Source organism: Triturus cristatus, chromosome 2_1 (assembly GCF_964204655.1).
Source record: "Triturus cristatus chromosome 2_1, aTriCri1.1, whole genome shotgun sequence".
Taxonomy (NCBI): Eukaryota; Metazoa; Chordata; class Amphibia; order Caudata; family Salamandridae; genus Triturus; species Triturus cristatus.
Genome location: NC_140581.1, coordinates 267,020,550 through 268,173,982, shown reverse-complemented (window position 1 = coordinate 268,173,982; position 1,153,433 = coordinate 267,020,550). Strand labels below are relative to the sequence as shown.

At 45.7% G+C, this 1,153,433-nt stretch overlaps 2 protein-coding genes, 1 long non-coding RNA gene and 1 pseudogene across 4 annotated transcripts in view; 1 reads left to right on the top strand and 3 right to left on the bottom strand.

Moving 5' to 3' along the window:
* Positions 1 to 15,047, bottom strand: part of LOC146864079 (uncharacterized) — a 17,393-nt gene extending 2,346 nt beyond the window's left edge. The window contains exons 1-2 of the long non-coding RNA XR_014976607.1: positions 14,968 to 15,047; positions 7,565 to 7,767 (exon numbers count right to left, since the gene is read on the bottom strand). This is a non-coding gene — a long non-coding RNA (uncharacterized LOC146864079). The remainder of the gene's footprint in view (positions 1 to 7,564; positions 7,768 to 14,967) is intronic.
* Positions 15,048 to 214,477: 199,430 nt separating this feature from the next.
* Positions 214,478 to 763,982, bottom strand: LOC146864077 (UDP-glycosyltransferase 3A1-like). The gene is made up of 7 exons (XM_085631020.1): positions 763,839 to 763,982; positions 732,645 to 732,746; positions 669,053 to 669,179; positions 529,368 to 529,902; positions 385,353 to 385,584; positions 252,812 to 253,031; positions 214,478 to 216,884 (listed from the first exon to the last, which is right to left on the bottom strand). The coding sequence occupies exons 1-7, from the start codon at positions 763,930 to 763,932 to the stop codon at positions 216,608 to 216,610; spliced, it is 1,587 nt and encodes a 528-aa protein (XP_085487146.1). The 5' UTR covers positions 763,933 to 763,982; the 3' UTR covers positions 214,478 to 216,607.
* Positions 719,818 to 723,729, bottom strand: LOC146864078 (small ribosomal subunit protein uS11m-like; annotated as a pseudogene).
* Positions 763,983 to 913,428: 149,446 nt separating the features above from the next.
* Positions 913,429 to 1,085,265, top strand: CAPSL (calcyphosine like). 2 transcript variants are annotated; one of them, XM_085631006.1, is made up of 6 exons: positions 913,440 to 913,502; positions 968,555 to 968,691; positions 1,019,724 to 1,019,901; positions 1,030,956 to 1,031,165; positions 1,078,618 to 1,078,721; positions 1,084,347 to 1,085,265. In XM_085631006.1, the coding sequence occupies exons 2-5, from the start codon at positions 968,555 to 968,557 to the stop codon at positions 1,078,717 to 1,078,719; spliced, it is 627 nt and encodes a 208-aa protein (XP_085487132.1). In that variant the 5' UTR covers positions 913,440 to 913,502; the 3' UTR covers positions 1,078,720 to 1,078,721; positions 1,084,347 to 1,085,265. The 2 variants fall into 2 exon arrangements, with proteins under 2 accessions (XP_085487140.1, XP_085487132.1); XM_085631014.1 differs by lacking the exon at positions 1,078,618 to 1,078,721 and having other exon boundaries at positions 913,429 to 913,502.
* The last annotated feature ends 68,168 nt before the right edge of the window (positions 1,085,266 to 1,153,433 follow it).

Genomic DNA, 1,153,433 nt, shown 5'->3' with positions numbered 1-1,153,433 from the left:
ATGCATCAAGCTAGGACTTTGCGAGTCCTTAATTGCGAATATTAAGGATTCGCAATTAAGAACTCGCAAAATCCTATGCATGTAGGAATCGCTATAATAATAGCGATTCCTACACATTCCTTATTTACGACTCGCAAATTGCGAGTCACAAATCAGGAATAGCTTCCAATTCCTTCCTATGGGCCTATAGGCCCATAGGAATGAAGGGGAAATTGCAAGCGCAATTTGCGAGTACCAATAGGTACTCGCAAATTGCACATGCAATTTCAGGGTGCAAGGGTGTCAAAAGGACACCCTGTTGCACCCCTGGAATTCACCTGTGCACCTATGTTGCGCACACACATGCCCTAAGGGCATGTGTGTGCGCAACATGAAACTTAGAAAAAATGCACCAAAGTGCACTTTTCCAAAGGTTTTGCAAATTACCATGAAGTTCAACTTCATGGTAATTTGCGCCCCCTATTAGCGAAATCGCTAATTTTATTACTTTAATGCATTGTATTTAAGGAATCTCAATTTGCGATTCCTTAAATGCAATCGCAATTTAAGTAATCTCAATTTTACTTAAATTGCGATTTTTGCATTTGGGATACATCCCAAATGTAAAAATACCAGTCGCAAAGGGGCAGATTCTGAGAATCTGCCTGTTTGCAACCGGTTTTTCTTTTGATGCATGTGCCTGTATATTATTAAAAAACAACAGATATGCGGGGTAGATAGGGCAGGCGTGTTCCCGTGGACTTTTGCTTGCACGATTAATTTCTCCATCCAAAAACAAAGAAAGCAAGCAATAGATTCCTAGACTTTGTAGTATCATTTGCCAAGAAAGCCATTACATTGACAAAGAAAATGCCAGTGGCACATCCCATGGGAAGATGGTGCAAAACTGTTGAGATGTGGGCTAGGAGTGAGAGTATGGTTCTGCACATGGAAGAGAAACAGGGATTACACAGAAGACCATTAGCCCCTGTGCGAGACAAAGTGTTGTCATTTATTGAGAAAAAAGAACTATCTACAAGCCCGGGTTAACAGGCTCGAGGGAGGGAGAAAGATACAGTAAAGCCCATGTCATTTCCACGGGAGAACCCACGACCCCACACCAGAGTGCAATGTACCAACTCGCAGCAGTGGAATTACCCCTCTCAGCCTCAGTGGTCAATGATCAGGGCTCACCCTGAGACTCGGTTTCACCTGCCAAGAGGATATCAGACAACCACCTGACCCACATTTGTTCCGGTGTTGGGTCATAGGGTTCAGAAAGGAACAAACTGGCTAAATTATTCTCGATTTGTCAAAATACACAACAATATAAATTAGAAATAACCCATGCCATAACTCTGTACTTACCCACTTTGAAAAGTCTGTGCACAAATACCAATGTTTAAATTCAATAACTAATGTTTTTTTTAAAGAAAACAAGCAATTAGGTGGTAGCACCCCGAAATGCATGAAAAATAAAGAAACGGAAGGCAAATCCACATCTTTGATTTATTCCCAACCATATTTGCTCAGTTTTTTCAGGCTGATATACATGAAACACTGACCCATAAGTTGAAGGAGACAGAAAAATAACAAGCATTTGTAATGCAATAGGTCTCGCATTTACACGAGTTTAAGCTATTGACATTGTAAATGACAATGCCTTTTTTGAAGTTTTCAGAACGAAAACAAAATAAAAGGCATTGTTATTTGCAATGTCAATAGCTCAAACTCACGTAAATGCTAGACCTATTGCATTGCAAATGCTTGTTGTTTATGTGTTTTGGAAACCTGCAAACGGTGATAAATACACACTTTCTACTTGTAGTCCTTACTTAGGAGAAGCAAGGCTGGCAGTAAAAGAGGCGCAGCCTTGCTTCAAGTAAGAAACGACTCTTAAGTACAAAGTAAATGTTACCACTTGCAGGTTTTCAAAACACATAAATAAAAGACATTATTATTTACAATGCCAATAGCTCATACTCTTGCAAAAGTGAGACCTATTGCATTGTAAATGCTTTTTATTCTTATGGCCTTGGCAAAGCTTCGCGTAAATTAGAAGGGCAATACAAATACCTTTCTTTTAGCTTGCATGCCATGTTTCCTTTGCTGAAGAAACATTGAATATTCTTCACATTCATAGAGCACTGAAGTTCTGTCTGGAATGAACACCTTTCGGTTTCTGATTTTTTCTTGTGACTTACAGGTTGTTTCAACCCAGGCAATAAAGTGACCAAAGCAATAATTGCCAGGCGGTTATTGACCTGCATTTGAAAACCTTTTGACTGTGCAGGGATTTGATCGCCTCATACAGTTAATGCTTAGTTCATCGGGCTACAGTCAGCATTGATGTCTTTTCGGGGAGACATTCCTTTGACAGATATTTGTAAGTAGCAATTTAGGTGTCCCTGAAAACATTTTACTATCATTACTCTCTGGATGACTCTTCTTTCAAAAATATAGATTTTGGACAGGAAGCTCGTATAATTTATTGTTTAATGCATTATTAGCCATGCTGTTTCCCCCTCTCAGTTGTGTAACAAAAGAGTGCAGGATGACGTAGGGAAAAAAATTCTATATTGAGATTCCCATATTCTGCTCTTTGTTCTCATTCCTTCACAATTATTTCCCAGTCACCCCATTATAGAACCTAGAAAGTCACAAATAACGTGAAGATGCAAGTTGATGTAAGAGTGGGGGTGGGAAGCTAATTAACCCCAAAGGACTTTACTGCAGGAGAGATAAAGTATTTTTGTTGTGATATCGTGGGCGAAATTTCCCAGTTGTTCCTCGCTGCACAGACAATTTACAAAAACTTATTGGGAGGCAGAACAAGGACTAACAGACACAGAATCACGGGGCAGGTATTTTTTCTGTCTTCCACATATATACATAATTCTTGTAACAACAAAGAGAATATTTTCCCTGATGCAGATTGACATCATATTTTATTTAATGAACATTGTCATATTTATTTCATCTAGAGGTGATTAATTCCATAGTCGCTTACTACAGACTCATCTGTACACCAGCACATTATTAACATAACATAACACAACACGCTAGTCCAGTTTCTAAAAAAATGTTAGACTGGAAGCTTTCATCTCAGATCAACCGAGGAATCTGTGATAAGTCAAATCTTTAAGAGTAGAGGCTATTCGCAACAGACACTGGAGAAAGCAGTTCAGAGAGTATAATAATGTAGGAGGAAATTCTGGTTACTTCTCAAAAAAGGCAAAGTGAGTGACGTGGTTAGATTTACATTTTCATTGTAAACAAACTGTAGTGTAGTCCTATTAGTACCCTGTCATGCAGGACCTACGCTGTTTACGGATAACATATACTGTGGGTCTGGTGGCAGACTGACTCCGTGGACTCCCGCCACATATCTAAACATATGGTTTGCATTAGCTAGCCCGCAGTGCCACTAGACTCTCCTGCTATCAGAGAGATTAGTTTTTGGCAACCTCAGAACACAATAACTTCATACTCGTGGAAACAACATACTTCTTTTCACCCAGACACTCGTGCTTGCTTGTTTTGCTCTCAGAGAGATACAGAGAAGAAACAATTGAGCGTTTTTACAATAAAAATGTATTGTACCGTAGTTCTTCTCATGTAGAATAAGTGCGCTCTTACAACTGTAACACAGTAGCAGAGATATTGAACCAGCAGTACACTGAATAAAAAGGAATAGTATTGTTCTACCATTTTGCAAAAGTCACGAACATATACATGAATATGAAATGCATTTATAAAAATAAAGTGCGTACTCCTAAGATGCCTAAGTAGATGTTCCTAAGTGTACCTAGCTAATGAGTAGGTGCTACAAAGCTTAAGCCTAAGAGCCTATGAGCCTACGAGCCAAGAATCCCGCTAGGATTGAGTCGAACCCCCATACCTGAATAGTGAGAGTGTGGGACTTCGTCCTGGACTTGAGCTGGACACCCCGCAAGGGATCGTCAGACCACTGTCACCTGGATCGATGGCATGCTGGAGCTGCAGTGTCTCTGGTCAGTGTGTCCGTCTTGAAGTCTCGGTTCCCTCCTGCCTTCTGATAGCAAGAGGTGCTGTATTTATACAGTCTATGTACGTGTGTTACCCATTGTTCAGTCTGAGGATGACGTTGGGGATTGAACCTTGTGCGTCGATGGGAGAGGTGAGCTATGCCTACTGCAGAGTGTACTCATCAATTATTCATATGTGCTAAGGATGACGTCTTAGCAATATCGATTGTGAAAAACCCACCCTCGGCATGGAACTAGGTGAAAGGTTTAGTCCATAAAGGCTACAGTCCTTACAAGGCGTGATGTTCCTATAAGGCATTCTGTCCTTATTTGGAGTTATGTCCTTATTAGGCCCGTTCATATGAAATAACGGGAGCTGATGTAGGTAAAGTGAACGATGTTCCCTGGACCTATATTAGGGTATCGATATGAAATATAACAAAACCAAAAAATATACTTGAGAAACATTGCAGCTGTTATGGCCTTCAATTACCTCTGCTGGAGCCTGGAGTTTCCAGACTCGAATGACCCCTGGGAGGAGGAATGCTGTCCTGATTTCAACTGATGCTCCAAGGGATGTTTTGCATTCCTCTTTTACGCTGTGTAGACGCTGTGGCTCCCGAAGCAACTCCTTACTGAACCAAGAAACATGGTGGGAGGGGTGAGGGACAAGAGCCCCAGGCAGAAGGAGGAGTGGGAGGGGCTGCAATGCTTGATGCCTGCTTCGGCACTGAAGCTGAATTATCAGGGAGTAATTAATTTGGCAGCTTTAGTGATGCTAAACACTGAGCGCGCTGGTGTGCCTCACTGCTGATCACACAAAGCAGGGGCTGGTATGGTGGTCTCCAGAAGCCCTGTACTCGGCAGAGGAGAGGGCGAGGGGACCTTCAGAATAGCAGGCAGACCACAAGGAAATGACCAAGCCAGAAAGGTGGAGGGCAGAACCCAGCACTGCAGTTTACCTGATGCAGGAATAAAAATAAAACACGTAGGGAAATCAATTCTATATTGAGATTCCCGTATTCTGCTCTTTGTTCTCATTCCTTCACAATTATTTCCCAGTCACCCCATTATAGAACCTAGAAAGTCACAAATAACGTGAAGATGGAAGTTGATGTAAGAGTGGGGGTGGGAAGCTAACGAACCCCAAAGGACTTTACTGCAGGAGAGATAACGCATTTTTGTTGTGATATCTTGGGCGAAATTTTTAAGTTGTTCCTCACTGCACAGACAATTTGCAAAAACTTATTGGGAGGCAGAACAAGGACTAACAGACACAGAATCACGGGGCAGGTATTTTTTCTGTCTTCCACATATATACATAATTCTTGTAACAACAAAGAGAATATTTTCCCTGATGCAGTTTGGCATCATATTTTATTTAATGAACAGTGTCATATTTATTTCATCTAGAGATGATTAATTTCATAGTCGCTTACTACAGACTCATCTGTACACCAGCACATTATTAACATAACACAACACAACACGCTAGTCCAGTTTCTAAAAAAATGTTAGACTGAAAGCTTTCATCTCAGATCAACCGAGGAATCTGTGATAAGTCAAATCTTTAAGAGTAGAGGCTATTCGCAACAGACACTGGAGAAAGCAGTTCAGAGAGTATAATAATGTAGGAGGAAATTCTGGTTACTTCTCAAAAAGTCAAACTGAGTGACATGGTTGGATTTACATTTTCATAGTAAACGAACCAAAACATATACTTTAGAAACATTGCAGCTGTTATGGCCTTCAATTACCTCTGCTGGAGCCTGGAGTTTCCAGACTCTTTTGACCCCTGGGAGGAGAAATGTTGCCCTGATGTCAGCTGATGCTCCAGGGGATGTTTTGCATTCCTCTTTTACACTGTAGAGATGCTGGGGATCCCGAAGCGACTCCTTACTGAACCAAGTCACATGGTGGGAGGGGTGCGGGACAAGAGCCCCAGGCAGAAGGAGGAGTGGGAGGGGCTGTAATGCTTCATGCCTGCTATGGCGCTGAAGCTGAATTTACAGGGAGAAATGAATTTGGCAGCTTTAGTGATGCTAAACACTGAGCACGCTGGTGTGCCTCACTGCTGCTCACAAAGCAGGGGCTGGTATGGTGGTCTCCCGAAGCCTTGTACTCGGAAGAGGAGAGGGTGAGGGGACCTTCAGAATAGCAGGCAGACCACAAGGAAATGACCAAGCCCAGAAAGGGGGAGGGCAGAACCGAACACTGCATTTTACCTGATGCAGGAATAAAAATAAAACACAAGTGGGGCAAGGGTGTTGTAAATGTGAAGGAGATAACAATGTGATTTACAGCCCAATTTACAGGAAGTGTTGTAGGGAAGTCAAACTCAGAGCAACAATGCTCTCCAAATTGCCGGAAACAAGCAGGAAGCCAAGAAAATAAAAGTCCCCTAAAGAACACATGAACATGTCAAAGTATAATGATACAGTAGTTAGTCCCTGCTGTGTGGGAGGAATGAAAGAGAAAAGGAGGGACAAAGAGGCAGGACTGGGCACTAGCAAGCAAGGAATTTTAAAGGACACTGCAACAAACTAATCAGATGGGTTTAAGCCCACAAGAGAAGTATACTAAAGTATACAAGAGGTCGTGCGCGTACAATCAAGCTAAAAATAGATGAGGCCTCTCCTACAGACAGCTTAACTCTCAGTTCCTTGCTCCTTACTCTATGACTTTCTTTTCTATTCTTGCATATGGTCTGCTAAAGGAGCATTTGAGTCTCACTGTGTTTTGACTAGATGAACTGTATCTTTCTGTTGTTGATCTAAGAAACTTGTTTACATTGGAGTGGATGAAGGGGTATCCCGAGATGTACATGAACCTTCCATGCTCCATTTACCATTGAATTGGTGGACAGACATCTTCAAATAGGTTTGATCCTGTGTGAGTATTTGCATGCAAAGGCATGGTGGCCAACTTGAAATACTTCTTTTACTTTATTATTCCAAGATGGTGGCCCCGGGTTTGCACGCATGACAGCTATCTTAGAATGTTTTTTGTCATTAATAAGGGCAAAACAAAAAAGACATTGGCAAAGCTTTTAGGCTTGTACGCTAATGTTAATGGCAAGATCTGCTGGCTAAGTCGGTGCTTGTTACTACTGAATTAGAAGCCAGATTTTGCCTTCCTTAATTTCAGTTCTATGGACTAGGGATGCAGTGGCTTCTCCTGGACAAAGTAAGACAGCAGAATCGCACTACTGCTTATAACATTCAATAGCCCATGCTAGATGACCGTTGCATACAATGCTCTATGTCATGCTACTACCTGCTGTACACTGACAACATAAAGAGATACCTGACACCCGTTTGGATGCAAAAGATAATGGCTGGAAAGGTAGAAGTATTTGATATGCTTTAGTTACTATATGCCTTTTCTAAGAGGAAAGCAGTGCACGAGGAAAGCTTTCTATTTCATGTCAAATGGTGCCAAAAACACTGCATAATTTTTCAAACTGTTCTCCATATTTTCGTCTGAACTCAGCCTTTTGCCTGCTTAGCCTAGTGATGTTAATGAACCACAAAATATAGATATTTCATCTGGTAAGATGTGTTGCGGAAATCACTAACCTGGAACTGTGGCCATTCCACAGGAATGAAAAGAGACTCCCCACACTCCCGAAGACAGCCCCTAATATGGAAATGGGTAAATCTCATACAAGAAGGCTAACTGAAGGAGATGTGGGGAATAAATCCAAAACAAACGGCCACTTCTTAATTCCCCCAGAAGACTAAAGGATTCCGGGTCAAAGGAGAAGATCATGCATAGCAGCCTAAGAGAAAGAAAAGAACAGAAAACAACTCTCATAAATTTCTTCCCCAACTTTACTATAACAGACTTTAGTTTGCAGTAATGTGCTTGTTCTGCAGAGATAAAAAATTCCACTTACCAGCTAGAGTCTCCAGAATTAATAAGAGATAGACTGCGCTTATATAAGGCGAAACAGGCAGTGCCTTCTTTGTTCTTTCACAGTCGGTCGTAAGTGGCCGGTAATTCCAGTGATTGAGAAAAAATCCACTATCCTGGTATACTTTTGTCACACAAAAATAATCCAGTGTGCTGGTATGTTCGTATCACAAAAAGAAAACAAATAGACTGCAGAGGTCGCGCATGAGGAATTCCAGAACAGTGGCAGCAGAATTAACTTCAAAATGGCAATCGCAGAGATAATAAGTAAACGCGGCTGCGTGTATAATTCAAACGCGGCCGCGAATCAAAAAGCAAAGATGTGACCACAAAGAACATTAGACGCGGCTGCAGTCCCAAAAACAAAGATGTGGCTGTGAATATACATCAAACGTGGCTGCTAGTTCGAAAACAAAGATGCGGCCGCCCCAAATGCGGCTGCGAGTCCAAGAGCAAAGACGCAAATATATCTCAAACGTGCTCGCGAGTAAGCTGACATTAAAAAATACAACAAAAAATATATAATAATTAGCGGCCAGTGGAAAGAATAAAATAAATACCGCTAATGAAATCAGGATTTCAGGAACTGTTGAGCAGGAAGTCCACAGGGAGACACAGGAAGGAGGCGTGGTCAAAGGTCCAGAGCCGAAAGCCAAGCAACAGTTCCATCTGCTGACCTGAATTTTAAACTTAAGGGAGCGTGTATTAACACCCTCACCTCCTCAAGTTAGCATGGCAAGGGAATCTCTAAAAACAGCCTTTATTCTCTGCAGGACATGCACGTCTTGGTATTTAGTTAACAGTGAGGCCATTTAATGATACAGGAAGCTTGAGCTCGCACAGTTCTTCCACCCAAAGGTCTTTTCACAGGATGGGGTTTAGTAGAATGAAGGGCATGGAATCGATGCATAAGAGCAGGAGCATGTACATGTTCTGCTGGTTCCCATGATCTATCTTCAGGTGAATAACCCACCCAATCTATTAGGTATTGTAGTTTGCCTCTGAATCTGCGTAAGTCAAGAATACGTTTCATTTCGTATTCCATTTCCCCTTCTACTAAGACAGGGGGGGAGGCACCTCGGGTTCAGAAGAAGTGATATATTTTTTGAGCAATGAAGTGTGGAACACAGGATCGATATGCAGTTCTTCTGGCAATTCTAGTTTTAGAGTGACAGGGGTGATAACCTAAGTAATTGTATAAGGACCTATATATCGGAGTTGTAGTTTTCTGGGACCCTCTAGTCTTAAATTCTTGGTAGACAGCCAAACTTGATCAACTACTTTATATTCTGGATTAGAAGTACGATGATTGTCTGCTTGCTGCTTCATGGCTTCTTTCGCTATTAGTAGCTCATGTTTAGCCTTTCCCCAATTATCTAAAAGAACTGTATGATCGATATTTACTGCAGGGATCTCCACTAATGGGGTAGGTACGAGGAGGGTAAGAATCGAGGGTGATGAGCCTGTAAAAGGAAAAAAGGAGAAAAACCAGTAGAAGAATGTGTGGTATTATTGTATGCAAATTCAGCCAATGGAAGAGCATGAACCCAATCAGAGGTGATAGTGGCGAACAGACATCGCAAATACTGTTCAAGGGTTTGATTGGTTGTTTCAGTTTGACCATCTGTTTATTTATTTATTTTATTTATGGGTCTTATATAGCGCCTGAATCACCCCATACGGGGTATCTCTGCACTCGGACAGCTTGAGGACCTACAAAGAGAATTAGACTTAAAATAGCTCTGTTTTCAACAATTTCCTGAAGACTAAAAAGTTGGTGCATTGACGTAGTTGTATGGGGAGAAGATTCCAGTATCGAGGTGCAAGGTGAGAGAACGCTTTACCTCCCATCCGCGCCAATTTGATGAGAGGGGTACAGAGATATGCTTGATGGCTGGATCTCAACAATCTGGTAGGAGTTTATCTGACTAATTTATGAGCCAGATAGCCAGGACCCAAGTTGTGTAAGGATTTGAAAACCATACAACAGATTTTAAACTTGACTCTCTTTTTTATTGGGAGCCAGTGGAGGTCACGAAGAAGAGGAGCTGAAGGAGTCCTGGGAGGAGCATTATTGACTAAACGGGCCGCGGTGTTCTGGACAACCTGTAATTTATTTAAGGATTTTTCTTTAGCTGCAATCAATAGAGCATTACAGTAGTCCAATCTACTGATAATCAGAGCTTGAACAAGGTTTTTGCGGGTTGTTAGAGGGAGGAAAGGACAGACCCTTCGCAGAATGCGGAGAGCATGGAAGCAGGATCTGGCAGTGGTGTTTACATGTTCTTCTAGAGTTAAACCCTGGTCAATACGCACTCCTAAGTTCTTTACTATATCCTTAGGGGACGGGGCCGCACCTAATTCCTCTGGCCACCAACTGGGGGACCATCTTAGTTTGCGGGTGATAGGCAGTGGAAAGTCTATGGTCTATTCCAAGTGTGGCACAAATTCCCTGCCAAAACCGGGACACAAATTGAGCCTCCCCTATCGGTTATTACTACAGAGGGGAGGCCATGTAACCGAACTATCTGTTCAAGGAACACCTGTACCAACTTTTTCGAGAAGGGTAATTTTTCAAAGGTACAAAGTGGGTCATCTTGGTGAACATGTCGACCACTACAAGGATGGTATTGTAACCTCATGCCTGTGGGAGATCTGTAATGAAGTCCATACTGATGGAGTGCCATGGCACTTCAGAAACTGCTGTGGGTCGTAATAGTCCTGCAGGGGCTGAATGAGATGTTTTCTGTCTAGCGCAAACAGATCAGGATTTAACATAGGTCAGTATGTCCTTAGTTATCCCCTCCCACCAAAACCAACGTTGGCACGTCTGAACTGTTTTCTCCCCACCTGGATGTCCAGCTAGAGAAGTGTTGTGACACCATTTAATAATCTGCCGCTGTAAGTCAACAGAAGGTATGCACAATCTTCCGTCATGATAGTACAGTTTGTCTAGAATTGTATTTTTGGTTTTTTTTACCCAGTCAGAGGTGGAGATGGTAGAATAAGCATGTAATACCTGATTAAAAAATAGTAGAGATACATTCTCCATTCGATCTCCTACCCCTACATCTTATGACATGGTAGAATGAGGGGAAATGTGTTTCTATGGATTTTCTTTTCTTGTCCTATTCCAGATAATGCATCTGCTTTCCCTTGTTGAGCGCCTGGTCGATAAGTGATGATAAAGTCATATTCGCTAAGGAACAAGACCCATCTAATTTGCCGGGGTGTTAAAGCTCTGGCGGATTTAAAAAACTGTCGATTTTTATGATCCGTATAAATAGTGACAGTGTGAGGGGATCCCAGTAAATAATGTCTCCGTTCTTGGAAAGCCAGTTTTATGGCCAACAACTCACATTCTCCGATGGTGTAATTCTGTTCAGCCGGAAGGAGTGTTTTGGAGAAGTAAGCTACCGGATGAAGACAGCCAGTCACCTGATCACGTTGTGACAAAACCCCTCCTACAGCAAATTGGGAGGCATCCACTTCTACATAATAAGGCTAAGTGTTGTCTGCGTGTCTAAGTATGGGGGAAGTAGTCAATTTTTTCTTCAATTGTACAAAGGCCTGCTCTGCATCGTGGGACCACTTAAAGGCAACGCCCTTGTGGAGCAATCGAGTAATAGGTGAAATAAGGTCAGAAAAATGGTCAATAAACCTTCTGTAAAAATTTGCAAATCCTATAAAGGATTGCACTTCCTTTACCGAGGTGGGGCTGGGGCAGTTAATCAAGGCTTCTATTTTCTTGGGGTCCATGTGAATTCCATCTGGAGAGATCACAAAGCCTAGGAACTCTAGTTTAGTAGTGTGAAACATACTCTTGTCTAATTTAGCAAACAAGTGGTTGTCTTTGAGTCGTTGCAAGATTTTCTTCACATGTTCCACATGCTCTTCTTCGTTCTGTGAGTAAATCAAGATGTCATCTATATAGACAATCAAGAATAGGTCCAGATATTCTCGTAAGATCTCATTGATGAAGAACTGAAAAGCAGCAGGGGCATTACAGAGTCCAAAAGGCATGACGCAATATTCGTACAGTCCAAATTTAGTTCCATTCATCTCCTTCCTTGATTCTTATCAGATGGTAGGCCCCTCTGAGATCTAGTTTGGTGAAAATGTTGGCTCCACGTATCTGATCTAACAAGACTGAAATAAGAGGCAGAGGGTATTTATTCTTTATAGTGACATTATTCAACGCGTGGTAGTCCAAACAGGCACGCAGACCTCCTTCTCTTTTAGGAATGAAGAAAATGGGCGAAGATACAGGAGATGTGGAAGGTCGAATGAACCCTTTCTCCAAAATTTCGGTTATATATTTTTGCAGATAGTCTGTTTCAGATTCGGTCAGAGCATAAACTCTGCTAACCGGTAACTGGGATCCCGGAATCGGATCGATTTGACAATCATAACTTTTATGCGGAGGAAGAGTAGAGGCACTGACTTCATCAAAGACTTCCTTTTAGTCTTCATAGATAGAAGGAATTTTAAATGTTTCAAGTGCACACCACACAGGATGTTCTATCCGACTGGCTTCATTGCAACAGTGTAACAAACAATAGGGGGATTTAAGAGTGAGTCCAGTCTATGTGAGGATTATGAGTTTGTAACCAAGGGACTCCTAAAATAGCTCCCAAATTGGGTGTATCTATCAAGTCAAAACAAAGAGATTCTGACTAACCATTACTGCATACTAGGGTTAAGTAAGGAGTATGATAAGTTATTAGAGCAGAGGACAATTCACTCCCATCTACTGCCCTCACCGGTTCAGGCCGAGATTTGGGCAAAAAAGGAATGCCTAATGTATGTGCTAAACGGATATCAAGAAAATTGCCAGTAGCACCAGAATCTAAAAGAATGGAGATTGCTTTTCTGCGCTGGTCCGATATAATTAGTGTAACAGACAGGGTGAAATGTTTTGCAACAGGAGCGACTATCTGAGCTAAATGTTGAGAGACCTCACTGGACCAACAACTTGAAGAACCGGTCTCATGTTTCTTCAAGTTGTTTAGTTTTCCGATGAAGTTGCATGGTTTTGATTTCCAGCTATTGTTTTAGGGAATGAAGGAGGTTTAGCTGGACATTCTCTAGCATAATGTCCTCCCTTGCCACAATACAAACATAGATTGTTCTTTCTGCATTTATCTTTTTCTTCAACGGTCAAAGGGGCTCTTAGCCCACCTATCTGCATAGGTTCACTAGTGTCTTTATTTTCTCTAGTCTCTCTTTTATCACCTCGAGTTAACACAAAACGAGACAGAGCGTTGCAGGATTTTTTACCTTTTCTTTCATTTAACCGATGATCGAGTTTGACTACTAGATCAATAAAAGCATGACAATCTTCGGGAGGATCAACTATTTGAGAGAGAAGGTCTTTTAAATCGTCATTTAACCCACGGTAAAATAAGGAGGTCCTCTTTTCTTCTGGCCATTGAGTTTCGACTACAAATCTGTTGAATTCTGTGAGGTAGGTAAGAAGATCTTTAGACCCCTGTTTTAAGTTCAGTAATTTGTTGTCACTGGCTCAAACAAACATATGTTTTGCAAAGAGACTTCACATCTTTGCTTTAAATTGATGGAAGTCATACAAGAGCGGATCATTATTTTCTACCAAAGGAATGGCCCATTTAGCTGCATTTCCACTTAAATAAGAAATTACGAAAGCCACCTTGGCGGCATCGTCGGGGAAAGACATCGCTTTACACATGAAATGTGGAAGACATTGATTTATGAACACACTATATTTGGAGCTATCTCCATTGAATCTTTCTGGCATGGCCAGAAGGACAGGGTTAGGTGTATGAACTGTTACATGTACAGGTTGAAGATTTTCAGTAGTTGGGGAGAAAGCACCCATAGTGGAAGAAGGAATCGTGAAACTGGCTCGTTGAATATAAATGTCCTTATTCTTTTGAGTCATCCCTGTTGCACTACTGTCTAGAGAAGTCTGAAGTCTAGCTTGAGCTAATTCCGCATGGAGGCGCTGATTCTCTACTCTTGGTCTCCCTACTTCGCTCTGTAAGTCAACTATGGCTGCCGCGAGTTCCTCCAAAGAAGGCCTCTGGAGTCCGGGGTTTAGGGGAGAACATGCCCCTTCCGGGTTCATCTTCGTTCGGGTGGAAAGTAATTCGTAGGCTTGGCTTTCTGTTGCAGAAATCACTAACCTGGAACTGTGTCCAAGCCACAGGAACGAAGAGACACTCCCCACACTCCCGAAGACAGCCCCTAATATGGAAATGGGTTAATCTCATACAAGAAGGCTAACTGAAGGAGATGTGGGGAATACATCCAAAACAAACGGCCACTTCTCAATTCCCCTAGAACGCTCAAGGATTTCGGGTCAAAGGGGAAGATCATGCATAGCAGCCTAAGAGAAAGAAAAGAACAGAAAACAACTCTCATAAATTTCTTCCCCAACTTTACTATAACAGACTTTAGTTTGCAATAACGTGCTTGTTCTGCAGAGATAAAAAATTCCACTTACCAGCTAGAGTCTCCAGAATTAATAAGAGACAGACTGCGCTTATATAAGGCGAAACAGGCAGTGCCTTCTTTGTTCTTTCACAGTCAGTCGTAAGTGGCCGGTAATTCCAGTGATTGAGAAATAATCCACTATCCTGGTATTCTTTTGTCACACAAAAATAATCCAGTGTGCTGGTATGTTCGTATCACAAAAAGAAAACAAATAGACTGCAGAGGTCGCGCATGAGGAATTCCAGAACATTGGCAGCAAAAGAAAGGCAATCACAGATATAATAAGTAAACGCAGCCACAAGTATACTTCAAACACGGCTGCGAATCAAAAAGCAAAAGACGTGACCACAAAGAACATTAGATGCGGCTGCAGTCACGAAAACAAAGATGTGGCCGCGAATATACCCCAAACACTGCCGCGAGTCCAAGAGCAAAGATGCGGCCGCCAATATTCCTCAAATGCGGCCGCAAGTTCGAAAATAAAGACGCGGCCGCGAATATATCTCAAACATGCCCACGAGTCAGCTGATATTAAAAAATACAAATAAAATATTTAATAATTAGCGGCCAGAAGAAAGAATAAAATAAATACCACCAATGAAATCAGGATTCCAGGAACTGTTGAGCAGGAAGTCCACAGGAAAACACAGGAAGGAGTTGTGGTCAAAGGTCCAGAACCGAAAGCCAAGCACCAGTTCCATCTGCTGACCTGAATTTAAAACTTGAGGGAGCGTGTATAAACACCCTCACCTCCTCAAGTTAGTATGACAAGGGAATCTCTAAAAAGAGCCTTTATTCTCTGCAGGACGTGCACGTCTCGGTATTTAGTTAACCGTGAGGCCATTTAATGATACAGGAAGCTTGAGCTCTGACAAGATGCTTCACACTCTAGATACATTACACACTAGGTAACTGTGCTATTGAAAAAACTACCATAAAAGGAAAGTTATGTTATGGGAAAACATGCATGTACTAAATGGGAATGATGTGGACATTGAAGATATGTTTAACTCGTTGTCACTGAGCAACTGGTACCTAGAACATAGTCCTGCACCACCCCCTGGTGGGTTATAAATTTACATACCTATGGAAGTAAGCTAGAGCAGATGACTGGGAGTTAGAGAACAAAGTATTTGGCGCTTCCAAAAGGAACACACTAGCAAGTTCAATAAGGGTTCCAAACAGGGAGATCCAGGCACCACCATGTTCCATACAAAGCCAAGAGTAGATATGTTATGCCCAGGGCAATTATTTCTAGTCACATTGTAGTGATTTGGTTGTATAGGAATGCCCACATTGCACCAGCTTCACATATTCTATGTCGCAAGAAAGCCCCACCCGCCTACACTCCAATTCGCCGCCCCGCTCCCGCCTCCCAACTGCTCCTCCCTCCCACATCCCCTCATATGGAGGCCGCGCAGCGGTGAAAAGAAGGACCCTTGACCCTGTCACCAGGCAGGTCACTCCCCTCACCGCCACACAGCTCTACCTGTGTGCACTGTGCCCACTGCTGCCGCTTGCCTTGGTACGTGCCCCGCATTCTCCCCACTGCCTGCATTCTGCTGTGTCACTGTTTATTTTTGTTACTTTGTTCACTGCTGTATTGTAGAACTGTTGTCTGTAATCTTGCCCGTTTTTCGTTTCTCTTTGCTGCCGTTGACCTTGCCCTCAGTGCCCTCTACTTTTGCCTTCTGTAACCCCCACCCGCTCCCCCTTTGTTTCCCGCCGCTGTGTCCACTGCGGTCCCGCCCCCCTACACTCCCATTTGCCGCCCGCTCCCACCTCCCAACTGCTCCTCCCTCCCACATCCCCTCATATGGAGGCCGCGCAGCGGTGAAGAGAGCGACACTTGACCCTGACACCAGGCAGGTCGCTACCCTCACCGCCACACAGCTCCACCTGTGTGCCCTGAGCCCGCTGCTGGCGCTCGCCTTGGTACGTGCCCCACATTCTCCCCACTGCCTGCATTCTGCTGTGTCACTGTTTATTTTTGTTACTTTGTTCACTGCTGTATTGTAGCACTGTTTTCTGTTATCTTGCCCGTTTTTCGTTTCTCTTTGCTGCCATTGTCCTTGCCCTCTGTACCCTCTACTTTTGCCTTTTGTAACGCCCGCCCGCTCCCCCCTTCGTTTCCTGCCGCTGTGTCCCCTGTGGCCCTGCCCCACTACAATCCCATTCGCCGCCCCGCTCCCGCCTCCCAACTGCTCCTCCCTCCCACATCCCCTCATATGGAGGGCGCGCCGCTAGCATGCCAAAGGCGTGCCTAAGGCAAGCCCATCTGCGCCCGTCCGTGCCTGGACCGTGCCCAGCACCAGGACCCCTGGCCCCCGCGAACGCCACGACGCCCGCCTCTGCTATGGCTCCAGAACCCTCCACGCACTCAACGCCGTACGAACACGCACCTGCTGCCTGGCCGCCCCGAAGCGCACCCAAGGACCCTTCTCCTGCCGGAACTGCGGCTTCACCAGCATCCGGCCCACCAACCCACCCACCAAAGAACCCAACTACCTCAGATGCATCCTTCTCAACACCCGCTCCGCACACAAACACACCGTGGAACTCTGGGACCTACTGGACTCCAACACCCCAGACGGAGACCTGGCACCCGACATCGCCATAGCAATTCCGGGAGGCTATAAGATCACCCGCCGGGACTGCACCAATGGAGTAGGAGGAGGAATCGCCATCGTCCATAGTAACACTCTCAAAGTCTCAATCAACACCAACGACATCCTCAGCACCGCCGAACACCTGCACTTCCAGATTCACACCGATCCCAACACCACCCTCAGAGGAACCCTTGGAACCCTTGTCTACAGACCCCCCGGACCCCGAGCACAGTTCAGCGACTCCATCAGCGACCTCCTCAGCACACACGCCCTTGCCTCCACGGACTACATCCTACTCGGGGACCTGAACTTCCACCTCGAGAACAACAACGACACCAACTCCACCATCTTGATCGACAACCTTGCCAACCTCAGACTCAGACAACTCATCACTACACCCACCCACTCCACCGCCCACACGCTTGACCCCATCTTCTCCGCAAGCTCCCACGTCTCCTTCAACTACACCACCGAGCTCCACTGAACCGATCACCGCTGCATCCACATCACCTTCCGGAAACCCACCATGCACCACCTCACCCAACAGATGCCGCGCCGCTGCTGGAGCAAAGTCACTGAAGAGCAGTTCTCGACCACCCTCACCTGGAGCCCACCTGCAGACCCGACCGACCCTGGCACTGCCACTCGCAACCTCAGACAGTGGATCAACGACTGCGCCAACACCCTCACCCCGCTCAAGAAGCCCTCCAACACCCACACCAGCAAGAAAGCCAGCTGGTTCACCGAAGACCTCCAGGCCTCCAAGCGAACTTGCCGAAAACTCGAAAAAAACTGGATCCGTGAACGAACTCCGGAAAGCTACACAGCCCACAAGAACGCCACCCGCAGACACCACCACCTCATCAGATCTTCCAAAAGGACCTCCTTCAAAGACCGCCTAGACAACAACACAAACAACAGCAAAGAGCTCTTCAACATCGTGAAGGAACTCTCCATCCCCAGCTCCAACACCAACGACATCCCACCCTCTCAAGACCTGTGCGACTCGCTGGCCACCTTCTTCCATCGCAAGATCGCAGACATCCACGACAGCTTCAACGCCGTCACCACCCCGGCAACCACTGAGACCCCCGCTCCCATGACCACCACCCATACCAACCGCCTGCTCGCCTGGACCAACATCAACAACGACGACACCATCAAGATCATGAACACCGTCCACTCCCGATCCCCGGAAGACCCCTGCCCACACCACATCGTCAACAAAGCCAGCAGCACCATCGCACCCCATCTCTGGAAAACCATCAACATCTCCTTCAAGACAGCGACCTTCTCGGAGAGCTGGAAGCACGCAGAGATCAAAGCCTTACTCAAGAAACCCAAGGCAGACCCCAAAGACCTCAAGAACTTGCGACCCATCTCCCTGCCCCCGTTTCCGGCGAAGGTCATCGAAAAGGCTGTCAACAAACAACTGACCAGATTCCTTGAGGAGAACAGCATCCTGGACCCCTCCCAGTCTGGGTTCCGCAGCAACAACAGCACCGAAACTGCCCTCATCGCCGCCACCGATGACATCAGGACCCTGCTAGACAACAGAGAAACCGCGGCCCTCATCCTCCTGGACCTGTCAGCCGCCTTCAACGCGGTCTGCCACTTCACACTACGAACACGCCTCTCCGACGTCGGAATCCAAGAGAAGGCCTTGGACTGGACCTCCTCCTTCCTCTCCGACAGAACAAAGAGCATCCGCCTCCCCCCCCTTCCGCTCTGAAGCTACCGGGATCATCTGCGGCGTACCCCAAGGCTCATCCCCCAGCCCAACGCTGTTCAATGTCTACATGGCACCGCTCGCCCACGTTGCACGATGGCACAACCTCAACATCATCTCCTACGCCGACGACACCCAGCTGATAGTCTCCCTCACCAAGGACCCCCACACTGCCAAAACCAACCTCCACGAAGGAATGAAGGCCGTCGCCGACCAGATGAGGAACAGCCGACTGAAGCTTAACTCAGACAAGAAGGAGGTCCTCATCCTCGGATCCACCCCCTCGGCCTGGGACGACTCCTGGTGGCCGACTGCACTAGTAACACCCCCAACACCCACCGACCATGCACGCAACCTAGGGGTCATCCTCGACTCTACCCTCTCCATGACGAAGCAGGTCAACACTGTCTCCTCCTCCTGCTTCAACACCCTCCGCATGCTTCGCAGGATCTTCAAGTGGATCCCCAACGAAACAAGAAGGACGGTCACCCAGGCCCTCGTCAGCAGTAGACTGGACTACGGAAACGCACTCTATGCAGGAGCCCTGGCCAAACTCCTGAAACGGCTCCAACGGATCCAGAATGTCTCCGCACGCCTTATCCTCGACATCCCTCGCCACAGCCACATCACACCCCACCTGAGAGACCTGCACTGGCTCCCTGTCAACAAGAAGATAACCTTCAAACTCCTCACCCACGCACACAAGGCACTCCACAACACCGGACCAGTGTACCTCAACAGCCGACTCAGCCTCTACACCTCCACCCGCCAGCTCCGCTCCGCAGACCGCGCCCTCGCCACCGTCGCCCGCATCCGAAGAGTGACTGCCGGCAGCAGATCATTCTCCCACCTCGCCGCCAAAACACGGAACACCCTCCCCATCCGCTTACGGCAGACCGAAGACATTCTGACTTTCAGAAGACTTCTCAAGACCTGTCTCTTCGAACAGTAGCAGCTTCCTCCCCCCAGTGCCTTGAGACCCTCACGGGTATGTAGTGTGCTTTACAAATGCTATGATTGATTGACTGATTGATTGTATTCAAGCATTCCAGATTTCAAGAGGTGCTAGGAGAAAATGGAAGTGAGGAGGCTGCTCTAGTCTCACTGGTAGGAATAGAATCTGACCCACAAATGGCAGCAGCTGTCCTTTAACCAATTAGTATTTATAATGGTGACAATAAATGGACAGGTAATTACTCCATTGATAGATAATGGTAGATACACCAGTGGTTTGTGCATCCTAGATTTTACAAGATGTGTATGTCACTTGAAGATTTTAGAGTACCAGAGCATATATTACCAATAAATAAGGTGTGAGTGGAAGTGCATAGAAAGCAAAAAGAGAAGGTTGGTTCCTTGCTCTGAGCTAATCAAATAATGAATCCCAGGGGAGGACATGGAAGATTCAGAGGTGGGAGCAGATACAACTAGGTTTCAGACTGATACAATTTACAGTTAAGAGGACACTGCCCTAAAAATCAAAATGTGTACATCTATGTGCCTGTGAGAAATTGTGTTCCTGGTTGAGGGGGGTGGGAGCCCTTCTCAAGCAACAGCCACAATCTCTGTCAGGGTGAACCACAAAAAATAACTACACTAACTTGTGCTTAAACCTCTGTTAGCTTGGAACAAAAGCAGTCAGGCATAAATTAGAGGCAATGTTTATAGTATTCATGCAGCACACAAATAGTAATAAAGTAAAAACACAACACAAGAAAAAGTCCGACACCACATTAGAAAAATGGAGTACAATTTAACAAATTATTTGACACGAAAATGAAACAAATCCATAGCACCAGAGATATGTGATCCAAAGATGTGAGGTAAGTCCAGCATATAAAAGCACAAAGTGTCACTCATGGTTATTTGATCATGCGAGACGGGGTGAAAGTAATAAGTTCAGACCGACTGTGATGGAGCATGGGCTGGATAAAGGGACTAGGTTAGTCTCACTAAAAAAGTGACCTTTTTAAAGTCCAGCCCAAAGTGTCCAGTTCCCGATGCAGGAGGCCACGAGGAGAAAGGACAGCATCTTGGATGGTTTTCACTGTTGCATGAAGAGCAGGCCAGGTGTCGGTGACTGTTGTCCCTCAAGCGTGAAGATCCTGTCGGACATCATAGACAGTTGTTACTGGAGGCTTGCACTGGCGGTCACTGCGGGCTGTCGATTATGTAGTGCAAAGTGCATATCTGTCGCTGCCGGTCATGGCTGGTGCTAACTCTAGTGCAGAAAGTCGGTTTCATAAAAGCTTCACATTGTTCACCAGCATGGTAGCAAGATCTTGGCTTGAATAGGCTAGTTTGCAGTTGTGAAAAGCCCAAAACTTCAGAATTTATCCTTTTTTTTGAAGGCGCCCAACTGATGCAATACCAAAGGTAAAGGACTAAAGGGACATAGCTTGGGGATCAGAAGCTCATTCCAGCAGAGCCCAGCAGGGCTCAGGCAAGTCCAGTTGTTGGTCCAGTGCATGTGATCAGCTGGGCAGTTGCAGGGAAACCTCTTGAACTTGTTGTTTCCCTGTTGCTCAGAACAGGAGGTCAGTCAGCTGAAACTTGGAGTCATTTTAGCCTGGAATGAAGGGTGCATGTCCAGTTTTCCTTATAAGGAAGCAGGACAGGGCTCAAACAGAATGGTAGTCTCCTGGCAGAAGGGCAGTCCTTCTTCTGTAGTATCAACAGGTCCAGATGTAAACTGCAGAATGGGTCTGAGGGTCCCCTTTTTATACCTTGTTGCACAAGTGGAGGAAACATCTGGAGCATTACCCCCTACAGAAGTGTCTGGAATTTCCTGCCTCCCTTTCCTGGGCCCAGTCTGTCTACAGGCACAATAGGTTTGTGTGAACACCTTTCTGTGAGAGTTGAGGCAGTGTCTTTGAAGTGCAAGTGTGACAAGTGACAGCTCTGCCCCCTCATCAACTCAAGATGGCCCATCCTGTCAACACCTAGTCCTTGTAATGTGTGGCAGTCTGGGAGGAATACACATAGGTCAACTGCCAACTATACCTAGTCATGTGACCCAGGAACAGGCTGCAGGCACCAAATTGTTAGGGCAAGAAGATGCCAACTTTCTAAAAGTGCAAAAGGAACAAATGATGGACGAAATGCTGAACCAAGCAAACATTCACTCCCAGTCACAAAGTTCTGGGTTTAATACATTGTTCTTTTGCTCATCACGCCACTCCAGTTTGGACCCAGACATATGAAAATCAGTCTTGACCCTGTTCGTCTTTGGAACAGTCCAGCCCGAACTGCCAAGCCAAGCCCTCCATGGACTGAAAACAAGCATCCGGGTACTGGTTTCAGGGCATCACCCTTCATAAGCAAGGCTAGCTTGAATCGAGTGGCGCAGTGAGCACGGGACCCATGTGTGGGCACACCCTTCCCACTTAGGGCGACAAATGCAAAAGGAACAAATGATGAGAATGCCGAACAATGCAAACATTCACTTTCAGTCAGAAAGATCTAGGTTTAATCCATCGTTCTTTTGCTCACCACGTCATCTTAGTTTGGACCCAGCCATATGCAAATCAGTATTGACCCTGTTCCTCGTGGGATCCTCTCAAGTCGGCCTACTCGATGAAAATTCTACCCATGCTCATCCCTCCACTGAGCCATGTGATCAACCTATCCCTTTCCTCGGCTGCCGTTCCAAGCACCTGGAAAAATGCGAGGTTGGTCCCCCTGTTAAAAAAATCTAACCTGGACGCCGCTAAACCCGATAATTTCCGTTCCATCTCCCTCCTGCCCTGGGTCTCCAAAATCTCCGAGGTCCATGTCAATACCATCTTGACGGGGTATCTGGAGGAAAACAACATACTGGACCCCTCTCAGAATGGTTTTCGTCCTGGGCACAGCAAGGAATCTGCTCTTCTTGCTGTCACTGAGCATCTGAGATGGGCCCTGGATGAGGGTCGTACGTCGGCACTGATCCTGCTCAATCTAAGTGCCAGATTCTGTTGAGGTGTCTGGAGGAGGTGGGCATAGTGGGTTCCGCCCTGGAGTGGTTTGCCACTTTTCTTGCTAAGAGGTCCTTCCAGGTAGCCGCCCCTCCCTTTGTCTCCAGAGTCTATGCCACCAAGCAGGGGGTGCCGCAGGGCTCCGCTCTGAGCCCTACCCTATTTAACCTGTATGTTCAACCACTGGCGATGGTTGCAAAGAACAGAGGGCTCATGGTAGTATTGTATGCAGACGATACTCAGTTGGTAGTCACACTCACCAACGACATCACTCGGGACCCCTGTCAGTTCTGGAGCGATCTTGAGGCTGTCGCGGGGTGGATGACTGCCAACTGGCTCCAGCTCAATGCCAGCAAGTCTGAGAGACTGCTGTGGAGTGAGCTCTGGTGGCCTCCCTCGCTGGGGCAGGCACCTGTCCCTAAACTGGTGGTAAAAAACCTGGGGGTTTGGATTGACAACGCCCTTAGCTTCTGCACCCAAACCAAGAAGGTGGCTGGGCCTTGTTTTGGGCTTCTGCGGGGCCTCAAACCTCTGTTGGGTTTCTTTGATCCCCCAATCAGGCAGGTTATTGTCCAGGCTTTGAATATGTCAAAACTATACTATGCAAGTTCCCTGTATTTGGGGGCCAACCAGACCGAAATTGTCAGACTACAAAGAGTTCAGAATGGGGCAGACCGAGCTCTCCTTGGCCTGCCTAGGAGGTGTACTACTTCCAATGCCATCCGTCGCCTCCTTTGGCTGCCTGTGGCCAAGCGCATAGAATTCAAGGCCCTCTGCATTACGTTCAAAATCCTGAATTTTTCATCTCCTGGTATCCTGGCTAATCTGAATACCTTCTATACGCCCTCCTGCCTACTTCGTTCTATGGGACAGAATCTTGTGTCTGTCCCTAGGGTGAGGAGGGTCCGTGCCGGAGGGTGCTCCCTCCGTGTGTTGGCCTTGAAACTCTGGAACGCGCTCCCCCTTCCATCCGTAGTATAAAGACCTATCTGCCTTTCCATAAAGCTGTCAAAACATTCCTCTTCCCTCCGCTGTAAGTTGCCTTCTGGCCACTAGTTGTGCAGCTTTCTGCTTTCAGCGCCGGGACGCCCCTTTGCTGGGGCAGCCGTGCGCTCTATAAGCTGCTATAACATATCATAGCCAGGATAGCTTGAATCCAGTTGCGCATTGAGCACGAGACCCAAGTCTGGGCATACCCTTCCCACTTAGGGCGAAAAATGCAAAAGGAACAAATGATGGGCGAAATGCTGAACAATGCAAAACATTCACCTTTTTGCAACTTTCTAAAAGTGACATTTGTAGAATTGGGACTTAAAATCTGACTTTACCTTTAAACAGAGACATTTATAGAATTGGGACTTGAAATCCGACTTTACCTTTAAACAGCGTTTTAAATTACAGCTCCTCTGATACCAAACATGATATTCCTATATGCTCTCAAACAAAAGTTCTCTCTAATTAAATGTAATAAGGTAACCCAATGTTATCCAATTAAAGAGTTAGATCTTGCAATAGTAAAAAATGATTTTTAGTGTTTTTCACTACCAGATCATGTAAAACTTAAAAGTACATGTCCCACATTTTTTAAATACAACACACCGTGCCCAACTGGCTGTGTAGGGCCCACACTAGGGACGACATATATATATTACAAAATTAAGTTTAGGTCTGGCAAAGGATTATCTTGCCAGATTGAAATTGCATTTTAAAACTGCACACACAGGCTCCAATGGCAGGCCTGAGAAGTGTTTTCAAGGGCTACTTAAGTGGGTGGCACAATAAATGCTACAGGCCCACTAGTAGCATTTAATTTACAGGCCAATTTTATCATGTTTAAGGAGAAAGCACAAGCACTTTAGCAGTGGTTAGCAGTGGTTAATTGTGTAGCATCCTAGAGCCAACAAAAATGAGTTCAGTGAAACAGAAGGGTGAAGGCGAAAGGTTTAGGGAACAACCACCCAAGGTTGCCAGGTCTAACTGTGCCCTTAACAGAGTCCTCACACTGAAAAGTTTGGGGGTTAAGCTGCCATATGCACACTGTATACCCTGGGACAAATGCATCTACTAGATCCTGTAGGTAGTTTTGATGTTTTTATGGCTTAGAGACAATGACTTCCCAAGAAGGTCTTCATCAACGGAATGAGGAGCAGCCAGAGTAAGAGCTCTGGTCCCTGGTTTGGCTAAGGCTCATTGAATATATATGGACTCCATCTACAAGCTAAAAATGGGTTATCAGTGACAGGGTGCAATTTATATGGTATAATTAGCATACAAGAGTTGCTTATGATTAGACGGATGCTTATAAGGAATATTGTTGAGAAATTTTAAGGGCAGCAGATGTGGATAAATATAAACAATAATGCTGTAACTGCCAAGATTTCCAGGCTTGTGGTAAGGCAAGAGGAAAGGTAACTACATTCCTGGTGCCACAATGTTTTCGGTGTTCTCTTCCAGATAATGGAGATAAATACTCTCTGTCCCTTGGACTAAAATGCATTCTCGCGAAAGTGGCCTATCTTTTTAGACAACAATAAAGCATACGGTACCAAGAGGTATAATCAGTGAGGTCTCTGAAAGTACTCAAACCCAGATGGAAGCACAAGGAATAAGATTCCTTATGTTTCTGATCAATGATTAGAGTGCAGTCACATGAGTCCAAATGGTTAAGTCGTGGATTATATTTTAGGTTTGAGGAGAAAGAGCATTGAATTTTGGGAAAATATAGAGAAACCTTCTTAGCCATACGAAGCAATGTATGGCCAAAAAGCTTGACAGAATTAGATTACATGCCCTATTTCTTTCATGTTTTTTAATCTTGTGTCTGTCAGCAGCAAATTGCAGATTTAAATATGACACAGGTGTTCCTGACACAATATCAATATAATATTGTTATATTGTGTTAATGTAATTGTAAAGCACATGGTCACCAGAATGATCTCATGGCGCTGAGGCGGAACAGAGGTAATACAAGGGTGCAATACTATTATCCAGGAAATATACAAGGATATCAGTTTAAGAGTAGTCTTGCCTAAATAGCCAGGTTTTCAATGCTTTCCTGAATTTAAGTAGCAAGATACTGATCTTATTTCATTGGAGAAGGTGTTCCAAAGGTTAGGTGCAATGACTGAAAAACTGGTTCTGCCCTGTCTCTTACTGCTGAACTTAGGAATAGACATATAGTTGCAGTGGGCAGGGTGTAATGAGCATGTAGTATATAGTCTGAGGTGATAAAAGAAGGGCTTTTATCAGTGAAGGCTTTGAAAGTGATACATCCTACTTTAGATCGTTCTTTGTTCTACAGTAAGCCAATGGAGATTTTTCATGAGTGGAGTGATATGAAAACTTTTAGGTTGTTTATGGATAAGACGTGCTGCCTGGTTTTGAATGATTTGAAGCCTTTTAACAAGGCATTTAGCGTTCAGAATAGAGGGACTTGGCATAGTCGATCCTTGAGATGACAAGAGCAATATCTGCTTGGATGAGGGCCTCCGAGTTAAAAATGTTGGGGATTTTCTTGATTTTACGCAGCATGATAAAGGCAGAGGAGATCACATGTTAAGAAGGGCTTTTTAAGTAGATGGCACAATCAGTGTTGCAATCTGTCTTGATATCTATCTGACAGTAACCTGAAGTCAGGTCCAATTTACTCAGATATTTAGCTGCCCCCAACCAATCAATGAGCTCATCAGCTATAGGTATTAACTGGGTATAAGTCTTAGTGAATGCACTGAGGGCCCTGTAGTCCATGCGTAACCTCATCTCAGGTTTCCCTTCTTTGGAATTGAGCTTGGGCACCAGTACCACTGGGCTGGCCTATGGACTTCTGGAGGGCTCAATCACCCCAAGCTCCAAGATTTTGGTGACCTCAGCTGTGATATTGGCTTGACCTTGTCAGACAGCGTGTATAATTTGCTTTGGACAGGCAAGCTGTCACTAGTGTCCACATAATGGGCATGCCATGTTGTCAGCACTTGGGTCAGAGAAAACAGTCCACCAAATTGCTTCAGCAATTGATAATAATCCCTGTGCTGCTGCCCTTTGAGGGTGGAGGAGATAACTACTCCTTCCACATTACCATCTTCAGCAGGGAGAATGAGAGGCTGGTAGAGGTTGACTCACCTCTTCCTCTTCCCCAATCACTCACCATCAGCATGATGATGTCTACCCTGTTGTGGTACAACTTGAGCCTGTTCACATGGATGACTATATGAGGGCTCCTGGGGATACCCAAATCTACCAAGTAGGTGACTTCCCCCTTCTTTTCTACGATTGGACACAGCCCAACCCACTTACCTTGCAGTGTTCTGGGTGGCACAGGCTCCAAGACCCACACCAACTGTCATGGCTGGTATTCCAGCATGGAGGACGTTTGGTAATGCCAGTGCTTCACAAGTTCCTGGCTGGCCCGCACATTCCTATTCACCTTCTTCATGTACTTAGCCATCCTGGAGCAATGGCCAAGATATACTCCACTATGTCCTGCTTGGGCTCCTTGAGGAGTCTCTACCAAAACTCTCGTAGCAAGCTGAGTGTGCCTCATACATGGTGTAAAAGTGAAACTCTAAAGCCAACTCCTTCTTGGGGGGCTGCCCTTTAGGAAAATAGCAGTTATGGGAGAAGGAAATTCCACCCCCCTGAGTTTTCCAGGCCTATGGCCATGCTTTTTATGTTTTGTTCAGCCTCTCAACTAAACTATTTTCTTGGGGGCTGGCAGGGTGTGCTGAACTTGTACGTTACACCACACTTATCATACATTACTTTCAGCTAGGCAGACATATAATGTGCTTCTCTGTCTGAGATTACCTCTTTAGGGAACCCAACCCTGATTAAGATTCCAGGAGGGCTCTAGTCACTGCAGAAACATTGACTGTTCTAAGGGGAATAGCTTCAGGGTACTTAGTGGCATGGTCCACTACCACTGAAATGAATCGGTCCCCTGAGGCTGTTGGGAGGTCTAGGGGACTAATAATTTCAATCCCCACCCTCTCAAAGGGATTCTCCAACATTGGGAGTGGTATGAGGGTAGCCTTGCAGGTGACATAGGAACGGCAACACTCATTTACCTTCTCACACATCTGGGGCCAGAAAAAGTGATTGACCAGCTTTTCCAAGGTATTGGTCTGCCCAGGTGTCCAGCTAAGGGGATAAAATGGACCATGTTAAGGTAGAACTCTCTGTACTGCTGGGGGACCACCAACCTTCTGGTTGCTCCTGGTTTGGTATCTCTTGGATCAATGACAGGAGTTCCTCCCCCCTGAAGACCTTATGGGTACCACTGGTACCCCCTGTTCCTGTCTGACAGCTGTGTGCTAAAGAATATAGCATGTCACATCGCATGCTAATACATTGCGTTCTATTACAACGCGGCCATTACAACAACTGCGTTGTTAGAAAGCGTTACATTTACATCGCAAGTCATTAGATCGACTTGCTGTAGGGGCGTGCTGGACTTAGGAATAGTATAATTTACTATTCCAACTCCAGCCTGTGCAACAGTAGGGAAGGTGTTGGAATAGTACACTATACTATTCCTTAGGTTACAGCGACCCTTGCAGCAAGTCGATCAAATTACTTGTGATGTAAATGCATCGCGTTCTAACAACGCGGTTGTTGTAACAACTACATTGTAATAGGAACGCGATGTAATGGCAGCGTTATAAACACTGTTTTCAGTGCCAAAGGTCTTCCAGAGTGTGGCATGCCCCTGTCTATTGCTCAGGTCCTCTCTAGAGGGACCCACTGCTTCTTAGAATTCTGTCACATCAAGCAAGTTTTTAGAAGCAGCCTTGTCTCCAGGCACGAGGCCTTCCTCCAGAGGGTTGGGCTACTTCTGTGCCTGTGGACTTGTGGAAGCTAGGCAGCCAACCTTCCTGTCATTCTTCTTGCATAAGGACCTAGTCCATAGTTGCAGGCTCCAGGATCCCTTGATACTCACTCAGGACCTCTGTGCTCTGGTAGCAACACTCACCAAGTCAGGTGGACCCAGCATTGCTGCATATGTCCTTCTTTCCACTTCAAATCAAGCAGGCGTTTCCAGACCCAGCAGATGCTCTACTGGAATGAAAGGGGGCACAGCTACCTACTTTGGGCCTGGAGCTCGCCCCCACTCAAAGAAAACTATTTGGTGATATCCTAATTTTTATTCTTACCCCCCTGTTTCCCCTCACGGGGACCCGACCACTTTTCTTTTGGTCACTCCCCAGGTACTTTGTGATGAACCTGGTACACATCAACTCATTAGCTGACTGCACAGTTCCCTGGGGCTATTCAACTTAGAATCCAGCAGATGCTGGAGCCCTTGAAATGTGTCTACTTTGTTGCCTTTGATCCAACCATCTAATGCTGTAACTGAAGTGTCAAGAAACAGAACTCAAGCCTGTGTTGTCCCTTTCCGTGTTGACTTATCATTCTGCCTTATCTTTCCAGGGGTCAAAGCAAAGAGCTTTGGTTACACTTCTGCCACCATGTTCTATGGACCCAAGGCCCAGCCTAACCCATCTTTCTTCAAGAGCTAATCTCCTCCAGGTCCAAAGCTGCCATGTCCTCTGAAAGGAAACCTCTGACTAGTGATAGAGCCTGCTCTGGAAGTGACCTTGGCCTTGTGCAGGAGTGCAGGCTTTTTCCTTCCACACTGGCTCCATCCAGAATACTGTTGTCATGCTCCTCCACACCATCCTCTTCCCCACTACCTTGGAGTAATTCCTTTTCTAGAGGGCCCTGATCAGCTCATTTATTCTTGCTTTGACCCCCATGTTGAGCTTTCTGTCTCTACAAATTGCCCTCAGCTCATTTTGTTGATGGAGGAAAGGTTAGCTATGGTGAGCTCCATGCTTCCTGGCTGAAAAAGTGGCTACTTAAACTTTTTCAAAACTTTTCAAAACGTTTGAACCAATCAGGAAATGTTGCCACAACTTTCTTCAACATTTCCCAAACTTCTTGAAATGCTTTAGCAAACCTTTTGGAGCAATCCTTTAGAGTCACCACCACTCGACAATTGCTTGATGAGCACAGGAATTGTTTTTCTAGGTGTCCACTTTGGTGGATTCTCAGTGGTCTCAAACCCGATAACAAATGCAGGGTACTGTTAAACAAAAGTTCTGGATCCCCCTAACAGGCACCAATGGGAGGAAATGGTTTGTATTATATGAAATTGTATGACCTCACAATGTAACATACTTACCAACACCTTTAGAACCAGTAGGTTTCATCTGTTAAACCCTCTAGCTTAACCCTAGCTAGATGGGGCTCTACGGAGCAAGGATTACACAAAGGAACAAGTGTAACACATTTAAACTGCACCAAAACAACTGAAAAAATAAATGAGCCACTGAAGAAATCTGGCGCCAATTTATAAAAGTACATTGTATTTTTCGTCCCCACAACGAAAAAAGCTTCACTATTGGATTTCAGAGATATAGATTTTACAAAGTACAGTAAAGAGGTACTTTTTATTAAACTGCGAACCAGAATTACCAAATTCAATGAATTTGAGAGAAACACTATTTGTACAAAAACTTTGGCTAGTTGTATTGAGGTGGGTTGGAATTACTCTGGGTGACTGACAAGAAGCCAGTCAGGGGGACCAGTAACGTCCTTAGAAACAGTTACCTTGGTATGAAGAGCAGTCTTCGGTCAGTTCCAGACACTTCTATCCCTTTACTGTAGGCTCCCATGGAAGTGGTCCTGGTGCAAGGGATATAGAATGCTCAAGATGCTGAAGGATGCTGTGGATGCGAAGAGGTCAATTGGGGTCCTCCTGCAGCTACACTTTGGTCCACGGAGGATATGACACCTTCCTGACCACAGGGTCGTTGTCCCTCGAAGTCCTATTGGTCCTGGTAGAAGTCCAGTCCCAACTGGGCTACCCGACCCATAGTCACAGCCAAATCCTTCCCTGGCCTGGGCAATAGCGCATCTTCTGGGTGACCAAGCTCCCCTCTGATGACTCTACCTGGTCCAGCAGACTGAGGTGCAACTTTGAGCGCTAGATCGTAGTCACTGGTGCTTGCTGGCAGCCATTGGCAGCGGCCTGAAGATTCTGGGCTACCAACTTTCCCCAGCAGGCTTCTTCAGCTGTTGTGGTCCTGTGCTGAGAATAGGAGGTCAGACAGCTGACGTTTGGAGTCTCTTGCTTCAGCTGGGCTCTGGAGATGGCTTCTCCATGAGCAGGACACAACAGGCAAAGATATGTTTGATACCTTGGTGTATCAACTTTGGTTGCACCATTCTTGAGTTAGCACAGGTGAGGGGTCAGCGTGTAACTGGGTACTTGCCAATGGGGAGACACAGTTTTTACAAAATAAAAGCAACAGTTTTGTGTTTTTACTTTCAGAACACGTAAAACACATGTTCTGCCTGTATGCTGCAACCTGCCTTAGAGCTCAGTAAGCCTGTTATAGGGGTGACTTAACACATATGCCAGGAGGACGTCTGGCTCTGAAATAATTTTAAATGGCATATCCAGGGCTGGCAGTTTCAAATTGCTCTTTCAGTCTGCAGTGGCAGACTAGCAGACTCGTTTTGCCAGTGTCACACAGAGGGTGGCACAACCAGTGCTGCAATCCCTGGTGGTAACCCTCTAACTTACCTGTCCTAGGTACCTTGGGCACCAAATACTACAGACTTATAGATAAGTTAGCTCATGCCAATTGGGTATAAGTCAATTCATTATATGTGTTTTAGAGTCAGGGCACTGGCACAGGGGTCTGGTTGGCAGGCCTCATTGTACTCTTAGAGTCAACAAATCCAGAAGCATCAGTTCAAGATTTGGGAGTGACCATACAAAAAGAACCATTTTGTTACAGTTTCCAATTGAAGATGGTGCCAACTTTTTTCCTGTGAAGTCATGTCCTGTCTAGACCATATACAGACTTTGGGCCATATATAGGTAATTTCCATTTACCGATTCCTAAATACCGAATTTTACCGATTCGGTATTTAAGAATCGGTAAATTGAATGTAGGTAAACAATCGGTAAATTTTACCGATTCGGTAATATTCATTATTACCGATTCGGTATTTACCGAATCTGTAATAAGGAATACCTTCCCATTCATTCCTATGGGCCTGGAGGCCCATAGGTATGAATGGGAAGCCATTCACTATTACCGATTCGGTAAATATCGAATCGGTAATAGGGGGAGCATATTCAAGGGTGGCAGGGTGTCACATTGACACCCTGTTTCACCCCTGAATCGTGCATGTGTGCACATGTGGCGCACATACATGCCCTAAGGGCATGTATGTGCGCCACATGGCACTTTTAACAAAGCACAAAATTGCTTTTGGAAAGGTATTCGGTATTTACCTACAACTTGTAGTTGGTGGTTAATAATGAATCCTTAAACCAAAAATGCACTCACTTGAGTGCTCCCTGCATAGGATTTAAGGATTCGGTAATTTACTGCTTCCTCAAAATAACAAATCCTTAAATCCAGCCTCCTACATCGCAAAGGGCTAAATACCGGTCGGTAACGGGAAATTTACCGATTTTCGGCCGTTACCGACCGGTATTAGCCCACCTACATATGGCCCTTTGTCTTTAGATTCATGTTTCACAGTGCACGTTTTGCTTTCCTTTTTGTCAAAATTCATCCCCTACTTTGAAATCTTTCTGTCTCAGAATTTTTCTCAACTTGCCTGCAGCTGCATTCCTTATTTGGTTTTTCTTGTTCAAAAGATCTTTTGCCTGGCTTTTTCTCCATTCTGGTTCAGAGTAGTTTTGTTGACCCTGTATCTTCCATCTTCCGTAATCAAGATTTTTGCTTTTCAATTGGATCCTGTAAAGGAGACACTTGGCACCTTTCATGTTTATATTAAATGTATGATGGAGATATGACTCTCAGGAAGAGTAACCCTCTCTTTTGGTATCCAAGGCCGAAAATTGAGAGATGTTCACATGGTCTAGTCCTTGACACATATAGGGAGCTTGCTATTTCTACACTGAGGTTGTAGACTGGAAACACATAAGTATAATTTGTCCTTATGAGAGACAGATTGCCTTGTATAGTCATTCAGCTACGCTACAAATGTGATGCACCCCAATGATGACAGACCCTTCAGTGCTAAGGAATATGAGCCAGAACTTCGGAAGAAGGGAATTCAGGTAGCATAATTTGATTTATGGTTTTTTATATTGTATGTTTTGTGTTCACTTATAAACACAATGTTTTTAATATGTGCAATATATTTGTATCCACTATCCACTAGAACAGATTCTAATAAAATGCTTTTTCAGTTTTCATGTGTGTGCTCTCTTTGGAGAATGAGAGAAGTAAAGTTACTTAAACATCTGTGTCTCTGACAGGTAATGTTGCATTCCGAATTTGAATGACCTCTGGGTAAGATCATTGGAGTTTTCATGGGCCACACAAGTCTGTTTTTTACACTCTGAAGGATAAGTTGGAATATCATACTTCCTTAGGGCTAAGGGAAATCTATTAGATGGTCAGGATCAGCAGGGGCTCCTCCGCTAATGCGAAGGAGCGACGCCCCACGGAAAAAATAAAATGATAATAGCACAATGTTATTATCATTTTAGTTTTTCATGTACTGGCCCAGTTGTGTGTTTTTTTAAGGTGCGTGGCAGGGCTTGCTGTCAGCCAGCAGGGGGAGTGGCATGTGCACTTAAAGTGTGCTTGACTGTTTGGCTGGCTGTCATGGGCCAGCCAAACAGTCATGTGCATTTAGCATGTTATACACAGCCTGGGTAGAGAACATGTCCAGGCACCCACTACCTGTTTGAGCGATGTGCCACGGCACTTAGACAAATCACAGCACTGCGATTAGCTAGGGGCTAGGGGATTGGCTAGGTGAGCCTGGAAGCCTGGGTGCTTCCTGTTCCTGCGTTGCCGGCAGAAGAAGAAAGGAGGAGGGGCGGCAGACAGTTAAGTGGAATTTTGTTGCTTTTTAAACCCCCCCACCCACCGAACTACCACTGCCCTGTATCAGCCGCCACTGGTCAGGCTAAACCCTGTGATGTAACATTCAGACAACGCCCACAAAGGCACTTCCAAGCTCCAGCCAGCACTTATGATTATCTCTTTATTTATCCAAGCTAGGTCATGTTCCTTATGATTGGTGTCAATTTGTCAAATATAAAGACTTGCATTGATTCCTGCATCCGTTCTAAGCATCTCTGACTCGAGTAAATATATAGACATATTACTTATAAATTATATTATTTATTTTCTTCTTCTTATTATTATTATTATTATTGTATTAATAATTGCATCATGACTATATTTTGTAGAGAAGAATTGTTGAACGCACACCGAATGATCAAATAGGAGTGTTGGTCTGAGTATAGATCTGTACATCAAATATATGCATATGTTAGAACAATCTGTAACACATTTGATATACCTTGGTTCTTCTATGAGTTGCTTCATTGTCATTGTGAATCTCTGTGCGGTGAGCTACCCAACAGGAATTGTAGTGCTAAAATCTTTTGCCACGACTCGAGCCATATTGTCAAACTGATCTCCATAAAGGGGAATTCCCAAAATAGGAACACTGTTATAAATGGATTCCCACAAACTGTTCATTCCACCATGGGTGACCATAAGCCGGACCTTAGGGTGCCCTATAATCAAGAGATGCCATATTTACCATTTTTACTTCAAATGATCACATGCAAGATAACAGAATTAAGAAACATTAGCTTGTATGCTCATTCTGGTGTCCAGACGAAAGCTTCTTGTTTTCTGTAGTTATTAATGAGTTAGAGTTGCACTATTCTATGTGGGTGGAGAATCCTCCAGTGGGACTATCTCTCCAGTTGGGGTAGTAAAGAAACTTTCAGTTGGCACCCAACTATAAACATTGTCCTGTGTAAGGTCAAACATAAAATTAAGGAGGCACTTCACAAACTGAATTTTTACTACATTTAGTAGTACTAAAATAGTGATACCTACCCCCCTTTGCCACCCCTCCTGCAGAGACCTCCAAACCCATATGTTTTACTAGTAAATGCAGAAGAACAGTGGGGAGTGACTAGAATTTTGTTTACAACTAGAGGCGAGAGGTTTGAAGTGGACTAAGGGGGGTGGTTTAAGAGAGGGGTAGGGAAGGGTTTAAAGAGGGACAAGAACCCATCAAAAAAACAGAGTAAGCACGTTCATATACTCAAACTGAATAGGAAGGTGCTAAAGATACTAAAGAGCAAAAAGAAACCCAAAAGCTCAGAGCTGGAGTAAGCACAGTACAACCCTTGGCCACTCACAGGTACTACAAGACCCTCCTATAGAAAGTAATGGAGGTAGGAACTTCAAATAGAACGCTTTAGGAAATAATATTAAAATTAATTAACTCATTATATTTCTGAAAAATATATATAACATTATTTTAGTGTTAAAAAATAATATACAAATTAGAAACTATTATTTTATTTTAAAATAATGGATTCACTTTTTTCAATTTAAAAACAAATGTAACAATTTTTGTTAAAATGTACGTAAATTAAATTAAATTAAATTAATTTTATAAATAACCTTCAACTTTTAAAACATAATAAAGAAATATAAACACTTTACTTTAGGTGGATTTAAGGGCATGAACAATGAGGCATGTCACAACAAAGCATTAGTAAATCATAACTCAATGGAAAAGTATGTTATTTCCCAGTTTCATAAACAAATTATAAAGGCATTTGATGTGACTAGTGTTACTGAGCTGTAGATACAACTCAAGCTGATTTACTCATTAACTGGTTATCAAAGGCTTCATTAAATAGCATTGATGAAGGGAACTTATTCAGACATATACTATTAGCAATTTGGATGTGCAAGTGGTTAAGTCCAGTCACAACCCGGTTTAGATAAGTGGCGCAACTAAAAAATATCCTCATCAGCAATATTAGCACATTGCTGATGCCCTAGCCAGCCATTGTGGCCAGTAAATAGCAAACCAAAGGCCTCAGTTGATCTCATTCAACTCTGGAAGGGGCCAGAGTGGGAGTAGAACATGACAGTGGCTGAATCAAATGCATTAGTAACCCAACAGGAGGGCTCACTAAATGCATCCCTTCGATCCGCCCAAATAGTATGGATCCCAGCTAGGAAGCATCCGACCTAAGAAACACTAACAAAATTGGACTGGAAAGAAGAAACGTTATGCAGGACGAGCAAGATCCCACACAGGCAGCTAGAAAACAGACTATATAGGAAGAATAAATGAACAAGTAACGCGGAAAAACAATCCCTTTTCTGAAGTGGATAAGAAGGTAATATCTAGTAGACCTCTTTCAGAGTCTTCTGCCATCAAGTCTTCATCAAAGCAACTCACTTGAGACATCCCAGAAGCTCCAATCACGACTGAAAATCATGGAGGGTAGTCAAAGAAAACAGCCTGCTAATTACAGGTACAAGAGCAAATGAGGGAGGATGACTCAAAAGCTCATATAGAAAGGCTGGTGCCTCTGGGACACCACTTCTCAAGTCCCCTCGAAGACAAAAATCTACTCCACAACCCCCATCCAATAGAGAGACTACTTATAAAACAATTTACAGGGGTTGAATATCCCTGATCAGTTTTGTTATGCGCAAAGTATTCTGAAGGCTTCAGGAGTGTATTGTTTTCAATACAAGCAAAGATATACCCTTTCTGAATCCAGTTCTCCAATCTAAATTGCAAGCCTTAGATGGGTAAGTACAGCCTACTAAATCCAGAGCACTGTCAAGGCAGGTTATTTTAACTGCTGAGAGTACGATTGACCCCACTAAGTCCTCATTTAAAAATATGCTGATAGAAATAAAAGGAATTGAAAAGGTGCAAAAAGTGCACAGTCTCAAGATGGAAGCATTGCCAAAAAGTATAGGCCTTAGCTGAGTGGTTGGGGCATACACGGAGATCAACCAGGACATGGTTACTAGAGAATCTTGATTACAAGAGCAACCACATATGACTTACAGATCAATACCTTAAGTTACATGTGTAAGGATAGATCCAGACATTCCAACATAATTATAATTGGAGTACTGGAGGCTACAGAGGCAAGGGTGAGAGATATGATGACCTGGATTGTTGAGCTATTGTTGAAACATATAGGTGATGAATTAGGTGGAGTAGAGTTAAGTGGATCTAGCAGCTGCAAGAGCTCAATGAATGCCTACAGCTATGTCTAAAACAGGAATCAAACCCAGGGCCATCATTGCTTACTTTCAGGTCTAGAAATGTAAGAACTAATCCTCACTACTGCAAGACACAAAAAACCGATTTGTAACCAAGCATGAATTTTCTCTCACAGTATTTCTGTAATCTCACTTAGGAGACTGCAAAGAGACAACGTGAATTGTGTGTCTTATTTCCGGGATTTAGGGCGCTATTGATCACTTTAACAATCAAGGATCAAATATGAGAATTCCTTTGCATGGATCTTTTTAGAATGTCACGTACATGTCCCAGCAATATATGCTAAAGCGAAAAGCCCCATAATATTTATTTCAATAAATGAGGCTCCAGATTAGACCTGATAATAACTTAGAAAGGAACTTATGAGTAAACTCTGTCATGTGCTATGTCAAGGGAGTGGGTGGAGCAAGAGGAGCAATATTTTTGATTTTTTGACACTGCCCTGAGATGGGTACATTATAAACTGCAATCTTGATACAGATCTTATCTACTGAGACAGTGGTACTTTCTTTTAATTAAAAATTCATTGGGCAAGAGCCCCAAATTTGTACTATTTTTTTTAAAAAACGATTAGAATACCGACAAGTATATTACTGCAAGAACTTAAGGCTTATACTTTCAAGATGGAGGATGAAGAAGGACAGGACAGAAAAGACACTGCCCTTATTGCACCAAAGCTCTAAATCCTGATGATAAAAATAAACATGTAGCCGGGCTGGACCTTCTGGCTACTAGAGACCACCAAAACATACGGGCCGCAGTGTACGAGTACCCCATACCTGAATTGAGAATACATAGATAAATAAACAGGCCCGGGGGGGAGGGGTGCCGGACAATGCCGGACAATGCTTATAATAATGTGCATTATTTCCTAATGTAACTAGTGCTTGACTACAGGGATCCGCCATCGCTCCCGTGCCTTTTTGAGCTTTAACTACTGAGAAATTCAGTAAGATTTAGTTAAGATTTAGTCAAAATCGCGATAAATGTATCGCCCAATTCAAAAGCTGATGCAAATAGCCAATATCACCCGTTTTCCTGGCGATAGCATCCCCCCAAAAAATCGCCACAGTTGACCCTGGCAACTATCGCTAATGAGATGCAGAGTAGGCGTTCCCGAGCAAAAAGGCATGGCAACACCACACCTCAACATTCTCATCGACCGGCCAGATCGGCGATAAGATCACGAAACATGCTATAAGGCGCATTAGCTGCAGGAAATTAACACCTGCTCTGACCTGGTGCAAAGCCGGACGACAACCTGCACCATTAAAGGGAGACCATCCCAGAGCCTCACCTGAAGACCAACAGATTCCATGGAGCCACTATTCATGCAGCACGGAGCCCCAACAGGGCTACAACACCCACCACCACCACCCCCAGGACCAACCCCCCCCCCCTGGAACACCACAGAGGCAGCGCAGATCAAGACAGCAGACCTTCAGAAAACGCACCAACCTCACAGACCCAACACCAGAGAAGGTCATCGCCCACTACAGGCTCAAAAGGACAACCATCCTACGCATCCTGACCACCATTGCCCACAGGCTGAGGGTACCAACACAGCGGACAACCAGAATTCCTCCGCAGACAAAGCTGCTGGCTGTGCTGCACATGTTGGCCTCTGGGATCTTCTATCGAACAATCGCCAGAGTCAGAGGAGTCTTACAGCCACCCCTATCAAAGTTCATCACAGCTGTCTTGGATGCCATCATCAGCTTGGTACCCCATTACCTATACTCCCCCCACACTGCGCAGGAACAGCTGGAGACCAAGCAAGGCATCTACGCCATAGCAGGCTTTCCGCACATGTCAGGGGGAATTGACTGCACACATGTCCTACTGGTGCCCCCTGGTGACATTGCACACAATTACCTCAACAGAAAGCACACGCATTCCATCAATGTGCAGGCAGCAGTGGACCACCTGGGAATCACCACCAACGTCGTCGCTAACTACCCAGGCAGTGTGCATGATTCCTACTTCTACCGACAGTCCATCTTCAACCAGCACTAACAGGATGGCACCCATGGAAATGCACTGCTCGTTGGCAAGTACCAAATGAACACACCACACCCCCCCAACTCCACAATCATGCAACTCACAACTGTGGGAATGCACACGCCACAGACTCACATTCAATATGCCAAACAAAATGCCCACCCACCAGACACGACAGCATAACTTACTGTGGCAACCTGGGCTAGCCATGTACATGAGCCATCAACGGCATGGCACCTCAGCCACACAATAGCAGAATGTGGGGAGAGGTGGGAACCAGGCATGTGCGACGGAGGCAAGTGACCCATGAAAGAGAAGGTACACAATGCCAAGTGAGCCGTAGATGTGCTGGACAGACTGCAGTATGCAGACCACAGACATAACCATGTCCACATGCACTGCTGGTGTATGGAGTGTATGGAGTGTAGTGGACAGTGGACACAACCATGTCACCCCAGCCAGTGGGGAAGATCCCAGAAATGTAGCCTGTGACGTGAGCGGAGTGCGTCGGCTCAGCGCACGCCAGGCCAGCATAGGGGTGTGAGTAAAAAGCACATAGCTCTGGGCGTGGTTCATTGCAGGAAATGTGCAAATGCATGTGTATCTGTCAGGGTGTGGGTCTCGTTTGTAGGGTACATATGGTCCCTGATGGGACTTGAACACCCACGTATGTGATCTACTTGGCTTCCATAAGCTCTGACCCCACCGCACCTGTTCGGCCACCTCCTTTTGGCATTCTGACACCTGGCATTGGAATGTGATGTCTGCCTAGGTGAAGTGTTGGGAGACAGCCGTGGTGGCGGGTGCTTCCTGCTGTGTGGTGTGTGCAGGGGCTGGGGTCTCCTCTGTGTAGCTTGGCTGCCCTTCTCCTGGGTGTAAGTTGCCTGAGCTGTTGTAGGGTGTTGGTGTCGAAGTTGTGGTGGTCCTCTCCAGCATCACTGATGAGTAGTCTGGTCTGCTCTGCTGGAGGTGTCGTTTGTCCCTCTGCAATGTGAAGGGGAGATGCATGTTGACATTGTGTTGACATGTATGTTGGCGCATTGTTCTAGTTTACATGCAGATTGTATGACAATGTACATTGTGACTGTTTGGGAGGTGCTTTATATATGATGCGGGACAGTGGACATTTGGACTACATGACGGATGTGTGGTTGTACACGTGCATTTCCATCTCACAATTTTCTGCTATGTTAGATGTGATTGGCCTGTTTCGGCTCATGAGCTGACCCATTTGTGTCCTCTGTTCTGCATTGTCGGTGATGCACTTTGTGCCACATTGTCGTTGGATGTGCTGTTATTGCGATGTGTGTGTGCTGCAGTGTGCCACGGGGATCAGGGACATGATCCAGGGTCATTGTGGGTGTGCAGTGTGCTACACATCGTTGTGCATGTGTGCCATTGTGCCCCTCTCCACCGTCCCTCCAGGCCCTGGTCGTTACTCATCCTCTTGATGTTGTGTCAGGTCCTATCGAGCTGTGTCCAGACTCCCAACTCCCTGCGTCGTCTCCACCCTGATGACTGTGGCCTCCGTTTCCTCCAGCTCATCCTGTGGTGCAGGACTCCCACCTCCTGTCACCGTTGCTGCCTTCCTGTTGGCAGTGGGTTTGTGCTTGGTTTGGCTTTTCACATCATGCCAGTGCCTCTTGTCCTCCTCCATAGACCTCCTCGACACTCTGACTGCATTCACGTTTGTCATATTGACGTTCAGTGGATGGTAGTGTTCTGTCACTTCCGTGACACTGATCTGGTTTTCCTGCGGACTGCACCCCGTCTGCCTCTTCCTCTTCTCCTTGGCCTTCCCCGACCACAAGGTTCCTTGCTGGTGGTCTGTGGGGCTTGTGGGGTTCGCGCTGGCCTCTGCACTCGGTCCAGGTGCATCAATGGTGCTACGCAGTTTCTTTTTTTCTCCCTTTTTTGTTTGTTGCTTTTATAGTGCATTTTCCCGAATGACGCGTGGGAATTGCAGACCAGTCGCTGGTTTTCGCGTTTTTTTATATCACTATTTGCCTCATCGCAGCTTTTTTTCCGTTCGTGTTTCGCATTTTTACAGCGTCGCGTTGACTTTATCGTGGACATTTGACGCGTTATCGTAAGCCTATCACATGGTTAACCGGATTGGGAATACCACGTTACCAAGATGTTATTTTCCCGCGATAGACTGCGATGTGAAGAGTTGTGTTAAGCTAAATTTGCAATGGTTATCACACATTCTTGAGAATATCCCCCATAGTTTTTACCTCACCTACAGTTCAGATTATGCCCTTTAAGCACTAGCATGAGAACTTGTAATTAATCTGCCACATAATTATAAATTTACTTTTCTTAAATGTTGTTGCTGGAAAAGGCCTACTTGCAGGAACTCAGGTTAGAGATGAAGGCATTTATAACTATTACGTGTCTACCACTAACAGCATAGTGTGGTATACAGTAAAGAAAGCTATCTGGCGTTTGTGCAAGAATATGTAGCACAAAGACAAAGTAGAATTCAGGAAAATCAACGGCAGACAAGGAGTAGCCTTGTGGAGAATGTAACAGCTGAACCAAATTAATCAGCAGGAAATTAAGTTACAGCAGATATTGATAATCATAGCACAGATAAAGCATTTCAGGGCCAGATGTACGTACATTTTAAGAGCTCTCAAAGAAAGAATTTCTACATGTACGAAACCCAATGTTTTGATTTCTTAACCAATTACCAAATGATAACATTGTTTTGCAATTTGGTATCAGGAAGGGGCGTGTTTAGGGCGTCCCTTCCTAATAGTGACTAGCAGTGGTATGTGTGTAAGGGGGCCAGGATCAGCAGTCATTACTTGGGCTGCATCCCAGGCTATCGTTATTCTGTACACCGTGCATGCTCAGCTTGAACCAAGCCATATGCAAATCAGTGTTGACCATCCGCTGCCCAACTATCTGACGACTTCCTCCTTGAACTGGAACACAAGCAAGGCAGGACCACTTTCACCCTTATTAGGGCTCATCAACCAGGTATAGCTTGGTTCAAGTGACAAAGTGTACGCTGGACCTACATCTGGGAATACCCATCCCACATAAGGCGACAAACTAAAGTATATAAAAAAGTGATGGATGGAATGCTTGAATTTATCTCAGCCACTGGTAATTACGCGGGCCACTTCCCAGTCCTTTATTCTGCACACCATGCATTCTTAGCTTGGACCAAGCCATATGCAAATCAGTCTTGACCTTGCTCTTGTGGGCACAGTCCAGCTCAAACTGCCAGGCCAGGTACTCCTTGAACCAGAACGAAAGCAACCTAGGACCGGTTTTGCCTTTTTTGGAGCTCATCAGCAAAGTATAGCTTAGTTACCTTGGCACACTGTGCAGGGGACCCAAATCTAGGACACCCATCCCACAAAGGGCACCACACTAAAGTATACAAAAAAGTGATGAACGGAATTCTTGAATTAATCTCAGCCACTAATAGCTACTAGGAACCACATCACAGTGCATTGTTATTCTGCCCACCATGCCACCTCAACTTGTACCCAGCCAAATGCAAATCAATCTTGGCCCTGCTCCAGCCTGAGCTGTCTGGCCAGCTACTCCCTGAACAGGAACACAAGCAGCCCTGGACCTCTTTTGCCCTGATTAGGGCTCATCAGCCAGGTATAGCTTAGTTTCAGTGGCACATTGTACAAAGGACCTACATATGGGCATACTCGTCGCACATAGGGTGACACGATAAAGTATATAAAAAAGTGATGGATAGCATGTTTCAATTAATGTCAGCCAATGGTAACAATTCAGCCCAAACTGGAACCAAGCTATACCTGGCAGATTAGCCCTATTAAGGGTGTAATCAGTCCTGGGCTGCTTGTGCTCCAGTTCAAGTAGGATCAGGTCTGGGAGTACAAGATGGACTGTTCTCACTGCACCAGGGTCAAGACTGATTTGCACATGGCTATGTCCAAACTGAGTTTGCATGGTGGGTGAAAAAAGATGGATTGGAATGTGGCCTGGAGGACTGCCAGTGGTTAAGATTTATTTAGTTTTCCATCCATCACCTTGTTTTTGATGACATAAGTGTGACAGATAGGCCAAGACATGGGTCCCGTGTTTATTGTGCCACTGGAACCAAGCCACACCTGACTAATGAGCCTTAATAAGGGCAAAATTAGCCTTGGTTGCCTGTGGTCAAATTCAGGGAGGACCTGGGCCGGCAGTTCAAGTTGTACTGCTCACATTGGAGCAGGGTCAAGAAAGATTTGTATATGGCTGTGTCCAAACTGAGGTGACATAGTGAGTGATAAATGAGGGATTGAGATGCAGCCCGAATGATTGCCAGTGGCTGAGATTAATTTAAGCATTCCATCCATCACTTTGTTTTTGTTGTCCTTTCAGCTGGCCATTGTCCTGGTCCAGGGCCTTGCTCCCTACCTCTCTCTTGTGCTGGGCTTTTAAGGTTTAGGTAGAATGTTGTGGATGTCAGAAAGCCCTATCCAGTCCTAGCATGCCACTTCATCCCTCCAACCCTGTTCCAACCCCCTTGTATAGCATTATGGGACAACCCAATATGGTGTTGTCAAGTTTTCTCTGTACAAGGCTTCTATGAGGGCCTCAGCTCCACCCCTATCAGACATCACTGTCAGCTACTTTCACACCAAAACTTCAAAGGGGAGTCGCTCCTGTGTTTGGTTCTGAATGCCTGGCTTTCTCCTTTCATCAGTGGACCTGATTCAGGTGCAGGGTGGCAGCTAATTACCAGATGCAGATTTTATTCCCCAACACTTCCATCTAAGTCAAGCACTGATATTTCTGATAATTGCTCCTTTTGTTAGGGAGATCTATTTTAGTAGTAGAGTAATTAACTTGGTTCAGCAGGGGGATATAGCCTGTAGTCCGATTCTGAGCTGAACCAGAGAAATATGACAATCCTAGATGCCCATAAGCTGTACATGTATGTTATTGGAACATGCATATTCAAACTCAGCATGCACCTACCCTGGCAAGGCCACTTCTGCACCAGGCTACCTGTGTGAAAATACTGGGCTGTGAACAAAGGTAATCTCAAATGACACAAACCGCACTACCTAAAATACAGAGTTTCATTCTCCAAGCATTTTTTGCATCTGATGGGCCAGTAGTAAGCAGGGTGGCAGTCTCGACTACACAAAATAAGTGTATCAGGTGATTAGGGACCCCTAAGGAAGGTGGATTATAGTGAGTATATAAATAGAAAATGAATCCCTCCATATAATCATCTTGTATGGCCATATAGAGGGTGGTGTAACCGCTCACGAAGAGTTTTATATTGCTCTTCTTCCACTTGCAGGCTTTTTGGTGATGGGTGGGGGAGTTTAATATCTTACAGGACATAAAGCTGGACTCATCCCACAAGAACAAAGCACAAAACAAACCTAGAGCTTCTACACTCTTAGCTAAATGTGTAGAAATTTGGCCCTGGTTGATCCCTGGAGAGAACATCATCCACAAGCCCAAGAATATACTGGCTTCTCAAAAAGGTTTCATTCTGCCTCAAGGATCTATTTAGTTTTTAAAAATGTCTCCTTAGTGCGCTAGGGGGAAGTCTCACATACCCAAAAATCCCTCTTCAGATCACTCCGTCCTGGTGAATAATGCTAAGGGTGAATAACGAACAGGCTGAGTAAACATGATTGGTGTTAGACAAGGCCTTGCTAATCAATAATGGGTGGGTAGCAGTCATGTCATCCAATCTTGCAGATTAGTTTAGTAGAATATAGGCTCAGTTTCTACATTTTCAATCTGAGAGGCATGCAAGGCTTTCATTAGGGGCAAATCAATTTCGTACAAAGCTAACATATCCAATCTAAGAAGGGGCAAATCCGTGGCACTTCAGCAAGATTTAGACCAAGCAACACAGACACATTTGACATGCTATTTATTCCTTTATGACTGAGTTCAGGCTGAGGAAAGCCAGACAGTGATTACAAGATCATTATGAGTCCCAGGCAATAGTTGACCAGAACACATGCTTTCAGCAATATTATGAACAGAGTCAACATGCTGGGAGGTTTCAGGCTTGGTCAGTAAAGAAAAAGAACAATAAAATATCAATCAAATTGATAAATGACTACGACAGGGGTCAGAGGGTAAATCATGCTGAGGATATAGATAGGGTTTTCCTTACGCACTTTACTAAGCTATATGCCTCCCCAGCCACTGTCCTCCCGAAAAAAACTATCAATCACCTTGGAGCAATCAACCTGCCTACTCTCAGTAGAGAAATGCTGCCTCAGGCAGTGGCTCCTATTATGCTTACTGAAGTCCAGGGATCTATAAAGACCACTGCCAATGGGAAAGCCTGTGGGAGCGATGGATTGCCCACTGAGTTGTAGAACACCTTCATGGCCCAAATTGCGGAAATATTGGTTAAACAAATACTTGAGGGCTGCCAGATACCTAGTTCCTTCAAGGAGACCATAATTGTTAGCTTTTTGATAAAAGACAAATCGCCAAAAGCCCGATTCATTTCGCCCCATTAGCCTGTTGAACAATGACTATGAACTACTTACAGAGATCATTGCTTCAAGAATACCCCCCCCTTAATGCAAGAAGTTGTCCATAGGGAGCAGTGTGGCTTTTTACTGGGGAGAACAATTGCAAATGACACCAACTTCCTGCTACAAGCTATCAATTACTTTGCAAACAACAGTGGTAAAGCGACAATTATCATGATAGATGCTAAGATAGCTTTAGATTTAGTTCAATGGGAGATTTTATTTGCCATTTTACATAGGTTTCATTTCTTCTCAAAACTGGTAAGGCTTTTGTAATTATTACTACGAGGTAGAAGCAAAAACGATTATAAATTTGCATACAGCTGGAGCTTTGAGAATTAGCAGTGGCACCGGCCTGCACTGTCCCATGTCCTGGTGATGTTTGTACTATTTATTGAACATTTATCCAAATTTGGGCACCGTTGCAGGGGACACCTAAACTGAAATTGTTTGCTGATGATCTGATTCTCTATCTGGATGCAGAAAAACAAAATGTTGTGAGAAGATTCGACAAAACTAAAACATTTTTGGATTTAGTGGCTTATAGAATTAACCATGCGAAATGTGAAGCTGCTCTGACCAAGTACTACCCATTGGTATGCGATTCCAAGTTCGGAGGGCAGGTTCCATTAGATATTTGGGTATTCCATGCTTTTTCGCAGCTTTATCAACTAAAATATTTGTCAACTCAAAATCTACCTTGACAATGGCAGTGTTTCCCGCTTTCAATCATTGGACGAATAGCCTTAGTCAAGATGATTCTTCCACTTTTTCTCTTTTTATCCTCCAATGTAATGATTAAGGTTCCCCAAAAATACTGGGGTAATTCAGAGATTCCCCCTACACTATTTTTTCCTGCCTGCCATTTCATCATTTTTTTTTTACAAAAGATTCAACCTTCAGGAGATGCATTAGCCAGGCATATTATGTCTGTGGAGTAATGGGAGTGGGTAACTGGTATTATATATTACAGCAAGAGCTACACGCTAAAATCATAACATTATCTTTAAATAAAATACAGTCATCCACTGGGTTTAAGATCAAAATGAATCACTAGAAATTAATAACACATGGGCCCATAAAGCCATCAGAGGGGCCAATTTTAAACAAAAGGCTTTTTTTAATTGACTTCTTTATTATACACTGTCTTGCCTACACAGAATGTTCCTGTTTGTATCTGAAATATGTTTAAGGTGTAGACAAGATATAGGTGATTGGTTGCATGTATGTTTTACCTGCCCAGCTCGCTCAGATTTATGGAAGAAAGCCTTTCAGTGGCTTAGAACCAAATTCCAGGTCTCCCTAGTTCCAGATCCCCCGGGAGCTCGTTTTGGCATTAACGTCACACTAAATCTAACAGTTCGTCAGAAGCAGTTAATATTCTTTGCATCCCTAGTGGCCAAATCATTGATACTACAAAATGGGAGATTGGTAGAAACTCGTCTTTCCATTCATGGATTTATAAGATGAAGCAGGTGAAATCTAAGGAAGAGCTATATTCCCAGAAAATAGGGGCTTTAGTGAAGATCCCAAAAATGTGTGGAGGGAGAATGTCGCTGTTGTCAAGAAATGGAAGGGTTGCAGTACTGCGGCAGGTTTTCTACAGTTTTTACATTTACTTTAAGAATATGTGTTCTATTTGGGGGATTGTACGAAATGAATCGGTTTATGTGGGCTTGGAAGATCAATTTATTCCTCAATGAATTGTAATGTTTTGCATTTTTTCTACCTGTGCCACTAAATAAACACATTTTAACCCCTTCGACGCGCATGACGGAGCGGTTCCGTCATGCACGTCGGTTGCACTGTGCGCATGATGGAACCGCTCCGTCATGGCCCCGCCCGCGCACAGAATTAAACAATGCAAGGGTGGATACAGAGGAACACCCACGTCTCCTCGATGCAATGTAATACAAGGCAGGGCTATTTACTGCGATATATAATTTTTCTCTTTTGACAAAGGTAAGCAAATTAGGCATCGGGTGTTTTGTATATGTGTTCTGGCCATTTAGTACGCCAGGATTTTTTTGCTTTTTGATCACCTGGTTTTAGACCTTGAGTGTGGGTGAGTCATACTATCTGAGTTTTACCCACAGTAAGGACAAGATAAGGACAAGATAATTAGAATGAGTGTGGTTACCACTTGTGTCCGCATTTTAAGATAAGGCTGCTGCAGGGTAGACAGCGAAATTGGCTCTGGGCTGGTTACATGTGAACAGGTGTATGGCCCAGGACCGTCTCACGCAACCCCGCCTACTCAGGGGCACCACGCGACTCCTCCAATTTACTTCCAATCGTACACGCCTCCTGAGAGCCTCACAGCATTGTCCTAAGTAAGTAGGCCCCGACTCATGCATGTTCATTGGATGTATGTTGTTACAACGCACACTTTTACAACGCATGCACTTACAACGCATTTTTTACAACGCAAAATCCATTACAACGCATTGCATTACAACGCATGACACTACAACGCATTTTTAAAAACTACCTTTACAACGCATTCCATTACAACGCATACTACCTTTACAACGCATACCATTACAACGCATAATATTAAATTGCATTTAAGGTAAGTATTAGATAGTATAGGGGTAAAAATTACTTTTCTAACTCCAGGGGGTGCAACAGTAGGGTAAGTGTTGGATAGTATAGGGGTAAAAATTACTATTCTAACTCCAGGGGGTGCAACAGTAGGGTAAGTGTTGGATAGTATAGGGGTAAAAATTACTATTCTAACTCCAGGGGGTGCAACAGTAGGGTAAGTGTTGGACAGTATAGGGGTAAAAATTACTATTCTAACTCCAGGGGGTGCAACAGTAGGGTAAGTGTTGGATAGTATAGGGGTAAAAATTACTATTCTAACTCCAGGGGGTGCAACAGTAGGGTAAGTGTTGGATAGTATAGGGGTAAAAATTACTTTTCTAACTCCAGGGGGTGCAACAGTAGGGAAAGTGTTGGATAGTATAGGGGTAAAAATTACTATTCTAACTCCAGGGGGTGCAACAGTAGGGTAAGTGTTGGATAGTATAGGGGTAAAAATTACTATTCTAACTCCAGGGGGTGCAACAGTAGGGTAAGTGTTGGATAGTATAGGGATAAAAATTACTATTCTAACTCCAGGGGGTGCAACAGTAGGGTAAGTGTTGGATAGTATAGGGGTAAAAATTACTATTCTAACTCCAGGGGGTGCAACAGTAGGGTAAGTGTTGGATAGTGTAGTGTAATATTATGCGTTGTAATGGTATGCGTTGTAAAGGTAGTATGCGTTGTAATGGAATGCGTTGTAAAGGTAGTTTTTAAAAATGCGTTGTAGTGTCATGCGTTGTAATGGAATGCGTTGTAATGGATTTTGCGTTGTAAAAAATGCGTTGTAAGTGTAGTGCGTTGTAAAAGTTGCGTTGTAAAGGTTGTTCCCCATGTTCATTACCACTAGTATATGGCCCCCCCGGCTCTAATCCACCTTACGCCTTCTTTCACCTGGCCAAGAGATCGCTATGGACCCTCCTATTAACTTGAGCCTTACGCACTTCACTCCGGTCGATTTTTGGACCTCCGCCTATCTGGAAGTAAGCATTAAGTTTGGACCTTGCTCCTCGTTCTGTGTCCGCTTGTGCTCCATCCCAGCGCTGCACCTTCCTTGCAATGTATCTGAGCATGTTTTCACGTATTGAGTTGTCCGACCATTGCATCGAGCTTCCTGTTTTTAATCTCTGCCGAGTCACCACTTTCCTTTTCTGGCTCACCCTCGCTAGCGCCCAATTACTCTACCAGTAAACTAGCATTCTCATGTACGATATCTTCTCCCTTAGTTCCGTTTTGTAAATAATTAAATTTGTGATCGGGTCTATTAAGACTCTTGTTAATGAGGTCCACTGACTCACCCAGTCTTTCCTCATTTGAGTAAACCACGTGCATTAATTAGTTTTTTCTCCATGATTAGCTAAACTAGTGCTTGTATATACTTGGACACAGGTTAAATTTGCTTGTTTCTTTCCCTTGTTTAGATTCTACTTGCTCACACTAACTGTCCTGATGATGATCTTAATGTAATAAGATCGAAACGCCGTCGACCTCACAATCAAAACTCCTTTACTGCATTAATTTACTTAGGAGTTTTGTACATTGTTCTCAATGCGATGTACAGTTTTTTTATTGTCACAAGAGCACCTTGACTTCACACACTTCCACTTGTCTGTGTGTGAGCACCAGAACTAATTGTAAATATCGGAATGATACTCCTTTTAATGATGTTGATAAAATGTGATGTAATTCTAAAAACTTGTGTCCACACATACTTCGCTTACTGAGTCCGGTCTGGATTCAGTTTATACTTAACCTTCTATGAGTCACATGTTTTAAAGAGAATTGTACCTCGACACTCTGATAGTCAAAAAGAATATAATAATTTCAAAGAAAAATAGGTAAGTATGACAGGAATGGCTGATTTAAGTCATTATGTTAATGATTTTCTTATTTTGTCTATTGGACAGGAAAGCAAGGAAAAAGTACAATTTGTTCAGAAATAGAGAACATCACTGGCACATATATTCTTGTACAAAGTATTTAATATTAAACAATCCAAAGAATGATTTTCTTTTTTAGAAACCGCTTATATGTGAATCAGATTACAATATTGATAAATTGGGACATCACAAAGCGTATCATATGTAACTTTTTCCAAACACAACTAGATACATTGTATTTGATTCCAAGTACAAAACAAATTTTCAGTATTAATTTCCAAGTACAAAACAAATTTTCAGTATTGATTTATGGTGTTTTTCACTAAGAACACTGTAAGCCGATGCATAGGTCAAAGAAAAAGTCCCAGTCCTGGAACTTATCAAACGTTGACGATTGAGAACAATCAAGGACAGCCCGGTTGTGAGGTAGCAAAAGACAGCAGACACCTGTTTCGTTACTATAAAGTAACTTTATCAAGGCTGTAGACAAAACATAGCAAAAATACGGGCTTATTAAATGTTCTTTATTGGTATGTGTATCTTAGTTAGAGCATTCAGCTATTTCTGTGTGATTAGTCCGTGTTAAAAAAAAAAAAAAGAAAGATTTCATAAAGTGATGTTCTCATGTTAATTCAGAATGATATAAAAATGTAACAGGGAGAAGACCTAAGAGTTGTTAAGTTGAGTAATGACCCAAGGAAAAACTGCAAAGCGTGTGACCGAGAAGAAATGAGATAAGTTTCGTGACAACAGAATCAGAATCATGGCCAGCTGAAAGGCCAACAAAAACGATGTGATGGATGAAATGCTTAAATTAATCTCAGCCACTGGTATTCATTCAGCCCGCTTCTCAATCTATCATTTTTCACCAGCCTTTTCATGACAGAAGAACTGATGATTTACATTGGAACGTGACTATTAAATGTAACTTCTTCAATGTCCAACACTTTCCCCTAAAATGGTTTATATTGGAGTGGAACATGTAAACATAACCTCTTTAAAGTCCAGCACCATCCCCAAAATTGTTTAGGTTGGAGTGAGAATAGTAAATGTTGAGAATCTTCCCAAAAATGTTTTAGATATTAGTGGGGAAAATATGTGCAATTCCTTAGTGTCCAGTACCTTCCCCAAAATGTTCTAAAGTGGCATGGGAATGATAATTGCAATCCCTTTGGTGTCCAACACCCACCCCAAAATGGTTGATTAGAGTGGGAACAGTTTAATCCCTTAAATATCCAACACCTTATTTAAAATGGTTTAACCCATTATGGGCCAGATATATCAAGGTAAATTGCGATCGCAAACGCTGAAGTTCGCAGAATTTCAGCGTTTGCAATTGCAATTTAGCTGTGTGCAATACAGATAAGTAGAAACCCACTCGCAAAATAAGGAATCACAACATTTGCGATTCCCTATTTTGCGCAAGCATTTAGAGAATCACAATTTGCAGTTCCTTAAATGCTATTCTGGTAGACATCGCTAATTGCGATTTTGCTGTAAGGAATCGCAAATTACCACTAACTTCAGGTTGGTGGCAAATTGCGATTTCCTTGAAAAATGCAATTTCATGCATTTTTCAAAGTGCCATGTGGCACACAAACATGTCCTTAGTGCATGTACATGCACCATATTTGCACACCTGCACATTTCAGGAGTACAACAGGGTGTCCTTTAGGAACCCTTGCAGACTTGAAATTGCGTGCGCAATTTGCGAGTACCTATTGTGTATTCGCAAATTGCGTGGGCAATTCCCATTCATTCCTATGGGCCTCTTGGCTCATAGGAATAAATAGGAAACCATTCCTTAATTGCGACTCGCAATTTGCGAATGGCAAATAAGGAATGCATAGGAATCGCTAAATATTAGCAGATTCCTTCATACATTGCATTTTGCGAGTCAATATTAGCGAATCGGTAAAATTCGGTATTATAGACTCGCAAATTGTAATGTTGATACATCTGGCCCTTAGTGTCCAACACCTCCAAAAATTATTTTAGATTGAGGTGGGACTAGGAAATGTTATAATTTATGTATTGGTACATTCCATCTCCCTTACCGTCCTATCCCAGTTGGTATGTACCATGCCTTGGTTGTGTGAACATTCCACAGCAGACTCGAACCTGTGCTGGTGGAGGGATGAAATAAATATTCATCTTGTACCTACCACTGCCATCTCACTATGTAACACTGGCGATGATTTACTGTGTGGGGACGATACACCACCACCCCAACTTCTTCTGCAGTGGCACATGTACCCTACTTGCACAGTGACACTGTGGTGTTTGCCTTCTATGCCTTCCCCTCTACTGAACAATCTAATCACGGGTGGACAAGCTAAGGGAGTGGTTCAATTTAAACCTACTTACTGACAGTGTGCCTTTCTCGTACCTCAGGCAGTAGCATGTGTCTGCGTTGCCTTGCCCTTGCCCTCCTCCTGTATCTTCTTTCAACCGCTGTTACCCACTTTCCTGGGGGTCCTGCTCCCCTTGTCACAGTGGTTGTGGTGAAGTGATGCGGCCAGCTGTGCCTCCCTGTGTGTGGACGATGCTGTGTCCTGCTCTCCTTTTATATTGCGCACAAAGGTCCTTAAAAACATTTATAACGTAATGATGAATATAGACCAGGATCAGTACTATATTGTAGGATGTCCAGCCGGACAAAAAATTTAATAATTCAAAGAATTGTTAGGCAAATTCAAGAGCACATAAGGAGATACAGTGGAGCACAATCCTGCATCCTACATACAAACAAAGGACAATTACATTTGGACATTTAGGTGCCGATTCCGATCCTGGAGAAACCGGGTACGAACCGTCGGACGGAGCATTTTCTCCGTCCGACTCGTACCCGGCAAAAACAAATTACAAAAATGCAAGTACGATTCACATGGACACACTATTTCCGTGCGAATCGTACAAAACACCAACCGACGAAAATATACATACAAATGTGATCCGGAAAAGCGCCGACGTGACGTCGGGATGCATTCTGGCTGCGTTTCACGAACCAGGAAGTACGATCCGCACCGACGTCATCCCTCACGGATTATATTCTCCGGCTGCCAAAAACTGCCGGGAAACCAGGACGACACGCACAAGGAGCACCTGTACGCGACGGACAGCCATGGACCCCAACCTACGCGTCATCCCGGCCCTCATAGCAGTCCACCTGCTCTACAGGAACCGACGCAGACGCCGCAGAAGGTCAGAACAACACCCAGGGGCAAGGGGGGGGGCATGGGCAGGACACATAACCACCACCCAAGTCTCAAATCAGACATGCCCTGGACATACCTGACCTGCAGGACCTGGTCAACTCGAGGGAGTGGGGGCGTGTCCAGCAACACAAGCGTCCACCACAACGGAATTGGATGTTGACGCGAACCGGCAACACAACAATTCCGGTACGTACCGTACCCACGCCTTAGAAGCGTGGGTATGGGTCATACCATGCCCACCCCTATGTCACCCCAACAATGGCGGTACGGCCCATACCCACGTTCTAAAGGCATGGGTACGGGCCGTACCAGCATCGTTGGGGTGATGTAGGGGTACGCGTGGTACGACCCGTACCAACGCTCTGAAGGCCTAGGTACGGTGCGTACCCCTACGGCACCCCATTGGGGGTCCGCACCCTACCCAGGCCTTAAGAGCGTGGGTACGGGTTGTACCACGCGTACCCCTACGGCACCCCAACAATGCTGGTACGCACCATACCCATGTTCCAAAGGCATGGGTACGGCCCGTACCCAGGCCTGCAGATCGTGGGTATGGGAATGTACGGAGCGTACCCCCACCCGTGTATTAATGGAGCGTACCCACACCCCACCAGTGTATGTACGGAGCGTACCCCCACCCGTGTATGAATGGAGCGCACCAACACCCCACCAGTGTATGTACGGAGCGTACCCACACCCCACCAGTGTATGTACGGAGAGTACCCCCACCCGTGTATGAATGGAGCGTACCCCCACCCGTGTATGAATGGAGCGCACCAACACCCCACCAGTGTATGTACGGAGCGTACCCCCACCAGTGTATGAATGGAGCGTACCCCCACCCCACCAGTGTACGTACGGAGCGTACCCCCACCCGTGTATGAATGGAGCGCACCAACACCCCACCAGTGTATGTACGGAGCGTACCCACACCCCACCAGTGTATGTACGGAGCGTACCCCCACCCGTGTATGAATGGAGCGTACCCCCACCCGTGTATGAATGGAGCGCACCAACACCCCACCAGTGTATGTTCGGAGCGTACCCCCACCAGTGTATGAATGGAGCATACCCCCACCCCACCAGTGTATGTACGGAGCGTACCCCCACCCGTGTATGAATGGAGCGCTCCAACACCCCACCAGTGTATGTACGGAGCGTACCCACACCCCACCAGTGTATGTACGGAGCGTACCTCCATCTGTGTATGTACGGAGCGTACCCCCACCCGTGTATGAATGGAGCACACCAACACCCCACCAGTGTATGTACGGAGCATACCCCCACCAGTGTATGAATGGGGCGTACCCACACCCGTGTCTGAATGGAGCGCACCAACACCCGTGTATGAATGGAGCGTACCAACACCCGTGTATGTCCCGAGCGTACATGCCCAGACACAGGAGGGGTGGGTGCCTATCACTCCCAGCAGTGGCCAGACATAGGAGGGGTGGGTGCAGAGTCCTCCCAGCAGTGCCCAGACACAGGAGGGGTGGGTGCCTATCACTCCCAGCAGTGCCCAGACATAGGAGGGGTGGGTGCCTAACACTCCCAGCAGTGCCCAGACATAGGAGGGGTGGGGGCAGAGTCCTCCCAGCAGTGCCCAGACACAGGAGGGGTGTGTGCAGAGTCCTCCCAAGCGTGCCCAGACACAGGAGGGGTGGGGGCAGAGTCCTCCCAGCAGTGCCCAGACATAGGAGGGGTGGGTGCAGAGTCCTCCCCGCAGTGCCCAGACATAGGAGGGGTGGGTGCAGAGTCCTCCCAGCAGTGCCCAGACATAGGAGGGGTGGGTGCCTATCACTCCCAGCAGTGGCCAGACATAGGAGGGGTGGGTGCAGAGTCCTCCCAGCAGTGCCCAGACACAGGAGGGGTGGGTGCCTATCACTCCCAGCAGTGCCCAGACATAGGAGGGGTGGGTGCCTAACACTCCCAGCAGTGCCCAGACATAGGAGGGGTGGGGGCAGAGTCCTCCCAGCAGTGCCCAGACACAGGAGGGGTGGGTGCAGAGTCCTCCCAGCAGTGCCCAGACACAGGAGGGGTGGGGGCAGAGTCCTCCCAGCAGTGCCCAGACATAGGAGGGGTGGGTGCAGAGTCCTCCCAGCAGTGCCCAGACATAGGAGGGGTGGGTGCGGAGTCCTCCCAGCAGTGCCCAGACATAGATGGGGTGGGTGCCTAACACTCCCAGCAGTGCCCAGACACAGGAGGGGTGGGTGCAGAGTCCTCCCAGCAGTGCCCAGACACAGGAGGGGTGGGTGCCTATCACTCCCAGCATTGCCCAGACACAGGAGGGGTGGGTGCAGAGTCCTCCCAGCAGTGCCCAGACATAGGAGGGGTGGGTGCCTAACACTCCCAGCAGTGCCCAGACATAGGAGGGGTGGGTGCCTAACACTCCCATCAGTGCCCAGACACGGGAGGGGTGGGTGCAGAGTCCTCCCAGCAGTACCCAGACACAGGAGGGGTGGGTGCAGAGTCCTCCCAGCAGTGCCCAGACATAGGAGGGGTGGGTGCAGAGTCCCCTCCCAGCAGTGCCCAGACATAGGAGGGGTGGGTGCAGAGTCCTCCCAGCAGTGCCCAGACATAGGAGGGGTGGGTGCCTAACAGTCCCAGCAGTGCCCAGACACAGGAGGGGTGGGTGCAGAGTCCTCCCAGCAGTGCCCAGACACAGGAGGGGTGGGTGCCTATCACTCCCAGCAGTGCCCAGACATAGGAGGGGTGGGTGCCTAACACTCCCAGCAGTGCCCAGACATAGGAGGGGTAGGGGCAGAGTCCTCCCAGCAGTGCCCAGACACAGGAGGGGTGTGTGCAGAGTCCTCCCAAGCGTGCCCAGACACAGGAGGGGTGGGTGCAGAGTCATCCCAGCAGTGCCCAGACATAGGAGGGGTGGGTGCAGAGTCCTCCCAGCAGTGCCCAGACATAGGAGGGGTGAGTGCAGAGTCCTCCCAGCAGTGCCCAGACATAGGAGGGGTGGGTGCCTAACACTCCCAGCAGGGCCCAGACACAGGAGGGGTGGGTGCAGAGTCCTCCCAGCAGTGCCCAGACACAGGAGGGGTGGGTGCCTATCACTCCCAGCAGTGCCCAGACACAGGAGGGGTGGGTGCAGAGTCCTCCCAGCAGTGCCCAGACATAGGAGGGGTGGGTGCCTAACACTCCCAGCAGTGCCCAGACATAGGAGGGGTGGGTGCCTAACACTCCCAGCAGTGCCCAGACACAGGAGGGGTGGGTGCAGAGTCCTCCCAGCAGTGCCCAGACACAGGAGGGGTGGGTGCCTATCACTCCCAGCAGTGCCCAGACATAGGAGGGGTGGGGGCAGAGTCCTCCCAGCAGTGCCCAGACACAGGAGGGGTGGGTGCAGAGACCTCCCAGCAGTGCCCAGACACAGGAGGGGTGGGTGCAGAGTCCTCCCAGCAGTGCCCAGACATAGGAGGGGTGGGTGCCTATCACTCCCAGCAGTGCCCAGACACAGGAGGGGTGGGTGCAGAGTCCTCCCAGCAGTGCCCAGACATAGGAGGGGTGGGTGCCTATCACTCCCAGCAGTGCCCAGACACAGGAGGGGTGGGTGCAGAGTCCTCCCAGCAGTGCCCATGGAAAGAAAAGGGTGCAGTACCCACAGATACAATGTCAGTCAGGTGCCCAAAGACCCTGCAGAACACGTAACACATGTGTGCGAGGCTGGGAGTACACACATGCATAGTGTGTGAAGTCATGTCAATATACTCCATACACAAGAACAGTGACCACCAAGGATGCCACTAATGATGCAGGTGGAGACATTGCCCAGCATGCATGGCCAAAGTTGAACGGATCCGTCACACACCAAGGATATGTAGACACAGCCCAGCACAACATTTATGAAACACCGTGCAGGGAAGATGTCAGGGGCCACAGAGGAAGGAACACACCTTGGGACAACGTCACCATGCAGTAAGAGCTGACATGAACAAAGACATTTGGCAAATACCTTGTGATGGCACACAGATACCAGGGTCCACCCCATGAGCAGCACACCACTACATTTCCCAGACACCTAACACATTATCACCACCCCAAATCATGGAGCAGCACCAACAACAGCAATACCAGAAAAGCAGTAGTGTTCAAAGGAAAAAAAACATTGCTTTATTCAGCCTGAAAACAAAATGGGTAATAAAAGTTCAAAAGGTACAAGGCACATAGGGCAGTCCATAGTCCAATTCCTGGTGGGGGACACATAGGGACGCGTGTCCCCTAGCTTGCCTGCACAGTTCATACCTCCTTTGCTTCCACAGGGGGGGCATCATGTGGGGGGGAAGGACCAGGCACCGCAGGGACAGGAGGGGCAAGGATAGGTGTTGTGGGTGCAGGGACGGAGGACTCCACCACAGGGGGTGGGGCAGCACCAAAGGTGGTGGTGAGAATGGCGCTGCACACGGTTGCAAGGTCCCCCAGCATCTCCCCTGCACCCGAAGGAACCACAGGCCCCAAGGAGGGGGGGGGGGTCGGCGAGATGGGTCGCAGCGCTGCTGGGGGAGGATGTGGACAGGGGGGGAATCAACTACCCTGACCGGGGACTCCTTTGACCGCTTGCGGGGTGGTGACACACTGGGGCTCAGGGACAGAGCGGCCATGAATGAATCTTTTGTTGAATCTTGGCCAGGAGAGCTGAGGGGAGTGGATTTGGAGGGAGGGGGTTGTGAGGAATGTGGACTCCCACTGTGGCTGCGTGTCTTCCGTTTGCCCCCCGACCCAGTGGGCGTGCCTACTTCACCCTGTGTGTGCATGACAGGAGGTGTGCGCTTGGCCTTCCCTGGTGGTGTGGTGCCTGTGTCTGGTGGGGTGTATGCATGGGGACGTCTGGGTGTGCTTGGGACAGGCATGGGAGTGGGAAGTGTGGATGGTGCAGGGGTAGGGGGGGACGAAGCGCTGCAGGAGACCCACTGCTGCAGTCAGTGTCGAGTCTATGGACCTCAGCAACTGGCGTTGGTAAGACTGCGCAGCTGAGATGCCCTCCATGTATGCCTCCATCTGGGTGAGCACACGGGTGTGGCCATGGAGGACATTAAGCATCGCAGTCTGACCAACCTGCAACTGGCACAGGATGTCCACAGACTCGGCCTTCGCGGCAGCAGTGGAGACAGGGGCAGGGGGTGCGGTGCCTGGCAAGAAGGAGACACGTGGTGACCTAGCACGGCGGGAAGGGACCCGAGCAAGTGGGAGGCCGGTGATGGTAATGGAGGGGGCGGGCAGAGATTGAGTGCTGCTTTCAGCTGTGTGAGCTGCCTCCGCCCCCTCTGGGAGCTCAGCCTCGGACCCGTCAGCGTCATAGTCGGTGGTGGGACTGGACAGGTCCTCCGCCGTACTCCCCTCGGCCTCCGTGCCACTTGATTCGCCGGACAAGACAGCACTGGTGCTCGATCCCTCCTCACGGTCCGTGCCAGTGTCTCCCTCGGAGTCCCCCGACGATGCTGTGGGCAAGGTGAAGAGACAGGAAATAATCAGACACCTGGAAACATATGTCACATGAGTCAAATCTACATAGGTCACAGTGCATAGCCTGAAAAGTAACATGAGTAACATCTACAATACAAGGTACATATGTAGGCCCTGCAACACACGGTTGGTTGACCCACCATGCCACTGAGAAACAATGGAGAGCATGACACAACAGCAAATTACTTGATATCAAATTGGACAGAGGATCCAGGCTCTGGGGACAATCGTGCACAGCATCTGCACCACACAGCGTTGCCAGAAAAAGGGATGAGCAGGAACCATGTCTATCAACTTCATGCACATGCTGCAAAGCTAATACATTAAACCATGCCCAACATGACTGGGTCACTGCACCTTGAGTGTATGTCCAGACAAACATCACACACAGGCCAGACCTACCATGGAGACTTCAGATTTTTACATGTAGGCCTTGCCCGCAAAAACCACCCCCTACCTGAGACAATGTGATTGACAGAGGAAGTACTTACACCTCTTACTCTGGGATTAAAACACATGGCCGGCACTAAATCCTGATTGTACACAAACCACCCCTGGTGCGCCAGTCCACATATATCATTGCCAATTAACCATCATCAGATTGTCATACCAAGACACACAGGCACTGCCCACTGTGAGTATGCACAAGCAAAATTGGGTCACACAGTACAGTGGACACATGTAGCACAGTTTACGTAAATACAGATGAGGCCAGGGTACAATGCCACAGAGCTCAACCTATGCCGAAGACACAGAGAATGTCCACATTGTTGGATGACACACATGATACCTAGGAAAAGGTGCCCCAGGGCACGGTAGTGGCCACACTCCTCCATGGTCCAGGATGGATATGACTGCAACTGAAGCAACCGTCCCTGCACTATGCATTATTCCCACTCATGCACATCATGTCAGAGGGCACAACATTGGACATGCATGCTGTAAGGCAGTACACTTGTAAAGCACACTCCTATGTCGGGACTCACCATCAGTGCCAACTGACATGGACCCCACAATGACTGAACTGGCCAGGGCACAGGCAAGGTCCCAAAACCTGTTACACACCACCCCCACACATGATGTTGCAAGCATTGGGCACTTGGATGAACTGGCAGCCTATATAACCTTGTGCAAGAGTGACTACACACAGACCAGGGAACACATGGCAAGGAGGGGAAGGGAGGAAGAACAGCACCGGTGTACTTTGGGGAACAGGTCATGCACTGCACATTTAACCCCTGGCAGTGTATCCATGCAACAGCGCACTTCCAAAAGCTGGTGACACACAACAAACACACATGCGGGTATGGACCGTATCACCATGACGTACGCCTAGGGCTGCACAACCATGGTGGTACGGACCCTACACACGCGGGTACGGACCGTATCACTATGGCGTACGCATACGCCAGCACTCCCATAGTGATAGGGACCCTACACGCGCGTGTACGGTCCGTATCACTATGGCGTACGCATACGCCAGCACTCCCATAGTGATAGGGACACTACACGCGCGTGTACGGTCCGTTTCTGTGTGTGAATATTGGAACAACAGAGGGGACACATGAGGGACAAGTATAAGGGCCTAAATGCATGCTGGTTGTCATGGAGACCGAGTTTAAAGTTTGAATTTTTTCATCAGGTGGCCAGCAGAAGTCGGTTGGAAACAATATACTTTGTTGCAAAGTGGTTGTTGACTTGACATCATGCTCAATTTTTAAACCATGCAAAGACACTCACTGGGGTAGGTTTAAAGGGATTGGAGGAAACGTAGGATGCTAATATGACTGACCAATCACTCTGTACTCCTGTAAATGAAACAGGCCAGCAATACAGATATAAGGCAGCCAGTGATAGGGACACTGCACGCGCGGTACGGTCCGTATCACTATGGCGTACGCATACGCCAGCACGACCATAGTGATAGGGACACTACACACGCCATCAGTGCGTATGTACGGTGCGTTTCACACCTGACAGTGGTGACAGGCGGCACACAGACAGGAATAGAGCTGTCCTACTTGGCCAAGGCTGGACATCAAGGCATTGTCTGTGCAGTACTACATGTGTCGGGCACAGGTGTGTCAGGCTGTGATGTGGCACATTACTCCTGAGGTGTGAAGCAAATGACTGTATGATGAGCTGTGTACACATGTCATGTGTGATGGTGCACTATGTGCCACACATCCCCTTCACTCCTTTGACATGTGTGCATGTAGTACAGACTTGTTGAGCCATGTGTCACTGGCATGGCACAGTCACCGACACCCGCAACTGTCCCCTGATGCCAGGTACACGGAATATTACACCAGAGATGTGAATGCCCGTGTTGCACGCTGTGACTATGTCATGTGTGTGTCATGTTTTCCCATGGGTTTGCCGTAGGTGTTTGGTCAAATGCATCTGCAGTTGCTGCAACCAACATGTGTCTGTGTGTAGATGAGCATGGCACACTGTTCCACACACCAGCCCACATGTGTAATCCGACGTAAGGTGTGTATGTATGCATCGACACAGAGTTCCAAAACAAGGACATATCTGCATACTCTCAATGTATGTGTGATCAGTCTTGACATGTACCCCTTGATGGCAAGGCGTGTGGTCTGTCCTTTTTACATTACATGTGACCTGTGCCTCTAGTGTTCCGCAACCTGTCTGTATGATTGACATATTTATTCTGCCCATATGCGGATGTCTGGCACTCCTGTGATGCGTCTGCCTGTTCACTCACACTGGCCCACCGCTAGTTTAATGCCATGTCATGTTGAGCCTGAGAATCCAGGTTTGTGGCTGGCTCTTGGTGGGAGTGTCACCTGCCTGGCATACGTGTCCAGGGCATATTGCACAGACCTGACTCTGTATGTAGCATATGTGTATTGCCTGTTGAACATGTGCTCAGTACATTGACATTCGTGGTGTACTGTACTCACTCTTCGTTGTCCCTTCAAATTCACTGCAGGGCTCCGCCTCTCCTTCGACCAATTCCGGACTTGGCTGACCCGAGGGAACATGACTGTATACGCCGCTACCGCTTCCCCCAACGGTTGATTGAGGACTTGACGACACGGCTGGCACCACACCTCCAACCGCTACACCGGTATCCTACTGCACTGACACCCAAGATGAAGGTGATGGCAGCCCTACATTTGTTTGCCACGGGTACCTTTCAAAATACCATTGCTCATGTTGGGGGCATGTCCCAAACCATGTTCAGCCGTGTTCTGCATGATTTGTTAGAGGCCATGTTGGAGCACCTGGATGAGTTCATTAAATTCCCAACTCCTGAGCAGTTGACAGGTGTCAAGCGTGAGTTCTATGCCCTGGGAGGGATGCCCCATCTCATTGGGTCCATAGATGGAACACATGTGGCTTTGGTACCACCACAGGCACAGGAGGTAGCATATAGGAACCGCAAGCATTACCACTCCATTAATGCCCTTGTGGCGTGTCTTGCCAACATGGTGATTTCACATGTCTGTGCTCGTTTTCCAGGATCAGCACACGATGCCTACATCATGAGGCGTAGCAGCGTGCCTGAAATGATGCTGCAGCTGCGCAACGAACGAGCATGTCTTGTTGGTGGGTATACTCTGGCAGTCCTGTAGTTAACGTCATCTTCCTGTCTTACTGCTTCTCCTGACCCACTCTTGTCCATGATGTTTCCATGTAGGGGACGCTGGCTATCCCAACATACCATGGCTGATCACGCCTCTCTGCAACCCCAGCACGGCTGCCCAGCACCGCTACAACAACGCCCATGGGCGGACCAGGCGAGTGATAGAGAGGACGTTTGGCCTCCTAAAGAGCCGATTCCGTTGCCTCCACAAGACCGGTGGCGCACTCCCATATGCACCGGTGAAGGTCTGCAAGATCTTCCTCGTGTGCTGCATGCTGCACAACATGGCAGTGGAGAAAGCTGTGCCACTCATCCTGGATCCAGATGAGCAGGACCATCCACCCGTGGAGGATGAAGGGCTTGGTCACGAGGCAAGTGATGTGGAGGAGGAGGAGGCGGTAGAGGACATCCGGAGTTGGCTCATACGCAATGTTAGAAGGCGACCTCAGAGGGGCCCGGAGGGGGCCCTGACTGTCCTGAGACCCACCCTCAAAGTATCGTAGCCGGGCACTGGCGGGAGACTCCGCAGGGGAGGAATCTGGTATCTAGGATCGTACACTCGGCACCACACGACAAAGAGACACCACACCGAGGGTTCTTAGGATTCAAGCTTTATCAAATCGAAGTGGTAGGATCTTTATGATCAGCAAGGCAGATATTTACAAGCAGAGCGTGGGCTCACAGAGTCTTGGCGGGGGTAAGAGGTAGCGGGACAGTCTTTGGGGGGATATGGATCAAATGCAGGAGCGTACCCGGCGCACAGCTCACAATCCTCGAGCTGGGGGATACGCTTGTCGTCGTGGGGTCCGGCGGGACCAAAGAGAGTCTGGGGGAGCCGCGAGTCACTCAGCAGGCTCAAGCACAAGTTCGGAGGTCTTACGATCTTCAGGGAGCCGCGAGTCACTCAGCAGGGCTCAAGGACAAGTTCGGAGGTCTTACGATCTTCAGGGAGCCGCGAGTCACTCAGCAGGCTCAGGTACAAGTTCGGAGGTCTTATGATCTTCGGGGAGCCGTGAGTCATTCAGCAGGGCTCAAGCACAAGTTCGGAGGTCTTACGATCTTCAGGGAGCCGCGAGTCACTCAGCAGGGCTCAAGCACAAGTTCGGAGGTCTTACGATCTTCAGGGAGCCGCGAGTCACTCAGCAGGGCTCAGATGTTCCAAGGCGAATCTGCCGGACAGTCCCAGAGCACCCCTTGTTATAGGTCGACCCCTCTTTGATGTCCGGAGTCTGTGCAGGCAGGGGTCTTGTCACCTGGGGGTCGCTTGTCGGGGTTTCCTGCCATTGTCTTTTGATCCTTTCAGGGCCGGGTCGGGAGGAGTCCCAGACACCCAGCAGGCGTGGAGCCAGCCCTCAGGGAGGCCGGAGGGCCGATCGAAACCCATCATCCCAGGGGAGTTCAGAGGTGCGATAGAAACTGCTCCTCCCTCTCTCATCCCCTGGAAGCGTGATGTCCTCCAGCCGGAGTGGCGCCTCTAGGCCCGGGTTGTGCTGGGGCCGGGCGGCCATCTTGGTGCATGAAGTGGGCACGCGTGCCCGGGGTGGCCGAAAGGAGAGAGGCCATGGACGGCGATGCCCGGGTCGTGTGTGTGTGTTCTGGTGGGAAGGATCGGCTGGACCGTGTGCTTGGTGTCCCAGGTACCAGGTTAGGTAGTGCGAGGACAGGAAGAGCCATGCTACGAGGCCGGGTCTAACACGCGTCCCCCTCAGCTAAAAGCCGGAGAGAACTACCCATCATCTTGGGGGGTTCTCTTCGCTGAGGCGGGAGAACCGGGAGAGGCCGTCAGCGTTGGCGTGGTCCGTACCAGGGCGATGTTCTACGGTGAAATCCACCCCCTGGAGGGAGATTGACCACCGCAGTAGCTTGGGGTTTTCTCCTCGCATCTGCATGAGCCATCGCAAGGGCCGATGGTCGGTTTGGACTTTGAAATGGGTGCCAAACAGGTAAGGGCGCAGCTTCTTGAGGGCCCAGACTACGGCAAATGCTTCGCGCTCAATGGTGCTCCACCTCTGTTCTCTGGGCAACAGCCGCCGGCTGAAGAAGGCGATGGGCTGGTCTAGGCCTTGGTCATTCACCTGGGACAGGACGGCTCCAATGCCATGCTCGGAGGCATCGGTCTGGACTACAAACTCCTTGGAGTAGTCGGGAGCCTGGAGGACGGGGGCCGTGCACATGGCCTTCTTTAGGGCATCGAACGCTTCCTGGCAGGCAGTAGTCCACTACACCCTCTTGGGCTGTTTCTTGGATGTGAGTTCGGTGAGGGGGCCAACCAGGCTGCCATACCCCCGGATGTAGCCAGTGAGGCCCAGGAAGGCTCGGACCTCCGTTTGGGTGGTGGGTGGTTCCCAGGCGAGGATGGCGTCGATCTTTGGCTGTAGAGGGGCGACCTGACCGCTCCCGACCTGGTGCCCCAGGTAGACTACTGATCCTTGCCCAATCTGGCACTTGCTGGTTTTTACTGTGAGGCCTGCCTGGCGCAGGGCGGTTAGCACTCTCCGGAGGTGCTGGAGGTGCTCACTCCATCCGGAACTGAAAACGGCGATGTCGTCTAGATAGGCCGCACTGAACTGTTCCATTCCGGCCAGGACCCTATTCACCAGTCGCTGGAAGGTGGCCGGGGCATTTTTCATTCCGAAGGGCATTACGCGGAAGCGATAATGTCCATCTGGGGTGGAGAAGGCGGACCGCTCCTTGGCTTCCTCTGTGAGCGCAATCTGCCAGTATCCGCAGGTGACGTCGAATGTGCTGAGGAACCGGGCCGCCCCGAGTCGGTCAATGAGCTCGTCGGCTCGGGGGATGGGGTGGGCATCGGCCGGGGTGACGTCATTGAGCCCCCGGTAGTCCACGCAGAATCGGAGCTCGGGGACGACACCGGGGGCCGCTGCCTTCGGAACTAGGACCACAGGGCTGGCCCAGGGACTATCGGATGGCTTGATCACCCCCAGGGTCAACATCTTCGAGACTTCAGCTTGAATGCAGGACCGGACCCGGTCAGGGACTCGGTAGGCTCGGTGTCTTACTGGCGGGCTGTCCCCGGTGTCCACGTCATGGACACACCAGTCGGTGACTCGGGGGATCAGGGAGAAGAGGTCGGAGAATTGTCCTAGGAGCTGGCGACAGTCCGCTTGTTGCTGGTCAGTGAGGGATGGGGAGAGGTTCACTCCTTCCACGGAGCCATCCTTCTCCTTGACACACAGGAGGTCCGGGAGGGGATCGGACTCATCTTCGGCCCCGTCATCGGTGGCCAGCAGGAGGCTCAGTTCTGTCCGCACGAAGTGAGGCTTGAGGCGGTTCACGTGTAGGACCCGCAGGGGATCCCGGGGCGACTGGACGTCCACCAAGTACGTGACTGGACTCTTCCGCTCAATCACTTTGAAGGGCCCGGTCCACTTGTCCTGGAGGGCGCCAGGCTTCACGGGGGCCATGACCCATACCTGCTGGCCCGGCTGGAACTCGACCAGAGTGGCATTCTGGTCGTACCAGAGCTTCATCTCTTCTTGGCTTGCCTCCAGGTTGGCCTCGGCCAGCTCTCGGAACTTCCTGGTCTGGTTCCGGCGGGCCAGAACGTATTGGAACACATCTCGTGGGGTGGTCTGGGGTGCTGCCTCCCACCCTTCCTTAACCAAGCTGAGGGGACCTCGGACGGGGTGTCCATATAGTAATTCAAACGGGCTGAACCCCAAGGACTTCTGTGGGACTTCCCGGTAAGCGAACAGGAGGCAGGGGAGCAGGACGTCCCACTTACGCCGGAGGGGTTCTTCTAGGCCGTTGATCATCCCTTTCAGGGTCCGGTTAAACCTTTCTACTAGGCCGTTCCCTTGGGGATGGTACGGGGTGGTGAACTTATAGGACACTCCACATTGCTGCCACAGGGACGTCATGTATTTTGAGATAAAATTAGTGTCGCGATCGCTCACGACCTCGCGGGGAAACCCCACCCGGGAAAAGATCCCCATCAGGGCTCGGCCCACCACGAGAGCTGTGACGGTGCGTAGGGGGATCGCCTCAGGGTATCGGGTGGCGTGATCCACTAGGACCAGGATGAAACGGTGACCTTGGGAGGTGGGGGGATCCAGGGGCCCCACGATGTCGATTCCGACTCGTTCGAATGGGGTACTGACGACCGGGAAGGGTTGGAGGGGAGCCTTGCGCTTCCCCCCACTCTTCCCACTAGCCTGGCACGTGGGACAGGACTTGCAGTGGGCTTCTACAGCTGCTTTCATCCTAGGCCAGTAAAAGTGAGTCACGAGATGGCTGTAGGTTTTGTCCTGACCCAGGTGGCCGGCGAGGGGGACGTCGTGGGCCAAGCCCAGGAGGAAGTCTCGGAAGCGTAGGGGTACCACCAGCACCCGGCCGGATCCTAGCTCCACCGGCTTCTGCTCACTGTACAAGAGGTTATTCTCCCAATAAACTCGGTGCATTCCGGTTTGGTCGCCTGCAGCTTGGCCCTCGGCCTGGTGCCGCAGTCCGACCAGGGAAGGACAGGTGGCTTGCTCCCGGTAGAACTCCTCCCGGGTGGGCCCGCCCTCGTGGCGCCACAGGGCCAATTCGGCCAGATCGCCTAACTCGGGGACCGGGGTGGTGTCGGACGGTGAGGGTTCGTCGCTGGCGACTGACCCTCCCGATGGGGGGACGGGAGGACCCTCGGCGGGGACTGTTCTGACTCCCTCGGTCGGGGTGTCCTCGACTTCCCCCAGGGGGGTGAGTCGGGCTGACATAGATCGGGTGGTGGCGCACACCCACTCGGGGAGTCCCATCATTCCTAGGTGGGCCTTGCGCTCGACGTACTTCCAGGGAGAACTCTCCAGGTCGTTCCCTAAGAGGCAGTCGACCGGCTGGGAGGTTCTTACGGCAACCCTCAGTTTACCTATCACCCCTCCCCACTCAAACGGCACCAGGGCAACCTGACACATACTCTCTCTATTATCTGCGGAAATTACGGGGCAAAAGACGTTGGGTAGGATCTGCTCCTCGGGGACTAAGTGCCTGAGGACACCGGTGATGCTGGCCCCGGTGTCTCACAGGGCTTCTATTTGGTGGCCATTGATCTTGACGAGCTGCCCGTACTTCTTCGTATTGGAGGGCAGGAGGCTACCAGGGACCATCTCTCTATCTCCCAGGGATACTAGGGCCATAGCTGCGGGTTCCCACTCCCCGGTGTCCTCAACCTCCTCCCCCAGGGCTACGTTGGCTATCTGTCTAGCAGGGTTTGCAGCAGGGGGGACCTGGGGGGCCATGGGGCACTCCGGGTCATTGGTGTAGTGCCCGGGCCTCTGACAACGGAAACAAGTGATGGTTACCCGGTGCCCCCGTCTCCCGGGGGGTCCGGAGACTGGTGGGGGGGGCGCCGGGAAAGGTGGAGGTTGGGCCTTCGGGGGACTCGACTGGGACTCTCTCTGCCCTCCCTGGTTCCCTCCCCCTCTCTGGCGGGGTGGTCCCTGACTGGCTCGGGGGTATTCTCCTACAATGCTCCGGGGGACCCGGGTGTTGGTCCAGCGGTCTGCTTCCACAGCCAGCTTCCGGGGATCGGTGAGTTTGCTGTCGAGCAGATGCTGGCGTAGTTCCACAAAGCAGTTCGCAGCCAGGTGTTCCCACAACATGAGGTCGGTGAGTTCCTCGAGGGTGGTGACCTTGCTGCCCTTGATCCACCCATCGAAGGCCCGACTGAAAAAGTTTACATACTCCACCCAGGTGGTGCCCGGGATCTTCCTGCAGTCCCGGAATCGCTGACGGTACATCTCTGGGGTGAGGCCGTACCTAGTGAGGAGAGCCTCTTTCATGTGGCTGTAGGAGGTCTGCAGGGAGAGGGGTAGGTCGAGCAGGGTGTCCCTTCCTTCGCTCAGAAACCGTCCCCACAGCCCTGCCCCCCAGTCCTTCTGCGGGACCCGATGAGAGGTCATGGCGACCTCGTAGGCCCTGAACCATTGTTGAATGTCATCATTTTTATAATATTCTTTGACCACGTCCTTGGGGATGTGGACCTTCTGTTCCGCCGGGGAGGCCGCCTCTCGGTTCCCCGGGGGCCTCCCTTCCTCGTTTCTGGCTTTGAGCTCGATCTCCTTCAAGCTGCGTTCGTGCTCTAGTTGGAGCTTCCTTCCTTCGTGCTCCCGTTGGAGCTTCTTCTCTTCCAATTCGCCTTGTACGTGCATTTGTTCTACTGCTAGCTTTTTTTCCGCTAATTTCAATTCGCCTTCGATTTTGAGTTTGGCTAACTCGAGTTCGTGATTACGACTTCTCTCTCTGTCTGCGAATTCTTCAGGGGAAAGGCCCCCGTCTGGCACGAAGCCTCGCACCTGATTGCTGCTGCTTTCGCCTTGGGGGGGTTCTGCTTCGTCGTGTCGCTCCCCCATGCCTTCTGGGCGGGAGGCCCCGGCCTCCACCCAAGCTTTCAGTGCTTTCTGCAAATCTTCTTTGGTGTTGAGACCGGTGGTAGCGATTTTAAGTTCTTTGCAGAATTGCTTCAGTTCTTTGTGCGTGTATTCTTCTAGTTGTTCCACCTGGAACACCCTGTTGGTGTTGGTTTCTGCGGGGCTCATGGCGCTTCCTTCTGCCATCTTTGTCGGTAGTGCGTCAGTTGTTCATGGTACGATCTCTAGGTTATGGGCCCGAATCCCGTCGCTTGCCACCAATGTTAGAAGGCGACCTCAGAGGGGCCCGGAGGGGGCCCTGACTGTCCTGAGACCCACCCTCAAAGTATCGTAGCCGGGCACTGGCGGGAGACTCCGCAGGGGAGGAATCTCGTATCTAGGATCGTACACTCGGCACCACACGACAAAGAGACACCACACCGAGGGTTCTTAGGATTCAAGCTTTATCAAATCGAAGTGGTAGGATCTTTATGATCAGCAAGGCAGATATTTACAAGCAGAGCGTGGGCTCACAGAGTCTTGGCGGGGGTAAGAGGTAGCGGGACAGTCTTTGGGGGGATATGGATCAAATGCAGGAGCGTACCCGGCGCACAGCTCACAATCCTCGAGCTGGGGGATACGCTTGTCGTCGTGGGGTCCGGCGGGACCAAAGAGAGTCTGGGGGAGCCGCGAGTCACTCAGCAGGCTCAAGCACAAGTTCGGAGGTCTTACGATCTTCAGGGAGCCGCGAGTCACTCAGCAGGGCTCAAGGACAAGTTCGGAGGTCTTACGATCTTCAGGGAGCCGCGAGTCACTCAGCAGGCTCAGGTACAAGTTCGGAGGTCTTACGATCTTCGGGGAGCCGCGAGTCACTCAGCAGGGCTCAAGCACAAGTTCGGAGGTCTTACGATCTTCAGGGAGCCGCGAGTCACTCAGCAGGGCTCAAGCACAAGTTCGGAGGTCTTACGATCTTCAGGGAGCCGCGAGTCACTCAGCAGGGCTCAGATGTTCCAAGGCGAATCTGCCGGACAGTCCCAGAGCACCCCTTGTTATAGGTCGACCCCTCTTTGATGTCCGGAGTCTGTGCAGGCAGGGGTCTTGTCACCTGGGGGTTGCTTGTCGGGGTTTCCTGCCACTGTCTTTTGATCCTTTCAGGGCCGGGTCGGGAGGAGTCCCAGACACCCAGCAAGCGTGGAGCCAGCCCTCAGGGAGGCCGGAGGGCCGATCGAAACCCATCATCCCAGGGGAGTTCAGAGGTGCGATAGAAACTGCTCCTCCCTCTCTCATCCCCTGGAAGCGTGATGTCCTCCAGCCGGAGTGGCGCCTCTAGGCCCGGGTTGTGCTGGGGCCGGGCGGCCATCTTGGTGCATGAAGTGGGCACGCGTGCCCGGGGTGGCCGAAAGGAGAGAGGCCATGGACGGGGATGCCCGGGTCACGTGTGTGTGTTCTGGTGGGAAGGATCGGCTGAGCCGTGTGCTTGGGGTCCCAGGTACCAGGTTAGGTAGTGCGAGGACAGGAAGAGCCATGCTACGAGGCCGGGTCTAACACGCAACTTCTTTGCTTAGTGGTGAGTTCCAGTGTCTGAGTGTGCACGCATTTGGCCGTGTGTGGCATGTGTTGCGATGTGTGTGTCCATCTGCATGTCTGCCAAGTGAGTCAGAGGTGTGTTTGGATGTGTCACTCGAGTGATGGTGCAATGGAAGAATGTTTTTCCAGAGACATCATTGTCACCTAGCATGTTGACAACCTTATACGTGTCGAGTACATGCACATGCATGCGGATGTGCTTCTTTTGGCTGCCTTCTGGTGTGTCTCTCATCCACAGGTACTTGCGCTTGCTGTCTGCTGGTGGCATTGTTGTGCTCCTGCTATTCCTCATGAACACAGCAACATGTGCGTTACATGCACGGACAAGTTTGAAAATCTCCTTAGGGTAAGGGATGCAGCACGGCTTTTTGGGTGTGGTATTTGTTTGGAATGTGTATGCACTGCTCCTGTTCATGTTTGGATACTTTACATACATGTAGAATCACCATGGGGCACATGTCATGGAGCTGAATTCACCTGAATTGTTGGTCAGACTTGGTGACAGTCATCTGTAATGGGATTGTGGATTGTGATGAAGCCATCAATGTGTGTAACACTGCTCTCGGAAACATACGGGTTGCACCAGGTTGACATGGTGTGTGAATTCCCCATTAGAGGCTCAATGGTGTATAGCAGCCTCTCCGTGAGCAGCAGGGGGTGTTTAGCTGTAACCCGTCACTTGTGTGCCAGTTCTATGGATTTCCAGCATCTGTGGTGCACAGGGGGGTGCCAGTGTTGGTCCCACGTGTTCATCCACATGACCTGTGTATGTGTTGACAGAGTTGCATTAGCATTCCGACACACATGACTAATAAAGGTCTCCCTCTGCCTCCAAGGTGCCTCATCTCTCTCAATGGTGGTCTGTTGCCACTGTGCATGCGGCATGTCTGGCATAGTTCTCAGAGAGGGTGCATATGAGTCTATGTGTAGAGTAGCAAGATGCAAGCTGTTTGTCAGGGATTAGAATCTGTATTGTGCATGATGTCCATGGCTGTGTAGGTATTGTGGCATGTCAGTCTCCACGACAGCCACTGTGCTGCATGTGCATCCATTGTGTGTGTGTGTGCCATGTTGAACCAGACAGTCCTTCCTTGACATACACCGTTTGCATGGTTCCTTCCTGAGATCCTTGTCTTTGTGTGCTACTTGTGGCATTGTTTTCTTGACATGGCGCATGCTGCTGCAGGCCCTGCAGCAAGGGCACCCAGTGTCCACGCAACCGAGCTGGTGTTCATCATGGATTGCTTGCTGACATGTGCTGTGCAGATCAGCAGCATCTGTGCCTCATGCTGCTGCACACTCTGGATTATGCACAAGATCCCCAGTTCCATCCACCTCAAGGCAAGAGAGACCATCCCCCAGGTCAACTACGACATCCGTGTCTCATCCTACCCTGCACTCTACGGACGTGTGCGTTACAACTCCCATGATACTTGTCCACATCCAGGGTGCATCTGCACAGCTCTGCTTCTACATCCGGCGACCAGGCCACATCAACGTCCAACAGAGATGGGGGGAATGAATCACTGCCAGCTGCAGGATGACCTTCTCAATCCACGCACACACTCAGGATGCAGCCCACAACCACAACACAACCTTGTGGCACTGTGATCCAACACCCCATTGTGCCATCTCCATGCATCCAACGTTGGCCGGCCCACCATTCTCCACATCCACCTGACTCAAGCATGCAGGACATGGTTCTTCCACGTGTCTACACATACCTGGGAGTAGCACCCCAGGACACTCCACATGATCCCTGACCTCTGCGCATGACTGTTGCTCTTCTACATTGGTCTGTAGGCACAGTTGTGCGGGCACCCCCTCAGCTGGTTGGGCCCATCACGGTGAGTATGGTGCTCCATATCTGTATTGGATGGTACATTGTGACCCATGTGTGTCCTGTGCCAGACTCAGACCCCAGGGTATGGATGTTTGGAGTTACTTCTGAAATCAGGCACGGTTTGACTTTACAAAACACACATGTAGTGGAATAATGCAAAATGACGGCATCATCTTGTGATTGTGATGAATTTTATTAGTGCTGGGGTACGTGTTTGGGGGGGTGACAAGAGGTGCTTGGCGGGAGTGTAGAATCCAAAGTTCACAGGGGGAGTTGGTATCCTTGCCATTGAGAGTCATCAGAATCTGTGCCACAGTCTTTGTCAACATTGGTCAGACAGTGACCAGCAAGGCCATGTGGCAGAGAATGTCATTTGCTGCTGTGCTGCTGTTGGGCCAGAGGGCCAGGTGCCAGGCCAGGTGACCTGGGAGATGGTGATGTTCCGCTGACTCTCACGGTCTTTGGCGTGGACGACCCACCTTCCTACGGGGACCCTCAGAAGCAGGCCTTGACGATGCTAGGGACGCTCTGTCAGATGAATCCTCCTCCTCCTCCCTCCCTGTTTCTGGTGCTGGTCTACGCCTGGGGGCACAGGGAGGGTTTGCCAGGCTTTGGGCGATCTGACGGAGGGATTGGCTCACGTCCCTGTGCACCGCCAGGAGCTCTGCCAGTCTTGCCTCCATCCGCCCATGGTGTTGTAGATGACTGGCATGATACTCGACCTGCATGTTCCTATTCTCATTGAGGGTCTCCACTACCTGGTCGATGCCTCTGGAGTCACGCCGGTATGTGTCCAGGATGTTGTGGACGGGTGACATGACCGGGTCCTGAGCTGGCTGGTCAGGCTGGCGCCTCCGCCGTCCTCCACTCCCACCACCCCTGCCCACTTGAGCCCGGCCTGCCGTTGTGGGCACGTCGGGTCTCCGGGACCCCTGAGGGATGGCATTTGCGGTGTCGCCTGCCTCCTCCTGGGTGCCCGGAGAACCTTGTCCCTCCTGGACAGACTGGCTGTGTTGTTGTGTGTGGGCAGGGCTCCTGGATGTCTCCAGGGATGTGGCAGGAATGGGGGTGGGGGTTGGCACAGTTGTACCTGACGCAGGTGCTGCAGGTGGTTGGACACCAGAGGGGCCAGATTGGTCTGGGTCATCCACAGAGTGGTGAGAGTCGTCGCTGCTGGTGGGGTCCTCTTCACGCAGAGCCTGGTCCTGTGAGTCTTCCCCCCCAGTGTTGGGGGGAGATGGATGACGTTGACCTGTGTGTGAGAGAGACAATGTTAATTGTGTTACAAGCATTTTGAGTTGGCACAGTTCCTCTGTGTGGTTGGATTTGGCTTGCATTCCTCTCACAGTGCACTCGTGCATGGGTATGTCCCTTGGCCACAGCTTTCGACACTTGACCTATGTGTGACACAATCTTAGTTGATGCATCTTTTTGAAACGCAGTCAGCAGTGTAGTGAGCGGGCGTAGCAAACCATGCAGAGCCGCCTTACGTGTTGCACTGTACGTGGCCAAATGTTGTTTTTTCCATGCTATTTGGAATGCAGGTAGGTAACTTAAGCATTTGTGACAGGGTTCTAACAAACACAGTTGGTGGGTATACTGGGTGTAAGGTTAGGTTTGTGCCTGCAGCACGTATTTACTCGTGCACAGATTGACACATGGCCCAGTGTTTATCAGAGGTTGAAGGGGGGGTGCACGCACTGCCAAACCTTGTCTGCATGCACACATTCCACCTGCTGATGAGCAGACATGGCCACACCACCCAAGGGTGATTTGGTCTCCCTCTGTCTCCATTTCTCCCTCCCTCTGTCAGCCTCCTCCCTCTGTCCGTCTCCCTCTGTCCGTCTCCCTTTCTCCCTCCCTCTGTCAGCCTCCTCCCTCTGTCCGTCTCCCTCTGTCTCCCTTTCTCCCTCCCTCTGTCAGCCTCCTCCCTCTGTCCGTCTCCCTCTGTCTCCCTTTCTCCCTCCCTCTGTCAGCCTCCTCCCTCTGTCCGTCTCCCTCTGTCAACCTCCTCCCTCTGTCCGTCTCCCTCTGTCTCCCTTTCTCCCTCCCTCTGTCAGTCTCCTCCCTCTGTCCGTCTCCCTCTGTCTCCCTTTCTCCCTCCCTCTGTCAACCTCCTCCCTCTGTCCGTCTCCCTCTTTCTCCCCCTCTCCCTCCCTCTGTGTGTCACCCTCTGTCACATCAGCCCAGCTTCCTGGGCACACACAGTTTGCAGGTCTTTCAAAGGCCATTGGCTTGTTCATGTGGGCTTGTTGCTTATCTCCAGGCACCCATTGGGCGGAGTGTATGAGTCTGCGCTGCTGTTGTGGCGGTGTGTGCTGTCACTCTTTTAGAGTGAAGCGTCTTCATTAGCTGCTGTTATGTGTAAATTGTGCCTTCATACCCATGTCATCCTGCAACGCGGCCACCATTTGCATGCAACACAGTACTGTGTGGGGACACACTGTTTGTATGGCTGTTCCCTAGGCCATATGGGCTGAGGACATTGTTGTGTGCTTCAGAGTTGCTCTATGTTAGTTTTGAGGGCAACCCTCCCGGCATCGGGGACATCCTGTCTTGTGTTGGTGTTTTGTGTGGCCTGTGACTTGGCCTGGCCTTGCTTGGGGCATGGAGGCGCTAGTGGCATTTGTGTGTTTTTGGAGTGTGGTTGTGTCCGGTGCTGGCTTTGGGGGGGTTGCGTGCATGATTGGTATTTTGGTTGTGTATGGCGTTCCCCCCCATGTGAAGTGAGTTGTTTGTGTACTCACCAGGCTCTCGGACTCCTTCTAGTCCGTCTACTCCCACCGGCGGCAGCGTGGCCATCACCTTCTCCTCCCAGGGATGGTAGTGTACGGGTCTGCGGGCCGGCCTTCCTCCAGTGATGTTGGCCTGGTTGTGGTCGTCCGTCATTTTGCGGCGGACCGTCCTCCGCAGATCGTACCACCGGGCTTGGCACTCATGCCTGGTCCTTCTGGTGGACCCAACAGCATTGACGATCCTCTCCCACATGGCAGATTTTTCGGATATGCTGGTCCGTCTTACCAATGTTCCAAAGAGCTGTGGCTCGACTCTGACGATTTCGTCGACAAGGACCTCCAGCTCCTCCTTTGTGATCTTCGGATTCTTGTTAGTGGGCATGGTGTGGGGTGTGGGTGTGGATGTTTGTGGGGGTTTGGGTGTGGATGGTTGTGTGAGTGTGGTTGTGAAGGTGTGTGTATGTGAATGTGATGAGGGGGTGTTTGTGATGGTGGTTGTGTGAAGCAGTGCAAGTGTAAGGTGTATTGAGGGATGTAGTATGGTGCAGTGCGTTGTCTGTGTGGTCTGGCAGTCGTGGATCCGTTGCAAAGGATCATGGTTTGTGTGTGTTGGGCCTTTTTATTGGTCCATTTGTGGGTGTGGCTGTGTTTGAACTTTGGGTGGGTGGGTGTGTTATAAGGAGTGGTTGTGATTTGGGCCTCTGTTTAGCTGTTTGGCAGTTGCAGGTCAGTGTATTGGATGTATTTGGGCTTGTTGGACATGTTTTGTGGTGTTGTGTGCATCAAATTTACTCTCCTTGTGTTGTTTTTGTTTGTCCTGGTTCAGTACGAGTGTTTTTGGCGTCTGTACAGTGCGTACATGGGCCATGTTGTTGTACAGTGCTGTCCTTTGCTATGGCTTGGTACGACTCGTACATGCGCGATGTTGGGTGAGGGTGCTGGTGTAGGGACCTGGGGTAGGGTACGTACAGACACGGGCAGAGTGTTGGTCCGCACCATCCATCGGTGGTGGTGTTTCGCACCATACATACAGGGGGTGCTGGGTGTATGCTCCGTACATACACGGGTGGGGGTACGCTACGTACATACACTGGTGGGGTGTTGGTGTGCTCCATTCATACACGGGTGGGGGTACGCTCCGTATATACACTGGTAGGGTGGGGGTACGCTCCGTACATACATGGGTGGGGGTACGCTCCGTATATACACGGGTGGGGGTACGCTCCGTACATACACTGGTGAGGTGTTGGTACGCTCCATTGATTCACGGGTGGGGGTACGATCCATTCATTCACGGGTGGGTGTACGCTCCTTACATACTCTGGTGAGGTGTTGTAAAGCTCCATTCATTCACGGGTGGGGGTACGATCCATTCATACACGGGTGGGGGTACGCTCCGTACATACACTGGTGGGGTGTGGGTACGCTTCGTACATACACGGGTGGGGGTACGCTCCGTACATACACGGGTGGGGGTACGCTCCGTACATACACTGATGGGGTGTTAGTACGCTCCATTCATTCACGGGTGAGGGTACAATCCATTCGTACACGGGTGGGGGTACGCTCCGTATATACACGGATGGGGGTACGCTCCCTACATACACGGTTGGGGTGTTAGTACGCTCCATTCATTCACGGGTGGGGGTACGATCCATTCATACACGGGTGGGGGTACGCTCCGTACATACACAGATGGGGGTACGCTCCGTACATACACTGGTGGGGTGTGGGTACGCTCCGTACATACACTGGTGGGGGTGTTGGTACGCTCCATTCATACACAGGTGGGGGTACGCTCCGTACATACACTGGTGGGGTGTTGGTACGCTCCATTCATACACGGGTGTTGGTACGCTCCATTCATACACGGGTGGGGGTTCGGCGCGTACATCCACGGCCGGGGGGGCGTTTGGAGCGTACATGCGGGGGCTGGGGGGGTGTTCGGCACGTACATATGAGGGCTGGGGGGTGTTCTGCGCGTACATACGAGGTCTGGGGTGGGGTGTTCTGCGCGTATGCGGGCACATGTCTCCATGGTTGCTATAGGAGTTCGGTCCGTACGGTGTTTTTTCCATACGGTTGTGAAATCTAAAGGACGGGACTGATCGTACTTGCGCGGTCGGACTTCATTTTTCCGATTCGTACGGTAAATCGTCCGGGGATGTGTCGGACACATTTTCCGACCTGAGGACGTGTGGGGAAATTTTCCCACTGCGATTCGTATGGACTTTTTCCCATGCAAATCGTACTTGGCAGTTTGTACGCTACTTGTACGATTCGTACGGTAAAAAATCCGGATACGATTCGTACGCGGGAAATTTTTCCAGGATCGGAATCGGCCCCTTAGTTGTTCAGGCGAAGAAACAAAGGAAGCTCATGGTCAATGGAAATAGAAGACAAGCTTTCCATGAACAATATTCACACTGGGTTTAACACAATGGTTTAACATGTAAATATGTTACATAGGTCAACGACGTTTCGATCCCCTTTAACTCGATATTGGGATCATCATCAGGACGGTATAATTATTTGCCTAAGTATAACATACTGCCTTGAATAAAAGGACAGAATCCTCCATAAGGGTGGAGTGAGGATAATTAGCTCTTGCTGTAGTGGTGCAGTGATCAATTGAGGGCACCTGGGTCTGGGGAGAGAAGAGGAAAGTGTGTGGTAAGAGTGCGGCCGACCCGTGTTCTATTGGAGGCGGAATAATGATTAAAGTGTGGGTATTACCTTTACGCGAAGGCTCGAGAGTGAGCCAGAGTAAATGGATACGATTGGCACTGGATGATAATACGATCCGGTTTGAAGAGGCAGTGGTTGCCGGATAAAGGGACTCTTTGGGCACGATGGCAGTGATCTCCCAGCATGAACGCGGTGTGCGGTGGACTGACACCGCCATTTCTGTGTCTTTCGCTGTCCTGCCCGGCACCAGCTCTTCAGAGACGCTTCCACAGCATTGCCTGCTGGCAACTCTCCCAGCAGGAGCCCGGTGTGCGCTTACCCAGTTTCAACTTGTCAGAGATACATCTGCACCATTCCCTGTCAACTTCGTCCAACCTCCCTGGGCAGGGCCGCTGCATGGGAGGTCATATCTGCTGTTGGGCCACCCTCTCCTCAGCTCTTCATGACGGCAATCAGGTGTGGCCGTTTATTATTATTATTATTATTATTATTATTATTATTATTATTATTATTAATATTATTATTATTATTATTATTACACGCTTCCAGTCACTGTCTTAAGGGAATTCCTGGCAGTGTTAGTGTTCCCTTCCCACCTGCCCTCTTGTCATTATCATGCTGATAGGCACAGCTGATCCTTTGTTGGTACTACGTCTCACATATTTGATTTCCTACGCTAACAGTTGAGTTTTTTTCAGCCTGTCGGCATTTCTCATGCTGATAGGCTCAGCTTCCACATTCAGCGACTGTTAATTGTAGCCACAGCTGTTCATCATTGTGGCTGCTTCCTACTTATTTGTTTTAGCACACCAGCTTAATGTTATTCTCAGCCTGTTGGCATTCTTCACGCTGATAGGCTCAGCTTCAGCATTCAACCTGTGGTTCTGACCTTCTTCTTACATTACTACTTGCATTTTTTTTCTTCTATTGCTGCACCAACTTTTGGCGTTTTCCACGCTGTTAGACTCTGCTTGGTTTACATAATATTTTTTGGGGGGAAGGGGTTATTTTTTTGCATATTTGCCTTTATGAGATCCTCACCTAGTGCACCTTATAAGGATATTTTTATGTTGCTATGATGTTTACTCAAGTGTACAACATTTTATTCCTTAGCAATTGAGTTTTCTAGGGACCTGTTATTATCTGTTCTCTAAAGGGCAACCTTGTTGGAATTCCAGTCCTTCTCCAATTTTGTTGTTACCATCACCACGGCTGCAACTAATATGTCGCACCACCTCCTTTTTTAAATAAGGTGGATGAACCCATTTTACCATGGAAACAATGGATTGGTTTGCTAAAATCTTACCTCATTGCCATCGGTGGGGAAAAATCCTCTCCTTTACGTAAATTGCCTACTTTACTCCACAGTTTAGGTATCGAAGGTCCCAAAACTTATGACAACATTTTTGTGTGTTTGCATGAAGAAGATAGTGATGGCGATGAAAATGTTTATCAAGTGGCGATATGTAAGTTCGAAAATCCTTTTGGAAAATAAACAAATGTTGTGCTGTAAAGGCACAGTTTGTTTTCTAGAGTACAGAGAAAAACTAAAAGTAAAACTGTTAATTGCTATGTTGAAAGGCCTAACCAACACCTGCGAATTTGAGACTTTACTAGATTCCCTCATCATGTATCACTTAGTCAGGTGTACCAACAACCCAAAGATCCAAGAAAGACTCTTAATGGCAAAACCTGATCTTAAAGCCATTGACATTGCTGTCGACATTGAACATGCTACAGATTGCATGGCTGCGATGAAAGAAGGAGGTGACAATCATGCAGAGGTTAATATCATAAGTAAACAAGATGCAGGGAAGGACACCAATAACAAAAATGCTAATCTAGTACCCGTAGGTACTAAGCCCACGTATTTACAGATGTGGTAGTCCTAATCACTTAGTCAATAACATTACTTGTCAAGCTTAAACAGTTGTATGCCACAAATGTAGTAAGAGAGGTCAATTGGGAAGGGTTTGCAAGGAGCAACGTACTAAACCTGTGTCTGCTGTTAAACAAGACAATGCTCCAGATACTATAGAGCGGGGATGAAGTTATGGGTTTCCCATCCTGTAGCATTACATTAGATAACAAACCTGTTAGGTTGTTGGCCGACTCATGCTCTCCATACACTTTGGTGGATGTAAATCTCTTTTCTGAATTCCCTGAATTGCTTAAGGTCTTACAAACACCGGATATTAAACCAGATATTAAACGGGGTGGTTACAATGGGTTGGGTATGACAACCATAGAAACTGGGTTCAAGGGAAGGAGCACCGGGGGTAAAATCTATGTCACGCAGAAGGGATCTAACTTATTGGGTTGGAGACATCAAAAAGAACTTGGAACCAAGTCAGATCATAACAGTCCTGATCAAGTTCTTTTAGTTGATCCTTCTGTAGGGGGTAAGGAAGTCTGCAGCGATTTTCCTAATGTTTTCTCTGACAAGCTTGGGTTGTTGAAAAATTACCAAGATTGCATTAAACTCAAATCTAATGTTAAACTTGTGGCATATAAGGTGAGGCCGATCCCTCACATGATGCATGTACTCTTAAAAGTTAAATTGGACAGATGGTTAGATTCAGCTGTAATTGAACCAATAGAGAGTTCACAGTGATTGGCTCTAAAGCATCCAGCAAGGACGTTAGACTTTGTGTTGATCTAAGGGATCTCTATCAGAACATATGGGTGGACAGACATCCCTTGCCACGTATCTATGAAGGTATTACTTTAATTAAGGGAGCAAGTTGTTTCAATGTTCTAGAGCTCTCCTCCGCATACCACCTGGTTGAGCTACATCCCAATTCACGCCACCTTACTTCCTTTGTGACTCCTCTAGAGGTGTTCCAGTTCTTATGTATGCCTTTAAGGTTGGCCTCTGTTGCAGCCACTTTTCAGAGGATTATGCAACATGTGTTAAGAGACATGCCTGGGACATTATGTTTTCAAGATAATATTCTCATCCATGGCAAGAATCTGGAGGAGCACAATGTCATGCTCAGAAGGGTGTTTATTAATCTAGGGAAGGCAGGGCTCACCTTGAACAAGGAGAAAGGGGTGGGTAGAGAACCTAGGACACACCATTTCATAAGATGGCACAAAAGCTAAGTTAAATTTGGTAGAAGCTATTAAAATACAGCAGCTCCAACCAGTGTCAAAGATCTTAAATCCTTTTTAGGTATATGTCAGGATATTACTCTAACTTTGTACAGAATTATGCCAGCATTGTGGAACAATTACGGATGTTACTTAAATCCAAGGTATCTTTCGTGTGGAGTAAAGAGTGTCATGGTACCTTTATGTCTGTGAAGCCTGGTATCAGAGCAGCCCCTTCCCCGAGTGGATTTGACCCACTAAACCCGCAGTATTGAGCACCGATGCAAGCAACAAGGGTTTGGGGGCAAGTATAACACAGTGGGTCTATGTAAGGAGTAACTTGTTGCATTTGCCTCTCGGCACTAAAAGGGGCTGAAAATAACTATGTGGTTGTGGAGAAAGAGGAGCTTGCTTGCTTTTTGGCGGTCATGGTTTTCCGATTGTTTAAGTGGAGCATACAGTTCACTGTAAAAACTGATCACAAGCCCTTAATGTATGCCTTCACCACAAAAGATTCTGCCAGGACCACTCCCAGGATTGCAAGATGGATTTTGGGAATAGAAGGATACAATTTCAAGGTCAAATACTTACCTGGATCACAGAATGTAATTGTAGAATTTTTGTGCTGTTCTCCTACAAACGTTGATGAAGATACCAACATTGTGGAGTATAAAGATGTAATACTTGGGGGCGCTAGAGGGCGCGCTGTGGAATGGCTGCCGTTTAAGACAGCTCCGCCGGTCGGGAATTCAATTGGCAAAAAAAGAGCGTTATGCGGAGGCTACATTAAGACCAAAGTCAACTAAGAGGCGTTGGAAGTTCCTGGCAGCGAGGGCACTGCACTGGAATAATCGGAAAATGCCCAGATGCTGAGTAAACGGCGATTGAAAATCAGCGCGGGGCGAAGGTCTGGAGTCCACAACATGGCGGCGCCCAGGGAACTAGCGGATCGGAGCTGATAAGTCAGGTGAAGTAGACGGAAGGTGGCACTGGCACCGCTCCCGATGTTGGATCGCACTGCTGGCGCTCATTAAATGATGCAGGAACAGTGGACGGGGCGGCTTCAGCGTCTATGATTGTGCCGCCAGCCTTGATGATTGAATGCTGGAAGGCGTGTAGCGGACGGTACAAAATGGCAGGCGCTTGCATTGACGGGTAAGCTGATGGTCGATTCGTGTGGCTCCGTGATGCAGTTGCGGTGTGACGGGGACAACGAGTGGACACACGGTATGCCTTGCATGCTGATTAATTTATGCCTTTGCTGCTGTGCGTGTTTGTGGACGCATTGCAGGGCTTCTCCCCTGATCGCGCATGCTGTGTAAGAGGAGAAATAACGGGGAAGATGCCGATAATAAGCTGATTGACTGAGGAGCCTCCTGGTGTACAGCCACCCTGCACAGAGGGGCGCAAGTGGCCCACCCACATGGTGAAATCTGACGAAGTGAGCACTGGACTGCCAGAAGCGTACCATAACTAATATTACAAACTAAAGATTGGCGACATGGACGCCCTCTAGGTGCTCTAGCAGGTGGCAAACTGTATAGGGCATTTGAAATGAAACCCTCTGTGAACATATCATAATGGCGGTACAGGGACATTTGATGCTCGTGCCCGCGCTGTTGCGACTGGGGAATAACATGAATGTGAAGCAGTAGATTCTTCCAGCCTACTGAAAGAAACCACACAAAATTCAACAGTGCCAGTAGTACTGAGAGTTGGTGACATTGAAGGAGGCAAAGCTGGATCAGGCCAGTGTCTGACGCTGCGTCATCGTGTTGTGAGGACTGATCCATTGATTGTGAATCATATTAATTGTGCTATATACGTAGTAGAGGGATTCCTCTCACTCATCGCTGCAGAGGGTGGTCAAAAGCATGGCGACTCAGCTGCTGAAACGATAAACTGGATTGCCTTCTGCTGGCAGTAATGTTTGAACTGTGCATGCATTAGAGTATCCCAGGCAGGCAGGATGGACACTAGATATGAAGATAGTTTGTACGGTTTAGTATAACTAACCAAAGACTGCAAAAACTATGACTCAAGTCAACGTTGCGGTATCGCATGTGTTCTGTAATTATGGTTATCGGGAAGGGTCATTGCGGATTGGTGTATCATTACTTGTGATTTCTTAGATACATGATGTGTGTGGATACTTAGGTTATACTGCCCTATGTGTTGTTGAGGTCGGTGTATCAGAAGTACCTACGGCATTAGTTGCCAGGATTACAGAAGGTTTTATATCTGCACTCTTATTGTAACCCCCGACCACATCCACAATGCTGGATGAAGTTGTGTGCACTTGGCGGATCCCCCAAGGCGGGTGCTCCCCACCACATGTTTGGTTTGCTGTTTTTGCAGTTTGGGGTGTGGATTTGGCAAAGTTGGGCTGCCAAAGTGGGAGGGAGTTGGGTGGGGTGGGGTGGGTATTGTTCTGCAGACTGTGGAGCTTGAGACACATCGCTGATATTATTACTGGTACTATGGTTATTGACATCATGATGCTAACACCAACAGTGATTATACACTTGGGAGGCACTCGGCGGCTCCATTTTATAGGATAGCTCCTAATGCCAGATATAGGTTGATTGCAACCAACGCACATAAATATGGTAACATGGAATGTTAGGGGACTTCACAACCCCAAGAAGATACGCCAGATCTTTGCTTATTTTGACAGGCTTCATGTTGACATTGCGCTCCTTCGGAAGACCCACCTCCCTCCCATGCACAAGAGTACTATCAGGAAAAAATGGGCAGAAATGATTCACAGCTCAACCTACTCCACATACTCTAGAGGAGTAATGATTATGGTAAGGAAAGGGACGCAGTTTACTATTGATACCACTCAAATAGATGAACTAGGCCGCTATGTCATTATAACAGGGCGTATAAGGGGGCAGAGACTAGCTTTAATAAACACGTATGGGCCAAATGTGGATGACCCTGAATTTTTTCAATCAATTTGGTGAAAAATTAATGACCTGCCTGAGATGTCACTGCTTTGGGGTGGAGACTTAAATTTAGCTATAAATGACGAATTGGATAGGTCGGATGGATCAAAAGAGCCACATAGAAGAGCTGTTGAAATGATGCAGCATCTTATGTCCGACACGCAATTGATTGATCTCTGGCGAACCCGACACCCTAGAGATAGGGAGGCCACTCACACCTCAGCCATACACAACAGCTGGTCACGCATTGATTACTGACTAGGAACAGAGTAACAAGCGTCATGGACGCAGCGCATACGCCACTTGCCTAAAACATTATCTGATCACAATCCTGTGCTTCTGACTATAGACATACCGCAATACACACCCCCACTGTATATTTGTCGATTTAATGCAAAAGCATTGCTAGATACTGTATACGCTGAGACTATTAGTAAGGCTATCACGGATTATTTCATGTTGAACAAGCCATCCACTGACGACCCTAGTTTGCTGTGGGAAGCCTTTAAAGCCACCATACGAGGTATATGTATTAGCACTAGTGCGGGAAATTTGAAAGATATACGCAATCAACTTAGTAAGCGGGAAGCCACGCTGGAAGCGCTGGAACGGGAATATGCCTGCACGCATAGTGCAAAGATATTGGGGGATATTAGAAATGTCATGACGGAATATCAATCTTTTGCAGATGACGAACTTAAATACCTAACGAAGCGTCAACATGCACGCTTCTTCGGTGAAGAGGGAAGGCCGGCGAGAGTATTAGCGAACAAAATTTGCTCTGGCCACAATCCGCATACGGTCCCAGCTGTTGCCGATAATAAAGGTGAGCACCAATATGATACACAGAATATACTACAGGCGTTCATGGGAGCATATAGTGAGCTATATGCCTCGCAATCCGCGGCTCCGCCATGAGAAATTATGTTCTTTATGGACGATGTGGCAATTGCATGGCTCTCAGACTCACAGAGAGAATACCTTTCTCTGCCAGTAAGAGTAGAGGAAGTAACTGAAGTAATTAAGTCTCTCCCAAATGGCAAAGCGCCAGGCCCGGATGGATTTACCTCCGAATTTTATAAGGCATTTGTGGATCAGTTGGCGACCCACCTTGTAGAAATGTACGGAGACACCCATGACCAACATATCTTACCCCCCACATTAAGAGAAGCCATGATTATTGCCCTCCTGAAACCGAATAAAGATCCGGAACAATGTGATTCCTATAGACCCTTGTCCTTAATAAATGTGGATACTAAAATATTAGCTAAACTCCTTGCAAAACGTCTACAACCCCTCATGTCTAAACTTGTACTCCCGGATCAGTCAGGATTTATACCAAGTAGGTCAACAACTCATAACACAAGAACACTCTTTGTGCTGTCACATTACCTGATCCTGTCCACGAAAGCTGCTGCAATCCTTTTGGATGCAGCAAAAGCCTTTGATTCAATCGAGTGGCCGTATCTGCACGCTGTGTTGCAGCGCATGGGGTTTCCCCCAATATTCCTACGTTGGATTCAAATACTTTACACAGCACCCACAGTGCGAATCAGGGTTAATTAGTATGTATCGGAAGCCATACCAATTGCGCGAGGCACAAGGCAGGGGTGCCCGCTGTCCCCATTGCTTTTTGCACTAGCACTTGAACCGTTGGCGTGTAAAATACGGCAAGGTCATCATTACTCAGCACTTCAATTCCCAGAGAGGCTGTTACATATCTCTTTATACGCAGATGACATGGTGCTGTATGTGCGGGATCCTGATGTGCATTTGGCCCCTTTGCTGAGAGAGTATATCAAATTTGGCCGGCATTCTGGGCTCCAAATTAACTGGAATAAATCTCTCATTATACCCCTAACAGACACTACACAGCCATACTCCACGGAGTTCCCCCTTGAATGGCAAACTGACCATGTTAAATACCTAGGCATCTGGTACCACCGAGACCCAGAAATTGTGATTCGCACTAATTATGGGAGAGTAATAGATGCCCTAGAGGACAGAGTCAGACTCTGGATTCAGCTCCCGTTGACATTGGCGGATCGCATGGCCATTGTTAAGATGGTTGTATTGCCCGAATTACTATACCTTTTTAATACCATCCCCATCACGCCACCGGCTACGGTGTTTAACCCCTTCGGTGCTCATGACGGAACGGTTCCGTCATGAGCCACGGTTGAGCTGTGCTCATGACGGAACCGTTCCGTCATGACCACGCCCGCGCAAGATTCCGTCAGCACAGCGGCGGAATCTGCGCAGCATGGAAGGGGTTAAGCGGTTGAACGCCATGGTAGCGCGACTGATAAGGGCAGGTAAGCAAGCCCGAATTGAGCTGCATTCCCTGGCTCTACCCTATTCCAGAGGGGGATTTCAGGTTCCAGATTTCCTTCTTTATTACCTATGTGCGCAAGCGCAATATGCGCATTATTGGTATCATAGGGTCCCCTATTTAACGCATGTGGCAATAGAGGAGGGTGATGCACATCCAACTTCACTGACAGCTATTTTGCCCTATAAGAGGCCCCCGCTGCACTCCCGGGTCATTAATACAATTGATGCCACTACTGCAGCATGGCGAAAGATGGGTAGGCTGGTCCATAAACTGCCACTATATGCTCCTGTGATGCCCCTGCTTAAACATACGGAAATATCAGTTACACAGGAGGACGTAGGTTTACAACTACTCAAACAAGTGGGTATTGATACATTGGGTGATTTGTATAATGATGGCACCTTTATTGAGCCTAAGGACCTCACATATATTAGCAATCAGACATTACTTTTTAAATTCACGTATTATAGGTTACAGGGAGCCATCAGAAAGCTATATCCATCTTACCTTGATGAACCGCCGCAATTAAAAACATTGCAATTGCTGATAACTGACACACGCTGCGCACATATGGTGTTGAAACTGTACACTAAATTGCAGGAAGACATAGATGGTAACGCGCATAAGGCCTTACTGAGATGGAATGATAGCCTGGAGGACCATATCACGGGGGAGGAGTGGGCAAGGTGTTGCGCGCTCACAAGCATGTTTACACCAAATGGTAATTTAAGCGTTTTGCATTATAAATATTTGCATCAAGCCTATCACACTCCATCCAGACTGTGTAAGTATGGCCTACACTCAGATGCCCGATGTCAAAGGTGTTGTGAGGATGAGGCCAATTTTGTACACCTGGCATGGTTTTGCAGGCCGATCATTGACTACTGGGTACAAGTTGTGTAGATGCTGGGGAGGATGGTGGGTGTCAACATTGAATGTACGATCCGTACTTGTTTGTTGGGGCTAATCCAAGATGTGCACGCTACTAAGCGTAAATTTTGTGTCATAGCCTTGCTGTTAGTCAAGCGTACAATTTCGATATGCTGGGGTAGTAAGAAAGCCCCCACCACCAAATGTTGGCTTGAAGATATGGCCTACTGTAAGGATGCTCTAAAAACGTATGAGGAGGAGCTGCCTACTGGATCCAAGCCTAGAGACTATTGGAAATATCGGGTGGATTATTTACATGGGAATTAAAACTAATTGATTGTGCATCACATTGTAAATTGTAATTGAAAAATAAGATGGAAGATGTCACTACGTATTTGTAAGGTACTGGATGAAGGATGTGGTAGTCCTACAGTCTGTAAATTGTAAACTGTTCTGGACGTGGTAAGTCCTGTTAAATGCTAATAAATAAAAATAAAAAATAAACAAAAGATGTCATACTTAAAATAATGATCTTGAATAAGAAACAGTGGGATGATTGTGTAAATTCTGGCTTCTTTTAAAGAATACTAAAAACAAAGATCCAGCGTTAATGTCTAAATACTGTGTTGTGAGGTTGGAGTTAAACATACAAGATGGTACAGTATGCAGGGGGGAGAAAATTATTCCCCTTGAGAAGTTAAGGGAGAAAACTGTGAAGTTGGCTCATGTGGGTCATTTACGGCGGAATCTCACCAAAAACAAAATACGCCTAGATTACTGGTGGCTAGGCATGAACACCATGGTTGAGACCAAAGTGTGAGATTGCATGTAGTACAGAATGAGTGACAAAACTCACCAAATCAGGAAGCTTCAGTTGCCACCAGTGGAGGTCCCAGATAGCCGTTGGTCCAAATTAGCACTCAATATAATTGGCCCCCTCAATCTCAAAGTGCTGAACAAGCATTTCATTCTGGTGTTGGTGGATATCACACTCGGCTGGTTTTCAAATGTGTACATCAAAAATACCGATACTCTCATCCAGTTCTTGAAAGATTCCTGACGTCTTCGTGACAGACAACGGGGTACAGTTCACGTCAGAATGCGTGCATGAAAGAGTTTTTGTTTGATCTTCATATTGCTCCTCACAAGACCACTTTGTATTGCCCTCGTGCAAATGGACTGGTGGAACGAATTAAATGCATGATCAAAGAGTGTTTACAAAGGTACTCCTGCTGCTTCTGCCTTGCAGGACACCTTATGGGCATAACACTCCACACCCAATTGTGTTTTCGGGGGTTTCTCCCTTCATGTAATTGAAGGGCAGAGCTCCTCTGACCAGGTTGTCTGCTTCATGGTTGATGAAATAGGGTGTGTCTGCGGTGGACCCTAGTGAAATATCTAGGATGGTTTCTGAACACCAGGACAAATACAAAAACAGGTATGCTCAGAATCAGCATGTGAAACCCATGGTGTTTCAATAAGAGGAATGGGTCAGCGTAGATCTTCACAAACCACACAGAAGGGATGCTTGCAGATTTTCCGAACCCATCAGGATAGCCAGGGTGGTCAGAAATGTTGTCCATATTGAAAATAGTCAAACCTAGGGCATGGACAAAATTGGTTCCCACAGGCCCACAGACATCCCCAGGGCGCGTCCCATTCCGGAAAGAGTAGTGGGGGATGCTGTGCCTTGCGTTCCAAGGAGATCTCAGAGAACTCCTGTGTGGTATAATGTTTACAGTGCAAAGTGAGTTTATCTCTTAGTGTTAACTCCTGTGTGTGACTGATTTCTCCAACTTGATATATTCCTTTTGGCTTGAAGTTTCTTCTTCACTTCATTTCCCTCCCCCCTTTTCTTTCCCTTTCCTCCTTGTTTTTCCTCACAGCTTATTGGTCACTCTATGTAAAGGAGGTGTGTTATAATCAATGTAATGGTACATTCTGTCTCCCCTCCCATCCTATCCCAGTTGATATGTACTATATATTTGTTGTGTGAACATTCCACAGCTGACTGGAAGCGGTGGTGTTGGAGTGATGAAATAAAGATTTCTTTTGTACCTTCCAGTGTCATCTCACTTTGTAACAGTAAACCACCTTCTACAAAATGTTTTGTTGTTTTTAGTTCAATGACCGTTCACAACTGTCAGAAGGAAGCAGATTCGATTTATTAGGTATTCCTGAAGGTGACTGCAGAGGGAGCCAGAGAGCCACAATCACCAGAATCACCTGAACGCCGAGCGAGCAAGCCGCGGAGAAACGAGTTGCCGGCTCGCGGTCTCGTAGTCACGCGCGCTAGCGGAGTACGCTGGGGTCCGTGCGTGGATGCCAGCTGGATGCTTGCTGAAATCCCCGCCGAAACCCTCGCTACAAGTGTCCGGCCGCAGTTGCACATCCGCGGTGTGGAGTTTTGAGCAGGGCGTGGAGTGAAGCGGAGGCGGATTGGAGCAAAGAGCAAAGAGGAGGCACGGTCACAGACAGGCAGCCGGAGCCCAAGAGGCTCCCCGTGTCCAGAGGTTCCCCCGGCCGCCCAGTGCTGCATCAGACACCAAGGAGGAAGACAAGAAGCGGTGAGGAGGGTGTCCGGGGTTGTGAGTGGGAACGGGAGTGGGGACAGGTGCGGGTCGGACTTGGGGGGGCAGGCGGTTGGCCCTGAGCCGGAGCCCTGAAAACTAAGAGGTCCCTGAAGCCATACACTACCTGAACAGGGCGCAAAAGGAGCAGTCTGGTCTGCTATGAACCGGATTGGGAGGAGGCATTGGTAGTGGTGAAGGGAGGTGAAAGTTCGGGGGTGAGGTGTGGTGAGGTGTGGTGAGGCGAAATAGGGGTGGAGTAGTGCTGTGCAGAGTACCTCTGCCTGGAGTGATGAGAACACCCCGTAGCAGGGGGGACAGTAGTAACAGTGAAAACAGCACAGGGGCCAAGACTGACACTGGAATTAGACCATTCTCCAATTCGGAGTAAGGAAGTGGGGACATGCGGTCAGGAAAAGTTCGCCAAGCCCCCATCTATAAAAACAAGAAAAGAGCGACAACACAGGATCATATAAAAACGGTTAACAAATCAGGAAATAAGAGTAATAAGAGTAAGCTGAAAGAGGATTTAAACCCACAAGAAGAGATTTTGATCCCCATTACAGCTACAGCTACAGCTACAGCTACAGCTACAGCTACTGAGTCATTTAAACACAGTGGGAAAAATCTAAAGCACAAATACCAGTTTTTAAAAGACCCGATGGCGGCAATTTATGCAAACTCAGAAGAGGCACAAAGCCTACAAACACCCATAAAACCGACACACTTGATAACACCAAAAAGAGCCGGTGATAAATGTCCAGAAGCAACGTTAAGCCAACCAGAAAATTGTCAACAAAAAGAAGGAAGATGCCAGAAGAAAGGGATGAAAGACCGGTTCAAGAAAAATCAGCCTTAAAGAAATGGCTTCTAAAAGCGACAGCCCAAATACACACTCTGGCACCCAAATCCATACATCAACCAACAACTCAACGTACAGCCTCTCACGAAAAAAGTAAGGAAGAAAAAACACTTCAAAGGTACATGTTAAGGGAAGAAAGCGAAAGCGGAGATCAAGTTATACAACGAGGAACAATCCAAAAGATAAACTGGTCAAGATCTTTTTCAACAACAGAGGAAGACGACCTCATAAAGATGCTAGAATTCAAATCCCAACAAGCCGAGGAAATAGGGGCAATATACAGGGATATAGTCCCAACGGAAAAAAAGGAAAGGGGAGTTGAAAGGGGAGCAGTATCAACCCCCATCAAACTCGCCCCCAGCCCCACTCTTTGGAAAGAAGTAAACAAGGGATGAAGTGGCTCACCACATGGAGTCAAAAAAACACAGTCACCAATCACTATTTCATCAATTACCTCGAAACACGTGTCCAGGGATGGCATTTTAATCTTTTTACTCATGGCATAGGTGTACCCGCCGCTGTCACTACATTCTCCACAATCCTATGGGGCTATTTGCTAGTATGACGAGCGGTGTGCGACCCACTTCGCATTTTGTATTTAAAGCTCCCTGAGCTATGGGTTGACGAGCCCGGATCCCGCACCCGCGCGCCGTGAGAGGTACTATACCTGATAATGTTTGGCAGTCTACAGCACCCCGCATACGTACCTGCTCCCTGCTGACGAGAGGCAATTACCTCGAAACACGTGTCCAGGGATGGCATTTTAATCTTTTTACTCGTGGCATAGGTGTACCCGCCGCTGTCACTACATTCTCCACAATCCTATGGGGCTATTTGCTAGTATGACGAGCGGTGTGCGACCCACTTCGCATTTTGTATTTAAAGCTCCCTGAGCTATGGGTTGACGAGCCCGGATCCCGCACCCGCGCGCCGTGAGAGGTACTATACCTGATAATTTTTGGCAGTCTACAGCACCCCGCATACGTACCTGCTCCCTGCTGACGAGAGGCAATTACCTCGAAACACGTGTCCAGGGATGGCATTTTAATCTTTTTACTCGTGGCATAGGTGTACCCGCCGCTGTCACTACATTCTCCACAATCCTATGGGCTATTTGCTAGTATGACGAGCGGTGTGCGACCCACTTCGCATTTTGTATTTAAAGCTCCCTGAGCTATGGGTTGACGAGCCCGTATCCCGCACCCGCGCGCCGTGAGAGGTACTATACCTGATAATTTTTGGCAGTCTACAGCACCCCGCATACGTACCTGCTCCCTGCTGACAAGAGGCAATTACCTCGAAACACGTGTCCAGGGATGGCATTTTAATCTTTTTACTCGTGGCATAGGTGTACCCGCCGCTGTCACTACATTCTCCACAATCCTATGGGGCTATTTGCTAGTATGACGAGCGGTGTGCGACCCACTTCGCATTTTGTCAAAAAAACACAGTCACCAATCACTATTTCATCAGTAAGCGGGTTCGATTCCATATCAGGGATCTTAATCCTACCAACAAACAAAGAAACAATCACTTGGAGCGATCAGTTACTAAAAAGTCTACAGCAAGCAATCACAGTATTAAATTTTCAATCGGACAAATTGGATGTGCAGGTAGACTTAATGAACCTGATCGCAAATCACATTGCCGGAATCAATAATAAATTGGATAAAATTGCAGACCAAATAACAAATGGAACAATCAAAGACCAACAAAACAAGTACGAAGTATTGGACCAAAGCTGCGGGTGCGGCAAAATAATAGAGAAATTGACATGCTTACCAGAAATTTTGACTGAGATTCTATGCGCTGCACAAGCAAGAAAGCAAATAGAAGAAAAATCGTGCTTAGTAAATACAGGTAAAATTACAATGATTGAAAGAAGTAGGAGGCAAAGTATAGAATCTGCAGAAAACTCCACGGAAGACGATGTAAATATAACAAAAGAGCAGGTAAATAGGTACAGCGAAAAAAATACGGCTGCCGCCCCAAGCGTGTTGGAAAATCAAACTAAAAGACAACGCAAACGAGCTCGAAAAGCTAGGAAGAACGTCAATTAAAAAATTAAGCAGGGAAAAAAACAAAATTATGCTATTTTTGCACAAAATACTAACAATAGTGCACAAGAGCAAGCAGTCACAAGTCAAATAACACAGGATAACACTGAAGAATCAATAACATCAGAAAATTTAAGGGATTGCAATATTTCCATGCAAAGAAATCAGTGTGTATTAGTATCTGCTGATAGGAAAACAATAAAAGGAGAGAATACCGTTGAAAAAGTAAAAATAAAAACGAGCGTAGAGGAGGAGGCGGAAAACGTGATAAGAAGGATCAATAACAAACAAACAACTAAAACACAGGCAATAGAAGACATGTCTCAAAAAGGGGCACCTGAAGTAAAAAACGACGATGGCATAAAAACCAAGCATCAGGAACTAATAAACAAACAGACTACAAATGAAGCTAAAATAAATCTGCAAAAAAGGGAAAAAAGTCCTGGACTGTTGTTAGACCTGGCACCTTGGCGTGAGTTTCCCTTCCACTTTTTGCTGGTGTGCCTCAAATGTTTTACTGGTGTTGTCCGCTCAGGGCACTGCGCCCCGGCTAATCCGTGCCGCAGTGCAAGTGCTCCCTAGGTAAAGTGTACCTGTAATTGATATTCATGATTGGTTTATTGGATTTACTGTCAGTCCCCAGTAAAGGGCACCAGGAGTGCCAGGGCTTGTGAATGCCAATGCTGCTAGTGGGCCTGCAGCGCTGGTTGCGCCACCCACAGAAGCGGCCTTGTAAAATGGGTCTAGGGTCTGCCACTGCAGACCCTGCGTGCAGTCTGGTACTGTCGCGCTGACTGCGCAAGTGCCCCCACTTGCCAGTCCCTAAACCCTCCCTTAACTACATATTAGCCACCCCTCTGGTAGGCCCAAGGGCAGGGTGCATTTTAGGCATAAGGTAGGACATGCCCTGATGTGTGTGGCATGTCCTAGTAGTGAATTACAGCCATTTTCGTTTTTCACTATTGAAGGCTACCTGCTCTCCATAGGCCAGTATGGGCTGCTGGAGTCACTACACGCTGTGACCCCAGTGGACTCAGAGAGCATGGTAGAAAGTTAAGTTTAGTATGCCTGAACTCAAGTCAAGTTTATTTTAATATCCTGGCTTTGTAAATACTACTTTTAGAAAGTTAGTATTTACTGACCTGACCATTTCATTCCGCCTCTGCTGTGTGTGTGTGTGTTCTGCCTAGCAACAGTAAGGAGCAGGGTTGGGGAATCCCCAGAGACAGGCTGGCTGCCACCAGGATGGGTGGGAGGAGTACACCTTGACTCTTGAAGAGACCTGGGCTCTGCCACCACAAAGCCGGCTCCGCCCCCTGTGGAGCGGCTGATGTCTCTGCCCTGCTGCTGAAAGGAAAGAGCAGAGTCACCATAACAAAGTGCTCCAGAACTGGACTGAGCCAGGCCCAGGCCCCCTGGCGCTAAAGAACAAAAGAATCACTGTATAAAAGTAGGAGCCTGGCTCCTAAGAAATCAGAATCCTGTTTTACCACAAAGAACCTCTGCCCGACTAGAAGGAGAAGAAGACGCTGGAAGGACTGGCCTGCTGCTTGCCTTGCTTAGAAAGGAGAGGAAGAGACTTGCTGAAAAGACTTTGCCGCTTTGTGCTTGAAACATTCTCCAAGGGCTTGATCTGAGCTTGCCCCCTGAACGGAACCCCAGGACCAGTGGGTTCTTTGTGCCTTTGCTCGTCCTGAAACTCGAGCCGTGTGTGCATCCCGCTTGAGGAAGACTGCGCCCCTCATCGCCCCTCCTAGGGCCGTGACACTCGGGAGCTTGCCTGCCTTTGCCCCCCTTGAGAGCCTCGCTCCGACCAGAGTCGCTCTCTGCCCCCGGGCTAGGCTGCCTGCGCCTCTGCCACCGCCTGCTACTGGAGCGCGCTGAAGCGCTATCGCCCCTCCTGCCGGAATTCCTATCCGACGATCGTGATCCCCGCCGGGTCCCCAGCTGCACGGACCGTGCCCTGTGACCCCGCTTCGCGATCTCGATCTGAGATCAGGCCGCACCGCCCCCGCTGAGGAGACCCCCGCACTGCCGTGCTGAGGGTCGTGGGCCGCGCCTGCCTGAATACACGCACCCGCTCAAGAGGATCCAAAGGTACTCCCCCTCCCATCACCGGAGCCGCACTGACCCGTGCGGTATCCCCCAAGGGACTGCAACGTTCCTCAGCATTCCAGTACCGGGCTCGGGGCCCGCAACGCCTTCTTTCCCCGTCTTCAAGAGCCGCGGCAGGGTCCGGGCTCATCGTTGACAGAGGGGAGAGAGATACGCGAAGAAGCGCACCGAAGGGCTGAGACTGCCCCAAACCCCCCTGTAAGTGACTGGAATCCCGAGTAAGCCTTGCTAAAAAGACTGAAGAGTATAACATTTTAAACGACAAACAAAGAACATTTGCCTGTTTAACAATCTGGTGGCATAGAGAAAACGTTATTGGTCTTGTGATAAGTCTGCTGATATATATACCTATTTTTACATAAAGAGCGTATTTTTACATATCCAAGCCTGGTGCCCATTTCTGGGGGGATTGATGTATTTACTGTGTGTGTGGTTACAAATGCTTAACTGACTATCGCCTGGAGAATAGCCTTGGCTGCTCACGCCATGCACCTAGAGGGTGAGCAAGGGTCATTCAAAAGGGGTCATCCTGCGCCCTGATGTAGAGGAGAGGGTTCCTGCTTGACACAAGGGCAACCTTGCGCCAACCAGAGACCCCCAAGTCTAACAACTGTACATAGAAAGAGCTTCAAGTACAGACATCCAGCTAGCTATTACCATGGATAAAAATGGCCGAACGTGCAAAACATTAGCAGAGAAAAAACAATTGGAGAAGACCAGGACAGATAAAAAGATCAGAATAAATGAAGATAACAGAAGCCAAAGCGATGAGGAAGATAAAACGCAGAAATCAAGTTAAAAAAGACTGCCCACCATTGAGCTCATGACAAACGCAAAGGCGGGGGAAAGGACAAGGGAAAAAAGGGAACAAAATGGAAATCAAGAACTCCACCCAAATACAGTAGAGACAGGCTGTAAACTAATTTTCAAACCGGAATATCAAACAAAGGGAAAAAATGACACACTAAATAGGGGTAACATAATGAGACTATTTAGAGAAATACCGAAATTGAGGGACATTCCATCGTCCGATCTCTTGGCTCTAGAATTTGTTCAAGTTAACACGGAGACGGATCTGGAATTAAGTAGAACAACCTGGGCGTCGATTGAGACAACGGAACGGATCTTCTCCACTAGGGAGATCTTCGAAACATGGGGCATAATAATATCATACCCACTGAAAATAAAATATCCATACCCGCTAATAAACGATGAGGTCTCCGGGCAGCATAAAATAAAGGGAAAGTCTTCCACGGTGCTAAAAGGGGCTAGAAGTACGTCACCAAATCAAGAGACATGCAGGGGAGCCGGCGTGCAAATTATTTTGGACAGACAAACAGATATCCAGTCAGAGGGAAATCATGACTGGTCCTGGTTACCCCATAACTTGAATTTACATCGATCCTGATGATAACATCACAGTAAGGGGGGAACAAAACTATAAGGCAGAAAATCAAAGTGAGAAAAAAACCATGATCTGTTCTTGGAATGTTCATGGTTTTAAAGAAATGCAACAAGACCAAGAAACCATCACCTATTTAAGAAATTTCAAAGTAATACTGCTTCAAGAAACATGGAACACTTCACCAAAGCACTTGGCAGGTTATGAAGAATTCCACATAATGGCGGAAAAAATCTCCAAGTATGGGCATCCAAGAGGGGGGTTGTCCATATATATTGCAATAGAAAATTGTTGGAAAACGGAGGAAATGGATTCCGGAGAAAATTGGATTCAAATAATAAAAGTGGAAGAAAATCTTCCTGTACAAGGAGAAGGAGTGGGGGATAAGCTAATATTCCTTAATATTTATATTCATCCTGCAAAGAACAAAAAAGAGAAAAAATTGTCAACCCTAATAAACTTAATAAAAACATTACAAGTCACACATCAATATCATGAGATGATAATATCAGGGGACTTTAATTATAATCTGACAAGAGGATAGACGAATAAGAATAAGGAAATAAACCAAAATATACGAAACAAGTTGGAAAAACTAGGCATGGTCATCCTAAACGGTTACACGAAGGGAGACCAACCGGCTGGTATCACATTTTCCTGTGGAAAAAAACAATCAATCATTGATTATACGATAATCAGTAAAGAGCTTTCGTCCTGGGTCGACAACTTTTGCATCATAACACGTCCGGAGAGCGACCGTTTCCCTCAGGAGACAGTTCTAGATCTAAGCATTAAGCAAAAGGAGAGTGCAGCATCATTAGTAGTATGGCCTGAAATGTACAACTTACGAAAGCTTAAATGGAGAGGAAACATCATGGAAGAGATAATGGATATGGTGAATGAACACATAAAGAATGATGAGGAGTCAGAAGTTCAATCGCTAAGTAACTGGGAGGAACTATGTGAATTACTCCTGGACAAATTTCCAGCAAAAACAGTAAGAAAGGGAAATCACGGGTTTATCAATGATCCATGGTATACAACGCAGATGAGAAACAAAAAAAGAAACATCGCTAAAGAGGTAAGCCAAAACGTGCAAGCAATTAAAATGGGAAAAAAAATAGACTGTGGAAAGATCCAAAAATTGAGAAAAGAATACAAGGCGGAATGCAGAGTGGAAAAAAGAAAATACAGAGAAAAGTTATGGGAAGATCTGCTGTGGGCAAGCAAACTACAAATTGTAAAGAATTTTGGGGTATAATCAACAAATTAATGAAAGGACACGGAAAGCAAAATACTATTGGAATAAGCGAAAACATCTGGCTAGAGTACATAGATCAATTGTATAACCCCAAATTTTGTTTAGAAAAGGTAGATGCAGTAAGATCACCAAACATAAAGGAAAAAGAACCTTACACCGAGGTAATCAGCACTAATATTGAAAGTGGAAAACATCAATGTAGCTGGGAAGTGGATGTCCACACTCTGACAACTGTTAAATGCATAAAAACACTGATAAAAAACTTGAAAGCTGAAGGAGCAGCAGGCCCAAATGGGCTACCAAATGCTCTGTTCAAACGAGACCCGGAAGTTTGGGCAAAATATCTAACACCTCTTTTCAACCATGTGTTTTGTGACAACAAGATCCCACAATCCTGGAGTGGTAACCTGTTTCACCCAATTTACAAGAGTGGCATCAGAACAGAACCCGGGAATTACAGGTTGATCGCCCTAATCAACGTAGAGGCCAAACTCTATGCTTCATGCATCCTGGAACATTTACAAGAATGGACAGAGGAAAACAGCATTATTCCAAACAGGCTTCAGACGGGGAATGGGTACCATTACAAATCTAACAGCCATGACAATTCTTACGGAAAAAGCTAAAAGGAAAAAGGGAGTATTAGTGGCCTGCTATATAGACCTGAAAGCAGCTTTCGATAGAGTGCCGCGGGATCACTTGTGGAAGAAACTGAAAGCATGGGGACTGCCACAGTCATTGATAAACGCAATACAATTACTATACAGCGAGACATGGGCTACTGTAAAACTAGGGGAGGGCCAAAGAGTTTCTTCAAAAATAAAAATAACAAACGGATTAAAACAGGGCTGCGTCCTTTCGCCAGGTTTATTCAATCTATACCTGGCAGATTTGAACAGTCACCTAGAACAAATAAATGGACACCCACCAAACCTGGCAAATGAGCCGGTTCAATACTTACAGTATGCAGATGACATCGTCCTGGTAAGTCAAACTCCGATAGGACTACAAAGGTCAATAAATAAACTTATAGACTATATGGATGCCCAAGGTTTAGAATTAAATAAATCAAAAACCAAGGTGGTAAGATTAGCAGGCCCAAGACAAGGAAACTACAAATGGTATGCAAAGAACTCTCAAATAGAGGAAATAAGAGTTTATAAATACTTGGGCATCAAAATGGCAAGAAATTTGTCAATGGTGGAGCAGAAAAAGGAGATTACAGCAAAAGCACAATCCCTAATATTTGCCTACAAACAACTATTCAAGAAACTGGAAAGCCCTTCACATGGGCATCTTTTAAAAATCATGGCAGCCCAATTGCTACCAACCTTGTCCTACGGTCTGGAAACCTGGCATGGCCAAGAAAGCAACATCTTAAATAAATTACAAACCAAGGCTTATAAAACGGTATTCAATCTCTTTAAAGGTTCCTCGCCAGCACAAATCCGTTTGGAATTCGGACTACAGAACCAAGCATTCCAAAGGAAGGCAACCTTGGTAAATTTATGCTGGAAACTTAGAGCAGCAGAATCGGGAACCTTGAACAACTTATGCTGGTTGGAAATAAAACAAGAACTTGAGCAAAAAATCCCAAATTCATGGGGGGACCAATTGAGGACAGCCCTAGAAGAATTAGAGCTCAATGGGCTTTGGAACAGCAAGCTGGAAAAGGTCACATTTAAAAAAGCTTGCAATAACAAAGCAAAATCATTATCTTTTGTGGAGGATAAAAGGGGATTGTTAAAACGCCGCCACGCATGGATCATATTAAATTCTTATACACGGCTAAAACCACAACCGTACCTTGCAGCGCACTTCCGATTGTTCCTAAAAAGGAGGTTCATGGCATACAGATTTGGAGATCTTGTTCATTGGACTTGGCGCCCTCTTGGAAAAATAAAGCCCAAACAAAGGCATGTCGCTTATGTGGTTATCACACTGAATCCTTGTGCCATTTACTGTGTGTCTGTGAAACAGTAAAAGCAGAAAGAAGGAAGGAGCTGAGAACAGTTTATAATGACTTAAATATTCGTACCTGCAGACAGGCGGCGACAAGTTGGATGGGCGCCACATCAAACATTTTAATTTGCAGGGGGATAAAATTTACGATAGCGGTAGAAAGCTTACTTACAAAAGTAGGCAAAGATTCAATGCTGGACACCACAAAGAAATTAAGTAGGACTTTATGAACTGTAAATGTTCGTTTTATTTTCCTTCTCTTTTTTTAATAAGAAATGTGTTTTATATGCTTTATGGTTTGTGAAAACCAAATAAAGTTACTTTTGACTGACTACTTCTATGTCTTTTGCATTTGTTTGTATATTATAGTAACAACCCATGTCAAAGCTTGTACACATTCTTTTTTTTAATATAATTTGTATTTAATGTATACATTTGCATTTTATTTCACATATATACTTTACTAAAAATGTTTTTCTTGTTACAGTGGTACAATATATTTTTAACTTTTTTTGTACAGTGTTACAGATAATGTATGGTTTGAAACAGTTTTACCACATGGATATTTTTAAACATTTTCAAAACCAGGCATATGATAATTATTTACACATATATTTCATAAACATAATAGTTTGCATTTTTATATTATTATGATATATTTGTTTGGAAAATATTAATTAGTACTTTATAATACAATGATTTATTTGTTAGCACTATTTCATTTATACTTTACATCTACAGTTAAAGTTTGTTAATTTTTTTTGCATTTTTTATACATTTGGAAAACACTTACATATTCTGTTTCACTAGTTTCAATAACTTTTCGTAACATTTCTATTGTTTTCTGTAGAAAGATAGTCTTTTTTTAAAAATTTCATTTAGTGGCCTTTTTTTACTGCTACCCGTATTTTGTACTCTGTAGGTATATATCCTTTGAATTTTTGTTTTTCAAGGAACACTTTTGTTTTTAATTTATTGGTTTTTTTATGGTTCCTAATTACTGTGGATTACATCGGTAGATTTAGCTTGGATATTTCATTTTTTTGCATTTGTTTTTTAATTTAATTAGTATTTAATTTTGACTTATTTGTAGATTAAATTTTTGGGAGATTGATGTGGTTCGAGAACTTCAGCTACACAAGTGTAAGTATGATTATTTATTAATGGGTGGTAAATATCATATTTTAATATGCATACGTATTATTTTATTGGAATGCAATTGTTTTATTTTTGATGTGTGTGATTTAACTGTGAGCTGCTGTGTTTATTTTTAATATTGTATCAGTTTGATGTTTGTATGAATACTGCTAATTAAGAATTAAAATCATTTATTTGTATCATTCATGTTTTGTACTTTATTAGTATGTTGGAATGATTTATACAAAATATTATTGTAAAATGTATTTAAAAATAGTTATGTTATAGTGGTGTTAGTTTTTGTTGCCCATTACTAGTGAGTATATAAGTAGGTAGGTGGTTTATAATAGTGATTTTGCTATCATTTCTAGGTAGTGTTCTCCTTTGTTATTAACAAAGAGTCAGACTCTGAATTGCAGCATTCACTTATTTTAGGTTTGATTTGGTTTCTTGATTGTTGTATCTTTAGTAGATGGTAGCTTCATTCTTGTTGGACGGCTTCCATGAATCTGTAGGGTGTAGGTTGGCTCCCTCCTAGTGTGACTTGGAAGGAATTCGGCCATCTTTCCATTACATCATTGGTTTTGGCTTGTTGAGCCATGCTGCTGTCATAGACATTCCACCATGGTATTTGTACTTTGTGTTGGGGTCTGTGACCAGAGCAGTGCAGTCTGCCACCATAAGGGTCTTTAAAATAGTCCATTAATGTACTTAATGTTTGTTCATTTTTGGACAAAATATTGCTTGATTTTGGCTTGTTTAGCCATGGTGCTGTCGTAGGCATTCCACCATGCTATTTAGAATTTGTATTGGCGCTTGTGTCAAGAGAGGTACAGTCTACCAACCCATTGGTCTTCAAAATAGACCTTTAGGGGGCTTCATTTTTGTTCATTCTTTTGGTAAAATGGGGATTCTATTAGCATATTGCAGCGGTTAACTACATCTGTTAGAGGTACTCATGCTACAGCTAGTAACATTTTAATCTCAAATGTAAGTTGGCTCTTTGTAGCATATTTTACACTTAATGAAGATTTCCGGTGCTGTCTCCAAATGTTTTGGTTGAAGTAGTTATAGCAACCTTGTACGGCTGTGTGTGGTTGTAGTTTAAATATTGTTTGCATCATTGCCTGTTCAAAGTCTAGTAAAATTATGTATGAAGAATAGTTATTCATTTTTCTTTTGATGTTGTTTAAGAGTTCATAGTAAATTTTAAAAAGTAAAAGTAAAAAAGGGGAGATGATGTGGCCTAAGGGTTAAGATGGTCGGACTCAAATCTGGGGAACCAGGTTCGAGTTTCGGCAACGACGCTCAATATCCTGTGATTCTGGGAAAATCACTTAATCTTCCTGTGCCTAACAAAAATAAATGTATCCTTGTGTAACACAACTGGTGCTAATGTAGAGCACTCTGATACCTGCAAGGCAAGTTTGCACTATATAAAACTCTGAGAACAAAAATTTGCACTGTTTTTGTTTTGCAGCAGTACATACATGAGAGGTATGTATGGTGTATATCTATGTGAATTTTCAGTTTGAAATATAATTATTCTCTCCCATTATTGTCGTTGTCATATAGGAGGAAGAGTTCATCATGATGTGTAGTGGTTAGGTGTCCTAAAATCTGTAAGTCTTGGAATATTTAATGGGCAGCAGGGGTTTGACTTGTGGCTTTTCAGTATGTGATATTAGGTGTTTTAAAGTAGGAATTGCTGATAGGTGACTCAGGTGCTCAGATACTTTAGAGAGTATAGCTTTTAAAATGTTAGTAGTGGGCTCTTGGTAACCTGTGCTTGCCTCTTTGAAATCTTGAAGTTCGTGCCTTCATTCCATCTCTGTTATGTTTAAGTTCTGTCACTTTAATTACAATTTTTTTTGGGTTGTAGCCCTCCCATAATGAATGTACTATTTATCACATTTTAAAACATTTCCAATTCACATTCTCGGTGCTTGCTCTTTCCTGGCTGTGTGTGTACCCCATGTGGGAAAGCAGTTCCTCTTTATGCCATTCTGTCTGATAGTAGTTTAATTATAAAATTAATTATTATGTTACAACAGTAATTTAGTTTGCTAATATAGTGTAAACATGCTTTAAACTATTTGACAATTTTACTTGTGCTGCACATGAGCTGTTGATTTAAGTTGCAGTGTTTTTTTTGTGTTTCTATTTATGTCATCGAGATGTGGGTCAAGTAGGCTTTTCTGATCTCTTCGGAGAAAAGTGTTTTTTTAGTTACATTTCAAGCATGCAGGTTTGTTTGTTTTAGGGGTTGATGGGGTTTTATTTTTATTTTTAACACACAAGAGTTGTTTTATTTTTATGTTTGTTTATTTTACTTACTTTGAATGAGCCATTGTCCATGTGTATGAGTGTGAAACTGGATTTTTCGGTGTGCACTGCTTCATTTTTGTAGAGTTTTTTTTTTAGTACTTATGAAGTGATATACATAACAAAAGAGAGAGTTTTTAAATTATTTATCAATTAGTGTTTTAAAATTATGTTAGGTTACATTGTAGAACTTTTAGGGGATGATAATGAGTTTGGCGGGGACACCGTCAGTCCACCACGTTGGCATTCAGGAGAACACCACCAAGGCGGTGGTATCCAGACCACCTCATTAAAACATTCCCGTGGGTGGTGGTGTTGTGGCGGTGCAGCCAAGTTGCCAGCATGCTTTGGTTCTATGTTAGAACCTGAAGCCAATGCTGACCGCACTGCTGTGCTGCCAGCAAGTCGGGCGCATTGTTGCCATGCACCATATGGTGCATGGCAAACAGTACGCATGGACATGTGTGAAATGGGGGGCCTGTTTGCCCTGGGGCCCTTCTCTGTGGCCCTTTACCTGCCTTTGCACCAACATCTGTGGAAAGGCAAGTCGTAATACCCTTGCAGTGCCAAGACCGGCACCACCACTATTGACTGTTGCTGTCCATACCTCTGCTGCTGTGGTAGCTCAAATGTCAGTGGTGGTGGTCTTGTGGTGGTCCAAGCTCACAACTCGTAAATTGGGCAGGCGAACTGCAGCGGAGTTGGCAGTTGGACCACCATAGACGGCTTGGTGGTACCAAGATCGCCGAAGTCGTAATCAGCCCATTAATATTTTAACTTACTTGTGATGGAGCTTGGTAATTTTTTTCACATCTTCCTTCTGGCTTTTCTTCATGCAGTCTGACGGAATGTTCTTTTCTTGCACTTATTATATTTGTTTTGTGAAAAATCATGAGTTTTATGATTTTTATATACTGTTTGAATAATTATGCTTATTAGTTGTATTAGTTAGTTTGTTTTATGATTATTCTTATTGGTTAGTTCATGTGCAGATTGATTTTTGTTTTTCAATATTACTGTTTGTGGTGGACACTAATTAGTGCATTTGTTTTACTTTGAAATGTGTCTATTTGTTGTATTGTGCTATTATTATGACTATATATTTTTTGATTTATTTTTTGTATTTGTTGGTTTTTTCAATTTTTTAGTTAATGTATGTTGAATATATTACTTCCTACATGTTTAAACATTATTATTTTTTGTGTACTAAATTCATATATTTTATATTTATTACATTTAATATATGAATGTTTATAATTTCAATGATTTTTTCTTATTTTTAACAATATTATTGTAGTTGATATTATGTTTTTTTTATTTCTGTTACTGTCTATATATCTTTGCAGTGCACAATATTTTTTGTTTCTATATTTGTATTTTTAATATTGTTAACAATAGAATATTTTTATTTATGTAAAGGATAGTGATATTTTTTAAAACAATATTATTTTAAACATATTTTGATGTCATTATTGTTTTCCACAATGTTCTGTCATGAAACTTATTCTGATGAAGGGTCCACCACACATCCTGCAGTTCCAGGTCAGCTAAATCCCCTCCCACTTCCACTAAAGCTATTTTCGAGGTCCACGCTCCCACTCATTCATGATCTGTCCAATTTACGATGAGCTACTTTGTTGAAGTTGGCTACCAATAAAACTGTACCTTCCACAAAGCTTTTCCCCTTGTGCAGCACATTTTGCATGAAAATATCTTAACCTGAGGTTGGGGTGTAGATTGTGGCTATAGCCAGTGTTTTGGTACCTCTCCTGCCTTTGGAGAATATGTGGTAATGTAGTCATTATTCTGAATTTAAAATTCTACGTTCCAAGTTCTTTGGAATCCAGAATGTGTGTGGACTGTTGTTTTGTCTGGGTTCTATGAACATCAGTTGATCCTGATGCTGTTGGAGGCTGTGGCCAATAAACATACTCTGTAGTCGAGTTTTGGCATTTTTAAGAGCTATAATGTCCCTTGCCTGTTGGTCAGAGAGGGTTTCCAGAATTGTTAGACCAGCTTAGTTTCTTTTCAGAATTATCATGTTATTGCGTGCTCTGTGACATGTATGTTTGTAGGGTAGTATTCCAAGGAGAAACATGTTGAATCCCCCCTTTTCAATTATGTCTACTGCATATTTTTCAGTCTTCTATGATTCAAACACAGCATTGACTCAGAGCATTTTGTGGGGTGTTCAGCCATGTAAATTAAGTGAAATTACTTTGATAGTGTCAGCTACGTACATTAATTGATAGTACTTTGATTGTGTTGGAAGACAAATGCAGTTGTCCTAATAGACTTACATTTGCTGGTTGGTGTTGTTATCTTCATCTCCAGTTTCTCCTTCTGCACCAAAACTAGACTTTTGACACCCTCCTCACTCCCTCCAGAACTTCAGCAAAAAACATTTCTAAATGGAGTTTCAACCAGAGCACATGTCTATAGCACCTTGTGGTCAAAGAACGTCTTTTCTCAGAACATGGGGCCCCTCTCTTCTTCACCTCACTCACAACATTTCATGTTTACCTTACGGTTGTTTTTAAGCTTTTGAATGATCCGGTGAGTCCGTTTTGTCTAGTCTCCAGGGGCAACGTTTCTTATCATTCTGTGTTTCGCTATGCATTTTTCTCGGTCAACGCTGTATTCTGTTTTCTCGTCAAACATTTCCATTGTCTTTGCCGGTCCGATATGTGTCTTTCATGTTCCTCACCATTTTGTTCCTCTAGTTGACCTTGTCTTCTACCATGATTATACCTAGTATTTCCAAACCTCTCTCCACTTTTGTAATGTCATGAGTTGCTATGTCCTTTTGAAATTGCAGGCCTCCCAGAAAGGTCCAGAAGAATCTGATATTTTGGCCTGTGATTACGCTTACCAGGGGCCTGAAGGCCTTTCTCTTGCTGAGGGTATTTTGTAATAGGTTTTGAAGCAGAATGCTTTTGCAACCATTGTATGTTATAGGCCCTTGGAATTGGACTACTCTTATCAGTAAATCTTTGTGGAGAAAAGAGGACATTTTAGCAAGGTTATCTTGTGGTTGAGCTATAGTATCTGCCATTTTTGTATCTAGTTTACGTATGTGTTTGATACCTACTACTTCTCCCAACTTTAGGTTCCGAATCTGGGCAAATAGGGCTTTGACCTAGAAGATTGTCCCCTTTCGCTTTTTCTTTTATGTTGCGTATCCTTTTATTACAGCACAATTTTGCATATCCTGACACTTGTTAAATAGCATGCCTATTTGTTCTTTTACCATCTTAATTTCATTCAAGTGAGTAGTTTTCTATTCTTCTAATGAGGCCACTTTCAACCCCATTTCTCCATTGTATTACCCGAATGGTCAATGTCTAATCTCAAGGAGATTACTGCTTCTATTAGTCCTTAGCAGATTTCCAGTAACTCACTCTTTAAGTCCTCTTTCCATTGTTTTCAGAACCAGTCCTCTTACATTCTTTTTACTCAGCAGGGTTTCATCTGACTGCCTGACCACTCCAGTGTGGGATGCCATATTCACTTTCTAAGATGATTTCCAGTGATTTTGTGCAGGAGGTGCCAATGTCCTTTTGCCCTCTGGTCATCCACTCAAGTCCACCTATCCATTCACACCTACTGTGAATAACGTTTCCAACTTCTGCCTTACCTGGTGTGTTAAATATTTATGGGCCTTTGCATGGTCTCCTGTTATACCTCTTGTTCATGGCCTGTGCCGTGTGTTCTCAGTAAGAGGTAGAGGGGATCCTCCAGCAGGATCTTGACTTTGCTGCACACTCTAGGGAACAGGTTTGCTTTGTGGCTTGATACGTCCTCCTTAGTACCTTTACAGGGCTACCTCCATCATCTTCTCTTCCCCGCCCGGGCTCTGTGCACACAGAGCACCTCTCCTCCTGTGGCATTCCACTTTCGATTCACGTATCTTTCTAAATAGACACCTTCTCCTCCATGTGTGCACCAGCACAGGCCTGTATTTTTTTCTGCTGTGGATTACTTGTTTGTCCCTGGGTTCCATTTCACATTTTTGGCATTTCTGTCTGTTGATTGGTTATGCCAGTTTGGGTATCTCTCCATACCCAAGAGAACACCCAAAGAGTTTCAGCCGACATCTTCGCCATACAGGCACACCCTATGCAATGGGTTTAAACAAATGTGCAAATTAAGTAAACTTAATCTGGTATGATATTAGAATATCATAACCAAAATAATGTATAGCAAAAATATTGTGTCCTAAATGTCATTTACAAAAATATTGCCCCATTGGAGTTAATGATAAAAAATCTACAGCCAATGAATCATCATTTTTGTAAACAATGTAACATGATATTAGTCAGACAATTATATTTATTCGATATATATTTTGTTAATGATACATAACTAAGTTCTGTAACAGCACAACTAACAGCAAGAAGGCTGGCATAACTTGTTGGCCCACCTGGTATTACCTTTGTGTATAAAAAAGTGCTTCAATTCTGTCTGAAGTAGCACTTTTGTTATGAATTTCCCCAAACAGCATCGGGAAAGTCTTAAAAAGATGGTGAGCTATTGTGGGGCATAACATGACTCCCAAGACTTTGTTCTAAAATCTTCATCATACCTATTTGTGTAAATAAAATCAAGAATGCCTATTAGCACCAAATCAAGACCAAAAGATGTTGATATCATTTGAATATTTACTACTTTTTAGAGGAATTCTGTGCACAGATTTAAATTGTTTCTTTTAATTGCTGAACTTTGTAATGTTGACAATTCCACATTACTATGCATGCTTAGGCTTTGTTTTTGTTTTCTTCTGTTGTACTTAGCCTTAAAAAGCACAACATAGTGCAAGAAATATCCACCACTTGTATTAATTTGGCTATGGAATAAAGGAGTGAATACCTGCTAAATGGCTTCAGACATGCATGTGCTCTTACTCTAAAATGTATGGTTTCATCTCTCTGCGGCATAAGAGTAGTAGGTTTTGAGCAACCTACAGGTAAAGACTTTTTTAAAGTTGAAAAATGCACGCAGGGTCAGCCAAAGAAACAACTGTGACCACTTCTGTGAGTCCACTGTGGCCAGGTGCTCAAAGGCAGATGTAAGCACCAGTTGAGTGCCACAGTCCCCTGTTGAAGCCTATCTTTTTTCTGAATTCTGCACATCAATAGCATGTGACATTATTCCCTATAAGACCGAGTAAACTTTGTTGATGGAAAGAGGTTTAGAGTGTCAGGTACAGGAAGGTTCCATCAGAGACTGGAAGACTTCTAATAATTTTGTTTACTTCTTGCAGGGGTTGAAACCTTTTGAATCAAGTTAAGAATGACACAGCCTTCATGACTTGTGAAAGGTTCTTACCACAGAATTAAAATTGGAATTCCACCTGGCCATTAGTAGAGAAGCATGAGTGCTTTCAAGTTGTTAAGCAAACAGACAGTACATACTTTCAAGTCTAAGGACTATACAAAATGCACTTCTTACAGAAGAGGAGGTAGTTTCTTTTATAATGTCCAGGAGGTGTATTATATATTATTGCAATCAAATGTATATAGTGAATCGAATAGAATACTCTTTATTCGGGTTATGTACCATTAAAGAGATAGACTTTAATAATACAAAAAAGACTGAGCATTAAAATCAACATCAACAGGTTAAAAAAATACAAACAAAACACCAAGACATTAAAGTTCGAGTGTAAGTAGACGTGACCCTTACAAGTTCATATATACAAAATAAATACCTAATTTATAAAATCTAGTAAAAAATAGAAAATAGAAAAAGGCTATTTTAGTTCGAATTGACTTGTTTTCTATTTCTTATCAGCCATAAATGAAACAGCTAACTGGAGACTGCAAAAAACAAATAAGAGGTCGAATCAGCATGAAGGTACCTGTAAGCTTCCTCACTCCTACTTGTACCCAGCCTTCTACACATTGGGATCAGCCATTTAGCATGTGGTTCTTAATATATTGGACCGAAAAATGACAAGTATGGTATATTCTCCTTCTTATGCTACACATGCTACACCTGCTATATGTTATTCAATGGTCCTAACCATTTTAACCTAAAACTTTTGAAGGGCAAGGTTCTATGTCTAAAGTGGATGTATAGTATTTTTGCTATATTTGGTTCTAAATCATCACATAAGTTTTAAAAATGGTAGTTGTCTTTGATCACTAAAAACGAGGTAGTTAAAGTGCCATGTGCCTTCATTAAAAGATGATTTGGATTATAAATGTTGAATTGATTTTACAGCCCCTTAATGGCAATATGTATACAGCAACCTACTAGATTACTCCAAAGATTGTCCTTTGAAGCATGAGTGAGAGCTCAAAGGAATGAGTACAGACGTTGACTCTTTGCCCTGCAAGACTTCAAATTCCCACTGCAGCCCACTGTACCATCCTGTTAGTGATTCAGTGATTTGGACAGTACAGACATGTCCCTTGAGTGCTGGAACTGTGTGTATTCCATCTCCCTGATGTAGCGCTTTTCCTCCAATGTCAAATTAAAGGGCTTTTGACGGATTGTGAGCGGAGTTAACCGTGAGCAGTGCTAATCCTCCTCTCTGGATCTGGTCACTCAAATCAATTTAATATGAAGTAGCATTTTAGAAATAAATGTAGAGCACATTGACAATAAAGAACAACAAGTATTATTATCAAACCATGAAGGTTTATTGAAAGTTCAAGGAACTACTGAAAGCAAATTAAATGACATGGAGTCAGTCAGCAATTGTCAAATGACACATGAAGTTGAGATTAAAATGCAATATATGAATTAGCAGAACAAAGTATAATTCATCCCAAGTAAACGATAAACCATCAAAGTCCTCAGGTGGGGTTGTGGGAACATTCACTTTAAGTAAACAATGTGCTACAGACCTCTAAAGATCATAAATCTCATTCTTTATCTGGGAAAGTGACATTACATCTCAAAAACATTGTTTGCAAAGTTGCTTATGCATACATTGTCTGAGTGCAAGGTAAGAATGAGGCACAAATTACATGCAAAAGGATATTTGCAGACACACCAATCATTTTGAAACAAAGGCCTTCATTACATGATGTTAGCATATGCTCAGTTCCCTAAACATAATCTGTCTTTGTTTCATCTACATGTTATTCACACCGTGTTAATGCTATTGTGCATATAATTATCAAACCCTACATCCTGGGTCAGGTCCTGCTTAGTTCTAAGTTTTGGACCAGTAAACACAGGAATGTCAGAGCTAGAGCGGGTTAACAGAATAAAAACCATAGAGTTCAAAATTGAATTTTTTCACCTCCAAAATAAGCTGCAAATGCATGGTTGGATAACCAGGCTAAATTGGCTGTCAAAGTTTCTTTTAACTAACTCTGGATGACTTAGTCTGTTTACAGGAAACACATATAACCTGGGGGAAGCGTAAGGTATTACCTGAAATGGGATATGTTCTTCTAGCCTTCTCACAGCAAACGGTAATGAATCGTGGGGTTGCGGTGCTGGCTAAATCGAATATACAATCTTCTGGACGCATTCTAATGGATAGTCACGGGCGGTGGGTAATTGTGGAGTGTATGGTGGAGGGTGCTAGGTTCACACTGTGTACAGTTTATGGTTCTAACTTTGATAAAACCACTGTTCTGGAACATTTAAATATTGACCTGGCTTTATGGCCCACTCCACTTGTGTTATGTGGGGATTTCAATATTAATTTAGTGGGGGTGGAAATTACAAGCTGGCATTCAGAGTTATAGCGGTAGGAAACCTAGGGTTTTTAAAGCTCTATATCATTTATTATCAGATCATGGGCTGATAGATGTCTGGGGTACGCTTAAGAAACCAAACTCTGGACACACGTTTTATTCTTACCCACATAACAAGCTAGTAAGGCTTGACAATTTTCTTATTTCACCTTTATTACTTACAGAAACTCAGATACAAGTTTATCCCAGAATCACATCTGATCATGCCCCAGTGGTCTTTGATATTCCTGCTCTGAGTTCGAATATAGTTTCAAGGGGATTCACGTTTGATAGGAATCTCCTGTTGGATAATGGCTTTCTTGAATACATGAGAAATTGTATCAGGGACTTTTTTCAGAACAGACGGTATTCTACTAATTATGGGATTGTCTGGGATACCTTTAAAGCTGGTTTTAGAGGGGAAGTGATAGGTTTTGGATTATATAAACATAAACAAGCTAAACTCAGAGTTCAGGAGCTGTATAATAAAGTTAAGGCTGCTGAAGAAAATCTTGCATGTGAGATCATGCAAGAAAACAACATTATTGAACTCCAAACACGGGTTGCTAGATGTAAAGCTAATATCAAACTATTATGGAGCAAAGAAATTGCTACAAGGTATCATCTTTTAAAAAAGAATGTTATGAATATGGGGAGGCAACAGGACGTTGTTTAGCCCAGATACTCCGTACTAAAGAGGCAAGACAAACAATAGGTGGTATGAAGAACTTGGCCGGTAGTGTGGCACACGATCCACATCAGATTTTGGAGATCTTTCATAAATTTTATCAAGAGCTCTGTACCGAGCAAGAGACAGATTGGGATGCTAGGGATTTGGGGCTTTTCTACACGCAACTCCAGCGTTTACCCCAGGCAGAACAAGATAAACTGGATAGCCCGATTACGCTAGATGAACTAGAGCAAGCTACAAATAGCATGACGAGGGGTAAAGCAGCAGGCCCAGATAAGCTTCCATCCGAAGTATATCGGACCTTTTTTCAAGATTTTAAAATGGACCTTCTCTCTGTTTTTCAAGCTGCTCAAGCTGGTTTGGCTCCACAGTCGTGGGATGAGGCCAATATTGTTGTGTTTAAAAAGAAAGACAATCCAGGTGATCTCCCCGGGTCCTATGGCCCTATCTCACTTACCAATTGTGATGGAAAGATCTATGCTAAAATATTGGCTAATCGATTGACCAAGGTCATATCACCATTGGTTTCGTTAAAACAGCATGGATTCATTCCAGCAAGGGGGACTGTGAACCATATTGCAAAGTTATCACTATACTCGACATCACTCAGGTGGAGTCTAGAGATCTAGAAATAGTGCTTCTCGATGCCGAGAAGGCATTTGACTGCATGTCGTGGAAGTTTCTCTGTGGAATTTTGCACTTGATGGAGTTTGGTCAAAGGTATATTCAATATTTGCAGGTTTGATATCGCTCCCCCCTAGCTAGGATTTTACTATGGGGTTGACATTCGAATTAGTTCAAATTTCTAGAAGCACACAACAGGGGTGCCCTTGCTCCCCGCTCCTGTTTGCGCTGTATATGAATCCCTTCTTGGATATGCTAGAGAGGAGTTGCAAGATATGACCTTTTGTGGTAGGGCAGGATCAGTTCTGTGTCTTCGCATATATGGATGATGTAGCTATTGCAACATCTGATCCAATGATCGCCTTACCCAAAATTGAACATCTAGCACACGAATGTGGCCGTTTGTCTGGCTATAAGCTTAATTCATCTAAAACTCAGATTCTATGTACTAAACATATTATGGATAGTGATCCGAGAGTTGTGAAGGCGGTCATGTATTTGGGTGTTGAGATACGGGTATGCCTGAAAGAGCTTGTTGAGGAAAATTGGCAGGCTATATTTGGAAAGATTAAAAAGGCTCTTGGGGCATGGGAATGTCTCCACTTATCTCTGGTTGGTAGAGCTAATGTGCTTAAGATGAACATGCTGCCTAAAGTGTTACACTTTTTTAGATCTGTACCATTGGAGATATCTCACCTGCAATTACAACCGCTTCAACAACTTTGTTCCAGATTCTTGTGGGCCCCTGGGAAATCACGGAGAGCTGTACGGTATATGACCTTGCCACGGGACAAAGGAGGGTGGTCAGTTCCTGATTTTGCATTATACTATTATGCATGCATCTTAGCAAATATACGGATATTATTGACTGGAGAAGGAGTTGATAACCGTGCTGAGGCGCCATCAATTTATGAGATGGTGTTGGGGACGGATGTTCAAAATTGCCTGTTTAAAAAAATTGATGGTAGTTATTATTAAAAAACTTGTTTTGAAATACTGGGCGTAGCCTATAAGGTCTGGAAGATTGTGAGTAAAAAGCTTAAGATTGAAGGGTTATCATTTTATACACCGATGTCAGCCGTAGGGATTCTTCCATCAATATTTCATGACTATGTGGCAACAAAATGGAGACAATCTGGTATTAAGCAATTGGGGCACCTCATGGAAACTGGGGGCTCCCTTTCCTCCTTTTCTAATCTGGCTGATCGTTATCAGCTACCCCCTAGCCAATTTTTTACGTTTCTGCAGATCCGGGATTGCCTAAGTAAACATACAATAACGTTAAAGCAATATAAGATAGTTGAAATTATTAGACGGCAGGAGAAAATTGGGGTTCTTTATAAAGAGTTGCAAACTTTTCAAGCTGATGATCTTGAGAAATATAACCTTAAACGGGGAAACATCTAAGGGAAGCAATGTGTATCCTTAGAAAAGTCGATTGATGTAGCAGGGAAGATTCTTATGGCGGCGAATTTAAAAACACAACACTATAAGACTATATTTAATCTGTACCACACTCATGCAAAGATGAAGAAATGGGGGGATATGATGGGAAATGTTTTCAATGTGTTGCAGATGATTCCGATATATTTCATATTTTTTATTCCGATACCAAATTGACGGTGCTTATTCAGCATATTGAGAGGCTGTTGTCAGAGATTACAGGTGTAGCTATAAAAATATCGGCCTCTGTTATGCTATTTGGGATCGGGGAAGAGGTACAGTTAGGAAGACCAATGTATAAGTTTAGGTATCTTGTGTTTATTGTTGCTGCGGTTACACAATTGTGTATAGCATCCGTATGGCTTCATACTGAGGTCCCATCATTTGAAATGTGGAGCGCAAGGTTTTACAATACATTCAACATTGAGTTTAGTTTATATTCTGTTAAGGGGCCAAGAAAGTGAAAGCTGGGGATGCACATACGGGGGGAATGCTTGAACATTTGACTGCTTGAAGGGAATCATTTTAGGGGCGGGTATGAATTGATTTCTTTCCACCATATATTTTGTGATCAGTTTCTAGTGACTCTTTTTTGATACTGTGGATTTCAATTTACAAAAAGTTTATTTTGAAAAAAAAATCAAACTGCTAGGGCCATGTGAATGCGCTGTCTGACGCAATGGGGACCAGAACACAAATGGCAAGTGTAAAGTATGTTTTTCTTGAGCCAAAAAAACTTCAATAAAGATGCAATATTTTGAGATCCCTGTACCTATTTCTTGAATGTTGATCTGAATAAAAATTCCTGGATCCATGTGGGTCAAATACATTGCACAGAGAGAAGGACAAGACACTTTTACACAGAAAAGGTAAAATAAGGGTGAAACCATTGAGAACTCCGCCAGCATTCAAGAACTTGCTGATTGAACAACCTGGGTGGCAGGAAGATCAGATGGAAGGTGTGAATGAAGGTAATATCGCCTGCTCAGAACCCACTGGGAAAGGTGGTATTGTGTGGTCTGCTGGTTCCAAAGCAGGGGGCACTGAGATGAGCACAGGGCCTACCCAATGCCCACAGATCAATAGGCATGGCTGAAGGTCGTTCCTGGAATGACCAGTGCCTAATATGTGCCATAGATAGGAGGCAAGGTATGTCATAACAAAACAAAAGGAAATGACTGAAAAATCTTTGTTAACCCCTTCGCTCCTAGGCCTTCTCCCCCCCCCCCTCCCCCTTTGCTAAGCCTTTTTCTTGCTACTTGGGGTAGTTCGTGCTTAGGCTCCTGTAACTTTTTGAACACATCAGGTATCCACGCCAAATTTGTGCGCTTTCCTCCAACACCATGGGCATTTTAAAGGTAGCCAGGGTTTGTTGATTCCCCTGGAGGGGACCCATAAATTAGCCAAAATACAGCAACATTTTGTTTTGTTTGGGAAAAATGGGAAAAAGGGCTGCAGATGAAAGGGTCTGTTTTTTCCCTGCAAATAGTCTCAACAAAGGGTTTGTGGTGCTGAAATCACCATCTTCCCAGATTTTGGGGACTGACAGACTTTTGTCAGAAAACCACAATTTTTTCTTAGTTTTGGCATTTTACTGGGACATTGCCTATTTTTGCGATTTTTTTGTACTTTCTACCTTCTTCCAGTTAATGGTAAAAATGGGTATAAAAGCAATGATGGATCCTGCAAACACGGCTTCTGGTGCACTGCTGGTGGGGCGAAGATGTCCTCTTGTGTCCTGATGACCTCAGGGCACAAATGGACTACATCCTCCAAGCTGTTTTCAGCGTGATGTAAAAAGGGGCATGGCTTCAGAACACCTCTGTGCAACGCAGCTCTGTGGCGCCTACTGGAGGTACCTGGTGGGCTAGTTGGCCCCCAGGGACCCTCAGAATTCAAAGGGACTTAATCCCGCAATTTACAGCGGTCCAGAGGGCGCGTTTGCACAGTGGTGCAAGGAGGGGGCAGGCCTGATATAACAAGTGTACCTTTTTCTGTACCTTTCCTGCCTGTTTTTACATCTCACTTATCTTTTTTTGCACTTGTCTTCCCTCTTTCTCTACCTTTCCTGCCTGTTTTTGTATCCCACTTGCCTCTTTCTGCAATTTTCTTGCGTCTTTCTACACCTCTGTTGCTTCTTTCAGCAATACTCTTGCCTCTTTGTGCACTTGTCTTGCCTGTTTCTACACCTCTCGTGCCTCTTTTTACACCTCTGTTGGCACTTTATGCACTTCACTTGCCTCTTTCTGTAACTCTCTTGCCTCTTTGTGCACCTCTCTTGCCTCTTTCTGCATCCCTGTTGCTTCATTCTGCACTTTCCATGCTTCTTTCTGCACCAATTTTGCTTCTTTCTGCACCCCTGTTGTCTCTTTATGTACCTCTTTTGCCTCTTTCTGCACTTTTCTTGCCTTTTTCTGCACCTCTCTTCCCTCTTTCTGCACGTCTGTTGCCTCTTTCTGCACCTCATTGCTTCTTTCTGCACCCCTGTTGTCTCTTTCGTCACTAGTCTTCCTTCTTTCTGTACCTTTACTGCCTGTTTTTGCATCTCTCTTGCCTCTTTCTGCACTGTTCTTGCTTCTTTCTACACCTCTGTTGCTTCTTTCAGCAATTCTCTTGCCTCTTTGTACACTTCTCTTGCCTGTTTATGCACCTCTCTTGCCTCTTGTTGCACATCTGTTGGCTCTTTCTGCACCTCACCTGCTCCTTTCTACACTTCTCTTGCCTCTTCCTGCACCCCTGTTGCTTCATTCTGCACTTTCCATGCTTCTTTCTGTACCTGTCTTGCTTCTTTCTGCACCCCTGTTGTCTCTTTATGAACCTCTTTTCCCGCACTTCACTTGCTTTTTTGTGCATCTCTCTTGCCTCTTTCGGCACCTCTGTTGCTTCTTTCTGCACTTCTCTTGCCTCCTTCTGCACCTCTTAGTTAGAGGTAGTTTTAATCCCCCTGCCCTATTATGTACTAGGGCCTTACAGAGGAGGGCATACCAATCACAGGGGTACCCCCAACCCATAGTGTACCCTAGTGTATGTAGGTGTTTTCACTGTATTCTAAGTGTCTTTCAGCATAGCACTGGCTCCGGGCCTGGTTAGTCAGAGTCAGTTAGCACCAGTACCCATCAGCAAAACGTTTGGAGCACAGGATGACTTTGCAACAGAGCCTCTTTCTGCTTCTCTGTTGGTTCTTTGTGCACACCTCTTGCTTCTTTCTGCACCTTTCTTCGTCTATCTGGACTTCTGTTGCCTCTTTCTGAATTTCTCTTGCTTCTTTCTGCGCCTCTCTTCCTCTTTCTGCACATGTCCTACCTCTGTATACATAGTTAGAAATTAGCATTTAAAAAACCTTTAAAATTCACTGAAAAAACCATAGGTTTCAGGGACGTTATAGTTAGAAATTAGCATTTATAAAAACCTTAGAAATTCACTAAAAAACAATAGGTTTCAGGGACATTATAGTTCGAAATTAGCATTTAAAAAACCATAGAAATTCACGCATAACACCACAGGTTTCAGGGACATTATAGTAAGTTGGACATTTCACTTGTACAAAACCAAAGAAATTTGGCCGTTATAGTTAGTTTAGCTAACTATAACTCGCGCCCCCACAATGCACTTCTAATGACGTCACATATTACATCATTCATGACGTGGTCAGTGACATCACTGATGAGATCTCAAATGACATCACTGATGACATCATCCACGTGATAATCTGATGCATCTCATCACACCCTAATTTAACCTTTGATACACCCACTCTAAAATACCGACTAACATTTTCGAAACCATAGACACACCAATACCAGTTACTACATACCCACTCACTGATTCCTAGGTCTACACACACATCCACTCATTCACCCATACAGTCACTCATACACGCAGTCACTCATCAATACAGCACTATCATATGCACTCATAGACCTATACAGACACTTACACACCGCCACTCACCCATAGAGTTAGTAACACAGGCAGTCAGTCATGCAAAGAATCAATCACACCCCCATTTACTCACCAGTTTTCAACACAACCTCACTTATTCATACAGATACTAAAACATACTTACTCTCTTGTAAAGTCACTGATACAAGCACACACTCATCCATACAGCTACTCTCACAATCACTCACTATCACATATAGTTATTTATATACTCCAATACTCACATATACTGCCTTTCACATATGTAGTTATTCACACATATACCACTGAGACATCCTTTCGCTTAGCAACACACCCATACACACACTCACTCACCTATACAGCCCTTCACAGATGCACTCTTGAACCCCTACACCCAGTGAATCACCCACTCACACATCTATGCACTGAGTCACACACACCCCACTCCCCTACACAGATACTCAGGCACCCATAGAGATGTTTAGACAACCAATCAATAACCCATATAGACACTCATGTAGCTACTCCCAACCCATGCAGCCACTTACACACCAACTGACAGACTGATAGAGACATTCACACTGTTTAGTCACTAACCAATGCATTCAGTAAGACAAGTTTAATCACTCACCTATACAGACAGTCACGCACCTACTAAATCATCCATTCAGACACTTATACACCCACTCATTCTTCAATACACCTTGGCGCGCATATATATATATATATATATTCACTGAAAAAACCATAGGTTTCACACACGTTATAGTTAGGAATAAGCATTTAAAAAACCTTGCAAATTCACTTAAAAAACCATAGGTTTCACACATGTTATAGTTAGCTGGACATTTCACTGGTGAAAAACCATTGAAATTCCTCCGTTATAGTTAGTGCAGGCAACTATAACTCACGCGACCGCAATCCTCTGCTGATGACGTCAGATATTACATCACTGTATTTAGACACTTATATACCCATGTCTTCTTCCATTAATTTTTAGCTATACATATATTACAAATATTTTTTTTTCAGAAAGACATATATGTCATCATGTAATATCTGATGTCATCAGCAGAGGATTGCGGTCGCGTGAGTTATAGTTGCCTGGACTAACTATAACGGGGGAATTTCAATGGTTTTTCACGAGTGAAATGTCCAGCTAACTATAACATGTGTGAAACCTATGGTTTTTTAATGGAATTTGCAAGGTTTTTTAAATGCTTATTCCTAACTATAACGCGTGAAACCTATGGTTTTTTCAGTGAATTTATACGTTTTTTTAAATGCTAAGTTAGGTATTCATTTATTTATTTTTAAGGTTTTTCACTGTGCGCTTCACGTACGTGCACAGTGCGCTTCGTGCACCGTGCGAGCGCTGTGGGCGCGCAGTGCGCTTCGCGCACCGCACGCACACGTTACGCAGTTCGCGGAATTTTTCCATTTCTACCGTACGCGCACACTACGCGCACTTCGTGATTTTTCGAAACAAAATTAAAAGAAATTTTGGCCCTTGGGGGTCCTTCTGGGACCCCCTGACAAAGGCTAGGGGGTCAGGAATTGTCCACCCTGCCCCCTTTTCACGTTCTCCACCTTTGTTTTTCACCCCCTCAGACTGCAAGAGACAAAATGGCGGCTGACACTTCCTGGTTTCGACCGATTCGAATGTTTACTAAGATCTAACAACCAATCAGAATCGCGCTTACACCAGACCTGCAAAAGGCACATCCCTGACCTGAGGACTACCTCTCTGCCAAATTTCAAGTAATTCTGTTCAGCCGTTCGGGCTGTAGCTTGGACTAAAGGTCCTATGGAAAAATGCATGGGGAAAACGCGTTTTGGGACCCCCCCTTTTTCTCAGCCCCCGCTTGACGAATCCCCCTGAGACTTTCAGGGAAGGAGCGGAGCGCCCCACCTATTTTGAAAATTTCGCGAGGATTCGTCAATCGGCGCCAAAGTTATTCCAAATAGAATGTTGCGGATTTCCTGTGGAAACACGATCCTAACTATAACTATCTACTGGTGACCGCCAGTAGATAATATATATATATATATATATACATATATATATATATATATCCAAAACATTACTTCAGCAGAATGAAGCCGCACTCCGTTGCAGGTAAGGAACCCCTTTATTTACACAAAGACAGGCAGCTTCAAATCCCGTTTTTCAGTCCTCTTGGCTTACGCGTTTCAAAGACATTCCTTCTTCTTCTTCAGAGCCAAAGTGAGCAGTTGGGAATTCTGTGCGTGACCCCAGGACCCTGCGTGCTAATTAAATTACAATTAGGCCTCCGGTGTGCCCCTTAATTTAAATACCTTTCGCTTTGCACGCTGGTACCTGAAGTCATTAATTATGCATGATTTTTACCCTCCGGTGGGTTCCAATGTTCACTGTAATACAAGGACAGTTTAAGCAGCCCACATTGAGCCTCTGGATCGGACTCTGCCTGGCTGATTAGAAAGCACCTGCAGCGCCGCATTCAAAGTGAATTTTCACCTCGAGTGGTCCCATATCATGATGTTCGAGGGGGGTGCGTCGCTTCCACGGCCTGAAGACGCAGTGTGACATATCCAAAACATTACTTCAGCAGAATGAAGCCGCACTCCGTTGCAGGTAAGGAACCCCTTTATTTACACAAAGACAGGCAGCTTCAAATCCCGTTTTTCAGTCCTCTTGGCTTACGCGTTTCAAAGACATTCCTTCTTCTTCTTCAGAGCCAAAGTGAGCAGTTGGGAATTCTGTGCGTGACCCCAGGACCCTGCGTGCTAATTAAATTACAATTAGGCCTCCGGTGTGCCCCTTAATTCAAATACCTTTCGCTTTGCACGCTGGTACCTGAAGTCATTAATTATGCATGATTTTTACCCTCCGGTGGGTTCCAATGTTCACTGTAATACAAGGACAGTTTAAGCAGCCCACATTGAGCCTCTGGATCGGACTCTGCCTGGCTGATTAGAAAGCACCTGCAGCGCCGCAATCAAAGTGAATTTTCACCTCCAGTGGCCCCATATCATGATGTTCGAGGGGGGTGCGTCGCTTCCACGGCCTGAAGACGCCGTGTGACATATCCAAAACATTACTTCAGCAGAATGAAGCCGCAATTTAATTAGCACGCAGGGTCCTGGGGTCACGCACAGAATTCCCAACTGCTCACTTTGGCTCTGAAGAAGAAGAAGGAATGTCTTTGAAACGCGTAAGCCAAGAGGACTGAAAAACGGGATTTGAAGCTGCCTGTCTTTGTGTAAATAAAGGGGTTCCTTACCTGCAACGGAGTGCGGCTTCATTCTGCTGAAGTAATGTTTTGGATATGTCACACGGCGTCTTCAGGCCGTGGAAGCGACGCACCCCCCTCGAACATCATGATATGGGGCCACTCGAGGTGAAAATTCACTTTGAATGCGGCGCTGCAGGTGCTTTCTAATCAGCCAGGCAGAGTCCGATCCAGAGGCTCAATGTGGGCTGCTTAAACTGTCCTTGTATTACAGTGAACATTGGAACCCACCGGAGGGTAAAAATCATGCATAATTAATGATTTCAGGTACCAGCGTGCAAAGCGAAAGGTATTTAAATTAAGGGGCACACCGGAGGCCTAATTGTAATTTAATTAGCACGCAGGGTCCTGGGGTCACGCACAGAATTCCCAACTGCTCACTTTGGCTCTGAAGAAGAAGAAGGAATGTCTTTGAAACGCGTAAGCCAAGAGGACTGAAAAACGGGATTTGAAGCTGCCTGTCTTTGTGTAAATAAAGGGGTTCCTTACCTGCAACGGAGTGGGGCTTCATTCTGCTGAAGTAATGTTTTGGATATGTCACACGGCGTCTTCAGGCCGTGGAAGCGACGCACCCCCCTCGAACATCATGATATGGGGCCACTCGAGGTGAAAATTCACTTTGAATGCGGCGCTGCAGGTGCTTTCTAATCAGCCAGGCAGAGTCCGATCCAGAGGCTCAATGTGGGCTGCTTAAACTGTCCTTGTATTACAGTGAACATTGGAACCCACCGGAGGGTAAAAATCATGCATAATTAATGATTTCAGGTACCAGCGTGCAAAGCGAAAGGTATTTAAATTAAGAGGCACACCGGAGGCCTAATTGTAATTTAATTAGCACGCAGGGTCCTGGGGTCACGCACAGAATTCCCAACTGCTCACTTTGGCTCTGAAGAAGAAGAAGGAATGTCTTTGAAACGCGTAAGCCAAGAGGACTGAAAAACGGGATTTGAAGCTGCCTGTCTTTGTGTAAATAAAGGGGTTCCTTACCTGCAACGGAGTGCGGCTTCATTCTGCTGAAGTAATGTTTTGGATATGTCACACGGCGTCTTCAGGCCGTGGAAGCGACGCACCCCCCTCGGACATCATGATATGGGGCCACTCGAGGTGAAAATTCACTTTGAATGCGGCGCTGCAGGTGCTTTCTAATCAGCCAGGCAGAGTCCGATCCAGAGGCTCAATGTGGGCTGCTTAAACTGTCCTTGTATTACAGTGAACATTGGAACCCACCGGAGGGTAAAAATCATGCATAATTAATGATTTCAGGTACCAGCGTGCAAAGCGAAAGGTATTTAAATTAAGGGGCACACCGGAGGCCTAATTGTAATTTAATTAGCACGCAGGGTCCTGGGGTCACGCACAGAATTACCAACTGCTCACTTTGGCTCTGAAGAAGAAGAAGGAATGTCTTTGAAACGCGTAAGCCAAGAGGACTGAAAAACGGGATTTGAAGCTGCCTGTCTTTGTGTAAATAAAGGGGTTCCTTACCTGCAACGGAGTGCGGCTTCATTCTGCTGAAGTAATGTTTTGGATATGTCACACGGCGTCTTCAGGCCGTGGAAGCGACGCACCCCCCTCGAACATCATGATATGGGGCCACTCGAGGTGAAAATTCACTTTGAATGCGGCGCTGCAGGTGCTTTCTAATCAGCCAGGCAGAGTCCGATCCAGAGGCTCAATGTGGGCTGCTTAAACTGTCCTTGTATTACAGTGAACATTACAACCCACTGGAGGGTAAAAATCATGCATAATTAATGATTTCAGGTACCAGCGTGCTAAGCGAAAGGTATTTGAATTAAGGGGCACACCGGAGGCCTAATTGTAATTTAATTAGCACGCAGGGTCCTGGGGTCACGCACAGAATTCCCAACTGCTCACTTTGGCTCTGAAGAAGAAGAAGGAATGTCTTTGAAACGCGTAAGCCAAGAGGACTGAAAAACGGGATTTGAAGCTGCCTGTCTTTGTGTAAATAAAGGGGTTCCTTACCTGCAACGGAGTGCGGCTTCATTCTGCTGAAGTAATGTTTTGGATATATATATATATATATATAACTAATACATATTTAAACTTTACAGAAACACAGTCACTGGATGATGTAATCAGTGATGTCATTTGAGATGTCATCAGTGATGTCACTGACCATGTCATGAATGATGTAATATGTGACATCATCAGCAGTGCATTGCGGGGGCGCCAGTTATAGTTAGCTGAACTAACTATAATGGCCGAATTTCTTTGGTTTTGTATGAGTGAAATGTCCAACTAACTATAACATCCCTGAAACCTGTTTTTTTCAGTGAATATATATATATATATATATATATATATATATATATTATCTACTGGCGGTCGCCAGTAGATAGTTATAGTTAGGACCTATTTTCCAGAGAAATCCGCAACATTCTATTCCCAATAAGTCTGGCGCCGATTGATGAATCTTCGCGAAATTTTCCAAACTTTTGGCCAGCTCCGCTCCGCTCCTACCCTGAATGTTTTGTGGTGTTTCGTCAAGTGGGGGCTGAGAAAAAAGAGGGCCCCAAAACGCGTTTTCCCCATGCAATTTCCCATAGGATCTGTTGTCGCAGCTACAGCCTGAACCGCTGAACGGAATGACACCAAATTTGGCAAAGAGGTAGTCCTCAGTTCAGACTCGTGCCTTTTGCATAAATGGTGTGAATCTGTTCAGTAGTTCCTGAGAAAATTAGGGTAAAAAAGTTAGTGAGGATCCGTGGACCCTACCCGCACCGTAAGCGCACCCTCCCCGAACCAAGCGCGCACCCTCCCGATCGCGCGCTGAATGCTAATTGGCTGTCGAGTGTCTCTCTACATTCGAAAACCAGGAACTGTTGGTGGCCATTTTCTGCCTCGGTAGAAGCGATGCTGAAGAAGCAAGGGGAATAAGTGTGTAAAATATATAAAGGGGGCAGAGTGGAAATACTCTGACCCTCTAGAGGTGCTTAGGGGTTCCCAGAAGGACCCCCTGGGGCCCCCTTTTTTTTTTATAAACGGCAAAATACGTGCACGGTGCGCACATCCTAGCGCGTTGGGTGCACTTATTCTCACGCGTTGGGTGCGCGGATCCACGGCAATGTTTTTTGAAAAAAGAGAAGAAATCATTGGTCGTATGACTACTTTCTACACTGAAAGGTAGGGTGTATATTTCTGTTTTTTAAAGGTATGATTCTTATTGGTTAACAAAAACAGATTGTAAGGAACATTATATATGATAAGCTGATATGTTGAAAAGTCAAGCACACTTCCTGTCTTGTTTAGTAACATTGTGTGCTGAACTTGTGACCTGTGAGCTCAGTGCAGTGTTCCATGAGCTGTTTCTATGGTAACAGGCAGAAGGCAGATTGGGGGAAGGGTTGAAATGTATTTCAGTTGGAAAGGGTTGAAATGTTTAACCAATAGAAATGTGTGTTTGCTTTTGAGTTTATGTGTGAAGGATTGTGATTTGATGTTTACATGTATATGTGTGGAAAATGAAAGGGAAACTTTTCCATTCTTTGTTTTTGCTGAGAGGTGAACAGTGCAGAGATTCTGTAAAACAAAATAAGGTGAGTGATTGATATACTTCTTGATCTACAAAAGAACTTGAAAGATGAGTTATTTAATTGTGAGGGGATGTATGTAGACTATTTTGATTTTAATCAGACTAATGAATTTCTCCTGCTAAAGTGTAGGGAGTACTTTTTTTCTCTACAATGTGTGTGCATGTAGAAACCATTCTGTGATAAGCATTTGTGTTTTTCATGTGTTTGTAGACAGATAACTGTGCTGTTTTTATATTTTGGTAGAATTAGAAACCAGTCATTGTTTATGAATTTGTGAAATGAGTTATGTTATGTTTCTATACTAAAATGTAGTACTACTTCTAGATGGAGAAATGTGTTTTTTGTCTAGAATCACACAGTGAGTCTGTTTGCATTTGGGAACCACTGTGAGAGAAGCATTTGGTAACATCGTGTTTTTGCTGACAGATAACTGTTTTAACTTGTCATGTTGTGAAGTTTTAGTAGCATTAGAAGACAGTTATGGCTTATGATTTGATTAAATGAGTCACACTTTGACAGAAAAGTGCAGTCCTGAAATATGTAGATTGTGTGCAATTCCCTTACCACTTGCACTGTAGTGAATGAGTTTTGGTAAACTCCTAGGGATAGTGGTGCTTGTCTAGAATCACACTGTGAGTCTGTGTGCATTTGGGAACCACTGTGAGAGAAGCATTTGGTAACATCGTGTATTTGCTGACAGATAACTAATTTAAAACCTCTCATGTTATCAAGTTTTAGTAGCATTAGAATCCAGTCTTTGCTTATGCGTTGATTAAATGAGTCATGCTTTGACACTGATGTGCTGTACTTAAATATGTAGATTGTGTTCAGTACCATTAACTCTTCTAGACTAGTGAATGAGTTTTCGTAAACTCCTAGGATAGTGTTGCTTGTCTAAAATCACACTGTGAGTCTGTGTGCATTTGGGTAAGGATTGTGAGAGAAGCATTTGGTAACATCGTGTATTTGCTGACAGATAACTGTTTTAAAACCGGTCATGTTGTCAAGTTTTAGTAGCATTAGAAGCCATTCTTTGCTTATGCTTTGATTATATGAGTCAGGCTTTGACATAAAAGTGCAGTCCTGAAATATGAAGATTGTGTGCAGTAAACTCCTAGGTATAGTGGTTGTTGTCTAGAATCACACTGTGAGTCTGTGTGCATTTGAGAACCACTGTGAGAGAAGCATTTGGTAACATCGTGTATTTGCTGACAGATACCTAATTAAAAACCTCTCATATTGTCAAGTTTTAGTAGCATTAGAAGCTAGTCTTTGCTTATGCATTGATAAAATGAGTCAAGGTTTGACACTAAGGTGCAGTACCATGTACTATTCTGTTCACTGTGGCAGAATTGAAAATTTAAAAGTTTTACCTAAGCACTGTCCTAGAAGTAGTCTGATTATTTAGTCAGTTTCTAAGTACCAAATAGATTGCTTCAAATGTCTATGCAGTATGCATGTAGTGTTCTAACATACTATACACTTGTCTTTTACACCTTCAATTCCCTAGTCAGTATCCATACACTTCCAGGAAACATCCTGTCACTTCCTTTGCAGTCCTCTAGAGACCCATTCAACAGCATGTACTAATCCATTCACTGTGCCAAAACCCAAACACTTATAAATTCACCAAGACACTCTCTTTCCAGTACTCTAATGATTCAGTCACTGCCTAAGTATTCATGCACTGAGCCAGGTCTTAGCACATGGACTTCTTCAAACCCCTATCCACTATGCATGCAGTCCTCTAACCACCTACACACTTGTCTTTCACACCTTCAATTCCCCAGTCAGTATCCGTTCACTTCCAGCAAACACCCTGTCACTGCCGTTGCACTCCTCTAGTGACCCATTCAGCATCATGTACTAATCGATTCACTGCGCCAAACCCTAATAAATACACCCAGGCACTCTCCTTGCAGTACTCTAATCATTCAGTCAGACCCCAAGTACTCATCCAGTGACCCAGGCCTTAGTATATGGACTGCTTCAAACCCTTATCCACTATGCATGCAGTCCTTTAACCACCTACACAATTGTCTTTCACACCTTCAATTCCCTAGTCAGTATCCATACACTTCCAGGAAACATCCTGTCACTTCCTTTGCAGTCCTCTAGTGACCCATTCAGCACCATGTACTAATCCATTCACTGTGCTAAAACCCAAACACTTATAAATTCACCAAGATACTATCTTTGCAGTACTCTAATCATTCAGTCAGTGCCTAAGTATTCATACACTGAGCCAGGCCTTAGCACATGGACTGCTTGAAACCCCTATGCACTATGCGTGCAGTCTTCTAACCACCTAGACACTTGTCTTTCACATTTTCAATTTCCTAGTCAGTATCCATACAGTCCAGCACTTGTCACTGCCTTTGCACTTCTCTAGTGACCCATTCAGTGCCAAGTACTAATCCATTCCCTGTGCGAAAAGCCTAGCACTTATAAATTCACCTAGGCACTCTCCTTGCTGTACTCTAATCATTCAGTCAGTACCCAAGTAGTGATGCAGTGAGCCAGGCCTTAGCACATGGACTGCTTTAAATGCCTGTGCAGTATGGATGCAGTCCTCTAATCACCTACACAGTTGTGTTTCACACCTTCTATGCGCCTTCTATTCATACTCTTCTAGCAAACACCCTGTCACTCACCCAGTGTGTCTCCTTATAGTACTGTAATCATTTAGTCAGTTAGCATGTAGTCTTTTAGTGAGGTAGGCTTTAGGGCATGAACTGCTTCAAAGTAGTATGCACTATGCATGTAGTGTTTTAACGATCGTCACACTTGTGGTTCAGGGCTATAGTTTCTTAGTCAGTTTTTATATAAAATGTGTTTGTACAGTAATGGAATAGTATAAATTTGAAAGTTATTAATATACATTTATTTGTGATTCTTTTTTACAGATACAGAACAGGAGTGTTTCTCATCCGTTTGCACTCTTCTCGTGCAAGATTGTTTGTATGAAGGGTCGTTAGGTGTTTCATCATACTTGCTGTGCCGCACGAGTATTTTTTGTTAGGACCCCCTCGTAACACAACTCTTTCGCAAATCTTGCGAGTGACGAAGGTGGCATTGGTCTTTGTTTGCCCCTTGGGAAAAGTAAAAAATGTCCTCACCACTGAAGAAAAACGTTGTGGGCGTGGTCCCCACAGGAGTGTTCCGCCTTGTTGTTTTGTATTATTGTTGTTACATTTTGTTTATTAGTTTATTGTTCACATATATATGTTAATAAAAAAATAAAGTTTGAAAATAGTTTATCGTTTATATATTTCTTATTATAAAAGATAAAGTTTGAAAAAAAAATTAATAACGTTTTTGGTTGTTCTCTTAACTGCTGGGTGACTCTTTCTTGTTCTTATTACTGTTATTTGATGGAGTCCACCATGGTGTTAAATTTTGGGTCACTTATCGCTGGAATACTGGTGATATCTGCAGTTTGCACCAACTTCTGAATAGTGTGTTAGATTTATCTCAACTTTACTTCCGTTAAAGTGCTGATAATGAAATGGAGAGTAGCCGTTCCCGTTCAAAAAGACACGAGGTGCACCTTTCCGATTTATTCTAAATACTAAAATCCTATATTGAATTGCACTGAGGTATTGGCTGCACTTACAGTGTACACACAAAATCTATTAAGAAATCTCATTGTATTTATATTGATTGGGAATAGTGCGTCAGGTGCTGGATCTTGACAAGATACACTGCTCAGTCCGTATATTGGTCTGCACACGAAAAAAATCACATCACAACTTTCACACCAATTGCAATGCAAAACAAATTCCGGCGATAAGACACGTTAGCACCAGGGATTTTACACCTGCTTTCTGCTGGTGTTAAGCAGGATAACTACCTGCACCATGAAAGGGAACACAGCCAAGAGCCACACCAGAACACCCACAGGTGCCATTGAGTCAATGAGCATGATACAGGGATACCCATGAGGGCCAGAAGACTCATCTCAACAACTCCAGGACCGCCAAAGCCCCCCAAACCCACATCTTATTAAGTGTGTCCCTGTGGTCATTGTCTTAGCATGATAGGCACGAGCCCTGCAACATCACAGTGTGCTGTCAACTCAGCGTTGGCAGTGAGCCTCGATGTGCAGCTACGTACGCATCCTCCTGCATGCACAACTGGCGTGTGCTGGTCTGGGGTTCACAGGTCAGTGCAGGGGTGTGCCTATCCGGCAAGGGGAACGGGGTGTCTCGGACATGTCCGTGTACAGGAAGTGCGGTAAGTGTGTCTCTGTGTTCTGGTGTGGCCTGCTACACGAGCCGCAGGAGTCAATGTTGTAAAGAGGCATGCACCACCTCCAAACGGCACTGTGATGTTGTAGTTGGAATGTAGCAGGACATGCGCAAATAGGCATTACAATGGTGTGCCGTACGAGTGCACGAGATACAACAGCGCACCGTACAAAAGTGTGGGGGCTCGTGGGAGGGAGGAGCAGCCGTTTGGCAACATAACACACAGTGAACTCGACCATGTGCCACATGCTGGGCATCTCATCCATGATGACCACGGTCGCAGACATCCCACAACACCAACGACTGGCCTTTGTACACATCCTGTATGAATGCAGCGTGGTTTTCACTTCTATGCACGTTCAGTGGTGTGATGTTGGCGGGTTGTGTGACTTGTGCTCCTTGTTGGTGTGTTTCATTTTGGCCATTGTTAGTCTATATGTGTGTTGTACTTAATTGTGCATGTGTGCCATTCTGCCCATCTCCCCCCTCCCCCCACTCCCTGCTTCTTCCTCTTCCTAGTGCTGTTGTGTCTATAATTTTGTTGCTGCACACATAAATACATGTAAAGAATAAATTAGAATAGTTCCTTGATTCTTTTAGGCTTCAAAACTTCTCTATTGGTTTCTTTTTAATTTTCCATATGAACCGTTTTTTTAATATTCAACAACACATAGAAGTCAGAAGTGCAACGTATTCTATCAACACACTTTCTAGAACATTCTACAACACGTGTAGATTCAAAGTCCATCAATTTTTTAAAACTTAACGATATTTTTTTGTAACATTTTCTTGAACATTTAACGACACGTGCAGGTTAAAAGTTCACGATTGTTATAAGTTCGAACAGTGCCTTCGAAATGCAAGTAACAGGTGTGGTTGAGCTGAGCAAATTTTATCCAATGATATGTACTCCACGTTGAAACTGCTTTTTCTTAACCAATCACAAAGATGCTTTTCCACAAAAATAATGTGCACCCTACTTTTAAAAAAGAATGCTTTTCATGATATCTTTAGAGATAAGTTATAGATAGGAATTAGCATTTAAAAAACCTTTGAAATTCACTGAAAAAAACCATAGGTCTCATACACGTTATAGTTAGGAATTGGCATTTAAAAAACCTTTGAAATTCACTGAAAAAACCATAGGTTTCAGGCCCGTTAGAGTTAGGAATTAGCATTTAAAAAACCTTAGAAATTCACTGAAAAAACCATAGGTTTCAGGGGCGTTATAGTTAGCTGGACATTTCCCTCGTACAAAACCCTAGAAATTCCCCTGTTATAGTTAGTTCAGCTAACTATAACTCGCGCCCCCGCAATGCACTGCTGATGATGTCACATATTACATCACTCATGGCATGGTCAGTGACATCACTGATGACATCACTGATGACATCTCAAATGACATCACTGATGACATCACTGATGACATCATCCATTGAGTATGTGTTTCTGAACAGTTTTATTATGTTTAATATATATAGGGAAAGGCCTGTTGAAGAATAAGTGGGTGTACAAGTGTGTGAATGGATGATTTTCTAGGTGCGTAACTGACTCTATAAGTGAGTCATTAAATGTATCTTACTGCAGACTAGTGACTAAACTGTGTGAATGTCTGTATGTGTCTGTGTGTTGGTGTATAAGTGGCTGCATGGTTTTGTGAATAGCTATATTAGTGTCTATATGGGTTATTGATTGGTTGTCTGAGTATCTGTATGGGTGCCTGAGTGTTTGTGTGGGTAGGGTGTGTGTGACTCTGTGACTAGATGTGTGGGTGGGTGATTCAGTGGGTGCATGGTTTTAAGAGTGCATCTGTGATGGACTGTATGGTTGGGTGAGTGTACCTATGGGTGTGTTAGTAATTGAATGTATATCTCAGTTGTACATGTGTCAGTAACTACATATGTGAAACGCATTGTATATGTGTGTAAGAGTATATAACTATCTATATGTGAGAGTGTGTGATTTTGGGAGTGGCTGTATGCGCCATAGTGCAATGATATCTGTGTCATGTGCTGTTTATTTTTCTGCAGGAAGACACATAATTTGTTAGTATTTTTATGAGTAAGTGAACTTGAGTGTGTTTAACTGTATAGGTGAGTAAATTGGACTGTGATTAATTATTTGCATGACTGATTAGATGTGTCAGTACGTCAATGGATGATTGGCGGTGTGTGAGTGTCTATATAGGTATATAAATGCACAGAGTGACTGTAAGTATGAGTGACTGTACAGGTGAGTGAGTGGACATGTATGTAGACCTAAAAGTCAATGAGTGGGTGTGTAGTTATTGGTATTGGAGTATCTATGGTTGTCAAAATGGCCTTTTGAAATTTTGAGTCGGTGTATCAAAGGTTATATTAGGGTGTGAGAAGATGTACTAATTTATCACATGGATGATGTCATCAATGATGTCATCAGTGATGTCATTTGAGATGTCATCAGTGATGTCATCAGTAATGTCACTGACCATGTCATGAGTGATGTAATATGTGACGTCATCAGCAGTGCATTGCGGGGGCGCGAGTTATAGTTAGCGGAACTAACTATAACAGGGGAATCTCTAGGGTTTTGTACGAGGGAAATGTCCAGCTAACTATAACGCCCCTGAAACCTATGGTTTTTCAGTGAATATATATATATATCTACGCACGACTTGCCTATAACTTTGACGTAGTTTGGCGCATTTTTACAACATTTTCTCAAAAGGTGCCCCAGTGAATCTTGTTCTGCTTGGGAAGTTTCAGGGTGATCTGTCAAGCGGGCTGGAGAAAAAGGGGGGGTCAAAAAGTGTTTCCAATGTTATTTCCCATAGAATCTTTAGACACACCTGCAGCCCGAACCACTGGAAGGAATTACACCGAATTTGGTAGAAAGGTAGATGTTGGTTTGCAGATCACTCTTTCAGTTATTTGGTGTAAATCAGTATGGTAGTTGTTGAGAAATGTAGGGAAATCTGAATTTCTTTATGTGGGATCGCGGATAATTTGTGAACAATCACGAATGGCCAAACTAACAGGAATGCCATGATTGGCTGACAAAACATGAGCAGAGACTGGAGGTCACCATTTTACCTCATCGAAACACTCTCCCGGGTCTCAAACCAAATGACAGAAAGTGCCATAACGGGGCAGGTTGGATATGCACTGGCCCATGAGTGGAATATAGGGGTCTTTAAGGACCCCTTATGAGTAAAATATGTTGAAAAACAGTGTTTTCTTTTCCACTTGCAATATTCACGAATTCTATGCGACCATGAGTGCGACCCCACTGTGTAAAGTTGCAACAAATTCACAGATATACGTCACAACAACTTACTGAATATCAATGAAAAAATAAAAAAATACATATATTTTCAGACACCTACCCTCAGTCTCAATTAGATACACACCCACTCACATATTCACTGACACACTCACTCACCAACTCATGGGCCCACTTAAATGCTTACGCACTCAATGAGGGATCTACTGGGACACTCACGCACCCACTCTCAAACCCACTCAGACACTGTTGCACTCATTCACAGTCCACTGTGGCAGAAACCCACTCAGACACTCATGCACCCACTCTCAGATCAACAGAGAGACTCACACATTCGCTCACAGACCCACTCAGATACTCAAACACCCACTCAAAGACCCACTACGAGACTTGTGCATCCACACAGAACTACTCAGAAAGTCACACACCCACTCATAGACCCACTTAGACACTAACACATGCACTCACGGACCAACTGAGAGACTCACGCTACCAGTCACACACCCACTCAGGGACTCACACTCACTCATAGACCCACCCAGAGACTCAGGCACCCAGTCACAGACCCATTCAGATAGTCATGCAACCACTCACAGACCCACTTAGTCACGCAGCCACTTGCAGACCCACACAGACACCCACGAACCCGCTCACAGTCCCACTCAGAAACTCATGCACCCACTCAAAAACCAATGCGAAACTTGTGCACCCATTCGCAAACCCATTGAATTACTCATGCACCCACTCAGAGACTCATGCACTCACTCACAGACGTACTCACTCATACACCACTCACACACACATTCAGACATTAGTACACTCACTCACACATCCACTGAGACGCTCATACACTCTATTTCCCACAGTCTTTGCTCTGTCCTGACACCAACATAGATATTTTATCACTTGAGGGCTTTGGACCACATATAGGTGGCCTAGTAACTGTTGTGCATGGTCTTCACCTTAGGTGCCACCCATCACAGAGAGCATTCTCCCTCTAGACATCCATGTCCCCTTAGGTTGTAATGCCCATACTATGCAAAGCCTATGCCCTGTACACAACTCTTCACGGAGAGCCCATATGCCACCCAAGCCCCATTAGGTGGCTTTGTCCCTACTATGCATAGTATTGACCCTCTAGGGAAACCTTTGTGGATGGCTGACCTCTTGTGTTTGAAACAATACCAGAAGGTTGGGCAAGTTCATGCTGAGTGCAGGCTACGCCGTGTGCACAACATTTCAAGGCGAGCAGACTCCCTCTAGACATATACCTTCATGTTGGACACTATCAGAGCTCTTTGTGTGAGTATGTGTGGTAGTAATTAGCCCAAACAATTAGCAAAATATTCAAAAGGCACTCAAACTTCACAGGAGCACGGGCTGTAAAGCTTCAGTATATTCCTTAGACCTGCTTTGTTCGCTATTAGAACAATTCACACTTAAAGAGTGGAATTCTGTAATTGTTGTCAATGCTATCATAGTAGTGTCTACTAGCCATTAAAAGCCTGCTCTCTTGTTTTAAGCCCTAGTGTGCCTTATATGATTAGTATCTTCTACTACATTAGACTATAAGGATATATTAGTGCATTCTGTTATCATGTAGCATAAATTAATAGTTTGCTATAGCATGCTATTGTAATTATTTAAGAGAAAATAAATTATGTGTTTTCTTTTTGCTTACATTTACAACCATAGACTTACCTTTTATTGTTATGTACAGGCTGCTATACAGGACTATTATTATACAGTAACATAAACAGTGAGACATGACAAATACCACCACATTTATCTATTTTTAAACCAATAAAGGTGGCTCTATAAAAAACCTTATTTTGTGTTTTTGAAACTATTTTATATTTGTATTGTTTTTTTACATTTTTTATGGGATTTAACATAAATTATAAGGGCATTTTAACTTGGAGTTTAAAAACAATTCTTTAGGTGGTGTTGATGGGCAACTTGTCCCTAATAGACACACTTTGCTTCCTCAAAACAACCACCTTGGAGCATTTGCTGCAGTAGAGAACCAGATTCTGGTAAACCGGGTTCACATCAATCTGCCTCGGCTGCACATGAGGTGAAACAGTGTCTTTAGGTCTAAGGGAGGGTCCAGCAGCATATGTAGGCACTTCCTCCTCCGCGCACCTTTGCTCGGCATGAGATAGGTGTCTGGGATGCAATCCCTTCATCTGTTTTATTCATCCCAGAAGTACTGAAGGAGTACTTGTTGCCAGTATCCATGCTGAATACCTTGTGGCAGAGACTGTATGTCACAATCTTTGCTGACACTTTCTTCTATTCCATAGAAATTGAGAAAAACATCCACACAACAGACTCTATTGGTCTTGGGGTCTCCTTCTGCTCATCTTTCAGGTCCTTGGGTCCCTCCCCTCCAGATGCAATTTTTTTTAAGGATCAACGCACCCAAAAAAATTGGACCCCCCTCCGCCCCCCCAAAACAAAAGAGCAGCACAAGATTTGGACACACCCAAGTACTAATCCCAAATGAGATTGAAAGGATGTGAACTTCTGTTAAATAGAGTGAGAAAGTGATTTCACCCAATCAGCTGTCATGACTCTTTGTGTCATGGGTCTGCATTACCATATTCAGGTCTGTGGTACCGTAACACCCTTAAACATGAAAACTTCAGAAAACAACACAAAACATCCTAACTTATTGTGTCTATGACAAAAGCTCAAATGGAAGTAAAATCCACCTGTGATTCTCCTGGGACCCTTTCATTGATTTTCTGAGTCCAAGGAGAGTATCACAATATCTGTGCAAAGTAAAAAAAAAAAATACAATGACAGTCATTTAGCAGAGAAATTAAAAGACACTATTGAAAATGTACAGGAATCCTAAAGATAAGAGTGACTTTATATTTAAGATTGCTAATATGCTTTAGCTTTATGTAAAAAACCTAGAAATTTACTAAAAAAGTTAAATTGACATTTTAGTTAGGTATGGTAACTACATCTGTATGTTAGAAAATAACTGAAAAATGAACTGAAAAGAACAAAGGGTAAAGTGACATTATAACTAAGTGTTCATAACTTTGTTTTAAAAAAAGACGAGATTCACTGAAAAATACAAAGGTAAGGTAATGTTATAATTAGGTATGAGAAAAAGACCTTAACAAATGTTTTAAAAAATCCTAGAAATTCACTGATAAATAAAAAGGTTAAAGGGACATTATAGTTAGGTGACCATATCAATCGTAATGTAATTTTTTTAAAACCATAATTTGCCAGTTATAGTTAGGCGGCCTAACTATATCTTGCTCCCCCGCCATGCACTGCTTATGACCTCATATATTGCACCACGTGTTCAATTACATCATTGATGACATCACCAATGATGTCTCAAATGACATTATTGATGACATCATCCAACTTACTAGTGATCAAATTACTTTATAAACCAGTACAACATTTCACATATGAATGTAACTAATAAATGGTACTGTTAGAACTGGGGGTCTCTAGTTGGCAGAGGTATGTACCTTTGACCAAATAGAGACCCTTGCTTCTAGTCAGGGTAAAGGGGTACACTCCTAAAATAACCCCTGCTCACCCCCTTGGTAGCTTGGCACGAGCAGACAGGCTTATCTCTGAGGCAGTGTGTAAAGCATTTGTGAACACATACAGTAGCCCAGTGACAACACTACAGATGGACACCACACAAGTTGTAGTATAAAAATAAGTATTTTTATATAGATTTAATACAAGACCACAAACAACAAAAATCCACAATACTGTATTTTAAAAATGGTAGAAATAGCTTAGTTCTCTTAAGATGGTAAATGCAACACTTTAAGTTCAATGTACCTTTGGAGGCGTAACGCTATACAACGAAAGTGTTGCAGGGAAGGTGATGCGTCGGTTCCTTAAACGCAAGAACGGTGATGCGTCGGGTCTACTGATGCGTAGGGGATGCGTTGGTTCTTCTCGGCGTGGGGAGGTGATGCGTCGGTTTCTTACTGCGCTTCAGTGGCGATGCGGCCCGCAACGCCGTGATACGATGAAGATTCGGTGCAATGAAACAAAAATGGCATTTTCTCCTTCATGCGACACGATGTGTGCCCACCCGACGGCCGTGCGGCGACTCAACAATTCTTCTGAGCCGCGACAGGCCCTGAGACACACTTCCAGGTGATGCGGTGGCGTCTGATGCAACGTCGATCACCTTCTCCGGCGATCCGAGGCGCTTCGGCAATGATGTGACAACTGCAGTGGCTACATGCTTTCCCAGCGTTGCAACGATAGCGGCTGCGGCAGCGACACGCTTCTCCGATGATGCAACGGTGTCTGGTGCGACATCGATCCTCTTCTCCGACGATGCGAGGCGCTTTCGTGTTGTGAAGCGACAGCGCAGTTTGGCTACACGCTTCTTCTTCGTACATCGCGCTTCCAGCTCCTTGCGACACGCAGTCCCTCAGAAAGCCCAACACAACTGCAGGCACTTCCAAAGAACTCTTGGGGAGCTGGTGGGTGAAGTCTGTTGTCCCTGAGACTTCAGCAGGAGCAAGCTCAATCTCAAGCCCTTGGAGATACTTCACAAGTTGAATGAAAGTATCACAAAGTCCTTTCTCCTCTCTTTGGCAGTCAGGCAACCACTGCAGGCCAATCCCTCACGCTTAGGGATAGTCTCTCCTCAGTCTATCTGGTTCCTCTCCTCAGCAAAGGTTTCTTCTTGTTTCCCAAAAGTGATCTAAAGTTCTGGGGTCTGGGTCCCCCTTTTTATACACAGTTTCCCTTTGTTCTCTGAAGGCAGAGAGGCCTTTGCCTAGTCCAAACCAGTTCTGGTCAGTCCTGGAGCACTCTGTTTACATGACTCCTTCTTTCCTTTCACAGTGCAGGGCAGGGACATCAGACGCACCACATGAGGTGGAGCCAGCATTGTGGAGGGAAGGCACAGCCCTATTCAGGTCCCAGGTGCAACTCCTCCCACCCATCTACATGCAGATCTCTCTTTTCAGCCCAGTGCTGACACACCCTGTCTCCTGGAATCCCCCAGCCCCTTTCACTCAAACTCTAGACAAGGAATACACAACCTAGCAGAGGCAGGCTTGGATGGTTGGACAAGGAAATATCTGCTTTCTAAAAGTGGTATTTTCAAACACAGAGGGGCCGATTCCAATCCTGGAAAAACCGGGTCCGAATCGTCGGACGGAGCGTTTTCTCCGTCCGACTCGTACCCGGGAAAAATACCTTACAAACATGCAAGTACGATTCGTACGGAAACACCATTTCCGTATGATTCGTAAAAAACACCGACTGGCTAAAATATACCCGCAATTCCGATCCGGGACACCGCGTACGCGACATTCGCACGGAGTCAGGCAGCGTTTTACGGACCAGCAAGTACGATTCGTACCCACAGCACTTCGCACGGCAATAATTTTATGGGACCCAAAAAGTGCCGGAAAAGCTAAGTACGCCACGATGCACGGCGAAAAGGGTGCCCGGTATGTACCGTACCCCCATCCCTACACATCCGCACCGTACCCCCAGCCCCCCATGTCCGTTCCGTACCCCAGCACCCCCCCATGTCCGTGCCGTACCCCCACCCCCGAATGTACGGAGCGTACCCCCACCCCACCCCCGTAGGTCCAGAGCGTACCCCCACCCCGTAGGTACGGAGCATACCCCCATCCCGTAGGTACGGAGCGTACCTTCACCCCGTAGGTACGGAGCATACCCCCACCCCATGTAGGTACGGAGCGTACCCCCACCGCTCCGTACCTACGGGGTGGGGGTACGCTCTGTACCTACGGGGTGGGGGTACGCTCTGTACCTACACGGGGTGGGGGTACGCTTCATACCTACGGGGTGGGGGTATGCTCCGTACCTACGGGGTGGGGGTACGCTCCGTACCTACACAGGTTGGGGGTACACTCCGTACCTACGGGGTGGGGGTACACTCTGTACCTACACGAGGTGGGGGTATGCTCCATACCTACGGGGTGGGGGTATGCTCTGTACCTACGGGGTAGGGGTACGCTCCGTACCTACGGGGTGGGGATACGCTCCGTACCTACATGGGGTGGGGTGGGGGTACGGCGCGTACTTGGGGGGGTGGGCTGGGGGGGTGTTCGGCATCTATGCGGGCACATGTTTGGCCGTCTCCATGGTTGCTATGGGAGTTCGCTCCGTACGGTGTTTTTTCCATACGGTTGTGCATTCGGACGGGCGGGACGGATTGTATTTGCGCGCTCGGACTTCATTTTCCCGATTCGTACGTAAAACTGTCCGGGGACATGTCGGACACTTTTTCCGACCCGAGGACGTGTCGGGGAATTTTCCCAATGCGATTCGTATGGATTTTTTAACATACGAATCGTACTTGCCAGTTTGTACGGGACTTGTACGATTCGTACGTAAAAAAATCCGGATACGATTCGTACGGGGAATATTTTTAACGGATCGGAATCGGCACCAGAATGTTAAAACCAACTTCGCTAAAAGATGCATTTTATCATTCTGAGTTCAGGCATACTAAACTCGAATTTCTACCTAGTTCCCTGAGTCAGTTAGGATTATAAGATGTAATAATCAAACTGCCCATTCTGGCCTATGGGGAACAGATAGCCTTGCACTAGTGAAAAACGAAAATGGCTGTAATTCACTATTAGGACATGCCACACACACCAGGGCATGTCCTACCTTATACCTACAATGCACCCTGCCCTTGGGCCTACCATAGGGGTGACTAATATGCAGAAAAGGGAAAGTTTAGGGACTGGCAAGTGGGTGCACTTGCCCAGTCAACATGGCAGTACCAGACTGCATACAGGCTCTGCAATGGCAGACCTGAGACACACTTTTACAGGCTGCTCCTGTAGGTGGCACAACCAGTGCTGCAAGCCCACCAGCAGCATTCGGTTTACAAGCCCTGGGCACACTCAGTGCACTGTACTAGGGTCTGATAAGTAAACCAAAGCAATCAATCATGGAAACACTCATACATCAATTTACCATAGGCAGAGCATATGCACTTTAGCACTGATCAGCAGTGGTAAAGTGCCCAGAGTCATAAAACCAAAGGGCCAAGTCCAACAGGTACAGAATCATGTCAAGCATAAATTACCAGAAAGCGTGCGCATGTACAAAGTAGTGATAGTATTGGCTTGAAGGTAAGAATTTTTCACTGTGATAAAATTTAAATTCCACACAATATAATTACCATTAACGTTTTTAATCCTAACAATACTTCAGAAGAACATGGTAAACACTGTACACATATACTAAAAGTTACATTTTAGATTATATATTACATCAGTGGGTTATTCTCAAACAATTAAGGGAAAAAGAAAAGTTGCTCTTTTCCATAAATTGCTTATCTATACATCTCTGTAAACAAGGTAACATGATAGAGTAGTGATGTAAGGTCAGATCTACTAAGGCTATTTTGTATTCGCTCTGGGTCCTATTTACTAATTTGGCCCATTTGTGATGGCAAATAGGCCTTTTAGTATGTAGCTAACGCAAATTGTGATTTGGGAACATGTTACCAAATCACAATTTTGGTTGGTGACTACATACCGAATCGTATTTTGGCAGGGACCTGTTTAGGGTGTTCCTTCTGAATGCCGTTTCAGAATGGGATGTAATAATGCTTTGCTACCGAAATCAATCAGAAAAACATTAATACTTTACCGAGTACATCATATAATGGCATCCCAATCGCCAACCAGAAGGTTTCCCTAAGGGACCTCATCTTGTTTGTGAATGTTGACAAAACCTTTTTAACAGTAGGCAATGGTGTGGTGGAAAAGACGTTGCAAAAGAGTACACCCATTTGAAGTGTAAACAGGACTTCAGTAAAGCACAGTAGAGACTGAGCACATCGTGTGTGAGTTGCAGGTGTACTTTTTAAACAGATTGTGCATTCATTCAAAGGCCTATTACCAATAAATATATCAAAACAACTAAAGCTTCTCCTTACAATGTATTATTGTATGCTTAAGTAAAACAGTTGTCATGTAGTGCTACAGAAAATGTCTATAAAAATAGAGACTTATAAAGTAGAGCTATGTATTTCCAAATGATCACTGAAAATTGGAAACATGAGGCTAGCAAGATACCTAAAGCTGTATTTAGGCCAGAATTGCTAGTTCATTATGAAAAGGAGGGTAGCCAATCATAGGGAGGAAACATCAGTATGCTTACAGGAGTTGCTGGGCACCTGTTTCGGCCTTTAGTAAAGCAGCATGGTGCACTCTTTCCGTTAAGACGAAAACTGTGATGCATCACATACCAACATTGCAGAGTCCTTCGTTTTTGCTCAGTCATATAAAACAGGACTTGTTAACAGCACAGCACTTTGCACTAAGTTGTGTTAATCCCTAAGCACGGTGGCCCAAAACAAATAAAGAAAAGATATGCAAGACAATGTTCAAAGTCAAAACCATGAAGGTGTATTTAAAATTGAGAATCGTTACTGACTTCCTTCATAGAAGTAAGCAAAAATTCTGGCAAGGGTCTGAGAACAGAATAATATAGATGAAAGGTTCCTGTCCCCCACATGTAACTTACCTGCACCTGATATTTATGACCTGAAAGGCCCTTTTGGACCCTGCACCAGAACCTGTGAAACTGCCAACCTCTCTCTCCAGTTGCTCTCCGCTATCGCTCTCTTCACTTTCCCCCCTCTCTTCTGGTGTCTTTTATTGCTACTTGAATTCTATCTCTGTTTGTCTTGTTTAGTGCCTCTGTCTTTGCCCTGTCTCTGTTCTTGTTGGTCTGCCTCACTTATTGTCTCTGTTTTTGCCTGTTTTCCGCAATCTCACTGCTTTTTGTGCCTTCCTCACTAGGCTATTTACTCTCACTGTGCAATTTCACTCCTCATCATTCTTTCTCTCTGCCTACTCATCCTTCTGACTCTTGTTTCTCGCTTTTGGCTCTTGATTTTCTTGCTTTTTCTTGGTTCTCTTCTTGCTTGTTTTGATCATATTTCCCTTCCTGCCTGGTTTTCCTTTATTTCTCATCTTGCTTGTTTAGTTACACACTTTCCATTTTCACCCCCTTACATGCTTTTTTGGCTATTTTCTCCCCTCTTTTTGGCCTCCCTGCACACTACTTACCTTTCTCACCTATGCCTTTCTGCAATCTCCCACTTCCAATGCCTCCTCACAGCTCCACCCACCACCTCCTGCTCTCCTGGACCTACTTAATGATGGTAGTGTTGCAGCGCGGAAACCTGGGTAACGGGAATCAGACAAAACCCCGCACCTAATATCCTCCCTTCGTCACAGACCAAATATCAGATTAACACATTCACTCGTACAATCATTGGTGGGGCCCATATCACCAACATTCACACTTCGCTTCTCACTGGTCTGCACTTACAGGAGAGATGAATGTTCCAAGCGCTGACATGAAAGGAATACCTTATAACCTATATAGAGAAAATTATTTACACTTCCATGCACTAATATCCTTATCACTACACATCATAAACCTAAACATTAAGATACTCCTCCCACGTGATCAATGGATCAATTAGTTTGATATTGATGATTTAGTCCAGCTAAAACATACTCAAAGATCCTGACCTATCCTCTTTCAATAAACGACCAAACACATTTTCTTGTTAATCAATATTTTTGTTTATCTAAATAATGCAAGAATTTTAGTTCCATCTAGTAAATTTATTTATCATTACGCAAATCACAGAACACCATATTTACCTATTCTGGCTATCGGTCGTCCTCTAAGTCATCAAATTTAGTCGTCAGCACGCTACAGTCCCAAAGATTGGGTCAAGGACCAGAAATGTGTAAGTATCGATCAGTGCCCATAGATTTTTGGAAGTCCTTAGTTCATTAAGAAATTGGGCAGCAATTTATTCTGTCAAAGATTCAGGTACGCAGCCGTCATGTAGCGTCACCGTCGTCTCCGTCAGCAAAAGATAGTACGAAAGCAGTAGAGATAGTGTTAGCCTCTCTATTCTAGCGTCACTTATATAATAGAAATAAGGTCTAAAAGAAACATGTTGCAAAATTTGGACTCATCCCATTGGTTAGTCTAGATCGTCCGGTGAGGTTTCGCACGGTTCATGAGGTTATGTCATTCTACATGCTGGTTCCGGTTTTTATAAAAGTCTATTGTCGAGATACTTGGCAAGCTTCCAGTCATGACCTTGCTTAGGACCAGCAAGTCTAGGGTCATGTCGAGGCCACTGGTACATGATGTAACGCAGGCGCACTTCATCTGAAACGTCGTGGAATGGTGGCCATCGCGTCGAGTTAGTCAGGCTGCCATCTTGATTTTAGGCCTAAAGGACAACTTAAGTGAAACAAACACAGAAAGTAATTAAAACATAGAAATAACGAATACAATGTTAAACCCTCACTAATTCCCCTATGTGCTTGTAATTATCTAGCCTATGGTGACATTTAAAGCGTTCATATTCACCCATTGATGTCATCTGGTGCAACATTACGATAACGTCACAAAAGCAACATATATCATGCGATATTCTATTTTCCTAGTATTAGTATGCGTACATATGTTAATTACAAATTATTTTAGCCATGCAAAATGCAAATCCCACGTATGTTTCGTACATTAGTAATGTTGGTTAAACTTCACACAAACACATTAATAGTATTATAATTAATAGATGATTCTAATTAGTATAAACATGCTGAATAGGGGGGGGTATACAAAATTGTGCACTACCCGCTTCATCAAATCCCCCTTTGGTGATTTTATCACCACACCATTAAAATTTGGCATTACTTTTCATGGAGTCGAAGTGAGTTCTTGCTTTTATTCACAACTCAGTCTCCCCAGTCTCTTCTCTTTTTGCTGTCTTATACATACTTCCTTAACTTCTTCTAATTCTATTTCTTCAAATTCCCTCTCTTGTTTCTTATCTTTTCTCCTTAAATTTTCTCTTTTTAACTTTTTCTGAATTTTCTTCTTTTTATGACAAAGACACCCTAATCTTAATATCAATATTAGGAAAATCACACATGTTAATGGAAATAAGATTTTACCTAAAAAGGTACTACCTAGGTTTACTAAGAAATTCTTAATAGCAGATATTTTCTTTCCAATCTTTTCCCAAACACCTTCAACCTCAGTGGTGCAATTTCGTAATGCAGATCAGTTATATTTTTAATATAAGTTTTCAAATCTTTACTTTCAACTGGAACGTAAGTACAACAATGTTGAACCTTCAGCATTCCACAGACTCCACCCTCTTTTGCCAATAATATATCAAGGGCAAGTCGATTTTGCCAATAAAAATCCTCCATCGGTGCTTGTTGACAAGCGATCCACTACTGTTGATAGTCTTCTAATTTTGTTTGCATTCAGAGATATTCCCACTGCTGGTATCAATGCTCCAAAGATATCACCCACAATTTCTGAACAAGATTCTCTCTTCCTACTTGCTAAATATCTACCTAAGTTATGTACACCATCTTCTCCTCCTCCCATATGAAAAATCTTGAAGTACTGGGTTTTTAGGACCCAGCGGTGCAGGGGAACACACCCGAAGACTTCGAGTTCTTCCTGTTTCAGAACCACAGAAACACAGAGTCTTCTAGGTGAAGTCAAAGATCGTATTTATTGGCTGCAGACCAATAACAGGTATCCGAGAAGTACAACACAATGTATGTTCTCAGGAGACTGCTCCTGAACCAAAACCCAGTCTTTACTTATATACAAAATATTACGCTTCTGGGCAACACCGCCCCTATTTTACAAGTGGTCATTCACATATTTTCGTTTCAAAGGAACAGCAGAGCCATAATGACAATCCCACATTTCAATTCGTTAAGCACACAATCATTTCACCCCGCAAGGCTCAGAAACCTTATCAGATAGCAGCGGACCCCAATAAAACGGGCACCTCCTGCTCGTAAAACAAGCCACAAAGTAGGAACAGAAACAGGTGTGAAAATAGCTAAGTCAGAGATCGTGTGTGAACAAGGATTTTATGATGGGTCGAGCCCTGATGCTAATCACATTAGGCTGCGAGGAAAGGAACTGGCCGGACAGGATTGACCTCGGGCAGCGGAGTCGGTTTGCACAGGTCACGGAGAAGTCACAGAAGGTGTACGTGTCCTTTAGGCCTAAGCATGATCTTAGAGCGTAGCCTATGTGAGGGCAATCACAAAATGGCTACTGTTCTAAAATGGAAGCCGAGGGTCCAATATGTAGTATCGCATACACTGTGAATCCGCCGATGAAACATGACGAAAACACTTATACATACTGCTTTAGTCATTTGCGGTTTGCTGATACCAAAATCGGCATGGTGGGGCCATGCCTCCAATGTGGTTCCGAATTTTACAGTACCACAGACCCTCCTTTTGCCCTTACATAGGCAAGAACTATACTAATCTGAATCCAGATCTATATTCATGAAGTCATGGAGATGTTGCTGTAGCATCATCCTGTTGCTTAGCTCGTCCCTTGATACAGGCCTCCTTACGCATGATGTAGCACAGAGGCTACACATTACAGGAGCGCACTGTATACATAGACAAAACGTGAAAAGAATGGCCAAGATCATCCCAACGACTATCAGAATCTTCCATCCCCAGGCTGATATCAGTCCCCAGAACCACCCCATCATTGACCAATCTCCTTTATCCACGTGAATGGATTCAGAAATCTTATGTAGTTTGGAAATGGCCTGGTAGACTGTCGGAGCGTTATCTGGTATGAAAATACAACAGCTCGATTGGATGACCTTGCATACCCCACCACGGTCTGCCAGTATTACATCTAGAACCATGCGGTTCTGCAACGTCATGAGGCGAACGCTTGGAGCTCAGCTGTCAAGTTACCAAGGGCACCAGCCGTTACATTAACAGTGGTTTCCACCTCACGGGTCAGTTGTCTCAGGTTCCTACTATTGACCATTGGTCCCCAAAACGGCAGGAAACCCAAGAAAAAGTCTCCTGCTTCCTGACCGGCAGTATCCTCCTCACTAACAACGCCTCTCACAACTCTGGTCTTGTGATAATCAGAGGCGGCAGTAAATGTCGGCGGTAGCAAATTTGCAATATAACACGTGCCCGAGAAATCAGGGGGCAACCATGTATATGCTCGATCACTACAAACAAAGTATGTTCCCTTGGCAGCCAAAAACGCAGGGGAAAACTGTGATGGAAAAGTGTATGTTTCCGTACAGTCACTCTTCCCTAGTTGAGCTCTTGGATTCTGACCATTGCCTTGTAGACAGAACCGACCTATGTGGGGTACGACCCAAATCGGGAATGAACTTTTACCCTGTTTCTCACCCAAACTAATGCTATACCCTGTCGCGTTCCATCCTACATAAGCTCGCAACTCATCCTTGGGAATAGATGTATATGCATTGATATCTCTACTCATATCTGCAACTCCTCTCATCAAGGCTTTATTGTTCGAGTTAGGTCTAGTGGAACGCCGGAATCGCGGGGAGTAGGTTTCAAGCGCAAAAAGAGACATAGTCTGGAATGCCCATGATGACCCATTATAACTAAACGGCAGTACTAGATATTGGATACCCTTATTAATGGTATGCGGCATCAAACCACACACCCAGCAATTTGTTGTATCCATAACTAGTTGGTGCTGGTGCAGGAGTTGGATGAACGAATTGTTCACGAACTCAGAACGTCTAGCTTGTTCGTGTTCCGGCAGAGGGTGAAAAGAGTGTGGGAAAACAGTAGGAGGAGGTGTGGGCTGTACAGTTGGTGCAAATGACACTTGGAAAGATAATAATACACAACCTACAGAAAACATCATTATGCTAAATAGTACAAACAGACACAATATTACAAAACGTTTTCTATTCATTATTTCACATATTCTGCCTTTGAGATTTATTTCCTTGGTGGGCCTCTCCATCTTGAAAAACTCCATCCTCTAATCGTGCTGCTCGCGGCGGATGAGTATCTTCTGCTAAGGAGTACACCTGTCAGTTCAGGGAACGCCCTAGACCAACCAGAACCGTTGACCTAACGTCTTCGGCTTGTACCCCAAAGTCTTGGCACCGCGACCCTGCAGCTGAACCCGGATGGTGGTTCGAAAAACAAAAATCAAAAAGTCCTTCAGATGGGAGAGCTGTAATATCAAAAAGAAAATAGCAAGGGAAGGGAATTTTTATTTGTCCATAGGCCTTGGTCTCAAGTTATAGCGGTTTCTGCCAGGTACTGTCTGGTCTTGAAACAAGAGTTCAGGCTCTGTGGTGTCCAATCGAATTGACGGTGGCACAGCTTCCTGCAAAATATCGTCGTTTTCTCGTTCTGAAGTTGTGCCTTTTACGTGTGCATCACTAAATAGCACAAAACGAGGGACAGTGTCAGTTTCAGAATCAGCGATACCCTCCTGGACCCACCGGTCATATGGTAGACGCAAAGGGATCCGTTTGCAGTGGGCGCCGTGTATCCAATTCTTTTTCCCTTTCACTCGAACTGCTGATCTTGTTGATAGAAGTACGAGGTGAGGGCCGATCCAACGGGGCTCATCGTTGTTTTTTCATTGAAAATTTTGTATAAGCACCCATGAGCCAGGGTCGATAGGGTGTCCTGGAGCTTAGAGGCCTGGGGCAGAGTATCGTGCACCTGTTGGTGTAAAACACGCAATTTAGCCGTCAATTGATACAGATAGTCAAGCAGTACTGGATGTTCGATTTCACTGAATTTTGTCGGTCTTGGCACACCCCATATATTGGCCGGGCGGCCAAATATGATCTCATATGGGCTAAGTCCCACTCGTGAATGCACAGTCATTCTTGTTGATAGGAGTGCTAAGGGCAGAGCATCAGGCCATTTAAGACCAGAACTCGCCTGAATCTTGGCCAACTTAAGTTTCAGAGTGCCATTGTAGCACTCTACTAATCCAGCTGATTGGGGGTGATTTGCAGCGTGGAACTTCTGCTTAATGCCTAGTCCCTCACACACATTCTTCATCACTCGACCTACAAATTCACTCCCATTATCACTCCACACCATTCTTGGCATTCCAAACCTAGGGAAAAATTCTTTCACAAGGGCATTGGCTGTTGATAAAGCAGTGTTGTCTTTTAGGGGATATGCTTCTATCCATCTTGAAAAAGCGCAAACAACAACCAGTACATATTTCAAATTGTTGCACCTTTCCATGTGGATAAAATCAAGCTGCAAAACCTCAAATGGATATGATGGAGGCGCAAAATGACCAGCTGGAGTCGGGGTTCCCCTACCAGGATTGTATTTCAAACATACCATACAATTCTTGACCACATTCTCTGCACACTTGGGAATTCCAGCATTCTGCCATACTGGAGCCAACAACTTACAAATTCCTTTCACACTGATATGTGCCATTCCATGTTCCATCGTAACCAATGGAAACACATATGCATCAGGTAACAACCATTGCCGATGTTCTGACAAATCAACCCAACAACCATTCTCATCCAATTTACCCTTACTTTCTCTCCACATACTCAATTCTTTCTCTGTGGCTTCAGCTTGAAGGGACTTCACACTCTCTATCGTGTCTTCACACATTCCAACATCACCAACCCATCTTGCAGGGCCTGCAACATACATTCGAGTCTTCACATCTTTTGCTGTCTCTTTCGGGATTTCCTCAGCAAATGCATTACCACGGCCAACATCATCGGTGACCTTCTTGTGCGCACTGCATTTCATAATTGCAACTTGTAACGGTAAGGTCAGTGATTCAAGGAGATCATTCACCAACTGACCATTCTGAATTTTAGCTCCATACAAAGTCAGGAACCCACGTTCTTTCCACAAGCGCCCAAAACTATGGGCCACGCCAAAGGCGTACTGACTGTCAGTATATATGTTCACTTTCATTCCTTCAGACAACACGCATGCTCTTGTAAGGGCAATTAATTCTGCTGCTTGAGCCGAATTATGTGGTATGCGTGCAGTCTCAACAATCGTGTGCAAAGTCGTGATAGCATACGCAGCAGTCGTATCACCATTCGGAAGCTTGAAGCACGAACCATCCACCCATAAGGTACCATCACACTCAGTTAGGGGAGTATCTTTAAGATCCACTCTCCCTTTCGTCTCTTCATCTGTTCTGAACAGACAATCATGCTGCTCAATCTCATCTATGTCTGCTGGAATCGGCAATAATGTAGCTGGATTCAACGTGTTGCATCTCTTTATGTGTATATGGTTTGCCAACAGTGTCAATTCATACCCTGACAATCGAGCACTAGTTAAGTGATGTGTCTTGGTCCGGTTTAACAATGTGTCCACAGCATGTGGAACCATTACAATCAATGTGTTATTCATCACTAGTCCAGCAGACTGTCGAATAGACACAGCTGCTGCGGCTGTAGCTCTCAAACAACTTGGCAATGCCCTCGCTACAGGGTCCAAAGTTGACGAAAAATATGCGCATGGACGCGGTCTGTCGCCAAAAGGCTGTGTTAACACTGATAATGCGCAACCTTCCTTTTCATGAACATACAATGTAAAAGGCTTGCTGTAGTCAGGGGTACCCAACACAGGAGCTGAACATAATGCATTACGCAATTTCCAAAAACTTTTCTGACACTCTTCAGACCATGGGACAGGATTCGGTGTATTTTTACAGGTTAATGCTAACAAAGGTTTTGCCAGCAAAGAAAAACTCGGGATCCAGTGCCTACAGTATGAAGTAATGCCCAAGAAAGCATGCACTTCTCTCTGTGTTCTTGGCACGCTCAATTGTGCAATGGCTTGAATTCTTATTGGGGTCAGTTTCCTTCCCTCCTTCGATAAGAGATGACCTAAGTAGGTCACTTCTTGTCGACAATATTGCAGTTTTGAGAGAGACACTTTGTGATGAAAGGCAGACAAATGACGCAACAATGACAATGTAGCTTCTTTACAAATCTTTTCAGTATCCGCGGCGATTAGCAAATCGTCAACGTACTGAATAAGGGTAGCACCACTAGGTAAAACAAGTGCATCAAGCTGCGCCTTTAAAGCCTGACTGTATATTGATGGACTTTCACAGTAGCCCTGTGGAGCGCGTTTAAAGCGGAAGCTTCGACCTCCTAAACTGAAGCCAAAAATGTCCCTGCTCTCCTCTGCAATTGGGATGCTAAAAAAAGCATTCTTTAAATCGATCACTGAGAACCATGCAGCGGAGGCTGGAATCATAGTTAACAAGGCAGATATATCAGGGACAACTGGAAACTGTGGCACAACTATTTTATTGACCTCTCTAAGATCAATCACAAACCTGTAAACAGGTGGCTGAGAAGGGTCCATACGTTTTAAAACAGGTAAAACAGGACTGTTGCAAACGTTGCCTCTTGTCTCTTTAATTACACCCTTTTTAATCAAATCACTGATAATTGCTAACAACGCTTTCTGACCATCATTGGAGATCTTGTACTGGGGAATGCGTGGCAATCTGACATTGGCTTTTAAAGTGACCACATATGGCGGTATTTCCAAGAGACCCACATCATTGGGACCAGTAGCCCAAAGGACATCCGGAAGGGATGACAATTCAGCCGGCAATTTATTCTTCGACAAATACATTGGGGAAATCCCTTCCTTACCCAATGTAAGTTGTACTCCTGAGGGAGAACAATATAGTGTCGCATGCAATCTTTTTAACAAATCCAACCCTAACAGATTTTCACCACAACCTGTCGTTAGGATGAGGGGTGCTTTTAGCTCACAAGGTCCAACAGAAAGGGGCATAGGACTAGAAATCGGGTTCCTAACCGGGGCGCCAGAAAAACCTACTGAAACATTCATTTCGCCAGACAAAGGCGCGCCAGGGAGTTTTGAATGCATAATTGAACTCTTTGCAGCACCAGTATCCAGCAGAAAGGGCTCTGACACACCCGCTGTAGTCACCTTAACATACGGTCCACTCTGATCCACTGGCACTGAAACAACTCCCTCTCTCTGTCTATGGCTGTCCTAGTAATCATTACCTTCCACATTGTCGTCTTCTGCATAATAGTCATTGTTATAGTACTGAGCTGTATTACCAGTTGCATTGGCTTGCTGATCAAAGCTATTTATTGTATTTTGAGGCGGAAGAGGACGCGCGTTCTGGGGAACATTTCCACGCCCTCTGCCTCTAGGAGCTTGCTGACCACCTCTACCTCTTGTGCCATACGCATTATTAGTACGCTGCAACAATTTAGGACAACTATACTTAAAATGACCTTCCTCTTTACAATACGAACATTGATTGGGACCTACAGGAACACGCGGTTGGGAATACTCGAACCTTTGCATGTTTCTCTGAAACTGTTGAGGTTGCTGATAGTTACTCTGACTACCACGCGGTGGGTAGGCCTGTTGTAACAGAACCTTCGTCTTTAATTCCTTCGTTTTGTTGTCTGCTCTATCCTTCTCATCTTTATCTCTATTTTCGTAATACTGTGCAGTGGCCAGTATTTGCGCTGAAGAGGAAACAGCCCAAGAACTCTCTGAATCTTTTAATTTCTTACACAACTCGGGAAGCAAATTATGCACAAATTTATCAACAAATAACCGTTGGCCACCTTCAGTACTCATGTCTTGACCACTGTGGTCGATAAATGTTTCTTCAAACCTGGTGAAGAAATCAGACACCGTTTCATCTTTCTTCTGTTTGCATGCCGATAGTTTATCCCAATTCACACGCATCGCGGTCATTAAAGGTTTCATGTAGGTAATAATTCTACCAGGGAGTTCTGCTACTAGGGGCTCAGGTTTTGCACCACCAACTTGTCTAGTGTCTGCGGCAATGATATTAGCCCATGTGTTACCTAATTCTGCAACGTGATCTACATTACGAATGGATCCCCATAAAGGCTGTGAAACAACATTCCCGAACAACATATCTATGTCAGCTAGATTCATGACACACGATTCTGCAGTCTGTGATAACTCCTTATAATATCCTGCAGGGTTTTTACGGGGGTCAGGCAATGTCTGCTTAAGCGCTAACACCTCAGAACGCTTCCATGGGACATGTACCCAAACACGCTGAAAATGTGGCGGAACAGGTGGAACAGCAGTAGCATCACCAGGCCTCCAAACTGGAGGAACCTCACGCATCGGATATTGGCGCGCTTTTACCTTTTTCCCCACAGGGAATTCCTGTTCGAACAATGATTGTTGACAATCATCATTCCTGAAGGACAGTAAAGTCGCAACTGCTTTATCTACGTTGGGACCCACAATTGTACCTTTTCCAAAATCAAATCGCACTCAACACAACTCCTGCGGGTTTGAGTTTGAACCATGATCTTCCAATTCCTCACAGAGGAATTCACACATTTTCTCAAACACATACCTCTGTTTTGGGGCTTCCCATTGGTGAAAAACATTAACAGCTGACTCCACATCATAGAGTGAAGAAAAAACAATCCACCTACGTGCCATATGGTCTAATACCTCTTTCTCTCCAGAATCAGGCAGTTGACTACGCAACTGCTTACGTTGTGAACCAGGGGTCATACTAGATGACCCAAAGACAGGCGACATTAAACTAGTAACTACCCTAGCAATTCGTTGTCGTGCAGAAGGAGAAGTTGAGGCGAAAACGGGGGGAAAGACAGAGGGAAGAAAAACGGGTGCAGATACAGGTACAGGGGCAGTGTCAGGAAGAGCGCCAAGGGAGGCAGCTGATGTACTAGGAAAAGTCGCAGGAAGCGCAGAGGAGACAGGTAACGAAATTGGCGGCCCTTGAGAGGGCTGCGCTGTAGGGAGAGGAGCCAGCTGAGGGGGAGCTGGCGGCTGTGGGAAAGCTTGCGGCAAATTAACTGCAGGCTGTGCATTTAGAGGTTGTGGAGGTGCTGTAGCATTTTGCGCATACGGGGGTGGCAAACTTAACAAATGTGCCATCAGGGGATCTTTCTCCTTTTCTTTTGATGCGCCTTGCTGAAGGGGCGGCAAAACTGGGTAACATTTATCAATAACTAGTTTGCGTTGCCTGTGCAACTGCTCATTCATTTGGTCCTCTTCATTATCTTTAAACTGCACAGCTGCTTGCATTATCGACATACCTCTCTCTCTCTTTTATTTTTCTTTGCCAATTTAATTTCTTTCTGTTTGGCTTCCTTTCGCCATAGGCGAAAATAATCAAACATCGCCGGCCGGGCTTTCTTCTTAAATAATTTAACTTCTAAGTTATCTAGGATTTCTGTGTCGAAACTACCATTTTGGGGCCATTTTAAAACACCATCCTTCCTGGTGTATTGGACCCACGCCATGTTTCACATAAAGTTCATAAGTTGGAGTTCCAATTGGAGGAACCGGACACGAATCCTCCAATCGGGAGTCCTTTCTACAACCCAAACAAAACAAATTTCCAAATATACTAGAACCAGGCATCTTCGCTCACTAGTCTAGTTTCAAACTTCAAAGGATTATCGAATAAGATAGTCTCGTGAATACACGAGTCCCCTGGCTTTGGCACTTGCAAGTTCCAAATCAAAGCAATCCCGAAGGATACCAAATTCCCGAAGGATACCAAACAAACTGGGAGACGCTCCACTTATACTTAACTGAGGTATCGATGATCGATGGCGTCACCAGAAGACTCTCTCAATTGTTTCGCTCTACCAAATCGTCAAGGGTCCAAAACATTGCGATTAATCAGGGCAGCAGTCCTTCGTAGCCGTCGGGACGCGGAGAACCTCGTAGAAAAGACTTTCGGACCACGTCGACATGCAGGGGTCGATGAAGTGGCGGCCTTCCTCCGGAATTTCCACACGAAGCTCCTCACGAACCTCTGGCTTGGACCGGTACCGCTGAAATCGCCCAACGTTGGGCGCCAACTGTAGTACTGGGTTTTTAGAACCCAGCGGTGCAGGAGAACACACCCGAAGACTTCAAGTTCTTCCTGTTTCAGACCCACAGAAACACAGAGTCTTCTAGGTGAAGTCAAAGATCGTATTTATTGGCTGCAGACCAATTACAGGTATCCGAGAAGTACAACACAATGTATGTTCTCAGGAGACTGCTCCTGAACCAAAACCCAGTCTTTACTTATATACAAAATATTACGCTTCTGGGCAACACGCCCCTATTTTACAAGTGGTCATTCACATATTTTCCTTTCAAAGGAACAGCAGAGCCATAATGACAATCCCACATTTCAATTCGTTAAGCACACAATCATTTCACCCCGCAAGGCTCAGAAACCTTATCAGATAGCAGCGGACCCCAATAAAACGGGCACCTCCTGCTCGTAAAACAAGCCACAAAGTAGGAACAGAAACAGGTGTGAAAATAGCTAGGTCAGAGATCGTGTGTGAACAAGGATTTTATGATGGGTCGAGCCCTGATGCTAATCACATTAGGCTGCGAGGAAAGGAACTGGCCGGACAGGATTGACCTCGGGCAGCGGAGTCGGTTTGCACAGGTCACGGAGAAGTCACAGAAGGTGTACGTGTCCTTTAGGCCTAAGCATGATCTTAGAGCGTAGCCTATGTGAGGGCAATCACAAAATGGCTACTGTTCTAAAATGGAAGCCGAGGGTCCAATATGTAGTATCGCATACACTGTGAATCTGCCGATGAAACATGACGAAAACACTTATACATACCGCTTTAGTCATTTGCGGTTTGCTGATACCAAAATTGGCATGGTGGGGCCATGCCTCCAATGTGGTTCCGAATTTTACAGTACCACAATCTTCGGGAAAACCAGGCCTACATAACATGTGCCATACCAATGGTCTGGCAAACGATAATACGCCTTGTTCCCGCAAATAAAGTATAACCCAGGAAAAACTGGATCATTTCCTACTTTAAATCCCCATCCACCCATGATTTGGTATGTATCATGGCACTCACTATTACCTACAAAGTAATTATCATAGGCAGTTTGATTCCTTCTAATACACAATTTCCCTTTCTGAGGCCAATCTAAAGCCATAGTTGGACTAGCTTCTCCTTTTAAGTGTTTTTCCATTTCTACATCCCAGACTGTCTTTTCCATCTTTCCTTCAGATGCCTTCCTTTGCATTTTCAATCTCCTTTCTTCAACCATATCCAAAAATGTATTTACTTCTTTCTTTAAACTGCAAGTCAAATTGTTTCTAAAGATATATTCTAATGTTAGTTCTTTAGTCTCTAAGAAAAATTCACGTAATACCTTTGCAGGTTTTACCTTGTTTAGCTTGTTAATTGATGGTACTTGTGAAAATATGTTATCTACATCTGAAAAATAATATTCTAACTTCCCTGTTTGGTAAAATAAACTAGCTATTACACTACAGGTTATTCCATAAGTTACTGGAAGGTGGTGATAAGTCACTCCCTCCGATACAGATGCAGATAACTGCATACAAATGTAGCAGTCCCTTACGTCCATTGTCTTTACATATTCATACAATAATTTCAAAAATACATCATTAGAAAAATCAGTTATAGACCTGTCTTTATGCAAATAGTTTCTATCTATTCTTGTTGGAACCACCTTTTGAATCTTTTCTACATTAGTTTTGTTTTCACTATGTCCTTCTATTGTATCTATTGTAACCTTAAATGAGATCATTAGAGCAAATATACTCCACAGAAGCATTAGTAATCCTGTACAACAACAACACATTTTACACCATCTTTTCAAAAATATACATCTACCTTTTCTACTATCTGTGTTTGCCATTTTTGTTAAAATGAACAGTGTCTTTTGACTTAGCCTCTTCTACTTCACAACTAGTTTGTCTAACCCAAGGCTCTAAGCACCTACTTAGTTCTACCAGTTTTTGTCTTTTTTCCCATATTTTATTGTCTTTCCATTAGCAGCTTTCTTGTCTCATTCAGTTTGGCATCTCATCATCTTTCACCTTTCCTTCGTGATCTGAATACAGAATGTCCTGAACATCCGCTTCTTCTCCAATATCAGACAAGATAACTCTCAGGATTCTTCGTCCTCCTCAACCACTTCTGGTACAGTCACCTCTGGATTTCCTTGGCTATCCGCCTCTTCTTTTACTTCAGGCAGGGCCACATATGTCCATTCCGGCGACTTATACTTCTGGTTAGGTTTCCTCGTTCTTTTGCTTTCTTTAATTACAACTATTTCTTCATCTTTTGATTTCTCTTGACTCGCTACCTCATTCACTTGTTCAGCTCTTGGTGAATTTACTCGTGTCAGTCGATATCTCAGTCTTTTTATTTTATTTGGCCAAACTTCGTCTTTTGCTGCTCTTTTCAGTTTACTTCCTTTATCATTCTTTTCAGTTCTCCAAGCTCTCTTTCTTAGAACTCGACCTTCAGGTACTTCGTCTTCGCTTTCCTCTGACTCTGTCTCAACTTGCATTTTACTTTCAACAGCTTCTTTTTCCACCACTTCTTTCGTTTTCCCTACTTCTGTCCCTCCTCGAATCTCCAGCACTCAATCTTCCTGCTGACTACTTGTCCCTACCTCTAACTGGATGTTAGAGTTCCCTACACCTCCTCGGTGGTCTTCCGCAGAAATCTTTCCCTCTCTCTCTGTATCTGGCACCTGCCTATCTAAATTGTTTATTTCAGGTGGAATTTCTCTCAATCTTTCATCCGGAACTTCTCACTCAGTAATTTCTTTAATTGCCTTTTCACTGTCTTTTTCTTTCCTCGAACGTTGAGTTCCTTGTTCAGTCTCTGAGTCTGAGCTGGTATCAGAAATCTGTAGCCTTCTCCTCAAGGAAATACTTCTGGGGACGAAAGTTAGATTTGACTCTAATTCCCCCCTTTCAGGGTTTTCTTTTGTTCTTGTTTCTTCGTCATCTGATTCAGTACTAGATTCTGATTCGTCAAAATATTATTTTTCTGTGCTATCCACTGGATTTGGAATTCTCAATGTGTTACTTGCATGAATCCAGTTTTTCAGTCCAGCACACTTCACAGCTGTTGTTGTGGTCAAAATTACTTGTCGTGGTTTTCCCCACCTTGGAACCAAACAGTTTCTTCTTCTGTGTACTTTGATTCTTACCCAGTCCCCTGGGCTCAGATCATGGGCTTGCTTCTTTTCAAGGGTGGTGGCATCCGCTCTAACCTGATGAAACACAGAATGAACTGCGTCAGCCAGGCTTTTACAGTAATCCAACACCATGTCATCAGTTATAGGCATCAGCTTGTTGACTGGTATTAACACATGACGCATTGCTCTACCCATGATGATTTCATGGGGGCTCAACCCTGTAGTTCTGTTTGGAATTGATCTAATAGTCATGAGTACTAGAGGCAAGACATCAGGCCATTTCATACCTGTGGCTAAACACATTTTCCCTATCCTGTTTTGGATAGTACCATTCATCTGTTCCACCACACCAGAAGCCTCTGGGTGATAGGCACAATATAGTTTTTGTCGTACATTCAATGCTTCACAAATCAATTTTATGATCTCATTATGGAAATGTCTTCCTCGGTCTGATTCAATTGTTACTGGGAACCCGAATCTAGGGATAAATTCCCTCAAAAGTAATTTTGCCACCGTGATTCCATCATTTCTTCTTGTTGGGAATGCTTCCACCCATCTAGAAAACAAACAGACCATAACTAGAACATACCTCAACCTGTTACAGGGAGGCATCTCAATGAAATCCACTTGCATTCTGGTAAAAGTCCCTCCTTCTCGACCTATGGTTCCCAGACTCACTACTGTCTTTCTTCCAGGGTTGTATTGCTGACATATAAGGCATCTTTGACAAAGACTCTCTGCTACAAGTCTAAATTTTGCATTGTATCAGGTCTGCTTGAACGACAAGATCATAGCATCTCTCCCTATGTGTCCCTGGCCATGATACATCTGTGCCATGGCAGACATCATGCTAACAGGCATAACTGGTCAACTGGTCTTCCATCCCGATAGACCCACACATGATCCCTTTCCCTTGGTGCACATCCTGCTTTTACCCACTGCTTCATTTCCTCATCTCCTGCTTCTTCCTGCAATTGCCTTACTTCTTCCCAGGTGCCTACAGTGTTAGTAAACATTAAGATGCAAGAAGTCACTTCTTTCTCCTTCGCCCTGTTTATCGAATTCTGGTTACGTGCACAGTATTGAGCCATATCATTGGCGTACTTGTTGCCGATGGCGATGTAATCGCCAGACTGACTATGTGCAGCACACTTCACAACAGCCAATTGCCTAGACAGCTGTATCGCCTCAAGCAATTTTTCAACCACCTCAGCATTCGTAATGGGAGTTCCACTTGATGTCAAAAATCCTCTCTGTAGCCATATTTGGCCGAAATCATGCACCACACCAAATCCGTACTGGCTGTCAGTTATCACGGTCACTCTCACACTCTTCCCAATCGTACATGCTCTAGTAAAAGCAACAAGTTCAGCTACTTGGGCCGATTTTACTCCTTTCAGGTAGGATGCTTCCATTACTGCTGCAACTGTGCTTACTGCATATGCTGCCCTCAACATTCCATCATCTGTTCTCAAGCAAGACCCATCTACAAACATCACGAAATCACTTTCTGGTACATCTTTTATGTCAGGACGTGGTTTGGTACAGAAATTGAGTGCATCCAGACAATCATGATCCGCTTCGTCTCTGACTTCCACATTTTCAGCATCCAGTAATAAAGTTGAAGGATTCACGTTCAAGCATCTCACAATACTCACATTTGTTGCACCTAATTTGACTTTCTCATACTTAGTCAGCCGACTATGTGTCATGCACTGAGTGCGACTCCTTGTTAAAAGGATTGCCTCATCATGAGGTACAAACACTTTCACAGGATATCCCATCACAATTCCTTCACTTTGTTCCAAACTCCGACAGGTAGCAGCCACTGCTTTCAAGCACCCAGGTAAGGCTACAGCTACTGGGTCTAGCATTGATGAAAAGTATGCAATTGGTCTCCTCAGTTTTCCATGCTTCTGTATTAACACTGAAAGTGCACATCCATTCCTCTCACTGCAATACAACTCAAACTCCTTCTCGTAATCGGGCATTCCCAATGCTGGAGCTTCACACAGACCATCTCTCAATCGCTTAAAAGCTGCCAATTCCTCTTTGTTTAAATCAATGGGATCTCTCACATCACTTCTTGTCAAGCGTACCAAAGGCTTTGCAATCAGGGAGAAATTGCTTATCCACTGGCGACAGTATCCAACCATTCCAAGAAACATTCTCACCTCTCTTTGCGTCATAGGGGCTCTCATTCCTTTTATGATCCTGATTCTGTCTATTGTTATCTTTCTCAGTCCTTTTTCAATATTAGGGCCAAAATATTGTACTTCTTTCTTGCAAAATTGTAATTTTGATGGTGACACTTTAAGTCTTTCATCAGCCAGATGATTCAGCAAGGCTGTAGTGTCTATTTCACAAGCTTTGCGGGTTTTTGATGCCACAAGAAGGTCGTCGATATATTGGACTAACACTGAATTTTCGGGCATTTCTAGACTCTCTAAGGATTTCTTCAATATCTGATTAAATATTGAGGGGCTTTCTGTATACCGCTGTGGAATTCGGCACCAAGCCAAAATACGTTCGCCAAAACGAAACGCAAAAATCTGCTGGCTGTCATGGTGCAATGGAATGGAAAAGAAAGCAAGGCATAGATCAATCACTGTATACCATTCTGCATCATGGGGAATCTGATACAAAACCACAGATGGATTTGGTACAATGGGACAACATGATACAACAATTTTGTTTATCTTTCTCAAATCTTGCAATATCCTGAACTTTCCATTAGGCTTTCTCAGTCCCATAATCAGGGAATTACATGGGCTACTCATTATTTCTCTCAAAAGGCCTTGTTTTATCAGCTTTTCAATCACAGGAGTAACTCCTTCAATTATCTCAGGTGTCAATTTATATTGAGGGACATTTGGATAGCTTATTCCTTCCTTCACTGGTATTTTTACTGGGTCTACATTTCTCATTAGTCGCACATCTTCTCCTGTGAAATCCCAGACTCCTGCTTTTACGGTCTGTTTCAATTCTTTAGGTAATTCATCAGGGTTAAACACAGCATAGGCTTCAGTAATCAAATTTTCCCTGTTTGCCATAGTCATTTTATACAGCACATCTTCATCAGGGGTTTCAAATGCTATCCCTTCAGGGGTACAGAAAATAGTGCAATTCATTTTGCACAACAAATCCCTACCTAACAAATTCACAGGACTTGAATCGCACACGACGAAGCGGTGCATTTCTGAGAATTTCCCTATGCTAACTTTCATTGGTTCTGTAAGATAAGTTTTAATCTGTCTGTTGGATACACCAACTACTTGGATCGTTTCATCCAAGAGAGGAAGATTCTTAACATCAGCTGACCTAACAGTTGATCGAGCAGCACCAGTATCGACTAGGAAAGTAATATTTTCATTATTTATCTTCCCATCCACAAATGGGCCTGTCTGGTCTACTTCTAGAGTTGCGCCAAGTACGCACTCTTCTTCCTCCCTTCGCACCGTCAATAACCCTCTTCCGAATCACTCTCATCGCGTTGTAGCCAATACTGCGAAACAGCGCTAGCGCGCGGCAGCTTAGTTTCCTGTTCTTCGTTGTAGAATCCTGTCTCATTACTGTATTTCTGTGAGTTTTTGCTTTGTGGAAAAGGCGGTTTTGGCACCTGATTCTGTTGGGTAACAACCTGCTGCTGTCGCTGCGGTTGACCACTCACCTCATTCTGCACCTGTGGATTCAATGATGCATTTTCATTGTTAGTACTCGGATTTCCAATGCCCTACTTTACTGCAATTATGACATGGGAATTTCTTTTTAGCTTCTTCTATATAAAAATTTCCCTTACCTTTCCCAGGAATTAATTTTGGTCTGGGGCCTGTATTATTCGCTTGTTCCGCTAACTGAGCTTCCTGCCTCTCTGCCACTTTTACTTATGCCCACATAGCTTTCTCTTTTAATTTACGCTGTTTTGCTTCAATCTCATCACTGAAATATTTTGCATGTCTCAATACTTCATCTATTTTCTTATTTTGCCAATCTACAGTATGTTGTTTGATCATCTCACTAATCTCTGGACGTAGACCATATACAAATCTGTATACAAAATGACTTAAATCCTTTTCACTCAAATTTTCATCACCACTGAACTGTTTAAAGGCCAAAATCAGCCTTTCGTTATAGGCATGTACCGACTCCTTACTTTCCTGATGAGTTCTGTCAATTTTCACCCAATCTGTTTCTTTGGGAGGTACTTTATTTTTAAGAAAGGCAATAACCTGTTCATATTTCTTCATAACTTCTGGGTCAGGGGCTCATGTCTTTGGATCCCTAGGGTATTCCTGTGTTGGGAAGCTGTATGGGTGGAAAGTTCTGGACTTACGGCGCTACAGTTGTTAGGGCCCAATTTTATATGTGGCACAATCCTCGTAAATGGCTACACCCAAGAGCCATTGAAAAGGTAAGGTTAGGAAACGGTGGAGGGTGATGCCTTCTTAATTGGTCCACGTCAGTGGATAATCAACATCAAGAGCATTGCTCAGAATGAAATTACTTGTGTTGTTTTTATTTCTGACAGACAAAACAGGTATAAATTGTGAGAGGAAAAGCAACAAGCCGACACGTGTTTCGCCCTAGTGGCCCATTGGCCTTGGGCTTTTTCAAGGCGGTTTTCAGTAAATAACAAGGTCTTCCTGCGGATGAAATAGATGAGTCTCTGCGGTCTCAGGGAAATCGGAGGAATGAGCTGTCAGAAAGGTTCCTTTCTGACAGCTCATTCCTCCGATTTCCCTGAGACCGCAGAGACTCATCTATTTCATCCGCAGGAAGACCTTGTTATTTACTGAAAACCGCCTTGAAAAAGCCCAAGGCCAATGGGCCACTAGGGCGAAACACGTGTCGGCTTGTTGCTTTTCCTCTCACAATTTATACCTGTTTTGTCTGTCAGAAATAAAAACAACACAAGTAATTTCATTCTGAGCAATGCTCTTGATGTTGATTATCCACTGACGTGGACCAATTAAGAAGGCATCACCCTCCACCGTTTCCTATTCCTGTGTTGGCCAATTTATCATAAGTTTGCACTCTGTCCATAAATCTGCTGGTACTATTATGTCAAATAGGCTATTCAGATCAATCCATAATACTTAAGATGACTTCACAAATCTGTCCACTTGCCTATACCACTCAACAGGCTTTTCGCGAAGTTGAGGGAAATCATTTGTAAATGACAAAATGTCATGTCTAGTCCATGGAACATGTACATACCCTCCTCCTGGAATTTCTCTCATGGGGCATTCTGTTACTACCTTTTCCTTTTCTCTCACCGGGAATGCTGCAAATGTTTTATCTGAAGCATCATCTCGTTTTTGGTACCACCTGCTTCTCCATTTATCTACATCTCCCCATTTTCTCAACAAAATAATTATCTCCTTAATCTGACTTATCCATCCTGTGGTATTCAAATGTTCAATATCTTTTTCAGTAAAATCTTTTCGATATGTTTTTTGTAAAGCCTTCACCTTTTCAATATCTAAACACATTTCATTAGCTACTTCTTCTAGTCTTTCATGCAGATTTTTTGCTCTCCATGTTACACTTTTGCACAAAAACAGTAACTCCTCATCCTGATAAGTTTTTAATTTCTCTGTGGGGATAGTTCCTACTATTAACTCTTCCAGTACCATTCGTAATTTGTAATTTGGCCACATCTATTGATTGGGATTCTTTGTCTTTTCTCTGCAAGCTTCTCAACCATTCACTCAATTCTTCTGAAGATGGACCTACTGGTTTCTCTACATTACTTCGTTCGGAGTCCCTTTGTGTCTCTAATACTGATTCCATTATCATTGTATGTCTTTCTGCTACATTTGGACCTATAAATGGGTTACTCGAAACATTTGGTTCGATCATACTCATTGTCTGTCTCCATGGATTTTCATTTAGGCTCTGCTTTGGCTTCTCAGTCTGTTTATTGATATTATAAGGAACTGTTAAACAATGTTCACTATCTTTCTTTTTATCAAAAATAGGCATCACAGGGCCTATAGTCACTGGAACAGTTACAGCTTCTAAATTTTTAGTCAATTCTCTTATCTTTTCAGTTAATTCTAAAGTTGTTTTTGCTAATTCTGCCGAATTTTCACCACTCATTTTATCATCTGATTTTCTCTCTATCTCTCTGATGGCATTATTTTTCCCTAATTCTTGGGGAACTAGTTCAGTCTTAATGATTCGCAAAGTTTCTCTCATTGGGGCTCTTGGTGTCAACATTTCAGAATCTGGTTGATACGGAGGTGGATTTTTATAAAACATGTCATCAAAAACATCATCCTCCGATTCATTCACTCCATACCCTCTTGATTCTATATTATGTCTCTTTTCCGTACATTTTCTACCTCCAACTTCTTCAGCAGTTCCCATAGGAAACAGACCGTCAGTCATACTTGCATTCCGCCACCTTCTCATTCTCTCATCATGAGTGTCATGCCCATATCTACCAAACATGTACTTATACCTTCCGCCAATCCTCTGTCTCTCTCTGTCATGCATTTCATCTTCCCATTCGGTCAATGCTTCAAACTGTGTCGGCCTAGGCCTCGGTTCTAGGTTCATCATTCTTTCTCTCAAATTTCTCAAAACCGCTAAATTAAACAAACCATGCTCTGGAAATGCCAAAACTCCGTTGTTCTTAGTGTATTTTACCCAATTGTCTAACCAAATACAAGTATGATATCCGTATTTCGCAACCATAAAGGATGCGGGCGATTTCGGCGGGGGAAGCAACTAGCCTACCCTAGTCACAATCGGTTTGTCCTTTTTAAAACCATTTCTTGATTTTTCCAAACCGGCACTTTTCCTCCCTTTCAGGTGGATCGTAATACAATATTTTGTCTTTCGTGTATCGCTAGTCTTTTCTTTACGACTGTTCTACGTCACTTCTGCAATTCTCCAATCCCAGCGCGACTCACACTAACGCACCAATCTGGAGCGTCTACGTCACCCTGTAATTCTCCACTCCTAGCGAGGCGTACACTAACGCACCAATCAGGGGCGTCAACGTTTCTCAATGACTAGCCAATCCCAGCGCGGCTTTTCTGATGTCAGCTTATCTCGCTGTCGCAGCTCCTGCTCCTGTTGACCCCTCCTTTACAAAATTCTCTCAGTAAGCTTTTTACGTTTTTCCAATTCACAAATCTGTTAAACGCCACCATTGTAAGCTTCGCTAACCAAAGAACAGTCAATTACCTTTTTCACAAGAATTCCGTCTTTCCCGAGAGCAGCGCTTACCTCTGCCCTACTACGGAATCGTTACTTTCGTTGATAAAGTAGCACATCCCTCTACTTCACCCTTCTGACAAGCATCAGCTAACCGTTTCTCTAGAATTAATACACCTAGTTGGAGACCCATTGCTCCTGAGAAATAAAACCAGAGTTTCACAATTAACCCGAATGCTTTTTCATTCACGCACTTTTACACGGAAAAATGTAGTTCATTTACGCAGAATTCTGTCTTTCCCGAGAAGAGCGAACAGTCTGTCCTACTACAGAATTATGACACTCGTTAACAAAGTAGCACTTCCCTCTACTTTATCCTTCTAACAAGCTTAGGGAACACCTATTACCTTTCCAGTGATAAGCGTAATGAGCGCTCCTTTTGGACTCCTGGTACCTAAGACCAAAATTTCACAGGTGACCTTCGCTACCATACACTTCTTTCATACAGGAGATATTTCTAATGGCAACACACGACGATGTCACCAAACTGAACCCAGACAATGCGTCGTGCAACTTCACTCGTTACACGTTTCCCCTGTGTACCTACAGTGCAACAACAATTCCGTCTTTCCCGAGGGCAGCGCTTACCTCTGCTCTACTACGGAACTGTCACAAACTTCTGACTTCCTACATCCCAGAAGTCGTGCAAACAACATAAAATCTGACGCAACTCCACATAGAGTGTTAATACATAAACCAATACCAATCAATATTCAATAATCAATAAGCAATGTACAAGCAATAATCACCAAACCAAAACAATAATAACCATCATCCTGCTACCAGAAAAACTGTTGCAGTGCAGAAACCTGGGTAACGGGAATCAGACAAAACCCCGCACCTAATATCCTCCCTTTGTCACAGACCAAATATCACATTAACACATTCACTCGTACAATCATTGGTGGGGCCCATATCACCAACATTCACACTTCGCTTCTCACTGGTCTGCACTTACAGGAGACATGAATGTTCCAAGCGCTGACATGAAAGGAATACCTTATAACCTATATAGAGAAAATTATTTACACTTCTATGCACTAATATCCTTATCACTACACATCATAAACCTAAACATTAAGATACTCCTCCCACGTGATCAATGGATCAATTAGTTGATTTGATATTGATGATTTAGTTCAGCTAAAACATACTCAAAGATCCTGATCTATCCTCTTTCAATAAACGACCAAACACATTTTCTTGTTAATCAATATTTTTGTTTATCTAAATAATGCAAGAATTTTAGTTCCATCTAGTAAATTTATTAATCATTACGCAAATCACAGAACACCATATTTACCTATTCTGGCTATCGGTCGTCCTCTAAGTCATCAAATTTTGCCGTCAGCACGCTACAGTCCCAAAGATTGGGTCAAGGACCAGAGACGTGCAAGTATCGATCAGTGCCCATAGATTTTTGGAAGTCCTTAGTTCATCAAGAAATTGGTCAGCAATTTAGTCTGTCAAAGATTCAGGAACGCAGCCGTCACGTAGCGTCACCTTCATCTCCGTCATCAAAAGATAGTACGAAAGCAGTAGAGATAGAGTTAGCCTCTCTATTCTAGCGTCACTTATATAATAGAAATAAGGTCTAAAAGATACATGTTGCAAAATTTGGACTCATCCCATTGGTTAGTCGAGATCGTCCGGTGAGGTTTCGCACGGTTCATGAGGTTATGTCACTCTACATGCTGGTTCCGATTTTTATAAAAGTCTATTGTCGAGATACTTGGCAAGCTTCCAGTCGTGACCTTGCTTAGGCACAGCAAGTCTAGGGTCATGTCGAGGCCACTGGTACATGATGTGACGCAGGCGCACTTCGTCTGAAACCTCGTGGAATGGTGGCCATCGCGTCGAGTTAGTCAGGCAGCCATCTTGATTTTAGGCCCAAAGGACAACTTAAGCGAAACAAACACAAAAAGTAATTAAAACATAGAAATAACGAATAAAATGTTAAACCCTCACTAATTCCCCTATGTGCTTATAATTATCTAGCATATGGCGACATTAAAAGCGTTCATATTCACCCATTGATGTCATCTGGTGCAACATTACGATAACGTCACAAAAGCAACATATATCATGCGATATTCTATTTTCCTAGCATTAGTATTGTGAGATGGACTAAGCCACGCCCTATTTACAACACTAAGTTAGCATAACCGAGATCATAGTTAACAAGCAAGCTTGTCGTTTCTGCTGCACTGCACACGACACTGTTGTTGTGTGTTATTCATTTTGTAAAATGCTGACTCGACTTTGCCTTACAGGATAACAAACTGTTGTTGCACATTCTTAACCGTGAAATGTGCCCTTGGTCTGTACATCATGCACAGAACGCGTCTGGGTCACTAGAAGGTACAGAGTGTTGTGTTTAGATTGATCGTAGACACTTGTTAGACATATCATGCATACAGCTGCCAATATTTGAAGGACAAGCGTCTTTAATATTGCAGAACAGTTTGGTTTTCATTCATTCGAACAAGAAGAGCTGATGTATGCTGTGAGAGCTGATCCTTTGATGTGATTCTACTAAGCTGATCTATACGGTATGGGGTCCCCCCTGTTAGCTTAAGAGACCTTCTAATAGTCTAATAATAATAATGTATTAGATTATAGTGAAAGGAGTGTGGCCGTATACCACTGTCATTAATAGTATGATTGCTCCTTTCATTCTATATGGTATTGTAATAATGCTAATGATTCTGATCTGTATTGTTAGTGTTAGCCAAAGTACTGCATCTTAGGACGCGAGGTTTATAAAATAAACTCTTCAAACTTTACCGTGTCTGTATTATTATGTTGTGGACTAACGAATAAGTACGAACAGGTATTTCGGATTCCCACCACTCCTGAGAAATATCTAAGTCGCTTGTTCTGGTTTGTCTATACATTGGGACCACCTAGCTAGATCTAGGTTAACGAATGAGATACTAAGCTAGTCGGATAAGGGGTTCTGGGTTCTGAGGGGAGTTTTCTGGTACACCACAATTCTCTGAGGTCCTGGTCTCCTGCGCATAGTTCTGTGCAAAAGCAGAATCCCTGCAACATGGCGCACCTAACGTTTGGTCTTAACGTCTGAGACGCTTTAGTAGTGCTAGTTTTAGTCCACAACAACCCTCGCTCTCGTTTCCGGAAAACCTGAGTGACGGTTTAACCTACCTAGGTTTAGACTAAAGGTTCTATCAAGCTTGAAAATTAAAAAGGTTATAATTTTTGAGCCCAAGTGCTACTGTGAATATCGTTGTTACTCTTTAAGGAGTCCTTATGGCGGTTAATATTCCCGCTCATAGTAGGGTTCCTCTGCACGCTCATTTGAGGGCGTATGGGGTACCTGATGACGGGATGTCCGTAGTTTTTGTGGTCAGTGCTGATACCACCTACCTGTATGAGTTGTTTTACTCATGGGTGACCTTTGCGGAGGTGGATACGGACGATAATTTGTTCCATGAATATACAGCCTCGGCTGTACCTGCGGCTTATGCCCCATATCGGACTCTGGAAATTCCTATTTCTGCCTGGCAGCATACAATTGGGTTTAATGGCGCCCTCCCCCATGAGGTCGTATCGGCGAGAATGGGCCCGTTGTCAATTGCAGGGGCTACATGGCCGGTACTGGCCGGATATACTCCACACCCACGCTACCTAACGGTGGGAGTGGGTGATTTACGAACACTACACACAGCCCTGATCACGGTCCATAGGGCTTTAGTGCAGTATGTGTCACGCACAGTTCAGGTGGGAGCACCTGCGGCTGCTGGACACGGGGCGGATCACCATCACGCGGTGGTGATTAGCCCTGTTATGGTTAACGCGGTTGTCGGCAATCGCCCTCTCAGTAAGGATGAATTTCCTTACTGGCTTGCGGAAAAATTTGATCAATTAGAAGCCGTGTTTCCAAACACTACACCTGTGGATAAACACAGGATACTCACCATTACTTTGTCGAAAGACCTGGTCCCTGAACTTGTTGATTGTGACAATTGGGGCAAGGTCTTTGCTGCGACATATTCGAAGTGCTACGGCACTCCGTCTATGGCTGTACTACACTCCGTCATCAGGAAAGTTCAAGAAAGTCATGGTGCGGAGGCAGCTATTGAGTTGGGAATGAGGCTTGTCGACAGTTTCGATGTGGTTTGTTCCATGGTAATGGGCAACCTCAAAGGAGATGCCATGCAGTTCCAAGTTGGTAATATGCTGGAGCTTGTGGCTGATGCCGACAAACCTAGGCAGTTCGCAAAAATTATAGCGAAAGCCTATAGGATGGTTGGACGTAGTGCCTTAGGTGTGAAACCCACCATCAAAATTCCAGATGTAGTGCAGCAAACTAAGGTGAGTTCGTCTACAAAAGACGAAAAGCCCAACTTTCCTAAACAAAGTTGGCGATCCAAAAAACAAGAGAAGCAGCAACAGAAACAGGTTTCTCATCCTGCCTCACCAGTTCAGTCGTATAGTGAACGCACTTATGATTTGCGCGATCGTACTCGTATTAAGTCACCTGATAGGTTTCAGGTTTCTGAACAACGCTCTCCTCGTTCTTCACAGGAAACATCGACTTCGCACTCTGGTGGTGGAGAGCGTGGAAGAGGAAGGGGCACTCAAGGTCGAGACCAGCCCCGCCAGACTGACGGTAAAGGCAAGCAGGAAGACGCTGCCAGACCACGTCCACCGTTTCAGAAAAAGAAAGTTGCTGCTATCTCAGCGAGAGATATGCCTCAGATGGTCAGGACACAGCTTCGGAACCTGACATGGGCACTAATGCTGCTAGACAGCGCGGCGGAGGTTACAGTAGTGCGGGAAGCATTGCGTCTGTTTCTGGAGGCGACAGCAACTGATATTTATGTGACAGTTGAAACTGCTGATACTCGCGTAGCCCCCCCGGAAAGATTATTTGAAATAGTCCTTAATATTGAGGGTGACATACAACGCAAAATTAAAGTGGTTTTTTGGGATAATCTTACCACCACATATGATATACTTTTGGCGGAGAAACATTGGCCTCCGGCTTTCATTTTGGATGCCCCTAGGGGAGAGGAAGTTATACTTCCTGCCTTTGGGCACGCAGTGCCCACGGAGGAGTCTAATAGGTTGGCCGGGGAGTGGGCGCAAGTGCATGCGCCTGCGTTATATCGTAATCAGGTTGGCTGGGATAAATGTTCTCCCAATCACGAGATTCCATTGCGATCCGATCCCCAGCCTCAACCCCAATATCCCATGCGTCGCGAGGCTAGACCTCACGTCGCGTCCATCCTTGAACAATTGGAATATCAAGGAGTGATTGAGACATGTGTGTCACCCATGAATAATCCTTTTTTCACTGTAACGAAGCCTGACGGGTCGTACCGCCTAGTTTTGGATTACCGGCATTTAAACTCACAAAATACTCATAGTTTGGCTCTCGTAGATAGTCTTGTGAGAAAACGTTTCAAAACTACGCTCGACTTATCCAATGGTTTTTATTGCCATATTCTGGCCCTTCTTAGTTATGAGAGGACAGCATTCACATCGGGTGGCAAACAAAAATTGTTCAAGAGGCTCCCGATGGGCTATAAAAACAGCCCTGGAGTTTTTGCCGCTCGTGTGGTCTCTCTCTTGGAGATGGTAGACCCAGAGGCATACTCGTATGTCGACGACATCTATCTGACAGACGACGAGTTGCTTCCACACCTTGCTCGTGTGGATTAGATAGTGACTATGTTTGCAGACTTTGGTTACGAGTTTAACTTTAAGAAGTCGCACATTGCTGAATTTAGAGTGTTGTTCTTGGGGTACGAACTCAATAATGAAGGTCGAGGCTTGGCACCGCAGTTCCTTGAGAAATGCGCAAACCTTCGTATCCCTACGACACTGAAAAAACTACAATCCTTGCTGGGTTTTCTGAATTTCGGTCGAACCTATATTCCTGATTATGCCCAGCGTATCAAGACACTTTATGCCTTGATACAACCAACTTATACCAGATCTTGCTGGCTGCCAGAGCACTCGTTGGCATTATATACTTTGCAAACTGATCTTCTTACAGCTAAATATCTAAAAACTCATGACAACCACACCAACCTGGTCATTAGAATTGTTCCAGGCGCGGAAGGTTTCACATACTTAACGTTCAATGAGGGTGACACAGTCCCCATTGCTTACAAATCTCATCTGTACACTTCGGCTGAGCTGCGATTTTCCACTGTTGAAAAAGTCTTGACAGCAGTTCAGATGGCGATCCTGAAAGAACGAGCGCTATCACAAGGAAAGCGCATGCTGGTGGTAACACCGTTTCCTGCTCTTGAAGCAGTCACTAAAGCTAGTGTACCAAATTCTAAGGCTTTGCATCTAAGGTGGATACAATGGGCGACCTCCTTAGCTTCGCCTGACGTCGAATACATCTTTGACGCGGCGTTGCAGACTCAAGAGAGTTTGGAGTATGAATTCGTTCCTCCAGCTCCACAGTCATTGCGCCCTATCGAGGAATACCATTGTGTCATATACACTGACAGGTCGGCGCAACCCGCAACTGGATCAAGGCACGCTTATTCAGCGGCTTGCGCAATTGTAGTCGGTACTTTCGTGAATGGAGAGTTCAAATCTGATGCAGTGCATACGCAGTCATTGGGTGATTGTACCGCGCAACTGGCGGAGCTTCGTGCTCTGGTGCTTGCACTTGAGTTTGCTGATCACAGAGTCACTACTCTTATAGTGAGTGACTCTTACTACTGTGTTCAATCTTACAACGACAATATACTTTTTTGGATTATGAATGGTTTTCGTGACTCCAAAGGTTGCTCAGTAAAGCATAAAACGATTTGGGCTCGAGTGTCAGAACTCAAAGGGAGTCTGCCACTTGTGGATGTAATTCACACTCTTGGTCACCAACGAGTTGGTGTCCATGCTGTTGGTAACAGTTTGGCTGACGAGGCAGCTAAAACAGCAGTGGCGACATATTTAGTAGCAGCAGTTACAAGATCAAAATCTAAGATAGATGCAGACATCTTAGCAGCTATAGCTGCTTCGGAGACAGGGAAAAACTTCCCTCGAGGTTTCCCTTCTCGATACCATTATCACTTAAGTCCTGATAACGTCCCATTAGTGAGGATTAACGACGTTGGTGATAGATTGATTCCCAACGCGGACTGCAGACCAAATTTGATAACAGCTGCCCACGAAGGAGTTGCGTCAGCGCATGCTGGAGTGTCAGCAACTGTCTCTCTTTTGCAGCAACGTTACTGGTGGTACGGTTTGTATAAACAAGCGCGGGCTTATGTACTTAATTGTGACATTTGGCAACAGATCAAACCTTCTTCTGTTGCGCGTCCACCTCCAATGCAGCTGCATATATCTAATCAACCACTAGCGTGTGTTTATTTAGATCACTGCGGTCCTTTTACCTCTGATACTGCGTACAAGTACATCTTGGTTGCAGTAGATTCGTGCACACGTTTTCTGTGGGTGTGGCCACAAAGGAGTGCTGATGCCAGGACTGTCATCAAAGCATTGCGTGTCTTTATAGGGAGTTTTGCGTGTGGTACCCTTCACTCTGATCAGGGCCCGGCGTTCGCCTCTAAGGCTTACAAAGAGGCTATGAGAAGTTTGGGGGTCCAAGTCAAATTTTCGTCTCCATACCGGCCTGAGGGCAATAGTGTTGTGGAACGGATGAACCGTGACCTAAAGCAATCGTTGACAGCCAAGGTGTTAGGTACAGGCCGGAACTGGCTTGCCCACTTGTATGACGTCCAACGTGCACTTAATAATCTCCCTAGAAAGTCTCTGGGTGGGCGGACCCCGTACATGATGCTCTTTGGAGTGAGAATGTTTGTTCCGGACCTTGATGGTCTAGACATGGCGGCAGCTGCCGCGCCTTTTGACCTCGATGACCACTGTGCTGTATTACAGAATCTACAGGAAGCAAGAGACACTCTAGCAAAGGAACACGTGCCCTCTACATCTGAAGAAGCGCTCCTGATTCTGGTGGTCGGCTGGCTGCCTCGAGTTGGTGATCTGGTCCGTGAGAAGGTGGAGAACAAGAAGGAGTTTGGCCCCTCTTATCGTGCACCAGTCCCGGTGCTTGGAGTATTGGGTACACGTACAGTTGTTTTACCACCACTTCCTGGTCGCAAAGAAAAAAGGTACATTTCAATTGAAAATGTCAAGGTATTACAGGGTGGCCGATTCTCCATAGTATGACACCTTCGGTTTCCTGCCCTTCAATGCTGAGAAACTCTGTTGTGTTGCCACCCTCTATCATCGTGCCTGACGTTTCCATTGAGATGACTACAGTTAATAATCCGCCACCTACTGCACATATGTTAATTACAAATTATTTTAGCCATGCAAAATGCAAATCCCACATATGTTTCGTACATTAGTAATGTTGGTTAAACTTCACACAAACACATTAATAGTATTATAATTAATAGATTATTCTAATTAGTATAAACATGCTGAATAGGGGGGGTATACAAAATGTTGTACTACCCGCTCCATCAGTAGCAGCGGGCACCAGGCATTAAGTTGGAACCTCTACTTCCACACTTGAGACTTATCTGCACCTGGTCCTCTGATCAGGCAAGGCCCTTTTGGAACCCGCACCAATGCATGTGATGCATCCTGCCTCCCTCTTCAGCTGTTCTCCACTGTCACTCTCTTCTATCTCTCTCACTTCTCGCTCTTGCTTCACTCTCTCTACTGGTGTCTTATATTTCTGCATTCATTCTATCTCTGTTTGCCTTCTTCATGCCTCTGCCTTTGCCCTGTCTCAGTACTGGGCTGTCTGCCTTGTCTTTTCCTCTGATTTTGCTCTGTTTCTGATGGCTTGCTCCTTCACCATCTAGCAGCGTTTTTTTTTACTGTTTTCTCACCTTTTTGGCCTGGCCATGTACTCCCTACCTTTCTGGCCTCTGCCTTGAAGTGCTCTACTGCTTTCTAATTCCAGTGCCCCGTTTCAGCCCTGCCCTCCACTCCCTATTCTTCTCCCAGCTCCCAGATCTAATAAATGGTGGCTGGAGCACAGCCACACCGCTGATGTACTGAAGGCACACCAAAGGCAAGATTCTGCATCCATCCACGCTCGTCCGTTCTCCTACCTATGCCCAGCACCAGGAAATCTGGTCGTCCCCTGCACCGCCATCACCCTCCAAGCACTCAACCCCAGATGCTGCTCATTGCATTGCTGCAGCACGACACCTCTCCTTGCAACATCGAAGGCCCCATCTCCTACGCCACTTGCAAGATCCCCTGCACTCTGCTACACGCACCAGTCACCACACCGCACTGACAGCATACACTACCTGACTGACAACCACACATGCCAGACACCCACCACACCATGATCTTGGATCTACTTCATGACCACTCACCTGACCTGTTCTTACTCACAAAAACCTGGCTGACCCCCACATCTGCCCCGACATTTCCATGGCTCTCCCTCCCCTGGACAAGACTGTCACCCAGGACAGACAATACAAGCCCAGAGATGGTATCGCATTATCTTCAAGGACTGAATCAGATGCACCACCACTACAGACACGACCCGCAGCAACATGGAACACCTGACCTTCAATTAAATGAAATGAAATGAAATGAATGAAATTAAATGAATGAATGAAATGAAATTAAATGAAAACAGATTTATAAAGCGCATGGCTGCCCTTGAGCGTCCCAGCGCTAGGTAATACACTGAGCCACTACCCCATGGCACCAAGAGGAACCTACAGAGGAAACAGGTGAGTCTTCAATATTTTACGAAATTTTGTCAGGTTGGATTCTTTACGCAAAGCCGTCGGTAGAGTATTCCAGAGAAGACCTGCATTAATGGAAAATCGGCGACCACCCGTTTTCACCTTTTTTGCCCTGGGTATCACTGCAAGGTTCCCAACTTCAGAGCGAAGGGCTCGAGTGGGTTTATAAGAGCGGATCAAATCTCTCAGAATGGGGGGGCCGGATCCTTGTAAAGCCTTAAACACTATGCAGAGGGCTTTGAATTTGATGCGCGCTCTAATTGGTAGCCAGTACAAGGCCTTCAAAGCCGGCCGCGCTGAAGAACATTTAGCAGTCCCGGTGAGCATCCGCGCAGCTGCATTCTGCGCTCTTTGCAGCACATTCAAAGTAGATTCAGGTGCCGCCAGGAAGAGGGCATTACTATAGTCAAGCCTCGAGAGCACCAATCCCTGAACTAGGAGTCTCCTAGAATTGTCAGGAAGAAGCGGCAGAATTTTTCGGGCTGACCGGAGCAGCCCGTAGCATGTCCCTGCCACACGCTTGGCTTGAGTAATCAGAGACAACTCAGGTTCCAGCCATACCCCAAGACTTTTTATAGCGCTCTTAGGGGCCGGAGGGGCGCCCAGACTGGCCGGCCACATACATTTGGGCAAAGACGAGCACAGATTGCCAAGAAGCATTAACTCCGTTTTCGACCCATTTAGTTTTAGCCGGGAGACCGACATCCATGCCATGATGTTGGTAAGGCAGGCAGCAAACTTCGCCCCCTGACTTTCCGATAGCGACAGGGAAACAATCAATTGGGTGTCGTCTGCGTAGGTTGCCATTGTCACTCCAAAGGGTGCAACGACCTCCTCCAGCGGGGCCATATAGACATTAAAGAGCGTAGGGCTCAATGAAGAGCCCTGCGGCACTCCACACTGGAGGGGGATAGGCAAAGAACTAAAATCACCGTCGCAGACCTGATAGAAGCGGCCACTCAAGTATGACTGAAGCCACTGGAGGGCCGAGCCTCCTTCTCCAATTTTTCCCAACCGGTGGATCAGAATATTATGGTCCACCGTATCGAAAGCCGCGCTTAGATCCAGGAGGACCATCGCGGCGGAACCTCCCGAATCTAAGATACATCTGCCTTCTTCAACCATCGCTAACAGAGCCGCGTCAGTTCCCTGACCTGGGCGGAAGCCAGTCTGCGTCCGGCCTAGTAGATTGTTAGCTTCCAGGAAGCCGGAGAGCTGGCGATTAACAAACTTCTCAGCGATCTTATTCAGGCAGGGCAGGAGTGAGATGGGGCGGAAGTTCGCCAGATCGGTAGGGTCAAGGTCAGGTTTTTTCAAGAGTGCCTTGACAACAGCCTGCTTCCAGCTGGGTGGAACAATGCCATGAGTAAAGGAGGCATTCAGAAGGTCAATTGCAGGGCCGACAATGGGATCAACACATTGTTTGAGGATCCGGATGGGCATGGGATCCAACGGGGAGCCACTCTTCAGAGCCGAAAGCTCCTCACAAAAGGCCTCCCTTGAAATGGGAGAGACTGTATCTAGTCCCTTTCCACCTAAAACCCCATTGGGGAATGCTGTGCTCATATTTCCTGAACTAGGGGGAAGACTGGCTAGGATATTTCGTATTTTTGTGTCAAAAAACTGAGCCAGCAGGTTACATTTGTTAGAGTTATCCACATGAAAGGTCGGGGAGGTGGGAACCGTAATAAGTTCTCTGAAAATCTTATAGCTTTCCCTAGAAGAGTTGCCTGCCTTATTTATTCGCTCCTCAAAGTGGGCGGCCTTCGTCGATATACGTGCAGCTTTGTATGATCTCATGTCTTCACGATAGTTATCTTTGCTTTTGACAGCCCAGTTCAAGCTCCACATCACTGTCAAACTTCACACTGAGCAGCAATCTCGTCTACCGGACCATGCACCAATTTTGCCAGCACTATTGAGGACTTCATCTCACCCCTCATCCTCAACTCAAGGACCTTCAACCTGCTCTGAGACCTTAATTCCACCTAGAAGACCCAACTGAACCTAACTCTGCCCCCCTACACGAAGAACTGGGAAACGATGTCCTCAATAAACAAGTGGTAGGACCCACTCACACCACCCAACACCAACTGGACCCCGTATTTTTCACCTTAAGCTGCATCTTGGTAAAAAAGACCCCCCCCACCCCCGATCACCTCAACCAACCACTCCCCTTCAAATTCACACTTCCCATACCATATAAGACACTTTCGATTCCCAATCAGACAGTGCCAACCTCGCAGTGTGCCTTTCCATATCAACCAAGGAAACCACAATAAAGACCTGGCCAGCCAAGCCCATGGAAGAAACTGATTCCACCATGCAGGCCACCCACTCTGGGCCCTCTGACACTTGCATCCACCATGTCGTCGTCAAATTACTGCAACCCATCAGTTTGATTTTGATTGATTCAACGCAGCAACCCTACACACATACCTACTCCCTGCTGACGAGAGGCAACTACCTCGAAACACGTGTCCAGGGATGGCTAACGCGACACTTATTTTCATTTTAAACTTTTGGCATAGGCGTACCCGCCGACGCTACTTCATGGACCACAATTCTTTGGGGTAACACGCTGGTAGGACTAGCAGAGTGCGGCCAATCGGATTTTTGTTTACATTCAGGCTCCCTTGAGCCGGTGGGGCTGACGAGCCCATGGCTACGCACCTGCGCGCCTTGAGCGGTACTTTACCTGAGAATATTTTTTGGAAGCCTATGCAGCAACCCTACACACATACCTACTCCCTGCTGACGAGAGGCAACTACCTCGAAACACGTGTCCAGGGATGGCTAACGCGACACTTATTTTCATTTAAAACTTTTGGCATAGGCGTACCCGCCGACGCTACTTCATGGACCACAATTCTTTGGGGTAACACGCTGGTAGGACTAGCAGAGTGCGGCCAATCTGATTTTTTTTTTGTATACCAAATGAATCTGTCCTGGAGATAGCCAGGGCCAATTTTATGCAGTGCTTTAAAAGCTATGCAGAGAGCCTTAAATGCTATCCTCTTTACCACTGGAAGCCAGTATAGCTTAATCAAGTCCTGAGACACAGACTGATATTTTGAGGTTCCCAACAAGAGTTGAGCCGATGCATTCTGTAGCATCCGAAGTTTATGAAGGAATCTTTTCTTGATGCCCATAAATAGGGTGTTCCCATAGTACAGTCTGTATAGAAAGAGAGTGATGATCACTGTTTTCGGAAGGTCTAAAGGTTGAAGGGACCCTGAGGCACCCCACATGGCAAGCAAAACCGATCAGAGATGAAATCTCCTAATGCAACATGTTGCACTTTTTCAGATAGAAAGGATATTATCCGGCTGCGGACAAGGCCGCTTATTCCAAACTCAGCAAGCCGGTCAATCAGAATGGTATGATTGACCATATGAGAGCTCTAGTAGTAGTAGATCTAGTAGTATCAGTGCAGCCTTGCTAGCTCCATCTAAGATGGACCTCAGATCCTCCGAAGCAGCTATCAACAATGTCTCTGTACTATGTGATTTCCTGAATCCATATTGAGTGTAGTCCAGCAAGCCACGAGTGTCAATGAATGTCTTAAGTTACGTGTTAAACGCAGTAGTTTAGCTGACATAGAGATGGGACTATCCCTACTGAGCTCTAGTGGATCAAGACTGATTTTTATTAAAGGTAGAATGGAAGCCTTCTTCCATTTGGGGGGGAGTAACCGGTATTCCTTATTTAGGTAAAAATCATGGTCAGTTGAGTTATTAGGATTTCTGGAACAAGTGGGGCAATTTCTGGAAGGCAAGTGTCTAATGGAGATCCGGATTTAGTGGCTTTGTTCAGATTGGGGACCTGCTCTGTGCTAAGCATAGAGAATTTATCAAAACCAGGAATTGTAGAATGCCCTCCCTTGACTGTCGGTCAGTGGCAGATGTTTAACTATTAGTTACAAACATGTAATAAACATTTGACTGAAAAAAGTTGGCTACGTTATTATAAAATTCTTGGCTGCAGCTGTTGCTTTTGGGCACAGGCATTTTAGCTAAGCTTTTCACAGTGTTGAAAGGTCCTTTGCCGAATTAATAGATGGTAGTATCTTACTGAAGAATTATTTATTTTTTCCCTCTAGTATCAGCTTTTTATATTCTGCAATTGATTACTTATAAATCTCTCTATCATCTATATTAGATCTCCAAAGTTGCTCCTTCTTTTTGCACAATTGGTTCTGGACGCTCAAGCTCTCAGAGAACCATGGTTCTGAGGGAGTTTTCCTGTGATTAATAGAAACCTTTTCTGGTGCGAGGATGTCAATCGCCCCTTTCTAACCAGGCTGAGTAGTTCTGTATGGTTGAGTCAAGATCTTCCATAGGACTGGGCTTCGTTTCAAACAAGGTATCTATTACAGCCGAATGTAGGGCAGATGGGTTGACTTCCTGCCAGGTCCTGCCCTTGGTAACTTGGGGGATACGGCCACTCTGGGGAAAAGATCTAGGTTCATTAATCGTAAACATTACAGCTTTATGGTCAGACCACAGAAGTGTTAGAGAATCCAGTACATGAAGGTGTGGATTGTCAGAGAAAATGACGTCTAATAAATGTCCTGCCAAGTGAGTGGGAAATTTGACCAGCTGATGTAATCCTAACCTGGTCATAGAAACAATCAAAAAAGCAGTGTCATTACCCTCTGGTTTCTTGAGATGGAAAATGCAATTCTCCGGCACCAAGAAATTCTGCTGATTTAAAACTAGATTCTAACAAAGTGCTTATACTTGATACAAAGGATGCTCTGGGACTGGGTGGGCAGTATATCAGTGAACCTCTAAAGGTGTAATGTTTCATAAGCTCTATTTGAAAGAAAAGCGTTTCACAGATACAACTACTTACATCCTGAGAGCTACGTATGGCAAAATAGTCATGTGTAACAATAGCCAACCCACCTTCTCTCTTACTAACTTTATGTACATTAACAATCGTGTAACCAAACAGGACTGCCTGAGCCAAGTCAGGACCAGATGTATTATCTACCCAGGTTCCTGTGACAAAAATTGTATCTAACTTATCTGTCACTAAAAACTCAAAAAGTAAAATTTTGTCCTTAATTAATGATCTTGCATTAATCAAGGTACAGTTAAAAAATTAATCTGAGGAATCTCTAGGAACTAAAACAGGCCTTACATTGGGAAGGTTCTGAATTTTGGCAGAGTCCGGTTACAGTTAGAGCATTGCAACAAATTCACACAAAGGTGTGGTTCAAGGATGTGACAAAGCTTGTTCATACCATCTGACTTGAGAGCGAGAACTTCATTACTTGAATACAGTAAATCTGGAGACTTTCCTGACGTGAAAGGACCAGTGGTACCAGCCCTTGGCGCGATCAGGGCATGGAAGGGAGCAGATGGTCTTGCCTTAGGAGAGCCTTTGATACGCCAGTGGTGCAGAGGCACCAGCCCAGTCATTTGTAATCCCTCCCAGCCCAAAGCCTAGTGCAGCAACCAAAAAGGTATGGCGGACCTGTTCTAACAGGCGGGTACAAACCAGGTGTTCAGAATGTGCAAAAAGGCAAGGATAATGAAGGCACATTAAAACTTAAACATTTACAACATTAAAACTTTAAAAATATCAGCTTTGAAAAGCATCTAGTTCCAACTTTGTTCAAGCTGTGATGCACAGACGTGTCAGTCCTGTCATTTCTAGTCCCTTCCAGCCCAAAGACTAGTGTGACTGCCAAAATAAATGGCGGATCGGTTTTAACAGGCAGGTACCAATCAGGCATTCAGAATTTGCAGAAAGGCAAGTATAATGAACGCATAAGCATACTTACAACATTAAAACTTTAAAAATATCAGCTTTAAAGTTCTTCCAGTTCAACCTCGGTCAAGCAGTGCTGCACGGACTTCTCAGCTCGGTCTTTTGTAGTCCCTCCTAGCCCAAAGACTAGCGTGGCACCCAAATGGAATGGCGACTGCTCACACTGATCCTAAACACCTTCATCACAACAGCCAACTATCCAGATACCTGAAAACAATCCACAGTTCCCCACTCCTCAAGAAGCCATCCGCCAACCTGACAATGCTAGCCAACTACAGACCAATCTCTCTGCCTCTCTAACTGGCTAAAATCCTGCAGAAGCTGATCAAAAGACACCTAACCAACTACCAAAATGAAAACCATCTCCTTGTTGCCACTCAATACAGTTTTAGACTTGACCACATCACAGAAACAGCTGTCATCAGAAGACATCGATATGATCATGGACAGTGAAGACGCCGCTGCCCTCATCCTCCTAGGCATCTCCATGACTTTCCACACAGTAGCTCACCCCATCTTAAGAGGCCTGAAGACTGTTGGTAAGCTAGATATGTTTCCTTTATGGTGAATGGCTTGAATATTATTTTACAGGTTATGTTTCACCTGTTCCAATATGGCAGCACAGTTTCTAAGAGGATATGAGAAGCATACGAAACATTATGGATACTAGTATAGTGTTTTGGATGGAGAATGTACTGATATTTTCACAACCTCCTTTCTGATGTGTTGTAATTAATTGGTCAAATGTATTGTACTTATTTTTTAATCTTACATTATGTTATGTTTATATTATTTGGGGTTATTTATATCCTTTTTTGTACTGGTATTAACAGTTAAATATTATACTGTGAGAAATGTGGGATGGTCTAATTATCATAAAAAATGATTGTTGGTATGAAATGTCGTACTTTGAGTAAATGGAATCATAATTAAATGATGACTTTGTAGGTATTTGTGTGTCATCCTATATTCTGATATCTATGCACTTTACACAAACGTTTTCTACATATTGCAGGTTGATAAAGGCAATTACGATATTTTAATTGTGGACTCCTTTTGACATAATAGGTATAAGATGTTGTTACACCACAGGCTGTAAACCGACCCGAGGCTTCTCCTGCCTCACTGCCACGGGCCGTAAGTCGACCAGCTGCTCTTCCCACTTTACAGCCGTGGGCCGTAAATCGACCAGCGGCTCTTTCAGCTTCACTGCTCTGGGCCGTTAATCAACCTGTGGCTCTTCCTGCCTCACTGCTGTGGGCCGTAATTCGGCCTGCTGCACCTATTCCAGGACACCTGGCATGCCGCAGCTCAGTGCAGCGGCCCACTGTTTCTTTTCTGGGTGCTAAAACGAGCTTTGCTGCAATTATTTCCTTAAGTGCACGCCGCCAATATAAATGACGGTCTACCTATGGCCGAACTGTACTCACCTGATATCATCCATAGCTACCAGCAGTCTTGTTCAGGGTCCATCTTTCCCTGTTCTTTTTCCCTTTCCTCTGCCTAGTTTTCAGAATGCCTTGGGTGGGTTTTTCTTCACCATTCCAAGATGGTGGTTTCGCTATCTTTTTCCTTTTACTATTCCAAAACAAGATGGTAGTTCGCCTTTCTGTTATGTTACTTCCTGTCCTTGGGTATTTAAGGGGCTGGATCGTCATCTTTCTTGCATTGCAACACTCTTCATTCCTGTTGGTGTCTCTTCGCTCCCGTGGGTGATTCTTCACCCTTATTGGCACTCTTCGTTCTTGTTATTCTTCTATTGGTGATTCTTACTCCAGTTTGGTGTTTTCCTGTGGGCTCCTCCTTCCCATGGTTCTCTTTCCCAGGTCTGTCGTCACCTTGCTTCCTACTATTGTTGACGTGTCCAGCTACCTGGATTCTGGAGTCACCACTTCCACCAGAGGTTTTTCCCTTTCGGGTTTTTTCCTCTCGGGCACTGTCTGCCCATGTGTTCTATTGTCAGCAGCATCGTGGTTACCAGAAAGGGTTGCCCCCACCCGTGGACAAACCATAACCCTCAAAACCCGGAACCGGGAAACATCATCATGTTTAAAGGTCGTAAGAAAAAGTTCCGAACCTCACAGATGTAGTTTTATAACTTATAGTATGACTGCTAAACCTAGTTTAATTGGACTGTTTCCATTTATAGGGTACTTCCGAAATAATTATTATGACTTTAGCTTGGACTCAATATACATTTTCTAGGTATCTTTTTAGATACCAACAATTTGGTAAGATGAGCACTAATGCCTCTTTTTGCAAGTTTTTTACATGCAATTACATTAGGAATAAATATTTGGATTTGCAAAATGTATGTTGAAGAAAGAACCCTGTTATGGGCCACATTCCTTGCCCCTTTTTTTAAAATATTGCTACCAGTTAGGCAAGATTCCTTACTCCTAATCGGACAGTATTTTAATTCCACTCTTAAAAAAGGGCCTTAGGCACATCCAGTTAACTACTGGCAAATGGCCCTTTTAGCCTCAGTTTGGAAAATTTGTGTGCGTATCGTCTTGTTTCATCTTAATGATTGGGTGCTTAAAGAGAAAATCCTTCCTTTAGAACAAGCTGGATTTAGGAAAGATCATTGTACCACAGACATTTGCATATTAAAATAATTGAAGAGAAATACATTCTAACTCGCAAGTCACACATATTAGTGACTTTTATAGATTTCACAACGGCTTTCGATAAGATTGATTGCCCAGTACTTTTGGGGGGGAAAAAACGGGATATTCCCACCACCCTCTGTATCTGCTATTACTGCTTTGCACTCCAATACGTGGTCTCAGGATCTTTTAGGAGGAGATCAAGGCCTCTCAACCTTGAATACTACAAAAGGCTTCAAACTTTTTCTGAATGGTGGTGGATTCTTCTGTGCTTGGCTATGCAAACCACATGTAGGGGGCACATTCGCTCCATGTTTGCATTTACTGTTGTGCTGTTTGATGCGCAATGCATCTTTGTTGTGCTGGGTGTTGGGATGCTTTAGTGGGCTGAACCCCATTTGCGAGGTTATGTTTCTCTATCCTTTTATGTTTAATGTGTTGCTTTCTTTATTGCACACATATTTCTATTGTTTCATAGGTGTGTGTGTGTGTGTGTTGTGTCTTTCGACCTGTATTTACTTCCTCTTTACTTATTTATTCTCACTTCCATCCCTCATGCCTCTTTATTTGTTATTGTCTTCGTTAGGGAGGGAGGTGTTTGGTATCCTGCTCTCATTTATATTTAGTCCGTTCTCTGCGTTCTGTACTCTGCTGCTGAGCCATTGTGTGACTGACACTACCTAAACGTATGCGGTTCCTCTTATTGTAGTGCCTAGGAGAAAATTAAACCAGTAGACCAAGCCACCCCTGTTTGTAAACACAAACATGGTGGTTCTTGGGTTGAGAAAGAGTGGATGGGGAATTCCTTCCATCGGAACTAGGGTCCTCACACACCCAGCGAGCTTGGTGTCATGCTTCATCATATGGACCTGCTCCTCGTTTGGTTGGCGCTGCAATACCCGGCGGGCACCCGTAAAGGTGCTCTTTATCGTGCAGGCGAGGAGGTGTAGGTGATTCGGCTCCTTTCTCGAGCGGATTAGTGAGTACAAATGGACAACTAGGCAAGGTTTTAAAACCTTACCAGACCGGGCTCTCTCCCTCACATTAAAGGCCACACACCCCCACTGCATCATACGGCGGGGAACAAAAGATCTCTGATAAAAAGCCCCTTTACGGGTGCCCGTTGGGTATTGCAGCGCTGACCCAATGAGGAGCAGGTCCATATGATGTGGCCTTTAATGTGTATATACAGTGAAAGGGTGGTTTAAAAGAGGTCGAATAGTCCAAATAAGACTTTTATTCTGGCTGGCTATCCACCTCATTAAAACAAACAGAGTGGAAGCCTATCTGACACTATGGTTCAGTTTAAGCTATGCTCATCTCTAGAGGTCAACATGTTTCATGTCTATTGGTCAGTTTAATCCGTGGCAATTCTTAAGGACCTAATCAGTGAATCTATCTACACAGTGTGGTGGGGGTGAGTACTACCTACCATGTGTTCATACTACGGGTCAACCACCGTGCTTGTGTTTACAAACAGGGGTGGCTTGGTCTACTGCTTAGATTTTCTCCTAGGCACTACAATAATACGAACCGCATCCGTTTAGGTAGTAGGAGTTGACTGGGCATTTATGCTGGACCTCTCTAAAAAGCCTCTCAGTCCCTTTTTTGTTGAATGATAGCATGCACGGGTAACCCCCCGTGGGACATTAGGTTACCAAGCAGTGGGAATTACACTGACTGGCCCAACACACACACTCTAGCTCCCTTTCCATTGGAGAAGATAGCCTGGTGACCTACCAGACATGGAGGACACCCAGGGTCTCAATTTCAATGATGAAGCTGTAGCCGACATATTACAGAAAACACCCTTCCTCCTAGGGATGGGAGGAAGTGTGGCCTCAGGGTCACAATCAGAAGACTGGTCTTCCTTAACCTCACTTAAAAGGGAATGGCTGAAAATCACCCTGCATGTAGCCATGATGACAGAGTACCTGTGGGCCAATATCGCCCCCAGCGGACTCATAGTGATCATCCTACCCAGAATTGGTGTTTGGTATCCTGGAAATGCACTAGAGATCTTCTGGTGCTCATCATCAACACCGTAAAAAGACTGGCAGATGCCCTACTTGCCAGGATCCAGGCTGCCCAGGGGGCTTTGAAATCAACTTTGCAGTCCACCACGTTTAAATCTAAATTGGTGGAAATCAATAGTGAAATAACTGACAACAGAGAATATCTGTTGAAACAAAAGATTGCCAAACTACAGAAGGACATTCAAAAATTCAATAAGAAGAAGGTCTGCCCTTACTTGAAAGATGACTATGCTGCATCAAGGAATGGGTATTCATCTGATGAGGGCACTGACACTAGTAGGAGGGGATCCTCCAACAGTGACTCAAGTACTGACAGCCGGGGAAGTAACAACCAGAGAAGGGGTAACTACCCTCCTTACCCCAACCTTAACAACGTACCTCCATATCAGGGGCCACCACAACCCCCCTTTTGGCAGTTCTCTATGTATCCTCAGGGCCAACCCCAAAACTATCCTATGGGCAACCCCCCTTTTTTAGGCAGAAGCTGGGGCAGAGGAAGAGGCGTAAAATAGAGGGATGAAAAAAGGAGTGCAGTGGCAAGACCAAACAACACATACAGTAGAGACCAGGACCAGGGGGTAAATGAACTAGTCATCCACTTGTCACACAGAACCTTAACTGAAATTGAGAAAAGGGTACTCAAGAAAGTACTAGGGTATGTACCAACCACTAGATACGATAGGTTCAGAGACACTTGTGAGATCCATGAATTCTTCCGCAAGATTCGCTTGAAAGCCTTTTTCTATGACACACCCTACTTTGACACAGGAGACTCAGGTCTACGAAACCCCTCAACCTTCACCCCTAGCAACAGGATGGTTTCCCCGGAAATACTAACTTTTGAGAAGGTGGTACTGAAGAATTTGGCTTAAGACAAACTTAAGACAAACTTAAGACAGACTTAAGACAAAATCCTAACTTAAGACTGTCTTAAGTCTGTCTTAAGTCTGTCTTAAGTTTGTCTTAAGTCTGTCTTAAGTCTGTCTTAAGTTTGTCTTAAGTCTGTCTTAAGTCTGTTTTAAGTTTGTCTTAAGACAAATTTAAGACAAAATCCTAACTTCTGTGAATACCAAAAGTAGTAAGTTTAGGATTTTGTCTTAAGTTAGTTCTGTGAATCGGGCCCATAGACTTTAAAAAGTCACACAAACTGCAACACATCCAAATGCATATATCTGGTGGTGTGCACCTGCGACAAGAAATATGTAGGGATGACCATGAGAGCAATCCGGATGCAAATTACAGAACACAAGAGCAACATAAGAAGCCAGAGAGTTACGACCAAGATGTACACTCACTATAAAGAACAGAAACATAGCCCAGGATCCTTACAGTCCTTGAAGCCCATAGCAGAATTACACAACACGCACTGTTCAGAATAGAGCAACTGTGGGTACACCGCCTTTCCACTGCTCATGATGGTCTTAATGATGACATACCTTGGGCTTCCTTAATTGATAGATGACATTGACCTGGTCAGGTTTCCCCGTAACAATACTAGGGTTTCCATACACATGCATGATCCTCTGGATTAGCGTACCAACTCCACTATGTGAATACCACTGCATTGTACGATGAGATTAGCAGACTACCAGCATGCAATGCGATTGTCAGAATGGGAAGTTGATATTTGATAGACACAAACTTACACCAATTACCATGTGCACGTATGGCACAACGATACACACCTGTATGCACATGATTTGACCCCTGGTTATGTTGTCTAGTGCATGATACTGGTTCCCATTATTAATGTGGGAAGAGCCACACTACACCATTGATATATGGGTGGTGGGTCCAAGCACACGGGATAATCACGAGTATACAACTATTTCCACCAGCCCCACTCCTAGATGGCCGCTGCTATAATCAGAGACACTACAACAGCTCTGTCTGGGCCTATCATGTAAACCCAAACGTGAGCCGGGTCCCGCCCCTCTTCTCACGTGACGCGGAAAAATGTTTCAGCGCCACGGGAGGCTGACTTACACTTTTCCGGTGCCGGCGAGGAGGGGTAGGTGATTCGGCTCCTTTCTCGAGTGAATTGGTGAGTACAAACGGACAACTAGGCAAGGTTTTAAAACCTTACCAGACCGGTCTCTCTTAGTGGGTTGTTGAGGCGGGAAACACAAGAATTGAGATACCGCATTACCGATCGACCTGACAGTGCACTAATGGGGTGACTGCGAGGTTTTTGGTTGAGACAGCACCCCCGAATGGCGGTGAGGCGGACCACCAATTGGTGTGTGCCTGACGCTATGTGGGGCACCTTAGCTTTACAACGTCGGGTGCCTTCCCCAGAAGCTACTGCTGGATACTATTGGGAGCCGTTGATTAATGAACGTGCTCTCTGTCAACACACACTACGGCAGGCAATTTCCGTAAGAACAATATTTGAACCATTGCCTCTATGGCTCGTGGATGTCTCATCTGTCTTACCTCCCATGTTTTATAGTACACCATGTTCCAGGTGTCCTTATACTCCACCGGACACCGACTGAAGTGACACTTTCACTATAGAGAGGTGAGTTGTGCAATAAACTTGTCCACCGTCACCAGTGATCTACCAAGAACGAGTTATCCACCCTCATTAGTAATAATATTATGTATTAGCGACCAGCTAATTCCCTAGGATGATATCGTTTAGGAAGGACAGTCCTCTATACTTTTTATCTTTATTTTCATTTTCTATTTTTAACCAGCCGCGTTAGTGGGTGTGTAATTAATGCCAATTTTAATTACCATGTGCCTAAGGTTTTTGACACACCTCCTTATGTCAAGAGGTGAGGGAGGTGTCTGGAGAGAGAGTTGTGGACACAGTGTGACCTGAGTACCTTTGATACAATTGTGTTTCTATTCTGTATCCCCTTCTTCTAGGTCACGACACGACACTTCAGAAAAATTTACCAGTAGTGTGAACACGTGTTAGGTAGTACTCACCCCCACCGCGCTGTGTAGATAGATTCACTGATTAGGTCCTGAAGAATTGCCACGGATTAAACTGACCAACAGGCATGAAACATGTTGACCTCTAGAGATGAGCATAGCTTAAACTGAACCATTGTGTCAGGTAGGCTGCCACTCTGTTTGTTTTAATGAGGTGGATAACCAGCCAGAATAAGTCTTATTTGGACTATCCTACCTCTTTTAAACCACCCTTTCACTGTATCTACACATTAAAGGCCATACACCCCCACTGCATCATACGGTGAGGAACAAAAGATCTCCAATAAAGAGCCCCTTTACGGTGCCCGCTGGGTATTGCAGCGCCGACCCAAAGAGGAGCAGGTCCATAAGATGAAGCATGACACCTAGCATGCTGGGTGTGTGAGGACCCTAGTTCCGATAGAAGGAATTCTCCCCCACTCTCTTTCTCACCCCAAGAACCACCGTGCTTGTGTTTACAAACAGGGGTGGCTTGGTCTACTGGTTTAATTTTCTCCTAGGCACTACAATAAGAGGAACCGCATACTTTTAGGTAGTAGGAGTTGACTGGGCATTTATGCTGGACCTCTATAAAAAGCCCCTCAGTCCCTTTTTTGTTGAATGATTGTGTGACTGATGTCACAGAGGGTTCTTGTGTGTATGATTGAATGAAAAGTCAGTTGGTGTATGTGGGCTGGGCCGCAGGGATGCTGCTCCCAGTGGGGCTGATACTACTACAACTACCTTATCATCAAATGTTCCTGTCCTGATTGAACTGAAGAATAAATCTACCTTTTAGATATAACTCCATTTCACCGTACTTCTTTTCTTGCATTTCACAGTGGGCTTTCTCTCAACTGCTCCTAAAGCCTGGAATGACCTGCTGCTACACATCTGAACTGCATCTTCAATTCTCCAATTCTGCAAGAAGCTGAACATATGGCTCTAGACTTTCAGTAGCATAGCCGTAGGACAAGCCAAGATTCCCCATCAGCACCAAGATATCCTACCGGGTGATCGAGAGCTCTACAAATGCACATAACATAGCATAAAATGTAGGTTAAAGTCTAAGAAAAGTCCCAGACAAGTCTGGCACACATCCCAGAAATGTAGTGAAAGATAATTTTCTTGACATAGCATGAGGTGGTACCGTTGGACTGTATTAGCTAAAATACATGAGATAAACCCATCACAAATCGCAGAAATTGTGTTGTGTAAAACAGGCTACTTTAGGGACCACTCAGATTAATAATAATAATCCCCTTTAGCCTAGATACAAGGAAAATTACTTTGAATGATTGAACAATAAACCATTTAAAATGAATAAACAAACAGTTTATGCCGATAAGACATGGTGAAAAACACACGGAGGCCACTTTGCAGTGGCAAACTTTAATACTCACTCCACAAACAGGAAAGGACCGTTCATAACCTGATACCGTCCATCGCGCAAACACTTCAAAAGAACGCAGTGCACTAGAAGACCTTCAAGTGCAATTACATTACAATCCAATATGCTCCAAAATATGCATATAGCTTTTAAACATTTGTATGACGATGATAACTCTGTTTTCGATCTTAAATGCATGGATGTGACAGGACATTGGGGGCCTAGGGGGGTGGGCTTCGGCAAAGCACCCCTGGACTTTTCGAGTGGGTTGCCCAGTAGGGAAATCGGATTGGTGGGTGGTCTCTGGGGCCGCAGTTGGGAATTTAGAGGGGGGGAAATCATGTGACCCATATTTCCATTAGTTTTCGGCATTTCAGCCAGAGAGGAGGATTGCTTTTTTGTCACCCACCCTGCCCTACGGCTTGTTTGTTTTCGGGTTTCCGTTCTTTGGGCTTGTTTTAAGGTCAAGCATGAGCAGCGCATGTGCTGCTCTGCAAGGCATGTTGCTTGAAGCACCTCCCCTCTTTTTCATTTGTTCCTGTTTGTGCCCTTTATACATGCATGTTTTTGATTGGTTAGTATACTTAACTAGTCTTACCTTTTCATAGGTCGGACCATCCCAGCAGACTGCCCCTGCTACATGTGGTCCTACAAGTTTTATAATTTGCGTTCATTCCTGTACTATTTTTTCTTTGGGGCTGACTGGGGCTTGTGCATTAGCACGGCGCCTGCTTAATGGACTCTGCGCTTGCATTTTCAAAGATTATCTTTTTATTTTTTTACACGGACGCTGTGCTTCATGTTTTAGCATGGCTCCCGCTTTCATGATTATTTTTTTATCAACATGGCGCCCACTTTTTCGGCCACCATACCCATAACTTTTACATAGATGTGCAGCCCGCTTTATGTTTCAGCGCCTCGCCCACGTCTATGTTTAACATTCCGTTAGCTGTAACTCTTGCAAATGCATAAGCAGTCCAGGAGTGTGTACTGTTTCCAGTGAACCCCTCCTGTGTTTCTCTAACCCTCCTGCCCGGTGTTGCTGTCTCTCGTCTGCCTGCTTTTACATCTCTATATAGAAGTTCCGCCTGTCCCGGTGTCTGAAGCTTCAGGTTCTGCACTGCTACAACGTGTCAATACTGTGCATCATGCTGTGGTGCACATTGGTGTAAGCTTGTGCAGTGATCCTGTTTTGAGCACATCACTAGTGTATGCACCTGAGTTGGAAAGCATTGCCCAGCAGTCTTGCAGTGTAAGAGGTGCTTTCAGGAGAAGGGCCATATGTTTATGCTGGTCATTGCCCCCATCCGCACATATACGTCAAGCAAGCTGCATATGTGAATGTAAAGTTTGGAATCTCGCAGAAGCAGCTGCAAAAGCAGGAATTAAAGGGTGTGAGGAAGAAGAGGTAATCACTTCCTGGCTGAGTAGCTTACGGAGACTAACGCGAGAGCAGTGACAGGAAATGGGCCGTCTTTTAATCTTTCTGTGGTTAGTCTATTGAAGGCCTACCGCTGCTTTCCCACACAGTCACTTCTGCTTTTCATCCTGGAAGCCGTTCTTTTTAAACCTGATGGAAAATAGGATGCATATCTCTTAGAGCCTTTTTAAAGAACACTATGTCATGATGTGGGAAAACACTATATCACGGCACGGTAAAACACTGTATCACAGCGCAGTAACATTCCATCTCCACTCTCAGAACACTGCTGTCCATCCAGGCACTTAACGTGTTTTTACCCAGTCAATCTGTACAGCTCCCTGAAGCCTTTCCTCTTGCTTGCGCTATACAGATGCCATATGTACAGAGCCAATTTCTAATCAGTGCCCTGGTAATCCTCCAGCTAATTCTGTTCACTCCTTCCCCAAGTGATGTGAATTGCAGATAATGGGGTTACTGCCACATCGAGGCAGAATTAATGGGGGTCACAGGTTGCACTAAAAAATTAAGGGGCAGATTTACAACTGGCGCATCCCTGCGCTCCGCCATGATGGATGCGCCGCATTTACAATGCGGCGCACCATGGGGAAAAAATGGACAGATGCTTGACACATCTGTGCCATAAAGGCGGCGCATTGCTGGAGTTGCGTCACAAGCCCGACGCAGCTCCAGCAAGGCTCTGGGGTGCCCTATCATTACAATGCTGCGTCAAGCCTTACGCCTGCTTCAAGCAGGCGCAGGGCTTTGACGCAGCATGGGCTCAAAAGTGACTAAGTGAAATCTTGTAGATTTCACTCAGCCACTTTTAGGAGGCGTTCCTGCGACGGAACGCCCCCCCCTGCACAGGAACGCTTACTTCTGGCGCAGGGCTTTACAACGTGATGCATCTCCCAGATGCGTCACGTTGTAAATACCCCGCAGCATGGCGCTGGTTTTGCGCCGCCGCTGCGTCACAAAAGTGACGCAACGGTGGCGTAAAAGAGCCGCAAGGGGCTCATAAATCTGCCCCTAAGAGTTACCAGGAGAATTGGTAATTCCGAACCCCCCATCCACTTGTAGTTTAGTTTCACGCGGAGATTTTAGTTGCTTTTCAGGAGCTAACATCTCTGGTTGAAACAAACCCGGTCTGGAGTTGTCTAGCAAATCTCCTAAATGTCTTTCGGTCGGTAGCTTCTGATACTGCCTCATCTGAATGAAAACAGACCTGGTAATGTATTTTAATAGCATATTACATATGTAGTATTTTGGTTTTGCTTATTTTCAGATTTGTGATGCCCTGCCAGGGTAGTCCATTCTCTTTTCAGTGTGTTTCATTTTGTGAGAAAGGAGCCCCACTCTCGGTTGGAGATGTAACCACTGAATATAATGTAAGTGTGTGGCTTATTTTTAAAGCGCCTAATACCAACACGTTTTTAACCTTTCTGCATTGAAAAGAATGTCATGTGGCGAATGTGCTCCTTCTACAGTGAATGCCCCGGTTACTTACCAGTAATCTTCAGAGTATTGTCTTCCTCGCCACATGATCAACGAAATGAGCTTCAGCTCCACACCAGAACCCTCCAAAGTAAAAGTTAGCCTCCCAAGCCTCCCATCAATACCCAACATGGCGGACCCATATCATCCTTGACCTCTATAAGAGGAGGGCCGGCCCAAACCCCAGCCTGAAGAATTACCAAGCCAAATATGAAGCCGATAGCACTCCAGGGAGGGAGGGATGGGAACTCATGTGGCGAGGAAGACAATATTCGGAGTAATGAAGATTACCAGTGAATAACCGGGGCATTACCTCCTCATACCCAAGCTAAGAGGCTTCATAATGAACAAGAAACCACCGACAAAGAGCACATAACACCAAAAAAAGAAAACAGGATTTAATCCAGCATACAAAATGCACAGAACAAACCACACAGGACAACCCAGAAGGCAATATCAAGAGACAGAGGCCCCAGCACCAAGAACTGCCTCCGCAAAATCCCCAGGAGGTAAACCACCCAAAACCACCCCGTAGTGTGGGGAGGCCGAGGTCCCACCCCTGCAAATATCTTCTGTAGCAACCCCCTTAAAGGAGGTCCATGACACAGAGAGGCCCCGGATAGAACGACCCTAAACTCCAGCCGGAAGCTCAAATTCCTGGGACCCGTAGGCCAGCAATATAGCCTGCTTAATCCACCGACTCAACGTGGAGATGGAAGGCTTGTGACGGACCGGAACAAAAGTCACAAACAAACTGTCACAACAACATAAGGCAGCAGTGCGGTCCAGATAAACCATGACCACCTGCCGAACATCCAGTAGGAACAGAGAGGCATCAGAAGCAGAGTCGACCCCCGGAGGAAAAGAAGGCAAAACCGCCTCGCGGGAGCGGTTCACGACCAAAGGGACCTTGGGAAGAAACCAAGGGTCAGGGCGCAAAACCAAACAATTTGGGAGAACCCGCAAGAAGGGAGACCAAAGGAAAGACCCCAGCTCGCCCATTCTACCAGCTGAGACAATCGCCAACAAGGACACCACCTTGAAGGTGAGAAACTTCAAATCCACTGAGCCCAGTTGCTCAAAGGGAGCACCCTGGAGGGTCTGCAGAGCTAACGGAAGATCCCAGGGAGGAGCAAGGCAAATAAACCGAGGCTGCTGCAAAAAACAACTTCGCAGCAGGCGAGCCACCAAAGGATCATGGCCATCCAGGCCTGTCTGTGGAAATCCAGCAGGGCCGCCAAAGAGCGGAAAGCATGCCCGAGGCCCACCCCCACGCCGAACAACAAGCCTTCCCGCCCGAACCAGGCAGGGAAAAGCACTTATAGCAGCCAGAGACGGGGGGGCCCTTCGGCAAGGCATCTCCAGTCACAAAAATGTCAACACGGCCGCGGGGGCAGAAGGGCTATCAACCAAGGAACCAAGTTTGTGCTACAGCAGGAACACACTTACCTGACAGTGCATCTTGGAGAGTCAGCTAAAGAACCAAAAAAACAGGCTGGGGGTTGGGCCGGCCCTCCTCTTATAGAGGTCAAAGGTGATATGGGTCAGCCATGTTGGGAATTGATGGGAGGCATGGGAGGCTAACTTTTACTTTGAAGGGTTCCGGTGTGGAGCTGAAGCTCACTTCATTGATCATGGGGCGAGGAAGACTTACGAGGAGGTAATGCACTTTACACATGCCATGCATATAAGGCTTATGTGTTGATGCACTTGCAATTGAAGCACATCTTCTTTCAGCTGCACAAGTTTAATTCAGTCAGTTGTTCTAATATTTATTGGGGACTTTTTGGAGAGAGTTAAGTTTTAAAAAGCAGTCCTTCTACAATGCTGATGTATGTACATTGGTCCCTTGTGCCTTTCTTTCAATAAGGAGGTGATTTGTTAGCATCCACTTTGGTGCATGTGGCTTTGGAGTTAAAGGACAGACAGTGTACATGGACACCGGCATCCACTTTTCCTATTCTGCCCGCAACTTTACAACACCTGTTTCAGTGGACATTGGTGGCTAGTGCTTTTTTACTTATGTGTTTTTGTTGGCAGTGGAGTGATGTAATAAGGGTTAAAGTCTTTTCCATTACAAATGACATAGCTCTAATTAAAAAAAAAAGGGAAACCTCTTGTATTTCTAATGCTTGTTTGTTTAGGTCATGGGTAAACATTTGAGGAGTGGCTGCAACTATGGTCTGTGGTTTGAAGGGCTTCATTGTGACGGTAGGGGGTCCTAGGTGGTCAGGGATTGCGTAAAATGGTCTAAATAATTGTTAAATAAACGGGTAAACATTTTTTTGCATGTTAACTAGTGCAGGACACCCCAGTAGTTACTTCATTTGACCTGCAAATAAATGTGTGACTGTTTAGTTAAAAAAAAGAAATCTGAATATTAGTGCTCAGCAGGTAAACAGCAGCTTGTGCTACTTTTCACCAGGGGGGGTGCATGTAAAGGTCAGGAGGGCCGCAAGAAGCCCCGGGCTGTACTTTGACTATCACTAGATTAGGTGTTTGGCTGTCTTTGATGAGGTAGGTTGTTGGTGTGGGCTTGTTTAACTCATTTATCGCTGATGATCAGGTGCAGGGGTGCGGGAAGTTGAACAGGTTTCAAGTTATTTTAGCGAGATTGTGAGTTTAACGATACAGTTGGAAGGGAAACAAAAAAGGAAAGTGTTGGAGGACACAGAACGGTTTTTGGACGGTGAAGTTTGGAGTGAAGAGGTTGGAGAGTGCATGTTTGACAGGGAGCATTGGGGGTAATGGAGTAGTTAGCTGGTACAATGTCTAGTAGTGAGGCCGAGCTTTTATTGTTTGTAAGGGGAGCACCAGTGTTTGTTTAATTTGAATTTGCACCTGCTTCGTTAAAGCAGCCTTTTCCGTATTTGATCTTGGCTCCCAAGGGTTTTCAAAGTGCCACCCCGACGGAGTTGTTACTGATGTGTGACGGGAAGTCAGATTATGAGCTGGGACATATTTACTTTTCTGTGTACAAAGAAACATACAATATACTTGTGTGAGAAGACAGCCATTGTGAACTGCAAAGACAATCGGTGCTTTCAATGAAGAACCTTCAAAAGAACTTGTGATCTCCTGATTCACTAGGCAGAGATGCAGGTCCCTGGATCCACTGGAGTGCATGTCCAAGAACTCCTCCTAGTCTCCAAGAGATTGCTTATGTAAGCTACAGAGCAAGGCTGTTAAGACGGATTCAAAGACACAGAAGTGTATAAATTGAAGTTTCATCCAAATAAAAGGAAGCACCACCGGATACAGGACTTCAGGCTCCGGCTGGCTCCAAATAACTGCCAGTCTTGATTCACAGGACCGATCATATGTTCTATTATAGAACATACTGATCGTGCCACGAATCAAGACTTTATAAAATAACAAGCAACCAAGCTTGTGCATGCAAGCACGAGAAGAACATGTAAAAGGTAAATGTAACACATCTTCCCCCTTTAATAAACAATAAAAAAACAATTTAGTTTACAAATTTGTTTCTGATAAATGAGACAAAATCAGACATCCAACCTGGTTTTCTTTCTTTGACGTTTACCAAGTTCTGCAGTATTAATAATGTTGTCAGAAACATTGGTAATACCAGGTCCAAGAACAGGGCATTCACTTGAGTCTTCATCATCAAAACTGTCAACAGTTGTTTGTTCAATCTCAGAATTAGAATAAACATTTTTGTCACCTTTGAAAACAGCAATTCTGCTCAAATTCCAAACCTTGTTATTATTAAGTCTGACTGAGTTCTTAAGGACTTCTTTAATTTCAAAAGGACCCATGAATTGGCTCTCACCTTTTCTAACTTTCCAAGGTTTCTTAACTTTAACTAGCATGCCAACTTTGACAATGGGATCATGTTTTGAACCTTTTTTCTTGTCAAACCGTTCTTTATTGATAGCATGATTTTGAACAAGTCTTTCCTTAACAGCCATAAATAAGATCAATATTAGACACAGTAGAAGGAGCTAACCATACAGGATTACATTTAGTTCTGGGAATTCTACCTCTCATAATCTCAAAAGGAGAATACCCAGTCATGACATTAGTCGAGGTCCTGTACATCCACACTGTTTTGAAAATCTGTAATTCCCATTTATCATTGTCATTACCAACAATTTGAACTGCACTCTTGAGAACCTTATTAAATCTCTCAATGACTCCATTGCCACTGGGATTGTATATAGAGGTAGTACAATGAATTATACTAACTCTTTTAAAGTATGCTTTAGCCTTGCTAGAGAGAAATTGTACAACATTATCAGTAATAAAACGAACTGGTAAGCCCTCCTCAGTGAAAGTTTCATCCCAAAAAAATATAAGAGTATCACTATCTACTTTCTCTACAATTTTGATGACATGCCATTTAGAGAATACATCAATAGCTGCAAGAATATACTTTGAATTGGGACCAACAGGTCCCATGATATCCATTGCGATGGTATGCCATGGATCATCTGGAATCACATGATCACCCAAATTAGTTTTAAGAGTGACCAAAGTCTTTTCCGCGGGCGCGCCGAAGGCGCGCACAAGGCAAGCCCGTCTGCGCCCGTCCGTGCCCCGTCCGTGCCCAGGGCCAGGAGTCCTGTCCGAATTAACCCAGCTGCTGACAAAAAGTCATTAGTTTACTCCAGTGCCCAGCTTATAAATATTGGCCACTTCACCAACAACCCTATCTGCCCTCATCTGCACTCCTGCTCGCTGGAATATAACATACCATTCTGCTGTCCCGCATGTTCTTTCATGTTGAACACCACTAACACCCACACGACCTCAGAAAATTCCCCGATGCGACAAAATTATTGCAAACAAGACTATATACACGCGGCACTGATTAACGCGCGGTCACTTCCCAAACACAGATATGAAGTAGCAGACTTCATAGTCAATCACAAACTAGATATCCTATTCATATCTGAAACATGGGGAGACCCTTCATCTGGCCCAGATTTTTGCACAGCATCTCCAGACGGCTTTAGTGTTCTAAGACAGGACAGAAATAATAAATCAGGGGGGGGGTCTGGTGATTATATACCGAGACAGATACTCGGTAAGAATTGAGACGCTCCCCAGTACAACCTGTGAAGCATTAACCTTTTCTATGAAAATTAATAACTCCTATAGTTTTAGAGGAACTCTTCTATACCGCCCCCCAGGCTCTCGTTCAGGATTTCTCACCTCCTTAGACAGCCTGTTGGAACCCATAGTGGGAGAAAAAGATTTCACCATGTTGGGTGATTTTAATTTTCATTTGGAAAATCTTGATGACAAAGACACAAGTACCCTACTTACTGAGCTAGAGACGATCTCCCTTCGACAGCTGATCACCGGTCCTACACACAAAGCCGGTCATACGTTAGACGGGCTCTTCACTAGCAACCCCAATTTATCCAACACTAAAACATTACCCCTGACCTGGACTGATCACTGGGCAGTGTTATTTACCATCCAGGCACAAAAAAACGCCCCTTCCATCATTAATAGCAGGCCAAAACAATTCAGAGCCTGGAGCCAAATAAATCAGCAGCTCCTTAATGCTCAACTGTCAGCATCTAACTACGAGCCTACAGCCAATCCTACACTAGCCTCCTCTGAATACTCCAACTGGTTAAACAATGCAATTAATGTACTGGTACCCCTAAAAAATCTGTCAAAAAACAGAACTTCTCCTTCAGCGCCTTGGTTCTCCGAGACCTTAAGACTGGAGAGGCAACGCTGCAGGAATCTTGAGAGACACTGGCGCAAGGATTATAACATCACTGATAAAATACGATACAAAGAGGCAATACACCAATACAAACTCCTCCTAATCTCTGAGAAGAGTAAATATTACACCAATCAGATAGAAGGAGCCCAAGACTCCAATAAGAGTCTCTTTCAAGTAGTTCTTAAATTATCTGGATCTACAGCAAATCCCTTGCCGGCGCCTACCCAAGATCTATGCGATGCCTTGGCCACTGCATTTCAAGATAAAGTCAGCAAAATATACAACAATTTCACTACGCAAGTAAAAGACAATCATTTAATCCTTTCGGGAAATAACAACAACTCCCCTTCCTTTTCACATTTTCATCAGGTTTCAACTGAGTTAATTAAAAATCACATCCAAACAATAAAATCGGGCTCTCCAACAGACCCTTGCCCTCCCTCGGTCTTAAAGCTCATCCCTGACTTATTAGCTCCTAATCTCACAGACATTTGTAATGCCATGTTTACTACAGGCACCTACCCCACAGTCTGGAAAAGGGCAACCATCAAACCGCTGCTGAAGAAGCAAAATCTTGATCCACTAGACACCAAGAACTACCGACCTATCACAAACCTCCCTTTCCCAGCTAAAGTCTTTGAAAAAATTATGAATACGCAACTGGTTGATTACATCGAGGAAAACAATCTTCTAGATGAGACACAATTTGGTTTCAGAAGGGGCCATGGGACGGAAACTGCCCTTATTAAGGCTGCAGATGAAATCAAAGCCGCTAGGGATCATGGTGGATCAGCAATTTTGATATTGCTGGATCTATCAGCGGCCTTTGACACGGTCGATCATACCACCTTGATCGACCGTGTCTCAAACTTAGGTATTAGCTCCAAAGCAAAGGAACTTTTGGCCTCCTTCCTATCTAACCGCTCACAGTCTGTGAGTCTCGGCGATTTCAACTCTCCTCCATTTACCCTCCCATGTGGAGTGCCACAAGGATCATCCTTGAGTCCGACACTATTTAATATCTATGTGTCGGACCTGGCCAAGGTAATTAAAACCCATGGAATCAGGCTTACAACCTACGCCGATGACACACAGCTGGTGCTTACTATTAACAATGACGGAGAAGCAATTGCAGCCAATTTTCAAACTGGCATGCTTGCCATCAGTTCTTGGATGGATGAGAATTGCCTAAAGTTGAACTCCGACAAAACGGAGGTAGTAATATTTGGCAAACTACATCCAGCTTGGTCCCCTATTTGGTGGCCAACCACCTTGGGACCTCCACCCACTCCTGTACCCAAAGCTAGAAACCTAGGGGTCATATTCGATGACAAGCTATCCTTCCTAGCCCACACAAACACCATTGTCTCATCATCCTTCTTCATTCTTAGAATGATAAAAAAACTACTTCCGTTCCTTCCCCCAAATGCAGGAAAAACACTGGTTAGCATGCTAGTATTCTCAAAAATTGACTATTGCAATGGCCTGTTCCTGAATGCCCAAAAAAAGATCATTAAAAAATTGCAGATGGTGCAGAACGCCGCGGCCAGACTGATAACAGGTACTCAAAAGAGAACACGAAACAATCTGCTGTACCTACAACTTTTTTAACTAATGCATCTAAGTCAATTTTTAAAGCAAAAACCACTCTATCTACACCGTGCATGAATTGCGCTACAAGTCAAAATGTGATATTTATCCTTTTTTTTATTATCAAATTAATTGAAAGAAACTGCTTTTTAAATGCACAAATCATAAATTACAAAGACAATTCAACAAAAAAGGGACATAATGGTCCTATAAAGCAATAATGCCCATGGAAAATCTAAGATATAAATTATTCAAGCATTCTCATTCATACTTAAATCCATTCACACCATAAGAACATGTAACACATACATCCTAAAATCTGAAAAAATGAACAATTTAGAGGCCCAACATAGTAGGCGGGTCTTCTTAGGCGTGAAACACACAAATTAGTAATTTGAAAATAGAGATTTTACAATCCAGGATATCCAAATGGGGAAAGAAGAGTGAAAAAACAAAGGATTATTCTTTTGAGATTGTAAGGTCTTAATGGATCTGTGTGGCGAACAATTCAGTTTGAGACGCCGACGCGCGTTTCGGTGTGACACCCCCTTTCCTGGGGTAACACCTTCTTCAGGGCGTAAAATTGTTCATATGCGATTTCCATGGGACCTATCAAGTAATAAACACAAAATATGAACATGATATGCTATTTCTAAGTTGTTACATTTGAAGGTCTAACATCTTAGACAATAAAACAATTCAAAAACCGGACTATTTGTTCCGGGTCTTATTGAGCACTGGTCTAGGTGAATGAGTGGTTGAAAACCGGATACATGGTTTATATATGAAAGTTGCACACATAATCAAAATACAATGAAAAACATAAGCTGAAGTGAAAAATTCCCCAATCAAAATGATCTAATCAGTTAATCACGGAATCTTCTAGGTGTGTTGGTCCATCTAGGTAAAATTGTGTAAGTTTTGTGAAAGAAATTCTGTTGAAGAAAGTAAGTCAAAGCTACCTATGCTAACCGTGATTTGGGAAAAGATGTACATACCCAGCTCAAAGGTTGAAAAATAATTTCAAGAGGACAGTATAGAATAAGTGCCAGAATAAAAAGAATAATTAGACTAAAGCAAGGTCACTAATTCCAAATGGAACATATGGCTCAGAGATAAAGTACAACAGACATGCTCACCATAAGGTAGAGAAAAAATGTTCTTAAATTCAATAGGACAACTTCAGAAATTCTTGCAGGGGGCGAGCATAGCGATTAAATAAAGCTCGTCCACTAGGGGGGGTAGTGGATCTGAAAATGAAGATAAAAATAAAAATAAAGACTGGAGGAATTATCATTCTAGTTATTTTGCATATTTTGCAAGAGTTATGTATCAAACGTAAAGACCGTAACCCAAATCTAAAAGTACAGATCTACCTGGGGTCAGCGATTCAAAGGTCTCTTTTGTGGGTGCTCCTAAGTGGATGAGTAGAGGTTCTAAGCCTAAAAGACAAGGAAGCACACAAACTGTCAGTAAGCTGGTCTGCGCGAGACTCAGAGTTGGAAACGTCAAATATAGTTAATGAAGTGAGTCACCTACTTGGTAGTTAAAAAAGTAGCACCTTGCTGCTCTAAGTGGACGTAATAACCAGCTTCGATGTGGCAGTGTGAATGAAACAATGGCACGAACTTCCCGCGATGTCTAGGAGCAAACAGACAAATGACATTAGCGTTCGTTATGAACGCATAGAGATGGTTAAACTTCAAATTGGACCGTCCCAAGGGTTTTCAGAGCACTCACCGTCAAAGAGTTGCCTGGTAGTATGGTCTTTCGTCTTGCCTCTCTCAGGATATACGGACGCGTTTGATGAATAAATAACGGCTCCTCTCCCAGTCGGCCCCTCTCCGAAGATGAGAAACGAAAAGCCTAACCACACTCAGCTGTTTAAGTACTGTTAGGGGGAGTGTGCAAACCACGTCATGGTGTGACATATAAAAGGTGGCTATGGATTCCACCAAATATGTCGGAGCGGAGTTCTCTGAATTAGCAACATGGATTGGGTATTTGCTGTATATTTCACTGTCAGTGCTGATATTAGCCAAAGCGAGATAAGGACATCTAGGATCGCGTGGTCAGTTGAAGAGAGTTCAGATACCCAAAAAGGATGGCTCAAATGGTGGGTATAAGAAAATTCCAAAGGGAATTTGATTAATAACCCCATCAGAGTGGTTGTAGATAGGGTAGATAAATAACCAGGGGGGAATGCAGATCAAGATAGAGCATGATAACGAGGAATCGCCTTCAAAGGCAGATAAAAGACCATGTCATGCTGTTTACATGATCGCGTTTTCCCAAGGTAATTCCTCATTTAAACCCCTTGTTTTAGAGTCCAGAAAGAAAATCCCAAAAACTTTTCGTTTTTTGCGAATGCGAGCACTGTCAGTGCCTTTTTGTCTTCGGACCTTTTCTAAGATGGTCCAACGTAGGTCCTTCTCAGTGTGTTTGGCCTCCATCCAGTGTTTGACCAATGGGGCTGTAAGGTTATTTCGCCTAATGTTGGACTTGTGTTCCCCTATGCGTATTTTGCATTCTCTGCCGGTTTCTCCCACATAGGGGATATTACAAGGACATAAGATGACAGATATACAGTTGGATGTTTTACAATTTGTCATCTCTTTGAGGTTGACTGTCCTATTGTTGATTACGATGTTGTCATCCACAATGGCATTAGGGCATGCCTGGCAGCCTCCACATTGATGGTGTCCCAATACAGGAATATTACCTGTGATGGATCTCTGTGTCGCAACATTCCATTCTGGTAGTTTAGCCCTCACCAACATGTTTTTTAAGTTTTTGTTCCTTCGGAATGCGAAAACAGGTTTGGGAATCCTGGGTGTCTGGTTGTCTAGATTAAGTAGATGCCATTGGGAATTGACAATTTGACGTACTTTATGATTGATGGGTGAGTGTTTAATAACACATACCAGTTTATCCATCTTATTTTCTTTCTCCTTGGGGATGAACAACGTATCCCGATTGAAGTATCTTGCTCTCTTGAGAGCATCCCTAACAAGCCTGTTGGGATACCCTCTCTGAATGAATTTTTGTTTCATTAGCTCAGAATGAAGGAGATAATCTTTGACTGAGGTGCAGTTTCTACGCAATCGTAGAAACTGGCTGAATGGTATACTCGATTTTTGGCTGTTGGGGTGAAAGCTTTCAAAATGGAGCAGGGTGTTTCTAGAGGTAGGTTTCGTGAAGAGTGATACCTGTAGTTGGAGGTCTTCATGCTTCACATAAACATCCAGAAACTCTAGTTTTTCAACGCTGCTTTGTGCTGTAAATCGGAGGTTGGAGTCAGCTAGATTAATCCAAGAAATGAATTCATTGAGGGATTCTTGGTCACCACTCCAGACGAAGAATATATCGTCAATGAAGCGTGACCAGTGACGAATATTCTCATAGAAGAGGGCCACTTCATTATAGATGTTTCGATCTTCGAAGTGTCCCATATACAGACAGGCGACACTGGGCGCACAGGCCGCCCCCATGCTAACTCCCTGTACTTGGTGATAAAAGTCACCATCAAATTCTAAAAAGTTTTCTTCCAGGACAATTTCCAAACATTGAGTCAAGAATATGTTGTTGTGTAATGATGTTTCTGATAGGATTTTATCCTTAACTACTCTCAAAGCATCTCCTTGTGGGATGTTTGAATATAAAGACTCAATGTCCATGGTGACTAATATTTCTCGTTCTGGATCATATTGTAGGCCTTCTATTTTAGAGATAAAGTGTCCTGTGTCCTTGACATAGGATTGGAGCGTGGTGACCAAAGGTTGGAGGAACCGATCAATATATTTTGAAAGTGGTTCTGTCGCCGATCCTATGGTGGAAACAATGGGTCTCATTGGGGGGTCCTTCTGATTTTTGTGAGTTTTGGGGACTCCATAGATAATGGGGATCCTGGTATGTGTGGGGGTGAGATATTCTGCTTCTTTTTCGCAGATTTCCCCCCTCTCTACGGCTGATACAACGACCTGAAGGATTCTGCGTTTCAATCTTGGTTCTGGATTGGTGGTGATTTTCAAATAGTGACTAGGTGATCCTAACATTACATTCATTCTATCCTTATAGTCACAGGTGTCAAATATTACTATGCCTCCCCCTTTGTCACATGGTTTCACTGTGATATCTTTGTTGTTCTTCAAGGTTGAAAGGGCATTCTTTTCTTCCCTAGTAATGTTGTTAGTGGGAAAGGGTACAAATGTGGTTATTTTTTCGATCTTGTTGAGGACGGCTTTCTCAAAGAGGTCTACTTCTTTACCAACTTGATCAATGGTAGGTGTAAAATTTGATGGTGGTTTAAGACCGGAGCGATTCTCATTGTAATCATTCACATCTCTGTTCTGAAAGAATTTTCTCAGTCTAATTTTTCGGAAAAAAGCATGTATGTCTGTCATGAATTCAAATTTATTCATCGTAACCGAAGGAACAAAGGAAAGTCCTTTGGTGAGTAATGTTTCAGTGGGGTCATCCATCGTATGTGCTGATAGATTGAACACTGGAATTTTGGCTATGTTCGCCAGTATTGATTCTGGCGGGTCCTGATATATCTTTGTGGTTGAGCTTGTTCCTGGTATCTCTGTTGCTGAACTGGTTCCTGATATTGATTTCTTTGATGTGTGCTCTGATATTGGTTTCGGTATTGGTTTTGAAATCGTGGGCGGGATCCGCCCCTTCGATTCCCTAAAAAACGGTTCTCACTTTGATATCTATCCGCATCCGATCTATATTGCGGGGTTTGATAAGATGGCCCCTCGCTGTCTGAGTCAGTGGTATCTGAAAATGTAATAATACGTTTGCTGCTCCACTGGGGATTGGAATTGCCAGTCAGATTATCATTTGTTGAGGTATAGAAGTTTTCGGATAGGTAAGGATAGGCCCTTTCCTGGGAAAAGAGTCTAATATCCTTTCTTAGCTTGTCCGTCTTTCTTTTGAATAGGTATTCACTAAATGAATCCAACTCTATCACAATCTCTTCCAATTTTTTTCTTGCCTTCCTCGAGGCCGCTAGATGCTTTAAGTTTGTCTTCTAGGTCCTGGATCTCCTTATTTAATAACTGGATTACCTCCCTTGCAGTTTCGATAATAAGGATCATCCAGTCTCTAGAGCATCTATTAGATATCAGGGCCCACTTCTCAAGGAATTGCCTGATCTCAACAAATAGGCCTGGTATGTTCCTGACTCTGAGGCCAATGGGAATAGTTCCCGCTTTCAGATATTCTAACATAAAGTTGGCATGTGACTCAGTACGTTTTGTTTTTTTCTTTAGGTTGAACAGTTTAGTCCAATCCTCATTGGGACCTTTAGAGAGTGAGAAAGGTCTATCAGGGTCGAGTGTTTGACCTATGAGGCGTGCATAGTCTTCATCAGAGAAACCAAAGGTTTTAATACTGTCCATAGGAAATTTTGAATGACAATCAATTAAATGAAGAAAGGGTGAAAAAGAGAAAAAAGAGGGCAAAAGATAACAAGTACTCCCTAAGGGCTGATACAAAAAAGGAAATTTGAGACAGAAATAATGTGTGCAACTGTTCAAGGATCAATTCAAAGATAACAAACTATAAATAAACCCAACAGCAGGCAAGGCTGGGAAGGAAAAACCACTACAAAAGGGGAACCCCTAAGTGATAGAGGTAAAGCAGCAGGGGATAAATCAAAAGAGAACACGAAACAATCTGCTGTACCTACAACTTTTTTAACTAATGCATCTAAGTCAATTTTTAAAGCAAAAACCACTCTATCTACACCGTGCATGAATTGCGATAACAGGTACTCCCAAGTACAACTCGATCTCCCCGGTGGTCCGCAAGCTGCATTGGCTACCAATATCTAGCCGCATCAAGTTTAAGGCCCTCTGCATTGCCTTTAAGGCCATTCACAACTCAGGACCAGACTTTCTAAAAAAAGCCTTCCGGCCCCATGTGCCTCATCGAACCTTACGCTCTTCAACTGCTAATTTGCTTAAGGTTCCTCGCACATATAAGGCTTCCTGGGGCGACAAGATGTTCACCATTGCCACCACTAAGCTATGGAACTCTCTCCCTCAACACCTAAAAACATGCCCAACATTAACTGCTTTTAGGAAGCTTATAAAAACGTGGCTTTTTAATCAGTGAGCACCTCAATAACTTCTTACTCATTCTGTCCGTAGCGCCGAGACACCCACGGGTAGTTGCGCGCTCTATAAATTGTTTAAATAAATAAATAAATAAATAAATAAATTAGCACGTGATGCAATTCCTAACAATGCGTTCTATAAGAATGTCCATACCTGGCCACCAGAAACCATTCTTTACTTTTTGCTTGGTCCTAACAATACCACCATGGCCTTCATGACCATGGGAAACAATACTGTGTCTGAGCTTACATTGGGGAATAGCTCGGTCATCTCTCTTAAGCAAACCATCTACACACGAGAGCTCATTTCTTATTTCCCAAAAACATCTAAGATCAGAATTGATGTTCTTTTTATGTGGCCATCCCCTAGAAATGTATTTTTCTACTTCCTTTAATAAGGGATCATTTTCAAATTCTTCACGCCATACATTTTGGTCAATAGGTAAGGAATCCTCATCATGTACCAAAGCAATCTGGAAGTCATCCCACTCATTGTGAGTGCTTTATTTGAACGGTAAGGCATTCTAGACAGAAAATCAGCAGTTACATTTTCTTTGCCAGGCACATAAACAACAGTGTAAATAAAATCTTGAAGACGCATGGACATGCGTGCAATACGTGCAGAAGCTTTCAACATGCTCTCTGTGGTTAATAACCGCATTAAAGGTTTATGGACACTTCTAATTAAACATTCTTTGCCCCATACAAATACTCTAAAGTGCTCAAGAGCCCACACACATGCCAATGTCTCTCTTTCTATTGTAGAATATTTTTCTTCTGCAGGTGTGAGTGCTCTTGACGCATGAGCAATGATGCATTCCTTACCAGAACTGGACTTTTGTGCCAGAACTGCCCCTAAACCTTTCGAACTGGCATCGGTGGTAACAATGCATGAAAGTGATGGGTCAAAACCTGAAAGAGCAGTAGCTGCACAAATCGCTTTCTTGACATCCACAAATTCAGTTTCACAATCTTTAGACCAAAAGAATTTGTTCTTAATTAATTGTCTAATATTGAAAGTATGACAAGAGAGTTTTGGTACATACCTTGATTAGAACTCAGTAAGTCCTAAAAAGGACCCAACATCATCCTTAGATTTAGGATGGGGAGCAGATTGTATAGCTTCAACCAAATTAGTTTTGGGTTTAATTGCTTCTTCACACAGTTCATGTCCTAGATAGGTTACAGATGTCACTCCAAATTTGCATTTGGAGTGTTTTATTGTCAAACCGTGATCCAACAGTACCTTAAGAACATTTTCTAATGCTGACAAATGTTCTTGTGCATCACCTCCAAAAACAAGGATATCATCCTGAAAACATATTGCGTTATTGCAATTTTTCAAAATGTCTTGCATGACACGTTGAAAAATAGCTGCAGCGGAGGCTAATTCGAAAGGCATTCTATTATACCTGAAGCACCCAAAAATGATAATAAATGCAGTGTAGTCTTTGCTGTTTTCATGTAGCTCAATCTGGTGATAAGCCGCAGATAAATCAATAGTTGAAAAATATTTAGCTCCACCAACACTAGTTAACATTTCAGAAATGCGTGGTAACGGAAATTGATCAATGATGATATTATTATTCAAATGGCGTAAATCTATGCAAAACCTAATTTTGCCATTGGCACGTTTGGCTACTACAATGGGTGAAAGCCATTCTGAGGATTCAATCCTCTCAATGATGCCTTCTTTAACTAAAGAATCAAGTTCTTTTTTGACTTCATCACGCACAGCCAATGGAATATTACGAGCTTTGTAAATCATATAACAGGAGTCTTTTTTTAAACGTATTTCATGCTTGAAACCAATTAATTTACCAATTTCAGTTCTGAAAACACTGGGAAATTTCTGTAACAAAAGATTACCAGGGCCATTAGACTCATCAATGACCATAACCGCATCTGGGCTGTTGGGGTTGAGAATTATATCTAACTTACCTTGTTCAAACCAGCTTAGAGCAGAAGGCCCTTTTTTTGAGACATAAAGTTTAGCAGTACACTCTTGATTCTTGAACTGAAAAATTAGAGTTCTAAACCCGAGAATGTCAATCTGTTCTCCAGAATAACCCTCTGGGCTGATGTCAGGCAGTTCCAACTCACTACCTAATTTTTGTGCAAACTGAGAATGCCACACCATCTCATTCACAATGATCCCGAATCAGCATACATTTTGGTACTTACACCACCAATTACCATATCACATACAGGTTTCTTTTTAACAACAGAGTTGTCAATATTCAGAATGGGACGCTTAGCATCCTTAATGTTAAGAACAAAGGAACTACCATCACCACAATCCGTGTTAAATTCCTCACCATCACTATCTTCACTTTGATCAATACATTTTACTTTATTTTTACTCTTCTTGTTGCAAGCCTTAGAAAAATGGCCAACCACACCACAAATAGAACACCTTTGCTTAATAGCTGGACAGAATTTATAATTGGCAAGGTGAGACTTACTGTTGCACCTATAACACCTCAAATTGTCCTTGTGGTCTTCATTTTTACCCTTGTAAGAACTGGTAAGTTTCTTTTTTTTAAGATCTTCCTCCTTGGAACAATTTTTTGAGTTAACTTTTGCAACAATATCATTGTTACTACTGCTTGTTTCACCTTTGACTTGTTTGGCACTTCTACATGACATCTTAGATTTTCTTACAATGGCTATGTAATGATCGCGGATGTTCTGCAGGAGCGTCTGGAACGTTGGAGAAAGTCCACAGTCGTCCCCCACGTTCCTCCGACTCTATCAAACTCTAGAGTACGAAGGACCCGCTGGGGAAACCAGGGAAACAAAACAAGGATAGGTGGGGAAACACAGGCAGGTCTTGAAGGATGATTCTGGCAGCCAAGATAGCAGGAAGGTGATGGTTCTTTATAGGAAGGAATAATCGAGCCTCTCCGCTGTAACACAAAGGTAGGTAAATGAATATAACTACAGCACTACCTTGGAGTTTTCTTCACTTCATTCCCATTCACACACCTACCGGGATTAACGCCAGCCTCCTGGATTATGGCCTGCAGGAATAAGTAGGTATAACTCTGCACGACCCCCTTATGATTGGTTCCCAGAAGAGGACTCAGATACACAATGTGTAAGTCACTTTATAGGCTGAGAACAACAAAGATAAGTTTCATAAGGGATGTAAGGGTATGATTCCTCATATGCTTATACAAGGTGTAGGAAGGTCAAGTACCGTGACTCTATGTAGGTAGGTGGAAAACCTAATCCACTGCTCAATGGTCCTCGCAATAAATCACCCTCGGATGCCTGATGTGGGTCTAATAGAACATAGGGTAGGGACAAGTAGTGGAAGTACCAAGGAGGCTCTTGATGCTAGAACTGGGGTGAGAGCACCAAGTCTGACTCCAACTACTGCTCAAAACGTGGATGCGCTCCTACGGGAGGCGTAAACACAACATAATACAAGCCCGATTCAGGAAGTAGCAGGCTGACAAAAAACACGACACAACACAAGCCTGATAAGTAGGAGTAGGGTGTAACAGGCTTACATACAACATAAGACAACTCTAGCCAGAGGGGTACATTCGGGAGAGGGATATCAGCAAAGGAGCAGTGCAGGCTATGAGAATCACTAACCGACAGCCACCTTCAACCTCCGAGGTACGGAGAGACGAGTGACGGGAGACCCCCGCACTGCTAAGTAATACTGAGACCTTACTTGGCAAGGCGCAACACGCTTGGTCGCTCAGATGGAAGGAGCGCCAAAGCTCGGCCGCTCGGATGGAAGGAGCGCCTCTAAGTTTCACCAACGGGAACAGTGGTAGCAATCCCGGAGCCGGGACGCGTCTGCTTCGACTCGTCCGCGGCTTCGCGCTGGGAAACAGGAAGTACGAGTAACAGGAAGTCAGGCAACAACAATCAAGACGGAAACTGGGGCTCAGAGCAAGAACGCGAAGCGGCGTCTGCACGCCCTTCGTCGTTTAAATACACACTGCACCCAGGGGCCGGACCGCGGGGCATGACAGCACACTCCCCCCACAACGCCCTCCCCCAGGTTTGGGTTAATGAGGGTACCGAAGGTGAAACAGCCGCACCAACCGGGGAGCATGCATGTCAGAAGCTGATACCCAAGAGCGTTCCTCCACCCCGTATCCTTTCCAATGCACCAGATACTGGAGGGTCCTACCCGATAGGCGAGAATCAATGACCTCCTCAACCTCATACTCGTCAGTATCTTGAACGGAGAGAGGAGCGGGCCTCTTGGGGACACGCGTACCAGGTGCAACAGGTTTGAGCAATGACACGTGAAATACAGGATGGATCTTAAGGGACGCAGGTAGTTCTATCTTCACTGCCACCGGATTGACCAGCTTTACCACCTTGTAGGGTCCGATGTATTTGGGATTGAACTTGCGAGGACCACTGAGTTTAATGTGTTTCGTGGAAAGCCACACCTTATCCCCTGGAGCGTATATAGGTTCCAACCTCCTGTGCAAATCAGCCCCCTCTTTGTATCTCACCTTGGCCAATTCTAGATCTGTCAATGACTGCTCATGTATGTCGTGTAACTTTTGTACCAAATCAGTGGCAGCGGGAGTCGGGCTGTCAACAGGAATCCCTAGAGGTAAGAACCTGGGATGAAACCCTTGAGAGCAGAAAAAAGGGGCCAGTTGGGTGGAAGAATGAGGGCTGTTGTTATACGACATTTCTGTCATCCACACCCACTCATCCCACTCAGCTGCAGATTGTAAAGCTTGAATCCTCACATATTGTTCGAAGCACTGATTGACCCTCTCTGTTTGGCCATCCGACTGGGGATGATGGCTGGAAGAGAGTTTAACATCGATCTGTAACAACCCACAGAGATTCCTCCAAAACCAAGACACAAATTGAGCCCCCCTATCAGAAATTAAGACCGAGGGAAGACCATGGAGACGAACAATATGTTGCAAGAAGACCGAGGCCAAGGCTGCTGCTGTGGGTAACCCCGTCAAAGGGATAAAATGAGCGGTCTTTGTGAAATGATCCACCACCACCAGCAAGGTGTTATTAAGCTTTTTGGTAAGCAGTAGTTCCACGATGAAGTCAAGGGAAACCGTGTGCCACGGGCCGGGAGGAGAGGCGAGAGGGAGCAGCAGACCCACTGGTTGTAGATGAGAAACCTTGGATTGTGCACAGACATGACATGACTTCACATACTGTTCTATGTCCCTCAACATACTGGGCCACCAAAAACGCTCACGTATAACCCTGGTAGTTTTCTTAATGCCTGGATGTCCCGACAAAGGGTGTGAGTGATACCATTCCAATACCTGAGTCTGCAAGTCGGAAGTGGGCAACACCACCCCTCCCCGAACACACACAAAACCATCTGTCTGAACCCACTCCTCCGCCCCCACAAAATCACGCATATTCACAGAGAGTTGCCATGCACGAAGCCTATCCCGAAAGACATTCTCCATGAGCACCCCCCCCTACGAAGCACCTCTCAGGAATGACCAGGGGCACGGCAGTGGGCACTTCGGGAAGCTGAAAACCCAACCGGGACAGGGCATCGGCCTTACCATTGCTCCTCCCAGGGCGGAATCTGATGGTGAAGTCGTACTCACAAAAGAACTGAGTCCATCGGAGTTGTCTCATGGACAGGGCTCTGGTCGACTTCAGATATTGGAGGTTGCGATGGTCCGTGTACACTATCACTGGGAAACGAGCACCTAATAGGTACTGCCGCCACTCATCAAAGGCTTTCTTGATTGCCAGGAGTTCCTTATCTCCCACCGCATAGTTATATTCAGCAGGTGTGAACTTATGAGAAATATAGGCTACGGGATGGCATGCCCCCGTCTCCGGATCAGTTTGACTCAGGACCCCTCCCACTGCCACTTGGGAAGCGTCAACCTCAACCACATAGGGCAAGGCTGGATCCGGATGACGTAAGATTGGAGCGCGCGTGAAGGCCTCCTTCAAACTCCGAAAGGACGAGTCAGCAGCTGCCGACCAGACATATGGAACTCCCTTCCGCAACAAGGTAGTAAGAGGATGTGCCAACTCAGAGTACCCTTGAATAAAACGCCGATAAAAATTGGCGAAACCCAGGAATTTCTGCAGGTCTTTAACGGTACCCGGTGCCGGCCAGGAAAGGACAGCCTCGACTTTAACAGGATCCATGCGAAGTCCCTGTGGGGAGACAATAAAACCCAAAAAAGGCACTTCACGTGTATGGAAGGTACATTTTTCTAGCTTGCAATATAGGTCATGTGCCTGCAACCGTTCCAGTACTTGTCTGACGTGGTCAACATGTTCGTCCATGGACGCGGAGAATATCAATAAATCGTCTATATAGGCGATGACATGGAGATCCAGCATATCCCAGAGTACTTCATTTATGAAGAACTGGAACGCCGCAGGAGCGTTACAAAGCCCAAAGGGCATTACTAAATACTCAAACAACCCGTATTTAGTACAGAAGGCAGTCTTCCATTCATCTCCCTCCTTGACACGCACTAGATGGTAGGCGCCTCGCAAGTCCAATTTGGTGAAATATTTGGCATTGCGTACTCTGTCAAGGAGGGAGGCAATCAGAGGCAGAGGGTATCTGTTCTTAATTGTGACCTCGTTCAATCTCCTATAATCAATGCAACACCGAAGACCCCCCTCACGCTTAGGAATAAAAAACAGTGAAGAGGAGGCTGGAGATCTGGAAGGCCTGATAAACCCTTTCTCCAACATCATGTCTAAATATTCTCGGAGATATACATTTTCTTTCTCAGTGAGGGCGTACACTCTACTGCTCGGGATACGGGCTCCTGCCTCCAGATCTATCCGGCAGTCATATACCCTATGCGGTGGAAGAACGTCCGCCTCCTTGGCATCAAAGACGGCACTCAAATCACTGTAGCAGAGGGGTAACTCAGGTATGGGTTCAGTCTGATCTTCCACTACGGTCGGGTGCGCAGGAGCTGCTGCTATCCTAGACTCAGTAAGTGTACTGCGCCGAAACGTGAGAGTGGCGGACTGCCAATCAATGATGGGGTTATGTGTCCGCAACCAGGGAATGCCCAGGAGCACTGGTATTTGAGGGGAATGGATCAAGTCAAATTCGAGAGTTTCCTGATGGTCGGGATCTATATGCATGTGGAGACAAACCGTCCTGTGGGTAACCGGGCCAGAAACAAGAGAACGCCCATCTATCGTAAAGACCATATTGGGCACCTCTTTCTTGATGCAGGGAACTAAATTGTCCCTTGCCCATCTTTCATCCATAAAATTACCCGAGGCCCCAGAATCGATCATGATGGCTACATGTAACCCTAGCTGTGCTACCGAGAGATAAGCTGACACATATAAATGATTACCAGGTCTGGGTTCAAGTTCGGAGGTGGAGACTGTCAATTCAGATTCGCCCAAGATTCCTGTCTCCATGCATCCCAGGCTTTCTAGTTTCCAGAACTCTTGGTAGACGTTGGCTTAACAGGGCAGGACCGCAAAAAGTGACCGGCCTTCCCGCAGTAGAGACAAAGTCTGTTGGTTCGTCTTCTTTGTCTTTCCTCTGCTGTTAACGGCCCTCTCACTATCCCTATTTGCATAGGTTTGCTCTCATCAAGCCCTTTCACCGCCTCCGCTACTTTGGTTTTGGTGGGAACATATCGTGACTCTCCCTTCCCCTTTTCTTGCTTCCGCTCCTGAATACGATGTTCTATTTTTACCACAAGGTCTATCAACTCAGGACAGGCAGGGGGGAGGTCCACTATTTGCGAAAGGGCATCCTTTAAATCATCACGCAGCCCTCTGTAAAATAGGGTACCTCGCTTTTCCTCAGGCCAATTGGACTCCACCACCAGTCTTTGGAAAGTAGTGATGTAGGACACCAGGTCTTGACTACCCTGTTTCAAAGCTAGTAACTCAGAGTCTGCGGAGTGTGTATATGTGTGTTTATCAAATAGTTTGCGGAACTCCCTCTTGAAGGCTTGGTAATCATACAACAAAGGGTCATCACGGTCTACTAAAGGTATGGCCCAGTCTGCGGCCGCCCCACTAAGATAGGAAATCATGAACGCGACCCGGGCCTGATCGGTGGGGAAGCAGGTGGCTTTACAAGAAAAATGTAACTGGCAGTGACTGAGAAAGGCAGCGCACCGAGAAGTATCCCCTGAGAATCTTTCTGGCGGAGCTAATGGGATGGAAGTAGGGGTGGTGACCTGTATCACAGGGTTGGTGGCATCTACTCTCCCTCCCGCGGCCCCCAAACCTTGACTGCGCAGGAGGTTATCTAGTCTAGCGGACAGGGCCTGGGTTTCTACTTGCAAGTTGCCGAGCATGCCGGCAACATCAGCAAGCGTGACCACACCTAGTTCCATAACGCTCGGGCAGAATATTCTATCAGGCTTCGCGTTCTGTAGTGATCGCGGATGTTCTGCAGGAGCGTCTGGAACGTTGGAGAAAGTCCACAGTTGTCCCCCACGTTCCTCCGACTCTATCAAACTCTAGAGTACGAAGGACCCGCTGGGGAAAACAGGGAAACAAAACAAGGATAGGTGGGGAAACACATGCAGGTCTTGAAGGATGATTCTGGCAGCCAAGATAGCAGGAAGGTGATGGTTCTTTATAGGAAGGAATAATCGAGCCTCTCCGCTGTAACACAAAGGTAGGTAAATGAATATAACTACAGCACTACCTTGGAGTTTTCTTCACTTCATTCCCATTCACACACCTACCGGGATTAACGCCAGCCTCCTGGATTATGGCCTGCAGGAATAAGTAGGTATAACTCTGCACGACCCCCTTATGATTGGTTCCCAGAAGAGGACTCAGATACACAATGTGTAAGTCACTTTATAGGCTGAGAACAACAAAGATAAGTTTCATAAGGGATGTAAGGGTATGATTCCTCATATGCTTATACAAGGTGTAGGAAGGTCAAGTACCGTGACTCTATGTAGGTAGGTGGAAAACCTAATCCACTGCTCAATGGTCCTCGCAATAAATCACCCTCGGATGCCTGATGTGGGTCTAATAGAACATAGGGTAGGGACAAGTAGTGGAAGTACCAAGGAGGCTCTTGATGCTAGAACTGGGGTGAGAGCACCAAGTCTGACTCCAACTACTGCTCAAAACGTGGATGCGCTCCTACGGGAGGCGTAAACACAACATAATACAAGCCCGATTCAGGAAGTAGCAGGCTGACAAAAAACACGACACAACACAAGCCTGATAAGTAGGAGTAGGGTGTAACAGGCTTACATACAACATAAGACAACTCTAGCCAGAGGGGTACATTCGGGAGAGGGATATCAGCAAAGGAGCAGTGCAGGCTATGAGAATCACTAACCGACAGCCACCTTCAACCTCCGAGGTACGGAGAGACGAGTGACGGGAGACCCCCGCACTGCTAAGTAATACTGAGACCTTACTTGGCAAGGCGCAACACGCTTGGTCGCTCAGATGGAAGGAGCGCCAAAGCTCGGCCGCTCGGATGGAAGGAGCGCCTCTAAGTTTCACCAACGGGAACAGTGGTAGCAATCCCGGAGCCGGGACGCGTCTGCTTTGACTCGTCCGCGGCTTCGCGCTGGGAAACAGGAAGTACGAGTAACAGGAAGTCAGGCAACAACAATCAAGACGGAAACTGGGGCTCAGAGCAAGAACGCGAAGCGGCGTCTGCACGCCCTTCGTCGTTTAAATACACACTGCACCCAGGGGCCGGACCGCGGGGCATGACAGGCTACAATGCTTTCAAGGTTAGAATCACCACTGATCCACAATCTCTCTTGGATTGTAGTATTGTTAACATGCATTACAACTTGATCACTGATAAGATCTTCCTGTAAAATACCAAACTTACAATCTAAAGACAAAGTTTTCAATGCCGAAACATAACTGTCAACAGATTCATTACTAAGTTGTTTTCTTTGAAAAAATGTGTACACTTTAGGTGAACAGTAGCGATCAAAATCCGAAATGGCTTTATCAAAAACATTACCATCTCCACTACTTTCAGTTCTAGGTAACTGATTAAACGCCTTGAGACCTTCTGGACCTAAAGAATGTAGAAAAATGCCTTTTTTCAGGTGGTTTCATCTTTCCATTAGAGTTTAGTGTTTCGATATAATTCAAGAAATAGGCTTTCCATTCAACCCATGGCATACAAGGCGAACTACCAGCGGACCAAAAAGGTTGTGGAGGAGAAAGAGTATAACCTTGTGCACACATACTGAAAAGAAGAAGAAGAGAAAAAAAATAAAAATAAAATATATATTTTTTAAAACTAATAAATACAAAGTATAAAGGAATGGATCTCTTAAACAATGGTATATCACAGTTTAAAAAAAATAATTAAAGCAGTCACCGTTGTCTGAAAAGAGGCATTGAAGTAGAAATGGTCGAATGATGGTCAGGATGAGATGAAGCACGAAGATTCAGTACATTGAATCTAAAAGTATTATTAAAATAGAATATACACATGTAAACCAGTAGATGGCGTTGATGAACTACACTTGGTTCATGATCCTTAATGCTGCGATATGTGAAGTAAAAGGATCAAAATGTTCTTAAAAAAACATTAGTTAAAAATAGCCTTATCTCAGTTATGAATTGAAGAAGAAAAAGAAAAAGAAATAAAGGTACCTTACTTTTCTTCAGTAAATCGACACTCAACACAGTAAGTGGAAATGATGAACAAAAAAAAAAAGAGCGTTTCAAGGTGAGGTGACGTTACCAATGAATAAACAACACGCTGAATGAAGACTGCACAACGTAATATGTAGTGCGTAGGAGCCGGAAGACAACATTAGAAAGGTTGACAGAAAGAACGTTTCTGTTGGGAAGTCCTGTGGAGAGGTTGGAACGACGTCGAAGGATCGAAGAAGAATCAGGTGGGTGAGGCGTTGGTTATGTTTGAAACAAAACAAGATGAAAGATGCTTGCAACAATATATGCTCCGCACCTCTGAAGTAGAAAATCACCAACACATAACATGGAACACCTTCTTCTCCGTAAGAAAATCACCAACACATCACAATGAACACCTTCTTCTCCGTAATGGCACGTCTTGCTCTGAGTTTCCACGCAACAGGGCAATTCCCAAACAGCAAAACTAAAATTGACTTCCAAAGTAGTTATGTAATGTACATAAACGATAAAGGACTGAATGAAAGTGAACTCAACACCACTTAAAATCGTAGTGTCGATTCTAGAGTTAGAAAATATTCAGTCTTGTAAAATCACAATGGAAGACAAACATTAGTAGTAGAAGACGAGGAAAAAAATAAATTTCCAATAAAAAAAAAATTCCAAGTAACGGGTTCGAGGATAAGATGCTTCCTTAATCGTAGCCAATTGTTAAGATGGATTAGAAGACACAAAAGTGTATAAATTGAAGTTTAATCCAAATAAAAGGAAGCACCACCGGATACAGGACTTCAGGCTCCGGCTGGCTCCAAACAACTGCCAGTCTTGATTCACAGGACTGATCATATGTTCTATTCTATAACATACTGATCGTGCCACGAATCAAGACTTTATAAAATAACAAGCAACCAAGCTTGTGCATGCAAGCACGAGAAGAACATGTAAAAGGCAAATGTAACAAAGGCTTTGGGAGTTTTAATGACAGCAAATCAGGAATATGTTAGCCAGATCAATCATAATTGTCTTTATTTGACAATCAACAATGCAGTACAATCGAGGTGGTGAATCTTGAAAACACAGATCATTTCTTTCTTATTGGCCTAGTTTGCTACATCTGTCACACTTTTCAACCACTGCCAAGCACAATTCATGCCAGTCTGGCTCAACATACTAAAGGACCGACTGAAAAAAAAATGACGAAGGACTACGCATGGAAAACTATGCAAACCATGGATACCCTGTCGTCCTCCCAGTTCACAATGCTTATCCAGAAGAGTGTCCAATAAACTCGATTCTGCAAAGAGTACATTTATTATTTGATTGTTTTCTACAAGGGCAAAGCATTTCCCCCTGTAGAGTAAACCCTTAGACTAAACTTATTTTTTTTTAAATTTCTTTATTAGTTTTGAAACATACAACACTCACAATATATGAATTGCACAGACATTGGCTTATCTATACATTGCAGGTGTTGACAATGAAAGGCATAAAGAGGGGTATTCGACCGTATCCATTCTAACATGTTGCAGGAGGCCAGTAATACACAAAATATACACAATGATAACCTGGAGTACCAAAGTAAAAGAAAGCGGGGGGGGGGGGGGGGGGTATAAAGGAAAACCATGTCAGTCATGACAACATAACACTCCCATTCTGTTTCCGAAGGTTTATTTGTGCGCAGATCTCGATTAAAGAACATACAGTAGCATATCTACGTATCTTCATTATTGGTATCAATTGGATGTGCAAAGAGATAAGTTTTGAGGGGGTCCCATATGTCCCTGGGTCTCGAGGCCAAAGGTAATAGTTCCGCATAGGTAGTTGTTTGATCCTGCCAAAAAAAGCATATCTTTATTCCAGTCCTTGCATTTAGGAGCTCTACCCTGTCCCCATCTACATGCTATTCTTTGCTTGGCCAGTAGCAACCCTAAGGAGATGATTCTAGGGTATCCCACCTCTATAGTCTCCGTGTAGCTCAGAAGAGCAGTTAACGGTGACATCTGAACTTGGGGCGATGTCATCTGCTGCAATGCTTTAAACACTTGTTTCCAGTATTCTGTGATGTTGGGGCAATCACAAGCGAGGTGTAGGAAACCCTGCCTGTTCTATCCCACACCTGTTGCAGCGGTCATTACCCCGCAGCCCATGTCTATGCATCTTAACTGGTGTATAATATATTCGGTGCAAGAATTTATAGTGTAAAATACGTAAGCGACAGCTTGATGACACCAGCTCGGTCTGTTTGCAGCAGTAGAGCTATTGTTTCTCCGTGACTGTCTGCCCCAATTCTATTTCCCATTTCTCCTGTGCATCACAACAAACCGGGGTTTGGTTAGAGTATATGTTATGGTATAGTGTGGACACCACATGTGAAGCTGTCTCCATTAGTAACAGCATGTGCAGGGGGGCCAGTGTTTGTGGTTCATGTGAATATGACGGCGTGTGTTCCCTAATGCCTTGCTGCGACCTTACCATCTCCATATCCATGGAAGAAGGTGCAGGTGTAGTGAATATCTGCTGTAATGTGCGGAATTTCCTGTTCAAGTATAAATCGCCCCAGTTGTGTATGCCGAATTTAGTTTTGGTATGTTTAAAAAACCCCTCTTGTAATACCAGCATCTTCGGGTGATACACTAGGGGACGTTTAGGTGATTATAACATAGGCACTTGCAGGCGTGTGGCTATACGCTGCCAAGTTTTCACTGTGCATGTGACAGCTGTAGGGTCGGTCTCTACCCTTAGACTAAACTTCAATGGACTGAGAGGGTGCACCATTTCTTTAAACTACTCTAAACAGTTCCACTTACTCCACCACTTGCTATTAGTAAAATTGCTTTTTTTAAGCACAGGAGGCTATTTGGAAACTGTTTCTGAATGCCCCCATTTTGTAAGGCTGTCCCGGTCCTCCTTTGACGGACCACTGGTAGATTTTCAACACCTGTCTGATCTGGGAGCGGAAACGTCTCCAGATGTAGTTAACCAGAATCAATGACTTCTGCTCACAGAATTGCTTTTTGTGCATGTAAGTACTACACACATGTAAATAGAACTCAAAGAATGTAAATATAAAAAAAATCAACTGATAATTGTAAAAACACATCCTCTAGATATATGTTTTAAACTACTTATACTGAACTACTGTTGACTGCGACAGGATAATCTAAAAAGTAAGCACATATTAAAAAAAGTCTGTCATATCAGGGCTTTTTTAGCTTATCTTGTCGAAACAGCTTTGAAAGAACAGTTCTCAACAGCTTAACACAAATGTAGATAACCACAGCGACAGATGTAAATAAGAAGGCCATAACATCCAACAAACACTGCTGGTACCACGGTTGTTGGAAGCTGTATGGGCGTAGGTGAGCGCCTCCCTTTGACGCAATGATGTGTTCCATCCATCGAACTAACTTCTGGTCGGGTGGAAGGGGCTCAGATCGGTGGATTTTACTCTGAGCTGTGGCCGCTAACTTGTAACTAAAAGAAAAAATATACAGTGTCACTCCACCATTTGAAATGCTTACTTTTAGTACACGTAAAAGAGTTACACTATCTTTACTTATAGCACCATCTAAAAATGCCACCTTGTGAATTCAGATCAGCAAAAGCAGATTTGGTTTATATACCTCAGTCTGTAAACGACATATGAAAGTGGCCACAATTTCTTGGGATATCTCAGATGATTTTTTTGCTAGTTGACAGAGGCAAGAAAAAAGACTGGCTTGATGGAAATCAAGGAAAATTCGTCTAGAAAGCCTTGGTGTGCTATGGTAATGCCCCAGATGGTCAAGGCCAAATCTTAATATATGGTCCTTGATATATTTATTAAAACAATGTTAAAAGTCTTTGGGATACACTAACATATAGTACATTAAGATTGTGAGGCTACTAATCGAATTCGTTCTTTTACTAAATAATAAATTGATGGACCATAAAATAATTTTCCTGGTACATTATCTATCATCTGATCAGAGAATTTAAAAACTCCACAGCATCTGTACAGCACCTAGGCTCATGGTTTAACCTCTAAGAACCTAGCCTTCTACAAAGGGATTGCACGAGAAGCTGTCTCTGTTTCTTTCTAGTGTCTTTCTGAAAAGGACTCCTGATTACATCAATAAAGCTCAAGGTGCTGCTACAATCTACTTACCAATCAATCAATCAGGGACTTTTAAAGCACTGCTACTCACCCATGAGGGTCTCAAGGTACTTTTCAGTACAGGCATTGAAATTAGCGACGGATGAAGGCGGCACTTGGACGAATCGATCTCTGATTGGCCCAGCAGTGCCTGTGGAAATCTATGTGTTGGCCAGACAAGGATGAACGCATAACAGTTAGGGCGTCCAAAAAGGACTTAAAATGTCAGTTGATTTTATCATCTTAACCATAGGTTTCTATCGTTTTCAAGAGTTGGTGCTTATAAATCAATAGTATGGATTATTCTTACGTAATGGCACAAGGAGTTGCCATCTGTATTTTATGATCTCATAGGAATCTATTCCATTGTAATCTGTGGACCGTACTGTGTCAGGTGGCTCTGTATGTACTACCTAGTCCTGATAATTATGCGTTCTATAATCATAATTAAGCAGCACACAACTACCTTCTTACTTTATGTTTTTGCAGCCTGGGATTATATGGCCATTTTGCTAAATTTTACAGTTATTCAATCATGTTAATTTTGGTTTAGAATGATGAAGTGGTAAGTTTAAGAACGATTTCTACATATAAAAGTAATGACTTTATATTTGGGACTGAAGTCTCTCCAATTTGATCATGATGAACTACCCTGGGTGGAACACTGCTTAGTTCAATGCTAGACACTATACTATCAAAAAACAACAGATATGTGGGATAGAAAGGACAGGCTTGTTCCCCCTGGATTTTTGCTCACAGGGTTAATTTCTCCATCCAAAAACAAAGAAAGCAAGCAATAGATTCCTATACTTTGCAGTATCATTTGCCAAGAAAGCCATTGCATTGACATAGAAATTGCCAGTGGCCCATCCCATGGGACGATGGGCCAAAACTGTTGAGAAGTGGGATAGGAGTGAGAGTATGATGCTGCACAGGGAAGAGAAACAGGGATTACACAGAAGACCATTAGCCCCTGTGTGAGACGAAGTGTTGTCATTTATTGAGGAAAAAGAACTACCTACAAGTCCGGGTTAACAGGCTCGAGGGACTGAGAAAGATACAGTATAGCCCATGTCATTTCCACGGGAGAACCCACGACCCCACACCAGAGTGCAATGTACCAACTCGCAGCACTGGCATTAACCCCTCTCAGCCTCGGTGGTCAATGATCAGGGCTCACCCTGAGACTCGGATTCACCTGCCAAGAGGATATCAGACAACCACCTGATCCACATTTCTTCTGGTGTTGGGTCCTAGTGTTCAGAAAGGAACAAACTGGCTAAATTATTCTCGATTTGTCAAAATGCACAATATAAATTAGAAATAACACATGCCATAACTCTGTACTTACCCACTTCGAAAAGTCTGTACACAAATACCAATGTTTAAATTCAATAACAAATGTTTTTTTTAAAGAAAACAAGCAATTATGTGGTAGAACCCCGAAATGCATGAAAAAGAAAGAACGGAAGTCAAAACCACATCTTTGATTTATTCCCAACCATATTGCTCAGTGTTTTAAGGCTGAAAAGAGATTTACATGAAATACTGACCCATAAGTTGAAGGAGACAGAACAATAAAAATAGATGAGGTCTCGCCTACAGACAGATTAACTCTCAGTTCCTTGCTCCTTACTCAATTGTGTTCTTTCCTATTCTTGCGTTTGGTCTGCCGAAGGAGCATTTGAGTCTCACTGTGTTTTGACTAGATGAATTGTATCTTTCTGTTGTTGATCTAAGAAATTTGCTTACATTGGAGTGGATGAAGAGGTTTGCCGAGATGCACATGAACCTTCCATGCTCCATTTACCATTGTATTGGTGGACAGACATCTTCAAGTAGGTTTGATCCTGTGTGAGTATATGCATTCACAGGCATGGTGGCCAACTTGAAATTCTTTTTTTACTTTATTATTCCAAGTCGACTGCCCCGGGTTTGCACGCATGACAGCCATCTTGGATGTTTTTTGTCATAAATAAGAGCAAAACAAAAAAGACATTGGTAATGCTATTAGGCCTGTAAGCTAATGTCAAAGGCCAGATCTGCTGGCTAAGTCAGTGCTTGTTAGTACTGAATTAGAAGCCAGATTGTGCCTTCTTTATTCCTTAATTTCAGTACTATGTACTACTGCTTTATTTTCATTCAATAGCCCATGCTAGATGACTGGGGCATACAATGCTCTATGTCATGCTGCTACCTGTTGTACACTGACAACATAAAGAGATACCTGACACCCGTTTGATGCAAAAAATAAGGACAGAAAAGGTCAAAGTATTTGATATGCTTTAGTTACTGTATTCCTATTCTAAGGGGAAAGCAGTGCACAAGCAAAGCTTTCTACTTCATGGCAAATGGTGCCAAAAATGCTGCATAATTTTTCAAACTATCCTCCCTAGTTTCGTCTGAACTCAGCCTTTTGCCTGCTTAGCCTAGTGATGTTATTGAACCACAAAAAATAGATATTCCATCTGGTCGGATGCTTCACACTCAAGATACATTACACGCTAGCTAGTCTCGATAAAGAATAGTGTACAAATGAGGCAATAAGTTGTCTTTATTTACAAAGACCTTAGATGATAGACCGTAGAAGGTGTCAAATGCTTTTAAATGTTATGGGAAAACCTGCATGAAACAAATGGGAATGATGTGGACATTAAAGATATGTTGAACTTGTTGTCGCAGAGCAATTGTTACCTACAACATAGTCCTGCACCAACGCCTGCTGGACTATAAATTCACATACCTATGGAAGTACGCTAGAGCAGATGACTGGGAATTATAGAACAAAGTATTTAGAACTTTCAAAAAGGAACACGCAAGCAAGTTCAATAAGGGTTCCGAGCAGGGAGATCCAGTCAACACCATGTTCCATACAAAGCCAAGAGTATATCTTTCATGCCCAGGGCAATTATTTCTAGTCACATTGTGGTGATTTGGTGGTAGAGGAATGCCACATTGCACCAGCTTCACATCTTGTAGGTCGCAAGAAAGCAGATTACCATTGTAATGAAGCATTCCACATTTCAGGAGGTGCTGAGAGAAAATGGAAGTGAGGAGCCTGCTCTAGTCTCACTGGGAGGGATAGAGCCGGACAAATGGTAGCAGCTGTTCTTTAACCGATTAGTATTTATAGGTGACAATCAATGGACAGGTAATTACTCCATTGATAGATAATGGTAGATACACCAAAGCTTTGTGCAGCCTAGATTCTACAAGATGTGTATGTCACTTGAAGATTTTAGAGGACCAGACCATATATTACCAATAAATAAGGTGTGAGTAGAAGTGCAAAGAAAGCAAAAAGAGAAGGTTGGCTGCTTGATGTGAGCTAACCAAATAATTCATCCCAGGGGATGACATGGAAGATTCAGAGGTGGGGGCAGATGCAACTAGGTTTCAGACTGATACAATTTACAGTTAAGAGGACACAGCCCTAAAATCAAAATGCTTACATCCAAGTATCGGTGAGAAATTGTGTTCCTGGTTGAGGGGGGTGGGAGCCCTTCTCAAGCGACAGCCACAATCAATGTCAGGGCGAACTACAAAATATAACTACATTCACTTGTGCTGAAACCTCTGGTTAGCTTGGAGCGAAAGCAGTCAGGCATAAATTAGAGGCAATGTTTATAGTATTTATGCAGCACGCAAATAGTAATAAAGTAAAAACACAACACAAGAAAAAGTCCCACACCACCTTAGAAAAATGGAGTACAATTTAACAAATTATTTGACATGAAAACAACACAAATACGTAGAACGAGAGATATGCGATTCCAAAGATGTGAGGTAATTAAAGCACCTAAAAGCACAAAGTGTCACTCATGGTAATTTGGTCATGCAAGACAGGGTGAAAGTAACAAGTTCAGACCGACTGTGATAGAGCGTGGGCTGGATACAATGACTAGGTTAGTCTCACTGAAAAAGTGACCTTTTAAAGTCCAGCACAAAGTGTCTGGTTCACGATGGAGGAGGCCGCAAGGAGAAAGGACAGCACCATGGATGGTTGTCACTGTTGCATGAAGAGCAGGCCAGGTGTCAGCAACTGTTATCCCTTTAGCGCGAAGATCCTGTTGGGCATCATGGATGGTCGTTGCTGGAGCTTTGCGCTGGTTGTCACTGCGGGCTGTCGATGATATAGTGGAAAGTGCGTATCTGGGGCTGCCGTCGTGGCTGGTGCTTACTCTAGTGCAAAAAGTTGGTTTCATAAAAGCTTCACATTTTTCAGCCTGGTAGCGAGATCTTGGCTTGAATAGGCCAGTTTGCAATTGTGAAAAGCCCCAAACTTCAGGATTTATCCTTTTTTTTGGGAGGCAGTAAACTGATGCAATACCAACGGTACAGGACCAGAGGGACGCAGCTTGGGGATCAGGAGCCCATTCCAGCAGAGCCCAACAGGGCTCAGGCACGTCCAGTTGTAGGTCTAGGTTAGTTCAGTGCATGTGGTCAGCTGGGCAGTTGCAGGGAGGCCTCTTGAACTTGTTGTTTCCCTGTAGCTCAGAACAGGAGGTCAGTCTGCTGACCCTTGGAGTAATTTCAGCCTGGAATGAAGGGTGCATGTTCAGTTTTCCTTCTCAGAAAGCAGGGCAGGGCTCAAGCAGAATGGTAGTCTTCTGGCAGAAGGGCAGTCCTTCTTCTTTAGTATCAACAGGTCCAGATGTGAACTGAAGAGTGAGTCTGAGGGTCCTCTTTTTATACCTTGTTGCACAAGTGAAAGAAACATTATTTTATTTATTTTACTGATTTGTAGAGCGCATGGCTGCCCGTGAGCGTCCCAGCGCTAAGTGACAAGAACCTGCTGAGGGCGAACCTCATGGAAATAGCCATGTTTTGAGTGCTCTGCGGAATGAGAGAAGGTTGGGTTGAGCTCTGAGGTTTGGAAGAAGAGTGTTCCATAGTTTGGACGAGTTGTATGAGAACAGTCGACCGCCAGAGCAAGCTTTCCTAATTCTAGGTACAGAGGCTAGATTGCAGTTGGAGGATCGAAGCGTTCTTGTGGTGGTGTGGGGTGAGATGAGGTTTTGTAGTATAGGGGGGGGCCTTACCGTGCAGAATTTTGTGGAGAATTACCCCCTACAGAAGTGTCTGAAATTTCCTGCCTCCCTGTCCTGGGCCCAGACTGTCTGCAGGTACAATAGTCTAGTGTGTACTCCTTTCTGTGAGAGTTGAGGCAGTGACTTTAAAGTGCAAGTAGTGACAGCTCTGCCCCCTGATCAACTCAAGATGGGCCATCCTGTCAACACCCAGTCCTTGTAATGTGTGGCAGTCTGGAAGGAATACTCATAGGTCAACTGCCAACTATACCTAGTCATGTGACCCAGTAACAGGCTGCAGGCACCACATTGTTAGGGCAAGAAAATGACAACTTTCTAAAAGTGCCAAAGGAACAAATGATGGACGGAATGCTGAACAATGCAAACATTCACACCCAGTCACAAAGATCTGGGTTTAATCCATCGCTCTTTTGCTCACCACGCCACCCCAGTTTGGACCCAGCCATATGCAAATCAGTCTTGACCCTGTTCCTCATGGGAACAGTCCAGCCCTAACTGCCAAGCCAGGCCCTCTGTGGACTGGAAACGAGCATCCTGGGACCGGTTTCAGGGCATCACCCCTTATCAGCTAGGCTAACTTTAATCCAGTGGTCTGTGAGCACGGCACTCATGTGTGGGCATACCCTGGGAGCAAATGATGGACAGAATGCTGAACAATGCAAACATTCCCTTTCAGTCAGAAAGATCTGGGTTTGATCCATCGTTCTTTTGCTCACCACGTCACCTTAGTTTGGACTCAGCCATATGCAAATCAGTCTTCACCTTGTTCCTCATGGGAACAGTCCAGCCAAAGCTGCCAAGCCACATCCTCCCTGGACCTAAAACAAACATCCTGGGACCGGTTTCGGGGCATCACCCCTCATCAGCTAGGCTAGCTTGAATCCAGTCCCGCACTGAGCACGGGACCCATGTCGGGGCATACCCTTCCCACTTAGGGCGACAAATGCAAAAGGAACACATGATGGATGAAATGCTGAACAATGCAAACATTCACTACTGTACAAGGGGCTTACAAGTAAACTAATACGTGTAAGACAATTTCATCATGTTTAAGGAGAGAGATCAAGTTCTTTAGCACTGGTTAGCAGTGGTAAATTGAGCAGAGTCTTAGAGCCAACAAAAATGAGTTCAATGAAACAGAAGGGGTGAAGGCAAAAAGTTTGTGGAACAGCCATTCAAGGTTGCCAGGTCTAAAGGCACCCTTAACAGAGACCTCAAATGTAGCTGTCTCTGAAGAGTTTGGGGGTTAAGCTGCCATAGGTACACTGTATGTCCTGGGACAAATGCATCTACTAGATCCTGCAGGTAGTTCTGATGTTTTTATGGCATAGAGACACAATGACTTCCCAAGAAGATCTTCATCAACAGGATGAGGAGCAGCCACAGTAAGAACTCTGGTCCCTGGTTTGCCTAAGGCTCATTGAATATATATGGACTCCATCCAAAAGTTAAAAATCGTTTATCAGTGACAGGGTGCAATTTCTATGGTATAATTAGCATACAAGAGTTGTTTATGATTATAAGGAATATTGATGAGTCATTTTAAGGGCAGTAGATGTGGACAAATATAAACAATAATACGGTAACTGTCAACATTTCCAGGCTTGTGGGAAGACAAGAGGAAAGGTAAGTACAACCCTGGTGCCACAGTGTGTGGGGTGTTTGTTCTCTTCCAGATAATGGAGATAAATACTGCTTGTCCCTTGGTCTAAAATGCATTCTGGGGAAAGAGACCTATCTTTTTAGACAACAATAAAGCATAAGGTACCAAGAGGTAATATCAGTGAGGTCTCTGAAAGAACAAGGAATAAGGGGCCATAGGTAGGTAAAAGTGAAATACCGAATTCTTAATACCGAATTTTACCGAATCGGCATTAAGAATTCCTTATTAACGATGTAGGTAAAAAATCGGTATTTTTAACTGAATCAGTAAAATTCGGAAAAAAACTACCGAATCCTTAATACCGATCGGTATTACCGATTCTGTATTACCGAATCGGTAAATACCGAATCGGTATTTCAAAATAGCAGCAATTGAGGAATCAGCTAATCCTGTGCATCCACCCCACCTCCCAACCAGGAAGTGGCCACACCCATGCAGGTGAATTGAATCAGAACCTTCTGGAGAGGCAGGGAGTGCAGAGGAGAACACAGGAGCAACAGTAAGAACTTTCCCTTAAAAACACTGCATAATGGCCAACAAGGAGACAGAAAATGAAGGTGCAGAAAGGAAAAGAAAGCTAAAATTTTGCGATCCTGATTGAGGAGGTGGTTAAACATCACACAAAGCTGTTTGGGAAACAGTCCTTGCAAGTGCCAGAATCAGAGAAGCGGAAAATATGGCTTGGAATCCATGCACAGGTGAATGCAGTAGGAGTGACCCCCCGTGAAATTGAAGAACTAAAAAAAAGGGGATACGATGTCAGGAGCCTCACAAAGAAGAAGATGGCTGCGATCAAAAAATAAGCCAGCCTGACAGGAGGAGGAAGAAACAGGGCACCTGCACTGACTGCACTGGAGCAGCTGGTGGAGTCCACCATTGAGCCTGACAGCGTCAGCGGAATCGGGGATGCAGACAGCTCAGCCAGAGCTGCCAACAAACAAGGTAAGAAGCATGCACACCAAGCTGTGCCCCCCACTCCCTAACCCCATTCCCCAATGAGGCAGTGTGAATCCCACTCCAGTACAGGTTTTACTAAACACCAGCAATGCATGATGGGAGATGTAGTCAGTGTAACACCTATAACGACAGTCATCCCACTGAACACAAAGGCATGTGACACTGCTGGAGCGTGTAAAATATTTTGATTTAATATACCCAATCCATTTTTTATATAAGTTTATTAAAATAATTAAATGATTAACTTTAATGATTAACTGTGTGCTGTGATGAAATAATCAACCTTATTAATCAAGAGAATATACGTGGGAATGCATTAGCATGGCTAAAATAATAAGTGAACTAAGTTGTACGCATATTAAAACAATAAATGTTGCTTAGGTATGTGTTAATGTGAATTGCGCTTAAATAAACCTGCATTTACGGCTTTAAATGTTGCTTATGGCTAGATAAATACATACACATAAGGGTATTAGTAAGGGAATAACACTGTTTTATTCGTTTCTATGTTTTAATTACATTTCTTGTGTTTCTTTATTAAAGTTGACCATTTTGGCCTACTAAAAGATGGCTGCCGACTGAATCCTTACTAAAGTACATGACTTCATTAGTTGAGAAATGGAGAAAAGGCCTGAACTGATTTCTTCGTGTCCTCACCCTGAACCCATGAACCAGGACCATGAAGAATACTCTGGGCGAGATGCCAATGTCCCTGAACACCGATGAAATGTTGCCATCTAAAGAACCAAAAGCCACCTATTGACAATAGACTGTTACTTTCCTGACCTGGGAACAGCCTTTCCCATGCGCTTAGTTTATACATCATCCGTATGTGAATTTCTTCAAATGTTTCTTAAAGTTTGAGACGGGACTGAATTCAGCCAACCAGAGGCCTGGAAATAAAGAAAATGATACTGTAATATGTAAATTTTAGTATAAATATTAGTAGTCCAGAGAGGGAAATTAGGTTACCACCCAAAGAGCTTGAGACGCACCCTGATCGACGCTACTCTATGCGGCACTCCATGCTGACAGCAGAGGACGGGACGGTAGAATTCTGATGAATTTCTGAGGACCAGTTTTCTGACTTAGAGAACGACAATTAGCCAGAATAGGTAATTATGACAAAAGATAATTTTGCATTGTTAGGATTTAACCTGCAAATTTAATTAGATAAAGAAAAAATCATTGTTTGAAGAACTGTGTCGGGTGGTTATTTTCTTGTAATGTCTTATTGATTAATACGAGAGTTAAAGTGTTTGCATCAAATTCTAACAACTAAATGATCCGATTGACCTCCGGATGGAGGAACTGTTAGGGTAATTAAAGATGTGGTTTCCTCTATCCGAGTAAAGACACTGCAGTTCGGGGATAAATTTGAGAAAATCCCTCTGGTAGGCACGGATAGCTTGATGTGAAGGAATGTTGGTGTTATGGGCTCCACCAGCGTGTGATGTGTGTATGTGAGTGTGACTGTGGAATCATCCTGTCCGTGGAAGTAGAGGGAGATTTTGTGTTCTGAACTGCACCAGTATTTCTGGTAGCAAGAGATGGTTTTTATTGATTAGGATTGATGATTTGTGTATATATATATAGCCACTAGTATTTCTGATAGTTAGAGAAGGTTTTATGTTTGCTTTGATGATTTTGGCATGTATATAGATTATCGATTATCGATTGGTATTGATATATATACTAACACTATATGTTGAAATCGTATTGAGTTTTATGTTGTCTGTACGGCTTCCGGGAGGTAGGAAGTCGGGAATTGATGACAGTTCCGTAGTAGAGCAGAAGTAAGTACTGCTCTCGGGAAAGACGGAATTGTGGTTGCCCGTAGGTACATGGGAGAAACGTGTGACAATTGAAGTTGCACGGCGCATTGTCTGGGTTCGACTTGGTAGCATCGCCGTGTGTTGCCATTAGTGATGTATCCTGTGTGAGAAAAGCGTGAATGATAGTGAAGGGTTACCTGTGAAATTTTGGTCTTAGGTACCAGGAAACCAATTGGCATACCGATAACGCTTATCACTGAAAAGGTAGCAGGTATTCTCTGAGCTTGTTAGAAGGACAGGGTATAGGTAAGCGCTGCTTTGTTAACGTTTGTTATAATTTTGTAGTAGGACAGGCCGTTTGCTGTTCTCGGGAAAGACAGGATTCTGTTTGAATGAACTATATATTTTTCTTGCGTGAAAGTGCGTGAATGAAATAGTATTCGGGTTAAATGTGGAACTCTGGTTTTATTTCTCAGGAGCATTGCGTTTCCAACTATGGGGCACATGCATCAAGCAAACCAAAAGCCATTCCTTAATAGCGAGAAATAAGGAATCGTTATTAAGGAATCGCTTTTGGGCATGCATCAACAGATTCTGTAAATTCTAGCGATTCCTTAAAAATCGCTATTTTGACCAATTAATCAATAGCGGGGCATGCAAACTCCGATTAGCTAATAGGGAGTTCGGTAATACCGAATTAGCTAATAGCGAATTCGGTAATAGCGAAATCGCAAATGACCGCGTCGCACCGGGAACGTGCAGATGACATCACCAACCAGGAAATACTGCAGCCCCACCCACATTGCCTCGACAGAGGAGCAAACAGGAGCTGTGACTGAAGACTGCCTGTGCAGAGTGAAGCCACAACAACTGAGCCATCCTCAAAACAAATACCTGATGGAGAAGGAAGCACCATCCAGCGCTGAGGCTGCACGCAAGCGCAAGTTCTCCGACAGGGAGCTGGAGCACCTGATAGAGGGAGTCAGCAGCAAGCACGATCGCCTCTTCGGTAAGCTGTCCCTCAAGGTGCCTGAGCAAGAGAAGCGCCGCATTTGGCTGCGCATCCGGGAGAGGGTGAATGCTGTAGGTGTGACGCCCCGCAGCACCGACGACCTCAAGAAAAGGTGGTACGACCTGCGGAAGCGTGCAAAGGAGAGGATCTCAGAGAGGCTCCGGGAGGCAAGCAGAACCGGAGGCGGCCCTTCCACGGTCCAAGCAAACACTGCCCTGGAGGATCTGGTGGAAGGAACAATCGAGCGGGAAGCCGTCGTGGGAGTGACCCAGTTGGACACGTCCGGCGCAGCCACAAGTGCCCAAGGTAAGATGCATGCCTGTGCCCATACCCAGCATAGCGTAAATCCATTTCCATGCCCCCAGCAGGATCTGAGTGTGTATGCAGCTTTGGCACACACAGCTTTACTCCTAACACTAGTGCATCATGGGAGTTGTAGTCTAGTCAGCCCAGTGCATGTACAGGCGTAAATGTAATGACCATTCACCACATCAGTTGAACATGGATAGAGACTGTTTATTTAGTGGATCACAGAGGGACATGTATGTGTACAACACTACGTAGGTGTAACTATCCCACTAACCATGCACTGTTTCACACACAGATGCATCTCCTGGGGATTCGTACGACAGCGGGCGGCTGATAATATCCGAGACACCTGTGGATTCAGACCTGGAGACAGCGCAGGATGCGCATACATCACCTCCACCTGCCACCCCACCAGCACCACCACCACCAGCACCACCAGCACAGGCACCAGCAACAGCGCCACCAGCACCAGCCACACGCGCTGCAGCTACAACAGCCACAAAAGCGCAGAGTCGCAGGTCCTAAGTTGCGCCCTTGCAGGTGATGGAAACACCCTCCACACAAGTGGGACAAAGTCTGCGCACCATCAGACCACCTGATGCACCTCCTGGACGCGCAAGACTCACACAGCGGTGCAGGGCTCGGCCAAGTTCCGTCTCCTCAGGCGACCTGGATCTCCCACACACTTCTGCCATCGAGGAGAGGATGATGCGTGTACAGCGCCTGCAGGGATGACACATGGCAAACATTAGCTGCAATATCGTGCGCCTTGCTAGAGACATGCGTTCCATGACTGCGGCGGTTACGGACATGAGCACGGCGGTTAGGGACATGACCACTGTGGTGGCAGAGGGCAATGCTCGCCTCAGGGAAGACATCCAAGAGCTCACCCGTGCCATGAGGGAGGGCCATAAGTGCGAGAAGAGGAGGCACCGACAGCAATTGTTGCGTTCCGCCGCCGCTACAAAGGCGATCACACGTCACAGCATCAGTACCGCAGTGTTGGCACGCCGCTCTGTGTCCTTGCAGGTGGACCTTGGGCACTTCTGCGGGGATGTTGCCAAGGCACTAGGGCAGATGACCACTGCTGTTGAACACCTACAGAGCAGCACATGCAGTGCAGCTGCTTTGGGAGGGGATGACGCCAGTGAGGCTGCCTCCAGTGTCAGCAGCGTGTCACTGCCAGAGGCCAGCACCAGGCGCCGCAGTTCGCGGGCCTCCACGGGGACAGGCCGTGGTGAGGCATTGGAGACACCTGAGCGGAGGATTGGGGTACGTGGCAAGCGCCACTAGACAGATACACAGACATGCCGGACCATGGTGGGGCAACCATGGACCTCCCCTTTCTGAGTCTGCACAGGCGTGACTTTAACGCACATTTGATTTTACTTTATTCCTGTGGAGCATTATTTCCATTGCTTGTTTTGTTGCACATACCGCAGTGCTACTGTGCATTAAACAGTTGCACCCCAAACAAACTTGTAATGTTTCATTCTCACCTGATTCAGAAATGATGTTGCATGATGTATGTCCGTCTCCTGTGGCCCTCTGCTGTGTTAGGGACGTGTGCCTGTCGTTGTTGGGCGGGTGGTTGGTCATCCCGGTGGTGGTCATTCCTGTCAACCTCTATGGGTATCCCCCTTCTGGTCGCAATGTTGTGCAGCATTGCACATACAGCAATAATCCGGCAGCAGGTTTCAGGTTTGTATAGCAAGGCGCCGCCAGTCTTATGTAGGATTCTAATGCGACGCTTCAGAATCCCAAATGTCCTCTCTATGACATTCCTAGTGCTTATGTGTGCTGCGTTGTGGCGTTGTGCCTGTGGGGTTGCTGGATTGATGTATGGGGTGAGTATATATTCACGCAGGGCGTAAGCACTGTCACCTAGAAGATAGAAGCAAAGATTTAGCATTGGTGATGTCCATACATGTGTGGTGTTGGTGTGGGTAAGCGTAACTTGTACGTACCAAGCAGGAGTCCCTCTCCAGATTCTCCGTTGATTAGACGCCTGTGGATTCCACTGTGGCGGAATATGTAGGAGTCGTGTGTGCTCCCCGGGAATTGTGCCACTAGGTCCGTTATGATGTGATTGGCATCGCACACAACCTGCACGTTGATTGAGTGGTAGGACTTGCGGTTCCGGAATATGTACTCATTTGCTGCGGGTGGACATATGGGGATTTGCGTACAGTCGATGCATCCACTTACATGGGGGAATTGTGCCACCTGGTAGAATGCCTGTTTGTTGCGGTCCAACTGCTGTGGGGTTGTGGGGAAGCTGATGTGGGTGTGTAGCATTGTCAGCATGGCATCTAGGAATTTCTTGAAGAAGCGTGAGAGTGCGCTTTGCGATACGCCTCCGGCTACCGCACTTACCCCCTGGAAACTCCCTGAGGCCAGTAGGTGCAGGCTGCATAGGACCTGGACGTGCGCAGGGATTGCATTGGTCCGGTGTGTCTGGTGCTGCAGTGATGGTTCCAGGTCTGCAATGAGGCGCATGATCATGGCACGATTGAGTCGATACTTCTTGTACACCTCGTCCTCATTCTGCCCGAGCAAGGTGATGCGCAGTCTGACAAATCTCTCCTGGACCCTTCTCCTGCGCTGTCCTGCCGCATTGATACGCATCCTCCTTGCAAGCACGTAGAGGGCTGCCATTTTGTGGTAGCCAACAGGGTCTCCTGGGCCACATTTAAGGGTTTGGTGATTGGCACAATCAGTTGCACATGTTGAAAGATATTTTTTTTATTCACATGACTTTTTTTTTACTTTACCTCCAGGTTCTGATTCCCCTTATTTAGCTCAAGCAAAATAGCGAATTATGGGGTTTTCGGTATTTGCGACTTTTGTTGCATTGGGGTGCGATTCGTTATTTGCCATTGGCACTTTCCGGGAGCTAATAGTGATTTCGGTATCTGCTCATTCGGTATTTAGCGATTCGGTAAAATTGCATTTGGGTTATTTGCGATTCGGTATTTTACCGGATTAATTTTGCGATTCGTTATTGGCTCACATTTTGGGTTCATGCATTGGAAATCGTTTTTTTTTATTCGCTAACGGGTGTTATTAGCGATTCGGTATTTTACCGACTGGATTTTTGCTTGATGCATGAGGCTGACGGAGGACTGAAAGTATCTCCAAACAAACTGCAGTACTGTAAAAAGGAAGTGACATACTTGGGTCATAATATCGAAAAAGGCCTGAGAAAAGTAACCATAGACAGAATCAGAATCATTAGAGGAATGAGAGCTCCAATGACCCAAAGAGAGGTGAGAATGTTTCTAGGAATGGTTGGCTACTGTCGTCAGTGGATAAGTAATTTTTCCCTGATTGCCAAACCATTGGTGAAATTGACAAAAAGTGAGGTTAAAGACCCCCTTGAATTGAACAAAGAAGAACTGGCAGTATTCAACCAGCTGAAGAACAGTCTATGTGAAGCCCCTGCCCCTGCTCTGGGTATGCCAGATTATGAAAAAGAATTTGAGTTATACTGTAGTGAGCGAAACGGATGCGCACTTTCAGTGTTAATACAGAAACATGGAAGACAAAGGAGACCAGTAGCATATTTCTCGTCAATGCTAGACCCAGTGGCAATAGGATTGCCAGGATGCCTGAAAGCAGTAGCAGCTACATGCCGAAGCCTAGAACAGAGTGAGGGAATCGTGATGGGGTATCCAGTGAGAGTGTTTGTACCCCATAGTGTGGCGATCCTTTTAACAAGGAGTCGAACACAGTTCATGTCACATAGTCGGCTGACTAAGTATGAAAAAGTCATTCTAGGTGCAAACAATGTGAGTCTGGAAAGATGTGTGAATGTGAATCCAGCTACACTTTTGCCTGATGCAGAGAGAGTGGAGATAAGGGAAGAGGCTGATCATGATTGTTTGGATGTACTTGACTTTTGCACAAAACCTCGTACTGACATAAAGGATCTACCACTGCCAGAGAGTGATCATGTGTTTTTTGTGGATGGATCCTGTTTGAGAACGGATGAAGGAGTGTTGAGCGCAGCCTATGCAGTGTGCACAGTTTCAGCAGTTATAGAAGCATCACCATTGAAAGGAGTAAGATCCGCTCAAGTAGCAGAAATAGTGGCATTAACCAAGGCATGCAAGATTGGGAGGAATGCAAGAGTGACTGTAATGACTGACAGCCAGTATGGCTTTGGAGTTGTCCATGATTTCGGCCAACTATGGCTGCAAAGAGGTTTTTTGACCTCAAGTGGAACTCCTATAAGGAATGCAGAAGTGGTTGGGAAATTGCTTGAGGCAATACAAATGCCCAAAGAACAGGCTGTGGTAAAATGTGCTGCTCATGGACAAGGTAGTGATTACATCACTACCGGGAACAGATTTGCAAACGACATTGCTCCATAATGTTTACTAACGTTGTGGGGACATGGGATGAAGTGAGGCGATTACAGGATGAAGCAGTGGATGAGGAAATGAGACAGTGGGTAAAAGCAGGATGTGCACCCAGGGAAAAGGATCATGTGTGGGTATATCGGGATGGAAGACCAGTAATGCCTGATAGCATGATGTCAACCATGGCACGGATGTATCATGGCCAAGGACATTTGGGAAGGGATGCCATGATAAGGGCCTTTAAGCAGACCTGGTATAATCCAAAATTCAGGCTGATAGCAGAAAGTCTTTGTCAGAGATGCCTGACATGTCAGCAGTACAATCCTGGAAGAAAAACGGTGGTGAGTCTGGGTACTATAGGTCGGGAGGGAGGACCTTTCACCAGGATGCAAGTAGATTTCATTGAGATGCCCCCTTACAACAAACTGAGGTATGTTTTGGTGGTAGTTTGTCTATTCTCTAGGTGGGTGGAGGCATACCCAACCAGAAGAAATGATGGAATCACAGTGGCTAAACTACTGTTGAGGGAATTCATCCCAAGGTACGGGTTTCCAATAACCATAGAATCAGACAGAGGTGGACATTTCTACAATGAGATCATGAAATTGATTTGTGAAGCATTGGGTGTACAGCAAAAACTGCATTGTGCCTACCGACCAGAGGCTTCTGGTGTGGTTGAGCAAATGAATGGTACCATCAAAAATAGAATTGGAAAAATGTGTTTAGCCACAGGTTTGAAATGGCCTGATGTCTTGCCTCTGGTTTTGATGACCATTAGATCTACTCCGGACAGAACCACAGGTTTGAGTCCACATGAGATCATCATGGGACGTGCCATGAGACATGTGTTTGTACCAGTCAACAAGCTGATGACTATAACTGATGACATGATTTTGGATTACTGTAAAGGCCTGGCTGACGCAGTTCATTCTGTGTTTCACCAGGTTGGAGCGGATGCCACCACACTTGAAAAGAAACCAGCCCATGATTTGAGCCCAGGGGACTGGGTGAGGATAAAAGTCCACAGAAGAAGAAATTGCCTGGTTCCAAGGTGGGGAAGGCCAAGACAGGTCATTTTGACCACAACGACTGCTGTAAAGTGTGCAGGACTGAAAAACTGGATACATGCAAGTCACACTTTGAGAGTTCCAAATCCAGCAGACAGCATTGGAAAAGAATAGTTTGACGAATCAGAATCAAGTGATGAGTCAAGCAATGAGAATATAAATTCAAAAGAAAATCCTGAAAGGGGGGAGACGGAGCCAAGACTGGTTCAGACCCCCAGAGAAGAAATACTGAGGAAAAGATTGCAGATTTCAGACGATTCAGATTCAGGAGGTGAACCGAACGCCAATGGTGAGCACGGAAAGAAGAAAAGAAAAGAAAAGAATGTTCAGTCAGAAGTAACATTCACACCTAATGAGACAGTAGGAGAAACTCCACCTGAAACAATATTGGAAGAAGGGGAAGGGACAGTCACAGAAAGAGAGGGACAGTTTGCGGAACAACCCCGAGGAGGTGTAGGGAACTGCAACACACAGTTAGGCGAAGGGACAAGTAATCAGCAGAGAAATTGCGTGCAGGAAACCCGAGGAGGGACAGAAGTAGGGCCATCACCAGAGGTGGAAAAGGAGACTGTTGAAAAAGAAAACCCAAATGAGACAGAATCTGAAGACAGTGAAACCGAAATACCAGAAGGTCGAGTTCTGAGAAAAAAAACTTGGATCGAAGAAAGAACTGGCAAAGATGGCAAAGTAAGAAGGAATGCCAAAGGAGACATTTGGCCAAATAAGATCAAGAAGCTAAGAAATAGATTGACACGAGCTAAACCCTCAGAGGCTGAACAAGTGAATGAAGTAACCAGCCAACATCCAGAGAAAGAGGGAGAAACAGAAGTGTCAGAAGCAAGCAAACGTGCAAGAAAACCAAATCAGAAATATAAGTCACCTGAATGGACGTACGTGGCACTGCCTGAACAAGGAGAAGAGGCAGATAGTCAAGGAAATCCAGAGGAGACTTGGCAAAAATTGATAAAAGAAGAAGAAACAGGGGAGATCCTGAGAGTTATCTTATCCGATATTGGAGAAGAAGCAGAAGATCAGGAAATCCTGCATGTGGATGACGAGAAGGAGGTGAAAAACGACGAAAAACCAAGCTGAGTAATTTGTATAGATCCTTGTAGAAATACACAGGATTAAATAAGAAAAATCAGAATATTTGGACAAACCTGATAAGTAGAAGAGGCTAAGTCAAAAGACACGGTTAGATCTAACAAGATGGCTAACATAGATGATAACCAGAGTAGATGTACCTTCATGAGAAGATGGTGCAAGGTATGTTGTTGTTGTACAGGACTACTAATGCTTCTTTGGAGCGTAATCGCTCTCTTGATCTCATTGAAAGTAACCTTAGATACACTAGCAGGACATACTGAGAACATGACTAACATAGTGAAAAGTTCGCAAAAAGTAATACCAGTAAAAACCAGCACTGAGCATGTGCATCAAGATAGGTCTATAACTGATTTTTCTAGCAATGTGTTTTTAAAATTATTGTATGAATATGTAAAAACAATGGACGTAAGGGATTGCTATGTCTGCATGCAATTACCTGCCTCTGTTTCAGAAGGGGTGACCTATCATCACCTCCCAGCAACTTATGGGATAACATGTAGCGTTTTAACTAGTATATTTTATCAAGTAGGAAAATTAGAATATAATATGTCTAATATAGATAATATTCTTGGACGATTGCCCATGAATAAGAAATTAAATCCAGCTAAAGATGCTAATGTGTTAGGAGAAATTTTTATAGAAACTAAAGGACTAACTCTAGAATACATTTTTAAGAACAATTTAACTTGCAGTTTGAAAGCAGAAGAGAAAACATTCTTGACTATGGTTGAGGAGAGAAGGTTGAAAATACACAAGAATGCAGAAGGACATAAAGAAGGGGAAAATATTTGGACAATAGATGGGAACAAAGACATGAAAGGTGATGTTAAACCAACAATTGCTATAGACTCAACACAGAAAGGCAAATTATGTATCACAAGGGAAAGATCCCAATATGATTATATTTACATAGGGACAAGTGAGTGTCATGATACATATTTCATTGCATCTGGATGGGGATTTAGAGGTGGAGAAGACCCAGTTTTTCCTGGAATGTATTATATTTGTGGGAACAAGGCTTATTACAGGTTGCCTGACCATTGGTATGGCACATGTTATGTGGGCCTGGTCTTTCCAAAGATCTTTCACATGGATAGAGTAGAAAACAGTCAACGAAATAACCTACTAATGCGTAGCAGAAGAGAAACTTGGTTAGAAATTGTAGGTGATATTTTTGGAGCTTTGATACCAGCAGTGGGAATATCTTTGAATGCAAATAATATTCGGAAGCTGTCCACCATAGTGGATCGTTTGTCAACAAGCACAGCTGGAGGATTTCTATTGGTAAACACTGAATTGGTTGCCATGCGTGCTATGATTATGCAAAATCGACTTGCCCTTGATATCTTATTGGCAAAAGAGGGTGGAGTCTGTGGAATGCTGAAAGTTCAACATTGTTGCACTTACATTCCTGACGAAAGCAGAGACCTAAAAGTATATATAAAGAATATTACAGAATTGCATGATGAAATGAAACCACTGGAGGTTGAAAGTATCTGGACTAGAATTAGTAACAAGATGGCTGCTATAAAAGCTTTCTTGGGAAAATTAGGTAGTACCATAATAGGGAAAATATTATTCCCATTAACCTGTGTGATTTTCGTTTTACTATTACTTAGACTAGGATGTATGTGTTGTAGATATAGGAGAAATAAAAAGAAAGTCAAAGGAGAAATTTACAAAAAGAGAGAAAGGAAACCAGAAAAAGATCTCAATGAAATAGAAATGGAAGAATGGAAAGAAAGAATGTATGACAATACCAAGAAAGAAGATGAAAGGGAAACAGAATTTTAATTGAGCAAAAAGACATTTGAAATTTCTGTAAAAGGGGAAAAATTGAAATTTTGTGGGTTGGTGGTGATGAAATCACCAAAGGGGGGATTGCTGGAGCGGGTAAAATATTTTGATTTAATATACCCAATCCATTTTTTATATAAGTTTATTAAAATAATTAAATGATTAACTGTGTGCTGTGATGAACTAATCAACCTTATTAATCAAGAGAATATACGTGGGAATGCATTAGCATGGCTAAAATAATAAGTGAACTAAGTTGTACGCATATTAAAACGATAAATGTTGCTTAGGTATGTGTTAATGTGAATTGCGCTTAAATAAACCTGCATTTACGGCTTTAAATGTTGCTTATGGCTAGATAAATACATACACATAAGGGTATTAGTAAGGGAATAACACTGTTTTATTCATTTCTATGTTTTAATTACGTTTCTTGTGTTTCTTTATTAAAGTTGACCATTTTGGCCTACTAAAAGATGGCTGCCGACTGAATCCTTACTAAAGTACATGACTTCATTAGTTGAGAAATGGAGAAAAGGCCTGAACTGATTTCTTCGTGTCCTCACCCTGAACCCATGAACCAGGACCATGAAGAATACTCTGGGCAAGATGCCAATGTCCCTGAACACCGATGAAATGTTGCCCTCTAAAGAACCAAAAGCCACCTATTGACAATAGACTGTTACTTTCCTGACCTGGGAACAGCCTTTCCCATGTGCTTAGTTTATACATCATCCGTATGTGAATTTCTGCAAATGTTTCTTAAAGTTTGAGACGGGACTGAATTCAGCCAACCAGAGGCCTGGAAATAAAGAAAATGATACTGTAATATGTAAATTTTAGTATAAATATTAGTAGTCCAGAGAGGGAAATTAGGTTACCACCCAAAGAGCTTGAGACGCACCCTGATCGACGCTACTCTATGCGGCACTCCATGCTGACAGCAGAGGACGGGACGGTAGAATTCTGATGAATTTCTGAGGACCAGTTTTCTGACTTAGAGAACGACAATTAGCCAGAATAGGTAATTATGACAAAAGATAATTTTGCATTGTTAGGATTTAACCTGCAAATTTAATTAGATAAAGAAAAAATCATTGTTTGAAGAACTGTGTCGGGTGGTTATTTTCTTGTAATGTCTTATTGATTAATACGAGAGTTAAATTGTTTTACATCAAATTCTAACAACTAAATGATCCGATTGACCTCCGGATGGAGGAACTGTTAGGGTAATTAAAGATGTGGTTTCCTCTATCCGAGTAAAGACACTGCAGTTCGGGGATAAATTTGAGAAAATCCCTCTGGTAGGCACGGATAGCTTGATGTGAATGAATGTTGGTGTTATGGGCCCCACCAGCGTGTGATGTGTGTATGTGAGTGTGACTGTGGAATCATCCTGTCCGTGGAAGTAGAGGGAGATTATGTGTTCTGAACTGCACCAACACACATCAGTGATAAGCAAGCAGAGGACAGAAAGATAGACTAGTGAGCTAATGTACTATTTGTGTTCACAGGCGAGACATCGCACAGGTCTGCACATGACAAGGCAGGAAGGGCACCCCGGAGGGAGAGATCGGAGGAGGCCATTGCGACTGCAAGGCACACCACACCACCACCACCGGCATCACCACCACTGCCAGCATCACCACCACTGCCATCAGCAGCAGCAGCGTCACCACCGCAGTAACAAGACCCAGGAGGCATGCAGTTGCCAGACTCCAAGAGATGGAGTTGTCCTTGGAAGACAGCAGAGGTGGCAAACAGTCAACAGTGCCAGTGGATGGCAATAATGCAGGATCGCAGTCCCCCACAGTGCGATCACACACAGGTGCCAGACGCCGCAGGGCTAGGGAACCCAGTCCACATCTGCAGGGTGAGGAGCATGGTGTGTTTGCAGGGCTGGAGGTGAGCATGGTAAAGGTTCAGCGCCTGCAAGGGATAGCAATCAGTACAGCGGCAGATGAGACAAGTGAATGTAAACATGCAGAACATAGAGAAGGGCATCTGCTCAATGAACAAGACGCTGGCTGAGGGCATGAAGGAAATGGCAGAGGGCATGAGGGACATGTCCCAGTCAGGGATGCTGCTGTGCAGCAAGCTTGATGAGGACAGGATGGAACGGCGCAGGGAGAGGCAGAAGATGAAGAATCATACAAAGGCGGTGAACCGCCTCTCCACAGCCACTTCTCTGCTCTGCAGGCGCTCCGTGGCCATGCAGGAAGGGCTGGCACACGGCAGCCGTGATGTTTCAAGGGGGCTTGTTGAAGTTACAAATGCACTTGAAGTGCTCCTAACTACTCAGGCTGCCAATACTGGTGCAGGTGATGTGGGGGACAGTGCGGAGATGACAAGTCGCAGCAGTATAACGCCCCCTGCAACTGAGACCAGGAGGAGCCGCAGACGTCATGGGGCTGGCACTGGATTGATTCACAGTGACGACAGTCTGCCAAGGGAATTCAGCAGTGTTGTGCGTGGCCGCAGGCGTTAATGCAAGCCACACTTTGTCTACTTAACTGGGTGACTTAACCCATGACATCCTCATCGGGTGGTTACAAATAGGACTGCCATGTTGAGCCCTTTGTGTAGTGGTGTAGTGCCAATATATTAAACTACGTCATTCAAATGCAACAACTGGCTGTGTCTCCTTACTTACTCAGAAATAGTTGCGTGTGATCTCAGCCCGTCTTTGTCTCCCATCTCCCATCTGGTGCTGGCGCCACTCCTGCTGCGTTGGGCTCTGGCTGTACAAAATCATCATCATCGTCCTCAGAGTCAGTTAATTCAACTTCTGTACCTTTCTTAGTGGCAAGGTTATGCAGCATAGCACAAGTTGCGATGATCTTGCAGCAGATGATGGGTGTTTACTGACGTGCACCTCCGCTTTTGTGGAGGCAGCGGAACCTGCTTTTCAATAGTCCAAACATGCGCTCCACAACGTTGCGTGTTGATTTGTGCGCCACATTGTATCGTCTCTCACTTGGGGTCGATGGGTTTAGGTAAGGTGTGAGGATGAATGACCGCACAGCATAGGTGCTATCACCTAGGTGGAGAAGACAGTGATATTAATAACAGTCACCAACACATTCATCTGCAGTGTACATCAGGGTGTGTCACAGTGATTTACCTAGCCGGTATCCTTCTCCAAATTCTCCCGCAGCCAGGCGTGTGTAGATCCCACTGTTCTGGAAAATGTATGAGTCGTGGGTGCTCCCAGGAAATTTGGCCACAATGTCAGTGATTAAGTTGGCTGCATCGCAGATTACCTGCACATTAATGGAGTGGGTTGATTTTCTGTTTCGTTAGATGTACTCAGTGGCTGCAGGTGGGCAGATTGGAATGTGTGTCCCATCAATGCACCCTATCACATGCGGGAACTGTGCCTTTTGGTAAAATTCTGTCTTGGTTTTCAGCAGTTCCGGCTGTTTGGTTGGGAAGCTTATGTAGTTAAAGAAACGGGACAGGCAACTCTGTGACACCCCACCTACCGCAGATATCACCCCCTGGTAACTGCCAGATGCAAGTAGGTGTAGGCTACAGAGCGTGCGCCCTTGGTGTTGGATGCTCCAGGAGGGGGTGCAGGTCCCTTATCAGGTCCAGGATGGTTTGGGGGTGTAGCCTGTACCTTTCATGGATCTCTGCCTCAGTCAGTTGGAAGAGTGTGATGCGCTGTCTGTAAATGCACTCCTCCCGTCTCCAGATCCTCACTCCTGCTGCCTGTAGCCGTAGCCGCCTTGCTATCACATAGAGGGCCGCCATAGTGATCACACTGTTGCATTTTGGGACTGTTTAAATACACTGCAGCTGATTACCACCTGCTTGCAGTCAGTGATAATTACCGACTCTTAAATACCGAATTTTAGGAAAATCGGTATTACCGAATTTCTCTACATCTCTTTTATCGTTTTTACCGTTTCTTATTTACCGATTCGGTATTTGGGTGTTCAGTAAATCCGAATCGGTAAATTAGAAATCGGTAATAAGGAACCGGTATTTACCGAGTCCTTATTACCGATTCCTTTCCTACATTGGGGATTGCTAAATACCGGTCGGTAAGGCAGAAATCTACAGATTTTCGGTATTACCGACCGGTATTTGGGCCACCTACATCGGGCCCAAGATTCCTTATGTTTCTGATCAATGATTAGAGTGCACATGACTCCAAATGGTTAAGTAGTGGATTATATTTTAGGTTTAAGGAGAAAGAGCATTGAATTTTGGGAAAATATAGAGAAAACTTCTTGGCCAGATGAAGCAATGTATGACCAAAAAGCTTGACAGAATTATATTACATGCCCTATTTTTTCAACGTTTGTTAATCTTGTGTCTGTCAGCACCAAATTGCAGATTAAAATATGACACAGGTGTTCCTGACACAAAATCAATATAATATTGTTATATTGTGTTGATGCAACTGTAAAGCGCATGGTCACCAGAATGATATAATGGCACTGAGGCGGAACAGAGGCAATAAAAGGGTGCAATACTATTATCCAGGAGAGATACAAGGACATCAGTTTAAGTGTGGGCTTGCCTGAATAACCAGGTTTTCAATGCTTTCCTGAATTTTGAGTAGCAAGATGCTGATCTTATTTCAGTGGAGATGGTGTTCCAAAGGTTATGCGCAGTGACTGAAAAACTGGTTCTACTCTGTCTCTTACACCTGCACTTAGGAATAGACATATAGTTCCAGTGGGCAGAGCGTAATGAGCACATAGGGGTGTATTTATGTAGTCGGGAGGTGATTAAACAAGGTATTTTATAATAGAAGGATTTGAAAGTGATACATCCTACTTTAGATTGTTCTTTGTTCGACAGGCAGCCAATGAAGATTTTTCATCAGTGGAGTGATATGACAACGTTTAGGTTGTTTATGGATAAGACGTGCTGCCTGGTTCTGGGCAATTTAGAGCCTTTTAACATTTAGGTAGTCCAGCATAGAGGGAGTTGGCATAGTCGATCCTTGAGATGACAAGAGCAATATCCGCTTGGATGAGGGCCTCCGAGGTAAAAATGTTGGCGATTTTCCTGATTTTAAGCAGAATGAGAAAGACAGAGGATGGTCACATGTTAAGAAGGGCGACTTAAGTGGATTGCACAATCAGTGTTGCAATTTGTGTTCATATCTATCTGCCAGTAACCTGAAGTCAGGTCCAATATACTCAGATATTTAGCTGCCGCCAACCGACCAATGAGCTCATCAGCTCTTGGTATGTACTGGGTATCAGTCTAAGTGACTACACTGAGGCACCTGTAGTCAATACAGAACCTCATCTCAGGTTTCCCTTCTTTGGGATTGGGATTGAGCTTGGGCACCTGTACCACTGGGCTGGCCCATGGACTTCTGAAGAGAGGTAAGATGGACACAGCTGTAGGTTTCCAATATGAAGATTATTGAAGGAGTACAGAGACCCGTCCCAGCTGGCACAGCCAAGGCACAAGCAGCAACTGCTGCTCATGGAACATTCAGGACAGGATGTCTGCCAACACTCTAGTTGACACCATCTAACACTCACAGGCCTCTGCCAGCATCACATCACCACACCTCCCCCCTTTTGATAAAATAACTATAGGATAACAGAAAGGGGAAAGGGTACATAAAGAAAAGGGGGGTTATTGAAAACAGAAAACAAAAAGAAGAGCATAAAGCTTAAACATAGTCTTGTAATTTTCTTGGTCTAACATGGACTCTGGTACTCCTCCTAACGCCATCTCCCCTGAAACATTTTGGTTAATCTTGACATTTTCGGAATGAATACAAGGATCCTTGGCAGCACGAGAAATACTCCACCAGTTCCCATTAGACAACTTAACGGCATTCTTACGAATCTCTACAATTTGATGTGAGTCTAGAAATTTAGAAAAACCCTTTCTTACTGATATTGGATTTTTGACTCTGACCCAGTCTCCAACACGGAGTCTGTGAGTTTCTTTTGTGCTTGAGAATTGGCAAGGTTTGGAACAAGCTTCCTCTGAAGTCTTTCTTGCAGATTCCCATAAGCACCTCATGTTGCCACCAAGATGGAATGATTTGACCATCCAAAAAGGGTACACTTGGGAGGATGCTTTTCTGCCCCTCATAAGTTCGAAGGGAGAAAAATTGATTGATTGGAGGGTGGCCTGGATTCAGTTTCCCTCTGCAGCTCCTTGCTGAATTACAGTGTGTGAACGGCGGATCAGCCGTGAGATCTTTACCTTGAAGTGTTTTTTTAGGGTTTCTGTTCGAAAACACCTACCCCTTTTAGCTGTGTCTTTCAGACAGGTCTGTCTATCCCTCTGAATTCTTAATTTCTTAATGCTTGATAGCCTTATCTGTGGAGATAGTAAACCACGTGACTGATAACTGCATGACATGGACAGAAATTGTCTAGCTTTTACAGATGACCAGATCTCTGCTATACTTTCTGGGCCTTCACTTTTTCCTTACTCCGGGCTCTCGAATACCACCTCAGCGAGAGAGGAATGGGAAAAATTAAGTAATGTCAAGAAGCGACAAGTGAGAGTGGCATTACACGGGGCTTTGATGACCGAATATTATCGAGCAGGTGCGGCCTCCATCAGCCTGTTGGTTAGAATTGAGCCTAGGATTTTCCGAGAAGATAAGCAGTTCCGGGTAGATTGGAGTTTCATCGCCAACAAATGTACTAGAGATTGGTTGATTTTAATCATTCAGACTGCTAAAAGACTGAGTGAGGAACTGTTGAAAGAGATTCTGGAGTTGGAGGAGAATATATAGGCAGACTCGACCATTGTAGACGCAAAGGAGCAGCTCAAGAGAATTCAGGATGATCTGAGTGAATGTAAGAATTATATGGTTAATCAAAAGATTAAAGGTCTTAGGAGAAATCTAGAAAGATATTCATATGGGTGGGCCTTCCCCTATATTGAAGATAAGTACTATCAGCAAGGGAGTGAGCAGGTACCACAAAATAGGTATCAGAGGGGTGGCTGTGTACAACCTAGGCACACCCCCCAAAACTGGACCTTTAATAATACATCGAGCGAAGAAGACGAGGGGGCGCAGTCACCTGAGCAAGGGAGGGTGAGATTTAACCCCCAGGTTCAAACAAATCAGCTCAGACCCAATGGGGAAACAGAGGGGGAGGAACGAGGGGCAGAGGCAGGGCTTACCAGAATCAGGCACAGGCAAGGCAGATGTTCTCACCATAGGTGACCAGGAGCAGGGGCAGAACCCCGATTTGAACAAAATTGTAGTTAACTTGTCTGATCATCAACTAACATTGGATGAATGGAGGGTGCTTAACAAAGGCCTTGGGTATGTCCCTACCCCATGTCATGATTCCTTCAAATGCAGAATGGAGATACAAGAAGTCATCAGGAAGATAAAAATCAAAAAGATCTTCGCCAATAAGGAATTAGATCCCCCCTCAAATTTTTCCACCACCCTTCACCGTCCTTCACATTTTTGTCCACCCAGTTCCTCGGTTGGCCCTGAAGTTTTTGTGTTTGAAAGGAAAGTGTTGGATGAAATAAAAGGGGGAATAGATAAGTATATCGCCCTATAAGTATTCCTACGTATTCATATATACAATTTGTTTAAAGTGCCTATCAATGCCAGGTCCTTGTTGTTGAATTATATGTTGATTGGAGAGTGGCCTGGCATTCAGTTTCCCTCTGCAGCTCCTTGTTGAATTACAGTGTGTGAACGGCGGATCAGCCGTGAGAGCTTTTCCTTGAAGTGTTTTTTTAAGGTTTCTGTTCGAGAACACCTACCCCTTTTAGCTGTGTCTTTCAGACAGGTCTGTCTATCCCTCTGAATTCTTTAATCCTTTAGTGCTTGATAGCCTTATCTGTGGAGATAGTAAACCACGTGACTGATAACTGCATGACATGGACAGAAATTGTCTAGCTTTTACGGATGACCAGATCGCTGCTATACTTTCTGGGCCTTCACTTTCTCCTGATTCCGGGCTCTCGAATACCACCTCAGCGAGAGAGGAATGGGAAAAATTAAGTAATGTCAAGAAGCGACAAGTGAGAGTGGCATTACACGGGGCTTTGATGACCGAATATTATCGAGCAGGTGCGGCCTCCACCAGCCAGTTGGTTAGAATTGAGCCCAGGATTTTCCTGGAAGATAAGCAGTTCCAGGTAGATTGGCGTTTCATCGCCAACAAATGTACTAGAGATTGGTTGCTTTTAATCATTCAGACTGCTAAAAGACTGAGTGAGGAACTGTTGAAAGAGATTCTGGAGTTGGAGGAGAATATAAAGGCAGACTCGACCATTGTAGACGCAAAGGAGCAGCTCCAGAGAATTCAGGATGATCTGAGTGAATATAAGAATTATATGGTTAAACAAAAGATTAAAGGTCTTAGGAGAACTCTAGAAAGATATTCACATGGGTGGGCCTTCCCCTATATTGAAGATAAGTACTATCAGCAAGGGAGTGAGCAGGTACCACAAAATAGGTATCAGAGGGGTGGTCGTGTACAACCTAGGCCCACCCCCCAAAACTGGACCTTTAATTACACATCGAGCGAAGAAGACGAGGGGGCGCAGTTATCTGAGCAAGGGAGGGTGAGATTTAACCCCCAGGTTCAAACAAATCTGGATTTGGGAGTGTTGTTACGGTCTTTTTTAGCTCATACCCAAAGGGGAAACAGAGGGGGAGGAACAAGGGGCAGAGGCAGGGCCCGCTAGAATCAGGCACAGACAAGGCAGATGTTCTCACCATGGGTGACCAGGGGCAGAACCCCGATTTAAACAACATTGTAGTTAACTTGTCTGATCATCAACTAACATCGGATGAATGGAGGGTGCTTAACAAAGGCCTGGTGTATGTCCCTACCCCCCGTCATGATTCCTTCTAATGCAGAATGGAGATACAAGAAGTCATGAGGAAGATAAAAATCAAAAAGTTCTTCGCCAATAAGGAATTAGATCCCCCCTAAATTTTTTCCACTACCCTTCACCGTCCTTCACATTTTTGTCCACCCAGTTCCTCGGTTGGCCCTGAAGTTTTTGTGTTTGAAAGGAAAGTTTTGGATGAAATAAAATTGCTGGAAAAATCACAGAAGCAGCATACTTTCACCAACATGAGTCAGTATGACTGGCAAGCGGTTAAGTCCCTACAGGACAATGCCTCACTTACAATAAAGTGAGCTGATAAAGGTGGGACTATTGTCCTTATGAACACCATGGACTATGATACTGAAGTGAGGAGGCTATTACGAGATAAGAAGAACTATCAACCGTTGCCGCGAGACCCCACTAAGGAACTCCTTGGTGTTATTACAACTATGGTGGGACAAGCAAAAGAAAAGAAATGGATAACTAGTAAGGAGGCTGATTTTTTAATCAATGTAAAGCCCAGAACACCGGCATTTTACATTCTGCCCAAAATTCAAAAGGCGCAACGTCCACCCCCAGGACGCCCGATAGTTCCAGGGATTTCTTCTGTGTTAGAGCCACTCTCGCAGTTCGCTGATTTCTTTCTAAGAGAGTCAATGTTGATACAACCATCCTACGTGCAGGATACAACTGATATCCTGAATATCATCCATGATATGGACTTTGACCCCTCACATCAGTTTTTCGTGACGATCAACATTGAATCTCTGTACACTATCATACCCAAAGAGGCGACGCTGGTGGCAGCAGCTCGCGCTCTTGGGGCCCAGGAGTGGTTTTACGATACTCCACAGTCCTTTGTGATGCAGTATATTGAGATTGCTCTGACCCACAATAATTTCTGCTACAATAATGAGCTTTTTTTGCAGACATCTGGTACATCAATGGGCGCAACTTTTGCGCCCAGTCTGGCCTGCATTTATGTAGGCCAGTTTGAAAAACATCATCTGTACCATGCATCTAACCCCTTCCAGAGTCATATTTGCCTCTGGAAGAGGTATATTGATGATGTTTTGTGCGTATGGTCAGGGTCTGAGAGCCATCTTCTTCGATTTTTGGAGTGGCTGAACGGTCGTGATGACTGTTTAAAGTTTACATGGAGCATAAGTAATGCAAATGCAACGTATCTCGATTTGGACATTGGAGTCAACAACAACAAACTCACTTCAAGTGTACATCAGAAACCTACAGACAAGAATTCTTTGTTGCACTACCAATCATTTCACCTCAGAGCTTTGAGGGATAATCTCCCGGTGGGGCAGTTCCTTCGATATCAGAGGAACTGCTCCTCCACTGTTGACTACTTGCAACAATCTGAGAATCTTATTAAAAGACTGGTACAACGTTCATATCCTAGGATTGTCAATAGAGCCCGAAAGAGGGCGCATAACACCCCACAAGAGACTTTACTTGAAAGAAATAACAAAGAATATAAGGATTGTTTGCCAGTAGTACTGACTTATGATCTCTCATCTACGAAGATTCGTCAGGTGATAAGGAAGCATTGGTCCTTGTTGTCTACAAACGATCACCAAATGCCGCAACCAAGGTTTGCTTTTAAACGTGCCCAGAATTTGAAGGACAGGCTTGTCCATATGAGGCATAGGCAATGGACAGTGAACACCTCTATTCCACCAGGGCACTACCCATGTGGGGGGTGCTCTGTGTGTGAATTGACAGAAAAAAACACGAGGGTGCAGCTGCAAAACGGAAGATCATGGTACCTTAATAGGTTTAGCAATTGCAACTCTGCGAACGTCATTTATAGATTAACATGCCAGTGTGGGCTGCATTACATTGGTCCGATGACCAGAAAGATCAAAGTCAGGGTGCAAGAGCATCTTAGTACCATTAAAAATGGGACGCTGATCACTAGATTGGTCCAACATTACCGAGATAAACAACACGACCACAGAGCAGTGAAATGGGTGGTTTTGGAGAAGGTAATGGGTGACCCCTGCAATATTGAAAAAATACTTGCTATGAAAGAGGCACGCTGGATTTACTATGAGAAGGCGGGCCAGATTGGCCTTAATGACCAAATCAAGTGGAATAAGATCAGTAGATAGTGATCGCAATCTTGTAGAGTGCTGCTCCTTTGTGGACGATAATGTTTGGCTGGTCTGAACTCCACCCTTGTCTCCAATTGTGAGGATATAGGCGGGATCGCATTAAGACGTAAAGTTTGGTAGTAGATATAACCTCACTACATAAAGCCCATGGCCACCAATTTTGGTTGCCCGTGTTCTGTGTTCTTAATGACATTTGTTATATACCTGTGGCCCTTGGGTACAGTGTTTGCGTATGGTGCTGTGGGTGGCAATCTGAGGAGGCCACGTTGATGAGTGGCTATGCGACCCCAGGTTTTAAAAGGTTTAAAAATTTTCATTTTTAAGATTGAAATATCTTTGCCTGGTGAGATCTGCTTAAAAAACATGTATGTTCTTAAACGTCTTTGATAAATGTGGGATGACTAATTTGTTGGCATGAAAGGAGGACATTGAGGAAAACGATTGGTGTGCTCTGCAAACCTGATATGTCTATTTTTTAATGGAACGAGGTAGACTTGATAATGGGGTGTGCCACAGGTACACTCCATTGGTATATGCAGCTGTCCATTCTAAAATGTCCGCATCGTTAGTAACGTGTTACTTGACGCTTTGATGATTGCTGTTAACGGTGGCCATGTGACCGCCGTGGTGATGTGGCACGTAAGGAGGAGTGCCCCTGGTCTGTTTTAAAATTGAGGACGCGCGCAGCCCGGCAAAACAACGGGACGATTGACTGCGCGGTGCTACTTTTTACAAGGTGAGGGTACGCTGTGAGATTTGCTGTTGCTGAATGCATGACGAATAAATACAAGCTGGACAGAAGTCTAACGGCACACATAAGTGAGAAAATTGTGTCGGGACGATTTCGCTACTTAGCGAGAGCGTGGTACTTTTAACGATCTGGCATTTTTCAGTACGATTTAGTACAATGAACATGGCAATGAGAGAAAAAGATACGGATTAGAGTCACGTGTGAATGAAAGGGATAGCATTGCTTTTGGTGCCTGGGCTGTTGGTGTTTAAAAAAGGCTAAGCTGCGGGTAAACTCGGCCGAGGGTTAAGTGTTTATGACCTATTGTGAGTATAATATATGACATGAAGTATGGATTCATGACGAGGGGACTGGTATAATGTAAAACTGCAGGAAGTGATCCAAAATGCTACACAGTCGTGAGTGGAATTTTATGTATCTGTCTCCACAGATGAAGGTGTGAGCAACAGAGGTGCTTACTGAAGGGGAGGAAAGTGTAAATAATACACACCCCTGTGACTAAGTGAGAGCTGGTATGTGGGCCCATGGTTCTCACTAGGTAAATATTTACCGTAAATATTGGACTTGTGGCTGACATTTTAGTAAAGTCCATATTTCCGTGACTACCTGCTCTGAATCAACAGACAGAATTGGGTGGTGTTTCTCATGATTTACCAGTCATTTTTTGTTTTGTCTTTGTGTGTGTTTCAGTCACTCTTCTTTGATGTACAAAGGTCCAGGGAGGTGATTGCTGACCTCGGTTGCCCTGATGAATTTGCCGTTACCTGTGAAAAGGCAATGAAACATGTTGGCCATCCTTAAAGTGATTAACAACATACTGTGTTTTTAATATTGGGCCATCTCACGCTGTGGAATAAAAAGCTACAGGTGCGTTTGTGAGGTGTACCCATTTATATTTGAGACCTCTTGTGTCTCTTTCGGGGTCTTACTTTTCTCTTTCAATTTTTACACCTTTCCCGCACTGGACACTTTTTTATTTTATATGAGAAAGTCATTGATGATGATAAATACGTGGGCAAGCTGGTGAGAACCTGCCAGTAGCCCCTCTGGTGGTGCACACGTGAGATACTTTCTCATTTTCCTACACTTTTCTTCACCTTTCTATCTACACGATATATATATATAGACCCATATGCTGATTGGTGCTATTTTGAGTGACTTATTTTCTGTTTTTGACTGGTATGTCTCCCGCTTGTGTGATTTTTGTAATAAAAAAAGTATTTAGTAAGATATAGAACTACCCATTAGGGGAATAGATAAGTATATTGCCCTATCAGTATTCCTACATATCCATATATACAATTTGTTTAAAGTGCCTATCAATGCCAGGTCCTTGTTGTTGAATTAGCAGTCCATGCAGGTGCAGCCTCTTTATGCTTGGTCCTCTGTGCAGCAAAGCAGTCCTCCTCGGTCCTCTTTCAGTCCAGTCGAGATCTGATTTCTGTGTTCTGTTGATGCCCTTTTTTTGCATAGAAAGTGTCCCTAGGGTAGATGCAGTCAGTAGCCAATGGGCAGCTAATTTCCCCTTCCTCGTGGTGACCACTTCCTGGGATGTGTGGCATCTGGCTATCCTAGGATCCACCATTCGGTCCCCTACAACATGGCAGAACCCCTCTCTCAGTGTCCAGAGCTTTCCAACCCAACGCAGAAGTGTGGCTACCAAGGGGCTACATGCCCCTGCAAAACCAGTTTGGCACAGGCCTCCCCTTTCCTATCCTATCCCACGTGTCAACCTATCTACCTAAACAATAGGGCAGAATTTTTCTGGAGTTGTTCCGAATCGCCCTTTAAAGGCGGCTGCTCCCACGTGGCTTCCTGGAGGAGGGATGTATCATCTCTCTCTTGTGAAGGCTTCTATTGCAACCTTTCCTGGGAGTTGTTAGCATGCCTCCCCAGAAGGGCAAAAGGCTGTCTCAGAGACAAACCCCATGTGCAACTGTTGAGGGCAAAGGAGACTACAGGCATCAAAGTGGCAACAAGTTACATTAATTCTGACTTCGGTATGGAGTCAGGCTTAATGCAAAGATTTGTTTGATACCTTGGTGTACCAACTTTAGTTGCACCATTCTTGAGTTAGCACAGCTGAGGGGTCATCGTGTAACTGGGTACTTGCCAATGGGGAGACAAAGTTTTTCCACAGTAAAAGCAACAGTTTTGTGTTTCCACTGTCAGAACACGTAAAACACATGTTATGCTGCAACCTGCCTTAGGGCTCAGTAAACGTGTTATAGGGATGACTTACACATATGCCAGGGGGACGTCTGTCTCTGAAAAAACTTTAAATGGAATAACCAGGACTGGCAGTTTCAAACTGCTCTTTCAGTCTGCAGTGGCAGACTAGCAGACTTGTTTTACCTGTGTCACACTGAGGGCGGCACATCCAGTGCTACAATCCCTGGGAGTAACCCTCTAACTTACCTGTCCTGGGTACCTTGGGCACCATATACTACAGACTTATACATAAGTTAGCGCATGCCAATTGGGTATAAGCCAATGCATTGGGTGTGTTTTAGGGTCAGGGCACTGGCACAGGGTCTGGTTAGCTGGCCTCAGTGCACTCTCAGAGTCAAAAAATCCAGCAGCATCACTCCAAAATGTTGATCGTGACCATACAAAAAGAGCCATTTTCTTACAGCTCCCAATTGAAGATGGTGGCAACTTTTTTCCAGTGAAGTCATGTGTCACAATGCATTTGTTGCTTTACTTTATATCACATTCATCGCCTACTTAGACATCCTTTTGTCCCAGAATCTTTCTCACTTTGCCTGCAGCTGCATTCCTTATTTGGTTTCTCTAATTCAAAAGATTGTTTCCCTGGCTGTTTCTCCTTTCTGGTTCAGAGTAGTTTTGGTGACACTGTATCTTCCATCTTCCGCAATCAAGAATCATCAAGACTTCCTAGGAAAATGTCTTACCCTCATGGTTTTTTGCACTTAAATGGGATCCTGTAAAGGAGGCACTTGGCACCTTTCATGTTTATTTTAAATGTAGGATGGAGCTATGGCTCTCAGGAAGTGTAACCCTCTCTTTTGGTACCCAAGGCCGAAAACTGAGAGATGTTCACATAGTCTAGTCCTTGACACATATAGGGTGCTTGATATTTCCACACCGAGGTTGTAGACTGGAAACACATAAGTATAATTTGTCCTTATGGGAGACAAATTGCCTTGTTTAGTCTTTTAGCTACATTACAAATGTGTTGCACCCCCCATGATGACAGACCTTTCAGTGCTAAGTAATATGAGCCAGAACTTAGTAAGAAGAGAATTCAGGTAGCATAATTTGATGTATGCTTTTATATTATATATTTTGTGTTCACTTATAAACACAATGCTTTTAATATGTGCAATATATTTGTATCCACTATCCACTAGAACAGATTCTAATAAAATGCTACTTCAGTTGTCTTGTGTGTGCTCTCTTTGTAAAATGAGTGAAGTGAAGTTTCTTAAACTTCTGTGTCTCTGACAGGTAATGTTGCATTCCTAATTTGAATTACCTCTGGGTATGATCATTGGAGTTTTCATGGGGCACACAAGTCTGTTTTTTACACTCTGAAGGATAAGTTAGAATACCATACTTCCTTAGGGCTAAGGGAAAGGTATTAGATAGTCAGGATCAGCAGCGGCTCCTCCGCTTTACGCCTCACAAGAAAAATTAAATGATAATAGCACAATGTTATTATTATTTTATATTTACCGTTCTGGCCCAGTTGTGTGTTTTTTTAAGGTGCATGGCAGGGCTGGGCTGTCAGCCAGCAGGGGGAGGAGTGGTATGTGCACTTACGTGTTCATGACTGTTTGGCCGGCTGTCTTGGGCCATCCTGGTTAGAGAAAATGCCCAGGCTTCCACAGCCTGTTTGAGCACTGTGCCACAGCACTCAGACCAATCACAGCGCTACTATTAGGCAAGGGGAGCCTGGAAGCATGGGGGCTTCCTTTTCCTGCGCCACCGACACCAGAAGAAAGGAGGAGAGGCGGCGGACAAGTAAGTCAAATTTTCTTGCTTTTTAAACCCAACCACCTGCCCAACTACCAACTGCCACTGCCCTGTCTCAGCTGCCACTGGTCAGGATAAACCCTGTGATGTAACATTCAGACAACGCCCACAAAGGCAATTCCAAGCTAAGGCCAGCATTTATGATTATCTCTTTATTTATCCAAGCTAGTTAATGTTCCTTGAAATGGGTGTCAATTTGTCAAATATAAAGGCTTGCATTGATTCCTGCATCAGTTCTAAGTGACCTATCTCTGAATTGAATAAATATATAGACTTAATACTTATAAATTATATTATTTATTTTCTTTTATTATTATTATTATTGTATTAATAATTGCATCATGACTATATTTTGTAGAGAAGAATTGTTGAACGCACACCGAATGATCAAATAGCAGTGTTGGTCTGAGTATTGATCTGTAAATCAAATATATGCATATGTTAGAACAATCTGTAACACATTTGATATACCTTGGATCTTCTATGAGTTGCTTCATTGTCATTGTAAATCTCTGCGCGGTGAGCTGCTCAACAGGAATTGCAGTGCCAAATTTTTTTGCCACGACTCGCGCCATATTGTCAAACTGGTCTCCATAAAGAGGAATCCCCAAAACAGGAACACTGTGATAAATGGATTCCCACAAACTGTTCATTCCACCATGGGTAACCATTAGCCGGACCTTAGAGTGCCCTATAATCAAAAGATGCCACATTTACCATTTTTATTTCAAAATATCACATGCAAGATAGCAGAATTATGAAACATTAGCTTGTAGGCTCATTCTGGTGTACAGTAGGAAGCTTCTTGTTTTCTGTAGTTAATAATGATTTAGAGTTGCACTATTTTGTGTGGGTGGAGAATCCTCCAGTGGGACTAAATCTCCCGTTGGGGTAGTAAAGAAACTTTCAGTTGCCACCCAACTATAAACATTGTCCTGTCTGAGATCAAACATAAAATTAAGGAGCCAATTCGCAAACTGCATTTTTACTACATGTAGTAGTACTAAAATATTAATATCTACCCCTTTGCCACCTCGACTGCAGAGACCTCCACACCCATAGTTATGCGTTTTAGTACTAAATGTGAGAGAACAGTGGGGAGCGGGTAGAATTTCTTTTACAACTAGGCGAGAGGCTTGAAGAGGACTAAGGGGGGGGGGTTAAGAGAGGGCTAGGGAAGGGTTTTAGGAGGGACAAGAACACATCCAAAAAAAAGAGTAAGAACGTTCATATACTCAAACTGAATAGGAAGGTGCTAAAGTTACTGAAGAGCAAAAAGAAACCCAAAAGCTCAGAGCTGGAGTAAGCACAGTACAACCCTTTGCCACTCACAGGTACTGCAAGACCCTCCTTTAGAAAATAATGGAGGTAGGAACTTTAAATAGAACGCTTTAGGAAATAATGTTAAAATAAATGAACTCATTTTATTTCTGAAAAATATATATAAAATGATTTTAGTGTGCAAAAAATAATACATAAATTAGAAACAATTAATTTATTTTAAAATAATGGATTCACTTTTTTTCAATTTAAAAACAAATGTAACCATTTTTAAACAAAATGTTTCTCAATTAAATTAAGTTAATTTTATAAATAACCATCAACTTTATAAAAAATAATAAAGAAATATAAACAATTTTCTTTAGGTGGATTTAAGGACATGAACAATGAGGCATGTCACAACAAAGTATTCATAAATCATAAAACTTACTTCTTAACCTCTTTACAATGGTAACGGAGAAAAGATTCAAAGGAAAAGTACATTATTTCACAGCTTCATAAAATTATTATATAGGCATTTAAAGTGACTGGTGCTACTTAGCTGTAGATACAACTCAAGCTGATTTACTCATTAACTGGTTATCAAAGGCTTCATTAAATAGAATTAATGAAGGGAGCTTATTTGGACATATACTATTAGCAATTTGGATGTACAAGTGGTTAAATCCAGTCACGACCTGGTTTAGATAAGTGGCTCAACTAAATAAATCCTCAGGAGCAATTTTTGCACATTGCTGATGCCCTTTCCAGCCGTTGTGACCAGTAAATAGCAAACCAAAGGCTTCAGTTGATCTCATTTGACTCTAGAAAGGGGCCAGAGTGGGAGTAGAACATGACAGGGGCTGAATCAAATACATTAATCAATCAATCAATCAATATGAACTTTATTCGGATAAAAACAGCATATCCATAAAAGTACAGTTAAAATATAGTACAAGATTAAAATGCAAATAATTCAAACACATCAAATAATAAAATTATACTGAATACATGGTATTACGAGTGCGTACCGCCGTTTTTAAAAAGGATCCAACTCTAAAACATAATTCATCATTGTTAATAGCTAGCACCATTCCGTAAGCTACCTTATAGTCAGTAACACATTGTGACTTAAAATACGGAATCAGAACTTTTTTAGTGGGGGATGAGTAATAAGAACAGAAAAATAGGAAATGTAACATTGATTGTTTCAAGGTATTATTACATGGACAGAAGGAGAGTTCGAGGTTAGCCGTGTAGCCAGTAGGAAATGACAACAGATATTTCATTGTGTCTGTCCTTAGCCTGAAAAATAAGCCCCTTTCCCAGCAACCAACAGGTTTTAAAATATATTTTGGCATGGCTGAGGTTGCATACTCAATTTGCATATATCTAGCAACTGAAGTTTTATTATATTCAGTTGCTAGTCTTATTTCTTTATAAGAGGCATAGAGTAGTTTTTCAATGGTTTTAATGTTGGTGGGGCTATGATCTAAAGGATTTAAAAACAGGTGTTCCAAATTCAGGCTATTTAAACTTTTATGGACTCCTACCAGCCACGGTATATCCATCCCTCTGTCACAGTTTAAACAATCCATGATTATCTCTCTAGTCAATTGTGCAGCCGGGTTCTTCCAAATTCTTAGCCAAAACAATGTCGGGCGAGCCTTAATAAAATCTTCTACATAGGGCAAATGTAGCTCGCTATGGCTAGCGTATGTGGAAGAAAAGAAAGGAGCTCCCAGAATTTTGCGACAAAATCTGTTCTCTTCACGCTGAATAGGTATACAGATAGTGTTCCCCCATACCTCTGCTCCGTATGTAGCGGTTGGTAAGCATTGTAATCTATAAATTTTAATGATGGAGGAAACTACCTCTATATTTTTAGGCTTGGGTAGCCTAAGGATTGTGTTAATAGAGTTAGTGAATTTCCTTTTGCTATGAGTGATGTGATCGTTCCATAGACCATTTGATGCAAATACCAAACCTAAATACAGGAAAGTGCAAGTGCTTAACAATTGGTTAGAGTTCAAAACAATTGAAAGATTAGAATATTTCTTGGACCCACACGACATTAAAAATTATTTCTTAAAATTAGTACATAGGTCCAAGGTTGCCATGAAATCCACAAAGCCATGAACCAGGGCGCGCAAGGCTTTAGGAGTGCGCCCCATTAGCACAGCGTCGTCAGCATAAAGCAACGCGGGAATCTTATTTCCATTAATAATTGGGACGTCTTCAGTTGAAGTTAGGAGAGATTTGGTTAGATCATTAATATATAATATGAAAAGGAGTGGGGCCAAGACGCAACCACGTCTGACCCCCCTGCCAATTTCAATGGCATTCGAAATCTCACCGTTCCTACCTATGCGCACCTGGCTTTTAGGTCTCTGTGCAAATATGCCAAAAAGGAGACTAATGGGTCGTCTAGCCCAAGATTTAGGAGAGTTTGCCACAGCCGTGATCTGTTGACAAAATCGAAGGCTGACGTGAGATCCATAAATGCCAGGTACACTGGTGTTTTCTTAGCTATTGTGTATTTGCTAATAATCAAGTGGAGATTGAGGCACTGTTCCACCGTGCCAACGTTGCTCCTAAACCCTAGCTGAGAAGGATGCAAAACCTGGCTTTCCTCTGCCCATAAATTGATCCTATTGAATATTACCCTACCCTAAATTTTTAGGGTGTTATCGACCAATGAAATTGGCCTGTAACAGCTCGGATTCGTCCGGTCCCCCTCCTTAAAAATTGGGACTATGGTACTATATGACCAAGTATCAGGGATAAATGAATCAGTAAGATTATTAAAAACATTTGTAAGAAGTGGTGCCCAAAAATCGGGTTTGCTTTTGATTAGATCAATCGGAAGGCCGTCTGGTCCCGGTGCTTTGCCCCCTAAACTTTGGGTTATGGCTTCTTCGACCTCAGATAGTTCGATCTGTAGTCCGGTAGTGAATATATATTCTTTTTCAAGTTCGTTACAAATTGGGGAGGCATAAATCTTACTAAAGTTAGCCTCCCAAGATTCACTGGAAATATTACATCCAACCGGTGAAGAGATGTTACCCACAGATTTCATATCCTTGACTGCCTTCCAAAAGTTTTTGCCGTTTTTCAATGCATTTACCTGCAAAAGATTTGCCCAGTGATCGGTGATAAGCTCCTCCTTTCTACGTGTGATGGCTTTCTTGTAACTTCCCCTAAGTGATGATACAAGAGAGCCTACTCTAGGTTTACTTGCAAGAGCCTTTCTTAATGCTCTATTGGCCGCGGAGTATTCCATATTAAACCAACCGGGGTCAGGATTAGATGTCCGAATCGGTTTAGACAATATTTTTTTAATCCCGTTACATAACCTTGAAAAAGCGTCAACCACCTCTGTATTGCTTGTGCTAAACATCAGGCATGTGTTGACCAAATTCAAATGAGATTTTATCATTGTTTCGAATAAGGCGTTGTTATCGATATTACGCCAAACAATTCTAAGTTTATCAGTAGATGCCGTTAGATCACATGCCCCAGGCGTGCAATCATACACTGGGCGGCGGGAAAAACTTAGTATAGTACTAATAGGGTTATGATCCCCTTGTATTGTTGGGATTACTTCAGCCCTTAATACATGGCCTTCTAGGGGAGTATTTACAAAACTGTAATCAATAGTGGAGGTGGAGCCTCGACTTCTGTAAATTGGGATTATGCATCCACCAGGTGGGGGGATAGCAGCAATCTGCATAACATTCAAAAAGTTGTGCGAACTTAAAAGATTCTTTAGCTGTTCCCCTCTTTTACTCAATGGTGCATTAGTGGCAGGCCAAACAGCAGAATAAATATCCTTTGGGATTTTGACATTAAAGTCGCCGCCTAAGCATATGCCCTTAGTTTGGGTACCACAGTTAGCTAATTGTAATTTTAAGATAAAATTAAACAACAAAGAAAAGTTCACATTGGGCACAGTTTTAAAATCATCGTTATAAAAATTAATCAAGTAAATGGAATCCCCCCGAGTATAGAGGGTTACTTGAAATTTGTCACTATTTGTGGGCAAAATTCTAGAACGACCGACTGACTTAATATTTATCCAAGTTGAGAGTCCACCAAATACATTAGTAATCCAACAGGAGGGCTTACTAAATACATCCCCTCGGTCAGCCCAAATAGTTTGGATCCCAGCTGCGAAGCATCCAACCTAAGAGACACTAACAACATTGGACTGGAAAAAAGAAACATTATGCAAGGCGAGCAAGATCCCACACAGGCAGCTAGAAAACAGACTATATAGGAAGACAAATCACCTTGTCGAGAATGAATGAACATATAACGCGGAAAAACTATCCTTTTTCTGAAGTGGATAAGATGGTAGTATCTAGTAGACCTCTTTCAGAGTCTTCAGCCATCAATTCTTCATCTAAACAACTCATTTGAGACATCCCAGAAACTCCAATCACTACTGAAAATCAGGGAGGGTAGTCAAATAAAACAGCCTGCCAATTACAGGTACAAGAGCAAATGAGGGAGGATGACTCAAAAGCTCTTCTAGAGGTCCCCTCGAAGACTAAAACCTACCCAACAACCGTCAACCAATAGAGAGCCTACTAATAAAAACAATTTACAGGGGTTGAATATCCCTGATCAGTTTTGTTATGCACACTGTATTCTGAAGGCTGCAGGAGTATATTGTTTTCAATACAAGCAAAGATATACCCTACTGAATCCAGTTCTCCAATCTAAAATGCACGCTGTAGATGGGAAGTACAGCCTACTAAATCCAGACCACTGTCAAGGAAGGTTAATCTAACTGCTGAGAGTAGGATTGACCCCACTAAATCCTCATTTAAAAGTATGTTGATAGAAAGCAAAGGCAGTGAAAAAGGTGCAAAAAGAGCAGTCTCTAGATGGAAGCATTGACAAAAAGTGTAGACCTTAGCTGAGAGGTTGGGGCATACACGGAAACCAACCAGGACATGGTTACTAGAGTATCTTGATTATGACTCACAGATCAATACCTTAAGTCACATGTGTGAGTTTAGATCCAGACATTCCAACATAATTATAATTGGAGTACTGGAGGCTACAAAGGCAAGGGTGATAGATGTGATTACCTAGATTGTTGAGCTATTGTTGAAACATATAGGTGATGAATTAGGTGGATGAGTTAGGTAGGTCTAGCAGCTGCAAGGGCCCAAAGAATGCCTACAGCAATGTCTAAAACATGCAGAAAACCCAGGACCAACATTGCTTACTTTCCGGTCTAGAAATGTAAGAACTGATCCTCACTATTGCAAGACAAAAAAAGACGATTTGTAACAAAGCATGAATTTTCTCTCATAGTATTTCTGGATCTCGCTTAGGACACTGCAAAGAGACAACGTGAATTGTGTGTCTTATTCCCAGGATTTAGGGCACTATTGATCACTTTAACAATCAAGGATCAATGAGGATTCATCTGCATGGATCCTTTTAGAATGTCACGTACGTGTCCCAGCAATTTATGCTACAGTGGAAAGCCCCATAATATTTCTTTCGATAAATGAGGCTCCGGATTAGACCTGATAATAACTTAGAAAGGAACTTATGAATAAAATCCATCATGTGCTATGTCAAGGGGATGGGTAGGACAGGAGGAGCTTTATTTTTAAGTTTTTTCGGCTTTCATGCCATAAACGTTTCAAGTTCATCGCAGGCCATAGATATCAAATAAGTAGGTAAAACATATACAGTACTTAAGATACATCTATTATATATTTTCTGAAGATAGTTCCAAGCATTCAATAGGAAGAGAGTGGGAAGAACTCTTCTTCTGGCTAGACCAGCCCCATGAGATAACAGACTGTGAGGTAAGAGGTGCCAGGAAAGCATATGAATGAAAAAGAGGGAGCAAAATAATAGGCAGGAGATGATGAAACTGTTGCATACTTAGATCTCTCTGTTGCATGGGTGCCAGATACCATTTTATGTTGCAGGGCAATTGGTTCCCAGAGCTCAGAATACGCCATATGAAGCCTGCAAGAGTCTCTCGCAGAGTCTCTCGCTTAGGCCTGTTTCCTCTCAGTCTTCTGGCTGCTGCTTTCTCTCTCTTAAACTCCAAAATAGAAATCATTTGCCTGAGGATTTTTAGCTGCCTTTTAAGGTAACCCCACAGCTGGTGAACTTCAGATTTTCACTCTCTTTTCTTTTCCCTTTCTAGCATGGCTGCTTCTTCTTTGATGTGTTCTTGGCTCTCCCAGTCTATTATGTTTTTCTGTAATGGGGTGCTTGAAGTCATATCCTTTTCCTGTTCTTTTACTATTAAAACGCCTCAGTCTGATTGAGGGATGCATCGCATGTTTTCTTTCTCCCTTCACTTGGTGATCTTGACTTTTCACTCTTAGGACTTTCTCACCTGGCTACTGGACTCCTAGTTTTCTGCAACCATATGAAGGTTTCATCAGCAAAGTATTTTTTTATGATTTGAATTTTTCCTCCTGAGAAGGTGGCGTTTTCTCGAGGGCACTTGCCTACTATAGAAGTGGAGAAGTGTGGCTCACTGGTTAGAGCAGGCAGACCCTGAAGCAGAGGTCAGACTCGGGACCAGGGTTCAATTCCCGACGCGGCAGGGTCTTGAGCTCAAATGTCCATGGACTCGATAATTCTCGCTTCGGTGCCTGACCTAATCATGGGTTCACACTCTGCAACTCTGGGCATTAAGCTTGCTTAATCTCCACAACGGCCCCCCGCGGCGGGATGCCTGGCTTTCACCTTGGGGATGCCCTGTAGGGGCTATCTCACAGGGAAAAGCCAGGACGGGTTCCCAAGGCAAGCGCGGAGATACCCCTTCGGGGGTCGATTCAGGCGCTATATAAGAAAACATAATAATAATAATAATAATAATATATTCCAGTGTATGGTGACATCCTGGATTTTGGAAACAGTCGCTCTCTTATCTCAGACAGCAGAAGACCTGGTTTGAGATTACAGGTAAGCGTCCAGTCCTGAACAAAAACCAAGGAGTGTGGATGACCTGTATACCCTTAAAGGGTTCAAATCTGGATAATTACCTTTAATGTTAAGTGTCTACATTCTAGTGTGAAAACCTGATGCCTGATATTGCTTGCCTCCTGGAAATAGGAGTGACGAAGGACAGAATTCTATACAGGAGATTAGGAACTACAGTCTCAGTAATAGTGTCAGGACACTGGGAAAAATACCTCACAAAAGAGTTAGGAAACATTACACATAGAGAATGGGACAATGGAGTCTACAATCATGGAGGAGATAAGCTTTCTGTGTTAATTTGAAAACACACTGCTACAGTCACCAGCCACTACAGGGTCAGTATTTGATTTATAGGACAGATAAGGCATTGCACTATAAAGGTTTTACTGACCTATAAAGGTTTTGCTGACCAATAGAAATCTGGCAATATTGTTTGTTTAGAGTCTCTGGCTTTTCGTACTAGCTCGCCACCATATTCACTCCTTCAGTCTGACCCAACACACACTATTGGTTCGAACATTAACATGTGCTCCTTCGATATATATAAAACAAAACACAACAATTGGTACACTGCCCCGAGGTGGGTACATTATAAACTAATAAACTGCAATCTTGATACAGATCTTATCTACTGAGACAATGGTACTTTCTATTAGAATGCTGGCGAGTATATTACTGGAAGAACTTAAGCCTTATACTTTCAAGATGGTGGATGAAGTAGGACAGGGCAGAAAAGACTTCCTGCGCTAGCCCCGCAGTCGTCCCGATCATGCGACTGCAAATGAAGACCACGTGATGGGAAAGAATGTGTCACGTAGGAAAGCTGAGTCAAACGACCGGTACCTACATGTCGCACGGAGGGAAGTGCAGGGATGGCGGCTTCACCTTGCCGAAGTAAGGAAAGGATGGGGAGGGGCCGACCTACCGGAGACTAGAGAGTACAGAATTACACTGGCCTCATTGCACCAATGCTTTAAATCCTGATGATAAAAATAAACATGTGGCTAGGCTGGACCTTTTGACTACTAGAGACCACCGAAACATACGGGCCGCAGTGTACGAGTACCCCCATACCTGACCTTGAGAATACATAGATAAATAAACGGGCCTGGGGGGGCGCCGTACAATGCTTATAATTAAGTGTATTATTTCCTAATATAACTAGTGTTTGACTAGAGGGAGCTGCCATTGCTCCCGTGCCTTTTTGAGATTCAACTATTGAGAAATTCAGTAAGACTTATGCAGTGCATCCTATATTTATTTTAATCCTGACCAGGAAATCCGGGAATAAAGTATATAGGTGGATATTCCTGAGCCAGTTTTAGATTCTATGTTCTCACTATTATTTCTATTTTGTATCCCTACAATTTTATGTTTGTATTGTCTTCCACTTCCCTTTTTTCTCCACCCCAGGCGTTGGTCTGTGCAAGGGTGTTGCCTAGCAATCCCTATGATAAAACATGCTGCATTTTGTGGGTGAGGACAGTTTTACAACACAAAGCACGTGCCACCAAGTGCAATGTCGTGAATTTGAATACTCCTACTTCTTTTTTGTGTGTGTGGATTCATAAATTTACTAAGAGATTTTGGAGGTCCTCCTTTCGTTATCTGGGTATTATGTATTTACACATGACTTTAACTGTAAGCAGAGCCAAGTCAAGGACACTATTAATACCATAGGTCTCACCCAAATGCCTAAAAAGAGAAAGGCTTCTCATCATTAATTGATAGCTTAAACCTGATTGACTCATGAAGACGGAGTAATCTGGATGCATGAGTATATACTGTCTTTTCTATAGTCAATACTCAATAGATTTCTTTCAACATATATAACAATATAACAGTTCGTTTTTACCTCGCCTGCAGTTCAGATTATGCCCTTTAATCACCCGCTTGAGAACTTGCAAATAATGTGCCACATAATTATAAATGTACTTTTCTTAAATTTTTATGACTGAAGAGAGGGGTTTGGTTATTAAGTTAGGAGTGGCGACCTACAGCTATTGTGTGTAGTGTACTAGATACTTATCTGTAAAGTGCTAACAGGTAGGGGAAACATCCTATACCCCTAAGTATGTGAAGGAGAAGTCCCACACAAGAAAGTGAACCAAAGTCCTGTGCACACGTTAAAGTGCTCTCAATGAAAGTTCATCAAATCATGTTGGTCACAATAAACCACTGGAATTGCAAATGTTTTGTTTTTTTGCTATTTATTCACATAAGAGAAAAGAACCAGCCAACACGTGTTTCATCACAGCGGGAAGTAACCTGTGACTTCTTCAGGGCTGTGTTGCGTGTGTGGAGAATCAATAGATCACTCTGCCGGTGATAATTCCGACCCGGCTGGTCAATGAGTGAGGGTTAGAAATCCTGGGGTGAAGAACAATATCAATGTCAAAAGATAACTATGCCGGTGAAAGTTCCAAGCCGGCTATTCCATGAATATAGGAAGGGTTCTTTAGTTCAGAAATAAAGGGCTCTGGGAAGCACCTTATTAAAGGTGTTCTCGTAAAATTGTGCCGCACTAGCGAGTACACTGTAAGTAGCGGTGGCGGCGGGTTCAACTTCTATTTCGGAAGTGTACTTTTCTTATATTTTATTGCTGGAAAAGGCCTATTTGCAGGAACTCAGGTTAGATATGAAGGCATTTATAACTATTAAGGGTCTACCAATAGCAGCATAGTGGGGTATACAGTGAAGAAAGCTATCCAGGGTTTGTGCAAGAATATGTAGCACAAAGACAAAGTAGAATTCAGGAAGATCAACGGCAGACAAGGAGTAGCCTTGTGGAAAAAGTAAAGCTGAACCGAATTAATCAGCAGGAAATTAAGTTACAGCAGATATTGATAATCGGAGCACAGATTAAAGCGTTAAGGGCCAGATGTACATAGATCATTTCTATATGTACAAAACCCGATTTTGCGATTTGGTAACCTATTACCGAACTGTAAAATAGGTTTGCGACTCGGTATTAGGAAGAGGCGTGTTTAGGGCGTTCCTTCCTAATAATGACTAGCAGTGGTATGTGTGTAAGGGGGCCAGCATCACCAGTAATTACTTGGGCTGCATCCCAGGCTATCGTTATTCTGTACACCATGCATGCTCAGCTTGAACCAATCCATATGCAAATCAGTGTTGACCATGCCCAGTCCAAACTACCAGGTTAGTTCCTCCCTGTGTGCGCGGGACCCACATCTGGGAATATCCATCCCACAGAGGGCGACAAACTGAAGTATATAAAAAAGTGATGGATGGAATGCTTGAATTTATCTCAGCCACTGGTAATTACTCGGGCCACTTCCCAGTCCACCTTTATTCTGCACACCATACATTCTTAGCTTGGACCAAGCCATATGCAAATCAGTCTTGACTTTGAGCTAGTGGGAACAGTCCAGCTCAAACAGCCAGGCCACGTACTCCCTGAACCAGAACAAGAGCAACCTAGGACCGGTTTAGCCTTTTTTAGAGCTCATCAGCAAAATATAGCTTGGTTACAATGGCACAGTGTGCACAGGACCCAAATCTAAGAATACCGATCCCACAAAGGGCACCACACTAAAGTATACAAAAAAGTGATAAATTAAATGCTTGAATTAATCTCAGCCACTAATAGTTACTAGGAACCACATCACAGTACATTGTTATTCTGCCCACCATCACCTCAACTCGTACCCAGTCAAATGCAAATCAGTCTTAGCCCTGCTCCAATTGGAATCGTCCAGCCTGAGCTGTCTGGCCAGCTACTCCCTTAACAGGAACACAAGCAAACCAGGACCTGTTTTGCCCTTATTAGGGCTCATCAGCCAGGTATAGCTTGGTTTCAGTGGCACAGTGGACCAAGGACACACATATGGACATACTCGTCCCACATAGGTTGATACGATAAAGTATATAAAAAAGTGATGGATGGCATGTTTGAATTAATGTCAGCCAATGGTAAGAATTCAGTTCAAACTGGAACCAAGCTATACTTGGCAGATCAACCATATTAAGGGTGAAATCAGTTTGGGGCTGCTTGTGTTCCAGTTCAAGTAGGATCAGGCCTGGGAATACAAGATGGAATGTTCTCATTGCAGCAGGGTCAAGACTGACTTGCATATGGCTATGTCCAAATTGAGGTTGCATGTTGGGTAAAATAAGATGTATTGGAATGTGGCCTCGAGGACTGCCAGTGGATGAGAATTATTTCAAGTATTCCATCTATCACCTTGTTTTTGATGCCATAAATGTGACCGATATGCCAGGACGTGGGTCCCGTGTTTATTGTGCCACTGGAACCAAGCCATACCTGACTAATGAGCCCTAATAAGGGTAAAACTAGCCTTGGTTGCCTGTGGTCCAATTCAGGGAGGACCTGGGCCGGCAGTTCAAGTTGTACTGCTCCCATTGGAGCAGGGTCAAGACAGATTTGCATATGGCTGTGTCCAAACTGAGGTGACATAGTGAGTAAAAATGATGGATTGAGATGCAGCCCGAATGATTGCCAGTGGCTGAGATTAATTTAAGCATTCCATCCATCACTTTGTCTTTGTTGTCCTTTCAGCTGGCCATTGTCCTGGTCCAGGGTCTTGCTCCCTACCTCTTTCTTGTGCTGGGCTTTTAAGGTTTAGGTAGAATGTTGTAGATGCCAGAGATCCCTTGCCAGTCCTAGCATGCCACTTCATCCCTCCAACCCTGTTCCAACCCCCTTGCATAGCATTCTGGGACAACATAATATGGTGTTGTCAAGTTTTCTCTGTACCAGGCTCCTATGAGGGTCTCAGCTCCACCCCTAGCACACATCACTGCCAGCTACCTTCACACCAAAACTTCAAAGGGGAGTTGCTCCAGTGTTTGGTTCTGAATGCCTGGCTTTTCTCCTATGGCACGGAATCAAGCGGGCGGCAGCCACCATCTATGTCGCACCAGCTGGGGCTCTCTGGGAGGCTGGTTCCGGTGCCCTAATGCCTGTTTTTTGGCTTTCGCTCCGGCGCCAGCAGTGAGCGACCGGGCCTAGCGGCCGGATGTGGTGGTGCCATTCCTGCTCCGGCTGGGTGCTGCCCCTGTGGCTGTTTACCCGCATTGCCTGGCTGGGCCAACCATTTGTGAGCGTCGGCTCACGCAGCAACCCTGGGCTTAACGGTGGCCCTACTGAGAGTGGCTGCAATTGGCGAGTGGGTTTGGTCCCCCCGACCCGCTATTTTCGCCTGGTAACGACTATTGCTGCCCGACGGCGAGCGACCGCCCGAGTGGGCCCTGGAGACCCTACATATGCCCACCAACGGATGGTAGATAACCCACCTCCCGGAGCCGGCCCCTTCTCTGCAGTTGCAGGATCTGCGAGATCCGACACAGCAGCGGGCCGTCCACTCTTGAGGAGCGACCTACGCAAGGCCCTGGCTGCATTGGGCCTACTCAGCAGTCACTGCGGCCTAGCACTAGTACACGCAGGGGCGTCGGTTGGAGGTCCCAGCTTGCCTGGCCTCGGCTTCCTCTTGAGTTTCGTGTGGGCTGCCACCCGCGGTAAGCGGACCACCATGGCCTCCCCTTGTGGGGCCCTTTCCGCCGGCGCGGAATTGGTGCCAGCTGACGATTAACTGAGAAACATCCGGACGGATCTGTCCAGTATTCCCAGGTGAGCCGTGGAAGCGAGAGCACTGCGTGGGGCCCCCCGTCGATAGCTGCGTGCATCAGCCTCGCCACGCACTGAACCTACCGGGGTTCACCTCATGTTGATAGCCTGTTCCGTGAGCTCTTGTCTGCCGTTGCTGGCTCTCTTTAAAGCGACGAAAACATTAGTGGCACGCTCTCTGCGCCCTCAGCAGTGCAACGTGCTTCAGCAACTGGCGCACACGTGGAGGGCTCTCCGGTGGATCAGCACTAGAATGGACCAGGGATGGAGCCTCTATAAACCCCGACGGGCCAGCCGTATCTGGAGCTTCTACCAGCACGGGGCTTAGAGCATGGCCACCATTAGAGGTGGTTGCCGAGGGTAGGTCTTGGCCTCTTGCTGAGGCGGCCCAGCCAGGTTTGGGTGCGGCTTGTGGTGCGCTGAGTCCCCTGCTCTTCCCCTAGTCAGTTTTCCCCACAGGGGTACATTGCCTTCGCACCCTGAAAGACACCGGATTGTTGAAGTGCACGGGCTGCCCAGGAGTGCGGCATGGCGCGTGGGAAACAGGGACAGCATTGGCTGCAGATTGATTCTGCCCTCCCTGTCTTGGACCTCTCCTATGATTCTCCCGCCGTGCTGTTGGCCTAACACACAAAGTTAGAGGCCTGGACCTTGGAGAAGGTGGGCCAGCGCTGCTTGTCCCTCTACATCATTACGTTGGGATATGGCACTTCCGCAGGATTAAGGGAGATCAGACCCGGGCCCCTCTCGGAGAGCCCCAGTTAATCCCACTGGGGAATAGACCCGAGCAGGCGACTGTGCAATAACAACGGCGATTTGACTCACCCTGGTGCAGGACATGGCCTAATTACAGAGGCCCGAGGGCCCTACTGCGGGCTAACGTTTACTGGGGGACACCGACTCTGACGGGCTTCCCATGGGGCTCCCAGACGACACTGCTCGTTTGCTCGGACACGGACCCAGCAGAGCCTTTCGGACAGCATCCACCTCGTCCTTGAGAGTGCTTGGAGCCTATGCAGTGGGGGCTTACCTAGCGAACCAACAGTGGGCCATAACTGGCGCGGACCGGCGCTGGGACTTATCATACTCCTGGAGGAGTTTACAGCACTTGGAGCTCACACCTGCATGGGGTTTAGAGTGTGGCCATCGTTGGAGGTGGTTGCCGAGGGGTGGGCCCAGCGCCATTCGGAGGCGGCCCAGCTAGGACTGGGAGCGGCTTGTGGGTGTGCCGTCGGTTCCCCGCTCGTACTTCAGTTGGCTCCCATCGAAGGGGTTCAGGGCTTTCGGGCCCCTGGAGACGCTGCACCGCCGAAGGACGTTGATTGGCCAAGACTTTAGCAGACCGCACTGGCAGTACTGGTGGGCGATGATCATGACCTCCACCCGGGGCAAAAAGGAAAAAGCACTTAAGGAACTCTTTGCACGGGCACAGGGCGGAGAAGCGGTGGATCCTACACTGCCTGACACCTTGGCACAAATGGGTGCCCCCAAAGAGGAGCCGGTGGCACGGGCCTTCCTGGAGTCCTTATTCTCAGCCTTGCGAGATGATCTCCAAACAGTGAAATGCGAGAGATCAAGGATGTCCGCAAAGATATGGACTGCATAGGGGGGCAAGTGGCATCACTGGAGGACAAGAGCGACACCCGGGACACTGAAATGGCTGCCTTGCAGCAGGAAGTGCTTTGTATACACAATCAACGGGTGGACATTCAATCTCACCTGGAGGACCTCAAGAATCGCTCATGCCGCCATAACATTAGAATCCGAGGGGTGCGCACCAATGAAGAGGCTGGCGATATCTTCACCTATGTGAGAGAGCTCTTTAATCACGTATTGGATAATCCGCTGGACACTGATCTTAAGCTGGACCGAGTGCACAGAGTAGGTCCACCCCGCATGGCTACTGCTCCACCGGCAGAAATTTTAGTCTGTGTTCAAGACTTCCGCACTAAAGAAGAGATTCTGTGCAAGGCCAGAACACTTCACCCGATCACATTCAGGAGCCAGTCGCCCATCCTCTACCAAGATTTAGCTGCCATCACGCTCCAGAGCCATAAGACTTTCCGGCCCATCACAGAGGCCCTATGCCAACGCAACATCACATACTCCTGGGGGCACCCGTATCGCCTCATCTTTCAGCACAATGGCAAGCTGTATCAACTTCGCTCACTGACGGAAGAAAGCAGACTATTAGGGATCGATATCCCGGAAGACGACGACGACCACTCCGACCGTGGATCAGGCGACGGTGGACCACAATGGAGACAGCAGAGGCGAAGACGCTGCACTAAACGACCGGATCCCGCGGCAGTCAAGAGGAAGCAGCAGGCTGCCCTTGAGGCCTTTCCAGAAGCTTTAGCCAAGATGTTGACCACATGACCGAGCCCGGGCCAGGCAGCATGTCCTTCATTTGATGCCGAAGGTGGTCAGGGGGAGGTGGTGAGGGGGCTACAATTGGTCACACGACACCCCTGTGGACTCCAATCCTGATCATCTATGGATGACGGACGGATGACTGATCTTCAGATTTTTCCAGGCGCCTGTTGTGCCTTTCTCTTTTAATTTTTTGAGGGATTTCTGTCCAACCCTTCTCTACTTTTCCCTTCATCTTCCTTCTTTCTTTCCTTGTGGTGCCCTCTGCTCACTGAGTTCAGCTGCTTACACATTTGCAGTGCTGGGGCCGGGAGTCCCCTCTCGCGGGCCTTGAGCATTGTACATGCCCTTCAGGTCACCGTGTCCCACAGCACATCCACTCCCTGGATTTAGATGTCACCGTCCACACTTAAAGTGCTCATACTTAATGTGAGAGGTCTTAATAACCCCATCAAACGCAGGGCAATTCTTTCCTACTTAGATAGCACAGGCGCTGACATCTACCTTCTACAGGAGACACACCTGATCCCAAGAGACTGCCACCGGCTTAGGTCCCGCGCCTTTCCGATACAATTTTTCCCTTACAGACCCTCGAAGACTGCAGGGGTGGCTATCTTGGTTTCTAGAGATTTTAGGGAGAAAGCGGTACAGAAGGAGGCTGAGATAAAAGGGACTGCATATATACCAATTTAACATAGGGGGTCACACAATAATTATAGGGTCTATCTATGCACCTAATGAGGGCCAGGAACGCTTTCTACATGAGGCCCTCACTGAAGCTACAGTGACCCAAGAGCTTAAAATATTGATTGGGGGTGATCTCAACTCGGTGTTCGACAATGACCTAGATAGATCGGCGCAGCGCACAGGCCAAGTAGGTGCTCTCTCGTGCGCTGGGCTCTCTAGGTTGGACGATCTCGGCTTGGTGGGCTTATGGAGACACCGTCATCCTCAACCACGGGACTTCTCATATTACTCTAATGCCCATAAAACCTACGCCCAGTTGGACTACTTCTTAGGCTCGAAGACCCTCCGGGATATTACAATCTCCGCAGACATCCCAGTCACGGCACTGTCCGATCACGCCCCAGTAGTGGTTACACTGGCACTCCCACCGACCCAATGACCATCTAGGCATTGGCGCCTACACAACACTCTCCTTCACCGACCGGACACGGATGCTCAGATACAATGTACACTGGACGATTACCTGCTACACAACGATAACCCTGACACACCCATGTCCACTAGGTGGCAAGGTCTGAAAGTGGTTGTTAGAGGCGAAATAATAGCTTTATCCTCCCCCCTTGGAAACAATATGGGATGCCTTTAACGCATATATACGAGGGATACTACAAAGTCAAGCATCATACTTAAATAAGCTTGATAGAGCAGAATTAAAATGTTTGGAGGGGAAAGCTGGGGCGTTGGAACTAAAGTTGCAGTCTGTAGATCCCTCCCAAAATGCTGAGTCTTTAATGAAACAACTGGAAGAGGCAAGGTTAAACTTTAGGATGAAGCTAGAGGCTAAGTGCCGCGAGAAGTGGGCGACTGGTCACATGAAACAATTTGAGTATGGAGAGTAGGCCAGCGCACTGTTGGCCTGGAAGTCAAGGGCTGATAGGCCCCGAAATCATATTCGAGAATTAATAATTAATGCTCAGGGAGACACTTCAAATAAGGAAGACGAGATGCAGGCTCTCCTGGTCTCGCTTTTTTCGGAATTATATACTGAGGAAATCAGGCCAGAGGAGAGGGTATTAAAGCATTGGCTTGATAAGTTAGATCTCCCAGTTCTTTCAAGTGAAGGCAGGAAGATTTTAGAAGCCGAGATCACCAAGGGTGAAATTAGAGAACATATAAAACATCTAAAAAACGGTAAGACAGCAGGCCCGACTCATTGCCAGGAGAGCTATATAAGATACTTGCAGATGAAATAGTCCCATAAATGGTATTACTGTTTAATTTGATCTATAAGGGGGAGGAACAATTTCAGCTTCATGGATAGAAGCTATAATTACTCTGATCCTTAAGCCTGCAAAGGATCCGAAGAGTGCGGATTCGTATCGGGCAATCTCCCTGCCTAATGTCGACTATAAAATCTATGCTAGCATTTTGGCAGGGAGATTGGCCAAGGTAGCCCCCCAACTAATTCATGTAAATCAGAAGGGTTTTATCCCAAAGCAACAGATTCAGGAATTGACTCTGTCCTTGATCGGGAGTATTGATCTAGCAACCATGCAATCGTTTCCCTTGGCGATAATCACCATAGATGCCGCCAAGGCATTCGACCGCGTTTGTTGGGTGTTTTATGGACGGTCTAGGAATCAATGGGCTTTGATGTGGATTATATTACGGCTATAAAAAAAACTGCATCAAGGTCCTACAGCTAAGATTTTAGTAAACAGAGCCTTGACAAAGATTTTTAAGATTACTAGAGGTATGAGGCATGGCTGCCCATTGTCCCCCCTCCTCTTCGATATTTACATTGAACCCCTAGCCCATCTCCTAAAGAAGGATGACCAGATAATCCCCACCCACTCACTCCGCTCTTGTAGCAAAATCGCCTTATTTGCGGATGATCTTAAATTTTATACCTGTGACCCAGCTAGAACGATACCAAGGATGGAACAGTTAACTAAAGAATTTGGGGAAATCTCTGGATATTTAGTAAACACTACTAAAACTGAGGTGATGGTTTGGAATTTAAATGGTTGAGAAGGTAGAGGGTGTGGGGAGATAAAATATCTAGGGCTCAATATAGTTAAACAGATTAGTGATATCCCAACCCGGAATTTAGTTAGAGAGGCAAAAGAGATGGACAGGGCCCTGACTAGATGGGATAATCTCCCGCTTACTATCTACGGGAGGGTGAACTTGATAAAAATGTCTATCCTCCCTAAATTAACATACATATTCAACTGTATCCCGTTAAAATTCCCTAAAGAAATGATAAATAATTACAAGGGAAAATAACTAGTTTCATCTGGGCCTCTCGTGGACTACGTCTTTCATGGAAGAAGCTAAGGAGACGGCTCCATGTGGGTGGCCTAGCCCTGCAAGATCTTAACTTATATTGTATGTCATTCCAATTTAAAAAAAATTGAATGCTTATAGGGGACCCTGATTCAACCACCTGTGGCTCTATATTAAAAGAAAGATTAAAAGTATTAAAGGCATCCTTGAATCTATGGCTTACAATGAGGAAGATGCTTAATATAGGATACTTCTCGGAATTTGCTCCTATCTGGGATTCCCCAGGGAAACCGGAATGCCTAAAAGATGGTTTGACGTTACCACTGAAGCAAGCCGGGTTGATCAAGTGGGGTGAACTACTATCCGAATGCGAACTGGTCCCTTGGGAAGTATTGAAAGCCAAGACTGATAACAGACTATCTAAATTTAAATATATTCAGTTAACTTCATGGCTCTCCACAATACCTCGTGAGACAGGGTCGTTATGGGATTTCGAGAATGATATTCAGGATACTAGAGCAAAGAACAAAGAAGTCTCCAAGTAGTATATGCAACTTGTGGATGTAGAGGAAAGGAAATTAGAGCCCCCACATACTATCTGGCAGGATGTACTCCAGGAAGAGCATTGCAATCACTCTGGAAGGACTCCCTAAAAGCACTATTTGTTTTAGTTACTCCGGCAAATGTCAAAAGACATCACCTTTTTACAATAAATAGATTGTATTAGACACCACAAAAAATAGCCAAGTTCATATCTCAGCCGATCCCTAGTTGTAATAGATGTAAAACACCAAAAGCCAATGATATACATATTTTTTTTACATGCCCCGAAATAAAGCAATATTGGAAGGTGGTGGAATCTACCATTTGTGACATCTTGAAGATACCATTAACATTGACATTAACTCTTGTGCTCTTCAGGGTGAACTAAGATTTGCTAACAAGGCTTGACAGTAAACAAAGCGGGTTGATATTTTACCTGTTATTATTGGCCAGACGAGAGATATGTAAATATTGGACGGACTCTGTACCCCCGTATCCTGGTTGGTTGAAAGCGGCCAAGTGGACATGTAGAACAGCTATTGCTGGTAATCTATCAAGGACTAGGGATCTGTGTCAGGTGTTCACAGATTGGTCAAGCTAGGCATGTGGAGATGCCTGTCTCTTTCCATGTTTTTTTTGTTCCTTCAGTCCTATGATTATAAGGGTTTGGCTGAGAAAAGGCAAGGGTCTATACGATATAAGGGCGCCAGATAAATGGTCCTTGACTTGTAAGATGCCATGCTGACATGAGGACGAATAAAAAAAAAGCTATATCCTCTGCAAGCAATACAGAGCGTAAAAGGAAGAGGGAGGACCTGACACAAAAAGTGCATGAACTGGAGCAGATGTACTGACGCACAGGGGCTCCACGCATCTGGTGACAGCTGACTGCGGCCCGGTCGCAGCTGGCTACCATCGACCGCCATAAACCAGAATACGCTACACTGCGTTTGTGACATTCCTTTTATGTGGGAGGAGACAAGTGCGGGCAACTGTTAGCACACAAACTTAGGGAGGTTAGACAGCATGAGGGAATCCAGGAAATTAAGGACTAGACGGGAAGACTGCGCTCGGATGATGCGGCTATCGCCGAGACTTAGCACACTTTTTATGCTCAACTTTATGATGAGCAACCTCTGGAGAGGACAGACATAGATGCGTACCTGCACAGGCCCGTCTTCCTACACTGACCCTCGAACAGGGGGAACACATAGGGAGGGAGATACGACCGGAGAAAGACATAGCGGGCATCGTCCGCTTGAAGTTAGCCAAATCTCCTGGCCCCGATGGCTACACGACAGCTTTTTACAAACAATTTTGCTTTACGCTTACCCCCCTGCTCACTTGGCTTTTTAACTCCCTTCCACCATGATAGCAGTCAACCCCAAACCGGGGAAAGATAGGACGAGTTGTGGGGCTTATAGGCCTAGCTCACTTCTGAACGTCGACCTGAAGCTGTATACCGGAATTTTGGCAGCGCAGCTAGCACCTTATATGCAGGGACTTATAGACCCTGACCAGGCCGGATTCATCCCCCAGAGGCAGACGAGCGACAATACAAAGAGAGTTATGCTTCTCATAAAGAAGGCTTCCCGTATCCCAGGGAATTACATGCTCCTCACCATAGACGCCGAAAAGGGCTTTGATCGAGTCCACTGGCCTTACCTAGAGCAAGCAATGATTCGCATTGGCCTAGCGGGAAATATGGTCACACACATTCTCAACTGCTACCGATCTTCCACAGCTATGGTGAGGGTCAACGGGCACACATCCACCCCATTCTCTATCAGCAGAGGCACAAGGCAAGGATGCCCTCTGTCGCCTCTGCTCTTTGCCCTCTATATGGTGTCAATGGTGCAGAGAGTCAGGGACCACCCCCATATCACAGGCATCTGTTTCGGAGGGGACACTCACACTATAAGTCTATACGCGGTTGACGTCCTGGTCACTCTGACAGATCCTGTGACCGCTTTGGGAGCCTTCTTGGAGGAGCTGGACTCTTTCACAGGGGCTTCATGGTTCAAGGTCAACATTACGAAATCTACTGCATTGAATCTCTCGTTGTCGCCCCAGGTGCGCGCAACTCTTCTGTCCCGGCACCCTCTGCAATGGTCTGATGAAACAGTCTCATACTTAGGCATACAGCTAGCCCCAACTCTACAGGCCATGAGAACAGTCAATTACTCCCAGCTACATATGCAAATCCGCAATGACCTGCGGAGATGAAAACACTACCCGATTTCGTGGCTAGGACGTATTGCGGCTGTTAAAATGACGATACTCCCTAAAATACTGTACCTCTTTCAGACACTCCCCTTGCAGCCTCTTACAGGCTGGCTGAATCGAGTACAGTTGGAACTCTCGATTTTCATCTGGCAAGGACGCAAGCCGAGGATGAAAAGGATAGTCAGCTTCCTACCACCCAATGAAGGGGGACTCGGGATCCCGGATTTCACGCTCTATTACAAAGCCACAAAGCTACGCCACTTGGTTGAATGGAGCCGGGCTGAATCAGAGAAACACTGGCTCTTCCAGGACTGTGCGGTTGCAGCTACATCCCTTATGAAGATTCATTTTCTTAGGAAATCCCAGCACCCGCCCAATCTGTTTGCCTCACAAGTGATGCGCACCACTCTTTTGGTCTGGGACCGTACCAGCAAATGCCATGGATTGCCGACTTTCCCCTCCCCGCTCACACCTCTTTCTGATAACACGGATTTTAGCCCTGGGGTGGGCATGATGTCCTTCCCGTTATGGAGAGCAGCCGGGTGCCAAGCCTGGGGTCTTTTATTCAATAAAGGGGGTATTATTCCCTTTTCTCAGCTCAGTGCCGATTACGGCCTCCCAGAATCTGAACGGCTGCATTACTTACAAGTGCGGCACTGGGCCATGCACCCCGACAATCAATCACAGGCGGGTAGACGCCTCACCACATATGAACGATGGCTTATCACATGGTCCTCAGACAAGAAATTGACTTCGGACCTGTACAAAATGCTTCTGTCCCGTTATACCTATACCTATCACGCGGGCCATGTGCGGTGGGAGAGAGACATTGGCCGCAACCTCAGTAACAAGGAGTGGGAAGGAGCATGCTATAGGGCACGCCACACCGCGAGTCATATAAGCCTTACCAAAACACTCCCCACGCTAATGTGCTATTGGTACTACACTCCAGAGAGGCTCCACCAGGCTGACTCTACACAAATCCCAGACTGCTGGAGGGGGTGTGGGAACAAGGGCATGTTGGTCCACCTTTTATGGGAATGCGAACATCTACAGCCTTACTGGATGCAAATCCTTGACGACGTCGACAAACATCTTGCCACAAAGCTTCCCCGGCTTCTTGCATAGGATCTTCTGGGGGTACCGAACCCGCTCACTTACCCTCTGAAATCTAGGAAAGGGAGGCAGATTGAAATAGCACTTGGCACTGCCAACTAGAACATAGTGATACACTGGAGATCTCCCCGAACTTCACCGCACACAGGGTGGCTTCAGCGTCTGTGGCATGTCCTCGGCATGGAAAAGATCTCACTTACAGTAGCTGGGAAGGGCTCAACTTTTAGCGACCTCTGTCAGCCATTTCTGACCCTTCTTGCTCAGGATTTCCGAGAGCTGACTTGCCCCAGATATCTATGCCTCTTGCGACTTAACGCACCGGATCCCTTCAAATAGGCAGGACCGGCTTCAGGGACGACACCTAGCGCCGCGTTGCGACACATAGAGAGCAGTGGACGGGGCGGAGGGCAGGAGTGCTCTTTTCGGGGTTTTCCTTCTCTTTTCTCTTTCCTTCTTTTCTCTGGGTGAGGGGTGGGAATGTTTCAGTTATTCATTGTTTATTTTCTGTATCAATGCAAATACCGATATAAGCTGTGGGGCTTTGCGTAGCCCACCTTGATGCACCCTTGCCTCTTGCATTGCTTCAATAAAAAGATTTAAACCATAAAATCTCACTGGACTGAGTAGGCCTCAATGGAGCAAAATTGGTCCTTCAGGCAGATTTCACATATGTGTATAATAGAGCGACACAACAGCTTTCAAAGCAAACACTACTGACCTAAATATGAATTCCCACTCATATTATAAGGCCTACCCCAGGTCAGCACCTACCCTGGCAAGGCCCCTTCTGCACCAGGCTACCTGTGTACAAATACCGGGCTGTGAACAAAGGTAATCTCAAATGACACAGACCGCACCATCTAAAATGCTGAGTTTCATTCCCCAAGCATTCTTTCGCATCTGATGCGACAGTAGTCAGCGGGTGGCAGTCCTGACTACGCAAAAGAAGTGCATCAGGTTATTAGGGACCCCTAAGGAAGGTGGGTTATAGTGAGTATATAAATAGAAAATGAATCCCTCCATATAATCATCTTTTATGGCCCTCTGGAGGATGGTATAACCACTCTCAAAGAGTTTTATATTGCTCATCTTCCACTTCCAGGCTTTTTGGTGATGGGTGGGGGAGTTTAATATCTTACAGGACATAAAGCTGGATTCATCCCACAAGAACAAAGCGCAAAACAAACCTAGAGCTTCTACACTCTCAGCTAAATGGTTAGAGATTTGGCCCTGGTTAGTCCCTGGAGAGAACATCATCCACAAGCCCAAGAATATACTTGCTTCTCAAAAAGGTTTCATTCTGCCCCAAGGATCTATTTAGATTTTTTTAATTTCTCCTCAGTGGGTCAGGGGGAAGTCTCACATACTCACAAATCCCCTTTCCGATCACTCCGTCCTGGTGATAGAGCTAAGGGTGAATATTAAACAGGCTGAGTAAACACGATGGGCGTTAGACAAGGCCTTGCTAACCGATAACGGGTGGGTAGAAGTCATGCGTTCCTATCTTGCAAATTTTTTTAGTAGAATATAGGCTCAGCTTCTACATTTTCAATCTGGGAGGCATGCAAGGCTTTCATTAAGGGCAAAGAAATTTCCTACAAAGCTAAAATATCCAACCTAAGGAAGGACAAATCCGTGGCATTTCAGCAAAAATTAGACCAAGCAACACAGACACATTTGACATGCTATTTATTCTTTGATGACTTAGTTCAGGCTGAGGGAAGCCAGACAGTGATTGCAAGATCATTATGTGTACCAGGCAATAGTTAACCAGAACACATGGAGGGGGCGTGGCTAACTGCCAAGCATGGCGGACGTGTTCTAGCTGAGTTTTGAGCCGGGCCCGGAATCCTGTAATTTACTGAGCTGCTGCTGGCCATCCGAACCATCTAGTGGCACGGTGAGACACCGGACACCCCAGCGAGACGCTGTGCAGGGATACGAAGTGTGAGCCTCCCACAGAACCCGGCATGGGTGAGGACGGTGCTGGGGTGGTGGCCTCTATCGCGAGGGAGGCGTGCCCGCTGCACGCGACCTCGCTGTTAAGCTGCTGAAAACAAGGCAGCAACACCTGGGTGCGACATCGGACGGGAGGGAGATCTGCGCTGCTTCATGAACTATCTATGCTGGAGAGCTCGCAGTGGGAGAACCGGGTGAGACTCCGTGGCGGTCACTGGGCCCAAAAGAAAAAACACAGCGAAGAGCGCTGGTAGCAGCCCCCCCTGCAAGGCCTGATCTAATCTACTGCCGCATCTCCCATAGTCCCTGAAATCGGCAAGGGACCGGGCGGCGGCCCCACAAGTGAGGGCGGCGGGGCTGAGGTGCGCACCCTCATCGCTCCATAATGCGTCCAAGCCAGAGGGCGTATTGCGGGTGGAAGAGCTGGACGAACTCAGCGGCGCATATCGGGCCTGGACAGCACGCAGAGGAGCGTTGCCTGAAGACTTCGCTGTGAGGCCTGAGTTGCCTGGCTGCAGGGCCCGTGACCCGCTGTGAATGCTTGCACACTTGGATCACTGCGGGAGCTGTGATATTGGTGGCCGCCATTACAGGTCTGCGCCTTTCCACAGAAGTCGTAGTACATAGAGCTGAGTCGAGGGCACGCGGCAACACTGAGGACGTGTACCGGATTCGATTGCAATCAACCAACCAATCAATCAATCAATCATGTGCTTGTTAAGCGCGACTACTCACCCATAAGGGTCTTAAGGCGCTGGGGAGGAGGGGATGTGCAGATTCCAGTCCATCAAGGAGAGGGTATGTCGAAGAGCCAAGTTTTGAGGTTTCTCGTGAAGATGGGGAGTGATGTTGTCTGTCTAAGGTGGAGCGGTAGGGCGTTCCAGGCTCTGGCTGCGAGGAAGGAGATGGAGCGGCCTCCTGATCTGGTCTTTCTGACGTGGGGGACTACGGCGTAGGACAGCTGGGTTGATCATAGGGTCCTTTGGGGTGCGTGAAATTTGAGTCGGCTGTTCAGGTATGCTGGTCTGGTGTTGTGGAGGGCTTTGTGTGCGTGGGTGAGAATCTTGAAGGTCATTCTAGCCTCGATGGGGATCCAGTGGAGTGTGCACAGGTGCTGGGCGATATGGCAGGGTCTTGAAAAGTTGAGGACCAATCTTGCGGCGGCGTTCTGGATGTTTGTAGCTTGCGGGTGAAGTTTTTGTTTATTCTGGCGAAGAGTGCGTTGCCGTAGTTGAGTGTGCTGGTGACGAGGGCGTGAGTGATGGTCTTTCAGTGCTCAAGGGGGATCTATTTGAAGGTCTTATCTAGGAGGCAGAGGGTGTGAAAGCAGAAGATGTGACAGAGTTGATCTGGCGGTCCATTTAGAGCTCAGAGTCCAGGATGATTTTACTGCAGGGTAGGGTGGATGATGCAGAGGGGAGGGCTCGACGCAATAACATTCGAATAGTGGGGCTACCAGAACACAGTGAGGGGCCTAACCCCACGCAATACATAGAACAATGGCTAAAGGACACGATTGCGCCCGAGGGCCTTACCGAATACTTTAGCCTGGAAACAGCGCATAGGATACCATCAAGGCCCCCACCCACTGGAGCTCCCCCAAATACAATAATAGCTTGTATCCTCAATTTTAAAGACCGGGACACTCTGATCGGTACAGCCCAAGGGCCCCGATGCAATTTGAAAATAAACGCATATATCTGTATCCAGATTTCACATTGACTGTGAAAAAAATGAGAACATCGTTTCAGGGTGTTAAAAAATGCCTCAGGAACTCTAACTTAAAATACGCTTTTGTCTTCCCAGCCAAATTAAAGGTAATATATGGACAAAAATCTATTTTCTTTGACAGCCCTGAGGATGTGGAAGAATGGATTGAAGTCACACTGTCACCGGGCCCGTCACAAAATGCTCCACAAACTGCAACACTGAAACTGCGCAAATCGCTGAAGACAGGGTGAAGTAAACTAGACCGCAAGGCGCAGACCAGACAGGATACAAAACTAAGCCCTTCTCTGGAGCAAATACTAGAGGGTCAGAGATTCGCGGTAATAGCAGCGGCAGCATTCGACGACCAGGAAATACAAACTTTGGCAGAGTTGCTTGACTCTTCACTCAGAATCTGACAATTGCCTGGCCCGCTTCCCGTTGATCACTCCGCAGACTGTGAATGACCTTTTGGGTTGAAATAATGGGTTTGCATGATGTCCAGAAGAGACTATCATTGACCAGAATTGATGCGTATGGGGCACTGTAGTTGGACTGTGCCAAACTGCATATATTGTACCAGTAATACTTATATACTTGTTGTGCACGGGCCCGAGCTTGTTTGTTTATGACGATAATTATGGTATTCTCTCCTAATATCTACCTATGCTGGTGGTACCCCCCCCCCAATGCAAGTGCTATATTGCACTCAATGTTGGACTTCCTAATTGTTCTCAGTGTTATTGTTTGGTCCTCTACTGTTCAGAGGAGGAACCTTGTATTGGGATTAGATATAGAGGGTAGTAGGCTCACTTAGTGCAGATGTAATCTTAGTTACACATGAACGGGCATGCTTAGTATACCTCTAGCACCTCATGACTCCTCATGGCACACACTAGAAGGTACAAGACTCTGACCTGGAACGTAAGAGGGATGGGGTCTATACACAAGAGGCATCGCATATACGCTCAACTAACAAGGGGAAAGGCTTACTTCGTAATGTTACAGGAAACACACCTCACTCGCTCTGAAGCTGACAAGTTAAGAAAGGAATGGAGGGGGCAACTATACTGTCCCTCATACTCAACATTTGCGAGGGGAGCGGCCATATGGGTGAGGAGCCTGGAAAAACGCTGTCAGATTACAACCCCTTCGGAAGTGGAACTTGAGTGGGGGAAAATCCCTTCACCAGTGCCGACATAGCAGCTGCAGTCGGTAGCCCTTGAAGAGCCAGAGTTCTGTGACACCCTCTCTACGGCCATAACCCACTACTTTACAGAAAATACTGATACTGCAGGATCTCCACTGGTAGAATAGGAGGCTTTCAAAATGGTAATCCCGAGAATAGCTATAAGCCCTAAAGTGGGAGCCCAGGCCATGGTACACAGAGAGCTGCAGGACATGGAGGGAAAATTAGGTGGGCTGGAATGAGAAGCACTACAAGATGACACAAAAAGGAGGCGTTACAAGAGGCGAATATAAAATATGCAAAACTCTTAGAACAATTGCGCACAATTGATTTTAGAACATACACACAGAAAAAGGAGGCCGAAGCAGATAGGGCTGGACCGCTCCTAGCTAGCATAATACGAGATATACCGATAAGCACCCAGATGCAAGAGATTAATATGCCAGGGGTGGCGTGGGGACTACAGAGCTGGGAATCAACATGGCATTTCGTCAATATTATGAGGAGCTGTACGCCGCTCCTGCAGACATGCCGGAGGAGGGATTGCTAGACTTCCTTGAGGGTCTAACCGTCACCCATCTCTCGGATGCCCAGGAAAAAGTGCTAGCAAAGCCCATAACTAGATCTGAAATCTGTTTGGCGATAAAAGATCTCCCGCGTAACAAGACCCCAGGCCTTGAAGGCCTACCTGTGGAGTTCTACGAGGCATACTCTGCACAATTAGTCCCTCACATAGAAAAATGATATAGGCAGCACTAAACTCGGGATCACTGCCCCCCCACTTCGAGGCAGGCTTTAGTTGCATCCATCTTAAAGCCAGGCAGAGACCCCAGCGATATGTCGAGCTACCGTCCCCTTTCTCTCCTGAATACGGATTTTAAAATCCTTAGCAAAATTCTTGCCCGAAGGTTACAACCATATCTCACACAACTGATACATGCAGACCAGTGCGGCTTTGTACCAGGTAGGAGTACATCACTATAAAGGCGACTACACCAGATTCTATCCTTGACCCCAGAGGACGATTCCAAAGCTGGCTGAATGGCGCAGATATGAGACTGGCATTAGATGCATTGCACTGGTGCTATATGTTGAGAACTTTACCGCTATTTGGGATACCGGAGGAACATGTAAATTGGGTCAGGCTGTTATATACTGACGCAACGGCCCGGGCCGGAAGAGGAACCTGTATTTCATTGCCTTATTCAATAGCTAGGAGCACAAGACAGGGATACCCTCTTTCGCCCCTGCTATTTGTATTGGCTCTTGAGCCTTTGACTATTATGATGCGTGCGGTGGCGATAGGCAGGGGCATCCAGTCTCAACCATGACTCACACTATCTCTGCATACGCGGATGATATCATACTTTATCTCAAAAATCTCCAGGGTCCTAACAAAACTCTCCCCACGATGTTTGCACAGTTCCAGACACTCTCAGGACTGTCGATTAATGAATCCAAATCATATGCTTATTACTTCAGGGACTCGGCCCGCACTGAACCTGTTCATTTTGGACAGTGGACTAAATCCCAGATAGCGTTCTGGACTTTACTGCCACTCTCTGTAGCAGGCAGAGTAGCCATCTCCAAAATGGTCATTGTTGGAAACGGGTAGCGTGGTGCAGAGCGGGTGGGCAAAACTCCGGAGGAAATGTGCAAAGCATCCATGCAGTACACACAGGCGACACACAAGGCACACTACAAAAAAAGACGCTACACAAATTTGTGTAAAAATAACTTTTGTATTGTAGAACACAGGGTAAATTTCAGTAATCTCTATACTGCGCCAACCGGCGCCATGGCAGTATTTACAGGGGGGAATTATATACACGGCAGGGCCAATCGGGCCCCTGCCGGAACCATGACTACATACAGATAGGATCAATGTACAGGTGAGGAATAAAGGTCAAGTCCATAAGCCTTAATCCTGCAATAAAAACACCTCAGGGCATAACATTAGGCGTTAGTCCGGAACACCTGCAATAAAACATCATAGCCTCACCATATGCATAAACGATATGACTGACCCCTGGGGCCGGAAACCTGTAAGAGAATACCATTAGGCAGAACTCATGAGGCAGAACACCAACAGCATAGGTCCATAACGCCTAAGTATATTATGCGTAATCTTCGCCCCATTGCAATAAGGGTGAAAGCCTTATACAGTGACCTGGGAGCATGGGGCACAACATTAGGATAAACGCATTAGGCATAGGGTAACAACAGCGTTGCATAAAAACAAGATGCATCTCGACAGGCGTAACAAGATCTTAGGCCTGCACATTAGGCATAATCATCACTATCACCATGGGCCTAAACCTGTGAGCCAAGGGGCATTATCCTGGGGCAGAGGCACAACCGGGCTTCGAAAATAACCCGCTACAGGTGGCAGGTCAGTCTCGTGCGGCCACCGTTGCCACTGCCCACTGTCCGGCGGGGCAGTTGTGTCAAATCAGGTCAGCACAGTCACGTTGGAGCCCCCAAAACAACACTGGGACGTGGAAGCCCCCACCTCTGGGGCTCAGAAGTCAGAAACTAATGCCCAGCAAGACTTAAGCCAATATCCTGCCCACGTGACAGCTGCCCTCTTCTGCGGCACAGCTGGTGCAGTCTGTGGCCCTGGGCACGAGGGGCCTTCCTCTGTTACAGTTGTGTCGTGACGCACAAATCAGCGTGGGCACTGGGGTTCCCTCATAGGGACCAACCAAGGGGACGGGCACCAGCAATGTGCCCCGACACTTTCCCCCCACCACCACCAGAGGATGGAGCCCCACTCACCAGCAGCCCGGGGCTTCTCTCGCCTTCACTGGAGGGCTCCGGCAGGTTCTCCACGCATGCAGGGCTCTCCTCTCAGCCGGCAGGGCTCTCTCCTGACATGGGAGCCCTGCCAGCAGCAGCACCTTCCTGGCGGCTCCCCGCACTTCACTCGGGCCCCCTCCTGGGATCCGGGAATTCTAGGTGAGGCTCGCGGGGCTCTTCTCACATGCGAGAGCCCCGCCCGGACTCCGGCAGCACTCGGGGCTCTCCTCCGCCTCCGGAGAGCCCCCACCACAGAACGAAGCATCCGTCTAGTCTTGGGGGCGGGGCCAGCGTGTGGTAGGCTCCCGCCTGGCTCCCGGATCAATCCTTCCCCTTCCAGGTCGCCGCAGGCAGAGCGGCGGCCTGCTTCTTGTACGCAACCCGGGCGGCAGTGGTGATTCCGGGCAGTCTTCAAGCGCGGCAATATGCGTGGTGGGCACCCGCTCAATTTAAAGCATAACACGGGGTGGGCAGCCCCTCCTGGTGCGCTCGGCGGCTTGAGCCACGGCGGTGATTTTGGGCAATCTTCTGTCCCGCAGTGAGGGGTAGGCTCCCTCCGACGCCAAAGCACACACGCAGGGTGGGCTCCTGCTACTTTAATATGCATAAAGCGGGGTAGGCACCCGCGGTGTCTTCTTGGAACACCAACCACGCTGCCAAAAACACGGGGTGGGCACCCGTTGTAAAACAAGCACCAATGCGGCAAAGGCGCGGGGTAGGCTCCCACTGAGTTCCTTAAGGAATGCACAGAACGCGGGGTGGGCACCCGCGGGTCCTGCTCAAAGCACAAAGCAGCAGTCCTCCAATTCTTAGCACCACCCACCCAGCGCCTTCAGGTCCAGGCCATTAGCATCAAGCACTCACGAGGCGCTGGAGGGCACTAAAAACTCCAGGGACCAGCGATAGTGTTCCTCCCTCTTCACTGGCCATGTGCAGGTAGCACCTGGGCAGTACGGCGCTGCAGGGGACAGGCACTTCCCTTTTCCTTACAGCTCAGGCCAGCAAATGAAAGCGCTCCTTTCTTCTCCTGGGCACCCAGCTCATAGCACCACCCACACCAAGCGCTAGATAGCAGGCAGGATACAGTCACTCCAGCGTAGCGCCCACCAAATATAGCGCTCATCTTGCGCAGAGCATGCGATCAGGGTCCCACGAGGCGCTAGGGTGCAGGCAGGGAGCGGAGGCCAGTCCAATGTAGCACTCGTCTTCCTCCGGCGCTGGTCAGCAGAGCAGCAGGCACTCAGGAGTTGGTCTTCCTGGTTCCCCTCCCATGGGCAAGGTCAGACAGGCAGGCAGGATTACTCAGCTAGCTTGGGGACAGCAGAGCTTCAGCTCAGTCAGCCACAGTAGTGTAGTCTCCTCCTAGCTCCAACCGCCTATACTCCAGTAGAGGTTCCCCTGGTCCAGGGGTGCCCTAGCTATAGCTCTCCCTGGCCCTGTGGACAGCAGAGGGGTGCAGATACGCTCAGGGCCCAGCACACAGGCCCACGTGGCGGTATCCCCTGGCAGCAGGTCCCCTCTCTCTCAGGTCCACGCTCTGACTGAGCACATGGCAGCTCAGCTCCGCCTACCAGACAGTGCCAGCAGCTTCTAGAAGCGTCTGGGAAAACCGGTTCTAACTGGCACAGGGGGAAGGTGTACAGCACCCTGGGTGCCAGACTTCCCTCCAAAAGCTGGGGTTGCTGGGAAATAACAACTAGACTGGTAACCCCGCCCAGTCAGGCGGCCCAACCTCACAGTCATGGCATCCATTTTAAAAGTTACATGTGTAAATACTGAAAGTCAGTCTGCGCCCACCATTGCACAGCACGTCTTATGGCATCTCACCCCACCCCATGGCCTATACATTTCTCTACCATGGGGGAGATAAAGGTGCATTTTAACATATGCATTTACATAACATGTGGTTTCCCATAAAAAGCGAAAAAATTCAGGGAAAAGGGCCAAGTCCAACAGTCATGTTGCCCGGACTGTTGTACTATTGTACCAATTTGCCAATATTGATTCCAGCACATATATTCAAATCCTTAAACAAAATGATTTCTGAATTATTCTGAAGCAAAGGGAGAAGAAGGGTGGGACTTTATAAATTACAGCTTGATACAGGTCGCCGGGGACTGGGAGTTCCCGATTTTCAGGCATACTGGAACACTAGATTTGCCAATCTGGCACTAATATTGGAAAAACGCTCAATCACGATGAAATGGAAGTCAGCAAAGCCTCCATCAGCAATGACCTGGCACGATGAGGTGGTTCCATGGGGCAGGGCTGAAAGTATGGAAATTAGGAGAGAGGAGAATAGAGGTCTGAGAAAGAATCCAATTTCATTAGAGTGGGATGCTATCCTTGAATCTTTTGTCCCAGCGAAACCTTCCCTACATTGAATAATGCATAATACATATACTACTAAATAAGCGGAGTACTAGGCAGACACAGACCCTGCATGACCCCTAAAGAGCCAGAATGAGTGTAGTTGTAGACTGAGCATCAAACACAATACGAAACCCGTGTGTAACTGGATATACATACGATTTGATACTACAGAAGTGAGCCAGGATAGGAAGGGGGAGGCAGTTAGATAGTTGATATGGGGAGGTGGGAGAGCATGGGTTTTTTGGTCAGAATTCTATGATTCAATGCACAATAGTATACCTTTGATGCCATATGTTCATGTATATGCAAAATGCTCATACCATCTGTTGGATGATATGTGTCTGCACGTTGACCTATTTCCTAAAAATCAATAACATTTGTAATAAAAGAAAAAAAGAAAACATGCTTTTAGCAAAACTATGAAGATTGTCAACATGCTGGGAGGTTTTATTATTGGTTAGTAAAGGAAAGGAGCAATAACATATCCATCAAATCGATAAATGACTAGGACAGGGGTCTGAGTGTATATCATGCTGAGGATATAGATAGGGTTTTCCTTACGCACTTTACTAAGCTATATGCCTCCCCAGCCACTGTCCTCCCGAAAAACTATCAATCACCTTGGAGCAATCAACCTGCCTACTCTCAGTAGAGAAATGCTGCCTCAGGCAGTGGCTCCTATTATGCTTACTGAAGTCCAGGGAGCTATTAAGACCGCTCCCAATGGGAAAGCCTGTGGGAGCGATGGATTGCCCACTGAGTTGTAGAACACCTTCATGGCCCAAATTGCGGAAATATTGGTTAAACAAATACTTGAGGGCTGCCAGATACCTAGTTCCTTCAAGGAGACCATAATTGTTAGCTTTTTGAAAAAAGGACAAATCGACGACATGCCCGGTTCATTTCGCCCAATTAGCCTGTTGAACAATGACTATGAACTACTTACTAAGATCATTGCTTCAAGAATACCCACCCTTAATGCAAGAAGTTGTCCACAGGGACCAGTGTGGCTTTTAACCAGGGAGCTCAATTGCAAATGACACCAACTTCCTGCTACAAGCTATTTGCAAATAACAGTGGTAAAGCAACAATCATCATGATAGATGCTAAGATAGCTTTTGATTTAGATCAATGGGAGATTTTATTTGCCATTTTACGTAGGTTTAATTTATTCTCTAAACTGGTAAGACTTCAGTAAAATTAATACTACAAGGTAGAAGCAACGATCATTATAAATTTGCATACAGTGGAGCTTTGAGAATTAGTAGTGGCACTGGCCAGTACTGTTCCATGTCCCGGTGCTGTTTGTACTACTTATTGAACCTTTGGCCTCATTTCTGCACCAAGATCTCCACATTTGGGCACCTTTGCAGGGGGCACCTAAACTGAAATAGTTTGCTGATGATCTGATTCTCTATCTGGATGCGGAAAAACAAAATGTTGTGAGAAGATTTTCCAAAAATAAAACCTTTTTGGATTTAGGGGCTTATAGAATTAACCATACGAAGTTTGAAGCCCTCTTGTTCAACTGCTCTGACCAAGTGCTACCCATTGATATGCGATCTCAAGTTCGGAGGTCAGGTTCCATTAGATATTTGGGTATTCCATGCTTTTTCACAGCTTTATCAACTAAAGTATTTGCCAACTCTTCTCAAAGCTCAGAATCTACCTGCACAATGGCAGTATTTCCCACTTTCAATCATTGGACGAATAGCGTTAGTCAAGATGATACTTCCACTTTTTCTCTTTTTATTCTCCAATGTAATGATTAAGGTTCACCCAAAATACTGGGGTAATTCATACCTTACCCCTACACTATTTGCTTCCTGCCTGCAATTTCACAATTTTTTACAAAAGATTCAACCTTCAGGAGATGCATTAGCATCCTTGATTAGCCAGGCATATTATGTCTGTGGAGTAATGAGAGGGGGTAACTGGTATTGTATATTACAGCAAGAGCTACACGCCAAAATCGTAACATTATCTTTAAATAAAATACAGTCATCCACTGGGTTTAAGATCAAAATGAATGCCTAGAAATTGTATAACAAATGGGCCCATAAAGCCATCAGAGGGGCCAATTTTAAACAAAAGCTTTTTTTTTTAAATTGACTGGTTTATTATACACTGCCTCGCCTACACAGAATGTTCCTGTCTGTATCTGAGATACGTTTCAGGTGTAGACAAGATATAGGTGATTGGTTGCATGTATGTTTCACCTGCCCAACTCGCTCAGATTTATGGAAGAGAGCTTTTCAGTGGCTTAGAACCAAACTCCAGGTCTCCCTAGTTCCATATCCCCCAGGAGCCTTTTTTGGCATTAACGTCACACTAAAACTACCTGTTTGTCAGAAGCAGTTAATATTCTTTTCATCCCTAGTGGCCACATCATTGATACTACAAAAATGGAGATTAGTGAAACTCGTCTTTCTATTCACAGATTTATAAGATGAAGCAGGTGAAATCTACGGAAGAGCTATATTCCCAAAGTACTGCAGCAGGCTTTTTACATTTTTTACATTGATTTACTTTAGGAAAATGTATTCGAGTTGGGGGATTGTATGAAGTAAATCGTTCCTGTAAGCTTGGAAGATGAATTTATTTCTCAATGAATTGTTATGTATTGCATTTTTTCTACCTGTGATACTAAATAATCAAATTTTAAACAATGCAAGGGTGGATGCAGAGGAGCACCCATGTTTCCTCTATGCAATGTAATACAAGGCAGGGTTATTCACTGCGATACATTACTTTTTTTTTTACAAAGGTGTGCAAATTAGGCATTGGATGTTTTGCATATGTGTTGTGGCCATTTAGTATGCTGGGATTGTTTTTGCTTTTTCATCATCTGGTTTTAGATCTTCAGTGTGGGAGAGTCATACTATCTGAGTTTCACCCACAGTAAGGACAAGATAATTGAGACTGAGTGTGGTTACCACCTGTGTCCGCCATTTAAGATAAGGCTGCTGCAGGGCAGATAGCGAAAGGGGCTCTGGGCTGGTGACATGTGAACTTGTGTACATAAGTATGTCCACAAATGTGTGGGCTGCGTAGGTGAGACTACCTTTGTTCAAAGCCCGGTATTTGCGCACAGGTAGTCTGATGCAGAAGGGGCCTTGTCAGGGTAGGTGCCGACCTGGGGTAGGCCTTATAATATTAGGGGGCATTCATAGTTAGGTCAGTACTGTTTGCTAGAAAAGCTGTTGTGTCACTCTATTATACACATAGGTGAAATCTGCCTGAAAGTGCAATTTAGTTCCATTGAGGCCTACTCAGTCCAGTGAGATGTTAAACTGCCGTGAAACATGCATGCTGAGTTTGAACATGCAGGTCCCAATAATATACATGTACAGCTTATGGGTCATCTAGGATTGTCATATTTCGCTGGTTCAGCTCAGAATGAATGAGATTCCAGGCCATTTCCCCTGCTCAACCAAGTTAATTACTCTACTACCCTGTGGAGGGAACAAAGGTCTCACCTAACAAAAGGAGAAATTATCAGAAATATCCGTGCTTCACTCAGTTCCTTAGAAGGTAGGGCTGGGGAAGAAAATCTGCATCTGCTAATTAACTGTCACCCTGCACCTGATTGAGGTCCACTGACGAAAGGAGGAAGCCAGACATTCGGAACCAAATACGTGAGCAGCTCCTCTTTGAAGTTTTGGTGTGAAAGTAGCAGGCAGTGATGTCTGCTAGGGGTGGAGCTGAGGCCCTCATAGGACCCTTATACAGAGAAAACTTTACAACACTATATTGGATTGTCCAAGAATTCTATGCAAGGGGGTTGGTACAGGGCTAGAGGGATGAAGTGGCATCCTTGGACTGGATAGGGTAGCCTGGCATCTAGGACTTTCCACCTAAACCTTAACCATCCTGAAGAAGGGAGAAGCAGGGAGCAAGAGCCTGGACTGGGACAGCAACAGAATCATGGCCAGCTGAAAGGACAACTAAAACGAAGTGATTGATAGATTGCTTAAATTAATCTCAGCCACTGGTAATTATTCAGCCCGCATCTCAATCCATAATTTTTCACCAGCCTTTTGATGGCAGAAGAACTGACATGAAAAGGCTGTCGGAAATGTGCATCATAATCCCTATGGGGGTGCCTGAGCAGGCACCGCCTCCATTTTGGGGATTACGATCTGCCTGCCTACCCCTCGGGCTCCATGAGCCTGTCGGAGGTATAGCGGATTCCTCCCACAGGCATCGGTCAGACCGCGGGTAGAGCAATACGGCAGTGGGACAGATGCCTCAGATGTCAGGCAGACTGCCACTAATGAGCTGTCGGATGGCCTTTTGCCTGACATCGTAATAAGGCCCAATGTTATTTTGAGATTTGTTTACATTTATAATATCTGATTAATATCAAAATAGGTTTGAATTATCATAAAAAAATAATTGTGTATTTATGTATATTGTTTGGTTGTATATATTTTTGCAATGTATTTAAAAATTATTAAAAAGCACTTGCTTGCATACAAATATTAAAAATCCTTTTAGTTATTGTTTTGTTTGGTTTATGGTATTTATAGTGTTAGAAGAAAAGTTGCTGTAGCAAAAAAAAGTTCTACTTTAAAAAATAAATGAATACATTTATTTATATATCTATTTGTTTACTTTCTTGGATAGTATTTGTTTTCACGAGAATAATATTTGGGTTATTTTATATACCTTTTGTCACTATTTTGAGTATTATGTAAATTATAAATATGAATTGCAAATTATATTTATTTGATATATTATTTATGACATTACTAATGCTTTATTTTCCTGTATGAATTGTAAATGTTAATCCTTTTCTGTTAAATATATTTCGATAAATGATTTACATTGGAACGTGACTGTTAAATGTAACCCCTTCAATGTCCAACACTTTACCTAACATGGTTTATATTGGAGTGGGACATGTAAACATAATCTCTTTAAAGTCCAGCACTTTCCACAAAATGGTTTAGGTTGGAGTGAGAATCGCCAATGTAACAACTTTAGTGTCGAAAATCTGCACAAAAATGTTTTAGATTGGAGTGGGAATAGTATGTGCAATTCCTTAATATCCAGCACCTTCCCCAAAATGTTTTCAAGTGGCGAGGGAATGATAATTGCAATCCTTTTGGTGTCCAACACCCTCCCCAAAATGGCTGATTAGAGTGGGAAAAGTACATTTAATCCCTTAAATGTCCAACACCTTATTTAAAATGGTTTAAAATGCAGTGGGAATAGTAAATCTAAACCATTTAGGTGCCGATTCCGATCCTGTAAAACCCGGGTACGAATGGTCGTCTGGAGCGTATTCTCCGTACGACTCGTACCCGGGAAATCCTCCTTACAAACCAGCAAGTACGATTCGTACAGAAATACCATTTCCGTACGATTTGTACAAAACTACGTGCGGCTAAAAAATACCCACAATTCCAATCCGGGACATCGTGTACGTGACGTCCGTCAGGTAGCGTTTTACGGACCAGCAATTACGATTCGTGCCTACGTCACTCCGCACGGCTCATTTTTTACGGCAGCCAAAAACTCCCGGGAAATTGAGGACGACGCGAAGAAGGAGCACCTGTACACGATGGACAGCCATGGACCCCATCCTACGTGTAATCCCGGCCCTCCTAGCCTACGACCTGGTGCACAGAAACCACCGCAGACGCCGCAGAAGGTCAGAACAACACCCATGGTCAAAGGGGGGGGCGAGGGGCATGAAACTTAACCCCTACCCAACTTATACCACATATATCATGTACATACAGTACCTCCAGGGTCTGGTCACTTCGGGGGGCGTGTCCACCAATCCCTGCGTCCCGCCACAACGGAAGTGGATGTGGACGCGTCCCGTCACCACAACAATGGTGGTACGGCCTGTACCCACGCCCTCAGAGCGTGGGTACGGGCCGTACCACGCGTACCCCTACAGCACCACAACAATGGTGGTACGTCCCGTACCCACGCTCTGAGGGCATGGATACGGGCCGTACCACCATTGTTGGGGTGATGTGGGGGTACGCGTGGCGTACCACCATTGTTGTGGTGACGTAAGGGTACGGCCCGTACCCACGCTCTGAGGGCGTGGGTACGGGTCGCACCACGTGTACCCCTACATCACCCCAACAATGGTGGTACGGCCCGTACCCACGCCCTCAGAGCGTGGGTACGGGCCGTACCCCTACGTCACCACAACAATGGTGGTACGGCCCGTACCCACGCTCTGAGGGCGTGGGTACGGGCCGTACCACCATTGTTGGGGTGATGTAGGGGTACGCGTGGCGTACCACCATTGTTGTGGTGACGAAGGGGTACGGCCCGTACCCACGCTCTGAGGGCGTGGGTACGGGTGGTACCACGCATACCCCTACGTCACCCCAACAATGGTGGTACGGCCCGTACCCACGCCCTCAGAGCGTGGGTACAGGCCGTACCCCTACGTCACCACAACAATGGTGGCACGGCCCGTACCCACGCCCTCAGAGCGTGGGTACGGGCCGTACCCCTACGTCACCACAACAATGGTGGTACGGCCCGTACCCATGCCCTCAGAGCGTGGGTACAGGCCGTACCACGCGTACCCCTACGTCACCCCAACAATGGTGGTACGGCCCGTACCCACGCTCTGAGGGCGTGGGTACGGGCCGTACCACCATTGTTGTGGTGACGTAGGGGTACGGCCCGTACCCACGCCCTCAGAGCGTGTGTACGGTCCGTACCACCATAGTTGTGGTGATGTAGGGGTACGGACCGTACCCACGCCCTCAGAGCATGTCTACGGTCCATACCACCATAGTTGTGGTGATATAGGGGTACGGACCGTACCCACGCTCTGAGAGCGTGGGTACAGACCGCATCACGCGTACCCCTAGGGTACCAGTACATTAGTGATACAAGGCGTACATACGCCACGAACGTTGTCATAGGGCCTGGTGCAGCATCTAACCAGTATATTGGGGGGGGTGTATGCCCAGGAGAGCAGTGTACTGCACCAAGGGTGCAGGCGGGTGGGTGGGTGTCTGCCTAGGATTCACATCAGTGGACAGAGACATGTGAGGGGTGGGTGCCTATCACTCCCAGCAGTGGACAGAGACATGGGGGTGGGTGCAGAGGGATACCAGCAGTGGACAGAGACATGGGGGTGTGTACATCATCCTCAGATGACCACAACTCCATGGGTGTATGAACGCATCCCCAATGTGCGACTATGTTGAGAGTGCCATAACGACACATCACTGACAGCAGTATCCCACTCCCATGAGGATGGATGTCCTTTCCCCACTGCATGACACACCACATGTGTGTGTGATGACAAATGACACATGCATACCCACCCCTGGCGGATGCAGCACAATACACACACTGAGATCATGCCACAAGACTGTATAGTCATGTTAAAGCCTACTAAACTAAGAGAGCCAAAGGGAACACACACTGTCACGCACATTCCAGGACTGATAGGAATGTACAGGTGCTGGTACAGCCACCAAGTTGTTGTCTCCCATGGAAGGAATAGGGTGGAGTTCCCACAGATACAATGCCCACAATTGTGAGTCAGGTGCCCAAATACCCTGCAGAACATATGTGTGCTAGGCTGGGAGTACACACATGCATAGTGCGTAAAAGGGACAATTTCTACATGAAGGCATGGCAACATACTCTATACACAAGTACAGTGACTACCAAGGATGGCACAGACGATGCAGGCGGAGACATTGCTCAGCAGGCATGGCCATAGTTGAAGGGATTCGTCACCCACCAAGGAAATGTAGACACAGGTCAGCACAACAATTGTGCAACTCCCTGCCGGGAAGATGCCAGTTGCCACAGAGGAAGGAACACTCCTTGGGACAATGTCTCCAAACACAAAGAGCATGCACGACCAATGAATCTTTGCAGAGACCTTGTGATGGCACGCAGATACCAGGGTCCACCCCATGAGCAGCAGACTACAACATTTCCCAGACACCTAACACATTATCACCACCCCAACTCATGGAGCATCAGCACCAACATCAATACCAGAAAAGCAATAGTGTTCAAAGGAAAAACAAAATGCTTTATTCAGCATTAAATTAAAACCTATAAAATGACACTATTTACAAAGGCCATAGGCCAGTCCAGATGCAAAGTCCTGGGGGGGACACATGGCCACGCGTCTCCCCTAGTTTGCCTGCACATTAGACACTTCATGTTCATCGACTGGGGGGGGGGCATCATGTGGGGAAGGACCAGGCACTGCAGGGACAGGAGGGGGAAGGGTAGGTGTTGTGGGTGCAGGGACGGACGACTCCACCACAGGGGGTGGGGCAGCGCCAAAGGTGGTGGTTAGCACGGCGCTGCACACTTCTGCAAGCTCGTCCAGCGTCTCCCCTGCACCCGAAGAAGCCACAGGCCCCATGGTGGGGGGGGGGGTCGGAGGGATGGGTTGCAGCGCTACTGGGGGAGGTGGTGGACAGGGGGGGGAATCAACACCCCTACCCGTGGAGTGCCTTGCCCGTTTGCGGGCTGGTGAACCAGTGGGGCTGAGGCCCAGCACAGCCAAGTAGGTCTCCTTCTCAGATTGGGGGGCAGGGGAACCGAGGGGAGTGACATTGGAGGGACTGGGGAGTGAGGAATGCGGACTCCGACTGTGTCTGCGTGTCTGCCTGTGTTCCCCACACCCAGTGGGTGTGCCCTCTTCCCCCTGAGTGTGCGTGACAGGAGGTGTGCGCTTGCCCTTCCGTGTTAGTGTGCTGCCTGTGTCTGGTGGGGTGCGTGCCTGGGAATGTCTGGGTGTGCTTGGGACAGGCATGGGAGTGGGAAGTGTGGATGGTGCAGGGGTGGGGGGGACGAAGCGCTGCAGAGACTCACTGCTGCCGTCAGTGACGAGTCCATGGACCTCAGCAACATCCATTGGTCAGACATCGCAGATGACATGCCCTCCATGTACGACACCATCTGTGTCAGCAGTCTGGTGTGGCCATGGAGGACACTCGGCAGCGATGTCTGGCCAACCTGCAACTGCCGCTGAATGTCCACAGACTCGGCAGTGAGGGCAGCAGGGGAGACAGGGGCAGGGGGTGCGGTGCCTGTCATGAAGGAGACATGTTGTTGCCCTACACGGACAGAAGGGACCGGAGCAACGGGGAGGGTTGTGATGGGAATGGAGGGGGCGGTGACAGATGTAGTGCTGCTGCCAGCTGTTGGAGCAGCCTCCGCCCCCTCTGGGAGTTCAGCCTCAGACCCGTCAGCATCGTAGTCGGTGTTGGTACTAGACAGGTCCTCCGCCTGACTCCCCTCGCCCTCCATGCCACTTGCTGCGCCAGACTCGCCAGCATTTGTGGCACCGGTGCTGGATCTCTCCTCCACGTCCGTGCAGGTGTCTCCCTCGGTGTCCCCCGATGATGCTGTGGGCAAGGTGAAGAGACAGGAAATAATCAGACACCTGTATACATATGACACATGAGTCCAAACAAAATAGGTCACAGTGCATATCAGGAAATGCATCATGAGTAACATCTAGAATACTCCGCACATATGTAAGCCCTGCACTCCCCAGTTGGTTGACCCATCATGCCACTTGGAAACAATGAATATTAGGACACATCAGCAAATAACTCGATATCCAATTATAAAGAGGATATGATGTCTGGGAATTGTTGAGCACAGCCAGACTATGATGTTCACTGTGAAAGAAACAGTATTGGTGCACCCAAGGCCAAATAACAGACGCCAATGCTGAAGGTGTCCCCACAATCAGAGACCTGTGAGTAATTTGGAAAGCCAAAACAAATACATTGTGAACCCTTGGGAATCACAACACTTTACACAATCAATGTGTTTGGAATGTGTGAATGTGCCACTTTTTGATCAGAACACACATGTGCCTGTATAACAAAAGCCACACAAGGAGGTGCACACAAAACTACATTTACACAGTCATTGTATGAGCTGGCAGCCTAAATCAAATAAGCCACTGTAAAGAAGAAATGGGGTATCAGTAAGTACATATACATGGCACCACGGTGGTCTGGATGACTTGACACTCGTAAGTTGGTATCAGCAACAACCAAGGACTTACCCAAATGCAACCACACTGTGGGAACATGGATATGTATAATCTCTAAACAAATTTTGAACTAACTGTGCCTTTGTTTTAAATGTGCCAGCGTGTCCCAGAAAAGTGTAAAGGTGGTGTCTTGTGCACTTCCTTGGGAGACATCTGTCATGCAGGCACATTATTGTCATTCACCACAAAACATCAAAGTCATGCATATCAACCATTGAGACATGTTGACAAGCATAGTGAGTGCCACCGTACAAGACTTCTTGACTAACAACTTGAATCATGCCACCTGTCACATGGCCATCCGTACCATGATGACACATTTGGCAACACATCTGACCCACTACCTGTCGTATGGAGTGGCACACATGTCCAAACACAGGACAATGCATCAGCTAATGGCCCTGCAATTGTGTCGGAATAAGGAGCACCTGCACTGAGGAGACACCCTCATGGGAACCAAGATTGTCCACACAGATGTCAGCACACACAGACCAAACTACGTAGCATCTGGACCACACACCGGTGCCAAAAATGGATGAGCAGGAACCATGTCTTTTAACTTTTGACACATGCTGCAAAGCACAAACATTAAACCCTGCACAACATGACTGGGTCACTGCATGTTGAGTGTCTGTCCAGACAATTATCACACACAGGTCAGACCTGGCAAGGAGACATAAGGTTTGGACATGTAGGCCTTGCCCGCACAAACCCCCCCTACCTGACACAATGTGATTGAGACAGAGCAAGTACTTACACCTCTTAATCTGGGTTTACTAAAATGTGCATCAAGAACTCCTAAATGTCCTCAACATCACCTCGTGAGGCTGACCACACATATTAGTGACAAACAACCATCATCAGATAGTTGTACATAGACACACAGGCACTGGCCAGTGTGAGTATGCATAAGCCAAATGGAGACACCCTGTACAGTGGACACATGTAGCACACTTTACGTAAATTCAAATGAGGCCAGGGAACAATGCCACAGAGGCCAACCTATGCTGAACACACCGAGAATGGGCACAGTGTTGGATGACACATATGATTCCTAGGAAAAGGTATCTCAGGGGACTGTAGTGGGAACACTGCTCCATGGTCCTGGAATGATCTGACTGTAACAGGAGCAACCGTCCCGGCACTTTGCATATCTCCCACTCATGCACATCATGTCTGAGGCCACAACATCGGTCATGCATGCTGCAAGTCTGTTCATTTTAAACCTCACACTCCTATGTTTAGACTCAGCATCAGTCCCAACAATTATGGACCCCCAAATAACTGAACAGGACAGGGCACAGGCAAGGTACCAACACATGTCACAGACCACCCCCACACATGATGCAGCAAGCATTGTGCACTTGGATTAACTGGCAGCCTAGATGACCATGTGCAAGAGTGATTACACACAGACGAGGGAACACATGTCAAGGAGGGGAAGGGAGGAAGAACAGCCACGATTGACTTGGGGCAACAGGATATGCACTGCACATATAAACCCTGGCAGTGTATCCATGCGACTGAGCACTTCCTAAAGCTGGTGACACACAACAAACACACATGTACCTACCCCCTCCTTGCTGCTGTCCCTCCTGTAACCGCCTATCCATGTGTTGCTTGTGATGCACAGTGTGAGCCATGATCAGGGAGTGTGTCGCACCCCTCATGCCACCTGTGTACTTTCAATGCCATGTAGTGCATTGGGGCTTCCACAGAGGCTAATGTCCCTATGACAAAGGTGCTATTAGTTGTCAGCATACTATGCCCTGTTCAAAAAATCAAAGATGTTCAAATGTGTGTCTCTGTAACATGGAGCAGGTGTAGTGATGTTGTCTCACTTTGTCAACCTTCAACCGCCTACGAGAAGGGGAGAATTTGGAAGTGGGCCGTCAGGGCCGTGATGTCGGTGGAGGGTCGCAGTCGGCGCCTAGCCCAAGTGAGGAAACGCTGGCAGGACATCTGGTGCTGGACCAGGAGGATCGCCCGGGTCCTGCTGGGGGACTCACCTTCACGCCCCCACGGCGGGCGTCGACGACTGACCCACCAGATGAAGCGTGTCCTGGCGGTGGTCTACCCTGACATGGATAGGCGGTTACAGGAGGGACAGCAGCAAGGAGGGGTTCGACCAGTGTGTACATGTACGTGTACGACCAGTGTGTACACGTACGTGTACTACGGTAGTACACGTACGTGTACACACTGGTCGTACACGTACGTGTACAACCAGTGTGTACATGTACGTGTACGACCAGTGTGTACACGTACATGTACCACCAGTGTGTACACGTACGTGTTCGACCAGCGTGTACACGTACGTGTACGACCAGTGTGTACACATACTTGTACTATCGTAGTACATGTACGTGTACACACTGGTCGTACACGTATGTGTACCACCAGTGTGTACACATACGTGCACCACCAGTGTGTACATGTACGACCAGTGTGTACACGTCCGTGTACTACCGTTGTACACGTACGTGTACACACTGGTCGTACACATACGTGTGTACGGTCCGTGCACACACGTGTACTCCTACGCCAATACCAATATAGTGATACAGACCATACACACGCCCTCAGAGCATGTGTACAGTGCGTTTCACATCTTCCACTGGTGATAGGAGGTGCACAGGAAAGGAATGGAGGTCTCAGACTCGCACAAGGCTGTACATCAAGTCATTGTCAGTGCAGTCCTTCTTGTGCAGGGCCTATGTGTGTCAGGCAGTGATATGGCACATGTCTCCTCATGTTTTTGCACAATAGATGTGTGATGACCTGTGTACACATGCCATGTGTGATGGGGCACTATGTGGCACACTTCCCCTTCACATTTTGCGCATGTGTGCATGTAGTACAAACGTGTCAAGCACTGCATCACTGGTATGGCACAGTCACCAACACCTGCAACTGTCCCCTGATGCCAGGGACAGGGACACTAACACCTGACATCTCACTACCAGCGTGCCCCGATGTGACTATGTCGTGTGTGTCATGTGTTCCCATGAGCTTGCTGTTGGTTTCCGTCAACTACATCTGCTGTTGCTGCATCCAACATGTGTCTGTGCGTAGATGGCCATGGCCCACATCTACACACACCATGCCACATGTGGATTCACACATTACGTGTGTCTGGATGCTTCGAACATGTTCTTTTGACATGAGGACATATCTGCGTCGTCTCCATGTCTGTGTTTTATTTTTTCACGTGTACCCCTTCATCGCAATGTGTGTGAGCTGCTAATTTTTAATGACATGTGCCCTGTGCGTCTAGCTTGCCGCCAGCTGTCTGTATGAGATGACATCCTTCAAATGCAGATATGTGGATGTATGTCACTCCTGTGATGTCTCTGGCTGTTCACTTACACTGGCCCACAGCTTGTTTCAGGGCATGTAATGTAGAACTTGACAATCAACGGTTGTAGCTGGCTCTTCATAGGAGTCTCACCTGGCTGTCATACGTGTCCTGGATGTATTGCACAGACCACACTCTGTATTTAGCAGATGTGTATTAGCTGTTGAACACGTGCTCAGTTTATTGACATTGGTGTTGTAATGTACTCACTCTTCGTTATTCCTTCCAAATTTCTGCAGGGCACTGCCTCTCCCCGACCAATGCCAGACTTGGGTGCCATGAGGGAATGTGACTTCATAAGACGCTACCGCATCTCGCAAGAGTTGATTGAGCACTGGAACCACACCTCCAACCGCTCCACAGGTATCCGACTGCGCTGACCCCCAAGATGAAGGTGATGGCAGCCCTACATTTTTTTGCCACCGGTACGTTTCAATTCACCATAGCTGATGTTGGTGGCATGTCCCAGACCATGTTCAGCTGTGTCCTGCATGATGTTTTAGAAGCCATGTTGGAGCACCTGGATGAATTCATCCATTTTCCGACTCGGGAGCAGTTGACTGGTGTCAAGGGTGAGTTCTATGCCTGGGAGGGATGCCCCATGTAATTGGGTCCATTGATGGGACACATGTGGCTTTGGTACCACCACAGGCACAGGAGGTAGCCTATCGAAACCGAAAACATTATCACTCCATTAATGCCCTTGTGGTGTATCTACCTAACATGCTGATTTCCCATGTCTGTGCACGTTTTCCAGGGTCAGCACACGATGCCTACATCATGAGGCGTAGCAGGGTGCCACAAATGATGCTGCGGCCGCACAACGAACGAGCATGTCTTGTTGGTGGGTATACTCTGTTTGTCCTGTATTTAGCGGTATCTTTGTATCTTACAGCATCTCCTGACCCACTTCTTTACATGATGTTTCCATGTAGGGGACTCTGGCTATCCCAACATGCCATGGCTGATGACGCCTCTCCGCAACCCCAGAACAGCTGTTACAACAACACCCATGGGCAGACCAGGCGAGTGATTGAGAGGACGTTTGGCCTCCTGAAGAGCCGATTCCGGTGCCTTCACAAGACAGGCGGCTCCCTCCCATATGCACCGGTGAAGGTCTGCAAAATCTTCATCGTGTGCTGCATGCTGCACAACATGGCAGTGGAGAAAGCTGTGCCACTCATCCTGGATCCGGATGAGCAGGAACATCTACCCGTGGAGGATGAAGGGCTTGGTCACAAGGCAAATGAGGAGGAGGAGGAGGACATCCGGAGTCAGCTCATACGCAACTTCTTCTCATAATGGTGAGTCCCTGGGTCTGAGTGTGCACGCTTTGAGCCTTGTGTGGCATGTGTTGCAATGTGTGTGTCCAGCTGACTGTATGCTAAGTGACTTAGAGGTGTCTTCTGATGTGTCACTCAAGTGATGATGTCATTCCACACATTGTAGCTGAAACAGTAAATTTAAAACTAGCATGGTGACAACCTTATTCCTGTAGAGTAAATGACCATGCATGCGGTTGACTATCTTTTCGCTGACTTCTTGTGTGTCTGTCATCCCCAGTTGCGCATGCTGTCTGCTCGTGGCATCGTTGGGCTCCTGTTATTCCTCATGAGTATTGCAACGTGTGCTGAATCAGTGTTACATGCACGGACATGGTGAAAAGTCTCCTTTGGGTAAGGATTGCAGCAAGGCATTTTGGGTGTGGTAGTTGTTTGGAATGTGTGGGCACTGCTGCTGTGCAGGTTTTGTTACTATGCATACATGTCGACTCAACATGGGGCACATGACATGTAGCATGACTCCCATGAATTGATAGTCACCCTATGTGACAGTCATCTGTAATGGGATTGTGGATTGTGATGAAGGCATCAATGTGTGTAAAACTTCCCTCTGAAACATACGGGAGGCTACGGGTGGACACACAGGCACATGCATCATCATAGGGTTTTGCAATTCCTTAATAGTGATTATTAAGGAATCGCAATTAAGGAATAGCAAAACCCTATGCATGTAGGAATCGCTAAAGAAATAGCGATTCCCACAAATTCCTTAATTGCGACTTGCAAATTGCGAGTCGCAATTAAGGAATGTCTTCCCATTCATTCCTATGGGCCTGGGGGCCCATAGGAATGAATTAGAGATTGCGGGAGCAATTTGCGAGTACCAGTAGGTACTCGCAAATTGCTCCCGCAATTTCGATGGTGCAAGGGTGTCAAAATGACACCCTATTGCACCCATGTATGTTCACTCAGCACAAATGTTGCATACACACATGCTCTAAGGGCATGTGTGTGGGCAACATGAAACTTAGTAAAATGCAAATAAGTGCATGTTTCTAAGTTTTCGCAAATTACCATGAGGTCCAGCCTCATGGTAATTTGCTCACGCTAATAGCGAAATCGCTATTTGGTAAACTGTAATGCATTGCATTTAAGGAATCGCAATTAGGGATTCCTTAAATGCAATCGCTATTTAAGAAATCACAATAATTTGCGATTTCTTAAATTGCGAGTGGCAAGTTGTTTCATGCATCGCAAAGGCTATTTTTGCGATCGCAAACGGCCGATTTTTGCGATTCGCGCCGTTTGCGATCGCAAATAGCTTTGATGCATGTGCCGGATAGTGTGGGACATCCCCATAAGAGGCTCAATGGGGAATTGCAGCCTCTCCGTGTGCAGCAGGGGTTGTTTGGCTCACCCCCTTCACTTGTGTGCCAGTTCAATGGATTTACAGCATCTGTGTTGTGAAGGGGGTGTCCAGTGTAGGTCCCACATGTTCAGCCAAATGACCTGTGAGTCTGTTCATATTGATACATTTCCCTAGGTGTGAGCCTGAGTAATAAAGGTGTTCCTCACCCTCCAAGGTGTCTTATCTCTGTCAATGCAGGTCTCTTGCCACTGTGCATGCGGCATCTCTGGCATAGTGTTCAAAGATTGTGCATATGAGTCTATGTTTAGATTAGCAACATGCATGCTGTTCTTCATGGATTAGAATCTCTATTGTGCATGAAGTCCATGGTTGTGTATGTATTTGGGCATGTTGGTCCCCACAACGGGCCCTCAACACCTGCTGAGGGTGTGTTTCCTGTGCGCAGTTCGGTCTTCAGTCATCTTTGGTGATTGTGCATCCATTGTCTCTGGGTGTGCCATGGAAAACCGGACACTCCTTCCTTTACATACGCCTGTTGCAGTTGTCCTTTCTGACATCCTTGTCTTTGTGTGCAACTTGTGGCTTATTTTCCAGGACATGCCGCCTGCTGCTGCAGCCCCTGCAGCAAGGGCACACAGAGTTTCCGGACTTGGAAACACACACGCCGCAAAGATGCTCCTCCCTCCCTTCCTCCCTCCACCCATTCATTTGTCTGTCATCAGCTTGTCTGTGCCACTGTTGCGGCCACGCGGTGCCTAAGGCTGGACCGCCTGCACAAGCAACGTGCACATTGCACGACCCTCATGTCCTTGCATGACCCACATCACACTACAGTCTGATTTTGCAGTCACCCTCAAAGCAATGTCCATCCGCATATCTACCGCCTGCTCTCAGGCATACACTAAGCGCACACACAACACCTTTGCATGATGAGTGTGCAACTCCGACTGCCTACACAGCGCTGCCACGCCTTCCAAGCCCTGTCACACCAACCAGGTCATGTCCTTCATACTCCCCACCGGCTCTGTACCCCAGCAAGGCCATGGGAGTGGGACTCAAGGCTTCTGCATGTAGTATGGTGTCGTCGTCTGGCACATGGCACAGGTATCATCTCTCAGCGTGTCAATCTACAATGTGTCAAGGACCCCCCTCACCACCATCACATGCGCACAGCACCTCATCATCAGCTCGTATGCCATTGACAGCCAGGTGCTCCTCACCCTCACCAAAGACGCCGACATTGCCAGTTCCAATATTCAAGAATGCATGAGATCCATTGATGAATGGCTGAACATCAGCCACCTGAGGTTGGACTTGTACAGGACTGAGGTAATCATCTGCGGATTGTCCCCTTACAGCTGGGTCAACTGCTTGTGTCCCACCCGCAAGAGCCCTGCACAAGCACCCAGTGGGCACGCACACAAGATGGTGTGCATCATGTATTGCTCGCTCACATTTGCCATGCTAATCACCAGCATCTTTACCTCAGGCTGCAACACCCTCTGCATTATGCACATGATCCACAGATAGATCCACTCCAAGGAAAGACAGACCATCCCCCAGGTCCACGACAACATCCGTGTCAAATACTACCCTGCCCTCTACGGAGCAAGTTCAGCCAAGCTCCCGGGAAACTTGTACACATCCAGGGTGCATCTGCACACCTCAGCTTCAACATCCGGCGCCCCAGCCACATCACCGTCCAGCAGAGATAGCTGCAATGGATCACTGTCTGCTGCAGGAGGACCTTCAGACTCCCCACCCACACTCAGGAGGCAGGCCACAACCCCGACCCCAAACCAACCTTGTACCACTGTCATCCGAGACCCCGTTGGGCCATCTCCGTGCATCCAACCTTGCCCTGGCCACCATTCTTCACATCCACCGTACTCCAGCATGCAGGACATAGTTCTCCCACCTGGCAAAACATACCTGGGACTCCCTCCCCGGGAACCTCCACATGAGCCATGACCTTTACGCCTTAATGATACTCTTCCAAATAGGTCTGTCCGCACAGTATTGCAAGCCCCCCCTCAGCAGCTTGAGGCCATCACAGGTGAGTATTGTGCTCCATGTCTGCATTGAATGATACATTGTGACCCATGTGTGTCCTGTACGAGACTCAGATCCCAGGGTATGGATGGGTGGAGTTAGTTCAACACTCAGGCATAGTTTGACATTTACACACACATATGTTGTGGGCTAATGCAAAATGACTGCAACATCTCATTAAAAAAAAAATATATTTTTATTTGCGGTGGGGTACGTGTTTTGGTAGATAAAATAAGGTGCTCTACCGGGTGCATTGAATCCAATGTTCACAGGGGGAGATGGTATCCTTGGCATTTGAAGTCATCAGAGTCCAGACAACAGTGTTGGTCATCATTGGTCAGACTGTGACCAGCAAGTCCATGTGGCAAAGAATGTCATTGGATGTGGTGCTGCTGTTGCGCAAGAGGGCCAGGTGCCAGGCCTGGTGACCTGGGAGATGTGGATGGTCCGCTGCCTCTCATGGTCTTTTCCGTGGATGACCCACCTTCCTCCGGGGACCCTCAGATGCAGGCCTTGACGATGTTTGGGACGCCTAATCGGACGAATCCTCCTCCTCCTCCCTCCCTGTGGCTGGTGCTGGTCTGCGCCTGGTGTCACAGGGAGGGTTGCCCATGTTTTCGGCGATCCGACGGAGTGAATGGCTTATGTCCCTTTGCACCGCCAGGAGCTCAGCCAGTCTTGCCTCCATCCGTCCTTGGTGTTGTTGTTGACTGGCATGTTGCTCGGCCTGCAGGTTCTTCATCTCGTCGAGGGTCCCCTTCATCTCTGTGAGGCTCCCCACTACCTGGCTGATGCCCCTGGTGTCACGCCGGTATGTGTCCAGGATGTGGCGTATGTGTGACATACCGGTTCCCTCAGCTGGCTGGTCAGGTTCGCGCCTCCGCCTGCCTCCACTCCCACCACCCCTGCCCACACAAGCCTGGCCTGCCGTTGTGGGCACATCGGGTCTACGGGACCCCTGAGGGATGGCATTTGCTGGGTTGCCTGCCTCCTCCTGGGTGCCCGGAGAACTTTGTCCCTCCTGGTCAGACTGGCTCTGTTGTTCAGTGCGAGCGGGCTCCTGGGTGTCTCCTGGGATGTGACAGGAATGGGGGGGGGGTGGTTGGCACAGATGTACCTGAAGTAGGTGCTGCAGGGGCTTGGGCACCAGAGGGTCCAGGTTGGTCGGGGTCATCCACGGAGTGGTGAGAGTCGTCGCTGCCAGTGGGATCATCTTCACGCCGAGCCTGGGACTGTGATTGTTCCCCCCCATTGTTGGGGGGAGATCCATGACATTGTCCTGTGTGTGAGAGAGAGACAATGTCAATGCTGTTTCATGCGACATCCATGTTTCATACATATTCAAGTTGGCACAGTTCCTCCAGGTAGTTGAATGTGCCTAGCATTCCTCTCAATGTCCACTTGTGGATGGGTATGTTGCTGGGGACAGATTGATATGTTCTCCTGAGTGTTTGACCTGTAGAATTGTGGCTAGGATGCTTATTTGGCTATGGATTGATCTTTTTGTGTCACATGTCCATTGTGAGAGTGGGTAAATCCGTTGCCTGCCCCAGGGGTGTGTGCTTGTGTAAGGGGGGGGTTGTGACCGGGCCTGCTGTTGTGTGTAGTGTGATTTGTTATTGGGTCTCCCAGGTGATGTGTCTGTCCCCTCATGGTGCAGGCTGGCATGACAGTGAGTGTGAGTTGGTGTTTGAGTGTACAGTGGTCACAGGAGGGCCTTGTGCTGCATACAGCAGGGCCAAGTGTCAGCTACCTTGTCTGTACTTTGCCAGTCCCTGTGCCTTGGGCATGGTGCATGGGTATGTTCCTAGGCCATATGGGCTGAGGGCATTGGTGTCTGCTTCTGAGTGTCACAATGTGTTTTGTGAGGCCCACCCTCCCAGCATCCTGGACATCCAGTCTTGGATTTGTGGTTCGTGTAGCCTGGGACATGGCATGGCCTTGCTTTGTGAATGGGGCATGGACATGTTAGTGGCATGAGCGTGCTTTTTGAGTGTGGTTGTGTCCGGTGAGGGCTTGGGGGTAGTTGCGTGCATTTGGTGTATTTGAGGTGTGGATGCCATTGCCCCCATGTTACGTAAGTAGTTTGTGTACTCACCAGGCTCTGCGACTCCTTCGACTCCGTGTACTCCCACCGGCGGAAGCAGGGCCATCACCTTCTCCTCCCAGGGATGGTAATGTACGGGTCTGCGGGGCAGCCCACCTCCAGTGATGTTGCTCTGGGTGCATTCCTCGTTCATTTTCCACTTAACTGCCCTGCGCAGATCGTACCACCTGGCTTGGCATTCATGCCTGGTCCTTCGGATGGGCGCAACAGCATTCACCTTATCGACGATCCTCTGCCACAGGCTAGTTTTTTGGGCTACGCTGGTCTGTCTGACCAATGTTCCAAACAGCTGTGGGTCGACTCTGATGACTTCGTTGACAAGGAGGTCCAGCTCCACCCTTGTGAACTTTGGATTCTCGTCTGTGGGCATGGTGTGGGGTGTGGGTGTGGATGGTTGTGGGTGTGTGGGTGTGAATGTGACGGTGTGTGTGTGAAAGTGAAGAGGGGGTGTTTGTGAAGGAGGTTGTGTGAAGGTGTGTAAGTTAAGGTATAAGTAAGGTGCAGTTGTTTGTCTGTGGGGTCTGGCAGCAGTGGGTCTGTTGCAAAGGCTCATGGGATGTGTGTGTGGGCACTTTTTATTGGTCCATTTGTGGGTGTGGCTGGGTTTTAATTTTTGGTGGGTGTGTTATAAGAGGGGGTAGTGATTTTGGGCCTCTGTTTGCCTGTTTGGATGTGCCAGGTCAGTCATTGAGATGTATTTTGTCATGTAGACGTGTTTTGTGGTGTTGTGCGAGTCGAATTGACCCTCCTTGTGCTGTTTTACAGTGTCCTGGTTCTGTACGAGCCTTTTTCGCGTAGGTAAGGTCCGTACATATGTGATGCTGGGTGAGGGTGCTGGGGTACGGAGTTGGAGTACGGTGCGTACAGGTACGGTGCTGGGGTACGGGCCTGGGGTACGGTGCGTACAGGTACGGGCTGTGGTACGGGCCTGGGGTGCGGTGCGTACAGGCACTACGGGCCTGGGGTATGGTGCGTACAGGTACGGGGCTGGGATACGGGCCTGGGGTGCGGCGGGTACAGGTGCGGGGCTGGGGTATGGTCCTGGGGTACGGTGCGTACAGGTACGGGGCTGGGGTACACGCCTGGGGTGCGGTGCGTACAGGTGCGGGGCTGGGGTACGGGCCTGGGGTACGGTGCATACAGGTACGGGGCTGGGGTACAGTGCAGACAGGGGGGTGTACGGTGCTGACATGCGGGGGTACGGTGCTGACATATGCGGGGGGAGGGGGGGCTGTACGACTCGTATCCGGGCACAAGTTTACCCGTGTACATGTGTGCTACTATGTTCGCTCCGTACGGGGCCTTTTACATGCGGTTGTGTATTCGGACAGGCGGCACGGATCGTACTTACGCGCTCGGACTTCTGTTTTACGATTTGCACGTAAAAATGTCCGGCTCCCTCTCGTACACTTTTCCCGACGCTATTCATATGTATTTTTAACGTACGAATCGTACTTCGCCGGTTGTAGGACACTTGTACGAATCGTACGTAAAAATATACGGATAAGAGTCGTACGCAAATTTTTTTTAACGGATCGGAATCGGCACCTTAGTGTCCAACACCTCCACAAATTATTTAGATTGAGGTGGGAATAGTAAATGTTATAAATTATGCATTGGCACATTGCGTCTCCCCTCCTGTCCTATCCCAGTTGATATGTACCATGCCTTGGTTTTGGGAACATTACACAGCTGACGCCAGTTGACTGGAACCTGTGATGGTGGAGAGATGAAATAAATATTCCTCTTGTACCTACCAATGCCATCTCACTTTGTAACACTAGCGACGATTTACCGTGTAGGGACGGTTCACCACCACCCCCAACTTCTTCTCCAGTGGCAGCCATACTCTACTTGCACAGTGACACTGTGGTGTTTTTTTTTTTTTATGGAGTTTTATATAGCGCGAACTTGACCCAAATCGGGTATCAGAGCGCTTTTACATAGCACCAGTTGCATTACATGAGGACACATTCGTTTTTGTTAGGCACAGGGAGATTAAGTGATTTGCCCAGAATCACAGGATGTTCAGCGTCATTGCTGAGACTCGAACCCTGTTTCCCAGATTCAAGGTCGACCGCCCTAGCCTACGCCAACTCCTCTTCTACGCCTTCCCCTCTACTGAACAATATATTCACCGGTGTACAAGCTAAGGAGTGGTTCAATTTAATCCTACGTACTTACAATGTACCTTCCTCGTACCTCAGGGCAGTAGCATGTGTCTGTGTTGCCTCGCCCTTGCCCTCCTGCCGTATCCTCTTTCAAACGCTGTTTACCCGCTTTCCTGGGGGTCCTGCTCCCCCTGTAACAGTGGTTGTGGTGAATTGCTGCGGCCAGCTGTGCCTCCCTGTGTGTGGACGCTGCTGTGTCCTGCTCTCCCAGCATGAACACGGTAATCGGTAGACCAACACCAGCATTACTGTGTCTTTCTTTCCCTGTCCTGCGCTCCCAGCAGAAGCTCAGTGTGCATATGCCCAGCACAGGCTCTTCAGAGACGCTTCTACACCATTTCCTGCTGGCAACTCTCCCAGCGGGAGCGCAGTGTGCATTGGCCCGGTGCCAGCTTGTCAGAGATACCTCTGCACTATTCCTTGTAAGCTGCCTCCGCAACTTTGGCCATCCTCCCTGGGCGGGGCCGCAGTGTGGGAGGTCATCTCCCCTGTTGGGCCACCCTCTCCTCAGCTCTTCACAATGGCAAGCAGGTGGGGACGCTGCTATTTACACGCTTCCAGTCACCGTCTTAAGGGAATTCCTGGCAGTGTTGGTGTTCCCTTTCCACCTGCCTTCTTGTCATTATAACGCTGATGGGCACAGCTGTTCCTTTGTTGGTACTACATCTAACCCATTTGATTCCCTACGCTAGCAGTTGAGTTTCTTTCAGCCGGCCTTTCTCACGCTGATAGGCTCAGCTTCTACATTCAGTGACTGCTAACTGTAGCCACAGCTGTTAGTCATTGTGGCTGCTTCCTATTTATTTGTGTAAGCACACCAGCATTATGTTTTTCTCAGCCAGTCGGCATTCTTCACGCTGTTAGGCTCAGCTTCAGCATTCAACCTGTGGTTCTGACCTTCTTCTTACATTACTCCTTGCATTGTTATTCTTCTATTGCTGCACCAACTTTTGGCGTTCTCCACGCTGTTAGAATCTGCTTCGTTTACATTTTTCTTTGGGGGGGGTTCATTTTTTCGCATATTTGCCTTTATGAGATCATCGCCTAGTGCACCTTTTGAGGATATTTCTATGTTGCTATGATGTTTACTCAATGGCTGCAACTAATATGTTGCAACCATCTCCTTTTTTAAATGAGGTGGGTGAAACCATTTTACCATGGAAACAATGGATTGGTTTGCTAGAATCTTAACTCATTGCCATCGGTGGGGAAAAATTCTCGGCCTGATTCACAGAACTAACTTAAGACAACATCCTAAACTCACTACCATTTTGGTATTCAAAGAAGGCACTTACTCATTTTGTTATTCACAGAAGGCACTTACTCATTGATGAGTAAGTGCCTTCTGTGAATACCAAAATGAGTAAGTGCACTTACTCATTTTGGTATTCACGGAAGGCACTTACTCATCAATGAGTAAGTGCCTTCTGTGAATACCAAAATTTGTAAATGGTAGTAAGTTTAGGATTTTGTCTTAAGTTAGTTCTGTGAATCGGACCCCTCCTTTACATAAATTACATACTTTACTCCACAATGTAGGTATGGAAGGTTGCAAGACTTACGACAACATTTCAGTGTATTCGCATGGAGAAGATAGTGATGGCGATGAAAATGTTTATCAAGTGGCGATAAGTAAGTTAGAATATCCTTTTGGAAAATAAACAAATGTTGTGCTGGAAAGGCACAATTTGTTTTACAGTACAGGGAAAAAATGAAAAAGTAAAACTGTTAATTGCTGCGTTGAAAGGCCTAGCCAACACCTGCAAATTTGAGACTTTACTAGATTCCGTCATCAGGTATCAGTTAGTCAGGTGTACCAACAACCCAAAGATCCAAGAAAGACTGTTAGGTGCCGATTACGATCCGGTAAAAACCGGGTACGAACCGTCGGTCGGAGCGTATTCTCCGTCCGACTCGTACCCGGTTGTAAAACATTACAAACATGGAATTACGATTCGCACGGAAACACCATTTCCGTACGAATCGTAAAAAACACCGACCGACGAAAATATGCATACGAATGTGATCCGGGAATGCTGCGACGTGACGTCGGGACGCTTCCAGGCAGCGTTTCACGACCCAGGAAGTACGATTCGAACCGACAGCAGTCCGGACGGCAATATTTTTACGGCACCCAAAAAGTGCCGGAATGCGAAGTACGGCGCGAAACAACCAGAGTAGGTGGCCCGGTAAGCGCCGTACCCCCCCCCAGCCCCCGCATGTACGCATCGAACCCCCCCGTGTATGTATACCCGAGTACGTGTCGAACTGTACGTGTCGAACCCCCCCGTGTATGTACACCCGAGTACGTGTCGAACCCCCCGTGTATGTACACCCGAGTACGTGTCGAACCCCCCCGTGTATGTACACCCGAGTACGTGTCGAACTGTACGTGTCGAACCCCCCCCCGTGTATGTACACCCGAGTACGTTCGAGTCGTACCCCCACCCGTGTATGTACGGCGCGTACATGCGGAGGGTGTGGGGGGTACGGCACGTACCGGGCACCTGTTTGGACGTCTCCATGGTTGTTATAGGAGTTCGGTGCGGACGGTCTTTTAACCATACGGTTGTACATTCGGACGCCCGGGACGGATCGTGATTCCCCGGTCGGACTTCGCTTTTCACGTTTGTACAGTAAATCGTCCGAGGACGTGACGGACACTTTTTCCGACCCGAGGACGTGTGGGGAATTATTCCCAATGCGACTCGTATGGGCTTTTTACCATGCGAATCGTGATTGCCAGTTTGTACGGCACTTGTACGATTCGTACGGTAAAAAGACCGGATACGAGTCGTACGGGAATTATTTTTACCGGATCGTAATTGGCACCTAAGTGGCAAACCCTAATCTTAAAGAAGCCATTGACATTGCTGTCGGCATTGAACATGCTACAGATTGCATGACTGCAATGTTATGTTATGTTATGTTATGTTATGTTATGTTAGGTTGTTTTTATAAAGCGCACAACTCATCCTGGGGCATCTAGGTGCTAACTGGGAGACTATACTGAGGGAGGAAGAAGCTACATCTCAAAGGGGAGTTAGATTTGGAACAAGAACGCTTTTAGATGTTTCCTAAAGATGATTAGTGAAGGGATTTTTCGAACAGCTATAGGGAGCTTATTCCAGTAGCTCGGAGCTAAATATGAAAAAGCTCTCCCTCCAGTGCGGGTAAGACGAATTCTGGGGACTTGGAGAAGGTCTAAAGTACTGGATCTAAGTTTCATACCTGCGGAGTACTTAACCAGTTTTTTTCGAAGGTAAAGAGGACCACTTTCCTTCAGTGCGTTGTTTGTACGACAACAGATCTTGAAAAAGGATCTGTTCTTTATTGTTAGCCAGTGCAACTCCCTCAAGAGGGGGGTTGAAGCTGACCCTGCCGGGCGATTCAAAATCAGACGTGCTGCCGTGTTCTGAATCACTTGCAGTTTCGCCAGTTGAGTTTGACCCACTTCAGCCAGCAAGGCATTCCCATAGTCCAGACGGCTAATAACCATCGCCTGGACTAGGGTTCTGCGGTGGGAGGTTGGCAGATAGGGAAAGATTTTCCTGAGAAGCCTTAAACCATAATAACATGAGCTTGTTGTCGCCGCCACATGATCTTTCATGGTCAAGGCCTGATTCAGTTTTAGACCGAGATTTTTTACTGACTGTTTAGGGGTGGGGGCCTGACCCAATTGGATAGGCCACCAGTCGTCAGACCAGCTATTTATGGCTTTTCCCATCAACATAACCTCTGTTTTTTCTGGGTTGAGCTGGAGGCAATTTCTTGTCATCCAGTCATAGATGGTAAGCATTCCAGAGGCAAAACGAAATTTGTCGAGCTCTGGGTTTGGTCCGATGGTATACATAAGCTGAGTATCCTCAGCATATGAAATACTCTCAAAACCCAGGCGCTCGACTATTTCCAGTGCTGAGGTGACGCCTGGTTGTACAAGAGACAGGGTGCAGGCACCAACGCCGGTCGTGCTTTGCTGAGCAGGATGGCGATAGTTTAAAATTTAGCACGCCCCTGCAACTGGTTGGTGGCTGGTACGTGGGCCCATAGCCACAACTAGTCTTTTTAAAGGTGTGTGTCCTGAGAAGGTGATTTTTTGACCCCTTCTTGCCCTGATGAATTTGCCACAAACTCTATTGGCAATGAAACATGTTGGCCGTCATTGTTAAGGTATGCAACATGCTGTGGTTTTTAACAGAGTGATAGACTCCTAACCAGAATAAAAACAATCAATTGTGAGTCTATACACTTTCACTATTTTTATATTTGTCGTTGTCTGCACAATTTATTTGGTTGTTGTGTTTTTCACATTACACTGTCTTGTGTTTTGTGTTTTCCATTGGACACTGCACACCTTTTTCTTGAGAGAGAGTGACCGATGATGAAATAAACGTGGGCAAGCTGGTGAGAACCAACCAGTAGCTCCTCTGGTGGTGCGCACGTGAGGTACTCTCTCTCTCTCTACATATTTTCTCACCTCGTCACCATTGAGGGTTTCTGTAGAGTGCATCTGTTTGTGGACTGACTACACATTCTCCTTCTCTTACTTTTCTATCTATTTTAATTGTTAAGTTTGTAGCATTCTGGATGGGCTGTCTTCAGACATTATAAACGAGCATTGGAGGTCTGTGATAACGTACACTTCCTCCCACCTAGTCCAGAGTAACAAGAAAGGTTTTTGCTACATTGTGCCAGTACTTTTTTGTTGAAGCTCGACTATTTGTGCCAACAGAGCCATGTATATATTGAAAAGGGTGGGACTCAGGCAGGAACCTTGCGGAACTCCCCTATCCAGCAACATTTTGCCTGAGGCGTACGGTCCCAGCATAACAGTTTGGGTTCTTTCAGACAGATAATGTTCTAGCCATTTAAGGGCTGTCCCTTTTATGCCACAATCCAGGAGTCTCTCCAACAGCTTCGAGTGTGAAATAGTATCAAAAGCTGCGGAGAGATCTAGGAGGATCAGAATGACTGATCCTCCCCTGTCGACAGTTAATCTAAGCGCGTCCGTTACCGACAAGACTGCGGTTTCTGTACTAAAGCCTGGACGAAAACCAGACTGTGAGGGGTCCAGAATGTGATTGTCCTCCAATGAAAGGAGGAGGTGACAAGCATGCAGAGGTTAATGTCATAAGTAAACAAGATGCAGGGAAGGACAACAAGAACAAAAATGCTAATCTAGTACCGTTAGGTGCTAAGCCCAAGTATTTCAGATGTGGTAGTCCTAGTCACTTAGCCAATAATATTGCTTGTCAAGCTAAAACAGTTGTATGCCACAAATGCAGTAAGAGAGGTCACTTGGCAAGGGTTTGCAAGGAGCAACGTACTAAACCTGTGTCGGCTGTTAAACAAGACAATTCTCCAGATACTACAGAGCGGGGATGAAGTAATGGGTTTCCCATCCTGTAACATTACATTAGATAACAAACCTGTTAGGTTGTTGGCCGACTCATGCTCTCCATACACTTTGGTGGATGTAAATCTCTTTTCTGAATTATTTCCTGAATTGCATAAGGTCTTACAAGAAGAGGGAAAAGAAGAAAAGAGGAAAAGAAGAGGGACAAATCAGGTCCATTGGGAACAGGAGGAGATGGTGGGGAACAACACACCCAGCAAATCCCGAGACCAACAAGCCGGAACCAGCAATCAGAGAGTCTAGTCACCAATCTCTCCTCTGTGAGCCTGATGCACACAGAATACATTGTCTTGGAAAAGGGGCTAGGTTTTGTTCTAACAGCACACCTAGACCGCTTTCAGTTGCATTGTGAGCTGGCGCAATTTTTCAGGAAATTAAAACTGAAATTCTTTTTTGAGAAACAAAGACCTATTAAGGCACCTGACTGCCCCAGCGACACTGGGTTGCAACCAAAATCTACATTTACTCCTCCACCACATACGGTCCCAGCTGAAATAAGTGCTTTTGAACAGGCAGTGTTTAATGATGTGAAGGCTTTTCAAGATACAGGAGTGTTTAAGAACATGAGTGCCATGGAATTTCAAGCTCTGCAATCCCTACAGTCCAATACCTCCATTATCATAAAATCAGCAGACAAGGTGTTGTTATCCAGGACGCCGCTGATTATGATAAAGAGTGCTGGCACCTCTTAGATGACTGCAGAAACTACACCCCGCTACCCACAGATCCTTCTCCACAACTAAAGGCCACGATTACCAACTTGGTCAATGCCAATTCCCACCGTGGGGCAATGCCTCGCATACAATCAGTGAAATGACTGGTGCATAGGGGCATCGTGTCTGCACCCATCTAAGGGACCTATTCCAGCACTTGCGTACTGTACTCAGGCCAGAGCGGGCCGAACGGCCTCTCATGGGGAGCCATAGTAACACCTGAGACAGGAGCCGCAAACTTGGGTCACCGCCTTCAAGGTCACCTGCGTTCCGGAGACACCCCGCCATCCATTTCGTGAACCACTGCAGCTGCGCTGCAAGATAATAGGCCACAAAGTCTGGTACTGCAAATCCCCCCTCCACTCTAGGCCTCATCATGGTAGTGAGCTCCACACTCCATCTCCCAGAACCCCACAGGAAACCCGTGACCATTGTTTTGAGCTGAGTAAATAGCCTAGGCGGTATCCAGAGTGGTAGCGACCCAAAGTAATACAAAAGGCGAGGCAGTTTCACCATCTTTAAAAGTGCAACCATACCCGCTACAGATAGTGGGAGACTCCCCCAGAAATCGAAGTTACCTTTGGTGTTTCACAACGCTCGTCCTACATTGCCCTTCAGTATATCCTCATGGATATGATATATTTGAGTACCGAAACAAGGTAAGCATCTATCCTCCCATTTCACACCTTCCGTCTCCGATGGCCCAGCTCTGTCCGAGTGCGTCGGGAAGAGGCACGACTTAGCCCAGTTCACCTGACGCACCGCTACTCTCCCCAGGACATTCAAGAGCTCTTTGGCTCCTCAAAGGGCGTCCCCCAAGTTAGCCAGAAACATCAGTAAGTCGTCTGCATATAGTGCTATATATTGAAGCTGATCCGCCACCGCCAACCCCTGATAATATCGTCCTGACCTAGCATGTGCAGCCAAGGACTCCATAGCAAGGCAAACAACAAGGGCGACAGCGGGCAGCCTTGTCTTGTCCCCCGGCCCACCATACAGGCATCCGAGATCAGTCCCCTGGTCCTGACCATAGCAGTAGAATTCTTATAGAAGAGAGACGTCCATTCCACAAATCGTTCCCCCAGCCCAAAAGCCCTCATAACCCTGAAAAGATACAGCCACTCAAGGCTATCAAAAGCTTTCTAGATGTCAACTGCAAAAATACACGCCTCCTGTTTCTGATACGTGTCAGCTTCTAAAACTCGCAATAGCCTGCGTATAGTCATTACTGTATGCATTAGCAACGTCATATGCAGAAGCAGGCCGGTGTCCAGTACACTACTTAGTATTTTATAATCCAAATTAAGCATAGCGAGTGGACGATAAGCAGTTTGATCCCAAGCCGGTTTGCCGGCTTTAGATGTGGAATGATCACCGCCTCTCTCGTTGAAACAGGCAGATAGCCTTCTTGTTTTGCTCTATTATATAGCGCCACTAGCCGGGGAGCCAGAACATCTACATACGTCTAGTAAAATTCTATTGGCAACCCATCTGTCCCTGGTGTCTTATTTCAGGCCATATGTTTAATGGCCCCTCATACCTCCCCAATCTTGGCATCTCTACCCACAGCCTCTGCCGCCTCTGCATCTACGCTCGGAAGCTCCAATCAATCAATCAATCAATAAATCAATCAATCAAGAAATTTGTAGAGCACGCTACTCACCCGTGAGGGTCTCCAGGCACTGGGGGTGAGGGATGCTGCTACTGCTCGAATAGCCAGGTCTTGAGTAGCCTCTTGAAGGTTAGGAGGTCCTGGGTCTGCCGTAGGATGATGGGGAGGGTGTTCCAGGTCTTGGCGGCGAGGTGGGAGAACAATCTGCCGCCGGTGGTCGCTCTTCGGATGCGGGGGACGGAGGCAAGGGCGAGGTCAGCGGAGTGGAGCTGGCGGTTTGGGGTGCAGAAGATGAGTCGTCTGTTGAGGTATGCTGGTCCGGTGTTGTGGAGTGCCTTGTGTGCGTGGGTGAGGAGCTTGAAGGTGATTGTCTTGTTGACGGGAAGACAGTTCAGGTCTCTAAGGTGGGGTGTGATGTGGCTGTGGCGAGGGATGTCGATGATCAGGCGTGCAGAGGCGTTCTGTATGCGTTGTAGTTGTTTCAAGAGTTTGGCCGAGGCTCCTGCATAGAGGGCGTTTCCGTAGTCCAGCGTGCTGCTGACGAGGGCCTGGGTAACCGTTCTTCTTGTTTCGGTGGAGATCCACCTGTAGATCTTGCGGAGCATGCGGAGGGTGTTGAAGCAGGATGATGAGACGGCGTTGACTTGCTTGGCCATGGAGAGTGTTGAGTCGAGGATAAACCCCAGGTTGCGTGCGTGGTTGGTGGGTGTTGGTGCTGCTCCCAGTGCGGTTAGCCACCAGGAGTCATCCCAGTCTGAGGGGGTGGGGCCGATGATGAGGACCTCCATTTTGTCTGAGTTCAGCTTCAGACGGCTGTTCTTCATTCATTCGGCAACGGCTTTCATTCCTTTGTGGAGGTTGGTTTTGGCAGTGAGGGGGTCCTTGGTGAGGGAGAGGATCAGCTGGGTGTCGTCGGCGTAAGAGATGATGTTGAGGTTGTGCAGTCGGGCGAGCGGTGCCATGTAGATGTTGAACAATGTTGGGCTGTGGGATGATCCTTAGGGTACGCCGCAGATGATCTCGGATGCTTTGGAATGGAAAGGGGGAGGCGGACACTCTGGGTTCTGCCAGAGAGGATGGAGGTGGTCCATTCCAGAGCCTTGTCGCGGATCCCTGCGTTGTGGAGGCGTGTGTGTAAGGTGCAGTGGCAGGCAGTGTCGAAGGCGGCTGATAGGTCCAGGAGGATGAGGGCCACGGTTTCACCGTTGTCCAGCAGGGCCCTGATGTCATCGGTGGCGGCGATGAGGGCAGTTTCGGTACTGTGGTTGCTGCGGAACCCGGACTGGGACGGGTCCAGAATGCTGTTCTCCTTGAGGTAGCGGGTAAGCTGTCTGTTGACGGTTTTCTCGATGACCTTCGATGGGAGCAGGGAGATGGGCCGGAAGTTCTTGAGGTCCCTCGGATCCGCCTTGAGTTTCTGGAGTAAGGCATTGATCTCTGCATGCTTCCAGCTCTCCGGGAAGGTCGCGGTCTCAAAGGAGATGTTGATGGCCTTGCGGAGATGGGGTGCGAAGGCGGCACTAGCTTTGTTGAAGATGTGGTGCGGGCATGGGTCAGACGGAGAGCTGGAGTAGATGGTGTTCATGATTTTGATGATGTCGTCATCGTTTATGTTGGTCCAGGTGAGCAGGGGGTTGATGTGGGTGGTGGCCATGGGGTCTGAAGTGTCAGTGGCTGTCGAGGTGGTCAGTTTGTTGAAGCTGTCATGGATGTCTGCGATCTTGCGATGGAAGAAAGTGGCAAGGGAGTCGCACAGGTCTTGCGATAGTGGGATGTCGTTGATGTTGGAGCTAGGGTTGGAAAGTTCCTTCACAATGTTGAAGAGCTCTTTGCTGTTGTGTGCGTTGTTGTCGAGGTGGTCCTTGAAGGATGCCCTTTTGGGGGATTTGATGAGGCGGTGGTGTCTGCGGATGGCATTCTTGTGGGCTGCATAGCTGTCCGGTGTCTGTTCGCGGTGCCATTTCTTCTCTAGTTTTCGGCAGGTTTGCTTGTAAGCCTGGAGATCTGCGGTGAACCAGCTGGCTTTCTTGTTAGTGCGTCTGTTGGTGGGTTTCTTGATCGGGGCGAGAGTGTTGGCGCAGTCGTTGATCCAGTGCCTGAGATTGCGGGTGGCCGTGTCGGCGTTGGTGGGGTCGGCAGGTGGGCTTTGGACGAGGGTGGTGTTTAGCTGGTCTTCGGTGATTTTGCTTCAGCTGCGGCGAGGGATCTGATGGGTGCGGTGGTGCGTGGTGGGTTTCCGGAAGGTGAAGTGGATGCAGCGATGGTCGGTCCAGTGGATTTCGGTGGTGTGGCTGAATGTGATGTGGGAACTTGTGGAGAAGATGGGGTCAAGCGTGTGGCTGGCGGAGTGGGTGGGTGTTGTGACGAGCTGTCTGAGACCGAGGTTGGTGAGGTTGTCAATCAGGGTGGTGGAGTTGGTGTCGTTGTTGTTCTCGAGGTGGAAGTTCAGGTCTCCAAGGAGGATGTAGTCTGTGGAGGCAAGGGCGTGCGTGCTGACGAAGCCGGCGATGGAGTCGCTGAACTGAGGCCGGGGTCCGGAGGGTCTGTAGACGAGAGTTCCTCTGAGGGTGGTGTTGGGATCAGTGTGGATCTGGAAGTGCAGGTGTTAGGCAGTGCTGAGTGTGTCAACGGTGCTAGTCGTGACCCTGAGGGTATCCTTGTGGATGATGGCAATTCCACCTCCTACTCCGTTGGTGCGGTCCCTGTGGGTGATCTTGTAGCCGTCTGGGATGGCTATGACAATGGGTGCAGAGGAGGCGTTCATCAAGGTCTCTGTCAGGAAGGCAACGTCTGGGGAGGATGTGTCAAGCAGGCCCCAGAGTTCGACGGCGTGTTTGCGTGCGAAGTGGGTGTTCAGTAGTATGCATCTGAGGTGGCTGCATCCTGTAGTAGTGGGCGGTTTGGCGGCTCGGAGGCTGGTGAAGCTGCAGCTCCGGCAGGAGAAGGGTCCTTTGGTGTGCTTCGGGGCAGCCAGGAAGCAGGTGTGCGTCGTCGGGTGTTGAGGGTGTGGAGGGTGCTGGCGGAGTAGTGGCGGCATTCGACGTAGCGTTCTCGGGAGCCAGGGGGTCTGGCGCTTGGCGCGGTCCAGGCACGGACAGGCGCAGACAGGCTTGCCTTCGGTGAGCCTTCCGTGCACCAGCGGCATGCTCGCTGCGCGCAGCTGCTATATATGGGGAGGTGGGAGGGAGGAGCAGCTGGGAGGCGGGAGCGGGACGGTGAATGGGCGAGCAGGGGGCGGGGCCGCAGGGGACGCAGCGGCGGGAAAGCGAGAGGGTAGAGCGGGCAGAGGATACAAAAGGCAAAAAAGGGCTCAATAACAGTACAACAGTAAAAAAGGAAAACAAGGCGAAATACAACTAATTACAGTACGAGGTCAGAAGCACAGTCACGACAGGGGCAAAAGGGGCAGAGCAAGCGCAAGAGCTTATGGCCTACCACTGGCCACCAGGGATGAGGCGCAGGTGGTAGCCTGCGGGTGGAGGAGGGCCTTGAACTTACGGCAAGCGGCAGCAGCGGGATCTGGGACACGAACACACAGGTGGTGCTGTGCAGCGTGGTGAGCGACCTGCCTGTAAACAGGGTCAAGGGTCGCTCTTCTCACCGAGCAGAGGCTGCCATATAAGGGGAGGTGGGAGGGAGGAGCAGCTGGGAGGTGGGAGCGGGGCGGCGAATGGGCGAGCAGGAGGGCGGGCACGCAGGGGACGCAGCGGCGGGAAAGCGGGAGAGTAGAGTGGGCGCGGATACAGAAGGCAAAAAAGGGCACAATAACAGTACAACAGTAAAAATGGAAAACAAGGCGAAATACAACTAATTACAGTACGAGGGCAGAAGCACAGTCACAACAGGGAAAAAAGGGGCAGAGCGAGCGCAAGAGCTTACGGCATACCACTGGCCATCAGGGATGAGGCACATGTGGCAGCCTGCGGGTGGAGGAGGGCCTCGAACTTACGGCAAGCGGCAGCAGCGGGCTCGGGACACAGACACACAGGGGGTGCTGTGCGGCGTGGGGAGCGACCTGCCTGTAAACAGGGTCAAGGGTCGCTCCACAGCTCCCATGAACTCCACCAAAAATTCCTGGATCCATGTGGGTCAAATCCATAGCCTAGAGAGGAGGACAATACACTTTCCTACAGAAAAGGTACAATTAAAGTGAAACCATTCAGAACTGGGCCAGCAGTCAAGAACTTGTTGATTGAAAAACCTAGGTGGCAGGAAGATCAGATGAAAGGTATGAATGAAGGCCATATCGCCTGCTCAGAACCCACTGGGAAGGTGGTATGGTCAGCTGGCTCCAAAGCAGGGGGCAGTGAGATGAGCACTGGGCCTACCCAATGCCCACAGATCACTAGGCATGGCTGAAGGCCGTTCCTGGAATGACCAGTGCCCGGCAAGGTATGTCATAACAAAACCAAAGGAAATCACAGAAGAATCTTTGTTAATGACATTTCTTTTTATTCACATCACAAAGTCCATAACATTCCCCTATATAATGCAGCTGAATGGACATGGATTCAATCCAAAACTGAAAAGCCCCTGACATTTGCTTGCTAGAGAGAGCTACTGTGGCATGGCTCGCATATAGTCTTCATTTTAGGTTCAACTCCTTAGATTAACAAACTCTTTCTCGTGGTGCCTTTTGCCACACTTTTCTGCTAAAGTGGGAATGTGCTGTATGCACTGATGCCCTGTAGTCTGTACAGTTAGTTCCGGGGTAGTACATTAGGAACACACACTATGCCATTGTTTTCTTTTCTTTCTGTGCTCGTTAGGAGACCGTTTATTTTAGCTAGACAGAACCAAATGAGATGCTCTGCTCCTCTCCCACAGTCTAAGAACAGTACTTTATTATATAAACAGCCTCTGTGCCAAAGCTCTTTGAGAGGAGCGTTTCCATGCTCAGACCACCTTCCGGATAACTAGGACCAAGGTATGGGTTTTAGACTATCCCAAATGATCTGGCAAAAGGGTACTCCAGCTATGCTCTCTTTAGTATAGAATTAGATAAAGATAGGAGTGAGCAAACATTAGCAACAATTAACATGTTTAGATTGTTCATATTGTTTACGATTCTAATAATGCTGATTACAGTAACATGTCTATTCTTTCTAATAATCACTGGCTCATGCTTTCTTTGAAAGAATACGATCATTGATGTTTGAAAATGCATTCTTTTGTCTTTGTGTTTACCTTGGGCATGCAAAAGTGATCAAACGAATGGTTTAGGTCTGTTTCCACTGATTCTTCGGTAATCAGAGTGTCATGTTCGAGTTTGCCAATTACATCTATTACATCTGTTACCCTGGTTGGTTTAGGGTTTGGATGTGGTCCTGTGAGCTAGCCAAAATCCACCAACACTTACTGATGATATATGTGCACTGAGTCCTTATATTGTGAAGTTTGGGTTAGTCTAAAACACAATCATGCTATATTTGTAGGAACCGCCGAACACTGCCAACTAAAACCACTCTCACTGTACTACAAATGACCACACACATGGGTGCCGATTACGATCCGGTAAAAACCGGGTACGAACCGTCGGTCGGAGCGTTTTCCCCGTCCGACTCGTACCCGGTCGTAAAACTTTACAAACATGGAATTACGATTCGCACGGAAACACCATTTCCGTACGAATCGTAAAAAACACCGACCGACGAAAATATACATACGAATGTGATCCGGGAATGCTGCGACGTGACGTCGGGACGCTTTCAGGCAGCGTTTCACGACCCAGGAATTACGATTCGAACCGACAGCAGTCCGGACGGCAATATTTTCACGGCACCCAAAAAGTGCCGGAAAAGCGAAGTACGGCGCGAATCGACCAGAGTAGGTGGCCCGGTATGCACCGTACCCCCCCCAGCCCCCGTAGGTACGCGCCGACCCCCCCCAGCCCCCGTACGTACGCGCCGACCCCCCCCAGCCCCCGTACGTACGCGCCGACCCCCCCCCCAGCCCCCGTACGTACGCGCCGACCCCCCCCCAGCCCCCGTACGAACGCGCCGAACCCCCCTGTATGTACACCCGTGTATGTGTCGAACCCCCGTGTACGTTCGAGTCGAACCCCCCGTGTACGTTCGAGTCGAACCCCCGTGTACGTTCGAGTCAAACCCTCCGTGTACGTTCGAGTCATACCCCACCCGTGTATGTACGGTGCGTACCCCCGTGTACGTTCGAGTCGTACCCCCACCCGTGTATGTACGGTGCGTACCCCCCCGTGTACGTTCGAGTCGTACCCCCACCCGTGTATGTACGGTGCGTACCCCCCCGTGTACGTTCGAGTCGAACCCCCCCGTGTACGTTCGAGTCGAACCCCCCGTGTACGTTCGAGTCGAACCCCCGTGTACGTTCGAGTCGTACCCCCACCCGTGTATGTACGGTGCGTACCCCCCGTGTACGTTCGAGTCGTACCCCCACCCGTGTATGTACGGTGCGTACCCCCCGTGTACATTCGAGTCGTACCCCCACCCGTGTATGTACGGTGCGTACCCCCCCCGTGTACGTTCGAGTCGAACCCCCCCGTGTACGTTCGAGTCGAACCCCCCGTGTACGTTCGAGTCGAACCCCCGTGTAGGTTCGAGTCGTACCCCCACCCGTGTATGTACGGTGCATACCCCCCCCCGTGTACGTTCGAGTCGTACCCCCACCCGTGTATGTACGGTGCGTACCCCCCGTGTACGTTCGAGTCGTACCCCCACCCGTGTATGTACGGTGCGTACCCCCGTGTACGTTCGAGTCGTACCCCCACCCGTGTATGTACGGTGCGTACCCCCGTGTACGTTCGAGTCGTACCCCCACCCGTGTATGTACGGTGCGTACCCCCCGTGTACGTTCGAGTCGAACCCCCCCGTGTACGTTCGAGTCGAACCCCCCGTGTACGTTCGAGTCGTACCCCCACCCGTGTATGTACGGTGCGTACCCCCCGTGTACGTTCGAGTCGTACCCCCACCCGTGTATGTACGGTGCGTACCCCCCGTGTACGTTCGAGTCGTACCCCCATCCGTGTATGTACGGTGCGTACCCCCCGTGTACGTTCGAGTCGAACCCCCCGTGTACGTTCGAGTCGAACCCCCGTGTATGTTCGAGTCGTACCCCCACCCGTGTATGTACGGTGCGTACCCCCCGTGTACGTTCGAAGGTCGACTCGAACGTACACGGGGGGGTTCGACTCGAACGTACACGGGGGGTCCGACTCGAACGTACACGGGTGGGGGTTCGACTCGAACGTACACGGGGGGGTTCGACTCAAACGTACATGGGGGGGTTCGACTCGAACGTACACGGGGGGGTTCGACTCGAACGTACACGGGTGGGGGTTCGACTCGAACGTACACGGGGGGTTCGACTCGAACGTACACGGGGGGGTTTGACTCGAACGTACACGGGGGGTTCGACTCGAACGTACACGGGTGGGGGTTCGACTCGGACGTACACGGGGGGTTCGACTCGAACGTACACGGGGGTTCGACACGTAAAACGGGTGTACATACAGGGGGGTTTTGGCGCGTACGTACGGGGGCTGGGGGGGGGTCGGCACGTACGTACGGGGGCTGGGGGGGGGTCGGCGCGTATGCGGGCACGTCTCCATGGTTGCTATGGGAGTTCGGTGCGGACGGTGTTTTTTCCATCCGGTTGTGACCTCGGACGCACGGGATGGATCGTGATTCCTCGGTCGGACTTCACCTTTCACGTTCGAGTCGTACCCCACCCGTGTATGTACGGTGCGTACCCCCCGTGTACGTTCGAGTCGTACCCCCACCCGTGTATGTACGGTGCGTACCCCCCCGTGTACGTTCGAGTCGTACCCCCACCCGTGTATGTACGGTGCGTACCCCCCCCGTGTACGTTCGAGTCGAACCCCCCCGTGTACGTTCGAGTCGAACCCCCGTGTACGTTCGAGTCGAACCCCCGTGTACGTTCGAGTCGTACCCCCACCCGTGTATGTACGGTGCGTACCCCCCGTGTACGTTCGAGTCGTACCCCCACCCGTGTATGTACGGTGCGTACCCCTCGTGTACGTTCGAGTCGTACCCCCATCCGTGTATGTACGGTGCGTACCCCCCGTGTACGTTCGAGTCGAACCCCCCGTGTACGTTCGAGTCGAACCCCCGTGTACGTTCGAGTCGTACCCCCACCCGTGTATGTACGGTGCGTACCCCCCGTGTACGTTCGAAGGTCGACTCGAACGTACACGGGGGGGTTCGACTCGAACGTACACGGGGGGGGTCCGACTCGAACGTACACGGGTGGGGGTTTGACTCGAACGTACACGGGGGGGTTCGACTCAAACGTACACGGGGGGTTCGACTCGAACGTACACGGGGGGTTCGACTCGAACGTACACGGGTGGGGGTTCGACTCGAACGTACACGGGGGGTTCGACTCGAACGTACACGGGGGGGTTTGACTCGAACGTACACGGGGGGTTCGACTCGAACGTACACGGGTGGGGGTTCGACTCGAACGTACACGGGGGGTTCGACTCGAACGTACACGGGGGTTCGACACGTAAAACGGGTGTACATACAGGGGGGTTTGGCGCGTACGTACGGGGGCTGGGGGGGGTCGGCACGTACGTACGGGGGCTGGGGGGGGGGTCGGCGCGTATGCGGGCACGTCTCCATGGTTGCTATGGGAGTTCGGTGCGGACGGTGTTTTTTCCATCCGGTTGTGACCTCGAACGCACGGGATGGATCGTGATTCCTCGGTCGGACTTCACCTTTCACATTTGTACGGTAAATCGTACGAGGACGTGTCGGACACATTTTCCGACCCGAGGACGTGTGGGGAATGATTCCCAATGCGGTTCGTATGGACTTTTTACCATGCGAATCGTGATTGCCAGTTCGTACGGCACTTGTACGATTCGTACGGTAAAAAGACCGGATACGAGTCGCACGGGGAAATTTTTTACCGGATCGTAATCGGCACCATCATGTCCCAAATAACATCACAAAGGAAATCATCAATGAAATCACAAATGATATCACATTCCAAAATCCCACTGACTTTCTCATGATGTTAATAATGGAACTAATCTAAGGACTACCATATGTAAAAAGTAGGACTGGAGCCTTCTAACTTACTCAATAACTATGATGATAAGCATTTCTCGTGAGTGACTGCATCAGCTCTTCGTCTCTCTACAGTCTGTCGAAGGATGTCGTTGGCTCCCAGTTGTACTCCATCCATGTAATAAGATTCAAATCACAGAAACGATGCAAGCTCCAGGTGAAGGAGTGCTGAGCGGAAGACTTAACCAAAGCTGAGATCCTGCACACTCAGCACACTGTTAAGGGCTAAAGGCTGAGCTCAGCATGCTCATTAGACATGGATACAGATCACAGCACCAGGCCGAAGGCCAAGCCTTACACCAAAGGCCGTACCCAGTAGTGCATCAGTGCTTCAGTGGTGGGTGCAAGGTATATCTGAATAGAGATGCTATTTAGCATCATAGATGTCATTGATAATGTTGTATTTAATGTAAACAGTGATATCATTGATTATTTATAATCTATGATACCATGTGTGAGGTCATTGAGTTCTTATTAAGAGAAGTCACACTTGCCTAACTCACAATAACTTCTGAATTTGAATAGCTAATCGGTTATGTAATGTAACCAAAGAATTCTTTCAAATTATGATTTTAAGCAAAATCATACAAGATAGTTACTTTTCAAAGTCATTTTTTCTAAACAGAGTCTATGAATGCTCTGTTGATATTTTTCAGGTTGTATGCACTACTTAGGCTATAATATGCTCTTTAAGGAATGCATGTCTGGAGGGGGCCGGTCTGGATGCCAATGAAGATGGCAGCATTCAGTTAAGCTCCGCACCGGCTCCCATATGCAAGCTCTGAAAAGATGATAAGGGCATCCACATGGCTTTCTTTAGGTGATTATGGCTGCTGTCACCCTTTCAACATGCTTTAAAAGCCTCAATATACTTGTTCTTAGAGGAAACTACTAAGAACTGTGTTTTGTCGTTGATGGTGCTTTCCGCCCACCATTTTGTTTCTCTACATGATGGGATTCTTGACTCGCTTTACTCCTGCAATAGACCTTAGAATAACTTGCCACTACATGCCACATTTCTACTACACTTTTATACATGCTTCGTGTTTATTTTCAGCTGAGTTAATTTTTTTTAAATCTGATCTTGCGATCTTAGTGCACTCTGCCCATCATTTTACTTTTCTCCTGAAGAGTAGCTCTGGTTCTTTTTTCTCAACACAACAAGCTCCCATAGGAAGGGTACTTCAAGCTGCCTTTCCACTTTATTTGATTTCAAGTCTAACAACTTCCTTCTTCCAATGTAGAACCTTCAGAATTTGATTCCTTACTTGTGGAGATTATCACCCACCATTGTGTCTCTCTCGTAAGAGGACTCTAACTTTAAAGAGCTTACCATACGAATCCAAAGAATTCATCAGCATCACAATCTAAACCTAGAGGTATTATGGTATTTCCTCATTACATGGATCTGATGGAGATAGTCAAAGTGGCAAAACAGAAGGAAACACTTTCTAGCATTGGAACCTCAATTTAAGACTTTCATGTTGGATATGGACATGTGCTCCAATGTTTCTTCAAAGTTACCTGCAAGGAAAAAACACTACCTATACTGGTCCTGCTATTTTAAAAGGCTTTAATCAAAGACAGAGAACAAAGAATATGGATGTTGGTGCCCATGCCAATGGCTGAATTTGTTTTGCCTCTAATAATATTAATTTTATATTGTCTCCTCTTTTATTCTTCAAATTATTCTGTATTTGTTTTTCTATTGATATCCTGCACTGCTAGCCTTATCTTCTAATGTTCTAACACTTCATTGTTTTCTTGCAAGTTTCCTTGGAGTTGCCAGATTCCATCATACTCATGCTATGTTGTCTAATCTTCCTATTAAATGGAACCCTTGCCGTTGTCTGTCATTCCCCCCCCCCACCCCCTGCAGTACATTTGTTTTCTCTGTAGGTAATTGATGGTTATTCCTCTATATTTAATTATGACTCAACTCAAATACATTTTATCAGCTGTCTTTGGACCCAGGGTTTGCATGTCTTCCCTTAGCTGTTCTTTTCCTTTTCTTTAAATTGTTTCCTATTTCAAGCCCTTTCTTATCTTGTCTCTGTGTCCATTTGTAATTATTTCTTAGGATTATTACTTGAAAGGTTAACGATCTGAAAACTCCTGTCAAGAGATCTCAAGTATTGTCTGATTTGGCATGATGGAAAGGGCAATTACAAGAAACTCATAAGTTGGACAATGATATACTTAAGCTAAAGAAAAAATGGGTTGGAGATATTTTATATTCTTCAGCTTCTGGTAACAAAGGTGGGGTAGCTATTCTGTGTCATAAGCATTTACATTCACATGTGCTTTCAGAGGATAAAGACTTTCAGAGTAGACGCTCTTTGCAAACTTGAAGCTTAATGACACTGAAATATGCATTGATAATGTATATGGTCCTAATAATCCTATTCCTGGGTTTTGGTCTACCATATCACAGAAACTCATGAAATATTCAACAGATAATCATATTTTAGGGGCAGTGTGTAATCAGATATTGAAGCCCTTTTTAGATAGACACCCCATGGCAAATGTATCGCTGTTAAAAATAGAGTTTCTGGTTGGCAGAGGTATGTACCCTGTCAAAGCACAATCCTAGTCAAGGTAAGTCAGATACACACCATAAAGTAACATATGCTCACCCTGGTAGTTTGGCACAGAGCAGCCAGGCTTAATTTAATAGGCAAAGTGTAAAGTATTTGTGCAACACTTTAAACCTGTAGCACAGTGAAAACACCACAAAAAGACTCCTCAACAGGTTGGACAAATAGATAAGATTTTCATAAATAAAACAAGACCAAAATGACAAACATTCTATAGGTAGAAGTCGAAATATGAAGTTTTAAAGGTTTAATGTAAAAATAGAGCTTAGAAGAAATAGGCGCCTATGGCTCTGGTCATGCTGGATGGGGTAAAGTCAAAAGTTCAGGCTAACCGCGATGGAGTGCAGGCTGGATACAGGAGTCAGGCAAGACCCGCTGAACAAAGTACCTTAATCCTGGTCGCAATAGAGAGATACAGGGTGCAGCCGAGCAATGTGTCGGTGTCGATCCCACAGTCGAGGTGATGTGTTGATTTTCTTCATGCAGTAGTGGCGATGTGCTGGTTCTGAAGACGATCCACTGACTTGAGAGCTGCTGGGTCCATAGCTAATGCTCTGGGTTTCTCCAGGCAATCGAGATGAGTTGACCTTTCCACACTGCAGTGGCAGCCATGCGTTGGTTCTGATGTGGTGGGTCTCTGAGGCAATGTGCTGGTTCTGAGTGCAGTACTCCAATTCTGCTCCCACAAAAACAATGATTCATCGGTTCTGCTTCCTGCTGCATGGAGATGCATTGATTTGACTGGAGCAAGCACCTTAGTCCACTTCAGTGGACCAGGCACAGACGTAGGTGGTCAGACTTTGAAATTCCGTAGTCTTAAAATCAGGAGAAAAGCCAACAAGCCCTTAAAGATCACTCTGGGTTCAAGCAGTTCTTCCTTAGCAGGGCAGAGGGTAGCAGGCAGCAAGGCAGTACATCAGAAGATCAGTTCTTCCAGAACAGCAGTCCAGCAAAGAGACAGTCCTTGTAGCGGCACAGCTGTCCTTCCTCCTGACAGAGTTTCTTTACGGTCCAGAAATGTCTGATCTGGTGGGGTCTGAGGCCCAGTACCTATACCCAGTTGCGCTTTTATAGTGGGGATGACTTGAAAGAAGGATCGTTGAAGTGCACAGAGGTCCTTTCTTCCTAGCCCTGGCTCCATAGTGACTACAGAGAGGTAATAAAACCTCTGTGTGGGAACAAGACATTGCTTATTCAGGTGTCAGTGTCAGCTACTCCCTCCCATCCTGCCCACAGTGATGAGCCATCAGAATGCAGATGGGCACTCAAACACACCTAACAGTCATTTGTGTGTGGCTGCCTAGAGGGAATGCACAACGACAAGCTGTCACCCACCCCAGACGTGTATTGGAAACAAGGCTGCAGACACACAGAGCTTTAAGAGCAGAAAAATGCCACTTTCTAAAAGTGGTATTTCTAAAATATATAAATCCAACTTTACCAGTAAAGAGAATTTATTATTAAGATTACAAAGATATAAAACATGATACAGCTTAAAAGTTTACTAAGGAATTCCCAATGTTAACCAATGAGAGGAGTAGACCCTGCTGTATGTGCTACCGAGGCCCTACCTTAAAGGTGACTTATGTATAATAAAAAGGGAGTTTAAGGCTTGGCATGGGGTTTAAAATGCCATGTCAACATGGCAGTAAAACTACACACACAGGGTGTGCAGTGGCAGGCCTGTGACATATTTAAAGGGTTGCTTGTTTGGGGTAGTACTATCAGTGCTGCACTCCCACTAGTAGCAATTAATTTACACCCCGTGGGCCCAGGTAGTGTACTCTAATAGGGGCTTAAAGATATATTAAATATCCCAAATGTGGTTAAACCAATGTTACTGTGTTTAGGGGAGAAGCACATGCACTATAGCACTTGTCAGCAGTGGTAAAATGCTCGGAGTCCTAAGGCCAATTAAAAGACTCAGCAAAAAGAGGAGGTAAGCAGGTAAAAGTTTTAGGGGAAGACCTTCTTAAGGCTGACAGATCTAACATGTATATCCCCAGGTGAAAGTGCGGAGAGCAACTTAACCACTAGGGAGTTTGTATCACTAAGGCAGAAAAACCTGGGCAGACCATCAGCAACAGCGTGGTGTACCCTTGGTCTTTGTTCTATCCTAAAGTCCATACCCTGTAGGGAAATTGACCACTTCAACAAATTGGATTCTCACCCCTCATTTGCATTATCCACTTGAGGGACCTGTGGTCTTCCAGAATCAGGAATGAGTCCCAGACAGGGATGGTCTCAACATCTTAAGTGCCCAGACCACAGCATAGGCTTCCCTCTCAATAGCACTCCACCTTTGTTCCTTGGGGAGTATCATCCTGGAGATGAAGGCTATAGGTTGGTCTAGGCCATCTACATTACGTTTCGCCCCTATGCAATGCTCTGAGGCATCTGTCTGAACAATAAACTCCCTAGAAAGTTCAAGTGCCTAGAGCTCAGGAGTTGTGCACATGGTCTGCTTTAGGGGGTTAAATGCTTTTTGACATGCCTCTGTCCAAATCACATTCCTGGGCTGCTTTTTCAAAGTCAGATGTGTCAAGGGAACAACAACAATGGTGCCATATCCCTTGACAAACCTCCTATAGTACCCAGTGAGGCCTAAGAAGGCTCTGACCTGGGTTTTGGTGGGCTCCGAGGCAAAGATAGTCTCTATCTTGTCCTGGAGGGGCTGCAACATACCTCTGCCCACCTGGTGCCCCAAGTACACCACAGACCCCTGCCCTATGTGGCACTTACTGTCCTTTATAGTAAGAGCTGACTGTTGCAGAGCCTGAAGCACTTCCTGGAGGTGGAAAAGTGCTACTGAAAACCACAGTGTCATCCAACTAGGCAGCTCTGAAGGCCTGCAGTCTAGCCTGAAACTGGTTCACCAACCTCTGGAAGGTGGCAGGGCATTCTTGATTTCAAAGGGTATCGCTCTAAACTGATAGTGGCCCTATAGAGTGGAGAAGGCTGACCTCTCCTTTGCTCCCTTATTTAGGGCAATCTGCCAGTACCCTGATGTAAGATCAAAAGTATTTAAGAGCTGGGTAGCCCCTAACCTGTCTATCAGCTCATCAGCCATAGGGATGGGATGAGCATCAGTCTTGGTGACTAAATTGAGCCCACTATAATCCACAAGAACCTGAGTTCAGGTGTGGTCCTTGGTGGGACAGCTTTTGCTAACAGCACCAAAGGACTGGACCAGGGACTACTGGAGGGTTCAATCATCCCCAATTTCAGCATTTTAGAAACCTAATCTTTAATGCTGGCCATCACCTTATCACACAGCCTGTAAGTCTTATTCTTGACAGGGAGGCAGTCTCTTGTGTCCACATTGTGGTAACACACGTGAGTAGTCCCAAGGATAAGGGAAAACAGAGAGGAGTATTGCCCCAGCAACTGGTGGCAGTCCCTCTGCTGTTCAGGAGGAGTCAGACTGCGGGAAAGGTTCACACCTTCCACTGATCCATCTTTCTCCTTGGAGACTAAGAGGTCAGGGAGAGGTTTGTGCTTCTCTTCCTCCCCTCCATTTGTCACCAACCGCATGGTGAGCTCAGACCTCTGAAAGTGTGATTTGAGACGATTGATATGGAGCACCTTTACTCTCAACAGTCTCATAGGGTCCAGTCCAATGGTCTTTTAGGGCCCTGGTCTCCACAGGTTCCATCACCCACACTTTCTGTCCAGGATGCAATTCCACAGGGAAAGTATTTTGGTCATACCACTGCTTCATCACTTCCTGACTGGCCTCTAAGTTGTCATACGCTTGCTTCCACAACTTAGCCATTTGACTTCTCAAGGCCAGCATTTAGCTAACTACATCCTGGGGAATCTTCATAAGAGCTGCTCCCACCCTTCTTTCACCAAACCCAGGGTCCCTCTACAGCAGGGGTCTCCAACGAGTAGCTCTGAAGCTACTGGTAGCTTGCCAGTACCTTCAATGTAGCTCTCAAGGTGAAGTCACTCCCAGTATCAAATTTAGAGATTTTCAGAGCCTTAGTGACAGCGAGCCAAACCTATGGTAGTAACTGTACTAAACACTCAAACACACACTGTTTCGGCCTATAGGGTCTGCCACTTGACAGTCTTTATCCAATCTCAATATAGCTAAGCAACAAGGAGATTGACCATGTTGTAGTCCCTGCTTTATCAGTCACAACATGTGTGTGAACAGTGGACCATAAAAGAAGTATGGCAGCACTAGCCTGAGCAGTTATCAGTTCTGACTCACCAAAGTCTGGGAATGCAGGAGCCAGAGTGAAAATGTGTCAATTGGGTGCATGATCAGCTCAAGACCTGAAGAGAACAGGGCATGATCCAGACCAGGGAAAATTAAGAGGCTCCTCAGCATTTATGTGTGTCCATAATAAACACTATTGCTTCCTGAAAGCTACGCCTGGTGACAAGGACCACCGAATGTGCATGCTAGCCCCCATTATAAGGATGTTATCTCTAACATAATTGTGCCCATTCCTGGCATAATAGTGCCAATGACATAATAATAGTCATCCTTGACTATTTTGGGTATTTTTGGTCTTATTGTGGCATACTGGCAGCCATCATTTACATACTGGGAGGATGACTGGCCTACATTTACCTAGTCCTGGCATAATAATGGTCATGACAGATACATGGTCTCTGCCCTGACCTTATGGGTTTCAGCCACGGCACAATTGTGGCCCTAGTATAGTGGTGGGAATTACTGTCATAATACAGGCTACTGTGGTTATCATCCATGGCATAAGACTGTAATACCAGGGTATTCAAAGAAGTCTGTCCTTATGAAGCATTTGTACATGGGAGTACTTGATGAAAATGACAAGCTGATGTTATGTGACTATGCAGTTCCTAAAATCTGAAAACTGTAATTTGAAAATTTAAAGGCAGTTTTGTTTTCAAAAGTCGGTTTTCTTCTGGAAAATTGAGTATGTTTGCCCATAGTGGAAAGAGGTATTTGATAGAAAAATTTGCATTTTCAGAAACTGATGAATGATAATTCAAGCTGAGTTGGGGAGACCTACTGCTGTACTTATACACTTTGTGCCGTATGGCATGTCAAGATTTGAACTTTACTTCATATGTCAGAAGGATGCATTTTATATTGATGAAAGTTTTCCTGGCATTTCTGCTGGTAACTGCACCTGGAATACTTGGGTGGTAACTACTGATAATCCTGCTTAGGGTGGTCATAGTGCAGTCACTATCTTACAGTTTTAAAGTTTACTAGAAGCTCGGAAGACTTTCCTTGAGCAGAAGTAGCTCTCACTACAGAAATGTTAGTATCCATACAGAAGTTCAAATGAGCTAAAGCCAACCCCCTTATGTGGCATCTCCCTGTAAGCAGAGAGGAGGCATGGCAAGAGGACATCCCTCTTACTCCTCAAGATCTCAGGCAGGCCTTTGATCATGTCTCTCAGGGTCTTGTTGAACCTTTATACAAACAAATTGTTTTGTGGATGGTAGGGAGGGGGAATTTGCAAGTCACTCCACCTTCCTTCCACATTGGCTATATATGGATCACTGACAAAATATCGAAGGTCAAAAAATCGACCTACAAAAATATCGGAGCAAGAATATCGATGTCTAGAATATCGACATCCTATCTACAACATGGTAAGTACAAAAATATCGGAAAAAAAACTATCGATGTGAAAAATATCGTTATTAAAAATATCGGGGTTTTTTTGCTAAACAAAATATGTAAAATAAACTAAATAATACATATAAATAAAATAAACATAGTTAAAAAATATTTTATAATGTTTAAAATTAATAAGTGATATATATAATTTAATTAAACATTAATTAAACATATACATATAATATATGATTACCGGATATGCCTTTACCATGAAGGGTGATATATGTGATTGAAATAGATTGTATGTTTTTATTTAACTTATTTATCTATTTATTGTCTTAAACTGAATTATCATGAATTACAGCGACATTTTGCACAATCTAAATAACTTTTTCCTGTTTTATATTGGGATCAAGCTGTTTGTTGCATTTTGCACAACACTATATGAATGTAGTAGTGTTTTCTCTATGTTGATGAAACCTAAGGTCACATGCTATCAAACAGTGCACTTTGAACTCTGTATTCGGGCTATATATTGGTCTTTGTAATGTACTGACGTTGTCATGTGATCAAGGCTCTGCTGAGCCGAAACGTTATGACGACAGCCTTACGAATTAATTAAAACAAGCACTTTAATGAAGGTCCGTGTCCGCGAGTGTTCTTGGAGCAACTGATGTCTATCACGTCTTCCACGCACCAGCGGTAACTGGATAATATATAATATATATACTCACTTAATCATCAGTTTTAATAATTATTTTAATAACTTATAAATTATTAAAACATATTATAAATTACCAATACATCTATACACATAAAACAATAACATAAATAACAATTAGATAATAATTTTAATATTTTTAACATTAATTACATACTACATTAGCTACAATAATACACAAAATATTAAATAGCGGAGGGAATACAACTACTATTCCAACTCCAAAAAAGAACAACAGTAATGAAAATGTTGGATAGCGTAGGGCTTAAAATTACTATTCCCATTCCAGGGAGTGCAACAGTAGGGAAAGTGTTGGATAGCGTAGGGGTATAAATTACTATTCCCACTCCAGGGAGTGCAACAGTAAGGAAAGTGTTGGATAGCGTAGGGGTAAACATTACTATTCCCACTCCAAAGAGTGCAACAGTAGGGAAAGTGTTGGATAGCATAGGGGTAAAAATGACTATTCCCACTCCAAAGAGTGCAACAGTAGGGAAAGTGTTGGGTAGCGTAGGGGTATAAATTACTATTCCCACTCCAGGGAGTGCAACAGTAAGGAAAGTGTTGGATAGCGTAAGGGTAAACATTACTATTCCCACTCAAAAGAGTGCAACAGTAGGGAAAGTGTTGGATAGCGTAGGGGTAAAAATTACTATTACCACTCCAAAGAGTGCAACAGTATGGAAAGTGTTGGGTAGCATAGGGGTATAAATTACTATTCCCACTCCAGGGAGTGCAACAGTAGGGAAAGTGTTGGATAGCGTAGGGGTAAAAATTACTATTCCCACTCCAAAGAGTGCAACAGTAGGGAAAGTGTTGGATAGCGTAGGGGTATAAATTACTATTCCCACTCTAGGGTGTGCAACAGTAAGGAAAGTGTTGGATAGAGTAGGGGTAAAAATTACTATTCACACTCCAAACAGTGCAACAGTAGGGAAAGTGTTGGATAGCGTAGGGGTAAAAAATACTAATAACACTCCAAAGAGTGCAACAGTAGAGAAAGTGTTGGATAGCGTAGGGGTAAAAATTACTATTTCAACTCCATAGAGTTGAAACTTGAAGCTTAATGACACTGAAATATGCATTGATAATGTATATGGTCCTAATAATCCTATTCCTGGGTTTTGGTCTACCATATCACAGAAACTCATGAAATATTCAACAGATAATCATATTTTAGGGGCAGTGTGTAATCAGATATTGAAGCCCTTTTTAGATAGACACCCCATGGCAAATGTATCGCTGTTAAAAATAGAGTTTCTGGTTGGCAGAGGTATGTACCCTGTCAAAGCACAATCCTAGTCAAGGTAAGTCAGATACACACCATAAAGTAACATATGCTCACCCTGGTAGTTTGGCACAGAGCAGCCAGGCTTAATTTAATAGGCAAAGTGTAAAGTATTTGTGCAACACTTTAAACCTGTAGCACAGTGAAAACACCACAAAAAGACTCCTCAACAGGTTGGACAAATAGATAAGATTTTCATAAATAAAACAAGACCAAAATGACAAACATTCTATAGGTAGAAGTCGAAATATGAAGTTTTAAAGGTTTAATGTAAAAATAGAGCTTAGAAGAAATAGGCGCCTATGGCTCTGGTCATGCTGGATGGGGTAAAGTCAAAAGTTCAGGCTAACCGCGATGGAGTGCAGGCTGGATACAGGAGTCAGGCAAGACCCGCTGAACAAAGTACCTTAATCCTGGTCGCAATAGAGAGATACAGGGTGCAGCCGAGCAATGTGTCGGTGTCGATCCCACAGTCGAGGTGATGTGTTGATTTTCTTCATGCAGTAGTGGCGATGTGCTGGTTCTGAAGACGATCCACTGACTTGAGAGCTGCTGGGTCCATAGCTAATGCTCTGGGTTTCTCCAGGCAATCGAGATGAGTTGACCTTTCCACACTGCAGTGGCAGCCATGCGTTGGTTCTGATGTGGTGGGTCTCTGAGGCAATGTGCTGGTTCTGAGTGCAGTACTCCAATTCTGCTCCCACAAAAACAATGATTCATCGGTTCTGCTTCCTGCTGCATGGAGATGCATTGATTTGACTGGAGCAAGCACCTTAGTCCACTTCAGTGGACCAGGCACAGACGTAGGTGGTCAGACTTTGAAATTCCGTAGTCTTAAAATCAGGAGAAAAGCCAACAAGCCCTTAAAGATCACTCTGGGTTCAAGCAGTTCTTCCTTAGCAGGGCAGAGGGTAGCAGGCAGCAAGGCAGTACATCAGAAGATCAGTTCTTCCAGAACAGCAGTCCAGCAAAGAGACAGTCCTTGTAGCGGCACAGCTGTCCTTCCTCCTGACAGAGTTTCTTTACGGTCCAGAAATGTCTGATCTGGTGGGGTCTGAGGCCCAGTACCTATACCCAGTTGCGCTTTTATAGTGGGGATGACTTGAAAGAAGGATCGTTGAAGTGCACAGAGGTCCTTTCTTCCTAGCCCTGGCTCCATAGTGACTACAGAGAGGTAATAAAACCTCTGTGTGGGAACAAGACATTGCTTATTCAGGTGTCAGTGTCAGCTACTCCCTCCCATCCTGCCCACAGTGATGAGCCATCAGAATGCAGATGGGCACTCAAACACACCTAACAGTCATTTGTGTGTGGCTGCCTAGAGGGAATGCACAACGACAAGCTGTCACCCACCCCAGACGTGTATTGGAAACAAGGCTGCAGACACACAGAGCTTTAAGAGCAGAAAAATGCCACTTTCTAAAAGTGGTATTTCTAAAATATATAAATCCAACTTTACCAGTAAAGAGAATTTATTATTAAGATTACAAAGATATAAAACATGATACAGCTTAAAAGTTTACTAAGGAATTCCCAATGTTAACCAATGAGAGGAGTAGACCCTGCTGTATGTGCTACCGAGGCCCTACCTTAAAGGTGACTTATGAATAATAAAAAGGGAGTTTAAGGCTTGGCATGGGGTTTAAAATGCCATGTCAACATAGCAGTAAAACTACACACACAGGGTGTGCAGTGGCAGGCCTGTGACATATTTAAAGGGTTGCTTGTTTTGGGTAGCACTATCAGTGCTGCACTCCCACTAGTAGCAATTAATTTACACCCCGTGGGCCCAGGTAGTGTACTCTAATAGGGGCTTAAAGATATATTAAATATCCCAAATGTGGTTAAACCAATGTTACTGTGTTTAGGGGAGAAGCACACGCACTATAGCACTTGTCAGCAGTGGTAAAATGCTCGGAGTCCTAAGGCCAATTAAAAGACTCAGCAAAAAGAGGAGGTAAGCAGGTAAAAGTTTTAGGGGAAGACCTTCTTAAGGCTGACAGATCTAACATGTATATCCCCAGGTGAAAGTGCGGAGAGCAACTTAACCACTAGGGAGTTTGTATCACTAAGGCAGAAAAACCTGGGCAGACCATCAGCAACAGCGTGGTGTACCCTTGGTCTTTGTTCTATCCTAAAGTCCATACCCTGTAGGGAAATTGACCACTTCAACAATTTGGATTCTCACCCCTCATTTGCATTATCCACTTGAGGGACCTGTGGTCTTCCAGAATCAGGAATGAGTCCCAGACAGGGATGGTCTCAACATCTTAAGTGCCCAGACCACAGCATAGGCTTCCCTCTCAATAGCACTCCACCTTTGTTCCTTGGGGAGTATCATCCTGGAGATGAAGACTATAGGTTGGTCTAGGCCATCTACATTACGTTTCGCCCCTATGCAATGCTCTGAGGCATCTGTCTGAACAATAAACTCCCTAGAAAGTTCAAGTGCCTAGAGCTCAGGAGTTGTGCACATGGTCTGCTTTAGGGGGTTAAATGCTTTTTGACATGCCTCTGTCCAAATCACATTCCTGGGCTGCTTTTTCAAAGTCAGATGTGTCAAGGGAACAACAACAATGGTGCCATATCCCTTGACAAACCTCCTATAGTACCCAGTGAGGCCTAAGAAGGCTCTGACCTGGGTTGTGGTGGGCTCCGAGGCAAAGATAGTCTCTATCTTGTCCTGGAGGGGCTGCAACATACCTCTGCCCACCTGGTGCCCCAAGTACACCACAGACCCCTGCCCTATCTGGCACTTACTGTCCTTTATAGTAAGAGCTGCCTGTTGCAGAGCCTGAAGCACTTCCTGGAGGTGGAAAAGTGCTACTGAAAACCACAGTGTCATCCAACTAGGCAGCTCTGAAGGCCTGCAGTCTAGCCTGAAACTGGTTCACCAACCTCTGGAAGGTGGCAGGGCATTCTTGATTTCAAAGGGTATCGCTCTAAACTGATAGTGGCCCTATAGAGTGGAGAAGGCTGACCTCTCCTTTGCTCCCTTATTTAGGGCAATCTGCCAGTACCCTGATGTAAGATCAAAAGTATTTAAGAGCTGGGTAGCCCCTAACCTGTCTATCAGCTCATCAGCCATAGGGATGGGATGAGCATCAGTCTTGGTGACTAAATTGAGCCCACTATAATCCACAAGAACCTGAGTTCAGGTGTGGTCCTTGGTGGGACAGCTTTTGCTAACAGCACCAAAGGACTGGACCAGGGACTACTGGAGGGTTCAATCATCCCCAATTTCAGCATTTTAGAAACCTAATCTTTAATGCTGGCCATCACCTTATCACACAGCCTGTAAGTCTTATTCTTGACAGGGAGGCAGTCTCTTGTGTCCACATTGTGGTAACACACGTGAGTAGTCCCAAGGATAAGGGAAAACAGAGAGGAGTATTGCCCCAGCAACTGGTGGCAGTCCCTCTGCTGTTCAGGAGGAGTCAGACTGCGGGAAAGGTTCACACCTTCCACTGATCCATCTTTCTCCTTGGAGACTAAGAGGTCAGGGAGAGGTTTGTGCTTCTCTTCCTCCCCTCCATTTGTCACCAACAGCATGGTGAGCTCAGACCTCTGAAAGTGTGATTTGAGACGATTGATATGGAGCACCTTTACTCTCAACAGTCTCATAGGGTCCAGTCCAATGGTCTTTTAGGGCCCTGGTCTCCACAGGTTCCATCACCCACACTTTCTGTCCAGGATGCAATTCCACAGGGAAAGTATTTTGGTCATACCACTGCTTCATCACTTCCTGACTGGCCTCTAAGTTGTCATACGCTTGCTTCCACAACTTAGCCATTTGACTTCTCAAGGCCAGCATTTAGCTAACTACATCCTGGGGAATCTTCATAAGAGCTGCTCCCACCCTTCTTTCACCAAACCCAGGGTCCCTCTACAGCAGGGGTCTCCAACGAGTAGCTCTGAAGCTACTGGTAGCTTGCCAGTACCTTCAATGTAGCTCTCAAGGTGAAGTCACTCCCAGTATCAAATTTAGAGATGTTCAGAGCCTTAGTGACAGCGAGCCAAACCTATGGTAGTAACTGTACTAAACACTCAAACACACACTGTTTCGGCCTATAGGGTCTGCCACTTGACAGTCTTTATCCAATCTCAATATAGCTAAGCAACAAGGAGATTGACCATGTTGTAGTCCCTGCTTTATCAGTCACAACATGTGTGTGAACAGTGGACCATAAAAGAAGTATGGCAGCACTAGCCTGAGCAGTTATCAGTTCTGACTCACCAAAGTCTGGGAATGCAGGAGCCAGAGTGAAAATGTGTCAGTTGGGTGCATGATCAGCTCAAGACCTGAAGATAACAGGGCATGATCCAGACCAGGGAAAATTAAGAGGCTCCTCAGCATTTATGTGTGTCCATAATAAACACTATTGCTTCCTGAAAGCTAAGCCTGGTGACAAGGACCACCGAATGTGCATGCTAGCCCCCATTATAAGGATGTTATCTCTAACATAATTGTGCCCATTCCTGGCATAATAGTGCCAATGACATAATAATAGTCATCCTTGACTATTTTGGGTATTTTTGGTCTTATTGTGGAATACTGGCAGCCATCATTTACATACTGGGAGGATGACTGGCCTACATTTACCTAGTCCTGGCATAATAATGGTCATGACAGATACATGGTCTCTGCCCTGACCTTATGGGTTTCAGCCACGGCACAATTGTGGCCCTAGTATAGTGGTGGGAATTACTGTCATAATACAGGCTACTGTGGTTATCATCCATGGCATAAGACTGTAATACCAGGGTATTCAAAGAAGTCTGTCCTTATGAAGCATTTGTACATGGGAGTACTTGATGAAAATGACAAGCTGATGTTATGTGACTATGCAGTTCCTAAAATCTGAAAACTGTAATTTGAAAATTTAAAGGCAGTTTTGTTTTCAAAAGTCGGTTTTCTTCTGGAAAATTGAGTATGTTTGCCCATAGTGGAAAGAGGTATTTGATAGAAAAATTTGCATTTTCAGAAACTGATGAATGATAATTCAAGCTGAGTTGGGTAGACCTACTGCTTTACTTATACACTTTGTGCCGTATGGCATGTCAAGATTTGAACTTTACTTCATATGTCAGAAGGAGGCATTTTATATTGATGAAAGTTTTCCTGGCATTTCTGCTGGTAACTGCACCTGGAATACTTGGGTGGTAACTACTGATAATCCTGCTTAGGGTGGTCATAGTGCAGTCACTATCTTACAGTTTTAAAGTTTACTAGAAGCTCGGAAGACTTTCCTTGAGCAGAAGTAGCTCTCACTACAGAAATGTTAGTATCCATACAGAAGTTCAAATGAGCTAAAGCCAACCCCCTTATGTGGCATCTCCCTGTAAGCAGAGAGGAGGCATGGCAAGAGGACATCCCTCTTACTCCTCAAGGTCTCAGGCAGGCCTTTGATCATGTCTCTCAGGGTCTTGTTGAACCTTTATACAAACAAATTGTTTTGTGGATGGTAGGGAGGGGGAATTTGCAAGTCACTCCACCTTCCTTCCACATTGGCTATATATGGATCACTGACAAAATATCGAAGGTCAAAAAATCGACCTACAAAAATATCGGAGCAAGAATATCGATGTCTAGAATATCGACATCCTATCTACAACATGGTAAGTACAAAAATATCGGAAAAAAAACTATCGATGTGAAAAATATCGTTATTAAAAATATCGGAGTTTTTTTGCTAAACAAAATATGTAAAATAAACTAAATAATACATATAAATAAAATAAACATAGTTAAAAAATATTTTATAATGTTTAAAATTAATAAGTAATATATATAATTTAATTAAACATTAATTAAACATATACATATAATATATGATTACCGGATATGCCTTTACCATGAAGGGTGATATATGTGATTGAAATAGATTGTATGTTTTTATTTAACTTATTTATCTATTTATTGTCTTAAACTGAATTATCATGAATTACAGCGACATTTTGCACAATCTAAATAACTTTTTCCTGTTTTATATTGGGATCAAGCTGTTTGTTGCATTTTGCACAACACTATATGAATGTAGTAGTGTTTTCTCTATGTTGATGAAACCTAAGGTCACATGCTATCAAACAGTGCACTTTGAACTCTGTATTCGGGCTATATATTGGTCTTTGTAATGTACTGACGTTGTCATGTGATCAAGGCTCTGCTGAGCCGAAACGTTATGACGACAGCCTTACGAATTAATTAAAACAAGCACTTTAATGAAGGTCCGTGTCCGCGAGTGTTCTTGGAGCAACTGATGTCTATCACGTCTTCCACGCACCAGCGGTAACTGGATAATATATAATATATATACTCACTTAATCATCAGTTTTAATAATTATTTTAATAACTTATAAATTATTAAAACATATTATAAATTACCAATACATCTATACACATAAAACAATAACATAAATAACAATTAGATAATAATTTTAATATTTTTAACATTAATTACATACTACATTAGCTACAATAATACACAAAATATTAAATAGCGGAGGGAATACAACTACTATTCCAACTCCAAAAAAGAACAACAGTAATGAAAATGTTGGATAGCGTAGGGCTTAAAATTACTATTCCCATTCCAGGGAGTGCAACAGTAGGGAAAGTGTTGGATAGCGTAGGGGTATAAATTACTATTCCCACTCCAGGGAGTGCAACAGTAAGGAAAGTGTTGGATAGCGTAGGGGTAAACATTACTATTCCCACTCCAAAGAGTGCAACAGTAGGGAAAGTGTTGGATAGCATAGGGGTAAAAATGACTATTCCCACTCCAAAGAGTGCAACAGTAGGGAAAGTGTTGGGTAGCGTAGGGGTATAAATTACTATTCCCACTCCAGGGAGTGCAACAGTAAGGAAAGTGTTGGATAGCGTAAGGGTAAACATTACTATTCCCACTCAAAAGAGTGCAACAGTAGGGAAAGTGTTGGATAGCGTAGGGGTAAAAATTACTATTACCACTCCAAAGAGTGCAACAGTAAGGAAAGTGTTGGGTAGCATAGGGGTATAAATTACTATTCCCACTCCAGGGAGTGCAACAGTAGGGAAAGTGTTGGATAGCGTAGGGGTAAAAATTACTATTCCCACTCCAAAGAGTGCAACAGTAGGGAAAGTGTTGGATAGCGTAGGGGTATAAATTACTATTCCCACTCTAGGGTGTGCAACAGTAAGGAAAGTGTTGGATAGAGTAGGGGTAAAAATTACTATTCACACTCCAAACAGTGCAACAGTAGGGAAAGTGTTGGATAGCGTAGGGGTAAAAAATACTAATAACACTCCAAAGAGTGCAACAGTAGAGAAAGTGTTGGATAGCGTAGGGGTAAAAATTACTATTTCAACTCCATAGAGTGCAATAGTAGGAAAAGTGTTGGATAGCGTAGGGGTAAAAATTACTATTCCAACTCCAGAGAGTGCAACAGTAGGGAAAGTGTTGGGATAGCGTAGGGGTAAAAATTACTATTTCCACTCCAGAGAGTGCAACAGTAGGGAAAGTGTTGGATAGCGGAGGGGTGAAAATTACTATTCCCACTCCAGAGAGTGAAACATTAAGGAAAGTGTTGGATTGCGTAGAAGTTAAAAATAACATAGTTATAAATAAAATATTTTTTTAAATAATTAATGATTTAACTATTAAATAACTCTACATCATTTATACCAAATACCAATAAATAATTATTAAAACATAATTACCAATGAATAATTAATTACCAATAAATTAATAATAAATAACAAGAAAAAATAATATTTAATATATATTGATTACCAAATAATAAATATTGAACAATAACATATTTTTCATAACAAAACACATATTAATTATTAGAAAGTAATTACCAAGTAAACAAATATAGAACAATTAAATAATTGTTTATACCAAAAAACAATTAAACATTAATTACCAATTAATAATTACTTATTAATATATTAATTAAAAATATCAATAAATATTTACTAATATTTAATTACCAATTAATGATTAATCAACAATAAATTAATTTTCATAACCAAAAAATTATCATTTGAAATAATTACCAATTAATAATTAATGTCCAATAAATTAATTATCAATACCCATCAACAAATTTAATAATTACTTAATTAGATTTCAATTACTTCCAACACTATTCCCCTATAAACACACAGCACACTCCAATAATAAAATAATACAATTAAAATAATTATCAATTAATCAGTTAATAAAAATTAATTACCAATTAATAACAATTAATTACCAATTAATAATTAATTAGCAATAATATAATTATCAATACCAATAAATGAAAATCAATTATTACTTAATTACAATTAAATTACTTCCCAACCTATTCCCCTATATACCCACAACCTGCTACAGAACTTAAATGCAAAAATTTATTGAAATGTACTTATAATTCCTAAAAATGTATAATTAATTTAGTATAATTAAATTACTTCCCACCCTATTCCCCTATAAACCCACAACCCGCTACAGTACTAAAACAAAAAATTGACTTAAAAAACATTATTAACATATAAAAATTGTATACATATATTTTAACCTCTTCCGTGCTCATGACGTCTCCCGGCCGTCATGAGTCACGATGGGCGTTTGTGGACGACGGCCAGGAGACGTCATGACCACGACCGCGATTGGAATATCAGCACTGCGGGAGTGCTGCGGCGGAATATGCGCCGCAGCGAAGAGGTTAAAACCAGTAGAACACTTAACAAAAAACATATAACACATACACATTAAATACATAATAAAATACATAACAATAATATAAAATATATTAGTAACATCGATATTAGTACCATCGATATATTTGATATCGATATTACTAACTTCCATATTACTTACATCGATATAAAAAAAATCGATATTACTTACCTTAGGGTCGATATTCTGTCCATTGATCTTCTTGACATCGATATTCTGTTTTTTCGATATTATCAACTCGATATTATTGTGGATCGATATTTAATTTTCGATATTTTGACTGCCCACCGCTATATATGAGGGGTGGCCTGCGAAATTCCGTTGAGTAAGACCCGAAAACTCAGTGTGATTCCACAGAGTTCCGCGAGCGGTGGAATTCCGGACCCAGTCCTAGTAAAGAATCAAGAAGAGTGACAATCAGTGGTCGAAGTGGGCAGGATCGGCTTGGCACGGCGTGCCCCTACTTCTTTAATTTATTAGGTTCCGTTCCCCTACTTTTTCATTTTAAACATGCGTCCCAGGACGCCAGAAATCAGCAAGGACTATAGATAAAGCTTGGCGTTCGGGGAGGGGGCGGGGTGAGCAGAGAAGGAAGTGGATCTGTCTTTTCTTTCTGGCCCAGAGAAGACTGTGACAGTGTCCACTTTTGCTCTGCCACTGTCAGCTTCTTCCTCTTCTTCCCTCTCTTTCTGTCTCGCTCCACCTCACTCACTGAACGCGTGAATTCAAGAAACTGGAATTACCCTGTCTTTCCTTCTTTGGTTTATTTGTTCCCTTTTGAAATGGATCCAAAAAAAGAAAAAAACCTGCTGGAAACGTGGTCTTTTTCTGAAATTTTCAATTTCAAAGTGCAGCCTCGAGATGGAGAGAAATAAAACATTAATAACATGAACAATAAATAAATAAATAACCACAGAAAAATAGAGTGGTCGCAAAGTGGCCAGAGTGATTTTATTCACACCCAAACACATTAGCGCCACTTTACAGTGTTTGCCGGTGAAGGGCTACTTTTGTGTTCTTGTCTCTCTTTGAACAACATTGTTTTCCCTGGGTGGGAATGTACACCATTCCTGGAGGTACTGAAATGCCTGCTTGATGGGTGGATTGGAAAACAAAACCGGGGCTGTGTGTTCACCATACTGCTTGCGTATTGTAAGGATATAAGCAATGGGCATTGAAACGGGTCCCTTCTGGGCCCTGGAGTCATGTCCATAACTTGTCAGGCAAAAGCACTTACTCATTTCTGAACAATGAGCGTAAAAGCGTTAAGGTAACCATGTTGTTCCTGTAGTGAAGATCGTTGTCTACATATGTACAATGCTAAGTTAGCATAACCGCGTTAGATGTTAGAAAGCCATCTTGCCGCTTTTGCGGCTTTTGCACACAACACTGTAGTCACATGTTATTAAATTGAGAAATGCTTACTCGACTTTGCTTCACATGAGAACTGTCTGTTGTTAACATCCCGAACAGTGAGCAGCGACCTTGGTCTGTACACAGTGTAAAGAAACAGTCTGGGTCGCTAGACGGTGCATGTTGTTGAGTTCAGGTTGATCGGCCCACTAGTTTAGCCATAACACGCACGCAGCTGCAAATACCTGAAAGTCGAGTGCTTTTTATACTGCTGTGTTACATGTTTTCATTACATTCGAAAGAAGAGCGTTCCTAGGAGCAGAGCATAGCTGATCCTGAGATGTGAACTCTCTGAGCTGATCTTTACGGTATGGGGTTCCCCATTCAAGCCTAGAGACCTTCTATTAGTCTAATAATACTATTAGTGTGTTAGAGAAAGGAAGGTGGCTTAGATCCACTGTCATTTTAGTATGATTACTCCTTTCATTTTCTATGGTATTGTAACTATGCTGATGGTTTTGATTTTAATCGTTTGTCTGCTAATGTTAGCCAAACTGCTACATCTTAGGACACGAGCTTTATAAAATAAATTCTTTAAACTTTTACCGTGTCTCTGTTTATTCTGTTGTGGATTGGTACTAGAATAATTACGAAAAGGTATTTCTGATTCCCACCATTCCTGAGAAATATACTAAGTCGCTTGTTCTGGGTTGTCTATACATTGGGACCGCCGATCTAAACCTCGGATAACGAATGGGACACTGATGCTGGCCGGATAAGGGGTTCTGGGTTCTGAGGTGGGTTTTTGGTACACCGCAATTCACTGAGGGCCTGGGTTCCTGCGCATAGTTCTGCGCATAAGCAGAATCCCTGCAACATGGCGCACCTAACGTTTGGTCAATTGATTTGAGACGCCTTAGTAGTGCTTGTATTAGTCCACAACACCCTCACTCTGGTTTCCGGATAACGGGAGTGACGGTTTAACCTACCTGTGTTTTGACTAAATAGGTTCCTTCAAGCTTGATCATTAAAAAGGTTATTTAATTTGAACCCTAGTGCTACTGATATACTGTAGATTTACTGTTTGTGTCCTAATGGCGGTCGATATTCCGGCTCATAGCCGGGCACCCCTGAAACGTCATCTGGCGCAGTATGGGGTGCCTGACGATGGTATGGCTGTGATTTTTGTCGTAAGTGCAGATGCGTTGTTCCCGTTTGAGTTGTTCTACTCTTGGGTTACTTTGCCGGCGGTGAGTGAGGACGATGACACGTTCCACACCTATACTGCCACGCAGCTACCAGCCAACTATACACCTTATAGGACTCAGGAAATTCCTATTTCTGCCTGGCAGCATAGCATTTGGTTTAATGGCGCCCTTCCCCATGCGGTGGTACCGGCGAGAATGGGCCCTTTGTCGATTGCAGGGGCCACATGGCCGGTACTAGCCGGATTAACGCCTCATCCCCGCTATCTACAGGTATCGGTGGCTGAGTTGCGTGTGCTTCACACAGCCCTTATTACAGTACATAGGGCTTTAGTGCAGTACGTGTCACGCAACGTGCAGGTGGTCGCTACTGCGGTTGCAGGGCATCAGACGGACCACCACGCGGTGGTGATTAGTCCTGTTATGGTTAATTCGGTTGTCGGCAAGCAACCCCAAAATAGGGATGATTTCCCTTATTGTGTGGAAATATGGATTTTTCTGGTCAGTTATGTCCCCTATCTTGGACCCCAACGGTTCTATGTGCATGTTACAAGTACATGTATGTTCCCTCCAGTTCCAGTTATGAAGACGCAAATACATGTGCGTCCACCGTTAACATGTCCTCTGTTGATCCGCCATGAATGGGCCGGATATTCCATTCCTAAGTACGAAAGGCCACCGCCTTTATATGGTTCACTTATGCCATTTTACAGTCCAGGCAAGTAGGCCCTGATTCTGTCATCAAGCTTTTCTTGCTTTCTGTCTCTGAAGCTCCAGTCCGAGCCTGCATCTGTGACCATGAACTTTGTCTCATCCTCTGCGCGGCTCACGATGCCCGACATCAGCTTGCTGCCTGCCAAGAACTGTATTTCACCTTCGGAAATTATCTGCTCCGCTCCCTGCCCAATGCATTCCTGTCTAGTAGTTTAAGTAAACATTCTTCCAGCTACCGAGCAAAAGGCCCGGCTTCTCTGTCCTCATGCAAGTAATTCATAGCCCTGTTACCATGGAATATTCCTACCCCCTCGCATTTAGTGTAGACACTTAGACGCTTGTACACGCACTCACAGTCAGTATAGAATAGATTTTGTTCGAGAGACCTTTCTTTTTGGATAACACAGTTCTTTAAACATAGGATATTAGATATGATTTGGGATTAGGTTGACATAACCCCAGACTTTTGTCTCCACATGTAGAGCTAAATGTCAAGTCCCTTTCTCCCTCTAGTTGCACGTCTATCACACGTCATGCGACTGCGCACGCATCTCTGCCAAATATTTCTGCTGACATTGCAGGATTCTCCAGGTATCCACCCACACATGACAAATTACCCATTATCATCAAGTGGACGCCCACATGGACGCCCACCTTCACGCCTACTTACACGCCCACATGCTCTTATCTCATTCTCTCTTGCTCTTTTGCTTACGTACAATTGAGAAATGTATATATACTGTACTCTGTGAATAATGTTTTGAGAATATTGAGAATACTTTTGAGCCCCTTTCCAGATCCAATTTTGGTGATGGAAATATTCTCCCTTTGACTCGAGTTATTGGAATAAATCCCTTTATGAACCTGATACCACAGACTCAGCCTCTTGCTTTATGCATGATCTTATTTATATTTTAAAAGTCTGAGAGCGTAATATTTTATTTACCACAGAATGGCGCCCGAACAGTTTAATCTCTTTCCCCACACGCCGGAGAAGAAGGTCCAGTTTTGCCCCCTTCCACAGCCGTGATGGACTTCAAGCGCGCACGTCGCGGGTCTTCCCGCCAACTCCCTCAGGCCAACGAAGGGGACAGACTGCGACCAGGCATCCATACGAGGCGGTGAGGAACGCAGATTGTCCTACCCAGAGCCCACCTGCGAGAGAGCTGTGTCTGAGGTATACAGAGGCCCACCAGATTCCGAAGTTTCCGAAGTTTTCGAGTCGAGTCCAGTCCAGTTCAGTTCAGTTCCGTTCCGAGGCCTTCCGTTCCGAGCTACCCGGTGAGTACCATTACTGGGGAGGCGTTCTGGCGTGCACATAAGTTGTGCCGATCCAGACGGGTTTGGGTACACAAATCCGGTCTGCACTGTTTCAGCAGTGTATCTGTACTGTTTAGCAGTATATCTAGTATATCAAGTATATAAATTCAGAATAATTCCGTTAATATCGAGGATTATGTCTTTTGATTAAGTTTTCTTAAGTTACTTCATGTATCATAAACATGGCCTAGACGCCATATTATTTCTTGATCTATGGGTAGACTACACTAAGGAATTACCAGAAAGTCAGAGGTGGCCCGCAGCTGGGACCTGGGATGCAGATTGCATCGTGAAAGTAGAGGAAGAATTATGGAAAAGGAAAGCTAGACAATTAACAGAAAGACGCCATTGAATTATGGCGAAAAGAATCGTATAGACGTACGGAAAAAGCACGTAGACAGGAAGAGAAGAGTAAGGAGAATTCAAATAAAGTTCGAGAAAATGTGTTAGTTGAGGAAGGTATCCGAGTAAAAGCAGAACAAGTAGATGGACAACGAAACACTCTTATGAAAGAGAAAATGTAGACCAGCTTGGAAGGATGCCATTGAGTTTTGGCGCAAGGAGTCACATAGTAGGTCAGAGTAAGTGTTTCACGAAGCAGAGAGGAGTAGACTGGAGTCTGGAAAAGCCAAGGAACAGATGTTACAGGAGTAATTGGAGAAGGTAAAATGAGCGCAGGCTGACAGAGAAAGAAATACTGACGTTGCTGGTATTTATCCCGTCCTTTCAGAGGACCTAGCAAGAGTGGCCCCAGTAGAAAGACCAGTTAGAGTGCCACCGCAAGTACCACGATACATATAATAATGATATAGTAGCCCGAAGGTTCTTGAACCACCCACCAATTGAACAGCGCATAGCTGGTGTTTACATGGTCCAACATTTGACTACGTTGTCAATAGGAAATTGAGAGGGGTGTAGCTAGAGAAGGAGCAACACCTGTGATTTGATGACACCCCTAATGTACAAAGTGCTAACGAAAAAGTAATTTTTGAAAAGTTTAGCTTGAAAAAAAAAAAAAAAAAAAAAAAGAATTGTGGGTATTTCGAATTTGCAAATTGTTCAAGAATACAGGTTTGTGTTCTTGGTGGTCCAGTGAGCCAATGTGCTGGGTCAAGTCGGTGAGATTATGACCCCCTGAGTGCAAATTGTATGTAAAAATAATTTTTCAATTGAGCGAATTATTGCAGTTTTTATGGAATTGAGTTGTCTTTTTGTCTTTGACAGCTTCAGAGTGAGGAGAAGGTGGGGGCTGTGTAGAGCAGTATGTGATACAGAAATCGGAGACAGATTCTGACCTTGTAGCCAGTGTAGGTGGGGGCCGGTGAGAGGAGCAGAACAGAGGCACTGCTTAGAAAGCTTCTCTGACATCGCATCTGTGTAATGCCTGCAGCCGGAACAACGAAAAAAAGTTGGCTGGCAGCCCAGGCTCAGGCCGCGCTGAGGGGCTATTTTTAACTTCTCTGATAAGACAGGGCAGCTGAGAAATGTAAGTCGAGAAAGATTCCCTTGTTCTATTCTGTGCAAAACGAGTGCCCCGAGGAAATGTCTATGGAGAAGATTTGTTTTATTTTTTAGAAAATGCTATATTGCTTCTGGCCAGAAAGTAAAATGTTGCTCTTGCTTGGAATTTTAAGGGCTATGTGCCTATATAAAAACGATTTTCAAATTCAGACATTTTTGAATTGTGGCCACAAGCTGCCACCAGTTGCATTGGATAAATGATCCAGTGGTTAAAAGTCTGTGAGGAGAGATGAGAGGTGCGTCTTCGTCTGGGACATTAGGGTACATTGTGTTGACGAAGATGCATAGCTCATTTTTATAAAAGAAAACAAACAGGTTCGTGTGTTCTTCGTTTTTGATTATTATTGCTGATTCTGTGTGTCAGACTTGACACGGTGATTTCAGATGGGGGTGTATAGGGCAGGTAAATGAATTATTGATTATAAGCCTGACAAATTAAGCAGGCCAGAATGTTCGCCTCTGAGCTGTAGGTACTGTAATTGCGCATCGCTGCTCATTTATATATGTTAGTGCAATTGTCTATGCTTTCTGTGCTTGGTATACTGATGGCTTGGCATATGTATTTTATATATGTTTTGTTTTTGTGTTGTATTGACCAGTCTGTTTAGCGTTTAATACCAAGTTCTCCTGTGCAAGTACAGAGATAGTCGTGACGACGGCGATCTTTGCACAGCGCTTGGCTGGAACTTGTTCACAATTACTAAATTTCACAGACGTGATATTACCTTTATCATGCTGTCAAAATAGCAGACAACACGTTATCAGTGTATGTCTAATTGGTGTTGGAGATGAATGAAATAAAAGGAAAAATTATGCAAGACTAAAATATTTTTCACATGACTGCCTTTCTCTTATAGACAGGCAGCCTCGGTCATATGTTTCCAGATTGGACATTAAGGAACAATTATGATCTGTGCACTCGCATCTTAACTCTTGAAGGCCTGTTTTAAATAAGGACTGCCACCACAGAGTGACAAATGAGGCTCGGTATTTAGGGTAATGAGAAAATATCTGACAGGATTTCCTTTTTAAAGTTTGCTTTAGTAAGCTCATTCTTGTAAGTGGTGGCCCCAAAAGTTGACTTGTTTTTAAATTAGGCTATTTATTGTATAGGTGGAAATTATTGCAAAATGACTGATTTCTTTAGCAGATAAATTATTAATTATCAACATTAACAACTGTTCTTAAACTTGGTTTTCCGAATATTTAGGTAATTTAGCATTCCTATTAGGGCCTACTAGCATTAATATTGACTTCAGGTTGGTGTAGGTTCATGTAATAGGGACATTTGCATATGAGATGTCATTTGGCTAGCTTATGAGCTAACACAATGAGGTTTGTACATTAATTTGAAGGATTTCTCGCCGTTTCAAATACGCTGTGTATCTCCTATAATTTTGCTTACGCCCAGTAGCTACACACAGGGATTAATAGTGTTGACAAGACACAGGGTTTGATAGTGTTTGACAGCAGTGAAATCTGTTTCAGATTTCCTCCTGTCAAAAAGGGGGGGAAGGAGGAGAATATTGGCTTTCTGCTGGCCCCTGAGGAGGTTCGCTTCCCGCTAGCCCCTTAAGAAATTAAGCCCCTTAGAAATTAGCCCCCTTAGAAATTAAGTCGAGGAAATAGGTATGGTGTTTTCCCCTTTTTCTCATGTTTTATTGTGATCTTTCAGGGGAATTAGTTGTGGGCACCGGAACGTATTCAATTGATTTCTGGTTTTTCCCAGCCCAAGACACAAAAAGACTAAAGTCCTCAAGAACACACTGTGGCATTTGAAGAATTAAAGAGAGCTTTATGTCAAGCACCAGTTTTAGCAAACCCTGATTACAACAAATCGTTTATGCTTTTTGTGACAGAGCGGGATGGAACAGCACTATCTGTCCTAACACAAGATCATGCAGGAAAACACGAGCCCTGTGCTTATTTTTCTAGTACATTAGACCCAGTAGCACAGGCTTTGCCTGCGTGCCTAAAATCAGTTGCAGCAACGGCCTTAGCCATAAGACAAAGTGACTTGATAGTGCTGGGCCACCCTCTGACAGTACAAGTACCACACGCAGTAGAGGTTCTCTTGAACCGGACACAAACACAACACCTGATTGTGGCTAGACTGACAGGCTATGAGCCAACGTTATTTCAACCACACATAGAGATCAGACGATGCAACATACTGAATCCTGCTACCCTTTTGCCCTCCAGTACAGAAAGCGTTTCACCACACGACTGTGTTGAAGTAATACATACCGTGACTAAACCAAGACAAGACTTGACAGACGTTGCACTCCCAGACCCCGACCTAACACTATAAGTTGACGGCTCATGCATGAGGACAGGGGCGGGAGAATTAGTGGCAGCATATGCAGTGACTACTGATACTGTAATAATAGAGACTAAAAGAATAGACATATTGTCAGCACAAGCAGCAGAGCTCATCGCCCTGACACAAGCGTGCATAAGGGCTAAGCACCTGAGAGTAAACATTTACACCGATTCTCTGGCGAGAAAGAGGTTTCTTGACCTCTCATGGGGCCAAGATACAGCATGGCCCCCATATTCAAGCCCTACCGGAAGCAATACATTTACCAACAGCCATAGCTATCCTAAAATGTAAAGCACATACTAGAGCCACAGATACCATTTCCCAAGGCAATGATCTGGCAGACCGAACAGCTAAACAGACAGCTCAGACCCCACTAGACATGACAAAGTTACAGGTTCAATAAGTGTCCAAAGCCATGACAGTTAGGGATCCTTCCAAGGATGTACAAGACATACAGACACATGCTACGATGGACGAATTAAAGAAATGGTCGGAACAAGGAGGGGTACTGACTGATCAGGGTTTCTTCCTGATTCAATGGTACAAGTGATTATAAATACCGCACATAGTCCTGCACACTTAGGAGAGAAAGCAATGATAGATAGCTTACAGAATATATGGTTCAACAAGCACCTGCGTGCAGCAGCGAAACAAAAGGTCAGAACATGTATGATCTGTTGCCAATTCAATCCAGGTAAAGGCATTCCGATGGAACAAGGTGGATTCCATCCACCTGACCACCCTTTTGAAGTGCTCCAAATGGATTATATCCAAATAAACAGATGTAGAGGTTACAAATATGTCCTGGTACTAATGAAGCAGGTGTCCCTTCTGTTAGGGTATACCTGGAAATTCCATTGTGTGCGACATCCTGAAGCAGCAGGCCTTGTAGAAAGACATAATCGGATATTAAAATTTGCGCAGACAAAGGTGTAGATTGGATGGTAGCCCTGCCGGTTGCCCTCTTTTTCATGCGAATGGTAGCTCATTCTAGAACAGGCTTATCTCCCTATGAAGTGGTCTTTGGTAGACCACCAAATATGTGGGGCACTCCAATGCCTAAAAGATTACTGATGCTGACAGATTACCTGGCTTCCTTGATGTCTGCACTACTCTCTTGTTGTTCGCAGGTTGCTGCCGCCTTCCCTGACAACACCCAGGTCAAAGAATACTCCATCGCTCCTGGATGAAAGGCGCCAAAGTCAGTGCTCTGGACCACGGGGACGGCCGTTAAAGTCAAAGTGCACCTTCACCACTCTTTTACAAAGGAAAAAGACTTTGAACTTGGATTTTGGATTTTGAACACCATTTTCTAGAGGAGACTCCCCAGAAGTTTCCACAAAGCTAAACTTTGATCTAAGAAGTCAGAACCCGTTTGATCAATTAAGTCCACTAGGTGGTGAAGCGGTTGAACATGTATTCTGGCTTGCATAAGATCTTGGACAATAATATTGATAAAAAAAGAGCAAGATGTGCATCACGATAATATGTATCAGCTTAATACTACATGCTATTTTTCCTCCTATTGCCTCACTCTTATACTCCTCCACTAATGATACCATAAAGCACACATTTAGTGATCTGCCATCCTATGAGCTATCATATCGACTTGCCTTACGCAACAATACCTTTATTCAGATGCTGCACCATTCACAGCAGACTAGCAATGCTACAGACTGCTGGGTCTGTGGCCGACTCCCCCCCTATCAGAACTATAAGGGAGTTTTGCCCCTCTTTCTCTATCCGTTCACACACAATGGCTCCTGTGGAGCATGGTTTAGTTTGATTAATTCCCTAGATTCGAATTCCGCAGTTTATCAAGACAACTGGGTATGGGGAAACCTGAACTTAGTTTTGCTTAAAGTCTGCTACCCTAACAAGGAGGGACTTCCCAAAAGAACAGGAACTGATCTAAGAAATGAAGTATATGGATTAGGTAATTTTACACTTAACCTCATGATCCTGAACGTTGAATCTGAAGCTACACCAATCTTGCCCGCCATGTCCGTATTCCCAGTAAAAGGGGAATTATGTATAAGAAAGAATGGCTCCATACACATGGGCCATAGTAAATGCACCACTGTAATAAAATTTAGTGATCAAGGCAAGTCTACATTTAGAGCTTCTCGTCATTCCTACTTTATATGTGGCCAGACCGCATATATACGCCTACCTCTAGATTGGGATGGTACCTGTTACATAGCATTCCTCCTACCACCTGTTTTCCTAGCTCCTCCTGATTATCATAGAAATACTCATTTAGTACACAATAGACAGCAGAGAGATCTCCCAATTGTCGATTACACTGAAACAGCATGGGAAAAATACACAGATTTCAATAAAGGTTTCTTTCCCTATATAGGTACAGTTACCAATAGTAAGCTGATACGTAGATTAACCAGAACCCTTGAAGCAGTAGTGAACGAAACTATTTCCGCCTTAGGCAATTTAACAGAAGAGCAGTCTGCTATGCGGATTGTTGTGCTTCAAAATAGTCTTGTCCTTGACGTTATCCTGGCCGATAGGGGCGGAGCTTGTAGGGTCATCGGATCAAGCTATTGCATTTTTCATACCAGAAAATTCGCCATCTGTATATAAAGCCATAACTCGCCTTCATAAGATTGTAAGCCAGATACACCAGAATCCAGGCACCTGGACTTGGTCCGGTTGGTTTTGGAGTGTATTATCTACCTTTGGATGGAGGGTCCTATCCTTCCTAGGTATTGGCCTTCTCATACTATTCAGTTGCTGCTTATGCCTGCAATGTGGACCAGCGATTTGTGGTCTGTGTGCCACATCGTGCATTCCACATCAAGATTTTCATTCAAGATCCCGGAAGAAGAAAGAAGAACAAATGATGCTATATGAACAGATCAATGGATTAATGAAGATTGATATCTCTTGACGGGCAAGTAGGGGACAAGGAGGGAATGTGGAAATATGGATTTTTCTGGTCAGTTATGTCCCCTATCTTGGACCCCAACGGTTCTATGTGCATGTTACAAGTACATGTATGTTCCCTCCAGTTCCAGTTATGAAGACGCAAATACATGTGCGTCCACCGTTAACATGTCCTCTGTTGATCCGCCATGAATGGGCCGGATATTCCATTCCTAAGTACGAAAGGCCACCGCCTTTATATGGTTCACTTATGCCATTTTACAGTCCAGGCAAGTAGGCCCTGATTCTGTCATCAAGCTTTTCTTGCTTTCTGTCTCTGAAGCTCCAGTCCGAGCCTGCATCTGTGACCCTGAACTTTGTCTCATCCTCTGCGCGGCTCACGATGCCCGACATCAGCTTGCTGCCTGCCAAGAACTGTATTTCACCTTCGGAAATTATCTGCTCCGCTCCCTGCCCAATGCATTCCTGTCTAGTAGTTTAAGTAAACATTCATCCAGCTACCGAGCAAAAGGCCCGGCTTCTCTGTCCTCATGCAAGTAATTCATAGCCCTGTTACCATGGAATATTCCTACCCCCTCGCATTTAGTGTAGACACTTAGACGCTTGTACACGCACTCACAGTCAGTATAGAATAGATTTTGTTCGAGAGACCTTTCTTTTTGGATAACACAGTTCTTTAAACATAGGATATTAGATATGATTTGGGATTAGGTTGACATAACCCCAGACTTTTGTCTCCACATGTAGAGCTAAATGTCAAGTCCCTTTCTCCCTCTAGTTGCACGTCTATCACACGTCATGCGACTGCGCACGCATCTCTGCCAAATATTTCTGCTGACATTGCAGGATTCTCCAGGTATCCACCCACACATGACAAATTACCCATTATCATCAAGTGGACGCCCACATGGACGCCCACCTTCACGCCTACTTACACGCCCACATGCTCTTATCTCATTCTCTCTTGCTCTTTTGCTTACGTACAATTGAGAAATGTATATATACTGTACTCTGTGAATAATGTTTTGAGAATATTGAGAATACTTTTGAGCCCCTTTCCAGATCCAATTTTGGTGATGGAAATATTCTCCCTTTGACTCGAGTTATTGGAATAAATCCCTTTATGAACCTGATACCACAGACTCAGCCTCTTGCTTTATGCATGATCTTATTTATATTTTAAAAGTCTGAGAGCGTAATATTTTATTTACCACAATTGGCTTGCTGAGAAATTTGACCAGTTAGAAGCGGTTTATCCGCATACGACTCCTGTGGAGAAACACAGGATCCTTACCATTACTTTGCCGAAAGACTTAGTCCCAGATATGGCCGATTGCGAGAACTGGGGTAAGGTCTTTGCAGCGACATACTCGAAGTGCTTTGGCACTCCGTCTCTGTCGGTACTGCCCTCCGTTATAAAACGTGTTCAGGAGAATCATGGTGCGGAGGCTGCTGTTGAATTGGGTATGCGGCTTGACGGAGTCTTTGATGTGGTTGCTACCATGATACTGGGCAACCTCAAAGGAGATGCTATGCAGTTCCAGGTGCTTAATAAATTAGAAGCAGTGGATGAAGACGACAAGCCGAGGGAATTCGCCAGCCCCGGCCCGTGGAGGGAGTTCCGTGGGGCGGTAAGGGGGGGCGGGGGAGGGGCAGGGTGGGGGTCCTAAAAAACGGAATATGGATATTTGCAGGTAAGTAAACAATTTAATAACTAAAACAAATTTCGTAGCGCGCGCTGCATCTCAAAATGCGATGCGTCGCGCGCTACGAAATTTGTTCTATTTATTTAATTGTTTACTTACCTGCAACTATCAATATTCCGGATTTTAGAAAACAATTCAAAAGATTGCCAATGGGCTATAAAAATAGCCCAGGTGTCTTTGCCGCTCGCGTGGTCTCCCTCTTAGAGGGCATAGACCCAGATGCGTACTCGTATGTAGATTACATTTATCTCACAGATGACGAGTTGGACCCGTATCTCCGTCGCGTTGATCGCATTATTGTTTTGTTTGCAGACTTCGGTTACAAATTCAACTTTGCGAAGTCACACATTGCGGAATATACAGTGTTGTTCTTGGGGTACGAACTCAACAATGAAGGTCGAGGATTGGCTCCGCACTTTCTAGAGAAGTGCGCATGCCTCCGTGCTCCTACTTCACTGAAGAAATTACAATCCCTGCTGGGTTTTCTGAATTTCGGTCGAATTTACATCCCGGATTATGCCCAGCGTATCAAGCCGCTTTATGCCTTGGTACAACCTACTTTTTCCAAATCTTGTTGGCTGCCAGAGCATTCAGCTATATTGCAGTTATTGCTTCTAAGTACTTACTGACACGTGATAACCACACTAACCTGGTCATAAGAATAGTGCCCGGCGCAGTTGGTTTCACATCCTTAACGTTCAATGAGGGCACACCATCCCCATTGCTTACAAATCTCACTTGTACACTTCAGCTGAACTGCGTTTTTCCGCTGTCGAGAAGGTTCTGACAGCAGTGCAGATGGCGATTCTGAAAGAACGAGCGCTGTCGCAGGGAAAACGCATGTTGGTGGTAACACCCTATCCTGCCCTTGAGGCGGTGACAAAAGCGAGTGTACCGAATTCTAAAGCTTTGCATCCAAGGTGGATACAATGGGCCACTTCCTTGACCTCGCCGGACGTCACTCTTATCTTTGACGCGGCACTCCAGACTCAGGAGTTTTTGCAGTATGAATTCGTTCATCCGGCTCCTCTGTCCTTGCGCCCGCTCGAGGATTACCATTGTGTCATATACACTGACGGTTCTGCGCAACCCGCAACTGGATCAAAGCACGCCTATTCAGCGGCTTGCGCAATTGTAGTCGGTACTTTCGTAAATGGTGATTTCCAGTCCGATGTCGTACATACGCAGTCATTGGGTGATTGTACCGCTCAGTTGGCGGAGCTTCGTGCTCTGTTGCTTGCACTGGAGTTTGCTGATCCCCGGGTCACTACACTTATAGTGAGTGACTCCTTTTATTGTGTTCAATCTTACAACGACAATCTACATTTTTGGTCTCAGAATGACTACCATGACTCCAAAGGTAGCACTATTAAGCATAAACTGCTTTGGGTTCGAGTGGCAGATCTTAAAGAACGTCTGCCCCTCGTGAATGTAATTCACACTCTTGGTCACCAACGAGTTGGTGTCCATGCTGTCGGCAACAACTTAGCTGACGAGGCAGCAAAAACAGCAGTGGCAACATATTTAGTAGCAGCAGTTACAAGATCCAAAAGTAAGATCGATGATGACATCTTGGCAGCTATTGCTGCTACGGAGCAGGGAACGAAGCCACCGAGAGGTTTTCCTGCTCGTTACCATTATCGCTTAAGTCCTGATAAAGTCCCATTAGTAAGGATTAATGACGTTGGTGACAGATTGATTCCCAACGCGGACTGCAGACCTTCTTTGATATTTGCAGTGCACGAGGGCATGGCTTCCCCCAATGCCGGCGTTGCGGCTACTGTATCTCTGCTACAACAACGTTACTGGTGGTGCGGTTTGTACAAACAAGCCAGGGCTTATGTTCTTCATTGCGTCATTTGCCAGCAGATTAAACCTTCAACTGCGGCGCGCCCACCACAAACTCAGTTGTATATATCTAATAAACCATTGGGTTGTGTTTATTTAGATCACTGCGGTCCTTTTACCTCTGATACTGCGTTCAAATACATCTTGGTTGCAGTTGATTCGTGCACACGTTTTCTGTGGGTGTGGCCACAAAGGAGTGCTGATTCTCGCACTGTCATAAAAGATTTGCGTGTCTTTGTGGGGAGTTTTGCATGTGGTACCTTTCATTCTGATCAGGGCCCGGCGTTCGCCTCTAAGGCGTACAAAGAGGCCATGGGGGGTTCAAGTCAAATTTTCGTCTCCATACCGGCCTGAGGGTAATAGTGTAGTGGAGCGAATGAACCGTGACTTAAAGCAATCTTTGACAGCCAGAGTTTTGGGTACTGGCCGGAACTGGCTAGCCCACTTGTATGACGTGCAACGTGCACTTAATAATCTCCCTAGAAGGTCTCTGGGTGGGCGGACCCCATACATGATGCTCTTTGGTGTTCGAATGTTTGTTCCAGACCTTGATGGTCTAGACATGGCGGCGTCAGCCGCACCCTTTGACGTAGATGAACACTGTGCTGTCTTGCAGAATCTTCAAGAAGCCAGAGACAGTCTAGCGAAGGAACACGTACCCTCCTCATCTGATGCTGAACTTCAGATTCCGGTAGTCGGCTGGCTGCCTCGAGTTGGTGATCTGGTCCGTGAGAAGGTGGAGAACAAGAAGGAGTTCGGCCCCTCTTATTGTGCACCGGTTCCAGTGCTTGGAGTGCAGGGTACTAGAACAGTCATTTTACCTCCACTTCCTGGTCGAAAGGATAACAGGTACATTTCGATTGACAATGTCAAACTACAACGAGTGGCCGATTCTTCTTAGTATGACTCCGGCGGTTTCCTGCCCTTCGATGCTGAGAAATTCTGTTGTGGCCCAAGCCTCTGACACAGTTCCTGATGTTGCCATCGAGATGCATGCCGTTACTGGTCCCTTGTTGCCACAAAGACCTGGTGGTGTGCTTGAAGAAGTTGAGTATGCTTATCCTGCGGATGTTACCTTGCCTGTTTTACAATCCACCACAGTTGCCCACTCACAAGACTCTTTTGATTCTCGTTCAATGACTTCCATTGCCCCGTCCAAGGTTTCGATTTTTGTGGCTTGGTTCAAAAGACATTTTTTAATACCCCCTTGGACTTACATTTGGCTGGTGCTCATATGTGTTTTTTTGTTTATGTCCATTGGCTTTGTGGTAGTATTTTTTCGACTTATCAATGGACCCTACCTGAATGAAAGGTCTACTATTTGACTAATTGATGGAACTTTGGCCCCCCACTCCTCATCTCACATTATGAAAAGGGACCAGACTTTTGTGAACATTACTGCCTGGCCTGTATGTGATGGGATCGCTTGGGATGCCGTTAAATTTCAAATTCATGGCCCCACTGAAGTGATTAATGTGCCAAATGTATTTCGTGTTTCCATGGGTGATGTCGTTAAGCAGAACATTCACTCAGATGATTGTGATGTTCAAGCCATAGAAGCACTGTTTTCTGATTTGAAATATTATGCTGCATTTGATGATGAGGATTTGTATTTAGATACTGCTAATTATGATGAGCAATATTGTTATCAACATTATGGCACGCATTTCCTACACAAAGCAAACACGTTTAGAAATTTTGTAAATTATACACAATGGGAACACTGTCCCGCCCCTAGGCTGGGCAGCTCCTCCACGTTAGTGGACAAATTCACATATTTTTCGGATTTCAGTGTGTCAAATCCGGCCTCCTTTTATTTTAACGTTGTGGCTGAGTCTGCTTCTAAAGTTAGACTGACACACACCAAATTGTTGTATTCCAAGTCCTTTATGGACGAGTTGGCAATTGGCGGGTATGATTTGTGGAAAGCTACAGTCGATCTTAAGTCGGTTTGGGGCTCCAAACGATGGCAAGTACAGGGAACAGAAGCTTTGCATCGTGCCTGTCTTATCCCGAATCACATGTTATTTTTAAATTCATCAATTTTTCAGACCACCTGTTTTGGACTGGCTACTACTAAAAAATTAAATTCTCCCTCGACTCCGGATCTGGGTGCTTATCCTGCTTGGGTTAATCATACAGATCTGTCTCTTGCTACGTTGCAGACATACGTTTCCAACAGATCCTTCAATGTTTCTGAATTAGACCCCGAAGGGTGGTTGGTTTGGCAGACCAGTGCAGATTCCTGTCAACATCGGTTTCTTGGTTTAAGACCGGGGTATACACAAGTTCGTGTGGACCCCCGTTTTGAATCTTCTCACACTGTGACTACCTACTCAGTAGGGAAGTTGTGCCAGTCTTGGCTGCAACATTCGACTTTAGAGTCTGGTAAACTTCATTTATCCAAATTAAACGACAAAATAGATTTGAATGATTTTGTTAAGGGTCCTGCGAAAGGCAGGTCCAAGAGATGGGTGTATGCTATTTACAACGAAGTTTGGAAGTTGTCGCAAATTGAGGCTGCTTCCCGATTACGCGCTGTTGACCAAGCAAATATGGAAAAAGTATTGGCTGTAATAGATAATAGCATTAACACGCTGTCTTCCAGAATTTATACATTAGATAATATTGCATCCTCTGTAGTGGACATTGTGCAGGATGATTTGTCTGTATTGTATCACGGTCAAAATCAAATGCGTTCTGTTATGCAGTTTGCATGGACGTTGCAAACGTTAAAGGCAGGGAAGGTCCCTTGGGATTACATGAATACTTCATCTTTGTTCCCCCCTTTTAATTTGTCTGCAAAACAGCAGTTCATGTCCATGAAAGATGCTACATATTCATTGCTACACATTGAAAAGTTAGAACCTTTGCCTTTCTCTGTTGCCGAATTGAATTCTGCTGTGTGGCTTGTACATGGGTTGATCACGTTACCGTTTCCCCTGTTCAAGTTTAGTTCATGCATGAAACATTATGCTCTAGGCGGATGTATGACGTTACAACGCATACTTTTACAACGCATGCACTTACAACGCAATTTTTACAGCGCAACATCCACTACAACGCATTCCATTACATCGCATGACACTACAACGCATTTTTAAAAACTACCTTTACAACGCATTCCATTGCATCGCATACTACCTTTACAACGCATACAATTACAACGCATAATATTACATTGCATTTAAGGTAAGTTTTGGATAGTATAGGGGTAAAACTTACTATTCTAACTCCAGGGGGTGCAACAGTAGGGTAAGTGTTGGATAGTATAGGGGTAAAAATTACTATTCTAACTCCAGGGGGTGCAACAGTAGGGTAGGTGTTGGATAGTATAGGGGTAAAACTTACTATTCTAACTCCAGGGGGTGCAACAGTAGGGTAAGTGTTGGATAGTATAGGGGTAAACATTACTATTCTTACTCCAGGGGGTGCAACAGTAGGGTAAGTGTTGGATAGTATAGGGGTAAAAATTACTATTCTAACTCTAGGGGGTGCAACAGTAGGGTAAGTGTTGGATAGTATAGGGGTAAAAATTACTATTCTAACTCCAGGGGGTGCAACAGCAGGGTAAGTGTTGGATAGTATAGGGGTAAAAATTACTATTCTAACTCCAGGGGGTGCAACAGTAGGGTAAGTGTTGGATAGTGTAGTGTAATATTATGCGTTGTAATGGTATGCGTTGTAAAAGTAGAATGCGATGTAATGGAATGCGTTGTAAAGGTAGTTTTTAAAAATGCGTTGTAGTGTCATGCGATGTAATGGAATGCGTTGTAGTGGATGTTGCGTTGTAAAAATTGCGTTGTAAGTGTAGTGCATTGTAAAAGTTGCATTGTAAAGGTTGTTCCCCGCTCTAGGCAGGTATGAACAACTGGTTACTGCCTTCTTGCATGCAGTTTGGTCACTCCCTTTCAAATGAAGGATGTGTGAGGGACGGCAAGGAGGTTTACTTGAAAGGTGAAGAATGCACTTCCACTCCGGATCATTCTGTTGTGTGTAGGCACATTCAATTGCATGGTGCATGTAATGTGCACGCCCCTAATTTAGCTTGCGTCCTGAAAGGGATTCCTGTGCCAGTTATTACTCCATCTTTTACGCTGCTTGCTAACGGTAGTTATTTGCTGTTAAATAATGAAGCTTGCTGTGGGATGTTAGTGGGAATTCCCTACATAGTGACTGTATCGCAGAGAGTGGTTTGCTGTAATAACGTCCTGTTCCCACCCCCGCATAGCAGGCTCGATGTATCTATCTGGCCTTAAATTCCAACCTTGAAAGCAGAGTTCAACAAGATGAGCAGAATAAGGGCTCTATTGTCTCAAAAAGAAGTCGCGTTGACTTCATCATGGGAAACATTTGTTCTTCACGTGGCAAACACCCGCACTGAGGTGCAAGCGCTGATCTGCCTCTTCATTTTGGGACTCTGATTCAGACTATCTTTAATGCCTCATCTACAAGTGGCATAGCTCATTTTTTTTAAATTGTGGGCTCCGGCCTCGTGACCTCTTTTCAAACTATCTTTGGTGTGATCCCGGCCTTTTTTCATTCTATTTTTTCCAGCGTCTTCGGAGGTCTCCCTTTACTTCTCCCCCTCATATCTGGAATACTGTTGTTGATCTGCGCCCTGCGCTATGGATGCACAACTTGCATCACACGACAACATGTCCCGCCTGCTCAATCTTCGTAACCGGATGCTTGAATTCTATGGCGCCTTACCGCTGGCAACTCTGAGCGTACCCTATGGATTGTCCTTCCGGTTTGCCTACTTTACTTGTGTACAGCCAGTCTTTCATTGCCTAGATTGTCCGTTCCAATGGGCTCTGGATTTGTGTCTGTCAAACTCGGTGTCTCCTGACCCGGATTATGATCGACTTATGAGCTCCTTAGTGGCTAATGAGTTGGACTGTTCTGGTGTCGGGATTATGGCCTGTGCTGCAGCGCATGGAGTTCTTGGAAATTGGGACATCGGAACGGCCGCGATTGACTTCTTAGCAAGAAGTTATCTTGAGGTACACGCCAGTTGTCCTCTTCTGGTGCTGGAAGCTCCGGTAGTTGAGGAGCATGTATGTTCATTCCCCGTGCTGAACTGGATGGCAGATAATTTTGCAGAACGTTCTAATGATTTCCTCTTGGAAGCTGTTGCGACTTATTGTGCCTATACATTGATGGATTGACTTTTGGACTTTCCTTTCGTCCTACGTCCTTCCAAGATTGTTTTTTAACCTCTACATGTTTTTTTTACTACGTTTTAACTTTTTTTTTTTTTTGCTTCGAACTTTTTTCACTTCCCTAATATGGACTTATAGTTCACGCCCTTGGTTCCGTTCTATCGAACTTGAACTCTGCGTTCTTGCAAGTGCGCCCCTACTGGTTAGTGGTCCGATCAAGGGGGGGTGTAGTGAAGATCGTTATCTACATATGTACAATGCTAAGTTAGCATAACCGCGTTAGATGTTAGAAAGCCATCTTGCCGCTTTTGCTTCTTTTGCACACAACACTGTAGTCACATGTTATTAAATTGAGAAATGCTTACTCGACTTTGCTTCACATGAGAACTGTCTGTTGTTAACATCCCGAACAGTGAGCAGCGACCTTGGTCTGTACACCGTGTAAAGAAACAGTCTGGGTTGCTAGACGGTGCATGTTGTTGAGTTCAGGTTGATCGGCCCACTAGTTTAGCCATAACATGCACGCAGCTGCAAATACCTGAAAGTCGAGCGCTTTTAATATTGCAGTGTTACATGTTTTCATTACATTCGGAAGAAGAGCGTTCCTAGGAGCAGAGCATAGCTGATCCTGCGATGTGAACTCTCTGAGCTGATCTTTACGGTATGGGGTTCCCCATTCAAGCCTAGAGACCTTCTATTAGTCTAATAATACTATTAGTGTGTTAGAGAAAGGAAGGTGGCTTAGATCCACTGTCATTTTAGTATGATTACTCCTTTCATTTTCTATGGTATTGTAACTATGCTGATGGTTTTGATTTTAATCGTTTGTCTGCTAATGTTAGCCAAACTGCTACATCTTAGGACACGAGGTTTATAAAATAAACTCTTTAAACTTTCACCGTGTCTCTGTTTATTCTGTTGTGGACTGGTACGAGAATAATTACGAAAAGATATTTCTGATTCCCACCAATCCTGAGAAATATACTAAGTCGCTTGTTCTGTGTTGTCTATACATTGGGACCGCCGAGCTAAACCTCGAATAATGAATGGGACACTGATGCTGGCCGGATAAGGGCTTCTGGGTTCTGAGGTGGGTTTTTGGTACACCGCAATTCACTGAGGGCCTGGGTTCCTGCGCAGAGTTCTGCGCATAAGCAGAATCCCTGCAACATTCCTGCTTACACGCACCTGCTTTACTTAATCTAGCTGCCTGCCTATGAGTGATGCTTTTTCCAGGATGTTGTTATTTTCTTTTTAGGCAGCATATTGCTCGTGTCTAGTGCGTAATTTGAATTGAGTCGTATCCAGGTGTTTATAGTGGGGCACAATTGGGTTGTAGTTGAAGGCAGTGCGAGTTTCACTCAGTGGGGCAGTATGGTGTTCTGTGGGGGAGAGGATGTGGCACTATAGTCAGAGCTGCCGAATTTGGAACTGGGGAACCAGGTTCAGCCTTCATGAACAGTCCCCCTGACCACTATCCCAAGGGATCCCATTCCCATGCTAGACCTTAGAAGGCCCCGCAAGACCTTAGAAGCACTGGTGTCTTCGCACCAGCAGGTGGACCCTTGCGGTGGCAAGTGTGGGTTAATCTTGAAGGCCTGTCCACCACTATCCATACTGAAGTTCACCTCCAGTCTTGCGGGCAGGCCTATGAAGCAGCACATCCTAGAGCAACAGTGACTCTGTCACTGAGGTCACAGGACCCTTGAGCAGGGCGGCTCTAGGGCGATGCGACCGGTGTGATTACACCGAGCGCTAACTTTGGGTGGGGGCATTGTTTGGTTTTTGCAAGAATATTATGGTTTTCAAAGCACTTGCTGCCTCCTTCCTGGCCTCCAGCAATTTTCGGCAACAATAAAAATGTCATGATAACTCCGGTGATTAATTTTCTAGTAGAGAGATGGTGTTTTGTCTAGTGGAAGTTTTGGCTCAAGGAAAGAAAGTGCAGAGGGTTAATATGCCTGCTGTTAAGAACATGTACAAAGGAGATCACAAAGTGCACATAATGTAAATAGGTCAGTGGGTTACTGCTTTTGTCAGAGATCCTTTTGTTTCTGGCAGTTTCTCAGTTAAAATCCTAACATAGAACAGTGAGCTATTAACTGTCATCTAAGAGCTGCACTCAAACTGCAAGTTATAAATTAGAGCGTTATGGTTTTTCCCCAAGTCTTTGATTATTCTATAGTTGCAAAAAAAGGGTTTATTTGGATAGAAATCAAAATGTGTGATGCAAAGTTGTAGTATCTTCATGCAAGGTCATTACTGTTCTCCTGTATCTTGTAACTAGCTGCTCAGATGGACTTTACTAACTTAATAAATATACTAAAGATCTATCCTGGCTACGTCTGCTGTGTCACATCAACCTATGGAACCAGGTCACTTCAAAAGTGCTCTGACACCCTACACTGGTATTAATGGGACTGTACGTTTTCTGACATTTTATTTTGACATTTTTACAGTCTAACAGCTAACAGTCTCTGCAAATATTTTTCCTTATTAGTACTAGTGTAACATACAAATGCAGCAGTGAGAAAGGTGACCAATCAACCTTTACAAAGGGCGCTCCACTTCACAGCAGCACAAGTTACATTTTTTAGTAACTTTTGATCCGTTTGAGCTACAAACAATTTATTAGTTAAAATCGTCAGATTATGCAACAGATGATGTATTATGTGGCAAATATGGCAGAGCCATAAATATATATATATTTTTTTTTATTTATTTATTTATTTTTTTTTTTTTTTTACTTTTTTAATTTTTTGTCCTCATATTACGTGCTTAGCTCCAATCTATCAAAACCAAAGGACCGCCACAGAGCAAAGGAAAGAGTGGTCGAGTGCAGTGCTGTCTCAGCTTATAGCTGGTAGGAGAAAGTTCATTCGGGAGGGAAGAAGACCGGTTCCCCACAGCAACAATCGCAACAGCCAAACATGATTTTGCTTAGGGAAGTGCCTCCGGAGATAGTGCCCAAGTTATCGAGACCCCCATAGCTCCAAGACTGTTGGTCATGGCAGCGAGGATAAGCAATGTACGTGTTAATCATAGGACCTGGGAAAAAAAAAAAAAAAAAAAAAAACCCAGGTTTATCGCTGCTATCCCAGCATTGCCCAAAAAGCTCTCCTATTGGGGTTTCCTGCTCTGGCGAGATCGAGTTTGGAAATTTGAAGAAGTGAAACTCGCCATTCATGCTCTGTAGGTGGTTGAGCATCTTTCCAATGCCTACATATCTCCCTACGCGCCGCTAAAATGGAGTAGAATGTTAGATTGGTTGCGGCATTGCGGATTTTACTCTTGAGACCAAATATAACAAGAGCTAGGTCTATGGAGATATGTTCACCCAGAAATTGTGAAAGCTTATTACTAATGGCTTCCCAAAAAGCGGATAAATTTGGACAATCATAAAACATATGAGTGTCTGATGCTGCGATTAACCCGCATCTTGGGCATAAGACTGGGCCTGTTAAAGAAAACTTAGTCAACCTCTGAGGGGAATAGTATGCCCTATGTATAGTGAATAAGTGGTTTCTACGAAGCCATGCCGGTTTAACTAGGTCCCAAAGCATTGAGCACGAGGCTATCCAAAGTTCTTCAACATCTACGCCTGGCATTAGTTCAGCCCATAGTGACGTCGGTAGATGAAAGTTGGCATCTATTTCATCGATTATTTTGTTATACCAACATGAAATTTCTTTTTTTGCTGCGGGGCTTTCCATGAGGCAAGTTACCAAGTCGCTATTGCCACCTATAGGCAGCTTACTAATCCGTGCTGGCTGCTCTTTGTATGACTGTGACCAGCTGGAGATCTGAATATATTTAAATCTCGAGAAACTTGTGCCTACTTTGTTTGTTAAATAGTCCCATGGAAGTAATGTCCCATCCATAAACAGGTCATCCCACCTATTTATACCTGCCTCTATTAGCGGGTTAGTCAGGGCATCTGTTGTCCATGCGGGAGGGACGGGTAGATCCCATATGGGAGCCCTCCCAGAATAGTATCCAACATTTATCGCATGCCTCACTTTATACCAAGTAGATGCAATCCCTTGTAAAACTTTCAATTTTATTTTCTTGAAGAATTTGGGGTCACCAAATTTAAACAAAAATGCAGATTGGTCTACTCCTTCACATTCAAGTAATGTAGAAAAAAGAAGGCCCAGCCCTGTTAAAGTAGGGGTTTTAAGTAGCATACGTGTGTGCGTGAGCTGAAAAGCCCATGCATAGATTTGGAGATCTGGGCCAGCCAACCCTCCCTTCTCCCTTCGTCGCCTGATTTTTTTCCACGAAATTCTTGGGCTCTTACTATTCCAGATAAAGCTGGTTATCGCGCTCTGTAGCTTTACAATCAATTTCGAGTCAAAAAAAAGTGGAATAGAGTTAAACAAAAAAGAGACTTTAGTTAAGATACTCATCTTCACTAAGTTAACCTTTCCCAAAACAGTGAGAGGAAGATGTGACCAGTCTCTCATATGTTTCCGGCACTCTGCAGCTATTTTGTTGAAGTTAAGTGAAGCAATCAAATTAATGTCTTTAACTATATTGATCCCCAGATATCGAAGTTGGGTTTTAGATGTGCCATTGTTGCCAATTGAGTTACTATTCCAGGACATTGACTCTGTCTTTTGGGCATTAATCTCATACCCAGAAACTTTACCGAATTTTAGAGCCTGGTCAATTATCTCTGGGTATGCTTCATCATAATTCGTTGTAAAAATCATAATATCATCTGCATAAAGTGCCACCTTTTTATCCCAACCACCAAAAATAAAAGGTTTAATCAGTATACTGTCTCTTAAGATTTGGGCAAAGGGTTCTATATAGACATCGAAAAGAAGGGGTGACAGGGGACAGCCCTGCCTAGTTCCCCTCGTGACCCTGAAGGTCTCAGTCAAACCCCCGTTAATCAAAAGTGAGGCAGATGGGCACCTATATAACAAATTCAACGTTCTCAAAAATCTGTCCCCCACATTGAACTTCCTCAAGGCCTCCGACAGGTACAACCAGTTCACCCTGTCGAAGGCCTTTGTTGCATCCAACGTGAGGACATCCAGAGGGATAGCCTCCTTTATGGCGATGTCTATAGAGCCTAGTAATTCATACGTGAGCTCACAAAGCTGTCTCCCCTTAATAAACCCTTTTTGGTTATGTGCTATAATGTCTGGCGCCACCCGACCCAACCGTTTGGCCAGTATGGTGGCAAAGATTTTATAGTCGGCATTTAATATAGAAATAGGCCGATATGAGCCGCAGTCTGTGGGGGGTTTGCCGGGCTTCAAAATAAGGGTTATAGAGGCATTGTCCCATGATTCAGGTGGTATTTCGCCGTGTCTTAGTATTTGGTTAAAAAGAATCACTAAGATTGGAGAGACCTGAGTGATAAGCTTTTTATATATTTCACTTGGCAAACCGTCAGTGCCTGTAGCTTTTCCTCCCTTTGCTCCCCTTATTGCCTCTTCTACCTCTATAATAGTTATCTCCTCGTCCAAAGAGTGGTTCTGTTCTGGTGTTAGAGATGGTAGAGAGATACCTTCTAGCCAACTCAAGATGTCATTCTGGGTAACGTTTAAGTCATCTTTATAGATGGATTGAAAGAAATTTCTAAAAACTACTCTAATTTCATCATCCCTTGAAAAGGTGCCCTCCGTGGATGTAACAGACGATATGTTGTTTCTAACCCGGTCTGATTTAATTTTCCAGGCAAGTAATTTCCCTGCTCCCTCCCCGTATTGGAAATGCGAAAGCTTACTTGCCTCCCATCTCTGAAGGACACGTTTCTCTAGAACTGCGGATAATGAGTGCTTCAGCCTGTCCAACTCAGCGTGTTTTCCGGCGAGGTCGTTGTCATTGTCAATTACTCCTGTATTATCTATACCGGCCTGTACTAATAAGATATTGTTTTCAATGAGGGTTACTTCCTCTGCATATTGTCTTCTTCTATAGGCCACTTTGTTTTTAATAAGGCCTCTCAATGTACATTTAAATGCATCCCATAAAATTCCTATTGGGGTTGTACCGATATTGGTGTTAAAAAAGTGGCGGGTTTCTGACTGTAGAAATTCGATATCCTCTGTTGTTCTGAGTAAAGACCTATCAAAGGACCACATTCTTATTAGAGGTGGCGTGTCCAACTTTAATTCTAACACTATTGCAGAGTGGTCAGAAAGATGCATTGGATTATAGTATATTGAAGTAATATTATCAGCCAGAACTCTACTAGTGAGAATAAAATCTATTCTTGATTTGTGTCTATACTTCGAGTTCCTGAATGAAAAATCCTGCCTTAGACCCTCCCTAAACCGCCAAATATCGATAAAATCGTACTGGTTCATTAAGCCTACTAAGCAAGATCTAGATTTAGAGGTGGTTTTTTGTCTGCTGTTAGGGGATTTGTCTAGAAGTGGATTTAAAGTGGATTTAAAGTGATGTTAAAATCCCCAGCTATAATCACCGGGTCTGGGAAATAGAGCCATAAATATATGGAAAACTGCTCTTGTGGAAGAAGGGAGGAGAAGTGCTGATGACAGAAACTCCATTGCTCTGAGACAAATGGCTTGTGATTCCACTTTTCAGCATATTTGGGATGTTATGTGATTGGAAACATATTCCACTTTGTGAATGTATTTTAATGTCAATAACTCATATTAAACCTTAAATAAACATGTGTATCCATTGGTTGAATTAAATAACGTAATAAGCTGTAACCGGTTAGTGAAATGGGAAACAAATCCAAAAAAATGGGATATTTTGTTCTTTTGGTCACATCTCTGACTCCGCCCACTGACCCAATCCTGTGTTATTCTCACCCTCTGATTCCCCGCCCACAGTTCCCCTACTTTTTTTCCTCCACTTCGACCACTGGTGACAATACACGATCCTATGGGATAATGTTATATTCAGCTGAATAAATTGTTCAAGTTACCAGCAGATGGAGCTCCGGTCCCCAACAAAATTGGATGTCACAGAACCTGTAAATAAAGAAAGATCCTGACTTTGTGAGGCTCCTGATAGAGGAAAATCGAGTCGAGTCGAGTGTGCATTTACATTTTTGCTCAAGGGGCAAGAGGACAAAACAGCACAGAAGGAGATCCTAAGGCAGTGTGTGAGAACGAAGTTAAACAGGCATGGAGAAGTCCCTGCCTCATCATAACTAAGAAAAGTGGATAGTCAGACTCAGCATGACATGTGCTGACAGAGTGTGCAGGAGACAGAGTAGTCCAGGCGCGTGCACATTAGTCTGCAGCAATGCCTCAACAATGGAGCCCGAGGCAACTGTGGGCTTGACATTTCAAAGCAGGCAGATGCGCTACATACACCTTGGCATTAACACCTTCTTTTTCGCGCTATATATAGATGAACAGTTTCCTTGCCCCCTCAAAGAATAAAAGCATCACCGGTTCCTATCCAGCTACGAAATAAGCAACAGGAAAAATGGCATTGCAAAAGTAAACTGTAAAGGCATCTGCAGGTGAGAAGATAGACGCAATCGGGTTTCCAAAGAGAGGGGGTCTCAAAAGGCTTGCAAAGGATGTGAATGGCTAGGATTGCCTGGGGTGATGCAGAACTCTATGCACAGAATCCACTCTTATGATGGGATGCTCGGTGCCTGACTGGTGTCGGCAAAACTAGACTCTCTCCGTCTGCGGTTTCGGCCATAATACATGGAATGCCCGGTCTGCTTTTGCCACAGGGTCCATGTAACCCACTACCAGTGTCTGCCATACCTTGTATACCAGTTTAAAAGCATTGTTTCTCTATATGCCTTGCATGTGTGTTGTTTCTAAACCTGCCTACAGCTATGATTTGTAATTCGCCACTTTGGCAACTCTGCCTGCTGCCCTTACCTATTCTGCACTCTTGCTTCCTGCTGCCCTTGAATCCGTTGCACGATGTGTTTAGTGCAGTGATGCTGCCCTTACATTGTTAGCAAACGTCCCTTGCATACCAGAAGTGAGAAGGCCAGAACATGGAAATGGAGAGTTGAGCCTGGCTGAGCTTTAAGAGCCAAAGTGCACGCCGAACCATGGAAAAGTTTACCATGAAGATTATGCTATAGCTGTTATGCCAAAGTATGACATAAAGCCTTACAATTATTATTATTTAAATGTTATGCTTCGATTTATTAGAATATATTGCATTTTGCATATATTGTCTGACCTATAGTTACACAACTGCATTAAGCTCCCTGATATCATTGGCATTATAAACAACAACGAATAAATAAACATTACTTTATAGAATGATATAAATTAAAATTATTCAATTATCCCTCTCCTTAAAGGCTCTGGCGTTGCTATGTGTGAGCCAAGTGACAAATTAAGTTTGCACATAATTTAAATATATCGCTGTTGGACCCGGCCCTTCTGGCAGGTTCACCCCCGAAACTTTTTGCTTTTTATGGGTGACTTGGTGTAATGATTTTTGGTTTCTGCGCACTTTACCGCTGTGTCCCAGGGTAAAGTGCGTGCGTGTGTGTTGAGGTTGGCCTGCCCTCCCATAGGAATGCATGGGGGAATGTATGTGTCCTGGTAGTTCCTGATGCGTGGGGTGTGCAGGCCCGTGTTTGGTATGTGCGGACTCGTGTGATTGAATGCTGCGCGATGATGTGTGTGGCGTGCATGTACCTAGTGTGGAAGTGCCACTTCTAGAAGTGGGCACTTCAGTGTGCAGTATGAAATGTGTGGCTTGTCTGGCGATTGGCTGGTGGAGGTCATGTGACGGGCTAGGGAAATCCCCAGAGTCAGGAGGAGTCACCCAGGGTGAATGGGAGTTTAGCATACTGATGGCTGGGGAGGAGTATACCTTGGTCCTGAATAGGACAGGGCTTTCCCCACACACTGCTGGCTCCGGCCCCTGTGGTGCGTCTGATGACCCTAGCTCTGCCAGTGAATAGGGAGAGGGGCTGAGCAAAACAAAGTGCTCAGGAACCAGATGTAACTGGTTCGCCCCTTCCCTGCACCTTGCAGACAAAAAATTTACTGTATAAAAAGGGGCTGTGTCCCCTTACATTTGGTGCTCTCTTGCAGGATCATCTGGAGGGGGCCTGCTGCTGCTGGGCGCCAGGAGAGACCGCCACTGGGGACTGCCTCCCTGCTGGAGGGCCCTGTGAGCTGGCTCTGGGCCCAGTCTTTGCCCCCCTGCTCTTGAGAGACTTTTGGCTGGACTTGCTATTCCTAAGCGCCTGGGAGCGCTCTTTTGACTTTGTAGCGCTGGGCGCACTGTGTTGCTTCCTAGCGCTGTGTGCGCTTTGATTCTGGAGGCCGGTGCCCACCCGGCATTGTGATCGCCATAGCGGGTGCCTACCCCGCTTGTTTGCGTGCCTTTGGCCGTGAGGACGACCGCGGGTGCCCACCCCGCATTGGGTGATCGGTGGCGGGTGCCCACCCCGCTTATTGCCTGATTCCGTTGCGGGAGCCTACCCCGTACTGCCGCCGAGAAGCCGGGCCGCCGCGCTGCCTGCAGCGACCCAGAAGCGGAAAGAAGTCACGCCTGGTGGTGGGCGGGACAACAAAGCCGTACGTTGGTGGAGGGAAGCGGACGGGAGCCTACCCCGCGCTTCCCCGGAGCAGAGAGAGGAGAAGTGCGGCCGGAGCTGGTGCGGAGGGGGCGCGAGGCACATTGTCGGTGCCTGCCCCTCCGCGTGGCAGAGAAGCCTCGGCGTCCATCGTCCGCCGAGAGAGGAGACGACGCGGGAGTCCCCGGAGAGCAGCCCGGTGAGTACAAAAGGCTGAGGGACTCTGCGCATGTATTGAGGGGGCATTGTCTGGTGTCCACGAGCCTGTGAGGCTCCAACGAGGCGCATTTCTGGTGATCAAAGCCCCGAGGCTCCAACGTTGCGGGGCATGGTTGTGCAGAGCCACGAAGGCTCTAGGGGGCATTTTGTATGGACAGAGCCCTAGAGGGGGCCCCAGAGGCACGCCGGTGCCTGAGCTCGTTCCACAGCTGCCCAGCACTTAGTGGGCAGCTGCCACGTTTAGGTTGGGGGTCTTTACGCTTTTAGCTTGCGCAGCAGGCGCAGCTTGACTGGGATAGGGCGTCCTAGCCCCGACAAGGCCAGTTGGCCGAGGGACTGCCACAGGTGGTGGCTCATGTGAGTTTCACGCTAATGTTCCTACCTGCACCTCTGAATGTATTTTTGATGCTTAATATGTTTCCTTTTATGACACCGCTGAATGTAGTTTCTGCATCATGTGTTTTCTTTCAGAGCACCGCTGAATGTTTTATGCATCATGTGTTTACCTGCCCGGCACCTCTGAATGAGTTTATGCGTCATGTGCCATGTTCTACACCTCTGAATGTTTTATGCATCATGTGTAATGTGTGTTTTCCCCTACAGGTATTGTGATACTTAGGTGGTTGTGTTCCCCTGGTGACGGTGGTACTAGGGAGGTTCTGAGTCCCTGCGTGATAGTCTCCTAAGGTGGTTAGGGTTGCGTAGGTGGTACTTTCTGGCTACCAGTAGTTACTGGTTGTGTGTTATATATGTACTACAGTAATTGTATATTTGGTGCTAAGTGCTAAATATCTAAAAGTGCTAATTCTTGACAGTGGTCCATGTGGCCCTGTCCCCTGATTATATAATCCCTTGTAAATTCTGCCCGTGCCTGTTGGCACATTGTAAAGTGTGTGTTTTTATCTAATGTGTTTTACTATAATACAAAGGCTATTTTTATAGAATACCTTGTGTGGAGTGTCCTTTGTGGTGGGCCTTGGGTGTTGTTGCTGGGTGCGCGCGCAAACGCTTTACACATTGCCTCAGAGATAAGCCTGACTGCTCGTGCCAAGCTACCAAGGGGGTGAGCAGGGGTTATCTTTGGCGTGTAACTTCCTTGCCCTGACTAGAGTGGTGGTTTCTGCCTGGCTTTGGCGCAAGCCCTAGCCAACCAGAAATCGCCAGTTCTAACATTGGTGATCAGCGGTGGGATTTGGACTTGCGTTTGCGCTGTACCGCAGCAGCAACTGGCTGCACTACAAAACTCTGCATTAGATAACCACATTTTAGGGATTATTGTTTTTGAGTTCCATTATTTCCTCTCCTAAAGGTGTCCTTTGTGAAGTATGTACTCCTGTGTTAGCTCAGACACTCAGGTTCCTTGTGTTAAACTCTTCTCAGGAACGTCCGCCAAAATGTAGCCTGCTTTTAATTTCTGTGGTCTGTTTAGGTACAGTAGGTTGGAGCTGGTAAGGTTCTGTGAGGAGAGGGACATAGAGGTGGGTGAGTCAGATACCCAGTCCAAACTGAGGGACAACCTGGTCCTTTGGCAAAAGGATGAGTGGGAGCGAGAGCGCAGTGAGGAAGATAGGGCCCTGGCCGCACGCCGAGAGGGTGGTGGGTCTGAGGGGAGCCCTGAGGAATCTGAAGAGGAGGAAGGTTACCTGACAGGGACGCCAGTAGAAAGTGAAGACCCCATAGATAGGGAGTCCCTTGCTGGGTCCAGTGTCAGGAGCAGCACCCCATCCCTTTCCCTGTCCCCAGAGGAGTGGATAGATAGGAGGGAAGAGAGGGAGCATCAGCTGGCCATGGAGAAGCTCAGGTTAGAGCATGCCAGGGCGATGGCGCAGCTGGGGGTGGAGAAGAAAAAGTGTGAGACCGAGAGGGTCTTAGCGGAGGAGAGGATGGCGGAGGCTGAGAGGGCTTTCGCCAGGGAGAGATTATCTCGGGAGGGTAAGTTGTCCCCTGAGCGCATTGGTTTTCTGGGTTCACCAGTGAGGGTGGAGTCCAGTGGTGGCAGCGAGAGAGAGCCCAGTGCAGAGAGTCCCATTCCCACTTCCCAGAGTCTGGTACCTGTTTTCCAAGAGGAGGAATGTAGGTTGAAGTTCAGGGGCAGTAAGAAACTGCCTCAACAGTCTTGGGGCACGTTTGTGGGTGAATGTGAGGATGCACTGGACGATTGGTTAAGGGTACACACGAAACGGGCTTTTGACGGACTGTATGCTCTGGTTATCAAGGAGCAGCTGCTTGGTAGTTGTTATCCCGGGTTACGCCAACACCTGTTGAGGTATGGCTCTTTTTGCCCATGGGAGCTGGCAGAGCAAGCAGACCGTTGGGAGGGTGCCCAAGGTTCTGATGAGGTATGGGAGAGTACTTCCAATAGCAGTGGCTCAGGGATCTTCCCGTTTTGGATGGGGTGGAGGCTCAGAGTAGCCCAGCTAGGTCCCAGAGTAGTGAGAGGGGTGTAGGGGCTCACGGCCTATCTCAGTGGAGTGGGAGTGAGTGGGTGACGTTGAGTCCCCAGAGGCCCGAAACCCAGTCTCAGAACCTGGATGGTTTCTTAAGGGAACACCAGGTTGGGGGCCTAGGCTGTCCTGTTAGGTCACTTGAGGAAGCTCGCCTAGGGTATGGAGAACCTGGAGTCTCTGTAAATGGAGCTCCAGTGGTTCTGGTGTCAGGCAGTACCGCTCCGGTAGGGAGGGTACAGAAGTCCGGCGAGAGGAGTGGCATGGGGCTGTGTTCCCCGGTGGAGGAGCCATTGGGTCAGGGACCAGCCGGGAGGGCTGAGTCTCCTAGAAGTGACCATGGCGACTACACGTCTGTCCTGGGGGATCTTCGCGCACTGTCAGGTGGACAGGGGGCGGGAGATCTGCGCCAGGCAGACTGTCATGCAACATATGTGGCATATGTTACTCTTGGGGGGATACTGTGTGAGTCCCCAGAAGTCCTGGAGTGCCAGGCAGGTATTCCGCCGAAGGTTCTAGACCAGAGGTTGGGAGGCCAGGTTCAGGATCAGCCTGACCTGAAGGGTAGGACTACTGTAACCAGTGTCCTGACCGGTTCTTCTTCCAGAGGTACCGCCCCAGTTGGTAGGGAGCAGGACTCTGGAAGGGGGTGCAGAGGGTGGGAGAGCCCGCCTCTGACCCCGGTGCAACCTGAGGGGTTAAACCCTAGGTTGGGAGACCAGTTCTCAGGGAGAGGTCCTGAGCTGGTGGGAAAGTTGATTTCTGAGGGTGCCTCTCAGAGGAGGAGAGGACGGAACCCTAGAAGAAGAGGTAGGGGGAGGAGAGCCTCACCCATGACTGTTGGTCAGCTTGAGGGTTCAGACCCTGGGCTGGAAGATCAGTGGATGTTTAGAACAGCCCTGATGAGGGGAAGAGTGGAAAATGGTCACTATGTGCCAGGGGTTACTACCCCCCACTCTGTGGTTAGGCAAGGACCAGTGGCGCCTAGATGGCCTAGGGCCTGGTCCTGGCCGCGGACAGCTGAGGAGTACCAGTGGGGTAGCCCAGTTGGTCCGCCGAGTTCTTTTAGAAGGAATTCCATGGGTTTAGAGTGGCGTAAAACCGGAGAGTGTCCCTGCCGTTGCGGGCCTGCGTCCGTGTTTTGTCGCCCAAAGCAGGGAAGACCTTCACGGTGGTGATTGGTCTACCCTGCGTTTTGGCTGGAAGGGGGTTGTGTTGGACCCGGCCCTTCTGGCAGGTTCACCCCGAAACTTTTTGCTTTTTATGGGTGACTTGGTGTAATGATTTTTGGTTTCTGCGCACTTTACCGCTGTGTCCCAGGGTAAAGTGCGTGCGTGTGTGTTGAGGTTGGCCTGCCCTCCCATAGGAATGCATGGGGGAATGTATGTGTCCTGGTAGTTCCTGATGCGTGGGGTGTGCAGGCCCGTGTTTGGTATGTGCGGACTCGTGTGATTGAATGCTGCGCGATGATGTGTGTGGCGTGCATGTACCTAGTGTGGAAGTGCCACTTCTAGAAGTGGGCACTTCAGTGTGCAGTATGAAATGTGTGGCTTGTCTGGCGATTGGCTGGTGGAGGTCATGTGACGGGCTAGGGAAATCCCCAGAGTCAGGAGGAGTCACCCAGGGTGAATGGGAGTTTAGCATACTGATGGCTGGGGAGGAGTATACCTTGGTCCTGAATAGGACAGGGCTTTCCCCACACACTGCTGGCTCCGGCCCCTGTGGTGCGTCTGATGACCCTAGCTCTGCCAGTGAATAGGGAGAGGGGCTGAGCAAAACAAAGTGCTCAGGAACCAGATGTAACTGGTTCGCCCCTTCCCTGCACCTTGCAGACAAAGAATTTACTGTATAAAAAGGGGCTGTGTCCCCTTACATTTGGTGCTCTCTTGCAGGATCATCTGGAGGGGGCCTGCTGCTGCTGGGCGCCAGGAGAGACCGCCACTGGGGACTGCCTCCCTGCTGGAGGGCCCTGTGAGCTGGCTCTGGGCCCAGTCTTTGCCCCCCTGCTCTTGAGAGACTTTTGGCTGGACTTGCTATTCCTAAGCGCCTGGGAGCGCTCTTTTGACTTTGTAGCGCTGGGCGCGCTGTGTTGCTTCCTAGCGCTGTGTGCGCTTTGATTCTGGAGGCCGGTGCCCACCCGGCATTGTGATCGCCATAGCGGGTGCCTACCCCGCTTGTTTGCGTGCCTTTGGCCGTGAGGACGACTGCGGGTGCCCACCCCGCATTGGGTGATCGGTGGCGGGTGCCCACCCCGCTTATTGCCTGATTCCGTTGCGGGAGCCTACCCCGTACTGCCGCCAAGAAGCCGGGCCGCCGCGCTGCCTGCAGCGACCCGGAAGCGGAAAGAAGTCACGCCTGGTGGTGGGCGGGACAACAAAGCCATACGTTGGTGGAGGGAAGCGGACGGGAGCCTACCCCGCGCTTCCCCGGAGCAGAGAGAGGAGAAGTGCGGCCGGAGCTGGTGCGGAGGGGGCGCGAGGCACATTGTCGGTGCCTGCCCCTCCGCGTGGCAGAGAAGCCTCGGCGTCCATCGTCCGCCGAGAGAGGAGACGACGCGGGAGTCCCCGGAGAGCAGCCCGGTGAGTACAAAAGGCTGAGGGACTCCGCGCATGTATTGAGGGGGCATTGTCTGGTGTCCACGAGCCTGTGAGGCTCCAACGAGGCGCATTTCTGGTGATCAGAGCCCCGAGGCTCCAACGTTGCGGGGCATTGTTGTGCAGAGCCACGAAGGCTCTAGGGGGCATTTTGTATGGACAGAGCCCTAGAGGGGGCCCCAGAGGCACGCCGGTGCCTGAGCTCGTTCCACAGCTGCCCAGCACTTAGTGGGCAGCTGCCACGTTTAGGTTGGGGGTCTTTACGCTTTTAGCTTGCGCAGCAGGCGCAGCTTGACTGGGATAGGGCGTCCTAGCCCCGACAAGGCCAGTTGGCCTAGGGACTGCCACAGGTGGTGGCTCATGTGAGTTTCACGCTAATGTTCCTACCTGCACCTCTGAATGTATTTTTGATGCATCATGTGTTTCCTTTTATGACACCGTTGAATGTAGTTTCTGCATCATGTGTTTTCTTTCAGAGCACCGCTGAATGTTTTATGCATCATGTGTTTACCTGCCCGGCACCTCTGAATGAGTTTATGCGTCATGTGCCATGTTCTACACCTCTGAATGTTTTATGCATCATGTGTAATGTGTGTTTTCCCCTACAGGTATTGTGATACTTAGGTGGTTGTGTTCCCCTGGTAACGGAGGTACTAGGGAGGTTCTGAGTCCCTGCGTGATAGTCTCCTAAGGTGGTTAGGGTTGCGTAGGTGGTACTTTCTGGCTACCAGTAGTTACTGGTTGTGTGTTATATATGTACTACAGTAATTGTATATTTGGTGCTAAGTGCTAAATATCTAAAAGTGCTAATTCTTGACAGTGGTCCATGTGGCCCTGTCCCCTGTATATATAATCCCTTGTAAATTCTGCCCGTGCCTGTTGGCACATTGTAAAGTGTGTGTTTTTATCTAATGTGTTTTACTATAATACAAAGGCTATTTTTATAGAATACCTTGTGTGGAGTTTCCTTTGTGGTGGGTGGGTGTTGTTGCTGGGTGCGCGCGCAAACGCTTTACACATTGCCTCAGAGATAAGCCTGACTGCTCGTGCCAAGCTACCAAGGGGGTGAGCAGGGGTTATCTTTGGTGTGTAACTTCCTTGCCCTGACTAGAGTGGTGGTTTCTGCCTGGCTTTGGCGCAAGCCCTAGCCAACCAGAAATCGCCAGTTCTAACAATCGCCAATATGTTTGTTATATTTGGAACAACCCTGTAGTCTATCAAGCTATGTCCAAATAAGATATTTGATTAGCCGTCGCTCCTTTTAGGGTGGTAGGCGCTGTATAACTTTAAAAAAAAATCTTTTTTATTATTGCAAAAATAAGAAATAAGCAAACAGGGACATTTGACAGCATTGAATATCAGTTAGTCTCAGTACACAGTTACACATCTGACATCGTCAGGACGACCATCTCCAAATTTACCACATTATTAACCCTTTTCACTTGCATCGATTCTCCACTATTTCGTTGGACTCTTCCCACCCGTGGGAACCTCCCATCGGCTGACAGAGCATCCCTCTTCTTTCATTCCACCCACTCCTGACTTTGGTCCATCAATGCGGGCATCCCCTTCCTTCGTACACCACCCTCTTCGCCTGCATGCACCAGTCCATGTCGACTTCCAATCTTGGAGTGCGGGCCCCGCTTCTGCTCTCCAGTTTCTGGCTATATTGTGCTTGGCAAACATTAGGACCAATGTGACCCATAATCTTTGCCCAACCTTTCGAGTACTTGTTACCCCAATATTTAATAAACACTGTTGTGGTGAGGCATTTACAAGCGTCCCGCACTCCTCCTTCATGTGCGTAACAATCGCTTTCCAGTACCCTTGGAGTTACGAGCAGTCCCACCACAAGAGTAGAAATGGACCCTCTTTGCCAAACCTCTTAGGACAATGTGGAGACTCAAGTTTGCCCATCTTTACTTATGTCATGCATATATAGTATGCCCTGTGTAGGAGCTTTAGTTGAACCAATTTAATCGAGAACGTATTGCCACTTCCCGAGGGGACGCAAGCGCCTCCAACAACTTCTCATTACTCAGGTCCCCTAAGTCCTCAACCCATTTGGCCCGCACTTTCTCCAAGGTATCGGGGGAGTTATTTAATAGTTTACAATGAGTTAAAGATATAGCTTTCTCCTTCAAGTAATCGTCCAATAGCCTGTCCTCCAGTGGCGAGGAGACCGAGAGATCAGTGCCCTTTGGGATGGACCCTTGTAAAGCGTGCCGGACCTGAATATAGCCGAAGGTTTCAGATGACGCTAATTCGTAAACTCTCTGCAGGTTAACAATGGTCCGGACCCTCCCATTCAACCACACGTCACTAACTTTTGAAAGGCCAATAAGATCCCACTTATCGAATCCTGGGTGGCTCGCCAGAGATCCCAACCGCGCCGTAACCCATAATGGAGTAGCCTGGGTAATTTTCTCTGTCCACCCAAGCTCCAACAACGCCAGATACCATATCTTGACTGCATTCCACGTGTGTTGCCATAGAGGGCTTTGAGATATCCCCTCAACCCCATGTTATACCTGTCCATTTCATAGGCCGGGTCTTCTTGTGTTATGTCTACCCATTGATTAATGACTATAAGTTGTGCCACCCAGTAATATTATTGGAGTGCCAGCAGAGCTATCCCTCCATCATACCAGCTTTTTGTTAATTTAGTTAACGCTATGTAAGGTGCTCTCCCGTCCCAGAGAATAGTGTTTAGCTCTGCCTCTACCACCCGGAACTATGTGGGAGGGACCAAATAGGGCGTGTTCTGCAAAATGGATAAGAATCGGGGTAAAGCCATCATTTTGTATAGCGAGGCTCTGTCCAACAATGACAGAGGAAAAACTCTGCAGTGGTGTACGTCCTCGCGAAGATGACTCAGTGGGGAAAGGAGCAGTTGCATTCATGTAAGACCGCAGGGACACCAGTGACGTAGATACCCAAGTATCGGAATCCTTCTGTCTCTACGTTTGCTGTACACGTTTTAGGGGGCTTTGGTTGTGGGCCATGTAGGACATATATCAATGACTTGTCCCAATTTATGGTGTATCCAGAATACTTTTGATATAAGGCAAAGATGTAAAGCACCCTATGCATGGAGGAATAGGGTTTTGCCAAGTAGAGAAGGATGTCATCTGTAGAAAGGGAGATTCTATCCTCCCATTTCACAGTCCATCTAAGTCCCTTAATAAGCAGGTTGCCCTGTATCCACGCAGCTAGTGGTTCTAGGACCAGCACAAATATCAGAGGGAAGGGGAGCAATCCTGCCTTGTCCCTCTTTGCAATTTGAACACTGCCGATCGCCCCCCCTATTTACCGTCACTTGCACTAGAGGTTCCGTGTATAACAATCGGACCAACGAGAAAAACTTCTCTCCTAGCCCTAGTCTTTCAAGGACTGGGAATAAGAATGGCCATTCTACCATATTGAAAGCCATCTTAGCAACCAAAGATACCACAGCTGCATCTTCCCAAATGCCGTCCGCTCTCCCTAGTACTCCTTGGAGTCGCTGCAAGTTGAGTGCGTTATTTCTGCCAGGCTTTAAGCCTGACTGGTCAGGGTGATTTAGTTTGTGAAGCTGTGGAACAAGTCGGGTTGCCAATACTTTAGCCAAGATCTTAACTTCCGTGTTGATTGCTGAGGTGACAGTGCCATTTAAATGTTTTCCAAACTACCTGTTTCAAATAATCAATTATGCTTGCTGTGCTCCTCATCCGCCTTTCTGATGATGCAGGGCTGAGAAGGCTGATGTTGTGAGGCCCCTTCAACGCAGAACTTGTCATTAAAACAACAGTCCCTTGCATATGCCGACTGTATCTATTATGTATCATTGACAATAATAAAAAATGCTCTTGTTCCCCCGTTGAAACAGTCACTTCAGTTTAATATTGAGATCCTTAGCCAACATGTGTTTCGTCGCGCTTAATTGATGTGCACAGCAACTTCTTCAGGGCTCTAATCCCTTTGTATGGATCCTCAGTTCCGGTTGTAATTCCGACCCGGAATGGGGTCTAGTACTCCAGTGATATTTGCACAGTATAGAGCAACAGTGAATTCTGTGTCCAAGATTTAGTGTATTCCAGAATTCTTTTCCTAAGTGTGGATCTTGTGTGTATAAGTCATAAATCCATCATGAAGTGTGAAGATGTGGTATGGTAAAACCACTCTTTGGGGGCAAAGTGATCTCCTCTGGCCAGTAACCAAGTCTTTGCTGGCGTAAATGCAAACCCTCTGTTCAGTACCAGGGCTGCCTCTGGCGTGTCCACAGAAGATCTGAGGATCCATACAAAGAGATTAAAGCCCCGGAGAAGTTGCTACGCACAACCATTAAGTGCGACGAAACACATGTTGGCTAAGGATCTCAAGATTAAACTGAAGTGACTGTTTCAACAGGGGAACACGAGTATTTTTCATTACTGTCAATGATACATAATAGATACTGTCGGTGTGTGCAAGGGACTGTTGTTTTGGTTTATCAGTGGTTATCCACACATTGGGGAGGAGGGTGACTCTCCCTACCTTTATGCACCGCAATCATAGTTGTACACTTGTATATACTTACTGCGTATTTCCCAGGAGCACGATTACCCTACACAATCCACCGACCAAGGAGTCGTACAGAAATCGTCACTCACTGACAATTCTCATTGCGGTGTCTCATTGGCTTGATGTGCTCATGTCTCTCTCACGCCTTCTCCTTGACACCTGGATGGGAAACACACACCAGGTAGCGGTCTATGCCCCCCTCCCTGCACTGCCCTCTTTATGCACAATGTCACCACTTTTTCTTTTAGGAAGTAAGGCTAAATGATAACAACAAGGAGACCATTAGGGTGAACAGACAACGCACACACGCAGGTAAACTCAGCTTTGCCTGCAGTTTGCAGAGTTTTTTTGCTGAACCCTACATACAACTCAGTGAACTCCACCAGCGAAGTGGAGTATACCGTCCACCCTACAGCAAATAAGCAGACATAAATTTGATGTCCCTGTGAGACACCATTTCCTTGAAGAAACCCACTCTGGTAAAAATCCCCATTAAGGCCTTAGCCACTACAGGTGCAGTTCTAGTCCTCAGAGGTCTGGGGATCTATAGGCCCAACAATGTTAATGCCCACCCTCTCAAAGGGCAGTGACAGGCAAGGAAAGAAGGGGTCTTTAAGTCTCTATCCTGTCTTCCCAACGGCATGACAGAGCAAGTAATTCCTACAGAGAGCATCGGAGGAAATCTCCATCCTAGGCCAATAAAAGTGGGGGACAAGCCTTGTAAAGTTTTAGTCTTGGCCCAGATGTCCTGCCAGGGGTATGTTGTGAGCCAGCTCCAGTAGGAGGAAAGGCACTGTAGCATTGGGAGACCACCAGGGCCCTTATTGTCTCATGGACAGGAGCCTTAGGCTCACTGTAAAGGAGGTGGTCCTCCCAGTAAATGCGATGACTCCCAGAGGCATCACCTGCTGCTTGGGCTTCGGACTGTAGCCATTTGCTCTCCAGGGTTGGACACTTTCTCTGTGCCCTAAAGAACTCCTCCTTGGTGGATCCTCCTTCCACATTCCATCCAACAAGCTCTGGCAGGTCACCAAGGGGAGCAATGCCCTCCTCAGTGGGCCCTGGGGTGGCCACCTCAGGTGTTCATCCACCTCAATTGGGAGACATTTAGGAGCTGGTTTACCACACCTGTTGTCCTTCCCTTTCTTAGCAGCTGACTGGGCCATTCTTTCAGGCTCCAGCCCATCTTGACACCCATCCTGGGTAGCCCTGGACCAGGTGGCAGCACATATCCACTCTAGAAACTCTAACATTTTCAGATTTGCCTTGAGCTCCACTTCCTTCCAGGTAGTGTGCTCAAGGTCATTACCTAATAAACAGTCCACAGGTATGGCAGGACTCACTGTAACTTTCAGAAGACCTGAGACTCCCCCCACTCACATGGAACAAGTGCCATTAGATAGTGACCCTCCCTGTTGTCAGCTACCACAACCTGGTAGAATGCATTGGGTATCACTTGCTCTAGGGACACCAACTGACTACTTATCATAGCCATACTGGCACCTGCGTCCCTCAGAGCATCAACACCTTGCCCATTGATGGCAACCCATTGCCTATACTTTGCAGTATTTGATGGCACATGGAGTTTAGGAAGCATCTCACTGTCACCCAGTGACACTAGGGTAACCACAATGAACTCCCAACCCCCCAGTTACTGTGACAAACTACTCCCCCAGCACTATGCTCACCACCCCTGTGAAGTTTCCTCCAGTGGGAGGTTGTGCTCTTTCTGGGCTCTTCGGATCCTTTATATACTCAAAGCGCTCATAGCACTTGCGATTCTTATGCTGAATTTTGTCAGAGAATTTCCTATTTTGGTGGGCAACTTAAGAATTGGACCCTTTCCCCTGTGAGTTGTTTTGGGGGCCTTGAGAGAACTCTTTCTTTAACTTCGCCCTCCTCGTTCTGGAGGGAACCTTGCCCACCCTTTTGGGATTCTCCCATAGATCCTTTGTTGGACACTCTAGTGCTGACTCAGATGTGAGCTTGTGGCTACCCCTGAATCTCTGCCTATATCGTTCAACTCTCGGTACAAACTTACTGATCAGAATGGTTTTCGTTGCAGTGCAGCGTGTCTGTTCCTCTTCCTTCAGTGTCAAGAGTGAGCCCCTCACCACTGTAGGCATGTACCTCATCACACTTACCCCCAGGACTCGTCAACAACCTTATGCACCCTTACAGCCACTTCATAGGCTGCAAACCATTGTCTATGTCATCCCCACCACATCATTGAGCACCAAGTCTTTTTGTATATAGACGCATGCATCACCAGTGGACACTGTAGGTATGCTGCCACCATTACTGCTGGACTCCACTGGATGTGCTCTTTTCTGCTTTCTAATATAAACGTCACCAATCTTACTGTTTCATTACAGATTATGCTTGTTTGTAGAAAAAATATGTAAATCCTTCAATACTTTCAATTGGTATGATAATACTGACTTAAATTGCACTTTAAAAAGACATTCATCTCTTACCTAATAGGTCATTTTGGGGCAGCCAGTCAAGTAGCTTTGCATTAGGTGCCAATTTAAGCTCGGTAGGCCATTTAGATGGTAGGTACCTCCAAATCACTTTTTGGGGCATAACAGCAAGTCCTGCATTCATGGCTTCCAGTACTTCTAAATGCCTGACTGATGATACCATTGATCCCAGAGCAACTATAATAAAACCATCATCTCCTGAAGCTGCAATGAATTCTTCCAGTTCCTAGATAAAACAGGAAATAAAACAAAATGTTTTGTTATTGTGGTATTATTGACATATAAAAGATTCTCTTAGTATAAACAGGTTTACATTATCCTATGATACTCTATACAAATTACTTCTAATAATTTAATTTATTACATTATTAATAAAAAACCTTTAGAGTCCACCCTAGATAAAACAATAAAACATATTCGGATCATCCAGGTAAGTGTGATTAAAATGTTAATTTTGTCTCCTCCCAAAGATAATTTTAGTTTTTTCAAGGTTCACCTCAAGTTTATTTTGCTTTGTATATATCAACCTCTGTAAACCCACTTGCGTGTGGCTCATTAGGACCAGATCATCTGAGTAAACTAAGTTAAATAAGGGTTTATTGCAGAGGATTGAGGGGGTGTCAGATAACTTTACCCACCTCTCCTGTGAGGTCGGAGATAAACAAATTGAAAAGTAGGGCAGACCCTAAAGGCCTTCTGTGGTGACAATTTTCGTTGACAGGATGCTCCCATCACTCAGCTTTGCTCACAACCAAGTTCCAGTGTGTAATAACTGTATTGGTCTCAAGAGCTCCATCGGCACCGCCCAGGATTTTAAGTTCTCCCAGCGTCGATTTCTTGAGATTCAATCAAAAGCTGCCTAAAAATCATTAAAAATACGCATGCAAAAGTGAGCGAGTATGGGTCGCATGATCATGTTACATTGAACTAGCCATTAAGTTCAATAGACAGCTCTGGGATTGGTGGAATCCTGTTTGATTCGGTGGAATGATCCAACAATTTTTGGTACAGTACTGGAGGCCCTTTAATAGTAAGGTTGCAAAATATTTGACTTCAATGTCAATCATGGGGATCAGGTGAAAACTGTTCGGTTTTGAGTCCCCCAACCCCTTTGTGGGGAGTTGGAGCTCAAAACCGAGCCCCTCTCAGAATCAGTAAGTTCTTCGACTTGCAGGATATATCTATAAAGCACAGCAAGCCTATTGGCCCATAGCTTTAAAAAGTGCCTGCAGTAGCCAGAATGGGCCTAGTGGCCAATTGCTGTATTCCTTGGAGATTACTTCCTCTATTTCTTCACTAGAAAACCCAGTATGATGTGTCATTTTTAGAGCGTGCATGCGCTTCATAGGAGAAGACCTTTAGTAATCGATTCCCTTTGTCTGCCAAAAACCTGCACGCTTTGCATTGCTTTCAATGGCAATGCGTGCACGTTTGGCGATTCCCTTGCAGGAGCGAGCTTTGAAACCATCTGTTTGTAATCAACAGATGGTTCCTGCTTGCTACAGCAATGGAAACAGGCGCAGGCCCCCTCCTCTCTCCCCTCTTCATGGATCGTTGTGGCTTACACGTGTGTCTGGGGTCTGGGCGGCAGTGTCTTGGGATGTGCACTGCATTTCAAGTCTCACACACGTGCGGGTCTCCGCTGACTGCAGTGCTCTCAGTAGCAGGACAGGCTCATTTCATACACTAAAAGTGTAGACGAGTCTCTCTCAGCACTGCAGTAAGGAGGCCACCGGGCCAGTAACGCCCACTGCTGCCGGAGGCCTCTGGTCTCGACATGCGCATGTGTGCAACTGGTATGCTGCAAGTTTAGCGCCATGCACTGCTGTGCACATTGCGCTGACTCACTGCATCTATAGAAAGGCAAGTTTGGGGTATAGCCAGGTAGGTGAGGTGCTCTGGTTTAGAAAGAAGCGCCCCTCAGCAGTGGCCCAACGTAAAATTATTCCCCTCCCCCCGCACAATGTGACGAGGGAACCTCCAGCCTCCCATAACTCACATTTATTCATTTACTTTGGACTTAAGGGGGCCCACAAGAAGGGTTGGGGTCCTGAAGACTTGGGGGGCCCCTGCGCCACAGGGGGTGTCGGAGTTTGCGTTATGCCCTTTGTACCTCAGGGGACAACACGCAACTTCTGGACACCACTTCTCACGCGTGCCCAGGGGTAACTTACACACACGAGCTGCGGTCTTACCCAGACCACCTAGCGGGATGTTACGGGAGCGACTTTGCATTCTCTTTACCCTCTTCCGTCCAGTCACCCGTTGGAGTCCTGAGTGGCTGATGAGGTGAAGGCCGGGCTGTGGGTGAGGAGTAAGTGCGCTTCTGGGCTAAGGAAGCAGTGCTGGAGGGATCTTATCTTGTGAGGTGTCTGAGGGATGGTCCGTGGTGTTCCAGTGTGCACCCATGACCCATCCATCCATCCATTGCTTCACCCTCCTTTAACTGTCTTTTCAAGGAATGCCCTGTGCACAGGCGATCTCAGTCATGCCCATGGCAAGTCCTTTGTGCTGCCACTGTATGACATTGGTGCGAGCGCCATAAACTAGTGCTAAGAGGCAAACAGCGCCCACTCTGGCATGATCTGTGAGCGCCTTCTCTCGCCTCCCTGATCCCATACCACTGACCATACCTGCACAACAGGGGTGGCTTATCCAGTTTACAGAGCAGTCGTTACATAGCCCTCCTCGGAACGGATGCAAATGGGAGCGAGGTTTTTTCATGTATCATTATTGTCTATTAATAACCTGTTTTATATATAGCGTGTCGTCCCACGCTTCTGCAGTTTCTAAGTGCTGTAAGTAACAACCGTTACTCTTAACCAGTTCATTAATAAACATCAGAAGGATGGTAGACTGAGATAGCCTTGCTGGGATTCTAACACGTGATGTGCAGATAACAGCGGCAAGCGTGTAAATCACTGACGCCTTGCTGTCTTTCTTGCACCTGTGCTGCCCTTCTGCTCTTATAGAGCTCTTTGCAACCTAGAGGGTGGGGAGGGGTACAAAGGAGTAGCAGAAGCTGAGGAAATACGTCCTGATGGAGAGTTTTGTACATGCATTCACTCTCTCTCTTTTACTTGTTTGAAATATGCATATGGTCTGGGGAATGCTTCACATTCAACAAAGTGAGGCGCAGGGTGCAACTCTTCCTCAAACTCTCAGATAGTTTTGCAAATGAACCACCACTGCTTTACTTGTAGGTAGCTGTCAATGCAGCGCCCAGATACCCCTACTGCTGCTTAATTGATTCAATGAATAATATGTGCAATATGACAAGAAATGATAGCGTGATGCTAGGACCAACAGTATGCTGCCACGTCCACCATTGTCTTGCTGGCCACCCCTATGGTAAGGATGGCAAAAATAAGTAAAGAGTTACCACCATTATGCCAGGGCCAACAGTAACCAGACGTGAACAGTGCATGTATACCAGCATTAGGCCAATGGTAAACAGTAGGTCAGGGGTGTGCAGCATCATGCCATGGATGCCTCCGGTGCCTCTTTCCCCTCTCCCTATAACCCCAGGCAGATAGCCCTCACATTAAAACATGAATAATTTAATCACTATGCAGAGTGCATCTTTTCGCACTCCCACCTCAAGAACCCCTAGAACTTCTTCTTTCATTCCTCTTTATTTTTTGCATTTGTATATAGTGCAAATTAAGGTATCAAAGCGCTTTATATAAGCACTAGTTCCATTTCAGAAATGTGCGCAGTGGGGAATTATGTTCTGCGTGGCTAAACACTTATAAGGTCCCAAAGGCGTGACCAATTGGCTATGCCAATGCTTGTTTGAATTGCATCTTACTGCCCCTGATCCGTGCTATCATCCCAGATACTTCTGTTTGGTTTAGCATGATTCAGGTTCCCCTGCTGATCCTCACGGATCAAGAAATGTTTTATTAGGAAGATTACCCAGGCCTGCTTGGTGATGTGTACATTATTGGCTTTCACATGTACATGCTCTTTTATGTTTACCATGCGCCAGAAGTTTGCAGCTTTTTAGTCCTTGCTGGTACAAACCAGTTTTGCCCAGTAGTCATCATCTTTTATTTATATAGCCAGAGATTCTTCTTCAGTTTGTTCCTCTGGCTCTATATAAATTACTATCAACTCTTGCATAAGCAAATGAAGACAAAATATCTTAGGACTGTATGGCAATGTACAAGTGGGGGGTAAAATGATATTTTATAAAAAATTAAAAGCTGAAAAAAATTAGTAAAAAGTACTCCATTGTACTCCGTTGTATTGTTGATCAAATTATGTGTACAATTTGCACTAAATTGATAAAGAGAGATAGTGCTAAACAAGCAGCAATGTCATTTACTCACATTGTAGCACAAACTCATTGGGATGAAAGACTAGGGTTGATTCACAAAGATAAACTCACATTCATTTTTTGGCACCTCTGTGAAAGAGATCCCGTGTTGCAGCAATATTATCAGTCTCAAACTGCACATTATAGTACATGTCTTAGCACTACAAACATACTACAAAGTGCAGTTCCCAAACTATATGCGAAGGTCTTTGTGCTAAAATGTGGGTAAATGACATTGCTGCTTGTTTAGCACTAGCTCTCATTATCAATTTAGTGCACATTGTGCTGAATCTTGTGCACGGACAACTATCACTTGGTGCTAATTACTCATAAAAGTGCATTTTATTCTATAGATATTTCCATAGCACAGTGCAAATTTTCCTTGTGCTGTAATAGATTTGAATGCAAAAACAACAGTTGATTGACAGAATGCAGAACACTGTCATACGTTCTCCCCAGTTCAGAGATCTGGGCCTAAATCCAGTGCTAATTACTCATAAATGTGCATTTTATTCTACAGGTATTTCCATAGCACAGTGCAAATTTCCCTTGTGCTGTGATACATTTGAATGCAAAAACAACAGTTGATGGACAGAATGCAGAACACTGTCATACGGACCTAAATTCATCGTTTTTTTGCTCACCATGCCATTGCAGTTTGAACCCAGCCATATGCAAATCAGTCTTGACCCTGTGCCTCATGGGAACAGCCCAGCCCGTACTGCCAAGCCAGGTCCTCCCTGGACTGGAAACAAGCATCCTAGGACCGGTTTCAGGGTTTCAACCCTCTTCAGCCAGGATAGCTTGATTCCAGTGGCATGGAGAGCACGGGACCCACGTCTGGGCATACTCGTCCGACTCGGGGTGACAAATGCAAAAACAAGTTGATGGACAGAATGCAGAACACTGTCATACATTCACCCCAGTACAGAGATCCGGACCTAAATCAACAGTTTTTTTGCTCACCATGCCATTCTAGTTTGAACCCAGCCATTTGCAAATCAGTCTTGACCCTGTGCCTCATGGGAACAGTCCAGCCCGAACTGCCAAGCTAGGTCCTCCCTGGACTGGAAACAAGCATCCTAGGAGCGGTTTCAGGGTTTCACCCCTCTTCAGCCAGGATACATTTGAAGGTTAATTGGCACCCATGTTCAGTGAAATGAGGGTACTATACTAAAAGTCAGGAACATGCTTCATAAAAGCATATGTAGGAAGCCTTGATATTCAGCTGTCTTTCAGATTGCACAAAATGGGTAAACACACCCCATGACCAATGTATCTATGACTCTATAACAAATCTTTACATAGGAGGGCCGGATGTAATTTTTCACCTCCCACTTTTTAAATATTTCCTCCATGTGAGGTACTCAAAGTTTACTGCCTAGTATTTTTCAGAAAACTCTCAGAATTCATTTTAGTTCATAGTTGTAATCCAATAAGTTTTCTTCTATTGATCCACATAAGAGGAGGGCGAAAAATGTTTCCGAAACAAATGTCTTTATTAATGTTTTGTCGATATTTTGCACTCCAGCCGAGCCAATGCGTTTCATCCTGTAAAGGACTTCATTAAGGTTTGCAAGATCGTGTATGAATTCTGTAAAGTAAGTAGAATCTGTTTGGAACAGGCATTGAGTATCTTTACTCGGCAACAACGCTGTCGCCTGCTAGACTGCTTTACTCAGCGGTTTCCAGATCCTACTTGTGGGAATCCACTTGTTTAACTACACTTTTGTACTGACTAAATTCAACTCCAGGGAACACTTCCATGATCACGCCAAATTTCAATAGGGAGACACTTCCCATTCAATGTCTGTTTTAAACAGGTTCTACTTTAGAGAATTCATATACGATCACTCAAAGCATGATGAAGTTCTTAACAGGACGAAACGGGTTGGCTGCACTGAAACGCAAAATATTGATGAAACATCAATAAAGAGATTTGTTTTGAAAATCATTTGGCTACTTCTTCTTCTCATGTGGATCAAAAGAAGAACACCTATGAGATTAAAACTATGAACTAAACTACATTCTGAGAGATTGTTCAACAGTTCTGGTAGTGTTCCCTTTTCAATAGACCTCCTTGTTCAGGTTTAATGGCTCCCAGGCAGTGGAACACATGGGTTTGTGCACTTTTACAGGACATTTACATTATTAGCACCAGTGCAGTCGCTCTAGGGACAACACTGCTCTGTTTTTTTGGAAAGAATATTTGATTTTAGGATGGTGGAGAGTCAGGATATATTAAGAAGTGACCCTCAGCAGGAATATTCCTTGATTCAAGAAAGTGGTTAATAAAAAATCATATTCATTGAAAAAATGTACCAACCAGGTTTTTCAACTACATATTTCTAGGTATTGCAGATTTCAATGATCAGCTTGAGGCCTGCAGGAGGAAAATGTCACAAAGGCAAAAACGTCTGAAGGTGGCAGGTTATGCTCAAGAGCAAACTTGAGGAGACTTGGCTTAAGGAAAGTCACGCTGCCAGAAGATAAATAAGATGGCAACAGCAGGAGTTAGAAGTCACCAACAGAAGAAGCTGCTGAAAGTAGTGGAGCGAAGCAGAAACCTGAAGAAGTCTGATGGAACAAGAAACAGACTGACTGGTCTAGGGAGATCACTAGAAAAGAGCTAGGAAACACAACGAAGAACTACTCGAAGCATTGCAAACCAAGGAGTAGAAAAGATGTCCCCTTTTAAAAGCCAGGAACAGGAAATAATGGCAGAACTAAATGTACCTTTATCTTGAATAGGGAAGGTTCCCTCCGAGTCTTGTGAGGTGGAGGCCGCCTTGGTTGGGTAGTATATTTTTCTCCTGCAGTCCTTACTGAGGAACTCTGAGAAAGAGAAGAGCCAGGCTAATGGACACATAGCACATGTCTCTCACAAGAACACCCCTCACTCCCCACCCCCAGGGAGAGGAGCATTGTCAGTGGAAGCTGCACCAGCTAATCAGCTTCTGACAGGTAGGTTTAGCAGAGGCTGCTTGCTGCAGTGGCAATGTGGAAATATGGATTTTTCTGATCAGTTATGTCCCCTATCTTGGACCCCAACGGTTTCATGTATGAATCACAAGTACATGTATGTTCCCTCCAGTTCCAGTTATGAAGACGCAAACACATGTGCGTCCACCGTCAACATGTCCTCTTTCAGATCCGCCATGAATGGGCCGGATATTCCATTCCTAAGTATGAAAGGCCACCGGCTTTATATGGTTCACTTATGCCATTTTACAGTCCAGGCAAGTAGGCCCTGATTCTGTCATCAAGCTTTTCTTTTCTTCTGCCTCTGAAAGCTCCAGTCTGAGCCTGCATCTGTGACCATGAACTTTGTCTCATTCCCTGCGCGGCTCACGGTGCCTGACATCAGCCTGTTGCCTGCCAAAAAACTGTATTTCACCTTCGAAATTATCTGCTCCGCTCCCTGCCCAATGCATTCCTGTCTAGTAGTTTAAGTCAACATTCTTCCAGCTACCGAGCAAAGGCCCGGCTTCTCTGTCTTTGTGCAAGTAATTCATAGCCCTATTACTATGGAAGATTTCTGCCCTCGCATCTAGTGTAGACACTTAGACGCTTGTACACGCACTCACAGTCAGTATAGAATAAGATTCTACTCTAAGAGACCTCTCTTTTGGATAACATAGTTCTTTAAACATAGGATGTTAGATATGATTTGGGATTAGGTTGACTTGACCCTCCAGACTTCTGTCGCCACATGTAGAGCTAAATGTCAAGTCCCCTTCACCCCCTAGTTACACGTCAATCATACGTCATGCTGCTGCGCGCGCATTTCTGCCAAGTATTTCTGCTGACATTGCGAAATTCTTTCATGGAACCACCCTATTATGACATCATACCTGATGACGTTCTTTAGTTACACCCAGTTACGCCCACTTTTGCTACGCATGTATGTTTTATCTTTACTATCAATTGTTACGCCTCCTGCATTTGCTTCACTGTAATGCCTATTGTATAAAAGTGATTACTTATCAATAAAGTAAGGTCTTCACTTCCTGAACCTCCGTGGTGATGGAACTTGGAGTCCACGATTCGAATCGTCCATTGGAATAAAGCCCATTCCGAACCTCTAATACCACGGATTTTGCCTCTTATTTTACTGAGCTATTTTTATTATTTTTCTGTATCAAATTAAGTTCCGGTAATTAAATTATTTACCACATGAATGGCGCCCGAACAGGGACACTTTCTCATCTCACGCGCCGGTGGTGCGTTGCAGGCCCGGTCTCCTGCCACAGCTGGACGGACAACAACGCGTACCAGCAGGATTTCCTGTATCTCCCTCCGGTCAAGCGGGGGCGACTGAGGCTGCGATCAACACCCAGACGAGGCGGTGAGAAGTGCGAAGTATCCCGACCAGAGCCTAGCTGAGAGAGCAAGATCCGAGGTATACAGAGGCCCACCAAGTTCCGAAGTTCCGAAGTTCCGAGGTTTCCGATGTTCCGAAGTTTCCGAAGTTTTCGAGTCGAGTCCAGTCCGGTCCAGTCCAGTTCAGTTCCGTTCCGAGGCCTTCCGTTCCGAGCTACCCGGTGAGTACCATTGCTGGGGAGGCGTTCTGACGTGCACATAGGCTGTGCCGGTCAAGACGGGTTTGGGTACACAAATCCGGTCTGCACTGTTTTAGCAGTGTATCTGTACTGTTTAGCAGTATATCTAGTATATCAAGTATATAAATTCAGAATAATTCAGTTAATGCCGAGTATTATGTTTAGTGATTAGTTTTCTTAGATCGTCATCATCATTGTTGCTCATTTAAATGTTAAATGTTAAATGTGTTAATACGTCCTGCATATTGTGGTGTGAATGACTGTTCATTATTGTGTTTATTGTATTAAGTTTGTTCAAGATCAAGTATCAGATCAGTTCTCAATATGCCGCTCTTTTCGAAACTAAGACAGATCACAACTAGAAAAGGGGTACTCGAAGAAGCTGTTCCTATTCCTCCTAGGGACACTCCAGGGTACTTCATGTATCATAAACACGGCTTAGACGCTATATTATTTCTTGATTTATGGGTAGACTACACCAAGGAATTACCAGAAAGTCAGAGGTGGCCCGCAGCTGGGACCTGGGATGCAGAGTGCATCATGAAAGTAGAGGAAGAGTTATGGAAAAGGAAAGCTAGACAGTCACAGAAAGACGCCGTTGAGTTATGGCGTAAAGAATCTCATAGACGTACAGAAAAAGCACTCAGACAGGAGGAGAAAAATAAGGAGAATTCAAATAAAGTCCGAGAAAATCTATTAATTGAAGAAGGTACACGAGTGAAATCAGAACAAGTAGACAGACAAAGAAATGCCCTTATGAATGGTATGTATCCCCTTCTGGCCGAAGGATTACCTAAGGCTACTCCGGAGATACCAAAAGACTTGCCACCCCCATTATTTCCAATAAAAGTGCATCCTAAGGGGCATCCTAGAACCGCAGAAGATGTTTTTCTTTCCTCATATTTAGATGACGCAGCTCCCGAGTATGCTAACCCCGCCCCACATAGACCGTCTGCCGGGGAGGTTCAACGCCAAGATCCTGTATCTGTACCTCTACAACAACAAATCCTGACACAAGTTCCGGCAAGCACATCTGTTTCTACATCTGTTCCTACAGCTGCTTCTACAGCTGTGTCCACACCTATAGTTGCTGTATCGCGTTCAACGAATCCTTTCACGTCCGGTACCCCAGACGGGGCTACCGGAGGTGCTACCAACATTTTTTCTACGCCACCCAGAATAAATAAACTTACTTTTCAAGAATCAGCGCATCCACGTACGCCCAAACTCATAAATTCCCGCACGCTTAAGGAACTTCTTGTAGATTGTAGATATGACCCTGTGCCCGGCAAAGAGGACGAAATGATCCTGGCATCATTACGTATCAGACGTGCTGCGGTGTATTTAGGGAAGCTACCAGGAATGACTATGCATCTAGACAATATATATCATTTTGTCCAAACAGGGCGAGATTCTGAATGTATTAACAGAGCTATGGAATACCAGAAAGTGGAGATACAGGGGGAACTGTTACGTTTCCTCATAAATTGTGTGATCAGAAATCAAGACCGACCGGGGGTAGATCCGGAAACAATGCAAACTCTTACCAGATGGAGCCAGAATATATCAGAAGGGAAACATGATAGGCAAACATGTATAGTAGCCATGTGCCGAAAGATCCGTAAAGAAATAGAACGCATACACGAAGAGAGATTAGCGGTAGACCAGTTTGAACAAAACGAGGAGGAGGAAGGATCAGGACTGCCCACAGGACAGTCAGAAACCATAGCCTATGTAGGTAGAGGAAGATCTTGTAATAGTACTAGATGTTTTACTGACCCGATACGTCCGATATGTCCAGATAATAACAGGAATTTCCAAACACCTATAATAAATATAAGGCCCCGCCAGTATATCGATTGGTTATTGATCTGCGCGAATTGAACAAATGCATTGTGCCACAATTCCCTGTGGTCCCAGATATCTCGTCATTACTGACAGCCATTGATTCCGAAGCAACGTTCTTTACTGTAATTGATCTCAAGAATGCCTTTTTCAGCGTCCCAATAGATCCGGAAAGCCAATACCTGTTCGGATTTAGTTTAAATGGACGTAGCTTTAAATTCACACGCGCACCTCAAGGATTTACAGAAAGCCCCAGCATCTATAGCCAAGCACTGAAACGAGAACTCGACAGTATCCACATGCCAGTCAACACTGCCCTGCTTCAATATGTCGATGATCTGCTGATCACCGCTAGAAGCGAACCTGAATGTGAAAAAGCCTCACTGACGGTTTTACAATTTCTGGCCGGAAAGGGGCACAAGGTGTCCCCTTCTAAGCTGCAATTCTGTGTCCAGCGAGTTGTTTATCTTGGACACTCGCTGTCCAAGGAGGGAAGGCAGCTTACACCAGATCGCATCCAGCTAATTGCTAATATGCCAATACCCAAGACACAAAAGGAGGTGCGGGCTTTCATAGGCCTCACTTCATATTGTAGGCAGTGGATCCCTCAGTATGCATTTCTAGCAAAACCACTCATTCAATTGACAACACAGGAGGCAGCCACATCGACTGTCCTCCCTTGGACTCAAGAACATACACATGCTTTTGAATGCTTGAAGAAAGCTTTATGCCAAGCACCTGTTTTAGCAACACCATGTTACAATAAACAGTTTACACTCTTTGTTACAGAACGCGAAGGTACTGCCTTGTCAGTACTCACACAGGAACAAGCAGGATCACACAAACCATGTGCTTATTTTTCTAGTACATTAGATCCAGTAGCTCAGGCTTTGCCTGCGTGCCTAAAATCAGTGGCAGCAACAGCTTTAGCAATCAGACAAAGCGATGCCATAGTGTTAGGACATCCATTGACAGTACAAGTACCACATGCAGTAGAGGTTCTTGTGAATCGAACGCAAACACAACATTTGACCATAGCAAGGCTTACAGGGTACGAATTAACATTGTTTCAGCCACATATAGAAATCAGACGCTGTAACACATTGAATCCTGCCACACTTTTACCTGTAATCGGAACAGACCCACTAGCTCATGATTGTATTGAAGTTATTACAATCACGACGAAACCCAGACAAGACTTGACAGATGTCCCATTGTCAGACCCAGACCTGACGTTGTATGTAGATGGTTCATGTATGAGAACAGGTACAGGAGAGTTAGTGGCCGCTTACGCAGTCACAACAGACACTGAAATCATTGAAACAAATTGCATAAATACCTTGTCAGCTCAAGCCGCAGAGCTCATCGCTCTGACACAAGCCTGTATTCAAGCCACAAATAAAAAAGTCAACATATACACTGATTCACGTTATGCATTCGGAGTTGTACATGACTTCGGCGTGCTGTGGCGAGAGAGAGGTTATTTAACTTCTCACGGTGCCCACATTCAGCACGGACCCCTCATTCATGCCTTATTAGATGCAATACATCTACCCACTGCAATATCAATTATGAAATGTAAAGCTCATACGAAAGTTACTGATATCATTTCTCAAGGCAATGATCTAGCTGACAGAACAGCTAAACAGACTGCTCAAACTCAAACATCCGACATGACAAAGACAATAGTCCCGACGCCAACACATTGTATGACGGTTAAGGATCCCGCTCTTGACGTAATTGACATACAGACACATGCTACACCAGACGAAATAAAGAAATGGACTGAGTTAGGAGGGATCCAAACGGATCAAGGATGGATGACGAAGGAAAAATCTGTGTGGTTCCTTCCTGATTCAATGGTCCAAGTCATTATTAACACTGTACATAGTCCAGCGCATCTAGGAGAAAAAGCTATGCTAGACAGCATTAAACACATTTGGTTCAACAAACATTTACGAGCAGCAGCTAAACAAAAAGTTCGTACCTGTATGATCTGTTGTCAGTTTAACCCAGGTAAAAGCATTCCCGTAGAACAGGGTGGATTTCAGCCTCCTGATCACCCTTTTGAAGTCCTCCAGATGGATTATATCCAGATGGAACGATGTCGAGGATTCAAATATGTTCTCGTAGTTGTCTGTGCTCTTTCCCGTTGGACAGAGGCATACCCGGTTTCAGATTACACTGCCCCGACTACTGCCAAACAGTTGGTTCGAGAATTCTTCCCACGATACGGTTTACCACGTGTTGTCTACTCAGATAACGGCCAGCCGTTCTCATCCGAACTAATGAAACACGTTTCACTTTTGTTGGGCTATCAGTGGAAATTTCACTGTGTCCGACACCCCGAGGCAGCAGGTCTCGTGGAAAGACATAATCAGACCCTGAAAATTAGATTGTCCAAAATATGCAGAGAGAAAGGTGTCGACTGGGTAGTAGCGTTACCAGTTGCACTCTTTTACATGAGAATGGTAGCACACTCTCGAACAGGGCTATCCCCGTATGAGGTGATCTTTGGCAGACCACCAAATATGTGGGGGACGCCTATACCACGCAAAATAACTGATATTGACTGTAATATGCTGACAGATTACTTGGCTTCCTTGATGTCTGCACTACAATCTTGTCGTTCACAGGTAGCTGCAGCTTTTCCCGACAACACTGAGGTGAAACCCCATGACGTAATTCCAGGAGATTTGGTCTTAGTGAGGAACTTTGATCGGAAGTCTCAGCTGGATCCTAGGTGGAAGTCGCCTCAACTCGTATTGCTAACGACGAGGACAGCCGTGAAGATCGAAGGTCGAAAAGGCTGGATACATTCAAGTCATATCAAGAAATTTCATGGACTACCGTCAGACGTAAACGACACACCTTGCGTGTCTTCACCGATTGACTCAAAACTTCCTTTGGTTGAACTGAGTAACCATGAACTATACAAACTAAAACTTAGGTCTAACAAGTCAGGCAATTTGATTGTTTAAGTCCTCTCCAAGGTGAATCGGTCGAATTTGTCTCTGACATGTATCCCTTAGACCTGTATAGAGAAAGAAACAGAAGGATAAAACTGAAACGACATGCGTACTGTAAATCACTGCGTAGTCATTGCACAGTGACGTTATTAATTTTGTTTTTCTTAAGTCTTTTTATAATTACTGCAAGTATATTGTTGCACATATATTATCCTATTTCTAGACATGTTTATAATGTTACTGCTGAACATTCTTTTAGTGAATTACCTCCGCATGAGTTGTCTTATAGATTTGCGCTGTGCAATAACACGTTTATTAGTATGTTACATCATTCCCATCAGGTTAGCAATGCTACAAATTGTTGGATATGTGGCCGACTCCCTCCCTATCAGAATTATAAAGGAATCCTACCTCTCTTTCCATACCCGTTCACACACAACGGCTCCTGTGGAGCATGGTTTAGTTTAATTAATTCCCTAGATTCGAATTCTGCAGTTTATCAAGACAACTGGGTATGGGGAAATTTGAACTTAGTTTTACTTAAAGTCTGCTACCCTAACAAGGAGGGACTTCCCAAAAGAACAGGAACTGATCTAGAAAATGAAGTGTATGGATTAGGTAATTTTACGCTTAATCTTATGATCCTAAATGTCGAATCCGAAGCTACTCCAATTTTGCCCGCTATGTCAATATTTCCAGTAAAAGGTGAATTATGTGTAAGAAAGAATGGTTCCATACATATGGGCCATAGTAGATGCACCACTGTAATAGAATTTAGTGATCAAGGCAAGTCTACATTTAGAGCTTCCCGCCATTCCTATTTTATATGTGGTCAGACGGCATATATACGTCTGCCTCTGGATTGGGATGGCACCTGCTACATCGGATTCCTTTTGCCACCTGTTTTCCTAGCTCCTCCTGATTATCACAGAAATACTCATTTAGTACACAATAGAGAAAGGAGAGATCTCCCAATAGTCGATTACACTGAAACAGCATGGGAAAAATACACAGATTTCAATAAAGGTCTTTTTCCCTACATAGGTACCGTTACTAATAGTAAGCTGATACGTAGATTAACTAGAACCCTTGAAGCAGTAGTGAACGAAACTATTTCCGCCTTAGGCAATTTAACAGAAGTGCAGTCTGCTATGCGGATTGTTGTGCTTCAAAATCGTCTTGTCCTTGACGTCATCCTGGCCGATAGGGGCGGAGCTTGTAGGGTCATCGGATCAAGTTGTTGCATTTTCATACCAGAAAATTTGCCATCTGTATATAAAGCCATAACTCGCCTTCATAAGATTGTAAGCCAGATACACCAGAATCCAGGCACCTGGACTTGGTCCGGTTGGTTTTGGAGTGTATTATCTACCTTTGGATGGAAGGTCCTATCCTTCCTCGGTATTGGCTTTCTCATACTATTCAGTTGCTGTCTATGTCTACAATGTGGACCAGCGATCTGTGGTCTGTGTGCCACATCGTGTATTCCACCACCAAGATTTCATTCATCCCAGAAGAAAAAAGAAGAACAAATGATGCTATATGAACAGATCAACGGATTGATGAAGATTGATATCTCTTAACGGGCAAGTAGGGGACAAGGAGGGAATGTGGAAATATGGATTTTTCTGATCAGTTATGTCCCCTATCTTGGACCCCAACGGTTTCATGTATGAATCACAAGTACATGTATGTTCCCTCCAGTTCCAGTTATGAAGACGCAAACACATGTGCGTCCACCGTCAACATGTCCTCTTTCAGATCCGCCATGAATGGGCCGGATATTCCATTCCTAAGTATGAAAGGCCACCGGCTTTATATGGTTCACTTATGCCATTTTACAGTCCAGGCAAGTAGGCCCTGATTCTGTCATCAAGCTTTTCTTTTCTTCTGCCTCTGAAAGCTCCAGTCTGAGCCTGCATCTGTGACCATGAACTTTGTCTCATTCCCTGCGCGGCTCACGGTGCCTGACATCAGCCTGTTGCCTGCCAAAAAACTGTATTTCACCTTCGAAATTATCTGCTCCGCTCTCTGCCCAATGCATTCCTGTCTAGTAGTTTAAGTCAACATTCTTCCAGCTACCGAGCAAAGGCCCGGCTTCTCTGTCTTTGTGCAAGTAATTCATAGCCCTATTACTATGGAAGATTTCTGCCCTCGCATCTAGTGTAGACACTTAGACGCTTGTACACGCACTCACAGTCAGTATAGAATAAGATTCTACTCTAAGAGACCTCTCTTTTGGATAACATAGTTCTTTAAACATAGGATGTTAGATATGATTTGGGATTAGGTTGACTTGACCCTCCAGACTTCTGTCGCCACATGTAGAGCTAAATGTCAAGTCCCCTTCACCCCCTAGTTACACGTCAATCATACGTCATGCTGCTGCGCGCGCATTTCTGCCAAGTATTTCTGCTGACATTGCGAAATTCTTTCATGGAACCACCCTATTATGACATCATACCTGATGACGTTCTTTAGTTACACCCAGTTACGCCCACTTTTGCTACGCATGTATGTTTTATCTTTACTATCAATTGTTACGCCTCCTGCATTTGCTTCACTGTAATGCCTATTGTATAAAAGTGATTACTTATCAATAAAGTAAGGTCTTCACTTCCTGAACCTCCGTGGTGATGGAACTTGGAGTCCACGATTCGAATCGTCCATTGGAATAAAGCCCATTCCGAACCTCTAATACCACGGATTTTGCCTCTTATTTTACTGAGCTATTTTTATTATTTTTCTGTATCAAATTAAGTTCCGGTAATTAAATTATTTACCACAGCATGACACCAACTGCCTCTGGCAGCAGGTAAGGCAAGGGTAGAAAAAAGACTGAAAAAAGGGAATCAAGTTGTTACTCACCCAAGCAGTTGCGAGATTTATCCTAAGAAGGGGGTGAGTCTGCATAATGAATAATGAAAATGTCGAAAATTGTGAAAAGGAGAGCAAATCAGTGCCTATTTAAAAAATGGAGCAACTACTCAGGTGTCAATCGGTAGGGACTTCTAAACAAAGTATAAATGGAGATTAGCAATTGGTCCGTGGAGAGAGTAATATTTATTTATTTTTTATTTATGTCATTTATAGAGCGCATGAATCACCCCAACTGGGGTATCTCCGCGCTATGACGACCCTAGACACCAATACCCAGTGATCAGAACAGTACGGTTTTAACTGCTTTCTTAAGGAAGTATAGTTGGTGGAGAGATGGAGGTGGATGGGCAGCTGGTTCCAGAGAGATGGGGCTACATAAGAGAAGGATGCTCCTATCAACCGAGTTTGTTTTATGCGAGGCATAAGAAGAAGCTCTTTGGACCCGGAGCGGAGGGTCCTGGAAGGGTTGTATCAGGTAAGTTTATCTGTGATGTACCCAGGTCCCAAGTTGCTAAGGGCTTTATAGACCATACAGCAGATCTTGAATTTAATCCTTTTTCGAATGGGGAGCCAGTGCAATTTACGGAGGAGGGAATGTGAAGCTGTTCTGGGAGGGGCATTGGTCACAAATCGACCTGCCATGTTCTGGACTACTAGCAGTCTGTTTAGGGAAGATTCCTTGGCAGAAATCAACAGAGCATTGCAGTAGTCCAGACAACTTGTGACCAATAGCAATTAATTATCAAAAGAAGGTGACTTCTTACCTCTAATAATAGTATTACATGGCAACACATGAAATAATTTAATCTAAAATCACAAAAAATGCAATAACTGAACAAATTCAAAGGAATTTGTGCCACCTTTAAAATAGAATGGGCAAAGACCAACTGTCACTAAGTGAGTGTCACTTGGTGAGTCCATATGAAGAGTACCACCATTTGTAGTAGGAATAAATCAGCCCAGAAATGAATTATGTCTGCTCCATACAATAATCACATTAGCAGTGTTTATGAGGTTAGAAAAAAGCTTGCATGTGGAGTGTGTGCAAAGCTGAATGATGCAGAAGTGGCTGCATATGCATGAAACATCTAGACCACACCTATCTGTGGTCAAGAGAAAAAACATTTGGGCATACGTAGGGCATGAGAATGTCACAGAGAATGCTTTGGGCGAGTGAGACTGCCAGACCACTTGTAGACCTGGACAGAGTTAACTAATAGTCTGGACATCCCGCAAGCTGAAGGACGTGTAGGAAATTGTAATATCTGGCCAATTAAGAGGGAATTAAACCAGAATTGAACAATTGAATTGAAGCTATTCTAGCAATGCTGGGTGCACTGAAATAGATACTACAGAAACATGTACCCCAAAAAATGCAATTCATATAACATCAGGCAATGCACAAAATATGATATAATAATAAAACACTGAACTTAATAAAAATGAAGGACTAGTTATTAGTGAGCAAGTGATAATCATTGATACGCAGGCAAAATATTACTCAATCATGAACGTAAAAAATCAGTTCCAATAAACAACTGAGCACTGTGTAACCATAATTTATCCTATAGTGTGCTGGCTGTAGGATAGGAGATCAGTTCTCAAGGACAAATTGTAGTACAACCTAATTCCTATAGTACCAGATACATGATCAGTACCAGAAGGGCAACTAATATACAAAACTTAACCGTACAGTGTAGGTAATAAATGAGAATGTGAACAAAAACGGAGAAATCAAGCATAAAAATGGCATAGGCAACTGGGTCAGATGAGAATGCCAGCTGTACAGGGAGCCAGTTGAGTTTCCTATAGGATTCCATGTCAATCATTTGTGTTGTTTAGAACAATAGTACTGGACTTACACTGAAAAATCCAATTATATTTGAGTTTACTGAGTACAAAATCCTTGCTGTTGACCAGTCCTGCTTTCATCACAATATCAATAACTTACACTAGATATAATTTTCTACATTTCTGCATTCTTTCATCTAAACTGCTTCTTGCCTCCACAGAATAAAACATGTGCAAAGCCTCTCTGCCCAATAGCAGTTGTTCTGTATCATAAGAGTGTTGCACTATCATGACTGCTTGTAGGATATCCCATGTGGCATGGCTGTAGCACTATGGAATTCACGTAGATAGTTTAGTCACAACTTTGCTTCAGATAGCCATGATTGGTCCACATTTATCATCCTCGGTTCTCAGAGACTATACACTTGTTTACCCATCGGATATAAGAACAGCCCTGGTGTTTTTGAGGCACATATTGCGTACCTTTTAGAAGACATTGAGTCTGACGCTTTGTTGTATGTCGATTACCTCTACCTTACTGGTGATTAATTGAATCCGAATTTGGAGAGAGGGGATCACATTATTACTAGGCCTTGGCAGTGAACTTCGCTCCTTTCGCAGAATTTGCGGAGTTTTCTGCACTTCGCGGAGCTCGCGGACTTCAGAAAACTTCACTTCGCGAATAGTAAGTTTGCGAGCGCAAGCTGCTGCTCGAGGAGAATTTCTACCCAAGCGGCAGAAATACCAGCGCAAACTGCAGTTCGCACTGCACTCCGTCACTCGCAGAACTTCGCTGAGTTTTTTGTATCTTTGCGGAGTTCCGCGTAGCAAAACTCTGTGAACTACGCCCAGGGCTAATTATTACGCAATTCGCTGGACTTAGTTACAAGTACAATTTTGCACAGCCACACATTGCGTTTCTTGCTGTCCTTTATCTTGGTTATGAATTAACCTATGAGGGTAGAGTTTTGGCTCCCCATTTTTAGGTCGAGCCTATAGCGGCAGCGCACATGCACTGCTCGCTTTGTGAGGCATGCAGTATTCAGTATGGAGTGGAAGCTCTGCCCACTCTCCGGCCATCTTTTTCATTGGCTTAGTTCCTAAATGCTGCCTTCCGATTGGTTTTAGGCTTGTTAGTCCCTCCTTATGACGGCCATGTCGTCATTTGTATCCTTCCATGGCTACTGGGCCCCTTTACTTCAAGTGTTGCACAGTATGTTTTATTTAGAATGTGAGCACTATTTTCTTCCCGTTGGCTACCCCCCCGCAGTCCGTGCCTTCTCACCTGCCGCCAATCCCGTTTGCAATGCAGTAGGTCTTGTGTAAATGCGAGTCCTATTGCATTGCAAATGCTTGTTTTATTTTGAATGTGACTTTGTTGGGTTGGTTATTTTGTTTTATTTTTGTTTAAAAGTGTCCTTGGAGACAGTCTGCCGGTGCTCCCACTACTGATGCAAATCGACGTTCCCATTTTGCAGCAGAAAGTGACTCACACCTGACACTGAGATTTTATTCTGCATCGAGATCTATTCTGTATTGACAATTTCACGCCGCATGCACAGGCTGGCCCCTACCCGAGGCTATGCTGATAAGCCTGTGTTATGGCACATCACGTTTCCTTTATGCCAGGCATTTGGGTGTTGCAATTGTGAATTTAATCGTGATGCTATGTCGGAGCTGGGTCTGGTCGATGCGTGGCGGCAACGCAATGCTTCTGACAAGGTGGGAACGCATATAACTCCAGTGTATAATAGCTGGTCAAGATTAGACTATTGGTTATTAAATGAAGAAGCTAATGGATGAGTAACAAATGTGCATAACTTTCAGATCATAATCAACATTGCTGGAAATCCAAATACCAACTAACATGCACTTTCCTTTCACCTGGAGATTTAGAGCTGAGTCCTTACTTGATCCTGTGTATGAAGACACTATAAGACAGACAATAATACAGTATTTCGAATTAAATGTGGGAACAGTGGACAGCCCGGCTGTCTTGTGGGAGGCATTTAAGGTCACGATCCGTGGGGTCTGTATTAGCACGACTTCGGGTATCTTGAGAGATATCAGAGGTCAACTAACAAAGCTTGAAAAACAATTGAGGAAGCTAGAAACACAATACATCACAGACCCGGCAGCAACTCCCCTCGACAGACTTCAGATTTTATTAAAAGAGTATGATGAGCTAGCGGACTCTGAGATACGATACAAGTCGCGGCGTCACGTGGCCAGAGCTTACGGAGAGACCGGACGCCCCGGTAAGAGGCTAACTGAGACACTACGAATCAGAGCTAAACACCATCATATTAGTAAGATACTGGACGGGAGAGGGGTGGAACACTATAGGCCTCAAGAAATAGTGGAGCAGTTCAGGGTCTTTTACAGAGACCTGTACGCTAAGCTTGGCCCGTGTGACGAAGCTGCCCTGTCTGAATATCTTGAGGATGTCGCTTGTGTGTGGCTAGCAGACGGCCATCGTGAGTACCTTAGTCAGCCTATAGTGGAGTCTGATGGGGGCGTGGCTTGGCAGCCGACGGGCATGGACGCGTGAGCGACGAGCTCCGCATCCAGCCCAGCCAATAATCCTGCAACGAGAGTCCCCCCGGCGATCTGAAGCTCCCGGAGGGCTTCCCCTGCCAACTCGGGACCCCTGGAGCAGTCGGGCGGTGTGGAGCGCGGCGCAGAGGGCTGGCGCGGTGCCGGTGACACGGCGGAGGCGGGCGGCCGTCGGCCATGTTAGGCGGCCTGTAAAGGGACGGGCGGCAGCGGCCCACAGTGTCTGAGGAGCTGGCCGGAAGTGCGGCTGAATCGGCTGCGGGCGCCGGAAGTGCCGGTCTTGCCCTAGCGACCGGTGGAGCGCTGCAGAATCCGCCTTCTGTGAGGGGTCCGGGATTGGGAACCCCGCCACACCCTGAGCTAGCGGCGGTGGCCGCACTGCGGAGAGGCGGCGACACGGCGGACGGTGCTGGGCTTGTGCCGGGAGCGGAGGGCCTGGAGCTGGAGTGGAGGCAGTGGACCCAGTGTGTTTGGTGGACAAGCGAGGTGGGTGACCGGCGCTGCGAACACCTCGAAGGTGGTGGCTTGGCTGGCCACAGGTAGCGGGCTCGAGGGCCTGGCTGTTGGATGGTGCCCGCCTTGGTGGGACAGCCCCAGAGTTCCCCGGAGGACAGCGGTGGGGGTCGGACGGTGCTCCCTGCCACAGCGGCGATGACGGCTTTGGAGAGTGATGGGGGCCGCTCCCGTCGGGGCACCCAGTGAGAGGCAGGAGTGCGCCGGAGCCCTTGTTGTCCGGAGGCAAGGGGGAGCAGGTCCCTGAAGCCAGCGAGGGGGCGCATTTACCGCAGATTTGGTGAGCGGGCCTGGAGGCCGATTGGGGAGGGCCTCCCTGACGGGCTGCCTGGCTGGAAGAATGGGCAAGCCGCGACTCAAGCTGGGGGGGAACCCAGTGGAGTCGGCGGGAGACTCTACCGGTGGCCGAATGGGCGGAACCAGCGCCGACTCTGCGGCGGGCCTGCAGCAGCGACAGCTCGACCAAATCCTGCAGGCCATAGCGGACACGAAAACTGTGCTGCAAACTGATATCGCTCAGGTGTCCTCGGATCTGGGGCTGCTCCGGGCGGACCACAGGAAGCTGGTGGACAGGGTCAAGACCTCGGAGGACAGGATGGACCTGGTAGAGCCAGCACAGAAGGTATTGGAGGGTCAGACAGCGGATCTCCTACGGCGGGTGGTGATTCTGGAAAAGAGGGCCGAGGATGCTGAAGGGCGCAATCGCCGCAATAACATTCGCGTAGTCGGGCTGCCTGAAAAGATTGAAGGGGGAGATATGCTAACCTATCTGGAGACCTGGCTACAAGAGGTGGTGGCGCCCGAGGGACTTATGCGGTTTTTCACCTTGGAGAGGGCGCATAGGGTTCCGGCCCGTCCCCCGGACCCGAGCCGCCCGCCCCGGCCAGGGGTGGCCCGCCTGCTGCACTACAAGGACCGGGATATCATCCTTCAGAGGGCCAGAACTTCGGGACCCTACCAGGTGGAGAACGCTCGGGTTTCTATTTACCCGGATTACCCCATGGAGGTCCAACGCAGACGTTCCTCATTCCAGGCGGTGAAGAGGGCGCTGCGGGAAGAGGGGCTGCAGTACTCTTTGTTGTTCCCGGCCCGCCTCCGAGTTGTGCTGGATGGGGCGACTTCCTTCTTCACTGACCCCGAGGCAGCCTGGAGTTGGCTGGAGTCGGCCCGGACCCGAGCGGCGGCGCATGCTGCTGGGGAGGGGCCGCAGGGTACCCCGGCGAAGGCCCGTCGTAACAGACGCAACAAGGTGAGGGCAGCGGGGGCCCGATCGCCGGATGCGTCCCAGACGGCTCTGGAGAGGCGAGCTGCACTGCGGGCGGTCTCTGTGATTTCCGGGGCCACGGCCTCCCAGCCCAGCGAGAATTCGGGCTCCAGGAAGGGCACAGAGGACTCCCACTCGGACGGTGCTGTCGACGAGGCGGAGGAGCTGCCGGATGTTACCCCTGGGATGGCAGATGAACTGTTGGACGCTTGAAGGTTTGGGGACTGCTCGGGCCATGAACTGAGGGACATGGGCAGGGAGGACCGGGTACATGGGGAGAGGGAGGCCGGGCCGGGTTTGGTGGGGCTCGGGGAGGGACCGGTGCCTGATGGGGCCCACGGATGGAGATTATTGAGGGGTCCTGGAGGTAGGAGCGGGGGAGCCTGCAGGGAGTGGAACGCTGGGGGAGGATTGGTGGAATCTGGGCGTGGATGCTCTGGGGAGGACTGCTGTCAAGCCCGTCAGGCGTAGAGCCACCACCTCAACCTCACGGACATAGTGAGACTCTGGTGGCTACCAGAGTGTTTGGTTTCTGTTTGGGGTAGTATTTGGATGGGTGACTGTGGTTTAGAACCTGTTCTGGGGAAGGGTGGGGAATCGGGGAGTTGGGGTGTTCTGGGGTTTCAGGGGGTTGTCAGTGTGCCTTGGAGGGGTGGGAAGGGATGGTTAGTTCGGCGATGGGATGGGGACCCCCCCTGAATTGAGAATTATGACTTGGAACGTGAGGGGGCTCACCTCTATGGTGAAGAGACATAAAGTCCACGCCTACTTAGTGCGGAGAGGGGTTCAGGTAGCCTTCCTTCAAGAGACCCACTTAGACAGAGAGGAGGGGAAGGCATTGCAGAGGCGCTGGCGGGGTCAATTGTACTATACAACCTTCTCGAGGTTTGCCCGGGGGGCTCTGATCTGGGTGAGAGCAGGTGTCCCTTTTCAACCCTTGATGACGTTGGTAGACCCAGAGGGCAGGTTTGTGGCAGTGCAGGGGCGGCTGGACGGGAGGGACTTGAGCATGTGCAGTGTATATGCCCCTAATATGGACCAGGCCGTGTTCTTCTCCAGGCTGTTGGGACAGTTGGTGGTGTATCTGACGGGGCCGGTGGTGGTGGGGGGGGATTTTAACTCAGTGACTGATGTGGAGCTGGATAGGTCCCACCCACCCCTGGCGCAGTCGGTGGTGCGTCGGGTGGCCAATAGCCGACGTAGCTGGCAGGCTACTTGGGGTCTGGTAGACACTTGGTGTACTCATCACCAGCTGGACAGGGATTACTCCTTCTATTCTGCCCCTCATGAGCTGTATGTCCGATTGGATGGTATACTGTGTTCCCCGGACGTCCAATCGCTGATGTGGCATAGTGAATATCTAGCTAAAACTCTCTCGGACCATAACCCCTGTATGGGGGTGCTGCAGTGGTCCAGGCAGCGGCAAGTTATTCCCACGTGGCGTCTGAACCCCCTGCTTCTGGAGGACCCGGTCTTCCGGGATGAGGTTAGTGACTGCATAAAACAATATTTTGAGCGGAACTCGGGTACGACGGTAAGCCGGGCGACGGAATGGGACGCGTTTAAGGCGGTTGTTCGGGGGGTTTGTATATCGTCCACAGCCGGAGTGCGGAAGACTTTATTGAAGGAGGTTGATGGGGCGGAGGCCCTGCTGCGGGCGGCCGAACGGGCGCATCAGGCGGGAAACGGTGAGTTGGCTGCTGTTGCCGAGGCACGTGAGGGTGTGGCGGTGCAGGTGGAGAAGCTCCGCTGTTTTGACCATAAAAGCTACTTAATGCGAGCGCACGCGGAACGGGATAAGGTGGGATCCCTTCTGGCGTGGTTGGCGAACCCGACGGCCCGGGGGGAACCGATACTTTCCCTGGTTGAAGCGGGGGGTGCCCCGGTTTATTCCCAGATGGGGATAAATCAGCGGTTTGCCAGATATTATGCTGGGCTGTACGATAGCACTATGGAGGGGGAGCCTGAAGGCCTAGCGGGCTTCTTACTGGAGGCCCGCCTTCCTCGACTGGACCCGGAGATTGGGAAAGATCTCGGGGGTGCCATATCGCTGGGCAAGATTCGTGCGGCGATTAGGCACATGGCCCGTCGGAAAACCCCGGGGGCGGATGGGTTGCCTGTCGAGTTCTTTGCGGCGTTCCCGGATCTGTTAGCGCCGCAGCTGCAGGTCCTATACAGCGAGGCCTGGCAGCGTGGGTGCTTGCCCGCCTCTGCCCGAGAGGCGATTGTGATACCCTTATTAAAGCCTGGAGGGGAGGCCGACGCGCGTACGGCGTATCGGCCGCTCTCCATGCTGACGGTGTACTATAAAATATTGAGTAAGATACTGGCGTCGCGCCTTTTGAGTCATATGACCGCCTTAATCCACCCGGATCAGGCGGGCTTTATTCCTCGGCGCAGCACGGCCACTTCTGTGCGACGGTTGTTGCGAGTGATGGAAATGGACCGGGAAGTTTTCCCGGAGGCCTGCACGCTGTCGGTCGACATAGAAAAGGCCTTCGATAGTGTGGAATGGCCTTACTTATACCGAGTGCTGCGGGAGTTCGGCTTGGGGGAGGACTTCGTACGCTGAACCACGTTGCTTTATAGCGATGCTACGGCCCGAGTGAAGACGGGGGGCTACCATATCGGCCTCCTACCGTGTACGGAGGGGGACGAGGCAGGGGTGTTCCCTCTCCCCCCTGTTGTTTGCCCTGGCCGTCGAACCGTTGGCGGCTCATGCCCGACGAGGGGGTGCTTATGTGGGAGTTTCCCTGCGGGAGGATACACACTATATCTCCCTATATGCAGATGATCTGCTGATGTTCTTGGCGGATGTGGAGAGTGCGCTGGACGGAGCGGTTACCCTCTTGGAGGAGTTTGGTCGGCTGTCTGGGCTTAAGGTCAACTGGGGTAAGACGTGCTTGTTCCCGTTGTCGCAGGGGGGACGGCCCCCGCGGGCGTTGGGGCATATCCGATGGGAAAGCAGCTGCCTCCGTTATCTGGGGGTTAACATTTATCATACCCAGACTGATTTGCTGGAGGGGAATGTTGGCAGGGCACTTCGAGGCTTACGGGGTAGCATGGGGTTTTGGAGTACGCTCCCACTCTCGTGTGCTGGGAGGGTGGCGCTGCTGAAAATGGTGGCGCTGCCACGGCTTCTTTACTATTTTCGCACCCTTCCTATATGGATCCCGGCGTCGTTTTTCGCGAGGCTGCGGGTATTATCCATGGGCTTCATTTGGGGCTCGGGAAGGCGTCGAGTGGCGCTGACCACCTTGCGGCGGCCAAGGGCAGAGGGGGGCTTGGCGGCACCGGATTTTGAGTGGTACTATTTGGCGGCCCAGCTCCAATGGCTTACACAGGCGGTGGCCAGGGAGTACAGGGGCCCGGAGGGCCCTCAGGGCAGACTAATACCGCGACATGTGCTGGCCTTTATAGTCCTCCACCAGAGATTAGACCTCGCCCAGCTCACATTGGAGGAACGTACCCTCCGGTTATGCTGGAACAGATGCCAGAGGAGGGCCGCCATAGTCCACCCCTATGCCCCGGAGATCCCCCTGGGGATGTGTACGGTGTTCCCGCATGGGGGAGATTGGTCGGGGTTAGCGGTCTGGGAGGAACTGGGGGTACAGATGGTGGGGGACTTATTTAGAGAGGGAGTACTGTTGCCTTTCCAGGACTTACAGGACTCTTATGGGCTCCTGCGGGGAGACTTCCTGCTTCATGCGGCCCTGGTGGCGAGCCTCCAGAGGCATTGGAACATGGGGCTTTCGGAACCGCCGACTGCCGCGGGTTGCCAATATGTAGTGATGGCGGCGGGGACGACTAAGGCCATCACTTGCCTCTATCGCCGGCTGTCGACGGAGAGACTCCTCCCCCTGGGCGCTCTGAGGGAAAAGTGGGAAGCGGACCTTGGAAAAGAGATCCCCGAGTCCACGTGGTCCACGCTGGTGCGGAGGGCCTGGAGGGGAACGAGGAATGCCCGGTTTCAGTTAGTCCAGTTTTTTACGTTACACAGGGCATACCTGACGCCGGCCAAGATACTGCGATATTTCGGGGGAGCGCACTCTCAGTGTCCACGGTGCGGGGTAGACGGTGCGGACTTTCGGCACATGTTTTGGTCCTGTACGCAGTTGGGCGACTACTGGGAAGCAGTGGTGGATTGTTTGAACCAGGTAACTGATCGCTCCATTGCCCCGGATATGGGGACCTGTTTGTTGCTTTGGTTCCCCCACACTCGCCGCACGAAGGTTACTAGCAAATTTTATGATCTGGGGTTGATAATGGCCAAGAGGGAACTGACTCTGCACTGGAAATCCCGGGGGGGACCTAACTTCCTGCGCTGGAGATCGGCGTTGGCGCGTTGGGCGGGGGCTGAGGGCACGCTCCGGGTGCAACTGGCCCTCCGGAGAGATGACGAAAAGGCGCTGGCGACGGCCCGGGCATGGGAAGCGTTGGTGGTAGAACTTCAGGGGTTGATGTCCGAGGCTGGGGCCGAGGAGAGCGGGTCTGACGGGCAGGAGGTAGTGGGGAGCGGGGAGTAGAAGAGGCGAGGCGGTGGGCTCTGGCCGCCTGCACCTTTGGCTGGGCAAGCTGGAAGGTTCTGTTTGTTTAGGGAGAGGCTGGGCTCCTGTATCTTATTGTCTAGGGAGGGGGGGCACGTCGAAAGAGGGAAAGGGGTAGGGGACGGGGGCACATTGACAGGGGGTGGGGGAGGGGGGGTAGGGGACCGGGTGGGAAGGTTGAGCCGTCTTCAGGAGAGTCGGGGCTGCTGATACCTGTGTGGTACTTCCTGGACGGGTGGGGATGGTGAGATGATTGTTGCCTTGTTGAGTTGGAAAACAATAAAAAATGTTTCAACAATAGTGGAGTCTGATATCAAGGAGGCAATTTTGTCTTTACCTAATAATAAGGCCGCTGGCCCTGACAGGCTCACTTCTGAATTTTATAAACAATATGCAGACCTCATTGCCCCTTACTTATTAGAGGTTTATGCAGACGCTCATGATTCTGGGACCCTACCACCATCTGTTAGACAGGCTCTCATCATCACTCTCCTCAAGAAGGATAAGGATCCTACATTGTGTGAATCGTACCGCCCTTTGTCATTAATTAAACTGGACGCAAAAATATTGGCAAAGATATTGGCCACCAGACTGCAACCATTACTTCCCGTTATGGTTTTGCCTGACCAGTCCGACTTCGTGCCGCGGCGCTCCACATCCAATAACCTCCGCACAATATTTGCCATGTATCATATTTTAAATCCTGATCTCCAGGCGGCGGCGGTCATGCTTGATGCCGCAAAGGCATTTGACTCCATTGAATGGGGCTATATGTTCCATATCCTGAGGAGAATAGGATTTTCCAGTGTTTTACTATGCTGATTGCAAATACTCTACACTGATACATCAGCGAGAGTCAGAGTGGGTGGTCTCACCTTCGAACCCCTCCAAGTAGACCGGGGCACCAGGCAAGGATGCCCGTTATCACCTCTCTTGTTCGCCATAATGCTGGCACCGCTAGCCTGTATAATACGCCAACGTCACAGACAGACAGCGCTTAACTTCAATCATAGGCCGGTCGGAATTTCTATGTACGCAGACGATATGGTTCTTTTCATACGGGATCCACAGACCCACCTTTCGTCGGTGCTGCGAGAATATATTAGATTTAGTCGCTTTTCCGGCCTCACAATTAACTGGGAAAGGTCTGTGGTAATTCCGTTACCGTTACGCACTCGACCTCCCCCCTTAGAATATCCTTTGGTTTGGACAACTGAGCCTGATAAATATTTGGGTATTTGGGTGCACCCGGATCCAGAGATAGTTTTTAAAGAAAACTACGGTAGAGCATTCAATCCTTTGGAAATGCAGGTAGAAAAGTGGATTTATCTTTGGAAGACCGGGTTGCGGTGATCAAAATGGTCGTTCTACCCCGCTTTTTGTATCTCTTCTGTAACATTCCGATTCGACTAACCAGACACTTTTTTGCCATGGTTAAAACACAACTTTTAAAACTCTTGTGGGCAGGCAAACAGGCTAGAATCAGCTGGGCCACATTGACGCTCACATATGCAAGAGGGAGATTTGGGGCGCCAGATTTGTATCTTTATTATTTATGTGCGCAGGCTCAATACGCCTATTATTGGTTCAAACCACATGACTTCACCCCGCACATAGCAGTGGAAGACGGCGATGCGCATCCCATACCATTGTCAGGAATAATCACACATGTTAATAGGGGAACACCTAAACAAAAGATAGACGTAACGGTGGAGGCGTGGCAGGCCATTGGTCGGATGGCCGGCAAGCTTCCTCTTTATGCGCCGGCGATTCTGTTGCCTGGACATGCAGCACTATCTGTAACACAGGAGGTTGGCCCAATTAAAGCTTTGAAGGATGTAGGACTCACACACATGCGAGATCTATACCCAGATGGTACATACATGAACAACACTGATTTAGATTTTATCATTAATCTCACACCACTCTTTTTGTACACTACATATCGCCTAAAGCGTGCCTTGAGAAGTCACTATACATTATTCCCTGTAAAACCACCGACTCTCCTTTCTTTGCAGCTATTGATTGTAGGTCCCACTAAAAAGAAACAAATCACTAGGCTATATAAAGCGGTTCCAGAGGAAACACTGACGGTGGTAGATCAAAGTCTTGAGCGCTGGAACTCCTTGATAGAGGTCCCAATAACGGTGAATGAATGGGAACAAATATGCACTCTAACTGGGAGACTCTCGCCCAATGGAAACTTACGCATTATTCATTTTAAGTTAATTCATCAAGTGTATCATACTCCCCTCAAACTGCACAACATGGGACTTTGCGATTCGGCACAATGTAGGAGGTGCGGGCAGGATGAAGCAGACTTTTGTTACCTTGCGTGGAACTGTGCAGCAGTCTTTACATATTGGAAAGAGGTACTTAGTCATATACACAAAATGACGGGCACCACGCTTCAATGTACACCGGTCCCATGTCTGCTTTGTTACACACCACAATTAAAAGGGGTGACAGGCAGATATGTCCGAATTGCTCTTTTACTGGCCAAAGACGAGTAGCTATGACCTAGGAGAGTAGACTAAGTCCTCAAATCAAGGATTGGATTAGAGATTTAATATACTGTAAAGAAACTCTTACATTGTACGCTGAGGAACTGCCTGCTACATCTAGTCCTAAGGATATTTGGGAGCCGCTAAGGCAGTATCTGCTGACTCATAGCATGAGTGAAGTTACCTTACCCTGAACTGTAAATCATGTGCTGCCCTGATCGTTGAATTTGTAGGGATAGATGCAAAACTGTGGTTTAACTGAAGGTGGATGTCTTGATCTGTAATATAAATCACATGCATTTTACGCAGGCCTGATGCTTATGTTTATTTGGTTAATGCGCCCTGCGAGGCGGAATGTATGCTGTCTTTTGTTTTACTCTGAAACTCAATACGGAGATTTAAAAAAAAAAAATGGTGAATTTAATTTTGCAGAGGCACTGTTCTCAAGGGAATCACTGTATGTAAATAAAAATGAGGCGTTCACCGTGGGTGCAAGGAAAATGTGATTTCGGGAATTGAGTGTTGTGGGTGAAGAGGGCAGTTTCAGATTCACTACCACACTTTCTCTGGTGTGTTTGCTGCTCTCTCCCTCAAAGGACCAGGACTGAAGGAACCCGTCGTTACCCCCCTCCAGCAGAAAAACATCTTCCATGTGAATGTGTCTCTGTATGCTGAATATGACTGATCCCTGAGTACACAAATAATACTCGGAAAGACACTCAAGTGACGTCTGCATTAGGAGACCTGTTGGGCATAACTTCTGTTGGACTTGGCCCTTTTTCCCTCATTTTTTTCGTTTTTGTAATGTTAAGGTGCAGGTGCTTACTTCGCTCAAGATGGCTGCCACAGACCCCTGCTACTGCAGGGTGGTCGTTTTTCATAGTAGCACCATAGCTGCCAGGAGCTGGCTGGGACCCACAACAATGTTGCGACACCAGCCCGCCTTTTTGTCCCATAGGTAGAGTGGGGAAGCTCCTGGAATGTGCTGGAACCTTCTAGAAGGGAGGTGGGGTTTTACTTTTGCCGCCTTGGCTAGAGGTCACCTGACCTAGGGCTACTTAAGAGTGGGAGGGAAACTTTTGTGGTGAGTTGGCCATTGGGGTGAAGCAGAGCTGGAAGAATCCACCAGGAGTGTAGGCGGTAGGGCCTAGCCAGGGACTTATGCCTCTGAGAGTGACAGGATTTAGGTACTGCCTCTTAAGTGAGTGAGGTGCCCTGTGAATCCCACTGATCTTGCCCAGTAGTAGGAGGACCCAGAGACTCTCTGCCAGCCTGACTAGGAAGGATCTAGTCGCCCTCTCCATTCCTACCCCCTGTAACAGAACCCCTTAAGGGCGCCAGATACATCTGCGCCACAAGACTTCATCTGTCCACTGAGAACTGAAACCTAACTGTAAGAACTGAGACTGCATGACAAGAGCGAGCTGTAAGCCTTGAATGCTAGAGCTGAGACTGCGTGTCCAAGCTGACCCATCAAACTAAATGCTAAGCCGATTGCCAAGCCACCGGGGATCGACCAGGTACTAGCGCTGTGACCCCCGCGCTCCCTGCCCTGGTCTGGGACCCCCGGCAGCGTGCTGAGCACCATATCCCCATCCTTAACTTGAGCCCCCCCCTGCGACGACGAAGCCAGCGCACTCACCGCCGCGGCCTGGAGAAGTGCCCTGCTGTGTCGCGAGGCCCTGGAGAAGAGCCCTGCTGTGTCGCGAGGCCCAGTAGAAGCCCGGGGCCCCGTCGCTGCCGTCGCAGCCGTGTGAGGAGGTGCGCAAGGTCGGGGCCGAGTTCCCCCATCGTCGTGAGGACGGACGCCTGCTGACGCCGAGACGGAGGTAAGCCCGGAGGCCGAGATCCCCCCTGGTGCGCCCCCTGCTGGTCTGGGAACCACACCGCACTTGGCCCGGGTTGTCCCCTCCGTGGGAGTCCCCTACCCTGCCTGCGCGACGGAGAGACCCCGCCGAGGGATCCTGTCCGTGCCCCCCTTTCACGATACTGAGCGCGGTGCTCTGAGAACTGCACTGGAGCATAAGGACCCGCTCCTCAAGTCCGGTAACCCTCCCCGCTGGAAGCCGTCCCAAGTACGGACTGACATTACCCTCGTGTGGCGCTTCACACCACCGACTCCGCTTCCCCAGCCGGAGAGACCGGGACTGCGAGTAGCGTGCTATGTTATATGCTCTGCTCGAAAGTATTTACATGCCGAAAGATCACGAGTAGCGTGTTATGTTATATGCTCTGCTCGAAAGTATTTACTTGCCGATGATCCCTAGTAGCGTGTTATGTTATATGCTCTGCTCGAAAGTATTTACATGCCGATGATCACGAGTAGCGTGTTATGTTATATGCTCTGCTCGAAAATATTTACATGCCGTAGATCACGAATAGCGTGTTATGATATATGCTCTGCTCAGAAGTAGTGACAGGCAACTGATTAAGAATAACGCGTTGTGTTATATGCCCTGCTCAAATGTATTCACAGGTAAATGATTGCGCGTAGCGCTTGGTTTTATATGCTTTGCTTCACAGGATTAGGGGCCATCGATTACGAGGAGCGTTCAGTTCTACAGGCTCCATGTTAATGTACCCGATGTCACCCATTACGAGTATCGTGCTGTGTTAGACGGCCTGTTCAGGGAAAGGCCTCGCTTAGCGCGCACAGCGCTATAATCATCCGCACTTAGCCAACTGCCGTGGGTGTCTGAATGAGGTTAGGCACTGCATAAATATCGCCAAGATTGCCGTATTTACTGATGGATGGTATTATGATGCATGTATCGCCTTGTTACTTCCTGAACTGCAACTGACCAGCTATACTTGGATAAACTTGAAGTATTTGCATAATTTAAACGGTGTGGCGTCACTTATTGTGTGTGTCCCTAGTCCATGAGGAGTGTGTGGTGTATGGTTGCTTAACACATAGCCCTCTGGTTGCCCGACCGGCTCGCGCCACGTTACCGCCCTTAGGGCCTGGTGACCCCAGGTTCCTACATTGTTGGCCAGCGGTGGGATCCTTGGGACTTGTGACCATACAGCACCCTTCCGTGAGGCGAAGGGCGCCACAATTAAACGCCTATCCTATATTTTTTTGTTCCACAGCTCAGAAACCATTGTTGCTGGATCATTAGTTCCACTGTCCAGGTAGAGAGTGCAAGAAACTTGGTTAGCCACTAACTGTTGCCTAAACCCTAGGAATTTTCTCCTTAGAGTCTAGGTCCCCACCTGCCAGAATGGAATCCCGGTTAGCTGACCTCGAGGGGTACACAGTGAAGCAACTGAGGGAGTTCGCGCAGGAGTTGGGGGTGCCTGGGATGCGGAGGGCCAAAGCGCCGGAACTCCGTACCGCCATTAGGGCATGGGTAGAAGCCCACCCAGAAGGGAGAGGGGATGAGGGACAGGGGGCGCCAGATGCACCTCAGGAGGAGAGCGCCCAAGAAGTCCTAGACATCGTAAACATAGAGGAGTCTGAAAATGTGCCCCCAGGGAGACGTTCTGGGGCCAGTAGTAGGACAGGGTCTAGTAGGAGCGCGTCTCCAAAGGAGTATGAGGACAGAAGGGAAGAGAGGCAATTAAGATGGGAACTAGCCAAACTGGAACAGGAAAGAGAGAATAAGAAATGGGCAATGGAGGAGAGGAGGATGGCGCACGAGCTTCGGATGAAGGAGTTGGAGCTGCGTGCCCTCCAGATGAGTGTGTCCAGTGAGGACACTGGTGGCAGCATACCGGAAGCTCCACAGGAGCTAGAATTTTATTTACCCCAGGATGACATCACCAGGGTGTCTGAGGAGGCATTGGGGTGTGAACCTGAAGGGGGTGGTGCAGGGAGCTCCCAACCCAGCGAGGTGGGAGAAGTGGCAGATAGCCCAGCTAGGTCCCAGGGAGAGAGGGTTGTAGGGCCTCACGACCTATCTATAGGAAGGCGTGAGACGGGGAGGTGTCCCGAGGTGCCCCAACCGCAGTCTCAGGGCCTGGAGAGTTCCGCAAGGGAGCCCCAGGTTGGGAGCCTAGGCTGTCCCGATGTGCCATCCAGTGCAGGGGAGCCCCTAGTGTCAGGAGGACCCAGGGCGACTGTAACCAGCGCTCCTGAGGTTCTGGGGTTGGCCCAGTCGCAGGGTTTAGATCCTGTGCTGGGATGCCAGGTTCAGGGGTTGCCTGACCTGGAGGGTGGGATGGCTGTTAACAGTGTCCCCCCAATATTGACTTCCAGGGGTACCTTTCCAGGTGGGAGGGTGCGGAACTCTGGGAGGGGGTGCAGTGGGAGGAAGGTCTCGCCTCGGGCACCGACTCAGCCTTAGGGTTTAGACCCTAGGTTGAGGAATCAGTTGAAGGGTCAAGGCCCTAGACTGAGGAGGAAGTGGTGGTCTGAGGGTGCCTCACAGGGTAGGGTGAGGAACCCCAGAAGGAGAGTTAGGGGGAGGAGAGCCTCGCCCCTAAAGGCTGGTCAGCCTAAGGGTGTGAACCCCAGGAGGAAGGACCAGAGGCAGTTTAGGACTGCAAGGAGGAGGACCGGAGTGGTCAACAGGCACTACAGGCCTGGGGCTACTGCCCCCCACTCCGCGAGATCACCCGGGCCAGAGACATCTGGACGGCCCAGGGGCCGGTCCTGGCCACAACTAGCTAGGGAGCCCCAGTGGGGTGGTTTCGTTGGTCCAGGGAGGTTTGTTAGGGAACCATTGGGTTCCAGAGCGGCGGAGAACCTGCGGGTGCTCCTGCCGTTGCGGGCCTGCGTCCACCTTTTCTCGCCCCAAGCAGGGAAGACCATCAAGGCATTGATCGGTCTACCCTGGCTTTCGGCTGGAAGGGGGTTATGTTGGACTTGGCCCTTTTTCCCTCATTTTTTTCGTTTTTGTAATGTTAAGGTGCAGGTGCTTACTTCGCTCAAGATGGCTGCCACAGACCCCTGCTACTGCAGGGTGGTCGTTTTTCATAGTAGCACCCTAGCTGCCAGGAGCTGGCTGGGACCCACAACAATGTTGCGACACCAGCCCGCCTTTTTGTCCCATAGGTAGAGTGGGGAAGCTCCTGGAATGTGCTGGAACCTTCTAGAAGGGAGGTGGGGTTTTACTTTTGCCGCCTTGGCTAGAGGTCACCTGACCTAGGGCTACTTAAGAGTGGGAGGGAAACTTTTGTGGTGAGTTGGCCATTGGGGTGAAGCAGAGCTGGAAGAATCCACCAGGAGTGTAGGCGGTAGGGCCTAGCCAGGGACTTATGCCTCTGAGAGTGACAGGATTTAGGTACTGCCTCTTAAGTGAGTGAGGTGCCCTGTGAATCCCACTGATCTTGCCCAGTAGTAGGAGGACCCAGAGACTCTCTGCCAGCCTGACTAGGAAGGATCTAGTCGCCCTCTCCATTCCTACCCCCTGTAACAGAACCCCTTAAGGGCGCCAGATACATCTACGCCACAAGACTTCATCTGTCCACTGAGAACTGAAACCTAACTGTAAGAACGGAGACTGCATGACAAGAGCGAGCTGTAAGCCTTGAATGCTAGAGCTGAGACTGCGTGTCCAAGCTGACCCATCAAACTAAATGCTAAGCCGATTGCCAAGCCACCGGGGATCGACCAGGTACTAGCGCTGTGACCCCCACGCTCCCTGCCCTGGTCTGGGACCCCCGGCAGCGTGCTCCGCTGAGCACCATATCCCCATCCTTAACTTGAGACCCCCCCTGCGACGACGAAGCCAGCGCACTCACCGCCTGGAGGCCTGTAGAAGTGCCCTGCTGTGTCGCGAGGCCCTGGAGAAGTGCCCTGCTGTGTCGCGAGGCCCAGGAGAAGCCCGGGGCCCCGTCGCTGCCGTCGCAGCCGTGTGAGGAGGTGCGCAAGGTCGGGGCCGAGTTCCCCCATCGTCGTGAGGACGGACGCCTGCTGACGCCGAGACGGAGGTAAGCCCGGAGGCCGAGATCCCCCCTGGTGCTCCCCCTGCTGGTCTGGGAACCACACCGCTCTTGGCCCGGGTTGTCCCCTCCGTGGGAGTCCCCTACCCTGCCTGCGCGACGGAGAGACCCCGCCGAGGGATCCTGTCCGTGCCCCCCTTTCACGATACTGAGCGCGGTGCTCTGAGAACTGCACCGGAGCATAAGGACCCGCTCCTCAAGTCCGGTAACCCTCCCCGCTGGAAGCCGTCCCAAGTACGGACTGACATTACCCTCGTGTGGCGCTTCACACCACCGACTCCGCTTCCCCAGCCGGAGAGACCGGGACTGCGAGTAGCGTGCTATGTTATATGCTCTGCTCGAAAGTATTTACATGCCGAAAGATCACGAGTAGCGTGTTATGTTATATGCTCTGCTCGAAAGTATTTACATGCCGATGATCCCTAGTAGCGTGTTATGTTATATGCTCTGCTCGAAAGTATTTACATGCCGATGATCACGAGTAGCGTGTTATGTTATATGCTCTGCTCGAAAATATTTACATGCCGAAGATCACGAGTAGCGTGTTATGATATATGCTCTGCTCAGAAGTAGTGACAGGCAACTGATTAAGAATAACGCGTTGTGTTATATGCCCTGCTCAAATGTATTCACAGGTAAATGATTGCACGTAGCGCTTGGTTTTATATGCTTTGCTTCACAGGATTAGGGGCCATCGATTACGAGGAGCGTTCAGTTCTACAGGCTCCATGTTAATGTACCCGATGTCACCCATTACGAGTATCGTGCTGTGTTAGACGGCCTGTTCAGGGAAAGGCCTCGCTTAGCGCGCACAGCGCTATAATCCTCCGCACTTAGCCAACTGCCGTGGGTGTCTGAATGAGGTTAGGCACTGCATAAATATCGCCAAGATTGACGTATTTACTGATGGATGGTATTATGATGCATGTATCGCCTTGTTACTTCCTGAACTGCAACTGACCAGCTATACTTGGATAAACTTGAAGTATTTGCATAATTTAAACGGTGTGGCGTCACTTATTGTGTGTGTCCCTAGTCCATGAGGTGTGTGTGGTGTATGGTTGCTTAACACATAGCCCTCTGGTTGCCCGACCGGCTCGCGCCACGTTACCGCCCTTAGGGCCTGGTGACCCCAGGTTCCTACAACTTCATTCCCTGGCTTTCCTTTTTTACAATTGTAAAAGGTACTGTGTTGGCTAACTCCTTTTTTGGCTTTGCTAATGCTTGTTTTATTTTGTCCTTTTTTTTTTTTATAAACTTTGTTGGGGGGCAGCACTCAGCATTAAAAAAAGAATCAATGGCTAAAAGCAAAATTGTTTAATTTGGACTCTGAAAGCACACATTTTAATAGTAGTCGTTGCAATTACCATTAGTTGCTTTTTGTGTGGATTTTCTCCTGGTGAAGGGGCAGAATGACATCACGCACAGTGAAGTTAGCCAGTAGCTAAGCGGGCGAGTCCAATGCTCCTTCTGTAGAGTGTAGATGAAAAATGTGAATGATGCAGCAAAAGCTAAATGTCATGGCTAATGCCAGAGCTAAAAAGAGAGCGAGGCTGAAAGGAAATATCTGCCCAAGAGATGAAAGCTCAACTAAATGGATTTATCAGAAGTGGTTGTAATGTGAAACTTTACCGGAGTTGTGACAGCAGTGGGAAAGGATCCCTGGGAAAACACTTTAATTCCTCAAGAATTGAGAATTCAGTTTAAATAATAAAGTTCTGCATGCTATTAGGCTGAAAATCCTGGACCACCAGGAATATCTAGGAACACAATTGCATGCTTCAAATTATATCTAAATATAGAACTCTAAAACTTTGGACAGCTTTTTTATATTTGCATATGTAGTGGATTTATGCCATTTACTTGTATTCTCTGTGCTCTCACGACTGTCACAGTACAGCTATGTGCATGGTTCTGGGATTTCTCATTGGCCAGAGTCATAGTGATGTGTTATTATTGTGTCTGTATATAATGAGTTTTAAGTTCAAAATAGTAAATAGCGATTGTTTGCATTAGTTGGGTTGGATGACCACAATGTGCAGATTTTGTGATGTGTGTTTTGTTGGGGATCATGGTGAAAAGAACTTTGCCTCTTATTTCGTTCTCCGAGGTTGAACAGATGTCTATTATCGAGCCGAATTTGTGGGTTATGTGGTTAGGAGCAAGCTCATTACTAGTGATATGTTGATTGTGTTGTGCTGTGGGCATGAGGGTAGTGCAAAGTCTAACTAAAGAAGTACGTGGATTCTGTAAGGGATGAGTGTGGAAGGAACAGGATGTGGTATTGCGACTGCACCACTCTACTAACTACATGGCTAATTTGCACACAAAAGTGTTGATGGGCTTTATAATGTGTTCCTTGTCATGGGCAGTCTGTGTGAGCGTGTGTGTGTGTGTGTGTGTAATGGGCCTGTTGTTTGGAAGCACAGCTTTATATGTCTTCAATGCTACGTTTTGTGCTTGAGGCTAGCAGAGGTCTTACTGAGAGGTGTTGTATGGAGTGGCACGGTAATTACTGCATAGGCATCATTAGGGCGTGGCGGCACCTGGTGTGACAGTCATTTTTGGCATCCCATGACTGTCTACTTGGATTCTCTCACTACCACCAGGCAAAAGTGCCCCTCATCTCTACAATCATATGTTATTTCTAAACACAGCGCCCCCCCCCCCCTGAGTTCAGCGCCTCCCTCCACAGGACAACGCCCAGTGTGGTCACACCAGTTGCACTGCTCTAAAGCAGGCCCTGGGCACCATCTGTTCATGACTTTAGTGCTGTATTGTAAGCTCGTCATATGATCTGATAATAATCCACATTTGTAAAGCGCGAACAATCACGCATAAGGGTCTCTAGGCGCTGGGGGCCGTCAGGAAGATTAAGCAAGCTATTGCCCAGAGTCACATGGTGCTGGGCTAAGCTGCCTCGGCGCGGGGGATCGAACCGTGATCTCCAGATTCCGGAGTCAGTCGCCCTGGCCGAGGCACCACACCTCTTCCTCTGAACCTCGTCTTTAGATTGTGTTACAAATATCTGCTTTAGGGATGGAATATGCTGTTGGGGCAGTGTCAGTTTGCCTACTATATTGTTGTGGTGAGGTTTGGGCATGACTTTGTGATGTGGTCTCAGTAACTAGTTCTTTTGATTTTAAAAGGGAGAGTGTGTGTGGATTGAGGAGTGATGTTGGTATGCTCTCCCTTTCACACAAGGCTGCTATGTAGTCCATCTAAAGTGTCCTGTTGGGGTTGTAAGCTTAATATATGTTTTGGCCTTCTGGAGCAAGTAAGACTTATTATGGTAATGTACTGTATCTGCTATATTTAGCTATATCCTTCCTTTTAGTTTGAGGTTAATGTTGCGATAGATCATAGAACATTATAAGAAAGGCATTTATAACTTTGTATTATGTTGTTTGCTGTCTTCGGCCGTTGTTCACAGTCATGGCAAACTGGCCTCCTGCACTCGGCTGCCACCTGGGAACAACAAGCATTTGCAATGCAATAGGTCTCGTATTTACGCAAGTTTGAGCTATTGGCATTGTAAATGACAATGCCTTTTATTTCCGTTTTAAAAACGAAAACAAAAATAAAAGGCATTGTTATTTGCAATGTCAAAAGCTCAAACTCGTGCAAATATGAGACCTATTACATTGTAAATGCTTGTTTGGAGAAGTGTGCACAATTGCAACCACCTTCTACCATCAAGATATCGCAGTAGCAGCTTGTTTTTTTAGATTTCGGCAGGACTTACATTGCTGTGTATGCTCAGTAAATCAAACCTCTTTCTGCTTTGGTACACCTGACTTTTTCTGCTTCCTCTTGGCTTCCAGAGCATACTGCAGTCTTACGTGACTTTTAAAAAAAAATTTTTTTTATCAGAAACAAGACAAACAAAAAAGCAAAAACAAATTACATCCAATTAGGAATTATAGGTCGCAGTGAAAAAAATACTTTCATGAAATTGTCCAATTAACAAAAATCGAAGGCAAACTCATATATTAATGTCAAATCAAGCTCAACAAAATAATTAATTACAATCACAGTGATTCAGAGGCAACATCACACTATAGTAAATACATGAGGCCACAGCAGGCGAGAGTAATCAGAGATGGGTGGGATCTGTCATGTCCGTTCGTCCCATATGTAGAAGTAGTTAGTGTGGTAGGCTTTTATGTCCGAGCTTTGACGTAGCTATTATACAAACTCCAGAAGTTTTTCGGGCGGCTTCGGGGGGGAAGTAGTTCACTATATGCTTCGGTTTGTGTGTTGCAAAATACCATATCTCTAGACCATTGGGATAGAGTGTGGGGGGGGGGCACGCGACCAGTGCATAGCTTGTACTCTTTTAGCAATCAGAAGTCTCATATCAACAAGATGTCTGACGCTTTTCTGTGAATTTTTAGAGTAACCCAACATGGCTAGAAGCGGATCAGGACTTATCGCTCCTTGTATGATATCACTTAATTTAGAAAACACTTGTAGCCAGAAGCTAGCGATAGGGGGACAGAGCCATGCTAGGTGTATGAGATCAGCTTCACTCTCTCCGCATCTCTCGCAGTTGGTTGACTCCCGCAGACCAGATCTGTGTAGCCAAACAGGTGTGTGGTAAATTTGGTTAAGGAATTTGAATTGTATTAGGCGGTGCCTCCCATTAAGTGAAATGCGCTTAATTGCCTCACAACAATATTTCCACAACTCGTCATTTATAGTGAGTTCCAAATTGATCTGCCACTCTAATCTAGCTTTGATGTAGTGGTTGTGGCATAATTCCTGAGTCTTCGTGTATATGTGTGAGATCAGACTACTCGGGGAATCAGTGGAAATCATGGTGTAGAAAGAAAGTACCTCTGGAGGTTCAAGTAGCTGATCCCCAAGCAGATCCCGCATTGCACTTCTAGCTCTGAAATAGTGGGATAATGTTAGAGGGGAAGACAGTGGTTTGCCTGGCAACAGATCATTCCACTCCCTACCTGTCCCATCACAAAAGAAGGAGCCCATAGTGACAATTCCGATGGTATGTAGGGCCGCTGTCATTTCCGGCGTAGTAAGAACTGGGAGCCACGCACACCATGCAATGGGAGTAAGAGGAGAATTTAAAATGGAGAGCGCTTGGTGATTAAGTAGGTTCTGCCAGGCATGTAGGGTAGCATTAATCGAATCAAGAATCCCAGTGACTCGGCGTGCCGCGCGGAACAATGCCATCGCTAAGTTGGTAGGAGACAGGGCTATACGTTCTCTGTGTAGGTGAGGGGAGAGGTCTGTTAATGTAACCAATAGTATGCGTGAGGTGCTTGGGTGACCCTGTAATAGAGGTCAAGATCTGGGGCACCCAGCCCCCCCCCCATTTTGAATGGAAGAATAAGGAGTTCCCAACTGGTACGTGGTTGTTTGTCAGCCCAAGCCATCTTTATTAGTAACGCTCTAAGGTGTTTAAAGAAGTGTGCCGGCAGGACCATCAGGATATTAACAAATAGGAACAGGAATCTGGGGAGAATCCATCGAGTAATGTCATCTTCTAATTTGGCAATAGCTCTACGATAATTTTCCTTGAACACCAGTTCAGTGTCTGTTTGAATCTGGATTCCCAGATATCGTACCGGATCTGTGGACCACATCAAGGGGAAATCCAGGGGTTCAGGGAGTGTAAATGTGGTGAGGGGGAATATAATGGATTTAGTCCAATTGATTTTCAGTCCTGAGAATTCTCCAAACTTCACTACTTCGCGTAGTAGCAGTTTTACGTGACTTACAGTCTGATCTACTTGCTACAGATTTCTTACAGACCAGGCTTAACATCACTAATTTGGTCATTTGGATGAGGGTGACACTGTACCCATTGCTTATAAATTGCATCTTCACACTCCTGCTGAGATGCGATTTTCATCCACTGAATTTTTTTTTACTGTTGTGCAGATCACCATCCTGAAAGAACAGCCACTTGCTCAAGGTACACACATCTTTGTAGTTTTAACTGTGCCTGCATTAGAGGCGGCCACGCAGGTTTGTGTTCCTAATTCTAAAGCCCTTCACTCACGTTGGATTCAATGGGCTCTGTCCTTAACATCTGTTGATGTTTCCTTTGTTTTAGACCTTTCTCTACAAACACGTGTTTCTTCAATATGAACATGTTCATCCTCTGCCTTTCATGCTTCTTCCTCTAGAACAGTATAAATGTATCATTTACACTGATGGTTCAGCACAACCGGCCATTGGTTATCATCAGACTTATTCTGCAGCTTTTTCTATAGTTGTAGGCACTATGATCGATGGAGCTTTCACTCCCCTTTGATTCATACACAGTCTCTCCGTGATGACTGTATGGCACAGTTGGCCAAACTAAAAGCGCTGCTTTTGACTTTGAAGCATTCTGATCCTGAATCACTCACCCTAGTGGTGTGTGATTCTTTTTACTGTGTACTATCTTACAATCACAATTTACACTTTTGGAAACAAAATGACTTTCTGGATTCAAACGGCAGCACAATAAAGTATAAATTGCTTTGGGTAAAGGTGGCTGATCTTAAAGATCGCCTGCCACTTACACACGTTGTACATACATTGGGCCATCAATGTGTGGGAGCGCACCCTGTTGGTAATTAGATGGCTGATGAAGCAGTCAAATCTGCAGTAGCCATGATTATAGTAGCCGCGATTACGCGTTTCATGACCAAAATTGATGAGGACATTTCGGCTGCTATTGCCGCATGTCATGAAGGAACAGCTTTTCCTCAAAGCTTTCCTTCTAAATGAACATATCATTTAGCTACAGATAAGGTTTCCTTTGTAACCATACCAGGGGAAAGTGATTGTTCAATACCAAACAGCGACCTCAACCACAGACACTCTTTGAAAATGGCTGTTCTTGAAGTCATAGCTTCTGCACATGCTGGGGTTGCAACCAATGTTTCCCTCCTACAGCAATGTTACTGGTGGCAGGATCTATACCAACAGGCCTTGCCATTATGCCTTATGTTGTGACCTTTGTCAGCAAGCTAAATGTTCTACTGTGTCCCATCCACCTCAGACACAACGTTATACTTCTAGTCATTGGCTACGTTTATATTGATCATTGTGGCCCCCTTGTTTCTGATAATGCATTCAAATATGTTTTGGTTACAGTAGATTCTTGCTCTAGGTTCCTCAGGGTCTGGCCACAGCACTCGGCTGACTCTCAAACTGTTATTAAGGATTTGCAGGTCTTTGTAGGTACTTATGCCTGTGGCGCTTTACATTCAGACCAGGGTCCGGCTTTCGCCTCTAAGGAGTACCGTTATTCCATGGCGTTGGTGCATCTCTCGTCTCCATAAAGGCCCGAGGGCAATTTTGTTGTGGAATGGATGAACCATGACTTAAAGCAGCCTATAACAGCAAGGGTATAAGGTATGGGCCGTGGCTGGTTAACTCATCTTTATGGGGTACAGTGAGCGCTTAATAACTTCCCTAAAAGATCTCTGGGTGGGTGGACCCCATAAGAAATGCTCTTTGGCATCAAGATGTATGTTCCAGACCTTCATGGTCTAAATGCTGTGGCGTCTGCCCCGAACTTTGACATAGATAAATACTGTGCTATCTTGCAGGATCTACAAAAAAGTTGTGACACTCTGACTAAAAGTCATTTGCCTTCTTCTCTCCAGTCGGATGAAACTGTTCAGATTCCTGCTACCGGATGGCTTCCTAAAGTTGGTGATTTAGTTTGTGAAAAGATCGCAATCAAGAAAGAATTCAGTCCCTCCTACAGTGTTCCTGCTCCAGTGCTTGGGCTTCAGGGTACACAAACTGTAATTTTGCCTCCACTTCCTGGATACAAGGATAATCACTTTGTTTCCATTGAACATGTCAAGTTACACCAAATGGCCGATCCTAAATTATTCCTCAAATGTGTTCCACCACAGAATATTGCTTTACAGCCCGTGAGAACCATCCTTGCTGATTCTCCGTGGGTGCAGGAGGGGGATCTCGAGACATCAGTTGACCTCACACCTGTTACGTTACAGATTCTACACATTCAGAAATGGTCATTATTTATCCAGATCTGTCAGTGGATGGCCCATCTGCAGTACAAGTACTAACTGTCCATCAAGAATCACAACCTACTCTCTTTCAAATGAGTTCCTCTGGTTATTATATCGAACAAAATAATTTTCAGACAGTTTTTCATTGTTTTCTGTTTTTCCTTTACCACCTGCATAAATTTGTGTTTTCATCTCCTGGTTTGAACACACTTATCTGTTTCCACCTTGGATATATATCTGGATTGTATATTCCATGATATTTTTGTTCATGTGGATTGGGTTCATGACTGTTTTTTTCCCTTTCGATCAACGGCCATTGCCTTCCAGAATGCCCTGCTGCAGAAATGGTCTACAGGATATTGGCAGCAAATTCTCCTTCACATAAAATGAAAAGAGACCCGTCTCTGGTTAACTTTTCAGTTGTCCCAGTTATTCATGGAATTGTATGGGAAAAAACACCATTTGATGTATTTGGTCCCGCAGAAACCCTTCAAATACCATATGTGTTCTGTGTTTCCATGGGTGATGACATAGTACCTGGATGGCATTCGGATGATTGGGATTTTGATAATGTGAATTCAATGTTTTCTAAATTGCAATATTACACTGTCTTTGACTCTGAGAATTTGAATTCAAATTCTGCTAACTATGCCAATTTGTTCTGTTATGAACATTATGGACATCATTTTCTGAACAGGACTAGTGTACCGCCTCTCCCATATAACTATACTCAATGGGAGCATTGTCCAACTCCACTTCAGGGTAGCTCAAAAAACGCAAAATATGTAGTATACATATTGTGCCAGTAACAATGCATCAGACCCGAAATCATACTATTTTAAATTGGTTTCTATTACCATGAAGGAATATATGCGTACTCAAACCAAGCTAATCTATGCAGCTTCCTTTATTAAAGAATTAGCCTTAAGATGCAATGATTTTTGAAAAGACAATGTAGACTTGAAATCAATTTGGGGCAATTCCTGGCAGGTCTAAGTTAAAGAATCTCTTTTTCGTGGGTGTCTCCTACCTGCACAAATAATTTTTTTAAATGAAACGATCCAATAAACTAGTTGCCTTGGATTGGCTAAAATTAAAGATTTGAATACTCCTACTATTCCCTACTTTTCCCCTTTTGATGATTGAAATCTTATGCAAATTCTGAAGGCCAACTAAATAGTACGATACAAAATGGTACCTTTCATGCTTCAGTTATGGCTCCGGGTAGGTAGTTAACATTGCCAGTGGACTCTAATGTTTGTCATGCTCGTTATTTAAACTCCACATCTGGCTTCAAATCAAATAGACCTGATCCTGGATAGTTACAATCAATGCACCTGAACACTGCCACCACTTACTCCAGGGGTAAATTATGCCAACAATGGTTAGAACATTCCACACCGTCTTCAGTGAAACAACATCTTTCCCACTTATACGAAGACATGGATTTTTGGGTCCAAAATCTCCCTGTTCTAAATGGTTTGTTTATGCTGCTTATAATGAAGTTTGGAAATTGTCGCAACTGTGGCTGCAGTGCGTTTACTTCAAAGTGATCAGGATGATTTGAATGAAGTCCTTGCTGTGGTAGACAACGGTATTAATACTTTGTCATCTCGTATTTATAGTTTAGATAATATTATATCATCTGTCATTGATATTATGCGAAGTGATGTATCTACATGACAGCATGGTCAGACTCAACTTAGATCCATAATACAATTTAGATGGACTCTCCAAACACTTAAGAATGGGCGGGTTCCTTGGCATTTCTTCAATTCCACCGCTTTGTTCTTACCCTTTAATTTGACACGTAGACAGCAATCAGTGGCTATCAAGGACACTAGTCATACTATGTTACACATTGAGAAACTTTAACAGCTTCCCTTCATAATAGCAGAAACACCATCTGCAGTAAGGTTAATACACAGAGTGATCTCGTTACCTCTCTACTTTTCAGTTCACTGCTTGCATGAAACACTTCCCAGTTGGTAGATATGAACCTCTTAGAAGCCGTTATATACACAAATTATACCATTTACATATCGTTGTCAATGGGCTGAGAGAGAAGTTTCTCTTATAGGGGAGAAATGTGACTCCACTGCCAGTCATTCTCTAGTTTGTCAACACGTAAAGATTCATGGCACCTGTAATGTGTCTGCCCCTAATTTGGCTTGTTCTTTGAAAGAAACTTCGGTTCCAGATATTATTACCACTCTCATATTACTTTTGAATCCAAGCTATCTTGCCCTAGATAATCAGGACTGTAGCAGTCTGTGTGCAGGAATCCCGTATGTGGTGTCCATTTTCCAGTTAGTCACTTGATGCAACAGTGTCCTGTTTCCTCCTCCACACGGGAGTGTTGATAGTGCAATCTGGCCTTCCATTCCCACTTTGAAAACAGATTTCAATAGGCTCAGCAGACTCAAAGTATTATTGTTTCAACAAGAAATGGCTCTCACTTCGGCTTGCTAAACCTTCGAATTACAGGTGGTGAGTACATCCAGTGAATAACAGTCATTGTTAAACACAAATCTCCTTCTACATTCTGATAAACTGATTAATCAAATATTTAATGCATCTGATACCACGGGCCTGGCCCACTTTTTTAATCTTGTGGGCTCCGGCATCGTGACCTCATTTCAAACTATATTTGGAGCAATACTGGCTTTTATACATTTTATTTTTCCAGCATATTTGGTGGTTTCCTGCTGCTGCTTGTCCTGCTTTTGGGCATTATAGTGCCGTTCCCGCTATTCTGCAATTTATGCTCCTGTACTGTAAGCGTATGCTAGGACTCTTTGGAATAGTGGCCCTGGACACTCTGGATACTGAATCTGTTTAATATTCCACTACGCTATCTTCACCTGCATGCAACCTGTGTTTTATTGCTCCAATGTAAGCCTGGGCGTAGCACTACGCTACGCTCGCGTAGTTTGCGAAGTTCGCGCTACTTCGCACTACGCAAACTGCACGTAGCACAGTGCGAACACGCGTAGCGTAGTGTTGCGTAGTGCTGTGGTCATTTTTTGCTTGCTCGCGGTCCTCAACGTCAAGTTGGCGACCGCGAGCAAGCAAAATGACATACCGGAGAGACTTTTTCCTTCTTCGCGATCAGCAACTTCAAGTTGGCGATCGCGAGCATGGAAAATAAACCTCCCGGCGAGATTCCCAACGCGAGGAGGTCAGGTTTCTCATTGCGAGTGGTCGCGTATGCTCGCGACCGCTCGCGATGAGAAACTACCAGTTCGCGTTGAGAAAGCTGAAGCTCGAGTAAAAATCTACTCGAGCAGCAGAAAACTACAGCTCGCACTGTGCAAGATGCCATTTCAATGATTGCACAATGCCGGTTGCTTGTCCGCACTGTGCAATCATTGAAAACGACATCTGGCACAGTGCAAACAAGGTACTACGCAGTTCGCGAATTGCTTCGCGTAGTGCGAACTTCACTTTGCGTAGCTTCGCAAAGTGCTACTTCGCGAACTACGCCCAGGCCTACTCCAATGCCATTTCAATAGGCTCTGGATGTTTGCCTGACTACGCCATTTCAAGCTGCCCTCGATTTCAAATTGTTGATGAGTTTCTTATTGGCCCATGTGACCGTGGGGAGTCGGCGGGCTGGAAAAGCAGGCAAGGAGGCCGTATATAGCGTGCAATATTCTTCGTTTATTGTGTCGGAGCACGTCGTGCAACAGAACAGTACAGGGAGACCAGTCCGAACAGAAAGGTAAATTAGAGCCGGACTCTGGTTTATCCGTTGCGGTTGTCTTCCTGGGGCTCTCCTGACGTCTGGATCGTCGTCGTCCGCCGTAAGGGATGGATGGGCACCTCGGAGGGCAGAGAGACACAAAATGGAAAAGGAGCCGTTAGTCCTGCTGAAATCCGGACTGTTGCTGTCACCGTAACCAGGAGTCAGGAGGATGAGGAGACCGTGAGGGAGGAGGAGGATGAGGAGGTAGGGATGGGTTGAAGAAAAGAGGGGTGCGCGGAAGAATCGTGCGGGTAGTTATATACAACGTGGATGATGCTATACAATAATTACAAAGAGGCCTATCGGGGTGTAGTGGCGTGTCTAGGAGAAAGGGTACCTATATAAAGGGGAACTATCATACATACGGATACCTAGGGTAATCTACCAAAGGAAGCGGGTACTCACGGGCTCCGCCGTAACTCTCCTCCGAGTTACGGCCGCTCTTCAGCCACCTCCGGAGGACTCCACCAATCTGCCGACCAGTCTTCGGGTTCGCCGCTTCCGTCTTCTCCGTCCGCTGCAGCTCCTGCCGAAATCTCCTGCCACGATCCTTCGACGCCTTCGGTTTCACGTCCTCCGTCTTTTCTGTCTCCAGCGGGGATCTGGGAGGAGGGACTTCCGGGATCAGGAGGCAGTCCTTCCGGGATGTCAGCGTTCGGGATAGGTTTCTGCAATAGAGAGAGGGGCGGGGTTTCTGTTGTCACGGACGCTGTGGCTGACGCTCCAGATCGCGCGCCCGGGATGGTAGGAGTTCTGTGGGAAAGTGGTACTCGGGGTAGGGTGAGTAGGGGAGGCAGGACCCGTGGGAGGGAGACATCCTCACAGCCCATTACCAGGACTGTTCATTGGGCATGCAACTGCTTCATAACCTGGCAGTATGGCCAGTGGCCGAAAATGGCTCCTTTGTTGGGGAATTCGCAATTACTCATTACCAAATTTTTATACAACAATGACTGCACTGCAGTTAAAATCCTTTGAGCATGCTTATTGCCTGAATTCTGTCGTCAATATTGGTGCTACCATCCTGACCAAGTAGAGGGTGTCATATAGCCCATGCAGGCCATTGTCGTTTCTCTATGTTAGCATGAGCATGCTGCAATCTTTGCTTTTCATATGTTACTACACATACGTATTATGCTTTGTGCCACTCTGCACGTTCACACAGAACATACTGTTATTTTCGTGTTTTGTATTTTCCTGGGATTTAGTCCAAACACTATAGACAGGGTCAACCAACAATGCCCCTTGTTATTCTGTTTTGGTCAGGCTCTAGCACATAGTCAAAACACACACACCCAGCTGTTGTTTGGAAACACGGACTCTTTGTCTTATAAGTATGCACAGACAGGCAAATACACAGACGGGATCGCGACTACACCTGAGATGTAGAACCTCCATCTGTGTATGCTACCGTACAGGGCCTGCTGCAAACATCCAGAGATCTTTTGATATATAATCACTTTGCTTTTGTAGAAGGGGAGGGGGGTTAGTTTACCCTGTCTTATACAATGACAGCTCCATTTATGATGTATGGATTACTTGCTATGCTGAACGTATTTATGTTTGGCATCTTCTTACTTATTGTGACACATATACGGCATACTAGAGCATCAGATCTTATTGTGTACAAATACGAGTGAGAAAGCAAAAGGGTGTGTCCTGTCACCGCAGTTGCTGAGAGGGTCAGGTGTGTTATGTTCTGGAGTGTCTAATCACTTGTTCCTCTGTGAGTGAGTTGGAGGGCAAGTGAGACACAATAGCTAGTCAGTCCCAGGCTCATGGGTACTAAGATGGTATGATAACTCAGTCCCTGCCTACTAAGGTTCTATGATCCCAAGCAATGTTCTGTGATTTGACAGAATCCCTGCAACACAGTATGTGATGGGGACTACACCTGTGTAGCAAGCACACACTTATATAGACCTTCAACACCTCTCCGAGAACAGGTTGCTTAAAAGACTAGAAAGGCACTTAGATGTGGATGAATAGTTGGTGTTTAACTGGTGTTTGCCATGATGTTCATCGTAAATTAGGTGAAATACAGTGCGTGGAACAGATCAAACTCACCATTACTGAAGCTGAGTACCTCTGTCCATTCTCTGACCAAAATCCCCTATTGATGACACTAACATGGGAAAGAGCACTATCATTCCCTCATGATCCTCATCAGAGGATACAAGACACAGAGACCAGTGGCAGCTGGTATTTAACAGTGGTGGGGGGTGAGTCATAGGGGGAGGGAAAAAAAAACTGAACCCTTAACTGTGTGCAGCCACCTCTCGGTCGTCTTTGCCCACTTCCAGGACTCTGGGGCTGGAAGCACCCGACTCCCAGGCTACCCACAGCCAATCACAACACTGTAGTGCAATGTTCTGGTTGATCTGAACACCATTTGTTTGGCGCTCCACCAGGTAATAGGGGCCTGGGCATGTTCTCCACCCAGGCTGTAACGCAGCCTGGTTGGAGAACATGCAAAGTGCGCATAACAGTTTGGCCGGCCAGAGGCGGCTTGCCAAAGCGTCATGCACACTTTGAGTGGGCAAACCACTCCTCCCCTGCCCCGCTCAGTGAGCAACCCTGCCTCTACCTCGCTGAGCAAGGACGGAAAAATAAAATGATAATAACAATGAGTTGTTATCATTTTATTTTTTCCTTTCTGACCTGCTCAGTGGGCTGACACTTCTCAGCCTTAGCAGAGGAGCTGCCCCTGACAGAGATCATCAACAGCAAAATAAGGAATTACTTTCTAGAAAATAGAAACCAGGATCCACAAGCAGGGCGGACAGAATGGGAAGCGCTTGAAGTTATAATTAAGGAATACAGCATAGAACATAATATATAGTTAGGAGATCTTTCAAGGAAAACATGATCAGACTTGAAAATGACCTGAAACATTTGAAACAAGTATACTTTGGTAATTATTCCCATGCAAAAATCCTCAAAATGAGGTAGGGAAATACAGAACTTTTATAAAGGATGAGGCACATTGGCTACAGAGAATACTTACTCATGGCACATGTGACAGGGGATAACGCCAGATGGTTACTGTCTTGGCTAACAAAAGCCATACGGGAATATCTGATAACTACAATGACTGGGGACATGGATGAGGCAATACATAGGGAAAAGTAAATGACTTAATCATTAGTGAGGTATTACAACCATGCGATAAACATGATTGAACAGACTGAACAAACAAGACTGAATAGAGCAAAACATAAGGCAATAACTCTAGTAGATGCTAGATGCACCTGAGATCAAAGAATCCATTTCAGAATTAGCCAACAGGAGAACCCTTGGATTTAGCAGTCTGCGTTTTGTTTTGAAAAATCAAGTTATTAGGCATTTCAAACTGCATAAAATAGTATATTGCTAAATCTTGTAAAGGAATTCTACCACACACAACTAGGAAGGAATTCTACCACACACAACCAGGAAAATCAGTAATAGCACCTCTACTTAAAACCAGACATGGTCTGCTTGACAGAACATCCTACCCTCCTCTGTTAAGGCTCAAAACTGGGTCCCTGATGTCATTAAGCCTGATCAGAATGGATTTATCCAGAGAATAAAGCAACAGTAAACATTCAACAAATATTTAATGTAATCGAGGAACCACAAGAGACTGAAGGGTCTTAGATGGTGAGATGCAGACACTTGAAAAAATACTTCTAGACACTCAGCTGGGAATACCTGTACCCACAAACAGGGAGGTGCTTAACATCTGGGGTGCTAAGAACATGCAAGACACGTCCTCAGCGCAGCCTCTCAGAGGCTAAAGATATGCCCATCAGGTCCTAGCTCCCAACCTAGGGTGAAACGCTGGGCTTCCCACCTTCTTCCCCCCATTTTACCCCACAGGGAGTGCCACCCCTGACCCCTCCTGCTGTGAAATCATGATGTCAGCACGCTCAGGATGCACCGACATCATGATACTGCTTGGCAATGTGCGTGAAGGCATTTTTTTTCTTCTTGCGGGTCAAGATCTTATTTTGGCAAGATCTTCTCACTGGGGAGGCATCGGGCAGGAAGAGACACACTTGAGGTAAGTGTGTTTCTTTACCCCCAGTGATTCTCTATTGTGCATTACTGCTGCAGGATAGTGAGTGGGACCTTAATCCCACAGCATGAATGGCCCACTTGACCACCAGGGTAGATCTATTAATGGAGTGGCCCCCTGGCTAATGGTTGCTATCACTCAAAGGGGCAGTTTATTTATTATTGCTTCTGCCCCAGGGGGTACATAGGTTGGTTTTTTAGGCCTGTCTTCCTCCCTGGGGGCGGAATCCCACTAGTAACAAGTGGTTAAGTTGTTTATGTGGTGTTAACAGTCCCCTGGCTGAGGGTCACTCCCCTGTGGGAGTATTTTTTCGAACTTTTGGTGTCTGCTTCCACAGCAACAGGTTGGCCGGTCTTGAAGCCAACCTGCTCCCGGGGGTGGGGGAAAGCCAAAGGACACCAGGAATTTCATTCTTTGTGTGGGGTGAGGAGCTGTGACTTTCAGGCAGGGGACAGCTTCCGTGAGCATGCAACTTTTTCTTTTTTTGTTTTGTGTTCTCCTAAGGGCAGATCAGACCTTTTTTGATGCCAATCTGCCCCCCCCAGGAAAGAGAAAACACACTACACACCATGGATTTATGTCTGTCAGGGAGCGCCCTGCCACCGGCTAAGAGTCACTACCCTCAAGGTGACAACTATTTCTTTTTGATTTCTAACCAAACCCAGCACCTGGGGGCGGATCAGCTGTTCTTTGAAGCCATTGGCAGAAACTCATTAGACCACCAGATTTTAGTGGACAGGGAGAGCAGTTTCCTGCACAGATTTACTTCCCATGCAAATAATGCTCAGTGGCATAGTTTCCTGGATGGAACATACCACTAGATCACAAGATACGGGGTGGCTAATGCTGGTATTTTACCAGGGATTGTGATGTGGAGTGTGTTTTGGCAACCTGTTTCATAGTGCTTGATTTACGTCATGGTTTACTTGTTTTTAGAATGTAGTAGTTTTGACTCTAGGGCCAGGACTAAAATTACCAGATTGCAAAGGGAGCAATGTAGAGTAGGCAGGGCACCATTTACAAGGGACAAATATGTAACCCAAGCTTAGCCTATCAGAGCTGCACTGTAGGTGGTATCCTTGCAGCTTTCTGGTTCATTTCAATCTGGCTTTAAGCTGTGAGAGGTACTTCTTCATCCCTTCTATATCTCTCTGTGTGGTTAGTTGTTTGGAGCAAATGTTTTTTCTTTGTTATGAGTTACTGGCTTCTGCCTGTTAGCATTGTTCCACAGTATTGTTTGCAGGAGCGGCTCATATCGGGGAAAATAGGCGGGCGCAGGTGGGGTGCAAGGGAGTGGGGATGACAGAGACAGACAGAAAAAGAATAAAACAAACTTACCTGCTGCCCTCCAATATTGTGTCACGCTCTTGTGCTCCTGTTCATTGCAGGCTGGCACAGGCTCCCAGCCTACCATGCGGCCAATCCTGAAGCTGCTCTCATGCAAGAGCAGCTTCAGCATTGGCCTGAGCGCCGAGGATTTGAGCTCCAGGACAGACTGGGAGTCTGTACTTGCTCTTTTTCCAACCCACCAATGAAGCTGGTTTGGCGAGTGCTTCACTGCTCATGTGGGTTTGGTCGGCCTGTGCCTGAGCTAAATCCACATGCCCAGTAAAGGCAGTGCCCAGCACTCTCCACCCAGCCTCTCACCACCCCGGCCCCGTCTAGAAGCCTTGGCACAAGGAAAAATAAAACAATAATAAAACTGGTTTTAAATTCGTTTTATTATTGTTTTAGTTTTCAATTTTTTTAAAGTGCTGGCAGGAGGAGAAAGTGCCACTGATTGTTTGAAATGTTGTGAGTTTGTTATGTTTTTCCTCTAATGCCTTTTGGATTTGGGTAATGTGCTTGTTAGTCAAGCTGGTCTTTATCTTTGGGTTGCTTGCACTGTTTGTTTTTCTGCAAATGTGTACTTGTCTATGGTATGGGATTTGTAAATGTTTTGGGGAATTTACTTAATTTTTTTCAGAAACATATGGGACATGTTTTGTTTTGAAATATGTTTTCGTTTGTGTTTAACATGGTTTACAGTAATGCTTTCAGGATTCGAAATCCTGTAGAACTTAACTAACAATTTAATTAACTGCATCTTCTCTTTTAAATTTGTTAGTGTTTTCATTATACCGCTATTTCTCTTTCACTGTTTTGTGGTGGTAACTTCACAATAAAGTTTTTTTGTTCTGAGCACAACTGTGTGGTGAATGGCTATTTTTGTGTTACGGTACTTTGTGCATTTTGGTTTCCAAGTGGCTTCATCATCTTGCAATGTCTTCTTGTTAATCCACAGGAGAATAGTAAATGGCTGCCATTTTGAGTTTGCTTTGTAATATGTAGCTATGGGATGAATGAGGGCATGTAATGCACTTTTCATGGTGTCCTGAGTACTTGTTTTTTTCATGTTTGAAATTGATTGTTTTAATTTTGCTTTTCTTTTTACTTTTGCTTTGTAAAATTATTAGTTCTTGTGACTTGGAAGTGGGGGGGTCTTGTTGCCTAGGAAGATGATGGCTCTTTTGTGAGCACAGTCGGCCCCTCCTCCTACCACCACCAGACATCTCGTATGCCATCTAAAGATGATCCAAATGTCAGTACTGACATGCGACATTGCAACTGGCTAAATGTTTGTTAACCAACGGATGGATACAGATTTTATCTTGCTCCTACTAATCACGCTGTCAGGAAGATGGCGCCGCCTGTATCTTCAGAATGATCCAGCACGTCTGCCCGAGCTAGCCCAGCATCATCCCAAATCTCTCAATCCAAGCTCACTAATAAGGCACCACTCCCATCTTATTGCCCAAATGTCAACCAAACTCTGTTTCCAGCTCCTAACGGCCACCAGGTGGGTCACTCACAGCTCAATTTCTGGTGTGTGAGTGAGTTTGGTATAAGTAGGTGCTATCCATGGCTATCAATTAATCTGGAATAGCTAACACTACTGACTAGCCTTCCCAGTTCCCAGATAGTTGGTATTGATGGGTGCTGAGGAGTGTGATGCCTTTGGACCAGCTATTGACTTTCATGTGAAGTAAATGAGCAAATACTGACAGCCAAATAAATAACTGTACAAAACCCTGACAAACTTGAGCTGTCTGCAGAATTCCAGCATGTATCAACAGAGCATGAATCCACATCCTGGCACTACAGACCCATTCGGCCCGTCTCTGAAGAAAGTCTGTCTCAGTTTCAGGGGTAGGACAGAGACCTACGAATTAGTATGCTACCTGGGTGCATCATACCTAACACCCTCATCAGATCCTCTCAACCTCCAACCCACAGTCATCCCATCATTTAATTAAGGGTGATCTTGGATGGAAGAAATTAAAAAAACATAAGGAACACAAAAAAACGGATCTGAAATCAAGCTTCAAAAGAACAAAACCTGGTCCACCTATTCCTGAATTCCCATTGAAGAACATGATAAATAGTAAAACAACCCTAGAAGCTATTCTAAAAAATCTAAACAAACTACATGATATTTCTCAGAGCACTAAAACCAATACAACCTTAAATAGGCATAAATGGTGGGGATCAGGAAAGACTTGAAGGACCTGAATATCAGGATTGACATAGAATACGCTTTAATTATGTTATTGCTTTTGCATGCTAGTTGGATATATCTGCTGCACCGAGGTGTATCACACTCCAATCAGTTAGCTGTCTGTTCCACTCAACAAATTCCACAAGAAGAGCATCCTTAACACACTACCCTGCACTGACCCACATTTCATAGCTCCACAATCTCGTTCCATCAATGAACCCACAGCCTAATCTGCAGTCCAACCAATAGTTGGGCTCAAAACTCTCCCAAAAAGATGATATCCGCAGAAGTCCAGGATAGGTGAAGGGTTTATATAGTGTCCTCAGGAGGACTACTGTGTATAGGTGCAATCAGCAGTCATTTGCAATATAAATGCACCTCTTGTACAAATAACGTTGTGCATCACAAGTGTTTGTTAGCGTGAGAAATTGAGTAAACTAGTTGAGTGGGGTGAAACCCTACTCAAACAGCATCCACACTCCTTGTCAGGGTGAGGCAGAAGCAAACCCCAAATTAACCTTTGCTCAACCCTCTGGTACCTTGGCACAGAGCAGTATGGCTTAACTTAGGGGCAATGTGAAAGGTATTTATGTAGCACTTCAAACAGTGATAAAGTAAAAGCATAACCCAAGAAAAATCCCACACCAATTGGGACAAATAGGGAGACGTTTTATACATAAAAGAATGCCGAACTGACAAAAATCCAATCAGTAGACTCGGAGGTATCCAATTTTAAAGATTTAAGTGAAGATAGTGCCAAAAGCCCATAGTGCCACTCGTGGCTATCTGGTTATGAGAGACAGCGAAATATTCACAAGTACAGGCTGACTGCAATGGGGAACTGGTCAGATACAGGGACCAGATTAGTCCCACTGAAAAGTTACCTTCTCAGTCCATCGCCAAGAGTCATGTTTGCGGTGGAGGGGTCTGTGAGAAGCAGTGAAATGCCACGGACAGTGATTGATGTAGCACAAGGAGCAGCCCTGGCATCATGGATGGCCATCATTGTAGCTCGATGATTCTGCTGTTGTCGCCAGTGTGTGGGCCAGAGTTTCACAGTGGTGCTCCATGCGAGCCATTGATGCTGTAATACGAATAGTTGGGTTGACAGAGCTTTGCGTTGGTGGGCTGTGCAAGTGAAAAGATTTCAGCATCATTGGGCCCGTGTACAGATAGGAAAGCTCAAAAACCTCAATTCAGCCTCTCTGAGGCCACACCAATGGTCCAGGACCTGAGGAGCACCCCTTGGGGGTCAGAGGTGTGCTCCATATGTGTTTGGATACCAGTTCCGGTAGTGGGGAGCCTGTTATATCCCAGTGGCTCTTAACAACAGGATAACAGTCACTCTGGGAGTCCTGGGTTCAGGTGCAGGTCCAATCTCTCTGACTCAGGCAGGTAGGCAGCAGGGTGACAGGGCAGTAATCCAGCAAGGCAGCAGTCCAGCAAGACAGTAGTCCCGCAGTTCAGCATTCCAGAAGAGTTGCAGACCTTTCAACATTACAGCAGTCCTTTTTCCTGGCAGAGTCTCCACTGGTCCAGAAGTGTATTGAAGAGTTTGAGTCTGACATCCAATATTTATACCAGGTGCCTCCTGTGGGAGGTAGGAGAAACTTCTAGATGTTTTCCTTTCAAGTGCACAGGTTTCCTGCCTTCCCTGTCCTGGCTCTGGCCTAACTACAGGGGGTATCTAGCTCTTTGTGTGGAGGAAGGGCACAGCCTATTCAAGTGTAAGTAGGACTGTGCTCAGCTCTGCCCCCCCATCTTGCCAATGATGGCCCAACCACCTAATCCCTCTATTGTTTGTAGCTGTCTAGGTTAATACACACAGCCCAACTTTTCAAAATTGGATCAATAGACTTTATGGTGGGCGTAATAGAATGTAAAGCCGGGTTCATTGACTCTCTCAAAATGCCATAAGTCAACTAGTGCATTCAATGAGATGAGTTGTTTCAGTCCACCACTGAGCCGATGCTTCCCCCAAAATGCCAAACTCAAATGGCCTTGTGAAATCTTTTTTCGGGCATAATGTGACATTAAAATCTCCACAAAGAATGAAGGCCAATGGCCAAAGAGGGAGCTCAGCCAACAATAAGTAAACGATTGCCGGGTCATCATTATTCAGTCTGTAGACTACACAGATAGTAAGACACATGCTATCTTTCTGGATGTTGCAAGAAGCCAAAGACCACCAGAGTTGACCTTTTGCCTCGAGAATCCTCATTTGCTGGCTCGGGCCAATAATGTAAAACAAGAGGTACATAGGACTCTACCGCCAAGTCCCTTTAGGAATGAAATTCTGCGGGGAATAGATGCATCTCTTAAAGGCAGACAATTTGTGTCTTGAGGGTATATAATTCTTCCCTGACCATCTTATTCTTGTGAGGAGCCTTAACCTCATTAATGCTCCAGGAAAGAATATGACATTGCTGGCCAAGAGACCTATTATCACCAGCCATTATCACTGAACATCAAAATCCACAAATTAACCCTCAGTCAGTCACATCCACTGAATCTGGTCCCACAAATCAGTTATCACTTTGTTTCCCTTCAAACAACTTTTCTTCATTTTACACCCTCAACCCTTTCCACCCCTTCAAACAATAAAGAAAACCGCTGGCCCAGGCTTCAAAACATGACCCCTGTTTCCCCATTCCCCAGTTCCCCAAACTGGGGAGCCATCCCACCTCATCCCAAACCCCCATGCTATGCCATAAAAGAATGGCCCTGTTTTCATAGACAAGGGAACCCAAAGCTATATATGGGATGTGGGTACAAATATTTGTAAAGGAACAGGTGGTCCCTTAATATGAATTCACACTGAACAATGATCATAGAAGATAAATATGTTTTATATTAAAAAAGAAATCCAAATGGAAAAATACAGGTATTTATTCAATCACTCAACGCACAGAGACATAATAAAAGTGGTAAACAACAAAGAAACTGAAAGTTATTTTACAGCTCAGATTTTTTCAGTGACTGTAAAAAACGACTGTCTAAATGACTCAAGAGACCGGCCAAAAGAAGGGCCATCATTCACCATAGTTTGGGCAATAAGTGCTGTTGAGAGGCCACACAGGCATTTGGTGAAGTCTCAGGATACAAGCTCAATCCTGATAAAACACAGGTTTTGCCTAATGCTATTCCTCCTACTCAGGATAAGCGATGGGTACATTCAGCTACTGATCAGGGGGAAGAATTTATGGTTCAAATGAAGGAGATTATTGAATATAACTAAGAGAAACTTTATAAACATACAATTAATGTCTGCAATAAGTGGATTTGCCTGCATCTAGGCCTAATGGTCAAGTGAAATCTTATTAAAATGATTATTCTCCCCAGGTATCTTTATTTTTTCCATTGTATCCCTCTTTTTCTCTCTATGGCCTTTTTTAAAAAGATAGAATCTTGTTAGCAGACGTTTATTTGGAGTAATAAGAAGCTTCACTGCAAGATATTGCTCCTTCAGCTGCCTAAGGAGAAAGGCGGGGTCTATCTCCATGCCCTGGGCTTTATTATCTTGCCTCGTTGTTTTCTTGAATAATGTCTGGTTCTCGGCTGGTGGATGTGGGAGCAGGGTCATATGTTTGGTGATTACCTGCCATTAGGAGAATTGATTGTTTCAGGTGTTGGCATAATTGGCATCGTTTATCTTAAAAAAAAGAACCCGGTTCAAGACGTTAAAGGTTTTACATTTCATCTGATCAATCGACATACGTATATAGCATTTAACCCTTATTTACCTCTTTATGCCCTCTTCCAGGAGAGCTGGAAGCTGGCTGCAGCATATCCCTGGGACAATTGTTTGAGGAGGATGTCTTTCTTTCCTTTGAGAAAATGCAGCAGCAGTTTTTCCTTCCCTGTGTTGGTTTCTCAAAGGATCTGCAATTTCAACATTTTATTTCTAGTCTTAGTATAGATGAGATTAGCTTCTCTCAAAACACTCTCTTAGAGCTGGTAACAAAAGCTCCTGTGAATGGGAACATTAGTTGGTTTATAAGCTACTCTATTCTGCTCCACAGGATCAATGGGTTGATCCTTTTAAGCTGGGGGCACATAAACAGAGCAGGCATGGAGGTAATGGTTGAAGATACGAGTCTTAGCAATCTTCTGTCGCAGAGTGCTCTAAGCGTTTCATGAATGAAGGACCATCACATAAAAAGTATTAATGATTTTTAATATACTCCTCACCACCTTCGGGTCATGAATCTCAGAGTTAATGACCGCTGTTTTCACTGTGGGCCAAGCGGGCTGATGCGGTTCATGTTTTTGCCTCTTGTCCTGTTCTACGTCTATACTGGTAAAATTAACAGTATTTTGAATTTATCAATCATGTAAGAAGAGAAAATGATAATGTTGGGGCATTCACTGGTTATCCCTCAAAACGTGGTGGGCTTATCTTTTTTTCAATCTCTTTGGATAGAATGGTGCTAGCACACTCCTGGCTCTCAAGTGCAGCCCCTTGTCCTTGAGGTTGGTGTCAAGAATCTTTGAATATCGGTTTCCTGGAAATGTCTCTGTTAAAGAATGATGTTGGTAGATGGAGGCTGAGTAGGATTTGGGATCTAGTCAGGCTTTGGATAAGTGAAAAGCTTACTTTCTATTCTTTGCTTTCTGTTTGTGGGTGTTTACCAATTTGTTAAGATCGCTTGTTCCCCTGTACAGACTATGTTTTCTAATAAAAATATTTATTAAAAAAAGAAAATCTCAATAAGCTTACAATAACATTGTTACTCTTAGACCTCACCTACGAATACAAGCACAGAAAATAAAAAAGTATCATCATTTCAATGGCACTTTTTAGACCTTAGGTGCATAGCTGAGATTCACAATAAATAAAGCAACAATTACTAGTATCAGAATCTTTTAGAACATCCTGCCTAAAGAGACAGAGGTAACAACTTTTGATGGTAGCTTATTCAAATAGTAGATCTCTATAACCATAGGAAAAAATAGAGTTTCTAAATATGATTGTATCAACAAAACCTCCAAAATAGGCATAAATATGATCTAAATAGGCCAACTGTGAAAAAAGACATTAGTTCATCCCTAGAGGCAAAGCCCTAGGTACAGATGGCGTTCCAGTAAACTTCTACAAGACATTCAGTGATTCAGTCTATTAATTTCTTGAGCAGAAATGTGTATTTGTTTCTCCAGTGGATTATTTATTTTGAGGACCATGCTTCCAAGTTGCCATGATATCTGTCTCTAAGATTTGGCCTGTCCTTGACCATTCAGAAGATCCCGTCTCAGAGATCTATTTTCCTCGTCAAAATACAGCTGTGCACAAGTCTTTAGTCATGTTCAATGGCTATCTGGTTTGCAGACAGTACAGACCTAGCAAGAAATCATGTTATCATTAAGCTGTATATGTTGTCTGAATGTGCCACTAGAATTGCATCTAGTTTCTGGGTCTACACTGGTTAGGATTCTTCAATTGACTCGCCAAGTTGTCCTTTCACTTTTGGTGGGAACCTGCCAAAACAATTATTCTCAAAGATCACCATTTATACGCCAACAATTGTAACACAGGAGTGCAATTATTCAAAAATATATCAAAGTGGGCACTATAGCATGTGGCACAATTGGATCTAACTGTAAACCTTACCCTAAAGAGCTTGCATGCAAGAAACATCAAAAAGGGGGGCAGAGAAGGCGCTCCGTGGCATTGAACAACTTAATTTGAAATATTCAGAAACAAGAGATGTCAGCATGCTGACCACCATTCAGTGTATAGTATAGTATTCAAAATGAAAGCACTTCATCTGTGACTTTTTGGGGTCAGGTAGGAAATATGGACAAACCAGTGTGCATTCTACTATACACATGGGGGGTGTAGCTAGAGCAGATCAAAATATGGTGATTTATAATACTGTTTGAAAGTCATACATCCGGTATAATAATTAGGCTTTTCATTTGTTTAGTTTTGCATTCTTCAAGGCTTATGCGGTTTTTAAAGAGGATTCTACAGATACCAAGAAGACCTTTGTACAGTTCCAGCAGTGTGTATTCAGAAGCCTTCTTGCAGTGGAAAAAGAACTGTTTCAAGAAGCAGGGTGGTTACGGATGAGGCTAGATTGAAAGTTTACCACTTTCCTGAATGCGTTCTTCAAAACACCCCAAAAACATTTTCCTTGTCGGAGAAGTACAGTCTGTGTCCAAAGAGAAATACAACAGGAGAGGTGCTTGTACTACCCTGAGTGTCCTTCTAATCCTAGCCTATGTAGGATCCCATGTACCACACAAATCACACGTCATCTCCTTTTTTAAACTCAGTTGTGCACTTCCAAAATAAAACCTGCTCAAAGCAATTTTGGGGCTGTGGAGTGTTGTTTAAACAAGGAGACGACATGCGATTTGGAGATTGAGGGGATCGCCACCCCACCGCCACGGCCCGCCATCACGAAGAGGCTTGGGTCTGAGGCTATCTTAATTGCTTTGGGATATTTATATATATATATATATTACCTACTGGCGGTCGCCAGTAGGTAGTTATAGTTAGGACCCTCTTACCATAGGAAATCTGCAACATTCTATTTTGAATAACTTTGGCGCCGGTCGACGAATCCTCGCCAAATTTTCAAAATAGGTGGGGCGTTGCGCTCCCCTCCTACCCTGAAAGTCTCGGGGGGATTCGTCAAGCGGGGGCTGAGATAAAAGGGGGGTCCCAAAACGCGTTTTTCCCATGCATTTTTCCATAGGACCTTTAGACACAGCTACAGCCCGAACGGCTGAACAGAGTTAAATGAAATTTGGCAGAGAGGTAGTCCTCAGGTCAAGGAAGTGCCTTTTGTAGGTTTGGTGTAAATCTGTTCAGTAGATTCTGAGAAAATAGCCTTTAAATCAATATATATATCTGAGCCAGCTTACGGTGCGCTTACGGTGCGCTTACCGTATGCGTACGGTGACGTGCGCGAGCGCGATTCTGATTGGCTGTTAGATCTTAGTAAATATTCGAATCGGTCGAAACCAGGAAGCGGCGGCCGCCATTTTCTCTCTCGGACTCTGACGGGGGGTTGAAAAACAAAGGGCAAAAACATGTAAAGGGGCTGTTTAGACAGCTCCCAAGCACCTAGCCATGTCGAGGGAGTCCCCAACGATCCCCCAAGTGAAAAAAGGCAATTTAAATTTTTTCAAAAATTTCGCCGATTACGCTTACTCTACGCGTACGGTAATAAATATAAAAAAAAAAAAAAAAATCCACACTCTCCCCACCCCGTGTGCACGGAACGAACTGCGTTAAGTGGGCGCGCACGCCACGAATGGCGTAAAGTAACTTAGCATTTAAAAAAACGTACAAATTCACTGAAAAAACATAGGTTTCACACACGTTATAGTTAGGAATTAGCATTTAAAAAACCTTGCAAATTCACTGAAAAAACCATAGGTTTCACACATGTTATAGTTAGCTGGACATTTTACTGATAAAAAACCAATGAAATTCCCCCGTTATAGTTACTGTAGGCAACTATAACTCACGCGACCGTAATCCTCTGCTGATGACATATGTGTCTTTATGAAAAAAAAAATATTTGTAATATATGTATAGCTAAAATTTAATGGAAGAAGACATGGGCAAATAAGTGTCTAAAGACAGTATTAGCATCAGCAGAGGATTGCGGTCGCGTGAGTTATAGTTGCCTACAGTAACGATAACGGGGGAATTTCATTGGTTTTTTATCAGTAAAATGTCCAGCTAACTATAACATGTGTGAAACTTATGGTTTTTTCAGTGAATATATATATATATATATATATATATTTTCCAAGTGGGGAAATGCCCATGGGCTTGAAGACGCACTCCACAGCAGTTGGATTTGTTAAAATCCTTTATTTGTTTTAAGAAGCAACCGGCGTCTGCTTTCTGGTGTCATTTCATTTACCCTGACGCGTTTCGGAGCTCCCCTCGCTCCTTGTTCACAAGATTGAAATGGAAGTTTGCAGCATGCAGAAGCACCACAATTTAATGAAATTACACGCCCTCTGGTGGGCCTCACAGGTGGATGACAGTTCAATGCATTTCGGTACTTGTAGTGTTCATGACGATTTTTGCCCTCCGGTGGATGCTGCTCTGTTCCATTGATTGATTAATAATATCCAAACCCTCTGGTGGGCCCCAGACAACATTGGCTCAGTTAAACAAAAAGATTCGTGGCTTTGCTTCTGTTCCCACAAGGAGGCTTGAATGATAAACAAGCCCCGTGGTCCCACTTACTTTGTTCATGGGGGTGCTGTCTTCTCGGCAGGGCAGCCGAAAAAATGTTCCAAGTGGGGAAATGCCCAAGGGCTTGAAGACGCACTCCACAGCAGTTGGATTTGTTAGAATCCTTTATTTGTTTTAAGAAGCAACCGGCGTCTGCTTTCTGGTGTCATTTCATTTACCCTGACGCGTTTCGGAGCTCCCCTCGCTCCTTGTTCACAGGATTGAAATGGAAGTTTGCAGCATGCACAAGCACCACAATTTAATGAAATTACACACCCTCTGGTGGGCCTCACAGGTGGATGACAGTTCAATGCATTTCTGTACTTGTAGTGTTCATGACGATTTTTGCCCTCCGGTGGGTGCTGCTCTGTTCCATTGATATATATATATATATTATATATTCCATATATATTTTCCACAGCAGGATCCCAGGGAAAGGCACAGTTGAGATTTAAATGCTGATTTATTCGAGCATCAAGTGTCCAAATGACGCGTTTCGGCCGCCAGACATGCAACCTTGATCAAATAGCGCTGTACTGGTGAATGAGTGGTATTTATATATATGTGTGAGTGGCAGTGTTTTTACTATGTTCATTGCAATGACTGAGTAGTTTTGCAGCGTGTGACTGTGGGCAAGACGCAGTAAAGCACATGTGTGACATCATGTTTTACTACAGTTAGTAACACCAGTGTAAACAGACTATAAAACTGTCAACTATCTGCTGAAGCCTGTGATTGCCTCAGTCCTCCCGCACATGCATCGTGGAAGCTGGTACAAGAGCATATGGCGTCCCCAGATGCAGCTAACCGATCGTGTAAGTACACGGAAAGCATGCCCCTCGTAAGCAATCATGTTAGTGTTACCGATTGCTCACAACTAGAAACACGAGACCTAGCACAACAGTGTGTGTGTCAGTAACTCCCTGCTCTTGGCGTGTCTCATGAAGCACAAAGTGAAAGCGCTGCATGTCAACAAAGGCTAGTGATAAGATGTGCGCATCTAGCCCCGGTACAGTAAAAGTGTAAACAAACTAAATAACTGCATAAATGCAAAACAAAGCTGCCACTTAATACAACAAAAGTTGAAAGTGTGAGGGCCCGATTCACAGAAAAAACTTAAGACAAAATCCTAAACTTAGTACCATTTTGGTATTAACAGAATGCACTTACTACTTCTGGTATTCACAGAATGAATTTACTACTTTTGCGATTCACAGAATAAACTTACTACTTTGACCCGGAGGCGGGTCTTCCGGCCCGGAGGCGGAGCTTCCGGGCCGGAGGCGGAGCTTCCGGCCAGTGGCGGAGATTTAGCCATGGCCAAAATCTCCACCTCTGGGCCGGAAGCTCCGCCTCCGGTCCGGAAGCCCCGCCTCTGGGACGGAAGCTCCGCCTCCGGGACGGAAGCTCCGCCTCCGGGACGGAATTTACGGCCCGAGTGCGGACGTAAAGTTAGGAGTCGTAAATCCATTCTGTGAATAGCAAAAGTAGTAAGTTTATTCTGTGAATCGCAAAAAGTAGTAAGTTAATTCTGTGAATACCAGAAATAGTAAGTGCATTCTGTGAATACCAAAATGGTACTAAGTTTAGGATTTTGTCTTAAGTTTGTTCTGTGAATCGGGCCCTGAGTGAGGGTGAAATGTGCACATAGGTGTGTATATACATGTTGAGGAAGGCGTGAGTGCGAATATATAGGCCAAAATATATGTGTGGTGTTTGTACCTCCTCAAGAGCATTTGAGTGACATAAAAATGCATAGAATGTACTAATAAAAAAAGTGTGAAAGCGCAGGAAATATTCTAGAGTCTGCCAGTGCTTGTTCAAGCATCCCTTGCAATGAAGCAATGGGTGTATAACATAGCGTATTGTGAAAAAGTGACATTCTAATTCATAATCATATGCAAACAGGGTCTAAATACATGTGTTGCCATTCCTGCTGTAGGATTGGTTACAAGCCTGTAGTTCCTATGCTTAAAGACCGACTATAGACAACCAAAATGACAGTATGAATACTGCGTATTCTCTTTGTGGTTGCACATAGCCTGATGACAGGAAACCCAACTCTATGTGAATACTGAGAGTGCACAATTAGAGCCTTATATAAACAGTGAAATATATACAAGTGATAACACTAATATACAGTTACAATGCGATGGTATGTTCACTAAGGGTGTGAATGCAGTGCTATGTTACAGGAAATGGTGCAGATCCTCCGTGGTGTTGAGACCAGCGGGGGCATTGGTGTTAAATTGCAGAATATATCTACTCTCTAATTGCCTCAAAAGCTTCTCCCTGTTGCCACCCCGTCTAAGTGGTGGGACGCAATCAATGACTGAATAACGGAGGTGCTCTAGATTGTTTTTATGCATCTCCTTAAAATGCCTGGCTACGGGGTAGGCTGGGTCATTGTTGACTATCGCTCTGATATATATACGGCAGCCCTGCCATGGGGGGCTGCAACATCCTCACAATGGAAGGAGGCAGTGGGGCGGAACTGTGTCCGGATCCCCTTAGCGGTACAGTAAATTAAGGAAAAATTAACTTGCGCACTGCTCTGAGGCCCACTAAGGGTGAAATGTATGATTTTAAGAAGGATGGAATGCCCGCAAGATGTACTAAATATGTAATATTGTTCTTTCGCAGACTACCAGTCCCAGCGTGCAACAAGAAAGGGAAATTCACCGCACTGAGCGAGAGGTCCACTGAGGGGGGACTATCAGTTAATCCTGCAGCACTTAAGGCTAAACTGGAACTGCTTGCGAGATAGCCATTTGTCAAGAGACCTTTGAAAGAGAGACAGCAGTGTTGAAATGCGTTAGGCCTGAATAACAATTACCGGAGAGCAGTTGTGCAAGTTTATTCCCTTGGAACAGAAAAACCGGATGGTTTAATTTACTGTGAGTGTGCCCCAGAAGCTCTTGGGCGTTTGGTGATTAATATTTTAATATTATATATATATGTATATATATATATATATATATATATATATATATATATATATATATCGCGTAGTACTCCTTCAAATCTGCACCTTCTCGCTACATGCGCGATGAACAGAGCACGGACCACAGGATTCTTAAAATACCGCTTTGTTTATTGTCTTCTTCTCACAAACCAACAGCGGAGATGTCATCAGTGATGACATCAGTGATGTCACTGACCATGTCATGAGTGATGTAATATGTGATGTCATCAGCAGTGCATTGCGGGGGCGCGAGTTATAGTTATCTGAACTAACTATAACGTGGGAATTTCATTTGTTTTGTACGAGTGAAATGTCCAACTAACTGTAACGCCGCTGAAACCTATGGTTTCTTCAGTGAATTTCTAAGGTTTTATAAATGCTAATTTCTAACTATAATGTGGCTGAAACCTATGGTTTTTTCAGTGAATTTCAACAGTTTTTGAAATGCTAATTTCTAACTATAATGTGCCTGAAACCTGTGGTTTTTTCAGTGAATTGTAATGTTTTTTTAAATGCTAATTTTTAAGTGTAATAGTAATTATACCTATGTTTTTTGTACTGAATTGCTGGACTTTTTTTTAACTGTTTATTTGTAAATATATTATTTATTAAACAATATTATATACATTTCTGAAATTTGCAATTTTTTTATTAAAAAAATTAAAAGGTAAAATATAGTATAATTATTTTGTTTTATTTTTTATTTTAATACTTTTTGTTTATTTTTTATTTTTTTATTGTTGGAGTCACGCACCGAAAGCGTACTTAACACGGCGGGTGCACGTACCCAAGTCGCCATTTTGGGAACGTCATGAAGGATCCGCATACGGTGTGCGACAGGTGCGTGTTTTCCAGTTACGTCATATATGAATAATATTACGGGGTGTGCGCGTTTGGTATGCGACCAGTACGCGACTCCTGCTCCCACCTATTTGCAACACATGCGCATTACCATACGCGACGCTTGCGCGGTGGCAGGCCACGCGTGACGTCATATATGTGCTGGGGCGCACTGTGTGCGCAACTCCCGCGAAAGTTTTTATATTCTAAAATTATATGTATGTGTCTTTAATGTACATATTAGGGCAGAGATAATCTAAGGCATTCATAAAAATAATATATTTCTACTTGTAATAAACTTATATTATTTTTAAATATATTTTTGCGAAGTCGCGTCGGGCGCGCTCTTCGTGAGCGTACGGTGCGCGAATCCCATATGACCTCAAAAAAAAGGATTTGATTGGTTTATAACATTTCCCATTGTAACTATTGAAGGACCCCACCCATTTTAATCATTCTTCTTGGACCATCTTCAGAGAAGCATCTCTTCTCCAGCTTGAGCCTGTTTGGTTTTTTGGGTGTTTTTTTTAACTCTGAAGAAAAATGGCATCTGGAGAGGAGCAGTAGTTGCAACTACTTTCAGAAGAAGACGTGTTGGAGGAAGAGCTACCCAAAAAAAGACCAGAGTCTGTTGTCTGGAAGTTCTTCACTTTTCCTTCCGGACAAAAAAAGGTGAATGCAACAAAAGTGACATGCTTGCTGTGTGGCAGGGTGCTGTCGCGAGGCAGCGAGAAGAAATTCTCCTGTGGAGCAGCGAGTATGTACAAGCATTTGCGCACCATACACCACGGGAATCTTGCTCGGGAGGAAATGAGGAGAGCTGCGGAAAATCCAACATCAGCAGTAGCTAGCACCTCAGGAGCATCGCAACCAACACCTCCTATGGACATAAGGGCAGAATTTGCGTTTTTAGAACAGCACTGTGTAAAGTGCAAAAAAATAATATGCTATGGTGAGCAGTCGGTGGATGCAGTTTGTGCTGCCCACCGCAACCACCACTGTTAATTTGATTTTTTTGTTCTTTTTGGAATGATAACTAATTCCAAAAGTTTCCTGTTTAATTTGTTCCTTTTTTTGTTCAGTTTTTGAAAAAAAACAAAAAAAATACAAAACTGTTCAAAAAATACAAAACAAATACAAAATAAAAAAGAAGAAAAAAATTTCTTGTCAGAACTACCATATCTGGTTAAAAAAAAAGAACTATAATTGCATGGTAATGTGTGAAAGTTTGATTGAATATATGTGTAGAGCGTGATTGACTGAAAGAATGCATTAGTAGTGTATGGTGAATGTAAAGGGGCAGATTTATGAGGAAATCCTGCAGTGTGGCACTGAAAGCCTTTTTGCTGTACTGCGCTGCAGCACTTCTGAAGCACAGAGATGCGACATATTTACATGAATATGTCGCATCTCTGTGCTTCCCTCTGTACTGGTGCACAAACTGTAGACTTGTGCTGGCTCAGGCACCCTTGCACCATGGTGCAAGGATGCCTGCATCATGGGGAGATTGTTTTTGTGCAGGAAGGGACACCTTCCTGTACAAAAACCATCACTAAAGGCATTTTCCTCCTTCAATGTATGGTGTAGAATGCAGCACGCATTGAAAGAGGAAAAAATGAGGAGAAATGAAAACATTTCTCCTCGTTGCAACTTGCTACGCCACCTCTAGAGTGGTGCAGAATTCACGCACATGTCTAGATTTATGATTTCTTGTAAATCTAGAGATATGTCTTGTTCCATGGGCGTTGTGTGGGAACATACACAGCAACAGCCATGGAACGCCCCTTCAACAGAAAGTGCTGTATTTACAAGGAGAGGAAAAGCCATGCAGGGTGTCTTTTCCTCCTTGCAAATATGGAGCTGCCCCCTGCAACACCTCTACGTCACAAAGAGTGATGTACTAGTGGCGCAGGGGGCTTGTAAATCTGCTCCATAAGAGCTTATGTATTGGCAGAGTAATACGATGAGTACATAATGCTGGATGGATGATTGAGTAAATGCATGAGACTGACAGGAGGAATTCTAAGCTGCATGGGTACTACTTCAGTATTTACTGGAGTGTACCAACAGTATGTATGTGGTTAGAGGTTTGCAGGCATTGTGCTCAGAATACTGTAGGTGTACTTGTGTTACTGACTAGTCCATTTCATAAGTACATGACTAGTAACTGGAATGATTACAGTGGTGCAAACAGAGTGCATGGTGAATTTATAAGTGCTTAGGTATTGGTGAAGTGATAGGATAAGTAGATAGTGCTGGATGGGTGATTGGAGAAATGCATGGGACTGATAGGAGGATTCCTACACTGCATAGGTACTAACTAAATATTTAAAGAAGTGTGCCAATACTATGTAGCTGGTTAAAGGTCTGCACGCATTGTGCAGAGAATATTTTAGGTGTATTTGTGTTACTGGCTAGGCCACTTCATAAGTACATCACTAGTAATTGGAATGATTACAGTGCTGCAAAGAGAGTGCCTGTTGAATTTGTAAGACCTTAGGTATTGGCGGAGTGATAGGATAAGAAGATAGTGCTGGATGGGTGATTGAGGAAGTGCATAGGAGTAACAGGAGGATTGCTGGGCTGCATGGGTAGTACCTTAGTATTTACAGGAGTGTTCCAATAGTGTGTATGTGGTTAGAGGTGTGCATGCATAGTGCAGTGAATACTGTAGGTGTACTTGTGTTAGCGGCTAGGCCACTCTATATGTATATCTTTAGTCAGGATACTTGCAAGAGTGGAGAGAGAGTGACAGTGTGATTGGAGCACTGCATGAGTACTACCTAGATTATTGAAAGAGTGAATCAGTAGTCTACAGGGGGTTAGGGGCCTGCATAGATTGTGCACATTTGACTTTGTCACTGTGTCTATTCATGCCTGAGTCATTGTCCAAGTGCATACATAGTGACTGAGTAGATAGAGTGCTGGTAGTTGACAGCAGGGTGAGGTTATAAGTGCTTGTGTTTGGTACAGAGATTAGATAAGGACATAGTTCTGTCAGGATGATTGCAAGAGTGGAGAGAGAGAGTGACAGTTTGATTGAGGCACTACATAAGTACTACCTAGATTATTACAGGAGTGAATCAGTAGTCTACAGGGGGTTAGGGGCCTGCATAGATTGTGCACATTTGACTGTAGCGCTGCATGTGTTAATGCCTGAGTCAGTGTACAAGTGCATGGACAGTGACTGAGTAGATAGAGTGCTGGTAGTTGACAGCAGGGTGAGTTAATAAGTGCTTGTGATTCGGCACAGAGATTAGATAAGGGCATGGTTCTGTGAGGATGATTGCAAGAGTGGAGAGAGAGTGACAGAGTGATTGGGGCACTGCATGAGTACTACCTAGATTATTGCAAGAGTGAATCAGTAGTCTACAGGGGGTTAGGGGCCTGCATAGATTGTGCACATTTGACTGTGGCACGGTGTCTATTCATGCCTGAGTCATTGTGCAAGTGCATACATAGTGACTGAGTAGATAGAGTGCTGGTAGTTGACAGTAGGGTGAGTTTATAAGTGCTTGTGTTTCGGGACACAGAGATTAGATAAGGGCATGGTTCTGTGAGGATGATTGCAAGAGTAGAGAGAGAGTGATAGTGTGATTGGAGCACTGTATGAGTATTACCTAGATTATTGCAAGAGTGAATCAGTAGTCTACAGTGGGTTAGGGGCCTGCATACATTGTGCACATTCAACTGTAGCACAGTGTCTCTTCATGCCTGAATCATAGTACAAGTGCATACACAGTGACTGAGTAGATAGAGTGCTGGTAGTTGACAGCAGGGTGAGTTTATAAGTGCTTGTGATTCGGCACAGAGATTAGATAAGGGCATGGTTCTGTGAGGATGATTGCAAGAGTGGAGAGAGAGTGACAGAGTGATTGGGGCACTGCATGAGTACTACCTAGATTATTGCAAGAGTGAAATAGTAGTCTACAGGGGATTAGGGGCCTGCATAGATTGTGCACATTTGACTGAGGCACGGTGTCTATTCATGCCTGAGTCATTGTTCAAGTGCAGACATAGTGACTGAGTAGATAGAGTGCTGGTAGTTGACAGCAGGGTGAGGTTATAAGTGCTTGTGTTTGGTACAGAGATTAGATAAGGACATAGTTCTGTCAGGATGATTGCAAGAGTGGACAAAGATTGATAGTGTTATTGTGGCACTGCATGAGTACTACCTAGATTATTGCAAGAGTGAATCAGTAGTCTACAGGGTGTTAGGTGCCTGCATACATTGTGCACATTTAACTGTAGCACAGTGTCTCTTCATACCTGATTCATTGTACAAGTGCATACACAGTGACTGAGTAGATAGAGTGCTGGTAGTTGACAGCAGGGTGAGTTTATAAGTGCTTGTGTTTCGGCACAGAGATTAGCTAAGGGCATAGTTCTGTCAGGATGATTGCAAGAGTGGAGAGAGAGTGACAGAGTGATTGGGGTACTGCATGAGTACTACTTAGATTATTACAGGAGTGAATCAGTAGTCTACATGGGGTTAGAGGCCTGCATACATTGTGCACATTTAACTGTAGCACAGTGTCTCTTCATGCCTGAATCATTGTACAAGTGCATACACAGTGACTGAGTAGATAGAGTGCTGGTAGTTGACAGCAGGGTGAGTTTATAAGTGCTTGTGATTCGGCACAGAGATTAGATAAGGGCATGGTTCTGTGAGGATGATTGCAAGAGTGGAGAGAGAGTGACAGAGTGATTGGGGCACTGCATGAGTACTACCTAGATTATTGCAAGAGTGAATCAGTAGTCTACAGGGGGTTAGGGGCCTGCATAGATTGTGCACATTTGACTTTGTCACTGTGTCTATTCATGCCTGAGTCATTGTCCAAGTGCATACATAGTGACTGAGTAGATAGAGTGCTGGTAGTTGACAGCAGGGTGAGGTTATAAGTGCTTGTGTTTGGTACAGAGATTAGATAAGGACATAGTTCTGTCAGGATGATTGCAAGAGTGGAGAGAGAGAGTGACAGTTTGATTGAGGCACTACATAAGTACTACCTAGATTATTACAGGAGTGAATCAGTAGTCTACAGGGGGTTAGGGGCCTGCATAGATTGTGCACATTTGACTGTAGCGCTGCATGTGTTAATGCCTGAGTCAGTGTACAAGTGCATGGACAGTGACTGAGTAGATAGAGTGCTGGTAGTTGAAAGCAGGGTGAGTTAATAAGTGCTTGTGATTCGGCACAGAGATTAGATAAGGGCATGGTTCTGTGAGGATGATTGCAAGAGTGGAGAGAGAGTGACAGAGTGATTGGGGCACTGCATGAGTACTACCTAGATTATTGCAAGAGTGAATCAGTAGTCTACAGGGGGTTAGGGGCCTGCATAGATTGTGCACATTTGACTGTGGCACGGTGTCTATTCATGCCTGAGTCATTGTGCAAGTGCATACATAGTGACTGAGTAGATAGAGTGCTGGTAGTTGACAGTAGGGTGAGTTTATAAGTGCTTGTGTTTCGGGACACAGAGATTAGATAAGGGCATGGTTCTGTGAGGATGATTGCAAGAGTAGAGAGAGAGTGATAGTGTGATTGGAGCACTGTATGAGTATTACCTAGATTATTGCAAGAGTGAATCAGTAGTCTACAGTGGGTTAGGGGCCTGCATACATTGTGCACATTCAACTGTAGCACAGTGTCTCTTCATGCCTGAATCATAGTACAAGTGCATACACAGTGACTGAGTAGATAGAGTGCTGGTAGTTGACAGCAGGGTGAGTTTATAAGTGCTTGTGATTCGGCACAGAGATTAGATAAGGGCATGGTTCTGTGAGGATGATTGCAAGAGTGGAGAGAGAGTGACAGAGTGATTGGGGCACTGCATGAGTACTACCTAGATTATTGCAAGAGTGAAATAGTAGTCTACAGGGGATTAGGGGCCTGCATAGATTGTGCACATTTGACTGAGGCACGGTGTCTATTCATGCCTGAGTCATTGTTCAAGTGCAGACATAGTGACTGAGTAGATAGAGTGCTGGTAGTTGACAGCAGGGTGAGGTTATAAGTGCTTGTGTTTGGTACAGAGATTAGATAAGGACATAGTTCTGTCAGGATGATTGCAAGAGTGGACAAAGATTGATAGTGTTATTGTGGCACTGCATGAGTACTACCTAGATTATTGCAAGAGTGAATCAGTAGTCTACAGGGTGTTAGGTGCCTGCATACATTGTGCACATTTAACTGTAGCACAGTGTCTCTTCATACCTGATTCATTGTACAAGTGCATACACAGTGACTGAGTAGATAGAGTGCTGGTAGTTGACAGCAGGGTGAGTTTATAAGTGCTTGTGTTTCGGCACAGAGATTAGCTAAGGGCATAGTTCTGTCAGGATGATTGCAAGAGTGGAGAGAGAGTGACAGAGTGATTGGGGTACTGCATGAGTACTACTTAGATTATTACAGGAGTGAATCAGTAGTCTACATGGGGTTAGAGGCCTGCATACATTGTGCACATTTAACTGTAGCACAGTGTCTCTTCATGCCTGAATCATTGTACAAGTGCATACACAGTGACTGAGTAGATAGAGTGCTGGTAGTTGACAGCAGGGTGAGTTTATAAGTGCTTGTGATTCGGCACAGAGATTAGATAAGGGCATGGTTCTGTGAGGATGATTGCAAGAGTGGAGAGAGAGTGACAGAGTGATTGGGGCACTGCATGAGTACTACCTAGATTATTGCAAGAGTGAATCAGTAGTCTACAGGGGGTTAGGGGCCTGCATAGATTGTGCACATTTGACTGTGGCACGGTGTCTATTCATGCCTGAGTCATTGTGCAAGTGCATACATAGTGACTGAGTAGATAGAGTGCTGGTAGTTGACAGTAGGGTGAGTTTATAAGTGCTTGTGTTTCGGGACACAGAGATTAGATAAGGGCATGGTTCTGTGAGGATGATTGCAAGAGTAGAGAGAGAGTGATAGTGTGATTGGAGCACTGTATGAGTATTACCTAGATTATTGCAAGAGTGAATCAGTAGTCTACAGTGGGTTAGGGGCCTGCATACATTGTGCACATTCAACTGTAGCACAGTGTCTCTTCATGCCTGAATCATAGTACAAGTGCATACACAGTGACTGAGTAGATAGAGTGCTGGTAGTTGACAGCAGGGTGAGTTTATAAGTGCTTGTGATTCGGCACAGAGATTAGATAAGGGCATGGTTCTGTGAGGATGATTGCAAGAGTGGAGAGAGAGTGACAGAGTGATTGGGGCACTGCATGAGTACTACCTAGATTATTGCAAGAGTGAAATAGTAGTCTACAGGGGATTAGGGGCCTGCATAGATTGTGCACATTTGACTGAGGCACGGTGTCTATTCATGCCTGAGTCATTGTTCAAGTGCAGACATAGTGACTGAGTAGATAGAGTGCTGGTAGTTGACAGCAGGGTAAGGTTATAAGTGCTTGTGTTTGGTACAGAGATTAGATAAGGACATAGTTCTGTCAGGATGATTGCAAGAGTGGACAAAGATTGATAGTGTTATTGTGGCACTGCATGAGTACTACCTAGATTATTGCAAGAGTGAATCAGTAGTCTACAGGGTGTTAGGGGCCTGCATACATTGTGCACATTTAACTGTAGCACAGTGTCTCTTCATACCTGATTCATTGTACAAGTGCATACACAGTGACTGAGTAGATAGAGTGCTGGTAGTTGACAGCAGGGTGAGTTTATAAGTGCTTGTGTTTCGGCACAGAGATTAGCTAAGGGCATAGTTCTGTCAGGATGATTGCAAGAGTGGAGAGAGAGTGACAGAGTGATTGGGGTACTGCATGAGTACTACTTAGATTATTACAGGAGTGAATCAGTAGTCTACATGGGGTTAGAGGCCTGCATACATTGTGCACATTTAACTGTAGCACAGTGTCTCTTCATGCCTGAATCATTGTACAAGTGCATACACAGTGACTGAGTAGATAGAGTGCTGGTAGTTGACAGCAGAGTGAGTTTATAAGTGCTTGTGATTCGGCACAGAGATTAGATAAGGGCATGGTTCTGTGAGGATGATTGCAAGAGTGGAGAGGTAGTGACAGAGTGATTGGGGCAGTGTATGAGTACTACTTAGATTATTACAGGAGTGAATCAGTAGTCTACAGGGGGTTAGGGGCCTGCATAGATTGTGCACATTTAACTGTAGCACAGTGTCTCTTCATGCCTGAATCATTGTACAAGTGCATAGATAGTGACTGAGTAGGTAGAGTGCTGGTAGTTCACAGCAGGGTGAGTTTATAAGTGCTTGTGTTTTGGTACAGTGATTAAATAAGGACATAGTTCTACTGAATGATTAGAGTAATGAAAGGAGATCATCTGAGGAAATGCATAACTACTTGGGTACTGACAGAGGTATTGAATTAGTACATGCTAGTAGTAAATTATTTAGAGATTAATAAGCAATGAGTAGGTGTTTAGAGGTTTGTATGAATAGTGCCTGGATGAATGTAGCAGTGGATGGATAGTGTTTGGAATATGTAACCTTACCTTTACAGTAGTAGATATCAAAATATTGTAAACATTTTTTGCAGTTGTTTGTTATATTTTAAAGTTTAAAAACTTTTTAACTTTGGAATTAGGATCTGTAAAAGAGAAGATAAAATACAGTTATAATATTATCATTTTATAAATACAACATAATTTAAGCATAATATCAATTATTTTGTTTGCGTTTTTTGCTGTTCTCAGAATATATTGAATTTCACTATAGTGATTTCAATGTTACTCATCACATAACAGCAGGCAAAAGAAAACAATCAAGAAGATTGTTTAAAAAAAAAAAATCTGTGTCAAAAATATTTTCAACATGGTGAACTATCTCTGCACATTGTATAAAAATAACATCCTCAATAACATAGCATATAATACAAATCACACATATATAAAATGCTTCTTTGTGAGAGAATTTAGTTACTACAAGAGAAAAGAAGCAAAACAATAATTCAATCAATAATTCTTCATAATTTCCATATACTCTAGATGATGTTCTTTAAAATATATGCTGTCAGAATATCCCAGAAAAAGTGCTTAATTCACATTAATATCTTTCCTCTAGGTCAAATGATATTCCTGAAATCCTTTATACTGAAATTGTCCAAAGTAATCGTATTAATACAGTTTAACATATACCCAATAGGCCGAATTATGTTCTTAGAACTTTGGCTTTAAAAATATTAGGTATGAATTTGGTAATTTGTTCAGAAAACGATTTTTAAAAATTAAATGAGCATCATTACAATATGTCCATCCTTTATTGCATTTTAAATAGACAAAGTAATTTCCAGATGTTGTAGAAGGCCCATCGTGGAAAATAATTGCTACTGCTACAAAATTTCTTCCTGATATTGATAGTTGACTTGCTACAAAATTTTTAATTAAAGTTTCCAATTTTCTTCCATCAGCTGTACAACGTTGTATCATTAAAATTAAATATTCATCACATTTTTCTATAAATAGTGTTGATAACATTTCTGATTTGCATCGGCTGCACTCCATGTTTTGATTTGCTGCTTTAACTAATTTGTTGAAAGGCACTGTTTTACAATCTGGTATTGTTAAATATATAAATCTCTCAGTGCCTATGTTAGTGGTAGAAGTAAACCTACAATTGTCACATTCATGTTCCCATTTATAACGAAGTCCAAATAGATTTTCAATTTGTATTCCTTCCTCTTCTAATAACTGCAAGCATATACATTAGACATTCCTGAGCATCTTGTTGCACATTCTGTGTAAATTGCGTAGAACCAGAACATATATCCAAAAGATTCCGAATACCGGAAAAACTTTGTATTTTACTTTTATCAGTTCTTAAGTTTTCAAAAATAGAATGCAACAAGGAACACAACCTTCTTTCATGATTCTCCATAATTTGCTTTGCAGATATTCTAGAAAAAATACAACATTTACCACTACATTAGAATAGCAGTTGATACCTGAACTATTTTCTAACTGATATCCGACAACCTCTTCAATAGACAACCTCTTCAATAGTGTCCTTTTTCTTTTTGCTTGGAATTTCAACATTATCCTCATTTTTTTTTCTTCTCTTTAACTTCACTACAGATATTCTTATACCTTCTTTTTCGACCTACTACATGCTTTTCATATACAGGATATTCACCTAAATTGGGAGCATACAGTCTCCTTAATCAATTATACTCTCTTACACAATTTACATATGCACTAATTTTTCTCTCATCAAAATCAATCAAATGCAATCCAGATAAAGTTCTGACTCGGGACAAAGCAACATATGCCACACCCTCTTTAAATACGGTACTTCCAATGTTTACCAAAGCACTGTCTACACTTAAACCTTGAGATTCATGAATAGTCACCGCATATGCCAAAGAAAGAGGAAACTGTTTTCTACGAACATACAAATCTTTAACAAGCAAAAAACTAGCAGAACAACAAGCAATTTGTTTTACTTCTTCAATCTGCTCAAATTTGATTTTCAAACATTCAGTTCCATCTTTTTTTTGATAATTAACAAAATCAACAACTTTTCCCATTGCTCCATTTACTAAACCTTTTTCCACATCCAAATTACGCCATAAAATAACCCGACAGTTTACACATACATATAAACTCTTTTCTTAACCAGCAGTTTTAGAGATAGATTTTTCTAAAGAATCCAATTTAGTTTTCAGTTGTTCTGTCAAAATAATAGTAATTCCTTGATGCTCTATTTTATCAATGGCTTCCATTTTTATTATTTGTTCATTTTCCAGCTTTAAAAGTTCTTCATTGAATGTACAACACTCTCGCAGTGTTGGCATGAGGCAGATTATAGATTTATTTTCTGCAATTTTTTTGTATATTTGTGCAGGAACTATATTTTCATTTGGAAACAAGTTGGTAAGTAGCCGACTTTGCAAAGCTTGTTTGCCATATTCTGTCAATACTCCAATTCTTATATCTTGAAGAATGGTTCCATAATCTTCATCATTTAGTTGTTGCATATTTTTAATGAGTTCTTTGTACTCAAAATATGACCAAATGTTAACGTTTCCAACACTTCCCAAAGACTTTCTGGTGTCTTCGTGCACAAGCATTTTAAATACTGGTTGCCCTTTAACAGGAGTAAGTTGCAGTAGATCACCAAAAACTATCACATGTTTTCCTCCAAATAAGACATCGTATTCTGTTTTTTAAATAATCTGCATTCTTAAATGCAAAAAGGCAAGCATTAACGTTGAGACCATGCTCACCTCATCAATAATCAGAAGTTTCATTTTCTTTAGCACTCTTGAAACTTCATAACAAGCTTCTCGAGATAGCTTGTGATATTCCAATTATTTTCATGTTCCACAGGTAGCATTAGTAAACGATGTAATGTAATTCCTTTAATTTTGTGTGCTGCGAATCCAGTTGGAGCAGTTACAACACAAGACAAATGCGAGTCAGTTATGTTCCGTAGATAAGTGGTCAAAACTTTAATCAAGAAACTTTTTCCTATACCAGCCTGACCACTGATATACATTCTGATAGGTTGAAAGGATGTGCATCTGCATTCTTTCTTTTCATGAAGAAAACCATGGTTGATCTGTTCTCTAACTTGCTGATATATTTCTTTCTATTCAATATTTAGTTGTTCTTCCAAGTTTTCTAAGTCCATAATGTCTTCTTGAGCTTGATGCTTTGCTGTTTCCACTTCATTCATAGCGATTGCTGCTTCATTTTCAAGAATTGGTTGTCCTAGTGGATCTTGACTCAGGGGAGCAGAAATTTGACTGTCTTGAGAACTGTCTCTAGCAATCTCAGCTGCAATAGTAGCTTCTTGACCAATTTCTTCATTCAACCTTTTCAGATAATTTGCAAAAATTGGGCATTCAATGCTATCTTTACATGAATTGAAAGAATCTTCATAGCACTAAAAATCTCCAAGTAAATCCAATTCCGTACGCCAAGCTTTGAACAGTTGCAAAAGTGCTAAATATTAAAACTCTCTTCTATCAGCAGTATCACAACTCAGTTTCCTGTGATTAATCAGATTTCCTTTAGTATGTTTCACCAAACATCCTTCTGAACAAATCACTGCATATTTTCCTTCATTTATGTTTTCTGTAGTATTTTTCTTAAACTGTAAAATTGCAGGCCTTCAAAGAGACATATGTTCTCAAGATGAGGACTTCTATTTGGATAGTATGTATCCAACATGTTTGTTTTGACTATATCTGTACTTTCCGGGTAAATTTACTGCAGAATATTTGATTTCTTATATAGGTTGAAGTACTCAATTTCGCGTTGCAGCAACACCTAGACTCACCCAAATGATCCCTCTTGACTTTGAATATAAACTTGCAGACTACAACTGATCTGAGCATTCATACGCTCCAATCTCTCGATGGGATAACATCTTCAAACTAAAACTGTACAATTTCTTACTAAGACACTTCTCGTGGGAAATTTCTTCCCACATTTCTTTCAACTCCGTCTTTTCAGATTTTTTTATGTATGATGTACATACCGAGCAACAGCAATGGAATTGTCCGCAACATACTGGATATCCATATTAGCATTCCACATTGAGAGAATAACTGGATTATAATCATTGATATACTTTGATTCCTCACTTCTTCTCCAATTGTACATATTTATTGGAGATTTTCTAGTGATGGTATGTCTCACTGCTGACATGAAACTGTTTACTCTTCCTTTGGATATTACTGGACGTGGAAATCCAAAACAACATTTGGTATAAAACTTTTCCTTCGACTTGTATTTCCGTCGACAATATTTGCCACATCGATGACTTTGGAATCGTAACACTTGTTGCCTTAAGGTGTTTTCTTCTGTTCTTTTTGGTATAACACATGTAACATAATCTTGTATAAAAGATAAAACAGTGTCATCTGCATCAGTTCCAAATTTGGGTGCATCCTTGATCCATAACAGCATATGTATATGAGGAGCACCTCTAGCTTGATACTCCTTTCTCCAAACAAAATCAATAACTTCTCCAAGAGGAGGATTCTTTTTATTGCAGATAAAAGACATCATAGCTTCAAACCTATGGTTGAAATATCTGCATACATTTACAGGATCCAAAGAGCACAATTCTCCAGGTGTTTTGTATTCAATATTTTTAATATTTGAATTTGCTTCTGGAAGAAATTCAAGTGAATCATCCCAGGCGTTGTCAGCACAGCTTAGGGTAACAAACCACGTAGGAGTTCCTAAGTTCCTTAGCATGTATTTAAGTTCTCCATGACGACGATACCAATACTCATTAGTACCGCGCTGACATGCCATCAAATTAATCAGTTGAGATTCTAAATTATCATCTCTCTGATGTACTTTATCCATAAATTCCTTTGAAGAAACATTTTGAAGCTGTACTCCTGTTTTTAATATGTGGTTGACTGCAGATGAAAGTCCAGACAAGTCACTCTCAAACAAAAGATGAAATATATATGGGATACATTGTCGAAATCTTGGATCTTCTGCATACAATCTTGTTGTCCGATATTCTGATGCAGGAATTTGCACTGATCGTTCGTCATATCGACCACCTTTTCCAGTTGGGAACAGCTGCGGAAACGAGCTTCCAAACTTTTTTCCCATACACTCATGGGAGTCCCCTTCGCTTTCTTTATTTGGAATAATTCAATAGTATTCCCCATCACTTATTTTGAATGAAGTGGATGTACACTATATTGTTCATACATTTCTTCACTTTTGGACATGTCAACTTTTTCAATTTGACTACTTGACGTTTCACTATCATCTCCTAAAACAATTTCTTCTTCTTCTACATACACATTTCTGTAGTAATCATTGTTTTTTATAAGATATAATGTTGCCTTTTGCACTTTCCTAACATCAACTAATTCCTGCCAGATTATTTTACTCTTTGTAGGAACACCATTAACTAGAATAACTAGTGGTTCACTTTCTACATTCTCTACACCAATAGTTTCAATATTTGTCTTTAAATCTAGAATATACAACACTACCTTTTAATCCTCTCTGTAAATCTTTAGGAGGCAATTTACCTGTTTTAGGCTCCATACGAACAATAGCCTGAAATGGGTGCACACATTGAATCAGAATAGACTCATATGTGTTTAAATCTATCAGTTCTAGAGGAATAGTTACCAACTCTAGATTATTATGGACAGCTATAGCAAGCATTTTATTATCGTCTAATTTGTTATAACAATATTTACAAATACGCTGATCAGTATCCAAATCAAAGCAATCCTCTACCAAAAAATAAGTTGCAAATTCTTTCCACTTATCGTTATTTTCTCTGTCACTTTTTAAATACAGATCAACAGCCCTAGTCTGATCTTTATAGTGAGTTTGTCGACAACAAATACAAGTATAATTTGGCCTCTCACATGACATTACCTTAAACTTTGTAATTTGTTCTTCAAACTTCTCTGTACTACTATTGTCGTACTTTAATATTCGGGACCGCGTAGGGGACAGGGCCCTACCCCTGTCTATCTTGGTATTAGCAAACCGCAAATGGTAAATGCGGCATGTACGAGTGTTTTATATACCGTTCTAGCTATGAATGCACTGTGTACACGTTATTCTGCTTAACTACGCGGGTTCCATTTTGGAAGCAGTGGCCATCTTGTCATTGCCCTCACATAGGCTATAATGGAGTAAATACGGGCCTCACAGTACATGGGCTTCTCCTCTGACTTCTCTGTGACCTGGGCAGCTGGCTCTGCTGCCCCAGGTCAAACCGGTCTCACGAGCTCCCCTTCCTCCGTCCACCTGTGATTAGCATCAGGGCTTGACCCGTCATAAAACCCTTTCATTCTATACAATCCCCCGGCTAATCTCTTCCACACCTGCTTGTTCCTGCTTTATGACTTGTTTCCCAAAACAGGAGATGCTCATGTTTATTGGGGGGGTCTATTGACATCTGATGTGGGATCTGAACCTTACTGTGTAAATCATTGTGGGCTGGCCGAACTGGAATGTGGGATGGTCATCATGACTCTGCTTTTTCGTTTGTAATGTATACTTATAATGGCCATATCGTAAACCAAGGAATGTGTGCCTGGAGCATGATATTTTGTACTTAAGGAGAAGCCCGTTCCTATGATTTTCAGCAGTCTCCTGAGAACATACACGCTGTTGTACTTCTAGGATACCTGTCATTGGTCTGCAGCCAATAAACGATCCTTTGACTTCACCCAGAAGACTCTGTGTTTCTGTAGGTCTGGAACAGGGTGAACCCAGAAGTCATAGGGTGTGTGCCCCTGCACCGCTGGGTCTAAAATACCCAGTACTTCACTATTTTCCACATTTCCTTCAACACCTACTTCTATCAATGTCTCAGTTTGTCCACTCTCTTCTTCAGGACCAAAGTAACAAAACTCTATTTCATCACAAAACTTTTTTACATCTGATACTGACCCATGCAAAAGAGCACTGTTTAACTCATTTAAAATTATAGCTGGACTTTTTGCGTAATACAATCTTCTGACTAACTTCCGCATTTGAGAATGATGTACTGCTAACATTCTAAAATGATGAAAAATACTTTGACATACTTTTCTAGAAAGACAAGCCAGAGAATGACCTTGCAAACCAGTATTTATTTTCACTCTGCAAGGATCTAGTCATTGCAACATCTTAATCTTTTGTTTAAGATGTTTTTTACTATAGACTCGTAAGAAATTGCGTAAAATATCAATAGATTCTTGTTGTATACTACATATACTGCTACAATCCCAAGCATACACTGGAGCTTTAGGACGTCTCCCTAGAACTTCATCAGCTATCACTTCTTCTACATTTCTGGGAACCATCTTCTCTTTCTCCATTGGACAACCATTTCTAACCTCATAAGCTCGACCACTGGTATCAACTGAAAGCAATAATGTATCGGTTTGAAAATAACTCTCTTCATTAAAATAAGGCTCTGAACTTGAACTGTGTTTCCATTCACCCGAAAAAAATCACAAAAGTTACTTCTGTTAATTAGTCTCTTGTTCTTACTTTTGGCCTTCATAACATGTATTGGTTTATCAAGTGATTGAATTCTGTTTAAAACTAAAATGAATAATTTCCTTTTTAATTGAAAAGCCTTCCCCACAATAGTTTCAATCTGTTTCTCCTTTTTATAAAATGCTGATCTTCTTTTATATTTCTTCACATCTTTCAACAAATTAGAGACAACTCTATTGTAAAACATCCTCTTTCTAATTTCTTCATACCGAGTCTTCCTCCTTTTACCATACATTACTTCCTAGAATGTGATTTCCCATTATTCTTGCTTTTTTTCTTATTATTATTTTTTGTTGACAAGGCATTCATTGTACTTTCCACACTTTTTTAAATAAACTGTTTTGTTCTCTTACCGCAAGATTTTTTCTTTTCCCCCACATGTTCTTGTTTATCTAATTCTTGCTGTTGTCTTTTCTTCAAATAATACTCCTTTTTTTGTTGTTTCCTCTTTTCTGTTTTTTTAGCCATGGTAAGTTTTTTTTAATGATGATGAACAATATCTATTTAAATCAATATATATATAATATTATTAAAATAAACCTATAAAATATACTATTGTATTATTAAACAAACATGTTCTACAGAAGAATCATTTAAACACTTTGGGCCCGATTCACAGAATTAACTTAAGACTTAGGGCCTCATGTAGGTAAATTACATTTACCACTTCATAAATACCGAATCATACCGATTCGGTATTTATGAAGTGGTAAATGCAATGTAGGTAAAAAGTCGGTAAATATTACCGAATCGGAAAAATTCGGTAATTACCGAATCGGTATTTACCGATTCGGTAATGAGGCATACCTTCCCATTGATTCCTCAATGGGAAGGTATGCCTCATTACCGAATCGGTAAATACCGATTCGGTAATGGGGGGAGCACAGTCAAGGGTGGCAGGGTGTCACATTGACACCCTGTTGCACCCCTGATTCCTGCATGTGTGCACATGTGGCACACATACATGCCCTGAGGGCATGTATGTCTGTCACATTGCACACTTAAACGTGCACAAAAATGCTTTTTTTCACCTATTCGTCATTTACCACCAACCTTTAGTTGGTGGTAAATAACGAATCCCCACACCCACGACACACTCCCCCTACATCTCATTTCATGATTCGGTATTTACCGAATCGGTAAAATTACCGATTCGGTAATTTTACCGAATCGGTGATTTTACCGATTAGGTAAATACCGATTCATGAAATGAGCCCCCTACATCTCAAAAGCCCAAATACCGGTCGGTAACGGTATATTTACCGAAAATCGGCCGTTACCGACCGGTATTGGGCTTCCTACATGAGGCCCTAAATCCTAAACTTACTACTTTGTGGTATTCACAGAATGCACTTACTACTTTTGGTATTCACAGACTGCACTTACTACTTTTGGTATTCACAGAATGGATTTACGACTACTAACTTTACGTCCGCACTCGGGCCGGAAATTCCGGCCCGGAGGCGGAGCTTCCGGCCCGGAGGCGGAGCTTCCAGCCCGGAGGCAGCGCTTCCGGGCCGGAGGCGGAGCTTCCGGGCCGGAGGTGGAGATTTCGGCCATGGCTAAATCTCCGCCACCGGCTGGAATCCCCACCTCCGGGCTGGAAGCTCCGCCTCCAGCCCGGAAGCCCCGCCTCTGGGCCGGAAGCTCCGCCTCTGGGCCGGAATTTCCGGCCCGAGTGCGGACGTAAAGTTAGTAGTCGTAAATCCATTCTGTGAATACCAAAAGTAGTAAGTGCATTCTGTGAATACCACAAAGTAGTAAGTTTAGGATTTAGTCTTAAGTTAATTCTGTGAATCGGGCCCTTTGTTTTGAAATCACAAACCATTTACTGCAGTATACAGGTACTAATTGAATAATTCTAGGACTGAATAAGTGAATAAGTAGTGTTTACGTGTTTTGAGGACTGCATCAATATTGGATAGATGATTGTAATACTGTAAGTATTAGTACCTGGGTCATTGCATGAGTACATAAGTACTGACTGATTGATTGAAAAACTTTATTCGGTAAGGCAATTACATACCATAAAAGCATTTGCATATCAAATACATTAACAGTTATACACGTATCATTTAGCAGGATAAGTTAATTTGGCCTAACTAAGTGGCAGTAAGTGCAAAAGGAAGCGGTAAAAAGGATTGTTTTGACAGTCATTAAAAATAGTAAAATACAATAAAAATGTTTATGCGATACAGGACAGGGAAAAAACAAACAAATCTCCCACTAGCAATTTTAGGGTGCATAGGGGAGCTAATCCCAGTTCATCGTAGGGTATGTTTGAATAGCTTGTAAAGACCATCTGTCGAAAAAGGGAGAGGGGGCTAATCACCGTTTAAAGATTTGTTCTGTGTCGCACGCAGAATTTTAAGAACATTGCCATGTTTTTTGCCAATGACTCTGTTTCTAGCATTTGGAGGGCCATAAAAGCTGGCCGACATTGAGTTAAGCCCAGAAGTTTCAGAAAGGGGATCAGGTATAACTTTCTAGGCTCTTCATAGAATTTACAGAACATAATTACATGCAAAGTTGTTTGGGGAGAAAGGTCGTCGCAAGGGCACAGCGTCAATTGGGTACTCCAATCGTTTATCACAGGAAAATTAATTAAACGATGGAATATGTTCAGTCGTAATCTGGTGAGTAGGAATTTCTCATAGTTACTTAAAATGGAATTCAGGTAAGGCTCTATTTGGTCAGTTGTTTGTATGGAAAAGGACAATTGTACAGAGTTTTTGTTTAGTTCAAGAGCCAAGCGCAGATCAGTTAGATGGCTTAAGCACATGTCACAAAGTTTTTTTCTGGGGATTGAGGTAATATTTTGGGGGTTTAAAAAAAGGTGCTCAAGTCCTAAATCCGTTAGAAAGTTTTTAACAAAGGCAAGCCAGGTAATTAGTGATCCGTGCTCCAATTTCAAGCAGTCATTGATGAGTTCCTGAGTGAATTTTAGTTCTGGTGTGGACCAGATGCGATGCCATAAAAGGATAGGATGCATGCGTATCATATCTGTGATATATGGAAGACCCAATTCGCTGTGAATATTAAAAGTTGAAGTAGACGACGGAACTCCCAACAAGAATTTCAAAAAGGAGTTCTCTGTCTTTTGGAGTAAAGTGACTCGTGCGTTTCCCCAAATCCCAGCCCCGTAGGTCGCCGTGCTGAGGCATTTTGAGTTATATATGTCTAACATTTCCTTAGATGCTCTTTTGCCCAGCCTCCGGGCGAACACTCTCAGGGCTGTTGTTGCTTTTAAGAATTGTGAATTTCTGTTCTCTATTGCACTTTTCCAGGTAGTTTTATTATCTATCACGACTCCTAAGTAGGGATAAGTGGTGGTGTACTCTATGTTGGTGTCGTTTAGATAGATGTTTTTCTTTTTGCGTGAGTGTTTCCCTGATGCCATCACGAAGGTCTTTTTGGCGTTGATGTTTAGGTCCAGGTGTTTCATAAAATTTGTGTATCTAACTAGAGCCCGTTGTAACTCAAGGGGGGTGCGGGCGAGTATGACTGCGTCGTCCGCATATAGGAGGGCGGGGATTGGGCGTTGTTTAATGTGTGGTTGGTCCTGGCTACCTTTTAACAGGGCTACTTCTAGACCATTGGTGTAAATGTTGAAAAGAAAGGGAGCCAGGACACAGCCTTGCCTTACCCCCCGCTCAATTCCAAAAGATGGTGTTAACTGTCCCCCGGTGCCATATCTTACTCTAGTAGTGGTATTCGAGTAGATTTCTCTGATGTAATTGACCAAGTTGGTATCAATGCCCAGTTGGGTCATTACGGTCCAGAGCTTATTGTGGTCCACGCAGTCAAAAGCTGCGGACAGGTCGACGTATGCCATGTAAAGACTGCCACCCTTTGCATGGACATACTTTCCTCTCAAAAGGGTATGGTTGAGGACCTGTTCAATGGTGCCTCTACCTTCCCTGAACCCGAACTGGAGGTCAGATAGGATGTTATTTGTCTCAGCCCAGTTTTGTAGGCGTGCTAGGAGGATTCTGCCTACTGCTTTTCCAAAAGAATCCAGTAAGGTCTATAGCACGCAGGACTGTTCCTATTTCCCTTTTTGAATATAGGGACTAGGATCGAGTCTGACCAAGAAGTTAGTAAACCTACATATCCCAGCGCCTCTAGAACATTTAGTAGCAGGGGAGCCCAGAGGTCGGTATTTGATTTATATAGGTCCATGGGGACCGCGTCAGGTCCCAGGGCCTTTCATGACCTACTAGCGTTCAGGGCCAACTCTACCTCTGCAAGCTCAAAGTTCATATTTAAAGAGTTGGTTCTAGCCGTTGGTGAGGAGTGAGTATGTGTAAGTTGCCCACCCGGGTTTGAAATTTTTTTTGAGAAATGGGTGACCCACTCTTGTTCAGAGATGGTAGTTTCGACTGTACCACTAACTTTCGGTCCAGTCAAAAAGGAAGAGTTTACGATCTCCCAGAAGGTTACCATGTCTTTGTTCTGGCAGCTATTATGTAATGCAATCCAGTGTTCTTCTTTAAGTTCCCTTTTCCTGGATGTTACTGCCTTATTATATTTTTGCCTGGCTGTTAAAATTTCAAGAATATTTCTTGGAAATTTTTTGAGGGCAATCTTGAGGTCTTTGTGGGCTCTGGAACATACTGAGTTGAACCACCTGAACTTAGGTTTGTCCTGTGATGTTTTTTGCGCCCGAGGGTGGACTGTCAAGGCATTCTTAACCTCTAGTGTTATTTTTCCATAGTTAGCCACAATCTCTGCAGGGGTAGACGTCTCCGTTAAGCAGACTTCGAAGGCTTGGTGGGCCGCATTAATTATAGTTTCTAAAATGGTAATGGGATTAATTTTAGACCATTTCAATGCGTAGCCATTTGAGCGGGGCATAGAGATAAGATCTGCGTGAAGTAATGTTTCAGCATTTTTTTTTGGGGCGGTAGTTTGCATTATAACGATCAGTGGGAAGTGATTACTGAATGCGCAATCATGAGTGATGACGTCAGTGATCATGTTAGGGAAACATTCCCTACTAGGATGAAATCGATGCAGGAGGACAAACCTCTGCCGTTAAAGGTTGGGACAAAGGGAGTTATGGGGATGGTAAGTTTATTAACGAAGGCCAATTGAAAAAGGATCATGGTCTCGTTCATAACTGACCCCTTATGGGAGTGTGAAAAATGGGGGATGTCGTTTTGTAGATGGTCCAAGTAACCGCAGTTACCATTTAAGGTACTCTTACATAGTGCTAAGTTAAAATCCCCCCCCCCCCAGATTATTATTGGTTCCTTTCCTTTACTAGAGGTAATTTGTTTTTGTAAAGAAACGCAAATTTCTTTTATTACCTCTGTAAATCTGGTGTCCGAGAGGTTATTGTAGAAATTAACTATTAGAATGGGTGGCATTCTGCTTCTGGTGACTCGTAGAATCTGATATTGTGATTCAGTTTTAAGGGTGAGAGCCTCCAGAGTTGGTATTAAATTTGAGACATATATGGTTAATCCACCCTTTGCTCTACCAGATGTTGAAGGGAGCGCTGGGCTGAAAAAGGTCTTAAAGCCATTTACATGTATAGGGGTTGTTGACCATGTCTCCTGGAGGGCAATGATTTCATATTCGTTTATAAATTTAATCCATTCTTCGTTTTGGATCTTTGTACGATGACCTGATATATTCCAGAATGTTATTTTTAAGGGAGAATTTGTTTTCTTAGATATGGGATTTATTCTAACAATGTTTTGCTTATGTGCAGTAAATTCCATGCTGGTATTAATGTCATGCTCCCTATGAGGTCTAACTGTCGGAGGGAAAATGTTTTCAGGAGTACTGATCTGTTCAAGGTTGAGTTCGATTCCTTGTTGGATTATAGGTGCTAGGTGAGTTGAGAGAGGGAGGGTCTTGTTTTTTCCAGGATGTAACTCAAAATGGGTGGTTGATAGAGGTGGAGGAAGGATGGCAGTTGGAGAGGCAGAATTGACCAGTGGTGTTAACTGTCAGTCCACCTCCTCTAGTGTAGTGAGCTGTTCAAATCTATTTTGGGTAAGAATACACCCATTCCCTCTATGAGCACTTATTTGCTCGCTACGGTAGAAATAGTCAAGTGACACCATGTTAATGTGAGTAAATTCATGTGTTATTGTCCTGTTGATTCTGAGTAGAGAGCGAACTAGGCCTGGTGACCTAAAGTTTATAACTATACAGTCCCCGGGGCTTTTTTTATGAAAGTCACCAATCCAGCCCACTCTCCGCACCATCAGGATCTGATTAATATGTCTTGGGTGGAAGTAGGTGTTTTTAGTAAGCCAGTGGGTGGCCTTGTTCCTTAGCGAGACCCATGTTTCGGTAGAGTCTTTTTGTAAGGAAGGGACATTTGTTAGGACCAGGACGTATGGCCGGGCATCTGGTGGTAAATGTAAATGATCTTTGTTGGGGATAGTAGAAGCTATGGGATCTGCCCTGTTGTTATGGTTTGGAATTACTTTAGGGCTCACGGATGGGTCTAGTTCAGTATTTGATCTTAAGGCTCCCTTTGTTTCTTGAATCTTCGTTGGTCTAATTATAGGATGAAGAGTAGGGATATTTGCGTTAGGATTGTTGAAATGGTTTGTTAAGAGTGGTAAATTCTGGTTTTGTTGAGCATTTGGTTGACTAGTTACCAGCGATGTATTTGTCAAGTTTGGTCAGGTTGTCCCAGCAAGTACAGTTTTAGTGAGTTGGGCAAATTTGTCTTCAAACACCGAAGAGAGTAGGGAAATCATTTCACCAAGTTTGTCTTCAATGTCGCGGCTGACAGCTAGTTGTAACGTCTTTACACTGTTTTCTACCGACAGCTTAATCGTCTCGCCGAGAGTGAATAGTTGGTCATGGGGGGATAGATTTATTTCCTCTGTTTGTATGCCTATGTCACAAGTGGCTGGAAATTGTAAAACCTTCCCCCCTTTGGGAAGCTGACCTTTTTTGTGTGTCCCCCTCCCAATACTCGTCTTAGTTTTAGCTTTCCCTCGTGTTAGGGGACCCTTTAGTTGCAATGCGCCGACATTCGACCGGAGTCCGATTCGTTCAGATGAGGTTGAAAGGGGGTTAGGCGGAGATTCAGTGATAATTGTCGGAGTAGGTGATTTGGGCAGTGAAGACAGATTTGACACATCAGAAGTTCTATTGGATCTTGTCGAGGGTTCTAAAGAGAGCCTCCTTTCGGTTGATTGTATTTCCTGTATAATTAGGGATTCTGCCCTCAATAGATAAGCGTCTAAAGTACCTGCTGTGCTTTTGCGTGTTTCCATTTTGGGAAGGCGAAACTGTTACCAAAAAAGGAAATTAATGAGTGGCCCAATACGATTCACGCTGTAATCAGGATAGAATAAGACTTGACCGTCTGCTATACTTAACAGAACCGTGGGGGGCCTGGGGAGGGGCAGTTGTCTTTGGTCCGATGATGTGACAGGTCGGAGATATCCAATGGCACAGCAAAGAGGGGTGGCCCGGCCTGGCCTCCCTTGGCCTCCGGACGGCCACAGACGGCCCGCCCTCTGCCCGGGCTCAGCCCGGCGCCCGCCCGCGCGCATCCATGAGGCGGAGGGGGCTGTCTTCTTTTAAACGCCTCCAGGCGCGGGAACCAGGCAGTGGGCGGTATTGCTGGGCAGGCTGGGGAGTGTAGTCCGCCCCACTCCGCGGCCGCGCGATGTCAGGAGCGCGGCGGCGGGGGCGACCACAGCTACAGAGCTCCTGAACTGCTCCGAGTTAATGTCAGCAGGATGGCAGGTGGATAGTAGCAGCGTGACCTCCTCCGGTGTTGCTTCCAGGTAAAAAGTACTCCCCGCTCCCCAGTGGGAGCTGTCTTCTTTTAAACGCCTCCAGGCGCGGGAACCAGGCAGTGGGCGGTATCGCTGGGCAGGCTGGGAAGTGTAGTGCGCCCCACTCCGCGGCCGCGCGATGTCAGGAGCGAGGCGGCGGGGGCGACCACAGCTACAGAGCTCCTGAACTGCTCCGAGTTAATGTCAGCAGGATGGCAGGTGGATAGTAGCAGCGTGACCTCCTCCGGTGTTGCTTCCAGGTAAAAAGTACTGACTGGATAATAAGAGTATTGCATGAAAAGAGAATGGAGAAATCATTAATGCTTAAGGACATGGTACTGGCTGCATAATTAGAAGACTACACAGAGAGTGACAGTGCAATTACTGCACTTCATGAGTACTACCTGTATTTTTGCAGGAGTGATTCAGTAGTCTACAGGGGGTTAGCGGCCTGCATAGATTGTCCACATTTGACTGTAGCACTATGTGCCTTAATGCCTGAGTCATTGTACAAGTGCATGGACAGTGACAGGGTAGATAGAGTGCTCGTACTTGACAGCAGGGTGAGTTTATAAGTGCTTCTGTTTCGGCACAGAGATTAGATAAGGACATTGTTCTGGCAGAATGATTGCGAGAGTGGACAAAGACTGATAGTGTGATTTGGGCATTGCATGAGTACTATCTAGATTATTGCCGGAGTGAATCAGTAGTCTGCAGGGGGTTTAGGGGCGTGCATAGATTGTGCACATTTGACTGTAGCACAGTGTCTCTTAATGCCTGAATCATTGTACAAGTGCATATACAGTGACTGAGTAGGTAGAGTGCTGGGCGTTAACAGCAGGGTGAGTTTATAAGTGCTTGTGTTTGGCACAGAGATTAGATAAGGATATACTTCTGTCAGGATGATTGCAAGAGTGGACAAAGACTGGTAGTGTGATTGGGGCACTGCATGAGTACTATCTGGATTATTGCAGGAGTGAATCAGTAGTATGCAGAGGGTTAGGTGCTTGCATAGATTGTACACATTTGACTGTAGCACAGTGTCTCTTCATGCCTGAATCATTGTACAAGTGCATAGACAGTGACTGAGTAGGTAAAGTGCTGGTAGTTGACAGCAGGGTGAGTTTATAAGTGCTTGTGTTTCAGCACAGAGATTAGATAAGGACACGGTTCTGTCAGGATGATTGCAAGAGTGGAGAGAGAGTGACAGAGTGATTGGGGCACTGTATGAGTACTACTTAGATTATTACAGGAGTGAATCAGTAGTCTACAGGGGGTTAGGGGCCTGCATAGATTGTGCACATTTGACTGTAGCACGGTGTCTCTTCATGCCTGAGTCATTGTCCAAGTGCCTGGACAGTGACTGGGTAGATAGAGAGCTGGTAGTTGACAGCAAGGTGACTTTATAAGTGCTTGTGGTTTGGCATAGACATTAGATAAAGAGATAATTCTGTGAGAATGATTGCAAGAGTGGACAAAGACTGGTAGTGTAATTGGGGCACTGCATGAGTACAATCTGGATTATTGCAGGACTAAATCAGTAGTTTACATAGGGTAAGGGGCCTGCATACATTGTACACATTTGACTGTAGCGCTGCGTGTGTTAATGTGTGACTCATTGTACAAGTGCATGGACAGTGACTGGGTAGATAGAGTGCTAGTAGTTGACAGTAGGGTGGGTTTATAAGTGCTTGTGTTTGGTACATAGATTCGATAAGGACATAGTTCTGTCAGGATGATTGCAAGAGTGGACAAAGATTGATAGTATGTTCGGGGCACTGCATGAGTACTATCTGGATTATTGCAGGAGTGAATCAGTAGTCCTCATGACGTTAGGTGCCTGCATAGATTGTGCACATGTAACTGTAGCACAGTGTCTCTTCATGCCTGAATCATTGTACAAGTGCATACACAGTGACTAAGCATATAGAGTGCTGGTAGTTGACAAGAGGGTGAATTTATAAATGCTTGTGTTTCGGCACAGAGATTAGATAAGGGCTTGGTTTTGTGAGGATGATTGCAAAAGTGGAGAGAGAGTGACAGTGTGATTGGGGCACTGCACGAGTACTACCTAGATTATTACAGGAGTGAATCAGTAGTCTACAGGGGGTTAGGGGCCTGCATACATTGTGCACATTTAACTGTAGCACAGTGTCTCTTCATGCCTGAATCATTGTACAAGTGCATACACAGTGACTGAGTAGATAGAGTGCTGATAGTTGAAAACAGGGTGAGTATTCAAGTGCTTATGTTTCGGCACAGAGATTAGTTAAGGACATGCTTCTGTCAGGATAATTGCAACAGTGTAGAGAGATTGACAGAGTGATTGGGGCACTGCATGAGTACTACTTAGATTATTACAGGAGTGAATCAGGATGATTGCAAGAGTGGACAAAGATTGATAGTGTGATTGGGGCACTGCATGAGTACTATCTGGATTATTGCAGGAGTGAATCAGTAGTCCTCATGATGTTAGGTGCCTGCATAGATTGTGCACATTTAACTGTAGCACAGTGTCTCTTTATGCCTGAATCATTGTACAAGTGCAGACACAGTGACTGAGTAGATAGAATGCTGGTAGTTGACAAGAGGGTGCATTTATAAGTGCTTGTGTTTCGGCACAGAGATTAGATAAGGGCATGGTTTTGTGAGGATGATTGCAAGAGTGGAGAGAGAGTGACAGTGTGATTGGGGCACTGCATGAGTACTACCTAGATTATTACAGGAGTGAATCAGTAGTCTACAGGGGGTTAGGGGCCTGCATAGATTGTGGACATTTAACTGTAGCACGGTGTCTCTTCATGCCTGAGTCATTGTCCAAGTGCATACATAGTGACTGAGTAGGTAGAGTGCTGGTAGTTGACAACATGATGAGTTTATAAGTGATTGTGTTTTGGCACAGACATTAGATAAGGATATAGTTCTGTCAGGATGATTGCAAGAGTGGACAAAGACTGGTAGTGTGATTGGGGCACTGCATGAGTACTATCTGGATTATTGCAGGAGTGAATCAGTAGTCTACAGGGGGTTTTGGGCCTGCATAAATTGTGCACATTTGATTGTAGCACTGCATGTGTTAATGCCTGACTCATTGTACAAGTGCATGGACAGTGACTGAGTAGATAGAGTGCTAGTAGTTGACAGTAGGGTGAGTTTATAAGTGCTTGTGTTGTGGCACAGACATTAGATAAGGACATAGTTCTGTCAGGATGATTGCAAGAGTGGACAAAGATTAGTAGCGTGATTGAGGCGTTGCATGAATACTACCTAGATTATTGCAAAAGTGAATCAGTAGTCTACAGGGGGTTAGGGGCCTGCATACATTGTGCACATTTAACTGTAGCACAGTGTCTCTACATACCTGAATCATTGTACAAGTGCATACACAGTGAGTGAGTAGATAGAGTGCTGGTAGTTTACATCAGGGTGAGTTTATAAGTGATTGTGTTTTGGCACAGACATTAGATAAGGATATAGTTCTGTCAGGATGATTGCAAGAGTGGACAAAGATTGGTAGCGTGATTGTGGCACAGTTCATGAATACTACCTAGATTATTGCAAGAGTGAATCAGTAATCTACAGGGGGTTATGGGCCTGCATACATTGTGCACATTTAACTGTAGCACAGGGTCTCTTCATGCCTGAATCATTGTACAAGTGCATACACAGTGACTGAGTACATAGAGTGCTGATAGTTGAAACAGGGTGAGTTTATAAGTGCTTGTGTTTTGGCACAGAGATTAGATAAGGCCATGGATCTGTCAGGATGATTGCAAGAGTGGAGAGAGAGTGAAAGAGTGATTGGGGCACTGCATGAGTACTACTTAGATTATTACAGGAGTAAATCAGGGGTAGGGGCCTGCATAGATTGTGCACATTTGACTGTAGCACGGTGTCTCATTATGCCTGAGTCACTGTACAAGTGCATGGACAGTGACTGGGTAGATAGAGTGCTAGTAGTTGACAGCAGAGTGAGTTTATCAGTGCTTGTGCTTTGGTACAGAGATTTGAAAAGCACATGACAGAGACTGATAGTGTGATTACTGAACTGCATGGCTACTACTTGGATTTTTGAAGGGGTGAATCAGTAGGCTGCAGGGGGTTATGGGACCGTATAGATTGTGCACATGTACCTACATACTAGCTACGAAATTAGACATTATAGAACCACAAAAGCACTTCTCATGCACTTATAAAATCACATATTCACTACCTTTGCACTCCTCTAATCTATCAGGTACCTCTTATTAATTCAGTAAATATAGATACAACTATATAAATACAATCTAAACAAATACATGACTCATGACATACTATCTACTTAAGAAGACAACTACTCCATACCAGAAAGAGGAAAATCTAGTGGTTTTGTTTTGAACTACATGTTACCAATTAAATGTAGAAATATGCAACATCATCAAAATGCACCTCTCAACAGACTTAATTAAGAAGAGTAATCAACAACACCTTGTTTTCATGAGGATTTCTAAAACCCCACAATCTGTACAAACTAATAACAGAATTATAATTATTAACACCTTATATGATCAATTTGAAAACAGCACGGTTGTACCTAATTTCCCCAAACTATGTATAATAATGCCGTTTTATTAAACTATACCTTTTTACTAAAAAAAATGCATGCCTAATAAACTGCACCTTATATAAACATTTTTTAAAATACAAATAGATTCTTCATGCATATTTAACCAATTAATAATAAATAAGAAGCATCATTCAACTGTTCCTTTCAAGACACTTAGTGATATATATATTAGTACACATACTATTTTTTAAACAAAGTTCAAATACAATAGAAATTATTCCATATATTTGTACATTTCATACATTAGTTTAACCAGCAGAGTTTCATATAAATGTCAAATCTATATTACATAAATCTCTTAAAAATATAACTCACCTTTTAAATAAATCTGTTGAATGAAAAATCTCACACACTCAGTCAGGATTTTCTGTTTCACACAGAGAATGTAGATGAGCACACTCTCAATATGTAAAACCAGTAATGGCAAACGTTCCCTCTAATTTTCCATACATATAGGCATAACTCACAATTGACATTGCTTCCCGATTCAATAAACTTCCCAGTGTTTTTCAAATTGAAAAACTATTTTCCATTGGTCACACAGAATAATACTTTTCAACTGACATCTTCACCCCTTGTCCTTAATATCAGTTTCCATAGCAACAGGTCATGCAACATTCAACTTAGCTGCTAGGTCACAAGTTCACCACACAATGTTGCAAATGACAAAAGCAGGTGTGGTTAGCTTTGCAAATCATGCCCTAATGCTTTCTGCTGTACCTTTCAAACATTTTAAAATAACCAATAAGAAACATGCTTTCTAAACAAAGTAAAATGCACCCTATATTTGAATGTAGAGTGTTCTTAAACAGCCAATCAAATCTCTACTTTCTTAAAAACAGCATGTTGTCCACCATTTTAGATAGATTTCACTCTACCACCTGCCTACCTCAGCTACAGACATCTTCTGATTACCTACAGAGATCCCTTCAAGATGCTTTCAGTGTGGATTGTTGGGCACAGCTATGTTTTCTGGTGCAAAAGGTATACTGAAAGCAGAGGTATTGACAAAGACCTAGCTTTGCAAAATGTAGATATTAAATGGATTGGACAGAGAGGATTGAAGTGGCACCAATTGATGCCGTTGGTTAAAACCTTTATGCACTTCCAACCCCCTGACCTCATGATTGTGCACTATGGTGGCAATTACCTAGGCACATTGACTGGAGTAGGTCTGGAAATGCTAATGAAGGACACCTTTGCAGAATTGATGTCACTTCTTCCCCAAGTTGCCTTTGTGTACTCTAACATATGCCAAAGACAGAAATGGAAGTGGTCCAATCAATTTTGTCCACAGATTGAGAAAGCTAGGAAAAATGTCAATATAGCTGTTTCTGCTTATCTCAGAGACCATAGTATGGGGTCCATATACAACAACAATCTGCGTTTTGATATGGATGGTATCTACAGGAGTGATGGTGTACACTTCACAGATAAGAGAAACAGAGTCTTTCTCAACAACTTAAGACTCTGCATCGGCACTTACATGTAGCTACAGAAATCTCCCAATAAACACAAGGCTCTTTTTAGAGCCACCCAAGATGCTAACATATAATATAGGTTTTTAATGAAAAAATCCTAAATTTTTGTGTGTTAGGAGTAGCACACCTAGCGCGATTAGGAATTGCGCACCCCTCGCGTTCACACCAGGGTGCCGCATTGGGAGTCGCGCACCTCTCGCGTTCACACCGGGGCCGCGCTCGGAGTCACGCACCCCTCGCGTTCACACCAGGGGGCCACGCTGAGCGCCGCGCTGGGGACGTGACTCCAATTTATTTTATTTTTTAATCCGGCTCCTACCACAAATTTTTATTCACCCCAGGGACCCCATAACCCAGGGCCTACTCACTTTGTTGGGGACCGTGGGGGGAGCCCCAATAACCCCACGGTCCCACCGGCTCCCCGCGTCCTGCAGGAGCCGGCATTGGTTTTCCACATGGGGAGCAGCTGACATGCAGCTCCCCATGTGGAAAAGCAATTCTGCTTTGGATTTTGGAAGAGAGAGCAGGTTTCCCTGCTCTCTCTTCCAAAATCCAAACCAGAGTTTGCTCCGGTAGGACGGGAGATGTGCTCCCGCCCTACCATAGCAAACAGCAGTGGCCCGGGGGTGGGTACCCCGGGACACTGCAGGAGCTGGCCCTGGGCAGTGGTGGTCCCCAGGGCCATCGAAGGCTCCAGGAGGGGGGCCCCCCTCACACATTTTTTTTAAATGTTATTTTAAAAAATAGAGCTCTGGGTAGGTGGTGGTCCCCGGTGCTGCTTTACATTTTACAAATCCCCCCGGGACCTGCCCCACCCGGGGGGTTTAAAAATAACGAAGCGAGAAAACCCTTGCTTCGTTTTTTTAAAATTTTTCGCCTGGATCCACGCACTCAGCACGCATTCTGCTCTTTTTTAAAAAAAAGAAAGCTTTTTTTGGCCCTGAGCAGTCCTAGGGGGTCAGGGTGTTTCTACCCTGCCCCCTTTTCTTCTTTGTCACCTTTGTTTCCCTGTTTATTTCTGACTCGCTTCTACCGAGCCACAAAATGGCTGCCAACACTTCCTGGTTTGGAGTGTTGACAGCCAATTAGAATAAAGCTTGTGGTTGGGAGGGTCCGCGGATCCTCCTCGGCCATTGATATCGAAACTTTTATTTTTTGAGTTTCTCAGCAACTACTGAACGGATTTACACCATTAAAAAAAAGGGCGCTTTCTGAACCAAGCACTTTCTTTTTGCCAAATTTGGTGTATTTCCGTTCAGCAGTTGGGCTGCAACCGTGTCTAAAGTTTCCTACGGGGAAATAACATGGAGAAAACATATTTTGGGACCCCCCTTTTTCCTCGTCCCCCGCTTGCCGAATAACCCCGAAACTTTCAAGATAGGAGCTGACCATAACGGGCCATAAGTTTTGAAACTTTCACAAAGATTCGTCAACCGGCGCCAAAGTTATTGCGAAGACAAAAAACGAGTTTCCTTTCGAAACTAGATCCTAACTATAACTACCTACAACGGTCTACTACTCGGGTGGCTCCATCCTATGCAAATATCTTCATGGGCAAACTAGAGAATTGTATACTTGCTACTTCTAGCATCAAACCACTGGTATGGCTACGATACATTGATGACATATTTATAATATGGAATGCAGGAAGTAGAACATTGGAATAATTTACAGCTTATATCAACAATATCCATCCTACCATCAAATTTACCAGCAGCAATACTAAACAGAAGCCTCATCTCCCTTTTCTGGATGTACTACTCACCATTCATGAACACAAAATTACAACTGATCTGTACCACAAGCCTACAGATGCTCATTTGTATCTAAACTGGACTTCACGTCACCCACACCACACTAAACTGAGCATCATATACAGCTAAGCACTCAGAATAAGACGCATCTGCAGCAATGAGGAAACCTGTAAAGACCATCTACAGGAGCTTGCTACATTATTTAAAAGGCAAGGCTATCCTCTGCATATCATACAGCAACAAATTGACAAGTCTTTGCAGTTACCCAGAGAAGCACTTATTTGGAATACCAACGGCAGAAACAAAAGTGACAGAACTCCATTTGTAGTTGACTATCATCCATGAGCTCCCAACTACAGAAATATAATGCAAAAAACATTTCCCTTACTGTCCACTTGTGAAAAACTGCAAAAGGTTTTTCCAAAACCGCCAGTCATTGCTTACCGCAGAGCTCCAAATTTACGATCTCTTATTGTGAGTTCTGAACTCAAGCAAGCTGTAACAAATGCAGGGGTTCATTGCTGTGACTCTAAAATGTGCATCACATGTGAATATCTTTTACAAACATAATCTGTAACTAGTTCTGTTACTAGAAGGACCTATGCAATAAGGCAGCATCTTACATGTCGCTCAACATGCATTATTTATGTGATTCAGTGCCAACGGCAAAGCTGTAAAAAACAATATGTAGGCCAAACAGTGAATGACCTCCGTACACGAATCAGGAACCACAAATCGGAAATAATTAATAAGAAAATTGACCAGCCTGTAGCCAATCATTTTAACCTTGTGTTTCATTCACTATCAAATTTGATGATTTTCCCTGTGGAACATGTTTCAAAGGAAGAACTACTGGACTACAGATAAAACTTATGGATGTACCGTTTAAAATCACTGCATCCAGATAGACTGAACATTCCTGACAACACAACCTGATTACTACATATCTCAAGAGCTCTCAGGACTGCATTGATTCCACATTCCAAATGGAATCTTCACTCATGATGCTTTTTGAAAATTCAGCTATGTCATCTGTGCAGCCACAGAGCAAACCATCTTGTACTACCTGAGGAAGCTGAAACGTTGTAGTGGAAATATATTTTTGTTCTTGGTGAATCTATCTGTTTGAGTCACTTCTTTCTTGGATAAATATAAATATATATATATATATATATATATATATATATTCACTGAAAAAACCAAAGGTTTCAGGGGTGTTATAGTTAGGAATTGGCATTTAAAAAACCTTAGAAATTCACTGAAAAAACCATAGGTTTCAGGGGTGTTATAGTTAGCTGGACATTTCCCTCGCACAAAACCCTAGAAATTCCCCTGTTATAGTTAGTTCAGCTAACTATAACTCGCGCCCCCGCAATGCACTGCTGATGACGTCACATATTACATCAATCATGACATGGTCAGTGACATCACTGATGACATCTCAAATGACATCACTTATGACAGTATATACATATATATATCTATTTCATGTGAATATTAATTGAAGACAAACTCTAAACTAGTCTTAAAACTAATATATTTTTACATCTAATCCTATTATCTTTTTTTAATTCAATTTCGCGGATGCGCGCTGGGTGCGTGCTGAGTAAGCGCACAGTGCGCAGATCCCATGTGACCTGCAAAAAAAGAGATTTGATTGGTTCATTACACTTCCTATTCTAACTATTGAAAGACCCCACCCATTTCAATCATTCTTAGAGCTTCTTTGGAGGAACATCTCACACCTTGGAACTAGAAGAAACTTTTTGGGGAAGATTTCCACAGCTGCAATTTTTCTGAAGACAATGGCTTCTGCACAGCAGCCACCATCAGAATCAGACCATTCGTCCGATGAGGAATTTGTTGTGGAACCTCCACGCCCAGAAAGATACACCTCTGTAATGTGGAATTTTTTTTCCTTCCCAGAAGGACAAAATAAAACTTAAGTGACATGTAAAATATGTCAAAGAGTGCTTTCCAGAGGAGATCCATCAAAAAAATACTCTTGTGGGACTGCAAGTATGTTAAAACACCTGAAGACTCTGCATCCCGTGAACCTGGCCAAGCAGGAATGCAGAAGACTCTGACAGCAGCCTCAGCCAGCAGTAGCAAGCACTTCTGCAGCATCACCATCAAGCACTCACCCGGACATACGTCCAGAATTTGGAAGACTAAAACTTAGTTGCATTAAATGCAACAAACTACTATGTTACGGCGAGCAGTCAATTGAACTAATCTGCTGAGCGCAGCAAAACCACAAGTGCTAAACTTGTGTTTCTTTTTTTTTTGCAGAAGTTGACTGTTTTGTTCCTCCTGTTGTCTTTTTTCCTTTTGAAAAAAACAAAAAAATAGCAAAATTGTTCCGAAAAGTACAAAAAAATAAAAAAACAAAAAAGAAGAAAAAAAAAAGTTCTTCTAAGAACTAACTTTCCTGGTTTAAAAAAAGAGCTATATTTCTTTGTTAGTGTGTGAAAGTTTAGATGAATGTATGTGTAGTACGTAATTGACTGAATAAATGCATTAGTAGCGTATGGTGAAGTGCAGAACTATGAGGAAGTGCTGAAGCATCACACAGTAACCTCTTTAACTGCAGTGTGCTGTAGTACTTCCGAAGCACAGGGATGCAACATATGTGCATAAATATGTTGCAAATCTATGCTTCTCTCTGCACGGCTGCTTAAACTGCAGCCATGTGGTGACACAGGCACCCTTGCACCATAGTGCAAGTGTTGGACCCGGCCTCGTAGAATGGCCCGACGTGCCCCCGCACCACCGAAACCTGGTACCTGCAGCCCCAAGCACACGGCCCAGCCGACCCTCCCCACCAGGACACACGCACCGACCCGGACATCCCCGTCCATGGCCTCTCCCCTTTCGGCCACCCCGGGCCCGCGTGCCCACTTCATGCACCAAGATGGCCGCCCGGCCCCAGCGCGACCCGGGCCTAGAGGCGCCACTCCGGCTGGAGGACATCACGCTTCCAGGGGATGAGAGAGGGAGGAGCAGTTTCTATCGCACCTCTGAACTCCCCTGGGACGATGGGTTTCGATCGGCCCTCCGGCCTCCCTGAGGGCTGGCTCCGTGCCTGCTGGGTGTCTGGGACTCCTCCCGACCCGGCCCTGAAAGGATCAAAAGACAATAGCAGGAAATCCCGACAAGCGACCCCCAGGTGACAAGACCCCTGCCTGCACAGACTCCGGACATCAAAGAGGGGTCGACCTATAACAAGGGGTGCTCTGGGTCTGTCCGGAGATTCGACGCTGGAACAACAAGAGCCTGCCGACGTGGTCGCGGCTCCCGAAACTTGGACCCTCCTGAGCCCTGCTGAGTGACTCGCGGCTCCCTGAAGATCGTAAGACCTCCGAACTTGTACCTGAGCCTGCTGAGTGACTCGCGGCTCCCTGAAGATCATAAGACCTCCGAACTTGTACCTGAGCCTGCTGAGTGACTCGCGGCTCCATGAAGATCGTAAGACCTCCGAACTTGTGCCTGAGCCTGCTGAGTGACTCGCGGCTCCTTGAAGCTCGTAAGACCTCCGAACCTGTACCTGAGCCCGCTGAGTGACTCGCGGCTCCAACAGACTCTCATGGTCCCGCCGGACCCCGACTACAACAACGTATCCCCCAGCTCGAGGATTGTGAGCTGTGCGCCGGATACGTCCCTGCCTTGAACCTTTACCAGAGACTGTCCCGCTACCCCCTACCCCTTCCGAGACTCATTGAGCCCGTGCTCACCTTGTACATATTTGCAGTGATAACCTACTTGATAAAGATTGATTTCTAAGAATACCCGGTGTGGTCACTCTGTGTCGTGTGGTGCCAGAAGTACGATCCTAGATACGAGATTCTTCCCCCTGGGGAGTCTCCCGCCAGTGCCCGGCTACGATACTTCGAGGGTGGGTCTCAGGGTAGTCAGAACCCCTTCCAGGCTCCTCTGAGGTCGCCATCTAACATTGGTGGCAAGCGACGGGATTCGGGCCCATCACCTAGAGATCGTACCGTGAACGACGGAAGCACTACCGACAAACATGGCAGAAGGAAGCGCCGTGAGCCCCGCAGAAACCAACGCCAACAGGGTGTTCCAGGTGGAGCATCTAGAAGAATACACACACAAAGAGCTAAAGCAATTTTGCAAAGAACTTAAAATCGCTACCACTGGTCTCAACACTAAAGAAGATTTGCAGAAAGCACTGAAAACTTGGGTGGAGACCGGGGCCTCCCGCCCAGAAGGCACGGGGGAGCGCCCCGACGAAGCCGAACCCGAACCCCCCCAAAGTGAAAGCAGCAGCAATCAGGTGCGAGGCATCGTACCAGACAGGGGCCTATCCCCGGAAGAGCTCGCGGACAGAGAGAGAAGTCGCAATCATGAACTCGAGTTAGCCAAACTCAAAATCGAGGGCGAATTGAAGTTAGCGGAAAAAAAGCTAGCAGTAGAGCAAATGCGTGTGCAAGGCGAACTAGAAGAAAAGAAGCTCCAACGGGAGCACGAAGGAAGGAAGCTCCAACTGGAGCACGAACGCAGCTTGAAGGAACTCGAGCTCAAGGCCAGAAACGAGGAAGGGAGGCCCCCGGGAAACCGAGAGACGGCCTCCCCAGCGGAACAGAAGGTCCACATCCCTAAGGATGTGGTCAAGGAATATTATAAAAACGATGACATTCAGCAATGGTTCAGGGCCTACGAGGTCGCCATGACCTCCCATCGGATCCCGCAGAAGGACTGGGGGGCGGGGTTGTGGGGGCGGTTTCTGAGCGAAGGAAGGGACACCCTGCTCGACCTACCCCTCTCCCTGCAGACCTCCTACAGCCACATGAAAGAGGCTCTACTCACAAGATACGGCCTCACCCCAGAAATGTACCGTCAGCGATTCCGGGACTGCAGGAAGATCCCGGGCACCACCTGGGTGGAGTATGTAAACTTTTTCAGTCGGGCCTTCGATGGGTGGATCAGGGGCAGCAAAGTCACCACCCTTGCCGAACTCACTGACCTCATGTTGTGGGAACACCTGGCTGCGAACTGCTTCATAGAACTACGTCAGCATCTGCTTGACAGCAAGCTCACAGATCCCCGGAAGCTAGCTGTGGAGGCCGACCGCTGGACCAACACCCGGGTCTCCCGGGGCATGGTAGGAGAGTACCCCCGAGCCAGTCAGGGACCACCCCGCCAGAGAGGGGGAGGGAACCAGGGAGGGCCGAGAGAGTCCCAGCCTAGCCCTCCAAAGACACAACCTCCACCTTTCCTGGCGCCCCCCCCACCAGTGACAGGGCCCCCTGGGAGACGGGGACACCGGGTGACCGTCACATGTTTCCGCTGCCAGAAACCCGGGCACTACGCCAATGACCCAGAGTGCCCCATGGCCACCCAAGTCTCCCCTACCACCCCTGCGAGACAGATAGCCAACGTAGCCCTGGGGGAGGAGGTTGAGGAAGCCGAGGAGTGGGAACCCGCAGCGATGGCCCTAGTATCCCTGGGAGATAGGGAGATGATCCCTGGTAGCCTCCTACCCTCCAACACACAGAAATACGGGCAGCTCGTCAAAATCAATGGCCACCAAGTAGGGGCCCTGCGGGACACCGGGGCCAGTATCACCGGTGTCCTCAGGCACCTAGTCCCCGAGGAGCAGATCCTCCCCAACGTCTTTTGCCCCGTAATATCCGCAGACAATAGAGAAAGTATGTGTCAGGTAGCCCTGGTGCCGTTTGAGTGGGGAGGGGTGATAGGTAAACTCAAGGTGGCCGTAAGAACCTCCCAGCCGGTCGACTGCCTCTTGGGGAACAACCTGGAGAGTTCTCCCTGGAAGCACGTCGAGCGCAAGGCCCACCTAGGAATGATGGGACTCCCCGAGTGGGTGTGCGCCACCACCCGATCTATGTCGGCCCGACTCACTCCCCGGAGAGAAGTCGAAAGCACCCCGATTGAAGAGATCAGAACAGTCCCCGCCGAGGGTCCTCCCGTCCCCCCATCAGAAGGGTCCGTCGCCCGCGACGAACCCGTACCATCCGACCCCGCCCCGGTCCCCGAGTTGGGAGATCTACCCGAGTTGGCCCATTGGCGCCACGAGGGCGGGCCCACCCGGGAAGAATTTTGCCGGGAGCAAGCCACTTGTCCTTCCCTGGTCGGGCTACGGCGCCAGGCCGAGGGCCAAGCCGCAGGTGACCAGAACGGGACGCACCGAATCTATTGGGAAAATAACATCTTGTACAGTGAGCAGAAGTCGGTGGAGCTGGGATCCGGACGGGTACTGGTGGTACCCCTCCGCTTCCGAGACTTCCTCCTGGGCTTAGCCCATGACGTCCCCCTCGCCGGCCACCTGGGTCAGGACAAGACCTACAGCCGTCTTGTGACCCATTTTTACTGGCCTAGAATGAGAGCAGCGGTAGAAGCCCACTGCAAGTCCTGCCCCACGTGCCAGGCTAGTGGGAAGAGTGGGGGGAAGCGCAAGGCTCCCCTCCAACCCTTCCCGGTCGTCAGTACCCCTTTTGAACGAGTCGGAATCGACGTCGTGGGACCACTGGACCCCCCCACCTCCCAAGGTCACCGTTTCATCTTGGTCCTAGTGGACCACGCCACCCGCTATCCTGAGGCTATTCCCCTACGCACCATTACGGCCCCCGTGGTGGGCCGGGCCCTGATGGGGATCTTTTCCAGGGTGGGTTTTCCCCGCGAGGTCGTGAGCGATCGCGGCACTAATTTTATCTCGAAATATATGACGTCCCTGTGGCAACAATGTGGGGTGTCCTATAAGTTCACCACCCCGTACCATCCCCAAGGGAACGGCCTAGTAGAAAGGTTTAATAGGACTTTGAAAGGGATGATCGCTGGCCTAGAAGAGCCCCTCCGGCGTAAGTGGGACGTCCTGCTCCCCTGCCTCTTGTTCGCTTACCGGGAGGTCCCCCAGAAGTCCTTAGGGTTTAGCCCGTTTGAATTACTCTATGGGCACCCCGTCTGAGGTCCCCTCAGTTTGGTTAAGGAAGGGTGGGAGGCAGCACCCCAGACCACCCCCCGAGATGTGTTCCAGTACGTCCTGGCCCTCCGGAACCAGACCAGGAAGTTCCGAGAACTGGCCGAGGCCAACCTAGAGGCAAGTCAAGAAGAGATGAAGCGCTGGTACGACCAGAATGCCACTCTGGTCGAGTTCCAGCCGGGCCAGCAGGTGTGGGTCATGGCCCCCGTGAAGCCTGGCGCCCTCCAGGACCGATGGACTGGGCCCTACAAAGTGGTTGAGCGGAAGAGTCAAGTCACATACTTGGTGGACGTCCAGTCGCCTCGGGATCCCCTCCGGGTCCTGCACGTGAACCGCCTCAAGCCTCACTTCGTGCGGACAGAACTGAGCCTCCTGCTGGCCACCGATGACGGGGCCGAAGATGAGTCGGATCCCCTCCCGGACCTCCTGTGTGTCAAGGAGCAGGATGGCTCCGTGGAAGGAGTGAACCTCTCCCCAGCCCTCACTGCCCAGCAACAAGCGGACTGCCGCCAGCTCCTAAGACAATTTTCCGACCTCTTCTCCCTGACCCCCCGGGTCACCAACTGGTGTGTTCATGACGTGGACACCAGGGACAGCCCGCCGGTGAGACACCGAGCCTACCGGGTTCCTGACCGGGTCCGGTCCTGCATTCAAGCTGAAGTCTCGAAGATGTTGACCCTGGGGGTGATCGAGCCCTCTGACAGTCCCTGGGCCAGCCCCGTGGTCCTGGTCCCGAAGGCAGCGGCCCCCGGTGTCGCCCCCGAGCTCCGATTCTGCGTAGACTACCGGGGGCTCAATGACGTTACCCGAGCCGATGCCCACCCCATTCCACGAGCCGACGAACTCATTGACCGACTAGGGGCAGCCCGGTTCCTCAGCACATTCGACCTCACCTGCGGATACTGGCAGATTGCACTCACCGAAGGGGCCAAGGAGCGGTCCGCTTTCTCCACCCCCGATGGGCACTACCGCTTCCGCGTAATGCCCTTCGGGATGAAAAATGCCCCGGCCACTTTCCAGCGACTGGTGAATAGGGTGCTGGCCGGGCTAGAGCCGTTCAGCGCGGCATATCTGGACGACATCGCTGTTTTCAGTTCAGAATGGAGTGAGCACCTCCAGCACCTCCGGAGGGTGCTAACCGCCCTGCGCCAGGTAGGCCTCACAGTAAAAGCTAGCAAGTGCCAGATCGGGCAAGGATCCGTAGTCTACCTGGGGCACCAGGTCGGGAGCGGCCAGGTCGCCCCTCTACAGCCAAAGATCGACGCCATCCTGGCCTGGCAACCACCCATCACCCAAACGGAGGTCCGAGCCTTTCTGGGACTCACTGGCTACTACCGAAGATTCATTCGGGGGTATGGCAGCCTTGTCGGCCCTCTCACAGAACTCACGTCTAAAAGACAGCCAAAGAAAGTGCAGTGGACGGCTGCCTGCCAGGAAGCTTTCGATGCCCTAAAAAAGGCCATGTGTACTGCCCCCGTCCTCCAGGCTCCCGACTACGCCAAGGAGTTCATAGTCCAGACCGATGCCTCCGAGCACCTGTCCCAAGTGAATGACCAAGGCCTAGACCAGCCCGTCGCCTTCCTCAGTCGGCGGCTGTTGCCCCGAGAACAGAGATGGAGCACCATAGAGCGCGAAGCCTTTGCCGTGGTCTAGGCACTCAAAAAGCTACGACCCTACCTGTTCGGCACCCATTTCAGAGTCCAAACTGACCATCGGCCCTTGCGATGGCTCATGCAGATGCGAGGAGAAAACCCCAAGCTACTGCGGTGGTCAATCTCCCTCCAGGGGATGGATTTCACCGTAGAACACTGCCCTGGTACGGACCACGCCAACGCTGACGGCCTCTCCCGGTTCTTCCGCCTCAGCGAAGAGAACCCCCCAAGATGATGGGCAGTTCTCTCCGGCTTTCAGCTGGGGGGGACGTGTGTTGGACCCGGCCTCGTAGAATGGCCCGATGTGCCCCCGCACCACCGAAACCTGGTACCTGCAGCCCCAAGCACACGGCCCAGCCGACCCTCCCCACCAGGACACACGCACCGACCCGGACATCCCCGTCCATGGCCTCTCCCCTTTCGGCCACCCCGGGCCCGCGTGCCCACTTCATGCACCAAGATGGCCACCCGGCCCCAGCGCGACCCGGGCCTAGAGGCGCCACTCCGGCTGGAGGACATCACGCTTCCAGGGGATGAGAGAGGGAGGAGCAGTTTCTATCGCACCTCTGAACTCCCCTGGGACGATGGGTTTCGATCGGCCCTCCGGCCTCCCTGAGGGCTGGCTCCGTGCCTGCTGGGTGTCTGGGACTCCTCCCGACCCGGCCCTGAAAGGATCAAAAGACAATAGCAGGAAATCCCGACAAGCGACCCCCAGGTGACAAGACCCCTGCCTGCACAGACTCCGGACATCAAAGAGGGGTCGACCTATAACAAGGGGTGCTCTGGGTCTGTCCGGAGATTCGACGCTGGAACAACAAGAGCCTGCCGACGTGGTCGCGGCTCCCGAAACTTGGACCCTCCTGAGCCCTGCTGAGTGACTCGCGGCTCCCTGAAGATCGTAAGACCTCCGAACTTGTACCTGAGCCTGCTGAGTGACTCGCGGCTCCCTGAAGATCATAAGACCTCCGAACTTGTACCTGAGCCTGCTGAGTGACTCGCGGCTCCCTGAAGATCGTAAGACCTCCGAACTTGTGCCTGAGCCTGCTGAGTGACTCGCGGCTCCTTGAAGCTCGTAAGACCTCCGAACCTGTACCTGAGCCCGCTGAGTGACTCGCGGCTCCAACAGACTCTCATGGTCCCGCCGGACCCCGACTACAACAACGTATCCCCCAGCTCGAGGATTGTGAGCTGTGCGCCGGATACGTCCCTGCCTTGAACCTTTACCAGAGACTGTCTCGCTACCCCCTACCCCTTCCGAGACTCATTGAGCCCGTGCTCACCTTGTACATATTTGCAGTGATAACCTACTTGATAAAGATTGATTTCTAAGAATACCCGGTGTGGTCACTCTGTGTCGTGTGGTGCCAGAAGTACGATCCTAGATACGAGATTCTTCCCCCTGGGGAGTCTCCCGCCAGTGCCCGGCTACGATACTTCGAGGGTGGGTCTCAGGGTAGTCAGAACCCCTTCCAGGCTCCTCTGAGGTCGCCATCTAACAGCAAGGATATCTGTGTCATGTGCTGTTTGTTTTTCTACAGGAAGACACACCTTCCTGCACAAAAACAATGAGAAAATGCATTTTTCTCCTTCAATGTATGCTGAACATTTCAGCATGCATTGAAGATATAAAAATGTGGAGAAATTAAAACAATTCTCCTTGTTGTGCTTTCCTACACCAATTTTAGAATGGTGCAGCATTCATACACATATCGAAATTTATGATTTCTGATAAATCTAGACATGTGTCTTGTTCTATGAGTATTAAGTGCAATCATGCACAACAACACTTATAGAACACCCTTTCAACACAAAGGTGCTGATTCCGATCCTGTAAAACCCGGGTACAAATGGTCGTACGGAGCGTTTTCTCCGTCCGACTCGTATCCGGGAAAAACACCTTACAAACTCGCAAGTACGATTCGCACAGAAATACCATTTCCGTACATGTCGTAAAAAACACCGACCGGCAAATAAATACATACAAATCTGATTCTGGACGGCGCATACGCGACGTCCGGACGGAGTCAGGCAGCGTTTTACGGACCAGCAAGTACAATTCGTGCCGACATCACTCCGCACGTAGCATTTTTTACGGGAGCCAAAAACTGCCGGGAAATTGAGGACTATTACAAAAAACAGTGGTCCTGGACCTATATTTAGAATGAATTAATCAAATTACTTTGTATTTTATGATTCAGTTAACCATAACATTGAATGAATTAATACAGCAAAAAAGAGAAAGAGAACGACCTGGAAAGGAATTCATCATATGTTTATTCAATGATGTATTGGATAAAAGCCATACATGTTATGTTAATCAAATGAATTAATCAAAAGGAGGTTGCACCAGAGGAAGATGTGCAGTGAAAAGGAGAGGGTGCTCAAGTGTAAGGAAATCAGAAAAAAGAATACTTCAACATATTATCTGGAATTTAATATGTCAGGGCAGGGAAGCGCGGTTACAAGTCACCGTCTTAGCTGGTCTGTCCCAATGGCATTCATATAATCTTTGACTTTTGTTCAATCACAGAAATCAATTCTGATGCAGCACATTGAAAAGGGTATTTCGGGTACAGACTAAATACAAAGGGGCGTCGACGTTTCGATCCGACTTGCGACCATAAGGGAAATTTAACCAGCCTCGGTCTTGCGGATCTTCATCAGGACTTGGCCTGGGCAACCTTGACAGTGAATGTCCAAAAGTAAACCACCAGAGGCTTCAGGGGACGATTACAGCCAATGTTCCAATGCAAAGTTGGGCGGTCAACTGGGGTTCCTTAGATTATTTGGTTTAAGCGCGCCTCGCCAGTACGCGGTCGTCACTGTGGAGTCAGGCACAAATGTGACGACCGCGTACTGGCGAGGCGCGCTTAAACCAAATAATCTAAGGAACCCCAGTTGACCGCCCAACTTTGCATTGGAACATTGGCTGTAATCGTCCCCTGAAGCCTCTGGTGGTTTACTGCGATGGACCCCAACCTACGCGTCATCCCGGCCCTCATAGCCTACGACCTCGTGTTCAGAAACCGACGCAGACGCCGCAGAAGGTCAAAACAACCCCCAGGAGCAAAGGGGGGGGGGTGCAAGGGGCAGGAAACATAACCCACACCCCACAAAATACTAATACATTCTGCACATTAAATACCTCCATGGTCTGTTCACTTCGGGGGGCGTGTCCACCAATCCCACGTCCCGCCACAACGGAAGTGGACGTGGACGCGTACCCGTCACCACCACAATGGTGACACCACCATTGTAGTGGTGATGTAGGGGTACGCGTGTACGGCCCGTACCCACGCCCCCCAGAGCGTGGGTACGGGCCGTACCACCATTGTAGTAGTGATGTAGGGGTATGCGTGTACGGCCCGTACCCACACCCCCAGAGCGTGGGTACGGTCCATACACGCGTACCCCTACATCACCACTGAAATGGTGGTACGGACCGTACCCACGCCCCCAGAGCGTGGGTACGGGCCGTACCACCATTGTAGTGGTGATGTAGGGGTACGCCTGTACGGCCCGTACCCACGCCCCCAGAGCGTGGGTACGGTCCGTACACGCGTACCCCTACATCACCACTTCAATGGTGGTACGGACCGTACCCATGCCCCCCAGAGCATGGGTACGGGCCGTACCACCATTGTCGTGGTGATGTAGGGGTACGCGTGTACGGACCATACCCACGCTCCCAGAGCGTGGGTATGGTCCGTACACGCGGGGGCGTGGCCAGACGCCGATGTAAGAGGTCGGAGATCTCGGAGCTCCTCCGCGGCCTCCCTCAGTTTCAACTATCCTGAGTTGCTGGGGGAGATCCCTTCCTCCTCACCCCAGTAGTGGAGACCTGGTGGCTGCGTAGGCGATCCGGTGACAGCGGAGTTGCCCTGGTGAGGCTGTGGGACCGTGTGGAGATCGCGCCGCGTTGGTGACCGGGCGGCCCAAGATGGCGGCTGCGGGTCGCTGCTGAAGTGCCCGTCCTCTTTTGCCCATCGGCAACGGCGCGGTGGCTGGCCCAGTAGTGAGGAGCCTGGAGGGTGAATCGGCGGCGGATGCGAGCAGGGGTGCCCGAGGAGCCTGGTGAGAACGGCGAACAGCGGACAAGTGTGGCTGCTGCCTGACCCTAAGATGGCGGCTCGGAGTGACTGGAGAGGAGCGGGCCGCTGAGGACCGGAGCGAGCGGTGAGGTGTGCGAGTGTGGGCAGACGAGGGAGCTGTGGCTGGTTACCTGGCGTGGACCGGAACATAAGTGAGGCCTGCTGGGACTGGACTGCGGCGACTGGAGGTCTGCCATATTCTAGAGGGGTGTGGAGGTGTGGCCCCCATTACCACTGCAGCGCGCTACAGGGGAAGCGGACTAGCTGAGGGCTTGGCTGAGAGTGGTACTGATCGGCGGCTGCCCCCTCCCATGGTCTTCACGGTGGAAGTATGGGGCTGCAGCATGGGAGATGCTAGGCACGAAAAGACACTATCGTCCAGGGACCAAGCAGTGGTGGGAGGTGCGCTGCAGTTGCTCCGGATGAACGCGGCAGTTGGGACCTGCGGACAGTGAGCTGTGGTAACCTGTGGAGTACAGTGACTGGTTGGCGGGCCCTGGTGTTGCGGAGGAGGTGCGACGGGGGTCTTCGTCACCCCGAACTGGCCCAGTGGAGGTGTGGAGTCAGGGCCTAGACCCGTCCAGATTGTAGGACGCCGGTGGGGAGGCTCAGCTCTCCGGGCGCCGAGGGACCTTGGCCTGCTGTGGCGACCTCGCCGGCTGGATAGCCTGCTCTGTTCCGATTCTGCTGGAGTGGTTGCGCTTGAGGGACCCCTGAAGTGGCGCCTGCGATGGGTCGGTCGTCGAGGCGAAAAGGATTTGCGGTCCTACAGGATGAAGAGGGGGAGCACCGGTCGGACGATGAGGGAGCCGGGGCGAGAGCCCCAGGTGCGGAGATTCCAGGCGGCCCCTCCTTGGCGGATATCATGCAGGCCATCACAGCTTCCAGAGAGGCCCTCGAAACAAAGATAGATACCATCGGAGTGGACCTGGCATTGTTGAAGGACGATCATAAAAAATTGAAGGATCGGGTGAAGGCGACCGAGACGACGCTGGAGGAGGTGCCGGATAGAATGACTGCCTTGCAAAGATCTATGGCGCAGATGGAGAGTAGAGTACGAACACTGGAGCTGCGTGCTGAGGACAGTGAAGGGCGTGCTCGAAGGAACAACCTCCGCATAGTGGGGGTCCCGGAGCGTGAGGAGGGGGCTGATGCAGTCCGATACCTGGAGGAATGGCTTCGGGCCGAGGTGGCCCCGGAGGGGTTGTCTCCGTTCTTTGCCCTCGAGAGAGCTCACAGGGTCCCGGCGAGGCCTCCCAAGCCGGGTGCACCCCCAAGACCGATGGTGGTACGACTGCTGCACTATAGAGACAGAGATCATATCCTGCAGAAGGCTCGGGAGAGGCAGCGCTTGCAGATTGGAAACTCTAGGGTGATGATATTCCCGGATTTCACGCGGGAGGTTCAGAAGCAGCGGACCTCCTTTGTGGGTGTTAAGAGGAAACTGCGGCAGCTTCAGGTTCCTTACGCAATGCTCTTCCCGGCGAGGCTGAGGGTGGTGGATGGCTCCCGCACGCTCTTCTTCACCACCCCGCAAGATGTGTGGAGCTGGTTGGAAACTCGCCCGACGAACCCGGGCCGGAAGTCGCCGGTGACTGGTGAGGGGAAGAGGAGCTTTGGCCGCTGCGAGTCCGACACGGGCGCCCACGGTGCCGGATCCGCGCCTAGAACGGGACAGAGCTGTGCGGGCAGTGGTAGAGATCAGCAGAGGTAGCAACAGCCCGGCCTCCGTTTCTTCTGGTCGAGTGAGGGGAGGATCAGAGGTCTCCCCGGATGGCAGCACGACTGGGGATTCTGACACTGAGCTCCCGGTGGTAACCCCGCAGACGGCGGAATTGTTTGGCTGAAGCGGAGACTGGAGGGCGAGGATGGTCGATCTGTGTTGCAACCCGGGACTGATGAGTGAGGGGGCCATGACCCATTACGGGTGGGGGATCTGACCCTTAGTGACTGGCTTCAATGGGGCTCCCACAGGGCTGTTGATGGTCCTGATACATGTAGCGGGGGAGGGCTGGCGGGGGGTTCTGAGTCCCACTTTGGGTCTGCGCACATCTCACTTCCAAGCTGGCAAGGTTGTTGATTTTCTTAGTTTGGATGGGGACTAGTTTTGGGGAACCTATCCTGGGGTGTGGGAGTTGGGAGAGTTGGGGATTTGGGGACGGGGGGGTGGGACCAAGCATGTCGCAAGGGGAAATTGGATGCATGGGGCTAACACTATCGTGTCATGGCTGCCGCCGTAGGGATTAAATGTCTATCTTGGAACATTAGGGGGATGCATAGTATGTCTCGCCGCCATAAGATCCATGCTTACCTTCGTCGACGAGGGGTGCAGATAGCACTGCTCCAGGAAACACACTTGAACAAACAGGAGGGGTTGGCACTGCAGCGGAGGTGGCGGGGACAGGTGTTCTATACCACATATTCAGCCTATGCCAGAGGTGTGTTGATCTGGGTGCGGGCGGGGGTGCCGTTTCAATCTACTGGGCAAGTGGTTGACCCAGGAGGCAGATATGTGATTGTGACGGGGCGGCTGGATGGTAGGGATATTGTGATAGGAAGTGTTTATGCCCCCAACACGGACCAGGCTTATTTCTTTGCGCGTCTCTCTGGGGCTTTGGCCCCCTTGCTGACTGGCTCGGTGCTCCTGGGGGGAGACTTTAACTGCATCACGGATGTCTGCATGGACCGCTCCCATCCCCCCCTTTTTGACTCCCCTGTGCGTAGGTTGGCAGTGGTCCGGCAGGATTGGCAGAGACAGTGGGGACTGACTGATACCTAGAGGGCACATCATCCGGGGGAGAGGGATTATTCTTACTTCTCATCAATGCACGATCTCCATGTTCGCCTAGATTCGATCCTTAGCTCCCCTGACGTGCATGGGGCGATGGTGCACAGTGAGTACCTGGCTAGGACAACCTCGGATCACAATCCTTTGCTGGTTGCGGGATCGGCCGGCTATTCCCACATGGCGGCTTCGACCTGACACACTGGAGGATCCAGTGTTTCGTGCCAACATCAGCTATAGAGGACTATTTTCGAATTAACGCCCGTACAGCGTCATCCCTGGTGGTAGAATGGGACGCCTTTAAGGCTGTGGTTCGGGGGCGCTGCATTGGTGAGGTAGTGGGAGTGCGCAGAGTGCTGCTGCAGGACGTCCAGTCGGCGGAACGGCGGGTGCGCGATAGGGAAAGAGTGAGGCCGGAGCGCCCGGACGAACAGGCGGGGCTACTTGAGGCTCGGGAGGCATTAGCAGTCCAGATCGAGAAATTGCGTTGTTTTGACTATAAAGCTTACATGGATAGGGCGCACGTGGAGCGTGATAAGGTGGGGGCATTGCTGGCCTGGCTGGCCAATCCGGCCCGTAGGGGGACCCCGATAGCAGAACTAAGGGGGCAGGGTACGGAGGTACTATACACCCAAAAAGACATCAATGATCACTTCTTACAGTATTACGCAGAGTTGTATCGGAGTGGGGCGGGCCCTGGTTGCCCCGAAGATGCAGAATTTTTGCCGGGGGCGGGGCTCCCAAAACTTGTGGCTGCAGATGCTGAGGCGCTGGGTCGGGATGTAGAAGCGGGCGAAGTGCGTAGTGCCATAAAGCACATGGCCAGGAACAAAACCCCGGGCACCGATGGACTCCCCATTGAGTTTTATGCAGCTTATGCAGATGTGCTAGTACCCTGCTTAGTGGCACTGTATAACAGGGCGCGCCGAGAGGGGACCCTCCCTGCTACCACGCGAGAATCCCTCATAGTTCCCCTTCTTAAACCGGGTAAACCTGCTGGGGAGCGGTCCTCGTATAGGCCTCTGGCGATGCTCAACCTCGACTACAAGATTTTGAGTCGTATTTTGGCTAGTCGATTGATGCCCCATATGTTGCAACTGATCCATGAGGATCAGGCTGGGTTCATTCCCACCCGCAATACTGCAATCAACATACTCAGACTGATGCGCATCTTGGGATCTGACTCTTATGACAAGGAGGAGGCCTGCATATTTGCGGTCGACATTGAAAAAGCCTTTGATAGCCTGGAGTGGCCTTATCTCTTTGATGTCTTGAGGGCTTTTGGGATGGGGGAACGGTTTGTCCAGTGGACGGCGCTTCTTTATAGTGCTTCCACTGCTAGGGTGCGGACGGGGGGCTTGATATCTAGTGCCTGCGCGGTCGCTCGGGGATTATTATTTGCACTGGCAATGGAACCCATGGCCGCTCATGCTAGGTTGGGACGGTATTTTCCAGGGCTACTGGTCGAGGGACGAGAGCAGCACATAGCATTATATGCGGATGACCTACTTCTCTTCTTGCCGGATGCTGGGGATTCCTTGCAGGGGGAGCGGGGTTTGCTGGAGACTCTGGGGAGGGTGGCGGGACTCCGGGTGAATTGGACCAAGTCTTGTCTGTTTCCCACGGGCCCGGATGGGTTGCTTCGCCAGGGGGATGTCCCATGGGAATCCCGGTGTTTGCCTTACTTGGGAACCAGGATTTATCACGATCCCGCTGATTTGTTAGAGGGCAACATGGGGCGAGCAATAAGAGGGGCGAAAACCTGCTTTGAGTTCTGGGGTACTCTCCCATTGTCGGTGGCCGGCAGGGTCGCCTTAGTGAAAATGGTCATTTTGCCCAGACTTCTTTATTACTTTGGGACTCTTCCAGTCTGGATTCCAGGAAAGCTATTTGCTCAACTGACCACGTTGATTACGGGGTTCATCTGGGGTGCGGGGAGGCGGAGGGTAGCGCTGCTTACTCTACAGCGCCCCAGGAGTGAGGGAGGCCTTGCGTTGCCGGACCTGGAGTCCTATTACCATGCTGCGCAGCTCCAGTGGTTCACAAAGTGGGTGGCGGGTCACATCAGGCGTCCGGAAGAACAAAGAGGGGCGGATCCGAGCTGGTCCCAATTATCTTGTGTGCTGCTCCGGGTGCCGGTGAGGGACGCCTCACTACCTCCGGACTTGAGGGTGGTTCGACAGTGCTGGGCGCGGTTGGCCAGGAGGGCGCGTGTGATCATTCCTTACGCACCTGAGATCCCTTTGCGAATGTGTGAGGCGCTACCCCACCGGGGAGACTGGAACCGGTTATTGGCCTGGGAGGAGGCGGGAGTTATGACATTGGGAGATTTATATGAGGATGGTAACCTGCTCCCTTTTGACGACTTTAGGGAGCGGCATGATCTCCCGCGGGGGGACTTCCTGTTCCATGCAGCCTTGACTGCGGCTGTCAGGAAGCACTGGCGGAAGGGGAAGATGGAGCCAGACACCTCTCTTGCCTGTCAGTACGTAGTGATGGCGGCGGGTATCGTTAAAGCGGTGACTTGTCTCTATAGGCGGATTACTGGCGATATGCGGAAACCCCTGGCTGCCCTGCACGTCAAGTGGGAAGCGGACCTGGGAGCACCTATTACGGACAAAAACTGGGAGGAAATCATGGAGCGCCCTTGGAAGTGTACACGAAATGCACGCTTCCAGCTTATACAGTTTTATGTTTTTCATAGGGCATACCTTACCCCTCACAAGATAGCTGAGTACTTTGGTGGGCCAGATGCTTGCCCCCGATGTGGTTATGGTGGGGCGACTTTCCTTCACATGTTCTGGGACTGTCCGCAGGTGACAGGGTTTTGGGAGGAAGTGGCGACGTTACTCCTGACGGTGACAGAGAGGGACTTGGAGGTAGGTCCGGGGGTCTGCTTGCTACATGGATTTCCGCATACAGCAAAGACTAGGGTCACCAGTAGGTTTATTGATCTGGGGCTGGTCCTGGCCAAGCGGGAGATTACTTCTCATTGGAAGGCGCGGCAAGGCCCTAATTTATTACGGTGGGCTAGGGAAATGGAGAAATGGGTGGGAAGTGAGGGGACTTATAGATTGTGTCTGGCTCGACGCAGTGAAAATGAAAGATCGCACGAATGGGCCCGGGCATGGTTGGCACTCCTGGACTTGTTCAAACGCTCGGTTGTGGGGGATGGGGGAGGTCCGGTGGGGGATGATGGGACCCCGGTTCCTTGAGCGCCCTGTAACAGGCTTCCCCCCTCTGCTCTTGAGGTACTCTCTGTTGGAATTGCTGGGAGGCGGGCCCGACGTGTGGTGGCTGAGGCTTTGATGTACATGTAATTCTGATAGGTACTGGCGACATGCTTGGGTGGTTGGGTAGTGTGGGGGGGTTCGTTGGGGGGGTGGCTGGGGGATGGGGTGGGGGGTATTTTGGCTGTATTGCACACTCACTGTGGATTACTCTTGTGGATGCGCTACCTTGTAGCACGGATACTATTGGGGTGAATGCTGTACAGTTGTAGTTCATATGCTGGGGTGATTACTGCAATGCGTCCTGACTTGGTTGGAGGGCGGAATATCGGGGACGGGGATTGACTGCATTTAGTTCTGTGACCTAATAAAGTCTGTTTAAAAAAAAAAAAAAAAAGGTCTGTACACGCGTACCCCTACATCACTACTACAATGGTGGTACGGACCGTACCCACGCCCCCAGAGCATGGGTACGGGCCGTACCACGCGTACCCCTACAGCCCCATTACATGATGGATACAAGGCGTACACATGCCATGGATGTAGGTGTACGGCTTGGTGCAGCACATCAGCTGTAAATTGGGGGTGGTGTATGCCCAGGACAGCAGTGTACCACATCAAGGGCGCAAGTGGGTGGGTGGGTGGCTGCAGAGGAATACCAGCAGTGGACAGGGACATGTGAGGGGTGGGTGCATATCACTCCCAGCAGTGGACAGAGACATGGGGGTGGGTGCAGAGGAATACCTGCAGTGGACAGAGACAAATGAGGGGTGGGTGCCTATCACTCCCAGCAGTGCCCAGACATATGAGGGGTGGGTGCCTATCACTCCAAGCAGTGGACAGAGACATGGGGGTGGGTGCAGAGGAATACCTGCAGTGTACAGAGACATATGAGAGGTGGGTGCCTATCACTCCCAGCAGTGCCCAGACATATGAGGGGTGTGTGCCTATCGCTTCCAGCAGTTCCCAGACATATGAGGGGTGGATGCCCATCGCTCCCAGCAGTGCCCAGACATATGAGGGGTGGGTGCCTATCACTCCCAGCAGTGCCCAGACATATGAGGGGTGGGTGCCTATCACTCCCAGCAGTGCCCAGACATATGAGGGGTGGGTGCCTATCTCTCCCAGCAGTGCCCAGACATATGAGGGGTGTGTGCCTATCGCTCCCAGCAGTGCCCAGACATATGAGGGGTGGGTGCCTATCACTCCCAGCAGTGCCCAGACATATGAGGGGTGGGTGCCTATCACTCCAAGCAGTGGACAGAGACATGGGGGTGGGTGCAGAGGAATACCTGCAGTGGACAGAGACATATGAGGGGTGTGTGCCTATCACTCCCAGCAGTTCCCAGACATATGAGGGGTGGGTGCCCATCACTCCCAGCAGTGCCCAGACATATGAGGGGTGGGTGCCTATCACTCCCAGCAGTTCACAGACATATGAGGGGTGGGTGCCTATCACTCCCAGCAGTGCCCAGACATATGAGGGGTGGGTGCCTATCACTCCAAGCAGTGGACAGAGACATGGGGGTGGGTGCAGAGGAATACCTGCAGTGGACAGAGACATATGAGGGGTGTGTGCCTATCACTCCCAGCAGTGCCCAGACATATGAGGGGTGGGTGCCTACACTCCCAGCAGTGCCCAGACATATGAGGGGTGGGTGCCTAACACTCCCAGCAGTGCCCAGACATATGAGGGGTGTGTGCCTATCGCTCCCAGCAGTGCCCAGACATATGAGGGGTGGGTGCCCATCGCTCCCAGCAGTGCCCAGACATATGAGGGGTGGGTGCCTATCACTCCCAGCAGTGCCCAGACATATGAAGGGTGGGTGCCTATCACTCCCAGCAGTGCCCAGACATATGAGGGGTGGGTGTCTATCACTCCCAGCAGTGGACAGAGACATGGGGGTGGGTGCAGAGGACTCCCAGCAGTGGACAGACACATGGGGGTGGGTGCAGAGGACTCCCATCAGTGGACCGAGACATGGGGTGGGTGCAGAGGACTCCCAGCAGTGGACAGGGACATGTGAGGGGTGGGTGCCCATCACTCCCAGCAGTGGACAGAGACATGGGGGTGGGTGCAGAGGACCCCCAGCAGTGGACAGAGACATGGGGGTGGGTGCAGAGGACTCCCAGCAGTGGACAGAGACATGGGGGTGGGTGGGTGCAGAGGACTCCCAGCAGTGGACAGAGACATGGGGGGTGTACATCATTATCAGATGACCACAGCTCCATGGGTGAATGTACGTATCCCTAACTTTGGACAATGATGATAGTGCCATAACAACACATCACTGACAGCAGTGTCCCACTCCCAGGAGGATGGATGTCTTTCCCCCACTGCATGACACACCGCATGTGGGTGTGAGGACAAATAACACATGCATACCCACCCCTGGCAGATGCTGCACAATACACATACTGAGATCATGCCACAAGACTGTATGTCACTGCCTAATAAACTAAGAGAGCCAAAGAGAACACACACTGTCACACACATCCCAGGACTGATAGGAATGTTCAGGTGCTGGGCTAGCCACCAAGATGTTGTATGGAAGGAATAGGGTGGTGTTCCCACAGATAGAATGATAGAAAGGTGTTCAAATACCCAGCAGAACAAGTACCATATGTGTACTAGGCTGGGATTACACACATGCATTGTGCGGAAAAGGGACAATTTATCCAGGAAGGCATGGCAAAATACTCTATACACAAGTACAGTGAGTACCAAGGATGGCACAGACGATGTAGCCGGACACATTGCTGAGCAGGCATGGTCAGAGTTGAAGGGATCCATCACCAACAAAGGAAATGTAGACACTGGGCAACACAACAATTGTGCAACTCTCTGCCGGGGAGATGTCTGGTGCCACAGAGGAAGGAACACTCCTTGGGACAATGTCTCCAAACACAAAGAGCATACACGACAAATAATCTTTGCAGAGACCTTGTGATGGCACACAGATACCAGGTTCCACCCCATGAGCAGCAGACTACAACATTTCCCTGAAACATAACACATGCCCACAACCCAAACTCCTGTAGCATCAGCATCAACATCAATACCTGAAATGCAAGACTTTTCAAACATAAAAGAAAATGCTTTATTCAGCATGAAAATAATAATGTGTAAATGAGACTATTCACAAAGGCCAATGGCCAGTCCATATTATCAGTCCTGGGGGGGGACACATGGCCATGCGTCTCCCCTAGCTTGCCTGCACATCACAAGACTGTGTCGTCGACTGGGGGGGGGCATCATGTGGGGAAGGACCAGGCACCGCAGGGACAGGAGGGGGAAGGGTAGGTGTGGTGGGTGCAGGGACGGACGACTCCACCACAGGGGGTGGGGCAGCGCCAAAGGTGGAGGCGAGCTCGGTGCTGCACACTTCTGCCAGTTCTTCAAGCGTCTCCCCTGCACCCGGAAAAACAACAGGCCCCAAGGAGGGGGAGGGGGGGTTGGAGGGATCGGTTGCAGCGCTACTGGGGGAGGTGGTGGACGGGCTGGGGGACTTAACTCCCCTACCCGTGGAGTGCCTTGACCGTTTGCGTCCAGGTGAACTAGTGGGGCTGAGGCCCAGCCCAGCAAAGTAGGCCTCCTTCTCCGAATCTGGGGCAGGGGAGCCAAGGGGAGTGACATCGGAGGGACTGGCGAGTGAGTCATGTGAACGAGGACTGTGGCTGCGTGCCTGAATGTGTGCCCCAGACCCAGTGGGTGTGCCTGCTTCCCCCTGAGTGTGCGTGTCAGGAGGTGTGCGCTTGCCCTTACATGGTGGTGTGCTGCTTCTGTCTGGTGGGGTGCGTGTGTGTGGATGTCTTGGTGTGCTTTGGGACAGGCATGGGTGTGGGACTTGTGGATGGGGCAGGGGTAGGGGGACGGACGCAGCACTGCAGGTGACTCGCTACTGCCATCAGTGATGAGTCCAGGGACCTCAGCAACATCCGTTGGTCAGACATCGCTGACGACATGCCCTCCATGTACGACACCATCTGGGTCAGCAGTCTGGTGTGGCCATGGAGGACAGTCAGGATCGATGTCTGCCCAACTTGCAACTGCCGCTGAATGTCCACAGACTCGGCAGTGAGGGCAGCAGGGGGGACAGGGGCAGGGGATGCGGTGCCTGGCACGAAGGAGACACGGTGTGGCCTAGCACGGACAGAAGGGACCCGAGCAAGTGGGAGGGCGGTGATGGGAATGGAGGGGGCGGCGAGAGATGTACTGCTGCTTTCAGCTGTGGGAGCAGCAAACCAAACCAATTATAAGCTAACTGTACTATTTTTCCTGATGGAGAATTCTGGTATATTCATGTGTATATAGATTTGACTCACAAAATTATTAATTCAGATAAACCTTTAAAACTCCTTCTGAGTCTATTGTTCTTTCAAATAAAAGTTAAATGCATTATTGTACATTCCTCCCTGTTCTAATCTACTGCTAGATCTTTTCGAAAGTGCATTTACTCAGGAGACAAGAATGGTAAGGATACTGGTGTAAAGGTTTCCTAGTGTAAACACAATTGATGACCAGTGGATTTTTACTAGCTCATTGATTGTATGAATGTATATGGGCCCACATGAGTGTTGTGTGTATGAATATGTAGAGCTGGTAAACTCCGCTGCATCACTATCGCCACCACTGGAGTAAGATGATTTGGGAAAGGTCTTATATGTGTGACCCCCCCCTCTCTTCCTTTATTTACAAAATGACCCTGATTATCTTGTTCGTAATATTCTTCCAAGATATATGGATAAGTGGTCTTTTTATCATAAATCCTTATATCTATTAAGTGTGATGGTATTGAATTCTCCAATGGTCTTATCTAGTCGTTCAAGAGCTTTTTTGGCATCTGTCATTGCTCTATCTTCTACAATCTCTTTTCTTAATTCTTAAATTTATTTTGTTAGTTTTTTGTATATTCCAAGGACGTCTCTACTCCAAGCACCATCCACTGCCTGGAGCAATTATTGGCAATGAAACTGAAATTTTCTCAAAATTTAGGAAGATCTATAAAGATTGCGAGCTCATTCTTGATTTGCAACTCCACTGGGATAATATTTGCCTGCAAATATTTCGTTAGTAAATAGCCATGCAATCGAGTCTTTATCAATTTCTTTTCAAATTTTTCTAGTTTGTTAAGCTTCTCATTTAATGAGTCATCAAAAGATGCAGCCGCACCTCCTGAAAGGATGTGTCTTCCTGCCCTTGTAACAAACTTGCAATATCTACTTCGCTATACGACAGTCTGTCAGACATTGCACATCAGAAAGATCCTGAGAGAACAAACCCTTGCAGACCAGCGTCTGCACTTGAAAGTCACTATTAAACAATGGAGTTACCCAGTAACATGCAGAACCTGGGGACTATATCATTAAATGAGCAGTGGTTCTGCCACCACACACTTTACAAAAATTGATTCTTTTTATCCCCATATACTGTGCGATTACATTGAATGTTTATAAAGGAAGCTGCCTAAACACATGTTCAACAAAAAAAGAGAAGAAAAGTAAGAACTAATCGTAAATATTAGAATCAAGTTTAAACTTTATATGTTAAAGAATCATATGTTTCTCAGAAACAGAACATATCACGTATAAATTAAAAAAACAGGCCACATACACTAAATCAATGAAACATAGAAAAAAGAAGTGAATTGTACATCTACCACAACATATTACAATACATACATTAATTATTTACATAACAGACAATTACACATAAACAGAGCATGACACCATACTGTCTCAGGATGACCTAAGGTTGTATTCTTTTTTAACTGTAATGGTCAAGATGGACTAACGCTTCTTAAATGAGTATCGATGTTTCGACCCTTCTATAATTGCGAAAGTTGAAAGACATCAAATAGTGTCTTCATCAGGAAAAAACAAATATATCCTGTGTATAGCCTGCATAAAAAGAAATCATATTTTAGAATTGTTGGACTTGGCCCTTTTTGCAGGGTCATCCCTAAACTTTTTGCCTTCCTCCTGTATTTTTTCTGACCTGTTGTTGGCTGTTTTATGACTCTGGGCACCTTACCACTGCTGACCAGTGCTAAGGTGCATATGCTCTCCCTATGGTAAAATGTATACATTGATTGGTGTCCATGTTTGGCTTATTGGATTTACTGTCAGTCCCCAGTAAAGTGCACCAGGAGTGCCAGGGCCTGTGAATGCCAATGCTGCTGGTGGGCTTGCAGCGCTGGTTGCGCCACCCACAGAAGCGGCCTTGTAAAATGTGTCTAGGGTCTGCCACTGCAGAACCTGCGTGCAGTCTGGTACTGTCATGCTGGCTGGGCAAGTGCACCCACTTGCCAGCCTCCAAACCTTCCCTTTGCATCATGTTAGTCACCCCTATGGTAGGCCCACGGGCAGGGTGCATTGTAGGCATAAGGTAGGACATGCCCTGATGTGTGTGGCATGTCTTAGTAGTGAATTACAGCCATTTTCGTTTTTCACTATTGAAGGCTACCTGCTCTCCATAGGCCAGAATGGGCTGCTGGAGTCACTACACGCTGTGACCCCAGTGGACTCAGAGAGCATGGTAGAATGTCAAGTTTAGTATGCCTGAACTCAGAATAATAAAATACTTCTTGTAGTCAAGTTTATTTTAATATCCTGGGTTTGTAAATACTACTTTTAGAAAGTTAGTATTTACTGACCTGGCCATTTCAGTCCGCCTCTGCTGTGTGTGTGTGTTCTGCCTAGCAACAGTAAGGAGCAGGGTTGGGGAATCCCCAGAGACAGGTTGGCTGCCAGGTAGTGGGTAGAGAGATGACACCAGGATGGGTGGGAGGAGTACACCTTGACTCTTGAATAGACCTGTGCTCTGCCACCACAAAGCCGGCGCCGCCCCCTGTGGAGCGGCTGATGTCTCTGCCCTGCTGCTGAAAGGAAAGAGCAGAGTCACCATAACAAAGTGCTCCAGAACTGGACTGAGCCAGGCCTAGGCCCCCCGGCGCTAAAGAACAAAAGAATCATGGTATAAAAGTAGGAGCCTGGCTCCTAAGAAATCAGAATCCTGTTTACCACAAAGAACCTCTGCCCGACTAGAAGGAGAAGAAGACGCCGGAGGAGCTGGCCTGCTGCTTGCCTTGCTGAGAAAGGAGAGGAAGAGACTTACTGAAAAGGCTTTGCTACTTTGTGCTTGAACATTCTCCAAGGGCTTGATCTGAGCTTGCCCCCTGAACTGAACCCCAGGACCAGTGGGTTCTCTGTGCTTCTTGCTCATCCTCCAATTCGAGCCGTGTGTGCATCCCGCTGGAAAAGAGACTGCGCCCCTCATCGCCCCTCCTAGGGCCGTGACACTCAGAAGCTCGCCTGCCTCAAACCCGTGAGAGCCCCGCTCCGTCCCGAGCCGCTCTCTGTCCCCGGGCCAGGCCGCCTGCATCCCTGTCACCGCCTGCTACTGGAGCGCGCTGACCGCGCTATCACCCCTCCCGCCGGAAGCCGTCCGACGACTGTGATCTACGCCGGGTCATCCAGCTGCACTGACCGTGCCCTGCGACCCCGCTTCGCTATCCCCGGACATCTCAGGCCGCGCCGCCCCCGCTGTGGAGACCCTCCTGCACCGCCGTGCTAAAGGGTCGCTGGCCGCGCCTGCCTACCTGCCCACACCCGCTGATCGAGGACCCAAGACCACTTCTCAAGCTGAGAGTCGCACCGACCTGTGCCGACTCTCCACCTCACGAAAGAAGTTCCAGTCTCGGGCTCGGGGCCCGCAACGCCTTATTTCCCCGTTCGCCGGAACCGATCTCTGTGAGTACTGAAAACTACAAGTAACATTTGCGAGAGACTACCAAGTATCCATTTGAAACTACGAACAAAGAACATTTGCCTGCTTTATAACCTGGTGGCCTAGCGAAAACGTTATTGGTCTTGTGATAAGTCTGCTGAGATATATATACCTTATTTTTACATAAAGAATCGTATTTTTATATATATCCAAGTCTGGTGTCCGTTTCTGGGGGGATTGATGTATTTACTGTGTGTATGATTGTAAGTGCTTAACCAACAACGCCTGAGGAATCGCCTTGGCTGCTCACGCCACGCACCTAGAGGGTGAGCAAGGGTCATTCGCGAGGGGTTATCCTGCGCCCTGACGTGGAGGAGAGGGTTCCTGCTTGACACAAGGGCAACCTTGCGCCAACCAGAGATCCCCGACTCTAACATTGGTGGCAGCGGGTGGGATTTCGGATTTGCATTTGTAATTTGCATACAGTGAATTATTAATCACCAGATAGTGAGAGCAGACCAAGTAACGCAGCCACAGGTTTTCATTTTTGAACTTTGTTGAGACATCTGCCATTATTGCAACCATGCCTGGCTCACTCTCTGCTGGAAGAGCACACTCTGTGATTTCTGGAATGGATGAGGTGGATTGGGAGGGACTGGAAGGCTACACGATAGAGCAATTGAAAGGCTACAGTGTAAAATTCAGAGTTCCCCATACTGGATTCAGGAGGAGGAACCAGTACCTCAAGGCGTTGAGAGCCTGGAAAGAGTCAAGAGACCCACAGAATGCGGGGGACATCGTTCCGCCCGACAACCTTGGGGAGCCCAGCAGAGTCCTGTCCCCAGAGGAGCTGGCGGACAGGGCAGCAGACAGGGTGCATGCAATGGAGATGGCAAAGTTGGCAGGACAAATGGAAATGGAGAAGCAGAAGTTGGCCTTGGAGGCACAACGACGCCAAATGGATCATGATCTAAAAATGAGGGAGTTGGATCGCAAGATCAAGAATTTAGACCGCTATCCCTCTGGTGGCAGCAATATTGAGTTTTACAGTGCTGAGAGAGTAGTACGCACACCCAGAGATGTGGCGCCTGACTTGAAGGAGGGGGTTAACATACACCAGGAGGATCAAGGGCATGAGGTAGCTCCAGTAGTGTGCAGTATCCCTGAAGGGAATAGGGTAACTGGCGCAGGGGTTCATAGTCCTAGTGGAGGGAGGGACGCTCTACTGACTCTAGCTGAGAGGTACAGGGAGAGGGGTTCCCCCAAAATTGAAGTCCTGGTGGGTGAGTGTGAAGACCGCCCAGAAGAGTGCGGGTTGTGGGACAGAGACAGTCAGATACTGTCTTGCCAGTCTCAGGAGAGTGGTGTGGAGTACGTGTGTGAGGCACTGGATGGTAAGGTGAAGGATAGTTTGGTTAACCCTGCTAGGGGGCTGTGTGATCCAATTGGGGGAGAGCATATTGCAAGTCCCTGTTTTCCAGAGCTATGCCAACACCTGTGTGAGGGTGAGTTCTCTTACCGCAGAGAGCCCACATTGGAGGCAGACCTTTTGGTGGATTCCAGAGGGTCTGGAGAGGCATTGGGGAGTGACCCTGTGGGGAGTGGCTCAGGTATCTTCCAACCCAGAGTGGTGGAAGTGGTGCAGAGTAGCCCAGCTAGGTCCCATGGTAGTGGGAGAGGTGTAGGGGCTCACGTCCTGTCTCAGTGGAGAAGGAGTGAGTGTGGGGCTGCGTGCCCCCAGGTGCCCGAAACCCAGTCTCAGAGCCTGGATGGTTCTTTAAGGGAACACCAGGCGGGGAGCCTAGGCTGTCCTGATGGGCCGCCCGTTGAGGGGGATCCCCTAGTGTCTGGTGAGCTGGGAGTGTCTGTAAGCAGGCCTCCATCAGTTCTGGTGTCTGGCAGTACCGCTCCAGTTGGGAGGGTGCAGAGGTCCAGATTGAGGGGTGAGAGGGGGAAAGAGTCCCCAGTGGAAGAACCAGTGGGTCAGGGGCCAGCCAGAAGGGCTGCGTCCCCCGTGTGTGACCATGGTGACACCACTTCTGTCCTGGGGGATCTTCGGGCACTGTCAGATGGACAGGGGTCGGGAGATCAGCGCCAGGCAGACTGTCACGCGACACATGAGTTATGTGTCACCCTCAGGGGGGGCATGCGTGCTCCCCGGGAAGTCCTGGTGCGCCAGGCGAGCGTTCAACCGCATGGGTTGGTCCCAGGGTTGGGAAGCCAGGTTCAGGTGTTGTCTGACCTGGAGGATGGGACTACTGTAATCAGTGTCCTGACCCATGTTGCTTCTGGGGGTACCACGCCAGTTGGGAGTGGGCAGTACTCTGGAAGGGGGTGCAGAGGGAGGGAGTCCTTGCCTCTGACCCCGGCTCAACTGAAGGGTTTAGACCCTAGGTTGGAGGGCCAGGTTCAGGGTGTCCCCCCTGACCTGGACACCCAGTTGCAGGATAGAACACCTGAACTGGTGGGCGAATTACGCAGGACACCTGCCCCAGGTGCCCTGGCAATTCTGGAAGGGGGTACCACTCCAGGTGGGAGGGTACAGAGCCCCAAGGAGAAGGACCGGGTGTGGGAGAGGCCACCCCAGTCTTGGGTCCTGCCGCCGGGTACAGTCCTGGAGCTGGTGGGTCAGTGCCAGGATGTCATACCTGACCTGACAAGGGGGAGAATGGACAAAGGGTGCCAAGCGCCTGGGGCTACTGCCCCCCGCTCCCTGGCACCACAGAGGATTGAGAGCCCTGAGAGGCATACGGCCTGGGTCTCATCCCTGACTACTGTGAGTGGCCACTGTAGCATTTTGCTGTCTGTCTGGTGGGACACACCTGTGGGCCAGTTAAGGTTAGGTGCTGCACAGGTGGTGTCCACAGGTGAGGAGAAGGGTTACCCATGGATTGGCTTGGTGGGCCCTGAGAGTATGGACAGAGAGAGTCCAATAGGTTCAGATTGGCCTAGAACTGGAGTCTGCCCCTGCAGTTGCGGGCCAGGTCCTTGTTCTATCGCCCCAAGCAGGGAAGACCATCACGGTGGTGATTGGTCTACCCTGCGTTTTGGCTGGAAGGGGGTTGTGTTGGACTTGGCCCTTTTTGCAGGGTCATCCCTAAACTTTTTGCCTTCCTCCTGTATTTTTTCTGACCTGTTGTTGGCTGTTTTATGACTCTGGGCACCTTACCACTGCTGACCAGTGCTAAGGTGCATATGCTCTCCCTATGGTAAAATGTATACATTGATTGGTGTCCATGTTTGGCTTATTGGATTTACTGTCAGTCCCCAGTAAAGTGCACCAGGAGTGCCAGGGCCTGTGAATGCCAATGCTGCTGGTGGGCTTGCAGCGCTGGTTGCGCCACCCACAGAAGCGGCCTTGTAAAATGTGTCTAGGGTCTGCCACTGCAGAACCTGCGTGCAGTCTGGTACTGTCATGCTGGCTGGGCAAGTGCACCCACTTGCCAGCCTCCAAACCTTCCCTTTGCATCATGTTAGTCACCCCTATGGTAGGCCCACGGGCAAGGTGCATTGTAGGCATAAGGTAGGACATGCCCTGATGTGTGTGGCATGTCTTAGTAGTGAATTACAGCCATTTTCGTTTTTCACTATTGAAGGCTACCTGCTCTCCATAGGCCAGAATGGGCTGCTGGAGTCACTACACGCTGTGACCCCAGTGGACTCAGAGAGCATGGTAGAATGTCAAGTTTAGTATGCCTGAACTCAGAATAATAAAATACTTCTTGTAGTCAAGTTTATTTTAATATCCTGGGTTTGTAAATACTACTTTTAGAAAGTTAGTATTTACTGACCTGGCCATTTCAGTCCGCCTCTGCTGTGTGTGTGTGTTCTGCCTAGCAACAGTAAGGAGCAGGGTTGGGGAATCCCCAGAGACAGGTTGGCTGCCAGGTAGTGGGTAGAGAGATGACACCAGGATGGGTGGGAGGAGTACACCTTGACTCTTGAATAGACCTGTGCTCTGCCACCACAAAGCCGGCGCCGCCCCCTGTGGAGCGGCTGATGTCTCTGCCCTGCTGCTGAAAGGAAAGAGCAGAGTCACCATAACAAAGTGCTCCAGAACTGGACTGAGCCAGGCCTAGGCCCCCTGGCGCTAAAGAACAAAAGAATCATGGTATAAAAGTAGGAGCCTGGCTCCTAAGAAATCAGAATCCTGTTTACCACAAAGAACCTCTGCCCGACTAGAAGGAGAAGAAGACGCCGGAGGAGCTGGCCTGCTGCTTGCCTTGCTGAGAAAGGAGAGGAAGAGACTTACTGAAAAGGCTTTGCTACTTTGTGCTTGAACATTCTCCAAGGGCTTGATCTGAGCTTGCCCCCTGAACTGAACCCCAGGACCAGTGGGTTCTCTGTGCTTCTTGCTCATCCTCCAATTCGAGCCGTGTGTGCATCCCGCTGGAAAAGAGACTGCGCCCCTCATCGCCCCTCCTAGGGCCGTGACACTCAGAAGCTCGCCTGCCTCAAACCCGTGAGAGCCCCGCTCCGTCCCGAGCCGCTCTCTGTCCCCGGGCCAGGCCGCCTGCATCCCTGTCACCGCCTGCTACTGGAGCGCGCTGACCGCGCTATCACCCCTCCCGCCGGAAGCCGTCCGACGACTGTGATCTACGCCGGGTCATCCAGCTGCACTGACCGTGCCCTGCGACCCCGCTTCGCTATCCCCGGACATCTCAGGCCGCGCCGCCCCCGCTGTGGAGACCCTCCTGCACCGCCGTGCTAAAGGGTCGCTGGCCGCGCCTGCCTACCTGCCCACACCCGCTGATCGAGGACCCAAGACCACTTCTCAAGCTGAGAGTCGCACCGACCTGTGCCGACTCTCCACCTCACGAAAGAAGTTCCAGTCTCGGGCTCGGGGCCCGCAACGCCTTATTTCCCCGTTCGCCGGAACCGATCTCTGTGAGTACTGAAAACTACAAGTAACATTTGCGAGAGACTACCAAGTATCCATTTGAAACTACGAACAAAGAACATTTGCCTGCTTTATAACCTGGTGGCCTAGCGAAAACGTTATTGGTCTTGTGATAAGTCTGCTGAGATATATATACCTTATTTTTACGTAAAGAATCGTATTTTTATATATATCCAAGTCTGGTGTCCGTTTCTGGGGGGATTGATGTATTTACTGTGTGTATGATTGTAAGTGCTTAACCAACAACGCCTGAGGAATCGCCTTGGCTGCTCACGCCACGCACCTAGAGGGTGAGCAAGGGTCATTCGCGAGGGGTTATCCTGCGCCCTGACGTGGAGGAGAGGGTTCCTGCTTGACACAAGGGCAACCTTGCGCCAACCAGAGATCCCCGACTCTAACAAGAATCTATGTGTTTAGACCATTTAATTGTGTGGAAGAGGGTGAGAAAACTATGCTAGGCTCACCTTTCGTGTCCCTCTGGGGATTCCACTGGTAGAGAAGATGGCCCCTTCCTGGGGCTTATGAATAGCTCCCAATGTAGTAGAAACCAATATAGGGGGAAGGGCGTGCATAACATGCTCTTACACCACCTAAATACTAAATATTGGCCTGCTGATTAGCATTTTATTATATTGTATGTGATAGAAACTCCACATATCCTATAGGATAATATACTATCCTCTGGCGTCAAGCGCTCAGATATATCCTGTGACTTCAGCAAAATTAGGGGCACTCAGCCTCCCTAATCAAGTCCATTTGCATGTCAACTGGGCCATTAATTAGAAAACCCTCTGAAAATGGAAAATAGAAAAATAAAATCACTAATGACGTAAGGTAATGAGAGCAATAGGTTATTTCCACGATAGATTTTTTGTAAGCAACTAACCTCTGGCATCTACCGCTCTGAGTCACCTCACGTCATTCAAGTATGGCAGTGTTCACTCGGATCCCCGTTGAAAATAAATTCAATTGCTCTTCAAAAAATACATTGAGTAAAAAGTATAAACGCTCAGTGCCAATCCCTTATCGGGCCAATGGTTCTCTACGGGTAGATAACATACCTCAAAACTGGCTCGCTCGAAGCGTAGCCACAGCGCGTCTTCTTGAGTCAAGAGACCACTTGCTTCTAAACAAGTTACCTAGATAGATGGCGACTGGTGAGGAAAGGAAGACCACTTAATATTCTGTTGGTCTATATCCCGCCAGCACTACAGAAAATAGCCCTGCCTGAGCTGAGCAAATTAATCCTTGAACTACCAGATGGGGGTTTAATACTTGGTGGAGACCCAAACATGGAGCTATGTGGGCAGAAAGATTGTTAACGCCAAAGGGGCTTATCAGGCGCCAGCTCTAGCCTGACAGGCTTCCTGGCGGCAATGGGCCTAGCAGACGTCTGAACACACAAGCCATACACTTCACAATCAACATTCCACTCACGGGCACACAATAGTCAATCACAAATAGACTATATCCTAACATTAGCGGACCAAGTACCCAATTTCAAGGAAGTGTGACATCTCGCACAAGGAATATCCATTATGGGCCCATTATACGTGGGGCACAACACCGATGCAAAAAATAATCCTCCTTGGCATTACTTTCATGAAAATTAGGATTCTGTAAAATCCCTGCAGATTCTCTAGGAAACATTCAAAACAGTAATTAAAGGACAGGTACTCTCCCTAACAGTCGGCCATAAAAAATACAGGAAGGCTGCACTGACAGAACTAGAAAAGGAGATTCTAGAGAGGGAAGCCCAAATATTTGTCTCAGATAGTGAAACTGCTAGCCATGCCCTGGCCATTAAGCAGCAAGAGTACAGGAACCTAATAACATTGGCAGCAAAAAACAGCCGCAGGGCGACGCAGCACAAACTATATGAGACTGGGGATAAAACCGGGAAACTACTGGCATGGTTAGACAAGAGTGAACGGGCTGACAGATGGGTGGCCTTCATTAGGACCGACAAGGGAGAGACCATTAGAGACCCTCAAGAGATAGCTGAGGCGTTTGCGGCGCATTTTATGCACCTATATTCACCCACGGTCTCCACGACAACTGACGATTCCAAAGGACTGCGGGGCGAGATACACCTCCCTACCCTAACCCCAAAAGATAAAACATTACTAGACAGTGACATTACTGACAACAAATTCATCACTGTGATCTGTAGTATACAGTCAGAGAAAGCAATGGGGCCAAGTAACCTCCCGATAGAATTGCATAAACTCATGGCCTTGAAAATAGCAGTCTGTCTATGGCAGATATACAGACAGACAGTAGACATCAGGGAAACCTAACCCAAAGATTAAAGATTGCTCACTGTCTCAGTTATACACAAACAGGGAAAACCAGCAGAACTCTGCATTTCTTACCATCCAATCTTGCTGCTTAATGAGAAGGTTACAATCTAGACCAAATTACTGCCAACTGGACTCCTGCCGGTCATCACTAAATTGGCCCATCCAGACCAGTCTGGCTTTATGCCAGGGGAGAAACACTGCACTTAACTTGTGATGCCTTCATGGAGTGCCGGGCAGGATGGGTCAATTAAGGAAGATGCTGTTGTACTGTCAGTAGATGCTGGCATGGCATTTACACCATCAAATGGCCTTATATCTTTGCAGTACTGGAACGGTTGGGTTGTGGCCCCCAGTACATGGAATGGATTAGACTCCTATATGCAGAATCGCTAGCTCGCCATACTTCACATAGCTTTCCTCTCAAGCAAGGAAAACGACAAGGGTGTACCCCATCACCATTGATTTATGCATTAATGCTGGAACTCCTGGCAACCCGGATAAGAGGGGATCCGCTGATCCGAGGGATGCGCTGGACCGAGGAAAGGGAGGACAAAATCTACTTATATGCGGACGAAATTCTGCTCTATGTGGCATCACCGCATTCCTCCATAAGCGGGATTTTGCAAATCTTCACAAATTTTCAGGAAATACTCCAGGTATACCATCAACTGGTCCAAATTGGTACTAATAATCCTCCACGGATACACCCCAATGCTGCTGCTGGACTGTGCAGTGATGGTGATGAAGGAAAGTTTCCGCTACTTAGGGATATATGCTACATTGGATCCAGACCTTTTCTATAAGTATAATCTACTAGCCCCCTAACATGACTGCAAAACGATATCCGGCACTGGAGAAATTTACCGATATCCCTGCTAGGCCGAGCTGCCCTTTTTAAAATGATGGCAATGCCACGATTTCTATATATCCTGCAAAACACACCATTCCCAGTCCTGGTAATATACTTTACCACCAAAAAGAGTGAGATGAGAACACTACTCTGGGACGGTAAACCCCCATGCATTGCCATACAGAAACGTACGAAGGGATGGTACAATGGAGGGATATTCCTGCCGAACATCTGAATGTATTACTAGGCGGCCCAACTGGCAGTGATTGATCAATGGGTACACGTGTCACGCAGTGACCCTGCATACCAGATGGATAGTCTACTCATGGTCCCCAAAGGCTATAGACAAGCGTTATATACAAATCCCACACATCAGTTTTTAACAGGCCCAACTCAACAAACGGTTACTCTTTGGCACCAAGTGACCAATAGGTTGGGATGGCGAACTAAAGTGACTCAATCCACGCCGCTATGAGAGGCAGAAAGACTGGGTACATTGATTAAATGTCCGGGGTTTGACAAAGCGGAAGTGATTGTTATCTTGATAGTGGGAGACCTATGGTCAAAAGGAACCGTCAAACATTTTGAAGATTTACAAACAGAATACGATATGGCAGTCTCAGAGACATATAGATATGAACATATCAGACAGGCACTAATGTCGGTCATTCTGCCAGGTACTGACCTCCCAGAGTCGTCTCCACTAGAAGAGAGATTGCTGACTGACTGCATAGACTGTAAGTCGATAACCATGACATTTACAAAAATACCCAATAAAATGCCTGACCCCCCTCCTGAGGCTATGAGAGCGCTGGCATGAAAACATAGGTGAGCTAGAGGAGGTAGGATGACATGAGGCACTGCCCTTCCCCAGAAAACCTCCACCAAATGTATCTTTCCTGCAGTACCCTGACCAAAATGAAAAAGATGAACCCACATGCAAAAGGCACATTCTACCACATACTATGGGAATGTCCACCATTCCAATATAATAGGGGTCTGTTATGACGCAATTGCGAGTAGTCTGTGACAAGGAAATTCAACCTACACTCAAATTATGTCTTCTTAACATATGGGAACGGACAGACCTCAAAAGCAAGGAATAAACTTGGGTGGCCCTTGGGTTCACTATAACAAGACAAAACATAGCAGGAAAGTGGGAGGTAAGCAAATTACCTACACTTACGGAATGGGAGCGAGATATGGACTGGTCGTTGGTGGCAGAAAATACCATTTATGAGAGTATAGGCAGCACCAAGAAGTGGTATCAGATTTGGGGTAAGTGGAATATGTATAGGGGGTAGGTGTGTGCTGCAGCTACTCAGAGACACAGAATGACCTTTGGGAGAACTATGAGAGGGGGGAATGCAATAAGCCTGTAATGATATGTTTGACTGTGTAGCCTAGGATTGCAAATATAAAGTGTGTGCTGTGCTGTTGTGATACCTGCTGCTGCTATTATCTAACTGTGTTCAATAGGCTCCTCTGGGAGACTCGCTTCAATAGCATTTGCTTCTTAAGACATATTCACTGGGGGAGTCTATAAGTGTGGCTTGGTGCCTCACTGAGAAGGGTCAAACGACATTTTATTAGGTCTTCCATATATTCATCTCTCAGTTTGAGCTGCTTGAGTGCCACATGGTTCTCAACATCTGTGGCATTGCTTAAAGTGAAATAGGCATAGGTTCAATTCAGTGTTATCACTGGACTTCTATGAGTGGCATAATTCCATGGTCTTGATAGTTTTGAGGCTGTTGTGAGTTTTATGCAGAGTAGTACAGATCACCCTCATCCTTCTGGAACTGTTGGTCCATGGGGAGGTACAAGGTAGGGCCTTTTCGTGCTTTCTCAGCTGTGGAGGGTTTCATGGCTCAGCTGCGGCCAGCAGGGGTAGAGAGAGCTCCGCCAATGCCCCACCACCCCTCTCAACATTTTCTGCCCCCTGGAGAATGCACCCTAGGGAACCCTCAACTTAACAGCACAGACCGCTTCTTGTCGTAGACACTGGAACTGTGCTTAGAACACAATTCAAGGCACGTGTACATTGTGCCCTGAAGTTATAGGGGTAGAGGCTTGCCAGCCCCTGAATCACTCGTCCGAAGGCTCTGGTCGGCCCTCAATCCACCATTCCTCAGTACTTTCTCTAGAGCCCTGTCGCCCCCTCAATAGAACCCGGTTTACAGGCTCCTCTTCTACAGGCTGCAGACACCAGCCCCCAGATTACCTCCCCTGAGCTCCCAATTGGCCCTCCACTCATCATGTTATTCTTGCTGGTGCAGTCATTAGTGTCCTACATCTGCCATCTTGAGGGGAGGCTGTGGGCTCCTCATACATCAAAATTCCTGATCCAGGGGCTCATGGACCTCCAAGTCCACTCCGCGAGACCCCGGCAAGCTCCTAAACAATGGGTGTGCGTATTGCTCTGTTTGGAGCAGTAATCATCCATCTGCAGAGGAAGTGACATCACTGCACTTTCCATCATCCAACGACACAGGAAGTGACATCTCAGGTTTCCCACCAAAACATCTTTAAAAGTAGAAGCCAAGCAAGAGGACTTAATTTCCCATCATCCGTTTGCACTGCAAGTGTTATCAATGAACTTTCTCTTCATCCTTCTGAACAGGAAGTGATATCACTTGATTTTCCACTATCCACTGCTCCCCACCTCTCAGGACCTACTTAATGGTGGGTGTAGCACGCTGAAGACTTGCTAAAGGCCAGCCTGTCTGGCCGTCGTCGCCTGTGCCCAGCTCCAGGAATCCTGGCCGTCCTCCCACCCACCGCTACCCCACCATGACCCTCCGTGCTCTAAACCCCTTTTGCTATTCAGCACACTCCTGATGCGTAGCACCACAGAACACTGAGGGAGCTTTTGCCTGACCCTCCTGCAAATTATCATTCACACTCCCATGCTCCTGCTCGGAGCTGCCCACTTCCACTGTCATGGTGGCCTGCTCTGAAAGCATCCCACACTTGACACTCGTACCGACACTCAGTAGCCGCACATCACACAACACTCTGCACTCTTATCCATGCTCCTCAAAACTCTCTCATGTTCCCGACACGCCACAGAAACCTGGAGCCTGCTTCACAAGCACACATTGTATGCACACACCAGACCTGCTTGTCCACATGGAGATCTGGCTGAACCCCACATCAGCATCCAACATTGCCACAGCCATCCCTTCTGGCTACAGAATTACCAGGCAGGACAGTCTGCACAGTCCTGCAGATAGAATTGCCATCATCCTCAAGAATGTCATCAGCTGCACCACTTTCACAGTTGTATCCCTCAGCAACATGAAACACCTTTTATTCAAACTTCACATCACAGCCAACTTAGCCCTTAATGGCAACCTTATCTACAGACCAATAGGACCACGCATAAGCTTCACCATATATATCAGATTTTGTCGCAGTCCTCAGTCTAGACTCCAACAAAATCCTCTGAGATATGAACTTCTACCTTTAAAACACCATTGACCCAAACTCACCAGCTCTACTTGAAGACCTCGTGTCACTCTGCTGGGCACCTCTTGGACCCGATCTTCACCTTCTTCAACAAAATCTTGGTCAACAAGCCCACACCAATCACCTGGGCAGACCACACCATCAACAGTTTTAGAATTCCTGCCACGCACAACCTTCAATCAAACACAGGCAGACCAACCTGCAAAACTGACACAACATCTCATAGAAAGACTCAACTACAGCACTCACAACACACAGGCCAGAGCACACAGCATCAACCTATCTGAATCCATCTGCAACTTCAACAACTGAATCACTATCTACACTGACACCCCGGCTCCCCTTAAGCCCAGTAAAACCACACGATTCAGACTATAAGCCAGCTAGAACACGGAAGAACTCAGGATGACAAAATGCCACTGTAAAAACTGGAACACAGATAGAGAATGAGTCAAGATCTCGCAGACAGGAACTCCTTCAGATCCACCCTCTAAAACGTTACAACTAACAGATCCGAACTAAGATTTGCACCACACTTACAGGTCATATCAACGCAAACCCTAACAGCAGCAAAGAGTTCTACTTAATCATTAAAGCTTTCACATTGCAGCAGCTGCCTCCAACAGCATTATCCCCTAACAGAGCCGCTGCAAAAACCTCTCACCATTCTTCTGCAGTAAAAAATCCTTCATATACAGCAAATCTGACCCTCAACACGACTCAACAGACCTCACAACTCAACTCCCCGTCTCCTCCAAGGATTCAAACCTGGTCATGTGCCCACCATCACCATTGAAGAAACAGCAGCCTCCATGCAGTACATCCACTACAGGGCCCCATTGGACCCTTTCCCAAGCACACCTTCACTAGAGGCTTTCAACCTACATCATGACTGACTCCACCTCCTGTGCTACCTTGCCGGGCACATGAAAACATGTCATAGTCTGGACCTCATCCTCCTGGAGCTTTCAGCTGCTTTCAATACTGTTTCCCAACCCATCCTCATTTGATGCCTGCAACAGGCTGAAATTCAAGGACCTGCTCTCTGCTGGATCTGCTCCATCTAGACTGGCTGAACACAAGCAATCAGCCTGGACCCTTACAGTTCAGACACCTGCAACTTCTTCTATGAAGTATTGGAAGGTTCATGCTTTACCCCAACCTTCTTCGATGTATACATGTTCCCACTTGAAAGCATCATCCGCACTCAGCTTATACTCAGCTTATACTCTCCCTATCGTACAAGACTCCCAGCACCCGGAGAAGATTCACAAACTGCATGACCAAATTTGCGGATTAAATGAAGACCAATTGTCTCAAACTGAACACAGACAAGACAGTAGTTGTGCTCTTTGGGAAAAGCACCCCACACTAGAGCTCCACCTTGTGGCTAGCTGAACTAGGGCCCACACTAAGTCCCGCCAACACCAGGAAGCTCAGGAGCATCATCATCAGCAAACAAGACATGACTGCCCAAGTCACCGCTATCACAATCTCATACTTCCACATCCTGAAGATGATGACTCTTCAAATGGCTCCAAACCAGTCTCTGCAAAACTGTTATACACAACCTTATCACAAGCAAGTTAGACTATGGGAACACCCTCTGAACCAGGATCAGCAAAAACCTCATCAGACACCTACAAACCATTCAGAACCCTGCAGCTAGAATCACTCTCAACTTCTCACGCCATACTCATATCACACTGCACCTTCAGGGGCTCCATTGGCTCCCTAGACACAAATTGTCACTACTACACTGGCCTAGCCTACCTCAATACTATTAAGACACTGCCAATCTGCTGGACTCCTTCTTGCACATATCCCTCGTATATACAGAACTATATCCAGTGGTACGCTTTAGCCCACATTGCTCTTGTGTATTTTGAACTTAGGGGTGATCATTTAACATTTAAAAGTAGAGTTCTTTTCTTCTAAAACGGGTCATTTTGACAGGCTTGTCTGCAGATTTAAAAATGCTGCAGGAGTCAGGCTACACAGGTAGGCCTATGACCATGTTTTCTTTACTTTACTGGGAGCACAAAAACTCTGCTGAAGTCCACGGGAGACACTAAACTTTCCATGACCTTGGTGCACTTTCTTTACTGTGAAGTTAAATACATCAATTGAGGGTTAGCCAATTTTATAATGTTTTAGTAGGCAGGGCACATACACCAGGGCCTGAACAGTTGGGTCCCAATGTGGAGAGTTTCAAAATTAGCAATACCAGTCAGGAAAAAATGGGGGTGACTACGCAAAAGAGACCGCTTTCTCACAGTATATTTACATAAAAAGGCAAAATGTAAAATTCAACATTTTAAAACACTCTGTAAATGTGAGCAATTATAAAATTGGGCACAATTTAAGTTAATATCCTTAGCTTGATTCGTAACAACATGAAATAGATGATGGATTGGTGTCCCCATTTGAAGCACTGGAATGCACTGAAAAAAGAGAACAAGAATTTGGAATCTAGAATACCATCTTTTTTAACCCTTTCTGTGCTCATGACGAGCTGGACTCGTCATGGCACACAGTAGCTGTGTGCTCATGATGAGTCCAGCTCGTCATGACACCCACCCACGGGGGAAGCGCTGGCACTCCCCCCGTGGGTGGTCGATCCGGGTGATTTAGCCGGGGAAGGCAGGGGAAGACCTTCCCCTGCCTCCCCCTGCCCCCTCCGCGTCATCAATGACATCAGCGCGCGAGGAGCGCTGACGTCATTGGAGGTTTCCCTTTGTTCAACGACGCGCAGGAAGCCATTTGCTTTCAGCGCATCGGGGAACAAACAGGTTAGTTTTGGGGCTGGGGAGGGGGGGGGGATTTTACCAAAAGAGACATCGCGGGAAAGGAAAGGGTGGAAAGGAAAGGGTTATCCTCCCAACAAGTTATTTTATCCACAATGTCCTGCAAATCTCAAAATGTCTGTCACATTTTCCTTGAAATATTGTGCCGAAATTCTCACGCTGTAGAAATAAACAACTAATTATGTCAAAACGATCTGGTTTTGCAAGGGGGGGTCACCTGGGTTTTTGGCCCCTTGCTCAGCGGCCATCTAAGGAAAGCTACCAAACCCACACATTTCTGAAAACTAGACACCTGGGGGCACCCAGGGAGGTATGGCTTGCATGGATCCCCCAACGTTTCCTTACCCAGAATTCCCTGCAAACCTCAATTTTAGCTGAAAAAATCACTTTTTTCACACATTTTTGTGTGGGAAAGTGTGTCATCACCGGGCTCACACAAATTTCCTACCACCCAGCGTTCCCCCAGGTCTCCCGATAACAATGGAGCCTCACTTGTGTGGGAGGCCTAAGTATCCGCGACAGGCAAGGGCCCAAAACATAGTGAGGCAACATCAAAATTGCCTATCTCAAAACCACCTGCTTTTGCAAGGGGGGTCACCTGGGTTTTTGGCCCGATGTTCAGCGGCCATCTAGGGAAACCTACCAAACCCACACATTCCTGAAAACTAGACACCCGGGGGCTTCCAGGGAGGTATGGTTTGCGTGGATCCCCCAAGGTTTCCTTACCCAGAATTCTCTGCAAACCTCAATTTTAGCCAAAAGAACCACTATTTTCACACATTTTTGTGTGGGAAAGTGTGGCATCACTGGGCTCACACAAATGTCCTACTACCCAGCGTTCCCCCAGGTCTCCCAATAAAACTGGTGCCTCACTTGTGTGGGAGGCCCAAGTACCCGCGACAGCCAAGGGCCCAAAACCTAGTGAGGTGACATCAAAATTGCCTATCTCAAAACCACCTGCTTTTGCAAGGGGGGTCACCTGGGTTTTTGGCCCCATGCTCAGCGGCCATCTAGGGAAACCTACCAAACCCACACATTTCTAAAAACTAGACACTCGGGGGCATCCAGGGAGGTATGGCTTGCGTGCATCCCCCAACGTTTCCTTACCCATTATAATTGCTATATACCCGGAACATAATAAAAAAACATTGCAAATTGCTGCTCAGTTTTTGACTCTGGGTTTGTCTGGTTCTTGGTGAACCTACAAGTCCTATATATCCCCACAACCAGGAAGGTCCAGCAGACGTGACGGTATATTGCTTTCAAAGAGCTGTCATAATTAGAAGAAGTTACAGGTGAAAACATTGACACAAAAGGCTGTTTTTTTCAACTAATTTTAAATGTTTTCAATATTTAACTGTTAGTTTCTATAAAGAAACCTTGATGTATCTACACAAATGACCCCTTGCTGAAATTAGAATTTCGTCTACTTTACTAAAATGTATAGCTTTCCAGGATCCATTATTACTTTCACACCCATTTCTACCATTAACTGGAAGGAGGTTGAAAGCACAAAAAATAGCAAAAATATGCTATGTCCCAGAAAAATGTCAAAACTGTGTAAAAAATGTTGGTTTTCTGACAAAAGTCTGTCATTCCCTAAAAGCTGAGAAAATGTGATTTCAGCCCCATAAACCCTTTTTTGATAACATCTGCAGGGAAAAATCCAGACGCTTTTATTTGCAGCTCGTTTTTCTAATTTTTCCCCCCAAAAAACAAAATTTTGCTGTATGTTGGCTAATTTCTGGGACCCCTCCAGGGGAATCCACAAACCCTGGGTACCTTTAGAATCCCCATGATGTTGGAGGAAAAGGACGCAAATTTGGCGTGGATACCTAATGTGGTCAAAAAGTTACAGGGGCCTAATCGCGCACTACCCCAAATAGCCAAAAAAAGGCTTAGCACGGGGGGAAAAGGCCTAGCAGCGAAGGGGTTAAATAAAACCAAACTCTGAAAAGCTTCAACCCTACCGTTAAAATTAAAATTGAGATTTTTGTTTGTGAATTAAATGAAATATTTTTTAATTTGCATACATGTTTGAGAAACTTGTTTCTGTATTTCGGGCATTGTTTTGAGGTTTATAACAGAAGAAACTGCTAAAGCCAGGTTCCTCTGATTTCAGTGGTGATTTAGTCAGGGGTCACAGAAGTTAAAGGGTTAAGAACCACTACCCTAAACTACAAACTAAAAAGTGAAGAAACCCTGCAACCAAGAACATAGACTGATCAAAACATATCTCCTTCAGTAGAAGAAAGCCACTGGTGACTCTCATATGAAGGATAAAAACGATGGAACTTCTCATCCTGTGTACCCCCCAGTTTAGAGCTGAGTGCCATGGGGAAGCTTCTTTCTTCTTACTGATCAATTATTCCATAGCCTACTATAATTACCATCTCAGTTTAGTCACTGTGCAAAGGTCAAGAAATGTTAAGACTCACCATCCAAGACTGGCACCTAACTTGAGTAGGCAAGCGTGAAAAAGCTTTCTCATGTGTATCTCACACTCTTTAATAATGGTTGTGTCTCATATCTCTCTCTTCCAAGGCCTCTGGTACTGATGCTAGCTTGTGTAAGAACTTCTAGTGTTATTGGTAGATGAGGAGGAAATCTCTGCTAGCAGAAAGACTAAAGTCACAGTACGCAGGTCTCTCGTCTACACCCTGCTCAGGTACTCAGGAACCAAATAAAAGATGATCAGGCTAGTTTTCCAAAATGTTCAACTTGTGTTCTCTTGGAACAAAAGGGTTGGAATGGCACATTGTTAAATCAATGAGTACAGTGAGTACACTCCAAACTGTCCTTCTCCACTCCCTAAAATATCAGCCTTTCTGTCATTCCCATCCCTCTTAATATTTCTGTGCATGCTGTAGTTAACTGACCCACTTCGGTTAGCATCTCACCCTTAGCGTCTCGACCACTTCTAACAATACATTTGGGAGAGACACAGCCTCAAAAACACTCTTTTCTGTCTCTTAGACTTTCCTGCAGCCTCTTTGGATCGAATCTTGCATCCATAATGGACTTCAAAAGCTCATCGACTCCTGTGATAGCAATTCCTGAGCAGCCAAGGCATGCTGTCCACATCAATCCATTCTGTTGAGTCTCTGATCACAAGGTAGTAGTTCGCCCTGGCTCACTAGACTCTGGTTCGGATGACAATCATGTTGAGGGAGCTTCATCACACCCAGTTCCCAGGCGTGCATCAATCTCACTGTGCACAGCTCCTTTCCTCTGTGCCACTGCATTGTGTAAAATGAAGGAGGCAAGCTACAGCTCAGGTCTACCTCAGTACTTCGAATACACATTTCCCAACCTGCCCCTTCTTCTCCACTGTAATACCGACTGAAGGTGGAGCATTACAGTGGAGTAGAAGGGGCAGGTTCCAGTCAGCCTCGTAGAACTATTGTTGGAGATCAAGTGGTAGAGTATCTTTGAATAGGGATGTTTTCTACCCTGTATTTTAAATGTTGGGTTCAAAATTTCTCTACAGAAAAAAATTAATCTGTCTATAAACCAGTACTACAGTACTTACATATTGGTCCCTATACTGTGTGATACTTTTCACTACTGAGCCACATATCCTAGAGGTATATTTATTCCGTGGGATTGTTAGTGAGGTTGTTTTGTGTAATGAGAGCTGACTGTGGGGATCATTAGGATGGGCGGTGTGTGGACTGGCAGCTAGACATGCGGCGGTCCCGCACCACAAATTAGGATGCGACCGCCACCATGGCGGTTGCATTCTGCAATTTAACATTGCTGCTGGTGCTGCTGACAGCAGAACCCACCGCAATGTTAAAATCGCATGTCTAGCATTTCACTGCACCACATGGCCGGCACCACATTTGTGGTGCCTGCCACCTGGTGCAGTGAAATGTAGGGGGGTACCATAGGTACCCCACAAGGGCACCCCACCTCCCCCAGACACAAGGGGGGCCCGCAACAGGCCCTTAGACCCAATCCCCGCCAGCCTTTCTGCCGCCATGGAAATGCCTTTCTTTTCCCACATCCTAATATGGCGGATGGTGCCTGCCAGGCACCGCCACCTTATTAGTGGCCCTGCTCCACCCGCCAGGCAAGCGTTACGATTGCCACCGGCGGAAAAGAGGTGGCCGGACTTTGCGTCTGCAGCGTTACCCACTGCCATCCTAATATGGTGGTGGGTAAATCTCATTGTTCCGCCATCATAATGAGTCCCTAAGTTTTTCACCTGAGGATTCCTTTTAATTAGGGAGAAAATTAAAAGCCTACATGTTCTACAAATACCACCAACAACATGGTCTACATAGTGCCAAGAGCCCCTAGAGATCAGTTCACAAAGTGCACTTTGAATATCCCATACACGAATCTGGAAATAAGCATTTTTGTATTTATGTATTGCAGGCTGTATCATGACCCCTGTCATGACCTCTGAGCAATTGGCTGTTACTACAACTTTGATATTTAGGGATAAAGATTCATTAATAATTTTGAGTTTTTTAATAAGCTAACTCCCAGAATTACTATATATAAATCTGAAAAAAGGAGGGGCATATTAATGCATATTTTCTGTAATATAAAATGTAATTCATGACTAATATTTTTGTTTGTATTGCTGCTGACGTTCACAAGAAAAGTGATACAGTAAAAGATTTGTAGATGACTCACCTGAAAAACTGGCTTGGCGGGCTTTGCCAGTATCCCTCCAACATAAATTATGTTGGGTAAAAGAGGACGTGCAAATTCAAAGGAAAAGTCAGTGTTATAGATCCAGAGTTCCGTTTTTTGGTACAGCTCAGAAAAAACTGGTCTGACTCCTTCTTGGAAATGATTTTCAATGACTTTGTCAAAAAGTCCATGCATTTGATGATCTACTATTTTTGTAAGAACATACGTGAAGATGTTCTTTATGCGCTCCCAGAAGTCCATGCGATCTGTTAATTGCGAAGTGTAAACTGGAACATAGGAAAGGGGACTAGGGATGCCAACTTTTAGGGCATCCAGAAACAATGTAGGATAGAAAGAAACAAAAGGCAATCCCAGTTTTTCTACAAACAGGAAACAGCAAGGGTTAAAGCTGTTAACTATTACAATATCATACTTCTCAGTCTGTAGAGAGTTGAAGATTTCTGATTGGTTCAACAGGATGTTGCACTGGCTTGCATAGTGACTCATAATCCCCAAAATATCACTCTGAACAAATCTATGAGGAATAAAAATGAAGAAATATGTAACATGCATTCTCCTGCTACTCACTTTAGTTCAATATACTCAATCTTATAAGCTTTAACCTGACATGCAGATACAATATACTTTTCTATAAAAGCAACTTTAAAATTGTATTAAGTTATTTTTACAGTGCCCACTTATACCTGGTGTTCAGTGGAATGCTTGACTATGAAAAGGGATTTACAGCGTTCATACATATGTCAATGACATGATCAGAATTTTGGTGCAAAATGCAGGGCACATGGGGCCAGATGCACGATGCTATTTAGCGTGCGCAGATCCGTCTTAGACTCGTTTGCGCACGCTAAAAGCATGGGACCATGTACAAACAGTATTTTGTGACTCACTATTAGGAAGGGGCGTTTCCTTCCGACCGCAAAGCTATGTACCAATGTCTTGCAAAACACTCTCAAATTACTACCTACTTCAAGTAGGTGGTAATGCATTCGCAATTAGGAGGGGGTCCCCAGGGGACCCCTTCCCCTTTGCAAATGCATGCAATATTATTTTTTAAGGGCAGGCAGTGGTCCCAGGGACCACTTCCTGCCCTTAAAAAATGAAACAAAAACGTTTCATTTTTCTTTTAAATGCATCCCGTTTTCCTTCAGAGATAACGGGCTGCATTTAAAAATAAAAAAAAGCTGCTTTATTTAAAAGCAGACCCAGACATGATGGTCTGCTGAGCCCAGCAGGCCACCATCCCTGGGAGGGCCTGTCATTTTCTATGGGCTCGCAAATTGTGAGAGGCTCAATAATATTAATGAGTCCCGCAATTTGCGACCCCATTGGGATTCACAACCAGTGTTAAACACACTGTTGTATATGCCAAATAGCGCCTCGCAAATTGCGAGTCGCAAATGCTATGCAATTTGCAAGGCGCTATTTGTCAGGTCGTACATCTGGCCCATCAAGGAATATGTAGCATCGGGGTCAATGGGTGGTCAGGAACCCCAGAGACAGTCCAGAGACAATAGGCGTCTTAGTAGGGAAGGTGCAGAGGAGCAGTTGGGAGGCTGGGTAAATGTAATGCTCATTAAATACTTGGAACCTCAAAGTACAGTGCAGATAATGTTGCAGTTGAATACAGATTTCAATGAAATTATGACATATTCAAGAAGTAACAGCTTCCAAATGGTTTGCTGCATGGGCATCAGCATACACTGATATCTTTGAAAATGAACCAGGGTACTCTTTTACTTGCAGAGAGACAGCAAGCATTGCTATCTAAAAACTACGTAATGCACACTACCATACGTCAATACTGTAAGAACAACATGCAACTTATTCCAATCAATAGAGTATCTCAAAGTGTACTTAGCCAGGTTTCCTTGTATGGTAACATTTACCCCACTTCAGGTAGTCTTGGAACTAATCTGCGCTGGACCCACATTTCTTTTCCAGCATATGTATTAAGGATGTGATTCTTTAACATGTCTCCAGAATATGAAATGGTGCCCTGATCCTCCTCAAACTCTCAGTAGCATTCAACACAGTATCACACCCCACCCTGATCAAAAGCATGCACAACATTGGAGTCTGAGGAAACACCCGTAAGTGGAATGCCTGATTCCTCACAGATAGAACTGAGAGAATCCACCTTCTGTAGTTCACCTCTGAGCCTAATAACTATACCTGCAGCATCCTTCATGGTTTATCCCTCAGCCCCATCCTGTTCATCACCTCCATGACTCAGTTGGCTAATGGTCTAAACATCACATCCTACACCAATACCAGCTAATTCTCTCAGTATCACAAGACCCCTCCGCCACGCTGACAAACTTCCACAGGTGCATGACGAACATGGCTGACTGGATCAGAAACAACTGCCTACAACTCAACACAGACAAGACAGAAGTGTTGATCTTTGGAAACACCTCCCCATGGAATGAAGCCTGGTAGTCCCCCAAATAAGGACCCTTGCCAACTCTGACAGACCAGGCCCACAAACTTGGCATCATCCTGGACAGTAAGCTCACAATGAAAAAACAGCTCAATGCAGTTTCATCCGTCTGCTTCCTCACCCTCCGCATGCACCACAAGACTTTCAAGTGGCTCCCCATCAGCACTCGATGCACCGTCTCACAAGCTATTGTCACCAGGTGACTGGACTATTGCAATGCACTCTACGCAGAAATCACCACACACCTCTTTGAGAGACAACAGGTGATACAGAATGCAGCGGCCAGACTCATCATAGACCTCCCCAAGCAGACCCAAATCACCCTCACCTCAAGAAGCTCCACTGGCTCCTCATTCAGAAGAGATGCCCGTTCAAGATAATGATCCCCGCCTTCAAAGCCCTCCACAACCAAGGGCCAGAGTACATCAACCCCCAACTGAATTTCCACCTTCTCTCCACCTGCAATCCGCCTACCTCTGCCTTGCCCAAACCGCGCATCCGTTGCAGCAACAGTGCAGGACGCTCCTTCTCCTGCCTTGCATAAAAGTATTGAAACAACCTACCACTTCACCTACAGACCTCATCCTCTCTGCTAGGATTCAGGAAAGGACTCAACTGTGCCCCGTGTTGCAATACTCTCAGTGCTTTTATACCACGGGTGAGTAGCCATGCTTTACAAATCCAGATTGATTGATTGTTTTCAACAATTAGCTCTTGCTCACTGATCTTAGAACAATACCTGCCTGAAGCAGAAAACAACAGAGTAAACAAACTTCCCCTTTTCTCAAATAATTGTTCTTGTTTCTAGAGTGTGGATGCGTGCTCCCCTTAAAGAAAAGACTAATTCACCTTGAAAACACCCAGACAATAATCCTACTTTAATATAACGCCAGTCTGCAAGATGCATTAAAAACCTCACAAACTTCCTACGACCATCCCCTCACATCAACATGGATTAAAATCACTTGGCAGGCAAATTAGTTGTGGGATAAAGGCTCTTTAATCAGTCCAATGCTTTCAATGGGGGGGTTGGACTTTAATCACTACTTCCATCCCTCTCCAAGATACAATCATTCTGTCTAAATGTTTGCCACTGTAAAGCATGTACCTTAGCCCAGAGTGCCATCATTACCTATCAGCTGTCTGAAGAAACCTCACTTCAGGATGTGTAAAGGGTAATACCGCTACACAAACTTCTGCATCCGTGCAATGCTTCTGCCTGCTCGCTTCAGATGACGCAATCCAAGTTCATCTACTGGGAGTCGTCTATCCCCTTCCTTTTCCCTTTACAGCCTCCAATAAGACTTTATTTACCTCCTAACCCAGGAAAACGATTTAACACTCTTCAAGTCAAAAAACAAACGTCATAAGCTACTTACGTTAACTCCTTTTTCCTACTTACTACAGCGATTTATGAACACAATGCTTCCCCTCAGAGCCTACCTTTATCTATCAGATCACTGTATGCACAGCCCTTTACCTGGAGCTCTCTCCATGGCTATGTGGAGATACCAGGCAACTTCAATGCATGTTTAAGGAGATGACGTCATTTCCCTGTGCATAGACAGGAACCTAATCAGTCTGCTTAAGTAAATGCCCTATTTCAGATAGTATTTAAGATAGTATCAATTACCAGGCTATTACTGGGATGCCAGAATCAACAACTCCACTGGGTTCATTATGGAAATAGAGAGCTCTCAAATGATTTAACTATTTTATAATTATATTTAATGTGGATTACTGCCTTGCACTATGCTGCTTCCTTCCCATTCTGCCCACTAGACTCCTTTGACAGCCTCTCTTCCCTTTCTGAACCACTTCAGTGCTAATGATGGACGCATCATTAGCACGACCTCCCCGGTGCTAAGTTTGTGTACTGCTCGTCCTAGCACTTAAGGCTAAAAAGATGTACTTTTCATTTTTTGCAGTTAGGTCTGTTGTGGAAAAGCTTCACCAGTAGCCCAAAGATGTTAGGCTATGTTTTAAAAAAATGTAAATGAAGATCAGTGCCATGCACGCTGACGTCATTAAGCTGGTGTTTGGACAAAATACTAAGTTTTAAATATCAGGAGACAGAAAAATTCAGGAAAAAAAATAACGTGACACGAAAATATCATGATGCAAAATTATCGTTGTCATGAATAACACTATTTTAGATGATTAGTAATATCGTTTTTAGAATATATTTGTTTTTAATATCGTTTTCAGTGATATGGTTGCAAAAATGTTGTTTTTAATTATTATCATGTGTTTTTGTTCATATATTAAATTTATGTGTTACAATTGTTTGTGTATTTGTTATACATTTTTTAAATATACTTTGTTATTTTAAGTGATTCAGAATGTTATATTTAATTGTTCATAGTAATTTGTCGTGTTGTTGCGGGTTGTTGGATTTGTAGGGGGATAGGGAGGGAAGTTAATGTTAAGAAAAAAATAATTATTAATTAATTAACATGTTTTAATTAGTTATGTGATTGGTATTAATTAGGTAAATTATGTAACACTGATTTATTTTAGTTCTATTTTAGGTGCAGGCTGCTAAGTTTGTAGGGGTATAAGTTGGGCAGGTATTTCAGTAATAATTGGTTAACAAACAATTATTATTTTATAATAATTACTTAATTAACTATCAGTTATGTAAACTGTGTCATAATTATATATTTTTGTTATGGTTTAGGTGCAGGCCGCTGGGTTTGTAGGGGTGTAGGTTGGACAGTTAATTAAATAGCAACCATGAAAATTCTGCTATCATGTATTTGAGTTACATTTTAATTGTGGGATACTGAGTTGGAAGGGGTCTAGCTTGGGAAGTTATTTAATAATCAATTAACAATTAGTTATTGAATGGTAATTAATTATTGAATTTATTTTAAGTATTTAAGTTATAAAATAGTTATTTTCTTAGGTTTATTTTAGGTGCAGACTGCCAGAGGTACAGGGTTGGAAGCTAATTAATTAATAATTAAATAACAATTATTTGTTAGTTATTTTTATATTAATTATGTAAATTAATAAATAGTTTTTAGTTTTTTAAAGACATATTTAGATATTTATGTTAAGTAATTTTTTTGTTGATAGTTTATTATTTTTTCTAAATTCGTGGGGTTACTCATATGTAATGTGTTTGAGGTGTTTTCCCTGCTCTTGTATATATATTCACTGAAAAAAACATAGGTTACGGGGATGCTATAGTTTGGCTCAGATTTCACTCACACAAAACCAATGAAATTCAGCAGTTATGGTTACCTAAGCTATAACTATATATTACGCCCCCACAATGCACTGCCTATGACCTCACATATTACATCAATCATGACATGGTCAGTGACATCACTGATGACATCTTAAATGACATCACTGATGACATAATCAAGTGAGTGTAAATATTTGTAAGAGTTTATGCGTGTTAAACATATATACTAACTTACTACAAAAGTTAAATTAGTATACTCGGTGCAGTACTACTGAGTGATACTATTTCTAACATATATTAAGTGAGTAGCTGTGTGACTGTATGTATCTTTGTGTGTATGGATGTGTAAGTGGCTGTATTGGTGTATACGTGGGTGTGTGTGGAGCTGTGTGGGTGAGTGATATGCTGTGTGTGTGGCGGTATTGGTGAGTGAGTGGGTGTGTCAGTGGCTGTATGGGTAGTGAAGTGCAGTGTGAGTGGTTCCATGGGTGGGTAAGTGGGTGTTTGGAGACTGTGGGTGAGTGAGTGGGTGTCTCAATGGCTGAATGAGTGAGTGATTCAGCATGTAAGTGGTTGTATGGGTGAGTGAGTGGTTGATTGAGTGGGTGTATTGGCGAGTGACCGTCTGTGTGAATGGCTATATGGGTGAGTGAGCAGATGTGTGTGGGCTTGTGTGGATGTGTGGGTGTGTGAGTGAGTGTGTGAGTGCTTGTATGGGCGAGTGAGTGGCTGTGTTGAGAGGCCTTATAGGTGAGTGAGTGTTGTGTGAGCAACTGTGTTGGTAAATAAGTGGGTGTGTGAGTAGCTGTATGGGTGAGTATGTGACTATTTGAGTGGCTGAATGGGAGCATGCCTGGTTGTATCAGTGGTTGCATGAGTGAGTGAATGGTTCTGTGAGTGGCTGTACAAGTGAGTGAGTGGGTGGGTGAGTGCCTCTATGGAAGAATGCATGGGTGTGTGAGTACTGGTATGGGGCTGTGAATGGGTATGTGAGTGGTTGAGTGGAAGTGGGCATATGAGAGGTTGTATTGTGTGTGAGTGGGTGTGTGAGTGGTTCTGTGGATGATGCCATCAGTGATGTCATTTGAGATGTCATCATTGATGTCACTGACCATGTCATCAGTGATGTAATATGTGAGGTCATAAGTATTGTAATGAGGGGACGTAAGTTACAGTTATAGCTTAGGTAACTATAACGGCTAATTTTCACTGGAGTTGTATGAGTGAAATCTGAGCCTAACAATAACATCCCTGTAACCTTTGGTTTATTCAGTGAATTTCTTAGGTTTTCTAATTCTATTTCCTAAGTATAATGACCCTGCAACCTCTCGTTTTTTAAGTGAATTTCTAAAGTTTTCACATTCTGTTTTCTAACAATAACGTCCCAGTAACCTCTGTTTTTTTTACGTGAATTTCAATTTTTTTGTAACTAGTAGTTGTGTTTGCAGTGTGGTGGAGAAAGGGGGGCGGGTGCTCTGACCAGCTTTCAGGAATCCTGCTGTGTCAGACTTACTGGAGGTAACAGGAGGGCTTCTAGGCCCCAAAGAACCCTCAGCATCCAAGAGGACTTCATCTCCCAACCAGCAGTGCGCCAGGAGGCACGTTTGCAGAGTAGTGGAGAAATGAGGCGTGACCTCCAAAGACCTCTCAGCCTTTCCACCATATGGGACTTACTGGAGGTAACAGGAGGGCTTGTTAGCCCCCAAGGGCACTCTAGACCCAAGGTGACTTATTTCCTGACCAGCAGTTTACCAGGAGGAGTGTTTACAGAGTAGTGGAGAAGAGGCCTTGGCTTTTGAAGTCCTCTCAGCAATCGCGGTCAGTGTGACTTACTGGAGGTAACATGAGCGCTTGTTGCCCCCCAAGGACCCTCAACATCCAAGAGGACTTCATCCCCCAACTAGCAGAGCGCCAGGAGGCGCGTTTGCCGAGTTGTGGAGAAAGGAGACATGGCCTTTAAAGAAATCCCAACAATCCCACTATGTGGGACTTAGTGGAGGTAACAGGAGGGCTTGTTGGCCCCAATGACCCTCTGCAGCCAAGTGGGCTTCATTCCCCAACCAGCAGTGTGCCAGGAGGCGCATTTACAAAGTGGTGGAGAAAGGAGACGTGACCTGCGAAGACTTCTCAGCAATTTCACGACATGTGAATTACTTGAGGTAACAGGAGGGCTTGTTGGCCCCAAGGACCCTCCGGAGCCAAGAGGACTTCATCCTTCAACCAGCAGTGAACCAGGAGGTGCATTTGCAAAGTGGTGGAGAAAGGAGCATGGCCTTCAAAGTCCTCTCAGCAATACCACTGTATGGGACTTACTGGATGTAACAGGAGTGCTTGTTGGCCCACAAAGACCCTCTGCACCCAAGGGGACTTCACCCCCCAACCAGCAATGTGCCAGGAGGCACGTTTACAGAGTGGTGGAGAAAGCAGGAGGGGCCTCCGGCGACTTGACAGTCCCGCATTTTTTCCCATTTTTTTTCTTTATTTCTGGTGGGGGTCGCGTGCCCCCTTCACTGGGTCGATTTGGGCCCCGGGGAAACCATCCCTTGGGGCCAGGCCTTTTTTTAATGGGGGAGGAGGGCCGAGCGGCTCCTAATACATATTGACAATTTGACACTCAAAATAAGAGGGGTCAGGCACTCGAAGACAAGAACGTTTGTATCTTTTATTTAGGCAACATCAGATACAGGACACGTTTCAGCTGGGAACTAGCCTTGATCACATGTGAGATGCCATTTTTTAGGGTGTTTAAAATACTCACAATGTGATATAAAATAGACATAAAATCATGTCTCCGTTACAAAGTTCACAGCTCTGTCATTGATAATGATCACATTAATGCCACAAGACAATGACATAAAAAATGCATACACAACATAAATATTGAATATAAATTGCATGTCATATAGTTTGAAATGTGCAACTGATTCTTTTCACCCTTGTTCAATATAATAAATAACTTACAGAAAATTAGGGCTTAAATGCCCTACAGTTACACTAAATTAGATGTTCAGTGCAATAATATCAGCCCATGTGGCCTATCCTTCTTTCCTAACACCACATACACATATAAAACCTTTTGTTCAGTCTAAAATTATATTTCTGCTTGCAATGTACAAAATCTACACAAATAATGGAAAGAAAATGTATTAATGTATAATGCCCTTACATCATTGTCACCAGTGCTAAAACCAATAAAGCCCAAATGGGCACACATTAAATGTATTTGCTCCTTGGTTCAGTCCCAATGACAGACCACAAGATTTATAATCAATTTTATACAAAATGGCTGCTGTCAGCAACCTGAGCAGCCTAACAAATACTGCGATCACAGGCTTAAAAAACCTCAATGATTTTCATCACAATTCTGTCCACGAACCTGCATACTATTAGGCAGCAAAAATGTCTAAAACAACATCATATCAGAGTCCACGTAAATGTGGCAAAGATGACACACTATAGAATGGTATTTACTGTGTAAATTAGTCATTAGTGCTGCTACAAGAGGAGCCCATAACTTATTCATTCAAGTTCACTTATTAAGTGCTCTCCTGTTCTCAGTGGAACTCTGATATAATGTTGTTTTAGACACTTTTGTGGCAATAATGCGGACATTATCCATGACAGAGTAGTGAAATCTGTAACAGAGACAGGATTTTGTTTATGTTTATTGTATACTAATCACATTGAGATTATTTGAACACCTTACAAAATGGCATCTTGGAGTGTGCCAAAGGCTGGCTCCCAGCCGAAACTCGTCCTGCGTCTGATGTTGCTTAAATAAAAGTTACAAGCTTCACGTCTTTTGAGTTTGGAATTTATATATATATGTATATATGGCGACCTGTGTCATATGCTTGAGTCAGGCCTGGTAGGAAATAGTGCCATTTTACATGTACATGTTTCTTTGCCATTTCTTTTGTCACATCGACTTTTTACACATATTTGCATTTGTGACAGTTGGATTATTTCTAAAAAACACCTACCTTGCTGACAAAGAGAATTTCATATGAACACTGTCCCACTGCCTTGACATTATGTGCAATGTCCTCATGTGCATGATACAAATGTGTTATTATTTCATCTACAAGGCGACACAGCTATATGTGGAATGCAAACAGGCGGCCTGATAACAATCGCGGCCCAAGGCAAGGATGTCATTTTCTATATATAACCTTTTGTTTCCAAATACAATCAGAGGAGCCACTTCTGCTGACTTTGAGGTGTCCCTGCATGCTGAAACTTTTTGCCTAGCAGCAGCCTGACATCTCCATGAGGGGTGTCTAATCCATGATCAAGATGGGGTCTATACTCTTACCCATCAGGTCAAGAAGTTAGATCATCCAGAGGGGGTTTCTAAGTAAGCCTGAGCAAAGCACTACACTACGCTCGCGTAGTTTGCAAAGTTTGCGCTACTTCACACTACGCGAATTGCACGTAGCACAGTGCAAACACGTGTAGCGTAGTGTTGCATAGTGCAGCGGTCATTTTTTGCTTGCTTGCGGTCCTCAACGTCAAGTTGGCGACCGCGAGCAAGCAAAATGACATCCCGGCGAGACTTTTTCCTCGTTCGCGATCAGCAACATCAAGTTGGCGATGGCGAGAGTGGAAAATAAACCTCCCGGCGAGATTCTCAACGCGGGGAGGTCAGGTTTCTCATTGCGTAAAAATCTACTCGAGCGGCAGAAAACTACAGCTCGCACTGTGCAAGATGCCGTTTTCAATGATTGCACAGTGTTGGATGCTTGTCTGCACTGTGCAATCATTGAAAACGACATCTTGCACAGTGCGAACAGGGTACTACGCAGTTCACGAAGTGCTACGCGTAGCTCCCGTAGTGCGAAGTGCACTTTGCGTAGCTACGCCCAGGGTTATTTCTAAGCAAAGCACGCATTCACACCATAGAAACAGAGTTAGGGTTTGCATTGTAGGAGTAGGCTAGATTGTTATAGTATTGTATATGTATGCCTACATAATTTGTCCAAAACAAAATGGTGGAACTTTTCGTGCTATTTACTGTTTAGACACTTCTCATAACTTTCTTCTGCTTCTGTCTATTGGTCATTGCAGTACATATGTTCTATACAAGAATCACTTCGGTTCAATTTAAAATTTTAAATGTCCCTTTGTGTGTTCTTTGTATAATTGTCTGAGCGAAAGAGAGCACAAGTGACTAAGCAAAAAGTTTTCGGTCTGTCTTCACGGTTCTTGAGGGAACAGCGTCTTCAATGCCAGTGGTTGCAAGAATGTTTGATCCCTTCCTTTAGGGAGGTTAACGGTGGCACTGTGAGCTAGCTGGACCAAAGGACAACATATACTGCGGGTGTGCACGGAATCAGTCTAGCACCACCATAAGTTTATGTCATCCACAAACATGCAGTTCCTACTCATTAGTGGAAACTACACGACAATATACGTTCAGTGCCTCATCACTACTTGAACAAGGAAGCCGATGCTTTTTGAAGAGTTGAAGTAAAGATTTCTTTACTGAAAGTGCTCATGCTACCGTGAAGCGTTTTGGCTGTCTCACTGCCTTTTTCAAAGTTAGTAAGATGCCATTGTGTTACCATATTTACATTGCCTTTCCCGTGACATCATCATAAACTCTTATAACAGAGTGCCCATTGCAACGCAATGATTTAGAAGATAGCCGTTAATGGCACACATACTTATGCATTCATCATGCCTTGACTAATTAATGATGACAATTCACACATTTTAACACACCTCATTATTCTGTTGCACAAATTAAATAAAGCTTAATTTCATATTTTCACATCATTGACATAATTTCTTTGATAAAAATAAATCCTTGTTATAAAACAACACCAACATGGGAATCTTATAAATACCAATGTAAAATAAATAAAATTATTAAAATTGACATGAGCGCTGAATTGATCCAAGTAAAGCCCAAGTGGGTAAACCTCATTGTGCTCATCTGCATTGTTATAGCACGTTTCCCTATTCCCCATAAAGCCCCAGTGGACTGATTATGTCTTATCAAATAATTATTGTATTTGTTCACATTGCAACCTACCCTAACCTTCATCTTTCTTTTCCCCATCTTACCTAAAAGTGCCATGTGCAAAAATGTGCAAATTAAAACTTGTCCTTATTGGAGAGTGTCTTATGGCATCTACAGATGTGTTCTATATAGCTCACAGGTGCTGGATTATTCTTGTATGCACTGGAAGTGCAGTGATAGCCACCTACATCATTGCACATAGGAAACTGTAGACTGCGTGATCTGTCTTACAGTTGTAGTTCCCTTTTATGCACTTCATAGTTGTCAAAAATGGAGATTTATACTCTTAGACATTCTTACCATTCTGGCAAGCTTTAAACCTGCACATTTTCTGTTTGAGACACGTTCTTTTTACCATCTTGCTACTTCTCACCAGCTCTTCCTTCATAGATTTGTCTGTCCTGAAAATAACCCCTGACCTGTGTGGCACAACGGCCCCTAAGCCTGGGTCACTTTTTTATTAAATGCCAGTATTTTTGTATTATAGATCTAACTGTGCCTTCTTGCCTTTTGAAGGCAGTGATTAATCTAAAATGGATCAATTTTGGTGTCTTTCTCACCACGTCTTCAACAAGGCAGACTCCGTCATCGCACCCCAACTCCGGGACATCATCAACTGCTCCTTCAACACCGCCACCTTCCCGGAGAGCTGGAAGCACGCCGAACTCAGCGCCCTCCTGAAGAAACCATCGGCAGACCCCACCGACCTCAAGAACTACCGGCCCATCTCGCTGCTCCCGTTTCCCGCCGAAGTCATCGAGAAGACCGTCAACAAACAGCTGGCTGCCTTACTCGAGACGAACGGATCCCTCGACCACTCACAGTCCGGCTTGCGAGCCAATCACAGCACCGAGACCGCCCTCATCGCAGCCACTGACGACATCCGAACCCTGCTCGACAACGGGGAAACAGCGGCCCTCATCCTCCTGGACCTCTCCGCAGCGTTCGATACTGTCTGCCACCACACCCTAGTTCAATGCCTCAGCAACGTCGGAATCCAAGAGAAGGCTCTGGAGTGGATCATCTCGTTCCTCGACGGAAGAACCCAGAGAGTCCGCCTCCCCCCGTTCAGATCTGAGGCCACCGAAGTCATCTGCGGCGTACCACAAGGTTCATCACTCAGCCCCACCCTCTTCAATGTGTACATGAGCCCCCTCGCAGCCATCGCACGCCGACACAGCCTCAACATCATCTCCTATGCCGATGACACCCAGCTGATCCTCTCCCTCACCAACAACCCCGCCACCGCCAGAACTAACCTACACAAAGGGATGAAAGAAGTAGCCGAGTGGATGAAGAACAGCCGCCTGAAACTGAACTCAGACAAGATGGAAGTCCTCATCCTTGGGTCAACGCCATCTGCCTGGGACGACTCCTGGTGGCCTCCGGTCCTAGGCCACGCACCCAAACCAACGGACCACGCACGCAACTTGGGCTTCATCTTGGACTCCTCCCTGTCGATGAACAGACAAGTCAACGCCGTCTCATCTTCATGCTTCAACATCCTACGCATGCTCCGAAAGATCTTCAGATGGATCCCCACTGAAACCAGGAAGACGGTTACCCAGGCACTTGTCATCAGCCAACTAGACTACGGAAACACCCTCTACACCGTAACCACAGCCAAACTGCAGAAAAGACTCCAACGCATCCAGAACGCCTCCGCACGACTCATCCTGGACATCCCCCGCCACAGCCACATCTCCAGACACCTGAGAGACCTGCATTGGCTCCCCGTCAGCAAAAGAATCACGTTCCGCCTTCTCACCCACGCACACAAAGCACTCCACGACCTGGGCCCCAGGTACCTCAACAACCGCATGACCTTCTACACTCCCACCCGCCAACTACGATAGACCAACCACGCCCTCGCCGCCATCCCACACATCCGAAGAACCACCATGGGAGGAAGATCCTTCTCCTACCTGGCAGCCAAGACCTGGAATTCCCTCCCCATCCACCTCCGCCTCACCCAAGACCACCTCTCCTTCAGGAGGCAACTGAAGACCTGGCTGTTCGAGCAGTAGCGGACCCCCCCCCCCAGCGCCTTGAGACCCTCCGGGTGAGTAGCGCGCTATACAAATTTCTTGATTGATTGATTTCTCTGATGGTTTATTTTTGAAGATGAGTTGCTCTTTAGTTGGATTTTTCGGTTTATTCTTTGCTTCCTCTGTACATTTTCGTGGATAGCCTTTTGCCTGAAACATTTCTGTTAGAACATCTAATGCTTTTCTCTCTTCATTGATTTCACTATAGTTATGCCTGATATGCAAACTCTCTCCATTAGGAATACTTTTGATTAAATTCTGTGGGTGGAAACTTGATGAGTGAAGCACAGTGTTTCTTGAAGTAGGCTTCCTATAGAGTTTGTTTTCAAGCTTTTTTTTAACATGAACTGTAAGGTCAAGAAACTTAACTTCATTCTTGCTCAGTGTTCTGGTGAAGTGCAAATTGAGACCATTAATTACAAGGTTACTCAAAAATTCCTTTACACTATCCTCTGACGCCTTCCATACCATGAAAAAGACCTCAATAAACCTACTCCACTGCGCAACACGTTCCACCCAATCCGTATGAAGTTCGACTTGGACCACCTGCTCCTCTCAGAAGCTTTTATTCAAATTCGCAAAGCTGGGGGCAAAGCAGGTGCCCATCACTGTTCCACAGATCTGGTGGAACAAATCATTGTTGAAAATAAAGAAATTACTTTCCAAACATCTTTGTATCATTCTCAACAACATCTGCATGTGCCTCCATAATCCTAATGGTCTGGCTCATAGGAAATACTGTATTGAGTTCACTCCGTCCCTATGCTGGATGCTTATGTAAAGTGTTATCACATCAGTCATTACCAGAATATAGTCATCCTCCCAAGGGACATCATACATTTTTGGTTAAAAGTCCCGTGTCCTGAAAATAGGATGGCAGATTTTTCTCGAAATCATCTAGAAAATAGTCATCATATTTTGAAGCATTTTCAAAAGCACTGTCCAAAGCTAATATAATAGGGTGTCCCAGTGGGTTTTCTCTATATTTATGCACTTTGGGGATCAAATATAGAACTGGTGCCTTGGGCTGACTATATTCAGAAACTGATATTAAACATGACTAAGGAGACCTTGCTGTTTGCAGTGATGTTGTCAGTGATGTCACTGACCATGTCATGAATGATGTAATATGTGATGTCATCAGCAGTGCATTGCGGGGGTGTGAGTTATAGTTAGCTGAACTAACTTTAACAGGGGAATTTCTATGGCTTTGTATGAGTTAAATGTCCAACTAACTATAACGTCCCTGAAACCTATGTTTTTTTCAGTGAATTTCTAAGGTTTTTTAAATGCTAATTTCTAACTATAACGTGCCTGAAACCTATGGTATTTTCAGTGAATATATATATATATATGAAATGAAATGAAATGAAAAGAGATTTGTAAAGCGCATGGCTGCCCTTGAGCGTCCCAGCGCTGAAACAAAACACAGGACCACCACCCAAACACAACTAAAGCAAAGCCTAACGGGGGAAGAGATAAGTTTTCAGTGCCTTGCGGAAACGCACTAGATTGGGTTCTTTCCGCAGGGCCGTCGGCAGAGCATTCCATAGTTGGCCTGCATTAATAGAGAACCGGCGACCGCCGGACTTCACCTTTTTGGCTCTGGGTATCACCACAAAATTACCATCATCCGAGCGAAGGGCTCGCGTAGGTTTGTAAGGGCGCACCAGGTCTCTAAGGATTGGAGGGCCTGATCCTTGCAAAGCTTTGAACACGATGCAAAGGGATTTAAATTTTATGCGAGCTCGGATTGGAAGCCAATGCAAGGCCTTGAGAGCAGGCTTAGCTGATGATCTTTTGGCAGTACCAGTGAGCATTCTTGCAGCCGCATTCTGAGCTCTTTGGAGCACATTCAGGGTGGATTCTGGTGAGCCAAGGAATAAGGCATTGCTATAATCCAGCCTTGACATGACTAATCCTTGAACCAGAAGTTTTCGGGAGTTTTCCGGGAGTAGCGGGAGGATCTTCCGTACTGACCTGAGCAGTCCATAGCAGGTCCCTGCCACTCGTTTAGCTTGAGTGGTCATTGACAGTTCAGGTTCAAGCCAAACCCCCAAACTTTTTATTGCTTCTTTGGGAACTGGGGGGGCACCTAGACTGTCCGGCCACATGGATTTGGGGAGAGTTGAACATAGATTGCCAAGAAGCATCAGCTCCGTTTTCGTCCCATTTAGTTTGAGCCGGGACTCCGACATCCATGACATGATGTTAACAAGACATGATGCGAACTTTTCCCCCTGGCTTTCCGAGAGGGACAGCGAGACGATCAATTGAGTGTCGTCTGCGTAGGTTGCGATTTTCACCCCGAAGGGTGAAACCACCTCCTCCAGTGGGGCCATGTAGATGTTAAAAAGCGTAGGGCTCAGTGAGGAGCCCTGCGGTACTCCACACTGAAGGGGGGTAGGCAGAGATCGAAGATTGCCTTCGCAGACCTGATAAGTCCGGCCACTCAAGTACGACGCGAGCCATTTGAGGGCCGACCCTCTCACTCCAATCTTCCCCAAACGGTTGATCAGGATATTATGATCAACCGTATCAAATGCAGCGCTTAGATCCAGGAGGACCACCGCAGCGGATCCTCCCGAATCCAAGATGCATCTGCCTTCCTCCACCATTGAAATCAAGGCCGAATCGGTTCCCTGGCCAGGCCGAAAGCCCGTCTGAGTACGACCCAGTAGATCATTAGATTCCAGGAAATGCGAAAGGTGGCGGTTGGCAAACTTCTCGGCAATCTTATTCAGCCCGGGCAGAAGCGAGATGGGACGGTAATTGGCCAAATCGGCCGGATCAAGGCCTGGCTTTTTCAGAAGGGCCTTGACAATGGCTTGCTTCCAGCTAGGTGGAACAATGCCGTGGGTGAATGAGGCATTCAGCAGGTCGATAGCTGGGCCTGCAATGGTGTTCGTAAATTGCTTGAGGATCCGAATGGGCATGGGGTCCGAAGGGGAGCCGCTCTTCAGGGCTGAAAGCTCCTCACAAAAAGCCTCCTTTGAGATGGAGGGGAAGCTATCAAACACCTTTTCAGCCTCTGGAACTGCTTTGTCTACCCTACCTGTACTCAGAGGAAGGCTGGCTAAGATGTTCTGTATTTTGACATCAAAAAACTGGGCCAGTTGATTGCATTTATCAGAATTTACCTCATGGGTTACCGGGGGAGTAGGGACAGTGAGAAGCTCTTTAAGGATCTGATAAGTTTCTCTAGAAGAGTTACCTGCCATTCTGATTCTTTCCTCTTTCCTATATATATACATATGTGTGTATATATATATTATATGCATATAAACTTTAATTATAATTGGTATATATATATATATAGATTAGATAGATAGATATCCATTTATATTAATATATTAATACATTTAAAAATGAAGCAATTAATTTAATATAAACTAAACATGTTATTAAGTATTTAACACTATAGCTATATATATATCTATATCAATATATATCTATATATATATATATATATATATATATATATATATATCCAACATAAGCAGGTAAGCCCCAAAAGGAAGGAAGCCTCAGGCAGAATAATTCGCTCTTGGTTTATTGAATGACAACGTGCACGCAGGCAGACTCTCAGGGCTTCAGCATCAAAGGTTAACATGTTACGCCATACGCGTTTCGGGAGTCTTGCTATTCCCTTCTTCAGTGGCGCGGAGAGTAAAGACTGGCAGCAAAGTTTGTTTCACACACCTTCGTATTGAAGTACTTGCTACAGTGGGCGTGGCCATCTCACAGGCTTCTGGTACTTGTGGTGTGCTAATTGTAATCCTCAGTGGGCTTGCAAAGTCAAGTCTTTAAAATTGAAAATAAGTAGTTTCCCAAGTGGGTAGATGCATAGTCTTAGTGGCTGCCTGCTCCGCTTTGTCGTTGTCACACGGAGCGTCGAAACAACACCATCCTGCCAATGGCACTGACCTCGTCTGTCTTCCGTTGCTGCCGGCGCCGGGTGGGGCCAGCACGGACTCGCACAGCGATGGGCTTCGTTCCGCGGCTGGGCAACAGCCGTATATATCCAACATAAGCAGGTAATATATATATTCACTGAAAAAACCATAGGTTTCACACACGTTATAGTTAGGAATTAGCATTTAAAAAACCTTGCAAATTCACTTAAAAAACCATAGGTTTCACACATGTTATAGTTAGCTGGACATTTCACTCGTGAAAAACCATTGAAATTCCACCGTTATAGTTAGTGCAGGCAACTATAACTCACGCGACCGCAATCCTCTGCTGATGACGTCAGATATTACATCACTGTATTTAGACACTTATTTACCCATGTCTTCTTCCATTAATTTTTAGCTATACATATATTACAAATATTTTTTTTTCAGAAAGACACATATGTCATCAGTGATGTAATATCTGACGTCATCAGCAGAGGATTGCGGTCGCGTGAGTTATAGTTGCCTGCACTAACTATAACGGGGGAATTTCAATGGTTTTTCACGAGTGAAATGTCCAGCTAACTATAACATGTGTGAAACCTATGGTTTTTTAAGTGAATTTGCAAGGTTTTTTAAATGCTAATTCCTAACTATAACGTGTGTGAAACCTATGGTTTTTTCAGTGAATTTGTACGGTTTTTTAAATGCTAAGTTATGTATTTTTTTTTTTTTTAAGGTTTTTCACCATGCGCGTACCGTACGCGCACGGTGCGCTTCGCGTACCTTGCGCGTGCTGTAGGCGCACGGTGCGCTTCGCGCACCGCGCACCCACGTTACGCAGTTCGCGGAATTTTTCCGTTTCTACCGTACGCGCACGCTATGCGTACTCCGCGGTTTTTCGCAAAAAAATGTAAGGAAATTTTCTGCCAAAGGCTAGGGGGTCAGGAACTGTCCACCCTGCCCCCTTTTCACGTTCTCCACCTTTGTTTTTCACCCCCTCAGACTGCGAGAGACAAAATGGAGGCCGACACTTCCAGGTTTCGACCGATTCGAATGTTTACTAAGATCTAACAACCAATCAGAATCGCGCTCGCGCACGGCAGCCTGCGCGTACGGTAAGTTTTACCGTACGCGCACGGTGCGCGCTTATAGATATATATATGCTTTTAAATGCTATTTTCTCAGGAAATACTGAACAGATTTACACCAGACCTACAAAAGGCACATCCCTGACCTGAGGACTACCTCTCTGCCAAATTTCAAGTAATTCTGTTCAGCCGTTTGGGCTGTAGCTTGGACTAAAGGTCCTGTGGAAAAATGCATGGGGAAAACGCGTTTTGGGACCCCCCCTTTTTCTCAGCCCCCGCTTGACGAATCCCCCTGAGACTTTCAGGGAAGGAGCGGAGCGGAGCGCCCCACCTATTTTGAAAATTTCGCGAGGATTCGTCAATCGGCGCCAAAGTTATTCCAAATAGAATGTTGCGGATTTCCTATGGAAACACGATCCTAACTATAACTATCTACTGGCGACCGCCAGTAGATAATATATATATATATATATGTATATATAGGCTTAATAGACCAGTGTTTTGTCCGGAGCTCTACCAAGAGTATCAAGTTAAACTGCCAAAGAAGTCATTGGAACCCACTGATGGTATGAACTTCAGTACCAGCATGCACCGTGCACTATGCAACACCCACTAAGGGCGGGACGTTACTTAAACAAGTGTGCTGGGCTTTCCTAAAGACTTTGAAGCAGCCGCCCATGAAGAAGAGGCAAAAGACCTCGAAACGCGTCGGCAATGAGATTTTAAATACTGGAATGTGACTGCTGGTCGCTATGATTCAATAAAAACCTTGGTTTATAGCAGCATTGAGTGCGTCCAGGTATGCTTGGGCATTTTGTTGGAACATGATTACGCGTCAGCCCTGCCGCGCTGGAGCGCACCATCAGCAAACAAAGAGGCTGTGGTGGGAACGATCTCTCACCGATACGGTAATGCTGCTAAGGCTTAATAGACCAGCGTTTTGTCCGGAGCTCTACCAAGAGTATCAAGATAAGCTGCCAAAGAAGTCATTGGAACCCACTGAGGGTATGAACTTCCAGTACCAGCATGCACCGTGCACTATGCAACACCCACTAAGGGCGGGACGTTACTTAAACAAGTGTGCTGGGCTTTCCTAAAGACTTTGAAGCAGCCGCCCATGAAGAAGAGGCAAAAGACCTCAAAACGCGTCGGCAATGAGATTTTAAATACCGGAATGTGACTGCTGGTCGCCATGATTCAATAAAAACCTTGGTTTATAGCAGCATTGAGTGCGTCCAGGTATGCTTGGGCATTTTGTTGGAACATATATATATATATATATATCAATGAAAAAACCAAAGGTTTCACACACGTTATAGTTAGGATTTAGCATTTAAAAAACCTTGCAAATTCAGTGAACAAACCATAGGTTTCACACACTCATGACATCACAGATGACATCTCAAATGACATCACTGATGACATCATCCAGTGAATGTGTGTTTTTCTGAAAATTAAATATGTTTTATATATGTTTATCTCGAGGTCGATGGAAGAATAAATGGGTATATAAGTGTCTAAATGGTTGATTTATTTTTGAAAAATTGATTGTGTAACTGACTGATTAAGTGTATCTTAGTGAATACATGGCTTAATGAGTAATGCTTAAAAATTTAATTATCTGTATCAGTCTCTCACTTTGTGTATAAGTGGCTGCATGGGTTGGTGAGTAGCTACATGGGTATTTATATAAGATATTAGGTTGTTTTTTGAGTATCAGTCTGAGTGTCTGCATGGTTCGGTGGTATTACGTAGTGCATAGGTGCATCAATGATTGACTCTCTGGTTGTATGTGTTGTAGACAGCATGTGTGCATGTCTGTATGAGTGAATGAGTGTGTGTATGGTTGTGTTAGTGAGTGAATGACTGTCTCAATAGTGTCTTTATGAGTAACTACATATGTTGTAAACTGGTATATTTGACTATTGGTGTATATAAGTGAGTATATGTGAGAGTGAGAGATTGAAACAGTTCCTGTATGAATAAGTATGTGTTTTTATAAGTGATTATTTAAAAGAGTAAGTATGTGTAAGTTTCCGTAGAAGTGAGTGTGGTGGTGTGTGTATAACTGTATATGCAAGTAAATGTATGTTTGATTCTTTTTTAGCATGACTGACCATGTGTGTGAGTAACTCTATGGATGAGTGACAATGTGTAACAGGATGTATAGGTGTGTGAGTACATATGATGAGTGAGTACACGTATGAGTGACTGTACAGGACTGTTGGTGAATGACTGGATGTGTATGTGGATCTTAGAATTACTGAAGAGGTTTTTGTTACTAGTATTGGTATGTCCATTTTTTTGAAAATTTCAGTCTCTATTTTTAAATGTTTGTATCAAAGGTTATATTAGGATGAGAGGAGGTCTACCACTCTGTCACAAGGATGATGTCATCAGTGATGTCATTTGAGATGTCATCTGTGATGTCATGAGTGATGTCACTGACCATGTCATGAGTGATGTAATATGTTACGTCATCAGCAGTGGATTGGGGGTGCGCGAGTTATAGTTAGCTTAAGTAACTATAACGGGGGAATTTCATTGGTTTTTTATCAGTAAAATGTCCAGCTAACTATAACGTGTGTGAAACCTATGGTTTTTTCACTGAATTTGCAAGGTTTTTTAAATGCTAAATCCTAACTATAACGTGTGTGAAACCTTTGGTTTTTTCATTGAATTTCTAAGGTTTTTTAAATGCTAATTCCTAACTATAACGTGTGTGAAACCCATGGTTTTTTCAGTGAATTTGCAAGGTTTTTTAAATGCTAATTCTTATATTTTCCTTTTTTTTTGCAATGTTTTTTACATATTTTTATTTTAAATTTATATCCTCTTTAAAGACTATGGTTAAATTTTAAAAATTCTACAATATATTTTTTATTTTTACCTTTTTTTTAAACTAAACAAGTAAGATTTAGTAGTATAACATAGTGAATCTTTTTTTCCCTTTTCTTTTTTTTTTTTTTGTATTTTTTTAACGTGCGCTTACCGTACGCGCACGTCTTGCTTTTAGTACGTTAGATTTCTACGCTGTTTGCGTACAGTTACGCAATTTGCGTAGACGTGCGTCACGCGCATGCGGCGCGTAACGCGTACGCTGCACGCGCATGTTTCGCGGAAGTGAAGGGGCGTGCCTGTTTTGCGCATGTGCGCGTGCGCGTGTCTTTTTTACGCGCATGCGTACTTTTACCGTAAGCGCTCCGTAAGCGCACCGTAAGCGTAACGTACGCGCACGTTGGGTCATGTGATCAAGAAACAACACTTTTGATTGGTTTTTAATACTTTCAGTTCTAGAACTCTCCTACACCACACCCATTCCCCTCATTTCTGCTTGTGATCCCTTAGGAGAAGGAGCTGAGTTGTCTTTGTGATACGATGGCAGAACAGCAGACCTCTTCAGAGAGTGAGGCTAGCAGCACTACCTTGAGGCAGAGAAGGAGGAAACAAAAGAGCTCTTTCATATGGGAGTATTTTTCTTTTCCAGAGGGCAAGAAAAAGGTAAATGCACCTTTAGTGACTTGTAAGCTTTGTGACCGTGTACTTTCAAGAGGGAATCCTAACAAGAAGTATTCCTTCGGGAATCACACTATGTTGAGACACCTTCATGATGTACACGGTAGGACATATGCTCGACATACTGGAGGAAACCCTTCAGTAAGTCAACCAAGCACATCCACAGCAGCTCAGCCTGGTCCATCATCTGCAGGGCCGAGTCCATCTTCGGCAGGTCAGCTGAGCCCTTCATCTGTGGGGGGAGCATCTCCTTTTTCTGGTCCTCTGGAAACTAACCATCGGTTTGCGAGGGTTACAATGCGGTGCGCCACTTGTCATGGTCTAATTTGTCATAGGGAGACCAGTGTTGCCCTAGTTAACAATAAAATAGACCAGCACATTTGTCCTACCGACTAATATTCCCATTCTTTCTTTCCTCTGTCCCTGTACGAACACAACGGCTCTTTTAAGAGCCAACCTTACCTTTCAACTTTTTTTAATATATTTTTTAAAACTTTTTTTTGATTTTTTTTTTACCGTACGCGTACGGTACGCGTAATTTTATTTATTTTTTTAAAAAAAAAACACTAAAAATCAATTATCACATTACAAGGTCCTTGAGAGATTACAATGAAAAACTGAAAATGTGATTGTGGAGAAGTGGAAAAAAGGGACCATGAAATTTCTGACTTACCATACCCACTCAAAAAATTATTTATTAATTAAAATTTAATTTAAATTGCTATAAAAATGGTTCAAGTTTTCGAAAATTTTCTTTCTCAATCTGAAAAAAACGAAAAAAGTATTAATATTTAATAAAACATTTTATAATACAGTACACATATTTACATATTTTCCAAAAACAATTTTTTGCCTTTTTTTTGCTGTTTTCAGAATATATTGCATTTCACTATAAATCGTAAAAGCAATTGCATTCATCACTTAACAGCGGGCAAAAAAAAAATGACAATCTCAAAGATTGTTTAAAAAAAGCCCAGAATCTCTTCTCAGTTAAACATAACATTATCGAAATGCAAAATATTATTCATTAAAAATATCATCTAATAACAAAAACTATTTCTAAAAAATACCGTCTGACAATTTTCTTACAGAAGCATAATCTCAAAAATAATATATCTCAAATAAATCCACAATACATCTAGTTTCCTTTCTTTTAGGCCAAATGTTAATTTTTGAAATTATTTTTTGATTAAATTTCCAACGATAATCCAATAAAATTTCAAAATTTAAATTGTACAGATGTTACCGATTCTCTCTAAAATTTTGGTTGCCGAAAGATTAATTAGGATTTAATTAAGTCCACAATACAATTGGATACCTTTCCTTTAGGCCAAATGGTAATTTTAAAAATCTTTTTTGATTAAATTTCCAACGGTAATCCAATAAAATACAAAAATTTAAATTGTACAGATGTTACCGATTCTCTGTAAAATGTTGTTTTCTGAAACATTAATTAAGAATTATATAAGTCCACAATACAATTGGTTACCTTTCCTTTAGGCCAAATGATAATTTTAAAAATCTTTAAATTTGAAAATTCCAATGGTAATCCAAAAAAATGGTAAAATTGTTTTGTACAGATCTTGCCAAGTCTCTCTAAAATTTAGGTTTCAGAAAGATTAGATAGGAATTTGCTAAATCAAAAGGCAAACGTTGCTTGAAAATCAATTTTGAATCATTACACAGTGTCCAGCATTTTTCACATTTAAGATAAACTGTGTAATGTCCAGAAGTAACAGTAGGTCCTTCATGGAAAATTATTGCAACTGTTACAAAAGTTTTTCCTGAAATTGATAATTGCTGTCCTGTAAACTTCTTTATTAAAGTATCCAATTTTGAACCATCAGCTCTACATCGTTGCATCATTAAAATTACATACTGTCCGTATTCCTTTAAAATTAACGTTGAAAACATGTCAGATTTACACTCACCGCATTGCATGCTATGATTAGCATCTTTAACTAATTTAGCAAAAGTGACTGTTTTACTCTCTGGCAATGTTAAATAAATAAACCTTTCAGAATCAACATTAGAGCCACATGTATGGAAACAGTTTTCACAACTATGTTCCCATTTATAAGACAGACCAAACAAATTTTCAATGTGTACACCTTCTTCTTCCAGTACCTGAAGAAAATACAACAAGAATTCCTGTGCGTCTTGCTGTACATTTTGAGAAAACTGTGTACATCCTGAACATACATCTAAAAGTTTTCTAATTTCAGTAGCACTTTCTATTTGAGTTTTATCATTACTCAGCTTTTGAAAAAGGAGACTCAACTCAGAACAGAATCTTTTTCTCTGATTTACTATTATCTGCTCTTGCAAACTTTCCAGATAAAATGCAACATTCAGCACTACATTAGCGTAGCAGTTGACACCAGAGCTATTTTCAAAATGACATCCTACAACCTCTTCTTCATTTTCCTTTTTCTTTTTGCTTGCAATTACATCACTCCTCTTTTTTTTCCTCCTCTCTACATCCTCATTACAGATATTCTTCTTAATCTATTGTACTCCTTTACACAATTTGCATCAGCACTAACTTTTGAATCATCAAAGTCTATCATGAATAAACCAGATAATGTTTTCACTCGTGACAAAGCTACATAAGCCATACCTTCTTTGAACACAGTTGAACCAATGTTTACAAATGCACAATCTACAGTCAATCCTTGAGACTTGTGAATAGTTACAGCATATGACAGAGAAAACGGAAACTGTTTCCTTTGTACATATAAGTCTTTCACAAGCATAAAACGAACTGTACAACGACAAATGTCTATAACTTCTTCTATCTGATCAAATTTTATTTTTAAACATTCAATTCCATCTTTTTTCTGATAATTAATAAAACCCACAACTCTTCCCATAGCTCCATTAACTAAACCTTTTTCAACATCCAAATTTCTCCTTAAAAATACTCTACAGTTCATGCAAACATATAGATTTTTTTCTAATCCAGCAGTTTTGGAAATGTTCTTCTCTAGTGAATCCAATTTATTTTTCAGTTTGCCTGTTAATGTGATAGTAATTCTTCCATCCTGAATTTTGTCCACTGTTTCCAATTTCCTGATATCTTCCTTTTCCAATTTCAAAAGTTCCTCATTGAATATTGAGCATTCACGTAGAGTTGGCATTAAGCAGATGACACTTTTCTTTTCTGCAATGTTCTTGTATATCTTCTCTGCAACTATTTCTTCCTTTGGAAATAAATTATGTAGCAACCGACTCTGTAATGCTTTTGTGCCAGCTTCAGTGAGTAGTCCAATTCTGATATCTTTCAGAATACTTCCATATTCTTCATCGTTTGCTTGTCTCATATTAGTAGTAAGTTCCTTGTACTCAAAGAAGGACCAAATATTTGCATTACCGATGCTTCCCAATGACTTCTTTGTATCTTCATGTGTCACAGTATTAAACACTGGTTGTCCTTTAACTGGAGTAAGCTGTAGAAGATCCCCAAAAACTATGACATGTTTTCCACCAAATAACACGTCATAGTCTGTCCTTAGAGTTTGCTGCATTCTTAAATGCACAAAGGCAAGCATTAAGTTTGATACCATGCTCACCTCATCAATAATGAGAACTTGCATCTTCTTCAATACTCTTGAAACTTCCAAGCATGCTTCTCCAGTTAGCTTGTGGTATTGTATTTTGTTCTCATGCTCCACTGGTAACATTAGCAAACGATGTAAGGTGATTCCTTTTATGTTATATGCTGCTAACCCAGTTGGAGCAGTAACCACACAAGACAAAGTAGAATCTGTTTTTTGCTGTAGGTAGCTTCTGATGACTTTTATTAGGAAACTTTTTCCAGTTCCAGCTTGTCCGCTTACATACATCCTGATTGAATAAAATGATGTGCATGAGCACTCTTTTTTTTCATGTAGTAATCCGTGATCAATTTTATTTCTGATTTCTTCATAAATTTGTTGCTGCTCTTCATTCAGTTGTCTTTCCAAATTTGGTAAGTCTATAAATTCTTCTTGAGCTTGATTCGTAGCCGTTTCCACTTCATTCATGGCTATTGCAGCTTCATTTTCAACGATTGGTTGTCCTAGGGGATCTTGACTGAGTGTTCCTGAACTTTGGCTGTCTTGAGAACTGTCTCTAGCTACTTCAGCTGCAATTGTAGTTTCCTGTTCAATTTCTTCATTTAACATTTGCACATAAGTTGTGAATGTACTGCATTGTATGCTGTCTTTGCAAGCATTAAATGAATCTTCATAGCTTTGAAATTCTCCCAGTAGTTCATCCTCTGTACGCCATGGTTTAAATAGCTGTAAAAGAGCCAAGTAGTAAAATTCCTTTTTGTCAGTAGTGTCGCAACTCAGCTTCCTGTGATTTATCAAACTTCCTTTTGTTTGCTTCACCAAACATCCTTCCTCACCAATGACTTTATATTTTCCATTGTTGATGTCTTCTGCAGCTTTCCGTGAATAAATGTAGTTCTGCAGCACTTCATAGAGACACATGTTCTCCAGATGATGACTTCTCTTGGGATAATATGTGTCCAACATGTTTGATTTCAAAATATCTGTACTTTCTGGGTCATTCTCGGCCAAATATTCAATTTCTCCAACAGATTTCAGTACCCGATTTCTCATTGCTGCAAGGTCTAAACTTGCCCAAATTATTCTTCTTGATTTCGAGTAGAGACTTGCAGAAGATAACCTATCTGAACATTCGTAGGATCCAATTTCTCGATGCGATAACATCTTTAAACTGAAACTGTACAGCTTCTTACTGACAGTCTTCTCGTGAGAAATCTCTTCCCACATTTCTTTCAATTCAGTTTTTTCAGATTTAGTAATGTAAGACGTTACATATCGAGCAACAGCAATGGAATTGTCAGCTACATACTGTATATCCATGTTAGCATTCCACATGGATAAAATGACTGGGTTGTAGTCATTTATATTTTTTGTTTCTTCTTTTCTTTTAAGGTTGTAGGTATTCTTAGGTGATTTTCTTGTGATAGTATGTCTCACAGATGTCATAAAACTGTTTACTCTTCCATTTGAAAGAACAGGTATAGGAAATCCAAATCGACATTTAGTGTAGTATTTATCTTTGCTCTTGTATTTCCGTCGACAGTATTTTCCACACCGATGACTTTGGAAACGTAAAACTTGCTCCTTTAGCTTTTTCTCTTCTGTGCTTTTTGGTATAGCACATGTTGCATATTCTTCAATGAAAGATAACACTGCTTCATCAGTATCTGTTCCAAACTTTGGGGCATCCTTGATCCACAACAGCATATGAATATGAGGAGACCCTCTTGCCTGGTACTCTTTTCTCCAAAAGAAATCCTCTACTTCTCCAAGAGGTGGATTTTTTTTATTGCAGATGAAGGACATCATAGCCTCAAATCTATGATTGAAATATCTGCAAACATTAACCGGATCCAATGAGCACAGTTCTCCAGCTGTCTTGTATTCGATGTTTTTAATGTTTGAATTTGCCTCTCGTAGAAAATCCAGTAAATCATCTCAAGCGTACTCAGCACAGCTTAGGGTAAGGAACCATGTTGGTGTTCCTAAATTTCGTAACATGCATTTTAATTCACCATGGCGTCGGTACCAATATTCATTTGTCCCACGCTGACAAGCCATCAGATTGATGAGTTGTGTTTCCAAATGATCATCTCGGTGCTGCACTTTCTCCATAAAATCCTTAGCAGACACATTTTGTAAATGTACTCCACTTTTTAAAATGTGATTTACTGCATATGATAATGCAGACAAGTCGCTTTCAAATAAAAGATGGAATAAATAAGGAATACTTTGTCGAAATCTTGGATCTTCTGCATATTGTCTTGTAGTCCGATACTCAGAAGCTGGAATCTGTTCTGGACGTTCATCGTATCGTCCTCCTTTTCCTGTAGGAAACAGCTGGGGAAAACATCGAGCTTCCAAGCTCTCCTCCCATACACTCACGGGAGTTCCTTTTGCTTTCCTCATCTGAAACAGATCAATATTGTCTCCCATAACTTCTTTTGAATGAAGAGGATGTATGCTAAAATGTTCATAAATTTCTTCTTCCTTTGACTTGTCCACTTTTTCAATTTGTCCAGTTGGTGTTTCTGTGTCTTCTTGTAAATCTTCTTCTTCTTCTTCTATATAAATTGATTCATACCATTTGTTATTCCTTTTCAAATACAAATTTGCTCTTTGTACTTTCCGTACATCTACCAGCTCCTGCCAAATCTTCTTATTCTTTGTAGGTACACCATTAACCAGAATAACTAATGGTTCAGTTTCCAAAGTATCTGCATTAATAGTTTCCATATTTTTTTTCAAATCCAATGGCAAATACACCACTCTACCTTTTAAACCTCTCAGTAAATCTGAAGGAGGTAATTTACCAGTTTTGGGCTCCATACGTACTATGGTCTGGAACGGATGAACACATTGAATAAGTATAGACTCATATGTATTTAATTCAGAAAATTCGGCAGGAATAACATCCAATTCTAAATTATTATGTACAGCTCTGGTTGGCATTCTATTTTCCTCTAACTTGTTGTAACAGTATTTACAAATACGCTGATCTTCACCCAATTCAAAACAATTTTCAAGAAATATATATGTGGCAAAATCCTTCCACTTATAATTATCTTCATTTTCACTTTTTCTGTAGAGATCAACATTCCTAGTTTGTTTTCTATAATGAGTTCTGCGGCAACAAATACAAGTAATATTTGGTCTTTCATTAGAGATTATTGCAAATTTTGTTATGTGATCATTAAATGTCTTACTTACAGAGGGTTCTACATTCTCTTCCACTTCTTCCTCATTTACTGTGTCCTTTTCTGCACTGTCTTGTTCAGGACCAAAGTAACAAAACTGAATTTCATCAATAACCTTCTCTACTTCTGATTAGGCCTGGGCCAAAATTCCGTTCCGTTCGCGGAAGTTGCGATATTTTGGCATTCTCGCGTTCCGCGGAAAGCGCGAAAATGTCAAAATTTCCGCATTCCGCAGCTTAGCGATAATTTTTTTCTTGCTCGCGCTGTAAAACAATACATTCTCGCGCGCGCGCGATCGCCTTACCTGAATCCCTGCGTTCTCCGACAAGTTTTCTTGACCCGGTCGCGTTCTCCACGAGATGTTGGATTTTGGTAGCCATTTTGCGCTGTCTCGCGAGAGTTCGCGGCCGCATTCAAGTCATTTTTCACGCGATCACGACATTTGTCGCGCGATCAGGTATTTCTTCTCGCGATCATGCACCGCGCGAGTATGAGAAGATTGAGATCTCGAACATGTCATTCTACATCGCGAGCCAGAGAATGAGGACGCGGGCACATGAAATCGAACGCGAACAGGAGAAAGAGACCGCGAACACGTCATATCCAACGCGACAGGGACAAAGAAGAGAACGCGATCATATCGTTTTCGACACGCCGGCGGAAGTAATGTGAAGCTGGAGAACTCAACAATGTAAAATTTACAATTTGGAGAGGAATATCGGCTCTAGCAGCATGAAACCATCTGCAAATACTGATTTTGGATGAAAAGAACTCCTTACATTCACATTTGGCTTTCCTTTTTTGTGCAAGGACTCCAGGAGTCATTTTTTTTTTACAAAGTGGAGAGAGGGAGGAAGTGACACAGATTCTCCAACTTCCTGTTCCTGTCCAGCAGGCTCCTCCCAGTGCTTTGTCCATCTCCTGCTCATTCTGCCTTTGGATTTGGAGCTGGAAAGATCTCTCTTTTTGTCTGCTGCATCATTGCAATTGGATTTCAGGATTTTTGGAATAGGATATTTTACAAGTAAGTGGTTGTTGTGTTTGATTGTGGGCATTGCAGTTGTTGTGTAACTACAATTTATTTTTGATAATTAATTATCATCATTCCTTTTTTTTTTTTTAATTTATTTTAATTTTGTGGGTTGTAGTAGTAGGCCCGAGCTAGCCATGGGCATGGCCTCATGGGTGTGTGTGTGCATGATGAAGCAACTGTTCCTTTTGTTTTTTGAATATATTTCATTTTCAATCACATTTAGGGCATGGATGGCATTGGATTGAGTTGGGGAAGTGTGTATTTTGGGGTGGCCTTGCTGATGTTGTTGGGGCTCTCCATGTGGCTGGTGGCCATTTTGAGGCCTAGGCCTGCAAGCTTGCCTGGCCTTGTCTGCCAGCAGGCCTGCTTTCATCCACTGCTACCAGAGCAGGTAGCCACAGCTTTAGTAATCTACTGTTTTCTGTGTGTTCTGTTGATTTTAGACATCATTTTGGGCATGGATGGCATTGGATTGAGTTGGGGAAGTGTGTATTTTGGGGTGGCCTTGCTGATGTTGTTGGGGCTCGCCATGTGGCTGGTGGCCATTTTGAGGCCCAGGCCTGCAAGCTTGCCTGGCCTTGTCTGCCAGCAGGCCTGCTTTCATCCACTGCTACCAGAGCAGGTAGCCACAGCTTTAGTAATCTACTGTTTTCTGTGTGTTCTGTTGATTTTAGACATCATTTTGGGCATGGATGGCATTGGATTGAGCTGGGGAAGTGTGTATTTTGGGGTGGCCTTGCTGATGTTGTTGGGGCTCTCCATGTGGCTGGTGGCCATTTTGAGGCCTAGGCCTGCAAGCTTGCCTGGCCTTGTCTGCCAGCAGGCCTGCTTTCATCCACTGCTACCAGAGCAGGTAGCCACAGCTTTAGTAATCTACTGTTTTCTGTGTGTTCTGTTGATTTTAGACATCATTTTGGGCATGGATGGCATTGGATTGAGTTGGGGAAGTGTGTATTTTGGGGTGGCCTTGCTGATGTTGTTGGGGCTCGCCATGTGGCTGGTGGCCATTTTGAGGCCTAGGCCTGCAAGCTTGCCTGGCCTTGTCTGCCAGCAGGCCTGCTTTCATCCACTGCTACCAGAGCAGGTAGCCACAGCTTTAGTAATCTACTGTTTTCTGTGTGTTCTGTTGATTTTAGACATCATTTTGGGCATGGATGCCATTGGATTGAGTTGGGGAAGTGTGTATTTTGGGGTGGCCTTGCTGATGTTGTTGGGGCTCTCCATGTGGCTGGTGGCCATTTTGAGGCCTAGGCCTGCAAGCTTGCCTGGCCTTGTCTGCCAGCAGGCCTGCTTTCATCCACTGCTACCAGAGCAGGTAGCCACAGCTTTAGTAATCTACTGTTTTCTGTGTGTTCTGTTGATTTTAGACATCATTTTGGGCATGGATGGCATTGGATTGAGTTGGGGAAGTGTGTATTTTGGGGTGGCCTTGCTGATGTTGTTGGGGCTCGCCATGTGGCTGGTGGCCATTTTGAGGCCTAGGCCTGCAAGCTTGCCTGGCCTTGTCTGCCAGCAGGCCTGCTTTCATCCACTGCTACCAGAGCAGGTAGCCACAGCTTTAGTAATCTACTGTTTTCTGTGTGTTCTGTTGATTTTAGACATCATTTTGGGCATGGATGCCATTGGATTGAGTTGGGGAAGTGTGTATTTTGGGGTGGCCTTGCTGATGTTGTTGGGGCTCTCCATGTGGCTGGTGGCCATTTTGAGGCCTAGGCCTGCAAGCTTGCCTGGCCTTGTCTGCCAGCAGGCCTGCTTTCATCCACTGCTACCAGAGCAGGTAGCCACAGCTTTAGTAATCTACTGTTTTCTGTGTGTTCTGTTGATTTTAGACATCATTTTGGGCATGGATGGCATTGGATTGAGTTGGGGAAGTGTGTATTTTGGGGTGGCCTTGCTGATGTTGTTGGGGCTCGCCATGTGGCTGGTGGCCATTTTGAGGCCTAGGCCTGCAAGCTTGCCTGGCCTTGTCTGCCAGCAGGCCTGCTTTCATCCACTGCTACCAGAGCAGGTAGCCACAGCTTTAGTAATCTACTCTTTTCTGTGTGTTCTGTTGATTTTAGACATCATTTTGGGCATGGATGCCATTGGATTGAGTTGGGGAAGTGTGTATTTTGGGGTGGCCTTGCTGATGTTGTTGGGGCTCTCCATGTGGCTGGTGGCCATTTTGAGGCCTAGGCCTGCAAGCTTGCCTGCCCTTGTCTGCCAGCAGGCCTGCTTTCATCCACTGCTACCAGAGCAGGTAGCCACAGCTTTAGTAATCTACTGTTTTCTGTGTGTTCTGTTGATTTTAGACATCATTTTGGGCATGGATGGCATTGGATTGAGTTGGGGAAGTGTGTATTTTGGGGTGGCCTTGCTGATGTTGTTGGGGCTCGCCATGTGGCTGGTGGCCATTTTGAGGCCTAGGCCTGCAAGCTTGCCTGGCCTTGTCTGCCAGCAGGCCTGCTTTCATCCACTGCTACCAGAGCAGGTAGCCACAGCTTTAGTAATCTACTGTTTTCTGTGTGTTCTGTTGATTTTAGACATCATTTTGGGCATGGATGGCATTGGATTGAGTTGGGGAAGTGTGTATTTTGGGGTGGCCTTGCTGATGTTGTTGGGGCGCGCCATGTGGCTGGTGGCCATTTTGAGGCCTAGGCCTGCAAGCTTGCCTGGCCTTGTCTGCCAGCAGGCCTGCTTTCATCCACTGCTACCAGAGCAGGTAGCCACAGCTTTAGTAATCTACTGTTTTCTGTGTGTTCTGTTGATTTTAGACATCATTTTGGGCATGGATGGCATTGGATTGAGTTGGGGAAGTGTGTATTTTGGGGTGGCCTTGCTGTTGTTGTTGGGGCTCTCCATGTGGCTGGTGGCCATTTTGAGGCCTAGGCCTGCAAGCTTGCCTGGCCTTGTCTGCCAGCAGGCCTGCTTTCATCCACTGCTACCAGAGCAGGTAGCCACAGCTTTATTGATCAAGTGTTTTCTATGTGATCTGTTGAATTTTTAGACATCACCTTCCTGAGAGTGTAGTGTGGCTGTACACAGTACTAGTAGTATAACATAGCTCTAGTTAAAAAAAATTCATAAATGGCTAGACTATCTTTTGTTTGCACTAGTACAGTACTAAGTAACTGAACCACAAAAACAAATGCAACATTTCACTGATGTTCTTCTCCTGTCTTCTTTGCTTTTAGGTGCACAAAAGACAGAGTAGGAGGTGTCATCGGCATCACCTGGCTACCCGTTGTACTGCCAGCCAGACAGAAGTCCTGCTGCGCATCACGCCCACGTGTGACCAGAACTTGTTGTGCATCTGCCTCCTGCCTGACGTCGGAATAAGATGGCCCCAAAGAAAGGTACCAGGTCCAGTACCAAGAGGGCTTGGTATTGGTTTTGTTGCCACAGACAATGGCAGTAATGTACTTAAGGCCATGGAACTTGGTTCCTATTTCAGGGTTCCGTGTTTGGCACACTGCATAAACATTATAGTGCAAGACTTTCTGAAAAAAGAACCCATAGTAAGCAATTTACTGTCCATCTGCCGAAGAATATGCACTCATTTCAGCCATTCTTTTAAAGCTCGGAAGCAGCTGAGGATCCTCCAACGTGAGCGTAGGGTGCCAGTCAAGGCACTCATCCAGGAGGTGGCAACACGTTGGAACTCAACGTATTACATGCTTGATCGTCTGTACGAACAGCACAGGTCACTCAATGATTATGTCTGGTACAGAAGCAGTGATGCTAGTGTTAAAGGCATGACCCTTCAGAGGGAGCAATGGACCCTAATTCAATGCCTGACTGAGATGCTGTCTCCTTTTGAGGTCTTCACACGTGAAGTCAGCAAGGAGGACTGTACAATGGGCCAAGCGATCCCATTGTTGCAAATGCTAGAGCATGAGCTGAATAATGTGTCTGAATCCTACAAAGGTGTAGAGGACAGAAGGCAAGCCCATGACTTGGTGGAGAGCTTATCCAGGCGCTTATCAGAAAATGTAAGGATACAAAATAAAATTTTGTCACAAGACCATTACATTTGTGCCACAATTCTGGATCCACGTGCAAAATTAGGACTATTCCTTTCTTTTTCCGACACTGATGTTGCCCGCTACAAAAGTTGTATAGCTGAAGCAGCCATCAAGTTTGAAAACGAAGGGCTGCTAATTAAAAGCCCGCCACATCAACCCACAACAAGTACTGATACTGAAGCAGGCCATGCAGAATCAAGTGCAACTTCGTCGGCTGAGGGCAGTGCGGTTGGCTCACAATCGCAACACTCACCATCACCATCGACTACAAAAACAATAACTGGATCATTCAGCCGAGTACAATCATTATCAGATTGGTATGTAAAGATGGGCCGTAAGCACAGTGCTGATGCACAGAAAAAACAGCACAAAAGCTTACCAGCAGCAACCCTGAACATTGAGCGGATGGTCCAGGCCTATCTGGACGACCCAACAGAGGTGTACGTTGATCAAAACCCAGTGCAGTATTGGTATAGGAAAAGGTCTGAATGGCCACAGCTCAGCAGGCTGGCAATAAGCTATCTGGCTTGCCCTGTCGCAAGTGTCTCTTCCGAACGTGTTTTCAGTGCTGCTGGTTCCATTGTAACCTTGAGAAGGACCAGTCTATCTCCCAAAAACGTGGAGAGGTTAACAATGATCAAAATGAATCAGCACTTCATACCACCGAATTACACAATGCATGAATCAACAGAGGAAGATGAGGACAGCGGCTCAGGTGACGGAAGTATTGTGTCAGATGATTACCTACTACTGGACGATCCCCCAGAGTTTGAGGACGAGCTATACTTCCCTGACAATTAGGCTCGCACTTACTGTCTTCCTCCCTTTTTTCCCCCTTTGTTTGTGTCTGTTGTTCCGGTTATAAACTTGTGAATCGCAACCAATGCATTATCACCATCTTCTAATTTAAGATACAAGTTTCAGGTGTCTGCCATTTGACACTACAGTCCTCAGAATCCAGCTCCTCCGCTCGATCATACTGCATCTCCTGGTCAATTCCATTTCCCTCATGAATGATGATTGGATGATGGTAACAACAAATTCAAACTTTCCTCGTCCTTCCAAAACAAGTGGACCATGAATCTGATGACTTCTATAGCTATCCTCCTTCAGAGCCGAGAGAGACTGGCCATTAACTGAAAATAAGATGCAACAGGTAATGATTGATGCCATGCATTGTCCGCAGAAAAGCAGACTGAGTGATGTAGATTTTGTTGTGTGTGTTGCGCATGAATGAATTGATGTAATTGTGCACTGCCAATAATCAACTTTCTACAGAACACACTAGTAATTACTAATTTTCCTCTTCTGGCAAACAAGAAATGTGTACTTCTCTCCTGCATCTTGGTGATACATTGCTTTTAATTCAATACAGGAAGGGCACTCACTCAATCTGCGCAATGCAAATGACTGTGACTTAACAGCACCGTCCATCATGATGATGGCGAAAGAGACGGCCTGCAGCGTTAACGAGATGAGATGCAACAGGTAATGATTGATGCCATGCATTGGCCGCAGAATAGCAGACTGAATGATGTAGATTTTGTGGTGTGTTTCGCATGAATTGATGTAATTGTGCACTGCCACTAATCAACTTTCTACAGAACACACTAGTAATTACTAATTTTCCTCTTCTGGCAAACAAGAAATGTGTACTTCTCCTGCATCTTGGTGATACATTGCTTTTAATTCAATACAGGAAGGGGACTCACTCAATCTGCTGCGCAATGCAAATGACTGTGACTTAAACAGCACCGTCCGTCATGATGATGGCGAAAGAGACGGCCCGTTAACTTAAGATGAGAAGTAACAGGTAATAAATGATGATAATTAATGGCATGCATTGGACACCTGACTCTGAGCTATTGATCTTTGTGTTTGCGTTGTTTGTTGTGCACAAAGTGAATGATGTCAAAGTGTACTAGTGTTAATCTATCTTTCTGTACACAATAAAGAATGACTCAAGTCAGTAATATTTATATTTCTACTCTTGTTGTGTTCTAAAAATTACACTTGTACTGCAGGCCGATCTTCAGTCAGTAGAAGTATCAGAGCTGATGATGAAGTCAGGAGGATGTTTCATGAGTGGCATAAAACGGAAAAGCCTAAAGGTAAACACGTGAACCACAACCACAGCACACCCAAATGTCTGTGTAGAAGTTGAATAGAGTGTAGCGGTGGGATGACTGCAGTGCATTGATTTTACTAACTTTAACTGTAAAATGCTATGTCTGGAATGGATAATGTGCTTTGCGTTTGTCCAACTCTTTGAGAGAAAAAAAAAAAGGACTCTAAAGTGTTAACGTAGGATGTGCTAATGGTAAGCACTGTGGGCCTGATCTCTCCTGTTACTGTTGAAGGTCTATGCTGGAAACAGACTACAGTAGAGATGATGCATATGCATACATGCCACCTCGGAAAGTGTTCTTGTTGCACTACACCATCACTTGTGCATTTGTTTTCACTTTCTTTCTGAATATCCCCTTTGGTTTTCAATCTAAAATTACAGGCCGGGCCTTGTCCAAAACTTTGTAAAACATTACAATGCATATTAATTACCTTACCAATCAATCACCTTTTTATTCCAGCCGGGCAGTGGCGAGTGGTGAGGCGACACACCCAAGATTGATGGACGAGAGGAGCAAGAGGAATGCCGAGATGCAAAAAACCAGTCCACATTTTTGACCAGGATAACACAGTAACAGTATCCACTTTTCACTTCTTTTAAATAATTTGATTAATATCTTGTATACATTCTTTACAACAGTGTGTTCTTGGAGTTGTTATTATCAATCATCATTACGTTTGCTCTGTGTTTACGATTCTTCACTACCAATATTTAAAATTTCTATTTGCTATCTGTTAAAGTTTTAAGGCCGGAACAGAACAAGAAATAGAAGTGTATGTAATCCGGGTCTCATCATGCATGCATTTCCTTTTTTATACCTTAACATATGGAATGGATATGGTATGGTAGTCTTCAATGATTGTCGTTTGTTTGTCTATGTATGCATACTGTTTTTCTATGTCAAACCTTTCCCAAAATCCCCCTTCCCATCCAATCAACGGACCCTAACCCTCTTCCCCCGGGCTGTGTGACTTATTGTCGAGGTGTAACTAAATTAAATGTACACCAATACTTAATCACACACTTGCTGGGGCGGATGTGGTGAAAGCAACACTACTTCAATTTCAATGCAGAGCGATGATCTTCTTCTGCTTGCCCACCCATGAGTAGGATATTTCACAGGTTATTTTATTTAACAAAGGAACATATACCTCAGCATGAATTGCCGGCATTGATTTGATTTGTTTGTTGTCATTCCTCATATACAGCACTAACTGTTAGACTGTAGGCATAGCCAAGTCGACAAAACTATAGTTTGTAACTCTGTCTAGTAGGCTATCCTCATAATATCCAGCATTCATTTTTTTTGTCAAATATTTGAGCATATAATTGTTGCTCGGTAAATTCTGTGATGTACTTCATTCAACTACTCCTCTAACAGTCTCTCAAAGGCGATTGACTATCTCCTTTTCTTTTTTTGGAAATGCTGCTACCCTGCCAGTGTATACTACTACTATACTACCACCACCACCCCAATCATGGCATGTATGAAAAAGGAAACCATCTTCACCATGCAGCCAGTGCTGTGCCACAGTTGGACATAAACATCAAGCACCGGTAAGAGAGAAGTTTGGGGGAGGCAGAATCAATAATGGACATGTTGTCAATGATGTCAGTTTCAAACACCACTCCAAAGAATGCATAGTAGGACCAGTCAATGAGTGAGGTGTGTCGCATCTATCTGTTTGTGTCTTATACAGTCAGCAAATTATTGAAATCAAACACACGCTATGGGCGGCCATGCACCAGCAAAGAAACAGTGTGATGTAAAACAGTTACCCCACCTACAAAACATTAACAACATTGCATGTAACATAGAAAAAAATCTTTAATTGACCCTAACAAATAAACTAAACCCACAAAAGCTGACCCACCCCCCTCCCTAACCCCAACGACTGTCCATAGAAATAGAGAACGCCCAAACGAGTGAGGAAACAAACAGGAATTAAAAAAGGGGCAGTGACAGGGACTAACTGGTGGGGCGGGACTGGAGGAGGACACGAATCTGGTCCTCTAAATGGGCGACGCGGCGTCTAAGGCCGCGGCAGTTGCAACCACAGTGGGGGGGGGCACCGGAGATGGCACGGTGGCGGCGGGCAGCCGCCAGACGGTGGCGCCGTACCGCTGGAGGGCGGTGGCTGGGGCCCGGGGCACTGGAGGAGGCTTCAATTGCTGCTGCACTCTCCTCCTCCTCCTCGGCTAGGACCACCAGCCGCCGGTATTCCTGCTGGATTGCCTCCAGCTTCCGGCGCCGTGCCTTGGCGGCCAACTCCTTCCGGTTGATTTTCGGAGTAGCTGTGTATCAAAAAGAAAAAAACAAGACAATTGTAAAATATAGTCTTAATAAAACAGTAGGACAAGGTAATTATTTATACACATAGTGGCATGGTAGAGTAGCACTATAAAATAAAGCACAGTAGTACATAACATTTTAAATGTCGCCCGTCCTTCTTCCTTCCACCTGTCTTACACTTTTTAGTTGAACAGTGCACCAGGTGCTCTTCTCCATAAAACTTTCAAAGCGGAGTTGAAATCAGATAGATGAGGCCATTGGTTACTCAATACTCTGGCTCCTAGTCCTATACCAATTAAAGGGAATTCTAGTCTTCTAGTTCACTCTTCAAACGTCCCCAAGAACTCATACTTACTTACGACATCGGATAGCGGGCGGACTTTGTCCGCCCGCCATCCGACTGCTAAAAAGGGTGGGGGTCCCGTGGGGACAATTAATTAGGATGATGCGCCCGGCACAGTGACGCTGAAAGCAATGCTAAAATGTTGTGCTGCTTTTCCAAGCACAACATGACGGGCCTCGCACGGAGCCTGTCACGTTTTGCTTTGAAAGTCGGGGGGTACCATAGCATCGGTAGGTACCCTCCATGGGGGCCCCCAAGCATACTCTGCAATGTGTGCATGCCTTTCCGTGGCGGACGGTAATGCCGCCACGCAAAGGCATTCCAAAATGCAGATTATATGGCTGCCGGTGTGGTGAGAGAGACACCACCGCCATATTGAACCCTTTTCCGCCTAGACATGTCTGAATATTTTCTACAGGGATGGCGGGAGGTTTGCCCCTGCTGTGACGGCAGTGAATTCCAGCCAGCCCGGCGGGGGCAATACGCCCACCATCCTAATGGGGCCCTAATTCACAACTTTACAGTATACATATACATACAGTACACCTTTGCAGTGAGTGTGCTGTCAAGTTCAACAATAGTTAAAGATTATGAATCTAACTTACCACCGCCTGCCACTGGTGCTGCCACTCCCCCTCCGTTGCTATCTGCAACTGCCGCATCCTCGCCCTCTGCGTCGCCTTCGCTGGCCCCAGCAATGGTGGTCGGTAGTGCGCCTAGAAAACATTACACATTTATTAGGCAACATATACACCTCCCCCCTATTGATCAGTAGCAAGGTTGAAAAATGAGTTAATACTAACATAAATCACTAGTACAAATCAGGTAGTAGTAGAGTAGACACTAAGTTATATGATCATTGTAGCATTTGCTTGATTAGCCCTAGCCATGCACATGTGACGTTACCTTTACCTTGCAGCTTCTTAAGACACCTTTGAGCCCACATGACCTGCCTCACACTGCTACTGTCTAGTCTACGCGCTGCGTACAGGCGGTCAACAAACATTAACAAGCCACTTTTTTAGGAAGAACTGGTGTACTACTGTTACTGTTAGTCCATATTGCTTATCCATAGATGCTACACTTTTTGGCACGGCTGAGAAATGCTTGCAAGTTGCAATATACTAACGCACACCATTTCCTTTTTTCGCATTACAGACGCAAGATTCGCTTCTACGAACCAGAGCTTCTGAACGATGCACCAACTACCAGTACTAGGTTCTTCTGAGGTGAGGGGTCCCTTCACTCACATCTTCATTTATAAATGTATATAAACTAAATTGCTATGGGATGGTGGTGCTGCCTTCCACCACTTCAGTTATCATGATTTAATTCCCAACTGTATTAGTGTAACAATGTATTTTGTTTTAATGTTATTGATTTGCCGGTTGGTGCTGCTAAGATAACAGTGTACAGACCTTCTCAAATTGAAATAAAAATTTTAAACTTACATAGACTTTGTGGTATTTGGTGTGGAGTGGACTAACTTACACGATTGAGCAAATTAAAGTAAGGGTGTGCATGTGAATTGCTTCCACGACAGAGGTTGGGTGTGTTAATGTTCTGGGTTGTCTACTTGTTGGTTGTCTTGGGGGGAGGGTTCCGAGACCTAATAGGTATGACAAGACAGTACTATAGTCAAGCAGTGGAATTGTGGTGGGTGCGGAATTTCTGATTGAGGTGTGCAAGGAAGGTCCAACCTACCATCACCAACATCCTATTTTTTGGTGCAAATGTATGTGCAAGATCCCTACAACAGTTGTATGTCCTATAGGGTATCATATCAAAATATTAAGAAATCTGGTAGGGCTGTTGCTGTGAATTTTCAAAGCCTAAACATCAACAAGAGTAAAAAGTAGTACAAGACAACGACCCAACGGATTGTACGAGCTACTGGTGAATATGAGTTTTATATTACAACCTTTCACAAAGAGTGGCACTGGGCAAGACTAGCTACTACAGTACAGACAGACAGACTGATAGTATGTAGTAGTACTCAGTCATCATAGCGGAGGCAGGGATAAGCTTTTTGAAACCGTACAGATCGAAGGATAATTGGTGGTAAAAAATAGCATTTGGAAACACACTATAGTTCGGGAGAAATGGGGCAGTAAAAGTTATGGAATAAGAAATATTATTAAAAACAAGAAGACTTACTGGGGCCAGCAGAGGAGCCCTCAGCGGTGTCCTCCTCGTGGTGTTCCTGTCCCGCCGACTGCCCAGTCCCTGCCCGTCTGCCCCTGGGTGCTGATGAACAGGAAAGATATAAGAAAGACAAACATTGATGGATGGTGTCAACTTAAGCAAATACAATTTTTTTCAACAACGGTCAAAAAACACTAATGTAAACAATTGCAATAACTACATTGACCGATCTCATCTGGTCAACATGTAATATCGGGGGATTCGCAGTTCGACTACTTAAGTTACTATTTATCAACAGTAATCCATTCTTCCATTCTGATTCCAGAAAACTAAGTTACAAGTAAGCCTAAGTATTAGTACAACCTACCACCCAACCTAGCCCACCTATTCCAGGCATGCCAATTGTACATTAAGTATGCATTTCGACTGTATTCCTCAACAATGTGTATGATCCAATCATGGAGGACACATTAACATGACTACATTTTTTGTATATACACAATTTTGGTTTGATTGATGCTCATCTGCTACTGCTAAGTAACTGCAAAGCCTACCTCCACTCATTGAACAAACTAGAAAGGTTCTAAAGACTGGCGTACTAGCAGCACGTCACGTAACTGAGTGAGGGGGCATCACGCATACCACTAACCAATTAGAAGCTCATACAAAGTACCTAAACCTATGTATCAATCCGCCCCTATCTATTAGTGACAGGACAAAGTAAGGAGTGGACATGAGTCACTGTAGCATTACGTAACTTAATTTCTCTAAAATAAACTCGTAAAGAATCACGCTAAGCAAGCGCAAACGCAAAGCTGCAAACAAGTAAGATTAGTAGTAGCGCAGAAGAGCACCTGTGTCATAATCACAGAAGACTTTTAAACATTATTAACCTGGAATGTATTGCAAGCAGCAACATTCTATCTGGTTGGAAGGAAAAAAAGATATTCGCAATATATAACATAGAGCAGAAGAACAGACACAAAGTTGTAATAATTAAATAGGTACTCACCAAGCCCCGGGACCTCCACTCCTAGCAGGTCCAGCAGGTCCTGCTCACGGTCCAGGATGTCGGACCACCGGTGCGTCAGCTGTGCCTGGGTGCGCCGGACCCCAGAGATGCGAGACACTGCCCGGCGCACCTTCCCCCACCGCTGCCGACGCTCCCGGAGGCCGTACCCGGACCCAGGCCTGCCACCTGCTGCCAGGGTTGAGGGGAGGTGGCGCTGCACAAAGAAAATTAGTGCAGCCAACTCCGCCTCCCCAAATAAGGCCCGTGCATGCACCCCTTGTGGGCGCCGCCTTCCGCAAGGAAGGCGGTCGCGGCTCTGGCTGCGCCGGCGAACAGCCCTGCCCTTGGACATGGTTCTGGGGACGGGGCGGGAAAGAAAAGGTAAAATAAATAAAGGAGTAAAGGAAATAAATAGCAGGCAATACAAAGAGAAAAAGTAGCTAAAAAACAAAAAAAAAGGTACACAAAAACCAAAAATATAGAGGCAGGAAAATAGTTAGAGAAATAATAAGTAATAAAGATCCGAAAAAAGTGGCTATAAACAAAGGATTGAAAAGATTTAGGGAGGATTGAAAATCAGGCCCCAGAACCATGCAATAGAGTGGAAAACAAGATGGCCGCGCCCGTTGCGACCACGTGCGCAAGTTCGCGCGATATTTTCTCCCTGAGCAAGCAAAAAGCAACGCGATCAAGTAAAAGCGATCGCGAACAGGAAATATCGACCGCGAACATGCATTGCGCGACCCGGAACAGGAAGTAAACAACGCCAGAGGGCGGGACAAGTGAAAACAAGATGGCCGCGCCCATGAGCGACCGCATGGGTAAGTTGGCGACCCGCGAACACGCAAAAAATACCGCGAACAGGCGGCAAAAAACTTCCGCATCTTCGCGATATTTCCGGCGTGTTTGCGGAGATTTTCTGCAATCTCGCGATAATTTGCGGAGGTTAATTCCGCAAATTCCGCCCACCCCTACTTCTGATACCGTTCCACGGAACAGAGCCCTATTCAATTCATCTAACTTTATTGCTGGACTTTTAGCAAAATACAACCGTCTCACAAACTTTCTCATTTCAGTATGATGAACAGCCAGCATCCTAAAATGATGAAAAACACTTTTACACACTTTTCTAGATAGACAAGCCAGAGAATGACCCTGCAAACCAGTATTCTCTCTCACTCTGCATGGATCTAGACTTTGAAGCACCTTAATCTTCTGTTTTACACTTTTTTTACTATATTCTCTTAGAAACTCACGAAATGTATCAATAGATTCCTGACGCACAGTGCAAATACTACTACAATTCCAAGTGTACACTGGGGCTTTAGGACGTCTCCCCATAGTCTCATCCGCCATCACTTGTACCTCATCTCTTGGAACCATTTTCTCCTTCTCCATTATGCAACCATTTTTCACTTCGTAAGCACGACCTCTGGTGTCAACTGCATGCAGCAAACTATTACTTTGAAAATAACTCTCTTCATTAAAAAAAAGGTTCACTACTTGAACTATGCATCCATTCTCCTAAAAACACTTTACAAAAGTTTGTTCTTTTCACTACTCTTTTCCTTTTGCTTTGTGATTTCAGTACATTGACCATTTTATCTAATGTACGCATCCTATTCAAAATTAAAATGAATAGTTTCCTTTTTAATTCTAATGCCTTAGCTGCAATGGCTTCAATTTCTTTTTTTCTCTTATAAAATTTAGCCTTTTGCTTATATTTCTTCACATTCTTTATCAAATTGGACATAACTCTTCTCTGAAACATTTTTCTACGTATCTCTTTAAACGCTGTTTTTCTGTTTAAGTTAATCTTTATTGTTTCTGAAGGTATATTTGCATTAACTAAATGCTCACTTTTTTCCTGTTCTTTTCTATTTAAAACATTCTTTCCAGTACAGACATTTTGTACATTTTTCCTTTTTTTGAAGATGTTCTTTAAAAAATCTTTTGTCTGCTTACCAGAAGACTTTCTCTTTTTCCCAACATGAGCATCTCCAACTAACTTAGGTCCTCCAGTTGTCTTCAAATATAGTTTTTTTTTGTGGTTTTTCCTTAGTCTGGATTTTGTAGGCATCTTAAATTTTGTTCACTGCTCTTCAGCAATACCTGAAAAAAACTAAAAAAAAATGTCTTTATTTTATTTAAATATATTACTACATTTTTTATGATCTTTTCAAATCTTAAAATACTAAGTACCCCTTTCCTACAAGTGAAAATCACAATAACACCTTCACAAATTAAATATCTAAAAACAATTCCTGTGTGCACACAGAGTCATGCTTTGAAATTAGGCAGAAAACGAAATTTCTTTGCCAATTGGAAAGCACACTTCCTACTGCTTTTTTGGCAAGTGATAAGTACTTTTACAATCTGACACATTTCTAATCCACTTTTCAGATTCTCAAAAAAGCACATGTCCAAACTGCTTTTTGAGACCAGCAACATGTGTAACCTGGGTGACTGACTACACTCCAGCAAGGGCAACCAGCCTTAGTGATGCTGAATGTATTTGCATTACTGACTGCAACCTCAAACCCCACTCGGTTGTGAATACTGTGCATGATTCCACAGGGTAAGCAGCTGGGTGTGTGCTAAGAGTCTGCTTCTGCACATAAAAAATAGTTCCCCCTTTCCTACTAATGCAACTGTAAAATTACCAGAGCAATACGCAATAAATCTCTGCCTGTAATTCCTCTTTGCACACAGAGTCATGTTTTCATATTAGTCAGAAAACGAAATTTCTTTGCCAATTTGAAAGCACACTTACTACTCTTTTTTTTGGCAAGTGTTAAGTACTTTTACAGTCTGACACATTTTGAATCCACTTTTCAGATTCTTAAAAAAGCACATGTCCAAACAGCTTTTTGAGACCACCAACATGTGTAACCTGGGTGACTGACTACACTCCAGCAAGGGCAACCAGCCTTAGTGATGCTGAATGTATTTGCATTACTGACTGCAACCTCAAACCCCACTCGGTTGTGAATACTGTGCATGATTCCACAGGGTAAGCAGCTGGCTGTGTGCTAAGAGTCTGCTTATGCACAAAAAAAATTAGTTCCCCCTTTCCTACTAATGCAACTGTAAAATTACTAGAGCAATATGCAATAAATCTCTGCCTGTAATTCCTCTTTGCACACAGAGTCATGTTTTCATATTAGTCAGAAAACGAAATTTCTTTGCCAATTTGAAAGCACACTTACTACTCTTTTTTTTGGCAAGTGATAAGTACTTTTAAAGTCTGACACATTTTGAATCCACTTTTCAGATTCTTAAAAAAGCACATGTCCAAACAGCTTTTTGAGACCACCAACATGTGTAACCTGGGTGACTGACTACACTCCAGCAAGGGCAACCAGCCTTAGTGATGCTGAATGTATTTGCATTACTGACTGCAACCTCAAACCCCACTCGGTTGTGAATACTGTGCATGATTCCACAGGGTAAGCAGCTGGCTGTGTGCTAAGAGTCTGCTTCTGCACAAAAAAAATAGTTCCCCCTTTCCTACTAATGCAACTGTAAAATTACCAGAGCAATACGCAATAAATCTCTGCCTGTAATTCCTCTTTGCACACAGAGTCATGTTTTCATATTAGTCAGAAAACAAAATTTCTTTGCCAATTTGAAAGCACACTTACTACTCTTTTTTTTGGCAAGTGATAAGTACTTTTAAAGTCTGACACATTTTGAATCCACTTTTCAGATTCTTAAAAAAGCACATGTCCAAACAGCCTTTTGAGACCACTAACATGTGTAACCTGGGTGACTGACTACACTCCAGCAAGGGCAACCAGCCTTAGTGATGCTGAATGTATTTGCATTACTGACTGCAACCTCAAACCCCACTCGGTTGTGAATACTGTGCATGATTCCACAGGGTAAGCAGCTGGCTGTGTGCTAAGAGTCTGCTTCTGCACAAAAAAAATAGTTCCCCCTTTCCTACTAATGCAACTGTAAAATTACCAGAGCAATACGCAATAAATCTCTGCCTGTAATTCCTCTTTGCACACAGACGTATTTTTTATATTAGTCAGAAAACGAAATTTCTTTGCCAATTTGAAAGCACACTTACTACTCTTTTTTTTGGCAAGTGATAAGTACTTTTAAAGTCTGACACATTTTGAATCCACTTTTCAGATTCTTAGAAAAGCACATGTCCAAACAGCTTTTTGAGACCACCAACATGTGTAACCTGGGTGACTGACTACACTCCAGCAAGGGCAACCAGCCTTAGTGATGCTGAATGTATTTGCATTACTGACTGCAACCTCAAACCCCACTCGGTTGTGAATACTGTGCATGATTCCACAGGATAAGCAGCTGGCTGTGTACTAAGAGTCTGCTTCTGCACCAAAAAAATAGTTCCCCCTTTCCTACTAATGCAACTGTAAAATTACCAGAGCAATACGCAATAAATCTCTGCCTGTAATTCCTCTTTGCACACAGAGTCATGTTTTCATATTAGTCAGAAAACGAAATTTCTTTGCCAATTTGAAAGCACACTTACTCCTCTTTTTTTTGGCAAGTGATAAGTAATTTTAAAGTCTGACACATTTTGAATCCACTTTTCAGATTCTTAAAAAAGCACATGTCCAAACAGCTTTTTGAGACCACCAACATGTGTAACCTGGGTGACTGACTGCACTCCAGCAAGGGCAACCAGCCTTAGTGATGCTGAATGTATTTGCATTACTGACTGCAACCTCAAACCCCACTCGGTTGTGAATACTGTGCATGATTCCACAGGGTAAGCAGCTGGCTGTGTGCTAAGAGTCTGCTTCTGCACAAAAAAAATAGTTCCCCCTTTCCTACTAATGCAACTGTAAAATTACCAGAGCAATACGCAATAAATCTCTGCCTGTAATTCCTCTTTGCACACAGAGTCATGTTTTCATATTAGTCAGAAAACGAAATTTCTTTGCCAATTGGAAAGCACACTTACTACTCTTTTTTTTGGCAAGTGATAAGTACTTTTAAAGTCTGACACATTTTGAATCCACTTTTCAGATTCTTAAAAAAGCACATGTCCAAACAGCTTTTTGAGACCACCAACATGTGTAACCTGGGTGACTGACTACACTCCAGCAAGGGCAACCAGCCTTAGTGATGCTGAATGTATTTGCATTACTGACTGCAACCTCAAACCCCACTCGGTTGTGAATACTGTGCATGATTCCACAGGGTAAGCAGCTGGGTGTGTGCTAAGAGTCTGCTTCTGCACAAAAAAAATAGTTCCCCCTTTCCTACTAATGCAACTGTAAAATTACCAGAGCAATACGCAATAAATCTCTGCCTGTAATTCCTCTTTGCACACAGAGTCATGTTTTCATATTAGTCAGAAAACGAAATTTCTTTGCCAATTTGAAAGCACACTTACTACTCTTTTTTTTGGCAAATGATAAGTACTTTTAAAGTCTGACACATTTTGAATCCACTTTTCAGATTCTTAAAAAAGCACATGTCCAAACAGCTTTTTGAGACCACCAACATGTGTAACCTGGGTGACTGACTACACTCCAGCAAGGGCAACCAGCCTTAGTGATGCTGAATGTATTTGCATTACTGACTGCAACCTCAAACCCCACTGGGTTGTGAATACTGTGCAGGATTCCACAGGATAAGCAGCTGGGTGTGTGCTAAGAGTCTGCTTCTGCATAAAAAAATAGCTCCCCCTTTCCATCTAATGCAAATTTAAAATCACCAGAGCAATACCAAACAGCTTTCTGAGACCAGCAACATGTGTAACCTGGGTGACTGACTACACTCCAGCAAGGGCAACCAGCCTTAGTGATGCTGAATGTATTTGCATTACTGACTGCAACCTCAAACCCCACTCGGTTGTCAATACTGTGCATGATTCCACAGGGTAAGCAGCTGGCTGTGTGCTAAGAGTCTGCTTCTGCACAAAAAAAATAGTTCCCCCTTTCCTACTAATGCAACTGTAAAATTACCAGAGCAATACGCAATAAATCTCTGCCTGTAATTCCTCTTTGCACACAGAGTCATGTTTTCATATTAGTCAGAAAACGAAATTTCTTTGCCAATTTGAAAGCACACTTACTCCTCTTTTTTTTGGCAAGTGATAAGTACTTTTAAAGTCTGACACATTTTGAATCCACTTTTCAGATTCTTAAAAAAGCACATGTCCAAACAGCTTTTTGAGACCACCAACATGTGTAACCTGGGTGACTGACTACACTCCAGCAAGGGCAACCAGCCTTAGTGATGCTGAATGTATTTGCATTACTGACTGCAACCTCAAACCCCACTCGGTTGTGAATACTGTGCATGATTCCACAGGGTAAGCAGCTGGGTGTGTGCTAACAGTCTGCTTCTGCACAAAAAAAATAGTTCCCCCTTTACTACTAATGCAACTGTAAAATTACCAGAGCAATACGCAATAAATCTCTGCCTGTAATTCCTCTTTGCACACAGAGTCATGTTTTCATATTAGTCAGAAAACGAAATTTCTTTGCCAATTTGAAAGCACACTTACTACTCTTTTTTTTGGCAAGTGATAAGTACTTTTAAAGTCTGACACATTTTGAATCCACTTTTCAGATTCTTAAAAAAGCACATGTCCAAACAGCTTTTTGAGACCACCAACATGTGTAACCTGGGTGACTGACTACACTCCAGCAAGGGCAACCAGCCTTAGTGATGCTGAATGTATTTGCATTACTGACTGCAACCTCAAACCCCACTCGGTTGTGAATACTGTGCATGATTCCACAGGGTAAGCAGCTGGCTGTGTGCTAAGAGTCTGCTTCTGCACAAAAAAAATAGTTCCCCCTTTCCTACTAATGCAACTGTAAAATTACCAGAGCAATACGCAATAAATCTCTGCCTGTAATTCCTCTTTGCACACAGAGTCATGTTTTCATATTAGTCAGAAAACGAAATTTCTTTACCAATTTGAAAGCACACTTACTACTCTTTATTTTGGCAAGTGATAAGTACTTTTAAAGTCTGACACATTTTGAATCCACTTTTCAGATTCTTAAAAAAGCACATGTCCAAACAGCTTTTTGGGACCACCAACATGTGTAACCTGGGTGACTGACTACACTCCAGCAAGGGCAACCAGCCTGAGTGATGCTGAATGTATTTGCATTACTGACTGCAACCTCAAACCCCACTGGGTTGTGAATACTGTGCAGGATTCCACAGGATAAGCAGCTGGGTGTGTGCTAAGAGTCTGCTTCTGCATAAAAAAATAGCTCCCCCTTTCCATCTAATGCAAATTTAAAATCACCAGAGCAATACCAAACAGCTTTCTGAGACCAGCAACATGTGTAACCTGGGTGACTGACTACACTCCAGCAAGGGCAACCAGCCTTAGTGATGCTGAATGTATTTGCATTACTGACTGCAACCTCAAACCCCACTCGGTTGTCAATACTGTGCATGATTCCACAGGGTAAGCAGCTGGCTGTGTGCTAAGAGTCTGCTTCTGCACAAAAAAAATAGTTCTCCCTTTCCTACTAATGCAACTGTAAAATTACCAGAGCAATACGCAATAAATCTCTGCCTGTAATTCCTCTTTGCACACAGAGTCATGTTTTCATATTAGTCAGAAAACGAAATTTCTTTGCCAATTTGAAAGCACACTTACTCCTCTTTTTTTTGGCAAGTGATAAGTACTTTTAAAGTCTGACACATTTTGAATCCACTTTTCAGATTCTTAAAAAAGCACATGTCCAAACAGCTTTTTGAGACCACCAACATGTGTAACCTGGGTGACTGACTACACTCCAGCAAGGGCAACCAGCCTTAGTGATGCTGAATGTATTTGCATTACTGACTGCAACCTCAAACCCCACTCGGTTGTGAATACTGTGCATGATTCCACAGGGTAAGCAGCTGGGTGTGTGCTAAGAGTCTGCTTCTGCACAAAAAAAATAGTTCCCCCTTTCCTACTAATGCAACTGTAAAATTACCAGAGCAATACGCAATAAATCTCTGCCTGTAATTCCTCTTTGCACACAGAGTCATGTTTTTATATTAGTCAGAAAACGAAATTTCTTTGCCAATTTGAAAGCACACTTACTACTCTTTTTTTTGGCAAGTGATAAGTACTTTTAAAGTCTGACACATTTTGAATCCACTTTTCAGATTCTTAAAAAAGCACATGTCCAAACAGCTTTTTGAGACCACCAACATGTGTAACCTGGGTGACTGACTACACTCCAGCAAGGGCAACCAGCCTTAGTGATGCTGAATGTATTTGCATTACTGACTGCAACCTCAAACCCCACTCGGTTGTGAATACTGTGCATGATTCCACAGGATAAGCAGCTGGCTGTGTACTAAGAGTCTGCTTCTGCACCAAAAAAATAGTTCCCCCTTTCCTACTAATGCAACTGTAAAATTACCAGAGCAATACGCAATAAATCTCTGCCTGTAATTCCTCTTTGCACACAGAGTCACTTTTTCATATTAGTCAGAAAACGAAATTTCTTTGCCAATTTGAAAGCACACTTACTCCTCTTTTTTTTGGCAAGTGATAAGTACTTTTAAAGTCTGACACATTTTGAATCCACTTTTCAGATTCTTAAAAAAGCACATGTCCAAACAGCTTTTTGAGACCACCAACATGTGTAACCTGGGTGACTGACTACACTCCAGCAAGGGCAACCAGCCTTAGTGATGCTGAATGTATTTGCATTACTGACTGCAACCTCAAACCCCACTCGGTTGTGAATACTGTGCATGATTCCACAGGGTAAGCAGCTGGCTGTGTGCTAAGAGTCTGCTTCTGCACAAAAAAAATAGTTCCCCCTTTCCTACTTATGCAACTGTAAAATTACCAGAGCAATACGCAATAAATCTCTGCCTGTAATTCCTCTTTGCACACAGAGTCATGTTTTCATATTAGTCAGAAAACGAAATTTCTTTGCCAATTTGAAAGCACACTTACTACTCTTTTTTTTGGCAAGTGATAAGTACTTTTACAGTCTGACACATTTTGAATCCACTTTTCAGATTCTTAAAAAAGCACATGTCCAAACAGCTTTTTGAGACCACCAACATGTGTAACCTGGGTGACTGACTACACTCCAGCAAGGGCAACCAGCCTTAGTGATGCTGAATGTATTTGCATTACTGACTGCATCCTCAAACCCCACTCGGTTGTGAATACTGTGCATGATTCCACAGGATGAGCAGCTGGCTGTGTACTAAGAGTCTGCTTCTGCACCAAAAAAATAGTTCCCCCTTTCCTACTAATGCAACTGTAAAATTACCAGAGCAATACGCAATAAATCTCTGCCTGTAATTCCTCTTTGCACACAGAGTCACTTTTTCATATTAGTCAGAAAACGAAATTTCTTTGCCAATTTGAAAGCACACTTACTCCTCTTTTTTTTGGCAAGTGATAAGTACTTTTAAAGTCTGACACATTTTGAATCCACTTTTCAGATTCTTAAAAAAGCACATGTCCAAACAGCTTTTTGAGACCACCAACATGTGTAACCTGGGTGACTGACTACACTCCAGCAAGGGCAACCAGCCTTAGTGATGCTGAATGTATTTGCATTACTGACTGCAACCTCAAACCCCACTCGGTTGTGAATACTGTGCATGATTCCACAGGGTAAGCAGCTGGGTGTGTGCTAAGAGTCTGCTTCTGCACAAAAAAAATAGTTCCCCCTTTACTACTAATGCAACTGTAAAATTACCAGAGCAATACGCAATAAATCTCTGCCTGTAATTCCTCTTTGCACACAGAGTCATGTTTTCATATTAGTCAGAAAACGAAATTTCTTTGCCAATTTGAAAGCACACTTACTACTCTTTTTTTTGGCAAGTGATAAGTACTTTTAAAGTCTGACACATTTTGAATCCACTTTTCAGATTCTTAAAAAAGCACATGTCAGGGGAGGAGCCTAGCGCGCAACCAAGATGGCCGCGTAGGTGCGAGGCTCCCGAGGACCTCCGCGACCTCCTGAATTAATCCTGCCGATATCCTGTCCTTGTTGAGGGGACTGTGTCGGTGAACCCGAGCTGAGGCGCCACCCGTTTTTTGGGCTCGAATCGGACCCCGAACACCGGTGGGAGCATCGATTGAAGGTTGCGGCCTTCTCCTCGCCGGCCCCCCGGATTGGAGTAGTGGGGCGATCCGGGGACGAAGTGAATAACAGCGGCGAGCGGGGCTGGGCGACTCGCGTACCCCGCACTTTCACTTTCGCTTTTGCGCCCTCCTTGCCTCAGGCGGGGTCGGGCTGCGGAGCGGGGTGCGGTGGTGTTGCCTTGTCCAGGTGCCCGGCTGACCCGCCGGCGGTGGGTTGACCCGCGGCCCGGTGGTCGCCCCCGCCCCCCCCCCTGACACCCGTGATTTGGTGTGGCGGCCCGTTTGGAGATCTTGGCACGACGGTGGAAGGGCCAGCATGTCCACCAAACAAGATGGCGACCGGGCGAAGATGAAGACAACCCGCCGTGGCACGGCGCACCAGGCCAATAGTATGGATCGCTATACGCTCCAGAAGGGTTCTCCGGAGACATCGCGGTCATCCCTGGTGGGCCCGACGGAGGCGCCTGCCCAACCGGTGGATCTGACCCTCCGGGACGTCATGGGCGCCATCGCAGAGATGAAGGCCTCAGTGGACCAGCGTTTCGATACCTTGGCGCAAAAAATTGACTCGGTCCTGGTGGATGTGGGCCTTGTGAGGGCAGACTTGTCAAAAACGAACGACCGAGTTGACTCCCTGGCCCACACCACAACGAGCCTCACTACGGACGTGGTGGCCCTCCAGAAGGAGGTGCGCCGGCTTGGCCAGGCGAGCGCCCTGATGGACCGGCGACTGGTTGGATTCCGAGGGTCGGGCCCGGAGGAACAATGTTCGCATTATTGGTGTGCCGGAGGGCCGAGAGGCGGAGGCGGCAGATCTCTTCGTGGAAGAACTGATCCTGACCCATCTCCAGCCCCGGGGGCTGAGTAAGCTTTTTGCGGTGGAGCGTGCCCACCGGGTCCCTGGGGGCCGCCCTAAGACCGGTGCCCCGCCGCGGCCTATTATTGCCCGGATTTTTAATTTCCGGGACAGAGACGCCATTCTCCAGACCTCCAGGCAACAGGGACCGGTCAGGCTGGACAACATGGATGTACACTTCTACCCAGACTTTACTCCGGCGGTCCAGAAGCAGCGACAGAGCTTTCTTGGTATTAAACGTCGCCTAAGGGACCTAAACCTCAAGTACTCAATGCTCTTTCCGGCTAAGCTGAGGGTGGAGGTGGATGGCCGTACGCACTTCTTCGACCGGCCCGAGGTGGCTGGGGACTGGTTAGATACTTTGCCTGGAGATCGGGGTGGGGGGGGCGCGGCTGGCGGGGAGGGCCCGCCGGATCAGAATTGAGGGGTGACTGTATAGGCCTTGCTCTGGATATTGTTCCTTTACCATATATTGCTTTCGTATGTTCCCCTCCCATGGAGGTCGGGTGGGGTCTGCTGGGGGCTTCCCTCCTCCTCGGGGGGACTAGTTAGTACTTAGCTATGGGGCGACAGGCACACTGCACTTTGGGGGGGCTGTCTGGGCTCATGCAGGGGTGCAGGGAGGGGGGAGTTCTGTTGGGACCGGGGGGTGGGGGGGGTGTGTTGTTTGTTAGCACCGCAAGGCAAACCCGCAACCGTTTTGTTGTTTTTAAGATGCTCGGTGGGGGGCGACCGATTGTTTTGACGTATGATGGGGGGTAGGGATTTGATTGTGTTGTCATGGAATGTTAACGGCCTGGGGGATAGGATTAAGCGTGGTGTGGTCCTGCAGTATTTAAAACGTATTTCTCCAGATGTTGTCTTCCTGCAGGAGACACACCTTATAGGTAACACCTTTCATGCAATGAATCGGCGGGAATATCGTTTGGCGGCCCACTCCGGCTTCACTTCGGGCTCGCGGGGGGTGGGTATTATGGTCAAGAACTCGCTCCCGTTGGAGATTGACGAGGTGCGCCATGATGAGAGGGGACGTTACACTGTTCTGGTGGGACGAATGGAGGGTAGAGTGTTTATCTTTATATCAGTGTACGTCCCGCCTGGGTTACAAGCCACTACATTTGCGGACCTGGGGCGCCTCCTTCTGGACCTTCCGGGTGGCCTGTTGGTGGTTGGAGGGGACTTTAACGCGGTTGCCTCTGGGTCTATGGATCGCCATCCCCCTAGGGACCTCCCCCGGGCACAGGCGTGGCTGCCCGGCCTTTTAGACACGCTGGGCCTGGTGGATTGCTGGCGCTTAAAGCATCCCGTATTGCAACAGTACACCTTCCACTCGGGGGCCCATGGTAGCCTCTCGCGGCTTGATTACATCCTTGTCCCGGCGGCCCAGGCAGGGAGGGTGTGGGAGGTGCGCCATTTGGCACGGGGTATCTCAGACCACTCCCCATTGTTGTTGCATTTCGATGTCTTCCCGAGGGGGGATGGCAGAGTGGCCCCGATCAATGCATGGTATTTGCGCGACCCCACCATTCGTGCCGACTTGATCAAAGCCTTACAGCGCTATTTCGATGAGAATGTGGGGTCGGTCCCGTCTGCCATCTCCCTGTGGGAGGCTTTCAAGGTGGTTCTTAGAGGGGAGGCCCTCTCCTTTATTTCCAATGCCCGGCGGCGCGAGCGGGAGGAGGTGACCCGGGTTGAGGCCGAGATTGCAGAACTGGAGGGTGACCTGGGGAGCGGGGTAACAGACGCCAAGTTGCATGTTTTGCACTTAAAGCAGGCGGCCTATCGGGCCCTCGTCACGGAGGCGGCCAGGGGCCTCAGTAGAGAGCAGCAGGGGCGATTGTATGATGTGGGTGACAAGGCTGGCAAATTGATTGCGTGGTTGGACAAGAGGGAAAGAGCGAGCCGCGTGGTGCCTTTGATTGAGAGCGTGGATGGTGTGTGCGTCACTGAGCCGGAAGCCATTGTCTCCTGCTTCGCGGATTATTTCCGCGAAGTCTACTCCCCGGTTTCTCCCTGCTCGGAGGAAGATTCCCATGCCTTGCTTCGGGACATCGCACTGCCCTCCCTTACGGTGGAGGACAGGGATTCGCTGGATGCCCCGCCCACCTCGGACGAAATTGCCTCGGCTATTCGCTCGGTTGCATCCGGCAAGGCCATGGGCCCCAATGGTATTCCCATTGAGCTATACAAGCTACGCCCGGATGTGTTGGCGCCCCACCTGCGCGCGATGTTCCTTGCGGCCCACTCGCAGGGCTCCCTCCCGCCGGACCAGCGTCTGGCTACAATTGTGGTGATCCATAAGGAGGGGAAGCCCCGTGAGCGGGTCACATCCTATAGGCCGATTTCGCTTCTGAACGCGGAGCCCAAAATCCTCGCCAAGGTGTTGGCCAACCGGTTGGTTGGCGTGGTGGGCGATTTGGTCCACCAGGACCAATCGGGCTTTATACCACACCGCAACACGGCGCTTAATCTGCGGCGCTTACACGGGGTGCTCGCGCGTGTCCCATTTGTGCGGGAGCCGGCCATCTTGGCGTCCTTGGACGCCACCATGGCGTTTGATACGCTCGAATGGCCATATGTTTGGGCGATGCTGGCGAAGTTTGGGTTCGGCCCGGGTTTCGTCAGCTGGGTCAAATTGCTATATTCGGGCCCGTTGGCGCAGGTGGTGGTGAATGGGCGAGTATCTGCCCCATTCGCGCTGGGACGGGGCACGCGACAGGGTTGTCCCCTGTCGCCTCTCCTGTTCGCCCTGGCCATGGAGCCCCTGGCGGAGTGGTTGCGGTGGCACCCTTCTATCCGTGGTCTCCGCTGGACCCCCGAGCATGAGGACCGCGTGTCCCTCTATGCTGACGATATCCTTTTGTATCTCGCCTCCCCGCGCAAGTCACTGATCGTCCTGGTTGATGTTTTGCGCTCCTTTGGTCGCAACTCAGGCCTGGTCATCAACTGGGCGAAATCCTGTGTCTATGTGCTCTCCGGGGAGGCCCCGGTCTTGCCACGGGACTGTCCGATCCAGATTGCCTCCCAGGGTTTCCGGTACCTGGGTATATATATCACTCTTGACCCGGAGGCCCGCTATGAGCGGAACTTGCTGCCCCCCCTCCAGCGTCTGAGGGAGGACGTGGTGCGCTGGCGGCGTCTGCCGCTCTCGCCGCTCGGCCGAGCGGCCTTATTTAAAATGATGTCCCTGCCGCGCTTCCTCTACGCCCTCCAGAATACCATGGACCTGGTCCCGGCACGCTACTTTCGCGAGGTGGAGGGCCTCCAGCGGCGCCTGTTCTGGGACGGGAGGCCGCGTATTGCTCTGGCTAAATTGACGCTCCCGTGGTACGATGGAGGGGTCGCCCTCCCGGACATCAAACGGTATTACTGGGCCTCCCAACTAGCTGCAATTAATCATGGCCTTTACGGGCCCGCCTTGAACCCGGCATTTGAGATGGACAGGACGCTTCTGCCCGGTGCCGATTATAATCGAGCGCTCTACTCTGGCGCGCCCGACTCCCGTTTGACGGGACCGACGCGTGTCATGGTGCGTGTCTGGCACGCGGCTAATGCAGCTATGGGGTGGAAGGACCGTTTGACCCGAGCGTCTCCGCTGTATGCATCTGAGAGGTTGGGCTCCCTGTGGACGTCGAAGGGCTTCGAGAAGTGGGACACGATCGGAATCAGCACGGTGGGAGATCTCTGGACGAGGGGGGGATTCAAAACTTTTGAGACGCTGCAGGTGGAGTTTCAGCTGCAGGGCAGTGAGTACTTTCGGTACCTACAGGTCCGCCATGCGCTGGGCTCTGTCTTCCCGGATGTTGCGTCCATTCCGGAGTCTTCCCCCCTGGAGGACAGAGTGCTAGATGGCCATGTCCCGGACAGCACGATCTCCCTCATATACAAAAAATTGATTAACGATAGATCGTGTCTGCTGACTAGTCTCCGCGAGGCTTGGGTTGCCGACGGGCTGGAGCTGGACGACGAGGATTGGATCTCCGCGGTGGCCTCTCCGAAAGAGGTGGCCATCCCGGCTCGCCTTCGTTTCGTCCAGCTCAAGATCCTTCACCGGGTCTACGTGACGGGGCCAAGGCTTTTACGTATGGGTTTTGCCGGTGATGGAATGTGTAAGCGTGGCTGTGGTGCGTTGGCGACTTTCATGCATATACTGTGGGAGTGCCCGAAGGTGGAGCGATTCTGGCGTGGTGTGCATGAGGTTCTACGAATGGTTACGCGTGTCGCGCTGCTGCCTGAAGCGAGGAGATGCTTGCTGAATGTCTGGGAACCAAATGACTACTCGGTCCCGCAGGCGCGGTGGGTGACTCTGGGATACATGATAGCCAAGCGTGATATTGCCCAATTGTGGGGATCCCAGAGGCCCCCTGCGGTGTCGGCCTGGAAAGAGCATATGGATTGGTGTATGTTTCGTGAAAAGGTGGTGTATGTGGCGAGGGGTAAGCCTGGGGCGTGGATGAAACTCTGGGGCCCCTGGAACGCCTACCGCGGGGGTATTTGTGAGCCGCCGCTGCTACCGGCGGCCTCGCCGGCTCCGTCTCCCTAGATGGCGCCCCTCCCTTGGCCGCGGGCGCGCGGTCCCCCAGTCCCTGATCTACTCCCGTCCCCCTCTTCAGAATTTTGCTGCTGGTTTGGATCCCCCACTTATGGAGCACGTGTTGTCACTTTGGATCGAGGGTTGCCTTGCGGTTGTGGTTTGTTTACGTTGTTTTGCTTTAAGAAAATGGAACCGTACTGTGGGCATGGAGCTGTGAGGCCTGCACCATTGATCACTCCTGTCTTCCTACTGTGCACCGCTGAGAAAGTTTTTTGCTGTATGTATGTAATATGCTTTTGATGCTCTAGCGGCCGGCCGTGTGGTTGTAGGCCCATACCTGTAACTTCTATAAACTGCAATAAACGGTTTCAAAAAAAAAAAAAAAAAAGCACATGTCCAAACAGCTTTTTGAGACCACCAACATGTGTAACCTGGGTGACTGACTACACTCCAGCAAGGGCAACCAGCCTTAGTGATGCTGAATGTATTTGCATTACTGACTGCAACCTCAAACCCCACTCGGTTGTGAATACTGTGCATGATTCCACAGGGTAAGCAGCTGGGTGTGTGCTAAGAGTCTGCTTCTGCACCAAAAAAATAGTTCCCCCTTTCCTACTAATGCAACTGTAAAATTACCAGAGCAATACGCAATAAATCTCTGCCTGTAATTCCTCTTTGCACACAGAGTCATGTTTTCATATTAGTCAGAAAACGAAATTTCTTTGCCAATTTGAAAGCACACTTACTACTCTTTTTGTTGGCAAGTGATAAGTACTTTTAAAGTCTGACACATTTTGAATCCACTTTTCAGATTCTTAAAAAAGCACATGTCCAAACAGCTTTTTGAGACCACCAAACATGGGTAACCTGGGTGACTGACTACACTCCAGCAAGGGCAACCAGCCTTAGTGATGCTGAATGTATTTGCATTACTGACTGCAACCTCAAACCCCACTCGGTTGTGAATACTGTGCATGATTCCACAGGATAAGCAGCTGGGTGTGTCCTAAGAGTCTGCTTCTGCATAAAAAAATAGCTCCTCCTTTCCATCTAATGCAAATGTAAAATCACCAGAGCAATACCAAACAGCTTTCTGAGACCAGCAACATGTGTAACCTGGGTGACTGACTACACTCCAGCAAGGGCAACCAGCCTTAGTGATGCTGAATGTATTTGCATTACTGACTGCAACCTCAAACCCCACTCGGTTGTGAATACTGTGCATGATTCCACAGGGTAAGCAGCTGGCTGTGTGCTAAGAGTCTGCTTCTGCACAAAAAAAATAGTTCCCCCTTTCCTACTAATGCAACTGTAAAATTACCAGAGCAATACGCAATAAATCTCTGCCTGTAATTCCTCTTTGCACACAGAGTCATGTTTTCATATTAGTCAGAAAACGAATTTTTTTTGCCAATTTGAAAGCACACTTACTACTCTTTTTTTTGGCAAGTGATAAGTACTTTTAAAGTCTGACACATTTTGAATCCACTTTTCAGATTCTTAAAAAAGCACATGTCCAAACAGCTTTTTGAGACCACCAACATGTGTAACCTGGGTGACTGACTACACTCCGGCAAGGGCAACCAGCCTTAGTGAAGCTGAATGTATTTGCATTACTAACTGCAACCTCAAACCTCACTCGGTTGTGAATACTGTGCATGATTCCACAGGGTAAGCAGCTGGCTGTGTGCTAAGAGTCTGCTTCTGCACAAAAAAAATAGTTCCCCCTTTCCTACTAATGCAACTGTAAAATTACCAGAGCAATACGCAATAAATCTCTGCCTGTAATTCCTCTTTGCACACAGAGTCATGTTTTCATATTAGTCAGAAAACGAAATTTCTTTGCCAATTTGAAAGCACACTTACTACTCTTTTTTTTGGCAAGTGAAAAGTACTTTTACAGTATGACACATTTTGAATCCACTTTTCAGATTCTTAAAAAAGCACATGTCCAAACAGCTTTTTGAGACCACCAACATGTGTAACCTGGGTGACTGACTATACTCCAGCAAGGGCAACCAGCCTGAGTGATGCTGAATGTATTTGCATTACTGACTGCAACCTCAAACCCCACTCGGTTGTGAATACTGTGCATGATTCTACAGGGTAAGCAGCTGGCTGTGTGCTAAGAGTCTGCTTCTGCACAAAAAAAATAGTTACCCCTTTCCTACTAATGCAACTGTAAAATTACCAAAGCAATACGCAATAAATCTCTGCCTGTAATTCCTCTTTGCACACAGAGTCATGTTTTCATATTAGTCAGAAAACGAAATTTCTTTGCCAATTTGAAAGCACACTTACTACTCTTTTTTTTGGCAAGTGATAAGTACTTTTACAGTCTGACACATTTTGAATCCACTTTTCAGATTCTTAAAAAAGCACATGTCCAAACAGCTTTTTGAGACCACCAACATGTGTAACCTGGGTGACTGACTACACTCCAGCAAGGGCAACCAGCCTTAGTGATGCTGAATGTATTTGCATTACTGACTGCAACCTCAAACCCCACTCGGTTGTGAATACTGTGCATGATTCCACAGGATGAGCAGCTGGCTGTGTACTAAGAGTCTGCTTCTGCACCAAAAAAATAGTTCCCCCTTTCCTACTAATGCAACTTTAAAATTACCAGAGCAATACGCAATAAATCTCTGCCTGTAATTCCTCTTTGCACACAGAGTCACTTTTTCATATTAGTCAGAAAACGAAATTTCTTTGCCAATTTGAAAGCACACTTACTCCTCTTTTTTTTGGCAAGTGATAAGTACTTTTAAAGTCTGACACATTTTGAATCCACTTTTCAGATTCTTAAAAAAGCACATGTCCAAACAGCTTTTTGAGACCACCAACATGTGTAACCTGGGTGACTGACTACACTCCAGCAAGGGCAACCAGCCTTAGTGATGCTGAATGTATTTGCATTACTGACTGCAACCTCAAACCCCACTCGGTTGTGAATACTGTGCATGATTCCACAGGGTAAGCAGCTGGGTGTGTGCTAAGAGTCTGCTTCTGCACAAAAAAAATAGTTCCCCCTTTACTACTAATGCAACTGTAAAATTACCAGAGCAATACGCAATAAATCTCTGCCTGTAATTCCTCTTTGCACACAGAGTCATGTTTTCATATTAGTCAGAAAACGAAATTTCTTTGCCAATTTGAAAGCACACTTACTACTCTTTTTTTTGGCAAGTGATAAGTACTTTTAAAGTCTGACACATTTTGAATCCACTTTTCAGATTCTTAAAAAAGCACATGTCCAAACAGCTTTTTGAGACAACCAACATGTGTAACCTGGGTGACTGACTACACTCCAGCAAGGGCAACCAGCCTTAGTGATGCTGAATGTATTTGCATTACTGACTGCAACCTCAAACCCCACTCGGTTGTGAATACTGTGCATGATTCCACAGGGTAAGCAGCTGGGTGTGTGCTAAGAGTCTGCTTCTGCACCAAAAAAATAGTTCCCCCTTTCCTACTAATGCAACTGTAAAATTACCAGAGCAATACGCAATAAATCTCTGCCTGTAATTCCTCTTTGCACACAGAGTCATGTTTTCATATTAGTCAGAAAACGAAATTTCTTTGCCAATTTGAAAGCACACTTACTACTCTTTTTGTTGGCAAGTGATAAGTACTTTTAAAGTCTGACACATTTTGAATCCACTTTTCAGATTCTTAAAAAAGCACATGTCCAAACAGCTTTTTGAGACCACCAAACATGGGTAACCTGGGTGACTGACTACACTCCAGCAAGGGCAACCAGCCTTAGTGATGCTGAATGTATTTGCATTACTGACTGCAACCTCAAACCCCACTCGGTTGTGAATACTGTGCATGATTCCACAGGATAAGCAGCTGGGTGTGTCCTAAGAGTCTGCTTCTGCATAAAAAAATAGCTCCTCCTTTCCATCTAATGCAAATGTAAAATCACCAGAGCAATACCAAACAGCTTTCTGAGACCAGCAACATGTGTAACCTGGGTGACTGACTACACTCCAGCAAGGGCAACCAGCCTTAGTGATGCTGAATGTATTTGCATTACTGACTGCAACCTCAAACCCCGCTCGGTTGTGAATAATGTGCATGATTCCACAGGGTAAGCAGCTGGCTGTGTGCTAAGAGTCTGCTTCTGCACAAAAAAAATAGTTCCCCCTTTCCTACTAATGCAACTGTAAAATTACCAGAGCAATACGCAATAAATCTCTGCCTGTAATTCCTCTTTGCACACAGAGTCATGTTTTCATATTAGTCAGAAAACGAATTTTTTTTGCCAATTTGAAAGCACACTTACTACTCTTTTTTTTGGCAAGTGATAAGTACTTTTAAAGTCTGACACATTTTGAATCCACTTTTCAGATTCTTAAAAAAGCACATGTCCAAACAGCTTTTTGAGACCACCAACATGTGTAACCTGGGTGACTGACTACACTCCAGCAAGGGCAACCAGCCTTAGTGAAGCTGAATGTATTTGCATTACTAACTGCAACCTCAAACCCCACTCGGTTGTGAATACTGTGCATGATTCCACAGGGTAAGCAGCTGGCTGTGTGCTAAGAGTCTGCTTCTGCACAAAAAAAATAGTTCCCCCTTTCCTACTAATGCAACTGTAAAATTACCAGAGCAATACGCAATAAATCTCTGCCTGTAATTCCTCTTTGCACACAGAGTCATGTTTTCATATTAGTCAGAAAACGAAATTTCTTTGCCAATTTGAAAGCACACTTACTACTCTTTTTTTTGGCAAGTGAAAAGTACTTTTACAGTATGACACATTTTGAATCCACTTTTCAGATTCTTAAAAAAGCACATGTCCAAACAGCTTTTTGAGACCACCAACATGTGTAACCTGGGTGACTGACTACACTCCAGCAAGGGCAACCAGCCTTAGTGATGCTGAATGTATTTGCATTACTGACTGCAACCTCAAACCCCACTCGGTTGTGAATACTGTGCATGATTCCACAGGGTAAGCAGCTGGGTGTGTGCTAAGAGTCTGCTTCTGCACAAAAAAAATAGTTCCCCCTTTCCTACTAATGCAACTGTAAAATTACCAGAGCAATACGCAATAAATCTCTGCCTGTAATTCCTCTGTGCACACAGAGTCATGTTTTCATATTAGTCAGAAAACGAAATTTCTTTGCCAATTTGAAAGCACACTTACTACTCTTTTTTTTGGCAAGTGATAAGTACTTTTAAAGTCTGACACATTTTTAATCCACTTTTCAGATTCTTAAAAAAGCACATGTCCAAACAGCTTTTTGAGACCACCAACATGTGTAACCTGGGTGACTGACTACACTCCACTAAGGGCAACCAGCCTTAGTGATGCTGAATGTATTTGCATTACTGACTGCAACCTCAAACCCCACTCGGTTGTGAATACTGTGCATGATTCCACAGGATAAGCAGCTGGGTGTGTGCTAAGAGTCTGCTTCTGCATAAAAAAATAGCTCCCCCTTTCCATCTAATGCAAATGTAAAATCACCAGAGCAATACCAAACAGCTTTCTGAGACCAGCAACATGTGTAACCTGGGTGACTGACTACACTCCAGCAAGGGCAACCAGCCTTAGTGATGCTGAATGTATTTGCATTACTGACTGGAACCTCAAACCCTAAAAGTATTCCTTATTTATACCAGTACAACTTAATTGATGGTGAAAACATAGTCCATATTATTTTACATGTTCCTCACATTTAAATTTCTCCCAAAACACAAAATGATAAACACAACTTCAACAAAAGGAATTCCAATGCTATTATACATTTCTTAATTTACCATATACATCCCCTCTCAAACTCTTAACTCACCTTTAAAATTAGTTAGTTGTGAAAGAAATGTGGCACTCAAACAGCAGATTATCAGAGCCAGGATCTCTGTTCTGTACTCCTCTCTCCTCTCAGCAGAACCAGATAATGGCAAAGTTTCCCTCTCTTTTTCCACACATATACATGTTAGGTTCAAATCTCAGTGCTTCCCCCTTTTTTTCAAATGTAATCACACATTTCTATTGGATGAAAACCAACACTTTTCCAACTGTACCCTTCCCCCAACTTGACTTCAGCCTAGTACCCTTCCCCCAACTTGACTTCTGCCTGCTACCATAGCAACAGCTCATGGAACACTGCTGTCTACAGTCAGGTCAGAAGTTCACCACACAATGTTTCATTTTCAATGAGCAAGAGTGCTTGACTTTTCTAACCTAACAGCAAATCCATACTAATGTTCTTTGGTAACACATTTTTCTGTACCAATACAAAACATGCTTCTATAAATTGACACACACAGCCTAGTTTTTAGTGTAGAATGGTATGAAACAGCCAATGAGTTCATTTTATTTAAAAAAAATATGTATGCCTCCATTTCCAAACTGTCTTTCATTTCATTTTCCCATTCTACTGAAATACACCTCCTGAGTGCATCCAGATCTCCTTTGAAGATGTTCACAGTGTGGATTGTAGGGCACAGCTATGTTTTCTGGAGTGAAAAGTTTGCAGAGAAAACAGGTATGGTGAGAGACCTTGCTTTGCCAAATGTAGACATTAAATGGATTGGTCAGAGAGGGTTAAAGTGGCACCAATTAATGCCATTGGTGAAATCCTTCATGCAAATCCAACACCCTGACCTCATAATAGTGCACCGTGGTGGCAATGACCTAGGCACTTTGACTGGGGTAGGTCTGGAAATGCTTATGAAGGAGACCTTTGCACAACTGTTTTCACTTTTCCCTAAAACTGCCTTTGTGTTTTCTAACATATGCCAAAGGCAAAAATGGAACTGGTCCAATCATTTTTGTCCACAGATTGACAAAGCAAGAAAGCACGTCAACAAATCTGTTTCTGCTTTCCTCCGTGACTATGGTATGGGTTCCATTTACCACAACAACTTGCGTTACGACATGCAAGACATTTATAGAGGAGATGGTGTACACTTCACTGATGAAGGGAACAGAGTCTTCCTCTTGAACCTTAGACTCTGCATCGGTACTTACTTGTAAAAAACTCACTTAATAAACACAACGGCTCTTTTTAGAGCCCCCTAATATCTAAACACTTAAATCTGCATTTCATTTCATTTTTTATTTTTTTTTCTACCGTACTCGTACGGTAAGCTTACCGTACGCGTACCCCGCGATTTTTTTAAAAATTAATAAATGTTTTTTTTGTACTTTTCTGTCCTTCTTTGACCCCCTTTCAAATGTTAGGGGGTCTGTAACTCTCTTCCTTGCCCCCTTTTCAACTTATCACCCTCTTTTTTTCTGTGTGAAACACACGAAATGGCGGCCACCGCTTCCCGGTTTCGACCGATTCGAATGTTTACTAAGATCTAACAGCCAATCAGAATCGCGCTCGCGCACGTCACCGTACGCGTACGGTAAGCGCACCGTAAGCGCACCGTAAGCTGGCTCAGATATATATATTGATTTAAAGGCTATTTTCTCAGAAACTACTGAACAGATTTACACCAGACCTACAAAAGGCACTTCCTTGACCTGAGGACTACCTCTCTGCCAAATTTCAAGTAACTCTGTTCAGCCGTTTGGGCTGTAGCTGTGTCTAAAGGTCCTATGGAAAAATGCATGGGAATAACGCGTTTAGGGACCCCCCTTTTATCTCAGCCCCCGCTTGACGAATCCCCCCGAGACTTTCAGGGTAGGAGCGGAGCGTAGCGCCCCACCTATTTTGAAAATTTCGCGAGGATTCGTCGACCGGCGCCAAAGTTATTCCAAATAGAATGTTGCGGTTTTCCTATGGAAACAGGGTCCTAACTATAACTACCTACTGGCGACCGCCAGTAGGTAATATATATATATATATATATATATATATATATATATATATATATATATATATATATATATATATATATATATATATATATATATATATATATATATATATATTCAGATGCTCTGTTTGTATTGCGTACTCCTTCTGGCAAACAAACGGATACGGATTTTTAACCGGTGTAAGAGGTCGCCATGACGCGTTTCAGCCCTTCCCACGGGCCTTGATCACATGACATGATATACATATATTTTCCAACAACTCCTCCTTTTACCCTAAAAAAGAGGTGCACCGACTCTGGTTGTTTTGCAGGTAAAGTTATTTTATTAATGGAACAATACAGAGGCAGGGGGCTCACTGTTCCCAACTTTTCTGCTCAATAGAGCCTTGATCATGGGAGGCAGTCTCTCTGACTTTTGAATCACCCACGTGGTTTTCCTTTTCAAACATGGGCAGTATTCTATTGCAGAGTGCACAAGGGAAAAATGCATGACTTTCAATGAAATAGCGCATTGTGATCAGTCTTCAGCGCTAAAAATGCTTTCTTTTTTAAATGTCATTCCCTTTGCGCCAAAAAATAAAGCGTGCCTCACTGCACAGTCCGTTTTTTTGATCTCCACTTACTTGTTTAAAAGCTGGCGTGAAGATCTCTCCCACCTAATGCCCAGATTCAGTTTTTTTTTTATACCTTTTTCCTATCTTTCTGTTTACCAAACAAATAGGGGTTAGAGACAACAAACTTTTTGGAAACTGAATTAACATAGTGCATAATGTGTCTGCTAGATCCGCATCTTGACATTAAGCCTCCATCTTAGTAAACAGTAGCTCACACACTAGTCAACATTTTAAAATGACTGTGATTAATATAAATGATTCATCGAGTAGCTGGCTATGATGACATCATTACTTTTCATGTTTTTGTTAGCAACTTCACCCTTTATAATAAATGACACCCAAATTTAACACTATGGTGCCGATTACGATACGGCACTATAAGGCTCCGACCTGCAGTCAGAGCTGTGAAGACCGCATCTTAATGAGCCGCTCTGTTTACTTTTCGATTGCCTCATTATGATGGAGGTGGACAGAAAGTAAACCGGCCGGTCATTCCGACTGGCTTCCGACGGGCTCAGAGAGCCTGTCTGCCAGTAGGAAGCCGGCTTGTAATCTCAAGGACGGGCCTTTCTGCCCTTGAGATTACGATGCGCCATTTCCGACATGGTTTCCATGCTGGCCTGTCCGACATGGAAACCATGTCAGAAAGCGTGTTTTGGGGCCCCCAGCAGGGCCCCCTTGGGTACAGGGCCTCCAGTTGGAGGCTGAGGGGGTCACCTATGGTGCCCCTTGTTGATCCCTGGTGAAATAAATAAATAGAGGCACTGAAGCAGGTCCTGGATTTCCAAGGCATCCATGGATGATGGTACTGCTTGTGCGCTGATTTTGGTCAAACTAGATGCTTCTTGCAAGGAAGTGGATGCTGTTTTAATCACCGGTATTCATCCCTTATAATGAGCATACATCACGATTGGTAAATGCATTGCTTGGCAATAGACTGGTACAGCAGCCTTGGGAGCTGTCTCACTTTGATTGATGCAATGGGGGGTACCTCCAGTGGTAGCTCAAGCATTGTATCTTGCAAGCAACTTATGCACCAGAACACTGGCCGTACTTGGGGAGCACTCAGTTGGTAAAATGACAGAGCCCAGGACTCACTCAGTACAGACAGCCACTCAAAGTCAAGAAGTATTCCAGAGTTTCAGGGCACTAAGTTGTGGTTCGATTTCTGAACTCCATGCTGTTATTTGTGCTGTTTTTTCACTAGAAAGAAAATTTGAAAGGCACAACCAATAAGCAGAAGGATTTCAGGGAAGCTGACAAAACGACTGGAAAACAAATTGTGGATGAATGAAGGACTCAGTCCAAATGCAATTTCAAAACAAACAAGTTACTTACCTTCGGTAACGATATATCTGTAAGGGACATATATTAGTTATTGATTCCTTACCTTAGAATTACCCGTAGGCGTCAGACTAGATCTGGAGAATTTTTGGGGATTTATGTTTGGTGGACAGGATATCCATCACTGGAGTAACCCATCGGCCGAGATCTAAATCAGGCCCATAGTCTTGTGTAGCAAGATTCTTTAGTAAATTTGTGAGAAAGACATTACTTTTCTGTTGGTGATAAGGGAGATATAAAAAGCTAAAGTGTGTGATTTATCAGCACTGTTAAAGTAAGGAAATTTCTTCAAGAAATTCGGGTGACTATTTACCTTAGGAATTTGGCAGTGTTCCCATTCTGTGTAATTTTATATTTCTCGGGGATAGCTAGTCCTGTATATGAAATGGTGACCAAAGTGATGGTAACCCTACAAGTTCTTACAATTTTCAGTATTTAAATAGGGATTCTCATTGTTGAAGGTTGTGAACTATGGAAGGTCTTAGTATCTATCATCTTTTTAACAGTCTTAGGGCCTGATTAGATCTTGATGGTCTTACTGCCATCCCATCGCTGAGGCGGCCTCAAGTACTCCGCCAAGTCACTGATCTTTTCCTGCCATATTGAAATGCATGCAGACTGACTCGCTGTCCACGTTGACAGAGTGTTTCCTGCTGAGATCGTGGCTCACTGCTGCCGACATAGCAGGCTCCAATACTGGCAAATAGTACTTCATAGCCATCACAGTGGCATGTTCCCACCGAGCAGATTTAGATTTCACAGGGTGCTAGCGAACTCTACCGGCGGGAGTCCATCTCATTATGCTCTCAACAGTGACCTATCCCTGTGGCCATTGGCTAGTAAAACACACCTAATTTCCATTGGCCAAATAGAAACACCTGCATACCACACTATACAACGCACTATACAATGCACCCCATTTCAGAACATGATCCTTTGTTATTCCACTGCACCACAACATTTTCTAACAGAACTTTTACTAGTTAAGTGGGGTTAGTTTATTGCCTTTCTATGTTTCATGCCCCTTTATCTTCTTTCATTTAATCCTTCTGGTTTATTTTGTAATGTCTTCATATTACTTTGCACTATGCCTGGCCCCAAAAATACCTGTTTTACTGAAAGAAAATTGTCAGTCATGATTTATGAAATCATAAGAGTAAAGCCGCAATTATTTGGAGCCCAAGTCCATAATACACACCTATCTCAGAAAAGGCACATTTGGGACAAAATAGTTGACAGAGTTAATTATGTTGCAAACAACCTGTGAACACAAGAGGAAATTAGGCAAATGTGGTTCTCGCAGGCCCCCAATACTAATCATGCCCTGGGAGGAGAAGGTCTTGCAGATTCCACATTCTAAAGGCATGACAGGAATACCTGGTAAGTTATACATTACAAAGTCTCACTAAACCTCAATATCCTGTTTGTTCTCAACTCAGATGTTGCCAATCTGTTCTGTATATATATTTCTAACATAGAAGCCTCAAGGCATCAGTATAAGATCATTTGGATTGTTTGTGTGAAAATATTGTGTTGCATCTAAGAATACAGGTGTCAATCTCCATTACATGTCACATGATGGTATGGTTCCTGTAAGTATTACAACACCAAATAATCCATTACCCATATATGTGTAATATTGTAAGTGTCTGTCCCATTCAACTGCATGTTTCCCACAGGTATGTTCCACTAACCATTTTGCACGTGTTGGGAAGTTGTCATTGACATGATGCCCTGTTACTGTTTTTTTCAAAATAATATTGCTATGTCACATTTCTCATTCTCTTTTGTCTAAAATATTTCCACATATGGTAAAGTGTCATGTACTGATCAATCCCTATTCCATGCTTTCTGAAAATGGTTTGTACTGTTTTCTGAATGTTGTCCTGTTCCTCCTAACCATTTGAATTGATGTAATGAGTTTCACAAATAAAACTTTGTTGAACCAAAAATTGAAAATTACTATGCTGCATATAACATGATTACTACTGCAAAACATCCAACCAAGTTGAGTAAAGTCTGTTTTAAAGTCAGCTAGGACTTGGAATTATCAATTACACATTTCACCTCTTCAGTGTGTTGGGTTGAATGGTGGGGAGATGATAGGTATAATTCCTTATCTCTTCATAAACATTTCAGGACATCTTATTACCTACATGTGTGAAGTTGTACAGTTTGCATTTGAGAAAAAGTTAGGGTAATATGATCAATTCCATTGAAAGCAATCATCTTAATAATCTCTACCTTTCTTTTTCTTCTACATACCTAAATTATTTGTCTCAAAATATTTGGACTTATAATACACACTTTTACTCTTTTACTGATAAAAATGTTCTCAATAGGTCCAACTGCCAGAGTACATGCACAGGAATCTGCCACTGAAGAGAACTCCACTCCAGCCCATGATCCAGCCATCAGTGAGAACAACACTCCTGGTAATGGGGATGACAATGAGGGTCCATCTGGTCAGCATGGGCAGACAGCTCCAGTGAGTTTCACTGGGTTCACGCCAACACCTCCCAGCCCAGCTGTAACACCTCAGCTACCTGAAGCCTCCACTTCCTGTGTTCCCACCATTGCAACACCGATTGTGTGCCCCACAGTCCTGGGTAATGTTGAGTCCACAGCCTGCCATTTCCAGCTCATCCAGGATCCAGTCGGATGGGACACACTGTGCCAAGGGCACAGGGTAGTGGGGTCAGGGATCATGGGAGAGAGTCTATGGGCCAGCATAGTTATACCACTGAGGTCACCCTCACCCAGATCACCACTGACCAAGTCCAGATGGAGGATCGCAACTTCAATATGGGCTCCCTGACTGGGTTCCTGCAGAGCAGTTACACCCATATGTGCAGGGCTAACCCAGTACCATCTGCCCCTACCTGTGGTCCTACAACATCTGGCCCATCTACATCTGCCACAGCCACTGGAAGGGAGGCCCAGGCACTGGAAAAACCACTTGCAGCCACCCCAGGCCATGCAACTGTGGATCTCCCCTCACCCTCAGGAGGGGACGCCCTCGCATATTACCAGGAGGTGAGGATGGCAAGACCTCTGCCGTCACCAGCAAGAAACACAGACTCTAATTTCCTCTAGTGTGTGCCTACCATTCACTCTGTGGAATATTTCTGAACACTTTTGTCTTTCTGATGCCAGTAGTATTTTGGACATTGGACTTCAAACAATTTGGGCTCTCCAACTATGGCTGAATTCACCATGACTGAATCCTTCACTTATTGATTTGCCCTTTTATTTTAACCCTGCTTCATTTCTTCAGATTTAGTTCAATAAATGAACAACTAAAAAAACTCATAGACAGATCAACTTATAGACAACTCAGAAAACGCATTGAGAGGTCTTGTATATCTCAACTCTATCAAGGGATTTGTTTTCTTCTATCATAACTTTACAATGACAAAAATCAAAGTATTGTGTCAACATTGATAATTTACAATAGGTAATGTTATTTTCAAGTTCCCAAACATGACTCCAAAAGAAATATACCATTTGATCATCTGCTACTATGTTTATTCCATTTGACCAATTACTGTCTGTCAACATTTTCACTAACATAATAATCCAACCATGACACTAATACTCTGCGCCAGTTTTCACATTTCCAGTTCTAGACCTTGACAGCATGGAAGATAGAAATATATACAAAACAATATGATTGATTAGTCAAATTATCATTGACTCATGTCATCAGCTGTAGCCAGATGTTGTGGCTCACAAACGGAATCCCACATCAATAACACCAATAGACAAAACCATGGCACTACATTTTGTAGACACAGCATCATTCCAATCCACGGTTCCAGTATCTGGTTCAATGTCTCACCCAAGTTTCAGTGGTGTGCTACAAGAAGTTCTTTCTTCAATGATGAGTACATCAACAGCATCATCCAGTTTCCACGGCAGCAGGATTTTTCCAATGTGAAGGGGACTTTTAGTGTTTGAAACGCATACCATATGTGGTTGGAGAAATTCATGGCACACATAATGCCTTAGAGCCACCACATGCCAGAGAACAGGTCTGCCAGAATCAGAAACACTTTCATTCAATCAAAGAGCAAGTTTTCTGCTTACGGTATTAGTATTTATGTTTAGCCTTCAGTAGATCAGAATCTTTTACACTGATCAAAAGTAGGTCACACCACAGAATATGTAGTAGCCCCCTGGGCTAGATGATGTCCCAGGCCTGGATAGGTGTGGTTACGCTATGACACGGGATGAACGTGGTCCACAGGTCACTACAACAGTGTGTATTGAGACATTTTTTTTGGTCAGCATGTGAAAATACACATGTTTTGTACTAACTTAAGAATCATGCTAGTGATAGGTGTGCCATATTATAAGTGTCTGTCCCATTGCAACTGCATATTTTCCACAAGAATGCCCCACTAACGGGAGAGCAAGATGGCGCCTGTGTAACACTCCGCTACACCGCCGCCTAAGCCGCAAGGAAACTCGGCCATCGGCTATGCTGCCTGGATTGGGGACACTGCCTCACAAGTCTCTGTCTCTGTTCAGAAGAAGCCGCCGCTGCTTTCAAAACAGGGCGGGTGACGGTATCACCACGTGTGTCTTGCAAACTAACACGGCCTCGATAACGGCTTTGGATCTTCTCTCGCTCTGTTCCGCAGTCGCTCTCCTGATTTGCAACCGTGACCCCTGCGGACACTTTGTGGGCTCTAAAGGAGGCTTACCGTCATTTAGGGAAGAGCATGGCGACCCGTGGTGCAAGTGGGACAAAGACAAAGACTGCTCCAGGCAATACCGGACTCACCAATGTGGGGATACCGATCTCTGATGGGGACACTACGCTGAGAGGTAAACGGGAGGCTGGGGGCAGTAAAAAGGCCTCAGGAAAATTTGCTGGGGGGGAGTTAAAAGATGGAATGGGTTCCCAACCTTCAAATACCAAACTGTTTCCCATTACGAGTTCTTTGGACCCCAAGGAAAAAATAATGATAAACCCAGAGGAAGGTGTTGAACTTACAGAACCAGTCACTGATAACGTGGGGCAACTTAATTTACAGGAGCAATTGGTTATGCAGCAATCGGAAAGCCTTCAGCTAACACAAACAGTGGAGTCCCACAGACAAGTGATTTCAACTGTGGGCACCATTAGCACGGAAGGTCTCGAACCTGCAGCTCTTCCTCTGGCTATTTCCGCAGAGGACTCTATCTCCCAGGGTGGGTCTTTCTCCAATGGGAAGGATCAGAAAATGTGTGGCTTCACTTCTACCAATCAAGGCATTACCAGCGCCCAAGTGTCTCAGGGCGTTCTGTCCCCCGAACTGGCGGGCGAACATTTTTTTTCAGTGTCGGATGGTTCAGACTCTGTGGCTGAAGAGAGCTTATCCACCTCAAGCGATGGGGACTAATCTGACACTAATTGCAGCAATTTTTCTAAAGAAATTGGCACGGTCTAGTGCCAGAAAACTACATCCAGCAAGCATAGGGAGAAATGTTTAGAGAAGAACAATCAGCTAAAAAAATAAATTTCTGCTCACAACTTACGTTCACCTATGGTGACAGATCTGGAAAGATCCCAGGTTTAGAGAATACGAGAGTTACATCGGATCAATCGGAAGCTATATTATTATCGATCAAACAGTTTCAGGAAGAAGTGCGTACAGACAGTAGACAAGCTAAAGGGGCAGCCAAAAAGTTGCAAGGGGGTCTTAGGAAATTGAATGAAATCTGCTCAGACATCCGGGAGCGGGTCAGCATGACTGAAGGCTGCACCGAAAGTTTGGAAGCCGAAGTCACCATCTTGAAAGATCTTTGCTTCTCCCAAGGCGCTTGCATGACAGACATCATGTGGAAAATGGAAGATCAGGAGAACAGACAGCGCCGAAATAACCTCCGCCTATTAGAGGTCCCTGAAGAAATGGAGGGTGAAGATGCCCAAAGGTATATCGTGAAACTTCTCAAGGGGCCTTTCCCGACCATACGGAGTGGAATTGGGAGCTTGAGATCCAACGCGCCCATCGCTTCCCCTTCACCCTGAAGTAACAACATGCTAATGGTGAAGGGAAACCCAGAGCCTTTTTGGTGTTAGACAGATGGTCTACAAACATGCTCGACAAAATTCTCAGAAGGGCTTTGAGGGGGTGTCTTTGTTTGCAAAGCACGATTTCTGCCATACTACGGTGGAACGAAGGTGGCACCTTCACCAGCTATTTTCCCCCTTTCAGCAACTGGGAGCACAAGTATTCCTTATGAATCCTCCTCAACTGAAAATCATTGTGAATCGTTCATCACGCACCTTTATGTCCGAATTCAAAGCCCAAGAATACCTCTGTGAAATTAAGGCTAGAAAAGGGCAGAGTTAGTGATTGCGATGCAGGGCCGGCTTTAGCACTGGTGGCGCTCAGTGCAATAATGTTAGTTGGCGCCCCCAATGACCACCTCCACCACGGATTCTTTCACTGGCACCCTTTAATAGTGACCAAGTTACCATAACCACTCTCTCTCAGATGCATTAAATTTTTTATATAGCGCCACGCATACCAGTAAAGTATGTCAGAGCACTTTGCAACACACACACATTACACAGACAATCAATCATACTTGCGTAAATCAGTGTATAGGAAATGTTACATAAGCGAAAGGACTAAAAGTGTAGGAGTCACATGTCCTTCATACTGGTAGGCAGTATAGTTTAGGAGTGCTTGGTGTGGAGAAGCACAAACTCAGAGTCGAAAAAGAAACAGCATAGTTGGGCGTTTTCTTTAATAATAAAAATCAATTTTTACCCAAATTAACACTTTTTACAACATTAATCAATTTTCTATACTTTGTAGAGTGTATGCAGTTATATAATGAAAGTTAGTACCTCACTATTCTATATCAGGACTTTAAGTTATAAATTGCAAGTAACAAAAGGATGGCTCTTTTAAAAGCAGTAACCTGCTGATCTTTTTACATTAAATGCACTCTGTAATCTACTTGGTACGCGTTCTTTGCAGTAGGCATATTAACCCTCTGTGCTTCCTTCACATAAGTTAAAAACCTCAACTACACAAAACTCTGATCTCTGTCCAGGAAGAACATTAATCACAGGAGTTATCTTGACATTTTTGTGAGGCCCCAGTAATTTCAGGAGGAAAGGAACGCGGCAGCAGGTGCTTTAAAAGCATAATAAAGTTGCAAACACGGCGCCCCCAGGAAGCCAGCACCCGGTGCGATGGCACCGGTCACACTGCTCTAGAGCCGGCCCTGTTGCTATGACCAATAAGCAATAAGTCTGGGTTCTACTTACTCCTCTCTTTTCCTTTTCTTACTGGAAGGGGCAGAGCGTAGGCGCATGATTGTCTCTTGATAGGTAGGGTCCGGGGGTGGAAATGTGGTTTGGGCAATGCGGGGATCGGGAGCCTGGACATGGTTAAGGTTAAGACTCAGGCTAAGGCCCCTTTTTCTTTTGCTACCTTCTTATTCTGTTTCTCCATGTTTTTTTGCTCTCCTATTGGCCTAAAAGGTTCAAAATTGTGTCTGAAATCAGGGCAGGGCTGGGTGGCGGGGATTTTACTATAGGCGTTCATCGTTCAGGTTATACCTCACTGCTTTATTTCAGAGGTGAGGGGGGCCGGGACTGTGGAGGGTGAAGGGGGTAGGGGGGCTAGGTTGGGACAAATGTTCTATGTTTTTTGTCTCTGCGCCACTATTAGTACGTATTCTTTTCTGGAAGAAATCGAAAGTGCAAGAGGTTGGTGCTTTTTCATTTTTAGGGTAATTGGTCTGTTATTGCCGGGTGTTGTCTTTTTGTGGTATTGGCTTTGTTTGACATATATTTGTGATGTATTTCTTATGTATGCTACTTGTGAATCTAGTAATGCTTTAATACAACAAATGTAATGCATTTCAGAATTGTTTCCCTGAATGTTTGCGGCCTAATTTATGCTCGGAAGAAGGAGAAGGTTTATCAAGGCTTGTGCCTGATTGGAGTTGATGGTGTCTGCCTCCAGGAAACACATATTGAAGGATCACAGATACATATTTTAAATATGATGGGATATAGCTTAATTGAGGGAACATCACAGGGAGCGCTCACAAAAGGTGTAGCTATTTTGACCCAACCAAATCGCTTGCTTCATCCCACTCAAACTAAATTTGACCCTTATGGGAGAAAGGTTTTTAGCAGAATGCTGGCTAAAATCAGAATTTTCTTTCACTATATGCACAATATACGGGAGTATAGTTGAGGACCCCGGGGTAATTGACTGGATTTCCAGGGAGTTGGCCCATTGGCCTCTCCCAGCTATTATATGCGGAGACCTGAACATCAATTTACCCTGTAACTGGGGGATGAATAATCAACCGTGGTATACAGTTCGGAAACCAAAGGTCTTACAGGCCTTATCGAATCTACTATATCCACATGGGTTTGTGGATGTTTGGTCCAGCCTAAAGCAGAACCAGCCAGGGTATACTTTTACTCTGCACCACATCATTCTTTTGCAAGACTAGATTAATTTTTGGCATTGCCTTCTTTGATTCGGGAAAGCAACATCGATATTATCCCACGATTCTTGTAGGACTACAACCCCTTAATTTTAAATATTAAGGACTTGGTTTTCTGCAAAGAAGTCTTGTCTTGGAGCTTTGAGAGAGCTTTACTGTTCGATATGGGATATCAAACTCATATGAAAGGCTGGATCCAGGACTTCCTTGAAAGAAATATTGGCTCTGCCCCGATTATGGTTGTTTGGGACGCCTTGAAAGCATGTATTTGAGGGGAGACACTACAGTTCTCTCTTAGGAAGAATAAACAAGAGAAATCACAAATCTTAGAGATTCAGAAAAAGCTAGCAAAGGCAGAGGAAAAACGTATTGGTGCCGTCCAGATAGGGGAAGAAATTGAACCAGCACAACTGGAAACAGCAGCCACTAGAACAGAAGTTGGTTCAATTTTGCCTGAGAAAGCTGCTGCAAAATGGGCCTCTGCACGCAAAAAGATCTATAAATACAGCGAGCAAATCGCCCACCAGTTGGCCATAAGAACTAGGCAACATCTTACAAACAACGGGATATATTCCATTTGGGTTTCTTGAGGAGGGACCACTAGTGACTCGAAGGAAATCCGAACAGCCTTTCGTGAATTCTATCAAGGCCTGTATACAGAAGAGGGTGCTGGCTCACAGGATGCCAGGCAGGAAGAGATTGACAATTTTCTTGATTCAGTCTCACTATCACGCCTTGGCCCAGAGGATCGTGTTCAATTAGAGGATCAACCCTCTTGGGAAGAAATTGCCACGGCAATGAAAAGCTTATCAGATGGCAAGGCGACAGGCATTGAACTGTATACCGGTTGAATTTTATAAAGTTTTCTCCTCTCAGATTAGAGATATTTTTTAAACCCTGGTAGTCCAAATTTACAACAGCACGACCCCACCTTCATCATGGTTGACAGCCAAGATTATTATGTTTTCTAAAAAAGATAAATCTCCTTTAGAAATTGTCTCTTATTGTCCAATCACACTTATCAACGGAGACTCTAAAATCTACTCCAAAATCCTTGCGTCCCGACTCTCCACTAAAATTGAAAACCTTGTCTCTAAGTGGCAGCACAAGTTTATCCTCAAGAAGAGTATATCAGACCACATCCGAAGGACCATCACTCTGATGCAGCACAGATTACAGAAGACCCGATGGCGCTAATACTTCCTGATGCAGAAAAATCATTCAATTGGGTCTCCTGGCTGTTTCTTTAGTGTGTTATGCAAAGAATAAACTTTGGGCCCCGGGTTATTCAGGCCATTAAGGCTTTATACTTCAATCCTACAGCTAGGGTATCAGTAAACGGGTAATTAACTGAGCAGTTTGCAATCACATGTGAAACCCGGCAAGGTTGCCCCTGCGTCCCGCTGCTCTTTGCAATGTATATTGATCCTTTTATATAAAAGCTTGAAAATATTCAAGAAATCCCGGCTATATGTAGACACGGCCTAGAAACTAAAATCATGGCATTTGCGGATAACTTAGCTTTTGTGACCCCGGAACCCAAGAAAGCTATAATAGCTATTGAACAAGAGGCTCAGGGCTTCGAGGAGGTTTCGGGGTATGCGCTAAACACAGGAAAGACCCAGATTATTGTTAACAATAAAATCAATTGGACAGATAATAGAGTTGTTTCTAAGGCAAAGTATCTAGAGGTGAATATCTTGGCTGAAACTGATTTAATAGTGGATGAAACTTTAGATCCACTTGCTGTGGAGACAAAGAGGGCATTGAACCGGCTCAATAATTTACATCTGTCCATGGTGGACCCGTGCAATGTCCTCAAAACTATCTTTTTTCCCAAAAATTGATATTTCATTAGAACTATCCCTCTTGAATTTACTAATATAATACAGCAGAAATTTGATTATCTTTTTTCTCAATTTATATGGGCGTATTCGCAGCCAAGGAGATCACTTACATGTGTATCCCTTCCCCGGGAAAGAGGGGGCTGGGCACTTCCAAATGTAAGATTACATTACTGGGCCACTATCCTACAGACATGTCCAGTATTGGTACAAGACCAACCTCTAATGTCGATATAGAGACTACCGTCTCCGTTCAAACTTTTACTTGGGTCTGATGCTTGGGGGTGTTTGTGGCGCCAACTCGAATTTGGGTACTACAAGAAGGTTAGATTCAAGACCCTCATGGGAACCTTTACAGTCTTTATCACTGTGGGCAAGTTTTTAGGAATTGGCAGACTGAATTACTACACCCCTACTAGTAATAATGTTAATTTGCCAGACATATTTGGGGGATCATATTTTCAAAATTGGGTCAACTCTGGCATGAACAAATTGGGGGTCTTGTACTCGCAAGGGGGTCTAGGCATTTGAGCATCTTAAAACCCAATTAGACTTGAGTCATAATATGCCTTTAAGTATCTTGCCATTGGGGATTTTTTATCACGTAAGGCAGGTGGGCTCACAGGGTTCACTAAATGTGAACTCATTGAGAGACTACGTGAACCCACCATTACCCGAATTGGGTCTATCTATAACACTCTAAATAGCCTAATGCCTGATGACCTGTCCAAAATCTCAAATAAATTGCAACAAAAATTGGATATTACCAACAATGTCTTCTGCCTAGCTCTCCAATTCGCTCAAAGTGATCTACTATCAGCCAACTTACAAGCACAGTTTTATAAGAATTACAAAATGGGGAACTGGCAAAGGCACGCATTGTTCTTGATGTGCTGAATATAGCGCAGACTCCGTCCACGTTTGCCACTTGCTTAGAACTTGGGCCATTGCTAACTAAGATACAAGATTTTCTCCGGCTAGTTTGATATCGAGATATCTTGCTTACCCCCACGACAATCTTGCTGGGTATACAAGATGCGCTTGATAGGGAGAGAGGAGGGGCCTTACTTTTTATTGCTATGGCAATCTACAGGCTATGTATAACATCTGCTTGGATAGATCCACATACCCCACTATTCTCACAGTGGTTGGCCAGGCTATATTCAACATGTAACCTTGAAAAGGATATTTACTCTAAAACGGGCATCCTAGCCAAAAAGAAAGGTGTCATTATTTGGGAACCCCTATCTAGCTGGCTCCACCAGACAAACCCCCAATAAACTTAGGGAAGGGGATAAACCTTCTTGACTTTTGTGCTGGGCTGTCAAAATATTAGAGTGATAGCTAGCCCATATAATTGAAGACTAGAAGATTGACTTAACCCAGTATGTTATGTATGTGTATTTTTTGCACTGTTCTTCGTGCATTTTGTACTTTGCATTTTGCACAAGTCACTTTACTTCTAATCAATGCATATTGCAACTTTGCACTTTATGTATCTCTTGCACCAAGGACAGAAGGATGGCTTTATGAATATTGACTTTTATACTAGCCGATATAGTTGAAGATCAGAAGATTGGCCAAAACCAGCATGCTATCCATATGAATTTTTTGCACTGTTCTTCATGAATTTCGTACGTTGTACTTTTGCACAGGTCACTTTACTTGTAATAAATGCAGATCAAAAAAATTATGAATTGTAACTTTGCACTTTATGTACTTTTTGCACCAAGAACAAAAGGATATTTTTAGGAGTAATTACTGTTATGCTCTTGGGGGCCTGAAATGATGAATACGGCTAAAAGACAAAATGGATCTTTCTGCTTGTGGGTGGGGGGGGGGGGTTGCTTTAATTTGCTGTTTTTTTTTGTAAATGGCATATCTAAAAATCAATAAAAAATAAAAAAAAGATCACAAAACCACAGTTTTTTCATTCATTTCATGTGTCCATACAGTTCAACGCTCATCAGAAGCCAGACGTTTGGAAGGCTATCACCAGGAAGGTGCAAACACTGGGGGGGCTACAAGCAGAACAGTGTCCATTGCCGCAAAGGGAAGAAGGACCTACGACGCTGGACCAGAAAGTCAACAGAACTTCAGTTTGGGCAATTCTGACCTCCCTAATAGCTTGCATTCCCGCGGTAGCCTATCCCCAGCTTGATGGGTAGTTGAGGGCTCAACAGAAGCAACAAGGAGTTAAGTTCTTATCAGAGTTTCACATGTTACATAACTAATTTTTTGTTACAGCCAGGAATATACCTATCAACATTAAGGGTGACCCATGTCTAACGTCAAGAAAAGCTCTTGAAGGTGTACATTTTGCTCAATGTGTATGATGATGTGTTTTGTCTATAAATGTGTTCGAAAGTATCCCACCTAATTCCTGTTAACAATCACTACAGTGACAACCAGCATATTTAGTGAAACAATTTCACAGAAATACACCAAACTTCAAATACCAAGATATTTAGGAGTCAAATATGAAATTGTTTCAAGGGCTATGTATTACTTATGCTGTAGTAGTCATTTGTCAATCCACCCAATTATGTTTCTTTCTGGCCACAACAGCATAGGTATCTACAGAGTATGAGATACTTTACTAAGCTACTTCAGTACAGACTTCATTTATGATTTTTGACATTTCACATGTACTTCCGGGACTTGATGTAAGTGTTACCATTGTGAAATACCCAAACACAGGTTACTTGCTATTACTTTATGCTAATATTGGAACACCATTGCAGTATTTGTTGAAACACATTTATTCATATTTAACTTATTGAGAATGAAAAGTATGCAGGTGTTAGGACCTTGTGAACACACTGTAAAAAGATGATTTTGACTGATATCCTTTCTGGTGACATCAGTTCACTATTCTAAACTACTAAGGCCAGCCATTCAGAGGTGCGAAACAGTTCCTGGAGAGACATAATAATGGATTACAGACAAGATCAAACATGATATAGGAGCTATCATGGGGAATGACATAACTGTGACCAAAAGTTTTCTGACAATGTTGCCTACATGCATGAGCTTATACTAATGTAGAACCAAAGTTTGACAGCCTTGAAGCAGGTGGAGTCTGAAAACTTGGAAAGTGTATCAAAGGTCATGATCAGTACTGTTTACACAGATTCAAGAACACTATTGCATATATAATTTCAGCATCATCTGGAGCAGGCGAAGGAGAAGCTGCCAAACAAGGCAGGGAAGCAGCTATGTCCAGTGGTTCCTGTGCTGACTCCACCAACAGCGAGGGACCCAGCAGCATTGGGAGTGTGAGGGGAGTGAAACGGATGACGGCAGCTCCACAACATCCTCTTCGGAGGCTTCCTCCAATGAGCACTCCCTAGTGGTGGGCACACCCACTCAAACAGACACAAGCAGCACATCGACATAAAAACTCAAATACCAAAAAACACAGGCACACAAGCAAATATACAGCCACCGCAGCCACCACCACACTCACACCCACATGCACCACCATCAGCACATCCACAGACACTGCAGGCACTACCACACCCACAAGCACCAACCCACCACCAGCATATCTACAGACACTGCATCCACCACCACACCCACATGCACCTCAACCACACCCAGCACCTACACAGACACCACATCTACTTTCACAGCCACGTACACCTCCCCACCACCAGCACCTCTACAGACACCGCAGTCACCACCACACCTAGATGCACCTCAACCACACCCACAGACACTGCATCCACCACCACCACCACCACACCCACATGCACTGCAACCACACTCAACACATCCACAGACACTGCATCCACCACCACACCCACATGCACCCCAACCACACCCAGCACCTACACAGATACCACATCTACTTTCCCACCCACATACACCTCCCCACCACCAGCACACCCACAAAAACTGCCTCTACCAGCACACCCATGTGCACTACTAGCACACCCACAGATACTGCAGCCACCACCACTCCCACATGCACCACAACTACACCCAGGATCTCCACAGCATTCCCATCCACCCATACTCAACTTGGAATACACACCCAAAACTCAAACACCCACAATCATGCAAACAACAGATACCTAGTAATCAAGACTCACCCAAACAGTCCAACATATACCAGATCCTCAGGCACCTGCACCCTCAACGTATACATGCACATCAGACACTGACACTCCTTCTACCTCCCAAACGTAACTCGATCCCAAACACCCTACCCATGTTCCCATTGAAGATGTCCTTTTTACCCTTGTCCTAACCCCTTCCAAACCCAAACCCACCTCAACAGACACCAATTTACTCATTTCCCACTCCAACCCACCCGTTCCACACCCTAGCCCTCCCCTTCCACATACCAACTCACCCTACCAAATGAAAATCTACCTCTTCCTCACCCCAACCCATCCCTTTCACATTCAACCCTCTCCTGCCAAACACAATAACACCCCTCCCATAACCACACCCCCTCCCACACCCAAGAGCATGCCTCCCAGCCCTCTCCAAATCCAAGGGCACCCCTCCAAAACCCAATTCTCCCTCCCATGTAAGATCTTGGAGGTACCTGGTTTGCCCACTAGATGCCCTTTACTGAGGAGAATCCCATTGGCAGTGCTTTTGGAGGCAAGCTTTGTGCCACTTCACAACAGTGCAGATCTTACACTTTATGAACTGCCATTTTGATTTTGAGAGCCTTATCTCATGTTGTGTAATAAAACCATACTTTGTTCACCAAATCAGTCTTTGCAGTATTGTTCCTATCAATGTTACTGAGTAAAATGTGAAATACTTAATTTCCTTTAGCATGATGGCAGGTCACGTGATAGAACTGATTTTTTAAACGTCTACTTTGTTAAGTGCATACACTGGTTATCGTAGAATATGATGGTCATTTGAATTTAGGGGATTCACCAATAGAAAAACCCCCTTTTCTTGACACTCATTTACTGACTCATACCATCCATCTAATATATCTTCTAATATGAAGGTTAGACCTTTCTTGACAATTGGCATATATATATTATCATTAAACACCAACCTCTGTATTATGTAAAAAAGTCAAATTTATTCCACATCTATTATATTTAGAATTACAATATCACAAATACAATATTGAGTTATACTGGATTAAAAAGATTTTTGTTTACCTATTAAAATCCCCAGTAAAAATCGAAATATCAGAATACATGAATTCCACTTCGATCTACACCACTTCTTCTGATTATTCTGAGCAACAAGACTTTGTATTCACAAATTTTTAAAAACAACAATAAAAATACTCAATATGTAAAAACCTCCAAATAAAACTGTAACTAAAGTTGTCGATGCAGAATGTCAGTGTTTTTTTATATGTTCTCTCCACCTTTTTCAGGACGAACAATTATAATAAAAAACATTGATTTATCTAAAAAATAAATAAAAAACAATGATTATACATAATCAATCCAGTATATTAAATCAGACACATTTACATATCCAGGTTCAGTGTTTTTGTCATTTCTATGTTATAACCAATTTCCATATAGGTTCAGATTATCCATATTGTCCATTCATACATACTTTTTACTATACTAGTTACACACAGAGATTGGTGTAACCCACTCAATTTTTGTCCATCGGACAAGCCTTTTTTTAAAATGTTCACTCTTTATACAGAATTCATGAATTCACACTTATTTATTATTTGGGAATATCTGTTCATATTCAAACATCGGGGGTATTTGTTTCTCTACCTATAGAAACTTACTTTACAGTTTTTTTAATGTGAGGGGGACCATTTTTTTCAGTCAATCCCCTAATAATATTTTACCCACCTAAAATTAGGAGATAGGATTTACTCCTTTTGTACTTTTCTTAATTTATTCCTCATACGAGTACAGTTTTTCTTTGTTGGTCTGCTCAGGAGGGAATAATACAGTCATTTAATTTCATAAAGTATTTTAAAAGCAGAGTTTGAAAGTGTATATATATTACATTAATCACCTTTTAGATTTTTAATCTCCAATTGTTTCTCATGGGGATTATTTATATTTAATACCCAGTCCGTGATTTCTCTGCCCATCTATCTGAAGATATAAAAGAATAACTTAATACAGTGCCTCATTCCTTTTACTACCATCCTTTACTCTTTATATATCAGCTAACATAATTACCTCAGTTATTCATGCTGGATATTAAATATAAATAATCCCCATGAGAACAAATTGGAGATTAAAAAACATAAAGGTGATTAATGTAATATATATTCACTTTCAAACTCTGCTTTGTAAAAATAATAGATGTGTAATAAATTAGACTTTTTTACACAATACAGAGGTCGGTGTTTAATGATAATATGTATATGCCAATTGGCAAGAAAGGTCTACCTTCTAATTAGAAGATATATTGGAAGGATGGTATGAGTCAGTAAATGAGTGAATCCACTTTGAGACCCTGTTCCTTTTTGGCTAAAAGGGTATCTCTCCCAACTTTCTGGTGTCATTTGAATTTAGGTGCAGGCATTCATCAACTAATTGATATTACACGTTTTATTTCGATGTGTTACTACAGGGGTGCTTGTTTCATCTTGCTTATTGGTCATTAAGAAATATTTTGTGACAATTGAAATTGGATACAGTACAGGACTTGCACTAGACAAGGAGAAATGTAACACATTGCACTTATCCCAATGATGTAATTAGCATATGTTTTTAATGTGTCATTTTTAGGAATGTCTATAAACACACCTGTATGCTGACTTTTTTTATATCTCTTTTATGCAAGTGTCCATATTTTTGAAGGCTGCTTGCATCAAATATATACATACAATGTTCGCAGGCAGGTCGCTCCCAACTCTGCTTCACGGCCAGGTTGGCTTGTCCTCTACACTGCTGCTGTATTACTGTACTGCTTGTTGTGGTAATTTGTGACTACTGCTGCGATTACTGTTGTGTTTTTTTGTCTGTGCACTGCCTACATTCTTTGTTCCTCTTTCCCTCCTACCTAATCTAATTGTTTTGCCCCCTGCCATTTCCTTCTGTGCCCTGTTTTGCCTTTGTTTTCCCCGCCGTACTCCACCCGTTTTTCTCCCGCTGCTGTGTCTCTGCGGCCCCGCCCCCCTGTCCGCCCATTCGCCGCCCCGTTCCCGCCTCCCAGCTGCTCCTCCCTCCCACCTCCCCTCATATGGAGGCCACGCAGCGGTGAAAGGAGCAACCTTTGACCCTGCTCGCAAGCAGGTCGCTCCCCACGCTGCTGCATAGCCAGGTTGGCTTGTCCTCTGCACTGCTGCTGTATTACTGTACTGCTTGTTGTGGTAATTTGTGACTACTGCTGCGATTACTGTCGTGTTTTTTTGTCTGCGCACTGCCTAAATTCCTTGTTCCTCTTTCCCTCCTGCCTAATCTAACTGTTTTTTCCCCCTGCCATTTCCTTCTGTGCCCTGTTTTGCCTTTGTTTTCCCTCCGCCGTACTCCACCCGTTTTTCTCCCGCCGCTGCCTCCCTGCGGCCCCCCTGTTCGCCAATTCGCCGCCCCGCTAACGCCACCCAGCTGCGCAGCGGGTGCACCTAAGGCAAGCCCGTCTGCGCCCATCCGCGCCTGGACAGCGCCCAGTGCCAGAACCCCTGGCCCCCGCGAACGCCATGATGCCCATCTCCGCTACGACTTCAGCACCCTCCACGCACTCAAAGCCGGACGATCACGCACCTGCTGCCTGGCTGCCCCGAAGCGCACCCAAGGACCCTTCTCCTGCTGGAACTGCAGCTTCACCAGCATCCGGCCCGGCAACCCACCTACCAAAGTACCCAACTACCTCAGATGCATGCTTCTCAACACCCGTCCCGCCCGCAAACAAGCTGTTGAACTCTGGGACCTACTCGACACCAACACCCCAGACGTCGCCTTCCTGACAGAGACCTGGCTGAACCCCTCCTCGGCACCCGACATCGCCATAGCCATCCCGGATGGCTACAAGATCACCCGCAAGGACCGAACCAACGGAGTGGGAGGAGGAATTGCCATCATCCACAGGAACACTCTCAAAATCTCGACATATACTGATGACACCCTCAGCACCGCCAAACACCTGCACTTCCAGATCCACACCGACCCCAACACCACCCTCAAAGGAACCCTCGTCTACAGACCCCCCCCGGACCCTGACCACAGTTCAGCGTCTCCAACGCCAACTTCGTCAGCACACACACCCTCGCCTCCACGGACTACATTCTCCTCAGGGACCTGAACATCCACCTCAAGAACAACAACGACTCCAACTCTTCCAACCAGATCAACAACCTCGGACTCAGACAACTCGTCACAACACCCACCCACTCCGCCGGCCACACGCTGGACCCCATTTTCTCAGCAAGCTCCCACGTCTTCTTCAACCACACCACTGAACTCCACTGGACCGACCACCGTTGCATCCACTTCACCTTCCGGAAACCCACCACACACCACCGCACCCAGTAGATGCCTCGCCGCTGCTGGAGCAAAGTCACCGAAGACCAGCTAACCACTGCCCTCGCCCGAAGCCCACCCGCAGACCTGACCGACCCCGACACCGCAGCCCGCAACCTCAGACAGTGGATCGACAACTGCGCCAACACCCTTGCCCTGCTCAAGAAACCCTCCAACAGCCACACCAGAAAGAAAGCGAGCTGATTCTCCGAAGACCTCCAGGCCTCCAAGCAAACCTGCCGAAAGCTAGAGAAGAACTGGATTCGCGAACGAACACCGGAAAGCTACGCAGCCCACAAGAACGCCACCCGCAGACACCACCACCTCATCAAATCCGCCAAAAGGACCTCCTTCAAAGACCAACTAGACAACAACGCACACAGCAGCAAAGAGCTCTTCAACATCGTGAAAGAACTCTCCAACCCCAGCTCCAACACTAACGACATCCCACCCTCGCAAGACCTGTGCGACCCGCTGGCCACCTTCTTCCACTGCAAGATCGCAGACATCCATGACAGCTTCAACGCCGCGACTGCCCCAGCAACCATGAGACCTCCACCCCCATGACCACCACCCGCACCGACCGCCTGATCTCCTGGACCATCATCAATGATGATGACACCATCAAGATCATGAACTCCATCCACTCCGGATCCCCGTCAGATCCATGCCCACACCACATCTTCAACAAAGCCGGCACCACCATCGCACCCCATCTCCGGAAAGCCATCAACATCTCCTTCGAGACAGCAACCTTCCCAGAGAGCTGGAAGCACACCGAGATCAACGCCCTACTCAAGAAACTCAAGGCGTACCCCAAGGACCTCAAGAACTTCCAATCGATCTCCATGCCTCCGTTCCCGGCAAAGGTCATCGAGAAGGCCGTCAACAAACAACTGACCAGATTCCTCAAAGAGAACAGCATCCTGGACCCGCCCCAGTCCGGGTTCCGCAGCAACCACAGCACCGAAACTGCCCTCATCGCCGCCCCTGACGACATCAGGACTCTGCTAGACAACAGAGAAACCGCGGCCCTCATCCCCCTGGAGCTGTCAGCCTCCTTTGACACAGTCTGCCACTGCACACTATGAACATGCCTCCACGACGCCGGGATCCAAGAGAAGGCACTGGTCTGGACCTCCTCCTTCCTCTCTGGCAGAACACAGAGCGTCCGCCTCCCCCCCTTCTGCTCCGAAGCCACAGAGATCATCTGCAGCGTACCCCAGGGCTCATCCCTCAGCCCAACGCTGTTCAACATCTACATGGCACCACTTGCCCACGTTGCCCAACTGCACGACCTCAACATCATCTCTTACGCCGATGACACCCAGTTGATCCTCTCCCTCACCAAAGACCCCCACACCGCCAAAACCAACCTCCATGAGGGAATGAAGGCCGTTGCCGACTGAATGAGAAACAGCTGACTGAAGCTGAACTCAGACAAGACAGAGGTCCTCATCCTCGGATCCACCCCCTCGGCCTGGGACGACTCCTGGTGGCCGACCGCCCCAGGAACAGCTCCAACGCCCACCGACCACGTACTCAACCTAGGGATCATCCTCGGCTCCACCCTCTCCATGACGAAGCAGGTCAATGCCGTCTCTTCCTCCTGCTTCAACACCCTCCGCATGGTCTGCAGGATCTACAAGTGGATCCCCACCGAAACGAGAAGGACAGTCACCCAGGCCCTCGTCAGCAGCAGACTGGACTACGGAAACGCCCTCTACGCAGGAGCCTCAGCCAAACTCCTGAAACAGCTCCAACACATCCAGAACGCCTCCGCACACCTGATCCTCGACATCCCTCGCCGCAGCCACATCACACCCCACCTGAGAGACCTGCACTGGCTCCCTGTCAACAAGAGGATAACCTTCAAACTCCTCACCCACGCACACAAAGCACTCCACAACACCAGACCAGCGTACCTCAACAGCCGACTCAGCTTCTACACCCCCACCCGGCAGCTCCGCTCTGCCGACCATGCCCTCGCCACTGTCCCCCACTTCCGAAGAGTGACCGCCAGAGGCCGATCATTCTCCCACCTCGCCGCCAAGACATGGAACTTCCTCCCCATCCACCTTCGGCAGACCCAAAACCTACTGACCTTCAGAAGACTTCTCAAGACCTGGCTTTTCGAACAGTAGCAGCATTCCCCCACCCCTCAGCACCTTGATACCCTCACGGGTAAGTAGTGCGCTCTACAAATGCTTTGATTGATTGATTGATTGATTGATTGATTGATTGATTGATTGATTGATTGATTGATTGATTGATTGATTGATTGATTGAATGTGATCATACCGGTGTGTTTCTTCAAATTTCTTAAACTTCAAAATTACAGAAAAATGCACTCCACATTGATATGCTATTGCTTGTAAGAGAGATTTATAAATGCATGAGTCCTGTGCATATGTTAACAGACAAGTCAATAGGCAATAGGTAAAAGTGGTGCCGACCGTTGATTGTGCCCACAACAGTGTTGGTTTTGTTCGTCGTCAAAAAGCAGCAGGACTTAGAAGATCGGATCCATGGTCAAACAGGAATTGTGCAAGTGAAAAAAGGTGAGTTTCTGCCCATTCCGCCAACCCAGGCGTGGAGGGTATAAAGCCAAAGTCACGTCGGCCAGAAGGCACATTGTGATTGGCCCGATGGGGAAACTGGTGGTCCTCTCTCCAACAGCCGTCTTTGCCTATCCTGCCGTCAAAGCAGTTGAAATTTCCTGGGGGTGATGGTGGAGCGCGGCAGTCTTTCGTCTATATACCTGCTAACATCTCAATAGGGCAAGCAGCCTGGCAAGCCAAAAGCCACAGCAGGACTCGATCCGCTAAGATCTAGATCAGGCCTTTAATATCTCATTAATCTGAAAAAAAACTAGTATAATAATGTCATTAATTTCAATGTTTAAAACAGACTCTGAAGAAGTTTTATGTGCCACATAAAAATCTTTTCCAAAATCATGCAATCTTGCTCGGGATAGGCTGTAATGCTCCCAACATGATGCTCTTGTTGGGCTCTGTGTAAAGAAGACTGCAATTCTTGGACCAGTCAATGGTAGTCTTGTTGGGCACATAGTGTCCATTCAACAATAACAAAAACAAACATTAACATGATGAGCGAGATTAAATGGAAGGATGCAGCTGGAAAACTGTGATAGTTGAGTCTCTGCTTAAAAAATCCAATTTGGATCCCTCTGAATTAAAAAAAACGAATGGCCCTTTACTTTGCTACTCGTCCCAGCTAAGATCCTGGAGAAACATCTAAATATCCAGTTGATGACTTACTTGGAACAACAGCATTTCCTGGACATATTCCAGTATGGATTTAGGAGTAACCATAGGACAGAGACTGTACTACTATGCAGTCAATAACATCTTTTCCATGTTTGATGCTGGACAGGCTGTGGTGCTGATCCTGCTAGACCTATCCGCAGCCTTGCGACACCATCTCTCCCACCAGGATGATTGACCACCTACAGGAAATTGGGGTCGCAGCGTTAGCCTTGAAGCTTTTGTCCTTCTTCCTGAGGGATAGGTCACAGACAGTGGTGGTGGTCCAGTTCTAGTCTGAACCCATAGCCACTCTGTGTGGAGTTCCACAGGGCTCATCCCCGAGCCCAACTTTGTTTAATATATATGTCTCCCTGCTGGCCAAACTGATTTGATCTTTTGGGATACAGGTGCTATCCTACACTGATGCCACACATATAATTGTGTCTATCACAAAGGTCATAGTGGCTTCTACCACCGATTTTAACAACTGCATGCATGCTGTGGCCAACTGGATGGTAACAAACTACCTCCGACTTAATGGGGATGAAACCGAGGTTTTGATCTTTGGTAGCCCACAATATATTTGGACCCATTCTTCGTGGCCAAAAGTGCTGGGGCAATGTCGCAGCTCTGCTGACCCCGGATAAAATTCTTTGTGTTCTGGTTGGTAACAATCTGTCCTTAAATCTTCAGGTCAATACAACAGTATCATCCTATTTTTGGGTGATTAAGACCCTTAGGATGGTGTTTCCGTTTTTTTCTTTTCCAACACTTAAATAACCGACTTTGGCACTGATTATGTCCAGGATGGATCGTTGCATTGTGGTCTATCTGGAAATGAATAAGACAGCCATTGACAAGTTGCATCTAGTCCAGAATGCTGCAGCAAAACTCGTTTTGGATCTACCTGAATATCATTTAGTCTCTGCTGGTATTCGGAAACTGCATTGGCTCCATGCCTTGAAACAAATTGCCTTCAAGTCCTTATTCATTGTCCATAAGGCAATTCACAATTCAGGCCCTGAGGGCGTTAAGCATCTCTTTCAATGGTATGCTCCTTCTAGACAGTTGCATTCTGCTGAAAAAATCTGTTGGTTATTCCTAGGTTTTAAAGGGCAAGATGGGGAGGGGGCGCTTTTGCTGTGGCTGCATCTAAGATTTGGATTACTGTCCCTCAAATCATCTCCTGCCTAGAAGCCCATTTTCCTTTTCACAAGGCCTTGAAGACCTGGCTTTTTTCCTTGTAACACCACTTTAGCCCTGGGATGATGCTGTTGCCCTCCAGCAGACTAACCACATAGTGCCTTGACGCCTTCAGGCATTTGTTAGATCTCTATAAATTATCAAATCAAATCATTTCAGTAACAATCCAGAAATAGGACCACAGTGGTATTAAATACCAGTTATAAGCATGAAGCAATCGGTGGTGCTGACTGACTGTAGAGCATGTCATCAAGTAATCAGTTTCAAAATTAGTCATTTTCTTAAAACATTAATTCTTGCAAAGGTATCATTTCGATTCATCTTGGCTCATGCAGGTGTTCATAATAAACAGTAGCAGTAATTGAGAAAAGGGCAATTACAGGTGCAGGCTTTGAGGATGAGGCTGACAAAGAGTGTGAAGCTGGAGATATAGCAGGCTTGTGAGTCCCCAGATTGGAACTCAAGCTATCAGTGCTGCTGTCTTCTTCTAAGGGTAGTTCCTCCACAGTAGCGAGAGATGGTAAGGTTCTACTCCAGAGTATTCTTGATGTCAGTGGTTGTCTGCAGGACAGAATCTGCCACATATTGCTTTTTGACATGATCAAGGGATACCTTTCTATTTTCCTTTAAACCAGGCAACGGGAGTAATGTTACAGTTAATGTGCCTTTTACTTCAAGAACTGGAATGGGTGGTCCGTATGATGGCCCACTACTCTTCTGTCACAAATCTTTTCTTGAACTGGACTGCCTGCTTTGGTGATCAACCCATCAGCTGCTTTAGAAACCTTTTCTTTGCCAGTAGTGGAGTCAGAATGCTTCAAAATAAAGACCTTATTTCTGACCTCCAGAACACTCTGTATGAGAGCTAAATGATGGTTGGGGTCAAATTGTTGTTCTTGCACCACCTTTACAAGATTTTTTACCTCAGGTACATATATAAATACTCCAAAGAGCATCATAGATGGAGTACTCCCCCCAATACTCCACTAGGAAAGGTATTTAATGCTCTCTTGACCCCATAAAAATAATGTAGTCAACTCAGTCCTGCAAGTAAAAAATGAAAGGTAGAAGCTTGCGTACTACTCTATTTAGCCATTAGTCTCTATGAAAAAGAGGTGCACGTAATACAGGCATACTCCCAAAGCAGAAATAGCACATCTGAACACTTTTTGCAGCGAATGCATGACCATTGTCTTAATGAAATATCTGAACTGTGCTCATAATTACGAAGCATTGCAAGTCTTTTATGACTGCTTGAGCATCAGCATTTCTTTGTGTCCAAGCTCATAGCAATTGGGAACAAAAATCTATTGTGATCAATATGTACTTATATCGATTGACTGATATTATTGGCCAGATGCGATGGAGGTATAGGACTCCAAAGAGGTGTAATCCTACTCACTTAAAGATGAATCTGACACCCTAAGGGCCTTATTATGAATATAGTGGTCTTATGGACTGCAATACTCGTGGTGGCGGTCCAGCCACCAACATACTGTGGACCTGCTCGCAGTATTAGGACTGTAGCAGTTGGACTGCCACAGGACCACTACATCCGCTGGGTATCCAGGATCTTGTGGCGGTGGCGCAGCAACTGGGAGCACTAACATTCTGGGAGTGCCACTGCCTAGCATAGCAGAAGGTGCCCTTACACTGCCCTTTTCAGGGCAGTGAGCCTGCAATGAAAAGGGTGGAGGAGAGGCAACTAATGGAGCCTTAAAAAGGCTCCCTGCTGCTTCTGGGCCTGAAAGTGCATGCAGGGGGGCACATGATGTGCCCCGCTGGATTTGCACCCCAGGTTACTACGGTGCATGTATGTCACACCATGCAGGAAGTTGAAGTTGGCACTCTGACAGAGGAGGGCTGCATGTCAGGCTCTTCAATAAGTCTAACAAACCGCCATCTTTGAGTGCTGCAACACCACCCCCCAGACCAGGATTTAACTCCTAATCTGGCAGGTAGCAGTACCACGGCTTTGGCAGTCCTACAGCAGAAGGCACATTGCACCATCCGCTGTAGGACGCCACAGTTTTAATAAGGCCCTTTGTGTGGGAACTGTTAGATCTGCCTTTTTTAGTACAAGTAACAAGGCATGAATTTCTGCCAGCTGTGCTGTGCAATGACCTAAAGTTTTGGTCCTGGTTTGCAATGATCTGTTTTGGAATATAACCTGCACAGAAGTGCAAGCTTCTGTTTAGTTCCAACAGCTGGTTGTGCAAAGCTGTCTGTGTAGAAGGCGCTCTGGTATTTCTCAATCGGTAGGATATTAAGGGGTCTATTATGATGGTGGGCGGACTTTGTCCGCCCGCCATCGTCCCGGGAAATGAGACCGCACACTAAGGATGCAGCGGTCCCGCATAGGCAATTAGGATGCACCCGCCACACTGGCGGGCTCATCCCGCATTTTTTGTATTGCGGCAGGTGGTGCTGTCAGCAGCACCCGCCGCAATATAAAAAAGGCATGTGCGCATTTGCATGCACAACGTGGCAGGCACCGCGCGGTGCCTGCCACGTTGTCCATGCAAATGCTGGGGGTACCATAGCTACCCCCCATGTGTTCCCCACCCCCCAACATCCTGGGGGCCCGCAATGGGCCCCCAACTGAGGCAACCGCATGGCTTTCCGTGGGGGCGAAAAGCCGCGTCCCACTGCCATCCTAATATGGATGGCGGTGTCTAGCAGACACCGCCACCATATCAGGCCCCTTTTCCGCCCGGTCACCTGTGTGACCAGCAGAAAACCGGCGGACGGTCTTTCCGTCCATCGGGGGGAAATGGGTGGCGGATGGGGTATGATGTACGGCGGATCACCACTGCCCGCATGGTGGTGGCGATCCGCCCTACATCATAATAGACCCCTAAGTGTTTTGTGGTATGTTTTCTGCATATTGGAGAAATTCTTAATTGTAAAGTCATGTCGTACTCAAATTTTACATCAACTGCACTTAAAGAAGAAGTCAATTCCACCCAGTGAAGGCGTAAGGTGCGGGCATTAGGTATGCTTGTTTTGGTAGCTGCTTTTAATGGGGAAAAGTGAGAACGAAGAATTATACGTTTTCTCTGCACCAAAGGGCGCTCTGCACCACTGTAAGAACATTCTCCACAGGACGAAAGTGTATCTTTGCTGTAGAGTACAAAAGTGATTTGTAAACAATAGTAACTGCCTGCCCCTTATAGTAAACTATGTAAGTGCTAGCAACAAATCTAATAGCTAAGTGGACCTTGTTATCCCTAGTCTATAAAGATTTTGTTTCTCACATGTCTGTTTGTAGTCGATTCCAAGATAGCTGTGTGTTTTTAACTCTTGGGGGATATTAAATCATTCGAGGGCTTAACTTGCCCAACATAATATGAGACGTAAGTCCTCCCAAAGATAAAACATCTAATCAAGGTTTGTAACTTTCTCAACATATTTGGAGGCTGTAAGGTGACACACTTCTGCAACATGTCCAATGCAAGACCCTTGCTCTTACTGGATGATTTATAGCCAAGGATAATCACATTCAAGTAAGCGATTTTGTATTTTTTTAAAGTTAATTTTTCAATTGTGTGTAGTCAGCATGGTCTCTATTCTGTACACCCTAGTCAGGTGTGTGTTTAAATCATCATCAATGATATATATTTTGTCAATGTAAGATAGCTCATCAGGATCTGGTTGTAAGGTTTCCATAATGCATGCTGCAAATAAGCCAAGACAATTCTGATAGTCCATGGGCAATTGTTTAAATATGAACCGAATTCCATTGAAGGTAAAAGTGTTAAAATACTTGCTTTCAGGTGCTCTGTTTAGAGTGAAAACCCCATTGGAAATGTCCAGGGTTGTTTTAATTTTTCTTCGCACCAGGTTTGTCATGAGTCATGCACAGTGACCATTTTTCACCACATAAGTGCGTGTATAGGAGTTTAAAATTCTACAGTCTGAGACTTTTTTGTGGGCTTAGTCAAATTTTAGTAAGGGGAAAAGAGGGATGTTCATTGTGGTACTACAAGACGCTGTAATGCCTTGACAATGCAATTGATCTAAAATTGTGTTTATATTATGGTCTGGTTCTAGCTTTAAAGGATATTGGGCTTGCTCTTGTGGCTCACTTTTAAAGAGCGAAATGTGGAATAGATTCTCTATCCCAACCCGCTGTGTTTCTGTACAAGGCATAGATTTCCTTGATATTCTCCGATACTATGGAGAAAAATGCTACTTTTATTACATCCTCACCTCATGGTGCTTCCCTAATTAAAACTATAGACCAGCCATCTTAAGCAAGAACCCACCCTTCAGTTCACTCCTACAAGTATGTAAGGACTATCAGAGGGCTGCCTGCTGCTTTGGCCTGCTGTGTAATTTAGAGGACTGCTTTGCTGCACCAAGAAGGACTGCTCTGCTGCCTGAAGCATCTTATGAGTCCCAGAGGTCTGCCCTGCTGCTCGAGTCCTGCTCCTTTTCTTGTTCCCAAGACTTCCAGAAGTATCTGTAAAAGCTGCCTTACCTAGCTGAACTTTACCTCCTCAGACATCTTTTCTAGAAATTTCTTCTAAGTTGAGGGTAAGAGCTGAGACCGGGCCCAATCCACTTTGAGCAGCTGTACCGCATTCATCGATGTTGTACGTAACTTTCGACTTTGCCCCAGTCTCGCAGGACTAGATGTCTGTGATTGGCACTTTGATCTTTCAGGCTCAATTTTCTATATTATCAAATATTTCTCTGGAATATGACCATTTTCGGCCCTAGCTCAGTCTGCACCTAGGGAAACCTAGGACACCTGTGCATTTTCAAAAATGACAAACTTAGGGAAATCCATGATGGGGTGACATGCGTGGCTTTCACCAGGCTGTTCACATTTCTGGGAAGAAAAGTTATGGAATCTGAGGGGAATCACAAACTTCCTTCCACCCAGCATTCTCATAAGTCTTCTGATGAAATTGGCACCTCATTTGTATGGGTAGGCCTAGTGCCTGCAACAGAAGTCATCACATTTTTCCACTCAAAACTGACCGGGTTTTTGCAAAGTGGGTAGCTGTGGAGTTTAGGCCCTAACTTAGTCAGCACCTAGGGAAATCTAGCAAACCTGTATACTTTTAAAAACTAAACACCTTGAGGAATCTAAGGTGGGGTGACTTGTGTGGCTCTTGCTAGGTTGTTTTACCTAGAATCCCCTGCAAACCTCAAACTTTCACTCAAAATATATGTTCCTCACATTTCTGTGATGGCAAGTTCTGGAATCCATGGGGAATCAAAAACTTCCTTCCACCCAGCAGTCTTCCAAGTCTTCCAAAAAAAAGGTACCTCACTTGTGTGGGTAGGCCTAGTGCCCACAACAGGTAAAGTTCCAAAATTCAACATGAACACATCCCATATTTCCACTCAAAACGGACCCATGTTTTGCAAAGTGGGTATCTGTGGATTTTGGGTCCTAACTGAGAGGGCACCTAAGGAAACCTAGCAAACCTTCACATTTTAAAAAACTAGACACCTGGGGGAATCCAGTGTGGGGCTTTGTGTGGCTCTCTTCAGGTTGTTTTACCCAGAATTCCTTGCAAACCTCAAACTTTGTCTAAAAAAACATTGTCTTCACATCTCTATGATGGAAAGTTGTATAATCTGCAAGGAGCTACAAACTTCCTTCCACCCACCATTTCCCCAAATCTACAGATAATAATGGTACCTCACTTGTGTGGGTAGGCCTACTTCCCACAACAGGAAAGATCGCAAAATACAATGTGGAGACATCAATATTTCCTGCACAAAACTGACAATGGGGGTAGCAGTGATTTTTTTTTAGGATCGACAGCCACCCAGGAAAGTCTACCAAACACAGAAATTTTTTAAAACTAAACACCATGAGGGTGGAAGCAAGGCATAATGTCTGGGTGAGCCTGGGTGAGCCACCTACCACATCCTGTTGTTGCCCTACATCACACCTTGATCCCACCCCAGAATAGATGCATCAATCTATCTGCCCCCTCCCCTAGGATGGATTGAGGATGTTTACTCAAAATCTTCCTCTGGAGACAGAAAGGTCACAACTCACAAGACACCAAACCAGGGGACAAATATTTCCAAAAATAAAAATAAAAGAGGTGGGGTGGTGCATCAGTGTTTCGGCCCCCACTTGCCCCGGGGTGAAATGAAGGTGTTTTCCCCAAATCTTCCACCAGGGGACAGAAAGCCCACTACACACCAGAGGAAAAATATTCCCAAAAATAAAAAAGGGGTGAGGCAGCTCACCCATGGATCGTGTCTTGCCCCTAGTCCACAATGGACACAACAGTCTTTCCGACTTCCCTGGGGCAGATTGTTGGTGAACACCCTCCAACCCCTTTTATATATACCACAGAAACAACTCTTGGGTACCTAGTGGGCCAATGTGTTAGGGGCCTGGCTCGCCCACACCTTGTAGTGATTAAAAATCTTTTGGGTGTCTAGTGGGCTTTCTGTCGCCTAGGGGGCCAGATTGAAGGTAAAGACCCCTTAGCTGATTTCCATGAGGGGAGAAAAACTGCTTGGAGTTATTTGTAAGGGTTGGGGGCTAGACCAAATGCTGCCCTTTCAGATTGATGCCCCTAATAAATTCCCTGGTGCCTTGTAGGCTTTCTGCATCCCCCACAGGGGCAGATTGGAGGTATGAATCTTCACTATGCCCCCAGAAGGGTCAGAAAGACCTTTGGGCATGGGGGTGAGGGGGAGCACTAACTCATTTATAAGGGGAGCTGCTCCCGCCTCAAAATATACTCCCTGGTGGTCAATTGGGATTTCTGCCCTCAGCTGGGGGGAATATTAGAGGAGAAGACCTCCAAAAACCTTTGGGTGGTTATTTTGGAGGGGTGAGTGCTAGGTCTTATGCCTGGGTGGGCCGCCCCACCCATTCATGACCATATTATTATCCCTGGTGTCTAGTAGGCTTTCTGCCCCTGCAGAAAGACTTTTGGGCATGGGGAGGGAGGGACCATTAGTCCATTGCGAGGGGCTCACTCTCCGTCAAAAAATAGTCCCTAGGGTCTAGTGGACGAATCTCTGCTTGCCCTTATGCAGCGATCCTCAAGTAGGGATTCACTAGGGAAAGGTACCATTGGAAGGGGGCAATTCTCCCCCTTCCAATGATACCTATTCCTTCTGGATCGGTGCTCGGAAGCCTGAGAGAGGCCCCCAAGCACTGAAGCAGTGAAAGTGAAATGAGCTAATTATTTCACTTTCAATTGTAATGACGTCAGCGCATCATGCACGGCAATCAACATTACAAAATAAAAATGCCTTAGGTTGCTGGGGAAGCTTGCACCAGAAGAATTTCTTGCTGCAGGTTCTAGGACGTGCTACAGCTATCCATAGCACCTGACCACTGGTGCTATAGACGTTCCAGCACGTCCATATTTCCCAAGCAGTAAACGGTTTCTCGCATATATTAAAAGATAATACTGTCCAAAAAGCCACATTTTCAATTTGTGGCATTTGCTGTTGTATGCTGCTATTGTGCAGTATAACAGAATCAGGTACAAATGAGAGCTGCTAGAGATGTACAAATTAGGTAGTCATACCGCTTGTAAATTGATGGAATGAAAGATTTTCCTGTTGCAGTTTTCAAAAGGGCAATGCGGGTGCCATCAATGGCACCAATGACATATAAAATTCAGCCTTCACATTGTTTATTTCCTCACAAGTTCTTGGTAATTGCATGAAGCTGTTGGTGTGGATTAGCATTACTTCCGTGAATTACCATAGGACACCACTAAAAGTAGCTTGCCAATCAAATGCTATATTTCCTAAATCTCAATATAGTAGCTCCTGATACAAACCACATGCCACTTAATCTAAACACACATTCACAGAGAGTAAGGGACAAACAGGCAATGTCCACTAGGAATAAATATACCTTTTGTAAGGGGAACATTTTAATTTGTTTGATTAAATAAGTAGTTATGCTGTGCAAGATTTACATAATTATCGATCGGCAGATTAATTTGATGTTTAGAAATTAATTATGTCATATTGATGATGAAAAATACATTTAGAATAGTTATTCAGATGTGCAGGCCCTTTGTGCTTTACCAATCCATACATTACTAAAATAGGATATGTGTATACACATCTATCAATACATGGATAGATGTATATACAGTAAGTAACAAGATGTATCAAGAATTGACTAGATATAGCCAAAGGGGGTCTAAGGGAAAAATATTTAAAGACCACAAGATTTCTAATCCCTTAATTTCCAAAGTACTATAACAACAACGAAGAAACCTCGGATCTAAGCAAAACATACAAAATAATAAAGCAAGTGGAGCATTTTTTCATTTCTAATAAATTCCATCAGCCACCAAAGTAGCAACCAACATCATCTGGGATTCGATAGCCACTGCTGAGCCCTCCAACAAATCAGGGCTACAGACTGCATAGGCAACAGAGACCTCTTTATCTATTTAAGTTGCGGTATCTGTTTTAGTATTTATTTTATACTATAATTCTTTGTGATGTAGCTATCTTCTATATTGTTGGTGGTGATGGAAGCAGTGAAAGTGAAAAAAAGTGTAATTATTAAAATCATCTACCGGGACAGATAAAGCGCTTTAATAGTTACTGTCCGAGTGACAAGATTAAAAACCAGTGTAGAGACAGTTTTGAAAAAAGAACTGTCCAAGTCCAACAAGGGAGGGTCTACATGTTTCAGCCTCTAGATTTAATGACAATCAGGCTTTCGTCAGGACCTTAAAGAACTTCTGCTACTGCTGTGTATAGTAGTGTAATCCAAAAAGTAAACCACACCAGTGAAGTAAATTATACGACCTACTTTATGTTGGGATTTTTCAAACACTCTCTGTAAATTTTTCAGGAGTATTCACCCAAGTCCCGTCTGAGTACGGAAACTCTCCTCACCTCACCTGGCATCCGCTCAGAGAAATGAGGCCCGCTCTGTCCGTCAGTACCTCCGTCAGTACAGAGCCGGAAGGTCATCCGGCGAGTTCCCGTACTCAGACGGGATTTGGGTGAATACTCCTGAAAAACTTACGGAGAGTGTTTGAAAAATCCCAACATAAAGTACTCGGACAGTAACTATTAAAGCGCTTTATCTGTATATCTGTATATACATACATCATATACACATGGATCATAAAGGATAACATTAAAAAAATATATATTATGTCCATGTTTTCAAACTTAATAAATATGTATGTTCATGTGTACATCATTTTTGACTTTGTTTAAACATCAAGCTGCAGAATATGGGCAATGCATATGTTTTCCGAACAATTCATTTTGCTACTCTTGTTATTTTGTGTTGTTTTTTTTTAATTCACAGCAGCAAGATACATAAAGATAGCCATCTCTGATTATTACAAACAATAACAGAGGACATGGTCCTACATAACATTACATCAAAATAACTTAAAACATGACAAATTTCATATGACCATAGCACGTTATCCTGCCATATAATCTCTCAAGGCCCCCCAAACCTGCAGCCCCAATTTTCTTTTTCTAGGTCCTTTAACAGCATATAGAGTATATTCCATATTAAAAATATTGAACAGTTTGGCTCGCCACATTTCGAAAGAAGGAACCTCTTGTTGTAGCCAGAAGGCCGCTATTGATATCCGTGCCACCGCCGTAGCCATAATAATTAAGTAACAGTATTTATACATTGGTTTCCCCTGGCACAGTTCTTCCCCAATCCCTAACAACATCATAGATTTTAACAGGGGCCCCCGTGATCTCTGATAAAAATCTTTCTATGGCTCCTACCAAGGAATTTAGAGCATTACAAGCATAAAAAACATGAAGAATATCTGCACTATCTGCTCCACACCGAAAACATTTTCCATCATGCTGGCCCCCCCACTTCATCATCTTGGCAGGAGTATGGTACAGATTAAATAGCATTTTATAATGTTGACTTTTTAAGTTAGCTGCATTAGAATCTTCCCAGACAAATCAATCGATTTCTCCAATGAGATTGCGGGGTTTCCTAACCAGGTTCCCCATTTAGTATTATACTTTCCCAAGTCAGCTGTTCTTCCCTCTAACAATAATTTGTATATTAGCCCAATATTTCCCTGACGTCTAATGGTTTCTACAATTTTAAACGTTGTAATAAAAATTGGATGCTTGCCTAAAAAGTCCCTTAATTGCAAAAACTTAAAGAATTGGGTTATAGTTAAGTGATATTTATCCATCAGCTCTAAGAACGAATATAGACTTCCATCAGCCTGATACATATCACCCAGTCGGATAATGCCCTTCTCCCTCCAGATGGCAGCCACATGATCCCAAAAGATCAATGGTAGCAATCCAGTGGCATCCGTAGGTGTATAAAGAGAGAGTACAGGAATCTTAAAGCTTCACCGAACTGGGTTTCAAACTTAGAACACAGCGTTTAGCACTTTATAGCGGGTTCTTTTAAAATAGCTGCCATCCAATCTCTTAAACAAAAAATGCTTCACCTCAGGGCCCAGAATCATCTGGTAGATTGAGGGGGCTTCAGCTGCATTGCTAACCTCTTCCCCAGTCAGCAAAATATGTGCATTAACTAAAATACAAGCATAATAATAAAAAGCAAAATCAGGTACAGACCACCCTCCTCTTTCTCGAGAGAGGGTCATATATCGTGCAGCTCTTCGGGGTTTCCCTGGAGCCTACATATACCTAGCACAGAGTGATTGTAAATATTGAATTTGTTTACCTGATACCTCCAAAGGCACTGCCCTAAACAAATACATAACCCGAGGCAAAACATTCATCTTCAATACATTGGCTCTGCCTACTAATGGCAAATGTAAATTCTCCCACCTCTCAAGTGACCGTTTTACTTGCACAATAATATCGCCCCAATTGACCTCTACAGTCTCTTTTAACGAAGTACATATCTTAATGCCCAGTTATGTGGCTTCACTAACCACTCTAGAATAGTTACCCATAATTTGACTTGTACATAAGATTTGGGTTTTGGCTGTGTTCAATTTATATCCTGATGCCGCCCCAAATTTCTGCGCTAAATATTCTATTTCAGGTACTGCAAGGCCTGGATTGGAGGTAACGATCGCAATGTCATCGGCGTACGCAATTACACAAAAATTATCTTGTCGAACAGTAAAAGGTATAATCTTTTCACTCCGTTCTAACATAATAATAAAAGGATTAATATAAAGCACAAATAAAAGGCGTGAGCACAGGCAACCTTGTCGTGTGCTCTAGAAATCGCGATAGTCTCAGAAGAGCACCCCATTGAGCATACTTTAGCCATGGGGAGGTGATATAGGGGCCTGTAAAGCTTGAATATATCCCTGTCCGAACCCCATTTGTTGTAGGCCCCTCCATAACAAATTCCAAGACACACAATCGAAAGCTTTTTCAGCATCGAGTAAGACCAGCCCTAATTCTCTAGCTTCTATCTGTGCTATATCAATAAGGGTCACTACTCTGCTCACATGATCTACCGTCCCCCTTCCTGGTATAACACCATGTTGTTTTAAGGATACTAAAGGTGTTATAACTTTGCCAGCCGTGTAGCCAAGATTTTTGCACACATTTTGCCATCACAATTAAGAAGGGAAATTGGACGGTAGACCTCGGGTACCTCAGACGGCTTCCCCTTTTTCTTAAAAATACAGATATTGGCCTCAGCCCAGGATCGCGGTATATCCCCTTTTGTGCCATTTGAAACACTTTGGGCATATCAGATTTAACGTCTTGGAAAAAGGACTTATACATTTCCAGCGGAAGTTTATCCGGTCCTGCAGCTTTCCCTATTGCAAGAGTATTGATAGCGTGTTCTAATTCCCCTAAAGTAATAGGCTCATCTAGCATCTCGGCAACCGCCTGATCCAGTTGGCTCCACAATGAGTTTGGAACTCCGAGGTCCATCAAAGAACACCCATTGTCCTCCCCTCTATACAGTTCTGTATAAAAATAAAAATAAAACTTTGAGGATTTCCTGAGGGTCAAACAGCATAGCCCCGGCCGCATTTTTAATTCCAGTTATTCTTTGTTCAGCCTCCTTTATGCATATATCTGGGCTAAACAACGTCCAGTGGCCTCCCCATATTTATGGCACTCTTTTTTATAAGTTTGATATTTTATGGCAATTTCTTTACTCCATTCCAAATTTATTTTAGCCTTACACCTAGCTAAGTTATTCTGTAATGCTGCAGTATTATGTCCTGCCGCTAGTCCGTTAGCCAATTCCTCTTCAGCGGTCTTGAGTTCATTATATAATACCTGCAATGCCAGCTTAGCTAGTTTTTGTTTATAAAACCCATAGCTCTGAGTTTCCCCTCTAAACCCGGCTTTGAATGTATCCCAAATAAACCCCCAAGACGCAAACTGCCGATTAATCTGAAGGAACTCCTTTATCCAAGCCTTCATATGCTCAATGAAAATATCATCCAGTAAATGCTTTCTACCAAACGTGAAAGCTCTCGGGGCTACACACCGCCCAAGTGCCGGGATTTCATCTACCACTGGCGCATGAACCGATGTCACCCTTGGATACACACAAATTTTAAGCCCTGTAAATATTAACGAGGATAAACAACAATAATCAAGATGTACAAGCCTATTGTGTGGGTGTGAGTAGAACGTATGTCCTGGATCTTGCCTCTGCAGGTTACTCCAGGCACCCATCAACCCATGGTCAGTTAGCATTTGACATAAAGCCTTGCATACCCTGGGCTTCCTGCCTTTATAGTTCTGCCCACAGTTTTGGAAATCTTCATAAGTCATATTTATATTTGAAGTCCCCACAGAGAAATAACGGGGTGGGCCATGTAGCAAGCTCACCATTTCGATATTCCAATATCGGGGCTTCGTCAAAGTTAGAGCCATATATTGTACATAGGGTAAATGTTACTTCCCCTAACCTGCATTCCACAATGGCCCACCGTCCATACGTATCAACCAGTATACGTCCAGTTGTCTGGATAAAAGGTCTTGCTGAAATCGCCACCCCTCTAATCATATTTGACTGCTGTGAGGTTACCAATACTACATAGCCTAATTCTAAAAGAGTCTTTTGTTTCCCCCACGGAATGTGCGTCTCCTGCAAACAGACTACATCAGACTGGATCACCCATAGCTCTGTAGCCACCCTCTGCCTCTTATTATGGTTATTTAACCCACACACATTCAGTGTACATATTCGAAGGGCTAACTTCTCCATATATTCCACATTAGTATTATTGGTTGTTCAGGAACATATATAAATGTTCTCGAGCCTCTACTCCTTTCTTTGCTGCTATGGATCATTTTCCTTTTTTCCCCGCCACCATCCCCCTTCCTCCCACTACCACCCTTCCCCCCACGACCCCCCCTAGCCCCCCCCACCCTACCACTACAGCTAGGCTTTAGGACTGCTAGTCCTAGTGATGACATGCTCCAACCACCCAAAAGTGCCTCCCACACCGTGTAATACCCCATGTGTAGTAGCCAGTCCAGAATGTATCCGATTAAGCACAAAATAGGAAAAGAAAAAAAAGAAAAAAGAGAAAAACATCTAGCAAATACAAAAGCATTCCACAATTCCTTACTTATTCTCTCCCCCCCTATGCGTATATGAAATAGTGATGCTCCTGGAGGTATAATACATCATAAGCAAAAAAGGATAGAAAACATAAACATAAACAGATAGGCTACGAAAAGATTGACCAAACTATCTACTTAGTCTCTTTAAGGGATTGCAAAAATTATTTCGCTAAGATCTCAGATGTAAAAAACCTGGTATTTTCTCTATAAACAATTTTCAGTTTGGCTGGGTTAAGTAGAAAAGCTTGGGCCCCCTTAGCTTGAAATGGTACAATAAGTTGGCGAAGTTGCCATCGCTTTTCTACCGTCTGATGACAATAATCTGGTCTGACAAAGAACTCCACCCCCTTCCCAGCTCTTTTTCTATCAGGCCGTGCCAAATCAAATACAGCTTCACGTGCCAAAAAGTTATTAAGCAAAATCAATATAGCCCTAGGTTTTGACCAGGCCAGTCCCATTGGGATAGTTCAGGGAACGCCTGGGTAAATAGTTCAATAATAAATTTACGTAGATCCTGTCCTTCCAGGCCCTCCGGAATCTGAAGGACTCTCAAATTATTTTGCCGGGCCCTGTTCTCTAAGTCAGTGAGTTTCCACAGCGTGTTATCCTTCCCGGCTCGCATAGTCTCTGTCAGCATTTTTTGTGCTGCCGGCTCATCCTTCAGACATGAAATGCGTGCTTCTGCTTCCGTAATCCCTGTAGGAAACTCTGTACACGTTTTGGCAATACGTCAAACTGAATTTTGCATTTAACGACAGACATTTTGTGTCCTCTGGCTCTCTGCCCGTGTTTCTTCTCTGTGGGTCATTATCGTTTGGTATATGAGAGCCAAAGAAACCTCTTCTACTGGTTCTGTCGTTCTCCATGCCAAAGAATCTGTCCTATCTGTTTCATCAGGGGGTCTAATCCCTATATTTAACTCGGGTGAAAAAGAGTTAACTGGGTGCCTAAGATCCTCTGTCAGCACCCTATTCTTATGCAATGTCTGAGGGCTGCCCTCCGATGAGTCCCCTCCCGTGTCCTCTGGGGCTGTACTGCTGTGTTCACTCAACTCATCCCTTTGCTGATTCATCTGTATCTAACCGTTTCCCTGTCCATCACCACCCCCTTTTGTACCGCTTTGTTCGCCATAAGTTGGCAGGGTATGCTCAGACGTTGAGTCCCTTGCTCACTTTGCCACTGGATTCAAGCAAGCCTGGCTGAAGAAGGCTGAAATGCCAGAAACCGGTCCTAGGAAGCTTGTTTCCGGTCCAGGGAAGGCATGGCTTGGCAGTTCGGGCTGGACTGTTCCCCTGAGGCACAGGGTCAGACTGATTTGCATATGGCCATGTCTGAACTGGGGTGGCAGAGTGGGCTAAAGAACGGTGATGGATCAAACCCAGATCTGTTGACTGGGTGTGAGTGTTTGATTGGTTCTGATGCTCCGTCCATCACCACCCCCTTTTGTACCGCTTTGTTCGCCATAAGTTGGCAGGGTATGCTCAGACGTTGAGTCCCTTGCTCACTTTGCCACTGGATTCAAGCAAGCCTGGCTGAAGAAGGCTGAAATGCCAGAAACCGGTCCTAGGAAGCTTGTTTCCGGTCCAGGGAAGGCATGGCTTGGCAGTTCGGGCTGGACTGTTCCCATGAGGCACAGGGTCAGACTGATTTGCATATGGCCATGTCTGAACTGGGGTGGCAGAGTGGGCTAAAGAACGGTGATGGATCAAACCCAGATCTGTTGACTGGGTGTGAGTGTTTGATTGGTTCTGATGCTCCGTCCATCACCACCCCCTTTTGTACCGCTTTGTTCGCCATAATTTGGCAGGGTATGCTCAGACGTTGAGTCCCTTGCTCACTTTGCCACTGGATTCAAGCAAGCCTGGCTGAAGAAGGCTGAAATGCCAGAAACCGGTCCTAGGAAGCTTGTTTCCGGTCCAGGGAAGGCATGGCTTGGCAGTTCGGGCTGGACTGTTCCCATGAGGCACAGGGTCAGACTGATTTGCATATGGCCATGTCTGAACTGGGGTGGCAGAGTGGGCTAAAGAACGGTGATGGATCAAACCCAGATCTGTTGACTGGGTGTGAGTGTTTGATTGGTTCTGATGCTCCGTCCATCACCAACCCCTTTTGTACCGCTTTGTTCGCCATAAGTTGGCAGGGTATGCTCATACGTTGAGTCCCTTGCTCACTTTGCCACTGGATTCAAGCAAGCCTGGCTGAAGAAGGCTGAAATGCCAGAAACCGGTCCTAGGAAGCTTGTTTCCGGTCCAGGGAAGGAATGGCTTGGCAGTTCGGGCTGGACTGTTCCCATGAGGCACAGGGTCAGACTGATTTGCATATGGCCATGTCTGAACTGGGGTGGCAGAGTGGGCTAAAGAACGGTGATGGATCAAACCCAGATCTGTTGACTGGGTGTGAGTGTTTGATTGGTTCTGATGCTCCGTCCATCACCACCCCCTTTTGTACCGCTTTGTTCGCCATAAGTTGGCAGGGTATGCTCAGACGTTGAGTCCCTTGCTCACTTTGCCACTGGATTCAAGCGAGCCTGGCTGAAGAAGGCTGAAATGCCAGAAACCGGTCCTAGGAAGCTTGTTTCCGGTCCAGGGAAGGCATGGCTTGGCAGTTCGGGCTGGACTGTTCCCATGAGGCACAGGGTCAGACTGATTTGCATATGGCCATGTCTGAACTGGGGTGGCAGAGTGGGCTAAAGAACGGTGATGGATCAAACCCAGATCTGTTGACTGGGTGTGAGTGTTTGATTGGTTCTGATGCTCCGTCCATCACCACCCCCTTTTGTACCGCTTTGTTCGCCATAAGTTGGCAGGGTATGCTCAGACGTTGAGTCCCTTGCTCACTTTGCCACTGGATTCAAGCAAGCCTGGCTGAAGAAGGCTGAAATGCCAGAAACCGGTCCTAGGAAGCTTGTTTCCGGTCCAGGGAAGGCATGGCTTGGCAGTTCGGGCTGGACTGTTCCCATGAGGCACAGGGTCAGACTGATTTGCATATGGCCATGTCTGAACTGGGGTGGCAGAGTGGGCTAAAGAACGGTGATGGATCAAACCCAGATCTGTTGACTGGGTGTGAGTGTTTGATTGGTTCTGATGCTCCGTCCATCACCACCCCCTTTTGTACCGCTTTGTTCGCCATATGTTGGCAGGGTATGCTCAGACGTTGAGTCCCTTGCTCACTTTGCCACTGGATTCAAGCAAGCCTGGCTGAAGAAGGCTGAAATGCCAGAAACCGGTCCTAGGAAGCTTGTTTCCGGTCCAGGGAAGGCATGGCTTGGCAGTTCGGGCTGGACTGTTCCCATGAGGCACAGGGTCAGACTGATTTGCATATGGCCATGTCTGAACTGGGGTGGCAGAGTGGGCTAAAGAACGGTGATGGATCAAACCCAGATCTGTTGACTGGGTGTGAGTGTTTGATTGGTTCTGATGCTCCGTCCATCACCACCCCCTTTTGTACCGCTTTGTTCGCCATAAGTTGGCAGGGTATGCTCAGACGTTGAGTCCCTTGCTCACTTTGCCACTGGATTCAAGCAAGCCTGGCTGAAGAAGGCTGAAATGCCAGAAACCGGTCCTAGGAAGCTTGTTTCCGGTCCAGGGAAGGCATGGCTTAGCAGTTCGGGCTGGACTGTTCCCATGAGGCACAGGGTCAGACTGATTTGCATATGGCCATGTCTGAACTGGGGTGGCAGAGTGGGCTAAAGAACGGTGATGGATCAAACCCAGATCTGTTGACTGGGTGTGAGTGTTTGATTGGTTCTGATGCTCCGTCCATCACCACCCCCTTTTGTACCGCTTTGTTCGCCATAAGTTGGCAGGGTATGCTCAGACGTTGAGTCCCTTGCTCACTTTGCCACTGGATTCAAGCAAGCCTGGCTGAAGAAGGCTGAAATGCCAGAAACCGGTCCTAGGAAGCTTGTTTCCGGTCCAGGGAAGGCATGGCTTGGCAGTTCGGGCTGGACTGTTCCCATGAGGCACAGGGTCAGACTGATTTGCATATGGCCATGTCTGAACTGGGGTGGCAGAGTGGGCTAAAGAACGGTGATGGATCAAACCCAGATCTGTTGACTGGGTGTGAGTGTTTGATTGGTTCTGATGCTCCGTCCATCACCACCCCCTTTTGTACCGCTTTGTTCGCCATAAGTTGGCAGGGTATGCTCAGACGTTGAGTCCCTTGCTCACTTTGCCACTGGATTCAAGCAAGCCTGGCTGAAGAAGGCTGAAATGCCAGAAACCGGTCCTAGGAAGCTTGTTTCCGGTCCAGGGAAGGCATGGCTTGGCAGTTCGGGCTGGACTGTTCCCATGAGGCACAGGGTCAGACTGATTTGCATATGGCCATGTCTGAACTGGGGTGGCAGAGTGGGCTAAAGAACGGTGATGGATCAAACCCAGATCTGTTGACTGGGTGTGAGTGTTTGATTGGTTCTGATGCTCCGTCCATCACCACCCCCTTTTGTACCGCTTTGTTCGCCATAAGTTGGCAGGGTATGCTCAGACGTTGAGTCCCTTGCTCACTTTGCCACTGGATTCAAGCAAGCCTGGCTGAAGAAGGCTGAAATGCCAGAAACCGGTCCTAGGAAGCTTGTTTCCGGTCCAGGGAAGGCATGGCTTGGCAGTTCGGGCTGGACTGTTCCCATGAGGCACAGGGTCAGACTGATTTGCATATGGCCATGTCTGAACTGGGGTGGCAGAGTGGGCTAAAGAACGGTGATGGATCAAACCCAGATCTGTTGACTGGGTGTGAGTGTTTGATTGGTTCTGATGCTCCGTCCATCACCACCCCCTTTTGTACCGCTTTGTTCGCCATAAGTTGGCAGGGTATGCTCAGACGTTGAGTCCCTTGCTCACTTTGCCACTGGATTCAAGCAAGCCTGGCTGAAGAAGGCTGAAATGCCAGAAACCGGTCCTAGGAAGCTTGTTTCCGGTCCAGGGAAGGCATGGCTTGGCAGTTCGGGCTGGACTGTTCCCATGAGGCACAGGGTCAGACTGATTTGCATATGGCCATGTCTGAACTGGGGTGGCAGAGTGGGCTAAAGAACGGTGATGGATCAAACCCAGATCTGTTGACTGGGTGTGAGTGTTTGATTGGTTCTAATGCTCCGTCCATCACCACCCCCTTTTGTACCGCTTTGTTCGCCATAAGTTGGCAGGGTATGCTCAGACGTTGAGTCCCTTGCTCACTTTGCCACTGGATTCAAGCAAGCCTGGCTGAAGAAGGCTGAAATGCCAGAAACCGGTCCTAGGAAGCTTGTTTCCGGTCCAGGGGAGGCATGGCTTGGCAGTTCGGGCTGGACTGTTCCCATGAGGCACAGGGTCAGACTGATTTGCATATGGCCATGTCTGAACTGGGGTGGCAGAGTGGGCTAAAGAACGGTGATGGATCAAACCCAGATCTGTTGACTGGGTGTGAGTGTTTGATTGGTTCTGATGCTCCGTCCATCACCACCCCCTTTTGTACCGCTTTGTTCGCCATAAGTTGGCAGGGTATGCTCAGACGTTGAGTCCCTTGCTCACTTTGTCACTGGATTCAAGCAAGCCTGGCTGAAGAAGGCTGAAATGCCAGAAACCGGTCCTAGGAAGCTTGTTTCCGGTCCAGGGAAGGCATGGCTTGGCAGTTCGGGCTGGACTGTTCCCATGAGGCACAGGGTCAGACTGATTTGCATATGGCCATGTCTGAACTGGGGTGGCAGAGTGGGCTAAAGAACGGTGATGGATCAAACCCAGATCTGTTGACTGGGTGTGAGTGTTTGATTGGTTCTGATGCTCCGTCCATCACCACCCCCTTTTGTACCGCTTTGTTCGCCATAAGTTGGCAGGGTATGCTCAGACGTTGAGTCCCTTGCTCACTTTGCCACTGGATTCAAGCAAGCCTGGCTGAAGAAGGCTGAAATGCCAGAAACCGGTCCTAGGAAGCTTGTTTCCGGTCCAGGGAAGGCATGGCTTGGCAGTTCGGGCTGGACTGTTCCCATGAGGCACAGGGTCAGACTGATTTGCATATGGCCATGTCTGAACTGGGGTGGCAGAGTGGGCTAAAGAACGGTGATGGATCAAACCCAGATCTGTTGACTGGGTGTGAGTGTTTGATTGGTTCTGATGCTCCGTCCATCACCACCCCCTTTTGTACCGCTTTGTTCGCCATAAGTTGGCAGGGTATGCTCAGACGTTGAGTCCCTTGCTCACTTTGCCACTGGATTCAAGCAAGCCTGGCTGAAGAAGGCTGAAATGCCAGAAACCGGTCCTAGGAAGCTTGTTTCCGGTCCAGGGAAGGCATGGCTTGGCAGTTCGGGCTGGACTGTTCCCATGAGGCACAGGGTCAGACTGATTTGCATATGGCCATGTCTGAACTGGGGTGGCAGAGTGGGCTAAAGAACGGTGATGGATCAAACCCAGATCTGTTGACTGGGTGTGAGTGTTTGATTGGTTCTGATGCTCCGTCCATCACCACCCCCTTTTGTACCGCTTTGTTCGCCATAAGTTGGCAGGGTATGCTCAGACGTTGAGTCCCTTGCTCACTTTGCCACTGGATTCAAGCAAGCCTGGCTGAAGAAGGCTGAAATGCCAGAAACCGGTCCTAGGAAGCTTGTTTCCGGTCCAGGGAAGGCATGGCTTGGCAGTTCGGGCTGGACTGTTCCCATGAGGCACAGGGTCAGACTGATTTGCATATGGCCATGTCTGAACTGGGGTGGCAGAGTGGGATAAAGAACGGTGATGGATCAAACCCAGATCTGTTGACTGGGTGTGAGTGTTTGATTGGTTCTGATGCTCCGTCCATCACCACCCCCTTTTGTACCGCTTTGTTCGCCATAAGTTGGCAGGGTATGCTCAGACGTTGAGTCCCTTGCTCACTTTGCCACTGGATTCAAGCAAGCCTGGCTGAAGAAGGCTGAAATGCCAGAAACCGGTCCTAGGAAGCTTGTTTCCGGTCCAGGGAAGGCATGGCTTGGCAGTTCGGGCTGGACTGTTCCCATGAGGCACAGGGTCAGACTGATTTGCATATGGCCATGTCTGAACTGGGGTGGCAGAGTGGGATAAAGAACGGTGATGGATCAAACCCAGATCTGTTGACTGGGTGTGAGTGTTTGATTGGTTCTGATGCTCCGTCCATCACCACCCCCTTTTGTACCGCTCTAACCGTTTCCCAGCGCCTCATCACTGGATACATCTGAATGGTCAGACAATGAAAAGAACTTGTCTACCAAGTCCACCAATTCCGCCTCCTTCACGCCACTCTGCTGTTCTGCACCTTTAACAATACCAGTGCACCTGGCGCCGCTTCTTTCCTGAATGTCAGTACTTACATTAGGAGTTATAGATATAGTTATATCAGACCTCACAGGCATCTCAGGCCCCAGCTCACCATTACTCAATACTGTCCTGTCTGGTGATGCTTCTACAGGTTGTGCCATTGCCCATATCATTGTCATTGTTATTACCTGGTGTAGGGCAAAAGTCGCTCACAGCAGTAGATTGGGTTAGCAGGGGTGCAGCAGAGCCCTCCTCCACTGCCTCCACCCCCCCCCAGACAATCACTGACCTCCTCATACCCCAATGCCACAGAGGGGGCTCCCATTTGGGTGGTCTGAGCCTGTTTTTCCTGCCATTTCCCACCGATAATAATTGGGGGATAGTTCGCTTACCGGAGCTGTCAATGGTGTCTCTTCTATTTAATACAGGCTCCAAGCCTGCGCCGGTAATGGTGCTCATGCTGGTACTGATACTGGTAGCGCTCTCCCCCTTGGTTGTTTTGCCGCTTACGTTTGAGGCATTATTGCCGCTTGGTGTCTCAGTGGTCTTTGCTGCAACGCCGGCGTCAGCCTGAAGCCGGGGTTTCCCTCTTCCACCTTTCGGCGGCATCGTCAGCGTTCTCCAGATTCCTCCTCCCGAGCTGCCAATTCTCTTGCCAGCAACTGTTGCAATCGGACGTCCCAATCTCCACTTCCAGCCCCTTGCAGACACAATGTATCCGGTGCGAAGACCGTGGAGACGCGCACACCGAGCCAGGAATGCAGCCACAGCGAAACCCAGCATGCCGGTGAGTCACAGCTGCGCTCATGGCCCGGTCTCGAGCGATATTCGGAGCCCGCCTTCGTCCTCCTGCTTTCTGCTACGAAACAACTGTCTCACAGTTGTGGGAGCATAGGAGCAGCCAGCTCACTCATCAGAGCTGGCGGTCTCTATCATGCCTCTTCCATTTTGCTACTCTCAAATGTAAATCCACAATCTTATTACCTATTGAAGTTAGAAATGTTCTAATGGTGAGATATCTAACCACTTTTGTGCATATTTGTTTCTTCTATCTTAGGTCAGCCCCTATATGAAGAAGGAAATGGGAAGAGCCATTGATCAAAAGTGTGGTCCTTGGGGGTCCTAGGCCCATAGCCTGCACTTCCGTAAGCGTTGGGAGGACCTATGTGTCTGGGCAAATATGGTGGCGGAGGTCCAGCTGGGGAAGTCCTCCCAGCAAAGGAAGCGAGTGCGGTGCGATGCGCCCTGACCCCGTAACAGCCCGCATACTGCTGGTAGCCTATCTACTACTTGATGGGGAGCTGAAAGCCAGAGAGAAGCAACAATGGGGTGAGTATGCTGTTCAATGTATCGTCTGCTGTATGATTTAAACGTTACTGTTGTAGGTTAACTACATTAGTCGGAGTATATGCTGTGGGAGAGCAACATGGATTTTAGAAAAAATTATGTAGAAGTAAGCATATAATATGTGAGCATATATTTCTGAGTGTTCACTCATTCCAAAAATGTGTCATTTACTTAGTGAATGTATCGTTACTAGGCCTGGGCGGTAAATTCCGTTCCGTTCGCGGAATTTGCGAAATTTGGGTAATTTCGCGTTCCGCGGAGAACGCGAAATTGCAAAAAAAATCTACGTTCCGCAACTTCGCGAAATTTTTTGCTTGTTCGCGTTCTAAAAATGCGTGTTCGCGAGATATTTCACCCCGAGCACGCAAACAGCGATCGCGAACAGGAAAAAAGTATCGCGAACAAGCAATTCCGCGTGTTCGCGGAATTTCTGCATGTTCGCGGAGATTTTTTACCGTTTCACGGAGATTTGCGTAACGCGATTACGCAAATTCCGCCCACCCCTAATCGTTACATGGACCAAACAAATACCTAAATGTGAATATGGTGTATATCAGAAAACATAGGATTGAGCGCAATACATATATGATGACTACTTACAATTTCTGCAAATATTTGCCTCATTATAGAAACATGTTCACAAATGCCCTTTTTTACTAACAGTTGATGTACAGATCAGTGGAATTGGCACTATATCCAAATGGTGTGTAACATGGTACAGCTTCTGCAATGTATGTAACTAATCAACATTTGAAATTAAATATATACTTTCAAAATAAGCACAACATTGGCATATGTGAAACGATGCAATATGAAAGTATCTTCTGTTGTACAAAGTCCAGCTCACCTATAAGTTTAGTATGGTTCACTATTGTGTTAGGTACATACCCTCCCTAAGGCCATAGTTTACCAAAACAACATTATGGTTTTTGTTGAGTATAGGAATGTTCATATTGCAATCACTAATATGTACACTGTCATGAATAAGACTGTGTCTACATGTGTGGTCTAAGAAGAGTCATGAATGCAATGTATCTCATATCTATCATCATGTGCGCAGATCAATTTTCACAATTTGATACACACTCGTTAATTAAGTAGTTTAGAAACTGTACTCTCTATACCTACATATTTGTTTCACCACTCTAGTGTAAGTTTACTATTAATATAGTGGCACTGAGTATGTGACCTTAGTATATGTTTAACACAATGTGACATTTATATATCTAACACAGAGAAGCAGGATGGCATTGTACTCAAATCCATAAACTATGATCCCAACCTTGATGTGGATAATGAAGCAATCTGAGCTATCCTACTGTTATAAGTGAGTCAGAGGCCAAGCCCTGCAGGTGACAAATGAGTATGTCTCATCTCTTTGTATAGTTGTACTACATGTGACCTTTTCATTAGTGTGACATCCAGCTGTACCTTTAAGTTTAACAGAACTGTGACTAATGATCAACATGCATGAATGTTGACTGTGGCCTGCCTATTTTATTGATTATGTGTGAATTATGGTAAGTATTGTATTAGTTCAAAGATTGGACTATAAGAACCAGTTGCAATATGTCTCCATTTTATATTACCCACAGAGCCTGGGCCCTGTGAGCTCTGACACATTGATAGCAAATCATGTGAGGTGTGATCCCTCTGAAGTTTCTGGGGTGCATTCCTGACTGAAATCAGGGATTGGGTGCATACTTGTGCACTGAAGCAACTTAGTCAGATACAACAATTTTCATATTCTGATGTATCCTGTCTATGGGTCTAGCTATATTTTCAGGTGTTGCACATATTAGCATAAAATTGTAGCAATGGTCAAAGGTTATACAGTCCCGCCGATGCATGATTTGAAGGAACATTTGTTTGTTGCACAGCAGTTAAACTGAACAACCAAAAAATTGCCCTAAACAATGCTGTGAGAGTATCAAAATGCAGTGCATGTAGAGTCAACATGTGCTTTTTAGGTCAAGCCTCGACAGCGCTTGCGCTGTCTGCAAGACCTGTTGTATCTCTTCAATGTGCAGTTAGCACACCCACCAATTGCCATTAGTTGTTTTCTGTGTCATTTAGAAATGCCCAAGTGTTATTTTGCATTTGTTTAAATGTCCCTCCTTTGTTTCCTTAGCTCCCTTTCTATTGCTGGTTTAGTATTGTTTATAGCTTGTGTCAGGAACAGAAATGTAAGCGATGTTCCACGCTCTTTGTAAGTGAGGGCTGAACAGAGTGCTTTCAGGCATTTTGTGAGTGCTGCAGATAAGCATGGACTGAACACAAAATTTTAATATTTTTCTCTTTGCCTGCTCCATATTGTTCTTTCTTTTAACAGAAAGCAAGGAAACTTCCATACCAACTAAAGCTGTTGCTTGCTATTCCACTTCCCTGTGCTTCAGATCTCTTTCTCACACTCACCCAATTGCTGCAGAACATCCACCACCCAGAATTAATTAGGACTACTCACTGTCCTTCTTCTATCTTCATTACCCTGAGCCATAGTCCTATGTCACTGTCTCTATTTGCACAGGGGTTAACATGCCGGCTGGTTGTCGTTCCTTTTGTTAGTCTCATGGGGGCAAAGTAGAAACTGCTCCTATACCTCGGAGCATGAACGCCTATGAAGACATTCCCCCAATCTAACGCAACAAATCAAACCTTCCTGACGCTCCAGCTGCTTCTGCCTCAGCCGAGCTGCACACCTGACAGCAAACAGATGGGCCTATGCAGCTGACCGCGGCCCCCACAGGGGGCCACTAGAGTAGGCAGCCCTCTAGTATCACCTGGGCACCACACACCTCCCCCCCCCCTTTTAGGGGCAGGGACTCGGGCAGAGTCCATCCAGCCTGATCACGGCGCGCTATGGAGTGTCACTTCCTGGACGCCTGGTCTGGGGGAGGGTATATAGGCCTCCCCAACCATCTTAGCAACCTCTTTTGCGCGCCCGACACGCCGTCTTGAAGTGTTATGCGATCGCCGTGTCGAGATTAGCTGGTCGGGAGGTCGTGTTTTGTGAGGTGAGTCGTTGAGGCCTTGGGCCAGCGTAAGGGGGAGCCCGCCGCCGAGGTTTCCCCTGTAGATGAACTTGCCCAGTTCGGTGGGGTGATCGGTGCAGGCAGCAGGCTGAGGATGGTTGGCCTGGTCATCGTCGTGGGGCCGATTATCTGGCGGGCACAGGTGAATGCTAAATGAGGCTTACTGCCACCCGGCCGGCTGCTTCCAGCCCGCTTCACTCTCTAAGGTAGCGGGTGCTACCGCAGAGTTTCCGGTTCCGGTTGGGCCTAGTGGGCGTGGGGGGCCAAGTGGTGTTAAAGGTTGGCCCGGCTGCTTGTTCACACATATCGCCTCGTTCCCCCGCCAGCTTTCCCGTGGACCATATGTAAGCGGAAGGGGGGTAGTCGATAACCGCCTGCGGGGCAGAGTTTAATTACAAGCTCCGGGTGCTCACTCCGCCGTGGGAGATGGGGCGGGGGGTATCTGCGATCTGCTCCTTCGGTTCGCCCTCCCCCCATGACTTTGTATGGTAAATCATGTTTCTTCCGGGGCCCTTTGGCTGGGCAGGCAGATTTCCTAGTGTTCGGGGGCCGCAGGCTTACATCTCTGTGTGCCACCTTATTCGAAAGCGGGCGGCATACATGCGCGGATCACAGAGCGAGGTCCGACTTTGTTGTTGGGGTGTCTCCCCATGTGGGGCCCGTGGGTTGTTCGCTGTGGTAATGCGAGGCAGGCCATGTGTTCCAAATCCCGTGCCCCACACACCCTCCCCCTTCCTTGGATCGTCTCCTGCCTCGTTGCTGGGCGGTTCACCGGCGCCACTGATGCAGCTGTAGCACAGGCCGTGTAACTGGGACAGAGAGTTAGTGGCTAGGGCGGTCGGCTTTTAGGCCTGGGACCCGGGTTCGAGCATGGCAAGAGGCTTATACAGCCCCTGATGCTGCGATCACTTTATCTACCTGAGAATAGGGTTACAGGGTTTGGGTGCGAAGGGCCCCTGCCCTGCACCCCGTGATGTCCACGTGTTCAGGGTTTCAGGCAGGATTGGAAGCGTGCTTTGTTCGTGGTGGCTCACCAGCAAGGTCAGGCGTCAAGGTCGGTCGACACGGTGCTTTGGAGCGTTTCTCCGGTTTTCAGCACAGTGGAAGGTGCCGCGCGCTGTATTCGGGGTTGGGTCCGTGTCCCTTCATTGGCTACATTGGGTAGGACGAGACTGTGTATAAATGTCTTCCGAGGTAATTGTTAAGCCCTGTCATTATGTTACGGGATGCAGGCTTTTGCTTTCAGAGGTATGAAGGAGGAATTGTCAGCGCATCGTCCCCAACCACTTCTGCCTGCACGAAAGAGGTGTGTATGATTCGCATTGGTGGGCCTGGCAGGGGGGAGGAAAGGTCCTGATAGTTGGTAGTCCCGGGCAAGACTGCAGGAGGTCTTAAGGTCCCTCCACTGCCAGCAGTGAGTTGCGAGGCCCCTTGCCTTCGAGTTTTCGCATTGGGCCTCAGGACATATGGCCCACAGAAGTCAGTGTTTATTTGACAGTTGGTGTGGGGCACTCAGGGACCAGGCGGGGCTCTTCTACTGTCCTTGTGTGTTGTCCCACACACCTGACTGTTGGGCACCTCGCGGCTGTCTATTCTGCTCATCTGCAGCGGGTCCAGAGCTGTGGGTTAGCTGTGGGTTATGTGCCCCCGCGGGCCGGTTTATGCTCCTCATTCAGCGCGGATGCACTGTGAGGTGCTGATGGGCACATCAGGGAGGACCGGGTGGAGCTTCCCCCTTCCCCGGGTGTACTTGCTGCTTGGAAAAGGTGTGACACTTCCGATGCCAAGATGGAGTGCAAGGGGTGGATTCACCGGGTTGCGCTCTCTGTACAGTGCGAGGGGGCGCAAGTTAGGCCGGGTGTTTTTGTTGTATAGGAAAGCAGTAATACATAAATTGAGAAGTTGATGAGTTGTGGGCAAATGCACCGCAGCACTCTGCAATGCAGGAAGGTCTAGGACACAGCCGTGACCTGAAGAGCCTCACATCATTGACCTTGAATAAGTCGTATTAGATTGCTTTCATCGCCCACAAGGCCACAAGGGCCATGTTTTGGGCCAACTCTGTCAGGCATTGGGGGTGCGGTCTGGAGAGATGTGCAGGGAGGGAAGGGCCCTGCAGTTCAGTCAGTCACGCTGCACTTGACTTAATTGTCTCACTGGCGCTGCTGACAATCGGCCACGAGTTGGCACTGTATGTCTATTTTAGAGATGACCTGACAGGCATGGACTAAATCAATTGCAATTAAAATCTCTATTGCCTGCTGCCCATGCTCTTCGTATAGATTGGAGGGCTTGGAATAGGTGGAATTATCACGCTTGCACGAGTGTCAGGGTTGGTAGTTGTGGCGTAACTATGATCATCAGCACGGCAGGAGCAAGGTGTGGTGCAAAAGGAAGTGGCCGCCTAACGTGAGTCCTGGCATTTAGTGGCACAAATGTCAGGTGTTCCGTAGAACTGCCTTGCTGTATGCAGTGCGGGCGTATGCTGATTCCAGTTTCACACAATATTAGGCGTCTCTATGTATGTGTCGCCGCGAACAGCTCTAGGTCAGAACTTGTGTTTTACTCAGTTGGCATTGAGGTGCGTCTGCCTTGGTGGTAACCGGACAGGGTGCCCTGGGTGGGGCGAAACAGTATATCAGTTGGGGGTTGATTATTGGTGCATTAAACCAATTTGTACTGCCAGGTCGCCATAAAGTGGGAAGACCACTTGGGGTCAGTGTCTCTCACTTTGGCTGAACAGGAATGAATAATGTCTTCATTAACTAATACCGATAATGGGCATTGCTCCATCCTTCTCAGCAAGGTAGACTAAAGCGTGTCGACAGGTCCTTTGACGTTGATGAGCTTTCATTCAATGCTTCTTTCATAGAACTATTCTCGCCAATTTTAATTCAGTAGTTTGGATGGTGCCTTTGTCTCAAATGCATCAATATTTCATTGACGATCTGGTGACTCGCTGTCCGCCGGTCCTTGTTGAAGACTGTCGCATGGCGCCCGAGTTAAATAGTGGACCATGTAGGTTTCAATTGTTTCAATATCAGTTCTGTCTGGGCAATCGACCCAATCGATGTCGCGAGTGACCACTCAGTTGGTCATTGTTTCCCTGCCCCCCCCCCACTAGCACTCGTGCATGTCAGGGGTGCCAAGGTGGGGCACTCCAGAGAGGTCCACCTTCTCTTTAGTTTTGTTGGTTTCGAAGTAGGCAGGAACTGTACTTCTCCCCTCAGGGGGCTTTAAACCATAGCGGGTTCTTCTTGGATGTGTCACGTGCTGGGGTTCTAACTTAGTATTATGCCCGGGTGTCAAGGGTGGAATTCGCACGTTCTTTCACCTTTACCAGAGTCGCCTGTTTGCCCCCCGGGTGTATGTCTGGATTGCGATATCAGGGGGGTTACTGGTTTGTGGCCGATTTCTTGGGAAGTGGCCCCATTGGCTAGTTCCTACATGATGCAGAGGTTTCCTGGCGGTTCTTAATTGGCACTAATGCTTTAGACCTCTATTCCGTCCCACGTGCCCTCGTAGTGTCCTCACTAATGGGACGATATTGATAAGTTGGATACATGGCATCTAGTATTGGGACAATCGCCGAACCTCCCATGCGCCTTACAAATCCAGGTTCAGCATCATAGGGTTAGTGGAAAAATCCTGGCAGATGGTATTTTGTTGACCACAAAGGCAGAACAGTGTGATATGTCGCCTATGTCATTGAATTGGATGACATCTGCATAGCAACAGGTGGATAGCCCATTGGTTGCTTGAGGCACATTGGATAATGGTGAAGGATAATTATTGTTTTACTCTAGTAAACGGGGATCTTATGCCCAGGTTCCGTCTTTCTTTGCCTTCGGTTACCAGCCCAGTGGTGAGAAAGTACAATTTTACACTTACTCTGGGCAATTACAACGAAAAGTGAGGTGCTGCGAAGGCAAGGCCTCGGCCCCTGAGGGACTATGTTTAATTGTAGTTGTGTGGGAGTGGGGCTCGTAAGCTCGTCTCGTCTTGCTATGTCTGGTCTATGCAGCTAAAATGTGCCCTCTGCAAACAAGGGCAGGTTACAGGTCACTTCAGTTGACATATCTAACAAGTGTGCTGCGGTGCAAAATGTTTGGTAAACACTGCGTTAGAGCAAAATGGAGACAGGGTATTTAGACCATGTGGCATTCCCAATATTCAGAAAAGGGCAGGTATTTGCATTTAATGTTCCCCTCTGGTCCCCACAGACTTGTCTGGCCCCTGGGTTATCCTTCTATGGGCTAGAACCAGAGACTGGAAGGGGCACCTGCTGCGACCTGTGTCCCAAATACGTTGTAAGTCAGTGCTGGGGTAGATGTCCTTGAAGAGCATGATTACTTCCTGGGTCGTCCCAGTGAAAATTGTGTATTTAAGGTTTGCATGACCAATGCGGTTTGTGGTATATCCTAGAGGACCCACGGAAGTTGTACTGCAGCGAAGCAGGGAACTGGGAATCTGGGTTTCAGTCACTGTGACAGATTTAAATGGACAGTAGGTACTGTGCATCTATTACCCGACGGCAGTTAGGCAAGCGGGTACAGGGGGCACACGACATATAGTTTCAAACCAGCTTTGATACCATTAAGGTGTTCTCCAGGGTTTAGCAATCAAAAGGGTTTGTGCAATCGTCTGCTCAACGGGGGTGAAGTAAGGGCACCCCAGAACCAAGGGTAGGTGAGATGTTCCTGCAGTTAAGCACAAATGCCCCGCCCAGTTAGCTATATTAGCCCCGCTGGGTGGGGATGCTGTCAGCCATCATGGTGTGCTGCGGTCCCAAGAAATGGGGGAACAAGGTGTCAACCACAAAAGACTACTATGTAAAGAGAACATTTGGCACGTCCAGTATTCAACAAAAAATTAAAATTTAACGGAGCAGGTAATTTTCCACTGCTGGGGCTGCACAGGGTGCGAGGTGTGACCTCCCACCCCGCCCACCTTTTGGGAGTGTTCTAGGAGGGGGGTAAAGTAGGACTTAGTCTATCATTAATGTTAGACACCATATTATAGACAGTGGGCACTGTTGCCCATAAGGAATAAAGGATACATGGCAAGGGCAGGAGGGCACCCTTGCTCATTGTCACATACTTCTAGTTATGAACATTCCTGGGCGTCATGATCCAGACAGCAAAGTGACTGTTCAAAGGTTAAATATAATCCTTCTCGCCCTAATAGCCAAAGTAGGCAGGCGGGTTTGGGGGAGCGGTCACCTAGGAAGTGGGCTGCTGTCCCATAGATGGGGCAGGCAGAGGTTCAGGCACACATAGTGCTAGAAGGACGGCAGCTAGGTGAGATCAGGAAATAGATGTGGCAATGTGAGCCATGGCGTCTGCAATCATCCCGCCCAGAGTTGGCAAGGGGCTTGGTCATGTGATGCAGTGGAACTTTCCCGCATGAGATGAGGGTGAATAGTTCTTGGCACAAGTTCACAGGCCAAATGAGCCTTTGGTTTTATCAGACACTAGCTGATCCAGGCTAACGTCAGGGGCTATTGTGATATAGATGGGGTCCATCTATCACCAGTGGGGCTGGTTCACTTTCATCTAGAGTTGCAGGCGGCTCTAGACAGGAGAAGTTGCGGGTAAGACTATAGCTGTTGTGGTGGGGGCAATGGCGGCGACGGTGGCCGCCTCCAGAGCTGTGGCGGAGTTACAGGGCGATCTGGAAGCAGACGGGTACAGAAGGGTACCTCTGCGCGGCACCATAGGGGGTGTCAGAGCCAAATCCTAGGAGCCTCATGGGAGGTTCCTGGAAAACCGTGTCTGCGCCCCGTTAGTCTTTCGGGCGGTTGTGGGCCTGAACAACCGGGGGTTTGCATTGCTACGCTCCTCCTTGAAAGGGGCGTGAGTAATAAGGACACGTGATCCGGGAAGAGGATCACCAGTAAGGGCAGCACAGGTGGGGTTCGCCCCAGTGCTGCCTGGCTCATCAGGCGGACATGCAGCCCAGTTGGTTGCCTGCCCTTGGATCGCCCGTAAGATAACCCACCTATTACATAACGTTGTATGTAATAAACCTGCAGCAACTTTACCCAAACAAGAAATGTGTTGTGTGTTTATTTATTTGCATGCATGGTATGTTGGTGGGGTGGGAAGGGATGCCAATGGTGATACTATGCGGGTGACCGCGGCCCCCGCAGGGGGCCACTAGAGTGGTCGGCCCTCTAGAATCACCTGGGCACCACACACCTCCCCCCCCCCCTTATAGGGGCAGGAACTCGGGCAGAGTCCACCCAGCCTGGTCACTGCGCGCTATGGAGTGTCACTTCCTGGGCTCCTGGTCTGGGGGAGGGTATATAGGCCTCCCCCACCATCATAGCGACCTCTTGTGCGCACCCGACACGCCGTCTCCCACCCTACCGCTTATCCGGCGTGGTTTGTGGTAGGCAGGAGGCAGAGAATGTTTTAATGTGCTCTTTATCATTGCAGGCGGAGTTACAGGGCGATCTGGAAGCAGACGGGTACAGAATGATACCTCTGCGCGGCACCATAGGGGGTGCCAGAGCCAAATCCTAGGAGCCTCATGGGAGGTTCCTGGAAAACTCTGTCTGCACCCCGTTAGTCCTTAGGGCAGTTGTGGGCCTGAACAACCGGGGGTTTGCATTGCTACGCTCCGCCTTGAGGGGCGTGAGTAATAGGGTCACGTGATACGGGAAGAGAATCACCAGTAAGGCCCAGTTGGTTGCCTGCCCTTGGATCGCCCGTAAGATAACCCACCTATTACATAATGGTGTATGTAATAAACCTGCAGCAACTTTACACAAACAAGAAATGTGTTGTTTGTTTATTTATTTACATGCATGGTATGTTGGAGGGGTGGGAAGGGATGCCAATGGTGATAATATACCCGATGCGCATCGAGTCTCACAATACAGTGAGCAGTGGCTGAATAGTTTCTTGCTGGTGAATGTGTGCTCTCCGGGATGTGGCCCAGATCACGGCTCTTGGGACAGTAGCCTCCCCTTAAAGTAGTAATAACATGTACAGGTTACAAGCTCAAGTGAAACGACTGGTCTTGACAGTTCTGAAGAGGGGTATGTCTAGCTTGAGAAGAAAGGATACACAGCAGGTAGGAAGGAGCTCACCATGTGCTTATTGGGGTTAACTGGCATTGGATGTACCAAGGACAGTTGGGAGATGTGCCCAAAGACAGTGACGCTTTCAGCTCCCTTTCTTAGCAGTTAGTGAGTAATTTTCCGGTTTCGTAGTGACCATATGGGCGGGTGTTGTTACTCCAATATGCTACCTAGTGCTGATGACTAGATTCTGTGTTAAGTGGTGGAAGCACATGATCTGACTGCGTTGCTCTCTAGAGAAAATGAGGTGCTTCTATGTTTTCGCTAACTCTGTTCTAAGGGGTGCTAGCCTGTGAAGTCGAGTTATGCTGTTCACTAGTAAAAAGCACTGATTGTTTACATTTTTTCCTTTGTGTATTTTCTGAGACTTCATTTCATATGGACGGCAAGATTTGCTATTTGAAGTGTATGATTGACAGTGGAATGAAAGTAAAATGAGTGCATGCATTTTCAGATTTTGAGGCGTAACGTCTCTTCCCTGCCCCCGTAAAATGCTGTCCGTGGCCACTGAGGTTAACCGTGCCAGTATTTTGTGCTCTCATTAGACTACTTCACCAATACACTAAGGACTTCAGTCACATAGGGGGTTCGAGCAGAATAGGGGCAGGGAGCGAAGAGGCACCGTCCCCTTATTGAAATCTCCTGCAGGTGTTGAAATATGCTGTTCATTACTTTTGCAAATGGTGGCAGTTGCTAGCAGGGCCAGTACTGATTATTGCTGAATGATTGATTAGTATACATTTATATTGGCACGTGGAACATGCCAATTCCCTAAATTAAAACTTTAATAAAGGTTGGTACTCTCTACCTCATTTAAAGCATATTTTGCTGAAAGCCTCTTTTTGTGGCAAACCGCGCGATTCCGTGTATGAAGAGTTAAATAGAATTTAAGTGTGCGTTATTTTTATTGCCACTCTGACCAAACCCTAAAGTTTTACATCATATTAACTGTTTGCCTTACTTAGTATAAGACCATTCTCTACAGAATACAATGGTACAAAGAATCGACAATACACACATAAGAGAATAGGGGGGTCTAATGGCAGACAGCACAAAGAATAAGAAAGGAGTAGGGTGTGTAGAATCAATCAAGCCCATGCGTTATCAGAGCAGAGCATGGATTACCATCAACCTTACTCATCCAATGAGACAAATAGTGAGAGCAAAGACACCTCTCATGATCGTTTATATCATATGGTATCCAACTAGAACAGAGGTATGTCTCTCGATCGTAGAGACTGCCTCACTAGTTGAAGGCTCTATTGCTCCCTTGGGCTGATGGAAATGCGTCAAGAAGACACGTGAAAAACTGTGACCACCAAACAAAGTAGAAGTGCAGTGCAAAAAGGGACTGTGGATTCTAAAAAAGGTTGTGTGAAGAGTGCGATATAATTCAATTCACTCCACACACCTTAAATGGATGACGAGAAACCAACTAAAACTCAACGGTGACAAGACAGAGATTCTGGTTCTGGGAAAACATCAAGATCTGTGGAATCCCTTACACTGGCCTGATCAGATGGGCGCTCTTCCTACCCCAGTGACCCATGTTCGAAATCTGGGATTTATTCTGGACAACTCCCTTTCCATGAATCAACAGGCCAGTAAAGTTACTGGTCTATGCCTCACCATAGTCAAATGGTTGAGGAAAATCCTCTGGATACTGCCTCTTTCCACGCAGAAGACCGTAGTCAATGTCCTCATAACATCGAGGCTTGACTACGGCAACATTCTGTATCTGGGCGCCAACAAATCAGTAGTCGGCCGACTACAATTGGTGCAAAACTCAGCAGTTCGTCTATTGTGCAATATTCCTAAAAACTCCGGAGTCTCGAGTCACCGCCGGGAACTCCATTGGCTTAGGGTTGAAAACAGAATCCGCTTTAAAGCCCTGAACTTTATGTTCAGAATTAAAGCGGGCACGGCACCTAAATATCTTCTAGCCCTAGCCCACCCCTACACTCCCAAGCGTAACCTTCGGTCGCAGTCGGCAGCCTTTTTCTGTGTGCCGGCGTTCAAACGGGCGAGAGTAGGTGGCAGATCTTTCGCTCATCTGGGACCATCCCTCTGGAACACGCTCCCTCCCTTCATCCGAAAGGAGAAAAATTATGCCAGGTTTAGAAAGCATGTTAAGACCTGGCTATTTGAACAATAAATCTCAATAGCCAATACCCTTTCTCCTGTCTTCTAACTAGCTGTGTCTAGGCGCCGGGAAACCCTTTTTGGGTAGCTGTTGCGCCCTACAAATTGAAAAAATAAATAAATTAATTAATTAATTAAAAAAGTGTGACAAAGTTACCAGCAGTGCTGACTAGTCGCTGCTAGATGAAGGTCAACATGTTTCAGCCTTCAAGGGATTGTGGCCCGCGGCTTTCTTCAGGACCTTTGTACTTCAAAATTATGCTACTGCATTCAATTGATACATTTCCAATGGTGCGATGTGCCCCCACTTAATGTGAAACTAAACAAAAACAGAAAAGTAGTAATAAATACGACCTCAAGTAGTCCTAATCCTCTATATCACAGGGTGCAAGCCTCACCCAGTGTGATCAGGGATTTCACCTCACCTACCCTGGAACCTGGCTGGGGTTAAGGAGGCCCCGCTCTGTCCGTCGTTGCCCCAGGATTTCCCGAGCAGGGTGGGAGGCAAACATTTATTCTACGTGGCCTATGTTTATCAAGTTGACTTTTCGAAGAGCAGCTAAAGCAATGCGTCAGTGTCAAGCCAAGCCGTGGATGAGATGCTTTGATTTTCTCCATGCGTCAGTGTCAAGTGGATGAGATGCTTCGATTTTCTCCATGCAACTAGGCGATGCATCAGATCCGAGCGCGAGGTGCTGGTTCGGATGCCAGGTGGGGCTGCTGCGCCTGCAGTAGGCAATCCATCGATTCCAAAGCTGTTTCAGCTCCTTGCAATGATTAGGAAGCGCTGGTTCCAACTCACACAAAGGCGAAGATGCGCCAGGTTTGATGAGGATGCGTGGGTTCTAGATGTAGAAGCATCATAGGCTTCACTTCCAAGGGACCAGGACTAAGGTGGCACCACTTGGAAGGGCAGACTCACATCTTGTAGAGTCCAGATTTAGATGCAGGTACTTGAAGTCTTTGATATCACTGCAACTTAGAACAGGAGGCAAGCCCTTGGTGTCACTCTGGTTCAAGTGATGCTGTTCCTGTCCTTCTCACGCAGGAATGAGAAAAACAGGCAGCAGGCTAGCTCAGCAAGGCAAGAGTCCAGCAAAGCAGCAGTCCAGCACAGTGGCAGTCCTTCCAGCAGCACAGTAGTTCTTCTTCCTGTCAGAGTGGTCAAAGGTCCAGTAGTGTACTGAAGCCATGGTGTCAGAGGTGCAATATGCTTACCCAGTTGTGCCTTTGCACTTGGGGAGACTTCAAAGAAAGCTTTGAAGTCACAGAGGTCCTCTCTTCCTGTCCTGGCCCCAGTCTCACTACAGGGGGTATGCAGCCTTTTGTGTGGGGACAGGACTCATCCCATTCAGGTGTGTCAGCCTCTCCCTTCTATACTGCCCAGGATGGCCCATCAGGATGTAGATGCCCCACCAGTCATACCTAAGCTCCCTTTGTGTGTGGCTGTCTAAGGAAATGCACAAAGCCCAGCTGTCACCAACCCCAGATGTGTATTCAGAGTCAGGAAGCAGGCACAGAATGGCTAAAGTAAGTAAATTCAAACTTTCTACAAGTGGTATTTGCTAAACTGTAACTTAAAATCCAACTTCACTATCAGTTGTGATTTTAAATTATGAGTTCAGTGATACCAAATTTGAAAAGTCCATCCCTTCACAATTAGGAATTACTCTTAAAAGGGGTAATGAGGTAATCAGAATGTTATCCTATGGGAGAGATAGGCCTTGCAGTAGTAAAAAACAAAATTGGGATTTCTTCGCTACCAAGACATGTAAAACGTAAGAGTATATGTCCTGCATTTTGAATACATTGCATCCTACTCTGTGGGTCATACAGGGCCTACCGTAGGGGTGACCTTTATGTATAAAAAGTGGAATTTTTAGGCCTGGCAAGAAGCTTATGCTGCCAGCTCGAAGTGGCTGTGTAAGCTGCACATACAGGCTCTGCAATGGTGGCACAATGAGTGCTACAGACCTACTAATAGAATTTCATTCGAAGACCCTGGGCACCGGTACTGCACTTTACTAGGGACTTATAAGTAAAAGAAATATGCTAATTAGGTTTAAGCCAATATTACTATGTTGAAGGGAGAGAGCACAAGCTAATAGATGGAAGGAGGCCAAAGGTTGGGGGAAGACCAGACGACAACAAAAGAAAATAAAAGAACAAAAAAAAAAGAAAACCACTTACCTTGTGCCCGCCACATCGCCGAGTCGACACCAGCAGACACTTGACTGTTGTCATGCTGGCTCCTGTGTCTCGCAGAGCCTCCACCCACTGCCCATTAATGGTGACCCACTGCTTATACTTTGAAGTAGTTGAAGGCATGTGGGCTTTTACCACCATTTCTCTAACCCCCAGGGAGACTAGGGCACCTCTGTCTGTCCCCCAAAACTAACTGGGACTACTTCCTCCCCAAATGCTACACTCAGCAACCCTGGTGTCTGTCCACTGATGGGGGGCTGTGCCCTCTTGGGACATTTGGAGTCACCCTTGTTGTGCCAATATTTTTAGCAATCTGTACAATGGGGTACAAACATCCCTGTCTTATGGTCAAAGAGCCCCTTCTCTTTAGGATCACACTGGGACTACCACTATTCCCTTGGGAATTACTTTGGAGGCCTATTAAGAACTCCTTGTTTTAGGTTTTTCTCTTTCTTCTTTCTTCTGTTGGGAACCCTGACCACCTTTATGGTTGTCCCTCCAAGCTACCTTTTTGGACACTTTGGTGCTAGCCCAAAGGTCCGCCTCCTCAGCAAGCTTTCTCGGGTCAGTTTACTGTCAACTAGGTGCTGGCACAACTCAGGAAAACAGATACTGAACATGTGCTCTCTCATGATCAAATGGCACAACCTAATAAAATCACTAACCTTGCTGCCCCTCATTCAGTCATTCAGTGCCTTACTGGAGTGATCTACAAAACCTACACAGGATTGATTGACATGATTTAGGCTTCTGGCTGTACCTACATTTTTGGCTATACTTTCCAGGAGTCAGTCCAAATTTTACAATCTGAATGGTCTTCATGGGGGTATACTTAGGGGGAGATTTACGAAAAAAGTCATGCAACGCAGCGCCGCTCCCCGTGAGGCTGCGCTGCCTTGCGCAACTGGGAGGGAGCAAGAGAGCGCCATATCTTCAAAGATATGGCTATCTCCTCCCCTTTCCCTTGCACCGGCGCTGATTACAGCTGCTGTGCACCATGCACACACCTTGGCGCCGCAGCACTGGGGTGTGTGCATGAGTCCAGAATAGGTTTTGTACAGTAAGGGTACCCTTCCTGTACAAAATACTATGCATCACACAAGGGAAAGCTTTTCCCACTTTGTATGCGTGCTGCACAGTGCGGCACTAATGCAAAGTCAGAAAAGGAAAGAGAAATGAAAGCATTTCTCCTTTCTTGCACCTAGTTGAAAAGGGCGCAGTTTTCTCACGCTAAACCCAATCAACTTTTTTTAGTAAATTGGGTTTAGCGTGAGAAACCTTGGGTGGTTGCATGGGAACGCCCATGTACCACCCTTGGTACATCCCCATGGTGCAAAGTAACATAAAGCAGCTCAATGCGCTGCTTCGCATTACTTTTACGTTATTTCCAGCTCTAAACAAGTTTAGCGCTGGAAAGTAAATGTCGAAAAAAAGATTTTGCAAAAGCTTAGTAAACCCCCCCCCCCCCTTTGTTTGTTCCGCAACCTCTGTTAGATGTGTGTTCCTACCAAATGTTGGAATGTGTTTCCACAGACCACCGCTCAGTGCGCCTCAGGAACCCTATATACCTTCAGTGCAACCACATAAGCAGAAAAACATTAATCAATGTCATCTCCTACCACATATCTGGGCACCAAATCCTTGCATATAAGAACCCTCTTGTCTCCATCAGGTACAACATGTATGCTGCTACTATTACTGCTGAACGCCATCTGTCTGACTTTGATATCCAGTTTTTTTAAGCGCCTCACATGCACTTGCAGCATTTTTCAGCCTTCTTTTTCTCCCAGGCTCTCTCAGCCCGTTTGGCCTCCCTGTCAGCCTTTTTCTCTTCAGTCTCTATTTTTAAATTGGCCATCTGAAGTTTGAATTCGCTTTGCTCCCTCCTCTCCCTTACCTGCTCTAGAGCTAGGCAACAGAAGGCGACACTGATTCCTGCTATTACAGGGAACACAAATTCAGAGTTTTCATGCTCAGCAACTGCAGGTGATTCCTCAGGAGAGCCATTCTCAGGCTCCCCCAATCCATCACTCTCCTTGGAGCGACTTATGCTTAGGCCCTCAATGCCTTTTGAAACTTCACCTTCCTGGTGGCACACTTTGCAGAAACTCCCATCTCATTGCGAAAGTCTTTAATTTGGACCATTGTGTAGGTGTCCACATTGTTAAGCTCAAATTCCAAGGCTCCAGGTACAAAACCAGCAGACAGAGAGAGACATGATGTATAGGAAAACTTAAAAAATGCAACAAAGGGAGAAATGAAAAAAACTTGGAAATGGTCTTGGATGTGGATGGCCAGTGCATACCAAGTTACAGTATAGCAATGAACAAACACAAGTCCTTTCCTCACCGCCGATCACCAATGTTAGAAATTGGATTTCTGGTTGGCAGAGATATGCACCCTGTCAAAGCAGGAGCCACAATCCTAGTCAGGGTAAGTCACAAACACACCCTCAATTAACCTGTGCTCACCCTCTGGTAGCTTGGCACAGAGGAGTCAGGTGTAATTTAAAATGCAATGTGTAAAGTACTTGTGCAACACTTCAACCAGTAACACAGTGAAAACACCACAAAAAGACTCCGCACCAGGTGGGAAAAAAACATTATTATGTTATAAATAAGGCAAGATCAAAACAACAAAAATCCAACAAGTAGAAATCAAGATAAGAATTTTTTTAAAAATAAATGCAAATTAGTGCTTAGAAGAAATAAGCGCTTAAGTGGGTTATCTGATCACAACGGACAGGGGCAAAGTCAAAATTTCAGACCGACCGCGATGAAGCTCGGGCCAGATACAGGTTACAAACTTGTGCCTGCTGAACCAAAGTGCCTTGATCCGGGATGCGGCTTTGTTGAAGAAGAGGTGAGGTGCCGCTGGAGCGATGTGTCGGTGTTGAGCCACGCAGCGGACGAGATGCTCCGATTTTCTCCACGCAACTGCAGTGATGCATCAGTTCCGAGTGTTAGGCACTGGTTCGTGATGTGTGGCTGCTGCTCCTGCAGTAGGCGTTGCTTCGATTCTAAAGGCGGTGTGCTAGTTTTTGAAGGCAATGCGCTGCGTCTACTCCATGCAATGACAAGGATGCACTGGTTCCGACTCACGCAAAGGAAAAGATTCTACGGTTCCGATGATGCTGGGTGGGTTCTTGATGGAGAAGCACCTTAGGCCTCACCTCCAGGGGGCACTGGTGCACTCATTTTATTAGATCTTAGCGTGTCCAAGACACTGTGTCCCTTCCATCCTACTTTAAAGACTGGAAACATTGTGTCTTGAAGGAACAGCTTTAGCCTGGTAAACATCATTCTTAAAAGACGTTTTAAGTAGTTTGAACCAATGTCAGTTTAGAGACGCAGGCACTAACTTCTAGAGTCTCTCAGGGTTCAGTCTAGTGTTATTCAATATCTATGCCGCCCCCTTGCACATGTAGTGGAGAGTTGTGGTTTGACCATATTTCTTACACAGATGGCCCCAAATTATTTTTTGTTTGTCATCTGCACAGGGTCAAGGACCAATTGATCTTCATCAGGGCTTAAGTCGAATCGCCACTGGATAAATGATAACTCTCTCAAGCTCAATGGTGAGAAGACGTCGTCATGATCCTGGGTAAGAATCCCCAACTCTGCGACTCACAACATTAGCCAGAATCTCTAGCGACTCTCCCTCACCTGTCCCCCAAGGTTAAGGATTTGGACTTTGTTTTGGATGAGAATCTCTCCATGAAGCCTCAGGTGATCACGTTTACTGCCGCTTGTTTTGCTGTGCTCATGTTGGTAAAAAATATCATCTGGAAGATTCTCCATCAGCATAAAGGATAGCACTCTAAGCACTAACTTTATCAAGACCGGACAATAGTAATATCGTATACTGTTATGTGCCAGGGCTAGGCCCAAGTAAACAAGCTGCACATTTTCTTGCATTGTCCTAATTTTGCACAATAACATTTCTGCTCTAACGTTTTGCACATATTTTCGCGTGCGACAGTGTTCTCTGAAACTGCTTTACACATCTAGCTTCCCATAACGTTATCACAATGCCTTGAACACCATGTACAGGGCATTTTTACACACGATGTACAAATGTTGTCCTATCTTCATCCACGAGTCGGCTGTGCTATCTACATATCCATAACGTACATCACAAGGATTCTTTCTAATATAATATTATTATAATGAGCATCCCAAAAGATTAGCAGAGGAGGAACTTCAGCTGTCACTGAGGGTCCCTGCGTGCTGAGAATTCACCACGTAGCAGTCTGACATCTCAGTGAGGGGTGTCCATTTCGTGACAAAGACAGGCTCCTACATTCTCTCCTGCCAGGTAATGGGGTTGGATCGTCCCTGGAAGAGATTCTTAGCTTCTCACCTACACACACTAGGTACACGCAAACTAGGGTTTGCATAGTAGGAGTTCGCCTGATCACTGCCTTGTTTATGTGCCTGCATATATACACTGTTTTAGCACCATGTTAGAACTATATCTACTATTCACTCTTTTGATGCTTGTAATCACTTTCACCTGCTTCTGTCTACTGATTGTCACAGCACATGTATTCTATAGAAGAATAACATTGGTTCAAAAAATATATTGAAAACGTCCCACTGTGTATTCTTCGTATATTTCTCTGTGCACAAGTAAGCATGAGTGATGGAGTAAAATATTCTGATCTGTTGCCAGGATCCCTGACTGGTCAGGATTGTCATGTTCAGTGGTTGCTAGAAGCCATTCACTCCCTGGTAGGGTTTCGGGGGCTTATGGTGGCAAAGTGTGCTAGCCGGTCTCTAGGCCACCATATTCTGCGGGGTTGCCAGGAATCAGTCTAGGCACCTCACCCAAAGTTTATGTAGTCCAACAAATATGCAGATCCTACAGATTAGTAGGAACTACACAACAGTACTTGGGAATAGATCAGGCATCCATTCGTCATCTACAGATGATATAGCACTCAGTGGCTAGACTTCTGTTTTGGCTACCAAGGCATGCCTCAGTTTCACATGTTCTCCAAGAGCTTCATTGGCTTACAGTTGCAAAGCATATTAACTTCAAGGCTTTGTGCTACATGTTTAAGGCCACAGTCAGGGTGCTGCCATATTACATTCAAGATCTGGTGGTGCCTTATCAGCCCACACCTATACAAAGATCTCTGAACTGTGCCCTATGTACTACGCCTAGGTTTGGCTTGGGCCATATGGGAGGTTGCTCTTTCGTAGACCTGGGTCTGAAATACCAGAGCACTTGAGATTCTTTACTGACATTTCTTAAAGGTCTAAAGACCTGGCAGTTTTAATGGTGTTAATCCGAAAATGTCTTACCTTTGCTAAGTGCCTGAAAATCCTTTTTGGGTAGCTGTGTGCTTTATAAGATTATATAATAATAATATTAATGCATATCTGGGTGTCTAAGGCTGCATTCTATCTACAGGTCATCAAGAAGGGGTGAGGGTGTGGGGACGGTGGGTATGGTAATAATCGTCAAGAGTGATTATCTCACCACAAACAGAACTACAAACAAAAATATTAACCAACATAATTCCCCCTTCCTTCTTTATACTTCGAAACGAAAATAATCTCTTGTGGAGCAGAGTGGCTGCAACACCAAAGGGGCACCGCTGCCATCATGCCCTGATTTATCCCTTCCCAACATAACTAGTGCTGGTGGCCACGTTCCAGTGTGGTGCCTTTGGCTATGCAGGACTGTGGGATCAAGGTGCTAAGGAGAAGCACAATATCAAGTTGTTGCGTGCATGCCATCTTGCCACGTGTCTAGGGTGAATATGTATCTATCCTGTGTTTTTATGTTGAGATCAGTTTCGCCATGCCTGGGGAGGCCCCATGGAATCCGGATAATGTATCTCTGCATCCAGGCAGACAAGAGAAGAACAGGTCTCAGTCTTCCTGCTGTGTGTGTGAGGTGTGTGAGGAGGGAGTGTTGACGGAGTCCCCCTAAGCTCTGGCCAACACCTCGATCGTTTTTAGCCGCCGCAGATTGTCCGGGCGCCTGGGTTTTTACCGCCAGGAGCAACGGAAGTGGTGTATACCACATTCCAAAGCCACAAACATGTGCAGCACACATAGGGGCATATTCTCAAGGAGCTATTGCTGAGTTAACGGCACTTTATCACAGCTGACCCCCGCAACTATCGCTAATGAGATGTAGAGTAGGCGTTTCCATGCAAAAAGCTGAAGCAACACCACTCCACAACATTCTCAACGACTAGCCAGATCAGCGAAAAGACCATGAAACATGCGATAAGGCGCGTTAGCTGCAGGAAATTAACACCTGCTCTGACCTGGTGCAAAGTCGGACGACAGCCTGCAACAGAAAAGGGAGCCCAGCCCAGAGCCACACTGGAAGAACAACAGATGCCATGGAGCCACTGAACATGCGTGCCGGACACCTAAGAGGGCCACAACACCCACTGCCGCCACCCACAGGACCCCACCCCAGGCACCCCCCCGCCATCCCCGGACCAAGACACTGCACATCAACGGCACGAAAACATGAACAAAAGTACCCGTCTGATGTCGCACAATTGCAACAATCAACATAGATGTGAGCACTGAAACCCTGATTCATACACTCACCATAAAAAGACCAAACAAAATGTCACATCCTAATTGGTCACCAAATAACTATTTTGAAAAGTCATGGCGGGGCATCCCTGGACAATCTGTGACTCACAGCCTGCAAGACAATATCAAAGATAAGAAGGTGTGTCAGGCACTCATCAAAGGACAGGGAGAGAGAGAGAGAAAGAGAGAGACTGAACAAGGAGCGCAAGGCAAATCGGGCCCTTGGCTCATGCAAACATGCCAACAGCTGTGTGTGTCCAGAAATCTGTGCACCCCAAATCACAGGCCTGGCATCAAAGTCAGCGCGAAGTCCGGTTCTCATTTAAGAAATGCAAGCAGTAGCCAGACTGAAATCAGGATTGAAAGCCCCTGTGTCTCAACACACAAGGCTGAAGGCCAACCGAACCCCCGACCGTGGTCCTGAATGTGGCTGGCACACCCTGTGTGAGATACCATACCAGCCTCCGACGACTCCCACACCACGAACTGCGCTAATGAAACCCCAACGTGCCCACACCCCACACACACTTGTCCCTGCACGACCTACACCTGCAAGGGATGCCCTTGATACATTGGCTAGAAACTACCCATACGTCCAAATGTTGCACACACATACGACTCATTCCCCAGAGCTGTGGCACATCGTCCACCGAACTTATGCCGGTCTGAGGAGTGCCGGTGCCACGAGCCCAACAAACGCAATGGCAGGTATTCCTGGGCACATGCACAACCCCTGTCACGTGGAACTGTACCGTGCACGAATGCTGCATCTGTTGGGATCCCTGCCAATGGCAGTGTTGCGAATCAGTTTCCGTCTCAGTTTCTATCTTGCCTACGTCACCTGCGTACAGCCCTGGTTCCACTGTCGATCATGCACATTTGAGTGGCCCATGGAGGTCTGCCTATCCAACGCAGCGGTAGCTGAATTGGATTATGACCTGACAGTGCGCCCCCTGTTGGCCCATGAACAGTAGTGTCACCGGGATAGCCGTGCATGGGATGCACTGATCTTTGGCGTATGTGCTAGCAGTTGCGCATGGGAGATTGCACAACTCCTCGTGTGCAGTGACGCTCCCCTATTGGGCTGTGTTGCAGATTGGTGAAACGGCGTGGACTGAGCACATCTGCCCGGACCCGTTAATGGATTTGCTCACCCTGATGTTCCTTGAACCGGACAACGACATACTATTGGCACACATTGCACATGAAGCTACGCTGGCATTCATGGAGGAGTAACTACGTTCCTGCAGCCACATCGGATTGTCACCCACAGCACAGCTCCCAACATGTTGTTGCATCGTGGCGAATGCTCACTTATCCCACCACAACAGAGGACATGTCTGCCTTCATCTGGACTCTGAATGCATGTGCGTGGAACTACACGTGTGTACACACACCCGTGCAAGGTGATGAAGCTCCATGGTCAGAGCAGCACAGCGTCGTTTGGCAACGTTACTAGTTCGGACACACTGCTGGGGGAAGAGCACACACATGGCAGTGTAGCACGACATGTGACCTTGTCGGACCCTTTCACCTGAACACTGTCAGCAGAGCAGACAGTCTGCACAGTCAGGTGGCGGAGCACTATGTAGACCCCATGGGCTGTAAGTCGTGCCCCCTCACCCGGGTCAATGTGCAGACGCCAAACAACACATGACTCGTCCAGCAAGGCAAGGTGGGCTGAGACCGTTGCCGTCCGTAATCAATGGTGTTCATTTCTGCCTCCCCATTTCCTGCACCTCGACATGTTCCCATGCTGCGTGTAAGTGTCTTAAGCATGTCCCTGCATGTTGTGGCTGTTGTCTTGTCTGTACTGACACACACATGCCAATAAAGTCTACGCAACTTCACTGGTGTCTAACTGTGATGAGTATTGATTAGATTGACCACACGTGTGCCACAAGGAGCATCGTCCCTACACAGGGAGGGTCTGCCTGACGCATGTACAATGGGGGTGGGACCCTTTTGACAGCTCCTCCTCTGTGAGCCAGACATTGTTTTGGGATAGTTGCTGGCAGACCTGTGCACTTACGTGTCTTCAGCAATGTGAGTATGGTGTCTAACCTCTGACCATGTGGAGCAATGTCATAAATCATAACAGAATGTGTCCACATAGATGTGTGTGAGTAGGTATGCAATGTGAAGTTCTGTTGTCACATGTGATGTGGGACATCACTCCTGGCCTTCAACTGGTTTGGCCATTCCTACACACAGCCCTATTCAATACGTGGATGTGTGCCTACATTGGGGGGGTTGTGAGATTGTTGTTAATGTGCAATGGGGACACAGCTAGTTCTCACCTTCACAGTCATCCAATTGGCCATGTGTCTCAGGGATAAACATGCGCATTGATGTCACTCACCAGGTTGTACCTTCTTGTGCAATCATTGTCCCTACATCCAGCCATTCTTTCATACTTGAGTGAACACAGTCATGACACATCTGTGTGGTTACAAATGTTTTATTCACATTCTGGTGAATGACAGAGCTGGAGCTGTACATGGCCATCCAAGCCCACATAACATGGTAGCCCAGTGGTGGGCCAACCAGAGTCCTTTGGGGATTGAAAAGTGATTTGGAAGAGGGAGAGTGCAGTCGGCAGCAGGATTGCTGTGTAATTGTCAAGCATTGAAGATGTGGCAGTCCATGTGGGGGTCCGCGTGGATGTCGCAGAGTGTTCCGGGGGTCAGTCGAAGGTGTTGTCCCAGTGCATGATGCATATGGCAGAACCAGGCAGGGACAGGCCAACTGGTGGTGATGGATGCTACTATCTCCTTCCTCACACAGTAATTACCATCCACATCTTACTCCTCTCATACTTTTTCTGTGTCCGGTGTGTGTGGTGGTGTAATGGCTGCATCACTGTGTGCCACTGACACATCAGGGTGCGAAGGTGATGGGGCTGCATCACTGTGTGCCACTGACACATCAGGGGGTGAAGGTGATGGGGCTGCATCACTGTGTGCCACTGACACATCAGGGGTCGGAGATGTGTGTGTCAAAGTTCCCGCTGCAGTTATCTGGGACTGGCTCAGTGGCAGCAATGGCAAGATGATGAACTGCAGGGCATGGAAGATCCCAGCTACATCTCGCTAGTGTTCAGCTGTGGCAGCCATACTTCCAGCCTGCATCTGCTCTGTGGTCTCCATTGTCCTCCGCATCTGTGCCAACTCTGTGCTGTCATCCCTGGACCTGTTTGACTAGACAGTTCCTGTATCCGAGTAATGGCCCCAGCTAGGTCAGCCAAGGATTGTGGGTGAGCATGGTGCGAACAGTGGGTGTCCGTTAGGGACTGTACGTGGTCCCTGATGGGACTCGGACACCCACGTACGGCATCAAGTTTTGCTGCCACGAACTCGAAACCCACCCACAGCTGATCCGCCAACTCCACCTGGAAACCCAACACACGGCGTTGAAATTCCATGTATTGTTCGTGGGGGATTCTGGGATACAGCCGTGGTGGTGTGTGTTTCCTGCTGTGTGGTCTGTGCAGGTGGTGGGGTCACCTCGAGGCAGCTGGCCTGCCCTGCTCCGGGGGGTGGGGTGCGGATGGAGGATGTCTTGACATATGTGCAGGTTGTCCTCTACATCATCAATGATGGGATTTGTGGTCTACTCTGCAATAAGTGTTGATTGTCCCTCTGCAATGTTAAGGGGAGATGCAGGTTAAAAGAGTTTCCCATGTATGTTGACACTTTGCAGATGTTTACATACAGACTGCATGACAAGGCACATTGTGACTGTTTTGGTGGAGCTGGCTATTTGATGGCAGACAGTGGGATTTTCGACTACATGATGGATGTGTGGTAGTACCCGTACATTATCATCAAACAGTGTCAGGCAATGCCATATGTGAGTGGACAGTTACTATGCACAAGCGGAACCTGTTGTGTCCTCTGTCCTGTGGTGTAGGTGTTGCACTTTGTGTCACATTGCCGTCATTGCAGATGTGCTGTGATTGCTACCTTTGTGTGCTGCATTGTGGGGGAGTTGCCCCTGCAGCTCTGATTTTGTGTACCCTTATCCCTTTGAGGCGGTGTGCCTTTGAATTGTGTGCTTTTCGGGGGATGATATGTTTGCGACTTGGGTCATATGTGCTCTTGGACAGATTATGTGGCCTTGTGCTTTGTTCGTCTGCTGTGTGTATTGGACGGCATGGGTTATGGGTGCACGTGGATATGTCAGAGTGTGACCTGCTCCTTTATGGATGTGATCTGCACTGGGCCACCTCCATGTCGAATCGTGAGGGGAGGCACTATCTTAAATCCCTGCACTGGCTTCCAATAGTTTAAGGTCAAGATGTAGTAGTCGGTGTCTAGTTCACAGAGCAGTTAATGATCAAGGTCCTTATGACCTGAAAACTAAGTTTTGACTACAGAAACGCAAAAGTGGATTCTTGACATCCCAATGGCAGGATAATAGATATTTCATATGCAAAGAGTACTATTATCTTTATTCCGCTAAGCATGTCATAAGGCATGATCATAGCAGGAGAAATATACTCTCTTCCCCTTCTTCTTTGTGTCCATCTGTCAATGTCTATCCCTTGTCACTCCTCTTCTTTCCTACTGACGCTCTCTATCCATTGGAGAGTGGGTTGTGTGCCCTCCTCCAGGATGACTGCCAACTGTGTTGGGTTGGTAAATACAGCATGCAGCACAGTAAGAGAGGGTAACACCTCACCTTATACTAGCCAACATTCACACACATTCAAATACAACACAAATACTTCAAGATCATTACCACAGAAAAGATAAGTAACACTCATTCAACTCAACTCACATACTTTTCCTGACTTGCACACTTGGGGTCCAGACAAGAGAAAGGACAGCCCCTTGTATTCCACGTTCCTCTATCTCAATAGGGCAGACAAGCAGCCGTACAACCCCTTCCTGCACCTGTCATAAAATCACCTTAGAAGGGAATCTCATCCAGTGGCGGCTGCCACCAAGTATCACGGGTATAGGAAAATAGATTTAAAAAATGACTTACCTTGCTCCCCAACCGCGGCCTCGTCTCACGTCGTTCTCTTCTGTTCCTGCTAGAAGCAGGAAGCAGAAACATGTTCCTCCAGCTGCAATGCAGCGTTGTGATTGGTCTGAGTGCTGTGGTTCGGCACTCAGACAGGCAGTGGGAGTCTATGCATGCTCCTCACCAGCCTCGTGGGTTCCCCAGAATGCGCAAAACTATTTGGCCGGACCAAGACCGCCGACCAAGCAGTCATGCCCACTTAAGTGCACAGCACTCCCCTCTTTGCTGGCTGTGACACAGCCAAGCCCCGCCCCGTCCTGTAAACCAGAAAAATTAAATGGTAATAACCTAGTGTTATTATCATTTTATTTTTATTTTATCCACTGCTTGAAATACAGTGAGGCAACGCTCCTCCACCTTAGCGGAAGAGCAGGCAGCTGATCGCATCTCATGCTTTTAGGTTTGAAGGCAGAGCACAGCCCTACACTCAATTCTTATACAAGTCATCTGATTGCCACACTGGGAACTCCAGCTCACATACTAGGATACTCACACACTGATGGCAAATTGCATCTGTACACCCTTCCCCTGCATTGGTTACCCTATCACATTATGTGGACCACATCACACATATTAATAGAAGACTGCTTGTATACATCAATCTCCCTACTCTGGTCATGCTACCATCATCACAAGGGGGGACCTCGCTTCACATATTCAAGACACTGCACTGCTCATCCTCTCACCACACAGGGAACCTCGTCTCGTATATTGCATATGGCAGATTGCATCTATGCACCAACTTCATTCACTGATCATCCTGTCACCACATGGAGACCCCATCTCACTCATGCAGGGTAGGCTGCTTCTTTACTGCATGCCTACACTTCACCACACACGGATTTTCAGCTGAATAAGACAACCTGTTGATGAGCTCAGTAAACGTATGCGCAATTCCCACAACCACAAAGTCCTCGGTAAAATATGTATCACTATTCTGCCGCACATTTACCAGAATACATTTTTAAATCTAGAAAAAGTCTCTTGATGCATATTTGTCAATGGTGTAACTCTGTCTAAGCAATCAAATATAGTAGGTATCATCAACAGGTACATCCCAGTGGGTCGTAAATATAGTCAAGTAAGCATACATTGGGTTATATAATATACTGTAAAGATTATATCCATTGAAAGTTTTACTGTCTTCTGTACCTTCCTTCTAGAAATTTTTTTTGGTCCTCAGCATATAATGTTCTGAGGGCTTTTTCAGATTCCTCTCCTGTCGAAAAAGTCATAATCTTGTAGCTGCTGGCCGATCTATGGTCATGTTCACTTATACCTAAAATACCGAAAGTAATCATAATTTGTAAGAATTCATCCTCAAAAATGAATACATTAAAAAACGAAATATAATTTGCAATCCTAAAAGTTAATATTGTGTAGCATCAAAAAATTATTTATTACAAATGGAAATAAGCAGGCTTTAAGCGGAGACACCTAGTGCAATCAATCATGTTATATTAAGTTTAACGGACCTCAAAATGACCCACCAATGAAGAATTGCACGTGACACATGGTGTAGAAAACATCAAAGTGAAACGAGGAGATCTGCAGATGTGCCCTATATTATATATGCACAGCATTGTTCAATAACAACAAACAGTACTAAATTGTCCTTATAATCAGTAGAAAAAATAAGACATAATTGAATTGAACTCATAGTGTAAAAAGTCAACATAGCATTCGTCAGCTATAAACAACAAGAGCTAGATTTGTTTGACATTGGCTCCCCAATGACTCATCTTGTTGCCCAGCTGTTCCACACTGTTAGGGTTTAGTCAAGGTATTGCTCTCTTTACAATGAATTATTTACATAGACTTACATTTACAGTGCATTTTTATATTGCTTGCCATTTACATAGACTTACACTTACATCACATTTTTTTTCATTGCACTGTAATTCTGAACCTATGTAGTTACAGGTTTGCATTCTATTTATTTATGGTTACAATAGAATGTCAATATACAGTGTTGCAGCAGAGACAGCTTGGATCTCTTAACATTCTTTTGATAAACGACTGCTGATTAATTGAAATATATACGGATTCACTGTAAAAATAGACTGCATAGCAGATTTAAAATCAATGTGGCATTGTATTTGTAAGCAAGGCAAATGTTATTTACTTTAAACTGCATTAAATGTCAGTGTAATTGTTTGGAATGTAAAAATCACGATGCACTGATTTTTAGGTCTTGGCTAGTCAGTACATGCGCTGTCTCGAAGAGACATGTTGTTTTTAATTTTTGGGTTTAGGTCCACCCTCAGGCTTACCATTTGCTTGCTCCATCCTCACTCTCATATCCTTTCTTCCCATTTGTTTAAGGCATACATGCGTCATGCCTCTTCATGTGTTTATCCCTCCACCAGAGCATGTACCATGTACTTATGTTCATCCACTGCTCCCATTTTAAGAGCTACGTTTTTATTTGTGTTTCAGCAGTCCACTTGAGTTCTCATGTTTTCACTCACTCCGTCCTTCGTCTTGCCATGGTGTGAACAGGATTTGATGGTATGGGAACACTTTAAGTGCTCACCAGTTACATTACACACTGATGCATTCATTTTTAGGTTGAGCCGTGAGCCAGCGAGCAAGCGCTGCTCTGGGGTTGATCTGGGGTAGTTGAGTACAGGAGAGAAGCACGCCCACTTCCCCGCCCATCTTTTTAATTGGCTTGTGTCTCTGTCCTTCCTAAATGCTGCCTTCCTATTGGTTTACAGGCTTGTTAGTCCCTCCTTATTACGCCCATGTCATCATTTATATCCTTCCAAGGCTACAGGCGTCTTTACTTCAGGTGTTGCAGGGTAACTATTTTCTTCCTGTGCTTCCTCGCACAACCACCCCACAACACCCCCACCACCCCCGGAGTCCGTGCGTTCTCGCAATCAAATGGAGGCGAATTGTATCAGGCGCCAGTCCAAACCCAACCCCCTGCCCCACCCCCAACAGTCTGTGCGTTCTCGCAATACAATGGAGGCGAATTGTATCAGGCGCTAGAATGACCCTCCCTCCCCCTGGCAGCCTGTGCATCCTCTTGGTGCTGCCAGCTGTGGTTTTTCTGCAGTTACAAGGTTACTATCTAACAGCGGTATAGGTGCTCAATAGAGCATAATCCTTGCAATGTTGCATCCATGGTCAGGTAGTTAGAGGGTTTTCTGTGGATATCTTTACTTGCGACAAATGTGAGGAGGGCTATCGAAAAATGATACAGCAGTTTTGCTGTGCTTTGTTCATGACATTACTTGATCTGTATCACTCACCTTTTTAGGTCTAGCATGAGACAGCGCATGCACTGTGTTTGATTGAATAAACTATATACTGTTGTTCATGTATAATAGGAAACCAGGCCACCCAAAGAGTGCAACTGACTTGCCTCTTAGTTCACTATTGGCATTGTTGTCCGGGTGGGGAAAAGAATGAATGTTTCTGAATTTGTTCGAAATCTATCACTTTAAAAACCAGCATCTGCAATGCGATAGGCCTCGCATTTACATGAGTTTGAGCTATTGGCATTGAAAATGACAATGCCTTATATTTATGTTTTGGTTTTGTCATTTACAATGCCATTAGCTTAAACTCTTGCAAATGCAAGACGTATTGGATTGCAAATGCTTGTTGTTGCTGATTCTGCTTCTACTGAGGTATTTTTCCCCCTTCATTGTTGCTTCCTCCCGCCCTCTATAGTCTTGCTTGCCTATCTCTTCATCCCCTCCTGCTTCCCTGCTTGACCCGTCCTCACACTAACTCTCTCATAGCTACTGCTTTTCTTTTCTTTTTGTTTTTTGTGATGATCCAATGGTATTGGAGCACTTTAAGTGCTCACCAGGTACATCACATAATGGCACAATATTTGTTGTAGCCAGGAGGAACAGTGATTTACCCAGAATCACAGATTGTTCAGCCGGCGCCGAGATTCAAAGCTGGTTCCCCAGTTCCCCTGTTGGCAGCGCTGGCCATCATGACATATGCTTGGTTCACTTCAAAGCTTCTCAACTGTGTCCCACTATCACTTCCACATTTGTTCAGCAAGACCTTATCAACACCGAAAAAGCATTGGCAAAGCTTTTAGCCATGGTGTCTAGCAGCCCATCTGCTATTCATCATGGCTGAAAGTCACTGAAAAAAGTGCTATGATGGAGCCAGCACAGGCCACATCATATCGCTTTTTTGTGTTAGGAGGAGTGGGACAATTAACTCAACATGGGGCGATGAAGAAACTCAGAATTGCTCAACCTCCTGTGATTCTGGACGTTCGGTGACTTTCAGCTATGCTAAACAGCAGATGTGTGACTAGGCAACATGGCTAAAAGACATTCACATTAACAACGTCAATAGCTCGGGCAATTCCCAGACCTACTGGCTATTCTAATGCTTCCTCTGCAATAGTGTGCTTCTCTCTCAGGCGCTGTTATTTATGATTATGCTGAAATGTCTGATATGCTTTTGCCAGCAGAGCTTGGAGATCTTGCTTTCCTGGTACAATCAGTCTTTTCTCAAACCCCTGCACAGTGATGCGTTGCTTCAGTCCTTGTGGGTGTATCAGGCATGGCATAGGGTCTGTTCGCCTGGCACTAGCCTCAGTCCATGCAGGGTGCCGCATAGTCTTAGGGTCGGCGTGTTCTGTGGTTTTTAGGGTAGCTGCTACTCCATGCTTTGGAAGAGCATGCCTTGCCTAGTCTGCATTTTGGATTCTCTTTTTTCTTAGGATGGGGCTTTTTATCAACCCAATGGAAGATGGACAATAAAAGATTAGCAAGACAGACCCCTGAACGTTCTGCTACTCGTCTTCCTCTAACTAAGGCAGGTCTTTCTGGACTGTACCTCAAAGAGGTCAGGAAGGATTTTGCCTATGATTCGTAACTCTTATTAAATACTTGTCTTTTTTCCTATAAAATTTCTTTCAGCTTTTTTACTGGGTTCTTTTTCTGAAGACCTTGGGCCTCACATGCAAAGTGTTTTAATGGTCACACACCATAAAATTCAGTAAATCTGAGGGTTTGCGGCAGCTAAAACACTTTGTTAAATATACTAAACCCATTTAAAGATTCCAAATGGGAAACCAGCCTTTACAATGAAGTCACTACCCCAACTGCAATGTTATTACTTTACCGTGCAAGTCGTTACAACGACTTGCTGTAGGGGGCACATTGTTGGACTTTTAGGTCCACACCTTCCCTACTGTTGCATAGAATGGAGTTGAAATAGTAACTTATACTATTCCAGAGTCCAGCCCCCCTAAAGCTAGTCTTTAACGACTTGTGTGGTAAAGTAACACATGGTAACGTCACAGACTGTGTTCCATCATTCAACCATTCAGAATGGCTTTCCGAATCTTTAAATGAGTTTAGGAACTTTAAGGAATCACTGTTTGGAAGGGCATTTTAAGTGTGGGAGATGGACAAATACCACTATCAGATGTTAACCCAGTTGCTCAGGGCTTTGCTGAAACCCCCATGAGTCTTTCACTATCTGAACCTCTTTCAGTCCCATTTGGCCCCATAAAAGAAAAGCACATGTTTTTTCTAGCCCTCAAGCATTGGATAAACTGTTGTGTAAAATGAGAGCCACAATTTACTGTGATCGTCAAGGGATGTGCCACTCCCCCAATGATAAGGTGCACAGGTTTTGTTCCATATTAGCAGCGTAGTAACCTGACGATGCTGGACTTGACACAAAATCTTATTTGGAAAGTCTGCCTGTTGGTTTCTGGATTACCCATTCAAAGCAATTTGGACTACTCAAGTTTGCTTGCCCTGTCCATGTTACCTGCCGTACAGATCCTCAATTTCCCTGTAAATTACAGCAATCTTTTCCCATGGAAACCATAAAGGGCACCCACCCCTCTATTGGGTCTCTCCTACAGCAGGCCCTTTTGGTCCCGTGCACGTCTCCCTGTAACACTCCTATACTTCGCGTCAAGTACCCTAACCTCGTGCCAGCTGGGATCCAGCAATATTCTTTTGTGCAGTGCCTTAGGGCTGTGAACACATGTGTTATCCCCCACACCCTGGTGGTACCCTAGCCCACTACTATTCTTATCACTTTGCTCGCAAGCTCTACACACGTAACTGCGGTGGAACTCTGCTGTGCTCTCTTTTCCATTCCTGTTCATTCTTATTCTCAATTCTTTATTTCAGCTTACATTAGGAAGTTGCCGTCGTTGTTGGACACATCTTCCCATTGGCTACTGTGATAGTCCTACCATCTTCTCCAGGATATTGAATGAGGATCTTCAATATCTTGATCTTCTAGGGGGCTCTGTCCTGACGCAGTACATGAGTATCTTTGGTTGCCTTCACCTCTGTTGAAGCCTCCGTTCTGACTCCCTTGTTCTGCTTATCGAACTTGCTAAGCAAGGCCAGAAGGCGTCAGTTTCCAAGCTCCAGTTTTGCCTCCCAGGAGTCACATACCTCGGTCATGTCATTTCCTAAGCTTCCATGTTCATGAGCCCTGACCGTGTGCACGCGGTGCTTGTCATTCTCAAGCCAGTTACCGAGGAGCACGCCCATCAGTTTCGGGGTGCTGTAGGAGACTGTTGATTGTGCATCCCACATGTCCCACTCATGGTCAAATCGCTGTTTGCGCTGCTTGCTGCTGACAGAGTTTCAGAGCCGGTCCAGTGGACGTCTTTACCTCTGCCCACCCCAATTACCAGAAACCAATCACCCTCGATTGCCATAAGCGCAAAGAACTATCCTGCGGTGTTCCCACACAGCCCTTTTGAGAAAAGGCCAAACCAGGGGGCTACTATTCTGCCCTGCTGAGTCCGGTGGCCCACGGCATGCCGCCCTGTCTAAGTGCAGGTACAGTCCTGGGCCAGCCGCTGGCACTCATAGTCCCACATACAGTGGCTGCACTGATTCTTCGCTCCAGTAAGCGGCATCTCTCGGTCCAGTGCCAAACACATAACAAACAGGCTGTTCTTGGAGACAAAAATCTCATGCTGCTGAGGTGTTGTATACCACTCTCAACCCTGCAACTCTTCTCCCCACTGTGGAGGATGGTGAGCATAATTACTGAACCCAACTTGTGGCCATTACCACCACCCCGTATCCAGACCTTCTTGACACACCCCTGCCTAATACAGATTCTATTCTTTACACCGATGGCTCTGCTTTGCAGGATGAGTTAGAGCTTTTATGCATTGACTATGCTGAGTGTTCACAATCCACTGTGCTAGAGGCTGCCGCCCACCAACAAGCTCATAGCGCTCAGGTTGCTGAGTTGGTTGCTCTCACTCGGGAGCCAGTTGGTAGCAGCAATGCGTGTCACTGGTTACACTGGCTCTCGTTATGCTTTTAATGTTTGCCATGATACTGCTCAGTTACGGAACGTGAGAGGGTTTCTCATGACTTCTGGCTCTACAATTTCTCATACCGTCCTTGTCAAGGCTCTGTGTGATGGTGTCCACCTTCCTGCTGGAATTGCAGGGGTTCGCTGTCCTGCCCACACAATTGAACAATCTGATGTGACTCGTAGTAACGCTAGTGCAGATGCTGCTGCATGTCATGCGGTGCTTCAGGGGGGCCCTGTCACCTCCCTTTCTCTAGTTGCATTGCAGAAACACCTGTCCCATTCCATCTCCCATCACCGTGCTGTGCAACAAAGTGCCACTTCAGAGCTCCCTTTGTAGTGGACTTTGCCAGGGTGCACACTACACCTTACATCACAATTGTATGTGTTCCACTGTTGGACTTGCCCTTTCTGCAGGGTCATCCCAAAACATTTTGTGTTCAGCCTCCTGTTTTCTGAACCCTTTTTTCTGTTGACTTTTCAGCCTCTGCTCACTTTACCACTGCTAACCAGTGCTAAAGTACTTGTGATCTCTTCTTAAACATGGCAGAATTGGCTTACACCTAATTGGCCAATTTAATGTTCTTGTATGTCCCTAGTAAAGTGGCACTGCCTGTAAATTAGGCTACTAGTGGGCCTGTAGAACTGAGTTTGCCATCCTCTTAAGTATCCCATTAACCATGTCTCAGGCCTGCCATTGCTGCCTGTGTCGGCAGTTTTAAACTGCCATATTGACCTGACAAAAGAAACCTTTTGCTAGGCCCAGCCATTCTTTTTTAATACATATAAGTCACCCCTAGGGTGGGCCTTGGACATCCAATAGGCCAGCGTGCAGTTTAGTAAAAAAGTTAGACATGTACTTTTACGTTTTACATGTCCTGGTAGTGAAAAACTTCAAAATTCATGTTTTTTAAATAAGTTGTAACTTCCAAATGGGAAGAGGGAACCAGGTTATGTTTGGTTTCTTTGGAATTGTAATACAAAATCCCATCTTCTGGTAAAGCGGGATATCACATTACAATTTTGAAAATGCCACTGATATAAAGTTCAACAACAACAAGGTGAAGGATGGAATGCGTGAATGAATCTCCTGCTACTGGCAATTGCTACTGGCAATTGCTCGGGCTGCATCTCTAGCCATCGTTTTTCACCAACAATGCCACTTCAGTTTGAACCCAGCCATACGCAATTCAGCCTTGACCCTGCTCCAATCGGAACAGTCCAGCCCCAACTGCCAGGCCAGGTTCTCCCAGAACCAGAAAACAAGCAATACAGGACCGGCTTCGCCCTTATTATGGGCTCATCAGAAAGATATAGCTTGATTCCATTGGCTTGGGACCCACATCTGAGAATACCCATCATACTTAGGGCAGCAACTGCAACAATAACAAGGTGATTGGTGGAATGCTTGAATTAATCTCAGCCACTGGCAATCACCTGGTCCCGCACCCCTATCCATCATTTTACGTTCACCATGCCACCTCAGTATAGACCCAGCCATATGCAACTCAGCCTTGATCCTGCTCCAATCAAAACAGTCCAGCCCGAACTGCCAGGCCAGGTCCTCCCTGCTTTGGTCTCATGTGGATTAATTCATATCTCAAGTTTTTTGCTCTTTTAACACCCGAAGAGGGGTTTTGGTAAATTAAAATTGCCAGTATTAAAGACACCCCATATCTGATTAATGATTTGTTTTACTGTGTTAGAAATTTACCAAATAGGTATTACAATTTTTATGTGAACATGTATTAACCATGCTGTAATGTGAGTACTCGATAGGTGATACTATAATGTCCTGTGTAGGTGTTACACTTTTCGATACACCTTCTTTACTAGTTGGCTGATATAATATCACCAGGTTGAAGTTTGGCAAGAGGGTCTCTCTACTCTCACTTCCCTTGCTACCGTTAATTTTATTTTAATTTTATTTTTAACTTAAGGTCTTTTTCCTATTTTGTGTAATGAGGCGGAGCTCGGGCATTTGCTTATCTTATGCTCACATGGAATCCGCATATCATCTCTAATGTATGTATGTTGCTTACTTGCTTCAGCCTATGTAACTGACTATTTCTGCATTTCGATGTTGCCTCTGTTTGTATTTTTTATTTTCTCAAAAAAATGCCAATAGAAATCTTGAATATAAAAAGAAATGGGTGTGGAAGTTGCCACACATATAGTTTTCTCCAAAGGAGATTTTTGTGTTGTCTCCAAAAGGGTATCTTTGTTGCTGTTCTTTGTCCGTTTCCTTGCTACACACCTTGCTAAAAGGGGCACCATCTCATGCCATGAGATTCACATAGATCATAAAAAGATCTACGGTAAACAGTTCCATTTTGGGGCACTCTGGGCATTACAGTGCCCACTCAGTGAGAAGCACAGCCTGATGAAAACTGAGATATTAATTTTTAAAGAGTAAATGTAAAAATATGCTGTCTAGTGCCTAAAAGCCAAAAGCTCCAACCAAGGACATCTGGTCGTGCTTGACTGGACAAAGTCAAAGTTTCAGGCCAACCGCTATGTGCGAGTATGATACAATGAGTGGTAGGGCCCGGTCAAGTTTATACCTTCTGACTTAGACACTTTTTGGAGCTTTTTCTGCTAGTCAGCCCTGGCTGCAGTTCGAAGGCGGTGGCTTGCTTCCATGTGATGCCTCGTAGATTCCTGGAGGTCTTGGTCTCATTGCTGATGGCAAAGAGCCTTGGAGCTTTCAGTAGGGCAAATCTGGATTTAGAGGCTTGATGTTGCCAACTTGTCTCTAAATGAAGGGTTGGGCAATTTATGAAGGTTTTTTCCAAAAATGTGCAAAACAATCTCACACTTCTGGATCTTCTTCCAGGAGGCTCTTTTAGGGTCCTGCAGTGTCCACAACACCAGCCAAGGTTCCAGCTCGGAGTTGCTCCTTGAAGAGTTGAGACTTCAATTCCCACAATACACCTGAACAAATCCTTATAAGTCCACTGGAAGCTGGTCAGCTGGGCTTTTTTTGGTGGAATTGATGCAGGAGTTTATTTTGAAGCTATTTTGTACCAGTTGCTTTGAGGGAGTCTACTCCTCAAACTTTTAAGCCAGGCAAAGTCTCCTTTTGTGAAGCCCAGTGTGTGCAGCAGGTACAGTCCTGATGAGGGCAGTCCTCTTTGATTCATACTAGGTGTTCAGAAGGGCAGTCTTTCTTCTTCTTCTTGTTTCCAGACAAGGATCTGAGTTGCTGAGCAGCTCTCCCATAGTTAAACAGGTTACTGGGCTGGCAATAAGGGGGGAACCCTGGCCAATGGGGTACAGAGTGCTACACTGTGATCACCACTTTTTCGGAAGTGTGGCCTTTTCTTGTCCCAGAAAGCACTGTTCATAAAAATCCAAAATTGAGAAATTCTCTCCTGGAGGTTCAGGTCTGGCTAAGCCAACCCACAGATCAGGCTATCTTTCCTTAGCGCTCCCCTTCCAGCCCCTCTCCTAATTCAATTACAGGGGCAACCATCTGGCTCGGGGTGCAGGAAGTGGGGATGGGCCTGGATCCTGTCTTAAGTGTCTTTCCTCATTGGAAGACCAGATTGGCTAACCAGCTCCCTTCCTGGCAGCAGATCTCCTCTCATCAGATGCCTCATTTGTCTCCGCACAGGCCGCTTCACACCTCACTAAGGCAGCTTGGCTCAGCCTGTCAAATACTGGTCAATCAAAAGAGGCTAATACAGAGCTGATGTTAGGTAACTTTAAGAAAGCAGTTCTAAAAGTACTTTCCTGCAATAGGTCTGATAATTCCAACCTTGACAAGTTGCTGGATTTATTGCAACTATTATTTTCATACTGTAAACTATTTTTTTTAGCTCACTCCCGTCAAAAGATAGACTTTATCAACATACTACAATAGAGAAAAACAAGAACAAAAATTGGCAGGGAATATAAAACATCTTTTATAATGTCCCTGCATATTCTAACATGGCACCATACCCTTGAAGCACCTAGGGTAGACCTTAAGGGTGATGTTTATGTAAAAATAAGGTCATTTAAGGACTTTGGTCATAGTTTTATTTAAAAAGCAGCCTGAAAGGTAGGGCTGTTTTCTAAAATTGGGCTCTAAACCTATATGCCATACCATATATTAGGGCCTTAGAGGTAGGTTGTCAGTACCAGCAGTAATTAATTACCATATACCTTTTAAACACTGGCCCTGGGCTTAGTTAGCAGAGCCCTGAGCACAATAATTGATTTGTAACAACACAACATTAATGGTTAAAAGGTACACAGTGCAATTTCGATAAAGCTGTTCATCTAAGACATCAGTGCAGAAACTGTCAAAGCATTTTATCTGTTTATTAGCCCATAATATTTACAACATTTCTCCCATGTCTTGTGATATTGTGTAGGCATCCTCTAGCCTTGCAAATACAATCTTCTGTCTTTATGTAGTTGCCCCTTGCTTTCATCCATGCAGCAACATGAGTAGTGTCTAGTGATTTTCAAAACGGGCAATGTCTCTCTTGGCAATCATGGACGCCATGCCCACGAGCTTTCAGTCTCCTTTTAAGTGGCACTTGCTTTCTAAAACTCCTAATGTAGCAACTCAGAGGGAAAGGTCTATAGGCCTTCTTATAACTCTGGAAAAATCATAGTAAATAGCTTGAACCTAAATGGTGCGGGGACAACCTATTTTCTAATCATGTGAAAAAAAGAGCTGTTGGCATCATTGCAATACCTTACCAGCCCTCCATAGCTTCCTAGGGGTAAACTATGAGTCATGCAAGTCATTTAGTTGTATGAAGTACAACCTTGATGGAATAGCATGCTCATGTGGGGCCATTTTAGCTATCTCTCCAATCACTTTTATCCAGGGGGCCCATCCAGGTTACCCAATGTTCTTTGGGAGCCTTGAAAAACTCAGGCGTTTAGAATTAAGAACTTGTATATGTGTGAAACCCTGCTTTTGTGTGTGATTTTTGCTTCTAGCTGGCTATCTTCAGATGGATTAGTCAAGAAATTGTGGTAGAGGGACAGTGTATGTAGGCATTGTAGGTGTTTATAAAACTGTTCTTTTGGGGTCAAATTTGACTTCCAGAGTCTGGAAGTCTTTTATGGGCGTTCCCTTCCAGATATACCCCAGTCTGGAGATTCCAATGAGATACCATTGGAAAAGCCCTCCAGACAGGTGCTGACGAGAATCTAGCGGGCAGCTAGAGAGGAGTGTCCAGCATAGTCTTTTAATCCAATTTTATCAATGGAGAGCCAATCCCCAGTTTGAGATACTTCCTAATTTACTTCAGGAAGTGAATGCAAAAAAAGGATCTAAAAAGGATCTCCACACTTTAACCCCAGTATGTTCTTGTTCCGAATTAGGGAGATTTCTGTGCAAAATGCTGGACCGACAAGTCACAGTACAGACAGTCATTCAGGGCCAGGGTTTGCGAGGCCCAGTATTAGAGCTCTGGGGATTTGCCGTGATGATACCCTCATCGTAAGTGGATTGGGTTTAATTATCATATCCAATTTGAGGGCTGATTTACCTGCATTAAGGTGCGAGGTTTGACTTATAGCTTCATGAACCAGCTTCCAGTAATTACCAGGGAAATGATGTGCAGAATATTATATAGACAATTCTTGGTAGAACCAACATTTTAAAGGGGCTTCTTTCCCTAGTATTGTGGTAAATAATTTAATTACCGGGACTTAATTTGATGCAGAAAATCTATAATAATAGCTCAGTAAAATAAGAGGCAGAATCCGTGGTATTAGAGGTTCGGAACGGGCTTTATTCCAAAATCAATTCGAATTGATGGACTCCATATTCCATCACCACGAAGGTTCAGGAAGTGAAGGACAAACTTTATTGACAAGTAATCATTTTTATACAATAGGCATTACAGTGAAACAGATGCAGGAGGCGTAACAGCTGATAACAAAGATAAGAACATACATGCGTAACTAAAATAGGTGTAACTGGGCGTAACTTAAAGAACGTCATTGGATATGATGTCATAAATGGGTGGTTCCATGAAAGAATTTCGCAATGTCAGCAGAAATACTTGGCAGAGATGCGCGCGCAGCAGCATGACGTGTGATTGACGTGCAACTAGGGGGTGAAGGGGACTTGACATTTAGCTCTACATGTGGAGACAGAAGTCTGGGGTTATGTCAACATAATCCCAAATCATATCTAACATCCTATGTTTAAAGAACTGTGTTATCCAAAAAGAGAGGTCTCTTAGGATAGAATCTTATTCTATACTGACTATGCTGACTGTTAGTGCGTGTACAAGCGTCTAAGTGTCTACACTAGATGCGAGGGGGTAGGAATATTCCATGGTAACAGGGCTATGAATTACTTGCATAAAGACAGAGAAGCCGGGCCTTTTGCTCGGTAGCTGAAAGAATGTTTACTTAAACTGCTAGACAGGAATGCATTGGATGAGGAGCGGAGCAGAGCAGATAATCTTGAAGGTGAAATACAGTTTTTGGCAAGCAGACAGATCGAGTCAGGCACCGTTAGCCGCGCAGGGAGTAGGACAAAGTTCATGGGTACAGATGCGAGCTCAGACTGGAGCTTTCAGAGGCAGAAAGCAGGAAAAGGCTTAATGGCAGAATCAGGGCCTATTCGCCTGGACTGTGAAATAGGATAAATGAACCAAATAAAGTCGGTGGCCTTTCATACTTAGGAATAGACTATCCGGCCCATTCACGGCGGATCTGAAAGAGGACATGTTGACGGTGGACGCACATGTGTTTGCGTCTTCATAACTGGAACTGGAGGGAACATACATGTATTTGTGATTTATACATGAAACCGTTGGGGTCCAAGATAGGGGACATAACTGATCATAAAAATCCATATTTCCACATTCCCTCCTTGTCCCCTACTTGCCCTTAAGAGATATCAATCTTCATCAATCCGTTGATTTGTTCATATAGCATCATTTGTTCTTCTTTCTTCTTCCGGGATGAATGAAATCTTGGTGGTGGAATACACGATGTGGCACACAGACCACAAATCGCTGGTCCACATTGTAGGCATAAGCAGCAACTGAATAGTATGAGAAAGCCAATACCTAGGAAGGATAGGACCCTCCATCCAAAGGTAGATAATACACTCCAAAACCAACCGGACCAAGTCCAGGTGCCTGGATTCTGGTGTATCTGGCTTACAATCTTATGAAGGCGAGTTATGGCTTTATATACTAACGGCGAATTTTCTGGTATGAAAATGCAACAACTTGATCCGATGACCCTACAAGCTCCGCCCCTATCGGCCAGAATGACGTCAAGGACAAGACGATTTTGAAGCACAACAATCCGCATAGCAGACTGCTCTTCTGTTAAATTGCCTAAGGCGGAAATAGTTTCGTTTACTACTGCTTCAAGGGTTCTGGTTAATCTACGTATCAGCTTACTATTAGTGACTGTACCTATATAGGGAAAGAGACCTTTATTGAAATCTGTGTATTTTTCCCATGCTGTTTCAGTGTAGTCGACTATTGGGAGATCTCTCTGCTGTCTATTGTGTACTAAATGAATATTTCTATGATAATCAGGAGGAGCTAAGAAAACAGGTGGCAAAAGGAATCCGATGTAACAGGTACCATCCCAATCTAGAGGCAGACGTATATATGCAGTCTGACCACATACAAAGTAGGAATGGCGAGAAGCTCTAAATGTAGATTTGCCTTGATCACTGAATTCTATTACAGTGATGCATTTACTATGGCCCATGTGTATTGAGCCATTCTTTCTTATACACAATTCACCTTTAACTGGAAATACTGACATAGCGGGCAAAATTGGTGCAACTTCGGATTCGACATTCAGGATCATGAGATTAAGCGTGAAATTACCTAATCCATATACTTCATTTTCTAGATCAGTTCCTGTTCTTTTGGGAAGTCCCCCCTTGTTAGGGTAACAGACTTTAAGCAAGACTAAGTTCAGGTTTCCCCATACCCAGTTGTCTTGATAAACCGCGGAATTCGAATCTAGGGAATTAATTAAACTAAGCCATGCTCCACAGGAGCCATTGTGTGTAAACGGATATGGAAAGAGAGGCAGAATTCCCTTATAGTTCTGATAGGGAGGGAGTCGGCCACATATCCAACAATTTGTAGCATTGCTAGCCTGATGGGAATGATGTAACATACTAATAAAAGTGTTATTGCGCAGCGCAAATCTATAGGACAACTCATGCGGGGGTAATTCACTAAAAGAATGTTCAGCAGTAACATTGTAAACATGTTTAGAAATAGGATAATATATGTGCAACAATATACTTGCAGCGATTAATAAAAGACATAAGAAAAACAAAATTAATAACGTCACTGTACAATGACTACGCAGTGATTTACAGTACGCATGTTTTTTCAACTGGATTTGATTATCTCCTTCTCTATTCCGGTCCAGAGGATACATGTCAGAGACAAATTCAACCGATTCACCTTGGAGAGGACTTAAACAATCAAATTGTCTGACTGTCTGGACCTTAATTTTAGTCTATATAGTTCTGAGCTCGTTTGCTCAACCAAGGGGAGCTTTGAGTCTGTCTTTGAGGAAATACAGGGTTTAGTCTCTATATCGGATGGTAGTCCATGAAATTTCTTGATATGACTTGAATGTATCCAGCCTTTTCGACCTTCGATCTTCACGGCTGTCCTCGTGGTTAACAGTACGAGTTGAGGCGATTTCCACCTAGGATCCAGCTGAGACTTCCGATCAAAGTTCCTCACTAACACCAGGTCCCTGGGAATTACGTCATGGGGTTTCACCTCGGTGTTGTCGGGAAAGGCTGCAGCTACCTGTGAACGACAAGATTGTAGTGCAGACATCAAGGAAGCTAGGTAATCTGTCAGCATATTACAGTCTACATCAGTTATTTTGCGTGGTATAGGCGTCCCCCACATATTTGGTGGTCTACCGAAGATCACCTCATAAGGGGATAGCCCTGTTCGAGAATGTGCTACCATTCTCATATAAAAGAGTGCAACTGGTAAGGCTACTATCCAGTCGACACCTTTCTCTCTACATATTTTGGACAATCTAATTTTCAGAGTTTGATTATGTCGTTCCACGAGACCTGCTGCCTCGGGGTGTCGGACACAATGAAATCTCCATTGATAACCTAACAAAAGTGAAACGTGTTTCATTAGTTCGGATGAGAACGGCTGGCCGTTATCTGAGTAGACAGCACGTGGTAAACCGTACCGTGGGAAGAATTCTCGAACTAACTGTTTGGCAGTAGTCGGGGCAGTGTAATCTGAAACCGGGTATGCTTCTGTCCAACGGGAAAGAGCACAAACAACTACAAGAACGTATTTGAATCCTCGACATTGTTCCATCTGGATATAATCCATCTGGAGGACTTCAAAAGGGTGATCAGGAGGCTGAAATCCACCTTGTTCTACGGGAATGCTTTTACCTGGGTTAAACTGACAACAGATCATACAGGTACGGACTTTTTGTTTAGCTGCTGCTCGTAAATGTTTGTTGAACCAAATGTGTTGAATGCTGTCTAGCATAGCTTTTTCTCCTAAGTGGGCAGGACTATGTATTGTATTTATGATAACTTGGACCATTGAGTCGGGAAGAAACCATACAGATTTTTCCTTCGTCATCCATCCTTGATCCGTTTGGATCCCTCCTAATTCAGTCCATTTCTTTATTTCGTCTGGTGTAGCATGTGTCTGTATGTCAATTACGTCAAGAGCGGGATCCTTAACCATCATGCAATGTGTTGGTGTCGGAACTATTGTCTTTGTCATGTCAGATGTGTGAGTTTGAGCAGTCTGTTTAGCTGTTTTGTCAGCTAGATCATTGCCTTGGGAAATGATATCAGTAACTTTCGTATGAGCTTTACATTTCATAATTGATATTGCAGCGGGTAGATGTATTGCATCTAATAGGGCATGAATGAGGGGTCCGTGCTGAATGTGGGCACCGTGAGAAGTTAAATAACCTCTCTCTCGCCACAGCACGCCGAAGTCATGTACAACTCCGAATGCATAACGTGAATCAGTGTATATGTTGACTTTCTTATTTGTGGCTTGAATACAGGCTTGTGTCAGAGCGGTGAGCTCTGCTGCTTGAGCTGACAAGGTATTAATACGATTTGTTTCAATGACTTCAGTGTCTGTTGTGACTGCATACGCGGCCACTAGCTCTCCTGTACTTGTTCTCATACATGAACCATCTACATACAACGTCAGGTCTGGGTCTGACAATGGGACGTCTGTCAAGTCTTGTCTAGGTTTCGTCGTGATAGTAATAACTTCAATACAATCATGTGCTAGTGGGTCTGTTCCGTTTACGGGTAACAGTGTGGCAGGATTCAATGTACTACAACGTCTGATTTCTATGTGTGGCTGAAACAATGTTAGTTCGTAACCAGTGAGTCTTGCTATGGTCAAGTGTTGTGTTTGCGTTCGGTTCAAGAGAACCTCTACTGCGTGTGGTACTTGTACTGTCAATTGATGTCCTAATACTATGGCATCGCTTTGTCTGATTGCTAAAGCTGTCGCTGCCACTGATTTCAGGCACGCAGGCAGAGCCTGAGCTACGGGATCTAATGTACTAGAAAAATAAGCACATGGTTTGTGTGATCCTGCTTGTTCCTGTGTGAGTACTGACAAAGCAGTACCTTCGCGTTCTGTAACAAAGAGTGTAAACTGTTTACTGTAACATGGTGTTGCTAAAACGGGTGCTTGACATAAAGCTTTCTTTAGGCTTTCAAAAGCTTGTGTATGTTCCTGAGTCCAAGGGAGGACAGTCGATGTGGCTGCCTCCTGTGTTGTCAACTGAATGAGTGGTTTTGTTAGAAATGCATACTGAGGGATCCACTGCCTACAATATGAAGTGAGGCCTATAAAAGCCCGCACATCCTTTTGTGTCTTGGGTATTGGCATGTTAGCAATTAACTGGATGCGATCGGGTGTAAGCTGCCTTCCCTCCTTGGACAGCGAGTGACCAAGGTAAACAACTCGCTGGACACAGAATTGCAGCTTAGAAGGGGACACCTTGTGCCCCTTTCCGGCCAAGAATTGTAAAACCGTCAGTGAGGCTTTTTCACTTTCAGGTTCGCTTCTAGCGGTGATCAGCAGATCATCGACATATTGAAGCAGGGCAGTGTTGACTGGCATGTGGATACTGTCAAGTTCTCGTTTCAGTGCTTGGCTATAGATGCTGGGGCTTTCTGTGAATCCTTGAGGTGCGCGTGTGAATTTAAAGCTTCGTCCATTTAAACTAAATCCGAACAAGTATTGGCTTTCCTGATCTATTGGGACGCTGAAAAAGGCATTCTTGAGATCAATTACAGTAAAGAATGTTGCTTCGGAATCAATGGCTGTCAGTAATGAAGAAATGTCTGGAACTACGGGGTATTGTGGTACAATACATTTATTTAATTCGCGCAGATCAATAACCAATCGATATACTGGCGGGGCTTTTGGATCAGTTCGTTTAAGAATCGGGATTATCGGGGAATTACATATATTGGAGTCGGTTTCCACAACCACTCCTTGGGTAATAAGTTCGTCAATGATTTGCAGTAAAGCCACTACAGCATCTGGGGGTAACTTGTATTCTCGCATTCGTGGTAGTACCACTCCTGCCTTTAGTGTGACTCGATATGGTGTAATGTTCATGCAACCAACATCTGTAGGGCCTTGTGCCCATAAATGTGTGGGTAAATTCTGCAGTCGGTGATCCATGTCTCGGGACACATAGTGCCCTTTGAAATCACGTAGAAACAATCTTACTCCTTCCGGAGAACAACATATTATAGCTCCTAGAGCTTTCAAAGTTTTTATACCTAACAGGTTTTCTGGACATGATTTAGTAAGCAATAAATCTGTAGTTCGTGTCAAGGGACCAATCGTAAGGGGAAGAGGCTGTGATACTTCATTAACGATAGGTTTTCCTGAAAAGCCAAGGGAAATATTCTGTGAGCCTGAGAGGGGTGCCCCTGGAACTTCACTTCGTTTTATCGTTGTTCGGCTTGCCCCTGTATCAAGCAAAAATTTTCTATCCTGGCCTAATAGTTCACTGTGTACATAAGGTCCTTCTTGATCTACAGGGACCTCAATAAGGGGTAAGCCAACTTCCCTCTCTAGGCTGTTTCATGAGTATCGTTGATAATCAGGATAATCATACTGTGCGGTCTGGTACATCTGTCGTGTCGTTGTTTGTGTGGCAGCAATAGGCTGCGATGGTGGAGCTGTCATAGATGGTTGCGGAGCTGGCATGGATTGTGCCTGCTGCGGAACTCCTTGTTGGTTCTGATCCTGTCTAAGTGGCCGTGGTCTTTCTTTTGTATTACCTGTGGCGATATTATGTTTTAAAACTGGGCAATCGTGTACATAATGGCCTGGCTGTTTACAATAGTTGCATGTCCCTTTTACAGGACCGGTTGAAACACTGGACTGTGTCATACCCTTTTTATGACCGTCAGCTGGAACTGTCTGAGAAACTAGCATTTTCATTTTCGTGTCTTTCATGCGTCTTTGTTCATGTTCTTGTTCTTCTCTAATTCTATTGTGATGGTACTGTAGCATTTGTAACATTTGTGACGGAGTGTTACCTTGCCAGGTACTCTCGAATTTCAATACTCTATTCTTAACTTGGGGCAAGGAATTTTCAACTAATTTTGTCACAAACAGATGTGGATACGATTCGCTACTTGCTTTTATTCCACTATTTATACCAAAACATTTTTCGAATCGGGCATAGAAATCACTAGTGTCCTCATCGTGCTTTTGTTTACAGGCTGAGATTGCACCCCAGTCTTCCTTTTTCGTAGTTAATAGACGTGGCAGTACCTGTACTAGTAAACCTGGTAGTGTTTTGGTCTTTTCCCCAAGCCCTGAACCTGGACCTCGAGCTGTTTCTTCGTTTTCTAATGCTGTCCAATCTATCTTCTGGTCTCCCACCTCCCAATCCTTTTCCTTGAGTTTTTCGTAAATGCCCGCAGGCATTAATACCTTCAATATTGTCATAATGTCGGGATAGGTATATTCTCCCATGAGCAACATGTCTTTAATTTCACGGTGGAAACCCGCTGGGTCTTTGTCATGATTGGGTACCACTTTCTTCATTTCTAATAGTTCTATTTTAGATATGGGTGTGTATACAAACACACGTTTAAACTGATTGTCATCACCTTTTATCGGGTGCACTTCGCGTAAGGGATTCTGTCTATCCATATAATACGTCGTTCTTTCTTTTATGGGCAGTGAGCTGCGTCGTCTAAATAAGAGGAAAGAAAAACATCTTCTGCGGTTCTGGGATGCCCTTTAGGATGTACTTTTATCGGGAACAATGGGGGTGGCAAGTCTTTTGGTATCTCTGGAGTAGCCTTAGGTAATCCTTCGGCCAGAAGAGGATACATACCATTCATAAGGGTATTTCGTTGTCTGTCTACTTGTTCTGATTTTACTCGAGTACCTTCTTCAATTAATAGATTTTCTCGAACGTTATTTGAATTCTCCTTACTCTTCTCTTCCTGTCTACGTGCTTTTTCTGTACGTCTATACGATTCTTTACGCCATAATTCAATGGCATCTTTCTGTGATTGTCTAGCTTTCTTTTTCCATAATTCTTCCTCTACTTTCACGATGCAATCTGCATCCCAGGTCCCAGCTGCGGGCCACCTCTGACTTTCTGGTAGTTCCTTGGTGTAGTCTACCCATAAATCAAGAAATAATATGGCGTCTAGGCCATGTTTATGATACATGAAGTACCCTGGAGTGTCCCTAGGAGGAATGGGAACAGCTTCTTCGAGTACCCCTTTTCTAGTTTTGATCTGTCTTAATTTCGAAAAGAGCGGCATTTTTGAGAACTGGTCTGATCTGATACCTAATTCTGAACACGTTTAATACAACAAAACACAATACTGAACAGTCATTCACACCACAATATGCAGAACGGATTTAAAACATTTTAACACTTAACATTTAATGAACAACAATGATGGCCATTTAAGGAACTAGTCACTTAAACATGATACTCGGCACTAACTAGGTAATTCTGGATTATATACTAGACATACTTGATATACTGCTAAACAGTACAGATACACTGCTGAAACAGTGCAGACCGGATTTGTGTACCCAAACCCGTCTTGACCGGCACAACCTATGTGCACGTCAGAACGCCTCCCCGACAATGGTACTCACCGGGTAGCTCGGAACGGAAGGCCTCGGAACTGAACTGAACTGGACTCGAACCGGACTGGACTCGACTCGAAACTTCGGAACCTGGTGGGCCTCTGTATACCTCGGATCTTGCTCTCTCAGCTAGGCTCTGGTCGGGATACTTCGCACTTCTCACCGCCTCGTCTGGGTGTTGATCGCAGCCTCAGTTACCCCCGCTCGGCAGGAGGGAGATACAGGAAATCCTGTGGGTACGCGTTGTTGTCCGTCCAGCTGTGACAGGAGACCGGGCCTGCAACGCACCTCCGGCGCGTGAGATGAGAAAGTGTCCCTATTCGGGCGCCATTTATGTGGTAAATAATTTAATTACCGGGACTTAATTTGATGCAGAAAATCTATAATAATAGCTCAGTAAAATAAGAGGCAGAATCCGTGGTATTAGAGGTTCGGAACGGGCTTTATTCCAAAATCAATTCGAATTGATGGACTCCATATTCCATCACCACGAAGGTTCAGGAAGTGAAGGACAAACTTTATTGACAAGTAATCATTTTTATACAATAGGCATTACAGTGAAACAGATGCAGGAGGCGTAACAGCTGATAACAAAGATAAGAACATACATGCGTAACTAAAATAGGTGTAACTGGGCGTAACTTAAAGAACGTCATTGGATATGATGTCATAAATGGGTGGTTCCATGAAAGAATTTCGCAATGTCAGCAGAAATACTTGGCAGAGATGCGCGCGCAGCAGCATGACGTGTGATTGACGTGCAACTAGGGGGTGAAGGGGACTTGACATTTAGCTCTACATGTGGAGACAGAAGTCTGGGGTTATGTCAACCTAATCCCAAATCATATCTAACATCCTATGTTTAAAGAACTGTGTTATCCAAAAAGAGAGGTCTCTTAGGATAGAATCTTATTCTATACTGACTATGCTGACTGTTAGTGCGTGTACAAGCGTCTAAGTGTCTACACTAGATGCGAGGGGGTAGGAATATTCCATGGTAACAGGGCTATGAATTACTTGCATAAAGACAGAGAAGCCGGGCCTTTTGCTCGGTAGCTGAAAGAATGTTTACTTAAACTGCTAGACAGGAATGCATTGGATGAGGAGCGGAGCAGAGCAGATAATCTTGAAGGTGAAATACAGTTTTTGACAAGCAGACAGATCGAGTCAGGCACCGTTAGCCGCGCAGGGAGTAGGACAAAGTTCATGGGTACAGATGCGAGCTCAGACTGGAGCTTTCAGAGGCAGAAAGCAGGAAAAGGCTTAATGGCAGAATCAGGGCCTATTCGCCTGGACTGTGAAATGGGATAAATGAACCAAATAAAGTCGGTGGCCTTTCATACTTAGGAATAGAATATCCGGCCCATTCACGGCGGATCTGAAAGAGGACATGTTGACGGTGGACGCACATGTGTTTGCGTCTTCATAACTGGAACTGGAGGGAACATACATGTATTTGTGATTTATACATGAAACCGTTGGGGTCCAAGATAGGGGACATAACTGATCATAAAAATCCATATTTCCACAGTATAGTGAGTGGAAGATTTGCCCATTTGGTCAAATCTTTTAGTAAGTGTTTGGGTGAAGAATGGGGTGAGATTTAAGCTCTATGTGAGCCCAAGTTCTATTGCTTTGAGTATGCCATGGTATTTGTAACTGAGTCCAGGAATCCTAAAGCTTGTTTGCAATGCTGCCACCTCTGTTGGGAATAAGAAGCGATTTTGTCCAATTAGCCAGCAGGCTAGAGGCCTTTACATATATCTCTAACATCTTAAACAATCGAGGTTCTGTTTGTGGGTGCACCCCAAAAACAGAAGCATTTTGTCTGAATAATGTGCAATGCAGTCCACAAGGTTACCTTTCCATTGAAATCCTCACGCTGGGCATTTCATCTGACCCATGTCACTAGTAGTTCCATTGCCAAAGTGAAAAGGAGCACAGGCAAGTGACAGCCCTGTCTGGTTCCTCAATGAATTGGAAATTGGGTGATAGGGAGCCATTCACCTTCACTTAGAACCAAAGCTGGGCATACAGTATTTAACTAAGGGATAAGAAGCAGGGGCAAAATCTGATCAGTGTCAGTATTCAAAAGAGGAAAGACAAATCAAGGGAATCAAATGTTTTTAAAGCCTATCAGCATGAGGACACCATTCCCCCGTTGTATGGCTTTTACCTCTCCAGTAAAACTGTGCTTTTGTTAGACAACATAAACGTTAAGATTGTGCCAGATTGATTCTGTGCACACTTTCAGGATACGTTGACCTATAGTCCTGCTAGACCACAGTTCACCATCTGTACCCCTACCCTTACAGGGCAACAGATTTGTGTGCAACCTCAGAACTTGACAGCTCTAATTCAGCAAGGAAATTGTGATAATAGAACTAGAATCTTTTCATTTGGACTCTCATGCATACCCAAAGAAATATGCAAGAAATACTCAGCAAGGCATTTCAATACTTATTGATGGATTGTGATTAATGTATAAAATGTGTGTGCTACGATTATCAGTAGAAGGAAACAGTAGAATGAAACAGAGTCGCGAAATTAGCATTCTGAGAATAGTGAAGAAGATTAACAATTCCACCGTTGTGCTAAAGCCGTGAATATATGCAGGAATATAAATACTGTGTGTAGTGCACTCCTACCTAGCACTCTCTAACCTAGTTTTGCCTAAGGTGGGTGATATGCCAAATCCCTGCCCGGTGGTCTAACTTTCCCATTACCTGCGGGCAAGTGCCATCAGTCTGTCTGTCTTGGTGGATCCCTCATGTCAGTAAATAGGAATCGTAAAAAGAACAATTGATGGACAGAAAGCAGAACAATGTCATACATTCACCCCAGTACAGAAATCTGGGCCTAAATCCATCGTTTTTTCGCTCACCATGCCATTCCAGTTTGGACCCAGCCATATGCAAATCAGTCTTGACCCTGCGCCCAATGGGAACAGTCCAGTTCGAACTGCCAGGCCAGGTCCTCCCTGGACTGGAAACAAGAAGCCTAGGACCGGTTTTGGGCTTTCAGCCTTCATCAGCCAGGATAGCTTGACTCCAGTGGCATGGAGAGCACGGGACCCACGTCTGGACATACCCGTCCAACTCTGGGTGATAAATGCAGATCTCTTGACTGGGGGTGAATGTTTTGATTTGTGCTGCATTCTGTCCATTAATTGTGTGTCTTTTGCTTTCTCGCCATAAGTGCACCAGGCATGCCCAGACGTGGGTCCCGGGCTCACTGTGCCACTGGAATCAAGCTATTCTGGCTGAAGAGGGGTGAAACCCCGAAACCGGTCCAAGGATGCTTGTTTCTGATCCAGGGAGGACCTGGCTTGGCAGTTCGGGCTGGACTGTTCCCATGAGGCACAGGGTCAAGACTGATTTGCATACAGCCAGGTCTAAACTGGGGTGGCATTGTGAGCAAAAGAAGGATGGATTTAACCCAGATCTCTTGACTGGGGGTGACTGTTTTGATTTGTTCTGCATTCCGTCCATCAATTGTGTGCCTTTTGCAGTATATAGGAATCAGCACAGCTGGAATGTATGCATGCAGGGACCTTGCAGTGTCAGCTGAGTGCTCCTCTGATCTAGACAAGCAAGTGGTCCTGTATATATAATAAACAGCACCCATGTATCCATGTCGAAACCTAAGTCAGGCTGCAAATTTTTATTCTAGTTTAATTGCTTTTTCCACTACTGAACAATACCATAAATGACATTTGCGTAGTGAACATTATCCCTTGTAGCAAATGTTTAAGGTGTCATGATAGTGTGGTTACAAGGTAGAAAGGTAAGCAATTCCGATTCAGAGAATGATATCCTGCATCATTAAGCACCCAAATGTATGTCAATAGTCACCATGTTTAAATGAGAAGGCATCTTAAAAATCGTGCGCATGTAAATGGTGATGTTTCTTACCTAGGCCTATCTTGATGACGTGACAACCCAAAGCAATACAATATAAGGTGCTGTGATGGAGGGTCTGGGAGAACCAGGGAGGTGATCACTCGGGGTGGGCGAAGACTTCCGCTCCACCGGCGGAGTTCATGGAGTTTTGCCTACTCCACACTGTGTTCCGCAAAGCTCCACAGAGTGACGCAGAGTGGAGTTTTTTCTCTGAGCAGTTCAGCAACGTTAAGTTGGTGAGCGCCCACGAGAAGAAATCGTGTTCTTCTCCTGGTGAAATTTCTCAGTGTGGGCGGTCGCGGCTAGATTCCACCCAGGCCTAGTGATCAAGTGCCTTAATCTCTTACTGATTTTGATCTCCTTATTAATAAGGGAGATTGGGTGACTCTGGGCTTATGGATGTCCACTGCTATTGGTAGGTCATCTTCGGGTTGGAACTGGCCTGTGTCTGCGACTTCCTGATATAGATGTACTGAGGAGGACAGAGAAGCTATTAAAATTTTCTGTGATATTTGAGTGGGGACCTGTGAAGTTCATGAGTTTTGCCTAGATGCATGTTGCTAATGGCTCCCTCTAGCTCTTTTTCCATGAGGGGGTTGCTCAAACTCATCTCTGTCTGATGTGGAAAGTGATCTCTCATGTACAGATCGCTTGTGGTGTGTAGAGGATTTGGTAGTAAGAGGCAAAGACAGAGTGCAGTGTGTGCTTTTGTCCCATCTGTCTCTATTATGCTAAGGATCACCCCTGGAGGCAACATTCTTGGATGCCAGCAAATAGAGTCATTTCCTAGACTTGTGCCCCATTTTGTAGGCCCATCTGCTCAAGGCCACCCACCATTGGCTGGCTTCTTCCAGGTAGTATTGTCGTAAGGAGGCCTTATCAGACTCCAGTTGCCACTGGATCCCTTCTTTGTGGTTGATGAGGCTTTCTCGCTTAAGGCTAAGAACTCTTGCCTCCAGATAGATATGAAATGATTTTTCTCCCACTCCTCCCCTTTCAAATGAGCTTTTGCCCTATCATGCAGAAGTGTTTTCCTGCCCCCTATAATATCCTAGGGGATTCTATTAAGTCTTCACTATGTTCAAAGTATGCCTTCAATTCCTGGACTAGGAATTGCAAGCATTTCGCAAAGTTCAAATACCATGCTTTGAGCTGGTACCGCGGGTGCTCTCCTGTGCTGCGGTCCCAATTTTTAGGAATATTGGGGAGGGTTTGTATACATACTAGGGGAGGGTGATGCAATTTTAGACATAGTTCTGTGGAATGCCGAGACATGGGTATATTCTCTGGTTCTGTGGTGTCATACACACCAACCATCTCACAGCCCTATGGAGGCTGTTCAGTATGCCAGTACTGCTCTACCACTTGGTTTTGCATCTCTGGTGCCTGCTAAATCGACAGTTGGATTCATGAACGCATTGAAATCTTCAATATAAGTGGTATACGTGGTAGTTTAGATACTAGCATTCTGAGGTCATCTATAGTGTACTTAGAATGCTCTTGGGGAATGTACATGCTGATAAAACTGTAGTGCTTTCCTTCCATCCAACCATCTACTGGTATGAATCTGTCCTGTAAATCGGAAGTGACTTGGATGGCCACCAATGGAAGGGATTTATGTAGCAGTATTGCCGCACCCTAGACCTTTTAACATGTCATTCATGGAGTACTCTGTTCTATCTTAATCTCCCAAAAATGAACAGCGTGAACAAAGGAGGTGAGTTTGTTGAAGGAGGAGTGCTATCAGCAAATGCCATTTTAGCAAATTTGAGGACTGCACCCCTCTTAATGTGATCATTGATACGTTTGTTGTTCCACAACATTACTCAAATGAAGTCCTATGGACTATAATGATTAGGTTGGTGGGTCTGCCCTATTTATTGACACGAGGACTGAGGGCATATGGTATTTTAGGGGAAATCTTATTCTGGGGTGTTTGTAAATCTTCAACTTCAAAGAATGACTGTGACTAAAGGACCAAAATGGAAAGCATACAACTAACAGATGTATGGATCCCAACTTTCTCTAACCACCTCCCACCCCATGCTTCTACCACAGAAGCATCTGTTATTCTAACTAGTCACATCTAACACCTGCAACTGGCTACTACTGAAAACATGAGACCTCCCCTGCTTGTTACAGCAGTTAAGGATAACTCATTACTAGAAATGTAAGAAATACTAAAAATACAAGGGTGGATGAACTAAGTGAGTGAAGTGGTGGCACAACCGGATATCCAGGTATAGAGTGTTTCATGTAATGCTTCAATGATCTAGTGGGTCAATCTGAGCCTGGGGCCTGGGCCCTTTTGACATTCGCCCTCTGGAGTGGAGAAGGGTCGTGTGATCAGGCCCTAGCCACAACCTTACCACAGAGAGCAAGGTTAGTCTGAGAGTCATACTGCTCCAACATCCCTATTTGTGATCCTTTGCGTCAATGCAAGTGTCACCTCGTCCTCAGCTTTCCTCTGCCAGGAGGCCCTCCATTCCCCTCCTACCCACTCAGGAGTTCTCCACAGCCGGATATTTAAAGTGTCATTTTAAATCCTTTTTCTCCGCCATCCAGTCCCAGGCTGTTTCAGGTTAGTCAAAGAAGAAAGAACAAGACACATGATGACTTTAAGCCTGGCCAGAAACATCAGCAGGGTCTTCAAGTTCATTGCTTGCTTCTTGATGGCATCAAAAGATTTTCTCTTTTGTTGAACAGCCCGAGTGTAGTCTAGGAACAATGGGCCCGATTCACAGAATTAACTTAAGACAAAATCCTAAACTTACTACTTTTGGTATTCACAGAATGCACTTACTACTTTTGGTATTCACAGAATGCCCTTGCTACTTTTGGTATTCACAGAATGGATTTACGACTACTAACTTTACGTCTGCACTCGGGCCGGAAATTTCGGCACGGAGGCGGAGCTTCTGGCCCGGAGGTGGAGATTTTGGCCATGGCTAAATCTCCGCCACTGGCCGGAATCCCCACCTCCGGGCCAGAAGCCCCGCCTCCGGCCCGGAAGCCCCGCCTCCGGGCCAGAAGCCCCGCCTCCGGGCCGGAAGCCCCGCCTCCGGGTCGGAAGCCCCGCCTCCGGGCCGGAAGCTCCGACTCCCTGCCGGAAGCTCCGAATTTCCGGCCCGAGTGCGGACGTATAGTTAGTAGTCGTAAATCCATTCTGTGAATACCAAAAGTAGTAAGTGCATTCTGTGAATACCAAAAGTAGTAAGTGCATTAAGTGCATTGTGTGAATACTAGGGGTGGGCGGAATTTGCGGAATTAACCTTCGCAAATTATCGCGAGAATGTTTAAAATTATCGCAAACAAGCAGAAATATCGCGAAGATGCGGAAGTTTTTTTCCGGCATGTTCGCAAGATTTTCTGCATGGTTGCGGGTCGCCAACTTACCCATGTGGTTGCTTGCGGGCGCGGCCATCTTGTTTTGAGTTGTTCTCGCGGTGCATGATCGCGAGAAGAAAGACGTGATCGCGCGACGCATGACGTCACTGCGGGCGCGAACTGTCGCGAGACAGCGCAAATGGCTAAAAACAATACAACATCTCATGGAGAACGCGACCGGATCAAGAAAACTTGTCGGCGAACGCAGGGATTCAGGTAAGGCGATCGCGCGCGCGCGAGAATGTATCATTTTACAGCGCGAGCAAGAAACAAATTATCGCCAAGCTGCGGAAAACGGAATTTTTGACATTTTCGCGCTCTCCGCGGAACGCAAAAATGTCAAATTATCGCAATTTCCGCGAACGGAACGAAATTTTTGCCCAGGCCTAGTGAATACCAAAAGTAGTAAGTTTAGGATTTTGTCTTAAGTTAATTCTGCGAATCGGGCCCAATAGATTTTCCATCACTCTATCACTCTTAAGTATTGCATCTCTGTTTCTGTAATTTAATATTTTGGTGATAAGCAGTGGCGGCTGGCATGTAAGGAGGGTGCCGGAGCGGGGAACAAAAACAAAAGCACAAAATAAGTTCAACATTTTTAATTCCCCTTACCTTCCTGGCAATGTCCTCCTCACTCGGATCGTCTCCAGGCACACAAGCAGGCTCCAACGCGGGACCCAGGAAACTGCAGTAACCAATCATGACACTGCTCTCATGCAGAAGGAAAGAAGCAACAGGATTGGAAGGAACAGTCTCCTTCGGCACTCCCGGGGACACTGGAGTCCTATACTGTCTGTAACCAACCCAGCTGTCACAGACAGCTGCGTTAGAGAGGTTTAAAATGAGCATGTCTGGCAGGCCGTCACAAGACTGCCCTGCCCATCTCTGCCTTCTGCTGCTGCTTGACTGGGAGCAGCAGAAATCAGAAAGCCTCGCTCCCCACGCTGGCCTACACTTGGAACGGGGTTTCGAAAAATAAAATGGGAATAAATGAACTTTATTACCATTTTATTATTCCACCTCTTGAGGAATTTTTTTTGTGGGGTGACGTTCCTCCACCCTAAGGGAGGAGCCACCCCTCATGATTAGGGGGCATGTTGGGCCACTTGTAGGGGGTTGCTATGTCAGTGACCTGTAGGCTCTTTCTAGAATGAAGCAGGGCAATAGTTTGTCCTGGGGCAGTCAGGAGGTAATGCAGTTTTCAATAAATTTCTCCCTAGTCAGTCCCTCTACTCCTTCCGAGAAGCTGATGAATCATAAATAAGCCCGGCAGAGATCCTTTGGACATTTGCGCATATCGCCCCTTATACTTGCTCAACTTAGACTGTAAGATTCTGGGCAATATTCTGGTGAATCGCTTACTTCCCCAGGTCTAGTTACTGGTCTACCCAGATCAATCTGGGTTTATCCCAGGTCGCAGCACTTTCCTGAATGTACGTCTCTGTTTGTATAGTACACCAGAGGGAGCTCCTGTAAGGGTTGCGGTGTCGCTAGACATAGAGGAAGCTTCGATACCCTAAGATGGGAATATTTATTCTCACCCCTCACCAAAATGAGGTTAATGCCAAGCCTGAGGCACGTGTTCAAATGAGATAAGTTATAAATTCCCTTTCTTCAGAAGCATGCGACAGAGCTGCCCCCTGTCCCCTCTCAATTTTGCCCTCGCCATAGAGCCTCTGGCTTGTCAGCTCCATCAGCATGCTGTCGAATGGGACATAGGCAAGAGTGATGTGCACTAAGTCATCTCATTATATGCAGATGATGCTCTAGTTTTTCAGTGGGATGTGAACTCATCCATGCCGGATCTGATGCAAATTTTAGACAACTATGGCACGATTTCTGGCCTATGAGTGAACTGGCCTATTTCTTCTAGCGCGTGTCAGACCGAGGATCATGTGCTACGTCCAGACTTGCACCTGCAATGGTGCTATTACACCTTCAGGTACCTCGATATACCGAAATACCACTCTGAATGTGATCTCAAGGAGGGCAATCTTGAGAAGGCTGTAGGGTCTATACAACACTCTCTTTCTTTTTGGTGTTCACTTCCATTATCTCCGCTGGGTCGGGTCGTTATCTCCAAAATGATAACACTTCCCGGCTTGCTTTACTATTTTGCGGCATTTCCCATTGTGCTCCCCAAGAGCTTTTTCAGGGATCTTAATGGTTTGTTACTCGAATTGATTTGGAGCACAAACCATCGCCCAGTTGAGCTGTCTGTTCTGCAACATACGCTTCTTGAGGGCGGGTTGGGAGCACCCAACTTGGAGTTGTATTATGCCGCGGCCCAACTACAATGGCTCTTGGCTTGGTTGAGTTTTCTGATTGATCCCGAATCTCTATTGGTGTGTGCGACACTGAGGGACATTAACATCTACTCTTGGCTCTCTGACCAAATCATTCGCTCTGTGCTAGTATGTCGACAAATGACAGTGGCCCGCTGTTGCTGGTGTCGATATTTACATCCCAAGGGCTCACTCTTTTCATACTCCCCCTTAGATCCCCACCTGGGATTTGCCGCTACTACGAAGGTCTCTGAGACACATTGATCTGACCCCATGGACTGCGGTCGCAATTTCACAAGCGAGCGATCTCTATAATGAGGGGAAGCTCTATACATTCCAAGAAATAGTGGCGTTATACGGATTGAGTGCTGGACAGTTTTTAATGTACTGTATTGTGCAACGGGTGGTCCGCGAGACTTGGGGCGCTGGGGAGACACCTACATCAAAGGCATTGAATGCATTGTTGACTTCCGACACTACACGTCATGCCATGCCTTGTCCCTGTTGAACCCTACCGAATGCGGACTGCATACACATGGTATGGGCTTGCACACTATTGTCACAGGTATGGCAGGAGGTCACATCCGTAGTAGTGGAATTGTCATCCCACTCTCTCACCCCCACCACCGAATCTTGCTTATTGGGACTGTACCCCTGTGCAAAGGGCGACAAATATCTGCACTGATTTATTGACCTGGCCTTTGTCCTATTTAAACATAACATTGAAATGGCCTTGATGCCCCCTGCTCTTCCAGTAATTCAGGGCTGGCTTCGAACATTGCTGATATCGACCAGGGAAGAGGTGCACACCCTAAGACTGCTAAGCATAAGGGGTAATTCCTGCATGGGTGGCGAAGAATGGGAAACATATCTGCTTGCTGTCGAGGCCAAAACGTATAACCACCCACCTTGAGCACTCTGACTGATAAGTGCACTCACCCATGATGCATTCATGGATGTCGCTACAATATTCATGTTCTCACTTCTCCCTAGTCCTCACTCTCCCACCTGCCCTGAGAAGGGTCTCCCCTCCTATGCGCAACCATTCACCTACACACAACCACACCTGTGATCCAATTATTTAGCTGCTCTCTACCACCTGCCTACCCTCGGACCCTTCGGCCACTGCGCTGTGTCCTTCTCAACAGGAACTCACCTCCACATCACCTGGTGGCATTATTAATTGCTGTAACATTTCTATGAATATGTATGGACTTAAGACGCTATGTCTAGTATACTGTGAAACGTAGAGCTCTCATGTTATTCAATTGTTATTCCCCTTTTCCCTTCTATTTTCTTTCTGAAATTGCGACCGCAGTCTTTCCCAATACTTATTCTTCCTCCCACCTTATAACCATATAGGCTACTTGTTCCATCCTGTGTCTTTGAATGTATCCGGTGAACAAAGCCCTACAATCTTATAAGTGACATGTATCCTGTTGATTCCACTCACATGTGAGTGAGGCTGCATTGGTTCACTTACATATTGTTGTATTATTACTTATATATGCACCAGGATGAGCTCCCCACTTCTTATTGTTTCACGTTGTATTCTGTGTTATCATGATCAAAAAAGCAATTATAAAAAAAAAGGAGAATCTGTGTGCCTGAGTTCTGCACCACTTGAAGGCTACCCAGGAGGTTATCGGGGAGGCCCAGGTAGAGAGCATTCCCATAATCCAATTTGGAGGTTATTAATGCTTGGATTACTGTTCTCTTGGAATCCTTTAAATCCTCAGAGAGCAGAGGTAGGACTTTTTTCAGAGTCTGTAACAGCCTAAATCAAGAGCCTGTCAGAGCTTGAATCTGTGAATGGAAAGAGAGGGCAATGTAGAACCTAATACCAAGGTTTTTTATGGTACCCATTTAGGAGTCTGGTGAGGGGGGGTGGGGGCGTCCTCTGGACAAAAGGATCTCCATATGTCTGGTGAGGATGGTCCAAAGAACACAATCTCAGTTTTGTCCGGGTGACATTTTAATTTTTAAAGGCCAACCAATTAAACACTTTAGAAAGGCAATTTTCAATGACTTCTCCAGCTAATTTGTCTCCCTTCCCACAGCAGAAGAGAAGCTGGGTGTCCCCCGCATAAGAGATTAACTTAGCTCCCAGAGACTCCTCCAAAATTGCCACGGGTGTAAGAAAAAGGAGGCATCCAAACCTCTAGTTTTCTGCCATCCAAAAAGGAAGAAAGCCAATTTAGAGATGTATCCTTGAGCCCAATCAATTTAGAACTGTCAAGGTGTCTTTGATGAGGGACAGTATCAAACATTTTCTCATTGAAGAAACACGTTCTCCTCAAAGTAGAACTTTGGCCATTGGTAGAGCGAAAAACAAATATGTACTGTGAGTAGCTGCATTTGCTCCATCGCTTAATGATCCTGCTACCAGATTCCGTTTGGAAGCTGTGGGTTATGTGTCCTCCTAGCTGCAGGATCCCTTCACACTGTCATTCTTTCTAAAGCTACTTAAATGAGAATGCAAAGAGTGGGGAGTGTGAGGAGGAGTTTACTGTATGTCCTCCTAAAACTAGACTATATAATAATGTGCAGCTTACATAGTTCACAACCATTTGAGAAAACCAGTACTCAGCAGGATGTACCGGGGATGCTTTCCAGGGATATAAGGGGAGCCTGAAGATAGCATGAAACATTAGGTTTGTGATCCAGGTGAGTACTGTCCTAGCCTAAGTTAACTAGGTAGTGTGCCAACATAGATGGAAGGAAGAAGAGACTTACACCACACAAGACTCATCAAAAAGACTGGGAAGGGGAAATGAACCTCTGAAGAACAGGCAGGAAATGACACTTTTGCAAGCCTGAAATCGGGCCACTGATGCCTCTGTCTGATGCAACGGCCCTGCGGGCAGCACCCTTGACTGATTTATTTTAAAACAGATTTTTATTAAGCTTTTGAGTATACATTTGGGTATTTCTTAACAGTTCAGGACAATATTTCTAGATGCGGATATTCAGTCAAACGGTCAAAGACAATACAATTACATGACTAAGGCCGAATGGTGAATCGTCCTATCAGTTTAAGTCTTCTACCACCCACAATTGCTTAGTAAGGGCTCTTCTCGCTACATCACATTCAAACCGCCTAGTTCCCTACTATTTAAACTTAACATTTAGTAAAAGTAAATTCTTAACATTGTAAACTGTCCCCGTCCGCCCCCCCTCTCCCTCACCTCCCCCCAGGCGTGTTGTGTATAGGCAATCTCCTATTTTTGTAATGGGGGGATGTATATCCATTTGCTCTACTAACTGTCCTTTTGAGCCCCAAACTTATACCTTGTCAGTCTCAGGAGTTGCTACCGTTGTATATCTGTTCTCCTGCTCCCCTTCCCTTGTTGTCTAAATTGTAAGGTTCAGCTTTCATCAGCATGGTCTCCCCTGGTAGGTTCTCCTCTACCTCATTCTCTGGGTTCCTCAATAATTCCACCATCCTTACCCATGCTCTAGCTGTCTCCAGAATTCTTTTTCTCCCTGTTTTCTTGGCTATTTGTAGCCTTACTGCCCCCTCACATTCTGCCCTTTTAATAAAATATTTTTTCCATCGAAGTACATTAGGGCCCCCTCTTGATTTCCAGTGACTGGTAATGTCTCTTTTTGCCAATACCAGGCCGAGGTCCTGGAATTTACTTCTCACCTTATTTTTAGCCGTATGGGGAACCAGTGTAGCCCACAATACCCAGATGTTACTGCCACTTCTTTTCCCATCACATCTGCTAAAGTTGTAGCTACTTCGTCCCAGAAATACCCCAGTTTCTGGCAGCTCCAGAACATATGCAGGAATTCTACTCCTACATTGCAGCGAGGGCAAGCTGCTGTTTGTTTATTGAAATATTTATTGATGTTTCCCAGAGTGAGGTAGGCTCTGTGCAAAACGTAAAAATGCACTTTCCATTAATTTTCCCGATGCTCTCTGCTCTATCGGCTCGCCTAGGTCTTCCTCCCATTTCTGATGCAACTTAGTCAGAGGAGGGAGCGTCTAATGCCGTTACCACATATTGACATCCTGCCAACGTCTGTGGTTCTATGTTTTCGTATCACTGCTGTGAGAGCAGTATGCAGCAGGAAATCCCCCCCAGGCATGTCATATCTCTCTCTAAAGTTGGTAAATGGGATCAGGGTGGCTTCGTCATATAAGTTTCCCATTGTGACACTCCTAACTCTCCCCAGGCCTCCAGCCTGCGCCAGTCTCCTCCATGAGGTAACACCTCGCAAATAATCAGTGGGATCTCCGGGGCATAGGGGCACTTAGTCTTAGACCTTCGTACGCTCCTGTTCCAACACTTTCACAGTGTTTCATGATCTGTGGTCATTTCTTGATCTTGAATAGGGAGTCTCAACAACACTCATGACAGCAGCCCCAGGCTTGGAGTTGTGTCCCCCTGTGGTACTGTCCCTCTTATTCTGTTTGCTGTCCACTTCGTAAGCCACTGTAATTGTGCTGCGAGGTAATAATACTCAAAATCAGGTACCGCCAGCCCTCCCTCTGCTCTTGGTCTCATAAGCGTGGTGAGTGCTACTCTTCGCCTACTCGTTCCCCATAGGAAAGCCGTCATCAGTGTCTTTAGTTGAGTAAACATTCGCGCCGGGATCCAAACTGGCAACACTCCAAAATAGTATAGAAGCCTTGGTAAAGTCACCATCTTCAAAAGGGCGACTCTGCCGGATACTGATATAGGAAGGGTGCCCCAGAAGTACAAGCTAGCTTTCACGCCCCTTAAGGCTCTCCCAACATTATCTTCCAATAGATCTCCTTGGGTGTGGTATATCTGAGTATCCAGATATGTTAAGCTCTGGTTCTCCCACTAGACGCCCTCCAACTCCTGTGGTCCTACCCTGCCTTCCTTGGTAGGGAAGAGGCATGATTTTGCTCAGTTCACCCTAAAGCCCGCCACCCTCTCCAATCTTTGTAGGAGTTCCTTAGCCACCCGAAGGGCTCATCCTGCATCTGCCAAGAACAACAGCAGGTCATCAGCATACAGTGCAATATGATGTGTTTGCCCTGTTACTTCTAGTCCTCGTAATGATTCCCTGTCCTGGCTCTGACCGCCAGCGGCTCCATGGCAAAAGCAAACAGCAGGGGTGACAGCAGACACCCCTGCTGTGTTCCCCTCCCTACTCGGCAAGCATCAGAGACTAGTCTGCCCAGCTTAACTCCTGCTGTGGAATCCTTATACAATAGTGTTGTCCACCCAACCAACTCAGGCCCCAATCTGAATTTCCCCATCACTTGAAATAGATAAATCCATTCAAGGCTATCGAAGACCTTTTCAATATCTAGTGCAAAGATGATCGCCTCATCTCTGCAAACGGAATTAGCCTTGAGGATATGCAGTAGACTTCTGACATTTAATGCCGTGTTTCTGGTGGGAATGAAGACGGCTTGGTCTTGATGTATAAGTGTTGTCATATGTGGGAAAAGGCGAGTGGCCAGAACTTTACTCAATATTTTATAGTCCAAGTTAAGCATAGAGAGCGGTCTATATGCCATTCTGTCGTTTGCTGGCTTTCCTGGCTTGAGCAGCAGAATAATAACCCCTTCTCTCGTTGAGCCAGGGAGTGTTCCCCCTTTCTTCGCTTGGTTATATACTTCTATAAGTCTGGGACACAACAGTTCGATATACGTGGAATAGAACTCTACATGGAGTCCATCTGTCCCTGACGTCTTATTCCTGGCCATGGCCTTATTGGCCCCCCTCACCTCACTCAGCTCTATGTCTCTTCCCAGGGTGTCTGCTACTTCCTCCGACACTTCCGGCAGCTCAATGTCACCTATAAATTTTACTAGTTCCTCATTTGAAGGGGACAGCCTACTTTCATATAAGTTTGTGTAATATTCTAGAAACAGGTCATTAATATCTTGTTGTCGGTGACGGATCTCTCCATCCTGCCCCTTCAGCTCTAGTATAACCATATCTCTCCTAGCCGGGTTAGCCAGCCAGGCCAGCAGAGCCCCAGATCTGTCCCTTTCAGCGTGAGCTTGAACCACTTAATTTTTATAGTCGATGCAACGCAGTCTCTCTACCTACTCAGCTACTGCTACTTTGGCTTTCAGGAGCTCCTCCTGCTTATCTCTCCTTTCTGGTCTTTCTTTCTCAAGGCCTCGAAGTCTCTGCTCAGCCGCCAGGGTGTCCCTCAAAAGCACCTTCCATACTCCCACCACCTCCAAGATGCAACGCCCTTATATTACGATCTAAAAAGCCTCCCACTGTACAAATTTGTTCGTCGCTGGGCCGTCACTCTCCTCAAAATATTGTCCGATAGCCATTCAGATTGCCGTTTGAAAGACTTGGTCAATGGGATTTTGGGCCTCCATCGAGACCAGACAATTCCAAGCAATAACAGGTTATGATCCGAGATTGTTCTGGCTAGGTATTCGCTTATCTATGCACATTCACGTACGTCAGGGGAACATAGTACGGAATCTAGTCTGACATGTTACTCGTGCAATGCCGAGTAAAAGGAATAATCTCTGTCCCCTTGATGTTACGCCCTCCTGGTGTCCACTACCCCCACTGCTGCTGCCAGTGCCTACGTGCTTCTGCTATTTTATGCATGGGAGAGTCTGGGAGAGGAGGGTGGGAGAAATCTAACCACACATCTGTAACACAATTAAAGTCCCCCCCCTAAAATTATTGAACTCGTCAGTGCCAGAGCCAACGCTCTGGAAGGATGAGTCAGAAATGAGGTTTGGTCTCTGTTTGGACCATAAATGCTACCCAATGTTACATCTTTACCATCTAGCCTTCCCGACAATATGACATACCTCCCTCCCATTTGGGTCAATTATTTGCCCTTTCCAACACATAGAAAAGCAGAGAGACCCTCTGGCACTATTTCGCTATTGTACCATGTCCGTTCCTTCTGTCTTTTCAGGTATTTGTACTATGTGTAGATTATTTCTACAAGATCTCCCCTCGCTGTCCTCTGTCCTTACTTCGAGAACTTTCACCTTGGCCGCTACCTCTCTGAGCGATTTCTGTAAGGCTGTTATTGTCATAGGGAGATCATTAAGTGTCTTTTCGGTGGTCGCCACTCTTTCTTTTAATATGTGGTGGTCATCTTTCAGTAGGTTCAGAGCTGTTACAATTGCATCTAGCTCTTCCGCAGATGCCGTAATGGCCTGCATGATGTCCATCAAGGTAGGCTGAGTAGCAGCGGTGTCCTTCCCCGATTCCATTCTTTCGAATTCATCATCCATCTGGGTTATGACTCCCCCCCCCCCATGCTGAGGGCAATATATCTTTTTCTCTTAGAAACGTTCCTCATCTCTCTCGATGGTTCTTTGCACCCACAGTGTGAATATTTACTGACAGCGCAGTTGGGTTTCAGGCAGCACCTGCAGCCCCTCCTTGCATCGACAGGCTGCTCTCTGCTTTTCCCCTTGACGCACCGCTGAACGTAGTCTTGTGGCCTACAACAGAGGCCTAATCTGGGTTTATGTCTCGTTGAGTTACTGACCTATGAAGCAGGATGCACTCTGATGGCTGCTCCACTCGCGTAAACCTGCTATCCTCTTCCAGCCTGTTCTATCTTTGCTGTGCTCCCTTGGCCACCTCCAAACCAGCGCTCCTCACCCTAGGCTTCGCAGATCTCGTAGCCGGCCACGAACTGCCCCCTATTCGCCTGTGCCTTTGTCTCCTGCCCACTCTTTGCTAATTTGTGCTGCAGAAGTTTGAAGCCACTCTTGCAGACCAATGCGGAAATCCGCTCACCTAGATCCTCCGTAATCTTATTGGCGCTTTAACTTAGAAATCCATGCTACCCTCTGGGCCTTCACTCCGCAGGCCTTGCAATCCCAGGCCCACTGCTGGCCCTTAAGCCGGTACATTTCGTTGGAGAACTGTACCAGAGGTTTCTCTCCCACTACCTGGATACTCTAATTTATAATACCAGCACTGGGGTCGCCAGGTCTCCATCGTCGGTGTTCACGGGGCTCCTGCCTACGTAAGTGCAGACCTGCCATTTTGCCATCTCTGGTGCAGGCTCTTCTGCCTCGCAGCAGTGCACACAGGTCCCTGTGGTGCCCTGCAGTGAGTTGCTCAACTCCGTGCCCATTCCTGTCGACGGTCGGCTCTTGGGGCACACCTCCGTTGTCACTGGGACTCTGTTCCTTGCCTCCGAAATGGCAGCCAACCCCTTTAGTTTTCTCCTCTTCTTTCAGGCTTCAGGGGTTTCAGCCTCTCTGCATCATGACCCCCATCTTGTTTTTCGTTGCGCGGTTCCCTTTTGAGTAAAGTCGGACAATTTCACATGTTTGAGCCGCTTCTATTTACCTTGCCCTGGGGACCTTCCGCCTCACTTTTTTCCTAAAATTAGCATCCCCAGGGCTCCGGATAGTTGCGATCGCGGGATATGTCAGCCGGAGCTCATGACTACATCGGCACCAGGCCATACCCCCGCAGCACCCTTGACTGATAACCGGAATTGAGCACCAGGTACTTGTGCAGCATGCTCAACCTGTGGTCAAACAGATATCATCCATGACATGCGGAGTGGACAATAGCGCTTTCCCCAGTGCTCCCATCCCTTCTTTCCTTAATTAGGCCCTTGTTTTGCTCCTGCCACAACCATGCCGCCTAAGCAAGGTGTGTTGACCAGGGACCGGATCAGGAGAGCAGTAGCATGAAAGCATCCTCCTAACCAATATGCTTGCACCCTTCCATTCTACGACCCGATCACAGTCAGTGAAACACCACCATGGTGCTGAATTTTGCACGACTGGGCGGCCAAGAACTAAGAATTGATACTCCAAGATTCCCCGAGGGATGAAACAACCAGGCACACGTCGGGGAGACACAAGGGTGCGACCATTAACAATGATGCTTCACAGTGAACAGCACCACTGCAGCCCACTAATGAATACTCTCCCGCCCCAAGGGCCTTACATTGTATTGTATATGCCCTGATTAACGGCTGTGGTTTATGGGTGAGGGGTATGGTGAGAAAGATAGTGTTTTGCCCCCAGATGCTGGATGTCACCACAGGCACATCAGGTTAAGTCTTAAGAATTTATTTGTGGGAACAACGACCACCGCTCCTCTACTGACATATGAGAGGCACTAACTGACAATTATAGAACCCCACACATAACTGCTATGTCAACACATAGAGATTCTTATACCGAACATCGAACAAGCATATGTAAGTACAACAGATAGCATGGCTGCGACCCCTAGCGTTAGAAAGAGAAGAACCATACTACCTTGGCAGGAATAAACCCTTTTGAACCCACAGGATGAAGACAAATGGGATGAATCCTCTACTAAGTGGGGTTGGAGAGTGGCAGAGCTGCGGTGCCAGCGCCAGAAAGATAGGAAGCCACTATTGAATATGTTTTGAAAAAAATACTGTACTTGAGAATAGTTCAGGAGCAATGGACATGAAAAAGAAATCAATATGAGCTGAAATTGTAGCCTTTCAGGACCAGATGGAAGGGATGGATGGAAGAGTGAATGTGATTGAAAATCGACTAGAGCAGTTGGTCACCTGGGACTTGGATATCTGCAAACTTAGAAAGAAAGTGACCAATCTGGAAGACAGAGCCTGGAGAGACAATGTTATATTCTGTGGTATCGCTAATAAATTGGAAAAGGATGTTGTGAAAGCCTTCTTGATAGAACTGCTACATTGTCTTTTGGCCTTTTCTAAAGCTATGCAACACCCAACAGGGACAAACCAATTTAAGCCTGCTTACTTTATCATGAACAAACTGACAGATATTACTAGTAACGTGTAAACATGGTCTGTATGACTTAGACAGGCAAAATATTCAAATAAAAGCTGACAAAGAAACAAACGTAAACTGGAAAGTCTTCCTTTCTTTGAGACCCAAACTTTGAAAATGGGGTATTAAGTATGGACTCTTGGAGTATACATAGATGTGGGTAATAATAGATGGAAAACTCAGGGACTTTAGAAAGCCATATAATTTAATGGGCTTCCTCGACAGCCTGGAGGACTCAAGCATGGAAACTACACCACCACCATGAGAAGACAAGACTTGTCACTGAGTAGATAGATACCGACATCGCCACGGTAGACTTCAGGATCAACTGTTCAGGAAGCAAGCTGAGAGCCAAAAGGTGATCAGGACTGTGGAAGAACAAATATTGTGACATATTCAGATCACAGTTGTGGGTATGACTGCAAATGGCGATAATATTCGGCAACCTCCCACTGGCTAATTAACCGGGGCAGATTACTGCACACTGACATGATCATGCTTGCTGCACCCTCTATTTTTTTTCTTGCCTTTCTCTTAGTCTTTTACACAGTTTTCTGTTTTTTCAATACCAGATTATTGTATCCATTACCATGCATGAATACCTCTCCTATCCCAATCACCAATCATAGCTATCACCAACACTCCGATCCGATTGTTGGAATTCTTTATAGCATTGGAGTGGCTGTTGCTGTGTTCGGGTAAGTAGGTGGTGAGAACGGTGTTCCAGTCCTTGTCAGCGATGATGCTGCCCCAGTTTCCAATCACACTTTCAATGCTAAGAACATTTCATAAAGACATCAAGACATTCATTTGGGACATCAGAAAGCTGAGTTTTTAAAGTCTCTTAACAAGCATTGTGGCCTAAGCCTCCCATCCATGAAACACTACCATACAGTCTTACAACTGTCACATTTAACCCATATGTGGTCACAATCCAAGGACCTTCCCTCCCCCACCCCTTTATGGGTTATCATTGAGCAAAAACTTACATCCAGTGCCCCAGGTTTACAATTAATATATAAACATAAGGTTCCTGCCTCTTTAATACCAACCCCTATAGTTCATTCTGTGGTGAAGTCCTGAACCCATGCCTTTACACTATTACAGACTGATGCTTGCCTATATATGCGCACATTCACATGGAATAATGCTCACATCTGTGTGGAGTTTGACTGGTTAACTGGAAAGTATGTAGGCCTGCAGGCATCCCTACTCTGGATCAACTATTGTCACAAGGTGAACTAAAATGCTTTGAGATGATACAAGAAGAATTCCATCTACCCAAAAAACAGAAATGGAAATACCTCCAACTACGACACTAACTTTGCCGTAGACTAGAGACACCACCCTGGTACATAAAGGACTCTACTATCTCAATATCTAAAACATTGGGGACAACATAAGGGAGAAATGGTGGGAACTCGCAATCTGCTGGTATATCATTGCACTCCAAAACCCAAATATCATGGAAATAGCTGAAAATTTTACAGACAACACCCAGACAGAGATTCTTGAAAATCGTAGCGAAGGAATCTGAAATTGAATTCTATTTGTTCAAATTGTTTCAGGATTGGTATAAGAACCCAGAAAATTACTAACATTATGCCTACTACACCACTCAAATTTCTGGAGGTATTAACAGTCAGGATGTGACACTAGCCATATTCTCCAAAACGGTTTGGATATACTTAGGTTATGGTCCTTGATAGGAAATACTCTAACCAAATCCCTAGATCTTTACTCACCCCTACCTCGACATCTGATCATGCTGCATGACACAATCGTCTTCCCTTCTATAACAAATCATAAATGACATTTACTATCCATGGCATCTTGCAACACCGGACATCCCTACATATCCCCACTCATGATGAATGCCTAATAGAAATGTACAAGGTGGCCTCCTATGAATGTCTTATACATAAAGTACAGTATAAGATAGAGGTTTATCTCCAGATTTAGTTGCTATTCATTGCTGTCGATGATTAGAGGGTATAGAATAAGTTAGTGCTCCTGAATCAAAATCGAAACCACAGTACATCCCATCAGTTACATTGCAACTGGACAAAGACAACATGCTTCTACCTGCTATTTCTTCCACCTCAATAAATGGCACACCACTCCATATATGACACTTCCCTTTTACCCCGTTCACCTTTTACTGCCTGTTAGACCTGGTCCTTTTTACAGGTTTATCCCCAAACTTTTTGCCTTTTGCCTATTTTTCTGGCCCGGTTTCTGTTGGCTATAGGATACTGGGCATTTTACCACTGTGGATCAGTGCTAGCATGCATATGCTCTGTGTAAATTATGATTGGTTATCCATGATTGGCATATTTGAATTACTGGTAAGTCCCTTGCAAAGTGTACTGAGTGTGCAAGGGCCTGTAAATAAAATGCTACGATTGGGCTTGAAGCACTGGTTGTGCCACCCACATGAGTAGCCCTGTAAATGTGTCTCAGAACTGCCATTGCAGTGTTACTGCCAGGATGACCTGGCAAGTGCACCCATTTGCCAGGCCCAAACCTTCCCTTTTCTTACATTTAAGGCACACCTAAGGTAGGCCCAAGGTACCCCCATGGACAGAGTGCAGTGTATGTAAAAGGTAGGATATGTGCTGGTGTATTTTATATATTTCCTGATAGTAAAATACTGTGCATTTCACAGTAGCGTCTGTAGGGAAAAGTGGCAGGGGGAGCTGGGGGGGATGGTGGGGGGTGAATAAAATAGAAAAGAAAAAATAAACTCACCTGCTTGTGGCACCGGTCACCAGCCACTGCCTTTCCTCCACATAGGAACCAGGATTAAGCTGTGGTTTGGCGCTCAGACGGGTATGGGAGCTTGGTCATGTTCTCCACCCAGTCTGTAATGCAGCCTGAGTGGAGAACATGCACCTTTGAGGTGCAGCCACCACTCCTCCCTGTGACGTGGGGGGCCCAGCCCCACCCCACCGCTTCAACTGCAAGCTCAGTACAAAAAATAGAATGATACTAACGGAGCATTATTATCATTCTATTTTTTGTATTGAGCTTGCAGTTGAAGCACTGGGGTGACGCTCCTCCGCCTTGGTGGAGGAGCCGCGGCTGGTATTTAAACTTTACATTATTGAAAGGCTATTTGTCCTTTAGGCTAACATGGGAGATGCCTTGTAGCATCTTACAACTTTAACTTGCCATTGGAACAATATAGAGAAATGGAGTTAAGGCTCCCTGAACTCAGAATTTAATTCATTCCAGCGCGTGGTGAGCACTGTATTTTGCTGGAAGACAAGTTAAGTGCACCCTGCTCTGGTGGACAGTGTCACCCTGCTCTGGTGGACAGCGAGGCCTCCCTGCAGCACTGTGCCATGAGTGTGCCCCCTCTCCCGTTTTGACGCATACCTCGGGGACCTAGAGGAAATTGAAACCAGCCTCAGGATGGGAGGCAAACCTTCGATGGAGGTCCCGTTCCCACAGCTCCGCCCTCATGTACCATAAAGCATACTCTAAGTGCACAGGCGTCCCTGTGCCCTGCGGGTTGACAATATTTACTGCATAAAAGGAAAAAGAAGCGCAGGTGCGCTGCATCTATGGTGATGCATGTACAAACCTTCACCCGCTAAATTCTTTAGGTACCTAATGATTTTTTGTCATTTGTGTCTTCCAGCGCATCAATGAAATCATCGAAGGATTCAATCTAGGTAGTCCATCTGTTGCCAATAATCTGCTTTTTGGCGGTATCGAAAGGAGGAGTTTGTTTTAGGAATGCAGCAGCATCATAACCTGTGGAACTCTCTTCTGTCTGGAGCGGAACTCACTCCAGCAGCATCTGCAACCCGCTTGGACCGGCACCTTCATCAAGGCCTAGCCGCATGCTAACATTTCAGTCTTTGCACTCGCTTTCTAGTTGTGAGGCACTGTCTTCTTCTTTGGTGGTGAGTAGCAGCTTTCCTTCTTGCACGAGTTCTTCACGCTTTGCATTGTACCTGGTTTCTACTGCCTTTAGCGTTTCTTTGCATCAGAAATATTTCCACTTTAAGCACTTTCATGCACTTGGCTATCACTGCCTTTAGCGCTTCTCTGTACCTGGTTGTCGCTGCCTTTAGCGTTGTTGTACTGTATGAATGATGGCTCTGTATTAGGCTGTGGCACAATAACTCTCTTGTCTTGACTTTACTAGCTGTAAGGCCCTCATTTTCTTCACAGGCCTTGCACTGATTGGAGTAGTGCTTTGACTTCACATATGCCACCCATCAATTTTCACTTCGACTGAGGCACACGTGGCACACACGAGTAGTCTGCTGGACCATTGCAAACTCTCCGGGAGAGCACTCTCAGTTCTTTGGGTTGCGGGGTCGCTGTAATCTCCTATCTCGTCGCCAGTTGTAGTATCCTCCCCAGCCCCGGTTCCTGCAAATTATCACACCACACACAGAGCTTGGTATTACAGGTCTTTATTCCTCAGCGTGTAACCGTTAACAGAGTATTCAACATCATGAATTCTACTACCCACGTAGTTACATCACTGTTCTACAGAACCCATCGGGAACCAAAACGGTCCCATCATCTCCAGCTCACAATACACTAGAAATAGCTGTTTGGGTGTTCAACTGTTCACCAGCGTCTCCTGTCATCAAAGTCAGAGAGCTTGTTGTCGCTCTGGATGAACTAAGTGGGTCAACAGTTGCCCCTTTCCATTTCCTTCTAGGTGCTGTTGTACTACATATTCCTAATAGCCGTGGAGGCTCAGCCTATTTTGCAGGTATCTATGCTTGTGTTTCATTTCTAAGTGACTGCTGAATCACTGCTGTACCCACTATCTGAATCTTTAACATCCGCATCCTATCGTCAGTTCTTGTTAAGTTGTTCTGCAGCGTTGCTTGCACACACAATGTGGTTTTAATACCCATCCCCCTTAACCTACATCTTAAAGGCCTTCCATTTCATCAGTGTGTCACCCACTGACCCCAATGCAATCTGAAGTTCTGATCAATTTTGCCAGCAATTGAGGTCCTGAACACCTGGTCTTCCTAGAATCAACGTTGAAGCCGCCATTTCGGTTTCCTGTGCAGCATCCCCTGGCACATGGTAAATAGCAAAGGGTTGTGGTCTGACAGGTTGCGGGCTAAGTATTCAGCACTTACTACCATTGATATTGAGAAATAGGAATATCATGTCAATGTGCATGTGCTGGTCATGAACGGAGGAAAAATTCAAGCATTCCTGATTTGTGGGATGTAACACCCTCCAGCTGTTCACTAATCAATCTGTTATCCAATCATTAGGTGTCTCTACTATCCTCACTTTTACTGCTCATGGGAAGGGATCTATCCCTGTTGGTGTTTACTACAGAGTTAATCACCACCAATACCACTGGTATGCGTGGATTCTTGGACAGGAGTCAATTAATCTCTTGTAGCATAACGGTTTGCACTGTGTTGGGGAGATATGATGTCAGTATTTGTAGTTCTCTGTCTTCTTAACACCTAGATATACACACATAACGTCCTTAGGAGTTATTTGATGGTGTAGCAGAAAGAGGACCCCGGATGGATCCACACCAAACGCCCCAGCAGTGCTTAATTTGTAAAAAAGTAAGGGGCATATTCTCAAGGAGCTATCTCCGAGTTAATGGCACTTTATCACAGCCAAAGTTGTGATAAACTTATCGGCCCATTCACAAGCTGGTGCTAACAGCCCATAGCACCAGTTTACCTGCGATAGCAGCCGCAAAAAACATCGCCACAGATGACCCCCGCAACTATCGGTAATGAGATGCAGAGTAGGCGTTCCCGTGCAAAAAGGCATGACAACACCACTCCGCAACATTCTCAATGACCAGCCAGATCGGCGATAAGATCACAAAACAGGCGATAAGGCACGTTAGCAGCAGGAAACTAACACTTGCTCTGACCTGGTGCAAAGTCAGACCACAGCCTGCACCACAAAATGGAGCCCAGCCCAGAGCCACACCTGAAGGGCAACAGATGCCATGGAGCCACTGATCATGCAGCTTGGAGCCCCAGCAGGGCCACAACACCCACCACCCCCACCCCCAGGATCTCCCCTCCTCTCCCGGCCAAAGACATGTCACATCAACTACACGGAATCGTGTACTAAATAATCCACCTGATGTCGCACAATCACATTTGGTGACATGCATGTGTCGTCACAAAAATGAGCATCACACATTCACCTTCGATGTACCAAATGAAAATGTATTCAAAGAAACACAGAACAGAAATGAAGACACATGGCGGCTCCTCTAGGGACAATCAATAGGTCACAGCCTGCAAGACAAAAATCATGATGAGAAGGTGTGTCTTGCGCACATCAAAGGACAGAGAGAGAGTGAAGGAGAATGATAAAGTGAGGGAGAGAGAGAAAGACAGACAGAGAGGGAGAGAGAGAAAGACAGACAGAGAGGGGGGTGAGAGAGATAGATGGACAGAGAGGGGGGAGAGAGATAGACGGACAGAGAGGGGAAGAGAGAGAGATAGACGGGCAGAGAGGGGGAGAGAGAGATAGACGGACAGAGACGGGGAGAGAGAGATAGACGGACAGAGAGGGGGACAGCTAGATGGACAGAGAGGGGGGAGAGAGATAGACGGACAGAGAGGGGGCGAGAGACACAGATAACAGAAGAGATGGACAGGGAGAGAGAGTGCTGACAATGCGCACCCAGGCCACACTGTTCACCTGCTGCCACCAGTGTGTCTCCAACCACGTGCCGGTATGTAGTCCAGTTCACCAGGTCAAACATCTGAAACAGATCCGTCATCTGAAACAGAGTCCAGATACATGAATGGCAATGTACATACAATTGCACAAGACGCCATCGCCTGTCCACCCCTGCGCACCCAGACAGATGCACCCCAGCCCCTCGCACCGCCCAGCTGTGCATGCCCGTCCCTGCGCACCCAGGCCTCACTGCTCACCTTCAGCCCTTGGCGTGTAGCGAGAAGGACCCCCCACGTGCCGCTGCAAGCCACATGCCCGGGCCCGCGGACATGGCACCCTCCACATCATACAGCCCCGCTCTGTAGGCCACCAGGTCTCACATTTGATTCTGGGTCTTGATTTCGCCATGGCAGAGGACATACCAGTGCACCCGGAATCATCGCAGGCTGCACACCCGCTCAGCCTTATAGGTTCCACTAACTATGTGATCCAGGAGGTGACGCCACGTGGGGGTAGGCCCCCGCTGTCCGCCGGCTCAGGCCTACACTGCAGTCCAGCAGGGCACACAAAACCTGAGCAATCCAGACCGCGGGGAGGGGCATCATCGCAGGCTGCATACCCGCTCAGCACTTCAGATGCCCCTACTTCAGTGCACCAAAAGTTACTGTCCCGTGGCAGTGTGCCTGTGCCGACCTCAGTGTATCCGGTGCCACCAAGTATGTGCCCCGCAAGTCATGGACCCTCTATGATTGGGTACCGTGGTGCGAACGCCATCATGTTACTCCTGGGCCAGCGGAATTCGATGTTGCAGGACCCTGGGCTCCCATGCCCACATGTACACCACACAGATACATCCAGAGAGAGGCTGGAAATGGCATCAAGCATGTGCGCTAGGCCCTATTGGCAGGGTCACATGTTCTGTGACGCGTGTGCTGGACGGGTGTGGTGTGGGTGTCTACCAGCCGTGAGGGAGTTGCTGTGGCATGCTGACAACTAGACCTGTGATCAGCAGATTACTACAGGGCAGACCTGGGACCTGTAGCGTTGCCGTCCCCCCCGTGAGCGTAAGCGGAGTGGGCTGGCCTGGTGTATGCCAGTCCAGCGTAAGAGTTTTAACAATGACCCCAGGGCTCTGTGCGTGGTTCCGTACGGGGCTGTACAAGGAAGTAAAAATGTGTGTGTCCCTGTTAATGCGTCGGCGCCACCCAGACAACATTCGGCAATGTGTCACCCTGTGACCCAAGACCAACGACATGAGCCACGAGGATGTAAGAGGAATTCACTGACCCTACATTCATCCATGCTCCCACACTTGAAAGACCATAGACACGAACCATCTGTGTGATTATGAATGTTTAATGCACATTCAGTGGAGTGTTGCATCTGGAGCAGTACAGGGCCGCGCAAACCCCACATGACGATGTTGGCCCATGGAGGGCCAGCCAGAGTCCTATGGGGAATGACAAGTCCAAAGGTAGAGGAAGTGTCCAGTCTGCTGTCTGATTGCTGTGTCATTGGCGATCAAACAGTATTTGGCAGTCCATGTCAAAGTCCAAGGTGAGTGTCGCAGAGTGTATCGGGGGACAGTGGAAGGTGATGATGCAGAGGGAAGAACCAAGCAGAAACAGGCCCTATGGCAGAGATGAATGCTACTGCGCCCTTCTTAACACAAAGCCAGATTCATCCGTATCTTCATCCTCTGCTGTTTCATGTGCCTCACGTGTGGGTGGCGGTGCCGTTACTCCAGCACTGTGTGTCAGTGTCACCTCAGGGGGTGGAGATGTGGATGTAGTGGTAGCAGCAGCATTCATCAGCACCAGGCCTTGTGGTAGCAATGCCATGATGATGGTCTTAAGGTCATTGAGGGACCCAGCTACCACTCGCTCGAGTGTAGCCATGGCAGCCACACTTTCCGCATTCGTCCGCTCCATGCTCTCTATTAACCCCTTCAGCGCGGCGGGAATTCCCCCGCGGTGCTGAAGGGTTCGAGCGCGGGCGGGGCCATGACGGAACGGTTCCGTCATGAGCACAGCGCAACCGATGCTCATGACGGAACCGTTCCGTCATGGGCATGGAAGGGGTTAACCTCCGCATGTTTCCCAACTCCCGTGTGACATCACAAGAGCCACTCTGACTCAACAGTTGTTCTATTCTCTGAGTCAGGGCTTCAGCGATGTCAGCCATGGTTCTTTGGAGAGCATGGAGCGGACTCTGGGTGTCCGTCAGGGACCGTGAGTGTCCCTGATGGGACTTAGACACCCACGTATGGCATCTAGTTTGTCTGCCATGCGGTCGAAACCCACCCGCACCTGTTCAGCCAGCTGCTCCTGCCATCTCAACACACGGCGTTGGAAGGCCATGTGTTCGTCATGAGGGTCCTGGGAGGCAGCTGTGGTGGTGGGTAGTGCCTGCTGTGTGGTCTGTGCAGGGGGTGGGTTCTCCTCATAGCAGCTGGGCTGCCCAGCTGCTGGAAGTGGAATGTGGAGGCTGTCCACAAGCAGTTGGGGGGTGTCGGAGTCGAATCTGTGGTGGTCCTCATCGTCATCAGAGAATAGAGGTTGGGACTGCTCAGCAGGAGGTGTTGATTCTCCCTCTGCAATGTGAAGGGGAGATGCAGTTTAACAATGTGTTCAAATGTATGTTGACGCATTGCACATATTAACATACAGATAGCATGACTGTGTACATCGTGGCTGATTGGGAGGAGCTGCATATTTGATGTGGGGCAATGGACATTTCGACAATAGACGTGTGTGTATTTGTACTTGTACGTTATCAACTCACATTTCCCTGCAATGCCAATTGTGATTGGCCAGAGTCTACACCCAGTTGGCACCAGTTGTGTCCTGTGTTCTGTTGTGGACGTGTTGCGGTTTGTGCCACATCGTTTTCAATGTTGATGTGCTCTGCATGTGATGTGTGTGTGCCGCATTTTGGGAGAGTCGCCCCTGCAGCTCTGATTTTGCTGCCCCTTATCCCTTTCATGCGGTGTGCCTTTGACTTCTGTGCTTATGCAGAGCTGAGATGTTGCATACTTGTGTACATTGGTCTCTTGGTGGGAGTTGGGGTCTGGGGCATGGTTTGTCCGCAGATGTGCTATGCTTACTTGTGCATGTGTGCCACTGTGCCCATCTCTTCCCGTCTCCGGTCGTTACTCACCCTGTTGCTGTTGTGTCCGGTCCTGTTGAGCAGTGTCCGGGCCCCCAACTCCTGCCACCATCTCCCCACTGATGACTGTGGACACCATTTCCTCCATCTCGTCCAGCTCCTCCTGTGGCGCAGGACTCCCACCTCTAGTCTGCATTGCTGCCTTCCGGTTGTCGGCGACTTTCTGCTTGGTTTTGTGCTTGACATCATTCCAGAGCCTCTTGACCTCTTCCATTGTCCTCTTCAGCAGTCCCACTGCATTAACCTTGTCCATGATGGACTGCCATAGTCCATTTTTGGTTGCCAATGACACAGTGGAGGTGACGAACAGTTGTTGATGGTGTTCTACCACCTTTTCTTCCTACTCTTCTTCTCCTTGGCCTTCCCTGACCCCGAGGTCCCAGGCAGGTCCTCCCTGGGGCTTGTGGGGTTCTGGTTCTCCTCCGTACTTGCTCTGGCGACATCCATTGTGCTTCGCTGTTGTTTGGCATTTGTTTGTCTGGTCTTTTTTGGCTTTTATGGTGATTTTCACACCTGACGCGTGTGAATTGCAGGCCTGTTGCTGGTTTTCGCTGATTTTTGTATCGCGATTGGCCTCATCGCAGCTTTTTTCACGTTGTTGTTTTGCATTTTTGCGGCGTGGCGTTGATTTTAACGCAGCCATTTGACGCGTTATCTGGTGACTATCACAAGGTACCGCCGTGTAGTGAATACTTAGTTAACACGGCGTAATTTTCCCGTGATGGATTGCGATGTCGAGAGTTGTGTTAAGTTGCTTTTGCGGTAGTTATCACACGTTCTTGAGAATATACCCCTAAGGGTGGGGGCTCCTGTCAAGAGGCCACCGCAGCCTGCACCACACAATGCCCGTCATTCTGCAAATGATAGTAACAACACAACTACTAACCATCATACTCCTACAAGTGTGACAATTCAGACCTTTCCAGGCCCCCAAAGCTATAAGAATAGCTTGGGAGGCAGTAATAGTAATTTTTTATGTACATTGAATTCATAATTAACTTGGTTTTTTTTACAAATAATTTTGTATTACTATTTGTAATGTGAGAAATTATGTAAGACAAATAATTATGCAGCATATCAAAAATGAAAACACCATAAACAGATTCCACTAATATTCTTTGAATGAATAAGGTATGAAAGCAAAAGTATTTTCTTATACAGAGAAGGAGGTAACTTTTATTTGCTTCTCTCTTTTCCATGTCTTGTGCCAGTTCTGTAAGACAGAATTTGTTTCATCATGTGCTTTGCTAAATGAAAACGTCATCCATATGCTTTTAGGTGTTTTTTCTTCAGAAACTAAAGACTAATGTTTTAGCTATGCTTGAATTTAGACTTTAGTGGATTTTGTTTCTTTCTACATCGTCCGAGCTTTCTGTGGCTGGCATCCATTGTGTGGAATTGGAGAGTTGTCAGTGATAGAGATTACTTTCAATCCTCCCATAGTCAAGACCTTGATGGCAGCCATTCAACCAGGCCATAGACCCTGCACAACAACTCGAATGTGGCACATGCCCTTACCAGAGGCTTTTGATGCTGTGGATATACCAGTGGTTTGTGCTGCAATAGCTATGCTCCTCTTGTCATTCTTGAATCCCTCTGTGACACAGGAGGTGGCTCATTTTCAGGGGACGTGACTTCAATGTGCGTGTTGATATATGTTGCATTGATATGAGCTGTTTCTTCAAACTTCTTTCCTCCTCATCTTAAGTGTAGTAATGAACTTCAAGTAGACTTATTAAGTTGTAGTTGCAAGTTGTGAAGATCATGTAGAGCAGCCCCACCAGGAGCAGTCTGCCTGCTGCTCAGCACATACTTAAACTGTCACAGTTCAGTTCCCAGGCACCCAAACATTTCATCTATCACCACCACACCAATATTCCACGCAGCACACTCACACTGGCTGAGCAGCTAGGGAGAAAGTAACAAGATAATTACAATACAGATTACTACATATCTTCCCTCCTTCCACAATACAAAAATGAAACAGCAAACTTGAATAAGGTTCTAACAGAAGAATCCAAGAAAGAGAATTAAGCTTCAGTACTGAAAATGCAAGAAGGAATAGAACTCAAAAATTAAAGAATCACAGCATAGAAACAATAAAAAACAACCGTGAGCATGTAAGAAAATACACAGAAGATACACAAGAAAATATACAAGAGAAAATGAAGTAGATTTTATAGAAGGAAGTACAAGAACAAGAAGAAAATGCATAGAAAAATATTCATGAAGAATAAAGAATCATAGAGGCGATGCATGGATAAAAAATGCAGGATAATATAATACATCACACATTCACACATCCTCTTCCTATATAAATTTATAGAAAGCATAGTGGAAATGGGTGAAGGACACCTGAAAGAATGTCCCCCAAAACACGGGTGAGTGGATAAACCTGAAACAACAGGGGACACCCAACAACATTCTATGTATAAGAGTTTAGGGGAAAAATGAAAAGAAGGTTGACTCCTACCCATACAGCCGCTATGACCTAGGAGCAGAAAACGTGTGTGGCACATGGTGACGTTCGTACACACCGTACAACAAACATGCAGCACAGGTTGACTTACACACCGTTTAACAAACAAATGTATACTTGTAGCACAGGGTCACTTACACACCATACAACTAGTGTGCAGCACAAGGTGACTTACACACCGTTTAACAAATAGATATAAACGGGTAGCAGAGGGTGACTTACACACCGTACAACAAACGTGCAGCACAAGGTGAATTACACACAGTTTAACAAACAAATGTATATGTGTAGCACAGGGTGATTTATACACCATACATATCCCTCAAGGAAGGGTATGCAAATAGATTTGCATAAATGGGTCTATTACCCATAGAGCACCCACTATGTAGGGGTCTACAGTGTAAATTGTAGAAATAAGACTAACACCCATTTCCACCTCAGAAATAAAGAGGTGTAGCGTCAACATAACCATGGGTGAATAACACGCACTGAGACAAACCTTGTGCGAAGGTGAGAAACAACTAAACCAAAGGAATGAAGAACTCAACTCTAAAGAACAATCGAGGTGATTAGTTACAATGTTAATAGTATATCATCACAACACCTATGGGCACTGAATAAAACAACACATAGTGAAATGGCCCGCACATGAATAAAAACAGTGAAGAGTAAGCTGAAAAACGTATCTACCATACTGTATGCATGTCAATCAAAAAACAGAATAACATAAATTATACATTCTACACGTCCAGAGGCTAGGATACAGAGCAGGAATGCATGTCCTAGCTAGACACTTAAATAAATGAGCCTACATCAGCCAAAACGCTACCCCGTTGAGCGACTTCTCATCCGTGTAAAGTTACACTGGCCAAAAACCATGTCTTGTGAGCACCTCAAAAGAAAGTTCAGAGAAACGTCTTCATCCCAGGTGAGGCATAGAGTTGTAATCCCATCCTTGTTGCCAAAAATGTGTAATAATGAAGCCTAGTAGCCGTGATGTACTTTAAGTAGATTTATTAAGTTGTAGTTACAAGATGTGAAGATCTTGTTGAGCAGCCCCGCCAGGAGCAGTCTGCCTGATGCTCAGCCCATACTTCAATTGTCACACTTCAGTTTCCAGGCACCCAAACATTCCATCTATCATCACCACACCAACATTCCACGCAGCACATTCATACTGGCTGAGCAGCTAGGGAGAAAGATAATTACAATACAGCTTACTACATTAAGCTGCTATTTTCTCTTGACATTGGTGGGAAGAGGCGGAAATCTCTTGAACTTTGGATTTCTGTGACTTCAGCAGTCCTATTAGCATTCTCAGTTGATCCCTGCAGCTTTTGTATGCCTGTGTGCACAACTCGGCACAAAGCAACCTCTAAAGCCCATATGCTGTTGGTGGAATTTGCAGGGTAAAGAAACTTTCTGCATGTAGCAGCAATGAGGGACTTTATGACCTACAAACCCTATAATCCATATTTGTGAAGCGCAAACATGGCACCCTTAATTTTTCACTACCCTGGGGGTGGTTGGGGAGATTAAGTGAGCTATTGCCCAGAGTCCCAAGGTGCTGAGCTGAGCTGCTGCCGGCGCTGGGGAACAAACCATGTGCCCCATGCTCTGGAGGCAGCCACTCCGGCTGCTGCGCCACACCTCTCCCTGTGTAGTATTCATGAGATGCTTCTCTTGCTTCGCTAGGCAGCCTACAAGACCAACAAGCACCAGTGTTGACAATTAAGTGCCAGTGTTAAGCACCAGAAACCACCGGCTCAAATTAAGCAGTACTCCCCAGGGAAGAGCAGAGGAAAAACAAAGCAAACAGGTGCCCCTGCCATTTATTCTGTCATTTTTCCCTTCCGTGGCAGTGGGGTGTGTTTCTTGCAATAGGACAAAGTTTACCCCGCCCTTCTCTTCAAATATGTATGTACCTCGTGGCTCCTGACCACATTACCCACATCACAAGAGAGAGTATTGTGCTGATTTATCAGTGCCCATTTTAAGTAAATCCACCTATTCTATTTTGTCTAATCAAGTTTTTTAGTAGCTTTCCCATTTTGATGCTCAAGTGTGCTATATGCTACCGGCTTCTGACTGATGAGCTGCAGCACTCCCCTGTTCAAGCTTGCTTATGTGCATATTCTCTGTGATCCCTTTTGCTAATGTGAATGTGGCAGGACCAGAACTTTGCCAGTACCTAACGTTCCTCCTTTCTCTCCGACTTTGCACCACCAGTGTGTAGTCTGGAAATATTTATACTTTTTGATTGTCAACGGCGAAGTGTTGTTGGGTCCTGGCTTCCATTACGATCATATCAAAGTTGTTGTAGTGTAACTACTTGACTACTGCTGCCACGGGTCAGGACCCTGTATTCTCACTCTACAGATAAGAAAGGAGACAACTTTTGTTGAGTGACCAGGCCCTTCTGTCAGCCCTCTAAATAATCACACATGTTCAGCCCACTGCTCCCTCAGGCAAAACTACAATATGAATGTTACTCCACTGGCATATCTCTCACCATCTTCATCCCTTTCCTCAATTAATTTCCATGAGGTTTTGCATTTTTTAGATTTAATGTCAAAGTCTGTGGTTGGATCTCCAAGATTTTCTGTTTTATTTGGGCACTCTTCCTGCCAATTTCCATTGACTGTCCTTCAGAAGACCCAGGTCAATCGCCACTGCATCGATTTTACCTTTGAGGGTTTCCCAAAAAGTGCCTTTTGCTTCAAAGATGGCATTCAATTTACTCTGCATTTTGTCTGTGATGACCTGCGAATAAGGATCATCAGCCATCACAGGTGCCTGTGGTGGTGAAGCCTCTTGTCGAGCTTCTAAGGTCGGCTTCTGGGACTTAAGTCATCTCATCTACTCTGTGGGACCTTTTTCTCCTGAACACATATGTGCAGCTCAACAAGACACTGAGTTTGTCTCTTCACTGTTCAACGCTCCCTAAGGATATCATGGGCTAAGACCTGGGGATATAGATATAATTAGTATCCCCCGTATGGTGCGGGGTCCACAGTGCACACTAGCGGGCTGGGCCCAGGCACAGGCTTGGGTAGCCTGTTTATAGCTCAGAGATAATGTGGGGACCAAAACACCCTAGGCCTGCGAGGTCTGCTGACCGCAAAAGCAGTGTCTGTATATTTCTGTTCCTGGGCTCATACTTACTGCATTTCCAGATGTGAAAATGTATGCAATGCAATGTTTATATTACAAATGCCAATAAAAAGAGTTTTCAAAAATCATGGGCTAAGACCTACTGCACTAGCCCACTACTCACTTAACAAAGACATCCGTGTCTACAAAGCAGACACAAAGACAGCCAATTTAAACTCAGCACCCAAGGTATTTCCCCCATCGTCACATAGAGTGAGTTTCTCCTTAATCCACATAAAGTTTCCACTCCATATTGTCAAGATCAAGTCCCCTTATCATCTCAACATGTCCAAGGGTCTGATCGCCGGCGTGGCTAGCAACATGGCCGAGTAGGACATGAGCTCCTCCGCTCCGGCTACCGGCAGTGATCCGACTTTCATAACGGCGACCCGGAGTCCCAACGACGGCACCTGGCTGCTCTCCTGAGGCTCCTGCATCCCCTAGCTGAGATTAGGTGCCCAACGGGGTCATGAACGACCCGCTTTAATAGAGGAACGCGGCGGAGACACAGCCCAGGCGCGCAACCCAAGATGGCGCCAGCTCCGCGTCCCTGAGATCGGCGCTGCGGAAGCGAGCCTGGCGAGTCCTGCTGCGGGGGAGCCTGGAACACGGCTGCCCGCTCTGGGAATCTGGACCAGTGCGGGCTGCGGAGGCGGACTCCAGCCTCGGCGAGACCCGAAGGAGGCAGCGGGACCCCGAGGACTGGACGGAGTGAGAGCTGGAGAGTACGGCATGAGCGCCGGGGCCCGTGGGATCGAGCGGGCCCCCGACCCACGCTGGCGCATTGAGAACGCTGGGCTGCCCCCGTTGACCGGCGTGGGTTAAGAGTGGTCCGCCTGGACTGCGGCTTGGGGGAGGAGAGCGCCCCCCCCTCGGGGTATGCAACGACGGCTGAGGCTGGGTGGTGGAGCCCTCAGCGATACTTCACCCATCTGGCTGAGGGTGAGCTGCCTGCCCGCTGGTCCCGGACTGGACGCGACATCTGGGCCCCCCCCTACCGGTGGCGCCACAGGGAACTGCTGCGGGTTGAGGCCCGGCACTGCCACAGCGGTAGCGTGAGGAAAGAGGTCAGCGGGCCTGGGAGGCAGGAGTCTGCGCAGGGGGCATCCCAGGACGGAGGAAGTACGGCGGCACCGCAGAGGGCAATCTCCTGGGACAGAAGGTCAGTGGGGGTCCCCCGTACCCCGGGGACCGGTGACATCCTGAATCCTGGTAAGACGACTGGTGGGACCCCCTCCTTCCCCCCCACCCTGCGTCGGTGGGTGGCTGAGTGCTGCAACAGGAGACCTGGTTGTCTGCGTTGGACGGGGGCTGGAGCGAGCCACATCGGCCCCAGACTGGTGTATGAGACCTGGGGGATGTGAAAGTGGGGTGTGCTGCGGACTCGGACGACGCAGCCTGGTGACAAGGCGAGAGGAGACTGACGGCGAGGGCACCAAGACCCCTGTGCGACGGCGGTCCGGTATAAAGAAAGAGCAGGGAAGGTACAATGGCAACGCAGCCCACAATGGGCAGGAAAACCCTGGACCCCAGGCCCCCAAAACAGGGCACACTAGACAGGTATGCAATGGCCCCTCCGGCGGTGGAGTCGGAACCGAGTGGGACAACATCGGACACAGCCCTCTTAATGAATGCCATAAAAGCGTTCCGTGAGGCCCTTGAAAACAAAATCGGGGAGGTGGGGACGGAGGTGACACTCCTGCAACAGGATTTCCGCAATTTAGCTGAACGCGTCACGAATACAGAGACCAGGATAGGGGGAGGCGGAGGACACTGTGCAGGTCCTGAAGAAAGACCTAGTGGATCTCACAGCCTCTCATAAGCAACTCCTATGGAAGGTGGACAATGCCGAAAATAGGGCAAGATGTAACAACCTCCGTTTTGTAGGCTTTAGGGAAGGAATTGAGGGACCAAATATGGCGGAGTTTCTTCACTCATGGCTGTTACGCACATTCCCAAAAGATAAATTCTCCACTTGCTTTGTAATTGAGAGGGCGCATAGAGCACTGATGGCGAGACCGCCAGTTGGGGCACGGCCGAGGCCAGTCATTGCTCGCTTCCTGAACTTTTTGGACCGCGACATGATACTACGAGAAGCTCGGAAACTTGGGGTCATCCGACACGAGAACGCGCATATTATGATTTTCCCGGATTACAGCCAGGAGGTACAAAAGCAACGGCGGTTCTTTGACTCAGTTAAAGCCAAGCTGAGAGCACTTCAAATACAATATATGCTGTTATTCCGCTCAAAGCTGAAAGTGATTTACAAGGAAAAGTCCTATTTTTTTAATTCCCCAGAAGAGGCCTGGCAGTGGCTGGAGGAATTCTTGGGGTGCGCTAGTTGTGGGGTTGGGGAAGGGCGGGATGGTTCAGAGGGTGGGGGGGGTTTGAGGTTCTGGTTCTTGTTTCTAAGCATGCCGCAGATGGAAAGGTCCACAACACTTATAGGCCCTACACAGGGGACCTGCCGGGACATGTCCTGACCCAGTTTGATGTCTTCTGAAAGGATGGGCGACCCCGGGACAGGGGAACAAGATGATAGATCGGTCAAAATCCTCACCTGGAATGTAAATGGACTGGGTACAAAGATAAAGAGGGGACTGGTCATGGCCTTAGTTAAACGGAGGGCCCCTGATATAGTACTGCTGCAGGAAACACATCTACAGGGGACACAATGCAGATTCTTGGCTAGAGGGGCGTACAAGGTACTGGCACATGCAGGGTACACGTCAGGATCCAGAGGGGTGGCCATGCTAGTGAGGAAATCCCCCCCTTTCATAGTTACAGACACCTGGTCGGACCCACAAGGTACATATGTCGGAGTGACGGGGACATGGAGACGCCAGAAGATGACGGTGGTGTCAGTGTATGCGCCCCCTAGGCTACAGGTAAGAACCCTTGCACGGGTGACTGACATCATTCTGAACACGCCGGACTCACAGCACGTGGTGGGTGGAGATTTTAACGTCGTGATGCACCCCACATTGGACAGGTCCGGGGAACGACTAGCCCCCTCGGTGCACTCCCCTCTAGCACGATTTATTGATACGGTAGGGCTGATGGACGACTGGAGATGGCTTCACCCAGAGACTAGGGTGTACTCTTATTTCTCAGGGGCGCACAAGGTGTACTCCAGATTGGATTACGTCTTCCTACCCCGCCATGCGCTGGACGTGATGAGCCGAGCGGAATTCCTAGCACGTGGCATATCAGACCACTCGCCGCTGTTGGTGATGTTGGGACTGAGACTCGGGGCAAAGGCTGGGAGGTGGAGACTGGCTGCATGGGATCTACAGAATAAGGACCTGTTACGGGGATTCAGGGCGGACGTGAAAGTCTATCTGGCAGACAATTTGGGCTCCGTGGAGTCGGGAGCAACGATCTGGGAGGCCATGAAGGCGGTCCTCCGCGATAAAATACAAAATAGGTTAGCTGAGGACAGGAGAAGTCAACAGGGGGGTATTAGGGACATGCGTATTCTGGAACTGGAACAGCAACATGTCATGGGCGGAGGGGGGCACCCGCGCTCCGCCGAGTGCTGGACGCCCAGAAGCCGTATAAGGACATGACGAGTAACGAGGCCAGGACGCAGGCACTGGCAACTCAGCATAGATTATACGACATGGGGGATAAATCAGGGAAACTGCTGGCATGGCTGAGTCGCAGAGAACAGGAGGCGAGGTGGGTTGATCAGGTGATGGGTGCAGACGGCCGGCCTAGTAGAACCAACGCTCAGATAGCGCAGACATTTGCAGATTATTATGAGGAATTTTATGGGGCTAGAGACCTAGGCACGACGGCCGAGATCAGTCAGTATTTAGAGGAGGTTGAGACCCCCAGTCTAGACGTGGAGGAGCGAGAGAGCCTGGAGGCAGAGATTACTGCAGCAGAGGTACGGGAAGCGATTGCTAAGCTGTGCCCGGGGAAATCTTCTGGCCCCAACGGGTTCCCAGCGGAATTCTTTAAAAGAACGGCGGACCTCCTCACCACGCATATATTGGCGCTATTCAACGGGGCGTTGGAGGAAGGGATGCTCCCGCCAGATCTCCGCATGGCTACGATAGTACCTATCTATAAGCAGGGCAAACCGTCGGAGGTGTGCTCATCATACCGTCCTATATCGTTATTGAATGTAGAGGTGAAACTCTTAGCGACGATCCTGGCCCTCCGACTTCGAAAGGTGGTTTCAGGCCTGATTCATTTAGATCAAACGGGTTTTTTGCCAGATAGGGCGACTAGACACAACCTGCGGAGGACACACAACTGGTTGATGGAGGTGTGTGCGCGTGAGGAGCCCCATGTGTTTCTCTCCCTAGACGCTGAAAAAGCGGTTGACGCGGTGCATTGGCCCTTCCTAGATAGCGTGCTGATAAAGTTTGGATTTGGTCCGAAGTTTATGAAGTGGATTACACTTCTTTACACGGACCCACGAGCGAGGGTTAAAGTTAATGGTTTCCTTTCTAAGGACTTCCCCATACAAAGAGGGACCCGTCAGGGATGTCCCCTATCTCCGCTACTATTCGCCCTCACCATAGAAGTGCTGGCATGTGAAATACGGCAGGATAGTCAGATAGCTGGGTTTAAAATTCACCAAGGTGAGGGATATGAAGAGAAGATCTCGCTGTACGCGGATGACATCCTGCTGTATGTTACATCTCCAGAGGTCTCGATACCGCGCCTATTTTCTCTGCTAGACCACTATGGGTCACGCTCAGGCTATACTATAAATTGGCATAAATCGGTCCTGTACAATCCCGGGGAGGGAGACCTGGGGCGGACTATACCCGAGGCATTACGGGTCACAACTGAAGGGTTTGTATATTTAGGAATTTACATAACAAGTTGTAGTTCTGTCTCATATACGAAAAACATCCAACGGGTTCTACTGAACTTTAAGGAGGATGTGTGCAGATGGAAGACCCTCCCACTCACAATGCTAGGGTGGGCGGCGATGTATAAAATGATAACTCTACTGCGGTTCCTCTATGCACTACAAAACGAGTATTTCCCCCTGTCGCGTCAGGTGTTTCAAGAAATAAATGAGGGCCTAAGAGGGTTGCTTTGGTTGGGGAAACAGCCTAGGATAGCGCTGGAGACCCTACAGATAAACCAGTATAATGGAGGGATTTCGCTCCCCAACGTGGAGGCATACTACCGGGCGGAACATCTCGCACCAATAAATGACTGGTTACATGCCCCGGTGGATCACCCCACGTATAGATTGGAAAGGGTGAAATTAGACCGTCGTACATGCCTGCACTATATATATGGAGGGAAGGGGAAGGCAGCACTATTATCGGCAACAAGGGTGACTGTAGAGCTCTGGGACAGGGCGACAAGACGAATTGGATGGTGGCACAAACCGTCGAGACAAGCCCCAATCTGGAAATGTGCATGGTTACGGGAATTACATAAACTGAAAGGCTTCCGACGGTGGGACGATATTGGCATTTCCGTGCTGGGTGACCTCCAGCGCCGGGGAGCCTTGAAGTTCTTCCAGGAATTAAGGGCAGAGTACGGCTTGCACTTCTCTCAGTTACTAAAGTATGCGCAAATACGGCACGCTTGGCAGGCAGAAGAGGCGCTGTCGGACCCCTTGCCGGAGTATGCTCCGCTGGAGGGCCGCCTACTACAGGACCAGGTTCAGACCAAGCTAGTTTCCTTGACTTATAAAACCCTACTTAACGATATGCCGGACGGACTGGTGAAACTGAAGAGTTTGTGGGAATCGAATCTAGGGGAGATGGACACACTTGATTGGGAAACTGCCCTGATGCACCCTAGGGAAGTGGCAATAAAATCTTGACTCCGACTCATCCAATTCAAGATCCTCCACAGAGTCTATTATGATCGACTCCGCTTACACCGGATGGAGCGGGCCACTGACCCTAACTGTTTGCGGTGTGGACATGCCGAGGGCAACTTTTACCACACCATCTGGGAGTGTGGGGTCCCCCAAAGTTACTGGGCCAGGATAATGAGAGAACTCGGGGAAATACTTGAAGGGTCCTTACCCCTGGAGCCCAAATTAGTTTTACTGGGGATAACGAACGATGTAGATCTGACTCGACCCCATCTCATCTTCCTGACATTAGCATTAGTGGTGGCCAAGAGGGATGTGGCACGGGAATGGGGAGCCCCGAACCCCCCGAAGCTTGACGAATGGAGGAGGGGGATGGACATATATATGGCGGCTGAAAGAGTTACTTACAAAGCCACAGGCTGCTCGAAGAAATTTTCCAGAGTATGGGGGAAATGGCGACGTTATTATGGCCTGGATGGGGGGGCTCTGAGGGGGTAGAGAGGGTTATTCTGGCAGCCTTATTGCATATGGGAGGGACTTGGATGCAGCTAATTTCCTACGCGATGGTGAGTTCTTCTATATCAATGCATTGACATGTTTTGCGCTATGCTGGGGGAGGTGGGCGGCGGGTGGTGGTGGGGTAGAAGGTCGTGGACGATTTAATGTGACATGCTTATTATGTTTTGTGTTGAAATGCAAATAAAAATATTAAAAAAATAAAATAAAAGGGTCTGATCGCCACATGCCATAAACATCGGTGGCCTAAGAGCTCTGGCTTGGTGATACAGGATGCACTGGTTTGATATCACTACTGCGTTGAGGACACACGGCCACCAACGGTCGACTTTAAAGTTGGGGTGTTTGAGTCTTGGCAGGGACGCTAACATCCTGTGATTCTGGGCACATCACTTAATCTCATGCCAACCAAAAATGAATGTGTCCATCTGTAACATAACTGGTGCTCCTTTAAAGCGCTCTGACACCCTCCAGTCAAGTTTGTGATATATAAAACTGTCCCCCCCCCCCAAAAAAAAAATCCAATGTAGAGAAGAGGAGGGAGTGAAAAATAAACAGTGGGTGGGGGATCTGCCCTCAGCAGCAGTCCTATTGCAATGTGGGATAACTAAGCCGGTATTGTGGTGCCCACCCACAGTAGCACCAGGAGTCCTCCAAGGGGGTAACAGGGTTCTGTTGTATCAGGCTCTTTCTGCCATGTTCAATGGCTGCTAGTCCCTCGGAGTCATGCAGGACTAAAGGTAAGGCTTAGATTTGTTGTTCTCTTTTTTAGAGTTTTATATAGCGCGAACCGAAGATATCAGGTATCAGAGCGCTTTACATGAGCAACATTTTCATTACAGAGGGACACTTTAATTTTTGTTAGGCACGTGGAGATTAAGTGAGTTGCTCAGAATCACAGGATGTTGATCGTCATTGCCGAGACTTGAACCCGGTTCCCCAGCTTCGAGGTCAACCGCTCTAGCCATAAGGCTACATCCTCTCCCAGATCCCACAAGAGGAGTAAAAAGGGGAAAGGCGGATGCATCCGATACTAGCGCACCTCATCTCAGGCGGGTGGCTTGATCCTACACCGGATTCAGGGCTTCACATGGGCAGTCCTGCCAGTACAGGAGTGGAGGTGTCTTATGGAATGGGCCCTCAAGTGCCGCTGAAGGTCAAAGCCCAAGTTCCATTTGGTGCAAAGCCACAGCTTCTCACAGCGGTGCAGGGAATCTGGCTGGTAGGGGTTCTGATCCACAGAGAGCGGCCTGGTCTGGTCTCCACCAACGAAGGAGTCTGCTCCACCTCAGTGCCAATTCGTTCTTCTGCCTCCCGGCTTCTCAGTGACAGGAGTAGGATTCCCAGGTGCACCATAGAACTGTTGTCTTCCAGCAAATGCAGCGTTCATGTTTACATCCACCAATGGGATTCCTACAGATGAAGAAAGGGAGACCTGGACTCGGAGTCAAGTTAAATTGCAGCTGCCATCTTGACATGCTGCTCCCTCACCAATCGGCCAGTCCTTTCTACGACATTAACCTAGTCAACTCGCAGCAACAAGAATCTTTGTGAGTCTTTGATATTCATTACAACTAACACAGCACCGTAGGCTAAATATGTGGCAGTGCAACGTTGTGCAACAATTAACAAACACTTTACTGATTTAAGGTGCCATCTACACACGAAGTGCAGCCAGGCACAAGGAACTGAGCAGTGGTCAACGTTATCACCTCTGCTCTGTAGAACAAGGGGCATGCCATTCGGTGTTGGACATAACACACAAAAAAATATGAATCAGGCTTAACGTTATTGTAAACACTTTGTACCAAGACAAGCCACAAAAAAAGAGCCAAATTCAATCCCCAACGATGGCATATAAGCAGTATACAAGAACCAAAAGAGCATATTGTGATATTCATTGAATTTGGCCACCTCAAATTTAAGGCATAGGCCTAACACAGGATATGTATGGGGTTTTGATGAGGCATCACTAAGATATAACATTGGTGTGATTTCATAACACACAAATCTAGTTGATAAGTTTACAAGCCACAGCATATACCTGTCCTGAAATACATACACAAAATTAATATTCAACCTTTTTAAATTCTGTCTCCGCATGGGAATAAACAAATGAATCCTGGAAAGATGACTGTCATACTGGAAGACACAATACTTTTCATTATGTATGCATTTTGACACATTAGCAGTAAAATGCGCGATCCATCCTCAAAGAGAATTCATTTACCTGCGATATTGATGTTTCCAGAATGCAGCAGCATTGTGACTTCATGACCGCTCTCTTGAAGAACATGCGAAATCTCACTCATCAGAAGGTAATGGCTTCCTCCTAAATGATGCAGGTTACAAAACAGATTGAGATATTAGCTACTTGTAATACATACTGACTGCAGATAAAATGTTTACTTCATTTTATGTACACATAGCTTCCAAAGGACTTTGTCATTTCAGAAATTTAGTGGACACGCATTCAATTGCTCTGCAACTATATAAATGTTTTTATTTATTTCTAATCATGCATTTATTGAACACCATTAAGTATTTTGTGTGCCTTAGGCCAGTGGGAGTCTATTGTACTCCAGGGTTTTGGATACTATTTCAATAATTTGTCCTGAAGATGGTTCGCCACATTAACAGCTTAAAAAGGATCAAAAACGTCTGTAATATTTCTTGGTTTATACATTTGTGTAACTCTCTAGTTTCCAATATGGCAAAACCTGTTATTCCTGATTACTGAAATACAGTATAATGCGCATATTCATGGTCAATTCTGCAAACACTACTATGCAATAAATCCCTTGTGCTAGAACGAAACCATGTTCTGAGCCATAATCACTTTGCAACTTTTGGCCAATAGAATGAGGATGTTGTGTCACCAATCTTAACTGAATGCAAATGACTTTCACTGGAGAATCACCTTTGTGTTGCTGGAGAAGTTTGTTGTTTATTTATAACACATTATTTTAATGTGGAAATTGTGAGAATTATCTAGAGTGCCGCTGCCTCAAAACACCAAGACTTTGCAGCATTCCCGTGCCTATAATTTATAGAAATCTAACACTTTGTAGCAAAGTTTTAGAGCAAGCTTTCTCGTTATGTAAAGTAGTATCATACTCTTGGAAAGGTAGTTTCATGGTGTCTCCCACTATATTACACAGTTGCAGTCACCACTGTATAGTTGGGTCAGAGTTTCCGTACAAAGAACGTTTTTTTCAAATAATAACTTTGGCACCATTTGCAGAATCTACCCAAACCTTTAAACAAAAGTTCATCCACCTCGGCTCCTTCATGGATCTGTCAATATGAGACATCATCAATAAAAGCTTCAGTTTTTTCTATGAATTTCTAGAGTTTTTTTAACATTAAGTAATATTTTATTACCATACGTAAAGCTAATCCCCCTTTGGCCATGTGTAGCGATGAGTTGGTCACAGGGCCTGCAGCAAACCCTGCACAGGGACTTATATGTTTAAAGGGGGGCCAAGTGAACCCCCCCTCCCAAGCCGTATTAGGCCTGGGGATCCCATCCCCCAGGTCGTTTTTTTTTTTTAAAGGAGAAGGGGGCAAAGTAGCCCCCCTGCCCAAACCTTATTAGGCCCTGGGGAACCCATACCCGAGTACCTTATGTTTTTTAAAGGGAAGGGGGACCAAGTGCCCGCCCCCTGATCCTTTAAAAGGCCCTATGGACCCAATCCCTTAGGTCTACATCTCTTTTATAGGGGAGTGGCTACATGCCCCCATTCCTCGAGCCTCATTGGGCACTTTGGAACCCATCCCCAGGACCCTATATACTTTCAAGGGGAAAGAGACCGAGCGGCCGACCTCCCAAGCCTCATTAGGCCCTTGGTACCCCATCCCTAGGGGCCTCCTTTTTAAAGGGGAGGGCGACCAAGTGACCCCCCTCCCTGAGCCTCATTAGGCCCTAGGAACTCCATCCTCCAGGGCTGGTTTATTTTTAGGGCAGGGGGACCTGCAACCCCCTCCCCCCCCAAGCCTTTAAAAGGCCCTGGGGAGTCCCATCCATCCCAGAGCCGTGTTTTTTTAAGGAGAAGAGGCTGCAGGGCCCCCCTCCCAGAGTTTTAAGAGGCCATGGGGACCCCATTTGCAAGAGCTATATCTCTTTAAAGGATAGGGGTCTGCGTGGCTCCCCTCCCCAAGCCTCATAACGCCCTGGGGACCGCAACCCCCAGGGTCCTATGAATTTCCAAGGGAAAGGGGGCCAAGGGTCCCCCCTCACAAGCCTTATTAGGCCCTGGGGTCCATTCACCCGGGACTTTTTTTCCAAAGGGGGGCCCCTGTCCCCACCCCATTATAGGCCCAGGGGAGCCCACCCCCGGAGCCAAATCTAACAAAATATGGCAGTGGCGCATGCAGCCTCTCCCCCAGGAAACATCTCCTGCTAGCGGGAGCATTTTTAAAGCTCCTGCCCGCTGTGAGGAGACTTTCTGTTTGCTCTGGTATGGCAAGAGATTAAAAAAGCGGGCATAAACACAGGTTTCCTTGCTCACACCGGTGCGGGCAGAGAAAATGCTATGTCTGGGGGATGGGACCCCTGATATATAGCTAGCGAGCTGGCCCTGGGGAATGGCGTCCCCAGGGGCATTATTGGCTCAGGAAGGGGGGTCGCTCATTTATATATCAACAGGTTTAAGGGGTGGCAATGGGGGCCAGCTTCTCTCCCAGCTAAGCTTGTTTACATATGGGCTGGTGGGAGGAACTGGTCCTCAAGCAGCAATTTCGCTACGTACTTCAAAATAATGTGATAACCTGGCTTAGATTTATCGATGATCTATTTGTAATCCGGCATGGGTCTGAACAAAGTGCATTGGAATTTGTTTCACAAATTAATTTAAACAACATCAATTTGAATTTCACAGCTACCATTAGTCCTGAGGCGGTTACCTTCTTAGATGTCCAAGTTCATATTTGTAACAATAAGATCACAACTACCTTGCATCGAAAAGAAACCGCAGGAAACTCGGTATTGCCTGCAACGAGCTCACATCCTGCACATCTGATACATCTAGCATCCCTTATGGGGAAATGTTAAGGATAAGGAGGACATGCAGTGATGCTGTAGATCTGGCCATAAAACAACAAGAAAGCAAAGAGAGATTTCTTGCAAGGGGCTACCAATTGAAAACTATAGATGCAGCCATTGCTAAATCTAGATCGTGGGCAAGGTCGGAACTACTTGTGAAAAATACAAAAGAGGTAGACTTGGACAAAGACGTACAAAGTAATCAGGAAAGTTAGCCTACCAGACTAATTTTAACACACACAAAACAAGAGAAACAGTTAAGAGGCATTATAAAACGTAATTGGCCTATCATTTTAGATGATCCAGTGATAAGCCACCTCCTGCCAAAACACCATCCATCTCCTATAGAAAGACAGCATCTATGGCTAATGCCATAGTGAGGAGTAGCCCAGAAGATAAATAAGCAGGCAATTGGCTAGCGGCAAGGAAGGGTTTCTTTAAGTGTGCGGCGTGCAAAGCCTGTAGATATGGTATCAATAAAACCACATATCAAACATCATTCAGTAACAAAGTGCAGACAATTGAGAAACAGCTTACGTGCAAAATAGATATATACATACTGGACTGCATGTGTGGCCTACAATATGTAGGAAACACTAAACTTCAGAAGCACAAAATAATATTTCAGCACACCAGGGCTGTCGTTAATCAAGATTCTAGTTACCCTGTAGCAAGACATTTTAGAGAAATCCACAACAGTGATCTAAAGCATTTTAAATACTTTTTAACAGATGCTGTCTCAATGCATAAAAGAAGAGGGAATCGAGAGGAAAAACTTAGGAGATTGGAAACAAGATATATTTTAGATTTAGATACAAAACTTCTAGGAAGTTTACACACAAGTGAAGATCTGTATACTTATTTATGATCAAATTTGAATGTATGAATATGGATGAGAGTATTAACAGGTGTCGCACCTTTATGTAATAGCTTTTAGATGAACAGGTTTTTATCTGGGAATATTGCTCTTTAGCTATTATAAAACCTGAACATCAATTCATTTCATTTTATGAATATACCACATGCACTTTATGAAAAACTACAGATATGAGAGGCTGAAGACAATTATCTATAGATATTGTTGATTTGTGGTGTTAATGCATTATACTCTGCTGCTGCTATGGATATATATATTTTTTTGATAAGCACTTTTTTGCATTAAGCACTTTATTAGCAAACCTAGGTTGGGGATCGATTTGCTTGCGCACAGTCACTTTATTCACTATTTGTAATTTGCACTAAATGTCACTTAAATATGGACAAATAAGATTAGAATGGTATTGCACTTTCATTTGTAGCAATTTTAACAACTTACCTTGAGTATTTATATGTTAGGAATATCAGGTATGTGGTGGGGTCATGTGCAAAATGCACTAAATAAATTCAGTATTTATACAGTTATTATGACCTGCCAGATACATTCTGAGTCTTTTGACTATGTTTATGAAAAGTATTGCACTTGTCACTTTAAAAAAGTCGATTTCAGAGCACAGCGATGTCATGTGATCAAGGCCGGCATCGGCTGACATGCGTTATGGCCGACTAATCTCAATAAAGAAACTCAGGCCCTCAAATTGTGGTCCTTGCTCAGTACTTTCCATCAAGGAGGTGTATGGGGCGAGGATTTTTGATATATAAATATCAAAAATGTGCATGGGCTTCTGTGCTTCTCTATTATTTAGCACCCGAGGGGAGCAGATTCCGGGGCATTCAGGCTTAAATTACATTTATTGGAGGGGGCGCACAGATCCTCCCTCCTTGTTCCCCAGGGACCACCACTACACAGGGCTTATATTGTGTTGCAGGGGGCACCACAGACCACCCAGGGCCTGGGGACTGTCACCTTCCCAGGGATAGTTTCTTTTAATGGGGAGGCAACACAGAACCCCCTGGGCTATGGGGACCACAACCTAATTCTATGTTTCAAATTGGAGGGAGGCTGAGTGCCCCTCACCTCCCGGACCATTCTTGGCCCTAGGGACCACCACCTCCCCTGGACAGACCCTCCTACATCAAAGGAGGGGGGCTGCACAGCCACCCTCTTGGAGCCAGGAATGGTCCTGGGGACTTCCACCCCCCAGAGCCAGCCTCTGCTATGTCCTGGGGTGCCCACCTCTGAGACATAACCGTTCCTGCCAACTCACAGCAAACACTCCACTTTCAGCAAGCGAGAGCAGTGAAAATGCTCTCGCTTGCTGGAAGTGGAGCTTTCATGTAATTCCCTGCCCACTGTCATGCGAGCAGGGAAACAGATTGCTTTCACACACCGTTAGCTGCATGTTTAGCCGGTCACTGTGTGTGAGAGCAATGCCAGCTCCCTCAGGAGGTTCTAATGCAGACTGTAACCCAGAGAACCATGGCCAGGCTCCGGGAGATTGGGTCTCCGGGGCTAAAATTGGACTGTTGGAGGGAAGCAGTGCAGTTCCTCCTCCTCCATTGCAAAAAGGCCAGGCCCTAGGGGATGGGGTCCCTGGGATGAAATTGGTCCGGAGAGGGGGCCTTGAGCACCCCCATTGCAAAATGTCCCGAGGGGGTGGGGTCACCAGGACCAAAATCAGCTGCAGGAGGGGGCCGCATGGTTCCATCCCCTATTAACAAATAGAATATAAAGGTCAGAAGAGAGTAGAAGAGGCACAATAAAGGTCAGCAATGAGCAGAAAGAGGCAATATACATTTGAGAAATACGCAGAAAGAGGCAAAATAAAGGTGAGAAATTTGAGGAAAGAGGCACGATACAGGTGAGAAACAAGCAGAAAGACAAAATAGAGGTCAGAAATGTGCAGAAAGAGGCAAAATAAAGGTCAGAAATGGGCAGAAAGAGGCAAAATAGAGGTCAACAAAGAGCAGAAGCAGGAAGGATAGATGTCAGAAATTAGCAGAAAGAGGCACAATAGAGGTCAACAAAGAGCAGTAAGAGGCAATATAGAGATCAGAAACGATTAAAAAAAAGGAAAAATAAAGGACAGAAACAAGCAGAAAAGGCAAAATAGAGGTCAGAAACTAACAGAAAGAAGCAAAATAAAGGTCAGAAACAAGCAGAAGAAGGCAGACAACTAGGAGAGTACGAGCAGACAACACTCAGGCACTCATGCACCCACTCACAGAACATCTCAGACACTCTCACAGCTACTCATAGACCCATTCAGTCACTCACCACCCACTCACAAATGAACTGAGACACGTACACCCACTCACAGACCCAGTCAGACACTCATGCACCCACTTACTCATACTCTCTCTCACCCACTCACAGACCTACTCGGACTCATGCAACGACTTACAGACTCACACACCCATCTCACAGAGCCACTCAAAGGCTCATGCATCTACTCACAGACCCACTCAGAGACTCAAGGACCCACTCGCAGACCCACTCACACCCAGTTAGATACACATATCCAATCCCAGACCCAATCACAGACCCACTTGGAGACTCACGCACACATTCACAGATCCACTCCGATGCTCATGCACTCACTCACAGACCCACTTAGACATTCACACATCCACTCACAGACCTACTCAGAGACACACCCACCCACTCACAGACACACTCACTAAGACACGTGCATCCACTCAGACACGTATGCACTCACTCACAGACATAGCCAGACACTCACGCACCCACTCACACACCCAGTGAGACACTTATGCAGGTAAACCCAGACCCACTCAGACACTCACACACACAGTCACGCACCCATTGAGACACTCATGCACTCAGTCACACACCCATGGAAACACTGTTGCACTCACTCACACTCTCATTTTTAAAGGTTACAGGTTACAGTTAGGAAATAGAATTTTAAAAAAACAGGGGTGTTATCGTTAGGTTAAGCTAACTATAACTTATGCCCCCGCAATGTACTGCTCATGACCTCACTTATTACATCACTCATGACATGGTCAGTGACATAACTGATGACATCTCAAACGACATTATATATATTCAAACAACATTTACACATACACAAACACACTTATGTATTACCTACTGGCGGTCGCCAGTAGGTAGTTATAGTTAGGACCACGTTTCCATAGGAAAACCGCAACATTCTATTTGGAATAACTTTGGCGCCGGTCGACGAATCCTCGTGAAATTTTCAAAATAGGTGGGGCGCTACGCTCCGCTCCTACCCTGAAAGTCTCGGGGGGATTCGTCAAACGGGGGCTGAGATAAAAGGGGGGTCCCAAAACGCGTTTTTCCCATGCATTTTTCCATAGAACCTTTAGACACAGCTACAGCCCGAACGGCTGAACAGAGTTCCTTGAAATTTGGCAGAGAGGTAGTCTACAGGTCAAGGAAGTGCCTTTTGTAGGTTTGGTGTAAATCTGTTCAGTAGATTCTGAGAAAATAGCCTTTAAATCAATATATATATCTGAGCCAGCTTACGGTGCGCTTACGGTGCGCTTACCGTACGCGTACGGTGACGTGCGCGAGCGCGATTCTGATTGGCTGTTAGATCTTAGTAAACATTCGAATCGGTCGAAACCAGGAAGCGGCGCACGGAACGAACTGCGTTAAGTGGGCGCGCACGCCACGAATGGCGTAAAGTAACTTAGCATTTAAAAAACCGTACAAATTCACTGAAAAAACCATAGGTTTCACACACGTTATAGTTAGGAATTAGCATTTAAAAAACCTTGCAAATTCAATGAAAAAACCATAGGTTTCACACATGTTATAGTTAGCTGGACATTTTACTGATAAAAAAACCAATGAAATTCCCCAGTTATAGTTAGTGCAGGCAACTATAACTCACGTGACCGCAATCCACTGCTGATGACATATGTGTCTTTATGAAAAAAAAATATTTGTAATATATGTATAGCTAAAATTTAATGGAAGAAGACATGGGCAAATAAGTGTCTAAATACAGTATTAGCATCAGCAGAGGATTGCGGTCACGTGAGTTATAGTTGCCTGCACTAACTATAACTGGGGAATTTCATTGGTTTTTTATCAGTAAAATGTCCAGCTAACTATAACATGTGTGAAACCTATGGTTTTTTCATTGAATATATATATATATATATATATATATATATATATATATATATATATATATATATATATATATATATATATATATATATATATATATATATATTAAGAAAAAAGAGTTGCCTCCAAAGATGAAGCCGCACCACGGCAAGTTGAAACCTTTATTTGCGGAATGCAGGACAAACAAACCATCTGCTCCATAGCAAAAGTCTCGAGCCAAACGCGTTTCGAGCGTCACACCGCTCTTGTTCACTGGCAGGCAGGGGAAAGGCAGTACACGCACCACCTGCGCATTTAAATATCCCGCCCCAGTGGGCGTCTGCGCTAAGCATGCTGGTAGTTGTGGTGCAAATTCAATGTTAATCAATGTTACCCCCAGTGGGTTGCATGCCTCGCCCCCAAAATGTTTGCAATATTTACCCAAGTGGGCTGCTTGAAGCAATTTGGACTGTCATCCTGCCAATACACCATCCACAAAGCGGACTCGCCGTCCCCACAACGTCTTTGATTCTTGTCGTTGAAGGCCCGCTATGATAGCAGTGGTGCTCCCTCGCGGCGGGGCACGCCGCATAACATTAAGAAAAAAGAGTTGCCTCCAAAGATGAAGCCGCACCACGGCAAGTTGAAACCTTTATTTGCGGAATGCAGGACAAACAAACCATCTGCTCCATAGCAAAAGTCTCGAGCCAAACGCGTTTTGAGCGTCACACCGCTCTTGTTCACTGGCAGGCAGGGGAAAGGCAGTACACGCACCACCTGCGCATTTAAATATCCCGCCCCAGTGGGCGTCTGCGCTAAGCATGCTGGTAGTTGTGGTGCAAATTCAATGTTAATCAATGTTACCCCCAGTGGGTTGCATGCCTCGCCCCCAAAATGTTTGCAATATTTACCCAAGTGGGCTGCTTGAAGCAATTTGGACTGTCATCCTGCCAATACACCATCCACAAAGCGGACTCGCCGTCCCCACAAAGTCTTTGATTCTTGTCGTTGATGGCCCGCTATGATAGCAGTGGGGCTCCCTCGCGGCGGGGCACGCCGCATAACATTAAGAAAAAAGAGTTGCCTCCAAAGATGAAGCCGCACCACGGCAAGTTGAAACCTTTATTTGCGGAATGCAGGACAAACAAACCATCTGCTCCATAGCAAAAGTCTCGAGCCAAACGCGTTTCGAGCGTCACACCGCTCTTGTTCACTGGCAGGCAGGGGAAAGGCAGTACACGCACCACCTGCGCATTTAAATATCCCGCCCCAGTGGGCGTCTGCGCTAAGCATGCTGGTAGTTGTGGTGCAAATTCAATGTTAATCAATGTTACCCCCAGTGGGTTGCATGCCTCGCCCCCAAAATGTTTGCAATATTTACCCAAGTGGGCTGCTTGAAGCAATTTGGACTGTCATCCTGCCAATACACCATCCACAAAGCGGACTCGCCGTCCCCACAACGTCTTTGATTCTTGTCGTTGAAGGCCCGCTATGATAGCAGTGGTGCTCCCTCGCGGCGGGGCACGCCGCATAACATTAAGAAAAAAGAGTTGCCTCCAAAGATGAAGCCGCACCACGGCAAGTTGAAACCTTTATTTGCGGAATGCAGGACAAACAAACCATCTGCTCCATAGCAAAAGTCTCGAGCCAAACGCGTTTCGAGCGTCACACCGCTCTTGTTCACTGGCAGGCAGGGGAAAGGCAGTACACGCACCACCTGCGCATTTAAATATCCCGCCCCAGTGGGCGTCTGCGCTAAGCATGCTGGTAGTTGTGGTGCAAATTCAATGTTAATCAATGTTACCCCCAGTGGGTTGCATGCCTCGCCCCCAAAATGTTTGCAATATTTACCCAAGTGGGCTGCTTGAAGCAATTTGGACTGTCATCCTGCCAATACACCATCCATATTGCAAACATTTGGGGGCGAGGCATGCAACCCACTGGGGGTAACATTGATTAACATTGAATTTGCACCACAACTACCAGCATGCTTAGCGCAGACGCCCACTGGGGCGGGATATTTAAATGCGCAGGTGGTGCGTGTCCTGCCTTTCCCCTGCCTGCCAGTGAACAAGAGCGGTGTGACGCTCGAAACGCGTTTGGCTCGAGACTTTTGCTATGGAGCAGATGGTTTGTTTGTCCTGCATTCCGCAAATAAAGGTTTCAACTTGCCGTGGTGCGGCTTCATCTTTGGAGGCACCTCTTTTTTCTTAATGTTATGCGGCGTGCCCCGCCGCGAGGGAGCCCCACTGCTATCATAGCGGGCCTTCAACGACAAGAATCAAAGACGTTGTGGGGACGGCGAGTCCGCTTTGTGGATGGTGTATTGGCAGGATGACAGCCCAAATTTCTTCAAGCAGCCCACTTGGGTAAATATTGCAAACATTTGGGGGCGAGGCATGCAACCCACTGGGGGTAACATTGATTAACATTGAATTTGCACCACAACTACCAGCATGCTTAGCGCAGACGCCCACTGGGGCGGGATATTTAAATGCGCAGGTGGTGCGTGTACTGCCTTTCCCCTGCCTGCCAGTGAACAAGAGCGGTGTGACGCTCGAAACGCGTTTGGCTCGAGACTTTTGCTATGGAGCAGATGGTTTGTTTGTCCTGCATTCCGCAAATAAAGGTTTCAACTTGCCGTGGTGCGGCTTCATCTTTGGAGGCAACTCTTTTTTCTTAATATATATATATATATATATATATATATATATATATATATATATATATATATATATATATATATATATATATATATATATATATATATAAATATAAATCATACATATGAGAAGATGTAGCTTGATGTATGAGCCTTACAGTTAATCTGTGCTTTTGGAGGCAATGTGAAAAACCTTTGCCAGACGTCTTCTCTCATGGGCCCAGAAATGTTTTGCCCAGCATAAATTGATTTCTATTGAACAAACAGTATTCATATTTGGAGCAATATAATCAACCGTAGATAATTACCTCAGTCTTTAGCACTTAATAGAGAACACACATGGCCTAAGAAACATTTTTAATATGTTTTTTCCTTTTAGGTGTCCCCCTTCTTGAATTATATATAATGTTTATTTAGGCATAAATGTTGAAATATACAAATAAAATTAAATGTATTCATTCCATAATTCATTGTAACATAATTATCTCTGATAGATTTTTTAAATCTTAAATACATATGAATTGAATTCTCTGTTCTTGTAATTGGTTAAATAATTTAAAAAGTGTCATAAAAGCTGATAACTTCACCTCTCCTCTCATTTAATGTTTTTAAACAAAGGGCACAGTTCCGCATAATTTAAGTTAGTGAAAGGGTGACAAGGCCTTTTCTGCTCATTGTTTTTTACGAAAGGTTCAATATTGATAGAGATATGTTGTATAAGTTAAGAACAGAACAGAGTAATTTACTCTGTCCCCATGGCGGTAAGTTGGGCCATCATCCTAGGTTTAAATCAGATCCTTAATCCACAACCTTGCATTAAGCCAGACTCCTGCAAATGTCCTTCTGATGATTTTCAAAGGGGAAGGGGGTGGGGGGGGGGGCTAACTGCTATGTATGAATTCTTTGTGCATTATTTGCTTGTACTATGCTTGTTTCTTATAATGCCAATAAAATATTATTACAAAAAATAAGACCCATTGCGTAAAATGCAGCTCTGTAATGAATGAACCCTACACATGCTTGCTATGATTTCCTCCAGAATACTAACCAGGAATTGGCTTTCTATGCCACCTTGCACTAAGGACTTTGTCAGTGTACTAATCCGAGCCAGAAAACCAACTGGTCTGCAATCACCATGCAACCCACTGAGCAGAATTCGTGTTAGATGTGTTTCAGGTAACAATCAATCCCATTAGATATCACAGGGGTAATTAGTGAAATTCAAATTTCATTATGGAAAGACACACTCAAGAACAATAGAAAACCAAGGATACATTTCAAATATGTATTTTAAAAATGAGGACCCTACCCTAGTGCACACAATAAGAACAGTAGCTTCTGGGAAATTGGGTTGTTGATTGAGGGGTTCGAAACCCTTCTTAAGCAACAGCCACAATCCTTGTCAGGGTGAACCACAAAGGTCACTTAATTAACCTATGCATAACCCTCTGGTAGCTTGGTACAAAAGCAATCAGGCTTAAATTAGAGACAATGTGTAAAGTATTTACGCAGTACACAAAAAGTAGTAAAGTAAAAACAAAACACACAAAAAATCCCACACCAATTTAGATAAAATAGAGTAAAATGTATTAAGTTATTTGACACCAAAATGACATAAATCCAATCACAAGAACTGGAAGCACGAAGCCAGCCGGCTGTCTTGGATGGTCATCCTTAGCATGAATATCCTGTCGAGCATCACAGACAGTCGTTGCTGGAGATACTCAATGGCGGTCACCGTGCACCATCTATGCTGCAGTGTGAAGTGCAGATCTCGCATTGCCAGTCGTTGCTAATGGTCGCCTAGCCTGAAGAGTCGGGTTCACCATTGCTTTGCTTTGGCAGTCGGCACAGATGGGGAACTTCTGGTGCAAACAGGCCAGTTTGCTGTTGCAAAAAGCATAAAACTTCAGGAGTTCTTCTGTTCTTCAATGAGAAGCTCAACTGATACCACACCAAGGTTCCAAGACCTGAGGGGCACCTTTTGGGGATCAGGAACTCACTCCAGCAGAAGCTAGCAGGGTTCAGGGAGTGCCAGTTGCAGGTACAGGCAGCTGGTCAGATGCAGGGAGCCACTCTAGCCTGTTATGTCCCTGTACCTAAGAACAGGTGGTCAGTCAACTGAGCCATGGACTCACTTCAGCCTGGGATGAAAGGTGCTGGCCCAGTTTTCCTTCTCAGCAAGCAGGGCAGGCCTCAAGCAGCAGGACAGCATTGTGAACCTCTTCTGTAGTATAGACAGGTCCAGCAGTGTATTGAAGAATAGGCCTGAGGGTCTCATGTATATACATGGTTCCCACTTTGAAGTGGGAGACGTTTCTGGACTTTTCCCCCTACAGAGGCATCTGGAATTTCCTGCCTCCATGCCTGGCTCCGATCTGTCTGGGGGCTCAATAAGCTTGTGTAAACTCATTTGTGTGTGAGCTGGGCCAGTGCCTTTGAAGGGCAAGTGTGGTAGGTGACAGCTCTGCCCCCCTTTAAGCCAGCACAACCCTTTCTACCAACAGTCAGACTCTCTATTGTGGTGCTTGCTTGTAGGAATTCATAAAAGCCAACTGCCAAATACTTCTATTCATGTATCCCAGTAACAGGGTGCAGTTATCAAACTGCCAGGAGAAGAAAATGCTAACTTTCTAAAAGTGGAATTTTCAAATTTGTGACTTTACCATTAAAGAGGGTATTAACTTGCAAACCCTCAGACACCAAACGTGACATTCCTACTTGCTCCCAGACAAACGTTATCACTTATGTAATAAGGTAAGCCAGCATTAGCATGTGGGAGGAATAGGCCTTGCAATAGTGAAAAACAAATTTTAAACTCTTTCACTACCAGGCCATGTAAAACTTAAAAGTACATGTCCAACTATTTTAATACAATGCACCCAGTCCAATGGGCTATTTAGGGCATACTCAAGGGGTGACTTGTATGTAATAAAAAGGAAGGTTCAGGCCTGGCAGAAAGGTTATTTTGACAAGTTAAAATGGCATTTTGAAACTTAACATACAGGCTGCAATGGTAGGCTTGAGACGTGTTTAGAAAGGCTTCTTAAGTGAGCGGCACAACGAGTGCCTTGCTGCAGGATCACTAGTAGCATTTAATTTACTGACCCTGGGTTCCTGTAGTACCACTTTACTCGGGACTTACAGGAAAATGAAATGTACCAGTTAGGTGTAAGCCACTTTCACCATGTTTAAGGGTGAGAGCATAATCACTTTAGAACTGGTTAGCAGTAGTAAAGTGCACAGGGTTCTAAGGCCAATATAAATGAGTGCAGCAAAGATAGGAGGAGTAAGGCAAAATGTTTTGGGGAAGACCACCCTAAGACTGACAGATCAAACATGTGTCCCTCCTCCCAGGAGTTTTTATCACTAATGCGGAAGAACCTGGAGAGACCATCAGCATTGGCATGGTTTGACTCAGGTTGATGTTCCATTGTAAAGCCCATTCCCTGCAGGGAGATGGACAACCTCAACATTTTGGTATTCTCATCCCTCATTTTCATGAGCCATCTGAGGGGCACCACCTCAACATTTTGGGATTCTCACCTCTCATTTGCATGAGTCACCTGAGGGGTCTGTGGTCTGTCTGAACCCTGAAGTTAGTCCCAAACAGGTATGGTCTCAGCTTCTCCAGTTCTCAGACCACAGCAAAGGCCTCCCTCTCAAGGGGTACTCAACCTCTGTTCCAGGGGAAGTAACCTCCTACTGATGAAGGCTACAGTTTGGTCTAGCCTGTCCTTATTCAACTGTGCTAAGACATCCCCTATGCAAGGCTCTGAAATGTCCGCCTGCACCATAAAATTCCATGGAGAAATCTGTAGTATCTGTTGAGGCCCAGGAAGGCCATCACCTCTGTCTGAGTTTGTGGGGGTTGCCAGGCCAGGATAGTCTCATTCTTTGCCTGGAGGGATTGCACCATTTCCCACCCACCATGTGTCCCAGATATACCACAATTCCCTGCTCTATCAGGCATTTACTGGCTTTAATAGTCAGGCTCGCCTGCTGCAGGGCCTGAAGCATCAGCTTTAACTAAAGCCAGCTGTGTCACCAAGCTCCTGTTTACCAGCCTCTGAATGGTGTTAGGTGCATTCCTTATGCCAAAGGGCATCACACAAAATTGGAAGTGGCCCTTTGAAGTTGAAAATGCTGACTTCTCTTTTGCCCCCAATCAGAGCAATCTGCCAGTGCTCTGATGTAAGATCAAAGGTACTGAGGAACTTAGCAGTGTTGTGTAGTTCCCATTTATCCATAGGACCTGTGTGTTTGTAGGACAACATAAACCTAGGGTGAGGCGAATAGACTGATTCTGTGCTCCCCTGCAGGATCTGTTGGCCTAGAGACCAGCTATCAGTGCCACCATAAGCCCCCCTAACCTTACCAGGGAGCGAATAGTTTCTGGAAACCTCTGAACATTACAACCCTGAAACCTCCGGGATCATGGAAACAGATCAGATCATTTCGCACAATCACTCAGGCTTACTTGTGCTCAGAGAAATATATAGAATACACAGTGGGGCGTTTTCAATATATTTATTGAACCAATGTTATTCTGGTATAGGATACATGTGCTGCGTTATTCAGTAACAGAAGCAGATGGAAGTGATTACAAGCACCATAAGAGTAAAAAGTAGATGCAGTTCTACCATGGTGCTGAAACTGTTTATATTTGCAGGCATATAAACAAGGCAGTAATCAGGCATACTCCTACTATGCAAACCCTACTCTGAGTGTACTTAGAGGGTGTGTAGGTATGAAGCCAAGTATCCCCCCCAGGGACGATCCAACCTTACCTGACGGGAGAGAATGAAGGACCCTGTGTGGTCCTCTCCCTCCTCGATCGAGGCAAAACTACAGGTATCATCCTCCTGGACCTCTCAGCCACCTTCAATACCGTCTCTCACTGCACCCTACGCATGAGACTCCGTGGTGCCGAAATCCACGCCACAGCCCTAGAATGGATCCCTTCCTTCCTCACCAACCGAACACAGAGAGTTAGACTACCTCCGTTCCTCTCAGAACCTACAGAGATCAGCTGCGGAGTGCCTCAGAGCTCCTCCCTGAGCCCCACGCTGTTTAACATCTACATAGCCCTGCTCGCAGCCATCGTCAGGAACCACAGACTCAACATTGTCTCCTACGCCGATGACACCCAGCTGATTCTCTCCCTCACCAATGAACCAACAGTGGCCAAGCACAACTTTCACGACGGGATGATGGCTGCCGCTGCCTGGATGAAGAACAGCTACCTCAAGCTCAACTCAGAAGACCTAAGTCATCATCATGGGCTCCACCCCCTCTGCCTGGGACGTGTCCTGATGGCCTGCAGCACTTGAAATCTCCCCTGCACCCACAGACCACGCACAGAACCTCAGCATCATCCTGGACGAAACGCTCAACATGAGCCACCAGATCAACGCTGTCTCATCATCCTGCTTCCACACGCTATGCCTGCTCCAAAAGATCTTCAAATGGATCCCTAATGAATCCAGAAAGCTGGTCATCCATGCACTCGTCAGCAGCAGATTCCACTATGGCAACGCACTATACACCAACATCACCCTGAAACTCGTTGAGAAACTGCAGAACATACAGAATGCTGCCGCCAGACTCATCCTCAACATCTCCCGCCACACCAACATAACCAGCCCCCTAAGAGAACTCCATTAGCTCCCAGTCAATAAAAGAATCAGCTTCAAGCTCCTCACACACACCTACAAAGCCCTACACAGTACAGGTCCTTCATACCTCAACCACTGCCTCGCATTTCACGTACCCACCAGAAACCTCCACTTCACCCAACTGGCTCTGGCAACCATCCCACACGTCCACATGACCACAGCCGGAGGAAGATCCTCCTCCTAACTTGCAGCAAATACCTGGAACACCCCGACTCTCCACCTAAGGTGATCACCGTCACTGCCTCAATTCAGGAAGGACCTCAAGATCTGGCTCTTAAGCTGAACTACAGCGCCTCGACGGACCTGCACTACCCCCCCCCCCCCCCCCGGACAGCTTGAGACCATTACGGTTGAGTAGTCGTGTTCTACAAGACGCTGATTGATTGATTGACAAAACACTGATTGGTCACAAACTGGACACGCTTCATGAAATGTCAGACCGATGCGTGGCTAAGTCTCAGCATTCAGGGACCATTGGTGTTGGCTGAAGTGCCTCCTCTGCTAATCTATTGGGATGTTTTTTATTTATAATGGAAAGCAGCCTTGCGATGTGCGTATAGGTTAGTGATGTTATGCATATGTAGATAGCTCGGTCGCCCCGTGGATGAAGATAGAACGACGTTTGTACATAGTGCATAGAAGAGCCTTGTTCATGATGTTCGAGACATTGTGATAATGTTGTGTGAAGCTAGATGTGTAAGCAAAGTAGTTTCAGAGAAATGAATCCGACATGGTCGTGCATGCAAATATGTGAAAAAGGTCATGGCAGAAATGTGATAGTGTAAAATAGGACAATGTAAAAAATGAGCTGCCTCGCTACATGAGCCTAAGCCGAGCACAAAACAGCAGCGCCCAGCTTGCCTATGAGCTCATCAGCTTGGTCATTCTTGGTGACTGAATTGAGTCCTCTATAGTCCATATTGAACCCAAGTTCTGGGGTGGCGCCTTATTGGGTCGCCTTGGGCACCAGTACAACTGGGCTGGACCAGGGACTGCTGGAGGGCTCAGTCACCCCCAGTGCCAGCATCATGGAGACTTCCTCCTTGAGTCTAGCTCTCACCCAGTCTTACAACCTGTATATTTTGTTCTTTGCAGGCTTACTGTCTCCATTATCAATGTAGTGGGTACACACGTGTGTAAGCCCAGGGGTGAAAGAGAACAGGGAGGCAAACTGACTCAACAACTGATGACAGTCCCTCTCTGTTCGGGAGTCAGAGTAGAGGAGAGGTTAACACCTTCTACTGAACCGTTATGCTCCTTGGATGATAGGCGGTCAGGAAGAAGTTGACTCTCCTCCTCCTCTTTCAGCCCATCAACTGGAGCATGGTGACCTTCTCAAAGTGTGGCTTGAGGTGATTGATATTGAGCATCCTTAGGCGGTTTCTAGGGGTTTTATGGTCCACCAGGTAGGTGGCCTCCCCCTGCCACTCCTTCACCTCATAGGACCCTACCAATGGCATTGAAGGACCCTGGGCTCCACTGGCTCATTCACCCACACATTTTGGCCTGCTTTACACTCTAGCAGAGTGGCCTTCTGTCGTACCAGAGTTTCATCACTTCCTGGCTGGCCTTCAAGTTCTCAGAGGCCTTTTTACAGATTTTCTCAGTCTGGTTTCGGAGGGCTAGCATGTAGCTTACCACATGCTTGGGAGTGTCTTAGGAGCTTGCTCCCACCCCTCCTTGACCATTCTGAGAGATCAGCCTCATGATCTCATGTAGGCCCATAATCATGCCATTGAAAGTCTTGTTGAATCTCTCAACACGCCCATTGGTATGAGGGTGATAGGGTGTGGAAAACTTATAGCTTACCCCACACTCATACCACATGAACTTCATGTTTGCTGACATGAGGTTGGTGCCTCTGTCAGGCACCACTTTTTGGGAAACCCAACTTGGGTAAAAATGTCCATCAGCAGGTGCAGCCACCGGCCTCAGAGGGCCTAAGGGTATCTAGTGGCATGGGATACCAAAACCAGAATAAACCTGTTGCCCAGGGCAGTTTTGGGGTCCAGGGGCCCAACAATGTCTATGCACATCCTTTCAAAGGGGGTGCAAACGACAGGTAAAGGAGCCAGGGGAGTCTTTAACTTTTTTCTTGCTTTTCCTCTGGCCTGGCATGTGCGACAAGACCTACAGAATGTTTCTTGAAGGATTGGAATGCTCCGCGATCAGCAAACGGATAGAAATTAGACACTTTGTTGGCGAAGCTGCTCAATTTTAGAAATTTTAGAATATTTTTTGCAAGTTTTTAAACATAATAGCTATGAAGGAATGTGTTGTATATGTATATATTTTTTTTTAACATTTGAACATATTTATACCTTATTTCTACAGTATGTATCTTAGTTAGTCATCATCTTGGAAATATTAAAAGTGGGGGACAAACCTACAAAAGGTCTTGTCCTGTCCCAGATGTCCTGCCATGGGTATATCATGAGCCAGTCTCAATAGGAAGGTGCTGTAAGACTGGGTGACCACCAACACTCGGGTTGACCCAGGTCCAAGAATCTTAAGTTCACTGTACAGGAAAAGGCCATTCTCCCAACGTAAAAGGCGGCTTTTAGAGGTGTCACACTCGGCCTCCGGCTCAGCTTGCTGCCTCAAACCCTCTGGTGTGGGGCACTTCATCTGTGTCTTACAGAATTCCTCCCTGGCAGGCCTGCAATCAACTTACCTGCCAGCAAGCTCAGACAGGTCTCACAGGGCAGCAATGTCCTCCCCGGTAGGCTTCGGGGTGGATTCCTCAGACACCCCATTAGCTGACACCGAATGGCTAGGATAAGAAAAGGCCAACTTTCTAAAAGTGTAATTTTCAGAATTGTGACTTAAAATCTGACTTTACCATTAAAGAGGGTTTTAAATTACAATTACTCAGACATTCCTACCTGCTGCCGCTGCTAGTCAAAAGTTATCACTTATTAAATGTAAGAATTCACTTATTAAATGTAAGAATGTACCCCCATGTTGTTCTATGGGAGAGATAGTTCTGACAATGGTGTCACAAAAGTGACGCAAAACGACACAAAACCTTTTTTTTGTAATTTAATTTCCAGTGTTAAACTTGTTTCGCGCTGTAAATAGTGTAAAAGGAATGCAAAGCAGCGCATTGCACTGCTTTGCGTTACTTAGCGCCATGGGGGCGCACCAAGAGTCATGCATGGGCGTTCCCATGCAATCACCCAAGGTTTCTCATGGTAAACCCAATTTACTAAAAACAGTAAATTGGGTTTAGTGTGAGAAAACTGTGCCCTTTTCAACTAGGTGCAAGGAAGGAGCAATGCTTTCATTTTTCCTTCCTTTTCCGACTTTGCATGCATGCTGAACTGTGCAACTGCATACAAAGTGGGAAAAGCATTCCCTTGTGTCGAGCATGGTATTTTGTACAGGAAGGGTACCCTTCCTGTACAAAACCTATGCTGGACTCATGCACACATCCTAGTGCTGCAGCGCCAAGGTGTGTGTATGGGGCACAGCAGGTGTAATCAGCGCTGGCACAAGGGAAAGTGGAGGAGATAGCCATATCTTTGAAGTTATGGGGCTCTCCTGCTCCCTCCCTGTCGCGCTACGCAGCACAGCCTTGCATTGGGTGACTTTTTTGTAAATCTCCCCCTGCTTCAGCAAAGTTTTATAAACACCTGAAAACAAGTGAGGCCACGTCTGCTTAGGCCCCCTGCCCCCGCGCAGTATGCACACATTAATTGGCCGGCCCAGCGAGAGAAAGGGAGTGACACCTCTGCCCGTTGATAAAAGGAAGGTAATGGACGCCCATCTGCCTCCAGAAAGGCCACTCAGGGCCCCACTAAGCTGCTGGTGACATCTGAACACAGCCCAAATCGGCACCCCAGGCTACCAAAAGAGCAGTCCACAGCTGGAACTGCGATACCGGCCCCTCAGCCATTGCCCGAGTGCCCGCCTTACCAATCCAACCCTTAACATGTCAACCGTTTTCCTCACTTAAACGCTTGATGAGACAATGGGAATCTCTTCGTGCAAGTACTATAATCATGCATATCTGGCAAAGAGCCCCCCTGTGGGGCCAGTTGGGCATTGCTGCGACAGCCAAACGAGGAACTGCCCTATGATGAAGTCTGACACCCCGCTGGGGTGTGTGAGGGCCCTTGCTCCTTATTGGAGTTATCCCCCACATTTTTTCCTCTGTTAGGAACAACACACCTGGTGGTTTATAGGTCATTTATAAAAGCCACAGCAGTTCCTGTCAATGCATTTTACTCTTTGCTACAGGACTATGTCAGCAGGATACACTGTAGCAAAGAGTATTCTTTATTATTTACGAAAAGAAAATCCTGTAGCAAATAGTATTCTTTTTAATTTACAAAAAAGAAAATCCTGAAATGCTATTATCTTTTTGTAAATAAAAAATGGTAATGCTCTCTCTGTTAGGGAAGTCGTCTCCCATGGGGGGGGAAGAATTGTTTTGTTTTTTACTGTGTCTTTTTCTGTCCCTCAAGAAACAAGCATTTGCAATGCAATCGGTCTCGCCTTTGGGACCTTATATGTATTTAGCTATGCAGCACATTAGCATGGGTGCTGAAACATCTACTGTTCTTTAACATGGATGGAAAGTAAGCACCAAACTGCGTGACACGCCAGGTATGCAAATATATGAAGAGAAATATTGCCTTTTAACGGGAAATGGTATAGTCCAAAACTCTGTTTTTAATCTAAAATCAGGGCTTTCGGTGGCCTTATCACTGAAAATACATGATTTCAAAAATATAATATTGTCTATGGGTGCTAGTGGAAGACAATTTCTTTGGACTGGAATCTAGAGAATGCTCAAGTGATTCTGATATTTTACTGGCCTCTGCTGGTCTTTTTCTATCAAGAAAGTTAAATAGAGGCAGTTGCCGGAAAAATTTAAAAAATGAAAGTCCCTAGCAGAAAGCAATTCTGGTATTTTACTGACTTCTACTAGTCATTTTCTATAAAGACAGTTAAATAGAGGCAGTTGAACAAGCAGAAAGCAATTCTGGTATGTTACTGACCTCTACTGGTTGTTTTCTATCAAGACAGTTAAACCAGAGGCAGAAGGACAGAAAAAAAAGTCCCTAAGCAGAAGCAGACAAGTCCTAGGGCTGATCATCAGAGCCCACAAAGTACATACACATATAAGTATATACTAAAGTATATACAAGAGGTCTTGAATGCTCGACCTAAAAACGTTCTATCTTCCATTGTTTCCTTTACCATATTATCTAGTTGGTCACCAAACACATGTTTAGCAGCGAATGGAAGATGCATGGTCTATTTTCCAAGGGTGTTACTATATTTATCAGTGAATAGCCAATACTGCAGAACAGACATTTTGAAATATAAGGTCTGATAACAAACATACTTTTTGTTCCGTACAGGGCCGGACTGGCCTTTTCTTTCCCTTGGCATTTACCTGGTGGGCTGGAGCCCTTGGAGCCCTGTTTTGGAGGCCTAGGTTTCAACAGAGAGAGAAAGAGAGGGAGCTAGGGGAAAGGTCGTGAGAAAGCGATCAGAGAGGGAGAAGAGAAAGAGGAGGGAAGGGGGAAAGAGAATGGATAGATGGAAAGAGAGAGCTTGCGTGAGGAGGAGAAGACGACGAAAGGGTGCTGTTTGCGCATTTTTACCATGACTGTTTTTGGTTCACCAGTCCAGCTCTGGTTCACCATCTCCCAAAAGTTGAAGAGAGTCACTCTCCAGCTGAAAATTATCAAAAACGTCTCGTAAATCTTTGAGGAAGGACTGAGGGGTATCACCAGCATAAACTTGTGACTGCAGATTACATCGCATAGCTGCATAGGATCTTTTAATGGCTAATTCCTCCTTCTTGTCTACCTGATCTGCAGGCTGAAAGTCATCAGTTACCATCGACAACTGATGCATCATATTAGCTAATAAAAAGTCACAGGAGGGAATTCACCTTTAGATTGCTGATGCGTTTCAGTTACAATCGGTTGAAACACTGATTTATTTAGGTAGTCCAGCCTTTCAACATAATTTTTTTAATGGCCGGATGTAAAGGTACAGCAGGTACTCATCAGACAGGTCCTCTTCTTGAGATGCAGTAGGGGTTTCAAAGTCCAAATGGCTTTTTATATGACTTCAAATGTCCTGCATTCTGCGCCCCTTGATTGTATTTTCCTTTAGGCGATGCACCATCAAAGCTTTGATCAGCAGGACCGTCTTGTGTGTGATCCACCTATAAGGGCTGAGCTTCACTGAACCATGGAAACCTCAGAAATGCCTGTAATGAAATATGTGATTTCCTGCAACCCATGTTACTCAACAATATATATAAAACGGTGCATTTGCCTCTCGTGCGAGACTAGTAGCCGCTGGTGTGGGGGTGGAGTGGCAGGATGGACGACAAGGAGGGGGGAAAACAGACAACAATATACATTTTTTTTAAAAAAGTACTTGCCGCCAGTCACTCCTTTCTGTGTCCTCGCTACTGTAGGCTCTGGATGTGGTCTCCTTTCTCTCGGCGCTCTCCTCGGCTCGGGCGGAAAGGGAAGGACTCCCACCCTAGAAAGCAAAATCAGCATATCCTGGAGCTGCACTGCCTCTCCAGGGGGCATATCAACAACAACCGGCGCTAATTATTGCTGAGCGCACTTAGCGCTCGGATAATTATCGCCGGCTAGCGCCGATTTTTATCGCTGAGATAGCGTGCTATTAGCAACGCTTATCTCATCAGCGATAAAAATCCTAGCGCTAACTGGCTAACGTGAGATTATCGCTGGAAACCCAGCGATAATCTCACGTTAGCTAGTTGATAGGGACTCACAAACTTAGCCATGATATCCACCTTCCTTAGGATATCATGGCTAAGTCAGTCCTGAAGCAGGTGTTAGGAAAGTAGCGATAACAGGTGTTATCGCTACTTTTCCTGACGCTATGCTTCATAGCGTGGGGCTTGATGATAGGAGAAATGTCGCTTAACGACATTTCTCCTGTCATGTCAGGTCAGGAACGCCCACTTTGCATCTCATTAGAGATGCAAAGCTGGACTTTAGACATCCCCACGCTAAAGCAAGGTTTCACGCGTTAGCGTGGCCTTGCTAATATAGCGATAAAATTATCGCCGCTTTTCGGCCGAAAACGGCCGCTAAAGCGGCGATAATTTTTTATCGCCTCGTTGTATATATGCCCCCAGGATTGGCCGAAGCAGGCTAACCCAGCGCTCATTTTGAGGATGGGGGCCTGCGGCTGCAATTCCTCGGCTGTTTCTCAAACTCGGGATTGCAGGCTTTGAACACATGTGAGATTGGTTGGCTGTAGGTATCCGGCCAATCTGACCTGTGCAATGGCAGAGGGCTGCATTACTAGTGCAATCGCACTGATCAGCCACGCCCCCCGCCATCGGGCTGAGCCTTGGAATAATACCATTTTAATGATGTGTGTGCCTGCTGCACTCGCAGAAGGTAGGGCGACACCCCCTGCCATAAGGGAGGAGCCGCCCCTGTGGAAGACAGAACCGCCATTACAGTAACAGGATACAAAATGCCTGTGTCTGCGCCTACATCTCCTGTTCTCATCTGGCTGTTATACAGAGGTGTGGGTCTAAGAGGATACTGTTCTCTGAAGCGGGATTACCCTCACTTCTCTCATGAAAGAATGATCAGAATGCCACGCGCTTGCTCAGGCACAGCCACAATCAGAGATAGAGAAATAGTAGTTATAATATAATTGTTGTAACGTACCTCAGCCAGGGCCGGCTTTAGTACTGGTGGAGCCCCCCCCCCCCCCCACACACTCCACCCCACCTCTTTCTATGCAGATTCCCTCCCCACCACCCTTTAACAGTGCCCCGTAAGTCTCCACAACCAATATCTCACAGATGCATGTCTTTTGTTTTATAGCACCACGCATACCAGCTTAGGATGTCAGAGCACTTTACATTGAGCGCACATTACACAGAGACAATAATTCATACCTGTGTACATCATTCAATTGGAAATGTTACAGAGGACTATAGGGGGCATGGGCAAGCGATCCAACAAGGCGGATGCCTTGTAAAGAGCATCCAATATCCGTTATAAACACAGGACATATGTGGACTAACCTGATTACCCTAAACCTCCCCCGTTAGGGCATGCTTTGAGAAATGTGAAAATACTGACCGCATTGTGCACAAAATACATGGTCCTTCAATACAAAAGTGAAGAAGCTTTGAAACAATATTGCATATCTTTGCTCTGTGCCAATAATGTACTCACGGTGGTGGACCCTAACCTCTGGCTTGAGGCTGTGGCTTACTTTCTGGAGGATGTCTCTTCCTAGTGACTGCACCGCCCCCCAAGCTACGCCCCTGCTCAACGTAATGGAAAGATTCATAGGTTGAGTTGGGTATCCTGACAGTCACATTTAGCTCCGAGCTACATTGATGTTAAAACGCCCTATAAATATCAAATACCATAGCATGTAGTTATGTTCCTAGTGTGTGTTATGACACATTTCTCTATGTCTTTAAAACTCTTGAGTCACAAATTACAGCCACCGAGCATTACCTATTGGTATTTTACAGGTGTCTAAAGGAGGCCAATAGTGCATGAGTGCACCTAACAAATGCCTTGAGTAGGAAAAGTAGAAGGAGCAAAGGAATCCTGCAGGCACATGTACCCAGGCCTCTCATGGGAATCCTGCAGGCACATGTACCCAGGCCTCTCATGGGAATCCTGCAGGCACATGTACCCAGGCCTTTCATGGGAATCCTGCATTCACATGTACCCAGGCCTCTCATGGGAGTCCTGCAGGCACGTGTACCCAGGCCTTTCATAGGAATCCTGCAAGCACATGTACCCAGGCCTCTCATGGGAATCCTGCAGGCACATGTACCCAGGCCTTTCATGGGAATCCTGCATTCACATGTACCCAGGCCTCTCATGGGAGTCCTGCAGGCACGTGTACCCAGGCCTTTCATAGGAATCCTGCAGGCACATGTAACCAGGCTTTTCATGGGAATCCTGCAGGCACATGTAACCAGGCCTCTCATGGGAATCCTTCAGACACATGTAACCAGGCCTTTCATGAGAATCCTGCAGGCACATGTACCCAGTCCTCTCATGGGAATCCTGCAGGCACATGTAACCAGGCCTCTCATGGGGATCCTTCAGACACAAGTAACCAGGCCTTTCATGAGAATCCTGCAGGCACATGTACCCAGGCCTTTCATGGGAATCCTGCAGGCACATGTAACCAGGCCTCTCATGGGAATCCTTCAGACACATGTAACCAGGCCTTTCATGAGAATCCTGCAGGCACATGTAACCAGGCTTTTCATGGGAATCCTGCAGGCACATGAATCCTGCAGGCACATGTACCCAGGCCTTTCATAGGAATCCTGCAGTCACATGAATCCTGCAGGCACGTGTACCCAGGCCTTTCATAGGAATCCTGCAGGCACATGTAACCAGGCCTTTCATAGGAATCCTGCAGGCACATGTACCCAGGCCTCTCATGGAATCCTGCAGGCACATGTAACCAGGCCTTTCATAGGAATCCTGCAGTCACATGTACCCAGGCCTCTCATGGGAATCCTGCAGGCACATGTACCCAGGCCTCTCATGGGAATCCTGCAGGCACATGTACCCAGGCCTTTCATAGGAATTCTGCAGTCACATGTACCCAGGCCTTTCATAGGAATTCTGCAGGCACATGAATCCTGCAGGCACATGTAACCAGGCCTTTCATGGGAATCCTGCAGGCACATGTACCCAGGCTTTTCATAGGAATCCTGCAGGCACATGTACCCGGGCTTCTCACAGGCATCCTACAGGCACATGTACCCAGGCTTTTCATGGGAGTCCTGCAGGCACATGTACCCAGCCTTTTCATGGGAATCCTGCAGGCACATGTACCCAGGCTTTTCATGGGAATCCTGCAGGCACATGTAACTAGGCCTTTCATGGGAATCCTGCAGGCACATGTAACCAGGCCTTTCATGGGAATCCTGCAGGCACATGTAACCAGGCCTTTCATGGGAATCCTGCAGGCACATGTAACCAGGCTTTTCATGGGAATCCTGCAGGCACATGTAACCAGGCCTTTTATAGGAATCCTGCAGGCACATGTAACCAAGCCATTCAGAGGAATCCCGCAGGCACATGTACTCAGGCTTTTCATAGGAATCCTGCAGGCACATGTACCCAGGCCTTTCATAGGAATCCTGCAGGCACATGTACCCAGGACTTTCATAGGAATCCTGCAGGCACATGTACCTAGGCCTTTCATGGGAATCCTGCAGGCACATGTACCCAGGCCTCTCATATAAATCCTGCAGGCACATGTACTCAGGCCTTTCATATCTTCAATCTGGGCAAAGGTGAAGGCTGCCTGCGACTGGGATTTGTAGAATCTAATCATTTTATATTGTAGGATTTGTATAGCGCCTCATACCTATGTAGAGGCTCCAAAGTGCTGGCGGTGGATGAGCCGGGGTGTGCTCTGTTCACTATCCCTGTGTGCATACTAAGGGTTTATAGATCGGCTTCTGGAAGAGCTTGGCATTGGGCCAGGAGGCTTGGAGGTGCCCCAGAGGTGTCATCTCGAAATTGTAGCTGTGATGAAGTACACAATAAAGCATTAAGGCATAGGTCTTCAAAGTGTGGGGCGCGCCCCCCTGGGGGGGCGCTGCTTTACCTCAGGGGGGGCGCGCACTCCACTTCGCCATTTCACCTTCCATTGTTGCTTCCCACGTTGGAAGTACGTTTCCTGCCTGTGTTGCAGGCCCCCATCTCGAGTTCAGGCTCTCTCTAATTGGAGCATTCAGAACAGCCAATCAGCATGTAGTTCCTGCAACACTGACGTCAACACTGACGTCCTCCATAGAAATGGACAGCAGTACAGATGCCAGGGAGTGCCGCGAATTTTGCATAAAAAAGCTGCAAAATACTTTAACTTTGTGATAAAGCAGCGTTTCAGCACAGCTGCCTTTTGCCTCCTGATTGCTTACCTTCATATCGGGTTGCTGACCTGCGCCTCGCTTTTGAAGCCTTCCCATGCAAGGTTATCATAGTTTGTAACCTCGCTGCTACTGCCTTTCGCTCCAAGGATTGCAAAACGGGTGCATTCTTCCTGAGGATTCCATTCAGCAGCAGGTAAGTCTGAAGAGTTTTTTTTATTTTTTAGTCTCCTAACTTTGATTAAAGTCACTGGTGCTCATTTAAAATGTTCAAATACTTTAGAGCTGAGTACACTAGCCTGAAATAGCACATATCATGAAATATGCCATCTGTCTTTCGTAGGGCAAATATAAATGCTTTCTTATGATATGTTTCTGCATCTTTGGAAGCCTATCTTCTTTATAAGCCAACTATGTTAACAACTGAATGGCTCTTGATGCTGCTAGAGAATAAAGGTATATATCCCCCCGAATCACTTATATCGCATATATGTCTGATGTAGATGTCCCCTAGGCCTTCTTGAAAAACTGTGGATGACCTTCTACCGGCGACACCTGGCCATACTCCTCATAATCACTGATTTTTCAATTGTGTCAGAAAGCATGTTTTTCGGGCCCCCTTTTCCTGATGTCTTATCTAGGGGCAATGATGTGGCACAACAGCCAGAGCTGCTGACTTTGGAGCTGGGGAACCAGATTCAGTTCTCAGCATCTGCTCAACGTCCTGTGATTCTGGGCAAATCACTTAATCTCCCTATGCTTACAAAACATGAATGTGTCCTTGTGTAATGTGAAAGATGATCCTGTAAAGCGCGCCAATCCCTTTGGGTCATGTTTGTGCTATGTAAAATTGTAAACAATATATTACAAATGTTTGTGAGCGTTCCAGTTTCTAAGTACCACTCAAAACTGGGGTCCTCATTTACAAGCAAGTGCTGCAGCGCGGCACCGCAATCCCTTTGGCTGTGCCGTGCTGCAGCACTTTGAAAGCACAGGGATGTGTCATATCTACAAGGATATGGTGGATCCCTTTGCTCTCCCCTGGGCTGGCGCACAATTTACTGCCATGCGCCAATGCAGGCACCCTTGTACCATGGTGCAAGTATGCCTGCGTCACGGGGATGATTGTTTATGTGCAGGTGTCCCTGCATTAGCACGCATGGAACTTGCAAACCGTAATATTTTTTAATGATTGTTTATGTGCAGGAAGGGACACCTTCCTGCACATAAACAATCACCGGAGGTGATTTCCTCTTTCTATGTGTGCTGCCAAATGCAGCATGCATGGAAAGAGATAAAAAACAAGGAGAAAAAAATACATTTATCCTTGGAGTAGCATTCAGATGCATTTCCAGGTTTACTTTTTTTTTGTAAATCTGGAAATGTGTCAGGTTCCATGGTTGTGGCGTGGGAACACCCACAGCACCACCCGTGCAACGCCCCTTTCCCTCAAAGTGCTGCGTGTAAAGGGGCCGTTTTTACAAGGACAGGAAAAGCCACTCAGGGTGGCTTTTCCCATCCTTGTAAATATGGAGCAGCAAAATGCGCTGCCGGTGCATCACAAAAAGTGATGAGCTGGTGGCGCAAGAGGCTTGCAAATAATCCCCTGAAAGTGGAGCACAACCTCAGGATTGTAGTAGCAAGAATCCATCGACACATTGGCTGTCTCTTTGGTATACCTGTCTCCGTTTTGAAATGGTTTTTATTGATCTATGCAAAATGTTGTTTTATGTGTGAAAGAATGCACCATTGTAATTTTTTTGTGCGCATCTTTTCTTGGAGACTTTTCATTTGTAATAAGCATCTGTCACCTAACCACAGGCAGTATAAAAACTGCAGCTTATTAAACACTCTTGCTTTCATATTATTTGCCTTATACGACCTGGACTCTGCAGGTGGGAATGACTAGCAGTGATGCAGAGTACCGGCTTCCAGAATTTGTTGTCAAGTGGTGATGGTAGAGGGGGGGCTCGAAGTCTAAATAAGTTTAGATGGGGGGCTCAGCCTAAAAAAGTTTGAAGACCTCTGCATTAAGGTGTATGAGTGATACAGTTGCATGTTGTAACTGTTATGTTATGTGCAGGGCTAAGTGGGCCGGGTCCTCCCGGTGCTCAGCACCAGCAGTTCTAAAAAGCAGGTGTTGAGACGGGTCCCCATCGGGCTCTCCATTTTTTCCTCACCCTAAGGGTGAAAAAAAATCTCAAATCTGCAGCAGCACCACCCTTCACTGGAAAAATACAAAATCTTCCCCCATATTTGTATTTTGGATGAATCACCAATGCCTTCATAGTTCTAGGCTCTAGGGGGAAGATTTTGTATTTTTCCTGTGGTTATTTACCTGCTCTCTTCCCTCTCATTGTTTATTTGTTGCGCCACCCTGCACTGCCTTTGAGGTAACTTCGAAGAGACTCGTTATAGTTCGTTCACATTTTTTATCATTTCAGAAGTGAAGCATTTTCAATAATATAGACAACGAAGCCACAGTGCTGCTTATTTATCTTTTGCAACTAACACCCATTGACAAAGCCAATATTCTGTATTGTTCTAGGTGGAATGCTATTTGTTGTATAATATATCTGGATGCAATGACAGAAACAGCAAAATACCAGTCGGGTGGCAGACTATGCTAAGCACAGACTTTTAGCTTGGGTGTTTTTAAGCCACGCACTGAATTAGATCGGCCGCGCCCCATGAGAGCCTCCCCCAAGTCTTTTCATCCCACTTAAAGACCTGGGGGCAGATTTATGTTTCCTGGCGCATCCCTGCAAATCAGCAGGGATGCGCCAGGAAAGATGCATCACGCAAGTTTACCCTTGCGCCACCACAGATGCACCGCATTTACAATGCAGCGCATCGTGGCGCAAGGATAAGCAGATGCGTGACGCATCTGATGGCGTAAGGGCGGCGCATTGCTGGAGTCGTGTCGCAAGCATGACGCAACTCCAGCAATGTTTAGGGGCTGCCCATACCTAACATGCTGCGTCATGCCTTACGCCTGCTTCAAGCAGGCGCAAGGTTTTGATGCAGCAGCGTCGGAAAAGTGACTGAGTGAAATCTTGTAGATTTCACTGCGTCACTTTTCCGAGGCTTTTTCCGATGGAACGCCCACCCTGCATACATTAAACCTGACGCAGGTTTAATGTAGCGCAGGGCTTTACAACGTGACACATCTCCCTAGATGCATCACGTTGTAAATAAGGCGCAACATGGCGCATGGTTTACGCCGCCGCTGCGTCACAAAAGTGACACAACGGCGGCGTAAAAGTGGCGCAAGTCTAACATAAATCTGCCCCCTGGTTATGTGTATTTGTAGTGCTCACAACTCACCCAGAAGGGTGTCCTGGCGCTGACATGCAGTTGCCTTTTTCGAAGTTACACTATTAGTTAGTTGTTTTGGGCAGACAGTGTGTGGGCTTATAGAGGGGCCTAGTGAGAAGACGTTTGGTGCTGCATTGGAAGACTGAAAGTGCCCCAAACATGCTGTGGTGAACTTTTGACAACGCGTAAGCATGGAGTGAAGCAGAGAAATGCAAGAGAGTTCTTCTAAAGAAAAGGGGATCAGAAGAGACCGTCCACTACCCAAATGTTTAACCGCACAGGAAATCACACAACTCCTCACTTTGTGGTCAAAGTACAAACCACGCATTCACTTGCAATAAAGGCTCACATTTCCAGCTTTGAGACGTTGCCTCACATTATCTGATTAAAAATTCAAATGTGTATTTGAATAACGTTTCCATGTTTTTACATAAAATAACAATAACGTGCATTTGTAAAGAGCATGTTCACTAGTAGGCATCTTGGCGCTGCATAACAGATGTTTACTGTGCTCGAGTGGACCAATATTCACTTATGGCTTAACTTTCGAAACATCAACACTTTAACATGATAACACATTAACATTTTCAAACAGCTCTGGTCAGCAACCTCATTAGGCGCTATCACACACCAGTGTAGTACACTGAGATGGGCAGAGAAAAACCACGTGCATGCATACATTCAAAACTTAGCTGCGAGTTTGAATTCGATTAGTAATAATGTATATATAAATCTCTAACATTGCCGGTACATTGTAAAATAACATTTTATTTGAAACTGACGTGCAACTTGCTGCGTGCCCCCCACGTTATATTTACAAGCACTGTTATAAATCTTTACTTACCTACAAGCGATAACGTTAGAATCTTGGCAGCCTCGGAAACAAGTGGGTTCAGCAAGAAGAGGAAACAGAAAAACAAACTTCCCATTTCCCTCATTTTCCCAGAGATGTGAACGATGCAGAGCGCTGAAAACTGCGATAACTGTATCTAATCCCAACCTTATCTAGGATTTTCTTCACACTCCAGCCACCAATGGAAACGACAACTGTCCAATGCCTGGCTGGTAACAGCACTCGCACTGTTGTGTAAAGGCGCCATCTTGTGGAGCACTTGCAAAGCAGAGTAACACGTTATTTTACTGATCTTGCCTAAAAGGATGTTTGATTTACACACCAACCAATGATACGTTTTTGGGGAGCTAAGGATTAGTTGCATAATTTGTTTCAAAGTTTAGCAGTAAACAGTAAAGGTATAAATTTCCTATTTGGGGAGGGGGAATGGGGCAGGGTAAAAGTGTTAAAAAGTAGTGGTGGGCTAAATAGAATACGCAGTGCACAATACCTTCAAAGTGAGTGACGTCATATGACATGTTATCAAAGTAAGTGATGTCATAATTCATCAAATTTTTCTCTACAATGTGAATGACAATTTTCCCTTCTTTGCTTTGTGGGCCACCTCTTGTGACAGGTAGCCAACTTCGTAGACAATAAGCAGCCTGCAGCCTCACTGGTTTCGCTCAACAATTTGAGAAGGTGCATCATCAAAGCTGCAACGTACATGCATTCAATTTTTGTTCGATGAGGTTGGTAAGTAAATGCCAGCTGTTGTCTATTGATGCCATACGCACAAGAACCCTTGTGGTTCTGGGTGGGATCTGAACAGGAACTACGTGATGTGCAATGGAGGTGTTAGGATGTGGATCTGGGAAGTCTGACATAATGTGTAGAGTATGACTGGATGTTGGAGAATAAAATACGTTTAACTGCAGCTCCCATGGGTAGCGTAATATATCTGCATGCTCCATGGCTGAGGAAGATGCTACAATTGGTGACGAGTAGGGGATTAAATGCATGTGAAAAATAAAACTGCTTCACCTAAGCACATTTCTTGTGCGTGTCTTGTGTGCCCAGAATCAATGTAAAGCAGTCTGCAACGGCACATATAGCGTCAAAGCTCTGTTCCATGCCAAACATGGCTAGAAGCAATTGAAGGCGCTGCAGAGGAGCGTATTCAGAATGACTGCTAATACCGCTGGTGAGGTTGTTGGCAGAGATGCTGTGCTGCACCCCAAACATTAATGAACTAGTCAGACTAAGCATGAAAATACCCATAACGCCAACAACATACAAGAAAAGAGACCATACTTACACTCAGAGGCGATTAAAGTATACCGTGACACATGCTACTGTACGCGGCTCATGCTTGCAGAAGTTGTCGGAGTTGCCCTGCAAAGTGAAATCAGCTAAATGTAACAAGCTCGCAAAATTATGGCAGAAGGGAGCATGAAACGAATGCAGCTGTGTTCTGGAAGCCACCACTGCCGTTCAACACATCCAAGAAACCTAACATTGGTGGTACATGGACGGGGTGGATTGAAAGCTTTGATAGCTTTATAGATGCACTAGAGGAGGACGATGATAAGAAAATGATTAAATATTTGAAAAATGTTGCAGATGATGTAGTGAAAGAAGCGGTAAAGAAAATTTCACAGACCGATGCAATGTTGTACCAAAAGGTGGAAGAAGTGCTGGGAGGCAAGTTCAATCCCAATGCTGAATGTTGATTATGAAAGGTATATCTTCAGCAAAGCACAACAGAGTGGTAAAACAATGGATGAGTTTGCTGAAAGACTTGACATACTTATCAAACATTGCAAGTTCTATGACTGTAATGATGAAGAAGCCATGTGCCTCAGAATCATCGATGGCTGCCTTTCAGATTATTTCAGAAGGCGCATGTTGAGAGAGACTCTCAGTCTGGAGAAAATGTTAATGGCTTCGAGTAGAAAAGAACAAGCAGAATGAAAAGCTGCTGACATGAACTTAAGGACAGCGCACAATAAATTAGCATTGACCATGAAAAGCAAGCACACAACAGATGCACGTAAGTGGACGCCATCGAAAAAAATACAACTATGCTTCCGATGTGGATTTTTATTTCCCCATGAAGGCTAATGTCCAGCTCTAGGACAAATCAGTAAGGGCTGTGGGAAAGTAAACCACTTTATAACTGTGTGTCAAACTTAGGAAAAATCAAGTGTGTCACATTAAAGAGAAAAGATGGATGTAAGAACGTGCCAGAAGCACTCTTGCCACGCCCACAAAACCAAAAAGCAACATCAGCTACGGCAAGTGGAGATCAAGCAAAATCAATCATCATCAAGTTCGCCGTACAAAGGTTCCTCAACGTCGCTATTGAGCATGTCGCTATTGAGCACTGGCGAAGATTGGAGCATTCTAATGTGGGGTTAAGTGACTGTGAAGAAAATCACTTCTTTCAGACACTGTCCCAAAATTACGTTGAAGGTAAATGGTCACCCCATATCCTTCATTATCGACATTGGGGCATCGATCAATATCATGCCAGTGGAAAAGTTCAACAGTCTCTCGCTTGTGCCATGCCTTACTCCTTCATACACGAAGGTATACACCTGGGCAGCTTCTAAATTACTAGGAGGCAAGGGTCCTTCACAGCAGCAATGCAGCAAATTATGACATTTCCTACATAGAAGGATGTTCCTACAAAGAACATCCTAAAGTGCATTTCTCCTCAAGTGCATGTATGCTCAGTTTTGCCACAGCAGCTGATATGCGGTTAATATCTCTTAACTAAAACCTCCATGTTCAGCCTGAGATCATAAGCCATTTCTCGTTGTTGTTTCACGCCTTGGGAGAACAAAAGACAATGAAAATACAGCTTCATATCAATGAAGGCATTTGTCTGGTCGCCCAGCAGCACCGCAGTGTTGCTTTTCATCTGCAAGAAGCTGTGGAGAAAGAGTTGGCAACACTTTTGAAACATGACATCATTGAGCATTCCACAGGCCCCCACACCATGGGTGTCACCCATAGTAGTTGTACAAAAAAGGACGGTAGTAGAGAAGTACACATTTCTGTTAATACGTGCCAGCTAAAGAAAGCTATTGAAAAGCACCCTGGTCCGCACATAGTGGACAGGATCATGCAATTGAATGGAGCTAAAGTCTTTTCCAGTCTTGACTGAAACATAGGGTATCACCTACTTGAGTTATAAGAGAATTGCAGATAGATTACCACTTGTTCCACTCATTTTGTTTTGTTCAGACACAAGAGATTGAATTTTGGAGTGTCGTCAGCTGCTGAAATATTTCAGGGTGTTATCTGTAGAATAATCGAACCTGTGGCACATGCTTTCAATTACAGTGACGACATACTGGTCTTTGGAAAACCCAGAGAGAACATGACAAAACCCTCACTCAAGTGTGCCGGTTACTTGCTGATTTGGGTCTCACTTTGAATGCAGCTAAATGTGAGTTCTGCAAAGCCAAACACATTTTTTGGACACATATTCTCTGATGGGGAATGACTCCAGATGCACCGTCATACACTTGCCCCCCCCCCCCACCCGAAGATACCACCATGCTGCAATCCTTATTAGGCATGGCCAGTTATTGCTCAAGATACATTCACAATTTTGCTACAGTAGGTGCCCGATTGAGAGACTTGACAAAGCAAAATGTTCTGTTTCAGTGGTCTTTTGAATGTGATCAGAGTTTCAAAGAAGTCAGCCATGCAATCGAGAATTCAACAGAAATGGCCTACTTCAGCCCTAAGCTGAATACCAAAGTCACCAATGGTGGCTGGTGACATTTGAAAGTGATGGAGCGTAACGTTTTGTGACGAGTGCCCTGTGGCAAACGAGCATAGAGAGGGAGCCTGAGCATCATGAGGAGAGTTCAGAGTGTTCTCCCCCTGAGAAAACTTTGAAAAAAGAGTCGGCCTATGGCGCACTTTCAAGCAGATTTGAGTAAGCAAGAATGTTAATAAAGAAATTGTAGTTATGACATCAGTAAAGAGATTTCAATAAACCATTCCAAGGTCACTGTGACCTTGATAGTGTCTGTGTGTGTGTGTGTGTGTTTAATGTAGGTGCAGCAGTCCCCCATATCACTCAGAAAAATGACCCACCTCTTAGTTTCCATCAACCTTATCTCAGGAAAAGGGACACCAGATCTCAGGCAGAACTGCCACCTCACCAGTGTGACTTACCACTCAAGAAAAGAGATACACATCAGAGGGCCAGCAATCACAGCACATCACAAAATCCTGCCTCATTGAAACAAGTCATGACTTACGAAAGGGTGACACGCACCCGGTCTTGACGGACCTCCTCTACCTCCCAGAAGACAAGATACTACCAAAGTGCAGCACCCGATATAAATGGAGGGATAATGTGTCTCACTTAAGAGATATCTTCACATAGCAAAGGATATAACCCCAGGATACAACAAACAAACAAACATAAATTCTTTATTTGTTTCTTTACAACTGTAAAGCATAATACTCAAAATCTTTTTGTTTTAAGACAACTTGAAATAATTTATCAGAAAAGTGCATCATTATGTCTCTGCTTATGCAGACTTTTCCGTCTCATTTGCCACCTTATTTACAGGTTCTATGTCTGCCTTTCTTAAAGTGAGTCAATCAGAGTTAAAAGCTTCGCCCCTCGGCCAATTAAGATATTTGATGTTCCCCCCATCCAGCGTGTTATGGTCTGCCTGCATGTACGAATATTGCATTCATTTAAAATTGGTTTTAAAAGCGTCCTTCTAGCTTCTTTGACTGTGGGACAAACACACATCATGTGGCATAAAGCTTCGTTGTAATAACCCCATAGACGACAATTTGCATTTTGGTGTTTCCCTTTCCATTTCGTTCTTAAATCTTTGGTTTCATGGTTTCCAAGCCGATACAGCATATACCTCTTTTTTAGTGTCAATCTGAAGTGTGCTGCTAGGTAAGCTTGCGGTTTAAGATTTACATAAGAATTTATCACAGTTCAAGAGTGTCGACGTTTTACCAGTGTAAGTTTATCTTCATGAAACGATTGTTTCTTTGCCGCACCGTTACACACTCTGTTGAAAGCCACCCTCTCCATTTTACTGTCCCATTCCTCTTGGATGTCTAATTCCATCAGAGCTGCTCTTAAGTGTTTGCCCCATATATATGTTTTTTTTTTCAAACTTGGCCTTTATTTCTCTCCAGCATAGATGATTCATGGGACCAGGTTCAGAGGCGAGAAATTTCCAGCATAATTTCACGAAAACAGATTGTCTCTGGAATTTTTGATTTTGGAGCCCAAATTCCAGGCGGACCTGTGCTGGAGACACGGCTTTGGGAAGGTTAAAAACAGCTTTATACACCTTTGTCTGTAGCTCGTTTAAAATTTCAATTTCCCAGCCATGCCATATTTCTAAACCGTATGCCAACGTTGGAAGTACTTGTGCTGCCATAACTTTTAAAAGATGGCTGTATGAGGGGCAACTCAATTGCGATTGCAGCTGTTTGTATGGAAAGGTTAGTGTTTGGGCCTTGGCTCTTATTGCTCTTTTTTGATCAGTAAAGGACATGCATCACCCTAAATCGATGCCCAAATATTTGTATGTGCCAACTTCCTCAATCTGTTCACCCTTGGCGAACCACCTGAATTTTTTTGGCCGTGGGCCCACTAAACGCACCACCTTTGTTTTTTTCTTGTTAATCTCCAGCCCTTGTTGGTCAAAATAATTTGTCAGATGGTCAATGACTCTCTGTAAACCAATTGGAGTTTGACGCAAGACCACTATATCGTCTGCGTATTGCAGATACTGTATGTGGTCTTCTGCCAATTTCGGTGGATGGCCGTTTATTTTTAGCAAGTGGATGTGCAGGTCAGCAAGGTACAAGTTGAAAAGGCTTGGGGCCAAAACACACCCCTGTTTCAGACCATTGTTTATGTCTATCTTTGATGATACTATACTGCCATCTCCCAACTTCACCCTGGCCCAGGTTTTGCTGTGGAGGGCTACTATGGTGTTAATTAGTTGATGTGGTACTTCCCATCCTTTCATTTTTTTTCCAAAGTCGATCTCGTGGGACTCTGTCGAAGGCAGATTTTAAATCGATGTAACATGCATAAAGGCCTACTCTTTTGAGTGTTGCTTTCTCTGTGAAGATTGCCAATGCTGCCAAGTTCGTACTTGTGCCCATTTCTTGCCTGAAACCGGTTTGATACTTGGGAATTATGCCTTTCACCTCCATCCATTCTTGTAATTGTAGTAATATACAGGATGCGTAAAGTTTTGCTTCAACATCCTTCAGAGCTATTAGCCTGTAGTTACTAGGCTCGTTACGACTACTGCTCTTGTATATGGGGTGAAATAGGCTCCCTCTCCAAGAATCAAGGATCTTATTTTGGGAGTATAAGTGACTGAAGAGCGGCGTGAGATAGTTTGCCCAAAAGTCCTGTTCATGTTTGAAAAGTGCATTTGGAAGGCCATTCGGCCCTGCTGCTCCCTCCGTCTTCAGTTTTTTTTTATTACTCCTTTTAATTGTGTATTGTTGGTTACAGTATTTAGGCCATTATTGTATGGTTACAGTGGATTTTCTTCAGATTGAGCTTTAACTTGTTTGAGTGGGGTTTCCTTTGGTTGTACTCTTTCCTGAAAAAAGAGACTGATGACGATTTTATTAAGCTTTTCCTCCTGCGAAGCTTCCAGCCTGGATTCTGAATTATTTGTATTGTTATATACGTTTTGAATGTGTTGTACCCAATTTTTCTCGCTTATTCCTGCTTTTTGGAGCATTCCTGTTCCCTTTGTTAGATTGTTTATTATGCCCCAAAATTCACAACTGTTTGGCAATTTACTGGCCCAAAGTAATTTCTCCCAGTGGTTTTCCATGTATTCCTTTTTTGCCACCCTACACCTCTCCTTGTATTTCTTCCTCATGTCTGTAATTCTATTGTTCTTTTCAATTTTCCTGCTCTTGCTGCGATGGCAATTTTTCTAGCTTGCCTTGTGATTTCCCTTTTCAGATTGCGCAGTTGTATGTTGTACCGTGGATCGTTCGTTCTTCTTAGCGTACCTTGACGTCCCGGGAGTACTGGGAATTTATTTAATAAAATCCTTCCTAGTTTCTCCCAAACGTCTTCTAATGATTGGGTACACTGTGACCCGCTCTCATTAATGTATTTGTGCACTGCGTCCATTATTTGTGTGGTATTTGTACCGCGCCATTTCAGTTTCCTCAGGTTATATGTTACAGGCATTTCTGTTAAGGCAGTTGTTTTCTTTTTATGAAACAGCTTTGCATTGGTCACTTTCCGGGCGGGGTTGTATTCGAAACGAATCAACTGAGACCATGGTGTAGTCAATGATTGATTGTTTTTTCCCGCTCAAAAATGTGAAGCCTGCTGGTTGGTCTCCCGTTGTTTTTCCATTTAGAATGTGTAAACCCAAGGTTTCCAATTCGCATTTCAGATTGTTAACCTCCAAATCGTTTTGGCTCGTTCTCTTGTTTACCTTGCTCCCTATTATATTCAAGTTGAAATTGCCTGTAATTATCATCTCACAACTTTGATGGCTATTTTGCAGTACCTTTATCAAGTTTATCAGGCTTACCAGTTTATCCTTTTTCCACTTTTTGTTAGGGTGGATGTATATATTTAAAATCAATAGCTGCCAGTGTTTTGTGTTTTCGGGATTGTTACTCTCCAGTTTGACGACTTGAAGCCAGTTTTCTCCCGTGTCAAGTTCCTCCGTTTTCCAAACTAATTTTTCTGTAACATAAGTTGACAGCCTACCCCTTGGGTGCCCTTAGTTGTACATTTTTTCCGCCATGACATAACGTTCTACATATCCCGAAATTGGTTTTGGTGTCAGGTTCCACGTTTCTTGTAATAAGACGATATTGAAACTTTGAAGAAAAGCTAGGGTCTCTGTGTCTTAGACCATTTCGCTGAACCCTCGAATGTTCCATGAGCAGATTCTGATTTTGTCTCCCTTGGGCGTATCTAAGTCTAACTCTGTTAACGGTTTCCTTTGTGGACTATTAAATAAATCTGGGTCGTTGTTGGCTCAGAAATTGGGGAACCCATGACCAATCTTAAACTTCTTCTAACTGTTTTTTTAAATGTTTTGGGCTCTGGTTTGATGATTCCGGCTTCTTGCTTGGTGAATCTGTGTTTTTAGGAGTGGTGCTTCTGGCCCCCCTTAACCAGGATGTTGGGCGTGACCCGTTTCCTGATGTGTACGGAGTCGCTATGTCGATTAATAGGGGGTATGGATATTTTGGGCTTATTGGGATGATATTGATATACCCCATGCTTCAAAGTTTGCTCTTACTGAGAATATCAAAGCTGTTATTTCATTTGAGGACTAGGTTGTATGGGTCACCTCTGTTTCAGATCTTTTTTCCATTTGCAGAATTTCTACGGCTAGGAGATCTGCTGATGTAATATTACGCAGCTTTGGTATCTCTTTAAACAATCTCATTAGGTTTCCCCTGTTTAAGGAGTCCATTCTGCCCTTTGTTTGGTATTCTGGCTCGAATATCAATTTGTTAGATGACTCTGCAGGCTCACTTTGGCGAATTCCAATTTGATGTATCCTATCTTGTTCCGTTTGGGGTTCGTAAATCTTGTTACCGTTTTGCGCTATGTTATCAAAACAGGCCCTTTCTTGTTTTGATAAATTCACTTTTCCATCACTAAGTGTTCCACTTACTGGATGTAATATTTTTTGGCTTGTTACTGTCATATCGGGTTCACCTCAGGATATTAAGAAATGTTTTTTCAACAAGGTTTTAAGGGAATTCCTTCAAATTTGGAGTTGCAACAATTTACCACTAGTGAACAATTTTTTAGTTCTCCCATTTTGCACCCAAGAAAGAATTTTAGTATCTACGGAACAATGGCAAACACAGTGACTTCACATATTTGCACATCAAGAGACATATTATCAAGGCATTGGATGGCTCAGTGCTGAACCTAGAAATATTGGGTCGAATTAATTCACTTTGGACACTGCAGGTGCCTAAAAATAGGCACTCGGTACTGAGCTGCACCAGCACAGCTGTTCATAAAACCACAAAGCAACAATTTATTTCATGCCACATTAAAATAACCAAACAACAAAATAGTCTACAGTGTCAGAAATACCTACTATGTCTCTGGGAAACAAGTTTATGGCCCTGTTGTGAGTTTTGTATTTTTATTTTATCCATCAATAGGCGTAGTGTGTGAAACCATAGGGGCCTATTCTCATGGAGTTATCGCCGAGTTATCGGCACTTTAGCGCAGCCAAAGTCGCGATAAATTCATCGCACCATTCACAAGCTGGTGCTAACAGCCCATATCACAAGTTTACCTGCGATAGCAGCCGCAAAAAACATCGCCACAGATGATACCGGCAACTATCGCTAATGAGATGCAGAGTAGGCGTTCCCGAGCGAAAAGCCGCAACAACACCACTCCGTAACATTCTCAACGACCAGCCACATTGGCAATAAGACCACAAAACAGGGCATAAGGCGCGTTAGCAGCATGAAACTAACACGTGTTCTGACCTGGTGTAAAGGCAGATGAGAACCGGCACCAGACAAGGGAGCCCAGCCCAGAGCCACAAATGAAGAGCAACAGATGCCCTGGAGCAAGTGAACATGCAGCACAGAGCCCCAATAGGGCAACAACACCCATCGCCACCACCCCCAGGCCCGCAACCCCCCCTGGGGCCCTACCACAGGCCCCCCCCCTGGACAAAGATATTGCACATCAACTCCACGTAATCATGAACCACACAATTCGCCTGTTGTCGCACAATCACAACTCATAACATACATGTGTGGTCAGATAAAGGCGAATCGTACATTTATCTCAGAATATCCAAATAATCCATTTATTATAGAATAAACACAAAACAACAATTTAGAAGAGTCATGTCGGGTCTTCTCAGGACATTCTGTAAGTCACAGCCTGCAAGACAAAAACCTAGATAAGAAGGTGTGTCATGCGCTCATCAAGCTACAGAGAAAGAGAGCAAAAGAGATAAAGAGCTAAAGAGAGGGAGAGAGAGGGAGAGAGGGAGAGAGAGAGAGGGAGGGAGAGGGGAAGAGAGAGAGAGGGAGAGAGAAAGGGAGAGAGAGAGAGAAAGAGAGAGAGAGTGCCAACACTGCAGACCCAGGATTCACTGTTTACCTGCTGCCACCGGTGTGTCTCCAACCACGTGCCGGTACACACTGCAGTCCCCCAGGCCCCTCCCGCGGCCCAGCAAAGATTGCCTGCCCCTGCGCAACCAGGCCTCACTGCTCACCTTCCTCCACCGGCGTGTCTCCAAGAGGGCCCACCACATGCCGGTGGAAGCTCCAAGCCCGGGACCTGTGACCATGGCACCCTCCACATCATGCAGCCCTGCACCGCGGGCCACCAAGTCACACACTTGATTCTGGGTCATACGGCCTCATCGCAGGCTGCACACCCGCTCAGCCCTAGAGGTGCCACTAACTCTGTGAACAACGAGGCGACGCCACGTGTCGGTAGGCACGCACTGCCTGCTGGCTCAGGCCTACACTGTGGTCCAGCAGGGTTCACACTGATGCCACCATTCCGGACTGCCTGGTCGGCGCATCATCGCAGGCTGCACACCCGCTCAGCACTTAAGGTGCCCCTACCTCAGTGCACCGAAAGACACCGTCCCATGGCGGTGTGCCTGTGCCTGCCGCAGTGTATCCGGTGCCACCAAGTCTGTGCACTGCAAGCCATGGACCCTTTATGATTGAATCCCGTGGTGCGGATGCCATCATGTCACCCCCGGCACTGGGCAATGTGAGGTGGCAGGGTCCTATGCATAAATGATACCCACACGGACACACCCAGTTGGAGAGTGGAAATGGCGTCCAGCACATGCGCCAGGCCATTTTTATTGTCAGGGTCACATGTCCTGTAACGCCGGTGCTGAATGAGTGTGGTGTGGGTGTCAACCAGCCATGAGGGAGTGGCTGTGCATGCTGACAACTAGACCTGTGAGCAGCAGATCCCTACAGGGAAGACCTGGGACACATAGCATTGTCGTCCACCCTGTGAGCGTAAGTGGAGTGAGCTGGCCTGGCATATGCACAATGACTCCAGGGCTCTGGGCGTGCTTCCATTCTGGACTGGACAAGGAAGTGACTAATGCGTGTGTCTCCGTTCTAGTGTAGGCGCCACCCGGAACGAAATTGGCAATGTGTCACCCTGTGACCCAAGTCCCACAACATGAGCAACATGGACGTAAGGGGGAATCATTGACCCTACATTCATCCATACCTCCCCACTTGCAAGATCATAGACATGACACATTGGTGTGACAATGAATGTTTAATGCACATTCAATGGAGTGTTGTAGCTGGAGCAGAACAGGGCCATGCAAAGCCCACCGTGCAGCATTGGCCCATGGAGGGCCAGCCAGAGTCCTTCAGGGAACGACAAGTACATCAGAAGAGGAGGAGTTCAGTCCGCAGTCAGGTGGCTGTGTCATTGGTGACCAAACAGAATATGGCAGCCCATGTCGAGGTCCGAGGTCCGAGGTGAGTGTCGCAGAGTGCCTCGTGGGACAGTGGAAGCTGATGATGCAGAGGGCAGAACCAAGCAGAAACAAGCCATATGGCGGAGATGCATGCTACTGCATCCTCCTGACCACGGATGCATATTCATCCGCATCTTTGTCCTCTGCTGTTGCATGTGTCTCACATGTGGGTGGTGGTGTCTCCAGCACTGTGTGGCACTGACACATCAGGGGCCAGAGATGTGGATGGAGTGGTAGCAGCAGCATGCATCAGCTGCAGGCCTTGTGGCAGCAATGTCATGAGGATGGTCTTTAGGACATTGAGGCACCCAGCTGCCTCTCGCTGGTGTGCAGCCGTGGCAGCCGCTCTTTCTGCTCGCGTCCGCTTCATGTCCTCCATGAGCCTCCGCATGAGTCCCAACTCCTGGGCGAGCTCACTGGGGCCACTCTGACTGGACAGTCATTCGTGTCTCTGAGTCAGGACTCTGGCGATGTCAGCCATGGTTTGTTGGAGGGCATGGAGGGTGCGTTAGGGACTGTGAGTGGTCCCTGATAGGACTTAGACACCCACGTATGGCATCTAGTTTGTCTGCCTTGCGGTCGAACCCCACCTGCACCTGTACAGCCAGCTTCTCCTGGCACCCCAACACATGGGGTTGGAAGGCCATGTGTTCATCGTGGGGGTCCTGGGAGGCAGCCATGGTGGTGGGTGCTGCCTGCTGTGTGTACTGTGCAAGGGGTGGGTTATCCTCGTAGCAGCTGGGCTGCCCTTCTCCTGGATGTGGGCTGCGGAGGCTCTCCACGAGCTGTTGCAGGGCATTGGAGTCGAAGGTGTGGTGGTCCTCTTCGTCATCAGAGAAGAGAGGTTGGGACTGCTCTGCAGGAGTTGTATTTCCCTCTGCAATGTGAATGGGAGATGCAGTTTAACATTTTGTTCACATGTATGTTGACGCATTGTACATGTTTACATTCAGACTGAATGACAGTGTACCTTGTGGCTGTTTTTGGGGAGCTGCCTATATGATGCAGAACAGTGAACATTTCGACGAGATCACGGATATGTGTTTGTACTTGTACATTGTCAACTAACACTTCTCTGCAATGCCATATGTGATTGGCCAGTTTCTGCACACAAGCGGCACCAGTTGTGGTCTCTGTTCTGTTATGGACGTGTTGCGGATTGTGCCACATCATTGTCAATGTTGATGTGCTCTGCATGTGATGTGTGTGTGCCGCATTTTGGGGGAGTCGACCCTGCAGCTCTGATTTGGCTGCCCATTGGCCCTTACATGAGGTGTGCCTCTGGCTTCTGTGCTTCCATAGCACTGGAATGTTGAATTATTGGGTGCATTGGTCTCTTTGTGGTAGTTGGGGGTCTGGGGCATGGTTTGTCGACAGATGTGCTATGCTTACTTGTGCATGTGTGCCATTGTGCCCATCTCCCCTGTCCCCCCAGTCCCTGGTCGTTACTCACCCTGTTGCTGTTGTGTCCAGTCATGTTGAGCAGTGTCCGGGCCCCCAACTCCTGCCACTGTCTCCCCACTGATAACTGTGGACACCATTTCCTCCATCTCGTCCAGCTTCTTCTGTGGCGCTGGACTCCCACCTCCCATCTGCATTGCTGCCTTCCGGTTGTTTGCGAGTTTCTGCTTGGTTTTGCGCTTGACATCATTCCAGCACCTTTGACCTCTTCCATTGTCCTCTTCAGCACTCTGACTGCATTCACCTTGTCCACGATGGTCTGCGATATTCCATTTTTGGTTCCCAGTGACACATTGAAGGTGACGAACAGTAATTGATGGTGTTCTATCACCTCCGTTATCAGGATCCTGTTTTCCTGTGGACTGAACCTTTTCTTCCTACTCTTCTTGTCCTTGCCCTTCCCAGACCCCGTAGTCCCAGGCTGATCCTCCGGGGGGCTTGTGGGGTTCTGGTTGTCCTCTGCACTTGCTCCGGCTACCTCCATTGGGCTTCGCTGTTTGGCTTTTGTAGGTGTTTTTTTTTTACTTTTATGGTGCATTTTCCCGCATGACGCTTGGGAATTGCAGGCCTGTGGCTGGTTTTCGCTGATTTTTGTATTGCGGTTGGCCTCATCGCAGCTTTTTTTTGCGTTTGTGTTCCGCATTTTTGCGGCGGCGCATTGACTTTATCACGTCATTTGACGCGTTATCGTGGGACTATCGAATGGTGCCGCCGGGTTGAGAATACCACATTGACACAGAGTTATTTTCCCACGATAGACTGCGATGTGAAGAGTTGCGTTAAGCTAATTTTGCGGTAGTTATTACACGTTCTTGAGAATATCCCCCATAGTGTAGATTTCTCATTAGGAAGAGTGTATAGCATGGAGCATGATGTTCAGAACGTTTTTCACTTGTAGCCTCTGGCACATAATATGTTATTGATATGCCACAAATTATATGTCACACTGGGGTAATAGGCCAGCCATCATACTATGAGCGTAGAACTAAATTCATGGGGTCTCTCCTTAATAACTCACTGCAAATGCTGTAGATGTGCATGCCTCCTGCTTCTATGAAAACTAAATACCACGGCACCGCCGAAAAACCAGAGGAAATTAAGAGTGTATTAATGACAGACTTTATCTGTAAATCCTGCAAAAGAAATGTGGATTGTACTGTAATATAGTTTTAAGGACACATTCCAGGTCTTTCAAAGCTTCTTCTTGACAACCTTAGGAGGGCGTGGGTGACTTCTGCTTGGGTTTGTCCCATTTTGTGGTTTCTGCAGAGCATTGAATCGCACCACATTATGGCCCCCTCATGTTGCCCGAGTTGTTAGTTACCTTTCAATAAGCAGAGAACAAATATGAAAATGAGATGAACGGCCAAGCCCCAGAATTACACGAGACGGGACTGATATTTTTTATTTTAAAAATGTTAACACTATTTATTGTTTTGGAGTGAAAAATTACTTCCCTCCATAAAATATTTTGTAGTCATCTAAGAACAAAGGATCGATTCACAAAACCTGATGAGACTGTGGCCTCAGAAAATAAGCAGACGGTCTTTTTTTCTGGTAAATTCCCGATTTGTATTTCAGAAATCCATGCTGGAATCGAAGTTGAAAATATACCACATTCAAACCTCTCAGCAATGTTGATGCCGCTTGTGACCTCCCACACAAGTGAGCATAAATCCTGGCTACACTGCTTACCTTTCTCTTGGCTCGCTGGCGCCTCTCGGGGCCCGATGTACGAGTAGGTCTGGTCCACCACAATGACCCTGGTGGATTTCTAGACATTCTGCTGCTCTCTACTCCTCCACTGACCCCGATACAACAAGGGGGGGCTCTACCAGAGGGAGTTGGGGACAGCTGCGGCAGAGCAAGGAAAGGCATGGTGGCTCAGCACCCCGCTGCTGGGGAAGCAGCCCCTGTCCAGCCCCAGACTCCTGTTGCTGGTAAAACACTCACCACCCGGTCCCGGCCTCTCAGAAAACAATGTGACTGTGGAGGCATGCCACGTGCATTGGGACAACCAGTACAGCTGGGGTCTACCGTCCCTGTCCCACCCCCACAACTCCTGAACCAGCCCTCACACTGCTATCTTGCTGTTTATGTTAAATAGCTGCACAAAGATTGGCGTGGTCAAGCCCTGCCAGCGCCCCTTAGGAGCCTTTAGGGCTGTGGCATCAATTCCCTGGGCTCCTACATTGAGAAGGTAGGCAAGGACGCAAGTGCGTGTGTCAGGTTGGTCAGAGCAAGGCAACCGTCCAACCCAACATGCGCACTTTATCCCAAGGAGTCCCGGTGTTCACTGCCACTCACTCAAGCAGGCTCCTCCCCTGACCCATCTCAGCCTGCCTTCAGTTACTCTTCTCTCCTGCACACTTTGCCCGAGCCATCCACTAAGTAAAAATTTAATTTGGGGCCTGTGGGCAACAGGGCAACAAAACAAACAGGGAGCAAAATAAAGCAACCGCTGCTGAAAGTCACGTTAGACGTGAGCCCAGAGGGGCTGGAAGCAATCCTCGCCGAACACAACAGCCATCCGAATGCAACAGAACGTGCCTATTCTCAGCCGGCGAAGGAGAGTCTGGGTGTGGTGTGGGCCTGTGAACATTTTCATGTATTCCTCTTTGGGGAATGATTTATTGCTATCACGGACCACCAGGCGCTATCCGCTATATTTGGGAACCCAAAGGATAAGATGCCTCTTCCTATCAAAAGGTGGGAGTTGAGGCTGCAAGAGTATGACTATGAGATTGTACACACATCTTGGAAGGATCAGCACTCGACCGATTACTTTTCACAAGCGCAGCTACATCGTCCTACCTTGACATCCAGGAAAACTGACGAATATCTTAATTTTATTGTGAAGTCCAGACCACCAGCGGCCCTGTCTTTGAACCAAATCATTGCTGGCACCAACACAGACCAAGACCTGACTATTGTTAAAGAACTAATTGAAATCCAATCATGGAGACGTTGCGCACGACCTTTGGCTGATGATACTGAATTCTAAAAGTTCAAAAACGTACAGTATGAGTTAGCAGTCACACAAGAAGGCCAGATGTAGGTGGCTAAATACCGGTCGGTAACGCCTAAATTCGGTAAATTTCAGCGTTACCGACCGGTATTTAGCCATTCCTAATGTAGGTAAGGAATCGGTAAATAAGGAATCGGTTAATAACGATTCCTTATTGCTCTTGCATTTAAGGAATCAGTAATACCGATTCCTTAAATGCAATGTAGGAAGCACATTAAAGAGTGCCTTTGAGCCTTAAGAAATCGGTAATTTCAAGTTGGTGGTATTTACCGATTTCCTTTAAAAAAATCACTTTTTTGTTTTTTGTTAAGTGCCATGTGGCACACATTCATGCCCTTAGGGCATGTATGTGCGCCACATGTGCACACATGCACATTTCAGGGGTGCAACAGGGTGTCCTTTTGACACCCTGGCACCCTTGAAAGTGCTTCCGCTATTAGCGATTCGGTAATACCGAATCGCTAGTAGTGATTGTCTTCACATTCATTCCTATGGGCCTCCAAGCCCATAGAAATGAATGGGTTGGTATTCCTTATTACCGAATCTCAATTACCGATTCGGTAATAAGGAATATTAAGGATTCAGTATTTTTTACCGAATCTTTACCTACATAGGAAATACTGATTTCTTAATAGCGAATCGGTAAAATTCGCTATTAAGAAATCAGTATTTCAGATTTACCTACATCTGGCCCTTAGAGGCTTAAGCATTGTCATATCTGAGAGACTCAGGCAGCAGGTCATAGAGTTGGCCCAAGAAGGACATTGTGGCATTGTAGCCACCAAAAGAGTGTGGTTCTCTTAGCTAGATGAGTGAGTAGAAAAGAAGCTGAAAGCATGCCACATCTGCAATTGCCTGTTTCTCACAGCACTCAGTGACTATGTCTGACCTTCCTGTCCATGCATGGGAGAGAATCACTGTTGAATTCTTTGGACCATTAGGAGATGGATATCATCTTGAAGAAGCCAGAAGGACATGTTCTAGATCAGCTCTAGAACCTCGAGTAGATGGTACTTTTTCTCAGCATGAAAGCGTAGGGGGGAGAGAAATTGTTAACATTGTCAATCAATCCAATTACAGACCTTGAGGGCCATTATGAATCACAGACTACAGAATAAAGTTAGTCGGTTTATTACAAAGCCAAAAACAACTGGATATACAAACACCTCAAGACGAGGGTGTAGGAAAACATTGGGACCAGTACAAAGACAAATGTACGAATAAAGTTAAGACGGTGTAGCATACACAGGATTATTAGTTCAAGAATAAGGGTACAGAGAATTTAGGAACAAGTATCCAAGTTCCCCTTCATCGAAGGTTTGGGGAAATAAAGCATTAATCTGTCCCTACACTAGCAATAACGTGACATCCCTAATTAAGCATTTTGTGGGTCGGATTCAGTTAAGGTTTCAGCATGTGGAGACTTACTTAGAAGTCTCTCCAATTCTAATGGGTCGCGTAGCATGAAGCTACTGAGACAGAGCTTGTTCAAAGATGCTCTCTCTCCAAAGGGCAGAGCGAAGAAAAAGGCTACTTTCCCTACTTACAATCCTCCCAATTTCTCAGGTACCTTCCCAAGATGCATTTTGGGTCACGACATCCGATCAGGCTACATTCTCGTAGGTAATTTCCATGAGCCGGCGACGTAGCATGAAGACCTTGATTTTCAGGCCCTCTCCAGTGATAAAATATAACAGTTCTCCTTATTGGCGTTAGCTCCCAATGTATCCTCTTCTCTCCTTGCCTAACTCCTAAAATAAAGACATTATTCTAACTAACAAAGGCGCTTTTCTACCTGCAACAGAAACGTAAGAGAGAACAGAATTTAACATGCACACGGAATTCAATATTATTTTCTAATACAAGAGACTCCAGGGAAAATGCATTTCAGGCCTACAGTATTCAGCTAACATGAGAGAAATGAGCATGAGCACGAGCAATACGAAGTTGCATAGAAATTAAGACATATGCAGTTAATGTTTCATCTGCGTATAAAATGACAGATTAATAGACACACTCAATAGTAAGACAGTTGTCAGTGGCACAACACAAGTGCTTCGGTTAGTGTTCTCTGCTGTTTATATCTGATTGCCTACAGAATTCTTTATATGCTCTACGTTTTGACCTACACACGTCCCGTTCATGTTATTACATTACAAGGTCCTAACATTCAGGATAACACAACAAAAGATTATATGTGGATGGCAGTCTAGGTGTGTGATTATAGTGCACATCTACAATGAAAATTGGAATTTGCGCTACATCAGTCTCATGGCAGGTATTGATGAATATCCATGTTTTCCTTTGGTGGAAACACTGTCCTCAACAACTCACGAAAAAGTCATAAAAAGACTTGATGACATCTTTGTAACTTGGGGCATCCCCGAAATCCTCAAATCTGATAATGGCCTGCCCAAAGAGTTTCTTACATGACTTAACGTCACACACCAAAAGAGTACATTCCTCTGACCCCAAGCCAATGGTTTAGAAGAAAGATTTATGGGCACCCTCAATAGGGTCATTCAACGAGCATCATTAGAAGAAATGGAGTTAAGCCAAGCTATTTGCCAGGCCCTTAGGACGTATCGATAAACTCCTAGCTCCACAACTGGTGTGAGCCCAGCTACTGTGTAATTTGGGAGAGCCTTCAGAACAAAACCACCTCAATGGACACCAGATCAATTAGTAAATGCTGACAAATGCCATGCCACAGATGCTACTCATAAGAGTAAAATGGAAGCGTACTCTGATCAGCGCCACCATGCCCAGGAAACAGTCTTTGACAAAGGAGACTGGGTATTGGTAAAACAAACACAGAAACGAAAGACAGACTACCCTTTTGGTGATGACCCTCTACAGGTAGTGCTATGCAAACAAATGATGGACGGAAGGCTGACTAAATTATACATTATCCCCCCAGTCAGGAGATCTGGGTTAAATCCATCTTTCTTTTGCTCACCATGCCACCCCAGTTTAGACCCGGCCATATGCAAATTAGTCTTGACCCTGTGCCTCATGGGAACAGTCCAGACCAAACTGTCAAGCCAGGTCCTCCCTGGACCGGAAACAAGCATCCTGGGACCTGTTTCTGGGTATTACCCTTCATCAGCCAGGCTAGCTTGAATCCAGTGGCACAGTGAGGAAGGAACCCACGTCTGGGCATACCCATCCCACTTAGGGTGAAAAGTGGTACGCAAACAAATTATGGACGGAATGCTGAATAAATCATACATTCTCCCCCAGTCAAGAGATCTGGTTCAAATCCATTGTTCTTTTGCTCACCATGCCACCCCAGTTTAGACCCAGCCAGACACTACAAGTAGTGGCATGCAATGGACACATGGTGAGAGCACATCATCCTGGCAAGTTCATTAATAAGGACACATCACACTTCTAAAAACCTACATTGACACTCGCCAGCTCCTGTAACTATGGCTGAGGCGTCCACACCGGCAGGTCCAGCTTCAGAGCCTGAGCCTGTGCAGCTGCTGCCTGATGACGGTGAACCTCAATCTCCTCGGATCACCAAGCCAGCACACAAGTGCCAGCTCCTCGCAGACTAATTGACGTTATGTGATTTCACATGATGCCTAACACTTCTTATTTCAATCAATCAATCAATCAACAAAGCTTTATTTCGATATTTGATATCATAAAAAACGATTCATAAAAAATACATTAAGAGAAAAGTCATATAAAGACTTTTTGTTACAATAAATAATTTAAAACAGTGTATTAAACGTTAACAGCTTTGTGAATAATAAAAAACATTTAATACAAATACATCATATGGCCTTCCGCCTAATCAACCTTGCCCAACTTAGAAATTTAGCCACCCCGCACACTAAGGTTGTACTAACGTCAGCCTTTAGTATTCTAAGTGCAACAGAGTGGTCCCTAGTTCCAAGCTGCAGGCACACAGGTTTTAACCATTTCACTTCTTATTTAACAAAGGGGGAGATGTAGTATGTTGATGCCATACACATTAGGACCCTTGTGGTTCTGAGCGACTCTGAGCAGGAACTAAATGATATGTGAGGCGGTGTTAGGGTGTGGTTCTGGGAAGTATGGCGTAATGAGCAGAGCGTGACTGGATCTTGGAGAATAACGATATGTTTAACTGCAGCTCCCATGTGTGGTGTAATCTATCTGCATGCTCCAGGGCTGGAGAAGACGCTAAACCTGCCTTAAGGGTTGTAGCTTAGGGGGTGACTGGGCTTCTCCAAATAAAAACCCCAAAGGTTAAAGCAAAGACAGTACAACTATGCAATAACTGTAAACCTAAAGAATCCACAAAATGTCCAGCAGTCTCTAACTTATTTTGCCATGGTGCATCTTGAAATCTAGAGTTGTGTATAGGATTTTCTCAACTGAAATCATCAACAAAACCTCCGGTATTACCGGATTGTGGAATGCAGATTTGTTTGCATCAGCACAAGTTTGTAAAATTACCAGTCAATGCTTGACCTAGTGATAGTGTTGATTAACTAGTTAAGTAGGCTGATGGGCAAGATCTGGACTCTCTGAGTTTTAAGACCTTGTGAGTCTTCGTACGACATAGTCCAAGGCTAATGAAGAAACCTGCGACAGACAAGGATCCCAGGTTTGAACTTTATGGGTTTATTCAAAACTATAATGATTACAGAAAGCAAAACAATAATCAGTTAGTTAATTAAGTATTAGCATCAGTAAAATAGACAGCTTCTAATACTGCATAAATAAAACAAGGTAAACTTCTGAAGGAAGCTCAAGGAAAGAACTAATCATTAAACAATCTAGCCCAGAGTCTCCTCAGTTAGAAAAAAACCGAAAGTCTAAATCTAAATCAATTAGACAGGCTAGCACAGTGTCTTCTTTTTCTACAGTGTATTTTTTTTGGTTTTTTTACATTTCTTGATCTGATAATGACATGCAGGAGTGAACCAGCAAAGTTACAAACATGTACACCAATCAATATTATGTTAATTAAGATATTTCTGTAGACACCTACCTTCTAATGCATATTATTGGTTAGGCTATGAAACCTAAGTAAGGAAACGAATTGACATGTTATGTAGCGCAGTAATACAATGGTTTGTTCAGCTAATGAATGACGTACACAGAGCCTCAGCAGGACACTTTGAAAAAGGACAGGAAAGAGGACCATTCTGCACATTGCTTCCTCAATTGAGCACCAATATTGCAAGTCTATTCCTACAGACAAGAGTGTAGGCTCCTTTTTGATGATTTGTCTGAAATGGAAAAACACACAAACACAGAGAGAGAGTTAAAAGGGTTGTTCACATAAAATAAGCATGCACTATTATTCTGCAATCATGAACAGCTGCCAGTGCAAGCGGACGAGGCCTCATTCTCAATCATGTTAACTAAACTATGTCTGAATTAGGCATCATTTTATAAATAGTAAATACTTGCTCACAATATACCACATCAGAAACAAAGAAATCCTTGGAATGTGTATGTCCCTATGAGAGGTGCAGAGAGTGAGACAAGAAACTATACATGAGAAACAGGAGATGAGAAAAGGAAGGGATATATAGAAGAGTGAAAGCAGGGTGGGAGCGAGCTTAAGTCCTGTGGGAGGGGGAAAAGGAAGAGATGGAGGAGCAAAGGGAAAGATGAAGCAAAGAGGTAGACTGGGGAAGATAGAGAGGCGGAGAGGGAGACAGACTATATTCTGAAACAACCCTGCTGACCGGTGTTTACCTCTAGCCCCGTTAATGATATGAGTAGGGAAGGTCTCTGTTAAGGTATAACCAGAGCCCCAGTCTGTCAGATATAATACTCATAGACAAATGTGCATTTGTGAGTTTTTCAATACCAGAAATCCTGGATTTGCTGCATGTCACATTTAAGGGACATGGATTCGTCATATCTGTATGTGGATGCAAATACTGTTAACTAATGGGGTATTCTTAGATTACCCTAAAACAAAATGCCTGGGGAACTTGTTACTAGGGTCTAAGACAAGAGGCATAACTTCAAACCAAACTACTATTTCTGGACATTCTAAGGAGAACTAGGCCCAGCGACAAAGGATGCACACTCCTATACTATTAGTTAACTCTCCATTGTGTTATCCTGGTGATATAAACCATAAAGACTTCAGAGAGCATCAAATTATAATAACATTACTTTGACAATGAAGCAGACATAAAATGATTTCTCCAAAGATTTTAAGAGATGAGATAATGTTATAATGATACAATTAATACATAGTAATTTATAAGAACCAAATGCTAATTGTAGATTTGATAAACGCAGTAAATATTACATTACAGCAACAATTAAACTTATATCCATGAGAGACCTTCAAGCCAACAAAAACGCATAATTTGTGTTCCTCAAATGCCAATACGTGTTTTGAAGAAAATAAAATGCTTTGTGCCAATTAGTAGCCCTGCGTCATGTATAAGGACGTCTTCCCGTTTTTAAGTTATTGGTTTATAACTTTAATTAATGTAGGTGAGCATACAATCACTAGTTCTACATTTCAGAATTAAATTGTCAGGCCGCCCTTTTAATAAGTCTGAAACAGAGCATGACTGAGATCAGCTCCTCTTGTAAACCAGAAAACTTACATTTGCCCAGGGAAGATGCCTCAAAGTTCAAAAACAGCCTTCGGCTCTCGCTGTCATACTAGCAAGTTCACATGACGAGTCTTAAGTAACAACAGTCAATTTACATTGTGCAATCCAACAGTTTGCCAAAAGTTTTTTTGTTTTTGGGGTGGGGCATTGGATGAAAATGCCAAAGGACTGTCGTTGCTGGAAAATGTACTTAACCAGTGTAATGGTCTGGTGTTATCCTTATTATCATGTGTGTCTGTCAGTCTTTAAACATCAGGAAATTAAAATGACACCAGTGAAAGTGGCATCAGCACCCGCACTTTCGCTCATTCATTTACCCATATACTCATTTTGATGGATTAAGCACCTGCTCCAAACATCTTTGTGCCACACATCTTGTGTGATAAATAGATGTTTACAGAGCTATTGTTCAGTGGCAAAACGACCCTATTCTTCGAATTCTGCAGGGCATCTTATTAATCTTTTATTTAGACAAAAGGCAAGATGATTGACATGTTGACTACGTTTTCATGCATGATGCGAAGCGTAAACTCCAAAGGCACTATGTGTGGGTGTGTGGGGGGGGGGGGGGGGGGGGGGGGAGGGAGATCTGCAATGAAAGTGGCCGCTTCTCTCTAAAACTCAAAATAAACTTCCTAAAGTGATGATTGTAGACTGCCTGAACTGAGGAAAAGGCGGACGACAGTAGAGTGGCTAGAGTGGCAGGAAGTATTTTTTCAGATCGGTATAGCAGTTTCAGTTATTTCTGGGCACCACTGTTGCTCTGCTCAGCGCCTTTCCATGTTTTTCCTGCCTGCATGACTGTGTGTGTGGCTTCTGCTGCTTCTGAGGGAAAGACCTGAGCCCCTCAACAGTTCACTCGGTGGGATGGGAGTGAACTTCAACCAGAAGGGTGCGGTTAGACACGCACGAACCTTTGCGGAGGAACGGAGGGAAGACATGATTATACAACGTTCGAGGTCCTTTTAATAAAGTTTTATTGCAGAGATTTAATTTGATTGTAAGAGACCAGGATATTAGTTTGTTCCAAAAATTCCTAGTATCGTACTTTCAGTAGCTTCTCCTCTTCTCTCTTTTCCACAGGTGCAGTACTTTCTTGGCTCAGAGCCCTCTGTTGAAAGAAAAAGGTGCACAGGTACGTGTTTTGTTATTCTTCAACCTTTCTTTAGTTTCCTTCCTCTCTCTGACCTGTGCTGTCTTACCTCGCTGCCTTTCCTCTCCCGTTTTCTCCTGAATCCTCCTTTAAGTTACTTCACATCATGGTAGACGTGAGTTAAGCAGTTCTCAGAATGTCTCTTCTCTTTAAAAGAGGCAATATGAAAAGTATTAAAAAACAAGGCAAGAATTAGCTCAACTAGGACAACCAAGCTTCTCTCGACACCAATTGAACATTGTGGGACCTGTATCTGGGTGGGAGGAGGCAACCCTATTGATACCTAAATCTTCTCTGCAGTCCTAAATTGGCCAGATCTGAAAGATGAGCAGGAAAATGTCATTTAAATTAATTGGTCCTGCTGCTAGTGAGAGGACCAAATGGCGGGACCATGTTGGTAGTTACTGATGCCTAGGGAACAAAATATTCACGTGCTTTAGTCCCTCTAAGTTTGTTTCTCCTTGTTGGCATTTGTTTCTCCCATGTTGACATTAGCATATGTAGTTACCATCCTGTGTAATATGTACCTCTCCAGTTGTGTGGCGGGAGCAGGTGGGAGGTGCTGCAGCTCAGCATGAAACTTCCCATCCCCCCGCATTTTCATTCTCCGCCCATAGCACGATGAGGAATGCCTCTAGGGTCCAGTTTGCCTCCCAGTCCTGTACAGCGTCCTCAGTCCCATGTAGCATCTTCCCTCTCCTCTGCCCAACTCCGATTCCTGGGGCTCCTTTTCCTTGCTTTCTTTTGGGTTAATATCCTGGGTAGAGAATTTAAGTCTTTTTTCTATTCCTACTTTTCCTCCTTCTGTCTGAGTTCTTTGTCCATACATGGAGGTTCAAGCATGTGGGACAGACTAAGAGTGGTGCCAGGTAAGTCCTCCGTGCTATTACAATTCCCCTCTCTTACATGTTTATCCTCAGAAAAATTATTGATGTATCTTGAGAGGGGTTAGAAATGGGTGTCTCTAATTGGCAGAGGTATGCACCTTTGTCCACGTAGGGACCCTTGCTTTTCGTCAGGGTAATGGGGATACACACATTAGATAACCCCTGCTCACCCCCTTGGTAGCTTGGCATGAGCAGACAGGCTTATCCCAAAGGCAATGTGTAAAGTATTTGTACTCAAAACACACAGTAACACAGTGAAAACACCACAAATGGACACCACACCAGTTAAAAAAATAAAGTATTTTTATCTAAACCAAACAAGACCAAAACAACAAAACTCCGACATACATGTATCAAATTATGACTTTACAACAGTTATTTCAAAAATAGAACTTGTAGAAATTAAATAGCTCCACCTGGGGCCATTGTGACAGGCATAAATCCAAAGTATGGCACAGACTGCAAGGTGTGCGGCGTCGGACACGGAGTCACACAGACCCTCAAACAACTGTACCTTGGAAAACAAAGTCTATGGATGATGCATGGTCTTGTGGAGGTGAGGTGTTTTGGTGCTGAGGTAGAGGCGGTTTCCTGGTTGCCACGGAAAAGGCGAAGCGTCAAGTGCGTGAGTAGGCGAGGCTATGAATCCAGGATCGAGGAAATCTGCGTCGTCGGCAGTGAGGCATTGGTTCTGGTGACTCGATGCAAAGTCCAAGAGTTTGTGAAGTCACCCTTGTCGGTTATCGGCTCCGCAATAATTGGATGCTAGCGCTGGTGGTGACAGCCTCGGTGCGAGCGCTGGCATTGGGAAGGCTGATAACTGCAGGTGTTGGCGGGTGTCGGAGCTGCGGTGCAGGTGGGACGAAACTTTGTGCACTTCACAACCAGTGCGCTCAGCCTCGGTGCAGATCACAGGGTCATAGGCGGTGTCGCTGAGGTCGTGAGAGTTGTTTGTCTTGCTTTGCAGCACCACCCACACAATTTCCAGGGCCCAGGAACTGGAATTGGTGCTCTTTTGAATGCAGGAGTCCACAAAGGAGTCCAGGTTCTGGTCAGTGCATTGCAGGTGAAGTCTTTGTGTCCCTGAGACTTCTGACCAGGAGGCCAGCACACACATGCCCTTGGAGATTCTTCTTTAAGCATGTTCACAGAAATGTTCCAGTCTTTGTCCCCTCCTTGGTAGACTTAGCAACTGCAGGCCAACCCAGCAAAGCACACACAGCAAAGGGGCAGTACTCCTCCTTACAGATCTCCATCTCTTCTCCTTGGAAAAGGTTCTCTTGAGTCCAGAAGTGATATAATTCTCTGGGGTTTAAGGTCCACTACTTATACCCCATTCTGTCTTTGTTTTCTTTGTGGCAAGGGTCTCTGAGCTCAGTCCAAACCAGTTCGTTCCTCTCTGGTGTAGCAGGACCACAGGGGGGGAGACAGCATTGTGCAAAAGAGACCCAGCCTATTCAGGTGCAAGGGAAGCTCCTCACACCACTATAAATGCAGCCACGGTCTATTCAGCCCATCTATGGGTGAACGTGCCAGGTTGACATGGCAGTTACAAACTGCACGTGCAGACACTACAGTGGTAGGTATGAGACAGAGTTGAAGGTGCTACCTATGTGGGTGGCACAATCAGTGCTGCAGGCCCACTAGTAGCATTTGATTTACAGGATCTGGCACACTCAGTGCACTTTACAAGGGACTTACCAATAAATCAAATATGCCAATCATTGATAATCAATCATATTAACAATTTCCCTAAGGACCACATGCACTGATCACCAGTGGCAAACCGTCCAAAGCATCTAAGCCAGTAAAAAACACAATCCAGCATATTGTCAAAAATACAGGCGGTAGAGGCAAAAAGTCAGAGAAAACCACGCCAAGGATGCCAAGTCTAACAAGAGGAAATCAGTATTACCTTGTTCTTTCATCTTTATGCTTTGCTTCAAATTGGCAGGGATATAAGGAAAGGAACCAGCAGAAAACGCTTGTAGTGGCGTGTTTGATGCCTGCAATCACTGTAATGTTGGGCAAGCAGAATGTGTGCTCATGCGGGAGCAAGAAAGACCGTGGGGGGATCGTGCAGACATCTTTAGGCTGCCACAGCCCCTACACTAATTTATCTCAAGACGGCCATCCCACAGGTGTACCCATTTGTGGCAGTATTCTTCTTGGGCGCAATCTGAAGAATAGCACCAACGTCTCCATAATGTGGCCTTTTCTTCCCAAAGTCCTCTTTGGGTTATGTTGCCCAAAACAATGGTTTCTCCATTGATCATTAGGGGAACTTCTCAACCCAACATGGCTGTCTGATTTTCTGTGAGGTGTTACCTGTTTTCTACCTATTGAAGGAGGGATTTCTCTTCACTCCTTGCATCATAACTTTTCCAGGTCTGCTGTGGTGTGCTCCAGTGCTCTACTCCTTCTTTAAGATTCTTTGGGCTTAAACTGTCTCCTTCCTATTTTTTTGGCTGTTTGTTCAGGTCTGGATCCTGCCAGCTCTGTCTAGAATCCTGGTTTGAAGTCTGTACAGCGCCCTGAAGTCATCCTGGAGATGTTTTGCCCTTGGGCTTTTTCCTCCTATCTGGGGCCAATTCCAGAAGGCACATTTCTGCTCAGTCACTTTCTGAGTCAGCAGCAACATGGCTACTGGAAGGGGTCTCACAAACCTCTGCAAAGGTTTGCCCATACGTCTACTAGTCAAAAACTGTGAAAATCTGGGCATCTGGTCCAACCCTCAGTCAAAGACTATGTGCCAGGCGTCAGCTGTGTGACAACTCTGGGGTTATTCCCTTTGTTGCAACTTTTCCCTTTGAGGGGTACGTGAGCTGTAGAAAAACGCAACCCTCCAGGTAATATCATAATTCTTCTATAGCCCAATTTTATGGCTAGCATTCCTTTTTGATTGCAGGATATTTTTGTATCCGGGAAATAACCTTCTGCTGATGAAAAGCATTGTTTTTTCTTCCTTATTAGCATTCCCTTGGGACAACATGGCACCAATGGCAGAAGCATCAGTTTGTAATTTAACAGATGTCTTGAATTTTGGAGATTGAAACACTGGTATGGATGCAATTAAATGTTTTCTATACTTTGAATGCTTGAAGGGCTATTTCTGATGGTTGTAAAATATCTTTATTGGTGGACATTTTGTTTAACATTTGTCACAGGAGCTGCTAGCTCAGAAAAGTTAGAAATAAATATTCAGTAAAAGCCTAGAAGTTCTAAACTGGCCTGCATATTGTTTCTAATTAGTAGAAGCGGGAGAGAAAGTATTGCTTTCACCTTCTCTTCTTGGATTTCTATTACTCCATTCCCAAGAAAATGCCTAAGATATTTATTCTTATTGTGGGCCGTTTTTAGGTCGAGCTTGTAGCGGCAGCATGCATGCGCTGCTCGCTTTGCGAGGCATGCAGTAATCGAGTATGGAGTGGAAGCTCCGTTGAAGCTCCGCCCACTATCCGCTAATGTTTTTAATTGGCTTGTGTCATTGTCTTTCATAAATGCTGCCGTCTGATTGATTATGAGGCTTGTTAATCCCTCCTTATTACGGCCATGTCATCATTTGTATCCTTCCATGGTTACTGGCCCCTTTACTTCGAGTGTTGCACGGTATATGTTATTTAGATTGTGAGCACTATTTTCATTAATAAGGTTCTCTTACTGCCCCTGCCTTCTACCTCCCTCCCGCAGTCCATGCCTTCTTGCCCCCCACACTCGCATTGTTTGTGACTTCTTTCCCCCTGCCTCCCGCTCTCCCACTTGCAATGCAATAGGTCTTGTGTAAATGTGAGTCCTATTGCATTGCAAATGCTTGTTTTACACGGGCCGCCATGAGCATATGATTTACATGCACGGGCGCCGCACCTTATAGGTTATCACAGGGGCCACTTTCATATTTACAACATGAGGGCTCTGCATTCTGCGAGTAGGTTTGTGAAGCAAGCATAGCAGGTGGTTATGCGTAGCGAGTGGTTACACTTTAATAAAGTTAGTTAGCACTTTTTTTTAGGCAAAGGTTAGTTAGGCTCAGCTGCTGTGGCAATGGTAGTACGCTGCAGCTCGCATCCCGGGTGGTTGTCTATTCTCAAAAAAATGATCCCGCGCCGTGACCCGCCCCAACTCCTTACCCACCAGCTCACTGAACCACTAACCGCGTTCTTCACCCAGCTGCAGCAGCCCAGAGCACAACCAAGTCCTCCACCAGATGTTTCTGGGGAGTTTTGTAAACAAAGACTGGTGCCGGCGGCCCTGCACACACAGGCAGCGTGCAGCCCTGGGCACATATAATGCACTTTTTCATCCGCTGCTGTAGTTTCTGGATTATTTTGCACACCGCTGTGTAACACTCGCACAAAAGGCTGACATGCCTGACAGTGAAGATTTCGGACAAGGTGAAAGGTAGGGCATGTTTGTTATTGCGTGTTCATGTTGCTAGCATTAAGAGTAGTTGAAGAAAAGTAAACATTCTTAAGGAGAAAGTTGTGCTTCTGCACCTTGTAGACTGCAGAACCAAGAGGTAGGGCTTGCAATCCTGGCTACGACTTGATCAGATCGTGTGTTCTGGGCTTTCTCCGTTTAACTCATTTGACTCATCTGACAAACGTGGCAATTTCTAGGTATTTCAGTTTGCAATGTATGCTGTGTGTAACGCACTTTTATGTAAAACACACTTTTACTTTATACAATTCTTTGTTACTTATTGAACAGAGTGACTACAGCAAGCGCATACACATAAACTTTGTTTAGAACCAATTTCCGCTTCAGGGTAACCTGAGACTTCGCAGCATGTCAATACACTGTGTGTGCTTCCCTGCATGAATCCGCATTCCTGCCACTCCAGTCCACATGAGAGATAATTAAGGGAATTGGGCAAAAGTAATTGTTTTAACAACCTGAGTTCTATCTGTGTGAGCCAGGTCGGTGTCTGAGTACCCATGGATGAATGAATGAATGAATGAATGAATGAATGAATGAAATGAATGAATGAAATGAGATTTATAGAGCGCATTGCTACCCTGAGGCCTCGTAGCACTTAGGACCGGACAGACAGTAACGTGGATGCCGGGCAAGCGTGAAACTGCTCCAGTGTGTGACACCGACCCCAGCTTATTGATAGAGAAGGGTTTCTGTGGTAGCAGTGAGCGCCTTCTGTTTATTTCGCATTGCAAATGAAACGTTTCTCAAAAGATCACAATTACTACTACAGACGCCGCTCAGAATGTGTTTTTGTGAATGCCGTATCTTGATTTCCATTAGTTCATTTTTTTGTGTAAAGTGCTGCGTTGGAGGGTGCTAGTGTAAAGTGCCAGAAGCAGCGCTCGGAGCCAGGTCTGGAGGCATGCAGCGCTTTACTAAGCACCATAAATGCATACGATTGGGTATCATTTGCATTTAAGAGAGGTCGTTGTTTTTTAGGTCTCGCCTGGCGAAAGCAGCACATGCGCTGCTCTCGCCATTGCGAGTACCTTTTGGAATCAATTCTGCTGAGGGCTCATGCACACGTTTGCATGGACAAAGATGGCTGCTCTTGCCATTTGTCCAAAACAAACAGCATGCGCGTGTCCATGGGACTGTGGACAGTCCGAGGCCATCTTGCGATGCTTCCGTTGTCATAGCAACGAAAATGCTGCTTCCTCTACGCAGCTTGCCGGCCGCTTCCTTACGCAGCTATGGTGTTCGAAGCTGCAGTCATCCTCCTTAAACGCACGGCATGGAACTTGGTTTCTGTTATTTAATGCACGTGACAGCCCTCGCAGATTGCTTATTTCCGCTGTAGAATAAATGGTTACGAAATGGGAAAATGTCACGTGGGAGGACGAGACTTTGTCGAGAGTGATGGCCATGTTGTGGTCAGGCAAAACGTCACAGTAGACATAGTATTTTATGCCTTTAGTGCTTTAATCATTGACAACATGACACCCGCGCCCCTAAAACCATGGACCCTGTACGATACTGTGCTTACTTGACAAAGTGCGTCCTAAAGTTAACTTGCGCTTCTCGCCTGACCATTATTCCCATTACCAAGAATTAGCAGAGAGGCAGGCCAGTCCGTTTGGAGTTACAAAAGTAGCTCCTCCTTCACCTCAGAAACAGTGTAAACTAATCATCAAGGCAATAGTTCTGTGTTGATCAGAAAGGAAGCAGGCTGAGGACGTGGTTGATTATTGTAGATATAATTCATATGGTGTGTGAATAAAATGAGTTATGTTACCTCAGTCAGCCCCGCTGTTGGATTCTGCTAGACCTGACCTGTGAACCTGTGAACAATAACGCCCATCAAAGACCTTACACGTACCCCCTATGATGATTCTTCAGCAGTATTCGTCCACTTTTTAACAACACTCCTGTGATGCCTATAATCACCCCAACGCTTTCCTGCCCCTACCCCCTCACGATAATATCCCAGGTCCAGAAACAAACCAGTATCTGCCAGCCCCATCCTTTACCCCACTCTAGTCCAGGTCATGTATGTACTTACTCTGTGTCTCAGTCCCGAGTCCACCTTTTTGGGCTCTTTAGCGGTGCAGACAGGGGTACAGGTGCGGCACTGCCCCCCCTCTTGTAATTCAAGGCTGTCTTTTTTTTTGTTGCTCTGTTCCCATCTGAACAGAAAACAAAGAGCTTCTGCAAACACATGACTTTCCACTTCCAAAACATATGATGTCACCAGCTCTGGGCCAATCAAAGTCTGCTGGGAGGGACTCTTTTAAGTAACCGGCTCTGAAGAAAAGCTATTGTTCACCCTTTTGCCGGTCCGTGACATGACAAGGGCAACTACAGTTCATCATTCGCTGCACTCCAGGGACCCCAAAAGTAATATTTACAGCCGGCATCAGAGAGAATTTTTCATTTGATGTGTACACGAGGAAACGCTTCGTTTAAAATACACTGAATAAAGGCAGTGTTAAAAAATAGCCGGCAAGTTCCTGAAAAGCGCTTCGACGCCTCGTCAGGGGTAGTAAGCGCTGTATAAATGCTATTACAATTACACGCGTGTATCTTCCTAGCTCTTTTTGTTTAACCATTGGAGAGACTTTAAGCAGAGATCTCAAATTTCCCCGGCCCTTGCATGAACATCTGATAATATCCAGATTTTTCCTTTGCTTTCTAGAACTCGTGGTCGTAAGTTTATGATGAGATAAACAAAACTAAAAGCAATAGAAAATGTAATTAAAACGACGAACTGGAGGAGCTACCCCACAGGGAACAAGTCCTAATCAAGCATTAAAAATGCAATAGGTCTCGCCTTTCATTAAGTTAAAGCCATTTGCTTTGCTATACATGACCATTAGCAAAGCAAATGGCTTTAACTTAATCAAAGGCAAGACCTATTGCATTTTCAATGCTTGTTAGTCATGTTGGGCCTGCACCGAGGGCTCTAGGGAACTGACACAGCACTTTCCTGCTAGGCCTAGTGATGAGCAAAATTTCACACTCCATCGAGCATCAGTAGACAGTATCACACATGTGGAGTAAGTAATCAGATGGAGCTATGTGGAGGTCATTTCTCTGCTTCAGAATCTCACACAACTCCTTCTCCCCCCGAGATGGCTTCCATAAAAACAAGCATTTGCAATGCAGTAGGTCTCGCATTTACGGGAGTTTGAGCTATTGGCATTGTAAATGACAATGCCTTTTATTAATAAAATAAATAAAAGGCATTGTCATTTACAATGCCAATAGCTTTAACTCGCAGAAATGCAAGACCATATTGCATTGCAAATGCTTGTTTATTTTTGTTTGCATTGATTTGGAGGCCACAGTGTTACAATTATTTGTAATATTGGGGTTATGTGTGTCAAATGATCTTGCAAAGTCTTGCAACAGACAACAATATCATCTAGATATGCAGAGACATATCGTTTATGAGGTCCAAGAATTTGGTTAATTAACATTGAAATGTGGCAGGGAACCCATGTAGTGAGGACTGTGAAATAAAACAAATCTTTACAAGATGATACAGGCAGTCTTTTCTTTATCCTCGGGGCACAAGAGGATTTGCCAGTAACCGCTTGCGGGGTCAATAGTGGGTACATATTGAGACTCACCTAGTTGTTCTATAAGCTTGTCCACTCTAAGTTAAAGGATGGCTATCGAATTTGGACACTATTAGCTCATCTAAAATCAATACAAAGTGAATTGCTTGGGAAAAATCAATTATTGAAAGATAGCCCCATAACTTAGAATTTTAGCATTTGTACAACCTCATATAGCACTTCTGCAGGCTTCTGGGAAACAGCTGGGATCATAGTTTTACTGGTTCTGTATAAATGACTTTTGTTTCCAAATGGGTTCTTCCAGATAAATCTTAGAACATTTTAGCAAAAGGCCTGAGGCATGTTTGGAAACTTACTCCATTATATAGCCTCCCAGGGGCCTGTTTCCTAGTGTGGTAACAACTGAAGAGGTCAAAGAGGTCAATTGCACATTTAGGAGAGGAGAGCCTAACCACTTCTTAGTAAGGGTTATTAGATATATTTAGAATCTACCCCCAGTTAATTGTAGTTCATTCATAACTAGACCCACTCTTTTAATCCCTTTAAATGGACCTTGCCATTCAGGCCATCATTTATTATCCGTGGTCGGGAGTAGAACTAGAACTCAGTCACCTGGTTTCAGTTCTCTCTGTTAATTTTGTCGGTTGTAAACATTTTGTTGTCATTGTTGTACTTTTTCTAAGTTAGTTTGTGGCAATTCTCGTTACTTTCTTAAATAATCTTTCAGTTACGTGTCATAATATAGTATGGTTCTTTTCTCTCAGAATGTCTTCTCTTAAACCTCTTGGGTAACAGAAATCAGTGTTTGCATCAGAACAGTAGTTTGAATGAAGAGCAATCTAAACGAGACCGGACGTGGCTTCTAATCACGAAAAGGGATTGTGGTGAGAGTTGGCCCTGGTTTTTCCATCCTCGTGTTAATATTTTTTTTCATGTCTACTTAAAAATACCATTACATATCTCTACCAGTCCATCCATCTGAGGATGATAGTCAGAAGTTCTGAGAGGTGTAAACCCCAGTTGCTGGCATATTTTCTGCATACGTATGGATCCAAATAGTGTTCTTTGATAGGTTAATTGTAATTGTAATTGTAACTGGGTTTTGTATCGCGCCAACTCACCGACAGGTCTCAAAGCGCTACTGACCAAGTACAGAACAAAGATGGAATGAGAGTATATGGGTATCAGGTCTAGCAACCGACTATTGAAGCGGGAATGCTTCTTTAAAGAGTAAGGTCTTCAAGGACTTCCTAAAGTGGAGAAGGTTGGGCTCTCTACGAAGCACCTCCGGTAGCTTATTCCAAATGATAGGAGCCTGCACTGAAAAAGATCTGCCTCCTTTAGTTGTTAACTTGAAGCGTGGTCGAGACAGCAAAAAAGATCCGGACGATCGCAAGGCGCGTTTAGGTTCGTGTATTTCGAGCCTTTCTTTTATATAAGCTGGCGCCTGTCCGTGGATTGCTTTGTGGCAGATACACATACTTTTAAACTCCACTCTCTGGACCACGGGCAACCAATGTAGCCCGTGGAGCAGAGGGGAAGCATGGGTCCTCCTCGGCACTCCAAAAATCAGACGTGCTGCGTCATTCAGAATAACCTGAAGACGGTTGATGGAGTTCTTTGGAAGGCCGAGATACAGCGCATTGCCATAGTCTATTCTAGACACTATTGTGGCTGAAACAATGGTTCGCAGCATATTCCTCGAGAGCAAGGGGGCGAGTTTACGTAGTTGCCTGATCTGGTTGGTACAGGAGCCAACTACAGCGGATACTTGGTTGGCCATCGAGAGTTCCTGATCAATTTTCATCCCAAGACTCTTGACATTGGGGCATGGTTTTGGAGTAGGTCCTAGTTCTTGTGGCCAGAACAAGTCGCTCCAGGGGGAAGCAGAGGTTGAAATGACAAGGACTTCCTTTTTGTCTGGATTGATTTTCAGCAAATTGGATGACATCCAATTCACTGTAAATCGTAGGATGTCTTGGGCCATTGATTGTGCCGATGATGTATTATCGATACTCAGCAACAGCTGAGTGTCGTCGGCATAGTTGAAAACTTTGCACTTCATGTTTGCCAGGGACTCTATCAATGGTTGTAAATAAAGATTAAATAGGAGCGGCGAGAGCGCTGACCCCTGCGGGACCCCACAGACTAACATGCCCACCTCTGAGACCTGGTCTGCCAACTGGATCTTCTGCGTCCTTCTTGTTAAGAAGGCTGTTAGCCATTTAAGAGCTTGCTCTCCTATCCCAAACCTAGCCAGTCTGTCCAAGAGCAGTGCATGGCTGACAGTATCAAACGCCGCTGAAAGATCTAATAATATCAGTGCGCTTGGTTTTTTACTGTCAGCCATGCATCTTAGCTCGTCCAGTACCAACAGCATTACTAGTTCTGTGCTGTGGTGGGCACGAAAACCAGCTTGCCGCTCCTGGAGAAGATGGTGAGATTCCAGGAGGGCTGACAAGGATTTTAGTACGTGCTGTTCTAATACCTTTGACAGAAGTGGCAGCTGGGAGATTGGCCTGTAGTTCTTCAGGCTAGTTGGATCAGCTCCAGGCTTTTTTATCAAGGGTCTGACGCATGCCTCTTTGAAGGTAGATGGTAAGGATCCAGTGGCTAGTGAGGTGTTTAAAAGGTCTAAGATCTGGTCTTCTAGAAGCGGTATTGCCATCCGAAGGATGTCAGGCGGGCAGGGGTCAGCGGGGGAACCAGATTTGATGGATGCTACGAGTTTTCTCAGAGTAGTAGAGTCAATGTAGGGGAAGCTGGTGAGAATTGGAGTTAAAGAGTCTGGGAGGGGCAGTTGTTCGATGTAAGGGACTGGATTATCCTTCTTGATATCAGACAAGATGGTCGCTACTTTTCCAAGGAAGTATCCTTGAAAGGTATCGCAATCAATCAGGATATCTGCCTTTTCCTCCTTCTTACTCAGCTCTTTCAGAATTTGGAAAGTCTCTCTCTGAATATTAGTAGCGTTGTTAATACGCATCTCATAGTAATCCTTCTTGGCTGATGTAATAAGCTTTTTATATACTTGAAACGATGTTCGATATGATTCCCTATCGGTATCCTTTTTAGATTTCCTCCAGCATCTTTCGAGATGGCGAAGCTTTCTTTTTTGTTCGCGTAGACCTTCGGTGAACCAGGGGGCTCCTTTCTCTACACATTTTATTTTTTGTGTCTTTTCAGGAGCTAACTCATCAATTGATTGCCTAAGGATGGTTGCTATCATATTGTACTTTGAGTCTAGATCAGTACTATCAGAGGGGATTATAAAGTTCTGTATGTACTTGGGCATGGTTTTGGCTAGGGTCTCAGAATTCACTTTTTTCCATTGGCGCACTTTTTTATTTTTTAACGGTAGTGTGACCTGGCAGATATCTTGCGATAAGTCATATGAGATAAGATGGTGGTCTGACCAAAAACAAGGTGAGATACTTGTGATGACCGCTTTTGGTGTCGAAGACCAAATAAGATCTAAAATATGGCCTTTTATGTGGGTTGGAACTTCCACAAGTTGTGTCAGCCCGAGGGCGGTCATGATGGTCTGTAATTTCTGGGCTGACGGATCTTGATTGCTTTTATCCCAGTGGACATTAAAGTCGCCAGTTACCAGGATATTTTTATAACGTGTGCATAGGTCTGATATAATTGGATAAAAGAGATCATTGAACATGGGAGTACTTTGGGGTGGGCAATATACTGTTAGAATAATGAGACAGGAATTGTTCATGGTAATTTTTATCCCCAGTAAGTCAACAGTATTTATGGTCTCAGATAGGATCTTTGTTACCATATATTGCCTTTTGAAGATCGTTGCTACACCCCCACCCCGGGTCCCCTCTGGTCGATTATGCCAGACCATATCATCTCTGGGAAGGGCGGCGATGATATCCGGGGACGAGGCATCACTCAACCAGGTTTCGGTGAGTGTCAGGATATCAATAGTCTCCTCCTGTAGAAGGGTGAAGATCTCTAAATGGTGTTTCTGCAGTGACCTGGTGTTAAGGGTAGCCAGCTTCAAAGGGGTTGAGCGGCTTAGGTTCTTACAGCTAGAGATATGCAAGATGTTGTGTTCCTTGAGTGTAGCACATACACTCGGGGATAAGGTATACCTGTCAGAATTCAGTCCTAGGAGATCCGCTGAGGTATAGCAGGTGCGTGTGCCAGAGTCCCTGAGCCCTGAGCCCAATCGTGCGCGGACGGGCGCAGACGGGCAGGACTCTGGCATGACTCCGGCGCAGGTCCGGAGCATCCGCTGGTCGCGTCCGCTGCGCGGAGCCACCACTGTCCGTTTTTATAGCGCTGACGATGGCCTCACTCACCCAGCCGGACCCAAGATGGCCGCCAAACTTGACGCCCAGCGCTCTCGGCGTCAATACTCAGCCGAGAGCGGGACTGGAGCTGCAGGGAAGGGGTAGGAGTGAATTCTAGGCGCTACTAAGCGCTGGGGGGTCACAGCACACCAAATAAAATCAAGGTGTGAAATTCACGAACAAAATGCCAAACTGTTAAAACATACGTTTTGTAAACAAGAAAAGACAGGAGACCTCCCGGCTTCCGCCTCAGGAGGGAAAGGTGCGTACAGTGTCAGAGTTACTCGTTACCAACACCTGGCGCCTTTTATAGCGCTGACGATGGCCTCACTCACCCAGCCCGACCCAAGATGGCCGCCAAACTCGACGCCCAGTGCTCTCGGCGTCAATACTCAGCCGAGAGCGGGACTGGAGCTGCAGGGAAGGGGTAGGAGTGAATTCTAGGTGCTACTAAGCGCTGGGGGGTCACAGCACACCAAATAAAATCAAGGTGTGAAATTCACGAACAAAATGCCAAACTGTTAAAACATACGTTTTGCAAACAAGAAAAGACAGGAGACCTCCCGGCTTCCGCCTCAGGAGGGAAAGGTGCGTACAGTGTCAGAGTTACTCGTTACCAACACCTGGCGCCTTTTATAGCGCTGACGATGGCCTCACTCACCCAGCCCGACCCAAGATGGCCGCCAAACTCGACGCCCAGCGCTCTCGGCGTCAATACTCAGCCGAGAGCGGGACTGGAGCTGCAGGGAAGGGGTAGGAGTGAATTCTAGGCGCTACTAAGCACTGGGGGTCACAGCACACCAAATAAAATCAAGGTGTGAAATTCACGAACAAAATGCCAAACTGTTAAAACATATGTTTTGCAAACAAGAAAAGACAGGAGACCTCCCGGCTTCCGCCTCAGGAGGGAAAGGTGCGTACAGTGTCAGAGGACCCCCTACACAGGAAATACATCATATGGGGTCCTGGTGAGGACAGTAGGGGTTCTAGTTCGGGAACTGGGGCATACTAGGTCAATGAAACAATTCTAAATTAGCCTGGGGATTCTTATCCAATCCAAAATGCCTTGCCACTACATGGGAGTGAGCAAAAAAGGATTTGGTCTCTAAACCAATCAGAAACTAGCAACTGGAGCTTAACGCCTGCCTTTCTTACTCTGTGCAGCTGTCCTTTTTGAACTTCAAATCACAGGTATGTCTGAGTTTCTCCTTCCTCATTCAGGTGTGCCTTTTGCCATGCAAACTGTAGTGTGGGATTGTTCACTTGGGCTGCCCCGAAACTTGTATCCTCTCACGGTTCCTGCGTTAAAAGGGTATTTTAAACCAGACCCATTTTTAGGTCGAGCATAGGCAGCACGCATGCGCTGTCTGGAAGACCTGAAGTAAACACTATGCAGGGTGTAATCCCGCCTGCTGCTTGTGATTGGTTCACTGCAGTGTCTCTCTTGGTTGCAGCATCCTAAGTGGTTCACATAACGGAATGTCACTTCAGTTTTTAGCAGAGCAGCACCGTCTATCTTCAGTTTCCTTTCGCTGCAGTTCATGATGTGTTGTTTCAGAGACCTACTTTTCTTCAAATAGGGCAAAACGCCTTTCTCTTGTCATGCACGGCGTGGCTTGTATTTAAAAACACTTTCATTCTCGTGATGGGTGTCGCGCTTTATTTTCTACCGAGTAATGTCGTTCACGATGGGAAGACGGATTCAGCCCCAGCAACTTCAGGGGCTCCTTTCTTAGCTTGACACTGAGCTCTCTCCACCACACTCAGCCCGCCTACGGGCTTGCCTACATCTGCATGGGGCGCAGAGTCCCACCGCTTCACCAGCCCAAGATATGGGTTGCAAGAAGAGAACACACTCAATCGGCACCTCCACACTGCCTCCCGCCGGCCAACAGCGACCCCCGTGCCCGGCCTGCACTGAGGGCTACACTTCGGTGACACAGCTCTGCTGTCTGCCTGCCTTCCGGTCCCCACACTGTTACCTGACGGAGCTCTCAGTACGACAGATATGTGCTCATAAGACCAGGGGTGGTGCCCGCCCAGCCAGGTGATTACATGCCGATGAGCCCCACCAGCATGAATGCCGTGCAACAGATCCTGAGAGCTCGCCGTCCCACTACAACCCCAGGGGCTATATGATGTTATCTTCTCGTGACAGTTACTCCCCCCATGGCTGCGGTGCACAACTATCCTTGAAAATAGCGATCCCAAGCTGCCCTGCGGGGACTATATACACATGAGCCTGGCCATCGGCTCTAGCACCAGCACCCCGCCAAACAGCTACTTGCCAGCCAGCCTGGCCAGTCAACCATCCTGCGCCTACTGCTCCCTTCGGTGCTCCTTCAACCATCTACACCTCCCTGGCGGTGAGGACTCTACGTCCTTCGCCAGCAGCAACAGCCACCGGCAGTGATAGGGCAGATCTAATTTCCTGTAAGGCGCGGATTTCCATCCCATAGGTTATCCATTCTTGTTCTGGGGGTGATGTTTCTCCTAGTTTACTCATGTGACTGCTAGCAACAGGCTTTGTGGGGAAACAACCTTTACAATGCAGTCATTACATCGCCCCTAAGGTGTTCCAGCGCTTTATGCTTTCACCCCTCCTAGGCGGCAGGGAGAAGTGCACAGGAATCAGACATTGTTTAAGCTCATACTGGCATTCCGTGCCGCAGGGAAATCACGTGGGTCCAGCCCCTTGTGTCCTACTTTCGGGAGATGCACACCGGAAGCATATCCAGCATGATCCATACAGTTATCAAGTGTCGCGAAACCTAGGGCTTCAGGCTCCTTGGTGGGATCAACTTTCACCAGCATCTCACCATCTCTAGGGTAAGTGCACAATACACCCATTCTCCCGGGAGCAGCGTGCCCAGCCTCTGCTCCCATTCTTATCTCTGCTTTACATGCCCTCGTTAAATTCCCAACTTAAAAAAACCAAAACAGAATTTGCTTCCCATGGCAAGGTTTCTGCTGCTGGATGCTTCAAAATATTCAAAGTATCAGTCTAAAGTGTGCAAGCGAGGGGGATGCAAATACAAGCAAAAAAACCTTCTGCCACTTCTGTACTAGCTTGTTACTTCCTGCTCCTTGAGCGCCTAAAAATGCTGCTTGTGAGTGGTCAGTCGCCATAACCATCATCTATCTCTCTAATAAGCCGGTGGTTACCGGAAGCAGGAGGCTTTCCTTCACCCTTAACTCACAAACCCATCCCCAAAAGTTCCAAATTAATATAAGAGAAGACCCCATAACTCCAACGGGGCACACTGCTCTTTAACTTAAAAGCTAAACAGTATTCCTTTTTAAGTCCAGCCTACAGTGGCGGCTGGTGACTTTTGAAAGTGGTGAGGCGTTAATGTTGATGACAAGTTCCACGGAGGGAATGAAGGTAGCAAGGATGAGCAATTTACAAATTCGGACTGAGTAAAATAATATTGCTAGACAAAATCATGTTATTTACAGCACATTTTCCTAAAAATTTGTTAACAATGCAAAACATTTTTTTAAAGCAATTCTGAAGTATAGTATACCAGTAATTAGGTTGAGCCTACAGCAGCGCATGCGCTGTTGCTCGACTTTTGTAAGTGGGATTTAAAAGTGCTTCCCACTGGCATTTGCTGGCCTAATGCTTGCGTTCACGCTCGCGTGAACATGCAATTACTTTCACTTTGGGTACTGTGCGCGCGCACCACTCGCGTGTTTGCCGGCGCGCCTCCGCCTCTCTCTCCTGCTGCAGCCCCCATCTTTGCATTCCCCGCGACCAATGCTTGTGGTTTATTGTGGCACGTAGAACTGTCTCTAAATCAATCCTTTTAGGCATTTGAATTCTAATGTTTTAGAGGATGGTCAACATGTATTTGTCTGAGGTCAGATGTATTTTAGTCTTCCTGTCTCAAGGCTCTGAATTCCAGATGTTGGCCTGTTTAAAGTTAGGTCTCTTCACCAATATATTTATTTAGGACAGAAAGGCGAGATCTGAAATAATAATTATGCCTACATCTTTAACTTTTTTTACTGAGGTTGTCCTTGAGACTCGTCCACACCGGCTAGATCCACCTTTGGTGGTTTCAACTACCATATTCTCTGTTTTAGCCTTCCCAGGAAGTGGCTATTATTCCTGGTTTACAAACATATATAAAAAAAAGCATGTTGTATTCCTTAACTTACATGCAGACTCAAAATTTCTCTGCCTTTGAGTGCTCTTTGAATACAAGTGACCGCCATATCTCAAATCTGATGAAAATGGCACTTTCATTTTTAAGACCTGCTATACTATACTGATTGGTGTAAAAACATTTGCTATTGTTCACTCATTCAACAGCGGAACTAGAGTTTTTGACTGGCCAATGTCAGGTGGGCTGAGCTGTATTCAAGGTTTTGGTGATGATGGCCTGCTGGTTTAGGGCTGCTTCACTCTGGGTGTTTTCTTTTCTCCTCATTAGCATCTCTAAACGGGTCGCGTTTTCCAAAAGCTGAATTTTGCAGGACACCTTTTGTGCCGCAGATCCTTTCTTCCATTTGCCTTGTAAACAAACACCAGACCCTCACAGATCCGTTTCACAGCTTCGAGTTCACAGTGTGCAGGGCCGCAAGACGTTCAGCCTCGAGTCCACACCTAGTAGTACGTCACATCTGTGTGATGCTCGATAGCATGTTGTAGTGAATGAAAGTGCTGTTTTTTCACTGGGGCATTTATATAAATATAGATACTTGCACAATCACGCAACAAGACATCTGCTGTGGTTTTATAACGAGTGCAGGGTTCTTTCATCCCTTGCAGCAGTGCTACGTGACGGTCCATGGCTGGAGATAAATACTAACCATAGGCGTTTTACCAACAGTTCGAAATCCTGACACGCCATGTTTATTGTTCATCTTGCAAAATAGATTGCACCAAAGATGTCCAATAGCGTAAAGCTCATCCCTTGTCCTCTGAGGCCACAGACATGTCAGATTGTCAGAATTTCCATACTGCATATATATGTAACCAATTTGCACACAATTATTACAATTTACATAAAAATGGCTCATTAGCATATTTATGGTTATCCTGAAAACCTGGTTTATTTGTGGCCCTTGAGACAAAAAGCAAGTACAACTGCCCTGCAAGCTGTGTTAAATCACCCTGGGGCATATATACAAGTTGGCGATAAAAAATTATCCGTTTTCGGCCGAAAAGCGGCGATAATTTTATCACCTAATTAGCAAGCTCACGCTAACGCGTTAAACCTTGCTTTAGCGTCGGGATTCCTACCGCCCAGCTTTGCATCTCTAATGAGATGCAATGTGGGGGTTCCTGACCTGACATGACTGGAGAAATGTCGCTAAGCGACATTTCTCTTATCATCAAGCCCCACGCTATGAAGCATAGCGGCAAGAAAAGTAGAGATAACCCCTGCTTGAGGACTGACTTAGCCATGATATCCTATGGAAGGTGGATATCATGGCTAAGTTTGTGCGTCCCTATCAACAAGCTAACGCCACACTTTGTGAGCTTATCGCTGGGCTTCCAGCGATAATCTCACGTTAGGCAGTTAGCGTGAGGATTTTTATTGCTGAGGAGATAAGTTTTGCTAATAGCACGCTAGCCAGAGCGACTGACTCCGGAATCTGGGGATCGCGGGTTCGATCCTCAGCGCCGGCGGCAGATTAGCCCAGCACCATGTGACTCTGGGCAATAGCTTGCTTAATCTTCCCGATGGCCCCCAGCGCCTAGAGACCCTTACGGGTGATTGTTCGCGCTTTACAAATGTGGATTATTATTATCTCAGCGATAAAAATCCACGTTACCCGGCGATAATTATCCTCACGCTAAGAGTGCTGAGTGATAATTATCGCTGGTTGTTGCTGATATGCCCCTCTGTGAACAGCAGTGCTCCACGGCTAGCCCATAAAATGTCAGCAAAATATGTTTTTAATTGTCTCTAAACAGTTTGCAGCAATTTGAACGCCAGAAAACATGTGGATATTCTGATGTCAAATACACATTTAATAAGAAAAAAACCAGGCTAACATGCTACCGTAAGGTATGAAGCAAAGGATGCTGTTTAAAAGAAGCTTCTTTACGATTGCATCCTCAGAGGTGCAAGTCACATCATTAAAAACAAGCATTTGCAATGCAACAGGTCTTGCATTTACGCGAGTTTGAGCTATCGGCATTGTAAATGACAATGCCTTTTATTTATGTTTTGATTTTTGAAGCATAAATGAAACACATTGTCATTTACAATGCCAATAGCTCAAACTCACGTAAATGCATTGTTTTTAATGGGTGGGAAGCTACTTTAACTAACAAAATTGATTAGAAAGGAGGCACAGTTACCTTTCAAGAAAACACAAGAATGCTAGAGACATATAGTAAGGCCCTTGAACTTTAAGCACACTTAAAATATGCAAGTGTTAAAATAATTATCCACAACAGGAAAAAGTGCAACACATTCAAGTTTAGAATAGACAAAGTAGGAGAAATCGAGAAATTTAGCAGCATTCTAGTCAGATTGAAAGGGTGGCATCTTAGGGGAAAACATGTCATGCATGAAACGGACTCTTCAAGGGCCCTGAAGGCTTTGCGTGCTAGTGGGTCTAATACGTGACTGGCTTTGCTTTAATCATGCCATCTCACAGAAACCAATAAAAGCTATGTTTAAAACAATCTTTAGCCCTGACTGACTTGGCCCCAGCCAAACTAGCCTTTTGGAAGTGAGCCTGTTCTGTGATTGACTTGTCTCAACCTCTACAGATCTTTCCATACTAAGTCTGCATTTCAACTGGCTACGCTGCAGCTATGCCTAGTGCTTCATCCATTGCCAGTCTGCGATGTATCTGGCTTTCAGAGACACGTGCCTTTCATGGAAGATTATAATCGCCCTGCAGGCCGTTTCGGACACCTTCACCAGCACGGCCAGCGGCGCAGCCAGGGTCTCACTCTCATGGCAATAAATGGAATCAAGGAAAGGGCACGGATCCAATCTTGGAGCTTGTTTGAAATTCACTAGTTGTAATAAATAAATGAAACATGGACAGAACAGGCTGCGCTTTAGGAAGGCAGTCCTGAAAGGGCTTCTAGTATCAAAGGCAATGCAGTTATATGTATCTATTCAATTAAGCTGCGAACAATATCTGGACTAGGTAATGCATTTCATATGGTCATATGCACTGTTGGACTTGGCCCTTTTTCCTGAATTTTTTCGCTTTTATGGGAAACCACATGTTATATAAATGCAAATATTGAATTCTGTGCGATGGTGTACGCAGACTGAGTTTCCCCATTTTAAACATGTAACTTTTAAAATGGATGCCATGGTTGTGTGGTGGTGCCGTCTGACTGAGCTGGATTAACAGTCTAGTGGTTATTTCCCAGCAACCCCAGCTTTTGGAGGGAAGCCTGGCACCCAGGGTGCTCTACCCCTCCCCCTAGGCCAGTTAGAACCAGTTTCCCCAGACGCTTCTAGAGGCTTCTGACACTGTCTGATAGGTGGGGTGAGGAGCGTATAAAGGGCGGAGCTGGGCTGCCATGTGCTCAGTCAGAGCGTGGACCTGAGAGAGAGGGGACCTGCTGCCAGGGGTTACCGCCACATGGGCCTGTGTGCTTGGCCCTGAGCTTATCTACACCCCTCTGCTGTCCACAGGGCCAGGGAGAGTCATAGTTGGGGCGACGCTGACCTGGGGGAACCTACACAGGAGACTTAGGCGGTAGGGCTTAGTCAGGGACCTATATACCTCTGGGAGTGACAGGGCTTAGGTGCTGCCATTCAAGCTGAGTGAGGAACCCGGGACTAGCCCACTGATCTGGCCCGGCGGGAGGGGAACCCAGGGACGGCCTGCCGAGACTGAACAATCATTTGCTGGCCTGAGCTGAGAGAAAAAGGGAAGTGCCTGTCCCCTGCAGCGCCGTACTGCCCAGGTGCTACCTGCACATGACCAGTGAAGAGGGAGGAACACTATCGCTGGTCCCTGGAGCTTTTAGTGCCCTCCAGCGCCTCATGAGTGCTTGATGCTAATGGCCTGGACCTGAAGGCACTGGGTGGATAGCGCTGAGAAGTGGAGGACTGCCGCTGTGTGCTTTAGCGTCGGAGGGAGCCTACCCCTCACTGTGGGACAGAAGATTGCCCAAAATCGCCGCCGTGGCCCGAGCCGCCAAGCGCACCAGGAGCGGGTGCCCACCCCGCTTTATGTCTGAAATTAAGCGGGTGCCCACCCCGCGTGATTGCCGCGCCTCTCGACTGCCCGGTATCACCACCACCGCCCAGGGTGCGGACGAGGAGCGGGCCGCCGCTCTGCTTGCGGCAACCTGGAAGGGGAAGGAGTGACTCAAGAGCCAGGCGGGAACCTACCCCGCGCTGGTGCCGCCCCCAAGACTCGACAGAGACGTCGCTCCGTGGTGAGGGGCTCCCCGGAGGCGGAGGAGAGCCCTGAGTGCTGGCGGAGTCCGGGCGGGGCTCTCGCCTGTGAGGAGAGCCCCGCGTAGAAGTCACGGGTCCCAGGAGGGGGCCCGGGTGAAGGGCGAGGAGCCAGGTGGGAGCCTACCCCGCACTGGCCAACGTCGACGGAGACTTCGCTCCGTGGTGGGGGCCCTCTGGAGGCGGAGGAGACCCCCGAATGCAGCGGGAGCCCCTCCAGCTCCATGATGAAGTCCCGGGCCCCAGGGGAGGGACCCGGGTGAAGCGCGACGTCGGGAGGAGACCAGAAGAGGCGGAAGGCACCCGCAAGATCCCCGGTGAGTTGGGGCCCATTGAAGGAGGAGGGGGGGTAGCGGGGCACAGTGTCAGTGCCCGCCCCCGTTGGGCCTTCCCTGAAGACACCGGGAGTGTCCGTTGCCAGCCCGGTCTCTTCAGCTGCCCCGACTGGCAGTGGGCAGCTGCAACACGCCGCCATAATTGCCCGGGAGCCCCGTGGGGCTCCCCTACAGACAGGGCCCCAGGGGCTACACAGCGACGCCGCAGTGGCGGGTCGCTGCAACGATTGAGGCCTTTTTGAACCTCGGGCCCAGAAGAGGGGCCCCCACGCTCCCCGATGGCCAGGACTGAGTCACCTTGACTCAACTGCCCCGCCGGACAGTGGGCAGTTGCCACCATTGGGCATTTGTGTAGATGGTACTAGGTGTTCCCTGTTCTGCCAGTATGATACCTAGTGTATTTCCATGGACCGCTAACTGGTTGGGGAGTGCCTTTATTTACAGGAATGGGTTGCGCCCGAAGCCTAACAGTATTGCCCAGATGTTCTAGGGTTCTGCATCTACTGTTTATGCATAATGTATGGGAACACTAAGGATATGGTTTTCAGGCCCTAAGCCACTGCGTTTATAGGCCAGGTTGGTGCCTAGCGCCTAGGTGTATGCCTACTGTGTTTAGCCCCCAGGAGAGGGGCAGGACATATGTTCTTATACCTACTGCATAGGCTGTGAAATGCCCTAGGCTAATGGTAACGTTTATTCCCTAGGGCTACAGCGTTGGTATTTTGCATGACGTGTTCCTCATGTGAAGTAGGCCAAATGTTTACTTGTTTATGCCACAGGTGATTGCCTAATGTTTTCACCTTACAGCGTTTCTGCCTCAGGGGTTATTCATGTCGTTTACACTTATGGTGATGTCATGATGTTTCCATTACAGGTGTTCCGGCCTAATGCCTAATGTTGCGCCCTGATGTTTTTATTGCAGGACTGAGGCGGATGGACTTATCTTTATTGTCGTTTACGTCACAATGGTTCTGGCAGCGGCCCGACTGGCCCTGCCATGTATATAATCCCCCCCCCCCCCCTGTAAATTTTGACCGAGCGCCAGTTGGCGCAGTATAGAGATTGCTATTAATACCTTGTGTTTTGACAATACAAAAATTATTCTTACACAAACTGGTGTAGCGTCTCTTTTTGGAGTGTGCCTTGTGTGTCGCCTGTGTGTTCTGCGTGGATGCTTTACACATTTCCTCCAGAGTTTGGCCCACCCGCTCTGCACTACGCTACCCGTTTCCAACATTGGTGTTCAGTAGTGGGATAGGACTTGTGTTTGCGCAGTACCACAGCGACAACGGGTCGCATTGCAAACTGAGCCGTAAAGTAATCTCAGGTTTTGGGGGATTATTGGTTTTCTGATTGTGATTTCCTCCTAGAAGTGGTGTCTTTGAATTGTGTTCCCCTGTTGCACTGTGGGTGGTGTGTCCCGGGTGTACCTCGCCAGGATGGGGTTAACCTACAACGAAGATGATCTTGGGGAGTACACGGAGCAAGAAGTGATGTATTTCTGCAGAGAGAGAGGGATACCCCCAGTAGGCAACACGCGCAGGAAGCTATTTCTCTATGAGGCCCTCAAGAAGGGGGAACCCTTAGAGATCGGTGGGGACCTGTCAGATTACCCCCGTATATTTAAAGGGTGGATTTAGTGGAAACCCGGAGGAGGACATCCAGTGTGGGGAGGACTCTGAGAGTGAGGGTGCCCAGTTCATAACCCCGGAGGGTGGTGACACTCACGAGGAGGAAGAAGATGCCCGGGTGGAGATGCCAGTAGCGAGTTAAAATGGCTGTGCACCTACTTTAGGTCGAGGCCACTAGAAGTGTGCATTTATGGATTAGCTTGTAGTCGATCATCTGCGCATAATCTGCAGATTTTAACAACAAGAAAAAAAAATTAAAACTCAAATGGTTCAAAAGTTATTAAAAACGCAGCGACATCGGTTGCCTTGCAGTGGAACCCCATTTGCAAAGGCCGATTGATCCCCGCATGTTGCTTAATGCTATATTTGTGTGTTCAACTGGTTCTACTGATGTGACACCTTAGCCCAGGCACCGTAAACATGTGTAATAATGACAGTAAGTAATTAAACTTCTGATAATTTTCTCTTTCTTTATGCATACTTTAGTCAACCCTGCTGCCTAATTTGCTCCTCCCCTTCCGCATAATTCCAGTAGCCCTCGTTTAGGCATTGATGCATAATTGGTCCACCTCTAAAACTAACGCGATGACGTGGACAGCCATGCCCCCTCTCGAGTTGTGAGTTCCGGCTTCCCTTTTCTTTAAAACATTAAGCAGGTCACCGTACAACCCATCGACGGGGTCCGGCTGAGAAGGGTTACAGCAGGTACCTAGTGGGTGCCTGGCATTGAAGGCGTGAGTGAGTCTTCACCGCAACATGAGATAAGTAATTTGCGTGTCGGTTGGAGGCAATATCGATCAATCACTCCAACCTTCTCTTTTCCTTTAGGGTGTGCCTACTTGCCACCACCCCCCTCCCGAGACCCATGGTGTGATTAGTTGTTACGCTGCATGTAAGATTCATTTCTTTATTGTCTTTTTCACTCGCAGGGAGACATAGGCTCATCTCTGTAGTATAGGTAGCATTTCCCCTTAGATCCACTGATACCGTTAATGCCCTAGTTGGCGTGCAGGTGATATAGGGCTTGCTTGAAAAAGGTACCTTCACAAAGCTAGTCTGTTAAACGGTTACAACTACTGAGTTTGTGTAAACACGTACACGTTTTTTCACCATAGTGCACTTTTGTTCCCTGAGGTACGGTAACAGGGCACTTTGAGAAGAGCACGAGTGCATGAATGAACTCTAATGGCAAACACACGATTATTGACTTTTTAAAAACGCATTGTCTGTTTTTTCTTTGTGTGTTTGTCTTTATCTGTTTTCTTTCTTTTACAGATTTATTTTTGGTTCTTCCAAATAGGAGAACCTCACAAGTAACAGTGAGTCACTGAACCAATTTTAACCTTTTTTACACTTTGACCTCTGGTTAGGGTGGACCTTAGCGCATCCATACCGCCGAGGTCCACCCTTTGGTCCTGAAGAATGCCTGGCTATTAACACCATATAGGCAGAAACATGTTGACCATGCACAGTGGGATGTAGCTGATCAATTTACCCAGCATACACATCCCTCGTTCTGTTTTTATTCATGTCAGATTGGCCATCTAATAAAAATCATTTTTTGAACACAATCTAGACAGTTTTAACCCACTACACTTAGCACTTTCACCAATCACACAAATAACACAAAAAACCTGCTCCTCAGTATTCCTGGCGTTAAAGCACAACAGGGGGGCATTCGGCCTTCCTGGTGGTGCCCGATGATGAAGCATGTCACCAACTAGGTTTATTTATTTATTTATTTGCAGGTTTTTATAGCGCTAGAATCGACTCCAACTGGAGTATCTCTGCGCTTCTGGCGGGTTAATCCTTTATCAAGAGTAAAACAAGCGGAGTCACTAGATCGCATTTATGAACAACAAGGTTTTAAGTTGTTTCCTAAATATCAAGTGTTCAGAGCATGAACGAATAGCTACAGGGAGACAATTCCACAATTTAGGTCCCAATACTGATAGGGCCTTATTTCCGTGCCTGGCCTTCTTAGCACGCGGTACTACCAGTAGATGCCCATTGCTGGATCTGAGCATTCTGGAGGGAATGTATGGAATACATTTCTTTTCCAGGTATAGTGGACCTTGTCTATTTAGGCTCTTATGTATTAGGCAGCAAGTTTTAAATTTTATCCTTTGGCGGATTGAGAGCCAGTGTAGTTCATCTAGAAGGGGCTTTGATGCTGTTCTTGGAGGGGCATTAAGAACAAGGCGAGCCGCAGTGTTTTGTATCACCTGGAGTCTGTTCAACACTCCCTCATTTGCAGAGAGCAACAGACCGTTGCAGTAGTCGATCCGACTCATGACAAGGGCCTGCACCAGAGTCTTCCTGAAGTGGTCCGGCAGTAATGGAAAGACTCTACGTAGCAGGCTAATAGTATGGAAGCATACGCCAGCGACATAATTCGTATGTTGTTTTAGTGACAAATCCTGGTCAAGGCGAATTCCCAAGTTTTTAACGATCTGTTTGGGCTCGGGTACTACGCCTAGACCAGGTGGCCACCAGTCTGGAGTCCAGAGTATTTTGGCTTCTCCGAACAACTTGACCTCCGTTTTGTTGACGTTACACTGTAAGTAATTAGTAGACATCCAACATGCTACAGCTTCCATGCCTGCAGAGAAAGAGCTCCTCAGTTCCGAGGTAAGAGTCTTAAAAGGGAAGAGGAGCTGCGTGTCATCAGCAGGTTGGTGAGTGAGGGCTTTTTTAAAGAATCCAGTTTGATTCTTTATCCTTTTTAAGGAATCCAGTTTGATTCTTCATGCTTGCTCTTCACTAGGTAAGCCACGCTCTTTCGTTGTTATGATTATCCACCTCTAAAACGGACAGCTGCATCTCACAAAGCAGATGAGGTCAGTCCACCACGTGCCTATCCTGTTAAGTGTGTTATTGTTTACAGAGCGCGTCTGGAAACGAGTGATTACTGCTGCTAAAGAAGGGATTCTTGCCATCAGTTATATCGAGCTGAAATATGCGGCGCCTCTAGCAACTAACCACGGGGCATATTAACAAGGGCCAGCGATAAATATCGCAAAACGTGCTTAGCGCTTGCATATTTATCACCGGCTATCTCTGGAATTTATCGCCCGGTTAGCGCGTTATCAACAACGCGGATCGCCAAGGCGATAAAAATTCCAGGGATAGTGTGGATATCGCCGTTTTCCATGGTGGAAAACGGCGATATCCTAGATGATAGGGCCTGTGGTCTTAGCCACAGAATCTACCCCCCCATGTTAAGTATGCCTTAGTCAGGAATTTAACAGACGTTAAATTCCTGCGTTAAGGCATACTTAACGCGATTTTAAAGATCGCTACCCTTCCTTGTTAATATCACGAAGCTGCCTTCACGATATTTTCCCTGGTTGGTTTCACAGCCACGCCTACTTTGCATCTCATTAGCGATGCAAAGTTAGGCGTGCTGGAAACGGGCGCTTAGTCAGCAAAACACGCAATAGCGTGTCTTTGCTGATAAGGCGATGAAATTATTGCCGCTTTTTGCCCGAATACGGACGCAAAAGCGGCGATAATTTCATAGTGCCGCCTTGATAATATGCCCCCACCTTTCTAGCTTTGTTTCAGTCTGCTGTTTTTGTGCTTCGTGTACTCGTGTGCCTTTAGGGGTTGTTGTGTTGGCTTTGCCTCGTCATTTCCCGTTTCCATTCTGCAGGGCCTGAGCTGCTTATCTCGCGGGGGACATGCCAGGGATGATACGTCTTTTTCTGATTGGTTTGCCATTCGCTGTAGCTGGTGCTGCTAGCTCTGTCTGGGAAGGGAATTTACAACTCTGTGTATTCCCAACTAGACGAATCGTTCAGGGGCGGTGCTCACGGCTGCTGGTTTTAGAACATATACGGTGTAGGTGTAACCTGCTTTACCTGTTGTTAAAAAAGTGTGGGGCATATCAACAAGGCGGCGCTATAAAATTATCGCCGCCTTTGCATCCGTTTTCGGACGAAAAGCGGCGATCATTTTATCGCTTTATCAGCAAGGTCACGCTATCGCGTGAATCCTTGCCTTAGCGCCCTTTCCCGTAGCGCCCACCTTCGCATCTCTAATGAGATGCAAAGTGTGCGTTCCGTCCCAAAATAACTGGAGAAATGTCGCTTACCGACATTTCTCCAATTATCAATGGGCACGCTAACGAGCATAGCGATACGAAAAGTAGCGCTAACCTTGGTTATCGCTACTTTCCTTATGCCTGCTTTTTCTTTGACTAAACAATGTTAGCCAATGGGTGGTGGATTATAGGGCTGAGACCACCCAGCCCGATCAACACGGATATCACTGTTTTCCATGGAACATCGCTGGAAAACCAGCGATGTTCCATGGAAAACATCGCTATCACAGGAATAATTATCGCCATTGCCCTATGCGTTGGTAATACAGCGCTAGCATGGCGATAATTATCTGCGATTGCCGGCGATAAAATTCCTCACGCTAAGGGCGGCCAGCGATAATTATTGCTGCCGCTTGTTGATATGCCCCGAAGTGCGCGCGCCCTCATCCACACTTCATGCTATAACCATACACGGCAGTACTCACTGGTTGAAATGGAATCCTAGAGCTCTAGGTACTTACGGCCCCAGGGTACCTGTGGTCTATGAAAAGTGCCAGTACTCTCCCATTGACAGTGTTGAACCCCCGCTGAGATGTGCAGGTATACTCTCCGCTTCATAGCAGAGAAGGGCGAGAAGTCCGTGCTTGCCCTCTTTAAGCATCGTCATTTTACAGATATTTATGTATAGTAGCTGAGTGTAAACGTTTATACGGTGCTTTTCTGGAATAATATGTTCGCATAGGCTCCCACACATTATTAGCACGTTGTGTTAGGCGTGGCAAATTATTTCTACCCTATCCCCTTGTTCTTGAATCTACCAGAAAGGGCTGGGTTTATGGGCAACATTTTTAAAAAGGCTATATTGATGGCTGGTGGAATGTGAAAGAAGGGCTCCTTAAAATACAGGAGCTCAAGATAAGCGGTTTGCAAACAAGCATTGGTAATGCATCGGTTTCGTCTGTGTAATGAATAAGAAACCTTGGAATTCAGTGACAGCTTATTAACCATTTGAATACTTAACTTCTCCACAACATAGCTGAAAAACATTGGCAAAGCAGATAGATCGACCTAAACACTTATAAGGTCCCAATGGCGAGACCTGTTGGCTATGCCAATGCTTGTTTTAAAGTTAACCCCCATGGTGTATTGCCTTGGGAACGAGCAGTGCGCGCATGCTTCTTGCGTGACTTTATCTTGTTTGTTTTCCTTATTTCCACCTTGCCGCCAGCTCCGCCTCCCTCCAAACCTTCCTATTCTCACCGACACCAACTTCCTCACTGTCTGCCTGTGATTGCTTCTAGGAACTCAGGCGCTACTTTCCAGTCGTTACCTGTGTTTCCTCAGTGCAGAAGTCGCTTGTTTCACTTTGTCACACAGAGCCGGCAGTTCAGGTTTCCCAAAAGTCGAAGTTAATTGCTTTTGCCTAACGGTGCTTTGAAAGCGACTGTTCGATCTTCGCTGAGGAGAAATCTCTCAAAATAGAAATAAAGTGGGAATTTCGTGGAACAAGAAGCAGTGTCTAAATAATTATCTGCGGCGCTTCATCAGTGAGGGATCGATCAAGCGTGCTTTCGCTTGGGTTGTGTGGTGATGCTATGATTACTTACCGGTAATCCCCATTACTCTTAGTCCTACTCGTCCTCGACCCAGTCATCACTAATGAGGTATTCCACATGACAGGAAACAAAACAGGAAACACTTTTAGGCTCCACCCACCCTCCCGTCAGGGGCTACAAGTACCCAGCCAAGCAAAAGCACATCCTGACATACCAAGCAACAAAGGCCTGAACAGGGAGGGCGGGTGGGAAGTATGACTGTGTCGAGGACGAGTAGGACTAAGAGTAATGGGGATTACCGGTAAGTGATCATAGCATTACCTCTATGTCCCTCGTCCTCGACCCAGTCATCACTAATGAGGCATACCAAAGCAACCACACAAGAAGGCCTTTGGCGAACCACACAGAGAACAGAGACCGAACACAAAAAAAGGAGTGCAGCAAGTGAAAAGTTTAATAAACAAACAGAATCAGGGAGGGGGAACAGCCCCCACAGCACGCAGCATATCACAACCAAAATTGGTCCGGTCAGAAAAAGCACAATTCAGACGATAGTGCCGTACAAAAGTAGAATCAAACGCCCACCTCCCAGCTCGACAGATCTCATCAAGGGAAACCCCATGAAAGGCAGCCCAGGAAGCAGAAACACCCCTAGTGGAATGGGCCTGAACCCCAGAAGGGCAAGGCAAACCAGAGCCCTGATAAGCCAGAGAAATGACAGCCTGGATCCAGTGACCCAGAGTAGGACGAGAGGCACCCTTACCCCGACCAGCCAAACCAAAGGTCACAAAGAGGGAGTCCGAAGAGTTAAACCCCGCAGAGCGGGCAACATAAACGGACAAAGCACGCCTCACATCCAGGGAGTGAAGCAACAGCTCAGCAGGCGAGGAAGGAGAAGGACAGAAAGAAGGAAGAATCAACTCCTGAGAGCAATGAAAACGAGAACGAAGCTTCGGAACAAACCCAGGATCCAAAGAAAGGACCACCGCGTCATCCAAGAAACGCAAAAAGGGAGGAGAACAACACAAGGCAGTGAGCTCACCCAACCGCCGAGCAGAAGTCACAGCAACCAAAAAAGCCACCTTGAAAGAGAGGAATGTAAGGTCTACAGACTCCAAGGGCTCAAAAGGAGAGGACTGCAGAGCACCCAGGACCAAGGAAAGATCCCAAGGAGGAACTAGAGAGCGAGTAGAAGGAGAGGACAGAGAGAAACTCCGGAACAACCTGGATACCAACAAACCATCCGAAGACGGCAGAGAAGCCGGATCCCGGAAAGCCCGAAGAGCAGCCCACTGCCCCCTCAGAGTAGACAAGGCATACTTCTTCTGAAAACCATCCAAGAAAAACTGCAGGATAGAAGCGATGGGACAAGAGACAGGAAAGACACCAGGCTCCGAACACCAGGAGGAGAAAGAAGCCCAATGCTTAGAGTAGGACAAAGTGGAACCCCTACGGGACCCCTGCATCACAGTGATGAGGTGTTCAGGCAAACCCCGGACTCCAAGAGACATCCATTCAACCTCCAGACCGCCAGGGTGAGAGGGACCAGGAGGGAGGGAGAGGGAGACCTCAGGGGAGACGGATAGCGTGGAAGAATCCAAGAAGGGCCCACCGCCAGGCTCAACAACAAAGGGAACCAGGACCTCCGTGGCCAGTGAGTCAAGACCGCCACCACCTGGGCACCCACCCACTGGACCTTCAGCAAGAAGGCAGGAATCAGGGGAAAGGGGGGAAGGCGTACAGCAACCAAGGGGGCCACCGAAGAAACAACGCCTCCACCCCCCAAGCACCCAACTCCGGATTCCGAGAACAAAAGAGGGGGAGTTGGGCATCGGCCTGGGAGGCAAATAAGTTGAGCAGGGGAGTCCCGAACCTCCGACAGATCAACCGGAACATCCTGGGGGAGAGACACAGGGTCAGAGAAGATGGAAACCTGCGACTCAAGGCGTCCGCCACCACATTGTCCACACCCCGGATATGCTGAGCAGAGAGGGCCAGAAGATGACACTCCGCCCAACCCGCAATTGCACAGGACACCAATGAAGGACTGCGAGTACTGCCCTGATGGTTGATGTAAGCCACAGTCACGGAGTTGTCCGACCTCACCATGGCATTGCACCCCAGCAGACGGGCCTGGAAGAAACGAAGAGCACCGTCCACAGCAGACATTTCCCTCTAATTGGACGAGCGGCGGGACTCCACCCGGAGCCAACAAGCCTGAACAGACCACTGACCCAGAGTAGCCCCCCACCGTACGCACTGGCATCCTTTGTCAACACCAAAGAAGGTGGCAGATGGATCCACATCCCCCTGGAGAGATTCGAGGCATCCAGCCACCACTGGAGAGCGGCCACCACCTCCAGAGACACCGGCACAGAGAGAGCATAGTCCAGAACCGGGAACGGCACCCAACGCTGAAGATGCCACAGCAGAGGCCAAAGATGAAACCTGGCCCAAGGCACCGTGAAGACAGTAGCAGCCATATGACCCTGAACCTCGAGCCACTGAAGGAGGGGAGCCGCAGCCCGGGACAACAACCTCCGCAACAGGCACTGAAGACGTCGAATCCTCGAATCCGGCAGGAACACCTTGCCCAGGACTGAATCGAAGACGGCCCCTATGAAAGTCCGCCGAGTAGCAAGAAGGAGCTGACATTTCGGAAAGTTCACAAGAATATTTTCAGGCAAGATAGGTTGGAGGGGAGGGGTGGAGGTGTGGCACTTGTAGTGAATAAACTTGCCGCCTGTTCCATTATCCCTATGGATGCTATTACAGGTTCGGAATCCCTCACCTTCTCTATCGTACTGGCCACCCATCAAGCTCTTAAAGGGCTGTTGGTCTATAGACCCCCTGGACCAGCTGGATCCTTCTTCGAGGAGCTGCAGTCAGCTATTTCGATGCTGGCCTTAAGAGCGGAGCATTGTGTGTTGGCTGGAGATTTCAACTTTCATATGGATGAGGGAGAGGACCCTGAGGCGATTAAATTGATCGATATTACGGCCCCCCTTGGCCTTGTCCCTTACCTCTCCGGTCCAACACACGATAGGGGCCACACCCTGGATCAGGTCTTTTCGACGCTCCCCTTAGAGGGGCTAGAACTTCTACCGGTGCTCTGGTCTGATCACAGATTGGCCAAATTTTATGTGCCAGGTTCGGAGAAACCCCCTAGTACCATTTTTAGACAGCAGGGACTAGGATCGAGGGCATTCCATCGGGTGACCCCAGAGATGCTAGCTCAGGCTTCTCTTGATCATCCCTGCCCCCTTTCGGGCGACTTGGAACGGGACCTGGAGTCTCTGCAGGCGTGGCTGATGGATAGGCTAGATGATCTAGCCCCTGTGAGGACACCCCGAGCAACATCGAAGCGGGTTTCTGCCCCTTGGTTTACGGAAGCACTGTCAGCTTCTCGCCGGCAGTGCAAGGTGGCTGAGAGGGCGTGGCGCTCACATCATGACCCGGCGGCCAGGCTGGTTTATAGGACCGCGATTAAAACATATCATCGCGATATCCTCCTTGAGAAAAAGGGTTATTTTGCCAGGAGGATAGAGGCTGCCTCCAAATCCTGTAAGGAGATTTTCACCATTGTGAGGGAGTTTACGACTCCACGGTCTAATTTAACCCAGGCCGCGCCCACCGAGTCGTGGGTTTCTGCTCTTGCCAACTTCTTCACGGCTAAGATAAAGCTGATTCAGGACTCCTTTCCCTCAAGGATGGTGGAAGCGTGCCCCAGCTTCTTGGACGGGCCTGTTCCATCGGCTCCCGTGGAGTCCATCTTGGCCGATTTTCCGCCTATTACAGCTGCGTCGTCATTGGCATTGATGGTCAATCTTAAATCTGGGTCACCTCTTGACCCTTGCCCTGCCAAATTTTTGGCGAAAATGGCGGCAGTGGTAAATCCTTTGGCAAATCCACTCTTGAATCTCTCTCTGTGTGAGGGGGTGGTCCCGCAGGCTTGGAAGCAGGCGATGGTGATCCCCCTCCTCAAGAAGCCTGGCCTAGACCCTGAGGCGTTGGCCAATTATAGACCAATCTCCCTCCTTCCTGCGCTGGCTAAAATTGTGGAGAAGCACGTGCATACCATGCTCTCTGGCTTTTTGGAAACCAACGATCTGCTTCATCCCACTCAATCTGGCTTCCGCCCCAATTTAAGCACCGAGACGGCGCTTTTGGAGGTGTCTGAAGCCATTAAGGAGGTACTGGATTCAGGAGGTAAAGCTATGCTTGTCATGCTTGATTTGTCGGCGGCCTTTGACACCGTCCCCCACGAGGGTCTCCTCGTCAGACTTCATGAGATCGGTCTGAGGGGGACGGTGTTCAGCTGGTTTAGATCATTCTTAGCTGGCCGTCGACAAACGGTCTGGGCCTCCTCAAGCTCTGCCGTGATGCCGCCTTTGGGAGTCGGAGTCCCGCAGGGCTCGGTGTTGAGTTCGACTCTTTTTAACATCTTTATGACTCCATTGGCCGCACTGGCGGAGTCCTTCGGGGCCCAGATCGTATCCTATGCCGATGAAACCCAGCTCCTCTTTACGTGTGGGAAAGGAGAGGAGTTTGATGGAGAGAGTATTCGTGAGTGCCTTGGGGCTGTCTTCAAATGGTTCCAGCTGAACAGCCTCAAATGCAACTCAGATAAGTCTGAGGTACTCTTCTTCGGTTGTACCTCTGATCCTGATTGGCAGGAATGGTGGCCGATTAATATGTTTCCTCCTGCACATTCCTCCCAGCAGGCAAAAAATCTGGGAATTAAGATCGACAATGTTCTGACGTTGAGATCTCAGATCCTCGGTCTTATGGGAACATGTTTCGGCCTCCTGAAGATGCTCCGGAAGTTTCTTCCTTTGCTTTCAGAAGAGGACAGGAGGATCACTGTGCAGGCCTTAATTGGCTCCAGATTGGACTATTCTAACGTCCTATATCTGGCCCTACCGGAGTACCTACTACAGCGCCTTCAGGTGGTGCAGAATTCGGCCGCTCGGGCTATCTTCGGCCTTCATAGGCGAGCCAGAGTGTCTGGCCTTTTGCAGTCGCTTCATTGGCTGCCTATCCGGAAGCGGATAGTCTTCAAGGCGTTGACGCTGGCTCATAAGGCTCTTTAGGACTCGGGCGCGAAATATCTGCAACGGAGGCTTACCTTTTATCGCCCGGCCCGATCTCTGCGATCCGAATCTCTCTTCCTTGCGGTGGTCCCTCGAGTAAAGAGAGCCCGCGTAGGGGGCCGTTCTTTCAAGCTGAAGGCATCGCAGCTTTGGAATGCTTTGCCATTGGCTCTACGTGGCACTTCTAATTTGCTGACCTTTAGGAAGGGCCTTAAAACTTGGCTCTTTGCCCCTTAGCATGTTCCCTCCTTAGTTTTGTTGTTTTTTTCTTTTTTCCCACTGTGTTATGTTTTTATGCTTACAAGCTGCCAATAAAAAGCGCCGGGACACTCCAATGGAGTAGCCGTGCGCTATAGAAATCAAAAATAACATAACATAACATAACAAAGCCATGCTGTTCTAGCGTAAGGATGGTCAAGGACAGGTGCTGAGACAGGACCGCAGGGGAAGGAGCCTGGAGCAGCCAATCGTCTAGGTTGGGGAACACCGACACACCCCGGAGGTGAAGACGGGCCACCAAGGGAGCAACCACCTTGGTGAACACTCGGGGAGCAGACCGGAGACCAAAGGGAAGGACACAGAACTGCCAATGATGACCCCCCAGGCAGAACCGCAGGAACATCTGATCCTCCAGAGCTACTGGCACATGAAGATAAGCGTCCTGGAGATCCAGAGTAGCAAACGCCCAGCCGGCCTGAATCAAAGGAACCACCCACTGCAAAGTCTCCATCCTGAATGGGATCTTCCGCACAAACAAGTTCAGACTCCGAAGATTGATGACAAGCCGAAACTCCCCTGTGACTTTCAGAACCAGGAAAACAATCGAATAGGTCCTCAGGCCCCACTCCGACCGTGTAACGGGAACAATCGCCTTCTTCAAGAACAGAGCGTGAACACCGGCCACCAAGGACTGACGACGGGACCGGCACAAAGGAGTCGGAGTCCGCACCACGCACATGAGAAAGCAAGTCAGGCAACAATTCTTTAGAAATATATTTGCCCTTCATATCCACTGCCCCAAGGAAGCGCCATCAGAAGAATCGAAAGATGAAATGTCCGAATAGAGAGCAACGCCCCCACCAGAACGACTCCCAGGAGTTTTCTTGGAGGACTTGAGGTCAGACAAATTCTCCAAAATCAGGCGTTTCAACCGGTCGTCATCCAACTTCGGGTGCTTCCCCGCAGGGACAGGACCCTCACTGTCAGCAAGAGAGGAGGAAGAGGAAACAGGAGACACATGTCTCCGCTTTCTTTGATGTTTCCCCACCAAGAAACTGCACCAGTAAACGAAAGAACACCAAAGGCAGGAACCAGCAGCCAAACACAAGCAGAACTAAAAGTGAAAACGACACCCCCCCCCCTCCTTATAAAACAGAACAGAAACAGGGAACCGCCTCCAAGCAGCACAGCTGATATGAAACGAAAATGAGGCTAGAGGGGGGCGTGGCCAGATATGCATGATAAAGAAATCTAATACGCGTCCGCCGAAGGCAGGAACCGGCACTCCCAAGGGGAAGCGCAACCGGAACCCGCGAGAATGGTGGCAGGAAGGAGAACGGAGCGCCCGGACCCCACCCCGGGTGCTCCACAACCCAGGACCGGCCTGGAGCGAGAATGCGAAGCGCTCGGGAAATCCGAGCGCTTCAAAGAACACAACAATGGAGCGCCCGGACCCCAAACTGGGCGCTCCACAATGACGGCCCCGACTTCAGAGCCGCAGAAAAACGGAGCACTCGGCGAAACTGAGTGCTCCCAGGAAACGCACCGGGAGCGCCCGGACCCCAAACCTGGCACTCCACTCCAGAGACACGAAGCACTTGGGGAACCGAAGGCTCCAAGGAACCAGCACACCGACCACCCTGCCCCCAGCCGCCGCAAAAACAGAAGCGGAGCACCCGGCGCAAACTGAGTGCTCCGAAGAGACAACAGCAGGGGGCGCCCGGACTCCCCACCCGGGCGCCCCCACCACACCGGCAGCCTAGCAACGGAGCGCCCAGACCCCAGCTTGGGTGCTACACCAGCGGGGAGATAAAAGGCAAAGTGAGAAAACACAGGAGCAGGACACAGGCCCACAGAGAAGAACTCACGGTACAGCAGGAGCATCAGCAACAGGGACCCAAGAAGCCAGCGCAGCCCAGTAGAACCAGCATCCAGGAGCCTGAAGAGTCCAGGAAGCCCAGCAGCCCGACTCGAGGAAGTCCCACGAAGGTCCATGAGCGCCCCCAAATCCTAGCAGAGGAGGAAACCACAGGACAACACGAAGCAGGTAAGTGCCCAGCACCTACCCCAGCGTCCCCGTCAGGTCCACTGACAGGAAACAAAACAGGATGTGCTTTTGGTTGGCTGGGTACTTGTAGCCCCTGACGGGAGGGTGGGTGGATCCTAAAAGTGTTTCCTGTTTTGTTTCCTGTCATGTGGAATACCTCATTAGTGATAACTGGGTCGAGGACGAGGGACGTAGAGGCAATGTATAAGGAAGGAGGCGTGAGGTTGTGTGAAGTCAGCAGCATTCCCGTTATTTACCAATAACCTTCATACGAGGAGGGACGTAGAGGCAATGTATAAGGAAGGAGGCGTGAGGTTGTGTGAAGTCTGCAGCATTCCCGTTATCTACCAATAACCTTCATACGACGCGGGACGTAGAGGCAATATATAAGGAAGGAGGCGTGAGGTTGTCATAAGACGAGGGACGTAGAGGCAATGTATAAGGAAGGAGGCGTGAGGTTGTGTGAAGTCAGCAGCATTCCCGTTATTTACCTATAACCTTCATACGTCTTATTCCTCGGGGCTGTGGTGTTGAAGAGACAAATGTGGCAATGAGCAGTAACAAAGAAATATTTATATTATAGCACATACTAACTTGTACATTCAGAGATCTTACTGCAATCTGTATTGTAATTGCATTTATGTAGCACTTAATACCCCCGACGAGCCTTTAAAGCGCTTGTAAACTGGTGTTATTACCCAATGTAATGGTGCACAATTTATCGAAGGATGTAGCCGGGCATGAGAAACCTTCCTAAACTAAAACTCGAAGCCTACAACTATGCATGTGTGGGCCATTTATTTAGCATATACCTAGCCGAAATGTAGCAGAACAAAGCACACGGTCATACGCAAAGAAATAGACAAGTGACAGGGATAGCTGGGATCTGCAAGTGACTGTTACTGATGTCACGCACTACTGTCAGCATCTAGCGCCTCAGTGAGCTATCCTGCCAGCTTTTGATGTAAAGGAAATCCTTAGAGTCTTCTGTTCTCAGCGCTGCAGACATTTGCACAGAGTAACTTGTTTGAACGGTAATAAAATGCCGCTGCAGGCCCGCTAAGGATAGACACCGCAGAGATACCGTGGACAGTTCAGTTCAGACCTCTGATATGGCGAGGCTGACCGCTCAATTCATTAATGACCGATCTCCGACCCCTCTCGCCACCCCTGATGTTGCACAGTTGGCTCAATTCCCTTTCAGACCCCAGCAGGCTAGTAATGAGGATGGAGGGGTTTCTGAGAGTTTATTCATACAATCTTGTGAAACTCTTTCCCAAAAAAGCATGCTTTTGCATATTTCTTGTTTTTATTTGCTGATCAGAGTTGGATCAGCAAAAAAAAGTAGGTGTGTCATTTTGTTGGTGTGCTTATGCGGAGTGTACCTGTCTACAAAACGATTCAGTAGACTTTTTTTTTTAATTTTGCCATGCTGTACAGCAGAGCTAAAAACCATTGACAAAGCTACTAGGTCACAAATGTGACTATACCAATGCTTTGTTAACTTGTGATCCATTGAGTGTTGTGACTATTACTTAATTTCGACTACTATTTCTTGCCTTGATTTTAGAACCCATTCAAGTAGTAAAAATGGTTTAGTTCAGGGAGATTCTTGTTTCTTTTGGGCATGTCAGTTCTGATTATTTTGGTATCGGTATCTGCAACTTTGGACAACATAGGAAGCTTGATTTGTGTGTGACAATTCATTCTGAATGAGTGCGATTGGTTCCTGATGCATTTTGATGTTCTGATGCGTCTGGGCTCGGAGTATTTTCATACTTGTACTTGTGTTATGAGAACTCCAGTCTGATGTAAGGAGTTTACACATCTAATCTTCTTCATTAAATAATGCTATTAAAACCAAAACAGAGGCACGTTGGTATCTAAATCATTGAATTGTGCCAGATGCAGGAGATACTACTGTCAGACTATTTTGTCTGGTTAAGCAATTTACTAGTAGCCAGAAACCTACCAACACTTGTGTGATGTAAGTGTTTTGGTTCCAGACAAATAAATACCAAAATGCTAAAACTATGCTGATTGGAAAGAGATCACGGCAAAACATTATTTTTTTTAAACTTTTTTTTATTATGCTCCACTACAGCAAACATTAGTAAAATGCATACATAACTGTGTAAAATGCATCTACGATTCAAGTCAATGTTTATGACTGCAAAACATTTATTTTTAAATATTTGTGATGATAAAAAAGACATTGTTAATTGAGAGGAATTTGGCTTACTGGTTGAGGGGGGTGAACTGCCTTTCCTGGTGCAACTTTTGGAGGGTAGCCCATTCTCCTTGCTAAATTCCTTGACCTCAGCCAAAGTGTAGCTCTCTAGATTGAGGAACTCAAATCCCATTCTTGCAGGTAAAGTCACAGGCACAAACAGGTAGTGTTAGAATTGGGGGTCTCTAGTTGGCAGAGGTAGGTACCTTTGACCAAATAGGGACCCTTGCTTCTAAGTCAGGGAAAGGGGATTACACTACTGGATAACCCCTGCTTACCCCCTTGATAGCTTGACACGAGCAGACAGGCTTATCTCAGAGGCAGTGTGTTAAGCATTTGTGAACACATACAGTGAAAACACTACAGATGGACACCACACAGGTTTTATAAAAATAAATATTCTTTATATAGACTTAACACAAGACCACAAACGACAAAAATCCACAATACTGTACTCAATATTGACTTAAAGATGGTAGAGTTAACTTAGTTCGAGTTGATGGTAAATGCAACACAGTTCTCACAAAAGTACCTGGATGCGTAACGCAAAATTAACAAATGGCTCGCAGCGTTGGAGATGCGTTGGTTCCTTGCTTCCGGGGAGACGATGCGTCGCGCCTCAATGCTTGCGCAGAGTAGAGGTATGCGTCTTGATCCTTACCGGAGAGGAGTTGTTGTGTAGATTCTCGTGCTACAGCCTGGTTGCGATGAGGCAAGATGGCGCCTCGATGCGATGCGACAATCCGGTGCGATGCGATAAGATGGCGCCCTTGATGTGACGATGTTGAGACTATGCGGCACGCCCTGGCAGCCTTGCGGCGACTCTGTACTTTGGAGACGCGACAGGCCCTGTGACACGCTTCTCTGATGATGCAACGGCGACCCTCACAGTTGCAACGCGCTTCTCCGGTGATGCGACAGCTGCGATAAAGGCACGCTTCTGGGAGATGCAGCGGCGGCACGCTTCTCAGACGATGCGATGACTACAGCTGCGGCAAAAACACGCTTCTCGTTGCATCGCTCTTCCAGCTCCCAGCGACATGCAGGCTTCTGCAGATAGAATTACCAGCAAGGAAATTCAGAGGGCAGCTGGTGGTGAAGTCTGTTGTCCCTGAGGCTTCAGCAGGAGGCAAGCACAAGTTCAAGCCCTTGGAGTAATATTCTGCAAGATGATGAAAGTTCTGTAAAAGTTCCTTCTCCTCTCCTTGGCAATGAAGACACCACTGCAGGCCAACCCAACAACACAGCACACTGGCAGGGGGGCAGTCCAACTCCTACAGCTTACGTTGGTTCTTCTCCTTGGCAGAGGTTTCTTCTTGTTGTTCCAGAAGTGATCTAAAGTCTTGGGGTCTGGGTCCCCATATTTATACTACTTTTCTCTTTGTTCTCTGAAGGCAGGGAGGCCTTTGCCTAGTCCAACCCAGTTCTGGTCAGTCCTGGAGCACTTTGTTTACATGACTCCTTCTTTCCTTTCAGAGTACAGGGCAGAGACATCAGACACACCACAGGGGGTGTAGCCAGCATTGTGGAGGGAAGGCACAGCCCTATTCAGGTCCCAGGTGCAACTCCTCCCACCCATCTACATGCAGATCTTTCTATTCAGCCCTGTGCTGACTCACCCTCTCCCCTGGAATCCCCCAGCCCCTGTCACTCACAGAACCAGACACACAATACACAACCTAGCAGAGGCAGGTTTTGACAGTTAAGCAAGAAAATACCTACTTTCTAAAAGTGGTATTTTCAAACACAGAATGTTAAAAACAACTTCACTAAAAGATGTATTTTATCATTCTGAATTCAGGCATACTAAACTCGAATTTCTACCATGTTTCCTGAGTCAGTTAGGATTATAAGATGTAATAATCAAACTGTTGATTCTGGCCTATGGGGAACAGGTAGCCTTGCAATAGTGAAAAACGAAAATGGCTGTAATTCACTATTAGGACATGCCACACACACCAGGGCATGTCCTACCTTATACTTACAATGCACCCTGCCCTTGGGCCTACCATAGGGGTGTCTGATATGAAGATAAGGCAAGGTTTAGGGACTGGCAAGTTGGTGCACTTGGTCAGTCAGCATGGCAGTACCAGACTGCACATAGGCTCTGCAATGGCAGACCTGAGACACACTTTACAGGCTGCTCCTGTGGGTGGCACAACCAATGCTGCAAGCCCACCAGCAGCATTTGATTTACAAGCCCTGGGCACACATGGTGCACTGTACTAGGGTCTGATAAGTAGATCAAATAACCCAATAATGGAGTCACTAATCATTACATCAATTTAACATAGGAAGCACTTGTACTGTGGCACTGAATTGCAGTGGCACAGTGCCCAAAGCATCTGAACCAGCAAAACATTTCAAAAACAGAGGAGGCAATCAGAAATAAGGGAAGGGAGATTCACGCCAATGGTACCAGGTCTAACAGGTAGTGTAGTGTAGTTCCTATATCCCTGATAGGCTCTGCGCATTGGAATAATATACTCTATAGATTTGACATAGGACTGAGGTCAGTATGTCTCTATCGAGTACATTAAACTTAATTACTTGTGTGTGCCAGCTAACTCAGAGGTCACTAGAAACTTCTCGAACACACAAGAAGGGATTAGTTTCTGACAACCGCATAAACATGACAACTTTGTTTCCCTTGGAGTCGGAACAATCTCAGAACCGTGGAAACAATAGATAATAGTTTCACTCAGTCAATCGTGCATGCTTCGTTTCTACAGAGTTGCATAGAAATAAAGAGACGGGCATTTCAATAAAAAGGGTTTATTGAACAGTCTTATTTCTCGTGCAAGAGATATGAACTGCTACAATCGTAAGACAGGCTGCGAAGTACAATATGTACAGAGTTAGCAGTAAGATAAAATAATACTGCAATAGCATTGTTTGTAGCTATGACATATATTAATTAAAATACATACATAAATAACACAGATGTGAATACTTATCTGATGCTTCTAAATTGTTCTACCCCAGTGTACCTAACCTAAGTGTAGTACGAGGTAAGAATTAGGTGCTGTTTTCTGAAGTATAGCTAGCTATAGTTTAGTTTTGCCAAGAGTTGCCAAAAGTTTCTCATCTTGGTCGGAGGCTACCATAACCTTGTTAGTTAAACCAAACAAAGACCCACAGAAAATGGAGTCGTATAGACCAATTTCCTTATTAAATTCGGATCTAAAATTTTTTTCAGGGATACTGGCCACTAGATTGGCGAGATCCATTAAAACAATTGTACACTCTGACCAGAGAGGCTTTATACCTGGGAGGCAGCTTAATGAACTTACGTTTCAGGTTTTAGGAGCTATTGATTATGCTGAAGCGAAAGGACTGCCGCTTGCCATTGTAGCAATAGATGCAGCCAAGGCCTTCGATCGGGTAAATTGGGGGTACCTTTGGGCTTCTTTGAGGAAGTTTGGTTTCCCCATATTGTTTATAGAGGCAGTCAAATCCTTATACTCTGGACCTCGTGCAAAAGTCTTAGTAAATGGCGGGCTATCTGACTGGTTTAATATAACTAGGGGTACAAGGCAGGGCTGCCCTCTGTCCCCATTATTGTTTGATGTTTATATAGAGCCTTTTGTTTGTACACTTAGACGAGATAATACAATTATTCCTTTTAAAATCGGCGAATTGGAGTTGAAAACCGCATTGTATGCAGATGATCTTTTATTGTATACTTCTAACCATGTCGAGGCAATTCCACGGCTTTTTGAACTAGCGGAAGAGTTTGGAAGAGTCTCGGGGTATAAAGTTAACAAGGAAAAAACGGATATAATGGGATGGAATAACCTAATCCCGATAGAAGGGGCTAAACAAAAAATCAGATACTTAGGAATATTTTTAACTCAGAAATTGGCTGATATTTCTAAAACTAGTTGGGTGCAGGTTGTAAAGGAAGTTTGTAAATTATTGTTGAGATGGGGAAATATCCCGCTTAACATCTACGGGAGAGTAAATCTTATAAAAATGATTATCCTCCCTAAAATAACGTTTCTTTTTAATGCTATCCCTTTGTTATTTAACCATAAAGATATTGCCTCTCTTCAAGGAAAGATTATTTCATTTATATGGGCCACTAAATCGCCCAGGATAGCGTGGAAGAAGCTGAGGAGGGGTTTGAAAGTAGGGGGATTGGCTCTACCTGACTTGTTAATTTACTGCCATGCCTTTCACTTTAAGAACTTTAGAATCTTAGCCAATAAATTGGACTCTTCTTCACAAGGGCGCCTCTTTCAGGCTCTATTATATGATCAACCGCATGGTTTCGAATGTTTTCTCCTTAAATTTGGAGACCAAAATTTTTTCAAAAAGGTCCGCCTCAAGATTTTACTAACAGCACTTAAAAATTGGGGATTTATTCGGAAAACTTTTGGGATCCCTTATTTCAATCTATATGCTCCAATCTGGGATTCCCCAGGCACTCCCGAATGCCTCCTGGATCAACTATCTCAGCCTCTTAAATTAGCAGGGGTCAAAGTATGGAGTGACCTGTGTTGTGAGTTTAGACTTATGGATTGGGAGTCTCTAGCAAATTTAACGAATAGATCCCTGACTAGGTTTAAGTTCTACCAACTGTCTGCGTGGTGGGCTAGACAATCTTGGGGACCGACAGTTGATTTCCCAATCTTTGATGCTATATGTAAGGCGGGAGGCTGGAAACGGGAAGTCTCGTTTTGGTATCAAACACTGGTTGGCTTTGGGGATAGTTTAATATTAGAGGTAGAGAAACTTTGGGGCAATGGTTTAATAGGGAATACGGAGGAGACACAAGAAATTTGGAAAGAATCGTTTCACATGTCTCAGAGAATCATTAAACCCGCTAATCTGAAGAGAAACCATTTGTTTACAGCTTATAGGGTCTATTGGACCCCGGCTAAATTGTCCCGGGTTTCATCTGATAATCACTTTTGTCCAAGATGCAAGTTTCCGTTAGCAGATGACACTCATATGTTTTTGAGTTGTCCTAAGATCTCCAGTTACTGGGGGTCTGTCTGCCGTTTTCTAGAAGAGCTTTTAGGTATACCAATTATAAGTTGTCCCCGATTGATCTTTTTTGGTACTCTACCAGGACTCTGTTCAAATATTGCTGCACAACTCATGTTTTATGTGATTGTTATTGCCAGGAGAGAAATCTGTAGACTATGGAAGTCTGAGATTCCTCCTAAATTTGTTGATTGTATGAGAAATATCATGTGGATTAGTCAGTCAGATATTGCGTGTGATCAAAGAAGTTCGGAGACGCTTTGGTCTCCTCTTCTGGCCTGGTTAAAGAAGACTGATGAGTCCAATGATTAAGCCAGGGGTTTATGGTCCATCCTTTCTTGGCACCAACGGGATTCCCAATGGTTGATGGAAATGGAAATGGATAAGGAGACAGCCCTTCTCTGGGGGAATCCAGTAGCCCTGAGGGTAGGAATCGGAATCAAAATGGTCAGTGTGGAGGGCCTGGATAGTTCCCATCTAGAGCATTTACTATCTGGCGTATGTATGAGGGCAAAAAAAAAAAAAGTTTCTCTAAGTTCTAGTCTGCTCCATACCTTAGAATGTGCGAGGTTGGAATCTCTTTCCGGGACTCGATATCTAACACCCCGCAAGGGGAGTCAGAAACACTGGAGCTGGATTCTCTGCGAGGAGGATGACAGTGTCTGGTTAGTGCATCAGGCTGGAACTCGATCTCCTTCCGAACTTGCCGTGGCGAACTGCAAGTAGGCAGTCGAACTTGACCGTACTGGAACCGTGGTTTGCCAGGGCAAGTGCAGGTATATTTATACCTTGAAGGTGTTTAGGAATGGCTGTATTGACGTAAAAGTCGGGCATCGGAACGTCATGAATGAACCCCTAAGAAATAGATGTTCATGCATAATAAATGAGTTCTTGGAGAAATCAATATCCAAGTAAGGGAAATTCCTAAAGGCTTAAGAGTCTGGTTTTCCAAGGACTCGTTGTGACGTGGATTGACGGATGTAGGAGACCATGCCTGGATTTGGTTAGCATGGACAATGCCTAAATAAGGGCTGGATTTTCTATGCCTTAATAAGGGCAATATGAATTGTACCTATGTAAGGGCATAAATCGGGAAACCTATATATGAAATCTAAATCTACACAACGCAGTAGAGTAAGGGGTAATTTGGAAAAAAGGAAAATCGCCAATCAATGAGAATTTAAAGCTCAAGTTGGATTCAGGCTGTGAAACCCTACTCAAGCAGCAACCACAATCCATGTCAAGGTGATGCAAGAGCAATCCCCAAATTAGCCTGTGCTCAACCCTCTGGTAGCTTGGCATAGAGCAGTTAGGCTTAACTTAGAGGCAATGTGTCAAGTATTTATGTAGCACTTCAATCAGTAATAAAATGAAGCCACGGCACAAGAAAAATCCCACACTAGTTTAGGAAAACAGAGCAAAATCTAATAAATAAATCAAGAACAAAAGGACAAAAACCCAATCATTAAAAGCGGAGGTATGCAATTTTAAAGATTTTGGTGACAATGCTGCCAAAAAACCTAAAGCGCCACTCGCGACTAACTGGTCGTGTGAGATTGGGAGATAGTAACAAGTTCAGGCCAACCACAATGGAGTACAGGTCGGATACAGGGACCCGGTCAGTCTTGCAGAAAAGTTACCTTCTCTGTCAGCGCAAAGAGAACCATTCACGGTGGAGGGGGCCACGAGGAGCAGCGAAGCGTCATGGACTTTAGTTGTTGTCATGAGAAGAGCAGGCCAGGCATCACGGACGATCCTCGCTGTAGGGCGAAGATCATTTTGTTCAGTCAGGTCGGAGCTTCACTGTGGCGACTCCCACAAGCGGTTGATGTAGTAGCATGAAGGGTCAGACTGACTGAACTTTGTGTTGGCAGGCACTGCAAGCAACATGGTTTTGGTACCAACGGACCCGTTTGTGGTTGCGGAGATCCCCAAAACTTCAATTCAGCTCAACCAAGCCACACCAAGGGTCCAGGACCTGAGAGGCATCACTTGGGAGTTAGGTGCTTGCTCCAAATGGATCTGGGTGCTGGTTCAGGTGTTTGGGAGCCTGTTATGTCCCTGTGGCTTTGCACAGGAGGCTAGCAGACTAGCCCTTGGAGTCATTCTGGTAGTCCTGGGTTCAAGTGCAGGTCAAATCCCTCGTCCTTAGGCGGGAGGGCAGCAATACGGCATGGCTGTAGTCCAACATGGAAGCAGTCCAGGAGAGTGGCATCACTTTCAGCTGCACAGCACTCCTTTCTGCCAGAGTCTCAACAGGTCCAGAAATGCACTAAAGACTTGGTGTCTGGGGTCTACTATTAATACCAGGTGCCATCTTTGAAATGGGAGAAGCTTCTTCTAGGAAGGCAGGGGGTATGCAGCTCTTTGTGTGGAAGGAGGACGCAGCTCACTAAAGGGTAAGCAGCATTGTGCCAAGCTCTGCCCTTACATCCTGCCAGTAATTGATGCCCATCCTGATACATCTAAGCCTTTCATTGTGTGTGGCAGTCTAGGAGGAATACAAAAAGTCTGACTGTCAGCTACACCCGGTCATGTGACCCATTGACAGGCTGCAGGCACTGAATTGCTAAGGAAGGAAAATGCAAGCTTTCTAAAAGTGCTACACAAACAAATGATGGACGGAATGCTGAATAAATTCACCCCTAGTCAAGCGATCTGGGTAAATCCATCGGTCTTTTGCTCACCATGCCACCCCAGTTTAGACCCAACCATATGCAAATCAGTCTTGACCCTGTGCCTCATGGGAACAGTACAGACCAAACCGCCAAGCCACGTCCTCCCTGGACCGGAAACATGCATCCTGGGACTGGTTTCTGGGTATTACCCTTTATCAGCCAGGCTAGCTTGAATCCAGTGGCACAGTGAGCAAGGGACCCACCTCTGGGCATACCCATCCCACTTAGGGTGAAAAGTGCTACGCAAACAAATAATGAACAGAATGCTGAATAAATCAAAATTCACCCCCAGTCAAGAGATCTGGGTTAAATCCATCGTTCTTTTGCTCACCATGCCACCCCGATTTAGACCCAGCCATCTGCAAATCAGTCTTGACCCTGTACCTTATGGGAACAATCCAGACCGAACTGCCAAATCGGGTCCTCCCCAGACCGGAAACAAGCATCCGGGGACCGGTTTCTGTGTATTACCCTTCATCAGGCAGGCTAGCTTGAATCCAATGGCACAGTGAGCAAGAGACCCACGTCTGGGCATACCCATCCCACTTAGAGGGAAAAGTGCTACGCAAACAAATGAGGGACGGAATGCTGAATAAATCACACATTCACCCCCAGTCAAGAGATCTGGGTTAAATCCATCGTTCTTTTGCTCACCATGCCACCCCAGTTTAGACCCAGCCATATGCAAATCAGTCTTGACCCTGTGCCTCATGGGAACAGTCCAGACTGAACTGCCAAGCCAGGTCGTCCCTAGACTGGAAACAAGCATCCTGGGACCGGATTCTGGGTATTACCTTCATCAGCCAGGCTAGCCTGAATCCAGTGGCACAGTGAGCAAGGGACCCATGTCTGGGCATACCCATCCCACATAGGGTGAAAGGTGCTATGCAAACAAATGAGGGACGGAATGCTGAATAAATCATACATTCACCCCCAGTCAATAGATCTGGGTTAAATCCATTGTTCTTTTGCTCACCATGCCACACCGTTTAGATAATCAGTCTTGACCCTGTGCCTCTTGGGAATAGTCCAGACCGAACTGCCAAATCAGGTCCTCCCCGGACCGGAAACAAGCATCCTGGGACCGGTTTCTGTGTATTACCATTCATCAGCTAGGCGAGCTTGAATCCAGTAGCACAGTGAGCAAGGGACCCACGTCTGGGCATTCCCATCCAACTTAGGGTGAAAAGTGCTACGCAAACAAATGATGGACGGAATGTTGAATAAATCATACATTCACCCCCAGTCAAGAGATCTGGGTTATATCCTTTGTTCTTTTGCTCACCATGCCACCCCAGTTTAGACCGAGCCATATGCAATTCAGTCTTGACCCTGTGCCTCATGGCAACAGTCCAGACCGAACTGCCAAGCCCGGTCCTCCCTGGACTGGAAACAAGCATCCTGGGACCAGTTCTGGATTTGCCCAGACGTGGGTCCCTTTCTCACTTTGCCACTGGATTCAAGCTAGCCTGGCTGATAAAGGGTAATACACAGAAACCGGTCCAAGCATGCTAATAGTGGGTCTGCTGCACGGATTGTGCCACCCCCACAAGCAGCTTTGCAGAGAGTTCTCAGACCTGCTGCTGCAGTGTCTGGGTGCAGTTTTAGACTACCATGTCAGCCTGGCAAACGCAATTATTTGACAGGCCCTACCCTTCTTTTTTCTTACATGTCAGACACCCCTCAGGTAGGCCGAAGGTACCCCCATGGGCAGGTGCAGTGTATGTGAAAGGTAGGACATGTACTGGTATGTGTAACATATCCTGATAGTGAAATATAGTATAATTCATTTTTCACTATTTCAAGGCTATCTGTCCCATAGGATAGTATGGGAGATGTATTGTACTGATTACAAGTATAACTTCCCATTGGGACAAGATGGAGAAATTGCGTTTGGGCTCTCTGAACTCAGAATTTAATCACACATCTTTTAGTAAAGATGTTTTTTAAAGTATGTGTTTGAAAATGCCACTTTTAGAAATTAGGCATTTTCTAGCTTTACCATCCTGTGTGCCTCTGCTGGTTTTTGGATTTACTGTCTTGCTTTGGAGTGACAGGAGCTGGGGATGTGCATACGCTGTAGACAGCCACTGGGGTGGTTGAGGTGTGTCCTGCCTTTCCTGGATGAGTCAGGGCTGGGCTGAACAGTCCTGGACTGCATTTAGAATAGTGGGAGGAGATTTCCTTGCAACTGCCATGAAGAGGGCAGACCTGATTTGGACTGTGCTAAGAGAATGCCTGCCACAAGAGAACAAAGGAAAATGTGGTATAAATATTGGGGCCGAGACCCCAGAACTTTAGATTACTTCTGGATTCAAGAGGAACCTCTGCCAAGGAGAAGAACTGGGAAAACTGAAGGAGAAGTACTCTCCCTTTGCTGTGTGGGGTTGGCTTACAGATGCTGTTTCTGCCAAAGGGAGGGCCAAGACTTTGCTGGGTGATGTGTATCCTGCTTGAATAAGATCTCCAAGGGCTTGGTGTAGAGCTTGCCTCCTGTTCTGAAGTCTCAGGGACACAAAGACTTCATTCCTTCTGTCCCCCTGCACCTGGAACTGTTGCTTCGGCTGCCACAGAGGTCCAGCCCGAACTGCCAAGCCATGCCTTCCCTGGACCGAAAACAAGCTTCCTAGAACCAGTTTCTGGCATTTCAGCAGTCTTCAGCCAGGCTTTCTTGAATCCAGTGGCAAAGTGAGCAAGGGACTCAACGTCTGAGCATACCCTGCCAACTTATGGCGAACAAAGCGGTACACAAGGGGGTGGTGATGGATAGAGCATCAGAACCAATCAAACACTCACACCCAGTCAACAGATCTGGGTTTGATCCATCACCGTTCTTTAGCCCACTCTGCCACCCCAGTTCAGACATGGCCATATGCAAATCAGTCTGACCTTGTGCCTCATGGGAACAGTCCACCCCGAACTGCCAAGCCATGCCTTCCCTGGACCAGAAACAAGCTTCCTAGGACCGGTTTCTGGCATTTCAGCCGTCTTCAGCCAGGCTTGCTTGAATCCAGTGGCAAAATGAGCAAGGGACTCAACGTCTGAGTATACCCTGCCAACTTATGGCGAACAAAGCGGTACAAAAGGGGGTGGTGATGGACGGAGCATCAGAACCAATCAAACACTCACACCCAGTCAACAGATCTGGGTTTGATCCATCACCGTTCTTTAGTCCACTCTGCCGCCCCAGTTCAGACATGGTCATATGCAAATCAGTCTGACCTTGTGCCTCATGGAAACAATCCAGCCCGAACTGCCAAGCCATGCCTTCCCAGGACCGGAAACAAGCTTCCTAGGACCGGTTCCTGGCATTTCAGGCGTCTTCAGCCAGGCTTGCTTGAATCCAATGGCAAAGTGAGCAAGGGACTCAACGTCTGAGCATACCCTGGCAACTTATGGCGAAAAAAGAGGTACAAAAGGGGGTGGTGCTGGACGGAGCATCAGAACCAATCAAACACTCACACCCAGTCAACAGATCTGGGTTTGATCCATCACCGTTCTTTAGCCCACTATGCCACCCCAGTTCAGACATGGCCATATGCAAATCAGTTTGAACCTGTGCCTCATGGGAACAGTCCAGCCCGAACTGCCAAGCCATGCCTTCCCTGGACCGGAAACAAGTTTCCTAGGACCGGTTTTCATGGGAACAGTCCAGCCCGAACTGCCAAGCCATGCCTTCCCTGGACCGGAAACAAGCTTCCTAGGACCGGTTTCTGGCATTTCAGCCGTCTTCAGCCAGGCTTGCTTGAATCCAGTGGCAAAGTGAGCAAGGGACTCAACGTCTTAGCATACCCTGCCAACTTATCGCGAACAAAGCGGTACAAAAGGGGTTGGTGATGGACGGAGCATCAGAACCAACCAAACACTCACACCCAGTCAACAGATCTGGGTTTGATCCATCACCGTTCTTTAGCTCACTCTGCCACCCCAGTTCAGACATGGCCATATGCAAATCAGTCTGACCCTGTGCCTCATAGGAACAGTCCAGCCCGAACTTCCAAGCCATGCCTTCCCTGGATCGGAAACAAGCTTCCTAGGACCAGTTCCTGGCATTTCAGCCGTCTTCAGCCAGGCTTGCTTGAATCCAGTGGCAAAGTGAGCAAGGGACTCAACGTCTGAGCATACCCTGCCAACGTATGGCGAACAAAGCGGTACAAAAGGGGGTGGTGATGGATGGAGCATCAGAACCAATCAAACACTCACACCCAGTCAACAGATCTGGGTTTGATCCATCACCGTTCTTTAGCCCACTCTGCCACCCCAGTTCAGACATGGCCATATGCAAATCAGTCTGACCCTGTGCCTCATGAGAACAGTCCAGCCCGAACTGCCAAGCCATGCCTTCCCTGGACCGGAAACAAGCTTCCTAGGACCGGTTTCTGGCTTTTCAGCCAGGCTTGCTTGAATCCAGTGGCAAAGTGAGCAAGGAACTCAACGTCTGAGCATACCCTGCCAACTTATGGCGAACAAAGCGGTACAAAAGGGGGTGGTGATGGACGGAGCATCAGAACCAATCAAACACTCACACCCAGTCAACAGATCTGGGTTTGATCCATCACCGTTCTTTTGCCCACTCTGCCATCCCAGTTCAGACATGGCCCTATGCAAATCAGTCTGACCCTGTGCCTCATGGGAACAGTCCACCCCGAACTGCCAAGCCATGCCTTCCCTGGACCAGAAACAAGCTTCCTAGGACCGGTTTCTGGCATTTCTGCCGTCTTCAGCCAGGCTTGCTTGAATCCAGTGGCAAAGTGAGCAAGGGACTCAGCGTCTGAGCATACCCTGCCAACTTATGGCGAACAAAGCGGTACAAAAGGGGGTGGTGATGGACGGAGCATCAGAACCAATCAAACACTCACACCCAGTCAACAGATCTGAGTTTGATCCATCACCGTTCTTTAGTCCACTCTGCCGCCCCAGTTCAGACATGGCCATATGCAAATCAGTCTAACCTTGTGCCTCATGGAAACAATCCAGCCCGAACTGCCAAGCCATGCCTTCCCAGGACCGGAAACAAGCTTCCTAGGACCGGTTCTTGGCATTTCAGGCGTCTTCAGCCAGGCTTGCTTGAATCCAGTGGCTAAGTGAGCAAGGGACTCAACGTCTGAGCATACCCTGACAACTTATGGCGAACAAAGCGGCACAAAAGGGGGTGGTGATGGACGGAGCATCAGAACCAATCAAACACTCACACCTAGTCAACAGATCTGGGTTTGATCCATCACCATTCTTTAGCCCACTCTGCCACCCCAATTCAGACATGGCCATATGCAAATCAGTCTGACCCTGTGCCTCATGGGAACAGTCCAGCCCGAACTGCCAAGCCATGCCTTCCCTGGACCGGAAACAAGCTTCCTAGGACCGGTTTCTGGCATTTCAGTCGTCTTCAGCCAGGCTTGCTTGAATCCAGTGGCAAAGTGAGCAAGGGACTCACGTCTGAGCATACCCTGCCAACTTATGGTGAACAAAGCGGTACAAAAGGGGGTGGTGATGGACGGAGCATCAGAACCAATCAAACACTCACACCCAGTCAACTGATCTGGGTTTGATCCATCACCGTTCTTTAGCCCACTCTGCCACCCCAGTTCAGACATGGCCATATGCAAATCAGTCTGACCCTGTGCCTCATGAGAACAGTCCAGCCCGAACTGCCAAGCCATGCCTTCCCTGGACCGGATACAAGCTTCCTAGGACCGGTTTCTGGCTTTTCAGCCAGGCTTGCTTGAATCCAGTGGCAAAGTGAGCAAGGAACTCAACGTCTGAGCATACCCTGCCAACTTATGGCGAACAAAGCGGTACAAAAGGGGGTGGTGATGGACGGAGCATCAGAACCAATCAAACACTCACACCCAGTCAACAGATCTGGGTTTGATCCATCACCGTTCTTTTGCCCACTCTGCCATCCCAGTTCAGACATGGCCATATGCAAATCAGTCTGACCCTGTGCCTCATGGGAACAGTCCACCTCGAACTGCCAAGCCATGCCTTCCCTGGACCAGAAACAAGCTTCCTAGGACCGGTTTCTGGCATTTCTGCCGTCTTCAGCCAGGCTTGCTTGAATCCAGTGGCAAAGTGAGCAAGGGACTCAGCGTCTGAGCATACCCTGCCAACTTATGGCGAACAAAGCGGTACAAAAGGGGGTGGTGATGGACGGAGCATCAGAACCAATCAAACACTCACACCCAGTCAACAGATCTGAGTTTGATCCATCACCGTTCTTTAGTCCACTCTGCCGCCCCAGTTCAGACATGGCCATATGCAAATCAGTCTAACCTTGTGCCTCATGGAAACAATCCAGCCCGAACTGCCAAGCCATGCCTTCCCAGGACCGGAAACAAGCTTCCTAGGACCGGTTCCTGGCATTTCAGGCGTCTTCAGCCAGGCTTTCTTGAATCCAGTGGCTAAGTGAGCAAGGGACTCAACGTCTGAGCATACCCTGACAATTTATGGCGAACAAAGCGGCACAAAATGGGGTGGTGATGGACGGAGCATCAGAACCAATCAAACACTCTCACCCAGTCAACAGATCTGGGTTTGATCCATCACCGTTCTTTAGCCCACTCTGCCACCCCAGTTCAGACATGGCCATATGCAAATCAGTCTGACCCTGTGCCTCATGGGAACAGTCCAGCCCGAACTGCCAAGCCATGCCTTCCCTGGACCGGAAACAAGCTTCCTAGGACCGTTTTCTGGCATTTCTGCCGTCTTCAGCCAGGCTTGCTTGAATCCAGTGGCAAAGTGAGCAAGGGACTCAGCGTCTGAGCATACCCTGCCAACTTATGGCGAACAAAGCGGTACAAAAGGGGGTGGTGATGGACGGAGCATCAGAACCAATCAAACACTCACACCCAGTCAACAGATCTGAGTTTGATCCATCACCGTTCTTTAGTCCACTCTGCCGCCCCAGTTCAGACATGGCCATATGCAAATCAGTCTAACCTTGTGCCTCATGGAAACAATCCAGCCCGAACTGCCAAGCCATGCCTTCCCAGGACCGGAAACAAGCTTCCTAGGACCGGTTCCTGGCATTTCAGGCGTCTTCAGCCAGGCTTTCTTGAATCCAGTGGCTAAGTGAGCAAGGGACTCAACGTCTGAGCATACCCTGACAACTTATGGCGAACAAAGCGGCACAAAATGGGGTGGTGATGGACGGAGCATCAGAACCAATCAAACACTCTCACCCAGTCAACAGATCTGGGTTTGATCCATCACCGTTCTTTAGCCCACTCTGCCACCCCAGTTCAGACATGGCCATATGCAAATCAGTCTGACCCTGTGCCTCATGGGAACAGTCCAGCCCGAACTGCCAAGCCATGCCTTCCCTGGACCGGAAACAAGCTTCCTAGGACCGTTTTCTGGCATTTCAGCCGTCTTCAGCCAGGCTTGCTTGAATCCAATGGCAAAGTGAGCAAGGGACTCAACGTCTGAGCATACCCTGCCAACTTATGGTGAACAAAGCAGTAGAAAAGGGGGTGGTGATGGACGGAGCATCAGAACCAATCAAACACTCGCACCCAGTCAACAGATCTGGGTTTGATCCATCACCGTTCTTTAGCCCACTCTGCCACCCCAGTTCAGACAGGGCAATATGCAAATCAGTCTGACCCTGTGCCTCATGGGAACAGTCCAGCCCGAACTGCCAAGCCATGCCTTCCCTGGACCGAAAACAAGCTTCCTAGGACCGGTTTCTGGCATTTCAGCCGTCTTCAGCCAGGCTTGCTTGAATCCAGTGGCAAAGTGAGCAAGGGACTCAACGTCTGAGCATACCCTACCAACTTATGGCGAACAAAGCGTCCTAGGAAGCTTGTTTCTGGTCCAGGGAAGGCATGGCTTGGCAGTTCGGGCTGGACTGTTCCTATGAGGCACAGGGTCAGACTGATTTGCATATGGCCATGTCTGAACTGGGGAGGTCGCTTCCTTAACCTAGCACCGTATTATTGCTGACGTTTCTCTCCTAGCGCTTCGAAGATGTAGCGAGGCTTAGCCGACACTCCCCTCATCCCAGATGTCCACCCATAAACTGCCTGCGCCAGGGCGCAGTTGGCCCTCACGAGGCCGCGTACACAAACCTCCCTCCGCTCGACCGAGTCCGGCCTGTCTCATTGCAAACCGCTGGGTGGAAAAACTATCGATGGGACGAGAGACTCCGGCAGCAGCTGTTCAGGAGAGAGGAAAGGAGCAGCTGGGATTAGCCAGATAATATACAGCTGTTAGGAATCCATAGGGCGTCGGTGGGACCTTTCACACCATAGTTGTTTTAGTTTAAATCCCAGGTCTACGCAGGTTCCTCTTAGAAGGCGCCCTCTCTCGCGTGGTTTGGTTGGTGCGCGCTTTATCACGCTTTGGATGAGCACGGCAGGGTGGACGGTGTTTTGATAAGCAGGGTGGACGGCGTCCACTCTGGAAAATAAGTGGAGGGACGCCTTCCATCCGCGTGGTACCCCGACTCGTGCCCTGCACTTTATCCCCTTGTAGGATGCGCAGTCACACTCATCATTCTACTGGCCTGGCAGAAACTGCTCAGCAGACCTGGACGGCATACCCTACCATGCCCGTCACCTCCAGTATGCTGGGGGACCTTTCTGACCTGTGGGTCAGGACGGCACTTAGTGTTATTGCTGTCTAAAGTCATGTTGCCCATCGGCCTTTGTGGGCTCGGCTAGCATGGGACTCTGATTTAGGTGACCAGCTTTTAGATGAGAACTTGGCCTGCGTATGTGCCCTGATGAGGACTATCTCTGGTAACGCTCTTTTTATATTTATTCATTGTAACTTTCCCCACCATACCTTTATGGTGCTCTTGACTCTGAGCTGTATATCCCAGAATCGCACCTTTGCTTGTCCTCTCTGTGGCTTTGTGGGGGTGTTGCAAGTCTACAGAGAACTCTTACACAACTGTTTTTTTTTGGGGGGGGGGACATTGGTAGGCCCAAGGGGTGGAAAATGGCATGCAAGTTTGTGCAGTTAACCTTGGTGTTGGCCAGGCGGCAAGTGGCTATCTCCTAGATAGGGCAGGGGGCCCCATCGGTTGAACTGTTGGACAGAGATGTGGCTGGGTGGGTGTTGGCGGAGGAACTCCATAGGAAACATAGTAGAAATGATAATAGGCTTCAGGATGACTTGGATGCATGGGTGGCCCAGAGTAAAAATATTATGACCCCCGACTGTCCACATTTAAGTGATGAGCGTACTGGCACAGAATTAAAGAGAAGTTGACATCTCTTATGCATATAGCTGTACCTGCTTGTATTTCTTTGATGTGTCACTGCTCTGCTACCAGATACTTGTCTTCTGAATTATTACAACAGAATGCCCTGTACTATGCTTACGTCATACTTTGATCATTGTTGATCGTGCTGCACAGTTTTTGCAGTTAATGATATAAAACAGAATGAAAAAAGGTGTTTTTTTAAAAAATAACTATTCTGTCTGGTCAATATAGATAATATTGGAATATATCCCAATTGGGAGGAACTCTCAATAGTATTTTTTTCGGGCCTCTGGGAAACTGAGTTGCCTATCCATATAAAATCTTTCTCTCTCTCCTTTATGGTTTATTTCTTATCTAGTCAGAAATATAGATTGAGTTGTGCTTTTACAGGAACCTCATGTATTGCAGAAAGATATTAGAAACTTAAAACAACAATGGATTGGGTATGTATTTTCACTGGCCACCTGAGAGACCTTCACTGGCTAACTGTCAACAAGAGATTCACCTTCAAGCTTCTCACACACGCCTACAAAGACCTTCACAACATTGGACATGCATACCTCAACCACTATCTCTCCTTCTGCACACCCACTAGACATTTCCGCTCCACCCAACTGGCCCTGGCCCCTGTCCCATGGATCCACAAGACCATGGCTGGAGGAAGATCCTTCTCCTACCTTGCTGCGAAGACCTGGAACTCCCTGCATCTGCACCTCAGGCAATCACCATCACTGCCGCAATTCAGGAAGGCCCTCAAGACCTGGCTCTTCAACTGAACCACAGATCCCCACACCCAGCACCTTGAAACCCTCATGGGTGATGGCCGCATCATTTCCTAAGGATTTGCATGTGGATATTATCTCTCACTTGGCAGATTCAGAGGTGGATTGTGTTGTAATTTAAAAACAGGATGGCCGCCCAGTGAGGAGCTCCGGCCGGGAGCTCCCGGTCAGTGATTGCCGTTCTGGCCTTAAAACCCCTTAATTTTCTCCAGTATCCGGACAGCAGATATGGAGAAGACTTGGCTGATGCCTGGTGGAGCTGCTTGGTTCGGCTATAGGGGAGTCTGGTCTGGGTTTCTCCTGAGGCCGTCTCCTACCCAGCCGGACATCGGGGCATGGCTTACCTCACCCCGCTGATGCTTCTTTTTCCTACTCTACTGCCTCCCTCGGAGCTTATCGTCCTCCTGATGACTATGCAGCCTCGGCGCAGCTCTGGCTCCTTCGGATGGCTCTGGATGGCGTCGGTATTGCTCTGGGGCGTGATTACACTCTTTGCGGGATATCGAGGCGACTTGGCCGATACCCAGTGAAGTCACTTGGTTCGGCTATCGAGGAGTCCGGCCCGGGTTCTGCTGTGGCCGTCACTTACCCAGCTGGACATCGGGGAAAGACATTCCTCGTCACGCTGCTGCTGCTGTTCTCTCCCTCTGCTCACTGCCTCGGAATGAGTTGCCGCAGATGACTGATGATGGGGCCAGCCATAGCGCAGCTCTGTCTCCATCGGCTGTCTGCCAGTCCTCGCTGCTGCCTCGCCTCCTCCCCATGCCGGCCGTCTGCCTGGATGTGCTCCGCCTCGTCCCCAACTTCTGAGACACGAGAGACCTTTTCCAAGTATGGGGGTGCGGGAGCCACGACCGGCGGATTGCCTTTACCGATGCCCCAGTGGTCCCGAGCCTGCAAGCCTCTTCTCCCTTCCTTCCGCCTTTGACTTTGGAACTGCCCACCCCCCTATGACTTCTTTTTTTGCACTTAAATCATGCTCCCTGATTCGCATCTATGGACTTTTTGACTCTTGCCCTGCCCGCCATTTTGTTGCTGATCACCGCCGATTCCCTGGACCCAGATCCGCCTTGTTGTTGAACCTATTGTCCTTTCCCCCTTTCCTCCGTTCTCCCCCAGATGATCCTCAAACTTTTCTCCCTCTTTCTGGTCTGCCTTAACTCCATCCCCCTCGGCTCCCTCCTATCCCCGCACCCTCTCTCAGAACACTACTTTTGTCCCCCTCTACCTTCTCTCCCCCCTTTGATTTTTCCACTATCCTTGTTAATTCCATGCAACTCTGTATTTAATTTACTGTACCTTGACCTTATGTTAATTGCTATGATTCCTTAACTCTTGAGTCGAACGTCTTTCTCTTTTCGCCCGTTTGCCTTTACTGCCTCCCCCCTCAGGTTCCCTTACACCCTCCCCCACCTATCCTTTTACTCATATTCTTATCCCCCCTTCCCTCTCTGCCTCTCATGATTTGTCATTTACTTTGAAATTTCCGTGAAAATGTTCAAATTATTATTCTTGTAACTCACTGTTGTTCCTTTTGTAAAGCGCTCTGATACCTCCGGGTCTAGCCAGCGCTATATAAAACGCAATAGATACAAAATAAATAAATAAATAAATGTTTTATTATTAATTTGCCACAGACACCTTCCCCAAGGACTGGAAACATGCAGAAGTCAACACCCTACTAAAGAAACCTTTGGCAGACCACAGCAAACTCAACAGCTACCGACCAATCTCCTAGCTTCCATACCAAAGTATTAGAAAAAAACAACAACCAACAACTCTCCTCACATCTGAAATGGAGCCTCCTATTCAACTCCTCCCAATCCGGATTCAGTAGCAATCATAGCACTGAGAAAGCCCTCATTGCGGCTGCTGATGACATCCAAGCCCTACTTGACTGAGGAGAGACTGTGGCTGTGATCCTACTAGACCTCTTGACAGCCTTCAATATGGTCTCCCACCACACGCTCATCACAAGAATGCACAACATAGGCATCCAAGGAGCAGCACTCAGATGGATCGCTTCTTTCCTCAGCGGGAGGCCGCAAAATGTCTGCCTCCCCCCCTTCACTTCCGAACTCCAGGAAATCACTTGTGGAGTACCCAAAGGATCCTCACTCAGCCACACTCTCTTCAACACTTATATGACACCTCTGGCCAGCATTTCCAAAACCCACAGATGCAATATCACATTTTACCCTGACGACACACAACTCATCCTCTCCCTTTCCGAAGACTCCACCAAGACCAACTTCCGCAACTGCATGACAGACATCGCCAACTGGATGAAGGATAACTGCCTGAAGCTCAACTTGGGCAAGACAGAGGTACATATTTTTGGAAACAAAAGCTCCCCCTGGGACACATACAGGTGACCCTCAGAACTCAGACCTACTCCTACCCCCACTGACCATGCTGTGAACCCAGTCATCAATCTGTACAACAAGCTAACCATGACGACACTTGTCAACTCTGACCTCTCCTGCTTCTTCACCCTCTGCATGATTGGTAAGATATTCAAATGGCTACTCCAAAGTTCAAGACACATCCAGGACCTCACCTCCAGCCGACTGTACTTCTGCAACGCTCTCTATGCAGGGATTGCAGCTCACTGCCCAGACTACAGACCATACTAAATGCCACAGCCAGACTCGTCAGACTGGATCTCCCTAGACAAACCCACATCATCCCCTACCTAAGAGAACTCATTGGCTCCCTTTACAGGAATGAGGCCAGTTCAAGATCCTGACCCATGCATACAGGGCCCTACACAACTGTTAACCCGCCTACTTAAACCACCGCCTGAACTCCCATCAGCCCACCAGACACCTCCGCTCTGCGTTCCTTTCTCTAACAGTGACCCCTCGCATCAAAGGTAGCAGATGCAGAGGTCGCTCCTTCTCCTACCTAGCAGCAAAGACATGGAACGAGCTACCCTCTCATCTACGGACCTTCCACACTCTTTCAGAGTTCCGAAAGTCCCTGAAGACCTGGCTATTTGGCTAATCAACTGAACCCTGCCAGTGCCTGACTACGCTCACAGGTTACCAAAGCACTCTACAAATCTACTGATTGATTGTATTTAAATCATCCAAATAGTTCAAGTGTTACCCTTCTGGAACCACATTCTTTCTAAATTATTGAATTATTCAATCAAATTGTAAATCTCTTTATGGATAGGAATTCTTATGTAAGATATAGTCCTAATACAGCACAAACAACTTTTTAAAAAGTATTTTTCGCAAAGAGCCTTATCAGCTGACTTGAGAAAGTTTAATCCTGATTGCAGAGAATTTATGTTTTTCTCCATGGTGCATAATACACAAATCAGAATTGCCCACACTTGTTGAGGAAGGACCTGATTCAGTCATTAGATCATCCTGAGATAGCAGCAGTACTAATATCAGATCACACCCTGGTTATTGTGATGTTAGATATTTACTGAAAAAGTGAAACTTAACAGATGGTGTTTTAGTAATTTTTATTGTCTGTTCTTATCAAAATTTGAAAGAAAATATTAATGTTTTGAGTACAGTTTGTAGGAAGCTGGCCCTGTATATACTATACCAAATGAGGTATAGGTTGCACAGAGTCCAGTGGAACCCCAAAGGTAGGCAGAGGTAAAAGTAGATAGCACCTTACTCTTTATTTGTGGTAGTGTGGGCGAGCAGTAAGGCTTTATAAGAGGACAGTATTAAGTATTTGTTACACAAACTCAGGCAGCAAATGATGCCACACACTCAAAGACTGAACTCAGACTATTTTGTTTGCATACAAAATATTATTTAGTTATATTTATTTTCTAGAACCTAGCAAGTGTAAATGGTACTTTTCAATACAGGTCAAACAATACAAGCAAGCTGAATGAAAATGAATATGTTACAGGTTTGTCAATATTTCAATACAGTGGAAATTACTGTCAGATTACTTTTGATTACTTTTCAGATTACTTTATGGATTGCTCTTTCTACTCAGTGTGATATTAGATGTCACACTGGGACATTTCCTAGAGAAAAGGTAAGTAAAGCAGTTTTTAGTTATTTGCAGTTTTTCAAGTTCTCATAAAAAACCAACTCCACACTTAGAACAATTTTCAAGGAAAAACAGTCAATGTATTCATAAGGAGAAAATGTGGTTATCATTAAGAGGTAAGTACTTAGTTGTGGGTGTTGGTATCCTGGGGTTAGAACCAGGGCTCCCCCAGGGTCAAGGATGCACTCCTGAAACACCCTCAGAAGGCGCTAGGATGACCGGGTGTAGAGGTCCAATGTTATCCAATGGGGAATAGAGGGCCTCCGGTTGGTGGCTTCTCACAAGCAGGCCACAAGGTTGTGGGAGCAAATCTCTTGGTGTTAGGCTCAGGGCAAAGGGGCATCTGAGTTAGCTTCCAAAGTACACCCCAGCGGCACAGGGGCGGCTGAGCGCAGGGTGCTGGTTTGGCGTCGGGTGCCCTGTTAATTTCAATAGGGACTCTCTGGTTGCAAGAAAAACTGCAGGCTCGGGGACGAAGATCTTCTGGAGGTGACCACCGGTTGGAGAGGTAAGTTGGGATGACTGGGGATGCTGGGACACCATCGGTTGGGCCACCCCAGCCCGTAGGGCTTTGGGTGCAGGGGTCTCTTTAGGCGTTGGGTTTTTCTTACCAGCTCCGGTCGCGGTCAGGGGGATCCTCCAGAAAGGGGCTGAAGGCTTCACTTGATGATTCGAGGCAGGTCATAGATCACAAGATCTCAGATTAGGTTGGCCGGGGAGACCTCCTTGTTGTGTTGGGCCACTCGGGCCATGGGCGTCAAGTGCATAGTGGTGCAGACTCTTGGTTGTGGCTGGGGCCTGAGTCTGAGGAAATCCAGTGCTCACTGGAGACAGTCTTTGGATTGGAAGGCAGGGCAGGTCCTCTGGGTTCTTGAGGTTGCTGACTGCAGGACACACCAGGATTTCGCTGGAGCAGGTTCAAGGTGGGGACAGGTCGGTAGGGCTGGGGCCAAGTCAGTGGGGGTAATCCTCTTCTTAGTTCAGCATGGCTTCTTCGGTCCTTCTTCTTCTCTTCTTGTTGATTCTTGCCTGAGGAGGCACAGGTCAGGGTTGCCCCTAAACACTAGATTTAGGGGTGTTGCAGGCAGGTAAATGTTGGGACCCTTCCTTGAGGTGGGTACACCCCCTATTATGCCACCCTCCAGTGGGAGGGGGGTATATGCCTCAATCTGGTTGGCTGGGTCTCCCCATTTGGAAGATGGCGGGGACTGAGAGTTGTGCTTCACCTCGCCTCCCCTACCTGAGGGGTGGGGTTGACAGAGATGGGCACACCTCCCTTCCTCACTTGGTTTTCCCACCGATTCTCCCGCCCAAAGTGGGGGTCAGAACTGGTGGGGGCCAGTTGCTGGAAGCAGCAAATGCCTGAGGTAGCACACAAAGGCGGCAAGCCTTTGAAGCTTCCCCTTCGTGGACCCTGCTTATCCTGGGGGAGGAGGTTTGGCACCTCGTCCCAGGATGTGCATTGTTTCAGACCCCGAGAGCAGCAGTTCTCGACCCGGGGCCAGAAACATGTCTGGGGGTGGCAGCTGGTGAGTAGCCACTCAGCCTAGATACTAGTGTTAGGTCGTTTATCAGGGGGCATCTCTAAGATGCCCTCTGAGTGCATTTTTCATTAAATCCCACACAGGTATTAGTGTGGGTTTAATGTCCTGAGAAGTTTGATACCAAACTTCCCAGTTTTCAGTAAGGCCATTATGATGCTGTGGAATTCAATGTCAAACTCCCAGCACCACATACTCTTAATGGCATTACTGCACTTATAATGTCTAAGAATTGGCTTAGACACTGTGGGGGAACAGGGCTCATTGACCTGTACCCTCACCACTGATATAGTGCACCCAGCTAGAGGGGTGGCTGACCTATGCCAGGGCAGTAGGTTGTAGGCATGGTACACAGGGATGTGTGCCATGTCGACTCTTCAGTTTGTTCTGCACCAAAACACGCAGCCTGCAAAGGCAGTATGTGTGTGTAAAGGTACAGGGCTTCTAAGGGTGGCACAATAAGTGATGCAGCCCTTAGAGGCCTGCCCTGACCACAGTGCCCTTGGTACCTGTGGTCCCATTTAAAAGGGACTGACCTGTGGCCAAAGAGTGCCAATTGGGTTTTGTTTTTAATGCAGTTTAGGGAAAGAACATGGGCCGTTTGTACCTGTTTGGTAGGAACCCAGGGCACACTCAGTCAAAGTACATCAGCAGTTTAGCAAAAATTGAGGGCAATCATGCAAAAAGAGGGCACTTTCTTACACAGTCCCATTGTTAATTCCTTGGTAAGTATTGTATGGGACTCCTCCAAGACTTCTGCCAAGGGTTTTAACATTAAATATATTGCTCGGGAAAAGTTGATGGGCATTAGCAAATATTTTGGAACTTTGAATATAAATTTCATACCTCCCAAGAATAATCCAGCATGCCTTGACAAATTGCTAGCAACTGCAATTGAGTTTTGTGAGAAACTGGGTTACTGGCTGACTGGGCTTTGATCCTGGGTCAAGCGACAACCGCAAACCTTTTCAAACAGGAGGAGAGTGGGCGCACACTGCCCCACATCTCAGCACTCAGTTTGCCCGATGCATCATAGTAAAAATGCAGTGCATGATAACACTCATTTCGGAGTCAGGCTTTAGTTTTTCACCCTTGTTGGTGCAGCCAGTGCTGGGTTTCACTAGACATGTGTTTCAGGATAGTTGTCCTTCTTCAGTAGACAGCAACACATTCTCTTTGGGGGGGCTGGAAATGCTGCCCAAAGTCTTCTCAGGTCTATGTACCACTCGCTGGGTGCAGGTGCATCAACCAGAGCTTGTTAGCTCATTAGCTCAAGGGAGCCTTTTCAAACAGGAGGAGGGTGGGCACACACTGCCTCACATCCCAGCACTCAATTTACCCTGATGCATCATAGTAAAAATGCAGTGCAAGATAACACTTATTTGGATGAAGAGTTACCCTTTAGCGTAGTGGACCCATACATTAACACATCTGGTAAAAATAGGGTCACTAAAGCTGTAGGACTTCAATCATCAACGATTTCAATGAAATGAGATTTCAAGGCTTGAAAACGGATGTTAAGAACTTGGTGGATAATATCAAAGATTGGGGAGTATGAAGAAATTAGAGAAAGACAGACAGAGGGTACCACTAATGTTCCCGAAGAAAGAGAGTACCCATTTAGAAAGGTATATATGTGCATGTTCCTTGGGCTCGAGCAGACCTTTCCACTTTACAAATAGACTACCAAAGCTGAGAGAGAACCGAGACAAATGGTACACCCAGTTGGATAGAACTGTGACTGACTTGAAGGTCTTTTGGGAGAATTTTGACATGATGGCTCCTAAGGATTTGTGGACAGAATGTTAGAGAATTGCCTATGCAAGAGTCCAAAAGAATATTGAATTCCGACACCCCTTCTCCTTTGGTGAGGACTACATATGAGGGAGTGTTGGCGCATTTGAAACCAAAGGTACTGCAGGAGGTAAATTGGATTAACATGCTTGTTTTACAGAGAATATAGCGGAATCAAAGATCCTATTGGTGAGCATTTTAGCTGATTTGACTCAACCTTTGTTCTTGGATTGTGCCCAGATATTAGTAATCAGATACAACAGAATATGATTTCTTGGCAGACAAAGTCCCTCAACGAAATCCTTCAATATGCAAAATACTACAGTGATACTCAAGAGGCAAAACAGAGAACATCGAAGGCATATGTGCACAAACTAAGTTGTCACAGAGTGGTAGACAGAGAGGTTCCATGATGATAGATCGGGTCTTGATTCTGCTCTTGGTATGAATGCTAGTGTTCAAGGAGTTGCTCAGCAGTATGCACAAGGTGGGAATGTAGTCCCACAAGGGAGAGGCAAAGGAATTGTCAGCGGTATGAGAAAAATAAACCAAATTGTCATTCCATGCTGTCCAGTGGTACCGAGTCCTGCTGTAATCCTTTTTCAGATTCCCTCTGATGCTCAAAATCAGTCTCCGGGCCAGTTCCAGGGTCTATGAGCCAACCACATTAGGAATAATTGGAGGTGTCCTAATGCAAAGGATACAGGATGCTGAAGATGATCAAGGATGCAGAGCCGGTGTTGAAGATCTTCCTTTGGCCACCCCTTGGTCCACTAACATGGAGGGCACAACTTTGGCCTCAGAGGTCCATGTCCCAAGAAGTCTGAGTGAAGTCCAACACAAATCCAGCAGCCGCTCATCTATTGGTCTCCGGTTACAGCAAAAACAGTGGTTCCCTTTAACGTGCAATAATTTAATTGCTGGTCAACCAAACTGCACTCTGACAACTCTCCCAGGTTCAGCGTGACTGGTTCTCCTAGGCCGCACCTCTGCATCCAGCGGCAGTGACACTTCTTGGCCCAGGATGACTTTAGCACACCACAGACACAGTTCTTTCTTTGATAGCCTAAAAAGCAGCAAGTGCAGTACAGTCTTTGGTGCACCCTCTATTTTCCTTGTTGAGTTCAGGGAACAGCAATGTCATGGCTAGGTTAGGCCTGGGAAGAAACATTGGCATTGTTACACGTAAACATTTCTTAAGTTGCCTTATATTCGACACAAGGACTTTTGACGCACATTTGCTTGTGTGACAGTGCAGGATCAGTTTTTCTAAAACAACTTTGCAAAAACACTATCACAACACCTTGAACATTTCTCACAAGGCCTTGACACCAATTGTGTAAAAATTGTTGTTTGCTATTTCGTCCTTGAGGCGACATTGCTATCACAGAGACCATAAACAATGCCAGCTCAGCTGAAGCATTGGCACGGAAGCATGCATACTGTTGTTATAAATACACACATATTTCTGTGCTCAAATTGGAGAAGCACTCTGCTGTCATTGTGAGGTCATCACTGTGTCACAGTCTTAGCTCAGCTGATTCCTGTTTTCCCTCTACGAGGAAGGATGTCCAACTTTAAACAATGACGGGGACCTACATACCTTGCCTTCAGGTAATAGGCAAATTAGATCACCCAACAGGGGTTTCATTCAGAACGCTCACCCTTGACAACTAGGTTAGGGAATGCATACTAGGAGTACACTATACCCAGTACTTATATGCCAGCATAAATACATTGTTTAATCACGATGATGTAATTGTTAATTCTCTTCACTGTCCTCATATTGCTAATCACTTTTATCTGCTTCTGTCTATTGATTATTGCAGCACATATATTTAATACAAGAATCACAATGGTTCAGTAAATATTGAAAAAAAACCTTTGTGTATTCCTTGTATATCTCTTTGAGAGAGCACATGTGACTGAGTGAAAAGGTTTGAGATTTGTTACCAAGATTCCTGGGTGGATCAAGATTGTCATGTTCTGCGGTTGCCCAAACCATTTATTACCTTACTAGGTTTAGGGTTACGTATGGTGGCACTGTGAGCTAGCTGGTCTATAGGCCAACATATCCTGAGAGGGTGCATAGAATCAGTCTGGCACATCCCAATGTTTATGCTGGCCAACAAACAAACAGTTCCTACTGAAAAGTGGAAACCGTACGACATGGCACCGCCAACATTGGTAGTTTGGGTTCTTATTTAATGGATCGCCTGAGTAGTTCTCTCGGGCATACCCAGAGATGCCTTCTTACCTCCTAACCAGAGACGTCCATGGTGGTAGGGACTATCTTCCTCAGCTGAGTAGCTAACCGCTATGTATTGGCTCTAGGTTGTTCAAGCTTGAACTTTTCCAAGGATTTATTCCCACTGTGATACCCTCTCTGAAATTCATATACAATTATATCAGGAGGAGAAGGCCCTTCAGCACTTAACATTGCTGAAAACTGCAGACATGCGGTTACTCAGAAACTATTACAGCATGGTCTGAAACTTGCTGGTGGAGAGGCTACCTTTGTGGTTGAGGCTCACAAATCATATAGGATAGAAGTATTCTATTCCTGGGTTACATATCCGGTTGCAGACAACACAACAGAATAATTTCACAACTACACCCAAGATGGAGTTCCAATAACTATACACCATATGAAGAAATAGAAATATCTTTAACATACCAAGAACATAGAAATTGATTTGATGGCAACCTTCCACACACCACAGAAAATGTTAGACTCGTCCCCTAAACAATGAGGGAGCAACATGGCCAGTATTAGCTGGATACACATTGCATCCTAATATGATAATTTATCAGCAGTACATTTGTGGAGAGTATACAAACACTTAGTGAGTCAAGTCAAGTCAAAAATTATGTTTATTTAGATCATAGTCTTTAAACATGTGCAAATGGAAAATTACTGGTTTAAAATATTCTACAGCATGCAACAAAATAATTACAGATTAAAATATTCTACAGCAAATTTATAAAATTTCCGTACACTGAAAACATGTCTCAAAGGAAGGTACCAATAAAACATCACTTTCTTTGGATGGTCCTTACCCTTTAAGAATTATTATCATATTCAAATCAACCTTTTCTCTTAGACAAGCTATATAATTCATTTATTATAATATTTCTAAAATTTTGCTTATATATTGTTAGAAATCTTTGTACTACCTTTATATAATTCCCTAGAGCAATTGCGGTTTCGATAGAGGGCATTTCCGTGAGGAAATTGACCGCCTGTGCCCGTGTTCTTATATCATATTTTTAAAATACTGGGCGCAGACATAGTTTACGCTGTTCTAATATAGTTATGCAATCTAACAGGATATGCACTATATCCCCTTTTGTGCCCAGCCTACACTTGCAGCACCCTTTATGATCTAATATTTTCGATTTAGTTTCTTTGTTTACCAGCCACGGATTAATCCCAATTCGCATCCATAATATCTCCTGTCTATACCAGTGGTTTGGTAAGATGTCCAAGTAAGGGAACCAGTTTTCCTTAGACCAGGAGCTCATCATAAACTCTACAGATTTTTTCCTAGTCAGGTATTCCAAGTCAGTTCTTCTAGAAACTTCTTGCCCATTAAACTTCAGATCACTTTTTGTGCACTCTATTCGTAGCGATTCTCGGCATATGACCACCTTTATACACTCACAGGCCTGCGCCATTTTCTTCCTACATGTTTTTGCCCATTTTAGATTACTAAATTCAATCTCTTTTCTACACCATTGTGCTACTTTCTGGCCTTTTTCATTTTCCAAACGTTTCCAAAATCTAATCACCGCTATTTGTGATTGTACCCCGCAGGCAATTGTTCCTAGTTCAGTTCTTATTGCTTGGACCATTGATGATGGGGGCAGGGACAGAAGGTTTTTCAGGCATTTTCCTTCCTCCAGGTCCCAGACTCCTTTACGGCTCAAATAAAGGATTTCTGCGCCATAGAGTACTTGTGGAGGTATCATTGCACTGAAGGCCTTTAGTAACGGACGGTGAGACATATCCCCGTAATCACGGTTCAACATTTTTAGACCAGAAATTGATGTTTGAGCTTTCGCTTTTTGGGCTTCTAGATGTGTATGCCAGTTTATTGTCTTTTCAAACCACATCCCTAGGTAGTGATATTCATTAACAGATTCCAGTTTAAGATCACCTAAGAACCAATTAAACTTTATTACCTTTTTTCCAAAACATAACATTTTTGTCTTGTCCAAGTTTACTGTTAGAAATTTCCTTGCACAATATTCACTAAAAGATTTCAGCTTTCTTTGGAGGCCCATTTCAGTCTGGTCTACTATTACCAAGTCGTCCACATATAAAAGGCAGGGCACCTTTTTTCCATCCATTCTTGGGCTAGCACTACCCTCAACTTCTAGGCAGGCTGGTAAATCAGACAGAAATATAGAGAATAACTGTGGGGCCAAAACGCAGCCCTGTCTGAGGCCGTTTTCAATAGGTATTTTTGGCGTTAATGACCCCTCAGTATCCTTGATTACTTGTGCCCAATTACCTCGGTGTAGTTCTTTTATTATAGCCAGCAGGTCTTTAGGTATATTTTTATTCATGAGAGTTTCCCAGAGGCAGGCTCGGTCTACTGAATCGAATGCTGCTCGAAAGTCAACGAAACAGCAACAAAGCTTACCGTTTTGTTCCGTCGACTTTCTCGCCATTGCCCATAGAGCAAAGCAATGATCTATCGTCGAATGCTCCTCTCTGAATCCTCCCTGTTCAATGGGTACGATTGAAAACTCGTCGACCCAAGCATTTATTCTAATTAACACAATTTTTGAAAATACCTTTTCTCCTATATCTAGAAGGTTAATCAATCTATAGTTTTGTGGCATGTCCATGCTACTTTTTTTATGGATTGGCCTGATTACAGCGTCCTTCCAGTTCATTGGCATTATGCCTTCTACTAATATTATTTGGAACAGCTGGGAGAAAAATCTTGCCCACCATTTTATCTGAGACTTTAATATTATTGCTGGGAGATTGTCTGGTCCTGCGGCACGGGTTAGTTTCAGGTTCCTTATTGTATTTTCTACTTTCTGTTCGGTAAAATCTGATTTGAAATCTTCTGATATTTCCTGCCAATGCTGGAGCTCTATGACTCCTAAAAGTTCTCGAGGGCCATGCAATTCCCTTAAGTATTTCTCCCAGGCTGTCTCGCTAACGACACATTTAATTTCCCCTGCTGTGGGAGCGGATGCTGCTTTTACCAGTTTCCAAAATTGTCTTAGATTTTTAACTTCAATTGATTCTAGCAGATTTACCCAACATTTCTCTTTATACGACCTTTTAGCATCAGTAACCATCTTTTTAAACTCAGTTTTCAGCTTTTTAAGATAATTTTGCCTCTCTTGGTTGAGCTTTTTTCTTTGGCTTCTCAATACTGTCCTTATCTCCTTTTTTTTAATTTGACAGTCAGTGGAGAACCATTTCAGTCGGCTAACCGGTATTATTGTACCGTTTCGTTTATCCTTTTTTAGTTCTAGCCGTAGACACTGTACTACTTGGACTATCTTCTCCTCGTACCATTTCAAGTTTTTACTCCCTAAGTCTCCCAGTTCTACCTTAAGTTGAAAGGACTTTAATTTTTCCTGATATTCCTCTGTCAGTCTTGTCGTCACACGCTTGGGGTAGTCAACTTCTTGTGGGATCACTTTTTCTCTGGGTTCCCTCCTTCCCTCGTATACCGTCAATTGCAATGGATTGTGATCGCTGCTTACATTTTGGTGTATTCCCGAACCAGTGGGAAATTCCAGGCTAGCATAAAAACATAATCAATTGGGCAATTTTGTAAACCTATTTTGAAGGTATTATTTGCCAGGCAGTCTGTTTTGAATCTGCCATTTAGGCAAAAGAGACCCTTCCTCCCTAGATAGTTTACCAATTCCATATCCTGTTTCGAGGGATCACATGCTGGAAAACAGGCATAGTCGATTCCATATGCATCCAACAGTTCTCTGTGCCAAAGATCGGCCTTTTTTGGGTGCAGCTTATGGTTAAAATCCCCCATGATTAACAACACATCTGCAGCATGGTTTTCTAATAAAGAGTCTATATCCTATTTAAAATTCCCCATCTCAATTACATACTCTGCCGCATTATCCCACTGCATGTATACATTTATAACAGTTAAATTTTCATATTTCTCATCCAAGGTCAAGAGGTCTAATCTGCATGCCAATAGCCATTTACATTTTACTTTTAGCAATTTTACATTTCTTATTGCTTTTGTTGATATAAGAGTCATAATTCCCCCTGATGGGCGACCAAATCTTTTTTTCTTGGCCGGTCGGTTTAGTTGAAGGTAGCCCTCGAAGTTAGGGGTTTCGTCGCATACCCAAGTCTCTTGTAGACAGGCAATTTCCACTTTATTTACTAATTTCTTTATATGCTCTTGTTTTATCTCATTGCCTAAGCCATTTATGTTCCATGATAAGAGACTTAGGATATGCGACCCCCCCTCATCCTATTCTACCTCACTTAGACCACCATCTTCAGCCATTCCCTCCGCATACCTCTCGGAAGGTTCTCCCAGGTTGCTTCTTTGACTCCAATTACCCCATGAGTCTTCCTTTACTGTGTTATTTACCACTATGTTCAGGCGGCTACCCTCTTCTTCATTATCTCTCAGTAGCCTCACCTGTCTCCTCCCAAGGCCTGCATGGCACTTTAGGAAACTACTTCCTGATTGTGCATTTCTCTTTAGTTCCCTCTCTGGGATTAACCTTATTCCCACATGGAGTATCTCACTCGCTGCTTTCTCAATGGCCATTTTTACCAGATCAGAGTAAAGTAATACTCTTGTTATTTCCTTGCCATTTGTATTTTCCATGAAACCCACCTGTCTCAGATCTTCCGAGCCAATCCCACTCAGGCTTGAGCATTTAGAGAAGGAAGTCAGGATTTGCACCATATTTAATGAGTTCATTTTCCTCAGTTTCTTTTCCCTTTGTCCTGATAGCGCCGGTTCCAGGTACACCCATTTGTTATTACCCACCTCTAATCCTTTCTTGGGGGTTTCTGGATTTAACTGTCTACCATTTGCCCAACCTGGGTGCCCCATTTTACTATCCACTTCTGCTAGAACTTGGGGATGTGGTGCTTCACCTGGGTTAACATACCTCTGATAGTTTCGGGTTTGTCCCCCTAGGGATGAATTTACTCTCTGATTTGCAAATTTGGTTTTTAATAGTCCCTCATTTAAACCCTTACTACTCTGGCTCTTCCTTTGAATGCTTGGGGCATTTCTTTTGTTCTCTGCTATCAGAGATCTAATGGGTACAAAAGTCAGGGCAGAGGCATTTAGGCTTTGCTCTTCCACTACCTCCCTTTCTTTCCTTTTTCCCTTTAATGCTGTTTTGGGGGCCAACTTCTTGCGTGCCCTACCTTTAGTGTGAACCCTTACATATTCACATATCCTTTTTATCAACATTGGGCATTTGGATATATATATACGTTATCTGGTGCTTCTGCCATCTCACTCACTGTACTTTGTTCTGTGGGCTGGGGAGTGACTACTGATCTTAACATGTGAGGCATTTGTCCTTTGATTCCTACCAGCTCCTCTTCGATCTTTTTTAAGGACAGCTTTTGTGATTTTAAGACTCCATTATTCATCATTGTTACTTCTAGAATTCCCTGAAGGGTTTTCTGTAACATAAAAAGTAAGTCCATCATGGAGGATGAGGGTGACGCTGACAGGACCGAGTCCTGGAGACTGTTTCTCTCAGGGATAGCTTGGCTTCCTGTACTTGGAGAGTCCTGCTGGGTTGCGTTTTTTAGCCCATTTAAATTTTGAAGTACTTGGTGGTATGAGGCGAAACTTAGACCCTGACTTTCATTTCCCAATTGCCCTGCATTCTCCGATGTTTGCAAAGAAAAAAGTTTTGGGGATGTTGAAAGACGTGGTGCTGCTATTTGTAAGTTTTGGCTCAAGATGGAATGGTTTATTGACAGGGGATCCTCCATTTCTTCTTCTAGGGAGACTCCCATTCCTTTCTCTGTCCGGAGCTCCTCCTCAGTTTCCAGGTTTATTGCGTTCTCAGTCCGGTGCTCCTTCTCCGTTTCCAAGTTTATTATGGGTTGCTCTGCGATTTTATAGTGTTGCCCTACAAAGTCCTTTAAGGATTTAGTGACTGGAGTGCTACCTTTCAGGTTGGGTATTGAGGTGCTACCATTTTGGGCTTGCAGGTCTTGTTTGGTAGCTCTTTTATTTTTCCTCTTCTTTCGTAACCCCTTACTATTATCCTCGGGGGAGGCCTGGCTTTCCTGGTTCTCTTCCAGTGTCCTTGACCCCTCCCGTAACTCACTCCTCCCTGGGCTTTCTTCGAAAGCTTCCTTGCGTAGTTTTTGCTTCCTTTTCGGGGCCATCGTCCTTTTAATTTCAGAGCTACTTGGCTCAGATATTGCTTTGGGGCGTAATTCTGCCTTTGCCCCCTGCAATTATCCCCTGTATACTGCCAATTCACAGTTTTAAAGATGCTTAGCCGGGAGGTGGGTTGCTACAGTTATTCCCTCACTCATGCACTCACTTACCTCTGTTGTACCGGTTGCCTGCCCAGCCTGCCTAGCCGTTCTTTTGAGGAGCACTTTATCAGGTGGCCTTCCTTTTTCTTCTTTTCGTTTTCGCCGTGGGAGCAGGCTTCTCGCTGGCTGGCTGGCTGGCTGGCTGGTTGGCTAATCGGTAGGCGTAAACACGGTAGCAACAGAGCATAGCAGGTCTTGGTTGGCTGGTATTCACAGGGTTCCTCAGTACACCGATCAATATCAGTGAGCACCGTCGCATTTCTCAGGCCCGAAATCACAGAGAGGTGCTCTCTACGATGTATCACCCGTCCACTTCTTCTCCGGCGCTGCAGGGATTGACCCAGGACCCAGGGAGCACTCACTCCGCCTGTGGTCACCAATGCCAGCCTCCCGACCGCCGGCGCCCCCAGGGCCCGGGGCTTCAGGCCACACCACCGCCTTTACGGCCGCTGCCGTCACTCAGGCTCTCGGCGTCCTCCCCCTCAGGGCCTAAATCTATTCGGGTCTCCTGTGTGCCCCGAGGGTCTGTGGCGCAGCCGGGGCAGAAAGGTGCTGCTCACCTTGGTTTCCCGGAGCCTCGGGAATACACAATCCGCCCACCAGTAATCCGCGCCGACCCTCCAAATTCTGCCTGCGCCACTTTACAGCAATGTCCCCGATCTGTACTCTGCTCTCCCGGCCTCAAACACCACTCGAGGCCCCGGCGTCGCAGCTCGTTGACCGAACGGCTCCGTCGATAGATCAGCCATGTCCCGAAAGCTCCGAACTGCCCCCACCAGGTGTTAGGGTTAATCTGATACAGAGGATCCGTCACCTCACCTCTGGTGACGGAGGATGACGGAGGGCCAAGTGGGGAGCCGAGCCAGTCCTGGCTCACCGTCTGCGGCTTTGGCAGTGCTTCGGTGTTTTGCTGCGTTCACGCTCACCACCGCGTTCACGCTCACCTGCCGCGGGAAAACTAGAGCCTGCACGGTGGTTGAGTGGCTTGGAAGTGGTTTAGGAGGGGTGGACTGATTGATTGAATACAGCCTCTAGGGGGGGCCCAGGAAAGCACGGGACTGGCCGGGCAGAGGGCAGAAGGCCGACCTGTGCTACGATCTTAATGGTTGCTGCCTTCTCTTGGGGCCAACCGCTAGTAACCCTCACCCCCCTCTCCCCTGCACCTGCCCCTTCGTTGAGGAGACATGCGGGTGTATGGCCCCCGCCACGTTGACTGCTCCCGCTGGGCACAAGGACCCCCCAAGGGGCCAGGGGGTCGAGGGGGCTTACCGCCGCCGCAGGGACTGGTGCAGGTGCCATGTGCAGGTTGGTCCCCAGCTCACCGGTTTGCGGCTGGTACATGGCTGTGGTGAGGGCGGCTGCTTACGGTGGCGATGGCTGTGGGCGCTGCGACTTTGGCTCAGATGGGGCTCCGCAGGTTCCGGCAGATTAGCGGTTAGCGGCTAGCGGTGGCGGTTAGCAGCCCACCGCCGTTACAGCTCTGCTCCTGCTCACGTTCCTTGCTGCTGTAAAGCGTGCTGCAAAACGTGGACTGGACACAAAATCTGACTCCATGCAATTGGAAACTCATTGGGCTCATACAAGTCAATCCTCGACTGTCACAGTCTCCAACTTTGCCCCACTGTTGCCCCTTAGTGACAATATACAGAAGTTTGACACAGTTCGTTATGTGAACATTAACACATAACCCTGCATGACCTGCTCAAGCTGCTCAAGCTGTACAACCACGATTGGCTACTCTGTGTATCAGATCACAAACACTAAATGCAGTCATGGGTAAGGTTCCCTTGAGACAGGATTAGATTCTGTTCTGGATTGCACAAAAATCAAATCAGCTTGAAGCGGTGTTTCTCCATAAGAGACCGCAGGAAAAACACAGAATATTAATAATTTGCTTGGCGAGGGGGGTAGCTCCCCCTCTGGAGGATTGAACCACTTGGAGTACAGTTTTGCTGTAGTATATACATAATACAACATGTGTGTATTTGGAAAGTGCAGGTTCACCCAAGGGTATAGTACTCATTTTATCAACATCGGAAGGATGAGTGGACCCACCAGGATTTGAACCTGTCACCGGGATATCAAACACAGACCCCTGTAGTGGATGCATCAGTCCACTAAGCCACCAGACCGGGTATCCCTTCATTGCTGTTTTTCTGAAAGTACTTAAACAGATACAGTATGAATATGGAGCAGCACCTGCCCTGGATTTGGTAATGAAGTTGATGGACAATTTACTGCTGTATCTGCCAGTATGTTAAGTAACATAAAGGGGGAAGCTGCAGTGTTGGCTATACACCAGCGTCTAAGGTAATTGGCTCCAGGACAACAGGAGCACGAATTACCTAAGATTATCGAAGAAACCTATGCTAGGCTAGATTGCGATAATTTGGGAGCCAGACCTGGTATGTCACAACTAAAGAGTAAATCTGAAAAGGAGAACTCTAAGCAAGCACCTGAATCTTCTACAAAGAAGAAGTGGGAGATTAAGAAAAAAAAAGATAAAACTAAATTACGGGGTGGGTCTCCTCCACAGGAAGCCAGTGAGAAGCTCTGTAACCTGCGTAACCATGATAATATTAGACCACCTGAAAGGTATCAGGATACTGATACACTTAAGTCTCATTCCTTTCAGGAGTCATCCAAAAAATGTTCAGAGAGAGGTAGACGGTCAGAGTGTAGATCAGAGAAGCACGGGAAACCGAAGAAGGACTCACAGCGCTCACCTGACTACATCATTAAACAGTTAGATAAACCTAAAACATCAAAACCTCAATTCTAATAGAAGAAGGTAGCTGGACTGACAGACTTACGTTCAGGCATGCCACGGATATTGAGAACACTGCTTCTGGATGGGGAATGGGCAGTGACCATGCTGTACAGTGCAGCAGAGGTCACAAGGGTTCATCACAACCTGATGGATTGTCTTGCTGGAGTAGCGCTGAGTGAATATATCCAGGTGGAAACACTGGGTACTAGGCTAGGCGTCCCACATCGTTTGTACAAAATACAACTCCAATTGGAGGGGTACACACCTAGAAATATTAATGTTCTCTTTTGGGAGGGCTTAACATACGGATAAGATATTCTTTTGGCTAAAAAAGATTGCCCACCTGATTTCATGATGGATTGCCCAAATGGAGAAACAGTAATTTTATCTGCCTTTTTTAACTTCGTCCGTAAATAAAATACCTCAGATCGAGCCCACAATCTCAAAGCAATACCCCATAAAGAATGAGGCTAAAAAACAAGTTAGAAAGATTCTCACACAATTTGAATACCGGGGTGTAGTACAAATTTGCAACTCTTCAAGGAATAATCTCTCGTTTCTTATAATGAAACCTGACCATTCATACTGTCTAGTATTACAAACACTTAAACACAGCTACTGAATATTTGCATTACAAAATGAAGAACTTTCCTGGAAAGGCTGGCTGCCGACTCTCCTCCATCCTCTTCCTTCTTCTGTCTCCAGTCCCGGCCGGCAGCAGGAAGCACCCGGGCAAACAGGCCAATGACAATGCTGCAATGCAGCGTTGTGATTGGTCTGAGCACCGTGGTTCGGCGCTCAGACCGGGACAGGAAGCCTGTGCATGTTCCTCTGCAGGCTGTGTAATGCAGCCTGGTGGGGAACATGCAGAGTGCGCATGACTGTTTGGCCAGTCCAAGAGGTCCGGCCAAACACTCATGAGCACTTAGGGAGTGCAAACCACTCCTCCCCCTGCTCTGGTCAGCCACGCCACTGACAGCAATAGATAAAATAAAATGATAATAACGTTTAGTTACTATCATTTTATTTTTCCTTTTGAGCAGTGGGACGACGTTCCTCCGCCTTAGCAGAGGAGCCACCACTGATGGAATTTTCTGCCAAACTGCAGCACCTGGGAACAGGTATTTGACCTCATTCAGCATGCTGGGTTTTCAAAAACACTTGTGTTGATTGCCACAGGGGTAGAAGAACAGCCCAGGCTATCAGACAAGACAACAGAACTCCTACAAGATTCAGATGACCAAGCATTGTCCTACGTCGATGACATATATTTGACAAATGAAGTACTTTCAGAGCACTTGAAAAGAGTAGATCGCATAATTCTGGGATTTGCTCACATGGGCTACAAATTTAACTTTGAAAAATCAAAAATTGCCCACCTTAATGTCCTATTTTTGGGATAAGAGTTGTCAAGTGAAGGCAAAAGCCTGGAAAAACACTTCTTAGAGAAGGGTGCACTCAAACTATGTTGAAGAGGTTTCGATCTATATTGGGATTTCTAAATTGTAGCAGGATTTACACTCCAGATTACACAGAATGGATTAAACCATTCTATGACCTGATCCGTCCAGATTTCTCAAGCACACACTGGACTACAGAACATACACAAATAATACATTCAGTACAAGCTGACATGCTAGCTTCAAAACACTTACACACATTTGTAAACACAACCGACCTGGTGATCTGCGTCATCGCTGGGGCATCAGGGTACACCTATGTTACATTCAATGAAGGTGACACTGTTCCAACAGTATATATATCGCATTTATACACCAATGCTAAAATGTGTTTTTTGTACACCCACAGAAAAAATACTGACAGTGGTACAGACTGCTGTGGAGAGACAAAGAGCACTGGCCCAGGGAAAACGCATCATTGTCGTGACCCTGATGCCGACCCTAGAGGTTGTCACAAGAGCAAGCGTTCCAAACAAAAAGCATTAAAATCCACGTTGTATACAATGGGCTAACTCACTCACAGCAACAGATGTAGATTGCAGATTTGACTCTACAATGCAAACACAAGCCATTTTGCATAATGAACAAGAATATCCTCGGACAATGAAATAATGCCCTTAGAACAGTATGATTACATCCTATATACTGATGGTTCTACCCAGCCTGCCGTAGGGAAAAATCAGCAATACTCAGCAGCGTGCACAGCCGTAATAGGGTGCATGCAGGATGGAGAAATCCATCCTAAGAAAACCTACATGCAGTCACTCAGTGACCTCACTGCCCAGTTGGCTGAACTTAGGGCTCTAATTCTGGCACTGGAGAATACAGGTAAAGGATTCCCCACACTCATAGTGTGTGATTTGTATTACTGTGGACAGTATTATAATGAATATCTACACGACTGGAGACATAATGGATTCAGAAATTCAAAAGTGTGCATAATAAAGCACAAGATGCTTTGGGGACAAGTGGTAAAGCTGAAAGATTGTTTGGCATGGACTCATGTAATCCACACATTGAGTCATCAACGTGCTGGCGAACATGTTGCAGGGAATTCCATGGCTGCTCAAGCCGCGAAAGCAACAGTGAGAACTGCTGCAGTTGCTGCAATAACTTGTTCAAGTACGAGGATAGACAAAGACACTGCATGCAATGACACCCACTTGCCAAAAGGCTTTCCACTCAAGTACTCCTACAAGTTAGATGCACAAAACATACAATTTGCTCACATTCTGGGAGTGGGGGAAAGAGTAGTACCAAATTCAGTAATACTAGCTGCATCAGCACAGGCCGGAGTGACTGCTACAATTTCATTATTACAGCAACACTTCTGGTGGCCAGGTCTTTACAAACAGCCCAAGGACTTTGACCTCAAATGCGACATCTGCCAGCAGATGAAGGGTTCCACCATGGCATGTCCACCACAGACACCTCTCCTGATTTCAAACAAGCCTCTGGCTTATGTTTATTTGGGCCATTGCATCTCTATGTCATCAGATGGAGCTTAAAAGTGTAATATGATAGCAGTGGAATCCTGCTCTTGATTCCTATGATTATGACCTCAGCACTCGGCTGATGCCCAAACTGTTATAAAGAATCTGTGAGTCTATATCAGGACATACACAGTTGGCACACTACATTCTGACCAAGGTATGGTGTTTGACTCTCTGGCTTACAAAGAGGACATGGGAAGTTTATGGTGTGACCCTGCGTTTTTCCCCCAATACCATCCAGAGGGAAACGCAGTCATGGAGACCTCGACAGTCCCAGCATAGTGGCGGCGAAAACACCATTTAATCTAATTGAACGTCTGTCTGTTTTACAGGAACTGAACAGTTTCCAGGATGAACAAAGCAATGCCCAAGTAAATGTACCACCACTGGTGAAGTGAAGGGAGGGATGTATGATGTTACAACGCATGCTTTTACAATGCATGCTGTTACAACAAAATTTTTACAACGCAAATGCAGTGACAACGCAAGTCTTTACAACGCAAGTCTTTACATCGACTTGCACTAGATGGCGTGCTAACATTAAAAAAGTGTAATTTACTATTCTAACTCCAGTCCACGTAACAGTAGGGAAGGTGTTTGGATAGTAAACTACACTATTTTTAATGTTAGCACGCCATCTAGTGCAAGTCGATGTAAAGACTTGCGTTGTAATGGCATGCGTTGTCAATGCATTTGCGTTGTAACAGTTTTGTTGTAATGGTAGTGCGTTGTAAAAGTTGCGTTGTAAAGGTTGTTCCCCGAAGGGAGTACTGGCAAGGCCTCGCTGGATCTTGAAGATCTGGTCAGGGAGAAAATAGTGGACTAGAAAGAATTTGGGCCATACTACAGAGTGCCTGTACCTGTCCTGGCTGTTAAAGTTACCAGAAGTGTACTTCTTCCGCCTCTTGCCGGCTGCAAAAACAAGAGATTAGCCTCCATTGATTCAATCAAACCACAATATATATCCGAGTCTCAATAGTAAGCAATGTGGGCTTCTAGGTAGTTACCTGCCTCATCTGGCTACCATAAAGGAAGTTCAGATGGAAGCTTTAATTACTGATGAAGCAATGAGAGATAACAGTAACCAACAATGAAGTATCCATTCTACCAGTTACTACAAGAACTACTGTACAATCAACTAGTACAGAAACACAGATTTCAATTCCGAATCCTGTTTACATACCACAGCTCGCGTCATCTCCAAGTTCTAGAACACCTGCAGAGCTGCCAAAAATAGATTGGAATGCCTCTGGTAACTTCATCGACTTTGATGACTTCTCTTTGGATTCATCTGATCCACCACCACTGCCGCCTTTATCGTTTCAGCTGAGACTAGGTGTTTTCTATCTTGGGCAGAAAAAGACATACTTTATTCTCAACGGTTACACCTTTGGATTACTATTGCGTTACTTTTTCTAGTCATTTGGATTGGTTTGTGTTAGACCTGGCACCTTGGCGTGAGTTTTCCCTTCCACTTTTTGATGGTGTGCCTCGATTGTTTTGCTGGTGTTGTCCGCTCAGGGCACTGCGCCACGGCTAATCCGTGCCGCAGTGCAAGTGCTCCCGAGGTAAAGTGTACCTGTAATTGATGTCCATGATTGGTTTATTGGATTCACTGTCAGTCCCCAGTAAAGTGCACCAGGGGTGCCAGGGCTTGTGAATGCCAATGCTGTTGGTGGGCTTGCAGCGCTGGTTGCGCCACCCCCAGAAAGCGGCCTTGTAAAATGTGTCTAGGGTCTGCCACCGCAGACCCTGTGCGCGGTCTGGGACCGTCGCGCTGACTGCGCAAGTGCCCCCACTTGCCAGTCCCTAAACCTTCCCTTACCTACATATTAGCCACCCCTCTGGTAGGCCCAAGGGCAGGGTGCATTGTAGGCATAAGGTAGGACATGCCCTGATGTGTGTGGCATGTCTTAGTAGTGAATTACAGCCCTTGTCGTTTTTCACTATTGAAGGCTACCTGCTCTCCATAGGCCAGAATGGGCTGCTGGGGGATGTATGACGTTACAACGCATGCTATTACAACGCATACCTTTACAACGCATTTTTTACAACGCTAGTACTACTACAACGCATTACTTTACAACGAATTCTCTTACAACGCCAAACCTATATAAATACTGAAAACAGCTGTTACAACGAAGTATATTACAACGCATACCATTACAACGCGATATATTTTTTTTTTAATTAAAAGTACAATAAAATCTGGCACGGGATGCAGGGAAATTAGGGGTTTTAGGGTGGGGAAGTGTATTAAAACGTGGAGAAGAACTGTACGTAAATCGTCTGAAACGCATTACCAAATTAATACTCGGGTATTAAAATTAATACTCGAGTATTAAAATTAATACTCAAAATTCCCCCAAAAATCCGTTTTCACACATTACTAAGCTTTTAAAAAATAACGAAACAATAAATAACAGAACAAACACATTTTTAACATGATTAGATCGCAAAGTAAGTAAACCAACTGAAACATAACACACATACACATAGGCGCCATTTTACCCATCTCACTTGTAAAACTTGTCCTACCACAGTTTCTATGTAAACAATACCAAAAGACATGTTCCAAAATGGATGCCAAAACGGAGCAAATGAATGAAAACAATATTTGTTAAAAAGCATTTTGTAAATTATCATTTTCCACAGTAAAACAAAGCATTAAAAAAAACACATCGAACGCAGTTTTTAAAAAAATTAATAGTGACACAGAGTAAAACTTGTAAATACAAGGGAGACACCATTTTGCACTCAGTTGATTATCAACTAGCAGAGAGAGCAGACGTATTAAGCTGACCCTCTGTCACCTGCACTGCGACCTCCTCAGAGAGAGCACAGAATTCACTCGTGAAAGCATAACAGCAGAACAACTACTAGTAAGTTATTAATATATTTCTAAACGTTAGTTTTTAGAAAAATATATTTTCATAACCCACCAAAAATATAATTTTAATTAATAATAAAAACTTTACAAATGTAATGTTTCAATATATTATCAACAAAATTAAACTCAAAATTAAAACAAGTTTTTTATTTTCCACAACCAGAAAATCGGAAGATTTTGACATTCCTCATTAGCTGCACCTATTTTGGCATCCTCACCACGTTAACGATTGTCAAACTCAATTGTTCAGGTAAATGTTATTTATGTATAATGGTTTTACTTGTAAAATTTATTTTTAAAAATTTTCTAAAGTCATGTTTGGCAAAGGTGTTTTTTTTTTATTACTCAATCTCACCACATAATAAACGAAAAATTACCATGATGCTGGAGTAACAATTTCTAATAAGACTTCAGTTAGTTACCACATCTGCAACAGCGTTTCATATTACTAGGGCAAATATTTGTATTCTAAGTCCATGAATGTTCTGCATTTTACTAATTTAGTAATAGTTTCGAAATTACCTGTTATGTTTTAGTTGAAAAATGCATCAAATGTGTAGTATGTTTACTCTCACCAATTGTTACTCATACTCCTTTTTCATATTACCAAAGTGTTTTTTTTTTGTTTTTTTTTTCTAACCAACGTTGACAAAGGAACAATTATTTTTTTTTTTTTTCCACCAGTGAACATCTTTTCCCCCAAAAAATTTCAACCTCCTACAAGCATAAGGTTAAAGGGACGATAACAAAAAAACCACTGGAAAAGGTATGTAACCTTTTCCATTTTTTTAGTACTATACATTATTAATCCTTCCTTTTGCAATTATTCCTCCTCTAACGGACCTAATTTGAAAACTAATGGATAGTTTTGAGAAACAATATACTATTTCTACTCTAGGAAGGAGCAACATTAGGGATATTTCTGTGTAGTGTAGGGATACATATCTCTATTTCTACAGCAGTAAGGTGCATTGATTAGGACAGTGTCATGTAGTACTAGTTATATTGTATGTCAGTATAATTTTAAAGATACTCAGTTTCAACATTTGTAACCACCGTTAATTTTTTTTTTTTCCTCTTTTTTTTTTCCCAAAGAAAACAACTTTAAATCACAACTAAAATCTTGAGCCAACAAAGGAAATCATCTTCAGCCACCTCATCCAGAAAAGCGAGTTCTACGAAACAAGGTATTTATTTTCAGCACGAATTCTTAACCTTAAAAATACTACACTAACTATCACATTGCTAAAGTTTTCAAAAAAAAAACAATGCAGTTATGATTACATTTCCCCATTTCAGAATTATATTTCATGTCTAAAGGATGGTTTAGCATTACGGAAATTGTTATGTGCTGCAACTTATATCACATGTGCGATTTTTAAAGGAAATTTTTAAAAAACACATTTCTCAACATCGTTCTGTTTCCAAATTTTTTTCTTTTTTCACTTTTCCAGACATTTATTTATCGATTCCACAACAAATCACCTTGTAAGTGTCTACACAAGCCTACACACCAATACCACTGAACAAGAGTCAGCAAGAAAAGCAATTTCAAAAGAAAAAGGTAATTTCAAGCAACATTGTAAGGTGCAGCAGATTTTTAAATGTACCATGCTTTAGAGGTAACAATTAACTATTCAAAATCCAGGAAGGTGCAGCAGTAGGGAAAGTGTTGGATAGTGTAGGGGTATCAATTTACTATTCTAACTCCAGGAAGGTGAATCAGTAGGGAAAGTGTTGGATAGTGTAGGGGTATCAATTTACTATTCTAACTCCAGGAAGGTGCAGCAGTAGGGAAAGTGTTGGATAGTGTAGGGGTATCAATTTACTATTCTAACTCCAGGAAGGTGCTTCAGTAGGGAAAGTGTTGGATAGTGTAGGGGTATCAATTTACTATTCTAACTCCAGGAAGGTGCATCAGTAGGGAAAGTGTTGGATAGTGTAGGGGTATCAATTTACTATTCTTACTCCAGGAAGGTGCATCAGTAGGGAAAATGTTGGATAGTGTAGGGGTATCAATTTACTATTCTAACTCCAGGAAGGTGCATCAGTAGGGAAAGTGTTGGATAGTGTAGGGGTATCAATTTACTATTCTAACTCCAGGAAGGTGCAGCAGTAGGGAAAGTGTTGGATAGTGTAGGGGTATCAATTTACTATTCTAACTCCAGGAAGGTGCATCAGTAGGGAAAGTGTTGGATAGTGTAGGGGTATCAATTTACTATTCTAACTCCAGGAAGGTGCATCAGTAGGGAAAGTGTTGGATAGTGTAGGGGTATCAATTTACTATTCTAACTCCAGGAAGGTGCATCAGTAGGGAAAGTGTTTGATAGTGTAGGGGTATCAATTTACTATTCTAACTCCAGGAAGGTGCATCAGTAGGGAAAGTGTTGGATAGTGTAGGGGTATCAATTTACTATTCTAACTCCAGGAAGGTGCATCAGTAGGGAAAGTGTTGGATAGTGTAGGGGTATCAATTTACTATTCTAACTCCAGGAAGGTGCATCAGTAGGGAAAGTGTTGGATAGTGTAGGGGTATCAATTGACTATTCTAACTCCAGGAAGGTGCATCAGTAGGGAAAGTGTTGGATAGTGTAGGGGTATCAATTTACTATTCTAACTCCAGGAAGGTGCATCAGTAGGGAAAGTGTTGGATAGTGTAGGGGTATCAATTTACTATTCTAACTCCAGGAAGGTGCATCAGTAGGGAAAGTGTTGGATAGTGTAGGGGTATCAATTGACTATTCTAACTCCAGGAAGGTACTGCAGTAGGGAAAGTGTTGGATAGTGTAGGGGTATCAATTTACTATTCTAACTCCAGGAAGGTGCAGCAGTAGGGAAAGTGTTGGATAGTGTAGGGGTATCGATTTACTATTCTAACTCCAGGAAGGTGCATCAGCAGGGAAAATGTTGGATAGTGTAGGGGTATCAATTTACTATTCTAACTCCAGGAAGGTGCATCAGTAGGGAAAGTGTTGGATAGTGTAGGGGTATCAATTTACTATTCTAACTCCAGGAAGGTGCATCAGTAGGGAAAATGTTGGATAGTGTAGGGGTATCAATTTACTATTCTAACTCCAGGAAGGTGCAGCAGTAGGGAAAGTGTTGGATAGTGTAGGGGTATCAATTTACTATTCTAACTCCAGGAAGGTGCATCAGTAGGGAAAGTGTTGGATAGTGTAGGGGTATCAATTTACTATTCTAACTCCAGGAAGGTGAATCAGTAGGGAAAGTGTTGGATAGTGTAGGGGTATCAATTTACTATTCTAACTCCAGGAAGGTGCAGCAGTAGGGAAAGTGTTGGATAGTGTAGGGGTATCTATTTACTATTCTAACTCCAGGAAGGTGCATCACTAGGGAAAGTGTTGGATAGTGTAGGGGTATCAATTTCCTATTCTAACTCCAGGAAGGTGCATCAGTAGGGAAAGTGTTGGATAGTGTAGGGGTAACAATTTACTATTTTTACTCCATGAAGGTGCATCAGTAGGCAAAATAATGGATAGAGTAAAAGTTATGTTGTAAAAAAATCGTAAATTATATCATGCTAATTTTTTTAACTTTTCTCCTTTTTTCAGATAATGTCTAGCCTTGGAGCAGCCAACTACCTTAAATCCAGGAAGGGCAAAAATTTGTTAAACCATGGTGGATACATATATAGTAAGGAAAGAATAAGTTTAACTAGAAATCATTGGAGGTGCGTGCAATACTACACTACCCATTGCAGTGGCAGAGCGGTTACTGTTGATAATTTGGTTGTGAAAACCACTGAACATAACCACTCTGCCTCTGCAATGGATGTAGAAATCAGAGAGACAATAAATGAGATGAAAGCAATTGCAAGCACCTCCAATGATTCTACAGGATCAATTTTAAGGGAGGTTGCACAGCATGTCCCCAGTCATGTTGCTAGTAACATGCCTATAATACCCAATTTGAGAAGAATTATTCAGAGACAAAAGCAGGCAAGTAATATTCAATTGTCTACACCACATACATTCTCTGACATTAGAATTCCTCATGATCTTTCTATTTCTTTTTCTGATGAACCTTTCCTTCTGCATGACAACGAAAACCCTCAGAAACGTATTCTAATTTTTAGTACCCCACGTAACCTTGCTAAGTTAGAAAGTAGTGAAATTTGGATGATGGATGGGAAAAGTACACCCCATCCTTTCACTCAAATTTACACTATACATGCTAAAATTAACAATAGTGTAATTCCCTTAGTGTATAGTTTGCTACCTGATAAGACTTCTGCAACATACACTGAACTTTTATCAGTGATTAAAAGCAAAACATCTGCAAGTCCTCGAAAAATAATTATTGATTTCGAATTGAGCATGATCAATGTGATCACTAAAACGTACACGGATACCCAAATTCAGGGATGTTTCTTCCATTTTTCGCAGGCATTTTGGCGTAAACTACAGAAAACATCCCTAGTTGCAGAATATTCTCGGGATAGCAAACTACAGTTTGAACTTAAAAAATTAACTGCACTTTGTTTTGTTCCTCCCGATAGTGTGGACGAGTACTACACTGCAATTATAGAATCTGTTTATTATACGAGTAACGAGGATAAATTGGCACCCATTCTAAATTATTTTGAGGACACATGGATTGGACACCTAAGCAGATCGGGTCGCAGGAGGAAGCCACGATTCCATGTGGAGTGGTGGAACTGCTACACGAGTTGTTTAGAGGGAGATGCCAAAACAAACAATGCCATTGAGGGGTGGCATAACTCCTTCAATCATACAATTGGAAAACCACATCCTAACTTCTACTCATTTTTGGAAACTTTGAAGAAGGAGCAAAGTTTCCAAGAAATGAGAATAGCACAAACACTCGCAGGTAGTCTAAACCCACGAGTAACAGTCAAAACAAGGGAAATGTCTGAGAGACTATTGGCAATTCTGCAACAGTTTTCGTTGTGTGTGGCTATAGACTACCTGGAAAATCTATCTAACATTCTTTCTTTTTAAAACAATGAATGTACTTACTTTCCTGCTTTGCTTTAAATTATAGTAATTTTTAAAATTCAATTGGCATACAAATTTTTTTTTTCTAAAAATGTTTTCAAACAAACAAGTCGGGTTTTTTTTTTTATTTAATACAAATCTTCATTTCCACCAAAATAAACCAATTAGTACAAATTAACTGTTCCATCGAATTTGAACCACTTTTCATTATCGGAACTCCATTTTTCAAATTACCGAAAAAATCCAATTTAAATCCCGTCAAAATCAAACACCAAATTTCAAACAGATGTATAATATACAAATCAAACCATATTCCGAAATGCACTTTGCAGCTGAATCATCATTTGTATTTCAATTTTTCATTTACAAAATTTACAAGTACGCACAATTTTTGAACTTAGAAATGAAGATCGACAGTACGTATTTTACTTCGTAAATAAAAAAATCAACTGTCTGAACAGTAACTTTTAATTTTGTAAGAGTTACATACTTTTTTTAAATAACTAACTTACTATAAGCGACCCGACATAGTCATGTATTAATGACATTAATGTGGACATGTTTAACAACATTTAAGACATCTATTAGTTTTCCAGCAACCTCCCCTTATTCTTTCCTTACTATATATGTATCCCTTTTAAATGTTTAATCTATAATATCAACTGAAAACATTTCCTACCTGGACGCAGATCAGCTTCCTGCTGCTTCCTCCTCCGATGCTCTGCAAAATGGCGCATTACGTCGACGCTCACGTTCTTACGTCATCGCGTGCATCTCAATTTATGGCGGACTACTTTTTTAAATTCTACTGTAAATAAATGTTAATATCTGTAAATAAAATATATATATTTCGTAATAAAAATCAAACTTACTTTGAAAAATTTATGAAAAATATGCTTATTTTTTTCATGATTTTTAAAACAAATAAAAATGTGAAATCAAAAATTGTTTACTGTCATTATTTTAAATTAATTTTTGTAAACACCAATATTGTAATTAAATAAATGTAAATTAACTAAATATGTTCCTTACCTTGACTCTATTGTCTTTTCCCTTCAAAACTTTCTCTTACTTCACTTTCTGTACCTTCTTTTCTTGTTCCGCGGGTTGTATATTCTAAGGCTGCCAAAATAAATGAAGGACAAAGACGCTCATAGACTACAATGGAAAAGCGTGGGAATTTATTACAAAAAGTAAGTTATAAATGTTTTTTCTAATTTTCAAACTTTATTAATGATACATTTGTAAATATATTACTCTTTTAATTTTTATATTATTTTTTTTTATTTTAAAAATAAAATTATATTATTTTTATAATAATTAAACCAAAAATACTCTTCCATTTCTTTAAAAAAGGGCACTGTCTTTTGTACTTATAAATACTCTAGTCTTTTCATATGTGATAAAAATACTCTAGTATTTTAAATTAGGTACTCACTCATATTTATTTAAATTATAATATTAAATACTCCATTATTTTTTTTTAAAAACACATTCAATTTAGAAAAATACTCAACTCTTAAATTTGGTAATTATTAAGTATCAACTTTTAATATTTTAAAAATCTTTTAGTTTTTTAACTATCCAACAAAACATTCCTACTAAACTAAATGGCCAAGTATAAATATTAAAATACTCAAGTATTAATTTAACTGCTATCCAACCAAACATTACTACTAGACAAAATACTCAAGTCTTAATATTTTAATTAACTACTCACTTTTTAAAAATTAATATTGCTTTATTATAAATAATTAAAATACTCAAGTATTAATTTAACTACTATCCATCCAAACATTTCTACTAGACAAAATACTCTAGTATTAATATTTTGAAAAACAAATAACTTTTGTCAAATTACAAATGCTTTTTTAAAAATAATTAAACAAGATAAATATTTTTTTAAATGGAAACACAAAGAAAAAAAAATGCGTTGTAATAGTATATGCGTTGTAAAAGTACTTACCATATAACATCTTGCGTTGTAAAGCCATGCATTGTAAATGAATGCGTTGTAAAGGCATTTTCACATAATGCGTTGTAAAGGTATATGCGTTGTAACAGTACTTACCATATAATGGCACGCGTTGTAAAAGCATGCGTTGTAAAAGTTTTTGCGTTGTAAAAAATGCGTTGTAATAGCATAGCGTTGTAAAAGTTGCGTTGTAAAGGTGGTTCCCCGCTGCTGGGATCACGCCAACGCTGTGACCCCAGTGGACTCAGAGAGCATGGTAGAGTGTCACGTTTAGTATGCCTGAACTCAGAATAATAAAATACTTCTTGTAGTCAAGTTTATTTTTAATATCCTGGGTTTGTAAATACTACTTTTAGAAAGTTAGTATTTACTGACCTGACCATCTCAGTCCGCCTCTGCTGTGTGTGTGTGTTCTGCCTGGCAACAGTAAGGAGCAGGGTGGGGGGATCCCCAGAGACAGGTTGGCTGCCAGGTGGTGGGCCGGGAGATGACACCAGGATGGGTGGGAGGAGTACACCTGGACTCTTGAATAGACCTGTGCTCTGCCACCACAAAGCCGGCGCCGCCCCCTGTGGGGCGGCTGATGTCTCTGCCCTGCTGCTGAAAGGAAAGAGCAGAGTCACCATAACAAAGTGCTCCAGAACTGGACTGAGCCAGGCCCAGGCCCCCTGGCGCTAAAGAACAAAAGAATCACGGTATAAAAGTAGGAGCCTGGCTCCTAAGAAATCAGAATCCTGTTTTACCACAAAGAACCTCTGCCCGACTAGAAGGAGAAGAAGACGCTGGAGGAGCTGGCCTGCTGCTTGCCTTGCTGAGAAAGGAGAGGAAGAGACTACTGAAAAGACTTTGCTGCTTTGTGCTTGAAACATTCTCCAAGGGCTTGATCTGAGCTTGCCCCCTGAACTGAACCCCAGGACCAGTGGGTTCTCTGTGCTTTTGCTCGTCCTCCAATTCGAGCCGTGTGTGCATCCCGCTGGAAAAGAGACTGCGCCCCTCATCGCCCCTCCTAGGGCCGTGACACTCAGAAGCTTGCCTGCCTCAAACCCGTGAGAGCCCCGCTCCGTCCCGAGCCGCTCTCTGTCCCCGGGCCAGGCCGCCTGCATCCCTGTCACCGCCTGCTACTGGAGCGCGCTGACCGCGCTATCACCCCTCCCGCCGGAAGCCGTCCGATGACTGTGATCTACGCCGGGTCATCCAGCTGCACTGACTGTGCCCTGTGACCCCGCTTCGCTATCCCCGGACATCTCAGGACGCGCCGCCCCCGCTGTGGAGACCCTCCTGCACCGCCGTGCTAAAGGGTCGCTGGCCGCGCCTGCCTACTTGCCCACACCTGCTGATTGAGGACCCAAGAACACTTCTTAAGCTGAGAGCCGCACCGACCTGTGCCGACTCTCCACATCCCTAAGGAAGTTCCAGTATCGGGCTCGGGGCCCGCAACGCCTTATTTCCCCGTTCGCAGGAGCCGATCGCTGTGAGTATTGGAACCACAAGTAACATTTGCAAGAGACTACAAAGTATCCATTTGAAACTACGAACAAAGAACATTTGCCTGCTTTACAACCTGGTGGCATAGCGAAAACGTTATTGGTCTTGTGATAAGTCTGCTGAGATATATATACCTATTTTTACATAAAGAAGCGTATTTGTATATATATCCAAGTCTGGTGTCCGTTTCTGGGGGGGATTGATGTATTTACTGTGTGTATGATTGTAAGTGCTTAACCAACAACGCCTGAGGAATCGCCTTGGCTGCTCACGCCACGCACCTAGAGGGTGAGCAAGGGTCATTCGCGAGGGGTTATCCTGCGCCCTGACGTGAAGGAGAGGGTTCCTGCTTGACGCAAGGGCAACCTTGCGCCAACCAGAGATCCCCGACTCTAACATTGTTGGCAGCGGGTGGGATTTCGGATTTGCACTTGTAATTTACATACAGTGAATTATTAATCACCAGATAGTGAGAGCAGACCAAATAACGCAGCCACAGGTTTTCATTTTTGGAACTTTGTTGAGACATCTGCCATTACTGCAACCATTCCTGGCTCACTCTCTGCTGGAAGAGCGCTCTCTGTGATTTCTGGAATAGATGAGGTGGATTGGGAGAGACTGGAAGGCTACTCGATGGAGCAATTGAAAGGCTACAGTGTAAAATTCCGAGTCCCCCATGCTGGATTCAAGAGGAAGACCCAGTACACCAAGGCGCTGAGAGCCTGGAAGGAGTCAAGAGACCCACGGAATGCGGGGGACATCGTTCCACCCGACAACCTTGAGGAGCCCAGCAGAGTTTGGTCGCCAGAGGAGCTGGCAGACAGGGCAGCAGACAGGGCGCATGCAATGGAGATGGCAAAGTTGGCAGGACAAATGGAAATGGAAAAGCAGAAGTTGGCCCTGGAGGCACAACAACGCCAAATGGATCATGATATAAGATTGAAGGAGTTGGAGCTGAAGGCGAAAAGTTTGGATACCGCTCCTTCTGGTGGCAGCACTCCACCAGTGCAGGTAGAGTCCAAGGTGTACATCCCCAAAGATGTAGTAAAGGAGTATTTTAGAAAGGATGACATAGGGCAGTGGTTTAGAGCCTACGAGGTGGCCATGTCTTCACACCGGGTCCCTGAGAAAGACTGGGGAGCGGGGTTGTGGGGAAGGTTCCTTGCTGAAGGGCGTGACACACTGTTAGATTTACCCTTAGATCTCCAAGCCTCATACCCCCATATGAAGGAAGCTTTAATGAACAGGTATGGGTTAACTCCGGAGCTATATAGACAGCGGTTCAGGGAGACGAAGAAGATCCCTGAGAGTACGTATGTGGAGTATGTGACCTTTTTCTGCAGAGCGCTGGATGGTTGGGTGAAGGGTAGCAAAGTGAATGATTATCAAGGGCTGCTTGATTTAATTGCATGGGAGCACTTGTCCAGTCAATGTTTTCCTGAGCTACGCCAGCACCTGATTGATAGCAAGCTGTCCAACCCGAGGAAGCTTGCTGAGGAGGCGGACCGCTGGCTCAGCACCAGGGTCCACAAGGGTCAAGTGGGAGACTCCGCCAAAGGTGGGCAGGGTCCCCAGCAGAAGAGTGGGGGGGACAGGGGTAAACAGAAAGGGTTCCAAAAAGGCCCCCAAAGTAATCCCCAAGGGAACCAGCAGAAGGGTTCTCAGCCTCCCCCACCCCCGCAGCAGAACGGGGCCCCGACAGGTAGACCTGTTCCAAAGGGGCCCTTCAATTGTTATAGGTGTGGTGACCCGGGTCACATTGCCTCTGATCCTAAGTGTCGCCTGTTTGGTAAGACCGCACCCACTGGTGCTCCACCCCGGCAAGTAGCTAGTGTTAACTTTGGGGAGGAGGTAGCAGTCCAGGAGGGTGGGGGTCCCGGGCAGATGACCCTAGTCTCGCTAGGAGACAGTGAGATGGTCCCTGAAACCTACTTACCCTCGAACACTAAGAAATATGGGCAAGTAGTGACCATCAATAGAAAGAAGGTGGAAGCTCTTAGAGATACAGGAGCCAGCGTGACCTCGGTGAGGCAACACCTGGTGTCTCAAGAGCAGATTGTACCCAATGCCTACTGTAGGGTTGTCAATGCTGACAACATAGAGAGTCGTTGTCCAATGGCTCAAGTTCCCTTTGAGTGGGGGGAGGTCTCTGGTACTCGACAAGTCGCTGTGAGAACTGACATGCCTGTAGACTGTCTGCTAGGGAACGACCTGGAGAGCTCCCCTTGGGAAAAGGTGGAGAAGACCACGCATCTGAGGATGGTGGGTCTACCCGACTGGGCGTGCGTGACCACCCGGTCCATGGCAGCCAGTAGGGGTGTTGAGAGGGTCCTGGAGCCTGAGGGAGAGGTCCAGGAACCGGCCTTAGGGAGAAGGCGCAGGAGGCGCGGGAAACCGGCCCCCAAAGTTCCCACGGCCCAGGAGGAAGTAGACCCTGAGGGGGATGCTCTGGAGCCTACCGGGGAACAGATTGCCGAGCTGGGAGACCTGCCTGAGCTGACCCATTGGCAGCAAGAAGGAGGTCCCTCCAGGGAGGAATTCTGCAGGGAGCAGAAAGAATGCCCTTCTCTCGTGGGTATGCGGCAACAGGCTGCAGACCAGGCCAATGGTGTTCAGGCCAAAACACACTACGTGTACTGGGAGAGTGACCTCCTGTATTCCGAGCCTAAGGCTGCTGAACCTGGGTCAGCCCGTGTGCTGGTGGTACCCCAGAAGTTCAGAACCTTCCTACTGGGGCTGGCTCACGATGTGCCGTTAGCAGGACATTTGGGGATGGACAAGACCTATGACAGGCTTGTCACCCACTTTTACTGGCCCCAAATGCATAAGAATTCAGATTCCTACTGCCGAACCTGTCAGACTTGCCAGGCAAGTGGTAAGAGCGGAGGGAAGCACAAGGCTCCTCTGCAACCTTTCCCTGTGGTCGGTACGCCATTCCAACGAGTGGGTATTGATATTGTGGGGCCTCTGGACCCCAAGACAGCCCTGGGCAACAGGTTCATCCTGGTCTTGGTGGACCATGCCACCCGGTACCCTGAAGCCATCCCTCTGAGGACAGTGACGGCCCCCATGGTGGGACGGGCACTGATGGGAATTTTCTCCCGAGTGGGATTCCCTCTAGAGGTGGTGAGTGACAGGGGGACCAATTTCATATCCACATATATGAAATCCCTGTGGAAGGAGTGTGGGGTAACTTACAAGTTCACCACTCCTTACCACCCCCAAGGAAATGGGTTGGTTGAGAGATTCAACCGAACCCTCAAAGGCATGATCATGGGCCTGGACGGTCCGATGAGGCGTAAGTGGGACGTCCTCTTGCCATGCCTGCTCTTCGCTTACCGAGAGGTGCCACAGAAGTCTCTAGGATTCAGCCCCTTTGAGCTTCTGTATGGTCACCCGGTAAGAGGACCTCTGAGTTTGGTAAAGGAAGGCTGGGAGCAATCTCCCAGGAAACCTCCCCAGAATGTATATAGTTACATGCTGGCCTTCCGAAACCAGACTCGGCGTTTCAGGCAACTTGCTGAGGCAAATCTGGAAGCCAGCCAGGAGGAGATGAAGCGGTGGTACGACCGGAATGCCACTCTGGTAGAGCTTCAACCTGGACAAAAGGTGTGGGTCTTGGCCCCAGTGGAGCCTTGTGCACTTCAGGATAAGTGGACAGGTCCATTTGAGGTTGTGGAGCGCAAAAGTCCTATCACCTACTTGGTGGACATGCAGTCTCCCAGGAACCCTTTGAGGGTCCTACATGTTAACCGCCTTAAGCCCCACTTAGAGAGGACCGAAGTGGGCATGCTGCTGGCCACTGACGATGGAATAGAAGAGGAGACCGAGCCTCTTCCTGACCTCTTAGTGGCCTCTGAGAAAGATGGGTCAGTGGATGGAGTTAACCTCTCACCCACCCTGACGCCCGAACAACAGGAAGATTGCCGCCACTTGCTGGGGCAGTTCTCCGATAGATTCTCCCTGGTTCCTGGTGTCACAGATTGGTGCGTCCATGATGTGGACACAGGAGACAGCTTACCTGTGAAGCACAAGGCTTACAGGGTAACTGACAGGGTCAGAGATTGCATCAAGGAGGATGTCTCCAAAACGCTTGCGCTAGGGGTGGTTGAGTCCTCCAGCAGTCCTTGGTCCAGCCCCGTGGTCTTGGTCCCAAAGGCTGCTGCGCCGGGAGCCACACCTGAACTCCGGTTCTGTGTGGACTACAGAGGACTCAATTCAGTGACGAAGACTGACGCGCACCCCATCCCCAGAGCTGATGAGCTCATTGATCGGCTGGGGGCTGCCCGGTTCCTCAGCATGTTTGATTTGACGTCTGGGTACTGGCAGATCGCCTTGACCGATGGGGCCAAAGAGAGGTCAGCATTCTCTACTCCAGATGGGCAATTCCAGTTCCGAGTCATGCCATTTGGAATGAAGAATGCCCCTGCCACCTTTCAGAGGTTGGTCAACCAGGTACTGGTTGGGCTGGATGCGTTCAGTGCCGCCTACCTGGATGACATTGCAGTGTTCAGTGCCACCTGGCCCGAACACCTGCGCCACCTCTGGGAAGTGTTGATGGCTCTGCGCCGAGCAGGCCTCACGATCAAGGCAAGCAAGTGCCAGATCGGGCAGGGTTCCGTGGTGTACTTGGGACACCAAGTGGGGAGTGGCAAGGTGGCACCCTTGCAACCCAAAATTGAGACCATCCTGGCTTGGGAACCCCCCAAGACGCAGACCGCAGTGAGGGCCTTCCTGGGGCTCACTGGGTACTACAGGAGGTTTGTCAAGGGCTATGGAACGATTGTTGCCCCCTTGACAGAGCTGACTTCCAAGAAGCAGCCCAGGAACGTGATTTGGACTGACACCTGTCAGAAAGCTTTCGACACCCTGAAGACTGCCATGTGCACGGCGCCCGTGCTCTTGGCCCCTGACTTCTCCAAGGAATTCCTAGTACAGACAGACGCTTCAGAGCATGGTGTAGGGGCTGTTCTCTCACAGATGACTGAGGAGGGCTGGGACCAACCCGTAGCCTTCATCAGTAGGAGGTTACTTCCACGGGAAAGTAGGTGGAGTGCAATTGAGCGAGAAGCATTTGCTGTGGTCTGGGCGCTGAAGAAGCTAAGACCCTACTTGTTTGGGTCTCACTTCCGGGTTCAGGCGGACCACAGGCCCCTCAGATGGTTGATGCAAATGAGGGGTGAGAACCCGAAGCTGTTGAGGTGGTCCATCTCCCTACAGGGTATGGACTTTACGGTGGAACACCGTCCTGGTACAGATCACGCCAACGCTGACGGTCTGTCCAGGTATTTCCGCCTTAGTGACGAGGAACCCCCTGGGCAAGGGTAGTTCTCCCCACATTTCAGCTGGAGGGGACACGTGTTAGACCTGGCACCTTGGCGTGAGTTTTCCCTTCCACTTTTTGATGGTGTGCCTCGATTGTTTTGCTGGTGTTGTCCGCTCAGGGCACTGCGCCACGGCTAATCCGTGCCGCAGTGCAAGTGCTCCCGAGGTAAAGTGTACCTGTAATTGATGTCCATGATTGGTTTATTGGATTCACTGTCAGTCCCCAGTAAAGTGCACCAGGGGTGCCAGGGCTTGTGAATGCCAATGCTGCTGGTGGGCTTGCAGCGCTGGTTGCGCCACCCCCAGAAAGCGGCCTTGTAAAATGTGTCTAGGGTCTGCCACCGCAGACCCTGTGCGCGGTCTGGGACCGTCGCGCTGACTGCGCAAGTGCCCCCACTTGCCAGTCCCTAAACCTTCCCTTACCTACATATTAGCCACCCCTCTGGTAGGCCCAAGGGCAGGGTGCATTGTAGGCATAAGGTAGGACATGCCCTGATGTGTGTGGCATGTCTTAGTAGTGAATTACAGCCCTTGTCGTTTTTCACTATTGAAGGCTACCTGCTCTCCATAGGCCAGAATGGGCTGCTGGGATCACGCCAACGCTGTGACCCCAGTGGACTCAGAGAGCATGGTAGAGTGTCACGTTTAGTATGCCTGAACTCAGAATAATAAAATACTTCTTGTAGTCAAGTTTATTTTTAATATCCTGGGTTTGTAAATACTACTTTTAGAAAGTTAGTATTTACTGACCTGACCATCTCAGTCCGCCTCTGCTGTGTGTGTGTGTTCTGCCTGGCAACAGTAAGGAGCAGGGTGGGGGGATCCCCAGAGACAGGTTGGCTGCCAGGTGGTGGGCCGGGAGATGACACCAGGATGGGTGGGAGGAGTACACCTGGACTCTTGAATAGACCTGTGCTCTGCCACCACAAAGCCGGCGCCGCCCCCTGTGGGGCGGCTGATGTCTCTGCCCTGCTGCTGAAAGGAAAGAGCAGAGTCACCATAACAAAGTGCTCCAGAACTGGACTGAGCCAGGCCCAGGCCCCCTGGCGCTAAAGAACAAAAGAATCACGGTATAAAAGTAGGAGCCTGGCTCCTAAGAAATCAGAATCCTGTTTTACCACAAATAACCTCTGCCCGACTAGAAGGAGAAGAAGACGCTGGAGGAGCTGGCCTGCTGCTTGCCTTGCTGAGAAAGGAGAGGAAGAGACTACTGAAAAGACTTTGCTGCTTTGTGCTTGAAACATTCTCCAAGGGCTTGATCTGTGCTTGCCCCCTGAACTGAACCCCAGGACCAGTGGGTTCTCTGTGCTTTTGCTCGTCCTCCAATTCGAGCCGTGTGTGCATCCCGCTGGAAAAGAGACTGCGCCCCTCATCGCCCCTCCTAGGGCCGTGACACTCAGAAGCTTGCCTGCCTCAAACCCGTGAGAGCCCCGCCTCGTCCCGAGCCGCTCTCTGTCCCCGGGCCAGGCCGCCTGCATCCCTGTCACCGCCTGCTACTGGAGCGCGCTGACCGCGCTATCACCCCTCCTGCCGGAAGCCGTCCGATGACTGTGATCTACGCCGGGTCATCCAGCTGCACTGACTGTGCCCTGTGACCCCGCTTCGCTATCCCCGGACATCTCAGGCCGCGCCGCCCCCGCTGTGGAGACCCTCCTGCACCGCCGTGCTAAAGGGTCGCTGGCCGCGCCTGCCTACTTGCCCACACCTGCTGATTGAGGACCCAAGAACACTTCTTAAGCTGAGAGCCGCACCGACCTGTGCCGACTCTCCACATCCCTAAGGAAGTTCCAGTATCGGGCTCGGGGCCCGCAACGCCTTATTTCCCCGTTCGCAGGAGCCGATCGCTGTGAGCACTGGAACCACAAGTAACATTTGCAAGAGACTACAAAGTATCCATTTGAAACTACGAACAAAGAACATTTGCCTGCTTTACAACCTGGTGGCATAGCGAAAACGTTATTGGTCTTGTGATAAGTCTGCTGAGATATATATACCTATTTTTACATAAAGAAGCGTATTTTTATATATATCCAAGTCTGGTGTCCGTTTCTGGGGGGGATTGATGTATTTACTGTGTGTATGATTGTAAGTGCTTAACCAACAACGCCTGAGGAATCGCCTTGGCTGCTCACGCCACGCACCTAGAGGGTGAGCAAGGGTCATTCGCGAGGGGTTATCCTGCGCCCTGACGTGGAGGAGAGGGTTCCTGCTTGACGCAAGGGCAACCTTGCGCCAACCAGAGATCCCCGACTCTAACAGTTTGGTGACAGTTTTTTCCAGCGTCTAAATGGACATTATCTGCCAGAACACTCTGCAGTAAAACTGGTGAACAAGGTACTCAAACGACATTTGACATCACACCGCTAACTCAGAGACTGTTATGTTTCATATAAGAACCCTAATATAGGCCCAAGTAATATCATACACCTTCACCTACATTATCTCCCTTATACTACACAGTAACAAGCGTTTGAGATTGAACCTTTACCTAGTTCTAGTCATGGGCGCCGAAGGAGGGTTTTTCCCTGAACAATAGCATCCTATAACTTCATCAATAGACTCATACAGTATGAATGAATATTCATAAGGGCTCTTGGAAACCAGGCAAGAGGCTACACCACCTGCCTAATATCTACATACAAGGTTCATCCCATACGTTATCCTCAAATCTAACCATGGCTAATACAAGAAACAAGGGACAAAGAAACCCTAGATACTTTCTGTATAAATACAGCACATCTTACTAGGGATGGAAGAGAAGACTGAGCCTTCAAGGCCAACACACTGACCAGAGACGCAGAGGCTCCTACATGCAGACGCTCCAGCTGACAGTGGTCTCACACATCCCTCGTGGGGTGTCCAACTCGAGACCAGGACAGGGTCCCACACTCTCTCACTTCGGGTAATGGGGTTAGACTAAATCCTAGAGGGATTCTTGGCTTCACACCTTCTCACATGCTAGGTACAGTTAGGTATCGTAGGAGTATGCGCACTTTTTATCATGCATTTTATATTCATGTATGTATTCATGATTATTGCAAGATGGTAGAACTGTACTATCCTTTTATTTTCACATTACTGCTAATTATATATATCTGCTACTGTCTAACGGTTGTTGCAGCACATTTATTTTACACTAGAAGAACAACTGTGTAATAGATTCTTATTGTAGCACGCCCAACTGTTTCTTCTGTGTAACTCTCTGAGACCGACTAATTGAACACGAGTGACTGAGCTAAAAGTAGTATATTGTTTCCACGATCCTGGGGGATCAAGGTTGTCATGTTCTGAGGTTGCCAGAAACTATTCTCTCCCTGATAAGAAGAGATTCTAGTAGTTCTGTGAGCTAGCAAAAACAGAAAGAACATTCTCGGTGGGGGTGCTCAGAGCCTGTCTGCCACCAAACCCACAGTTTTTGAAATCCTGAAAGCGCAGATCCTGTATAGGTAATATAGGAACTACACGACATGGCGCCGCCAACATTATTGGGTACTTATTTAACAGTGGAATCTGAGTCGTTCAGTCTCACTATTCTCAGAGACCCCTACTCACAAAATACCAGAGACGTCTGGAGTGGGTGGGCACAAACTCCGCCACAGCTGAGTAGGCGAAAAATCCTATTTATTAGCTGTTGGTTAATCAAGCTTGAAGGACTCAGTGTTCCTAAAATTGTGTAATAAAACCAGGCCTGGGCGAGTTTTGCTACGCGGAACTTCGCGAAGTTACAAAAAATCTCTGCGAAGTTCCATGAGTTGTGGAGTACAGTGCGAACTGCAGTTTGTGCTGATATTACTGCCGCTTGGGTAGAAATTCTACCCAAGCAGCAGCTCGCCCTCGTGAACTTACTGTTCGCGATCGCAAACTTACTGTACGCGATTGCGAGCGAAGAAAAAAATCCACTGCACATCGTGAAGCGGAGTTTTCTGCACTCCTTGAGCTCTGTGGAATGCGGAGTGCAGAAAACACCGCAAACAGAGCGAAGTTCACCACCCAGGCCTAAATAAAACCTTGTCTTAGTTCCCTTGAACAAACTTCTTCTTTACAAAATGACTGAGAGAGGGAATTACCCAGTAGTGGATCTACACCTGTCAACAGGAGAAGAAGATGTGGGAGCACTACAAATTGCACCAAAATACAGGCATACAATCACGCTAAAACTGTTAGAAAATGGTTTATCATCTAGGAGTGGCTTAGTAGCTTTCGTGATTGAGGCACACGAATCGAACAAAACAGGTATTTTATTTGTGGGTTACATTCCCAGCAGCTGATGCGAGAACACAGACATTTACACAGAGGGAGATGCACCATTGGAATATGGCCCGTTCGAGGTAATAGAGATTCCACTCACGTACCAGGAACACTTATACTGGTTTAAAGGCGTCCTACCCCACATGAGAGGACGAGTAAGATTAGGCCCGCTCGGAGGAGATGGGGCAACATGGCCGATATTAGTGGCCTACACACCACATCCTGACATTGACACAATGCCACAGGCAGACTTACACAAACACAAAGATTTAATTAAAATCTATAGAACCTTGACGCAAGTCGTCATGAGGACTTTCACAGTCCAACTAGCAATAGTTGCAACAAATGGAATTCAATCTCAGGGTACAGCAACTAAAATCACACCACAAATGTTACACGCGGTAATGGGCAAAATGCCCACGAAACGTGCCATTCGGGGTAGCTCAGAAAATAACTCAGCTCGAGGCAGTATTCCCGAATACTACCCCGTATGAAAAACACAGATTGCTAACAGTCTGCTTGCCCATGGAGGTAAAACCACAAGTAGAAGATTGTACCACTTGGGGTACAGTCTTTGCTGCAATTTATACCAGAACTCATGGTATTCCCTTGTTAGCATTGGTAACAGATGTATTAAGACAAACACAAAACGAGTACGGAGCAGAACCTGCTCTGAACTTAGGGATGAAGTTACTAGGTAACTATGTCTAGGTATCAGCCATAATACTAGCTAATATTAAAGGAGAGGCAGCTTCAGTGTCAATCAGCCAACGCCTATGGGAGTTCAGTCCTATAGATCAACAACACGAACTACCTAAAATAATTGAAACTGCGTATGCAGAGTTAGGCGGAGACAGTTTGGATGGAAAACCTTTAAAACCGCAACTGATTGGCAGTCCTGAAAAGGACACTTCTAAGCAAACACCTACTTCTTCTAAAAAGAAGCCGGATAATATAAAACAAGAAAACTTTAAAGAAAACAGATCTCAATCCCGAGGTAGATCTCCTCCACAGGAGCACTCTGAAAAGAGGTACAACCTTAGGAATAGGTATAATATTAGGAAACCTGGCAGGTACCTGGATACTGATACACGTTCCTCTTGTTTCTTTCAGGGTTCAGCAAAAAACTCAGAAAGGGAAGGACTGTCAGAAAGACAAGAAGAGCGTACAAAGTCCAGAGACAAACAGCACGCTCAAGACTATACTTCCAAAAAAGAAAAAAAGCCAAAATCAAAACCTTAGTTTAAGAAGAAAAAAGTTGCAGGCCTGAAGATCAGACATGCTCAGAATTTTGAGGATGCAACTTCTGAATGGGGAATGGACTCAGACGATGCTAGACAGTGCGGCAGAAGTAACAATAGCTCGCCAGAACCTGGTGGAATTTCTGGTTACAGCAGACTTGAATGATTACATCACGGTGGAAACACCAGATAAAAGGGTGAGCGTCCCACATAAATTATATGAAATAACACTCCAAATGGAGTGGGCCAAGCCTAGGAAAATTTGTCATCTGGTTATGACATCCTGAACAAGATTGGCCGCCAGCATTCGTTATGGATTGCCCTAGGGGAGAAACAGTAATTTTTCCAGCCTTCTCCGACCTCGTTCCCAATCATCTAAAACACACATATGCACAGGAGTGGGCAGTTGCCCTAGCTCTAGCATTGTACAAAAAACATGCTGGATGGGATGAGAATTCAACCCACCACGTGATCCCATCAAATGTTTCAACAAATGCACAGAGACAATATCCAATAAAGCAAGAAGCTAAAAAACAGGTCAGGGAGATCTTAGATCAACTTGAATACCAAGGGGTGATCGAAAATTGCACTTGATCAATGAACAATCCTTTGTTTTGTGTCATGAAACCTGACAATACATATCGTCTAGTTTTAGATTACAGACATTTAAACACTTGCACAAAGACATTCGCTGTCCAAAATGCACACAGTGCCGCATTAATGAATAACATTGTGCGGAAAAAATAGAAAACTACACTTGATATCTCAAATGGATTTTTCTGCCAAATATAACACCTGTAAGCAGGTATTTGACCGCATTCTCAGCGTTGGGGTAGCAGCGAAAATTTTGTTGTCTCCCCCAAGGGTATAAGACCAGCCCAGAGTTGTTTTCAGCAAGAGTAACCAAATTACTCCAACATTTTGATGAGGAAGCATTGTCCTATGTGGATGATATTTATCTGACGGACGCGTATGCTGACTTAAAAAGGCACTTGACCAAGGTGAGCACCATAATTATGGGATTCGCGTCTGAGGGCTTCAAATTTAATTTAAAAAAATCAAAAATTGCCCAGCTCAATGTCCTGTTTTTAGGATATGAGCTTTCAAGTGAAGGGAAAAGTTTGGCAGCTAACTTTTTAGAAAAGTGTGTGCTGCTTCAACCTCTAAAATCATTTTAAAAAATGTACAATCAATACTGGGATTCCTAAATTTCGGCAGAGCATACATTTTGGGTTACGCGGAAAGAGTAAAACCTTTCTATGACTTAATAAAATGTGACTTTTCAGTTAGACAATGGACACAGGAACAAAGAAACATCCTACATCCACTACAAGAAGACATGATAGCTTCAAAACACTTACAGACGCTGGCAAACGCATGCAACTTAGTGATCTGAGTAATTGCGGGTCAATGCTAACCTTGAATGAAGGCCAAACGGTACCAATCGCTTACAAATCACACCTGTACACAAACGCAGAAATACGTTTAATTTCAACAGAAAAAATCCTGACAGCAGTTCAGACCGCTGTAGTAAGAGAAAGAGCACTGGCTCAGGGAAAACGCATAATTGTCGTAACACCGGTACCAGCTTTAGAAGGTGTTGCAAAGGCTAGCATTCTAAATTCAAAAGCCTTACATCCGAGATGGATACAATGGGCTAATTCTCTTACTGCAACGGATGTTGAATACAGATTTGATCAAAGTCTAAAAACACAAGCATTTCTGCAATAAGAACAAGAATACCCTCTACCAAATGAAATCTTGCCTGTAGATCAGTATGAATATATAATTTACACTGATGGATCAGCTCAACCGGGCATAGGGAGTGAGCAACAATATAGCGCAGCATGTGCTATCATTAAAGGTCACATGTAGGATGGAAAGTCCCATCCAAGTTGCACCAAAACGCAATCTCTAGGAGACTGCATGGCACAGTTGGCAGAGTTAAAAGCATTAATACTGACACTGGTAAACACGGGTCGCGAATTCCCCACACTGATAGTGTGTGATTCTTTTTACTGTGTGCAATCATACAATGAATATTTTCACCATTGGGAACAAAATGGGTTCAAAGAAGCAAAAGGTGGCACAATTAAGCATAAAATGCTATGGGAACATGTAGTTGAGCTCAGAAACGAACTACCACGGGCTCACATGATTCATACACTGAGTCATCAACATGATAGCGTTCAGGTTGAAGCGAATTCATTGGCTGATGAAGCAGCGAAGGGGGCTGTACGCACAACTTCTGTAGCTGTAATCACTCGTTCAAAAACGAGGATAGACGGTGAGATTATGGTTGCTGTCATTGCTTCGTGCAAAGGCAGCTCAGCAGTACCATAGCAATTTCTACTCAAGTACTCCTACAAGTTAGATGCAAACAACATTTCATATGCTCAGATTCCTATAGTGGGGGAAAGAGTAATACCAAATATGGATTGTAGGGAACGTTTGATTATTGCAGCACACAAGGGTTTGGGCTCTGCACATACAGGCGTTACAGTGACTATTTCATTATTGAAAGAGCGCTATTGGTGGCCAGGTCTAACAAAGCAAACTAAAGACTATGTCTTGAAATGTGACATCTGCCAGCAGATGAAAGGCTCCACAATAACACGCCCAGGACAGACACCGTTATTAAAATCAGACAGACCTCTTGCTTGTGTATATCTGGACCACTGCGGCCCCTTACAATCAGATGGGGCCTACAAGTATGTCATGGTTGCAGTGGATTCATGCTCAAGATTTCTATGGGTTTGGCCTCAGCGCACGGCTAATGCTCAAACTGTTATAAAAGATTTTCGAGTCATTATAGGGACATACGCAGTTGGCACGTTACATTCTGACCATGGCCCGGCGTTTTGCTCCCGGGCTTACAAAGAGGCCATGGAAAGTATGGGGGTAGCATTGCGGTACTCATCTCCGTACCATCCTTTGGGAAATTCGGTTGTGGAGGAAAAACCGGCACCTAAAGCAATCTTTAACAGCTAGGGTATTTGGCAAGGGCGGTGGTTGGGTCAATCATAGATATGGGGTACAACGAGTTCTCAATAACCAGCCAAGCAGTTCCCTAGGGGGTGTCACTTTATATGAGGTTCTATTTGGGACAAGAATGTGGGTACCTGATATTGATTGTGAAGGCACAGTAGCGGATGAGAAACCATTTGATATCCATGATCGTTTGGCTGTTTTACAGGATCTACATGAATCCAGGACACAACAAAGTAACGTCCACCTGAAACAGACTGCCACTGGGGAAATCAAGGCAGTCACGGCAAGACCTGTCTGGATCCCAAAAGTCTTGGATCTGGTCAGAGAGAAAATAACGGATAAAAAAGAATTTGGACTATCATAAAGAAAGCCTGTACCTGTCCTAGCAATTCAAGGAACAAGAATTGTACTTCTGCCTCTTGCCAGGAAAAAGGAAAAACGATTTGTCTCAATTGACTTAATCAAACCACACTATGTGGCAGATACTAAACAGTAGGCCTCGTGGACTCTGCTGTAGCAGACGCCCTCCTCTCGCTACAATTCAAGAAGTTCAAACGGAAAGACTCATCAAGTTCGAAGAGCCTTCTGTACGGAATGAAGGACATTGTTACAATGCTATGGAACTTGTTTCCCTTGAACCTGAAGTTCATCTTCAAAATCAAACTCAAAATAACACACAAGTGGCAATATGACCAAATACTGATGTCTATGTCAACATGCCTCGACAAGAGCAAACTACGGTTTCAAAAAATCCTGATGCATTCCTACAATTGATCGAACTGCTTCTGGCTACTTCATGACGTTTGATACGTTTTCCTTGGGTCCAAGTGAACAAGAAACAATGCCAGCCCAAAAATCACGCAAGCAGCAGATTACAGACTTTCGGAACTTTCTCAAAAAGACTTACCCGGTATCCCCTTTCAGTAGAACTCTGGGTAATTACTGGGATACTGTTCTTTCTTTTCTGGCTAGGCTTAGTTATTACTTTTAGCATGCTTATTAATGGACAATACTTTCAACAAAGACTAGCAGCTGAAAAAGTTAATTTGATTCTGAAGCCACATCAATCTTCTCATCGTGAACAAAGAGACTTGTCATCAGTGAACATCACAGCAGTTCCTATAATGGACGGTATAATTTGGGACAAGGTTGATTTCGATATATTCGGTCAAACTGAACTTTTAAAAATTTCTCATGTATTTAAAATTTCATTGAATTATATCACTACCTCCAGTACATTTTCTCATGATTGGGACTCTGAAACTGTTAATAACATGTTGTCTGATTTAGAGAAAACTGACGCATTTCCAAACACTGAAATGCTTTAAAGTACTTCAGACTATGACACCTTGTACTGTTACCAAAATTATGGTCATCATTTCTTGCACAAATCTATAACACATAGAAATGTTTGTGAGTACCACCAGTGGGAACATTGCCCTACAACACCAAAAGGTAGTTCGCAAAAATTTGCACGGAAATTTTCATATTTTTCAGGGTTTAACACTTCTGACCCGACGTCATTTTATTATAAAGTCACATCCACATTGGCACTGAAATTGTGTTGACAAACACCAAACAGATTTACTCTGCTTCCTTCATCACCCGATTGTCTGAACAGGGTTTTGACCTATGGAAGGACACAATAGACTTAAAATCAGTCCGGGGTTCTAGAGACTGGTAAGTCCAGGGAACAGAAGCGCTATTTAGAGCACAACTCATTCCACAGCAGATGATATTTCTGAATGACACTGTGCAACAGACATCCTTTCTTGGACTAGCCAAGAACAAGGACCTGATCACACGTCGGTTTCCAACACCATCACAGATGGACGGGTGGCAAAATTCAACTTCACAAGAAGGGGTAGAAGTAGAAGCCATTTTTCGGTGCAATAGATCAGATCCTATTTGGAAAGGATGGTTGGTTTGGCTCATAGACATGAATAAATGTCAGCAAAGATTCTGGGGTACCACCGAAGGGTTCAGTATCCATAGGCAAAACCCACGCTATGTACAAAGAGAGCATCCAGGGGTAGTGACATCCTACAGTGTTGGGAAGTTGTGCCTTGATTGGCTAGAAACATCAAAACTCACAGAAGTAAAACAGCATTTATCCTTACTCACACATGACATGGATCTTAGGGATTTTTTACTAAGTCCCAGGAAACCACGTCCAAGGTTTCATATATGCTGGCATTTATGCTTCCTACAATGAAATTTGGAAAATATCCCAACAAGTGGCCGCAGAGTGAATACTGGTAATAGACCATATTAATGTAGAGAAAGCATTAGCGGTAGTGGATAATGGCTTAACAACTTTGACCTCCAGGATATATTACTTAGGCAACATTGTATCTTCTGCAATAGACATACTGGAACAAGATTTGGCCATATTACAACACGGGCAATCTCAGTTACGTTCTATTATGTTGTTAAGCTGGACGCTGCAATCTCTGCGTGCAGGCTATGTGCCATGGCCTTTTATCAACAGTACGTCTCTGTTTTCTGAATACAATCTAACAGATAAACAGGTAGAAATGGCAAAAAGGGGAGCAAAATATACAATGCTGCGTATTGAAAAACTGGATAGATTACCATTTACGCTAGCAGAATCACCATCCACAGAATGGCTAATCCATGGCCACATAACTCTACCGGTCACTACTTTTCAGTTTCAATATTGCATTGAGCAAAAGCAGGCATGCAAATATGAAAAAATGGGTAAGGAATACATTAAGGAGTCTTGGGAATTACCGTGCAGATTTCGATGCCGGAGTGTGGATCGAGAAGTGTTTCTAAGCGGTACAAACTGCAAGAACGCTTTGAGTGGTTCTCTCATGTGCCAGGATATTTTACTACACGGAGCTGGTAATGGTTCAGTAGCGAACCTGTCCTGCCACCTGTAAGGGACACCAGCAGCCGTGATTACACCGGTATTCAAGCTGCTCTCGAATGGGAGTTACTTGATGCTGAATGATCAAGGTTGTTGTGGGATGCTTCCGGGGATTGCCTATCTGGTCACGGTGAACTCCAGGGTTACTTGCTGTATGAAGGTATTGTTTCCCCCAACAAGTGCAGTCAGGGAGGCGCCGCTATGTTTCCTTTCTCCAATTTGATACTTTGAGTAGAATGAAAGCCATGCTTTTACAGCAAACTGTGCCCTTAACGTCCACCCGGGAGACCCTTGATCTTCAAGCAAGGACCTCGGCTGAGATACAGGCACTCATACGTACAAACTGCCCCTCTCATTTCACGGACGTATCTTTAATATGTCTGATACGAGTGGTATTGTATACCTATTTAAGACCACAGGGTCAGGATTTCTAAGCACCTTTCAGATAGTCGTCTGAGTTATTCCAAACTTTATACACTCCATATTGGGAAGTATTTTTGGAGGTCTTCCTCTGATCCTACCTGAATAGCAGGTATCCTGATTGTAATTTTTCGGCTACGCAATGGACGGCCCAATCACCGACAAGATGGCAAAAGCACTCCTGGAGCATAAATACCGTGAACACATGGTACAACATCTGGGCACACCTTGCCTGCGGGAACCAAGCGCCTCTTGGTTCCTATTGTTGAGACCAGTCTGAATGGACTGCATCTTACCTGTTCTTCGATGCCTGTTTTGAGGAGAAGAATGCGTGTTAGATCTCTGTCTGAGACTTCCAACGGCAACGCCACTGGACATGAGTACCATGCTGGAACTGGTGAGGGTCCATGCTCGGCAATGTCCCCAACGTATTTCAATCTTGATGGCTGCATTCCTCAAGAACCCGCAGGTGCCTTTTCCTACAACTGTGTTGAGTATCAGCTCTTCCACTACCACTCAGGTATCGACTACAGCACCAGCTGCCTCTGCACCAGATATTGGCAGTTCTGAGTATCATCTGTGCTCAATTGATGTGCTCTGCGAGGTGTTACAGGGATCGTCCTCTGCAACAGCGAACAACGCGATGTTACGTCTCTCAGCTTGGACTCTTAATCTATAATTGGCTCATCATTTGCTAGGAAAGAATTCGTTTTTTTTCTTTTTGTTTGAAAACTCAACTAAATTTGGAACATTTCCTTTAACTGAAGCTTACGCTGGGAAAGCATGGCCTTCTGACACCTGTAGTGGTTCGACCTATATAAAGAAACTCAACTAGGACTTTGGCTTAGAGTGACATTTCCAATACTAACTTTTGGAGGAAAAAAAATTCTCCCCCCCATTAGACTATTTTTAAATGGTTTTAAAGACAATATTTTATGAAGCTCACTGATGGTTTTATGCGCTGCTACCTAGTTGCAACTTGACAGGGTCGGTGTTTTCTTCAACAGTATAACGATACGGAATCGGGTATCTTGGAGAGTGATATAACTGCTCTCATCACTGGATGACTTCCTGAACAGGACGTCCCTTATACTTACATGATTCATTTGAGCTACTTAGCAGACAACCTTTCTTCATTGGATTGCAATTCTTTAAATGACACTGATTATCATTTCCTGCAACACTACAAATTGAAGTAGTGAGGGAGAAGAAAGTAAGAAAGAACATAAAGACTGTGACATCCTTTTGTTGCCCTGAAGAAGTCCAGAGGCGGACGAAACGCGTCGGCTGCTTTGGCTGTTTTGGATGTTTTAATATTTACATGACAAACTGAACAATAAAGAAGAATACTTTGAAAAGAAAAAATTCTAAGGATATGGACTCATTTAAATTATATTGTATAAGTTGAGTGGTGCATTTGGTGCTGTTTTTTCATGTACACTCCAGTAACTGGAACGGCATTGTGCTGGCGGGTGCTAACCAAGATTGCACACTTGTGGTGAATGGAATATATCACCAATAGACACGTTGGGTTATTGTTAAATCCAGTGCTGCCCTAGAGGTATACCGCTAGCTTTGTGTGTTTTTCTGCTAGTAAAAAGAGTAGTTTAATAGAATTTTTTTTATCATTGTTGACTATTCGGAAGAGGAGTGGGTGCTCATGTTTCATATAGGTACCCTAATATAGGCCCGAGTAACATCATACCTTCACCTACATTATCTCCCTTACACTACACAGTAATGAGCATTTAGGATTGAACCTTTACCTGGTTCTAGTCCTGGCTGGGTGCAGAAGGAGGGTTTTTCCCTGAACAATACCATCCTATAAATTCATCAATAGACTCATACAGTATAAATAAATATTCATAAGGGTTCTTGGAAACCAGGCATAGGCTACACCACCTGCCTAATATCTACGTACAAGGTTCATCCCATAAGTCATCCTCAAATCTAACAATAGCTAATACAAAAAACAAGGGACAAAGAAACCCTAGATACTTTCTGTATAAATACAGCGCATCTTACTAGGGTTGGAAGAGGAGACCGAGACTTCCAAGCCGACACACTGACCAGAGACGCTGAGGCGCCTTCATGCAGACGCTCCAGCTGACAGTGGTCTAACACACCCCTCACGGAGTGTCCAACTCGAGACTAGGATGGGGCCCCACACTCTCTCAATTCAGGTAATGGGGTTAGACTAAATCCTCGAGAGATTCTTGGCTTCACACCTACTCACATGCTAGGTACACTTAGGTACATCTAGATAGGCATCGTAGGAGTATGCACACTTTTTATCATGCACTTTATATTCATGTATGTATTCGCGATTATTGCACGATGGTAGAACTGTACTGACCTTTTATTTTCAATGTACTGCTAATTATATATATATCTGCTATTGTCTAAAGGTTGTTGCAGCACATCTATTTTACACTAGAAGAACAACTGTGTAATAAACTCTTATTGTAACCGACCAAATAAGTGAGCACGAGTGACTGAGCGAAAAGTAGTATATTGTTTCCACGATACAGGGAGATCAGGGTTGTCATGTTCTGATGTTGCCAGAAACTATTCTCTTCCCGATAAGAAGTGGCACTGCGAGCTAGCTAGAACAGAAAGGCTAACATTCTCAGTGGGGGTGCTCAGAGCCAGTCTGCCACCAAACTCACAGTTTATGTTATCTGAAACTACACAACAAGACCTTTCCCTGGTGAACATTTCGGCTGTTCCAGTTCCTGATGGGATTGTTTGGGATAGTGTATCGTATGATGTGTATGGCCCCACTGAACTTTAACAAATTCCATATTTTTTCAATTATCTCAGAATGACATTGTCACCCCTAGTACTATCTCTGATTATTTGGATATAGACACAGAACATTAAATCCTAGAAGATATAGAGCATTCTACTGTTTTCTCATCTGATGAACTATACAAAGGTACATCTAATTATGATGAAATCTTCTGTTTTCAAAATTCTTGTCATCATTTCCTGCATAAAGCAAGCACTCCATGTGCTGTTTTTAATTACACACAATGGAAACATTTCCCTACACCACCACGAGGTAGTTCAAAGACATTTGTGCAGACATTTGCTAATTTTTCTGGTTATGATACATTATTTTTATAAACTTGCACCATCACCTGCAAAATAAAATATGCTGACAAATACCACACATATAAATTCTGCTTCATTTCTTTCCCAGCTGACCACACAAGGGTTTGACTTTTGGAGGGACACTATTGATGTCAAAGTAATTTGGGGGACAAGGAATTTGTCAGGTTTGGGGGAACAAGGCTTTGCTTTGAGTTTGCCTTATACCACAACAAATGATTTTCCTGAACAAAACTGTGCAAGAAAGGTCATGTCTTGGTTTAGCAAATATAAACGTATTGAACACACTTCGCATTCCCACATTTGCACATTTAGAAAACTGGCAGCAATTTACAAAATATAAGTAGGAAGCATTAGACACCATGCTATGCAAAGGCACATACAATTCATCAGCACCAATTGGAGGGGATGGTTAGTTTAGCCGTTAGATACTAACAGATGTCAAGCACGGTTCCTTGGTAACACCAAGGACTTTAAAATCAGCAGGCCTGATCAGCATTATGTGCAGACAGAACATTCAGGTGTGGTAACAACTTACAGTGCTGGGAAATTGTGTCTTGATTGGCTTAGTAACTCAACACTACCCTTGGACAATCAGGGAGTGTGTGGCCCAACTGTAGACATCTCATAGTTGCTCCCATCATCTTTTTGGGACCTCCAGAGTCCTAAGCTCACCTTACTCTCCTTCAAGACTAGTCTCTTTTCTCCCACTACCAGTTTCTTCTCCTTCAGTGCTATGGCTGCCAGTTTAACCTGCAGTTTCCTTGCTGATTGCTTGTCACTAAACTTCGTCTGGCAGATAACCTTTTCAGAAGGGTATATGCAGGCAGCGTCTGCGTAGCTCCCATCACTGGATGGTACACCAAAAATTAATCTTGGACTGGTGGTCTTCTGTCTCTTCATCCTATAGAGTTGCTTCCGTCTCTTCTTCCTCAGAGGTGATCTGTGCTTGGTGTAGTTCTTCTCAGGGCCTGGGCGCCTTTTCATTGTCTGCCTTGCTGGCATTCTGGCAGAGCTTCAATTATCTTTCTATACATAGGACGTTCATCACCACCATTGTGAGAATTTTCAGATTAGCCAGACACAAAGCCATGTTCCTTAGACTTTTCAAAGGTGCAAATATTCTAATCTAAAATAATAAGGAAAATATTAATTTACCTCAATCAGAAACCTGATGCCAGTTTAAAATACAAAAGTCAGATTTTTTTGGGTTAAATTTTGGGATTTTTAATTTCCATCTTAACAGCTTAGTGGTGCTGCTAAACACAAGTTTTGGATCCTACCACTGAACACCAATGTGAGAAAGAGGATTATTAGTTGCGGTGGTTGGGAGTCCACCAGAAGCAATAATGACATTATCTTGTTGGGTCTAGTAAAGGTTTGAGTAATTTAAACTTGAGCTCATCCCTTGGTAATATGCCATAGAGAAGACAGGCTTAACTGTAGAAAATATATATAGCTTTTAGAAGTACCAAAACAGGTAAAAATTAAAAATACAAGACGACACGGTTGGGTATTTTACTTAGTTAGGGGTGTATTTACAAGGATTCTGAGCTGTGTTTGTGTCACTAAAGTGACACAATTCAGAGTAAAACTTCTTTCTACAAATTACAGTTGTGTGCTGGAAACTCACAAAAGCAGCGCCAAACGCGGATTCGCATTACTTAATGCCAAGGGGGAGTTCCATGGGTGGTTGATTGGCATTCCCACGCAACCACCCATGGCTTTTGATGCAAAACCCTATCTACTAAAAAAAGTAGTCAAGGTTTAGTATAAAAAATAATGCCCTTTTTTAAATAGGAACCATCAAGAAGAAATGCTTTTATTTCTCCTTTCTTTTCTGACTAATCATATCTGCTGAAATGTACAACACACATACAAAGTAGGAAACATATTAAGGTTGCTGCAAGCATAATATTGTGTACAGGAAAGATACACTTCCAGTACATAACCTATACTAGACTCACAAAGACACCTTGGTACTATAATGCAAAGGTGTGTGCATCGCCGCATGGCAGCCTGATTGTGTGCTCTGTAGAGATTGCACTGTGCAAGTCTCTTCTTCGTACGCAGCGCCTGATTGTGTGCTGTCGGTAGGGAGAGATGAGGAGAGTGGCACATCTCTGTAGAGATTGCATTGTGCAAGTCTCTTCTTCTTACGCAGCACAGTGCAGCAATTTTGTTTATTGAGCTGCTTTGCGCAAGAATTTAGGAAACAGAACGCATAGTCTTGCTAATGGAAGTCAAAGTAATTCATATGGGCTAGCCAGCTGGCTGTATTCAAGAAGGGCTCCACGATGTCGGAGAGGTATTGGATGAGGTACTTGTGAAGCCATTGGTTTAGGCTGGAAAAGCTCTGAGCAGGAAAATTCACACCTAGGGAAATCCTCTCACCGGCCAAATACTTTTGGCACCTTCCCCGGGCACTTTTTCTACGTTCAGACGTAGCCACTTTTTTGGAGTTCTGATTTCTTCAGCGCAGTAAGGCTGCAGGCTGTTGCCGAACAGATGTCAACAAGGCTGGATACCTTTTATGCAACGTCCTGCTGAAACAGATTTGCTGCGGCAGAAAAGCTCAGAGAAAGAGAACCCTAAATCTTCATCCCAACTGCAACACACCCTGGTCGGATCAGTTTGATACATTTGTCCTGGTCTCTGCTCTGGGAGCATTTTTCACATCTCATTCAGGACTTGATTTAGCAGAGTGCTGCAGGTGGACGTTACTGCAAATTACATTCCAGAGGCAGTTTTAAACTGCAGCTGCCAGGCTGCTGTGGCAGGCCTGGAGTCTTGTTTTCACTGTCATCGTTGTAGATGGAACAATAAATGCTTCAGTCTAATAATGACATTTAACTATTTGGCCCTAGGTACACTGTTTACCAAATACTAGGGGGCAGATTTACGACTTCTGGCGCATCTCTGCTAATCAACAGAGATGCGCCAGAAGAGTTGCGACGCATCTGCCCACCCGTGTGCCACCACTGATGCGCCGCATTTACAATGCCGCGCACCGTGGCGCTTGGATCGGCAGATGTGTGATGCATCCCCGGTCGGAAAAGCGGCGCATTGCTGGAGTTGCGTCACAAGCGCGACGCAGCTCCAGCAAGGCTCGGGGGTGCCCTATCCCTAACATGCTGCGTCAATCCTTACGCCTGCTTCAAGCAGGCGCTGGGTTTTGACGCAGCATGGCCTTAAAAGTGACTGAGTGAAATCTTGTAGATTTCACTCAGCCACTTTTAGGAGGCGTTCCTGCGCCGGAACGCCCCCCACTGCGACGGAACACCTACATGTGGCGCAGGGCTTTACAACGTGACGCATCTCCCAGATGCGTCACGTTGTAAATACCCCGCAGCATGGCGCTGGCTTCACAAAAGTGACGCAACGGCGGCGTAAAAGAGGCGCAAGGGGCTTGTAAATCTGCCCCGAAGAGTTTATAAGTAGGTTAAATATGCCAAGTAGCAGTATAACTTATTTGACATGTTTTAGGGGTCAGAGCACATGCACCACATGCAGAGTACCAGAGCTCTGAGTAAAAAACCAGCAGAATCAGTCCACAAAAATGGGGGTGACCATGAAAAAAGAAAAAAGAAATTCTTGCAGCCACCATAAAATCTTGCATGAATTTTTAATAAATACCCACATGCTCCTTCAGTAAATATTTCAATAAATTTGTTGAACTTGGCCCTTTCTGCAGGGTCCTCCCCAAACGTTTCGCATTCACTCCTTCTCTTTTTGCTGAATTTGTTTGGTTGGCTCTAGGACGCTGCACACTTTACCACTTCTAACCAGTACCAGCAGCGGTCCGTGAAGGGAGTTCCGTGGGGCGGAAAGGCGGGGCATGGGAGGGGCAGGGTGGGGAGTACTAAACACCGGAATATGGATAATTGGAGGTAAGTAAACAATTAAATAAATAAAACGAATTTCGTAGCGCAAAATGCGGTGCAGCGCGCGCTATGAAATTCGTTTTATTTATTTAATTGTGCAATGTGTGTGTGGTGTAAAGTGCTCTGACACCTTACACTGGCATGAGTGGTGCTATAAAACTAAATGAATCTGAGAGACAGTGGTTATGGAGACTTGAGAGGCACTGTTAAAGGGTGCTAGTGAGGGAATCCGTGGCAAAGGTGGTCATTGGGGGGGCGCCAACAGACATTGTAGCACAGGGCGCCACCAGCGCTAAAGTCGGCCCTGGAACCCAATGCATTTGAGGTGTAATATCCTTCCTCAGGGGTAACCTCTAAAATGGCTGTAAAAGCCGTAAGGGTGGTCAAACTGGTACCGGATTTATATTTGTGCTTTTAGTAATGCACAAGGCATCGGGTGTGGTAGCCTAATTCTTAAGTAAACCAGTGAACTGCTGGCAAGCTGAATCACAAAGTGTATTCAATCAAAGCTTTGGTCTACTTCAGTCACAAGTGTGACGTCAACATTTGTGATCTATTCTTGATCTCTACAAATAACTGGATTAAAAAGATTGATAGGACATTTTTTCTAGTTATTTTTGTATTTTTTCTCAAGGCAAAGTCTATTGAATTTGTTAAATATTTAGTAACTTGTTTGAGTATTGATTAGAAGAGTGCATTCCAACCAAATTTTCGTAAACTAAACCTTTTGCCTGGCCCAAAACCTTCCTTTTAAATAAATATGTCACCCCAAGGGTAGGCCTCGGAGAACCCAAAGGGCAGGGTGCAATCTATTTAAAAAGTAGGACATGTACTTTTAAGTTTTACATGTCCTGGTAGTGAAAAAAACTCTTACATTTGTTTTTCCACTACTGCAAGATTTATGGCTCCCATAGGATAACATTGTAGTTGCCTTAATATGTTTTATAAGTGTAATTTTCAAATTGGAATAGATCACCAGTTCATGTTTGGTGTCTCCAAATCACAATTCAAAATCCAAACTTATGGTAAAGTCAGATTTTAAATTGTATTTCTGAAAATGCCGCATTTAGAAAGTTATGTAATTTTCAGTGGTATAGGAGCAGTAAATTCTCCCTGAGCTCTGTAGACGCACTGTTTGGACATGGCCCAGTTGGTTAAGAGCGATAAATTAGCAAAGGGATATAAAGCTCCTTAAGGACATGTTAAAAGTCAGAACTTGAGAAAAGAAAAGGAAATCTTTATACTGTTTTTGTGTGCAGAATTGTCTAAAAAACCTTTTTATATGTGTTTTGTTTTGTATTGATGACGAACATTTAAATATTAAATATTTGTTTGTCATTTGAATATATTAGTATATGTTCGTCTAGTATATGTACAAATCAAAGAAGTCAAAGTTTAAACAAAGAGATTTTTTAGGAATTCAAAAATCGAAAAAAACATTATCAACTTGATGGTGATCATAATAACATGAGTGTGATCACAAATTGAAATGAGAGTGGGAAAGTGTATCAGTATTGGCAATTGTGATGTTTGTTTCTTTACTTTTAGAAAGAAGGCATTTTCTTGCCTTATACATTTGGTGCTTGCACCCTGTCCCTGGGCCACATGACAGGGTGACTGAATGGGCCATCTCTGGCAGGATGGGAGGGAGACGCTGTATCCAGCTCCACTTACATTTGAATAGGCTGTGTCCTGCCTCCACCCAAAGGACTGCATACCCCCCTGTAGTTAGATGAAGATGCATCTGTGCACTACAAAGGCCTGCCTCTAGAAGCTTCTACACACTTTTAAGGCAAAACTGTGTACAAATAATGGACCTCCAACGCTTCAGTACACTTCCGGGCCTGTGGATACTCTGCCAGGAAGAATGACTGTAGTGCTGCTACAAGGACTGCTGCTCTAAAGGATCTGCTATTCTGCTGCCCTTTTGCATGAGGAAGGGTAACTGGACCTGCAAATTCAACTTAAATCCAGGACCCCAGAGTGACTCGAAGGGCAAATCTGTTGGCCTCCTAATCTGAGCCTAGGGGATATAAAAGGCTCGTCAACATCCTGAACCAGCACCTGAACCCAGCTGTAGTGAGTTCCTGACCCCCAAATGGTGCCTCTCAGGTCCTGGACCATTGATGTGGCGTCGGGGAACTGGAATCAAGCTTTTGGGTTCTTTGCAACTGTGAACATGCTAGTTCACACCGAGTCCTCGTTGCTTGCACCGCAAATCAGCACAAAGGTCTGTCAGCCTGACTTTTTGCACAACAGCATCGAACACTCACGGAGACCGCCACTGTGAATCTCTAGCAACGCCCTCCCACGATGCCGGCTAGTAGCTCGCACTTCACCAAAAGCATCCTGTTATGCTCTCCTTGCTCCATGCAGCCCTCTGCAAGACAAAGGGATCTCTTGGCACGTACTTGAAAAGGTATACCTTCAGCGGGACTAACCTGGGAAAACATCCGACCTGCAGTCCATTGTAGTCGGCCTGAATGTCGGGTGTACATGGGTTCTTCCCTCTTGTTGTGTTCCGCGAGGTAGTCACGAGCGTGGCACTCGTGCCAATGCTTGTGGCATTCTTGTGATTAAATATTGTGTATTCATGATTGTTAGTGGTTGGGGTGATCGGTTGTTTTGTGATAACGGGCATTATGATCTTGGACCCAAAACTGGACGGATGTCCACAGCAAATAAAGACGGATTCTTCCATTCCAGTCTTCTGCCTGTTTCTTCCTGATTATTACCAGATATTTTTCTAACACTGGCGATGAGCGGGCACGGAGCCCATCATTTGGATTATTTATTTTTCATTGTCAATTTTATTTGCATTGCTACCAACCAGGAACTTCGTGGGTGCATCCTTTAGTGTGCTTGCTGTGCAGCACTATTCTTGACTTTCCCGTTGAACCTTAAAGCACTGTTGCCAAGCTTTTCTGTCTTTGGATTGCGCTGTTCCTCGCTTAGCGTGTTGTACTTATTTTGGCATTTTTATTATTTTTCTTCAGCAATTGTGTTATTTCAATTTAAACAAGGAAATACAGTAATCCTATTGAGGAAATTGGGACTGCCTTGTTTCGGCTGTTTTATTCAAGCGGAAGTGCGTGTTTTCATTTAAAGAAGGCGCGCACTTACCAGCTTTGGAACACTGCACTTGGTTTCCTTCTGTTTAATTTACTGGAAACTCCAGAGAAGATTGTCACGCTTACGATGAAGGGCGTGTTTACGTCAAGAGGAACTTCACATTTTCACAATTACTTCAATTTTCTTTAGAAAAATATGTAAAGCACGTTTTTTTTGGCGGCCATCTTTACTGTGAGGGAAAATTTCATTCACTCAACTAAGGAAGACGACGTTCGTCTTTCATCACGTCCGTGTCTTTTTATTGTGGCTATTTTGGATTTTCTTCAACAAGCAAGCAGCTATTATCTGAGGTCTTTTTTCACTTTTATTGGTGGAACTGGAAAAGCGGTTGCATGCACTTCACCCTGTGTTATGCACACATTTCTTCTACATCGTTAAGGACCATGGTGACTACTTTCATTATTTTAGTTTGTTTATTTATATACATGTATATATACATTTCCATTTTCTCATTTCGTTTTTTGTGTATTGTTTAACAATGTCAGGCATTGTACCTCCTCCTTCTGTCATGACAACACCTGGTGAACCAAAAATGGACTGGGAAATATGGGATCCCTTATTTCTACCTTCTGTCGAAGTACTTGAGGGGGAGGAATGTGAACCTGAAAGGAAATTGGCACTGTTAAAACATTGTTTAGGTGGATTAGGGTTAAAAGAATTTAAAAATCTACCTACTTTAGTGAATCCCGGAAATATTAATCTGGGCGAGTGTGCATCATTACAACTTAATCTAAGGTATGGTAAAAAGACAAATATTGTTATGGAAAGGTTTATCTTCCATTCCAGGAAGCAATGTGCTGATGAATCCATTGAAGATTTTGTTTCAGCTCTTAGATCTCTTGCAGTAACATGCTTTCGAGCACATTTCTTATGAACAAGTTCTTAGGAATCAAATATTGATGAGAACCAACAACAAAAAAGTTCAAGAAAGACTAGAGCCCACTTCTGATATGTCCATAAATGCTGCCATTGATTTTGCTAAATCCATTGAGCACTCTGAAAATGTTGTTAAAGAAATAAGAGGCAATGAAAAAAGTGATGTTTTTAGTGTTCCTAAAGATACTGATAAGCCAATATCACAAAAGTATGGAAACAATTTGAGAGCTGATGGAAGATTTAAAGGGGCAAGGAGCAATAACAAGAAGGGTATATTGTTTGCTATAGGTGTGGAAGTAATGGACAAATAGCTAACTCTAAATTGTGTCCGGCTATCGACAAAACATGTTCAAAGTGTGGCAAGAAAGGTAATTTCAGCAAAGTTTGCAGGTCAATATTTAGGAGAGTGAACATGATCCAAGATGCAGATGATTTTGATAGTATCCATGATGGTCATGACGGTGATATTAATACTGTCATCAACGTCTGTGGGAATGAGGGAGTTAGCAAATTTCCTTCTTGTAGATTTTGATTGATGGTGTTAAATTGCAATTTTTAGTAGATTTGTGCGCATGGTATACCATTGTGGCTCTTGATGTTGTAAACCACAAATAGCCCAATAAGACACTTTTAGCTCCTGATGTCACACCTGGTGGTTACACTGGGCACAAAATTGATTTAGTTGGGTAGTTTTGGGCCAATTTAGAATTTTTAGGATGTCATATATTTGGTAAAGTTTATGTTGCGAGGAAAGGGCAATCTCTTCTTGGGTGGTCTCATCAAGAGCAAATGGATATTAGACTCGATCCTAGAGCTAATAAGCCTCTTTATGTAGTAGAACCTTTAAATGCCATTTCCAATATTAATTCTAATTACATTTCGGAATTGAAAACACAATTTCCAACTGTTTTCAGTGGGAAATTAGGAGAATACCAAGGTTTTAAACACACTATCAAACTCCATGACAATGTTGTACCTGTCCGTCACAGAGGAAGAAATGTTCCTCTCTCCTATAGAAGCAAACTCAAAAATATACTCAACGATCTGTGTGACAAAAACATTATTGAACCCATTGAATATTCACCGTGGGTTTCTCCGATTGTAATTGCGGTTAAATCTTCAGGTGAACTCTGTCTTTGTGTAGACTTACGCAGCCTAAATATTGCAATTTGGACAGATGCCCATCCATGACCTAATCTGCATGAGATGGTATCCACATTAGCTGGCGCCCAAGTCTTTTCCTGTATCGATTCAACCAGTGCCTACCATCAGGTTGTCTTGGACAATGAATCTAAAACCTCACTGCTTTCATAACACCTGAAGGGCTGTTCAGGTCTTGTTGAATGCCGTTCGGTCTTGCTAGTGCAGCTTCAGTTTTTCAGAGATTGATGAAAGAAACGTTGAAGGGGTTGTCAGGTGCTATTGCTTTCCAAGACGATATACTTGTTTACGGTAAGAATGAGGACGAACATGACAAAAATGTAAAACAAGTGTTCACTGCATTATCTAATAAGGGTCTTATTCTTCGTCCTGACAAGTGCAAATTGAAGGCAACTTAAGTGAAATACTTGGGACACACCATTAGTGGCTTGGGCATTAAACCCAAACGTAATCACGTGAGAAATATCACCAATGCTGCTATTCCCACCACTAAGGAACAACTTGTGGCTTTCCTTGGTTTGACTAAATTCTACACTAAATTTATTCCTAATTTTGCCTCTAAAGTAAACCCATTCAGATACCTTTCAAAGAGAAATGCTAAATTTGTTTGGACCAATGATATGTCAATTGCATTCTGTACTTTGGTATCAATCTTGGGTTGTAGGGGCGCCACCTGGCCGCTTCCTACCTGGTGCCCCAAGTACACCACAGAACCCTGCACGGTCTGGCACTTACTTGCCTTGATCGTGAGGCCTGCTCTGTGCAGCGCTATCAACATTTCCCAGAGGTGGCGCAGATGTTCTTCCCAACTGGCGCTGAACACTGCAATGTCATCCAGGTAGGCGGCACTGAAATTTTCCATTCCAGCCAACACCTGGTTGACCAACCTCTGAAAAGTGGCAGGGGCATTCTTCATCCCAAAGGGCATAACCAGGAATTGGTAGTGCCCATCTGGTGTGGAGAACGCTGACCTCTCTTTGGCCCAATCAATCATGGCGATCTGCCAGTACCCAGACGTCAAATCAAAGGTACTGAGGTACCGTGCAGCCGCTAGCCGGTCAATGAGCTCATCAGCTCTGGGGATGGGGTGCGCGTCAGTCCTGATGACTGAATTGAGTCCTCAGTAGTCCACAAAGAACCGGAGTGTGGGTGTGGCGCCAGGCGCGGTAGCCTTTTGGACCAAGACCACTGGGCTGGCCCAGGGGCTGTTAGAGGACTCAATCACCCCTTAGGCAAACATCTTGCTGACCTCCTCCTTGATGTAAGCTCTGACCCTGCCAGTCACTCTGTAAGCCTTGTGCTTAACAGGTGGACTGTCCCCAGTGTCTACATCATGGATGCACCACTCAGTGACACCAGGAACCAGAGAGAACAAATCAGAGAATTGCCCCAGCAGTTGGCGACAATCATTTTGCTGCTCAGGGGTCAGGGTGGAAGAGAGGTTGACTCCATCCACTGTCCCATCTTGCTCTGTTGCAGACAGGAGGTCAGGAAGAGACGCAGTCCAGCATCTGTTGCTAGGAGCATGCCCACTTAGGACCTCTGTAAGTGGGGCTTCAGGCGGTTGACATGTAGAACTAGCAAAGGGTTCCTGGGAGATCGCAAGTCCACCAAGTAGGTGACATCACTTTTGCACTCCTCCACCTCAAAATGTCCTGTCCACTTCTCCTGGAGCGCACAGGGCTCCACTGGGGCCATGACCCAAACTTTCTGACCATGCTGAAGCTCAATCAGAGTGGCATGCTGATCGTACCAGCGCTTCATCTCTTTCTGGCTGGCTTCCAGATTCACCTGAGCGAGTTGTCTGAATCGCCTGGTCTGGTTCCTGAAGGCCAGCATGTAGCTACATACATCCTGGGGAGGTTTCTTGGGAGCTTTCTCTCAGCCTTCCGTAACCAGACTCAGAGGTCCTTTTACCGGGTGTCCATACAGCAGTTCAAAGGAACTGAACCCTAAGGACTTCTGTGGCCCCTCACGGTAAGCGAATAGAAGGCATGGCAAGAGGACGTCCCACTTACGCCTCATAGGTTCCTCAAGACCCATAATTATGCCTTTGAGGGTCTGGTTGAATCTCTTAACCAGCCCATTACCTTGGGGTGGTAAGGAGTGGTGAACTTATAAGATACTCCACATTCCTGCCACAGGGACTTCATATACTTAGAAATTAAGTTGGTACCACGGTCTGATACCACCTCTCTGGGGAACCCCACACAGAAGAAAATCCCCATCAGTGCACGTCCCACCACGGGGGCCGTCACTGTCCTGAGAGGGATGGCTTCCGGGTACCGGGTAGCATGGTCCACCAAGACGAGGATAAACCTGTTGCCCATTGCTGTCTTGGGGACCAGAGGTCCCACATTGTCAATGCCCACCCTTTCAAAGTGGGTGCTGACCACAGGGAAGGGCTAGAGAGGAGCCGTGTGCTTCCTCCCACTCTTCCCACTTGCCTGGCAAGTTTGACAAGTCCTACAATGAGTCTCTGAACTCTTGCGCATGTGGGGTCAATAAAAGTGGGTGACTCAAAGGTCTTGTCCTGCCCCAAATGTCCAGCTAAAGGTACATCATGAGCCAAACCCAGTAGGAAGGCTCTGAAGTGCTGGGGTACCACCAGCACACGGGCTGACCCAGGCTCAGCAGCCTTAGGCTCGCTATACAGGAGGTCATTCTCCCAGTAGATCCAGTGTGATCCAGACTGATCACCTGGTGCCTAGTTTGTGGCCTGTTGCCGCAACCCACACGAGAAGGGCACTTCTTTTGCTCTCCACAAAATTCCTCCCTGGAGGGTCCTCCTTCTTGCTGCCAGTGGGTCAGCTCAGGCAGGTCCCCCAGTTCAGCAACTTGCTCCCCGTAGGCTCCAGGGCATCCCCCTCAAGGTCTGCCTCCTCCTGGGCCATGGGAACTATGGGGGCAGGTTTCCTACGCCCCCTACCTCTACTCTTTAAGGCTGGTACCTGGGCTGTACTTTCAGGCTCCAGGACCTCTTGAACACCCTTACTGGCTGCCATTGACCGAGTGGTCACACACGCCCACTCAGGCAGACCCAACATCTCTAAATGAGACTTCTTCTTCACCTTAGCCCAAGGAGAGTTCTCTAAATCATTGCCCAACAGACAATCCACAGGCATGGCTGGCCTCACAGCTACTTGGAGAGTACCTGAGAACCCCCCACTCAAAGGGAACCTGAGCCACCTCAAACTGGCTCTCTGAGTTGTCCGCGGCAACTACAGGGAAGAATGCATGGGGGATCACCTGCTCCTAAGACACCAGCCAACAACTGACAGCCGTCACACTGGCCCCGGTGTCTCTCAGAGCCTCCACCGTGTGGCCATTGATGGTCACCCACTGCCTGTATTTTTTTGTGTTATCAGACAGCTGGATCCTAGGGACCAACTCACAATCTCCTAAAGAGACAAGGGACATTTCTGCGGGACCCCACCCACCTTGGGCACCCATCTCCTCCCCTCCCTGGGCTACACTTGCCATTTGATGGGGTGGTGCACGGGGAGGTGCATTGCGGTCCTTCTGGCTACACTGGGGATCATACCAACGGTGTCCCACTTGCTTACACTGAAAGCATGTTGGTGGCCCCCTGTGAACAGGTTTAACTGTCGGGGGCTCTGACATCTTCTCAGGGGGAGGCTGGGAACCCTTACCTTGGTTCCCTTGGGAATTACTTTGGGGCCCTTTCTGGAACTCCCTCTGTTTACGTTTTTCTACCATGTTCCCTGGGTCAGTTAGGATTATAAGATGTTATAATCAAACTGCCCATTCTGGCCTATGGGACAGGTAGCCTTGCAATAGTGAAAAATGAAATTGGCTGTAATTCACTATCAGGACATGCCACACACACCAGGGCATGTCCTACCTTTCACATACAATGCACCCTGCCCTAGGGCCTGTCTTAGGGATAGCTAACATGTAGAAAAGGGAAGGTTTAGGGACTGGTAAGTGGGTGCACTTACCAAGTCGACATGGTAGTACTAGACTGCGCACGGGCTCTGTAATGGCAGGTCTGAGACACACTTTACAAGCTGCTTCTGTGGGTGGCACAACCAGTGCTGCAAGCCCACTAGCAGCATTTGATCTATAGGCCATGGGAACACATTGTGCACTGTACTATGGTCTGACAGGTAAATCAAATAAGCCAATCATGGAGTCACTAATCCAGTACAATAATTTACGATTGGCAGCACTTGCTTTGTGGCACTGAATAGCAGTGGCACAGTGCCTAAAGCATCTAACCAGCAAAAACATCAAAAACAGAGGAGACAACAGCAAAAAATGGAAGGGAGACTCATGCCAATGACAACATTGTTGTAAGAGGTGATACATTTGTTCATCCCCATGCTTTAAGGAAAACTGTTGTGACGTTTGCACATGATAGACACTTAGGCATTTTTTGCACTAGAAGACGCGTTAAAGAATCCTTTTGATGGCCAGGTATTGACATGTGTGTTGACCATTTTGTGAGAGCTTGCCCCATTTGTTCCTCCAGTGACAAGTCTGCTGTAGCCTTGCGACCTGAACTTCACCCTGTTGATTTTCCTGCAGCTCCATGGCGGAAACTAGGCCTAGACATAATTGGACCTTTTGCCTTTTTACCTAAACAAGAAGCTTTTGGCCTTGTGTTAATTGATTACTGTTCTAAGTGGCCTGAAGTTAGGATAGTAAGGGAGATTACCTCAGAGAAGATTATTGAGTTTTTGGACGATGTTTTTTGCAGGGAAGGTATTCCTCAAGAGGTTGTCACCGACAATGGGCCACAGTTTATTAGCAAAGAAATGTAGCGTTTCTTTGAGAAATGTGGTATTACACACAAAAGAATTACTGTATTCCATCCCGAGGCTAAAGGCCAGGTTGAGAGATTTAATCGCGTTGTAAAAGAAGCTATCCAATTGTAAGTGAAAGGAGATTTGAATTGGCGTAACGCTTTACAAGCCATGTTGTTGTCAAATAGAACATCTCTTAACTCTGTAACTCTAGTCAATCCGTTTGAACTTTTGAGAGGACGCACACCTAGTACCAGTTTGGCTACTTGGTGGTTGAAGAAGAGTTTATGTACGAGTAGTCACTTTAACAATGTTGACTATGAAAAGCTCTGGCTCAGAGTTGAGGCGTATAAGGAGAAAATGAAACAAGACATGAGAAGGAGACTCGGATCCGTGAGTAAACATGCAGTTAAGATTGGAGATTTTGAGCGTATTAAAAAAAAAGAAGGCGTCTCCAAGGGTTTTTCGATATGGTCATCACCGAAAAGAGTTATTGAGGTCTTCAAAAATGTTGTTAGGGTGGATGGTGGTAATGTTTGGAATTTAAACAGGATATCTCTGTTTAGAGGCAGTAAAAGTTGTTTGGACGGTTGTTCCTCTAATGTTTTTCTAGAAGTTAGAGAACAAGACACTACTGTGAGTTCGAGATTCTAGTGCTTCTTCCAAGTGTGCAAGGTTTCACCGTCTCCCTGTGAGATTTTGTGACTGTGTTATGAGTTAGGCATTTATTTTGTTCTGTTTTTTTTTCTTTCTTCTGCCTTTTGTTTTTTGTTGTTGTTTTTTTGGGGGTGGGTTTTAGGGGGGGAAGGTGCGTCAGGTGTACGTGGGTTCTTCCCTCTTGTTATGTTCCACGAGGTAGTCACGATCATGGCACTCGTGCCAATGCTCGTGGCTTTCTTGTGATTAAATATTGTGTATTCTTGAATGTTGGTGGTTGGGGGGATCGGTTGGTTTGTGATAGTGGGCATTATGATCTCTGACCCGAACCTGGACAGACGTCCAATGCAAATAAAGACGGATTCTTCCATTCCAGTCTTCTGCCTGTTTCTTCCTGATTATTACCGGATATTCTTCCAACACTGAACTTTTGAATTTGACCTGGTCCAGCACAACCAGATATAATGAGTTGGTGCTTTGTGTTGTTTGGCACTAAATTCACTTTATTCTTTAAAAAATCATAACTCCGGTTCTACTGATTGGATTTTTCTCATTTTGGTTTTGTTTTATTAATTAAATCCTTCTCTATTATTCTAAGTTTGTGTGGGCAGTGGCATAACATAGGCCACTACAGCCCCTGCAGTGCAGGGGCCCCAAGCTCCAGGGGGCCCCCTCAGCACAGTACCCTGGCCTGAGAGCTCCTGATTGAGTCCGAAGGGGCCCCCTCCACGTAACTTTCAGGGGGGGCCACTCAAGTTTCCTTACCCCACTGGGTTAGTACGACCAGTGACGGGGTTTGTCTAACGATGATGGTCGTAGATTAAGATCCAATTATCCCCGCTCTCACATGTCCCCATGAGACAGATTATTGTCTGCAACATCATAAACTAAATGGAATAGAAGGCCTACACTGCTATGTTAACAGAAGCTTGATTATTATTTATTACAATGCATTTATTAAAAAAATAGATTTAACACTCATGTACCCCAACATCTCTTGTCATCTTCACATTTCCACCCTAAGCAGGGCCAACCCGCTAGTACTACAAATGCTGGTATTTTAAAATCCTTGCGCGTTTGACTATAACTATATGGTTCAATTGATTAATCATTACTTGTGGTAAAAATATCAGTTTTAGAATTTACACTTTAAATGTGGTGTAATTCGTGACTTCTTCATTATGTGGACAGCATTCGACTGATATCACATCTACAGACTTTAAAATCTTAAACACTGTAGTCTGTATGCGGTGCAAACCTTTTTTCTGTATACAGCGCGAACTCGACCCAAAGATCTCATTAATTTTTATTATTTTTTATACACAGGTAAATTAAGTGATTTGATCAGAATCAAATGATGTTGATTCTTAAAGTATCAACAACATTTTTTTCCATTTTTAATTAAACTATTTTTTGAAGGATTGAGACACTAAAAACCCCAAACCGAAAGCAGTCGTCCAAATGTGCCTCCGAAAGGTATCATTACTGGTTGAACATTAATAAATGCCGTAAAATGCTTGCTGTGTAGCCTTCGCTAGGCGGTATGCTGCGCTGGAGCCCAGTGTTTGTGCTCACCCTTCCTCCGCAGGCAACTTGGGCTTCCTTAGCAACGAAGGCTCGATCCTAGAAACGACTGGGCTGTGTGACAACAACACTGTACGACTGGCAGTGCAGTCTGCCAATCATTCTCCGAGGTTTAGCCACCTGGATATACTTAGCCCAATCAGAAAAGGGAGTCCACATTGCAAGGGCGGGGTCTCAGTCCTTTAGCTAAATGTAGGAGAGTCCATAGTTTCAGGTTGAAGCAGCGTGATACAGAGAAGACTTTGAAGGTAAAACGAAAATTTGTATTGATTACTTTTACGGATATGCAGGCAAAATTACTTCCTTCTAATGTTATCCGGTTCAAATTAGATTTACTTTTGTAGACGTAAAAGGTATGACAAAATGATGCAGCTTCCAGAAGTTCGAACAAACTAATGCACTGTGATCTACAGCCTGGAGCAAGCATGCATTTATAATACAGTTAATGCTATTTTATGCTACTGAGTTACTGTCGAATGTAGATGCGTTTTTCCTCCGTTTGAATTTGTGTTTTCATTAAATTGATAATTATTTTCGAATTGGGCACATTTTCATTTCATTGTCCGAGTTTCACTCTGCAGACAGACAAGAATACCTTTCAATTATTTTGCTTTTACAAACAACCACATCTGAAATACATAAACAGCGAACTACCACTTATGTCGTTTCTATCCGTCTAGCTTCACAGGTGCCACAAATGTTTGAGGGTGCATTTAAATCATCATTCAGGGGCTTAATGCAGGCCCATGCAGCCCCTGCTGGGCGATGGGATGGGGGTCAACCAATCAGGGGGCCTTAACCCTCCAGCGGCTGCCGTTCAGTCCAAAACCAATTAATATGGGAGATCCAGGGCCCCCTCATCACATTCTGCTGGAGGGTGGTTGGGACGTCATTTTACGTTACGCCACGCGACAACATTCACCCCAGGCCATGTAGCAAACACTTGTGTAAGCTTGCAATATTAAAAGACTATACATAATTTATTTACTACAGTCTAGTTGTGACATCAGTATCGCCTATATTATGAAAATGTAATTGCGGCTCTATTATAATTATAACGGCTGGTTGTGACGTCACGGCGCCTTCTGAAAGAGCCAACAGAATGACAATCACTCCCTGAGAAGAACATAAACGGATATGTCTTATGAACATGTTATGTATTGGTATTTTAAAAGTATGAATCTAGCTCTGTAAATCAATTGATGCCAGCTCAGAAATATCAATTAGGCATTTTACATATTTGAATTGCACAATGGCATCACATTTCACAATTTTACAATTGCATTAAGTATCACACATACTTGCATTTATAGTCACAGGGAGATTGTGTTTTACTCAGAATCACACACTTTTGCACATGAATGTTGTATTTAAAATGGATGTACGTTAAACTGCGTGGATTTTTTATTTGGACTACTTTACAAGTTGCATGTGAATGTGTGTATTTCCATGATACAGTTTCCCCCTTCAGTTTTCTTACCAACAACTCAAAAAACTCTGGCTCAAGAGGAAGCACAAGACCAAAGCCTCACTTTGAGGGCAATTTTAATAACGGATTGTCCTCTGGTCTTACTACTAAGTGCTTCCATGTTGATATTGGCTGTATATTCTGAGAAATAGAGTACCAAATACTGAGGACAAAAAACATGGTAAGTGGGTTCTCAGTTGCCCGAGCAGGATGTAATTTGACCTATATATCTTATTGATCTCAAGTGATGACGTCATTGTCCTAGAAACTTTGGGGCCTATTATGTAAATAATTCATTGAACTAGACATGTGTCCGACCGAGAGTCTAGTCAAGTGCCCCAACTATTTAATTGGTTGGCAGATTGGAAGCACTGGTCCACCCTGCTTAATTGTGCGCCTATGCCTTTTGTTCATAGTACGTGAGATAATGGTAGCCTCACTGTCCCTCCCTGTTTGCCAGCATCTTCCTGGCCTCTTAAAAAAATTGGGAGCCCCTTCATGCTTGTTGGCGATTCTGAAAGAGGCATTATTCTCGTGCACATTCAGGCATGGTTCTGTTCAAAGGGACCCTCATCTGCCTTCCTTCCAGAACCTGGGATTCATCCCTGGGGATGAAATCTGTGCATAAGCCTTCCAATTTCTCAGCGCATAGTTCATGATGTATAATTCAGGTGAATCTGTTTTGCCAGCATACTCTCTTTAATTTGACACAGGTGGGGGAAATTGCTTCATTTTCGTTGGGAACATTCCAACATAATTGAGGGTAAGCCCCCTGTGAATGGACCAAGAGGATCGATCGCTGGTGGCATGTTCTGTGTTACTTAAGGGACAACACGGCCTCTTCTATAGCAATAATTGTACTGTGAGGACACCACATTTTTAAACATAGGTGTGGTCGTCTTTGAGTGCTAGATAAACGTTATGCTACTTTTACTCAATATGTTTGTGTTAAATAGGTTTTCTAAGATTCCATCAGTCTGTTCATTTTTTGCCTTCTCTTTCCCACATATGCACTACCCTCAGAGGACATGCTCAGTGTATATCCATAATCATCTGCATGCCAATGTCATCTCACCATTCTGAGAAAATGTGGATTCCTCAGAAATATGATTCTAAGATAGCATGCCTACAGAATGTCCATGATTCACCGAGAACATCCTTGCTGTTTATTGTGGTCACCATTCAGTCTCAAGACTATGAATATCTATGAAATACGGGAGTATCAGGGGCCCATTCCCCATCATTTTGCATTATGCCACTGTCTGGTTTTTAGAGATCATGCACCTGAAGGTCCGATTCACAAAGAGCCTCCATAGTCGTGGCGGAGGCTCGGCAGTCGGCGCGGGATTGCTGTAACTGTGGCAGGATCTCAGCAATGAGAAACTGCAGTGCAATATAACTCCATGACTGTGGAGATCCCATCCCGACGACTGCGGAGCCTCTGCCACGACTGCGGAGGCTCTTTGTGAATTGAGACCATAACCTCCCAAGTTCTGAGTTAATATTACAAGTGTATAGGAATATTAAGAAAATATACCATCAGCAGATTTACGCATCATGATTGAGTGCTATGTTTTACACAGCAGAATGACTGCACTGGCAGATTATTTCTACTGAACCAGATACATTGCAAAATGAAACACCCACCAAAGATTCATGTACCCACTTTATTTTTATTTTTTATTTTACAGAGTTTTATATAGTGCAAACTTGACCCGAATCGGGTATCAGAGCGCTTTACATAGCACCAGTTGCATTACATGAGGACACATTATAAATCGCTTCCACTTTGCAGCGTAGCATGCTCGAGTGGTAGGGCGTCTAGCCTCTTTAATGACGTTCATGCAGTCTGGCGGAAGATTAAGGTAGCAAAACTTTATGATTTCAGGTGCCAGATCGCAAGGTTGAGTTGACTGGGATCTGGATGTCTTATCTCTCCATGGTTCTGAGTGAGAAGCTTGGGGGAGAGGTGCAGCTTTTGGTGAGAAACTACTGATAGTTCCAATAGGGTTGTGAACCAGGGTTGTCAAGCCCATGTGGGAGCAACTAGAATCATTGTGAGGGACTGTTGCTTGGGCTTCCGAACCACTAATGGAATTAGCGGGAGAGGTGAAAAAGCGTTTGGGCATTTTGCGTTGAGGTGTGTTGCAAAGAGATCTATTTCTGGATAGCCCCACATTTTAAAGAATGGGATCAGAGCTTGAAGATGTAGTTCCAATTTGTGAATCTGTTGTCTTTGACGACTGAGCAGATCTGCGATCTGGTTGTTTACACCTGGGAGGTGTTCCGCAAGGAGATATATCTTTTGAGGTATGGCCAATCTCCATATACTTTGAGCTAGGCGTGAAAGCTGTAGAGAGTGTGTCCCTCCCTGTTTTTGTATTTAATACATTGCTGTCATATTGTCTGTACAGACGAAGACAGCTTTGCCTACTAAATGCAGTTGAAAAGCTTTCAATGTCAGAAAAATCGCCAGTAGCTCTAGGTAGTTTATGTTAAGTTGTTTCTGTTGTAGGGTCCATGTGCCCTGAACAGTGTGTTTTTGAAGATGAGCTCCCCAACCAGGGAGTGATGCGTCTGCTGTTAACACTATCTGTGGGACCGGGTCGAGGAATGGCCGCCCTTTGGAAAGGTTTTGTGTATTCCACCACTGCAGAGAGCGATGTGTGCAGCCGTCTACATAACACCAGATCTGTTAGCTGACCTTGAGCCCGGTTCCACTGACGTGCCAAGCATGCCTGTAGGGGACGCATTTGAAGTCCTGCATGAACGTGTTCATACAGTCATATGTAAAAATATTGACCACAGAAAGATCAACCTCCACATATCTCAACTCTAAAATATAAATTGTTGTTATATTGTTAAGTTAAGCATACATAGTGAAGTATAGACTTGCTTTTCTATCTCTTCATCTTCTTGAACGAGCCAATATTTAAAACTCGGGGCCTGATTACGAGTTTGGTGATCTTGGAGTGGGCCGCCCTGCCAGTGCCCCACTTCAAGACTGCCAAACCTGTAGTAAGTCTGCCCGCCAGATAACGAGTTCTAATCCTGGCAGGCGGTCTTGCGGCGGCGGTCCCACGGCAGTGCCTTTCTAAGGCTCATAGGAGAGTGGTAGAAAGGCACCACAGCCCATTCCTGCACAGATAGAAATGCGCAATGTTGTGTATTTCTGTCTGTGCACGAACAGGGGGTGCAAAAATACAGGTCGGCAAAAGTACCCCCCTGCGTGCACCCTGGTGCACAGAGACAACAGAGTTTCCTCACCGCCACCCTTTTCATGTCTGGCTCACCACCATGTAAAGGGTTGCAGTGAGGAAACTCGTAATATGCTTGGCAGTGGCGCTACAGCACTGCCAGCATATCACACCCTCACACCGCTGTGCCACCATCGCGGGATTAGGGATCCCCGGTGGTTGTGGTGGTCTATCCGGTCCCACCGCCGTAGTTGTCATTCGGCGGGTAGACCGCCAGCCTGGAGGTCCAGCGACCGCCACCACGGGTTTGGTGACCTATGGATCGCCAAACTCGTAATTAGGCCCTCAGTATTTTGGTATCACACCATTTCAGGCTTATAACAATAAGCAGCTAAGAATCCTTGACTTTTCTGACACATCACAATTTAGCAGAATGATTCCCTGGTGGGGTGTCACCGAAGAACAAGATGATCTAACAAAGCACTCATTTTGGTTTATGCATAGAGCTGCAGCTTGCTTGCAATGCCTTGACCTTCATATTTTTAATTTAGAGTCTGTAGAACATAAAATTGATATTCCATAACATTCCATTGGGGCCCTTAAGGTGAAAGCTGAAAATATAGCTCCCCATTGTCAACCTGCAAGGAAGAGTCTAGGGACATGAGGCAGTTGAGGGACAGATGCTTACTGGGAAAGTGTGAGCAAGCCCTAGGTTAATCTGAATGTTTACATTCTAACATGCTTGGGGGTGATTGAATTTGGAAGCCAGTAGATTGTAAACGTTGCCAGTTAGGGTTGTTTAGATCTTGTGTGGTGTTGTATATAAGGGAAATGTAGTCCATGATAGAATGAAGATAGCTATTCTCCCTTGGCGTTCATGAGCTATGCATTTGAGTTTGTTTTGCGCTGCCAAAGACTTTGGCAGGTTAGTCACCCAGCTACTGTTCCAGGTTACCATGTTTGGAGGAGTTGGCCCTGTGAAAGACCACCTTGAGGAGAAGGGTGAAAAAGTGTTCTAACCTGCTGGGAACCATCCCCAAGCGTGTCGGGGAGCCAATATGTGAGATCGCCGACAACATACCATAACTTTGGAGGTGCGTGCCCACTACCCACAATCGGAGGTTAAAACTCACCAGATTACAAAGATGGTGTTGGAGGCCCGCCCCCCACTCTGTTGTCATCAAACTCAAAATAAATCAGAATTTTCACCATTTAGGTGACAGGTGCCCTAGATCCACTATATTGGCAGACGGAAATACTGCCCCCAAAACTAAATCATGTTGTCAGTCTGTTTTTAAGGCCTTTTTAAATAAATGGCGTAAAGGCGATATTTTGCAAGCTTAGGTATAAATGTAGCCTTTTATCAAATATGGCAGTGTTGGGGCTTGTGTTCCCTCGCTCACTCTAATGCATTGTCCAAAAAGTGTGTTTCAAAGATATAAAAAAACTTGTACCTTGCTTAATAAGCAAAAATAGTTTATCGTGGATATGGAAGAAAATATCACTACAGGATAAGTGTGTACAGCCAAAGATCATTTGTATGTGGAATGCCTGATGAGAAAGAGAACTGCCTCCTGAAGTCATAAAGAGCAAATCCGTGAAAGATTAAATATTATCATACAGTAAAGCAAACATTCAAGCAATGTGCTGAGTATCAGATGACTTGAAAATGTACAGTTTGTCCCCAAGGAAAAAACAGACGCTTTTGTATATTCAGATAATAATGTTAAGAAAAGCTGTAGAGACGAAGGTCCTTGTGCTGTGGGGAGCACTGTACTATCCTGGTAGTATTGGCGTGCGTCCCATCAGCCCACAAGGTTCTGCTGGACCGGGGAATGGGCCCATCCATTATGATTAGTGGCTACTCCTCGCCCGCCAGGCTGTGGGAAGCCTGAGGGTTTGTGATGGCTGTTAGTGCAGGGACAGAGGTCTTTTCACTTGTGCGCCTGGAAGGCAGTCTGCCTACTAGCTCAGGGAACATCCGTTCAGGCCCGCATAACTGGTGCCCTTCACTTTGCCTTGAATGTGTGTCGAGCGGCTGTGCATGTTCTGCCTGTCTCTATGTTGAATGAATCATGCCCTCTTATAGGACACAAGTGGAAAGCTCTTCTTCACATTATCTCTGCCCTTGTGGACAAGACAGCCAGCAGAGTACAGACTCTGGGAAACACTGTAGTTATTTTAAGTTCAGTGGGGGAATCCATTTTGACATTGTTCTAGATCGAAAGATCTCTCTGGATTGATTGGAAATGATTGAAAGCACTTTATATATATGGATACCCATCGTTATGTCAGTTTTCTATTTTCCCTCCCACTAGTTTCGAAGTCCTGGGAGTTCGTCACCAAGCATGCACTCTCCCCTGGATAGCTGTGGTTATGACTTTTGAAAGTGCCATACTTTATGACATCCTTCAATATTGTCCATAGATTCTTAAAAAAATCCTCCATTGTGTGGCCATTTTACAGGGACGCAGTTCCCTAAAGGTTGTGAATCCAAGTAAGAAAATACCAATCCAGTATCCGCTGGCACTGTGAACATTGGCTGCACCCCATGAGACTTGCACTGGTCCTCTGAAAACTATCTGCCAATGTATCATTGCCGGAACCTGGAACCCTGCACTCTGGTGGTGAACCAATGCCTGCCCGCTCCACCCTGCAAGGGACTTGGGTGTGCTGCTGAGCCAAATCCTGACCACGTTTCCTCAGGTGCTTTGGGACCTATTGCTGGCATGTAGTCCCACAATCCCACAGGCACATATACTCCACATTCCCTTTTACCTGCCCTTAATGCAGCCCCCTCTCATAGGTGCCCGACACCACCATAATATCAAGTCATGAGTTCTTGTGGTGAAGGGTAGCTGCCCACAACACAGACACCAAGGCAGTGCGAGCTTGTAGTGCACAGGGGATTGGCTTTTGGACATAAATCACACATGCACAATAGAAGTGTGAATTGTATCAAGTGTAGTACCTCGATGAGTGGACAGGGTGCAAACTGATAGACATTGCAGTAGTGTTAGATATCACAAAAATTATGGCTGGAAATCCTTCACCTAAACCACTAGTAATTGCTCAAACCTTGCTATTGATTGTAGATCATGTTTACCATTTACTGACCGGTCTAATAATAGTTCCAGTTGCAGAGATTAGAACTAGGGGTAGGTGTAACTTGCGTAATTCAGAGTAGCAGAATTTTTCAGAATTATCTGAGGATTCCACGAGACTGCGCTTAATTCAGCAAGACATAGTACTTCTGCATTTAGCACTATTTCTTAGCTCAAAAACTCCTTGAGTCCAATATGGGCATGAGAATGCATTTTGTACTAAGAATAGCGCGAAATTGAACAGAATACAAATAGCGAGCATGAGCAGTTGCTCGCGCTCGCTAAAGGTGCTCCTCGGGTAGGATTTTCCCCCAACTGACTTCCTGCATTTAGCGTTATTTGCATAGCGCAAAATGCCCTCTTGCATCCAATATGATAGCAAGAATAGATTTTGTGCTTAGAAGTAGCTCTAAATGCAGTAGAACACGGATAGTGAGTCTGAATGGGCGTTCATGTTCACTAAATGTGCTCTTGTGGTAGGATTTTCCCCCCAAATTACTCATAATTATGTGAGTAATTGCATAATTATTGGTAATTAAGCACCAAATTACTCCGGACAAATTACATTTCTCCAGTGTTTAGTTAGAAATATCATTGGATCCAATACCTCATTAAAAATCCAATCAAAGCTCCTGTTCTTCATGAATGGTTTGAAACATCTTTTCCACTTCCATTTGATTTAACAAGGAGAACGTTTTACTTTGTTAAATGTCACAATTTCTGTTTTGGTCCTCTATAATTCTCTCTCACTTTCTGTTTTCAGTGTCACTTTATCTCACAGTTTATGCAATGTTGAACTGTAATTCCCTCTACTGACCAGCTGTATGTATTTCACTCTAATGCTGTTGGAAGTGTCTACCACATACCTCTAGGGCCCATCTCTGAAGAGATACACAAGCAGGCTTTATTGGTCTTATCAGTTAGGTGCAACATGAGTTTCTGTTGGGTAACAAGCTTGGATCCACATTTAGGCATACTTTCACCACTTATAGTGACTCATTTGGACATCACATGCATGCTAAGCAGAAGTGATGGACAAGGACATCTCCTTAGGTCATATCGGAATGCCCAAATGTACTTTGGGAGCTCGCTGTCCCATGGGGTTTAAAGCTGCACAATACTGGGCTTGCTTGTGCTCCCATCCAGAAGGGTTGTAGCATAGACATTTTGGCTGAACTGTCCCTACTAACACAGGGCCAAGACTGTTTTTCATAATTGTAGTCTCCCTCAATAATAGCACAAAATCCTAAAACAAATGGTGTGGAATGCACCTGTAGAACATTATCAATATTTTAGATTCATGCAGACATTTCCTACCTTCACAATCATGAATCTGAGAATATCATTTTTATTCATGCATGTTTATTTTCTCTGACCTAATTACAAGCACAACCCCTGACTAGAGCATGTCTCTGATCATGGGTTTGTGACCCTCCCCACTGACAAAATGCCCTCTCCTCATTCTTCCTCTAACACTCAGTGCATCCCTCATGTCTATCCTTTCACTTGTGCCACTTGAAATGGAATCCTGTATCTACACTGGATTGCACTCAGGGAGATCCTGCTAACACCTACCTCGTAGCCTAAGGAAGAAAAGTATACAGGGAAATTCATTCTGGTTTGTTGGTCCAGGCAGTACTTCAAGTGCCATAGGTAAAGAGACTGCCAAGCAAATGTCCAGGTATCAGCAACACCAGTGTAAAAAAATTGGGTTACTGATTGAGGGGGTAAAACCCTACTCAAGCAGCAACCACAATTCTTGTCAGTGTGAAGTCACAGGCAAACCCCAAATTAACTTGTGCTCAGCCCTTTGGTAGCTTGGCACAGCGCAGTCAGGCTTAACTTAGAGACAATGTGTAAAGTATTTATGCAGCACTTCGAACACTAACAAAGTGGAAAAAGCACACAAGACAAATTGAGTGAATTCTAATAAATAAAAAAAGACCCACATGACAAAAATCATATCAGTAGAACTGGGGATTTGCAATTTTAAAGATTTCAGTGAAAATAGCAGCAAAAAGTACAAAGCACCTACTGTGGTTAACTGGTCATGCTAGACTGGGACGGAGTAACAAGTTGAGGCCGACTACAATGGAGCGCAGGCCGGCTACAGTCACCCATTTATGCCTGCTGAACAAGAGTACCTTAAGTCCCGTTTCAAGGATGCATCCCGCAGCAGAGGCGAGGTGTGGGCAAGGAGATACATCACACAGCTGTGAAGTGCATGGAAAAGGCCTTCTTCGGAGATGTGTTGTGCAGTGGTGGTTCCAATGGGCTATGTTGGACGGGGCAATGTCCTGGTGTGAAGATGCTTTGCACAGCAGTGGTTTTGATGGGCTGCGATGCAGAAGTCTTGCGGGGAAGTCCACTCAGCAGAGGTGATGCATTGGTTCTGTGGGTGACGTGTTCTGCAGCAGAGGCAATTCGCCAGTTCTGAGGAAGGCCGAGGTGATACACTGGTTAGGTCGGAAATGAGCTGCGGTGTGGAGGAAATGCACCTGTTCTGCTGGTTCCACAGATGGGCTGGCAGAACACCTTTAGGCCCACATCCAAGGGTCCAGGACTGGAGTGGCGCCACTTTTTCACTGCAAGACACTTTGCTTCACTTTTCAACAAATGAACTGCCAGGGAAACCACAGGGTGTTTCCTCTAACGCATTCGTTGAGAGAAACTATGGCTTGGCTTGCCTAGCAATCACATTCAGCAACCAGCCTGCTTGATAAGATTCAGCTTCCATGGCAGCTCCCTTGCTCCGGCTCTCTGGTCTCTGCTGAAATATAATTTAGCGTTCCCAGCGGCATTTGGCAACAGGATAGTTCTGGTTTATTACTGAATACTCACATCCGACCTGTTTCCTTTCCCAGTGTTTATTTTCCTAATAGATTTCCCTCTAAAGCACATTCATTGTCAACAACATCTGTTTCATATTTTTCACTTAGCTACTGAAGCATATTGACAGTTGAATACTAGTCCAAACTAATTTGAGTAAGTTCATGATAAATAATGTACTGAGAGGTTTTCTATGTCACTGTCATTTATAATTCCATTAGGTGTTTGTGTCACTAATCGCTTAAGGTTGATACTTTGGAAATATTTAATATGCATATGGTGCACTGGAGGCTTACTATTCACTCTTATTATTTGAAAGTGACATATAATAGTTTCCAGGGACTAATTGCAACACATACTGATCTTTAAAGCCGGGTAGCAATAAAGCAGAAGCTGTGTCTACTGACACAGCTTATTGAAATAGAGAAATAGGAAATACATTTCACGCTAATAGGAACAGGTAATATATAAGAATAACTGGATACTCACTGTTGGAAATGGAAACACTGGTTGGCTAGGGTATGCACCTAATGCAGGCAGAACCCACCACTGTAGTCTGGGTAAGTGAGTCACACACGCAAGATAACCCCTGCTCATCCCCTTGGTAGCTTGGCAGAGCAGTCCGGCTCGCTCCAGAGGCAATGTGTAAAGTGTTTTCTCAACACACACACACCAGTGACACAATAATTCAACCCAAAAGTGACATCACACAGGATTATATAATAAAACTTTATATATTGTGCACATAACATAGATCAAAACAACATGAACCACTAATCATTTTGCCAACTAAGCAATTGTCATAACATCACAGTTAGTGCAATAAGACCAAGAGTTATATGTTGCACACGTTAAAAAAACACAATCACTGCACATTCAATGTACATCCTGAAATAATACTTGTTATCCTGACAGGTTAAAGATAAAAACATACATTAGCAAACATCAGGGCATTAAAATGCAGCAGTTTGGTTAGGAACATAATACATAAATTGCCAGGTAACACCACACCTGCGGGACATAAATCATGAAATATCACTATACCATCTCAGTAACAAAAAGCCCATGTGGGCACAGTAACCCTTGCTTCCCTATTATCGGGGTTACAGTAATTTTTGTAAGCCCCAGTGCAATTGTTGTTAGTAGGCATTACACATAGGCTGCAGGAGCCCTGCGCATCTACTGTAGGTAATGTGGTAATTTATGTGAAAAACACCCACAGAGCTTTCCTGAATGCAGCAAGTGAAAAACAGGCAGGTAGCCCCACGGTATGTCCCAAGCACACAGGGGGACACACACACTTTGGGTACGAGCAGAGGAACCTCTCCTGGTCTCCCATGTGTGCACAGACAAAGTCCCATACACGGCGAGCCCAAAGCCCTATATGGCTACCTGGTTCGCTTCCTTTAAGTTAAAATACAGGCAGTGCTGGGCGCAAAGGGAGTGCGAGACGGCGGCACTGCTCCTGCTGGGCCCCTACTCACCGACTGCCTACTCTGTGGGACGGCCCGACCTTGGGGACTCCGCTGCCAGCAACACTCTTTGGGGCAGAGTAGGTGGAAGGTGGAAGCCGCTGGGTGGCGGGCCTCGAGTGCAGGGTCCATGTCTCCGGCTTAAAGGTTTGCTTGTTTGCCCAAAGTATCACGGTGTTGCTCCAGCAGGGGGGAGTGCATTGGAGACCTCTCTCGGCCTCGTGCAGCCGTGCTTGGATGCCGCACTGGATCTGGGAGTAGGGCAATCAACAAGAATCTCATGGACTTGGCCCGCACTTGGTGACCAGGTAACGCAGTTTCAATGGGGCCGCACTGAGAGGCGCTGCTGTGTATAACTACACCCTTCGCAGAGTCCACCGCTACGAGTGCACACCTTGAGTTCAAACAAGGCTAAGTGCTGCACATGCACTATTTCCCAAATCAGGAAGCTGAGCAGCACTAACCTCACGCTTGATTGAGAATTCAGGAGCACACAACAGCGCTAGCCATGAGCTACTTGGAGCCAGGAACAGCGCTCTCTATGTTCTGAGTTGGTCACAAAGCCTTGTTACAGACTCACAAGTCCCACAGCTGGGTTCAGGTGGATTCCTTCTTGCTCCCTGGAATTCCAAATGACAGGGAGTGGGGGCTGCTAGCACGCCTCATAAGAGCACTGGGGTACCAAGGCAGGGAACAGGCAGCAGACCAGCACATCAGGGTCCTTGAGCAAAGTGGCAGGCCTTCTTGCAAGCCACAGGTCAGCACAACAATCAAGGGAGTCCAATAGCGGTTCCTTCGTGACTGCATAACAGTTCCTTCCGGCAAGGTGCCGCCTGTAGAGCCAGCCGTGTCTGGTTACAAGTCCTACGCAGTGTCTAAAATCATGGTGTTAGAGCCCCTGTACGTAACACTCAAAATGCCTTTGATATGGAGGTAACTTCAAACGAACTTTAGAAGTGCTCAACACCCCTATTCAATCTCAGCTCTGGCTCCAGACATCTGCAGTGGGTAAACAAGCTCTTTGTTTGTGAGGGCAGGACACAACCTATACAAATGTAAATAGTCAATGCCCTCACTCTCTCAGCACAGGAAGACCATTCAATATGCAGATGAATGCAGATGAAACCCTGTTACACCCAACCCTTCCTGTGTAATGGCTTTCTGGAAAGTATGCACAAGCCCAGCTGTCACTCTACCCTAGACGTGGATTTGAGTCAGACTGCAAAGCACATAGAAATGCCCACTTTCTAAAAGTGGCATTTCTAACATAGTAAATCCACCTTCACCAATAAGCAGGATTTATCACCACTATTCCAAACATACCAAAAATGGCAATCCTACTCCTTACAGAGTATTAAATGAACACTGAAAAACATATCAGGGAATTTCCAATGCAAATCTATGAGACGAGCAGGCCTCACAGCAGTGAGAACCCAAACAGGCTGTTTGTCACTAACAGGAAATGCCACAAATGAGGGCACATGTCCTACCTTTTACCTACACAGCACCCTATCCATAGGGCTACCTAGGGCCTACATTAGGGGTGACCAATATTTAGAAAAAGGGGAGTTTCATGCTTGGCAAGTAACTTTAAATGCTAAGTTAATGTGGCAGTAAACTGCACAAGCAGGCCCTGCAGTGGCTGGGGCCTGAGACAGGTTTTAAAGGTTACTTCTGTGGGTGGCACAAGCAGCCCTGCAGGCCCACTAGTAGCATTTAATGTACAGGTTCTGGGTATATGGGATACCACTGTACAAGGGACTTGCTTTTAAACTAAATATTCCAAAAAGGTGTAAGCTAGTCATACCAAGTTTAAAGCAGAGAGCACATGCACTTTATGAGTGAATAGCAGTGGTAAAGTGCACAGAGTCCTGAAGCCAACAAAACAGGTCAGAAAAAACCCCCGGAGGAAAGTGAAAAGTTTGGGCACAACCCTGCAAAAAGGGCCAGTTCAAAAAATCACTTCTGTAGATGACAGATTATGTGAAAACTTATGGGATTCAAAACGATACTGAATGTGTATAAGTTGTAACTGCTTTTACTGGGATGTTAGTGGGTACACACAGCATACTTGAACAAATGGCATATTTAAATAGCATAAACCCGGTGTCCTCTTTGGGAGTATCCATTTTAGAAGCTTATGCCTTTGGTTCACTGCCATCGCTGAGGTTGATATACTCACTGAGGAATAGGCAATCAGATCAGAGTTTGGGAAAGAATAGGTTTGACAATAATTGCCCCAGTTGATTTGTTCATGGTTCTCCATTCTGGTATTGGACATATGTGTGCAATCATAACTCATGTCTGAGAATTAGTTAGAATAAGGAATACTTAGGAAAGACAGATTAGAGCTAGGTAGTAAATAAGATGAATATATTATCACAGTTAGCTCCCAGTAAACTCAGTCCTAGCCTGGAATGCATCCCAAAGCGATTATGTATGCCTGTTGATGCACAATTTGGACTGTGCAAAGGTGAGTAACCCTGCTGGCTAAGTAAGGTTTTAGGGCTCAAGGTCACTGCCTTTGCAGAAAAAGAAGTAGAGCAAAGGCCAAGTAGGGACACTATCACGGAGATATAGAGTAGCCTGAGAAGACGGGAGGTAAAAGAGGGGCCAGAAACTAAAAGATAGGCAGACTGTCAACCATAGGAGTGGTGAACAATATTGTATTCTGGGTCCCTCTAGCAGACACAATTCTAAAGTGGAAGTACCAAGGCACTTCCGTACAATCTCTCGATAGTTTGCAGTTGTATGCAAGCCAGATTTGGAAGTAAATGTGCGCAGTGGCACCTGCAGTGTGGGGAAGGAGCTAAGCTCTGGTCTTCTCACCTGAAAATAATGCAGTGGTAGTAAATGTCATACTTCGGAATGGCAGCATGGGCTGAGATCCATCCATACAGAAGAGCAGGACATAATATGTTTCCTTCTAGATAATACATGTGGAGCATCTTTTGAGCCTTTTCCTCAAGGTTCTCTGTGCCTTCGACTTCTTCTAATCCACTTATGATCTGTTTCCATTTTTCTTCTTGTCTTTGCCCTCTGTAACTTCTACTTCTAAGACTATATTTCATTGATTCAGTCCGCACAGTGTTCTCTTACTGATCTGGCTTCATCCATTTTGGACTACCTCCTGACCTTTTGCTTGCCATTCGGTGAATAAAACTACCACGCTCCTCTTTGATGCATTATCTTCGTCTCTTGACCCTATTGTTAGTGTTGAAACCTTTCAGGCCCACCCAGAAACCTCATCAGCCATGGGTGACTTTAGAGTTATTGATTTGTCTTCAATCAAACCTCTGTGTGCCATTTTGAGTTCCTCTGGCATGAACGGAGGACTGGTGAGCTCTTTTCTTTTTCCCTTGAAGCTCATTAAATGTATGCCTCCTCTTGTGCTCATGGTGCTGGATTCTTTGTTAGATCATATCTAAACTGTACTCAAATGACTGCTGTCTTTTTCAGACCTACAACATTTGGGAACCTAAATCCTTATTGGCCTTTCTCTGCCTAGAAACGTGTAAACGACTTGTCACGCATTAGTTATTGTTCATCACTTCATGTTTGACATGAAAATATTTAATTGACCCATTTCGAGGATTTCAAAACTCCTGCATTTGTCTTCACTTTTCTCTTCCTCAACATATTCCTCCTAACATGCTCACCCTGATTGGGTACTTTTCTACGCATAATATGTATTAGGCTTTTTGTATATTCTTTTTTTATTTTTAAATGTCTGCATTTTTTGGCTCCAACTTATCTCGGTACTTTTGTCTCCTTATGTACTCCTTCTCATAAACTGTGTCCCCTTCACTGTTTCTACCTGATGTTTCTTCTCCTTCCTGTGCATCTTCTTGTTTTTGTTCATTCGCTCTATTTGCTCCTATTAAATGCTCTGTTGTAAGCTTTGCCTCCAGTGTCTAGCTTTACAAAGTTGTTAAGGGAGCACCTTGTGTCATCGTGCAGTTAGTTTGACCCCTCTCTTGTGAGGATTTTCTTATTGTGCATGCCATTAACTTCACTTCTCTGTTGAGTGCGATGATAAGATACATAAATAAAACTTGCAAGCTTAGAATACCACATAAATTATAGAAGTCAACAGCTATGAACTCGGGGTAGTTCTCAAATTTAGGTGGAGCTCTGCTCCTTTTGATAGAGTGCATTTGCAATACCAACACTAAATCTGCCCACTTCAAATGTCTGTTTTTCTAGCAGAACTTTTATGAATTGGCAAAGCACAGTGCTATTCATGGTGAGTTAAAAAAGTTTAAACAGCCTTTTTGCCATTTTTTTGCAGTAAAGTCTTTATGTATAGGATTAGCTAGCTCACATTATCCACACTGAGCTGACTAAGGTAGTTTAGCCTTTCAAGCACAGTAACACAGCTTTGGATTGGTATAATACAATCCAAGCCAACCTAAAATACATACCTAAACAAGCATTGGCATAGCCAATAGGTCTCGCTTTTGGGACCTTCTAAGTATTTAGTTATGCAGCACAATATCCTTGGTGCAACCCCATCAACTGTTGCGTGGCTAAACACTTATAAGGTCACAAAGGCGAGACCTATTGGCTATGCCAATGCTTGGTGTGGTTGTGTGTGTGTGATTGTGTGTGGTTGTGTGTGTGTGGTTATGTGTGTGTGTGGTTGTGTGTGTGTGTGGTTGTGTGTGGGGGCGGTTGTGGGTGCGGTTGTGGGTGTGGGTGGATGTGTGGTTGGGTGTGGTTGTGTGTGTGGTTGTGTGTGTGGTTGTGTGGTTGTGTGTGTGGTTGTGTGGTGTGTGTGGTTGTGTGTGTGGTTATGTGTGTGTGTGGTTGTGGTTGAGTGTGTGGTTGTGTGTGGGTGTGTGTGTGGTTGTGTGATTTTGTGGTTGTGTGTGTGGTGGGTTGTGTGTGGTTGTGTGTGGATGTGTGGTTGTGTGTGGTTGTGTGTGTGTGGTTGTGCATGTGTGTGTGTTGTGTGTGTGGTTGTGTGTGGTTGTGTGTGTGTGGATGTGTGGTTGGGTGTGGTTATGTGTGTGGTTGTGTGTGGTTGTGTGTGTGGTTGCGTGTGTGTGTGTGTGGTTGTGTGTGGTTGCGTGTGTATGTGTGGTTGTGTGTGTGTGATGTGTGTGGTTGTATGGTTGTGTGTGGTTGTGTGTGTGTGTGTGGTTGTGTGTGGTGTGTGTGTAGATGTGTGGTTGGGTGTGGTTATGTGTGTGTGTGTGGTTGTGTGTGGTGTGTGTGTAGATGTGTGGTTGGGTGTGGTTATGTGTGTGGTTGTGTGTGGTTGCGTGTGTGTGTGTGGTTGTGTATGTGGGTGATGTTGTGTGTGGTTGGGTGTGTGGTTGTGTGTGTGTGTGTGGTTGTGTGTGTGGTTGGGTACTGCCTGGGAAGCTGACTCAGCCTGGGCTGACACACACGACGGGGGGGGGCTGATGCCCTTTGAGCCCTATGGGCATTGCACGCCTGACGACCCTCGTGTCAGCGCTCAGCAACGAGGCCACATGTGGGCCGCACCAGTGCTTACTTTGTTAAAATGTAAGTGCCAGGGCCCCGAGGTCTTCACACCAGCTGGAACTACCCACAGTTCCTGCTACCACTGCTGAGGAATGCCAGTGCCAACTTTACTTCTCATCACACCAAACTAGTGGGACATTTTGGACAATTTCAGGTCAGCGGGAAGACCTGGAAGTGCTAGTTCTGTATCCCTGTGGTGTAATCTTATAAGTGCTGGTATTGAAAAATAAGTGCAGGCGATTGAGCTTGCTAGAGCCAAGACTCAAAGGGAAGGAAAAACAGTAAACTTGGAAAATAAATTCATAAAGCATGTTTCCTATGTAAGAAAAGGGGGGACGCTCAGGGGCACATCAGATTTGGAGTGCACCACCTGTGCCTTTTTAAAAATGCAGCACGAATTTGGAAACTAACGCCTCCTGCGCGGGGACCACAGGCAATAGAAGTGTTTGTCTTAGGTTGAAAGAACCTATTGTGGCCTCACCTGTGGGAAGGTGCCACGTCGTATAAAGAAACTCATATGGAAATATTCCATACAATGCTTACATCCCAGATACGTCTCTCCCGTTCTGCGCCGTATAGTTGACAACTAACTTTAGATGTTCGGATCTTTCCTTGGAGCTTTGACCTTCATGCAGTGAGTGAGCAGTGAGCTGGCCCTTGGAAGCCCTTCTAGTGGCTACTCCTGGCATGGACGGTTTATTAGAGCTCTCAAGCGCTTAGATGCCACTCTTTCTTGAAACATGCGATATCAGGGTAACTTTTGAAAGGGCAGTAGGTGTGTTACTGCTCATGCTTAATGGAAAGCTATTTACTGGCCCATCTAAACAGTCACTTCCAATAGTAGCGAAATGTCACTCCTACCCTGCAATATGGTGCAGTTCTGTCACTAATACATAATTTTCATAGTTGGCTTCATTTTATTAAATGCGTAGGGCACCTTCTCCAGTGTCACATCGAATTATACAGTGCATAAAACTGTGAAGCAACAGCATTGACCTTTAAGATGGAAAGAAAGAAGAGAGATTGGTACTTTAGGAGGGAACAGAGTGAGTAAAGAGGCTGAGGGCTGGTGCCTTCATGAGGAGAAGTAAAGCAGCAGCTTTAGTGCCCCACCCTAGTGCAGGCACCAAGTCACAGGAAATGGACATTTTACGTTGGTGATTGGGGAGCGCTCCAGTTGGAAAATTCTAATTTGCCTGGCGCTCTTAAATTACTCTTACCATTCCTGCTTGGGAGCAAGCACAGAAAAAGAAGAAAGTGAGATTTGCCACTAGGTGGACAGCGCAATACAGGAGAGGCAAGGTGGCACTGGCACATGGAATGGAGATTACAGCCAAGAGTAAAGGCCGCCAAAACTGAAGACAAGTCAAAGCTCAAGAGCACCAGTGCATTTAAATGTGGTGCAGAGGATCCAACAGAGAAGCAAGAGTGGGCGAGGGGGCCAGCGACAAGGAGAAAGGAGTAGCAGGAGGTAAACAGATAAGAATGTCAACAAAACTATAGAACTAGACCTAAGTGTGGCTAGAAAATGAGCAGTGAGTATAAGAACGACGTGACTGTGATATATATGCATTTAATGTCGATCCACACCCAGACACTGATTGTATCCTCATAACAAGCGGCAACGTAGATGGTCTCATGGAGGAGCCGGGGCTTTAGGTCTGTTGGCGGGGGGGGGGGGAGAAACATACACGAGGGCGACAAAGCAAGATTAAGCAACAACGGGGTGGGTGGGGGATTGAGATAATGCCAGTGCCTGGGTTAAAGTGAAAGCAGGCGTCCATGTGCTGCCTGCAGTAAGAACAAGCATTGGCCATGCGAGAACAAGCATCGCGGCACCCGTGCTTTACTTTGAACATTAAAAGTAAAGCGCGGGTGCCGGATTATAGCAAAATTAAAGAAATAGATGTTTTTTTCTATTTCTTTACTTTTGCGACCCGTGAAAGACTAATGGCAGCCAGCAGCACTTTGAAAACTCATCTACAAAATGTCTCTCCGAGCAACGCATGCGCGCTGACTCAGCGAGACCTAAAAAAGAAATAGTAGTGACGGATAGAAAAAAATACATTACAATATCCACCTTAAATGGGGCTGTGGGTGTAAATGTCCTTCCTCTGAATGCACCTACCCCATCAGCTTGTTGGAGGAAGTGTTCTGTCCATGGAGCCAATGGGGGTCCATCAACAGAATACCTAAGGCCAGCCCTTCCCTAAATGAGGCGGGCGGACCAAGGGTTTGTTGGGTCCTTCCTGCAAAACTTTAAGTCGTGCTCAAAGTCTGACTCCTTGGACAAATTCCCCTGAGTTCACTTCGCAGAGTTCTGTTAATATGTGGCAAACATTTCACAGGGAACCTTTTAGTTGCAGTTGCCCTCTTTCTTTTCCTTCTCCATTATTCCTTCTGTGCACATAGACTTTTCTTAGACCAGGGCTCCAGATAAATGTACTCCATGCTCTGGATGCACCCATGGTAGATCTCGGAGCTCTTTCTTCCTGGAAAGAAACCAGTGCCATGGAGTGAAAATAAGGAAGATTGAACAGGCCTACAGAAGTCTAAGACTGATCCCTGGGAAGGTGAGACAAGCTCCATAAACCTTCAAGGCCGTCTTTTAAGGGGCACTCAAAGGTATGGTTCACCGTCCCTCTTCTAGTTGGATGATGCATTTTGGAGATCCCATTTTTGCCCACCCATTTCATTCATTAGAGGAAATTAGGATTAGGTTTGCTTAAGGGCTTGAAGCTTCAGTTATTTCTGAGGGAGTTCTTTATTCCATTTGAATAGTCAGTCTTGGTGTCCTCTAACAAAATCACTTTGGAGTTTAAACACTATGCTGCAAACAGATCTATCCCACAAATTATTGTCACAACAGACTTGAAGACTTATTTCACCTCAAGGAAGCTTTCTTTGTAGTTATACATCTTGTTTCCTAAGAGAGTCCACCAACCTGGATCATCAGTCATCTCTAGAGGGTCTTTCTGCAGATCCTAGAAACCATGAGCCAGTTTGCTCAAAACACATTGGAGAAGTCAAACAGGAGTACATTTGTTGCTTTATTTCATGTTTTATTTTAGAATATTTTTGAAAACAGAATACACCCTGCTGGTATGTCTTGGGTCTGTAGAGATATCACCTGGACATGTTTAGTGTAGCTTGCTACAAATAATGGGAAAAGTTAGATATTTGCATTTATTGCGGAATATTACAGAAGGTGGGTCATTCTATATCACTAAGCTTGGGGATTTCCGCTGAATGGGGCTGTGAACCCAAAAAGGCGATCACCCCACCACCTTAGCTTAGAATTTGGGACTTCCACAAGAAGTTTCCCCATTGACCTTAAGGACTTGAGGGCAGCATGTTTAGTGCATTTCCTACTGAGAATACTTTACTTTTGACAGTAAAAAATTGGATGCATCAGGCAGGCAGCTTTGAAGAGACTGCATTTGCTCCCTGGCAACCAGTGCAATCAAATATCTTTAGGTGAAATTAAGTTCTTGTAGCTGAATTCAAAAGTTATTGTAGTGTAGCATTTTTCATCACACTTCTCTGGAAGGCCAAGATAGGCAAAACTAAATCACAACAGAACAAAGGCTTTCATAACCATTATTCTATATGGAAAAGATAGAAAATGTCAAATAATTTATAGTACTCTGTTGGATGTGGCCCTTTCTGGAGGGTATCCCCCAAACCTTTTGCTTTCGCCCCGTCTGTTTTTCTGATTTTGGTTTTGTGGTTTAAATTTCCTTATTCTGTTTCATTAACGACAGACATATGTAACAGGTGGTGAAACCACCGGCTGTAATAATTGCAACAATATACTAGTCCTGCAACCCCCGCCCACCCAACCAACCTGGACCTGGTTGCACGTACAGCAAGCATTTGCAATGCAATAGGTCTCGCATTTACGTGAGACCTTTTGCATTGCAAATGGTAGGCTTCACGGACAATGGGAGGGAGGGGGAGAGAAAGCACGGACAACGGGAAGGCGGGCGGGGGAGAATGCACGGACAACGGGAGGGCAGGCGGGGGAGAAGGCACGGACAATGGGAGGGCAGGCGGAGAGGAGAAGGCACGGACAATGGGAGGGCAGGCGCGGGGGGAGAAGGCACGGTGAATGGGAGGGAGGGGTTGAAGAAGTCACAACACCGGGAGGGACAGAGGAGTAAAGAAGGCACTAAAGCATGTCGTGCCTGCAGTAGGAGAACCTCATTAAAGAAAATAGTGCTCACAGTCTAAATAACACGTACCATGTAACAACCAAAGTAATGGGGCCAGTCGCCATGGGAGGTGACAAATGAAGAGGAGGCGGTACTAAGGAGGGACTAACAAGCCGATTGACGAATCAGAAGTCAGCATTTAGGACGGGCAATGACAAACCAATGGCAAATATGGGTAGAGAGTTGACTGGGCTTCTATGCCCTACTCCTCTACAATAAGTCTCGCAGGGAATGCGCGCTGGCTCTAGGCTCGACCTAAAAAGGTGAAAAGATAGGGCCGAATCCTTCAACCCCCAACCCAAATTAGCAGTTATGTGTTAGAGCTGTGGCAGACTCCGATAAGCGGAGTAAGCGTAAGTACTTAGGGCAAGTAAGTTTACAAAATTCTGTCGTGGCAAGGGTTTAGAAGGGCTTCTAGAGTTTGGGGAATGATGAGCTTTGATTCATCAGCGTTAGGGTGATTCGCTCCATCCCCATTATATACCAGAGTCTATGTAGCCAGCCTTGGTGATCTGAATTTGGTTTTGGTGGCTTAGAAATCTGTGTACTTTATCACTGTTAGCCAGTGCTAATGTGCTTCTGCTCTCTCCCTAAAACATGCCAAAATCTAAACCTGGTTGGCACATTTAATTTTCTTTAAGTCCCTAGTGTATGGTACTACATGTAGCCAGGGCCTGTAAGTTAAATGCTACTAGTGGGCCTGCAGCACTCATTGTGCCACTCACTAAAGTAGCATTTTAGAATATGTCTCCAGCCTGGCATTGTAGTCTTTATTGCAATTTAAGCTGTCATTTCAACATGGCAAAATAAACAGTTTTGCCAGGCCTAAACATTCCTTTTTTAAATATTTATAAGTCATACCTAAGGTAGGCCCTAAAAGCTCACAGGACAAGGTCATGGTATTTAAAAAATAAGACGTGGGTTCAAGTTTTACATGTCCTGGTAGTGAAAAACTCCTAAAATAATGTTTTCACTAGTGTAAGGTCTATCTCTCCCATTTGCTAATATTGGGTTACATTATTACATTTAATAAGTGCTAACTGTAGACTGGGGGCAGAAAAAGATATGCTGTTTAGACTCAAACGAAATGTTAGAATCCTCTATAATGGTAAATTCAGATTATAAGTCACAAGTCTGAACATTCCACTTTTAGAAAGTTGGCATTTTCTTGTCCTGATCATTTGTGATTTCTGCCAGTGTCCTGGGTCATGCAACTGTAAATGGCTCTTCTGTTGGGGTTTGTGTTTTCCTCCCAGACAATTACACAAAGGGAACTAGGTGTGGGTAGTGTGGGCCCTTCTGCCAGGACCGCTGGGGTCAGAGCTGTGCCCTGCCCCAGTTCCATTTCAAGGTGCTGGCCTCCAACACACACACACAAACTTGACACCAGTCTTTTGTTGCCCCAGATAGTTTGGAGTCTTGACAGTTTAAGGAAAGAACTTTCCCGAACCAGTTACTGGGGTAGAACAGGATGACCCCCACACACAAAGGCTGGCACATGGTGTAACTATTGTTTTGATTTGTTCTGCATTCCGTCCATCAATTGTGTATCTTTTGCTTTCTCGCCCTAAGTGCGCCAAGTATGCCCAGATGTGGGTCCTGGGCTCACTGTGCCACTGGAATCAAGCTATCCTGGCTGAAGAGTGGTGAAACCCCGAAACCGGTCCTAGGATGCTTGTTTCCGGTCCAGGGAGGACCTGGCTTGGCAGTTCGGGCTGGACTGTTCCCATGAGGCACAGGGTCAGACTGATTTGCATATGGCCATGTCTGAACTGGGGTGGCAGAGTGGGCTAAAGAACGGTGATGGATTAAACCCAGATCAGTTGACTGGGGGTGAGTGCTTGCAATGTTCAACACTCTGTCCATCATTTCCTTTGGTTTTGCTTTGTTCGCCATAATTTGGCAGGGTATGCTCAGACGTGAGTCCTTTGCTCACTTTGCCACTGGATTCAAGCAAGCCTGGCTGAAGACGGCTGAAATGCCAGAAACCGGTCCTAGGAAGCTTGTTTCCGGTCCAGGGAAGACATGGCTTGGCAGTTCGGGCTGGACTGTTCCCATGAGGCACAGGGTCAGACTGATTTGCATATGGCCATGTCTGAAGTGGGGTGGCAGAGTGGGCTAAAGAACGGTGATGGATTAAACCCAGATCAGTTGACTGGGGGTGAGTGCTTGCAATGTTCAACACTCTGTCCATCATTTCCTTTGGTTTTGCTTTGTTCGCCATAATTTGGCAGGGTATGCTCAGACGTGAGTCCCTTGCTCACTTTGCCACTGGATTCAAGCAAGCCTGGCTGAAGACGGCTGAAATGCCAGAAACCGGTCCTAGGAAGCTTGTTTCCGGTCCAGGGAAGACATGGCTTGGCAGTTCGGGCTGGACTGTTTCCATGAGGCACAGGGTCAGACTGATTTGCATTTGGCCATGTCTGAAGTGGGGTGGCAGAGTGGGCTAAAGAACGGTGATGGATTAAACCCAGATCAGTTGACTGGGGGTGAGTGCTTGCAATGTTCAACACTCTGTCCATCATTTCCTTTGGTTTTGCATTTGTGATTTCTGCCAGTGTCCTGGGTCATGCAACTGTAAATGGCTCTTCTGTTGGGGTTTGTGTTTTCCTCCCAGACAATTACACAAAGGGAACTAGGTGTGGGTAGGGTGGGCCCTTCTGCCAGGACCGCTGGGGTCAGAGCTGTGCCCTGCCCCAGTTCCATTTCAAAGTGCTGGCCTCCAACACACACACACAAACTTGACACCAGTCTTTTGTTGCCCCAGATAGTTTGGAGTCTTGACAGTTTAAGGAAAGAACTTTCCCGAACCAGTTACGGGGGTAGAACAGGATGACCCCCACACACAAAGGCTGGCACATGGTGTAAATATTGAACCCTTAGAGCCTCTCTTCAGAACACTACTGGATATGTGGAAGTTACAGAAAAGGGACTGCCCTGCTGAAAGAGGACTTCCCTGCTGCTTGGCACTCTGCTTGCCTTTATCCCAGGCTAACCAGAATGACTGCAAGGGTCAGTTAGCTGTTCTTCTGTGTGAGCTATAGGAACACAACATGTTTCAGAGGTCTCTCTGCAAATTTCAAGCTGACCTGCTGCAACTGGACCTCCCTGGACCTGCAACGGGATCTGCCTAAGCCCTGGTGCTGACCTCTGCTGGAGCGAGTCCCTTACCCCCAGGAGGTGCCTTCCCAAATCATCGAGCCACGTCATGTTATTTGAGAGAACCTCCAAGCCTAACTGAAGGTTCCATGAAATCAGTTGCAAAGTGACGCAAAGCCTCGCCGCACAGGTATAAAAAAACTTCTTCGGAACTGATGGCGAGCAACACATATTCCGTCAAAGCCTTGCCGAACAGCTGCAAGGTTATATCAGAAAGGAGGCCGAGCATGCAAAGACTCGCATAGCAACACCGGCCAAACCTCGCCACAAGGACCTAAAATAAAACTCCCAGCGGGCTTGTGCCTGGCCTGTGCTTTATAGCAGTCGGCTTGAACTTATGACTATGTCCCAATCCATTGCGACCAGATACCCTCAGTTGGCGCGTCCTGTTTCTAGGCACTATTTTCACATAAAACTGTAACTTTGTTTAGATTTACTGAATTCTTTACACCTTAGTGCATACCTCAGAGGGCTCCTAAAAAGGTTATAGTAAGTGTGTGAGTATAGAAAAGATGAATTTCCTAACATGCATACTTGAAGGTTGCATGAGCGTATGCACATTTTCACAATACTGTACAAGGGAGTATGAATATTCATTGCAATCTATGATTTGAGTAGGTTTCTCCACATGTGGATTTTTGGTGAATCTACAATAGATACATATCGCAGTTGTAAGTCCACGATTTGTAGATTTCCACTTATTTTCAAGAATTTAGTCAAATTGTTGATCTATAGATTCCTGCCTATGTATAATCATCATAGCCAAAAGACTGAACAAGTCCAGCAGTTTTCTTTGCTGTGCACTATATGCATAATGCCAGAAGGGAGAATTTCTATTACACTTTCATATATTCAATATTTTGGCACATCTGCTTTTCAGTTCATGAGATGTGCAGATCAGATCCTCTGCTTGATTGTTGTTTTTTTAACTTGGGAGAATGCTTCACCAAATGGCCAGCAGCGAATCTGATGACACTTGCAGAGTGTAAGGGGCTGAGCTCAGGAAGTATGTATGTGGAATCGGTAGAAAACATGCTTTCTTGGTCGTTGTGTCACACTAAATGTGCGCTTGAATGTTAGTTCTCCAAGTTTATAACTTCAAAAAATGTGTCCGACCATTGAACTGTCCACAAGTGTTCACTGATGTCTAAAGTTAGAAAAGCGGTTGTTTGTTGCTCTAGATCCTCCCTTTTTTAATATATCTTTTTATTAAAAGTTTTGAAGAAAGTACAATAGCGTTTTGAACTTTCACTGAATCGTACATACATATTGTGAGTAACTGGGTTGTTGGTTTACTGCGGTATGAGCCTTGATCAAGCAACTGCCACAATCCCTTGCAGGGTGAACCACAAAAAGTTAGTAAAATGATCTGTGCTTTACCCTGGGTAGCTTGGCACAAAAAGTGTTAACTTAGAGGCAATGTGTGAAGTATTTATGCAGGACACAAACAGTAATAAAGTGAAAACACAACGGGTGTCGGAGGGAGAACATGGCGGCAGCTAGTTGAGCTGCCGCTGCACCTGGAGGTTCTGCTCACCTTCATGCCTTCGCGCTGAATACGCGCTGAATACGGAGGGGGATTTTCTTTACCTGATCCGCTTCTATGCTCCATCTCTCCAATACGGATGTGTTTTTGTCCCGGTTTTGTTCCCAGCCCGGTTTCAGCTTCATCCCGTTCGACGCGGTGGGAGGCAGCAGCGCTGGAGCTGAGGAGGAGCCGCAGAGCAGTGGCCTGTGGTTTCCTCCGGGTCACCCGGGGAAGAGGCAGCACTAGCCGTATACCGTCCAAGCTGGAGAACGTCGTGGAAATCGACAAGAGCAACAAAGAGGAAGACTCCGGAGCACTGCTGCAAGGGAGCCCGGAGTTGTGCGAAACTCAGGGGCAGGCCCAGGAGCAGCTCCAGGCTCGAGGTGGTTTCTTGGTTTGGGGGGGCCTCAGAATCAGGTAGGACGCGCCACAGTTGTTGTTAACACCTAAGCCCCTGCCCAAGCTTACAGTAAAACCTTTAGAAAGGGGAGAAAACGCGTCGGGGGAGGCCTTGCTAAGGTAAAATCTGTCGGGAAGGATATTAAACAAAACTACGAGAATAGTCTGGATGTAAGCACGGATAGCATCAACAACAGCACTAATAACAACACTAAGGAGGGTCACGGTAGCAGAAGCGCTAACACTACAGTAAAGAACACCTCCACCTTTCTTTGTGGGGAAGTGAAAAAAAGGAATATAAAATCTGGTAGGTCTAAATGCGCTCCTTCAGAAGCGAGGCTTAAGATTACTCCTTCCTTAAGGTCTTACTTTAAAGTTTTCCCAGAGGTCCTGAGTCTAGTGACACAGGGAGAGACCGGAAAGTCAGGGATAGGGGGAACAACTGAACCCATAGAGGGATCTGTTAATACAAAAGTATTGGAAGTATTAGAAGTATTAGAAGTGATAAAGTCGGGTGTCCCCCCACCCTTTGGAGAGTCGGGTACATCTGACATTGAAAGTCTTGCTTTGGAGCGGAGGGAGAACGCAATGGAGGTGGAAGGTCAGGCCCCCCAAGTTGAATCCCAGGACATATCCAAGGACATATTTAAGGGATTGGTTCAGGAAGCAGGAGGTTCAGACAGAGGAATGATGGCTCAAAGTCCAGAAAAACATTTGATTTCTTCTCTGGAGCTCCTTCTGGCCTCACTTTTGGTAGATATCAAAAAAGGGTTTGAGGTCTCTGCTGCAAATCAAGGAGAGATAAGGAGTTTTTGTGAGTCACTGGATAAGAAAGTGGACATTTTAAGCACCAGGACGGAGACATTAGAATCTAATGTGGGGGCATTAACAGATCAGCTCGATGTCCTGAAAGTAGATCTAGTCACTCTCAAAAGAGACAAAGGGGTCCTGGGAGACAGGCTGGAAACATTGGAAAATAATTGTCGCAGGAGTAACCTGTGAATGCTGAATGTCCCTGAGGGGAGCGAAGGTGAAGATCTGAAGTCCTTCGTGATTACACCCTTAAAAGAGTCACTCGAATTAGAGATTTCAGAAGACGAATTGGGCAGGGATATCCAGAGAATTCACAGAGACCCCTTCAGAAGAATTCCGAATCGACCCAAACCGAGAAAGATCCTCATAAATTTCCATACTTACTCGTTGAAAGAGAAGATCTTCAACCTATCTCTTAAGTATAAGTTTTTGAAGGCTAAGGATTTTTCATTTCAGATCAGATCAGATCTGGCTAGAACAACGTTAAATTGACAATGGGAGCTGGGCAGGAAGCTGGAGGAATTTAAGAGGGTAGGAGCAGTTGCTCAACTTAAATTCCCTGCCTCTTTAAGGATCATGTTTAAGAACAAAATGCATAATGCGAGATCAGTACAGGAGGCAGAGGAACTGCTCGCCAGCATGCAGACGAGCAAGGATTAGCAAACTGGTCGGAGATTCCTTTGTAAATCCTCTTCTAGCTTTTTCCAGTTTCCCCAAGTTCCCTTTACAGCTTTCCTCCAAAATATAAATATTCTTTTATGCAGCAAAATAAAGGAGAGTAGATAATGTTAATAAAAAAAATGTATATATACATATATAAACAAAATAAATAATAAAATGTGCGTATAGGATAAGCTTTTTCTTCTTCTTCTTTATATCCCGTACCTATTCTGCTGTGGTTAGGATGGGTCAGGTTAAGTAAGGTTTTTCTACTTATCCCTCAGTATTTTTTTTTTTTTTTTTATAATAATGAGGGGGTGGGCACCTCCGGGGTGCAACTATCTGGACTCCGTTTGTCCAGATGATTTGGGGTAGGGTACTCCAAGGGGGGAGGGGGTAGTTGTGGGGGCACAAGGGTAGGGGGAGTGGGCAGCAGGGGATAAAAATTAAAAAAATCCTCATTTTCACTGTTTTTGACTTGTCTAACTTAAAAGCTAATGATAAGGGCGTTGGAAGCGGGTTGATCCGCTCGCTGGTGCTGACAGCGGTGCTTCAAACTTTGGCTCCGGTGGACATGCGAAATTCCGAGCCACCGTGAGCTCTTTTCAGATTCTTTCCTGGAACATAAATGGCCTGCGCACTAGACCGAGAAGAGATAAGATCGTACAATATCTACAGGACTCTTCAGCGCAGGTCATTGTCCTCCAGGAAACTCATCTACTAGAAGAAGAGACGATTTCTCTGTTAAAGTGTCAAAGCTGGGTAGGCTCTTTTGTATGTACAAGTCAGTCAGCAAACATTAGAGGGGTCTCAATCATATTTAAAAAAACAGCCAGGGCCCATATCCTATCCCAGATAAGAGACCCAAATGGCAGATGGGTCATCATTAAAGTTGTAATAAAGGAGACCTTGCTAACTTTAATCGGATATTATGGTCCCAACCACGATGACCCCTCTAGTCTAAAGTCTATTTTTTCACATCTTCTTGACTTTCTGGAACCAATGGACCTGGCAGGAGACTTTAACATCGTTTTGAACCCCTTACTGGATAAATCTCCAAACAACAGAGCTGTAGTTTCTTCTAAATCTCGGGAGTATTTGCTTGGGGCAATGAGGCAGTTCACCTTATCGGATATCTGGAGAGATAGATCAGGGCAGCAGTTAGGGGTGTCATATCGAAACTATAAATATCGGCACCAGTCAAGAATTGACTTTGTTCTGGTCAGTTATTCATTAAGAAGCCAGGTTAAGGACATCTCATACCTGGCACCACATCGCTCAGATCATTCTGGGGTTCTCCTGGCACTGAAATGTCCAGTTTCTAGCTCAATTAGGAAATGGTCTTTCAACTGAGCTCTACTTTTGGAGAAGGAGGAAGTCTCCTTTCTCTCACAAGAAGTGGAATGGTTCTTGGAGGTGAATTCCGGCACAGCTCCAATAACCTCAGTTTGTGATTCTCTAAAAGCCTTTTTGCGAGAGACAAGATAAGGTTAATAGACTAAAGCCCAGCTTGAAAATATCCTGAACACCAGGCTTACTCGAAGATGGGAAGCCAGTAAGATCTCCCACTTCGAGTATGGAGAAGGAGCGGGCAAACTCCTTGCATGGAAGAGTAAATCGGACGGAGCAAGGAGCTATATTAAGGAAATTAAAAATGATAATGGTACTCTTGCTACCGACGAGGAAATCTGGGATGCCTTCCAGACCTTTTTTCAAGCTATTTATCGGGAGGATGGTAGCGTAGACAGCCATAGTGCACAGAGGTGGCTTGGAGGCATTCCTCTCCCCTCCCTCAATTTAGAACAGCAGCAACATCTAGACAGGGCCTTCTCCCACGCTGAGGTAAAGGATGCTATCACCGGTGGTAAGAACAGAAAGGCTGTGGGTCCGGACGGGCTCCCAGCCGAGATCTACTGAGTGATAAGCGATAAGGTCGTTCCCATCATGACGAACCTCTTCAATCAGATATTACAAGGATTAAATCCGCCAGATTCATGGAATGATGCTTCTATAGTCCTGATCTTGAAACCAGGGAAAGTGGCATCTAACTGGGGGTCTTATAGACCCATATCTCTCTTGAATGCTAACTATAAAATTTTCACCTCAATATTGGCAACAAGATTGGGAATAGTGGCAGGAGACATTTTGCATTCAGACCAGAAGGGCTTCGTTAAGGGCAGACAGCTTTCGCACCTCACATATGACTTAATTGGAGCGATAGATCTGGCTTCTACATACTCTAGCCCCTTGGCAGCCATGACCCTGGACGCTACCAGGGCCTTCAACAGGGTGAATTGGAGGTCTTGAAAAAATTGAATTTTGGCGAGACATTTTGCTGCACAATACAGTCTATCTACCAGAGACCAACGGCTAGACTTCTCGTAAACGGCCATATCACTGGCTCTTTTAACATATCTAGGGGGACTAGACAGAGCTGCCCACTCTCCCCTCTCCTTTTTGATCTATATATTGAGCCATTTGCTCAACGGCTCAGAGAGGACCCTAACATCCAGTCTTTCAAATATGGGGAGTGGGAGAGGAAGGTAGCCCTTTACGCTGACGATATTTTAATTCTTACAGCCAATCTAGACACGACATTTCCAGCAGTTATCAGCCAAGCTCAGGAGTTTGGACTAGTTTCAGGCTACAAAATTAATACTTCAAAGACAGAGGTCATGGTCTGGAATCAGGAAGTGAATCAGTATCAGCACCAGATAAGACCCAGAATGAGATATTTTGGGGTAAATATCCTGCAAGACATACATAAGAAAGCTGAAACCAATTTGACTATGGTGGCAAAATAGTGTTTGAAGTTAATGAAATCTTGGGCTTTGCTCCCTCTTTCAATTATTGGCAAAGTCAACTTGGTCAAAATGTCAATTACCTTTTTTTTATTTTTTTTATAGTATTCCCCTCCATTTTGAGAAATCATTAATTGACAAAATCCAGAGGGATATCAACTCGTTTGTTTGGGGATACAAATTCTCCAGGATAGCTTGGAAAAAGTTAAGACGCAGGAGAGAGAAGGGAGGTCTCGCCTTGCCAGATATCCAGTTTTATGCTTGGGCCTTCCAACTCTCTCACGCACGTATGCTCTTGAAAATGCCGGTTAATACTGGCGCAGGAGGGATGTTTTTAGCTACGCTTCGGGTGCACATTTACCGGTGGAGTGTTTTTTGTTCAAATTTGGTGATCCAAAGTTTAAAAAAAAAATTAAGCTTAAGGTTTTACAGGGCCTAGGTAAAACATGGGCAAAATTGAGGAGGGCAGTCACTCTTGGATACTTCTCTAGCATGGTTCCCCTATGGGATTCTCCTGGCGGCCCAGAATGTCTGAGGGACAGATTGACAACCCCTCTGAGGGAAGCCGGCCTGGTAGTTTGGGGGGATCTGATCCCAGATGGAACTATAGTTACATGGGAACAACTTAGGGAAAGGGTCGGGGTGGGTCTCTCCAAATTTAAAAATCTCCAGCTGGTAAGCTGGGTCCAGTCACACTTACAAACAACCCATGGAAGCTTACTAGGTGGAGGCAATTACTTGGAACATCAGCTTGTGACTAGACCCCAAGGGAAGAAGGAAGTCTCCTTCTGGTATCAGGCTATATTGGAGGAAGTGGATGGTGACTTTAAACTCGCCGAGGAACTGTGGGGAAGCTCTCTACCTGCACAAGACTGTGATACATTGTGGCAGTGTTCGCTCAAGATCTTACACGAAATAGTAAAACCGGCATGGTTAAAAAGGAACCATTTGTTCACCATTCACAGGGCTGACTTTACCCCATTGAAACTCTAAAAAATCAATAAAGAATTACCTGTATGTTGCAAGAAATGTGGGCTGGCTTTAGCCTCTGACATCCATATGTTTAAATAGTGTCCAGCTCTGGCCTCTTTTTGGGACAGTATTGAAAAATTCTTGACTGATACACTGGGAAGCCCTGTTACTATTGATTGATCTTTGATCATCTTTGGCTTGAAGGATAATGTCAGAGGTCCTGCAAGATCGTTACTCTTTTATGCCATCCTCCTAGCTAGGAGACAAATTTGCATAAAATGGACAGACCTTACCCCTCCCTTCTTTTTAGATTGGCAGTCCTCAGTCTTGGCGGTTTCCAGGTTAGATTTAATGAGATCTGGCAGCAAAAAAAAAAAGAAAATTCAAAATCAGGTGTTTGTTAAGCACGACTACTCAACCGTAAGGGTCTCAAGGCGCTGGGAGTGTGTGGGGGGGGGGTTCGCAGGTTCCAGTCCATCAAGGAGGGGGTCTGTCAAAGGGCCAGGTTTTGAGGTTTCTTGCGAAGATGAGGAGCGATGTTATCTGTCTGAGGTGGAGCGGAAGGTCGTTCCAGGCTCTGGCCGCGAGGAAGGAGAATGAGCGGCCTCCCGATCTGGTCTTTCTGGTGCGGGGGACCACTGCGTAGGAGAGCTGGGCTGATCGTAGGGTCCTTTGGTGTGCGTGGAATTTGAGTCGGCTGTTCAGGTATGCTGGTCCGGTGTCGTGGAGGGCCTTGTGAGCGTGGGTTAGCATCTTGAAGGTGACTTTAGCTTCGATGGGGAGCCAGTGGAGCGTTCGCAGGTGCTGGGAGATGTGGCAGTGTCTTGGCAGGTTGAGGACCAGTCTTGCAGCGGTGTTTTGGATGTTCTGTAGCTTGCAGGTGAGGTTTTTGTTTATTCCGGCATAGCGTGCATTGCCGTAGTCGAGCCTGCTGGTGACCAGGGCGTGAGTGGCAGTCTTTCTGTGTTTGAGGGGGATCCATGTGAAGGTCTTACGTAGGAGGCGGAGGGTGTGGAAGCAGGAGGACGAGACAGAGTTGATGTGGCGGTCCATTTTGAGCTCTGAGTCCAGGATGAATCCCAGGTTGCGTGCGTGGTCCGTGGGGGTAGGCGGGCTTCCAAGGGCGGGGGGCCACCAGGTGTCATTCCAGGCGTCTGGGTTTGGGCCCATGATGAGTACTTCAGTTTTGTTGATGTTTAGTTGTAGGCAGCTGTTTTTCATCCATTTGGCAGCGGCTTCCATGCCTTCTCAAAAGTTGTGTCTGGCGGTGTTGGGTTCGTTGGATAGGGAGAGGATGAGTTGGGTGTCGTCTGCGTATGACACAATGTTGAGTCCGTAGGTTCTGACGATGGGGGCGACCGGATCCATGTAGATGTTGAAGAGCGTAGGGCTGAGGGAGGACCCCTGGGGGACTCCGCAGGTGGTAGGTATAGGGTCTGAGAGGAAAGGGGGGAGTCTGACCCGCTGTGTTCTGCCGGAGAGGAAGGAGTGGATCCAGTCGAGGGCCTTGTCTTGGATCCCTGAGTCGTGGAGTCTGCGTATAGGGTGCGGTGAGAAACTGTGTTGAACACCGCTGAGAGGTCAAGGAGGATGAGGGCTGCTGTTTCTCCTTTGTCCAGTAAGGTACGGATGTTGTGTGTTGCGGTGAGGAAGGCGGTTTCCGTACTGTGGTTTTTTCTGAAGCCGGATTGGGAGGAGTCGAGGATGTTGTGCTCTTGGATGAATGTGGTGAGTTGGCTGTTGATGGCTTTCTCGATGACTTTCGCTGGGAATGGGAGCAGGGAGATGGGTCTGTAGTTTTTGAGGTCGGTGGGGTCCAACGAGGGTTTCTTCAGGAGGGGGTTGATCTCAGCATGTTTCCAGTCGTCAGGGAACGAGGCGGTTGCCAGGGAGCGGTTGATGGTGTGGCAGAGCATGGGTGCAATGCTGTCGGCGGCTCTGTTGAAAATGTGGTGGGGGCAGGGGTCCGTGGGGGCCCCGTAGTAGATTGACTTCATCGTCTTCAGTGTGTCTTCGGTGGTGAGGGCTGTCCAGTTGTCGATCGCTGGCTTCAGGGTGTCGGGGGTGGTTAGTGAGGGTTCAGTGTGTTGGTTGTCTTCGTCGAAGTTGTCGTAGATGCTCTTGATTTTGTGGTGGAAAAAGGTGCTGAGTTTGTCGCCGAGGTCTTGTGAGGGAGGGATGTCGGTGGACTCGCTAGTGGGTTGGGCGAACTCCTTGATGCAAAAAAGAGAACATTTTGAAATCAAGAGTTGACTGTATAAGGGGCTCCCTTTTTTTTTTTGTTGTCTGGGTCCTATGATTATACTGCCTCAATACTCTATGGGCCATGTCGGATACTTTCAGTCTGGGACTGGAAGACTTAAGACAAAGGTCATCTAGCTCCTGGAGCTTGGAAATAGAGTTATCTCAGTTGGTGTCTTTATCAGCACACAAGCAAGTTTATGTACCGGTAGGCGGGTCTTTCCAGTCCTAGACGCTTACGCCTCTCAGCTAGCTGAGTGTGGGTACGGACAACTTGAGTGTGTATTTGAAGTGAGATTGGTGGCGAATGAGGAAAAAAAAAAAAAAAGTGAAAACACAACACAAGAAAAATCCTAGGCCAATTTAGAAGCACATAGTAAATTTTTATAAATTGTTTGACACCAAACACAACATTACTATTCAGTAGTATTGGAGCTTTTAATTTTTAAAGAATAAAGTGTAAAATAGCACCTAAAAGCATAAAGCGCAAGCCAGAGAATATGGTCGCGGTGGACCTGTTCAAAATCAAGCGTTCAGACCAACAGCAATGGAGAGCGGGTCGGATACAGTCCCAGATTAGTTCAGCTGAAATGTTACCTTTTCACGTTTTGTGCAAAGAGTCTCGTTCGCGTAGAAGATAATCGCCGGGAGCAAGGAGAGCCTCCCTGGCGGTGTCGGTGTGGTACGAGGAGCAGGCCAGGCGTCGCAGACGGGCATACTGGAGCTTTGCATTGGCAATCCACGTGGGTGATTGATGCCTGCTGTGGGAAGAGACGGATTTGCGACTGCTTCTGATTTTATGTGTGAGCTGCAAGGTTCCAGGGTGAACAGGCCCATTCACAGTCGCGAATAGCCCAAAAATATGAATTTAAGAGCTCAAGAACCACACCAAGGGCCCAGGACCTGGGAGGCGGCTATTGGAGGTCGGGAACTCACGGAAGACGGATCCAGAAGCTGTAGGGGAGGCTGTTATGTTCTTGAGGCTCAGATCAGGAGGTCAGCAGAGTAGCCATTTGTGTCACTCTGGGGTCCTGGAAGATGAAGTTGCAGGTCCAGTTCTTTTTCCCCCTTCAAGAGGGCAGCAGGTCAGCACAGCAGGGCAGCAGTTCTTCCAGAGTGCCACTCCAGCAGAGTGACAGTCCTTGTAGCAGGACAACAGTCCTTCTTTCTGGCAGATTATGCACAGGTCCACGAGTGTACTGAAGAGTTGGTGACCAACGTCCTTCAATTATACCCTGGTGCCCTGGTTCTGAAAGGTGGGAGAAGCTTCTAGACAGTGTCTTTGAAGTGCCTTGGCTTACCTGCCACCCCTGCCCTGACTGCAAGCTGACTGAAGTGGCAGTGCAGGGTAATTAGACCTTTTTTGTGAAGGTAGAGCACAGGGTATTCAGTTGTAAGTTGGGCTGGCTGAGCTCTGCCCCCCAACCTACCAGTAGATGGTCCAGCCTGACAATCCCAGCCCCTCAATTGTGTGACTGTCTGGGAGGAATTCACAAAGTCAGCTGCACCCAGTCATGCCACCCAAGACAGGCTGCAGGCATGAAGGAGCAGGAAAATCCCAACTTTCTAAAAGTGGTATTTTCAAAATTTTAATTAAAAAAACACCTTTACAATTTTATAGGTACTAAACTTGAGATATACACCTCCTCCCAATTAGTAATTACAGTTTATTGAATGTAATAAGAAATCCCCAATGTTATCATATGGGTGAGGTAGGCCTCACAGTAGTGAAAAATTAATTTGGGTGTTTTACCCTACCAGGACAAGTTAAACTTAAAAAAGTACACACCCAACCTTTTAATTATACAGCACCCTGCACTACGGGCTTCCCAAGCCTTGGTGTTGTTCCTTTTCGTCACTGACAGCCCTAGCATGGTCAGATTTTGGGGTATTTCAGGCTACTACCTTTTGACCCGCATATATTCAGCATTTACCTTTTAGCTGGCCCAGACCTTCTCCCCCCGCATCATGCAGTCCGAGAGTTCTGTCCAGCATGTCTGTATTGCTGGGCAGAACCATAGGATGTGAAAGAAGCATCTCACCCCCCCACAGACCCTCAAAGTGGATCTGCGCATTTTCAGTATGGTTGTTCTAGAATAGTATGAGCGATGCAGTATATGGAGCTACACCAAGGAGAAACCTTGATGTTAAAGTGACCTTTCTAGGGGTGTCTATGACCTCCTCCCATTGCCATCCTCAAAGCTTTCTATGTCTTCTTCCCACCATTGTTTCAGTTGCTGCAGTATCTTTTTATGTGCCCCTTATGTGGCTTCTATAAGCATTGAGTCATCCAACAGTCTGTTTTCAAGAAGGGAGGACTCCTCTAGGTCCGCACCCCTCACCATGATTGGCCATAGGACATGGCTGACCTGTAGATATCGGAAGGCTTCGGAGACACCAGTTGGTATTCTTTCTTTAATTCCGGTAGAGGAATTACGTCTCCCTTCATCAACAAGTTGCCCAATGTGGATATACCTTGTAAGTCCCATTTGTCGAATCCCTTCTTATCTCCTAGAGTTGCCAATTCCTCTGAGTTCCACAGCAGAGTTGCCTGTGTAAAGTTGTTCCCCAACCCTAGATAGGTCATTATTTCCCTCCTTATTTTGATCACCGTGCTGGTGGGAATAGAGAGATCACTCTGTTGTCACCTGCCATATTGCGCCACTGAGTATACCGTATCGCCTATCACCCATCCATCCATCTTCAATACCGGCTCAGCCTGTGCCTTAAGGCCCTGTCATTAACCATAATCAGTTGGAATGCCCAGTAGTATTTCTGTATGTCTGGAAGTGCAATCCCCCCTCGTACCAGCCTCTTGTGAGTTTGGACAGGATGATGCATGCAGGTCTGTCATTCCACAGCAGTAGTTGTATTTCCACCTCTATCACTCTGAGGTGCATCTTTGGGACCTCGCATGAAGTATTCCGTAGTACATAAAGGAAACGTGGTTGGGGCATCATTTTAAACAATATGGCTGTGCCCTAATAAGTCACAGCTTTCCAGTGTCCCACATGGGCCTGAATCTCTCCAGCAGGGGGTAAAAAGTTTGGGCCTGGAAGAGGCCAGAGTTGAATATTACATTTATGCCGAGGTATCTAAAGTAATATATTAATACAGCCATCACCTCGTAATCCAGCAGTATTCACAGGATCCCTCTAACCAGTGGGTAGTCCAGGGATTTATACCAGTCAAAATCATGTCCCAAGGGTTTTCCAGAGTTTGTGAGTATTTGCATTATTCTGGACATCATCATTTCAGGGTTGGTAACCCCCCCCCATCCAGTCCTTACACCAGCGGATCCTGTCACACTCAGGTGGCCAGCTGTTTCAGGGCTAGAGTGAAGATCATGGGCCTCAGGGGGCATTCTTTTCTGGCACCCCGCTGTAGTCTGAGAATGGATGAGAATGTTCCATTGACCCTAACTTTCACTAATGGGCCACTGTAGTGCAAGCACACCAGTGGCGGCTCCTCCGCTAAGGCTGAGAAGTGTCGCCCCACTTCTCTTAGAGCAGTGAAAGAGGGCAAAATAAAATGATAATAACTGAACGTTATTATCATTTTATTTTTGGTTAATGCAGGGCAGGGTTCGGGCGGGACGGTGCTGGTGGATCAGGGAGGAGGAGTGGACTGTGCACACTAAGTGCGCATGACTGCTTGGCCGGCCGTTTTGACACAGCCAAGCAGTCATGCACACTTTGCATACTCCCCACCAGGCTGTAATGGACAGCCTGGTGGGGAATGTGCACAGGCTCTCTGTCCCAATCTGAGTGCCGATCCATGGTGCTCAGACCAATCACAACACTGCATTGTAGCGTTGTGATTGGCACAGGGGGCCTGTGTACCCGAGTGCTTCCTACAGCTTTTTCTGGACCTGACTGGAGAAGAGAAGCATAGACGGAAAGGTGACGGAAAAGGTAAGCTTTCTTTCATAATATTTTCAACCCCGCCCGCCACCCGATACCTACCAGCCCCCGCTGAAGCACACGTGTTAGACCTGGCACCATGGCGTGAGTCTCCCTTCCATTTTTTGCTGTTGCCTCATGTGTTTTTGCTGGTGTTAGATGCTTTGGGCACTGTGCCACTGCTATCCAGTGCCACAGTGCAAGTGCTCCCTATTGTAAATTGATGTATGGATTAGTGATTCCATGATTGGCTGGTTTGGTTTACCTGTCAGACCCTAGTACAGTGCACCAGGAGTGCCCAGGGCTGGTAATCCAAATGCTGCTAGTGGGCTTACAGCACTGGTTGTGCCCCCCACAGAAGCAGCCTGTTAAAGTGTGTCTAAGGCTTGCCATTGCAGAGCCTGTGTGCAGTCTGGTACTGCCATGCTGACTGGGCAAGTGCACCCACTTGCCAGTCCCTAAACCTTCCCTTTTCTTCATATCAGACACCCCTATGGGAGGCTTATACAACAAATGTATCCACGGGTCTGAAATGGGCAATTGAACAATAACAAATCTGGAACTAAAAGCATGCGCCAATTTCCCTAACTAAGGCCGCTGACATGGAAAGTCCTATTAAGCGGACGGATTCCCATCACTCACCAATGGTGACATGCTTCATCATCTTGGTGTCACACTAGTGGCACTAAGGGCTACAACCCTTTCATAAGGAAAAGGGGAGCCCGAGGATGTTTTCTCAAGGGTTATCGTTGAAACACTATATTACCCTCCTAGTTAATCGTCCAGATGTGAGCGATTGAATTGTATGGGAAAAGAATGCAGTGCACTATGTTATGATGATAAGTGAATTAAAATTGGTCTGTGAGGGAACCAACCTTTATTAATATCTCTCGCAGTCCAACCTAAAAACAGTGCAAACAGCAGTTTTTAACAAATAACTGTCTATTGTTTGAAAGGGGTAAACATGTTTCAGCATATAAGGGAAATCTTTGTCCCATGCCTTCCTGAGGACCACTAATACGTTGCTACTGCAAGTGTGAAAACAATTGTGATTTTTTTTTTTTATAACTAACAAATAGTGATAAATAAAAGTACACACAAAGCGGTTGGAACAGATACAACCGAATCACCTGTATTCATGAATGTACTACTTTTCCTCTGCAAATGCCGTAATGCCAATGGCATCCGAAATGCATGAGGAGAATACCTCACCTGGCTGCGGCTCAGGAAAAAGGGAGGCACCGCTCTCTCCGTCAGTACCTCTGGCGGTCAGAAAGTTAAACCGAACCCTAAAAGGCATGATTATGGATCTTGAGGAACCTATGAGGCTTAAGTGGGACGTCCTCTTACCATGACTGCTCTTTGCTTACCATGAGGTGCCACAGAAATATCTAGGGTTCAGTCCCTTTGAGCTTCTCTATGGCCACGTAGTGAGAGGACCTCTGAGTTTGGTCAAGGAAGGCTGGGAGCGATCTCCCAGGAAAACTCCCAAGGATGTATATAGCTACATGCTGGCCTTCAGAAAGCACACTAGGCGTTTCAGGCAACTCGCTAAGGCGAATCTGGAAGCCAGCCAGGAGGAGATGAAGCGGTGGTATGACCAGAATGCCACTCTGGTAGAGCTTCAGCCTGGTCAGAAAGTGTGGGTCATGGCCCCCGTGGAGTCTTGTGCGCTCCAGGATAAGTGGACCGGACCATTTGAGGTGGTGGAGCGCAAGAGTCCGGTTACCTACTTTGTGGACTTGCGGTCTCCAAGGAACCCCTTGCGGATCCTACATGTCAACTGCCTGAAGCCCCACTTGGAGAGGTCCGAAGTGGGCATGCTCTTAGTGACAGATGCTGGAATGGAGGAGGAGACTGAGCCTCTTCCTGACCTGCTGTCGGCGACAGAGCAAGATGGGTCAGTGGATGGTGTAAACCTCTCTTCCACCCTGACCCCTGAACAACAGAATGACTGCCGCCAGTTGCTGGGACAGTTTTCTGATCTGTTCTCCCTGGTCCCCAGTGTCACTGATTGGTGCATCCATGATGTGGACATTGGAGATTGTACTCCTGTGAAGCACAAAACTTACAGGGTGACTGACAGGATGAGAGCTTGCATTAAGGAGGAGGTCCCCAAAATGATTGCATTAAGGGTGATTGAGTCCTCTAACAGTCCTTGGGCCAGCCCAGTGGTCTTGGTCCCAAAGGCTGCCGCACCGGGTGCCATGCCAGGTTCCCTGTTGACTACCGAGGGCTCAAATCAGTCACGAGGACTGACGCGCGCCCCATCCCCAGAGCTAATGAGCTCATAGACCGGCTAGGAGCTGCACGGTACCTCAGCACGTTTGACTTAACGTCTGGGTACTGGCAGATCGCCTTGACTGATGGGGCAAGAGAGAGGTCAGCATTCTCCACACCAGAGGGGCATTACCAGTTCCGGGTTATGCCCTTTGGGATAAAGAATGCCACTGCCACCTTTCAGAGGTTGGTCAACCAGGTGTTGGCTGGACTGGAAGGGTTCAGTGCCGCCTACCTGGATAACATTGCAGTGTTCAACGCCAGTTGGGAAGAACATCTGCGCCACCTCTGGGAAGTTTTAATGGGGCTGCGGAGGGCAGGCCTCACGATCAAGGCAAGCAAGTGCCAGATCGGGTGGGTTCCGTGGTGTACTTGGGACACCAGGTTGGGAGCGGCCAGGTGGCGCCCCTACAGCTCAAGATTGAAACCATCCTGGTAAGGAGCCCCCCAAAACCCAGACAGAGGTGAGAGCCTTTTTAGGACTCACTGGGTATTACAGGATGTTTGTCAAGGGGTATGGCAGCATCGTTGCACCCTTGACAGCGCTGACTTCCAGGAAGCAGCCCAAGAAAGTGATTTGGACCGACACCTGTCAGAAAGCTTTTGAGGCCCTGAAAACTGCTATGTGCTCGGCGCCCGTGCTCCTGGCACCCAACTTCTCCAGAGAGTTTATTGTTCAGACAGATGCTTCAGAGCATGGTGTGGGGGCTGTTTTGTCATGTTGAATGAGTAGGGCCTAGATCAACCCGTAGCCTTCATCAGTAGGAGGTTACTTCCACGGGAACAGAGGTGGAGTGCTATTGAACGTGAGGCATTTGCTGTGATCTGGGCACTGAAGAAGCTGAGACCATACCTGTTTGGGACTCACTTCCGGGTTCAGACGGGCCACAGGCCCCTCAGAAGGTTGATGCAGATGAGGGGTGAGAATCCAAAGCTGTTGAGGTGGTTCATTTCCCTACAGGGGATGGATTTCACGGTGGAACATCGCCCTGGCACAGAGCACACCAATGCTGATTGTCCAGATTTTTTCACCTTAGTGATGAGAACTCCCAGGAGGTAGGGAAGTTCTCCCCACATTTCAGCTGGAGGGGAGACGTGTTAGACCTGGCACCTTGGCGTGGGTCTCCCTTCCATTTTTTGCTGTTGCCTCATGTGGTTTTGCTGGTGTTAGATGCTTTGGGCACTGTGCCCTTGCATTCCAGTGCCACAGTGCAAGTGCTCCCTTTTGTAAATTGATGTATGGATTAGTGATTCCATGATTGGCTGGTTTGGTTTACCTGTCAGACACTAGTACAGTGCACCAGGAGTGCCCAGGGCTGGTAATCCAAATGCTGCTAGTGGGCTTGCAGCACTGGTTGTGCCCCTCACAGAAGCAGCCTGTTAAAGTGTGTCTAAGGCTTGCCATTGCAGAGCCTGTGTGCAGTCTGGTACTGCTATGCTGACTGGGCAAGTGCACCCACATGCCAGTCCCTAAACCTTCCCTTTTTTTCATATCAGACACCCCTATGGTAGGCCCAAGGCAGGGTGCATTGTAAGTATAAGGTAGGACATGCCCTGCTGTGTGTGGCAGGTCCTAATAGTGAATTACAGCCATTTTCGTTTTTCACTATTGCAAGGCTACTTGTTCACCATAGGCCAGAATGGGCAGTTTATTACAGTTTATAATCCTAACTGACTCAGGGAACATGGTAGAAATTCGAGTTTAGTATGCCTGAACTCAGAATGATAAAATACATATTTTAATGAAGTTGGTTTGAAAATACCACTTTTAGAAATTAGGTATTTTCTTGCTTAACTAACCAAGCCTGCCTCTGCTAGGTTGTGTATTGTGTGTCTGGTTCTGTGAGTGACAGGAGCTGGGGGATTCCAGGAGACCGGGTGAGTCAGCACAGGGCTGAATAGAGATATCTGCATCTAGATGGGTGGGAGGAGTTGCTCCTGGGGCCTGAATAGGGCTGTGACTTCCCTTCACAATGCTGGCTCCACCTCCTGTGGTGCGTCTGATGTCTCTGCCCTGCACCCTGAAAGGAAAGAAGGAGTCTTGTCAACAAAGTGCTCCAGGACTGACCAGAACTGGTTTGGACTAGGCAAAGGCCTCTCTGCCTTCAGAGAACAAAGAGAAACTGGGTATAAATATTGGGACCCAAACCCAAGAACTTTAGATCACTTTCAGAAACAACAAGAAACCTTTGCTGAGGAGAGGAACCAGAGAGACTGAGGAGAGACTATCCCTACGCTTGAGGGATTGGCCTGCAGTGGTTGCCTGACTGCCAAAGAGAGTAGAGGGAACTTTGTGTACTTTATTCAACTTGTGAAGGATCTCCAAGGGCTTGAGAAATGAGCTTGCCTCCTGCTGAAGTCTCAGGGACAACAGACTTCACCCACCAGCTCCCCAAGAGTTCTTTGGAAGTGCCTGCTGTTTTGTGAGGCTTTCTGAGGGACTGCATGTCGCAAGGAGCTGGAAGCGCGACTCACGAGCAAGAAGTGTATCGCCGCACTGCTGCTGTCGCTTCACAACGAGAAAGCGCCTTGCATCGCCGGAGAAGAGGGTCGACGTCGCATCAGATGCCGCCGCATCACCGGGAAGCGTGTCGCAGGGCCTGTCGCAGGGCCTGTTGCGGCCCAGAAGAACTGTTGAGTCATCGCAGGGTCCCTGAAGCGCCTCGCATTGCTGGAGAAGAGGATCGACGTCGCAGCAGACGCCGCTGCATCACCGGGAAGCGTGTCGCAGCGCCTGTCGCGGCTCGCATTGTTGCCAGAGCGTCCCGCACCATCGGAGTAAAGGATCGACGTCGCAGCAGATGCCGCCGCATCACCGAGAAGTGTGTCGCAGGGCCTATTGCATCGCATAAAGAAAAGACGCCATCTTTGTTTCATTGCGCCGGATCTTCATCGCATCACGGCGTTGCGTGTCGCATCGCCACGGAAGCGCAGTAAGAAACCAACGCATCACCTCCCCTCGCAGAGAAGAACCAACGCATCCCCTACGCAGCAGTAGGGACCCGACGCATCACCGTTCTTGCGTGTAAGGAACCGACGCATCACCTTCCCTGCAGCCCTTTCGTTGTATTGCGTTACGCATCTTAAGGTACATTGAACTCAAAGTGTCGCATTTTAACATCTAAAGAGAACTAAGCTAATTCTACCATTTTAAGTACAGTATTGTGGATTTTTGTGGTTTGTGGTATTGTGATAAGTCTATATAAAGAATACTTATTTTTGATATAAAACTTGTGTGGCGTCCATCTGTAGTAGTGTCACTTGATTACTGTATGTGTTCACAAATGCTTTACACACTGCCCCTGAGATAAGCCTGTCTGCTCGTGCCAAGCTACCAAGGTGGTGAGCAGGGGTGATTTTAGGAGTGTACCCCCTTACCCTGACTAGACGCAAGGGCCCCTACTTGGACAAATGTACCTACCTCTGCCAACTACCCCAAAACCTAACAACACCTATTTCTGAAATTGTGGACCAAAGCTCAGTCTCTCTAACACTGCAAAGAAATGTAGTCCCATTCTAGTGTATCTAAGGCATTTTTTGCGTCCAGGAACATCAATAATGCTTTCTCACACAGCCTCTCTCTGCCCTTGCATCCTGTATAGTTGCCATAGATTAAGCTTCATGCTTTAGGGAGGCATAAATCCTGATTGATTCAAGTCAGTAAGGTGTGTTGCCAAGACCTTGGCCAGTACTTTGATTTCTGCATTCAGTAGCGAAATGGACCTATTCAAGGTGCATTCGTCTGGAATCGTTGGTCTTGTTGGAAGATGCCCTGCTCTCGGCCCTCCTGGTATATAGAAAGTATGGGCAGGTTTTGAGGCCATGGCCTTATAAACTCCACTGTGAGCCCATTGGGGCACATAGCTTAATTGACTTCAACTCTTGTATCGCAGCCTCAGTCTCTTCCATTTCTATCTTTATAAGTAGTCTCTCTCATCCTGTGTCAGTCCTGATGTCTTTAAGAGTGTCATCCGTCTCTGCAACTGTCTTGGCTACCACGGGTAAGTTTAGGTGGGTATAGTAAGTGGCAAAGGCTTCGGCTATATGTGTCCCCCTCCCCCCTCTAATCAGCTTGCCCGTCCCATTTGTAACTTCTAATACCCAGTTTCGTGGTGATCCCATTTAACGAGCCAGACTAGAGGTTTACAGGTTTGTTCCCTACATCATACAGCCGCTGTGAGGTGGCTCCTTGTGTTGCAAGCGCTACCCTGATGATGAGGTCTCCATACTCTTATTATTTGAGGCTCAGTGAATGCCTTGTTTCTACATCTGCCTTGTCTGCGAGGAGGTGCTCTAGTGTTACTTTGTCCCTCCCTACTTCATCTAGCATTCCTTGGATACTTTTATTGATTTTTGAGTTGCAATGCAATAACAAAATGCACATCCCCGATTTTAAGGAGAGCGCCTGTCCACTGACCACTGTTTTGTTTGCTTCCCTTTGAGTAAGGGCTGTGTCTACGTTCCCTGGTTCTCGATGAAGTAGGTCCTAAGCCCCTCCATGACCTTTCAGTCTTTAAATTCCTAGAGCAGATTGGCCATTGTCTCTCGTGGTCTGAAATTCTCTTGGCTAGGTTTCGGAACTTTGCATATAGTTGTGATTGCATATGTCGAGTGGGAAGGTAATTAATGCGGTAGAGGCTATTATGTGTGCTCGAGTAGTATGTATATTGCCTATCATGAGGTTTTTGCATTCTACAGGTCTACCATTCCCATTGCAGCGAAGAAGTCCTACAATGGTGTCAGCTTTGTCAGTGCTATTTTACATGTCGCCCTATCCAAGTCTTCCTTTGATGCCATATTGATGTCCCCTTCCAATAGCAATGTGCCCTCTTGTAGTTGGAGGAGCAGGAAGCTCACATCTGGCAATGCTAGTGTATACAGTTTGGGTGGGATGTATATTAAGCATATATTGACTGTCAGGCCTTCCAAGTTACTGAAAAGCACAACATATCTGCCCTCTTGGTCTGTCCACAACCTGTGGGAGATCAAGGGGACTGTATTTTTTCATGAGTGTGCCCACTCCCCTGGAGCGAGATGTGTATCCTGCATGGGCTGTCATTTTGTAACCCCATCTGCCTAAGATTTGTAGGAATTGTCTATCATGTGTCACTTGAATCATCACTATGTCTGGTGAGTGTCTTTTAAAGTATTGTAGTACGGCTCCTCTTTTTATTTTGTCCCACAGACCTTTAACGTTCCATGACAATATCTTGAGGTAACTCACTTTGGCCATGGAGGGGCAGTATTGTCCTCTGTCCGGGGTTCCCCCAGATCTTGTGTACAAGTAATACATTTGTCAGCCAACTTATCCAAGGTCACAGAGTTCCCCCCATTAGCTTAGTTAAACAGTTAAGTCAAGCATTACAAAAAAGCTGTGTGATATAAACAACTCCTCAGAAAACCCCCCACTATCCCGAATCACTGCACGGTAGGCCTAAAACTGCTCACCCCTCAACTCTGCAGAGTGCCTATCATGCCAAAGTGCCAAAGCTGTAGTGTACCAAACAGGTGGCATGGCCATCAAGTTCTGTTAAACGTACCGCTTTTGCCCTACCCCCCCCCCCTCAGTTACCAGTCACTATCCTTGCTGCGCCGTTTGGCGTGCCATAGGGACAGAGACACACAATCACAGGCATGTAGCTCGAATACTTTTAAAAAAAACGTTATCTACCAGTTTCACGTGTGATACAGTCGATCCATGAGTACTCATTGTGTTTTACATGACAATTGAAAAGAAGAACAAAAAACAATACAGAATAGACAACTGTTATAAATTTTTCAAAAGAGGATGTCTCTTTTCACTCTGCCTGCCTCGCCTGCCCGAGCACATTTTTCCTTCTCCAGTTGCGCCATATAGAGCATCATTCTGCCCAGAGTGTGCATCTAGTGATGTATCAACTGAAATTAAGCTGAGTACCTGGTCTAGCCCACCCCCGTTAGTACAATCCCGTGCTCCTGTTGCAGAACAGTTGATGTGTTTGGTGCTGGCGAGTAACCTTTTAGGGGGGGGCCCAGATGTCTTTCGGGCGGGATGGTCGTGGCAAGTTGCTGGTGTACAAATCGCTATTTATGTTACAATACGCTGAACTGTTTAACCAGCTCTTTAATGTTGGAACAGCTTCATGGCCCCATTTAATAACTATCTCTTTCTTCGCCAGCAATAATCCAATGGCCATGAATTCCCAGACCTCCTTCTGGAAATTAAACACATAAGCCATCAATGCAGTTTCAGGCGTGAGTGCAATTTCTAGCTCTACCATTTCTCCAAGTACTTGGAAGATTTCGCCCCAATGTAGCTTTTCGTTCTCAGCTTCTATTGTATGTGACCTCTTGCTATAGTCGCTCTATTCTGTAGTCGGTATCCTCAGTCTGATCTGATCTCCTCCAGTCTTGTCCGTCTGGGATGACCTGCCATCTCTGGGTGGTGACTGCGGGTTGTGTTTGTCCCTGGGCATTTGCTGGAGCCCTCCAATGACCCTGGCAGTTGCATGAGGGTTTGGAGATTGTTTCTGTTGTGGTTGCCTGTCTCCAGCTGGTCTCCATCCATATAGCCAGCTCCAGACCTCATTGGGGGACGGAATGTATACCATGTTTTCCCTTTGCTGCTAATCTCAACTTTACACTCATCATTGAGTATTTTAAATCCCTCTGCCTAAGTACTTTTTTGACTTCCTCGAAGGTGCGCCTTAACCTCTGCACTCAAAGCATAAAATCCAGGCGAATGCTCATAGTGGCATTTTCATATTTGTGGGGCAGGCTTCTCGATTCCCCTTTTTTTGATAATTTTTTCTCGATGGTACTAGACTTGGAGGCAGTGGTACTCTTCCACACAACTAAAATGCACTGTCATATTGTATCTGGAACTCAAATCACTGATGAGCTAAATTTTACAAATATTATGTCACGCCATTTTTACATTCTCCACATATTGATGATTACTGATAAGATGTAACTTTAACATTACCAGTAGCCACTTCCGCACATCTATGAACCAGAGAGAGGCAGATAAGAATTCCGGTCCAGCACGTGTACTCCCTTCATAAGCTATTTCAAGCGAAAAAGGTGTGCCCTTCTGCTACAAAAAGGGTATTCCAGGACTCACTAGGGATCTGGACCCATCTGGTCATCAGAGGAAGCTATTGTTAGGAGCACAAGCCCTCCCCCACCAATAGCTGCATGCTTCAACATGTGCTCTTCGTTGGGCCGGCGCTGCAATGCCCAACAGGCCCGTCGAGGGAACACTTTGCCGAATATCTTTTGATATTGCCTCTAGGCCAGGAATACTAGATTGTTATGGAACTGTTAAAATTAACTAGAGATCCCGTTGTGCGAATTGTATTCCGGGATCTCTCTCAAAGATTTTTAAAAAATGAACAGATCTCAGGAACACTTATGATTCTTAGATCACTAAAACTATGGTAAACATGTTTCACGCCTAGTGTGTTCCAAATCGGATCAATAGTGTAATAAAGGGCACTCCCTGCTATAGATAAATGTTCCAAGGGCAAGGAAATAGCTATATTGATCCAAAAACCCAGACAGCTATACACATTATATAATAGTTTCCTAACTAATTTCAAGGCTTAAAGAACATGAATCTACTTTTGCGCAAAATGTTATTAGAAATCAACTTTAAAATAATTTATACAATGATCACATATAGAATGACAATGTTTCACACTTGTATGTTGCACATAGTATAACAATTAAAATACGTATACATAACACTGCCTTCACTTCATTTACACTGTCATTCATTCATATTACCCATAACATTCACAAATATATCTTAAATCATTACGACAACAGCTTGTGATACTCAACCAAGTGATGTTCAATTTGGAGAACTTCTTTATAAACCATATACTGTTATAAGGCAAACCTCAATAGCACAATATGTCTTTTCAATATCTATAACATGAATTAATTTTAATCATGACTCTTTGTAGCTATATCCACAGTGGCTTATATGCTTAGTCGTCCTGTTTCATCTGTCTTATAGCTATACCAATAATGGCTTATTGCTTAGTAGTCATGTTTCAGCTGTCTACGTGTGAGTCTTGTAGGTGTTCTGTAATAATATTACACATTGCCTGAAGACGTGAAAACAGTAAACATAAATAAATAAAAGCATAAACTAGGGTCAGAACCTCCACCGTAAAAACATTCACCAAGTGTATTTATACATTCATTATTTGCTGGCTCACAGTTAAGATGAGCAATTGTCTATTTCCAACATGCGCGGCGGATGTTTTTATATCCATACAAGCATTGGATGCTCCTCATGCAACCCTAAAGGTGGAGAATGTAGATAATGTTTACCAACCTATTGTATTGGAGTCCCAAGACCAATGGGTTCATGACGTCGTATGGGAAGGTGTGTCTACAATGGCAACATAGCAGCAACATATATATATATATATATATATATATATATATATATATATATATATATATATATATATATATATATTGATATATTGTTTAACAATTTGATTCCTAGTGACAGCGCGCTCTGCCATTCAGTGCAGAAATCAAGCGGGCGGAATACAGCCCAACAATGAATTAATAGAACAAATGTATGTTGCACTCCAAAGATATTAGTTTAAGGGTTTTATTCACCACCACTACCACCAACGCGTTTCACCACAAGGGCTTGTTCACGGTTAGGGAAGTCTGTCTACCATTCCAATTTATACAGGTCTCCCCATTTGCCCATTATAAGGCATTGTGGGATATGTAGTTTCAATGCATACAATAATATACAATTATTTACAATGTTTGCTTTCCATTTTTGTGCTCGATTGTAGTTTAGTTATTTTGCCTTGTTTACTTATTCATGGGTTTAATTGTATTGTTCAGGATCTGTTTCCTATAGTGTCTGTAGGGTCTAAGGGACTGAATGATTTATTTCTCTATAGTCCATTGACTTGTGAGAATTCCTTGGTCAATGTTTGGCCCATCATTGAACAGTTCAATGATGTTGTGTTCCACAGTGTCAATAGTATTTATATCCTAGAGCTAAGTTATTATTGTATGCATTGAAACTACATATCCCACAATGCCTCATAATGGGCAAAGGTGGAGAACTGTATACGCGCTTCATTTTCTATAAGCCCACAGGTGGGACAGGTCCCGGGGGCAATGTGTAATAAATTAGCGGGGGACCACCACCTCCTGGGGCATTGATCATAAATTGCGGGGGTACCACGCGGCCTCCCACAGCCCTAGGGACCGCTACCTCCCCGGGGCTCCCGCCCTACTGTAGCTAACACTGTTTTGCTTCTTGGAAGCGAGAGCAGGAAACCTGCTCTCGCAAAGAAGCAAAGCAGAATTGCTTTTGGGCAAGGGGAGCTGCATGTTAGCAACTTCCCTTGTCCAAAAGAAATCGCGGCTCTGGTAGGAGGCGGAGAGCCGGTGTGGGGGCATCGGGGCTCCCCCCACGGTCCCCAACTTGTGGGCCGGCCCTGGGGTGGGGTCCCCGGGGCCAAAGTGGCCCAAGTGCCCCCCTCCCCTTTAATTTAAATTTTCTTTTTTTTTTTTTAAACAGAAGGCCAGCCCAGGAGGTTGAGGTCCCGGGTCCATTAGTGGCCTCAGAAGGGGGGCTATGTGGCCCCCCCTAGAAATTAAAAAAGAAAAGCATAAAGGCAGGCCAGGCCCCGAGGGATGGGGTCCCGGGGCCAGAAATGGCCCAGGGAAAGGGGGCCTCCCAAATATTTTGTTATACATTTCTTTTTTAAAAGCCGGCATTTCGCCAGAGGCCCCACCCCTCCCTGTACCACTCTGCAAACGCGCCTCCTTGCGTGTTCGAAGTCGGGGGATGAAGTCCACTTCAGTCCTGAGGTCCTCAGGACTGAAGAGGACATCATTGCCCCACCAGCAGTGCGGCAGGAGGCGCGTTTGCAGAGTGGTGTAAAAAGGGGCGTGGCCTCAGACCACTCTCATATTATATTTAGTAACAACAAGAGCACCCAGAAAGGTCAACTAGGGACCTTGGGAATTAAGTGATTATAAACAACAATTGTCCCTAGTCATAAGAAAAAATAGAGTTAATGATAAATAAGGACCCAGTCAGTACTTATCAAAAGGGAGACTTGTCCAGCCGGACAGAGGTCATGAATTTTACTGATATTCAGAAAGTAGCCAAAATATAAAGAAAATTAATAAAGTGGGACACAAGCCTGCGTCCAGTACATACATTAGAACATAGAAACAAGGAGGTTCAGGCATAAACACATAGTTTGCTTATAGATATCAACAGTAATTGAGAAACAAACAGTTTAGACAACACCCTTATGTCTCAAAAATCATGTTTTTAACATTTCGGGTATTTGTAAGTGTCGACGGCGTTTCGATCCTACTAAACGGATGCAAGGATCATCATCAGGACAAGGAACAATAATGCCTGCACGATGCAACCTGAATAACCTCAAGGAAAGAAAGAGGAAGAGGGAAGGTAAAGGTAAAAAGGAAAGGACATCACGAGGCAAGAAACCCGTGCAACTACAAATTGTAGAATTATTTGGAAATATTTGGATATCTATAAGCAAACTATGTGTTTATGCCTGAACCTCCTTGTTTCTATGTTCTAATGTATGTACTGGACGCAGGCTTGTGTCCCACTTTATTAATTTTCTTTATATTTTGGCTACTTTCTGAATATCAGTAAAATTCATGACCTCTGTCCGGCTGGACAAGTCTCCCTTTTGATAAGTACTGACTGGGTCCTTATTTATCATTAACTCTATTTTTTCTTATGACTAGGGACAATTGTTGTTTATAATCTCAGACCACTCTCAGCAATCCAGCTGTGTGGGGCTTACTGGAGGTACCTGGTGGGCTAGTAGGCCCCTAGGGACCCTCAGGATTCAAGGGGGCTTAATCCCCCGACAGAACGTGCTTGGTGGCACGTTTGCAGAGTGGTGGAGAAAGGGGGCATGGCCTGTGTCCACTTTTCAGCAAACTCACTATCTGGGGCATACTGGAGGTATTGGGTAGGCTAGTTGGCCCCTAAGGACCCCCAGCAGCGAAGGGGACTTAAATCCTCATCCAAGAATGCGCCAGGAAATGTGTTTGCACAGTGGTGTGGAAAGGGGGCGTGGCCTGCTATGAGAACTTAGCTGTGTGGGAGTTACTGGAGGTAATAGGAGGGGTAGTTGGATCCCAAGGTTCACTTGATTAAAACGGCTAAACTACGTCTGGAGAACAACTTCTTCCTGTTTGGAAAGAATATCTACAGGTAGCTAAGGGGTACGGCCATGGGCACCTGCTTAGCCCCCAGCTATGCAAATCTACACATGGGCTGGTGGGAGGAGCAGGTGCTGATGGTCAACTTCAAAACACAGTGGCAAGATAACATCAAGGTTTGGTGTTGTTTTATCAATGATTTATTTATTGTATGGAGAGGGGCACCAGAAAAGGCGAGAAACTTCATAATGGCTCTGAATAACAACGAGTTAAATCTAACGTTTACTAGTAACATTAGTGAATCCCAAGTATACTCTTTAGATCTGGAAGTTATTATCAAAGAAGGGAAATTGCACACACGCACATTTAGAAAACCAACAGCGGGAAACTCCATCCTTCACTCTAGCAGTTTTCATTCGCAAAAATTAAAACAGAGTATCCCCTACGCAGAATTGCTTTGCATGAAGAGAAACTGTAGCGAGGTTAGCTCTCTAGAACAAGCACAAACTGAATTAGTAGCAATATTCAAAGAGAGAGGCTACGGTCAGAGAGTGTAAAATCAAGCATTAATGAAAGTGGATGGGATACCGAGAGAAGACATCTTGTTTAAGAAAGTGAGGAAAGCAAAAGGACACACAACGCAGGACCTAAGGATGATAACCAGGTACAATGCCTACCATGCAAGAGTGAGAGACTGCATGAGTAGGCATTGGCACCTGGTAAAAGGGGACTCAATGTTGAGTTCTCTGGTTCCGCGAAAAACCCCTTATTACCTTCGGACGAGCCACTTCAATGAGGCAACAATTAGTGAAAAACAGCCCAGAAATAAATGAAACCGAGAGCTGGCTGATGGCAAACCCGGGTTTTAATAGGTGTATTAAGTGCAAGGCATGTAAACATGGAATAAACAAAAAGGAAATCCAACTGCCATTTTTTAACAAACCTTGGAAGATCCCTCGCTTTTTTAATTGTAAAAGTGATTATGTTATTTATGTTCTTCAATGTACCTGCCCCAAATACTATGTCGGAAGCACAATCCATATGGTTCACGTTACGATCCTGAAGCATCACCAATCAGTGAAAAACGGAGACAAACAATACCCCGTAGCTCGTCACATCAATGATGTTCATGCAGGTAGAATAGAAGAACTGACGTACTTTGTAGAAGACTCAGTCCCCAAAGCAGCAGAGGTGGAAATCATGAAGGCAAACTTAGGCAGCTAGAGTCCCGATATATACTCATGTTTTATTGCAAAACACCTAGAGGCTTAAAGTCATATGAAGACATGCATGTCCACCTTGTGTGAGATCGATATGATAAGTGTCCCAATGTTAGAGAAATGAAATCTATGAGATGCACCATATCTATGATTTATGACCAGTATGCCTGCATCACTATTTTAATGTTTTATGCAATTGATTACAATAGTGGGGGAAATCTTTTATGTAAATAATTTTTAGAAGTAGGCCCCCTTCGTTCTCCATCTTCTTAAAAAGTGTATGAGGTAGCCAGCACCATGGAAATTAAGCAAATTGAACATATATGTGAGAATGCCAATGCTATTTGTAAACACAAAATACTTCATACTGATATACAGTATTTAAAACTGGTCTAAAGCACTTGCACTTTACTAAACTTTAGAAGTTCGTCTTCTGTCCTATGATTGCACCTTAGTTTGCGATATTGCACAGAAGCAGTTGCACTTTATTATACATGAGACCACCATTTTTAAATTAACCATCAGGCAGTAGTAAGTTGGTTCGTGTATTTCTTTTGATGCTATGGTAAAAGCACTTGCACTTAATTTTCTAAAAATTGCAGTTTGCACGGAAGCACGTGCACTTTTGAAAATTAGAGTAAAAGAGAAAATAAGAAAAATGCGTACTTTCTATAAAGTAGACACTGTGTCTCAGCATTACTGATGATTTGGATTTCCAGTTGGAAGAAATAGCGTTTGGCACCCAGTACTTTTTGTATTTTAATTGCATATTTGCACAATTTGAGGCAACAAACGTATGACAACCTGATTGATAATTTGAGCACTTGCACTTTAAATACAGGAAACAAGGCATTTGTAGTCTATACCTACAAGAGAGGCTGATATGGACATGGGAGTGGGCCTCAATGTGAGTTACATGAAATATTTGGTTGTACACATAATGTTTCGTTAGACACAAATAGACATTTATTTTGCTAAGTAGGTAAAAAAATGTACGCTTTGGTACAAGGATACACAGAGTGCAATAAAAATGAAAAATATAAAACCAATACAAAGTTGAAAAATTAAAAAATTGAATTCAAGTATATAAAACATGACATGAATGATAGTAATTGGAAACTTGTGTAAATAATGAAAGCCTTATGATGAAAGTAACAATGAAACCTGTATAATGGTTAACGAAAAACATGTATGTGGATTTGAAAAGTATGCTGTCTATGTCGACAACACCACGTGACAAGCCGTTTTTTGCATTAGCTTTAAAAGTCACTGCAATGTGTCAGCTCGCTGTATGAACAAGGCAGGGGATCCTGCCGAAACGCGTTACAGCCCTGATAACGAAATAATAAAAGCTTACTTGATCACTGGAATGGTGGTGTCGGAGTCTAGCTCGGTGACTGTGTGTGCTGGAAGTTTTGGGAGATATATATATATATATATATACATACATATATAAGCTGTTGTTGTATTTTATGAATTTTGGTTTATGTCTGTTTAATTTACAGGTCACAGTGTAAAAGAAAGACATCCATACTCAGAGTGTAAATTCATGTGCACTATCTTTTGACACATAAGTGAGTTGATTAGGTAGGACAATATCACTCGCAGACCCTTTTGTTGCCTGCTTTGGTAGATTAGATTTAATACAGGTTGTGATGAAATGCCATTGATTTGCTTTGGGACAGAGTAGGCATGAAAAATGCTGAATATAGTTGTTGTGATCTAGGAATCATAGGAGTTTCTGAGTTCTGTTCATTGATTTTAATGTTTAAGAGAAAGTCCGGAAACAAAATTCTCACAGTGTAATTCTAGTTAATTTTAAGTTCCATACCACTCTGCATATAGTGTGAATTTCCTTTAGATTCACTTTTTATCAAGGCTAGTATTCTTGGCCTAAAGGCGATCTAAAAAGATCTGCGGCAACATGCCCGCTTCAGGAGCCTGTTGAGCACTGCAGCCCCATCCCAACGAGAAACACAGCCTGATGATGAAGCAAGGCACCATCGGTGGGGGAGGGCTTGGGCTCCAAACAGGAGCTGCCTCTGTTGACCAGAAGGGCTCTTATCCATAGCGAGGGCTGCAATCCCACTTTTGTTACTGAATGGCACACCTTTTTTGCTTGAAACACATTTGCAATTCACAACTGTTTTTGCTTGACTATGGAAGATGCACTATACTTGTTACGGGTCAATCTGCAGGCATGAATTTCCTGTGATTTTGATTCCATGAAATAACATCAGTCATCTATTTTGCACTAGTCATCTGTTCACTAGGACGGCTCTTTTTAGCTCTGTCAGACTTCGGTGGACAAATATATTTTTTCAGTGACAAATTTGGTAATATGAATAATTTGTATCCTAGATGGCAGGAACAGCACGGCATGATCGAGAAATGGCAATGGAAGCCAAAAAAAAACTTTCAACTTCTACGGATCCCATTGAAAAATTGCGGCTTCAGTGTCTTTCGAGGGGATCAGCAGGGATCAAAGGGCTTGGCAGGTACAACAATGATTTTTCGATAAATCGTCCTTGGCGTGAAGAATTTGAGGGTTATTTATGTTTGAATAATTTTTTTGATTTTAAGATGGAGACAATAAAAGAAAACAACAATAACGGAACCTGACACAGGATTGTTACAGAGGTGTAGATATAACCACAGAGGTCGGAGGAGGTGTGATGCTTGAAAAGTAACACATAGTATGAATTAGAGAAAATTATTGTGATTCATTGACAAAATATCGAAGTTAAAAATATAAAAGTAAAAAATATTGATGTAAAACTATAGAATGCAAAAATATCAAATCCCTATACTAACAGGTAAGTACAAAAATTTTGGAACAAAAATATCAATGTAAAAAATATAGTTGTACAAAATATCGAATTTGATATATATATACAATAATAAATATTAAATATGTTAGATAACAATTATTTAAAAAATTAAGTAGATTTGATATACATTTTAAAAAACATCATAAATAAACTTAATTAAAAAAAGTTACACACACATACATGATAATTCATATATATTTCCTTTGAAGCAATTAATAAACTATTAATTTTAATTTATTTTATAATTTTAAAATTATATAAAAAAATGTACACATATATATATGTATGTATTTCAAAGATGCTCTCAGCAATGAAAGAGCACTCGACCGTGTCCCCACCATCTAGCATTTGCCACCTCGCTGCAACTTGCCTCTCACATGCCAAGCATTACCTTCATGTCCGACGCGTTTCGAGGCAAACGCCTCTTCTTCATGGGCTCAAAAGACACGCTTTGAAAAACCGCTCATTTCCGGTATTTATTTCATTTACCTGATTGGCTTTTGCTTCATGCATCATAACTATTGAATTATGGATGTTACAGTCCCGTTAAATGAGTCTCACTTTAATCCTCCTCTAGTAGGCTCAATGTTGTGTCCGATTAAAAGCTTGTAATTCACCTTTGTAGGTTTGGCACACTCAAGGCAGGCACTATTAATTCCTGGAACACGGTGCTGCGCGGAGACAGACAATCAGCTCCTCAGCCTTTCAAGTTCTTGAAATGGTGCTCATTTCCACGGCGAGCAGCCTTGTTTAATGTTTTGATTTCAAAGATGCTCTCAGCATTGAAAGAGCACTCAACCGTGTCCCCACCATCTGGCATTTTTCACCTCGCTGCAGCTTGCCTCTCACATGCCAAGCATTACCTTCATGTTCGACGCGTTTCGAGGCAAACGCCTCTTCTTCATGGGCTCAAAAGACACGCATGTGAGAGGCAAGCTGCAGCAAGGTGACAAATGCCAGATGGTGGGGACACGGTCGAGTGCTCTTTCAATGCTGAGAGCATCTTTGAAATACATATATATGCATATATATTACCTACTGGCAGTCGCCAGTAGGTAGTTATAGTTAGGACCTATTTTCCATAGGATATCCGCAACATTCTATTTGGAATAACGTTGGCGTCGATTGATGAATCTTCGTCAAAGTTTCCAAACTTTTGGCCAGCTCTGGTCCGCTCCTATCCTGAAAATTTCATGGTGATTCGTCAAGCGGGGGCCGAGAAAAAAGGTGGGTTCCAAAACACGTTTTCCCCATGCATTTTCCCATAGGACCTGTTGACGCAGCTACAGACCGAAGTGCTGAACGGAATTACACCAAATTTGGCAAAGAGGTAGTCCTCAGTTCAGACTCGTGCCTTTTGCTTAAATGGTGTAAATCTGTTCAGTAGTTCCTGAGAAAATCAAAAGTAAAATCACATATATATCTGGGCGGAGCCAAACCACACATCTCTTCGTGAGATCTTATTGGGTGTCACCACTTCATCCAAGAAGTGTTGGCAGCCATCTTGGGACCAATATACATGATAGCACCTCATTAAAAAGCATTGCAGTTAATAGAAGGTTTTAAGACTTTAGTTACATTATAAATCATTTGTTGATGGTACCATACTCATTTTAGGAATTGTGGTGTGTTCTAAGGTGATTTTACAATGTGAAAAAGCCTTCTGCTGTGATATCATGAATCATGTTTGAGAGAAAACTATTTTCTCATGCTTTTCCCACAGAGGTTTGGAAGGTGATCTATAAGCTAAACTGAGAGCATATTTTCTGTAAATTCACATTATCTTTCTCAGTCATGTGAGAATGAAGTCTGACATTCTCAGTAAAACATGTACATCCAACAAGGGCAGAGACTGTCAGTTGATTCCTTTGTGTTCTACTGCAGCTTCCCAGAGTGTTCTAAAGAACAACTAGAGAGCTAACAGTCCTACTTATGACAAACGTATGGCACACCTGAAGCCATCTTGGTTGGAATAAAGTGGTAACTCTTAAAACATTTAATTTAAAAAGGAACAAAATGAGGGGGTTCATTTTGCCATAGAAAGTATGATTAGTGCTGCAGAAAGAAACATTAGGGCACATTTTGAGTGACTTCTCAAATCCTCTTCTATTTCATTAAAAAATTCTGACATGCAGACTGAAGCATGCACTTTCAATACCAGCAGCAGACTTCCCTGGTGAGCAGTAGCTTTACTACAGTGATCTAATAAGCAACTAGAGTGCTAACATTCTGAATTTATGGCAAATGTGTGACACATCTGAAGGCCTTCTTGATGGAATCAAAGTAAAAAACTGAAAGTATTTCCTACTGAGGAGACTGTAGTAAATGAGGAAATTAGGAAACATCATAACAAATAAGTCTCCCAAAATGGCCACCAGAGACAAAAGAGCCCAAATGTAGCCCAAATATCACCCAGATGTAGCCCAAGTATAGCCCAATGACAGAATGCCCCAGAGTGTTCTAACGAACAACTAGAGCGCTAACAGTCTTACTTATGAAAAAAGTATGGCACACCTGAAGCCATCTTGATTGGAATAAAGTGGTAACACTTAAAACATTTAATTTACAAAGGAACAAAATGAGGGGGTTCATTTTGCCATAGAAATTATGATTAGTGCTGCAGAAAGAAAAATTAGGGCACATTTTGACTTCTCAAATCCTCTTCTATTTCATAAAAAAATTCTGACATGCAGACTGAAACATGCACTTTGAATACCAGCAGCAGACTTCACTGGTGAGCAGTAGCTTTACTACAGTGATCTAATGAGCAACTAGAGTGCTAACATTCAGAATTTATGGTAAATGTGTGACACATCTGAATGCCTTCTTGATGGAACCAAAGTAAAAAACTGAAAGTATTTCCTACTGAGGAGACTGCAGTAAATGAGGAAATTAGGAAACTTCATAACAAATAAATCTCCCAAGATGGCCACCAGAGACAAACGAGCCCAAATGTAGCCCAAATATCACCCAGATGTAGCCCAAGTATAGACCAATGACAGAATGTCCCAGAGTGTTTTTAAAAACAACTAGAGTGCTTACTGTCTTACTTATGACAAACGTATGGCACACCTGAAGCCATCTTGATTGGAATAAACTGGTAACACTTAAAACATTTAATTTAAAAAGGAACACAATGAGGGTGTTCATTTTGCCATAGAAATTATGATTAGTGCTGAAGAAAGAAAAATTAAGGGCACATTTTCAGTGACTTCTCAAATCCTCTTCTATTTCATTAAAAAATTCTGATATGCAGACTGAAACATGCACTTTTAATACCAACAGCAGACTTCCGTGGTGAGCAGTAGCTTTACTAAAGTGATCTAAGGAGCAACTAGAGTGCTAACATTCAGAATTTATGGCAAATGTGTGACATATCTGAATACCTTCTTGATGGAATCAAAGTAAAAAACTGAAAGCATTTCCTACTGAGGAGACTGCAGTAAATGAGGAAATTAGGAAACTTCATAACAAATAAATCTCCCAAGATGGCCACCAGAGACAAAAGAGCCCAAATGCAGCACAAATATCTCCCTGATGTAGCCTACATGTAGCCCAATGACAGAAGTGTGCAAAACACTTATTTTTTGTGTATTTATATAGTGCAGACTTGTCAGGTATTGGAGTGCTTTACATGAGCATTGGTTACATCACACAAGATCAAATTCATTTTGGTTGTAGACATGGGGAGATTAAGTGATTTGATCAGAATCACAGAATGTTGAGCTGAAGCAGAAACTCCAACCTGGTTCCCCAGTTGCAAAGTCTGCAGCTCTGGAAGTAACACCACATCCTCTCCCCTAGGTGCAACATTTAATCAAGTGGTCAACTGGATAAAAAAACATAAAGATTACAAATAATTTAAAAGTTCTTTGTCGCTATTTGAAAACTCAGAAAATATGTCCTCATTTTAGGTTTTTAGAGCACTAACCATAATTTTGATGCAAATAAGACCCTCTCATGTATGTAATTTCTAAAGGAAATACTCTAGGTATTACAGTTTTGATTACATCAAGATGACGTCAGGCGTTCCACACTTTTGTAATAAATATAGAATGTTAGCAATCTAGTTGTTCATTGAGATACTGTTGAGAGGCAGAGGCCAGGGGCACGGACTCTGAAAATTGAAGGCAGGTAGGAGAGTGCAGAGGCAACAATTTGACCACACTGGGCAGGCAGGAAGGGCAGTGGCAGCACAACAGACTATGGAGGGCAGTGGAAAGGGGAGCAGGGGCAACAAACCAACAATACAGGACTGGCAAGAGAGGCTGTGGCAATATAATAGACCATTGTGGGCAGAAGGAATAGGCAGTGGTAGTACAACCATACATGCCAACAGACCCGTTTCAGCCAGGAAACGTCCAATGTTTTTAAGCTCAAATGGGCTTTATTTGATCTGTCTCCTGTCTACAATCTCCTCTTTTTCAATGTAACTCAAAGGGGAAAATCAATACCCCAGTTTTTTTCAAAATCTCCCTCTTACCAAGTTCAAAAGGTTCGCAAGTATGGTACATTGGATCATGGTAGGCAGGAGGAAATGGGGTAGGGACATGGACTCGGATAACAGAGGACAGGAGGGACATGGAGAGGTGCACCAAACTGACCCTACAGGGCAGGCATCAGGGTTTGCAGCAGCACAATACACCACACAGCGCATGCGGGACGGGAGTGCAGCACAACAATCCATAGAAAGCAATAGGGAGGGGACAGGACCATGCACCTGGAGAACAGAGAACAGAGGGGAAAGAGGCAATGGTAGCTAGCTGACCATAATGGACAGACAGGAGAGAAAGCTGCAGCATAACAGACCATAAAGGGCAGGAGGGACGGATCAGGGGCATTACAATGGAACAGACAAGTCAGGAGGGAGGGAATAGGGATCTGCACATGGAAACAGAGGGCTGGGGGCAAGGGGGCAGGACAGGAGCAGCAAGATGACCATGGAGGTCAGGCAGGATGGGCACTAGAAACAAGACACACCATGGAGAGCAACAATGAGACTATGATGGCATACACACAGACCATGGAGGGAAGGTGGGAGGGGGTCAGGGGCAGCTAGCTGACCACACAGGGAAGGTGGGAGGGGCCATGGCAGCACAGAAGACCATGCATGGCAAGCGGGAGGGTTAATGGCAGCACAATGGCTATGATGGGCAAGAAGGAGGGTGCAGGGGCATGCACAAAGGACCATGAAGGATAGAAGGGAGGGTCAGGACCTGGGCACAGACGAAGAGAGTTCAGGGGAAGGGGCCTCACAATAGACCGCGCGGGGCAGGCAGGAGGAGCAGTTGCAGCACAACAGACCAGGGAGGGCAGAAGGGTGTGGCAGTAAAATGGACCATGGAGGACAGGAGGAAGGGGATAGGGGCATGGCATGTGGACAGGCAGGGTGGAGGTGGCAGGGACAGGTTACAGTCATCTGACAATGCTAGGCAGGTGGGAGGGAAGTGGCAGCTCAACAGAACACTCAGAGTAGATAGGAGTGGCAGGTCCATGGAACATGGTGGGCAGAAAGGATGGAGCAGGGGCATGCACAAAGACATCGGAGGGCAGGGGGAAGGAGAATAGGGGCAGCAGGCTAAGCACAGAGGCTAAGCAGGAGGTCAATGATGGGCCATAGAATTGGGCAATGGTGGGCAGTAGGAGTGGACTGGTACATCATGCTAAATGGAGGGCAGTGGCAGCACATCAGACCATGCATGGCAGGAGGGAGGAGGCTAGTCCCCGGATTCAGACAACAGAGGATAGGGAGGAGGTGGATGGGGCAGCAAGCTAACTGTTCAGAGAAGGTGGGTATTAGGAACTTTATTGTTTTTAAAATGTGTGTCTGTGCGAACTACTTAAAATATGAACAAGTATGCAGCATAATCTCACTTTTATTCAGGAAGAAGAGGACGTTTGCGACTGTGACTCCGGGCTCACTTGGCAGAAACACCCCCTGACTCTCCACCCCCCCATCGCAAAATGTAATGCCCATGAAAAGGGTAGGTGGACGCAATGTTATATAGAACATAGTCCTGAGAGCACGATTGAAAATGAAAACTAGATATAGTACATGGTATAAACTATGCACCAAAAAGTGTGATATAAGATGAACCGGAGCGTGAAATATAATATGCAATACATTGTGCGCAATGACAGATTCATTGGATAGCGCGAGATAGCACAGGCACTAGCGCGTGCTATGCGATATGCACCTTGGAGTGTAATATGCACAGGGCATTGTTGTGTAACCTAACTAGTCTCTAAAGTTGTAATATAAAATATGTGCTGGGGAGTGTAACGTTGCATATGCACTGTGACAAAGATATGGATCCCAGATTGTCATATGTATGGCATAGCGCTGTGCGTTATAACATAGGCATCGAGGAAGGCACGTTAGATGGGGCAATATAACCCGTGCGAAGGCAAGTGTGGCATGACATATTCACGGGGTGGTGTTACAGTGCACATGGGCTAGAGAGTGTCATAGCATATGCACTAGCTGGTGGAATACAACACAGAGGTGTGAGGCACTCGGCGGGCACTGGTGGGTGTAACACAGCATTGGGCTCAGCCAGGAGCACGCTGTGACTCTCAAGTGAGGTTCGTCTCCTTTCCAGAGAGTAAAATAAAAAGTATTACACATCCGGCGGTGGATGTGTATTTTATTAACCGTGAGGGAGGTTTCTTGCATAGTTTGGTCGAATTTTTGTCGAATCCCCTTTGAATGGCTTGGTGTGCGTGTATATTAAATGTGCCAGTCAATAGCTACCCATGTTTGTATAAATAAATGACAAGGGTGTCTACTTGGAGAGTGCCCACCGGCGGGGGAGCCGGGATTAGGCACGGTAGGGCGTCAGACACGTCAGAGCTTCACTAGCGGTGTAAATACATTCCATGTGGATTCATTCTATGCATAGTCGCCTTTTAAGGAATATCACGCAAATCGTCATGGTGATAGGTACGTACGGTTTGTCCAGCATGTCCTAGGTGTTTCTATAAATATATTTTTTTTTTAAATAATAATAAACAAATGCCGGTCTCGGGGGATGGGGTCCCCGGGGCCATAAGTGGCCTGAGGAGGGGGGCAACGCAGCCCCCTCCTAAAGAATAAAAAAAGGCCATGACCCGGGGGTTGGGGTCCCCGGGGCCGATGAAGGCCTTGGGAGGGCCAAATTTATTTTTTTAACAAAAAAAAATAGGGTGCAGGCCCTGGGGGATGGGGTCCCCAGGGCCAGTAAATTAGAAAAAGAAGAGGGGCCATACAGCCCTCCTTCTTAAAAAAATAAAATAAATAAAAGACCGGCATCGCGCCGGAGGCCACGCCCCCTCCTTGCAGCACTCTGCAAACGCGCCCCTGGCCAGTTGTAAGTTGGGGAATTAATTCCCCTTCAATAGTGAGAGTCCCTGAGGGACAACTAGCCCAACAGGTATCTCCAGTATGCGCCAGGGAGCTGCGTTGCAGACAGGTGTTCTGAGGCCACGCCCCTTTTTACAACTCTCTACAACGCAGCTCTGTGGCGATTACTGGAGGTACCTAGTGGGCTAGTTTGACCCTAGGGACCCTTAGGATTCAAGGGGACTTAATCTCTCAACTTAGAACGGCCACAGGGCGCGTTTACACAGTGGTGAAGGAAGGGGACAGGGCCTGAGGTGACGTGTGCAAACATGCCCTGTGGCACGTTTTAAGTTGGGGAAATAATTCCCTTTCAATCCTGAGGGACCCTGGGGGCCAACTAGCCCACCAGGTGCTTCCAGTAAGCGCCACTGCTCTGCGTTGCAGAGAGGTGGTGCAGGCCGTGCCCCTTTTTACACCTCTGTGCAATGGCGCTTACTGGACGTACCTAGTGGGCAATTTTGCCCCTAAGGATCCTCAGGATTCAAGGGGACTTAATCTCCCAACTTAAAAAACGGCCACAGGGTGTGTTTACACGGTGGGGAAGGGAGGGGACGGGGCCTGAGGTGACGTGTGCAAACACGCCCTATGGTGCCTTTTTAAGTTGGGGAAATTATTCCCCTTCAATCCTGAGGGCCCCTGGGGGCTAACTAGCCCACCAGGTGCTTCTAGTAGGCGCCACTGAGCTAAGTTGCAGAGAGGTGGTCCAGGCCGTGCCACTTTTTACACCTCTCTGCAACGCAGCTCTGTGGCGCTTACTGGAGGTACCTAGTGGGCTAGTTGGACCCTAGGGACCCTCAGGATTCAAATGAACTTAATCTCCCAACTAAAAACAGCCACAGGGCGTGTTTACACAGTGGTGAAGGGAGGGGACGGGGCCTGAGTTAACGTGTGCAAACAAGCCCTGTGGCGCGTTTTAAGTTGGGGAAATAATTCCCCTTCAATCCTGAGGGACCCTGGGGCCCAACTAGCCCACCAGGTGCTTCCAGTAGGCGCCACTGCGCTGCGTTGCAGAGAGGTGGTCTAGGCCGTGCCCCTTTTTACATATCTCTGCAACGCAGCTCTGTGGCGCTTACTGGAGGTACCTAGTGGTCTAGTTGGACCCTAGGGACCCTCAGGATTCAAGGGGACTTAATCTCCCAACTTAAAACGGCCACAGGGAGTGTTTACACAGTGGGAAAGTGAGGGGACGGGGCCTGAGGTGAAGTGTGCAAACACGCTCTGTGGCACGTTTTAAGAGGTTATTTTAATCCCCTGCCCTATTATATACTAGGGGCTTATAGAGGAGGTCATGCTGATCACAGGGTGACCCCAACGCATAGTGTTTCCTAGTGTATGTAGGTGTTTTTTAATGTATTCTGAGTGTCTTTTAACATATCACTGGCTCTAGGACTGGTTAGTCAGACTCAGTTACCTCCAGTATCTGTCTGAAAAAGTTGAGGGTACAGGATGATTTTGCAACAAGGCTTCTTTCTGCTCTTCTGTTTGTTCTTTCTGCACGTTATCCTTCTTCCTGCACTTTTCTTCGTCTTTGAGAACTTCTGTTGCTTCTTTCTGCATTTCTTTTTTTTCTTTCTGTGCGTTTTTTCTTCTTTCTTTACATGTCCTATCTCTGTAGGCATAGTTAGGAATTAGCATTTAAAAAACCTTAGAAATTCACTGAAAAAACCATAGGTTTCAGGGGCGTTATAGTTAGCTGGACTTTTCACTCTTACAAAACCATTGAAATTCCCCCGTTATAGTTAGTTCAGCTAACTATAACTCGCGCGCCCGGAATGCACTGCTGATGACATCACATATTACATCACTCATGACATGGTCAGTGACATCACTCATGACATCACTGATGACATCTCAAATGACATCACTGATGACATCATCCAGTGAATGTGTGTTTTTCTGAAAATTACATATGTTTTATATATGTATATCTCAAGGTCGATCTAAGAATAAATGGGTATATAAGTGTCTAAATGGATGATTTGTTTTTGAAAAATTGATTGTATAACTGACTGATTAAGTGTATCTTAGTGAATACATGGCTTAGTGAGTAATGTTTAAATATGTAAATATCTGTATCAGCGGAGGGGTAAAAATTACTATTCCAACTCCAGTGAGTGCAACAGTAGGGAAAGTGTTGGATAGCGGAGGGATAAAAATTACTATTCCCACTCCAGTGAGTGCAACAGTAGGGAAAATGTTGGTTAGTGGAGGGGTAAAAATTACTATTCCCACTCCAGTGAGTGCAACATTAGGGAAAGTGTTGGATAGTGGAGGGGTTAAAATTACCATTCACACTCCAGTGAGTGCAACAGTAGGGAAAGTGTTGGATAGCAGAGGGGTAAAAATTACTATTCCCACTCCATTGAGTGCAACAATAGGGAAAGTGTTGGATAGTGGCGGGATAAAATTTACTATTCCCACTCCAATAATTGTAAAAGTAGGGAAAGTGTTGGACAGAGGAGGGGTAAAAATTAATATTCTCTCTCCAGTGAGTGCAACAGTAGGGAAAGTGTTGTATTTCAGAGGAGTAACAATTAGTATTCTCACTCCTGTCAGTTCAAAGTTAAAAACAAACTACATTTTTAACAATAATAAAAATATGTAAAAAACAAAAAAAATATATAAATATGTTAAACATTCAAATACAAATATATTTACTCTTAAACCATTTTTAAAAATATTATAATGTTAAATACATATAACAAACGCCTACAAATTTCATATTAAATAAAATGTAAAACAATTTCCAAACAAATACATATTTTTAATTAAAAATTATTTAGAAACAAAAACGTTAATTATTACATACATTTTCTTTTTTTATTTCCTACCCTATAACACCACACAATTCACAACTCACATCTAAATAAAAACAAGAATTTGCAATGCAATAGGTCTCACATTTGCGAGAGTTTGAGCTATTGGCATTGTAAATGACAATGCCTTTGATTTATGTTTTGGAAACCTGCAAGCGGTACGTAAACACACACTTTGTACTTAAAGTCATTGCTTATGAGAAGCAAGGCTGGCAGTAAAAGGGATGCAGTTACTGACAACCTTGCTTCTCATAAGAAACAACTATATATCAGTGTACTGAGTTACCTCAAAGGTAGCAAAAGATCCTCTAGCCAAGGTAGAGAGTTATTCGCTGAACAACTAAAGTAAAACGTATACTATGATTAATTTGTTTCTGGCAGCAGTACAGTATGTAAGAATGCAGCCTGGCCAGGGTCCTCATACATGCCAAATTTCCACACTACATACTTTGCACAGATATAATTTTTTATTTTTACTGTGTGTGGCAGAGTTCCCCTGTGCAACAAGTCTCTGATGTCACCACCTTGAAAAAGTGACACAGATTTTCACACTTGACTCTGGTGGTGTAGCCAAAATATATATCTGGTATAACATACAAACTCCAGAAACTATAGAACTGGCCTGACACCTCCTGTATATTGGTTATAATGGCACTACACTGCCCCTGCATATGTACCCCAGGAGTGCTGCACTATTTTAAGGCAGTTTTTTTACTATTAACACTGCAGTAATTAATTTGTGAAATACGGGTGTCCTCTTTTCGAAAGAAATCAGCACACAAGGCATTTGGAATCCTACATATAAGCACACTGAACCCATGGAAATGTCAGACATAAGTAATCTCAAAACTTGGTAGCTATGCCTTCACAGGCATAAAGGTTCCTTTCATTTGTCACTGTGTTTGGTGAAAGGGAATGGACTTGGAGTGAGAGAGGGAACAGACTGTTTTTAGGCGCTTCGGCATATGAGGTAAGCATTGAAGAAATAATGCTAGACATCAGAATTTTTTTTTTTCATTTGATAAGGCCTAGATCTTACTGTTCTTCTGCCGGTAGATCAGTCTCTCTTGCAGATAGCTCTTGGATGCCTCCTATGAAGCAGCTGTGCGCTATATAAATGTTAATTTATTGATTGGTTGATTGAAAGGCTGGATGCTGACACGTATCCAATATGACTATGAGTAGATGAACTGGCAAATCTGAGCAGGCCATGGAAAATCACCCAAGGGTACTCTTCCTTAGTGCTCAGCAACAACTAGAGGCAAAGAAAACATCATTACATTTACAATCCAGACATTGCTCTTCTCACAGGCGGGGCTGAAAGTTGCAGGCTTCGGGGGTAAGCAGGTAGAAGGATGAAAAAAGTGATACTAATGGGCCATACATTCCCGCGGAGGCATTAAAACTAACCAAAAGATCTGCAGGAATTGTAACACTTTCGTCTCCAAAGACCTGTGTAGGGAGGGAGTGCCCAATATTTGTCCAAGGGGCAAAGCCATGCCAAAAATTCAGCCTATTGAAAAAAGATACAATTACACATTGAATTTAAATATCACGAGGATGTCATGAAAAGATGGGAGTTCTTCATCCTTGTTCACCAAGACTGGACACCCTTGGTCTGCAGCATAGGAATCTGTGGAAGAGCCAATGACCGGGGCATCAGGGTTACGCGCTACAGAGAAGCTCTATCATAAAGTGATATTACACATAGCGCGCGGGCTCTGAGGGGGTGTCCTGGGGGTTTACAGAGACACACAGAGCCCTGGCACTGGTAATGCACGTTGATAGCACTTCCTTCTTGTTTATGCATTCACCAGGCACACACACTCACACAGACACGAGGAGGAGGAAGGAATCTGCAGGCCTGAAGGCTGGTTTCACATCGACTGGAAGTTACATTGCTAATAACAGATGGTGTTTTCCAGGAGCCATATTTAAGCAACTGACAGTACACACATGTGCACGCACGCACACACACACACACACACAAAATGAGAGAAACGTAAAATACCAACATCAGACCCAGAAGGATTAGGAGACACTGACAACGTACGAACAACATGTGCACACACACACACACACACAAATAAGCATTTGGTGGCGCTGCACAAGCACACACACAAGCATTTTAGAGACTGCACTGTCAATGCATCAGCGAGCGTGTGCACACACACACAAGCAATTGGAGGCACTGCACTGCCATGCACAAGCACACACATACACACTTGGGGGCACTGCATTGTCAATGCAAGAGCGCATGCACGCGCACACACAAGCATTTAGAGATGTTGGATGCATGAACCCACCCACGCACGCACACACATACAAGACTAAAGACACTGACAATGTACTGAGAGTAAAAAAACTGATGACACTTGGGCAATCGTGTACATGCACACACGAGGCACCGACCACGCATGCACCACTCAGTTACAAGCAGATTATGAGAGACAATGTATGCAAACAAACAGAAAGAAAAACTTGTAAAATGTCATACATCCTGCCTAAGACAATAAGGACAAGCAACAACCATCTACAACTCAAACCAGCATTTACACTGCTGTTCTGTAACGTGATCAATGAAAGTAATTTTATATAAAACGCATATTTGTGTGTTATGATGACCTTCTTGCACAGACAAGCACTTTCCCTGACCAGTTCTACAGACTAACAAAAATGCTTACATCATCACAATGGCAGGCTGGAGGTGGAGCAGATGCAGCTTTGAAGCTGCAAATAAAATGAAAGTACGGCGCTTTAAAGCTGCAAATATAATTAAAGCGCAGCGCTTAAAAGATGGAGGAATGCGAGAAATAATGAAAAAAGTGCAGTGCCCGGTATGTGCATGACTGCCAGTGAAGCAGGCATGCTCAAACTAGCTAAACAAACCAAATAACGGACAAGCCTTGAGAGCTTTCACAAACGCGCAGCGAGGATAGTGCTGGGCAGGGATTGGGGTGTGCGTGCGCACGCAGCCTGCTCTTTTTCGCTCCCGCAAGGTGGATGCCGCCACAAGCACGAGTATGTACTTCTAAAAAGAGCAGAGCGACGGCTAAAGGTCCTCCTATGTAGCACATGCGTGCTGCGTAGGCGAGACCTAAAAATGTACTTCCTCAACTTAAATAATTAATTAAAGAAATATTATTATTTAAAAAAAACCTCATAACAATTATTTACCTTTCCACACTTAGCCCCTATAATCACCACAACCCACAGTTAAAATTAATTCATAAAAAAAGCATTACACAATTAACTTATTTTCAATAAAAAAAACTAAAAGTATTTAACAACTAATTATAAAGTAAGTAAAATTAATTTACTCCCCACACTCTACCCTTATAACAATAAAATCCACACATGAAAAAATATAAACAAATACCCTAATTAAATATACATTAATTAATTAATATTAATGATCAACTAATTTGGAATTAATTAAATAAAAATTACTTCCCACCCTTTACCCCTATAAACATCCACAACACACACCTAAAATTAATTACGCAAATTCTATATTTAATTTTCAATTAATTATTATTAATTAACAACTAATTAATTAATTAAACATAAATTACTTTCCCCCCTTTACCCTTATAAACCCCACAACCTGCACCTAAAATTAATAACACAATTTCCATAATTAATTTCCAATCAATTAATATAAATTAACAAATAATTAGTAATCAAAAATAAATCACTTCCCACCCTTTACCCCTATAAACCCCACAACCCACGCCTAAAACAAATTACACAATTACCATAATTAATGATCAATTAATATATTACCAACTAATAAATAATGACAAATAAATTACTTCCCACAATTAACGCTATAAAATCTAAATAAATAAAAAATAATCATTAATTTATTATAATTAAATTACTTCCCACCCTATTCCCCTATAAACCCACAACCCACTACGGAACTAAAAAATGCAAAATTGTATTAAAATAAAATTCATAACTACTAAAAATATAACACATATATTAAAAAACAAACAATACGTATTCAAAAAAACTTACATCACATACATTTAAAATATAAACTAAAATAGTTACCACTAATTAAAAAAATCGATATTTTAAACATCTCTATTTTTGCAAACAATATTAATGACTTCTGTATTTTAAAAAAAGATATTTCTTACCTTAAATTCGATATTGTTGACCACGATATTCTTGCTGTTGATATTTCTGAATCCCGATATTTCCAACTCGATAGTTGTGTAAGTCAACATATCCAACTTGATATTCTGTCTCAGCACGATTTTCTATAATATCTTAGGGTTGCTTGTGAGTTGCATCTCAGAACAATGTGTACTCCTAAGGTAAGTCATCCAGGCCCACCACATATGGAATGAAACATGATTAGCAGCTTTCCAGTCAATGAGAACAGCTTTGAGTACTATCATCTTTAAAAGCTCAAGGAGAGCTAAGTCGGGATCTGATTGAGAGTAGACGGACTCTGGGCAGCATTTGGGCCAAGAATAATCGTGGGGAAATCTAGTACATAGTTAATACCAACAATTCTACTCAACTGGTTAGAAATATGGTCCTAGTAGCAGTGGTTAACCATTTACAGAAATGACATGTGTTCTTGGTCCCTGCATTCCATTGTGCAGGACCAATATGTGTCTGAGTAATTTGAATGATTATCCAGGGCTCAATAGAGGATATGCGACGCAAAGAGTTTCGTTTGGGCTAATGATGGAATGAGTGCATACAGATTCTGTCTCAGGTAACAGATGAGGGGGTTCCCTGTCTTTGTTAAGAAAGTATTTAGACCATTTCGACTGAGCAGGAAGGGGGGAAATGGTAGTATAGGTACAGTGATGTGTACATTTTAGAAGTAGTGTTTCCCTTAAGAAGGCACCCGTATTGGAGGCTTCCAAATGGACATATGATAAGAGTTTATGAAGTCATTAAAAAGGAGCTTATCCACCAATTTTAGAGCTTTAATTGCATCCAGAACAATTTGACGAGAGTGGGCGAGTTGCAAGGTGAACATGGTTAAGAAGGCGATTATAGAATATGGGGAATGGAGCGCTTGTTCAATCTGCAACCAAGGTGTTTGTTTATCAGTGTCCTGGGAAAACCAGCGAGCACCTTAATTTGCCAAGAAAGCAATTTTATAATCAAACCAGTAAGGAAATTTGCATTCACCCACATTGTAGTTTAAAGTTTACTAACACCAATTCTAGGTTCTTTTAATTCCTCAAGAAAGCGGATGTAATTTTGTCAATGGTGGAAAAAAGAGGAAGAAAGGTATACGGGAAGAATAGATGATAAGAAATGTAACTAAAGGAGTTGCCATCATTTTTGAGATTTCCATCTGTCCCCACCAAGATATGTATTTAGGTGACCATGCCGTTGTAAAATGCCTGATTTTATCCAGTGTTTTTTGTTTACTGTACGAAATAGGATCAGTAAGATTGTGACTAAACAAAAACCCAAAATATTTTATGTTATGTTATCAAGATTTCTAAAGCGCGCTGTTACCCTGAGGTGTCCTGGCGCTATGCGCTATCTACCAAAGCGAGCCGTTAAGACATTAGGAGGAAAAGGTTCTTCAAGAGAAAAGAAAAGTTTTTTAAACCCTTTCTAAATGTAAGGAGTCCAGTAGAGTTCCTAAGATGAAAAGGGAGACTATTCCAAGCCTTAGACTATTCCAAGCCTTGACGGCACAATGGCAGAAGCTCCTACCACCCCAACTGAGTTTGTGGTAGCTGGGAAGAATAGCACGTTTAGACTGCAGAGATCGCAGGGTTCTCCCCGGCACATACCACTGAATCGAATGTTTTAAGAAGTCAGGGCCAATGCCATTGAGAGCTTTAAAGACTATGCATAGAGCCTTGAACTGAATCCGAGCTGCCACCGGTAACCAGTGTAGGGATCTAAGTCCTGCCTTTACTGAGGTGAACCTGGGTGCACGTAATCTAGCTGCAGCGTTTTGCACGGTCTGCAGTCTAGACAGATGTTTTTTATGAATATTGCTATTAAGACTGTCCAGCCGTGACAAAATAAGTGCTGTGACTGCGATTTTTAGACAGTCTTCTGGGAGAAAGCATTTAATTTTACGTAGAAGTTTATGAGTGAAAGAGCAGAAAGAGACAACTCTGCTAACCTGATCCTCAAAAGACAGTTTTGCATCTAAAAGCACCCCAAGATGTTTTGCCTTCGCGACTGGAACAGGAGGCCTTCCCATAGAAGTCGGCCACCAGTCTGATGTCCAGAGGTTGGCTGTGTTCCCAAAAAGTATGACCTCGGTCTTTTCAGCATTAAGCTTGAGGCAGTTTGCTGCCATCCAGGCAGCTATTGCCTGCCTACAATTGTGACACTTAGAGGCTGTTTCAACCTCTGCCCCCTTTTTAATTGACAACACAATTTGTGTGTCATCGGCATGACACACAAATTGTGGATGACAGCTAGAATCCGAAAGATTTAACCAGGGTGGCCAGCGGGGTAACATATACATTAAACAGTGTCGGGCTGAGTGAAGACCCCTGTGGAACTCCACAAGGAAGGACAAAGGGCTTAGAGCTGTTCCTGCCGAGATCCACCGTTTGTGATCTATTAGCTAGAAAGGATTTCAAGAGATCCCAGGCCCTACCTTTGACCCCGACCGTTGTTAGACCGTCCATCAAGACTTCATGATGGACCGTATCAAATGCGGCCGAGAGGTCCAGAAGGATGAGAATGGCAGCGCCACCCTGATCTAGGGCCCCCCTGATCTCATCCGTGGATTTTAATAGTGCCAGTTCGGTACTATGATCGGCGCGAAACCCAAACTGCGTGGGGTCCAAAGATGAGTTCAGTTGCAGGAATTGGCTAAGTTGAACATTCATGGCCCTCTCAATCATCTTACCCCGGAAGGGAAGACGAGAGATGGGCCTATAATTGCTCGGGTCTTTTAAGCCTAGATTAGGTTTTTTTAATAGTGGGAGAACTGAAGCAGTCTTCCATAGAACAGGGAAGCAGCCAGTTTTAAAAATGGAGCGAAACAATGGAGTAAGAGCTTCCCCAATGATATCCGAGACCAACCTCAAAACTGAGGCTGGGCAAGGGTCCAGCGGAGAGCTGGAGCGAATCTCAAAGAGGAGCTTAGTAACTCCAGGCTGATCTAAAGGTATAAAGTGGTCAAGAGTGAGGGAGCGACCATTGTACTCTCGGCGCTCTGTTAACACTGCCTGGTTAAAAGGTGTAGGCATGAATGTAAAGGACGAAAAGATATTTTCGACCTTTTGTAGAAAAAAAGCGGCCAGGGATTCACATAGTTCTATATTACTTTCGATTTTCGGACTAGTGAAGGAAGTTAACAGGGAGATAGTTCTAAACAGCTCTTTGGAGGAGGAGCTAGCACCTCTAATCTGTTCCCCATAGTATAGCTTTTTTGTTTCAAATAGTAGTTTTTTATATTTAGCCAGGGCTGTCTTATGGGCCTCCCTGCTGATCTTACTGTACTCTCTCCTCCATGCTCGTTCCAGCTTTTTACACTCTAATTTTTGGTTTTTTAGACTTTCAGAGTACCAGGGGGCTGTAGGATGTACTCGCTTAGTGATGCACAGTTTATCTGGCACTAATTTCCTACAGGCCAGGTCCACCCAATCTGTGTAGGTAGTTGCAGCCTCATCTATATCATTTACAGGAGCAGGTAGTGAGCCCTGCAAAAGATTACTTAGAGCAAGGTGGTCAATGTTTTTCCAGCACCTAGTTTTTAGAATTGCTCTATCCAACGGTTTGTGGTTTTTGTATAAGGTTTGTTTGAGTTCAAATAGAACAGCTGCATGATCGGTCCAGGTGAGAGGTATGGAATTTGAATAAACAAGGTTGGGATAGTTAGAGAAAATACCATCCAGATTATGGCCTGCGGAGTGAGTGGAGTCTTCTACTAACTGTTTGAGTTCGTCTCCGCTAAATATTTGCTGCAATTTTATATTGTCGGGCTCATTCAGATCTTGATTTTTTGATTACCATAGTAAACTTGTGTTATCAACACAAGAAGAGTAGCCAAGACTTTGAGGGTTATTTAGAGTTTAGCAGGCCAGGTACTCAGAGTACCATGTCTGCTAAACTATAGTTTTGCATACTCTATTTAGAGTTGGGCAAACCGTCATGTTTCAGCTTTCAGAGACCCCACTGTCGCAAACCATTGACAGACGGCCCCACAGACATCCGGCCGTCAGTCTATGTACCTCAAACCTCCCACCCTATTTAGGATGCTGTAATGTACTATTTATTGTTCTTGACTGCCAGGAAATGTCTGGTGGCCCGGAGCAGGAAAAAAATATAGAAATGACCCCCTCACTACTACTCTCAGGACTATTTGTTTTTTTCTTTTTTCAGAAACAAACTCCTGCTTTGGGACTTTGTTTTTTCAAAACTAAAAAGTATGCAGAGCTCTCGCATGAAGCATTGCGGAAGGTCAGCAGATTTACAGTGCCTTTCAAAGGAGGAGCTATGGCGGCGGGTACTCTGAATGAACAGAGATCTCTGAAAATGAAGGCTGTAGTCTGCAAAGTCATTGGAGTGCATGCCTCTGCTGTGCTGGCGGAACAGAGTACATCCCGCCAAACACCTAATTAACCCCCCTCTCCCAATGTCCTTGATTGGTAGGCTCTGTTCTTGATATGAGTAGGTGTGGATGGAGTAATCTTGTGTACAGAAGTAGATGTGGAAATATGCCTAATACGGATGGGTTGTTCGGTCCCAGGTCGCAGCCCTCCCCTAGGAATGCATGGGGGATATGTGTGTCCATGGTAGTTCCTGATGTGAGAGGAGTGCAGGGTCAAGTTTAGTATGTGCGAACTCGTGAGAATAAATGCTGCGCAATGGTGTGCGCAGATTTATTGTGACTGGTGGAGAAGTGCCATTTTTAGAAGTTGGCATTTATGTGTGCTGTGTGTCTGCCTGCCTGATGTGGAGTGCATGTCTGGCTAGTGATTGACAGGCACTGGATGGTGTGGGGAATTCCAGGAGCCAGAATGGGTCTGTCCGGTGGTGAATGGAGAGATCTGCATGTAGATGGGAGGGAGGAGTTGCACCTGGGACCTGAATAGGGCTGTGCCTTCCCTACACAATGCTGGCTCCACCTCCTGTGGTGAGTCTGATGTCCCTAGCCTGTCCTGTGAATAAGGAGAGGGGCTGAGCAAAACAAAGTGCTCCAGAACCAGTTGCATCTGGTTTTCCCCTTGCCCTGAACCTTGGTGACAAAGGAAATCTGTGTATAAAAAGGGGCTGTGACCCCATGTAAAAGGTTCTCTGCTGTGCTGGTCCTGACGCTGGGGCCTGCTGCTGCTGGGCTCCAGGAGGAACCGCCACAAGGGACTGCCTCCCTGCTGGAGGGCCCTGTGTGCTGGCCTGCCTGAGCCCAGCCTTGTGCCCCCCCTGAACTTTGCCTTTATTGGAAAGAGCGCTCGCTCTTTATTGCTGGGATGAGCTTTTCATTTTGACCCTGGACTGTGGACTTCCCGCCTAGCGCCTTGGGAGCGCTTTTCTCTTATTTCCAAGAGCGCTTTTATTTTATTTCAAGGAGCCTGCAGTGTGTGGGATCCCCCCACACTACCCCGCATTCACTTGCCTTTTCGAGCGGGAGCCCACCCCGCTGATTAAGGCATGAAAACCGAGCGGGAGCCAACCCCGCATCGGTGTCCTCGTAGCGGGTGCCTACCCCGCTTTGTATGCTTAAAGAAGAGGGAGCCTACCCCTAACTGCCGCACTTTTGAATTCCATTTTACGAACAGGTGCCCACCCCGCATTTGTGCTTTCGTTTTTTGGTTCTCCGTGAGTGGTGGCGGGAGCGCTGATTTATCAGGAAGCGGGTGCCCACCCCGCAATGGCCTTTTTCTAAGGCGGGAGCCCACCCCGCGCCCTGCTGCTAAAAATCACCGCCACGGGCCTGGAGTCCGTGACCCGATTACCGGAGCTGCTGTGGTGCATTTTCCAATCACCGCCACGGGCCCGGAGGCCGTGACACGTCACAGCCAGAGCCGCGCTGGGATTGGTTCCCGCCTCAGGAGCATCCCTAGCAACGGGGAGGCTTGTCCTGCTCTGACGCATAGAGGGAAGTACAGCGTGAGGCGTCCCCTGGCAACCGGGACTTCCTCACGCTCGTTGTCGAGTACCGGGAGCCCAGGGAGCACCGCTGAAAAGAACTCTGCCCCTCCAGGAGATCAGCGTGGACTGACCGGCCCCCGTTCCACCCGGAAGGTAATCGGCCGCATTTGGGGGCATGTTGATGCAGAGAGGAGCAGAGAGGTCCCTGTGAGCGCCGTCCAGAGGCACAGTGCCGGTGCCTGGGACCTGCGCCTGAACCCCGGTGAGTGGCACATGGCCAGCGCCCCCTTTATTGTTGGGGGCATTTTTCTTAAAAGAAGAGCCCCGGGAAGGAGAGGCTCCCCACCCACTTTGTGACGCCAGCTATTCTCCCCGCAGTCTGTTCGCTGCACAGTGAAGTGCACCATGGGGGCAAGTTGATATTTGGAAGTCCCGAAGTGGGACTTGGGGCAATTTCAAAGAAGAGTCAGGGCACAGGAAATCCAGGGCTCATTTCCCCAGCTGCCCCGTCCGACAGAGGGCAGCTGCAACGTTTTGCCCCATTGTTCTAAAAGCCCCAATAGCGTTCAGTAGGCACGGTGGTGCCAGCCCCATTCTTTTCCTCGGGGGCATTTTCATTTAGAGTCCCAGAGAGGGGCTCAGGGGGCAAGCTGGTGCCCGTGATCATTTCTACAGCTGCCCAGCAAGTAGTGGGCAGCTGCCACGTTTAGGCCTGATCTTTTTCGTGCTTTTACTCTGCTGCATGCGCAGCCAGCCCGGACAGTCTGGACATCGGGCATTTGAACCCCTGTAAGAGCCCAGTTGGCCTGGGGGCTAGTGTCAGTGCGCTGTGCCCCAATTGGGGCACACTGTTTCTATGCCGATTTACTTCCTAATGTGATGCCCACTGTTTTCGTGTGATAGCGCTCATGCTTACAGTTATTGCATAAGGTATTTATGCTGGTAGTGCCTACTGTGATGCCTATTGCGTATGTGTGATACTAATGAGGTTTGGGCCTAAGGTAGTTTTATGCCTAAGGTGGTTCATGCGCAAGGTGATTTATGCGTCCCCTGTTTTACATTGCAGGATGTCATGCTAAGTTCCTAACGTTACCAGTAGTTACTGGTTGTGCGCTACATTTACTATACGTTCTACATTTACAATTGGTGATTTGTGATTGTTCTGACAGTGGTCCATGTGGCCCTGTCAGGTGTATATAATCCCCTGTAAATATTGCCCAGTGCCTGTTGGCACCGTGTACATCATGTGATTATTATCTAATGTGTTTTTTATAATACAAATGCTATTTTTATATATAACCTCGTGTGGAGTTCCTTTTGTGGTGTACCTGGGGTGTTGTTGCTGTGTGCGCTCGCAAACGCTTTACACATTGCCTCGGGGATAAGCCTGACTCGTGCCAAGCTACCAAGGGGGTGAGCAGGGGTTATCTTTGGCGTGTAACTTCCTTGCCCTGACTAGAGTGGTGGTTTCTGCCTGGCTTTGGCGCAAGCCTTAGCCAACCAGAAATCCCATTTCTAACATATGTATACACACACACATATATATGTGTGTGTATATGTGTATATATATATATATATATATTCACTGAAAAAACCATAGGTTTCACACACGTTATAGTTAGGAATTAGCATTTAAAAAACCTTGCAAATTCACTGAAAAAACCATAGGTTTCACACATGTTATAGTTAGCGGAAATTTTACTGATAAAAAACCAATGAAATTCCCACGTTATAGTTAGTGCAGGCAACTATAACTCACGCGACCGCAATCCTCTGCTGATGCTAATACTGTATTTAGACACTTATTTGCCCATGTCTTCTTCCATACATTTTTAGCTATACATATATTACAAATATTTTTTTTTCATAAAGACACATATGTCATCAGCAAAAGATTGCGGTCGCGTGAGTTATAGTTGCCTGCACTAACTATAACGTGGGAATTTCATTGGTTTTTTATCAGTAAAATTTCCGCTAACTATAACATGTGTGAAACCTATGGTTTTTTCAGTGAATTTGCAAGGTTTTTTAAATGCTAATTCCTAACTATAACGTGTGTGAAACCTATGGTTTTTTCAGTGAATTTGTACGGTTTTTTAAATGCTAAGTTACTTTACGCCATTCGTGGCGTGCGTGCCCACTTAACGCAGTTCGTTCCGTGTGCGCACGGTGCGCTTCGCGCACCGTGCGCGCACAGTGAGCACGCGGTGCGCTTCGCGCACCGCGCGCCCACTTTATGCAGTTAGTGCCGTGCACGCACGGTGGGCACGCGGTGCGCTACGCGCACCGCGTGCCCACGTTACACTAGATGGGCCATGTACGCACGATGCGCTTGGCGCACCGTGCGCACTTGGAGGACATATGATGCACTTCGTTTTGAAAGGTAATATTTTAATTTTTCGTATATTTTATAAGCCATGCACAAATGGTGCCCTTCGGGCACCATTTGCACACGGGGTGGAGAGAGTGTGGATAATTTTTTTTTTTATTATTTTTTTTTTAAATATTTTAGTTTATCTCATCTCTGATAAGCCATGCACAATTGGTGCTCTTCGGGCACCAATTGCACACGGGGTGGAGAGAGTGTGGATAATTTTTTTTTTCTTTTAATTTTTTACCGTACGCGTACGGTAAGCGTAATCGGCGAAATTGCCGAAAAAATAAAAATTCCGTTTTTGGCCTTGGGGGATCTTTGGGGACTCCCTCAACATGGCTATGTGTGTGGGAGCTGTCTAAACAGCCCCTTTACATGTTTTTGGACTTTATATTTTAAAAATCACTCTCAGTGCGAGAGAGAAAATGGCGGCCGCCGCTTCCTGGTTTCGGCCGATTCGAATGTTTACTAAGATCTAAGAGCCAATCAGAATCGCGCTCGCGCACGCCACCGTACGCGTACGGTAAGCATACCGTAAGCGCACCGTAAGCTGGCTCAGATATATATATTGATTTAAAGGCTATTTTCTCAGAATCTACTGAACAGATTTACACCAAACCTACAAAAGGCACTTCCTTGACCTGAGGACTACCTCTCTGCCAAATTTCTAGTAATTCTGTTCAGCCGTTCGGGCTGTAGCCCTGTCTAAAGGTCCTATGGAAAAATGCATGGGAAAACCGCGTTTTGGGACCCCCCTTTTATCTCAGCCCCCGCTTGACGAATCCCCCCGAGACTTTCCGGGTAGGAGCGGAGCGTAGCGCCCCACCTATTTTGAAAAATTCGCGAGGATTCGTCGACCGGCGCCAAAGTTATTCAAAATAGAATGTTGCGGATTTCCTATGGAAACGTGGTCCTAACTATAACTACCTACTGGCGACCGCCAGTAGGTAATATATATATATATATATATATATATATATATATATATATATACACCAACATCCAACATATATAATAATTGAATATTAAAAGATAATAAATAGTAAACAATTGTTTTATGAAAAATAATTATTAAATCTTTTTTAATTTAGAAATTAATGTATTTAAAAATAATTACATCAATTTAAGTTAATTCTATGCATACCGTTTTGTAAATGTATTAATACTCTAGATAATAAGTAAATATAATTTTTTTACTTTAGTTGCAATTTGTTTCAGCACATCTTTAAAAAAAATAATGTTATATTTTTTTAATGTATTATGTTTAAATTACTTAAGTTAGTAGTGCTGTAGCCTGAAAGGGACTTATTGACTATGAGTATATTTTTATCAACAGATTTGGTTTGCTGTTTCCCTACACATTTTACCTTAGAATGATAAGCTTGTGATGGGGCAGTAGTTTTGTTAAGGTCCGCTTTATGTCATTATTACATTTCTGGTGGGGCCTTATAATTCCTTTCTTCAGGGTATGTGGACACAGCCCTGTCATGCAAGTTGTAAGTGATATTTTTCCCATAATGGGAGGAGAGAGAAGAGAAATTAAAGGTTTGGGCTGGGGTAAGTGGAACAGAATCAAGCGAATAACTGGATGATTTGGTTGTGGGGAGATAAATTCCACAATGGATTTACAAGTGATCACTTCGAGTTGCTCCACCTTAGAATATCTGTATTTTGTTTTGGTATACATGTGATAGGGTGTAAATTATATGTTTGATGTAATAGGGTGAGAATTAGTCATTGTAGTTGCAATTACATGATGGATAGTTTGGTTCTTGTTATCAAATGTGTTTTTTGTTTCTCAGCAGTATTCATCAGGGATGTGATGATGTTTATAAGTAAGAGTAGCTTGGGTTGTAACAATGTTCAGGATTTTTTTTGTCTATTTGTTTGGTAATTTAAGAAGGTATTTAAGGAAGGAGGTTTGTTATTTAGTATGTTGGCTTTTATTTTCTTCTGCGTAGTTATAGCTTTTTAATCAGGGTGGGCGTAGGTTGTTATTAACACTTATGCTCCTTGATTCTTTTCTTAGTAGTGCAAACTACATGTCCCTAATGTTAAGTGTACATACGTTTCAAATCTCGATTAGGGCGTCAGGGATTTGGAGTTCTTGTTTTGAAGGACTCTAGCAGTAATGGAAGAGGCTACACTATATAGGAATATATTCTTTGTGTTCTTGTTCCATTTATACTTAGATTTTGGGCTGAGACTGCTGGCTATGTTCTGTGATGTTAACAAATAGTAATGGGGTTATTAGACGAGTAGACTTGGGTAGTCTCATTCACTACTACTGGTTGCATTTGCTATGGTCAGACAAAGAGCGGTTCTTTTAGTATGAGTGCTGGTACTGCAGCATCTTCCTTTTCATTCCAATGCAGATTGAAATCACCGAGCAGTAGAAGATATTTGAAATGTCTTTATTGTTATCTGGTGGGTGATATTCTAGTCAGACATCTAAATACTGGGATGGCTAGGTATAGGCATTCCAATGTGCTGTTGTTGATCCTGATGTGCTTTGGCCACTCCACTTTCTATTTTGCCCTGTCTGCATCTACATAGAATATGGTTTCACTGAGAAGCCAGTATATCCATGGGAGGGTGAGCTGAGTTGGAGTGTCAGGTCTCTTTTAAAAAGATGTCTATGTAAATTTGTTTGAGATATATAAACACTCTTATGGCAAGAACAGTATCTGTAGACACTGTTGGTAAGCTCTAGTAAGCCCATGCTGAAAGACCTCTAGCATAATCCCTATGGAGGCATGCCTGGTTCTGTATTTATTAATGATTGGAAACCGTGCTCTCTAGAGAAATCAACAGGCGTGAATTAGCAAACACTAGAACTAAAAACATCATAGAAAAATAATTATCTAGTTTTCAAGGATCCAAGTAAAGGCGACTTTACTGATCTGAGTGCGAAAATACAGCTCGCGGATCTTGTAAAGAGTATCAAACGTTCAGCCAGACGCTTCTCATCAGCACCTCTTTCCTGTAGCTCTTATGTACCAGGACTACTGATAAGCTTGTTATTTTATTTGTTTCATGACATGTAATGGATTTATGCTCTGTGGGCAGCACCTGCGTGGTTTATAGAAGAGGTGTGCCTCCTGAGATGATTAAATATCCCAAAACTGAATACAGATTTATTGATGCTTCTGTTAGTCTACTTTTTCATAATATGGATAAAAAAGTCTGGTCTGCTTGAAAACATTAGATAATGTCGGAAAATATTACCTTTAATGGGTGCTATTACAAATGTCATGAATAATCTTACAAATGAGAGCATATTACCCATGACTCTATGAAAGAGATAGCTACAAAGGAAGTACTATTAATCAGTATTAAGTATTTGTTGTTTTTTAATTACGTTGTGCTCTAAGGCATTTTACGTGTCATATACTACATCCAATATGTATTAAACAATACCCTACTTTTTTGTCTTTTACCATGCTCAGCGGAAGTTGGCCACAAGGCCTAGCCGCAAGCCTATCCCTGTGACTAGTCCTCCATGGACAGCAAACCCCTGCTGGAAATGGTCTTGCCAATCAGAAGTTGCCTGCCACGGGTGGCCAACCTCAACTGCTTACAACTCTTGTGCACAGTGGGGTTTAGCTGCAGAGCCCCATGCCTGCTTCCTGTACTCCAAGGGCAGCCAACCTCCTCTAAACAAGCCTTCATCCAGGCCCTGTGCAAAACCCTCCACGGGCGACCATCTCCCACTGTGAACAGTCTGTATGCAACTGATAGTTCTCCGCCCAAACATGTGCAAGCAGCCAACCCCTACTCTGCACTTCCTTCAGCTGTGCCAAGAGGTAGCTGGCTGCCACGCCCTGATCCTAACCCTCCAAAGGCAGCCAACCCCAGTTGCTCACTGACTTCAGCCACGCATACACAGATTTGCCACAGGGCATTGCTTTTGGCCGGGCTCTGAGTGAACTGGGGGTTGGACACCTGCAGAGGTTTGAGTGCAGCCTTTGGCCCTAAGCAGCAAGGTTAGCTGCAGGGTGAGGCCGCTGGCTGGGTCCTGCACTGAAAATCTCCCAACATTCACTGCACAAGGCCTTCAGGTGGGCAAACTTATTCAAGCCTAATTGTTTTTTATGTTCGGGGACCCCAGTTTGGGTTTGTGAACCTACCTAGTTTTGATTTGTCGGCCCTTGTTGGACCTCCTACATAGTCTGCGGTCCCACTACCTGGTCCTAGAACACTTCAGGAAGTCCAACAAAAGCCGTTCGTCTATGGGTTTGTGGACCCAGAGACAGGGTTTGCTGACCTGAGAGGGTTCCAATAAGGGTCCACCAACCATCGCCAAGCATTTACAGACCCAATGGCACGGTTCGCAGACCTTAGCGGCGCAGTCAGGTCCTTGAACTCTGTCTCAGGCTCTGCTTCCCCCACCAAAAGATTTACTGTAGGAAGCTGGATCTGTATGTACTGTACCAAAGTAAGGTATAGTGTGCACAGTCTAGTGGCTCCCCAGAGATATAGCATAGGCTAAAGTAGATAACACCTTACTCTCTTTTGTGGTAGTGTGGTTGAGCAGTCAGGCTTATCAGATGGTAGTGTTACGCGTTTGCTGTACACACTTAGGCAAGAAATGATGTCAACACTCAAAGACTAAATCCAGAAAGGTTAATTGTATAAAAAGTTATTTTGTTGTTTTATTTTGAGCACAAAGATTTACTTAGCACATAAGTCATACTTTCATACAATGTAACTTTTCAAAATACAGTGAGCACTGGTTTTGTACGAGCATTCAGATTACTCTCAGATTACTCTAGTTACTTTTCTAGTTAGGCATGAAACAAACTCCTAACACAGTTTAAGCAACACAGGACATCAACACTAAGTTACTTTTGTTGCAGCACAGGACAGTTCAACACAAGATGTTCCAGAAAAACCCACCATACAATCCTATGGAGAAAAATGAAGTGTTAAGCTTACAGGTAAGTAAACAGTTTTATATATGGAGTTTTGAAGGTTAGAATCAAGGTTCAGTTTGGCATTCAAGAAACACCACCAGCAGCACTAGGGTGGACAGGTGCACATTGCAGGCGGCCTATGTTAGCCAAAGGGGCTAAAGGTCACCTCTGTGGGGGGCTACTCATGGGCAGGCCACTTGGTCTTTGGAGTCAAGCTCCTGAGGGCAAGGCTAGGGCAAGGGGGGTCCCAAGTTTGTACCAAGTCCACACTGCTAGCGGCACTGGGGCTGCCAGGTGCAGGGTGCTCAGGAGGTGTCAGGAGCCCAATGCTTTCCTATGGAATATGTTGGTCTAGGAAAAGGACTGCTGGCCGGAGCCAGAAGACTGGAGGAAGGGAACCATGACTGGAAGATGAAGTTGAAGAGCTGCTGGACACCAGGACACAGTCGGTCGAGCACCTCAGCTCAGGACTCGGGGGCTGCTGGTGCAGGCATGTCCTTTCATGTCAGGGTCTTCTCACTGTTTGCAGTTGGGGGGACCTTTCAGAATGAGGCTGCAGGCGTTGAGGAGAACGTCAGTGGAGGTCGTCCAATTCTGGAACACAGGTCAGGATTGCTGGATGGGGGACTTCAATAGGGTGTTGGGGCACTCAAACAAGGTCCGTGGACGTCAGGTGCAGAGTGGTGAGGACTCACAGATCCAGCTTGATCTGGAGTCCTGGCTTGGGTTGGTGTTGGACAAATTTGGTGTCCATTGGAGATTAGAGTTCTTTGGGAAGACAGGGCAGATTTTGGAGGCGGCTGGCTTGGTTTTCGAAGTAGCAGACAGGCCAGTTGGTCTGGGACCAAAGCAGTTATCATCATCCTCCTCTTCTGCAGCACGTCTCTTCAGTCCTTCTTCTTGTCATGTCAAATCTAGCTTGTGGGTTCAGGGCTGCCCCTAGATACCGTTTTTAAGGGGTGTTTTAGTGGTCTGGAGGTAGGAGTTAATGGGCTATTGTCCTCAGGGTGACCACACCCTTGTGGTGCTTACCCCACATGGGGGTGTGGCCTCCATCTCTATCCCTGATTGTAAAGTGACTGCCATCTGTAAGATTGAGGGCATTGAAGAGTGGGCTTCTCCTCACCTCCCCCACCTAGCCCAGGGAGTGAAGGCTCCCACCCAAGGGGTACAGAAACGTGTCTCGTGGTGGCAGGTTGGTGGTCACCAGTCAGAAACCCACCATAGGCTGGTTTGGTTCCTTGAGTGTAAGTAATAATACATCTGACACTGGGATCTGTGCATGTTTATTATTATTATTCTGAGATGTTTGATACCAAACATCCCAGAATTCAGTAAAGCCTTCATGGTGCTAGGAAACACGTAATGACCAGTTTCCAGACCATATACCCTGGATGGCTTTACTGAGCACTTATATCTAAGAATTGCCTTAGATGTTATTGGGGTTTGTCTGTTAATGATCTTACCAGCAAATTATGTTTTCTGATGGATACATCTGCCAGTGGATTCCTCACCTTGTGAATATCCCTTGCGCCAGCAACATTCGGAAACTTTTGTAGCAGTCCACGCCGATGAGGCCGAAGACGACGTCACAGAGACACGGCTCCGCTCGCGACTCCGCTGACGTCACCGGCTCCATAAGAGGACCTCGTCGGCGTGATGACGTCAGTTCCCTTTTTTCCGCGCCGTCGAAGCCAACGGATTTCGGGAATCGCTGTTGTTAGCGTCGTGGATACTTTGTGTATTTTCATTGCTGTTTCCTGTCTTCTTTGAAGATGTCATCGAGGAAGTCTGGATTTAAGCCTTGCCGGGAGTGTGGCAAGCATATGTCCATCACTGACCCACATGAGGACTGTGTGTGGTGTTTATCTTCGGACCACGATGTGGATGGCTGTACCAGCTGCCGTAAAATGAGCTCAAAGGCTCTGAAAGAACGGGAGGCAAAACTTTTTATTGCCAAGATGAAGAAGGAGAAGAGAGGGAGGAGGAAAACGAGATCGAGGTCTCGTTCGAAGTCGAGGTCGGCATCGAGGTCGACGTCGGGGCATGCTTCGAGAGCTAAGAAGCACAAGAAAAAGAGAAGGCATTCCTCTCGGAGTCATTCTGACAAGAGTACGGCGCCGAAGCCGAAGTCACCTGATCGGCGTCGAAGGGACTCCGTCTCTCCTTCTCCTGTGCCGGGTTCACCAGCTGTTCCTTCATCTCCAGTGGTCCCTTTGTCTCCGGCTTCGCCAGTTCCGGTCCGGACTCCGACGCCGGTTTCATCCCCGGCTCCGGCTCCGGCTTCATCTCCGGCCCCGGAAGAGCTTCAAGTCCCGGGTGAGCCTGCGACGCCGTTGAATCCACCGTCGGCGCCGGTTGGCCCGAGTCCGGTGGGGCCTGACCAGTATCCTGCCTTTCCTGGGCCAGGTCAGGGCCCTTCGCATTACTTAAATGCGATGTATGGGGTATTTGCTCGTGCCATGTATGCCCCTGGTGCACCTACGGGTCCGATGGGTCCTTTGGCCTTTAACTTGGGGGTGCCGCAAGTGTATCTACAGGCTCCTTTCTACCCATTTTATCCAGTGACGCCGTCTTGGAATCCTCCGGCTCCGAGAACGTCGACGCCGCTTCCATCCTCGCCGGCTCCGGCTCGACCTCGTTCGACGCCGATGGCTCCGCTGGATCCACGTTCGACGCCGATGGCTCCACTGGCACCGGCGCCGTCAGAGTCGATTACGGCGCCGCCGACGCCGAGGATTCGAATTCGCTCCAGGAGGGAGACTCAGAGGATTATTGAGGAGCAGAGATACCTTCAAGAGGAGGCGGAGGATGGAGAATTGGTAGAGTCGGATGAGGTTTTTGATGAGCTTAAGGAAGCTAGTTGCTTGGACCTTTCTCCTGAGTGGGAGATTACTCCGCCATCTGATGAGCCATCCAAGGATGTCGCACCCTACCATGCAGTCATAAGGAGAGCTGCGGAGTTGCTTGATCTCCAGCTTCCTACAACAGAGTTTAAGTCAAACATTTTGACTGAAGTGCTGCATTCTCCAACGACGGTATCAGAGCCTCTGCTTCCCTTTAATGAGGCCATTGTGGAGCCTGTATTGGAGGTGTGGCGCAAACCTTTTTCTGCTCCTGCGGTCTCAAAGACGATCGCAAGGAGATACAGAGTGGCCCCAGGAGATCCTGAATTTTTGTCGTCTCATGCGTCACCTGAGAGTCTGGTGATTCAAGCGGCTTGTTCTGGAAAGTCTAAGGGGGCTTTTCCACAGGTCCCTGGGGACAGAGAGGCAAAGAGGCTAGATCAATCGGCAAAGAAGGTGTTTTCTTCAGCCAGCATGGCTTTGAAGTCGACTAACGCCACATGTCTCTTGGGACGCTATGTTCACGCGCTGATGGACTCGGCTAAGAAACTGGCGCCGAAATTGCCTGAGGATGATAGATCTGGATTTAACGATATCTTGGCTGATGCTCAGGCGGCTGCACGGCAAGTGATCCAAAGTGGCCTGGACACTGCAGATTCTGTTGCAAGGATCATGGGGTCGTCTGTTGCAACTAGGAGAAGTGCTTGGTTGAGAACGTCGGAGTTCTCTCAGGATGTACAGTCTACCCTATTGGATCTACCGTTTGATGGGTCTGGCCTGTTTGGAAAAAAGGCAGATGCTGCTCTGGAAAGATTCAAGGAGAGCAAGGCAACTGCTAAATCTTTGGGACTCCAGTCTCAGTCGAGAGGGTCTTTTAGGAGGTACAGAGGTTTTGGAAGAACATCCTTTCGTACCTATAGGCAGACTCAGCAGCAGCAGCAGCAGCAGCAGCAAAGTTCCTCGTCCAGAGGATACAGAGGAAGAGTCAGGGGTCGCACACGTGGCTCTCGTCAGCTCTCCTCCTCCTCTTCCTCAGCCCCTCCCACCACCGCAAAACAGCCCTAGATCCGACATTCCGGATCATGTTGGTCCTGTGGGGGGCCGGCTTACCCATTTTCTACAGGATTGGGAATCTGTAACTACAGATCTCTGGGTTCTAGATCTTGTAGAAAATGGGTACGCCCTTCCCTTTCGGGAATTCCCTCCAAATTACCCTCCTTGCCAGGGAGCTTGCTCGGAGGGCCACCGTCTTCTCCTGCAGGAGGAAGTCCTGAAGTTGTTTCAGAAAGGCGCGATAGAGGTGGTCCCGGAGCAGGAGAGGGGTCAGGGATGCTACTCCCGGTATTTTCTGATCCCGAAAAAGGACGGCAGATTGCGTCCGATATTAGACCTCAGAATCCTGAACTTTTACCTGAAACAGGAAAAGTTCAAGATGCTCACCCTTGCTCAGGTTCTTCAGGCGCTGAATCAGGAGGACTGGATGGTGTCGCTCGACTTGCAGGATGCGTATTTTCACATCCCCATTCTGAAGTCGCACAGGAAGTATCTCCGTTTCACGGTAGGGTCGCAACATTATCAGTTTGCGGTCCTCCCGTTTGGTCTTACTTCGGCACCTCGGGTCTTCACAAAGGTGATGGCAGTGGTGGCAGCCCATCTCAGAAGATCGGGAATTTCGGTTTTCCCTTATTTGGACGACTGGCTGATCAAGGCGGAGTCGTCGGAGAAGGTGCTGTGTCATCTGCAGGATACAACTCGGCTGTTGTACAGATTGGGTTTTTCGATCAATGTGCCCAAATCTCACCTGGTGCCCTCTCAGCGCAACCTGTTCATAGGTGCGGTACTGGACACTACTGTGTGTCGAGCATTCCCTCCTCCTCAAAGGATTCTCGACATACAGGAAATGATTCCTTTGTTTTACAGCGGAGCGGTTGTTCCAGTTCTGAAGGTCCTTCGCCTGCTCGGTCTGTTCGCCTCCTGCATACTGTTGGTCAACCATGCACGCTGGCACATGAGGGCGCTCCAGTGGTGCCTCCGCAAGCAGTGGTATCAGCACAAAGGGGATCTCAGGGAGTCTGTGAGGATCTCCAGAGAAGCTGCGGCGGATCTATTTTGGTGGAGCGTGGAGGGCAATCTGTCCCAAGGAAAGCCCTTCCATATACCTCCATCGGTGGCAACAGTGATAACGGATGCATCCACCTTAGGGTGGGGTGCTCATCTGGGGATCTGGAGATCAAGGGTCTTTGGTCTCCAGAGGAAAGGTTGCTTCACATCAACCTTCTGGAGTTACGGGCGATACGTTTGGCGCTCAAGGCTTTTCTCCCTTCCCTTTGCGGTCAGTCTGTTCAAGTCCTGACGGACAACACGACCGCGATGTGGTATATAAACAAACAGGGAGGAGTGGGGTCTCTTTGTCTCTGCAGAGAGGCCCTGCGTCTATGGTCCTGGGCTCAGGACCATCGGATTTGTCTGATGGCAAATCATCTGGCCGGAGTTCTGAACGTGCGTGCAGAAAGTCTCAGTCGACAGTTCTCCGCCGACCACGAGTGGAGGCTCCATCCGGAGGTGGTTCGTCATGTCTTCCGGATGTGGGGAACTCCTCGAGTGGACCTGTTTGCCACTTACGAGAACGCGCACTGCCCGTCATTCTGCAGTCTCCAGTATCCGATGCAGGGAGCGTTGGGGGACGCGTTTCAGTTGAGTTGGGGTTCACGACTCCTTTACGCGTTTCCTCCCATACCCTTGATTCCTCGGGTTCTGAGGAAGATTCGCCAAGACCGGGCCCAAGTTATATTGATCGCCCCGGATTGGCCAAGAAGGGTGTGGTACACAGATCTTCTCCACCTCTCCTCGTGCCCTCCGCTCCGTCTCCCTCTGAGGGCAGACCTCCTCTCGCAGTCGGAGGGGCAGGTTCTACACCCCCACCTCCAGAGCTTACACCTTCATGCCTGGAGATTGAACGGGGCAACCTGAATTCTTTCTCTCTCCCGCCAGATGTGGTGGATGTTATTTTATCGGCCAGGCGACACGCCACCAAATCTATTTACTCATATAGGTGGTCTAAATTTGTTCTCTGGTGTGGAGAGAGGTCCATTGATCCCTTGAAGGCTCGTCTGTCTAATATTCTACAGTTTGCCCTTTCTCTTGCCCAGCAAGGCTTTGCTGTGGCTACTGTGAAAGGATATTTATCGGCTCTATCGGCCTTCCTATGCCTGCCGGATCAGCCGTCATTGTTTAAATCACCTATTGTTCTTAGGTTTCTTAAGGGCCTCATAAATAAATTTCCTCCTACTCCTTTTATTGTGCCTCAATGGGACTTGAACCTTGTCTTAACCTATCTCATGGGTTCTCCCTTCGAGCCCTTACACAAGTGTCCCCTGAGGCTCTTGTCTTTTAAGACGGTATTCCTCGTTGCAATCACCTCGGCAAGGAGGGTAAGTGAGCTTCAAGCTCTAAGTTCGAAACCCCCATTCTTGACCATTCATGCTGAACGAATGGTACTCAGGACCAGGGCTGCATTTTTGCCTAAGGTGGTAACTCCCTTCCATCTGGGGCAGTCCATTACCCTTCCTTCCTTTTATCCTCCCCCACACCCTTCTAAGGAGGAGGAGAGACTTCACCGCTTGGACCCTAAGAGGGCGGTGAGCTTCTACCTGGACAGGACAAAGGATTCCAGGATTGATGACCAGCTCTTTGTGGGTTTTGCTGGCTGCAGAAAGGGTCGTGCGGTGCACAAGCGCACCCTTTCAAGATGGATTGTGCTTTGCATCAAGATCTGCTACTCCCTAGCTGGTAAGGAGCCTCCGGAGGGTTTGAGGGCTCATTCTACCAGGGCAAAGTCTTCTACATCTGCCTTATCTAGGGGTGTTCCTGTGGAGGACATTTGTAGGGCGGCAACTTGGGCCTCCCTTCATACCTTCGCAAAACATTATTGCTTGGACACCGAGGTGAGGAGGGACGGACACTTTGCTCGTTCCGTCCTTCAGGACTTTCTGGTATAGGGGGATGGACACCCTCCTCCGGGAGTGGGGACTGCTGTGGAATCTATTCACAAGGTGAGGAATCCACTGGCAGATGTATCCATCAGAAGAACAAGTTACTTACCTTCGGTAACGCTTTTTCTGGTGGATACAGTATCTGCCTGTGGATTCCTCACTGACCCACCCGCCTCCCCGTTGTCCATCCTTCTATACCAGTGACTCTGTGCCTGTATTTCTTTTGATGGGTTTCAAATGTGTTTATCACTGTCAAAGGCATTATGTTATTTCTTCTGCTTTGTTATTTATTTTCCACCCTCAGTGTGTTGATATGCATATTGTGTACTGTGTATACTGTGTATATATATTGCTGTCAGTCCGTCCGTGTGCCTCGAGGGCACGGAAAAAAGGGGCGGAACTGACGTCATCACGCCGACGAGGTCCTCTTATGGAGCCGGTGACGTCAGCGGAGTCGCGAGCGGAGCCGTGTCTCTGTGACGTCGTCTTCGGCCTCATCGGCGTGGACTGCTACAAAAGTTTCCGAATGTTGCTGGCGCAAGGGATATTCACAAGGTGAGGAATCCACAGGCAGATACTGTATCCACCAGAAAAAGCGTTACCGAAGGTAAGTAACTTGTTCGTTTGGTACAAGGAGAATACCAGTTCTGAACCAGTTTCATATCAACTCAAGCAAAAGTGCTGATTTGAGTATGCATGTACTGTGAGTAAAGAATTACATTTTACAATCAATGTAATTATTGAGGGTTCCTTTCAGATGTAAAATAGCCCCCGTGCATTGCAGTGGAACCACTTCCTAGGAGGTGGAATGATACATCAAACAGTTAACAGTATAAGCTGAGAGCTGTATGCCTCTCTGGGTTGATCTACGATATTATTGACAAAGTCTCAAAGCAATAGCTGACGGATGTTGCCCCAAAGAAGTCACCGACTGACGAGTGCTGACTCAAAGCCCACTGTTTGTATTGTGTAGACAATAGGTCTAGTAGACAAGCTCTTTGTCAAGCAGGACCTAAAATGAGGATTTATATTTTTTTATAGCTCTGCTGAATATGACCTGCCTAATATCTTACAGATATGTGGGCTATTTGTCTATTGTGTCTACCTTACCCTGTAGGTCTGTTCCTTCTGCTTTGCCAGAGCAAGCATTGGCATAGCCAATAGGTCTCGCCTTTGGGACCTTATAAGTGTTTAGCCATGCAACAGTTGATGTTGTTGCACCAAGGATATTTTGCTACATAACTAAATACTTATAAGATCCCAAAAGCGAGACCTATTGGCTATGCCAATGCTTATTGTAATTTACAGCTGACACGTTTTGCTCTGGCTGTCCTTATTTAAGAGCTTTTTCAAGGCTCGTTCAATAACCAATCTACTCTCTTTTTTTTGTAAGAGAGAACAGAATGTAATCATAGTTACCTTATTGTATCTGTCGCCTGTGGCAGTCCATTCTTCCTAACATGGCAGGTACGTGTTCTACTACAACTCTGTCTGCTTTATGTCTACGCTGTACACCTCTGTCCATACAAATGAGTTATACACGCGTCTCCCACACTGGCTACTCATCTGATATTACACATCCATTCTTCTGCGAATCACAGAAGTTCAGCCATCAACCCCCCCACTTGAAAACAAGCCTGATTTCTAGGTTATGGTTGACAATGTATGACTTTAGATTAATTAAATTACAGTTTATCCCTTATTGGCACCAGCCCATATTTTAGTCCCTGGATGTAGGCCTGATTACCAGAGGCAGAATATAGATTAGGACGAGTCTATTTACGCTTGAAATAAATACCAGGCAGGGCATAATATGAATCGAGTCCAGTCTGTTTACACTTGAAATTAATACCAGGCAGGGAGGGATGCTCTCGTGAAGCAAGATGTGAATATAAATATACAGAGGCCCTTTTTTTTTTATCACACTCAGGGGTGGCCTTGCTGCCTTGGGTGTGAGGTCACCCAAGTGATAAATGGCACCCGCATTGCTCATCTCCTCACGAGCAGCCATCTCTTGCAGGAAGGCCTGGTGTCCTGCGAGGCCTTGCCTCGGGCTGTGCGGCACCGGACTGGGCCATCCTGACCAGCACATACAATGCCAACCCACCCCTCATCCTGTATCCAGCGGGCACAGCACTGATCAGAGTGCGGTCCAACCTATGGTAGAAGAGCTCTCTGGGTTGCTTCGTGCACTCACTTCCATTAACTTCAGCACCTAAGGAGATTTACAAAGCCTTGCATTGTGTTGTAATTGCAGTTGTATAGCACTTCCTACCCCTCATGAGGTGCTGAGAAGCTTTGAAGAAAACAACACACTAATCCTTGCTCACGGTATCTATGTGTACTCCAGTACTGGGGCACCAGAGAGCTCGCACAGTGTGCTTCCACTCTAACTTTCTGCGCTCACTAGAATCGAAGTACTGAGACATCTACCGAACCCTAACAGTGCACGTGGTTCCCAGAACTGAGACATCCACAGAACGCTAACAAGGCACGTGCATCCCAGTATTGAGACATGCACAGAACTCGTCCAATGCACACACATCCCACTAATACACATCCCACTACTGAGACGTGCACAGAACGTGTATAATGCACGCGCATTCCAGTACTGAGACATCCATTGAACCCTAACAGTACACGTGCATCCCAGTACTGAGACATCCATTGAAACCTAACAATGAACACACATCCCACAACTGAGACATGCACAGAACGTGTACAATGCACGCACATCCCAGTACTACACATCTCACAACTGAGACAAGCACAGAAAGTGTACAATGCACGCACATCCCAGTACTACACATCCCACAACTGAGACATGCTCAGACGTGTACAATGCACGCACATCCCAGTACTACACATCCCACAACTGAGACATGCACAGAACTCTCACAGAGCAGCTCTGTTCTGACTGACAGCAATTGCTGAAATCCCAGTACAACAGACGGCAGCGGCCTTATTCATTAGTTTGAGTCAATGCATTCCAGTGCGGCACTGGAGCAAGTCTTGCGTTCCAGTAAGATAGTTCAGAGGGTTAAGGTGTCTCCTCCACAGCTCTGCCCCACCTGCAGGTTCACAGTTTCAGTAATGGAGAAGCCCACTCAGTATGTGGTGGTTTACAAGGACGACATTTCACTCTTTCCTGCAGTGACGGCTGACTGCCGCGGAAGGAGAAGGATGCCAAGGCCGCCAAATTGCCGAACTGCTGTCTTGTACCCCCCGCAGCCACCAGCTCCTAGCGCCCGGCCCTTCGGCTGCTGGCTCTTGACTTCCAGCGCTGCCCGAGGTGCTTGAGGTGCTGTGCGGCACTGTACCTAGGGGGAGGTTCATGACAAGCCGAGAGGAGCGGAGCGTGTGGAGCAGAGCAGAGCAGGCTGCGAGGCGTGCGGCAGGGGTGACGAGCCGGTGCTGCATCAAGTTGCATCAAGTTGGCGCTGCACCAGCGTGAGTTAGCGCCTCACCAAAAGCGCTCCTCGGGCCCTGGGACTTGGCCTCCCTACAGCCTTTTACTAACACATACTACCACGGCCTCGGCAGACAGACAGACAGACAGCACTGCACAGCACAGCGGGAAAAGGATAACCTCACGGTGGAGGAGTAAAGCGTTGAGAACAAGCAGAGTAGCTGAGCTGAGCAGTTGAGCAATCGGAGGTGGCTGCAATTAAGAGGCGGTTCAATGCTCGCTGTGGATCCACTGCCAACTGGCTAAGAGTGAAAAGTAAAGGGGAGCCAAAGGTGAGAGTGAGAGCGAGTGAAGAGTGAGCAGGCTACAGGTCGTATGTATCAGAACCAGACTACTGCACGTTTTTGCACGTCTCTGCTCGTCTCCTCAGCCTCGATCATCCTCAAATTAAACCAAAATTAAAACAAGCATTTGCAATGCAATAGGTCTCGCATTTACGTGAGTTTAAGTTATTGGCATTGTAAATAACAATGCCTTTTATTTTATTTTTTTAAACGGAAACAAAAATAAAAGGCATTGTCATTTGCAATGTCAATAGCTCAAACTCACGTAAATGCGAGACCTATTGCATTGCAAATGCTTGTTACTCCGAGTCTCAATTCAGGGGGTGCTGCCTAGTACACTGTACCTAGTCGGAGAAGATGCGGATCTCTGCCTTCGGGGTCCATGCATCCTTTTGAGGTATTAGTCCATTGTGTCAATGGCACCCACTTCTTCTCTGGAGTGGCTGTAATTCTTGTTTTAATGTTACATTCTGTTAGCAAAAAGGAGCCACCTGAAGTGGTATGTTGTCTCGCGCTGGTATTGACCCTTGATGATTCAGACGATGGCTCGGTTTCATCAAGCCATAGGGTTTGTTGTTATTCACAACGATGTGAAAAGAACATTGGGGCTGATTGAGAACTGCTCCTCGATTTCATCTGCTAACAACCAGCATACCAAATAACTGAGAAAGCAGTGTCTTGCTGGCCCATCATGGAGTAGCAGAGGAGATAGAGTTGACAGGGTGCTCGGTGTGTCTGGAACAGGCAAAGAAGAATTCCATGTAGGTTGAACATGGTTAAAAGACCCACACACCCCTACCACAAAGGCAGCTCTGGTAGGCCTCACACATTTCAGTCACTGCACAAAATTTGCACCCAGTTTGGCAGTCTTAGACAAATACCAAGGGAAGCGTGAGAATTGAGGCTGAACTGTCCTGTTACCCCCATGAGCAGTCCAGTGATGAAACGAGAAATAATTAGGCCCCCTGGCTCCTTGAGACTCCTGTGTCCTACAGATATTCATAGGTCATGGGCTGATTGGGCCCCCACCCCGGCGCACATGTCCTGCTGGAGCCTGTATTATGCCTCTGGAGTATCTTAAAGTCAAATGATGGGCGACAGAGGTGTGAGAGGATTCACTGCTGCATGAAGACCCCAATTTGTAGGGCATTCCCAGTGCCACAAATTCCCATCTTTAAGTCAGACAAGGATCTGACGGTGTTTCAGTTTCCAGTGTGTTTTACACAAAAAGTCAATCAGGTATGCACTCACTCACTCAGTCCCTTGCATGCTCAGTTGTTAACTCACTCCTAAGCTCCCCCACAAGCGAATTCAACATGACAACTAAATGTGAGAGAATGTATGTGATGCTGGGCACAAGTCGGGGGTACACATGGGTGGACGGCGTCCACCCACTATTTTCACAGGGTGGAATCCCTCCTCCCTGCCACAAGGTTGGGTCCCAGTGAAACATGCTGATTGTGTCCCGGTGTAATTTGCCGACACATTCGGCAGCACCTGCATGTTGTCTGCTTTACATTCAAAGCATCAAAGTGCAAGCGGCCATGGGGCTTTCTTCGGTAGCGGCTCTTCCACTAAGGCGGTGGAGCATCGCCACTCTGCTAATTGAACAGTGCAACAACGAAAAATAAAATGATAATACCAAGCAGTTATTATCATTTTATTTTTCTGCGAGGGATTGGAGCCAGGTTGGGGAGGGGCATGGCTGAGCACAGTGAGGAGTGTTTTTTGCACTTCCAAACACTTAGCATGTTCTCCATGGGGCTGTGTTGCGCAGCCCCGTGAAGAACATGCCCAGGCTCCCTGTAACTGCCTGAGCGGCCAAACAGGCCGCTCAGACCGCCTTGAACTTAAGGACGCCCCATTACTACGGTAGAATTTAGTGCTCTGTGAATATATAGTCATTCATTTATTCAGCAGCCGCTTGAATTGGAACATCTATCACAAAACAAAAGCTAAATTGTAGCACCAACACTGCACAAAGTACTTCAACCCAGCAAATGGATATTAGAGCCTATAAAGAGCGACTGAGTTACATACCTGTGGCCTCATTATTTAAAGGGCGCACTTTCCATGTTTGCGCCCGGTGCACTTTAAAACGGGTGCGTCGGGCAAAAACAGGGAAAGTGCACCATATTACATGGAATGCGCTTCCCCCAGGGCAGCCTCCAACTCACACTGGCCCCTGGGCAGAGCATTCATGTGAAAAACAGAGCGGCTTCTTTGAAACCGCTCCGTGTTTCACAGTGCAGGTGACAACCCGCCTGCATTTTTAAGGGGGATTAGTGATCCCCTTGTAGGCGGATGCAGTGAGTGACTGCACCCGCCTGCAACGTGAAGTCTGAGGGGTTCATGGCCCTCCAGAGGGCTGCCATCAGGGGATGCACTAACAGTGCCATTTTACTTTAATTTATTTTTGACGTGAGTGATGTGTGAGTCTATTGCAGACATTTTGCAGAGAGATGTTGTGTTTAAGGTTCATGCAAAATCCATAAAAAATTGTTCCTTTTAGATCACAATAGGACCTCAGGTATGAGAATGGTAGGGTGTCACAGAGATTACTTGCAATAATATTGGTGAGATGTTGCTGGGTTACAATACACTATCCTTGAACATTAGATGCAAACACATTTAAAGTTTGGATGAGTGCGTCTGTCCACTGTCAGTGATCTAGCCAAAGAGGGCATGAAAGAGCTGGGAACTGAATCAAAAATTCAAAGCTGTTCCAAACAGGGGCACCAAAGAAACGTTGGGCCCAGCGCCCCCGAAATCCTTAATTTGTCCCTGGGTCAGGGAAACAAACTCTGGGGAAACAAGATAGTGGTGGGATTCCACCCGTAAGCGTTTGGGCTTGGAACATCTAAGTAGCCATCTTGTTTGGAACCCCTTTGTCTCCACAACACAGCAAATCTTTACCACAAAATCCAGAAATCTAATTTATCAAATACACCATTTAGATTTCAGTTTAGTAATATAATCTAGGAGTTTGAGACCAGAGCCTTTGTGCACTCTCCGCTATAAATCCTCCCTCTTGAGTGGTACAAATGCTGGCGTCTATGTCTATGTAAATTATGCACATTGGTAGTAATCCACAAATGGAATTTTGGTGTCCTCTGGTAGAGAGACTGCCAAGCAAAAACAAATAAACTGAGTGGGTTGCTTTAAACAGAACCGTAATTTTGTCCTGAAGGAGATTTTGACATCAGATTTGCCTATTGTCAAGATGAGGGGAGTGGACTTCAAAGGGGACATGACATCACATTTTGATAGTGAGCTAAATTGGTAACGTAAGCAATAAAGACATCACTTGAAAGTGCAGTGTTCTCGGGCCGCTAACTCCGACTTTTAGAGGCACCCATCAACAGTGTGGCGAAGCAGATGACAGATGTGATTTTAAATAGCCGGCCGCTGATTGCAGAGAACAAACCACCCACCGTATGTATCTGTTTACGGTTTCGCCACTCCTGCTGCTCCGCGCGTTGTAAAGGGACTGGAAAGGAGGCGGGGGCCGGGGGTTGTCATCGGGCGGGGCGGCCCACGCTCCAAAAGCTACATTTCATTTCATAATTAATTAGTGATTCTTAACCCCGGGCTTTTTGAGTGCTCTGCCTGATAATAACAAGATGGAGGCCTTGTGAATCAACGGGGCCCTTTGCCCTTACCACTCTCATTACATCAGCTGCTGTCCTGTAGAACAGAGACACCGAGTCACTGCTTCCCGCTCGGGGAGGGTGAAGGTCAGAGGTGCTCACCTCTGCTAACACGGGGCCGCGCACAGGGCCTTTGTTCTTTCGCAGGGAAAACGGAAAGAGGAATATGGGAAGAACGGAGAAAAACTCAAAGTGAATGTATCGAGGGGACTTACAGATGAGAAATTAGATGGAAATACACCGGTAGCAAAATAATGTCCAACGCGAACAAACAATGGAAATAGATAGAAAGGAACGGGGAAAGGAATAGGATAAAATTGGGGAAATAAATTAAACAGAAAATGGGAAAAATTAAAAACAGGAAAGAGAGAAGGAAAAGAGGAAGAAGCAGAAGGAGGAAAAATGACAACAAGCTTCGGCAACGCGGCCGCGAAAGTGAAAGTGATCGCGATCGCGATTACGGGAGGACAGACACATGGCGCTGCGCGCGTGCACGTTCACGTGCACTGTAGCTTTAGGCCACGGCAGCACTTTAAAAAGCCTGTATACAAAATGTCTCGGCCAGATCAGCGCAAGCGCTGGATCAGGCGAGATCTAAACATGAGAACCTGAAGCTTCAGGGTCATTACACTCGGAGCCAAGCGGCGCAAAGCTAAGCAGCATTGAGCCAGATTAGAACCACGGCATAGAGCTGAGCAGGAAGAGAAGGGGAAGAAGAAGAGAACAAAAGGAAAAAGTCAGAGCGATGAGGTCGGGGAAGTCAAGGGACCATATGGCATCTGCTACCCTCCCAAAAGAACGAGGAGAGCAAACAAAAACCTCAAGAAGGACCTAATGAAGGTCAGTGAAGAGGGCAAGGGGAAAAAAGAGGGAAGTAAGGAGGTCCAGGAAGGAGGACTGCTTTTGATTTCCCCTCTGTTTACAAGCCCCAGACGTTCGCCAGTTACTAAACGAGAGGGATCGCAAACGCATTCCCAGTGAATAAATACAGCTCTCAACCTAAAATCTACACAAAATTTTCATTTATTAAAGACGCTGGCTCTGCCCTTTGCTTTAACAGTCTCAGCACAAGCAATCTGCCTACCCCACTAAAACCAAGTAGGGCAAACCCCCTGAAGCAACAACTACAGGTGGGGCCAGAGAGGGTTCCAGCCTATCCCGGAGAAGGGGGGAGCTGTGTGGAAGAGGTTGCATACGCAAGTAAAGAAGAGCCAAACATGGGACTAGAAAGGATCGCCCCACGGAGTCATATTGCGCGGGAGCAGGGACGTAGACATGAGCAGGTAGACTCAAATCTAAAGACAAACCCAAAGGGCTGTGGGTATGGAGGCATAAAGGAGAACGAAAGAGAGGGTCAAGATGTGAACACAAGTTCCAACTCCGCTTCAACAAGTCTTTACAATCCCACAGATGGTGAACCCATAGAAACATTAAAGGATGGACAAGTTCCATCCGGAAACCCTGAGAAGCCAGAAGGGCCGGTGGCAGCAGCAACCTGGGGGTCCAGGTATCACATTCCGCAGGTCAAGCGTGATGTGGAAAACAGTGAACACATGCAGCATGGTGACTTATCAACTCTAACGGAGCTGGTATTTTGCAAGCATACACCGACAATGCCAGAGGACAGGCTGGCGCCGCAAGAAAGTAAGATAACGAGGGCAGTCACAATAGTGACAGACACGGAAGAGGGGAGGCCACCTAACACAACAATTATACTGGAAGCCACAGTGCTTGCATCTCAAACAAATGATCAACAACTTGAGAAACAACATGAGCAAGTCGAGCTAGGAGGCGCTCCAAGCCAAATTGAAACTGACTCTCCGTGTCTAGCCACTTTAACTAATTCACCACCCATACCATTCCAGGTCACAGACTCTGAAACCTCGTATCTCACCCCTGAGGAGTGGAAAGAATTGGTAGCGTCCTACCCCGCGGCTCCTCTGGGGGAATTATCAGGAGGGGTCAACAGCGCAACTAACGCAAACTCTGGGAAAGAAACAATAAAAGCAAAAGAAGATATTTGGACATCGCTTCTGCACACAATGCAACTATCGGTAAGTGCCATCCAATATCAGTCTGATAAAATGGATCTTCAACTTTCTGTCCTTAACTCCCTGTCAATTTTTGTCGCCAATATTGATGGCAAGCTAGCAGAGCTCAACAACTTGGTCAGAAGGGCGCAAGCAGCGACTCAACTCATACAATCTAACTGCTCCTGCATAACAATTGTGGACAAGTTGGCAACACTTCCAAAGGGAATGGACATCCTCCTCTCTGACATTAGGGAGGCCGCAAAAAACAACCCACCAGATGGTTCTGCCAGAAAGCGAAGTGAAACGTTTCCGCCATTGCTAGTAAGAACCCAGTTACCAACTCAGGAGAACCCAAAGCCGACCTAAGAATTGCAGCCAAACAGGGAATCCGCGGACGCAATAAAGGCGGCGCCCAACAACAGTCAGCAAAATGGAGGAATCCAACCACCTCTAATTACGAACACAATGCCACTGGACGAAAACTTGCAAAATGAAACCGCGCCCGGAACATCTCCGATCTGGAAAACGGGAGAAAGCAGAAAAGGAAGGGACAAAACCAAAAGAGAAGAACAGCGGTAATAGCTTGGGGCAAGAGCAACACTAGTGTGAACAAGACACCTGATCTAACACAAGATAGGCAGGTCCGGATGAGAGATGATATAGAAATGGAATACAAGCTACAAGAAACAGGAAACCAGGAAGGGAGGAAAAAACCCAAAAGAAAAATGCTACAAAAGAGAAAGCCTGCCTCCAGTCCCTCACAAAAAAAGGAAGACAGATGCCCTCGAGGTGACCCTCAAGGAGCGACAACTGCTGCAAGCACTACCGGACCTGAACCAATGCATGTGAATCATAGGGCGCGACAGATATCTTAAATAGGGGGGACATCTTACGCCTACTGAAAGCCATCGACAGTCTTAAAAACATATCCTCCAGCGACCTAGAGTCAGTAGAATTTATAGAACTGCCGGGGCACTCCGGAGTAGAAGCAACACAAACAGTATGGGCTACAGCAGAATTACCCGAGAGACTGCTAAGAGAACAAGCAAAGTTCAACTCATGGGGAATAAAACTTAGACCATTCTTAAAACCAAGATACCCGGATCACTTGAGCCTTAATAGCCAGCAAAGAAAGAGAACGGACAGACCAACTCGAATTCAGTACTGCGTGGGGCGCAGAGTAACACCCCAGAGAATTTAGCCCATCAAGAGCAGTTTAATAAGAGACCACCTGCCATGAACAGCCCAACCCCACAAGACTGGAGTTGGCTTTCCAGGACCATAAACACCAAAGTCAAAGATCAATGACAAAGTAAAGCCAAAGCCGGAAACACGCTCAACGCCTTCAACCTGTGCTCCTGGAACATCAATGGCCTAGGAGACAAGCTTATGGACTCAGAATTAGACATATATTTGTAAAGATTTGACATCATTACACTGCAAGAAACATGGTCCGACACCCCACCTGCATTGTCGGGCTACAACTTGAATTTTCTTCCGCCTACACAGAGCTCATCGTTTGGCCACAAGAAAGGAGGCCTTGCCACATACAGCTCGCTAAAGAGCATTGTTGCAGTAGTGTCCTTGGCTTACAAGCTAGCCCCTCCGAGCGCAATGCAAGCACTGCGAATATCTTCCCGAATATCTTCTCGTGAGCGGAACAAAAAGGAGGATATAGTTCTAATAAACCTCTATCTACACCCCCGGAAAAAAAACAAGGGAGCACAGCAGTTGAAGGAAGAACTTCTAAAACTACTAAAAACCGAGAAAACCAACAGCCTGATCATCAGTGGGAACTTTAATCTAAATATGCTCAGCAACCTAGCCTCAGATACCACTGAAGAGGAGGACCCCTTCGTATGGGAGCTAAATCACCAAGACAACTCCTCGGGAGGCAGAAGCTCGAAAACAGCTAGGAGACTCCTGGCAACATTAGAAGAGCTGGGCTTCCGAGCACTCAACGGTAAATTCTCAGGGGATCGCCCCCAAGCAGCTTCATTTCACAGCACTACGGCTAGCTCTACAATTGAGTGTCTCCTATCCCAAGCTAAACAGGCATTAGGAGAGGCACAAATAGCAACTGCAGACTTAATCGAGAGCTGGGAGCTGTTCACAAAAACATTACAAGACAATTTCGGAATAAAAAAAGGAAATGTAAGGACTGAAGGAACGGTCAAAGTCTCGAAACATAAGAACCATCAAAATTTTAGAAATAACACTCAGCGAAAAAAGTTAAAGACCTTGATTAACCAAACTATCCGAAGAGTCAGGACAGACCCCGCCGCATGCCAAGCGTTGAGACAGTTAAAAGACGCTCACAGGAAACTGATCTGGCGACTTAAAAAAGAAGCCGACGAGGCCTTTTGGGCAAAGCTTCTACACAATGCCAAAACAAATAACAGCGCGCAGTTTTGGCAAAAAATCAACAATCTGACTAGCGAGCGAAGTCAGGGGATCGAATCCCACGCCACTGAAGAGGCATGGACAATTTATCTTGGCACACATTTGAATGACGCCCAAGAATTTTGGAAAGGATCATATAACCCCACATATGCTCGCAAAGCTTGGCCACCTCAACTTAAAGAAGCTTGTGCGCGAAATTAGGAATTTCCAATCACGAATGCACAGATCTGCAAAAGAATCTCAAAAGGGAGATGCGAGGGTGCTCCAGGCCCAAACGGTATTCCTCCAATTTTGTACAAACAAGAGTCAGAATACTGGGCTGACGTTTTCAGACCAATGTTTGAGAAACTTCTGCAGTCCTCAACAATTCCATCATCCTGGAGGGGAGCAATTATCTCCCCAATCTTCAAAAAAGGAGATAGGAATGACCCAAGAAGCTATAGTCTCATAGCCCTACTCGATATCGAGGCCAATTACTATGCGGGCCTCTTACTCCAGGAGCTAAAAACTTGGGTGGAAGATACAACAGCAATTCCATATAATCAAACCGGTTTCTGTAAAAACATGGGGACGACCACCAACATACTAGCCCTATCTCTTTTGATTGATTCTGCACTTGCAGCAAAACAACCTCTATACCTGTGCTATATTGATTATAGTTCTGCCTTTGACCACGTCAATAGAAACCTGTTGTGGCAAAAATTTAAAAAGCTGAAAATCCCTCTGCTGCTGTTAAATCAATTAATTCTCCTGCATTGTGATACCTGGGTCCAGGTCAAACTAGGTGCAGGGGAATTTCTATCCAGGAAGATTCCAACAAGCACAGGGGTTAAACAAGGGTGCGTGCTTGCACCAACTTAATTTAATCTCTTCATGGCTGAACTATCAATCTTGCTGAGCGAAAGCAACTCCCATGCACCCAAGTTAGGGGGCACTCAGCTGTCCAATTTATTTTATGCGGACAATCTGGTGCTCATCAGCCGGACCCAGATAGCCCTACAGCGCAATACTCTATAACAAACAAACTCAGAATCAATCATGAAAAATCGAAAATCATGTGTATCAGCAAACGAAAAATGAAAACAACGAACAACTGGTTCTTTGACTCAAGGAAGCTGGACGTTGTAAGCGAATATAGTTACTTGGGGGTCATTTTAGACTCCAAGGGCAGCTTCAAGCCACAATGCGAGGCCATAAAAAAGAGAGGAATAATGTCCATGGTATCTCCAAGAAACCTAAAAAATAAGATCACTGGAACAAGCCTTCTCCCCCTAATAAAGGTGATTCAGGCAAAACTTATTCCATCTATCACCTACGAAAGCGAAGTAATGAGAGGAAGGGACGCTGAAACGGTAGATGGTACAGTGGCGAGAGCACTGCGCATGATCTTTGGCTTGCCGAGGTACACATCACCTGCACAGATGAGGCTCGAATTCGGGCTCGCAAAGGAAGAGCTGGCACGCAAAGGAGTAGATGCAAAAAGCTGGCACAAAATAAGCAGGGGAGAAGCAAAAACACTCAATGCTCTCCTGTGGAAGGAACTGCAAACTAAAGAAAACTGCCCTGTAAGGCTTTACCTGGCGGACGCAATCAAACAGTTGGGGATGCGTCAATTATGGGATCTCCCAAGGACCGTGGTGGTCTTCAAAAAAGCAGTAAATAACATCGTCAGAAAAGAATCTCTCTTGCAGGACAAAGCCTCGCTGGCGGAGCGAGCACACGGCTGGCTAACTATACAATCTTACCATAAACTCATGCCCCAAATATATCTTCAGACTAGTTTCACCAAAAAGACAAAAGAGAAGTTTTAGAAATTTCGCTTAGGACTGTTGCCTTCTGCAAATTATCTGGCCCCTTGGCTGGGCCCCTCAATGCCAGCAAAGTGCCGCCTTTGTAGTAACGGCAAAGAAAACATCGTACATCTTATCACCATCTGCAAGGACCTGCTACACGAACGCCGGACCCTTTTGAGACCACTATTCAATAAAAACCAGATAAGGTCATGTAGGCAAGCAGTCCTGGCATGCTTCTCCGGCGATGAAATTCAACTGAGCTGCCGAATGGTAAAATATCTTGAAGCCGCAAAGCGGAAACTAGCGTCACAATCCTCATGAAGAAGGCACCACATTCGCATTAGTGGAAAAGCAGGAAGGACAGTGACGGAACCCAGCGCAACCTTTGTACCCTTAGAGCCAAAGTAATCGGTTGGCAACAAGGGTCTAGTCGGCACCTTGGGATCCATTGAACTTTATTGCTATAAACCCTAAAAACTTTGATCAGTTAATGGCCAGAGTTCAAGATCTGAATAACTACGGCTTAGACGTCTCGCTGAAAATTTTTTGTTCTATAAGCAATCAATTGTCTGCGCTGCTAGAAGGGCACTATTAGGACTCCTTTCTTCTTTTTTTCCTCCCATTCTACTGTTCGCTTTCTTTGCAGCACATGTGGCAATTCCCTTTTGGGCGGGACTAAGCAAGCACAAGTTTACACGGAGGATCGACTCTTGCGGCCCAGGCACATTAAGGACTGCAACAATTAACTGAATTCGAATGGGAATGCAAGTTAGCCCAACCACGCAAAGGTTTTAATGGCGTGACAGAACTGAGCCAGCTCTTAGGCCAATTTTACACTCTGCCTGTATTTTAATCGTTTTAGCTTTAGTATTTTAATAGCAGTTCTTACTCATAGCTTACCATAGTATCATCGTACTTTGCTATGGCTGTTTCGAAATATGAAACTGTTTTAATTGGCAATGACTTGTAATGGTTTTAATTAACTGTACAATAAAGTATTACCTTACCTTACCACTCAGTATGGCGTTTTATCCATCGGCAGTTAACACAATGAGTATCATTAGATACAGCAATGAAAACACGTTCTTAATGGCTACAATGTAATATACTATACCACTGCTTTTCGCCTGGGCACCCCAAGTGATTTTATAAATCAGATCACTATATTCAATGGGACAAAAAGTCCCTTCAAACCATGCATGCGTGTCTCTGGGTGTAAAAAGAGCTTAAACTGGTTCAGTGTGTTCAGCTCATGCCAGTATGCAGGTGGTCAGCACTCATTGCAGTGGGGCACTTGTATAAATCAGAAGGTGTAACCTCGTAACGTCACCTTCACTGGGCCCCCAATCTAAAATGAACCTTCACTCCAACTCCCACGCATTCCCGCACGGAACCAACCCGTGCGAAAAACGGCCTTTGTCATTTAGGACTTGCGACACTAATGCCATTGTACTGAACAAAAATACCTCCTGTTTGATCTGTCGGTGCAAATGTCATTTTGTGAAACTGGACTGCGCTGTTGAAATGTTTTTATAATATTCGTGTAGTGAGAAAGCGGCTCCAGATAAACCCCCAAATCAATCCCATCTACCTGAAAGCCACCTGCCTGTACTCCAGTCTAGAATAATAACAAGCATGAGGGAAAAAAAAAGACGAGGAGAGGAGGAGGCAGCAGGGGGAGGGGAGAGAGGAGGGGGCCTGCGCCTGTTTCCCTTGCGGGAGTGAGCAGAAACCATATGTTTGTAATTAACACATGGTTTGAAAGCTCGCCCCCGCAAGGGAATCGCCAGACGTGCACGCGTTGCCATTGAAAGCAATGCAACGCGTGCGCGTTTTTGCCCGCAAAGCTGTGCCGATGGCTAAAGGTCTTTTTCCTATGCAGCGCATGCGCGCTGTGTAGGCGGGACCTAAAAAGGTAGACAAAATGTAGAGACTCATATGGAACTTATGGTTTATGATAAATTCAAACCAATGTCTTCCTTCCTTTTCGGGGTTGCCTTATAACACTGTGATATTACTAAGAATTTAGTACAAAAGAGGGCCCTTATGCACAAGTTCGAAATCTGCACCTAGATTTCAAAAAGTTGCTCGAAGACATGAACAAATATGGTTTGATGATGGAGACAAAACAAGCTTCTGAAGCTGCCAGAGAATAAAATGTGAATATTGATTTGAACAGAACTGTGACTTTTCACTTGTTCACCACCTTTCTAGTGGGCTCTCACTTTCGACCCGCAGTCTTCTAGGCTCTTCGAACCACACTTGCAATTGTGGAATATGACGCCACCCAGCAATCTTTCTGCAGTAGTGAGTGTTATCTGAGCTCATAAATATCACACGATTTGTATTTGCTATTTGCCGTTGGAGTTAGAACCCTGCAAGAACTTGTATTTCTTTGAAATGGGAGTAATAGAGCTTGTTGTTTTGTTGAAAGTTCAATGCCAGGTGTTTTTTATTTGTATGACGGAAAATAATTTTCTTAAAAGGCTCCTCAGTCCTTGTAAACTGTTTATGATGCATTTCCCTATGCTCCAGCATTTTCCCTCACTTAAAGGAGGAGGGCAAAGCAGCAAATGGTTTGTTTCGTGTAATAAATGGAAAAACTACAAACCAATTTCTTCATCATTTGGAGTACCATTCTTTTCTGCTTCTGTTCTGTCATCTGTAATATTCACTACTTATGTTGCAGAGTATTTCGAATCATGGATGATGACAACAGCAGGACCCTGGATTTCAAAGAGTTCATCAAAGGCCTGAATGATTATGGTGTGATGATGGAGAAAGACGAGGTTCAGAAATTGTTCTCACAATTTGATAAGGATGGCAACGGGACAATAGATTTTGATGAATTTCTCGTAACATTAAGAGTAAGTAAGGTGTCTGTGCAGATAAGTGCATTATGAAGTCTTTGTCAAAGAATATAATTTTGTTCATTGGAGTACACATTACATAATTAAAGAAATACATTAATTTAGGTCAGTAACTGTTTTTAGGTCTCAGCTAGACAGCGTATGTGCAGTCTCATCGAGACATGTTGTTTACACATTGTGGGCTTACATTCCGCCCACAGATTTTAATTTGCTTGCTGCAGCGTCACTCTCATTTCCTTCATTACAGTTTGTGAAGGCATTCCTTTGTCATGCCCTGTCCTTGTGCTTGGCCATGCCCTGGGGCATCGACCTAGTACTTGTGTCCATCCGCTGCTCTTGTTTTTGAAGCTACTTTTCTCTTTGTGCTCCAGAACTATACACAAGTGCTTGTGTTTTCCCCTCTGCTCCAGTCAGTTTATTTTATGTTCCAGCACTCCACATAAGTGCTTGTGTTTTTCCCCTCTTCTGCACTCTGTTTCCTTTCCCCCCACCTCCATGTTTTATAAACCATCTCACCCTCCTTAACCCCAAACGCCCCCCCCGCCCTCCTTCATGTTGTGCCTGCGAAACTGGAAGCAGATTTTGAAGTGGGACAATGGTGCATGATTTTCCTTTTATTTCTATTGCTTTAGGCATCTTTGGTGTGCTTTGCAAGCATCCTCTCTTAGGCTTTGTGGCTTTGTGAAGAGTGGTGGGGAGTTCTGGTCGCGTGGTGGTGGCTCCTTTGTGTACAGCATTGAGCACAGCTCCTGAATTGCTTTAGATTTTGTGTTTCTTTACTCTGCCCCTTGGGCTGGCCACCCTGCCTGAAAAAGAAAGGATATGACTAGACCAAGGGCCTTAGTGGAGGCCACCCCCAGGGAGCAGAGCTCGGGTTGGTAATGGAGCCAGTTAAAAGAATGGATGGAATGTACTTGATTTCACTAGTCGGACTTGTGGTCCAGCCCAGTCATGAATTTAGAGACTAACTTGCTCCTCTTGGGGGCAATGAGGATTTTTATCCCCTGGATCAGGCCAGAGCATGTGTGAATTCTGCAAGTTGAAGTGCCAGGTGTTCAGTTTCTTGCCGTTGTCCTCAAATTCTGGGGGAGGTTGTTCCAGGATTTGCAGACAAATAAGAGACAGCTCTACCTTCTTCCTTTTTTCAATGGATACAGGGTGTATGGGCGAGCGCGAAATGTCCAGAACTGAGTGTTCGAGGCATGTGAGCTGCTGAATTTATAAGTTAGCATAGATCGCCGCCTAGTGTTGGGTCCGGATGGTTGCACTTTGTTGTTGTCCTGGAAGAGTCTTTTTGTAGTATCGCGATAGGTGACTCCTCCCCTGGACGACAGTGCGCATGGGCATCCTCCTCCATCTTCAGATTGTTTTTTTCCGCCATTGGGTTCGGATGTGTTCGATAACTTCGGATCGAAGTTAGATTATTTTTTAGTTAAAACAATTTTTTACTCGACGGTATTGTCTACGCTCGGTACCCTCTAAATTAATAGAATCATTTTCCAGGAATTTTGGTCGAATCGGGCCTTTTGGGCCTTCTCGACGCCACATGGTCCATTAGTTAATGGAACGGACCCCTTTTAAAAAATTCCCTCAATGTGGGTCTAAGTTCCCACATAGCGATCATCATACAGTCTGCAATAGGTGCCTTTCTCCGGATCATCGAGAAGAAGATTGCTCAGCTTGTGCACAGTTCCGATCGAAGAAAACTATCCGGAACAGAAGAGCAATTCGAGAAAGCATGCAGAGATCTGTACCTGATCCCGAAGACATCTTTGAGGACGATGCAGAGAGCGTGTTTTCGGAAGCAGACGATCCAGATGATCTCCAGATCGTGACGGTAGAGGATCAATCCGAATCAGACGATCCACTCACACCAGGTCAACACGTGAGTACAAGCCCCGTCCCTCCACCCAAGAGTAAAACCAAGGTCAAGACATCGCCAACCGGCCTTCGTCAAGACCAGCATAAGCGTTCGGAAGCCCCACCATCGAGTCCGGCTCCGAAAAAGTCACCGAAACCAAACAAAATTTCGGAAGCCCCACTACAAAGTTCGGCTACGAAAAAGACTGTTAAATCAATTAGTGACTCGGTGCCGACAAGACCACACCTTGACACTAAAAATACCTCAACCTCGACACAGAAAAAATATACGGAACCGAGGCAAACGGCCGGCACCAGTGGCACCGAGCCGAAAAAGAGAATCATCGAGCCAAAAACCCTTAAGGTCGACCCGAAGCCAACAAAAACTAAAGCTATCGAGGAAAAGGGTTCCGACCCGAAGAGTCAAGAACCAAAACACATTAGTAAAAAGACTACCCAACCAAAGGCGATCCAACCAAAAAACACGGAACCGAAAAAGATTAGACCGGAAACAGTCGAACCGAAACGAAAGATCGTCGAACCGAAACCCGTCGATCCCAAAAAAGGAAATAAAGACATTCCTTCGAAGCCGATCGATTCCGGCTCAAAAATTTCGGTGCCGAAACGCCAAAAAATACAGGAAACTCTATTTTTCCCGGATTCTCTCGATCCAAATCAATACAAGCTATCTATAGACCCACAAACAGGTCATATAATAGCACATAAGAGGAAATTGGACACTGAAGCACCAACTCCAGTTCCAAGCAAGAAAAAGGACTCTGATACTTTTCCTTCTACACCTCTTATTCCCTCTCAGCATCCTTCTCCCCCCTTACCACACACACCTCCACAAAACACACATATGGAGGTACAACACATTATTCCACCACAAGAAATACCTATGGAGGAAGATCAGGAAATACCTCTATATGAGGAGGATTATTACAATGACCCTGATGAGGAGGAGGCCCCACAAGATGACTGGCAAGACCCAGATTATGGGGTAGAACCATCAGACATGCCTACACCATTGCCATACCCAACTAAACCCTCTCCACCTGATGACACCATAGCTTTCCATCAGCTTGTAGATAGAGCAGCTACATATTTTAAAGTAGACATGCATACTGACCCGGTGGAAGAAGATTTTCTATTTAATACCTTTAGCACAGTAGAAAAATCAGTACGTACTTTACCAATGCTTAAGGGGATGCTAAAACATGCTCCAGACATATTTAAAGACCCAGTGAGACAGAGAGTACTCAACCCAAGGTTAGACAAAAAGTATAGGCCTGCTCCTTCAGACCCAACCTATATCAAAGGGCAACTACCATTAGATTCCTTAGTGGTAGCAAATGCTAGGAAGAGAGCGAACTCCCAGACATCAGGGGAAGCACCACCACCTGATAAGGAGTCAAAGTTGTTAGATGCATCAGGCAAAAGGGTAGCCTCTCAAGCAGCAAATTCATGGAGGATAGCAAATATACAAGCGCTACTAGCAAGATATGATAGAGCGCATTATGATCAATTAGAACAACTCATGCAACATCTTCCAGAAACCCATAAAAATCAAGCACATGATTTAATACAGGAAGGTAAACTCATAACAAATGCATCAATTAAGTGTGCATTAGATGCCGCAGACACGGCGTCAAGAACCATTAACACCAGTGTACTGCTTCGCAGACATGCATGGCTGCGTATCTCAGGCTTCAAACCAAAAGTGCAGAACACCATTTTAAACCAGCCTCTGAACCAAGATGCACTATTTGGCCCACAAATAGATGACCTCTTGGAAAAGATGAAAAAAGACACCGATACCACAAAGTCAATGGGAGCTTTGCAGTTCCAGTCTAATCGGAGTTCCTTTCGTCGCTCCTCTTTTAGAAGACTGGGCAGAGGTCACACACCACAAACAGGGAACAACTACACCTCTCCAACACAAAATAATTTTGGAAGAGGAAACGCTAGGGGAAACTACAGAGGAAATAATACCAAGGGTAGAGGACGTAGAGGGAACAATACCCGACCCTCCTCTACCTCCCAACAGTGACTCTCACACACTACCCCCAGACCATATAACACCAGTCGGGGGCAGATTATCACAGTTCTTACCGGTCTGGCAATCCATCACCACAGACCAGTGGGTAATACAAATTATCCAATATGGCTATTGCCTAGAACTAACTTCTACCCCACCCAACATACCACCCAAACACCGACCAATGTCAAAAGAACACACAACACTACTTCTGCAAGAAGTAAAGTCAATGCTAGAAAACAATGCAATAGAACAGGTACCATTGCAACAACAAGGGACAGGAGTATACTCACTATACTTCCTTATTCCCAAAAAAGACGGGTCTCTCAGGCCAATACTAGACCTCAGACCCCTCAACGCATACATACACTCGGATCACTTCCATATGGTCACGCTGCAACAAGTACTCCCATTATTACAACAAGGAGACTTTATAGCTACACTAGACCTCAAAGACGCATACTTCCACATTCCAATACATCCAGCACACAGGAAATATCTCAGATTCACAGTGGAAGGCAAACATTATCAATTCAAAGTACTACCCTTCGGAGTCACAACAGCACCAAGGGAATTTACCAAGTGCTTGGCAGTAGTAGCAGCACAACTCAGAAGGGAGCACATACATTTGTACCCCTATCTGGACGATTGGCTAATAAAGGCAAACACATACAAACAGTGTGCAAGCCATATCAACAGGACTATTCACCTCTTACACCATCTAGGGTTCACTATAAACTACCTCAAATCCCATCTACAACCCTCCCACGTACAACAGTACTTAGGGGCAACAATAGACACAACCAAAGGCAGAGCTTACCCAAACCCAGTCAGGGTTGCCAGTATAAAATCACTACTACAAAGATTTCAACCACAACACTCACTCACAGCCAGAGTGTTTATGCAACTGATAGGCATGATGGCCTCATGCATATTTATAGTTCCATATGCTCGTCTGCGAATGCGTCCCCTTCAAGAGTGCCTAGCACGTCAGTGGAACCAAGCTCAGGGACAATTAAACAACCTAGTGTTGGTAGACAGTCGCACGCATCACTCTCTGTAGTGGTGGAACACAAACAACATTTCCAAGGGGCGACTGTTCCAAGAGCCAGTTCCACAAATTCAGTTAACAGCAGACGCATCACAGACAGGGTGGGGAGCCCATCTACTTCAACACACTGTTCAAGGACTTTGGTCACAGGAACAAAAGAAATTCCATATCAATTATCTAGAACTCCTGGCAATATTCCTGGCACTAAAAGCATTCCAGAAACATATAGTCAACAAAGTGGTATTAATCCGAACGGACAATATCACAGCGATGTATTATATACAAAAACAGGGGGGACACACTCTCCACAACTCTCTCGTCTAGCACAGAGCATTTGGAAATGGGCCATTCCTCAGAACATTTACCTCCTAGCGGAACATCTCCCAGGAACACAAAACCAACTAGCAGATCTTTTAAGCAGATACAGTCAACAAGTACACGAGTGGGAAATTCATCCACAGGTACTGCAACCGTTCTTCCAACAATGGGGACATCCAGAGATAGATCTCTTTGCCACACACGAGAACGCAAAATGCCCCTCCTTCGCCGCCAGATTCCCGCACCCTCAGTCGGAAGGCAATGCGATATGGATGAGCTGGTCAGGCAGATTTGCGTACGCTTTTCCCCCAACACCAATGATTCCATTAGTGGTACGCAAGCTCGCACAAGAATCACTAAAAATGATTCTAGTTGCGCCCACATGGGCAAGACAACCTTGGTACACAACGCTTCTGGAACTATCAGTAGTCCCACATCAAAGACTACAACTAACTCCAACACTCCTTTCACAGAACCATGGAGAGATAAGGCATCCAGACCCAGCACAAATGAACCTAGCGATTTGGCTCCTGAAATCCTAGAATTTGGATACCTTAAACTGCCTCCAGAATGTATGAATATAATTAGAGAGGCTAGACGCCCCACTACCAGAGCCTGCTACGCAGCTAAATGGAAGAGATTTGTGATATACTGTAAAAACAACAACATAAATCCTCTAGATGCTTCCATACAAAATTTGATTTGCTATTTGCTACATCTACATACATGTAACCTTGCATATACATCTATACGGTTACATCTAGCGGCTATTGCAGCCTACCTGCAAAACAGACATCACCTGTCTCTATTCAAGATACCAGCTATTAAAGCCTTCATAGAGGGCTTAAAAATGGTAATCCCACCTAAAATTCCACCTGCTCCACAGTGGAATTTAAACATAGTTTTAACAAGACTCATGGGACCACCCTTCGAACCATTGCATTCATGTGAGATACAATTCTTAACATGGAAAGTGGCTTTTCTTATTGCGATTACTTCACTTAAAAGAGTAAGTGAATTGTAAGCCTTAACAATACAGGAACCATTCCTGCAAATACACAACAACAAAGTAGTCCTCAGAACAAATCCAAAATTTTTACCTAAAGTAATATCGACCTTTCACATGAACCAATCAATAGAATTACCTGTATTCTTCTAAAAGCCACAAACAGTAGCTGAAAGAGCACTACACACACTAGATGTTAGACGTGCACTACTGTATTATATAGACAGAACAAAATCCTTCAGGAAAACCAAACAATTGTTTGTAGCTTTTGCACCACCACACAAGGGTAATGCAATATCAAAGATAGGAATTGCTAGATGGATAGTGAAATGCATTCAAATTTGCTATCACAAAGCTAAAAGAACATTAACAGTTCCTCCAAAAGCACACTCTACTAGGAAGATGGGGGCATCTATGGCATTCCTAGGGAACATCCCAATAGAAGAAATCTGTAAGGCAGCAACATGGTCTACCATACACACCTTCACTAAACACTACTGTGTTGATGTGCAAGCCAAGCAGCAAGCTGCAGTAGGCCAGGCTGTACTTAAAACGCTTTTTCAAACTGTTGCAACTGACACTGGTAACCACCAATAGAGGAGATACTGCTATACAGTCTATGCTAACTTATAAATTCAGCAGCTCACATGCCTCGAACTGTAAATGCTACTTACCAGTATGCATCTGTTCTTGGCATGTAGAGCTGCTGCATTTATAATCCCTCCCTCCTCCCTGGTTCCAGTGACAGTTTCAGCATAATCTTAATTAGATACATTTACATGGACATCCCTCTATACTTTCCTTACTTACTCCATCTTTGCCACCAACGGCGAAAAAACAATCTGAAGATGGAGGAGGATGCCCATGCGCACTGTCGTCCAGGGGAGGAGTCACCTATCGCGATACTACAAAAAGACTCTTCCAGGACAACAACAAAGTGCAACCATCCGGACCCAACACTAGGCGGCGATCTATGCTAACTTATAAATGTAGCAGCTCTACATGCCAAGAACAGATGCATACTGGTAAGTAGCATTTACATTCCTGGTTATGTGTTGTAAGGCTAGACGGTGGTTGAAGTACCTTATAGGCATTGGTGAGCATCTTGAATTGGCAGCGTTTTCAGTGGGGAGCCAGTGTAGATTTTGGAGGTAAGGTGTGATGTGCATGCAGCGAGGACATTTGAGGATTAGTCTGGCTGTGCCATTTTGCATGGTTTGCGGCTTATGTAGTAGGAGGTGGAAATGCCGTAGTAGAGATTTTTGCCGTAGTCCAGTCTGCTTGTAATGAGGGCCTGGTGAGAGTCTTTCTGGTATCAGTAGGGAGCGTTTTCACATTTTATCTGTGCATGCAAAGTATGACAAATCAGGTGGAGGTGGCAGCGTTGATTTGATATCTCATGGTGAGTTTGGTGTCCAGGATGAAGCACAGGTTTCTTGCGTGGTCGCATGGTGAGGGGGTGCGGCCTAGCTATGTGGGCCACCAGGCAGAGTCCTCGGGTGATTGATTGTTGCAGAATATTAGTAATTCTGTCTTGTCAGCATTGAATTTGAGGTAGTTGTCTCTCATCCAGTTGGCTACATTGGACATCCTATTTTGAAATTACTTTTGGTGGTGTTGGTGTCTTCTAAGAGAGATAGGATGAGTTGGGGCTCAGCTAGTACATGGGCTTTAATATAACTGCCCTCCACCCCTTCGAGCTTTGTGTTGCTTGACTTGCACCCCCATTATATAGCTAGTTTACATTCTCTCCAACTGCCCTCTGACCTATACCATGTTGCGTGGCTTGACTCATCCCCCATTGTGTTGCTTGGCTTGCACTCCCTCTTCCCCTTTGTGTTGCTTGACTCGCTGTTGTTCAACATGGCAAAAGAAACTAACAACACCAACAGCTCTCGGGCTTGTGCATACATTCTCCATTGTGACCCCGTGGTCCTTATATATTGAGACGCACTGTCTCCATTCATTCTTGATTGTCCCCAGATGAAGGCCGATGCGGCCGAAATGCATTGGGATATTTGAAAGTCATACAAACTATGGTGTACAATTGATGCATTATGGGAGATGAAGAATAATTTCCCGTGTATGAACAATATAAACAAATACAAATTCGGAAACTATTGAAAGACTGTTTTATTTGAATTTATTTCATTGAACTTTATAAAACCTCACATGAGGATCATGAACCAGTGCCCAGGGGACATACCCCACGTTAATGGGGATGCTTCTTAGTTCATTTAAACACACACTCTGGTTCAGAGAGTGATTCCCAGGAGCACGGAGAACCTAATAAACCATTTGAAGAACTTTCAGCTGTGCACGCACAATCTTTAATAAAAGACCAAAGGTACAGTATCAAATTCTACCATGTTGAATGGTGGACTTGTGACAGTCGCCTGCTGTGGCACAGTTGGGTAACGCTGAGGACAGAGGAGTGGTATCTGCCAAATCCAGGATCTGGCTTCTGAAGGCACCTAAGGGACAGCAGAACAGGAAGAGAGTGCCAGGCGTCATAAATGAAAACACTCAAATGTGGATTTTGAAATGCTAAGAGGTCATTTTATTGGGACCACTGACAAAGGTATGCTATCATTTTAGTGAGGCTCTTGAACTTAAACGGCAATAGGGCTTTTAACCATGGCACAAGTGAACTAAGGCCCAGATTTACTAAGATTTGACGCAGTGCAGAACAGCAAGGACACTTGGTGCGTTATTCGTGCTCTCTCTGTGCTGGTGCGCTTGTGCCTGCCAAGCACCAACTCATTCACCGTTGCGCCATGGTGCAAGTGTGCCTGCATTACAGCCAGGTTTGTTTTAGTGCAGGAAGGGACTCTTTCCTGCACAAAAACAATCCCCGGAGGCTTTTTCCTATTTCTGTGTGTGTTGTAGAATGCAGCACACGTAGATAGAGATAATAACAAAGAGAAATATAAATATTTCTCCTTAGTTACACTTCGCCTGGAAAGGCGTAGAATTGTGACACATTCCCAGGTTTACTAGCCTTTGTAAATCTTTGAATGTGTCAAAACCCATGGGTGGATACGTGGCAGCAGCCACACTCAATCTATGTAATGTCTTCCCAATGCAGAGTAACGGAGGCAGCGTCTTGCGCTGCCCCCCATTACTCTAGATTTACTAAGCCACTCAGAGCCACGCATGGTGGCTTTGCATGGCTTAGTAAATCTGACTTAAGGGCTTTTGTTGCCTTGCATGGAGCAAGGGCCACAGTCTCCAGTAAGAAACCGGATTTGTTGTCTTTGTTGACTATGCACATGATGTCAGCCTGATGAGGCACATGCCTTGTATTAAATATAATAAAAACAGGGTGTAACCAGTATTGGGATAAGATCAACTGTTTGTTTTTTAACTGAGCCCTGTTGGCATGTGTATTCCAAAGGGTTGCCAATTGAGTATAAAGAGCATAGACGAGGGGCCTGCATCTAGGTAAGATTAAATTGGGGTAGCGAATGAGGAGCTTGAGCATGGTCCTCATAGTTGGGCAGGCAGATTGCATAGGACTTAGCATAATGTTTCATGTTCTGTTACATAGTAAGTTTGACTTGTCAAGGTGTTTTATGTTTGTGATTCATACATTTATACACTTTGCTTTGTAGGGAAGTACTTTATAAGTAGGGTTGGTTTTCGCTGGACAGGCCCCTGCATACAAAGGCCATTATTTTCAATACTTTATGCAAGGCAACACGGCAAGCCACCTTCCTTGACTGGGCTGCGTGAAAGGAAGAAGGCTGGAAAGCGCAATATTTAACATTCCTGCTCTTTGCCTAAGCTGACACACAAACTGCTGCCTAGTGCCAATACTGGCACCTTTACACCATAGTACAATGAGCACCTTCCTGCATAAAAACAATCCTCTGGCCCGTTTTCCTCTTTCTAAGTGTGCTGCAAAATGCAGCACTCTTAGAAAGAAGAAACAACGAGGAGAAATAAAGACATTTCTTGTTATGCCTCTGGTCGGGAGACGTACAATTCTGATGAATTCCCAGGTCTACAAGTGTTGGTAAATCTGGGAATGTGAAATAACGCAAGGCTGGATACATGGGAACACCCATGCTTCACCCATTGCACGCCTCCTTGCTGCAGAGTAACGATTTGCGCTGCCTTGTGTTACTATCCAGCCATGTACGGCCTCTCAAGTTGGCATTGCGTGGCTTGATAAATCTCATTTAGGTTTTGCATCGCTCTTGCGTCCCCTTGCATGGCACAAGGGCAATGCAAAACCTTGAGAAATATGGGCCCATTGTCTGAATCCTTCTCTGTAAAGATCTTTGCTTTGAAAATATATCTTATTACTGCTAACAGGACAGTGCCATGCTGGACTGAGGGGAAAGTATTATCTACTGATAGCACAGTTTTATTTAGTGATAGGCCATTTTTTGTTTTTCCACTAAGAATTATTATAATAATTCGCAAAAGTCATCTATAACTGGGTATCTCATTAAGATATGATAAGATGTTATCCCCATGTGTGGTTTTAACCCTTCTTGTCATAGATCCTATTTCCTTGCTATGTATTATTTTGTTGATTTCTTCATAAAATATTTTTACAAGTTTTCGAAGTTGTTGTTCTTAATGTAAACATTTTACGCTGTTTAGGCACATTTTTACGCTGTTTAGGCACTTTTTGATTTATGGACTGTTTCCCCTGCAAATGTTTTCAAGAAATATCTATTACGTATGCATGCTATCTATCCGTTTTTGGTGAGGCTTTAACTGAAATAACATGATGGTTTTTTTTTCAAAACATTCTTTTTCAGCCGCCAATGTCGAATGCTAGAAAAGAGATCATTTCGCAAGCTTTTCGGAAGCTGGACCGGACTGGCGATGGTATTGTCACAGTCGAAGACCTTAGGGGAGTATATAATGCGAAGCACCATCCAAAATACCAGAATGGAGAGTGGACAGAAGACCAAGTTTTTAGGATATTTTTAGATAACTTTGATTCGCCCTATGATAAAGATGGAAAGGTGAGTTTTACAATATGGGACTAAAGGAACAGTGAGTAAATGATGTGCATATTTCGGCAGAAACTAATAGCCAGATTAAGCATTGACAAGGCAAACATTTCAGCTAATTGCGTCACAATATGTTGGCTACTGTACTTAACAAAAAAGTCTTTCACTTCGCAGTGTAGCTATTACAATTACTTTCAGTTATAGACAAGTCCATAATCGTTAACAAATAAAATACTAATCCTTTCCTTAAAGTCAAAGGCATTTCATCAATTTATGAGCATGGTTTGTGTTGTATTTTAAAGAAGTGAAGCCACATGATTTCAAGGGCTGTATTATAACACGCTTGATTTTTGATTTTTTTATAGGGTAAAAATATGGGGAAAAAACTATTAACAATCCCCAGATTGGCCTAGAAACATAGTTTTTGAAAGAAACCCTCATTGTTGATTTGCACGCGCTATTCAGCTGATTTGGTAGAAAAACAATGATCATCTTATCCTAGTTATTTATTTACAAAGTTTTCCAAAATGTATACCAGGCCTCGAGTGTTTCAGAGAGAAATACAGACAACTGTACATGAACTTTGCAGTGCATATTATTACATGCTATTGACAAAAGAGTGTAAAAATAAACATGTAGCCCAATCAAGAAGATGAAGTAGACAGCAGGATAGCGGGGAAAACAATGAGTCCTGAGCTTCTAATGAACGGCATGGGTTTAGGTCACAAGATGCAACATCCTAAGATCAAACATCCTAAAGGGTGGGGTGTTGAAAGAAAGCAGCCAAATACCTCATTATAACCATGTGAGAGGTATTATGTAATAAGATAGCTATCCCCTGGATTTTGGAGTGAGCCCTGCACGGAATATTCTGGTGTAGCCATTTCGTACCAGGAAGGAGCAGTTGGAACCAAGGAGATTTGTCTCCTACAGCAAGATGGCGACCGGACCCCTATTCCGAATGTTTTGAAGGATCGCTCCCTTTTCAGTGTATTAATGAGACCATTTACATTCCAGGAAATTAGCTTAGTGCCCATTATTCTCTGCTCCGGTGTCGTGCAACGTCTTTACAATGCCTTTCATGCTAAGCATTGCATCCAAAGAAGAGAGGCTGAACAAACAACAAGATCCCAATATATCCCCCCACTCCAGCCCATCCTACACTTTGCAACAGGAAGCATCTGTCACCCAAACAATCAACTAAGTAAATATACTCTGGGTGTAGGACCACAGCCTCAGTCCCCTTTTGTAACCTCATGTACTCCCCAGTGATATCCTCATCCTCAGCTAACACCCCCCTTACATCGCCCCTTTCGAACCTGCAGTCATGTGTAGAGCAGTCAGATGTAGAGGGTGCAGATCCCTCGGAGCAACGAAAATCAAGCAGTCAAATCGGGTTTTTCAGGGTTTGTGAGGTATCATCTTCACTAGCATCTGAGGAAGTCACCTTCTCATCTGGGATTGTACCTCTCTTTTCGGATTTAGTATGACGATGTCACCTGCAACTTAGACCAGGGGCTCTTGTCACATGCCAACTCCTGACTGTCTCAGGTGATGCACCCTCTCCTGGGGCTGCCCTCCAGGCAGGTGACAATTTAAATTCCTCCACCCACTCCCAAGCTCCTTCAGGGCTCTCTAAAAGGAGGAATTTCCTGGTATGCAGGACTTTCAGTTTAGGTGGGAATAGTAGCATGTATTTAAGATGCGTGGTCCTTAATTTCTGCTTGACCACATAAATGGACTTGCGCATTTGCTGTACCCACGTCATTCTGCTCCCCACAGCCCCCCCTCTTCCCCCCCTCCGGTTGATAGCCCCCCCCGAATACCCATCCGGAGACCATTAGTTGGGTCTTGGAATGTGGCCGGTCTGGAGTCCAAACTCTCTGATCCTGAGTGGGGAGAGCTAATGGACAAATATGACATCTGCATATTCCAAGAAACCTGGCTACGGTCTACACCACGGAGGGTGGGTTATGCATCGTTTTCGGCCCCAGCAGTCCAGGGGACGAGAGGAAGACCTTCAGGGGGGCTAGTAGTATGGGTTGCAACACACCTCGGGTGCTCAGTAAAGTTACTGGATCCAAAGTCCCCTGACATCCTATGCCTGCTACTCACTTTCCCTGCTAGCTACTCGCTAGCAGTAATAAATGTGTATTTGCGCCCCCAGCCGGTTCAGTTGGGTCTGTCGATCCTGGGCGCCCTGGAAGATGTTTTACATTCTCTTCCACCCGCGTCCCATAAACTAATTGGCGCAGATCTCAATTGTCACTTCGAACCCCTCCCTGGGATCCCCTCCCCCACTTGTGATGAGGATGAAACCTATCTAATCCCAGACCTTATCTCTTATCCGGCCAAACGCCTTTCCCCTCTAGCCCTTGAGATTAATAGGCTTACCATTGCACACTCCTTGCGGGCTTGCAATGGTAGACTCTGCCCGGACGTGCCGGGGTCTTTCACCTTTAACAGAGCTGGGAGCTGTTCGACTATCGACTACGTTTTGGTGAACGTGGAATTCTGGGGCCACTTGGCCGCCTTTTCTATTATTCCACGGGTCGATAGCGATCACAACCTACTGTCTCTGGAATTGATTAACAAGTTAGGTGGTAGTGAATTCTCTAGGCCCCAATCACCATTACATAGTGAGAATCTGGTTCTAGTGGCAGGTGGCAGACGGATCAGGTGGGAAAGGGTAGCGTCTGATGACCTAAAGCTTGCTGATATATATAGCACTGTGATCCGCTCCTTGGAAGCAGTCTCCCACCTCCTGAGCCCTGCCGGGGACATCCCACAGTCCCGCCTTTTCGATCTCCAGACCATCCACAAGGATCTCCTTGGCAGTTTGGCTAGCTTCTTCTACAACCCTACTGCCTCAAAACCAAGGCCTTCTAGGCCCGAGCACTGGTTCAATGGTACCTGTAGGCAGGCTAAGTCTGCCCTGTTAAAAGAAGTAAAGGAGGGTACCCCGTCTAGTATCCGGGCGGCTAGGGCCACCTATAAAAACCTGATCAAGGAAGCAAAAGCCGAGTGGGAGGATCTAAGGTGGCAAAATTTACTCCAAGCTTTAGTAGACCGTGACTCGAGGGCGTTTTGGAGCATTGTCCGAACGGGCACGGTTGCCAGTACCCCAGCAATTATTCCTAATCTCAGCGAGGAGGTCTGGCTCGCCCATTTCCAACCCCTCTTCTCGGTCAGTAACCCCCCGGGTGGCACCGATGCAGGCTTGTCACGGACTGATATTGCAACGGTCCTGTTGTGTCAGGAAGAAATTGAGACTAGTCCCTTTTCCCTCCCAGAAATAGAACTGGCCCTCAATTCCCTATCAGTAGGGAAAGCTCCGGGGCTTGACAAGATCCCCGGTGATCTCTACAGAAGTGATGTAAAAATCTGGGCCCCTTATATATGTGTATATTTTAATGCTATTTTGCAGGGCCTTAGAATACCGGACACATGGTTGGGTGCAGAAATTATACCCATCCACAAAAAATCTTCCCCACTGGATCCAGCCAACTACCGCCCCATAAGCCTGATTGATGTTTTACAGAAGCTGTTCGCACGAGTCCTCTTATCCAGACTGCAGTTCTGGATGGAGGATCAACAAATTTTAACCTCCCTCCAGGCGGGGTTCCGAGCCAAGGTTTCTACTATTGATCAACTATTTAGATTACTCTTGATCTATTGGAAGACAGTCAGCATGGGTGCTGGTAATTTGTATCTGATCTTTGTGGACCTCCGGTCCGCTTTTGATATGGTGCAAAGGGAAAAACTTTGGGCCCTCTTGCTAGAGATGGGTGCCCCCCCCTACCTTTGCCATTTATTCAAACGCCTCCACTCAGGCACCTATGCAAGGGTGAGATATGGGAGAAGCGGGGAAATCTCTGGGCCATTTCCGGTAGAGAAGGGTGTGAGGCAGGGCTGTGTCCTGGCCCCCACCCTTTTCTCCCTTTTCATCAATGGGCTGATTGAGTATCTACTGCGCTCCGCTAACCTGGACTCCCCTGTACTGGCGGGGCGTAAGGTCCCGGCCCTAATGTTCGCTGATGATACGCTCCTGTTATCCCAATCTTACATGGGTATCCAGCGTACATTAGAGGCCTTTTGCTCCTTTTGTAAAATCAGGGATCTGGAACTGAACCTTTCGAAGACCAAATTTATGGTTTTCGGTTCTAATTCATTTAATTGCCCCCATCCTAAACTGGGAGAGGTTGAGTTGGATAGGGTTGCCACGTTTGAATATTTGGGGGTGACCCTTAATGATAAAATGAATTGGGGGTCCCATTTGGCGAAGGCAAATTTGAGATTAGCCCAATCAGTGGGGGGAATCCTGAAGGTGTCTAATAACTCCTCTTTTAAACCTTTGGGCCCCCCTATGGAAATCTATAAATCCCAAGCCAGAGGAGGAGCACTTTATGGTGCTGAATTATGGGGATATTCCACCCCCGCTTCCCTCTCATCTATTGAGAATTCTTTTATCAGGAGATTGTTGAAACTACCTGTCAGCACCCCTTTAATTCCTCTGAGATGGGATCTGGGTCTGGTCCCCATAGAAGAGATTGCCCGGAACCGTCCTCTTCAGTTCTGGAGGCGTCTTTGGTCAACGCCTGAGTTGGTAAGCTACAGGTACGATCTTGGTGACATTTTGGCAAGGGGAAAATCGGATAAGATTCCTTGGCTTGCCTACATAAAGAACCTTTGTAACCTAATTGGGATGAGGAATTTATGGTCCGCCCCGGAAGCGACCTGCCGTACACTCTCGAAGAATTCATTGCGGGAGGTTTTGAAATCTTATAGGAAGGGTATCCTATTCCATTCCTCCCTGGGTAGGCTTACTGACACCTTTCTGGATATTAAGTGTAGTCCCCAGTTTGAAGTTTTCCTGGACGTTATCCAACCACCTTTGGCAAAGAAACTTTACATCCAGTTCAGACACGGTTCGCTTCCGTTGAGAGATCTCACTCACAGATGGTGCAATGTTGTAGATCCCGTTAGTTCGTGCCCTCTATGTTCTGCTATCTGTGAAACAGAGCTTCATGTTGTTCTCTTTTGCCCTTTATATATTATTGCAAGAAAAAAGTGGATTATCCAGTTATGTAAGTCTAGGGGTCTCAGGGACTACAAGGAGGTGTTCAGAATTCTGAAATATGATACTACCCCTTTGATAGTGTTCGTAATGGCTAAATTCCTTCTCTCAATGTGGTTTGCAAGGTCCAAATTTTTGTCCTCTGCCTCTCATCTTTCTGATTCAGTATTATCTATTTTACCATCATAGTACTTTGAGGTGTAATGTGTATATCTTTGGCCCTGGATTAATTTTAATATTTTTCTTCTCGTGGAAATGATCACGTTTTTAACTGCGTATGTTCTATGGAAATTGTTTTAATGTTTTAAATGGATTGCACTCTACACAATGCTATTTAATCATGTTTTAAATGTATATATGTATTTATGTCTTTTTATGGTATCATACCGAAATAAAAGCTTTGACTGACTGACTGACGTCATGTAGTCCAGGAGAATTGACACTTTGGCATCAGTGCAGTGAAGCTCTGGGGTCTGGCGTGCCCATTGCAGGATGACCTCTTTGTCAAGGTAGTTTAGTACTTGTATAATTACTGAGTGTGTGGCAGGGAACCAGAGTCTGTGCTCGATGGGCCCTCTTCAGCATGTAGCAGGGAGAAAGGTAAGACTCTGGTACCCAAGATCTGAATCACTCCAGAAAGAAAAGAAACACGTTAGTTATAGATTTCTTACCTTAGAATTACCCCCAGGCATCAGACTGGATCCGTAACGTTTTTCGTCAGCAGTACCTCTGCGATCGGAAGGTAGCGTTGGTTGGCTCCGCATCGGTCGTTAGCGTCGTGGTCGCCGAGATGACGTCGCGGTAGCTACTTATTTTATTTTATTTATTTATGGGTTTCTATAGCGCTGGAATCGACTCCAACCGGAGTATCTCTGCGCTGTGATACCAAATAGAGTCTAAATAAATATGCAGATGAGGGGCAGGGTCTAGATTTTATCAGTAAACAGCAGAGTTTTCAGTTGCTTCCTGAATTTTAAATGGTCTGTGCAGAGCCTGAGGGCCAGAGGCAGTTTGTTCCACAGTGTGGGCCCTGCAACAGATAACGCTTTCCCTCCATGTCTGGTTTTTTTTGCACGAGGTACTGCCAACAGAAAATTCTCACTAGATCTCAACGATCTGGAGGGAGTGTAGGGGATAAATTTCTGCTCCAGGTATGTAGGGCCATTTCCGTTTAAGCATTTATGGATAATGCAACATATCTTAAACTTGGCTCTTTGTCGAATGCTCAACCAGTGTAGTTTCTGTAATAGAGGTTTTGATGCTGTTCTGGGGGGAGCATTTAGGACAAGGCGAGCTGCCGTATTCTGGACCACCTGGAGCCTATCCAGAACTCCTTCATTAGCAGAAAGGAGCAGTCCGTTACAGTAGTCAATACGACTCAATATAAGGGCTTGCACCAAAGTTTTTCTGAAGGAATCCGGTAGCAGTGGAAATATTCTGCGCATCATGCTGATGGTGAGGAAGCATGAGCCAGCTACCATGTTACTGTGCTGTTTGAGGGAAAGGTCGTGATCAAGGCGTATCCCCAGATTTTTGACAATCTGTTTGGGCTCCGGAACAGTGCCAAGATCAGATGGCTACCAGTCAGGAGTCCACAGTAATTTGGCATCTCCAAACAGCATTACTTCCGTCTTGTTGACATTGCACTGTAGGAAGTTGGTGGACATCCACTGTGCGACGGCTTTCATGCCAGCGGAGAAGGAGTTTCTTATTTCTGTGGTGTGATTTTGAAAGGGAAAGAGGAGCTGCGTGTCATCCGCATATGACACGGGGATGAAACCAAATTTGCGCATCACTCTTGCCAGGGGTGCCACGTAGATGTTAAAGAGTGTTGGGCTCAAACAGGAGCCCTGTGGCACCCCTTTCGTAATCTCTACCTCAGTTGATCTGTATTCACCCATGGTGACAGTCTGGGTCCGATCCGTAAGAAAACTCCTTAGCCAAGCAAGGGCCTTGTTCTTGACCCCTACGTTCGACAACCGGTCAATGAGGATGTTATGTGACACGGTGTCGAACGCGGCTGAAAGGTCTAATAACACCAAAATTACCGAGTAGCCTTTGTCCTGAAACATATGCAGATCGTCAGTGACAGACAGGAGGGTGGACTCTGTACTGTGTTTCGGCCTAAACCCAGATTGAGAGTAGTCTAGGCCGCCAGCTTTCTCAATGTAGCTGGATAACTGACGATTTACATACTTCTCAGTGAGCTTTCCCAAAAATGGCAGCAACGAAATAGGTCTGAGATTTGACAAATCAGTCCATGGAGTTGTGGTGTTCTTCCTGATTGGCCTGACTAAGGCCTGTTTCCACTGCTTGGGGACAGAACCTGTACAGAGGGATAAGTTAACAAGTTTTTCGATGGTGGGAGATAGGATTCCGAGCAAGGTGGACATGAGTCTTGCCGGGATGATATCATCAGGACTTCCACTTTTAATCTGCGTCATGAGCAAGGACACCTCTTTAGGAGTGATAGGGGGGAAGAGGTCTAAAGTATGAGGGCCACTATCAAGTTCTGAATCCTGAAAGATAGGGACTGTATTTGTAGTCAAATTGTTGTTAGAGTTGACTATTTTAGCATAGATGAGATCGATTTTATTGCAGAAAAATTGCGATATATTGTCGCAAAGTAGTTGTGACGAAGTGTCTGCACTCTCACATGCTGTAGGATTGGTGAAAGAGTGAAGGACCTGGTATAATACTCTGGGGGAGTTGTCTGCAGCCATGATAAGAGTGGTATTATGGGTTTTTCGCGCCGTTCTGATAGCTTTATGATATACACTTAGAGCGTCCCAATAATGTTTCCTATCTGTTACCAGATGGGTAGATCTCCAAATCTTTTCTAATTTCCTGGCTGTTTTCTTGAGATTTCTGAGCTCTTCAGAGAACCAGATCTCTTGTTTTTTGGCTGGTCGGGGTCTAAATTGTTTTAATGGAGCTATCTTATCTATGGCTGTTTTAATGTCTTTGCTAAACATATCAATAGCTTTATTGATATCATCAGGAATCACATGGTGGGGTTGGACAAATTTCTCAGCAAAGGAGGCCTCATTAACTTTATGCCATTGCCGCCGTATTTCAGGGATATTGGTGGTTTTGAGGGTAGTGGTTGCAGGATAGGGAGTATAAAACTCAAGGATAAAATGGTCAGTCCAGCTGACCTGTGTAGGGGGAAGGCATGTGACACTAGGGAAATTGGTTATAATCAGGTCTAGAGTGTGTCCGGCCACGTGAGTTGGGCCCACATTGTGTGGTTGGAGACCTAGCAATGAGAGATCGTTAAGAAAAGCCTGTGCTTCTTTACAATTTATAAGTTCACTGTGAAGGTTGAAGTCACCTATTAGCAAGAATTCTTTGTCTTTTTGAACATATGGCGCAAGATTTTCCAGTAATATGTTGACAAAGTTGGAGCTAGGTCCAGGGGGACGATAAACCAGGGCTCCTAATCTGGTTTGTTTGGTGGAATGAGTTGTTTTAAAAATCAGCAATTCAATGTCCGGAATGCAGAGTTCTGCCAAAACAGAGCAATTGATGTGATTTTTATGAGCAATAGCAATCCCTCCACCTATTTTCTTAGGTCTGTCTAACCTAATCATTTTGTATCCTGAAGGAATGGCCAATGTAATGGAGGGAGTGGAAAGGGGTTTAAGCCACGTTTCAGTCATGAAGCAGTAGTCAGGCTCATTTGTAGAGATTAGGTCCCATACTTCAGAGGTATGCTTAGGTAAAGAGCGTAAATTGCAAAGAATGTTTTTATGACCAGCAATTTTAGGTGTTTTGTAAGATGGTGTATGGCTGTTCACACATCTATCAGGGCTTTCTCCCTTCAGAGTAGTGAACTGGGATTTACAATGTAAGCATGTAAAAGGCCCTTCTACAATAAGTTTAAGGTCTTCATGACAATCAACAATCTGTAGATCCTTAAGTACCTGGGCTGAGTAGGTAATCCTGGCAGGAAGCGGGACAAGCGGGGAGATAGGTGAGACCGCCATGGCCCCTGGCACCGTCCTGGCGCGGACGGGCGCAGACGGGCAGGTCTTTGGCTTGTCTTCGGCGCGTCTAGAGGCGCCTCCCTGCGCGCAATCTCTGCGCGCTTGATCCCGACGAGTGGCTATATAGCCCCAGTAACAGCAAGGCTAGAGCGCTACCCGCTCAGTGCTGCAGCGGGAAAGCGGAAGTGTGTCACTCAGGCTCGTACCTGTCCCGCCCTCCGCTCAACGGTATTGGATACCGAGTCGGACCAGGGCGGGCAGGCTGTAACACAGAGCGCTGAGTGTACACGTAAGTTTTTAACCCCTGTCAATGCCTAAGATAAGCGTCTAAGCCCTGAATGAGAATATTGTGGCACAGTTTAAAATATACAATTCTGTCAACTTTAAAATCAAGCTTTCTAAAATATCGCTATAGGGCTTTGCGTTTCAGCAATACAGCATCAGCAGAGAATTCACACTGTACCTGGCATCAAGCGGGGTCGGCCGACACTGCCACTGTCAGCCTTACCGCACTTTGCCTCGCCTCCTCGCCGCCTAAATAGCCCCAGTAACAGCAAGGCTAGAGCGCTACCCGCTCAGTGCTGCAGCGGGAAAGCGGAAGTGTGTCACTCAGGCTCGTACCTGTCCCGCCCTCCGCTCAACGGTATTGGATACCGAGTCGGACCAGGGCGGGCAGGCTGTAACACAGAGCGCTGAGTGTACACGTAAGTTTTTAACCCCTGTCAATGCCTAAGATAAGCGTCTAAGCCCTGAATGAGAATATTGTGGCACAGTTTAAAATATACAATTCTGTCAACTTTAAAATCAAGCTTTCTAAAATATCGCTATAGGGCTTTGCGTTTCAGCAATACAGCATCAGCAGAGAATTCACACTGTACCTGGCATCAAGCGGGGTCGGCCGACACTGCCACTGTCAGCCTTACCGCACTTTGCCTCGCCGCCTAAATAGCCCCAGTAACAGCAAGGCTAGAGCGCTACCCGCTCAGTGCTGCAGCGGGAAAGCGGAAGTGTGTCACTCAGGCTCGTACCTGTCCCGCCCTCCGCTCAACGGTATTGGATACCGAGTCGGACCAGGGCGGGCAGGCTGTAACACAGAGCGCTGAGTGTACACGTAAGTTTTTAACCCCTGTCAATGCCTAAGATAAGCGTCTAAGCCCTGAATGAGAATATTGTGGCACAGTTTAAAATATACAATTCTGTCAACTTTAAAATCAAGCTTTCTAAAATATCGCTATAGGGCTTTGCGTTTCAGCAATACAGCATCAGCAGAGAATTCACACTGTACCTGGCATCAAGCGGGGTCGGCCGACACTGCCACTGTCAGCCTTACCGCTGGCCACCTGGCGTGCAGACGTCAGTTCTTTCTTTTTCCGCACCAGCCAGCGCAGATCCTGAGAGAGCGGTACCTCCAGTCACTTTTTGACTGACTTTTTCTCGACTTTTGTTGACTTCTTTTCTTGAGTCCATCGACTCCTGGTGCACAAGGGATGCCCGGTTTCAAGGCATGCAGTTCTTGTACCCGACTGATGTCGATTACGGACAGGGCCGGACTGGGAACCACAACCGGCCCTGGCAAAGTGCTCGGCCGGCGCTGTAACAAAAACTGCCCACAGGGGCCCAAAACCGGCCCCCACCCGTGCTGCGCACCGAGGGATTGCCCGGTGCCCGCTATGACCAGTCCGGCCCTGGTTATGGATCCGCACCGCATGTGCCTCTTTTGTCTGGAGCGCGACCACGACCTCAAGTCGTGCTCCGGCTGCCGGTCGATGGCACTGAAGGCCTTGAGTGCCGGCAGTCAGCTCCAGCTCATTCAAGGTCCCAGTTGCGAGGGAGGTCGATGTGTGGTAAATATTTCGTTACCGGTACTATTTTTTATGCGGTAAAGTCTATTAAGAACAACTCAGTAAAATGAGAGGCAGAATCCGTGGTATTAGAGGTTTTAAAAAGGCTTTATTCCTATACAAAGGAATACAATTCGAATTGTAGGCATTCTATTCCATCACCACGAAAGTTCAGGAAGGAAGGGCATATATTATTGACAGGTAATCATTTTTATAGAAAAGGCATTACAGTGAAACAGATGTAGTAGGCGTAACAACTGATAAAACAAAATAAAATATGCATGCGTAACTAGAATAGGCGTAACTAGAAAACGTCATTATACATGATGTCACAAGTGGGTGGATCCATAAGGGAATCCTGCAATGTCAGCAGAAATATTTGGCAGAGATGCGCGCGCAGCCGCATGACGTGTGATTGACGTGCAACTAGAGGGAGAAGGGGACTTGACATTTAGCTCTACATGTGGAGACAGAAGTCTGGGGTTATGTCAACCTAATCCCAAATCATATCTAATATCCTATGTTTGAAGAACTGTGTTATCCAAAAAGAGAGGTCTCTTAGGATAGAATCTTATTCTATACTGACTATACTGACTGTTAGTGCGTGTACAAGCGTCTAAGTGTCTACACTAGATGCGAGGGGGTAGGAATATTCCATGGTAACAGGGCTATGAATTACTTGCATGAGGACAGCGAGGCCTGGCCCTTTGCACGGTAGCTGGAGGAATGTTTACCTAAACAGCTAGACAGGAATGCATCGGATGAGGGGCGGAGGAGATAATCTTGAAGGTGAAATACAGTTTTTGGCAGGCGATGGGCTGGATCAGGCACCGTTAGCCGCGCAGGGAGTAAGACAAAGTTCATGGTCACAGATGCAGGCTCAGACTGGAGCTTTCAGAGGCAGAAGGCAGGAAAAGGCTTGATGACAGAATTCGGGCCTACTCGCCTGAATCTGTAAAATGTGGAAAGTGAACCACATAAAGTCGGTGGCCTTTCATACTTAGGAAAGGAATATCTGACCCATTCATGGTGGATCTGAAAGAGGACATGTTGACGGTGGACGCACATATATTTGCGTCTTCAAAACTGGAGCAGGAGGGAACATACATGTACTTATACCATGTACATGGAGCCGTTGGGGTCTACGATAGGGGACATAACTGATCACAAAATTCATATTTCCTCATTCCCTCCTTGTCCCCTACGGACCCTCAGGAGATATCGATCTTCATCAATCCATCGATCTGTTCATATAGCATCATTTGTTCTTCTTTCTTCTTCCGGGATCTCGAACGAAAACTTGGATGTGGGATACACGAGGTGGCACACAGACCACAAATCGCTGGCCCACATTGTAGACATAAGCAGCAACTGAATAGTATGAGAAAGCCAATACCTAGGAAGGAGAGCATTCTCCATCCCCAGGCTGACAACACGCCCCAGAACTAACCGGACCAAGTCCAGGTGCCTGGACTCTGGTGTATCTGGCTTACAATCTTATGAAGGCGGGTTATGGCTTTATATACTGACGGCGAATTTTCTGGTATGAAAATGCAACAACTTGATCCGATGACCCTACAAGCTCCGCCCCTATCGGCCAGGATGACGTCAAGGACAAGACGATTTTGAAGCACAACAATCCGCATAGCAGACTGCTCTTCTGTTAAATTGCCTAAGGCAGAAATAGTTTCGTTCACTACTGCTTCAAGGGTTCTGGTTAGTCTACGTATCAGCTTACTATTAGTGACTGTACCTATATAGGGAAAGAAACCTTTATTGAAATCTGTGTATTTTTCCCATGCTGTTTCAGTGTAATCGACAATTGGGAGATCTCTCTGCTGTCTATTGTGTACTAAATGGGTATTTCTGTGATAATCAGGAGGGGCTAGGAAAACAGGTGGTAGAAGGAATGCTATGTAACAGGTACCATCCCAATCTAAAGGTAGACGTATATATGCGGTCTGGCCACATATAAAGTAGGAATGACGGGAAGCTCTAAATGTAGACTTGCCTTGATCACTGAATTTTATTACAGTGGTGCATTTACTATGGCCCATGTGTATGGAACCATTCTTTCTTATACATAATTCCCCTTTTACTGGGAATACTGACATGGCGGGCAAGATTGGTGTAGCTTCAGATTCAACGTTCAAGATCATGAGGTTAAGTGTAAAATTACCTAATCCATATACTTCATTTTCTAGATCAGTTCCTGTTCTTTTGGGAAGTCCCTCCTTGTTAGGGTAGCAGACTTTAAGCAAAACTAAGTTCAGGTTTCCCCATACCCAGTTGTCTTGATAAACTGCGGAATTTGAATCTAGGGAATTAATCAAACTAAACCATGCTCCACAGGAGCCATTGTGTGTGAACGGATAGGGAAAGAGGGGCAAAACTCCCTTATAGTTCTGATAGGGAGGGAGTCGGCCACATATCCAACAATTTGTGGCATTGCTGGTTTGATGGGAATGATGTAGCATACTAATGAAAGTGTTATTGCGCAGCGCAAATCTATAAGACAATTCATGTGGAGGTAATTCACTAAAAGAATGTTCTGCAGTTATATTATAAGCACGCTTAGGAATAGGGTAATACATGTGCAATAGGATGCTGACAACGATGATCAGAAGACTTAGAAAAAACAAAATTAATAATGTTACTGTGCAGTGACTACGAAATGATTTACAATACGCATGCTTCTTGAGCAGCATTTGATGATTTATTTCTCTATTCCGGTCTAGAGGATACATGTCAGAGACAAATTCAACCGATTCACCTTGGAGAGGACTTAAACAATCAAATTGTCTGACTTACTAGACCTCAATTTTAGTTTATACAGTTCTGGTTGTGTTAATTCAGCCAAGGGAAGCTTTGAGTCTGTCTGTGAGGGAATACAGGGTTGAGTATCTACACTGGAGGGTAGTCCATAAAATTTCTTGATATGACTCGAGTGCAACCACCCTTTCCTTCCCTCGATTTTCACAGCTGTCCTTGTGGTGAGTAGAACCAACTTCGGTGACTTCCACCTAGGATCCAGTTGGGTCTTCCGGTCGAAATTCCTGACCAAAACCAGGTCACCAGGAACCACGTCATGGGGCTTCACCTCAGTATTATCGGGAAAAGCTGCGGATACCTGTGAACGACAAGATTGTAGTGCAGACATCAAGGAAGCCAGGTAATCTGTCAGCATATTACAGTCAACATCAGTGATTTTACGAGGTATAGGCGTCCCCCACATATTTGGTGGTCTACCGAAGATCACATCATACGGGGATAGCCCTGTTCGAGAATGTGCTACCATTCTCATGTAAAAGAGCGCAACTGGTAAGGCTACTATCCAATCGACTCCTTTCTCTCTACATATTTTGGACAATCTAATTTTCAGAGTTTGATTATGGCGTTCCACGAGACCTGCCGCCTCGGGATGTCGGACACAGTGGAATCTCCATTGGTAGCCTAATAGAAGGGAAACGTGTTTCATTAATTCGGATGAAAACGGCTGGCCGTTATCTGAGTAGACAACACGTGGTAAACCGTACCGTGGGAAGAATTCTCGAACTAACTGTTTGGCAGTAGTCGGGGCAGTGTAATCTGAAACCGGGTATGCTTCTGTCCAACGGGAAAGAGCACAGACAACTACGAGAACATATTTGAATCCTCGACATCGTTCCATCTGGATATAATCCATCTGGAGGACTTCAAAAGCATGATCGGGAGTTTGGAATCCACCCTGTTCTACGGGAATGCTTTTACCTGGATTAAACTGACAACATATCATACAGGTACGAACTTTTTGTTTCGCTGCGGCTCGCAAGTGTTTGTTGAACCAAATGTGTTGAATGCTGTCTAGCATAGCTTTTTCTCCTAGGTGCGCTGGACTATGTATAGTGTTAATGATGACTTGGACCATTGAGTCGGGAAGAAACCATATAGATTTTTCCTTCGTCATCCATCCTTGATCTGTTTGGATCCCTCCTAATTCAGTCCATTTCTTTATTTCTTCTGGTGTAGCATGTGTCTGTATGTCAATTACATCAAGGGCGGGATCCTTAACTGTCATGCAATGTGTTGGTGTCAGGACTATTGTCTTTGTCATGTCAGTTGTGTGAGTCTGATTCTGAGCAGTCTGTTTAGCTGTTCTGTCAGCTAGGTCATTACCCTGAGAAATGATATCGGTAACTTTTGTGTGGGCTTTGCATTTCATAATCGATATTGCAGTAGGTAAATGAATCGCGTCTAATAGGGCTTGAATGAGGGGTCCGTGTTGGATGTGGGCACCGTGAGAAGTTAAATAACCTCTCTCTCGCCACAGTACGCCGAAGTCATGGACGACTCCGAATGCATAACGTGAATCTGTGTATATGTTGACTTTTTTATTTGTGGCTTGAATACAGGCTTGTGTCAGAGCGATGAGCTCTGCTGCTTGAGCTGACAAAGTGTTAATATAATTTGTTTCGATGACTTCAGTGTCTGTTGTGACTGCGTAAGCGGCCACTAACTCTCCTGTACTTGTTCTCATACATGACCCATCTACATACAATGTCAAGTCTGGATCTGACAAAGGGATATCTGTCAAGTCTTGTCTGGGTTTCGTCGTGATAGTAATGACTTCGACACAATCATGTGCCAATGGATCTGTTCCGCCTACTGGTAACAATGTGGCAGGATTTAACGTATTACAACGTCTGATTTCTATGTGTGGCTGAAACAATGTTAATTCGTAACCGGTGAGTCTTGCTATAGTCAAGTGTTGTGTTTGTGTGCGGTTCAAGAGAACCTCTACTGCGTGTGGTACTTGTACTGTCAATTGATGTCCTAACACTATGGCATCGCTTTGTCTGATTGCTAAAGCTGTTGCTGCCACTGATTTCAGGCACGCTGGAAGAGCCTGAGCTACTGGATCTAATGTACTAGAGAAATAAGCACATGGTTTGTGTGATCCTGCTTGTTCCTGAGTGAGTACTGACAAAGCAGTACCTTCGCGTTCTGTAACAAAGAGTGTAAACTGTTTACTGTAACATGGTGTTGCTAGGACAGGTGCTTGACATAAAGCTTTCTTTAAGCTTTCAAAGGCATGTGTATGTTCTGGAGTCCAAGGGAGGACAGTCGATGTGGCTGCCTCCTGTGTTGTCAACTGGATGAGTGGTTTTGCTATAAATGCATATTGAGGGATCCACTGCCTACAGTATGAAGTGAGGCCTATAAAAGCCCGCACCTCCTTTTGTGTCTTGGGTGATGGCATGTTAGTAATTAACTGGATGCGGTCGGATGTAAGCTGCCTTCCCTCCTTGGACAGCGAGTGCCCAAGATAAACAACTCGCTGGACACAGAATTGCAGCTTAGAAGGGGACACCTTGTGCCCCTTGTCGGCCAGAAATTTTAAAACCGTCAGTGACGCTGTTTCACATTCAGGTTCGCTTCGGGCGGTGATCAGTAGATCATCGACATATTGAAGCAAGGCAGTGTTAGCTGGCATGTGTATACTGTCAAGTTCTCGTTTCAGTGCTTGGCTATAGATGCTGGGGCTTTCTGTAAATCCTTGAGGTGCGCGTGTGAATTTAAAACTTCGTCCATTTAAACTAAAACCGAAAAGATATTGACTTTCCGGATCAATTGGGACACTAAAGAAAGCATTCTTGAGATCAATTACAGTGAAAAACGTTGCTTCTGAGTCAATAGCTGTGAGTAATGAGGAGATATCTGGGACCACAGGGTATTGTGGTACAATACATTTATTTAATTCGCGCAGATCAATAACTAATCGATATACAGGTGGTGCTTTTGGATCCGTTCTTTTAAGGATCGGAATTATCGGGGAATTACATACATTGGAGTCAGTTTCCACAACCACTCCTTGGGCAATAAGCTCGTCAATGATTTGTAGTAAAGCCACTACAGCATCTGGTGGTAACTTGTATTGTCGCATTCGTGGTAGTACCACTCCTGTCTTTAGTGTGACTCGATATGGTGTAATGTTCATGCAACCAACATCAGTGGGGCCTTGTGCCCATAACTGTGTAGGTAAATTCTGCAGTCGGTGATCCATGTCTCTGGATACGTAGTGACCTTTAAAGTCACGTAAAAATAGTCGTACTCCTTCCGGAGAGCAACATATTATGGCTCCTAGAGCTTTCAATGTTTTTATACCTAACAAGTTTTCTGGACATGATTTAGTAAGCAATAAATCTGTAGTACGTGTTAATGGACCGACTGTAAGTGGAAGAGGTTGTGTTACATCATTAATTATAGGTTTTCCTGAGAATCCAAGGGAAATATTTTGTGAGCCTGAGAGGGGTGCCCCTGGAACTTCACTGCGTCTTATAGTTGTTCTGCTTGCCCCTGTATCGAGTAAAAACTTTCTGTCTTCCCCTAATAGTTCACTATGTACATAAGGTCCCTCTTGGTCTACAGGAACCTCTATAAGGGGTAAGCCAACTTCCCTCTCTAGGCTATCTCATGAGTATCGCTGATAATCGGGATAATCTGTTTGTGCATACTGATACATTTGTTGTGTTGTTGCTTGAGTTGCAGCAATAGGCTGCGCTTGTGGTGGTGCTACGATCTGTTGTGGAGCTAATTGTTGCGGAGCTAATTGTTGCGGAGCTAACCTAGGTTGTGCATTCCGAGGGATTTGTTGTTGATTCTGATCCTGTCTAGGTGGACGTGGTCTCTCTTGCGTTTTACCTGTGGCAATATTATGTTTCAGGACTGGACAATCGTGTATATAATGACCTGGTTGTTTACAATAGTTGCATGTCCCTTTCGCAGGACTTGCGGGATCACCCTTTTGATGACTATCGGCTGGAACTGATTGTGCAACAAGCATTTTCATTTTCGTATCTTTCATACGTCTTTGTTCGTGTTCTTGTTCTTCTCTAATTCTATTGTGGTGATATTGTAACATCTGTAGCATCTGTGATGGGGTATTACCTTGCCAGGTACTTTCGAATTTCAATACTCTATTCTTGACTTGTAGCAGAGAATTTTCAACTAGTTTTGTCACAAACAGATGTGGATATGACTCACTACTGGCTTTTATGCCACTATTTATACTAAAACATTTTTCAAATCGGGAATAGAAATCACTAGTGTCTTCATCTGGTTTTTGTTTACAGGCTGAGATTGCACCCCAGTCTTCCTTTTTCGTAGTTAATAAACGTGGCAGTACCTGTATTAGTAATCCTGCTAGTGCTGTAGTCTTTTCCCCAAGCCCTGCTCCTGCAGCTCGGGCCTTTTCTTCGTTTTCTAATGCTGTCCAATCTATCTTTTGGTCTCCCACCTCCCATTCTTTTTCTTTGAGTTTCTCATAAACACCGGCTGGTAATAGGACTTTTAATATTTTCATAATATCGGGGTAGGTATACTCTCCCATGAGTAACATGTCTTTTATCTCACGGTGGAAACCTGCTGGGTCCTTGTCATGGCTGGGTACTACTTTCTTCATTTCTAATAATTCCAGTTTAGTTATAGGCGTGTACACAAACACGCGTGTAAAATTATCACCGGCACCTCTAATTGGGTGTACTTCGCGTAACGGGTTCTGTCTATCTATGTGATACATTTTTCTTCCCATGATGGGAACTGGAACGTGTTCTGGGCATACGAAATTTAAATATTGGTTTCGGGATTCTAGAATTTCCTTAATCAAATCAGTACCTGACCCTCTCCCTATATTCGTGAGTAGTTCTGTCAATATGTCAGGTAAGGGTCCTGGATCGGAGTGTTGGCCTTTATATAATATAAGGAGGTGTTGAATCATGTATATACTAGCTAAACGCTGTTCATATGGGTCTAGATTCAGAAACGTGTGTGCAAGTACATCGTCATTGTATTCGCCGGGACTGTCAGCCCATTGTACTGCTGACCTGGCTAATTCTTGTTCGTCCATGGAATCGAGCACGTGGTACCCCCTTCGATCTCGGAGTAATTTTTCAGCGGCTTGGAATAAGTATTCGGGGGATTTTGTATTTAGCATAGGGTTTGGAAAATGTCTATTATATTCCGGACGTATTAGACGTATTGGGTCGTTAAAACCTCTGGTATTATTATGGGATCTTCCTTTACCTACATAAGCTATCGTGTCTAATTGCTCTGATTCTTGCTCCTCCTCCTCTCTGTTTAGGTCAGTGGCGTCTACCTCTAATCTTTCTTCGTGTATTCGTTCTACTTCTTTGCGGATCTTTCGGTACATAGCTACTATACATAACTGTTTATCATGTCTCCCTTCTGATATATTCTGGCCCCAAGTGACAAGTTTTTGCATTTCTTCCGGATTTACCCCAGGCCGGTCTTGATTTCTGATTACACAGTTTATGAGGAAACGTAACAGTTGTCCCTGTACCTCCGCTTTCTGGTACTCCATGGCTCTGCTAATACTTTCAGGACCTCGTCCTGACTGGACAAAATGATATATATTTTCTAAATGTGTAGCCATTCCTGGTAGCTTCGTTAAATATATTGCAGCTCGTCGAATACGTAATGATGACAGTAGCATTTCGTCCCGTTTACCGGGCACAGGATCATATCTACAATCTACTAGAAGTTCCTTGAGCATGTCGGGAGTTGCTAGTTTGGGCGTACGTTGGTGTGCTAATTCTCTAAGGGAAAATTTATTTCCTCTGGGTGGCGTAGAAAAAATGTCTGTCGTACCTCCTGTAGCACCGTCTGGGGTGCTGGACGTGAAAGGATTTGTTGAAGGTGAGACAGCAACCGTCGTTGCGGGAAAAGCTGTAGAAACAGATGTGCTTGTCGGAATGTGTGTCGAAGCTTGTTGTTGTGGAGGTACAGACGGAGGGTCTTGGCGATGAGCACCATCGGTAAGCGGTCTATGTGGTGCGGTATTAGCATACTCGGGAGCTGCGTCGTCTAAATAAGAGGAAAGGAAAACATCTTCTGCGGTTCTGGGATGCCCCTTGGGATGTGCTTTTATCGGAAACAATGGAGGTGGCAAGTCCTTTGGTATTTCCGGAGTAGCCTTAGGTAACCCTTCGGCCAGAAGTGGATACATACCATTCATAAGGGCGTTTCTTTGCCTGTCTATTTGTTCTGATTTTACTCGGGTACCTTCCTCAAGTAATAGATTTTCTCGGGTTTTATTGGAATTCTCTCTACCTTTCTCTTCCTGTCTGAGTGCTTTTTCCGTACGTCTATATGATTCTTTCCGCCATAATTCAATGGCATCTTTCTGTGACTGTCTGGCTTTCTTTTTCCATAATTCTTCTTCTACTCGCATGATGCAATCTGCATCCCAGGTCCCCGCTGCGGGCCATCTCTGACTCTCTGGTAATTCTTTGGTGTAGTCCACCCATAAATCAAGAAATAATACGGCATCTAGGCCATGCTTATGATACATAAAGTACCCTGGAGTGTCCCTTGGTGGGATGGGAACAGCTTCTTCGAGTACACCTTTTCTAGTTTTGATCTGTCTTAGTTTCGAAAAGAGTGGCATTTTTAGACCTTATTACTAGAACACACTTTATAAAAACACAATAATGAACAGTCATTCACACCACAGTATATAGAACGTATTTCAAAACATTTAACACTTAACAGTTTTACGAACAATATAACTAATAGAAAACTAGTTACTGACATAATACTGACACTAGATAATACTTATTTATATTTATTTATATGCAAAACATACTATATATACTGCTAAACAGTACAGATACACTGCTAAAACAGTGCAGACCGGGTTTGTGTACCCAAACCCGTCTTGACCGGCACAGACTATGTGCACGTTAAATGCCTCCCCGGTAATGGTACTCACCGGGTAGCTCGGAACGGAAGGCCTCGGAACGGAACTGAAACTGGACCGGACTGGACTCGACTCGACTGGACTCAGAACTTCGGAACCTGGCGGGTCTCTGTATACCTCGGATCTTGCTCTCTCAGCTAGGCTCTGGTCGGGATACTTCGCACTTCTCACCGCCTCGTCTGGGTGTTGATCGCAGCCTCAGTCGTCCCCGCTTGGCCGGAGTGAGATACAGGAAATCCTGCAGATACGCGTTTTTGTCCGTTCAGCTGTGGCAGGAGACCGGGCCTGCAACGCACCGCCGGCGCGTGAGATGAGAAAGTGTCCCTGTTCGGGCGCCAATTTATGTGGTAAATATTTCGTTACCGGTACTATTTTTTATGCGGTAAAGTCTATTAAGAACAACTCAGTAAAATGAGAGGCAGAATCCGTGGTATTAGAGGTTTTAAAAAGGCTTTATTCCTATACAAAGGAATACAATTCGAATTGTAGGCATTCTATTCCATCACCACGAAAGTTCAGGAAGGAAGGGCATATATTATTGACAGGTAATCATTTTTATAGAAAAGGCATTACAGTGAAACAGATGTAGTAGGCGTAACAACTGATAAAACAAAATAAAATATGCATGCGTAACTAGAATAGGCGTAACTAGAAAACGTCATTATACATGATGTCACAAGTGGGTGGATCCATAAGGGAATCCTGCAATGTCAGCAGAAATATTTGGCAGAGATGCGCGCGCAGCCGCATGACGTGTTATTGACGTGCAACTAGAGGGAGAAGGGGACTTGACATTTAGCTCTACATGTGGAGACAGAAGTCTGGGGTTATGTCAACCTAATCCCAAATCATATCTAATATCCTATGTTTGAAGAACTGTGTTATCCAAAAAGAGAGGTCTCTTAGGATAGAATCTTATTCTATACTGACTATACTGACTGTTAGTGCGTGTACAAGCGTCTAAGTGTCTACACTAGATGCGAGGGGGTAGGAATATTCCATGGTAACAGGGCTATGAATTACTTGCATGAGGACAGCGAGGCCTGGCCCTTTGCACGGTAGCTGGAGGAATGTTTACCTAAACAGCTAGACAGGAATGCATCGGATGAGGGGCGGAGGAGATAATCTTGAAGGTGAAATACAGTTTTTGGCAGGCGACGGGCTGGATCAGGCACCGTTAGCCGCGCAGGGAGTAAGACAAAGTTCATGGTCACAGATGCAGGCTCAGACTGGAGCTTTCAGAGGCAGAAGGCAGGAAAAGGCTTGATGACAGAATTCGGGCCTACTCGCCTGAATCTGTAAAATGTGGAAAGTGAACCACATAAAGTCGGTGGCCTTTCATACTTAGGAAAGGAATATCTGACCCATTCATGGTGGATCTGAAAGAGGACATGTTGACGGTGGACGCACATATATTTGCGTCTTCAAAACTGGAGCAGGAGGGAACATACATGTACTTATACCATGTACATGGAGCCGTTGGGGTCTACGATAGGGGACATAACTGATCACAAAATTCATATTTCCTCAGATGGACCGGTCGCGGAGCCATCACCACTCGTTCAAGTCATCGAAGTCTTCGCACTCGGGGTCGGGTAAGTCGAAGCACAAAAAGAAGTTGAAGAAGCATTGTCGCCCTTCGACTTCTCCCCGTTGGTTGGCTGATGTGATGAGGGATCCGGGCGGTGCCCCTCCCATGGCTCCACGTGCGGAGCCCGAAGAGTCGACTCCGGGCTTCCCTCGCTTCTCGGGACCTGGAGCAACTCCCAGCCAACTTTGTACGTTCTTCGAAGCGATGCATGCCATCGTTAGGCGGCCCGAACCCGCTGGCGTGCCTTCGGGCCCCGCGGACTTGGTTGTGGGGCCTAGGCCTTCTCCGCTGTTGGCTCCGGCCCCGGAGCTGCAGGCCCCCCTTGAATCCAGGCCTGGATCCGGATCGGCGCCGGTTGACCTCATTACACCTCCACCGGCGCCGCTTCCTCTGGCACCACGGCCGGCGTCGACCTCAGCCTTCATCCCGATGTGGACCCAGAGTCGGACCGGCGTCGTCCGACGCCGGATCCGGCGCCAAGTGGGGTTTTTGTACTCCTGTTCACTCCTGGGGTTCCTTTTCAGTCATATTGGCAATCTGAGGATGAGGAAGAGAACTGGGAGGGGTTAGGTGACCCTTTAACTGATCAGCTAGGTTCTGACCAGGACTGGAGAGAGGAACTGGGGGATGCCAGTGGTCTCGACACCACCCCTGACCTTGGCATATTGTCTCCTCCTACCGTGACTACGGAGGAGGGAGCGTCATACGCAGGCTCTCAAACTCGAGCTTCCTACTGTGGCGGTGAGGACTAACCTCCTGACAAAGGTGCTTCAACCGGCGGCGAGCTCTTCGGAGCCCCTGCTGTCATCCTTTTGGGCACGTGGTCTAGGCCCAACACGGGGGCTCCCGTGGACAGGATGATTGCCCAACGCCACCGCCCGGGTGGCCCCACTTTCCTCTCCCAACACCCCACCCTGTAGAGGTTGGTGGCCCAAGCCTCCACAAGAGTGCATTCCCTACTGCTCCACCGGAAAGGGAATCCAACAAGCTGGACCACCTTGGGAAGAAGATTTTCTCTTCCTCCAGCTTAGGACTGCAGTCGGTAAACACGGCATGTCTCTTGGGCCGTTATTCCCACTCTGTGTGGGATACAGTTGCGTAGGTGCTGCCTCAGTGTCCGGAGGAGGCTCGGGCAGTGCTCTCCCACGATGTGGCCACCGGGAGGGATGCGGCGAAGTTCCCCATCCGTTGTGGGCTGGATACCGCCGACTCTCTGGGCAGGACAATTGCAACGTTAGTAGCACTTCGTCGCTACGCCTGGATGAGATCGACTGGCTTTTTCGGGGATGTCCAGAACACCTTGATGGACATTCCCTTTGATGGCCATCTCCCTTTTGGCGACAAAGAGGACAACGCTCTAGAGCGGTTCAAGGACGCACGGACAACGGCCAAATCCTTGGGCCTCTCCAGCATCCCAGCACATTCTGCTTTTTGCCCCTTTCGTGGCTACGGAAGGAAGGGGTGCCACACGACGTCCCGCCTAGAGCCACAGGCCGCAGCAGGCTCCCCAACCTTCGCGCCGCCAGGGACGTGAGAACCAACGCTGTGTTTCAGGGGGCCAGCAGGCGAGCCAGTCCACTCCCCCGTCTGCAGCATCCTACAAACCCTCCTATTCCGACCTTTGAGGCCCATCAAACGCCTCTGGGCGGCAGGATCCGCCATCACCTCCCTCACTGGCGCGCCATCACATCGGACAGGTGGGTATTGCAAATAGTCCGAAGGGGCTTCTCCCTCCCTTCGAGACTACCCCTCCAGCCATGCCACCTCAACACCACCGCATGTCGGAGGATCACCTGGGCGTTCTCCAACAGGAAGTTTCTGCACTCTTGGCCAAGGGAGCCATCGAGCGCAAACCTTCCCCAGAAGTAAGTCGTGGTTGTTATTCCCACTACTTTCTGGTGCCCAAGAAGGACAAGGGCCTGCGTCCTATCTTGGATCTCAGGAACGTCAACCGCTTCCTCCAGAAGAAGTTCAAGATGTTGACGCTTGCTTAGGTCTTGTCTGCCCTCGACCCTGGAGACTGGATGGTAGCATTGGACTTGCAGGACGCCTACTTTCACATCCCCATCCTGCCGGGCTACCGGCGTTACCTGCGGTTCACGGTAGGCCACGAGCACTTGAAGTTTACGGTGCTCCCCTTCGGCCTTACTAGCGCCCCTCGGGTGTTGACGAAAGGAATGGCGGTGGTCACAGCTCATCTGCGCAGATTAGGGCTTCCAGTCTTCCCCCATCTCGACGACTGGCTGTTGAAGGCAGACTCGCCCCAGGCTGTCGTCTCCCACCTCCAGACTACGGCCGACCTCCTGCATTTGCTGGGGTTCTCCATCAAAGTGCCGAAGTCGCACCTGATCCTCTTCATCGGAGCGGTTCTGGACACGATGCGGTTTCGGGTTTATCCTCCCAAGCCTTGAGTCCGGGATATTCGGGCTATGATTCTGATCTTTTAGCCTCTATCCCGGGTTTCAGTCCGGATGGCTCTTGGGCTGCTGGGCCTCATGGCCTCCTGCATCCTGCTGGTCGATCATGTCAGGTGGCATATGCGGGCTCTGCAGTGGGACCTGAAGTGCCAGTGGGCGCAGCATCAGGGGAATCTGTCCGATTGCGTCCAGATCTCGGAGGGCACTGCTCACAGTTGCAGTGGTGGCTCACGAACCAGGATTGGGTCAACCGCAGATCCCTTCCCCAACCAGAGCCCACAGTGGTGACAGACGCATCCCTTCTGGGATGGGGTGGCCATATGGGAGAGGCGGAGATCAGAGGCCTCTGGTCACCGGCGGAGTCCGGGCTCCACATCAACCTTCTGGAGCTTCGGGCGATTCGTCTTGCACTCAAAGCATTCCTTCCCTCTGTCTGGGGAAGAGTAGTGCAGTTGTTCACGGACAACACCACCGCCATGTGGTACTGCAACAAACAAGGCGGGTGGGGTTGTGGACCCTATGTCAGGAGGCTCTGCGCCTCTGGACCTAGTTATAACATCACGGCATATCCCTGGTGGTTCAACACCTGGCAGGTTCCCTGAACGCCAGGGCGGACGAACTCAGCTGCAGGTGCATGATGGATCACGTATGGCGTCTTCACTCTGAGGTGGTGCAAGGTCTCTTTCGACAGTGGGGAGAGCCTTGGTTAGATCTATTCGCCACCGAAGAGAACGTGCAATGTCAGCAATTCTGCGTGTTGGAATTTCCAAGGCGGCACTTGCTAGGCGACGCTTTTCGTCGCGAGTGGAGTTGCGGTCTGTTGTATGCCTTTCTGCCTATACCACTTCTGCTCTTAGTGCTGAAGAAGATCCGGGCGACCAGGCCCATGTCATCCTTGTGGCTCCGGATTGGGCATGAAGAGTCAGGTATCCCGAGCTGCTCAACATGGCCATCGATCCTCCGATCCGACTGCTTCTTCGGGAGGATCTTCTGTCGCAGCAAGAGGGGACAGTCCTCCACACAAATCTGTCCAGCCTCCACCTCCTTGCGTGGAAATTGTGCAGCAGCAGTTTACTTCTTTTAATCTGCCTCCTGAAGTCTGTGATGTTACCTTGGCAGCCAGGCGTCCCTCCACCAAGACGGTACACGCCTGCCGGTGAAACGAGTTTGTGGCATGGTGCACAGTAAAGGCTGTGGATCCCCTTTCTGCCCCTCTTTCTGAGGTTCTCTTGTTTCTTCTTTCTTTAGCCCAGCAGGGCTCTGCTCTCTGCACTATCAAGGGCTATCTTTCAGCCATCTCTGCCTTCCTTCGGCTTACAGATCAGCCTTCTCTTTTCAATTCTCAAGTGGTTAATCGCTTCTTGAACGGCATAACTCACCTCTTTCCTCCTATTCCTTTCGTTATGCCTCAGTGGGACTTGAATCTGGTCTTAACGTATTTAATGTGTGCTCCCTTTGAGCCGCTTTACAACTGTCCTTTGAGGCTTCTGACACTTAAAACTGCTTTCCTGGTAGCCATCACATCTGCCAGAAGAGTGAGTGAGCTCCAGGCCCTTTCCTCCAAGCCTCCTTTCCTATCTGTTCATCCGGACAAGGTAGTTCTCAGGACTCGTCCATACTTCCTGCTAAGGTTGTTACTGCCTTTCACATGGGGCAGACCATCACTTTTCCCACCTTCTTTCTGCTGCCGCATACTTCGAAAGAGGAAGAGAGGCTTCACCGTCTGGACCCAAAATGTGCGCTTTCGTACTATCTGGATCGCACAAATCAATTCCGGGTGGATGACCAACTTTTTGTCGGCTACATGGGCGCCAAGAAAGGTTGGGCTGTTTACAAGCGAACAATTTCTCGGTGGGTCGTTTTGTGTATCAAAACATGCTATTCTCTAGCTAAAAATGAGCCTCCTGTGGGGCTACGCGCCCATTCCACCAGGGCGACGGCAGTCAATACTGCTTTAGGACGAGGAGTTCCTCTACATGACATCTGTCATGCAGCCACGTGGACGTCACTCCACGTTTACGAAACACTACTGTCTGGACAGTCAAGTCCGGAGAGACGGCTTCTTTGGCCATTCTTTTCTCCAGGACTTTCTGGTGTGATCTTGGTTTGCATACCCCCCACCGGGTTGGTATTGCTGGGGTATCTTTTCTAAGGTAAGGAATCTGTAACTAACGTGTTTCTTTCAGATGAACAAGTTACTTACCTTCAGACATATCTGTAAGAAACCTTAGTTAGTTATAGATTCCTTACCTCCCCACCCATCCTCCTTGTTCCGAACTGATTTCTAGGGTTAAGGACATCCTTTCAGGGCCCTAATATTGTGCACCAGTGGTCAGTGTCTTGCATGACTCTGCGTTTCTGCCGCGGAAAGTCGTGTACAGAACTGATGTCAGTGCGCAAGGGCGTCGTCTAAGTATCTACCGCAACGTCATCTCGGCGACCAAGAAGCCAATGATGGACACAGAGCCGACGAACGCCACCTTCCGACGTGCAGAGGTACTGCTGACGGAAAACTTTCCGGATCCAGTCTGACGCCTGGGGGTAAGTCTAAGGTAAGGAATCTATAATTAACTAATGTTTCTTACAGATATATCGTTACCAAAGGTAAGTAACTTGTTCTTCTGGCTTGGTGCCCTCCGCACCCTAAGGTACCCCAATCACTCTTTTGTTACTATACCTGCCCTTCCCTCCAACTTTGTCAAGATACCACGAAGGCGTCAACTCTTTCGCGAGCGACTTGCCTTCAACCTTGACCACTGAGATGTGCGATTCTACCTCAGTGGTGCATCTGCCAAGCTCCTGCCTCTTGCCTGAGGAACAAAGCCTCTGGGCCTACTCCTCCTTTCCAAAGATAAACAGGACTCTCAGGTGGCTTGCAGAATCATAGCCAGGGAGGACTCTTTATTAGGGTCACCCATTTGACCGCTGACGGGTGCCCTGGTGTTTTTTCAATCTTTCCCTGCACCGGGCCCCTGTGTCTCTTATCCTTCCTATTCGAATGGGCATGTAGCGACCAAGTCCTTAGACCGACCTTGTCCCCTGCCACAAGGACTGAGAGACTGTTACAATTCAGCTAACGCGGTTTGGCCCCAGCTGCATCTTGCTGCCTCTACAACTGGCAGGCCGCCGCCCCAAAGGCTCAAGAAAGTGGACCCTTCCCCTATGGCAGGAAAGTTGAGGACAGGCAACCAGGAACGGTAGATCCCATCACATCTTTTTTCAGGGTGGCTCCAGAGTGGCAGAGGCCTTCCAGAGGAAAGTACACCTAGTTGCAGGATTATGATGAAGCCACTGGGGTATAATTATGAAGAATTATAGGCGTCTCCGACTTGAAGCTCTAGGAAAGTGTGGTGACCATGTTTGGCTGAATCCCCTTTCCCCCTTAAAACCTTCCTTTTATTGATTCTTTGAATGCAATACGTTTCCACAACTCAAGCAACAGTCCCCTTGTGCACTTGAATTGAATATCTGTCTGAACCAACAATCTCTATCCTGTCACTTGCTGCCATCAAGAAGGTTAAAAGCTGGAGAATCACCTTTGACTTAGAAAGCACCTGTGACACCTACATCTGATTAGTTAGCACGCTACATCACTGCCTCATTCATTTCTTCCTTCCCTCCCATATAGATGGCAAAAACACATCGTAGTGAAACTTTAGAATTGGAGGCATATGAGCTGCAGATCACACACTTAGGATAGTAGATCGCCATTAGGTGTTGGGCTCGGATGCTTGCAGGTTGTCGTTGTCTTCGGAAGAAGTCTTTGTGGTCACGAGATAGGTGACTCCTCCCTTGGACGACAGTGCGCATGGGCATCAACTCCATCGTTAGATTGTTTTTTTTCGCCATTGGGTTCGGATGCAACTTTTCCGCTCCGGTTTGTCAATATCAATTCCAAGCTTTTCGAAGCGCAAAACTTCATACAAAACATCGAAGCACCCTCATTCTCGACATCGATTTCATCGGCTCGATTCCGGACGTCGACGCGGGCCGCTGGGCCTATCCACGCCGTGAGGCCTACGGCTCATGGAAAGGTCGCCTTTCAAAAAATGCCCCCAGTGTGGAGCAACATTTCCACACAGTGACCACCACAAAGCCTGCAACCTGTGCCTATCACCTGAACACGACTAGTCCAGCTGTCCAGCCTGCACATCCTTTCAATTCAAAAAGACCATTCGAGATCGAAGGGCTCGAAGACACATCATGGCACAGAGAACAGCTCCGGAACCAGAGGACATCTTTGATGAAGGCCCGATGTCCCAGAAGAAGATTCCGAAGATCTACAAATCATCTCCGAAGCAGACGACTCAGACGACCCCATCACTCCTGGTCAACGTGTGAGTACTACTGCCCCTGCCCCAACCCCTCCAAAACCAAAGGCATTGGACAAGACTTCGCCAGATGGCCCCAGTCGAGACCGAAAACATCCTTTAGAAGCCCCGCCTCCAAGCTCGGCTCCGAAGAAATATAAACCTTCCAGTAGCTCGAGACCGAGCAAACCGCATGTCATTGTCCAACCGGCACCTTCGGCACCGAAGACAAAAGACCACTCAGCACCGAAATCGGCTCCAACGCCTTCGGCCCCGAAAACACCAAGGCCAATAGATAAAACGGCACTAAAGGTTCCCAAGCCTACAGATACAACTTCGGCTCCGAAACCATCATTGGCACCAAAACCATCATCGGTACTGAAACCAACGGCTAAGGACTCTCATACACCTCCTAAAGCCAAACACTCCACCGATCAACCAAAACCTCAATCGGAACCGAAAAAATCGGCACCAAAGACTGTTCCTGAGGAACAAGAACTTTTTCATCCAGATCCCCCAAGGCAGAAAAAGATTTATATTAATCCAAAGACTGGACATGTCACCGCTGTGCCATGTAAAAAACGGAAACTGGACACACCACCTGCCCCAGTTCCTATAAACAGGAAGGACTCTGCAACATCGCCTATGCCCCCTTCCTCTCCTATACTGCCTTCTAACCCACCCCCTCTGCCTACACCACCCTTACCTATACCCTCTCCATCACATACACCACCTCCACAGGATGATGATGATGACCTAGGGGGTGGGGGTGACCCTAATGATCCTTTCACGGATCCAGACACCTCACCACTGGATGACTGGGCATTCCATTTACCAGACATGCCTGTCCCTCAGCCATATCCCTCCAAACCATCGCCTCCAGACGATCACTTGGGGTTTGGCCAATTATTAAATAGAGCGGCACTTTACCACGGCGTCACAATGCACTCCGACGCACCAGAGGAAGACTTCCTATTAGACACTTTTGAATAATCTTAAAAGTCTGTACAAATTCTACCCATGATTAAAGGAGTCATAAAACACGCCCCCGAAGTATTTAAAGACCCCGTCCCTGCCAGGGTTCTTAACCCAAGGATAGAAAAGAAATATAGGCCTGCCCCTGAAGATCCTAATTACATCAAAGGGCACCTCCCTTTAGATTCTTTGGTTGTTTCCAATGCTAGGAAACGCGCCAACACCCAAACCACAGGAGATACACCACCCCCAGACAAAGAATCCAATCTGTTAGAAGCCTCTGGCAAAAGAGTAGCAGCACAAGCCGCTAATCATTGGCGTATTGCCAACACCCAAGCCCTACTAGCACACTATGACAGGGCCCACTCTGACCAATTAGAGACTCTATTACAACATCTGCCAACTTGGAATTGTATTTAATTGTATGTGTGGGGGGCACTAGAATTTAACATTTTTGGACCCTTTTAAATCTTACCTGAACAGTGGCATAAGGCTTTCTGTTGCAAGGACGGCTCTCCGGTCCACCGCAATCGGCTTTCTGATTGATTGTTGTTGAGAGAGTCCGCCCTCTAGCTCGTTTCTCGCCGCGCAGGGTGCCAGAGGAGCGGTCAGCGCTCTAGTGGTCGGACTGCCCGGACATAAAACTCAGTCACTTCTGGCCGCGCAGCGGAGTAGAATGCACTCTTTTTAGATGCTGCTGAAGGGAATTGTTTTAAACGTGCAGTGCAACTTGGAATTGTATGTTATTGTATGTGTGGGGGGCACTAGAATTTAACATTTTTGTACCCTTTTAAATCTTACCTGAACAGTGGCATAAGGTTTTCTGTTGCGAGGACGGCTCTCCGGTCCACCGCAATCGGCTTTCCGATTGATTGTTGTGGAGAGAGTCTGCCCTCTAGCTCGTTTCCCGCCGCGCAGGGTGCCAGAGGAGCGGTCAGCGCTCTAGTGGGCGGACTGCCCGGACATAAAACTCAGTCACTTCCGGCCGCGCAGCGGAGTAGAATGCACTCTTTTTAGATGCTGCTGAAGGGAATTGTTTTAAACGTGCAGTGCAACTTGGAATTGTATGTTATTGTATGTGTGGGGGGCACTAGAATTTAACATTTTTGTACCCTTTTAAATCTTACCTGAACAGTGGCATAAGGTTTTCTGTTGCGAGGACGGCTCTCCGGTCCACCGCAATCGGCTTTCCGATTGATTGTTGTGGAGAGAGTCTGCCCTCTAGCTCGTTTCCCGCCGCGCAGGGTGCCAGAGGAGCGGTCAGCGCTCTAGTGGGCGGACTGCCCGGACATAAAACTCAGTCACTTCCGGCCGCGCAGCGGAGTAGAATGCACTCTTTTTAGATGCTGCTGAAGGGAATTGTTTTAAACGTGCGGTGCAACTTGGAATTGTATTTTATTGTATGTGTGGGGGGCACTAGAATTTAACATTTTTGGACCCTTTTAAATCTTACCTGAACAGTGGCATAAGGCTGCGAGGACGGCTCTCCGGTCTACCGCAATCGGCTTTCCAATTGATTGTTGTGGAGAGAGTCCGCCCTCTAGCTCGTTTCTCGCCGCGCAGCATGCCAGAGGAGCGGTCAGCGCTCTAGTGGTCGGACTGCCCGGACATAAAACTCAGTCACTTCCGGGCGCGCAGCGGGTGCGCCGAAGGCGTGCCTAAGGCAAGCCCGTCTGCGCCCGTCCGCGACCTGACGCTGCCGGCTGCCAGGAAATGCCGTCCGCTCTCCCTCAGACATCCTTGAGGCCTAGGCTGACCTATTCGCATGATAGGTTGGCGGCACTCAGGCCCTCGGCCCCCTGTGCAGGAGGCTTAACCACATTTCAGTCAGGGAGTACCGCTCTGACTGGGAGGTGTAGAGGCTGTGGCTGGGCCTGTAAAGAACATACACACTCATTCCCGAATACACTCTCATACTTTCCCCCCAAAACCTCACAGACTAGACACACAATAGGGACCGCAAGGGGCCTAGAAGGAGGGCCAGGAGTGCCCTTTAAAGGGCTTTACCTGAATGTCAGATCTATCTCTAAGCATGAGGCTGAAATCTGAGACCTATTGGAAGAATCCAGACCCGACATCGGCCTCTTTACCGAGACGTGGCTAAACAATGATGCAACCCCTGCATTGGCAATAGCATTTCCAGCATTTCAAGCGGGGCGGAGGGCTGGCCATTGCATCGCGCCCTCCGTATCATGTCAAGACTCTAGATACCATCTCCTCTCCCAACTTAGAGTTGCAGATATTTCGGGTTCTCCGGGCCCAGGTCATCCAATGGACAGGTGCCTTAGTGTATCATCCCCCTGGAGGCAATAAGAGAGAATTCTGCTCTACCTTACTGGAACGGCTCGCCCCATATACATTTCAGGCTTCTGGGTTCTTGCTGGTGGGGGACTTCAATCACCATCTGAAGGCGCCATCCAGCACGGAATCTGCCTGTTTGATAACAGCAATGGAGGCTCTTGACCTTTTTCCTAGCGTCACCGGTGCCACCCATGTGGCGGGTCATACGCTGGACACCATTTTTACTAACATTCAGGAGGTGGTGGTAGAACCCCCGCGGAGCATGGGCTGGACTGATCATACAGCTCTCAGCTTTTCGTGGGTACCTATAAAATCTTTCAGCCCCTGCGTCCCCATAGGGATCTCTGTAGACCCTGGAAAAAGGTGACACCGGACTCCTTTAGTAGGGCTTTCATCTCTCCCATTTTCAATGAGGTTGACGATGGTGATATGGCTCTGGATCGTTTCGAAGCAGCCATAACCAACGCCTTAGATTCCATTGCCCCTTTTAAGAGGGTAAAGATTCAGGCTAGGGCTGCCCCCGCCCCATGGTATTCAGATAGCCTTAGAAGAGAGAAAGCCATCTGTAGGGCTAAAGAGAGAAGATGGAGACGTCTAAGTTGGAACAGGATGAACTGCTCTATCGAACCGCACACAGAGCATATCTGAACAGTTGCAACTCCGCCAGGAGACTGTATCTGGGTGCCCGCATTATAAAGGCTAAAAATTCATCTCAGGAGCTCTTTGTCATCGTAAAGGAGTTCACCAATCCCAGAGCTAATAATCCACTTCCCCGGCCCACTCAGGAATTATGCGAGGACTTAGGCAGCCACTTCATTAATAAAATTGATAGGATTTATAGCTCTTTTGATCCTGAAGAGGGTGTGTATGATAAACCCTCAGTTTTGGAGATCCAGAGTAAGTCAACTTTGGAACTTATCCCTAACATCACGAGGGAAGAAGTGAGCTCTCTACTAGCCAGAACAAAATCTGGCTCTCCATTGGATCTAATGCCCCCCGCTGTTATGTCAGCATTATCTTCAGTTCTTGCCGAGTCTCTTACATCTGTCTGTAATATCTCGCTTGCAACCGCCACTGTTCCGCGCAAGTGGAATGAGGCGCGTATAAAGCCCCTTTTGAAGAAGGCGCTAGCGGATCCTAGCGACCCTCAGAATTTCAGACCAATCTCTCTTTTGCCGTGTTGCGCAAAAATTATGGAGACCCTAGTCAATCAGCACCTCTACCAATATCTAGAGCAGAACAATATACTGGATGCCTCCCAGTCGGGCTTTCGTGCCTCACATAGCACCGAGGCGGCACTTTTGGAGGTAACAGACACCATAAGGTTGTCCTTGGACAGGGACGTCCCTGTGATATTGGTGTTGTTGGATCTGTCGGCCGCCTTCGACACCATCTCCCATCGGATCCTTCTAGACCGGTTGCGAGAGATTGGTGTCGGAGGCAGGGCCCTTAAATGGCTCCAGAACTTCTTGGTGGACAGAACCCAATGTGTCCAGCTTGGGCCGTTTAGCTCTCGGACCACTAGTATTGATAAAGGGGTCCCCCAGGGCTCCGTCCTGAGCCCCACTCTGTTTAACATATACGTTGCCCCCCTGGCCTCCATCATCCGCAAGTGTGGGTTTGAAACCATATCTTATGCAGATGATACCCAGGTGATAGTCCCTATTGAGGAAAGCCCTGTAGTAACTAGACTTAAATTCCGCCAGTGTATGATCAGCATAGCGGAGTGGATGAGGAAAAACTTTCTTCAGCTCAACTCCTCAAAGACTGAGATCATCCTATATGGTAAGGCAAAGGAGATGTGGACCCCTGAATGGTGGCCATCTGAATTAGGAGATGCACCCTCCCCCAGAGGCTGGGCGAAGAATCTGGGTATAAAAATTGATAACAATCTAGCAATGGATGAGCAGGTAAAATCAGTGGCCGGGGCCTGCTTTGGAACCATGTGAATGCTCAGTAGGATTTTTCCAGGGATTCCGTTTACGGCCAGACAGACCCTTATCCAGTCACTTTTGATTAGCCGACTGGACTACGGTAACTCATTGCTGGTAGGGATGAGGGAGGATCTGGCTGCCAAGCTACAGGTGGTCCAAAACACGGCGGCCCGTCTTGTTCTTAACAAGCTTGCTCGGACCCCCTCGCTACCCCTCCTGCTCCAACTACACTGGCTCCCTACAAAAAAGAGGTCTATTTTCAAATTGTGATGCCTAGTCTATAAGTCCCTCCACGGGCTGGGCCCATCCTACTTGACAAGGAAGCTCGAACGGTACCATCCCACACGACTGCTGAGATCCAGCAGCCGAAATCTGCTCTGTGTTTGCAGAGTCAGGAAGGTTAGGATGGGAGGCCGGGCCTTCTCATATCTGGCTCCTACCCATTGGAACTCCTTGCCAGATGAGCTCCGTGCCTGTACTAATTTCTGTTGTTTTAAAAAGCTTCTTAAGACCTGGCTATTTTAAGCACTTCCTTCATCTCCCTGGTGCTCCTCTCCCATGCGCCGAGAGATCCCCTTGGGGATGGTTCGCCGCGCAATACAAGGGAGTAAATAAATAAATAAATAAATATAAAACCCAGGCAAATGACCTTATCCAGGAGGGAAAACTTATTTCAAATGCGGCAATTAAATGTGCGCTTGACGCCGCAGACACCGCCTCTAGAGCAATTAACACAAGTGTGCTCCTTCGATGACATGCCTGGCTACGCATTTCAGACTTTAAGCCAGAGGTGCAAACTACCATACTTAGTCAGCCATTCAACCAAGAACAACTCTTTGGGCCAGCAGTAGACACTGCCCTTGGAAAAAATGAAGAAGGACACAGAGACGGCTAAGTCAATGGGAACATTACAGTCTCCACAACCACGTGGCTCCTTTCGGCGCTCCTTCTACAGAGGAACCTCCAAAAACATGGGAGCGGACACCTCCTCTACATTCAAAACCGCTACACAAACATCCCCCAGTAGAGGATATTTTAGAGGCGGATACAGAGGAAACAACAACAAAGGGCGAGGTCGAAGTAATAACAACACTCGCACCTCCCCTGCCACAAAACAGTGACTTTCCTCCACTCCCCCCAGACCATTCCACTCCAGTCGGGGGAAGACTAAAACAGTTCCTTCCTGTCTGGAACTCCATCACAACAGACAAGTGGGTAAGACAAATTATCCAGTATGGTTACTGCCTGGAACTCACAACTACACCCCCCCCACACACACATACCACCCAAACAGCGTTCCATGTAACCAGACCATTTTACAATCCTCAAACAAGAGGTTCTCTTATTGTTTCAAAAACACGCAATAGAACCAGTTCCCTTAGAACATCAGGGTACAGGGGTATATTCACTCAACTTCCTAATCCCCAAGAAGGACGGGACTCTAAGACCAATACTCGACCTCAGACCCCTAAATCTGTATATAAACTCAGATCATTTCCATATGATCACTCTTCAACAGGTGCTCCCACTACTGCAACAAGACGATTTCCTTGCCACACTAGATCTCAAGGACGCCTACTTCCACATTCCCATACATCCAGCCCACAGGAAGTATCTAAGGTTTGTGGTGGACGGACAACACTACCAGTTTACAGTCCTTCCATTCGGGGTAACAACCGCACCCAGAGTATTCACCAAATGTCTGGCAGTAGTAGCAGCACATCTCAGAAGACAACAAATTCATGTCTTCCCGTATCTAGACGACTGGCTAATAAAAGCCAAGTCATTCAACAAATGTGTTCTACACACTCACCAAACCATCCAAATCTTACACAACTTGGGATTCACAAGAAACTATCCCAAATCTCATCTCCAACCCTCTCACATATATCAGTATCTAGGAGCCACCATAAACACCTCCACAGCCCTAGCATATCCCAGCCCAGCCAGGATAGCCAATATACAAGCTCTTATCACAAAATTTCAAATCCAACACTCTCTTCCAGCAAGAGTGTTCATGCAACTCATAGGCATGATATTGTCATGCATCTTCATTGTGCCTTATGCAAGACTTCAAATGCGTCCCTTGCAAGAATGTCTAGCACGTCTAGAACTTACAGATCTGGTGTTGGTTGAGAGCCGCACACATCGCTCTCTGAAATGGTGAAACATAACAAACCTGTCCAAAGGGCGGCCGTTCCTAGAGCCTCTTCCACAGATAGTGCTGACAACGGACTCATCACTCACAGGATGGGGAGCCCATCTCCTCGGACACACCACTCAGGGCAAATGGACCACTCAACAGAAAGTGCTCCATATCAATTACCTGGAACTGCTTGCAGTGTTCCTAGCGCTGAAATCATTCCAACTACATCTCCAGAACAAAACTGTCCTCATCCGGACAGACAACATGACAGCCATGTATTACATACAAAAACAAGGAGGCACACATTCTCTCCAGCTGTCTCAGCTCGCACAGAACATTTGGAGATGGGCCATTCCCAGAACATATACCTACTTGCAGAACACCTTCCAGGGGTTCACAATCAAATTGCCGATCTGTTAAGTCGACAAACTCAACAGATCCATGAATGGGAACTACATCCCCAAGTCCTACTGCCCTTTTTCCAACAATGGGACCAACCAGACATAGATCTGTTCGCCACACACGAAAACGCAAAATGCCCAACCTTCGCCGCCAGGTTTCCCCATCAAAGGGCAATGCGATATGGATGAACTGGTCAGGCAGATTTGCGTACGCTTTTCCACCTCTCCCACTCATTCCACTAGTGGTACGCAAGCTCAGGCAACAGTCTCGCAAACTGATACTAGTAGCTCCCACATGGGCACACCAGCCGTGGTTCCCAACACTACTGGAACTCTCGCTAGTTCCACGCCAAAAACTACATCTCTCCCCGTCCTTATTAACCCAGAACCATGGAGAAATCCGACACCCAGATCCAGGTCAACTGAATGTGGCGATCTGGCTCCTGAAGTCCTAGAGTTCGGTTACCTCAACCTGCCACCAGTCTGCATGAATATTATAAAGGAGGCCAGAAGACCTACCACTAGAGCTTGCTATGCTGCAAAATGGAAAAGATTTGCCATTTACTGCACTAACAATCATATAAACCCACAGGATGCATCCATCGAGGACATCGTTTGCTACTTACTGCACTTGAAAAGATGTAATTTGGCATACTCATCCATACGGCTCCACCTAGCAGCATTAGCAGCCTACTTACAAAATCGACAACACTTGTCACTCTTTAGAGTACCTTCGATCAAAACCTTCATGGAAGGACTTAAAAGTATTATTCCTCCCAGATTACCACCCTCTTCAGTGTGGAATCTAAACATTGTTCTTACCAGGCTCATGGGACCCCCATTTGAACCTCTGCATAAATGCGAACTACAGTTCCTCACATGGAAAATAGCTTTCCTTATCGCTATCACATCCCTCAGAAGGGTAAGTGAAATCCAGGCTTTAACCATACAAGAACCATTCTTCCAATTACACCGTAACAAAGTGGTTCTTAGAACAAATCCGAAATTCCTCCCAAAAGTCATCTCTCTGTTCCATCTTAACCAATCAGTAGAGTTACCAGTGTTCTTCCCAAATCCAGACTCGGTAGCTGAAAGAGCTCTTCATACCTTAGACGTTAAAAGAGCCCTTCTTTACTACATTGACAGAACCAAATCATTCCACAAAACAAAACAATTGTTTGTAGCTTTCTCTCCACCACATAAAGGCAACCCCATTTCCAAGTCTGGGATAGCTAGGTGGATAGTTAAATGTATCCAAATATGCTACCACAAGGCTAAACACACACTAATGGTTCCCCTTAGAGCGCATTCCACACGCAAAATAGGGGCTTCCATGGCATTCTTAGGAAACATTCCCTTAGAAGATATTTGTAAGGCAGCCACATGGTCTACAACACACACCTTCACTAAACACTATTGTGTTGACGTGCAAGCAAAGCAACAAGCTTCTGTGGGTCAGGCTGTCCTTAAAACTTTATTTCAAACTGCTACAACCGATACAGGTGCCCACCGCTAAGGGAGATACTGCTATATAGTCTAACCTAAGTGTGTGATCTGCAGCTCATATGCCTCGAACGGAATATGCTATTTACCAGTATGCATATGTTCTTGGCATGTAGAGCTGCAGAGCCACACACGCCCACCCACCTCCCCGGGACCTGTATCTGTTCCAGCATTGTCTTACTTAGACATCACACATGGACATCTCTCTCTTTTCTACAAACTTCATCATTACCCATCATGGCGAAAAACAATCCAACGATGGAGTTGATGCCCATGCACACTGTCGTCCAAGGGAGGAGTCACCTATCTCGTGACCACAAAGACTTCTTCCGAAGACAACAACAACCTGCAAGCATCCGAGCCCAAAACCAGATGGCGATCTACTATCCTAAGTGTGTGGCTCTGCAGCTCTACATGCCAAGAACAGATGCATACTGGTAAGTAGCATATTCCTTAATTCCTTATCAAACCTCCAATATACATGAAGTTCATACTGCCACTTCAACACTGGCTGCTGGAAATAATGCTATGCTTTATCTGCCTGACGCTGAAAATATAAACCTGGCTTTTAGTCATCAAACAGGTCACCCTCAAAACCTTTTATCTCACTAGCAATACCTGCATAGTAAAGCCAAAAACCACAGCATCGTAAGTACTAAATTAAATGTTGGATATAGTTTCTTCTCATCAGACCAAAATGTTTTCTATATTTCCAGAGCATACTGTGCCATGTAAGGAGGTAGTTGCTTTCCAGCTCAACAAATCCAGTTGGTGAACAGGCTACTTATGCCCTGCATCACAAAATGTTATATATAGATACTCAGCAAGCAAAACCAATCACAAGCCCTTGAACCCTGCCTGCCGTCAAATTGTTGAAAGCAAAATGTTTCCTGGAGCTAAATGGATCAAAACTCAAAATATTTGTCATTTGTAACAAACCCACTGTGTCGTGTTAGGAGGTAGAGATATCACAGTTAAACAACACCAGTTGGGAAACATGCTAGCAATTACCATCTGCAATATAGCCATTGAGCTTGCATTCAGAAAAAAAGATACAATCCCATATTTTGTCACAGCATCTAATGCTCTAAACAAAAAGGCGTCTGGAGGTGAGTCAGTCTAGAGAGCTGTGAACTACATGTGTTCCATCCATCCAACCATGCACGCACCCATCTACCCACTCATCCATCCATCAACCCATCCGTCCATACCTCTTTTGTGCAGAAGTGATGTCAGAGACCCCACCAAAATCTAGGTAGACAACTTTTCTTTTCAGGCATACCCAGTTCTTTGGTCAACACATCACACATGTATCATATTTGTGTGTCTCGGCTTGTCAAAATGATGGGCTGGGTGGGGTGGGGGATCATTTGATAACGGCTTCAGCCATTATCCCTCAACCTTCGAGTCTCTGATCAACACCTGGCCAAGCATGGAAGTAAACAGAATCAAAATGTTGCCTGCCTTCTGTTGAAGGAGTTTTTTGTCAACGTTTTGCTCACAGTAGATAGGGACTGATTTCATGAGTTTGAAATTGGAATTGACGAGAGTAGCATTCGCCCTTTCTACAACCATGAGCATTGGAACAGTAGAAGTTCAGCTGCATAACATTTGTTGTAGACCAGAAGTTTGGCATGCTTTGCTTGCAGTCTGTGATATTTGAAGCACACTTATCTTAATATCGACTTCATTTTACTTTTCTTATTATTATCTTTAACGCTACTTGAAAACACAATTAATCTGAAAGAAACACGTTAGTTAGATTCCTCACCTTAGAATATCCCCAGGCGTCAGACTGGATCCGGAAGATTTTTCGTCAGCAATACCCCTTGCGCGTTGCTAGGCGTCGTCTGCGGCTCCGCGTCCGTCGTCGGCGTCGTGCGCCGGAATGACGTCGTCGGAGTACTTAGACGCCACCCTCGCGCGCTGACGTCAGTTCTTCTTTTTTCCGCGCCAGTAAGCGCAGATCCGGGAGAGCTACCCCTTTTAGTCTTTTTTGACTAAGTTTTTTGATCCTTTTTGATCTTGTCTCGACTCCGGTGCTGGTAGGATGCCTGGTTTCAAAGCCTGTGCTGACTGCAACCGCTTGATGTCGGTTACGGATCATCACCGCCGGTGCCTTTACTGTTTGGGCCTCGACCACGACGCGGAGTCGTGTTTGGACTGCAAGGCCCTGACCTCGAAGGCTAGACGGGAGCGGTCCCGTAAGCTCCTCGAGCTTCGCCACTCGGCTCCGTGCCCCTCTCGATCCCGGTCCAGGAGGAGGTCCAAGGATCGGTCGCGGAGCCGCAGCCGACGTCATCATCGATCGTCTGGCTCCAAGTCTTCGGGTAAGTCGAAGCACTCCAAGAAGTCCAAGAGGCGACACCGCTCTTCGGACTCCCCTCGCCGGTCGCGCGACTCGGCCGAGGGTCAGGGTGGTTCCACCCCCGCGGCTCCAGCAGAGCCGCAGGCGCAGCGCAAGTCCCCATACCCGCCGGTCCCTGGGACTGACGCGACGCCGGCGGAAGTCAGTGCCTTCCTCTCGGCCATGAGGAACCTGGCTCCGCTGTCGATGCCCGCTGGCGCGCCTTCGGGCCCCGCGGACCCGACTGGGCAACCTTGCATGCCGGCGGCTCCGGCTCCGGCCTCGACGCCGCAGGTGCCCGAGGGACTCGTCCCCGCCGACGCCGGTCGACCTCGTCACGCCTCCTCCGCCGGCGTCGACACTGGTTCCACCTCCGACGCCGGCTCCACTCGGCGTCGAGCCCCAGTTCAGCCCCGCTCTGGACCCGGCGCCATTACGGCGTTGATGGACGCCGCGTACGGCGCCGTTGGAGACACATTATGTCTATCGTCCGGCTCTGATCCTTCCTCCTGTTTACCAGGAATCGGATGACAGGGCGAATGGGAGGGGTCCGAGGATCCTATGGCCGTTCAGGCTCAGCTGTCACAGGACTGGGCAGATGAACTGGGGGAGGCCAGTGGTCTGGATACCTCACCAGACACTGGATTCATCTCTCCTCCGACTGTGGCTTCGGAGGAGGGTGCTGCTTTCTCTGTGGTGCTGCGCAAGGCGGCCGCAGCCCTTGGGCTCGAGCTGCCTGCCGTGGCTCTGAGGACTAACGTCCTCACTGAGGTGCTTCAGTCTGCAGCAAGCTCCACTGAGCCTCTGCTGCAATTCAATGAGGCCCTCATTGACGTTCTGCAGGGCACCTGGTCCAAGCCCTCCACAGTTCCTCCTGTGGACAGGAACGTCGCCAGGCGCCACTGCCCTGCTCCGGGCGACCCCAGTTTTCTGTCCCAACACCCCACCCCCGAGAGCCTGGTTATCCAGGCTTCTACCTCCCAATCCTCCTTCCCGACCGCTCCGCCGGACCGGGATTCCAAGAGACTGGAACAGTTTGGCAAAAAGCTGTTCTCCTCCCTTAGTTTGGGTCTGCGGTCCTTGAACACCGCCTGTGTTTTGGACCGTTATTCCCACTCTCTGTGGGATACGGTGGAGGACGTGCTGCCCCTGTGCCCGGAGGAGGTCCAGACACGACTTACCCAGGCTCTGGCCGATGGGAGGGATGCAGCACGACATGCTTTCAGATGTGGGCTTGACACTACGGACTCGCTGGGTAGGGCGATTTCTACCACGGTGGTGCTTAGACGTCACGCCTGGCTGCGGTCCACGTCCTTTTCGGGAGAGCACTCTCATGGACATGCCCTTTGATGGCACTCGCCTTTTTGGTGAGAAAGCGGACAGTGCGCTGAATCGCTTTAAGGACTCCCGGGCTACGGCCAAGTCCTTGGGCCTCTCGGCCCCGCGGTCGCAAACTTCCGCCTTTCGCCCCTTTCGTGGCCAAGGAAGGGGTGCCTCCTCACGTCCACCTAGCCACCAGCCGCAGAACCAACCTGCGCGCGGACGTGGTTTCCGCCGAGGCGGTTCTGGAGGACGACGCGGTCAGCCCACATCCACCCCGGCAGCATCCGCCTCAAAGCCTTCCTAGTCCGAGCTTTCAGGCCCATTCCACGCCAGTGGGCGGCAGAGTTCGCCATCACCTGCTCCACTGGCGGTCCATCACATCGGACAGGTGGGTGCTGCAAATCGTCCGAAGGGGCTACTCCCTCCCCTTCGAGACGACCCCTCCAGCCATGCCACCGCAGCACCACCGTATCTCGGGGGATCATTTGAATCTTCTCCACGAGGAAGTTTCGGCCCTCTTGGCCAAGGGGGCCGTCGAGCGCGTTCCGAGCCCAGAAGTAGGTCGTGGTTGTTATTCCCACTACTTTCTGGTTCCCAAGAAGGGCAAAGGGGGCCTATGCCCTATCTTGGACCTCTGGAACATCAATGCCTTCCTCCGGAAGAAGAGGTTCAAGATGTTAACTTTGGCTCAGGTTCTAGCTGCCCTAGACCCTGGAGACTGGATGGTAGCGTTGGACTTGCAGAACGCATATTTCCACATCCCCGTCCTGCCGGCCCACCGGCGTTACCTGCGGTTCACGGTGGGTCAAGAGCACTTTCAGTTTACCGTGCTCCCCTTCGGCCTTACCAGTGCCCCTCGGGTGTTCACGAAAGTGATGGCGGTGGTCGCAGCTCATCTGCGCAGATCAGGGGTTCCAGTCTTCCCCTATCTCGACGACTGGTTGTTGAAGGCGGGCTCGCCCCAGGCAGTCGTCTCCCACCTCCAGACTACGGCCGATCTCCTGCATTTGCTGGGGTTTTCCATCAACGTGCCGAAGTCACACCTGAGTCCCTCTCAGAAGCTCCTCTTCATCGGAGCGGTTCTCGATTCGGCGCAGTTCCGGGTCTATCCGCCGGAACAGCGGGTCCGGGATATTCAGGCCCTGATTCCCATCTTTCGGCCTCTATCCTGGGTTTCGGTCAGGCTAGTGTTGCGGCTTCTGGGGCTGATGGCCTCCTGCATCCTACTAGTGCATCACGCCAGGCGGCGCATGCGGGCTCTGCAGTGGGACCTGAAGTTTCAGTGGGCCCAGCATCACGGCAACCTGTCCGACCATGTCTTGATCTCGGAGGGCACTGCACAGCAGTTGCAGTGGTGGCTCACGGACCGCGATTGGGTCACGGGCAAGAGCCTCTCCCTTCCCCAACCGGAGCATGTCGTAGTGACGGATGCGTCCCTCCTAGGATGGGGTGGCCATATGGGAGAGGCAGAGATCAGAGGCCTCTGGTCTCCGGCGTAGTCTCGCCTCCACATCAACCTGTTGGAGTTGAGAGCGATCCGACTTGCACTGAAAGCCTTCCTTCCCTCTGTCAGGGGAAGTGTCGTGCAGGTGTTCACGGACAACACCACCGCCATGTGGTATTGCAACAAACAGGGCGGGGTGGGGTCGTGGACCCTTTGTCAGGAGGCTCTGCGCCTCTGGACGTGGCTGGAACACCAGGGCGTCACCCTAGTGCTTCAACACCTGGCGGGCTCTCTGAACGCCAGAGCAGACAAACTCAGCCGCCGGTGCATGATGGATCACGAATGGCGTCTGAACTCCGAAGTGGCGCAAGGTCTCTTTCAGTAGTGGAGAGAGCCTTGGTTAGATCTATTCGCCACCGACGAGAACGCGCAATGTCAGCAGTTCTGCGCGTTGGAATTTCCAAGGCGGCACTCGCTCGGCTACGCTTTTCGTCGCGAGTGGAGTTGCGGTCTGTTGTACGCCTTTCCGACTATACCATTTCTGCCCAGAGTGCTGAAGAAGATCAGGCACGACCGGGCCCAAGTCATCTTGGTGGCTCCGGATTGGGCACGAAGGTACTGGTATCCCGAGCTACTCAGTATGTTGACCGATCCTCCGATACGTCTGCCCCTTCGGGAGGATCTTCTGTCGCAGCAGCAGGGGACGGCCCTCCACCCGAACCTGTCCAGCCTCCACCTCCATGCGTGGAGATTGAGCGGCGGCAGTTGATGCCATTTGACTTGCCTCCTGAAGTCTGTGATATCATTCTGGCAGCCAGGCGTCCCTCCACAAAGACGGTATACGCCTGCCGGTGGAACAAATTTGTGGCATGGTGCACAGCAAAGGCTGTGGATCCTCTTTCCGCCCCTCTTTCTGAGGTTCTCCTCTTTCTTCTTTCTTTGGCCCAGCAGGGCTCTGCCCTGGGCACCTTGAAAGGTTATCTTGCTGCCATCTCTGCCTTCTTGCGGCTTCCTGATCAGCCTTCTCTTTTCAAGTCCCCTGTAGTTACACGCTTTCTAAAAGGCATTACTCACACGTTCCCTCCTGTCCCTTTTGTAATGCCTCAGTGGGACTTGAATCCTGTTCTCACATTTCTAATGTGCGCTCCCTTTGAGCCTCTTCATAATTGTCCTCTTCGTCTGCTGATGCTTAAGACTGCTTTTCTGGTAGCCATCACCTCGGCTAGACGGGTGAGTGAGCTCCAGGCTTTATCATCAAAGCCTCCTTTTCTCTCTGTTCATCTGGACCCGGTTGTCCTTTGGCCTCGTCCCTCCTTTCTTCCGAAAGTGGTGACCCCCTTTCATCTTGAGCAGTCTGTCACCTTGCCCACCTTCTTTCCGCCTCCGCATCCTTCCAAAGAGGAAGAGAGGCTCCACCGTCTGGACCCAAAGCGTGCGCTCTCCTTTTATCTGGACCGCACAAAACAGTTCCGGGTGGACGACCAACTTTTTGTTGGATACGTGGGTGCTAAGAAGGGGAAAGCTGTGCACAAACGGACCATCTCTCGGTGGGTCGTTTTGTGCATCAAAATTTGTTATTCCTTGGCAAAAAAGGACCCTCCTGTTGGGCTGCGCTCCCATTCTACTCGGGCCACGGCGGCTACTACTGCTTTGGGACGGGGTGTCCCTTTGCAGGACATCTGTCAGGCGGCAACGTGGGCTTCGCTACACACGTTTGCCAGGCATTATTGCCTTGACAGCCAAGTCCGGAGGGATGGCTTTTTTGGCCGTTCTGTCCTTCAGGACTTTCTGGTGTGATCTTGGTTCGCAGACCCACCTCCGGGGATGGTATTGCTTGGGTATCTATTCTAAGGTGAGGAATCTAACTAACGTGTTTCTTTCAGATGAACAAGTTACTTACCTTCGGTAACGATGTATCTGTAAGAAACATTAGTTAGTTAGATTCCTCACCGACCCACCCATCCTCCCCGTTCTGCGAACTGACATCTAGGGTTAAGGCTATCCCTTTCAGGGCCCTAGAATTTTTTTTTGGCACCAGTGTCGGTATCTTGCATGGCTCTGCGTTCCTGGCGCGGAAGGCTATGTACAAGTACTGACGTCAGCGCGCGAGGGCGGCGTCTAAGTACTCCGACGACGTCATTACTACGCCGACGACGGACGCGGAGCCGCAGACGACGCCTAGCGACGCGCAAGGGGTATTGCTGACGAAAAATTTTCCGGATCCAGTCTGACGCCTGGGGATATTCTAAGGTGAGGAATCTAACTAACTAATGTTTCTTACAGATACATCGTTACCGAAGGTAAGTAACTTGTTCTTCAAAACATAATTGAGCACAATAAAGTATTATTTTACTTAATTAAAACCAGGAAATTTTCAGTCTATCACCAGTAGGTCACACAACCTACATAGTTAAGAAAAGTTTAAATGAATTAGTATGAGTTTGTAATACTCTCTTTGAGCGAGTCTCTTGGAACTAAGCTGGTTTCAGGTCAGGGAGTTTAAAGCGAGGGTTGTCCTGGGAGCTGTTTTACTTTATTTCTGCACACCTGCTGCCTTCAGGCCCTGCCCATGAATGGCAAACTCCACAACAGATTCTGCCATTTAGTCTTATTCCCCCATTGCCTCCATGACTGTCCTTTCTCCTCTTTATTTCAGGATGATTTTAACTCAGACCATCCTCATCTATGACCCTTGAGAGTGGAAGAGGAAGCGGTCAACAAGATGGCCGCTGACATGGCAGGGCATTCTCCATCCCAAGCCAGGGAAATGTACCAGACACATGCATTTCCTGAAACATTACATAAGGATAGTCTGCGAGACATATACTCACATCAACCAGTTACTTTCTTTAGGCATCCCTTAACTTAAACTCTCGTTAAAACTGTATCATGGCAAAATACCCTCTGAACATTTTAAGCATAATTAATGATGTAGAGTATCTGCAAAGTTATATCCCGGACAATCAGTAAAGCGCTTAAACTGATAAACTACTGAACATTTATTCTTAAAAATGAATACATTTTTAAAATAGATCACACATTTATTATTTGTGAAAAATATAAGTGGTGGCTAGACTAAGCTAGCTAACTTAGGTCACCCTCCACGTGTATACCCCGACAGTTTGATTTTGCTACCCCCTGAGAGGCAAAGCCTAAAAAACAGGCACTTGTCAATTAATTGAGCTTGACGTATTGCCTACATTCTGTGGATCCAGAACAGTGGCAGTGCTTATCACAAGGATTGCTTTGTTGCCCTTGAGTTTCGCAGAGAATCTACCAGTAATCTTGGATCTTCTATGTTCATTTTTTCTACGGGCAGTGGTTTGTGTTTTCTCTGCACATCCATGGTTGCACTATAGCATAGAAGGTCCATGTCTCTTCATCATCATTCCTCAGGGTGCGCTTCCTTGGTTTATGAACAATAGATCTGGTTGGTGTTTAATGACCCACTCAAAAGGTAATGAGAGGCATGCTTGCAAGTAGTCGAAACCATGGGCTATCACTCTGGGTAGCATTCCAACGCATAGGGACTGATTCACAAAGGTGAACTGAGACGAAAGTCTAACTTTACGACTTTTGGTATTCACAAAGGGCATTTATGAGTAGTAAATGCTCTCTGTGAATACCGATGTCGTCTTATTTTACCTTTGTGAATCGGGCCCATCGTTTTTCATCGACTGAATCACTTTAGATCCCGAACTACCAGGTGAGGCCTGCTCCAGAATAGAACAAAATCAAGCCGTCAGTGGGACCTATACCTGGCGTGGCACAGTGGGCACACAGTGAAGAATTAGGGTGGAATGCTGCCCAGAGCGATTGCCGGAGCATTGTGTTCATGCCTTCTTCTGTACTTTTGCCCCCGCCTTGTTCACTAAAACTAGAACCATTGTGCTGCCTTTGGTTGCCCAAACTCCTATTTAGATGCCCAAGGGGTTAGAATACATTATACGTGTTGGCTTCCTTAATCTGCCTCTAAACGAGGTCCTAAATATCTCTCAGCCAATTCCAAAGCCCCCTCTTCAATTGAGGTTGTTTGTAGAGCTGACATTTGTGTATTAGAATGCAACACATGAAGATCTGCTTTTCTGTTTTAATCTTTGCCTTTTAGGTCACACCAGAAGAATTTACTAACTACTATGCAGGGGTCAGCGCCTCAGTAGATACCGATGTCTACTTCATCACCATGATGAAAAACGCCTGGAAACTATAACCGTATGACTCAGGGAGCACACTTTTACTATAAGCTTATTTAATAAGTGGCAACGACAAATTGCTGTGCGTTGCATTGATTTCTTTCACGCTGAGATTGGAGCTGTAGAGGTGATACTAACAGCTACTAACAACGGGGCTGGTGTGATTTAAAGGCATGCCAGTGGTATTGTTTTATATGTGTTGTTAAACAATTATCTGTCCCTCTTTGCAACAATGGGTTCTTGTTTAACCTGATTAACATGTGCTAACAACTATTTCCAGCCATGGTAATGTTTGAGTGAGAAAGAAACAGTAATCAGACCTTAAAAGAGGACCAATAAATATATGCCTGCTTGCTTTTGAAAAAAACAACACTAACATTTGTAAATGGACATTTATTTGGCCTGGTTGTTATGCCATTTATTTCACAGTCACAGATTTATTTTACACTGTAGGATCCCACCCCCATGTCAAAATGTGCTTTCCAAAACTGACCCAAAAAAATATATCCCTGTTCAAGGACCTTGTTCATAACCAGCATGTCATGCCATATGATTCTCACTGTAGTGTTTCATTGTGCTTTAGATATCAATTAGTTGAGTTGTAACTCCTGACACGTTCAATGTTAATTTGGCAGTCCAACCGTGCAAGAAGTATATGATGAAAGAGTGCCTCCAATAAGGAGAATGACTCCTTAAATTGGGTGAATTTAAGGGAAAACAGATATAATGTGTATCATTCATACAAAAGGGTGGCATGAGTTAGAAAGAAAGAAAAACTTAAAACCAAATGTAAATAATATATAATTACAATTTCACTAATAGACATTATTAAACCAATGTCTGTTTTAGCCATTGGGGGTAAAATTGCAATTTCTCCGTCAAGACATTTTCCTCTTCCCTAAAATTATGATGTTTTGCATTCACTCTCAACATATCAACAACATATACTACCAATATTACAGAAGGACAATTAATTGAGAGACAACTTATCTAAAATAACTAAACCAAAAAAAGTTACAATACTAGAGTGGTTAAGCCATTTAATTTCAATATACCCTTTATGATCACTTGCATCTCATAATGAATAAAATAGTGGTTTGGTTCCTTCACAACTCTACCAAAAAGTATGTTTTAAGCATATTTTCATTTAAAAAGGAAAGAGCTGATGTGAATATTGTCCTAAAGCACATCATAGCCTTAAGACAAGCGATGTTTCTTCAAAAATCATTGTGAAGTGCTGGCTCAGGTGTACTGCCGGCTTTTCAACAATTGTTTTAATTGGTATGTCTGAAATTGTTGAATGCTTTTAACTTACTAAATGCTTTTAAACTAACGTTTATCTGAACTCACTGGGGGAATTTTCATTAATGCTGCTTGCTGAAGTACACAGCTTAAATTGCTACTCGCTTTGATTCTGCACTTCGCACTTTACCAGAGGTATAATCCTTAATTCAAAGCACACTGCCCTTTAGTTCTGTGCATTTACTGGAGGCGTATTCATTTTGTGTTCATCAGTGTTGGGGGCATTTAATTCTTCACACTGACTCGAGCGGAGCACCCCGACTCGTGGGGCCACTGCGGGCGCCATCTTGGGTTGCTGAGCGGTCTAATGGTTATTAGACCTGCTTCCAATCACCTTTAATAGTAGACCCTTGCTGTAAACGCACACAACGGGCACCCCAGAGGTATGCTCCTCTGCGCCGGTTCGCGCCTGGGCCGTGCCCAGCATCAGCCATGCTGCCTGTTTTCCCTCCACCCATGTTAGCCACTACTGAAGGGAAGCACTCTTATCCCTGAATCAGGGCCCTTGCACTCTCACCTCACTGCATGACCCCAGCGTTGAGAGTACCGTGGAATTTGTGTGCAAGTCCTGCAGCTTCTCCCCAAAGGTACAAGGAGACGCTCCCGTATCACTGGGTGACCTTGCACTTAGCTGTCTATGGTACGTTATAGGTCGGTGGGCTACAGAGGTTGCCTGATCAACTGCAGGTCACTCCCCAAACACTCCTCTGACATAATGTTCCTTGTTATCTGATAATAAATGGGATTTTATGTTTCTCTCAGAAACCTGGCTTAAAGATAGTTCCAACCCGGACCTTTCCTAGGTCATCTCCCCAGGGTATCAGATCTTATGTGCAAACCGGGATGGTGGAAAGATTGGAGGCGGCGTTGCCGTCACTTTTAGGGATACCAGGGAGGCTTCAACCTCCACACTGGACCAGATTGGCAATATTGTGGTTCTCATTTTTTCCATCAAACCTACGGCCACATTCTCCTTCGTCGCCCCAATAGCTGCCTCCCACAGCTATGCGATTCCATTGCCCATCTATTCCTACAATACGCCAATCTCACAGTTTTTGGAGATTTTAACCTGCACATTGATGCCCCCTAATTGCTATCATGATCGTCAGCTAATCCAGACCATGGCTGGCTTCAATCTGACTCAACATGTTACTGACCTGAACCAATAAGGCAATAAATACATTGAACCTTATCGTCTCAGAGATCCTCTGTCGCCAGACCACACCCCCTACACACCTGGTGTGGACTGACCAAACTCCTTGTTGCTTTTTTCTTCTATGGTCCACGTAACCAGCTTGAAGCCAAGTGCTCTGACAAAATGAAGAGAAATTGGTGGAAAGTCGCGCTGGATTCCTTTGTGCCTTCACTCCAAAACACTCTTCCCACATTTGCAGACAATCCAGTTAGTGACACAATCCTATTTATTAACTGGATCTCTTCAGCACTGGATCCTAGTGAACCTGATAAATTGTATTCAGCAAAAATGAGCCAAGCAGTTGGCACTTTGGTTTTCACCTGCTCTAAGAGCAGAGAAAAGCTGCTGCAAAAAGCTCGAGCGTAGCTGGAGAAAGTCCATGACACAGAGGCTAAACAGGCATACAAGGCAGCCCTCAGGAACTTTCATGAACTTATCCGAAACTCCATGAGGGAGCACTATGCAACGCAGATTGCATCTGCCTCCAACACATCTAGAGAAGTTTTTAAAATCATCAAGTCTTTCACTTCCCCTGAAGTGATTAACAGTACCTTTCTTCCTTCACACAACCTCTGCTCTAGGCTATCTAACTTTTTTGATAAAAAGATCCAAAAACTCTACTCCACCTTTCCGGGATCTGCTGGCACTATTGACACACTGGCACTGCCCTCCAGCCACTCACCTATTTTCTCCGAATTCTGTACTATTTCGATAGAGGACTCTTTCGAGTGACTATTAAAATGCAAATCGGATTCCCCTGAAGACCCATGCCCCCCTCATATTCTTAGCTTGGCTGCACAGTCAATTAATGCTTATATAATATGATCTGGAACGCCTTGTTGACATTTGAAATCTTCCCCTCCATATGGAATCAGGCATGCCTGCTACTGTTTCTAAAAAAAAAAAAACAATGCAGACTCAAGTGTGCTCAGCATCTGTATGCCCATCTAAGATCCTGGAGAAGCTGGTGAATCACCAACTATCATCCTTCATTGTGGCAAACAGTCTGCTACATGATATTCAGTCTGGCTTCAGCACGGAGACTTCCTTACTGGAAGTGTCGGAGTTTGTCAGAGAAACTGTAGACTGGCTCCTCTGCTATGGTGGTTTTGTTAGACCTATCAGCAGCATTCAACAGGGTGGCACATACCACAGGCTAAGTCTACTTGGCATTAAAGGCACATCTTTATACTGGTTCAAATCCTTTTTGGAAGAGCATTAACAGGGGGTTCTTCATCACCCTTTTTCCTCCTCTTCCAAACCCCTTGTCTATGGGGTACCCCAGGGCTCTGCACGTAGCCCGCTGCTCTTCAATCTCTAACTAGCTCCTTTAGCCACCCTTGTTGAATGCTGGGGAGTGAAGGTAGTTTCCTTTGCGGACGATACACAACTACTGTTCTTGTTCTGAGAGATTCAGCGGCGGCCTTTCTCAAATTTAAAGACTGTCTAAAAGATGTTGTGGAATGGATGGAATCAAATTTTCTTAAACTAAACACAGATAAAACAAAGATTATTTTCTTCAACCCGAGGGCCTCGCCCCCGCTAGCCTCTGGGGCCGGCCGAACTGAATCCACCCTGGCTCCGGTCTGATTGGCCAGAAACCTTGGGATCCTGTTTTTGACGCTGATCTTTCGTTCACAGCCCAGATTAGGCAACTCTCATTGATCTGCTTCTTGAAACTCCGACCAGTTAGGGAACTGATACCTTTCTTCCCGCTGAGACCCGAAAAACAGTAATCTACGCTCTTGTGACAACTCACTTGGTTTTCACAAACAACTTGTCTATGGGGATACCTGCCTACCTGATCCATAGGCTTCAGATCATACAGAATGCAGGAGGCTAGGCTGGTTCGTCCGGTTCCTTTTCGTTATCCTATCTCGCCGCATCTTAGACTGCTTCACTGGCTTCAAAAGGATCAAGTTTAAGGCTCTGACCATGGCTTTCACAGCCTTGGCAGAAAAGGCCCTTGCTGCCTGAGAAACAGACTCGGCCTGTACCAGCAGGGAAGATCATTGAGATCTAACCATCTCCATCTCATGCGCGTCCCTAGGTTCTCCAAAGCCCAAAAGCGAGGTATATCCTTTGCAGTACTGACTGCTAAACTCTGGAACACCCTGCTTGCCAAAATCCAAATGGCGGAGTCTGAGCATCAGTTCAGGAAAGATTTAAAAACCTGGCTGTTAGATCAAAACTAGATTTGAATGCCCGGTCCTGTACTCAGTTTTGCTTTGAGCGCTTAGACCCTTCTTTGAAGCAGCCAAGCGCTTTACAAATCCCAGTGATTGACTGATTGAAGCGCATTGCTCGAGAAACTCACCCTTTTAAAAACACACTTCTCATTTCATTTCTTTTTTCACTTTAAACCCTGGTGTTGGTGAGTTTCTTTTCTGTCTTTATTATATGTTTTGAAGGCAAAGCATGCATGTGAATAAAATATTTAAACTTTTGCTTGCTTTTGTTAGGAGCATTTTGTTCTTTCTTGACGGTATGAAATAGAATTAGTACTTTAGAAAAAGTTACAATTCAGCTCTCAAATCAATATTATAGTCCTATTGTAATTATGCAATTGAAATTGAGGCCTAAGTATAAGATTGTAATTATAAAGCAATCCTGCCCTAAAATAAGATTTGAGTCCCGCATTAGGTGAGATTGTGATCTGCTTCTATGAATAAATCTGTGACACAGTCCTAAAACTAAGATTACAGTCTAGTCCTAAGTGTTACTTGTAATCCAGTACTGGAGGTGATTTCGGTATCCAGTTTTATGAATAATATTGTAATACATATTTAAAATCACACTTGCAATTACGCCCTATGCAAAGCTTTGAAATTAAGTCTTAGGAGTCTGTTGATTCCCATGTTTTAAATCTCCCAACCCAGCTGGATTGGCAATTCCATAATATTGGAGTTTTAAAAACAGAAATTTGTTAACGTCCACATTTGGGTAACACAAACAAGTATTTCTTCACACTTCTATTTTTAAAATTGTTAGGTGTTGAGTTTTCTCACACTTTTGGATTCTTAACATGAATAGATGTACTATATTAATGCGCAGAACTGGTACGCCCATTTTATATCCGTCACGACCCGTTTTAATCCATGAGTGTTTTTAACAAAGGTCTAACTAAAGTTTTTTTCCTTGTTTTAGGTTACAAAAGATGAATTTCTAAATTACTATTCTGGAGTGAGTGCGTCTATCGATAGCGATGCCTATTTCATTCTGATGATGCAAAGTGCCTGGAAAATGTGATCTTTCTTTGTTACAGAACTCTTACCTTTTTGCCCGCTACTGCAGTTGTTTTACCTTTTTGTGGAATGTAAAGTGCTAGAGGAAAATAGTGTGCTCTCGAAGATTGGACTGGACATGATTTTTAAACAACCCTATGCTGAACGAAATAATGATTTTTAAAACCTAAATTACTTTCTCACTAAAACGTTTAGAGTGTCTGTTTCTGAAATGTATTTCAAGCAATTCACATATTTTATATTTGATGACTTCTTGCAGGAATATACTTGATGCCTTATTACCATTCATGGGAAAGTGTTAACATTATAAGAAACACATTATGTGCGACATGTTTATTTCTGTTTTTATTTAACTTTTTTGGTCTGTTTCATTCTCTAATGCCTCTGATATATTTCGGCCTAAATACATGTAGGTGTTCTATATAGGTATTTGCTATCAAAAATTGGATTCTCATGAACCTGCAGAGGAGTATTCCTAGATCAGTGTTTATTTTAAAAAATACTCCAGAAAAAGAACTTAAAACATATTGCCTCATTTCAGTTCCATTGCTGAAATCCTTATGCATGCTTTCAGTTATGAAAGTTATAGATCGTTAATATTTGTCAATTTTTCATAAGAATTCTGCAGTAAATTAACATTTGAAATGCATCTGTTAATCTAATACAGATTACCCAGAAAAATACAGACTCAATCATGAAGTGCTGAATGATAGGATATAGACTTTGTTGTTTATAGCCTTTTCCATCTTTGTGCATGTGGCAGAAACATTCATGTGAAAGTGGTATTCTACTGTAAAAATAAATTATTTTTATAATGAAAATTGTATGAACTAGTGTGTTTATAGTATGTTTAGAAATACATGACAAAGTGAAAAGATGAACTAGTTCCCAGTGGCCGGACATAGATGCCTCCTGCCACTCCCCACACAACTCCCTGATGCATGAAGCCAAATTGGATGGGCCTTACTCTGCCACTTTGGACCTCACCTCCCCCTTGCTTAAATGAATCCCTGGAGCAGGATTTTGATAAGAGTGAATTCTGATTCTCACCTCATTAAAACGTGCTATGCTGCATGAATGAGACTGCTCAGAAGGAAACTCTTTTAATCAGAATATTTTCTTCCCTGGTGCGAGAAGTGGGGAGGTGAAAACATAAACATGCACTTCACTGTAGAGGTGGACGAGTCATTAAAAACACGAGACTGATGCGCTACACACTCACATCCCTAGGGGAACGACACTCCCAGACGCCTCTCCCCTCGAGGACAGAGTGCTAGATGGGCATCTTCTCGAGAAGATCATCTCCTTAATATATAAGAAGGTGATAAACAACATGGAGAACCCGTTGGTAACTGTCAGACGCCACTGGTCTGAGGATGGCCTGGAACTGGATGATGAGGACTGGCGGGAGGCGGTTTCTTCCCCACGGGTGGTGGTAATCCAAATGCGGCTGAGGTTGGTGAATGAATGAATGAATGAAACATTATTTATATTGCGCAGCTATGCCCAATGGGCGTCAAGGCGCCTAATCCAAATAAAGACTGTGAGCGAAAAGAAACAGAGCCTACTGGTAAGCATTGATAAAGAGCCAAGTTTTCAATGACTTCCTAAAGAGGTCAAGGGAGGGCAATGTTTTGATTTCCAGGGGGAGTGAATTCCACATCAGAGGAGCCAGTATGGAAAAAGCTTTGCTCCCCCATCTAGCCTTCTTGGCTCTGGGAATTACCAGTTGATTAAGCTCACTGGATCGGAGACATCTACTCGGAACGTATCTAGAGAGAAGTGATCCAAGGGCATCAGCCGGGCCTGCAGTTAAAGCCTTATATGTAAGGCAGAGGAGTTTAAAAGTGATCCTTGAGGGGATGGGGAGCCAGTGGAGGTTCTTCCTCGCTAAGATCATCGAGGCCAGCCAGGGCAAAGCGAGAGCAAACCGCGCTGCCGCGTTTTGTATGACCTGCAAACGCTGAAGCAGGCCCTTGTTGGCCCCGGCGTACACTGAGTTGCAGTAATCAAGCCTTGAGCCAACAAGGGCGATCACCACCTGTTTCCGTGCCTGAGGGGACAAGTAGTGTACGATTCTTTTCAAGGTCTTGATGACTCCCCAACAGGTAGCCACCGTTCTGTTGACCTGAAGCTCCATGGAGAGCTGGGTGTCGAAGATGACGCCTAGGTTCCTGGCAGATTGTGTTGGTGTTGGGCAGCTACCTAAAGAAGGAGGCCACCAATCATCTGACCATATGCCCTGGTCCTTGCCAAAGACCAGGACCTCTGTCTTGTCCCCGTTCAACTTTAGGGAGTTGGCAATCATCCACTCTGCAACAAGTTGCATGCAGGCCCTAAAGTTAGAAGCGGTTTCACCCACAGAGTGAGTCAGGGATACCATAATCTGCGTGTCGTCGGCATACGACACTACCTCCATCCCCTGAGATCTTACTAGTCTTGCAAGTGGGGCCACGTAGATGTTAAACAGGGTCGGACTCAATGCCGACCCCTGTGGCACCCCACATTGCAAAGACTTAGCGGGGGAGAGGTATTCACCTAGCATGACACGCTGCTCTCGTTGTTGAAGAAAGGAGCTCAGGAGACTGAGTGCCGGTCCTTCTACCCCTGCCTCCCTTAACCTAGTTGTTAAAGTAAGGGGAGACAGGGTGTCAAATGCTGCTGAAAGATCCAGCAGCACCAGTACGGTGGTTAGACCCAAATCCACTTTTCTGCGGATGTTGTCCATGACTTTCGTCAAAGCAGACTCCGTGCTATGCAGCTTTCTAAAGCCATGTTGGGACCCGTCCAAGAAACCAGAGGTATCGAGGAAGTTTGAAAGATGGAAATTCAAATGGGTCTCCAACATCTTAGCAGGGGCCGGCAGCAGAGAGATGGGTCTAAAATTCTTCAGTACTCCAGGGTCCAAGGTGGTCTTTTTCAGCAGCGGCTTCACGATGGCTTTCTTCCAAAGTGACGGGAAGATGCCCTGTTCCAATGCTCCATTCATGACTTCCAGCATCGAAGGAAGAATGATCTCTCTGCAGTTCTTCAGTACTTTCAGAGGAACTGGATCGAGTGGAGATGACGATTTAGTTTTGTCCAACAGGCTATTAAGATCCTCTAGCGAAAGGGCAGGGAAATGATCAAGGGAGTGAGAGGATTCTTTAGTCCAAGCTTCCAGAAGTTTAATTTGGGAGAAATCCTCGGCATTAAGCGAGTTCCCCTGCGACTTTAGAGCTATGTAGATATCATCTATCTTTTTGTAGAAAAAGTCTGATATATCATTGCATAGCTCCTGGGAAGCTACTACAGGATCGGGGGCCTGGAGAGAGCACAAAGAGTCCACTATTTTGAAAAGCTCTTTGGAGGATGTTAAAGAACAGGTTAAATTGGAAAAATAATCCTGTTTTTCCTTAATGACTCTCTTTTTGTACTCACGTAGTAGGCTCTTATAGCCTTCTCTATCCTTGAGATCCCAGGATTTACGCCACCTACGTTCCTTCTGTCTGCAAGTTTGTCTGAGAAGCCTCAGATCGACGGAAAACCAGGGGGCAGTTGGCTTCTGTCTAGCTGCAGCTTTCAGGGAAGGAGGAGCTAGTTCGTCAGCGGCTCTGGTGATGGCATCAGCAAGTTCTTGGGCCGACTCATCCACCTTCCGCTGAGTTGAAATATGGGCATTGAGAATAAAAGGGGCTACAGCCTCCTTAGTAAAATTTTTGAAGCTCCTTTTGAATTGTTTTTGACCAGAGCCCTCAATGGCAACGGGGCAGGGAATGTCTAGAAACAGCGGGACTACTAAATGGTCAGACCAGGTAATCGGGACCGGTGTCCCAACCCCTAATCTAGGGTCGTTGGAAAAGATCCCGTCAAGGATATGCCCCGCCTTATGAGTCGGGTGGAGAACTCGTTGTACAAAGTCACATGCCTCCAGAGAATTAAGCAGAGAGCAGGTCTCTTTCGAAGTAACATCCTCTAGGTGAAAATTAATGTCGCCCAGAATAGTGAGATGGGGTCTACCAAAATAAGGTTCCAAAATTCTAAAAAGTTCTGAGCAAAAATTAGCTCTGGACCCAGGGGGCCTATAAAGTAGTATGCCAGAAAAGGAGCTCACCGGGGTATGCACAATACAAAAGTATAGCGCCTCAAAAGGATCCGTAGAGATCGATAAGGGTTTTATGGTACATGTGAGAGTAGATTTAAAAAGAATGGCTATTCCACCCCCTCTACAGCGTTCTCTGTCTAACCTTAGAAAGGTGTATCCTTCAGGAATGGCCAGAAGCAGATCATGGCCAGAAGACTCAGTAGCCCACGTTTCTGTAACAAAGATCCAGTCAGGGTTCCTTGAACTAACAAAATCGTGAAATTCAATCCCATGTTTGATCAATGAGCGCGCATTGATCAAAAATCCCTGTTTGGATTGGGAGGTATGACTGGCCGGCAAAGAAGAGATTGAATAAGTGCGGGCCTGAGTAGGACCGGCAAAAGGAACGTTGCACGAGGGACACAGGTGGGCGCGACACAATACCTCGGGTCTGAGCTGATGATGGCAGCAGAGCGCAGGGGGTCTAAGGGACAAAAGGGTGCCATAAAGGTCCCCCCGGGAGGAAGGCGCGTCAATGCCTGGGGGCCCAGGGTCCAGCCCGTCCTGCAGCGCGTCCTCAGCGCGGACGGGCGCAGACGGGCTTGCCTTTGGCGCGCCTTCGGCGCGCCGCCGGCGCGCCCGCTGCGCCCGCCCGCTGCGCGGACGTGCGGAGCAGATGTTTTTATCCATTGGTGAGTGAGGAGGGTAGGAGGGACGATGGACTGCACCGTCTCCCTTCCCTTCCCAAGATGGCGGCTCCGGTGGGTGGGGGGGAGTGCCCAGCGTCACTCACAGCTGAGCTGCGCTGTCCTGTTTGACTGCTGCCTGGAGGGAAGTAATCTCACCCCAGGTAAGAACAAAGATAAAAACGGGCTATTTAAGATATATACAATTTTTTAAAATGGATCAGTTCTTACAATTTTTAGATGCTGAAGGCAGCGTTCGTAGTGGCAAAAGTATCTGTGCAATTCTTCTCAATTAAAAATAACACAGAAAGATAGCAGCGCAAGCGAGCGCTAAGAGCCCCGGCTTTCCGCCTCAAGGCGAGTGATTAGCACAAAATAACAAGCAATCAGCTTAAGATACTACACAGGTCATATGTCACAGGACCCTGTTTGATCCGGATGGGTCGTTCAGAGGGCGGAGAGTGTAAGAGGGGATGCGGGGAACTTGGGACGTTTAGGCATATACTGTGGCACTGTAGAAGGGTACAAACATATTGGGGAGAGGTTCACCGCACACTACGGGCGGTCCTGGGCACAGATCTTCAGCCAGAGGCCCACAGATGCCTCCTGAATGTCTGGGAGCCCACAGACCTAAACACATACAAGGTGCAGTGGGCAACGTTGGCTTTTATGATCGCGAAACGGAACATTGCCCAACTGTGGGGTGCCAGCCAGCCGCCACGGATTGGGAAGTGGATGGAGGACTTGGACTGGTGTATGTTTAGGGAGAGATCAGTCTATTCAGCAAGGGGTTGTCCGAGGAAGTGGAGCAGGATCTGGGAGGCCTGGAATCATTATAGGGGTGATATTTGTGACCCGCCGACCTGTCAGGCGGAAGCGCCTGAGTCCCCTTGATCCCCTAAATTCTTTCATTGTACAGACTCTGTATGGTATGGTATGTCACTTAGAAACATTGAAGATTTATCAGGAAGTCACTTGATGTGTTAATTTGGTGATAAGATTGTTCAATAAAAAGAAATTTAAAAAAAAAAAAAACACAAGACTGGACCCTCAAATCCAACACAATCCAAACCCAGGCCAGCAGCTCTGTTGTGCCACCCACTTAAGTAGCCCTGTAACCATGCTTCATGCCTGCCATTGCAGAGTCTGTGTGTGCAGTTTAAACTGCCATTTCAAACTGACAAAATAAACCTTTTGCCAGGCTTAAAGCTTCCCATTTTAGGTCTCACCTAGGCAGTGCAAGTGCTGTCTCTTCGAGACATGTTGTATCCACTCTGTGGGCTTAGACCCGCCCATTGTTTCATTTGTTTCTCTGCGTGCCCTTCCAAAATCTTGCTTCCATGTGGGTAATCTGTGTTTTTTGTCCCTCCTTCTTGTGACTTGCTCCCTGCCACGGGGCATGAGCCTTTTACTTGTAACCTTTTACTTTGGTCTTTTTCTGTTTGTGTATGCGCATTATTTTTTTCATTTCTTTGAGCCCAGTTTTGCGAAGGTTCCCTTTTGTTTCTTTGTAGTGTTGATGCTTATACTGCCGTTTCTGTAAACAGCCCTGTAAATATTGTTCTTATCTTGTCCCATTTGCTGTTCCACCTATTGCTTAATGCCGCTGTATGATGCGCATCGGCTCATGAAATCAGAGCTGCCTGAGTGAGCTTAAAGACACACTGACTCCTCTGCTCCCTCCATGCTGCAAAGCCCACGGCTTCCCCTCCACCGCCGACAAACTTAGAGAAATCAATCGGATTTCAGAAGCAGGTGAGAACTCCGAGGAGTTTAAATGGGTGGGTGTAATTTACAAGCCCATATTTTTGACACATTTTACTTAAAATTGATTTTCCTACATAATGTTCGTGTGTTGTTACATTGTTATCCAGAATGGTAGTCCTTGTACATCTATAATCTGACATTTCCCAGTATTTTAACCTTTTCAGTATCGACTTAACTACTGTAAATATTTCAATGTTTACACAGGGACAGCATCAAATTTAAGTTTAGGAAGTTTTTGAAGAAAGTTTTAATGTGGTCATCAAAACTAGTTTAATTAAGAAATTTAAAGGTTACTCGGATAAAGTCAATAAATGAGTGCTCATTTCGACCCCTTCTTGGCAAATAATGTAGCTCAATATTGGTGTGTAGGTTGATTTATCTTTCCTGTTGTTGTTGTGTTTATACATTAGTTGTGCGACTCTATCTGTCGTGTTATTTTGTTGGGCTTCTTGTGATTGAGAACAACAGGTATCTAGAACTGTGGGAGAGAACGAGCAGTGTGAACCAGCTAAGCTGGCAGCTTGTATTTGGTTAGGAGAGCAGCTGATCAGCACAAAGGCAGGCTTGTCCTTAAGTGCCATTACATTGTTGGAGTGCAAAAGCAATGTATATCAACACAGAGGTTTCTTTTGACAGAAATAACCCAGCAGAACAGCCAGTAGGCAGATGTGGTTCTATTAACCCTTTTCAATTTCCCTGAAAAAGTAAGGTTGGCAGTTGGACTTCCCTGTGCTATAAGGCAACTGGACATGCCCATATGTATAGCTTTAACTTCAGCGTTGCCAGACCCCTTCCAAAAATGCTTTTTTCTTTTAGCTTGTTTCGATGATACGCTTCGTGGCCCTTTTCCCACATTTTCAAAGCCTCTGTATGTAAGCAGCCGTTCTTACACTGTGAGGTTTATGATATCGCCATCTGTACTGAATGATTCTTTGTCTGAAACCACATATTTTGGCTCATTATGTTACTGCTTTGGACATGTTGTTTGTGTGTCCTGTTGTGTCACACTATATTCCAGCACAACAGTATGCTTCTGTAAAGATGTTTGAACATATCTGAGATTTGTAGTTTGTTATGTTGATCATTTAGTTTAATTGGTAGACGTGTTCAGTTGTTTAATGTAATTTTATCTCTCAGGCTGTATTGGGGCACCGCTGTTTCAAGTGTGCTACTGTCATGTGCTACTGCCACTCTTGTGGTTGTGTTGGAGGGAGGGAGTGGTGGGCAGGGGCAAGGTGGTTGCATGGTCGAACTGCCATTGCTTAGTAGTGGAAGACTGGAGGATCCCGTGGTGTTGGCAGTCTGCTTGTGAGCTTTCTAGTATTGGAAGCAAAGAAGTTTGCCATTACTATCTACTTGTGCACCATGATTTCTTTTGCTAATCAATCAATCAATGACTTGTAAAGCGTGACTACTCACCCGTAAGGGTTTCAAGGTACTGGGGGGGGGTGCAGGCGGGATGAAAGCTGCTGGTCCATCGAAGGCGCTTTGGTTCAGTCAAAGAGCCAGGTCTTGAGGTCCTTCCTGAATTGAGGCAGTGACGGTGATTGGCTGAGGGGGAGAGGTAGGGTGTTCCAGGTCTTCGCTGGAAGGTAGGAGAAGGATCTTCCTCCTGCTGTGGTCTTGCAGATACATGGGACGGTAGCCAGGGCCATGTGGGCGGAGCGGAGGTCTCTGCTGGGTTTGTGGAATGCGAGGCAGTGGTTGAGGTATGCAGGTCCCACGTCTTGTAGGGCTTAGTAGGCGTGATGAGCCTGGCGGCGGCGTTTTGGATGTTCTGCTGTTTCTTGAGGAGTTTCTGGGTGATGCCGACGTAGAGTGCATTGGCGTAGTCGATTCTGCAGCTGACGAGTGCGTGGATGACTGTCTTTCTGGACTCGGTGGGGGTCCATTTGAAGATCTTTCGGGGCAGACGTAGTTTGTGGAAGCAGAATGATGGATTTAACCCAGATCTCTTGACTGGGGGAGAATGTCTGCATTGTCAGCATTCCGTCCATCACTTGTTTGTTGTAACGCTTTTCGCCCTAAGTGGGATGGGTATTCCCAGACGTGGGACCCGTGCTCACTACGCCACTGGAGTCAAGCTATCCTGGCTGATGACGGCTGATAGCCAGAAACCGGTCCTAGGATGCTTGATTCTGGTCCAGGGAAGACATGGCTTGGCAGTTCGGGCTGGACTGTTCCCATGAGGCACAGGGTCAAGACTGATTTGCGTATGGCCATGTCTAAACTGGGGTGGCGTAGTGGGCAAAAGAACAATGGATTTAACCCAGATCTCTTGACTGGGGGAGAATGTCTGCATTGTCAGCATTCCGTCCATCACTTGTTTGTTGTAACACAGAATGATGTGACGGCATTGATCTGGCTGTTCAGGGTGAGCGAGGAGTCGAGGATGATGCCAAGGTTCTGTGCATGGTCTGTGGGTGTGGGGAATGTTCCAAGTGCGGCGGGAAACCAGGAATCGTCCCATGCATATGGGGTGGAGCCCATGATGAGGGCTTTGGTCTGTTCTGAGTTGAGCTTGAGGCAGCTGTTCTTCATCCAGGCTGCAACAGCCTTTATCCCATCGTGAAAGTTGTTCTTGGCGACTCTGGGTTCGTTGGTGAGGGAGAGTATCAGCTGGGTGTCGTCTGGGTAGGAAACGATCTGAGTCCGTCGTTTCTGCCAATGGCTGCGAGCGGAGCCATGTAGATATTGAAAAGAGTGGGTCTCAGGGAGGAGCTTTGAGGTACTGCGCAGCTGATCTCTGTGGGTTCCAAGAGGAACAGAGGTAGTCTGACTCTGTGTTTGGCCGGTGAAGAAGGAGTGGATCCATTTCAGGGCTTTATATTGGATGCTGGCGTACTGGAGTCTTGTGCATAGTGTATGGTGATAGATGGTATAAAAGGCTGCAGAGAGGTCTGCAGTTTTGCCTCAATCAAGGAGGGCACAGATGTCATCTGTCGCGACGAGGAGGGTGATCTCGGTGCTGTGGTTGCTTCAGAAGCCTGATTGGGAGAGGTACAGGATATGGTGTTTGCTTTGATGAACTCAGAAAGTTGGGCATTGATGGCCTTCTCGATGACCTTGGCTGAGAAGGGGAGGAGAGAGATGGGTCTGAAGTTCTTGAGGTTTCTTCAGCAAGGGTTTGATCTCTGCGTGTTTCCAGTCTTCTGGGACAGTGGCGGATTTGATGGAGCAGTTCATGGTGCGGCTGAGTTCTCGGACGATGGTGGTGTCTGCTCTGTTGAAGATGTGATGTGGGAAGAGGCTGAGGTTGCTCCGGAGTGGATATTATTCATGATCTTTAGGGTGTCGTTCAAGGGGGGGGGGTCTAGCAGACTAGGGTCTGTTGGGGTCCGGCGTCATAGGGTGTGGTGGTTGCAGATGGGGTGGGAGGGTCTAGGGTATCCAGGCTGTCGAAGCTGTCACATATCTCCTTGATCTTGCGGTAGAAGTAGGTACTGAGGTTGTTACAGAGATCTTGGGCGGGGGGATGTCTGCTGTCTCTGTGCTATGTCTGGCGAATTGTTTGACCACAGTGAAAAGTTCCTTGCTGTTGAATGTGTTGGTCCTTTCTTGTAGGGCCACTTTCTTCGTTGTTCTGATGAGGTGGTGGTGTGCGGTGACAGCAGTCTTGAAGACTGAGTGGTCGTCCGGGGTTTTGCTTCTCCTCCATCTCTTCTTGAGCCATCTATAGATGCATCTGGATTCATGAAGGGCAGGAGAGAATTGTAGAAAGTACGCAAGATCCAAGTTCAGCAGTATTGTACACTATCTCTCCATTCAACATATTTTTTTTTACATTTCTCCTTAAACCACCATGGACATATATTGGAGGCAGGATCTCTTCCTTTTAAAATGCGAAAAGGGCTAACTTCTGTGACAGTGTGTGGGGTAATCCTATATAACCATAGTCTTTCTCTCAATATGTTTTTCCAATCACCCTCCAATTTGACAGTGTCAGAAATATAACCCTTTTAAACACGGTTGAAACTTTCAACCTGGCCATTTTCATGTGGCGCATATAGAAGACGTGGTAACATGTTTTATGTTATGACGCTTTAGAAACTCTTCCATCTCAGCAGAAATAAGTTGCACGCCATTATCAGTTACAAGTGTTGAAGGACAACCTTCCCTCGTGAACATTTCTTTAAAAAATTCAAAAATCCTATTTGTGGTTCAAAGGGAAACAAACTTAACCTCCGGCCATTTTGAGGCTATTTTGAGTGGTAATCCACAAGTACTAGGGCATACCGTGATTCAGATGGTAAACACATAAATGGACTAGATATATCCAAAGCCAATTTCTTCCACGGTTCATCAGGCCACTCAAAATTCTTAAGGGGAGGTACATTGACTTTCAACATTCTTTCACTGGAAATACACACATCACATTCTCTGACAGTGCGATCAACCATGCGATCCATACCAGGCCACCAGAAATAATTTCTGACCAAACTTTTCATGGCAGACATTCCAGGATGTGATTTATGGGCTAACTTCAAAATTAAATCACGTACTCCAGCAGGTGGCACACCCTTACCACTTTTATACATAAGATCTCCCTCCAACTCTTAACTCTTCCGCAACTTTAAACATAGGCATAATTTCTTCATTGATATCTTTCTGGGCCAACCCTCCAAGATATATCTCTTGGCAGTTTGCCATAACAAATCTTCCTTTTCACTTGACCTCCATTCATCCTCAGAATTGTCCTCAAAACCTCCAACAACAGCATCTTGAATGGTGGTGACAATTTCGCAATTATCTAAATTCTCGTCAACATGTGCATTACAATATTCCTGTAACTTATAAATCAGTCTGGCAATACGTGCGGTGGAGTTCCAGCCTCCACCCAGGTGGTAAAATACTAACTAAAGGTTTGGTATCCGTCCTTAACGTGAACTTATTTCCCCAGACATAATTACGGTAGTGTTCAATTGCCCAGACACAAGCCAATAACTCTTTCTCTATGACCGAATACCTGCGCTCTGTTTCATTCAATGTTCGGGAAGCAAAACAAACATTCCATTCTTCATTTCTACACTTTTGTGACAAAACACCCCCGATACCATACCAACTTGCATCGACCGTGATAACACACTCTTTGTTCAAACAGAACGGTCTCAAAGTAGGAGCTTTCACAATGTCTTCTTTGATAGCTACAAATGCTTCTTGTTGCTCTTTTTCCCCACTCAAACATTGCCTTGTGTCTTAATAACTTCCTCAAAGGCTCCATTTTTGTAGCAAAATTGCTTACAAATTTGCTATAATATTCACACATGCCTGCGAAGGACAGCAATTGCTCCTTGTTTGTTGGAGCCGGGGCATTTACAATACCATCAACGTTTGATTTTTTTGAAACAACACCATTACCTGTAAGTGTGTGACCTAAATACTCAACTGTTTCTTTAAACATCTTACATTTATGTGCCTTAAGAGTCAGACCATTTTTTTAAATCTTTCACATACCTCTGTAAGGTGTTTCAGATGTTCTTCCTCATTGGATGAGAATATTAAAATATTGTCCTGAAAACATTTTACAAAGTAGTCTACATCTCTAAAGATATTAAACATGACTCTTTGTAAAACCGAGGCAGCCGAAGCTAACCCAAATGGCATCCTGGTATATTGATACAAACCCTGTGGAGTAATAAACGCAGTTAGCATTTTAGACTCTTCTGTTAATGGAATCTGGTGATACGCTGACCTTAAGTCGAGTGTTGAGAACACTTTGGCACCCTCCAACATGGACACAACCTCATTTATGTTGGGGAGGGGGTGACAATCCACAACAATTCCTGCATTCAGCGCTCTCAAGTCAACGCATACGCTCAATTTTTGGTCCGGTTTACGAACCAAAACAGTGGGTGAAACCCACTCAGAAGAGTCCACAGGCTCAATGATGCCTTCTGATACAAGTTCACTTAGCATGTTCTTTAAGTTTTCTCTAACATTGATTGGTACACTTCTAAGCCTTTGTTTAACTGGTGTAACGTTATTCTTAAGTCTAATATGATGTGAATACTCTTTGAGCTTCCCCAACGCATCTGTGAAGACTTCTTTATAACTCTCCTTTATAAATCTTTCCTTGTCTTCATAACTGGTAACAGAAATATTCTTGAAATAAAACAGTTTCATCTAACGTAACCGGTTCCTTTGACCTTGGGTTTAGAATTATACCAAGTTTCCATTGGTCTTTCCAAACTAGAACATTCACTCCTTTAACTGCCACATATAATTTTATTTGTGCTACCCTGCTTTTAAAACGTCAACTTGTAATGAAATATCCTTCCAATTCTAGTCCATCATAACTCTTTGCTGTAATATCAGGCGGCAAAATCTCTTTTATATCAAAAACCGCACTGAGTTTTTCCAATAAATATGTTTTAGAAATATGGTCCATGGTGAGCCTGAATCAGCCATGAGAGTTAGTTCTACACAAGAAACCTCAACAGTACACATGCAAGCCTTTCTAACAGGTACGTCCTCCGTATCTTTAACATTTGCAACTCCCTCTATTAGGGAACCTACAAAACCCTTGTTCTCAACACTAGGAACACATTCATACTTATGTTTCTCTCTATCTCTTTCTAACGTGCATGAAACTCTTTTCCACGCATTTGAGGTACATACTTCCTTTGATCTCTACACATATTGGCAAAATGTCCCATCTTTCCACATTTTCTACACTCCCTGTTTATAGCCGGACATCCTCCAAAAGATGCTATGTGTGTTTTACTGCCACACTTGTAACAAATTATGTTCCTATCACTTTTATAAAAAAAAGTTATAACTACCCTAGTTAATGTTACGAGATGTATTAAAAGTAGCATTTGCTGTATCATTCCTTTGATCTGCAAGGCATTTAATTGCACACACTTCTTCATTCTTTTCTGTCTTATTGTTCACGTCCCTAACAGTGTGCATCCATTTTTCAGATTGTTCAAAAGCTTTAGCTGTGGAAATGGCCTCTGAAAGTTTCGGGTCGCCCATCACCCACAATTGTTCTTGTGTTTTTTTACTTTTAACATGGACGATAATTTGGTCTCTTATCATTTCATCACACATGTTTCCAAAATTACACTGCATGCTCAATGTTCGCATAGATGTTAAAAAATCATCAAACGATTCATTTTCTTCTTGTGTAAAATTTTAATCTATTTAAACCAATATTTGTAGTGGGTTTAAATCTTTTCTCCATTCTAAGCAATGCCTCATTATAAAGATTGGTTGCTTCTTCACCTTCAGCAATAACAATTTGGGATGGAACTCTAAAAATTACTTGCCCTTCTGAACCCAGACAGTGTAGAAATATACTTTTCTTTCTTTAAACACTTCTTTTCACCCTTCTTTGTGATGAAACACGTTCCACGTATCTGTTGCTATACGCGTTGCTTAGGGACTCAATTAACTCGAGAATTTTTCAAACTAGCTCCCACTTTGCGTGTATCACGTCTTGACACTTCACGTTTGCGTGGGAACATTGCGTGAACACGTTTCAGAACTGAAGAAGCTTCCGGGCAGGAGTTCTTTGTGGACAAAGATGAGCCACGCACCAGTTATTTACTTTTAAATTTAAGTGCTCGCGGTATGCACATGTATGTGAAAATATTCAAATTGCTCGCGCTCACGGTACGCTTACCGTTAGTAGATGAGTAGTTGAGTTGAATCTTGTAAAACAAATAAAATGTTGCCACTGACGTTCAGGTGAAGTCACGCAGTCCGGAATTTCTTTACCAGGGATTCATTTATTTCCGCATTTCCTTCATTTGTAAACGATTTCCTTAAAGTTACTCCGACTGGAAATTGTGGGTCCAGGGACACAGCGCTTCTGTGCTGCAGCTCCAAGTTGAGAGCAGTGTTCCTCAGCTCGTCTCCAATTGTGGAAAGTACGCAAGATCCAAGTATTTCTTTGAATATTTATTATAGCAGCACAGCAGCATAGATCGGTCTGATCATCATCAAGGTCCAGTGCAACTGACCTTTCAGCTACAGTGACTCTGTCATAAAGTTCCATATGGAATTAGAACGCAGACCATAACATACTGAAATCTCCAGGAAGTAACAAGTGGGAATATAGCAAGAACCATCTGGCTTTCTTGGAGTGCCGCTTTCTTGGGGCTTTCTTCAGGGGAGCCAAAGTGTTGGCGCAGTCGGAGATCCATCAGTGGAGGTTGTGTGCTGCAGTATTGGCGTCTGTGGAGGTCAGTGGAGGGATTTCTATGGAGGGAGATTAAACAAATACAATATTTTAGCAAAAAGTAACATGCAAATCCTCCTGTTGGGAGCCCCTGAGCTACAAGCCTACTGGAAATTAATACTACAGTGAGATAGTCATACGTTCCAGAGTACATCACTAAAGGTCGGGTTGCCACGTGGTGGGTTTTCTACCAGCATTTTAATGTCCTGACTAGTAGAAAAATAAGTAAAACCACTGAAACCTGGTATTTTTCCGCTTTATCAGTGCATATTTCCAATAACAAATATTAGATGAAAGCACTTTGCAACTTCTCAACAGCTGGTCTAATGATTCCTGACTGACTACTAAAGTAAACAAAAACAGAAAGGTCATGTTACAAATGAATATTGATGAATTTTTATTAAGTTTGCCGCTGCTAACTTTTACAAATGGCTAGTATTTTTATTTTGGAAAGATGACAACCCTCGGAAGCCAGTGTCACTGCAGGGGTCTGGGAATTTTCAATTCCCCTCATATTACCACCCTCCCGGCCTGGATAGACTGAACATTATCAGTGATGAGCCTCAAGAGGGCAATTAGATTTTCACTAGAGGAATTCCCAGGCAATAGAAATGCTGTGCCATGCCAGCCCCTCCCTTGGTTCACCCACCAGCACATTCACATCTGCTGGAATTATCCATTTGACAACCCTCCCAATGGCACACCTGAGGAGATGGAAGTGGAGGGTAGGAGGACATGAACAGGGATAAAGGTGCACTGAACTCTGCAGAACAGTTCATTCGCACGTATTCAGAGGTAGGGCAGCACTGCAGCATCACACGCTAGCAGGGTAAGTGGACCCTACCTGCCACCATCTTTCTCTTAGTTGCTTCAATTTCATCTTATGTTGTGACTGCTGTCTCTTTTATGCTCTGTTATGTAATGAACTGCTTGAGCAAATTGTCTAGTAAGGTCGTTGCTATTGTCGAAAAGCTGCTAAATTCCACCACACTTAATCAAAACATTATTCTTCCCAAGCAATGCAAAGAGCTCTTAGGTCCCAGAGTAACCATCACTTGACTCCCTAACCCCTGACTTTCACATACCCAAGCCATTGGAGTCGACATTATTAGTCCCAATCTGACCTCTCTGCTTAGCATCTCCTTGTCAGCGGTGATGGCCCTGATATGTTTGCTGACATGCTTGTGTTGGGATTTGGGGAAGACAGATGTGGACTTCTTTTCTCTCAGTTGCGACGGGTTGATGGTTGGCACAAGGGTTGTACTGAACAGCTATTTTGGGGTATTCATGTGCAGTGACAGGATGCCAGCTGCCCTGTTTCTCCTGACTGTCCTATAAGTTTCCCTTCCGATGTATGTGAGGTTTGGCATTGGCATGACGCAATATTAGATGGCATATTTCAGATCGACATAACGGAGGACAGTAGGAGATCTGATCCTTCTCACACGGTCGACCAGCATGACAGTGTTCCCACAGTTATAACTTTATATTGTTGTTCAGCATGAAGGGATGTCGGCCGGCATGTTTCTGGTGGGGATTAGTGGGGATCTGAAGCAAACCTGACTCTGCCAGGAGACAAGATCAGCAGGCATGGCAGCTGTATTGCAGGGGTAGTAGTCCAGGGCTCTGCCCACTGCATTCCCAGAAAGTGGGCATTGTAGGGAGAGAAAAGAAGGACAGGTTGGAGTTTGAGGGAGTCTGGGAAGGGATCATTTGGTTGACTTGGCTCAGTAGAAAGTGAAACTTGTTTTGATTCGGAGACGGTTGTAGGTTTTGGGGCTTGGTTGTAGGATGGGGCAGACAACACCTTAGTCTTTGGGGTGGTTAATTCACACAAATGTGCTTTGGTCTGTATAACTGAGCTGGTAAACATGCGCTTGCGGCCTATGTTATGTTATGTTATCTAGCTAGTGTCTATGCTGTGCTATGTAATAAGCTGCAACTGTTGTCTATGTCATGTAGCTGTTGTCCATGTTAAGGAGCAAGTACATGCTATGCTATGTACCTGCTATCTGTTATGTAATGTGTAGCTGCTGTCTTATGTTGCATGGCTGTTTATGTTGTGTAACATAGCTGCTAAATATGGTATGTTGTGTAATATGCAGATGCTACCTGTAATGTATCAGGCGTATGCTAGATGTAGGTACTGTCTATGTTATGCAGCTGATATGTTAAGCAGAGGGTAATGCTGTGTTATGTAGCTGCTTCTGTAATGCTCTATGATTTTTTTAAATAATTTCTGTTTATTACATTTTTAGGTTTTTATTTATTCCACACTTGTGGTCAAGCTACATTGCTACCGATGAGCAAGAGAATCGCATTCAAACTATGCTGTCTAACCCACCTTGCTCTCCATGGTCAAGGGCCCTCTTGGCCTCCAAGCTTCTGCTCTGCACTCCTTCCAGACTTCTTAGATCATGCGATAAGGCCTGGCTCAAAGTCCCTAGGTTTAAGAAGGCCAGGGCAGGCTGTATATCTTTCTCTTTCCTTGCCCCTCATCTCTGGAACAATTTGCCTACGCAATTATGTTTCTGTGAAAATCATTCCTTCTTCAGGAAGGTGCTTAAGACCCAACTATTTTAGGCTCAGAGCCTGTCCGTATTGTCCTGGCCCCCTGCCGAGATATTCCATCGGGGGTGATTCAAGCGCGTAATAAATTAAAATAACATATTTAACAAGATTAATTTGCCATCAGCAGTGAGCACAAAGCCCTAATAACTGTTGTCTGTTATGTGGATGCTGTTATGTTATGTGGATGCCATGTATTATCACTGATGTCTGATTTTTAGGTCTCGCTGAGACAGCGAAAGCTGTCTCTTTGAGACATTTTGTAAGTGGGTTTTTGAAAGTGCTTCCCCTGGCATAGAGCTACAGTGCACGAGGCGTGCACGCGCGCAATACAGCCATATGGCTTTACGTCGCTCTCCCTCATAGCCCCTCTCCGCCCCCTTCCCTGCTGCTATTTCACACCAGTTTATCTGAACACGCGCTTCTCTCCCCCACCCCCCCACCATCGCGTCTCGCGCGTTCAATGCCTGTTCATTATCCCCCACCATCGCGTTTTGCACGGCCAATGCTTGTTAAAATGTTTGCTTGTTAAAATGTTTACTTTTCCCCGCTGCTGCTCACTCAGGCACTCACATGCGTGCGTTTATGTGTCCTTTGTTTCCTCCGCTAAGTGTGCCTGTGTTTTCTCCTCTGACCTGCGAGTGGCGCGCGGTTGTTTCCTCGGGAGAGTTTGCCTTAGTTTCTCCCGGGTGAGTGCTTCACACCCTGATGCCAGCATGTTTATGCTTTTGGACCATTGCTGGCTGTTTTTATTCCCCTTCGGTTTCATTATAAGCCCTCCCTCCACTCTTCAAGTGCACACAGCCCCTGCAGCAGCCAGCAGTCAGTTTTTATTTTAGCCCGTTGATGCGCCTTCCACACAAACGCAGAACCTCCCTGTTTGCAGCGAGGCCTCGACACATGCTGCGTGGCTTTGGCATCCTGCTCTATTTTTAATAACAGCTTCCACTACGTGCTCAGGGAATTCTGGCTTTACCAATACGGTAACGTTGACAGCTGTCTTGTAGCATACATGACGCGTAAATAGAAATGGGTGTATTGCAACATGCTAACGATTGGTAGGTTCTTATCAGCATCGCCAGAGACTGGCATCGACGTTTAAAGGAAAGTGTTTGTCTCTGTGTGTGCTGGCTTGAGATAAACCATGCCCACCACAGCGTGAAATTTTTTGAATGGTGCACACTTCTTTAAAAATGTCAGCCGCATACCTCTGTGTAGTCTCCCACTCTCTCTTTTGTGTGCAAAATGTCTTTCCCGTTAATTTAAACTTGCGATCTGTGGCCCCTTCTTTGCGTAAGAGATTTTTACGCTCCTTGATTGTAATAGAACAGTCGCAATATTTTAGAGCTTTGATTTCAAAGTAAGGCTGAAATATTATTTGCTTCTCGTAATTTGTTACTTAGATCTCATTATTTAATTCCACAACTGCAAATGTCACAGATAGAAAAGGTCACGCTAAGGATAGATAAAGCAGAACACACCATAGAACCCCCTGACCTCCATCTTACGGTTTTTCGTTTTCTCAGCTGCATAACTCAAGACTCTTTCAGTGTTATTAGTGATGAGTCATAATAAAGCTGTGCAATTATTTTTTTTTAAATAGTGCTTGCGTTCGTCTTTAGCTCCTAATGACTTACTGCAGGGTAGGTGTGCGTTCAAACATTCGAGGAAGAAACTAACAATGTCCCTTTTAGTGTAGCCATGTAAATTACCTGTCATTGATCTTGGAGGGACAAGCGGCAGGAAACTGGGCAAATGTGGATATATATTATACGCAGAAATGAAGAAACATAGGGGCATATTATCAAGAAACGGCGTTAAAATTATCGCCGCTTTAGCGGCAGAGAACTGCTGATAAAGCGGCGATAATGGGCTTGATAATATGCCCTTGAGAATTCCCATAGAAGCCCAAGTTCTGGTGTGAACATGGGCTTCTATTGGAATTCTCTGTGGCATATTATCAAGCCCATTATCGCCGCTTTAGCGGCAGTTTTCTGCCGCTAAAGCGGCGATAATTTTAACGTCGTGCATGATAATATGCCCCTAAATTGTTCAATTTTACACCATACGCATATTGCATTGTGACCATGTTTTGCTATCAAGCAATGCTGCACCTGTTTGTTTAGCATTTTACATAATCCAAATTTGGAATCAACTGTTTTTCTGATCCAATCTGGTGACGTCGGGTGACAGATTCACCAGTGCATACGTATATTTCAGTTTGCACCAGTTCTGCATGTCACATTATAATTCTAAAAGTGTTGCATCTTTATGTCCTTCTCCCTACATATGCTGAAGTTCGTTAGGTGTGGAGTCAAGGCAATCTGTTTAAAATTTCCTGACAGGAGGTATGAACACATTTTGGAATCGTGAACCTTACACCAACACTCCGTACATTAGGATTCTAACAAACATTTCCATTCTATTGTCGGGAAAGCTTTAAAAGCAGTATGCTGAAACTGTCAGTATTCCTGCAATTGATCACATGGTGCACAGTGGAACATTAAAAGGCACAGGCAATTAGATCTGACATCCGTGGTCTGGTATTTCCCCAAATATTTTGCCTTCATACCACCTGTTTTGATGAATTTGTTTTTTGTTGGCTTTAGGTCTGTGCACACTTTAACAATGGTAACAACTACTAAAGTGCTTATGCTCTCTCCTTCAAACATGGTAACATTGCCTTACACCAAATTAATAGATTGAATTACTTTTAAGTCCCTAGAAAAGTTGTACTACCTTTACCCATACCCTGCAGTACTCATTGTGCCACCCACTAAAGTAATTATCACTCAGGCCTGCTACTGCTGCATTTAGTTCAGTTTTAAACTCATTTCAACCTGGCACAATAAACCCTTGGCCAGCCCTAAACCTATCCTTTTTAATGCATATTAGTCACCCTCAAGTATGCCCTGTAGGCAAATTGGGCAGGGTGCATAGTATTTAACAAGCATTTGCAATGCAATAGGTCTCGCATTTGGGAGGGTTTGAACTATTGCCTTTGTAAATGACAATGCCTTTTATTTGTATTTTCAAAACCTGCAAGTGTTGCATAAACACGCACTTTGTACTTGTAGTCGTAGCTTATGAGAAGCAAAGTTGTCCTTTTTGACTGCCAGCCTTGCTTCTTGTAAGCAAGGACCATAAGTAACAAGCATTTACAATGCAATAGGTCTCGCATTTGCGAGAGTTTAAGCTATTAGTATTGTAAATGACAATGCCTTTTATTTATGGTTTAAAAACCAAAACATAAATAAAAGGCATTGTCATTTACAATGTCAATAGCTCAAACTCGCGTAAATGCGAGACCTATTGCATTGCAAATGCTTGTTATTGTAGCCGCCATTTCTTTACATATCTGCTGAACATGTTATGCGTGACTTCATCTCACTTCCATACCGCTTGTAGTCATAAAGCGCTCTTACTGACACTGATGTTGTACCTGCTTCCAGCCCCCCCACCCCCCTTGAACAACTGCCCCTGACTCGCACTTCATTAAGAGAGGGAGAAGGGAGAGACATTAGAGGAAGAGACATAGCAGGGACAGACTGAGGTAGAAGGCAGAGTAAGTTGGGCAGGCGCTAAGAGACAGCAGGGAGAGATATATTGGTGGCGGCCTTTCGAGTAACGTGAATGATGTGAGCGAGAAAGGAGGGGCTTGGCATGGAGAGCGAGTGGCGAGATACAGGGGAGAAAAAATGGGGGTGAGCAAAGAAACGTCATAGGAGAGGGATGGGATAGGAGCGACACGACGAACGACAAGACGAGAGTGGCAGAGAAAGTGGAGAGAGACAAACAGAAATGTGAAAAGCCAAACAACAGGAACGATTACTAGAGTGCAAAAAAACGGGACCCAAGAAAAAAACACTTCCTGTGGTGAATTGGAAGGCGAGTACCTTCCCTTTAGTGTTTTTTAAGTTACCTTCCGGCAAGCTATTCCTTATAGCTTTTACCACCAGTTTCTGAAGGTGGTTATTCCGTGGCAGGGCTACTTAATGTAACAAATCATTATTGTGTCTCACTTTTGGAATTCAATACATGTCTTCACACTTGCAGACAGAGCATGATAGTAGCGCCTTGTAAAGGAACAAAAACACTAGTACCCAGGGGTGGCAAGCTGTCCCATAACACTCATCCAGTTCTATATTTTTTTTTGCATTCTGGTACCTGGAGTTTGGTTTACCTGTAACAAAATGCAGAATCTCTATGTGTACATTTGTGGATCTTGTGGGTTATTGGATTAATGCATCTGTGGTTGACCTTACTGTCACAGGCTAAAATCCAGGCAGGTTCTCTCAGCCCTTTATCCTTCAGAAGTTGAGAAAATGAGTATCATTAGGTTGGGTACAATAAACATCTGTTATTTTAGCGCCAAGAAATCCGAGTGCTTAACATGTGCTTTACATACTTATTATGTTATGTGCCTTTACCGTACACCATCATTTTGTTGTTGTAGCAAGGTAGTCTTAGTAGTTAGACTATAAAATCAGCAGAGACCAATTCAGCAGTCCTGGACACTGAGGCATCTTTTGGACTACTTGAGCCAAAATCTAAGGGAAAGTGTGAAACCTGTGAAGCAATTCCATGGATCTTGAGCACGAAACCACAACATCATCAGTAGGAACAAGTAAAACTTCAATGTTATGGTTACAGGAGACAAGTATACAGTGTCCCGAGGAGGATGATGGGAGGAATCCAGTGGAGCCTTTCACATCACATTCGGGGTGCTAGCTCACTGGACTGTTGTTTTTATTGGGTAAAATAAAGGGCATCTTTGTGCTCCGACACCGCAAGTGACTTTAACTAATGAGGAACAAGATACTCTTCTATGACAGTACTATTTGTTAAACCTCCTATGCCTGCTTTCCATCAAATGTGTTTTTTATTCTATGCCTCCAGCAGCAGAGACGCTTCCTGAATGAACCTGGTCCAATAGCAGACATGCATTTAATCTGCAACTGTTTTAGCAGCTGAGGGCACAGATGGGCTTTTATAAAAGTCCCTCTTTATATTGCAGCAAATTTCCATTGCAAATTGAAGTTCATATCGCTGGCCCTCTAATGTATTACATTATGCGCTTTGGGTAGGCAGGAATCAAATTGCACACATCTCATTAAAGTATCGTTTTTAGGTCTCGCCTGATCCAGCGCTTGCGCTGATCTGGCCGAGACATTTTGTATACAGACTTTTCAAAGTGCTGCCGTGGCCTAAAGCTACAATGCACGTGAACGTGCACGCGCGCAGCGCCATGTGTCTTTCCTCCGTAGCGATCATAATCACGATCACTTTCGCGGCCGCGTCACTTGCCCTTTGCTCCCCGTATACCTCTTTCTTTTGTTTCTCCCGAGGATCGCCTGAAAACACAGCCACTTGTTTAAGTTGCCTCTCCTGGCTTCAGCTCACCCTTGCTCCAGCCGCCCTCACCACCCCTTCCCCAGCCTTGGTGCGCGCATGTACGGCAGCAGGACCACACCGAATGCATTTCCAATGCTTGTTTTTATCGTCTCAGTTAACATACAATGCGACGCTCGGGGGCAGCAGTGTTGAAAAGCTGTTGCCGACAAGCTATCTCTGCCTGAGGATCGGCTTGTTTTCATTTGCTGGGTGAATGTGAGCGACTTAGTTTTCTCTGAGAGGAGGCAGGCGAGGTTTGTTGCACATGGAAGAGATACTGGTCGCATTTTTCGTATATTGATCATACATTGATGGCGTGGTGATTTTATTGAGGCAAACAAGGTTATGTAAACGCAGCGGAATCCTCTACCTCCCGCACAGGCCCGCCCCGAGCCCCCCAGCTCTCTCTTCTAGCAACAGGTAGGCAGGTACAAAAAAGCCTGTGCAAACACGCTCCCTGCTAAGGCCAAACCCACCGCCCACCCCCAGCAGAAGGAAGCCTGGCGCGCCCCCACCTCGCACATAGCCCTGCACTCGCGGATCGCAGAGCTGAGGCTGCGGGGCTCACTGCTCGCCGTGGCCCTCCAGAATAGTTATCCCAGATGTCCCAGCAGTGGACAGAGACATGGGGGTGGGTGCACAGGACTCCCAGCAGTGGACAGAGACATGTGAGGGGTGGGTGCCAATCACTCCCAGCAGTGGACAGACATGGGGGTGGGTGCCCAGGACTCCCAGCAGTGGACAGAGACATGTGAGGGGTGGGTGCCTATCACTCCCAGCAGTGCCCAGACATATGAGGGGTGGGTGCAGAGGAACACACAGTAGTGGACAGAGACATGTGAGGGGTGGGTGCCTATCACTCCCAGCAGTGCCCAGACATATGAGGGGTGGGTGCAGAGAAACACCAGTAGTGGACAGAGACATGTGGGTGGGTGCAGAGGATTCTCAGCATAGTCCTGACATATGAGTGGTGGGTGCATCATCCTCAGATGACCACACCTCCATGGGTTCATGAACGCATCCCCAATGTGTGAAAATGTTGAGAGTGCCATATCAACACATCACTGACAGCAGTGTCCCACTCCCATGAGGTTGGACGTCTTTCCCCCACGGCATGACATACCACATGTGGGTGTGAGGACAAATGACACATGCATACCCACCCCTGGCGGATGCAGCACAATACACACACTGAGAACATGTCACAAGACTGCATAGTTATGTGAAAGCCTACTAAACTAAGAGAGCCAAAGGGAATACACACTGTCACACACATTCCAGGACTGATATGAATGTACAGGTGCTGGCACAGCCACCAAGTAGTTGTCTCCCATGAAAGGAATAGGGTGGACTTCCCACAGATACAATGACCACAATTGTCAGTCAGGTGACCAAATACCCTGCAGAACAAGTACCAATTGTGTGCTAGGCTGGGAGTACACACATGCATAGTGCGGAAAAGTGACAATTTCCACATGGAGGCATGGCAACATACTCTATACACAAGTACAGTGACTACCAAGGATGGCACAGACGATGCAGCCGGAGACATTGCGGAGCAGGCATGGGCCTAGTTGAAGTGATCCGTCTGCCACCAAGGAAATATAGACACAGGTCAGCACAACAATTGTGCAACTGCCTGCAGGGAAGATGTCAGGTGCCACAGAGGAAGGAACACTCCTTGGGACAATGTCTCCAATCACAAAGAGCATACACGAGCAAAGAATCTTTGCAGAGACCTTGTGATGGCACGCAGATACCAAGGTCCACCCCATGAGCACCATACTACAACATTTCCCAGACACCTAACACATGATCACCACCTCAACTCATGGAGCATCAGCACCAACATCAATACCTGAAAAGCAATCGTGTTCAAAGGGAAACCAAAATGCTTTATTCAGCAGTAAAATAAAATGTATGAAAGGACACTATGTACAAAGGCCATAGGCCAGTCCAGATGCGATGTCTTGGGGGGGAGTGGGGGGGGACACATGTCCATGCATCTCCCCTAGCTTGCCTGCACATTCGAAACCTCTGGTTCATCGACTGGGGTGGGGGCATCATGTGGGGAAGGACCAGGCACCGCAGGGACAGGAGGGGGAAGGGTAGGTGTTGTGGGTGCAGTGACGGATGGCTCCACCGCAGGGGGTGGGGCAGCGGCAAAGGTGGAGGTTAGTATGGCGCTGCACACGTCCGCAAGCTCTGCCAGCGTCTCCCCTGCACCCAAATGAACCACAGGCCCAAAGGAGGGGGGGGGGCGGAGGGATGGGTTGCAGCGCTACTGGGGGAGGTGGTGGACAGGGGGGGGACTCAACTCCCCTACCTGTGGAGTGCCTTGGCCGTTTGTGCGATGGTGAAGCTGTGGGGCTGAGGCCCAGCACAGCCAAGTAGGCCTCCTTCTCAGACTGTGGGGCAGGGGAGCCGAGGGGAGTGACATTGGAGGGACTGGGGAGTGATGCATGCGGACTCCAACTGTGGCTGCGTGTCTGCCTGTGTGCCCTAGACCCAGTGGGTGTGCCTTCTACCCCCTGAGTGTGCGTGACTGGAGGTGTGCGCTTGCCCTTCCCTGTTGGTGTGCTGGCTGTGTCTGGTGTAGTGCCTGCCTGGGAATGTGTGTGTGTGCTTGGGACAGGCATGGGAGTGGGAAGTGTGGATGGTGCAGGGGTAGGTTGGGGGACCAAGCGCTGCAGGAGACCCACTGCTGCGGTCAGTGACGAGTCCATGGACCTCAGCAACATCCGTTGGTCAGACATCGCTGATGACATGCCCTCCATGTACGACACCATCTGTGTCAGCAGTGTGGTGTGGCCATGGAGGACAGTCAGGATCAACGTCTGCCCAACCTGCAACTGCCGCTGAATTTCCACAGACTCGGCAGTGAGGGCAGCAGGGGAGACAGGGGCAGGGGGTGCGGTGCCTGGCACGAAGGAGACACGTTGTTGCCCTACACGGACAGAAGGGACCAGAGCAACTGGGAGGGCGGTGATGGGAATGGAGGGGGCGGTGACAGTTGCAGTGCAGCTACCAGCTGTTGGAGCAGCCTCCGCCCCCTCAGGGAGTTCAGCCTCGGACCCGTCAGTGTCGTAGTCTGTGTTGGTACTACCCAGGTCCTCCGCCGCACTCCCCTCGCCCTCCGTGCCACTTGATGCTTCCGACTCGGCAGGAGTGATGGCACTGGTGCTGGATCCCTCCTGTACGTCCGTGCAGGTGTCTCCCTCGGTGTCCCCCGATGATGCTGTGGGCAAGGTGAAGAGACAGAAAATAATCAGTCACCTGTGTACATCTGACACATGAGTCCAAACAAAATAGGTCACAGTGCATATCATGAAATGCATCATGAGTAACATCTAGATTACTCCGCACATATGTAAGCCCTGCACTCCCCAATTGGTTCACCCACCATGCCACCTAAAATAATGAAAATCAGGACACAACAACAAATAACAGGATATCCAATTATATTGAGAAGCTAGTGTCTGTGAACAGTGGAGCACAGCCAGACTATGAAGGCATGCCACCCCTTGCTCACTGTGAACGAAACAGTATTGGTGCACCCAATGCCAAATAACAGACGCCAATGCTGAAGGTGTCCCCACATTCATAGACCTGTGAGTACTTTAGAAATTCCAAATAAATACTTTCTGATCCATTGGGAATCACAAGACTTTACACAATTGACAAGTTAGGAATGTGTGAATGTTCCACTTGTGGAACAGAACACACATGTGCATGAATATCAGAAGTCACACAAGGAGGTGCACACAAAACTACATTTACACAGTCATAGTATGAGCTGCCAGCCTAATGCCAAGAAGCCATTGTTAAGAAAAAATGTGGTATCAGTAAGTACATATACATGGCACCACGGTGGTCCAGATGACTGGACACCGGTAAGTTGGCATCAGCAACAACCAAGGACTAACCCAAATGCAAACACACTGTGGGAACATGGATATGTATAATTCCAGAACACATTTTGGACAGAACTGTGCCTTTGTTTGAAATGTGCCAGCGGGTTCCCCCAAAGTGTAAAGGTGGTTTCTTGTGCACTTCCTTGGGAGACATCTGTCATGCAGGCACATTATTGCCCTTCACAATAATCAAAGTGAAGCATCGAAACTATTGGGACATGTTGACAAGTGTAGTGAGTGCCAAGGTACAAGACTTCTTGATTGACAACTTAAAACATGCCACCTGTCACATGGCCATCTGTACCATGATGACACAGTTGGCTACACATCTGAAACACCACCTGTCATGTGGATTGGCACACATGTCCAGACACAGGACAATGCATTAGCTAATGTCCCTGAAATAGTGTTTGAATAAGGAGCACCTGCACTGAGGAGACACCCTGATAGGAACGAAGAATGTCGACACAGATGTCAGCACACACAGACCAAACCACATAGCATCGGGAGCACACACCGGTGCCAATAATAGATGAGCTGGAAACCTGTATTGTAACTAATGACACATGCTGCAAAGCACAAACATGACACCCTGCACAACATGTCTGGGTCACTGCACGTTGAGTGTCAGTCCAGACAATTAGCACACACAGGTCAGACCTGGCAAGGAGACATAAGGTTTTGACATGTATGCCTTTCCTGCACAAACCCCCCATACAGGAGACAATGTGATTGAGACAGAGCAAGCCGTTATACCTCTCAATCTGTGTTTACTAAAATGTGCATCAAGAACTCCTAAATGTACTCAACATCACCTCGTGAGGCTGACCACACATATATCTGTGACAAACAACCATCAACTGAAAGTTGTACATAGACACACAGGCACTGCCCAGTGTGAGTATGCACAAGCCTAATGGGGTCACCCTGTACAGTGGACACATGTAGCACACTTTACGTTAATACAAATTAGGGCAGGGAACAATGCCACAGAGGCCAAACTATGCTGAACACACAGAGACTGCCCACAGTGGGTGATGCCACACATGATTCCTAGGATAAGGTGTCTCATGGAACAGTAGTGGGTCCTGGAATGATCTGACTGTAACTGGAGCAACCGTCCCGGCCCTAGGCATATCTCCCACTCATGCACATCATGTCTGAGGCCACTACATTGGTCATGCATGCTGCAAGGGTGTGTATTCAAAACCTCACACTCCTATGTGGAGCCTCAGGACAGTGCCAACAATTATGGACCCCCAAATGAGTGGACAGGACAGGGCACAGGCAAGGTACCAACACATGTCACAGACCACCCCCACACATGATGCAGAAAGCACTGTGCACCGTGATGACCTTGCAGCCTAGATGACCGTGTGCAATAGTGATTACACACAGACCAGGGAACACATGTCAAGGAGGGGAAGGGAGGAAGAACAGCAGCGGTTGACATGGGGCAACAGGATATGCACTGCAAATATAAACCCTGGCAGTGTATCCATGCGACTGAGCCCTTCAAAAAGCTTGTGATACACAACAGACACACATGTACCTACCCCCTTGCTGCTGCTGCTTCTCCTGTAACCGCCTATCCATGTCAGGGAAGACCACCGCCAGGACACGCTTCATTTGGTGGGTCAGGTGCTGGTGCCGCCGTGTTTTTGTGCTGGTGAGTCCCCCAGCAGGACCCGGGCGATCCTCCTGGTCCAGCACCGGATGTCCTGCCAGCGTTTCCTCACCTGGGCCAGGCGCCGACTGCGACCCTCCACCGATTTCACGGCCCTGACGGCCCGCTTCCATATCTTCCCCTTCTCGTAGGCGGTTACCTGTGAGGATGTCAAATTTATTTATTTATTTATTTATTGAATTTGTTGAGCGCGAACAGCTACCCCTGAGGGTTTCCCGGCGCAAAGTGAGAATAGATCACTACACCTGCTCCATGTCACAGAGACACACATTAGAACATCTTTGATTTGTTGAACAGGGCATAGCATGCTGCAAACTAATAGCACCTTCGTCATACGGGAGTTCGCCTCTGTGTAAGCCCCAATGCACTACATGGCATTGAAAGTACACAGGTGGCATGAGGGGTGCAACACACTCCCTGATCATGGCACACACTGTACAACACAAGCAACACAAGGCTGATGGACAGCACCAACAAGCAGTCACATGGCCCAGGCCACTGACCCAACCTCAGCAGAGTACACAGACACACGCAGGCACAGATAAATCACATGCCAGTGGCAACAGCGGATACAAACATCACTCTGCACATGTGCCACTTGCCTGGGGGGTGTCACAGGCGTGGGGCTAGCCCAGCTAGTCAGACACACAGCACGGCTTACTTCTCACATCAGATGGGTTGAGCAGTTGTCTCCTCCATGCAGCTGTGGTGCAACACTCCACATAGACACTCACCCACATGACAAGGAACATTCACACACATCAAAGTCCAGGGGGTGTACACATCATTTGGTCACTCTCACCACAGCTCCACTAAACTCACACACATCTGTGGGTACAGTCACCTGTCACACCGGGGGGAACACTGAATCACCTCAGGACTATAGAACAAGAATGGCCAAGAGTATTAGCCATGCTGAATGTGCCATGCACCATGCAGTGAATGTCACAGTAAGCACAATGCAAGTGAGGAGTGCACATATGAACCACATCATGCTCTGCATGACAGACCTAAGCCATTCCCCCCCCCGGGACCCACTCTAAACAACATTGCATGTCTGTCACACCTGGACACAATGGCAGAAGTGCCAGTCACAAAAATAAGGGGCACAGTCAAAGGTAGCGGAGTCAGCACTCACCTGCTCCCCTAGTCTACCATACAGGCTGGTGAACTGTGGGAGGATGACGTCCAGCAACGCCTCATTCTCCTCCTGGGTGAAAGGCTGGGCCCTCTCCACAGTCCTTGACATGGTGCCAGAGGAAGCCAAACAGCAGCAGTTGTGTCGATGAAAGGTTGTGCAGGCAAGTGCCCTCTCATGGGTTCTGGCTGACTTATATCTGCCTTGCTGGGCTATTTCCTGTACAGGAGTACCGAGTAATTGGTCAGACTCATTTGCATCCTACGTTTCCTCCAATCCCTTTGAACATACACCAGTGAGAGCATTAGCATTTTTTCAAATGTGCAGCATCATGTCAAGTCAACAACCACTTTGCAACAATGTATAAGCTGCCCAACTGCTTTTTCCAGGCCACATGTGTCATGCCCCGCGGTCCTGACCCAGAGTGACGAGTAGTATATAAGGAGCATAGACGCGAGTAAACGCTGCTTAGCGTTCTAGCACTTAGCTCTTGTCCGTCCCCTCAGTGATTTGCCTGACTTCCGTTCCTTCGTACTTCCTGTTTCCAGTCCTGACGGCGTTTCGTAGTTCGAGAGCCGTCGGAATCCTGCTGTATTTGTTTGGCGTGAAGCTGTTGGTTTTCGGTGTAGCGGTAATCTTGAAAGCACACTCCAGGTGGTTGGTGTTACTTTGCCCGTGTGAGCGCCTGTTACCAAGTAAGGCTTCGAATTCGTGATCGAGCTCGATAGAGTTGTGGGCGTTCTTCTCTATGCGAGCTATTTCCTTGTTTTGAGACCGGCATTTAGGTTCTTTAGTTCCAGCTGATGTTTAAAGCATTCCTGTGTTGTTCATATGTCGGTGTGTCAGCACGCCCTGAGACCATTGTAAAATACTCGCTCCGTAGACAGAATCCCTCCTATTGAAAGGAGTGAGGTGTTCTTGTTCCAGCGTTTTATTTCCCATTGACGTTTAAGGTGGGGTTGACTAGCGTGGACCATTGCGCTACAGTTAGGAGGCAGCAGATAAAGAGTCCTGGTAAATGCGCTTATTATTTATCTAGGTGGGGTTACATATGAAAGTCCTCCATGAGTCACTAATCCATTGTCATTTCCTATCGGCCCCTTAGTAGATCTCTAACCTTAGTGGAGTATTTGAAGAAGAACGTTTATTTGATATCTCCCTCATTTCTTTGGAGAGCCAAGGGGTGAGCCTAACCGTTTGATTAGTAAGCATCATTTCAAAGTCTATTACGAGTTATTAACACAGTTTCCTGTCATAGGGATTTCTAGCGTTTTGAAATAACTACAACCAGTTGGGAGTCCACATATATCGAGTGGTGACAAATTACATTGGTAGGCTTTCATAACATATTGTTAATACCCTAATATCACTTGATTGTGAGACCATTAATATATAATTTGTTTTACAGCCGAGATTACCTGCCATTAACCTGAAGTGGTCTACTTGCACAGCCAGCCTTCTTTCCCCGCCTCTCCTTGTTTTGTTTCCCTGTTTTCCCCTATCGTGTCTTCCGTTACTCTAGAGTCTGATAGAGTCGGAAGACCGTAGGGGACGACTGAGGATTTTCTCCAGGTTCCTGACGCTCCTGTGGAACATAACTGACGATCTTTACAACATGATGGAAAAATGTGATCTTGAAACTGGGTATCCATGACAACCAGCATGCATTTAGGCCCTAACACTTGTCCCTTATGTGTCCCCATTGTAATTTTCAAATACCCACACCGGTACGGTGCGTTTCAAACGTACCCCTAGGGCACCACTACTCTAGTGATATGGCCCGTACTTGCGTGTGTAGGGGTCCTATCCCTATGGTAGTGTTGCCGTAGGCGTACGCCATAGTGATACGGCCCGTACACGCGTGTGTAGGGGTCCTATCCCTATGGTAGTGTTGCCGTAGGCGTACGCCATAGTGATATGACCCCTACGCGTGTACGGGTCGTATCACTATGGCGTACGCCTACGGCAACACTACCATAGGGATAGGACCCCTACACACGCGTGTACGGGCCGTATCACTATGGCGTACGCCTACGGCAACACTACCATAGGGATAGGACCCCTACACACGCGTGTACAGGTCGTATCACTATGGCGTACGCCTACGGCAACACTACCATACGGATAGGACCCCTACACACACGTGTATGGGCCGTATCACTATGGCGTACGCCTACGGCAACAGTACCATAGGGATAGGACCCCTACACACGCGTGTCCGGGCCGTATCACTATGGCGTACGCCTACGGCAACACTCCCATAGGGATAGGACCTGTGTGTACACGTACGTGTGTACGGTCCGTACACACACACGCGTACTCCTACCCAACCCCTATATAGTGATACGACCGTACACACGCCCTCAGAGCGTGTGTACGGTGCGTTTCACAGCTTACACTGGTGATAGGAGGCGCACAGGAAAGGAATGGAGGTGTCAGACTCGCACAAGGATGGACATCAAGTCATTGTCAGTGCAGTCCTTCATGTGTAGGGCCTAGGTGTGTCAGGCAGTGATGTGGCACATGTCTCCTCATGTTTTAACCCCATAGTTGTGTGATGACCTGTGTACACATGTCATGTGTGATGGGGCACTATGTGGCACACTTCCCCTTCACACCTTTTACATGTGTGCATGTAGTACTAACTTGTCAAGCACTGCATCACTGGCATGGCACAGTCACCAACACCCGCAACTGTCCCCTGATGCCAGGTACACGGATGATGACACCTGACATCTATCTACCAGCGTGCCACGATGTGAATATGTCTTGTGTGTGTCATGTGTTCCCATGAGCTTGCTGTTGGTGTTCCGTCAACTGCATCTGCTGTAGCTGCATCCAACATGTGTCTGTGTGTAGATGGCCATGGCACACAATGACGCACACCAGGCCACATGTGGAATCACACGTAACGTGTGTCTGTATGCATCGAACAGGGACTTGCGAGCTGAGGACATATCTGCGTAGTCTCAATGTCTGTGTGATAAGTATTGACATGTACCCCTTCATGGCAAGGTGTGTGGTCTGTCCTTTTTCAATGACATGTGACCTGTGCATCTGGCTTGCCGCCAGCTGTCTGTATGAGATAACATCCTTCAAATGCACATATGTGGATGTATGTCACTCCTGTAATGTGTCTGGCTGTTCACTCACACTGGCCCACAGCTACTTTCATGGCATGTCATGTAGACCTTGACAATCCACGTTTGTAGCTGGCTCTGGGTAGGAGTATCACCTGGCTGGCATTTGTGTCCAGGATGTATTGCACAGAACAGACTCTGTATGTAGCATATGTGGATTAGCTGTTGAACATGTGCTCAGTTCATTGACATTGGTGTAGTAATGTACCCAATCTCTGTTGTTCCTTCCAAATTTCTGCAGGGCACCGCCTCTCCCCCGACCAATGCCAGACTTGGGTGCCGTTACAGATTCCCCCAACAGTTAATTGAGGACCTGACAAACAGGCTGGCACCACACCTCCAACCGCGACACAGTTATCCGACTGCGCTGACCCCCAAGATGAAGGTGATGTCAGCCCTACATTTCTTTGCCACCGGTACGTTTCAATTCACCATAGCTGATGTGGGTGGCATGTCCCAGACCATGTTCAGCCGTGTCCTGCATGATGTGTTAGAAGCCATGTTGGAGCACCTGGATGAATTCATCCATTTTCCAACTCGTGAGCAGTTGACAGGTATCAAGGGTGAGTTCTATGCCCTGGGAGGGATGCCCCATGTAATTGGGTCCATTGATGGGACACATGTGGCTTTGGTACCACCACAGGCACAGGAGGTAGTCTATCGCAACCGTAAACATTATCACTCCATTAATGCCCTTGTGGTGTGTCTTGCTAACATGCTGATTTCCCTTTGTATGTGCGCATTTTCCAGGGTCAGCACACGATGCCTACATCATGAGGCGTAGCAGGGTGCCAGAAATGATGCTACGGCTGCACAACGAACGAGCATGTCTTGTTGGTGGGTAGACTCTGTTTGTCCAGTATTTAGCGGTATCTTTGTATGTTACCGCATCTCCTGACCCACTTCTTGACATGATGTTTCCATGTAGGGGACTCTGGCTATCCCAACATGCCATGGCTGGTGACGCCTCTCCGCAACCCCAGAACAGCTGCAGATCACCGTTACAACAACGCCCATGGGCAGACCAGGCGAGTGATTGAGAGGACGTTTGGCCTCCTGAAGAGCCGATTCCGTTGCCTCCACAAGACATGCGGGTCCCTCCCATATGCACCGGTTAATGTCTGCAAAATCTTCCTCGTGTGCTGCATGCTGCACAACATGGCAGTGGAGAAAGCTGTGCCACTCATCCTGGATCCCGATGAGCAGGAACATCCACCCGTGGAGGATTACGGCCTTGGTCACGAGGCAAGTGAGGAGGAAGAGGAGGAGGACGACATCCGGAGTCAGCTCATACGCAACTTCTTCTCATAATGGTGAGTCCCTGGGTCTGAGTGTGCACGCTTGGAGCCTTGTGTGGCATGTGTTGCAATGTGTGTGTCCAGCTGACTGTATGCTAAGTGACTTAGAGTTGTGTTCTGATGTGTCACTCGAGTGCTGATGTCATTCCACACATTGTAGCTGACACACTCAATTGACAACTAGCATGGTGTCAACCTTAGTCATGTAGAGTACATGACCATGCATGCGGATGACTATCATTTTCCTGACTTCTTGTGTGTCTGTCATCCCCAGGTAGTTGTGCATGCTGTCTGCTCGTGGCATCGTTGTGCTCCTGCTATTCCTCATGAGTATTGCAACGTGTGCTGAATCAGCGTTACATGCACGGACATATTGAAAAGTCTCCTTTGGGTAAGGATTGCAGCAAGGCATTTTGGGTGTGGTAGTTGTTTGGAATGTGTGGGCACTGCTCCTGTGCAGGTTTTGTTACTATGCATACATGTCGATTCACCATGGGGCACATGACATGTAGCATGACTCACATGAATTGATAGTCACACTTCGTGACAGTCATCTGTTATGGGATTGTGGATTGTGATGAAGGCATCAATGTGTGTACAACTTCCCTCGGAAACATACGGGAGGCTACGGGTGGACATGGTGTGGGACTTCCCCATAAGAGGCTCAATGGGGAATTGCAGCCTCTCCGTGTGCAGCAGGGGATGTTTGGCTCACCCCCTTCACTTGTGTGCCAGTCCACTGGAATTACAGCATCTGTGGTGCGAAGGGGGTGTCCAGTGTAGGTCTCACTTGTTCATCCAAAAGACCTGTGAGTCTGTTCATATTGATGCATTTCCATGGGTGTGAGCCTGAGTAATAAAGGTGTTTCTCACCCTCCAAGGTGCCTAATCTCTGTCAATGCAGGTCTCTTGCCACTGTGCATGCGGCATCTCTGGCATGGTTGTCAAGGATTGTGCATATGAGTCTATGTGTAGATTAGCAACCTGCATGCTGTTCTTCATGTATTTGACTCTCTATTGTGCATGAAGTCCATGGCTGTGTATGTGTTTTGGCATGTTGGTCCCCACAACGGGCCGTCAACACCTTCTGGGGTGTGTTTCCTGTGCGCAGCTCGGCCTTCAGTTTCATGATCCGGTGTCAGTCATCTTTGGTGATTGTGCATCCTTTGTCTCTGGGTGTGCCATTGAAAACCGGTCACTCCTTCCTTTACATACACCTGTTGCAGTAGTCCTTTCTGACATCCTAGTCTTTGTGTAGAAAATGTGGCATAGTTCCCAGGACATGCCGCCTGCTGTTGCAGCCACTGCAGCATGGGCACACGAAGTTTCCTGATTTGGCAACACACACACATCAAAGATGCTCCTCCCTTACTCCCTCAACCCATTCATTTGGCTGTTATCAGCTTGTCTGTGCCACAGTTGCGGCCACGCGGTGCTAAAGGCTGGACCGTCTGCACATGCAACGTGCACATTGCACGACCCTCAGGTCCTTGCATGACCCACATCACACTACAGTCTGATGTTGCAGACACCCTCCAAGCAATGTCCATCCACACATCTCCCGCCTGCTCTCAGGCATACACTAAGCACACACACAACACCTTTGCATGATGACTGTGCAACTCTGACTGCCTACACAGCGCTGCCACGCCTTCCAGGCCCTGTCACACCCACCAGGTCATGTCCCTCCTACTCCCCACCGGCTCTGTACCCCGGCAAGGCCATGGGAGTGGGACTCAAGGCTTCTGCATGTAGTATGGTGTTGTCAGGCACATGGCACAGGTATCATCTCTCAGCGTGTCAATCTACAGTGTGTCCAGGACCCCCCTCTCCACCATCACATGCGCACACAACCTCATCATCAACTCGTATGCCATTGACAGCCAGGTGCTCCTCACCCTCACCAAGGACGCAGACATTGCCAGTTCCAATATTCAAGATTGCATGAGATCCATTGATGAATGGCAGAACAGCAGCCACCTGAGGCTGGACTTGTACAGGACTGAGGTCAACATCTGTGGATTGTCCCCTTACAGCAGGGTCAACTGCTTGTGTCCCACCCACAAAAGCCCTGCACAAGCACCCAGTGTCCACGCACACAAGATGGTGTGCATCATGGATTGCTTGCTCACATTTGCCATGCTAATCACCGGCATTTGTGCCTCAGACTGCAACACCCTCTGAATTATGCACATGATCCCCAGATAGATCCACTCCTAGGAAAGACGGACCATCCCCCAGGTCCACGACAACATCCATGTCAAATACTGCCCTGCCCTCTATGGAGCAGCCACATCCAAACTCCTGGGAAACTTGTCCACATCCAGGCTGCATCTGCACACCTCAGCTGCAACATCCCGCGCCCCAGCCACATCACCGTCCAGCAGAGATAGCTGCAATGGATCACTGTGTACTGCAGGATGACCTTCAGACTCCCCACCCACACTCAGGAGGCAGGCCACAACCTCGACCCAAAAACAACCTTGTACCACTGTCATCCAAGACCCCATAGTGCCATCTCCGTGCATCCAATCTTGACCTGGCCACCATTCTTCAGATCCACCGCACTCCAGCATGCAGGACATAGTTCTCCCACCTGGCAACACATACCTGGGACTCCCTCCCCAGGAACTTCCGAATGAGGCATGACCTCTACGCCTTAATGATACTCTTCCAAATAGGTCTGTCGGCACAGTATTGCATGCACACCCTCAGCAACTTGAGGCCATCACAGGTGAGTATTGTGCTCCATGTCTGCATTGAATGATACATTGTGGCCCATGTGTGTCCTGTACCAGACTCAGATGCCAGGGTATGGATGGGTGGAGTTAGTTCAACACTCAGGCATAGTTTGACATTTACACACACATATGTTGTGGAATAATGCCAAATGTCAGCAACATCTCATGACAAAATGAAGTTTTTATTTTTGGTGGGTTAAGTATTTTGGTAGATGAAGTAAGGTGCTCTACCGGGTGCATACAATCCAAAGTTCACAGGGGGAGATGGCATCCTTGTCAGTTGGAGTCATCAGAGTCCAGACCGCAGTGTTGGTCATCATTGGTCAGACTGTGACCAGCAAGTCCATGTGGCAGAGAATGTCATTGGGTGAGGTGGTGCTGTTGCACCAGAGGGCCAGGTGCCAGGCCAGGTGACCTGGGAGATGTGGATGGTCCGCTGACTCTCACGGTCTTTTCCGTGGACGACCCACCTTCCTGGGGGGACCCTCAGATGCAGGCCTTGACGATGTCTGTGATGCTCCGTCGGACGAATCCTCCTCCTCCTCCCTGCCTGTGGCTGGTGGTGGTCTTCGCCTGGTGTCACAGGGAGGGTTGCCCATGTTGTCGGCAATCGGAGGGAGTGAACGGCTCATGTCCGTTTGCACCGCCAGGAGCTCAGCCAGTCTTGCCTCCATCCGTCCTTGGTGTTGTTGTTGACTGGCATGTTGCTCGGCCTGCAGGTTCTTCATCTCGTTGAGGGTCCCCTTCATCTCTGTGAGGCTCAACACTACCTGGCTGATGCCCCTGGTGTCACGCCGGTATGTGTCCAGGATGTGGCGTATGTGTGACATACCGGTTCCCTCAGCTGCCTGGTCAGCTTCTCGCCTCCGCCTGCCTCCACTCCCACCATCCCTGCCCACACGAGCCTGGCCTGCCGTGGTGGGAACATCGGGTCTACGGGACCCCTGAGGGATGGCATTAGCGGGGTTGTCTGCCTCCTCCTGGGTGCTCGGAGAACCTTGTCCCTCCTGGTCAGACTGGCTCTGTTGTTCAGTGCGAGCAGGGCTCCTGGGTGTCTCCTGGGATGTGGCAGGAATGGGGGTGGGGGTTGGCACAGATGTACCTGACGCAGGTGCTGCAGGGGCTTGGGCACCAGAGGGGCCAGGTTGGTCGGGGTCATCCACGGAGTGGTGAGAGTCGTCGCTGCCGGTGGGATCATCTTCACGCTGAGCCTGGGACTGTGATTGATCCCCCCCATTGTTGGGGGGGAGGTCGATGACGTTGCCCTGTGTGTGTGAGAGAGACAATGTTAATGCTGTTTCATGCCACATCCATGTTTCATACATATTCAAGTTGTCACAGTTCCCCCAGGTAGTTGGATGTGCCTAGCATTCGTCTCAATGTACACTTGGGGATGGGTACGTTGCGGGGGATAGATTGATATGTTCTCCTGAGTGTTTGACCAGTAAAATTTTGGCTAGGATGCTTATTTGGCTATGGATTGGTCTTGTAGTGTGACATGTCCATTGTGGGAGTGGGTATATCCGTTGCCTGCCCCGGGGGTGTGTGCTTGTGTGAGGGGGGGTGTGACCGGGCCTGCTGTTGGGTGTAGTGTGATTTGTCATTGGGTCTCCCAGGTGATGTGTCTGTCCCCTCATTGTGCATGCTGGCATGACAGTGAGTGTGAGTTCCTGTGCTAGATATCTGAGCTTGTGGAGTTGGTGTTTGAGTGTACAGTGGTCACAGGGGGGCCTTGTGCTGCATACAGCAGGGCCAAGTGTCAGCTACCTTGTCAGTACTTTGCAAGTTCCTGTGCATTTGGCATGGTGCATGGGTATGTACCTAGGCCATATGGGCTGAGGGCATTGGTGTCTGCTTCTGAGTTGCACAATGTGTTGTGTGAGCCCCACCCTCCCAGCATCCCGGACATCCAGTCTTGGGTTTGTGGTTGGTGTGGCCTGGGACATGGCATTGCCTTAATTTGTGAATGGGGCATGGAGACGTTAGTGGCATGAGCGTGGTTTTTGAGTGTGGTTGTGTGCGGTGAGGGCTTGGGGGAAGTTGCGTGCATTTGGTGTGTCAGTGGTGTGGATGGCATTCCCCCCATGTTACGTGAGTTGTTTGTGTACTCACCAGGCTCTGCGACTCCTTCAACTCTGTGTACCCCCACCGACGGAAGCATGGCCATCACCTTCTCCTCCCAGGGATGGTAATGTACGGGTCTGCGGGGCAGCCCACCTCCAGTGATGTTACTCTGGGCGTATTCCTCATTAATTTTCCTCTTGACTGCCCTGCGCAGATCGTACCACCTGGCTTGGCATTCATGCCTGGTCCTTCGGATAAGTGCAACAGCATTCACCTTATCGACGATCCTCTGCCACAGGCTTGTTTTTTGGGCTATGCTGGTCTGTCTGACCAATGTTCCAAACAGCTGTGGCTCGACTCTGATGACTTTGTTGACAAGGAGGTCCAGCTCCGCCCTTGTGAACTTTGGATTCTTGTCTGTGGGCATGGTGTGGGGTGTGGGTGTGGATGGTTGTGGGTGTGTGGGTGTGAATGTGACGGTGTGTGTGTGAATGTGAAGAGGGGGTGTTTGTGAAGGAGGTTGTGTGTAGGTGTGTAAGTTAAGGTGTAGTTCAGGTGTAAGTAATGTGCAGTTGTTTGTCTGTGGGGTCTGGCAGCAGTGGGTCTGTTGCAAAGGCTCATGGGTTGTGTGTGTGGGCCCTTTTTATTGGTCCATTTGTGGGTGTGGCTGGGTTTGAATTTATGGTGGGTGTGTTATAAGAGGTGGTTGTGGTGTACGGCCTCTGTTTGCCTGTTTGGATGTGCCAGGTCAGTCATTGAGATGTATTTTGTCAGGTGGACGTGTTTTGTGGTGTTGTGCGAGTCGAATTGACCCTCCTTGTGCTGTTTTACAGTGTCCTGGTTCTGTACGTGTCTTTTTCGCGTAGGTAAGGTCCGTACATACACGATGATGGATGAGGGTGCTGGGGTACGGTGTTGGGGTACGGTGCGTACAGGTACGGGGCTGGGGTACGAGCCTGGGGTGCGGCGCGTACAGGTGGGGCCCTGGGGTACGGTGTTGGGGTCCTGGGGTACGGTGTTGGGGTACGGTGCCTACAGGTGCGGGGCTGTGCTACAGTGTTGGGGTACGGTGTGTACAGGTACGAGGCTGGGGTACAGGCCTGGGGTGCGGCGCGTACATGTGGGGGGCTGGAGTACAGTGTTGGGGTACGGTGCGTAGAGGTACGGGCTGGGGTATGGTGTTGGGGTACGGTGCGTAGAGGTGCGGTGCTGGGGTATGAGCCTGGCGTGCAGTGCATACAGGTGCGGGACTGTGCTACGGTGTTGGGGTACGGTGCGTACAGGTAAGGGGCTGGGGTACGGGCCTGGGGTGTGGCGCGTACAGGTGCGGGGCTGTGCTATGGTGTTGGGGTACGGTGCGTACAGGTACGGGGCTGGGGTACGGGCCTGGGGTGCAGCGCATACATGTGGGGGGCTGGAGTACGGTGTTGGGGTACGGTGCGTACAGGTACGGGGCTGGGGTACGGTGTTGGGGTACGGTGCATGCAGGTGCGGGGCTGGGGTACGGTCCTGGGGTACGGCGCGTACAGGTGCGGGGCTGGGAGACAGGCCTGCGGTGCGGCGCGTGCAGGTGCGGGGCTGGTGTTCGGTCCTGGGGTATGGTGCGGAGGGGGGGGTAGGGTGCTGACATACAGGGGTATGGTGCTGACATATGCGGGGGAGGGAGGGGGGGACTGTACGACTCGTATCCGGGCACAAGTTTACCCGTGTACATGTGTGCTACAGCGTTCGCTCCGTACGGGGCCTTTTACATGCGGTTGTGTATTCGGACGGGCGGTACGGATCGTACTTGCGCGGTCGGACTTCTGTTTTACGATTTGCACGTAAAAATGTCCGGCTCCCTCTCGTAGACTTTTCCCGACGCTATTGGGACGTAAACATTTCCGGCTCCCTCTCGGACCATTTTCCCGACGCAATTCGTATGTATTTTTCACGTACGAATCGTACTTCACAGTTTGTACGGTACTTGTACGAATCGTACGTGAAAAAATACGGATACGAGTCGTACGCAAAATTTTTTTCCCGGATCGGAATCAGCACCTAAATGTTGATATAAATAGAAAACAGCATAACGTGAAATAATCTAAAATAGATAAGCAGAGAAAAAAGCAAATTACTCCGGTTTAAAATTTTCAGAACGATTAAAGCAAACCTTATTCCTAGCACCATTATTCAAATAAGTAGTTAAAGGTAACCAGTATAAGTCTCTATTACCAAGTGGATTGTAAAAGGAGGCGAAAGCAATATCCAATTTATTATAATGTCCAACATTGTTCCACCAGGCTTTAACGGAAAGATTAGTGGAGCATTTCCAGTTAAGTGCAATTTGTTGAAAGGCTAAAGCCAACATAAGGTCAAATAAGCCTCGTTCATGGAAGGGCAAAGCCAGGGATTCCATCAGACTACCTACAAAGAGAATGTCATTAGAAAAAGGAATGTTTATTTTTTGGATATAGTGGACCATATGTTTAACCTGAAAGAGATCACATCAGGACAAGAAAATAAAAGATGAAACAAATCCGCCATAGGGGATTTACAGGACCAACAGGAATCATTAGCATTGTGTGAGGATTCAGCAATGGAAAGGGGAGTAAGGTACAATCTATGATAAAGAAAAAATATGGATTGGGTAGTAGAAGCAGATCTAGATATTTTTAGAAGTCGCTCCCAAATTTTATTCCAGAAATTAATGCTCCACAGACAACCCAAATCCCTCTCCCAGGCCAATTCTAATTTAGTTTTAGAGTGGGCCGGGTCGGGGTTAGAGAGAAATTTAAAGATCAGGGAAGCCTCTGGAACTAAATATAGAATTTGTAATAATGAATAATCTGAGGAAGCAGAGTTGTCAGAAGGTAGAGAGTAAAAAAATTCCCAAATTAACTCCATAAGGGTTGAGAATTTGAGCCAGAATGAGTGTGGACATTTAAAAAGAACCTGAAAATGTGGGAAAGAACATGGAGTCATACCATTGAATAAGTCACAAACCCAAACTATTCCTCTAAGTCTCTAAGATTTCCAACATAAAGGTCTATTTTTAATAGTAATAAGATGATTGTACCAGATAGGAGATTGTGGAAAAGATTCCCCAGTGGTGATTTCTGATTGATAATGAAATTTTAACAGAGAGCATGTATGACGAAATAAAGGAAGCAACGCAATATTTACTGTAGTAGTGAATGCCAAAAGTTCCTCTATGGAGAAGGGAGCAATCAAAGAGCGTTCCACTGTAGCCCATAGAGGAGAAAAAGGGGAGGATTCAGTAAGAAGCCATTTAGATGCTTGCTTTAGTCAAAAAGCCTTATGATAAGGTCTAAAGTCAGGAAATGTCACTCCTCTGATGGATTTTGGTTTCCTAAGATGAGTTAAAGATATCCTTGATTTCTTATCATGCCATAAAAATTTAGAAAGGAGGGAGTCAAATTTTTTTTAAATATATAGAAGTGATATGAATGGGTACATTTGAAAGAATATATAGCAAAATAGGGGTGATCATCATCTTAATGGAATCAAGACGACCCCACCAAGAGAGAAAAAGCAGATTCCACAAGGAAAGAAGTTTATATACTCGGTCCAGAGCTTCTTTCATATTGATTTTTACCGTCTCTGGCATGGAATTTTTGAACCAAATTCCTAAATACTTAATTTTGGAGGTATTGCATCGAAAACCAGTCAGATCAAAATGTTGTTTAGAACAACATGTTGTAATGGGTAGAATTTCAGTATTATCAGGATTAATCTTGTAACCAGAAACCATAGAAAAATCCAAAAATTCTTGCAATAAAGAAGGAATAGAGGTTTCAGGATTTGAAATGAAAAGCAGAATATCATCTGTAGAGGCTGATAATTTCAAATGAGACTCCCCGTAAACAAACCCAGATATAGAAGAGTTCTGACGAATACGAGACAAAAAGAGCTCCAAGAACAAAATGAAAAGGAGAGGAGATAGGGGACAACCTTGGCGTACTCCTCTTCGCAATGGAAAACATTGTGAGAGAAGACCATTAACTAAGACAGAAGCCGTAGGATTTGTATAAAGCAAAGAGATAAATGAGATTTAAATAAACAAGACCAATCTACTCTATCAAATGCTTTCTCCGCATCGATAGAAATTGCAGATAAGGCATAAGAAAGAGTTGGAGCTTTATTAAGAACATTAAGAAATAGGCGCAATTTGTCAGACGTTAGTCTGCCCTTAACAAAACCACATTGTTTTGGTCCAATTAGAGCAGGTAAAAGGGGTTCAAGACGAAGGGCAAGTGATTTGGCAAAAATTTGGTAGTCAACATTAACCAGGGATATAGGGTGGTAATTCTTGCAAAATTTGGGGTCGCGACCATCTTTGTGGATTAGACATATTGTGGCATCTAGAAAACTACCTTCAGCCTTACCAATATTTTGAAAATGCTGAAAAAGATACAGGAGTTTTGGGAGTAATAAATTAGAGAAGTGTAAATAAAATTCTACTGTGAACCCATCTGGACCTGGAGTTTTTTCCTTTTTGAGAAGAGTCAAGGCTTTGGAAATTTCTGCACTTGAAATGTCCATCTCAAGAGCATCAAAGTTCAAGTTGTCTCGGGAAGAGGAAATAGACTGAGCAAGGTAAGCATCTAATGAAGATGAAGAAACGGGAGCTTCCGGTGTGTATAGGGTTTTATCAAATGTCACAAATTCGTCTAAAATATCCTGTTCCATAAACAGATGTTTCCTTTCCGATGACTGAATGGACTCTATGGATACACGTTCCTTCCGAACCTTGAGATATGTAGCCAAAAGCTTACCAACTTTATTTCGGCCACCATAATATCAGGCACTACTACGTAAGAGAATAGATGAAGCGCTGTCTGTAGTTATTTTATTAAAATCTAATTTCGCACGGATAACCTCCTCTGGAGGGGATATAGAAGAGGAAGAATAAAATTGATGTTCTAACCGTTTAATGTTTGCTAATAAATTATTGTATTGAACAAGTGTTTTTTTCTTTTTCCTTGACACAAAATGTATTATAAAGCCACGGGCGGCTGCTTTAAATGTATCCCAAACCAATGTAGGGGAAGAACCGGGATCTGTATTCAGGGAGAAAAACTCCTCAGCAAAAGAAACAAAGGAAAAAGAAAAAAGAGGATCCTTTAAAAGAAAATTATTGAACCTCCATCTGGAAGATGTGGGTTGTGGTTGGAGCAAATCAAAATCCATAACAACCAGGGCATGATCTGAAATTACAATGGGTTCAAGAGAGGAAGAAATACGGTTTTGGGATAGAGATTTAGAGAGAAAATGTAATCCAGTCTGGTAAGGGAACCATGAGGGGGGAGAAAAAAGACAATTCTGTTGTGCCTGGGTTGCATAAGAAGCGCCAAGCGTCAATAAGGTGTGTTTGGGATATAGTGTTATGACATTGCTTATGAGCTTTGTGGAGAATGAAACAAACCTGAGACTGTTGGCCAATAAAAGGGTCTATAATTTGGTTGCAATCGCCTCCTAAAATGAAAAATTCATCTTGATGCTGAATACATTTTTTTGTAATAGTGGGCCAAAAAGAATAATCTGGCTGTGTGGGACCATAAACATTGAAAACTGTTAACAAAATATTATTAGCCACTAACTTAACTGTTATCCATCTACTTTCTAAATCAATTTCCTGAGAAACAACAGAACATTACAATTTTTTAGGAACTAAGATAACTACGCCGTTTTTCTTATTAGAGGTAGGAGAAGCTTGAACTGAACCAATCCAACTTCGTTTAAGCTTCAAAGCCTCCGCCTCTGTTAAATGAGTTTCTTGTAAAAGTACTAAATCAGGATTATAAGAGGCTAGGTGAGATAATATTCTCTTCCTTTTTATAGGGTTAATAAAACCTTTTGCATTTCACGATATAACCCTGAACATATGTACATTGAAAAAATATAATAAATGACATGAACAGCAATAACAGTTACAATAGAATGAAACAAGGAAGAAAAAGAAGAAAGTTGTAGAAAGAAAGGGAGAGAGAAGAAAAGGAGGGAAAAAAGAGGAGACGAAAAGAAAGGACATTAAGAGAAGACAGTACATGTCAACAATTGGTACAAAAGGAGAATGTAAACGAAAATAAAAAATGACTGTCGGCTGTATTTACATACCTTCTGAGGGAGCACAAGAGGAAATGGATGAGGAGTGGCGACACATAGAAGAAGACGACACAACCAACTAGGGAGGAAGCACCACAACGGGGAAGCAAATGAGACAAGTAGGAAACGGAGAAAGGAATATGTCAAAAAGAACATCTGCAAAAATCTGAGGGAAGAAAAAAATATAAATGGGAAATTAAAAAGAACATATTATAAGACAGCTACCATCAGTAACCTGTAAAAGAGAAATAAACATTAGACCAGTCAAGGCGAGAAAAAACATGTCAGCAATAAATGAGAAAGTCACGGTATGGAGGATGATGAGGAAGAGAGAGGACCAGAAGTTTCCATAGAAGTTGTGCAGTGTAGTTAGATAAACTTCTTCAGGTCAGCTGGATCATCAAAAGAGGAAGTGTTGTTTTGGAAGGTGACCTTGAACAAACATGGGTGGAATAGTCCATAACGTGTTCCAAGTGTACGCAAGGCTGGACGAAGATCAAGGAATTCTTTCCGTCTTTTTGCTGTTGTCAGAGATACATCCTGAGAAATTAATAGCTTTGAACCTGACCAAACAAGCTGTTTTTTATGCTTGGCTGCATTCAAAACTTGTAGCAAGTCTGTGAATTTTAAAAATAAAAAGATTACACCTCGTGGTTTCGAAGGAGCAGCTGATGAAGACAAGCGGGGACCCAACCTGTGGGCACGTTGAATGTTCAAGTTCGTAGAAACAGGAAGATCAAGAAGCTTTATGAGGAAAGTATTGAAGAACTGGATGGGGTCATTACCCTCCAAGCCCTCGGGAAGACCATACAGACGTAGATTATTGTGTCTATTTCTATTTTCAAGATCCTCCGCTGATTTCTTTAGCGTAGAGACCTCCCTTTCCAAAGTAGCCAATTTGATGGAGAAATTCTGTAAGTCATCAACTTAATGTTCCACATTGGAGATGCGAGACTCCATAGACGCCCACTTAGTATCCAACAACTGCAAACGCGAATTGGTTTCCTCAATAAATGGACACAAAGCGCAAATTTCTTCAAAGACCATGTCCAAGGAAACAGGAAAGGCAGGTTTTGGTGGAGAAGGAGTATCCTGCTTAAGACGCTTGTTGGCAGAGGCAGGGGTCTGCATTTTGATTGAGGATGCTGGTGGAACTGAAGACTCTGAAGATCCAGATTGCACCATTTTGATATTGCCGATATGTGTAGAATCAGTATGACAGGAATCCGACACAGGGGCGTGGGCCGAGTATCTCTTACTGATAATTAGCAACTTCGTACTCCTACCCATAAAGCGAAGGAGTGACAGACTTCGGTGAGGCAAGAGAAAACCACCAGCGCACTACCACAGCATCACAAGAAGACTCCAGTATTTACCTGCACAACACAGTGTATTTAAATATTTAAACCGCTGCTGACATAGAAAACGCCTGGTTGTACTTAAAAAATCAGCTACGTCATATTTTGTACCAAAGTCAAAGCAAAGGTGTGTACCTGAGGTAAATGAAGAAGTACATCACAGGTGAATCAAAATGGTGGCCGTAGAAGAGCTGTAATAGAGTTAAATTCTCATTCTATTAAAAAAATGCAGGAAAAGCATTTAAGTGGAAGAAAACCACTCCGGGGCACTACCTATACATGAAACGCTCCATTTCTGTAAACAGGAACCATTAAAACCGCAAAAAATCACCGCAGCATTCCCCGCTGAGATGCGGAGCTCGCGGCCATCTTGTTCGGTGCTGCGCGCGCTCCGTGACAGAAGAATGTGATTCTCATATGAACCATCTATTTGGGAAGGCCTCCTTCCAAGACCCAGAGTGCCAAAATAAAAGGATCTGGACCAGCATCCTGGAGAAGGTTAACTCTCTCGGAGTCACCCAGAGGATCATCCCAGAGATCTGCAAAAGGTGGTATGACCTGAGCTTTCGCACGGAGGAGTAGGTGGCCAGCAGGATGGCTGACGGACGTGGACCAGGCGGATGACCCTCGAAACACACCCTCTGACTCCCATTGGGGCACTCATAGAGGGGACCCTGGAACCAGAGAGTGTGGTGGGAGTAGCTGACATTGACACTCCCAATACAGCAGCCACCATCCAGGGTAAGTCATCTTCCCTTTACTTACCTAGCAAAACAAAATGTTAGCAAATCCATAAATCATACATCACAGCATAAATAACTCCAGTGAGATACTTGTCCCACCCTGGTAAAGCATCATGGGAGTTGTAGTACACATAAGGTGCATGCTGTACTGTGTGCTGATGATTACACCAAACATAGATATCAGTAGAACATAAACATGTCACAAACACATGTAGCCAAGTCACTGCATCCTTGTGGGCAAACAGTAGCCATTTATTTCCACAAACTATTCACATGCATTTCCAAAGATCACAGCCTGGACGTGCCTGGAACCATTGTACCCGAAGCGCCTACTGACACTGATATGGTCTTTAAGGGCTTAACACCACCATCCCCTCAGCCCATCACCCCTACTCCTACTGCCAGGAGAGCAACCATCTCACCACCGGCAGAGTTTGTGGACAGTGATGAGGGACAATTTCTGTGCAGGGACCCCACAACATCAGAGGGCAGGACACACAGACAGCGCATAGGCCAAACATTCACAATCTGTACTGATAACATGTTAAACAACATGTTGAAGAGTTTCCCTGTGTATGGTGGATTGTAGAGGTCCATCATCTCCGCCCTGTGTCTGCAGACAAAACAAATACAGACTGTCGGTAGGCATCTGTAACGAATGTCAAGGTCATTGCAGAAATTGGAGAAAGGACAGGACCAGTGGCTAGCAGCAATGGAGAAGGAGCACCATGTGCAGGGGCAGAGGCACAGACCGTACCGGGCAAAATTTGATTTGTTCACCCTGTCCATCAACCGCTTGACAGTAGCCACAACAACGCTAGCAAGGCAGACTTTGAACATTCAGACTGACATGGGGCACTGCTGTCAGGATGTTGCACCTGGGCTAGTGCAAGTGATGACAGCCCTTGAGAATATCCAGACCCACAACCTCTGTATCCCCAACATTCTGCCCCCACAGCGAAGAGAGCTCTAACCTCACCAGCAAGTACATTCAGGAGGCATCCAGTTCCAGACGTTCATGCGAACACCCTACTGGAACTGACATGTCAACATTCCAACAGCCCAGAGTTGCTTACAAGGCACCCAGCGGCCCAAACAAAATGAACCATTGTACACTCAGAGGAATGAGTCATATCACTTTTGTTTGGCATTACTTACTTTGTGGTTTCTTTTTAACAATGGTACATCCACAAAGTTACAGTTGATCCTTATGATGAATACAGGCCCCAGCCAGACCCGCAGGACACAAGGGTTCGCTCTCCTGCAAATGGAATCTATAAGGAAGTTGGCACGGAAACTGCAAAGTACAAAGACAAAGTTTATTAACCCTTAAGGGTGGTCCTACAATCCATACAACACCCTTCAGTATTGCATAGAGTAGCACAAAGAACTTGCGTACACGGCCCCCTTTTATACACAAAAGAGGGGCTCATAAGTGGGTGGATACAACATAGAGCGAAATTCATTACCATTTAAAGACATTTTCGATACAGGATCAATATGTGGGCGGAGTCAACACTTTCCTGGGCCCGCGAAAACATGGTCAAGCGAGGACTAACTGATAACAGATGTGGTCAAGTCTGGGCATGCGCCAGACGGACAAAGGAGCTATTTATAGACTGTTACTAGGCAGTTTGCAAGAGCAACTAACACGAAGATAGGACTCTTCTCGTGTTGAGCACGTGGAGACATGACAATACAAAATGGAGTCCAGACTTTAGTCAACATAACAAAGGAGACATGTTCTAAGGAAGGAGAATTCATGTCTTTGGAAAATGCTTAATCACATCGTCGTTATAATTTACAACAGACGACCCTTTCAGCATTTACTGAAGACATCCGGTTTGTTAGGATAATCATTGTTTATGTCAATCGTCATCATTTCCTCTACTTCTTTAGCCAAATGTTTCTGATAAGTGACATCGGCAACAGCTTTCTTATCGGGAATACAGAATGATACACATAAGGAACAGAGCAAAGGACCACATTGGGCACAGATGCAACAAGAAAACAGAACTGCTACAATAATACAGAGACCAGTTAAAACCTTCCACCCCCAAGCAGTGATCAATGCCCAAAACCATCCAGAAAAGGTCCAAGTGCCGTTTTCTGTATGGATTTCAGCTGCAATTTTGTGCAACCTGTTGATAGCATTGTAAACTGACGGCGTGTGGTCAGGGATAAACACACAACAACTACTTTTGATAATTTTACAAGCTCCACCTCGGTCAGCTAACATAACGTCTAACACCATACGATTCTGCAATGCAACAATTCTAGTAATCTGTAATTCTTCCGTAAGATTCCCAAGAGCAGCAGCGGTCTGGTTTGTCACAGCCTCTACCACTCTTGTTAACCTTCGAACTTTCCTACGATTTAGGGCAGCTCCAACGAAGAAAAACAATCCTAAATTAAAATCAGTATACTGCTGCAGACTAGTGTCAGTCTGATCCACATCATCAATTGATAGAGTACGTTTATACCTATTTACAGTCACATTATTTAACAACTTCAAATCCTTATGATAAGATGCAGGTGCCAAAAATACAGGGGGCAATAGAAATGCTACATAACATACTCCAGACCAACCGGCTGGCAAACGGTAATAACCTTTATTTCCACATACGAAGTATGTATTATGGGATGCTAAAAAGGTACTGTTATTCAACCCGTCGATATTTAATATGGTAATGCAATCACTAACACCAACAGGAATATAACCCACACTCTGGACACACAGGTCCGCTTGAGCTTGTGCCACTTGAATCACAAATCTGTCTTTTCCCACAGTGTCTCTGGTGTTCGTGAAAATATAGGGAATCGATTCATTGTCTGGTCGAAACTCTTCCCATTCCCAAATCGTCCCATTCGCTTGCGGATATCCATCTTTATCCTGATGACATTCTTTATTGAGTCTGAAGAGTAATCGTCCCACTGTGGGTTTCCGGGTGGCAAAAAGCAAAGTGTACCTTGCTCTACAAGAGCCATTATGAGAGAAAGGAAGAGGTATAAATGGCGTTCCTCCTTTCTTCTGGTGAGCTGGCATCATACCACATATCCAACAGTTCGTAGCATTCGTGGCAACGTGGGTATGATGCAACATCTGGATGAAAGTGTTATTCAAATAAGACTGACGATGCTTCAATTCTTGATACGGAAGGGTATAGAAGTAGTGCTCCTCAGGCACTGGAGTAGTCAACACAAGTAACTTTTGAGCAGGAGTCACATCCTCCACAAACCATGTGGTTATCCCAACAATAGCTACTGTGAGCATAAAACCTGTTGCACAAAGGATTTTCTTTTTCTCCATGTCAGAAATAAGAATCAATATCTTCCTGAAACTAAAAGGTTTGTCAGAACTCTTCCCCTTGGGCAGCGGTCGATTTCTTCACCAGCGGGCCAAGACGGGTGTCGCTACACTAATGCAGGGCTGATCCCCCCCCCCCTTGCCTCATTGGCTCTCCGTTCCACTAACCCAAGGGCCGTTCTGACAACATGTCCCGGTACTGAAGAATTCACTTCCTTGGCCTGAGATGATATCGCTTTCCTCCAGGAGTCGCGTGGTCCGGGAAGAGCTCCTCAGTGTCGTTCGGTTCCCCAGCACGGCCTTTCTCTGCGGCCAGAATTTCTCGTTGATCGGTCAATACAGCAGACTCCACCAATCCGGGCGGTACTTTGCGGCAGTGCAGGGAATGGATCCAATTCTTTCTGTTGGAAACTCGCACAGCCGTCCTCGTTGCAAGTAGGACCTGCTCAGGACCAACCCATCTCGGCTCCAAGCTGTTCGTCCTGTCAAAGATCTTCACCATGACATAGTCGCCAGGCCTGAGACTATGTCCTTCACCGGTGGACCGATCAGGGAGCGCCTCCCGGACCTGTTGATGAATAGAAACCAAGTTATCCGTTAACTGCGCCAGATAATCATTCATCATTACACAAGGTACATCATACACAGTCTTAGGTTTTGGTGGACCCCAAATATTCATTGGGCGTCCAAAGACAATCTCGTACGGTGTAAGACCGGTTCGAGAGTGCGGTACAGATCTAATTGACAATAACGCCAGCGGTAAAGCATCTGGCCAAGTCAAAGACGTCGAAGCTTGGATTTTAGCGATCTTGAGCTTCAGTGTACCATTATACTTCTCGACTAGTCCCGCAGATTGAGGGTGAAACACTGCGTGAAACTTCTGGGTGATGCCCAGACCCTTCAAAACATACTTTATAACATCCGCTATAAAGTGGGGTCCGTTATCACTCCACAGAAGTCTACAAACGCCATATCTAGGGAAGAACTCCTTCAACAGCATCTTGGCGGTAGTCATTGCAGTATTGTCTTTCGTAGGGTATGCCTCAACCCATTTGCTAAAGGCACAAACCACTACTAGAACATACTTCAAATTGTTACAGCGCTCAAGCTGGATGTAATCCATCTGCAAAACCTCAAAGGGTGCAGTAGGTGTTACAAATCCTCCTGCTGGAGTTCGAGTACCCTTTCCTGGGTTGTACCTCAGGCAGATCATACAGGTCTGCACCACCCTCTTTGCCGTGCTAGCAATCTCTGGATGCTCCCAGACTTGGGTAAGCAATTTTACAATTGCGGAAGCTCCAACATGTGCTAGCCCATGTGCCATCTGAACCATAGGTTGTACAAAAGCCGTGGGTAGCTTCCATCTATCCATCTGCTTATTTCTCCAGCAACCCTCATCATCCAATTCTCCCTCACTGGACCATTGCTCCCGTTCTTTATCAGAAGCGGTCCTCTGTATTTCTCGCACTTCTTCCTTCGCATCGTGCCATCTTTCTACTTGCGACTTCACTACATACATGGCAGTAGCACTGGGCTGCATCGCAGTCTCCCGTGCCACCCGGTCTGCTAACGCATTCCCTTCTCCAACTTTATCAACTACTTTCTTATGGGCACTACATTTAATGATAGCAATTTTCCTCGGATATGTCAATGCAGTCAAAAGGTTATGAACTAACTCTCCATGCATTATTTGTACTCCATGCGACGTTAGAAACCCTCTCTCCTTCCAGAGTAGGCCGAAATCGTGCGCTTCTCCGAAAGCATAGCGGCTGTCTGTATAAACATTCACACACAATCCTGTACTGAGCTCACATGCTCGTGTTAATGCTATCAGTTCCGCTGCTTGAGCTGATTTCTGTGGTATGCGTGCTGTTTCCACTATTGTTTGCAGTGTGGCAATTGCATACGCTGCTGAAGTCGTACCATCTGGTAGCTTCAGGCATGATCCGTCCACCCACAGTTCTCCATCTACATCTGTAAAGGGCGTATCCTGGAGATCAATACGACCCTTTGTCTGTTCCTCCGTCACAAGAATACAGTCATGTGCTTTCCGTGCTTCAGACTGAGTCTCGGGGTATGGCAACAATGTGGCCGGATTTAACGTTACGCACCTCTTTAACGTAATATGAGGAGCCAAAAGCGTCAGCTCATATCCCGTTAAACGGGCACTGGTCAAATGCTGCGTCTTCGTCTGATTAAGCAGGGCATCAACAGCATGGGGGACTAATACCAACAGCTTATGAGATAACACAATTCCCTCGCTTTGGCGTATTGACACAGCTGTCGCCGCAACCGAGCGAAAACAACCAGGCAATGCGTGGGCAACAGGATCAAGTACAGCCGAAAAATATGCACAAGGGTGCTGCTTGTCGCCGTGCATCTGCACTAAAACTGATAATGCACATCCATCTTTCTCATGCACATACAGCGAAAAAGGTTTGGTATAATCAGGGGTCCCTAACACTGGTGCTGAACAAAGGGCCTGTCGTAATTGCTGAAAAGCAGCGTCACACTCATTTGACCAAGGAAGCGGAATAGGTGTGTCTTTTGTCAAAAGGGCTAATAATGGTTTGGCTATGTGTGAGAACCCTAATATCCATTGCCTACAAAAAGAAACAAGACCCAAAAATGCACGCACATCCTTCTGCGTGGAAGGTACTGGCGTGTCCAAAATTACTTGGATACGATCTGGTGTGAGTGCACGCCCCTCCTTAGACAAAAGGTGACCCAGATAAGTCACCTTTGGTCTACAGAACTGCAATTTCTTCCGAGATACTTTGTGATTGTGGGATGCCAAAAAGGAAAGCAAGGACAACGTACTCCTTTCACACAACTCCGGAGTGTCAGCCGCCAGCAAGATGTCGTCGACATATTGAATGAGGGCGACACCCTCGGGCAGAACAAAGGAGTCCAATTGCCTTTTCAAAGCTTGACTATAAATGCTAGGGCTTTCTGTGTAGCCCTGAGGAACTCTACAAAATCGATAAGACCTATTATTCAGAGTGAAACCAAAAAGGTATCGACTATCGGGATGAATAGGAATCGAAAAGAAGGCATTTTTCAAATCAATGACTGAAAACGTCGTCGCCGTAGGCGGGACCAAAGTAAGCAACGTCGTGATATCAGAAACCACTGGATACTGAGGTATCACGATCTTGTTTACTTCTCTCAAATCAATTATAAACCGATAAACCTTGGCATCCGTATCCTTTTTCAAAATGGGTAGAATCGGGCTATTACAGACGTTGTAGGGAACTTCCTCCACTACTCCCACCTTAATCAAATCCTGCACAATCTGTATAAGGGCCTCCTCCCCCTCCTGGGAAATACGATACTGCGGGAGGCGTGGTAACATTGCCCCCTCCTTGACACTAATATGGACAGGCGGAATCACCATCTGTCCCACATCAGTATCCGAAGTGGCCCACAAAGCACGAGGGAGGGTAGCTAACACAGCATCCTCTGCAACCACACACATCCGTTCAGACCGAGGGTAATTGTCATTTAATATCACCCGCACTCCAGCAGGGGAGCAGCGAATCGTAGCTCTGAAGTGCTTTAACATATCAAGGCCCATAATGTTGTCCGGCGTGTTCGGGGCAAGCAAAAACGGACAGGGTGCAGAAAAAGAATCAACCTGAAATGTGAGGGGCCGCGAAAGAGGGCTTCGGGAGAGTGTACCGTCAAACCCTACCGATGTAACCGTTAAGCCAGATGGGGGAGCCCTCGGAACCAATTGTTTAGACAGCGCACTACGAGTCGCTCCTGTATCCACTAGGAACTGATCAGTAGAACCCAAAACCTCAGCTGATACATAAGGACCCTTCTGATCAACCGGCACCTCAACTGATTCTAACCCCCATCCAACGCATTCCTATGCATGCTGAGAATCATGGTACCCAGAGCGGTCAATCCCCGACACTTGATACTGGTTTTGTCGATCGAAAACATTAGGCCTATCTCGTTGCTGCCCGGCAGGGTCAAAACGAGCGTGATCACTAGAATTCCCTCTAAAATTCGAGAAACCCCCTCTACCTCTCGGGCCACCCTGATTGTGTCCCTGACGCGAAGCATGCAACGCCGGGCAATCTCTGGCCCAGTGTCCCGATTGCTTACAATACGCACATTGATTCCTGTTCAAATCAAATCGGCCCGAGGGAGGACCATAAAATCCTCCCCTACCTCTATTGACACCCCGACGGGGCGGACCATATACTTGCGCTAACATCACCTTTGTATTTAAATCTTTCGATTTCTTCTCCTCCTGTCCCTTCGCTTCTTGCTCCTGACGCTCATAATACTGAGCTATAGTCAGGAGGGCTGTCGGGGTCGCAGTGGACCAAGAACTTTCACTCGCTTTTAGGCGGGCTGCGATCGCCGGTAGTAAATTCGCCACATATTTATCAGCAAAGAGGTGTCGACCCGTATCATCCGTAAGTGACTGACCACTAAAATCATGAAACGTCTCCTCAAAACGCGTAAAGAAATCTGCAACTGATTCATCGACTTTCTGCTTACACGAGGCTAACATGTTCCAGTCAATCTTTTTAGGGGGGATGATTGTCTTCAACTTAGTCAGAATAGCAGCGGGGAGATCTAAGATAACCTGAGGTGGTTTCTGCGCGGGCTTCCTCTCCCTATCCTCATCCTCAAGCTCAGACCACCGAGCCTTCAAAGCGGCAACATCATCCACCTTCCGCACAGATCGCCACATATCTGGTGGTAAAATAAGCCCAAAGAACAAATCTATATCTGCTAAGGTCATAGTACAAGAATTCAAGGCCCCCTCGACTTCTTCGTAAAAGGCCGCTGGATTCTTGCGGGGATCAGGCAACGCATTCTTTAATGCCATGACGTCAGCCCTATGCCAGGGAGTATAAACCCAATTGTACACAAAATATCCCTTAGCATCGGCGGAGGTAATATCCAAACTAGTTCCCGCTCCTTTAGGGGGAACATACAAAGGCGCCGCCTCTCGCATTGGTTTAACATGCACTAGATCGCTCTTATCTGAGTGGGAGGTAGATGATTGGTCATCACCGACACGTGAAGCCGACTGCTTTTCCTCCTCAGCTTTCTGGCGCGCTTTCTCTTTAAGGTCACTCACCGCGTCCCGTAATGCAAACAGCCGTCGAACCGCATCAGGCGCCTTAGAGGGAGAGAAAACACCATTACGCAATGCTTTAGCATCTGATACCACATCATCAGGCTCAAAGACGCTGGAATATTTCCGGAAAGCAGCAATCACTTCATCAGAAAAGTGGCCCAAAAAATACAACTTCTCTCTATCCTGCCACTTCTCCCAAGAATTCAACAACTCAGCAAGGGATAACTTGCCCTTAAGTGCACGATAGGAAACTTGCCGAAGCTCACCCATTCGGTCAGCCGATAACATGGACCGCGTGTCTACCTTACCCGACACCGATCCAGAATCCGGTGGCCCCGGGGCAGACGCGCCAACATAAGGGGGCGGAGAGCGATCTAGTAAATAAAAATCATCGTCAGGATTATTAAGGACAGGATAAAGTGACTGACGGACAGCATATTGACCCGAGACTTGCAACCTACGCTCTTTCTCTTGTCTCTCCGTCTGTTCTCTTTCCTCCCGACGCTTCGCTTCCTGTGCTCGCACATGATCATTCTTCCGTTGCTCTTTATCAAACAGCGCTTTCTCACGTTTCTCTCGCTCACGCACTTCCTTCACCCATAATCGCACACATTCAAACATGTCTTGACGAGCACGCCGTTTACACATACACTGTTCCACATACTCAATCTTACGCATATCAAACGATCCATACAAAGGCCATCGTAACTCAGGATCCTTTCTGGTGTATTTCCTCCATATTGTGCTGTACATTATGGATGAAAGACCATGCTTCACATACATATCCCTATTAGGAGTCCCCTCTGGGGGAGCTGGAGCAGATTCCTCGAGGTTTAACCGGTTTCCAAAGCAGCAGCACCACTTACGGAGTGCGCTAAAAGCAGGCATGCTCAAAAATAATGCAAAATATGCAGTATTATCAAAAAAATGGCACTTAAACGTTGTGCCGTTCAAAGTTACACAGTTCCGGAGAAATATCTACACATTACCTGCCTATATGTGTTGCAACGCATATATTCTCACAATAATCAATACAAGATATGACCGGTCATCACAAATCAAACTCAAATAGCCAAACCAGGCTTCAAAAACTCAGAGCAAGTACCGTACAACGGTTCTTACCAATCAAGAGTCCAGATTCCAACTGCCAAGCTCCAAAATTCGCCCAAACGGCTGTCACGGCAGGACCGACAGAAGAGGTCTCAGTCGAGGACCGGCGCCACCCAGATGGTCAGCTCGGAAGGGAAGGAAGAAAACCTCGGGATGCCAGGACTAAAGTGCCTCTGGCAGTGATCACATCCCCGGCCAAATTCCTCACCTTCGTCGCGACCAGTCCTTCGAGCATCCGAGTCGCCGATGAGCCCCACGTGACGGGCGCCAATTGATGAATACAGGCCCCAGCCAGACCCGCAGGACACAAGGGTTCGCTCTCCTGCAAATGGAATCTATAAGGAAGTTGGCACGGAAACTGCAAAGTACAAAGACAAAGTTTATTAACCCTTAAGGGTGGTCCTACAATCCACACAACACCCTTCAGTATTGCATAGAGTAGCACAAAGAACTTGCGTACACGGCCCCCTTTTATACACAAAAGAGGGGCTCATAAGTGGGTGGATACAACATAGAGCGAAATTCATTACCATTTAAGGACATTTTCGATACAGGATCAATATGTGGGCGGAGTCAACACTTTCCTGGGCCCGCGAAAACATGGTCAAGCGAGGACTAACTGATAACAGATGTGGTCAAGTCTGGGCATGCGCCAGACGGACAAAGGAGCTATTTATAGACTGTTACTAGGCAGTTTTCAAGAGCAACTAACACGAAGATAGGACTCTTCTCGTGTTGAGCACGTGGAGACATGACAATACAAAATGGAGTCCAGACTTTAGTCAACATAACAAAGGAGACATGTTCTAAGGAAGGAGAATTCATGTCTTTGGTAAATGCTTAATCACATCGTCGTTTCAATTTACAACACTTAAGTGAAACAATGTTGTTGCTACCTGAATAAAAGGTGGTCTCTCAGTTATGCACCAAGCATAACCATCATGTGTGATGTCTCATTATTATATATTTTAATTACTCTTACCTCAGAAGTAGTTATTGGTGATCTCTGTGTTTCGTGCACATCCTTCTGTTGCAGGTGCACCCCCCTTCTGAACCTGCTGTGGGGGTATATTATCATGATAGTTGGACTCAGGCTCTATGAGGGATGTCGTGCAGACCCTTGCACATTGCAAAATTGTGCAGTATGGCACATGTGATGATCATACTGCATGTATCCGGTCTGTACAGGAGTGCCCCACCAGTCTTGTGGAGGCAATGAAACCAGGACTTCAGGATTCCAAAGGTCCTCTCCATGATAAAGCGTGTTGTCCTTCGTGCCCTATTGTACTGCCTTTCACTTCTTGGAGTCAGGTACAGTGTCATTACACAGGGACGTAAGGCATATACATTTTCACAATAAGAGCATGAGAAGGAACACCATTAGGTCGCATTACACACACTGTCCTGGCCATTGTATTCATTGAGTCAATATTCTCTTGCCCAGTAAGAAATCATCATCAAATTCACCCCATAAAAGTCGGTTTTGTATTTCACTGTGGCGGAATATGATTGAGTCATGGGTAAAGGAAGTGACCGATTAGGGCCACCCGGGTCACTCGCGACCACCTCTCAGCCTTCCATACAAATGAAGAGTCGGTCATACAGTAGAGAATACAAGCCCAAGTTATTTATTAGTATGCGCACAAGCGGAGTCAGGTCTGACCAGCCTCCTTAGATTGTTGCAGAGGGACTGACCCCCGCCAACATGGTAACACATATTATACATTTCCAGTACCCCTAAGGACATGCCTAGACTGGAATTTTCCAGTTAGTAGCTAACAAACAAAGGAGACATAGAGGGAGGGGCTACCATCCTGAGACAGGGTACATGCTATCTCAGTTTCAAGGTTACTCTGCCTGCCCACACCGCTCTGAGCTGCAGGAGTGAGCCTATCTAGACGAAAAGGTATGTAGCAATATAAACAGTTTATTCATTAACACAGCAAAGCTCAACCATGAAGGAACAGGGTCAAATAACATCGAAACTGCTTTCTGCTGAGGCAAACAGAATGAGACAGAAACTGGGCTTTGATCAGGATACAAAATGGCAGCTGAATACAAAATGGTACCGCAAATGCTAACTTAAATCGCACAACGCTAGAAGGAGTCGACCAAAGATTTTTCAGCCCAACAGACCCTCCTTTCAGCATTTGCTAACAATTTTGTCTAGTGTTAGGAAACAAAGCACTGCTGGCAAATGAGGAAGACTACTATTACATGTTAATACACACATTATCAATATTCAGAAATACCTTAATCTATTGACATTAGGTCTTGGACAGCCTGCATCATCATAGCCATCGGCTTAGTGTCATGGACTGGGATCTTCGGTGGGGGTGTCAGTGTTTTTACACAGTAATCACAGCAAGCAGGAAGGCAATGTATACACAGGTAACAGGTGAAAATTATACCAGCAATTGCTACTAGAAAGAGAAGGATCTTTCACCTCCAGGACACTAGTAGACCCTAGAACCAACCAGAAAGAGACCAGGTACCATTCTCTTGGTGGGTGTCAGATGCGAACCTATGCAATTTCTGTATAGTAGCATATACATTAGGGGCATGGTCTGGGATGCACACAAAGCAACTGCTACCAGTGGCACAACAGGCCCCTCCCCGGTCAACAAGGATGACGTCTAACACCATCCTGTTCTGTAGAGCAACAAGCATCGTAGCCTGGAGCTCAGCTGTAATATTGGACAAGATTCCTGCTGTGGTATTAATGACCCCTTCTACAACTCTGGTGAGTCGACGAATATCAAGGCTATTAGACATGGGGCCCCAAAAGGGTTTGATACCCTTCATAACATCTCTGAACTGCTGCAGAGTGGTGTCTGTCTGATCTATGTCTTCTGTATTAATAACCCTTCTAATTCAGAACAGATGGGCACTCCTATGCTGTAATCGATGGTCCTTATGATAATTGGGCCGTGCTATGGACACTGGGGGAAGGAGGAAAGAGCGGTAACATATACTTGATCATCCCTTAGGAAGCCAGACATAAGCTTGAGATCCACAAACAAAGTAGATATTATGTGGTGGGAGCAAAGGCGGGCTACTACTCGTGCTCAACATATATGTATAGTTGCAATTACTCACTCCCACTTTTACCTTCTCAAGCCCTCACACACAGAAACCAGCTGTTGTGTTGACTACTGACACCGGAATAGCCTCATCCTGAGTAATATTGCGCATTTGAAGGGAGGGAAAATATTCAGTGACATTGAATCCCCTGGAGATCCAACATTTCATTTTGAAGCCATGTTACATTTTTCTCTCTCTCATACACGTTCATGCAAGCTGTCAGAGACAATGTTTTTTGAGTCCCTTGTTCTTCTGCGGTAAACCCTTGGTGGACACGTATATATTCTAACACTGTGTGATAATCAGCAGATGTCATATTCATAGCACAAGAATGATAATGAATGTATACCATAGTAAACAATTCAAACCATCCCTCACAGCTCCCCAGATATGACAAGGGCAATGATAACAGACTATCACTCTTATGTGTAACTGAAGGGAGCAGTCCAGATATCCAACAATTAGTAACATTAGACGTATCTTGGGCTTGGTGGAGCATTTGTAAGAACACATTATCTACATATATCTTTCTGTGTTCACCTTTATGAAGGGCCAAAGTAACAAACGTGTTCAGGGACACAGACGTTGTACCAATCAAGGAGTGCACAGGATATTTCTCAAGGAACCATACTATTCCAACTACCGCTATCAGGGAAATCAGAACAATCACCATGAAAACCATTTTACACTTTGTGGACCAACTAGACCAACCAGACTCATTCCGCCCAAAACGTGGTGCTGCAAATGGCTGCTCCTCTTCAATAATTGGGCGACCAAATAGATACATTGTTACCAGAGGAAAGGAAATGCAATGGAGCCGATGACAAGAAGACAAGAATGGGCAAATATTCCCATTGTCTTTCTGAGCCTCACTGGTAGACTCCTATTGTTCATCAACGTTGGCGCTGTTGAGCACCGGCGGTGGAGCTAGGCGATCCCAACTCTTCTGAAGAAACCCCTGGTCGCTCAGGATAAGGTACCCCCTTCCACGGGATCACGCTCTATTTATCATGTCGAATGTCTGAACACTGCACCAATCTCGCCTCTCCCTATTCTACTGCGGCCTGACTAATCAAGACTAATCTGACTTTTCCTTTGGTGCACTGTTCCCCTGTCGGGGGCGCAAATCGTACCTAGCTACTCCAGGCACGGAAGGGTCAGCAGAAAGGGGTTCAGACACAGAGGGGCCAGTGGGCTGGGACTCAAGCACAGATGGGCCAACAGAACGGGGCTCCTGAATGGCCTGGACTTTAGGGGGTACTACTGCATTCAACACTGCATCATTCTCATCCTCCGTTTGGGTCCACGTTAGCTGGGCATCGAAGAAGGGGACAAAACAGGACACCTGTTCCCACTCCGAGTCCCCGATTCCATCAAGAACCCATTGATCGAAAGGCAGGGGCAAAGGCACTCGGCAGCAGTGATTGGTATGAATCCAGTTCTTTCGGCCAGTGAACTTCACAGCGGTGCGGGTGGCAAGGAGCACCTGCACTGGCCCCTTCCACCGTGGCTCCAAACTTCTTTTCCTCTGGAAATGCCGCACCAGGATAAATTCACCGGGCCAAATATCATGTCCTGGCCCCTCGGGGGCTAGCGGAAGGGCGTCTTGGATCTGTTGGTGACTAGAACGCGGACTTTAAATTAACTCATATAGGTAATCTACCAACAGAGGATATTCAATTTCTGAAAATTTACAAGGCCGCAGTACACCCCACACATTTGCTGGGCGTCCAAACACGACCTCGCAAGGTGATAATCCTGTCCTAGAGTTTGCCGTGACTCTTGTAGACAAAAGGGCTAATGGCAAAGCATCTGGCCACTGCAGCACTGTGTTCTCCTGAAATTTTGTAAATTTCAGTTTGAGAGTACCTTTGTACTTCTCAACTAAGCCTGCTAAATGTGGGTGATGTGCGGCATAAAATTTCTGCTTCATATGTAGACCTTCACACACTAACTGAATGACCTATAAATTAAAATGGCTGCCGTTATCACTTCAAATCAAACTATGCAAACCTAAACGAGGGAAGAACTCCTTTATGAGTACCTTTGCAGTCACCACGGCTGTGTTCTCTTTAGTGGGGTAAGCCTCAACCCATTTACTGAATGCACAAACAACCACTAACACATATTTCAAATTGTTGACTAGCTCCATTTCAAATTCATCTGAAGGACCTCAAAAGGAAAAGTGGGAGGTGCAAAATTACCAGGAGGTATAGGAGTAACTTTCCCAGGATTATGCATCATGCATACCATACAATATTTGACCAAGTGGGCGGTCGTCTTTGGGATATTGTCTTTCTGCCATACAGGGTCTAACAATTTGCAAATGCCTTTTGCGCTGATATGGGCTGGCCCGTGTGCCATAGTGACTACAGGGAGGACATATGCATCTGGTAACATCCATCTCTTCTTCCCTGACTTATCCGTCCAACACCTGTCCTTATCCAAACATCCTGTACTTTCCTGCCATACTGCTAACTCTTCAATCGTCGCTTCAATTTAGATCTCCTTCACATTTTCCAGCGTATCCTCAAACATAGTAGCCTCGGGCACCCACCTAGCCTGGCCTGCTACAAACATCTTTTTCATCTTCGTTTGAGCTGTCTCCTTAGCTGTCTGATCTGCAAATGCATTCCCCTTACCCACATTGTCAGTGATTGCCTTGTGGGCACTACACTTCACTATCGCTAATTTCTTGGGGAGTGTCAAAGCCGACAAAAGCCTATATATCAAAGGGCCATGCTGGATCCTCATCCCATGGGACGTGAGAAACCCTCTCTCTACCCAGAGCCGTCCAAAATTATGGGTGGCTCCGAAAGCATACTGGCTGTCACTGTGGATATTGATAGCCATTCCCTCACTCAACTCGCAAGCTCATATAAGGGCAACGAGCTCCTCAGCTTGGGCCGACTGATAGGTAACTCGTGATGTTTCAACTACCGTGTGTAGGGTTCCGATAGCGTATGCTGTTGTTGTCGTGCCATCTGGTAGCTTAAAACAAGAGCCATCAACATATAATTCTCCTTGGGGGTCAGATAAGGGAACATCAGTCAGGTCTAACTGTCCCTTCGTCTTCTCCTCTGTCCGAAAGATACAATCATGTATATCAATTTCCTCACTCATAGATCTAAGCTGTGGGCAATGTTGCTGGAGATGGGCCTCGACAGTTCCTTGGTACACTTTCTGGCGGAGCTCCACAAAGATCTGAGGGCCCGTATTAGAATGACCACCGACGGAAAGTGTACCGAGAGCTTTAGATCCACTAGAGGGGTCCGCCAGGGATGCATCCTGGCGCCAATGTTGTTCACGCTCTACGTGAACTCTTTGGAGGGTTACCTAACGTCTGCCACAAAAGATTTCCCGAGCATGGGGGGTGCACCAATTCCGGTGCTCCTCTATGCCGATGACGCGGTACTCATAGCTAGGACCCCAGTTGCCCTACAAAAGTTACTTGATGCCTTTTGTAATTTTATGACTAGTCTCGACCTGGTGATCAACAAAAGTAAATCACATACCATGTCTGTAGGATGTGGTATGCGTAAAGAAAAATCCTTTTTCTGTGACGGAGAGGTGATTACTAGTGTCAAGGTCTTTACCTACTTGGGTGTGATTTTTGATCAGAGGGGAACCTGGACACCGCAGGTAACATCTAAAATGAATGCGGTAAGAAGCTCATATGCTGCAATTCTGGGTTTTGCTAAGAGATTGGGGGGGAAACCTATGGAGGCTATTATGGCCATCTATAAAGCCAAGACAATTGCAATTGCGAGATATGGTGCAGCAGTCTGGGGTTACGTTAATTCTAAAGATATCCAGACTGAGGAAAACACATTTTTTCGCTCACTGCTGGGTTTACCCCAGTCAACTGCTACCTTCTCAGTACACCTAGAGCTGGGAATGGGTTACATCCTAGACATAATAAATCTAGCTCCACTATTGATGTGGATAAAGCTTTGGCTTAACCCAAACCTTAGCCTTAATCATCGGATCATCAAAGATTGTCTCCAACTTGATCACAGAAGGGACATTCAGTGGCTGTCTTACATTGAAACTATGACAGCACTTTTGGGACGCCCTGAAATCTTTAGTAGACCTGAAGCCTTGTGTAGAGCTGACCTGCCGTGGGTGAAAATAAATTTTCTGAGAATTCGCATGGCCGAGCGCGAAGCCCACGATTTATGTAAACCCTCTGTGAGGGCTCATGTTCTGATATCTCCATCCTGTGTGCTGGCCCCTTATTTAATAACGGTAACCAACCCTTTTCATAGATGGCTTTTATCCAAATTTCGGTTTAACCAAATTTATACAGTGCTGTGGGATGTGAAAGACTGGTGCAAGCTGGAGGAATCGGCCCCATGCAAATGTGATGGTTTCTCTATTCAGGATAATGCCCATTTTTTGTTCTTTTGTTCCTTCTATCATGAACCGCGCACAAGATACTTAAAATCTATTTTGAAGGACCTGGGCTTTATCCAGTATAAGCCTGCACTGTTTTATTTACAGATGTTGCTCTCTCCTCTAATTATGTACTGCACTGCTAGTTTTCTAGCCGCATCTGTGAGATGCAAGAGAATAAGGCTAAGATTGGAAGAACAATAGAAATCTGGATCCATCTATATTGCTCATTCGAGTGCTTTTTTTTTTTTTAATGTATTTTATGCAATTATCGCCCTTTTAACCTGCTTTTTAAATTTATCAACTGTTTAATACTGTATTAAATTTATCAACTGTTTTATAGATGAACTTTTGATATTTGCTGTAGAATGCTTTTATGATTTTAATTAATCGAATAAAGTGGAATTTGACTTGACTTGACTTGACTTGAATTTCCTCACTCTCGGAAGGGAGGAGTAGCAACGTGGTTTGGTTTAAAGTGGCACATCTTTTAATTGTAACATGTGGTGCAAAGAGGGTCAAATCATAACCGGTCAGAGGTGCACTGGTGACTGTGAGATCAGTATCAAGTACGAGCCCAGCCGATTGCCTTATAGAGATGGCCACTGCCGCGACCGCCCTTAGACAGCTCGGGAGGGCTCTTGCGACAGGGTCAAGAAGAGCTGAAAAATAAGCACATGGCCATTGCTTACCTCCAAAGGCCTGTATTAAGACAGAAAGTGCACAACCGGCCTTCTCGTGTATGTACAGCACAAATGGCTTCATGTAGTCAGGCTTACCAAGCACAGGTGCAGAAAAAAGCGCAACTTTTAATTGCTCAAAGATTGCTGACATTCAGGCGTCCAAGGCAAGGGTTCATGTACATCTTTAGTGGTTAGTGTCAGCAGAGGCATTGTTAGTAAGGAGTAGTTAGGGATCCATTGGTGACAGTAGGAGGTAATGCCAATAAAAGCGCGAACCTCCCTCTGCGTTTGAGGGATAGTTTTTTTTTACCAATGGTGCTAATGTGCTCAGGGGTCAATCTTCTCCTCTCTCTCTGACAATATGTCACCTAAATAGGTGACCTCCTGTCAACAATATTGAAATTTAGAAAGGGACACTTTATGTCCATGGTGAGCCAAATGGAGCGACAACGTAACCGTACTGTCTTTGCATCCCTTTTCAGTGTTGAAGGCTTTTAGTATATCATCTACATATTGAAGCAATACATTACCTGAGGGAAGCATGAGGGAGTCCAATAGGGCTTTCAAGGCTTGGCTATATATACTAGGGCTCTCGGTATAGCCCTGAGGAGCCCGACAGAATCTAAAGCTCCTGCCAGCTAGGGTAAAACCGAACGAATGTCTGTTGTCGGGGTGGATCGGGATACTAAACAATGCATTTTTCAAGTCAATGACAGAAAATAATTTAGCAGAGGAAGGAATCATTGTCAGAAGGGCAGTAATGTCAGGGACCATCGAGAACTGAGGTACCACTATTTTATTAACTGCACGCATATCAATCGCAAAACTGTAAACATCTAGGTGATCATCGGGGGAGTCTGAAGATGCTTTTTTTAGAATGGGGAGAATAGTGCTATTAGACATATTTGCAGTTGTCTCCTCAATCACTCCCGTCTCAATCAGGTCTTGTATAATGCTCAACAAAGCACGCTCCCCCGCTTGTAGAATTTTGTACTTGGGAATACAAGGCAAAATGGCATTGTCTTTAACTTTAATGGAAACCGGGAGAATTTGCAATAGCCCTACATCCGTGTTACCTGTTGCCCACAAAGTGGGCGGCACATCCTTAAACTCAGCAGGAAGGGGCACATTTTTGGACAGACACTGCTTAGAGCTGACCACATTCGGACCCATTGTAATGTAACTACCTACCGAAGAGCAGTAAATTGTTGCATGCAACTTTTATACTAAATCTAGGCCCATTACATTTTCTCCACAGTTTGATGTCAACAGGAATGGGGAATTCACAGTAAAAGGACCTATAGTCAATGTAAGAGGTTTGGCAATGGGGCTTACAACCGGTACACCAGAAAATCCTACTGAAACGTTATTATGGCCAGACAGAGCTACCCCAGGGACCAGTGACCGAGAAACAGAGCTATTCATTGCACTTGTATCCACCAAAAATTCCTTAGCTGAGCCATGCAAATCTGCAATAACATAAGGTCCGCGCTGATCTACAGGTATCTGTACTGGTCCCTCACTCTGTCCCTGGCTGTCCTAGCTGTGAGACATTCCCGTCACTTCATCAAAATCATAGTCATCGTGGTAATACTGGCCACCCCTTTTGTCATCAAAATAATTACTATCTGGACGATCCTGCTATGTGGCAACATGCTGGGCTCTGTCCTGTCCACCAGCTCCACGACCCCATCATCTAGAACCTCGTCCTCATGGGGCTGTGACCTTTTGCAACAGCACGGGACACTCGCTACACCAGTGTCCCTCCTGTTTACAATATGCACACTGATTTAGTCCTACAGGCGTTGTATTCCGGCAGGTCCAAGGCAGCTGGCGGGCGGTACCACCACGTCCTCTACCATTCCCCCGAGAAGCCTGCTGCGACAACACCTTTGTCTTCAATTCCTTGTGCTTTTTCTCCACCTTCTCCTTATTTTCCCTGTGCTCATAATACTGTGCCATACTCAATATTACAGAAGGGGAGGAGGTCGTCCAAGTGCTCTCCGATGCCTGCAATCGAGCCGCAATCTCTGGGAGCAGGTTCCTGACAAATCTGTTAACGAACAATGGGACACCCCCTCCACTGACAAATCCTGTCCGCTAAAGTCCAAAAACACGCCCTCGAACAGAGTGAAAAAATCAGACACATTTTCATCTTTCTTCTGACGGCATGCCGTTAATGTCACCGTCACTTGTAACCCCACTCATGCAATACCCTCCTAATCTCATTAACATTGCACCCTCTAAAAAACATTTCCTTGGAATGTCTTGTGGAAAACACATGTCCTTTCCTTCATTGGGTAATTCTATGTTATGGGTGTTTTTTCTAGAGATTTGGTTTTCCTACAATTTGTCCAACTGAAATCATGCTAGTAGTATTTTAGGAAATGAGCCTTTGTTTGCCCAAAATGAATCATGCTCATGGTGTTCTACAAAATGTGCTTCTGTTTTTAACTGTACTTGTGAACCTTCTGTAATGAAAAAGCTTGCACGAGGTTTCATCGGCAAAAGTAAAACAAACACATTTTAACTGTCAAAAATGTACATTCACATGCGGATGTCATTTGTATACACGAGGCATTTGCTTGTTTTGGGCTGAACTCATATGGAGGAAACCGGTGTTTATTAACACTCACGTGTTTAGAACAAGAAGCATACTCGTCGGCACACGCGAGCGGTAAAAGCCTATTTAAACCACTCGCGCTTACTGTTTAGTGCTTGGTCTCGTCGGACAGAACTCTCACCTGCACTCCTCGACTTTCGGGCGTTTTTCAGTCCCTTGGCATTTTCCTGGCTTCTGCATTCCCTCCTGATGCTCCTTCGATTTCCGGAGGAGCGCGCTTTACCCTTTCAACCTCTGGACCCTTTCTTCCGCTTCTGGATCGTTGAATCTGGAAGACAACAAAAAGAAACAGATAAGTGACTCGCAATTTTAAAAGAAGGAAAACATTTATTGACAAGACATCAGTGAGTCATTTTCTTTGACATTCAAAGTACAAAGACAGATCTTGGCAACAAGAGCTCTTGTTTGGTTTAGTGAAGAACTTTGTGAAAATATCAGACTTATTGTTTATTTAACAACATTAAGACTTTTTGCTCATTAGAGACTCTAAAGGTGCTCACACCAATTGAGTAATTTTGTGGTAAGAAGAATTACCACAGATCAAAGGTAGCAGCATTTGTGATATGCAAAGGACATTGGTACACATTTGTGTTGATTGGGAAACTTATTATAATAGTTATTAATGTTTTTCTCATTTACACAGGACAAGATACTTACAAAAGGAGTAAGAGAATACTTACCTTTAGAGAGGAACAGTAATAATTATTTAGGTAATAATTTGAAGATTGTGAAAAGAACATTAATGAAAATCTGAGTAGATGATCTAACATTAGAATATATCTAATTTATGGTTTGATATTTAGATAATCGTGGATGTTGTCAGACAGAAGGTGCCATAAAGCGTGGTGAGATGTAAAGAAGTCCACAACGAAGAAGTGGAGGTGCCATGTGACAACATCCAAGAAAGAATCTCTCTTGTCTCTTTGATTCCCATTCCCCCTTTCCCCTTGGGAGTTTTTCAGACATCAGAGTTCTTATTATTTCTGTTGTTTGGGCAGCTTCTAGGGAGATAGAGGTTCGTTCATCCCTCAAAGAAGAACCAGGAGTTCAGGTGAGTGGTTTGCATGACAGTTAATTGTCCCAATCTACTCTTCTTGGTGGAATAACAATGCATATAAAAGATAATTCGGCCAGGCAAAGCTAGTATCTCGGCTTCCTCTCCTTTAATCTGATCCATGTACCACCCAATTTCGCACCGTGGTCCTGTGTGTGTACCTGTCAGGGTCGTAACACAGGCCCCCGCATCCCCCGCAGTGCGGGGGGGGCCCAAGCTCCAGGGGGCCCCCTCAGCACTGCACTTCGGCCGGAGAGCTCTTGATAAAGTCCGGAGGGGACCCCTCCATGTACCTTGCAGGGAGACCCCCTCAATTATCGTAACACCACTGGTACCTGCCTCCAAATATCAATGGGTACCAGCAAGCCAAAGAACATTTCAATATCCGTAAGCATCTTCACTGTCGATGAAGTGGCCTACGTCAATTCCTTATAGTACGCAGTAGGATTTTACCTAGGGTCAGGTAACTGAGTCTTTAGGGACAACACCTCACTCGTCTTCTATGAAGTATAAACCAATTGCTCTTGGAACCGAGCCTCTACCTTTGGTCTGATAACTACATCATGCTGGTCTCGCTGCTCTGGTATTTCAGGGTGATATATGCGGTGCACCTCCCTCATCAGGAACTGAGACACCATCTTCGAGCTCTTATCAACCAGTCTACTCCGGTACGCAACCATTGTTGCGACATTACCAAACACCTGACCAGGCACCTTGTCAGCTACATAAACATGATCCTTAATATCATAGATAATCTGTGGTGCTGCCTCAT

Coding starts and splice junctions, on each gene's coding strand:
- LOC146864077 (XM_085631020.1), bottom strand. CDS start 763,932: ATGAGGGAAATGGGAAGTTTGTTTTTCTGTTTCCTCTTCTTGCTGAAC. Junction 732,747..763,838: donor TCTAACGTTATCGCTTGTAG/GTAAGTAAAGAT, acceptor TGCATCATTTAG/GAGGAAGCCATTACCTTCTG. Junction 253,032..385,352: donor GCCCCAAAATGACCTATTAG/GTAAGAGATGAA, acceptor TTTTGATTATAG/GGCACTCTAAGGTCCGGCTA.
- CAPSL (XM_085631014.1), top strand. CDS start 968,555: ATGGCAGGAACAGCACGGCATGATCGAGAAATGGCAATGGAAGCCAAA. Junction 968,692..1,019,723: donor GGGATCAAAGGGCTTGGCAG/GTACAACAATGA, acceptor CTTATGTTGCAG/AGTATTTCGAATCATGGATG. Junction 1,031,166..1,084,346: donor CCTATGATAAAGATGGAAAG/GTGAGTTTTACA, acceptor TCCTTGTTTTAG/GTTACAAAAGATGAATTTCT.